The sequence below is a fragment of the Acomys minous genome (assembly GCF_964271855.1).
Source record: "Acomys minous genome assembly, chromosome: 15".
NCBI lineage: Eukaryota > Metazoa > Chordata > Mammalia > Rodentia > Muridae > Acomys > Acomys minous.
This window is the reverse complement of record NC_140497.1, coordinates 39830730-40984162: the sequence shown is the minus strand read 5'-3', so window position 1 is coordinate 40984162 and position 1153433 is coordinate 39830730. Positions and strand designations below refer to the sequence as shown.

Sequence of the window (1153433 nt, the reverse complement as noted above, 5' to 3'; positions counted from 1 at the left end):
TTCTAACCTGTGAGCAATCAATCAGGACAAAGACATCTGCTATATTTTAAAATAGCCACAGTTAACCTGGGCAGGGCAGATATTAATCCCCTAAACTACTTCCCACAGGGGGACAGGTATGGAATCCCTGCTCCAATCCCATGCCATCTGCTTCTAATAATTTCTATCAAGGTGCCCCCATCCATAATCCCAAATACCTGCTAATTATCATAATCTAGCCCAAGTCTCCATCCATGCCGGCCACATGCTTCTCCTCCAACTAACCCATGATGCCTTGCTACAGGAGAATGTCTCTATAGATGAATGGTTTTGGATACCTAGTTTTCAGCTTTTTGGCAATGCTGATGAACCTTTAAGAGACAAAGGCTAGCTGGAGGAAATGCTCCATTAGGGGCAGGCCTTGAAGTTTTATAGATCTGCTTCTTCTCAGTTCTCTGCTTTCTCTTCTACAAAAAATGTGATGAACTTAGAAGTCCAAGCCATGAACAAATGCTTCATCCTGCAGTGTAAGTGAGGAGCAGTACGCCTGTTGTCCTTCCTGCTTCGGCAGACCTAGCTATCTTGTCAAAGTATGAGGCAAAGTAAAGGTTTCCTCTCTTAGTTACTTCTTGGCAAGTATTTGGTTGTAGGAATGGAACAAATAACTAATACAGTGATTAATAGTGACATTTCAGACATTATATCCATAGTGACAAGAAAGCATACATATGATGTTCATAGGGGAAGTGACTCATTCTTACACGGTGTTGACCAAGAACACATTGGAAGTCCAACTCATCAAGCCATCCCTTCTTTCCAGTGCTTAGTTTTATTCACTGACAGTGCATCTCATATCAAAGTTCATAAACTTTACTCACATCTGGTCTCTGCCTCTCTTACTTTGCACTCCCTTTTTAATGGTAATCTTTATTTGCACACACTGCTTACCTTTTTCTATTCATATTTGTTGTTCTTTTGAGTTGGTTATGCGAAAGAAAAACAAAAGAAACCAACTCACGTTCTTTTGAAATTTTGTATACAACCTTAAGGTCTAACAAGCTCCCAAAGGTCCCATCTATCAATGCTATTGTTTTAGAAACTAAACTTTATTGTGAATAAAGAAAAATTAGAAATGGACTTGAGGCCAGTTGTCCAATAATTTTATTTTTAAAATAAAGCCTCTGATCAAAATAAATGTTGAGTGAGGTATCACGATGATGAATAAGGTGTTTAGTAACTGTATTGATGGATGTGGTGGTAATGCAGCTACATATTAGGTATAAGTGTCTAATTTTCTGAGGACAAATTGCAGCCCCTGCCATGTTGGAAGAATTCCAATGTGATCAATCTTAATTTGCCACCAGTTGGCTGTCTTTCCCTCCAGGGAATGGTGCCATTTCAAAGAAGCAACAGTCATTCCTGTTGTTGACATATTGGGTATGCCGTAGTAATAATGGCCAAGTAAATCTTGGTAAGACAAGATTGTGTAATCATTTTATCCCAACAGCATTTGATACATTTTTCTTGTGTTAATTTAGTGAGAACCAGGTCAATTGGGAAAGGAGGCAGATTAACTAGCGTGGAAAAGATCAATTTTCTCTAGCGACCAGAGTAAGTTTGAAATGTAGAAGATGCACTCTAATTATCAATCTAAAGCCCATTAAAGATTCCTGCATTAGTTCTTATACTGAGCTTCATCTTGTATCCATTCTTGTATTGTTATTTTTCAAAGTTGTTGATAGTTAGAGGAGAGCTTACCTAACATCTATGAACCAACAGAGCATCAAAACTTTAGACACAAGCTCTTGCAGGTAATGCAGACTTGGAGATTCATCACTTAGCAGCCACTACTGATATCCTGGAAAATACAACCCCCCTTTTTTATCATTCAAGGGCATATCTTTGAGGGACTATGTGAGCAATCAGTGCTGCTTTAGCATGGCTATTCAGTAAATATGCAAAAGAAAGAAAACCAGCATGTTATGCAAAAAGTTCTCCAGGAGAGGATACCCTTCAGAATAAGAATCATGGCTAGATATGTACCTTATAGAGAAATAAATGCAGAATATATCCAGAAATTAAAAAAAAACACCCCAAAGAGACCACAACCAAAATACCCCATTCAAAAATGAAGTCTCAGACCAGAACAGAGATTTAGTTATCAAAAGAAGAAAAATAGTGCCTAAAATATATCTCATAAATTTTCATTGTCCCTAGTAATTAGGAAACTCTAAATCCAAACAGACTTGATATTTTATTTTATCACAATTAGAGTGGAAATGATTAACAAAATAGCTACCACCAAATGCTAGAGGGGATGTGGAGAAAGCAACCCTCATTCACTGTTCATGGGACTGCCAACAAGGCCTCTTGTTGTCAATGTGGAAGTCAATGTGGAAAATTCTCAAAAAGCTAAGAATGGATCTATCTTATAAACTAGCTATGACATTCTTTAGCATATGTCCAAAGAATTCAGCATCCTACTTCATGGATACAGGCTGAGTTATGTTCATTGCTGCTGTTTTTACAACAGCTAGAAAAAAGAAACAACCTAATTGTACTCCAACTGACAAATGGATAATAAAATGTGGTATACTACAGAATACTATCCAGCTGTAAAGAAAATGAAATCATGACATATGCAAGTAAAGGGTTGACAGCCTAACAAATAATTTTGAATGAAGCTGCCTAGACCTAGAAAGATAAATGTCACATTTGAGGCTCCTAGGTCCAAATCTTCTTATTGATTGTATAATCTGAGTAACTGCATGGGCTGAGAAAGTAAAACCAGACCATCTCTGGGTTTGGGGGCTTAACCTAAAAATATCTTTACTCCACATGCATATATAGTTTAAATAACATTTTCTCATCTGGGATTGCAATCTTCCTTCCAAGAGCTTAAGGCCATCTAACATAAATTACAATATCAGGAATTAGAAATCCTCTTTTGTGTTGTTGGTCAAGATGGTCCAGGTGAATTTCCAAATATTATAGGCTATTGCTCTTGAACTTGGCTCCCACGCTCCACCTCCACCACAGATGTGGAAGTTAAGTTCCTATTGCTGAAGACACCATGTACCTCAAAGACAGGGCCTAGAGCCTCATGATCTGGAACTGATTTGAAAGTATTATTCCTGAGGACTAGACTTCATGATAACATCACAGAAGCCTCTAAAAGAGAGACACAACTAGTAGTTCAATGTAACAATTATGCCTGTGAACTGCAAAAATGATGACCAGCACAGCTTAATGAGCCAAAGGGTGTGGTAGTGGCACACATGCCTTAGTAGTAACTAACAGCTCTCTAATTGGACTTAAGACTCACACAACAAGAGAGAAACCATGTCTGGTCCTAGAAATCTACCCATCTATCAGGGCTAGTGAAGTCATGGACCTTGGAGGATATAACCTGCAACCCTCACTTTACTAAGCCAGCACAGTACTTAACAACCGAAACATGTGTCCTCATGACCTCAGATAAGTTAAAGAGTAGTCATCACTCTATTCAGAACAGAGAAAATTACAGAGAACTATAACTAATCAAAAGGTAGAGTGGTAGAGCTCAGTTTTAACTGATGTATCTACAACACAAATCCTAAATCTAAAGTTCAGGAATTAGTGCTGAAGTAGAGGTCAATAGAGTGTAGGATCCGGGTGAATAGAGAATTTGCTGAGATTATATCTCTTAGAAATGTCAGACACTACACCCATATAGTATCTCCAATATGGCTTTCCAACCGTGAGATGAATGAGGACAACAACAACGTGCTGATGTGCGTGGGAGAAAGCATAGTAGGGAGGCCTTAAATCTACGTAATGAACTACAGCAAAGTAGGAGTTCTGAGAGTTGGCCAAACAATTTTCCTTTAGGAAGATCACACCAGTGGTTATCCAATACCAAATGGGCAGCTCTGGAAACATTCATGAAAGTAGCATACAACCTCAGTAGATTCAGGAACATCTATCTCTCTATCTTCTAGCTATCATTTATCTATCCATCTATCTATCATCCACTTATCTATCATCTACTTATCATCTATCTATCTATGTATCTATATGTCTATATTTATTATCTTCTATATATTTATATCTATTTTCTATCTGTACATTTATCATCTATACGTACATATACACATATATATTTAATAACAGTTAAGGAGAAAAGAGATCATGAACTTGAAAGAGAATGAGGAGAGGCATATGGGTTGGGGAGTTTTGAGGAAGGAAAGGGAAGTGGGAATTGTAATTATACTGTAATTAAAAATAAATAAGTAAAGAACCCTGGCCTCCAGTGTGTGGTGCTATTTTGGGACTTTCTGTTATCTGTGTATGGTAGAGCTTGCGTACGTGGAGGAAGCCAGTGACAGGAAGCTTCTGGAAGCTTGTTATATCTTCTCCTGGTTCCTGTCTTGCTCTCTCCTTCATGGGTCCATGAAGTAACTAATTTTGTCTCCCACATCTTGTTCATCACAGTCCCTTGTCCCCAAATCACCATAATGGTCTATCTTACTTAATACCGGTCACCCCAAACATCAGAGTTAGTCAACCATGCAGTAGCTTCCTTAACTGAGTCAAATGAAAGTTTCCTGTCTTTGATTTTGTTTGTTTGATTGTTGTTGTTGTTTTCTTTTATGAAAAATCTGACTGCCATAGGAAAAACTTGCCAGGCATCTGGCCGCTGCTGTGATTAAATCTGACCAGGTTTTTTCTAAGCTTTGAAATTGTCTTGTGGAAGGAAATGGAAAGGATATATATAGGCCAGAGAATCCTCAGGCTCCTGTCAAGCAGTGCTTGCTTGCTTACGTTGCTGTTCTCATGGAACCTTGGAAGACTAGGGTTAGTTGGAAAAGTGAACTATACAGACTGGTGCTTGTGAAGTTTCAGGGCAAAGTGAGAAATCTATCGGGATTGGTTTACACTAGAGGCACGAGGGACACATTGCAGCAAATGACTTCTGTCTGGAGCATTGATTGAGATGTCGAAAAGGCTAATCTTAAATGTGGACTAATGCATCTGAAATGGAAAATTTAAGAGAATTTGGTATGAAGGTGTGGCAAGGTTAGTAGTACCTTCTGCCTCACACAGTTTAGAAGAAGAACTGGGAGCCGCTTTCATGGAAGAAATATGTGGAAACGTGGAATCTTATAGAAAAAAAAACCGTGTTTAAAGCTTCAGACAAAGCAGACACAGATACTAAAGAAATTAGTGCCATTAAAAAGAAACCTAGTATTACATCAGTAGGAGAATCACAGATGCAAAAACAAGAAAAAGCCTCCAGGGTGTGTCAGGAAGTGAAAGGCTCCATCTGTGGCAGCTCAAGGCTGTGAAAGCTTAAACCCATTTGAAAGACTATTTGGAGAGGAGTGCTTTGACACTTACTGCTAGTTGTTTCTATTTTCTACAGCTCAGCGGTCAGAAGGTAAATGGGGTTGGGAAAAGAAAGGGGGAGTTACTTATATCTTGATGTGACATTAAGCATTGGCAATTTACATGGATTTTATAGGCATATAGATGCAAAAATGACAAGGTCATTGGAGGCTTCTACCCAGATTTCAAAGGAAAGCCCTTGAGTTCAGGAAGTGTGTGACAGGGCTATAATTATTGCTGCAGTTAGGCTTTGAAAGGAAGGGATGGTTTCTGAAGCTGTGATAGTAAAGCGGAGGTCTCAAGATCCTAGAGAGGCTCGGAACACAGAATGTTTTGCCAGAAAGGTCACAGGCAGTGAGCACAGTCAAGCAAGAATGAGGCCGCCTGGGCTGCAACTGACAAGACCTGGGAAGAAGCCACTGCATTCAAGCCTTTTGGAGCTCATTTGCTGACTCATATTTATCTAAGGGCTGCCATTTGAGGAAAATTGTTTTTATCTTTCCAAATTCCTTTGAAAAAATCTTGGAAGAATCTATGTATAACCTTCCTGGCAAGATGTTTACAAATGTTTGCCTCTGTGTATAGCAGACAGTTTGCAATAGCATGTATGATACTGAGTATCAAGCCAGTCATAGGCACAGCAAGCCCAGCACATTGCCATTTGCTATATAGGCAACTGATTAATTCTCTCGTTATGTACACAGAACACCAGTCTTTTGAGTAACTGTTGCGGGTTTTATAAGCCCTAAATCTAGAATGTGCTGTAATACTGCTGCCAAATGTCACAGGAAAAACCATTTTTACTTTACTTTAAAAGTAGAAAATTAAAACTCTAAAAGAACCTCACGCTAAGCAGTTGTAAAATTAATCTTTACTTTATAGGAGTCATTTTGGTATGTATAGGTTCTATAACTTACTAGCAATAGGGGCTTTAACAAATAATTACATGGGTTTTAAAATGTTTTATTTTAGACATAATGATTAATTTACTAGTTTCCATGAATAAAATATTAATAATACAGCATGTATATCTGAGTCAATGCTATGAATTCAAAATATTCCTCATTAATTTACTCTTAGTTCTTCAAAGTTATGCTTATAGATAAAATACTCCTGAGCCATAAAAATGAATTAACTATTAATGCATACAACTGAGTAGATATTAAAAGGCATTGTAACGAAGAAGGCTAGGCATAAAAGACTATATGCTGTAAGAGTCTATCCGAATTGAATTCAGAAGAGTCCACTGTAGTGACTGAATACAGACTAATAACTGCTTAGGACTGGAAATATAGAAGATATTAACTGGATTATGGATATAGAAATTTCTGATGTGGGAAAAGTATGTTCTAATTGTCCCAGTGATACATGTACGTATAAATAATTGAGATTTAGACAAACATATTCTTACCCAACTATACTTTTGTAGTATGACTTTTCCCAGGGAGGTACATATAAATGTTTAATCCCTCAGATAAAACACCAGTAATGGAACAACCGCAAGAGCAAGAAAATGTTTCTGCCAACTTTCAACTCAGTGAACAAATGAGCTCATGGGATTTACTTCCAGGAACGTGTGTGAGGGGTTGCATATAGGTATATGGGTGACAAAACAGTCACATCACCGAAAGAGCCCCAGCCCACATTGGCGAGGACCTCGTGATATCTCCATCAGGGAGTTCTGTCTTCCTGTAGCCTTCTGCATCCTTTAGACTATAGCACACATAAGATCTCCTGTAAGAAACTTGAATGACTGGAATCCAAAGTGAGGGTCCTAGGACACTCTTTCGTGCTCAGGACTATTAACAGGCCTAAAACCATGAGCACAGGTTTACTAATAACTGTTATGTGAGTATTTTGTTAGCATAAGTGAGACCAGGCCCAAGCATTTTGTCTTAGGATCACACTTGTTTTAGTCTAAGTCAATGTAAGTTTAGTCTAAGTGGGAAAAATATTTTATTTAGAAACAGGACGTTAAAAAAAGAACACTATCCTTATTGTTTCCAGGATGGACCCCTTAGGGCACTATGTACCTTGCAGAAAAAGGGGTGCTGAGTGGGTTTTTCATACTTATTTTTGGAGATTTCCAGAATCTCTTAGAAGACTAAATGTCTGTTTTAGATTGCTGATTATGAGTGTACTACAGGTTGAATCCTTTTAGCAATAATGAAGCATGCAATTAAAATAAAAACCCCATTGTAATGTCTATAATTAGGAGAAATGGTTTATGGAGTAAAATGCTGTCTTTGAAAAAAATCTATTTTTAGTTTAGTTTTTTTTTTTTTAATTTTAAGTGTAAGAGCAAAGACAGAAAAACAGTCATTTTCAGCATCCGTTTGCTTTCAATTGACCGTAGATGACAATTCTTTATTAAAGTACTTGTTTTGAAGCACTCTGAACTTAATTGCTTCCTTCGAAGGAAGACTCAGCAGCATTGGGATGTGAGGGAAGCATTTTGTGGAACAACCTTGACAAAAATGATTTAAATGATGAATAACCTCAGATGAAGAAGGGCATAAGTGCTGACTCAGCAACACTTCTCATGCAGCATCGCAATCCAGGGTGCAGGCTGAGAGGAATCCTGTGATGCGTGCACACCAGAAGCTCATTTAATTGTCTGAGGTGTTGTGCATGCTCCAAAGTTTTCCTCTCCTAGGTATATACAGTGTTTGTCCTGCATGGTCATCCTTCTCATGTTTATCAACAGGATCTGTAAAAGTTTTAAGTCCCTCCCTCTCTGTACCAGCAAAAGGGAATCTGTTTTTGGCTTGCAGAACTATACAAGGTTCAACTGACATGGCATTACTTTTGCCTGGTAACCCAGCTTAAGCATCGCACAGGGAGAATATCTATTGCACATTGTACCAGGCAGTGGGAAATTGGGGCTTGGAAGCAGTAGAAAGGAGAACAAGATATGTTACCAGCAAGGCACTCAAACTTCTTAATTGGAAAGAGGCATGAGTTAACACTTGACTTTAAAAGAAGGAGAAGGAGAAAAAGAAGGAGAAGAAGGAGGAGGAGGAGGAGGAGGAGGAGGAGGAGGAGGAGGAGGAGAGAGAAGAAGAAGAAGAAGAAGAAGAAGAAGAAGAAGAAGAAGAAGAAGAAGAAGAAGAAGAAGAAGAAAAAAAGCTGGAGGTGGCATGGAGGGAGAGCTGGTTCCATGACTCATGAGGCACCTGTCCCCATCACTTGCCAGCTCACACATCAGGAGAGCTGGCTCTATTGCAGGGCTCTTCTCAGTTGATGCCCCTGGCACAGATGCAGGCAGAAGACAGACAAATCCTCCCTAGGAAGTTTGGGAGGCTACTAGGAATTTGACCATGTTCCAGTGATGGCCAATGCAAAGTGGACCTTCTTATTCTTTTTGTTTTTCTTTGGTGGTGCTAGGTGCACAGTAGAAGGGGGTGGACGTAAGACTACTGAGAGGAGAGTGCCCAAATGTGAGATTCCCAAATAATTATTTAAAAAATAAAATTAAAAAATCTGGACAAGATGGCTCACTCACAAAAAGAAGCAGCAGACTTTTTTATCTCGGTTTCTGAAGGGTTGGGGTGAGGAAGGCTTGGGAATGATAAAAACAAGGTTAGGAGTCATGGGAATAGTTTGAGTATTAAAGTTTGTCAACTGCCTCCTGTTGGTGGACGTGGCTCCAAAAGGTGGTTGTCTTTTGTATGCAGCATCTGGACTTGTGCCTTCTGGACTTTTGGGCTGTTATTTCACCAAGAGATGTGTTTCTTTTGTTGTCTGAAGTTCTTTATCTAGATGTAGTGCCCTATGAGATCTCTCTCATCTCCATTCCTATTAGCACGTTTACTGGTAAAGTCCTTGTTCAGGACTTGTTTAGGCAGCATTGTTATTGAGGGACCATGGGTAAAGTTTCTCTGTCATTTTTTAGAATACAGGATCTCACAGGAGGTTTCCTAGTTATCTGGATCTTAACAGTGTGTCTGCCTCTATTCTGTAATGGTCCCTGAGCCTAAGTTGCAGTAGCTGTGTTGTAGATTTATCATTTGGGGTCAGGAAAACCATGCTCAGTTGTCTGTAGAGAGAATATCTTGTGAATTGTATGGATGCAACACCTGTCTGTCATTAAAAAAAAAAACCTATGCCCTATAGTGAAGAGTAGAATAGAAGTTAGGGCATCTGGTAGGCAGAAAGGATTCTGGGATAGAGCCAGGTGAGAGAAATTTGTCCAGGAAGATGTAAGGAAGACAGATGCATGGTACCTGATCAGAGGTAAGCAGCCAATGGTAGAATGTAGATTAGTATAAATGGGGCAAAATAAATTTTGAACTAGTCAGAGAAATGCCTAGCTATATGACCTACGTGCTTGTAAAAATATTTTGAGTCTCATGAGTGACTATTCCAGGAGCTTGGGGCTGGGAGGAAAAACACAGACCCTGCTCTCTGTTGTTCTCTGCGTTCTTGCCAGTGTGGTTCTGCACATCAGCTAAAGAATCTGAAAAATCAAAATAGGGAACAGAAACAGGAAGTAAAGCAGAAATGATAGCGTTTTATTCTATTGAAATTATCTATCAGATGCCCATGTGTTCTCATAGAAAGCCTTGCTTTAAGCCAACGTGGTTTCTGAAAGGGTTATATGCTCAGTTTTTATCATATTCCTCATCTCAGAGGTGTTGACAGAGGTAGTGGGAAGTTAATAATGCACTGTCCAGATGTGTGGCCTCATAAACTGTGATGAAGTTATAACTATGAACAACTGAACCCAGAATTCTCTCTTGTCATTTGGGTAGTCTCACTGGTTTTAGCTTGGCTTGGCTATGTGAGGTTCTAGTCTGTCAACATGTGGATTTATGGGCTAAGCTATTTGACACCAGGTAAAAATAGAACAAACAGAAAGCTACTGGTTATATATATATAAGGATAGAAACAAAATAATTTACCTTGTGGCTATTTTATTATGCTTGTTTTTTTTATTTTCTTTGTTGTTGTTTTTTGTTGAGTTAGCCCTTCAGAAAGCCCAAGCTTCTGATACTCCTGTTTTCATTTCCTAAATTCTGGCAAAACTGTTGCCTCATGATTGTCAAATTTTGCTTTCAACGGATGCCAGATTAAGGGAACAGATTTTGCAATTTGTCTTCTTGAAGTGGTCTTTCTCTGTGTAACAAAGTTTTTATAAATTAAGAGGTAGGAATATAGCTCAGTAATGCAGCAACTTTAATAACATGAAATGTTATCAAAACTCAAGACTCTTTCTACCAATTTCATTTCCATAAAATACATCCCATGCTCACTCTCCACATGTTAGGCAGACAGGTGGCAGCACTTGCCTGGGAAGCATCTTGGTGTTACAAACTCAACCCTTGATCCAGGAAATCTTATCTCTCTTTTTAGTTGTCCCTTACAAGTCACTCTCTTCCTGGCCCTTAACTTGCACCTAAGTCAAGGGGCCTGCTGTTAACAAGTATCCTAACCCAATTAGCTGGGAAGCAGAGGAATACATTATGCAGATGTGTGGTCATTAAAAGTTACAAGGCTTTAATTGAAAGTGTGTTTTCCCTTAGATTTTATAGCCTTGTTTATTGTAATACTAATTCAGTAATTTAACATAAGTATCTTTTTTTTTTAAATGTAAGACATTCTTGATACCAACTTTCATCTGTTCTTCGGCAGGGTTTGTTCTTCATTAATCTACAAGTAGAGTGTGATGTAGGGAAAACAGAGTTCTAGGATTTTACGGGATTAAACTGTGGAGAGGACTCAATTTTCAGAGGACAAATAAAGGTCATATGGAATGCATTAAGTAGTTTGGAACATGGAAGATCTGTTGTGATGATAAAGCTAGTTATTTATTTCCACACATTTCAGGATTATGAGAATGGTCAGAGCTATAGCAGGCAGATTGGAGTTTTTGTGTTGTTTTCTCCTGTAAATAGGTAGATGTGGCCATTTCAATGAAAACTTTCCCCAATGAACCCACATGGTTGGATATTTGGTGTCCAGTTGGTAGAACTGTCTGGGAAGAATTAGGAGGTGTGGCGTTGTTGAGGGATGTGTATCACTGGCATGTGCTTTGTAGTTTCAGAAGTCCTGGTTAACTTTTTCTGCCTCTGATTATTGACCAAGATGTGACTTCTCAGCCACTGCTGTAGCACCATGTCTGCCTGCCTGCTTCCGTGCTTATTGCCAGGATGGCCATGGACTTTAATCCTCTGAAGTCATGAGCCACAGATTAAACATTTTCTTTCATGTCATTTTTGTCTTGTCACAGTAATAAAAACAGCTATGGGGGTAAGTAAATGTGTATAATATATAGTAAATAACTACCCAAACATACCTGGAGTTAAAGGGAAGAATCTGTGAGGGATTTTTAAAGTGTGGAAGCAATAGAGATAATTCAAGAGTGAAATAGGAGCACCCTAAGAATTCTGAGAGACTGCAGGAAAGGAAACCCACAAAATCGTGGTGGTGCTGATGTGAAAGGAAATTTAATCACCAATGGGTAGATGCTAACAGTGGACGATGAAGAGCACAAGGAGGGAGATTAATGTAGACTTTGTATACAGCCAGGCTCTTGAACTTTGTACAACTTTCTCTTTTGTGTGAGCCATGACTGTTACACTGGACTACTAATACAAACAGGAACAGACACCTTTTCCCTTTCAGAAGAGATGAGACACAGTATTGTCATATAGTTGGTAGAATTTATCAACCCCAGTAGACTTGGGGTAGAAGATCCATGCAGTGGAACACTCCATTATAACTTGATGAAGAGATCAAAGATATTTATCTCTTCATAGGTAGACTGTGAAAGGAGAGATGGCCAACAGTCTAAGTAACTCAGTATTAGTAAATTTTAGGAGGCTTTGTCATGGTATTTTCTCAAAGCAATAAAAAAATAAAACAAAACTTGTACTAGAAACGAGCAATTGATATGACAGGTCTGACCAGGCTGTTTTTTTTGAGGAAGGTGGAAGACTTGGAGACTTTGGACTAGCAAAGTGTAAATTAGGCTTATGAGCCATCATTATAGGATATTGGAAGGCAGCAGTGCTAAGAATATCATGGAATATGAAGGACCAACCTAAATAGTCTCAATAGGTAACAATATTGGTAAATGAGTTCGAGACAACTGTGATATTTTGGCAAAATATATGGCTGTCTTCTGCTGTTGTCCCAAGTTTTTGCCTGAGGTTAATTTTAGAAGTAATGTTTTTCTCAGAAGATTTCAGGGCAGTCAATCTGGACCCTATCACATGATTATTAGCAGTCATTGCTACCATGATGTACAATACAAATGAGTAAATGTGGGAAAATGAATACAAAATATACAGTTTTAAGAGAAAGAGCATCGTAGCCAATGCTTGTACTGGAAGAGATAAAGAGATAAGGAGATCAAAGCAAGGCCTGATCTGCATAGGGATAATGAGAAGGGTGTCCACAGTACAAGACCTTATCCAGCTAAGCTTCCAGTTTAAGAAAGAAAAAGGTCTGAGGGATTATCTACCCCTAAAAAGTAACAAATGGCAGCTGGTGCAAATGGAACTCAGTGGGGCAGATGTTATTTCCAGAGAGCAGCTGAAACTTGTCAGTATCGTGCACATGGTTCTAACTTTAAAAAGATGAGGAATGCATGAGTAAAGAAGGTGTAAAATATTTATCTGTGGTTAAAGAGAGATGCTGAGGCATGTGAATGTGTGGCAAGACAGTGCCTGCATGAAGGCTTTGTGAGGCTATTGTATAAATCCAGGGCAAGTTAAGCTGGGATTGTCTGGGAAACCCCAAATGCTACAGTGCCAACCAAAGCCATGGGATATCTAGCAATGAGAGCTGTACATAGGGAGTGTAACAAGTACAAGAGAAAGAAATGTGTTGCACTCAGCAAAGCTGGAAGGCCAGAGCTATCTAAGTCTTTTGATATTAGAAACAGAGCTAAAGGATTTGGAGTTTTGCCTGCTGGGTTTCCATTCAGCTTTGGTCCAGTATTTTCTCAGTATGCCCTGTTTCTTCTCTTTTGAAAGGGAATGTATGTTCTGGGTCATTGTACATTGGAACTATATAATTTGCTTTTTTATTTTATAGATGATTACGGTTAAGAGATTGTTTTGAGTCTCAGAAAGATTTTAAACTTCGGACTTTAAAATGGTGTTGAGACTGTGAAAGACTATGGGGATGTTGAAGTTAGACTAAATAAATTTTTCATTATGATATGGGTACACGTTTATGGGGTTTAAGGAGACTAATATGCTGTTTGAATGAGAATAGCTTTTTATAAACTCACATGTTTAGCCACTTGGTCCCCAGATGATAGACCAAGGAAAGGATTAAGAAGTGTGGCCTTGTTTGAGGATCTGTGTCACTAGAGGTGGGATGTGAGGTTTCCTAAAGCCTGTGCCATTCCCAGTTAGGTCCTTCTTCCTTTTGTTTCAGGATGAAGATGTGAACTCTCAGCTGCTGGTCCAGATGCCCATCACCCTGCCTTTTCTCTATTATCATAGACTCTAAGGCTGAAACCTTAAGCCAATTGAACTCTTTCTTTTTTTAAAGTTGCCTTAGTCATGATCTTTTATCACAGTAATAAAAAAGAAGCTAAGATACCCATATTCCTGTAAGCAACTCCACTAAAATTTGATTGGTTCACCAAATTGGACTCTGGTGCTATAAATACTTTGGTAGGTCAAGTGCTTCCTTCTGGGTGAGAGGATGTGTGTTGCTTCATCCCAAGAAAAGGTTGTCACCCAGCAGGTTACTCCCTAGAATTATGCAAGTAGTAACAGTTGCTGAGAAGAGATGCTCTCCACCTGCAGGGCTGACTCCGATTTTTTCAGGGAGTGACTGGGATATATAGCCCTTTATCATTGGGTTTACAGTGTCCTATAGAATTTATTTATATTAGCAGCAAACTTTAGTACCTGATTTGTATATAATGTAGTGAATGATTTCAACCAGAGAGCGAGTCTTGCTAAGACAAATATTTTAGGAAATAAAAAATTACTTCTTCATGAAAACAGGTAAATACAGATCAGGTTTTAGTGCTCAGTGTTCATTATGAAAGTTTCAGTTTAACACTGAAGGCTAAAAGTGTTTCTAATATTCATGGAGACTACAAATGGAATGGGTATATTTTTTGGGTGTTGTCTTTCAATGGCCTTTTAAAATATCCATAATATTTCTGAAGTATACAAAATATTTCTAAAATTCCAATAACTGTTGAAGTAATTAAGGTTTTAAAAATGATCAGGTCTGACCTGACCATGCACTTTTTAGAGGATTATGGGAGGGCTTTTGAACATTAGACCAGAGAAGCCATTTGTCCTCAGAGATTAATGAGCTGTTGTGAGACCTTAGAAGACAATGCAGATAGTAGTGTAGACTCTTGTGCCCTGGCTTGTGAAATTTCAGAGGGAAGTTGGAGAGTCCCTTAAAGACTATTAGAGCCACTTACATGATGATTTCAATTAAGAATTACTACAGGAGAAGTTCTGCTTCGCTCGGTCGGTGGATCCTGGGCAGCTGAGGTAGAACAATCATCTATGATTAAGAATAGACCAACATCATTGAGGGGGACTCTTCTGGGAGCATTTCTTTAGGGTCATCATACAGAAGCTGTGGTTGTGGGGAAAAGGTGGCCCTGCCTCTCATGCTGGCAAGAGTCACCCCAGTGTTACTAGTTTTGAAGGTATGAAGGACTCTCAGACAGCAACTGAGGCTTGGCACTGTATGTCAGGACTGGAGTGCCTGAGGAAAGACTAGGAGAAGCTAGCAGTGAAGACGATGCCTCATCTGTAGGCCCAGGTGGGGACCCAGGATGGAAGGTGCCATGGAGCAAAGCTGAAGTTTGGCACCATATGGCATTGTCAAAGTTTCTGAAGGGTCTGTATGAGGGGAAATTGATGGTTGCCATGAAGATCTGCGCATTTTGAAGCTGCCAGTATCAGGGAATGACCACCTTGGACACAGCAACTGTTTTGTGGAACCAACCTGTGGAGTGGAGCCAGGTGAAAGGAACATTTTCTTCTCTAAATTGCTTTGGTCATGGTGTTTTATCACTATAATAGAAATAGAAAGCCTAACCAAGACAGTTGCCTTTATACCAAGGCACTTTGCTGATTGAGTTTATTTCCTTCTTACATGGTCACCTGTCTTCCAAGGTTTTCATTGGTTTTTTTTTTTTTTTTTTTACCAAGTCTCACACTGTTCAGGCTATAGGTGTCTGAGCTTCCCAATCATGTCCTCATTTAGGTAGTCACTAATTCATTACAAGAGTTTTCCATATAGACTGTCAACTTAATCTTCACTCTATAGCTGCATAATGAGGGTCTTATCAATACAACTTTTCTTGAAAAAAAAAACCCACAAACAACTAAGGACCTGGTTGGTTTCTTCATAATTTTCATTGTCTAGAAATTCAGTTTGGAAGATCTCACACTAGCTACTCACAGGCGTCACATTGTTGATTATGGTATAGATAATACATTGAAAACTGATTATTAATCCTTATTAAAGTGTGTCCATTTCATACTTAAATAGTGATGAATATATTTCAGAGAGATCATAATACCTTCTGGGGAGAATGATTTCAGCATCAACAACAAAGGGAAGATTAGTTAATTATCAACTATTTAGGACTTTCCTTGTCAATTGGAAAGGGAAACCAAATATATCCAGATATCATTTTGTATTTTACTTTTATATAATTGATTAATCATGCTGCTTGTAGTCAACTTATTGGATAAACTACTATAAACATCTTTCTACTATCATAATGCCAATAACAGCAAAAATAGTTTGGTTTTCTATTACTCACTGTAACTTTTATTAAATAACATTGTATCGTTTAATAAATATATTCATAGTAAACAATATTTAAGAGGGCAAGATAATTAAGAATTACTACAAAAGACAGTGTATAGAACAACACTTAACAGAGCTTTGTTTCTAAAAATGTAGTAGATACACTATCTGGAAGGTTAGCACCCTCACTTTAAGATAAATATTCAACGAAGCTGTTATTTGCTCAGTGCAGAAAATATTACTCTAGATATCAGAACTGTAGATAGTTTGATATATTTTTGTCCATCTTGATAAGAAAAAGCTCATATCATAAGGACAAACTGAGTAAAAATATGCCTTAGGTACAAATGAAATAACATAGAAATAATGAGTTGTCTTAGGCCACAGTGGTGGCTCAAAAGCTAAGAGCATGTGTTGCTCTTGCAGAAGAACTGAGTTAAGTTGCCATCTTCCCATATGATGCATCTCACAAACACCTGTAACTTCAGAGACTCCAGGGCCATTTTCTGTAAGTACCTGCACATTTGTAACATAACATTCATACAGATAGACATACACACACACATAAAAAGAAAAAAATCAAAATCTTGCAAAAAGAATGAGTTTTATATGTATAGTAAGAATCATCCAATGATTTCCAGCATTTCCCCAATATAGATTAAAATATAAATGAGTTTTCTATGAATCACACTTGTGCAGACAAATATAGTTATCAAGACCAATACAAAACCCATTAACTATGGCAATATACTTTTTGGAAATGCCTACCTAAAGCATTCTGTGCTGAAGGTGACTAGGAGAGTATCATCCTTAAGGAAAATGGCACTTTGAAGAAAATAATCTTGATTTTTATCTGAGATCTGAGTTTATGGGGCTAATGCACACACTTTGGGAAATATAAATATGTACAATGAAAATATAGCCAAAGTTGAGCCAAGAAAGAAACACAATAAGTAAATGCCTCAATTCGAATGTAAAACATAGTTGGGGGAAAAAAGCTACCCAAGGATATCATCCTAAATATAAACATTGACAAGCAAAAAAATCCTCCATGTTAACTTAAAGAGAGAAATTTATTCTTAAAACATTAGGTAGCTCATGGACTCATTGGAAAGCTGTAGAATAGGCATGGTAGCAGCTGAAACCATGCCCAGAGCTTGGCCTAAGAGCTTTCTCATTACTCCTACTGATGTCTTGATATAATAACCTTTCCCAAGCCAGTGCTCTTCAACTGTGAAGTCTGTGACCTCACCATGAACATAACATTTCTGATTAAAGTGGGTCATAATAAAATGGGCTTAACTGATAATTATGTTTTAAATTAGAACTTGGTCTTTGCTTCAAACTGAAGTGGATGATAGATTAGTAGAATGTTTAATAAATATAATTCTCAGACTTATTCTAGGAACTTGAGGAACAAAAAGTCATACCTAAAAATCAGTACATTTAGAAATACTATAAGTGCTTTGTTTTAAGCAAGACACATTGATAACAGAAACTCTGATTAAATTGGCTTGGCTTTAAGCATAGCTAAATTTAGGCTACACAATTGTTCTCAGAAACTTTCTTTTCTATCTTGAGAATATGTCCCTTGTAGTTTAATCTGTACTTTCATCATGGGAAAGATGTTTTGAGCACCCAAGGAATATGTTGAGCTGCAATTTAGAGTTATTTTCTTACTAATCCGAACCAGTGCGGAGGGGAAGCCATCCGTTTACTGACAACTTTAAGAGTTGGTCTTAATCCACACTGTTTGAACCACATATTCTTCAAAAGCAAATAAAGTGATTTTGCTGTCATACTTAGACTACACCATCATGCTTGAGGCCAGAGAGCTGGGTCAATTCCAAAGAAACTACACATGTAATTAGACAAAAAGGGATGAATATGCCACGCAAAGTAAACCAGCATGTGTGACTCAGAACAACATATGCTGAGTGTGCAAGCATAGCCTGATTTTACTGTTTGATAAACAAAGTGAATAGAAAACTGTAACTGAGAATTTGAGAATCAGTAGATTTAAAATTTTCCACATTTGGCAAGACGTGGTGGCACACACCTTTAATTCCAGCACTTGGGAGGCAGAGACAGGCAGATCTCTGTGAGTTCGAGGCCAGCCTGGTCTACAAAGTGAGTCCAGGACAACCAAGGCTACACAGAGAAACACTGTTTCAAAAAACAAAAAAAAATTTTCCACATTTGACCGCCATTTTTAAAATTTTTTTATTAATTTATTCTTGTTACATCCCAATGGTTATCCCATCCCTTGTATCCTCCCATTCTTCCCTCCCTCCCATTTTCCCCTTATTCCCCTCCCCTATGACTGTTCCTGAGGGGGATTTCCTCCCCCTGTATATGATCATAGGGTATCAAGTCTCTTCTTGGTAACCTGCTATCCTTCCTCTGAGTGCCACCAGGTCTCCCCATCCAGGGGACATGGTCAAATGTGAGGCACCAGAGTTCATGTGAAAGTCATATCCCACTCTCCACTCAACTGTGGAGAATGTTCTGCCCATTGGCTAGATCTGGGTAGGGGTTTAAAGTTTACCGCCTGTATTGTCCTTGGCTGGTGCCTTAGTTTGAGCAGGACGGCATGAAGCCAGGTCTTTGACCATTAAAGTCTACCTTTTAGACTCACCAAAGTCAATTCCTAGCAAATGCGATGTTTCTGAATTAGAATAATGACAACACAATTTTGAGGAAAGCTTTTGGGTCACAGTATGCTTCTGTCAGAATTTCCAAGAGGTTGTAGTTGATAGATTCACTCTCTGAAAGTCACGTTTCTTATATGAAAAATTCCATATAAGATTCAATTTACTGTTTAATTTTATGAGAGCAAAGTAAATTGTATTTTGTTTCTTAGTAGCATAAACTTGGCTAGATGTAACTAAATAGAGAGCTTATGACCTGGAAATGCAATTTTTAAAAACTATTTTCCAAAAACTATGTTGAGATTATTATAAAACTATTCATCCTAAATATATTATCAAATGATATTTAAGTTTGTGTATTCCTCACTAATTTTGAAACAAAATTAACTATATGTATTTATGAAATATGATTGGAAATTCACATAAAGAATCACATAAGAAAGACAACAAATACATCCACAGTCTTTACAGTGTCTCATGTCCATATACCCAGCCTTCTCTATGCCCTCCCTTTTCCAGATCACAGTTTTGCTACCTTCGTTCTCCATAGGCTCATTTTATTTTCCCAGAATTTATAAAAATTTGACTCCTTCCACTTAATGTTATTTCAATGTTGTCCTTAGTCAATGTATGTGCAAACAGTTAATCACATCAAAGTAGCCCACCATTAATAGTATATACTTAAATATGTTTCTATCATCATGGACATTTTAGTTGTTTCTTATTTTTAATAATTATGTGCATATATTTTATGACTATGTATATATATACACACTTTGCAAGAATACATCCTCTTTGTGCTTGTGTAAATATGTCAGATGATAGGTATGGTTCAACATATTACCGCTCTTATATTGTTTTATAAGATGTTTGCAGTATTTTAGAATTTCAACATTAGTGTTTGAGGGTTACAATCCTTTCACCTCCCTGCTAGCCCTTTGACATCATTTTAATATATAAAATACACACACACACACACACACACACACACACACATACTCCAGCCTTGATAAAAAATTTCATCATTACTCTGTTAGATGTGTTTCCTGTTCATTTTTTCACCAATCTAAAGTAAGGCTTATTTGAAGAGAGGGATATTTTATAAGACTCATGGTGACCAAATCACTTTTCAACCACAAATAGTCTACACACCTTTAAAACCTTGAAGCAGCAATTTATTACACTTTTAGGTAATTATACATTGAATAATATCCTAGATTCTTCGAGAATTCATTACGTGGAAACATGACATTCCCTGATAAAGTCACAGAGGCAAAGCACTTTAAGCCAGCATCCTGAACCAAACAGGAATATTTGGGGTAAAGACAAGAGGCAGATAACCAAAACAAAAGAGCAGATAGGCCAGCACTCATTAGGACATTATTGCATTACGCGTTTAGATGGTGCTCTTACATTTTGTTTCTGAGCAGCGTGGAAAGCCATAGACACACACGTTTCATGGAAGCAGTGTCATAAATGGCAGCTGATTTCAAACCACGTCAGAGAAATATAAAAGCAGCATATTCATTTTCCTGTTTCAGATGATAGGTTGGGAGCCGAAGATAATGGTGTTGCAAATACTTCATGTAACTGCTGATATAATTGGCAAACTGATTAGGAAAATAATTCAGGTTCAAATCAGAATGTCATTGGCATAATATCCTGCTTCTGCTAGTATTTCCCATGGAGCATTGTACTTCCCAAGGATGGCATCACACCCACAGAATCCTTACTTATTATGTGATATTGATGGCTCCTCAGTGAGATGTACGATCTACCTTCTCTGTCCTTGTACCTGAGTGTACCATGATAACTTCTTGGTGCAGTAGGATACAGGAGAGGGTTGGTGAGTGACTTTTGAAGTAAAATTAAAAGAACTGACATGGCAATATGAACATCTCTGCTAGTCCCGTTCCTTTACCGAGCTAACCATTAACATCCATCATGAGATATGGGAATGAACTTACAAGTATGTTAAGGTCTTGAGTCCTCAGCCTTTTGCCCTAGTCCTAGTATATGAAGCAAAGACAAACTATCCCATGTGTCTTAAAAAACATAATCTACTGAAAATAGGAATCAATATTGGTTGCTTCTATAAAGTTTATTTGTCTCAGGGATACTATACTGAGAGAGCATCTTGCTCTTTAGTCATTGCTTGCCTGTTGGGTTTTGAACTTAGAGCAATCTTCCTATCGCAGAAGCCTGGTTTCTGTGATAAGAGGCATGTAACACTGCTTACCTATCAAGCTTTGCCCTCTGAGGTAATTTGTTTCTCAGGAGCAGATAAATGATAAATCTCAGTGGCTGGCTCTATTTTACAATGGTGACAATGCTGTTCATGACACCACCACATTTATATGCCCATAAACATTCAACCTTAACTTAAAAAAAAAGAGATTTATTTATTTATTATTATGTATACAGTGCTCATCCTGAATATACACCTGCAGGCCAGAAGAGGGCATAAGATCACATTATAGATGCTTGTGAGCTATTATGTGGTTGCTGGGAATTGAACTCAGGACTTCTGGAAGAGCAGTTAGTGCTCTTATCCTCTGCACCGTCTCTCCAGGCTAAACCCCACCTTATAAAAACAATATATATTTTAATTCTTTTCGAATTTCACATCATATATTTTGAACATATCTGTCCCCCCTGTAAAATCTTCTATAATTACTCTCAGCTTTGTGATTTCTTCTTTTTCCTTTACATATCACACCTAGTTTGTGTTACCTGGGAGTGAGACCTGCCGTGGCATATGCTCAGCTCACCAAGTATAAAATAAGTGAAGAAAACTGACTCCCTCTCCTAAAAGCTATCAAATGTGAATAGCTCCTGATCTAGTGCTGGAAATTCATGCTCACCTTTCCCACCTTTGTGATGGGATTTTTGTCTGTGAAGGTCTTGCAAATGGTGCCATTAAAACGGAGTGTATATGTGCAACAGTTCTGCTGTGTCTGGAATATATTGCTTCCTTAATGATATTGCCAGTATTTGGCTCTTTCAGTATTTTTGGCTTCTTTTCCTAGAGGATCCTTGAGCTAGGTATGTGTGTGTGTGCGTGTGCGTGTGCGTGTGCGTGTGCGTGGGTGTGTGTGTGTGTGTGTGATATTTACGTACCATTTAAGGCTGAGCATTTTACAATCTCTGACTCTATTCATATGGACCAATAAGGAGCCTCAGTGTTAATTGCTGTCTCTACCAAGGAGAAACTTCTTTCATGAGGGATAAGAGATGTTATAACCTATGAGCATGTCAGCAAGCCATGAGGAAACCATTTCAATACTATGCACCTAAAACAAAATAGCAGTTTCATATTATGCCCTTACGGCTTGTAATTTATTTAGTCACCGGTTATTTGCCCCTTTAGCACTGTCAAGTGTGGGTTCCCTGGAGAAGGCCCTAGAACAAATCAGAAAGTAGTGGTTGGCTGCTTTCATAACAGTTGTGCCATTATTTGCATCAGTGGGTTTATCTTGTCATCCTAGTCATGGTTTTTCCTTCAGGGTTCACACCTAGGTGGGCTTGAAGATTGGTCTTTTTCCTCTGGCGATATACACAGCACCTCCCACCACCATGAGAGCTACAAGGTGGGATAAAGCTTCGTGTGAGTAGCTCCTCGCTTTGCTTATCATTTGTTCGTGTCTTCTTTGCTACATGGTAGGGACTAAGAACTTTGATGATATTGCCAGATTCAGCCATCATGAGCGAGACTTTTTTTTTTTTTTTTTTTTTGGTCTGGCCAGAAAGAACACAGGATAAGTTATCACTCCTGGAAGAATAAGTGGCTGATTAGTAGTCCAGGAGCAACATTATCTAGCTGTCCCGTGGATGTCATGAAGTTGGTATGTTACTACAAAATTGTTACTTTGTTGGCTTGGATTGCCATAGTTAATACAAATATTATTAATGATGATAAAAAACAACACCATTTCTTTAGTGGATGCATTGGCAATGCTTGAACATTGTGTTTTTATTTTTTATTTTTAATTTTTTTCTTTTTTTACCTATACATTTATATTCTTACACAATGTACCATAAACTACCTACAGAAAGAAGAAACATGAAACAATCAGGAATTACATAAATATTACATTTATAGTGTTCTGGCTATCTTATCATATTAAGATTTAGAAAAACCTGTTTTTAATAAGCTGGTACTCATAGTACAGTTTTGAAACTGCAGACATTATTATTTATCTTGCTTGTGAAATTGTAAAAAGTATATACAACTTATTTAGGAAGATTCTCAAGGGATGTTTAAATTCCACTCCTGTTATTTCACCACATTTAACATTTTGCAGTAAGAAACAAATATTTGGCAGTTACATCTTGAATTTGTGGGTAATTTCTATTAAAAAGGTCAACTATTCAATTCTTTGCCCATTCAACTAATAAAATTAGTGTTGCTGTATTGTGCATTGTTCTTCCTTTCCAGAAAAATGCCAAGTCCTTTATACTCTGGCTCTCAAATTACTTAAAAAAACCTCACATTAATGACTTGAAACTCAAGGGCAAATCATATTAGTAGCTGTGATTTATATTCTCTTACTTTTTAGTTCAGTATAGTTATAGATATATAGTAAGTGCTGGGCTTCAAGAATGTTTTTTAACACTGGTATATAGAAGAACATATTTAAACGAAATGTTTTGTTTTTAATAACACCATAGTAATAGTATGGATTTTGGTGTACTGTGCATATTCCTACTATACTTGCAATTATTTGGTCCTGCTTCTTTCTAAACTTAGCAAAGGCAAAGGCCCTAACTTTCGGATGCTGGCATTCTTCAGCACAGGGCTTAGAAAATATGTCAAGCTAAAGAAACTTAGTTTAAATAAGGAGAACCTCAAGTGATGAGAACGGTATTAGAATTTCATGTCAAACAAGAACACAGAGTCAAAGGTTGTGCACGGCATCCTTTTATAGAAGGAATTCACCAAAGAGAGGAGATGCAAAGGAAAGCGAAAGGGTAGGTAGGTGGGCAGAATGGAGACTCAACTCCATTCCATTTATTAAGCTAAGAAAGGGCCCCTGAACATATAGTACAGAAATACCCCTTTTCCAACATCTTCGTGCAGTTTCAGATGGTCCTCTACTGAAAAAAATTCATGTAATGTGTAGTACAACATAATTGATGATACAGTTCATCATTTGACTTCAAGTTGGGTACATCTACCCACTGTCACACATGAAGGCTTGTTGCCTAGCTCGTAGGGTTAGTGGATGGTTGACTTTTTAAGGCCAATATGAGAAGGGCTTTAGGACCCAGTGGCTAACCTTTAAAGGGAATACAGAGGCCTGGGCACTTCTTGCCGTGCTTCAGTCTCAGTATATGAGAATTGACGGGCTCATTCTGCTATGTAATTGTAATCTTCCAGCCCATACACCTAAAAATGGGGGTAATGATAATGCAAATGAGTATTTGAAGCCATGAGCCAAAATGAGCCCCCTTTCTTAGCCGGGCGGTGGCGGTGGTGGCGCACGCCTTTAATCCCGGCACTCTGGAGGCAGAGGCAGGCGGCTCACTGTGAGTTCGAGGCCAGCCTGGTCTACAAAGGGAATCCAGGACAGCCAAGGCTACACAGAGAGACCCTGTCTCGAAAAACCAAACCAAACCAAACCAAACCAAACCAAAAAAAGAAATAGAAAAGAAAAGAAAAGAAGAGCCCCCTTTCTTTAGAAGTTGATTGTTTCCGGCATTTGCTAGAGCAATAGAAAGCACATCTCCATTGAGAACTTGACTGTTAGGACCATCTTATATATTTCCCAGGGTTCTGCTCAGAGCAACGTACGATGGCATGGCTTATGCATAGCGAATATTCAATTATCTCCACTTAAATGAAAGAATACACATTCTAATGAAAAGGCAAAGCATATTGTCATGCATTTCTTTAAAACTGGCTTCAAAAATGACAGAAATGAAAATGAAATTCTGACATAAAATGAAATTACATGCTACCCAGTGTTTGTAAACTTTTTTCTTTCTGAAAAAAATAATGAGAAGTAGGATTGTGGTTAGCCATATGAAATAAAATAACACTAGCAGGGAAATGATGCCTGCTTTCTTCAGGCTGTGATGAATAAGAAAATATGCTTTGGATGTCGGCGTTTACATGCTTTGTTTTTCTTTTTCGATGCCCCCATTGGCTTTATAAAAATGCCTTTCAAATCCTTGGGTACTCTGAATTTGAAGAAAAAGAATCAGAGACATTTTAAAATGTAAGCTGCTGTTAGAGCATGATTTATAATAATAATTATTGTTTTTTCAAAGTATATAGCACAAAAGTACTAGACATTAGGACAGGGACAAGATTCTTTTCATCTGTTTTTGTTCCCAAATTTTAAAATGTTTATTTTGCTGCATAGGTGCTCTATATAAGCTATTGAACTGAACTGAACTAAAACACACAGAGTATTAAATATGGAGATACTCAGGAATATATGCCAATATATTTACATACAATCAGATTAATTTAAGATATTCAAATTATAAAAGATAATCACAAATACTTTTATTGAAATACGTAGAAAATCTGGGCGTGGTGGCGCACGCCTTTAATCCCAGCATTTGGAAAGCAGAGGCAGGCGGATCACTGTGACTTTGAGGCCAGCCTGGTGTACGAAGTGAGTCCAGGACAGCCAAGAGAGAAACCCTGTCTCGAAAAACCAACCAACCAACCAAACAAAAAACATAGAAAAGAAGAGCATCCCTTTATGAAGACGTGAAGGAAATAATAAACATAAAAATTTTAAGCGTTTACTTTAATGAGAAAAAAAAAAGAACATTTAAAAGAACTAACGTTTTCTTTGACTGACGTATCCATAACTTCCCCACCCAGCAGGAAATCCAAGCAGAAGCTGAGACACACAGTCGAATTCTGGGGGTGGAGTACAGTGATTCTTATGGAAAAGTTGGGGAATAGAGGGACTTGGAGGGGTCAGGAGCCCTACAAGGAGACCAATGGAGCCACCAAATCCTGGGGCAGGAGGAGGAGGATGTTGCAGAGGCTGATGCACCAACCAAGGACCTGCATGGTGTGGGCCTAGACTTGCCTGCTCAGATGGAGAAGATAGGCAGCACAGTTTCCTTGTGGGTCCCACAATATGAGAAGTAGGAACTGCTTCTGACATGGACTCTAGGCCCCACACATCGATCACTTCCCTCTCGTGGGTAAACCTTGCTAGGCAACAAGGGAAGAGGATACAGGCAGTGCAGATGAGACTTTATAGGCTGATGTCAGATGTTAGAGGAGGAGGGCTCCCCTTTCTGAGGACCAGGGGAAGGAGAGAGAGGATACGAGGGAGGGACAAAGGGAGGGAGGGAATGGGAGGTGATGAGGGAGGGGGCTACAGTCGGGATGTAAAGTGAACAAATTAAAAATTTTAAATTAAAAAAAAAAAGAACTAACAATATAATATGTATATAGTACCTGCTGAAGCAGTTATTTTTCTTCCTGTGGCTCTAAAATTAGTTTTTTAAAATCATTTATTATGCATACAAATCAACAGATATATAATATAAATTTAAATGTGTTTTTGAGGCAATACAACACAGAAATTCTACAGAATTTACAACAATCGAGTAGAAGGAAGGATTCCCAAAATAAGGCTAATATTTATGCTATGTAGCACAACCACATCTCAATAATTGTCTTGGGACAAAGTTTATAAAGAAGCAAAAAAAAAAAAAACCAAAAATAATAGTCAAATTTAATTCATTAAGTAGTAGTTTCACATTTTCTTTCTTTTTTGAGTCTGAATTTGAGCAGTTTATTTGTTGTTGCTTAATTCTATTATTGTTAGTTAAATTATTTTCCACTTTTTATTATAATTTATTCAGATTACATCCCAATTGCTATGCCCTCACTTGTATCTTCCCATTCTCACCCTCCCACCCTCTTCCACCCTATTCCCTTCCTCTAGACCTCTGACAGAAGGGGACCTCCTCCCCTACTATATGACCACAGCCTACTAGGTCTCATCCACGAATCCTGTTTCTCCAAGTGAGGTAATGCAGACCCAGAAAGACACACATGGTACATATTCACTTATAAGTGGATATTAGCCCAACATAGATGTCCTCTGAGAGTCTCCACTTAGTGGGGTATTGGGACAGATGCTGGGACTCACTTCTGGAACCTAGGTGAGAGTGGTATGGAAGAATGGAGGGATGGAAGGATGCAGAAAATTCGGGTGCCTCACAAGGAGACCATCAAGGCTGGTGGATCCGGACTGAGGGGGTCTGCACCAACTGATGCACCAACCAAGGACAATGGATGCACTGAACCTAGCCCCTTGTTCTGATCTAGCTAATGGATAGTTCATTCTCTCCACGGTTGTGGGGAGAGCAGAGACTGCCTCTGACATGAACTCTTGTGGTCCCAATTTGATCCCTTCCCCTTGGTAGAAAGGCCTGAATTTTAAAAAAATTTATTATTTTTCTTTTTAATATATATTTATATTATTATACATGAATAAAATAAACTACATACAGCAGGAAGAACCATGAGACAATCATGAGTTATATAAATGTTATATTCATAGTGATTTGGTTATTTGTATTTGTCAAACTTGAAGTAAACATCTTTCCTATTTTGTTGGGTCTAAATTTCTGAATGAAAGTCAATATCTATCATATCTCATCTCTATTAACTTAAATCATCTATCTTGATGAAAAAAAGATCTTATCCCCTAACCAACTAAACTTGATTGTAAGACTAAACTATCTGGTCTTCAACATCCATCAGAGACTTGAGAAGGAATAAAATCGATTACGTGAGTACCAATGGGCATTGACTGCTTTGTCAATGGACACACTTTCAGTCTCCAGAACACACATGGTGGCTCACAAACATCTGTAACTCCAGCTCCAGGCAATACAGTTCTGTTTGCTGGCCTCCTTGTGCGTCAAGCACACACATGGTACTCGGACATGAAGGCAAAACAGCCATACACCTAAAATAAATCTAAATAAAAAATAATAACAAAGGAAAACCACTTTAAATGAATAATTTATTTTAAGTTATAGTTAAGTTTAATAGCCTTTTTAAGTAAAAATAAAAAGAATCAATAGTAGTGGAAGTTAATCTATATTGGGATATTCTAAATAAAGAAATACCTGCAGAAGTATTTGTTGTATAATCTGAAAAGAGTATTCTAACTGATATGCTAAATGGATAGGGAAGAATATCTAGAGACGGGCAATGCTTGAAATTAAATATATGATGTTGAAAAATATGAAATATATATCAGAGTTAGTGGAAATAATCTCAAATTAAATTTCACAGAGTACAAAAGTATTTAAAGAAGGCGTTTCCCCCAAGATTTATTCTTGGGCTTGAAAATGTGGTCTCTCCTCTAGGTGAGAAAAATATAGGGGATAGGGAAGTAGGTGGATCCAGAGGGTCCTAGAAACCTACAAGAGGAACATTATGATGGGTGGATCTGAGACCAGGGGTTCTGCTTGATCTAAGGCACCAACCAAGGACAAAACGTGCAGTCATCATCAAACCCCTACCCAGATCTAGCCAAGGGACAGAACATTCTCCACAGTTAAGTGGAGATTGGGGACTGACTCTCACAGGATCTCTGGTGCTCCATATTTGGCCATGTCCTTTTGTTGGGGAGGCCCAATGGCACTCGGAGGAAGGATAGCAGACTACCAAGAAGAGACTTGATACCCTAGCACCATATTCAGGGGGAGGAGGTCCCCCTCAGCCACAGTCATAGGGAAGGGGGAATTGGGGTGAAAGTGGGAGGGAGGGAGGAATGGGAGGATGCATGGGATGGGATAGAAAATGAGATGTAATATGAATTATTTTATTTTTCAATAAAAATGTGTTATAAAAAAAAGAAAATGTGGTCTCTCATTTGTGTTATATATAAAGGGCACATCAAGAATATAAATATTTGTAGTCCTTTTCCTAGAAATGACTGCATAAACAACATTGTAATGATGGCATGTAAACAGGGAAAGGGGAATACTTGGGGAGGACCCCAACTCTAGACAAAGAACTACAGATAAGTAACAACTAATGATTACTGGGAGAAGGAGAGTGAGCCTCACGTTGTGGCGAGTCCATCCTCTGTTGTTTAATACGGAGTGGTCAGCCTTGGAGTCACAGACACACTACCAGCAAAAATAAACTCAGGAAATTATAATTATATAATTATATATGTGTGTATATATATTATTGTTACATAAACACATATTATCTGTATACTACATATGTGTATATGTAACAATAACAATAAAAGAAATATTATATCAACTTGAGAGTAGGATTGCAGTAGGGGTTTGAGAAAGGATAGTTGGAAGGGGTTAGAAGGAGGAAAGGGGTGGGGTTACATTCAGAATTTTAGATGCACCAAGATAGGAAAGATGTTTTCTTCAAGGCTGTCAAATACAAATAGCCAAAACACTAAGAATGTAACATATATATAATTCCTGATTGTGTCATGGTTCTTCTTGCTATAGGTAGTTTATTGTATATATGTGAAATAATATAAATATATATGGAAAAAATGAAAAAAATAGCAGTTATTTGAAAGACCAAAAACCTTATTGTAAAACAGAATCTAAAGTTAATAATTAGGCTGCCATAAAGACTTTGGGGTTTTGCTTCACAAAAGAAAGAAACCTACAGTAACTGCAAATTGATTAAAAAAAAATAAGAAATTACTCATTTTCTTCGGCTTTAGGTTGTCTTTAGTTCCCATAGTTTTAGTGAATAAAATTCAAATGAGACTTTATATTGACATTGTAAACACATTAGTACATTAATAAGAAGGTAATATTTCATTTTTTCAAAGTACAGTCTATGTTCCTCTGTGTATGTGTGTGTGTGTGTGTGTGTGTGAGAGAGAGAGAGAGAGAGAGAGAGAGAGAGAGAGAGAGAGAGAGAGAGAGAGAGAGAAGAAAAGAGAAGAGAAGTGTAAAGAAGAGAAGAAGGAAAATATTATTTTATTGTGGACAGAAATGAAGCCATCAAGAAGGGGAAGAGTAGTACGTGTGTGTGGAATTAGAACAAATATTTATATGTGTTTATGAAAAGTAACAATGAAACCTATTTCTATATATGCTAATCCAAGACCTAGCCTATGGAAACAATATAAAACACAGGCTATAATATAGATCTTTTAAGTTGCTTGTTTCTAATTTTTATTTTGGTATTTGTGAGAAAGTTGAAGCAAGGAGTAAAACATGAAAAGTATTGGCAAACTATTTGTATAACTGAAGTAGAGAAATTACCACACTACTTCTAATCATAACGGGGAAGAAAATCAGAAGAAAACTGCATCCTCACATGTAATTATATCCGTATTGACATATCCCCACATAATTCAGTATCTGAAGTGTAAATCAGCCTGAAATAGCCACTGTGATTTCTGTGCTAAATTAACAAGATAAATTACACAACGTCATTTCATTACTATTGTTGATCAAAAGTAAAAACAGTAATCAGTTCTTAACTACACTTGGCATCATGGCGCGGGCAAAGCATCTGGCCTTTGATAGCCATACTTTTGTTCATTATCTGAAAATTTTAACCCAGGAGATGTTTAAACTTTTCCTGTTGAAATATTTTAGCCTGTAGATTTTTTCTCAAGCTCTCACCTACTGCTTAACCCACTGTAGGTGAAATGCACTGGGGACGCAAATGGAATTTAGTCATTAGATGTGGTCAGCATCTGTACTTTGCAGAACAGTAGCGTTGACAACAGCCTGCTGTGTAACTCTTGAACTGGCTGTATGCCTTTTTAATGGAGCCACCTATAATTTTAAAGTAAATATTAACTTTAAAATTATGTTATAACTATACAGCTCTTTGTACATATAATTAGGACAAAGTTTCAAATGGTTTGAATCAAAGGATTTCATTTGGTTTACTTATTATTGTGGTTACCAGAGACACAATTGTCCTGAAGTGTATTCTAACATCTCTGGTCAGGAGCTCGAAGCTCATTTGAGAACACAGGGAGAAAGCTGCCTGTTCTGGTAGGTTCTTTGATCAACACCCTGCGGCCTAATAGTGGAAACAAATTGGTTAATTGTAGCCAATGATCATCATAGCTTCAGGCAAATGAGTCTCCAAGGTCTCCAGTTGCTCCTTGTACAGCTAGGGATTAGCAGTGGAAATTAAGTAACTCCAAATACGGGTCAGTATTGATTTCCAAGGACTGACACTTCAAACATCTTCTCTCCAGACTCTAGAGGGAGAAAACGATATACTCATTCCAGTAGCTACTAGTCTGGACAGCAAGATGCTCTGAAAGTGTGGGGTCTTCACTGGGGAGCAATGGGAAGTGACTTTCTGCCCTCTGTAAGATCAGTTAGGCATGGACTGGATAGATAGCTGAGTGCCCTGGATTGCTGTTGGTTAAAATATCCCCTCTTCAGTAGAACTTAGATTTTAATTCAAACAGTTAAACAATATTTTTACTGTAAAACATCGAAATTGCCTCTTTAAAAAATCTGTTTATCATCTTTATTTTCTCCTAGGAGGTGGCCTAAGACTCCCGATGTCTCCATATGGGCAGAAAACATTATTTTTGGATAAACGTGGGTTTGCAAGTGCCATTAATCAAATTTACAAGATTGTTTTCTAATATGCTTTGCCTGTCAACTTTCGTGGTAGTTCTTTTACACCCCACAGTGAAAATGACCCATCATACAATCTGTTGATGACATTCATTGAATTAGAATCAGGCTCGTAATAAATCTCACATATTTTAAAGTACAGTAATCAGGAGGATATGTTATTCAGCATGTACCACTTCCATCTGGTGTGCATTGTCACTGCCTGGGTATTCTACTCTGCGCTGAAACAGTGCTGTGCCCTGATACTTACACATCTAAAAAACAGGAAATGTTTTGTCAGTTTCTCTGCATAATTTTTTCATTGTAATTCAACACAGTTTTCTAGTAGACCTCTACATTTTATGCCTAATATGCCAAGAACAGTTTCAAGTTTTATTAATTTCAATCAACATGCTTAATAATGTAACTCTAATTTGAAATATTTTATTAATATGTAGGGTGTTTTGCCTGCACGTATGTATGGGCACAGGGGTGCTTGCTTGAGGTCCATGGATGCCAGGCAAATGGGGATCAGATCTTCCAGAACTAGAGTTGCACGTGGTTTTGAGTGAAAGGAATCAAACCTGGATCTGCTGGAAGAGCAGACAGTGCTTTTAACTGCTGAGCCATCATCTCTTTAGTCCCCACTATAAAAGCCTTAGGATGGACTCTAGTTTTGTTTGTTTGTTTGAAATTGTGTTGTTTATACTGGAAATGATTTGGCTTCATTCCTTTCTATATGTATCTGTTTATGTCCTTAAGTTTTCAAAATTGCTTTTCCTAAATTTTCTGGTGCTACTTTGAATAAGATCAGTCAGAGTAGACAGTGTATTCTTATTCAGGATCTTAGCGGAAAAGGTTTCATTTTTCTTCTCACTTAAAGCATGATGTTAGGCAATAGATTGTTTTTTATAGGTAGTCCTCAATGTGTGGAAATATTGTCCTTCTACATACCAATTTTCAGACTTTTATCATTAAGAGATTTTAATTTTTCAGCCATTTTCTATATTTGTTATAGTTATATAAATTTATAGGTTACTATGTGTTATTTTTCTTGATTGTGTATATTGAACAATCTTTGCATACTTGTCATAAGACCAGCTTGATTACAGACCATCATATGTTGGTTTGGTAATACTTTGTTGAATATTTTTATTATGTGTGTTCATTAATGATATTGATTTATTGTTTTCTTTTTTCTGTATTTTCAGATTTTTTAATAAATTCAAATCAGTCTTATAAAGAGTTTGAACAGTTTCTTGATATTTTTTCTGTGGCACAGTTTGAGAAGCCTTCATGTTAATTCTTTAAAAAAAAAAAAGGTAATAGTTGCAACTGATGGTTCTTGAATTTTGTCATTCTGAGGTTTTATTGTTGATTGAATCATTAACTGCTTTTGTTCTATTCATGATTTTAAAATTCTTTTTTCTTAAATGACAATACCATTGTAAACTTGTCATTATCATAATCTATTTTTTCAGAAGAGAAAAATGACTAGATAAACTTAATTTGTTCACATTGCATAAACAGAATATGGATGAGGGTGACTTTAATAACCAAAGCAAGTTAATCTATTTTTAATATTCATCTTTTTGTTAGATGGTGACATTGCTGCTTCCTTTCTTCCGTTGAATGAGTTCTCTAGTGAGAGGTGCACAAATTCATAAGCACAGATAAGGCAACAAGGACACATTAAAAATGGCTCTATCCAAGGCTGTCTTGGTGAATCAGAGTTTACTTGAGGTATTACTGCAGTAGCTGGGGTACCTGAAAGCCTTATCATCAAAACCCATGCCAGTATCACTGACCTTTCATCCGGCTGCATCTTAGGAATTTCTTGTATAACTTGCAGGCAGCTACATCATTGGAATCTCCCCGCAACTAGCAATTATCTACAGCTCAGATAACATCTGCAAAGGGTTTTGGGAGTCTCCTGGGTTTCCAGAGCTAAGTCAAGGCTTTTAAATTACTTGGGAGTTTCATGAATGTCTGAGTCTCCCTGCTTCCTGCAGGAAGGATCATTTATGTCAGGGTAACAGCTACACAATATTTTTCCCATCGGTTAATCTTTAATTTTTCTTGAAGTTCCTTCTAATTCAATACTGAAGGAACTTCTGACTCAATTTCTCTTTTATTGTTACTTTATTGTCCATCCTTTCCAAAATCTCTTTTAGATTTATTTGTACTATATTTTTGCTTGAAATTTGTTGAAGTTAAATCTTCTTAGGTTTTTACCTTCTCACGATTGGGTTAGTCTTATTCTTATTCTGATGTCAGATAAAATTAACCCTGACATTTTAAGTGTCATCTCTTTCTCTTAGCTGACATCTGTGAATACTAAACTCTTTTCTGTTTTAGTAGTCCTCTCACTGACCAGTGCTTCTCACCACTTTTTGAATTTCGTTCTTTGTGTTATTCTTTTGACTGTTCCTTTGAGTAGATTTAGCTCTTGTTTATAAGGTAACTAGGTTTTAGCTTTTGTTCTAATCTCTTGTGTCTCGGAGCTTAATATTTTAATTGAAAGGCTTATTTACCATAGTGGTTTATATATTGATTGATTGATCAGTTGACAGAAACAGGATCTCATATAGCATGGTTATACCTTGAATTTGATACATATGGGAGGCTGGCCTCAAACCCAGGTTTCCAATATATACTTTCTGAGTTAAAGTATAGTAGACTTTTGCCACTGTGCCCAACACTGAGTCCCATACTACCACTAAAACATTTATTTCCTCTATTCATCTCATGTAAAGATTCATTTTAGTATTCTCTAAGGGCAAAACTGAAAACTATCATCTCTTCATCCTTTTTCATTTTCATCATTATGTGCTTTGAATAATTCAACTGTGCTGGATTTATATATTTATTTTGTTGTTTAATTGAGAATGCCTTCATAATCCAATTTCAGTTTCTTCAGTTCTGGGGTCATATCTGGCTTCTGGCATAATCTTTAATCCTGAGAAAAATGATGTATTTTAGCATTTACTAAGTTTGTATTTGCATTTATATTAGATATTTGATAGACTTTTTGAAGTTAATTCCTGTATATTCAATAGTGCTAAACTTATATAATAGGCATATTAAAAAGTGATTTTGATTGCTTATTTATTTATTTATTTTATTGAAAATAGATTCTTCTCACATAGAATGCACCCTAACCACAGTTTCCCAGTTTCCTCTTTCTTCACTTTTCCCATATCTGCTCCATAACTCCCTTTTTACTCAGATGACTCCCTCTCCATTTCCTCTTCAAAAAAGAGAAGGCCTCCAAGAGATGACAGCCAAACAGGACAGAGCAAGGTACAAACAGACAAGGCTAAAACCCTCTTATCGAGACTGGACAAGGCAGTCTAATAGGAAAAATCAATTCCTAAGCGCAAAAGAGTCAGTGATACACCTGCTCCCTCTGTTAGGAGTCCCACAAAGCACCAAGCTAGCAGCTAAAATGCTTTCTACCTCAGTCTCTGTCAGCCTGGTTAGTTGACTCAATGGGCCATGCTCTCCTAGTATTTTCAATCTCCTCTGACTCCTACAATCTCCTCAATCTCTGAGAGGATAAACCTCATTGAGACCTCCAATTTAGACTCTTTCTCTACATAATGTCTGGTTGTGGACCCTGTACTCCTTCCCATCTGCTCCCAGAGGGAAGCCTCTCTGATGACAAATGGACAAAGCATTGATCTATGAGTAGAACAGAATATCATTAGGAAACCTTTCATTGATTTTTATTTTATTTTATTTTATTTGCTAGCCATGTTCGGTTCTACTCTATGTCTTTGGGCTATGCAGAGTCCAGTTTCTGGCCACCTAGGCTGTATAGGGCATGGGCTCCCTCTTGTGACATTAACCTCAAGTTAAAGCAGACATTGGCCACTACTCACATGTTCTGCCCCACTGTTGCCCCAATATATATTGCAAACAGGACAGATTGCAGGTGGACAGTTTTATGTCAGAGTTGGTGTCCAGGTTTCTCTTTCCATAACCTGAAGAGTAGCCAATCTTGTCAAAGAGCCTAGAGTGTACGGATGAAGGCTCCATGAAGACAACAGCTCAACCTCTTCATGGTCAATGAGCTATGTGGGTATTATCCTTGGGAATGGGTTATGGTGTCAATTTCAGAGAGTGACCTTTTGTATCCCAGAATTAGCCTGGGTTGTTCAAGGATCCATCCTACCACAAGGACACTTGCTCAACTATGTTCATTGCTGCTTTACTCATAATAGCCAAAAAACTGGAAACAGCTCAGATGTTGCTCAACCAAAGAACTGATAAAGAAAATGTGGTACATTTACACAGTGAAGTATTGTGCAGCTGTTAAAAATACCATGGAATTTTCAGGAAAATAGAATCAGGTAAAAATCATCCTGACAAATATGATATGTATTCATTTAGAAGTGGATATTAGCCATTAAGCAAATGATAACCAAGCTGTAGTCCACAGACTCAGAGAGGTCAGGCAGAGAGCAAGGCTTTAGCACAATGCAATGACCTACCTGCAGAGGGGAAATAGATTAAATTTTGCTGGTGGACTGTGGACAGGACAGGACAGGAGCAGGTAGGTAGAGGTGGAAGAAGTACGGAGGGGGGCAGCTGCAGTTGGTGAGCATGGGGGAATGGTGTGGAAGCCTAATCCAGTGGAAACTTCCTGGAGTCTGTAATGGCGACCCTAGAGAAGATTCCTAGTAATAGAGGAGACAAAGTCCAAGCTGGTCATCTTGTATAGCCAGGTGGTAGAATTAGGCTGCATTCAGTTGAGTTGTTGGCCATGGGTGTCCCATGGATGGATTAGTTTTTAGTCATGTAATACAGGTACTTTTTGGTTCTCAGAAAATTGACATATTTTCTTTTAAAATGACATTATTATACTGGTTGCTTAACTCTTTCTAATCACACTTCAACTGATTTTAATTACATAAAAGAAGTAACTGTTCCAAAAAATGAAAACATATTACTGAAATGATTTATGGATGAAAGAATTAAATATATTGGTTTAAATTAGTCTCTCATTTTAAAATAAAAAACGTAATAATACATACATATGTGTGTGTATACTTGAATTACACATATGTAATTAGACTTTTATGAGGACGTTCACTTGTGTTTGCTAGTTTTATGCTAAATTGACATAATCTGGAGTCAGGTGAGTGGAGGAGTGGAGAGAACTTCAGTAGAGAAAATGCCTCAATATGATGGAGCTATATGGAAGCCTGTGAGGCATTTTCCCACTGATTGATGGGGGAAGGCCCAGCCCACTGTGGGCGGAACCATTCCTGGACTGAGGGTGCGGGAATAAAACATGCTGAGCAAGGAGGCATGTGGCGCAAGCCAGTAAGCAGCTTCTCCGCTGTGGTTTCTGCATTGGTTTCTGACTCCAGATTTTGCATTGAGTTCCTGCCATGACTTCCTTTGCGGAAGGATGACTATAAAAGTAAACAAAATAAACTCTTTCCTCCCAAACTCACTTACAGTCATGGCGTTTTATGACAATAATAGAAACCCTGAGAAAGACATCACTACTTTGCACATTTAATTGTTTATAACTACTATTGCTGCTAGGTGCCACAGAACTACACACTGATTACATCATCCCTGCCTTTTATTCTTTTTCCACCCTTGATTACACGGTGCTCTTTGTGGCCTCAGTGACATATTCATCCACTTTGCTGCTTATGAAGTATCATGGCAATTTGTATTAGTATCATTAGGAGTATAATTTTAGACACAAATGAGGTGATATGTTTTATTTGAAAGGTCCTATGTGTATGTTGTCAACTTCCTAAAGATCTTTTATATTGTATAAGTGCATTTACTGAGTAAAACCTTCACCTGACAATGAAAGAGTGTTTTCACCATGTGCAAGAGGCCATTTGTCAAATGTGACCTTTTCTGTGGAACAGCTACAATTATTAGTTGATTCAAGTGTCAAAGCCCCATCATAAGATAAGGAAGTCAGCTAGGAATTTTTTTTCATTTGATAATAGGTTTAGAAAGAGTTATAGATGAATTTGATGTTTCTGTCTAAGGTTGAAATCTTAGTCTGAAATGTACCCAGAACAATTTATATGGCCACCTTTGTTGAACTGACTGATATATCACAATCTCAGTTTCCTTATAGATTGTTCATGAAGTGGTAATAAACTCTCAGAAAAACATCTCATTTTAATTTATGGTGTTTTGGCTCCACCACCTAAGCAGTGCACTCCAATTTATAAAACAATTTCTCTGGATGCCATTATTTTATGGAATATGGAAATATAAATAAGCAATGCAAGAAAATGGGAAGTTTATTTAAAAGTTCAGATACAGATTATATAGTTCAGGTGCTTAGTGGTGATGTGTAATAGACAGTAGAATAAAACACCACCGCCTTGTGAGCTCTACAGCACTCTCGAAAACAAAAGCATCGTGAAAAGAACAAAACCTTTATGGGAAACAGCATTATAGATCAAGTGGGAGGAAGAGAAATCTGTGCTCAAGGCCACAGCCTAGACGGCCTTCTACATATTCAACATTACTTATTTTATAGTTACAGCCTGTGCCAATACTGTGAAGGCTGACAGAGAACTTTATAGAGATGATTATATAAAGCAAGGATATTAAAGGAACATAGGAGAGTTTTTTTTTGAAAAAATATAAAATACTATACATATGCAAAGGTGGCAATAGGAAAATAAGCTGAGTGAAAGAAAAATTTAAAAGCAATAAAAAATGACTTGACATTAAAATCATAGCATGCAGTATGCCTAAAGCACACTTATATGATTTAAAATGTCTGGCATGAGAAAAATATGCCTTGCAATTTTGAGGTTCATTGGGTCAATTGAATGGAATGTTAAAAACAACCTTAATTTTTTTTCGTTAGAATATATCACATTGCACATAAGAATTGAGAACAAATTTTACACAATCATATATTAATTATGAATTCATCTACATGTGGGCACCACATAAAAAATACTTTGGAACAGAATTAGAAAGAGCTTTTCATTCTAAATGTAGAGAATCTCATGACTCACCTCCACCTAGAAGAACCTTTTTATTCTTTTAAAATTTTTTATTAAATATTTTTTATTTTTATATATACATTTATATTATTGCATATATACAATAAACTACCTATAGCAAGAAGAACCATGACACAATCAGGAATTATATAAATGTTCCATTCTTAGTGTTTCGGCTGTTTGTATTTGACAGCCTTGAAGAAAACATCTTTTCTATCTTGGTGCATCTAAAATTCTGAATGTAAATCAATATCTATCATATCTTGTCATTATCAAGTTAAAACATCTATCTAGGCCTAAAAGCATCATAATCCCTAAAAAACTAATCTTAAATAAAAGAACCGAGCTATTCTTAAGGGCATTGTGGACCTCATTCCATTCTTGCTAGTAGTGTCATTTAAGTAATGAACAGTACCATACAAATGATAGCTGTGAACAATGTCGCTTAATAATCAGTTAGTGGATAATTAGTGTGGCTGTTTTATGAGCTTTGTAAATTCTTGTGAAAGTATTAAATACTCTCTTACTGTCATTTAGAAGTATATGAAAAAATAAGAACAACTAAAACTAAATTATTAACAGTGTAATTTGAGACATGAAACTTAAGTTTCATTTTTTTTTAAAAAATGAAATCTACCAAGATCCCTTTCAAACATTATTGGCCTTTCCCACATCACATTGCCTATAGTATGCAGTGAGGAGCCTCTGGCCCTATACTGATTGTATCAGCTTTCAGGAATTGGTCCCCTTGACTTAACACTGTAAACATCTGATTTCCCCCTCATACATAACATCTCTCACTTCTTTTCAAAATATGGTACATTAGAAAGACAAACGTTATATACTCACGTCTAAGTGGATATTAGCCACATAATACAGGATAACCACACTACAATATAGAGACTGATACACAACAAAGGACCATGTATGATGTATGACCTAGACCCTCTGCTCAGATGTAGTATATAGGCAGCACAGACTCCTTGTGGGTCCCTTAATATGGGGAGTAGGGACTACTTCTGATATGGACTCTTCCCCCCCTCCCCCGATATTGATCACTTCCCTCTGGCCAGGGTGGCCTTGTCAAACCACAGAGGAAAAGGATTGAAATAGTACACGTGAAACTTGATAGGCTGAGGTCAGATGTTAGGGGAGGAGGGCCCCCTTTTCTAGAGGTGGGAGGGAGAGGGTATGAGGGAGGGAGGGGAGGGAGGGTGGGATCGGGAGGAGACGATGAAGGTGGCTGCATTTGGGATGTGAAGTGAACAAATTTTCAAAAAAGTCACCTAGATTTAGCATTAGGTGACAATGAGGTCACACTACTCTATATTTTACTGTGTGCACAAATGGGGAAATAATGCTAATAGGAGTCTAGGATTTTTAAGTGGCAAGTTATGAAAATATTGTTATTATTCTAAAGAATACCTTTGGGCAGGAAAAATGAAGAGAAAACCAGGGGAAATGGAAAGAATAAAGCTCTTTACCTTCACAGTTGTGTCAGACCAGTTAAGTTTTAATTTTAAGTGATTTTATATAGACAGTTTGTATATATATATATATATATATATATATATATATATATATACACACACACACACAATATATATATATACACTGAAAGAATTTAGTGATTATTTAATTATTAAATATATATGCATTTCTGCAGTTATTTGTAAATCTTCCTGAAACAACTTGTTAAAATAATTTTGATTTTCCTTCATAGTATAATCTACTATACAACATGCAGCATTATAATGTATTTATCCTATATGTGCATACTGAATAAATGGAGGTATATACGTATATACTACACATAGTTTGCAGTATATGTCTTAATGTCTTTTGTTTCTTAAATAAAAAATTCAAGTATATAATAAACTCGTTTGCTTCACTAGCCAGAAAAGAAAGGCTCTCTCAATTTCTTTTATACAAAAAAAAAAATTACCTTGTGTTAGATGGTATTGTAAATGAGTTTGAGAGTTGGAGCTGATAGATCATGAATTCACTGTTCAGATAAGACAAAGGGGAGTTGATGAAGCTAAGGGAAACAAAAGAGAGGTAGGGACATGTTGGTGCAACTAAAACAACACCGTGAAATTATGTTTAGTATCTTAAGAAGCATACTTTTGGACTTCTCCTCTCCCTTGTTGCATGTAATCATCCTCTAAAGTTACCAGGATCTACTAAAGTGACTGAGCTAGTAAAAAGATTTAAAGATGCAGAATGTCTTTCCTGAGGAGACACAGCTGGCACACACAGGGCTCCTTAGATTACTATCCACTCCTGGGCAAGCCAAGGCTACGTCTCTTCTTCACCTTATCCCCTTGTATAATTGGAAATGGAAGCTACTCACACTCATATGCAGAATTTCATTTACAGAAACAACAGAATGAAATAAGATGTTTTCAGCATAAATACTTAGCAACCTTGATTTTTTTTCCAAAGGTTGGCAGGTGTTATCACTATAATCTACAAAGTATAATTTGCTAGAAATGTGTTTAATGCAAGGTCAAGCCAAATGTTACTTATATATTCATACAGAATGAAAATGATTAAATTGTTTACTTATGGAATGTAGACTGTACTACTTTCAATTCCTGTACGCATTCAATGTTTTGCTTTGGAGCCACGCAGGTGAACTAGGAGCTCAGTTTTCCCAAGTGTCCTTTCTCTTTCAATGCTATCTAACCTGGAAGACAATAACCCCATGTACTGATTGTGTTTAAAAGGTATTTGAGCTTTTCTAATGTATTTTTTTTATTGTGTTCTCTATATATTAGTGCAGTGCTCTTTCTGTTGTGATAAAAATTAACGTGGAAGGGCCTGGGCTTACTTGTCTTACCCTTCTAAGTCAGGGTCCATTATGGAAAAACGTCAGGGCAGGAACTGAAGCAGGAACAAAAAACCAAACTGCATGGGAATGGTGTTTCTAACTTGCCCCTACCCCAGATTGTGTTTTTTGTACAACCCAGGACCATCTGCCCAGGAGCGTAAACGGCCACAGTTGCCTCAGCTTTCTGGATCAATCAGTAATCAAGATCAATTCCCTACGAACAGAGCCAAGGGAAAAACCTATCTGAGAAATCCTTATTTACTATGACAGGAATGCTGAGCCCACGAAACGTCAACAATATGTGTACCTGAACAAGACAAACATAATGATCACACCTGTCAACATGCCCGTGTGCAAAGGAGAAATTTCGTAAATTCCTATCCATAGATGATGAGGCACAGACAGTCGATGGCTATTGAGGGAGCAAGAACGAATTTTTCTCAGAGGCCACCCTCTTAATGGATTATCCAATTCTACTTATCAACTTTGGGCACACTTGCAAATGCTGAATACTAAGTAGTGGACTCAATGGGTTTATATTCTTGTATATATCTACATGTATTAATGTGTGTATAATAATTAACTATGGGTGAGAAATCATGAATTTCATAGGAAATTTGGGAGGGTGTGAGAGAAGCTGGAGGGGTTATAAGAAGGGCTGGAAATAATGTAAATACAGCACAGACACGTGCAATGTTAAAAATTAAAAATGTTGACATAATCTGTTGAATAAACTTGGTTTTGGTAGCAACTTGCAAGCGACAAGTTATGTCTAATGATTATCACAAATGTCAGATAATTAGACTTCTTCCTATCTAAATAATATTGAATACACTTGTAAACATTTATTGTTTAGAAACAAATTACTACAAAAGATTCACTCTTTAGTGGTATTTCATCCAAATTGACCCGGAAATTATGTTTGAAGAATTGTGATTTATAAAACAGTTCAGTGGGATAATAATATACATTTAACAGCCCGAGACAGCACTTGGACTTTCCTCTATGTAGCAAGCAATTTGCTCAAGGTGAAGAATCTGACTTAAACACATGCGAGGTTTGCATACTTCCTAGAGGCTCCCATTAAATCCATCCAGCAGTCTAACGACCTTGCCACCAGCTTCCTCCCAGAAAACCGACATTCACATTTGTAAGGTTAAATAAAATATCTAACGGGAAAACCCAAATGAAGAACTACTGTAAATCAAAGAAACGTGTCATAGGTTTTTCTCATCTTCCCTGCAAAGTTAAACCTTTGGATAAGGATCATGTCAAGAACAATAGCTTTTCATGTGAACTGTCTGTACATTGAGGCTGACAATTCAAGTTTAGGATGACACACTAAAATTATTCTTTTATGTCTCAGATGGGCTTTTTAAAATGAAATTATTCTTGGTTATGATCTCGAGAAGCATGCGTTGACTGCCCGCCCTCCTCCTGGCACTGTAGTTTCCTTGGTCTATGAAAATGCTATAAGAGACAGCAGTGTGACAACAGGGTGTTTTTAGATAAAATGTGGACACATTAAAATGCTTACCTACTATGATTTTTAAAATTCTCTCATTTTTTTCAGAACAATTTAATCTTCATAAAGTATCATGTCTTGTATCATAGGTCTGTCCCTGGGTCTATATTTCTAGAAACTAATTTTAATAATAAGATTACACAAATTTATTTAGCACACTAGATACTTTATTGCTTCAAATTGTAATCTTATGTGTGCATGCATGTGCATAAGTGCAGGTACCTGCAGAGATGTCAGAGGCATCAGATATCTGGGGCTGGAGTTACGGATAATTGTGAATGGACTCATTATGGGTGCTGAGAACTAAAAATCTCAGGCACTCCAGAAGTGCAACCAACACCCTTAACCACTGAGCTATCTTTGCAGGCCTGCAATGTTGGGGATTTTAAATAGTTCTCATCTTTTCAATTTTTCATTAACTTGAAATAGTGCTTTCATTTTGCCCTTTGAATAAACAAACTCCTCTTCTGCTGTTACATCTTACTCATTCTACTTTCCACAAGGAATAAAAGTGTACTGTAGATTTTACAGTAATTTTCTGTTTCTCATTTGCTTGATAGAAATTTGAAACATCAGTCATGTTAAGTGATATCAGCTTCCCTGTTTTTTTTCATCTTTCTCCAAAAAAAAAAATGTCACTCTCTTAGCTATTTTTCCACCAAACTATCATGACTTGGTGCTAGGCAATCCCCCAGGGAGTTAGGCACCCTCTGTCCCATGTTAGCCTGATGAATGGTGTAAATTGTTGTTTCCCCTGTATTCTAAGGACAATACAGGCGGTAAACCTTAAACCCTTACCCAGATCTAGCCAATGGACAGAACAGTCTCCACAGTAGAGTGGAGAGTGGGATATGACTTTCTCACATACTCTGGTGCCTCACCTTTGACCATGTACCCTGGAGGGGGAGACCTGGTGGCATTCAAAGGAAGGACAGCAGGTTACCAAGAAGAGACTTGATACCCTATGAACATATACAGGGGGAGGTAATCCCCCTCAGGAACAGTCATAGGGGAGGGGAATAAGGGGAAAATGGGAGGGAGGGAAGAATGGGAGGATACAAGGGATGGGATAACCATTGAGATATAACAAGAATAAATTAATAAAGGAGAAAAAATTCTAATTAAAGTACTTATATTTAAATTATATACACAAGTATAGAGTAAGTATGGGGTCCCAGAAACCTTAATACAATCAAATGAGGCAAATGTGATTGTACACACCTTTAGTCCAGAGGTAGGTGGATCTCTGTGAGTTCCAGGCCAGCCTGATGTACATACCGAGTTCTAGGAAAGCCAGAACAACATAGAAAGACTATGTTTCAAAACACCAAAAATTAACTAACTAACTAACTAACTAACTAACTAACTAACTTAAATTAAATGAGGTCATTGACTACTAATGCCTCTTATATTAACAATAAGCAGAGACAGATAGTTCAACAATTTTAGAAGTGGACGGAAAGCTTGTTTGGAATTGTATGGCCACCGATGCCTCTATGATGAAGGAGAAAATCCAAAGTGATGCATACTTATCTTTTCAACAGTCCTGACAACCTTCAATTACATTGCTCTTTTATATTAGCTTTCCAGATTCTTGGATCCTTTCCTCATAAAATGATGCCAGCAAACTCTCAGTGATGTTTCTTTTAATTACAAAGATTGTTTTTCTTCATTATCTCCTTTACTTTCAGAAAAAAACAAACAAATCCCAATTTTCTAGTGCCCCATCTCTACAAACACAGAGATAAAATCTGTATTCAACAATCTTGGTTATAACTAAGAGACTATTTTTTGGAAGAATTTGCAAAGATCCAAAAGATGATATCTGAGGTCTTAAATATAGTCCTAATGGGATATGATTTGGCAATTAAACTGCCATATCATTATGAGACATTTAATTGGATTGTGTGTGAAATTTTGAGATTTTTGACCTACGCAATAATTTTTTTATGATACATGTTAAAAGCAAGGCATAGGCTTATAGAGCAGTTGGATTATAATGGCATATAACTGTGTGTTACCTTGATACATGGAAACCACTACTGTAAGGATAACTTTGAAAACCATATAATCTTCAGTAATGATACTTATGTGTTACTTGAGTTAGGGAGATGATACTAGCAAACGTATTAGATGTTGGACAAATATATCTAAAAAAAGAATTTGATATACAATCAGTCAGAACTCAGGTGCAGCTGTTAGGAGACCATTATTTAAGATCATATTGATGACCTTTTACACTTGTGTTACCTACACAAGTGACATAGAATGAGAGGTTTGATAGCTTATAATAACTATTTTCTGAAAAAGGCTACAAAATATTGTGTAAATATGTTAATCAGATATGGGAACATGCTATAAACTTATAAGGCATGGGTTCTCAGAATGGTAGCCAATATTCTTCTAATTAGTGCTATATGCAGCTTAAAGAATCTAAAACCAAAGATAACATCAATGACACAAAACATCTGTATCCCACAAAGGAAAATTGGCCTGTTCAGAAATTACAGAAGGGAATAATTAGAAAGAATATTGTTTATAATGAATGAATCTGAAATCTGTGCCTGCATGTTATTACAAACATGAAGATGATTGAAAACTCTCATTTTAGGACTTTAGAGTTTTATTTATAATCTACATATTTGATGTGATTGGTTGTTTAGTGATTCATAATTTTCATTAAATCAAAATTTAATTAAAAAGTTTCCACCTGGAGACACCTTCCTTTGATATCCTAGGCAAGGCTCTGTAGGCCTGTTTGTCTGTTGATGACTGTATTAAATGTCAGGCTGACAAATGTCAGCTCAGCAGATGGATAATTGTATACTTTAACACTTCTAATGGACAGATGTATTTTAGCATAAATTTTAATATTATCTGCGATTTGAAAACATAGCTCTTTTACAATCCTGTCATTTACGGAGATAATATACATCTATACAGTACTGGCTCAATAATACCAATGTTATGAATGATACATATGCATGAAATCATTAATAACTAGGAGTGTTCCATTAAGCATAGCATCTTACAGCATATTTGAGAAAATGGGTTGTGTTGTTTTTTTCTGTCTTCCTATATAAATAAGTAAGAGAATGAAGCAGGGATTGTGTTGTGTGTTATCAAGGCTTTTGTTAACAGGGATTGAATTTTATGGGTATATCAAAAACCTGATAAAATAATTCTCAGAAGTGTCTACCAGCTGCTACATCTCTGTACTAGCCACCACCCTGGCTTGGCAGAGAGTTTCCCCAGAGCTGGGCTTATCACGCATTCTGACCTGCTGGCTCATATGACAGAAATATAAAAGAAGTTGTAATGACAATTGTGAGGAACTGATCTCAAGGTGTAAGTTTTCAGGAAATTGTGCAGTTTCTAGTGTTGTTGAAGCTAGAGCTGGGACAAGAGGATAAAAGAGAGAGAAAGAGAGAGAGAGAGAGAGAGAGAGAGAGAGAGAGAGAGAGATTTATATGATGCTCACACTCCACCTACCACTGTCACTTCTTATACCCTCTGCAGTCTACTTAGTACACAAGTCTGCAAGATGGTGTCTGGTCAAGGCTTTTCACAGGGAGTGAATGAAATAAAGGAGTCTCCGTTGTTTCACATAGTTTTTGGACTATCGTTGACATTATATCCCCTTTGGTCTTCATCTTGGCAATATTTTTCCTTGCTAGAGAGAGAGGAAAGAGAGAGAGGATGGATTTTATGTTTGCAGAGTTGGATCTATAAAGTTACAAATGCTGTGATGCTCTCATGCCCTATGGCAACAGGCAAAGAAACACCAGGGGGAATGGACAATGTATGAAGTCCCCTCCTTCCCCATGACCCCTAGCTGCTTAACCCATTGGTTAGTCGTCACAGCCATAGAGACTCACGATTTCCCTTTCTGCCACTAATACCAGGGTACAGTCCCTGGACTGTATTTTCCAGAGCAACAGTAGCTATTGTCTTCTTGCTGCCAAGGTATGCTGCTGTGCACATTATGTATGTAGTCTTTGTCTCTGCTTCATTTCTTCATTCATATCATGCCTTCATTCGAAAACCCACTCCACAAAACCTGGGCTTGCTAAGGACAAGCATGGCAGAAAGCCTCAGAAAATTCATTCCGTCCATTACATTGACCCCTCCATCTTAATATTCTGAAAACCACAACCAACGTGCTAAGACATTTATTTTTGCCCTTACATATGTTACACATAATTATACATATGCTAAGTATATCTTTACCACACATTAACACTGCCTCTAGGCCAAGTAGTCAGTTCACACGCAATCCATAATATGAAACACAAGTTGGAAGCATGTCTTCTCATTGTCTTTAATGCTACTGTTAAGCACATCTCAATGTATCTCTAAGTGTGTAATGCCGAAATGGGAACACTATATAAAACCTTAAGCACCCTGTCTCACACGTATGAGTCATATAGGAACCCATTTTCCCCACAAACTGATTAGGGGGAACTTTGTTAATCTTACATGTTGATCTGAGAGATAGTTGGTCCAGAATTAGCAAGTCTCCACATTCTGCTATTAAATGTGCTTGCATATTTGGATTGGCTTAGGCTCTGAAACCAAGGATTTGCATATTCACTATATGTGGATTTTTGCTGTGTTCAACTTCTTCTGTTATTTAGAAATATGTTGCAACTATGGAGTAGACAATATGCCAGGATTTGTTCGCTGAAGATACTAATTCTGCTTTGTTCTCCTCCAGGCCAGTAGTTTCAGTGGCATATACTTGGGCCTTTCTGCTTGAGTGACTCTTAATTCAATGCCAACATATTAAACACCAAAATATTGATTGGAGTTATGGAAGTTTCCAAGTAGTATTATCCCAACTGTAGAATGTAAAGTATTTTGTTCATTAAGACCCATTTAATTTCTTCCAAAGGAGAAGATATAGACTGTACTTTACAGTGCCACCTGGACTTTATCACATCTGCCTGTGAAGGGGGATTTGATGGATTTTCTGAGACAGAGAGGAAGGTGATCCATAACACATTGTTTTTGTATCTCTGTGAAACAAACTTCCACAAAGTTAATAGTTTAAAACAAAACATTTAGTGTCTTACTGTTCCCCAAGTCAGAAGTCTTCACAGGTATTATTTTTCTCTGTTCAGGCTTTCACAGATATTGAATAGGCCACTCTTTCCTATAAGGCTAGAATCTTGAATGTCCTGGAAGCTTGCTGTTTTCTTTTCAGACTTGTTAGCAGAGGCCATTTCCTAGCAGCTGTGTGGCTGAGAGCTCTTCTTGCTAGCTGTTAGTTGGAAAGCATTCTTGGCTCCAGAAGTCACAAATCCTTGGTATCTGACTTTCCCATGGGCCTTTACAACATTACCATTCCCTTCACCAACTCAGCAGCAGAATTTCTGTCAAGCCTCATGAATCTCTTCTTCCAGGAAGAGCCTAATCCCTTTTAAGTGCTCACTTTATTGGGTTTGCCTCATCTGGAGAATCATAATTTCCAGCATATGATTAATTTAGCAATCTTGAATATTTCTGCAAAACTTCTTCAGTTTATCAAAGCTACATTGAGAGAGTGAAATTAGTATGTTCTGCTTGTCACACACGTATAGGGAAGGATTTCACAGAATAGAACCAAACCTTCTTATTATTGTCTGCTTGTTTCTGTGCTGTTGTTATCAACTGAGTACTTGCATTGTGCAACTTATCGAAATGTTTGGAGATTTTTCTTGCAGCATAATCCAGGGACTCGCATGCACAGCTCCAGCATCCATGGAGGGAGGATGCCCATTATATTTATTGGCATAGAAAGGAAAGCCAGATTCGGTTTGGCAAGGACATTACCTTTCTTTTCTTTTTTTTTCTTTTCTTTCTTTTTTTTTATTCTTCTCTTATATACTACATCCAACCTCGGGTTCTTCTCCTTTTCCTGCCACCTGCTCCCAGTCGCTCCCTGACTTCCCCTTTCCCTCAGATGCACTCCATCTCTTATTAGCAAAGAGCAGGCCTCCAAGACACCCTAACCAAACACGGGCATAACAAACTACAAACACACACACACAATCACAAGGCAGAGTGAGCCACCCAACAGGAGGAAAAGGGTGGATGGAGCCAGTAAGGTGAGGCCCACAACCATGGAATCACCTATCACTGTACTTACTATTTTGTCTTTGTGGAAGTAACAGAAAGGAAATGATAGGGAGAGCAGTGTCATCAAAGAATAGTGTTTTCCATTTGAGGCCATAGTTCAATGAGCAGAGAACGGAAAGAAGAAAGACAAGGCATGTTCATGTAAACAAACACATGTTTGTTTAAGTACCTGTATGAAATCAAGTTACTTATTTTCCCTCCTAAGTGAGTCTTTCCATCTCTCAGATGAAGTGAGTCCTTGAAATTCAAATTGACAATAATTCTGACATGCATATTTCCTATCTTCTAAGGATCTAATGTGTTGAACCAACATTTCTCCACTTATTTGAAGACATATATTTTGTATTTGAGCCACAGGGACACATGTACAATTATGGAATTTCCAGGAATTAAGCCAGTTGGACTCATTTCTATTACAACATGACATTTTTCTAATGTTTTCTAAACATAGAAAGTAGCTATTTATCCACACTGTATATAACCACACAATAGATAGATTATAGATAGAAGTGACACTAATAAACTATGGCGAACAGGTCATTTAGTCATTGAGGTGATCATTACATTTATTTGGATTAGCCTCAGCTATTTTGGATAAAGGAGGCTAGCCTATATATAGATATAATTTTTTAAAAGAAAATTACATCCACAGATCACAGGAAATGCTGTTATCACATGCTCCCATTTAATTTTTTAAATGAACAAAATAAGGCTTAAGAAATACCCATAACTTCACACATTAAGCCAAAGTAGAGATTATTAAGCTACTCTGTAAATCATAAAATTCAGATCCTTACTTGTGTACCTGAGGCTGTTTACTCTGATGATTCTCAGAACAGAGAGTTCTGATGCTTTCATTTACCTTGCTCCCATGATTCAAGTCTTCCCTTCCTGGAGGTAGTAGGAATCATCCAGGAGGTTGCTGACTGTTCTTAGGGAAATCAATCACAGTTATAAGCAGGCATCCCCAAACAAAAGACAAGGAAAGCTTTATCTCTTGGTTTATGTGGCCATGCAGTTTGCAAGCTGCCAAGGAAGGGAGGTCAGTGCATGTCTCAGCACGAGTCCGCCATTCTCCTAGACAACATTTGTAAGTCTTACTTCTGTCTGAGCTCAGAGGACTGAGAATCAGATGACTCCTGATACTCAAAGGCTCTAGAAACTGAAGCATCAGCTCCCGTGAACAGGGCACATGCTTTTGCTTTGCCTTCTTTGACCTGTCCCTCTGCCAACTGCTGCCTACATAGCCCAGGGATCTTTTTTTTTAATCTGTCCATTGATTCTGTGGTCAGTCGGTCCTAGAAACATCTCTGGGGACATACCCAGAAATAGTCCTTTGTCTTAAAAAACTTTATTTATTTATTTCATGTAGATTGGTGTTTGCCTACGTGTTGTCTGTGTGAGGGTACTGGATCCCCTGAACAGGAGTTACAGTTATGAGCTGCCACATGAGTGCTGGAAATTGAACCCAGGTCCTCTGGAAGATCTGCCAGTGCCAGACTCAGAAAAGGACTTAGCCATTTCCCAGTCCTTTGTCTCTGAATCCAGTCAAGTTGGACTTATCATTAACCATTAAAGTGTACAGGATTTTTGTTTTTAGTGAACGAATTTTGAAATATTCTTTTGCTGTGCTGTAATAAGTCCTTTAATTAGATCAAATATTTCTACCAACGTTGTTTTTATATCTTGATACTTTATGCATCTGTATATAACACACATGCACACATGCATGCATGCAGGGACACACACATACCGTTGCAAATAATTTTGTATGCTTTTGTAATTTACGCAGCCTGATTGTTAGTGAACTTAGCCTCTGATGTGCTAAGAGAAATGTTAGACACACCTTACCTTGTTTCCTTTTCTTTTTCTCTGTTTATTTCCTACTATAAGGAAGATACACTGTAAGTGACTTGTTTCTTTCCCTGTCCAGCAACATTGGTTAACACAGCTGGTCACTATTAGCTTGTAAGCTATTACGGATAGTGACCAAAAGAATTAACTTCCAAGTTCATGTTATTAACATTCCTTAACTACCACCAGTTTTTGGCTCTATGATCTAAGTTTAATCCTCAGTCTTATGCATACATATGGCTTTTTATCTCAGTTGATTTCCAGCTTAAATGGATAGACAGTCAAATTTCCTCTAACATTTGACTGACTTGAGAAACTAGCATGTGTGGATGGCTATGTGGCAGAGGGTAAAAATTGTGAATTGCAGTAGAGTGCCTATATGTTTTCTGTTTCCACCTCTACTTGGGGTAATAGTATTTTACTGGCAGAATTCATGGACACTTCTACCTTTAGGTTCTGTGCATTTGCCTCCATTAGAGATAGAACTGATGTTTATATTGATAAGTGTCCTGGGATTCACCAATGTAACTTTATGTATAATGCTTCAAGGCTTTCCACATTATTTGGCAGGTATGTTTATTAAAATTATGCTGTAGTTTAAGACGACCCCAGTTTTTCGTACAATAGTGGCTTGAAAACATTATGGTTGGATGCAAGAGCTGGAGGCTTCACTTTGAAGCCGTGTGTGAATACTCATCTCACTGCTGTGTGGGGACGGCATATTTGGAGGATGTGATAGCTGTAGGTTACACTTGTTAAACTCCCGGCCCCCCTCCCCGAATCCTAGCTCCTTTTCTTGTGACCACTCCTGTTAATGCTGTTTCATATAGTGAAAGCTTATTTGTTTTAATATAAAGATACTTGAAGTTTTCTTCACGTGTTTATCTAGATCTTATTTATCAGATCAAAACAGGCTGAGAGATGATTTGTGTAGTGCTAGACAGAAACAGAACCTTGAAAGCTGGTCATGTTGCTTACTCTTTGCGGTTTGATGTTAATTAAAATGACTGTCATTGCTTATCACATTGTCTTTGAAATCAGTTTCTTTGATCTAAAAATTATTTTTAACATTAATGCTTTTTGAAAACCTCTCCGGTCAGACACACATTTAACAAGGCACATACTGTCCATAATTAAAGAGTATGGGAGCTTTCATTATGCATAGAAAAAGCTCTCCTCTCTCATTTATGGCTAATGCACTTTTTCATGTAATTTTTATTGTGCATACAAATCCGTATCTGTGGTGATGCACTTTAGAACATCTGTGGGAAAATTTTATAGCTGAAAAATCCTAATTTTAATCTGTGATTGCTATGAATTCATCTACCTTTTATATCTATGGACATTTATTTTATTTTTTTTCTCTTAAGTTTGGATTCATGTACTTTTGTGGAATACTTTACAATATTTGCTTAAAAAATTATACCTCCAGTATCATTTCAGATTCTTAATGAACTCAGTCAATGTCTTGGTACTAATAGCCTTTCATTACTTTCTTCTACTCTAGCCTTTATATATATATATATTTTTAAAAAATTTTTTAATTCTGTTTTATGGTCTAGTTGCTCTTTTTTGTTAAGTGGCTTAGAACATATTCTTTTAATATTGTAAGAGTTCATCATCTAAAACATCTATAACTTGAGTTCATAATGACTTTCCTGTACCTTATGTTTTTAATAAATTCCATTTGGAAAGGTTATTAGAAATATATGCTAGTCATAATTCCTATTTTTTTTTTTTTGCTACCACAAGGACTGAAATATGGCCCCTACCAACCCCATGCCTCATAACCTATCATAAAGAGGGTATTTTGTAACAATGACTTTGATGGAAATTGAAGTAATAAAACATTTCAAAACCACACTTTGCAACTGTTACACGACCTTTTGCTCTTTCCCCGCTTAGCAGAAAGTTTTATCATTTGCTAATATGTGTTCTAACACAGTAGTGTGCTTTTCACCGGGCTAGGGTACAGATTGCTGTGTTCCACAAGTGCCTGCTTTAGTGTTGTAGCTTGAAGGGTCACGATTTTGGTGGATCAGCGTCAATTTTCATGACTCATTCTCTGAGAAACAATATGCGACAGTCAGGTCAGAACAATGTACACTGACTCAGAATCATCCTTATTTTGAAGTCTTCATGAAGGCATCCAAGAGGGAGGTTAAAATTGTTCAGTGTCTGCTATAGTTCAGAGGGACTCCTGCTTTCTAATGATATTTTGACCACATGTATTCTATAATTTCTGGCTCTGGTTTTGTAACGGTTAAGCTCATCAGAACTTTCAGTCAACACATAGACACTCATATATTCAGTTCTCTGTGGTCGCTCAGTCTGTTGCCAAGTTTATTTCGGAAAATATGATCATCTCCACTCTTACTATACACTCTTCAAACCAGATAAATTCTGCATAGCTACCAAGTATTTCACAGCGCATATAAAATATATGTAAGGATGGATTTTTAATGTATTAGTAGTTGTAGAAGCCTAGTCCCTCAAGATGTATATTGACTTATGTGTCACTAAAATGGCTGGCGTCAAAAGGCATCATGTCAGGAGGGTTTGTTGCTGATTCCCATTGGCTTTGAGGAAGTTTGATGAACACATATTCACACCTACTGCTGCCACTGCATTTCATATTACTCTAAACCACTTGGCTGTTCTGTCCTCACCTCTGCTACATAGTTGTTTCCTAGGAGAGTTAAGTAGTACACAGCATGGCTCCAAAGGGCCTGGCTACACTGCAGAAACTCCTGAGGATGAATTATTTTTGTCTACTACTTGGTGAAATGTTCAGAAATGCTCAAGTATGTAATGTAGACGTTATAGTTCAGGGTAGACTGATTTTTTCAAAAACCTACTTTATTTTGGTTTCTTATATCCTTTTTCTCCCTTATCCACCCCAACACACAGCACTAGGTAGGAAAGGAAGAAGGTTAATGGAGGAGAAGGGGTGTAGTTCTCTTTGTCTACTTCCAGCTGTTTAAGGTCCTTAGGTTCTTTGGGAAAATACTAATGTCTCCGATCAAGATATTCAGCCAGCAGCTGCAAACAGCAAACACAGCAGCAACCTTCACTTCCTCCTTTGGCCGTCTCCTCCAGGCATCTTTTCATAGCCATCCTTCCTCTCTCTGTGTCTGTGTCTCTCTGTCTCTGTCTCTCTCTCTGATTTCGTATCTATTCCAATTAGCAAAGACCATGCCCCTCCATGAGGCGTGTTCCCAGTTGCCAGCTGACAAAGACCAGGTACCCTCTCATTAATTGTTATCAGCTGTGGACAAACGGGAGCAGCATCCGTAAGTATCCCACATCTGGGATTAAAACAAAAACATATTTACAAAACAACTGCGTTTTAAAAGAACCCAAACCTTCCACAAAAAGTTCAGTGTATATACATTTTTAATTAATTAATTAATTTATTCACTTTGCATCCCAATCTTAGGCCCCTCCCTCTGTTCCTCCTGGTCCCACCTTCCCTCCCTCTTCCCTGTGTGCCCCATTGCCTACCCCACAGAAAAGGGGAGATTTCCCCTCCCCCCCGCCCCCCAACTTACCCATCCCAGCACATCAACTCATGTCAGGACTGAGCACAATTCTATAACCAAAGTAGTCAGACAAGGCAGCCCTGCAAGGGGGAAGTGATCGAAAAGCATGCAACAAAGTCCTTGTCAGAGACATCCTCGTCCTCTTACTAGGGGACCCACATGAAGACCAAGCTGTCCATTGGTTACATATGTGTACGAGGCCTAGGTCCAGTCCATACATGGTCGATGGTTGTTGCTTCAGTCTCAGCAAGCCATCAGGGCCCCGGTTGGTCGGTTCTCTTGGTCTTCTTGTGGAGCTCCTGTTCCCGCCAGGTCTTCCTATCCTTTCTCCGACTCTTCCACAAGTTTCTCTGCACTCCAGAGAATGTTTGGCTTTTAGTCTCCGCATCTGCTTCTGAGTGGGGTCTCTCAGAGGAAAGCTATGCTAGGCTCCCATTATGTGTGATTTTTTTTTTTATGTCTTCCTGCATTCAGTGTGTGTAGTTTATTTTTGCACCAATGTTCACAAGGGAAATTAGCCTGAGTGTATATACATTTAAATTTTATTCTTTAAAAAGTGACAATTTGGTAAAGATTAAACATCAATGGATGTTTTGGTAGTTTTAAACATTCACAGAAGTGTGAATACAAATATTATCTTGAGAATGACTAGTAAGAAGTTTCTGATCATCTTTCAGTAAACAGATGCCTAACCTTTCCCTGACTGTGAGTAGGTATACACATAGAGTATATAACAAAGCAGATTGTGTTATTTCACCCCTTTCTAGCTTCTTTTGTATTGTTTCCAATCTTAAGAAGATAGAGGCAAGAGTGATAACCAGCTATCCTTTGTGGTCAAGGTTGTCTTCCTAGGATTTGGCTCTTTAGTAGGATGCGAAAGAAGTTTAAACCCTATGGTTTTCCAAATATAAGATTATTTTCCTGCCTGAGTAACAGACTACTGTGGGAAAAGATTAAGGAAAGGGGAGAGAACACAGAGATCTCATGACATAGAGACGAATCTCACGAACAATTGAAATAATGCTACAAGGATTCTCTTCTATGATAGATTTTTCCCTGCAGTGCTATGGATCAAAGCCCTTTATCTTTTTTCATTAACACGTATGCATTTCAGTGAATTATTATGCTGTGTTTAATGTTCTGCATTTGTTCTGGAGAGAATAACTCTTTGATTTTAGTTATTTGACAAATACATTAATTGTATTATCTTTCAGGGTTATCAGATTTTCTGCCATAAAATTTCATATTTTGTGTGATTTATATTTGCACATGTATGAAGTTTGGATTTACGTTTATTAGTTTTTTTTTTCATTTTAACCTTGTTATAATAAAGCAATATAAATCTACCTGTTGGGTTTTCAGCATGCTCTGCATAAAACATTTTAAAAATTGAGTTTTAAAATCATTTTTGTTAGTCATTGTTAATAATTTGGATAGTCAGGCAAAAAATTCATAACCTAAATTTTTCTAGACTGATGAATAAATGAGTGTAGTTTGACATTCAAATGAAGATTTCAAAATAAAGATTTCACATTCAGGTGACTCCAGCTTTATTCTTAACAAAGAATCATGAACTGAATAATTCCCCAACAATTTCAGTTGTTGAGTATTTAGAATCCTACGTGTTTCCTGACAATGATACAAAGTTTGAAACATCTGTACTGTTTATTCTCAATTTTTACTCAATGTATGACCTTTTCCAAGTTTAATTTGAGAACGAGCTGAAATTATTCATTTGAGACATGGCTGTCCTATTTTTTTAGTGTTACATGTTTTAGAAAGACTGATACAACACATGTTTTAGGCGCAACATCGCCACCATAAACTTTTTACAAACACTGACACATTTCCACAATTCTTTAAGCAAGAGAAAACTTTGCAGGGATGGACACAGAAATCAAATCATTACAAAGGCTATCCATTTGACTGAAATTAGAAACAAAGACCAGGATCTTAGAGTGTAGAAACATTTTTTTTTCTTCAAGTATGGCAGATATTCGTTATTCTTTAAAATACAGCCAATCATGTCTATAGGTGTTTCCTGGCCATTTGTTATTGCTCTGTTGAGAATATTCTGTTTGGTTCTGTGCCTCATTTTAATTGAATTGTTTGGTTTGGTGGTGTTTAATTTCTTGAGTTCTTTATATGTTTTGGATATTAGCCTTCTGTCAGATGTAAGGGTTGGTGAAGAACTTCTCCCAGTCTGTAGGCTGTCCTTTAGTTCTGTGGACAGTGTCCCTTGCCTTACAGATGTTGTTCAGCTTCATGAGGTCCCGTTTAATAATTGTTGATCTTAGAGATTGACCTACTGATGTTCTATTCAGGAAGTTGTTCCCATTCCAATGTGCTTAAGGCTCTTCCCACTTTTTTAAAAAACAGATTTAGTGTGCCTGGTTTTATGCTGAGATCCTTAATATGCTTAGATTTTAGTTTTGTGCAGGGTGAAAAATATAGATCTATTTTTATTTCCTACTTGTGGATATCCAGTTAGACCAGCACCATTTGTTGAAGATGCTATCCTTTTTCTAACATTCCTAGTCATCAGGGAAATGCAAATCAAGAAAACTCTGAGATTTTATACCTATTGGAATGGCTAAAATCAAAAACTCAAGTGACAGCATATGCTGGTGAGGATGTGGAGAAAGGGGATACTCTTCCTTTGTTAGTGGGAGTGTAAACTCTTACAACCACTTTGAAAATCAATCTGGTGCTTTTTCAGGAAGTTAGGAATAACTCTACCTCAAGATCCACTGATTCCACTCCGGGGCATATACTGGAAAGATGTTACACTATACAACAAGGACATTTGCTCAATTATGTTCAGAGCAGCTTTATTCATAGGATCCAGAATCTGGAAATAACCTAGACATCCCTCAGTCAAAGAATGGATAAATAAACTGAGGTATACCTACACAATGGAATACTATTCAGCTATTAGAAACAAGGAAATTTTAACATTTTCAGGCAAATGGATGAAACTAGAAATGTTCATCCTGACCAAGGTAACCCAGACCCAGGAATACACATACTCACTGATAAGTGGATATTAGCCACATAATACAGGATAACCACACTACAATACACAGACCTAAAGAAGATAAATAACAAGGAGGATCCTAGGGAGGATGCTGAGTTCTCATTCGGAAGGACAGCTAGAATAGACACAGGAAGCAGTTGAAGAGAAGGAGCAGGAAGGGAGCCTACCATAGAGGTCCTCTGAAAGACTCCATCCAGTAAGATCCAAGCAGATGCTGAGACTCACAGCCAAACTGTGGGGTGAAGCATAGGGAGCGTGTGGAAGAGTTGAGGAATAGAGGGACCTGGAGATGTCAGGAGCTCCACATATGAAGATTGATGGAGCCAAGAAATGAGGCAGAGGAGCGGGCTGATGCAGTGACTAACGTCATCCACGGGCCATGCATAGTGTGGACCTAGACTCTTTGCTCAGATATAGTAGATAGGTAGCACAGTCCACTTGTGGGTCCCATAACATGGGGAGTAGCGATACAATTTAGACAATAAAACAACAGAAATACCGGGCATGGAAATGTGCAATTCTAATTCAGGCACTCAAAAGTCTGAGGTGGGAGGATTATAAATTTGAACATTACACTAGGGTGTAGTGTATGTAAACATGTTTTTGTTTTGATGGCAAGTGTGGGATGTGAAACAGACTTACGTGAGGGCGTGTGGTGTTTTGAACTAAAAACAGACATGTGAGACAAGTGATGTTTGTCCACTGGAAGAGGAACCGCCTCTTAGATGCGCATGGTCTTTGCCAGCTGATAAACATCCTAGTACTGACGCTGAGAGGATATATATGTTCTCACAGGCGGGGTTTTTTTTGGTCTTGACTGTTCATCACTATACTTTGACACTCTTAGAAAGAATTGCTCCAAGCTGGAAATGGTGGTACAGGACTTTAATCTCAGCACTCAGGAGGCAGAGGCAGGTGGATCACTGTGAGTTTGGGGCCAACTTGGTCTACAAAGTGAATCCGGGACAGCCAAGGCTAACACAGAGAAACCCTGTCTCAAACAGCAACGACGATGACAACAAGGACAAAGATGACAATGATGACAACAACAGCAACAGCAGCGATGACGACAGCGACGATGACGATGACTACGATGACAACAACAACAACAACAACAATAACAAACAACAAGAACCGCTCCAGCAAACCCTTTGAGGTTCCGGTTTCCTGTTCCTGCTTCGGGTTCCAGCATCTGTGGTTGCAGCCACCTTTGTTGAATTGCTGGTTTGCAGTTTAATGGGTCTCTTGGAATCTTGTCGACTACACCTGTGGAATCACTCCAAGGAACTAAGTCTAAAAATATCTATTTTTCTTGTTTCTATTAACCTCTTTTCTCTCCTATCTAGGGTAGGTGGGTTGAATGGAGCTATAAACATTAAAGAACACCAAATAAAGGAGCTTTGAAAAAGTTCAAAGCCTACAACTACTAATAATGGTAAGTGAAAACTCATTGGAAAAAGGCAGAATGTTTATATATAGTTTACACAAATTTTTCTTAATATTAAACATGCCAGTTTACTCTTACATTTTGCTTTTTTTTTTTTTTTTTGTTTTCAGCTCCTCCTCCCTTTAAGTAGTATTACATTCTTTCTAAACTATCAACTTCATTTTTGATTCTACTATATAGGCAATGCATACACAGATGTAAATTCTTCTTATATCATATGTAATGTAATAATCATGTTTGTATATGATTATTTTCTCACATATTATTCATGGTAAATTTTCAGGAGCACTAACATGTCAAATGATACATTCATTTCATTTCAATTATTTTTTATGTACACAAACATGACTTTCCAATAAAAATACATGTAATTAATATTTCTGGTATTTTTGTTTAAGTAAACTTCATAAGTAAGACCGGGTATTTTACAGAACCGTGAGTGCTTTATTTTTATTCAAATTATTTACTAGAATTCTAAATGTCTTGGACTCCTAGCATATTACAATATTGATCTCCAAAGAAGCTGTATCAAGGTCTAAGCTACCGTCAATTATTGTTTTTTTTTCTCACATACCTTTACTAATACTGAATATATCATTCTGTCTAACCTCTTTGGTTATTTTATATAATTAATTTAATGACTGTTTCCTTTGACATTTTTTAGTGGGATCAAGCATATGATATTGACAATGAAAGTAGTCAGACAATGTTTTATGAGAATATAAAAAATGTATTATGTATGTAATTTAGCCCATGTGTTTTTCCAATTCTTTGTCAAAACCAGTAGATATCTCTATTCATTTTATATAATTTTGAAATTGAATATCACATTTCAATTCCTTTTTGTTGAGTTTGTTTACTTTTAGTAACTGTTATCTAGATATTATTCAAAATCAAATATAATGAAGTATTAATTTATGTACTTTAAGCACATAATGAAAATTCAAACTAAGTTATCTTAGCATCTGATAATTTCAACAAGAGAAGTCACCTCACTACAATTTCACTATGTAATATTTTAGTTTTGAAATATTGGGGTGGGGTCTGTGAGCCTGAGTGTTTGCTGGAGGCCTAAAAACTGCAACTTCGGGTATACAATCTGTAATTTCAAGGTGATTACCATTTTTAAAGGAAACCAAGATCTCTACTTTAATAACACCATACAGACTTTGACTTAGTCCATTATGTTCCTTGCCAGGAAGCAACAATATTTTAAGTTAAAAATCTTCAGTTTTGGAACACCTGAAAAAGCTAGAGGGAACATTAAGTTCTCTTACCAATTGCAAGAAAATGCAAAAATCAAGATGGAATGCACATTTCATTATGTTAATTTCTTTAATGAGAAAAACTTGAAAAGCTATGCATCTGTTGGATCAAAACATATTTGCCAAGCTCTTTATGCATTTTAAATTTTGTGTTTGAAGAAAAATGAAATCTGTGTTTGCTATCCTTACTTTTAGTTTCTATCAGAATTGAACGAGTTTGCACAAGTTCAGTGTGCCACTTTACCAAGCCTCATCTTTATGAGCTTCGGATTTTAAAACTAAGATCCCAAAGAGTGATAAACAACTTGATCTTAATCACATAGATTCTATCTTTTTATTTTCATTTACTTTCAATAAGTCATGTTTGATGAAAAATTGAAATTGACATCTTAAGGACTGCGTCTAATCTGCAAAAATTTGAAGATATCATGATTTCTTCCTTCAAGCTGTTCACAGTCCAGTTTCAGTAAGAAGCAAATAACAAAAGCCTTGCAAAATACACTGAGGAAACTAACGTGTGAGGGGTGTCTACTTCCTTGGTGGAGTAGAAAAGGAGAGCCTGAATTACCAGAGTAATTCCAGAAGTATTTATGGCTTAGGGTGTTATCTGGTTAGCTTACCATGGTGGTTTCTCCTAATTGTAAGAGGGACAAAGGAATGGAAATAAAACTCTGGTCATACTTAGTGGGTAAGTGGATTAATATGGGATGACAAACAAATTAGTATGACGGCGAATGATGCTAAGTTTTACTACAGAACAAGTGCTCTTCTGTGTGGCTTATGTTTATCAAAGTTTCACTTCTTACAATAACTCGGTGAAAGGGTAACTTTTCCCTCTTTTGATAAGTGAATTATTTGAGCTGTTCGAACCAGATCCTGATTCTAGGGTCCATGGATTCACTCTATTGCCATTCAAAAGGATAAATGTAATGAGATAAAATCTTACAAATATATAGAATGTGTTCTGGATAATATTCCTGTTCTTCTATAGGTTGTTCTCAAACAGGAACAGGTAAAATTTAGCCTCCCCCGCCGGTACTAGTAATGGAATAATTTTGATAATTTCACACTCTAAAATGTATTTTTTTCACCTAGTAATTACAAGCATATGCTCCATGAAAATTTTTCTTGTCTCCACATTTTAATGCATTTTTTTAGCATCAGCCTTATACACAGAAATACATCAAAATACCATCCAGGTCATTTTTTTTCTGTGTATTTTAGTGGAAATTGCCCTCTCTGTTTGACCAACACAGGACAGAATTAATATTGCAATAGATGTATAGGGTAGTCTAACTTCTTAACACAAATGCAGCATAATGAATTAAGACACAACGACACAAATTTGCTATACTAAATAATGATAACACTTTTAATTGCAACATAAACCAAGAAGTTCCACATTAATGAGACGGCACACAATGTTTCAGAACATTGTGTACACTTACACTCTGTAAATCTCAAATGACAGAAGCAGGAATTCAGAGCAGCCGCTGGAACTGGAACCTTGAAACAGTTTCTGGAGTGGTTCTCCCTAGGAGCATTCCTAAGTGGAGTCCTGAACAACCAAACAATAAGAAGCAATGCCAAAATCAAATATCCAAAAAAGCCAAGCCTCTTGTTTTGGGGTTCTATCTCTATCTCTCTATGTCTGTCTGTCTGTCTGTCTGTCTATCTATCTATCTATCTATCTATCTATCTATCTATCTATCTATACATGTATCTATCTATATGTATCTATCTATCTATCTATATCTCCTTTCAAGAGTCCTCACTAAGATGTTTATCTATTTGCTAAGACCATTCCTCCTCAAGAGGCGGTTCCTCTTCTAGTGGATAAACATCTTCTGTTCTCTCACAAGTCTATTTCACATCCCACACTTGAGATCAAAACAAAAACATGTTTACATCCACTACATAACTTTCAAAGTCCCTTCTTTTAGCTTCTATATTAAACCTACTTTGCAACTGCACACTAGGGCTTCCTTTTCTTGATATATCTTAGTATTTGTGTTCCTAACCCTTCTACACTCTACTCTTTATAGCCACAAGTAGCCACTTTTTCACTTTAATCTTGCAGAGAAATTTTTCACAATTTACTTTTAGATTCTTCTGGATTCTATTCTATTCTATTCTTTTCTATTCTATTCTGTGCCAGGTTTATATAGCACAGCGATGTCCAGGTCTATTTGTGTTGTTGAAAATGACAGCATTTTAAGAAATAATATAATGTGACATATCTGAACATATCTGGCCAGTTTCCCATTGGTATAGAGAGCTACAGGAAACTGTACATACTATTGTAGGGTTTAAAAGTGACCATGTAGTTAAAGCTGAAAATGTATTTTAGGATTCACACATTTGTTTGAACAATACTAAGCCTTAACTCCAAGTAATTTTTGAATATACAAAAGAACATTTATCACAATCAATATTCAGTGTAAAAACAAAATCATCTAACCCAAATGTTAGGAAGTCTTTTGTGTAGCATCAGGTTTGAAAGGAATGAAATATGCCTAGAAAAAAATATGGAATAAAATAATTCAGCTATATTTGTAATAATCGAGCATCTATTTAGAATGTGGGCAGAAAATGTTTATTTTTATAATTTTTGAAATTAAAATATAATCACACAATTTATACTTCCCTTTGCTTCCTCTAATCTCTTCCACGTACCTATCATTGTTGTTTTCTTTCAAATCGTGGCCTCTTTTTCCCAAATAATTGCATAAGGAAAAGAACACATAACTTATCCTTGTTAAACCACACACACACAGTGAAAAGAAGCTATCACAGACAAAGTATACTTATTTTTTCCACTTAAAAAGTACTGAATAATATATGAATCTAATGATGAATGCTGAATATATTTTGTGTAACCTCTTGGTAAAATAAAAACTATGTTGTTCACCTTAGTATCAATGAAAAGCTAACATGAACCAAGCATACTATGTTGAGATAGCACATGAGCAAAAATACTTATAAAGTTTCAAGAAGTAGACATTAGATAATACTTTATTAAGTTATAAAATAAAGCTAGGTTAATAACAGAAGTTTTAGGCAAAATTGAGTTCCTGGGAAAGAAACTGAATGAACATATAAAAGTATCTCATATGACTGTATTTGAAGTAAATTCTTAGTGAAGAGAAATACGTGATAATGAAATTTAAATTCATAATACAGGAAATTGCAATAAAGAGAAGAGGCATACTGTCTTCTTAACTTGAAATGAGTTCATTAAAATATAGAAAAGGATAACATAACATTCACTCAATGTGCAGCAGACCCCTGGAGTTAGCCATTTTTGATGGGTTAACCAATATTAATGAACACTAAGATTGCTATTACCTTGATACTGTGCTTTCTCTCTACCAGGCTTTCCTTAGTAACAGAATCCTGACCAATGCATGTATTTATTTTTCTGTCAAGAACTTGGCCTACATCATTACGTGTCTCAGCTAGTATTGCAGCTATGGAGAAGATCCAAGTAGGTTTTTACTAGTGAGGGGGACAAGGGCGATTTACGGTCTGTCTCCTAGGTGGAATTCTGGGAAGATTATCCAAATATCTGACCCAGGCAAAAGCATATCTTTGGTTTTTCGCTTCCTCCATCCAGATATCTAAATCAGCTATGTGTAGCTAGAAACTTAGTAGTCACTGGAAGACTGGAAGACATTGAGGATGCATTCATATAATAGCCACATATAAGTACGGTAGGAAGAGTGGTAAAGAAATCTAGGTTGCTGACAATATAGGAATGCCACTTGAAACCGAGTTTATTGATTTGCAGAGTTGTTTTATACTAGAAAGAAGAACGAACCCTTATGCTGCTCAGTCTTCATCTTTTGGAAGTTCGCTCATCATAATCACCCATCATTTCTAACCAAAACAGATATAAAGCACTCAATCATAAAATTGTTACTATTTTATCTTCTGAAATTAAGCTATAATTACATCATATGCCTTTTCTTGCTGCCAATCTCACCACATACCACTCACATCCCTCATTCTATCCCAAAGAAACTAAAATTTTCAGATAACCACATGAAATTTCTTTTAAAATGATCTGTATTGATGTTCAAAGAAATCCTTGTTCTTAATAAATTTCTATAGAGGGAAAAATGAAATGAGTGAAACCCTGAGACTAGAGACTAATATCCATACATAAAAAAGTATATTTAAGGAAAATAATAGAAAAAAATGAAAAAAATACATAAATAACTGAGGACAAAAGAGGAAATCATACTTGTATTAAATACTGCAAAATTAAAGACTCAAGAGATACATATGCATAAACACATGTATATATGTATAATGTATACATATTAACCCATTAAGGATTTGAGGCACAGGATACTCTGTGCTCATAATATCTGTTAGGATTACCATTATTAATATCCATTAGATCACACTGTTAGAGGTGATTCATAACTATGAGATAAGGGTTCAACTCATAAATACAACGTATGTCACTAATATAAAAGGCAGGACATATATTTAATTTATATTTTATTTAATTTTTTTATTTAATTCATTTATTTAGATTACATCTCAATTGTTATCCCATCCCTTGTATCCCCCAGTTCCTCCCTCCCTCCTGCTTTCATGCTATTCCCCTCCCCTATGTCTGTGACTGAGGGGGCCCTCCCCCCCCCCCCGACTATATGGTCATAGGCTATCAAGTCTCATCTTGGTAGCCTGCTTATTCTTTCTCTGAGAGCCACCAGGCCTCTCCACCAAGGTGAGGTGGTCAAATATGGGGCACCAGAGTTCAAGTCTGAATCAGTCCTCACTCTTCACTCAACTGTGGAGAATATCCTGTTCCTTGGCTAGATCTGAGAAGGGGTTCAATGTTTACTGTATGTATTGTCCTTGCTTGGTGCAGTAGTTGGAGCAGAACCCCTGGGCTCAGATCCAACCATCATGATGGATGTTCTTGTAGGTTTCTAGGACCCTCTGGATCCTTTTATTTTCCCATTCTCCTATACTTTTCTCAGAGGAAAATAGTTAATAAATTATAATGACTAATACATATTATATATATCCTGTCATATATAGTCTTATATATGATTTGGGCTGCTATGATATGATGCTGTAGATCAGCTGTTCTCTAGATAGTAGAAACATTATGTTTCAGGATGTTTAACAGTCTAAGATGAATAGTCTAAGATTAAGGGCCTCTGAGGCTTATAAAGGCCTACCTTTGAGGGATGCACAATTCTTTTGTGAGTTAAATTATTTATTCTTGTCTCATATTTACCAGTATCTTTCATTGTGATATTTTTGTACATGTATTAATGATTTTAGATCATATTCACTCCCATTGCCCTCTCTTCCTCTTTCAGCTCCTTGTGATTCCATTTATCAACCCAACTAGTCTTCCTTACGATTTCATATCTTTAGTCATTTCTACATGACCCAAGATATGTCTTTGTGTCTCCAAGAAATCATTAACTGCCTATAGATTTCCAGGGACTGGTGGGGCCTCATGAATCTCTCCTATTTCCATAATGAAGTTAAGCACACTCAGTTTTAAATAGAATTTGTTCGGGTGTTGTGTTTGGTGAGAGTTGAAGAGTGCAAGAGGCATATCACACCATAAGGGCATCATTATACATAATTCTCCTTTTCCTATTATATTATTCAACCTCTTTCCCCTCAGTTTTCCATGAATTTTGAGAATAAAGATACATATGCCCCATTTATACTTGAACTTTCAGCAGTCATTTACTATCATCACACTAATCAGTTATAAGCAAAGATTTTAGTTTAGCTATAACTTATCCCTCCAAAGTGATGGCATCAAGACTCTAGAATTTTAGGAGGTAGTTAGGTTATAAGTGCAGACCTTAATTTTAAAAATTACTGTTCATATAAAGGGCTTGAAAGATATCGCCTACCCTTTAATGATACAGTACACAGCGACAGGATTCTGTGTCCCCCAAATCCTAAATTAGTTCCTTCAATTGCCACTGATGTTGCTTAACCACCATAAGTAGATGGTAAGACCATCTTCTTGAAGATACCAACTGTGGTCACTGGCCCTAAAAGATTCTCTGTTTGAATTTAAAAGCAGCACTATTTTTTAGGCATGGCCACGGTTATTTAGAAGGCAATTTGTTCAACACATCATGTCTATTAAGGAAAATAATATTCTCAAGATGGCTCATGATATCCCTGAGCATAGGGTTTTGGCCAGATTTACAGCATGAGAGGTTAATTATCACCAGTGGAGCTGGCCTCAAATCCATTAACAAAATTCTTGGTTACCTCCATAGCAGAGTTGTCACTGTTGCACTAGCGGACACTGTTTCCGTCCTTTCAGCATCTTTCTATGCTGAGTCTTTAGCTGCGTAAGACTATTGATGACAATTCTTCTCACATACCTTCATAGGATCTTCTGGCACTATACAGGTTATCTAGAAAGAAAGAAATTTTAGCCCAATTTCAGTTTGCTTCTCTATGTCTTATGACAAGAATATTTGGAAACTGAGATGAATAGTTATTAAAAAGCTTAAGACATAACAACTATATGAAGTAGATATACCCCTCCTGGGAATATATTCAAAATACTTTATCAAACTCTAGAGCTCCTTGTTCATTATTTCTCTGTTTATAATAGTTATGGCGTGTAATCATCCTATGGGGTACATTCATAATGGAATTTCATGAACCTGCAAAAATGAAATTATCAATTTTGCAGGAAAGTGGATAGACATTGAAAAAATATCTTGTAAGAGCTGACTCAGATCCAGAAAATAAGTAGATTCTAACCTAGATTTTCGAAAGGCATGTTTAACTTAGTCTTCTTCTAAATCAAGGAAGTTAGGAAGAAGGCATGGGATGATTATCTTAAGCAAGACTTAAAGGAATGATAATAGAACATAGGCAGTATAAAAGTAAAAAAGAGAAACATGAGGTATATGGGTGCAAATAGGAATTAGGCTGGAGGTGATGGGAAGAAAATTGATGAGGGCTAATTATTATAAACGGTGTATAAAAAAGCAATATGGAAACTTACTATATTGGCTAGACAGCTGAAAATTAAAAATTACAAGTGAGATATCTTATTTGGCTGGATAATGATGTTCTGGAACCCATGGATTATTAAACAAAAATACAAGACCTAGGTATAAGATAAAGACTCTATATCACTCTGATCTCTCGGCATGCCTAAAAGACAAGATCTTATTGCTGAAGACACCACACAACTTGCTGTCAAGCTGGAAAGAAACCAAGCTGGAACTAAAGCCTTACACTCCATACCTGCTTTCTATCTTCATTGTGCTGGATGCAGTCATGCAGTCTGCTGAGGAACAAAGGCATGAGCAGTCTAATTTAGCTCCAAACTACAAAACAACAACAACAACAACAACAACAACAACAACAACAAACAATACTAACCTTCCAGGCAATATTTTTTTTTCTGGTGACATGACTATTTTGGTGGTAACCATTCAGGCTCTGCTTTGATGCAAGACCCAATGTTCAGTGTGGCTTTCAAGCCTGGTACTGTAAACCCGGTGAAAAACCTATGAATTGAGGAGGTCATGGGCCCTGAGGGGAGCCTCCTACTTCTGTTTATCATGTTTACTATTAAATTGCTATGGCATTAAGCCACTTTCTAAACATTTATTTTTTAAACCCATTGACAAATTATGTGTCCAATCTCAAAGAGAGTAAATATCTCTTTATAATGAGCCGTACATAATAGCAGAGACTCTTGGCAGCTCAAAGAACAGCAGATAGTTGATAGGAGAAAAAGAGAGAGTTGATAGTTAAATGTTCATCCCTGAACAGGGCACACTGAGGAAGGGGCTGAAAAAAATGTAAGAGCCACTGAAGAGGGAGAATATGATAGAAATGTATGAATTGGGCATTATAATCACAAATAGCAGCTGTGGTTACCTGTACTGGGCTAGCACAAACTAAAACTACTGGTACCCTGTCATCAATTTGTGTGTCCCTAGGACTCCCTGTTGAAGTATTGGCCACAGAAAGATTCTGGAGGATGGGGAAAGGGCGGCCACTACCCACAGATGTTTGCACCACTAAGGAGTCATGCAGTTTCATGGGCTAGTCCAATTTTCACAGTAATACAAATGGCCTTAGACAAATTCAGTATGCAACAAAACAAAAGATAAAAATATGGTACAGGATACTGTAGGGAGAAAAGGAGTGTTATTAGTAATGTGAGAGAGAAAGTGTGTGTGTGAAGGTAATGTATTATATGTACATATAAAAATGTCATAGAGAGAATAATAAAAATCAACCAAACAAAATATAGATACATATGGACAGATAACATGTCGATAATTTTTAAAATGAAATACTACAAAGAAGTATTTAAAATGCATTTCACAATTTCTAACAAAACTATATAATTGAAGAAGACAAACAAAAATACAGAAGCAAAAGAACTATTTTCACTCCCAACCCCAAAAATTTGCAAATTAAGAAACGATCAATAGCTGGGGGTTCACACCTATAATGCTGGCACTCAGGGAGGCAGAGCAGGCAGATCTCTCTGAGTTTGTGGCCAGCCTGGTCTACAAAGTGAGTCCGGGACAGCAAAAACTACAGAGAGAAACTGTACCTCAAAAAAAAAAACTGTTCTTGTAATATGTTCCTTAATTATACTCTTATTACTTGACATGTAATACCATACTTAAATAGACTGAAGTTAAATTATTTCCTATTATTTATAGACAGATATCTCTGAGTAGACATGCTACACACAATAATTTTCAACTATGGAAAAGTTAGTTTTAATAAATTTGTGATTGAGTAATTAACTTTTGCAATTATTGAAATAGAATAAAGAACAACAAAGAAATAATAAGGTCTTTCTCAGTGTACAGTTGTGCCCCTTAGCAATACCAAGCAGAATCTGATAGACATTCCACACTTGCATCATGTTTCTCTAAGTCTTAGAGGAAAACAAACCTGACATAAAATTCAAACTTTCTCCTACTCCTTCTTCTCTTTTTTACTTATTTAAGGAGCAGTTGAATGATTTTTTTTGAGTGGAAGTATTCTAATACAGGGATCACAGATGAAAAGTATACAATAACACTCAACAGCAATTCTGATAATTATTAGGTTAATAATTATACTTATGGGTGGATATACTTTTTTTACTTAGAGCATAAGTCAAATCCATTAATCTGAACTTGAGGTATGTATACAATACATAATAACCTTAAGTGAAAATACTTTTTATAATATCATCATTGTGGGAACCAGGCCTGACTGGGTTGCCTGCCTGTCTTGCTGTTGCATGTCCTGTTTTTAGCAGCTTCCATGTCTGTGCTTATGTTGGTTAGCTAGTCATGTTTACCACTCTGACACCGCACCCTTCCCTTCCTTGGGACTTTCCCTCGAGTGTGCAATCACCTCTTGAGGAATTTCACCTGTGAGTGGCATTCCTGCTTTGCTGCCTATAAAAAGGCTCCGGATGCTGAAAAAATACCGGTGCTGTGTAGTATTCCATAGTGTATATGTACCACAGTTTCTTTATCCATTCTTCTACTGAGGGACACTTAGGCTGTTTCTATGCTCTGGCTATTATGAATAAGGCTGCTACGAGCATGGTTTGAGCCAATGTTCTTGTTGTGTGCTGGGGCGTCTTCTGGGTATATTCCAAGGAGTGGAATAGCTGAGTCTCCAGGAAGCCTTATTCTCAGTTTTCTGAGATAGTGCCAGATAGATTTCCAAAGTGGCTGTATTAGTTTGCATTCCCACCAGCAATGAAGATGGGCAGATCTGGGCCCAGGGGTCCGGCTCAAACTATAGCACCAGCCAAGGACAATACAGGCTATAAACTTCAAACCCCTACCCAGATCTAGCCAATGGACAGGACATTCTCCACAGTTGAGTGGATAGAGGGATATGACTTTCACATGAACTCTGGTGCCCCATATTTGACCATGTCCCCTGGATGGGGAGGCCTGGTGGCACTCAGAAGAAGGATAGCAGGCTACCAAGAAGAGACTTGATACCCTATGAGCATATACAGGAGGAGAAGGTCCACCTCAAGAACAGTCATAGGGGAGGGGAGTAAGGGGAAAATGGGAGGGAGGAAGGAATGGGAGGATACATAGGATGGGAAAACAATTGAAATATAACATGAATAAATTAACAAAATATATTTTTACAAAAGCTACTGATGCACTCTTAGCATGAAGGACCTGCTGTTTTATTGTGTGTTAAATCTGCAGTCCCTCGCCCTTGACTCAGTACCATGGTGGCACAGGTGCCACAAGTGGAGGTTTCACCGAGATTAGGAAAGAAGGGAGGAAGCTTGTGGATCACCTGGGGAAGCTGGCCAGCACCTCACAGAGGTAGGAAATGGGTGTATTGGAAATGGGTGCCGCAAGTTCTTCCACACTTCTGGTGGATCAACTAGTGAGATTGTTAGAGAATTAAGGCGCCTCTATCAAGCATAAGACTTTTAAAGAATTTATAAACAATAGAATTGAGTAGCCCTTGGTTTATGGTATTAGGAGAGCTAAATATCCAAGATTGGGATCAGGTGAAGTCTGACCTCCAGAGGATTTCACAAAAGGAAGGGCCCAACAGTGTTCCTATCGCTACCTTTTCTTTATGGCATTTTGTTAGAGATGCTCTTAGAAACGAAGATGAGAAAATAAGAGAGCAGCTAGGAAGTATGGAACTTGCCCTGAACGAAGTGCAGGAGGAGCAATCTGTAAAGTCTTTGGTCCCATCTGAGATTGCCTCTGATATATCTTCTTCTAATTCTGAGGAGGAAGAGGCAACTTTAGCGTCTGAAATACAGACCCTCAAGAAGAAGAGGAAGTTGAGGGAGTGTAAGATCAAGGGAAAAGAAACTAGAGGAGAGCGACCCCCAGTGTATAACCCAGATAATCGAAGTCAATTATCTTTGGCAGAGCCTTCTGCTCCCTCTCGGGGAGTAGTCTTTCCAGTAGTTGAAGTGCCTCACCCAACTAACCCAGGGCAAACGCAGAGACAGTATGAAGCCCTCCAGTTTAAAGACATAAAACAGCTTAGGGAGGCAGTTATGGCTTATGGTCCACATGCCCCTTTTACTACTGCCATTTTTTAATCCTTCACAGGACAATTTTTAACACCTAGTGATTGGCAACAAATGTGTAGAGCAGTCCTCAGTGGAGGTGATTATTTGCTCTGGCAAATCAAGAACAGTGTATTCAGACCGCTGCAGGTAATGCAGCGACCGGGGTTCCGCAGAGGAACGTGGATGTGCTTGCAGGCATGGGTTTGTATACAGAGCTTAGTGCCCAGATACAATATGACCCAGCTGTTTATCTGCAGATTGCAACTTGCACCACGAGGGCTTGGAAGTCCTTGCCTAATAAGGGGGCAGGAGAGCAGCTGTCTAAAGTGGTCCAGGGACCCTCGGAGCCCTTCCAGGAATTTGTTGATTGCCCTATGCAATTGGCAGGAAGGATTTTTGGAGATGTAGAAGGAGCCATGCCTCTTATTAAACAACTGGGCTTTGAAAATGCTAATAAGTATTGCCAGACAGCCCTTAGGCCTAATAAATATAAAATGAATATCTGAAAATTTGCCGAAGTATAGATACTACTCACATAATGGGGCAAGTAATAGCTTCTGCTGTTCAGGGACGGTCACCTTCTGGGGGAGTCTGACCAAAAACCATGTTTCAGATGTGGCCAGACAGGTCACTTCAAGAGAGAATGTACTCAAAAGGAGACTGGACAAGCTTGAGACAGAGTTGATCATACCAAGCCAGGCTTATGTCCTTGTTGCCAACGAGGGTATCATTGGGGAAACAAGTGCTGCTCTAAGACAGATAGGCAAGGAAGGCCATTGCAGGGGAACGGGCTTTGGGGTCCGCTCCAGGCTCCGTTGAGACAGGTGTGCGGAGCCTTGCAGACACCTGCCCTTCAAGTGATTCAACCTGTGCATTTTACTAATGACTCCCTTGAGGGGGAAGACTTTAAATTGTTCGCTGCAGGTTTGCCATTTAGGAAGTTGCTGGAATGATGAAAAGACTGCCATGGTGGCACGGACACCTGGAGTGCTTCCCTTTCCTGTGGCACATTATGGCGGGAAAGGAGAGATTTCGGAATTACTGCTGCTGTCATTGTCACCATTGCTGTGGCAGCTACTGCCGCCACCGCTGCAGGCATTGCCATTTCCCAGTCTGTTACTACTGCGCGCACGAGGGGTAAACTCTCAGGTGAGGTGGCCAGTGCATTGGTTACTCAGAATTCCCTAAATTCTATGATTCAATTGGCTATCCAAAATCTTAATCAGCGAACAGCCTTATTACAGGAGACTAGAGTTCCACCCATTACGGGGGATGCCTTCATGAAGGGCCTACAGATGTTGGGAAGCTTGCTAAAAAGCTGAAGCAATGCTATCACGCTAGGCATCCTGCTATGTGGCTTAGGAGGTTTTCTGTTCCGGAGCCTCTGCCGCATGAGAAAGCAACAGGCATTTCAACAGTTCCATAGCAAACAGGTCCTCATGCCTTTGGCAGAGGATAACCTCACTGCTCAGACTTGGCTGAGTCTTGATAAATGAGTATCCAATGACGGGTAAGACCGTGGAGGTACCTATCCACCTAAGACAGGAGGGTTTTTACACACAAAGCCTTTCCAATGATGGATAAGATAGGAAACTAATATCCTGGCAAACTAAGACAGGAGCTCATTTGTATTTTAGATAAAGGGGGAACCTGTGGGAACCAGGCCCAACTGGGCTACCTGCCTGTCTTGCTGTTGCATGTCCTGTTTTTAGCAGCTTCCGTGTCTGTGCTTATGTTGGTTAGCTAGTCATGTTTACCACTCTGAGAACGCACCCTCCCTTCCTTGGGGCTTTCCCTCATGTGTGAAATCACCTCTTGAGGAATTTCACCTGTGAGAGGCATTCCTGCTTTGCTGCCTATAAAAAGGCTCCTTGGAAGCTGAAGAAAAGCTGCTACTGCTCTCTTAGCATGAAGGACCCGCTGTTTTATTGTGTGTTAAATCTGCAGTCCGTCACCCTGGACTTGCTACTGCGGTGTTGCAGGTGCCAAAATCATTCTAAAAAAAGAATTCTATCTGTTGATGTTTATTTTGATTAAATAGGAGAACATTCAGTTTTGGAGGAAATTTTTTTTCAGGTTTTAAAAAATTTATTTATTTATTAATTCATTCGTATTACATCTGAATTGTTATTACATCCTTTCTATCCTCACATTTCTCCCTCCCTCCCATTTTCACCCTATTCCCCTCACCCATGACTGTGACGGAGGGGGACCTCCCCCTGTATATGATCATAGGGTATACACTCTCTTCTTGGTAGTATGCTGTCCTTCCCCTGAGTGCTACCGGACCTCCCCATCCAGGGGACGTGGTCAAATATGGGGCACCAGAGTTCATATGAAAGTCAGTCCCACCCTTCACTCATATGTGGAGAATGTCTGGTCCGTTGGATAGATCTGTGTAGGGGTTCGATGTTTACTGCATGTATTGTCCTTGGTTGGTGCCATAGTTTGAGCAGGACCCCTGAGCCCAAATCAGGCTGTCATAATGTTCTACTTGTAGGTTTCGAGGGCCCTCTGGATCCTTCTTTTCCCCATTGTCCCATACTTCTCTCACCTAGAGTCCTGATAGGATGTCCTCATATCTATCTTATTTTCCTGATAGGTGAAGGCTTCATGGACCATGTCTCTTGGGCTAGTATCCAATTATAAGTGAGTATATACAATTTGAGTCTTTCTGCTTCTGGGTTAACTCACTCAGTATGATTATTTCTAGTTCAACTTATTTGTCACCAAATTTCAGGAGTTCCTTGTTTTTAATAGCTGAGTAGTATTCCATAGTGTAAGTGTACCACTGTTTATCCATTATTCAACTGAAGGAAATTTAGACTGTTTCCATGCTCTGGCTATTATGAATAAGGCTGCTATGAACATGGTTGAGCAAAAGTTCTTGTGTGCTGGAGCATCTTCTGGGTATATTCCATGGAGTGGAATAGTTGGGTCTTGAGGAAGCCTTATTCCCAGTTTTCTGATATAGAACCAGATAGATTTCCAAAGTGGTTGTAATAGTTTGCATTCTCACCAGCATTGAAGGAGTGTTCGTCTTTTTCTACATCCTTACCAGCATGTGGTGTCACTTGAATTTTTGATCTTAGCCATTCTGATAGGTGTAAGATGGATTCTCAGAGTTGTTTTGATTTGCATTTCTCTGATGACTAAAGATGTTGAGCATTTCTTTAAGTGCTTCTCAGCCATTCGATATTCCTCTGTTGAGAATTTCTGTTTAGTTCTGAGCCCCATTTCTCAACTAGGTTATTTGTTTTGGTGGTGTTTAATTTCTTGAGTTCTTTATATATTTTAAATATTAGACCTTTGTCAGATGTAGGGTTGGTGAAGATATTTTCCCAGTCGGTAGCCTGTCGCTTTGTTCTGTTGACAGTATCTCCTGCCTTACAGAAGCTTCGGAGCCTCATGAGGTCCCATTTATTAATTGTTGACCTTAAGGCCTGGGCTGTTGGTGTTCTGTTCAGGAAGTTGTCTCCTGTGCCAATGTGTTCCAGACTCTTCCCCACTTTTTCTTCTAATCCATTTACTGTCTCTGGTTTTATGTTTAGGTCTTTAATCCACTTGGACTTGAGTTTTGTTCATGGTGATAAATTTGGATCCAATTACATTTTTCTACATGTAGACCTCCAGTTAGACCAGCACCATTTGTTGAATAAGCTATCCTATTTCCATTGAATAAAATTTGCTTCTTTGTCAAAACTCAAGTAACTGTATGTATGTGGATTCCTTTCTGGGTCTTTGATTCAATTCCATTGGTCAACCTGCCTATTGGTGTGCCAGTACCATGCTGTTTTAATTACTGTTGCTCTATATTACAGCTTGAGATCGGGTATGGAGATTCCTCCAGAGAATCTTTTATTTTATAGGATTGTTTTTGCTATTCTGGCTTTTTTGTTTCTCCATATGAAGTTGAGAATTGAGCTTTCAATGTTTTTAAAATGTTTTGTAGGTATTTTGATAGAGATTGGATTGAATCTGTAAATTGCTTATGGTAAGATAGCCATTTTTACTATGTTAATTCTCCTGATTCATGAACAAGGGAGATCCCTCCATCTTCTGATGTCATCTTCAATCTCATTCTTCAAAGATTTAGGTTTTTTTTCAAACAAGTCCTTCACTTGCTTGTTTAGAGTTACTCCTAAATATTTTATATTGCTTCTGGCTATTGTGAAGGGTGTGGTTTTCCTAATTTCTTTCTCTCCATGTTTGTCATTTGTATATAGGAAAGCTACTGATTTTTTTGAGTTAATTTTGTATCCATCCAATTTGCTGAAGGTGTTTATAAGCTGTAGGAGTTCTCTGGTGGAATCTTGGGGGTCACTTATATACACTGTTATATCATCTGCAAATAGGGATAGCTTAACTTCCTCCTTTCCCATTTGAATCCCCTTGATCTCCTTCTGTTGTCTTATTGATCTGGCTAGAACTTTAAGAACTCTATTGAAGAGATATGGAGAAAGTGGGCAGCCTTTTCTGGTCCTTGATTTTAGAAGAATTTCCTTGAGTATCTCTCCATTTAATTTGATGTTGGCTATTGGCTTGCTGTATGTTTATTTATTTATTATGTTTAGGTATGTGCCTTGAATTCTCAATCTCTCCAGAACTTTAGATATGAATGGGTGATGGATTTTGTCAAGTGCTTTTTCTACATCTAAGGAGATGATCATGTGTTTTTTTTCTTTCAGTTTGCTTATATGGTGGATTACATTTATGGATTTCCATATATTCAACATCCCTGCATGCCTGTAATGAAGCTTACCTGGTCATGGTGAGTGATATACCTTGACATGTTCTGTCAAGTTTTGCAAGTATTTTATTGAGTATTTTTGCGTCAATGTTCATAAGAGAAATTGGTCTGAAATTCTCTTTCTTTGTTGCGTCTTTGTGGGGTTTAGATATCAATGTGACTGTGGCCTTATAGAATGAACTTGGTAATGTTCCATCTGTTTCTATCTTTTGGAGTAGCATGAAGACTATTGGTATTAGCTCTTCTTTGAAGGTTTGGTAGAATTCTGCACTGTAACCATCTGGTCCTGGGCTTTTTTTTTTTTTTTTTTGGTTGGGAGACTATCAATAATTGCTTCTATTTCTATAGGAGAAATAAGACTATTTAATTTATTTATCTGATCTTGAATCAATTTTGGCAAGTGAGATCGATCAAGGAAATTGTCCATTTCGCTTAGATTTTCCAATTTTGTAGTATATATGCCTTTCAAGTAGGATCTTATGATTCTCTGTATTTCTTCAGTGTCTGTTGTTATGTCTCACTTTTCATTTCTGATTATGTTGATTTGGATAGTGTCTCTCTGCCTTTTGGTTAGTTTGGCTAACAATTGGTCTATCTTGTTGATTTTCTCAAAGAACCAGCTCTTGATTTTGTTGATTCTTTAAATTGTTCTCTTTGTTTCTAATTTATTGATTTCACCTCTAAGTTTGATTATTTCCAGACGTCCACTCCTCTTGGGTATTTCTGCTTCTTTTTTTCCCAGTGTTTTCAGATGTGTCATTAAGTTGCTTATGTGGGATGGTTCCATTTTCTTTATAAAGGCATGGAGTGCTATGAATTTTCCTCTTAGCACTGCTTTTAATGTGTCCCACAAATTTGGGTATGTTGTTTCTTCACTTTCATTTCAGGAAGTCCTTAATTTTTCATCTTTGATGTTACACACTTTAATTATGTCAGTGGATAAGCTAAGGCATGACAGAGTGCAGAAAATGTATAATATGCGACTACAAAGTATAAGGACCAAAAGACCAAGAACACAAATTCAAGATAAGCCTTGGCTATGTCTTAAATTACAGACCAGCTTAAAGTAGAAAGATTCTGTCTCAAAAACATACATAAATATGTAATATATGATGATAATGATAATAAAAGTAACATCAGAAAACACATATAAATGTCATTCTTAAGTTTTTAGACAATATTCTGACAATTTGGTATATATAAATTGAGTTAACTTTTGTAGTAACTCTATGGCCTGGGTTTTATAATCCTTATTTTATACCTGAGGAAACTGAGGCAAGAGAGCTTAAAAAACTTAGTCAAGGCCACACAATTAGAAGATTGATGAATTATTCTAAGCATTCACTTAAAGGTTAAAGGAAAGCAGTGTATCATTAATAAAGCCATGCCCTGTATTATTTTTGTCAAGTGTCTTTGACCCTAAATCTTTCAACTTCACCAAAGTTATGTTAAGGGGAAGCAATTGAGATCAATAAAATTTTCCTTTCCTTTCAGGATTCTCACTTAGAAGTCTCTGGAATAATATTTTCTTATGCTCAGACAGGAAAAAGACTCATGAGAAAGGGCAGAAAACATACAATATGTGACTGCAAACTATAAGGACCAAAAGACAACCAAATACTTTGTAGCAATCTCTGGGTTTGGAGGAAAATATTGATAATAGCCTTCTAAGATTAAAAATGTGTTTCACTTTGTACTGACCCCAAGGTATAAAATATTATGTAATGATTCCCTGCTTTAAAAAATGTCATTGACAATTTCAATGTTACTTTTTTCGATTATGTTTCCCTTCATTGCACATGTACCTCATCACTAAATCACCTCTGAAAGATGTGACATCACAGAAGAATGATGGTGGGGGGTTAAGCCATCAGAGTTTTGGGGAACACAGGACTTACACTAGTATATTTAATTACATAGATAATCTTGATTAAATTTTAAGTAAACATGAAAATTTGTATATATTTAATCAATAATATTATTTTAAAAGGAAAGGGCAAAAATATTGTTTTATAAGAGAAAATAGTTATATTTATAAATTTTTATATTTTTTCAGTATTTATTATGTTCTCTCAAGCAATAAACTTGTAGAGATATGTCTACTTACAAAAACATGAAACTATATGATGCCTAAACATGTTTGATACAAATGTTACACAAATTTGAATTCATAATATTTTTTTTTAATTTTTTTAAAATACATTTTTATTAATTTATACATATTACATCTCAGTTGTTAGCCCATTCATAATATTTTTCAATAATTAATTCTTTGTACTTACTTTCTTTTAATCTTATGCTATTACATGAACGTTCTCAGTCTCAGTAAAATATTGTTTTCTATTTTTTTGATGTAGATTTGTTCAGAGGAAGCAAAATGTGTTTTTTATACATTTGCCCTTGAGCTGAGAATGGTGTTTCATGTGAGGCTTCAAAGTTCACTTTTCGGTACACAGAAGATTTGTGTGATCAAAAGCAATTTATCAGTGTCTTGTTATAGACAAAAGGAGCCAGATGCAAGAAATATAACCTATGTCAAAAGGCTTTGGCCTCTTTCTTACTAAATCCAACTCTACGAGAGTGTAGTGTAAATGATATATCTTATTTCTTAAAGTGTTTTTCTATAAAGTGTCTTGGAAACTATTTTAACATGGAAGAGTTCCATAGAAACAACCCAATTGAGTAGTTTTGGTATATCTCAAAATTTATTGAGTGCAGGGTAACAATATATAACTATATATTCCTTAAAGGTCTACTGAGCAGTTTGGCTTCCCAACAGCAATGGAGGAATGTCTTCCATTCTCTACATCCTCACCACCCTGTACTGTCAACTTGAGTTTTTGATCTTAGCTATTCTAGTGGGTATAAGATGGAATCTCAGAATTATTTTTATTTGCATTTCCCTAATTACTAAGGATGTTGAAGATGCCTTTAAGTATTTCTTGGCCATTAGAGACTCATCTGTTGAGATTTCTCTGCTTAGCTCTGTTGTTCATTTTCAATTGTGTTATTTGGTTTGTTGATGTTTAACTTCTTGAGTTCTTTCTATATTTTGAATATTAGCTCTTTGTTGGATATAAGGTTGGTAAAGATATTTTCCTATTCTGTAGGCTGCCATTTTGTCCTATTGATGATGTCCTTTGCAACCATTTTGAAAATCAATTTGGTGGTTTCTCAGAAAACTGGAAGTAGTATTACATCTCAGCCATACCACCAATGGGCATATACCCCAAAAGACAATTCACCATACCACAAGGACATCTGTTCAAATATGTTTGTAGCAGCTTTATTTGTAATATCCAGAATTTGAAAACAATCTAGATGTCCCTCCACTGAGTAATGGATAGAGGAGATGTGGTACATTTACACAATGCAATACAAAAAGACATCATGCAGTTTGCAGGCAAAATAATGAAACTAATGAATGAGGTAACCCAGACCAGAAAAACATGCGTGTAATGTATTCACATTAGTCATTATGTACAAGATAACCATGCTACAATCCACAGACCCAGTGAAGCTGAAAAGAGCCCAAGTGAAGGTGTTTGAATCTCAAGCAAAATGGGAAATACAGTTGTCATCCAAAGTAGATACAGGTAGGGAGCTGAGTGAGAGAGGGGAGGAGAAGGGTAACAGTGATGGGGCTCAGGTGTGGGGAGAGCAGGGGTGGTGGGAGGAAGAGTGGGAGGGGAGGACCTGGAAACAAGTGGGGGAGCATCTCTGTGGACAGAGGAGCCTCCTGGGAGTCTATTAGAGTGACCCTAGGTGAGATCACTAACAGCAGTGGACATAGAGCCTGAGCTCACCACTTCCTGTAGCCAGATGGGACTTCCAGTGCAGAGAGAGCAGACACCAACCCACCCATAAAACCTCCACCCCCCAAACTGAATTGTCTACAAAAAGTGTAGGGATAAAGAGGGAGCAAAGATTGAGGAAATGACAAATCAATGACTGGCACAACTTGAGGCCAACCCCATGGGTCAGAGCCAACTCCTGACACTATTGATGGTACCCTGCTATGCTTGCAGACAGGAGCGTTGCATAACTGCCTTCTGAGAGGCTTCATCCAGCACCTAATGGAAACAGATGTAGAGACCCACAACCAAACAATAGGCCAAACTCTTGAAGTTTTGTAGTAGGCTGGGAGAAAAGACTGAGGGAGCTGGAGGAGTGAAGGACACTGCTAGATGAGCTACAGCGTAAACTAACCAGGGTCCATGGGGCCTCACAGAGACGAAACCACCAATCAAAGAACTTACTTGTGCTGAACGTAGACTGCCTACCCATATGTACCAGATGTGCAGCTGGTAGTCATTGGGTTCTGCTAACATTGGGAGAAGGTAGTATTTTCTTAACTATCCTTACTTTTCTTCTAAAATATATTTCTCTAAAATGTAATATTTTCTAAATATTATAATCATCTAAAATATAATACTTTTTTCCTAAAACATAATATAGAAAAACCAATAAAATTAATCAAAAACTCTAAGTGGAAATAGAAAGAGAACTACATTAAATTTTTCCTACCAACATACATTGAATCTGTACTAGTTAATATATTCCCCCTCTATATTTTCAAATATAGCAGCATATCTCTTATCTGGGCTTAGGTAAATAACATGTCTTTGGTCAAAGGAATCTTGTGATAGCAGAATCTTGAAAGCAATGAGATCAAAATTTGATGTTGTAAATTTCAAAAAGGAAAAAGGGATTTAGAGAAGTGTAAAATGAAATGTTTCTCTGGATGCCAAGTAGGGAAAGTTGCAACTATTGGAGATTATGGGTCAGAAAGAGAATCAGGTAGGATTCAAAAGTATTTCTCATTTGTAGATTAAGTGTGTCTATCATAAGGCACATGACCCTTGAGACCCAATTTGATCTGTTATTCCTTTTTGCTACTAGTTGTAGAGAGCTGTTGTATCCTACTCTGTGCTACAAAATGCAGAGGAACATGGGATGGGAGGGAATGCTTGACTCTTTGATAGAGTAGGGAACCAAAAGAAGTTCAGAACATTTCTTTGATTTCTTGAAAATAAATCTTAGAAACACATATTGTGCTAAAGGAAGCCCAGAATTGCCTGGTACATACAGGACTTGGAAAGAGCATAAGATTGGAAAATTGGTGTGTGACATAGTGATACGTCATTTTGTGACAGTAGAGATGACATTGAAGCTTTTATAGGACAATATAGGTGCCAACAAAAATGTAGGTGTGAACTTTAGTGCAAAAAATTCTAGCCCTCATCTATGCAGTGAAATTGTAGATATAGGAAGAAGTGTACAGACTTCTAAATTTGGAGATCATCTTCAATTAAAGAAGAATGATATAACTCATAGATATCCCTTTATGGTGTCTCAAAATTCATCACTTAAAACAAACTGCGGGACATAAGTCACCAATGTTTAGGTAATCCATGCTTTGAAGAACCCATAGTTCTGACATTTATGACAATTCCCCAACATTTCCTATATTTAGGTATTGTGATATTTTGTAATTACAAAAACAAACTCACGAAACATTGAAAAGTATTCTAGAGAAACAACATGTCAAAAATACAATATATTGTATAAAATATTAAAGAAAATATAATTTTATTTGAAAGCAAACAAAATAGCTTTATGGCACAAAATATTTTAAAACAATGGGAGGACCAAATATGTATTTCAAAGTAACATTGCAGTATCCTTTTGAATATATATGTGAGTACAATCAGCCATATCAATTTCATTTCTAAAAGTAAATCCAATAGAAATTCATGATCTTTTTGTTGTTTAAGTTGATAGCCTATAGTAGACAATGTATCTTGCATCACGTGTAGTCTTGTTTGTTATGCCTCCTTAGTGTTTCTTCACAGCTGTATACCTTGTCATTCCTTCTGCAACTACAAATACCACTGAAGCTTCTATTGTGGGCAGACATTGTGCAAAGTGGAGAAATACCCACTAATCATTTAGACACTGATGCACAGCGTGAGGAACGATTTAGAGCATTTAGAGTCCTGTAGCAAAGGGGTCTCTCTTAAATTTTACTTTTAGGTTAAAAAAAAGTATAGAAAGTTAAGGTTAAGAGGTAGTTTACTGTGTAAAAGCCTTATGGGTTGAAAATAAAAATGTCCTAAGAATACTAACTTAGGGAAATATATATGTTTAAAATCTAAGAAGGTGTAAGACTGTTTTAGATTGGTGGCACCAATGGAGTGTGACAGCTACATGACCTAAAACTGAACTTGGAGAAAGTGTACAACCATTAAATATGGTAAGTGCCTCACAACACAAAGGAAATCAGCAACATTTTCAGTCATGGCATTGAAACAGTCTGCACTTAACAAATAAAGTCTAGTTGTGAAAAGCATACAGCAGAAAAGCCTGAGGAGAAGTCATAGCAACACTTGCTTCCTGAAAAGTAGTCAATGAAGTGACAAGTGAGTAATTCTAGTGACCTCAGCTCAGGGAGCTTATCATGTGAATATAGTAACACAGATTAATGAATATAGGTGCATAGTTGTTTGTTCATTAGCTTTAAATGATCGTATATTACATACCATTCTTTAGACAACGTAGGAAAGAAATCCCTACAGAAGTACTGTCTTTTGAAAGTTTGTCTTTCATGGTGGCAACTTAGGTTTGTAGATTAGAGGCAAGATGGAATTTTTTATATTTCTACCTGTCCTATGTGTTTGCTGAAATGTCAGCAAAGTGTCACTTGTTTTACTAATTGAAATAGCAGGACATTTTCTTCAAGCAATAGAAACCACTGTCAGTTTGTGGCATGCAGAATCCTTAGTGATGTGGAAGACTGTGTCAGAGTGTCAAGCCCTTCAGTGTCACTGTAGAAGCATGCCCATCATGAATTTACAGGCGGAAGAATTGGGATATTATCTGCCTCAATACACAGTGGTTATGGGAGACTGACCTGCAGAATGAATTTGTAGGATGAATGCTGGGTCATTTTGTAGGTGAGATGAATTTAAGTAATTATCTTTTGAAAATGAACATAGATTAAATGAAGAGATATAAAGTTGAACATATTGCTGAAAACCTGACGTGTGTCTAGTTAGGTCAGCAACTAGTTAGTAGCGGGGAAATGTTCATGAAAAACTTAAGTGTCATCTTTGTTGTTATAGAAATGCATTATATCCAGTATACCTTGGTATGAATTGTGAATCTGCACCAGTGTTTTTGATGATAACAGTATTAAATTGAGTAGATTTATTTCTATATTTGAATTATAGCAATGTGCATTTTCTATATAAGACAGTTGGAGGAAAATTATGGCTATCCCTATTTTGGCACTCAATGCTTAGCATATTAAGACAAGCAAAAGAAGACAGCTGTCATCAAATTATATGTAAAAAGCATTCACAGACATATGAAGTCTACAGGAACATATTTATATAGACATCCTCCATCAAGAAAGACCATGGTAGCCATATATTTTATGATATTATTCCCCTAAAAATATGGATTTATGCTTGGTGAATCAACTCAGTGGGTAAAATACTTACCTAGTGGCCATAAGAATCTTTGCTCAAACTCCAGAACACATTTTTTTTTAAAAAGCCAAGAGTGATGATGCATACTTGACATCCCAGCACTGGGAAGGAGATAGGAAAATACATGAAGCCTACAAGCTAGATGACCTGGTGAGTTTTGGACCAGGGAAAGGCATTGTCTCAGAAAAGAAAGCGGACACTTTCTGTGGTTTGACATCTGAAGTCAAAGTCTGGCCTGACTAACCATGTGCATACACTGTGCTTGTGTGATTTGACATTTTACTCATGTGACTCCTCTCACTCTCAGAGTATATGAAAACTGTCTGATGCTATGAATAAAATTGGATATTTTATGAGATTTTAGTCTACCTGTCTTATTAAGTTCATTCTCCACTACCTCTAGAATGGCAAACGCCTCTCCTACTTTCACATATCTTGTGTGTGTGTGTGTGTGTGTGTGTGTGTGTGTGTGTGTGTGTGTGTGTCCCACTATATTTGATTAAGGTTTCTTGCTTGAGCATGAGTTGTAGGAATATTTTCTGTAGTAAGGGCAATGTGGCTACACCACTGAAAAAATGTGACTCCCTCCTTGTTACCTTTAATTACTTCTGGTGAGGAAGAAGTGGTGGACTGAAGCACTCATTCCCCTTCTATGGTAGTGTGTTGTTGGACCAAATCTTGCAGAGGTCTTTCTCAGGGAGCCACTGCTACACTGAGTTGGTAGATGCACCTGCTACATAATCAGAAGGAAGGTTCAGCAGCACTCCCTCCCATTCTCCAGACCTTACATTCTTTCTTTACAGTCGTTCACAATGCTACCTAAGTCTTGAGGAAGTGACATACTGTCTGATTTAGAGATGCACAGTTAGCAGTCACTTTATTTCAATACACTGAGCAATTATGGGTCTTTGTTTTTCATGTTGTCTAATTTAGTATCCTTTAAAAATGAGTATGCAATACTCATTGTTCTAAACTAGCTGTGTTTTAAACAATGTGAACTTTCATGAAATAGTGTATCCATTTTATTTTCTGTGAATGTTCCCTTTTTAAATTTTCAAATATCCAATTCACACATATAATACCAGAAAACATGTCTGTTCCATCCTGAGAAAGGCACATAAGGACTTCCATGTGGCTGTGTAAACAAAGTGATTTCAAGTTATATTTTTCCAGACACATTTGAACTTGTGAGTAATTATAAACATGTGTTAAAAATATCTTTGGATAAAGTCCTTATAAGTACTTACAACATCAACAGCTCTCTGTGCCACACAGTAATACACACATTAGTAAGACATTGCAAGTTAGAACTCATTAGAATTTGTTTAAAGCAAAAGAGTTCACACAACTTTGTGCATAAATACACACTTAAATATATAGCACAGGATGTCACCGTTAAACAGTGCTTAGAACATTAACAGAGCTGGCTCTGAAAATGCAGGGGGAAAATATCTAATCCAAAAAGACATTCACCAACAATGACATAGATTTAACCACACACAAAAAACCACCTTTTAGTTCAGAGTAATTGACACAATTTAAAAGTCCAACTGTAAAAAATAAAGTCCAACTGTGTCATGAATGATTGCATTCTTCTTTATAGCGCCTTTAAGTATTGTTTGACTTCAAACAAAAATTTAGAAACTATGTTTACAAATTTTCATAACCTTCGAATGCATTTTCTAATTGCCTCTGTAATCTATATTTGTCAAATCAATTAAATGACTTTGAAGTACTTCTATTTATTGTTCAGGGAAAAGGTCTCTCTTCCCTCTAATGCACTACTACACAATGGCGTTGCATATACACAAAGTACTTGTTTAGCATACAGTGCCAAAGACTTCACAATGAGCCTGTTTATCTAACACTTTTTCAAGTTGGTGAAGGAATGGAAACTTACCAGATCTTCAATCTTTATAAATAGAATTTTAACTCTCAGGATTTATAAAGAGGATTGGCAGGAGATAGTCCTTGGGGGCTCGATAGCTGGCTGTGAAATTTCAAGGGCATCTTCAGGGTGAGCAGAATTGCTCTTGGTGAGTAGGTGGCCACCAGTTTGTGATGAGCGCTCAGCTGTTCAGTGGTGGCTTTTAGCCAAATGTCATTTACACTTCAATCCCAGTGCCATTTACTTGATATTTCTTAATTAGGGTGATTTTATTCTTTTATTTTTTCTTAGATAACTCTGATATCTAAAATGTTAGAATGATATTGTAAATTGAGGGTGAACTATAATAGTATCAGGTCTCTTTAGGGAAGGCGGGGCTAACTAGGATAGGAAAATACATAGAGAGTATTGGAATTCGAGTTTGGAGAGCACTGGTAATATTTTAAGTCAATAGTGGATCAGTTGGAAACCAGGGGACCCGTCACAAGGAAAACCATGACAGGAGCACATTGAGTTGGCTTGGTGTGTATTTCTGTCTTTTATTGAGCTCCCTGACAGCATCCAGAAAGCACCTACAGCTCAGAAACCATGGTAGAATCATAGTCTTACCAATATGTGTATAAAACAGTAGATAGATTAGATTGTTTTCTATCTACCTGAAAACGCATGTTTGAAAATAGCTTGCCCAGGATCAGGCATTTCTGCTAGCTTTCTCTTTGTCTATTTCCCTCCACAGAGCTCAAAAAGTGTTTCTGGACAGACATATCATGTTTAAAATCTTCCTCTCATTCAGTGGGTACTTTGTCCTGCAAAAATGCTTTCTGCTTCACCAGATGAGATTATGCTTACCATTCAGAACACAATTCATTTTCTTTCATTTTATAGAGCAGAGAATTTATTTGGCTGTGTGATTTCAGGAGGAGCATCTATAGTATTCTTGAGCCACAGCAACAGGCTTCCTGAGCAGGAAGTTAGATTATACCTTCCATTTGAAGCAGAGAAGCAAACTGGAAGTGTGGAAAGGCTGAGCAATTTGAAAGTCCCAGTGATGCCCTTTAGCCAGGCTTCACCTCCTAAAGGTTATGTAACCTCTCCAAACAGTGCCACCTCAAGGGGACCAAGTGGTCAAATGCGTGTCTGTGGAGTGCATTCCCCTTTCTATCCAGCAGCTATGTCTGACTGTATATACCAAAGTTAATTCAATAGCCAGACCAAGTATGATTCAACTATATTTACCCCAAACTAAAAATTTAATTAGATATTTTAAGAAATTATTATTAGAGTACAAATAGGAGGAGAACAGAGAGATACAAGAGCAGTACAAATACTCCCTAATGCCCAGCAGAGCATGAACACAAGTATATGTGAACATTGTGCAAGTTCATCATCTACGTAGTGCTATATGAGGCACAAGTAAAGGAACCAAGACATATGGACGATTTTAATATCTTTCTTTCTTTTTGTGTGTGAATTAAGTACTGCCATGAAATTAGTGTGAATGACTAATGGAGGGAAAAAGATAAACCTCATTTATTGCTCAGGACTTTGGCAATACCAGCCTGAACTTGGCTATCGTAAGTATCCAGTTCTTATGTGTTGAATGAACCGTACTGGGTATTTGTTTCTATATTATCTCATTTTATCTATCCTAAATAGTTCACAGGTAACTATAGTGAACCTGGTGTTTCCCACCTAAATCAAATTAAAAGGTAGTAGGTAAAACTGTAGGCCATGCTGCATGTCCAAGTCATACAACATCTTCCAGAGTTGTCCCTGTCTGTGGAAGGTAGTAAAGGAATAGAGAAATTTCAGAAGTATGTTGTGGCACGAGATAAAATCCGTGTTCTAAACCGGCAGGAATGCTGTGTAATACAGTACATCCCAGACTTTCTGTACTCACTGATGCTCAGCTGGGGGCAACTGCAAAATAAGGCTATTTGCAAATAATCAGTGAGATAGTTTTCCTTTTGTGTGTGATATCTATTTGCTCCCATGCCAACCACACACTTCAGAAAGATTCCATCTCCTATAGAGGTATAATACGTGACTATTGGGTAAATTAATGAAAGGAACAATGTGTAAATATTCAAACTACTCTTGAGCAATAATCATATCACAAATTGAAGAAAACTTTGCCCTTTTTACAGAAATGACAGATGCAGTGAAAATAACCCTTCAAAAAATTTTCCGTTTAATGTATTTAGAAGAACATACTTCATGTGTATAACCTTAATTGAATAGATATGGACAGAGTGGGCAACCCTGTCTTATCCCTGATTTTGGTGGAATTTCTTTGAATTTCTCTTCATTTGTTTTGATGTTGGCTCTAGACTTGTTGCAAGTTGCTTTTGTTATGTTTAAGTATGTTCCTTGTGTCCCTACTAGTGAGAAATGTGTATAAATCCAGAAAACATGAAGAAAAGTAAAATGTTTGTAATAAAACGACTCCTTCTCATTTGGACTTTCTGATAAAGAGCACATGTTGTTTCATGATATTTTCAGTTCTATTTCCATTTTTAAAATCTTCATGCAAATTTACTCTGAGTTTTAAATAAGGACACATAAAATTCTAACAATGACTAGATATCAGAATGTATTGAAGATGGTGTTTTTAAAAAATACTTGATGACCTTGAGCTTTTGTAGAATATATTATTTAGAGTTTTGTGAGTCTTTGACATTTTATAACTGTGTGCCATTTGGAGAGACATTGTTATCAATACTTCTTTTGGTATGTGAAGAGAAACTACACACTCTGTGATTCTTGGGTCAGGAGCTTTTCTTTCTATGAGAGGGATAATTAGATTCATTATTTGAGTTAGGTGTATTTAAACTTCATTAGAAAGCCTAGACTACTTTTCTTTTAAAATAAGATTTATCTATTTATTATGTATAAAGTGTTCTGCTTGCATGTGTGCCTGCCTGTCAGAAGAGGAGGCCAGATCTCATTATAGATGGTTATGAGCCATCATATGGTTGCTGGGGATTGAACTGAAGAACTTTGGAAGAATAGCCAGTGCTCTTAACCTGCTGAGCCATCACTCCAGCCCCTAGACTATTTTTCATAATAGCAACTATACATTTTTTGACAAATATCTGTGTGTGTTGAATTGTTCTCATAACAAGACTCTTCTTGTGCAAACAGTAAACATAGAACAAGTAGAAACATACATAATACCATCAGTCAAGAGAAGAATGGTAAAGCCAAGGAACTGAATGGGGGAGAGTCGGCTTGAAGATTAGATTCTGTTAGTAAATTCCATTGATGAACTCAGCAAATGGATATTGAGATCCTAGCTCTAAAGCATGAGTCCATGAGTTGTGTGGAAATGGAGTAAAAAAAAAATAATGGTGGAATAATTGGTCTTACCTTTAAGAATTTTTGTTTACAAGCTGAGTAGTACTCCATAATGTATATGTACCACAGTTTCTTTATCCATTCCTCTACTGAGGGACACTTAGGCTGTTTCCATGTTCTGGCTATTATGAATAAGGCTGCTATGAACATGGTTGAGCAAATTTTCTTGTTGTGTTCTGGAGCATCTTCTGGATATATTCCAAGGAGTGGAATAGCTGGGTCTTGAGGAAGCCCTATTCCCATTTTTCTGAGATAGCACCAGATAGATTTCCAAAGTGGCTGTGCTAGTTTGCATTCCCTCCCTCCCTCCTCCTCCTCCTCCTCCTCTTCCTCCTCCTCTCTCGCTCTCTCTCTCTAATTGAAGCTCTGACTTTTCTTCTTTTGTATACCCTTTAATAAGTCTTTTTACTACTCTGGGATGGGAAACAATTTTAATTCTGCTCCTTTGGCTTGTCACTGTCACTCCAGAATGACATATCTAACAAATAAAATTGTTTTCATTGCTATGCTAACCTACTTTTCTAAGTTTTTATTTTCACTTCCCTAAAAAAGAATTAAATAATTTAACCATTTAAAAACATAACCTCTCATATCTACAAGAGTCAACTGTAGTTATTTCTGATATTTATATCCTATAAAATTGCTGTGGCCAAAGCATTTATGAATACTTAGCATTTGCTCCTAGGGGAAATAAGGTTGGGTTACTATGAGCTTCTAGAGGGTAACATCATTTTTGTTGACTGATCAATATGTACCTTGTTTTATGAGTATTTTGGTTGAAAATACTGTATTTAATGTGGAGTTGATTCTGACATTAAATTCATAAATAAAAACACTGCAATATAAACTTTAATGATGTTTAACAATATATTTTCTCTATAAGTAACATCACAACTGTCTCATTCTTAGAAACACTAGACAACAAATAAGGTTGTGCTTTGGGGACATGGAAACCACAGAATTCCTAGTAAAAATCATGTGGATGAAAACAAGTGGTATTAAAAGCATGCCACTTGGCAATATATGTGCATTTAAAGTATGAGCTAAAATAGGTGGTGGCTTATCTCCTTTTTTACCTCAGCTGGAAATCTGTAAAGAAAGTCAAGTATTTTTCAAATCTTTGCCTGTTTGTGAAAAAATGTGAAAGTTCAGCTGATTTTGCTTCACAAATAAATATTAACAAGTGATTGAATTTATAAATACAGAATTCACAAGTAACAAGGAGTCTTTACTTATTTCAAGGTCAAATATAAGCAAACCCTTGCAAATGGATTTAAAAAGCTCTCTTTCCCCATCTCTCAAATAACACAGTGTTCCTATTGGAGTCTTCACATACATATTCTGATTTATGGAATAGTGATAACGGCAAGTTTTGTATTGAATTCTCATTCTGTACCAGCTCATGTGGCAGGAACTTCTGTGTGAACTCCTATAAGTCTAATGAGATTGTATGGTCTGTGGGAGCAAGGCCATAAGAAAGAACTAATCTCTAAGCTAGGCAGCACCATAAACCACAGTGCAGGACAATGCCTTCTTGCAACATGAAAGAGCAAGTCCATGTCGGGCATGATCCTAATCTGGTCACAGGCATAGTGGGAAATGACAGCTACAAGTAACTGAATAAAACCACCTGTACTTACTCACTCTTACACCCAGGAGCTATGACTACACAACTCAATCAAACGTGGATATGTAGATTCTTCTGGAAAAGAGTAACATGTTATGAACTTTGAGGGACAGAATATGTCAGTGTAATATACTAGTTCAGCTTCCAAGAACACTAAAGTCTATCTTTTAGAGGTCAGGCTTTTATAATTATGTATTTATATATTCTTTTTCCATGTTCTCAGTATATCCATGCTATATGATGTATTTTTCCACTGGTGTGGGGGGGGGAGACTGAAAGTAAAGCATTCATTTGTATGGGAGAAGATGAGAGAAAACTTTTAAACTGTGCATGGCTATAATTTGGCTAGGAAATTTTAAGTGCCGTCTTTATATTTCCCTTCCCTAGTAATCCTGGGAAATTAAATAGTTAAATGCATCACCAATGCTTTTAAAGCTTGACTTTTGAAAGATCACTCAGAGCAGAACATTTTAGCTGTGTCAACTAGATTTAGTAAAATATTCGAGAACATTTCACCTAGAAAAATTACTTTAAAAAAACAAAACAAAACAATATATTGTAGGCTAACATTCTCTGACCTCAATAGAATAATTGTTCCTGTTCTTAGTGCTCCCATTGAGCTCTTGTCTCCTCTGTACACCATTACTTTCTTTAAAAGAGAGTCATTATACAGACACTATGCTATCAGGTGGACTATTGTAAGCCATCTATGCCCATTAACAAATCTATGAAAAAAGAGTGAGAAGGGCAGTTAATTTAATTAACAAGTTGCTTTTCCACCACAAAATAAAAGTACTAATACCTACATGATTTTACTATCTTAAAAGCCAATTTAAGCCAACAACCCTAAGTAGGCTAGGCAAAGAGAAAGATGAGACATTGAAAGGATAAGGAGTGAATATTCTCCTGAAAGGAAAGCTCTCAATGCTCCTGGTAGCTTGTAACGAATTTCTTCCAGATTGGTAAAATGTTGGATCCAGCAGAATAAATAGAGATAAGGTCTTAAAGGGAAAAAGAAAGAAAGAAAAATTGAAACTCATACTGGGGAAAAATCTCATACAAGATTTTTTTATTGTTCCTCATGTTAGTATACTTTGTAATTTGTCCTTAGGTTTGCTATTAGTTTCATTATTTGTCATTCTTGTTATTATTATGTATGTTATGTTTGTTTCATTTGCCATTCTAATGAGAGAAGTTTCAAACTGAGATCTTAGACATTGTAGTTAATAGTATTCATGCTTCCCAATGCCTTACACCTTGATAGTCTTTATTCCATTTTTAAAATTAAAACTATGTTCTTATAGCAAGATTTTTGTTCATTCTAAATATCTTTCAATTAGGAAATATCCATTTATTACGTTACTTAATTGGTAGGTTTCAGGGAATGAATATATAGTAATTGCTGATTACTTTGGCATATTTCCCAGCAGATATAATAGTAACACCCATGAAAAAACCTATAAATTTGTAGTTCATAACCAGAAAGGCACAGACATGGCAAGTACAGGATTCTCTTGACAGGTAGTATCACTTCCAGGACTCAAAATTATCATGATATTCACACAAGTAAATATAATTAAAGACATAGAGTCATATGCACTGGAGGAAGGCATATAAATGTGCACACAAAGGCTTCACTAGAATACTCTGGAGTGAGCAGTGGCTTCTCTGAGAAAGTCATAGCCGACCTGGACCGGAAGCACAGGAAGGGTAGGAGCACATGGTATGTCCAAATTAGAAAAAAAAATGCTACAGAAAGGCATGGTGGACGAGAGGAAAGACGAAGTTTGAGGAGACAAGGTCTGAGAAAAGTGGCTCAAGAAAATATGAGGCAGGAGAAACTGACAAGGTCAAATCTGTTAGGGCATTAAGGTACCTGAGAGTCATATTTCATATTCCATATCCTGAAGCAATTCCAAGTAAAAGGAGAGCTGTAATCTAGGAATAGATGAAAGGAGTTGGTAAAAGGACCACATTCATCCTTGGAATAGTCTATGTTCTCCAAACCATTTAATTTTAAATCAGAAAATTAAAAGTTACAGATTCAATGCAACCCCTATCAAATTAACTACAGAATTCTCAACTTCATATGGAAAAACAAAAAACCTAGAATAACTAAACCAATCCTGTACAATAAAGATCTTCCGGAGGAATCTTCATACCTGATCTCAAGCTGTACTATAGAGCAACAGTAATTAAAACAGCATAGTACTGGCACAATAGGCAAGCTGATCAATGGAATCAAATCGAAGACCCAGAGATGAATCCACACACATATAGTTACTTGATTTCTGACAAAGAAGCCAAATCTATTCAATGGAAAAAGGATAGCATCTTCAACAAATGGTTCTGGTCTAACTGGATGTCTACACGTAGAAAAATGCAATTAGACCCATATTTATCACCATGCACAAAACTCAAGTCCAAATGGATTACAAACCTCAACATAAAATCAGAGACAGTAAATTGGTTAGAAGAAAAAGTGGGGAAGAGCCTGGAACACATTGGTATAGGAGACAACTTTCTGAACAGAGCACCAACAGCCCAGCATTAATGTCAACAATCAATAAATGGGAACTCATGAGGCTGAGCAACTTCTGTAAGGCAGGAGACACTGTTAACAGAGCAAAGTGAAAGCCTGCAGACTGTGTAAAGATCTTCACCAACTCTACATCTGACAAAGCTCTAATATCCAAAATATATAAAGAACTCAAGAAATTAAACACCACCAAATTCAATAACCCAACTAAGAAATAGGGCTCAGAACTAAACAGAGGCTGGTGAGGATGTGGAGAAAGGGGAACACTCCTTCATTGCTGGTGGGAATGCAAACTTGCACAACCATTTGGAAATCTATCTGATGCTATCTCAGAAAACTCAGAATAGGGCTTCTTCAAGACCTAGCTATTGCTCTCCTTGGAATATACCCAGAAGATGCACCAGCACACAACAAGGACATTTGCTCAACCATGTTCATAGTGGCCTTATTCATAATAGCCAGAACATGGAAACAGCCTAAATATCCCTCAATTGAAGAATGGATAAAGAAACTGTGGTACATTTACACTATTGAATACTACATAGCTATTTAAAACAAGGATTTCCTGAAATTTGTGGACAAATAGATGGAACTAGAAATTATCATACTGAGTGAGTTAACCGGAATCAGAAAGACTCACATGGTATATACTTCCTTATAATTGGACACTAGCCCAAGAAGCATTTCACATTAAAATCTTCACTTACGAAGAGATTGGGATAGATGTGAGGACATACTTTTGGGACTCAAGGTGAGAGAAGTATGGGAGAATGGGGAAATAGAAGGATCCAGAGGGTCCTAGAGACCTACAAGAAGAATATCATGATGGGCGGATCTGGGCCCATGGGTTTTGCTCAAACTACTCTACCAACCAATGACAATACATGCAGTAAACATTGAACCCCTACCCAGATCTAGCCAATGGACAGGACATTCTCCACATTGAGTGGAGAGCAGGGACTGACTTTCACACGGACTCTGGTGCCCCATATTTGACCACTGCTCCTTGGTGAGGAGGCTTGGTAGCATTCAGAGAAAGAATAAGCAGGCTACTAAGATGAGACTTGATAGCTTATGACCATATAGTGGGGGAGGAGGTCCCCCTTGGTCACAGACCTATGGGAGGGAAAAAGCATGGAGAGAGGGAGGAACGGGAGGATACAAGTGATGGGATAATCATTAAGAAGTAATCTGAATGAATTAATTAAATAATAAAAAAGTTTAAAAAAAGAAAGAAAATAAAATAATTCCAAATGGCTGACTACAAGGACAGTTTTTGCCTCTTGTTTCTGACATCATAATGGGGACACTGAATGAACCATTTCATATTTATCTTGTCCCAAACTAAAAAGTTTTTCTGTCAGTTTTAGAATGCATTCAACATACTATGTTTAATGTAAATAGTTAAATGAAATAATTCACCAGATGCTTCCTCTCTATACAGACTAACAGTGCTTTCTTTATATATTTTAGATATTATATGACCTTAACAAAGCAGAATTTTATGGTAATTTGACATCTGAAAACAATTTTTTGCTAGAAATTACATATTAGATGCCATCCAAATATACAATTTCCAAGTGTTTGTAAGCTGCAAAGTTGTAGGCCTCTGTTTCTATTTATATAGTAGTTGTTGTCAATTACATGAGCGGAAGGAACCACACGATTTGTGTGGGTTTCTGTTTCCTTTGACCAGCTCACCTGCTCTACTGGCTTGGCGTTTCCTTCTGTGATATGTATGTGGTTGGTCTTCAGTGTGTCTCATTGGTTCTGAGTTTTAAAATAAACACTCTTCTGGAAACTCTCTTCTAACCGCCATGACTTATTTTCAACCAACTGGTTCTGTGAGGATGCATCAACATGAGGTTCCCAACTCTTGGCTGTATACACATTGTGAACTTATTAGTAGACATGCATATCTTCATAGCAAAATAAGAATCATAGCATCCTTCTCCATAATTTTGTATTTCTTTTCAGTAGCATTTTTTTCAAGATCCCATTGCTGAAGACAGCGCGCACTACGGTCACATGACGGAAAACTCTCAGGCTGCTGCTGACACGGAAGCTTCCTTTCTGCTAGCTTTTGTAGTTCTGTAAAGTGCTTTCCAGGATGGTGGGGAAGAAAAGTCATTGACGGTATCACCCAACTGTGAACTATGTTTGTTACAATGATGTCCTACCTGAAAAAAAATAATCCCACTGGTGAGAAGTGGCTCTCTGATTGGATTCAAGGCCAATCTATAGGTGAGAATTCATGTCTGCTACTGTAAACCTGACCAAGACCCTTTGGTTGTGGATGTCATAGGTGTTAAGGGAGAATATACTATTATCAGTTTCCTAAATGGGGATGGTATCAAACTGCCTTCTATACACTTATCTTAATTGATTAGTTAATCTCCCAGACTTCTTTACAAAATCTCCCTATTGCATCGGACAGCAGTTAACAAAGACAACCATTCTAAGTGTGATAAGAACCTGTGGAGTACCCTGACTTAAATTAAAACTGTACCCCAAAGGATAGGGGAACATTGCAGAAGGTCTGGAAGATTCTATGTCCCAGAGATGGTGAGGAGTGGTCTGAAATAGTCATTCCAATGGGCTGAGGTTCTCGTGAACTCACTGACGCTGTGATTACTGCACAAGATCGGGAACTTCAAATATTGTTCCTGGAAAGGAAAGGGCTCACAAAGGTCCACTCCTCTCTTAGGAACAATTGACAGTTAATAGTGGCTGAGGGAAAGATTTGCCACTTGTTTTAGTTTATCAGTAACCATTGATAAACTGGCCATGTGACAGTGAAAATCCTCCCACCCACTCTTGTACAGGCCATCTCTTGAAACTTAGTGGGTCACACAAAAAGGTGTACAAATAGGAAGGAGAAATAAGGGTTTCCGGGAAAGGAGAGAGCAGAATGAGACAGAAAGTGGAGCTTGAGAAAGTCTAAAATGCATTGTATACATGTTTGAAACTGTCAAAAAGTAAATAAAAATATGGTATCTAAGTATTTTCTCAAATGCCATGAGTTGCCCTTTCATTTTCTTGTTATTTTCTCTTTATGTATAAATGTTTGTAATATTTTGAAGTTTGGTTTATTTTATCTATCTATCTATCTATCTATCTATCTATCATCTATCTATCTATCTATCTATCTATCTATCTACCTATTTATCTATCTATCTATCTACCATTTATCCTCTCTCTGTCTCTCTGTCTCTGTCTGTCTGTCTGTCTCTGCCTCTCTGTCTCTCTGTCTCTGTCTCTCTCCTTCCTTACCTCTTTTCATAATTTTGATGTCAAAATCATAAAAGCATTTTCATATAAAATAGTTGTGTCTATCAAATTTATTTACTTTTTAAAATCATCTTTAAAAATATTTTTTCTCTTCCTTCATTTTGCGAGGTTGATATTACATTCAGAATTACAGACCCACCAAGATAGAAAAGATGTTTTTCTCAGGGCTGCCAAATACAAAATAGCCAAAACTCTAAGAATATATATATATATATATATATATATATATATATATATATATATATATATATATAATTCTGATTGTCTCATGGTTCTTCTTGCTATAGGTAGTTTATAATATATGTGTAATAATATAATTGTATATGTAAAACATAAAAACATATTTAATAAAAAACTAAACGAAACAAAAGAAAAAGTCATGACCTGAGCTTTATATGTATCCCTATTGTTCCCATGGTTATCTTTATTTGTATATTTTAATCATAAACCTAGTATAATATCCCATTTGTTATTTATTCCATTAATTATTTATTCATTAGTTAATGACTAACTCACAATTAGCATTGGGCCAGATGCTATAGTTACAAAAGAAAAAAGATACAGTTTCTAGTTTCATGGGCCTCTGTATCAAGCAGCGAAAATGAGTATTTCAAATGTAATCACAAGAGCATAACCCCACATTAGAGTTAGGTTCAAAATATCACTGGAGTACAGAATGGAAACTACCTGGCAGACTGTGATAAAACAGATTTAGTTTTGTAGGTCAGACAGAGCATTAACTATCTTTACAAATTTCCAGAAACAATCTAACAGTGATATAATCAAAAGTTTTATAAAACAGTATTTTTGTTTTATCTTAGATAACAGCAGTTAATTTTAATTTCAATTACACTACTGTGCTTTACACTTCTTTTTATGTCAGAATGAATCCCAATTTTCTGAAAATATCCCAAGGCCTGGCCTCATTGTTCTATCATGAATCACTTCTGTAGACACAGTCTTTGGTACCTGATCATTCAGGCATATTATAGTTAATAATTACATAAAATTACCTATGAGAATTAATAAAAAAAACTTTTTGTCATATCACTTATAGCCTATTTAAGTATCCTTATAAAAAACGTGTACTGTTGAAACAGCTGTGATCTACTTTTGTTTTTACCAATTCTAGCAAGTATTTTATTTGCAATAAAGAATTTGAAGGGCCATGAAAGTTGTGTGGAGCCATCTGCTTCTGAAATTACTCTCATACAGAGGTTTTATCCTTAGTGGTTTTCAACTACTTATGATTGTAGAAACGCATTGTACTTTTATGCCTCAAGTTAACTAGGAATACCTAATTCTACTCTATCATCCCATAACAAGTGTGTTGCTACCACACTTTAAATGGAGAAGGCATGACAAGTACCCAGAACTTGTACTTGGTAATGAAGCAAATCACAGTTCTGTGTCTTGTCTGTCTAAACAACGATCAGCAACTCTGTATACCTGCTAAGAAGCATATGGAAAACTGTGACATATGATGCTGTTTGCGAAAACATAACTTTAAAATGTAATGTAGTTAAGAGCAGGTGGGATTTCTATAAATAATGAGACAGACTGGCTTTCATCAACATTTCGATTAGGATTGAGCCATGTGTTGCTATTCCTTAGTTTTCTCCGGCCTCTTAGAATTTAAAACCATCCAACAACAGCATTTTCTTTACCTATGTATTCGTATAGGCATTTCTGACTCATTTTTATTAACATTAGAAGTTCATATGCAAATTTGACTATTTGTATTGAGATATTTAATCAAACTTAAATTCATTTTAACAGGAAAAATGGCTGTTAAAGTTTAGCTACCTCTATTTGGTACCGGATAACCAATTAGTGTGCTCTTTCCTAGGGAAAACTGTTTGTCATTATAATCTCAATAATACATTTTTTGAAAAAACACAACTATTTCTGAATAGATGCCTATTTCTATTTGCTTATTTGTTAATTTCCTAAAACATTTATAATCAGTCTTTTAGCTAATTGTTATATCATAATCCCAAGTATGATTTGTTTCTATAATTTTATGTGCTGTGTTCCTGGGCTACTTTTAAAGCTTTGATAGGGTTTAGTGTGGTGTGTCCCAAATGAGGACCAAAGCTGCTGGCTCACTAAAGGAACTGTATTGTATAAGTCAAAATCTGAACAGAATACCAGGAGATATCAGCCTTCATTCCTTAGTAATGAAAATTTGGTCTTGTTGTAAACGTCACTTCTATTATTTTCTAAAATAGAAAACATGGCATTATTAAAGAAAAACCAAAGTGAATGACATTTGTTTTAAAAGTGTTTATAATATCTGTTATGCTCTTAATGTTTAGAATTATTTGGCACCTGTGGCTTATTTGTCAAATGAATGTTTCCAGAATTGAGAGTTAAAATTGAGGAGATTTATTCATTTTTATTCAAATACTGTGCATTCCATTGGTATTAATATGTTCCGCAAAGAAGTCAGTAATAGATAAATCAATGTCTCTTGAAAACCAATGAAATATCATTGAAGTGTTGATAAACATAGTTAAATATGGCTTGATATTATAAATTACAATGCATTTGACTGTATTAAACATTTTCTCCGGACCATATTTTAAAATTTAAAAGATGTGACTAACCGTTGTTTCAGTCTTTCAACTAATTCAGGCAGTATTGATGCATAAGGAAGCATTAGGCAGCTGGGATATTATGACCAATTCCAATGTTCCCTTTACATCAGGTAGATTCTATTATACTTTGCAGCAAAACAAAAAACAAAACAAAAAACAAGCAATAAAGAAAAATTTAGAAACCAATTATATAAGCAAGTATAGCTTGTGAAAAGAGCTATGAAAGTAAAAATTAAGCATTGTACAAATTAAAGCAATCGAGTCCACAGGATGGAGTAAAAAACTTTTAGGTTTGATAATTTTACTATAGTTATACATTTAAAAGCTCTAGGGTTTTTAGAAGTTTGACAGAAAAAAACACAGTATTCCTTCATGTGGAACATGGCAGTGACTTAGGGCATAAACAAATGTACTTACATAGGATCACTATACTATGACCTTTGGAATTAATGAACATTACTGGTTAGTGAGAAATGTATTATATATAATGGGGTAGTCAATGTTATCTTGTAATTTAAAATTCTTTATAAAGTGATTTTGTGTATAAAATAGTTTTTGTATCTGTTGTGCTTATTCTTTGTATTCCTTCCAGTAATTTTACACATTAAAAAAACCAATTTTCAACACATTTAGAAACTAAATTAAAAGTTGGAAACCACTAATATGAAAAATGTAGTTTAACTATTATATAAAACATATACTTAGGTTTATAAATTACATATTATATTGAGAAAAACTTTCTATTATTTTTCCTATATTTTTTTATTTAGGAAAAGTGTAGCACACACAAAAGTATTAAATAAAATCATTACTATTTGAATATATAGTTTCAAAATAACATATGGACAGACATTATATAGTTATGACTGATATACATCATACTGTTCCATAGAATTATATAATGATGCGCTTTGATGGTTGGAGTTGGTTGTAATCTTCAGTGGATCTGAATTAGACTGAGCGATGCTTCTAGGTTTGTCTGTAAGGGAATTTTTCTGGAAAGGTTGACTGAAAGACCAGAACCTCATGCAAGCTGGGTGCTACCTTCCACTGGTGGCCTAGATGCAAGGTGGTCAACTCGGAAAGCTCCTGTTTTTTTAGTTCCCTGATGGTGAGGATGTCTATCCTGTAGCTGCTACGGCTAGTCTTACATTGCTGATATCTGAGAAAAGGTTTTTTTGTTTTTTTCTTTTGAATGTGGATGAAGACTCCTGGTCTTCGTTGAAAGATAGAGGTTGCAGAGGTACTCAGACTTATGGAGAGAGTGACTGAAACTGAAACATGTTAACAGCTCTCCAGCATATACACAGCCTATGTTGAAATCCTTAGCTCACAATGTCTAAGACCAAACTAATTAATGGTTTTTAAATTGTGAATTTATTCCAGTAGATCTAATCCTTTGGAGAACCCTGGCTAATGTTGGGGGCTTTTATACCTTTTGTAAGTTCTGTTATAACTTCTCGGGTTGGGAGAAGCGCTAAGTAAGAGTATTTGCCTAATGTATCTGATGCCCTGGGATTGATTCTAACTAGTTCACTAAATTTTTTTTCTGAACTTAATTGAAATAATAGGTAGACAATGATAATATATAAGCATTCAACTTATTCAACCTGATTTATAGTTTTTATATAATCTTGGTCAAAATCCTAATAGAGTTTTAAAAAGCAACAAGCAAATTATTCAAAAACTCACCGGGAATTAGAAAACCTTAAATACACCAGATCACCCAAAAGAACAAAAACAGAGCTATTGCAGGTCCCCACTCTAGAGTATGTTTTAATATATAATTAATTAATCTAGGATGATGCAAGAAACCTGTGAAAAACCAATATATGTCAAAACCATGGAAGAAGACTAGCCCCAATTTTATGTCTGCCTGGCTAAAAGAGCTGGGATGAACTACAGCCAGAATGAAGAAGAGTTTTATTGCCCTATTGACCTTGTGTTACTTGGGCCAAATGTTAGACACCCAAGGTAGTCGACGAATACTAAAATTTGAAAAAAATCTTAGCTGTGAGGTGCCCCACACTGGTAACCCAGTCACCATCACCTTAAAAAGATGATACCTGCTTCCTTCCTCCTTGTACTGACTGGGACAAGGGAATGACACGGGGACTCAGAACTTACTTTATGATCTCAGACCCAGGGACCAAGTTCCCTAGTCAGAGGCTAGCTAAGCCATATCATTTTAGGCCCACTGGACCTCTAGCAGGAGTCTCTCAGGCTCTCATCCCTAACCAGGTTCCCACTGACCCCTCTGGCCTAGAGAATGTTCTCCAAACTTGCCTCCAGAGCCCCTTCCTCAGGATCCCCTGTTCGTTACATGGGTCACCCTTGACAGATACTGTTGTGGCTACTTTCAAGTTTCTAAATAATACCAAGACCAATATGACAGAGGACTGCAGGCTCTGTTTAAACCCCAAGCTCCCCCACTATATAGGTATAGTGGTGGTAGACCGCAAACCTTTCTAGAACCTTATGTTGTTTTCCCCCAATGATACAACCTCTTGCCTATGGGACATCACTCGTATCTTGGAGGACATAAAGGGAAATGGGTCTTGTATTATTAGTTCATATGGGTCTCCCTAAAAATTTACCTTACTCTCAAATATGTCATAATCCTGATATACATTTAATACAAGCCTCTAACTTTTATTGGGTTAAAAGAAAACCATCTTCTGGCTGTACCCAGAGCATTTTGGTTTGCCTGTCCTTTGGGATTCCTTGTCTCTCTGTCAGCCATTTTATCAATGAGCAAGAACTTGAACTATGCGTATTAATACGAGTTCTACCCCAGGTTCCCTGTTATGAAGGTACCACAGGAAGTATTCACATGGGTCTCCTGCTACAAAAATTAGTAACCTCTATTCTGATAATCATCTAGTAGGGGTAGGGGGTAGCTTTGCTGCACTTGGCACCCCCATCCCTAATTATAGGACACCAGCAATATAAATAACTTAGTGAACAAGCTGACAAAGACTTAGCCCGGTTGCAGTCAGTCACCTCCTTCCTAGAAAATCAAGTGGACTCCTTAGCTGAAGTCGTCCTACAAAATGGAGAGGCCCTAGATTTGCCGTTCTTACAGGAAGGAAGATTATTTGTGGCCCTTAGAGTACAATGTTGTTTTTACAAAAAGGGCACTGGGGTGATCAGAAACACTCTAGCAGAAATAAAAACAAACAAACACATAAAAAACAAAACTGAAACAAAACAAAAAACTTGATAAAGAAAGCAGTCAATGAGCTGGTATGCAATCTTTTTCTGTAGGTCTCCTTGGTTAACTTCGCTTATCACAGGCCTGGTTGATCCCATATGGTTGGTTACTCCTGTTGTTGCTGTTGACTTTTGGGCCTTGTATTATTAATGTCTTAGGCTTTATGAAGTCCTTTGTAAAGAATAGGGTGTCTTAAGATCCAATGTAATTTATTTCTTACAGAAGACACCCTCAGTCAGTGAGTTGACTGCCCATACAACTCCAAACTTGCCTCCAGTGGTGGAATATTGTGCTAGATCTATGTTCCTTGCCCTAATTATGAAGTCTTGTTCTTCTAGTCTGGAAGCTTCCCATTGTGAACACCTCTGGTCTTGGAACCTTCCTAGTCTCCTAGGATATTAGACATAGCCAATCAGTTTAAAGGTCAGAGAGCAGTGCTTTGTCTAGATAGCCAAAACATCCCCTTCCCCCATTTAGCTTAAAATTCAGAGAGCAATGCTTTGTCTAGGCAGCAAGAAAGCACCTGCTTGTGGTTTTCCTACTTAAAAACAGAATCTGAGAACATCTCAGGATTGCAGTCTTGGCTCCCAAGTCCAGCTGCATCCCCTGATCAATATGCTTGGAAATAAATATTCAATAAATCATCTGCTTGTAATCAATTCACAAGTCTGAGTGGTCTGTGGGCTACTGGCAGACCCCAACACCAACCTCTGTTCTATGGCCTTTAATTTAGCATCTAATTTCTCATTCTATTCTTTCTCCAAGTCTGTCTAATCGCCATCTCTTACAATGAGTATATACAAAACTGCAATTCACTGTGAGAGAAATTATTTGCATACTAAGAAAACCAAACTCAAACGCAACGCTGAATCACTGCATCACTGTGTGTCCTTTCACATTTAACATAGAAAATAATCTTTAATCTCAAAACCTCTTCCTAAGGACTTCACTTTCTTAAACCCAGCTTCCCTTCTAGACCTTACCAGGTCAGATGCTTGAGGCTTTGCTGTCTGTCTCTGCATCCTGTTTCCAGCGAGAGGCGTTTTTTTCTGTCTCGCTCATGGGATCTGGACCCCTTCCTCAGTCTGGGAAAGTTCAGTCCACAAGTGTTTGCTCCTCTGGTCTGCATGAGTCAGGCCAGCAAGAGTCCCTTCTGGAAGGAATGTAGCTTCCTGCCTTGCCTAGGGAAACCTGACTTGAGAATCTTAGTTGTGTTGAAGAGCCCCTCTATTCCTTTTTTTTTTTTTCTTAAGGGCTTCTTAAAATAACTACCTCTTTGGGGTTTATTTCCTTTTTTTTTTTTCCTATAGTCATCAAGAGGTCTTGTACTGTAGGGATTTTTGTGAGGAAGCTGTAAGCTTCTGCCATAGAAACTGTGGTTTTTCTCTTAAGGAACAGAACTAAAAAACTGGTTTCTGTTTAAATTTACATTCTATGTAAGTTCTGACCCTACTTGATACAGCAAAATGTTAAAGTTATTTTTACAAAACTGCATTTGTTTCTCATCTGTTTCTTCCTCAGTTTCTTGTAGAGGAATGTCTTGTGGGGATAGAGCAGCTGTCAATAAAGAGCTGATTGGCCAGTCAGCTGGGAAGGACAGGAAGTGGAAGGAAGAACTTCATGGTAGGGAAAAAGAAGTCTTAGAAGGGAAGAGGGAAAGGCCTTTTGGTCAGGAGACACAGGAGCGGGCACGGGGAGGGGTGGAGCACAGAGGTGTTTGTGGACACTCAGAGGAGAGCTGACTGTGGTTGAGAACATGGCTGAAGGAACAGACTGACAGAGCAGAAGCCACACTGAGAGTTATCAGATTGGCAAGTGATTGGTTTTTATGTGGGTTTAAAAGGTACTAGGATTAGAATAGCTCAGAACATGCTCAGCATAGTGATTACAGCTTTAAAATAAATCATAGTCTCTCTGTGTCAGTCATTGGGGTACTAGCTGGTTAAAGGAAACTACTGCCTTAATAATTTGCTGTATTGATTAATAAAGAAAGAATAATTTGTTCTTTCTACAATAGTTTCTCTCTTACACCGGCTATCATTAAAATAACTGAGATTCTTTTATATTTGTTTAATAATAAGCTCTGAACACAATAACTGGGCAATTTTTACTATTCTTAACCCTTTACACTAATCTGGTCCTCCTAGCATACATAGCTTTCCTTGCTTCAGCTCCTTCCCTGATATCACCAGGAGCTCTGCCAGTGGCTCAATTCCCTAATTCTTCTTCCAAGTCTTCCTCCCCTGGCTGGCATGAGGTCTAGCCCTATTTTCTCTCTTGCTCAGTGAGTGGCTGTAAACTGTTTTATTATCATATGAGGGGACAATTTGGGAGCACTGTTTATACAACATTGAGAGAAGAGAGTCTCCAAACAAGGATTGCAAACAGATATGGGGAGGCGAACAGAAATGAGCATTTGAATTGCACAATAACATTATGCCTACGTACTACTGCTTTTGCAGAGGACAGAAGTTCAATTTCCAATATCCACATTGTGTTGGGTCACAACCCAGCTCCAATGTCTTCTTGTGGTTTCTGGTTTAAGCAATATACTCATGCACAAACAACCCATAACATTCCCATACCCACATACACATAATTAAAAAAAATAATCTGTGGAAATAAAAGGCCTGTGCTTTAGTCATACAATAGGTGCTAGAAAGCTGACGCTGAAGAATCAGCTATAATATATAAGACACCAGTATCACTGAGCTGAAATATTTGAGGAACTATTTCCTCAGAGTCAGAACCCAGAAGTTGTGGTCCAGTTTATGTAAACATACATTCAAAGATGGGAACAGGACTTGGCAATGGGTAAGAGTCATCCTCCAGGCATTAGTTTTTGTGTCCCCATGAGACCATTCCCTGTTCAAAACAGGGTCTTGACAGGCTCAATCTTGTGTGGATGTTGAGTAGGTTATCACTACTGTTCTAAGTTAAAGAATGCAGCAGCCATGTTATGCCTTGATATAATGCTTCCACATTGATATCCTCTCTCCTCTGGCTTTTAGATTCTTCTTGATTCCTGATCCATGATATTACCAGAGGTTTAGCATGTGTGATACAGATTTCAATTTAGGGCTGAGTGTTCAACAGTCACTTATTCTTAGCACTTGAGCATTTAATAGTCTTTACAGTTACTATGGCCTGTTGCAAATAGAAGCTGCTCTGGAGAGTCGGTATTCCCCAGGGAAAAAGACTTCTTGTAAGTTATTCAATCCTCTCTCCCAGTATGATTAACACATATATAAAAGAGCAAAACCAAATGGACTCAGTGAGGACTCAGCCACGCACGCGTGCGTGCACACACACACACACACACACACACACACACTGATAATGAAGAAAAGGTAATGAATTTGTAGGAGAGTTAAGGATATGAATCTCCTTCTAAACACTGAACCTCAAATACAATCAGAAATGGTTGACTATCCCTTTTACAGACTTATCTATGTTACATCACTGAATCCTTCTTGTCTGACCAGTTGGTAATTGTTGCAGCCAGGGTTCACAGCTAAGACTTTTGACTTAGAAAAGAAGGACATGCTGAAAGATTGGACAATATGGTTGAACTTCAAGGATATCATAATAAGTGATATAAAATAACCACAGAAACACAAATAACACATACTTCTCTTTTATATGGCATATGAAATTGTCAGAAACGTAAAACCAAAGATGGGTGATGGTTGCTGAGCCTCTCAATAGGTTGAGACAAAAGGATAAATACACTATGCAGCTTGATTAAAAGCAATACTAATTGATTAAAAATTGTCAAGTTCTCAGAGAAGTGAAAGAGGGTGATAAACTTTCTAAGAGCACATTCAGCTCAAAAATTGTGTTATTCTTAGGTTATTTTCACGAAGGATTGCTAGCTAGGTTCATTATGAAAATTTACTCATGCATCAGTGTGACAATGTAACAAAGCATGTTCATAATAGAAATAAATGATTTAATGAAGAAAGATAAAATCTGAATCCACAATTACCTCAATTATGACCTTCATATCACATGAGATTTTCCTTAAATACTCCCTACGTTTTCATTTTGACTCTTTTCTAGGGAAAGTTAAATGTCATAAATTTCATCATGAAGAGAAAGTCCCAAACAAGAGCTGATGCCAACGAAGACTGTTTCTTGTGCCTTTTACTTATTCTTGAAGCATCCTGTTGCCTCATTTTTCACTCATTCTGATTGTAAAAGGAAACATGGAGAACAGGATGAGTAATGAGTAGTTTGGCAGCTTCAGCTCTGATCCAGAGTGCAAGAAGAAACCAACCAAGAGACCCCAGTTGGGGATGAGTTTCCCCATGGTGTTCTTGCATTATAAGCATCAAGTGTGAATAAACATCCACAAAAGTAACTGTTGATTCATGTAATTGATTTTTTTCTCTACAGAAAATGTCATTTTCTTTATATACAGTTGTATCACAGGGAGAATTAAGTTTAGACAATTTGAACAAGATGTAATTATCAATTATGGGTTTCTTTGGGTCTGTGGACATTATCTTGTAATGAGTGCTTCTTTTGATTATTTGCAAATGATATAGTTATTGTCCCTCTCAGTGAATTGCAAATTGTGTTCCAACCAGATATCATTGTAATTAAGAAAAAAAAACCTAGATGCTTCTATTATCTTTTGTATGTTTTAATAAAAATATCTTAAAAGTACATCTATGGGGAACAATGAAACAACATGACTAAAATGTACTGCAAAACATTTCTTTTGTAGCCCTTATTAATATTTTTATAGACCTTTTAAGTTTATGTGACTTTCTAATGCAACAGGCTGTTATGAGTTCTGTCTCTCTGTGCGCATACACACCCTGCCAAACATATACAACACGCACGCAGGCACGCACGCACGCGCGGGCGCACACACACACACACACACGCACACACACACGAACTTCAGTATTTATCACAGTGGAATCAATAAAGTAACAGACTGCAATGCATTAGCATCATAAAGGAAATGTAATAAATGACTTTATAACTGCAGTAAAAGTTGCATGAGCTCCAGCAGCTGTACTAGGGATGTTGCTACAGCTCCGCTTTACGACCTAATAGTCCTCAGTGGGCTGATAATATTATGTGTGTGTGTATGCCAGCAATTTCCAAGGCCTGGATTTCAATTCAATAAATAATTGAAAGCACTCTTAGACTTTTCCATAAAATGTTTAATAAGAGATCAAACCCTCCCTCCCCATAGTAGAAAAATTAAATAGTTTTTACGGGAGTATTTTATGATGAATTTCTAACCACTAGCTGTGGGGAAAGCGGTGTTTTTAAACACAGCAGTTGAAAGTAAAGAATTCTTTCAAGAACTTGTATTGCCTTGAATTTGATTAACAGTTCCTTAGGCTAAGATTTTTCTTTTTGGCCTAAGTTTCTGACTGAAATTTTGAAGGCTGCATAAAAGAGCAAGGGTGATAGAAATCAGAATGTAGAGGGTGCCACAGTCACACAGCAGTGTGTCGGGGAACTTGAGATATAAAAGAATAGGAGGGTTAAATGAGTTAGAATTCTAAAAATGCCAGAGAAGTTGTCCCCTTCTGTATATAAACAGCTTAATGTGGGTTCTATATGTGTTCAAAAATATGAAAATGATCTCCCATGTCATTCATAGAATAGATGGTATATGAAATAATTATTCTCTATGTGTATGCAAATTTCATAAAATATATACTTTTCTATATTTGGAACTTTATTTAAATTAAAGAAAGCAAAACACCTCGTATTATAATGGAAATTCCTGTTAATGTGTATATTTTAAGAAAAAATTAAAACACAGAAGAATGACTTCTTAACTATCCCTAGCTTGTTAATTGTCTTCTTTCTCCTTTGGCTGTTGGAAGCCTGTGGGGAATTAGTAAACACACACTATTGACTGGGTTGAGGTTCCCCAACAATATGGCAAACATTGTCAATTGTTCCATGGAATGTTCATACCAAGTGAAACTTGCATCATTATTAAGCTGTCACCTGAACATGATATGAAAAGACAAAAAAAAAAAAAAAAAAAAAAAAAAAAAAAAAAAAGAAAGAAAGAAAGAAAGAAAAAAACAAAAAAGATCTTTTTAAGGCATGTCAAAGCATCTCATTCAAGATATGCTTATGGAGTGGTATGTGAAATATATTGTAACACTGAACAGAAGTGATGGTTTGTTGAATAGCTTATACACAGCTCAGAAAAAAATGAAGGAAAAAAAAGTGGTTTTTAATCGTCTTAGTATCTCTTAGTGCTCAGCTTATATTCTTTTTCTGTTTTATTTTCTTTCATTTGTCTAATGGATCACTAAGATTTAAAAGCCAAGAAAATTTAATTATGTTTCCCAGTGCATTCATTTTTTGCACATTTCTTGACTAATACAGTTTTGTGTAAATTTCAATGTCATCACATATATCATATTCAATGTCCTTTGTACAGAAACAGCTATAACATTTTTGGAAAAATTATATGCTACTACCAACACTGTATGATTGAGGGAGAGCTGAATAACTGGACATAAGCCTCATGTTTCATCTTGATTACTTTGATACTTCCTGCACAGAAAGTGCAGGGGCCTGAAAGGAGCAAAAGCAGGGGAAATATTAAAGATGGGATTTAGAAGAGAAAATTGGCACTCCTCACCCCCCCCCTCGCCCCAGAAATGAAATGAAAAAGAGGAAGCAGTTGGAAAGAACCTTCACCCTCATTGTGTGGTTGCATTAATTTTGATTTAATATTTTTTCTTTCACTCCATTCTTCAGCTATAGCCAGCCCCTGCAAGTTTTCCCTGAGTGAAAATGTCAACCTGAAGGTCACACTTCTGTCAGTCTGTGGCTGCTGCTTCCACAACAGGCATCATTTCTGTGACTGGATCTCCTGCCCTGTGTGTCCTGATGTTGGCTACATGTTCTGTAATGTGTTAAAGATGGTTTGTAATAATCTTTACAACCACTCTGAACCTCAGACTGAACTCTAGGTCCATATCTCTTTTCCATCTGTGTGCCCGGTGGATTCCTGATTCCTGCAACTAGAAAAAATGGAATATCAAAACCCTTTAAGTTACAGTTTAAAGACCAGTGTACTGCAGGTCAAATTCAATGTTCCTACCTGGTGACTAGATTGCTCATTGCTACAAACATGTGATTTATAAGAAAATTCTTCCTAATCCTAGCATTGTGTTCTATCTATTCCGGGACTGTGTACAGTTCTTTATGAATTCAGAAGATTTGGGCTATCCCAAGTTTCTCCAAAGTCCGTTTTAAAAATGATAGAAAGTTAATAGAATAAGAGGAGAAGTGGACTAATGCTCAATATAAGCACTTAGCAAACAAAGTTCATTTCCTATTTATATAAGTCCCACTGTTTAGGATTACAGAAGAATACAACAGTGACTCAGCTAAGGGAGGAAGGAAAGAAGGAAGACAATCAATCGGTTTAATGTGTCCACTATTAGGGAGATGAGAATTCAGTTCTTAAAAAGTCTTCCTTAAATGCTTTCCTAATTTCATAGATCCGTTGTGTATGGAAAAATCCACTAGTAGCTATGACTCATCCCAGGGAAAGCCATGCAATGTACTGTTAACCTCTTACCGGTATATAACTTTGAATTGCTTACCATCCAAACATAACCTTTATTTTAGGCTTCATTTTCTGTTATGGAATATATTTAAATATCTTAATTAATGTCTACTTCATCTTCGAGAACATTATATCTGAACTCTATAGAGATAATAGCTGAACCATTACATGCTATGGAATTACTGAGTCCTGTGACACCTGACTTCTAGAAAAAGATCTCTCCACAACGTTGCATTTGAACCAACCACCAAATCACAATCAGTAAATTCTGACCTGCACATTTGTTTTCTGAAAATGAAGTGTCTCTTACCACCACTGTTACAGATCCCTAGCACTTCTTTATGCTGCTCATTACACATGCTTCTGACCTCAGCACCCTCACTGGCATGGAGTGGTGTTGGACGCTGATAGGATGTCTGAAATAAAACCCTTTCTCTTCTCCTCCATTTTCTTATTATCTGGAATTGTATCATACATCACAACAATACAGTCTATGAGATGTGTGTGGGGGCATACGTTTTCACTTCGAGAAAAAGACCAAGATGGTTCATTGATGGATGAAATGAAGACAAATATGCTTAGCTTCGAATGAGCTGCAATCTGTCCGAGCATTTTTCAAATGAACATCAGTTTATGTTCACAATCTGCGTGGGTTTTCCTAAGTGTAGACTGCTGGGTGTCTGTGGAGATGACACGTAAGAGGACTTTCACTGTCCTCAAAACACTATTCCTGGTCACCGTTGCCTCACATTCTCCCCTTGCATTTCTTAGTCTTTTACCGCTTCCAGTCATTCATGCATTCATGGGAAAGCTGCATTTCAGACTGACTTCTTTCACTTACTAAGCAGGTATTTTATTAATGATTTTAAAATGGATGCATTTTTTTCCTCGTTGAATTTAAGAGTTCTTCGTATATTACAGTTTGATACCACTTTACTTCTGCTGGGTGCTGAATAGTATTCCATTGCCTTCGTACTCCATTTACCCATCCACCCAGTAAAGCGCATCCTGATTCCTTGTAACTTCTGAAATTTTTGAAGAAAATTACTATACCCTTCATGTGAAGCTGTGTGTGTGTGTGTGTGTGTGTGTGTGTGTGTGTGTGTGTGTGCGTGCATGTGTTTAATACCTGTATTCAATTTCAAGAAGTTCAATTATTAGATAATAGGATTAAAACTATATTCTTTAAGAAGAAATTGCAAAACTGTCTCTGCATTCCTACCATTGCATCTATAACATTAATGAAAACATGTGGTTCCTCCACATCATCTCCATCACTTGCAGTGCTAGTGTTCTGTAGTTAGTGAAGGGCAGTAGTTATTTAGTGGTGCTGCCCTGATAGTTTCATTGTATTCCTACAATAACAAATGGTGTAGAGTTTCTGCTTTACTGAGGATTCTCTCAATGCTTTTTTAAATTGATGCTTTTTTTTTCTCATTGAATTTAAGAGTTCTTTGTATATTACAGATTACAACGTGTTTCAGAATTGAGTGGTTTCTGAAAATACTCCCCCTCATTCCTCAAGGAAACCTTCCTTTTTTGGGTTTTGTTTTTTTTGTTTTTGTTTTTGATAAAGGTCTTGTACGGAATAGTCATACTGATTTCCATAAAGCTCAATTCACAAATTCTTTATAAGGAGCTTTGCTGGTCTTTGAGTTTACAGAGAACTTAATGAATTAAACAAGCTTAAACTTTTGGTGTACTTAAAAATGTACATTCAAGTAAATTACATCTGAAACATTATGCTCACTACTTATAAAACCATTTATGGCAATAGGAACTAGTCCTTAATACTTATATCTTCATGTATTAGCTTTGCCTCTTCTTAAATTTCAGAAGAAGGTAATCCTTTTCTTGATTCCACCAACATTTTTTTTTTAGTTTTATCTTCTTTACTTTATAGTGGCTGTGCTTTGTGTTTCCTTATAGAAGTGTAAACAACAAAAATGATCACCTTTGCTCTAAGGCCAGAATTGGGTGCCTCCCACACATATTGGCTTTGTTTGCGTTGCACTTCTAATCATTCTGGATGGTTGTGACCAAGGTGGTTCTGGGAATTGAACTCAGGACCTTTGAAAGTGCAGCCAGTGCTCTTAACCTCTGAACTGTCTTTCAAGCCCCACTGTTAGCTTTTAATTCAACTTTGTCATGTGAAGAGAACAGAGGCAGGAGGTGTTTGTTGTTGTTGTTTGTTATTTTATTGTTTTATTCAAGGCATGGTTTTTCAATTTGTAGCCTTGGCAGTCCTGGACTTGCTTTGTAGAACAAGTTGGCCTGGAAGTCACAGAAATCTGCCTGCCTCCGCCTTCCTAGTGCGGAGACTACAGGCATGTGCCACCTTGCCAGGCAGCAGTAAGAGATTTTGCTCTTTTAATTATTATTGAAATTTATTTTTCACCGTGATATTTCCATTCCTATTTGACTGTAACACATGTGCTGTGGAATTGCATTTCACAGTGTGATCATAAAGTTCAGTAACAAGAATCAGAATACCATTCATATCTCTAATTCCTTGAAGAAAGCTGGTGATAAGTTGACTTTTAACATATGTAAGTCAAAATATGCCTTTATCACTTTAATATTCTTAAACCTTGTTTTATACAACTCTATTATACTATGTATGTATAATATTATTTATATTTTATCCTTTTGAAATATCCATCATTCTAATAAAATTTCACTCAGATGTCCTGGACTAATTGGCTAATATTAATACATACTTCGCCACTTTCTTCTATTTATAAGTGCATTGCAGAGCAAATACATGTCACATATCTGTATATATAAATGTAGTTTATATGTATTATACACAGAGAAACACTAAAAGATATGTGAAACAGGTAATATATATGTTATGTTATATAATAAGGCTACATCCTAAAGTCCATATGCAAGGCAGATATAGATAATAATAGTGATATATTGAAGTTTTGTGCATATATGGTAAATTATTATATGTATATGTAGTTAAATGTATGTACACATATATATTAATGTTTGCTAAGCAGTCAGTCCATGGGCTTTTCTTTTTATTCCATGCTAGAGATCCCTTTTAATTAAACCATCTAGCCCATTTATATGTTTTTAAGACACAGTCTTATTATACAGCCCTTATAGGCTTGAGACTCTATGGGTAGAACTATCTGGCCTCAAAAGTTAGGATCCACTTCCCAAATGCTGGGACTAAGGGCATATGGCGCCTTGTTTGGCTTGATTATCTATCTTTATATGTTAATATATTTCTTCTATTTCTCTCTCGATATATTTGATATTTCTCATATTCCTTTTTTCATCTCTGTGTACTATTTTCTTTTGTCTCATATTGTTTTGTATCTAAGATTTCAGTTGAAGATACATATCACATTCTCTTTTAGTTGATTACTTTATCATTTCACATGAAATAATATACTTTCATATATATATATATATATATATATATATATATATATATATATATATATATCTTGCACAAACTGTTGCATCAATCAAATACAATGAATGCAGTAAACCTAGGCTACTTGTTCAGATATAGACAATGGACCGCATATTCTCCATAGTTGTAGAGGGAGTGGGGACTGCCTCTGACATGAACTCTGGTAACCCCGATTTGATCACTGTCCCTTAGTAGGGAGAACCAGCAGGCACACAGAGGAAGGGGAAGCATGCTATCTGGATGAGACCTGATAGGCTGTGGTCATATAGTGGTGGCAGGAAGAGGAGGTCCCCTTCTATCTAGGAGAGGGTAATGAGAAGATACAAGAGAGGCAGTATCAATCAGGATGAAATCTGAATAAATTATAATAATTTTAAAAGTAGGTTGTTCATCTACCTTTCCTATACAGCTCAGGCCAGCCTGCCATAGGATAGTACTGCCCATAGTGAGCTAGGTCCTCTGGACTCAATTAACAGTCAAGGAAATGTCCATTAGGCAAATCTGATAAGGCAGTTCCTCAACTGACATTCTCTCTTCATGTATCAAGTTGACAACCATGATTAGCCTCCAGAGGGTATAACTTTATCTTTGTTTGTGTCTGTGAGTTTGAAGGTCAATGTTTTTTATGTGTTTTTTCCCCCAGACTTCAATGTATGTTGTTATTTCATACAATCATCTACTGCTTTGCAGAATTAAGAGGTCTTTGTGAATGTTTAAGAAAAGTCATTGGAAAATAAGAGTTTGCACAGGAAAACTCAATATAAATCTTGAAAGAGAGAACTGAAAGTTTCTTATGGTAAGAGGTAAGTTGTCATTTAGAAGCTATGGAAATTGAAAGACAAGTTTTCATTTGCCTTGCTCTTGCAGTTTGAGTTAACAGAACTACTTGTTTTACAATGTGAAAGAAGACTGGATTCAAGGTACTTGGCCTATTTAATGGTGGTGCCATTGACGCAAATGTTGGAAGAATGTGAGACACATTCATTAATTTTGTTGTTAAATATTATGTGTTGAGGCAAAGATATGGAGTGAAGAGGTCAATTATAGACTTAGAAAGTTAGAAATGTTGGTTGTACTTCAATATAGAATTGTGAAGCAGTTTCATATTTGCATAGATATGAAAATTTTGGACATGTAGACTCATATATGATAATTGACATCCAAGTTTCTATTTCTGAGTCACTCACCAAGAAATTATTGAACTAGTCTTTTTTCTAGGGATCTTAAACATATGGCAAAGACTGTACAAGAGGCTCTTTGATTAATTCTCACAGAGTCCCATACCAATTTTTCTACTCATTCATTCATTAAAAATGTATTGAAATGACATTTTAAAAATGTTCATCTTGTAGTGGTATACTGGAAGTAATAGCAGGCACAGAAAATATAATGCAGAGCAGCAGAGTATTCTGATATTTATAGCTCCTAAATTGGGGAGCAGATTGGAAAGGAGAAGCCACTGTTTCAGGTAGAGAGCTACAGGAGGGTAGAAACTGCTTCAGGAAAAGGTGGTCACCTGTGTCCAATGGTCACCTAACAGAGTTGATGGAGGTGCTTGAGGAGAACAGCTTTTGTGTGATTGTCCCTATCCAGGTCTGTTTGACACAGAAGCTTCAGGGGGAGAGGGTGTGGATACTTCCTGTTTCTGTTTTGTACAGCTGTGTTGAAGGGTGTAGGAATTATCAAGATTGAAAGCTGGATTCAGCAGCAACTCTGATAATCAATGAAGCCAAATTCATATCTCTTAAATGGGATAAGTGAGGTATAATTGTACCCTGGCTAGAATATCTCAAGAAGTAGGAAGAGGTAGCCATATGGGAGAAAAAAATTGGAATAAATACTTTATATGGGAATAAATAAAAAATAAACGTTATACATTGTGTTCATATGGGAGCAAAGAATGTTTGTCCAAAGTTTTTCTAATGAAAACAAGGTGTGTGATTGAACAGATGGTGAAAATACACAATAAAATATATCAGTGGTGGGATGATAAAACACAGGCTCATTATGACAAATTTGTGATCAAAGGAAGAACCATGAAATAGTCTGGATAAGATCAGGGACCAGAATGAAATAAGCCAACAGTGTTACAATCTTAAAGGACAGTTTTGGACTCAATTCTGTATGCATGATTCCTAAGTTACTCTAATTACATCTGGCCATATGAAAATGGGACAAAAAAGAACAAAGTAATCTGTGCCTAACCATGTAGCTAGCCAGGGGTGTTGAAGGTGAACATTACACTTGGAGAGAGAGGTAAAGCTAAAAAGTAAAATGAGTTATGAAGAAAAGTAAGGTAAGGAGAGAGACACTGACAATGGAAAGAGGGTGTGGCTCAGAACTTTATCAGAAAAAATCTAGAAAAAAATTTAGATAATTCTCTGCCTAACTTAATAGGGAATATAAGAGGCATTTCCTGGAAAATTATAGCTCGAAATTGTGATTGTTTTGTTTAGATGAGGCATTGGTATCTCTTAAAATCTGGTTCTTAATAAAGATATGAATAGAGTATTTTCTGGATGAGTCAAAATGGAAGAAAATGCTTTCTGGGATATGGTCAACTAAATTAGGATCCAAGGATATATTCCAGAAATGACTAAGTATATAATTCTGTGAATGATGGTGTGTCTTGGGTACTTATCTAATTCTTAGTTGAGGAAATAGAGCCAGAGGGTTTGTTCATTACTAAAGTAAGGAGATTGGGGATATGATGGTACATAATAGAACTTTTGTTTCTTTTTTGTTTTAGGAATTTTTTTCTACAATTAGCACTTTTAATAAATGTAGCTTAGAAGAAAAGTCAAGCCAATCACCACTAATAAGAGCAGCCATCTCTAAAACAGCTTTATGTAGAAGAAACTCTGTAGAGAACTCTAGGTAGATTTCGTTAGACCCAGGAAGAAGTGTAGAGAGATATTTAAAACATGCTTTTAATGACAGAGTCCATGAGTTGCCCAGGGCTCTATGAAGAATGTGAAGGGATGTGCAAAAATTGAGACTGAATTAGAAGAGCAAGCACACAGAGACAAGTAGATGATCAAGAACAAAAGCTTTGAGACATTGCTTTGGACAGACTATTTCTAATGGTGAATGAAAAGACTATAAATCATAGATTATGTCCTTAGAGCTTTTAAGGGAAAGCTGGGAAATTCAACTTCATTTGGCTTTTTTCCCATTGTGATCCATGATGCTTTATTTTTATTTTTATTTTTATTTTAAATGTAAAGGTCAGAAGAATCCAGGCTAAAAAATCATCTTACTGAGAACAGGAGTAGTTTACTAGAAGAATATTGGTGACAGAAGGGAAAGAGAATATTCGCTTGAGCCTTCCCATTTTACTGTCAATGGCAACACTAAAAATAGGCATACATTTCCCTCCAAAGAAGAGTAACAAATATAATTTTGTACATTAAAAGTATTCTTCAAACAGTATTCTTTCTTCTGGAAGACTCAATAAAACTTTTTAGGCCAACTTATCTGGTTACTGAACTTTGTAATTGCATTTGAAACGTTGTTTTTCTTGCTCAATTATTGCTTTCAGTTGCAAGTCACTTAAAGCCTGTTAGTCAACATTAAGTTTATGGGTAATGAATCAGTTTTTCATTTTTTATAGAGTAAAATATATACAGTAACTTCTATGTATACTATTCTTTAAGATATTTTTTGTCATTTAATTTTCATAATATATGATATTATATATATATGAATGATATATGATATCTCTTAAATTTATTACTTTTCTTGTGTTTCATGTAAATGTAAATATTTTTAATCAAATTCTTAGAATACTCCAAATCTTTCTGGAAGGATCATATGTGTAGTTAAAATTTGAAATTGCAAAGTATTTTCTGTTGCATATGATCTGATTTTTTTCTTTAACACCTCTGCCTCCTTCTCTTCCTGCATTTCCTTTAAACAAACTAAACACAAAGACAATTACAAAACACATTAATCCCAGTCTTTAGTCCAGGATCATGTGGGTAAAGACATGGATCTGGATTTGGGGAATAGTAGTTTGCCAGCCTCTGGCTTGGAGTGACAACTGGTTCCAAGTTGATAATGAACGTCATCATAAAGACCAACTACCCTCTCATCTAATTTTATAAATCCATTGTTCTTTGCCTTTGCAAGATACAGAAGTGGCGAATACTGAAAACAGTGCTCACAATGGTTTTACAGATTGTACTGATGAGATCATGTTTCATAAATTATGGTTTAAAATTTATAAATATTTTATTTTATTTATTGATTAACAAATAAATAACTTTATGTCTTAATATAAATCAGAGCATTACTTTCTGGTATACATATATTTGTATATATTATATTATGTCAATTTTTGATTACTTGTTTTTAAAAATGGATTTCAAAGTTTGTAAGAATGAAAAAAAATTATAGGACTGCAAAGTTACATGGATTCTCCTAGTATCCAAGTGCTTCTGATTATAATAGATTGGATTTTTTCACTAAATACTGATTTATGTATCATGTATATTTATGTTAGAATTGATTTTTTTTCCTCACATGGTTTAATTTACAAACCCAAAACACCAACTTTAAATTAAATATTGACCAAGTAAGTTCATTTCCTTTTATTTTCATTAATTTTCTCATGTAAATGAAGTTAATCAGATTTAATAATCTGTAACTTTCACTGGTCTCTTAAATAAATCTCTACTTTTTTCCATTTTAAAAATTTAGTCATTAAAGTGGCTCTGAAAATTAGACATTTCTTTTAAAACTTAAGGCAGCCAAAAAAAAAATAATAATAAAAGAATTTTAAGTAACCGAGTCCTCTGTTAATGTAGGGAAATCTCTAACATTCACAATGAGACAAGGACTACATATTAAAATGTTAAGAAAAACATTATGATGAGTTGCAGTTACACATATCTTATATTACACATTCTTCTTAGGGTTTAAATATCACTTCAATGTCACCCTTCCTTAAAATTATGCCACTAAAACTATGCTCGTGGCATTCTAAAATTTAGTTTTACTGAATTTCTTAATTTGGCATATATTATTTACATATAATTTACATTTTAACTATTAGTGAGTAAAACTTTGATTCAATTTTGAAGACATACTCAGATATTTCATAAAATACTTCACCAATATATTACTATATTTTTATGGATACTATACGATCCAAATTTTGTTACTAACCCAATCTGGATAGAATTGATTATATTAACATTATTTTCATTCATAGTTTACCCATGGTGATCAGAAAAGTACTTACAATGTAATTCTGCCCTATGATCAAGTTAGGCTAACATCAAAAACATTTGAATCTTCTATGCAGATTAATGAATCTTCATTTTCATTGCTCATCATTAACACGCTAATTGTTTGCTTTTTTTGACCTGTTTGTGATCTTCAAACTTAGGAAAAGTATTATTTATTGGGGAGGAAGGCCAAACAAGTTACATACCGACTCACTCTGATCATGGACACAGTCTGGTGCACAGTATGGCAAGAACAGGGACATCATCAGTGAGGCAAACAACTCAGAAGACGAAAGATGGAACACTGTGTCTAGTTAGTAGATTACTCTTTGCTAGGAATTTGCAACATGTCAAGTTTTTGCCACATATTTACATGTGAATAGAACAAAACCAATTCCCTCTGGGGAGTTTATGTCTAAATAATATATGGAAAAAGACAGGCGAGCTGAAGCTTTGTTATATGTGAAAACGAAACTGAGTTCTTGTGATAACACCACAGAAAGAGACTGGGCAAAGGCATAGACTCCAAGCAGTGAGTGACAAGCGCAGAGGACTTTCATAGCCTGGGCAGTGAGGGCATTCTCTGTGACTTAACTAAAACGGACAAGAAGAATCTAAGATAAGATGGTTCGTAAGCAAAAGCACAGGGATGTGGGACTTTGTGAAAAAGGCAGGGGCTGGATTTTAGAGTAAGCCATGGCAATCTTCGGGAACTTTCCGACAGGCACATGCTCTGTTTTGCAATTCAATAAAGATCCCTCTGCTGGTTTGAGTAGAATAGAAACAATTGCTGTCTGCAGGAATGCACATGCCAGTTTCCTCACGAGTTCTACGAGCATGTACTTTAGCATCCTTTAGAGGGCGCCGTATGCATGGAAGCGTCCTAGGGAGTGCACGGCAGAGATCAGGTTGCTACATAGGTTACCTGTTAGTCATGTATTACTGCATCACACTAGAGGTCATGGTACTTAGTATTAGTGTGGAAGTACAAGACATAGAAATACAACAGGGACTTGGAAAGCGGACTTAGCTGAGTAAAGGATGACAAAATCTCCTGGTGGATTGCATTGATGGATTGCAGCAGGTAAAGAGTCTAGACATCCATCCAGTTTTTCTTTTTTAAAACTCTTACATATGGCCTGATATCATCTATACAATGCATAGTACTTAAAAATTAAAAAGTTTGGAAGATAGAACATTGGAGAAATAAACATCCTTTCAAGTCTACCAGTTTTACGAACCACAATAAATGGTGTGGCAGAGACACTGACTATGAAGGTAGATGAAGTTATGTCAACAACAATCAAGAGGTTGGACAAACACTTAGGGTCCTTTCACATTTGAGGCAAAGCAAAAAAGGAGAACAAAAAAAAAAACAACAACAACAACAACAACAAAACAGTGATGACGATTATGAATCAGACCTCTTAAGAAAATAAAAGTGAAATCATTTAATAAAAACAAAGTACCTCAGAGAGGCAAAAGCAGTCAACTGCATTGAATGCAACTGGGAAATACAGAGAAGAAAGTGTTAGAGTTAGTGAAACTATTCCTAAGAGTTACAAAATTGTCTCAGTGCAAGTGTGCTCCTCTTTGCTAACAGGCATCCCCTGCTGACTTCCCTACACACTCGATGTAACAAGAGTATGTGACACTGTTGAAGACCTGAGTTGCTATATTTTCTCCGAAATTTGCATGTCTATTAGTGATTTCTGCCATCATGATGTTGTTTTGGAACTTATATGTGAATACTATATTTATATCATTTCCACCCCCCTTGTCCAACCCTGAGTGAATCCTTCCTTCCTATTTTCTCTCAAATTATTGACTGCTTTTCTCTTCCTCCCTCCCTCCCTCCCTCCCTCCTCCTCCTCCTCCTCCTCCTCCTCCTCCTCCTCCTCCTCCTTCTTCTTCTTCTTCTTCTTCTTCTTCTTCTTCTTCTTCTTCCTCTTCTCTCTCTCTCTCTCTCTCTCTGTTGGTTCCATTTGGCATTCATATGTATGTATTTTTAAGGTTTATTGGCTGGGCATGCATAATACCTCCAAGGTCTCTGCATCATCCCTGGCCCTTATTTCTTTAAGTGATGGGTCGTGATGTGTAAAAATATGCCAAATAAAGCCTTTCTTTCACTCCCAACTTGCTTTTAGTCATGATGTTTATCACAGCAAAAGAAACTCTCACTAAGATATTCTTATGGAAAAAAATTAATATCTTAGGGTCCCTTGTTCTAGCAAAGGATCAGATAAATGCAAATGCAAATATATTTTTAAGTACCAAAACTTAACCCACTATATTTTATGTTCACTTTGCCATAATTTTAAGGAGACATTATGTAGTTTGATATTATGTAGTGAGAGGCCCTGTGACCAGGCATTAATATGAGAATTCTAGAAGTTGAATATGGCATTTGGATGTTGAGCAAATTATTTTAGAAGAATAACCTCAACAACTACCTCTTTGTACCATTAATCATCAAATGAGCTTCTTTCTTCTTTCCCGAGGTTTTTAAGAGATATATATCACCTCCTTTTGTCAGAATAAATTAGGCACATGTTGGTAGCTACCAAAATAGTCTTCCAATTGTTAAACACTTAATTTTCTGAAATATCTTCTCTTTGATCACTCAGTATACCCTTTGTGAAAGAGTGAGTTCTTGGTATTTATTCTCTTTATCTATCTATATAACATCATGCTTGATTCCCTGACACTCAAGGCCCCAACGACCCTTGGCTCTTAAAAAATATCCAACTGATTTAGTGTCTCTGGTTTTATGTTGAGGTCTTTGATCCACTTGGACTTCAGTTTTGTGCATGATGACAAATATGGGTGCAATTGCATTTTTTACACATAGACATCCAGTTAGACCAGCACCGTTTGTTGAAGAGGCTATTCTTTTTCCATTGAATAGATTTGGCTTCTTTGTCAAAAATCAAGTGACCATATGTGTGTGGATATACAGGGGGAGGTAATGCCCCTCAGTCACAGTCATAGGGGAGGGGAGTAAGAGGAAAATGGGAGGGAGGGAAGAATGGGAAGATACAAGGGATAGGATAACAATTGAGATGTAATATGAATAAATTAATAAGATATATATTTTTTAATTCCAGGTAAATGTTACAAAAATAATTCCTTTTTGTGTCTTTCTCTTCAGAGACAATCACCTTCATCAACAACCCATTTTCTGTGGGCTTTTCATATTTTGTATATCACCTATGTATGGGGCAGATCATATGTGTTTTGTAACTTAAAAATTACATCAGAGCTGATAAAAAACAAAACAAACAACAAAACAGACCACAATAGCTCTAAAGGAGACAAAGGGACAAAAACTGTAAGGTGTTACCATATATTCTTAGAGATCAACATTGTGACATGAAATAGTTCTTTTAAAAGTGATAGTGGTGGCCAGACATGATGGCGTATGCCCTTAATCTCAGTACTTGGCAGGCAGATCTCTGTGAGTTCGAGGCCAGGCTCTTCTACAAGGCGAGTCCAGGACAGTCAAGGCTACACAGAGAAACGCTGTCTTGAAAAACCAAAAACAAAAAACAAAACCAAAAATATGATAGTGACAAGTAAGTAAACTAAGTTTTCAGTTAATTATAAGAAGGGCTTTTGGGTTTCAGAGGAAGCCATTGTTGGCAACAGGCTAAATCCACTGGGACAGCAGTAACCTAATGGGCTTATTCTCCTCCAGGCCATCAAATTGTCAGACTGCTGCATGATCAGCAATGGTTTATAGTTAAATGCAAAACAATTAATGTAATTAATTCCAGAAACTAAATGTAAAAAAAACATTTAAACTGACACACACAAAAAAAACTATTTGACATGAAAAATCACTTATACTGAGGGACTATTGATTCTATATGTGGAGTGCTTTTTAATCTCTCTCCCTCCCTCCCTCCCTCTCTCTCTCTCTCTCTCTCTCTCCCTCTGTCTTTCTGTGTGTGTGTGTGTGAGTGTGAATGAGTGTGTAAATTACAGTAATTAAATCTAAAAACATTAAATTAATACAAAAAAACAACTGGACATATAAAAGTATTTACATTGAGGACTATTGATTCCACATATGGGCTGTTTTTTAAACTGTGTGTGTGTGTGTGTGTGTGTGTGTGTGTGTGTGTGTGTGTGTGTGTGTGTGTATGTGGTGTGTGTGGTGTGTGTGTGTGTGTGTGTGTGTGTGTGTGTGTGTGTGTGGTGTGTACTTGCCATCACACTTATGTGGGATTTCGAGGACAACTTGTGTGACTCTGATCTCTCTTTCCACAATATGTGATGAGGAATCCAACCTAGGTTGACAGGGTTGGTACATTTACCCCAAGAACCATCTCAGGAGTCCTGATTATGTAATTTCATTGTATAGGAAAACTAAATATGATGTAAAGAACATCCATGTAAAGGACCCACACTGTGTGTTATCTTCATCTTTCCACTTCATACAAAAATGAAATTTATGCTTTGATCTTTTTTTACCCTTAACTGTGTAGAACAATCCATTAGTTGCTGCTTACTTATTTTGTAACTTATAATGTTACTAATCTTTTCTACTTTAAATGTGACAATTTAGGAAATATCCTAGCATGCATCAATATGCATTTAAACTATAGTCATCCCACATGGCTATAGAGAAGCTACACTCTGTCTGGAAACTTGCAAACCTTTAATTTCCTATCAAACATCAGGCATTCTCACATTTTGCATTTTCACACATGACTCACTGGAGGGACTCTGATTCTATAATTAAGAGTTCTGTTAGTTCTTAAGAGATCCAGATGTTAAATAAATACAATGAAGAAGAGTGATTACTGGACCTTTATAAAACTTCCACAACTAATCAAAATGCAAAGAAGTGACTATGGAGTGCTCAGTCACAACACAGACCTCCACTTCACACTTTGACGGCCTCCTATGGTGCAGAGACTATCATGGAAGAGGGGATGGAAAGATTGCAAGAGCAGAGGTCAGGGAGCACTGGAGACAAATAAAATACAGTTTGTAAGGGATAGGGACTCAGAGGTAAGTTTGTGAGAGTTAGAGGGAGAAATTGGGAAGGTACATGATAAAATACAATGAATGTGTGTGTGTGTGTGTATGTATATATACATACATATATATATATATGATTTCAAAAGGTAAGTAGAAAACATTTTAAAATATAAATAATAATAATAAATTACTTATTTGTGTTTTACAATGAAAAGAGAGTTCTTGAAGGAAACTAGTAGTTCTTGACAATCAGGGGAGAATTCCGAGGCACATTCAAACAATGTTGAGTTGGCCTGGCCATCTTGTTGGTTTTATAGTCCAACCATATTCTCCTGCATAGCCTGAGTCTGCTTGTACTCTAGGTTTCCTATTCTTAAAGTGAATTAAAATTTAGAAATGAATTTATAACAGAATTTGAGGGCATCAACAAAGATTTGTTTGTAAGGCATACTGGATGACTAGGATATCATTAGTGAGAAACATTTATTTGCCATTTGGCCTTGAGAGTCAGTATAAAAATTATGTTACAATCGTAGCAATTTCATATGACTACAAAGAATTTTGAAGCCTCTCTTCCAAGTGTCCATCTAGCCTTTTGATGTAATCATTTCAAGAATTAAATAAATATATGCTATTTACAAAACAAAACAAAACAAATACCTGGGCGGTTGTGGTGCATGCCTTTAATCCCAGCACTTGAGAGGCAGAGGCAGGTGGATCGCTGTGAGTTCAAGGTCACCCTGGTCTACAAAGTGAGTCCAGGACAGCCAAGGCTACACAGAAAAACCCTGTCTTGAAAAGCCAAAAAACAAACAAACAAACAAACAAACAAAAAGAAAACAAAACAAAACAAAAACAAAAACAAAAAACAAAAAACAAAAAAAACAAAAAACTAGGTACAACATTTTCATATTATATTGTTACTTCTAGATAATACAAACAGATTATCTAAGTTGTCATTCAAAATTTTCAACAAATTTCCCCTGTAGTATTCCTAATCAGACAATCAGCTTCAAAATGAGAGAGCAAATATAGCAAGCTTCTTTTAAGTGAAATAGTAAAGCCAAGATGGTTTGCCCTTTTAATATCTAGATCTTCAAATTATCTTTCTTTCATGCCACAGAAAATGTAAATTTAATCAATTAGAAAGAGATGCTTGTAGCTGTGCTGAGATGGATCTTACTTACAGGCCTGGTACATAAGGCTTTCTAACATACCACCAGGGAGTAAATTCAACTTTGGGATAATTTGGATTATTAGGTATTTAAAAGTAAGAACTCAGCTAGAATTGCACTTTTAATACAAACAATATTTTATTAAGTTGTCAGCTCCCTCAGGGGAGTCACTCTTTCTTTCTTTCCGAGAAGTATTTCCCCCATTCTTATAACTGATAATCACCATAAGAATTTTAGATAATAACAATAGCAATTGTAAAAAGAGATATTTACACACACGCATATGCACACACAAACACACATATTGAAATGACTTGAGAGTAAAAATTTCTGTTTTTTCATGGTTCTTCTTGCTGTAGGTGGCTTATTGTATATATGTATTATAATATAAATGTATATGTAAAAAAAGAAAAATAATAAAAAAAAGTCTGTAGCTCTGTGTAGCTTTTACTTAAAGTACATTATTGTTTCCTTACTTGCTCAGCCTTATTATGGTTTAGAAAGCATGTGGGAAAAGAATGGTCCATAAAGATATTCACCAGCAAGATAAGAACTTATTCAAGTTAGAGGTTTTCTTCATTTTTAAAAATATATTTTATTAATTTATTCATATTACATCTCAATTGTTACACCATCCCTTGTATCCTCCCATTCCTCCCTCTCTCCCATTTTGCCCTCACTCTCCCCCCCTCTGATTTATTTTTATACTTACTCTTGAAGAGATTCTTTAAGTGCAAGGTCTTTAAGTGATATAGGCAGTAAGCAACAACAGGAAATTTGTCTTTTCTTTCACTATTCTTATTATTTTTTGATGTAAGCATATAGACAGAACATAGTTTCCACCAGAAAGGGCCACTGGCTTCTCCTTCTGATCCTGTCTCAAGAATGTTTTTATCATAAAGTGAACTCTGGCCTGTGCAACTTGATACCCTCATCCAGGCTCTTATCATCGAAATACGTTGTTAATCTCTGGATCTTTGGATTCACGACTAGCAAATGCATACTCTCTCACGTAAGCCTGATCATGTGCAAGCCTTAGCTGCATGTTTTCTTTCATGATATATGTGAATTAATAGAAGAACATAACATGGGTTATTTTTTGCTTATCTGAGTATTTCCTTATTTTTTTTTAGCAGAATTAAGTAAGAAAAGAAGTTATATAATAGCAAGGAAAAATAAAATGTGCACATACCCTCTCAATATTTACCAGAGATTGGAAACAATTATGGAGGATAAAACAAATAGATTTGGGAATTTGTTAAAATTATATTCAACTGCTCATGTCAGCTGATCTTTGTGTTTACATATGAATTTCCTTATTAAACTTCAATGAAACCTCACACAACACCCTATGAGATAGAGACAGATCAATACTATTCTCATTTCTGTAGATAGCAAGCTAAGTCCAGGGCTTGGGCATGGCTTGCAAAGGGCTAACTGATAGTAGGCTAGAAATACCTCAGGCCTTCTGCTTCAGAACAAAACTTTATTTTCATCAAACATACCTGCTACTTCACCTTCTATGCTTGGGAGAATAACTGAAAATAATTGGTCTTATTATTAATATCTATATAGATATGGGGTCTGAATTGTAATTTTCTTCACCATTAAAAATAACCATTACAATACATTTAGTCTTCTTGGGAGATATTTTTGGGTTCAATAATTTTAAGCAAACAAGTAACCTAAAAAAATATAATAGGCATTTCTGGTTGACTTTTGCTCTTGCCACGGGCAACAGTTTGGCAGGTGTGCATGAGTCTTGATGAGACTGTCTTATTAAATTATAAGGCCAATTAGTGCTCCCAGATATATCTTGACTAGTTCTGTACTGATGGCAACTATATACCGTAATTGGCTAGTGGTGGCTTTTACTGTTGTATCCATAGTTGATAACTGTAAGTTTAACATCATATAAATGAAATACTGATTATAATCTCAAAACTATGGTTATTTACTCAAGATAAACATCTTAGAAAGGTCACAGAGACCCTACCCAAACGATCCATAAAGACCTCAATGTCATTCAAAAAGATATTTCTTTAAGTAGTTCAAGACAATAAACACACAGTTCTCCCTGATGTTCTCTACACTGGACAAGCAGAACACTGTTCACTTATGAGCGTTCAAAGACAAATTCAGAACCGGATTTGTTGACTGTGCTTTAAATGCTTACAGAGGAAATCTGCGAATACCCAATATCCAAATTTCCTAAACATTACCACCAGTGATAGTTGAGATGGTCTTGGTTCAGTATTTCATTTTGGATAAAACAGATCGGATAGTTTTTGAGTGATAATGAATAATAGCAACAAAAGAGAAAAATCTTTACATTGACATTATTTTTTTAATATGTCATATCATTACAGATGAATCCATTGTAAAGATGTTTCCACACAAATGGTTTATTAACACTCTGAAGCTCACAGGAATACCACCAGCCATGCCTCAGAAGTCTTGCTTCCTGTCATTTAGACACAACAGTAAATATCTCTCTATATTTTTTGGAGTTACATGGATACAGTGTAAAGATGCATTTCTCAAAGTATCACATATACAAGGCTAACTTGTCAGGCTTGTTAGCATATTGGGCTCCATTTAGTTCTAAATCTAAGCTCAGTATTGGAAGCATAAGTATCTTTTGTTTTATTGATAGAGATATGTGCTCATGATGACAACTTTCACATTGCAAGTGAGACACAGGATATCTAACCTATCAGACTTTTGTTATTGTTGTTGTTTTCAGAAAGGTTTCTCTGTGCAGTTCTGGCTGACCAAGAACTCACTCTGTAGACCAAGCTGGCCCTAGCTCAGGGATTAAGCTGCCTCTGCCTCTTGATTGCTGAGTTTAAAGGTAAGTACCACAACTGTGTGACTATCATACACAGTTTCGATAAATAGCAATAAATTAAGAAAAGTATATGGATTTTAATTACGTTATATGAGAGATAATCTGGGCTGCTGACATCCTACTTGGATTAGATTATTCCAACAAATATATAGAATACAGAAGCATTATTACAAGTATTTAGAATAATATATTTATATTGTATTTCAAAAAATGATAACATATTTATATTATATACATTATTGTGTTAATGTGTTTGTAAATTCCTTATTAGGGACCTTGTTGAAAAATAAAATCTTTGACTCTTGAATATAATGTGTGTGAAACACTGTGCTAGCTGATCTACATGGCTAGTTTAGGCAATGCTTTATACATTTTCTGTATTTAAAATACAACATTATTGGTACTTGGAACTTGCCTTCACGTTTGACCATATAGGCCATGTTTCTAAATGACAGACTGTATTTGAAGCCTAGGCAATTGTGATGAAATTAGATAGAACAAAAGATTGTTGATTTTGTTTAGTAAATTCTGCCTACTTGGCCCCACAAGAAGTAGCATCTTGATTATGTCAGTCCTGCTGCTCAAGTGCCGGTCTGGGACTATTGTACAGAGCTGTGACAAATTGGGCTATCCATAATTTTCCATCATGCCTGATTCTACTATTGTTGTGTGAACATGGATGGTATCATCTGCGTACAACCACCTGGCTTACCACAATTCAGAGCTGCTGTTACAGCAAATACAGCAACAAGGCTGGCTGGTGAACAGGCTTTTGAAGCAGATGGCAAAGAGAAGCAAGCGGTGATGATTATGAAGGTGACCATCCACGGGGCACATTATCTCCCACTAAACATTGCTATTAGAAGTAGGTTCTGCCTTTGGGAAGCATCTCTCTATGGATATTTGGTCACTTAATTCCATCAGGCTATTTCATACTTTGCCAAGTTGTGCTCTCATGCTTCCCCATGCCCCTCCAGATGAAAGACTGTTTTGTCAAATGACAGAACATCGTGTTACATGTTTCCTGGGGAGATACTAAACAAAGCAATATAGAGAAGGGAATGGCTTTGAAAGAAAACTTTTGTAAATATGACAGTATATAAGATATAGCATGAAGTCAGATAAATCCTTTTTAATACTAAATAATTTTACTAATTGATATTTGAAACTTGGAACATTTTGATTAACTTTCAGTTTTAGTTATTATGGTGTAGATAATTATACACTTAGCTTGCTTATCAACTATAGGGAAGGGGTATAAAATCTTTTGTTGAGTAGGTAGACTTTTCACATGAAAAGAGTTTTCACAGAAAAAAAATTCCTTAAAAACTTTCAAGTCTTATAAGTACCACGCGCTAACCGATTGCGCCACTGGCTTGATACCCTATGAACATATACAGGGGGAGGTAATCCCCCTCAGGAACAGTCATAGGGGAGGGGAATAAGGGGAAAATGGGAGGGAGGGAAGAATGGGAGGATACAAGGGATGGGATAACCATTGAGATGTAACAAGAATAAGTTAATAAAGTAAAAAAAAACTTTCAAGTCTTTTTTTAAGTAAGCTTTAGATAAGCATCGAGAAGAATGTGTTATGTAAAGAAAGCCAAGTAAGAAAACTCTGAGATTCAATCTTACACCCATCAGAATGGCTAAGATAAAAAACTAAGTGACACCACATGCTGGAGAGGATGTGGAGAGAGAGGAACACTTTTTCATCGCTGGTGGGAATGCAAACTAGTACAGCCACTTTGGAAATCTATCTGGTGCTATCTCAGAAAAATAGGAATAGGGCTTCCTCAAGACCCAGCTATTCCACTCCTTGGAATATACCCAGAAGATGCTCCAGCACACAACAAGAGAATTTGCTCAACCATGTTCATAGCAGCCTTATTCATAATAGCCAGAACATAGAAATAGCCTAAGTGTCCCTCAGTAAAAGAATGGATAAAGAAACTGTGGTACATTTACACTATGGAATACTACTCAGCCATTAAAAACAAGGAATTCCCGAAATTTGTGGACAAATGCATTGAACTAAAAATGATCATAATGACTGAGTTAACCCAGAGGCAGAAAGACTCAAACAGTGTATATTCACTTACATCAGCACACTAGCCCAGGGGACATGTCTCAAGAAAGTCTTTGCTTACTAGGAAAGTGGGACAGAGGGGAAGACTTCCTATTGGGACTCTAGGTGAGAGAAGCATGGGAGAATGGGCAAATAGAAGGACCCAGAGAGTCCTAGAAACCTACAAGTAGATCATTATGATGGGCAGATTTGGGCCCCAGGGTCCTGCTCAAACTATAGCACCAACCAAGGACAATACATGCAGTAAACTTTGAACCCCTACCCAGATCTAGCCAGTGGACAGAACATTCTCCACAGTTGAGTGGAGAGTGGGGTCTGACTTTCACACTAACTCTGGTGCCCCACATTTGACCACGTCCTATTGATGGGGAGGTTCAGTAGCACTCAGGGGAAGGATAACATGCTGCCAAGAAGAGACTTTATACCCCATGATCATATACAGGGGGAGGTCCCCCTCTGTCATAGTCATAGGGGAGGGGAGTAAGGAGAAAATGGGAGGGATGGAGGAATGAGAGGATACAAGGGATGGGCTAACAATTGTGATGTAATATGAATAAATTAATAAAATATATTTTAAAAAGAGTTATAGGGCTATTGGTAAAGGCATCAAGAAGTAAAATATACTGTTCATCAAAGCTATATCCTTTATAGAGACTGTTTAAACAGTGAAAGTATTTTGTTTTTCACATTTTGTGTGAGGTCCACACTTGTCTGATGAAAGTCTTTATCCTGCATAGGCCTACTTATCTAAGAATTCAAGCCCCTGCTATGATTCTATATATCTCTGAATATTGCAACTTGTAGATTCGATTGCTGAACGATGACTCAAGAGACTAATTTCCTTGCCTTGTACTATTCAAAGTTTTGTGATCCTACAAAGAGAAGTGGTAAGGCCTGAATGTGTTGACCAACATGACAGACACTACCCCAAAAAGCCTTTAGGGAAAGATCATGCTGGATTCCTTCTAAGAAAAAGCTTCTGGGTAGTAACATTAGCATATGATGAAATTTAGAAACATTTTCAACTAGCTTTGTTGTGTGGCTTTTAGTTAGAGGCAATGCAAGTGAATGAAGTGTGATTTAATAGATGCCTTTATAATTTTATCTATAATTAATTACAGACTCCTGAATTTAAAATAGGTATCCTCTGGCACTCTATGAAAGAAAACAAAAGGTAGGAGGATGGGAGCTCCTGAAAATCTCTATGAACAAGGATGGCTGAGTCCTGCCCATACTAGAGTAAAGAAATGTGTGCAGCACAGTAGTGGACTGATTAGTACTTTGCTCATGTAAGCATGTGATCCTCAGAGCAACATTCAGAAGTTATGTTAATCTCCTCTTTAGGCACCTGGATCCCGGGAAGATAAAAATTACTCACACAACTTCCATAGGTTAGAATGAGTTTTACATACTTTTATAGATGAATGCTGCAAGTGTTTTCTCCAGAGTGGCAACCACCCTAGTGCTGTAAATGGTAGATTACTGTGATGTTTTAGGGGATATTATAGAGGGTACAAGTTGTCCTATTAACATCCATAATATGGCTCTTCTTTGTCAAATGGGTATGTGTGCTATTGATAGTATCAAGATTTAAGGAATGTATATTTTTAAAAGTCTTTATAATCTCTCTTTTTCTTTAGGTATATATTTTTTTTTTATAGGAGCGAGGAAAACATAACATTTGTACCTAAATTGTCAGGTTGAATTCTGAGGATGATTCCTTAAAATAAGCATAGTAAAACAATTAAAAAAATACTACTTTATAGCTCTAGTCCTTCAACGCTTCTTTCGACAGTGAAAATATAAAGTGTGAAGCTTCAACATTGGAAGCTTGAAATGACCTCAGAGAAGGAAGTCACACGCTTATTTGCTATCTTAGGAACAGAGGTTGTATTTGATTACATATAAGCATCACTATCAAGCATCACTATCAGGCTGTATCTAGGCCAGAATTTATTTAGAGAATTCACCTTCCTATATAATCCAGGTTTTGTTTTGGAGGGAGAGAAGAGTGGTTCTGACGTAACTCATAAGATACAATTTTACTAGATAATAAGAGATAAGTAAGGGTATTTAATTCATTACTATTATCAATTATTATTATTATTATTACAGAAATAGAAACAAGAATAGCAATGGATGATCTTTTCGATATTACTTCAATAAAATCATCTTTATTTTTAACTTGAATATTCCCTTCTGGCTGGAACTTAGAGTTTAGTAACAATCTTAACAGTATCATACCCATTATCAGATGTTTTAAAAATATATTTTATTAATTTATCCATATTACATCTCAATGGTTATCCCATCCCTTGTATCCTCCCATTCCTCCCTCCCTCCCATTTTCCCCTTACTGCCCTCCCCTATGACTGTGACAGAGGGGGACCTCCTCCCCCTGTATATGCTCATAGGGTAAACATAAAAGATACACAAACAGGTAGGAGGAAAATAAACTAAGATTGCCTTAGGCAAATCTGAATCAAGTATAACCTACATTTAATTGTAGAAATACAGAAGAGAATGAGGAAAGAAAGTTACCATGGATGAAATGATACATGGCATAGGGAGACATAACTACTGGGTTGTTTTGGTGCACACAGTTTCTGTTGCACAGTGCCTCTCCCTTTCAGGAATCATGCACCCAGTAAAGGTTAAGTGATGATAATGGTGCTGGCTACAGTTGCTGTTTTTATTACAGCAAAAATGGCAATTACAGTGTGTAAGGCCTCCCTGTGTGAGCCTTGTTGGAAAGGGAGATGATGCGAAAACAAACCCTAAAAGGAATTTCAGGATTCTTCCAGACCTTGCTGAAACTGTACATCAGGGTCAGATTGGAATAATCAAGGCCCTTAGGTAGAGTTTCTTTTCCCAGAAAACCATATGCAGTGCAGGTAAGCTGTAATAGACACATGACTGTAGTTATTGTTCAGACATTCTATTACCGCTAGAATTCTGAATTTCATGCTTTCATGCCCAAAATATGTTTTTTCCCCCTCAGTGGTTAACAGTATTACATACTCAAGCAGCAGACTGCACCAATGTGTCTATTCTCCTCTGGCATCGCTTAAATTCAGGCGGAACAAAGAACATTATGGCAGGGAATCCGAGCAAATACATATGAAAGAGGCACCCTAGGATATTTGAGGAGCCCCATGACACAGGACTTTCTTGCAAATGGGTTTACTTTTTTAAAAAGGTGACAAGCCCAGTGGGAATAGAATGGACTGTTTGACAGCAAAGCAAACTAAACAAACCAGAAACAAATGTAGCCACTATGTCAAAGTCAAGAAAACATAGAAACGATAAGCAAATGAAGGAAAAATTCAAATAAAATGTTTTCTCTCTAAGGTGAAACTCTAGATAAAGAAAGCCAATGATTTTGTTTGAATATAGCTTAATTGATGGTTCAGAGCAAGTGGGACTTTCTTTCAATTTTCTAAACGATTCGCTCTATTGTGATCTGAAAACAAAAGAAGAAAGGAGTAAGTTGTGTGTGCTCAATGGTACCTGGCATTGAGGAAGAGCAATGCCTCTGAGAACAATAGTATTTTCATGATGAATGGCTTTGAACGACTCAATTTTTGAGGTTAAAAAAAAAGGAGTCAGAAAAATTGTATGTAGGATGCCCTAGCACACAAAATTTCAATGGTCTATCTTCCTGGGGAATTAAATGTGAATAAAATAAGGAGTACTTTAAACTTTTGACTTTGCTGTTGGTCACAGTGTGCTTCCTGTTATACTCTGTTTGGCTTTAGTCTGCTTATAAATATTGTGCTGGTAGGAGATGATTAAGTTTCAAACCAGGCAATATATTACTTAGAGAAAGTAAATGACGAGATTTGGAAATTTGGAGTAGAACTTGGTGGAAATCAAGTACATCGTCTTGCATATTGGTTTTCCAATTTTTAATTTACTGGCTTGTAAGTTATATGACTTTAATGCCCAGTTTGTTCATATAAAATAATTTTAAAATAACCTGTCACGATTGGGAAACTAGAGAGATTTAATTTTAACTAGCCTACTTACAAGTGTTGTGGAATAACCTATAAATCCATAATCTGTCAAGGCTTCCCAGTACTTATGTTTCTTATTTTTGATTTTTCATCATTATTTATATTATATTACTCACAAAAGAGAATGGGTAGGCTTTACACACACACACACATGCACACACATACACACACACACTCATGCAAACACACAGAGTTTATATATATGTTTGTGAAAAAATGGTAAAGAATACACATACTCAAGGAACAAAAATTATTGTGGTTGCTTATGAGTTTTCAGTTCCTTTGCTCCCAGAAAGGATAATTACTGTCTTGAATTTTGTGTTGTAATCTTGTACTGTTTCTGAAAAACACACTTTATTTCATATGTTTATATCTATTACTATACAAAAGCCTATGAGCTTCAGTGGTTTTACTTAATACAGAAATTGAACCACATTTTACTTGGTCTTCTAGATTAGCTTTTCCTCCCCCCCTTCTATATTCTTTATGAGTCATCCATACTGTTTAATGTATGGAGGAGACATTCATCTTACTACTACTAAATTCCATCATAGGCATGTAGTATAACATTAATTCTTTGGTGAATGGTAATTTCGTCCTTGATTCTTTGCTTATTTTGGTTTCTGTTATGAGAAATGTCATAGAGAACATTCTTGTGCAAGTATTACATTTTAGATGTAAAAATAGCATTCTATTTCATAGGAAATAAATGTAGCACTAGAAATTTATTGCACTAAAGTATGTGATCATGAATAACTTTATTTTGTTTTATTGTTATTGTGTTAATTTTCCTTCATTAAAAGGTTTAGGAATTCCAATGGATTTTTTTTAACCACTTCAAATATTTAACATTTGTGGGCTTTTTCAACCCTAATAGCTTATTAGATATGGAAATGTATCTTAATGTCATATTAATTTATTATTAATGAAGCTAAGCAAAATTTGCCTAACGACTTTGTCATTTCTTCATCCGTCTTTCATGCCCTTTACAGATTGTACATAATGTTGTCATGCTTTGATCTGTAATTCTTCCTATAGATAGGTTTATGTGTGTATGATGGTTCTCAGGTATGTTGCAAAGTTTGAGAAATCTAGTAATCAGAACTGATTTGAGGCTTTTATGGACTGAGATGAGTAGAAGGCACTTATGCAAATCAGAAGCTGTGACCAAGATACCTTGGCAGGAGCCTTTTTAGTACCTTGGCTACTTAGGAGAAAAGTGAACAAAGAGGTATTTCCAAAAGATCCTGAGAAGACAGAGTGGTTCCATGGAATGTTGTCCCTAGGAAAAGGTCCACAACAGAGCCTGAATCTCATGTTATAGCATGGGATATATATTCATCTTCATTATGCTCATGTGGTCAGCAATTACCTCGGTGTGTTTCATGGGAATTCCCTAGAGCACCTCTGTCTTGTGCCAAATTCCAACAGACATTCAGCTAAAAACTCTTATCAGTAATCTTAAATAATTCCTTAGTTCAGGATAATCAAGCTATAGCCTACAGGCTAAATACAGTTTTATTCATTAATAATATTCATTGTTGGTTTTTTGAGACAGGGCTCCTCCATGTAGCCTTGACTGTCCAGGACTTACTTTGTAGACCAGGCTGCCTCTAACTCACAGAAATCTGCCTGTCTCTGTTTTCTGGAGTTCTGGGAGTACAGGCATGTTCTATTAAACCCACGTTATTAATAAAATTTATAACATAGTTATTGCATTTTCTTTGGGTCTTTATGCATTATAATCACCTATTGCATAGTTGGAATAGAAACCGTATGGATCATTAAGCATAAAATATTTACTATTTCAAAAAATTTTACTAAGATCTTATTTATAGCTTTATAGACTTCAAATCAAATTACATTGGTTATGCTCTGCGTATCTAATGATACTTCATCTTTTCATCCATTAACAACTTTCAGTCTCAAGTAACTGAATCAGTGAACTTCCAGACTTATCCTTATTTCAAATATAAGTGTAGCTTCTACATCTCATCAAAGAAGCCTCTTGTCATAAAAGGTAGAGGTTATTACCGAGTTACACAACTGGTCCAAATGCAGAGGATATATAATTGACCGTGAATTCTGAATTCTAATGAATATACCCGATATGCAACCTTTATGTCTAAGGATCCGAGACAAGGTGGGTGGAAAGATGCTAATATCTATCTAAAGGACCAGGATGCTTGCCCCATAGATAGGGCAGGGGGAATACATTCACAGAATATTAACAATTAACAGAGATTAAACAAGGTTTGCATAATGAAAATACCAGTTGAGATTTAACTGGTGGAAACTGGACAGGGTCCTATCCATAGATGAGGAGCTATGGGTGGTCAGTGGCTGATGGAAGGTTGTATTGGTTCGTTTTTAATGAATGATAAAACACCAATACCACCTCGTGGATTAAATGGGTTCTTTGGCTTATAGTTATAGTCCATCACTGATGGAAGCAAAGGCAGAAATTAAAGATGAGCCTGGAAGCAAGATCAGAAACAAAGACTGTAAAGGAATGCTGTCTACTTTTCCCCATAGCTTGTTCAGCCTGACTGTTTTTCATTGTTTAATTAGTTTAACCATATTACATCTCAATTGTTAGCCCTTCCCTTGTATCCTCCTATTCCTCCCTCCCTCCCACTTCCCCCCTTCTCCCCTCCCCTATGTCTGTGATTGAGGGAGACTTCTTCCCCCATATATGCTCTTAAAGTATTGAGTCTCTTCTTGGTAACTTGCTATCCTTCCTCTGAGTGCTGCCAGGCCTCCCCATCCAGGGGACGTGGTCAGAAAAGGGGCACCAGAGTTGGTGTGAGAGTCAGATCTCACTCTCCACTCAACGGTGGAGAATATCCTGTTCGTCAGCTAGGTCTGGGTAGGGGTTCGAAGTTTACCAGCCAATATTGTCCTTGGCTGGTGCCTTAGTTTGAGGAGGACACAACAGGGACATATGCTCAACCATGTTCATAGCTGCTTTATTCATAATAGCCAGAACATGGAAACAGCCTAAATGTCCCTCAGTAGAAGACTGGACTAAGAAACTGTGGTACATTTACACTATGGATTACTACTCAGCTATTAAAAACAAGGAATTCCCAAAATTTGTGGACAAATGGATTGAACTAGAAATTATCATAATGAGTGAGTTCACCCAGAAGCAAAAAGACAAACGGAATATACTCACTGATATCAAGACACTAGTCCAAGGGATACGTCCCATGAAAAACTTTACTTACCAGGAAAGTGGATCAGAGGAGAGGACATCCTATTGAGACTTTAGGCGAGAGTAGCATGGAAGAATGGGGAAATAGAAGGATCCACAGGGTCCTGGAAACCTACAAGAACTTTATGACAGGCGGATCTGGGTACTGGGGTCCTCCTCAAACTAAGGCAGGCTGACTTTTTATACCATACAAGCCCACCTGCCTAGGGGTGACACCTACAAGGGCCTAGGCAGTCTAATGGAGAAATTTGTTTAGATAAGTTAGTTCCTCTTTCCAGATAACTCTAGTTTGTGTTAACTTGACAAAACAAACAACTAAGCATAACCAAAATAGAAAAGAGTGAAAAAGATGTTTTTCCTAGTGGTTTCTCATATAGACTGTCTAATATCAATTGGAAGCCCTGGGCACAGTACATAAGGGAAGAAATGCTAAATGAACTAAGTAGATTGTATATTCATGTATATGCAACAATAATAATTAAAGACGATGAAGTCATGAAACTGGGGAGGAGGTATGGAAAAAATTGGAGGTGAAAGAGAGCAGTTTGCATGGTGGAGACGCAATGTTCATATATGCTGTTCTCAAAGTAAAAATAAATCAGTCAGTTCAACAATGTGAAAGTATCTCTAATTATGCAAGTGCTTTATACTTTATGTTTCTGAACCTAGCGAATGAAATATTTTGTGCTTGGTGGTAAACTAGATATTTATTCAGGCCTAATGGAAGGAAATGAGTTACTAATGTTGACCTTCTTGTTTGTCACCAAGGGAAAGGTTTCTGTAAACTCATTCTAATTGCATCCATCTCTTCAAGTCCACATTAGTTTTATATGTTTATTTCCAAACTAGCCATCGCCTAAGAGGGCAGAAGTGCAGAAGTGTCATGATTAATGTAAAAATCAGATACCTGCTTCCATAATGGTGTGAAACAAACATTTCTAATATGTCAGAGACTTACACTGTGAAATATCTCTCCTTCACAGGTCCACAGGTCAGATGATGTAGCTTTGAATTCAGAATGCAGGTCAGGCCAAGGTCCTTCCTACATTGACTTGCTTTGGAACTAATGGCTAACTGAGCTATGGTTTTCTATTGAGGGCATATGAAATCTCTCAGAGGGCAGACGAAAGTACACAGGCACACTGAAGGCTGCTGGCATTTATTATATCTGCTCTCCATCATTGGCCAGAGAAAGTCACTAAGAGAAACTCAGAATAATGATAGAAAAAAAAGAAACATCTATTTCAATGGGAAAATATTGTAAGGTCAGGTAACAACATAGTGTGGCTGTATAATTCTATCACAGTGAAGAAGGAATTGTTGAAATATAAATAATAAGTCACAGTTATCTCAGATTTTTCAATATCTTTGATTGAACAGAAGAATATACTTCTGAAGTGTTATCACTGCTTGTAAAAGCACATGATAGTTTCTAACATCAAGAAAGAAACAAAATACTGTATGCCTCTTTATTTTGTTTAACCATAATGTTCTACCTGCTGTTGTATTATTCCAGAAAACAAAACAAGGGTTTGCCTTTAGCACTATCACAGAGATAAATGACTAGAACAAGAGAAAACAGTTAAAATACTTTGCACCATATATCATACATAGATTAAAAAATTATCTTAAGTACAACCTGGGTACTATTTTATCTGCAACCAAAAGAAAGCTGACGCAAGATTCTCATATCTCAGTCTTTACCACTTAGAATTAATATCTTAAATATTTGCCATTCAGTACTATGTAGGTACGCCTCTTTTTTCTTTTTCTTTTTTAAATGTAAAATGGTTTTCTCATCTTTTTCTTATTGGAACACATAGAATACCAATTCTTTCTAATTGTTGTAAACTGTATGCCTTACAAGAGATAAGATAACTGAGTTTCTTTATTTTTATTTTTTCAGCCACTATTATTTCTTACTTTCTTTGTGTTTTTTGTTTGTTTTTAGGTAGCATTTGTTCAAGCTTGAACAAAGGTCATTATGAATTTCAGTCTTACAAAATAATACTTGAAAAATACAAACAAAATTTAAAAGGAAAAGATGTCAATTAATTAAATACAAGTTTCTTTATTTATGAGTTATTGTTATTACAAATTGTTTTCTTGATTGATAAGTCAGAAGAAATGGTATTTTTCTGTTCAAAACACTGCCAACACATCTATCAAGCACTCTTTTTTAGAAGTAAATTGATTTTGTTCATAAATTGTTTTATGTGTTTTGAAAGAGCATTAAAAATAAATATTTTTGTAAATTGATGTATCCAATCCTATTATTTTTTGAACCATATCTTATTAATGAGAACAATATTTGTGCATGCCTGTCCTAATTACAAGTGGGCTGCTGTCCATGAGCACAGGCTGGGAGAGCGCAGCAATACACCACTGAGCTTTAGGTCCGTGGAGCATGTACTGATGCAGGAACCACTAGGGTGGGCCATAAGGAAGATGATTTTATTGAGCAGATTACAAGGCCTTTGGGAGCTTTCATAAGCTGCAAAATGGCATTAAAGGACAGCACACAGAAAACCACCAGAGGAAGACAGATGGATGGGATGTCCAAAAACTAGCTTGAGAGGATTGGGAAATAGAATCCTTGAGGAAAGATTAAATAAATAATAAACAGAGCTGCATCCACAACCCACAGCTAGATCACAGGCTAGGATGGTGGTGGCAATCATGTAAAAGTATGATTAGTAGAGTGCAGCTGCTGCAGAAGGGTCATTCTAAAAGTTTTGAGGGGAAAATGTGTAAAGTAATTCCTACTTAGGGAAAAGAAATTGTTTTTATGATAATCACCAGTGTGCTTTTAACTCAACTTTTCGCATGTGGGCACATTGATGAAATAATAAAATAATATATAGACAACTGTGCATATATAAAGTTGAGAAAGGGAAATTCCAGGTATTTTACAATTTTAAAAGTATTTAAGATCAGACATTACTCATAAAACAACTTGGTTCTGTGCATCAATTTGTCTGTTGAAATTTGAGAGTATGATATTTTGCTCTGAGATTGTTTTGAATCGTAAAGCAAGAATGCATAAAGACATCACCAGTTAGAGTATGCATGATTACATAACACATTTGCCAACTCCATATTACTACTACTACTACTACTACTACTACTAATGGAAACCCACATGCATTAAAAATTTTGTCAAAATAAAAGATATTATGTTGGAAAATTTGAACACTGCTAAGTTGCCAGAATTAGAGACAACTACGTTAGAAATATTGTGGATGTGCTTATGATTTAGGATATGTATTTTATAAGTTATCCATGAGGTGTGACCACCAACTGGCTGAAGTTCAAAATCAGCATGCCAATTGATTTGGTTCCTTGTGGTTATTCTGAGACGGAGTCATTTCTGTTTTCTGATGTCCTTCTGGAAAGATTTACCATCCCTCAGCACGTAGACGTATGACTCCTTTACCTCTGTCTGAATAACCAAATAATGTTAGAAATTTAATTTCTTTCTAGGAAGAACATATTTTATAATATGTATGTTAAGTGACTTGTCTGTAGAACACATGAAAAGTATCCACTTGCTAATGACAGATAAATTATTCACCCATACTACCCCTTGAACTAATTGATTTATTGCAGTTATTACTATTATTATTATTATTATTATTATTATTATTATTATTATTATTATTATTATTATTAGTAGAAGCAAGGGTGAGGAGTGTGAATTGTTTTTTACAGGAATAGAACCTAAATCAATTTGCATTACAGAAACTCTCACGTTTTATGGGTAATGGTTCCTAATTATCATGAAGTTCTCTGATGTTTACAGGCAAACCCATATACAAGTATCTCCTTGCCTCCAAGCAACTGTTTCCTATTAGATAAACTTAGTAAGCAGCCTTGTTAATCTTTGTCTTTACTACTGTTCCATGTCTTTGAAGACTTCTAAGCTTCTGTGGTGGTCAAGTTTTCCTAGGGAGATATGACACAAATATCTATCTTTTTAACCCCTAGATTAGGAACCAAAACATATCAAACAAACGATTTTATTTAAGTCCAATTTGGTGAACCACTCCCTGGTTATATGTGTCTCATTGAGAGACAGCTTATAGGAGCATGGGTGACTCAATGCCAGCTGCATTATCAAAAAGCTCACAACTGTTTGACGATGGGTCAAAAAATTGCATCACTAGAGTTCTCTGCCTGATTTGAAAGCAGTATGACAAGTTAAAGTTTCCGATCTGCAATGCTTATGGCTTATACAATCCAGCAGAAGGAAGGACCTTGTATGTCTGGTAAGTCTTAGGAATTCTTGAGACTCGTGAGTTGGCTATTTTATGAATCTTAAGGAGCTTTCTTCTAGGTTGGAGTGTTCTACAATAACTTTCTAAGCCTGGTAACTTTTGTTAGCCAGCTGAGGCTTACATGCCCCCTTCTTCCTAATTTGAAGAATATATTTGTGTGTGTGTGTGTGTGTGTGTGTGTGTGTGTGTGTGTGTGCGTGTGTGTGCGCGCATACCTGTGTGCTCATACTAGTCTGTGTCTGTTAGAGGCTGATCAAAACGTTCTTATATATCTATTTACCTTCCTTTTGCCACATGATCTCTAAGTGAACCTGGATACGCTGTTTCAGTTACTCTGCCTGACCAGGGATGTCCTGGGATGTGCCTGGCAATGCTGGGGTTCCTGACATTTGCTTCCATGCACATTCTGCTTTTATTCTGAATATCCAAATTCAGGTGTTCATTATTGTGTAACAAACAATTTATAAACTAAGCTATGACTGACCCTAACCCCTAAAAACACCACTTAATGATACACCTGATAATCTTTCCTACAAATGTTGTCTTTAATCAAATAATCTTAACTACAATTTGATTCCTTATTAATATAAATTTAATGTATGTAATTATTTAAATATTTGTGACAAGTTGCTTTTGGGTCAAGGGAGTAGAAAATCATGCCCAAATAAAATTTAACTTATCTTCACTAACAAGTATAGAGAGAAAAGTATTAATGCATCCACATAGTTCTAGCTTTTTTCCCTATAACCTTCAACTTTCATCTCAGGTTTGTGTGTGGTTTCTCATTGATATTCTGAAAGTACATTAGTGTTTACTTACACTATAAGATGGGTTTATAATGAAAAAATTCACAAATGTCATTCTAAAATTTGCATTGAACGTAGTTGATTATTTTTATCTAACGTCCATTGCTCTTTAAATAAGATTTAATTTTCCAAATGGTTTAACAGTGTGAAAACTAATATTTTACTGAAACTATAAAAAAAAACCCACCATTATAGCCATTCAGATACATGAATTATACATCTGGAATTTTATTAAAATTCAGCGTTTGGCTGCTTTCCTCTGGCTTTCAGCACTGGCACCATCCTGACGTGATAGCTCTCATCTGAGTACTTCCTCAGCAGGAACTTCACTGCCGTGGAAGCCTGGGGTAAAGATAAATAAATAAATAAATTATGTAGTGTCTCTTAAAAGCTGCTTTCTGAGCGGGGATTCCTTCCAAATCTTAACAAGTCAATTTGCTTCTGCAAAGATAGCTGTCTCACATGATATATATATATATATATATATATATATATATATATATATATATATATATATATATACAATTTTTTCCACTGTAAACACAGTGATGTGAAAGCCAGTGTTCAGAGCAAGATTTGTTCTCCTCAACATTTCTCTCTCTCTAAATGACCTCTTCAAATTAATAAAAAACCTGTGCCTCCCCCGACCTTTTTTTTGTTTTTTGTTTTTTAAGAATATATTCTATTCACATCATCAAGGGCCCATTTTAGTTCCTGGGCTCTTTCTGCATAACAATCAGTTAAAAACAAATTAAAATCTTTTTTTCTTCTTTTGAGATCTGAGGTTAGTAGTAAGCATCACATATAAAATTCCCTGATTGGACTTAGTTTCAATTTCATATCTTTTTAGTAACCATTGACACCTTTACATTTGGAATATTGACACAGTTTTACTAGAACAATTGTTGCCTTTGACCACTGCATTATCTCCATAGACACTGAGTTCTACTGTCTGTAGGTAATATCTTCAAGCTCACGTGACCTTAGAATTAAGTACAGTTAGTGGCAAGATGGCAAATTAAAAACTTTTTTATGGATACATTTATATTATTACACATACATAAAATAAACTACATATGGCACAAAGGACCACAAAAAAATCAGGAATTATATTAATATTACATTCAAAGTGTTTTGGCTCTTTCTATTTGGCAACCTTGGAAAGAACGTCTTTCCTATCTTGTTGAGTCTAAAATTCTGAATGGAAATCAATATCTATCATATATCATCTCTATCAGCTTAACACATCTATCTAGACCTAAAATCTTCTGGACCCCCTAAACAACAAAGCTCAATTGTAAAACTAAACTATCTAGTCTTTGACTCTATCAGAGACTTGAGAAGGAGTAAAATTAATTACTTGAGTATACACAGGGGGTGCAGATTAGCAGTTTCCCAAATGAGGAGATGACAGAGACAGTTTGCTGCCTGAACAGTCACCCAAAACTCTCTATAACGTTGGAGCATCATATTCAGCCTTCTGGCCCACTATATTTGACAGACATATTTGTGAGACAGAAACTATTGAGGACTTGCTTACTCTGTCTTGGAAGAATTTGACTGTCGACTCTGCCTGTATCCAAGCTTGCCCATTTTTAGGCAGAGTTCTGTCTGTGGCCAAAATGTGAATTGAAAAAAGTATATTAAAAACGATGTAAGTTTAAAAAGTTGCTCAATAAATAAATCTTTCATAGTCCTGGAGTTACTGCTCCTGTTCTTTATAATTTTAATATTTGAAAATTGTCCTTTCCATCCCTTATGATAGCCCAAGCTTCCAAGGTTAGGAACATTCTGTACTGCATGTGGACACACTACACTGTTTGAAAGCCTCAAAGTACAAGTGGGCAACACCAGACTGCAGCACAGAAACAGTACTGACCTGGGACACTTAAATTAGTTTTGTGGAGAAGACAAAACTGTCTTCTATAGTAACTGGCACAGAGCATTATACAGTTCAATGACTGAGCTGTTCTTTATATTTGTCTATGAAACTGAGAACAATTCAGTAACATTAATATGTTCCCTAACCAGTGAGAGGAACTTGTACATGTACAGTCTGACATTTTTATTCTTTTTTATTTTCTTGTAGTACTACACTGCTATAGAAAACTTCCATGTTTTTATTTGATCTCTTCCATCTTATAGCTTTGATTGCATTGTACTACGATTAATCTCTATGTTGCAAAAGTAACTTTTATTCCTCTGGCTCAGTTGTTGTCTGAGAGGCTTACTACCTCCTCCTGCTGGCCTAGGCGTAGCCCTGGAAACTTATAGACTCTGAACAATCTAACCTAGGTCTAGAATGTTTTCAGCCTCTGAGACTTACTGCTAATGAGCTCGTCCTTATTTGTTCTTTCTGAGTTCTGGTTGGTTCAACTCAGCTGTTCTGGCTCAAACTCCTCTCAGGTCTGACTTAAGTAACCTAGCTTCTCTTGGTCCAGAATTGCTCTGCTAGGCTTCAGCCTAACTCAGCAATCTGTTCTAAACTTCTGGCTTCTTCTCATTTTCTGGCTCATTCTGTCTTTCCCTGAGTTCTCTCTCTCCAACCCATCTCTCTATTACTTTCCTAGTAGAACTGTCTGCTCTCTCTCTGTAAAACTGCCTCTTACATAGCTTCCCTCTCCACTTTCTTCTCATGAGAGTTGCGTGTATCCTATTATGTCAAATCTTCCCTGATTTGACACCTTTTCTGGGACTCAATTAGAAATCACTTTCAAACGTGGGTGCTTCCTTCTACAAACTAACCGGTGTTTGGGATTAAAGGCATATATCACCAGCCTGGATATAAGGTTTTCTTGACCTGATATTTGCTCCATACCAGGCTGCCCTTGAACTCAGATCTGTTTGCAGTTATCTCCTGGATTAAGGCACCTTTGTATTCCAGTATTTCACACAGATCTAGAAGATCTCTGGATGTGATCTCTTACCAGAACAGCCATGTTCTGAATTAACATTCCTCTACAATATGTCTTAGGTATGTGAATTAATTCTGAGAACTCTTTTTTTTTTTTAAATTCAGAGAACTCTTAAAGTGCACCATATTCCCTCTGTTGTCTCTTCTCTGTGCATCTTATGTGCAGCAACTAGTACTTCTAATAGCACGTCTCTTTGAAATCTTAGAGGAATCCACTCATTTGCTTCCGCTTCCTTACTAGACAGAGCCATTGATTCCTTGTCATTTTATCTCAAGGGCATGACATGGTCCAATATCCACATTTGCTCTTGTCTTACAGTCCCAGTACAGTATTCTGCCATTGTTCACTGAATGCCTTTTTAATAAAACATTTTGGAATCTTTGACCAGTTTCTGAAGCCTCCCTGTTAGTTTGATCCCTATTTTCAGATCTTATTAAAGCAAATATTCTAAATCAATGGAACTGGTGTATGTTCACATCCTGAGTTTTTAGTAAGTCTTGGGTCCCAGTGGTACTGGGGTCACAGAACATGCTCTGATTAGTAAGAATCCAGGTAGACAGCCACAGCTTGTCATCATGCTCTCACCGCACACATGCAGTGCTTCTGTTGTGTAGACGTGGCTGATTTGTTGACTCTTAGATGTACTCTTTTAAAAAACATTTCATAATATGTTTACTTTAAAATATGTTTAAATTTAAGAACTGTTCTATACGTGTATATATGCCATGTTTGACAGTGCAGGTGGCGATCAGATGAGATGGGCAAAGCCCCTGAAGAGAGAGCCACAGGTAGTTGTGAACTGCTCGACCTGTGCGCTCTGAGCCAAACACAAGTCCTCTGAAAAGCAGCAAACGCTCTTACCTCATAAGCCATTTCCAGCCTCGTTGTTTAATTTTAAATCTTAACATGTCACGAAATATTACTTTGTAAAATACTTGATCATGGGAAGCATCAAACTTGATGAACTCAAAGTTGGTATTAGAACATTGTAAGGTGTACCTATACATTTACTGCTGAAAATGACATTTCTTCCTTTATCCAACCTATTTGATATTATGTAAAGGACAATATTCTTTTTTTTGCACTTTTCTTTTCTTTCTTTCTTTTTGGTTATCCCGTCCCTTGTATCCTCCCATTCTTCCCTCCCTCCCTTTTTCCCCTTATTCCCCTCCCCTATGACTGTTCCTGAGGGGGATTACCTCCCCCTGTATATGCTCATAGGGTATCAAGTCTCTTCTTGGTAACCTGCTGTCCTTCCTCTGAGTGCCACCAGGTCTCTCCCTCCGGCGAGGATGTGGGGAGAGAGGAACACTCCTTTATTGCTGGTGGGAATGCAAACTAGTACAGCCACTTTGGAAATCTGTCTGGTGCTATCTCAGAAAAATGGGAACAGGGCTTCCTCAAGACCCAGCTATTCCACTCCTTGGAATATACCCAGAAGATGCTCCAGCACACAACAAGAAAATTTACTCAACCATGTTCATAGCAGCTTTATTCATAATAGCCAGAACATGGAAACAGCCTAAGTGTCCCTCAGTAGAAGAATGGATAAAGAAACTGTGGTACATATACACTATGGAACACTACTCTGCCATTAGAAACAAGGAATTCCCAAAATTTGTGGATAAATGGATTGAGCTAGAAATGATCATAATGAGTGAGTTAACCCGGAAGGACAATATTCTATACAAGACAAAATCTCAGAAGTAGCAAACAGTTGCGTTGCTAAGTCTGAGAAATTGTGAGATCAAATTCTATGCAGCCTATGAGAACAATAAAGGACCTGCACTTCATATTAACAAGAGGAATTAATATGTTTACTGTTGTGCACAGAAATAGCGCTTAAAAGTTCTGTGGTGCGCTTTTATATTTAGTAAAACTATTAGCTTTAGAAAAATTGACTATACAATTTATAGTTGGGTGTATTAAATCTTCTTGCATATATAAGAATGTATCAAGTGTAATGTTTTCTTTGTATGTCAACAATTTATCTGTTAGAGGATATAGCAACAGCTCATCCCTTAGGAGTGCTTACTCTTCTATTCCAGGACCAAAGATTAGAACCCAGCACCTACACTGAGTGTCTCACAAATGCCTATAATTGTAGCTCCAAAGATTTGGATGACCTTTGTTGACTCCATGGTCACCTTCAGACATGTGTGCATACATACATACATACATACATACATACATACATACATATTCATAAACACAAACAGATAAAACAATGTAATTTTTCATCAGGTCATTTCAAACACTATATTTAAAACTCATCTGGCAACTGTTACATTAATATCAGAGTTTTAATCATTATGTTTATGAAATTTTTACATGGCTTTAAACTATGAGTACTTACAGATATAGAATTTGTGATGCTATTTTGTGTAATATAGATAAGTTTTGTTAATGAAAATAAACCTTGGATATGCATGTGACAACCACAACCCCTTAACATAAATGAAAGATAGAAACCAAATTTATTGTTTTCAATATTAACTTGAAGAAGCTTAATAACATGAAAATTGTGATAAATGGATGGGTAACATATGCTAAACCTTAGGAGTTAAAAAGGAAAGAGCTAATGTTACCTGTATATAATATGTCTGAGAATAAAAACCATTCACAAGAAGTTTTCATGTAACAAAAACTATGTATTTTGATAATTTTCCCCATCAGAGCACACATTTTACTTTTGTAGGTCTTCTAAGATCCAGTGGGGAGGCAAGGGCATGCTCAATATACTTAATAGAGAGAAAATAGGGGGGATGATATCTACTTTTGTAGCTCACCTTTAGTCAGGCAAATGAACTTTGAGCAACGGTCACAGTTTGCGTGTGTTGCAATAAAAGTATATAAAACTAGGTAATTTATGAACTTTAATTTTTTGTCTAATGCTTCTAGAGACCAGATTGTATTAAGTGCCTGAATAAACAAGTTTGATAACCACAAACTTACTTGTCTTTACAACGTAGGTGGCAAATTGAACCATGATTTCTCCAGAGAAAAATGCTCTTCTTTCTACAGCCAAAGGGTGGAAGAGCAAAACGAAAAACCATCTTCCTACTTTATTTTACTTTAATGCTCTAGGTTTGCCTGGAGGAAAAGGACAAAGTGAAACAGGGTGGACAAAGAGTTATAAATTTGAGAACCCTTCTGGGAATTCAAATTCTATTACTAAATGTCATGGGTATTGTATGCCTTGTATTGAACCATGAATATGCACGAGCTACACTTGCAGAAAATAGATGGTCAATGTATCAAAGTATGTGTAGTCATGTGTGTGTGCCTGTGTGTACACATATGCAAATGTATACATGTATATATACATACATATATACAAATATATGTACATATTCACACACTATCTATCTATCATGTATGTATGTATGTATCATCTACCTGTTTGTCTATCTATCATCTATTAATCTAATATATGTTTATATTTTTTTACCAGTGTCCATTAACAAACATCACAATGCTATCCTCTGTTTCACTCTTCCAAGTTCTCACCATGGTTTTCGCCATTTGAGTGCAGTATTGACTATCAATGGATCTTGCTCAAAAACATGCCTGTTGTCTGTTACTACACACCAGTATTTTGCAGTACGCAAGCAAAACCCTTTGACTTCTAATCATGACCAGTGTATGGCCAATGTAGATCTTCTCTCTGTTATCACTTCCACTCTTACCAACTAAAATAGTATCCTTGTAGAAGCATTACATCATTTTTCAGACGGTGTTTTTTATTCATGTTTACCCATTTTCAAAACATCCAGTTGAAAACTGATATTCTTTAAAAATACTGTAGTAAATTTTATTAATCTTCATAATACTTCAGCATGCTTGCCAAGAATATTTGAACACAGAAGAGATTTTCAAGTTTTGTTATTTCTGCCAAAATTCTGTTAACATTCAGTTCATTCATCAATTCATGTCAAAACTATTTATGAGAACACTGTATGTCAGAAGGACAGTAGTTTTACTGAGAATATAAATTAATAATACAGTCCTCAGACATAAAATTAATTTATTTTGTTTGTGAAATTATTTGATAATTAGAATTGATTTACCTCCTATATTTTCAAAGGTAATTCTATAATTAAGGGCAGTGCACTCCATACAATATCCTCTTGTTTATTAACCATTAATCACACTTATGGCAGACATAGCCAGGAGGAAGCCCCTCGCTAGACCACTTACTGTGTAATTAAATGTTGTTCCTTCACAATGTTCTCTATCGCAAGAGGTTCTTTTCACCGTAATGAAAATAATTATTTCTTCATAATAAGTAGTTCATGGATAAACATTCTGTAATGTTTCTAGAAAATGCATAATATGAAAAATTTAACTTTGAAGTATAAAGAGCTGATTTTCAGGACTTAGAATATTCAGACTTTATAAACACAAAAGTGGAAGTTATAAGTCATTGTCTTATCACTGAAGGGATTTTTAAAAATATTCCAAATAAAGTTGAAATAGCTGTATGGTAGAATAATCCTCAGTAACATTTTCTGGAAAATATTTATGAATTTATATCATTTTTATGTGCCTTTGGAACACTGACCCCACTCCATGTTCTTTTGCAGTTGCTTCTAAAATTTTTGGGATATCAATGGATGAAATATACTTTGTGAATCTTGCTTCTATCACATGCTATGAAAATAAGAAAATGTGGACTGCTAATCCCTAAATGGGGAAACCATCTACCAGTCTCAGCCAAGGCTCAGAGGATTCCAAGGAAGAGTGAGGCTTAAAGATCATAAGAGCCAGAGGTAAAGAATTACTTCGAAGAAGTTTGTTGTCCTGACAGAACAAGGCAGTTGCTTGTGAAAACTCACAGTGATTGCGACAGCATGCACAAAACCCATGAAAGCTCAACTAGGCAAAACCCACCTCCCACGGAATGTTGAAATGGAGTTTCACTACACAGACACTGTTTGCACTTGTTAACTGGCGGGAGGAGAGCCAGTTGTGTTTAATGGCATGGTTCTTGGTAGGTCAACTACATGCTAGGGAAACACAAAAATGGACTCAAAAACATAAAAAGGGCTCAGTAGGAAGAAAGAAGAAGAAGAAACTCATACCTTTGGGTCATTGTAAGGATCTGTTCTCTTATTTTGTCTAAAACTGAGACTTAACACCGTGTCAGTAGATAAATCCATGTTCTGAGTTTTACTAAAAATACTTCATTAGCTACAGTTGATACTATAGGGATGAAAGGAAGGGAGGGTGTTAGAAAATGCTACCATAATGCTTACAATTGGTAATAATGGTGATAGGCAGTGTTCAGAGAGGACTTAATGATATTAAGTGGATACTATAGGTATATAAAGCACTTGATTTTCTGTTAGTCTAGATGTAACCTAGAGAAATGGACTCTAAGCTTTGTCTTATATATTTAGGGGATCTGAGTTGCTGTCTACTGAAATGGAAAGCTATAGATAAATGAGCTTTCCATTCTTTTTGTTTTGTTTTTAGTGAAGAGGATCTCAGAAATTCAGTGTATTCTGTCTCATGCTAAAGTTGTCATTTGGATTTCATCCAGACAGAGAAGCCAAATCAGAAGATGGAGATGCAGTTTTATAACTTGAAAGAAAAATGGTGCACATAAGGAAGACATTTAGAAATCTCCAGTCATACACTACATTAAGAAGGAAAAACCCAAGTGAGGTGAGCAGATGAATGAGAATAAATGTGGAGGAGAACTAGGAATGAACCCCCAAAATCTGGTATATAAAGAGTTTGTGCCAAGAAAAGAGAAAGTAGCATGAAGAGATAGTGTAGGAGGGAAACCAAGAGGGTGTAGTGTGTTAAACACTCCTTTGATGTGTTCAGTGGTATCAATTTGTTTGCATTTACTAATGTGCAGGATAGGGCTGTTGGCCATAGGTAGAGGAAACGTTTTAAGTATAGACCCATAGAGAAATCCCCGGAACAACACCAGGTCTTGTTCCAAGGTGAAAGCATGGATTTTACTAAAAGGAAGCCATGTTGACTTCTAAATATTCCTAATATTTGCTCTATTATAAAAGACAAGAGTTTAAGCTTCCCACCTCTGCAGATGCAAGGACTGATATCTTGATTCAGTCCAGACAAATCCAGAAGGCCACTCAGCGAGTCCGTGTATCAACAGAGGTGTCTATTTCAAGGCTATTATTATTCACCCTCTTACCTAACCTTGCTTCCATCATTTCCTTAAAAACTGCATTTCTGAAATCAAGGTAATCACCTATAATCCTCCTTTCTGCCTCAAATTTCATACTCTTGGAAAATTTCTAACACACTCTACAAATTGAAAGGAAGGATAATTGCATATACTTCCAAGTAGTTGACCCCAATCAATCTTATCCTAAATAGCATTCAACAGCTGATTTAAAAGAAAAGTGATTTGAAGTACATGTTAAATGTGGAGATTAACAAAACATGGGACAACATACACTTAGATAATCAGGTTTAACCTGGAAAATACACTGAAAGAATAATAAACGGTTATAAAATTGACCTTCTGGAAGTATTTAGGGACTGGATGGCACAGTTGAATATACCTAGTGTCTTGGTTACTTTTCTTGTCTTTAGGACAAAATGCCTCACAGAACCAGCTTAAGGAAGGAAAAATTCACTTTTCCTGCCAGTTCTAACTTAAGGTCCTTCATGGGGCCAGGAGCTTGAAGCAACAGATCACATTAAACAAAAGGTCAAGAAGCAAAAGATGGTTTAATGAAGGATAACAGGCTAAGAAGAAGAGACTTGATACCCTATGAGCATATACAGGGGGAAGAAGTCCCCCTCAGTCACAGTCATAGGGGAAGGGAGTAAGGGGAAAATGGGAAGGAGGGAGGTATGGGAGGATACAAGGGATGGGATAACCATTGAGATGTAATATGAATAAATTAATAAAACATATTTAAAAAATAAGATGGTGTAAGGATAACCATGCTTAGCTAGTTTACCTAAACCCAGGGAATAACAGAGCCCTGATTTAAGGTAGTTCCTCCAATCTCAATTGATCTACTAAAACAATTCTTCACATGTGTATACAGAAGCTTGTCTCTTAGGTAACTCTAGATCTTATTAAGTTGAAAATCATGTGATTAAACATCACATTTAGTAAATCCTCCAGTATGGTTCCATCTCAGCTCTGGCTACAGAGTAAGAAAAGGTCAACAGTTTAGAAATCTGAAACAGATTCTCCACCAGTGAAAAGGGGTAACAGATAAAAACTCATACTTTAAAGTCTATCTTAGGATATTACCTTTCAAGATTATGAGCAAAGTCATGCCTTAGTATCGAAAAATGTTCTCTCAATGTTAGTCCTCTCAAGTCGACAATTTATAGGCTAAGTCATGCCCTTTGGATGCAACTTATCTACAATGCCTGTGTTTCTTACATATTATCTTATTTGTATTCAAGAGAACTCTATTTCTCTTATGAACATATACAGAAGGAGGTAATCCCCCTCAGGAACAGTCATAGGGGAGGGGAATAAGGGGAAAATGGGAGGGAGGGAAGAATGGGAGGATACAAGGGATGGGATAACCATTGAGATGTAACAAGAATAAATTAATAAAGGAGAAAAAATGGAAAAAAAGGCCTTCATATTCGCTGCCAAAAAAAAAATCAATGTCTTTTCATGTAAAAGTTCATTGTTCTTTACACAGTCCAAACATTGGATACATAAAAATGCCAATGAGAAAGTAAAAAATGATGAAGGAATAATTGGGCACCAGGGATTAGTCTCTACTATTATTAACACACAATTAATCAAATGCTAACTAAGAGGCTTAAAGGCGAGTATTAATAGAAGTACATGAAGAATTAAAAATATTAATTGAATATGACCATAAAGTCTTATTAACAGAGAGATGTATTGGAGAACTTTGTTCTGCTTTTAACTAATATAAGAAACAAAATAATTCAGCATCCTGAGAAACTTTATAAAAAAGATATGTGAGTTGTGCATAATCCTAAAATTGAAATAAACAAAAATGTGCAATTAAAACACTTAAGCTCTGGAGCCAAGGGAATTTTAACTTATACTATTCATGATAAATTAGATTGAGTCGCTGTGTCAATTTACATTCATAATGCTTGGTTCAGCAAGAGAATAGGCTTGGGAGATTTAACCAACATAAAGGATGGATTTTAAACTTTTCTATTCAACAATGGTGTTTATGAGACTGATACAGCTCTCTTTCCAAGAGTATCTGTTATAACAAGGAAACGGAATGTGAATAGACTATCTGATCCTATAAACCAAAAAATTCTACAGTATGATGTAGTTGGGGGCATCATGGATCTAACATTCTCCTAGGGTAGTAAAAAAGCTACTGGATTTTATTTTTTGACCATTAAATCAATTATCTAAAAGTACCCAAGTCTATAGACACGGCTCATTCTGTTATGGATCATATGAAAAGGGAATTCACTGTCTAGAAATCCCATGACTTTCCTATGCATCATCAAAGGGCGGTTGGTTTAATTACTTTATACGTGACAGTTGTGAGTATGTAGAAAACCTAGTTTTAAAAGCCATAGTCCAAAACGGAATGATGGGAACCAGAGAAGTAATGTTCCTCAGGGAAAAGCATACTCACTGGTTATCAGTTATCAAATTGTCAGCCAGCCATGAAAAACATGTGTGTATATATATATAAATACACACACACATACATATATATTATTATATGGACAGCATGTATGTGTCCTGTGCAGAAAAGAGGCATATTTAATGATCGTTGAGCAAAAAAATTTAATGTCTGTTAACTTCTTGGGCAACTCTGGTATTTTATATTGACTTTGTTTCTTGTTGCTGCACAAAAATCTTGTTTTGCAGCCCAGTGTAGGCTTTGATGTTTTTCAAACCAGCTTCATTTGTGGTTATTTAAAGCTTACCCCTCCCTTCCAAACCGCCTACCCTAAATAGGAAAGAAAAGGGGTTAATAAGAACAGTAGAGATAGACCTTTTTAAATGTTCAGTTCCTTGGAGTGATTCCACTGGCAGAGTCGGCAGGATTCCAATAGACTAGTTAAAGAGTAAACCAGCAGTTCAGCAAGGGTGACTGTAATTGTAGACTCTGGAATCCAGAGCAGCAGTCTTCAATGGAGTGGTTCTCTCTAGGGACATCTTGAAATGGAGTGACGAACAGACAAAACCAAAAAGAAGAAGCCCAGTCTCTTGTTTTGTGGTTTTGTGGATATATATATATATATCTTGTCAGAGTCCATACTAGGATGTTTATCAGTTGGCAAAGACCATGCCCCGAAAGAATCAGTTCCTCTTCCAGTGGACAAACATCATCTGCTCTCTCACAAGTCTGTCTTCAGCAGAAAAACAATGCACACTCTCACATTAGTCTGTTTCACATCCCACACTTGGGATCAAGACAAAAGCATGTTTACATCCACTACACCCCAGTGTAATGCCCAAAGTTATATTTCCCCCCACCTCAGACTTTTGAGTGCCTAGATTAGGATTGTATGTTTCTGTGTCTGCTATTTCTGTTGTTTTATTGTCTATATTGTGTGGGTTGCTTACAGTTATATTCAAGTTATCCCTTATTATCACTATAGGTTCTGCCTCTCCCATTATGTCCAATAGCATTTCTTTTAGAAAATTGGGTTCTTTGACATTTGGTGCCTTTATATTATTATGTTTCTGAGTAATCATTCCTATTATCAATATGAAGTGACATTGTCACTAATTTTTTCTCATCCAAACTCAGGTCTCCCTACTTGCATGGCAAAAACCTTATGGGTGGAACCATTTTTTTTCCAAGCCCCGAAATCGTGTTTTACAAATAAAATCCTTCAATTCATGTACTAGCTCCATTTTGACACAGATCCTTTGAGATAATTAATATTAGATGAGATCACAAGGGACACACCTACGATGAAATAGTAACAGTGTAAGAAAGTTAGATGAAAAGTGGCATCCTTTTGGTGTCCTGCCAGGTGATACTCAGGATCCTGTCATGACATAGCAGAGAGGTAGGTACTCGACAGATGCCAGCATGATACTCAAGGGTTTCACAGCTCCCAGAACTCCCTGATAAATACATTTCTATTCTCTATCGATTATTCAGTTTTAACAGCAGAAAATGCTATGCATAAAAATTATTTCTGTTAGTTGGGGACTGTTAATTTATGTATTATTTACCTTTTGTTGATGTGAAAAAACTCCATAAACCAAAGTAATTATGTAAAGAGTTTACTTTACTACTCCAGTCCACAAGGATGACAGAGGTATGGAAATAGATGTCTGGAGCAGGAAGCCGAGAGATCACATTTCCATCTTCAAACACAAACTTCAGGGTAGCCAAGCAGAAGTACAACATCAGACTCCTGCAGCTACGACAAGACTGAAATCTATTAAGATATGCTTCCTGCTCAGTACTCCCATTGGCAAAGCTGGTCCTCCCCCGTGTTGTATCACCGTCCCAAACAGCACAGGGTTCTGGACCATGTTTTCAAGTTTGTGAGACTATGGGTAACATTCCTCATGTAAGCAACCACAGTATAAAAATACTTTGTTTAAGGGGAGCAGTTTTTGAACTGTTAATACACAGAGGCCAGATGACTTTGCCAGTGAATAATGAACAAGCCTGTTTCAACATGAATACAGGACACTGATGAATCTTCTGAGGGCTCAAGGAAGAAAACAGTTGAAACTCTAGCAGCTGTCAGGAAGGAAAAATTGTAAGCTGTGACTGCCATGCTGACAGAGATGTAAGCAGTAAATGGTATTCTGATGAGGTCAGAAATAAGAAATGTCAATTACTGCTTAGACTGATATAACTTTTAAAAACATCAAAGTTGTCAAGAGTGTAGCTGTATGTGTCAAAATAGCCTAGTACCTTCCAGGATGTGTAACTTAGTCTAATGAACTTGGGTACCAGGTAGAAGGAACTTTTATGCAACCATCATTCTGGCTGTGATGAGGCTAACTCAAGCCACTTGTCCCTCAGAGGAAGGATAGCAGGCTACCAAGCAGAGACTTGATACCCTATGAGCATATACAGGGGAAGAGGTTCCCCTCAGTCACAGTCCTAGGGGGAGGGAGTAAGGGGAGAATGGGAGGGAGGGAGGAATGGGAGGATACAAGGGATGGGATAACCATTGAGATGTAATACGAATAAATTAATAAACTATATTTTAAAAAAAGAAAGTAAATGAAGCATCTGAGAGATACCTCAAAGACAAAGGGAAGATAAGGGAATTCTCAGTCTGTCTGTGCTATAGAGAATGGGAGGTTTTCGGAAGAGGAAACGAAGTATTTCAAAGCATCTGTTTTCAAAAGAATTTTACGGATGAAGGTTAAGTTGGGTAAGGGAGAAACTAGAAGGTATTTCAGAGATGTTCCACGATGCCCTTCCCATCACATACCCAGAACTACACTGAGCGGTTTTGAAGGGTTATCCAGCCTTTTGCAGGTTACATCTTCACAGCCTTCTGAGTATCTGCCACCTAATCTCTCTACCATGCTAATAATGAATCTTTATTACTCTCATGTTTTGAGGAATTTATGAGAAGGCTCTTAGAATTGAAATACATCCACAGGAAAGAATAACAAAATATTCCGGGACCATGTTTCAATATCTAAATAAGGGAGAACTGTCAAGTAACATGTAATGTACAGATGACTCAAGTAAAAGTTTAAAGATATTGCTAGATGGGCTGAGAGTTGGCTCAACTGTTTGCAATGCATCCTATTCCTGTGCAGTACTTGAACTGGATTCGTAACACTCATATGAAGCAGCTCAAAACTATTCACTGAAGCCCTAGGGGATAGGACATCACCTTCCGACATCCATGGACACAGGCATTCACATATAACTACCCGCCTACAGTGGAATGGGTGGCTGTACAAGCCTATGACCCCGGTTCTTTGGGGATGATGTCAGTGGGGGAAGAGACAAGAGGATCTTTGGGTCATATTGTGATCATGTAGCTCACAGTCCAGAGAGATAAACTGTTTAAAGAGAACAAAGCGGTATGATAAAACAGGATATTCCTATCACCCTCTCCACAGGTAAGTGGCAAATAAAAGAGTTTTGGTTGTGCTCCTCTACAAAGATGAGCACATCAACAACACTATTATGTCGGCAGAGTGCTGTGTGCTCGAATACAAACATGGGTTTGAAAAAGCTTGAAAACATAAGGTTGGCATTGTGGTTTGTTTTTAATAAAGAATGGTAGAACAGATTTTTTTAAAAACTAAGGATTGTAGACTCACATTAAATCACAAAAATCTCTATGTTTATAATGTTAAGAAATCAATTACTTTGTGTGTATAGCTTTTGCCTGCTAACATGAAGTGTTCATTAATAAAACATAGTTTTTTTTTATTATAGAGAAAGCAAATGTTCCATACATCACCCCAGAGAAAGACCATTTAGAAATAAACAAGCAATGCCTAAGGAGATGTGTAATTTAGCAAAAATAGCTGCCCGAGTTGAGTTATCTTTGGGGGAAAGGAAATAGGAGATAAACAGCTATCCTGAAGGGAGTAAATTTGAAAATAAATTAAACATTTCACAACTTTAGAGAGAGATCAAGTGTTGGCTCATACCACCTATCAGCCATTCACAACAAAGAACACCCGAAAGACATTTAAACAAATGTTTGTTCTTTTGTAGCCATCTATTTGTAAGTTTTGTAAATTATTCACAATCCCTTAATGATCTCATTGGTGTTTTGGAATTAATGTAAACATGGTCATGTATTTTAAATATTCACATTTTTAGTTATTTTTAAAATATTTCAAAATTTTCTCTTCAATTGATATTTCGTACTTTGCTCTTATTTTGTTGCTTAATGGTTAAAACAAATTCTCTTTTCTTAAAAATTGGCATTTATATTCTTGTTAATGTCTTAAGTATGCTACAATTTCTCTCTCGTTATTACAATAAGCTTTATTCTGTACTAAAAAGTAGAAGTTTCAGATTATATTGCATTTTTGTCTTTCTTAAAAATATTTCAAGAGATTACCATTGGAAATTTAAGTAGACAGTGAGTTTACAATTCACTGAATTATTGTGGTTAAGGTTATGTGTTCATCTTAACATCAGACTCCCTGCAGCTAAAACAGAGCATAGCATATTAATGAACCCCACACACTTCTCCAGACATCTGCTTTTTCTTTGGCTTTACTAAATCTCCCTGCCCCAAAACAGCTACACAAATATATAGAAGACTTTCCATCTTAAAATTTTGTATTTATCCCACTAGCAGACAGAAACCTTATTTCCACAAGTACCATTGGCACCTTTGTTAATTTCATAAATCATAGAGTCTAATTTACAAACATCCAGTTATATTCACTTTCAAGTCACCCCATTGTAGTAGGCTTCTTCTAAGGGATAATTGAGAATAGGTGTTATTTGTATATAGTTTACCTGGAATATTGCAAACAAAAGCATATTAGCACATTGTGTTAGGTGAATGACTAGGATGAGGTTATTGACAAGGGGCAGATAGCATTTTCTGTATGTGTGTGCACTGCCTATAACATCATCAGATACGATGTTATCTAGTCTTTAGAAATGGTATCTAGGTTCTTGTGTGTGTGTGTGTGTGTGTGTGTGTGTGTGTGTGTGTGTGTGTGTGTGTGTCTGTGTCTGTGTGATGAAATTTGTACCCCAACTTGACTGGACTAAAGCAGTGCTTCTCAAACTGTGGGTCGTAACCCATATGGGAGTCAAATGACCCTGTCACTGGGATCATATATCAGATATTCTGCAAATCAGACATTTACATTGCAATTTATAATCATAGTCAAATTACAGCTGTGAAGTAGTAAGAAAACAATTCTATTGTTGAGGGCCACCACAACACGAAGAACTGTATTAAAGGGTGGCAGTATTGGGAGGACTGAAGGCCATTAAACTGAGGAATGGCTTTATTATAAAGGGAGGTTATTTTTGAGCGTGCTTTAGAGGATGCTTCTAGAATACATTGAACTATGAGTTAGTTGACTGGGGAGACATACTGCCGTCATCAGGGTAGGAAAGCTTCACTCAGTCTGGTGGGGCATAAAAGCTTGTGGGGCATCGGATGGTGCCTGCTACCACCACTTCCTGCTTCATGGCCAGCTTGTGCATCCATGTTATTCCAAAGCAGGCCAAGGCCATTTCTGGGGATGCTTGAGGACTGCCTGTTCTCTTCCATTCACAAAAATTCTTACACATGGCCTGGCCACATGACCGCAAGCTTCCTGCCACTACCGTGGCCCTTCCCTCTTCCCATTGCAGGTAGGCAGGACATTCAATGGATATGCGCATGTGCAGCCCTTACTTCCTAAGGCCCACCTGCCCAAGGGTGAGCTAGAAAAGGCCATGGGCGGAGTCAATTACCTGCATGCAGTGACTGATTCTGGGCCTCGGGACCTCAGAGGGGCAGCTTTGCTTTCTCTAAGACTATACTTTCCGATACCTAAAATTAAAATTGTCTCTAATTTAATTTCTGCTCTCAAAATAAAAATCTTATGATTGTTTATTGGGTGTGATGTTTGGATCATTTAAAACTAACCTCTTTATCTCCTTTTAGATAAAACAAAAACATTTTTTTTCTACTTTTGTTCTAAATGTTTCTTATTTCAGAGTTATATAAAGGTCTATTCATATTAACTAGATAAACGCTCTTTCTCCTGTCCTCAGCTAATCTGGATTGAACTACAGGCTTCCTGGCTAATGGGTTTGATATGATTTCCTAAGTTATTATATAATGTTCTACTGTATTAACATTCATTTGTTTACAATGCTAAAATTTTAAGTCACTGCCTTAAAACATGTTTAGTCTAAAATTCTAAATGTGATATTTCTGATCATACAAAAACTGCTCTCCCTTTTTAAGGACTATGTTTATGTTTCTAAGGCTCCAACTTAACAGGGATAAAACCTAAACTTCTAGCTTTAATAATTAAGGTCTTATAAACGATCAAGGCCTTTAACATGTTCATAAATATATTTTAGTCATGCTAAAAAAAAACCAGTGCAATTAATTATATTTTCAAAGTCAAACATAGAATGAGATCACAACATTCTATTTTCTGTGTACAAAGTATATTTTAGAGCACACAACCACATATAAAGATTGCTTAACTCAAATATGCTAGCTGGCTCTCAAACTTGTCAGAGATCTGCTGAGTATGTCATTTAACATGTGTAAATTTATTATAAAAACAGAGATTCCAAGATCATAATAGTAGTTCCCAAGGTCTCAGAAGACTTGGACATAGTGGCAGGTAACTCCAAACTGGATTGTGGTTTCTGGCCATGGAGGTAAACTGCTCCCAACGTCTGCTATGGATCAGGCTGTGGACAAACTGGACATCTGGAGAGTCATTGTCTCATGTTGTTGAATACAAGGTGGGGTCAATCTCTTCCATGTTCACTTTCCACAGAAACAGGCTCTCGTCCTCTGTGCCTGGTGCAAGACTGTCTCTGCCCATCGTGCCATGCTACCATAGAAGAGAACTGGGACACTGTCTAGTTACTCGATTATGACTTAACTAGTCATCTCTGTCATTTTCATTCATACATAGATTCCTTTAGGTTATAATTTGTCCTTCTCAGGTCTCTGATCACATTGATGGCTAAGTTGACGTTAGCTTGAAATCTAGTCAACTCAATAGCTAGTTAAAACTATATAGACACTAGATCTCTTATTTAAAAAGGTAAGCAGGTTTGTCTTACTCACAGACCTTCCTAGTCCTCTTCGTATTCAGGAGACCAAACTTTTAACTGTTAGGTGTAGATACAGTTTACCTTCTTCCCATGCTTTTAGCTAAAGGACAGTGACTACTTAGAACAATTTCACCTATGTCATAAAGCTACCTAAAGGATGTTTTATGAATGTTACAAGGGTTTTTAGGATTGATACAGGAAAGTTATGAAGGGTATAAGGTCTAAGAGTGTGTTTTAATTTTGTAAATGCACATTATGTAGGTTACAAGTTCTAAGAGCGTGTTTTAAGTTGGTAAATGCAAGTTATGAAGGTTAAATGCTTAAAAAGATGTTTTATTCATCCTATTGCTATGCTATTATTGTATTGACTGTTTAGAGTGTTAACACTGATCAATGGAGCTCTTCTTAATTAATCTAACTATACCTGGTGGCACTCAGAGGAAGGACAGCAGGTTACCAAGAAGAGACTTGATACCCTATGAATATATACAGGGGGAGGTAATCCCCCTCAGGAACAGTCATAGGGGAGGAAAATAAGGGGAAAATGGGAGGGAGGGAAGAATGGGAGGATACAAGGGATGGGATAACCATTGAGATGTAACAAGAATAAATTAATAAAGTAAACAAAACAAAACAAAACATTGCACTAAATGTGCTTTTCATAGTTCCAAGGTTTTAAATTTCCTTTATTTGTCTTTTTCTTAAAATGTCTCATTGTACTAAGATTATATACATCCACTCTTCTAGACATCTTATCTTTCATGGTGTGTACTAATGCTAAATTAATCTTTTGTCTTCTGCTCTACAGGAGATTTTTTTCCTCCCCATGTTACTGTTCCATAGAGGCCAAAGGACTTCTGCCTTCCCTAAACTTACCTTAGAGTATTTGTGCTTTTAACACAAAGTTCTTTTCCCAAGCCTATGCTATACTGTATGTCTACTGCCTTTTCTTACAATGTGTTCATGTCTAATAATGTGTATTTCACTACAGATTACAAACAAGGATTACGCTAACGTATCTAAAATTTATCTCCTTTTATGAACTAACAAGGATTCTTGTAAGCTATAGAAAATACATTTCTCAGATCAAATGGAGTCCAGGTAAGTACTGTAATCCAAAGCCTAAGTTTCTCACCTATCACCTATCTTTAAGGATGGGATCCCTCCCCCTTTCTGTGGTTTTGGGACTCCCCTAACTATTGCTACATTCTTACAAACAACATTTCCTAATTCCTGAGTCTTCTCTTCTGGTTGAAGTAATTACTCCTTTTCATTCTTTTTTAAAAAATATATTTTATTAATTTATTCATATTATATCTCAATTGTTATCCCATCCCTTGTATCCTCCTATTCCTCTCTCCCTCCCATTTCCTCCTTACTTCCCTTCTCTATGACTGTGACTGAAGGGGACCTCCTCCCCCTGTATATGCTCATAGGGTATCAAGTCTCTTCTTGGTAGCCTGCTATCATTCCTCTGAGTCCCACCAGGCCTCCTCATTCAGGGTGTGTGATCAAATATGGGACACCAGAGTTTGTGTGAAAGACAGAACCCATTCCACTCAACTGTGGAGAATGTCTTGTCCATTGGCTAGATCTGAGTAGGGGTTCGAAGTTTACTGCATATTGTCTTTGGCTGGTGCCATAGTTTGAGCAGGACCCCTGAGCCCAAAATTGCCCATCATAATGTTCTCATAGGTTTCTAGGACCCTCTGGATCCTTCTATTTGCCCTTTCTCCCATGCTTCTCTCACCTAGAGTCCCAATAGGATGTCCTCCCCTCTGTCCCATTTTCCTAGTAAGTGAAGACTTTCAGGGGACATGCCCCTTGAGCTAGTGTCTAGATATAAGTGAGTATGTACCATTTGACTCTTTCTGCCTCTGCGTTAATTCACTCATATCTGATCATTTCTAGTTCAATCCATTTGTCCATAAATTTCGGGAATTCCTTATTTTTAATAGCTGAGTAGTATTCCATAGTGTAAATGTACCACAGTTTCTTTATCCATTCTTCTACTGAGGGACACTTAGGTTGTTTCCATGTTCTGGCTATTATGAATAAGACTGCTATGAACGTGGTTGAGCAAATGTTCTTACCAACCCACATCCAAATGCTTCATCTAGGATTTTCTCCCTTGGGTGATTTTCTCCCTCTACCAGCATGGTCATTCCCCGTGCCTTTGTTTGGAATCCTAGCTCTAGGTAACAGTGTCTACTCTTGGGCCATGCCCTTGATCTCCCTCCAGCATGGATGAGCTGCTGGAACAGATGTACCAATCTCATCAAGTTAAACCTTGCTCAGGGGACTCACTGACAGGTCACTGTCTTCTACTCTCCCCATGAGGAACAATCCATTTGCCACTTCTCCAGGCTCCTCTGGGATGCCTTCTGAGAATTTCAAATCCCCATGTCCACATTAATGGCTTCTAAGGTTACTTGCCTTTGCAACCAAACTTGAACAGATCCAAAACTAAACTATTTTAATTATTGTCAGCAATTAGGTAAAATAAAGGAATTCCCCATGTCCAAACCTTTTCTTTGCTCTCCCATGGGGAAGCCTTTTCTACGGTAAAATGAAAGGAAGTTCCCATGTTCAAAACTTTACTTTGCTCTCCCAAAACTTTCATGCCATTGTCAGCATTGTCTCGTGCCTTTTCTCTTTGCTCCCCCAAGTATTTCAAATGTACACCAAAAGTGAATTTTCTCCCTAACCTACTTAATTTCTCTTCTTACCAGATATATGTTCCAGTATCCTGCTAGACTTCCTACATCTGGAACATAATCAAAGCAACTACCCACAGTGCTCCAGTCCTATCTCAGAAATCATGCCAGCTGGACCTGCATCGTTCCTCCTAGCTGGACCTGCATTGCCCTTCCCAGCTGCAGATGTTCTCAGACCCTGGGCAGCAAATGCAGCAGCCTGTTCTTCCAGGACCTGGCCAACATTTCAGCCCTTTAAACCCCCTATTGCTTCCCTACTGTCAGCAGAAGGTAGTTAAGATGATTACTTCACCCATTATCCATTTGCAAAGGCTGAAACTGTGCACTCCAGGCCTGGGACAAAAGCTCCAGGTTCTCCCAGCACTTCTAGGTCCCTATCTGCAGCAGGACATGCTGACAAAGTCGGCCTTCTACCTTGAACTTTCAGGACAGAACTTTTCCTTCCCCTTCACTATATGTCTGGACATTTTGTTGCTATTGCTTTTTTCTCTATTTTATCTCCCTTTCTCCCTTACCTACACACACACACACACACACACACACACACACTTTAACTCACTTTATATAAAACAATAACATTCCTCAGTTTTTATTATAGGATATGGTAGAAATGTTAACATTCTGCTTCAGTCTGCCTATTTGTGATGTCATTGGTTGCCTACCACAGGAGCGTAGCCCTACCCAAGGTCATTTAAAAGGACAGACCCTCTATGTTGTCTCGCTTTTAACTCTCTACCCACCCTTACCCCCGCTCTCTTCTTCTCTTTCTTTCTGGGGTAGCCATGCCCACTTTCCTTCTCCCCCATGCTCACTTAATAATCCTCATATAATATAATATCTGTTGCCTGGCATCTTATTATCTTATCATCTTCTTTTCTTTTTTTATTAATTTATTCTTGTTACATCTCAATGGTTATCCCATCCCTTGTATCCTCCCATTCTTCCCTCCCTCCCATTTCCCCTTATTCCCCTCCACTATGACTGTTCCTGAGGGGGATTACCTCCCCCTGTATATGCTCATAGGGTATCAAGTCTCTTCTTGGTAACCTGCTGTCCTTCCTCTGAGTGCCACCAGGTCTCCCCCTCCAGGGGACATGGTCAAATGTGAGGCACCAGCATTCGTGTGAAAGTCATATCCCACTCTCCACTCAACTGTGGGGAATGTTCTAACCATTGGCTAGATCTGGGTGGGGATTTGAAGTTTACCGTCTGTATTGTCCTTGGCTGGTGCCTTAGTTTGAGCGGGACCCCTGTGCCCAAATCTGCCTATCATAATGTTCTACTTGTAGGCTTCTAGGACCCTCTGGATCCTTCTACTTTGCTATTCTCCCATGCTTCTCTCATCTAGAGTCCCAGTAAGATGTCGTCCTCTCTGTCCCAGTTTCCTGGTAAGTGAAGGCTTTCGTAAGACATGTCCCTTGGGCTAGTATGCAGATATAAGTGAGTATATACCATTTGAGTCTTTCTGCTTCTGGGTTAACTCACTCATTATGATCATTTCTAGCTCAATCCATTTGTCCACAAATTTCGGGAATTTCTTGTTTTTAATAGCTGAGTAGTATTCCATAGTGTAAATGTACCACAGTTTCTTTATCCATTCTTCTACTGAAGGACACTTAGAATGTGTCCATGTTTTGGCTATTATGAATAAGGCTGCAATGAACATGGTTGAGCAAATTTTCTTGCTGTGTGCTGTAGCATCTTCTGGGTATATTCCAAGGAGTGGAATAGCTGGGTCTTGAGGAAGCCCTATTCCCATTTTTTTTGAGATAGCACCAGATAGATTTCCAAAGTGGCTGTACTAGTTTGCATTCCCACCAGCAATGAAGGAGTGCTCCTCTTTCTCCACATCCTTGCCAGCATGTGGTGTCGCTTGAATTTTTGATCTTAGCCATCCTGATGGGTGTAAGATGGAATCTCAGAGTTGTTTTGATTTGCATTTCCCTGATGATTAAGGAGGTTGAGCATTTCTTTAAGTGTTTCTCAGCCATTTGATATTCCTCTGTTGAGAATTTTCTGTTTAGTTCCAAGCCCCATTTCTCAATTGGGTTATTTGGTTTGGTGGTGTTTAATTTCTTAAGTTCTTTATATATTTTGGATATTAGACCTTTGTCAGATGTAGGGTTGGTGAAGATCTTTTCCCAGTCTGTAGGCTGTCGCTTTGTTCTTTTGACAGTTTCTCCTGCCTTACAGAAGATTCTCAGCCTCATGAGGTCCCATTTATTAATTGTTGACATTAAGGCCTGGGCTGTTGGTGTTGTGTTCAGGAAGTTGTCTCCTATGCCCATATGTTCCAGGCTCTTCCCCACTTTTTCTTCTAAGTGACTTAGTGTCTCTGGTTTTATGTTGAGGTCTTTAATCCACTTGGATTTGAGTTTTGTGCAAGGTGACAAATATGGGTCCAGTTGCATTTTTTTACACATCGACCTCCAGTTAGACCAGCACCATTTGTTGAACATGCTATCCTTTTTCCATTGAACGGATTTGGCTTCTTTGTCAAAAATCAAATGACCACATGTGTGTGGATTCATATCTGGGTCTTTGATTCGATTCCACTGATCAACCAGCCTGTTGCTGTGCCAGTATCATGCTGTTTTAATTACTATTACTTTATAGTATAGTTTGAGATCAGGTATGGAGATTCCTCCGGAGCACCTTTTATTGTACCAGATTGTTTTAGCTATTCTGGGTTTTTTGTTTTTCCATATGAAGTTCAGAATTGAACTTTCAATGTCTTTAAAAAATTGTGTAGGTATTTTGATAGGAATTGCATTGAATCTGTAGATTGCTTTTGGTAGGATGGCCATTTTTACTATGTTAATTCTCCCGATCCATGAGCAAGGAAGATCATTCCATCTTTTCATGTCATCTTCAATCTTTTTCTTCAGAGTTTTGAATTTTTTTCAAAGAAGTCCTTCACTTGCTTAGAGTAACTCCTAAATATTTTATATTGCTTGTGGCTAATGTGAAGGGTGTGGCTTTCCTAATTTCTTCCTCTGCAAGGTTGTCATTTGTGTATAGGAAGGCTACAGACTTTTTTGAGTTAATTTTGTATCCAGCCAATTTGCTGAAGGTGTTTATCAGCTGTAGGATTTCTATGGTAGAATTTTGAGGGTCACTTATATACACTATCATATCATGTGCAAATAGGGATAATTTGACTTCCTCCTTTCCTATCTGGATACCCTTGATCTCCTTTTGTTGTCTTGTTGCTCTGGCTAGAACCTTGAATACTATATTGAAGAGATATGGAGAGAGTGGGCAGCCTTGCCTTGTTCTATGTTGAGGAAAGTGCCTTGTATCCCCAATCTCTTTAATACTTTAAACATGAATGGGTGTTGGATTTTATCAAACGCTTTCTCTGCATCTAAAGAGATGATCATGTGGTTTTTTTAATTTTCAGTTTGTTTATATGGTGGATTACATTGATGGATTTCCGTATATTAAACCATCCCTGAATGCCAGAAATGAATCCTACTTGGTCATGATGGATGATATCTTTGATGTGTTCTTGTATTCATTTTGCAAATATTTTATTTAGTATTTTTGCATTGATGTTCATGAGAGAAATTGGTCTGAAGTTCTCTTTCTTTGTTGAGTCTTTGTGAGGTTTAGACTATGGCCTCATAGAATGAATTTGGTAATGTTCCATCCCTTTCTGTCTTTTGGAGTAGCTTGAAGAGTATCGGTATTAGCTCGCCATTGAAGGTCTGGTAGATTTCTCCACTGAAGCCATCTGGCCCTGGGCTTTTTTTGGTTGGGAGACTATCTATGATTGCTTCTATTTCTGTAGGGGAAATGGGACTATTTAGCTTGTTTATCTGTTCTTCACTCAACTTTGGCAAGTGAAATTGATCAAGAAAATCGTCCATTTCCCTTAGATTTTCAAATTTTGTGGCATATATGTCTTCAAAGTAGGATCTTATGATTCTTTGTATTTCTTCAGTGTCTGTTGTTATGTCTCCCTTTTCATTTCTGATTTTGTTGATTTCAATACTGTCTCTCTGCCTTTTAGTTAGTTTGGCTAATGGTCTGTCTATCTTGTTGACTTTCTCAAAGAACCAGCTCTTGGTTTTGTTGATTCTTTGGACTGTTTTCTTAGTTTCTAATTTATTAATTTCAGCCTGAGTTTGATTATTTCCAGACATCTACTCCTTTTGGGTGTTTCTGCTTCTTTCTTTTTGGGCTTCCAGTTGTGTCATTAAGATGCTTATGTGCGATGTTTCCAATTTCTTTTTAAAGCCACTTAGTGCTATGAATTTTCCTCTTAGCACTGCTTTCAATGTATCCCACAAATTTGGGTATGTTGTTCCTTCATTTTCATTGAATTTTAGAAACTCCTTGATTTCTTTCTTTATTTCTTCCCTGACCCAGGTGTCATTTAGCAGAGAATTGTTTAGTTTCCTCGTATGTGTAGGCTTTTTGTTATTTCTGCTGTTGTTGAATTGCACCTAAGATCATGGTGATCTGATACGGTACAAGGTATTATATCAATCCTCTTGTATCTGTTGAGGCTTGCTTTTTGACCTACGATGTGATCAATTTTGGAGAAGGTTCCATGGGGTGCAGAGAAGAAGGTATATTCTTTCTTGTTTGGGTGTTAGATCCATTTGACTCATGGCATTGGTTAATGATGTTATTTCTTAGCTTAGTTTCTGTTTCAATGACTTATCCTTCAATGAGAGTGGAGTGTTGAAGTCTCCCACTATTGTTGTGTGGAGATCGATGTGTGGTTTAAGCCTTTTTAGCAGATCTTTTACAAATGTGGTTGCCCTTGTATTGGGAGCATAGATGTTCAGAATTGTGATGTCATCTTGATTGACTCTACCTTTGATGAGTATGAAGTGTCCTTCCTCATCCCTTTTGATTAATCTTGATTGAAAGTCTATTTTGTTCGATATTAAAATGGCTACACCTGCTTGCTTCTTGTGACCATTTGCTTGGAATATTTTTTTCCAACCTTTTACCCTGAGGTCATGCCTATCATTATGGGTGAGATGTGTTTCTTGAATGCAGAAGAATGTTGGATCTTGTTTATACATTCATTCAGTTAGTCTGTGTCTTTTTATTGGAGAATTGAGACCATTGATGTTGAGAGATATTAATGGCCAGTGACTGTTAAAAGTCCTAACTTTGACGTTGTTTCCAGCCGAGCATTTGTGTAGTTGTGTTTTTGCCATGGTATAGTTATCTATTTCCTGAGTAGTTTTGGTTATAGCTTGACCCTTTTGGATGGAATTTTCCTTCTAGTTCCTTCTGTAAAGCTGGATTTGTGGATAGGTATTGTTTGAATTTGTTTTTGTCATGGAATATTTTGTTTTCTCCATCAATGGTTATTGATAGTTTTGCTGGGTAAAGTAGTCTGGCCTGGCATCTGTGGTCTCTTAGGGTTTGCAGGATCTCTGTCCAGGCCCTTCTGGCTTTGATGGTCTCTGCTGAGAAGTTCGGTGTAATTCTGATAGGTTTGCCATTAAATGTTATTTGGCCCTTTTCCCTTGCAGCTTTTAATATTTTTTCTTTGTTCTGTATGTTTTGTGTTTTGATTATTATGTGGTGGGCAGTTTTTCTTTTCTGGTCAATTCTCTTTGGTGTTCTGTAGGCCTCTTGTATGTTTATAGGCATCTCTTTCTTTAGATTGGGGAAATTTTCTTCTATGATTTTGTTGAGAATAATTTCTGGGCCTTGGAGTCTGATATCTTCTCTTTCTTCAATGTCTATTATCCTCAGATTTCTTCTTTTCATGGGGCCCTTAATTTCTTGGATGTTTTGTGTCAGGAGTTTTCCAGATATGGCATTTTCTTTAATGGTTGCTTCAAGATCTGTGATTGTATCTTCTAGACCTGAGATTCTGTATCTTCTAGACCTGAGATTCGTCCTTCCATCTCTTGGATTCCATTAGAAAAGTTCACGTCTGTGTTGCTCACCTTCTTCTCTGAGGTCTCACATTCTCATTTTTCTTCTGTCTGTGTGTTTATCATTGAATCCATTTTCATCTTCAGATCTTGAACTGATTTTTTTGTATATTCCTGAGTTTCTTCCAATTCCACTTTATAGGTCTTCAGAGCATGAACTGTTTTATTTATTTCTTTTATCTGGTTGCTTGCATTTTCCTGAAAAATTTCCAGTTCTACCCTATGTGCTTCTTTTATGTCTCTCACCTGTTTGGCTGTGTCTTCCTGCATTTGATTTTGAATTTTATTTGTTTCCTCCATTATCATCCTCATTACCAAGGATTTAAGGTCATTTTCTTGTATTTCCGTTGTATTTGAGTTCTCTGTGTTGTTTTCTTTGGGGTAGCTGGAAACTGGAGACGCCATGTTGTTTTGGGATTTTTTGTGTATGCTTTTACGCTGTCCGTTAGACATCTCGCTGTCTTTGTTTTTGTTGGGTAGCTTCCAGAGTTTGGTGTAGGGAGTCTGATGATAGATCACTTGTTTTCTCACAATTTCCATAGGCTGGAATCTCTGATGCTTCACTGGTGTGGATGGCAGGAGGTTAGCCCTGTCATTTTGGGCTCTCACAGCCAGTGATCCTCAGCTCCCCTGTGCTGTGGGTCCTGTAATCGTTCTGAATGAGCATTGGGTCAGGCTAAGGTATTCACAGCCTTCTGGGTCCCCTGCCAAGTCCAGCCAGGGATACTGGACCCGAACCACACGTCGAGCTCAGCTAGATTCTCAGGGCCTGAACCATCTGCCAAGCTCAGCTAGGGATTCTGGGCCCAAAATGCACACAGGGTCTAGCTAGACTTTTGGGGGACTGCGCACCAAGCTCAGCTAGGGTTTTTTGGCCCAAAGTGAGTGTTGTGGTTATTTATTGATTCAGGGCTCGACCTGTCCACCAAACTCAGCCAGGAATTCTGGATTCAAACGTTACACTCTCTCCAACCAGAGTCTTAGAGCTGAGACTGTGCCAAAAGCTCAGCTAGAGTCTCTGGGCCCAATCTGTCTGCCAAGCACAGTTAGGTACGCTGGCCCCAAACTGCACGCCGAGCTCTACCCGAGTCTCTGGGGCGGAATTGTGCATTGAGCTCAGCCAGGGACTCTGGACTCACACTGCACGCTGACCGTGCCTAAACTGCATGGATAGTCCAGCCAGAGTCTTAGGGCCACTGAGCCTGTGCACATAGCTCAGCTAGAGTCTCTGGTCCCAACTGCCTGGCAAGTCCAGCTAGGTCCTCTGGGCCGAATCTGCATGCTGACCTCAGCCTGCATCAATGCCCCAGAACTGCCCACTGAGCTGAGCTAGTGTCTAGGGCAGAACTGCACGCTGAGCCGAGCTAGCACCTTTGGTGGAACTGAGCACTCCTCCCAGCCTGCATCACAGCAGGAAAACTGCGGCTGGGCTGAGGTAGTGCCTCGGGCAGAATTGCTTGCTGAGCTGAGCCAGTGCCTCCATGGCACTGCACACTGAGATGAACCTGGGACTCTGGGGCTGAACTGTCTGCCGAGTCCAGTTTGGGTCTCAAGGCACCATGCGACCCAAATCCTGTCCAGAGTCCCCTCTCCTGCAGCAACTCCCACCGGCCACCACACCAATCGCCTCCACCAGAAGGCTCTGAGCTGCAAACCTCAGCCACCACCACTGCTGATGCTGGTGCCGCCGCCGCTGCTGCTGCCTCTGCTGCTGCTGCTCTGATCAGAGAAAATCTGTGCTCCTCCCGTGTGCAGGGGCACACAGGTCCTCTGCACTCTGGTCCCTATGAACCGTGGAGCACTCCTGCTGCCATGGTGTGGGGACCTTGGTGTTCCTGGCTCAGAAATCTGTTCAATCCCCTGAATTGTTCACTGGAGCTTCCAAACACGGCCCACACTGCTCGCCGCCATCTTGGATCTTCTTATTTTCTTCTTATCATCATAACAGTAAGTTGATGGCACCTATATAAATTTGTTTGCACTTTTTTTTCTGCACTAGGACCTCAGAGATCCTAGGTCTTAGGTCTTAGATGCCAAGAACTATATGAGCAGGGACTTAATCCACACTTGTCAGCGTTTGGCCTCAGAATGAAGCTCACCAATATTTTTCTTTTTGTTCTTCAGCTTCCTGGCCAAGAGAACTTCTTGGCCTTCATAATTGTGGACATCAAGCTCAAAATAAATCTCCTCTTGTATATTTGGTATATTTTGGTTTTACTTATTTGGACAATGCTCAATCATACAAGTTTATACATGTCTGGCTAACAGGTTGAAGTTAAAAAGGCCTGGCTATATCACTGAGCTTGTATGAGGCAGCCTCCTTGCTTCTGCAGCAAGGCAAAGACTGAGGTGAGAGACTGAAAGGTGAGCCTGGATGAAAAAAGATCAGATGATTCCACCTATATTTTTTTCAAGCTCAAGCCAGCAGGCAGACATACATGTTCACAGAAATCTGTGGATATTTGTCCAGTTTGCAGGAAGGCAAAGTAAAGCAGCTCAGACGATGTAGAATCCATTATTAACCAACAGAAATACTAAATCTTTATTTCATAAATAGATCATGTGTGTATTTTCACTTCAATATTCTGGTTTACTGTTTTATTTCAATAACTTTCACATTTATAAATAGACAGAAATCAGTTCATCAGCGATAAATTACAATAATTAAGTAAAATAGGATATAGCACAGCCTTCTAATTCATTAAATGAATTTTACATATAAAACAAGTAAGAAATAGGTAGGCATAGAACAACATGTCTGTAACTCCACAATTCAGGGGTGATAGGAAGGAATATCTATATCTCATAATCAGCCCTGATCACAATAGTGAATTTAATGAGCCTGAGCTCTGAGACCTACTTTAGGAAAACAAACATAAATATAAATAAATAAAGTAAGGGAAAGCTTATGGATAGTATAGGAATGGAGAGGTCTTCAATTTTGCAAACACTGTAAGAAATACTAATTTTAATAGATTCATAATAATAAAAGTGGATTAAAACATTTAAGTGTCTGAGTTGTAAAATAAGAATAGAAGACAGAAAGTACCTTTATCATGGAAGTGTGGTTTAGCCAATGAGCATAAATAAAGCATATGTCTACAAGCATTAGCAGTGTAGGAATGATTAAAAAGGGTAACAATAGTCTAAATATTATGCAGTTTCCACTTCTCAGCTTTGATAAATCGAACTAAAGTCTTTTTTTCCCTCTCAGTTAATTGATGACTCAATGTATAAAAGAGCATCATCAATATGATGACTCATGATATTTTAGCAATGTCACCTAATCACAACATTTAGAAGAGATATGGTGGTGACTGTTGGCACAAATACAATATCAATAGAAACACAAAAGAGGATTACCAGTAAGTGATTAGACAGCTGACAATACAAGGAAGAGAAACTAGAGTGTAAATGGGATGTCAGTAGTGATCTACTGGAAATAGATATACCTCTGTGTGACTGCTGACTATAAGTCACAAATGAACTGTGGTGATTTTTCATTTTTGAGAGAGGCTTTCTCTGTGTATCCCTTGCTGTTCTGGACTCACTTTGTAGTCCAGGCTGGCCTCAAATTCACAGAAATTCACCTGTCTGCCTCCACAAGTGGTGTGATTACAGGCATGCATCACTGCCTGAAGTATAATACAAAATATAATTAGATCACATATTCCTGAAGTCTCTATTAAATTCTTATAATCCAAAGCCTAGGAAAATAGTGCAAATAATAAATTTAGTCTTATTTGTCTTACACTTTCAGTATTGTTTTGGTTTGGTTTGGTTTTGTATTATTAAAGACTTCTTTTCTTTATACTGTTATTAGAGGTCAGTTATAAATCTGTTCTGATGACTCTGCAAGATGACTATATATTCCATTGAGGTTATTAATTTCAGTTTTGAAAACAACATTGCTCACTTATTATATGTATACAATATTTACTAAAAGTTCTTGTAGGGGAATTTTATTTCAGCAAGGGATGTTTTGTCAAGGGATCTCATCTAAAGATTTTCCAGGTCTATGTGATATGTCTGGAATACAGACATGCCCTTAGTCCACACATTTAATAACAAACAATTAAAGTAACAAGTAAAGTCATGTTTGAAAGTGATATCTAACTGAGACAAAGTGATGAACCAGAGAAAGGTTTTACAGAGTTGTGAGAGAAAGGATACACTCAAATCCCACAAGAGCAGCACAGAAAAGAGAGGCTACTTAAGAGCAGTGCAAGGAGAGAAAGAGTTGTAATAGTATAGTAAGAAGAGAGTAGTGAGAGGAGTAGGTGTGTAGCAGTTTTAACATGATAGTGTTACAGAGACATATTGCAGAGAGAAGGACCCAAAGAATGAGAAAGAGTCAGAAAGATTGGAATATATAGCCAGAGATAGTTTGAGGCGAAACAGAGTAAGAGTCTGAGAGAAGTCAGACTGAATCAGTCTGCTTGGAGAGGAGTTCAGGCCAGACCAGCTGAGTTGAACCAGGCAGTAGGTGTGATGGATTCAACAGTGAGTCTCAGAGGATGAAATATTCTATGTCTAGGTTAGGGAACTGATACTGGAAGCTGAAGCCTTTAAGGTTTGAGTTAGATAAGATGAGATAGTATGGAGGCTAGAAGCTTCCAGGCCTAGGCCTAGAGAGAGCTAGAACAGAGACAGAAATGCTCTGGGCTGAGCCCATGGCATGTATTTACACAGCTTGTGGAAGACTCCCAGCTCATCCCCCTATGTGAGGAAATAAAAACATTTACATTTTCTTGTCTATATACAGTTACTAAAATTGTAAGATTACCTGGAGCTGGAGTGATAACTCAGTGGTTAAACTGATTGCCACAAAAGGGTGAAGATCTAAGCTCAAATTCCAGCACCTATGTAAAAAGCCTATGTATATGCTTATAGTCCCTGCACTGGGAAGACAGAGATAGGATGACTCATGAGATTTCTGTCCAGCTGGTCTAATATGTATGTCTCAGATTCCAATAAGCAAGACTGATGACTCTTGAGAAATGACACCTGACGTTGATCTTGAATTATATGTACATGCATATACATGTGCAAGTGTGTGCACATGCACACACACACACACACACACACACACACACACACACATGCACACACACACAAGAACAAAAGCAACTAATATCATAGCCACACCCCCATCTGAAGAGGAATAATAAAACAAGAACATTATAGTGAGCAGGGCTGATTTTTCTCTGTATTGTATTTCCTATAATCCTAAATACACATTGGAGATTTGAAACCCAGTGGTACACTTGGAAGTAAATTGAAGGTATGCCATTAATTTACATAAAATGTGGTGTGTTAGTAGGCATTTTATAAGGACACTATTTTCAAATAATGAGTTTACATGATACAAAATTAAGTTGTTCAATATCAAGGAGAAATTTAGCGTATCTTTGACAATTAGATCAACAAGTTTATTATTATTATTATTGGTTTTTGTAGGATTTTTGATTGTTTGTTTTTAGTCTTTTGAAACACTGTTTCTCTTTATAGCTTCAGCTGTCGTAGACTTGCTTTGTAGACCAGGCTGGCCTCAAACTCATAGTGATCTGTCTGCCTGTACCTCCCTGAGTGCTGGGATTACAGACGTGTGCCAGCACACTCTGGTAAATTTATTTCAAAGAAGTTAAATTTAAGTTGATGCTTATCTTCTTCATACTAAGCATAAAAGACATAGACAGTGTATCACAGCCTTTAAATTACTGAGTGGAACAATATTATTCAATAATATTATCACAGATATGGTATTAGGTAAAATGAGTCTGCAAGACATAGAATTGTGAATGATAAAGTTAAAAGTAAATAAAAAAAATTCCTTGATTACTATATCTATATGAAATGAGTTAAATCAAAGTCATGAACACAGGGCTTTTTCAGGGTTATCATAAAACTGGTGAAACTTAAGCCATTTCTTTATGGAAATCAGACTCATCAAAATTCCTTGATTATGCCTGTTGTTGCTAGATATTGGGCAGTTTTAAAAGAACTTTCTTTGATCTTATCAAAATTGTCTAATAGATATATAAGTACTCTCTCCGTTTTAAGCAAGAGAAAAATAAAAATATGAAATCAACAAAGCAACTGGTATAAATTGCAGGGAAAGGTAGAGAAGTTGACATGAATCCATTCATCAGAGCTGCTCTATGCATTTTCCTGATTTTAATAAATAAATTGTGTTGATGTTCTTTTCCCTCTACCATGTCTAAGTTGCTCATTTAGCATGTAGTGAACATACAGTGCCCATTTCAAAATCAGACATGGGTGTTGGAGAAGCTATTTGAATTCTGATATGATTTGTCTAATTCAACTCAATTTTAGTGTATGTTTTCATACATTTTAATTTGAATTTCTATTGCCATATATAAATGTACCACAGTATTCTAGGTTTCTGTAGCTTAAATCAACAACTGTAAATGCATATAATTTATATGTGTAATACTGTTACTTTTGCATATGATACTTATTAAGTGCATGCCATCAAACAAAACCATCGCTATAAGCATAGCATCTCTTTTCCTTCATGAACTATTATGGAAAATCACCCTTAGATTTCAGTCTATTTTATAAAGATGAACTAAAAGGTGCTTCTCAAAGACCTATTTAAGACTTCAATCTCTCTGAAATATTTTATGATTAGCTCCCTTAAAAATTTTTATGGTCTAATATTGGTGTGTTGTAATCCCCAAACTTGCTCTGTGGTAATTGGATTATATGTTGCCTTGAGGATAGACTGGAAAAGAAGAACACTTTTATTTTACAGCCCAATATGTTGAGGACATTTTAAAGTTTAAATACTTCTCTATTTCATTGCTCTTCTTTTACATTTTACTTTGGGTGATGAGAAGATGCCAGATGGCACTTTGAATATTCTACCTTCTCCGGAATGTCATCAAGTTCAGTGACCACCTTTTTCATTTTCCAGTTTTGCAGATGACAGTGTTAGCAAGGATAATGTTCATACATACCAGGAGGCCTTTTAGCCTTCCCTTCTAACAACCTTTGACCTCCTTTAAACCTTCACTAATTGAATTTTCTGGTTCCTTTGTATCTTACTAACAATATTATTCACAGGAGAGATGCCTGTAGCCTTAACACCAGTGTCACAGATTCCAGACACATTTTATGATGATCAAATGTGATTTAATCACGGTTGCTGCAAAAAAAAAAACATATTTGAAATAGTGCCTGAAATAGTCACCAGTCTTTTATTTTGGCCAGATCCTGTAGTTTGGGAAGACTGAGCCTAGTCAGTTCATATCTGCTCACACTTGATGTCAACAAGACTCAGGATAAACTTTTAATTTTAAATATAGCTTAATTATGCAACTTTGTGGAAGTATTTATCCTTCTTTTCCATGTGCAGGGTCCCTTCAGTTATCATCTATTGCTGACTTATTTGTCATCAATTTCTTTAGATTGTGTTGATCATGACTAATTTGTTAAATTATAAAAAGAAAAAAAATTTGCTGGATACTGATTATAGATGGCACTTACTGTCCTCTATGTTCCATCTTTTGGGGGATTTGGCCTTTTTTTCTTTTCATCTTTCTTTTTTTTCTTTTAATCTTTTTTATTCTGTTTTGCATTGTTTTTTTTTTTTCAAGACAAAGTTTCTCTGTGCAGCCTTGCCTGTACTAGACTCCCTTTAAAAAAACAGGCTGGCCTTGAACTCACAGGGATCCTCCAGCCTCTGCCTCCCTGAGTGCTGGGATTACAGGCATGCACCACTGTTCATGGCTGATTTAAAAAATATATATATCTGCTATTATATTTGAAGTATTGCCAGCATTCATGTGGGATTAAATTATAACATGGCCTGCTGTTAAATCTGCACTTGGACATGAGGCCTAGCTTACATGTTAGAGGGGCCAGATTCGATCTCCAGCACCGCTCCAAGAGCACATTGGTATCAGTAGAAGCAACGACACCCAATACACATGAACATTATGCAAACACTGTAAAAACCGACTAAAAGCAACCACTTATTCAAAAATTTTCTTAAAAACTTGGGAGGATAAAGACTGCAATTATAATATGGCATGTAGGTAGACAGTAATTACTAAGCCTGGAAATGGAAAGCAAATGTGCATAACAAGACTAACAATTTATATGAGTGCAACAACAAAAAAAATAATAAAATAAAATAGAAGAGCAATCCAAAAGTAGACAGGAACAATAAAAATAAAGGGAGGAGATAAAAGTAAAGCAATGTATGAAAATAAAGTACAGCCAGGTAGTCTCAGTTGTCGAAGGGAGAAGGGGCTACAGTAAAGAAAGCCAAAAAGAAATGAAAACAGAAAGGGAAGGAGAAAACACGGCAGGAAAAGCAGGATCATGAAATTGAAATTGGGCATGATACAATATAAAAGTGAAGAATAGAGACCTGGGTATGAATTTATTCTTTGTCCTTCATCGAGCTGCATGCCTTATGCCAATATATATATGTCGTCTTTGGGGAGTATACAGTGTAGATGACTATCCTGCCTCTGTAATTTCTCCTAAGGGTTAGTTTAAGGCACTTAACAACTTTTGAGGGGTCCCTAATGTTTATGAAGCACAGGTGTCTGTGATTTTGTTTTGTAGTCTTCATGTGTAGGGGCACTGGGAGTGATGGGCATATGTGTTGGTGATGTTTTCATGGGTTCTTCCCAGGAGATGGGCATCTCTTCTAATCATGCCTTTACTTGGTCCTTTCCATGATAGTGCAGGTCAGATCTCCAACTCTTGGAACACTGAGAAGCCTGCTGTGTTGTTTAATTCTTTTTAATGCGTTTTAGTATTCTACCTTATTTTCTATTAAATTACTGTTCAGTAGTTTTAGACTTCTCTGCTACATTTTAAATCTAGAAATTACAGAATAGATATTGATATGTTGTGAGTCTAAAACATAGGATTGTCTTTAAGATCACCAAAATACAATTGGTATATTAGAAATAATGTGATGCTCATTCTCCCATTAATGCTAAGAAAGGGGTATATAATGAAATGATACAAATACCTAACAGTAAAAATATAATAACAAGCTCAGGAATTAAGGCAGTACATAACAAGGTACCAATCAGAAGAAAATACAGAGCAGAATTTAATTCCCAGAGGTTATCTCTTGGAACAGGATCTTAAAGATAGAGATTAAGAAAATCATATCTACCTTACCAGTTTAAAACCTGGTTTACATAAATTATTACGTATTCACAAGGTGCATTTTATACTCTAGTCATAAATCTCAACCAAGTAGGGTTCATAAAACAAGTGTGAGTAGGTCCCACTTGTCACTGCACTGTATTTGCAGGAACCTTAATGCAGAGCAGATTGTTATAAAAATTTATATTTCCTCACAGGAACAATGATATAATTTGATGTTATATGGTAGACCAGCCTTCAAGTAAATCATAGGCATGACTGAAAATATGTCATAAAGTAAGACATACAGCCATAAATTTGCACAATAATTCTAAATGACAAAATTATGTTTCATGCTTTATGCAATGGGCATAAATATACCATTCACTTTGATCATTCATGGGCCCCAGTGAATCATAAAATGAAGGCAGAATGTAAAAAATATAATTCTATTGAATCGTTAGTTCGGCTTATCTTTAACATTTACTTAAATGTTTCCTCTATTGATTCATACATTTTCTTCTTTTATCACACCTCTTATTCTGTCACTTTCTGTCCTACACATATTGAACATATTGAAGTACTTGCGGATTTTAGCTGTCATATCTATGCTAATTAAGAGGACATTAAATGAGGAAACAGAGATGTGCATCATATCAACATTTGAGAAACTGAGATGGGCATTTGCAATCCCATTTCCTCAAAAGAAGAAGATATGTATCAGATGAACTGATAGGCAGTTGTATGCTTAGCCCTTTTTCCCTTTTATCTTTTGGAAGTTAATGGCATGGAGAAGATGAACTACTTCTCAACGGATTAAAAAATGGATAGACCAATTTTCTTTATCTATTTTCTTCCTCTGATTTATTGACACGGGTGTTATTACCAAAATACCAGGCCAGCAAGTAGCAAACTGAAAACCCATTGTATGAAATATATGAGAAATGGTGGAACTCTAGTCATGAATTGGTAGGTCTCCAAAATGAGGACTTTAATTTTGTTAAAAGAAAAAAGAATTGGGAGACAGAAGTATCAAAGAATATGTGATATTCCAGGACAGAGCTGAGTTATCACAACTCTGGCCCCACGTACTTCATATATTGAGAAATAGAACTGATTGGTCCAAGTCACACTCGCTTTGACCAATGGGGATATTTCTTCAGGCACATTCCGAACTGGCCTCAGCCATCACTGATCTCTCTTTGCTATGATGATCCTCTTTAAACAAGAGCAACAGGAATAGTTTTAATGTCTATTAGCTCATAAATGGCTAATAAAACTATGCTATATAATACAAAGGAATATATTTCAGCTTATGAAATTCACAGGTAGGTTGAAGTAATTGGAAACAATTTTTCTGAGCTAGGTAATCTAGACATAAAAGGATAAAAATTGCATGTTTCCCCTCACATGGGGGTGATAGCTTTGAATATTTGGATATGTGTGTGTGTTTCCTCTAGAATACCATAAAGATTATGACATTAATCAGAGGCCATGGGGAGCTGTAGTAAAAAAAATGGATAATGTTAAAAAAGATTAAACAGGAATAAAGGAACATGAAAGGCTAAATTGAGAGAGGCATAGGAAGGTTGGGTAGAGCAGAAGTGTAGGAAGAGGTAACCAATACAAAGGCATTTTGTGAAAATCATGTGGAAATTTATGACTGTATAAACTAAGTGTGTGTGTGTGTGTGTGTGTGTATGTGCGTGTATGTGTGTGTGTGTGTATGTGTGTGTATGTGTGTGTGTGTGTGTGTGTGTGTGTGTGTGTGTGTGTGTGTGTGTGCGCGCGCACGGTAGAGAGAAAAAGAGGGAGATAGAAGGGGGCGAGAATGTAGCTATCCCATAATGTTTTTATTATGTACCAGAGGCTAACAGATATAATGGCTGGTGTCTAGAATAGGTTACCTCTATTGGAATGCATGCCAGTCAGCTCCCACAGATGGAAAACATCATGGTGCCATTGCTCTCAGTTGCACAAAGCATGACTGTGAGTGCCCGTTCCATAAGATACCAGACCTCTGAGTCAAAGACTTTACAGATGTTAGGATGATACTCACCTGGAAACGTCTTCTCTATATACTAGCTTTCAGAGAGCTGGCAGGACATGCCAACTGATATAAATGTTTGGCAGAAGTCATGGGTAATGCCGGTGATGTGGTCTTCAATTTTGTTTGCTCTTTTAAAAAAATTGATCCTATTCATCAGAGATGGTGGGGTGTGATTTTCTTTTTTCTATGATGGATGTTTATCTAATTTTCATGACAGAGTAATACTAGCTTCATAAAAATAATTTGAATATGTTCCTTCATTGTCTATTTTGTGGAGTAATTTAAGGGGCATTGGTGCTAGTTTTTCTAACATGATCTGGTAGAATTTCTCACCGAATCTACCAAGCCTTGAGTGGTTTTCATTGAGAAATAATTAATTACTCTCTATATCATTGGCTGTTATAAATCTACCGAAGTTATTTATGTCATCTTCATTTGACTTTGGCAATACACACACACACACTCACACACACACACACACACACACACACACACACAGAGAGAGAGAGAGAGAGAGAGAGAGAGAGAGAGAGAGAGAGAGAGAGAGAGAGAGAGAGAGAGAGAGAGAATCCACTTTGGAGGAAGAAGAGACTTGATACCCTATGAACATATACAGGGGGAGGTAATCCCCCTCAGGAACAGTCATAGGGGAGGGGAATAAGGGGAAAATGGGAGGGAGGGAAGAATGGGAGGATACAAGGGATGGGATAACCATTGAGATGTAACAAGAATAAATTAATAAAGGAGAAAAAAAAGAAAAAAAATAAAATAAAAATAAAAAAATAAAGTATGTTCTTACAATTTTCTCAATTTCCTCAGTGTCGGTTTTAATTCCTCCTTTTAATATCTAATTATATTATTATTATTCTGCCTATTCTTTTGGTTAATTGGACAAGATTTGTCAGAGTTCTTGGTGTTATCAAAGAGCCAACTCTTCATTTCATTCATTCCATGCGTTGTTTATTTTTAAAGTTTTAATTTCATTAATTTTAGTCCTGATATTGATGACCTCTTTCAGTCTAGTAGTTTGTTTGTTTATGAGTATTATTTGTTCTTATATTTTTCTTAGACTTGAGAAGTTTCAAAGAAAGTGGGGAAGGTGGGATGAGGTAAAAGTTTCTAGGAAGCTGCTTCGGGGCAATCTTAATGGAGGCGTCTGTACAGGGAATTGTATGTCCAGCCTTTCCTTCTGAACTCGCTCTCTCTCTCTCTCTCTCTCTCTCTCTCTCTCTCTCTCTCTCTCTCTCTCTCTCTCTCTCTCTCTCACACACACACACACACCTTCCTCCTTTCTTTTCTCACAAACATTTGGGCCTATCTGCACTTCTTTAAAATTCTGCCATCTTCTCTAACCAATGTGTCATCACACCTCTTCATGTTTTCAATGCTGCCTCCTCAATTTTGTGTGACTTTGCCACACAGGCATTCTCCTAGCCTTCTATATTTATTACAGTGCAGTTGCTCTAGATGTTCTTTCCTCATCTGTGTAGATTTGTAAGGCTTCTTCACAGAGAAAGGTCCTCACGTATATATCCTTGGACTGGTTCTTTTGGACCCTGATCTCTAATGCTGGCTAAAATGTCTCTGTGGTTTGCTTTCCAGATACTTTCTGCCTCAACCATTACCTGTTTCTTGCATCTGTATCATTTGAAATCTACCTATTTTCTGAATATTGGAGGCAATAGCAACCTTCCTGATAAGTTTTTCACTATAAATAAACAACCCTTCATTAATGGAATTTTACAACTATTGTTCGATACCACCTTTCTTCTGTTTAATAAACAAGTTCACGCCACTGCAGGATATTTTTCAATTTTATTGAAGAAAAGAAAGAGGCATCTGTAATGTTAAAGCTGCTAAATATAGAATAAAAGCTTTAAATTCTGGGCATATACAGTTATATAACATTTTTAGTTGAGACTATTATATACCAACATGCATGTAACATAAAAATGGTAAATATCAGGGTTCTTCAATCCTAGACAAAGAACTACAGGTAATTAAGGAATAAAGACAGTGGGAGAAATAGTCTTCCCTAGGGAAGTGGCCTGAAATGAGTTATTTAAGAGGGCATGGTCAGCCCTGAAATCATAAACAATAAAGGAAACTTTAAATAGACTCTGTGGGTCATATTTAGATATTTATGAATGTATGTATGTATTTAACAAAATTTCATAGAAAAGAAGCATAGATTTGAATGAGAGCAATAGGGTCCATGTGAGGGTTTGTGAGGAAGAAAGGCAATGGGATAGTGGCATGCCTTTATTTGATTTAAAAATAAAACATTGAGGCCAATAGAAAAGGCTCACAATAAAGAGATGCTTCATGTGTTTGTTTCCTTCATGTGTTTTCGTCTGTAGGTGTGTGAGCATGCATGCACTATGTAGTGCACACGTGGATGCAAGTAACAACTTCAGAGGCTTTGTTTTCTTATACCATGTAACTCCTGGTTATCAACCTCATTTCATCATGATTCGTAGCAAGGGCTTTTATCTGCTCAGCCGTCTTTCATGTCTTAAAATGTATTTAGGTTTACGTGACAAATGCTCATTGCATACAATGCTGGGTTTCAGAAAAACCACTTATGTCCAGTATGTATTTGACTATATTGCTCTGCATACTTTCCCCCTTTCTTCTTTACTTGCCCCAGGGCTCTACTCTCCCTAATTTAGCCAGTCTCTCCTCTGTTTGGATATTTTATCTATACCCTACTCTGTTCATCCATTAAGAAGAGCCTGAAATTCTTTTCATGTGTGCTTGAAACGTGTGCAATCAGAATATTCCGCTTCCTGGGTGTTGGAATGTTGATGTCACACCTGAATACGTTTCGTTGTTATCATGTGATTATTGTGAAAAATATAAAGACATGTTACATCTATCTACCTGGTGGAAAGCTCCCCTCCCCTAACGGGATGTGGCCTCCAGGACAGTAAACAGCAGCTTTGGACTGCAACATTTTAGATTAATCTTGTATGAGTATCAGATTCTTATTTAATAATGTCCACATGGTGACTAACTCATAGATATTTTGTTAAGTACATATTTAATACTGCACCATATTTTTAGTATCAATCTCAATTATTAATTTTGTATTTTAAAGACCAACTTTCTCCATGATACTTTCGTTTTATCTACATCTCACCACTTAGGTGAGTAAGCATTTGTACCACGTGTGAAAATAAATATTTTAGGTTTTGGGGGTCCATGTTGTTTCTTTGGTGGATATTCAATCATCTTGTGCAATTCATGGCTTCACACTAGACAACACCAAATGGTGCTTTTCCTGAAAAAAAAAAAAAGTACGCAGAACAGAAGTATAGGTTGGTATATGATTCTTATGTCATGAGGACTAACTTGTTCCTTAGCCCATATGATCTAAGAATTTATAAGTTTATTTTCCTTGTTTTAGGCCTTCACTGGAAAGAATTACATATAATTTTAGTCTAAGGCTCCTTTTTTTGTTCATCTCAGATGAATTTAGGAAACATGTTTATGTGAAGGTGTTTATTTCTCCTCAATGTTGACATGAAGGTCTTTGTGCCTCGTCTATGTTTCACTATGTTTCACCTCCCCATTACCTTATTTACAAAATTTTATTTTTTTCTGAGGGGAGAAAATACAATTACTCTTTATTTTCTAGTGCCTCTCATTACCTTGAGGTTATTTCTTTATTTATTCCTACTATTTTTCATGGACAAAGTTTGAAAATCTGATTTTACATGAGAGACTTCAAATATATTTGCCAAAGTCATTTTATCATGGTAGTTAAATCAATGGTGCCTATTAGAGTTATTGTGATTTTTTTTTTTCAAGGCAGTGCTCCTCATTACATGGTGTCCAGATTTCAGGTCATGCATTGTAAAGTTTTTCACAATTCCTATATTCTGATGTCTGTCTCCTCATGGACAATTGCTCACCTGAACTTATCAAGCCTAAATTATCAAAATTATCAGAGTCAATGGTATCAGAGCCATAGGAACCATTAACTCAGATCTGGGGCCTAAAGCTGTCTTCAAAGGAAATCTGTGGAACAACATCACTCTTCTAACGCACACCACAGAACCAAGTTTAGCTTCATAATGGAAACAAGTCTCACTGTTCACCGGCCTTGGGCAAAAATGTGTACCAAACCCTATCACAGAGAAAACAAAAGTGATTTTGCAATCATTAATGGTGTCCTTTTCTCAAGGGGAGCCCCTGCTGTTTACTTATTTTCTCTTTCAGAACTGTTTTATTTCTTCTTTCTGTGTTATTATTAGGCTGGCAGATATAAGACATGGGAAAAAAGAACCCAAGCCAGTGATTTCTAAGATGTACAAAACAACTGTATGCCAAGCACTGTAGCATTAAATAAAACACACTTAACATTAGAAATATGCGCAGTGAAAGATTTTAACACAACTCTTATATTGTGTGGTTTTTATAAACTGACTTATGGAGAGGCCATAAAGGGGAACAAATTAAATATTAGAACTTTGTTTAGTGTTAGCCAAAAAAATAGAACAAAAGACATATATTTAAGGAAAAGTCAAAGCAAGATTCTTTGAAGGATTATTTTCTATTGCATTTGAACAAATTCAAAGACGCAGGAAGTATAATAAAGTTTGCAAAAATTATCAAAATGCTATACCAGCATTACAGACACACACTTGAGGCATCACATACACAAGAAAAACATATTGATGTAGACTTTTTAAAAAATTCTACACTATGCTGCTTCTTACATTGGTGATCTATGTGTGGTTACTAATTCTAACTGTGTGTTAACTAGTTTAGGTCAGCATCTTCTGCTTCTTCAATGAGGTGTACTAAAATTCTAGACATTTATTTCCAAGCTTGTCACAAAGTCACAAAAAATAAAAACACCAAATCTTTTCAAAGTGTATAAGCTTGGAAAACGTGCAAAATACACCAGGCAAAAAGATTTACATTAGAACATGGACAAATGTTGAGTAATCATAAATATATAAATGCTAATAAAATGACTATGGTATATGCATTCAGCTTTTTTATTGTGTCAGGATTCAGAAGGGAACATTTATGATATCAGTTAGAATAACTTTTATGGTATAGACCTTTTGAGCTCTGAGGTTCCAGAAGTTGAAAGTAAGCATGAAAAATTTTAGAAATAGCAGTCTGCATCTCACTAAGGTTCACTTCATGGGATGTTTTGGATTTGCCAATGTTTAAAGAAGAAATCTCTCTCTCTCTCTCTCTCTCTCTCTCTCTCTCTCTCTCTCTCTCTCTCTCTCTCTCTCTCTCCTCTCTCGCATAGACATTTTATATCAAGAAACTGTTGGTATCTCTTTTCACAAAAACAATCTTGAAGGACTTCTAATTCCTATTTTTTTTGAGGCTATGCATGGCAGAATAAAAACAATTTCCGGTGGGACTGACAAAAACGGTGTAACTAACAAATGAAAGCTTTTCACTTTCCCTAATGACCCTATGCTATCCAGAAATGTATTCACTGAACAAGTACTTATTAGGTAACATGTGTGTATAGGAAATTATCTAGGAAGCTGATATGTCCTCCACAGCATAAAAGATAAAAATGAGTTAAGAATATTTTATTCTCTACATAATTGAAATAAACCGAGAGTTAAATGTGGGTCTGTGCAGCCTCTCCACTTGACCTCTGTCAAAAGGCTGAACAGCTTTTGTGTTTACGTAAAATAAAATACTGTGCAATCTACACAGAGGGGAAAAAAAAAGTTGAACAGCTTTTGCTTCTGAGTAACAATGCAGTCCATTTTCACAAAGACCATCATGGATTCCCCCTTCAGCTTATTTTCTGCTTTATGCTTTCCAAATAGCTCAGCTTTTAGTAATGCAGAGAATGTCAGCATAAACGTAAATATTTCTACTACACAACTTATTCTGTTATTAAAAGAAACACCTACACATTCATCATCTTTGTCTCACACATTTCAAGATTCGATTCTGGGTTTCCATATAGTTGTTTTATAGTTAATATTTTCTCAGTTGCCCATACTTGGAATACGGACGTGCATTTTTACATACATTTTTAAGACACTCTTTTTACTTTTCTAAGAATTTCATGGGCTTGGTTTAGCGGTGATATTCTGTAATTTTACATTATCTAGCCGGGTTACTGAACACATATGTACTTTTGCTGCTTGGAATTGCATTAGGTCAGAAGTCTTCCCTCTGAAGATACATGGAGGGATAGTTCCTTTACAGCCATAAAGGGTTGTTTTCTATTTCTGGCTTTTTTTTTTTCTTCAAGAAAGTGACTGAAGCAGGGAGCCGAAATAACTATGACTCCATGAAGATTAAACAAGACTGGAACAGATGAGCTTATATGATCAGACCCTCAGTTTTACAGGTGATTCTGGCTGTCCATTCCACTCCCCACACAACGCACATTACACATGTTTTGAAATTATTATTCACAGATAAAATTGTGTGGTTCTGCACTCCCAATGGAATTTAAAATCTTTTTAATAGAGCATCTTTTCTCCTTCACCCCAACAAAAATAAATAAAGGATTTTAAATTAAATATAAATTAATATGATAGTTTTCTTAATTTTTTAAAAGCAGGTTACTTCAAATTGCTTTGGAAGTTTTACAAGGTTTATGAATTAGGTAAAGAAAAAGGAAAATATTAGAGAAAGCTTTCACTCAAAGTAAATTTTTTTGGCATCAAAATATACGAAATCAGGAAGTCCTGCCAAAATTCAAATGGGACAAAGCCAATAGAATAAAATATCTTTTCGTTATATGTAGCCCCTAGCACACTGTAGTGGCTTAGGAGATGTTCATTTAGCTATAATTATAGCTATATGATATTATAATTATAGATAATTATATAATGATTATATAATTTATTATGATAATGAAAATGCCTCAGAGCTAGTGAACAAGTAATCACTGGGTTTAAGTTCTTGCTAGTGGTATCTCCATTTTTAGCATGTCCTTTTTATTTCTATGTAATATTAATTATTCAAGAATGTTTCTAATAAAAGCAAAGGCAAGTAAAATAAAAGTTAAATTGCATGTTCTGTTCTCTGGCATGTAAATTTGTTTTACTGTGGTAAAATATTATGGAAATTCATAACACTTTACAGTTTTTTTGAGTTTCTACCTCAGTGCATAAATATATTCCCTTTGGTTTGGAACCATCACTAATTTTCAGAGAAGCTTTAGTCTTTCTTCAGATAATAGCTTTCTATTTTCCTGTTTCCCAGACTCTGAAAACTACCATGCATGGATTTGATAGTCCTTGGTCCATGACTTGGGGGAGTTTTCTTTCTATCCTTTCTGTCATTTAATGTAATGTCACGGTTCATCCATGATGTATAATTATCATAGTTATCTTTCCTATTAATGTTAAATAATCTTCTCCTCTACCTATATGTTACACTCCGCAAATGTCTCTCTTGGTGAACCCTTGGCATCCTTCCATCTTTTGATTGTGGCAAATAATGCTATCAGGAACAGATACATGTCTGTATAGAAAAACATTTGAATAAACAAAAGTAGTATTGTAGATGTTATAAAAAATAATTATGCTTTTTTAATGCTTTTTAAAATTAATTTATTCTTGTTACATCTCAATGGTTGTCCCATCGCTTGTATCTTCCAATTCCTCCCTCGCTCCCATTTTCCCCTTATTCTCCTCTCCTATGACTGTGCCTGAGGGGGATTACCTCCCCCTGTATATGCTCATAGGGTATCAAGTATCTTCTTGATAGCCTGCTGTCCTTCCTCTGAGTGCCACCAGGTCTCCCCATCCAGGGGACGTAGTCAAATATGAGGCACCAGAGTATATGTGAAAGTCAGGCCCCACTCTCCACTCTACTGTGGAGAATGTCCTGTCCATTGGCTAGATCTGGGTAGAGGTTTGAAATTTGCGGCCTGTATTGTCCTTGGCTGGTTTGAATGGGACCCCTGGGCCTAAATCTGCCTATCATAATGTTCTATTTGTAGGTTTCTAGGACCCTCTGGATCCTTCTACTTTGCGAATACAGTAGGAAAGCATCAAAATATTTTCCATAGTGGGCACACACATGCAGTTGTGTACAGAAGTTGGATTTTTCCAGTCTCCCCAACACTGAGCTTTCTTTGTTTTAAAGAGTTCATCATAATGTGTGTTAAGAAAAGAAGCCCCTCAGTATGATTTTAATTTGCATTTTTCAGGTAATTAGTCATGTCACTCAACACTTAATGTGTACATTTTTGGCTATTTATAACCCTTTCATGAATCTGAAAAAAAAATCAGGTATTGAAGTTATGTTTATAAAAGTGTTTATTTCTCTTAGCCTATTTCTTAGCCCAACTATCACCAATTAATCGAGACTCTGTTATATTTGATTATAAGGCTTTACAAGATAATCTTGAGCAGTTTTAGTCTGTTCTTAACTGTTTATGCTATTTTGCCTTACTCCAAGCAAACATCCCAGCAATACTTGGACTTTGTAACTTTCCTCTGCTGCAGCTCTTTTCTTCTGATCTTCCTTGTACCTTTATCTCTGGCTGAATCCCTTACTTCCTCTTCTACCTCCACCTCCCCTGGCTGGCAGGAAGTCCAACCCTGGTCTCTCTCCTGTTCATCGATTGGCTGTAAGCTGCTTTATTGACATATCAGGGGAACCACATTTAAACAGCAAACAGAGCCGAATGTACACAACATTTAAACAGTAAAATTTCAGAACAAAGCTTGTAACCAGACATGAGGGGTAAAGAAATCAGCATTTAAAATACATAATAAACTTATTATGCCTACAATCAGGAATTTGTACATTTCTGATTTCAGTTGTTTGATTCTTCATGTTTCATTAGTCAATGTTACCTATCCATTTGCCAATTATATTTATTTCTTTCAAAAAGCAAATCCTTACTTTCATTGACTTCTTTCTTTAATATTTTATGCTGTTTGGTTTATATGTGCTCTGAAATCCTTCTTCCTCTTGCCACCTCTGCACTCTGCTCATCTTTTACTAATTCCCTAAGGTATAATGCTGTTCTTGAGTTGAGGTCTTTCTTTAAAAAAATAGGGATTTAATGTATATATTTATTTCTTATTACTTCTTACTTTGTTAAAGTCTCATAATTTTCAGACTATCATATTTTATTTTCTTTTGTCACACTATCATATTTTAATTATCAAGAGAATTTAAGGTCCCTTCTAGTTGTTGTGCTATTTCTTACTTAGCCTAATTTTTTTTCTCAAGGCGGTCGTCTTTAATTTGTACTTATTTTTTTGCTGTTTGCTATTTTTCCTTTGATAGTATAGTGTCATTCCACTATGCTTAAAAAATAGAATTTGCATGATTTCAGTATTTAAATCTATTGAGATCCATTACATAGCTAAGCAAAATAGCTATTGGAGAAAATTTTTCTGTGTCTTTGAGGATGATATATCTTCTGTTATTGCTCCAAACTTATCTTCTAGGTCCCAAATCTCTAGTGCTCTTGCTCAATGATTATTAATGATCACTTACTTAGTAGTCACAATTGTTACTGAAAGTAGAATATAAAATTTTACTACTTTGTTTTAACTCTCTGGTTCTGCCCTTAATCCAGTCATTTTTAGGAGGTGTGGTGTCTGGTTCACATATGTTTCTAAAGATAGTGTTTTTCATGAAGATGTCATTCTTTTTTTTTTTTAATTTTTTATTAATTTATTCTTGTTACATCTCAATGGTTATCCCATCCCTTGTGTCCTCCCATTCTTCCCTCCCTCCAATTTTTCCCTTATTCCCCTCCCCTATGACTGTTCCTGAGGGGGATTTCTTCCCCCTGTATATGTTCATAGGGTATCAAGTCTCTTCTTGGTAACCTGCTATCCTTCCTCTGAGTGCCACCAGGTCTCCTCCTCCAGGGGACATGGTCAAATATGAGGCACCAGAGTTCGTGTGAAAGTCATATCCCACTCTCCACTCAACTGTGGAGAAAGTTCTGTCCATTTGGTAGATCTAGGTAGGGGTTTAAAGTTTACCACCTGTATTGTCCTTGGCTGGTGCCATAGTTTGAGCGGGACCCCTGGGCCCAAATCTGCCTATCATAATGTTCTACTTGTAGGTTTCTAGGACCCTCTGGATCCTTCTACTTTGATATTCTCCCATGCTTCTCTTTGTCATTCTTTCATAATTATAAAATACCCTTTTCTGTTGCATCTATTTTTATGTCATGTCAAATCTGTTTTCTCTGATGAAAGTATAGAAGATTTTGCTGTCTTGGGAAAATTTGCATAGAATATTTTTCCATCATTTCATGGGTGGGTCTGACTCCTGGACACCCAGCTAACACACAGAAAAATTCAGGGGACAGCCCACATTAGCCTTCATATTGGGAAGAACTATTATTAGTTATTATTTGTATTATTTAGATAGAAAACAAGGTTGGACTCAGGGATGTCTCTCTTTTCCTTTATATCCCATTCTTAGATATGATAGAGGTTGAAAAGAAAGAAGGGGAAATATAGAAATATAAGGAAGATAGAACAAAAAGTAGCTTAGTGAATCTACTCATCAACTTAATGTCTCAATTATCACTAACAAAGATATTTTTAATTCACTGGTATAGAATTTTGTATATAGATGCAAAATAAGTTTAATTTTAGATAAAGTGGTATAGAATTCAGATATAAGATTATTCTTCACACATTATATGTCTTTCTAATCTAATATGAGGTATTTCACTCATATAACTCAATTATAATACAAGTTTTCCTTGAAATACTTTGAAAGGGCTATTATAGTCTGTTTAGAATAAATAAGTTACACAAGTTTCTTGGTAGTTTATCAAATCATGGTCACATAAATTAATAGTTTATTTTTATCACAAGAATATACATCTTAAGCACAATAGATAGATATGATTCTATAGATAAATAAGGTAAAATAGAGAAGATCTTTAAAACCTCAGACACATATGGAATTTGGCATTTAAAATGTTTTTTTATTTTAAAGACTCACTGACAATAAGACTGGTTATCTCCTGGTAGCATGTAGCCTACCTCAAATAGGATAATGAGCATCAAAGAACCTCCTTATGGAGATGGCATCAAATGTGGCAAACAAGCCACTTGCAAAGGGTCCTCATTTCTACCATTGACAGAATTCTGCCTAAAAAAAAGGACAAGCTTGGATGCAGGCAGAATTGACAGCCAAACTCTGGCAAGACAGGGTAAGCAAATCCTCAGTAGTTCCTACCTCACAAATATGTCTGTCAGATATATTGGGGCCTGAAGGCTGAAGATGATGCTCCATGATTATAGAGTGTTTTAGGTGACTATTCAGGTAGCAAATTGCCTCTGTCATCTTCTTATTTGGAAAGCTACTAACCTGCACTCCCGGTATACTCAGGTAATCAACTTTATTCCTTCTCAAGTCTCTGATGTGGTTGAAGACCAGATAGTTTAGTTTTACAAAGACGTTTAATTGTGGAGGAGTTAAGATGTTGTTAAGTCTAGATAGATGTTTTAAGTTGATAATGACAAGATTTACATTCAGAGTTTTAGATGCACCAAGATAGAAAAGATATTTCTTTCCGAGTCTGTCAAATACAAAATAACAAAACACTAAAAATGTAAGATTTATGTAATTCTGGATTGTGTAATGGTTCTTCTTGCTATAGGTAGTTTATTGTATATATATGTGTGTGTAATAATATAAATGATATATTTAAAAATAAAAAGTTTAATAAAAACAAACAAAAAACCTAAAACAAATCTTATATAGACTACATGCTATTGTGTTGTCATTTTATTCTAACAGCATGTCTTATTGACTGGGGAACTGAAAACCTATACTCTTAACAATTACTGATATCATAACAATGAGTATTGCCATCGCTTGTCTTTTTGTGTGCCTTATAGTTCACTTGTTCTTCATTTCCAGTATTACTGACTTTATTTTATATATTTTATTATTAATGATATTAATATTATTACTAGATTTCCCATATAACCATTTTTACATAGTTTACATTTTGTACAACTTTGTACTCTTGTGACTACTGATGTTTTCTTATTATATATTTAAATTTCATTTATAAATATTTATTTTTAATTTCCCTTGTATGCATGCTTGAGTGTATTTCATATGTCTGTGCCCATCCCCTGGAGCTAGAGTTACAGGCAGTCAAGCACTGCAGAGTATGAGACCTGAGAATTGAATTCAGATCTTCTGAACAAACACAAGCAACCTTACCTGTGTGCATGTCTCCAGGTCCAACTTTATTTAGACTGTGCCTAAGAGAGATCACAATGTACTTACATCTACCGCTTAGATCAAACTGCAAAGGCCTTCCAGAGAACAGACAAAGAAGATTGTCACATTTGGAACTGTAGTAACAATGGCAGCATCGCCAGATTCTTCAGGACATGGGTTTATTTTTAGCCATCTTACCAGTACAGTGATCAATTTTGCTTTTAGCTTAGCAAACATGAAGTATCGTGAGTTGTGTGACAATCTGGCACACTGCTGTATCCAGCAGTAATTTGGCATGGATGGTTAGGTTAGTCATCTGAACAGTGAAGCCAGATGCTTCTATTGATGGGTCATTTTTGTTCCTATGAGCAACACTGTATAACCTCTTAATATCAAAGCTCATGCAGGCACTAAAAGAAAACTTCTCTGAAAGATTCATATGGCTGGAGCTAAAATGACCAACATTCTGAGTTTGAGAACGAAATTACATTTCTACAAGTATAGTAACAATCTCAAAGATTTCATAGGTCTGTGGTTGAAGGAAAGGCACAGTTATTAAGTAGAAAATCATATAAATGATGAGGCATTTAGAAAGTTCTATTTTTCTCCTTTAATTAAAAACAGACATTTATCTCACATAATATGTCCTGGTTACAGTTTCCCTGTCCTCTACTCCTTCCTGCTTCTCACCAAATTTTCTATCATCCAGAGCTACCTCATTTTTCTCTTTCTCATTAGAAAACAAACAAGTTTCTATGGAATGATAATTTAATATAATAAATGTAATATAAAAATAGTTATAATATAATATACAAGCAAACAAGAAGAGGAAAAATCTTAACGCATCAGAATTGGGGAAAATAAACAATCAAAGGCAAAAGAGTTCAAGAGAAGGCACTAGAAACAGAGAACTTCTGGTTTTTTTCCTCAAATTACCTTTAACTTTTAAAAAAAGGTTGGATTTTATTTATCTATTCTTTGTGAGTTCCATATATGTATAAAACAAATTTTGATCATATCCATCCCTGTTCTAGCTTCTCACAGATCCTTCCAAGTCCATCCCATTCCATTGTTTTTGCCTTTATAACTCACTCAGTGCAATTAGTGCTGCCTATATATGCATTGGCATAGGACCATCTACCAGAGCATGCACAATCTGTCATGGGCACTGCCTGTTACGAAACTGGCTCTCCTTTCCCATGAAAACATCAATTGCTCATAGGCTGAAAGGGTAGGGTTTTCTCACATCTATACTAGGATACTAGTAAATTTCCTCTTGTAGAGTCTTTGTGCATGTAGCCATGGTTGTTGTTAGGTCATGAATGCAAACACTCTTTCATATGCATTAGATACTATGTAGCAGAAATCTTCAGCCTGTCTATCATAAGCTTTCTGTGCCTTTATTCATAATGTTCCCTGAGGTATTTTTTAAGGAGCTGTTAATGTAGATAATGGCTTCCTTAGATATTTACACATTTAACTTCTAGCTGTAGGGTGGTGTTTTGGAATCCATTTTGTCAAACAGCTATTAGTTGCTTCACATCTTGTATACAAACTTGAAGGAACATGTTCATCAGTTTGCTCATTCTTGGAAAACACAACTTTAAATTCAATAACCCCAAAAGCAACCATAAGGATAGAAATTTCAGTCTGAGATAAGCCTACAATCACATTGCTGATATTTTTTGTAACCTTGAGGCATTGAGACAACAGAAACACAATATTAGCTAGCCCTAAATTTCTACAAGATAATGTTAGTGTTCATGTTCAGCTTTCATTTAAACATAGGTATGACTGGGGAGGAGGGCATTTCCTCATTTCAGCATGCTTTTATTCAATATTCTCAATGGTTACTTTTCTTCCTCTCCATGCTTGTACATCAAATGGCCATTGATCATGAACTTGTGTACTCTACATATTTAGTGATGACAATCTCCAAGTGAGTATTTTCCTTTTATTGATTTGCCCCAATCATCTCACTTTGTAGCCTTGTATGGCCTCAAACTCAGTAAGTAGACTCATAAAACATTTCTTAAAATAAAGGATCAGATCGGACCCAAGAAGTCTTAGTATTCTTGTGTCTACTCTTCGGATTCTTCTCCTACTGAATTGCCATGCCTAACTTTGATATGGAAGTTTTCGCTTTGTCTTATTATTTGTTACTTTTGTCATGTTTCATTGTTGTAGCATAGAAGCCTTCTCTTTTCTTATAAAAGACACAAAGGGAATGGATCTTCAAGACAGGAGAGTTAGGGAGGAACTAGAAAGCGTAGAGGGATGGGGAACTACAATCAGGAAACATTGTATATGAAAAGAAGTCTATTTTTAACTAAAAATGAATTTTTTTCTTACCAAAAAAGGGGGTGGTGGTGAAGAAAAATTTCAAACTGAGAAATTTATAAAAACTACCAGACATTTTTCTAAGCAATAATTTTACTAATTTGTGCAAAAGTGTATAGTTGTTTAGATAGCCTTAACAACTTCTGTCACAGAAAGACTTTGTCTAAAAATAATGAAAGAAAATATATATTAAGAATATATATTAAGAATATCATGTCAGCGATGAGCTTATAAAAACAAGAGCAGTAGACAAATATACTAATTAAAAATGTTCTATGTGCCAAATAAAACATGCAGTATGGGACAAACAGACAGATTGCCTCTTAAAGAGAAATGGATCTTTCTCATGGATTGATTTTGAGCAGCCAGAGAGAGAAAAAAGTTCACAGGGAGACAGAAAAGGTGGCTCTGAAGGTGGTATTGATTCCGGAAAAGATAATGCATCTTGTTCACACAGATTGACTTGTAAGTAAGGGAAGATGCCCAAGTAGAAAATAAGACGTAGCACTCACATCCTAAAGAAAACAAGAACAGGCTGGTACCTGAAGTCAAGGACCACATGTTCTCAGTAATAAATGCGTGACACAATGGATTGTTTACATTTATTTTATCATACGACTGCTGCATGGGTATTAAGTAGAGAAGATAAACTGGCTTTCAGATACATGTGATCGCTTGACTCAAAGGAAGTAATATACTAAAAAAATCAAATATTCTTCAGTGCTTGGCTGTGGCATCACATGTATTTTCTAAATAAGAAGAGAGAGGGAGGTAAAAAAAAAATCATGAGCAGCAGGCTAGCTTGGTAAATAAAATGCATCCCTTTCTAAAAAAATATAAATACAATAAGACATTACTTATTGTGAACAATATATATCATTTAGTTATTATGTTATTTTTCTTCATGCAACTATATATTAATATGTATAGACAAATATTTTCTTCTATTTCAACTATAAGCCATTACTTAATAGAGATTAATTATTTAAAATTTATTCACTTTACATCCCGATTGAAGCCACATCCCTCCTCTCTTCTTAGTCGCACCCTCACTCCCTCATCCCTCCTCCTCCTCCTCTCCACTAGTCCTCAGAAAGAAGGAGCACTCCTCCTCTTCTGTGTTCTGTCCCCAGCCATTCAAGTCTCATATGGATTGCCTGTATCCTCCTCCTCAGTTGCCTAGCAAGGCCGTCCTGACAGGTTGACCTTGATATGACTGCAGATTCTCACATAAGATATTTTTTCATCTGTTTTCTTATTCTGTGTTTGATTTTAAGTTTATTTATTTATTTATTCACTTTACATGCTGATTGCAGCGCCCCCTTCTCTCCTTCTAGTCCCCCAGTCACACACCCCTCTCCCATTTTCCCTTCTCATTTCTTTCAGCGAGAGGTGGAGGTCTCCCATGGGTACCAACTCACCCTGGCACATTAAGTCGTAGCAGGACTAGATGCATCCTCTTCCTCTTAGGCCAGGCAAGGCAGCCCATTTAGGGCAATGGGATCCAAAAGCAACCAACAGATTCAGAGAGGGCCATAGCTCCAGTTGCTAAGGGATCCATTTGAAGATCTGCTACATTTATGTAGAAAGCCTAGCACTAGTCCATGCATGTTCTGTGCATTGTGGTTCTGTCTCTGTGAGCCACCAGGCAGACTGTTTGACCTTTCAGCCTTGCAATGTTTAATCTGTGTAGATGGGAACTGTGAAAACAAAAGATCCCTATTACTTTATTACCTGTGTCAGAAAACAGCTCTTCACGAAGAAAAGTCCAACACCTTTGCTAGCCATCTGCTATATTATCTTTTCCTCATGCCCCTGACACCTCAGCTGATGTTATTATAACAATCAAATCAGAATGAGTCTTTGTTACACTAAAGCCTCATGTTACACAGATACAATGTGAAGGTTTGGAGACCCTATATGCTTACAATAAAACAAATCTTTATTGTTATTTGACAGGGAGAGACTGTTTTTCTCAGAGTGTCAGTTTAGAGAAAAAGACATACAAATGGTTTAAAAGAATAATTCCTGTTATTATTGCCTTTCTTAATTTACGTTTCATGGCTAAAATTAATATGTAATTGCAAATGTCTCCACACATTTTGATAATTTGCTTAATGCTTAAGCACATATGTGTTTTAAATCATATTGTAAAAATTATTTTCACAGATTAAAATAATAATAGAAAATAAGCATAATACATACTTTGTGTTTTAAAATGTAAGTCTATTTTAGACCATAAAATCACATTTTGTCTGTAAATCTAGATGAACAAACTCAAGACTAAAGTTATTTTTAAAGTTCTGAAGAATTTAAAGACAAAGAATTTGTGTTTTACACAAGTAATGAGTAGTCAGAAAGAAAGGCATTAGATTAAAGACACTCTCTTTCTTTTTCTCTCCTCCTTCCCTCCCCTCTTCTCCTCGTCTCTTCTTCTCTCCCTTCATTTTATTTGAGAAAAAGTTTAATACAGCCCAATCTGGCCTCAAAATGGCTATGCAGACTCCTGGCCCTCCTGTCTCTACTAGCTGGCTATTGGATGACAGATATTGGCCACCACATCTGACTTAACATTGTCAATGATGATATTATTAGCATTTTGTAGATGTAGAAATGAATAATCTAGACATCTTTCATCTTAAATATCATAGGTATATAATTTGAACGTGATTTCTACATTATTTGAGGAATTATTCAGTCTTATTTTACATTAGTTTCAAAAGGTCAGAGTGAATGTGACTCAATTTGATAAATAAATAAAATGAGAATTAAATCAGTACTGCTCATGGCCATAGATTTTCATACATAGATAAGAGAAGAAAACAAAAACTATGATCAGATAAACACAGAGGTCTAATTAAAACTGTGAGACAAGGAAATTACAAGTTACAGTAGTGGAGCAGAAAAGACACCAAATACCCACAGAAGCAAATCTATGTTCAACAAATGAAATGTGGTCTAGGTAACCAGTGCTCTGATTCTATTGCTAATCAGCAAGCTATCACACACATAACACACACACACACACACACACACACACACACACACACACACAAGAAAAAAGAAAGAAAAAATAAAGAAAAGAAATAAACAAAAGTCTCAAACCCCCAAAACAACAAAAACCAAACCAAAAGCAAAAGCAAATCCCAAAACAACAACAAAAGACCCAAACAAAGAAAACAACAACAACAAACCCACAGTAAACATTATGTAATTCTTATAGATAACATGATTTTGAAATTCTAATAGAAGTAAGCTGTCTTTCTGTTCCAGGACAGTCAGACCCCTGAATGACGGACTTCAGAATACTTTAATCTGTTTCAATTAAGTAATCTTCATTGCAAGAAAACTGGGAAGACTGTAGTTTTCTTTCACCATTTTTCTCTAATATAAAATCTATCACAACTGGCAAGGATGGAAAGAAATTATATTTCCTTATCAAGTAGAATACTATGTTCTGTCTCATGATTATATAAATTGTCATACTGTAATAAGCATGATTGTCCCATGCGTAAAAGCATCACATTTTACTTTCTGTAGCTTTGATCAATGGAGAATCACTAAGTACTCAATTATAAGTTAATGATCTCAAAATGATGATATTAAATCATCTTAATCTATTGCCTTAGAGTGATATGCCCATGAGTGCATCATGGTATTATTGGTAAGTGCTTATCAACCACTTCCTATTGAATTTAAGGCACACCATTGGAAGAGGAAATGAACACGTAGTACTGTAAACACTAGCCAAAAACTCATGGTTGGGGAGCCAGGAGCCTCATGAGAGAAGCTAATATTGTTATTCTACGAAACGGATGTGGTAGCACACTGCCCTTTAACTTCCTATTTATGAGTACATTGGTTTGTCTCTCAGACCTCATCAAAGAAATTTCTCCACAAAATTTATGGTGGTAAATGAAAAAAAAAAATTAACAACTGATCACAGTGCAGACTTAATAAGTGTCAATAGAGTTACAACTGGGATACTTGTAACCTTCTCCATCTAAGGTTCAGAGAGCATCACAAAACAGTTGTCACACAAGTATTATAAGAACCAGATGTCTGGGAGGAGAGAGAGGAAACGCTGCATTCTAGGCCTGACAAGACGATTGTATTCACAAATGTATGGCCAGCCTTGTGTGTTCACAGCAGATAAAGCTACTCACCATTCTAACATAAAATGGCAAGAAATTCATGACCCCACTCTAACTGAGGGATTATAACAGGTGAGAGCTTCCAGAGGCAAGAGAATTAGATATCTTTAGGGAAGTCCCTGGCAAATGGTCCCTAAACTCAGAGTATAGGCAGGACAAATTAGACACAATGGGATATTAAAGAGAGAGAGAGAGAGAGAGAGAGAGAGAGAGAGAGAGAGAGAGAGAGAGAGAGAGAGAGAGAGAGAAAAGAGAACATGGCATTTGTGTTTAGAGTGGATCTGAGAGTAGTCAAATGGTTTACTGGGAAATGAATATGAGAGAAAGGTATAAAATTCTCAAAAAGAATGAAAAATTTTAACTAAATTTAATGTTCAATATTAGTTTTATGTATATTTAATTTATATATAATAAAATTTACATTTGTCCTACATACAAAGCAAAATCTTTGACATGTTCATAAATTTATGCAAGTTATTACTGTCTAATACAAAAATGTGCCCATCCAAGCTAAGAGGTTGCTTCATATACACTAGCATCATTATTATATATTTCATTTGAAATCTAGACCCAGAAAGTTTTTCTCTCTTGCTTTATTTTGAGTTTTTAAATATAATAATATAACATATGTTTTCCAAATCTGTTTTTTTTTATTTTTCACCTAACATGTTTACAAAGGTCATTATTCTGTTCTCTCATAGATGAAGAGAGAACTGCATTTTGATATATTTTTTTTTAATTTTGGATATGACTGAATACTTACTATTCACCCCATGGCAGGTCTATTAAAAATAAAAGAGTAAATGCTGAAGCAAGGAAATAAATTTTTTTTGAAAACTTAGGTAGACCGAAAGATGGGGTCTCTTAGTGAAAAGTCTATCTCCCTTGAAGTTTAATTTGATAGTGACACATGTTGGTAGTGGATAGGTGCTCACAGAAAATTGATTCCAGTTTGTAGTCGGTGAATGGTACCCTTAACAGATAGCATGATACATAGTGCTCATGTGATTACAACTTATAAGATACAAAACTCAGTCTGTAAACCCTCTTTGATTACTTCCATCCCAGTATGAAATAATGCCTCTCTGTGGTTTTGATTTGAATGCCTCCATTTACTAATGATTTTGAATAGTATGACAATGTTTATCATCCATTTGAACATTTTTAGAAAAGATCTATGCAAATTGTTTTGTCCAACTTTAATTGGATCTTGTTAATTACTCCCTAATTGAGTTCTGTTTAATTGGGTGCTATTCAGTGTATTATTATTTCACTTTATTGAGTGGGCCTATTTAAAACACAATATTTTTACTTTTTATAGTGTGGAATTTAGAACTTGAGTCAAAAATTTCAGGACATTTTGAAAGCATTCTAAGAAGAGGTCTGATTTCTTTTGGGGGGCGGTGTATACTCTGTTGTCCTACCGTCATAATATGAAAAGGCATGTCCCCACTCACTTTGAAATCTTCTCAAAATTCATTTTAGTATTGTAATGAGAGGATTTACTTGACTCTTAATTCTATTTAATTCATGCATTTTCTGTTATTATGGCAGTACCACACTGGCGTGATGATTCCAGCTGTGTTTTTAATTGGGAACTCTGAAACATCCCAGTTTGGTCTCTCACTTTGAGATATTTTTAGTTATTTGTATCCCTTCATTTACATATGAATTTTAGGATCCACTTGTTGATTTCTCTGGGTTATCTTCCTAGCTGAGTTCACAGCTGAATCAAATTTATACTTTAATTTGGTGCCTATTACCACTTTTACTATATCGAGGCTTCTAATCCTTCAATGTGGCATTCATTCTCATTTGCTTACGATATCTTTGATGCTTTTCCAAAATACTTTATTTGGTCATCTGAAGATTTAAACTTCCTTTTTAAATAATTTTATTAAATATTGTAACATATACATTTATATTATTACACATATGTACAATAAAATGCCTTCAGTGAGAAGAACCACACAACTATCAGGAATTATATTAATGTTACATTCATAGTGTTTTGGCTATTTGCATTTTGCAGTAATGAAGAAAACATCTTTCCTATCTTGGTGAGTCTAAAATTCTGAATGTAAATCCAGATCTATCATATCTCCTCATTATCAACTTAAAACATCTATCTAGATCTAAAAACATCATAACCCATAAACAACTAAACTTAATTATAAAATTAAACTATCTGATTTTCCTTTGACCATTGTCTTTAAGTTCTTTATTTATTGTGATTCTATGAGTTTATTTGTTTTTATTTTTCAAATAAATTCACTATGGGGGCTTGGTCATTTCTTATGTGCAGAGATATAGTGTATTTTTGTTTATTGAGCTTATGTCCCATAACCTTTGTAAACTGATTAATTATCTATATTCTTAGTGTTGCTAACTTCGCAAAATCTAGAATCATCTGGAAGAGGGTTATGGGGTTGCTATGAAAGTTTGTATAGATAGTATTAATTGATATAAGAAGAACCATCTTGGAGAAGGAGGCATCTCTTCCTGGGCAGCATACCCTGTACTGTATAAAATGGATATATGAAGTTTATCACTAGGGCATATTTATTTTTCTTTGTTTCTTGACTGGGTGTAGTTTGTCCGCTTGTTTCAAGTTCCTTTTAACATGCCTGAGTAGATGTGCTGCACCTATAACCCTTATACAGAAGAAAACCTTCATTTTTAAAAGTTGCTTTTGTCAGTCTATCACAGAAACAGGCAAATAAACTAAAATATTGGGTCTAGACATTTTGTCTCAATTTTATGAATTCCTTTGGGTATTATGTTCTCAGGCAAAAGGAAAATACTTGCAAGTGTGCATGTGTATGTATGTTTGCATATATTTTCATGGTATGCGTGCACATGTATGTACATATATGTATGTGTACATGTATTAATATAATTAACATTCTTAGAGCTCAGATTTTCAGGTGAAAAGATAAATCATTTTATCCTAATTTGTAATTTCTGGCATTTTTTATTTCTTTCTTTTTAAAACTATGTTTCTTTTTTAACACCTACATTTATATTATATATTATAATATATACTGTATATAACATATATATAATATAACATAATATTATTATATATTATATTATTATTATATATAGGTAGAATAAACTACATACAGCAGGAAGCACCACGAGCCAATCAGGAATTATATAATGTTACATTCATAGTGTTCTGGCTATTTGTATTTGGCAAACTTGAAGTAAACATATTTCTTTTACTTCTATTTCAAAGTCTTCCATTATCTGGATGTTTATGTCCCTGATGTTTCCCGCAGATCTTTGATAATCGGCATTCCATACCATGTTCTTTACATTTAGTATTGCTTTTTTTTTTTTTTTTTTTTTTTTTGCTTGCTTATAGCTAAGGTAAGCCCCTACTATCTTTCTAGTTACTTTGGGGGAGTTTTAATGAGTATAGTACACTAAAATTGATGCTTTTGTAGACTCTCTCCTCACTGGCTACCCCGCTAGTGTTCATCCTGACTATAGATCTGAAAGAGCTGTTTCCAAGACTTCCTTGGAGATCAACATGAGAGGATGTGCCAAGAACGATTGCTTTTTATCTATCTTCTTATAGATCCTTTTCTTTTATTCTCCCCATACATTACATGCTCATCATAGTTTCCTCTCCTCCCAATTCCTCCCACCACCTCCACTCTCTCTCCCGGATTCACTCCTCCATTTCCCAGGGATAACCAATGAACATGGTCTTATAAGTTACAAAGAGACTAGGCACAAACCGTGCTATTACAGCTGGGTGAGGCAACCCAGTAGTAGGAAAGGGTCCCAAGCCCAGCAAACACAGTAACAGATACTCCCTGTCTCCAACTGTTAGGAGTTCTACACAATCATAAGGTATATGCAGAGACCAATATAGGCTCTCCGATTCTTGCTTCAGTATTTGTGAGCCCCTGTGAGCCCTGCTTAGTTGATTCTCTGGGCCATGTTCTTCTGGTGTCCTTGAGCGCTCTGGCTCCTACAATACTTCCTCCCACTCTTTTTCCGGGTTCCCATGGTTCTGCCTGTAATTTGGCCATGGGTCTCTGCATCTGCTCCTATCAGTTGCTGGATGACACCCCTTTAATGACAATGATGCCACTCATCGATCTATGAGTGTAGCAGAATATCATTAAGAATCATTTCATAGGTTTTGTTTTTTTTTTTTTTTTTGGCCAGTTGCATTCTTTTTCTTGAATAATTTTTTTTATTTAAAAGATGTTCTTAACTTTCAAATTGTAAGAAAAATAATTTTGACAAGCTTCATGGTATTCTTATTGCCTCACGCAGTAGATCTTTTTAGAGTTTTTCAATGGTGAAGGTGAAAACATCATTGCACAAATCAACCTTCATATTTTAAAAAGAACAGATGTAATTCATTCATTTTTTTAAATGTTTTAGGACCCTAATTACTCATTTCTGTTTCATTTTAAAATTTGTATGTAAGGTAGTTGCAACTGTTGTAAGATTATAAAAAACAATGTTTCCTGTGGAGTCTCTTTTTTTTTTTAAGAGGAAAAAAATTGCAGCATTGTTAGTAATATTATGTTAAAATGAATTATTTCATGGATATTTTCAGGGTTTGAAATCCCTTCAAGAAGTTATTATAATTGTTTTCTTATTGGAATTGGTTATAACAATAGGCAGTTTGTATTTACGTAAACATAAAATATTCAATTTGTGTTATTATTTCTTAGCAAACAGAAGCACTGTGAGCTTTCATTACTTGTAAGGATTTTTAGCACTGGTAATAACAAGCATATTATGAGCATTGTTATACTCAAAGTGCTTTTCTCAAAGATAGTCTGGGGACTAAGAATGGAAAGATTAAGGCAGTTTAGGTAATTTAATTTAAAAGTATTTATGCTGGTATTATATCAAACGATTGTTTACTCAGCACACTGCTAAACTTTTTTTTCCTTGTTTCAGATACAAAGAATTTATTCACAGTTAAGACCAACAGTCCCTGGTAGAGGAGAAAATAAGAATTCAGAAAATATTCTCATAGTCTCTGTAATGCCGGGACCAGAGTTTAATTTGGTTATGCTCAACGCCTAATTTTCTGATAAGTTCCTGCTTTCTGATACAAATTATTTCATCTCAGAAGTGAAAATGAGACATAGAATCAGTTTTTTGAAAGCTTAAAGTTTATAAAACAAATTATGTGTGAGGGGGGGAAAATAGGACTGAGCTTGTGCCATAGAAGTGCTTGAAGGCCATGAAGAAAACAAATTCACGGGTCTGAAATTGACAGATCAGAATTTACTATCCCGCTTCATCACAATTAGCTACGGGATTATGTGACTGATGTGAAGGCTTTTCTATTTCTCACTATTTATGAAAACCAGAGGTCTGAATTTAGATAACAGTAATGTGATAGTTACTATGTAAATGGGATGAGAAAGTTGAAAGATTTTATTCTTTTGTAAATGTAGAAATGAAATGATCTTGTCAACTCAAATAATATACTCTCAAGGAAGCCTTTACGGAATAACAGTGTGTTTAAAATTCTCATATTCCAGTCAACAATCCGATGGTGATTATGTGTTTCAATTCATGCCCAAATATAGTTCCCAGGATAATAACAATATTACACATTAAAATGCATGTCTCGTGTGTCTGAGAATACTTGCTGTATCACGTGAAATCCATCCCAGCATCTCCTATGTGGGATATGGTATACGTAGGATATTTTGAACGTTGCAGATCTAAGCGGACACTTCTGGAGAGAACTCAGGTGATGGCTTCTAACATACGGAAAGCATTCTCTTTCAGAGTTAGCAGCTGTCTTTGTGTGGCTTGGTAGGAGGAAAAAGGATGTTAGGAAAGATTGCAATAACTTAACTCGCAACCTGCTGCTGTAGACCTGACAGCTGAATGGATGCTTTTGCTCTGTGGGAGACTGTTAACCTGTTACCAGCAAGTCTTGCTGAGTGTAGTGCAATATTAATGAAAAACCACAGGAAGAAGAGAAGAGGTGCAACTCAGGCCATGAGAGGTGGCTACCACTACCATTAATCACCTCTTGTTCCCCCTCGAAGTCTCCATTTTTAGTCTCTTAAATTAAACAAAATTAAGTTTGTTCAGAACTGACTACAGAAGAACATTTTAGAGTTCTTGTGGGATGATGCTCCAAAACTGAATGGTTGTTACTGTTTAAAAATACTTAAAAATTTGCATATTAAGTCTTCGCAATTGATTGGGAGAAAACTAGCTAGTTTGATATTTACAAATTATTAATTTCAGTAGGAGAAAACATTAAAGGAAAAAGTGTTACTAATGATAATTTTTTTAAAAATTTATTATTCTACTGCAGAACAAAATAATATCACAAATTCATTATTCATCTCTGACAACTAAAATCACATAAGGATGGGAGATCATTTAGACATTAAAAATCTCAAGCATCTGTCAATTTTGCTTGTATTTGAATTACTGTTATTCTATCCAGAAGCGTTTGCCATTCCATGCATTTAGTCACAGAAAGCAGTGTCACAGGTGTAAATAAAACAGTGAATAACATAAAATGATGTACTGTCTAGTAGTCTTCTAACTGATATAGGCACAGATGTCCATTAATGGTTAAAAAGGACACCAATTCTTATTAGCTATGAACATTTATACCAAAGATAGGTATAAATTTCTGAAACTACTGTTGATCTCAAGTACTGCCAGTCTGCTGACTACTCTAACATTACCCTGTCAGTAAGAGGCAAAGTGATCCCATACATAGCCAGGTTTTCTTCATATGAAGCATACATTCTGTTGGGGTTAGATTATAAAAAGAAAAGTGATGGGTCTTTGATATCTTAAAATTTCTTCACAGTTCACAAGCTTTATGCTGGGTAGGACTATCATGTACTCTGTCTTTTGGTGGCTTGTATAGACACTTCTGTCATTACAAGAAACAGCCCCTCATGGCTTCCAGATCAGTGTCAGGTGGCTTCCTTAGGTCTTGTGTACTAAGGGGGTGTCATCATCATCATCATCATCAATACGGTCTTGCCTTGAAGTTCTGGGGAGCAGCCAAGGCCGGTGACAATAGCTTGTTATTTTGTAATGTCTCATGTTTTTTTTTTTTTTTACCAAAATTCCAAACTTTGCTGGCACTGGAGTATTAAGGGTTATAAACATATTTAAAACTCTACATTGGGTCCAGTTTGTATTTATGAAGGAAATATCCTTTTGAAAAGGCTAAAACGATTCTCTTCCTTATATACACTTCAACATGAAATTTTAAAGCAGAATTCAAATTCCTGAATTATGTATAGGATTATTTAACATGTTTTAGAAGTTAACAATTAAAACTTTTCTTACTTAGAGAAACAGTTGATGTTTATGATGGCAGTTAAATTATTTACTAAAAATGAAACAAATAGTGTGATTTTTTGCTAGGTCACATAAAGTTCATTTTCTTAACATCCAGTGAGTGTGTTTTTCCCTCCCGCTAAAGTTTGTGTTTTATAGTGAAGAAGTCTCTTAGTCAATGGTAGGATATGGCCCAGAGTAATCCAGATGCTAATTTTATACCCTAAACCACTAAAAGTCAGCGTTATTTGGATGCTTAATGTTTTATACTAAGAACTGTTCTTCAAGATTTAAAAACTCATTCCAATCTGCATTTCATGACTTTCGAGGAGTGTGCCAGCAGGACAGGGACGCATTTAGTTATTCCACATCCTTTTAGAGTCTTTCGTTTGGGACTCTATAATTAGATTTCATTACATTCATTTAAAAGCTCGCTTGACCAATTTGGCTGCTGAGAACTGTTATCAAAAGAACAAAAAGATGTGGTTGTCTAGCCATTGATCTTAACAACTACAAAACAAAATAGGGCGAGGGCAGATACATGGTAATCTATCATATGCTCTAGATGCAGGTAAGTGTTTTAGTATACAATTTTTAAATGACATGTGTTTATCATGACACACACATACCGGTTACTGATCTTTAATAGTTTGGGCTATTTTCTTTTTTGTTGAATAATAGGCAATGTTTTGGGTATTGTGATAGCCTAAACCATCTTACCACACACAGGCAGCTGAAGAGAATAATATATGTTCTTTACTTTACATATATGTTCATTAACTTTACACATGTTATGAAGCCAAGGTTTGGACTTAGATGCTCTTAGCACCCAGGGACTTTGAGTACATCCTCATTCTAAGGCCCCCCTGTTGCCAACATTGACTTACCATCTTCTTTCAGACTAATCATTATCTTATCTATTTCATATATTTTAGACTAGTCTTATATGTATTTTTGCTTAATATTCACACTATGTGTATAGTCATCAATCTTTAAAACTCCACAGTGTGAATAGGTCATGGCTTAATTATCACGTGCATTAATAGACAACTTGAGTAAGTTTTGGGAAGTGGCTATGTAGTGGACAATGTGAAAATCTTTATTTATTCTCTTAAAAAATCGGTGCACTAAAATTTCCAAATTCTATTAGTAGAATTGTAGTCAAAGGATATGTAATGCTCATTTGGGAGACGGTGCCCTGCCAACATATTTACGTTACTTTGCTATGTTCATCAAGTTACTTGAAAATATGTACTTATTGTTTATTAGAGGCTATGGAAATTTGAAACAAAATTTTCGTAGTGTAGTTGTATACATGGTCTTTTTTCTTTTCCCCCAACTTTATATATTCCTCCTTCATTTCCTTGCTTCTGGTTTTTGGGAACACTGAAAGAAGGAATCTGGGGAACTTGCCTGCTTATAAATGTCCCCTGTGATCACGGGGATTACAGGTTAGTGCCGTCTTGTTCATATTAAGGTTATTGTTAATATTTACCAAGTATTGTATTTAATTTTAAAATGTATTCCTCTATTTATTGACTCATAGGTTTAATAAATAACTGTAAGCTTTCATCTTCTTATATTAAAAATACTATTTATATGTATTCTTACAATATTTTTTATAAATTATGAAGTATTTACTCTATGATACAACAAAATATCTTACTGAGTAATAGCTGAAAATATATAATCTATTGGCAAATTGTAAATATTATATTTTATTTATATCTAAATAGATAATATTATTTTGTTTCTGTGTCTTTGGTTAGTGATTCTTAGACTTTATTGTTTTCAAGCATGGGGAACCATTTACAAACAAAAGATAATATGATAATATGAGTCCAACATTAAGTTATAATATACTATCTGAGAGCTATTTTAGTGAAGTGAAAGAAAGTAAAGTTGGTCATTTTATATGGAATATCTTTTAAATAAGACTTATTTTAAGTTCCAAAGCTATAGTTTTACTTGAAGCAAAGCCTTTCACGTGCTGATAGTTGGAGATCTGACAGATTATGTCTTAGAATGCTCAAATTTTAATTTTTTTCTAAATCATTGTAATTGTTTCTTAACTAAGCCATACTTTAGAAAAATAACTAACTTTTAAAAGTAATAGTTTAGAAGTTGCTGCATATTTATACTTAAGGGATGATGTATTTAACAACCAAATAGGGAAAAACACATCCTTTTAATGACATCAGCATTGAATTGTTAAATAGGAAACAGTTGGTTAATTATATCATGCAAAATGGCTTTTATTTTCCCCTCCATATTTACTGTGGCGCCTTCTCAATACAGGTAAGAATGAATCTTGTATTTTAAACTGTACATCTTAGTGGTTGCAATAAACTTGCTGTAAAATTGTTGTATTTTACATATGCATAGACCCACCCAGATTTCAATATTTAGATGACCAATACATGAAAAAACTTGCCTGTGGCTTCTCATAAACACACTTCCTAATTGTGTTACTGCTCAGAATGGGGTGGGAATGTATATGATTCTCTAATGAATATAGTAAAGCCCCTATGTTCTGCAGTTATTAACTGGTGAGTACTACAATATGAATTTAAAGCCACATATTGCATAAACACACTGTCCACTGGAAACTCTCCCCCCCACCCCCACCCCCCCGTTACCTTGAGAGCTGTTCTCCCCATGTTCTTTCATTCACAGGGCTTTATGATTTTTACAGAATTTCACCTTCATAGCTGAGATTATTTAAGCAATTATTTATGATGGCATTACCTCATACTCATTTTTTTTTTCTCAGCAAAATTGCAACTGTGTTCAGACTAAGCAGTGTCAGGTAAATGAGCCTGTCCTCCATCCTCGCTATAATCAATAAAATGCATTCCCTTGAGTCAATTTTGTATCCAGCCAATTTGCTGAAGGTGTTTATCAGCTGTAGGAGTTCTCTGGTGGAATTTTGGGGGTCACTTATGTACACTATCATATCATCTGCAAATAGGGATAATTTGACTTCCTCCTTTCCCATTTGAATACCCTTGATCTCCTTTTGTTGTCTTATTGCTCTGGCTAGAACTTCGAGTACTATATTGAAGAGATATGGAGAGAGTGGGCAGCCTTGTCTTGTTCCTGATTTTAGAGGAATTTCCTTGAGTATCTCACCATTTACTTTGATTTTGGCTATTGGCTTCCTATATATAGCCTTTATTATGTTGAGGAAAGTGCCTTGTATTCCCGATCTCTCTAAAACTTTAAACATGAATGGGTGTTGGATTTTGAAAAATGGGAATAGGGCTTCCTCACGACCCAGCTATTCCACTCCTTGGAATATACCCAGAAGATGCTCCAGTACACAGCAAGAAAATTTGCTCAACCATGCTCGTAGCAGCCTTATTCATAATAGCCAGAACTTGGAAACAGCCTAAGTGTCCCTCAATAGAAGAATGGATAAAGAAACTGTGGTACATATACACTATGGAATACTATTCAGCTATTAAAAACAAGGAATTCCCGAAATTTGTGGATAAATGGATTGAGCTAGAAATGATCATAATGAGTGAGTTAACCCAGAAGCAGAAAGACTCAAATGGTATATACTCACTTATATCTGCATATTAGCCCAAGGGGCATGTCCCACGAAAGCCTTCACTTACCAGGAAACTGAGACACAGGGGAGGACATTCTAGTGGGACTCTAGATGAGAGAATCATGGGAGAATGGCAAAGTAGAAGGATCCAGAGGGTCCTAGAAGCCTACAAGTAGAACATTATGATAGGCAGATTTGGGCGCATGGGTCCCGTTCAAACTAAGGCACCAGCCAAGGACAATACAGGCGGTAAACCTTAAACCCCTACCCACATCTAGACAATGGACAGAACACTCTCCACAGTAGAGTGGAGAGTGGGATATTACTTTTTCACATACTCTGGTGCCTCACCTTTGACCATGTCCCCTGGAGGGGGAGACCTGGTGGCACTCAGAGGAAGGACAGCAGGTTACCAAGAAGAGACTTGATACCCTATGAACATATACAGGGGGAGGAAATCCCCCTCAGGAACAGTCATAGGGGAGGGGAATAAGGGGAAAATGGGAGGGAGGGAAGAATAGGAGGATACAAGGGATGGGATAACCATTGAGATGTAACAAGAATAAATTAATAAAGGAGAAAAAAATATCAAGATAGCTCTTCCATTTTGAATCTAAAATTTGATTTTCAGTATGAGGACTCTTTGCAAAATGGTGCCCAGTCACTACTTCTGCAATCTAAATAGATGTCTCCACATTGACTTTTCTTTTCTAACATTAGTAGTATTTTGAAGAAAAACTAAAACTCGAATCAATTACACTATAGTTTTGAATTTTATTCCTGATGGATAATATATCAAGTCACACAACTGAAATGCATTTCCTTTTCTGAAGTTCATAGAAAATTGAAACCATGAGAGCAATTTAAAAGCATACTTGAGAACTTTTTTAAATGCTTCATTTTAAATATTTTAACGGAATCTTGCAGTTGAGAATTCTTGATTCATGATGGTAGACACGCTAATCTTCATATTATGGCATTTGATAAAATTACATCTAAGAAGTCCTCATCTTTTTTTTTTTAAGAAAGAAAATAAAACAAAAGGTCTAGCTTTTTATCTGTTCAGATTCTGTTACAGGTTCATTAGTTCTAATTTTTAAACTATAATAATGTATTCAAGCTTATCTTGAATTTTCTATACACTTATAATTTCTAGAAGAAAAATAAGGACTGATCTATAATAAATTTTTACCGAATGCTTTTGATAATGAATCCCTATTTCATTTTAAATAGACACAAAGCAAATAATCGTGAGGTAAGGTCCAACCAACGTTTGGGCTCACTGAATTGATCAGTTGTATTTCACAGTGTGGTACGTGCTTGACCAAGCAGATTGACCAGTGCTTTGCTAATCCCTTTTAGAGTATTAATGAGTATGTGAGTCAATAAATGAGAAATTTCACCTTTTTTGCCTCCAAGTGAATGAGAACTCAATGAGTCCACTCAGAATGCAGAGGCCACAGGATGCACAATTGCTCCTTGCGGGAGTCTCATTTAGAGTGGCTTAAATGTTAGGCTTATCCAGTTTGCTGATTTTTTAAAAATGTACTGAGAAGATTGCTCCAGAAACCCATTTTGTTTAATTAATACATCAGTTCTCCCTGTGTCAGCATGAAATTAATCCTTTGGTTTGTTATGGACCGTGAGATTACCTGAAAGGCTTACCTTTTGCAATTCTATTCTGTGATATAATTACTGGAGTACCCAGTCCCTTGGAAAGATCATTTATTGCAAAGACATCAAGAGAAATGTCAGGTGATTATTTTTCCTCCTATCAGAACTCTTACCTCTCTAGTAATTAACTACTGAATAAATACATTTTTTCCTTAACACTGCAACTTTCATCACTCCTGCTTATAACCAACTGAATTTTATCTTGTTTCCCTGAGTAGTCTCAGTTTTTATTTGTATAGGATTTTCCTGAGTTTCTACTAATGAACCTACAATTACCTTGAATGAAAACAAAATAAAAATAAGAATCATCAAATTTCCCTCAGTTTGTATCCATGTGGAGACAAGGGCAAAAGAGATGAGTCACTAACGTGGAGATTGCAAGCTTTTAAAACAACTTTAAAAATTAATGTGTTTATTGTAGATTGCTATAAAAATATTGTATTCCTTGATTTACTTCCTTTTCTGCTGTTGTTTATCAGCTTTCAAAGTGAATATCCGTGACTTTTTAATTAAGATAATATGGATAATTATAGATACCGTCACTCTATTTTTATTTGATAATTTAAAACAACATTAATTGGTGTGGTTATTTTTTCTCTTGTTTTCTATGTTTCTACATCATAATATTTATTTCATCCATAATAAATGTTTTATTATTACTGCATTGTTTCACAAGTGGTATGTATCAAGCATTTATACCTGAATGTATTAGAAAAACACTTCACACACACACCACTCAATAGAACACACCTTATATACACACATGCCACTATCAGCCATCTTGCAGATACCTTACACACACACTTTATATGCACACCTACCCACATGCCTCACACTCATGTCTTTAGCACATCTCACACCTATCCTTCACATGTACACACCTGACTCATAAACCTCAAACTCATAAATAATATAGATTTCATGTATGCAACATAGCTTCAGCATGCACATACTTCTGCACTTTATGGTTTATTTTGGAGGTAGGTGACCTGAGTTCAGTTCTCGGACAGTTTAGGTTTTAAAACTTCTAGGCCTAAATTGTCTCAATATAGAAACTAGAAAGATTTCATGTAAGGGTGCATGCCCATACATTTTTCTCACTATTACATAAAGGAGAATTATGCAATTTGTAGTAGAAAAAAAAAACCCTATCTTGTCAACCTTTATCTTTTAGTTAACATGTAATTTTAAAGAATTTTTCTGATGAAGACATGAATTAGTAGCTTTTCCCCCTTGAATGGTATCCCACATGCATTTAAAGGTATTATGGAACCATCAACATGGGGTGACCTAAAAACCTAACCAGCCATTGGAAGCATGTTTATCTTGTACAGATAAGTCTATTGTAATGTAAATTCAGGCTTTGTTCTGAAGTTCTAGTTAGTCACACTACACTCTCTATATTATTAAAGTAGCTGATTTTATTGATGGTGCACTCAATTAGCCGTCTACACACTGTCTCTCACTAGGAATATTGTTCAGTACTCCATTGACTGTGTCTTGTGTGCTATTACTCTCCAATGGTCCCAGCTGCACCATGCAATGGGAAAAAAATCACTTTTGTCTATTCTGTTTAGTAGTGGGGGATGAGGATAATTTCCCTCCAGAGGATGCTTTTTACTTGACTAATAGACAGAGCCTCAAGCCCAGCTTCAAGCAAGCATCTTTACCAACAGAGTGACTGATAGAGTAATTTACTATTTAGTGGCATAAGAATAAAAGTGCAAACACCTTCCCATCATAATGTGTACACTGCATGAAAATGAATGTTTTATTAGGATGGAAACCCACAAAGAAAGATTATATTCAGGCAGCACTAGACTTCTCCATCATGAAAACTCAATAAAAGAGAACATTTGAGGCAAGGACTCTAAAACCAGACCTGCTTGGAAAGTTTTTCTTTAAATTTTTTTCTTTTAATTGTATATAACCATAACCTATAATTTGAGACAGGTTGCTGAGATTGATGGATTGTAAGAATACAACATATATATATATATATATATATATATATATATATTTCCTATTCATTATTGATTCATGTTGTAATGTTAGAAAAATGTTTTCTGTGGTATTTACAAAGATATGTCAGAGTACATAAATATTTTACCTAGTATGGTACTTTACAAAATTGTTGAATGTCTTCTGCAGACTTTAGCAGTCCATTTGATTATTTTCTCTTTCCCATCAGAACTTTAGCCCACAAGGACATGATGATACTCTGCTTCATATAGTGCTATATGTACAGTAATTTTTTGAACCAGGTTCTTACTCTGTGGACTGACACTCACTATATGTGCCAGGATGGCCTGAGACTCAGACACCCATTGCCTCTTCCTCTAGAACCCTGGAGTTAAAGGCACGCAGTACTATGCCAAGTAGAAGGATAGATCTTTAGCGCAGTTCATCTCCGAACTTTAAATGCAAGAATTTTAGATTGCCTGGGTTTTCAAGCAAAACATTACATTTAAACAACGCCTGAGATACAAAGACTTTATGCAATGCATCTTGTCCTCCTTGAGCCGATTTTGCTTATTATGCTCATCAAAACAATAGTAATTAAAGTACAACAGAAATTAGCACAAACATGTAATTTTTGTGGCCGACCTGGCCACGTTGTTTTAAAGGAAGATTGTGGAAATCTTTAGAAACTAGAGTTGAAAAAGCCATGGGTTGGTCTCTGCAAATGTAATTTTTATTTGCTACTTGTAATTGCCATTTGAAAGGCTTCCTGTTAAATGACTGCCTCTCCCCCCTTGTTTTGTTACATTTTTTTTTTTCTCCTGAATTTTGTCTGGCTAGTTCAACTCATCTGTTCTGGCTCAAAACTCCCCTCCAAGCTGACTGACTCAAACTGGTTTCTCTCACCTTCTGCTGAGTTGCTCTGTTCTGAACTCCACGACATGACCTGCACCAAATATCATAAACTCAACTGAACCCGACTGCACTGCACCAAACTGCCTGGATTGTACTGTACTGAACTCAACTCTACTGTACTGTCTTCTCTACTGAACTTTCTACTCAAGTCTACACCTTTCTCTACTGTACCATCTTCTCTCCTGGACCATTTAATGTATTGTCTAGTATCTCTCTACTGAAACCTACTCTCAAGTAGTGTCCCTCCTGTCTGTTCGAGGGAGAGTTGGATGTGTCCCATCTCTGACTCATTCTGTCAACTCTTTCTCTGATTCACTATTTTGTCTGACCCTCAGTGAGAGTTCGCTTTCAAATGTGTCTGCTTCCTTCTTCTATCAACTAACATTTCCTAAATAATTTAGAATTAAAGGCACGTACTAAGGACATGCCTGTGTTCCAGCCAGATCATACGGTAACCGAGGACATGTCTGCCTTCCATCCAGATCACATAGACCTAGAGGATCTTTGGCTGTGATCCCTTGTCTGAGCAGCTATGTTGCTGGGTTAAAATTTCTCTACAGTTCTGAGAATAATAGAATTATCTATGGGAGATTAAAATATGAGAATTATTGAGAGAGAAGTGGTTACCATAGAGAGTTGGCTTATGAAGTTTCATGTGGGGTTTAAGAATTTGTCAAACACTACCATAGCCATGTCAGTGTGGAAGGGGGAAAAACAACAAGGTCTAGGTGAGGGCCCCTGGTTGTCAATATGTGCTGAAAAAGGAGAAATCAGTTTCTTCGAGGGCTCCCACAGGGGTTGTATAATCACATGTAGAAGACGTAGAAATAGGAAGATTTACTTGTTATAATTATTTAAGGATAGGGACATTATAACGTTTTAACATGTAGAACTTATCTGATATTCATTTTTAACTTTTTAGTAGATATAGAACAACTTATCATGAAATTAATTTAATTGAAAAATTTAGAGTTTCCTTGAAAAACTTCCTGAATGTTTCTTAAACATAATTGTTTACATCCTTCTCAAACCTGCCTTGAAAGTGTAATTAGTTAGGAAGCTTAAAAAACACAAAAAAAACAAAAAAAACCCAGCACTTCAAAGATATTTTATAAAAGGGAAAATGTAATTATTTCAAATCTTAATTTATATCAGAGTATATATTTCCCACTCTTTGCAGAAAGAACTAGCTCAATTTAAAAAAATCATAGAGGTGCAATCATGTGATGAACACATCATCAACTTTTATATATGACTTACTGTTCCATTTATGGTCTTGATCTCTTCTCTTACTCCAGAACAAAATGCCTATTGGTCATATATCTAGAAGGAACCACTTAGAGTCAAATGGTGCTCACATGCTTTCTGTAACACAGAAAAGCAAAACATCATGATATTTGGAAGCAAAATGATGATATAATGCACTTAGCATACAGAGACATCATTTCCCTGTCCACCACAATTTTTTTCAAGACAGGGTTTCTCTGTGTAGCTTTGGCTGTCCTGGACTCACTTTGTAGACCAGGCTGCCTTAGAACTCACACAGAGATCTGCCTGCCTCTGCCTCTCAAGTGCTGGAATTAAAGGCGTGTGCCACCACACCCAACTCAATGTTTTATCCTTTATATCTGTTACTGACATTGTGTGCCAACTGTATTTAGCTTTATATTATCAGAGTGAAAAGAAAAGACATGCTCCCCATGAACCACGTACAAATCTAGTCACAGAATTATTTAACAATATTCACTTAATACCATACTGGCATAAAATTCATTGTTGATGTCAAATCATATATGAAATAAAATTGTAACCAAGTCACCACATTGTCTTTTTAAAAAATAAACCTAGAACTTTGTTTTCTTCTCTATACATGTTGCCAGTGATGTGCCCATAAGTAATTCAAATAGAATGATTCGACAGCATTGAATAGAGAAAATACAAGGATAAAACTTACTGCTGTTCATGTTTATTTTTCATATTGTCTATTTGTTATTATTTGCTCTACAGCTTATCTGGCAGAACTCATCAACAAGAAAATAAAATCAATCTATTTCTAATTTTCAGAAAATCTTTTGTTGGTGCGGACTTAAGCTTCATTTACATTAAAATAAATCTACTGAGGGAATTGATTCTCCACTTTTCTGCAGTTTGTTTTGCCTTGTAATTATGTTCTTTATTCTCTCCTCTTTTACATTTTACCAGAGGAAGAATATCAGTGGTAAAAGTGCAAGAAATTTTGGAAACCAAAAGAAATACAATATAATGAAATATAATGCTTTAAATTCCTGTGAGGAAACAAAGAAAGATTTGTGCTAAAGGTTAAATAGTCCCTAAGCAATAATATTACAAGTCTTGTAGGACTGATGTTTCTGTATTTTTGTGTAACGGATCATCAATTGTACTTAAAAAATCTTTACAGAATAATATTTGGATTCCTCTTAGCTCTGAAACAATTATTTTGGAAATTATGAATGTATTTATTTCTGGGTTTGAAGGGAGTGCACATCACAGTGTAAGATGAAATGTGGACTTTGAATCCACAGCTGATGTGTGCGCTTGGGAGGCAGAGCAGGGCTTCCCGTTCTATTTCACTTCCCCTAGCTTTGTACACAGAAGCCAAAAATGATACACATGAATTTTTGGTTCATATTCTTCTCTTGTGTAACTGGGTAAATGATTGCAATCAACCAGATTTTCTTTGTTCGGGAAGAACCAAGAAATTACATTTGGAAAGATGTTCACATGTAATTGCAGTTATGTGGTGGGCAATGACCGACAGCTGAGTGGCCTGCCTCTGTGGCAGACATGGGATGCTAATTTTCAATCTTTTTTTTTTCACTTAAGAAAAGTTACTTTTTGACTATGCTATTTTTTACACATCCTAAAAAGATACCTTGAGAGACATAAATATGTATTTTGAGTTCTTAGTCACATTTTTGTTTAATATACCTGTTTAAGTTATGAAAGGGATGCATCAGAAAATATCTCAGTGTAAAAAAAAAAAAAACCTCAGAAATCTTCAGAAAAACTGAAGTTCTCATTTTGTGGTACTTTACAATATATAAAAATTTTCAAGGAAATATATTGCCTGTTTCAAAAGTGACATATTAGTTTTAAAATACTTTAAATCTAGGTAAATATTTTTGTTATTAAAAATAAATTTCACTGGCAGCAAAGAACTTATAACAAAATGGATGCATTTTTCCCATCATATCATACGAATAACTTTTAACTAGAGACGGGCACAACATTTCTCTAAACCTTATCCTGAGTGCTAACATTTTACCTAAAGACTTAAAAAGAGGTTTGGTTATAAGCTTTAAGTGTATAATATTTAATGTTTTTCTAATAAGGCAAACATTGCATTGGAAAAATTTATTCTTAAAGACGTTTGGTATGAATTTTATCTAAATCCAGTATGGTACAAGGTGCAGAAATTACTGTGGATCCATCTCCCATGCTCTTTAATTTGAATAGTTTTGAATCTGGATCCTGAGGTAAAAATATATATTTCAAAAGCAATGCAAAATGTATATTGAGAGTTAGAGAACATTAGAGGACATTGACATAAATCAATTTCTTTAAACTTATTTCTGCTATTGATTGTTCAAAGGGCATTTGAACATATATATGTCTGCATTATATACTTACATATGCACTTATTTAAATTATTTTAATTTGCTTACCATTTGGCAGTTCTGAGCTCTATGATGGTTATGAGAGGCAGAGAGTATCTTAGGTGTGGTTCCCTTTCCCTTTCTGGTCACAATGTTTATGAATGGAATGACAACAGATGAGAATATAATATTATATATAATTTCCCCACTAATGAATCTCCTGTCATTATTGTGATACTTCAGTGGTTATATGTGCATACCAAAATTCTACCTACATGACTGTTGGCCTTCTGCACTCTGGTGGACTGTCTACCTTTCCATTAAGAACATATTATTAGAATGTGTATTGACACTACTACTCATTATCAATATTGACCACCACCAGGTACCACAGAGTAATCCATGCTGTTGAGCTTATCTATATAATCTACAGCATGAGTTAAGCTCATTTCAATAAATAAATTGGAAGCTTATAGTCACAAAGTTATTATTTGTTCAATGTTTCATTTAGGTTGGAAGTGGTGGTACATAGCCTTTATTCTCAGCACCCTGGAGGCAGAGGCAGGTAGATCTCTGTGAGTTTGAGGCCAGCCTATCCTGCCAAGCTAGTTCAGGACAGCCAGGGCTCTGTTATACGAAGAAATTGTGGTTATTCAAAAATATGTTCATTATATATTATTTATTTTAAACCTAAAAATTAATATATTAAATAATTTTTATTTAAATTAATCTATCCTTCACTTCCAAACTTAACCAATCCACAGACTTGCATCAAGTCTCAGTACTGGCTCTTGTTGCTCACCAAAGCTTACAGAGTAAAGCAGACGCATAGTCCAGCAGGACTTATATGCATGTTGCACACTGTAACTTATCCTCAGATATTTTACCTGTGCAAGAGATTCTTTCCTGTTTACTTCAAAGTCTTCTTTTTCTGGTAATAAAGAAAACAACAACAACAACAACAACAGCAACAAACCTTTTAGTTGACTTTAAATCCCCTGCTTAAATACCCATCAAAATATGTTTTCTTAACATGAAACGTCATGCATTTTCAATGTTGCGGATGAGTGGAGCCAGCCGATTTAAGCTTGAAATATCTGCTCCTACCAGCAAATCTGTTTTTACTTACATCTTTTCTTTCCCTTGATGACAGACTGAGAGAGTAGAGCATTTGAGAATCCTAAGTTGTTCTTTTTACATTATTTGTGTGAGATCTACTACTGTGGTCTCATAAGTCTATTTTTTTTTTATTGAGGAGTCACCATTTATACTTCAAGGCCATTTACATTTTCCTCTTGTGAAGCATTCCCTACACACAGATTCTCTGCATGGATCCCAGACACAATGAATCATTTTTCTTTGGCCTTACAGCTGTACCTAGATTCACATTCATCGTACATGTTGCTTCACGCTTTTGGAAACTGCTTGCAAACGCAGCTGAGTTTCTGCAACTATAATTTTCTGACTACCTTTCCAAGAATTATGATTCTACAGACTTGGAAAAGTTAGAAATCTGCCTTGTGGATAACTGCTGTGGGAAGACCATCTTGAATTGAAAGTCATGGCACAGTGGAAAGAACACAGACTTGCAGCTAAAGGAAAATAGATAGCTATTTTTTTTTCTGAAACTTGTTTAGCTTCCATTTTTTTTTCAAATTACTAAGTGTACTTGGATCAAATCAATGTGATCCTCAATCATACGTCTTGTCTTTATCTTGAGAATATACGGATTCCTACAAAAGGTTATTAGCTTCATCAGGAGCTATCAACTTCTTCCCATCTCACACTGAAAACCTCTCACTGACCTTCATTAGGCTTGGTTTCTTCATTGCATTTGCTCTGCCTGAAATGCAGATATTTATTTTTCAGAAAAATAGCATGTCACTGGTTCTTCATGGATGTATAAATGCTGTTCAGTTTTTCTTCCATTTAGGAACATACTTTCCTATTATTAATAATAATAACATCAAGACTAATAATGATGGCTACAACGATATTTACTGTCACCAACAAGTACCAACCCATTTTGTGCATCTAATATAATTATCATGGCATAATGAATTGCCATCTTTCTCACAGCTATAAATAAGGATGTTGGGGGTGACAATGTTACATAAATGTCATTAGTTCACACAGTTGCTTCCTCTGACAAGCAGAACAGTATATAGAATATTCACGGTGGTTTCTATCACTATCAGATTTGCAACTTCCTGGTTTCCCTTTCACTTCCTCTAAGACTTTGATGTCTTCTTGGTCCTCCTCACTCTTCACTCTGCTGAAGTCTTCCTGTCTTCCTGGTATTCTATAAACTATGAACAAAATCCCAGGTTGTAGAGGTTTCAGGTATTCCTCTGTTTTTTCCTGAGAGATGGTTCTTCGGTTCTTGTGCTGCTATCTGGTTTTGTGGCTTTTTAAGATTGCTTTTGTTTTTGCTTTAATTTTGTTTTTGTCCAATTGACACAAATTAGAGTCACTTGGAAAAAAGAACCATAATTGCAAAACGGCTTGCTGCCGATTGACTGAAAGTCAAGTGTGGCATCTCCTTTATTAAAGGTTGATGAGGAATGGTACCAGGAGTGCTTCCATCCTTCAGCAGGTGGTCCTGAGAGCTATGAGAACATAAACCTGAGGCGCCAGCCAGTATGCTGCACCCTTCATGGCCTCCATTTGAAGTCCTGCCTCCAGATTCCTGCCTTGAGTTCCTGCACAGGCTTTCTTCCCTTTCTGATGGATGACAGGTAATAATATGAAATAACATCCCCCTATGGCAAGCTGGTTTGGGTCATGGTGTTGATGACAGCAGCACAACTCTCTTCTCCTCTTAATAGATTACTCATCAACAGCACCTCCTATTGAAGTACATTCTAGTCAACCCTAATTGCAACAATATGTGTCACTCTTTGTAAGAAGAGCCTCACAGAATAAAAAATATTCTTTAAATGAAGACATTTTTGTCAGCCTCACTGACAGAACAGACAAAAAACATGTTGTAAGTTGAAGAGGCCGTAGGATTCAGGGCAAAGGCTGCATAACTGATCTTACGTAGTCCGTGAGGGCAGTGCTGGGAAAGAAGCACATGAACATATTGCTTGGCCCAGTGGGTTCACTTACAGCAATGCTGAGACATCAGCAGCCAAAACACAGAAACATGGCCTTGATTCCCTGTGGCAGGGGAAGTCAAAATACCAGGAAGAGTAAGGCAGACTTCGCAGTAAAGGGAGCAGTGTCTGATCTTCTCAGATTCTGTGTGTAAAACATTTCATATGAACAAATCTGTAAGACAAACTATCTTACTTCCATAGTTACAATGGTCTCTGAACTGAATTTCGTTTATTCCATATTGATAACCACTGCAGTTTTTACATTATGATAAAAATGGTTATTATTTCATACTAGCACAGTATTTGTTATACTGTTATGTTTATTATCTTTCTATTACTTTATTATAATTATATTTATTATATTATTATATAAATAATATTCAGTGTGAATAGATCAGAGTTAATCAGTGGTTTTTTTTTTTTTTTGATGAGACATTATGCTTTTCACTCCTTGTTATTTTATTTCTAATACAGGGCATCTTAAAGGCTGGCATTAAGTGTTTTTAAAACTGACATGAGGATGCCTCAAGTAATATCACAAATTATTCCAGTAAAAGGAGAAGGCCATAGCTCATTTTCCTCATTAGATTATGTCAGTTATAGTATTACCAAACATCTATTATATTTTCCCAAATAGGAACGTGCTCCATATGATTGCTTTTTAGACAGGGAAAGGGAAATGTGTGGGTGAGAAGACTCGTTATTAGTTTCCCTTTGTAAAATGTCTCTTGGTTAATTAGAATTTGTATCCATTTATAAATATTTCATTGAAAATTTATTAAATAAGCTTTAAGCCTTGTCACAGGAGTGAATGGTGATTGTCTAATTTAAGCCTTAGTTTTTTACTGTAACAATGCCTTTGTCTGGTGACACAATTTCATATCAGCTTAATGAGAGTGAGTTCCGCTTACTGTAATATCCCTTTGTTGCAGTGTCATGACATTGTTCTCTGTAACTATTTCCTCTTTCACTCCACTATTTACCACCGTGTTATCTGTATTATGTAGAAAATGACTTCTCCATTCAGATACACAGTGATCTATGGTACACTAAACTATGCTGACACAATACTTACAATGTATCTAAAGTTTCAGTTCATTTTAAACTATTATGTATTTCAGGGTTGTTTATTGGCTTTCACTGTAGGGGTTTTAGGTGAGGTTGTCAAGAAATGATAATTGAGTGGAGAGATTTTATTACATGGCGATAAATTAAACCCTGGAAGATTTGGATTCTGAGCCAGTTGTCAATTTGTCGGGAAGCTAGACTTATCTGCAAAAAAAATGAATCTCAGTTGATGAATTGCTTCCATCAGATGGACCTCTGGGCCTGTCAATGGGGCATTTTCTTAAATATTTATCTGGGAGGGCACAGACTATTGTGAGTGGTCCTATGCCCAGATATGTGGTTTTAGGTCACAAAGAAAGCAAGGCGGGTAGAGAGCAAGGCAGTAAGCACCATTACTTCACGGCCTCTGCTTCAGTTATTACCCAGAGGTTCTTGTCTTGAGCAAGGCTGTAAGCAGCACTCCTCCATGGACTGTGCTTCAGTTACTGCCTGCTGAGGTCTTTGCCTGACTTCCTTCAATAAGACGCCGTGAGGCTAAGTCAGCCCTTTGTTCTTTACTCCTAACAAAAAGAACATTTCAGTTAGAGGAAGTTTCTTGATGATATTTAATTGTCAATTAAGTGTTCAAAATATTTACATAGTAAATCATAAATGTTTGCTATTTTAATAGTATGACAAATGTGTATGCTCTTAACATGATTAGCTGATTGTATTAATGTAATGCTTTTCTATGCACCTCAAATGTTTACATTTAATGACATTATCCTAACATATATTATTTCTGCGTTAAACATCTTTTTAGAAAGTGAAAAAATAATAATATTTTATATTTTATATAGGGAATAGAATGAATCCTAGCTGGAAAGATTGTGTCCTTCACAGTGGCAGGTACTAAACCCAGAAGTTAACCACTTAGCTACTAATGGTAGTACGTTCCTTAACCATGTGAATTTGGCACTGTGGTTAGAAGTATTTTCCTACACTTTATCGCAAATTATAGCTCTAGAGTTAAGAAATACTTTTATTACCTTTTAACTAACATATGCCTTTATAGAAGTGGCTTGTGTCTTATGAACTTCATGGCACTTTAGGGTCATGTTTTAAATTTTGAATAGCTTTAGAGGGGTACAACTAGTATGCGAAGAATTAGAAACATTTATGTATAAATTCATTGAGTTTGTACATGTATAGACATATGGCAGGCTTTTATCATAAATCAGGAAATTTCACATCTCTTCATAGCTCCATAAGAATTTTTATCTTTGAAAAGTTCTTGAAGCAATATCTACTTTCAAATATTCTTCTAATGATAGATCAAAGCTTTCAGACAACATTTACTAATAGTTGTGATTTTGTGCCAAATTACTATGTTTTTTAAAAAAATGTTAAAGGAAAATAAAATATTCTACACTTTGGTGGAGAACCAAGAATTTTATGTGATCTGAATGCTTTAGATTGTTGATTCTTGTAGGAAACAAGAAAAGGGATATTATCATTGTTTGGAGGGAGACTTTTCAGTGTCTTCTGGCATTCTATTTATGTATTGACTTATTTTAGTATTACATATGCATTTATATTATTAGACATATATACAATAAACTACATACAGCAAGAAGGACCATGGAAAAATTAGGAATTATATAAATGTTACATTCATAGTATTTTGCTTATTTGTATTTGGCAACCTTGGAGAAAATATCTTTCCCATCTTGGTGAGTATAAAATTCTGAATGTAAATCAATATCTATCATATCTCCTCTCTATAAACCTAAAAACATCTCTCTAGACCTAAAAACATCTTAATCCCTAAACAGCTAAGCTTAATTGTAAAACTAAACTATCTGGTCTTCAACCCCATCAGAGAGCTATAGATGCTCTATAACACTGGAGCATCATCTTCAGCCTTCTCGCCCAATACATCTGACAGACATTATTTGTGAAGCAAAAACAATTGGGGGATTGCTTACCCTGTCATGGCAGAGTTTGGTTGTTGTCTCTGCCTGCAATTAAGCTTGCCCATTTTTAGGCAGAATTCTGCCTGTGGTAGAAATGAGAACATATTGCCCAATGGCTTGTTTGCTACATTTGAAGCCATCTCCATAAGCAGGTTCTTTGATGCTCATCTTCTTCTTTGAGATAGGCTGTGTATTGCAAGGTGTCAACCTGTCTTATTATCAAAGGATCTTTAAGGTTATAACAAAATCTCTAAATGATTCTATAGGTCTCTGAGGTTTTGGAAAATATTACATAGCGATTTTACCTCATCTATCTATAATGTCATATCTGTTTGTTAAACCTACGATTTATTTTCTTGTGATTAAAATAAATGAGTAATTGACATTACAATGAGTTGACCATCTAACAATTAATTTATATTACTTAATTACCCAAAATATCCTGCAATAGCACCTTCGAAATATAGGAAGTAAACCTTGTATAATAATTGAGTTGTATGGCTACACTAACTCAGATTAGAGTAGAAATATATTTAATGTGTGTGAGGAATAATCTTGAGCTTGAATTCTATATAAATGTATCAAATTGAAATTATTCTGCATCAATAAAATAGCTTCTTTGTCATTGACATTTATGGCCTTAAGCTAAGGAGTTCGATCTGCTGTTTATCCTATCACCCCAAATATTTCTATATTTCTCCTTCTTTCTTTTCAACCCCTATATTCATACATACCTAATGAAAAAAAGATAAGAAAAGAGATAAATCCCTTAGTCTAACCTCATAATCTCTCTGAATAAGACCAATAACTAATACTTATTCCCAATGAAAACAAATAGCCATATCTCAAGAAAACTACCAAAACCCTACCTAACTCCCCTTATGGGCTATGGGGCACCATTTTCTTTTTAAGTCTTCTTCTGGTTGATTTAGGATGAATATTACCTTTGTATAGGCTCAAATGCAATTAGAGAAACTGGTTAAGCAAGCTAGGAATAGCATTTGTGGTCCAGTTTCTAAATGTTGAGAAATTCCAGGCTTAATAGAAGTCCTGTGTAGGACAGTATGAAATTCTGAACCAATTTTTATCACAAGCTTTCTTTTAAGCTGTCCTGAGAGCTGTCCTGCTCTGATGAGGAACAGCAACGGAAACCCTTGGGGGTATGTAGGCAGGATGTCATTGACCAGCATGCTGGGAGGAATTAGTTGTTTCATTTAGAGGATGATGCCAGAAACAAGTTGTAGAGGCCAGGGTAATGCTCCCTTAAAATCCTCAGGATGTGGTAAAATGTTATTCAGCCTCAAGCAGGAGTATTCTGAAGGTTGAGAAACTATCTTCAGAATAATCACTGTACTCTAAAGTTGCATGATTCAAATCTGTTGTTTGCCTTGTGAAATTTAGATGAATAAAGAAGTAACGCTCTGTCCATTCATTTTACATTTCTGACATCTGTGTTGCCTGTGATTGGAGATTCTCTTTCTTCTAAATATCTATTGTGTGTGTCAATGACTGTTGGGATAAGAGCCACTCGTTTCCACAGCAATTGTCACAGGATAGCTGCCAGATGGTGATACTGAGGACAGAAAGAATAAAACACAACAGAAAACAAAAACTTCTATAACTGTTTGCCTCATAGAATAAATCCATTGATCCAAGGTTTGAACCACATCTTACCCATCTCTAAATGAATGTGGCAATGATTCCATCATGCAAATGGCATCTAGGTATTGCAAGACATTAGCTGAAATTCTTAAATATGTCCTCCTATCATCTCTTCCTTTTCTCCAATATTTAACAGTGAGGGAAAAAGTCTTCATCCTCTAAAAGAAAATTGGCCTCAGCCACATAACTATATGGCGAGTCTTGAGAAGCTCTGTTATTATTTCATATCCCATGTCTCAAACAAAATACACAATCAACAACTGGGAAGGATGCTTAGAATTTGTACAGCTCATAACTATGAATTGTGTTTAGATGTTCATGTGAATGTAAGCCTTGCTTCCTGAAGGCAGTCTGTTGCTGGGGAATAGACATGACAAAGTATGTCTGCATAGTTTCTCTGAATGTTCCCAAGCTTCCCCTTTTGGAATTACAACAGGAAGTGATGAAGTAGTACATTCTACAAAAACTTTGTGCCTAACTGATGCTAATCTCAAATGTCTTTGTATCCTCCACAGTTTGCAAATTTTTACCCTTGACTTTTCTAACTACTCATCCCGCTTATTAGCTGCCGTGGACTCCCCTGCTTGAGTTTTCTACATGACACAGATGAATGATATAATGTGCTACTTTTCATCAAACAGTGTATGAAGATCGGTTCTAAATATCAACTGGTCTGGATAAGATTGTTCTACTGATATGTCTATGCATGTATTATCTTGATTATGATAATTGTGGTTGAAATGGTTTTGATAGCTCTGTTCCCTAGGTGGCGGTTTCTGAACTATATAAGATAAATTAAAGTGAGTAAAAGCATGCATTCTCTCTGCTCTTTACCTCGCATGTGATGTGGATTCAGGTCACATGGCTTTAATTTCCTCACAATGATTGCCTTGTTGCCTGGAATTATGGACCAAATTAATCCTTCTTCTCTTAAGGTCCTTTGCTTAATGTATTTTATAACAGAACCAATAGTTAAAAGTGAGACACCCTATTTTTCAGACATCCCATTTTGGGAGCACTCTGAATCTCCCTGGTAGAGTTATATTAATTTCCGACTTATTCCCCACCACTTGAGAACATGTTTGAGCTAGGGAAAGCATAAACCATTTATCTTGACTTATTCTGGCAATGAAAAATTCATTCACTACTGAAAGTGCTCTTCTTGTCTTCTTGTCTTCATGCCTTTTTGTGTGAGAATTAAGATTGGAGATTGTCTTACCTTCCAAACTGCAAGCACAGGGAATTCCTGGAAGTGCCCCACCCTAGGCTGAACAGATCCTAGGACCCAGCAAATGGCCTTTAATTGTACCTAGAATTAAATCACACATAGAATAATTAAATACTGTTTTCTCCGTCTTGTGATATCCACTATCCCTCATGTTCCTGCATGTAAATGAGCTACCATACTGTATGTAGATTAAGTATCCTAGTACCCTTAGCCACAGTGAATCAGACCCATTTACCCTCAAAACCACCTCTTCCCCACTGTCTAAGGTTTATAAATAAAGGATGGCTGGCAGGCTGAACGGGACATTGTCCTGTCATCTTCCCCATTCCTCCACTATGACCATCTGAGACTCCATTTATTTCAGTGGGAACCTCCCCTGGACACCTGGTGGTCAGGCAGCAATGGCAGAACTGAATTTACAGCCTTTGAGGCCTGCTCCATCACTGCTGCTGGCTTAGTGCTGACCTCTGAGGAAACACCTCAGGGCTTGAGTCTCACTGCACTTGACTTACCGAAATGTAACAAACATTTACCTGCCTCCTCTGTTGTGAGCCAGGCACCTTGTCTAGTGCCCAGGTGAAGGGCCTTACCCTAAAGTGCTCTAGCTGCCCCTGAGCAGCATGTGGACTGACTCAACAGACATGGAACCAAGGCCCACCCAGTGGATGCAGAAAGACAGTAAATAAGAGATAGGAAATTATTCACAACTAAGATTCTATTTTGCTCAGACAATGGCAGTGTGTTCACAGGGGAAGAAATTGTGGGAAAAAAAATCTATCTTCTTAAGACAATGCTACTGCTGAAACGAAAAACAAAACAAGACAATAACCTCTTTTGCTTGTGTAATTATCAGTGATGGCCAAACTCTGCCAAGACAAGATAAGCAAGTCCTCAATAGTTCCCACCTCATAAATATGTCTGTCAGATATATTGGGCCAAAAGGCTGAAAATTGGGCTACAACATTACAGAGAGTTTTGAGTGTGTATTCAGGTAGCAAACTGTCTCTGTCATCTTCTCATTTGGAAAGCTACTAACTTGCACTCACAGTATATTCAGGATATCAATTTTATTCCTTCTCAAGTCTCTGATGGGGTCGAAGACCAGATAGTTTAGTTTTACAATTAAGCCTAGTTGTTTAGAGGTTAATATGTTTTTGGGTCTAGAAAGATGTTTTAAGTTGATAATGATGAGATATGATAGATATTGGTTTACATTCAGAATTTTAGACTCACCCAGATAGGAAAGATGTTTTCTTCAAGGATGTCAAATACAAATAGCCAAAACACTAGGAATGTAACATTTATATAATTCCTGATTGTTCCATGGTTCTTCTTGATATAGGTAGTTTTTGTATAGATGTGTAATAAAAGATTAAAAATATTAAAAAAAAAAAAAAAAGAATTTTTACCGGCTGCATTTTCAATTTAGGCAGGAACATTAAGTAACTAATGGTAAGACAAAGAAATTCAAGATGGGTCCTTCAAAGGTAGCATTTTGGCAAAGCAGATCTATCTGGCACTACTGTTCATACGATGTGTTTTGTTCTGTTCATATTTACCCTGCTGATCTGGAAGATAAAACAGGTTCTTCACTGCAGGGGATGTAGCAGCTGGAATGAGACATTGTGTTTGTAGGACCTGTGATCTTCTCTACCAGGAAAACAATTCATAAAGTTAGCAAAGGGCACCAGGAAAAAAAAAAACCTCACCTCAGACCTTGTAGAAATAAATGTGAAGACTGCTGAACAAAACTAAGCGTCAGCAACAGTCAAGCCGAAAACAGCTGAAACAAGGGTCTAATTCGTTCATGCGAAAGTGAGGGTGAGAAAAATTAGTGCACAAAAAGGTTCAAACTTTCTGAGTCTGTAGGGACAGGACACTCCTGTAACCCCTGCAGATGCACATTCGTGTTTTCCTGCACGGTTTTTACACGTTGATATCTATGTTATTCTCAAGCCTGCCTTAACTCTGCTACCAGTTTCACTTTGGAATCACTAATAACAACTTACACACATGCTATACATGTTTCTGTGCTTTTTTTCGTTTTCTTAATTTCCAGTGACTCACATGCATAATTATCCACATGTGAAAAAAAAGTCAATTTCCTGTGTGTTCAGTACTTTTTCATTCATCTACTTCTGTGTATTCAGCTTATTTCTCTGATCATGGTTTGTATTTCCTTGTAATTTTGTATTGGTTATTTTAGTAAAATTGCATTTACTGTGGTGAGAAATCAGTTTTTATATATAGAAGTACATTTACTCTCCCTTCACTCTTGAATTTTTCTTTAGCCAAATAAAAACAAACCTACTTGATCTTAATTTTTAGGATTCTGGGGATTAAATTGGAAATGCTTTCTTATGTATAAACTTGATCTTTGGCTTCATGTGATGGACAGAGTGTCCTATTGACCTGGAAATACTTTGGTTTTTTTTCTGAGATCAGTTATTGCTATATCCCATTTATATACTCTACATAATATAGTATCATGAGGCTACCACTGCCAGTTCTCACCAAGAATGTGAAGTTGTTCTTAGTATAGGCCTTTTTTTCAGAGAGAGAGAATTGCAATGACCCTCACAAAGATTAATTCACAGAGTGAGATTTTTCAAAAAATTATTGTTTCTGAACTTTGAATTTGATTATACATGCAATAGTCTTAAATCTTATTCCAAAATTGTTTCAAAGTGTGCATCATTAAAAACGTAACTCATTAAAGTAAGTATCATGTGGTATACATACCATAAACCTATTTTAGGACTACAAAACCCTTTTTCTTTCTTGTTTATAGCAGTACAGACAGTGCACAGTAAAAGTGGTAGGATGCCATGTACTCCTGTACTGTGTAAAAGACAATGAGTTAGTGAATAAATGTATATAACTGATAGTACTCTCTGGAGTGTTTTTCAATAATATAGGGAATTAATCAGTTGTTACAATAAGTAACTCTCTCATTGGCAATGTGTGGGAGTGGAACTGAACAAGTATCTGACCAAGATTCTATAAGTTTAATAGTAGAAAATTCTCTCACTAACGCTCAAAATTTAATTTTTACACCATAATTTTCCTCTTTTATTCAAATTTTGATTATAGCCTCCAGTCTCTTTCCATAAATCTGTCTTATAGATGCTTATATAAGATACTATCTGTTCTTTTTCTTAATGCTCATGTAATATCAGTTTACATCACAAACACCATTGCTAAACTGAGTATTAAATGATGTAATTGCTATGACAGTTTTCTAGAGCCCATAGGGAAGCTGGATGTGATGCCTTGCATGTATATTCTTAGTGCTTGGGAGATTAAAGCAAAAGGATCCCCACAGGCTCAACTCCAGACTGGGCTATGTAGTGGGGGCCCCTGTTCCCAAACCACAGCACATACATACCTAGCATCTTTTTCCATTCTGATCTGGACCTTTCAGAGGACAGCACTGTAAAGTCACTGTGACAACCCTCTCAGAAGTTCTTGCATACTTAACTGTTAATGATGCATCAAGGTGAAAGACATGCAGGGTTCTCTCTGCAACAGTTTTTTCAGTGAAGCCAGAAATTCTGTAAAGAAAATTCACATTTCGCTAGAGAACGAATAAATATTTAAACCCAATACTAATATTTATAGTTGTAATTTTAAGTAGATGTTATTTTACAAATGTACTTCTAAAAATCAAACTTTAGAAATGCACAACCATCACTCACCACGTACACTTTTTCTTTATACAATGTGTGTCACTACTCATCGTAATTATCAAAATATAAATGCTTCAGTAACCTAGCATCATTGTACATTTCATAATGAAAAAAAAATCACCTTTATTTTTTATAGTAGTATCTATCAAAATAGTAATTTTTACAGTGTTTTCAAAAAAGCTAAAGTGTATTTTATGAAAACGAAATAACTATTTCTAAAAGTTAAACTATTAGTGACTATGTTGATATAAAGAAAAGATACAGACATGTCTGAAAGCTCAATTATGTGAAAAAAGCTGAGTTGATTTTACTTTGAAATTTATAAATTTGCAAGTTTGCCAGTACAGAGAAATTATTTTTCTCTGGCATTTATAATATAATATTAGAATGAAGCACCGCAATTCAGAAACAGACCATAATAATAAAGACATCTTTTAAAGTCATTTACGAAGCACTCACCATCTATAATCTGCCATGTGTTATTAACTCTCTCATTTTTATAACTAGCTTTTTGACATTCATCTGCTGCCTTTAAATATTTAGACTATTTTGAAGTCACATAAAGTTGTACATACAGAGAGAACAAAATGTGATATCTCAGGACACATGTTTAACATATCATTATCACATCAGCATAAATAGTACATCTGTCACCTCAGACACTATTTCTTTGTGTTTGAAACATTCAAAATACCCTTTGCTAGTGTATATCTAGGAATTTTTGGCAACCATTGGTACTGTATGGTGCTGTGGAACACTGGGAACTACTCTTTGCCCTTTGTCCATGCAAGCCAACATCTCTCCTGTATGGCCCACTACGTTTCCTAGAAGCAGGTAGCCACTACTTCACTAAGTCTTTTATTGCTTTACCTTTGAGAGAAAAGAAGGACTCTGTAATCTTTGCTTCTCTGCTCCTGAATTATTCCACTTAACATAATCTTCTCTAGACGCATTCATGCTGCCACAAACAAATTTCCTGTTCTTTTCCATGTCTGGACAGTTTCCCATAATGTATGTTTACTGTGTTTGACTTATCTATTCAACCACTGATAAACAGGCTGATTCCATAACTTGGACATGAGGAACCAGGCTGCAATAAATATGTGAGATTTCAACTTGCTGACATCATTTTATGTAAACACTCCACGTAATAGGATTTTATTGAATTAATTAATAAATGAATTAATGAACAATAGGATTTTTCCCTTTTAGGAGCTAGCTTGGCATTTTCCACAATGGCTAAGCTAGTGCATCACTTTGCCATGGCTTCTGAGAATTTATTCCTATCTACTGGCTCTTGATCAACATTTGTAAGCTTTGATCTTTCTTATGCTGGCATTCCAAAGGGTAGGTAATAGCTCGTTTTCTGTCTCTCTTGAGTTCCCACCATGATAAATGAATCCATCAAATACATTTTGATGTATTTCATTAAAATAGTTTAAATTCTGAAAATTGAATGGAAATCAAAATCCTGTTTAAGGCTTTTTAATATTGCATTATACTGTGAATTATTTTAATGTATTCTTTGGAAAAAAGGAGCTGGAGCTATAGGTGGTTCCCATTCAGATGCTGGGAACAGATTCATGTCCTCTATAAGAAGGGTGCACATCATTAACTGCTGAGCCATATCCCAAACACCCACACAGTAGAATTCTTAATGTCAAGAACTTTCTGTTTTCTACTCAGCAGTATCTAGAGCCTTTATAAGTGTGGCTCACACAGTGAACACACAGAGCCTTGTGATCAGATTGGTAAGTGTACAATTCCAAGTTAGGCATTACTAGGCAGAGCAAAGACACGACCTTGTCTTTGTTTGAATCACATTTAACTATCCTCAATCATTTCTAGCAGCTAATTGTGGAAATTGCACAGGGTTATGTTTATGTTAGCCTGAGGAATATTTCATTTTAATATTAGAAAAGTTGTTTCATAATTGTCTTTAAAGAAGAAAGCATTTTAGATATATCTTTACATTTATTGACTGTTTCAGGTGCATTCTGCTTTTGAGATCACCAAGGAAAAATCCTGTTATATGGCCTTATATCTCACAGGCTAAGTACAGAATTTAGTGCCTTGTACTTTTATATTCTTACTATTGCCTGCCCCTCTAAATAAAAAGTAAAACATTAGTATGTTGGTCATACACTATATTTCTCATTTTGTCTTAGAGCTGTTTTTAACCATTACAAAAAAAAAAAAAAAAAGCTAGGTGTCACAAAATTAAGGCTTAAGGTGTCACTCAATTCTTTTCATATTTTTATTTTTCATTTTTAAAATGTTGATTTATTATAATCTATTCAGATTACATCCCAAGTGTTATTCCTTCGCTTGTTTCTTCCTGTTCCCACCCTCCTTCCCTCTTCTGCCCTATTTCTCCTCCCTAGACCTCTGACAGAAAGGGATCTCCTCCCCAAGCATATGATCACAGCCTATCAGGTGTCATCCAGATCCAGATAGCCTGCTTCCTCTTCCTCTGTATGCTGGCTGGGCCTCCCCACCAAGGGGAAGTTCTTATGTGGAAGTTTAAACACCTCTAGGTTTTGTTTTTTTTTTTTTAATAAGATTGGAGCCAGCTTGGGACTGTGACAATGAAGTTCTTTCCAAATGATAGATACAATTTTCTACTGTCTCTTCTATTTTTTGTTTTTGATGTTAAAGTTAGTTGTTTAATAAATTAGGGTCAATGTATTTTCATGATTATTATAAGTTACTGTCTAACCTTTATCACTTAATCATTTTAAGTAGTTCTTGTCCTGGTTACTTGATATCAAATATTAAATGTTATTAACATATATAATTAGGTTATCCAACCTGGTAGAAATGTGACCTTTGCTAGTTTGGGAATATAAACACTTGTATTAAACAGTTTTGTATGCAAATATCAAGAAGACTCCTGAGTTAGGCAAAAAACATAGCTAGAAGCAGACAGATAGCAGTTACATGGTAGGTCAGACACTTGGAAGCCTTTCCTGTGAGGCTAGAAGCCTGCATCTGACATGCTTGCTGTTGTTCATCAAGGCAGGTGGGCAACCCTTTTGAAATATTGTGTTTTTCTTATAGAAAAAGTAAAACATACTGACAAGTTTTGTCATCTTAGCAGAGAAAAATAAAGGTCAGGTAAAATGACAGATTGTCATCTCATTGGCACAAAAAAACTATTGAGCAAGGTGAGGTATATTTTCCAGAGCCCACAAAAATATGTCAAACTCAAAAGCATTGTTTGCTCAATATCATGTGAGTATGTGTGGGAAAGTGCAGTCCAGATTACTACTGCCTTTATCAATATTATCTTTAAAATTCAATGATCCTACATGGTGGAAAATTATGATATATAATCTTTTTTATCATATATAATCTTTAAAATAGTAATATTCATGAAAAAACTCTGGCTGTGATATAAGTAGTGATATGTTTTAGTCACATAAGGTAAAATAATGCTGGAATTGATGAAACTACTTATAACTCCATGAACCTGTGTAAAGGGAGATATATGAAAGTATGTGGCCAAATAAAAGAAAATTATAGATGCAAAAGAGAAGAAAGGAAAAATGCTATTAGGGCTCAAGATAAATTTGAAAACCACATACTCAACTATGAAGAATGTTCTGTCCATTGGCTATATCTGGGTAGGATTTCGAAGTTTACTGCGCTTACTGTCCTTGGCTGTTGCCATATTTTGAGCAGGACCCCTGGGCCCAGATCCGCCTGTCATAATGTTCTTCTTCTAAGTTTCTAGGACCCTCTGGATCCTTCTATTTCCCCATTCTCCCATGCTTCTCTCACCTAGAGTCCCAATAGAATGTCCTCCCCTCTGTCCCACTTTCTTGGTAAGTGAAGACTTTCATAGCACATGCGCTTTGGGCTAGTGTGCAGATATAAGTGAGTATATACCATTTGACTCTTTCTGCTTCTGGGGTAACCACTCATGATCACTTCTAGTTCAATCCTTTTGTCCACAAATTTTGGGAATTCTTTGTTTTTAATAGCTGAGTAGTATTACGTAGTGTAAATGTACCTCAGTTACTTTCTCCATTCTTCTACTGAGGAACACTTAGGTTGTTTCCATGTTCTGGCTATTATGAATAAAGTTGCTATAAATATGGTTGAGCAAATGTCCTTGTTGTGTGCTGGAGCATCTTCTGGGTATATTCCCAGATGTAGGCAATAGACAGGACATTCTTCACAGTTGAGTTGAGAGGGGGATTTGACTTTCACATGAACTCTGGTGCCCCATATTTTACCACGTCCCTTGGATGGGGAGGCCTGGCAGCAGTCAGAGGAAGGATAGCAGGCTACCAAGAAGTGACTTGATATCCTATGAGCATATACAGGGGGAGGAAGTCCCCCTCAGTCACAGTCGTAGGAGAGGGAAGTAAGGGGAAATGGGAGGGAGTGAGGAATGGGAGGATACAAGGGATTGGATAACAACTGATATGTAATATGAATAAATTAATAAAATATATTTAAAAACCACATACTCATGTAAAAGATCACATTATATTAACTAATGGTCAATGAGATTGCTTAATGACTGAGGCACTTTCCACCATGTCTGACAAACTAGGATAGAGCCTTAGACCCCCACATTATGAAATGAAAGATTTGACAAGGCAAAGTTGCCCTCTGCCTTCAATGTGTGATCCCCCAATATGCATATATATGTACATGTATATGTGCATGTGTGTATAGCTTTGTGTGTGTGTGTTTGTGTTTGTGTGTGTGGTGTACAAATGCTATAAAGTGAATGTAAAAATGTCAAATACATTAATTAAATATTTTAATAAGTTCCTGCATCTACTAAAGTGTACCAGGGCATGAACACCTAAAATGAAAATAATTACTCTTCTAAATATAGCATCCTTCACACTTTCACCTCCTGCACAGATGCTTATAAATGGTTTAGGTAAAAATACTTTGCCATGGTTTATTACCAGGTGGCAGAGATGTGCATTGCTTCTCCAAAGCTATCATGCTAGTTCATTATCAACAGAGCCACTGGGACCATTTAAACTACACTGTATGTGCATTTACAGTAGAGGGCACAGAGAACATTAAACCTTCATATTTTAATCTATTTAATTTGGCACAGTTGGTACTGTTCTTTATGAACTGTTAATCTTTTTACCCAATGAAGTAAAATGTCAGTATCTTCCTTTACCGAACATAATAGGCTTATATCCTGAAACAATAACATTGTAATAGCTTGTCTGTTGCTTGGTGGAGCTATACAGTTTCAGAATGTTCAAATTGTTTCTTGACCTATGTTTAGCTCAAGGTGCTTCACACTGCTCTTCCTTTCCAACCCAGTAGCCACAGTTGTAGTGCTTTCTATCTAAATCCAAATCCTTAGTTTAGATTAATTTTCTGCTGTTACATAATTCGCTTTCAATTTACATTATTAATATAATTGGAAACAGAGCATTCACACTTTATCACAAATTAATCATCAGTCATTTTGTTAATACAAGATTTACTGATTTTCTTTTGTGGTAGAAAAGAATAATATTTTTGAAAACCACAAATATGTAGTATAATTATAGAGATCTGTAGACAGTATTTTTCTCTTGATTAGAAAGTAGGTTACTTTTTAAAAATTTGAGATTGCAATAATAACACATTTCTATTTTCATCTCTCCAAAGCCTCCCCTATACCATTTCTTGCCCTTCATTTGAAACGTGGCTTCTTTTAAAAAAAAATTAATTGCTATTACATACATATATTGATGTGTCTAAACATATATATTCATAAATACAATCCATTCAATCTGTATGATGATACCTGTATGTATGTTTTCAGGCATGACCATTTGACAACCAAGTGGTGTGCTTCTCATGGCCATCTGTCCCATTCTCAGCTTTCCTCAATCATCTATAGTTTTTTGAGTAGAGTTGAGCCTCATGGGCTTTTCTCTGTCCAGTTTGGCATGTCTGTTGATGTCATACTTGTCCAGCTTGTATCTGGGCGCCACAGTAGTAAGACAACAACACGACATCTCTTATTGCAAAGGAGACTATTTTTCATTGAACATATGTAAATACCTTCTATTGAGCTAATTCCCTTTTGTGACACTACTCTAGGATCAACTTATTTATCTGTCATTTCAACAAAACTGAGTGTAATTACCTAATAGATACCAGTTACTCCAAAGCAACTTTGAGAACACTGATTGGCAATTCGGTGTCCAGCAGTCTTGTTGAATAACATCAGAGATTTCATTGTTTCCCATGGGATTTACTTACAGCATTTCTGTTCTTTTATGTGTAATTTTGAATATAAATAAATGTGATCTGTGATTATTACCACTTGTTATAACCAATTAAAAATTTCACATTAAGCAATGATTGATTATATACATCATGGTAAAATCCATTTTAGGGTTTATAAAACTACCTAATTTTGAAATATAATCTATATGACATGAAACAAAATGTACATCCCCATGAACTTCTAAGTGAATGGTGAATTTAAAATATGCCCCTCTATATAGAATGTCAACTCAGTCCTTCAAAGTTTTGTAAATTCACAGTGCTGGAACCATGGAATTTGCTCAACCACTAAAGGTTAGGGCTCACAGCCAAACATTTCATGAAGATAAAAAAGTATTATATAAAATATTGCACAGCCTCACCTGCTAATCTTCCTTTATAGTTTTTATACTTTTAGTTATACATGAAAATATACATGTATATTTAGTGTCATATGGTGATAGAAAACATTGTAAAACCTATATTGTTCAGTCAGAACAAGCACATCTCTCTTCTCAAACTGAAATCACTTTACGATGATAGCACTCAAATTTTTTCCCTAGCACTAAACAATGCAGACAAGGTGTCACCTTGTCATGCAGCTTTTGACATGCCCAAGTATATACACATATACCTGAATCATTTTCATAGTAGCATCTTAGTGCCATGGGTAGTGATCAAAAGAGAGACTCATAACTGGTCAAAGGGCCAAGAGTAAGTGATGCTCATCTCTAAATGTGACAGCTGTGCACCCTCCTTCCAATACTCAATGGAGATGAAGGAAGAAGGGAAAAAAAACATTAAGTCTGGGACACAGGAAAGAACGTGCTAAAATGTGGTCTTCTGTACATGCCGTGAGTACTGTGCCTGACATCACTGCAGTGAAGTTGCTTTTGCAAGGCTTGTATAAGACTGATGCCATAAACATCCCTCATAGATGGAGGTGGATCATATGATACCTGTTTCTGTCTTAGGAGCTATTTGATATTTGTTTGATTAGGAGGAGGGAGAAGAAGAAGCCTTCTTCAGTGGATTGGCTACGAGCAACTCACCATTTCTTCTATAACGAATCACCCTAACCATTCGTGTTCAAGCGAATCTAGTTAAATTTAGTGCATCTCACACACACAAAAGATGAAAATAGGAGGGGGTACTGGTTAAGAAGAGGGGCTCAGTGGGAGTGGGGTTAAACAGAGTAATGTAGGAGATTATGAATAAAATATTATGTATGGGTGGAATAGTTAAATAACAACGTACAAAGCTGAGCCAACAGACTCATCTCTTAGTCATCCAACTGCAGGTAGGTACCAGAACTTCTCTTCTATTTGGTTTTCTTTGCTTCTTTGTTGTTTTTGTTTGTTTGTTTGTTTGTTTTGTTATCAGATTTTAGTTCATATTTGTGACTTGTTAGGTGAAAGTATTATCTTTTATAAATTAAAATAAAAAATGATGTATCATACATGTTTAAATATACATACAGATAATACTGGTACACCATCCTCTGTTTGTACTAAATGATAAACCGACTGGCCTCTGTAAATTCTTCTTTTGGCCTTGGGAGTCCAGAATATAACCCCTCAATCTGCATGATCGTTCTTTTATTCACAGATAATTAAGGGTTGTTTTAATGCTTGTTATAATAAAGTAATTTTATACTCACCAATTTAGATCATTCAGACTTTATTAAAACCGTAGTAAAAGCAGTTTTTACAGCTTTTAGAGAAAAAGTGATGAAGTTGTTATAATCCATAAAAATTAATACTTCAAATTATAAAGTATACAAATGACTAGATATATCAAATTTGATGTATAAATTTATAAAGAATATGCCTGTTTTGATTTGTTTATATCATACTAAATAGAAGAAAACATTTTTCAATTTACACTAAAGATACAATCTCAGATATTTGACAGTTTGGTCATTTTTTTATGACCCTGTTCTATGTTGAAATACTTTGAGGAATAGTTGTATTGTTTGTCCACTAAATTATTTGTTTGTTTGTTTGTTTTCCTTTTATTGAAAATATTATTCTTTTTCATATAACATATCCTGATTACAAATTCTCCTCCCTCTTCTCCTTCAAGTTCCTTTTCACATACCCTCCCATTTCAGTCTGTCACTGAAAAACAAGTAAGCATCTATGGAATAAAACTACTAATGTAAAACAGAAACAAAACAGAAGAATTGGACAAATAAGCACACAGAAGGAAAAGAGTCCAAGAGAGGGCACAGGACCACAGAACCAATCTTTTGCACACTCAGGAATAACAAAAACATTAATCTGGAAAACACAATATATACCCAAAGAACCTGTAGAGAAAATAGAGAAAGGAAAATTTATGTGTTAATAAAGTAAAATAAAACAAAAAATAATTTTAAAAATTACAAATAACATGAACTCTGGTGTCCCATACTGACCACGTCCCCTGAATGGGGAGGCCTGGTGGCACTCAGAGGAAGGATAGCAGTCTACTAAAAAGAGACTTTATACCCTATGAGCATATACAGGGGAAGGAACTCCCCCTCAGTCATAGGGGAGGGGAGTAAGGGGAAAATGGGAGGGAGGATACAAGAGATCGGATAACAATTGAGATGCAATATGAATAAATTAATAAAATATATTTTTAAAAATTACAAATAACAAGGAGGTGTATGACATCAAATTATGAGACAAGGAACCTTCTAAGATGCTTTTCAGTTCATTTTCCATTAGCCATCTACAGCTGGGCATGGGACCTAGCCTTAAGAATAGTTTGTTCCTGGCACTTGAAGGATGCAGGATGTCAGCGTCCAGCGTGCTGGAAGGAATGGATCCCGTCAGATCTGAACCAGAGTCACTGTCCGGTTCTTTTGTTCTGAAAACATATAATTTCTCATAAGCATTATACCGTCTTAAATTACAAATGTATGAGGTGAGCATTGTGCAGAGAACAACTGAGGATAGTTCTCTACTCTTTGTAGGAGCTGAAGAAAGACATCTGGAAATCTTCATTCATGCCATGTGAAGAATGGTATCTAATAATAAGTCTCAGGGATTCTGTAACCAACAAGAAGCACTGTTTATGCATAAATTTTCATGTCTCAGCCAGTCTCAGCGCTATTCTGATTAGCAATATAAGTTACCTCCTTGTTCTGCACTTTGAATTCTTTATATCCCAATTGTAGGCCCCTCCCTCCTTGCCTCTCAATCCCACCATCCCTCCCTTATCCCTTCTCCCTCCCTCTCCTAGTCCTCAGAAAGGGGATCCCTCACCCCTAATATCTGACTTCAGCCTATCAAGTCTCATCTGTACTACCTGTGTCCTCTTCTTCTGTCCCATGGCATGGCTGCCTGCCAGGGAGATGTGATCAACTTTGGAGGGTCAGAGTCCATGTCAGAAGTAGTTACTACTCCCCATATTGTGAGACTCTCAAGGATACTGTGCTGTCTATCTACTACATATGAGCAGAGGGTCTAGGTACTCACCGTGCCTGGTCCTTGATTACTGCATCAGTCTCTGTAGCACCCTCTCATCCACTGCATTTTTAAATGTATATTTTATTTATTATAATGTATTCATATTACATCCTGATTGTTATCCCCTCTCTCTTATCTTCCTATTTCCTCCTACCTCCCTTGTCTGCCTATTCTTCTCCCCTAGACCTCTGGTTAAAAGCTATTAGGTTTCTGGATAGTCTGCATTCTCTTCCTCTGTGTGCCCACTAGGCTGTCTTGCCAAGAGGCAATGATAAATTTGTGGGCACCCAAGTGCATGTCTGAGGATCAGCAGCAACATCCCCCCTCTCTCCAACTTCAGCTGCTGTACCTATCAGAACACAACAGCTCCCAGAACAGCTTCGAAGAAAGCCTCTGATCACCAATTGGTCCAGCATTACACACTGTCCCTCCCATACAGGACTTCTATTAAGCCTGGGATTTCTCAACATTTAGAAACTGGACCACAAATTCTATTCTTGGCTTATTTAACTGTTATACCCAATTTTATTTGGGCCCATAGAAATGTATTATTTGACCCAAATCAGCCTGAAGAAACCTTAAAAGAATGATGTCCCAGTTCCTTTAATGGGGATTGAGTAGAATTTTGGTTGCTTTCTTGGATTATAGTTGGTTATTTTCATCAGGAGTTAAGTTACTATTGGTCATATTCAGAGAGAAAAGGAGGTTGGACTCAGGAATGTCTCTCTCTCCTTTATCTTTTTTTCATAGGTATGGTTATAGGGGTTGAAAAGAAAGAAGGGGATATAGAAATGAACAGGGCTGATAGGGTAAAAATTAATTGTTGAATCTATTCCTCCATTTAAGCCCTTAATTGTTACTCACAGGACTATTTTTAATTTATTTGTATAGAATTTTCTATATTGATGCAAAATAAGTTATAATTTTGGTACATTGGTATAGAATTCAAATTTAAGATTATTCGTCACACATTATATATATTTCTACTCTAATATGAGGTAGTGTACCCAGATACCTCAAGTAGAATACATGGTTTACATCCAATATTTTGAAAGTGCTATTGCCAGCTGCTTAGGATGAGTAAGTTACATGTTAATTGTTAGTTGATCAAATTATGGTCATGCCAATTCCTAGTCTATTTATATTACCAGAATATACATCCTAGGTTTAACAGATAGATATGTTCTATAAATATTTAAGGTAAAATAGTTAGATTAGGTCTTCAAAAACCTCACAGACCTACAGAATATGGCATTTAAAGATATTGTAAGTATTTTAAAGATTCATTGACAATAAGGCAGGTTAACTCCTGGCAACACCCAGCCTACCTCAAAGAAGACGATGAGCATTGAAGAACCTTCTTATGGAGTAGCAAACCAGGCACTGGGCAAAGTGTCCTCATTTCAGCCACTGCAGAATTCTGTCTAAAAATGGGCAAGTTTGGATTCAGGCAGAGTCGGTGGCCAAATTCTGAAAAGAAAGGGTAAGCAAGTCTTCAATAGTTCCTGCCTTACAAATATGTATGTCAGATACACTGGGCCACAAGGCTGAAGAAGATGTTCCAATGTTATAGAGAGTTTTAGGTGACTGTTCAGGCAGAAAACTGTCTGTCATTTTTTTTTTCAAGTTGGAAGCTGCTAAACTGCACTTCCTGTTTAATCTGGAAATTAGTTTTATTCCTACTCAAGACTCTGATGGAGTTGAAGACCAGATAGTTTAGTTTACAATTAAGCTTAGTTGTTCAGGGGTTAAGATGTTTTTAAGTCTAGATAGATGTTTTAAGTTGATAGAGATGAGATATGATAGATACTGATTTACATTCAGAATTTTAAACTCACCAAGATACTAGAGATGTTTTCTTCAAGCTTGCCAAATACTAATAGCCAGAACACTATCTATAAATGTAACGTTAATATAATTTCTGATTTTTTGTGGTTCTTCTTATTGTATGTAGTTTATTATATATAGATAAAACAACAACAACAACAACAACAAAATAGTGTATTTTACTAGAGAGACTCCCATGGATCGGGAGTAATTGGTAAGTAGCAGGTATTTTGTAAATAGGTAGAATTTTCAGCCGAATCATTCGGTTACTCTTTAGGTATTGAGGGCTTTCAAAGTCCAGAACATTGTGGTATAAAGAAAATGCCCTACATGCTTGCATACAGCCTGCTCTCACAGAGGCATTTTTTAAAAGTGAAGTTCCTTGTTCTCAGAAGACCTTAGCTTGGGTCAAGTCAACACAACACTGTTCATCATAGCTTTGTAAATCAGCATAGTTGATGCACATATGAACTCAGGAAGACTGACACATTATTCCCAGGGCCTGCAGAGGTCTTCACCGTTTGGGTTCATAGAGCAGAAAGACATGGACACATGTCTCCATCCCTAACTCCAGACCCTAACCACTTGCAAATAACATTTTAGTTGTATCCATTGAAGACAGACTCAGTAAGTGATGTGAGGCTACGGTAGTGGTCTGCTACAGAGCTGGGAGTGGGGAAAGGGGACTGAATTTTTGAGAAGAAGTGAAAGAGGAAAGATATACAGTTGTCTTAGCTGATTCCCTGACCTATGAGATTAACATATTTAACTCAGTGATCTTACATATGTATGCGTTTATACATGGATGCACACTTATTAAACATAGGGACTTGTGCCATGTATGTGCATACGTTTCCTACTTATTTATTTCCCCCCCCCCTTTGTACAATATCTCACTTTATAGCTTTGGCTGGTCTTCAGCTTTCTGTGTAGACCTTGAATTTATAGAGATCTGCCTGCGTTGGCCCTCTGTGTGCTGAGATTAAAGGCATGTTCTGCCACACCCAACTTCCTGTCTGTTTTTTTCAACACTGGCATTTCAAAGAATGTTTCATGTTGCTCATAATAGTTCCAAAAACAGAGATTCAGGTCAAAGATTTTGTACAATGGAATTTTATGTTAATGAGTTTTGTTTCTCTGAATTCGAACTTTTATACTGTAGTTCAGGAGGAAATTTACCTACAGTTCGGAAATGCCATTTAAACATTAAGTTTATGGATTATATGTCACAAAGTAGAAGATCAATAAATTATAGCTTCCATGAAAAGTACCAATCAGTATAGGTGCTAAACAGGAAAAATGTTTAGCCAAAACATTCTGTTACTTCTTCTGTATCGATAGCTTTCAAAGTAATTAGCTTCTCTATACTACAGGTTATTCTTAGGTTAAATGGAGATAACACATTCCTCACAGTTATTGATGCTTTATATGTAAATTTGGTTGTATATAAATTCATTGAAAATGCTTCCTAATTAATTGAAATATGTTGGTCCTAAATTTGGTAACATCTATTCTACTAAGTTATTAGAGACTAATCAAGAAAGAGAGGGAGAGGGAGAGGAAGAGGAGAGAGAGAGAGAGAGAGAGAGAGAGAGAGAGAGAGAGAGAGAGAGAGAGAGAGAGAGAGAGACTAAGACAGGATATCATGTTGTGATGTTGTGTAGGTTGGACTCGAGATGACAAAATAATAGAGAGTGATGTTTTGTTGTGAATAGCATCTTCTTGCTCCCACATCTTCAGTCCTGCCATTACTGTCATGCATTGCCACGCCTAGTTTATATTTAGCTGCAGATTGGGCCATTTGTACATGAGCAGCAAGCTCTCTAAAACTAAAACCACTTCTCCTCCCCCCACTCTTGTGTGTGTGTGTGTGTGTGTGTGTGTGTGTGTGTGTGTTGTTTGCAGAATCAAATTTACAGGGACTCTGAAACAGAAGTTAAAAATTGATTATTGTAGAAGCTTCAAGATATTTGAGCAGATGTTATCCACTTAAAAAAAGAAGAAGTGTGGAACTTATCTAATACATAACAAAGAGAGCTGGGGTCCTATTCTGAGTGTGCTATATCAAAAAGACAAGCGTTAGCTTGATTATAAAAATGTCTCTGAGGAGTCTAGAGATGGCTCATTGGGTAAGAACATCCACTGCTCAAGCATAAGGGTATGAGTTGGATGCTAACATCGACAATCAAAGTAACACAAAAGGAAACAAGATGCAGAAGTGGCCACCTGGGACTGGAACCCCAGTGCTATAGGGACTGACACAGGAGAATCCTGGGCCCTGTTGGCCTGCAGCCGAGCTCCAGGTTCAGGAAGACACTTTGTCTAAAAGACTACAGTAGAAGTGGGAGGAACAGGAAGGTTGGTGTTCACCCTGGATCGCTGTGAATGAGTAGAACATGTGGTGTCTCTAACTGTGAGAGAGCTTCTGTCTGCACATCTGTAAACACAGATGTGGAAGCATCACAAAGCACGCACACCTCAACACCACTGCTCTCAAAAGGCTCCTGAAATGGACTTCTAAGGGTTATGTGGTTCCATGAACCTAGAAAGGCTCTTCTTTTAAAAACAAACAAGCAAACAAACAAACAAACAAAAACCGTATTGAATTACACATTATTGTGTTTCATTGTGTCATTTTTGAGCAAAATTAAGCAATTATGTTGATTCTTTTTAACCCTTTTCTTACCTCTCCTTCAGCTTTCCTTTGTATGCTTATAGGCTCACACATAAATTTCTGTATGGTTTTATATCTACTGTTGTGCTTAGCTTTTTCCTACTTCCTCAACTCTCCCCACTTATTTTCTGCATTCTACATTAATAGCTTATGTCCACTCACTTTTACTCTTATATATAAATATAGGTATATGATGGATTCACGTATGAGAAAGAACATGTGATGTTTTTGTCACATCATTAATATATATTCTAAGTATGCTCAGAAAATTATTCTTACATTTAAGTTTTTCCTTATACAGTCCAGTGGCTTTTGTTACAGTCGTATAGTTAAGTGTCATCACAGTCCACCTCCAGAATGTGTTCATTATTTAAAACTTAAACTCTGTACTTAATAATTAGCAGCTACACATTCCCACACCCATTATCCCTGGGCAGCCAACTTTCATCTGTTTCTGTGACTTTGAAGTTTCAAGAACCTAATTTACTAGGAATAATATACTATTTGTTTTTGTGGGAGGATGGAACGACATGACTTATAATATCCTCCAAGCTCAATTGTGTTATGAAATTTTGAAAGTTACTACTCTTTTGTCTAAGCTAATTTTCCTCTTATTATGACAAAAATGTTCATAAATGCACTTTTGGGTGTGCATGCCTTTGCACATTCAGCAGCAGCCAGACCAGAGTGACACATATCTTATTATAAAGCTATTGAACTTAGTGTCTTAAGTCTATGTATTTTATTGGTCCACCAGTTCACTATTTCTCTTAGACTCAATAGGGGTCTGTCAATCTACCTACCTTTGCTCTCTCTCTCACTCTTCCCCAGTACAGACTTGAAAGGCACAGAAAGCTGCGTAGGGCTTTTTATATGTATGCTAGTTACTGCAACTCAGTTCTTCATCCTTTCAGAGCAAGGACTTTTACCAATGATCTATCTCTACACCCTTAGGTCTTCAATTTCTATTTTGTTGGTAGTTTCAGGGATTATCTGTTGTTCCCGTTTCTTATTTTGCATCAATGACTGACCTGTAACTGTTACTTTACTAAACAGAAAGTAATTTGCTCTTAACAAGAGTCTTCATTAGAGTGACATGGCTCTAAGCTTGGCCGTCTCTGATGCCCCACTGTGACGCCCAGAGAACACAGAGCCACCATGAAGTACAACTACTTCCTTAAGATCATCCAACTTTAGGATGATGACCAAAAATGTTTCACCGTAAGAGCAGACAATGTGAGCCCTGAGCAGATGCAGCAAATCTGCATGTCCTTGCATGGGGCGGCAGTGGTGCTGATGGACAAGAACACCATGATGCACAAAGTACATTCAGGGGCATTCAGAACATAACTAACTCTGGAGAAATTGCTGCCTCATATCAGGAGTAACGTGAGCTTTGTGTTTACCAAAGAGGGCTTCACCAAAATTATGGACACCTGGCTGATCAATAAGGTGCAGACTACTGACCAAGCTCTTGCCACTGCATGTATGAGGTCTATGTGACAGCCCTGAACACCAGACTGGGCCTGAGAAGACCTCTTTCTTCCAGCCTTTAGACATCACCACTAAAATATCCAGAGAGGTAACATTGAAATTTTGAGTGGTGTGCAGCTGATTAAAAACTGGAGGCAAACTAGGAGCCAGAGAAGCCAGGCTTCTGAACATACCGAATGTATGTAGCCCTCTTCTCCTTTAAGCTGATCATCCATTAGGTGTTTGACAATGGCAGCATTTACAAACTGGAAGTGACATCACAGAGCAGACTAGGCACTCTAAGTTCCTATCAGGTGTCCTAAATGTTGCCAATGTTTTCATGGGATTGGGTACCAGACTTTTGCCTCTGTGTCACACTCTATCTTCAATGGATACAAGGAGGTCCTGACTTTGTCTCCTAAGGTGGAACACAGCTTTCCCACTTGCTGAAAAGGTCAAGGCTTTCTTTTCTGATCCATCTGCATTTGTGGCTGCTGCTCCCATGTTTTCTTCCCACACCAAGCAACTGGGAAGGTGTGCACAGCGTTGTATCTTCTATTTAGAATCCATGTTGTACTTTACATATTACATCTACTAATCTCTGTTCGGACTCTGAACTTTAGTACAAAGATTGCCCTGACTCCTTTCTTTATATATATTATGACACAGGAATTCTTTGAAAAACAAGTGGATCTTATTGAATATTAAGTAAGCCCCTGTGTGGTATTGTTCGACATAGTTTTATACTTAAAAAAAAAATAGGAGATATGCAGAGAAACTATGACCTTGCCTAAGTTGTTAGAGTGGTGACAGGAATTGTTTGGATGCTATTGTCCTTGGTGGGACATTCAAAAATATAAGAAGTTTAATGCAGTCAGGGAAAGGTGCAGAAAAATCAGATGCTGTAATAGTTAATAAAGCTCCACGGTACTGTGCCTTTTGGTTTCACAGCTAATAAGTAGGAATTAGGAGTCTTTTCTGGGTTCAGAGACCTATTTAAAATTTTACATTTTAATGTGGTGAGTTTTATACTTTCTGAGGTCTTCTGCAGTGTAATTTTACAAATATTAATTATTCTGAACTTATAATTTGTATTTTTAAATCTGCTATATCCTTTTGATTCATTGCTTTGATTTTATTTTAGGTTCAGCAATCAATTTCAGTTGAGGTCCTGATCACTCCAGTTAATTCAGTGAACTACAAGATATAAAATTATTGTTAGTAAAATCTCCTCACATTCTCACAGTGGTAGGGGTCAGGGAGAGTTCTTACATGAAATATTTAAGAAACATCTGACTGTAACCCAACCAGCATGTGGGGAAATTACATTATTTCTTGGACTATTTTAACATCAAAGGTAGCTCTGAAGCGAAGGATAGTCATTAAAAGCCGAATTACTGAAAGCATATCTGGTTAGTGCACTTAAACACATTTCAGCAGGCTAAAATAATTTCAAATCTGAAGTGTGATCCAGAATTGCATGTGTCAATTACACTGTTGTCTGTGGTATTAAAAATGCATGCAGCTGGAGGTTTTAATTACATGAGATTTCTGTGACTCGTAACTCCTTTGGCTTACTTTTTTTTTTAAAGTCACCTTATCAGAAATCCAAGAGAAAACATTTGTAAAAAGCATTCTGCCTTTTCTAATTACCTGCTATTGAAAACTAGAATAACACTAGACACTGTAAAATGCGAACTGAAAATGTGGCTTTGCATAAAATTTGATTATGGTTTGCTGAAACTGATCATCTTAGAAAAAGGCAAATTTGTCTGTAGGACTTCTCATGCCTAAATCTCCATGTCATTTAAACAAATGAGTGCAATATGTTTTAACTTTGTGCCACTGTAGGAATCCAAGACTTCTACAATTATAGTTTCAAGTTATGCACCTTTTACGTATTTCACAAACATGCAGTATTATTTTTCTGTTAATAAAAATAACCAAATATGTCATATATTCATAAAATTATATAACTACTAGCATTTCCATAGCAAATTTTTATTATCTTACAAAGTTATATGACTTTGCTCTGAGTAAATCACTAGTAGTCTTATGTAACATTTAAAAAAAATAAAGTTTTATGACTTCAGTGTGTCTATTTCAGGGAGAGGGGCAGCAATCAATAAGAAATATGATAGCATTAGGAACTAAGGTCTAGTTTCCTTTCCTTAATGTGATAAAGCACTCTGTCTAAAAAACAATTTGGGTATTAGTTAATTGGTTTGATTTCCACATCACAATCCATCCCTCGGGAAAGGCATGGCAGAAGCTATTAAGATCCCTGAATGTTGGCTCAGCTTCTGCCTAGCACATAGACTCATGCCTGTCTAGCTTTTTTATATACCTCAGGGTAACTTTCCCAGAAAGTGTCCCCATCCAATCTGGACTGCCCTTCCTTGCATCAAATAACATCCCTATAGATATGTACACAGGAGAACCTGCTTTAGTCAACCCCTTAATCAAGACTCACCTTTCACAGTCTAGAGTGTATTAAACAGACAGTAAAAGATCTAGGAGACATCTTCCACTAGGTAAATGAGATATGTTCAAGAGGTGACCCTGTCATGATGGTGAGTGGGGGAATTCTTATACATCTCACACATGATTACAATTATTTTTATTTTATCTTATTAAGAGCTCTAATAAAAATAATTGACAGCAGTCCACTCTTTTATGCCTTCTATTTGGGGACACATAGTTTCTCTTTTTGTGAGGATTCTGTTTTCAAGGCTTCATCCTAACAAGAAAGATGAAGTACACCCAGACAAGAAAACTGCCCACACTTTGATCTTTCATTGCTCAGGCTCTAAGACTCTGAGAAATACATTTTCACTCTCTGTAAATTATTCAGTCAGTAAGATTTCGTTATAGAAGCATAGATTCACAAAGTCATAGATCTTAAGAAATTATTAAATCTATTTTCCCTTAAGACAAAAAACACATTACGATGTATGGGGTTCATTTCTTAGGGGCACACTATATTATGAACATTAATTTTACCTTTACATTTTAAATCTGTTTGTGTCTCAGACACAGGTAAGGCACAAACAATTTCTACGAAGTGTTTTTGTTATATTTGAGAGAGTGTCCTTCCTTTACTCCCACTTCACAAAATTTGTGTGCACAATACAACTCGATTCCCCAAGGAAGCAAGCCATGGTGACCTCTGATTTGATAGTTTGCTTTCTTATAAAGGGAATTTTTTATCTCTAAAATGAGTGTAGATGAATTTTGCTCAGAATCAAAGAGAGTGTTAGGATAAATCTTCTCTTCACATAACAGTAGAAAAGCAAATGTATCTCATTAAATAAAAGTCAGTGTGTCTTGGAACTCTTATTATCCACAGTGCAAGTATTATGGGATGGTGAAAGAGCATATGAGAGAAAAAAAAGACCTACTTTTCTAAAAGGTTCTTTTCAGATAATGGCTGTATACAGTGCCATTGAAAAAGGTCTACTAAGTGGGCAGGATATATACAGTCTTTAAAGGATAAAGAAAATAAACTTTTTATCTCCCCCCCTCTCTCTGATCTATCATTTATATCACCTATCTATTAATTATCTATTTTTATATCTAAGTGCCTGTATGTATGTATACCTACCTATCTGTCTTGATATATAGAAAAAATAGTCTTTGGTCATAAGTCTTTAAATTAGTCTGGTCTTATATATTCTTATAAATGTAAAAGAAGGAGACAGTGTTTAATTGGATATTTGCTTACATAACATTATTGCTCTCCACATTCAATAGATTATGCATTCCTATCAGGGGTTATATGTGCATTTGTAGACTGTCAAGGCCTGTTATTCAAAGCACCAAGTTAGGATGACATATTCTTGGTCCATATTGGGACACAGTCCCTGTTCTTTATACTGCCACTGCCCTCATCCCTAAAAACACTTTACTTTTCACCAGTGATTTCTTAGTTTTAAGATGTTTTCCATAAAATTTGAAGCTACAGTTCCAATATAAAGGAAATTCATTGTTCCTCCCACCTGTGCTACATATGTCAAGTTATTTGAAATTATAACATCATGAACAGCAGTTTCCATGCATCTTTCTATATCCTATTATTATGTTAAAGCTTACAATGAAAAACATGGTGGATGGTAGCTTCTGGGGAAGAACACAAGGACTCAGAAAGGACAGGAACTATACAAGTAGACCAACAGAGCTAACTAGCCTGGTCCAAGGTGTGCTTACAGAGACTGAAGCACCAACAAAGGACCATTCTTGGACTTGTCCTAGGCCTCTTACACATACTTAGATGATGGTTAGCTAGGCCAACAAGTGTGTCCCCTAGGAAGGGGAGAGAGACCTCTCTCTCTCTCTCTGACAAGGACTCTGTTGTCTGCTTTTTGACCACTTCTCCCTGGTTAGGTTGCCTTACCAGGCTACAGGGGAAGAAGGTCCACTAATTTGTGATGCAGTTGATGTGCTTAAGTGTTTAAGGTGCTTAAGTGCTTAAGTGGTTAAGGTAGGAGGGAGGCTACCCTTATCTGAGTAGTAGGGGATAGGGGATAAAGAGGAAGGGAAGAAGTGAGCATGAGAAGAGGAGGGAGGGCCTACGTTCAAGATGTAAAGTGAATAAACAAGCAAAAAACAAAAACCCCAAAAGCCTTCTCTTTCCCTGTGCTGCTGGTAGCAGCCTCTCTTACCTGTGCTGTTCTTGTGAGTGTTGTGAATATCCTATCTTTGACTCATTTTGTCAAATCCTTTTCTGAATTGTCACTTTGTCCACCCCTCAATTACTGGTCAGTTTCAAACTATTATAACTTTTACTGTTTAGGGTTAAAGTTGTGTACTAAGGATAAATCTGCATTTCAGTCAGATCACATAGGCCTAGATGTGATCCCTTGCCAGAGCAGCCATGTTGCTAGACTAAAATTCCTCACATTTCAAGTCCGTGTCTTGGCTTTTCCACAGTGGTGGAAAAAATCTCAGAATTATGAGTAATAAAACTTTCTCCCCTAATACTGCATCTGTTAAGATATTTTATCTGGGCATGATGGTGTATGCCTTTAATCCCAGCACTTGGGAGGCAGATGCAGGTGGATTTCTATGAGATTGAGGCCAGTTTGGTCTACAGAGTGAGTCTAGGACAGCCAGGGCTACATAGAGAAACCCTGTCTCTAAAAACCAAGCAACCAACCAACCAAACAACAACAACAACAACAACAAACCCATATTTTTCACAGCAAGATAAATGAAGTAAAGCTGCATACCTATTTTCATCATTTAATACAATGATCTAATTATACATAAATTGATGCAATGTATTTGCATTATTTTCTTAGAAAATTTTTTATTAATTTATTCCTGTTACATTTCAATGGTTATCCCATCCCTTGTATCTTCCCATTCTTTCCTCCCTCCCATTTTCCCCTTATTCCCTTCCCCTATGACTGTTCCTGAGGGGGATTACCTCTCCCTATATATGCTCATAGGGTATCAAGTCTCTTCTTGGTAACCTGTCCTTCCTCTGAGTGCCACCAGGTCTCCTCATCCTTAGTCATCAGGGAAATGCAAATCAAAACAACTCTGAGAGTCCATCTTACACCCATCAGAATGGCTAAGATCAAAAATTCAAGCGACACCACATGCTGGCAAGGATGTAGAGAAAGAGGAACACTCCTTCATTGCTGGTGGGAATGCAAACTAGTACAGCCACTTTGGAAATCTATCTGGTGCTATCTCAGAAAAATGGGAATAGGGCTTCCTCAAGACCCAGCTATTCCACTCCTTGGAATATATCCAGAAGATGCTCCAGCACACAACAAGAAAATTTGTTCAACCATGTTCATAGCAGCCTTATTCATAATAGCCAGATCATGGAAACAGCCTAAGTGTCCCTCAGTAGAAGAATGGATAAAGAAACTGTGGTACATTTACAATATGGAATACTACTTCAGCTGTATTTGCATTTTAATAATTTCAAGAACTAGACTATAAGGAGGGCTCAGAAAGTTATATACTACATTATTTAAATCTGTTTTCTATGGTGGTGAAAAGCAGTGATGACATGGGCAACACAAATACTTAAATGAAACGACTATATGTAGCAATTGTATAACTTCAAGTGAAATAAGCACAAGAAATATTAGCTTTCCAGCTAGCTATTATTTCTGCATAAATATATTTGTAGAAATAATAAAAATAATATGATAACAATTCACATTTTATAGAAGCAATAAAGAGTTCATAACACTGGTAGCAAAGGCTATGAGTTATGATATTTTTTTCAGGAAGCTGAACAGGTATCACCTACATTGAATAATATTTTAAATGTGTAATGATTTTCTTTCATTGCAACTCTGGTTATGTATTTAAATGCTTTCACCTGTACATATGTACATATATATATATGTATACATATATATATATATATGTGAAACATTTTACCCACTTAGCTGAGAAAGCTTGGTATAAAGGGTATGCCAGTGGCAATTGCTTACGTTGTAGTTTATACCATCCTTTCTCTAAGAAATATTGCCCAAAGCACCCATGAAAAACAGGAGATTATAGGGATAAAGTAGCTAATGCACAAATTATAAATAAATTATCGAATAGATAATTAGAGGAATATGAAAATATCTTCCTGTAGAAAAAATTCTAAATATTTTTTGTAGACATTGTAGCTTCAGAGAGAAGTATGCTAGTCTGCTATGTTTCTGCTGCACAGAGTAACATACTCTCACAGAACCCAGAACAGATATGAGATTAAGGAAAGTAACTTGGCAGTGGAGAAGCAAGACAAATGCTTCCCTGTGCGATGATAAAGGACAGAGTTAACAGTCATAGATCATGTTGGCAGTAGACCCTTGATATGATGCAATGAGGAAAGTACTTTAATTCAGTGACCTTCCATCACGAACTATTGGCTTCCTGTGAGCATGAGGAAAATTCCAACAGCGAGAGGAATGCTGAATGTATGTGGTCATTACCTCTCAAAGTTGTCAGGATCATCAAAACTAGTCCAGAATCTATCATAGCAATTTGAACTTAATGAAAGACTGTAATTCAATTGACTATGAAGCTTTCTCATAAAAACATATTCAGAAAAAACTATGAATATTAAAAAGTTATGGAGTAGAATCAATAACAATTAGCTAATATTAGTTCACTAATTCTAATGAAAGATATCTTTATTAGCAGAAATTAGGTGAAGGGTGTGAGTGAACTTGAATATTGTTCCCAATGATTTGTGAGTAGAAAATGGCTATAAAGTAATGTTTATTCATAAGTTGAATGCTGAAGATTAAGGTCACTCTAAGCCACTGGAAAGCTATATTTCAAGATGAATGATGTATTTTATAAAATACATAATGATTATTAGTTTTGAGAAGTTACAAAGCACAATTGTCCTACAGTCGTTTTGTATTCCACAGCTGATCATTAGCTCAATAGTTTTCTTTTATTCAAACAAACATGTAGATTCCATGTTTTTAAAATATATTTTATTAATTTATTCATAATACATCTTAATTGTTACCCCATACCTTGTATCCTCCCATTCCTCCCTCCCTCCCTTTCTCCCCTTATTCCCTTCCCTTATGACTGTGACTGAGGGGGACTTCCTCCCCCTGTATATGCTCATAGGGTATCAAGTCTCTTTTTGGTAGCCTATTATCCTTCCTCTGAGTTTGAACATGTTCCCTGGATAGGAAGGGCTGTTGGGACTCGGAGGAAGGGTTCCATGGTTTTTATATATACTCTCACAGGAGAGATGCTGTCTCAAAGATGACGAGTAATAGTCAGTGAAGCATTGAGACACAGTGGGGACTGGCACAGTGCTGTTAGGCTCTGTAGTGAAGCAGGATGAGTAAAATCTTAGCATCGTGTTTGTCATAATCTTATCCCTCAAAATGTGATTTTAAGTTTTCATAGTTAATTTATGATTCTATGCCATGTCTATTTTTGGCCATGTCATTCCATTGACTAAAAATTTATTAGGCTTCTTTTTATTTTGCCTAATCTAATAACTATAGAGCCTCCATGGAGTAATTAGATATAGCAATTGTCCTTGCTGGGAAAAATGGTGAATAAAGTAAGTATTCCACTCTTACTATCATTATAGTGACAGGAAGAAATGACAGAAAATGGAAATTCAAGAGTAGAAAAATAAAATGTTGCTATTAAAATGAAACAATTCACATAGATTTTATATGAGAGTAGTGGGAAGATTAGACAGCATGAAGTGTAATTCCTCTGGCTGGAACACAGAAATGACCCTATTACACTCCCTTAATCCTTCGGCTGGAACACAGCCGCACCTTTAATCTCAAACAAGGAAGGTAAAGTGAGTTTTTAGAAGGAAACAGCCATGTTTATGAGTGGTGTTTAATTGAAGAGCAGACAAAGTGACTAATAAGGGAAATTTTGGACAGAATGAATCACAGATAAGAGAAGCTCAACTCTAGGTAGAAGGAAGAGGAAAGAGAGGCAACTGGAGAGACAGAGAGAGAGAGAGAGAGAGAGAGAGAGAGAGAGAGAGAGAGAGAGAGAGAGAGAGAAGAGGAGAGGAGAGGAGGAGAGGCAGTTTTATTGAGACAGTTATATCGAGTCAGGTTATACAGAGAGAACAAACTAGACACAGGTTGAAGACAAGTGAGCCAGAGAATGAGAAGCCAGAAGATTAGAAGAGATTGATAGAGTTAGTTTGAAACTAGGCAGATCAGTTCAGTCACAGCTGAGAGAAATCAGTCAGTTTGCAGAGTAGTTGTAGTCAGAACTGAGTTGAACCAGCCAGTCAGAGTACAGAGAAAAATAGAAAGGCTCAGTTTATTCAACAGTAAGTTTCAGAGGCTGAAAACAATTAAATTGTACTGAGGCTAGAAGATTCCAGGACCAGGTCTGGGTTAGGAGACTGAGGCAGTAAGCTTTGGAAATGACAATTCCTTCTAAAGAATAAAAGTTACTTTTACACTGTTTTCTAGGTAGGTAGTTTAAACTACAGAAATACATATCGACTTGCCAATGTTCAGTTTCTAAGCTAACATTTTTTGCCTGACATTTCATATAACTTGAAATAAACATAATATTTGATACTATTAATATTGAAGTCATGAAAACCGAGACACCACTATTCAGTGGTCAGAAATTTTCAGTGTTCTAAAAGTTAATTATTATTTGTGTAAATTATACTTTATAATTAACAGGGCAAGGACAAGTAGTAATGTGAGTTGAAAACAGTAAAAAGTAAGATTAAAGGCATATAAATTAATTCTTATGTGACATTTTGACAATCTGCAAACATTAGTAGAAATAAGGTTCTACATACTGAGAATTAAAATATGAGTTGCTTGATTATTTAAAAACTTGGAGAATTTAAATTAGTATTATTCCCTCATAGAAACAATGTTCCTGGCAAATGGTTACATTGTGAGTTAAACCAACTAAATTTAAAAAGTCACTTCATTGTCTTTTTATGTAGAAAAAAATTATTCTCAGTTTGCTTTTAATCTTGTGCAACCTAAGCTTTGCAGAAAAGAATGAGCAAACGCTGATTTAACATGCTTCCCAGGAATAATTTTGCTCTGCTATGTATTTCTTCATTTTTCTCAGTTCTGTGTCACTCTCTGCCTGTCTCTGGCTTCTCCCTCTCTCCCCCTTTCTTTCCTCTTTCTTTCTCTTTCTTTCTTTCTTTCTTTCTTTCCTTCTTTCTTTCTCTCTTGTACCCTCTCTCTTGTCCTCTCTTCCTACACACACACACACACACACACACACACACACACACACACACACATCTAAATTGAATATATATTTAATTGTGCAGACATTTCGCATACTTCAAATTAGACTTAATATTAAATCCTATATTTGATTTTAAAAGCAACTTAAAATGTATAAACAATATACAACACACATATATGATATATGTATATATGCATTCATTTGTTTATGCATTTTTTGCATGTCCTGTGAGCTAAAGTCATGTATACACATATTCTAGACTCATGTATAGGGGATAAATGTGTATGCTTCTTATAAAAACATAGTTTTAGGGAAGGCCTCTATGAATTCAAGCATGGTCGTGAAACAGCTATATAACCAAGGATGACCTAGTTCTGAACCTCCTGTATCCATTTCTAGGATGCTGAGACTACAACTATGTGCTATTCTGCGTGGTTGATGAAGTCCTGAAGATTGAGCTCAGGATTTCAGTATGAACTCAACCCACTAAGCTTTATTCCTAGTCTTTTTATTTGTGTTCTTTGAATAACTTTTGTCAAGCATTTATTTTCCAAATTGCAGCAAGGAAAAAGCAAAATCACTTCGCTTTTAAGTAGCCTTCATCACACAAATTAAGAATAACCTTGATTTTCAAACCATGTTTTACTTTAAAAGAAATAAAGTAAACCATGCTTTCTAAGAAAATAAAGATCAGCTTCCGCTCCTTAGGCTTGGCAACATGCAGTCAATAAATACAAACAAGTAGAAATATATAAATCTATTTATTTTATGTAACATGTTGCTATTTTGAAGGTGATTTAAGTTAATTAAAAAGAAAAATGTTAATTTGGGTAGCGTTTCTTTGTCTTTTAGTTAGATTGGCTAACAGTTTGTCTATCTTGTTAATTTTCTCAAAGAACCAGCTCTTGGTTTTGTTGATTCTTTGGATTGTCCTCTTTGTTTCTAATTTATTGATTTCAGCCCTGAGTTTGATTATTTCCAGGCGTCTACTCCTCTTGGGTATTTCTGCTTCTTTTTTTTCTAGGTCTTCCAGATGTGTTGTTAAGTTGTTTATGTGGGATGATTCCATTTTCTTTTTAAAGGCACTTAGTGCTATGAATTTTCCTCTTAGCACTGCTTTCAATGTGTCCCACAAATTTGGGTATGTTGTTCCATCATTTTTATTGAATTTCAGGAAGTCTTTTATTTCTTCCCTTATTTCTTCCGTGAAAGACACTCCTGCATTGCTGGTGGGAATGCAAACTAGTACAACCACTTTGGAAAGCTATCTGGTGCTTTCTCAGAAAAATGGAAATAGGGCTTCCTCAAGACCCAGCTATTCCACTCCTTGGAATATACCCAGAGGATGCACTACCACACAACAGGGACATATGCTCAACCATGTTCATAGCTGCCTTATTCATAATAGCCAGAACTTGAAAACAACCTACGTGTCCCTCTATAGAAGAATGGATAAAGAAACTGTGGTACATTTACACTATGGAATACTACTCAGCTATTAAAAACAAGGAATTTCCAAATTTTCTGGACAAATGGATTGAACTAGAAATTGTCATAATGAGTGAGTTCACACAGAAGCAAAAAGAGCTAAATGGTATATACTCACTTATATCGAGACACTAGTCCAAGGTGTACGTCCCCATGAAAAACTGTACCTACCAGGATAGTGGGTAAGAGGGGAGGACATCCTATTTAAACTTTAGGTGTGAGAAGCCTGGGAGAAAGAGGAAATAGAAGGATCCAGCAGGTCCTGGAAAACTACAGGCAAGTCTGGGCCCTGGGGTCCTCCGCAAACTGTGGCAACAGTCAAGGAAAAAATAGGCAGTAAACCTCGAACCCCTACCCGGACTAGCCGATGGACATTCTCCACTGTTGAGTGGAGAAGGAGATCTAACTTTCACACAAACTCTGGTGCCCCATATTTGAACATGTCCCTTGGATGGAGATGCCTGGTGGCACTCAGAAGAAAGATAAGAGGTCACCAAGGAGAGACTTGATACCGTATGAGCATATTCAGGGGGAGGAGATCCCCCTCAGACACAGACTTAGGGGAGGGGAGGGGAGTAGGGGGGAAGTGGGAGGAAGGGAGGAATGGGAGGATACATGGGATGGGCTAACAACTGAGATGTAATATGAATAAATTAATTAATAAAAAAATAGAATAAAAAAATAAAAAGAAAAATGACCACAAAATTCTAAAGACTGAAAGCCTAACTTTATCCTTAAAGTAATAAAATGTGTGAACAAATGACAATTAACCTTTCTATATTTTGGGGCTCTATTTGCCTTCTTCTTGTTTTATTAATGTACATGGAACAAATAGAAATTTATCAATGCACATGAGCTGTTAATCAATAAAAGACCATTTGAACAGATATCAAGAAAATAAACACAAGTCCAAGTGAGAAAAGAAATTGAAGCAGGTTTTTTGAAATGTTATTATGAAATTTGATTTTATTCATTCTTACTTATGTGAAGATTTTGTAATTTTGAATAATAATTTTTCAAATTTTATGCTAACTTATTTCTTCTAAGTTCTATTTCTGACACTTATAGTAATGATAAAATCATCTGTGTTTATATTCATTTATGTATATGCTTACATATGCATGTGTATAGTTACTCATATCTTTATATCTAATTTTCCTTATTATCTAATCATAATAAATATTAAAGTATATGTTTAATAAAGAGTTCACATATATGCCATATTAATATACACTATATTGAATATAAGATAAAGTATACATTATGTGATGCATTTGAATTATTATATGATACATAGTATTGATCAAAACAGACTACATTATATACTATGTAGCCTCTATTACATGTAAAATTAACTTTAAAAAATCAATGGACCTTCTGTATAAAAGAGACAAATAAGCTGAGAAAGAAATTAGGAAAACAACACCCTTCACAATAGCCACAAGAAAATACCATAAAGTATCTTGATGTAACTCTGACTACACAAGTGAAAGACTTGTATGAAAAATTCAAGTCTCTGATACCCTATGAGCATACACAGGGGGAGGAAGTCCTCCTCAGTCACAGTCATAGGGGAGGAGAGTAAGGGGAAAATGAGAGGGAGGGAGGAATGGGAGGATACAAGGGAGGGGATAACCATTGAGATGTATTATGAATAAATTAATAAAATTAAAAAAAAGAAAAAGTTCAAGTCTCTGAAAAAAGAAAACAAAGATGTCATAAGATGGAAAGATCCTCCATGCTCATGGATAGATATGATTAACAGAGTAAAAATGACCATTAAAAAATTCCAACCTACAGATTCAATGTGATTTCAACTACATATCAACACAATTTTTTACATACATTGAAAGAACAATTCTCAATTTCATATGGAAAAAAAACCTGAATAGCTAAGACAATCCTGTATAATAAAAAAATCATCCAGAGGAATCTCTATCCTTGATTTCAAGCTGTACTTCAGAGCAACAGTAATAAAAACTGCATGGTACTGGCATAGAAACAAACTAATGGAACAATGGAATTGAATCAAAGACCCAAAAATCAACCAAAACACCACTGGCCATTTGATTTTTGACAAAGAATTCACACCATACAATTAAAAATGATAGCATCTTCAACAAGTGGTACTAGTCTAATTGGTTGTGTACATGTAGAAAATGAATAGATACATACCTATCACCCTGTGAAAAACTAAAGTCCAAGTAGACCAAGGACCTTAACAGAAATCCAGAAACACTAAATCTACTAGAAGAAAAAGTGTGGGAGAGCTTTGAACTAATTGGCACAGGAGACAATGTCCAGAACAGAACACCAATAGCTCAGCCTCTAAGATAAAAAATTAGAAAGTGGGACCTCATGAAACTGAAAAGGTTCTGTAAAACAAAAGACACTGTCAATAAACTGAGATGACAGCCTACAGACTGGGAAAAGTTCTTCACCAACCCTACATCCAACAGAGGGCTAATATCCAAAATATATAAAGAACTCAAGAAGTTAAACACCAAACAACCAAATAATCCAATTGAAATCTTGGGTGTAGGCTAAACAGAATTGTCAATAGAAGAATATTGAATGGCAGAGAAGCACTTAAAGAAATGTTCAACTTCCTTAGTCATCATGAAATGAAAATCAAAACAACTCTGAGATTCCATCTTATCTCAGCCAGAATGGCTAAGATAAAAAACTCAAGTGACAGCACATGCTCAAGAGGATGTGGGAAAGGGGAACATTCCTCCATTGATATTGGGAGTGCAAACTTGTAGTACCACTTTGGAAATTAATCTGGCACTTTCATGGGTAGAAAACCCATGACAACATAATCTTGATCTTCTCATTTATTGAGGACTGGATTGATAAAGTCCCAATAATTTATATAATGATTACATAGCTCAATGACTGACAGTGTTTTCAGAACAATAGCCATTGTTAGAGGTAAGATAAAATGATGTCATAAAAGTCTAACAGGACCAATGACTTTATAAAATTAAGGACCATGAAGTTTCTCTTTTGCATTCTTTTGATTGCTTTCTCTACCTCTCTTGTGAGTTTCCTGTCTCATGTTTCTTTGTTTTTTCTATCTTGAAGGAAATTTTACTTTCTTTTTTCTTTCATTCTGGTAGTTATGAGGAGTTCACCTCTTAAACTGATCTACACAATGGCCTACAAATTTGTCTTCAAGGCAGTTCTAGATACTATTACATTGAAAATCAATATACCTGGTTATAGAAGGATACTTCCAAGTAATCCTCCCTGCAACATGGAAGGTAGCTTTACTGGAAACCAATTCTTGCTGGCATATTATTCTTGGTTTTCCAAATACAAGAATGTAAGAAAATAAGTTTCTATTTATTAAATCAGCCAGTTTGAAATACTTTGTAATGGAATGTTAAACAAACTCATATAATACTCTAAAACTGTAGAAGGAATCTCTTGTGTGTATTTTGGATGCAGCACCAGTCAATTTTAAAACCTATGCCATTTAGCTCTGCTATCAATATTTCTCTGTTAATTATCTACTTTTCTTTCAGAATAAAAAGTCAAACAGAATTTCAGAAACATTTTTAATGTATAAAATTATATAGTTTCTCACAGAAAACCATAGCAAATTTCTACCATTTTATATGTTTTTATACTTACTTTTTCCTTTGGCATATTTGATTTGTTTTCTTATTTTTAATATCCACTTTTATTTTTCTGTGTGCATGTATTTACTATAATCTCATCTACTGTTCAACATCATTATTTATTCATTCTATTGTAATTGAGAAAAGCTTGAGTAATTTATGAAAAAACATTCATAATCAACAATTTTTTATATGCTCAGGTGTTTTTACAGGTAAACAGACATAACTATTTTCTTCTGAGATTTAAGTTGTTACTAATTTTTTTAATTCCAAAAGAAAGCATGTCACATTAAAGTTGTGATAAGCTGTTGTCTAGCTGCAGGACTTTGAAGAATCTCAAATATATTTATGTTTGAAATCAAATAATCTCATTTTGCTATAAAGTTAAATAATATATTTTCCCCTCATGAGTATTTTTTCTTCTTTTTAAAATTATTTTTTATTAATTTATTTATATTACATCTCAATTGTTATCCCATCCCTTGTATGCTCCCATTCCTCCCTCCTTCCCATTTTCCCATACTCCCGTCCCCTATGACTGTGACTGAGGGGGACCTCTTCCCCCTGTATATGCTCATAGGTTATCAAGTCTCTTCTTGGTAGCCTGCTATCTTTCCTCTGAGTGCTACCTGGCCTCCCCATCCAGGGGATGTGGTCAAATATTGGGCACTAGAGTTCGTGTAAAACTCAGACCCATTCTCCACTCAACTGTGGAGAATGTCCTATCCATTGCGTAGATCTAGATGGGGGTTTGAATTTTACTGCATGTGTTGTCCTTGGCCCGTGCCATAGTTTGAGCAGGACCCCTGGGCCCAAAACTGCCCATCATAATGTCCCCCTTCATGAGTATTGTATGAGATATTCTGACAGAAATAGTTTAAATTGTGTTTATTATATTTAATATCATTTATTATATATAGTAGTCTTCTAACTACAAAGCAGTTGAGCTTTAAAGATATTTTTCGAAAAGAGTTTTTTTGAAAAGAGTTCTTTTTCAAATCACCAATAATAACGTAGTGCAGAAAACAATGTTTATAAGGATTTACATGAAAAATAGTTTTACAGGAGACAGGAATGAATAGGAGTGACCAAGGCAAACCAAAGAGAACTATTGCAGCAACAGGTTTTACCTATATATAAGTTCTTGTTCTGCACACAAAATGTGTTGTGTTTGAATATTTATAAAATGCTAGGTTAGTAATTACCATGAAATTACCCTTTGATAATTTACTGCCTCGTTTGACATGACTCGTAATACCTTAAAATAGAAACAACTATATGTTAAAGGGAATTATGTGGTGTATATTTACTGTGGAAGTACTAATTATAAAATTGAAGTCATGTAAAGGATTACTATTAGTGATAATAACATTATTTAATCCAAGGGAAATTTATAATACAGATTTTTAAAATAATTTAGAAGATTAATACTGTCTATTCCATAACTCAGTTTCTTCAGAATAGTTGAAATAATTGTGAAAAATTTTGTAAATGTTTAGTTCAGAAATATAAAAGTAGATATTTATTGAATATATTCTCTAGGTAAGTTGTAAGAAAAATATGTTTGATTATAAGTAATTTTTACTTCAGTTCAATATAGCTTGTTTAGTTATTTTTAAATGGCTCCTATGGACTCTAGAGTATTAAAACTGGTGTATGAACGACATGTGTAGTGAAGTTTCTAATTTTGAAACTATCCAACAAACAGAAGGAAAAAGACAAAAATCAAAATTTGCCTCTTTTAAGGTCCTTAGAAGTCATATGTTAAATAAAAAGTATTGATTGATTCCTCAATTTCAAATAATCACTATCCATTTCTTACTAAAACATTATTTTCTCTAATTGTGTTTTGTGAAAAGAATAAACTAACAGTTTATTCAGTTTAAAGGATATGTAACACAAAGTCCTTCATTGTTTTTATTTTTATGGAAGGTAGAGTTTATCTGGGCTCATGGTTTCAAAGGGCTAGAGTCCTTTACAGCAGAGCCAGCAAGATCTCAAAGTTCAGATGCAAATATAAGAGTTTCTTATTGTCCACACTACAGATAACTTGACCATAAGAAGATGTTAATATAACCTGTGTTAGAGAAAGAATTCAGAGCCTGTAAGAGCAGTGCTGGAATAAAAGGAAGGATTTCTAAGTTGTAAGACTTTTATTTTTTAAAACACAGCTTCAGATAAATAAAATGAGTATAATTAGAAAATCAATCTTTCAGTCTTGTGATGTTTGATTGAAGAAGGTTCCCTGAGAGACAACATAAAGATGCTAATAGGTTTTAGACAACCTCAGAAGGTTGTTGACAAGAAAAACACATTTATCTTAACTTGAACATAATGAATAAGGAGAATTAACAATCATTAATTATCTCTGCTTTGATTCACCTGGAAGGACACCGCACACCTGTATGGTTTTTCACAGAATGTTTAACCTAAATATAATTTGGAGAAAGATAAATGTTCATTTTACCTTAATTGTGTGGTGAAATAAATTAAAATTAAAAATTATTAACTAACCTAGATTCAATAATAATGATAATGATAACTATCATTTAAAAAATCCATATCTTCAGAGACTTTTATAACAATTAGGTACATTTTAAAATTTAAAAAAGCCTTAAGAATTCCTAGAAAGGAGTCTCAGTTTTTAAGAGCATGTAGGGCTCTTATAGAGGACCCAATAATTCAGTTTTCAGCGCTCATCTTAGGTAGATTGTATGTAATCCTAGAGACCTAGCACTTTGTTCTAGATTCTACAAATAGCTGTACTCACATGGACTCATTCAACATAGAGACCTAGCACTTTGTTCTAGATTCTACAAATAGCTGTACTCACATGGACTCACTCAACATAGAGACCTAGCACTTTGTTCTAGATTCTACAAATAGCTGTACTAACATGGACTCACTCAACTTAGAGACCTATCACTTTGTTCTAGATTCTACAAGTAGCTGTACTCACATGGACTCACTCAACATACACATCTATGTGTAATTTTAATTAATGATGATGATGATGATGATGATAAATAATAATAATGAGAAGGAGGAGGAACAGGAGGAGGAAGAGAAAAGAGAGAGGAAGAGAGAGGCTGAAGAGATGTCTCAGCACCTAAAAGCACTTCTCACTCCCACAATGTACTCAGATTCTGTTTTAACACCCACATAGTGGCACACAACTGCATGAAGGGTACAGTTCCAAGCCATTTGCCACTCTCTTCTGTCATCTTTTAGATTTTGTATACAGATGCTGCATTTACAGATGTGCAGGCACTCACACATGCTCCTTGGAAAGATATTTTATGTAATAATTCTTAAAAATTAAATGGTATTTGAGAGGCACATTAATGTAAATTTACAAAAAGTATTTTTTAAATTGGGAACAATTTTGGAACTCATAAGAACATTATGATAGGCAGATTTGGGCCCAGGGGTCCCACTCAAACTAAGGCACCAGCCAAGGACAATACAGGCGGTAAACCTTAAACCCCTACCCAGATCTAGACAATGGTCAGGACATTCTCCACAGTAGAGTGGAGAGTGGGATATGACTTTCTCACATACTCTGGTGCCTCACCTTTGACCATGTCCCCTGGAGGGGGAGACCTGGTGGCACTCAGAGGAAGGACAGCAGGTTACCAAGAAGAGACTTGATACCCTATGATCATATAGAGGGGGAGGTAATCCCCCTCAGGAACAGTCATAGGGGAGGGGAATAAGGGGAAAATGGGAGGGAGGGAAGAATGGGAGGATACAAGGGATGGGATAACCATTGAGATGTAACAAGAATAAATTAATAAAGGAGAAAAAAAAAAGAAATTTGGATCCTGGAACATATTTGGTACTTTAAATAAAATCATGTTTCCTTTTTAACAGAACAGTAGAAAAACATCTGTCATGGTATATATGTAAAAAAGTAAAGGTTTGAATGTTAGCATTTGTATAATTTTAAGTCATTCCTCAAAAAATTCATGAAAGTAAAAGAACAAAATCTATAATATGTTAATGAAAATCTAGTGGACCCAAGAGATAATTTTGAGTTGTTAATTGTAATTTATTACAAATTGTAATATTGTTTATTAGATTTTATGATAACTAGTTGAAAATCACTTCATTCGCTATGCATAATTCAAGACATCTATTATAATAAAAGGTCTTTTTCTCAATGAAAAAGAAATCAGTACATCTTTTAGTTCAAGAAAAATTTCATTAAGATCCAATTAAAAGTTGGATTTTAGAATATGCCCTAATCTTCTAAAAATACAATGTAATTAAATTTTAATCCAAGTTTTAGTATTTTAATTATCTAATTTATAATTATAGAGTGAAGAAGCCTGGCTTATGAAGAAATTAATGTAGGTTTTGGAAAAGAAAATGTGAAGGTAAAATGTAGTCCATCAATCTTTATAATCATGTCCTTCTGAAGAGCAATAAGAGGTCGATAATATTACAAAGGTTTTTACATAAATAAAGAGAAATCTTCATGGGTATAAAGGTGCCAATATGAATGTGTTTTTTGGTTAAATCTTTATCGGTTTTTTTTTTTTAACACAATTTGGCTTTGTTACAGAAAGTTAGTTCACTGGCTTATGCTCTTAAAACAGTGTGAAGTGTGTGGATTTTGTAAATGTCCTTTTTTGCCTTCCATAGTTGTTTTGAAATGGTAAGAACAGTAACCTTTAACTATTCATAGAAGGCCTGTGCAACTATATAATCTATTTCTGTTTATCTGGTTACTTCTCAGTGATTGGAGATAAGTTCCTATTGCTGAAGAGACCTCAGACGTTGGACAGATACCTTGGAAGATTTCAGATATTTGAGCTGGATCTAATCAGAAAACTTCTTTCCTGCTGATCAAGTTTTCATAGTTCTAGAATGTTCTATGCAAAATGCCAAAGGGGAGAACCAATCTGTAGTGTACCCAGCTATGATGCTAAGAAAGAACAGGAAAGGCACAGGGAAACTCATCCATTAACAAGTAATATAAGCAACTAATGAGTGGTGAGAGAGGGAGAATTAGTTCCTCCCACAGAAGAGCTCCTAATTCGTTATTCAATACAGACTAGGCAACTCTGGTATCTTACACACATAAGTAATATTATTATTACTAATAAAAAACACTCAGCAGGTTGTTTCTATATTTATACCAATAATTAAAGAAAAAAGGGCATCAATATGAGAGGGAGTAAGGGGGCCCAGGAAGGGTGTTTTCCAAGGTATTTCATTACATGTAGTGTACTAGTACTTATCAGTATAAACATTTTACTTAACTACATACTGTTTTTAGGAAATATTAGCGTACTATTTAAAATATTTTCCAATGTTTCCTTTGTCTGATCTCTAAAATTTGCTGAGTGCTTCATGGTATTTGGAAAAAGATCTCTTTTTGTTGTTGTTTCATGGAGCTACATAGAAATGAAAATTTCACCCTTAAATATATTTTAAAAATATTTCATACCATCTTTATTTTCTACACGAACACATGTGTATCAAATATTATATAATATCTATATTTCTTTAAGTCTCATAATGTTTTCTATTTTAAAATAAAAATTTTCAGCACTTAGAATTTTTATAATATTATGATCAAGTTATCAAAACTATTCTGTGTATTTTTAATTGGATCCATATTTTTTGAGAATACTATTGTAGGCTTGTAATTAAAATGAACTATGCAAAACTAATGACTTTTTTGGATAACACATACTCAATATCAGAGGTAATATTATTGGTTTGACGTATATTTTATTATGCATTTTCTATCAAATCATTTATTTTACTTTGCTGTCTTCTGTTATAATATTTTAATTGACTTGTACTTTGCATAGTAATGAAACATACTCACACAATTCGGTAAGTAGAGCACAAACAGCATAGAATTACTTTAAAATGTCTTTTCTTTGTCTACTTTGGCGTCTAATTTTTCTCTGATTACTTAAACATTTTATTAGATATTAACATTGTTTTGCATAGCCAATATTTAAATTTATTTAAAGGTTACTTTTCTTTTAGGTATTCATCATTTTCTTTTAGATTTTATGTTTGTACATTGAATTTTTTCTGTTGTATCTATTTTTGTAGATTAAGTTTTTTGTATCAGGTAAGCACTTTCAGTGGAGACTTCTCTTTGACTATAAGCACTATTTTCACTGTTATTGATTAATTCTGATCTGTTTTGGGGTGTTTTAAAAATACCAACAAATGTGTAATTTTGTCTTTTTAAACCCTTCTACTATCATTAAGGGTATGAAATTCAAGTGCTCAGTTTTATGGCAAGCGAAAAGTGTCAAATGTGCTAGAGGAATAAGGGTTCACAATGTTCCAACTAGCTTCCTGTGATGAAGTGTATATGTCCTAAGGGTTGAGAAGAATCAACACGAGCCATAAAGAGGAAAAGAAAAAGAGTGATACCTGTCAAATGAAACAAAAACCCTAAGGCTAAAAAAATTTTAAATGGTAGGCTGAAAATTGTTAGAGCTCTAGACTCCAAATACTGAGAGTTAAATATTTCTATTTTAGGAACCTATCTTGTATTACATAGTTAGAGGTAAATTTTATCTATTTATTTGTTTACTTATTTATTATGCACTTATATTAATTAATGTAAAATACTAAATTTCATTATGACATTTCTTTGCAAACATTTTTTTGTTGTTTTTCCATTGTGTCCTCTCCTCCGACAGTCCTTGAACCCTTAAGCCCCAATGGCTTTCTCTCTGTACATGTGACCTACTTTCCTTGTTCTTTTCTTTAATATCTTTTTGTTAGGAAGGAAGAATTGACATAGACGAGACAAGCTGAAATTCAGAGAATAATGGTTTCGAGTAGAAGTTTAGAAAGTCCTTCTTAGTGTCCTCAGAAGAAAACCTCCAGTACATTTATCTTCAAGGGTTTGACACTGTTCACAGAAATCAGGAGACAGAAACCAGAGGAATGCTATTTCAAGGCTCATACTAGTTATATAATGACACTTCTTCTCTCTCCAAAAAAGAAAAACAAAATCAAAAACAAGAAAACAAAACAAAAAAACGAAGAAGAAGAAGAAGAAGAAGAAGAAGAAGAAGAAGAAGAAGAAAAAGAAGAAGAAGAAAAAGAAGAAGAAGAAGAAGAAGAAAAAAAAGAAGAAGAAGAAGAAGAAGAAGAAGAAGAAGAAGAAGAAGAAGAAGAAGAGAGAAAACAGGAAGAGAGGAGGAAAGAGGAATAGAACAAGGAAGAGAATGAGAAGGAAGAAAGGAATCACACTAATTTTAGTCATGTATGTCCTTTTCAACTCATTTGTGACATTTGATACAGAAGCTTAGGAAACTAATTTGAGGACAAAGAGAGAATGTGGTAGAAGGAATAGATGGGAAATTAATGGCTTATTATTTTCAAATAATTAAAAAATAGCTATGAATTAAGAAAACGATGAAGGAGTCTGGCTCGGCAGCACACACCTGTATCACAGCACTCAGGTAGGCAGACTGGCAGAATGTTGTGAGTTTGAGGCCAGCCTGGTCTACAAATTGAGTCCAGGACAGCCAAGGCTACACTGAGGAAAAACTGAAACCCAAAACCCAAACCAAACCAAACAATAACAAAAAGCCAACCAAACAAAAATATGATGAATATTGCCATAGATGTAAAGCTGTTGTAAACAGCTTGTTACTTTTATATATAGAAAGACTACAAATATTTGGTTCTTTTTATTTTATACGTGTGAACAGTTTTACTTGTATCTGTGTTTGTGCACCAAATACATGCAATACCCACAGAGGCATGAAGAGTCGGCCTGAGGAGTTATGGCTTGTCATTCACCACATGATTTCAGGGAAATAAACATTTAGGTCATCTGCAAGAGCAATAGGCACTATTAACCACTGAAGCATCTCTCCAGTCCAGTGAGTACTAATTTTGGTGTGTACTTTTTTTCCTCTTCAACTTTACTAAATGGATTCATCAGTGGAAAGAGTTTTCTGGCATAGTCTTCAACATCTTTTATGTACAGAATCTTATAATTTACAAAAAGGATACATTTACATCTTCCTTTCTGTATTTATATCATTTATGAGATATCTTTGGATAAGGCTTCAAAAATTATAAACAAACAGGTTTAACGTCATTTTTATTTCTGATTTTAGTAGGAATGTTTTTGTTTTTCTAAATTTATCACAATGTTGGCTTTAGCATAATGTATATTATCTTTATTATGTTAAGTTATGTCCCCTGTATCCATAGATTCTCTAAGTCTTTTATGAAATGGGAATGTTTGGTTTTGTCACATGTCTTTTCTTTTTCTAATGATTTTGAATATTGTGTTGTTTCTATCATTCTTTGTACTTGTGTGTTCGATTAATTATTGGTGAAACTGAATGATTTGTGCTCTTTGATATTAAACACTTTTAGCCATAAGTAGAAACAAAAATTAAAACTACATTGCACTTTTGTTGTCAAAATAATTAATATATAAAGAAAAATAACAACAAATGCTGCCTGGGATGTAGGGAGAAGATGGTAGACACATATTCACAGCTAGTGAGATAAGATCAATTGCTGCAACCAGTATGTAAATTAGTGTGGAATTTCCTCAAAATGTAAGAATAGATCTACCATGTGATACAACTGTGACACTCCTGGCTATATTACCGAATGACTCTGCACCATATTACTGAGCTACTTAGTCACTCATGTTCTTGTTCTCTAGTATTGTGTGCACAACAGCCACGATGTGAAATCGACCTAGATGAATGGATGTCGAAACTAATCTGTTGTTAGAAAGAATAAATTTGTGAAATTAACAGTGAAATAGATGTATCTGAGAATAATCATGCTGAGCGAGTTGGACCGTATACAAAAAGACAAGCAGAGCATCTTTTCTCTCATTTCTAAGAGGTATCTTTGAAGTTTTTGAACCGTGAATTTCCATTGGAAATACCAGTAGATGCTAGGGGATTAGTGAGTGGCTATGGAAGGTGTGGGGATCTTAATGTAAGAGAGATCTTATGTAGTGACACAAAGAGTAAAATAAAATAGGTAGGCTTAAGTGGGCTAAGGGATGGGATGTCTGGGAGGATCCAACATGACTGCACCAAAGACAGACCTTGTTTGCTCAGCGGGAGAGCAGTGACTACACAGCGACCTAAGGACCAAACTCAGAACTACAGAACACCAGTGCTAGTGATTCCCAGGTAAGAGGGGTCCACACTGTGTGGAGGATGGGTGGTTGGGCTGGCCGCAGGTCATCCAGCTAATCCACAGAAAAGTCCTCCAGTCACTGAAGGCCCAGGCCCAGGCTCCAAGGGCTGGACAGGCACACACACAGCTTTTGAGTTCTGGGTCTCAGAGGGAGCTGTGGGCTAAAAAAAGCACCAGCATCTGGGTCTTCTATTTTAGGGGAGACTCCACAACCTGGAACACAAGTGGGTCTGATATAAGGTCACCTGGCCAATCCATAGAAAGTTCCTAGATTAGCTGCCTGGTAGAGCACACAACTTCTCACTTCCAGTTCTTAGAGAGAGCTGTGGGCAACAAAATCAGCAGCATCTGAGTCTCCCTGCTGAGAGGAGACACCACAGTGTATAACACAGGTACATCTTATCTCAGGTCACCCACCGGATCCACCAGAAGAGCTGCTGGATTTAAGCCCCAATCGAGGAATGACCTATTATTGGAGCTAGGAAATAGTGCCTAAATTGGTCATAGGCTGTAGGTGAAAAACTACCACTATTATTCTGCCAAATGGTTACAGTAGTAAATTTGTGCATGGTGACTTATTTTTATACCCAAATGTAACACATCTATCAATATTCCTCAGAGTAGCTTCTTCAGGAGATGACAGTTATCACAGAGATTCACAACTGGTTACCATACATCTATATCATACTATCTCCCATAAAGCTTAGAGTTCATCACATAGGTTGGGGAAGAATAATTACAGAGGTGGTTACTAACTACAAAGACAGGAAGCTGCACCAATGAACACACAGCAAGAGTAACAGTATGCACAAGATCTGTACAAGTGCAAGTCTGGCAAAATCCCAGCATAAGGATTGTGAACCAGCACAGTCTCACCCTTACCTGAGGAACTATTAGGAACTGATAGCTTCTGTAAGAGAATCTGTTGTCTTTAATGGTATAGAACCTGTTAGGTCAAAGAGTTCTTGTAATAGTTCTCACACCCAAAAGTATTTGGCCATACAAATTGAACTCGATTTGTTGAAAAAGAAAAGAAAAGAAAAGAAAAGAAAAGGAAAAAAGGGACACAGAGTTGGTTAAATAGGAAGTGAATGAAAAGAACTGGCAGAGTGGGAGAAAATTATTCAAATAAATTGTATGAAATTCCCAAAGAAGTGATAAAATATTATTTAAAAATAGATAGAAGTATAAAGTATTGAAAAATTATTGTTATGATTTAGCCATTTTCATGTAAAGCAATTAGATTTGCATATGCTGTAGTTTAAGTACATAATAAAGTTAGTATGAGCCTATGGCAATAAACAGCCCTTGCTTAACAAATGCACTAAGCACAGTGCGACAAACATCAATGACACAAAAACTTCCTTAAGTAACTATTATAGTGTTTTCTAGTAAGTTAGCCCAATAATGTCAATAACAATTACTTATTTTCCAGAATTTTACTTTACTCAAAACATACAGTTTCATCATAAAGCTATGAATCATTGCATTATAACATTGGCTGTGTAATTGTTTTAATGTTATTAAAACTATTCAAAACTAGCAGCACAGCTCAGAGAAAAAAATTAAAGATGCTTAGGGATAGGCATAATCACATAGATCTTTCTCCACCTGTGGGCTGCCTCTTTACTCCACTGACAGTTTTCTCTGCTGTACAGAAATTTCCTTTGTAGTTGGTATTGTTTTACTATGTATCCTTTATCAATTCTGTTTTTAATTATTGTGTTTCTGGGCTTTTATTCAGAATGTCATTTTATGTACCTATGATTTGAAGTACTTTGCTTGCTTTCTCCTTTTGACATATAATCTTCATCATCAGTTAAAGAGAAGTTAGACTTAACTAAAACAAAAGTTGGTGAGGTATTTAAATATATATATATTTTGTCTGTTGAAAGGGTTGACTCTCACTAAACATAGATGGCCTTTCTGGTACCAGACTTTATAAAATGGTGTGGAAGAAAGAAGCTTTTCTTTCTGACTTCTAGTCTTCACTTTTGCTTTCAAGTCTGTCCATCCTATTGCTGTAGCATGCCTTCCCCTACATTAAGCACAGTTTCTTTAGTTGTCCAATGAAACTGAAGACAGCAGAGTCCCAGATCAAAACTGCTAAAACACATCATAACGCAACATTTACAGTCAGAGAATCTGCGTCTTTCTGAAGCTATTGATTGCAAACAGTTTTTTAGTTAGGGGTGAGACTGCCACCACCATATGCATCCTTTTCATGCTGGGATATTGCTTACCTTGAGTTTGTGCATGCTTTGCGCATACCATCAGAGTTGCTATTGTGTTATTATTGGACTACCTAGATCATGCTATGTAAGCTAATATAATAAAAACTCTTTTAACATATATTTCTGTTTGTCCTGTTCCATTAGAGAAGCCTCTAACAGATTATAAATTTCAAGTCTTAAATTGAGATTTTTGTCCAATTTGGAGTAGATTTTGTGCAGTGTGAAATATAGGAATATAGTTTTTTAATTTTTCTGTCTTAATATTTTATTTCTGTTTTTATTTTTAGTTCTTTCACTTTACATCCCGATTGTAGCCCCCTTGCTCATCTTCTCCAGGTCCAACCCTCCCCCCCCATCCCCCCTTCCCCTCTCATTGTCTTCAGAAAGGGTAGCCCTCCTCCCTTATCATCTGACCCCAGTCCATCAAGTCTCATCTGGACTGCCTGCATCCTCTTCCTCCGTGGACTGGCAAGGCCACCCCACCATATGGGAGTGATCAGCAAGTGGGCACCAGAGTCCATGTCAGAGGTAGCCCTTACTCCCCATATTATTCAGTTAGACTATCAACATTCATTGATGGTGCTGTATTTTGGGTCTTGTCAATAATCAGGACTGTAGGATAGTATAATTGGTAGGAATCCTTAACTGTATTCCATAGATCAATGTGTCTGTTTGTATGTTAGAATCATGCTATTTTTATCACTATATCTCTGTAATATAAATTGAAATAAGGAATGGTACTATATCATCAGTGTTTTTGTTGTTCAGGATTGTTTAGACCACCCATCCATAGTCCTATGTGTTTTCAAATGTCTATGATGAATTGCTTTGGAATTTTGATGATATTTGCATTGAGGCTGTAGATTGCTTTTTGGAAGTATGGCTATTTTCCCAATATAAATCCTACCATTTTCTGAACATGAGATGCATTCTCACCGTCTCATATCTTCATCAATTTCTCTCATCAAATTTTCATTGTTTGTAAAGTGTCTGATTTCCTTGGGTTAGATTCATTCTACAATATTTTTAAGGTGTCTCCTTGATTTCCTTTTTTGGAGGTATATTTACTATATAATGTTTACTATATACGCTATATAGTCTTACTATATAAGAAGACTCCTGATTATTACACATTAATTTTGTACCCTACTATTTTATGAACCTGTATATTAGATACAGGAGTTTTATAGCATATTATTTAGGGTGTTTTAGGCATAGAATATTATCTGGAAATAAATATATGTTGGCTTCTTCCTTTCTTCCTTTTTTATTTCATTTATGTTATTGTTCCTGCTAAGTATTCATGCATTGTATAGAACAGAAATGAAGAAAGTATATATATTTGTCTTATTTATGATTTTAAGAAAAAATATTTCAATGTTTTTCTCTATTTCTGATTAAATTGACTTTAGGCTTGCTGTAATTTATCTTTATTATATTGAAATTTATCCACTGTATGCCTAGATTTTGTAGGACTTTTATATTGAAAAGATTTTGGTACAGGTCTTTTCTTTGTCTAATGAGAAGATCATGTTCTTTCTCTTCTTGAGTATATTTATGCACCTAAATTCACTTAATATTGAGCATTTCCACCATGTTTGAGTTAAAGCTGACTTGTTCATGTTGAATGATGCTAATTATACTTAACTGTGAAAAAATCAAAGTAAAACTACTTTGAGGTTTTATTTTGCCTTTTATTGCTTAAAATAAGACAGATGCCACTTTTGATTTGGGGAAAGGAAAGAGAAGACATATTCACTACTGATGGGAGTGCATACTTGTTTAGCCATTACTAAAATTAGTGGAGAGGTTCCTTGAAAAACTAGAAATAGACTTACCCGAAGATCCAGGTGTACCTCTCTTTTGTGCATATACCCAAAGGACGTACTTACATCACACTACAGAGATATTTGCTAATATATGTTCATTGCTGCCTTATTCAACATAGACAGAGAAAGGAAACAACCTAGACATCTATTCACTGATGAATATGAAATCTAGATAGAAATCTAGTGAAGAAAATTTGGCACTTTTACACAACAGAATATAATTAAGCTATAAAGAGTAAGCACTATAGAGAAACTGAAGAAGGAAAGTAAACAAGCTATAACTTATTAAAGTACACATCACAAGTCCCAATAGAATGTCCTCCCCTCTGTCTCAGTTTCCCGGTAAGTGAAGGCTTTCATGGGACATGCCCCTAGATGAGAGAAGCATGAAAGAATGGCAAGTAGAAGGATCCAGAGGGTCCTAGAAACCTACAAGTAGAACATTATGATAGGCAGATTTGGGCACAGGGGTCCTGCTCAAACTAAGACACCAGCCAAGGACAATACAGGCAGTAAACCTTAAACTCTTACCAAGATCTAGCCAATAGACAGAACATTCTCCACAGTAGAGTGGAGAGTGGGATATTACTTTCTCATGTACTCTGGTGCCTCACCTTTGACCATGTCCCCTGGAGGGGGAGACCTGGTGGCACTCAGAGGAAGGACAGCAGGATACCAAGAAGAGACTTGATACCCTATAAGCATATACAGGGCGAGGTAATCCCCCTCAGGAACAGTCATAGGGGAGGGGAATAAGGGGAAAATGGGAGGGAGGGAAGAATAGGAGGATACAAGGGATGGGATAACCATTGAGATGTAACAAGAATAAATTAATAAAGGAAAAAAAACAAAAAACAAACAAAAAAGGTACACATCACAACTAAGCGCATAACCCAGATGAAGGACAACACAAGACAATGAATGCAATCTACACACACTTTTCAAACATGACTGTAAACACGATATATCTTCAACTAACCACACCAAAGACAGGAAACAGCTCTATAATTAAAATGCATACAAAGTCCATCAATTGTCAACAAGAAAGCCAGCTTTAAATATAGACATCGGTTCAAGAAAAAGATTCAAAGAAGGATTCTTAGTAATCAGTCTCATGAAACAAGCAGATATTCCAATTTTAATATCTGAAAAAATATACTTCAATTTAAAAATAGTCAGAAGAGACAAGGTAGGTCATAGCATAATAAACAAAGAATGGATTAATGGAGGAAATAATACAATACTAAAGATATATGCACCAAATGCTGGTGCATGTACTTTCTTAAAAGGTTTATTAATTGAATTAGAGGTTTAGAGGTACAGATTAACACAAACTAAATAATTATATGTGATTTAAACACCTCATTTTCTCCGATAGATAGCTGATTCAGAAAAAATAAATAAATGAACTTCTGAAATAAATGGCATCTCACATCAAATGGAATTACTAATTAATTAACTTAAGAATATCCCATCAAAACCCCAAAGAATGTACAATATACACATCAATACATGGAAGAGTCTCTAAAGACAGGTCATATGGTGAGACATAAACCAAACTTTGTCAAACAACAACAACAAGAAGAATCAAAACAACCCTAAGTATTCTAACAGACCGCTATTCAACAAAACTTAAAATCAACAGCAAACAAATCTCTAGTTTGTATATGAACTCATGGAGACTAATCAACTCATCAGTGAATAATGAGTGAGTCAAAGGAGAAGTCAAGAAAGAAATACAAAGCCGGGCGTGGTGGTGCACGCCTTTGATCCTAGCACTCGGGAGGCAGAGGCAGGTGGATCGCTGTGAGTTCGAGGCCAGCCTAGTCTACAAAGTGAGTCCAGGACGGCCAAGGCTACACAGAGAAACCCTGTCTCGAAAAAAACAAAACAAAACAAAACAAAACAAAAAGAAAAAAAGAAGAAGAAGAAAGAAATACAAATATTCTTAGAACTAAATGAAACTGACATCAAAACACACCAAAGACCACTGAACTACATTAGACCCGTTTTCTCTGTCTAACTCTAACAGGATAGTAGACATGATCATGTTGTTTTGAGGATTGTGGGAGGACTTTGGCACTTTCAGCAAGAAAAGTCATCAAGTATGCAAAACTTGGTGAGCTGTTTTGTGAAGGCTTGGAAGGTAGGAATGTTGAAGCAGTGCCAAAAATGGAAGCCTGCTTTGTGATGTTTCAGAGGGAAGCTGATAGCCCCTTAATGACTCTACCACTGCGACTTTGAGTTAAGTATCTAGAGTTCTGGTTAGCTGGGACTGAAGAAGCAGCCATGATTAATAAAATACCAGAACACCTGAAACTTTTTCTGTACTGGGACAATTGATGCTGGTCATCTACAGGTAACTAATCAGCTAATCTGCAGGGATTAATAAGAGACCAGCATCTACTCTACTTTACAGTTGTAAGGAGGTCTATTCATACCATCTAAGAATAGGAGGAAGAAATGGGGAGTAGGTGGGATAAGAGGATTGCAAGAGGAAAAACGGAAAGAGAGAGCTAAAAGTAGAGGTCATTTGAGGGTAGTATAGAAACTTAATACAATAGAAACTTTCTAAAATATATACGTATCTGAAGGTGCTCCAAAGGAAATTCCCAAATAATGGAGGCAACAGAATCTCAGCTAACCATCTCTTGTCATCAAATTAAACCAGTACTAGAAGTGGGTTTACATATAATTAAGTTGTTGGCCAAAGGGATCCCATGGGAATTCCCAAACAACACTGGCTATTTCCAGTACAATTATGTGCTTTTCACAAACTGACAGCAAGGCTCAACTGGTGAAGACAATACCTAAACAACTAGTTGAATGTGCATAAGTCCAGCTGGTGTCTACATAGATACTTTACCCCTAAAGTATAGCATCTTTGGTACAGGAAGATACTCTGCACACATTACCAAAAGAGAAACATAAACACCAAACCAGCTACAAACTCCTGCTTGCTGGATTTTCTAGGGTAGCTGTGGTACAATGATTGTGGGGATAGCTAAACAAAACCTGATTTGACTTAAGGCCTACTCCACAATATGGAACATAATCTGGACACTGCTTAAATGACCAAGGATGATATAGCCTAGGGATCTAAGGTAAAACAACAACTTATATTTTAAAAAGTCATAAAATGTCTTCTGGTGATGTTTTATTATATGCATAAATCAGTGCTTGTTTCATTCACCACCTGAGAAACTATCTTTTGTAGCAGATGGAAAAAAATACAGACCTGCAGGTAGACATTATGCAAAGAAATAAAGAGACGTTGGGTCAAGGAGCCCTAAATAGATGTCTCTGTCAAATTCTTCCCTTTAAAGCTTTGGGAAACCAATGGAAAAAGAAGCAGATACAGGGTAAGAGGCATATAGGATGGAGGACAACAAGAAAATTAAGCCTCTAAATCAACATGAGCAAAGTTCATATGAACTCACAAGAATGAAGCTGTACCAGCTTCTCTTCATAAACACTGTCTCTTCCAATTTAGCGTTTTCATGAGATTTTTGAGTACGGGAAAGAGTGAGTCACTGATTCTTGTGATTTCTCTTTTCCTTCTGTTGGTTTGTCTTGTGCAACTTCAATGTGATACTTTTTGTTTTATCTTATTATATTTTATTTTGTTACGTATTATTATTATCTCTTTGGTGACTGCTCTTTTTTAATGAGAGACAGAAAGGGAATAGGTCAAGTGGGAGAGGAGGTGGGAAGGAATTGAGAGGAGGAGAGGGAGGAAATACACTAATCAAGATATACACAAGAAACACATTTGTTTCAGTAAAAAGCAAAACAAAGAAAAGAAAGACCAGATCCTTTACATGAAATTGTCTGGGAAGTGTTTCCTCACATTCGGCATATGCAAGCTGTGTTAAGAGGTATCTAAAGTTATTTCTTTTTCTGGTACGCAAATTTGGTCATATGGAAGAGTCTTCCAGGTGGTGTTGATTCTAAAGGAACAGAGGCCACTGGAGAACATGCTGTGAAAGCACCAGGTCTGAAGTGACTGTGCATAAAGTTGAGGCTTCATACCATAAAGAGAGTCCAGAAGAGGCTAATGGAGAAAGTGCACTCCAGTTACTGCCGTAGTAGACTCCAGCATTTTGGAGATGCCAGTAGCATGGGAAGACCATCAAGAACAGAACAGCAATGGAGTGGAGCTGTTCTGAGCCTAGAATGTAAGCTGTGTGTTTTGTAGAAGAAGGAAATAGAGAAGTGATCCAGGCTCTTTGGAGAAGGGCAGACATTCATGAGTGAATCCTAGATATGGGATAGTTGGTGATTTACACTCTTGGAATTTGATTTTGCTTTGAATGATATGACTCTGTCATGGTTCCTTTTTGTAGCTTGTCTTTGATACTTTGTGGGTTCTTCTTTTATCTCATCCTTTGTATTCCTGGTTTCACTATGTAACCCAAGATAGGAGAGAAACAAGGATAAAGGAGAGAAAGGAATTAGGAAACTTCCTGAACCTAATTACTTTCTTTTTGTTTATTCTTTGACTCTGGCTACTAACAAACAGTGACCAAGAACTACTGATTCCACCTCTCCAGGCCTTCTAACTTATGTGCCCACTGAAATATTGCCTGTGTCAGGACATTTTATTGCACAATGAATCCCAAGATTGTGTACTGGAAAAATAAATCTGTTTGTAGTTTTGGTGTGGCTCAGCCCTACCTAGAACACACTTTTAATTCAAGAGTTTTCTGTAAACAAGATTAAATATAATCAACCATAGATCAAGAGACAGCAAATAATCAGTTGACAGGGAGTGAACATAGGGAAAAAAATAAGAGATTGAGAGGAAATCTAGAGAACAGATGGAGAGATGCTCAGGATGGAGAAAGGAGGGACATTCATTTTGAGGGGTTTTTAAGACAGCATGGAGAAGGAGAATGTAATAGTAACTTTCATTTTCTTGGCTCTATTGTTGTCTACAAGGCTTAGTACCTCCTGCTGGTCTAGGCATAGTCCTCTCCCAGCTGACTTACTTATTTATTTACTTTTTATAATTAATTTATTCAGATTACATCTCAATTGTTATCGCCTTATTTATCTCCTCTGGTTCCTCCCTCCCTCCCTTTTTCTCCCTATTCCCCTCTCCTAGGTCTGTGACAGAGGGACCTCCTTCCCCACCCTATGATTATAGCCTATCAAGTCTCATCTTGATAGTCTGCCTATTCTTTCTCTGAGTGCTAACATGGGGAAATAGAAGGATCCAGAGGGTCCCAACTGACTTATTTAATCTAGCTTTTCTCAGCCCATAATTGCTCTGCTTGGCTTTAGATAACTCAATAATCTGCTCTAATCTTTTGGCTTATCATTTTCTGGCTCATTCTGACATTACCTGAGAGTTCTCTCTCCCTCCCTCCCTCTCTCTCTCTCTCTCTCTCTCTCTCTCTCTCTCTCTCTTTGTGCAACCCATCTCTCTATTACTTTCCTGGTAAAACTGCCTGCTCTCTCTCGCTCTCTCTGAAAAACTGCCTCTTAAGTGGCTTCCCTTTCCTCTCTCTTCTCATGAGGAGTTGGGTGTATCCTATTCTGCTAAATCTCTGATGCATCATCTTTCCTGCCACTCAATTAGAAGTCACATGGGTGCGTCCTTCTAAAAACTAGTTTCACTTTCATTGTTTGGAATTAAAGGCATGTATCACCATGCCTGGATTTAAGCTTTTCTTTACTTGGATGGCTCTGTCTTGGATCTGTTTGCCTCTGTCTTCTAGATTAAAGGCATGGTTGTATTCCAGTCAGATCAGACCTAGACTGTCCACCGATGTGATCTCTTGCCAGAACAGCATGTTCTGAATTAACATTTCTCTACAGGAGAAGGGATTATTTCCTTCTGGGATGCCCACTGAGTAAGAAGATCAGCTAGATTCTTTCTCTGCCTCTCTTAGCTCATAGGCTTTCACCCCAGCCTCTGGCTCCTGAGTCTATTTGTAAAATCAAATAGTTGGGATTTTGTTTAAAAACAACAGTTCCCAGGATTCCAAATGTCACCCAATCACAGAAATTATCTTCAGCTGTCAAAACCACACTTCTGCAGCAGTTCAGAGCAAATTAGGATAAGTCACTGAGGTCAGTCCAAAGTGGCTGTACAACCTTATACATGAGATTAAAATGAACCCAACATTCCAGGATTCTCAATATTCTCTTTTTGATTGTTTTGTTTTGTTTTGTTTTGTTTTGTTTTTTGTTTTGTTCTGTGCTGTTTTGTTTTTGTTGTTTTTTTCAAGATGGGGTTTCTCTATGTAGCCTTGAATACTCTCCTTTGTAATTAAGAAACTATTTAACTTAACTTTGATGTTTTAGGATCTCACAGTGGAGAGACTTTCAATTTAAAGAGACTGAATGTTTCCATGCTTAAAAGTCTTAAGACTGTGGGACTTTTAAAGTGTGTAAAATGTTTCACAGTGTGATGCTTATATTAATGTGTGATCTTGTGGATGAACACAAAAGAAAGGTTGTTGCTTTACAGTGATGTTCTAAGTGTGAACCTGATGAAAGGGCCGTTATGCTTTATTGTTTCATGTCAATTTAACACACAAAAGAAGTCATCTTAGAGGAGGGAACATCAATTAAGAAAATGCCTTCATAAGATTAGGCTGTAAGCAGGCTTAGGGCATTTTCTTAATGGTGATTGATGAGGTACAGCCCACCTCATTGTGGGTAGAGCTATCCCTTAACTGGTGGTTGTCTGTTTTTATAATAGATCTGCTATTCCTACCCTTACTAGGATCAGGACTATAATTGGTGCCCATTTAACCCTCACTAACATTGAGTCAGCTTCTTTTTGAAGTGTATGATAATGAAATTAGAGACATACAACTGTTTAGTTTGGTGAGTAAGAGACTGGAGAGAGCTCTGTTCTAATTGGGACAACTGCATCAGATCCCTTGTTCAAGGACCATTATGGAAGAAAGGTAAAAAACATTGTGAGAGTAAATGGTGATGGGCTTTTCAAGGATACATTATTCACCTAATGTAACATGGCTGTTGCACACATGAACTCAGTTACTGCTACTCTATACATAAAACCAGCTGTGAGTTGTGAAGGGTCATAAGACATGCCATCCTTAGCTGAGTACCTATGGACAATTGATTGCTGAGGGGGAAATAGAATTTTGTTTTCTTTTGAGATTCAGCTAACCATTTCCCCCCTATATTAGTGTTTTCCAACCTATGGATCACAACCCTTTTGGGACCCCATTATTAAGATCATAGTCTGACATTACCAGATAGCCCTTGAGCTCAGTGCTAAATTGAAGGATTCCCTTCCTAACTGGGTTTCCTCCTCTCTGCCTGATCTGGGGAAACCTCAGTTCCTCTAAGGAGTGTCACATAGGCCTCAGGAAAATTACAGGCTCAACTCTTTTCCTGAAAAGAAACCATGTCAGTGTGCACCTGGGAATTCCTGAGAATACCCTTCAAGCTAATGAGATTTCTTGGCTTAGCTTTAAACCAATGACTTTTTTCAGTACTTGGAAATTTTTCCCCTGCCCCCACCCCTCCACCCTTTGCTGCCCATAAGATAATTAAGTACTCTATTCCCTTTCTTATGATAGTCTGTGGTGCTGCATGTAAATGAAGTATCCCTGGCACTCATAGCCCCAGTAAATCAACCACATTCACCCCCCAAAAACCCCTCCTACTGCCCAAGATGTATAATGTACCTTTTTCACAAAATAAACTCTCTCTCACTCCATGACTACCTGAGACTCCTTGAAGCTAACAGGCACAGGCCTTTGCCCACACCCTTTGCCATTAGCGTTGTTTCTTAATGGAAGGGCTGTAACACTGCAGGATTACTGCCAGCTTTGGAGGCTTCTACGATTAACCTGTGAGATTAATTACTCAGTGTTAGCTTCTCAGTTTAGGAGTGCTGAGTTTCTTTTCCTGGCTGTTCTGGAAGCAGCCACCCATGGACTTGTTCTTGTTGCATAGGTCAGGTGTCAGAGACCTGAGCTCCTTGCTACCAACTGGCCTGGTATTGGCAACTGAGCAAAAAAAAAAAAAGCTGTAACACTTATGGGAGGGGGGATAGAGGGGAGGAGGGATCTTTTTTCCCACAGCTCTGGCTTTGGCTCCACTGGAGATCTCCTGGCAGGAATCTACTTTCTGTGTTCCATCCTTCTCAGTCCAGACAATGCCATTCCTGAGAGAGGTGGAACCTTTGTCTCTGCACTTCACCTTTTTCCACCCAGAAACCAATGGCTCCGGGGTCTTCCTTAAAGAGGAGCCTGCAATTCCAGCCTTGCAGTGCCCAGGCCTACCAGGAAAGATGGAATGACAGTATGAGTTTAGGAGAAAAAGTAGTGGTGGTAGCAGGGCATAAGGGAAGAACTGGAGGAGAGGGAATAAAGTATGGGTTTAATCATTTAATCATTATATGTATGTATGAAAACTCTTTAACAATAAAAAATAAAAGATATTGAATAAATAATTGAGGCTGTTTCCCTAATGTTTGAAACTAATCTTGATATTCCTATGATTGACTTGCCTTTAGGCAAATAAAGCTGCCGACTATATCTGGCTGTAATATGTGCTTGAAATGCCTATTAATGTAACACAATAAAGTCCCCTTTGAGAACTTTTAATGATATTAAAGATAAAAGTTGTGACTGAAGGCAGACTTCTGAAAATTAGTTTAAAACATATAATAGATTTTCTAAATTCATAGCCACAAAGAAAAGAAAGGCAATAATGATTCTAAATGGAGACAACCTAAATTTCACATCAGGGATGGCTTTTATATGATATTCTATGATTGCATGAAGACCACAGATTCCACAAAGGCTGTTACTTTATGGTAACAATTACACCTATTTAAATCAAAGGGAATTTTATACTGTAGCAGAGGGATTGAATTGAGCCCTGAGTAATTAATTAAAATGACAAATGCTCGTAAATGATTAGCATAGACCATTGTAATTAGGCGCTCACCAGGTGTGGTAAATACACTGTTTTCCACTTTCAAAAATTGCTTATAGCCAAATGGCAATATGATTTTCCAGTGCTCATTTGAAATCCTGATTCTCCAGTGATCTGGTTGCAGTTCTTCTTACAAGAGTGAATATTCATGGGAAGATACAGAGATGATAAAATAATTGACTGCAGGGTTATAGAGAATCATTGCTCTCTGTTGGTGGTAGGGGAGTGGATGGCATCATTCACCTGCAGTTGAGAAGAAACATAATTCATACTTTGTCTTCGGAACAAGGTTAGCTAAAAAATATTCTGTACCTTTAATCTTGAAAGGATTTTATATTTTAGTTTCAATTTTAAGACAAGTTTTTACAAATTTTCCCAGAATAGACTTTGTATCCTACTCTAGGCCAGGCATGCTGTGAACCTGTGAGTCTCCTGACTATACCTTTTGCACCGAAAGATTTACAGAAATTGTCTTTAAATAAGCTGAGATAGTTTTTAGAAGTTTGATTGGTAATTTTCACAAAATAGGAGTTCAAAATTATTATTAATGATGATTTCCCCTACTGCGAACTCATCCATAAGAAGGTGAAGCATCCTAGGAGGTTTAATTTAGTGCACTACCTTGAGTTACCAAATGCAACTTCTAATTTTTAGGTTTTTCCCATGAAAGGGCAATTGCTTTTAATGTGCTTACTTATATTAGAGAGAGATATTGGTTTTGATGTAGGCAGGGTGGTGTAATCCTGTAATCCAGCACTGTAGGAGGCAAAGACAGGCAAAAAAAAAATCTCTATGAGTGTGAGTCCAGTCTCATTTACAAAGTGAGTCGAGAAAAGCCAAGGATACACAAAGAAACTCTCAAAAAATGGTTTTGAATACTGATAGATGTAGAGGTTAAAGAAATGAGTGGCAGAAATGACTTGTCATAAATATAAGAAAAAAAAGGAAGATAGAATGTCTGCAATTATTACATGCTGAAGTTTCTTCCTAGGAAGCAGTGAAGTGTCATGGTTATTGCCTACAGCCCCTGCAGATTGACAAATGGGCTCTTGTTACGCTAGCCACTGGTAATTTAAAATAATGCGTAAAGCTATTGTGTAGGAGGTTTCATGGCTTACTTCCCTCAAGTAGCTTTAGATATGCTTGCAAAGCTAGCTGTGTACGCTGTGTAAAAGGTCTAGTCAGGAGGATCACAAGTTCACAGCATGCCTGGCCTGGATAGTATAAAATGAAGTCTATTCTGGGAAAATTTATAAAAACTTGTCTCAAATAAAAAAAATTAAAAGGAGTTCTTCAGCTTTTCATAGAGATGCCCTAAGATAAGGGGTCGGTACCTGAGACTCATAGTAGCAGAGGCCATGGAGACTGAAAAGAACACCCTTTAACTAGGCAAGACTCCTAGTTGAAGGAGGAGAACACCAACCCATCCACAAAACTTTGATCCAAGACTTACCCTGTCTACACGACATGCAGGGATAAAGACAGAAGACATAGACCAGGAACTGCGGGACTGTCCAACCAATGCCTGGCCCAACACATCCCCACCGCATGGAACACAGCCAACCCCTCATACTATTAAGGATACTCTGCTATGCTTGCAGATAGAGCCTATCAAAGTTGTTGTCTGAGAGGCTCCGCCCGCCAATAGTTTGAAACAGATGCTGAGACCCACAGCCAAACATAGTGTGAAGCATAGGGAGTCTAGTGGAAAAGTAGAGGGAGGGATAAAGGAGACCAGGAGGTGACAAGAGCTCCACAAGAATGCTGACAGAGACAACGAACCAAGGCTCAGAAGGTCCTGTGGAGTCTTAAGCACCAGCCAAGGACCATACAGGGACTGGACATAGGTAGCAGATGGGCAGCTCAGGCTTCATGTAGATCCACTAGTAAAGGAAGGAGGGGCTGTCTCTGACCTGGACTCTATTGCCTGCTTTTTGATCACTTCCCCGTGACTTCACTGCCTTGCCAGACCACAGAGGTAGTGGATATACTTAGTTCTGCTATGACCTGGTGAGGTGGGGTGAGTGGGTCAGGGGCCTCCTGTTTTCTGAGGAAAAAAAAGGAAGAGAAATAAGGTAGGAGGATTGGACTGGGGACTATGGAATAGAGGGGACTATGACTGGGATGTAAGGTGAATAAATAAATAAATTAAAAAATGAAGTCTACTAATTCAACTCAGATGTACAGATGTTCAATTCCCACTACACCTCCAAAAACCAGAACTTTCACACCTTCAGGAAACTTGTTTGGGACCCATAGCCAATAATCAAAACTATAGTCAAGATTTAAAGAATGGAATTTCTAGTCCTAGATCCTATGCTACCCCAAAAGTATTCATTTATTTATTTATTTGCCTACTTCTCCAAGTCCCTGGGCTTGACCACACCCAATGCAGATGTATAAAATCTGCTCACGACTATCACAGACACAACTAGATACAAGATTCTTGTTGGACATAGCTAGGGTGACTAATTACTCTCCATCTGTGATCTTCCCAGAAACTGATAATTTTTGACAATACTTATTTTGGAATTGTGACTTTCATATATAAAAGACAGACATATTAGGATAAGGAAGAAATAAAAATTTTTGATTTTACATAAATATCCTGCTTTTTATACTTTCAGTAAAGCAATATTTGTACTAATTTGGGCCACACTGGGTAAAGGATTACCTGGGCCACATATTACAACTACGCAAAACCCAAAAAAGTGGATGAGCCAAAAAAAGATTCATATTTAATTTTCTTTTTGGTAAAACAACGTCTAGAGGCAAAGCTAGAAGAAAGTTTTTATTTGTTTCATATTAACAGATCATAATAATTTGGTTTATGATAAATCAGCTGTTAATGAGGAAAACCTATTTAATACTGATCTAAAAATATAAAAAATTACATTAATAGAATGAATAAAAGGGAGTTTTTTTTAGAAATATACTTGGGTGACTTTTATTTGGTTTTTGTAATTAGGCAATATTATACTCTCTTTGTTAAGCTTGAGGTTAATATAAAACCAATTAGTGTAAATTAGACAGTATAGATTTACATATCACTGTGGTAAATCATAAAAGGGAATATCATATTAGTATGTGATTTCTCAAGACAACAGTTAGGTCCTGTTCATAAAAGGTATTTCTTTTAAATTTTACTTGATTTTGCTATGCATTATTTTGGGAATAGATTACCTGATTGATATTTAATGAAATCAAATATGAAGGAAATAACTTTTTGTTGAATTAACTAATATTTCTGTTTGTTACTTAGACCCTACACTTGGCTAGTTTATTGACTACAATTGATATTTTGTAGTTAACTGTCTATATTTGCTATTACTCACTTTTTTCTCTACTTTTACTCATATTAGCCTCAATTACTGACTAATATTTGTTTTAAGATCTTTGTGACAATATTTAACATTTAAATAATTAAGCTAATTTACAAGTCTACAGGAAAATACTGACGTTAATTACAGATAGTTTTTCATATTTTTAGGTGCCAGAGACCTATTGGCTACTCTTCTGCAGTGGCTGATACAAACACCTCACAAGTCCACAAGGAGCCCAGTTTAGAAAGCATACTCCCTTGAAACTGCTGCTAGTTCTAAGTAAGGTGCTTGGAGAACTGAGTTCAAGGATATTACTAGAGAAGTAGAGCTCACCTGTGTAGGAACACTTTTCAGAAACTGAAGCCCCCTTCCAAGTAGCTACAAGCACATTTTCCTGAACTCATGGCCAGAAATATCACTTTAATTTTGACAAAGCAACAAAAACAACAAAATGAGAGAGATAAACATGTATTTAGAGCTTATCTTCTTGTCAAAAATGTTTTACCTTTTCTGTTCTTGATATTTGGTCCTACGTATGACTCATTGCCTTCTTAGTATAAACATTTTAGAATAATCTCTTGGTTTCCACTTTCAGGAGGTCATGCTTTCAAGGATACTGAGCATGACTTATTTATTTTAACAACTCCCAGGCCTGCTATAATTACTGTCACATTTACGAATTCAAACTCTTAACTGAGCAGTGACACACTAAGTCAAAACCCCTTGCTGTGATTTTTTTTAAAAGATAGCCTAGTTTGATAATTGAATGTAGTTGAATTAAAGGTGAGTAAAAGATCACAGAAAGAAGAAAAGATCCCAAAGCAACAGAATGTTAATTCTGTAGGAGTCAAACCTCACGGTCTTTATATACATTTTCACATCCCTGCTACACAGAAGGGTGAACGGTTATGACTGAAGTCACAGAAATTATTCACATGCTTCATTGAGTACTTTCTAAACTTGTCTCTATTTACTACAGGTTGTGAATTCCTTATGAGAAGTGTAATTTTTAGTTGGTATATCTACATCATGACATATGCTTATGTATTTAACAAGATTCTCATGGTTTTTTTTTTTTCAAAATATCTTACACAGGTGCTCTGGAGGTTACTACACATAAAGATTTTTTAAACAATCATGTACACGAAACAATGTTTGTAGGGTAGGATTTTCACATCGTGAAAATATTTGGTCTAAAAAAAGATTTTAGATTTTGTAGTTTGATGAATGTTCTAAGACTTTAATTCATAGCTACTACTTTCTGGCCTTGACTTTCTCTAATCAAGACCCATATCTCATTATTTCAAATGCTTTGGGGGCCACAGATTGACTACTTACATGATCATTTACTGATTACAGGGGATAAATTTGGACCTTTTCTTGAGTTTTAATCATGCAGTTCCTTAACCTCACCTCTGTTTACTTTTTCTATGGTTTTCATATTAATAGCACCACTCAGGAATCATTTTGGTCTTACCTTGTGCTAATATTTAGTCCCTTAAAGCAGAAATGTTTTCATTTAGAACACATAGTAGCTAATTATTTTTTAAGTGTTACCTTCTCATCTATTATGAACAATAAATAAATAATAATTTTATGTCAATTTGTCTATATGTTATCACACAACCTATGTTTTATTAGCAAAATATTTTATTATCTTATTTTTTAAAACTCACATTTTTTTTCTGTGGGGGGGGAGAGAAATTTATGATTTGGAATCAGATATAAAGAGACACCTCTAAATTTGAATCCCAACTCTTTGAGTCTATTTATTTCTTTTCTCCCCATTTATTTATTATTTATTTAATCTCTTTATAGTCTGATGCCAACATCCTCCCTCTTCTCTTCCAGGTCCCAGCCTCACAACCCCTCTCTCCATTTTCCTTCTTCTTCTTCTTCTTTTTTTTTTTTCTTTCAGAGAAGGGAAGGCCCGAAGTGGTATCAATCCACCTAGGAACCTCAAGTCACAACAGGACTAAGCACATCCTCTCCCACTGGGGCCTGCAAGGCAGCCAAGATAGAGAGAAGGGATCCAGTGGCAGACAAGAGTCAGAGACAGCTCTTGCTCCCATTGCTAGAGGAGGAACATGTTGCCATGCTGCACTTCTGCTACATGTGTGTAGGGGACCTAGGTCCAGTTCATTCGTGCTCTTTGGTTGGTGCTTCCCTCTTCCTGAGTTGCAATGGATCAATGTTAGTTGACTCTGTAAGCCTTCTTGGGGTGTTCTTGTCCCCTCCATAGCCTTCTATCCTTCCTCCCACTCTTCCACAGAACTCTCTTAGATCAGCCCATTATTTGGCTGTGAGTCTCTGCATCTGTTTCCATCCCCTGCTGGATAAAGCCTGACAGAAGGCAGCTCTGTTAGTTTCATGTCTGCAAAGATAACAGAGTGTTTCAAGTTGGGCCAGTCCTTGGTTTGCCATTCCCTCAATCTCTACTCTATCTTTACCCCTATACTTCTTGTAGGCAAGGAAAAATTTGGGTCTAAGTTATTTTTTATTATTTTTACATATACATTTATATTATTACATATATATATATATATACAATAAACTACCTACAGCAAGAAAAACCATGAAACAACCAGAAATTGTATAACTGTTACGTTCATAGTGTTTTGCCTATTTGTATCTGGCAGCCTTAAAGAAAACATCTTTCCTATCTTGGTGTGTCTCAAATTCTGAATGTAAATCAATATCTATCATATCTTGTCATTATGTGGCAAACAATACCCTTGGCAAACTGTCTTTGTTTCTACCACATGCAGAATTATGTCTAAAAATAGGCAAGCTTAGATGCAGGCAGAGTCAACCACCAAACTCTGCCGAGTCAGGGTAAGCAAGTCCCCAATCGTTCTTGACTCACAAGTATGTCTGTGAGATATATTGGTCCAGAAGGCTGAAGATGATGCCCCAACATTATAGAGAGTTTTGGGTGACTGTTTAGGCAGCAAACTGTCTCTGTCATCTTCTCATGTGGAAAGCTACTAACCTGCACTCCCAGTATACTCAGGCAATCAATTTTATTCCTTCTCAAGTCTCTGATGGCATTTAAGACAAGATAGTTTAGTTTTACAATTAAGCTTAGTTGTTTAAAGTTTAAGATGTTACTAGATCTATATAGATGTTTTATGTTGGGTCTAAGGTTTTATGGGTAGTGTCCCTCTCCCTCCAATGGAAGTCCCACCTTGCTACATGAGGTGGCCACCTTAGACTTCTTAAACCATGCCACTAGAAGTCTCAGCTAGGGTTGCTCCTGCTCCCATGGACTCCTTGGGAGCCTCCCCTGCCCCAGAGTGATTTCCGCTGTACTGATTTCCATTTCCTCTCCCAGTCCTCCCCCTACTATGTACTATAAATAAGTATTAAATAATTTTACACGAATTTGTCTTTATGCTCTCACATGTCCTACATTTTATCAGCAAAATCTGTTATTTCCAACTTTTAAAATCTCATCATTTTAAAATATATTGTATATGGGTATTTTCCCTTGTCGTTCCATACTTTTAGGACTAGCAGTCATACTGAACTAGTAATTCTTTGATTATATTTACTCTGTGTATTTGTTTATCTTATATAATTTATCAAAGCAAATTCTCATGTTGAAATCGGAAAAATCATAAAATTTAATCAAATAAATTAAATAAATACATCTACTTGGCTTCCATTCAGATAAACAATAGAATATATGACTCACACTTAATCCTCTCACTATTCTAATGAAAACACCATGCTCCCATTTCCTGGTACAAGGTTATCCCAGTCATGATGACTAATATCACACATGTTCCCTTTTGAAAATGTAACATGTGCCTGGAGAGATAGCTTAGTGGTTAAGGCACTTGCCGCTCTTCTAGAGAACCTGATTTCAGTTCCTAACATCCTGTCCAGTGGTACAGAAAGGAAGCTAACATATATCAATTATATAATGTCTTGGCTATTCTTTATGGTTTTAAAGAAGCAGCATGAGTAAGGCATCTCATAAAGGAAATAATTTAATTCAGGGATTGCTTACATTTTCAGACGGTTAGTCCATGATCATCATAACAGCCAGTGTGGTGGCAGGCAAGCAGGTAGGCATGGCACAGGAGTATTAGCTGAGAGCTTACATATTGATCCACAGGCAGGAGGCACACACACACACACACACACACACACACACACACACACACACACGGTGGAGGGATGAAATGCAGGCTCAGACTACTGTGGTTTTGAAACTCCAAAGATCCACCCGAAGTAAAACACCTCTTCCATCGTCTACTAATCCTTCCTGAACAGTTCAACAACTGGGAAGCAAACATTCTAATACATGAACTTATGGAGGATGTTCTCACTTAAACCAGCATTCATCGTTCACTACGTAAATAATTTGCTTTGTTTTCTTAATTTATTTACGTATTCGTTTTACATCCCAAACACACACACTACTTTTTCTCCTCCTTCTCCCACCCCCCCCACCCTCTTCCTCTTTCCCCTCTTGTTTTCTCCTCAATAAAAGGGACCTTCCCCCCTTACCAATCCATGCAGGCACATCCAGTCACAGCAGGACTAAGTGTATCCGCTTCCAGTAAGGTCAGGTAAGGCAGCTCAGCTAAGGGAAAGGAATATGAAGTCAAGCACCAGAGTCCATGTCAGAGACAGTTCTGCTCCACTTTCTAGGGAACTAACAGGAAGACCAAGTTGCCCGTTGGTTGCGTATGTGACAGGGCCTAGGTACAGTCCATGCCTGCTCTCCGCTGGGTGTTTCAGTCTCTGTAAGCTCCAATAAGCCTAGGTTAGTGGACTCTGTTGGTCTTCTTTTGGAATTCTTGTCCCCTCCTGGTAATTCTATCTTTCCTCCCACTCTTGATACCTGGAGCTCTACCTAATGTTTGGTTGTAATAGCTGGCTTTTTTTTTTTTTTTAAATCTGGCTTCTTGAGCCAACATTATCTTTGTTAAAGTTCCTCTCACTAGTGTGTTCAGTGCTACTGCTGTGCTTGGTATTGTTTCCATGTACTTCTGTTTCCTTGTTTACATTTTAATACACAGTGCTTTGCTATGAAAAGCATTGTTTTGTTTGCTTACTTTAATATTCATAGGCATTTGCATTCTTGCATTTTGCATAACTGAGGACATAAATTATATGTGGTATGTAAAGCTGCTCAGGAACCTACTCCACTTGCTGTATTAAACAAAAACTTTTCATTTTGTTTTTGGGATTATAATATAGTTACAATATTTCTTCCTTCCTTTCCCTCCCTCCAAAACCTCCCGAACACCTCCTGCTGGCTCTCCTTTGGATTCATTTTCACATTTTACCCAATTTTTATTTCATGCATGTATGTATATGTAAATTTACATATGTTCCTAACTATAACCTGTTCCGTCAGTATGATGTTTTATCTCTGTGTTTGTTTCTAGGTTCTTCTTTCTACTTATCTTCTAAGTACTTGTTCCATGCCCATAGATTTCAATCCCCATCATACAAGCTTACTTTTTCACAAGATGCCATTAATATAAAGAGGCACCAGACCCACCCCAGGTCGGGGTACATAAAGCAATCAACTAAGGAGTATTTAACCCTAAATGAGTTATCAACTTTCTTCCCATGTGAATGAAAAACCATTAGAGAAGAGGGAGAAGGAAGATTATAGTTGTCAGAAGTTGGGAATAACTGCCAGGGAACTCTCTTTTGAACGTGAGAGTGCCACAAAGTCATGAACTCAAGGCAGCTGTGGTTCCCCGGTGTGTTGGATAGTCCTATGTCAACTTGACACAAGCCAGTAATGGTCTGAAAAGAGGAGACCTTAGTGGAGAGAAAGGTCTTCATAAGGTCCAGCTGTAGAGTGTTTTCTTAATTGTTCATTGATGAGGGAGGGCCCAGTCCATGTTGGGTAGTGTAGTCCCTGGGCTGGCAGTCCTGGGTTATGTAAGAAAAAGGGCAAGCCATGCTGAGCAAGGATGTAAGCAGCACCCCTACACGGGCTGTGCATCAGCTCCTGGTTACAGGTCCCTGCCTTGTTTGATTTACTGTCCTGGCTTCCTTCAATGCTGGATTATGCCATGAAAGTGTAAATTAAATAATCTCTTTCATCCCCAGCTTGTTTTTGGTCATCGTGTTGCATCATATTGAAAGAAATTCTAACCAGGACACCTGCAAAAGATATAAGTATACAAGATCAAGCCAACCAAAGATCAGCATTGGTGTGGAGAATCTCAAGAATTTCTACTTGTAGCTGAAGTACTCTGGAAGTTCTCAAAGATGCTAAGGTAGGGAGAGTCAATATTCTTTTCTTTATTTTTCTTTTTTAAAATTTTTTCTTTACCCTGTATAATATTTTTACACATATACTTATATTATTATACATAAATACAATAAACTACCTACCACAAAAAGAACCGTGAGACAATCAGCAATTATATAAATATTAGGGATCTGATCACTGTTTGCCTAAGGTCCCATGAATCTCCTTACACCTTTATATAACTTCTTTTTGGTGTATATGTGTTTATTACTTCTGTATGTGCCTAATAGTGAAACTTAAAAAAAAGTTAAAACAAAAGCAAAACAAAACAAAAACAAAAGAGTAGGGTGTACACAGAGTTAAACTTAGTGGATAATAGCATACATGATGGTGCAATATAAAAAGTAATATTGGTGTACTTCCTGAGCAGAGCTTAACATTTAAAGTCAATTTAATTTTAATTATACATATGTGGGCATGTGCACACATGCATGTGTTGGTGTAATTTTAAACATTTATGTTTCATTTCTTTTGAATGTGATTATACAGCTTATCCATGGAGGCTCACATGCCAAAGTTTCTGAAATAACTTTGTTTCTTTTCTACCTTACTGTTTCTAGCTCTTTCCCTACTGCTCTCAATTTACATGTACTGCCCCTTATTAATGCACTTTGCTATTAGTATATCCAAACAATTACTACTGTCATAAATACCTGGTATGAACAACTTCAGGAAGGGAGAACTTAATTTGGCAAAAAGCTTTTTGACATTTCAATGATTGGATGGCCGTGTATTTGCAGAGTATCATGAAGGTACTTATTTGTGCTGGAAGAGTGTATTCCCCTTATGGTGGTGCAAAGCAAAGAGAAGGAGAGACAGAGAGACAGAAAGAGACAGAGTGACAGAGATACAGAGAAACAGAGACACACACACACACACACACACAGAGAGAGAGAGAGAGAGAGAGAGAGAGAGAGAGAGAGAGAGAGAGAGAAAGTGTCAAAGAGGGAAATAAGAATGAGGAATATGTTCTGTGACCCAGGGGGAAAATATACAGCTCCCAAGGCTAATGCCCCATGGACTTGGCTTCTTCAGCCAGACCCCCAGGTCTTAAAGTTATACAACTCATCATAACTCACTGTTATCTGGGGACAAAACTTTTTTGAGCATCCTAGGCGATATATTTAAAGTCAAAGAATAACACTACCTCCATTGTTTTTCATGTGATAATTTATGAGGCCTGTGTATCAATGCACACACACACACACACACACACACACACACACACACATCTGTGTGTATCTATACACATTGCTCTACTAGCTTTTTGCTCTTTGACCCTGTAATCTCTTCTAAACTTTTCTTGCAAAATAATTATAATACTGTTGAAGGAAAAGTGACTATTCTTCTTAAAAATATGTTTAACTTCCACAAATAATTATTTCAATGTCACTGGATAAGGAAGCTAATCTGAAAGCTTGTAAATTGACTTTTATACATACAACATAAACACATGCTGAAATAAATATTAAATCCAGATATATTTATAACATTTGCTTTTATCTTTAAGTAATAATTACTTCTAAAACTTTTATATTAAAATATTGCACCACATGTAGCAAATGACATTTTTTGTAATACTCTATTGTCATAAGATTATAAATTATGAATGGAATACTTAACAAAATATGGAAAACAATTATAAAACAGTTAATACTAACTAATAAAACATTGTAGTTCTCAAATAATTTAGGATGTCAAATAAAACTTTATTTTATCATGGTATGGAGGAGAAAAAGCAGCTTACTAGTAATTACATTCACAGTAGTGTGAAATAAATGTTGGGTTTAGAGAAAGCCTCAGTGATAAAAGCTTAAGAATACAACTCCTCTTAATATCACACATTCTTAATAGATAATATAAAAGAGAAACAGAAGTTTGAAGAAAGTGAAACTGTGTGTTCTGATAAATAAACAAATTCTCCAGTTTGATAAGGAACTATTTATCAAAAGCAAGGCTCAAGTGGCTTTAATACAACTTTGCTCGAGGATTGAAGAAGAGAAAAGTGTACTCCAGGATGGCAAAGATGGAGAGGAACTCTGTAGAGAAAAGAAAAATTAATACTGATGAAAAGACACTTTAAAAAGAACAGCCAACTCTGCCCGCATCCAAGCTTGCCGCTTTTTAGGCAGAATTCTGTCTGTGGTGGAAAGGATGATATTTTGCCCTGATATGTTAAGCAGATTCTCAGTAGTTCCTGTCTCACAGTTATGTCTGTCATATATGTTGGGCCAGAAGGCTAAAGATGATGCTCCAACATTATAGAGATTTTTGGGTGACTGCTCAGGTGGCAAACTGGCTCTGTTATCTTATTTGAGAATCTACTAACCTGCACTCCATGTATACTCAGGAAATCAATTTTATTCCTTTTCAAGTCTCTGATGAGGTTGAAGACCAGGTAGTTTACTTTTCACAATTAAGCTTAGTTTTTTAGGGGTTAAGATGTTTTTAGGTCTAGATAGATGTTTTAAGATGATAACGATGAGATATGATAGATTTTGAATTACATTCAGAATTTTAGATGCACCAACATAGGAAAGATGTTTTCTTCAAGGCTGTCAAATACAAATAGGTAAAACATTAACAATGTAACACTTACATAACTCCTGATTGTTTCATAGTTATTCTTGCTGTTGGTAGTTTAATGGATATATGTGTAATAATATAAATATATGTAAACAATAAAAACATTTAATATAAAAAAGTGTAAAATAACAGTCAACGACTACATAAAACAGTGGGAGAGAGAGAGAGAGAGAGAGAGAGAGAGAGAGAGAGAGAGAGAGAGAGAGAGAGAGAGAGAGGCTAGCTAATGATGTCATGGAATCCAATTTCATAGCTGTGGATGGAACATGATTATGATGCAAACATACTTACCCAGATCTAGCCAATGGACAGAACATTCTCCACAGTTGAAGGAGAGTGAGATATGACTTTCTCACATACTCTGGTGCCTATATTTGACCATGTCCTCTGGAGGGGGAGACCTGGTGGCACTCAGAGGAAGGACAGCAGGTTACCAAGAAGAGACTTGATACCCTATGAGCATATACAGGGGGAGGAGGTCCCCCTCAGGAACAGTCATAGGGGAAGGGAATAAGAGGAAAATGGGAGGGAGGGAGGAATGGGAGGATACAAGGGATGGCATTACCATTGAGATGTAACAAGAATAAATTAATAAAAAATTAAAAAAAGAAACTTATTTAGAAATTTAAATTTTATTTCTTATGTAAATTTGTAATGCATAGTTATTATTTGGAAAGCATGTGTTTACTACCATAATATTATAAGTTATGAGTGTCTCTCCATGGCGAAGCTTTAAAAACTGGTTACTTATTTAAATTACAAATGTATTTATTATTTGTTGGCTTGTCTATTTATATGTGTGTACGCATGCACATGAGCAAAAGGGTGAGTGTGAAGGTTGGACGATAACTTTGGGGGGTCAGTTATTCTTTCCTTCATATGGATCCCAGCGATTTAACTCAGGTCATCGGGCTTGGTGCAGAGTGATTTTTATCTACTAATCCATCCCACACTAAGCTGATTTAAGTGTGTGAAAAAAAACAAAGAAAGAACAGGAAAATTTAAAAGTTACCAATCATTTAGAAATATTTTTTTTAATCAAAACTTTTCGGAGTGTGGTGGTTTGAATAGGCACATGCGCCTCCCACCCGCATAGATTCATGTTTGAATGCTTTGCTCATAGGGAGTGGGGTTATTAGGCAGTATGGCCTTGTTGGAGGGAGTGTTTCACTATTGAGGGGGGGCTTTGTAGTCTCCTATGCTCAAGCTACATCCTGTGTGATACACAGTCCCCTACTGCTGCCTGTTGTTCAAGATGTAGAACTCTCAGCTCCTTATAGGATCCCCATGTTTGTTTGGATGCTGCCATGTTTCCTGCCATGATAATAATGGACTCAGCCTCTGAAACTGTGAGCTAGCTCCAATGAAATGTTTTCCTTTATAAGATTTACCTTCATCATGATGTCTTTTCACAGCAACTAACTAAAACCCTAACGAATACATGGAGTGTTTATATTTTAGTTAAAAACTTCACTTCCTCTTGTTTATACATTTATTTTAAGCAAAATTTATATTAATATATTTTGCAAGTTTTATATCATGGATAAATTGCTTTTTATATCAACTTTCATTTTTTGGAACATTAATTAAACACAAAGGTTGTCAAGATTAGGATTGTCATAACATGGTAAATAAAAATTGGATATGCTTTCCATTTCAATGTTTTAAGTAATTTTAAATAAGTTGTAATTATATCATCCTCCTTCCCTTTCATGCCTCCAAACCTTCTATCTATCCCCTTTTCTTCTTCAGCATATATGTATATATATGTATACACACCTTTATTAATAAATATGTGCATATATTTTATATATTGTATAACACATGTGTGTGTGAAGATTGTGTTGTAGGTGTATCAATTGTCATTGGGAAAACCATCACTAATTTAGAATTTCTGCAATGTTTTCTGTTTTTAAGAAAAAAAGCCGATCCTTTCATGAGGAGTAAGAGCTATAGCTTTCTCTGGGTAAAAGGATATGTATTAAGAATAAAGTGGTTTAAAGACATCCTAATGGGACTCTAGATGAGAGAAGCATGGGGGAATAGCAAAGTAGAAGGATCCAGAGGGTCCTAGAAACCTACAAATAGAACATTATGATAGGCAGAATTGGGCCCAGGGGTCCCGCACAAACTAAGGCACCAGCCAAGGACAATACAGGCGGTAAACCTTAAACCCCTACCCAGATCTAGCCAATGGACAGAACACTCTCCACAGTAGAGTGGAGAGTGGGATATTACTGTCTCACATACTCTGGTGCCTCACCTTTGACCATGTCCCCTGGAGGGGGAGACCTGGTGGCACTCAGAGGAAGGACAGCAGGTTACCAAGAAGAGACTTGATACCCTATGAGCATATACAGGGGGAGGTAATCCCCCTCAAGAACAGTCATAGGGGAGGGGAATAAGGGGAAAATGAGAGGGAGGGAAGAATGGGAGGATACAAGGGATGGGATAACCATTGAGATGTAACAAGAATAAATTAATAAAAAAAAAAGAAAAAAGAGAAAAAAAGATGTGTATTGGTATTTTTAAAAGATATTTTATTGAGTTCTTATGCTTCTACCTCCCTTCCAACCTTTATTCCAACCTAATCCCTTCTAACTCCTTAACACTAGGTTGAAGATTAAGGTTAGGGGAAAAGATGTGTAGACTTCTATAAGCTACTTCCTGCTGATTATGGATGTGGGGTTCCTTGGGGGAAAGTACAATCTTCATCATCAGACTATCCTGCATTCCAGTAATCCAGCAAAACAAGAATCTAGCAATAGCAGCAGGGTGAACTAACAACAGCTGGATATACTGGCAGCACCATCTGCCATAGTCCGCCTTGGGGCTCCCCATTTATACCCTCTTCAGAGGACCCAGAATTAAACTATCTACAGCTGAAAAAGATCATGCCTCTGCTAGTGCATGACGCAAGTCACAATCCTGTGTTGTGAAGCAGCTTCTTATCCCACACCTAGGATTAAAACAACAAAACATATTCACCTAACAAAACTGGGTTTTTAAAGAAACTAAACTCAGTACGGAAGTGGTATTTCTAGTGGTTATTGGGGTCATCTACTTCTTCTGTAGGGTATATGAACTCGATAGCCACAGTAACTTTGCTAGATTTTCAATTATAGCATGGATACCCTACTATTGAGCTTCCCTTAAGTACATCTGGGTACCTGAAGCATACACTTAAGATGCAAAGGCTACTGTAGCATCCTTGGGAATATGTTTTTATGCTGATCATTGCTGTGGGTCACAGGCTTTGCCTTGAGTGGGACTGTTGATTGCTTTCTCTGTTGGCAGTCCCATCAGCACCTTCAAGACTGTGATAGTTATAGCTCCAGAAGGATGCTCTGTAGTTAGTTCTCACTCAATTTGTCATATATCTGATGTGTGAGATCTCTTCAGGAAGAGTGCCTTACATTTGAGTGCTCTGTGAGGCTACCAAGAGGAACAACAACAGCCTACATTGTTTTCAAAGTCGTTCAGACTCTACTGACCAATGACTTGAAAGGAGATTTTCCATGCTTGAAGCCGAGCATTCTGTTAGGTAGTGTATGGATATTTGGAGGAGCATTATTACCCCAAATGGTCTAGAACTTTATATCAGGCATCTTTGGTGTTATTAATTTCTATTCCTTCACTGTTTCTGGCTCTCTTCTACCTCCAGATGAAATCCTCACCCAAAATTTCCAATTCTACACCTTCTGTCATCTGCGTTCCACTAATACCCTCTCTCCTAATACCCTTTATTGAACCCTCAATTCTTTTTAATTTCCTGCTTTCTATGGTTACTCCAAGTTATATAATCATGTCTAGCTAGTGCTTCAGAGCTATGATCCACAAATAAGAAAGAAGATATGGCATTCCTCTCTCTGGGTCTCTGTTACTTCACACAATACAATTTTTTCAACTTCTACCCAATTATTTGCAAAGTTTATTATTTTTTCTGTACATCAGAAAATAATTACATGGTGCCTATACACCACATTTTCTTTATCTGCTCACTAGATGAATGTCACATTGTTTCCATTTCCTACCCATTATCAATAGCACAGCACTGAACATTATTTAGAAAGTAGCTGTGGGGTAGGATGTCAAGTTCTGTGTTCATCTACTACAGATGGATTTATCTGGGTCATATGGTAGATTCCAATGAGCATCTTGAGAATTTTCGACACTGATTTTCAGAGTGGCCACCACAGTTTGCAATCAAAGAAAGAGTGAACAAAGCTTTACTTTTCCCATACCCTCACCAGAATTTGTTGTCAGGTGTTTTCTTAGTTACTGCTATCCTGACTGGTGTAAGAATAAATCTCAAAAGTTTTAAGTTGCATTTCTCTTCCTGCTGGTGATTTTAGGCATGTTCTTGGATCTTTCTTGGCTATTTTTGTTGCTGTCTCTGCAAGCTCTTCAGACTCATACCCAATTTTCAAAGTTGGATCATTAGTATCTCAACTCTATTTGTTGTTGATATATTTAGCAAAGTAATTCTTTAAAGTTGGCAAGGATTCACTCACATTTTGTGGACATCATCTTCACTTGATTTATTAACAACCTCTTATGCACAGAACCTTTGAGCTTTGTGAAGTCTCATTTATAGGTTTTTGGTCTTAATTTCTGAGAAATAGAGTCCTGTTCAAGGAGTTCTTTTCTTGTACTTATATTTTAGAGACTACTGCTTCTGGGTTCTTCTACAAGGGTCAATATTTTAAGGTTTACATTGAGGTCTTTTGATAAATTTGGAAAATATTCTTATGTAAGGTGGTTGATATAGGGCTAATTCTTTTCTTATTTTGTGGAGTTGCATTTAAGGCCTTAGCCAATTTATGTTATTTCTTAGCTGTGTTCATGCTTCTCCATTTACCTTTTATACTGACAGGCTCTTGTTAAATCACTAGGTTATTCTCAAATGTACTTTGTAGTTTATTCAGCCCCAAACTAGAACTGTTTCTTCCATAGCCTTCTTTATAGTTGAGATTAGTGGTCTATGCCACCAGGATAAGCTTCACATTTTCAGTATTTATTCGTCTTTTAATACTATAGTTATATTTTTATGTAGGTCTTCATTACAGAATTGTCTTTCAATTGTAATGCCTTTCCCTTTTAAAGTAGATTACAGCAATTTCATTATTATCTTCATATCCATGTTTGTTGAATCGCTCAACCAAAAATCATTTATATGTATACTAAAACTGAATCAAAATAATTTAATTAGGAGTAAATTTATGTTTATATAGTACTGAATATAACCACCAAAATTTCATTGACTTTCAAAGATACTTGTAAACTCTGAAAAATTCTTTGTCATAATATTTCAAAAAGTTTTTTATATTATATTGATTATTACTGATGTTAATGGAATCTTTGAAAATATGATTAAGAACCTAAATTATTAACTTCTGTTTATTGATTTGTACCTACAAATCTTACAGTGTGTGTGATATTAATAGATTAGTAGATGATTTGTTTGTGTGTTTCAGATAAAAAGTTATTTTAATATAATTAGTATATAATTTGATCCTCTCAGTTATATATCATTTTAGTATTTTAAGTAAAAATTACAAAATAATACAATGTGAAATAATTAGTTGTGACCATATAATTTATCCTTCATTTTAATAAGAATGTACTCACTGTTAAATTCTTAATTATGTTTTTGTTCATGAAATTATTCTTGTCTTATTAGGCTCAATGATCTGTAAATTTCTGTAAAATATCAGGCTTTGTCAATATGATTTTAGTGGTTTGAAGAATTAAATGAATGTTACCTATTCATTTCACAGTTTTTAATATATTCACATTAATATTTATCTGTAATTGGCTTTTAGAATGATGTCTTTCAGGATTTCTGGATTGTTTAATGTAAGTAGATTATTTAGAGTATTTTCTTTCATTAATTATATTGAAATCATTTCAATGGCTAGACAATCATAAGTGTTCTGAATATTTGTTATATTTGGGGTACCATAGAATAATTAAGTATAAGTATTGAGCTTTTCCCTATGTATTTTAAGCTCTCTTAGATTCTATTTTATATTTTTTATGTTCATTTTCAGTAATTATTCTAATAAGACAGATCAAAGTTTTCTTAAATACTTCCACTTTTCTTTCTTTTTAAAATTATGATTTATTCAGATTACATCCCAATTCTTATTCCCTCACTTGTATCTTCAAGTTCTCATCTTCCCTCTCTTGCTTGATTCCCCTCCCCAAGACCTCTGACAGGTCCTCAACTGTATGACAACAGCCTATCAGATCTCATCCAGATAGCCTGCATTCCCTTCCTCTGTGTGCCACCAGGCCTCCTTACTAAGTGGAATTGATCAAATTGAGGGCAACAGAGTTCATGGCAGAGTTAGTTCTTGCTTCCTCCACAACCTTGGAGAACGAGCTGCTCATTTGCTAGATCTGAAGAGGGAGTCTGAGTTTATTGCACACATTGTCCTTGCTTGGCAACAACAGTTTGTGAGGCCACCCTGTGTCCAGATTCCCAGCCTTGATGGTCTCCTTGTGGACATCCTGAACTGACAGGGTATTTCCATTACCCCATATAGGCTTTGAAAGTTTTCAAACTTACTTTATTTGGTGTTCTTTAATATACCCCCCCTTCCAACCCATCTGCGCTAGATAGGAGAGAAAAGAGGTTAATAGGAACAGGAGAAATGGACTATTTTTAAACTCAGTTCCTTGGAGTGATTCCACTGACATAATTGGCAGAATTCCAATAGACCAATTAAATGGCAAACCAGCAATTCAGTGAAGGTAAATGCAGCTACAGCCACTTGGACCCCGAGCAGCAGCCAGAGCCCTGAGCAATAGCTAGAATCCAGCATTCGCTGGAGAGGATCTCTCTAGGAGCATCTTGAAGTGGAGTAATGAACAGCCAAGAACAAAAAGCCCCATCTCTGGATTTGACTATATATATATTCTCAGAGTCCATACTAGGATGCTTATCAGATGACAAAGACCTTGCCCCGACAAGAGGCAGTTCCTCTTCCAGTGGACAAATATCCCCTGTTCTCTCACAAGTCTGTTTTTAGTGGAAAAACACTGCATATCCTTACACAAGTCTGTTTCACATCCCACATTTGGGTCAAAAGAAAACCATCGTTATATTTACTACACCCCCATTCTTCCATACCACTCTCCCCAGGAGTACAAGAGAGATTCCCAGCATCTGTCCCAATACCCCACTTAGTGGAGACTCTCAGAGGACATCTATGTTGAGCCAATATCCACTTATAAGCGAGTGTATATCATGTGTGTTTTCTGGGTCTGAGCTACTTCACTCAAGATGATCATTCCTAGTTCTATCCATGTGCTTGAAATTTTCAAGATTTCATTGTTTTTAATAGCTGAGTAGTATCCTATTATGTAAATGTACCACAGTTTCTCTATCCATTCTACAGTTGAGGAATATCTAGGTGGTTCCAGATTCTGGAAATAATGAATGAGGCTGCTATGGACATAGTTGAGCAAATGTCCTTGTTGTATGGTGGAAAATCTTTCAAGTATATGCCCAGGAGTGGTATTGGTGGGTCTTGAGGTAACACTATTTCCAATTTTCTGAGAGAGCACGAGATTGATTTCCAAAGTGGGTGTACAAGTTTACATTCCCACCAGTAATGGAGAACTGCTCCCCTTTCTCCACATCCTCACCAACATATGCCATCACTTGAGGTTTTGATCCATCAATTCTAATGAGTGTAAAATGGGGGGAAAAATAAGAGGATCCATGTCAGAAAGAGGAAGTCAAACTATTGTTATTTTCAGATTATATGATAGTATATGTAAGTGACCCCCCAGTTCTACCAGAGAACTCTCAAAGCTGAAAAACATTTTCAGCAAAGTGGCTTGATAGAAAATCAACTCAAAAAAGTCAGTATCTCTCCTGTATACAAATGACATTGGACTGAGAAAGAAGTTAGGGGAACTATACTCTTCATAATGGCCACAAATAATAAAAAATACCTTGGTATAAATCTAAGCAAGCTAGTGGAAGATTTACATGAAATCATATCAATTCTCTGAAGAAGGGAATTGAAAAGAGTATCAGAAGATGGAAAGATGTTCCAGGCTCATGGATTGGGGAAGTCAGCATACTAAAAATGTCCATCTTACCAAAAGCAATTTATAGATTCAATGTAATCTCTATCAAAATACCTACAACATTTTCTACAGACCTCAAAAGATCAATTCTCAACTTCATGTGGAAAAATTGAAAAACCCAGAATAGCTAAAGCACTCCTGTATAATAAAAGATCTTCTGGAGGAATCTCCATCCCTGATATCAAGCGGTACTACAGAGCAACAGTAATTAAAATGGCATGGTACTAGCATAGAAATAGGCTAGTTGATCAATGGAATGGAATCAAAGATGCAGAAATAAATCTACATACCAATGGACACTTGATTTTTGACAAAGAAGCCAAATCTGTACCATGGAAAAAAGATAGCATCTTCAACATGTGTTGCTGGTCTAACTGGATGTCTATATGTAGAAAAATGCATGTAGATCCATATTTATCACCCTGCACAAAACTCAAATCCAAGTGGATTAAAGAACTCAACATAAAACCTCACACACTAAATCTACTAGAAGAAAAAGTGGGTAAGCCTTGAACTCATTGGCACAGGAGACAACTTCCTAAACTGAACACCAATAGCTTAGGCTTTAAGATAAAAAATTATTAAATAGGACCTCAAGAAATTGAAAAGCTTTTGTAAAGCAAAGAACACTGTCAACAGAACAAAATGACAACCTACAGACTGGGAAAAGATCTTCTTCAACTCTAAATCTGACAAAGGGCTAATATCCAAAAATGTATAAAGAACTTAAGAAATTAAACACCTCTAAACCAAATAACCCAATTAAGAAATGAGATTCAGAGCAAAAGAGAGAAAACTCAACAAAGGAATATGGAAAGGCTGAGAAGCACACAAAAAATTCCCAATCAATGCTTCCACTTCTCATTGGAATACCTGTTTTTAAAATTCTATTGAAAAAATATGAGTGGAAGATATTTACAAAATAAGTTTTAAACAAGTAACTAGCTTGATTATGGCCAGGGAAACAAATTGATAAGTTGGACCTATGGAAAGAGTATATCCTCAGTATTATTTTTCTTCATATGAATAGAGAAGAACGAAATAGTTTTTTACAATTTGATAGCCACAGTTCATATCTAGACTATTTCTTTGCTGAATTAGCTTTACATCTGCTCCATATATGTGTAGGAGGGATTGTAGTGCATCTACTGAGAAGGCATTGATTCCTCTTAGTAGCAAGGTCGTGGATAATGACTTTCTGAGCCCTTTCTACATCTTACCTTTATCTCAGATTCATTTTTCTCGAATGGTTTTTGTGATCTGTAAATTCACTACTTTCCTGAAGCTAAGCTATCTTCTTCAGTATGTAAAATTTACAAGTAGGTAGCTAAATGTGCTATCATATATTCTAAATTTGCTGTAATATGATTTATCCTTTGGAGGCATACATAACATCTCACTTCAGTCCTCATTGCTAGCAGTTGTTTAGTATTTAAGTGTATCATTGGTCATTTCAGCTGCAACTTTGCAACAATATATGTATTGGTGAAATAGTTTGCAATGAATACTGGAAAACCCAGTATTATGCAGGTGTTGACCTAGTCTGGTATATTAAAATGGGGAGGGTGTTCCAGAGAGACTGTTGCATCTATTAAAAATTACAGAAGCATAACTTCACTTATAAATGCTTAAAATAAAATGCAAAATATAGTAATATACCTGAAACATTTCCTGTTTAAATTTAATCATAGCATGACCCAAGAAAGAAATGATAAAAATTGAGAGTCAGCTTAGCAGAAAAAAATAGAATTCTGATAATTATAACTGTCAGATAATAGAACTGGTTTCTTTTTGACATAGTGATTTCTCTATTACTAAAATATTTCATCAAAAATTGGATGACCACCTGCCAGAAGTAAGATTCATGCATGAGGAACTATTCCCAATGTCCCTTTACTAATTTATTGTTAAGACTTCAAATTTTAAGTTATAGAATGCTAAAGAAAAATGTACTTCATTGTTGTAGGTATCAAGACTCAAGATTTAACATTATTCGCTGAATTATTTTGTAAAGGAACAGGATAAGGTTGCATTTTATTGTAGTCTATCTGTATGCTCATATCACATGTGTGATTTTTATCACTATAAAGTTTATTCATCTTTACATTTTGTACTTAGTGACCTAAAGTTTGTTTCTGGTAGATGGGAAATGGTAATATTCAGTGAATGAGATGTAAATTATTTCTCCAGGTTAGTAAGAATTTTAATGTAAAAATCAAGGCCAAATAGGCAGCTTTATTTGTGCCTCAAAAATTTCAACTATGAAGTCTTCAAATAGGTTGGACTGCGGTCCCTTTATTATCTACCCTATGTTAATTGAGTATCTATCATGAGGTAGCAATCTTTTATTATGAAGGCAACAGTGAATGGATCCTTGTAGAAAAATCTCTTCTAAGCAGCTTCTATACTGGCTGAGGAGATAAGACTGATATTAAATGAATACACTGATGTAACAAATCTGCTCTCATAAATGCTTATGGATAATACAATGCAAAGGGAACATTGAGGCACACTACTGTGGTAAGCATTCTATCTACAAAAGCATACAACCTATTCCTGTAATGTATTCATTTCTCCAATGATGAGGAAAATATTGAAAGTTCCTTATGTTATTAAAAAATGCAGTGATAGAGAACATGTTAAATACCCCTGAATCCTTTTATGGTTAGCTGCCCAGCAAGTAAGAGCACATTGGAAAGATCTGAGAACAGAGCAGCTCGGAGAGGCAAGTCTCTGAGGCATAACATGCTCTGATAAAGCACAGTCCTTCATTTGGATGACATGTAAAGTCTTATGAAGTCAGCAGAGAGGATGTAACATCTCAGTCGAATCAGTTGATTCTATTTCAAATGTTTTCCTTTTCCTTTTAGTATTTATTTACTTACTTATCTGTGTGTACGTGTGTGCATGTGTGTGTGCGTGTGTGTGGGTGCGTGCATGAGTGTGAGTGTGTGTGTGTGTGTGTGTGTGTGTGTGAAAGCCTGTGTGGATAAGAAGGCAACTTGCAGGAGTTGGACCTTCTATCCATTGTGACCCCTAGGGGTTAAATTTAGGTCTGTTGCAAGGGCCTTTAACTGCTAAACTACCTTGCTGCTGAAGACATTAGTTTTATAAAGTGTTTCTTGGATGTATTGCAGAAGGGTAAAAGCATTACTTCAGATTCTTTAGACTAACAACACAGCACATCAGACTAACAATGAATGACATCTGGACCACAACACGACTACAAGAGAAAGGAAAAGGAGGAAAGAAGAGACAACTCTAACACATAGGTGAAATAACAGTTTCCATAAGTATTCATGTCAATATGGAAATATATTCTTCTCAGTTGAGAGGTATGTTGTTAATTAAAGTTGTGCTTCTTCTAATATAACATCACAGAATAAAGAAATATCTGGGCATTAAAATACTATGGGTACCATACGTGAAGAGCTGTGTTAGAGGGGGAGAGAAAATAGAATATGATGGATTATTCAAAGAGCCATGGACCTTAGAATATATGCTATGCTTAATGGTTAGTTATTTACTTTGTCAAAAAGGCATTGCAACATTTTAAATAACTATATTTGTTATTGATTGTTCTGCTTGAAGCCAAGTACTGAAAGTTGATGAGATAATGTATTTTGGTACAGAGATAAATTGGATTTTTTTTCATTATAAAATGTGATGAATGTTGGCTGTACAACAAACATATTCTCTAGATAATACACATCAAAAACAACCAATACTTTGACACTGTTTTAAAATATTTTCCTGTAAAAAAAACTTTTGAAGAGACAAACATTAGCTAATGAAAACATTACAATTCATTTTGGTTTTGAAATACTACTACTACTCGTCACCCAAACATACTCATGACCTTATCTGTTTCTTTGACATAGACTGTCTAACACAGCCGGCAAAGATCTTGTAACCACATGATCATTCGAGGCTTTAGCGTTGAGTTTCTGGCCCATGTAAGTGTTTGGAAAGCTGATCTTGGAAATGATAGAAAATATCTTAGAGAACCTTGGAGGAAACTTAAGTCCTAAGCCAACAGAAACAGCTGCACAGTCCCTGGCGAGAGAGGAGTGAAAAAATCAATAATTTACTTGACAGGTAATCAAGATATTCTCTTTTCTGAACACCTCCATAGTGGCCTAGGAAGATGGCTCAGTTAACACACTGGCCACACAAGTATGAAGACTTGAGCTCAAATCTCACCTTCAACATTTTATAAGAAGACAGGCCTTACTACACAGGCTTGTAATCACAGCATCGTGTGTGAATGAGGAAGGGGAAACTGAAATTCATCTAGAGCTATGTAGCCACCAGTCTAGCTAAAGCATTGAGCTCAAAAAGAGAAACTACTTCAAAAACCAATGTGGGAATTCACTGAGAAAATCACCTGATGGCAACTTCTGGACTCCACATTCAACACACACACACACACACACACACACACACACACACACACACACACACACGTTATTCAAGTCTTAAAATAACTATTTCTTATTCACTCTTTTGAGAGAGGTCTAAGTGTAACGTTATAATGACATATAGCTCCAGTGTATTTTTTCCATTTGTTATTTACATTTATTTTTAAAATTTATTTACTTTACATCCCAATCTTACCTCCCTTTTGGTCCCAGTCTCCCTTCTTCACCACATCCCCCTTCCCTAGTCCTTAGTAAGGGGGATCTCCCTCCCCTAACAACTGAGCCAGCCTATCAAGTCTCATCAGGACATCCTTAGCCCTCTTCCCTTGTGGCCCTGCAAGGCTACCCCACAAGAGCAAAGTAATAGAAGAGCAGGCTACTGAGTCCATGTCCCAGACAGCCCCCCATTCCCCTTACTAAGAGATCCATCTGAGCAGGGGGCTTAGATCTTTTCCATGAATAGTCCTTGGTTGGTGTATCAGTTTCTGCTGGCACCCCTGGGCCAAGATTTTTTGGCTCTCATCCCTTTTTGGTCCTTCTATCTCCCCCCGCCCCATTCTTTCACAAGATTCCATGTGCTCTGCTCAAAGTTTGGCTGTGAGTCAGAAACTAGAAACAACTCAAATATCCCTCAACTGAAGACAGGATAAAGAAACAGTGGTATATCTATGCAAGGGAATACTATTCAGCTCTTAAAAGAAAGGGCATCATAAATTTTACAAGCAAATGGATGGAGCTGGAAAGATCACCCTGAGTGAGGTAAACCAGACCTAGAAAGACAGACAGGGTATATACTCACTTTTAAGTGAGCATTAGCAATATAATGCAGGAAAACCATACTACTATCCACAGACCTAAAGAAGCTAAGTAACAAGGAGGACCCTAGGGAGGATGCTTAATTCTTGTTCAGAAAAGCAAATAGAGTAGACACTGGAAGTGGTTGATGAGAGTGAACAGAGCAGGAGCCTACCTTAGATGTCCTCTGAAAGACTCCACACAGCAGGGGATGGGAGCAGTGTGATTCTTTTGTGTTCCCTTTGAAGCATATGCTTCAGTTAGTTGAAAAAAGTTGAAGTATAAGATAAGTAGTAATGTTCAGTAAGGACAAGTTGTTTCTTAGCCAATTTCCAATTTTAATTGATTGATAACTTATATGATGATCTATATTATTCTGTCCCATATATTCATTGCATATTAATAATGAAGCATGCTATATAATTGCACACACATAGTGTACTTGATGTCATGTAATATATGTCACAGTTTGAGTAAATGCTAAGACACAGAACAATGTCTAATTATTACTGAATAGTTATGTAGGACATAGGTATATTGTTATTGAGAAGAACAATTTAAAAATTTTAAATGAGTCATAGAAATTATTTGGTGTCTTTAGGTAATAAATAATAAATGATTGATGGATATCAATCTTCTGAGAGACAGAAACAGTTTACCATTATCTCCCCTGAGACTAGGTATTGAAATACATCCCAAGAATGGACTCATGTAAGAATTTTAAGTGCTTGCAACAAAACTCCAAGACAACAAGATCCAAGTCTTGTGGCCTCAGTTTCGTCAAAAATAGAATTGCTCTTGGAATGTATTTTCGTGTTCCTCTCAGTAGTGGATAGGAGTGAATTTATTTCTCTTTTTGTTCATATGCCCTTACAAAAAAACCCAATGTTTTGCCGCACGTGGATTGTCCTTGTGATTGTTCACCTTTAGAGTATAAGTTGCCTGAAACTTTGAATAAAGTTGACTATTTCATGAGATTTTAGTCTGCCTCATTTTAGGCCCTGTATTCCCAGATGTAGGTCATTAGCTAGAATGTAGAGTTCTTCAGTCTGCCTACCTGTGATGTCATTGCTTACCTGCTAGGGAGTGTGGCCCTGCCCAGGGCTATATAAAAGGACAAACAGTCCATGTGGCTCTCTCTCTCTCACTCTCTCTACTTGCTTATTCTTCCTGTGTCTCCTCTTCTCATTTTTCTTCTGTCTCTGTCTCTCTCTTTCTCTTCCTATTGCTCTCTCTCCCCTCTCTTCCTTTGTCTCTGTCTCTGTATCTCTTTCTGAGGTACCTCTCCCTCTTTCCATCTCCCCCTGCCCCATGCTAATTTATTAAACTCCTCTACAGCATAATATCTGCTGCCTGGTATCTTCTTATCTTATATCTTATATTAATCATAAAATTAATGATGCGGAAAGCTACTTGACAGCTAATAGGCTCTCGTTAAAAATAATCTTTATCATTGTGCTGTTTTTTTTTCCAATGCAAAATTGTAAGATCTGAATGTTTCTTATGTCTCCTGAGAGTACTTTTTGTGTTATTTATCAACTCAGTATATATCTTTCAAAGCAAGTAATATTACTTGTGCCACTTGCAACTTTGAAAACTTTAGACCAAGGAAAGCAAACTGTCAGGTATTTCAGTAATTGAATTTCTTGGAAAGCTGCTTTGGTTTGTCAGTTTTGACTTTACTGTCAAAAGCAAACAAAATAACTTGGAAAGTCATCTGAGATAAAACTAGGGATATATTGATAAAGCCAGTGCTGGAACACTAGGTGTATTTTCAGAGGCTCTTTTTACTGGATTACTCCCAGTCTTGTGTGTAAGTTCATTTTAGCCTTGAGTTTCTATTATCTGATGCTGGGCTCTGATGTTAACAAATGGTCTGTCAAATAGCAGAACACACTTCTTTCTTCCAGTACAAGGATACACACCAACACTGCTTAAGATGCCCACCGTACCCTGTGTCAATTAGTTCATAAATGCAATTCATCTTTTACTGCTTCCGTGCATGTACTGCCTGTAAAATGGTTAGTAGCTAATTAGCCTGGAAGGAAGTCCAACTTATGAAAACCAAGTAGAAGAAAAAAAGTCATAAAATTAATGGCTTATTTTCCAATCTTATCTGATAAAGCAATGTTAATTAGATCCCCTTGGAAATGTACTCTTGATGGCCACTCAGACTTCTTTATAATCAGCTTCCTCTCAGGGTTTTCCCCTTGGTCTGTGCTGTCTCCAAAGGACTTGAATATATTAAGAGATTGACAGCTTTCTGAACAGCTACAGAATGGACTACCAGTTCTATCTATCTATCTATCTATCTATCTATCTATCTATCTATCTATATATCTACATATCTATCTATATATATATATCATTAGTTTAGATTGTGCACTAATAAACACATATTTATAACCAGTAGTTTAGATTGTGTATGTTTTAGTGCTAGTACAATCTATAGTTGTTTAGAAATCTGTCAATCTCTTGTTATTTTGGGTCCTGAGATATAAAATATCAAACATGAGCATGAACACTTACCTATAAATGAAGAGACTCGTTGTATACATGAACAGAATATTAGATAAATGCATAAAACTGCATGCATAGGAATTTTATTTTTAAAGTTTTAAATATATCACATTGAAAAAGATTGACACAAAAAGGACATTGACATAGGAATCATAGACTAGTTAAATTTCAAGTTCATTTATAATAAATCATAAATTTAAGAACATTGATGTTTATTTCAGGAAAGTAGAATTTGGAGGGAATGTACACTTCATTGTATTTACTAGATTAAATGTAGAGATTTTTTAAAAAATAAATTGTTTTACATTCAGTATTTATCTGTACAAGAGGGTCATGCATGGGCCACCACACACATGTGAATGTGAAAAGAGAGCTTGCTGGAGTCAGCTCACACATTTCCTGTGTGCATCTTAGGGGTCAAAATGGGAGGTCAAGCTTCTCAGCAAATGCCTCTCCATGACAAGCCTTCTAACTGGTCTCTAACGACTTTACAAAGGATGTTCTGTAGCAGATATGTAGGTGGTCATTAATACTTTCTAATCCATGTAACTCAATTTAATCTATGCAAATGTCTTTCCAATTGTACTTTTCTTACCTTAGTCCAGTTGATTGAATGCGTCTTGGGACTTTAGAGTTCAGGAGTGGGATCTTTCCTTGTGGAGCAGGAATTGCTCTGCTGGCCTCAGCATCATTTAAGTCACGGTACTTCATGGAGGATTTGTTTATTCTGCTTACGTACAGAATGCAAAGGTCTTTTTCTCAAGGGTTCAAACAGTTCGTCGGCACTTTTCTTAGGAGAAGGCATACTTCAGATTCTTTGTAGTCTGATAAATATAAACATACAGGCTGATAGAATTTTATATTTAATCAATTCTGCTTTACTCTCCTAGTCACACTAAGGAAAAGTGCCTTTGAAAAAGCACAAGGCATGTGTGAATTCATCTGGTTTTTTCTTTCTCCAGGAGGTAAGTTTTACACTGTTAAGTGCAGGGTTATTGTTAAGTGCTTACAGCTCTCCTCCTGTCATCTGGCTAAAAGGTACCTTCAAATTCCATGTAGTGATACCATGTTGGCAAATGCTTTGGTATTAATTGACTATCTATGTGAGGTAAGCTTGAAGTTTTACCATGTCCCCAATATGGCAAGAAAAAAGTGTTCTTCAAGCTTTGCATTTTGGTACTTTATATGATAGGGCGATAGATATATTTTGGATATATTTGATAGCAGGTTATATTTTGCAAGATTTGTTTTCTTAATTGGAAGTGAGGGAATTTCTGATTTAAAGTTCTTTGTCATATCATAAATGACAATAGGTGACAATTGAAGACAAGTATGCTTTATATGTTTCCAGTAAAAATGTAAAGTTAATCATAAAATGTATCACACTGTTAATTTTGTTTTAAGTTGGGCATTAAAGTGTCCTCCATTGCCTGTTTTACATAGTGATGCATTAATAAAGTGCAAGTTTATTGTTTCTGTAAATGTCAACCCTGTGCATATATGTATTATAGCAAAAGTAGAATGATGCTAATATTTTCTGGTTATAATGGCTACAAAACATTTATGTTAAATGTTTTCAAAAATATATTAGAAAATATACATCATTGAGAGATGAGTACAAGTATGTGTTTACTTTACTTTCTACAGAACACAAACTAATGCTTTTGTCCATCTAGTTTGGGGCCATTGTGCTCAACTATTAAGAAAAAATATGTATTAAAATATTACTTCAGTCTTATTTGCAAAGAATAAAATAGAAGGCCACCACTGTTTAGGCATGCTTTCACTAACTGGAAATGTTCTGTGTTTAAATACTGATCTGCTATTTCCTAGTTTAGAACTCAAGTGATCCTGCTTAGGTTGTTGAGATCTGCTTTCCATTAGGAAGGGCTACATCTCTTAACTAAAGTGGTAAGCCTGCAGACTGTGTAAGTATGGGCTCTCTGCCTAGCTTAAGCTTCTGACTCCACGAAGTTAGACCTTGTGTCATCAGTCTTTGTAAGAATGAAGACATCGCTATGGAGAACACCTTAGTTTCCCATAAAGTCCTCAAATCAGGAACCATTTCTGGCTTCTTTGCTCAGCTCCTGAAGTATTACTTTTATCCGTTTCAATATGTTTATTCATCAAACCACTGAGCTGTGGGAATTAAGGTCTCCATTGGTCTTCCATAGAATTTCTATTTTTTTTTCATTTTTATCCCCAGTAAAGGTATGTTCAGTACAGCCTTAGTGAAATTTTAGGCATCTTAGGAATAATATGGTATGAGGTGGTTAAAAATGTAACCTTGATTGATAATCAGGGTGAAGGGGCGGAGAAAGAGTGAACAGTAAAATGAGACAATGAAGACAAGTCTTACACTTTGTATTTTTATATTTTTTTTTGGTTTTTCGAGACAGGGTTTCTCTGTGTAGCCTTGGCTATCCTAGACTCGCTTTTGTAGACTAGGCTGGCCTCGAACTCGCAGCGATCCACCTGCCTCTGCCTCCCAAGTGCTGGGATTAAAGGCGTGCGCCAACACACCTGGCTAAGTCTTACACTTTGTATATGTTATGACACTTTCTCTAGCAGTATTATCAAAGCACCCTAATTCTCATTTGACAGGTGAAGACAAAGTATCACAAGTTATCCACTCTCACTGTATTAGCATATGATAAAGCAGCCAGAATTCAACTCCAAAGTCTTATTTCCCATGGATATCCCTGCATTTGTGCATTGGAAAGCTTTTATTTCCTTACAGCTGAACATTACAATTTCATTACAAAAACACATGACATTTTGTTTTGTTGTGAATAGTCATAACAATTCATAAAAATCAAGACACTGTTTCATCATTGTAACTTTCAGGAATAACCAACTAGTTGAATATTAGTTAATTTCTTTGGAAAATAGTGACATCAGAGCATCTAAAATAAGTACCCTGATTCCAGTGATGCCATAATGTTACAAAGACTTGTTTTCAAACTGTGTGATTTGGTAGATAAGTGCAAAGAGAGTGCGGTTTAGAATTAGTGCTAAATGGGTTTTAACCTAGTTGTGGCTGAGTTTGTATTTGTTTGTTTGTTTGCATTTTTCTACATACTGATAAGAAGTTTATTTTTTTAATAGATGTTTGTAAGACAAAAATATTGCTTTGACGTTTTCAAAGAATAAAAACAGAGCATATAAAGGATATAGATTAATTGGTGTTAGTTTTATCATAGCCTATTTGTGTATGATAGGCTATCATATTTTGGAGTAGATATTTTTGCTCTATTACTGGAACTTTAAGAAAAATTGAAAACTTTGAGTTATCTCTAACAGATAATTTAAGAATAAATGCTTTTGTGTATATGTCAAGATATACTCCTGAGTTATGCAGTGTATTTATATCATTATAAATGTGTATATATGTTATGTATTTATTTAATGGTCACTGCTTTCTATCCTCTTGGATTTGCCAATCTTGACTATCAACCAGATTAGACTGAGAAAAAGCTAGGAAAATAGTGAAGTCCACGTTTGTGGACATATCCATGAGTCTATTCCCTTAGACAATTAGATCACAAGTGCTTTCACCAAAACCCTTGCTTGATCCACTATAAGAATGCAGATGAGAATGCATAGTCTACAGAAGGTGGTAGAGCTGTAGATAGTGATTATTATTTTTATATTTTTATTTCTACTGTTTTTCATATTTGGAGGGGTAAGCATGCCTTCCATTTCACTTCTTCTAGGCCACCAGTAGTTAACTACTTATGATATTATTCTTTACACAAACCAAAAGTTATTTATATAGTGGACACCAGGCTGATAACTTAGAAATTCTGAACCAAGGGATCAAAATTCCCTTGTGAATTGTTACCTCATGTATCTGTCACAACAATAATAATGTAGATAACACTTTTCAGATAATGAATCTACAGATTTGGCCCACCACCAACTAATGATATTCCTTCAAAAATTGTCTCTTTGCTGAAAATATATAGACTTATTTTTCCTCATCCTTTTTGCTTAAACCTACAATACAATGGTTTCAGTAACAGCTATAATGAATTACTCATAAACAATCTAGAAATATTTTAAAACATAGGAAGATATATGCCATATGAAAATAATTATTTCCTATAATAGACTTGTGAGTTAGCATATTTTGGAATTTGTACGGGATCATTAAAAGCTCTCTTATGTTTGTGAGGCCATGAAGAAGAATCTCCTAGTGTCACTTTTCAAGACCAGTATAATTTCTAACTGCATTCTAATTTATTATCCATACACTCACAAATAAACCTAACTTATCCAGAAATTTCTTTGTGCTAAAGACAGATCTTTAAAGAATACCTAAGTGAGAGAGAGAGAAAAAAAGAACACTTGATTTTAGTGTGCATTCACCAATTCCTACATCTAAGTCTCAGGGAGCATTGTGAAGGTTTAGTGTCATTTTACAAGCCAGATGACCAGGACTTCTTTTGTAAGATAAATTTTCTCTATATGGCAGGAATTCTCCAGCCACTAAGCCATGAAAATACAGTTAATTAAGCAAGACCTGCATAATGATATTACCAGCTGACATAACAAAGTAGATGGGGGAATCTATCAAGGTCCCACCCCTAGATGAAGAACTAAAAGCAATTAGTGCATACTGATAGGAGAATTAGCTTTCTCCAGGCAGGAGACCCCTTATATTTTAACCAATCCCTTATTGGATATGAATATTAACAAAAATTAAAAAAAACTCTCATGATTACGAGTGGGAGTTGGAAATATGGGAGGAGTTGTAGAAAGGAGAAGGAAGTGTGAAATGAGGTAAATAACATATTAAGGTTGAAATTCTAAAAACTTAGTTAAAACAAATCCTTCATTCTCTATATATACAATAAAAGGTTTTGGTTATGTATGTTTTAGTTACCTTCTCACTAATGTGTTAAAATAACTGAGAAAAATCTCAGGAAGACACTTGCACTAACATAGGTACCTACACATGACATTTACCTCAGCTTACAGACAGACTCTGCCACTAAAATATTCTTAACTAAATGTAGAAGTTGTCCATATCCCAGTTCAGCATGTGGTAATATTGCATTTATTTCATCCAACCCCAGCTTCTCTTTTACTAAAAGACTATCTATAGAGAGTCTCTAAATTTTCTAACAAAATTATCACCAAGGTAGCTCTCTTGATATATCTATATCTATATATCTATATCTGTACACATTTACTTGCAATCTAGCCTTTCATCAGTTGACTTTGAAATTTTCAGAAGTTATCTCATACAGAAAAACATTTTTGCATTTTCTTCAGCAATATGTAATTTTCTACAATGATATGTACAGCATGTATAGAAATAAAAAGGAGTACGAGGAAGTGCAACTTTAAAACGTTGCATAATATGCTCATTTAGGCATAAGGTTATTATGTTATTCAAGTGCTCATTTCTGTACACTCCCTGACTGGTGCAATCCCTGTCCTGAGAATATTCTGTCTCAGTGTTGTATAAACACTGCTCCCCAGTCATCCCCTGGTGTGCCAATAAACAGCTTACAGCCAATCACTGAGCAGTGGAAAGAATTGGGTCAGACTTCCTACCAGCCAGAGGAGGAAGAGTTAGAGGAAGAAGTAGGGGATTGCATCAAGGGAGAGGTACAAGCAATGTCAGGAGGAGCTGAAGCAGGAAAGCTACAAAGGCCTAATATCTCTGGGATGTACGCTACGAATAAGACAAATTAGCGGGTTAAACTAGAGTAATAACTGCTCAATTATTAAGATGTGAAGCTTGTTAAAATAATGTAATATGGTCCCCAATTATTTGTGTGATAGCCAGGATACGGGAGATTTTTGAGAAACAAACACAGTTTTATAAAAATAACTTTAACTTCCTCCCTAATTGGCATTGACATTATTATTGCGTAGAATTTAGAGTTTTAGTCTAGGTTTGATGTGACATGTTAGTTACCTTGCCAGAGGTGTAAACTTCTGACATTTTCCCTAATGGCCGGAAGAAACTTATCAGAGTTTACCTTAGTAAATCACAATCAATTATTGGTATTAAAATAGCTTACCCAGCAGGATGATGAATAAATAGTCCGAAAGCAAATAGTGAAGAGATTTGATGAGAATAGCATCTATTGGACAAGGAAGTTTGGAGAAACGTAACAGTCACATTCTTCAGAGATATATTTGATGGAGTTAGATTTTAATTAGAGGGAAGGAATAAAAGGATGGGGAAAATAGAAACCAAACTATATTGATCACGATGCCATAGGGAGGTGGTGACAGCGAATGGTATATAGGACTTGAAGGATGTCTTACAGGACTCACAGCAAGGTTCATAAATGACTGAAATACTTGCTTGCAATATCTGTAAAATGCAATCTCAGTTGGGTACTTTTCAAAGCGATCAAAAGTGGATTTTTTAAAAAATCTGCCTTTTTCCGCCCCCCCCCCATATAGAGCTCTGTTTGTGGAGAAGATGAATTCTTGTTCTCAGTCACTTTTGTAAAATTCCCGTGCCTGTGTTTCAGAAATCACTATGCTCCTGGCTCATACCATTTAACAAAAATGTTAAACATCAGGCCACTGTTCTTCATTTAAAGAAAGAGAGAGAGAGTACACTGATATTTATAAATGACCATGCAAGCACTTTGTCTCCACCCTCCATCTTCCCTCAAAACGGTCCAAATCCTACCATTTTGCCAGGCTGGATTATCAAAATATCTACACAACTAGTTCAAATTTCCACACAAATGTCTTCAGGCATATCTTCATTTCATTGTTTTTAATGTTATGCACATACGAAGGCTGCTCTCATGGCTGCTCATAAGGACCGTTGAAGACAGTGTTCATTATCTGCCCTGTGTCAACTGTATGAGTACACAAGGTACATTAACTTACATAATTTATTACTAGGATGCCCTGATTCTTTTAAAGAGCAAGTGTGATATTATGGCCAGATACAGAATGTGTTTTTGATATGTTTATTTTGTCCAGAATCTCAGTTAGAATTTTTCATCAATGCAGTAACCACATTGAGAACTCAGGCAAGTTTAGCATTACCTGAGACATATGCTGCCTGTTTCATAATAATCCACAGTATATGTCTGCCAGATATGCTGGCACAGAAGGCTGAAGACGATGGTCCAATATTACAGAGAGTTTTGGGTGACTGTACAGGCAGCAGACTGTCTCTGTCATGTTCTCATTTTGGAAGCTGCAAACCTGTGCTTCCGGTTTACTCAGGTTATTAATTTTTATTCCTTCTCAAGTCCATGATGGAGTGAAGACCAGATAGTTTAGTTTTACAATTAAGCTTAGTTGATTAGAGCTTGGGATGTTTTGGGGGCTAGATAGATGTTTTAATTTGATAGAGATAAGACATTATAGATATTGATTTACATTCAGAATTTTAGACTCACCAAGATAGGAAAGATGTTTTCTTCAAGGTCACCAAATTGAAATAGCAAAAACTTTATGAGTATAACATTTTTATTTATTTAATTTAATTTAACTTTTTTTTAGATACAAGGGATGAGATAGCAATTGAGAAGTAATCTAAAAAATTAAGTAATAAAAAAGTGTAACATTTTTATAATTGCTGATTTCTTTTTTTTCAGTCTTTTTTTTCTCCTTTATTAATTTATTCTTGTTACATCTCAATGGTTATCCCATCCCTTGTATCCTCCCATTCTTCCCTCCCTCCCATTTTCCCCTTATTCCCCTTCCCTATGACTGTTCCTGAGGGGGATTACCTCCCCCTGTATATGCTCATAGGGTATCATTGGCGTCTCCATTTCCGGTGGGATAAATAGCACCCTTACCAGCATCAGCTTTCCCCTTCTTCCCCTTGGGTACTTTCTCTCCCTTCTTTGCAGGGTCCTTCTTAGTCTTGGGCTCTGGTTTTGGGGGGGAGCAGGTTTAGCAGACAACTTTGTAGATCTTCTCTGTGGCTCTCTCCAGCTTGGCCTCATCTCCTTTAGCATCCCACTTGGCCTTCCTTTTGGTCTTGGTCGCTGTGGGGGGGAGTAGTCGCGCTGAATGCAGCAAGGCTGAGGGTGCGTGGGGGTGGCATGTGGGGGTGGCAGTTCAGCAGCACGCAGGTTTGGGATACACCAGTATTCTGCACTCTCTCTCGTTTTGTGACTGCTAGGCCATGTGAGAAGTTTACTCAGCTACTTGCCACCATGACTTCACTCAAGCCATGAGCAAAAGTAAACCATTTCTTCTTTAAGTCGCATTTGCAAAATATTTTCTTGTGGTAATGATTTTAAAAATGAAATTTCCTCAAGATAGGAAAAACAAACAAAGGCAAGATGGAAACTCAGAAGAGAGGTAGAGAAAGAGATCAAAGGAATGCAGAAGAAGAACTTAATGTTCCTTAATTTTATAAAGTTAATGGTCCTGTTAGACTTTTATGACATCATTTGAACTTACCTCCAAAAATGGCTATTTTCTGAAAATAGTGTCAGTCATTGAGCCTATGTAATCATTATATAAACTATGGGGACCTTATCAGTCTATTTGTCGACAAGGGAAAAGATCAAAACCATGTTGTCATGGGTTTTCTACTCATGTTTGTTGACAGACACTGAAAGCTCCACTCTTTATTTCAGAGCAAAAGAGATTTCACAGAAGCAGCTCATGAACTTCCGCTTCTCCTGGGTTTTAAGATCTCTTTTTAATACTTCAATTTCACCTACGTTTTTATTTTGATACCAAGTATTTTTGTGTTATTAGTAAAGCATTAAGAAAAACTTATACCAAAATAAAAGCTATGCTATTTTAAGAGGATCAAATTTTATTAAACCACTTTGAATGTGAATTGTACTTTTGGTAGGGCTATTTCAATGTTTAGAAATTCTCGTCTGATAACTTCATCAAAATAAGTTTACTTAGATGAATATTAATGGTGGAAATTATTAATACACAAGTTGTTAATTATCTCATTAGATAACATATATTAATACTGTCTTTATAATTGTTTTTACTTTTTCTACTTTTTCTTTCTTTTCTTTTTTTTTTTTTTTTTTTTTGGTTTTTCAAGACAGGGTATTTTCAGGCTGTCCTCGAATTCACAGTGATCTGCCTGCCTCTGCCTCCTGAGTGCAGGGATTAAAGATAAGTATGTGTTTTATTAAATAAAGTGTCTAATTCAAATTCCCTTGGTTCACTCTATTCTCTTAAATTTAGATTCATGAAAAAATAGCATCCGTTATTATTATGTTATTAATTTTATTATTTAGGTTAAGCATAAGTATTAAAGTTTTCGATTGCTATGGTAGAAAAAATACTTTTTAAGTAAATGTTTTCTTTTAGAAATATATTAATATCTCTTTGCTTACAACAGGACAAGTAAGTGATTTTAGCCTTAACATATTTAAAAGTTTGGGTGATTTGAAACAGTCAAAATGAATGACCACGTCATAAACATTTTATAAATAAAACAGGTATGGCATGTGTTATTTAATTGTTAATGGAAATACTGAATTTGTAGAATTTCAAGGCTGTGTGGCTGGGTCTATTTATAGGAATGAATAAAAACTGTGCCTGTGGATATTATCCATATGCAAGTGAAAAATACACAATGTTACCTTAAATAGCACGTATCCAGAAAAAAAAAAACTGAGCAATCAAGAAAGAAAAAAGCAGCAAAACAAAATAAAAAACAAATAAATGGGTCAGTTTCTCCTTTCTAACATATCTAGATAACAGGTAAAACACGGAGCTAAACACGTTTCCAAGGAGATGGTAAGTGACTGTAGAGTGGCAGGTCCTAATGGAACATGTACATCACTTCCCACTCACTACAAAGATGAACAGATATTATAAAAGAGGGACAGTAAAATTATAAAAACCAGAAAATAGATGGGAACACTATGAAATATCTTCTGAACATGGCATGCCCAGTTTACTAATGAACTCACTATGTCTGTGTTAGTCTGCATAAGATTTACTGAAAATGTGACCATCAATAGTTCCTTATGGATGAACAGTTCATCAAGGCTCATGAGGACCCATCTCTCCTTCGCAGATTATTGAAGTCACAATTTTCTGAAGAAATGGTATCATTGTCACCCGTGGTGTAACCACTAAAACACTGCTCATTTTCAGTAAATCACTTCCTATTTTGGCTCATAAACATACCCTATTGAAATACAGTAAAACACACACACACACACACACACACACACACACACACACACACTTCATACACACACACACACACACACACACACACACACATACACACACACACACACACGCACAGATCATGAAAATAAGGAGAACCAGGCAGTGATGATACATATCTCTAATCCCAGCACTCAGGGGGCAGAGGCAGGCAGATCTCTGAGTTTGAGGCCAGCCTGGTCTACCAAACAAACTCCAGGACAGATGGAATTACAGAGAGAAACTCTGCTTAAAAAACAAACAAACAAAACCAAACAAAAAAGAAAAAGAAAGTCAGAAGGGGGTGTGTTTTATCAGGGCAGGGATAGTGATGCAGTGAGGTAATTGGGGACGAGAACTCAAATTCATTATATACATATGTTAAAATATCAAAGATTTTTATATAAAAATTAGTTATCTGAAATTGTGATATCCATCAACAGCAATTATATATATATATATTATAAATTATGATATTTGAAACTCATGTGTCCATTGTATATTGGTAAAAACATGTATCACATAGGGAAATGAGGCAGGCAGACACGTAAAATGTGGGCATGGAAATTTCTTCTGGGTTGGAATACATATTTTTATTACTGCTTTCTCTGAATTTGGAATTCAAGTGTGTCCAAATGACCAAACAGTGACTCTCATGGTTAAATGCTGCTTATATAACTCATCTGTTTCAGATAATTTGTAATGATATCATCCCCACTGTGACAGTGACACTCTCATAACACTTATTTGGATCCAGACAGTAATAATGAGAGCCTTCACACTTAGTGTTCCTTTTTATTTCACATAAGGTTATACTTCACTTTCTTAAATAACAAGTCTGAAAAATATTATTAACTGGGAGCAAAATGTTTCTTCAGATGCACCGTAATACAGATAACTTGTAAATTTTTTAAAAAAAAATTAATGTTGTACAATTTTATTTCACTATGAGTGTGAGAAAAATGAACTAATAGAGATTCGAGTTCTACTTCCCGTGTATAATAGCATGTGATGCTTGTATTTTAAAGAGTAATCTATCCTGGTACATATTTTAACCTTATCTATTGATATACCTGTAGTATCCATAGCATTTAAAGCTATTGTGTTATGAATAGAGGGGCGCCCTTTGCTCTATGCAGCTCTAATTTATGACAGGAGAAACAGCAATTCCAAATGATTCAGATATTATTAGACTTATACATTGTGATCTGAGCCGAGCCTGGGAGTCAGTAATCAAGATGCCCCATGAGAAAAAGACTGACTCTGAATGGAAGATAACAATTAGAGCCAGAAAGAATGAATGCAGAAAACTCTACAGCAATGAGGGCAGATAGTCAACTTTGAATTTCTTTCCTACTGTTTTTGCTCTTCTTATATTTTAGTTCATCCATGCTGAGATCATTGCTCGCTCTCTAACAGGCAGTAACAGAAGGTACCCTGCAGACATGAAGGGTTGAGAGCCAGAAGCAAAGAATGGAAGACTGTTTTCAAACATTCACTTACAAGATGAATAGTCCAAATGATCACTGCTGCCACATGTTGAGTGTGGCTAATAGCAGCATAGAATATTCTTGACATTTCGTTAAAAGGGTAACTCTTAAGTGTTTTTACTGCACACACAAGCAGAATGACAAGTGGGCAATGTGACTGAAGTGTTAATTAACTTGATTTGTGTTTATTATTTCACATACAAACACACACACACACACACACACACACACACACACACACACACACACACATCAAATCTTCCAAATTCATGCCTTAAGTGCACAGTTTTTATTTTTCAATTGTGTCTTTAGTCACTGTTTTCCTATACCACCTTAGCTTTCTCCCTACTTTATAGCAAAGATGCCTGTATTATATCTAATTTGGTATTTCCATTGTTTCTTCTCCATCATTTACTCTGTTTGAAATATGTGAAGGGGTGTGTGTTTGCTGAGTAATCCACTTACACCTCCAGAATTACCCTGCACTTAATGGGGTTAAAATGGGTATATCATGGAGCTATGGCTGAACTGCCTTAGTTTGGATGCTCTGTATTTAGCCATGGGCTGTTTGCATGGCCTTGAAGTATGAGAACAGTAGGACAGCCACATAGTCTCCCTCTAGAGAACTGGTAGGTAAAGGCACACTTGCTGTATTCCTTTAAAACTGATTTTTTCCTTTGTTCGTTTTTAAAGTTAGATTTATTTTTTAAAATGTATTCATTTTCCATCCCAATCATAGGTCCACTCTCAGTCCCACTTTCCTTTCCTCTTCCCTCCTATTCCCCTCCCCTAGTCCTCAGAAAGGGGGAGCCCTTTACCTTTACCAACTGACCCCGCCTTTGAAGTCTCATCAGGACTGCCTGAATCTTCTTCCTTTGTGGCATGATAAGGTGTCAGCCAGCAGGAAGTTGTCACAGACATGAGAATAAGCCATAGAGGCTTTGCTTGACAAATTTCCAGAGACGACCGACTGTCCAGCATGATCTAGACATCCAGAACAGCAGAGGAGGCTTTGCTTGACAAAGTTCCAAAGACCTCCAGTTCATCACCACTGTCCTTAAATATTATGTAGGGTCCAGGTGTAATTTTGTCTAGAAATCTGCCTTTTTTCTTAAAACTGTCTTTTTCTCTTTATTTCTCAGCACCAAGGAAATTCATACAGGGAAAACTTTTTCCCACAGAGAATGTAGAAAGAAGGCATCTGGCCAAGGCATGAACCAATAATAGAGGTTTTTGTTCTTACTGTGAGTACGCAAGCAGTAAATGCTTGAAAGAAAGTTAAACCATGACATAACAGTACCTAGTTAGATACTGTTGTATGCAGAAAAGTTTCTGTAGAATCTGCTTTGAGAGAAATAGAATGGGGCTTGGAATGTCATGCTTTATAAATATTTTATAGTAAAGGACCCCTTGATAGTTAGCCTAGGTTTGGATACCTCACCTGTAGGTTTGGGACTGGGAGTAAGTCAAGCTTTTTCTTTATTAGCTAACATTTAGCTCAAGCTATGTTTCTATGGCAATCTTGTAAACACAATGGTTCTAGGCCCGGGAAATTTATGATTAAACTTTCCCGATTATTGTTTGAAATGATAACCTGGTTACACTGACCATTGCTTGGAAATTGATTGATTTCTGCTGATGCTTTATTGTAGGTTATACAGAACTGTTTGTATTTCCTTGTTAGAGTATTCATTCCTTTGTTGAATTTTGAATGCCCTATTGGTTGTAAAAAACGGGAAAAATCATGATGTAATGTAAAAGTTGGCCCAAGGAGAACAGCAAGCAAGTAACAGACATAAAAGAGTAAGCTAGAGTGAGGCATACAGCAAGAGACATAGATAGGTGGGTAACAGCAAGAGAGACAGATAGATGGGGACCAGAAAGAAGAGAGTTAGAAAGATGGGTAACAGCAAACAAGAAGAAAAATAGAAAGATAGGTGGAAAAGCAAGGAGTCAAAGAGACAGCAAACAATAAAGACAGAGACAGATAGAGAGACAGAAAGTAAGTTCTCCTGGGCCTTAAGATCTTCAGCTTGTACCTCATAATCCTGACTCTACAAGTATCTTTTTCCTCTGTTCCTCAACCTCTCTTCAATAACTAGTTCCTCTAGCTAGTTGTTCAACCAATGATTGGTTTCCTTTAAACAGCTGTTTACCACCTGCTCAATTCTTCCTAGCACAAATCCATCTCTCTTCTCTCCTCTTACCTGTTCCCAGAGCTGGAGCTGCTCTGTGGGACAGGTAAGGAGTGATCAGAGTGCAGACAACAGAGTCCATGGCAGGGACAATCCATCATTCCTTAATAGGGGACTCATATATGCAGACTGAGCTGCCTATCAGCTACATCTGAGATGTGAGGCCTAGGTCCTCTCCATGCTTGGTCCTGGTTTGGTGCATCAGGCTCTGCTGTCCCCCTCTCCACAGATTTGTTGGCTCTGTTGGTCTTCTTGTGGAGCTTCTGTCCCCAAAGGGCCCTTCAATCACCCTACTCTTCCCTAGGACTCCATACGCTCTGCCAAAAGTTTGTCTGTGAGACTCAGCTTCTGCGTCAATCCCCGGCTGGGTGGAGTCTTTCAGATGATAACTATGGTAGTCTCTCATCCTGTTTCATCTCTTCAACTGCTTCCAACATCTATTCTATTTGCCCTTCCTCATGTTAAGTATCTTCCCTAGGAGTCTTCTTACTTAGCTTCTGTGGATTGTATTATAGTTATTTTGTATTATATGGCTAATATGAAATTATAAGTAAGAAATATCATGCCTGTCCTCCTGGGTCTGGGTTACTTCACTCAGGATGACCTCTTCCAGCATCTACCATTTACTTGGAAATTTCATAATTTCTTTATTTTTGATAACAGAATAGAGTTCCATTGTGTAGATGTGCCAGTTTCTTTATCCATTCTTCTACTGAGAAACATCTGGGTTGTTTCCAGTTTCTGTCTATTACAAATAATGTCCCTATTAACATAGTTGAGAAAATGTCCTTGTATGGTGGAGCATCTTTCAGGTATATGCCCAGGAGTGGTATAGCTGGGTCTTGAGGTAGGGCTGTTTCAAATATTCTGAGAAGGTGCCAGATTGATTTCCAAAGTGGATGTACAAGTTTGAACTCCCATAAGCAATGGAGGAGTGTGCCTCTTTCTCCGCATCCTCTTGATCATGTGCTGTCACTTGAGTTTTTGAAATTAGCGATTATGACAGGTATAAGATGGAATCTACGAGTCCCTTTGCTTTGGATTTTCTTGATGACTAAGGAAGCTCAACATTTCTTTAAGTGCTTCTCTGCCATTCAATATTCTTCTACTGAGAATTCTCTGTATAGTCTGTACCCTATTTTTTAATTGGATTATTTGGTTTGTGTATAATTTCTTGAGCTCTTTATATACATATATTGGATATTAGCCCTCTGTTGGATATAGGGTTGATAAAGAACTTTTCCTAGTCTGTAGGCTGTCATGTTGTTTTATTAAAAGTGTCCTTTGCTTTACAGAAGCTTCTCAGTTTCATGGGGTCCCACTTACAAATTTTTACCCACTTGTTTGTATTGTCATGCATTTCTTTGAGTGATTTATTCATTTCCTCTTTTAAAGTTCAATCTGTATTGCTCTATCTTCCTGAATTTCTTTAAGGGCTTCCTCTTTAAAGGCAGTCATCATCCTCATCAGCACAGCTTTAATGTCATTTTCCTGTGTTTCCGTTGTGTTTTTGTATCCAAGCCGGCTTGCTGGTGGATGACTGGGTTCTGGAGATCCCGTGTTACTCTGGCTTTTGTTAACTGTGTTTTCGTGCTAGCATTTAACCAACTGGTTCTCTCTGGCATTGGCTTGTATTTCCTCGTAACCGCTAGGGTTCTTAGAGGTGTGGGAAGAACGCTGGGCAGAGAGCTGGATGTTCCTGCAGGAGCCCTCCTCATATTGGTGGGTATGGATTCTGAATGGTGGGCTGGTTCTCAGGGAACAGCCCGTGGCTCTCCTCTGGTGTACGATACTCAGGATCTACTGGGCTTCTCAGGGGGCTCAGGGCTCTCCTCTTGTCATCGGAAGTCCTGGAGTCAGCCAGCCACTACTGGGTTTCTTTCTCTGAGGTTAATGGGATCCAACTGCCCAACACTGTGCTATGACACTGTGTTCACTGGAATTGCCTGTGCCTCTTCTCTGATATATGGTTCCTCAGTAGCCTGGGCCCCTTTTCTCAACAGTCAAAGTCCCGGAGTCAGTTGCCCTGACACTGGCTCTCTTGCTCTGCGAAGTTAATGAGTTCCTGCTTCCCAGATACTGATCTCAAGGCACTGTGCTCCCTGGGTGAAGCCATCTTGGAGAACCTATGAGATCAGGGGTCTGTTTGTTCATTTGGTAGTGATAAGTGGGCCTATCTCCATGGATCCTGGGTGTCAAGGGTTCTGAGGCTGGAGCCTAGCACCCTGGAAAGTATCCACCCACAGGACAGTGGGAGTATGTGGTTGCCTGGAGGCTGAGACTGTGCTCCAGTGGAGCCCAGAGGCTTTCCCCAGGTTTAGCTGGGTGGCCAAGTTTGGACCTGCTTTTTCTCCCACTGTGACCTGGGAAACACAGAGGCTGGAGTTTTCAGGTCCAATCCCATGAACTGTTGGTTGTTCTTCAATCACTACTATTCTGCTGGTCCAATACCGTACCCAATCGATGTTGCCTTTGGATATATGGGATTGATTTTTTAAGTCATACTATACCTAATTATTAATGATTAATCACCTGAGGCAGATATGGTCAGTCCTTAGTCCAATAGGAGGGTTGCTCTTTCCCCAATAATCCTTAATTGTAGAGGCCAGTCACACGTCATACTTAAATCTGAGCTTAAATTTGAGCTTTAACATCAGAAAACTCAATTGTTTAAAGATTATGATTATATGACTTTTATAGAATCTTCTTGTGATTTACCTAATGGTAATAGTAACTTATAAATATCTACATTCAAACTGGAAACATAAGTATTTTTTAGAAAAATTTTATTTCAAATTAGATAAATTCTTCCAGCTTTATATATTTTATTATATTCAATCATAATATTGTTACTATTTTGTCAATATTTCTAATTTCTATTTATGAGTATAAATAACCTTGCAATTCTGTTTCTCTGAATAAATAAACATGTAGCAATGGAGAACATGTTTTCCCTTTGTATTTTACCAGGCATGGTTAATTTAAAGTCAGCTTTTTCAATGCTTAGCCCATTTTCTTTATGGCATTTATGTATTTATTAAAAAAGCTATCAAGTGCTAAATAGTAGGTGTGAATTTTACAAGCTTAATTAATATTGAATCTTTAAAATACCTCATAGACACCAAAAATATTTTCATAAGTTTCTACTAAGTGGCAGTGCTCACTTGAAATTATCCATAACAGCTAATTAGTGTCTAAATGTCATGAAATAGAAAATCATTATGACATCTTGACAATATTTAATTTGGTAAAATAAACCAAAAATTAGTAAATTGCCTTTATTGGGAAAGTATAAACTTGTAAATACAAAAAGAGCAAAAGTTCAAAACTGTTTACTTGTAAATCATCTTCTCACAAAATATTATATAAGGTGATATCAAAATATAGGCAGTGAATTAAGATGATATAAAAAGAAAAAAAACCTGATAGGAAGTCAGAGAAAAGTAAATAAAATTTATAAAATAATAACTTGTTAAGTGAAACTAAATTTTCACTTGGGGCAATAAATATGATATTTAAGACAGCGGCTGTTAATATGTACATTTGTCTGATATAAAACAAAGTAAACTGTGTTTCAGCTTTTTATCCATGTGTCTTATTTCTTATTATTGCCGTTGCTATTATAAGACACAATAACCAAGGCAACTTACGAAGGATGAATTTTGGGGGGCTTACAGTTTTGGAGAGTTGCCCATGCGCATCATTGCTAGGGCATGGTAGTAGGCAGGTTAAGCATCATACTGGAGCAGTGGCCGAGAGCTCACATCTTTAGACACAATGAGGAAGAAGTGGGAGAGCTAACTGGAAATGGTAGGATTTTTTGAAACCTCAGAGCCTAACCTTAGTAATACACTTCCTTGAACAAGGACTCACCTCCTAATCCTTCCCACATAGTTTCTCCTACTGGGGACCATATATTCAATATATGAGCCTACGTAGGTCATTCTCACTTAAACCACTGCACTGTATAAACATGTTTTATTGTAGTTGAGTGCACTAACTGGCAAAATGAAAATGTATTAGGTAGTAATATGAAAATTACTTTCACACTAGTAGTTCTACAGTGTTTCTCATAATTAATTGATTATCTCTTCAGATTAATGAATCTTCTGCTTGATTTTACATTAAGTTACAAGCCATTGGTGTCTGATCATTTCCTCTTATTGAACAGAGAAATAGTTATTCTTCAGACAACTGTCATCTCTTCTGAGAGAGCAACCATTACATTGTGAACTCTGTGACCCTGTATTTTCTCATGCATGCTTTCTTCTGACAGGATATGAGCTCCACTGAGTCACCGAAACATAGCCGCTGTCTTTCTTCCTTTCGTCCTTTCTTTCTTTCCTTCTTTCTTTCTTTCTTTCTTATTTCCTTTCTTTTCTTCAGTCTGGTCATAGTCATGGATATTTATTTTGCATCTCTTCGCTGGGATTTCTCATTGATGTGCCAATTAATATGAAGACTAATTATGTCACATTGCTATTATCACCATGTCTAGCAAAGTGTTATTTGTATGTATATTTTGTCATCTCATAGATGTAAGAAGTATATTCCAGCTCTCTAGTGTTCCCTACTGAAGTCTGAAGTCTCTCTCATTTAGATTGCTCAAAACTTGCCCCCAGATTCTCTTTTGTTTTTAATCAGACTGTATAGAATAGTTGGTTTTTTACTTAGGATTACTATTGTAGAGATGAAAATAGCACAACCTTAAAGGAGTGCAGCTTACTGGCGTGCTCCAAATGGTGGCTTAGCCGGCTTTCTTATAAAAGAGAGGACCATTGGCCCAGGCACGACAACTCATAATGGGCTAGACAGTCCTCCATCAATCACTAATTATGAAAAGGCCCTAAAGGCTCATCTGCAGCCTGATTGCATGGAGGCATATTCTTAATTTATGCTCCCTCCTCTCCAGTGACTCTAGGTTTTATTGCCTTAGTATGAAACTAACATGCACAGCTGGCTTTGGCAATGCCACATATTGTTTTTCTTTTTATTTATTTATTTATTTATTTATTTATTGGTTTTTCGAGACAGGGTTTCTCTGTGTAGCCTTGACTGTCCTGGACTTACTTTGTAGTCCAGGCTGGCCTTGAACTCACAGCGATCCGCCTGCCTCTGCCTCCCGAGTGCTGGGATTAAAGGCGTGCGTCACCACGCCCGGCCACATATTGTTTTTCATGCCATATTTTCTACTGTTCTTCTGCATATGTCAAACATTTTCATCACAAAATACTCTTTTTTCCCATCTACCAAGAAAAATGTTTCCTGTAAACCAACGGCAATTGATTTGTTGGGCCTTCCTTCTTTCCAGTTAATAAGAGATGCTATAAGTAGGAATTTCTTTTTCTAGAATAACATATATGTCCGATTATTAAAATCCTAACTATCACCTTTTTTGTAAATTATTAATTGCTACCAATATTATTTTTCACAATATCACAGCAGAAGGACCTCTGTGGAGGAATGTCTTGAGTGGATGTAACAAGTGTCAATAAAATGCTATGTAGCCAATCAGCTGGGCAGAAGGACAGGAAGTGGAAGGCGGGACTTCCTATAGAGGGCAAGGAGTGAAGGAAGGACAGTTGACCACGGAGGGAGGACAGTTGAGAGCTGATGGCAGAAGAAGAGAAGTCTCTGAGGATCATATTGGCAAGTGCTTGGGATTGATGTATGTTATGAGGTTTAGAGTAGTTTATTTTAATTTACAAGTAGATTAGTATAAGTTTATATTCTGCCCAGCATAGTGCTTGCTGTTTTAAAGTACATTTCAGTCTCTCTGTGTAGTTATCGTCTTCCTAGGCTGAACTGATACAATTTATTTTAACAAACTCTCTTTATCATCCATTTGTTCTCACTTCCATTTAGAGGAATTTGATAATTTTAATATTAATATCACTCATTTTTCCATTCTCTCATCAAAAAGTCCATTTTAAAATATAGCCTCGCAAGATATTTTGTAATAAAAGTATCTTTTAATGCTCCTACAAAACGTTCAGGTTTATAGACAGTATTCTTATAATATGAGCATCTTTTTTCCATCAATATTCCTTCAGGATCCATCTCAAATGAAAATTGGTAGCTTGGGTATCAAGTCTCTTCTTGGTAACCTGCTGTCCTTCCTCTGAGTGCCACCAGGTCTCCCCCTCCAGGGGACATGGTCAAAGGTGAGGCACCAGAGTATGTGAGAAAGTCATATCCCACTCTCCACTCTACTGTGGAGAATGTTCTGTCCATTGGCTAGATTTGGGTAGGGGTTTAAAGTTTACCGCCTGTATTGTCCTTGGCTGGTGCCTTAGTTTGAGCAGGACCCCTGGGCCCAAATCTGCCTATCATAATGTTCTACTTGTAGGCTTCTAGGACCCTCTGGATCCTTCTACTTTGCCATTCTCCCATGCTTCTCTCATCTAGAGGTAATCCCCCTCAGGAACAGTCATAGGGGAGGGGAATAATGGGAAAATGGGAGGGAGGGAAGAATGGGAGGATACAAGGGATGGCATAACCATTGAGATGTAACAAGAATAAATTAATAAAGGAGAAAAAAATTAAAAAAAAAAAAGAAAATTGGTAGCTTGTTCTGGAAAACAACACACACACAGAGACACACAAAACGCTGTAAAATGAAGTATCTCTTGAAGTATTTATGTTTAAAATAGTTGCCACTCTATTCTTTAGAAACTTACATGAAGACCAGCATCTACAACTGGAAAAGTTGCCATGCCAGTTCTTGTCTTAAAACCTCATCATAAGCAACACCCCTACACATCATGTACCTAAAGGAAGGTAAAAGACTAAGAAGATTCTCTTATCCTTTATTTTTATATAGAAGAGAAAGATAGAAATAAAAGTAAACAATGAGCAAATACTATAACTCCTTTCTAATGGTGACAACTTTGCATACAAAATCACTATTCTTTAATTCTCATTTTACCGTCCGTATTTCCTTAACAGAAACCAGACTCTCTCAATCTGTGTGATGGTAAAATAAGCTTTCTTGCTTTTGTTTTCTCCTCCAAAATTTTAAAACAATAAACTGAGTAGAATGCTATTTAAGCAATGAAGAAAAAAAACACATAATGTTGAGCTGTACCCTAAAGACATTTCTTTTGTATTATAATGCTTTTTATCCACAGATGTTAGCTGAAAATTGATATAATGGTGTTTCTTGTAAGTCTACCAGAACCAAAACACAACAACAAAAAAACATTTTAAAAGCAGAATAGATGTAATTGTATGTGATAAATGAGGCTGGTGGGATTGTACTAGAAACCCAAGGGGAATAATTATCTAGCAGTGGCACCTGCAGAGGATTTATAAACAGCTGCAGAATTTGATTTTTGAACAAGAAAAATAGAGAGAGTAACTTAAAGATTGGAATTAAGAATTGAAAAGTTAGGCAACAGAATGCAAACTGAGAAAAGGTTTAAAGAGAATTTCAATCTAGAAATAATAAAGTAAAACCAAGTTGAGGTTTTCTTTTTAAACTATTATTGAAAAAATTCATTTGAGAAATTGGAGAAAAAACATTTAACTTAAAGTTATCTCAAATTTGACTTTAATCATAATATATGAGTCTAAGTTTATAAATTGATATTTCATTTTTTGGTAGTATACTGTAATAAAATCCAACAAGTTCAAAAATTGCTGAGCTAGATATCTTCAGGATCCATCTGAAGATGGATTCCTAGATATTTGCTCTTGGAAAGTGAACTGAGGTTTTTGATAATTTTCTTCTGTGTTCCTATTTTATAAAAAGTTCATAAATTGCTTTATGCTTTTCAAATTTTAGCACATATTAGGTACTTGGAAGATAGGATTTTTATGTTTTCCATTTTTCATGAATGTTATTAAGAAACAAAGCTTAAAAGTGTTTGCTATAAAATGCAAAATACATATGGTTGTGTGTGTGTACATGCATGCTTGCCTACTATTTACAAGTAATAATCTGTTTTTATTAAACTAAAATTAACTAATTTTTTTCTTGAATGATTGGCATTTTCAAATTCCTTTAAACTTCTGATCACATTTTCATCAACAACTTATGTAAAAAGTTTTCTATTTGTTCCTGTTTGAGTAACTTATTTAATATATATTATAATAACAATCAAGGTCAACAGCCTATAATTCATACCAAACAAAGATAGATTATGTGTTTTTACAACAGGTATATCAGTGTGCTCTTGAAATGAAGAATGATTGATAGCAATTAATAGCACACTGGGGTCCATTTGAAACAGTAATATCACCAGCAAGAAGAAATTAATGGAGTTGTATACCTAAATGTAATACAAAAAGTATACTTTTTAATGCCACAGTACGAAGACAAGAAAAAGGAAAATTCCTCTGGGAATCTTTTCATTTTGTGATTCAGATTTTTACTAATATCTAAGGTCTTTAGTCCCAATGATTTTCACCACAAATCTACAAGTTGAAATCATAACCCTCAAACAGGTTGTATTTGGAAGTAGAAGCTTTAATGGGTCTCAAATTAGCAACATTGTGAATGTATCCAAAGAAAGACTCCTTGAGTCTATCAATTTGATATAAGTATATACTGTATGTATATGAACCAGGAAGAAGCCCCATTTGGCAGCCAATATACTGAAACCTTTATATTGGGTTTTCTGGCATATGGATTGAGAAGAAATTTGCAGTTTAATAAGCTATTTAGTTTATAATACATTTTTTATATCAGCAACAATTGTTCAAGTCAACATGGATTTAAATAACTATGAAAGTACTGTAAGTATTAATCTGAGAATTATGTATAAATTCTAATGATTAGTCAATTTGTTAGCATACAACCATCAGATAATGATGTTAGTATGTACATAATCTTCTAAAGTCTTTGCAATACTGTATTCTTACAGCAGTCATTCATTGTATTGTTGTTTGATACCTCAAAGTATAAGTGTGTTCTGAGTCAAGAAGACATCTCTCTAATAACACATAAGTTCATATAATTGGTGATAATTGTTTTACATTGAGAATACTGGCATAATCTTAAAAATATTCTTAAGTTAGTCTTAATAGGAAGCTTAAATTGCATGTAATAATCAATAATTGTGGTTATTATGTTTTTATAAATAAGCAGTAAAAGTAGTTAAATGTTTTAAAATTATATTATAGCAGAAAATCATGAAATTACCAAATATCTAGTAAATCACCAAAGCTGAGGTTATTTGCATAAAATAGAGTCAAAAGAAGAAGAAATTCGCTCTTCCTTGCATGGTTGAAGCTCTGACATTGGATTTTAGACAATCCATGTAAACTGGACATTTTCCTTTGTATAAATGTACACTCTGAGATTATTATATGCTACATTGTTCACTTGGGCAATGTGTTCTGCTCTTCTTAAACATTATATTTTTGTTTTACTCCATAATGATTTTCAGCAACTGGATCATCTAGGGGAAATCAGTTATACATTTTCAATGATTATTTTTTTAACCAGCTTCTATTGAACCATATATCTTGATTATGGAGGACAAAGATTGAGGACCCCAATAGCCTGCTTAGAGATAAGCCATAAACAAACAGCTTTAGCCTCATTCCATTGCCTTCCGGTTTATATCTTCCTTCCCACACTGTCCTGTGGACAAAATTTGTTGACAGCTTTTGCTCACAGATGTCATTCTGTGTACGTGGTATTCAGTTTGTAAAAGTTAGGCTTTTATTCTAATTTCTTGAATGAAGGCGAGATCTCAATGAAGGCAACAATAATGATAATCACCCACTATTCACTCAAATGTCTAAATATAAACTTCTTCTACTCTATGACCTGGGCACATAAACTTCTATAAGAGAGAGAGCTAATTTTAGATTTTTAACCTTTTTCTCTAAAGGATAGTTCTAAATACTGTAATGGCCTCATATATTGGATTAAATAAAAGCTTTACTTATTTTTATGAAATATACTACAGAAATCAGTTTTGTTTTGTTGAGCTGGGCAATTTAGTGAAAGGTTAGAAATGTTAAAATCAGGCTAAGCATTCAATATCTCTATGTAAGAAAGACAGGCTAGATCTCTTCTAAAATGGATGAAGGATAGTGCATAGTCTGATTTTCTGCATGAGCCTTGACAGACATAAAACTTGATGATTGGAATAATTCCATATGCTTTCAAATTTTGGATTGTGATATCCATTTTGTTACTTGCTCGTATAGAAATATATACTAATATTTCTGTAAGTGGAAAACTGTTGAGATATTTTGATAAAGGTCTGTCAAACATTTCATAAGTAACACATGATGATGTTAAAATAAAGAAGCTGCATCAGGGAAATGCCAATGGAATACAAAATCATTGATGATGTGTCATTAATTAATTAATAATTTTTATCATAATTACTTTTTTCTTATTAAAAATTATTTACTTAGTTGTTAATTTATTATTTAATATTATCTGATATTAACACTTTATTTAGACATGACAAAGTTTGCATTAACTTAATATGGTTAGATATAAAGATTATATAACAAAGAACAGGAAGGGTAGATAAATATACCAAGACATAAGTGGATTTAAAAAAAAGCAATTATGGACCAATTCTCTTTTCAAAATGAATAGATACTACTAAGTCTAACATTCTCATTCACTGTTGTGGCTTCATAATAAAAATAGCAGGATATTATTTAGGAAGAAAGAGTGTTAAGGAATTTTAAAATTCATTTTAATTTTTGATATTTTCAACTGAAATAAAACTATATCACCTCTTCAGTTTTATTCTCCAGTCTTTCGAAGATTTAAGGGTTTTCCCAAGATAATTGTTATTAGACTAAATAATTGTTCAAATGATCTACACTTCAAAAGATATGATGGGAAATTTTGCTTTGAATTTAATCAATGCAGTCTTTATGGTTATGCACTATACAACTAACAGCAATAATGGCTGTATGCACAAGACAGATAGGACTGGATGAGTTGAACTCATATCTTTAGGGCCATTGTTATTGATCTTGGTCATTCTGAGAGGTGTAATACAGTCTCCCAAACTAGAAATTATCTGTATTTCCCGAAGGCTAAATATGCTGAGCATTTCTCAGCCATTTGAGATTCTCTATTGAGATTATATATATCACATTTTAATTAGTTTATTTGGTTTTTTGATATCTAGTTTCTTGAGGTTTTCATGTATTTGAATATCAGTCTGCCTTCAGATGTGGAGTTGATAAAAATATTTTCCCATTTTGTAAGCTGCTGTTTTGTTCAATTGATGAAGACATTTGACTTACTGAAGCTCTTTTGTTTCATGTGTTTCAATTCATTATTTATCTTAATGCCTGAATTATCAGTATTTTTTCAGTAATTTTTCTCTTGTTCCAATGCATTCATGACTATATCCCACTTTCTCCTTTATTAAGGTAAGTGTATCTGGTCTTATGTTGAGGATTTTGATGCGTTGGATTTAAGTTTTGTGCAGGGTAATAAATTTGGATCTATTAGTCTTCTACATACAGGCATCGAGTTTGACTAGCACCATTTATTGTAGATACTCTCTTTTCCTACTGTGTATTTCTGGCTTTTTTTTCAAAGATCAGGTGTTGATGTGTGTGTGGGCTTAAGTCTCTTAAGTCTAGGTTTAATTGTCAGTTATATTCTATTGATCAACATGTCTCTTTCTATGTCAATACCATGTAGTTTTTATAATTATATTTTTGTAGTACAACTTGAAATCAGCGATGATGCTGTTTATGAATATCTTCAAAAGTTTATTTTGTTTTTGTTCAGGATTGTTTTAAATATCTAGATTTCTAAAATAAAGTTGAGAATTGTCTTTTTGTGATTTCTGAAGACCTGTTCCATAATTTGTTTTTTATTTATTTTATTTTTTAAAAAATCTTATTAATTTATTTATATTATAACTCAATTGTTATGCCATCACTTGTATCATCCCATTCCTCCTTCCCTCCCACTTTCACTCTATTCCCCTCTGCTATGTCTATGACTGAGCCTTATCTTGTTAGCCTGCTTATTCTTTCTTTGAGTGCCACCAGGCCTCCTCACCAAAGGGAGGTGGTCAAATATGGAGCACCAGAGTTCATGTAAAAGTCAGTTCCTCCTCTCCACATAACTGTGGAGAATGTCCTGATCATTGGGTAGATCAGAGTAGGGGTTCGATGTTTACTATAGTATTGTCCTTAGTTAGTGCAATAGTTTGAGCAGACCCCCCCCCAGGCCTCGATCCACCCATCATGATGTTCTTCTTGTAAGTTTCTAGGACCCTCTGGGTCCTTCTATTTCCCAATCTCCTATATTTCTCTTACCTAGAGTCTCAGTAGGATGTCCTCACATCTTTCCCAATCTCCTGGTAAGTGACGACTTTGAAGAATGGATAAAGAAACTGTGGTGCATTTACACTATGGAATATTACTCAGCTATTAAAAACAAGGAAATCCCAAAATTTGTGAAGAAATGGATGGCACTAGAGATGATCTAATGAGTGAGTTAAACCAGAGGCAGAAAGACTACCATGGTATATACTCACTTATAATTGGGCACTATCCTAAAAGGCATGTCCCACAAAAGTCTTCACTTACTGGGAGACTGTGCCATAATTTGATATCGTTTGCATTGAATCTATAGGTTGCCTTTGGTACAATGGCCATTTTCACAATGTTAATTCTACTTATCCATAAGCATGGGGCATCTCTCCATCTTCTTATATCTTCTTCAATTTTTTCTTAAAAGATTTAAAGTTTATATCATAAACTTTCTGTTTATGTCTTTCTGTTGCTTGGTTATAGTTAACCCTAAATATTTTAATACTATGTGTGTCTGTTGTTAAATGTGTTGTTTCCCTGGTTTCTTTCTCAATCCTTTTGTCATTTGTATATAAGAGAACTATTGAGTGTGTGTGTGTGTGTGTGTGTGTGTGTGTGTGTGTGTGTGTCCTTCAATTTATTGAGACTGTTTATCAGATGTAGTATCCCTAGTGAAATTTTTGGGGCCTTTTATGTATGCTATCCTAAATTTGGATTTAAATCCAAAGTATAGCATTCATAGTAGGTAAACACATTGGTCCACTTATTTCACTAATTAAGGACTAGAATAAATCACACAGTAATACCTGAAGAGCCCATTAACAACTTAAAATTTTAGTTTTATATGTGGTGTAAATATAATAGAAGCTTAGAAATCATGAAAGATATGTGGTCCTAAAAATCCTCCGGGAAAGGAGATTATATTAATCAATCATTGCATTCTTTAATTCACAGCTGATCTTTACATTTTCAAACAATAGGATTTTATTATTTTATCAGCTTCTTACAATGACTTCTCATTATGATTATAATGGCCACATCACTTACTTTAGAACTAGTTGTGTGTTGTGCTGTTCCATTTTTTCTTCCTTAATTGGAAAATGATTTAATTATACTAGATTATCATTTGGGATTTATACCATTTTCTACATCAAGTTAATAGACTTCCCATAATTTCCATTTTTTTCTAAAAGTCTTGATGTCATACACCCTCTCTCAATTTTACTACATTATTTTATTATCACACATTGTTAACTAGGTCTCGGGGTATAATTTTTTAAAGCACCAGGAGCAATAGTAAACCATTTCAAGTTAAAAACAACATTAGTTTTTGTGTCTGAGCAAGTTGTAAATCATAGTCTGTATTTTCCAAGTCTCATTCCATACCCATGTAAACCAAATATTATAGTACATAATTAAGATTTAATTCAGAACCCAAAATAAGATCTTTTCTGGAGTTTAATAGAATCTTTAACCATTATTAAATTATTTCCACATTGTGAAGTAGCAGAAAATAAAATTTAGTTACATCCAAACTCTAATTATCATTTTCCAAAAAAAGTGTTAAAAATGTAATAATAAGAAGTTATAACTTTAATAAAGCACTCAAAGAGTAATGTTTTATTTTGTGTCAGTATGGCTGTATGTGAGTGTGCTTATGTGTATGTGGGAACATTTATAATGTGTAGTACCTGTGTAGGTCAACTTGAGAGAGTTGATTTTCTTTACAGAATTCTAGGGTTCAAACTTAGGTCATTAAGCTATGTGGCAAATTCTATTACATCCTGAATTCTCTTGCCCACCTATGTTTGATATTTTTTAATCTCACTCTAAAAACATTGTGAATATTCTCTATATTCACAAAGACACTATAAAGTGAACACTCTATATAATGCTCAGCCATCTGCCAAGTTATTTATTCTCTTACATTCTTTTTGTCTCATACTGTCATCTCTCCTTCAAAGTTCCCTTGCTTTTCCCTTGGAACTGAAACTCACTTCTATTATAGTGAGTAATTACCACCTTTTCAAGGTCCTATTTTATTTACTATTTGAAAAATTAGGTTTATAGTTTTACTTAAATGTACACAGAGATTATCCATTATTTCTTAAACAGTTGTATTAAAAATAAAGCCATTTTGTAATAAAAATTCAAACATATTTCACTTAGAAGTTAGTTTGTAGAATTCTAGTGTTGATATGCTTTTTTGCAATAGTTCTCTCACAACTGACTTAAGAGACGTTTCTCCATCACTGAACTTCCAAGCATTGCTAAGCTGCTTCACAGCCTACACTGAGTCTATAGAGAGGAGATTCTCTTCTGTGTGGGAAACATTCTTCAAAATAATTTGAAATACTCTCTTTTAAAAATATAACTTTCAGTGCTTCTATTGAAGTTTCTGACAGTCTATCCTCATTTATAAACACTCTCCTCAGAGTGTTGAAGTGGTTGTGGTTCATATTTTACTGTGTGATCAAAATTGTAATGGATTCCAGTAGTTTAAAGACACTATAAAGTGAACACATCAAGAACGAAATTGCTTCCGAGCTGAGAAGACACATTTCATAAAAAAATCTGTAGAGTGTTCTGTAGGAATGTTTCTGTGTTCATCCGGTTAGTAGAGATGGCTACAAATTCTTTTTGAAAAAATAAGTATACATTATAAGAAATAGGTATTTATTGATTCTTTACTGTCATAAAACTAATAATAAATGTTTTTCATCTTAGCAAAAACTGAATCTATTTGATTTTTGGTTTATGAAACAATGCGAAATGTGCAATGTCATTAAGACAATAGGTATCAACAGTTTTTATTGTGGCTGAATTTATTCAATTCAGGTAAATAGTATGAATAATAACTTTGATTTGATTTATTATTGTTTATTGTTTAAGCTTCAAGATATTATATATGTTATGGAGAAAATAGTTAATAAATTATAATGTACTTAATGTAGTGTGCAAATGTACAAATGTTTACCTATAATTTTAATGAACATTTTCATCTGGGCACTCCCTACAAGACCCAAACACTACCTAATGAATCCCCACCATCACACATGAGAAGCTTTCTTTTGAGCTGTTGTCTATAGCTGTCTAACAGACTCCTAAAGCATAGGAGCATAACCCTGAAAATGTTGAAGGTGAGTGATTAATGCTGAGACTCCGTGTATTTCAGAATAAGGTCCTGACAGCACTGCCCTGTAACTGACCTGAATGCTCACTCCCAAGGACTAGATCTTATGGTACCAGAAGACAACATGCGAGCTTCCGAAGGAAGGGAAGAATCCATTGATTTTATCGAGATCTGATTCTTATCAAACACATTAACAACCAGCTTGACATCATAACCGAACTGGTGATGCAGCGGTATACACATTTGGAAGTAACCTCTATTTTGACTTATAACCTGATCAACAAGAGCGATGCAGTGTCTGCTACTAGAATTCTAGCTAAATACACAGTGATAGTGAAATCATGTCATTGACGGTGAATCTACAACCATTAATTTACTAAACCAGCACATCCCACATAAACACCTGTCTCTATGTCAACAGATAAGTGTAGCTTTCAGCCTTTAAGACAACTTCTTCTTGCAACAGACAAAAACTTATCCCCAAAATTACAGCCAACCAAAATACAGAATCGTGAATGTCACTACCAATAGATCCATCTACAGAAACTTCCACAACCAAGGTTCAGGGAACATTGTGGAAAGGGGGTGGGGAGAAGGGTAACAGAAAGAATATAAACGCCAAAGAACTGGGAAGTTTTCTGGGAGATTATGTCCCTTACTAGCATCAGAAGATCTAATTGTAACATCTCACCAATGGGACTGTCCGTATTTGAGCAGACAAAGGGAGGACAAAAGTGAACATGTGAAACTTGATATGGAAAAACCCACGGGGCCTCACTCCACACAAAGAACTATAGGCAGCTGAGTAAACGTGGAAACAGGAGAAGTGGCTTTCCCCCAGGGAAGAGCACACCGCTTAACTCTCTAAAACCAAATGCTTAGCCCTGAAAACATGTATGAACTCACCACATTATATTTAGTAATATATGTGTATATAAAAATACATATATCCATGAAATAACAATTAGTGAATAAAATGGGTCATGAACTTGAAGAAGAGTGGGGAAGAGGATATAGAAGTTATGGATGGAAGAAAGATAAGGGAGACATTTTGTGATGATAGTATAATCTTAATAAAAATTTTAAATGTTCATAGGGTATCAAGTCTCTTCTTGGTAACCTGCTGTCCTTCCTCTGAGTGCCACCAGGTCTCCCCCTCCAGGGGACATGGTCAAAGGTGAGGCACCAGAGTATGTGAGAAAATAATATCCAACTCTCCAATCTACTGTAGAGAGTGTTCTGTCCATTGGCTAGATCTGGGTAGGGGTTACACAGGGTTAGGTAATCCCCCTCAGGAACAGTCATAGGGGAGAGGAATAGGGGGAAAATGGGAGGGAGGGAAAAATGAGAGGATACGGGGGATGGGATAACCATTGAGATGTAACAAGAATAAATTAATAAAGGAGAAAAAAAAGAAAAAAATAATTTTAAATGTTAAAAAATACATACCAAACCAAGTAAAGTCTAATAATTAAACAGAATGCTAAATAGTTGCATTCAGGGACATATATGATGAATAAATACCCATAATAATCTCATTGTTCCTTCGAAGTAACTTAGATAAGGTAAATTTTGTTTTATTCTTGCTTCCCAACTTGTGTTGAATAGATACCTGCTAGAGTTTCTTCAGGAAATGTCACTCAGAGAGTGTGATATTCAAACTACAACATTACTTGAAGGCAAAGGTTTTGAGTTAGCCCCCAAAGACCAATATTTATGATAGAAAGCATTGTTATAATTTTAAAGGTTTACTCAAAAGTGTAAGTTAACTTTCACTATTATGAAAACTTTGGAATAAAAAATCAATATACATGAAGGAGTCAAATAAAACTGGTAAAATAAATGCTTACAAATGGGGACTTAAAACTGATTTTGGGAGTTAATTCGAAATATCAAACATGATATATTCAAAAGGATATTTGCTTTGAATAATTTTAGGATAATGTACAATAATCACATCTTTTGATAGTTTACATAAAACTACTATATGTTGAATTTTTAAACTGAATTTTAACCCTTTGATGAACCATTTTTTATTAATTTAAAATACCTTTGTGTATATATTTTAACACATCAATGATATATTTCACTATTTGGTCAATTAGATTTTAAGTATATTTTTATATTCACTAATAACCAAGCTCAACTTTTTAAAGCATAGATCACAACAGTGAAATTCCTGTGAATGTCATCATACCTGAAAAAATGTAAATTACATGTTTATGTTTACTGACAATATAAGAAAAGACTAGAAAATATTACTAAACTGATTTTATTTGTTTGAAAATAAATTATTTCAACAATAATGCCATTTTTTGTTTGTATTTCATTTTAGAAGATATATGATGTTCTATATATTTCACTGAGTCTTTTCACTTTCTGATTCACCCTTGTAGTATTGCTGAAAAGTGTGTTTTCCCCATTTCCATTTCATGTTTTTCTAAAAGACATGATTTTTCAGAACTAATTTGTTTTCTTTGGGGTTAACATCAGTATAAACACAAATTCTACCACTATAAGACACAAGATAATCTGTATTACTATGTAAAGTTGACTATAGTCAAAGATATGTGAGGAAAATTATACATTCATTGCTAGACTATAAAAGAAAATGCTAATATATGCTCAGCTTGTTATGAAAACAGATTATATTTTTATTTTTTAATTATTTTACTTTGTATATATATATTTATATTATTACACTTATATACAATAGATTACCTATGGCAAGAATAACTATAACACAATCTGGAATTATATAAATGTTACATTTTTAGTGTTTTGGCTATTTGCATTTGACAGCCTTGAAGAAGACATCTTTCCTATCTTGGTGCATCTAAATTTCTGAATGTAAATCAGTCTCCATCACATCTTGTCATTATCGACTTAGAGCACCGATGTAGACCTAAAAACATCTTAACCCCTAAACAACTAAGCTTCATTGTAAAACTAAGCTACCTGGTCTTCAGTTACCTCAGAGACTTGAGAAGGAGTAAACTTGATTATCTTAGTATGCCAAGAGTGCATGTTAGTAGCTTTCCAAATGAAAAAATGACAGAGACAGTTTTCTACCGGAATAGTCACCAAAACCTCTTTATAACATTGGAGCATCTTCTTCAGCCTTCTAGCCCAATATATCTGATAGACATGTTTGTGAGGCAGGAACCATTTAGGACTTGCTTACCCTGTCTTGGCAGACTTTGGCTGTCAACTCTGGCTACATCTAAGATTGCCCTTTTTTTTAGACAGAATTCATTCTATGGTATAAATGAGGACCTTTTGCCCAGTGGTTAGTTTGCTACATTTGAAGCCATCTCCATAAGGAGGGTCTTTGATGCTCATCATCTTCTTTGAGGTACACTGAATGTTGCCAGGAGTTAACCTGTCTCATTGTCAATGAATATTTAAAGTAATAAAAACCTTTTAAAATGCCGTATTCTGCAAGTCTCTGAGGTTTTTGAAGACCTTATCTTTCTATGTAGTCATATCTATCTGCTGTACCTTGGATTTATATTCTTGTGATAAAAGTAGACTAGCAACTGACATGACCATGATTTTTATCTACTAATATGTAATTTGTATAACTTATTTCTCTTAAACAGCTTGCTATAGCACATTCAAAGCATTGGAAGTAAACCTTGTATTAAAATTGAGTTATATGGGTACAATAACTCATGTTAGAGTATATATATATACATACATATATATATGTTTTATATACATATGTATGTGTATATATAATGTGTGTGAAGAATAATTGTACATTTGAATTCTATACCACTGTATCTAGAACTTATTTTGCATCTACATACAAAATTCTATTCAGTGAATTAAAAATATCTGTGATTGAAAATTGACACATTAAGTTGAGGAGTAGATTCACTAATCTACTTTTTGTTCTATCTTCCCTGTACATTTCTATATTCCTCTTTCTTTCTTTTCAATCACTTTCTCCAAACAGTATGTCAATGTCCAGGATGCTGCAAGGAATGCATCCTGTCAGGTCTGATCCATGTCAGTGTCTGGTTCCTTTATTCTGAAAGCATATAATTTCTCACAAGTATTATACAGTCCTAAAATAATAAGTGTATAAAAGGTGTGCGTGATGCATGGAACAGTTAAGGCTGGATTTCTGCTCTTTGTATGAGCAGGGAAAGAGGACATCTATAAATCTTCACTCGTGCCATATGAATGGCATATAATAATAATTCATAGAGGTTCCGTAGTTAACAAGAACCATTGTCTATGCCTAGACATTCATTCACGTTCCAGCCAGTCTCAGAGCTAGTTCCATATGGTGAGATTAGCAATATAAGTTACCTTCTTCTGCTGCTGTTTAAATTATTCACATCCTGATTATAGCCCCCTCTATTATTCCCTCCCAAGACCCCCTCTCTCCCTCATCCGTAATCCGTGCCTCCCTTTGTACTCAGACAGGGGAGCCCTCTTCCCCTAATATCTGACCTCATCCTATCAAGTCTCATCTGTATTAGCTGTAACCTCTTCCTCTGGAGCCTGGCATGGCCATCTTGCCACGAGGAAATGATCTAAGTTCAGTGGCCAGAGTGCGTGCCTGAAGTAGTTCCTACTCTCCAGACATAGGATCCACAGGAGACTGTGCTGCTACATCCAAGCAGTGGCTCTAGGTCCACATCATACATGATCCTTGGTTGAGGTTTCTGACTCTGTTTTGTAATGTATCCTTTATTATGTGGCTAATGCCTGATTATGAGTGAGTATATACCATGTGTGTCTTTCTGGGTCTGGGTTACCTTACTCAGGATGATCTTTTCCAGTTCCATCCATTTGCCTGCACATTTCAAGATTTCTTTGATTTTAATAGCTGAATAATATTCCATTGTATAGATGTACCACAGTTTATTTGTCCATTCTTTGGTTGAGGGACATCTAGGTTGTTTCCAGATTCTGGCTATTACAAATAAAGCTGCTATGAACGTTGGGCAATATGTCCACAGAAATAGTCAGTGCACCACATGCCAATTAGCCCAGGTTAAAGCAGAAAGCACAAAGCACAAAGTCACAGAACAATCAAGTTGCCAATAATTTGAGATTTTAATATTTTGACATGGCATATTTTATTAAGGTTTCTACCAGTACAACATTCAAAAACAAAAATCAAAACATTTTGATTAATATAACATGAGAAAAACAAATGCAACACAAATAGTGCATGAAATTTAAAATAAAAATTAACAAAAACAAGCTACTGAACAAAGAAATTAATATTAACATAATTGACAGATTCATACAATTAGTCCAGGGACAAGAATTAGGACAATTTCTAAGTTTTAACTTTGGGAATTGAAAAGCCACACCAGTGCTCATCCCTCAGGCACTAGAATGCTAGTAATATTCTGCAAATAAATTTAACTTCTAAAAGAAGTTAATTTCAGATAACCATGTCAAGGAGTAAAATTCAAGAATTCAATAGTGCAAATCTATCTGCAACTCTATCTAAAAGAAATTGTCCCTATGGTTTCTACTGCTGCGATCAATAGCAACGTGTGGCAGAAAGAGTTTCTTTCAGCTTAAAATTCTACATCCTAGTTAATCACTGAGGAAAATTAATACAGGAGCTTAACCAGAGCAGGAACCTGGGAGCAGGAGAACATGCAGAGGCCATGGAAAAGTTCTGCCTTTGACTTGTTCCTTGTATGGTTACTCATCACACTTTCTTATGGCATGCAGGACCATCATTCCAAAGGCATCACAACCTAATTAACATCCCAAATATTATTTTATGGATACTTGAAGTTGATTGTAAAGTCATAAGGAATGGCAAAGACTATTATAACTCTTGGTATTTTCCCAAAGGAGTGAAAAGTTACGCAAGCATAAGAAAATCAGCATGGGGGAAATCACTTAATTTTATTCATAATAATCAAAGTTCTGAAGCAAACATCTCAGACTTTAGTATATGCAAGTATTATAACCAAAATTTCTTCTTGATGAAATATTTAATGTTTTTTAAATTAAATGTTCGTTGCTGGTCTATTCACAAGTTATGTTGCTAGGTAGCCTTCAACTAAGGAATGCATAAAAAATTATGTCAAATACCTAGGTGATAATATCCTGTAAAGAAAATATTGTACAAAGTGCCATCCCTAGGGAAAAACAAAAAAAGCGGGGCATACATTCATTCATATGAGTGTCCTAATTTCAAGTTGGTGACATGTTTGATTTGTTGCAACTGTATATGATATAGAGTTTATATATGATCATAATATTCTCCAAAATATTACCAACGTTGGCATTTATTTAAATGCAAAAGGTTTTCTGTGATCCAAACAGTATATTTAAAAATTCCTCTGCTCACTCAAGACATGAATACATACAGTTACCATGAGTTATGAAATCAAGCCTAACTTTAAAAAGGCTTAGTGGAAATGAAGGGAACAAAACTAAATTTAGAAATAAGGTGCCATAAAATATAGTTTTGTTGATCATATTGTAAATGATGACAAATGGTTGGTTTCAATAATTGAAAAATGGGTCCAAATTCAAGTCAAGACTATGTGGACTATGCAACATTATATTTAAACTTATCAGAACCTCAAAAAAAAGTTTTCCTGAGATTTGACCAACACCGAAAGTGACTGAGTAAAAGGGCAGTGGCAACTTGCAAGAGCATCCATCTGTTTCTCTGACATCTGTTTGATTTATTCTTTACATCTGGCTCATCGGAGGAATGCATAAGAAGAGGAATTGTCACTCTGTGTGTTCTGCACTACAGATCAATTTAGTATATAAGACAGCCCTCCCATAACTGTCAGACAACATAGCAAACATATATATGTATATACATATATATTCATATATATGAAACCAAGATTCAATATTTAAATATATGTAAGTTTAATACTTAGCTTTTTTTTCTTGTTAGATTTAACTCTGAAGAAATATTGCATGCAAAGTGAGATACAGTGATGAAAGGAGGCCAAGTTGTAAAAAGATATTTACCCATGACACTCTTACTCACATACACACATACACACAGACACAGAAACACACACACACACACACACACACACACACACACACACACACACACACACAAATCTAAAAGGCAGGGGAACATTGGAATATTATGCAAAGATAGGCAACATCATTATCCTAAGGATTCACTACGAGATCTGAAAAATTTGCTCAAAATAAATAATTGCAAAAAATTATTTGTATGAAATAAGTAATGCATTTTATGAAATTTTACATGAGCTAAATATATAAAAAGTGGCCAATTATCAAATAATTTTCTATATAGATTTAGATTTAGCAAAAGCAATATTTCTTTTGAAAAATTGTTAACACAATACATAGTCTTTTCATTTATTTAAAAACCTATTTGTCTCAATTTAATGATAATAAATTTTATATTAATAGTCATAATAATATTCTTTTTTAATGTTTTAAATTGAAAAGTAAATTAATTCATATTACATTTCCATTGCTATCCCATCCCGTGCATCCTCCCATTCCTCCCTCCCTCCCACTTTTACCCCATTCCCCTTCCCTGTGACTGTGACTGATGAGGACCTCCTCCCTTGAATATGATGCTAGTGGAGGCCCAATGGCACTCGGAGGAAGGATAGCAGACTACCAAGAAGAAACTTGATAACCTAGCATAATAATATTCTTACTTGTGGTATTTGCATTATTTTGATGATTTCTTGGAAAATATAACTTGTCTTGAGAACTATATTCACAAAGAATATAGAATGAAATAAAAATTAAAACTGATTTTATTATCTTTTTGTCTATTGGTTTTGTTTAGGACTTGAACAAGCTTTGGGAAATAAGATTTTTAATATTCCCTTAACATAATTATAACTTTCATTATGATACGTTTCTTCTAATGGTCATTTTAGGGTAGTCATCATACAAGTTAATAATTTATACAATTTACTACTTTCAACTAACCTCTCATTTGGAGAAAAGGTTACATCACCATATGCCACGGGCCATCTCAGTTCAGGGACAGGTCCTTGGGAAGAGGAGTTCTCGAAGTGTCGGTGGACAAAGACAGGCGAAGTGACCAACAGAGTCAAACACAGGGGAGTTTGATCTGAGTGTATTTTGTAGGCAAGCAAGCTAGATTTTTATACACATTTTTTGAAATAGGGGGTAGTTTTGTGGTTACAATTTTTTTCATTCAAGGAAGTCATAGATCAAAATACAGGATGCAAAGTAATAATGTTGTCATTGATCTTGAGTCACCATACTTAAGTCATTAGCTTGGTATCAGTACACATGTGCCCTCTTTATCAAAGGTCAGTGTTCTCTCATTATGCCAAATATCTGTGTGTCAAGACAGTTTTTTTCTTAGTTCTTCTATTTGTCTTAGCATCACTGTGTGGAACTTTCTTAAACACTTTATTTGTAAGTCAGAATATGAACTATTAACTGATGATTACTCATTAGCCATGTTTCCTTTAACAAACAAAGTGGAACTTGGTGGTAAACTCCAGGCCTGAATGACCCTTGGCTGGAGTCCCAAGTTAGGGCATTTCATAGCAACGGAGTCATGTTTGGAAGGGTCTGATATGAGAGTGGGCTAGGGAAAAAAAAACAGAATGTGCCCAAAAAATGAGAAAAAAGAAAGGCTGCAATCAGTTACTCCTGGCAGGAACATCACACCCATTCCAGAAGGCTCACCCTGGGCAGAGGTCATTGCCTGGGACTGTGCAGTAACATTTGTCCCACAGACTCCACTGGAGGGGTCATGACAACCATAGCATCTACTCAGAATTTGCATGTTTGTATCTGTTTTCCAAGTGCGCAACATGTGCAACATATATGTTGTGGTTAATTTAGAAATATGGCCTAATAAAGGCTTATGTTAGACTAATTATTATTATGACAGTAATTTCTAACCCATCCTGAATCAATAAAACCCAGATACCTGTTTTATTTAATTAGAACAAGCCTTTACTTGGAGCACGGCCGATATTAACCTTCTAAACTAAGCTTTCCTCCAGCCCCATCTCAGGCTACCTCCCATCCATGATCCCAAAATATTTGTTAATGTTCTCCATCTTCTCCACACAGGCTGACCCAGCCATGCGCTTCTTTCTGATGTTATGCCATGGCACAGGGTTAATTTCCTTCTCCTCTGATTCTGTCTTCCTCCTCCTCCTCCTCTTCTACCCTTGTGGTTCGCTCCTAACGTCCTCTCTGTCCTCAAAAGTGCATGGACCTTACCCACGTCTATCCCATTTGCCTGCCTAGATGTGTGGGCTTTTTATTGGATAAACAAGAATAAGTTTTTAGGTAAGGTTACAAGTATTTTGGAGAACAGGACAATGTTAATTTGGGCAGCAATCAGATCAACCTCCAACACATGTGTAATCTCATAAAATGGAATACGAGCTTTCTCAAAATTTAACAGGCAGGAACATTAATTAATTGTTATAACTGTCTACGTTTCTGCCCTACCTGGGTACTGGGAGTACAGGTATGCAATGCCCTGTAATCGTACATATTATAGGTAAATACTGTAAACACATAATGCACAATGAAAGAAAAATGAAACTATATATAAAACTATATACAAAACTATAAAATAAAAAGAAAGGGAACAAAAATAGACAAAAATAAATAAGCAGGAGTAAGCTATCAATGAAATGAAAATCATTTCTCATATGATTATGGAATAAAATGACTTATAGGGTGAAAATTAGGGTATATAGATCTGGAATGAACAAAGGTAGAAAAACAACATTAACAACATTATTTCTTTATACTTTTTTTTTAATGTGTGGAATATTGTTGCTGTTTTACTTTCTAGATTGCTTTCCATTTTAGTGTTTGAATCAGTGTCTTTCACTGAACCTGGGTCTTAGTTATTGGACTAAGCTAATTGAACACTAAACCCCAGCACACCTCCTGTCTTTGACTACCTTGGACTGGGATTGCAGATGTCTGCCATCAATCCTGACTTTTGATGTGCACGCTAGGTATCATAGCTAAGGCGTTCATGCTAGTGTCACTGGCTCATTACAAGCTCTGCTATCTCTTCAACTCCAGTAATAATGTAGTAATACACAAACTTAACTATTTCCACTTAATTTGTAACAAATATGAATATGCAGGTCCTATGGGAGACAGGCAATGAATGAAAACTGTACTTTCCACTATGTAAACTTCTATTTAGTAAAAATTTTAATTTACCTGCACATGAATAATCAGTTTAAATACATTTAAACATGTAAATATTGTTGCATTTATTTGAAACTGAATGCTATTAAGTTTTAAAATAAGAATATCACACTGTATTTTTAAACAATAATCCCATTCACCAAATAAAAATATTCTTTAGCAATATATAATATCAATGGAAGGAGTTAAAGCTTTCTGAATTAAAAACACTATGGTGTAAGAAAAATACTCTGCACTCAATAAGTAAAGAGCAACCATTCTTTGAACTGCTAATGTGTACTGTGGTGTGCTTGGTTTATTTAGAACTGAAGACAGGAAATTTCTGTCCTCTTAGATCCCTGGCTATTCTATTATGGCATAAGTGGCATCTGATTTTCACAAATACCATTTACTTAAACGTCAGGAGAGATTACAGAGATACCCAAAGTTTCTTTTTCATGTGGGATGACTTTCAAATATATATATATTCATTTATTTTTGTTCATATTCTAACAATTTAGTAATGAGGTTTGAAGTTGAAACCACAATTCAAGGAGATTGTTGGTATCCTTGAATGGTGTCCTTAGTTCAAGGAAGGTTTATAATAAATGTATTTTTATTTTAGCTTATTGAACAGTAACTGTTTCAGTAGCATACTGAAAGACATATAAATAAATGCTTTAGAACAAGTTAATGTATTGTTAATTATAATGCATTTCAAGTGTATGTTTACAGTCAGCTTGGAAATTGAATTCATTTGAAAGCAGAAATAGGTTATCACTTTTCGATGAAGTGCTCATGAATATGTAAATGTTAAGTATGAATTATAGGTTAGAGCTTTTCCTGGGATCTTTCTCTATGAAGAAAAACAAGACATTTTGGTATTTTTAGGGGAAAAATGAGAGCCAGATACACTGAAGTCTATGTGCTTATTGAGAAAACTATATATATATATATATATATATATATATATATATATATATATATATATATATATATCACAAAATAGGTAAGATATGGTAGGAAAGAGTGATGGATCAGCAAAGTTAACGTGTATGTAGTTTCATTTCTCTCTAATTACCGGTTTAATATTTTTTTCTTGGCTTACTGTTATCTGGTTGTAATAACATGTGCCTCACCTCCTTCTAGTATCTGTTATAATGAAAATCAGGTAAATATACTTGACAGTTGTTTTTAAGTGCTTTGTAAAACACTAACTGAACATGGTATACTATAATTCTAGAAGAATTTGTGTATTTGATAGCCATATTGAACACCAATAATCAATGCAATTTAAACACTTCAAATAAATATTTAAATAGCAATCTGTCTGAAATATTAATCTCTGGTTATTTATACTCCTGGTAAAGTAAAGTGAAGCTTGATCTCAGTGTCCCCTCCTCCCCTTGTGCTTGGGAAGGAGAAAAAAAAGTTAGAACTATTGAAAGTATTTAAAAAGAGTGTGGGAGAGGTTTGTTGGATTTCCCAGCAGTTTCTTATTCCTTGTACAATAAGTGTTCCTTGGGCTTCTACGCTAGAATTAATTTAATTTAATGAAGATTTTTTTTCCTGGAAGGGACATCTACTCTCTCTCCTTCCCAGTTCATGGGAGCTGGGGTTTCAAAAGACTTAGCTGTAATTCTGTGTAGCAGAACCAGCGACAGCTGGGTCCCCTCCCTCTGATGGAGGTGGTGCCCGCTCCCTCTCCCTTCCCAGCTGATCAGGGTGTTTATTATTTATGATCATTAGATTACACTCATCCCTCAGCTTTTGGGCAGGTATACAGAAACAAACAGGCGCATCAATCTTCCCTTCCCTGAGTTTCCAGTCTACAGATTCACACCTGCTTCTTCCCCGCGTCGATTCGGCAGAATGCGAGTCCACAGATGGGCCTCAGTTGATGGAGAGAAAGAAAAAGCAGAATTCGGAAGAACGGAAGTCTACAGATAATTCCGTAATCTTGCTAATATTTTCAGTTAAAGAAAAAAAAAAGCGATCATTAGCACCTGACGGTCTGCCACTGCCACCATCATTAGGAATGTTTAACTGTCAGCCAGTGTTTTAGGATGTGAATAAAATTGAAGCTGGAAGTACCGGAGATATAATTTACTTATACAATCTGTTAAAAACTTATGCGAAAGGAAATCGGTTTAAAATAATAAGAAAAAAATTTATTAAAAGACTGATTATCTCTAAAAGATAGTTTAGAAACTTGGGGTTGGCAAATACTCAGGTATTTCTCTGAGCTAACACAGTAAAGAATTCCAGGCTAATACACCAGGGACATTTTACTGGAAGAAGTCCCTTTGACTTGAAAAAAAGACATTTCCTCAACTTTCTAGGATTTAAAGCCTAGATGATACCATCTGTCTTATCTTTACTTCTCTTCTTAAGAAATGCATGCGTGTTTATGTGTTTGTGCATATGTGTTTGTATGCATGTGAGTTAGTATGTGTGTGTGTGTGCATGTGAGTATGTGCGTGTGCACATGTGTATGTGCATGTGAGTGTGTGTGTCTGTGTGTGTGTGCACATGAAGGATCTGTCTTCGCTACTCTCAACACCATAACAGGCACAAGTTCACAAAGCTGCTATCCATGGCTTTTTTTCATGCATTCTGCAGATTTGAACCCAGGTCCTTCTCCTTGAGCAAGGGGTTGTGTAATAGCTAGGTGATCTCTGACGTCCCCTGAATTATGTTAATATCTCTTCATACAAATACTAAATCACCCTAATGATAGTTAGTGATTAAATCCTGACTGTATCATGGATTGCAGTTAGCAAAATTCTATACCTTGCCAATGAAACATGAATTATGATATGATATGCTTATCTTTCAATGAGGAAATATAAAATTAAATCTAGTATCATTTGCAGTATAAAGACCTAAATGAACACTAAGGCCATGCCTTATTTTTAAGCTCCTATTTCCAAGGCCATGTATGAACATGTATGAACATGTTACATTAAAGGTACTCTGAAGAAAATATATCTTATTAAACTCATAATTTAATGGAGGTCCTTAGACACAGACTTTCACCAGAATGTTCTGTAACTGCTGTGGCTGAAAGTTAAATCATCAGGCAAATAAATAAGTAAATAAATAAATAAGCCAGGCATAATAAAAACAAAAGGAAAGCAAGTATCTGAGATGAGTAGGTCAATACTATAATTATGTACAAATAAATATTATTAATTTTGATAATGGCTTCAATCTGTCACCTATTTTGTTCCTCTTTCTACTTGCTTTTATTGAACTAAGCCAATTTTTTAAATGAAATTAACCAAGGCACAAGCTCATTATTAATCTTACAAAAGGTTGTTTTGGACAATTTCTGAGCGTGTTGAAATTCTATTCTAGCCTCAAGGCAAAATTCATTTAACAACTATTCATGTAACTCAAGTCAGCAAATCAAACGACAATTTTTAAAAATAAAATATTGGAACACAGTGCAACCCAACAATAGACTAATTTGATGCCTACATGCTTACGGCTGAGATTGGGAAACTATTAAGTGTTTGCTTTCTGATATCAAATCATTTTGTTTCTGTAAGAGTAGAAAGCTTTGTTTGTCAAAACACCAGTTCTTCACACAATAACCCTGACTCTGAGGTGAGTGGGTTCAGACAGCATAGGCTGGTGATGCACAGAATGAAGAATGCTTAGCAAAAAGTACACATTTGGGAATTCATCACGAAGGCAATAGTGGAGTCTCACAATAGAGAACAGGCTGGAGCTCCCAGACACACCTCAGAATCATTTCATGTCTGATTTTCAAGTAATTGTTGGTCATTGCATATTAAGCTATGCTTTTCTTTTTCCTATTTGCCCCCCAAATGTCATACTAAATTTATGGGAGATGGGATATGGGATCAACAGCCCACAGTGAAAGAAGCTAGTAGCTTAATAAGGATTTGTCAGAAGCAATGCGGACGTGGGAAAAAGGCAGACAGCAAGCTATAAAGACTTTTAAAATGTAAGACCTATGTCTGACTTCAAATTAGATTGTATTATATCACTACACAAGTGATAAAGTGTGACTCACTTTTGAAAAAGTTTTAACGATATATCTCCTTTTTATTTTGTAGACAACCTTACTTCACTGAAATAAATGATTCCTTAAAGGTTACATTCTAGAGATATTCCATACTTGTAAAATAAATTTAAAGTAAGAGCTGAGAAGAACTGGATCAACACGCTCATCAGTAGGTGGTGAAACACTGAACAAGCCAGCAGTTCAGTAGGACAATTGTGAGAAACACAAATAAGAATTTATGGCTTCACTAAATAAAGTGCAGTTATTGTGTGATTATGAACACCATGTATAATACACTTAGTTTTTATCTCAGAAAAAGACACTCAGGTAGTGGGGCCAAATAAAGTTCTGTCACCAGGATTGTTACTGAGGTGACAATGGCTGTCTAAGCTGTCTGTGCATTTTAAAGACTGGTAACTCTTTAGTTCGCTTGTTTTTTGAGGGAAAAAAAGGTGTTTTCAAACAATATATTCTGATCAGAGTTTTCCATTCGCCTCATTCGCCCACCCTAATCCATGCCCATTTTTTTTTAAAAAGCAAATACTCAACCAACCAACCAACCAACCAACCAACCAACCAACAAAACAAACTAACAAAACACAATACGTGAGAAAAAAAACAACACACAAAATCCCTAAGACACAAAATCAGAAACCATAATATACAAGCAAAAGGCCAACAAGACTAAAAGTGCCCAAACAAAGCAACATGAGAAAAAAAATAAACATGTCTACAAAACTACCATTGCGTTCATTTGTATTGGCAGTCTACTTCTCGGCATGTGGCCTCTCTTACGTGTGGTTAAATTACCCAGCGAGACTCCATCAGAGAGAGCTAAACCTTCCTTTGCAAGCTGATGGCAATTAGATATAGTTCTGTGTTAGGTAAGGGGACTTGTGTCCATTTCTGCCTCTCAATTCTGGGGCTCACTTTGGCGTGAGACCGCGAAAGCCCTTCGCGTGCTGCCAAAGTCTGTGAGTGTTTATTATTGTTGTGTCTTAAAGACATTGTTTCTTCAGAGTCATTCATCCCTCCGTAGTCACTTACAATCTTTCCACCTCCTGTTCTGCATAGTTCCCTGATCGCTTAAGGCTAGTGGGTTGGTGAAACATCACATTTAGGACAGAGTGTGACAGGGTAAGACAGGACAGAGGTTAATCCGTTTTGTATTCTTGTAAAAGCCATTTCAGATTTAACTAGAGCTTGATCTCCTTGATGTAGAAATCCTGTGGAAAACTGTGCGATTCTATTCTAAAAACTGAAGATTAAGGTGCCATAGCTAATTTATCTCAGCCTCTGCTAAACTGTCTGTTCATACAAACCTCCGACTCGAGCTAACAGCTTACCTTAGATTCTGTTGAACTGTTGGCTTACACAGTGCACCCCTTACGGCTGCCAAGCTAGACACCTGGGCTTGGGTTCTGCCTTCAAAAAGTTTGTGCTACATTTGGGACACGCATACCTGAGTGTAGTCCCAACCTGCTCTGAATAAAGACTTTCAATGGGCTATTAACTGTCTGAGTGGTCATCTCTGAAGGGATCCCCATAAGACCAGGTATTACAAAATCTCCCGCTCGCTAAGCCTTGTGGATTTCTCTGTTGTATCTACCGCAAGACGAAGCTCCTCTGACAGTGGCTGAGTGAGGTGCTAATCTATGGAGATAACAGATCGTTAGTATCTCTGAATTTTAATTATTTTATATTGCGAAAATTAAGATGGAATCAGCACAGTTTGACTAATATTAGAGGAGCCTGGATGAAGCTGCAAAGTGTGACTTATTTTGGAGAACACTCTTATAAGGGTTAAATTAATGTTCTTTCTATATGGCTTTTCCATACATTCTTATTTTGGTTAACTCTTCCCCACGCAGTTAGCTTCTTCCTCTGTTCTTACTTTGTCCCCATTAAAGTATTTCTCTCTATTATTCCCTGCAACCCACTTTCATATTACATGTGTGTTCCTATCTTCTTCCCCTTTAGACTTTTTATATCTTTAGCACAGTGTTTGTAAGTTTCACTCATACCATTACAAGAGTTTACGCTCAAGAATTTAAAATTATACTAAAGTATAATTTTAATGATAACTAACTTTTTTCTTTTAAATTATTTTTATTTTTATATATACATTTATATTATTACACATATATACAATAAACTATCTACAGCAAGAGGAACTATGAAAAAACAGGATTTATATAAATGTTACATTCATAGTGTTTGGCTATTTGTATTTGGTAGCCTTGAAGAAAACATCTTCCCTATCTTAGTGCATCTAAAATATGTCTGTCAGATATACTGGGCCAGAAGGCTGAAGACGACACTACACTGCTATAGAGAGTTCTGGGTAACTGTTCAGACAGCAAACTATCTGTCTGGTTCTCATTTTGGAAGCTGCTAACCTGCACTCTCAGTATACTCAGGAAATTCATTTTTCTTCCTTCTCAAGTCTCTGATGGGGTTGAAGACCAGATAGTTTAGCTTTACAATTAAGCTTAGTTGTTTAGAGGTTAATATGTTTTAGGTCTAGATCGATGTTTTAAGTTGATAGAGATGAGATAGGGTAGATATTGATCTACATTCAGAATTTTAGACACGCCACGATAGGAAAGATGTTTTCTTAAAAATCTTCTTATGTTATCCTCTCTTTTCCTTCTCTTTCTCTGTCTGTTACATTTGTTTTTTTTGATGCAGATATTCACTCTATAACCAGGGCTCAGCTGTAAGTGACTATGACTCACTAGACAGCACAGCATGGCCTTAGTGTGTCACTCCACTTAGCCTGCCAGATTTTTAGACTATATATGATCACCACAGCACCTGCCTCAAGTGTTCTCTTCTCTTTAAGGACTAAATAATCCTATGTTTTTTTTTTTTGGAGTTATACGTTTTGTGGGCATGAATGTCTTGTCTGTATGTAAGTATTTGTACTGCTAGTACCTCTGAAAGTCAGAAGAATGAACAGGTTTCTCTGGAGGTAAAGTGACACATCGTTATGACCTGTCACAAAAGTTCTAAGAACAAAATCCTTATACTCAGCAAGAGCATCAAGTGCTTCTAACTGCTAAAAGCCACATTTCTAGCCCAATCGTACAAGTTTATGTGTAAATATGACAGGTGATTCATCCATTCATCTTCCCATACTATCTGTTAGGATCAATATGTTTGAAATTCTTTCTCCTTCCTTTCACTTCTGTGTATACACATACAATAGTTATATATTATATAACCCGTGTTTTAAATTTGTAGGTTTTTAATTTTTATATGTTCAATATTAAACATTGAGGTGTTGATATGAAGAAATTGTACAATTCTTACTCCAATAAATATTGTATAGAATTTTGATTGGTGCCTCCTTTGTCTGCGACATGAGGACACTGAGTTGATTTTTTTTTTTGTTCACTTCCTCGGAGCTGCAACTCATGAGAGCTATCCATTACTACCCATCATATATGATATGCTGATCTTGAACTTTCTAATTTTCAGAACCATGTGAAATAACACTATATGACTAATTAAACTGTTAATTTTCATTTAAAATTTTTAAAAATTTTTCTTTGAGAATAGTATAAATATATTCACCAATCCTACCCCAACTCCTCCCAGGTGCATACCCACCTTCTTACCTACCCACGTTTATGAAATCTATTATATTTATTTATTTAATCCAAATGAGGTGAATTTATCTGGATTAAATAATAATATTTATTGTTAATCCAAACCCAGGAAGTATTTTTTATCTAACAGGAGTCAGACCCTTACAGAAGGCTGATTCTTCCTCTCTCAGATACTATCAATGGTCAATAGCTTTTCAGCTAATAGGGGACTGTGCTCAACTGCCCCCTCCATGATTGGATTTTGTTTGGTTCGAACATGTGCATATCATGTGCATGCTGTTACAAGCTCTGTGAGTTCATACGACCAACTTCCCTTTTTGTCCTCAGAAAGCATTATTTTTATTGTAGTCACTCACAACTTCCGGCTTTTCCAATATTTGCACCTTCCGTCACAAAAAGATACAGTGCCCTGGAGGGATAAAAATGTGATATAGGTTGCCCATTTCTGACTAAGCCCAATTTTATTATTTTTGGCAAGTTGACAAGTTTTTTTGTGGTTGTTGTTGCTCTTGTTGGTTTTATTGTTGTTCTCCTTTAAATCCAAAGAGTCAGGGTAAACCAAGGGAAGAAATATATGCTAATATGGAATGAAAATGCCTTTGGAGACCATATAATAATCTCAGATTGATGCCGCATCTCATTAATACAACTCATGTAAACTACTTTAGTTAAAAAATATAGATGACATACAGCGGGTATATTAACGTGTTATTTGCTTAGAACAACTATTGTTTCCGAGATTGCAGATTCACAGGAAACATCTCTCAGAATTATCATGAGTAAAATGAAGAGGTTTGTTTTCTCTACAAAAATAGATTGTAGATAGATTGTGGATTAATGTAATCAGTTCTTTAAGCACAAATAGCATTCTTATATATTTTTCAAGAATTGATGAACTGGAGAAATAATGCATAACAGATTATATGTGGATTATATTAACATTGGTATATTATCAAAAATCAAAGCAGGAATGTATCAAAGAAGTTATTTTGTAATGTGTATGAAGAAACTTTGTTATTTTTGGCAAGAGATGTGCTATTTTGTAAAAAACTATTTTATGTAAGATAACATATAGACCAATATAGAAAGAAGGTACTAAAAAAGACAGTGATAATACTGCATACAGTTCAACTTATGAGTTGAGCACATAATTATTTCTAGAAACATGATCATAAGTTGAAGTTTGTATCCTGCATACCAATTTTCTAAAGAATGTGAGGTGCAACATTTTAAGTTAAAGTAAATATCTACAAATACTAGGAGGAAGAATGTTTTTGTACAATGAAAAAATGTATGCTTATCTACTGTAATTGGTACTTTATTAAGTCAGCTAATTTAATAATTTATTTTACTATAGTATGAGCTGCTTGACTTAAGAAAGTTTAGTGCCATAGTCATATTCCTATGCTTATATAATTTTAATGCTGCTCATACTTTAAGGATCCCTTTTGTGAAGAATTGACACTTGTCGTCTAGATTTCTTTAATTATTCACTTACAGGTTTAAAAAAATCTTCAAAAGGTAAACTAGTTATCCGTGAAGAGCTATTCTCTCTTTAATCAAAGATATACCAAGTCTCTTTGATCTGATGAACAATAGTTTGAAAAAGAAAGAGTAAACTAGTGTTGGGTTGATTGATTAAAGACTGTTTCTCCATGTTTTATCATTTCAGAGATACAAATTCAGTTTAATGAGGATTAAACTTCAATTTAAGTTGCACCTCTTAACCTTCAGTTGATTTATCGAGATTCTAGAGATTTTTCACATTCTATTTTTATACTTGCATTATCTGAATATTTTCTGTTACCATGATAAAATAATGCAAATTAAATTAATCAAAGTAATTTTATATCACAATTCATTGTAAAAAGATTATGGTATTTGGACAAGTTGCATATGAATGACTATGGAAGGCATAAAGAACAGAAGAGAAAATATAAACTCAACACCTTTTAGATATTTATAAAATGATGCTTCAATTAATGTAATTCTACTTTCTGAGATATTAAAAGTGTTAGTGTGAATTTCTAACACTTTGCATGAAATAATATCTACATCAATTGATGGCATGATATATATTATACAAACATGTATTTTACCATTCCATCAGAAAAGCAGCCACATAATAGGACAATTTTTGAAAAATTCCAAAAACTAACTAAGTAAAAAGTGATACAGATCAACAGTTTTACTAATTCTCTTGTAAATGTATTTTCAAACCATCAAGGTTGTGTTCATATACACTTTTAAGCTTAATAAATTACTTCAATTATAAGAGTCTCCAATGACCAGCATGGAAAGTGTAAATTATTTTAGAAAACCAAATTTACTGATGTTTTAAAAATTCTAAGTTAATGAAGTGTTCACTCTGAATGAAAAGCCGTGAGAAACACAAGACTGAAAGGAAAAGCCTGTACCGTTAGTGACAACTTTCACTGCAACACTGCTCCATAGTAAATTTCATAATTAACTTTTCTAATTACCACATGTATAAATGGAGTACAATAAAATATTTTTATTGTTAGCTCTCAGAAACCCAGGACAAATGGCTACCTGAGGTTCCTATTAACACGTCAAAGAAAACACAAGGCAGCTCTCTCTGCATCACTTAGTAACTTGGCTCCTCTTAGCACATCTCACTGTGTCTCCCACCTCTCAGTGCCTGGGGTAAAACTGCCACTTCCCTTCCCCAGCCTGATCCCTAATGTAACTCAGCCATTTTGGCTACACTGCTTTCTTGGCTAGTCTCTTGACCCCGGCCACCCTTCTTAGTCTGCAGCTCCTTTTTTCTTCTCCCGCCCCATTTCTCCTCTCATGATCCAGTTTAATCTCCAGCCATGTTTAGCCTGGACTCTTGCCTTTGCCTACTTTCTCCCTTGTATCTATGACAACCTTCATCGCTACACTTTTGGAGTGGTCAAGTCTTCCTTTTATTTCATTTCTCATTTGTCTGGTGCACAAATCATATGGATGGCATAAATAAGTTCATTTCTGTAGGACTTGGCTTCTGCAAACCAACCTGCTGCTTTGGACCTTTTATTTCTACTGGCTTCTGTCACCAGCCACACTTGATTCCCAATTTTAGAGTGAGCCTTTTCATCTGCTTCTTGCATCCATAAGCTCTAACCATCCATCTCTCCTTGCCTGCTCTGTAAGTGTCCTGTCCCAGGCTTCTAGAGGCTGCTACACCCTTCAAAGAACCCAACACACAGGTTTCTCTTTACTATGCCCTTTGGGTACCCACCATGTGAGCATCTCCTTTTATGCCTTTTTCCTTCCTTTCCAAAAGCCTCTCCCTGTCTTTTCACCTTTCACACAAAAGCCACACTGGTGTGCCCATACACTCCTCCCAAACTACTGTGAAAAGGGATGCCTCTATTTGTCGTTTGAAAAAGTCTCTTTGACAAGTCTCTTAGTCTGGTAGGTATGTGTGCCCCATACTGTAATTGTTGTCACCCAGAAACTTATCCCCTCAGCTCCTTCGTTCCATCTCTCAGCTCCTTCCGGAAATGTCCTCACATCTCCAGGTGATTTGCTTGATTTCTTCTCCATAGAACTACCTGCTTTATCTCTTTTTTGTACTCTCCCAGGCCTGTCCATTGTGAGTTTCTTCGCCTCCCTGTAGAAACTGCACTCCCTAACTTTTCTGCGCCTTCCTCGGTCTGCCACTCTTTCCTTACCCACTTCCTGCTAAATCCCAGAGCTTCATTAGTCCCTTACTGGACTATCTCACCCTGTCCCACCAATAGTCAGTCTCAACTCCCTCTTGGAAAGCCTGCAGCTTCTCAATGCCCTTATACTCTCCATAATATTTCAACTCTCCTTCCATGAGTTCCTGCTTGCTCCTCCAAGTCCTTTACAGCTTCCTGTTCTCAGTTTTCCTCTCTTGTAGCTCATTTCTACCCTCCCTACAGTGGATTTCTTTTCACAACCTTTCCTCTTTTCTCCCCTCACATTCAAGTTCTTTCTCTCAGATTCAGAGACTTAATTAAAGCCTCACTGTCTTACTGCAGAAAGCTTGGCCTCAGTACAGCTCAGTGGCCAAAGATGGCACATACGCGCTCTAAATTCTTGCAGATTGTAACAACTTCTGCCAACATGTAAGCAAATGATCTCAAAATCTCTTATGTCTAAGGGTTTTCAACTTTCCACTCCTGAAGATCTTTTATCTCTGTAATTTCCCTGTGCACTGCTCTCAAGAAATCTTTTAAGACTATTATGTAAATAGTGTTTATTTGGGGATTTGTAGATTAAATAGGTATGGCTAAACAATAAATAAAATCTGTAACCAAAAATTAGCTTAAAACTTACAACAAAAGGCTTATAATTAAAATATATATTCATGGGTAGCCTTAAATTGCTACAACCTATTACATATGTGACTCAATTTTGCTTTAAAAATAGATCTATTTACTGTATATTTAACTTGAATTTAATTCCTGTTTGGGAAAATAGATGTTTTAAAATACCAACCATGTTATTCTCCTCCATCTTGACCGATGACCTTATTAGGATGAAAGCAACTACATGACTGGCAGTCATACTTACTAAGGTTAGACCGCATGCCATGCAACTTTTTCACTGTAGGTTACTGTACCACATGGTACAAAGCAACCAAGGATCAACTATAAAATTTCCTAGTTGTTAATTAGGAGGCGCTTCCACAGGCCTCCTTACTTGCAGCCCACCAGGTGTGTGTGCTGCACATAAAAGGGCCTCCAGCCACCCCAGATCTCTCTCCCTTTGCCTCCTCTCTCATTCTCTCTCTCTCCCCTTTCCATCTTTCTGCAGGCCTGTCTGCATGTCTGTCTGCCTCTATCTCACTTTTCAAGAACTACTAGGTCTCCTGCTAAGAAACTGCTACTATAACGGTTTACTGCATTGACAGACTTCACTCTGAAGGAAACTCACAAAACAGTTTTTTTTTTCTCCTCAGATTTCTTGCCCTCTCTATGGTATTCTTTTCTAAGACTTCAAATAACTTCAGAGATTTGGCATTAATCAATGGAGTTCTGGTTAGCTAATAAGCTAGCCTTGGTTAAGCATTTCTCCTGTTATCTTCATTAGAAACTCAACATTTTGATTTATTTTTGGTTGTCTTCTAAGCATGAACTCAAAGGTGCACTTCAATCTTACTAAAATTATCTTTATCCAATCTATGTATCTATCCAGCCCTCTGAAAAAATGTTACTTTTAACCCAGGATCATTTTTGGACTTTTAAGCTTTTACTATGACTCAAAGTTATGAGTCTACTGCCTTTTCTACAATGTGGATTTTAGAATATTATTGTATCTTAAACTTTTATCTCTTTCCAGAGATAAAAAGCCTGTTTAAGCTTCTGGGAGTTGACTTGTATCCCACTCCCACATATCAAGATAAGGAGGCCTGAGGGAAGATATCTCTCTCTCTCTCTCTCTCTCTCTCTCTCTCTCTCTCTCTGTTCTTTTTTCTACCAGGACCTGAGCCTCAGTTTTCTTAACTACCAGGACCACAGGCCCGGAAATGTCAAATATAAACCCAATATAACATTTTCTCTTAAACTCTTTAACCTTACGTTTGGTCCCTAGTTTTCATCTGTCCTAGCAGAGTCAGTGACTGGCACCTGACACACTTTACAGATGGTCCTCAACATCACTCATTTTTTTTTACGTGAATCAACTCTATTTACATTTGTATCTATGGAATATATAAATCATCTTTAACTAGATTTACACAAGATTTACAATGCCACATCAAATGTCCTATAATTAACAAAATTAATCTCCTTTATCAAAATACCAATTTTAATGTAATAAAACTCATGTAATCCTGGTTTCTAAAAATATATTTGAACTGTCTGAAAGTATCTGGAAAAGTTGAATAAGCTATAAATATTTTGTTCATTTAAAAGTAGATAAACTGTAATTTTCTGGACTTTATCTTTATTAGGTACTTAGTTTCTGACAATTTGAACAATTATTTTATAATAATTGGTCTTTAGAGATTTCATGAATAACTTGGAGAGTTAAGTTCTGACATCCTCTAATTTTTAACAAATCTCTAACCCCACAAAGGATTTCAAATTTATTAAAAATATTCTTTAAACACTCCCTTTATTCTTTATTTGTCCTAGTTCCATACATGATGCCTAATTTGCATGTTTTCATCCTTGATTTTTTCTATACACAGTTTCAATTTGTTTGTAAAATCTATTTTCAATAAGACACCATTTATGTCTTGCAGTAAGATCTTCATTTTATTTTTTTAATTAGTAAAATAAAAACATAATAAGGAGTGATTGGTACTTCAGCAAACCATATTTATAATATAACTGTTCTAATTTGGTTTTGTCCTTGTGATAAAGTTGTCATGAACAAACCACTGAAATATACAAATGTGCAGTTCTTTCTGTCACTAAATTAAAAAACAGATTTTTCATTATGAACAGAGAATATAGCATTACAGTACCTATGTTTTCAATTTGTTAAATTTTTCTCTGGGGTCATAATATCTCATCATCTTTTGTTAATGCTTCACAGGTATCATAAATATATAACTTGTTTAATATTAAGTAATTATGTCAACTCCTAATAAAATATTGTTAAAATATGGTACATGTTAAAAATATCAAGTTAAAACAATTTGCCAAATTGTTAAAAAACAAGTGAAGTATTTTATATGACTATGATTTTATATATATACATATATATATGTGTGTGTGTGTGTTTATATGAGTAAAACTGTGAAATGTGGATGAAACAAATCAAGAAACTAATAATTGGAGAAAGAATTTTATTATAGGAAAGAAAAACTTAATACTGTCAAGACAGATTACCATTTTGATATAGTGATTCAACACACTACCAATAAAAATTCCTATCTATTACTTGTCAGATTGAGAAAATTGAATATAAAGTTTATAGAGAGAAGATAGACCCAGAATAGTCAATCAAATATTGAAGAAAAAAAAGTGCAGTCACACTTTCAATAGTTAATATAAATACAATATACAGTACGTCATTAGCCCAAAAATAAATAAATAAATAAACTAGGTCAATGGACAATGCTAGAAAGGCCAGAAAAATAAGATAAAAAAAAAACCACCATGAATTTCTATTTGAAAAAGAAGCCAGAGCTATACAATGACACAAGCACAAACTTTTCATATTATATAATAAGGCAAACCACACATTCACAATAAAAAAAAAAAAAACAGAGAGAGAAATGAATATAGGAGACACAAAATATTATCAAAATTAGATCATGAATCTAATGTTCAACGCCAAAACCCAAAGTTTAAGAGGGTAACATAGTTGATTTATTTTTACCGTTATTAACAAATGAATAATCCATTTTAAATTGAAATCTCCAGGAGAACGATAAGGTATGACATTGGAAGAGAGAAAAGGTGTGTATAATTACATTAGATGTGGTGCCAAATAAACAACCTAACTGTAAAATGCCATACAGAGGTTGTCGTGCGAAGTTTACAGGTTTCAATAAGCATGGAAAAATACGCTCTACGTCATGTATCCTTAAAGAAATGTAAATTAAAATGGCATTGAGGTACCAATTACTAATGAGCACACAAGTATCCTATATTGTGAAAGCTGATAACTTCAAATTAAGATGACACCGCAGAAGTATTGGTTCTCAAAATTGTTGCTCCTGTTAAGTTCAAAACCTACAAGTGTTTTGGAATATTATTTGACAGTTTTATTTTTAGAGCAAAATACTTTTGTGTGATTCAATATATATTCTCTCCGTGAATTACCCAAATGAAATAAATGCCCGTGTCTTAGAGCAAGGTTAAGAAAAGGTTTCTTTTAGTTGGTACATAGATAAATGTAGTCATTCCTGACAACAAAATTGTCTTCAGAAATCTGAATGCACAAGCTCTCTGACAATGAAGAGACAGAGACAGCGTAAATGGATCTTATTAATTGAAAGAGTATGAAAAAACATTATAGTTTTTATGTAAAATTACCCCCAGTAATTCAGGTGTCTGGGTACTTGATCTTTATCCGGTGCTGCTGTTTGGAAAGAGAGTAGAACACTTGGGGCAAGAGGAATTGCTGGTTAAGGTATGACAGCAAGGGTGTGCCTTTGCAGGTTAGGACTTTTCTGTAGTGGATGTAAACGTGTTTGTGGTTTTGTTTCAATCACAAGTGTGGGATATGAATCAGACTTGTGTGAGGGTGTGCAGTGTTTTTCGGCTGAAAACAGACTTGTGAGAGAACAGGTGATGCTTGTCTACTGGAAGAAAAATCACCTCTTGTGGAGGTATGGTCTTTGTCAACTGATAAACATCCTAGTATGTTTGGGCATATATATATGCCCAAAACAAAAGGCTGGGCTTTGGTGGTATTGACTGTTCATAATTTTCACTTTAAGAGAGTCCTAGAGAAAACTGCTCCAGTGAAATCTTTGAGGCTCAGGGCTCCAGCTGGTGCTCGTAGCTCCAGCAGCTGCAATTACAACCACCTTCGCTGAGTTGTTGGTTTACTGTTTAATCCCGCCTACTATGCCAGTGGGATTTTGCCAAGGAACTATCTCCACCGCGCCTTGTCACTATCAACTTAATACATCTACTTAGACCTAAAAAACATCTTAACTCCTGAACAACTAAGCCTCGTTGCAAAACTGAGCTACCTGGTCTTCAACTCCATCAGATACTTGAGAAGAAATAATTCAGAATTCTATAGGCACCAAAATAGGAAAGAATTTTTCTTCAAGGCTGTCAAATACTAATAGCCAAAACACTAAGCATGTGCCACTTATATAATTCCTGATTGTGTCAGGGTTCCTCTAGCTATAGGTAGTTTGTTGTATGTATATGTAATAATATAAATGTTTCTCTAAAAAATTAAAAATGTGAAGAAAAGAAAACGTTTAACAGTTGTGTAGCTCAGACTTCATGTGGAACTCCTAACAGTGGAAGAGGGGACTGTCTCCGGCTCTAAAGCCTGCCTTTAGAGCTCTTTATCCATTCCAGGACTGCCTCTTCTAGCCTCAATAGGAGAAGATTGTCCTACGCTTACTGCAACTTGATATGCCAGGGCTGGTTGACATCTAGGAGAGAAAGGGAGACAAAGTGCATGGATCGGTTCAGGGTGGGAACTGGGAGAAGAGGAGGGAGGGAAACAGCAGTTAGAATGTAAAAATCAACCAGTTAATTAAAATAAATAAATTTCATGACTTTAAAGAGAAAAAAATTAGAAGAAAAGAAAGGACTATCTCTTCTGTCCCTATTAACTTCTCTTCTCTCCTATCTAGAGAAGGTGGGTTGCAAGGGAGGTGTAAGCATTAAAGAACCCCAAATAAAGTAAGTTTGAAAGAGTTCAAATCCTACAGGTGGTGCCCAATGTGGCTGGGGCATAATGGGTAACTTAAGTTCAAAGTCTACACTTTTCTACTTTTCCCCTTTGATGACTATTGTTGGCTGTCAACATGATTGTACCAAGAAATGACTGAGATCATGTTCCAGAAGGAAAAAACCAAAAAGCCCCCCTCTTTCCTTCTCTAAGATATCTTAAATACCCTTCTCTCAAATTCCTTCCATTCTATTTAATCCATGTCAACTGGTTGGTAAGATTCCTCTTCAGGTAGGGTCAATTTTATTTAATCCTGCTCACAGAAACCTATTGGGTTAAAGGTGTGCTTTACGGCTGAGCCATATCAAATAAGCAACAGTTCACAATCTCAGGGTTCACAATGGGATCAAATATCCTGCAGCAATTAAAAAGAACTTTTTCCTTCTCGGACATGACTTGAATACGAAGCCTTTTTCCTTCTCTGTTATCAGTAGAGTAGGAAGGTCAGCTGGGTGCTTTCTCTGCCTTTCTCTTTCACCCTGGCATTTGGCTCCTGATAATGATTGGACAAATCAAATTTTGGGATTTTCTTTAAAAACAAAACAAAATAAGAACAGCAAAAATACTTCTTCAAATTTCAGTAGATACAGAAGATCTGCTGAGACACCCAGCCCCATGGGACTGAGCAACTACTATATTCTTGGACTTTCTCTCACTACTAGTCATTGGTGGATTAATTGACCTGTAAATTATTCCAATCTATCCATCCATCCACCTGTCTGTCTGTCTATCTATCTATCTATCTAATATAGATGTATATACATATATAAGTAGATTGATTAGATTAGATAGATAGATGAGATAGAGACAGAGAGAGAGAGAGAGAGAGAGAGAGAGAGAGAGAGAGAGAGAGAGAGAGAGAGAGAGAGATATTTTTTTTTACTCCATAATTCTGTGATACTAAAGAATCCTGACTAATAATCCCCCCAAGCTTTGGGATCCTATTCTGTTTCAAGACTATGACCCACCACTAGTTTCCATCTCCATGGACTAAGATGATCAACTGTCATCCTGTCCCAGTCTGAACTATGATTTAAATTAAATTTCTTTTTAAAAAAGGTGTTTCACATGTATTTGGCCATGAAAATACATTGACATAAACAGAACACTGATATCTTCATATAAGTAGGCATAGACCTTAGGTAATACTGATCTGTCAGTTTAGATTCATCACATAACAAACATAATTTTGGTGGGGATATTGGTAATACAGAAGCTTTAAATGTTTGACGCAGTAGAGGGAGAAGTAATTTCTGTTCTTAATACTGAGTTTTGGTGTAGACCTAAATCTATCCTTGAATACAGTCTGTCAGTCATATGGACACATATGCACATAAAGAAAAAACTCAGAATTAAATGACATTTGCATTATGCCCATGATTTCTAAAGACATGTATCCTAAGACTAATCTGTAGCACATTTCTGCTTTACTACCTTGTCACTTTTTAAAGTCAAATATTAACTGAAACTAATAAAATAAAAGCACATTTGACATATAATTCACAAGTATAAAATAAATACACTAATTGTTTATATCATTGCAATCCATTTTTAAACAACAGATGCCCTATTATAACCAACTTAAGTTAAAAATAAGTTCTAGCTCAGGTTTTTTTCCAGCCATTTAATTTAAGACTCAAAGAGATGGTTCTCCTCGAATAAGTTAGAACACAAATTATTACCTTGCATATCTCAAACTATATTTAGTTTGTCCTTAATTGTTTTTAATTGCTATTACTCTGAGTTTCAAAACTCTTTTTCTTACAAGCTGTTGGTTTTTATATTTAAATAACTGTAATATGTCAAGAAGGATCAAATGTATGTGATGTAAGGCAAGATGTCTTACCTTGTGTTCTATTTGATTTTTTTAAATTCATTCTCTTACAAAGCAGTCATGTTGTTTTAAAACTCATTCAAAAACTATACTAACATTACAAATAATTTATATGTTTTTTTAACTTCAATAATGAATGTAGTGAGTCACAGCTTTATGCATCTTTATCTTTTGACCTTTTGTCACTTGGCAAAATTGCCCCCAGTACAGTGTATAACATGGCAGATGGAACCTGAACTCTAATCAAGTTGCATATTCCCCTGCCAAGAAAAAAAAATTTTTTACACTCATTAAATTCATGATGTAAATAATGGTACTGGTAACAAAACATTACTCATTCAATAATCACTTAAAATTTCAATTGAGTTGTTTATAGGAGAGAGATTTTTCTGTAAATCAATACAGCACCAAAGAAAATTCTCTGTGAAACAGACACCTACACAAAATCATAACCAATGAAAATGCAGAGTTGTGGCTCCCAGCCCCTATGGGTACAATAAAAAAGACTTCCACATTTATTGCTGGAGGAATGCTGTGGAAGACAAGGCAGGAAGATTGTAAGAGACAGAGTCTGCTGTGAGAATTTTCCATCCTAGTAATATCAAAAGCTATACCCATAATTCTCACCAACATGTCTGCCAAAACATGAGATCCCCAAGAACAGCACCAGTGAGCATTCCAAATAGGATTCAGGAAGGGCCAGAAGTGCTCAGCCCTCCACAAAGACTGAAAGGCAACCAAGAAATACTCAGAACTGGAAAGGTGTCCCCCTACCCTATCCGACCAATTGTTCAGTGGCAAAGAATCAGTCTTGAATGCATACATACAGGTAACATTGTATGAACTGAATAGGTTATATTTAGGAAAAATATACGCATGCATGATAATTAATAATAAACAATCCAGTAATATGAAGGAGACAGGGGGACAGTTTATAAGCAGGTTTGGAGGGAGGAAAAGGAAGTAGAAAATGTTGTAATTATGCTGTCATCTCAAAACCATACTAAGTAAAATAATTCAAATTACAGGGGAAATTAAGTCTTTGACTTCAATTCATAAATACCTTATATGCAGGAAAGAATAGGTGAAAATAAAATGTATTGGAAAATGATTCCTGCCATGAAAACTTGAATTCATAGGGAAAACAGATTGGTGGCTGTATATCAATATTAAATGGAGTGGTCAGACACTTCGTCACTGAGAAGGGCATAAAAGGAAATGTATCATGGGAAATAACTCTCCTGGGGCAGGTGCACATACTTGAAAAAAAAAAAAGATGTCCTTGGGCAAAGAGAAGTGGTGTGTCTTATTTCTTTTTGGTCACAAAATAGACAACAATTTCTGGTGCCAGATATGAGAACCAAAGTACTGCACTGAAAAATGTGAAAGAAATTTTATTTTGAGACTTTCAGGTCTCTGGTACAAGCATAATGCAGACAAATATTGGTTCTACTTAGGGTAATTAGGCAAGCTAATTAAAAGCAATTAACCCAGCTTCCATCTATAAAATGAAGGAGTCTACAGCTACAGCTAGTGCACTTTACATTTAGTGAAAGCTTCTGCTGGAAAAAGACCCTTCAGCTAATTTTTCCTGCTGCTGTGCTAATTGGAACTCAGTTGACTGAAATAACAATATTGCAGAGGGAAGTTCTTCTACTAAAAAGAAAGTCATTTATCCCGACAGCATGGCTGTAGTAGGCATTTATATACCTTTATCACTGCATTTTATATTATTATGCATATTTGGATGTACTATGACAACAGTACAAAATAATACTTAATTCCTTTTAAAGCAGTAGAATAATAGTCTTAATAGAAGGTAAAGAGGAAAGAAAGCAATTTTGAAGGGAGTTAAAATATTTCACCTTATTGTTCCACCCTTTCAAAACACTAGGACATTTTATTCATAGTATTATACATAGAAGTATTGACTTATAAAACTCTATATGCAAAGAACGTTTTAAATTGCTGAGCTCTGTGTGTTTGTTTTTTCATAACTATAATGCAGGAAGAAATATTTTACTATCATTCTGATTAAAACAAAACTTAGTAAGTATAAACACACCAACCTATGCATGTACATAAATCAAGAGAAGTGTCAATGTCTACAAATCTTGTGTTTGATGTTTCTTTTACAATTTTTTCTATTGTATAGTAGAAGTTTTCTTTTTAAATTCAGTTTGTCCTTTTGTTGTATTCTCCCCCTGTTAAATAGGCTGGGCTAAAGTAAGAATGACAGGCACAACATTTTCTGAAAGGCAGCTGCAAGCATGCGGACAAGTTTAGAGAGGAAAATGTATCTAGGATATACATATTAATAAGTAGAATTTATTTGCTCTAATAAAAATATACTAGCATGGCTTTATAGGTAACATTTATAACTTCAAGATTAATTACTGTATTTCATTTCAGAGAAAAGTAAACAATATATGTGAAACGAAAAAGCAAAGTCTCAACATCCTGAATGCCTAAACAAACATGACTCCTGAAGGTGAGGTGAACACGACAGTTGTGGGCACAATAAAGACGATTTTAGAGGATGAAAGCCCATTAGGTCTCAACCATAGACAAAGAATTACAGGCAACTAAGAAATGCAAGAGGAATAGTATTCCCTATGGGTAGAACACAATAAGTAGTTATCCAATATCAAATGATCAGCCCTGAAAACATGCATACAATAACATTATACACACTGAATAGGTTGTATTCATATATTTAGGAATACATTTGTGGACACATATATGTATGAAGTAACATTAATGAAAAAAAAGTAGACATGAACCTATGAGGGATATACAAGAGGGTTTGGAGGGAGCAAAATGGATAGAGAAATTTTGTAATTATATTATAATCTTAAAAAATAAAGGAAGTGTGGACACTCAGGAAGGCAGGGGCAGGAGTATGTATCTCTCTCATTTTGAGGACAGGCTAATCTACAATGTGAGTCCAGTTTAGCCAAAGCTACACAGAGAGACCCTGTCTCAAAAAAAAAAATAGAAAAGAAGCAACAGAATATAGCAAACATATTTTTCCATTTTATTTAATTTTCCTTTCTTACATATACATTTATATTATTACACATATATACAATAAACTACCTACAGCAAGATGAACCACTGCACAATCAGGAATTATATAAATGTTACATTCATAGTGTTTTGACTGTTTGTATTTGGCAGCCTTGAAGAGAACTTTCCTATCTTGGTGAGTCTAAACTTCTGAATGTAAATCAATAGCTATCATATCTCATCTTTACCAACTTAAAACATCTATCTAAACCTAAAAACGTCTTAATCCCAAAACAACTAAGTTTAATTGTAAAGCTAAACTATCTGGTCTTCAAGCCCATCAGAGACTTGAGAAGGAATAAAATTAATTACCTGAGTAAACAAGAAGCTTCCAAAATTAGAACATGACACAAACAGTTTGCTGCCTGAACAGTCGCCTGAAACTTTCTATAGTGTATTTTTATGTGAGAGCAATTAATAAAATAATTGTCTTCACTTTTTTCTCTTTTATAAAGGACAATAATAGCATGATAATATGTGTGGATCTCTTGCCATTAGCAGGTGAACAGTTCCTCCAGGGGTCACCCATGTAGTCAGATATGTCAAAATATTTCAGGCTTTCATTGTGTAAATGTACCACAGTTTCTTTGTCCATTCTTTGGTAAAGGGACATTTAGTTGTTTCCAGATTCTGTCTAATACAGACAAGGCTGCTCTGAACATAGTTGAGCAAATATCCTTGTTGCATGTTTCCCTTGGTTAGGAGGCCTGGCGGCAAATAGAGGAACAGGAAGCAGGCTATTTGGTGAAGCATGTTTTGGGTATATGCCCAGAACTCACCGATTAAAAACAAGGAAATCTTGAAATTTCCAGTCTAATGGATGGAACTAGAAATGATCATCCTGAAAGAGACAAGCCAGACCCTGAAAGTCACGAGTGGTATATTTTCACTTATAAGTGGATATTAGCCCAACATAGATGTCTTTGAGAGAGTCCACCAAGGGGTGATTGGAACAGATGCTGAACTCACTGCAGGACTCAGAGTAAGACTGGTATGGAAGAGTGGGGCTATTAAAGGACCCAGAGGGTTCAGGAGCCCCACAACGAGACCACTAAAGCTGGCAGATCTGCACCCAGAGGCACTGTATAAACTATTGCACCAATCAAGGACAATGCATGCAATAAACCTAGACCCACTGTTCAGATCCATCCAATGGGCAGCTCATTCTCATGGTGGGAGGGGGAGGGTAGGACTGCCTCTGACATGAACTCTGATGCCCCCACGTGGATCACTTTCCCTTGGTTAGGAGGCCTGGCGGCAAATAGAGGAACAGGAAGCAGGCTATTTGGATGAGACCTGATAGACTGTGGTCATATGGTGGGGATTAGGAAAGTGGTTCTCTTCTGTCAGAGGTCTAGGGGAGGGGAATAGAGCAGAAAATGGAAGAAGTGTGGGATTGGGAAGATACAAGTGAGGGGATAACAAGCTGGATGTAATCTGAATATATCATAAGTTAAAATAAAAATATTTTTCAAGCTTGTCTTACTTGATTTAGTAAGAGTATTTTTTGTTTTATTTTTATTTGTTGAAGACAAGCTGAGATCAAGTGTAGCTCAGGCTAGCCTCAGACTCACTATGTATCCAAGGATGGTCTCAAACTCATGATTATGTATTTACAAATAGGGAAATGATGTCCATCTGTCCATGTAGAACATATCATTTCAATTTTGACTCACACAAACACATGTATGGAAACCTAAGAACACTGACAATGATGATAATAGTAAATACTAAAATCACTTCTCATTTCAAATAACGTTTATGAATGAATTTTATTGTCATAATTCAGCACCATGTTTTAATTTCTCATGTCACATTCAGGAAACAATAATATAGTGTTTGTGGTACATACCAATGTAACAGAAATTGGTCATTTTTTAAAAGAGTAAATAAATATATTTTTAGTTTTGTTAAAAATATTTTCCCAAGGGGCATGTCCCACGAAAGCCTTCACTTACCAGGAAACTGAGACACAGGGGAGGACATTCTAGTGGGACTCTAGATGAGAGAATCATGGGAGAATGGCAAAGTAGAAGGATCCAGAGGGTCCTAGAAGCCTACAAGTAGAACATTATGATAGGCAGATTTGGGCTCAGGGGTCCCGCTCCAACTAAGGCACCAGCCAAGGACAATACAGGCGGTAAACCTTAAACCCCTACCCAGATCTAGACAATGGACAGAACACTCTCCACAGTAGAGTGGAGAGTGGGATATGACTTTCTCACATACTCTGGTGCCTCACCTTTGACCATGTCCCCTGGAGGGGGAGACCTGGTGGCACTCAGAGGAAGGACAGCAGGTTACCAAGAAGAGACTTGATACCATATGAACATATACAGGGGGAGATAATCCCCCTCAGGAAGTCATAGGGGAGGGGAATAAGGGGAAAATGGGAGGGAGGGAAGAATGGGAGGATACAAGGGATGGGATAACCATTGAGATGTAACAAGAATAAATTAATAAAGGAGAAAAAAATGTTTTCCCTATTACAATGTCTCAATATTTGTCAAATATGCCTGTGAATAGCAAATAAATAGAACAATAAAAATGGGTTTGTCTTTCAGTAGATCATTGTAAAACATAAGACAGGGGAAGTGCAGTCTATTGGAATCAATGATTGCAAAGTCTTCCATGAAAAATTGTTGGACTTTCAGTTACAAGCTAATTTCTCCAATCCTCTCTCTCCGCTATGCCTTCTCACTGTCTAATGGAACAGATAGCAACAAAACAAAACAAACAAACAAAAAAACAAGAATTATTTGGATAAAAGTATTAAACCTTCTCCAAAGTGAATAAGTTTGTTATTTTTTTTTTGCAAATAAAAAATGACAGCAGGTATTTCAAAGTATAAGATATGAAAAAATATATGAAAAATACATGAAAATCAATTGTATTCAGGACTGTAGTTGTTGTTTTTATTTCCTCAGATGAGGGGATGAGATGTGAGCAATATATGGCTTGTGCTGAGCACACAGTGCTATTTTTACTGGTCTAAATATCTCAGCCTAGACCCTGAAGCTTAGCCTCCTTACAATCTAATCTGAAAACCTGAGCCTTGAAGGCTTAATTCAGCTTCTAGCCTTATCTCCTACAATCAAAACAACATACATTTGATATCTACGATTATTGACCTTTGGTTGTCTAATTACATAGTCATTATGGTCTATATCACCAGTATTTCTAATCCTGTTATCCATAGGAGATGATTGAAGTTTTAAAGGTCTAAAAACATTTCTACCCTCTGCGTTCGGATTTTCAACAGCTGAAGTTTCAATTAGCACTTGTTCCACTATTAATAGCAGACATTTGTATATGTAAGAAGTCAGTAAAAGCCCCTTTGGGGCTTTGATACATTTTGTTAGTGACATATAGATCTTTTCCCTTCTTCTTCCACCTTATCCCAGCATGTGAAAGCTATTTATGTACATTGTATAACAATAGAGTAAACAAAATACATCTTTTGTCTTAAATCAGCCAGTTGACCTTGACCTAACAATTTATCTTCGATATTAAAACCTTTAGACCCATTATGATTTTCCAAAATGGCAGCTTTTTTTTCTTTTTTCTTTTTTCTTTTTCTTTTTCTTTTTCTTTTTCTTTTTCTTTTTTTTGCCACCATTAAATGTGAGAACCAGCTTCCACTACAGGTGCTGCTAAATCTTTACATCCCTGGGGGATAATCTTATTTTGGGTAGCCCAGGTATTTAGCATCTCTCTCCGTTTGGCAATATGTTCTAATCTTCTGGCCCCATCTCTCCCCTAGCTCATTCTCTCTGCAACTTGTCTCCATAAAACTGTCCCAGTAAAACTGTCAAACACACTACTCATACTGTACTACCCTTGTATTTCCATGTGACTCTTGAGTAGCCTCTCTTTCCTGTGTCGTCCTTGTATGAGTTGGACTTATCCTGTCTCTGACTTAATCAGTCCATCTTTCTCTGATTTGTCATTTTGTCAGTCCTTCATGCTTCTTGAACATGACTGCTTCTTTCTATAAAATAATCTTACGTTCATTAGTTAGGATTAAAGCTGCGTACTAAGGGCTTGACTGTATTCCAGTCAGACCATACTGTAATGCAGGCTATGTCTGCGTCACAGCTACATAACATAGACTTAGAAGATCTTTAGTAATACCTCTCCAGACTATCCGTGTTGCTGGATTGAAATTTCGCTACACAGGGCTATGAATTATACAGCTTTAGAAGTCTTTTTTTCTTAATAGAACTGTTTTTATATTAATGGCTATGAAATTATATATTATGTAGTACCATATCAATTATGAAGACTAAATTTATGGGAAAGGATATATTTTAAGATTACAAAAATTATTTTTAAATGCTTATGAATTAATCAAAATTTATATAAAACCATGCCAATTAATGGATTTTCATACTCTTGAGTACAAAAGATCCACTGAGTAAATTCCAAATTCTCCATTATAGCTAATTTTCTGTAGTAGGCATACACTCAGTTTTGTTCTATTAGAACTAAATATTTTTATTCATTATAAAACACATTAAAATAATTTAAAAATCTAATCTGAAGCAGATTTGCTTTTTACACTTCAATGCAAATTAATTTGCAAGAGATTTAATGCAGAAACAGTAGAATAGACATTTTAAATTAAGTAAAAAATAAGACACTTTGCAAATGCGAATAGATGGTAAGCTCTAAGAATTAAATGCAGTAAAGAGAATTAGGTGTATTATCATGACTCATAATGTATTTATCACTGTTACTTCTAAATAGCTTGAGAAACATGTATTTTAAATTTTTCTTGTGTTTACTATCCCATATGTAAATGATAGACTCTGTGGGTCTTTATAAATTATTAGAAAATAATCTTTTTAGTATGAAATGTTAGAGAGATTTTAGTAGAATGCTTTTGAATACTTTAACACAGGACTTTCTATTTTTCAATCATGCATCATATGTGAAAATCTGTTATAGTCTCCCTGTATCTCTTTGAGAAATACAGATGGAGTTAAGCTTCTCTTCAGTTCATCAGGGCTAAAACAATCATGGAATTATCACTGTCATACTTTGGTCATGCTGTAATGAAGTCCCCTGGCAAAAGAGAAGAGAGGTTGGTATTAAATATAAAAAAGATTGTGTATTCTGAATATTAATTACAATAAAATTATTTAGAATATGGACAGCTAAAAATTCTACAGATTTTAGTTGGATGGTTTATGTTTAGTGACAGTAAAAAATATATAAACATTCTACTTTCTATTTGGAAGAGATCCACTACTAAGTGAATAGAAACCTCAGTTTGCTGTGGTTTCAGACCATTCTTTTTAAAATTTCAATTTTGATAGCATATTTGGAATTTTTTATCATAGCCATATTATGACTACTTAAATTAACTAGCTATTTCATTATGAATGAGAAAGGTATGACAAATTATACTAATGTAAGATATAGTTAGTGTCATAAAAGTGAATTGAAATTAAAATGTTTTATTGATTGTCAAATTCATTCTCAATAATCATTTATTCTCAAAGATTGAAAATATTAAAAACTAGACAGTCTTGGGATTTCTTACCAACAGAAATTTATTATTATAATGAAGAAATGATTTCTGAATAAAAATACCACTATGTAGTGATGTTTTAGATAATACTGTTAATTATAGGCATTAGTTGGACAAGGGACAGTTTGAAACTCACTCAATTAGAATTATGATTTATTAAGTGTAGAATGAAAGCACTGTGTATGTGTTTACTTCAAAAACATAATTTATAGTATCTTAGAAGTTATTTAGAGATGGGTGTAACTGCACACACTTATAATCCCAGACCTGGGAAAGCAGAGAGAGGCAGATGACTTGAGTTCAAGGGTGGCCTGGTTTACAAAATGAGTTCAGGAAAGCCAATGCTACACAAAGAAACTGACCCCGCCCCCAAAAAAACCTAGAATATAAAACTTATTTAAAAATAAGTAGCTTAAAAATAACTTGAGTAAATGTAATAAAATTGATTAGTCCCTTTAATGTACTGAGATTAGATAGAAAACTAATTATAAGTGCTTTGGACACATTCTTTCTTTAATTATATTTTTGTAACACTTAAAATATCATAGTCTATTAGCTGTTATTTAAAACTTTTAAAATAAAAATTTTCATAGTTTTCTTTTTTGAAGTCTCAATATTTCAGTGTTTCCCAGAGTAGTGGGGATAATCATTCTCTTAGATCTACATTCACTGATTTTAGCAATATCATATATACATTGTGGCTTTGTTTTAATGCCTTATTTTTTTGTGTATTTGCCTATATAACACTGTTTTACCAGAGAGGTCCACATATTAGAGAACTCCATTAACAGCGAGCTGACCTTCTTGATTTCCCTCATTTTTCATATTTCTAAGATCACAATTTATTCCCAAATGAGAAATGAAAATGTATGTAGTGGGTTGACATTTCCAGACAGACATACTGGTTTGAGATTTATGTTTTATTTCCCCTCTTTTTTTTTTTTTTTTTTTTTATTCTCCGTGCTCCAGCAAGAGGCAGTAGAAAATCACCTTGGCTGTCCAAGGAAGATAAATCACCCATGAATTTCTGTTGATAGGTCAGGTCTTGCCCATCAAGGAACAGAGGAGGAGAATATTAGCACATAGTACAAAAAAATAACCAACATTTCTACTGTTGATAAGAGAGATTATGATACATGAGAATGGAAAAAGCTATGGGAGTGCATACAGTAAATTTACATAGATTATGTCCGACATATCAGCTAGCAAAATAAAATGGTGTTAGGAGACTTGAGGGTAGCATTTTTATTGTTTATAAAGGAGTATAAGAAGTCAAAGTAGTATAGTCATATATATATATATATACATACACACATATGTGTGTAATAGTATTATAAAATATATATGGACACAGTAATAGACTGTGCTAGTTATGATCACTATTGGTATGATAACACACCATGACCAAAAGCAAATTAGAAGTGCAAGGTTTATTTCACTCACAGGTTCATGTAACACTTCAGAATCTATGGTAGTAAGGTGCATAACCAAGCAGAGTAGAAGCTTGGAGTCAGAGCTGATGCAGAGGCCATTGGGTGATGCTGTTTACTGACTTGCTTCCCATGGTGCTATTCACTGTGCTTTTTTATAGAACTCAAAACTGACAGCCCAGGGGTGGCCCTACCCTCAACAGGCTAGACGAAATCACATCAACCACTAATTAAGAAAAAAAAAATTGTCCTACATCCAGCCCTTATGAAGGCATTTTTTTCAATTGAGGTTCTCACCTCTCTGATGACCCTACTAGCTATTGTCAAATTGATATAAAACCAGCCAGAAAATTGAACTCTTGTCAACTTGACTCACAAACACATCACTTTTCAATCAGAGCCTTCTCTTTCTCATTATCCTAAGAAGGCATATTCATATCAATACTATAATATACATCATAAATAACTTCAGATTTCCACACTCCTTACAAATTCATGTACGTGAAAAGTACAGTCTCTTTTTTAAAAAAATCATAATCTCTTTAAAAGTTTCAAGTCTCTCAACTTTGGGTTCCTTTAAAAATCAAAATTCACTTTAAAAAGTTGCTTATGTCAAGATGGAAGAACCAAGACAGTCATATTTGAACAAAGAAAAACTAAACTCCAGCAGTTTTAACAACTCAATCAACTATTTGGAGTTCACTCATAATCTTCTGGGCTGCTCCTAAGGGTTCCAGTCACTTGGCTGGCTCTGTCTTCTGTAGAACATACAGATTTGTCTTTTATGCTCTGGTAGGCTCCACTCCACTGGTGCTGCTGGTCTTGGTGGTCATCACACTGTACTGACATCTCTCAAATGATCTTCTGTTCTACTGCTACTGGGCTGGCCTTTCACCAGTAGCCTCTTCTGGGGTCTCCTCATGGACTCCAACCCTACCATACAGAGCCAAGCCTCAGTTGCTCTCTATGACCCCATCAGGCCTTCCAAACCAGTCCCACTTGGGTGACGCATACACTACAACGTTCAGCTGGCAGCGTGAGGTACAGCCAAAGCTGCCTCAGGAGCACAGCTTCTGTGTGCTGAAACCTGGTAGGAACCATATAGATACTTTTTTCTCACAGATAAGCACAAGGAAACTAGAAATGATAAAGAGGCAAGATTGTATCCTCAAAGAGAGAAATGCACAGCCTGTCTTATGCCCAGAAGCCTAGGAAAAGATATGGTTAGTTAACTGTGTTTACTGTGTTATCTGTATGGTGTGGCCACACTGGCTCTCTCAGTCTTTCATGTTTATCTCAGTCATTCTGCATAACTATCCCCCAAGAGAACTGTTGACTTTCAGCCATCTTCCTCAGTCAATTATAGAACTTAACTTTATGACAGATGTTACCTGCACTTCACAAGAGTTCTTACAGAGCCGCGCCTTAAGTTTTTTTTCTACACGTGGGATTGAGTTAATGATAACTAGGAAACTCTTTTTTTCCCCCCTCAAAATTCCCTGTGTTCGTAAGAACTCTGGCTATTAAGTCAAGTTGAACTGAATTTCCTTCTTGCCCCCTGTAAGTTGACACGCTGCTTTGCCATCATGGTGTTTTCAGAGACTTCTCACACACCCTGAGTGAACACTTGACAGTAGATTTTACCTCAGTAATCCTGGACTCTTTCTAACCACAGCTGATTCCTCAGCTCCACCTGGCCAGCATCTACTGCCCTAGTAAAGCAAAGGGTTTACTTTTGTAGTTCTAGTCTCTTGTTAATCACAGCTGGTTTTTCAGATCCTGCTAACCAGACACTACAGATAATCACCCTAAAGCCTGGTACAGGCTTTGTTTCACTCAGAAGATTCAGTAGCCAGTCCTCCGTCACTTGCACTGCTCTCCACAGCCTTCTCTTTCAAGCATCTACAGAACAGCTCTGTGAACTCTCAATGACTTCTCTAGCACATTTCAAAGTCCTCCCACATTCCCCAAACAACATGGTCAGGTCCTTCACATCAACATCACATGATCTTGGTCCCAGTTCCTGTCTTAATTAGGTATGCTATTGCTGTGATGAAACACCATGACCAACAGCAGCTTGGAAAGAAAAAGGTTTGTTTCTCTGTTAGTTCCATACAGTAGCTCACTATCAAAAGCAGCCAGGGCAGGAATTCAAGCAGAGCTGATGGAGAGACTATTGAAGACTGCTGTTCACTGGCTGCCTTCCCATGGCATGCTCAGTCAGCTTTCTTGTAGAACCCAGAACTACCATCTCACTCACAATGGTTGGAATTTCCCCTATCAGCCGCTAATTAAGAAAATGCCCTACTGTCAGATTTTACAGAGGCATTTTCTGTTTGAGGCTCCCTCCATTCTGATGACCCAGGCTTGTGTCAAGTTAATATAAAACTAGCCAGCACACACATTGATGCATATTCACACACGAATACGCTAGAAAACTTCAATCAAGTTCACTGATGACACTAAATAAGTTTTGTTGTAAAGACAGGCAAAGCTGATCTATTTTATACTATATAAGGTTATGTAAAGCAATAAACCTTGAAATAGACAATAAAATATCATTAAATAAAGCAAGCCATGTGAAATTAAGCACTTAAAAGTGTTCTGTTAAACAGCTTTCTTTTCTAACATCTAAGAAAGCTATAGTAATATCTGTTTAAATACCTAATGATATAATCATTGTGTGTTCAGGCTGTACTTGTTATAACCAGTGCTTCAAATCAGGGATCATTTAAAATTCAAAATATTTTCAGGGCAATACCAGAAATTCAGAGATACAGAAATGTCTTAATAAATTTAGAAAGTAATAAAAATCATGCCAAAGTATAGGAAGTAAATTATAACATTTACATTTTTTCCTTCTATATGTTTTATTTTCCAGAATACTGAATTTTGCAGCTTTATTGATTTACTTGAACGTTTTTTATGTTTTCCAACATATCATTTTAGTTTTTCTATGATTAATCAGTTAAACCAGTCATATAAATATATGATAACATCTGTAAAATCATTTATATTTTTATTATATAAGAATTGATACATTTGAAATACATTATTCCCCTGAGAATGCTGTATATTATACTTTGATTATATCTATCTACCTTCCACAAATTCCTCAAGATCAAACTCCCTTTCCAAGCCACCCAACTCTCTGTTCTCTCTCATTTTGTGTTTTTGGAGCCCATGAAATCCATAGTTTCTTGGATATGTGGCCTACTACTGGAGCACGGTCACTCTCACAGGTGCCACACTCTAAAAGAGGATACATTTTCTCGCTCCCAGCAACTATCAATTGCCAATAGCTCCTCGGCTTGGGGTAGAGTTTTGTGCCCACCTACACTCTCCATGCTGGGTTTCTGTCTGAACTGAGAAGGTCTAGTTGTGTGCAAGCTGTCATAACAGCTGTGAGTTCATATGTGGATCTGCCTCATTCAGCATGGAAACTACTGTTTGTGCTTGTTATTACATGCCACTCCTTCTGTCTTACAACTGTTGCTGCCTTTCTTCTTCAATGATCCCTATGTCTTGTGGGATGTGTGTGTGTGTGTGTGTGTGTGTGTGTGTGTGTGTATCAGAGAGAGAATGTGTGTGTGTGTGTGTGTGTGTGTGTATGAGAGAGAGAATGTGTATGTGTGTGTGTGTGTGTGTGTGTGTGTGTGTGTGTGTGTGTGTGATATAAATGTCTCCTTTAGACATGAGAGTCCTGACCAGTTGTGTGTCTTTGTGATAATGGTCATTGACAGCAAAAATAATTTAGATGCCTTTCTGTACACAAAAGTATATCATGAAAATATCCAGGAGCAGTAAATTTAAAATTTGTCTAAAAATTGGTAAATATAAGCTAGAAGTTTAGAAAGTTGTACAATGAAAAACATTAAGGTAGTGAAAGATACCATACCAAAACAACAGCAACAAAAACAAAACAAAACAAAACAAAACAAAACAGGAAAGACCTCTCTCATGCTTAGAGACTGATAGGAAAATTAGTGTAAAAACAACAATCTACCAATGTAATCCACAGATCCACCATAATTCTAATCAAAATTCCAATTCAATTCTTCACAAAAATTGAAAAATTATATTAAAAGTTAAAGAGGAAACAAAGTGACACAGGATAGACGAAATAAATCCAGGGAAAAAATGTACTTAGTGAAGGGTTAATGACCTAAGACCCTCAGGTGGACTGAGACCCCAAAGGGAAATAATTGATAATGTCCCTGGAAGCTTTTGCTGAGACCCACATCCCAACACCTACTGAGACCTGTCACTTCCAGAATGCAGAGGAACAAGTAATGGAATCTTCCATCCCAATCTATTTTCAACCTGTAAACTCCCCAAATCTCTGGCACCACACAGCCACAGTCTCCACACCCAAATATAGACTGATGTCCTCCATTGTTCTAATCAAAAGACAACTTGGTCCCAGAAAAAGTAGTCTATTATATGACTTTTATTTTCACACTGCCTCAATAATCCTGGTCTAATCCTGATTTTAAGTTGAACTACAGATTTATAGTAAAAAAAAACAGTACAAAACTGGAGTAAAGAAGACACTTTGAGCTACAAAACATAAATGAGGTCTCATTTTATATGAATACCCTCCTACAGCAACCTCCTTTTTGTCAAAGACACCAGCAAAGACTTTGCAGAAACAAAATACATCTGCAATAAATGTTGCTGGATAGCTGCATGTGGAAGAATGAAGCTCGATTTATCCATCACTCTGCACAAAGACTCCACCCAAGTGAATGAAAGACCTCAGTACAGGCATTGATATGCTTAATGAGATAGACAAGAAAGTAGGTAATAGCCTTGAAATCACTGGCATCAGAGATAACTTTCTGAACAGGCCTCCAACAATTAACAAATGATGTCTCATGGAATAAAAAAGCTTCAGTGTAGCAAAAATGTCATGTAAGTAAAGAGGAAGACTACATAACTTGACAAATCTTTACAAGCTATGCATAGGACAAAGAGACTCTAGAATATACTAAGAACTAAAAACCTAAACATTAAGAAATTAAACAACACAAGGATGGGTCACAAAACTAAATAGCAAACCCATAGAAATAAAATACAAATGTATTACAAACATTATTGAAATGTTCAACATCCTTAGACATCAAGGAAATAAAGATTAAAGCACTCTCAGATTTCAGCTTACTCCAGTTAGTGTGGCTAAGTTGCCCATGAGCCCCACCGTTCCAGCAGTATGGTTGCAGGACACAGCTGGAGGAAGCCATGATATTACTGCTATCTGGAGGTGGGGCTTCCTTGGTGTAGGTCCTTAGGTGGCTTCCCTGTTCTGCCCTCGTCACTTATGCTGCTATAGCAAAATGATGCAACTACTGTTCTCCACCAACATGGAGGTTCCTCAAAAGCCGCAATTCAGATTTACCACATAATTTCACTATACTACTCTTGGGCACATGGCTAAAGGACTGACTATTCTACTGCAAAGGTAAGTCTCATTCTTCCTCATTTCTATTCTATTCATATAGTCAAAAATAGTATATATGTTATCCATCTGCCTGATGAATGGATAATAAAAAGGTGAGATATATATATATATACACACACATACACACACACACACACACACACACACACACACACACACACACACATATATATATGGAACATGACTCAGTTGCAAACAAATAATAAATTATGAAATTTATAAGTATATTGGTGAAACTGGACACAATCATTCTGACTGTGCTAATCCAGACCCAGGAAGACAAATAATCCACATCTTTTTTTTTTTTTAACGTGTGTAACAGTGACTTTCATCCTTAAGAGAGAGGATGCTTATAGGGCAGTGAAACATTCCACCTGTAAGGGTGTTCATTAAGCTCACTCACAATACTTCCAGGACGTTTCTGAAACTGATCAGATTCCCTAGGTCTCCCCACTCCCTAAGCATGTGTATAAGCAGTAAGGACTGCAGAGAAATATTCTCAGATGAGCTGAGCTGCTTGTAAGGAGCTGCTTGTAAGTCAGCTAAGTTGACTAAAAGGAACATAGGACAAAAATGGTCAAGACTCTTGTCAGCACAGTTTGATTATGCCATGTCAAATAGCTAAAGTATGGGATGTCTTCACCAAGAGGAATGATTAAATTTGAAGTTTGAAATTAATTGGCATTTTCTCTGAATCAGAACTTTATGGTTGAGTTCTTTTTCTTCTCATATTAGTGAGACCATAAGAACTCAAAATTAGTAAGTAAATAAATAATAAATGAGAGAAAAGAAACTCTCTAGTTGAAGTAGTTGTTATTTATTATTGCTATAGATTATTTAAATGATTCAAAATTTTATTTTCTTATATTTTACACACCCTATATGTAAACACAAAGACTTTTATCTGAAAAATTTTATGGTTCATGTGTAAGCATTAATTAGCTTTAAATTTAAATAAAAATATTTTATTTTGAAGCATTAAATATATTTCATTGTAGCATGAGTATCTCCTATATTAAAAGTGCATATACAGGTGGCATATTTGTAGCCCACTGAGTTTCATTTATTAATGAACTAAGCAACACTTGCATGCTTATTTTTCATCAAGTATGCCCATGTTAAACACAGTTGGAAACAAAGAAAAATAAATGATATTTTCTTAGCATTCTAAGATACACAATATTCTCATATACAAAGAGTGTTGAAACCTCTTGACTTTATATACTCCTTATTTCAACATGTCAACACTAAAAAAACGGATGTTTTTCTCTGTCTTACTTGAGAGATTTCATTTTATATTTTGGCATATACATTTATATTATTACATATAAATAAAGAAAATTACCTACAGCAAGAAGAACCACAAAACAATCAGAGATTATATGAATGTTATATTCATGGTGTTTTGGTTAATTGTATTTGGCAACATTGTAGAAGAACATTTCCTATATGGTGATTCTAAGATTCTGGATGAAAATCAGTATCTATCACTTCTTATCTCTGTCAACTTAAAATATCTATCTAGACCTAAAATCATCTTAACCCCTAAGCAATTAAGGTCCATTTGTTAAGACTAAAAAAACTATCTGGTCTTCAACCCCATCAGAGACTTGAGAAGGAATGAAATTTAAGTACTTGTGTGAACCCGAAGTTCAGGTTAGCAGCTTCCAAAATGGGGGAAAAATTACAGAGATAGTTTGATGCCAGAACTGTTAAACAAAACTCTTTGTATGTTGGAGGATCATTTTCAACCTTCTGGCCCAATATTTCTGACAGAAATATTTGTGATGTAGGACCTATTGAGAGCATGCTTATCCTGTCTTGGCAATTTACTGTTGGCTTTGCCTGCTGTGAAGCTTGCCCTTTTTAAGGGAGAATTCTGTCTGTGGTAGAAATGAGGATATTTTGCACAGTGGCTTGTTTGCCACATAGGAAGCCATCTCCATAGGGAAGTTCTGTGATGCTCATCATCTTGAGGTAGGCTGGGTGTTGCCAGGAGTTAAGCTGCCTTGCTGAGCATCTTTAAATGCCATATTCTGTAGGTCTCTGATTCTTTGAGGACTTTATCTATTTTACCTTATCTTTCTATAGGAGCATATCTATCTGTTAAACCCAAGATGAATATTCTTATGATAAAAATAGACTAGTTTTTGACATGACCATGATTTGACCAACTAACAATTAGTTTATCCTAAACAGCCTGCAATAATACTTTCAAGGTATTGGAAGTAAGCTTTGTATTACAATTGAGTTATATGGGTCCAATACCTAATATTAGAGTAGAAATATATATAATGAGTGTGGAGAATCTTTAACAATACTTTGTAGGAATTCGACTTTTAGGAGACAAAGCTTTCATAATGTTACCATAACTATAACTAATTATCTTTAACTTTACTAAGAATATCAAAATTATAGAAAATATAAGTCCTTCATTCTATGAATTAATAGAAAATGGGCACGCACACTTTATAACCTTAATCAATAGTTTTAGGCAAAGCTGTATTTTTATTTTAGGATTAAGTTTTATATATTCATTCAAAATTATGTTTTATTGTATATATGTCACGTTATGAACTGAATTTTAAAGTAACTTTTTAAAATGTATAAATTCTGTCATTGTTTTTCTTAAACATATGCATTAATCATAAAATTTTCAACACTTAAAATACATTTAATATGAACACATGTCACTTTATTTTATTAAGATTTATGTATGTATTTTATGTATATGAGTCAGACCCCATGAAAGATGGTTATGAGCCACATATGGTTGCTGGGAATTGAACTCAGGAATGCTGAAAGAGCGGCTACTGCTTTTAGCCACTGAGCCATCTCTCCAGGCATCCACATGCCACTTTAGAAAACCTACTTCCTAGTATTTCATATTGAAATATCTTGGTTTCATGTCACCCAAATGTTTTATTTTCCAATATGTATTAAATTTTAGCTTACTACCATGTACCATGTATGAAATATAATATGTCTAGCATCTATAATGACAACTTGCCTTTATTTTACTGATATGGTCATTGTGGTTTGAATGAAGAAATATTCCTCACAAGGTGTATTTAATCACTTGGTCCCTGGTTGGTGATACGGTTTCAGAAAGTTATGGGATCTTCCTGAGGTTAAAGCCTTACTGGAGAAATGATGTTGGCCTCATTGGATGATGGTTTCAAGTCTTTACAGCCATGACCCTGCCTGTGTCCTGGGTGTGCATGAAATTTGATCAGTCTCCTTCCTGATGTCTAGGCAAGCTTTATGCTCCTGCCCCCATTATCTGTCTCTGTCTTTATCTCTCTGTGTCTCTGCCCCCTTGCCCCACCTCTCCTTTTTTGTTTTATTGGGGTTTTTTTTTCTTTTCAAAACAGGGTTTCCCTGTGTATCCCTGGCTGTCCTGAAATGTGCTCTATAGAGTAGACTGGTCTTGAACACAGATAGCACCACATGTCTCTGCCTACCACACTCTGGGATTAAAGTCAGGTGTTACTATGCCCAGCCAATTTCCTTTGCCTTTTAAGTTGCATTTTTACAAGAATAGTCTATCACATAAACGGAAAAATAACTAAAATATCCACATAAGTGTTAGATGAATATAACCTCTAATTGTTTTATTTAATGGACTTTTAAATTATTTTCATACATTTAAATCCTTCATGGACACGTTTGGTTTGTAATATTCTGATGGTATAGAATCTCTCCCTACTGTTAACAATAACATTGTATGCAGTTATACTGGGGCACACATTTGCATTGAAATATAATAAGATATATTTTATGTGGTGGCTCTCTGTTCATGCTAAACTTTTATCTTGAAAATGTAACTAATGTTGTATATGTGATCTTTGCTTGAAATCTCAGTACCTGTTAGAGCTGATGCATAATGTTGTTAATTTTTACTTGGAAAAAAAAAAGAAAAGAAAAGAAGATGGATGTTGTGGGAACATGCCTTAATCTCAGGATTTAGGAGACCGGAGACAGGCAGATATACTAATTCAAGACCAGCTGTTTCTAGAGAATGAGTTCCAGCAAGCCAGGACTGCACAGAGAAACCCTTTCTGGGAAAATGAAGAAAGAGAGGCAAAGAGAGACAGGGAGAGAGAGAGAGAGAGAGAGAGAGAGAGAGAGAGAGAGAGAAAGAGAGGAGGAGAGAGAGAGAGAGAGAGAGAGAGAGAGAGAGAGAGAGAGAGAGAGAGAGGTGGGGTGGGGGAGGGAGGGAGGGAAGGAGAAAGGGAGAGAGAGGGAACCATTATAGGTGATCTGAGTTTCATTGGTTCATTGGAACACAGAGCTGCATGCACAAATGCTTCTAATTCTACTAGAATCCCCCTATAACCAAAAGTAAAGGCTTAGTAATATAGTAGTGTAGGATAAAGACTATCCTATAATCTGTAATATAACAGCACAGTGTAACAAAGGACAATTAATAAGCATTGTGACCAACTTGTTAATATGGAAATAATGATGATAGTAGTAATAAAACATTCTCAGGAAGAAATTCTTATTAATTTATATAAAAGGCATTACCTTTTCTCACCTGCTTAAATTATTTGCAGAGTTTAATTAGCACTCAATGTCTGACAATAATATATGAGCTGATAACTATCAGTGGAAATATAAATATGAATGAAAATAATTGGACCTCTTTTCTCAATAATTTACTTCTTACTTTTCCTTAAATATTGTAAAATGTGTGTGATTACGTTTACTAAAAAAAAAAAAGTTTGTGAAAGAGTGGCTGATGCGGGAGAAAAGGTTAAATTTAACATTGGATTTCCTGGTTTTCCTGATGTTTAATTACAATTTTTAACAGAACAATGACAGCATATACCAGAGTTCTACATACTACTTATTTTTTCAATAATTTGCCAAGACAAGACAGTGTGTTAAACTTAAATTACATCTGTAGTTTGATTGTCACATTTTTTTTAGTAACAGTCTGTATGAACTTCACCTTTGAGTATAGAGTTCTTTAGGTGAGGAAACCAAAGCTTTAATTATTTTAGCTATCAAGGTTTATCTCCAATAGAAATGTGTTGACCTAATTTTATTTCAAGATAGCTTTCTCATCTCACAAAATTCAACAAATAAAGCAGACACACACACACGCACACACACACACACACACACACACAGAGAGAGAGAGAGAGAGAGAGAGAGAGAGAGAGAGAGAGAGAGACAGACAGACACACACACACACACACACAGAGAGAGAGAGAGAGAGAGAGAGAGAGAGAGAGAGAGAGGCAGACACACACACACACAGAGAGAGAGAGAGAGAGAGAGAGAGAGAGAGAGAGAGAGGCAGACACACACACACACACACACACACACACACAGAGAGAGAGAGAGAGAGAGAGAGAGAGAGAGAGAGAGAGAGAGAGAGAGAGAGAGAGAGAGAGAGAGATTGACACTGACTTTAAAATGAATAGAGAGCTCAGGATGGAATTAAACACTAAGGTGTAGATGATGCTAGAGGTGCTTTTTAAAATTTGATATAGAGAACATTGAACTGACTGTGCCTTTATTTATTAGGATTTTGGCTAATATAAAACAAAGAAACACTGGAAATTCAAGTCCTGAATTAAAGTGTGTTAATGTAATAGAATGTCTCTGTCAAAAGTATTTCAAAAGCTTGCATCTTAATTATTAATACTTATTGAGGAAATCTAATGTGAATAATATATGGTTAGAAAATGATAAAAAATAGGTACATGTACATGATTTTTCTTTATTTAGTATTTTCAAAATGTAGTGAAACAGGTATTTCTATTCCCCCCTCTCTTTCTGTCCACATTTCTTCTCTTCACCTCTGTCTTCTCCTTAGTCTCCTTCTGTGTTATTGCTTTTTTGTTGTTATTCATTTATTGCTTTCTTTGTAGTTTTCCTGCTTGTAGATCTGTAATTCGTGTGCATGCCTGGTGCCTACCAAGTGCAGGAAACGGCTCAGATACGCTGTGATTGTATTCATCAACAGTTGTGAGCTGCTTGAACATTCTGGAAATTGAATCTTGGACCTCTTCAAGAGAGGCTAATCTTCCTAACCACAGAGCCATGTCTTCAGTCTGTCTGGCTTTGTTTCCAGGATAATGGTGGGTGCTCATCTAAGATGGATTGAACTAGAAATTATCATAATGACTGAGTTAACCCAGAAGCAGAAAGAGTCAAATGGTATATACTCACTTATATCTGGACACTAGCCCAAGGTGCATGTCCCATGAAAGTCTTCACTTCCCAGGAAAGCAGGACAGAGGGGAGGACATCCTATTAGGACTCTAGGTGAGAGAAGCATTGGAGAATGGGGAAATAGAAGGATCCAGAAGGCCCTGGTAGCCAACAAGAAGAACATTATGATGGGCAGATCTGGGCCCAGGGGTCCTGCTCAAACTATGGCACCAGCCAAGGACAGTATGTGCAGTAAACTTTCAACCCTTACCTAGATCTAGCCAAGGGACAGTACATTCTCCACAGTTGAATGGAGGGTGGGGACTGACTTTCACATGAACTCTGGTGGCCCATATTTGACCACATCCCCTTGATGGGGAGGCCTGGTGGCACTCAGAGGAAGGATAGCAGGCTACCAAAAAGAAACTTGATACCCTATGAGCATATACAGGGGGAGGAGGTCCCCCTCAATCACAGTCATAACGGAGGGGAATAAGGGGAAATGGGAGAGAGGGAGGAATGGAAGGATACAAGGGATGGGATAACAATTGAAATGTAATATGAATAAATTAATAAAATATAAGAAAAGAAAGTGAACGAACCATCTAGTCACACGACTTGGAATAATATTTCACATAATCCAAACGGAAGTTCTTGTTAATGGCTTGTCCAGGTTTTCCACTCATACATGGATGTTAATAGGGTCATTTTTCTTGTGAAGACCCACAGTTCCTGAAACTTTGTGATTACAAAGCCTGGATTTTTTTCAAGAAGATTTGACATCTTCTTTTTCTGTCTCTCTTTCCAATGTTTCCCTCCTCTTTTGTCACATGCCTTGAGATTTGTAGGGGGTGATATAAATGTCCTCTTTGTGGATATCTGCTCAGTCTCACTTATTTGTAGCATCTTGAGCAGTCATATGTCTCTACATTTACTGCCTTTCTCTGCAAAGAAAAGCTTTTCTGATCAAAGCTAAGAATGGTTTATGTCTATGACTATTTAGAAGATGGTATGACAGTGTGCCTATTTAGCTACCCAACAGGCTTATAAGTTCCCATAATTTTCCTACATCCAAGACTTTTGAGTGATTTACAGTAACAGATATAGATCATCTCCTGTGAAATGGACCTCAAATATAATCAGAAACTATTAACTAGTCTCACCATAGCCCTTCTGGCAGGTTGATAACGTGTTTGCTAGGAATTATAACCATGTAATAACAGATGTCATGGTTTTGTAGGTACCCGTCCTAGAAAGATAAAACCTGACTCACACATGGAAACATCTTTCAACACAAGGAGAAGTTTGACTGTAGTAAAATTGAAACTTAAACATAGGGAAGACATTTTCCTTTCAGCGCTAGACACAAATTCCACACAAAAACCAAGGCTTACAGAGCAAAAACAAACAAACAAACAAATAAACAAAAAACAAAACATACACTGCAAAACAAATGAACAGCATATGCCCAATAGCATCAAGAATATAGAAAGTGCATGCTGCATGAAGATGCAAACTTAAACAAAACAAATGATGGGACAGAAAGACCAGAATATGTTCTACAGAATCCAAGGGCTCCAGGAAGACAGACACTAATGACTCGGAGTAGAGTGAGCTGAGGACAAGTGAAAGCAAAACACAGCTCATACAACAGAAGCTTATTTCAGTTACATGCACTTACCTTCATAACAACAGGCCCATTAAGAAAAGTAAACTTTTGCATATAACTGTATGCACCTCACCTTGGCCTATTCTGTGTTTGATGTTTGAAATTTTTCTTTATTATGTCAGGGATTAGCATTTAAAATACACTATATATGGGCAGGACAATCCACCGGTGAACTACTGAGAAAAAAAAAAAGTACAGACTACAAATAAATTGCAAAGAAAGACATTTAATTAAGCAAACAGATCTGAACAAGAATTGTGAAAAAAATTACAAACTAATGTGCTTAAAGGTTCATAGGAAGCTGCAGTGTTTAAGAGCATTTGCTCCTAATGCAATGTGCCTGGGCTTAGTTCTTAGAACTTACCTGGCAGCTCACAACAGACTATAGCATCTCATGAAGGGGAGACATACATACAGACATACATACATACATACATCTATACATACATACACACACACACACAAATAGGGTGCTCTTATGCATACAATAAAGGATATGTAATGTATTTAATGATGTATTTAAGTATTTTTTATATATTTGGTTCATTATTTTATTTTTTTATATTTTAATGTTTTTTATTGAAAAATAAAATCATTCATATTACATTTCAATTGCTATCCCATCCCGTGCATCCTCCTATTCCTCCCTCCCTCCTGCTTTCACCCCATTCTTCTTCCCTATGACTGTGACTGATGGGGACCTCCTCCCCTTGAATATGATGCTAGGGTATCTAGTTTCTTCTTGGTAGTCTGCTATCCTTCCTCAGAGTGCCATCGGGCCTCCCCATCAAGGGGACATGGCCAAACATGGGGCACCAGAGTTCATGTGAAAGTCAGTCCCCAGTCTCCACTTAACTGTGGAGAATATTCTGTCCCTTGGCTAGGTCTGGGTAGGGGTTTGATGATGATTGCACATATTGTCCTTGGTTGGTGCCATAGATCAAGCAGAACTCCTGGACTCAGATCTGTCCTTCATAATGTTCTTCTTGTAGGTTTCTAGGACCCTTGGGATCCATCTATTTCCCTATTTCCTATATATTTGGCTAATATTCTGACGTTTTCCTTAATACTTCTTTATCCTGTCCACCTTACCCACACAACTGCATGTTCCATATACTAAGTATCTTTCTCAAAAAAATTTTTTTTAAATTTCATGGGGAAGAAAATCTAAACAGACAAAGAAATGAAAAAGATTTGAAAAGCAATAAGACTATAAAAATTTTGAAAAAATAAAACAAAAACTTCACAATAAAAAGATGTAAATATAAAACATCATACAAAAAAGTAGTTGCGACAGAGGAAAAGTAGAAATAAATCACAGAATGTCTCAAGTAGAATGATATCTGGAAAACATATAAAACAATGCTTTTTGAAAAATCAGACACTATGGAGGAAATGCAGGTTTTGTTACTTTGAAAACTGTAAGAATATTGATGGAAATATTAGCCAGACTAAATAACTCATATATGTTACTAATAAAATATTAGACAGTGCTGAATATATTGAAACAAGAGAACAGCATGAATAAAATTATCCTAAAAATAATTTTATCCTAGTAAATTTGACAATTTGTACAGAATAATAGAAAATAAATTTTATCTAAATGGACTAAGAAAACTGCAAGTCTAATCACCATATAGCTGCTAGAAGAATGAGCAATCACAAATTTCCTTGAAACTCATTGTACACCCAAATCGGATATCACAGGAAACATAAACCCAATATTGAAATCTTTACAAAACATTAAGAAAATAGAAGAGGGAGAAACACTCATGGGAGTATTTTAAGGGATAATCTTGACTCATATTAAAACAAATTATTGCAAAAACTGCAAATTAATATCTAACATGTGCATAGTCTCACAGGTTCTTGAGAAATATCAGGTGCAGTCAGGTGTATACATGATAATAGTCAACGACTAAATGAATTTTATTTAACCTCACTAATATCAAATGCTACCTCTTATATATAAGGTAAAAAATTTTTTATTCCAAAATATTAACTATAATTAGAATTCTATGTAGTTTATGTAGGATGGTGTTCAGCTTCTAACACATCCCAGAGAAATAATAACACATGGTTATCTGATGTCATTACTTAATTATTTTTCCAGAAATATAACAAACGTATTTTGCAAGTTTAAATAATATCTGAAAGAAATCTTGGTAAGGAAGAAAAAATTATTCACACAGATTTTCTACACATTTCTCTAAGCATTACTTCAGATCATATTAGTTATATATGATTTAGGTATTCAGGTAACAATGAAATCATTGCTAATGATTAAGTAATTAAGCTGTCTTTGAAAAAATAATACTTAGGAGACTGAAACAAAACTATATTGAATTTTATAATTTTTTTCCCAAAAAACAGTCAAAAAGAAGAAGAAAAAAGTGGAACATGGTAGCAATTATGTAGCCAGGAAGGCAATAATATTGCCTGAGCTTGCCTATGGTTTCTATGCCATCACAGTTAGCTGTATGACCAGAATTTAATAAAGGATGAAAACTGCATTTTATATGGAAATGGTAAGAACCTAGAACAGCAGTAACAAGTAAAACAGAAGAGATGGGCTTCGTGGCCTTATATTACCTGTTTACAAACAATTGTGGGAGAAACAGAGGGTGTTGCACCCACACATGGCACACTATGTACAGCTGAGGAGTCCAAGAGTACAGAAAACAGTAATGTAGTAAAGCTACAGAGTGCATGAGCATCCCCCCTCTCTCCCTGATGCCGAGCATGGATGAACAAAGCTGCTCTCCCTGTACAAGGCCCTTAGTTTAGCATAATCAGTCTTCTTTTACATGCTAAACATGCACATTCTAATCTGAATGTGGTTACAATGCATTTAGTAATTCTCGCTTTGTATCTGTGGGGGGTTTCTACAAGAACACTTGAGAATATCAAAATATTTTCCAATTTTCTTGCCTAAAACTGTATTTGTATAAAACTTATTAATTTCCCAAATACTTCAAGTTATTTCTACATTATTTATAATACCTAAGTCAGTGATAGTAAGGATGACATAAAAGATAGATGATAGATTTATAGGTAGACTAATACATGGGTGGTAGATAATTGATAGGTAGTATTTAATTCTTGTCTGACTAAAATCACTGAAAAAAATCTTTCTCTTCAGAGGGCCAATTCTATAGTTGAGTATAGGAAAATATAAGAAAACCTTCTGACTATGGGTCAGAATTAAGGACAATGCATAGCAATGGCAAAGTCTTTATATTGAAACATGTAGTTATAATTTTGTTTGCCAGATATGCTGATAAGAGTCCAGTACTTTGCCTTCTCCCCATGAACTGCCCCTCCAGCAGAGGTAAAGAAAAGACAAGACCTACCATGACATATATATCTTTCTCAAATCAGGGTAATAAGTACAGTCCAATTCATAATGGCGGGTGCACTGGCATGCATAATAAAAAAAGATTAACCTAAAATATGTGGCTCCATACTTAAACAATTAGTTTTACTTTGGAAAGGTGCCAATCTACCTCAGGAAGTAAAATTTAAGGCCACAGTAAGGTGCACTTTTAAACTCACTAGAATGGATTCGATTTATTAAAAAAAAAATTACACATGTTAATTAGGATGTGTGTCAACTTGAACCCTCGTCACGTTTGGTAAGAGTGGAATATGTTACAATCACGTTGGAAACTAATTAACCAATTTCTCTAGATGTTAAACATTCACTCACGCTATAACTTAGTAATTATACTCCTGAGTATTTCCCTAACATAACAAAAACATATGTCTATAAGCAGATTTTTTTCTGAACACAAGTACACAAGGGATTTTGTGGACATATGGTACAGTAGATGAAACAAAATCTACCTGATACTTTGACACAGGCTATATCCAACTGTGCATTTAAGATAGAGACTATCCTAGTATCTAACTCTAGATAGAATATTTTTAGAAACTGCATCACTCAAATGTATACTAAAATCTAGTAACATGTCTTCCAATATTGATATTATAAGTCTTTAACAGACAAATGGTCAGAAATAACAGGCTTAATTACATATTATTGAGAAACCTTACCTCATTGGCTCCCTCCTGCTCAGGCACTTTTTTTTTTGTCTCCCTCTCAAGCTTCAACCTAGAAATCTATAATAAACATCTGTCTAGGACGAAGATTGATAATGATAATTTATTGTAGAGTTTCTACTGCATACAAAAGTACTGTGAGTTTCCAGAATATGCCAGCATATTTCTGGATAGGAAATACATGAGTAAAACATTTAAATTTTAGAGGCACATGTATGGAGAAATGAACAAATAAATGTATGACGGACACAGGAGAAAACTGTTTTAGCATTTGATGATAATCATTGAAGGGGCCTTTATAATAATATTTTCTCTAGGAGATAAAGTAATAAAGATCTGTGGCTATGTGAGGGAAGACATCGGGAGAAACATGAGTTGAAGGTCACAGAGTAGCTGGGATTTGTGATTAACCTAAAACCCACGGTGGCTGAAGTAATTAGATGTGTGATTCTTTTTTAATAAGTGGGATAAATCAAGAGCACTTACAAGAAAGTTATAGAAAAATTTGAAATTCTGAATATAGAAAATTGTCTAACATAAACATTTTATTTCTGAGCTTATATATGTGAAATGTATGCATGAATGTGTAATGGTAGAAGGACTAGGTTCATGAGGAGTCTATAGATATCATTAATAAATGTCTCTGAAAACTATATCCCTTACCAGAAGAAAGACCTTTACTATAATTGATCTATTGTAAACATATAAATCATGTAGTAAAACCCTTCATACCTAATAAAGACACTACTCACTTTTTTACTAGGTAACCAAATATAACATTTATTACTAAGGTTATAGTTTAGCTGTTACTAGAAGTTTTGATTAAATTTATAAGATCGAGAAGGAAAAAAAGGTGGTATCATAAGATTTAAAATTTTGATAAATAAGAATGAATAAAAAATAGACCCAATAAGTGAGCTAGAAATGAAGTAGGAGACATTATCATGTAATGGGCAGCTTTTGCTCTAGACTTGAACACCTGAGAATTTCACAGCGATGAAGCATTTCTTGCCATGCTACCGTGATAAATCCCTACTTCGTGCAACTACGTGAGACTCTGTCAAGCTTGCTCTGCTACAAGCAGAACAACTTTAACTCATGGTTGGTTTAGATATTTTTAATTAACTAATCCTTAATTGATACAGAATACAAAATTAATGAGATGAATCTAAGAAGCTTTCTTAAATATGCAGGGTTTTTTTTTTTAAATCAAGAGTGTCCGAACCAATCCTGTGATAGTAACCAATCAATATCTAATTTGACTTAAAGCACTCTCCAAGAGGTGCAGCCCATATGCTCCACTTCTTGGGCGATTAAGAACCTGAGAGTAGATAGCATTCCAACTAATACCTTCCCTGCTACAGGAATGTAGCAAAAAGATCACTCCTAATGACATTCACCTGAGTACAGCAGCTATGTTTGTACATTGGTTTCTTGCTAAGTCATCACCATCAGAGAAGCTTCCTTTTGAAACAGATGGGAACGAATACAGAGACCCACAGTCAGACAATATGGAGAGAGTGAGGGACCTTGGAACAATTAAACCTAAATGGGACTGTCCATCAGATCCCTTCCCTTAGGGCTCAGAGATCCCCTCAAAAGAGGAGGTGAAACGGGGTAAGGGCCAGAGGGCATGAAGGACACCAAAGAAGCAAGAACTTCTAAGCACATCAGGACCCGTGCACATATGAAATCATGGGGACTGAGGCAGCATACACAGAGCCTGCATGGGTCTGCGTTAGATTTGTTCGTAGAGGTGAATGGAGAAGGGTACACATGACCCCTCCCACACCCAGAAGCTACCTTCAATTGGTAACTACTTGTAAATGAAAATTTAGTTTATCCAAGGGAGTCTCACTGGAGAAACAAATCATTCTTGATGGTAGGTTGCATGCCTGGCAGTCGATGGCAACAGAATGAACTCAATGGCATAACTGAGAGTTCCTTGTCTCAAAACGTTGTCAAGATTTTTTTCCTTCTTTCTCTTTGAGCTATATTTATTTGTTTATCATCTATCTATCTATCTATCTATCTATCTATCTATCTATCTATCTATCACCTGTCTTTGATGCATGAATATTATGGCTTCCGGGTTTGCGTTTTCATGGGATTTTTTTTTGTGCCTGCGAGTGAGTGGGGGCTCTTTCTTTGTTTTATTCAGATACTTGTTCTTATTTTATATTTTATTTACTATTATCCTTTAGAAGCCTGTGTGTTTCCTAATGACAGAGATAAAGGGGGTGGATCCAGATGCTGCGAGGGGATGTGGAGAGGGACATGGGGGGAGGTAGGGGAAGGGGAGCCCATAGTCAGGAAATGTTTTATGGGGGAAATCTGCTTGCAATAAAATAAAAAATGCATAAAAAAAAGAAAAGAACAGAAAAGAAAAGAAAAGAAAAAGGAGTATATTAACCAGTGCAACTTCACTTAGTGAATGTTAGTAAATGTAGGCTAAGGACAGGTGATACTATTTTAAATCCACAGTGCCTCCAGAATGCTGACTCTGTATGTTCTGTTTCTTAACTCATCCACCCTAATTTTTCCTTAAAGTAAAAATTGCATTACCAATTACAGCTTATAAATTTGATATGTCATTGAATTTACAAACCATTTTTCTTGTCAAATATTTTGTACAGGGCTGTTTGATTTTAAGAGGAACTTTCTAGTTTCTACAGTGTCTACTGTTAATGGGGTACGGCAGAACCACCATTTAGAAAATACTATAAAATTAATCAAATATGGTTTATACCTATAGCAAGCACTCTTCAAGATCTCTGGACCAATTATAGAAAAATTCAATAGGTTGATACAGAGAAAATTGTATTTCATTAAGAGACCAAGTCGGTTTTAAAAATGACTTGCTGTGTTCATGGGTGAGCATTTATTCAAATTACAATAACATAGAAATTCCTATTTTGAGAAAATTGAAAAATGTTCAATATTTTTATAGTAGAATGATGTTGTTACTAATTAACCCAACTTTTAAAAAAAGAAAGAAAAATAAGCTTGACTTTTACCTAATTACACTATAATTGCTTTAAAATAATGTTAGACCCAGAAAAAATACAAAGAATATAAAAGAAACAAGGCACTCAGAATAATCTATTAGGACTTGATAATGCTGCAAGATAATTAGTGATGAGAAAAGAAGATAATTGTTTAATAGTGTTGTGCAAATAGGTTTGATCCATAGAGATAAACAATTCAGGAGGTCTTCCTCACATAAATTAATATTGTTTTCTTTCTTGTCATTATTTACATAAATTAGAAAAATAACACAACACTGTTCAAACACTACAATTTTAGTAGGGGTGGACTCTAATTCACTTAGAGATTATTTGTGTTGTGTAAATGAAGTTTTGAGTTTCATTTGTCAATACTGACCTTAAATGAATAAAATAAAACCTTAAAAAAAACAATAAAAAGAAAAAATGGATTTTAAACAACTTGCTTTTGAAATTCCCCCATGAGGCATTTTGCTGTGTCTTGTGGTTTCCAAGATCACTGTCTTCCCTCATTTCATCATGCTTATGTGTATTAGAAACCATTTTATTTCACTTTCAAATGACACTACTATATATTTTGTAAGTGGACTTATAAGAATACAAGTTTCAGTATTTGTAAAAACAATACAAAGAAAGGGTTCCTTCAAGGCAGTACCTTTGTAGAACATAAGATGAATATTTGAACAACACTTAAGTTATGTTATGTGTTATTACAACATTTGAAATGACACATCAATTATCAATTTAGCTTTTATCACTGCTTTCTGAAGAAAACAAGTTGCAAACTATTTTATAAAATGGTTTTTGAATGCTATTCATTAACTTTCTTAACTTCTAGGACTTAAAATAGGTAGAATGTTTTTCTAATATTATATATATATATATATACATATATATATATATATATATATATATATGTAACCTGAAAAATATTTTACAGATAGATGGTAGAAAGAAGACATATGTATACAACTATAGATTCACGTAGTGGTTCATTGATGTATAAGTACAAAGATTGTTACATAGACAGGTTTTTATGATTTAGGATTTTTATGGTCTATAAATTCACTGTGAATAGTGAATAATTACTCAATGTGGATCCATAGGTCCTAGAGAAAAATCACTTATTTTTATCAATGAACCAAAATAAAAGTGTTAGGCAGGCCTAGCTCCTGTTTTTTGTTTTTGTTTGGTGTGTGTGTGTGTGTGTGTGTGTGTGTGTGTGTGTGTGTGTGTGTGTGTAGCTTGTCTTCCTTCTCTCAGGGATAGCTCAGCAGTTTTGTACTTCAATGCAGCTAATTTCTTTGGCCACAGTGAGGCTCTGGGGGTTTTCGATTCCCATAAACCGTTGTATCTGGTGCCACACCTAGGAGATGTGTGTAAAATTATCTACTGGGACAGAGTCCCACCTTCCCTTGGACCCAACTATCGTACTGCTGTATAGGCCCCTGAGTGCCAAGGAGGCACTGCCCTTTGCCAACCTCTGCAATCAACACTGATTCACATGTCTCCTTCCAGCTTCACTGCTCCTCTGATCTCCTTCTTAGTAAATCTCCCTTCCAGAATACCCCGTTTTCCAGAGCCTTGCACCCCGCCCAAACTGGCAGTTTGCTAAGAAAAGCTCCTCATTCCGAAGGCATATCAGGTGGTGGTCCGGACATGTGTCTGATGCTCAGAGATTTCCCTTTCTTGGACCTTGATTCTTTTTTTTTTTTAATGTGAGTCGGTATATTTTATTTGATACATTTAAAAATTTAAATTTTATTAATTTATTCATATTGCAACTCAATTGTTATCCCATCACTTGTATCCTCCCATTCCTCCCTCCCGCTTTCACCCTATTCTCCTCTCCTAGGTCTAAGACCAAAGGGGACCTCCTCCCCCACTATATGGTCATAGTCTATCAAGTCTCATCTTGGTAGCCTGCTTATTCTTTTTTTGAGTGCCATCAGGCCTCCCCACCAAGGGAGGTGGTCAAATATGGGGCACCAGAGTTCATGTCAGAGTCATGGACCTTGATTCTTGAAGGATGCTTCTAGAGTCAGTGACTGTGTGTCTGTGTCCCTGCCTTTGTCTGTCTCACCTCTTGCCATGTCTTCCCCTATTGGTTTTTACTTTCAGCATTTCCCTTGCTCTCCTCTTTTTTGGGCCTCATTACTATCATTCCTTAGTGAAGGGGGGAGGAGAAGTGTGAACTTTTGTTCTGAGAAGACACTGGAAAGGATGAAGGGGGTATTTGGCCTTAAGCAGAGGGACAGAGTTTTGCACAAAGACTCATCCTAATAATAGGATACAGGAGGAAGGCATCACCAAATTGGAATCAGAGAAAGGAATGGCATTAATACAAATGACAAAGGGCCCATGGCCTTGAAGTACTGGTTTGAACACCAAACTCCATTAAGTTTTGCTAGAGTAGGAAGGCAGGACTATGTGGCCCTCATATTTAAGAAAAGTGAGATTGGCTTACTTTCCACCCAGACTGTTGCCCTGGCTTCTCTATTTTTATTGAAAATTTGTGGTTGGAAGTTGAGTTATCAGGGCAGTCTTCAGTCATCAGGCCCAGAAGATTTCCCACAGCACCCTGTGATGGATTTGGGGAAGGGGCAGCCCTACTTTATCCCAGCAGGAAGGGACAGTCAACGTTCTCGTGTTCATTTCTCATTGGGTCTATGGCACTGGTGGGCAGGCAAGGCAATAGGCAGACTTTGGTTCAGTGTTTGGAGTTTCTGTATTGGAAGCAGTGTCCTCATGGCACACATGGTGGCCCCATCTCTACCTGCTGCACTCACTTCCCATTACTGATCCATTCATCTACACCCAAGAAATCTCCAGTCTCTCCTGCCTTTGCAGTTCCCATCATTATCTGCCTAGGCAAAGCAAAACTCTTATCAGCTCACTCTCCCTATACCATTTCTATTCTTCTTATATTTAAAGTAGAAGATGGGTCGTGCGGACTGAGCCACAAACCTGGTTTTATTAATATCACAGTTCTAATTACCCTGTTGTTCCCAACTTGTACATGATTCTCACATATCTTTTTCTACCATTCATTTTTCCATCCTTGAGTTTTTTTTTCTCCTTTATTAATTTATTCTTGTTACATCTCAATGGTTATCCCATCCCTTGTATCCTCCCATTCTTCCCTCCCTCCCATTTCCCCCTTATTCCCCTCCCCTATGACTATGACTGAGGGGAATTACCTCCCCCTGTTTTTGTTCATAGAGCATCAAGTCTCTTCTTGGTAACCTGCTGTCCTTCCTCTGAGTGCCACCAGGTCTCCCCCTCCAGGGGGCATGGTCAAGGATGCTTTCTTTTCTATTCTGCTTCACCCTGACACATACAACTTTTATTTTTACTTTACATAGAAACATTCTTCCTGCCTCTCAGATCAACTGTACTGTCCTCACACAGTGGTTTACAGATAGCCCCATTTTTATGGCCAAACTCTTTCCACCAAACTCCTAACCTTAGACCTTTTACCCAGTACCCTTTCATAATATGTGGACAGTTTCCTTTTTTCCTCTACTTCTCTCTCTTTCTCAACAACATACTGCTTTGCTCACATGCACATTGGCAAGTTTGTTCTTTCTGAATATAATATGTAAATGATTTATTATCCTCATTTCTGTCCATGATCACTTTAATTCATATCTGATTTAAAATTATTAGGCTCTTGTACTTTGCTTGCTAGACACACTATTGTCACCTTCTGCTGAATTCTTTACTGTTATACTTGGCTTCCAGTGGGATCAATGATTCAAATATTCTCCTGTTCATATCACTTACAAAACTAATCATGGGCACACTGCATAAAAATTACAACTTTTTGCAACTAGGGGAAATCCCCATTATATAATCCACAAATAAGTAGTTTGCACAGTGCGTGCTTCTGACTTTTTGTCTTAGTTAGGGTTACTTTGGCTGTGATGAAAGATCATAATGACCAAAGAAACTTGGGAAGAAAAGGATTTATTCAGCTTGTACTTCTGCATTGCATTTCATTGGCATCAAAGGAGGTCAGGAGAGGAACTCAAGCAGGCCAGGAACCTGGAGGAAGGAGCTGATGCAGAGGCTATGGAGGAGTGCTGCCTATTTGCTTGCTCTTATGGCAGCTCAGCCTGCTCTCTTATATAACCCATGAGGGTCAGTCCATGGAGAGGACCTCTAGGCTCTCCCACATCAATCCCTAATTAAGAAAATGTCCTACAGACTTGCTTATAGCCTGATCTTAAAGAGATATTTTTTTTTCAACTGAGGCTTCCTGCTCTCTTACAAATCTAGTTTGTGTCAAGTTGACCTAAAACTAACTGATATACTTTTGTATTGGTATAAATGTCTGGACTTTTACTTAATTAGATATGAAATATGTGTTTTAACTTAACTTAATTAATAAGTTATACATACTAGGGTTATTCAACTTTTGAACCTCATTTTAATAGCTCTGGGGACCCAGGTAAGTTTATGTTAAATGTCTCATACGCCTGACTTTAACTTGTGACCTATACAAGTATGTAATATATAAACTACCATTCTCTGTTAGCTCTGTGTATTAGCACTGTGATACAGAATGGACACTCTTGGGCTTTAAGAGACAAGGAGGTGGCACTCTACTATCTGCAATGACTAGGAATTAGTACTGTTATATTGGACTCATTAAGGGCTTTAACTCTCTTCTATTACATGAGAATGCTCTAGAAAAGTGCTAGCTGAGATTATGGACAGTTTGGCAAACTTTCAGTTTGAACTCCGAGAAATAAACATACTTTATGATTTTTTTACAGGAACATGACTGTAAATAGCAACAAAACAAAACCCAACAAAATCACAGGGGAAGGCGGGATTTGGGGTTCAGGCAAAAAACAAGAGCTAACCTTGCATTGAATTAAAGGAGAAAGAAAACTATTATTTTCTTTCAGGTAACATGAGGCTTAAGAGTGATCTCATTTCTGCCTCATCTGTTTAAAGCCTAAAAAATGTTAACTGAACTTTACAGGAAAGAATGTGAATACATGTTCATGTCTCTCGAAATATGCAGCTTAACTAATTTGTATGAATTTTCAAATCACATGATACCTTGTTTATTTGAACAGTTTTATAAAATCTTATTATCTAGATAGAACAGACTTTCATATGAGCTCACAAAAACTGGCAGTTTGGACGACTGCACATGTTCAAGGCAGACAAAATCCCAACACTTAAAAGAAGTGACCTCAAAGCCCCACAACTAACCATGAAGCTATTAGCAAGAGAAACCTGTGAGAAAATGGATAATTAGTTTTCTCCAGTAGAGTGGCAACCACCCTCCAGCATAGGCCCCATGATCATAAATACTTGGTCGAGTATTGGAAAGGTTTTAAGTAGTAATATTGATGTAATTATGTTCTTTTTATTTTAGTTTACCATTAGAGGGTAAGTGCTTTCCTAATATTGATTAGACCTCTATGAAAATGCAGTGGACAAAGGTATTGTCATAAGAAAAACGCCCAGCACTGATGGAATCAGATGTAGAAACCCACATGTCTCTGCATATGGCTTAAACTATAGGCCGTGGGGGTTCACAGAGACTGAAGAAACAACTAAGGGCATGCATGGACAAGACCCCTCCTACATATATGTAGCAGGTGTGCAGCTTGGTCAACATGTGGGTCCCATAACAATGGTAGTAGGGGCTGCCTCTGACTCTTTTTCCTGCCCCTTGATCCCGTTTCCCTATCTGGGCTGCCTTGTCTATACTCAGTAGGAGAGGATGCACTTAGTCATGGTGAGACACGAGATGCCAGGGTGGGTGGGTATCCCTTGGGGGCCTCCCTTTGCCCCAGAAGAAGAAGAAAGGGGGAATGTGAGGATGCCGTAATGGTAAGACTGAGAGGAGAGGAGAGAGGTGGCTGGGATAGGCTGCAAAGTGATTAAATAATTTTTAAAAGGAAGGAATGTTATTATAGACAGTAGAGATATCATGATCAGATATTTAATTCAGAAAAATAAAAATATAATTCAGCTAAGTTATATATAATAACATTTCTTTAAAAAATGACAGAACTGATTATAGGCCTTCTCAAGTTTTAGTTCTGTCAAATTGCTTTTATATTTGTACATTCACATATATATATGCATTACAAAATATTTGTCACTGAAAAGTTTTGATTATAAGTTTATATTAACTAAATAATCAGATTTCATGGAAAATTAATACTGTTTTAAAGACATTAAACCAAACAAAAATATTGAGTAAAAATTATTATGACATAAAACTGTCATCAACTGTGATACTCACTTAAGATCTGGTGGCACTCAGAGGAAGGATAGAAAGCTACCAAGAAGAGACTTGATACCCTATGAACACATACAGGGGGAGGTAATCCCCCTCAGGAACAGTCATAGGGGAGGGGAATGAGGGGAAAATGGGAGGGAGGGAGGAATGGGAGGATACAAGGGATGGGATAACAACTGAGATGTAATATGAATAAATTAATAAAAGAAAAGAAAAGAAAAAAGAAAGTGAAAACTAGTTTCACACAAGCACATGTGTAGGAATGTTCATTTGTAATAGCAGTTGTAGAATAATATAAATGGAATATGAAATAAAAAAAGAAATATGAACACATATTAGATGACACCTCATGTATCTTGCATTTTCCTAACAAAAGAAAACAAATACAGATCACTTCAGTTGCCAGTTTTACTTGCATTTAAGACTCCCTTGTTAATTTATCATTATATTTTATAGATATAAAAATAACAATGTTAATGAAGTACAAAACATTTATACTATTTGACTATTGACTATGTGTACATTTGACTATAGGCAGATAAGGCAGATTGTCTCAGGTGACATCAAATGACTTTCTTTCTTTCTTTCTTTCTTTCTTCCTTTCTTTTGTAATAAGGAGTTATTTTTGTAGTTACATTAAGATGAACACTGAAAAAGACTACTGTCAGCTCTTCAGAATGACTTGCTTTGCTTGAGGATTATGCAAATCCCTTTTAAAAGTCTCATTAAAAGATAATGTGTAAGCTGAAATGTAAAAATTCTCAGTTAAATTCAGGTCACTCAAGCGTGGGGCTAAGTAGCAGCTCACTCCACATGGTGACAATGATACACAACATAAATATCCCATTTTTATTTCGTCTCTCTTATGTATCTGATATCTACATTTACTCTTTTATTCTGAAACATGTTCCTATATTTCGGTAATGAAGGAAGGACATTTTTGGGTAAATATGACATCTATTTTGAGTGAAGTTATAAATCAATATAGGATCTCTGCATCTTTATGGAACTATATGAGTGTTGTTAGTATAAATGTGATGTGGTGACTTGAACTAGAATTGTCCCCACAGGCTGGTGTATTCGAATGCTTAGTTGCCAGGGAGCATAACTCTTTTTAAGGCTTAGAAAATAAATAGAAGTCAGGGCCTTGTTGGGGGACATGTACCACTGAGGGTGTGCTGGGTGCCAGGCCCAGGTTGTCTTTCTGCCTGAGGATCAGGATGTAGCCTTCGGTGACTGCTCCAGTGTCATGAGCTCCACCATGTTCCTGCCATAAGGATAATGATCTGACTCTGGAACTGTAGGCAAGACCCAATTAAATGATTTCTTTGTACCTTAGCCATGATATCTTTTCCTAGCAATAGAACACTGACTAAGGCAATGAGCACATCTCAATAGTAAGGATTTGGAAATCATTTGAGAATTAATTAAAAGTATTCTTGTGAACCTACATATTTCAGGTTACCGTTGCATGAAAAAAAAAAAAAAAGAACACATTACTCAATGTATTTAAAGGATAATGATTTAACTTATAATTTTAGTTTAGCACATTTTTTAATGACCGAATTTGTCAGATTAAGTGATCAACTGAAGGACAATAAAGCAGTTGTATTGATTAGCAATTTTGAATAGGGTTTAGGTAATTTAGAAGGCATTCTGGGAATTGTTGATAGATGACAGTAATATCAAGAAATACCAGCATTAAACTTATGAATGTTAGAGCTTTCCTGTCTATATATTTCTACAAAAAAATCCAGATAACAGTCTCTGACATAGGGAAGAAATTATATTTTTCAAATAGTGCATGGATTATGCTTAGAAATACATCTGTAGTCTTCCAAAGGTAAATAAAATTGAGACAGAATGTAGGTTGATCAAAACAAAGATCCACTCACAGCTGATGATTGCATGTTTGTTTTCCATTCTTATTTATTTACAGAGAATTGTCTTGCTTCATAAATATAAAATTATGTTCAGGAAAAAATCTCTACATATACATAAACAAATACCCTTGGACACATTGAAGATTGTTTACAGCAATAAATTTAAACTCAAGGAGAGAAGCCAAGTTGCTGTGTATCTGAGACAGTAAATGTACCATCCACATCTTGTTTTTAAATAGACTATATTAATAGTGTAATGAAAATAATTGGAAATAAATTTTGTGGCATTGAGACAAGCTAGCTATGTTCACTTTTTATTCCTTTGTGGAGTTCTAATATCCTTGGTTTATCAGAAATTATTTTCCTTCTTTAGAACCTTTCAGTGAGTAACCATGAGAATAAAAGCACACTGTTGCTGTGATTTCATTTTGAAGGAGTTCTCATTAAATCATACACCGCTGGATTGAAATACATGATTGCACAAAAAGTGCTGACACAAATATTCTCTCATGTGACCCTTTAACTTAGTTGATTTTCTCTGAATGTTAAATCAAGGACAGAAGCACTCTTTTCCTCATCTGCATAGAGATGAAGGTGTTGCATAAGTTTATTGTTCTTATAATCTAGATACACACGTTTATGTGTCTAGTTGTGAGGGAAGAAAATTCTGAAGAAATAGCTAATAAAACCACCTTGTGATGTTACAGGATCAATTATTTTTAAATTATATTGGGTAACAAATGTTTAACTTTTGCCAAATCAATAAAGTACACAATTTGTAAGATGAGCTAACTTAAGATGACTTAAGAATATTATAAAAGCAAAAATTAATGTTTTTGTAATAAAAATTGAGCTATATAGCAATACTCACTGATAAGTATGTTTGAAAGACCCATTTGAATATTTCATATTTATGTTTTCTTAGCTACATATTTGTTTTATATCACGATTGGTTCATCAGAAATTACTTTCACCCTAAAGAGATTTACCCTAGTCTAAGAATTCAGTATAATTTAAAATTCTAATAGCATTAATTAGTAGTTCCTATATATTAATGACAGCATATTTAGGAAATCTAGATTTAAATATTTTGTTTTAGTTAAACCTATGGTTCAAATAAAATTTTACCGGTATATAGATAAGTAGATATAAATAATAATAGATAAATGATAGAGGTTGTAATAAAATTTATATTGTGTTAGTGTATAATTATAATGTACATATTCTAATTTCCTTAAACTGTAAAGGAATTTGAATACCTCATTCCTTAATAATTAATATGGCTAAAATAGTGTTCTCTGAAAATATACTACATATATCACTAATCTATGAATTAACCTACAAATTCTAAATTCATATCATTGTGTTGTTCTATACCTCTGTGAATGCTCTATCCATTTGGTGGCCATGAAAAGTTCCTACAGCACTAATATTGGCCCTGTGACCAATAAGCTTGCTATTTCTATGAAAAAGAAGGGGAAAATACAAACATAGTTGTTCAGTCTTGCAAAGAAGCTGTTGACTGTGATATAATAGTACTGCTAAGTCCCATTTCCTCTAGGCCTACCAGAGTTAATGTAAGCCTAAGAAAATAAAAATGTTTTGTGTTGATCTGTATTAAAATGTATCCTAGCAATTACAAATGAAAACAAAATCTCTACTTACAATCTTCTACAAATTGATATTTAAAGAATTATGCTAGAAATGTTTGTCATTTCTCAAAATCACCAAATTCAAAATACTTACTTTCTTTATTTTGATATTGTGAGGAGTACAAAATTTATGAGAATTATCTCATATTGTTAAATGATAGAAATACATGTGCTTTATATACAGTTTTTAAAGTAATTAGAATTCTTTATGTACTGCTTCTCATTTTAAGTAATTACAATTAATAAATACGTTATTCACTATAAATATAAGTTAAAATTCATATAACCAAAGGCAAGCATTTTAGGGAAATAAATCAGTATATATTAATATATGTGTAAATATATGTAGCATATATACAGGTACTACATATGATTTTTGCTTTTTTGCAACGAAATTATGTGAAAGAGACTTAAGAATCTTAGATTATACAGTTAGTTTCTGATTTATTGCTGTGAAGAAACTCCAAGAACAAAGTAACTCTTATAAAAGGAATATTAAATTAGGGACTTGCGTACAGTTTTGGTCTATGTTCATCATGGTGGGAAGCAGACAGACATGACACTGGAAAAGAAGCTGAGAGTTCTACATCCTGATCCCCAGGCAGGAAAAAAGAAGAAGAAGAAGAAGAAGAAGAAGAAGAAGAAGAAGAGAGGAGAGGAGAGAGGGAGCAGAGGATAGCCTGCACCTGGCACATGCTTTGAATTCTCAAAGCTCACCCAGAGGAACACACTCTCTCAAAAAAGCCACATGTTTTGCAACAGGGACACAACATCTTCTCATTCTCACTGAAGACTAAGCATTGAAATATATGAGACTATTGGGGTCATTCTCATCCAAACTACCATATTTCACTCCTGTGTTTCCATAAGTTTGCAGTCGTATCACTCTGTATTATGCATTTATATCATCTTCAAAATTCCATTTAGTAATTTAAAGCTACAGTACTTTTTTTTTCTCTAGCAAGCCCTCCTGTTGATGGAATGGCTCAAGAAGTTCAAGACTAGATCTAGACATATGTATACCACAGTTGTGGGCCCCTCAATTATCTAATCTTTCTTCCAACTAATCAACCCTAAATGAGGAGAAGAAAGCTCCTCAGAGACTTAAGAATCCTCCATTCTGAGAAGAGGTTTTATTTTCAGCTACTTGGGTTGCCTGCCTGCATTGTGGAGGGTCATTCTCTTTCTGAGTCATTCTCTCTGTGTTTCTGTTGCATGTGTGCTCCCTAACCCTAATAAACACAACTTTCTTTAACTGTTTATTCTGTACACTGATTTCTATGATGTTAGGGTATGTAATTTATCTGCTGCTACCCATTCTGCAAAGGCAATGAAAGTTAGTCTTTTAATAAATTGTTGGAATATCTGAATAACAAATTACATATTTTTTCTTATACCTCACACCATGTGTTTGATCAAATTTGATCAAAAAGTTGATCAAATTCATATATGTGGCAGCTAAATCTGTACATTTCTTAGGAGAAATTATTAGATTAAATATGACAATGTGAGATATCAAAGATTGTAGAAGATTGGGGCTTAGAAACACCAAAACAATCTACTGAGGGATCATGTCTCTTAGAAAAGACTACAAGGCTATACACATATGTTCCAAAAATTTTACTGACTTAAAAAGTACTGAAATAATGACAATAGGTGTGCTAAAATGGAAAAGGGAAAAAAATATCATGTGGGCCTACAATTAAACAAAGTACCAGGTAACTAATAATTGCTGAGAAAAAAAAATCAGTCTTCCCCAGTGATGTGGTAGGAAGAAAATCATTCTTCCCTAGTGATAGGACTGAAGGCAAAGGGAGAGAAAATGATATAATAATACTTGAATTAAAATAAAAGATTTTAATTGATTAAATTTATTCTTTGACAATTAATAAACTTATTTTCCATAACAACTGAAATACATAAAAAGTAAAGAAAAACTGTACAGGTTTACGTCAAAGTTAAATTTTCTTTTATCCAAAAAATATTATAAAGAGTGTGTAAAGCAAAGTAACACAATTAGGCGATACTTGAATATCATAAAAGGACATATTTCAAAAAATTATATATGGTTTAAATGAATCCTATAACTACATTATTAGATATAGAATATATCACTTTGCACACATTAGCATGACTGAATAAAATAACACAATAAAATAAGTCTGAAAAAATGAGAAAAGTAGTAAGTCAATATATTGCTGATGGGTGTGTTAAATCTTGAACCTCATGTAGATATTACCTTGCAATTTCTCAGATGTTACTGTATTCTAACAAAAGCATCCCTTAGTACACATACTCTAGAAAAGCTGTGGTGGTTTGAGTGAAAATTGGTCAATATAGGCTGATCTATTTGAATTTGGTCTCCAGTCAGTGGAATTGTTTGGGAACGATTACAAAGTGTGGCCTTGTTGGAAGAACTGTGCAGCTGAGGGTGGGCTTTTGGGTTTCAAAAGCCAAGCTACGTCTAGTCTTACTATTTTTCTTCTATGTGCTTGTGGATAATACGAAAGATCTCAGCTACTGCTCCCATTGTCATGCCTGCTTTCCTGATGACATATTCTCTCAATGGGCATAGACAAATCTTCTGAAACTGTAAGCAAGACACCAATTAAATGCTTTCTTTGAAAGCTTGCCTTGGCTATCATGTGATTTCAAAGGAAAAAATAAAAATAAGAACATATTCTAGGCACAATACACAGAAAATTTGTTGTCAAAATTCACTATGACTTTATTTACTCCCTTCTGAGTGGCCAATTATTTGATTGTTTTAATTTCTCCTTTTTTAAATAAAAGTTTAAATATTCTTATATAAATTTCATACTTATATTAGGTCATGTTCTCTGTAAAATGAAACAAACATTACATTACAATAAATATATAATATTTGATAATGCATAAAATCATATAGAATGGGATACCTAAAATAATTTTCACTGCACTTAAATCATTTATCATTTTTTCTTTTTCTTTTTGGTTTTCTTTTTTGAGGCAGGGTTGCTCTGTGTAGCCTTGGCTGTCCTGGACTCAGTTTGCAGACCAGGCTGACCTCAAACTCCGTGAGATCCACCTGCTTTCACAGTTAAGGAAAAACATCACAATGTTGCAATAAATGACACAGCAGACTTTCTCAATCTGATTTCATGGGATATAAATGGATAAGAGATGCATAAATGCATAAATGCAGATACAGTCAACTAGGACAAATATAGATTTTTTCATCATTTTATTAGCTATTTGAGTCTTGTACAATGTATTTTGACCATATTTAACCCTTTTCCCAAATCCTTTGAGGACCAGTAGTCTCCCCCACCAATGAAATTTTAGGTACACCCTTTTCTTCTTTTCTTTTCATATTTTTTCTTTTTGGTTTTATTTTGTTGTTGTTGTTTAGTTTTGTTCTGTTTTTCAAGACAGGGTTTCTCTGTGTAGCCTTGGCTGCCCTGGACTTACTTTGTTGACCCTGTTGGTCTCAAACTCACATCAATCCTCCTGCCTTTGCCTCCCTAATGCTGGGATTAAAGTCGTGCACCTTATTATGACCTTGCATTCCAGTCTCTTCTTATCTCCACCTTGACCTGTTATATGTGGGTGTGTGTGCTAATTGCCATCTGTCTTAGTTAGGGTATCTATTGTGATGAAACAAAAGACCAGAAGCAAGCTGGGGAGGAAAGTGTTTATTTGGTTTAGACTTATACAACATAGTCCATCACTGAAGGAAGACAAGATAGGAACTCAAGGAAGGTAGGAATCTGGAGCCAGAAGCTGTTGCAGAGACCATGGAGTTGTGGTGCTTAGTGGCTTACTCTTCATGCCTTACTCAGCCTTCTTTCTTAGAGAACCTGGCTCTACCAGATAGGGATCACATCTCCAGCAATGGGTTGGGAACTTCCCAATCAATCAGCAATTAAGAAGATGCCTTACAGGTGCTGGACAGATAGTTCAGAGGTACTTCCAGAGGTCCTAAGTTCAATTCCCAGTAACCACATGGTGGCTCACTATACTGAGATCTGGTGCCCTCTTCTGGCATGCAGGCACATGTGTAGACAGATTACTGTATAAATAATACACCAAAAATCTTTAGAAAAAAAAAGATGTCTTACAGCCTTATCTTAAGGGACTATTCTTTCTTTCTTTCTTTCTTTCTTTCTTTTGTCTTTTCTTTTGTTGTTGTTGTTAGCATAGGTGATTTTGGTTTTTGTAATTAAATATTTTTTATTTTTTACATATACATTTATATTATTACACATATATACAATAAACTACCTATAGCCAGAAGAACCATAAAACAATCAGGAAATATATAAATATTACATTCTTAGTGTTTTGGATATTTGTATTTGATAGTCTTGAAGAAAACATCTTTCCTATTTTCGTGAGTCTAAAATTCTGAATGTAAAATAATATGTATCACATCTTGTCATTATCAACTTAAAACATCTATCTAAATCTAAAAAACATTTTAACCACTAATCAACTAAGCTCCATTGTAAAACTGAGCTACCTGGTCTTCAGTTCCATCAGAGACATGAGAAGGAATAAAATTGATTACCTGAGTAAACAGGGAGTGCAGGTTAGTAGCTTTCTAAAGGAGAAGATAGACAGTTTGTTGCCTGAACAGTCACCTAAAACTCTATAATGTTGGAGCATCATCTTCAGCATTTGTGGCCCAATATATCTGACAGACATAATGTGAGGCAGAAACTTTTTAGGACTTGCTTACCCTGTCTTAACAGAATTTGGCCATCAACTCTGCCTGCATCCAAGCTTGCTCTTTTTTGGCAGAATTCTGTCTGTGTTAGAATCGAGGACATTTTGCCCAGTAGTTTGTTTGCCACATGTAAAACCATCTCCATAAGGAGGTTATTCGATGCTCATCATCCTCTTTGAGGTAGGCTGGGTGTAGTTAGGATTTAATCTGTCCCATTGTCAGTGAATCTTTAAAATAATAAAAAGATTTTTAAATGCCATATTTTGTATGTCTCTAAGGTTTTTGAAGAAATTGTCTAACTATTTTACCTTATCTTTCTATAAAATCATATTTATGTATTGCACCTAAGATGTATGATAAAAATAGACTGATAATTGATTTGACTATGATTTGATCAACTAACAATTAACTTGTGTAACTTATTTATCCTAAATAGCCTGTAATAGCAATTTCAAAATATTGCAAGTAAATCCCATATATAGGAAAGGTAGAACAAAAGTTAGTGAGCCTAATAATATCTGAATGGAGACCATTGGTGAGCTAATTTTAAAGGAGTACAACACCATGGCCAAATATGAATTCATTATTTAGAAAATTTCTAAATCCCTCTATGTACCTTGAAACAAACATAATGTTTTAATAAACCAATGAAAGCAAATATAAATAAACTGTCTACCTTGCATCGTATTGAAGTTTCTGATGGGAAGAAAAGAGAGCGAACAGATCAGAAAAGACTTCAGGAGATCAAGTCTGAGGTGTTTGTAAAAATAAAAACATAAATGAAACCAGAGACAACAACCTATGTTCATTCTCCCGCGAATATATGGAAACACCACAATGAACCTCTTAAAAACATGTCGAGAGCTCAATAAGATGTCTTAGGGAACAATTCCCATAGGGCCATAGTTATGAGTCTGGTGTGGTAGAGAATATCACTAATCCAAGGAATCCCATGCATAGGCAGGAGACTAGCTACATTGGACAATCTACTTTACATAATGGTTTCCAGGGCAGCCAGACCTACAAAGACTATTGGCATGAGGAATAATTCATACCCTTTTGTCTAATAGGTATCTCTTTGGTCTGATACATCTTGCCTCAGAAGATTATAGTCATAATGTCATAAAAAAAACTTATACTGTCAAGTTATTAGTTAAATTGAGTCAAAAAGGAGAAGGAAGAGCATATTGGTTGTAGATATAATTTAGACATTAAAATAAAGAAGATTCAAATGACTGGTATATTTCAAGTGACTTACTAAGCTGTTTTGTTCTAAGTGCTTTCAGTTTACATTATGGCCATTGAGATTCTTCCAGAGAGTTAAAATTTGCATCTCAAAAAAAAAGATTATAGAACATCTTATTTTTCCAGAAGGACAGATTTCTCACTACATTTTTTCAGATGTGATCAAAGACATCAAAAAAGAAAAAAAGAAAGAAAGAAAGAAAGAAAGAAAGAAAGAAAGGCAACTCAGGAGCTACAGCCCAAGCCAAATAAATTAAACATATGGAAAATGTACTTGGGGAAAGATTGTGAATATCTTAAGGGCTTGTAGGAATTTGAACATCATGTAAAATGGTCTCATAAAAATGGTGGCACTCAGAAGAAGGACAGCAGGTTACCAAGAAGAGACTTGATACCCTATGAACATATACAGGGGGAGGTAATCCCCCTCAGGAACAGTCATAGGGGAGGGGAATAAGGGGAAAATGGGAGGGAGGGAAGAATGGGAGGATACAAGGGATGGGATAACCATTGAGATGTAACAAAAATAAATTAATAAAGTAAAAAAAATGGTCCAACAGAAATTCGGAATTACATGGCAATTGGTGACTTCCAAATAACCACTTTCTCCTTTTTTGGATAGACATGTTTAAAAAGTAGGAATCACACAATAGAGTAATTTTAAGACATACCAGAATAGTATGAGCAGACAGTGAATATACTTTTAGGAAGAGATTATAGGCACAAGAGAAATCAAGAGCATACCTACATTTGTAAGAGATTCACTAGACGTTATTGTGGTCAGACTGTATAAAGCAAGGGGATTGTTAGCAGAAGATGGAGGCAGGGACCAATGCAATTCCAAGATCTCTAGAGTTCTTTGAAAGATTTTTAGTTTTTACTTAAATATATAGATAGCAAAATTTTGAGCACTTTGAGACAGTGACAGCATGGTATAACCTATTGTTTAAAAATGCTTCATGTCTTTAAATACTTTGAGCGTCAGAGAAAAGAGAAAAAACGTGGCAGAGTAGATTATGATAATAAAGCCTTTGTGGTGTATTGATGGAAAGAAATTAGATTTAGGGTATATTGAAGGTTGGGGTTCATGTTTGAAAATTTACTTATATACAGAGTGAGTTTGAGTTGTCAGATTTCCATATAAATGTTGAGGAAGGAATATTACACACTAAATTGGAATCCAGAAAGTTAAACTTTGGTAAAAATGAAAGTTTAGGATTCATATTTAGATTCCTTCTGTAGCTGTAGGACCAAAACATGTTCAAAGATAAGGAATTTTTATAGTGGAAATACCCTGCAGTCAAACCTGAAGTAATCACCTGAAACAAATGTTCTTCGTATATTAAATAAATTAAAAAATCTTACAATGATATTTTTACATACTTGATATAATAAACAGTAAATTTAAAATCTTATATTGATATTTGCTATATTTTAATAGTTTTATCTTGAGGGATTAGGGTAAAGAATTAAACATAGTAAGGTGAATATAATCTGGTTACAGTAGTTCATTCTATGGCAAGTATCAGAGGTAGTTGGTATAGAGGTGATGAATGGAGTTCAATTCTGATTAGAGTGAATGTTGTTCCTGGAACTATGAGATCATTACATGTGTTTGATAACAGATGACAAATAATATATGAGTATTAATTAAGATGACTGCATGCAATGTGATCTCAGATCAAACAATGAAAAGAAAACGAAAAAGCATTAGGCAAAAATCTAAAGTAATATAAATAAATTATGTGTTTTTATAATCTTATGTCAACATTGACTCATTAATTACAACAAATAGACTGAACTAATATTAAATGTCCAATGATATTTTAAATTGGCTTCCAATTGGCAGAAACTGGATATTATCACTGAATCTTTGCAAAATTACAGTTATTTTTTAAAAATGTGATATAATTGAAACCAAAGTTTTGAGAATAAGTGAAAAAAGTGATATTGATCACTTTCTATACAAAGCCTTGGGATGTGTGTATCCTTTGACAACGGCAACTCTATAGAACTTGCCCTCTCTTCTGCAAAGTTCTATAGAGTCGCATTTGCTAAAGATGGTAGGGTGTAGTGAGAGACCATTGCTGTGAGTCTCATCTAATTCATCTTGTAATGAATAGTGAGGAACACGAATCTAATTTTTTCAAAGAATAAATATAAAAAAACACCACTATTGTCTAATGACATCATTAAGTAAGGTAGAGTATACAGTGATACAACTAGAGAAATTGAACTGTGACGTGAGTGGTAGCAAATTGGTGGAGATGAAACTTATGGAAGTAGTAGGGCAGAATAAGAAGAAAATTTTACTATAATTTCAACCATCTGAGGATTCTAAAATAGTCTTGCTCCTTCGAGATGGTTAAAGGAGATAAGTGGATTTCTTGCCATTTTTGAAGAAATGTTGGAAGAAAATGTGAGCAGAGATTCGAAATACAGATTTCAAAAAAAAATATTGAACAACTAAAAAAATTGCTGAAAGCATTTTAGGCACTGGAACACAAGGACAGGATTTGGGAAAGGAGATGTCAAAGGCACGTTGAGGCTCTCAAACTGATTGACACTGAAATGTCCTGAAATTGAACGTCACAATATCCGGACGCAGTGTATGACAACTGACACACATTGTGATAAATTGATTTATAACAACAACCTTGACATACCTAAAGCCACAAGCATAACGAAACTATCAATTGTTGACATTCATGGGTGTGAGAGGCACTACTGGGAAGCACAAGTTTACTAGAACTCCTTCCTCATGATGGTTGTTTGTAGGACAACCATTGAGTTACTTGACTCTGAACAGATGACTATGCCCCTTGACCTCTAACAGTAAATGAATATAGATGATAGTGGGTCAGTGTGTACTGGTTATATGTCTTTTCATCCATGGATACACAGTAGAGTGATCTTGGGAAATGGGAACGTTAACTGAGGAATTATTTCCATCATACTGTGTGTGTAGCCAGGTCTGTGGGACATTTTATTGATTAATTATTGCAATGGGAGACTCAAGGCCATTATGTGCGGTGCCACCTGTAGGCAAGTGGTATGCGGTTGTACAAAACACATAATGAGTGACCCACGGAGAGCAAAACAGTAAGTAGCCATCCTCTGTGATCTCAGCTTCAGCTCTTGTTTCCAAGTTTCTGCCCTGAGTTCCTGCCTGGGTTCCTTCGGTTGTGGACTGTAATGTATAAACCACAATAAATTCTTTCCTCCAGTTTTTCTTTAGTCCTGATCTCTATCACAACAATAGAAATCAAACTGGGATGTTAGGATATATGAATTTGAAGTGGAGACATACGCATATAAGACATAAATACTCAGAAGAAACGCCAGGCTATCTATTGTGTGAAGGGCATCGAAAGTGCGAAAAGCATCTAACAGGGATTTGTCTCCAACACAAAATTAGAGATAAGTAAGGGCCAGTCTTCATATACATTAATAATTAAGCTCTACAAAGAGAAATGGAAAAACCTTAAGAAAAATAGATGTTGAAGTAATGAAAATGTTTCTCTAGCCTTTGTTTGATCTACCTACCTATATGAAATAAAGCAAAACAAACATAAAAATATTGATTAAATTCAATTTTATGTTAATATATGCCCACAGAAATAAATGTTCCTGGATAAAGGCTATCTTCTGTTTTTTTGTTATGTTTGTGACAGGACCATTTTGCCTCTAGCTTGTATTAATTACTCAATCCCACTTTCCATTTATTACATATAATTAATTTAGTAGGTGTCTCTTCTGTTAAACTTGTGTTTTACCATACCATATCATCATTTCCAGATTAAGAATGTGCTTTTTGGCTTCATGGAAAAAAATTAATGTATTTGGAGAGATACAGGTCATGTTTATAACTCCAGAATTAAGGAGATTAAGAGGACTGCTCCTTGCTTCAGGCTATGTATCTTGGTCTACATAGGTCTAGGACACCCATTTTAGTTTTCCACATATTATTTCTTAAATAATTACTATACTTCCATGTTATTTCCCATGTTCAATTTAAGAACATTATCCAAATAACTGTATCCATCTGTTTAAATACCAAATATACTTTCTCCACTTGATCACTACAAACAGCATCAACCATGCCATTATGTTTATTTTACAAGTAGGAAACTGCTCTTTGATTTTCGTGATGGTTAAGTATGGTTGTCACCTTGACAGAATTTGGGCCTATCAAGGAGAGAAACATCTGGCCCTGGTTCTGAGGAAGTCTCTATAACAGGTTAATTGATGACTCACCCTAAATGTGTGCCATACCGCTGCATAGGTGGATTTCTAGGTTCAATGGAAAGATCAAGTGAGTTGAGCATCAGAAATCATTGATCTTCATGTCTGCACTGCAAATGCAGTGTTACCGACTGTCTCAAGCTTCTAACACTATTAGTTTCCAACCTAGAATTGTGGGTCTAAATTAACACTCTAGTCAGCAACAGCAAAATCAACTAAAAAAAACTTTCCCTAAGAAAGTTTTCACTGCCATAATCCCACTTACAGCAAGCACATCCCTCGCAGAGTTCCTCTGTTATCTACAGCTACTCTCCTGTTACTCTCTACCTACATCAGTAAGAATTTTGCTTCCGCTGATCCCTTGAATGTACTTGTGTTACAAGTCATCACTGATGTTTATATTTCTAAATATAATGGAGTTTTGCCCCATAAACTATATCTGATAACTTGTAAAAATACATTTTCACTTACTTTCCATGAAACTATATTCCCTCACTTCTATCATTATTTAATGAACATCTCATACTCTCAGTCCATAGTTTTCTTTTTTATTATCCTTTTGTGTAATGTTCTATTTTTAAAACTCTAGAATAATCTGACTTTTTATTTAATATCCATCCCTTGGAGATCTCATACCTTCTGAGGCTTTAATTATCACCTCTGTGCTGAGGATTCTCCAAATATAACACCAATCGGAATTTTTCATCTGAACTCCATATACATAATATCAAAAGCCCTACAACAGATCCCCGCGTGGCTGTCAAATATCTTCAAATTCAACAGAACTATAAGCTATTGAATTACTGGTCTGTTTCTCATGTGGGAATTGGACCATATCTACTTGTCTCTATCTCTTTAAGTATAACCTCTATTCCCCAGTTCCTTTAGAGAAATAAAAAGTAGTACTTTCCTTGATTGTTCTTTTTTTAGACAGCACAGATGTAATTAGTAATAAACTCTGTTATATATACCTCAAATATGAATGCTGTCTGAATATCTCTTCTCCTGCATTCGTTCTGATTGACAACACATGCTATCCTTTCAAATGGTTTCTGAATTGGATTTTCTACTTTTGTCTTGGCAATACACTCCTTTGTGAATTGGAACCTGTCGAAGCACTGCACTGAGGGCATTTTCTTTTGTTTTTTTCTACTTCCAAGATTTCCTGTCTTACAAAACAAAGCCAAAATATTCTTCAGTATCGTACAAGAGTCTACAAAATCCACATTGTCTTCCTTAATTGAATCACCTGGTCTTTGTCTTGATGAGACTTTGACACACTGGCTTGGATCCCATTCCTAAACCAGGAAACACCTTCTTAATCTTGTGGGATACTTTTTACACCTGTCTAATCCATTTCTCACAGTTACGAGGATCTCAAGCTCTGATGGTCGTGATTGCCTTCTACTTTTCAAGTCTTAGCTCAAATATCTGTGTTTAAACTGTTTATTTGTTATTGTTACCAGTTACAAATAGCTTATTCCTATGACAGACAACTTCTGACTTTTATTTCATAATAGCTAACCTAGTACGGTCTCTTATTTTTATTTATTAATGTGTTTACATGTGTTGTTCTCTTACATGTCCTCGGCCAATAGAGAAGTTGCCCAACACTAAATGTTACTGTTAATTACAGAGATAAATAAAACTTGCAGTAGCTGGTGGTACATAATATAAATTATGTTAGCAAATATGGAATCATCAGGTAAGTCAAGTGAATTGAGAAAGGACATTGGCCTTAAGCAGAACAGTGTATTCACTTGTGATTGAGCAAAATACAGTCAAGGCCTCAGATGTTACAGCAAATCACTTTTATAGCCTCGTTTGGAAAGGGAAGTGTGCATTGGGATGAAACAATAGACAGAATCCCTGTAAAACAAAGTGTATTTTAGTAATGTTTCAATGAGAAATGAATTCGAGTTTTTAATATAGAATAATAATTTTGATAAAGGTTTTCTATCCTTAGGTGGGATTATATTTTATGTCCATGCAGTCACTGAATATTAGGATATTCCCTGTTTTCCATTTCAAGATTAGATGTCATTAAAAAATAAACACTGTCTCTGGAAAAGTAATCCCATATATTCTATACATAATATGTTGTCTAGAGAATTTTCTCTAAATCTACAGGGAAAGAAATAATAAGTTGTACAGTGTTTTTTACATATTGACTAGATCTTGTGACAGAACATGTGGGAAATGGCTTGAAACTTGAATATAGATATATGCATGTTAATATTTTTAGCCTCAAACTTGTCTGAATAAGAGAAAATAGCAATATAATGAATTGCCTAGTTTTGCAAATTTTAAAATAAATTATCTATTACAGAGAAAGGTGGACTGACAAATAACATTTGCCAATGAGTGCCTGATTGGCTTACTCAAGGTAGCAAAACCAGAACTATCGTGTTGCTGCATTTACTTGGAAGTACAAAAAAATCTCTGTTGTTAAAAGAATTGGTTTAGTAAATAAGAACAAAGTAGTGATACCTGGTACAAAGGTATGGCTTCAGGGGGGCTATGCAGATAGGCTGAATGGTGATATAAAACAAAGCTTGAATGCAACCAGTAGATCACCATTACCAGAGTTGTAGGCAGGTTACTAGATTTGGTCTTAGTAAGAAAAAAGAACTCAGTGACTTTTAAAACAGATTTCTTATTAAAACAAGAAGAAAAACATTAACGTTAATAATCAGTTTGTGAAATGGGTGAATGGAAAAGATCATGAAAAACAGTGACAAGCAAAAGTGACCAGAAAAAGACAGAAGGAAATCTGCATAGAGTTAAGAGAGTCCTTAAAATATGTACTTGTTAATTTTTTCCCAAGGCAGATGAAGATTTCTTTTTTTTAAATTTATTTTATTTATTTATTTTATTTAATTTTATTTTTTATTAATTTATTCTTGTTACATCTCAATGGTTATCCCATCCCTTGTATCCTCCCATTCCTCCCTCCCTCCCATTTTCCCCTTATTCCCCTCTCCTATGACTGTTGCTGAGGGGGATTACCTCCCCCTGTATATGCTCATAGGGTATCAAGTCTCCTCTTGGTAACCTGCTGTCCTTCCTCTGAGTGCCACCAGGTCTCCCCCTCCAGGGGACATGGTCAAATGTGAGGCACCAGAGCACGTGAGAAAGTCATATCCCACTCTCCACTCAACTGTGGAGAATGTTCTGACCATTGGCTGGTATTTCCTTTTTCTTTCTTTCTTTCTTTTTATTAAATGTTTTTACATTTACATTTATATTTTTACACATATACACAAGAAATTTCCTACAGCAAGAAGAAAAACAAAACAATCAGGAATTATATCTATCTATATCCATATCTATTTACACCTCTCTCTCTCTCTCTATCGTATATAAATACACACACACACCACACAAACACACACACACACACATTCATAGAGTTTTGGCTATTTGTATTTGGCAGCTTTGAAGAAAGTATCTTTCCTAGCTTGGCGAGTCTAAAATTCTGGAATGAAATCAATATCTAACATTATTTCATCAACATTAGTACCTGTTAATTTTAAATAAAGCTAAATGGTAATTTATGTGACCTTAAAAAAGAACTCTGAGAATATATCGCTTCTTGTATTAATATGCAGAATAGGCCTATATTGTAAGCAAATTGATATTGCATTTTGGTAGAATGGTAGGACACACAGTTTAGTTGTATTTAAATGAATTATTAAAGTATTGATCCATGTACATTAGGCTGCACAAAGGATGGAGTGAACATGTCATAAAGGTAAATGAAGTAGGGGGAAACTAAAATAATATCAAAGGAATGTTCTAACATGTTTAAAGAATTGTTTGACTATTCTAGGAGAGAAATTGCTAGTCACTGTAGCATGGCTGTGACAAAGCTGGAGAAGCTTTTCAGATAGTGGAGATAGATAACAAGGTTGTGATTTTCCAACTAAAGAAATTTAGGAGACTATTGAAGAAAAACTCGTAATCACAGTGCCTGTTCTATAAATTTAGTAGGTTAGTGTACAAAGTTATATCAGTAATTAACTAATCACCGGGAGAAAAACAAACCATAACATAAAGCTATCTGGAATCATGAAGAATAAAGTCTACTTCCCTATATATACAACATTGCGTCTAATGGCTGTGAAGGGTGGGCAGTTAGCTCCCCGGAACTTGATTAGTGTCGCAATCACAGCATTCATTCCAAGGAAAAAGTATCCCATGGCCTTGGCTGACAGTGTCTTGCCTAGAAGCCATACTAGAGCTGGGCCATAGTAGACCAAGCCATCACTGCCCCTACTGGGTTACTCTAATGTTTGTCTGAACATCTCCATTCACCTGGCTAACCTGAGATTCCTCCTATCCGTTCCCCATAGCCTGTCTTGCTCCTCTCACAGTAGGCAACACACCGCTGCAGTCAGAAGTTTTGACATCCTGTTCTCCTCTATTTTTGTATCTTCATAGGTTGGAATGACTCTACAGTAACTAGCAAAGATAACCAACCTGATCTAATGGAGGTTAAGCCTTAGAAAGACAAGGAGAAATGCCTATGAATCTCATGGTATTCCTCCGGGTCCTCTGAGAAGTTACCCAGTTAATTGTAAAGCCTTTGGTTGGCTGGATTTGCGTTAGTATAAACGGTGGAACCTACGCTTTGATACACAGTTATCTAAGAATCACACTGGGAAGCTGTCAGCTCTGTAGTGTCTAAAAGCAATAGTAATGCAAGGTAAAAGTAAAACAAAGAGAAAAGAAGAGTAACGTCTTTCATGTTTGTCTCCTGTTTATTACTTTTTTTCTAGTTAATATTCACAGCCTTACCTTCCATTCAGTGTCGTCTGGACCATGTAATTATCTTCTGACAAATAGACTAGAACAACATTCATGTAATAGTATCGTGATTCAGTTTTGAAACCAGCATATAGTATGATCCAGTTGAGGAACTGGATCAATTAGTAATCTTCCTTCTACTGTGCCTTTTGTTTGCTTCCCTCTTTTTTTCTCTCTTGTTCTTATCTTCCTCTTCGGCAAACCAGAAGTGAACCTCAGCTTACCGAATCTTGAGATGATTTAGTCCTGGCTGCTACTCTGTAAGAAACTGTTGTCCAGAATACACTATATAATGGCATGCCCTGTACTATGAATTCCATAAAGCATGTATGAATTTAAACAAACTTATTTGGATAGAATTTATTAACAAAATGACATAGGTAACATGTAAATTATTGAAAACACATATCTGTATGTTTGTTAGTATAATTGATATAGAAAAATTATTCTGCAAAACATAGCTCAAGGAAAAAATATGAAAAATTCAAGTTGATACTGTAAGCATTAGAGAAATTTATTCAGTTGTTAGGTATACTTATATTAATAATATGTCATATTCAAAACAAAAATTAATAAGGAAATAACATATATTTTATTATATTAATCTATTTTTATTAATATAAGGTTTAGTTAGTACTTCCAATAACTTTCATTTATCAATTTGCTTTATATATCATATAATATACTAGTGTTTCTTTGAGATTAGTTTTATCATGGATTACTGAGCATGTATCTAGATAGTTAGCATTATCATTGAGGACTTTATATTACACAAATCAATAGGGAATTGCTCATTTAAAATGAACACATTCACTAAATCTCTCTAAAACCATAAAACCTTAGAGATACATCAGGCATTTAATTATGGTGTGGGTTGAGAATATCTAAAGAGATTTCCATGTCTGATCAGACCAAAGCATTTACACCAAAGCAAAATAAAAAGCTACACTTGAGTGACTGGTAAATCTTATGTGATGTGAAACAATTTTACGAATTTACCAATTCTTCTGAGGAATATCAGGGAAGCATACCATACCTTCATTTGCATTGTGAACAGGATTAAGGTACAGACAAGGAATACAATGCTTTATTCCTTGTTTGTTATTTGTCATAAATTGAATGTGGCAGATTAAGATACTTAAAATTCTACTAAACTGTGTTCATTTATTTAAAAATTAAAATTTATACGTTAACATTAAGGAGTAGGCTCCTGAAAAAGTAATTTATTAATACAAATAATTTAATATTGAAGGAAGATTTATAGAAACAAGTCTACTTTAACAATCTCACTAAAATTTAAAGGAGATAATAATCATAGCTTTAAGGAAATCTCAAGGGAAATATACTCTCTTTCTTCTATCCCCACAGTCCTTACCAAGCAGATCATTTCCTCCAGAAGACATTTAGCAATGCTTGGATATAGCTTTGCTCTTCATAGACAGAGTTGTTACTCTAATATTCTAGGAACAAGATAAGAAAGCAACTAAACATTCTGCAAATTTATAGACACATATGCCATCACAAAACAATCTGTTCCCAGTAGAATACACAGTTGAGAAACTTTCTCTGCTCTCCCTCTTGGTAGAGCTGTCATTTGCTATTCCACATCTCAATTCTTATGGTTTGGAGTCCATCTTAAATTTCTTCTTTGAGCTCAAAGTCAACTATCCAATAATGAATGTATTATCCATTATTTTCTAGTGGTTATTTTAGCTACCTGAATTAGTATTAATATTTTCAGTATCACTAAATTGTACCAATAATTTTCCTAATAGAATCATAGAAATATTTAGATATTCTTCATATATTGCTTTTACCTACCCCAGTCTCATACTTATCATATGACTGTGAAATTATGAGAGCTAACAGCTTTCAAATGAAATAATTTCTCCTAATAATAGGATTTATTATGATTACTCTGTGCTCCCACAAAATATTTTTGTGAACTATTTACACATTCTGTATATATACAGATTTACACAGGTTGTTAAAAGGTTTTACCTTTTTAAAAGAGTTAATATTTATTGATGAGATTTTGATTTACAAAGTCCCGAAGTGGTAGGCCATTGATTTTAAAGATAAATACTTTGCAATACTGGATTTTAAGTAGTCACCACTTAAGGTGTTCATGTACCCTTTATCATAGCCTTGTCTTATTTTTGTTTAGTCATATTTAGAAGCACATATTCATTACTTAAATTTCAATTTAATTACACTTGGACCATGTCAACAATATATTGAGTCTTTTTTTGGTCACTAGTAGTAATAGTAAAGAAAACTACACTTAAACCATGCTGTATCTTCATGGTAGTGGTTGTGTGTGTGTGTGTGTGTGTGTGTGTGTGTGTGTGTGTGTGTGTGTGTACATGGGTAGAACTAAAAAGATTTAGGAAATAACATGAATTTATATTTGAATTTTGCTACTGAGGCCAGTACTTTGAAAGACATTATCTTAATTTTTAGAACTGGACAACCAAACTTGATATAAATCAGCTTAATTAAATGCACGAAAACATTAGCCTAAGCATTTTTTTCATTTCATGAAACACTGTGGATCTGAATATTAATGTCCAAATAGATGCTAATATTTCCTCCATATTTTCTTCCTGCAATTTTCATATATTTATTATGAACCTTAAGGTATAGTTAAAGGTTAAGTTGTAAATACACAGATTTTGTGAGCTTTTTACTTTCAAAATCAATTTGGAAGTTGAAAGAACATTCAGCATTTATTTACTGTTAAAATTTTCAGTTGGAAAAAGTATCAGGAAAGGTTCTTATGCAGTCCACACTGAGTTAGAGCTCTCTGTATCTCTGAGGTTGACCTTGCACTATGATGCTTCTGTTTCTGTCCCATAAGTACTTAGATTATATAATCATACTGCTAGGATGAAGAATCACATCTGTAAATTTTAATGAATTAGTCCAAATGGAGACTTAAAGCATAATCATGTAAGTAATGCATAGTCTAAAATTATTATATCAAACAACGATCTCTAGTAATGTGGTATATGTGTGTCAATAATACACATGCACATATGTATGTACACATATATGTATATATATCCACATAAAGACATAATATGTGATCATATCAGTATTATCATGTATCTATATCACAAGACATGTATATGAGCAACTTGTAAAAAAAAGTTGTTCTTGTCTACCCCTCTCAGGATGGTCATTTCTAGTTCCATCCATTTGTTTGCAAATTTCGATATTTCCTTGTTTTTAGTAGCTGAGTAGTATTCAATTTCTTAAATGTACCAGAGTTTCTTTATCTATTCTTCAATTAAGGGACATGAAGGGTTTTCCCCCAGATTTTGCTTATTACAATTAAAGCTGCTATAAACACAGTTGAGCAACTGTCCTTGTTGTATGGTAAAACATCTTTTGGGTATATGCCCAGGAATGGTATGGCTGTGTCCCAATTTTCTGAGAAAGCACCAGACTGATTTCCAAAGTGGTCATACACATTTGCGCTCCCACCAGTAATAGAGGAGTGTTCCCCTTTTCCCACATCCCTGCCAACGTATATTGTCATTTGAATTTTTCATCTTGGACATTCTGGCAGGTATAAGATGGAATCTCAGGGTCATTTTGATTTACATTTCCCAGATAACTAAGACCCAGAAAGACATGCATAGTATATACTGACTTATAAGTGAATATTAGCCCAACATAGATGTCCTCAGAGAGATTCCACCCAGTGGGGTAGTGGGACAGATGCTGGAACTCGCCGCTGGACTCCAGGTGGAATATTGAGAGTGTAATGGAAGACTGAGGAAATGAAAGGACACAGAAGGTTCAGGAGCCCCACGAGGAGACCCTCAAAGCCAGCTGATCTGGAAAAAGGGAGGCCAGCACAAACTGTTGCACCAATCAAGGATGATGCATGCAGAAAACCTAGGTCCTCTGTTCAGATATAGCCAGCAGACAGCTCATTCTCCATGGTTGTGGGGAGATCAGGGACTGCCTCTGACATGAACCCTGGTATCCCCAATTTGATCACTTATGCTTGGTGCAAAGGCCCTGCAGGCACACAGAAGAAGGGAGAGCAGGCTATCCTGAGGAGACTTGGTAGGCTGAGGTCATAAGTTGTCGGGGTAGGAGGTCCCCCTTCTGTCAGAGCTCTAGGAGAGGGGAAGAGCGTGGAAGAGGGAGGGAGAGCGGGAATGAGAAAATACAAGTGAGGAGATAACAAACAGGATGTAATCTGAATAAATTATAATACATTTGGAAAAAATTAAAAGTTATTCTTATAATTTTGTTGAATAGTTACTTAGAAAAGTATTGAGTAAGTGTTCACAACTTTAAGAAACTCGTTCTATTGTGTTATGTTTCCATTCAAAATATTATAATACTCAGTTTTTTAATTTTTAGTTTTCGAGACAGGTTTTTTTTCTGTGTACCTCTGGATGACTTGGATTTGCTTTGTAGACTGGGCTGGTTTGGAACTCACAAAGGTCTTTGTGCCTGCTTTCCTGAGTTCTGGATCAATATTATTTTTTGGTGATGTGTGTACATTGTTTCTCTAGTTGATTATGGCAAGATAATATAAGAGTGAGAACAGGATTCATCTATGAGTCATTCAAACCATATAAATATTTCAGTGCTCATTGAATGAATTTTTTCCCTCAAAATGTTGCAGAATGTGAACATGAAATTTTCTACAACTTTGGAACTTGATTATGTGCCATATGTAGGACTATTTTCTTGCATAATTTTAATATATATTCTAATTTTAATAACATCAAGTATGAAAAGGAGAAGGTCTATCATGTCTAAAGTCAGTTGTAGTTTTATTCATATTAAGAAAAATTTAATACTAATTTCATGTTTTATATAACCGGACTTTATTAGCATAATTTCTATGGTAAATTTGGTTGTGTTCTTTATGCCTTCGCGTTAACCTCACTCCCACACATAGACACAAACTTAGAAATGTATGTAAGTTTCTAATTGGTAGTAGAGTAACACAGTCATGCCTGTTTGCATGTAAATTAGTGCTTTTACAAGCTGCGGAACTGCCTGAAGTATGACATTATGTCGAGTTTTTGTTTCAGTAGACAGTAACTGTTACTGTTTTCCAGTATTCATTATAGGTGTCAACTATCTGCTTGATGAATTGGCCTTTTTACTCAACAATGTAGCATCTTGACAAGTATATCTGACAGTATATAACTATTTATTAGAACTGTAAGCACCTAATACAATGCTATTCTCTGTGAGAACAAATGTGTAGCATTTCAATGAACTGAAGATTAATTTTAAAAATGAAAAAATCAAATGTTATCATGCATAACAGCATAACATGGTGAGGACTTGATAAGTGATCCTGAACACACACAGATACTCACAGACACACAGACACACATACACACAGACACACACACACACACACACACACACACACACACACACACACACACACACACTATTTTCTTTGTACAGCAGTGTCTTACGGTAGTGAATGGTATCTTTAAAAATATTTATACTCCATTGGCCCTTCCCCTTAAAACTTTTGTATACTGTCTTTTAATTCATGATCAAGATGTTGTACCAATATCAATAGAGTACGTTTGTTCCAAGTTGGATTATGAATATGATGTTGTTGATTATCACACACTCTGCCAATCATGTTCATGATTCACTTGCTTGATCATCTCATGCCTTGATGAAATCCAGAACATTTAAGCTATATTACTAATATTTATTTAAAGCAATAACAAATGGCTTCAATTCTTCTGCCCTTTTTCATCATATTCATAATAACAACTAATATAATATTTTTAAATTATAGGAGAAGCTGTGATCATTATTAGTCCTTCTTTGCAGTTTGGACATCGTGTTAATCTGTAAGGAAATTAGTATAAATGAATGATAATAGTATATATATTTTGCATCTTTTCAAATATTTCCAGATTTGTAACTGCAATAAAAGATCTGTAGTAATAATCCTCTCAGAAGTGAGCTAAACATTTTATGATCTCTCTCTCTCTCTCTCTCTCTCTCTCTCTCTCTCTCTCTCTCTCTCTCTCTCTCTGTCTCTCTCTGTCTCTCTGTCTCTCTGTCTCTCTGTCTCTCTCTCTCTCTCTCTCTCTCTCTCTCTCTCTCTGTCTCTCTCTCTCTCTCTCATGGGCACACACACACACACACACACACACACACACACACACAACTTTTGAACATTCAAAGCAAATATCAAATGTTATAAAAAATACAAATTGATGAAAATTTTTTCCAGGAAATAAGATAGCCTTGACGTTATTGTTTAATCAGAGGTGTGCTAATAAGATGCAATCAAGTCAAAAATAATGTTTTTAAGCATAAGTAAAAATTGTTATTCCTAGGACTTGCTGTCTTTTATGAGACCTGTAGGTTTCCAATAGTGTGTATTAGGCATAATGTACACATTTTTTAAAGATACTCTAATAAAAATGATGCTAATGTGTATCTGTTTGATTATAACATTTAATTTAGACACAAGACAACTGATTATGTCAAATATGAGTTTATGCAATGGACTGGCTTGAGGCACGGGAAAGGCTTTGGTTTAATCAGGATAATGTACTAAAAAATGAATAGGAAGTGTTAAGGATGAGAAAAATCTCTCCACCTCTAATAATTGATGAAGTAGTGAGTGAAATGCTCCAGAATATATTACTGAATTTTCACAATTGTACTGTACATGTTCAACTTAAATATACAACTTCAACAGTAACTAATGAACACAACTCTCTCCACCCACAATTAACCTTGCATCAGTGGATCTGTTTCTTTAAAATCAAGGATCATTGATTAATATATTTTCTTTATTATCCTTACTCATGTTCAGCAAAATTTTGTTTTTACATATATCTTACAACATAATTGTCATTTCAAATGACATAGGAAATCAATCTCTGTGATGATATTGATAATAGATTTAATTTAATTGGTGCCATATTCTAATGAAATCCAAGGAGTACTGAAGTAGGTTGAAAAGAACAGTAGGTTGATAGCTGAGGTTAGACCAGAAGTGGTACTTGGTATCACTTGGGTTTGACTGTGAGTTTTGTCAGAAATTCTGGAAATAACACAATATTAGGTCAGAAATGTAAAATCATAAAAATCTATGTCATGTGTGCCATAACTACATAATTCATAAACAAATTCTCCTGATTATTTAATCTCACTTAACATTCATGTCATCTAGCAAATGACTAATAACAGATCGAATTTTTCAAGTATATGCATACTCTAATGTACATCTTATTCTCATAAAACATTTGCATCACAACACTTTCAAATAACAATATTGCATAGAATTTTTATGGTAGTATATATTGAACTCAGTACATTATATGTATTAGTCAATTACTCTACTAATGGGCAACTCACTTGTATAGTCATTGTTTTTTGCTTTTCGTCCTACACAGCCAATTATCAGAATGTCCTGATTTTGCAGAGCATTGTATTTATATAATTAACTATTTAAAAAATGATGTGAACATACCTCAAACATAAATGTTGTTTCATGTTTCCATTTAATTAGTGAAAAAAAGAAAAAATAATAAAGGTATATTTTTAAATCTGAATTTGGCAGTGACATTTCTCATTTTGAAATTCTAAAATAAAAATTTTCAAATGTTAATTTACCCCTCAATATAACACATCATATTTTACTTTCCCCTTTCTGAACACCAGGCAGTAAACAAATAATACTGATGAGCCATTAAAAACTGATTCCAGCAGGTTTCTGGGTCAGATGTATGTTGAACAATAGTTAAAAAGCAATATATAATAACTTAATACTAACCTAATAAGAAAGTAACACCTGATGTGAAGTGTGTAGGCTCCGTATTAACCAGGTAGTACATTTTTGAGTAATTGTACCTGTATATGAATTGTGGAGAAATTCCACCAGTCAAACTTGATCTCTGCATGTAGGTGTTTAAAGAAAGCAAAAAGAGATTATTTTATGAAACAAAGAGGAGCTAGAAGTTGGGAACAAAGTGACCATAAATAAAAACTTATGGCAAGGATAAGGAATAATATTTATTTGGTAACTGCATAGAGTATGACTATCACAGAAATGTGATAACTTAAGGGCAGGAGAAGCTGGCATGGTGTTATGTAGCCAATGAAGAATTTAAATAAGTTAGAGAATTTAAATTCTTTGGAGGAGAGGAAACAAATATGTATCAACAATTTCTACTCTTGTATACTTTTTAGCTTGTCCACTTCAACAGGAATAGTACAGTATATCCTGAATAAAGGCGAAAAAGAGTAGAAAAAGAGAGGTTGAATAATTACATTATTATTATTGGAAACCTGGAACATTTAAATTTTGAGCAAATACTCAAAGTGGGTGGTAGCTCTGATAAAAAAAAAGATTTAATATTAATAAACTCCAAGTGATGAAGAGAAGGTGCATGGGGATAGTATGACACTCTTCAATAGAGTAAGAAAATGGATGGACTTGAGGTTAGTAGCATGGTGTGTTAGATATCTATCACCCATCTTTCTGTCTGCCTATCTATCCACCTATCTATCATCAGTCCATTCATCCATGCATCCATCCATCCATCCATCTATCTATCTATTTATATTCCTATCTATATGTCAAATGTCATGGAAAAAATAAAGCCATGATGTGATTTATGTGAGAAGGACGTTTCTGAATGTTATAACTTAAGCCACTTTGCTTTTTAGAATGGCCTATGCCTTTAAATCCCAGCCCTTGGAAGGCAGAGGCAGGCAGATCACTGTGAGTTCAAGGGCAGCCTAGACTAAAAAGGGAGTCCAGGACAGTCAAGTCTACACAAAGAAACTCTGTCTTGAAAAAAAAAAAGTAGTAAATCTGGTAACTCTGACTGGGAAGATACTAATGTACTAATGTCACGGCGCCTATTGCAAGGTTCAAAAGAGAAATGATGTGAATCAGGATGCATGCAGCAATAGGAGCAAAGGCACGCCACTGAACTGACATTCTCAGTATAAATAAACCTGAACTAATAATATGCTCTTTGAGAAGAGAGAGAAATTGTGAAATTAACCTCCAAGCAATCCAATTTCAAAGACTAAACAGAATTTTATGGCATTTATGCAGAGAGAGAGTACAAAAAGGGTGAGTGTGGAAAAGTGTGGTAATTTTTTCCCACATGTGTTTGTTTAGTGTATTCAGTTTTCCTTAGAAGCAGTCACTGTGCTTTCAGAAACATGTGGTAAAGTGTGTTTCTTCCTGAAACAAGTACATGTGTAAAAAAGACTGTTTCCACAGGGTTTCTAACTGAAGAAACAACTTACTAATGTGAGAGATGCATTTGTTCACTTTTGTTTTTATTTGTGGAGATGTAGGTCCCAGACTGGGGTGTTTAGAGGTCAATCTTGGATCGGGAATTAGCAAACAGCTTCTTCACTGATGGCTTAAGACGACAATTTTAGCTGAAACAGGGCATAAGTTGTCAGATACAATGAGCTGTTCTCTTCAATTTATCAACCAGATCTTAGATGATAGGTGATGAGCTTCTCCAGAGCTGGATGTGAAGATGGGTATTAATAATTTAAAACGCAAGTGGGAGCTGAGGAAGTGGAAACATTGGACCTCTTTCAAGTAGCGTGGTGGTAGAGTCAAGGAAGAAGACAAAGAGGGAGCTTAATTGGAAGGGAGCAGTGCACTCCGTGGTGGTGTATATTTTGATGTCTTTAGGATGTAGTGGATCCACCGGTGACAATATCTTTGTACAGAAACTGTCACCTCAAGTTGTACTTTACATAGTGATCCTGTCAGACCTTTCTAAGATTAACATGAAAATAGCAAATTAAAACAAATATATTCAGACCCGATAAATTATTCAACTGTGACTATTTCTTCCTTGGCAGAGAATGAAGATTTTAGCATCCATCTTTTCATAGTGCTAAGTAGATGCCAGTCTTATAGAATATGTGCATCACCTACACAAGGCAGGTAAAACTTACTTACAGAGGATATTGGGTGAAAGGGAAAAGAGGCATGACTTGGTAATGTCAAAGCTAAATCTCACTAGTCTCCACACAGTCCTTTGCCACTGTGTGAGCTTTGGAGTCTCACTTAGACATGTCCACATGACAGTCTCATGTGCTTCACTAAAATACACTGTGCTTTTCTAGTTTATACAAACCATTCACGTTGTACATTTTATAGTCAACATAAAATTTATTAAGGGACTCATCTAGTTAGAGGTTGTGTTCTTCAGTCTCTATGACCCCTGCTATTAGGAGTCTCTGCTAGAGTCCCTCTCATACCACCACAGGATCCTTCCTTAACTTAGGTCTCCAGCTTGTCACAGAGATCCCTCTGCCCACAGTTTCTCTTTTTTCTAGAGAGATTTTTGTCCTCTTGCCTCAGGTCTGATCCCCACCCTCATGTTTCTCTGTGTTTCCTTTACTACATTGTTCCCTCTCTTCAGTCACTACCTTGGTCTATTCTAATTCCCCTTCTGAGTGAGACTTAAGCATTCTTGTTTGGCTTGTCCTTGTTATTTATCTTCTTTCTGTCTGTTCATTGTATGTTTATCCTATACTATATGGCGGAAAACTGCTTAAAAGTAAATACATACCATATGTGTCTTTGTGGATCTGGTTGCCTCATTAAGGATACTCATTAAGGACAATCTTACCCAATTACATCCTTTTTCTTGCAAATGCCAAGATTTCCTTGTTTTTAATGGCTGAGTAGTATTCCATTGTGTATATGTACCACTGTTTCTTTATCCATTCTTTCGGTTGAAGGACAAGTTGTTTGTTTCAAGATCTTGGTTATTACTAAGACAGATGATATGAACATAATTGAGCAAATGTCCTTGTTGTATGGTGGAGCATGTTTTGGGTGCTATTACAGGAGTTGAATAGCTGGGTCTTGAGGTAGCACTATTTCCAGTTTTCTGAGAAATCATCAGATTGATTTCCAAAGTGGTTGAACAAGTTTACTACACTCCAACCAGCAATGAAGGAGTGTTCTTCTCCACGTCCTTGCCAGCATGTTCTGTCATGTGAGTTTATGATCTTAGCCTTCTGATGGGTGTGAGATGGAATTTCAGAATCTTTTTGATTTGCATTTCCCTAATGACTAAGGACATAGAGTATTTCTTTAAGTGTTTCTCAGCCATTCAAGATTCCTCTGTTGGGAATTCTCTGTTTAGGTCTGTGCCCCATTTTTTTATTAGGTTAAGATTTTTTGTTGGTGTTTAATGTTTTGAATCATTATATATTTTGAATATTAGTGCTTTGTCAGATGTAGGATTGGTTAAGATCTTTCCCCAGTCTGTAGACTTCCTTTTCATTCTACTCACAATGTCCTAAGCCTTACAGAAGCTTTTCAGTTTTAAGAAATCTCATGTATTAATTATTGACCTTAGAGCCTAGGCTGTTGGTGTTCTGTTCAGGAAGTTGTCTCCTGTGCCAATGAGTTCAAGGCTCTCTTACACATTCTCTTCTCACAGATTTGGTGTGTCTGGTTTTATGTTGAGATTTTAATCCACTTGGACTTTAATTTTGTGGAGGGTGATAAATATGGTTCTATTTGCATTTTTCCTACATGTAAACATCTAATTAGACCAGCCCTATTTGTTCAAGATTCTGTCTTTGGGAAAGGAATACCAACCCACCAACAAAACCTTATGTGGAGAGCCACAGATAGCAGTGCCCCCTGCTGCTTCCCCGGTGCAATGCGCCCCTCATGAGCATGCGCAGTGAGCCCCTTATGCGCATGCCTGAAGGCATAGCGTGAGGTGGCGTGATCTGAACGCACCAACCAAGAGCGACAACGTGGCAGTCTCTGATAGGACCAGGCACACTATAAAGGTTCTGTGGGAGCTTTTCCCGGGGTCACTCCGGTAGTCAAGGTTCCTGAATAAACTGCTGCAAGAAGAGTTCCCGGTGTTGGTGTCTTTCCTGCTGGACGGGGGCGGCATCGACATTTTGGTGGCTCGTACAGGGAATCTCAGAACTTGCGGCAGCCAGGGCAGCTAGCTGGTAAGTTCCCGGTCAGTGGGACATAACTGTTAAGTTCTCAGGCTTTGAGACAATAAAGTTCTGGGACTCGGACAAAATGGGAAATTATGTTTGGGGGAAAGTGAAAGAGGAACGGTTTGAATGGGACGATTCTGGCCCTGAGGATGAAGAATTAGAAGAGTTGGCTGAACGGCTAGATAGCATTATTATACCAAAAAAGAAAGGGATCAAGATTATGCAGCCTTCAGCTCCTGAACTAGAGCCACCTAAATCTCCAGGCGGAATAAGACCCCCGCCCCATATACCAGGGGGAGGTAGGTCTGCCTGTCCTGAGGTATGGAGGCAATTTCATTTGCAAAATGCCCCTCATTGTTACCCAGTTTTTCAGAATGCCAAGGGAATCGTTATAACGAACCCTTGTGTTTTAAAATTGTCCAAAGACTGGCTGAGTCTGTTCATGCTTATGGCACGACCGCAGCCTTTGTTATGGCACAGTTAGAGTCCCTAGGGAGATATTCCATGACACCCTCAGATTGGCAAAATTTAGCACGAGCCTGCCTTTCACCTGGTGCCTATTTAGATTGGAAAGCTTATTACATTGAGTTCTCAGCTGAGCAGGCAGCTGCCAATGCAGCTAACGGACAACCAGCATGGGACCAGGATATGCTTATGGGGCAGGGACGTTTCGCCAACCAACAGACAGGATATCCGGTGCAAGGTTTTGAGCAAATTAATTTTATTGGCACAAGGGCATGGAAAGCCCTTCCTAAACGAGGGGAAGTATCTGGAAATCTCACAAAAATTATTCAAGGAGGCAATGAAATATTTGCAGACTTTGTGGCCAGAGTAGTTGATGCCACTGGAGAGATCTTCGACGACCCAGATACTGCAATGCCTTTGATAAAAAACTTATTTTTGAGCAATGTACCAAGGAGTGTAGACAAGCCATAAATCCATACAAACATAAATCTTTAGATGTGTGGTTAAAGATCTGCAGAGAGATAGGAGGACCAGAGACCATGGAGACGTCAGTTCATGTAGAATTGATGTGCACCATGGAGAGACGCAATTCCTGCAGTGGACTATCCAGGCTTCTGCTCCAGTTACCTACAAGATACTGGGAGAGACTGCTAGACAAGTTAATAATCTGGTGTTGGTGTCTTTCCTGCTGGACGGGGGGTGGCATCGACAACCTTAGACTCAAAATTCACCCTCCTTACAATATAAAGGCAGAATGGATAAAGCAGAGAGTAAGGTAATGTCCAACCATCCCGACATACCCCATAGGAGAGAACCAACCCCTGACACTATTAACAACACTCTGCTATGCTTGCAGAGAGGACCTAGCAGATCCGTTCTCTTAAAGGATCCACCCAGAAGTACCTCGAAAACTGATGCTGAGATTCACAGACAAACATTGGGCAAAGCATATATATATAGAGAGAGTGTATAGTGCAAACAAGTTGGGGAAAGGAGAAAAGGACCTGGAGGTGACAGAAGCTTCCCAAGAAGACTGGGAGAGCCCACTGACTAGGGTGCAGAGGGATCTGCTGAGACTGAGGCACCTACCAAAGACTTTGCATGAACTGGAGATAAGTCCCTACAAAAATGGAGCTAATGGGCAGCACAGGCTTCGTGTGGGTCCTCTATTTAGGGCAGGAGGGGTAGCTCTCTCTGGCATGGACTCTCTTGCAAGCTTTTCAATTACTTCTACCTGGAGGAACTGCCTTGCCAGGCCACAGAGGAAGAGGCAATGCTCAGTTCTGATGTGATTTGATTAGCACAGAGGTGGTGGCTGGGAGTCCCCTCTTTTCTGAGGAATAGAGGAGGAAGGATGGGGGAGAGGATGCATAGAGTGAGACTTAGAGGTGAGGTGATGGGACTACCACTAGGATGTAAGATGAATAAATAAATAATAAATAAATATAAAAATTAAGAAGAAAATAATCTAGAGAATTAAATTAAACACATAAATAAACAGCCTAATTATACCATTAGATAGTTTTTTAACATTCAGGCTCTGTGGTATTGTGAAATAATACATTAAAATCGCGTCATGTTTTGAAAATATGAAGCTGATATAAGTACCATTAAATTTGACATTTTCCATACACTGTAAAACCATAGACAAATATTGTCATTTCAGCTTCCCAGAGAGCCTAAGGCTCACAGATATTTGCCCAAGTACAAGTCATCAATTATGTTTAAGTAAAACCAATTGACTAGAACTCAATATGTATTAATATTTTCAAGACAGGGTTTCTCTGTGTAACCATTGCAATCCTGTAATCAGGATTTTTATCTTTCTTAAAAATGTTCTTTGCTCATTAGGAGTAATTTTAATACTATGTCCGCTTAAAGTTAACATTAGAATATTAGGTTCCATTTTACAACCTATGACACTTACACCCACAGGTTTTTGTTCTGACGGTGCCAGGCATGGATTCTGATTTGCTAAATGGCCCTTAAATACAATCAGGAAATTGTTTGCCCACTGTACAGAGCTAGACAACTGAAGGCACCAAATTCTTTAGTTGCAGGACATAGAAAAATCAACCAACCTTGAACTTGACATGAAATTCTCTCCTTCCTGCTGGATTTCACAGTGCTGTAAGATGCTGTGCAGGCTTCTGGTGTACAAAAGACATCAAATAAGGATAGGAAGTATATCTTTCCCCAGCAGTTGCTGAGTTAAAATTCCAATCCTCCTGCTTCAACCTCTTCATGCTAGAATTATCAGGGTGCATAACTAGTTATGGATCAGGGCTTTTTGTTAAAGTGTTGTGAATATGACAAAATGCACAATTTCCATAAGTGTGGACCAGCATTCTGGTTAATGAATAGATGCTTTCTAACTGAGTCCCTGTTCTGTGGAAGGGGTAAGCAAGCTCTCTGGCTTCATATTTCACACCACTAATCCTATGCACTATGACTTTGCTCCTATGCCAAAAAAAAAAAGTCACCTTCTAAAGGCCCCAGTGCAAAGTACATTATTACTATGATTAAATAATGACAAGTGACCTGTGGAGGGACACCAAAAACTTACAATTACATGAGAAAAGAAACTTCAGTTACTCTATAAGAAGTTCCAAAATTATTTGGTATTCACCTGGGTCTTAGCAGCTGCCTACAACTCTCTATGCCTGCCAGCTTTTTTGCGTTGTCAGACTTGGTTGCAGATATAAATAGTAGTACAATATATCTTCTTATAAAACTTGATATTTTTCTATAATATTTACTTTTCAATCCAATGCGAACTGACTAAAAATTTACTTGAAATCCAGCCACATGTAGCAGGGGAGTGAAGTATATGCTAGCTGGCATGACTTTACAATAAATCACACAATATAACAAAATAAATGGCACTCAGCAAACTATCGTAAAGACAAGAAGCAGAATCGCCCTGAAATACATAATTTCATTTCACTGACAAGATATATGTCACAAATAAAACCTAATGGTGACCTTTACATGTATAAAATGTGTCTCACTTCAATATTTGGAGTGTTTTAAAGTACCTAGAAAACATAAAATATGTTTGATATTTTTATTTATCCATTTTTTTATGTATTTTGCAACCTTACAATTCTTCTCACAGCTTAAGAATCCCACATATTATACCACTCATGTACTTGGTCATTGACATAAACAGAAATATCCCCAAGGCAGATTGTGTGTGTGTGTATGTGTGTGTGTGTATTTGTGTGCGTGCACGTGCACATGTGTGTGTGCACACAGTGGGTGAAATGAGAATGAGATTTAAAAGATCTATCCACCTGAAGAATTGATTCTTAATGGAAAAAGCAAAAAAGAAATCCTCTCCACCCTCTGTGCTGTCAGTTGACTAATAAATCATAGATCAAAATCCTTCCTATAAAATATTGAAGGAAACCCTCTTCAGGTCTTGACTTGTGCTTTAATGACTTGTGCATACTAAAGACTATCTGAATCTAAAATAAGTTCAGCAAGTTATCTTAGGATCCAATTTTCTACAAGCCAAAGGCCAGCAGCTCAGTCTGTCTATTATCTTGATCCTTGTGTGTGTGTGTGTGTGTGTGTGTGTGTGTGTGTGTGTGTGTGTGTGTGTGCTAAAAAGAAAAAGGAAATTATGCTCATCCCAGAAAAACTTGTGAGAATTTTATGCTGGATGTATTTATTCCATTTTAAAAACAAGGTATTCAAATGAATTGATTTTATATGGAAATCTAAGACTAACATTATTAATTGTAATTTTTGTTTAATAATATGTTATTTACCCTAATATATGTCAATATTATCTACTCCAGGTAAAAAGTATTATGTTAATGTGACACATTTTCTTTAGGGGCAATTAATCTTTAAAATTCAGCACATAGAATATAAATATTCTTATATAATACTGATTGCTAAGCACAGAAAACTAATTTAAAAAATTATTTTTATACAATTTTGGCAGAAAAACACAAGGATGAAATAATGACAACTGGACTGTTTTATAGATGTTATTTTTTCAAGAGCCAAACTTTTTGGTTACATATTTCTATTTAATTCTTCAATGCAATATTTAATTATGTGTTAACCTTATGTGTTAAGACACCTACAGCCAGCATGAATATACTGAAAAACCAAATCTATCTCAATATGGAAAACATCGAGTATTAGAAAGTAGGTTTTGTTGTTGTTGTTTGTTTGTTTTTGCTTTCTTCTGACTCCTCCATTGCAAAGTCATTTTCAAACTTGATTTGGTTAAACATATTACTCTTTTCAGGACACCTGTTGTTTCTGAAGTGTTTGTTAAAATTCTTGGTTGTTCAATGTGACAGAAATCATACATACCCAAAAAACAAAAACAGACTCCACAGCTTGTAGGCCTGTGTGCATACACATTCATATATTGAAATGGCAATCAAAAAAACAGAAGCTATCAATCTGACAATGAAGATGTACTGGTGGAGTTGGAGGCATGAAAATGGAAGAAAGTAAGTAATGCATTTCTATTTCATGTGAAAATAAATTATAAAAAACAATTTGGTGTTAAAAAGAATAAATTAGTGAAAGCTTATGAAGAAAAACTTTGCAGAGGAGATAATAGTTGAAGAAAATGATCAATAAAAACAAGATTCCTTCCCTGTGTTAACTTGTCTTCAATCTCCAATCAAAAGTCTTCATTTCTGGATTATTTTGGTTACCTTTTAATCATGTATTTCACAATAGTCTGCAAACTAGTTGAATTAACTCAACAAGAACACCGCAGGAAATGACAGTGTCCAATGTGGCAGGGTAAAATGTTCATCCCAACATATATGGAAATAGGAAGATTTCCATACCCTGCGATTAGTAGATAAGCCTCAGTTTCTCCTTCAGCACTTCTTGCTTGGTGTCTCTGCTGGTGTTTGGACAACTCCGCCCCTTATTCTACCAAATAAGCACTCACTACACATCAAACTTTGTGTCCCCAGCTGACACTTATTTTTTTAATCTTTTCTGATTCTCTGACTAAAAATTTTGACTACTTTTTGAACTGTATCTGGGGGTATGGGGATTTGGCAGAAAACAATATTTTAAAACTTACACAGTTTTTGAAATTAATATAATTACATCACTTTCCATCTTCCGTTGGCTAATTCTGACATCTCTCAATCTCTCATGTGCTTTCTTGTTCTTTTTCTCAAATTTATGGCTTTTCTCTTTAACTGTTTTTATCTGTTTATAGTTTATATCTATATTCTTAAGCATATAAATGCATCCTGCTCTGTCCATATGAAGTTACTTTGTAAACACACACACACACACACACACACACACACACACACACACACACACACACACACACACATTTTGGAAGCTGATAACCTACACTTCCTGTCTACTCAGATAACTAATTTTTTCCTCTTCTCAAGTCTCTGATGGGATGAAGACTAGGTAGTTTAGTTTTACAATTAAGCTTAATTGTGTAGGGGTTAATATATTTTTAGGTCTAGATAGATATTGCACATTGATAAAGACAAGATGTGGAGATTGATTTACATTCAGAATTTTAGACTCACCAAGATAGGACAGATGTTTTCTTCAAGGTTGCCATATATAAATCATCAAAACACTATGAATGTAACTTTTATATAATTCCTGAGTGTTTCATGCTTCTTCAGGCTATAGGTAGTTTATTTTATATATGGGTAAGAATATAAATGTATATGTAAAAAAGAAAAATAACAAAAGGAAAAAAAGAAATGAGGTATTTTGTAAATGATCAAGTGACAAAGATAAGTTTTTGATGTTGTTTGAATGAAGGTTGTTAAACTTTGCTTTTAAATTTATTCATTGATTAAAAAAAAAAGGCCTTTCCATTCCAGCTCTCTGTAGCACACATAGGTTGACCATCATATAAATCAGAGGAACAATCTAGATATAGGTATATAAAATATTTTTCATTGTAGTTGTACATGCTACATAAACAACTAGAGTTGGGAAGATAGTCCTCTAATTCCCCAGACACAACCCATTTGTTTTATTCTGAGATGTCTACACAGTGATACACAGTGATAATCCATGATTTGTGCATATATAGTTGATGGCTGTTTTGTGTCTTTGCTTCAATGCCATCTTAATTAAAGTTTGTTTTCTCTTCTTGGTCAGTAACGAGATACCGTAACTCTAAGGATGATTTCTTGTCCTAGTAAGCAAGAATATAATGACATTTAAGACTTTCTCTTTACATGTAAGGATAATATAACTCTTTCCCAGTGACCCCTGTGAGCTGGCCATGCAGTAATTTGCGATATAACACAAATGTAACTGAAATAATATCTCATTCTTTGAAATTTCTAGCTTGAAACCTTGCTTATATGATGAGAATTTGCATTCTCTTACTGAGAAAATAAATAATAATCTTTATTCTCTGTATCTAGCATCTGCTTTACAGAGAACTCTCATAATTTGTGTTTGGTCATTTTCCTTTTCTACATACAGATCGTTATTGCTTGGGTGAGGTTGGTGTTCTCAATCCAGAATTGGCTCTGATGTATTGTAAGCTATCCAGCATAATCTTTGAAAGGATTTGTCATAAAACCCCATCCCAGTCATAGCATTCCTATTATCTCACAGATTCACTACATGCTTAAATGGATGTCTGCAGTTTGGAAAGGCAGTATGATGAGAGTATGCAAAAACACATTTCTCTAGGTCTCCTGAAAATACTTAAAATGCCTTTGTTAGCAGTAGATGATCTACCTGATGCTCTGAAATCAAAGATTGCAGTAGCTCTTCAAGTCTGAGATAGGATGGCTTCAGGGAGAGTGTAACAGCACAAAGGGAGAGTGAAAAGAGAGTATTTGCTAGGTAATTCCATCAAGAATATGACCATATCAACAGGGAAACCTGACCAATGTCTGGCTTTCCTGATGTTCTGTTGAGTTACTCTTTGAGCTTTCCAATATTTTCTATCCAAACATATTTAAGCAACATTACTCTGCCATTCTTTAAAGTATTTTTGTATATATTTTATGATATTCTCATTTAACAATGAGAATATGATATATTTTATTATCAGATGTTAATTGAATCATTATTGATGTATAATCATTGTATATATGTTTTGTTTTATTGTAAAATGATCTTATAAACCAAGAAAGGCATTTATATGTATAGAGATGACCTTACAGTAACATTTTCTAAAACACTTTCAGGTAAATATTGTTCACATTAGGTCATTTAACAGGAAGTCCAATTTTTATGGTGATATTGTCACTTTCTCCCAACTAATCATCTGAGGTCTATGTCCCCATTCTTTACAATAGCTTAGAACATTATTTCTTTTCTACCTTATGAGCAGATATTTTTGTCCGACTTCAATTAATATAGCTCTTAAAAGTAGCTTTATTGCCATACAGTGGCATTAGGGAGGCCAGCAAACTTAAAGCCAGCTCTTCTAAGGGAAGGCAGGAACAAAGGCGTTTAGGAACCTAGCTGTCTTCCTTCCTTTTATTTCCCCTCTCATGTTACTTTTGTGATTCTATTCCATTCTCCTGTTCCTTCATGGAGTTCTGATGAATGCCCAAAAGTTTTTATTACTCTTATCTCTATAGTTTTTTTTCTTCTGATTTTACCCCACACAGGTATATTTGAGGCATTCATAGCTTTGATGAAAACAAATTTACAAGTTTTGTTGAGGGCAAAAGCCATGCCCTGCTAGCCTTTCCAACTATGGCCCTTCACCCGGTGCCTCCCACTCAGTAGGAAGGTAGGATTTGTGGCAGAAATGATGAAAACTGAAACACAGGGGGTTAAAATACTTTGGCCAATGTTGCACAGTTGGATGGAAATCTGAAGGCACCAGACTTCAAGGTATGCGTGCTTTTGGACACTTTATATCAATCTACTACTTTTCGAATAACGGACACCTTTATCTTTTCAATGTTGTAAAAGAATGTGGTGCACAACCCAAAAAACTCCTGAAAGAACTTTTAAAAACTAAGAGTTTTAAAATACACTGCACTCAAGCTGTCCATGTCATTAAATACAGCTCATAACTGACATTTTAAAAGAGTAAAAATAAAAAGTAGAACTTCTGTATTTAGATTTCTACATTCATTGAAAAACAATGGTCATTTTGTGAGTTTAAATGTGTTGTTGTCATACTAAGATCTGAAGGAAAACATTAATATTTGGCCTTCTTTGAATAAAACATTCATTTGCACATAAATGTTTTGATAGTATCAAATGGAACGCCAGCAAACATTTAGGCAATTTCAGGCATTCGTAGTATGGAAACTTGGATTTAAATTCCATATATAAATCATTGTGAATTTGGATAATATAAGTAAACCAAAGTCTGGTGCAAATAAGACTGATAATACTTAAAGATTTGGATGTATGAGTGTATACATACATATGTGTATGCATGCATGCATGCATCTATGCATGTGATTTTGTATGTTTGCCCATGTTTTTGCATATGTGTGTGGTTCTGTGTATTTATGAGTCAAGAATGTATAGCTTTTGTGAGATTTACACAGTATATTTGTGGATGTTAATGCTGAGTCCAAAGATAGAAAGTTTTTAGTATCTGAGCTCTTAGGCCAAACAAATTGTTTAAAGTTACCATTATGTTCTGGGCTCTCTTCTCCTGGTGATTCCCTTTGGGGATGTGCAAATGTTATGACCTCCTTCAGTTCTCACACCATTACTAACACACTGGGAGGAGGTCAAGTATTCCTGCTAATACCTGTGGGCACTCAATGGGGTTCTATACTTTCAGGAACAGAGAAAATAGGACCAGTCATTTTCTGTCATCATTCGGTGCATACTGCGATATTCAGGGGTTTATAGGGTCAGCAAAGTAAACCTATAAGGACAACTCACATAAAACAACTCAGAATAGTACCACACTACAGAAAATCCCTTATTTGTGATGAAAACATTTCTTTATTATTGTAAGAATTTTTGATTTAACTGCTAGCCATCCTGATAGACTAATACATATATCTTCATATGGTTTTCTGGGCAGATAAACTTAAGTGGGTACTTATGAATATATGTACAAATAAATTCAAGCCAATATAAGTATGTCACTAGATAAAGAGTGGCTATTATTTTATTCAATCAAGACAAAAATTAATAAAGATTTTATCTCAATGTTTGTATACTAACACATATATGTTGTGTGACTTTGTGAAGACATAGAAAGACATGTAGTATGATTATAATAAAAACATTCACATTCCATGGAACAGTTATTAAGTTTCAAAATGCTTTGGTCCATTCAATTCTTTGACTTGTCGCCCAGATTCAATTTTATTATCAGTTGCTAAATCTGTAAAATAATAAAAGTCTCCCAAATCAGAATTGGGGGAGGGATATCTTCTTATTTGTGTCGATTAAATACCTGAGACTACAGAAGTATGAAAAAGTCTCAAGGATAACATAGTAATTAACGAAATTGTTGTGGGAGCCCTGAACAAGAGGCTCATGGCCAGCAACACTCAGGGGAGAGTAAGGCAGAATGACGATAAAAAGTGCCATTTTGAGTCAGAGTGATAAGCCTGACCTTGTTTTTCCCTCTGCACAGATGCCTGAGGGAGATCTCTGCTTAAACACAGATAAGGAGAGTTAAGACTAAAGGGGACTAGTTTGAGGCCTATATACCAGTGACTTTTCTAACCGTTCTGACAAAATGAATGATAAAAGTAACTTAGAAAGTGAAGGCTTGATTTTTGCTAATGACTTAAGGGTAATATTTCATCATAACACTGAATGGATGATGCCAAAAGCCTGAGGCAGCTGTCACAATGCACCCAACCTCAGGAACACAGAGAGATGAATGTTAGAGCTTAGCTGCTTTTATCTCCTTTATTTAGCCCAATACCGCAACCAAAGAGATGTTGCCACCCAACTTTCTATTTCAGTTAAAACTATCCTGAAATGCCCTCAGACATGGAAAGGGTCTTTTTCCCCCCTATACCTAACAAGCCAGAGAGCCTAAATCCAGAGTTAACCACCACAGGCATAAATGTGGGAGAGAACATGTCATAAAGTCTGCATCCTTTAGAGCAACTTCCACCAGAGGCACAGTGCTTAGATGTCCACCTGCATAAGTCTGGGAAGGACAGTAGCCTCCATGACAGCCACGTAGCAGATCTCACAGTCTCAGACTTGAAAAATCACATGCAAGGTTTTATTCAGACACTGGACTTCTCAGATTATCATAATATATGTGATGATATTCATATACAATCCTAAAGGAAGACATCAATCAAATATATTCTATAAGGGGGTATATATTAATGCATATTAATTATTATAATATTGAAATAGGCTAGATTTATTCATTTAAAGTAATTATATATTTTTTGTATTAGGAAGAAATATTTTTATAGTAGATAAATCTGACACTTAAATTAATATGCTTTTGAAAATATTGATGGCAGATGTGGGGCTTTATTCAAGCACATTAGCAGAATAACAAGTTTTAGCAAAGCAAGAATTAATATTTAACCACCATTATCTTTCTTTTGAGAAAACTGTTCAGAATTGATTAAATACATAGGCTTTCAAATCCATAGATTTTTTTGAACAAGTCTAAATGGCGATCTTAAAGCTGATAAATCTCATTTTTACATGCAAATATAAATTATAAAATTATTGTAAATTACTGAAGTCAAATGTGAAACTATAATCATATATTTTACATATAGCATTTTCTTAAATAAATGTTAAAAATAAGACCAAATGTATCAAACTTGTATTTATCTACAGTCCTGCAACTGCCTACTAGCTATTAATACAGAAAAGAGTGAACTGTTTAGTGGTAGAGTGAGTATAAGTGGGCTCATTCTCATTCATACTTTTTGATGTTAAAAAATTGAAAAACCAGTTTTAATGCTTTTAGGGGATTATTTTGGTACCATTCCATTCTCAAAGTGTTTATGATTATTGACATGAGAACTGTTCACCTATTTCTGTGGCCCAGGAAGAGGTTTATCTAATCACTCCCCCTTCAAGGAGATACAAATTATAACATTATGTCATTATTGAATCCACGTGAATGTTTACACTGTTGTTTAATTGAGTCTTATCAAAAAGGGCCATCAGACTTGAGACCAGTATGAATGATTCTACTTGCTAAATAGTAATAGTCTCCTTCTTTAGGTCTGCCTAGATTTATTGCTGTGGTGTACATGGTGCTTTCACTAGACGCAAAATTCCCATCACTCTTTAGGTATTAGCTATTAGCTGTGGTAAAAGAGAAAATATTTCCTACTTCTGAAAAATCCATCAATTACTTGAAAATATAGATGCTTATATGTCTTTTATGTGACTAGGATAAGGAATATGACTGTAGCAACAGCAATTTTTTAAAAGTAAGGAAAACTTTTTTTTTTCCTCTGGGAGGTTTAGGAAATTATTTATCTATGATGTAACCAATTACTCCAGCATTCGAAATACTTTATGAAATTTGGAAATTGGAGATAGGCATATAGAATATGGGCCAAATAAAGGTGAAAACCAAGTGTGTAAGCCACAGATTTCTGCACAAGTACTATACTAATGGGCATGATAACATTGAATGGGGGAATTCCATGAGGCCTCAACCCTAGTCAATAAAGTGCAGGTAAGCAATGAATGTTGAGAGAGGACCAGGGGCAACCCTCTTCAGGAAAACCATACCAACTGGGCATCCACTATCAAGTGACCATTCCTGAAATTAAAGTACAGATATACAAATTATATAATATAGACTGTATTTATATATTTAAGAGAGGGAAGGAGAGAGAGAGAGAGACAGAGACAGAGACAGAGAGAGACAGAGAGACAGAGACAGAGACAGAGTTTTTGTGTGAAACAAAAATTGAAGAAATAGTGGGAATGGATGTGAAAGAAAGCAAATGATATATGGGAGTAGTTGGAGGAAGGAAGGGGAAATTATAACTATATTTAAATGTTTTAAAAGTGGAAAAGAAGCTAAATCTTAGCCAATATTCATTTCATCAAGAGACTAGCCTCCAAAGTAGGAAAAATGTATTTGTAGACTAAATTTGAAAGACCTATTTGACAGAATTTTAAATTATACTGAGACCCCACTGATATAAGATCATGAAACTATAGCTCATACAGATATCATAACATGTAACATTTGTGATCCAGAGTCCTTTTCCCAGTTGCCAAGTCTGTGAATGTTTCATTATTATCAGTACTTCTGTTAGGATCTCCAAGCCTAAGAGAATGATGTTCAAGTGCTGGTTAGAGATTTGCCACCGCTATGTACAAAGTGACTTGCTGAAAATGACAATATAGTCATATTCCTTCAAAGCTCTCATAATAATCTCTACACATTGTGTGTTACATTAATATGGATTGAGTTTCTATTAAGTTATCACAGCAAAAAAACCCACATATTTTTCTATATAGTATAAATCATTGTTGTTCTCTAAAGAACTGAAATTCTATATCTCTAAATATAAAAATGCATAACTTCCAAATGGCCAATTCAGTTGAATACTGAACAATACATAGTCTTTTTGTTTTACACATTTGCCTCCAAGTATTTATGGATTTGCATTTCAACTTGAGTTGATCCTGTACCTCCTACATTGCTACCATTTTGTAACCATGGGTATGTAAATTCCAACTATGGCTGTCTTGCTGGGCCTTGATGAGACGCTAGTTAAATCACATATCAAGCTGGAGTCATGCTGAGTTGACAAGTGATTTAACACAATGTGCAATTTCAACTCAGAGACAGTTTGTGTTACCTAATGTCAAGAGATGGTTCGTTTGAAAGATATAGTTCTTTGTTTGGGTTAAAAAAAGAGAGAGAATATTTTGTCTTAATTATACTTGACATTTCAAAGTTTTTACAAAGAGCTTTGTTTAGGGAGTGAAGCAAGTCTCTCGTCTCTTCTACAACAGGAAAGAAAAATGAATAAATGGAAACCTTGTTGCTTTCATTCAAAAGTGCGATTTCTCTGGTAGCATTCATTTATTTATCTGGTGTTTGTGTTAGTGTGAGAAAAGCCCTGGATGAGTTGTAGTTATAGCTTAATACCGTTTGCCCAATCCAGGTATTGGTGGAGCTGTATTTCAGACAATCAAGAATAAAGTTACTATTTTACAAAGCAATAAATTCTTTGACATAGCTTTTAATTATGTACATCTGGAGAGCAAATTTTCTTAAGAGGATAAAATAAAGTATTAAGTGATACATCAAAATGATTTAAGATTGATTACCATGAAATCTCTGGAGGTTGACACTAATTTTATGAACTTTTGATTTAAGTCTGTCCCATATTATCATATATTTTGGTGGCAGTTAATAGATACAATTTCTGCTCACCAATGAAACTTTCAGTGAACACTATGTTATAACTATGTCATCTATATTTACATATCTATATGTATATACATACTACATACATGTGTTGTCATATGACTGTTTATGAACTCTATAAACATTTATAGTAAAAAACATTTAAATCATTTTTCATTAAGAGTTCTATATAAATAATTTAACATATAATATTTGAAGTAATAAAATAAGTTTAATGATGTATAAAATACATTTGTAAAAGAATGAAATCAATTTATTTTTGCCTCCAGAAAGTGGGAAATTGAAGTAATCAAATTATAATAAATAGTAGTAGGATGTATATTAAAAGTTTTTTGTTAATATTTTAAATTATATTGATAAATAAAACATAGTTTCAATACAACAGTAAAATTGAGTATAAATGTGAATTTACTTAAAATATTATGAAATATGTTATTACAAAGAGCTTTTGCTTTGTTATAAACATAAATACCAGAAATAATCAAAGAATATACTTTTTATATAAAATAGTCATATTCTGTTCTTTTATGAAAGTAAAAGATATTCCAGAATGAAATGTGATGTAGATATATGTAATACATGTGGCATTTACTCCTAACAATATTGATAAAAGGTAGAAGAAAATATACTGCATTATTTTGCTTATATATGTTGCTTTACCAGAATTCTATACACTTCAGTTTATTGAAACATTATTATATTCTCTTTTTCATAAATTGTAATCTAAAATTCTTCTGTTAGCTTTCAGGTTAAATTTCATTAACATATTAATAAGTAGAAAATTAATTTTAAGTTTAAACTAAAATGTCATGATAAACAAAATTATAAGTAATTCATTTAATTACTGGCAATTATTAATTTAAAATAATAAAGCAATGTATTTATTTTCTTCATACCAGGGTTTTTTTTCTGGAGAGTTATTGTTGTTATTTAACTGTAAACTTTTTCATGACACTTTCTATGTTTTTACAATGGATATCTTATAGATTCATAATAACATATTTTGAATCAGTCATATTTCAAATTTTGAAGAACCATGTGTCATATGATATTTTTCATATGTCAAATTTTGTCATTTGTCAAACTGAAATCATCTCATTGGGATATTATAAAAATAATTTTATAAATCATTCTATTTAAAAACTAAAAGGTGGTAAATGATCCCCTTTAAAAGTTGAACTATCTGCAAAATTAAACGTTGTGCCTACTTACCTCCACTGCTGTTTTCCTCATGTTTCTCACAAGTCCTTCTTCTACTTTCTCTTGAATAGAACACTTGAAAAATACACCTGTGTCAGTTTTTATTTTTGAAACTGCTAACCTGCACTACCTGTTTATTCAGACTTCTCAAGTCTCTGATGAGGTTGAAGACCAGATAGTTTAGTTTCACAATTAAGCTTAGTTTTTTTAGAGGTTAAGATATTTTTAGGTCTAGATAGATGTTTTAAGTTGATGTTTTCTTCAAGGCTGCCAAATACAAATAGCCAAAACACTATAAACATAACATATATATTATTACTGATTGTTTCGTGGTTCTTCTTCATGTTGGTAGCTTGTGGTATATATGTGCAATAATATAAATATATTTGTAAAATAGTTAATAAAAATAAAAAAAACACATTTTGTGTAGACTGAATTAGGACTTTCATTAGCTTGGGGCTGGGAGGTGACATGGGAGTTAAAAGCTATTCCTGCTCTGTCATGAGGATCAACATTCAGATCAGATCTACCTCCTTGTTTGCCTCACAAAAAAGCCTGTAATTCCAGGTCCCCAAGAGCTGATAGCCTCTTTTGGAATTGCAAAATATCCCCTGCCACACACACAGATAATAACATGTACACACATAATCACAGACACACACACAAAGAAACCAATACAAACGAAACTAACAGAAAGGTAAAACAAATAGTTAAAACTACTATTATTATAATAAGAATTTATCAAAGCTATGAAATGTAAGAGTTATATTAGGAAATATCTCATGCTATCTCCATGTGTATTATTATTTATGAGTTACTTAATTTTCATCTATGGATATCAGCAATTGTATTCCTACACTCTCTTTATATGAATGTGATAAGTGAAGCCATGATGCACAAAGAGGAAGTTATTTATATTTTAGATAGAAATAATAGTTATTTAGAAGATTAGAATTAGTTCTTTTGATATTGTATTTAAATGGGTAACTAATTCTTTTTAAGTTTGGTAAAAATTTTAAAAATCATTAAACATTTTTGCAAAGCAATTATTTCCCAAGTTATTTTCTCATACTCAAATTCATATTTTTTCTCTGACCTTCTGGACAAAAATTAATTAGGATGGCGATTCTTTCCTTATGAGCCATTTGATGATGGTGATGTAATTAAATGATATAGGATTAAATACTTAAAAGGTAAGGAAATAAACTGACTTAAACTAGAAAATATAAGGTACTATCAGAATCAAATGTTAAAAATATGTACAATTTAGATAGGAAATACAGAGAAAGGGGTTGAAAGACACTTGGAACATAACTGGGATATGAGAGAGGCATGAAAACCTTAAAACAATTATTTTCTAGTGTATAATATTTACTTTGCTGTATATACTTTAGTCTCCTAGAAAGACTAAAATAATGAATAAGGACAATTTAATGTATCAGAAAGGGTAAGGTGTCACTGCACGCTCAATATCTCTACCTGTATTTGTACCTGTATCTTTATCGTCTGACTCTATGTTCATCTGTATCTACCTCTATTTCTATATCTATCTGTGTTTATTTCTATATCAAGATAGAATGAGCATATATTTAACCCATAATTTGATATATAGAATTCTGGAGAGTTTTTAACTAGAATTGAAAAACATATGTAGGGTAAGCTGTATCAAAATGTATAATGATTTTAACTCTAAATACAAAAATTGAGAATAAGTCATGATTCCTGTTGATGGTGGAAATAGATAGTCTGTGATTTTTTTGCATGATCTCAAAAGTTCCATAATTAAGACTCTACTAATATAACTCTATTACTAATATGAAATCATGGTGCTTTAAAAATCTAGATTAGTGTATGGAGAGATGGCTAAGCCATTAAGAGCACTTGTTGCCCTTGGCAGGTGATGAGGGCTCAGTGCCCATCACAAACATGGTGGATCACATCCATCACTCCAATTCCAAGGACTCTTTCTTTTTTTAATCTCTGCTTCACCAGCCATGCATATTCTGCACACACATGTATATCGAGGCTAAAGAGCCATACATATGAAAGTTAGCATGTAAATAACTTTATTTTTTAAAAAATGAAGTTAGTGTGCGGTGAGGCTTAGATTTAGGAACTGAGATGTTGTAAACAGGCAGTAGGTGAAAGTTACTTTGGTAAAAAGAAAATGATAAAACTAAACTACCCTGTTTTCAGCCCCATCAGAGACTTGGGAAGGAATAAAATTGATTACCTGAGTATGCTGGGAGTACAGATTAGTAGCTTTCCAAATGAGAAAATGACATAGACAGTTTGCTACCAAAATTCTGTAATTCTTCAGCCTTCTGGTCCAGTATATCTGACAGATATGTTTGTGAGGCAGGAACTGTTGAGCCTTTGCTTACCTTGTGTTGCCAGAGTTTGGCCATCACTCTGCCTGCATCCAAGCTTGCCCCTTTTTAGGCAGAATTCTGTCTGTGGTAGAAACAATTACATTTCACTCAGTGGCCTGTTTGCCATATGTGAAGCTGTCTCCATAAGAAAGGTGTTTTGATGCTCATCATCCTTTTTGAGGTAGTCTTGGGTGTTGCTGGGAGTTAACCTGACTCATTGTCTGTGAATATTTAAAATAATAGTAACATTTTAATTAGTATTAAATTATTGAATTTAATTAGTATTAAATTATAGAATTAAATTATTAGATTAAATATTTGAGATTTCTAAAGATCTTGTTTGTTTTACCTTATCATTCTGTAGAATCATATCTATCGGTTCCACCTAAGATGTATATTTTTGTGATAAAAATAGACTAGTAATCGATATGACCATGATTTGATCAGCTAACAATTAACTTGTATAGCTTAGAGGTTAAAATGTTTTTAGGTCTAGATAGATGTTTTAAGTTGAAAATGACAAGATGCAATGGAGATTGATTTACATTCAGAATTTTAGATGCACCAATATAGGATAGATATTTTCTTCAAGGCTGTCAAATACAAATAGCCAAAATACTAAGAATGTAACATTTATATAACTCCCAATTGTGTCATGGTTTTTGCTATAGGTAGTTTATTGTATATATATGTAATAATATAAATGCATATGTAAAAAATAAATAACATATTCAATTAAAAAATAAAATAAATTAAAAATGATAAAGAGTACTGTTGTAGAGGTGTGAGCCATAAAATCTAGCAAAATAGCAATACATAAATGTGTAATATAATTACTGAGACTTTCTAGCTGACTATGTTTTAAGATACTGCCTCTTGAGTGTCAGATTTGTGAAGAATCTAGAAATGGAGCCATTATCAGGAATAAGCTCTAGGATTTATCTTCAAAGATTTATTTCACAAGATGCTGGGGAAACCAAAGCTTCCATATTTAGTGTGCTGTGAGGGTGACATATCTATGCAGCATTCTATGAACCATCTGAAAACTATTCAATTAAAAACTGTGGTATATTTACACTATGGAATACTACTCAGCTATTAAAAACAAGGAATTCCCGAAATTTGTGCACAAATGGATTGATCTAGAAATTATCATAATGAGTGAGTTCACCCAGAAGCAAAGAGAGACAAATGTTATATACTCACTTGTATCAAAACACTAGTCCAAGGGATAGTACCATGAAAAATTTTACTTACCAGGAAAGTGGGTCAGAGGAGAGGACATCCTATTGAGCCTTTAGGCGAGAGTAGGATGGAAGAATGGTTAAATAGTAGGACCCACAGGGTCCTGGAAACCTACAAGAAGAACTTTATGGCAGGCAGATTTGGGTCCGGGGGTCCTCCTCAAACTAAGGCACCAGCAAGGAGAATATAGGCAGTAAACTTCGAACCCCTACCAAGACCTAGCTGATGAACAGGATATTCTCCACGGTTGAGTGGAGAGTGAGATCTGACTCTCACACGAACTCTGGTGCCCATTTTCTGACCACGTCCCCTGGATGGGGAGGCCTGGCGGCACTCAGGAGGGATAGCAAGTTACCAAGAAGAGACTCGATATCCTAAGAGCATATATAGGGGGAGGAGGTCTCCCTCAATCACAGACATAGGGAAGGGGAGAAGGGGGAAAGTGGGAGGGAGGGAAGAATGGGAGGAAACAGGGGAAGGGCTAACAATCGAGATGTAATATGAATAAATTAATAGAAAAAAACAAAACAAAAAACATAAAACAAACAAACAAACAAAAAACCCACAATTACATTACCTCAGCTAGTATGAGAAAACCAGTTTTTCCTCACTGTCTCTTCAGAATTAATTCCAGAAATTCTATTTTTATGTCCAATATATGTGCATAAGCTTATACACAGCTATATGTACATATCTTCAGATATCACATTCTCCACTGGCAAATTTTAAAACCTGTTCCAAAGCCCTCTGAGCTGTAGGCTTGTTTTATGTCACCAAATCTGTTTGAATAATAAATACTATTACCAACCTCAAAAAAAAATAGTTTTCTGTTTAATTTTCTGTTTGAGATTATAATATAATTGCAACATTTCTCTCTTTCTTTCCTTTTACCAAATCTCCCCTATATGCCCCTACCTCTTCAAATTTATATTTTTTTGTTTTGATAACTATTAGACTTTTCTTGATGAGTGATAATGAAAGTTTAAATAGAAAAATAAAAATAATTGTTTCTCCTTGGCTTTCTATGGGCAAAGTGAAAAAGTGAGAGGCCAGAGGGTATTAAAAAGAATAATGCAGGGGCTGAATATGATCTAATTACCTTATGCAGATTATAAAATGTCAAAAAACTGTTTGGTACAACTACAATGTAATAGGAAAAGTATTTTTTCAGATTTCAAATAATTTACTTGTAGTTTTTTTTAGAACACAAGTAGAAGGAATGAGTGAACAAGATGGGAGAGGGAATGGAACAGGAGAGGGTACCGGGAGTTGGGAGGAGGAAGGCTGGGAGAGAGAGGAGAAATGAATGGAGGGGCATCTCTCAGTGAGGAAATGTTGGGCCCAGGAGTACCACTCAAACTAAGGCACCAGCCAAGGACAATACAGGCAGTAAACCTTAAACCCCTACCCAGATCTAGCCAATGGTCAGAACATTCTCCACAGTAGAGTGGAGAGTGGGATCTGACTTTCTCACATAGGTGCCTCACCTTTGACCATGTCCCCTGGAGGGGGAGACCTGGTGGCACTCAGAGGAAGGACAGCAGGTTACCGAGAAGAGACTTGATACCCTATGAGCATATACAGGGGGAGGTAATCCCCCTCAGGAACAGTCATAGGGGAGGGGAATAAGGGGAAAATGGGAGGGAGGGAAGAATGGGAGGATACAAGGGATGGGATAACCATTGAGATGTAACAAGAATAAATTAATAAAAAAAAAAGGAAAAAAAAAAAAAGAAAATGTTCTGAAAGTCTGTGGGAGTGACCTCAGTTTAAACTTGTAGAACTTGTGGGTAGGGTCCCTGAAGACACCACTTCCTTAGCCAAGTGGGACTTCCCGTGGATGAGGAGGACAACAAACCACCCACAAATCTTTCGAGCCAATATTTTTCTCTGCCTACAAGTAATGCAGGTTAAAATTGAAACAGAGATCTTGGAATGGCTACCAATGACTGTCTCAACTTGAGACACACCCCATGGGAGAAAGCCAATCCCTGACACTACTAATGACACTGCTATTATTGCAGAGGGGAGCATAGTATAAATGTCTTCTGAGAGCCTTCATACAGCTACAGAGGGAAACAGATGCAGAAAACCACAGCCAAACAATAAGCAGAGCTTGGCAGTCTTGTGGAAGAATAGGAGGAAAAAGAGAGGTTGCTGGAGGGATCGAGAACACCACAAGATCTACACATTAATCTAACCTGTGCCTATGGCTTCTCACAGAGACTATACCACCAACCAAAGGGCATGTGTGGGCTGAACCTAGGCTTCCTGCACATATGTGGCCGATATACAGCTTGTTCTGCATGTGGTGCCCCTAACAACTAGAGAGGGGTCTATCTTTGACTCAGTTTCCTGCATTTGAATTCCTTTCACATACCTGTACTGCTTTCACTGGCTTCAATAAGAAAGAACGTGTCTAGCCCTGATAAGACTTGGTTCAGTAGGGTGAGTTGCTACCCATGGGGATGTTCACCTTCTCTGAGTATGAGGGGATTGGTAATGATGGAGAGAGTATGAGGATGGGACTGGGAGGAGACAAGGAAATGAGCTACAATGAGCCTGTAAAGTGATTTAAATTTTTTGAAATGTATACCTCTGCCCCCCCCAAATTCTAAAAATACCAATTCATAAAGTCAGTAACTCAAAAGGTAAAGTGTACAGAGACTTAATTTTTTTCTATTTTATCTCTTTTAAAGAAAATGTTTTAGTTGAAATACACTTACATTACTTTGACACCCCGACTCCTTTTTCCTCCAACTCATTCCAAGTCATCACCCTCAAACACCTACCAAATCTTCTCCCAATTCCTAAGCCGTTAGCTTATTTTTTTTTCTCTACTATGATTACATACTTAGATATATGTGCATATATATCTGTTTGTTTGGGGGCCATACCGAAGGAACGTCAAAATAGCTCTAGAACTCATGGAATGTGGCCCACTGTTTAGCATACCTCAATCTGTGTGTGTAGGCACTGAATAACCCCAGGAATTCATGCTGCTATGGAGCACAGCTCTGCTGGTCACCCTTGTGGTCCTCATGATCCTCCTAATATATGAATTGTGTGAGTACTATAAGGAAGGCTTCCAAACCCTCACTGGGCAATATCACTGGCACTCACAATAATAATCTTGATTTCTTTCAGGCAGATTATGAAACACTCACCACCCTTGAAAAGAATCTACAGATATAGATTGCTAATGGCCACTACCCATACAAAGATTTTGGAAAAATAGATTGTTTAGTAAGGTTATGTAAAGATGTTTTTACTAGTGGCTCTGACATAGAAAACCTTACGGAAAACAGATTGTTTAGCTGAGTTAGGTAAAGATGCTTTTGCTATTGGTTCTGATGCAGAAAATTCAAGGAAAAAAATCTCAAGTTAAGAAAAAGTAAATTTTATTTTTTCCACTGTTTTATTTTTTATATATACATTTAGATTATTACACACACATATATAAAAATTATATATAGTATATATCAGGAATTATTTAAATGTTAAATTCATAGTGTTTTAGTTGTTTGAATTGGGCATCCTTGATTAAAAAAAAAAGTCTTTCCTGTCTTGGTGATTCTAAAATTCTGAATGTAAATCATATATCATATCTCATCTCTATCAACTTCAAACATCTATTTAGACCTAATAACACCTTAACCCCTAAACAACAAAGCTTAATTTTAAAAGTAAACTATCTGTTCTTCAACAGCATCAGATATTTGAGGAGGAATAAAATTACTTACTTGAATAAACAGGAAGTGTATGATAGCAGATTCCAAAATGAAAAAATTATAATGATCGTTTTCTGCCTGAACAGTCACCAAACACTCCCTATAATATTGGAGCATCATATTCAGCCTTCTGGCCCAGTATATCTGACAGACATCTTTGTGAGACAAAAACAATAGAGGACTTGCTTACTCTGTCCTGGCAGAGTTTAGCACTCAACTTTGCTTCCATCCAAGTTTACCCGTTTTTAGGCAGACTTCTGTCTGTGGTAGACACAAGGACATTTTGCACAGTGGCTTGTTTGCCACATTTGAAGCCATCTCCACAGGCAAATCCTTTGACACTCATCATTTTCTGTGAGGTAGACTGGTACAACCACTGGTCCTCATGATCACTAAAAAAGCACACTCTTAGTAGTAAAGCTAAGGACTTTTTAGGTGGGTGAGAAAAGACAATACCCCAATTAGCACCAGCTGATGAGACTCTCTCATTGAAGCTGGACTTCAAGCCAACTAATTTCTTATGCTGATTTTTGCCCTAAGCTTCCTGATATGATTTTTAAAAAATCATTAACGTGTATATGAGCCCTTTTGGATTTAAAGTAGAAATGGCCGATTGTTTGTTAGATAGACTTTTAGATTTGTGATTCTTTTAAGATTTTTATAAGATTACTTTTGAAGATAATTGAATCTTTCTTTGTAACTTAAAATTGCACCCTGTAGGTAAAAAAAAAAAAAAAAGCTGGCTGAGAAATTACCTTGCTTGCTCATTCTGTTAATATATAACAAGTTGCTTAATTACAAATGTATATTGGTTCTTGAAGATAACTTGGTTTTCATGTTGGTTTCTCACTCACAATATGTAAAACATTTGATCATGTGAAGGTGTTGAGGAACATGCCTTTCTTACATATCATCGTTGTAATCACTCACTTAGAGAAAAGTAGAATATAGCCACGCTAAGAATTCGTACTGCTTGAAAGAGTGTGCTGGGGCATATAAACTGTGTGACTAAGAATAATGTAGTTGGAATATTTTTACATCCACAAAGATGTGTGTATGTATATGTGTGTGTGTGTGTGTAAGGTTGTTGGAATCTGTTTCCATCCACCCAATATGTAAATATATATGTATATGTGGTATGTATGTATGTATGCATGCATGCACACATGTATGTGAATGTGTAAAGAAAGAGATGCTAAAGAAGGAGCTTGTTGGAACCTACCTGCTGGCGTCTGTCTTACTTCATCAACAAGTGCAAGTGTGTGTGTGTGTGTGTGTGTGTGTGTGTGTGTGTGTGTGTGTGTGTGTTGTGTAAGTGGCTCCTTTCTCTCCTTCCTTCCTTCCTTCCTTCCTTTCTTTTTAGAAGCTTTGCCACTCTCAGCGAGGAGCCCCTGCTAGGAGCCAACAGCCTTGGCACCTACTTACATGGTAATTGCCTTAGCTTTTTTTGGTTTTTGTTTTTCCAAATGAAATTGAGAATTGCTCTTTCAAGGTCTGTAAAGAATTATGTTGGCATTTTGATGGGAATTGCATTGAATATGCAGATCGCTCTTGGTAAGATGACCATTTTTACTATGTTGATTCTCCTGCTCCATGAGCATGGTACATTTTTCCATCTTCTGATATCTTCTTCAAATTATTTTTTTTCATACAAATATTTCTCTTTCTTGGTTAGAGTTACACCAAGGTACTTGATATTGTTTGTGGCAATTGTGAAGGGTGTTGTTTCCCTGAATTCATTCTCAGCCTGTTTGTCACTCATATACAGGAGAGCTACTGATTTTTTTTTTTGAGTTGATTTTGTGTCCAGCCACTTTGCTAAAGGTATTTATCAGCTGTAGGAGTTCCTTCCTAGAATTCTTGGGTCGCTTATGTAGAACTATCATATCGTCTGAAAATAGTGATAATTTGACCTCTTCTTTTCTACTTTGTATCTCCTTGATCTCCTTTTGTCGTCTTGTTGCTCTGGTTCTAGGCCTTCAAATACTATACTGAAGAGATATGAAGAGAGTGGACAGCCTTGTCTTGTACCTGCTTTCAGTGGGATTGATTTAAGTTTCTTTCCATTCATTTTGATGTTGACTGTAGGCTTGCTGTATATTGTTCTTTCTATGTTTAAGTAATCGCTTTATATCCCTGATCTATCCAAGACTTTTAATATGAATGGGAGTTTGATTTTGTCAAATGTTTTGGAGCATCTAAGGAGATGATGATGTGGTTTTTTTTTTCAGTTTGGTTATATGATGGTTTACACTGATAGATTTCCATGATGGGACCTGATAGGCTGAAATCAGATGTTAGGAGAGGAGGCCTCCCCTCTCTGAGGACTAGAGGAGGGAGGGAGAAGGTGTGAGGGAGGGAGTGAAGGATCATGAGGCAACAAGGGCGGACGCTATAATCTGGAAGCAAATAAATAAATTAAAAATTTAAAAATCTGTTACTGAAAAATTGTGAAAGCGGGGGCATAACTTTATTTTAGTGCTAAGTCAATTCTAGATGTCTATGAGGAAACTGGGCATTGACTTCAAAGTTTTAAATATTATTTTTAGTAACATCTATATCTAGAATACAATTTTAATTAGACACAAGGCCAAAAACTTGGAAATATCCTTACACACACACTCACATACACACACACTCATAGTTTTACAGCCTAGTAACTTACATAGTCAATAAGTATTTAATATACAATTATTTTTCTTTGTATTATTTTTATCATTTGATATCAGCTTTATTTTAATCTAAAATCACTAAAGTAATGAATAAAGCCAAGTGTGGTAGCATATGTCCATAATTCTAGTGATTGGGTTAGTCTGGAAAGACACCCATGTATTTCAAGCCAGCCTGCACTATATAAAATGCCTTTGTCTCAAAAACAAGAGTCCTAAATAAAACACCTTAAAATGTATTTAGTTGTTTATCAGTTATTGCATTTGCTTATTTTATATATTATAAAAAATTTGTACAGCCTCGTTGGAAATCAATCTGGAAGTTTCTCAGAAAACTGAGAGTAGTGCTACCTCAAGACACAGCTACACAACTCCTGGGCATATATGCGAAAGATGTTTCACCATACAACAAGGACATTTGCTCCACTATGTTCAAAGCTGCTTTATTTGTAATAGCTAGAAACTTGAAACAACTTAGATGTTCCTCAGCTGAAGAATGGATAAAAATAAAAGTGGGACATTTAAAAAATGAAATAAAGAAAGAATTGGTTTGTTCTTTCTACCTAACAGTTTCCGTAGATATAATCTATCTAGTTGTTTCACTAACCTTACTTTGTATCTCATAGGAATGCCAAATTCTGCAGCTATAAAGTCGCTCACACATATATTTAAATCAAAGTAAACATATCTTTAAAATTAATAGGTTTTGATTTCTACTTAAAAGTGCGTTTTTTTTTAAGTATGAAATTTGCCATCTATATATATTCTTGAAACCCAAGTCAAAATTTCCCAAGGATTTCACAGATAATGCTTGAAAGGTTAGGTCTTTGCATTCTGAAGTATGAAAGTGCTGATATGCCAAACATCATTATCACTTAATAAACTAGATTTAGTTTTTGGTAGCTGTATTCCATCTTTTGAATTGCGGCAACCTCTCAGTATTATAAATTATGTCTCCTCAGTGACTTAAATATCATATTCTTACTGTCTTGTTCATTATTTCATTCCAGGCGAAAAATCACCAAACATTACAGTGAAAACTGTATCAGTAGCATACATAATCCATTCTCGGAGACAGCTGAGTTCCCTAAGAGTGGAGAAGCTGATGCAGCATGTCTACAGTAGATAATATTAACGCTGGCTTATCTGTCCCTTCTCATTGACATGAGTCAGGTTGAAGTAGAGCCTGGAGATAAATACATTACTAAACTGACATAGTTTGCTTTTCAAAGTAGTCTTATTGTCCCTGTCTATGCTGAACATTGTAAGACAATACAGTGTCTGAGGGAATAAGCTGTGAAGGCAGTTTCTCTGTAAGTACAGATTGTATTGCTTAGCAAAGAAATAAGCGTTTTCACAGGTAGAGGTAAATAGAAAACTTGTGCGTAACAATAATTGTTTGACCCTCATTCCTAAGTTCTGTAAAGTGCTTGTGTAAAGGTGTGTGTTAGCCTGTATTGTATGAACAGATCATTTGATGCTTGGTCATTAGGATTCATTTGGAGGTTTCTAAATTGTCTCTCTCTCTCTCTCTCTCTCTCTCTCTCTCTCTCTCTCTCTCTCTCTCTCTCCTTCAGAACATGAAGTTTTATAGGTACAGTGGTAGGGAAGAATCTGTGAGGAGACCAGGAAGAAAATAAATATAAGTAATGTGTATTGTATGAAATCCTCAAATAATTAATACTATTATTATAAAAATCTGAAAGGACAAAGTGATGTAAAGAATTTCAGCTTTAGTACATTTGAAAAGTGAAGTTCTTATAACTGCTCAGAGTGTAATAGTGTTAAATTGATCAATACCAGGCTTTAGCTATCTTGGAACATTTTTTAAAATAAGTAAATTTTATTTAACATTCTATCACATCAATGTGCAAGATCACTTTCTCTGTAGACCTAGAAAAACTAAGTACTTTCTCATTTCTCCACTGTAGGCATTAAAATAACTGGTTACCCACATCTTATAATGACAAACTGGCCAGAAGAGGCTAGTAGTATGTTGGTGTATATTCTAGAACATCCTGATATTTTGCTGAGCTTTAGCATGGCATGGTGCATTCCTGTTATAGAGTACATCCAAGCGTGGCATACTTTCTAGGATTCTCTAGCTAGGATGTAACTCCATCTATAATGAGAATATTTCCTAAGATTTGGGTGTCTGGCTTGTCATGAACCTGAAATATTTACCATGCATTCCTTCTTATCTGTGAGTGAAACTACTGTCTCACTTTATTGTTATGAGTAGCAGGAACTGCATCCTGGATGCCAAGGCCTGAATCGACAGCCAACTCCTTATGATCTGGGTGCACAGATAGAATCCTGGTCAAAACTGAAAAACATTTTCCTATTATTGTCTAAATTGACAAAACAAAAAATAGTAACTGTTATGCGAGTACTCCATATTACTAAGGCTTTTCTTCTTCAGCTTTTAATACTATTTAACAAACTGCACTAAATTACTTAATGTCAAGAAAATAAGTCAAACTGTTTCTTACGGGTTACAATATAATGTAGGACTTTCTGAATACTTTGATAATGAGTAGTGTGTTTATTTTTGGATGATTTCAAAATAAGAGCAAAATACAGTTTCTACTATATTGTGCTATTTTTTCATCTATTTTAAATAGGATCTTCTTGCAATTGTTGACAGAAAATGGTATCTTTTCTTAGTAAAGGATCAGTTTTTCTGTTAAACTGGAAAAATATATCTGATTGAATGATTTTTTTAAGCGTTTAGGGAAAGTAGCACTAACATATGTGCCTACATGGAGACCAGAAGGGAGCACTGAATCTCTCGGAGATGGATATTCAGGTATTTTCCTGGAAGTCGCTGTTAGTATGTGAGCCATCATTTCTTCTCCAGAAAAATGTATTTCACAAAGTGGGTTTTGCAGGTGCTATTGATGGAACTTACCAATAGTCTTCTTGATTAACTCATGCAATGCCCTCTGTTTGCTCTACAGTACGCCTACACAGACAATAGTATTGATAATTATGATGATTAATCATACTTACAGCAATTTAATTATGATATTTGATATATGATACAATAATATATCATATAATATAATGATATAACTGATGAATGGTAGTTATGATGGTAAACAATTTCTATTGAAGGTATAATTAAAATGGAGACTTCACAAGGAAAAACACAAATTTGTAAATTCAGGATTATTACTTTGACTATGTATAATGCAAACTTAGTCTGAAAGAAAGAATGGAAACAAATTAAACTATACCCTATTTGGGTTTGACCAAAATATAAACTTAGTTTTATATTATTTCCTTGATTGAGGCCAATTGCAATGCTATTTCCTATGCCTTAAGTGACTTGTTGCTTTCCTTTGTTTCCCAGCTTCTTCTCTGTTCTCCATCTTTTCCTCCCCATTTCTGCACCTTCTCTCTCTCCTCCTACTTATCCCCCCTTTGTTTTTCTCTCTTAATTCTCTACATGCCATCTGGCCTCTCCTTGGTGGTTATCAGAAGAACTTACCTTAATCACTCTTTAACAAACAAACTGTAATATATCTTCATCCACAATCACATGTAAGCATTCTGTTTATTTGTCAGTTGCTGGTTTAACAGCTTCCTAGAAAATCATTTTCTGGAAGGTAAAGCTTGCTTACTCTTTCTCTCCATGACATGAGGGATGCAATGCAAGCACATATCATGTCTTCAAAAACCAATCACATTCAAAGCAAAGGATACAGCTACCACCGCTTCTTTGATGCTTTGGGATCTTTCTGCTGTTTCTTCTGATGGAAACACCATTGCCATAAAGAAGTTTTTGAGTCATAGGCCTTTTACACTATTAATTTGGTTTAAAAATCCACAACATTCATAATGTATTTGTCTGCTGCTTTTTGTATAAACATCTAAGCATGTGCATTTATGTATGTATAGCAGATGGTTTACATGCACTGAAAATGACTGTTGTTTTGTATATTAGTTCATTAATATCAGAAAGAGCAGAACGTGGTAATTTCTATTTTGAGAGATATAAAATAATGCTCCAGTGGTGGTTTTTCTCATCAAAAACAGACACCTCAATTTCATCAATCAAGCAATCTTGACTAATCATGTAGTGAAATTGTTCATAAAATTCTATACTGAATTTAAAGAAAAAAGAATAATCCATTGTTTTCAGTACTTTGTTAGAGAGTATTTCATCTTCCCTTGTCTCAATTATTTCTGTGGCCATTATTTTAACAAATACTTATTCTTGCTTGTTAAACTAAATATTGATAAAGTAAAACAAATAATCTAAACTTACTTCTTTATGTTTCTTCTAAAGTGCTTCTTCTTGAAAACTGGTAGCAATGTGAGGCCTTGAAGCTTATTACTATCTTTAATTTACAAAAATCCAACCAATATCATATCCTGAGCTACCCAGAGACTTGTAAAGAGCTAAACATTTGAAATTCCACAGTGTTATTTGGAAAGGAAGCTAGGCTCAATATTTTATGTCTAGCCAGTTCATACCAAGGTGTATGGAAGACAATTTTAGAGGCTTAATTTGTTATTTTATATATCACTAAAGGTTAACGCAGTTGTTGAGCATAGTTGTATAACATGCATTATTACCTCTGTGAATTCCCCAATTGTCCATATTAATATTTTTGAGTAAGAATTTAGAACATAATTCATCAGATATGGCCATTGTGTGTGATGTTCAGCTGTACATATCTAGATACAAAGTACTTTGGTATATAATCTTGTCTTTCATCGTGGGAAGTAGCCCATATTGCTACTAAGCAACTTTATTAATCTGTTTCCTTCCTGCATAGTGTTACACAGCCCTGGTGACTTTTGCTCTTCTTTTCCCCTGTAAATATTTCTTCTATTTTTTAATTTTTATTTCCAGCTCATACTGTAAGACAAGTTTCATGTTTTCTCTAAAACTAACAAGAATTTTGTGGATCACAGGCAAGCAAGGATGATTTACTGACTTTACAACTATAATTTTCTCTGGTTGGGGTGTAAGTGAATGATTCCCAGTGATGATTCTTAGCTTCCTCAATGAGATATGATTATAGCCACACCTCTAAATGTGCAATTCTTTAAAAATTCCCAATCTTGAAATATATTAGAGCCACCTATTTTGAGATGATCAATTCATGGAGGGTATTTCTAACCCTTAGAGCTTTGTGCCATTTGGAAAAACTAGAAATGATATAATATATTTGCACACAGTACACACGTGTTACCTGTAGCACACAATGGATTTTATTTTATATTTTCTCTTGTTTTACTGAGAAAAGAAAAATGTATATTTAAATATCTTATATCTTTTTACTCACATCCCAGGAACCATATTGGACAGCTCATAACATCCTATAATTAAAACCCTAGAGTATGCAGCAATCATTTCTGGCTCCACTGGCACCTGCCCATATGTGCACATACATATGCACATAAAAGCAATCCAGTGACTGTCAAGGAAAAGTTTTGGAAATTGGGGCTCCAAAGCCATCACATGCTTTGGGTAGCTGGATCATGATATTTCAGAAGAGATCAATGACTTTGAGGAAATCCACATAAACTTTTTTTGGTGATGAATCATCTAAAACCTAGGTACTCCTGTGAGGAATTATCTTAATAAGATTATTTAAAGCAGGAACATCAACTCTAAATATGGGATCCACCCTGTGTTTAAACCCTCAAAAAAGGATGTAGAGGAAAGAAGTTTTTCTCTGTCCTACTTGACTCATTCTACTGACAAGTTTGTCTGTCCAGTTGTTGAAGGCTGTATTAAATCCAGCTTCTTCAGGGTGACAATATAAACGTAAAAACAACAGCTCACCTAATATTCCCATGATTTTACACCATACTGGAACTGCTAAGACATCCATTCTCATGTACTGAACAACTATTGAATTCTTGGCCTTGCTTTGGAAAGACAGCCGTTGACAACCTGGAGCAGTTTAAGCTAGTCAAATTAATACACTTTTAATGCAAATATAAAAATGGAACTAAATCATAAAAATTCCCAGCACTTTAATAATTTGAAAAGGTCTGGTCAGAAAAAGAAATGAAGCCCTTTCCTAAATAATGATCTTATTAATAATTTGTGGATGTTTTTATTTCATTATAACACTCAGATATTTGTGTTCATTTATTTTTTTGAATACAGAAAATTGAACAGTTAAATGTAGCTTTCATTTAAGAATCAAATGTAGCTGCATTTGAAACTCAATTTAAGAGCTCAAATTTTGATCTGTATTAAAATATTCCACACAGTTTTCAAATACATTTATATATTTAGATAGTATACTGTAAATATATACTCATATCAAGCTAATAATATTGTACCACTTTTGCCATATACTTACTCGGAATGTTATATATTGTTTCATGAGAGAACATACTGGATTTATGGCTGATATCATTGTTACAGTATGTGAGGCAGAACCAAAAATGTTGAAAAAGAAGTAAGTGGAAAATCCATATATCTTTTGTGCAGTTGTATCTTGGAGGATTTTAGGTCTGTTCTAGCAGAAGAACTTTTCTTCCATGTTGTAAATCCACTGTAGCCATGGCAGGGTCCTTTGACTACAAGACCATCAATCATTGACAGGTTGTTGCTGTTCTCTCTATCATGATGTCCTCAGGTTTTAGTTCAATTAGTAGGCTAGGCTGGAAAAAAAATCATACTGGGGGAATAAGATGTTGCTATTACTTCTTCATTTGTTTGTTTTCTCCATGCAAACTAAATTATTATCAAGATGAAAACAAAAGCATTATTAGCCATCTATTGCCAAAGGATCAGGACAAATTTGTGGTAAGTATAAGACTAAACGTGTCCTCTAGAGGTGACCAACTGTCTCCTTTTCAGTCAGTTCCGATGATGTAGCTCCCTGTTCTGACATCCTTCTGGGAGCGTTTCCTGACAGTGTCAACTGCGGAAGAGATCGTGATTAACTTTCGTTCCAGGTGTGAGTGCCTGACCCAAGAGTAGCTCTTTATCGGGTAAGTTGATGTCTGAGTTTCTGATGCAACAAGATAAATTAGGGCAATCAGATTCTCCTTTGTCTTCTTGAATTGAAATTTGGGGAGAAGTTAAATAGACTTTATGGATCATAGATAATAGTGTGTCAGAAGGAGAGAAAGCAGTAAAAGAGTTCATAATATATAGGGTGATTATCTCATTAATTACACATCTCATGAAAGGATTATGTATTTATGACACTAGTGGCAACACAACGACAATGCTTATATTACAATCATAAAAATTATTACACATGGTGCCTGTACAAGCTAAGAAAGAATTCATTGTCTTATGACATTTCCTAAAGTATATGGTAAAATAATGCTATGTCTACATTACCAAAATACATAAAGAATTTATTTCAGTATAATTTGATACAAAACACAATATGATTTTAACAAAATAAAATACATTTGAAAAAATATATGAATGCTTCCTCTTTAAAAGTCTAAGTTAAAAACATTTTTGAGACCCAGAATTCTTTCAAATTTTGGATTTTTCCTTTGGCACTTAGAAACATTTAAAGCCAAATTTCAGAGTAAATTTATTTATATTTTATACATTCTTTATGCACACAGCCTTAGTACAATTTCACACATTTTTGATGCATCGGTAATTAGACTATGACTCATCACATGAGATTACAGGTAGAAGCTTTACTCAAAAAAATGGATTATGGGCTATTTAGTATTTTAGATTTTCTATGAAGGTTAAAAGTGTTCAGTCTATGAAACAAATCTCACTTTTAGAAATTTGTAAATTTAAAACAATTAGGCAACATTATTATATCTCCAATGAATAAAATTTAGAAGACAAAATGTCTTTGTTGAAAAGGAAGTCTTGCTATAATAAATAAGCAAGATAATATATCAAATATTTCAGACAAAACAATTTTATATAAAGGCGTTTTGAAGTTTTAAAATATACAACATACCTATATAATCCCATATAACCATGAGAACCAGGAAGATGGCCCAGCATATAAAGATGTTTTCTGCTAAACTGTAGTGACCTGAGTTCAACCCCAGAATTCAAGTGGAAATAAAAGAGAATGACTCTTGAAAGTTGTCCTCTGATTTTCCTATGTGCCCATTGATATGTTCAGTGCACACTGACATAAATAGATATAACAAAGAATATAAATGATAATGTAGGTAAACCTATAATTTTAGTAAATGTATGTGTACAGCTTAACCACATCACACAGGACAGTTTTACAAACATAATCACCACCTACATCCAGACATTTTACACTACCCCAAATGAAAACTCCTGAGTCTTTAAACATCAATTTTTCATCAGTTGTTGCCAACTTTTTATAATTCGACTCTATTTGCTTTTCCTATCAGTTGAAAATCTTCTATGGACATTGTACAACTGAAACCAAACAATGCTATCTAATTAGCAATAGTCTTATCAAGGATCCCTTGCACATATGTAGTCAATTTGTCATCACTGCTTCCCACTCTTTCTTTTCGCAATTGTGTCATTACACTGTGTCTACAGTGAGCTTTTCTTTGGTTATATTCTTCTAAGAAAATATTAGAATGTATTGAAATTCTGTCAATTGTAGATTTATGTATCTCTATGTGTAAATGTAGATTTATTGATCTTCAAATTTGGAATTTTTTCTTTTTTTTCTTTTTTTAAATTTTTTATTAATTTATTCTTGTTACATCTCAATGGTTATCCCATCCCTTGTATCCTCCTATTCTTCCCTCCCCCCATTTTCCCCTTGTTCCCCTCCCCTATGACTGTGACTGAGGGGGATTTCCTCCCCCTGTATATGCTCATAGGGTATCAAGTCTCTTCTTGGTAACCTGCTATCCTTCCTCTGAGTGCCACCAGGTTTCATTTTTTAAATTTCACTCATTTTTTTTTTATAATAATGTGTGGGTGATAGCTGACATTCCTAAGAGGCATATGCATGCTTATGAACTATTTAGTAGTCAATTTATTTCTGCTCAGTATCCTTATGGTGAGAAACCCACAATGTGCATAATTCAATTCACACCACCCCACAAGTCCTTTAGGACTGGTCACTTTTGTAGACTCCTTTTCTTTCTGAGTTAAGGTCCTGCTGAATTTCAAATGATCTTTGTTCAGTCTGCTATTTATTCTATTTTTTCCAATATTGATGTGAAACCTTCATTAAATTTTATAAACCATTTTATCTTCTGCTTGAGACATTTTTAGTTATATGTTATATAGTTTTGCTGATATTCTCAACTTTCTATGTTTCATAATTCCCAAAGTTCTATGCCAACGTGTCCTATTAACACTTTGACAACAGATGAGACCATTGTTTTAAAACATTTTATGTATACCTGGTTTTTTCAAATCGTTTCTGTTACTTTATACATTCCTTGTTGTTGTGTTTCATGATTTTCTGTTTGGCTTTATGCCTAATGGTTATTTTTTTTTTTTAAGCAATTGTGTTTCCTATCTAGTAGACTGGCTCTGTCCTCAAATGATCGTTTAGTTTTTACCTGGATATTTTCTAATATTGGGGGTCAGCCATCATGGAAAGTTGAAGATTTCCAGTTTTGTTTCTTGTGTGTGTTTTGGTTAGCTGTAAAGGTGGCCTATTTTCAAACTTTTCTCTTACACATAGCAAATTTTACATATCTAGATTCCTAAGAGTTTCATCTAACTTCTCGTTGGGGCTCAGCCAGCGTTTCAAATGCTTCTCTTAAATATCTTGATCTGGATATCTGAGAACGTGATATGCCCGCAGCTTGCCTATCCACATTAGACAAAACAGAGCCGAGGCCTCAGGCAGCCCTAGACAGACTCAAACATTTCAAGCAGTCTACTCCCCTTCTTCTTGCTCAAGACAGGAAGCTTGCCAATATAATCCACCGTGTTCAGAACAAGATCGCATCAGGAGAAAGCTGAGGTAAGAACGCTAAAACGCTAAGACACTGTGGGGTTCACGGCAATTTGATTGTGGCCATTTTCTTGCACGGGTTTATTTAGTTTTTGCTGATGTCTCTTCCCATATTTCCCACAGGTTACAACAGAAATACAGCTGGTTTTCAGTGTGTTGATTTAAGAAGGAACATTGTACTTCCTAATATTGTCTTTATAAATAAAAATAAGCATATTTAAAAATATTTATATAAAGATTTAAGTTATTTAACTAAACCTAATATATCTCAATGTGGGGATACTATTATATACACAATGTAAAATCATAAAGTATATTTGTTTATGTTATTGTTATCTATGTAATAGAATCCATAACATTTGACAAGATTGTTTTATGTATTATTTTAGACATATAAATTATATTGACTAATGAGTGTTTGGTAATTTTCAACCAGAATTTAGTTATATTTACTTATTGTTGTTTAATGACATAGCATCATTACAGATTAAATCTTAAAATGGCATAACCGGTCAATAAAATGTTTTTAATACAATTTCATTTCAAATTAATATCTTTGGTATGAAAGTATCATTATTAATAATTATACTTGAGAAAACAGTAATGAACCAGGACCCCTCAGGGTAAACTGTGCATAATTATTGTGAATAATTTAAGTTTTCTCTGACAGAAAAATTAATATAACAATAAAATCAAGGATGCAATTTATAAACATTATATATTTGAATATTTCATCTCATAAATATATTTAGTGAATGATGATCTTTTATGCAAAATAATACCAATTAGTAAAAATAATGAAAAAACAAAAACTAACCTTAGTCAAAAGTTTTTAATTATACATATTAAATAAAACAAAGCAAGGTAAAGGAACTATATCAAAATGACAACAGAAATAAAAATAATAAATGTATCATAAATAATAAATTAGAATAAATAATTCTAAGTACGAATAAAATTTTAATTAACACAATCCATAGGCTATAAAGTCAAATGCAGGTAGTTATACATGTAAAAAGGTTTATTTCAACTCTAAGAAGGAAAGCAATACTATCAATCTCTATATATCAAACATTAAAGCATGTTAATTACATGTTTAAATTTAGATTATAGTTTTACTTGAAACATTTTCCAGTGCTACATGTTAATTGGTCTGAAATATAAGAAAGACAAACTTGATTAGACAACTTAGGCAGCTACTGTCTCAATGTCCAAAGACCGTAACATACATAGATACTTGGATGCACCAACAACATGGTGATTATGATCTGAAATGCATTTTTGTCACCTTGCACGCTAAGCTCATTCAAATAATTTGACCTTATGACTTTATGTTGATAGCTAATGGAAATCTTTCCAGATATAAATTACAATTCTTGAAGTGTGACCTGGTGTCCCATAGCTGTCTGTCACTAGGAAGTAAAATTTAAAAGAGGATGCCAACTAACAAATATTAGGTTAGGTGTTTCTACTATGTTTATAACAGTTAACATCAGATCTGATCTCATGAGCTGTGTGTGAATAAAAGATTCGACAATTCTGTTTCCTTTGAAATTCCATAATTAAAATAAATAAAAGCTGATACGTCTGCACATTTCTCATTAACCTTCTTATGACCTGTGGTGGCTATGAGTTCTCATACAGGTCATGGACTTAACTGAATAAGTAATGTGTTGGTATAAAAAAGTGATGATCAAAAAGCTGAGTTGATGTTGCCAAATACTTCACCATCTTCCAGGCAAATCATTACACTCAGGTATGCATAAGGATACATGGGAAGATGCTCATTTTAGAGTCTGTGTAGTCCTCTGAATAGATCAGTCTCTTCAGGGGTTTTTCATTTTTCAGCTTCTGGTTTTTCCTAAAAACTGGAAAGACAGAATCAGAATGATTTCTATTGTACATATGTTAATCCTGATATCCAATTGCAGAAAAGGGCTATCCTGGAAGGCCTGGAGGTCAAATAAAATGCAAGGAACTAGAGCCAAATACCAAATGTTTTATTCACTACCAGCACACAGTTTGCAAGTGGGTAGTCACACAAGCACAAACAGCTACATCCAAGCAAAGCCATATACCAGGAAATGATTAGATACTTGTTTTTTACTTATAGAAACCATTTATACATAATTCTTTTTAAATATAGTTTATTAATTTATTCATATTACCTCTCAATTGTTATCCCATCCCTTGTATCCTCCCATTCCTCTTTCCCTCCCGTTTTCCCCTTACTCCCTTCCCCTATGACTGTGACTGAGGGGGACCTCTTCCCCCATCCAGGGGACGTGGTTAAATATGGGGCACCAGAGTTCATGTTAAAGTCAGACCTCACTCTCCATTCAACTGTGAAGAATGTCCTGTCCATTGGGTAGATCTGGGTAGGGGTTTGAAGTTTACCGCATGTATTGTCCTTGGCTGGTTCCATAGTTTGAGCAGGACCCCTGGACCCAGATCCGCCTGTCATAATGATCAACTTGTGGGATTCTAGGACTCTCCGGGTCATTCTATTTCCCCATTCTCCAAGAGTAGCTTGTTGCTGGAACTTCTTTTTGTGAGGCTGGAGGTTTTGAGAAAAGGTTTCTCTGTGTGTACCTTTCCTTTCCTGAGCTTGCTTTGTAGACGGGGCTAGCTTCAAACTCACAGCGATCCACCTGCCTCTGCCTCCCGAGCGCTGGGATTAAAGGTGTGCGCCACCATCACCTGGCTCAGAAGTTCTTACACAATAAATCACAATACTGTGCATCCTGGGTTTCCCAGCTCTTTGAAGGCAGCCAATTTCGTCAGACTCAGAGTTCCCCAGTGGTCCAGTGCTAGCATCTTTAGTTAACTCAGTCGGGTACCAATATTCAACCAAGTGGTCCAAGCATGATAGTCTCTAAAGACCTTGTGTGGCGTTCAACAGAGTAAACTTAAAGGTGTAGAAGTGCATGGCTGCCATTCCAGCACATGCAAGATGGAGGCAGGAGGAATCATGGTTTCGAGGACATTTTTGACTATGTAGCATCTGCCTCAGCTATTCCAAAGTCAGCCTGAAAAAGCCAAAAGAAACAGCGTAGCTAACACACATGATCTTAAAACCACAACCACTCTATATTGCTCTGGTAAAGTATTTCTTAGAAATAAATAAAATATCCCTTTGTGCTCTAAAATTAGAAGATAAAAGACGTTGTTTAAAGTTCTAGAAAGAAAAGCCGAAAAAGAGCATGATGACTGGAAAGACATAAATAGAATTTTTAAAAATTGATGAAATATGGGGCATATTTGACAATGTCCCCTGGATGGGGAGGCCTGGTGGCACTCAGAGGAAGGATAGCAGGCTACCAAGGAGAGACTTGATACCCTATGAGCATATACAGGGGGAGGAGGTCCCCCTCAGTCACAGTCATAGGGGAGGGGAGTAAGGGGAAAATGGGAGGGAGGGAGGAATGGGAGGATACAAGGGATGGGATAACAATTTAGATGTAATATGAATAAATTAATAAAATATATATTTTAAAAAGTGATGAAATTTATCATAAGAAAAATGGTTGTTGTTTATTGGGGGCCAGCTCTTTACTCATGGAGAACACATGGGGAGTGGATCCGGGGAAGAGGGCAAGGATGGAAGAGGGCAAGGATGGAAGAGGGCTGGGATGCATGGAGGGTCGAGAAACTGTGGTCAAGAGGTATTGTTTGAGAGAAGAAATTAGTTTCCATTAAAAAGAGATATGAGAAAATGTACAATGTTACTAGCCATGACTGTGGAAATGTAGCCAAATTATACCATAGACATAATACTAAATTGCATTTATAATGATGTTCCTGTTAGTAGTCACATATAAGTTGAAAACTGTTCATTCTGATTTACATGTTTATACGTGAACTTCAATAAAAGTTAATAGTATTTAAAATCAATAAGATATTACAGATGATTTTAAGTTTATTTTAAATGTTTTTCAGAAATTTAAAACATTTGTAATTGTAATCTATACTTTTTGTTAAAGTTTGTTCATACATCTTTCTAAGGATTTATTATCATCATTGGAGCATGGAGATTAGTCTGCTTACTATATGGAGTTTTATAATGAACAGTTCAAAGAAATCTACTGATGAAACTCCACTGTAATCAGATAGCTTTTTTGTTTAAAGACTATAAAATTGGTATGGATGTTAAGAAGTAATAAAAGGTAAACACTTGATGACATTTTTACACTACATTTCTAAAGTATTCTTTATGTACCCATCTGCATTGTAATTTATGAGTCTTCTTGTCAGTGAACATCTGTAGAGGAATTTTAATCCAGCAATATGGCTACGCTAATCACATCCAAAGATCTTCTAGGTCTGTGTGATACAGCTGGAATACAGATGAGCTGTTAGTATACACCTTTATTCCCTCTGGCTTTAATACATGCCTCTAATTGCTCTGGTTGGAATTTTAAAAAAATGACATCTATTTGAGGGACAGACAAAGTGACCAAAGAGAGAAAGATTTGAAAGAAGGAGTCAGAGATAGGGTATGGCCAACTATTAGATCAGTCAGTTGGCACTCAGTGGAGAGTCACTTAAGAGCAAGCCAGTGGCAGCTCAGATCGTTTAAGTCAGTTCAGTTGAATGGAGTTGAGTCGGGTCCAGTCAGCTGGGAGTTGGCTCAGTTGGGAGTCAGTCCAGTGAGTACAGTGCAGTGGGTGCAGGGCAGTGAGTGCAGGGAACTGAGCGCAGTACAGTGTATGCAGTGCAGTGAGTGCAGAGCAGTGAATGCAGGGCAGTGAGTGCAGGGAACTGAGTGCAGTACAGTGTATGCAATGCAGTGTGTGCAGCGCAGTCTATGTAGTACAGTGAGTGCAGGACAGTGAATGCAGGGTAGTGAATGCAGGGCAGTGAGTACATGGCAGTGAGTACAGGGCAATGAATGCAGAGCAATGAATGCAAGGCAGTAAGTGCACTGCAGTGAGTGCAGGGCAGTGAATGCAGGGCAGTGTACGCAGTGCAGTGAGTGCAGGTTAGTGTATGCAGTGCCGTGAGTGGGTACAAGTTAGTGTATGCAGTGCAGTGAGTGCAGGGCAGTGAATGTAGGGCAGTGAGTGCAGGACAGTGAGTGCAGGCCAGTGAGTGCAGGACAGTGAGTGCAGGGCAGTGAGTGCAAAGCAGTGAGTGAGTGCATGGCATGGAGTTGAGTTCATTCACGCATTTGTCTAGAGGCAGGTGAAGACAGAGAATGAGAAGGAACCAGAAGGCTACAACAAATTGCTAGAATTAGTTTGAGGCCAAGCAGAGAATTTCAGTGAGAAGCTGAGAAAAGCCAGATTGAATCAGTGAGTTTGGAGAGGAATCTGAGCCTAGACAGCTGAGTTGAATCAGGAAGAGTTCAGAAAGAACTAGAAGGGATGACTTTTTCAACAACAAGCCTCCCAGACAACTATACAAGTAGAATACAAGTTACTTTTACAAACACTGTATTTAAGTAACTGTAGTAATTGCACCAGCCCTTAGCACCAGCTCACGTTTTATAGTCTAATAAAACGTGTACTAAAACTATTTTGTCATGATAATCTCAGAGAAACTATGAGGTTTTTGTTTCCTTCCTAGTCATTAAGTGTTAACAGTATCATAAATCAACCCAGTGACAGCTGCTGACTTTGTAAATTAGCAGATCCGAATGCAACTGACAGTGCAGCAGTTCTTTAACAGGTATCAGCTATTGAAAAGGGCACTCTGAAGAATATAATCGAATTGATTGCTCTTTTTCTGTTTTTAATTCCTTTAAGTGAAGCTGAGAAAAGCTTCACCATCATTATGATGGTGAAATCTCACAGTGGCTTGTGAGACCTACGAGAACATGTGCAGAGCTTTACAACCTCAAAAGGTCAGAAAGGAGCCTTAAATTTATGAATGAATTTGGAAAAGTGAGACTGTATTCCATCCAGAAAATGAAAAAAGAAAAAAATCCAGATAAGCCGATGTACATGGAGTCTGAATATAGGACCATCACAGCATGCCCCTGTTTTACCCAAGTTATAAGGCGCTCAGGAGAAGCAAGGGCAGCTTCTACTAAATCCAGCAGAAGCAAGACAGGAATACAATGGAAGATCAAATAGTACGGCAGAAGGAGAAGTATGCCGAGGAAGAAATAGAAATGAGAAGAAAATAGCCTTAGAATCATGCATAGAATATAAAACAAAAACAAAAGTACATCTTTTCTACGTAAAGTCTGTTATTTAGAGTCATTTAATTTAATGATAATTTAGAGATCATTAACATAAACGTAAAATGTAAGATTACTCCTAAATTATATATAACCTCTCTATTTTATATGTATATATAATACAGAGATAGGGAAAGGTTCTGTAAAAATAACTGATTATTCCATTTTTGTAATCCGTCAGTTGATATTAAGATACATTATTTTCGTTAAATCTCTCTCCCGCCGCCCCCACTCTCTGTGTGTGTTTTGGATTGGGTGAAGATAGCTCAGTGACAGTGTTTCTCTAAGATATGTGAGTCCTTGTGTTCAATCCTCATACTGTCAAAAGTGTATTTTTGCTAATTTGTAACAGATATTTCTCATAATATCTGTTAGCATTTAATTTTGTTGTAGATTTTTGTTGTTTTTTAAAAAGACTTCAGAAAATTACTTTAATTTTCAGAAATTAGTTTAACACTATATATAGTTTAACACTATATATTTTGTAATAAAACAGAACATATTTATACAAATGCTTATGGATTTTTGTACAAATTTAGAGTTTACTATACAGAGATATATAATTATACTTATATATGAATATATAGTATATAAGTGTTGATTGAAAAATATGGAGAATAGTTGACCAGTTACTTTGTGTGGCCTATGTCATCATTTCTGGTATTAATGGCCTTATTGTTCAAATGTATATTTCATAGACACTCCTGACAAAAGTTATCTCAGTTCTTAAAAATCTATATTTCAAGTGGTAATAATTACTGCAATATATCTGTGATATGTATTTTATGTTATGTTAATTGACTTTTGTTTATTTTAATAAGAGACTGAGAGAGAGAATGAACAAATTGTCTCAACTCGCTGCGGGGGAGAAAAAAATAGGAATGAAAGACAGTATTTCCTCAAATAATATGTCATCAACAACCTATTGTTTTCTTATCATGTTTCATCTAATTACAGTTCTGCCACCTTCTACTTGTGCCACTGGTCCATAGGGACCAAAACACAGTATATATTAATTAAACAGAGACTAGAGAAAATGATGGAAGAGTGTCAGAGAAAGCAACAAAGGAGCTTGCATTTCCTAAAGTTTACTTGAGATCAAAATATGTTACAACAGTTAATATCAAAATAATATTATGCGGGGCTGGAGAGATGACTCAATGGTTAAGAGCACTGACTGCTCTTCCATAGGTCCTGAGTACAATTCCCAGCACCCACATGGTGTCTCACAACCATCTGTAATGTGATCTGATACCATCTTCTGATGTGCAGGCAGAGCGCTATATACATAATAAATAAATAAATCCTATAAGAAAAGTACTATGAAAATCACAAAAAAATACATATCTATAGCTATATATTCAATGTAGTTATAGAAAATTCCACATAGGAAATGTTATACTCTACCACATATTTTATAAGACCAGCAATGATCCTACAATCTGTAATAGGATCTTCACAGTGCATTATTGTCAATATGAACAATATCAATGCAGTGAAATATCAGCCATATTAATGTTTTAATATAAATCAAATGCTTTTTCTGAGTTATACTTATTTCAAATATTTATTGCTTGCGCTAGCCGCTATCTTAATGTACAGAAGTTTCGTGTCTTCTTCAATCACCTATATGAAGTTCAAGTTTCAATTCATTCATCATAAACAGTTAAAAAAATCTCTTCAGAAAGCAGGAAAACCAATAGAACATTTTATGACCAGTTGGCACTTTCATTTAAAGTTCCATGTCCACACTAAAAAAAAATTAATTTATGATTTCTCTTTCACCAGCTTGCACTTAAGCCATAAAACTCTTGCATTTCAGGAGCAATATAAAGTTAAGTACTCCATTGAGCTTTACACTTTAGGTTTTAAACATGCAATCATTCCTTTTCCCTTTGAACTGAGGGGTGGCATACTGTCAGGAAGGCTGAAATTTATGAACTTCACAGTTTCAAATCTCTAAGGAAGCTTTAGTAAACCCACCAACAGACCCTGATATAAGATCATTTTCTCAGATTTACAACTCCAACTGATACTGATGCATCATTTATCCAAGAATTAACGACTGTGGCAGGTACTTATGAAGAAATGTGTTAGTTTTCTTAGCGATTTCATCTAACTTTTATTCTTCTTCTAATTCAGCTGTATATAACATAATGTTAATCTTCATGGAGAATGGATGTGTTGGTGTCCTCATATAATATCTACTCTTGGATAGAGAGGTCAAAGGCTCAAGAGTCCAAAGTTATTCTCAGTTCATATAATGAGTTTGAGACCAATGTTGGATACAGGAAATCCTGTGTTGTGTGACTGCTCTTGAATAAGGTTCTGTTTGTCCTAGACAGGACACCAAACACATAGGGTGAAGAAATGACTCTACCTCAGTTTCGCTTAGATTATATAAATGAGTTCATTCAGCTTACTTAAGGAAAATGAACAGGGTATTAGTTACAGGAACATGCACAGCTCAAAGGCATTCCCCCGAATCCCACCCACCATGAGTACAAATCCAAACATCTGTATTCCTGGAGATTCCGGCACAGCACGCAGACTGTTTTTTATCATCTATTGATGAACCCCTTCTCCTAAGCTACTCTTCTGGTCCAAGAGGAGAGGATAAGCATCCTAACACTCCAAACTCCTGAACACTCTAAGACTCCATTTTGAGTCAATAAGTGTAGGAACCAGGCCCGACTGGGCTGCCTGCCTGTCTTGCTGTTTCATGTCCTGTTTCTAGCAGCTTCCATGTCTGTGTTTATCTTGGTTAGCTAGTCATGTTTACTCCTCTGAGAACGCGCCCCTCCTTTCCTTGAATCTTTTCCTCCTGTGTGCAATCACCTCTTGAGGGATTTCACCTGGGAGGAGGATTCCTGTTTTGCTGCCTATAAGAAGGCTCTTTGGAACTCTGGGGAAGAATGAGAATAATAAACCGCTGACTTGGCGGCTGCTGCATGCTGCTTTCTTAGCACGAAGGATCCGCTGAGTTAGTGTGTGTGTGTGTGTGTGTGTGTGTGTGTGTGTGTGTGTGTGTGTGTGTTTGTGTGTGCGTGTGTGTTTGTGTGTGCGCGCGCACGCGCGCGTTTGTGTGCATGAGTTAAATCTGCAGTCCCTCGCCCTTGACTCGGTACCGCGGTGGCGTGGGTGCCACAATTAAGAACCAAGTTCCATCCTGCAGGAAAGAATATTTAAAATTTTAGGAGCTACCCTAAACAACAAATTCATAGAAAGAAAAATGACCAGCACCATAACACATGTGTTCTTAAAATATTAAATATCAGTCACTCTAGGTAACCAATAAAATACAAGGGACACCAATCTGAGTTCTTGCCTACCACAATGGTATAAGTGTGCTTTAAAGTTGAAGAACAGAGGCAATTGCCACAACGTGGAATTAACAAAAATTATTGTTTCAAAACTTTGATAATTTAAACTTCAGATTACACAAAACTAGAAAAGCATAAAGATTGGTAAATTATCACAAATATATGGAATTTAAAATGTCTATTTAGATATTATATGTTTTGCATGAGTAGCTTTTATTATCGATAATTTTGCTGCAGAAAAGTATTATAGATATGTATTACACTGATCTTAATATTGTTAAGGGTAAATAAGTAATGTTTTAGGGATTTTTTATTTCATTGCATTGATAAATACTTAAATTAATGGTACATAACGATTGCCATCTTCTTTTATGCATAAAGAGATAGGCCATACATGAATGCTCTGCTCTGTTATTAAAAATGCATTACATTGAAAGCCCATCTTATATTGGATGGAGAATTAAGAAGTTTTCTAAAATAAACAGGCTGTAGTGATATTGCTATGAATAATTTCAGTATATTCTGTACAGCAAAAATACACATTTAAAATCACTTTATTAATAAATAACAACAATCTTTAAAACACAAATAAAAATATTGAAAAGTGACAATGTAAGTATTTAGACTTTTAGTTTAGTTTTACTTGAAATTACATAAATATGTATGTATGTATGTATGTATGTGTATACATTGTCTATTGTCTTCATCTTAATACAGGATGTTATCTACAGATTTCTCTTGACAACTTTCTAACATGTCAAATATAATTTTTATTTTATAATATTAAAGATAATCTCACTCCTTGTAGCCCATCTTTTTGACTTCTCACTGACCTGAAAAGCTGCTCTATCCAAGTTATGTCACAACTGCAGCACATAGGTGCCTGGATTTATAATCTCCTCTGTGTATTAAAAGTCTTTCCAGTGACCTTTAAAACTTGCTATATAGCAAGCTCCTTTTTTTGTTTTGGTGTTGTGATAGTTAATATAACATTTAACATTGTAATTAGTATATATATATATATATACACAAAAATACCTCTAACATGTAAATCTGTAGGTTATACAGATTGTACCCTAGTAGCATACTTTTGTTTTTCTTCAAAATCGGAAACTATTGCTAAATGATTGATCTTGTAAAATCTGCTGTTCTTGCAAGATGTTAGGTCATAAGACTAACAGCTATTGTCAGAGTCAGTCCCTGTTCTCCACATAACTGGTGGGGAGGCCTTATAGTACTCAAAGAATAAGCAGGCTACCAAGATGAGACTTGATAGCCTATGAACCATATAGTGGGGGAGGAGGTCCCTGTTAGTCTTAGACCTAGGGGAGGGTAATAGGGTGGAAGTGGGACAGAGGGCGGAATGGGAGGGTACAAGTGATGGGATAACAATTAAGTTATAATCTGAATAAATAAATTTTAAAAAGATTAACAGCTATTAATGATTTTACTCAAATTGCTTACACTGCACAGAAAAGATAAATGCAAGACCCAGAACTGTATGTTTGTGGGGTTTGCCTTTATAAGGACTGGGCTGATATGGCTAAGGGCTGCATCTTGGGAGCCCTCTCGGGTGTAGTCCTGATGTCAGATGCCTAGTTCCAGTATCTACATAAAGACATCTTCATGTTTATATTTATTCATGGTCCTGGTGAATATCTGAGCAAGAACAGACCCATAACAGTGTCATATTATGAAACACAACACTTTTTTTCATAAATGTTAGTATTCTGCCTTAGAACATCCACACTTAATTTTATAGATTCAAATACATCTACTGTGAATTAAAATTAGCTTTACATCTAACTTGGACACTGCACACTCCCCCTTTTCAGGTACTTGCAATAAGAGTGGGTTTTATTACACTATATTTTTGAGTTGTCACAACCTTGAGCTTCTCCTCAGTGTTCAGTCCTTCAAGTAGGGCACACAAAGGAGACAGGCATTATAAACCCACAGAAATACCCCAGCTTATCCAATGATAGATGTGTCTGCTGTCGTAGCACATCTTGATGATGATGTCACAGGACATTTCCTCTGCTGTGGCAGTGCTGTACTCTTTGATTGATGCTCTACTTTCCCTGACACTCTCACAATTCTTTCTGTGTTGATAGAACTGAAACAAGAGGACAGCTCTTGACTCATATATCATGTGAGAAGGCTATGACTTAAGCTAGTGGCAATTTTCTGCATCCCTCATTTGAACCTCAAGAAAGATCTGTCCTTGCCATGATTAAATCATGGTGCCTATGGCTAATATTACTTCTTCTGTCCTTAAAACAAAGAAATTATTTTGGTAAAATCTAAGATCTTAGATCTTACAAAATCTCATCATGATTTCTTTAATTTCTATTAATGTTATTTTCATTAGTATTTTATGTATATTCTCCTTTGTTTACACAAACAGATCACAATTAGAGTTTATGCAGTGCCATTGGCATTATGTCTATCACAAAATGTTTTATGTTCTTCACTCAAAATTACCCAATGAATTCTTTCCCACACTGTGTTCATTCTTCCTGATTCTGAAGAGTATTTTTACATAGTTTTCTAATGAGAGTTTCTTAGTGGAAAATACTGTTCGCCACCTTCTGCTACGAATGATTCAGTTGAATTTTAGATTAGACGCTAAAGGAGAATTATATGTCAAGATGAATTAGCCTATACTTTCTTTGGCTTATTTTCAAAAGTCAGTCACAGCTCTTTATAATTTTTCTGTTATTTGTACTTTGAAGAACTACCATGTGTCCTCTAGTTTCTTATACATTTTTTATTTGATGTGCTATTCACACCATTTAAATGGGCATTACTACTTTTTTATTAAGAAATGATTTTAATTTTTTCACATGTAGCATAAAGCAATACAGTGTTGAACACTTTGTGTTTTCTATGGGGTTGTATAAGCTGAACCACTATATTTCTCTGGTAAAACTAGGCTACACTCATCTACAAGATCGCATCACAGTGGCTTGGCAGAAGAACTACTTATTTCTCAGTTACATTAAATCCGACAGGGGTATATATTCTATCTGTTGTTACCACAGGAAATGCAACTCTGTTTATTTTATAATACATTCATGGCATTGCAAGGTCTATGTTAACAATGTTTTCATTGTCCACTCAGCAAGGGAAAATAAGGAGGGCCAAGGCACAATGGGATACAATTTGTCCCCAATGGAAGCTAAGACACAGGCAGTGCTTTCTACAGTCTGGTAACCAAACCAGTCACAGGGCCCCATCCAAAGGCTGGATGGCATGGGAAGATTCACGAAATTTTGATAAAACATATCTATCATTACTGCAAAAAGAATAGTTTGTAATAGAGTCTTGCCTAAGAATTCAGAAGATGACAGATATTGCCATTGTAATTGTTTTTCCTGTTATACTTAACACTATAATGAATGAATGCATTGGGGAAGCGTTTCCACAGTGAGCTTATCTCATTAAAGTTCTCATAGTTTGACAGTATAAAGGATAGTAAAAATATAGAAAAGAAAAAAAAATCAGTAACTATAGACATTGGGACAAGATTGACATGAGGACACCTTGGGACTTTGTTTTCATAATATGTCCCAAAAGTAATTATTCAAAGCCAGGCCTTGGTAGCTTGGTTCTAGATAACACGTATTATCTAGCTAGCAAAGAAACAAAAGAGAAAACAATGACCTGATTTAACACCTTGTGATCTCAATTCAGTTAATGAGTAGTTTCTTTTTCTTTTTCTTTCATTTTATTTTTTTTTTTTAGATAAAAATCGAGGCAGGGATGCAGTTTTTGTTTTAAGTACGTTAATAAAGAGATAATGTTATCAATCATTCTCATGGAACATAATAGCCATTTATAACAGGAACCAAGAAATACAAGGTTAGGAAAACTGGAAGAAATAGTTTTCTGAGCTTAGAACCATGCTAATCCTTAAATTCATTAAATGTCTGAACTTACCCTTTGGTCTTGTTCAGTGTTAAAACTCTCACAGGTCAAAGTTAGCTTATGTATATTTTACTTAAACTCCACTAATTCTGGCTGTATTCCTTATGAATCTCTTTTTTGTAATTTGAAAAATATAGAATTTAATGAATTTATCACTTCAGGTGTCAGCATTTGATGACTGCATTTTGGGAAACAGTCAATTGATGTAATAGGAATTGTTCAAGAAAGGCAGAGTCCATTTACATACATCTTAGTAGGTCTTCATGGAAGAAGAGTAATTTGAAAGGCACTCAAATTTTACTTTCATGATATATGTCAGTATCTGGGGGAAAGGGGCATGAGTCTCAAACTTGGACGTACATTCCACTATTAAGAGTATATAACTAGAACAGGGCTAGATGACTCAGAAGTTAAGAGTTGCTGGTACAAAGGAGCAGAGTTTGCTTCTCAATACCTACATGTGGTAGTTCACACCTGCTTATAATATAACTCCATGGGATCTGAAACCCCTCTCACCTCTGAGGGACCCACACAAAAACTTGCATTCAGACACGGGCAAGCATAAACATAAAGTTGGAATTGAAACTCTTCTAAAGATTCAATACTTGGTCTAGATTTCTTCCTTAAATTTACCTGATTTTTACTAAATATTTAATATAAAATCTATCAAGTATAAACATAAATATATTTCTCTTTATTGTGTTTTATAATATCAATGAAGTATCAATGTTTCCTTAAAGGAGTCAGCGGGAAACTGATTCAATGCATATCACACATTATATCTAGTGGAAAATTCCTGAACTCAAAATTACCTTCTGGAAAGGACTACACTAGACATCTCCACATCAAACTGTTCATTCTCTGCTTCCCAAATTTATAAGGCATGTGGTCTTTGAGAGATTGTCCTTTCTCTGACCTCCATCTCTTGGTAGGTGTAAAGTGGGACTATAAATGCTTGTTCCTTTCACATGATTTTTATGTAGGTTTGAGAAATCTGAAATCAGGTCCTGGAGATTCCAAGGCCGGTGCCAGTGCTTCATCCACTCTGTCATCTGATTAGTCCAGGTATTTTTTCAAACAATTTATTTTTTATAATTTTCTTAATCTAGAACTCCTAAGAGTACCCTGGTCTACATTTTATATGCCATTAAAATTTAATTCTGTATGTGGTTAGCAATTTGAAATTACCCAAATATTTAACACAGTTTTGATGATAAGCCATATAATATCACTAGCATCCAAAGATGGCCATGTCATAATTCCTAGAATTTGTGAGCATCTATATTCCTTTATCAAGTGCTTTTTCTTATCTTTACATACATACGTTCCTGTGTCCTTTGCACACTCACATGTTATAAACAGAGTCTTTAAAAGTTTAAAGGGCAGAGCTAGCTGATACTCATCTCACTAACACCCTTTTCAAATGCCTCAGGGCATAAACCAATTTAACATTTTCACTTACTACCTACCTTCTCCCTAAAATTAAGTTCACTTTGTTGTCATCAACATCAAAATATTTTCGGTTTCATAATCTATCATATTCTTCCATAATCATGCCAATTAGATATCAATTTTTTAAACATATTTTTAACATCCAATCTGTCATTCTCTTTAAAATTCTAACTACCTTGGGTCAGCATCTGTTCATATTGCCACTGATTTAAAACTTTTTACCATTTTTTCCAGCACCATATATCCTGACAATTCTGGTTATAAATATAAAAATCACTCAAATACTGCAAAGCCTTCTCTCACCCTTCTATTTAGTCCTTTGAACGGGGATTTTCCTCACTCGTTGAATGCCTTCTCTGTATTCTCAATTCTTGAAACAGTGAATTATCTGACTAAGAGGATGCAGTGCAGCCTGTACTGTACAGTTTACTTGTGGCTTTTACTCTTACATTGCTAAGCCTTGAATTCAGACTCATGCATTCCACACACAGCTTCACTACTTCAGCCTTTATGCTTTTGGATCAGGATGCACCTACGTGAAGAATGCTATGCTAAGCTCAATGTCAGCCTCCTTTGGACTGAGCATCTTAGAACAAATCCATTGATGATTCCCTGTAGACCATGAAAACTACTACCTAAGAAAACTCTGGGCAAATTAACCACTCAGAATTGTGAGAAAACAAGAGTTGATGATTTAAACCACTATGACTGATATCATGTGTAAACACTGAGAACTTGATCTTCCAAAGTAGACATTGAAATAGAATAAATATCAAAGATTTGGGGCATGGCCTTGGAATTAGTTGCAGATAGGTATTATTAACCAAACCTAGACTAGCGTGAAAATTATTTGTGAAAACTTGCAGAGAGACTCACTTGAGCCTAGTAGAAGGAGCATATGTGTTCTTTATTGATGTGTCGGCATATACTTCATTTGTAAAATATTAGCAGACGGAACTGAGAGTAAATGTGTTTGTTCACAAACAGTGAAATGGATTAAATGGGGGTTGGATTCAACTTTTTATAGTTACTATGTGTGGATCATGATCTGAAACAGTGGTTCTTAAACTTCCTATTGGTACAGCCATTAAACACATTTCCTCAATGATGGTGGCCCCCAACCATCAAATTAATTCATTATTACTTCATAAATGTGATTTTACTACATTTTTTATCATAATATAAATATCTGATGAGCAGGACATCTGGTATTCGGCTCTAAAACTGGTTTTGACTCACCAGTTGGTCAAAGCTAATCAATAAGGAGAAAACTTGCAGGTTCTCTTCCACTAAATTCAAAGAAAATATGAAGAGTTCCAATATCCGCTCCTGTGCCAAATACACTTAATCTTTCTTATAGATACGAAAGCTGCTGAAAAATTCAATTTAAATGTTTTTTCTCTACAAAGAGTAAAACAGGTGCATGTCTCAGAAAAGTTTTTATCAAAGTATAGCTTACTGCATGTCCTCTTCTCTTTAGAAAGAGTTTGAGAGGGTTCCATGTGTCAATTCAAACTCCCATACTGACATCAAAAGAAAAGGGAAGCCTTCCCACAAGAGAGCTGCTGGTTTAACTGTAACGGAGACAGAAATAGCTTTCCGTTACAGTTTCTTTTTTGTTGTTTTTTGTTTTGTTTAATTTCTGTCTTTGTAGTTTGGATACCAGATGTCTTATTCTGTATCCCAGCCAGGCCTAGAATTTACTGTGTTAAACCACATTGACTTCAAGTACAAAACAATCCTCCTGCCTCAGGCTTCAAAATACATCAACATTTTTTAAGGGTTTTTACAAATTGAGCTTAAAGGGACATTTGGGTTTCTAAGGGAGAAGTCTTCCAGCTTTCACTAGCTGGAAGCAGTCTGGTAAAAATTTTAGCTTTCAACGAGAATGCTCTTCAGTAAATAGGAAGCATACCCAGAAGGTTCTTACCAAGACTTGGGGGAAGAAAAAGATCTAATTCCCAACTGGCAACAGGCTCCCAATTCTCAAACTACTCTTTAGCATCAGCCTTCCTTTTGGAATGTTGTGCTACCTCACTGGATGCTGCACAAGAGAGCACAGTGAGAAGAGACAGGCATAGATGCAGCCCATGAATTTGTCTCATCTTGTCTCATTAGAGGAAAGTCACATCCAAGATTCCAGGAAAACTACAAAGAAAAAGAGCAAGAAAAAAATCTAATGGTAAGCTCATTTTAGGTTACTTAACAGTTGAATTACATATAGCTAAGGTGACTATTGTAGTGTCAGAGACGTGACTGCACTCTAAAGGGCACTTGCTGCTCATCCAACGGATCCAAGCTTGGCTCTCAGAACCCCTATCTAGTGCTCACAACCGCATGTAAGCACAGTTACAGGTCATCTGACTCCCTACTCTGGCATGTGGTGTACATACAGACAAACAAGTACACACATACACATAAAAAAAACAAATCTAAAAATGCAAAGTGTGACTCATTTTAAAACATTGTTGGAACACACACAAACATGCAATTTTCTCGGTTGAATATACATTTACTGTGTTGTCTTATGATGGTTCAGTGTGTCTTATTCTATAATTATAGCTTTATCATGCAAATCATCTCTACTTCAAGTAATATTTGCAGAAATTTTCTCTTACTGTATATAATAGAAGGCTTATAAAACATTTCATAAGATGTGATACTTGCATGGCATATATTCCATCTTCTCAACATATTTTAGGCAATATATTACTTAAAGTTTTATTTTACTTGTCTTAAAGGAGCCAGCCCCCTTAAGGACCCCCATTAAGACCAAAGTCTGGGAAAATGTAAAAGTCGGCCTACTCAGACCCCCCTTAAAGACCCCCATTAAGGCCAAAGCATGTAAATTTCTAGAGGGTTCAGCTTGAACCAAGGACAGACAGATACCAGATCACTGTGTTTGTATGTGTGGCAGGGACAGGAAAAACCTTGAAGAGTCCAACTTGACTCAAGGTCTCAGTCTGTGCTCAGGGTCCAGCTGGACTCAAGGACAACCAGCTGTGGTTAAAATTTCCACTACCCCTCCCCAACTAAAAAAATTCTTAAACGCCCCCTGTGACTGCTTCAACCAACCTTTTCCATAGGTTAACTTGCCCCTCCACCCATTATCCAATGACCAAACGTCAAGACTTGTCGCTTGCTTGCAACTTTTCTGCCCAAATGCCAACCAATCACATACTGTAAAACCCATTCTTTGTCTAAAACCTATAAAAAGGCCTGTGCCTCTGTTTCTCCGGGTCTGCAGCTTGAAAGAACTGGACAGACCCCATCGCGATGGCTCAATAAATCTCTATTCCTATGCATTTGCATCGACAACGGACTCCGTCTCTTAGTGGGGACTACGGGAATAGACTAGAGATCTTTCTAGAGATCTCAGTCTTACATTATGATTCAGCCTGACAATCTTCTAGAAATAAAAAAAAAAAAGTTAACCCAGGTTTTAATTTAAAACAAAATCAACGGTATATAATAATCAAACTAAATAAAATACTACACTTAAAACAGTAGGACGAGGGGCTGAAATGTTTCTCAAAAGAAGATATATAAATAAAACTCAAATACCTGAAAAAGACCTAAATTTTAGTGTAGTGGTTTCTTCATGGCTCTTCCACTGCATATACTCAGTTTTTGTTGATTTACCACAAGAGCAACATCTCCATGATGTACGAGGCTCTCATCTCCATTCTCCCCACTTCACATTACATTGCATATCTCTTCCTATTTTCCCTCCCTACCCTGCTACCCTGGAGCCTCATGAGTAGTGGATGTAAACATGTTTTTGTTTTGATCCTAAGTATAGGATGTGAAACAGACGCGTGTGAGGATGTGCTGTGTTTTTCTGCTGGAAACAGACTTTGAGGTTCCGGGTTCTGGCTGCTGCAGTTTCAGTCACCTTTGCTGAATTCTGGTTTGCTGTTTAACGGGTCTGCTGAAATCCTGACTATGATCACTCCCAGGAACTGCGTCTAGAAAAGTTTAATTCTTCTGTCCCCATTAACCTCTTTTCTCTCCTATATAGAGTAGGTGGTTTGGATTGGAGGTATAAGCATTAAAGAATCCTAAATAAAGTAGCTTCAAAATGTTCAAAGCCTATGATCAGGTTCCTCTTTCTTTGTTCGCTGGGAATATTTACAATAAGCCTTTAATTTGAACAATTATTCAATACTTTGTCCAAACTAATTTACTATTGTATTTTTCCCTACTTGATTATGTATTTTAGTCCTTAATTGAGGTTCCTGGTAATTTACATTTAAATTACTGCTTTCTTCAACTTTTCTTGTTCTTGTCACTATCCTTCCAAAAAGCAATGAATATATCATATATAATCATATATATGTATATATTTGCATTTCATGAACATTATCATAATTATTATTTCCTATATATTCTTGTCCAATTAGATAAATAAACTACTAGACTGTGGTATAAAATATCAATGTCACATCTCTGACAAGCCCTCTCTAATGTTGCTCCTCATTTCAGCATTAAAATATATTCTAACTTTTTGTAATATATTTTTCTTTCTGGTAAAGTGTGTAAGTTTATTATGTGACTGTGCAGTTGGTAGAGCTAATATCCTTTAAATTAGCATCAATAAAAACATTTTTAATTGAAGAACAGTCTAGTAAAGTTTTTTATTTACGGTATAAACTCACTTCATTCTTCTTGTAAAGTAAAGACACATTCTTCAATTATTTTTGTGCTGACGGATTAAGTTGCTGTTTTCTTTATGTGACATAGTTAGATATACATTCCTGTTAATTTTCGCAGTGAAAAATTCCATCCTTCTAAATTCCAAATTCTCTGTGTTTTCTCACTCAAGATTTCTTGGGAGGATTTTCATGAGGCCTCATTCCTTTAACTGGCTTTATGCTGATGGTGGCTGAACACTCAGTAATAGTGAGGGACACTGTGTCTGTGCAGTCTCCAGCACAGGGACCATGTTTGTAACTTGGTTCAGCGGCTTCTGCATAGAAAACCTTCTGTACTAAGAGCAGAAAGTGACTTACCGGCTCCTAAAAGCCATTTTTCAATTCACTAAATCATGGGGCTGGAAATAAATTCTTAAATGGCTGGTGAAGTATATTGTTTATTGTAAAACAGATGTTTTCTTAAGCTCATTAAAATAAGAGGCAGCTTGGGGTTTTGTTGTTTTTTATTGATGGGTTTATCCAAGCTTTAAAAAAATTTCAATTCCTTGAATTTGTCACTTCACTCTATGAATTATTACCAGCACATTGAACGGCAAATGTAAATTTTAATTTGAATAATTTTAGAAGAAGTTAAAAGTGAAATTTGGTAGCTTTTTGATCATCAATAGGGAACAAAACCGAAGGCTTAGGAAAATATTGTATTAATCAAAAAGTTTAAAATATATACATATATACATAGAAGCTAAATCTTTTCTATTTCACAAGTAATTAAAATAGCTTCAGATTTTCAGCCTCATGGTAAAAGCATAAAACAGTTATTTAAAGAAGAGGGCTATTAGCAAGTATTATAAAGAATTGCACCCACAAGAGGTAATTTTGTAACAATGCCTTAAAGTTACGATATTGTTCAGTGGGAAATGTAAGCATCAATATGAATTCATTTTTCTGCTAAGAGTGGTATAGCAACATAATGATTTTATGGCCTACAGTCTCTTAATTTTCAATTTTCATGAAAACATTGAATTCCAAATAGAAATCACCAGGTATTATTACTAAGGGGATTTATAAATACTTCCTTATAATTACCTATTACAATGCTTAAAATCATTTTTGTATTGGTGAACATGAGTTTCGGAGAGATTTCACATTTAATATGATTGAGAAAAGCAGCCAGCCCTAATCAAAATAATGTGCATAATGGCTTCATACAAATTGTGTAATCATATTTTCATGGCGGGTACCTTGGCATTTACAGATTAGGAATGTTTAACAGTTGACACGAAAATACAGTGATAAGTAGGAACTATATATGCGATTAATTTATAGTGAGGCATATATGATAAAACATCACTGTACCTTTCTGTGGTAAGCCAAGCTAGTGTTTGGAAAGTTTGGTGAACTTGCTATTTCCAAGCATGCTGATATTCTAACTACACAATGGAAATTAACAGCCACCAGTCTCATGCATGGGTCTATAATGGGGATTTGACTATACCAAGCAGGCAGATATATTGCTTCTTTGAATAAGTACTTTTAAGTTTTATGGAGATAAAATATATTTATTCAGAACAAGCTAAGTTAAGAAATAGTGAAGAACAGAAATCATTCCTACAGGCTTGTTAGTAATTATACCATAGGACTGCAGGGGTGTCAGAGTTGCATTCTGAAACTTTTGAGATCTTGGGTGAGTCTATGAATTAACACAAAACAGGTCAACAGAAGAAAAGCACACACACATTTTATGTGCCACAAAGTAAGTAATAAAAAGGCCTTTAGAGAAGCCATTAGAATGAGTTACTTATGTACTAAATGGTATAACAAATATTTCACTATGGAAAGTAGTGAGGTAGAGGGTTTTGGCTAGAGTGATTAATTGAGCAGAAGTGTGATCAGGACAGCAAAGATTGATAGCGTCTTGTTGATTGTACAGAATTGTTTTGATTTCAAATTGTCAGACTTAAGAAAGAAAGAAACAGAGGGGGAAAGAGAGAGAGAGAGAGAGAGAGAGAGAGAGAGAGAGAGAGAGAGAGAGAGAGAGAGAGTTGCTTTGTAGTATCTGGAAGATTTATTTTTCACATTGGCAGTTCTTTTACGTTTAGAAGACTGAATGAAAGTCAGAGTTATTTTCTGCTACCTGCTGTTTTTGAATAACTCTTACTTACATAAACAACATGCCTGTGTCTGGTGTATTTTAATTTCTTCATGAACACAGTGCTGTACTCTTGACAATGTAGACTTCTCTACTAATAATGTTCATATATTAATATACACATTGATCCTCTCATTTTTAGACACACTTTGAAATATCACATAATTTTTTGTTCCTCTTTTTCCCTAAAACTTAAAATTTATTTTTAAATTTTTATTATGATTTATTCACATTACAACGCAATTTTAATCCTCTTGCCCTTATTTTCCTGTCCTCACCCCCCCCCATCCCTCTTTCAGCCTATTGCCCTCCCCTAGATCTCTGACAGGTGGGGCTTCCTCCCCCACCCTCTGAGCACAGCCTATCAGGTATCACCTGGATTGCCTGCATCACCTTCCTCTTTGTTCCCACAGGGCCTCTCCACCAAGGGGCAGTGATCAAATATCAGGCCCCAGAGTTCTTTTCCGAAGCAGTGCCCCCTCCATTGTCCTTCTCCAGGTGGAGAACGGGCTGTCCATTGTCGACATCTGAACAGGGAGTATAGGTTCTCTGCCTGCTATGTCTTTGGTTAATGTATCAGTTAGTGCAGCCCCTTCCCTCATGTGTCCAGGTCCACCAGCACTGATAGTCTCCTGTGGAGCTCCTGATGCTCCCCTCCCTAAACCTTCAATCGCTGAACGCTTCCATTCAACTCACAGCATTTTTCCCAGAGTGCAGTGGCAAGTCTCAGTATCAGTCCCAATCCTTGCTGGTTATCCTCTCAAAGGACGTCTATGTTGGGCTAATATCCATTCATAGTGCCATGCATGTTTTTCTTGGTCTGCGTAACCTCTCTCAGGGTGATTGTTTCTAGTTTCATCCATTTGCTTGTAAATTTCAATTTTTTCCTTCTTTTTTGATAGATGAGTAGTATACCATTGTGTAAATGTACCACAGTTTCTTTATCCATTCTTTCATTGAGGGACATCTAGGTTGTTTCCAGATTCTGGCTGTTACAAATAAAGCTGCTATGAACATAGTTGTGTAAATGTCCTTGCTGTATGGTGGAGCATCTTTTGGGTATATGCCCAGGTGTAGTTTATCTTGCTTTTGAGGTAGCACTGCTCCCAGTTTTCTGAGAAAGGAGCAGAATGATTTCCAAAGTGGTTGTACAAGGTTGCACTCCTTTGTCCACATTCTCGACAACATGTGCTGTCACTTGAGTTTTTTATTTTAACCATTCTGATGGGTATAAGATGGAATCTAAGAGACATTTTGATTTGCATTTCCATGATTAGGAACCCTGAGCATTACTTTAAGTGTTTCTCAGCCATTAGATATTCCTCTGTTGAGAATTCTCTATTTAGCTCTATACCCTGTTTTTTTCTTTTTTTTAATTTATTCTTGTTACATCTCAATGGTTATCCCATCCCTGGTATCCGCCCATTCAACCCTCCCTCCCATTTCTCTTTATTCTCCTCCTCTATGACTGTTCCTGAGGTGGATTACCTCCCCCTGTATATGCTCATAGGGTATCAAGTCTCTTCTCAGTAACCTGCTGTCCTTCCTCTGAGTGCCCCCAGGTCTCACCCTCCAGGGGACATGGTCAAATGTGAGACACCAGAGAGAGGAAAACTCCTTCATTGCTGGTGGGAATGCAAACTAGTACAGCCACTTTGGAAATCTATCTGGTGCTATCTCAGAAAACTGGGAATAGGGCTTCCTCAAGACCCAGCTATTCCACTCCTTGGAATATACCCAGAAGATGCTCCAGCACACAACAAGAACATTTGCTCAACCATATTCATAGCAGCCTTATTCATAATAGCCAGAACATGGAAACAGCCTAAGTGTCCATCAGTAGAAGAATGGATAAAGAAACAGTGGTACATATACACTATTGAATACTACTCAGCTATTAAAAACAAGGAATTCTCGAACTTTGTGGATAAATGGATTGAGCTAGAAATGATCATAATGAGTGAGTTAACTGGGAACCTGGGTGAGTACCAGGAAACTGGGACAGAGGGGAGGACATCCTAATGGGACTCTAGATGAGAGAAGCATGGGAGAATAGCAAAGTAGAAGGATCCAGAGGGTCCTAGAAACCTACAAGTAGAACATGATGATAGACAGATTTGGGCACAGGGGTCCTGCTCAAACTAAGGCACCAGCCAAGGACAATACAGGCAGTAAACTTTAAACCCCTACCCAGATCTAGCTAATGGTCAGAACATGCTCCACAGTTGAGTGGAGAGTGGGATATGACTTTCTCATGTACCCCGTTTTAATTGGGCTATTTGGTATGTTGGTGTTTAATTTTGAGTTCTTTATATATTTTGGACATTAGGGCCTTGTGGGATGTAAGCTGGTGAAGAATTTTTTCCACTATGTAGGCTGTCATTTCATTCTGTTGACAGTGTCCTTTGTGTTACAGAAGCTTTTCAATTTCATGAGGTCCTATTTATTCATTGTTGATCTTAGAACCTGAACTATTGGTATTCAGTTCAGGAAGTTGTCTCCTGTGCCAATGAGTTCAAGGCTCTTCCCCACTTTTCCTTAGCATGCCAGGTTGTATACTGAGATTTCTAATCAACTTGTACTTCAGTTTTGTGCATGGTGATAAATATGGATCTGTTTGCATTTTCCTTCATGCAGTCATCCCGTTAGACCAGCACCATTTGTTGAAGATGTTATTATTTTTCCTTTTTATGCATGTGGCTTCATTTTTGAAAATCAGTTGTCCATTGGTATGTGGGGTTATTTCGGGGTTTTCATTGGATTCCACAGATCGACCAGCCCATTTCTATGCCAGTGCCATGCTGTTTTTATAACTGTTGTTTAAAGTACAGTTTGAGATCAGGGGTGGAGACTCCTCCAGAAGACCTTTTATTGAACTGAATTGTTTTTAACTATTCTGGGGTTTTGTTTTTCCATATGAAGCTGAGAATTGATCTTTCAAGGTCTGTAAAAAAATTTGTGTAGGTTTTAAAAAGGGAATTGCATTGAATCTGTAGATTGCTTTTTGTAACATGGCCAGTTCTACTATGTTGATTTTCCTTATCCGGGAGCATGGGAGGTCTTTCTATCTTTTGATTTTTCTTCAATTTCTTTCTTCAGAGACTTGAAGTTTTCTTCACACAAGTCTTTCACTTGCTTAGTTAGATTTACACCAATATACTTTGTTATTTGTGACTACTATGAAGGGTGTAGTTTCCCTAATTTCTTTCTGAGCTTGTTTGTCAATTATATTCAGGAGGGCTACTAATTTTTATAAGGGTTGATTTTGTAGCCAGCTGGTTTGTTGAAGGTGATGATCAGTTCTAGGAGTTCCTTGGTAGAAATTTTGGGGCCACTTATGTATACTATTATATCATCCACAAATAGGGGTAATTTGACTTCTTCCTTTCCAATTTGTATTCCCTTGATTGCCTTTAGTTTTCTTATTGTTCTATCTAGGATTTGAAATGCTATTTGGAAGAGATAAAAATGGACTGGACAGCCTGATTTCAATGGAATTGATTTAAGTTTAGTTTGATATTGGCTATGTGCTTGATGTATATTGTCTTCACTATGTTCAGCTATGTTCCTTGAATCCCTGCTCTCTCTAAGACTTTCAAACTGAATAAATGTTAGATTTTGTCAAATGCTTTTTCAGGATTTAAGGAAATGATCATGTGTTTTTCTTTATTTCAGTTTATTTATATTATGGATTACATTGGTGGATTTCCTTATATTGAACCAATACTCTATGCCTGGAATGAAGCCAACTTGGTCATGGTGAATGATATTTTTGATTTGTTCTTGGATTTTGTTTGAGAACATTTTACTGAGCAATTTTGGGTCAATGTTCATAGAAGATGGTATATAATTTCAGTATGAAACAATATAAATTAAAACTAATATAACATATTAAGAAATAATATCTGGGTTCAAATTGATATTGAAAAATATGCTACTAATAAACACAAAACTACTTAATTTTACCAACCTTCAACATTGACTAATAGACGAATAGATAAAAAATAACAGGTCATTATACAAAATGAATATGTTTTATTTAGGACTATGTAAGTATAACACACATGTATGCAATAACAATTAGTCTTTTTATAAAAGGACATGTTTTTCAGTACAGAGAGAGGATTTTAATGGAGGAAATGGGAGGGAGAACTATAATAATTATAATAACAAAAATTAAAAAGAAAGTTAAAATGAAATACAGGAAATAGATACGCATTTTAAAGGTTTAAATTTTTGTTCTTATTTTCAGCTCAAACCAAAGTTCTCTTTGTTAGTGAAACCATTTAGATTATTAATATTTTAAATATGTTAATTAATAATGTTATAACAATAGAACTATAAGTGTGTTTTACCACTTTTGAAATACTAAATAGAGACAGATGGAGTGGCTAATGCCTATAATCCTAATACTCATGAGGAAAGAGAAGGTAATATACAGATCCAGTGCAGTCTGGGCTACAAAATGAAATTCTGTCCAAATCCGTAAGTATGTAAGTAAGTAAGTAAGTCAGTCAGTAAGTAAGTGAGTAAGTAAGTAAATAAGTAAGTAAGTGAGTGAGTATACAAAATTAGGTACCACAGAGGTCTTAAAATCCTAAGGAACTCAAACTAATTTGTTGAAAGACTAAGCATTGGTTAAGATATGATAAACCTACTATATCAATACATAATTTATTCTCAAAGAATAACAAAAGACAACGTTTTCAGCTTGTTGGAAAAAGCATCTCAAGACATCTGGTGCTTCCAAGTGGTTCTTAGTTAGATATAAATCTCTCTCTCTCTCTCTCTCTCTCTCTCTCTCTCTCTCTCTCTCTCTCTCTCTCTCTCCCTCTCTCTCTCCCATATAATACAAGTTTCCCATCAACTAAGCAGTTCACTGGCAGTGTGTAAAGAGAAAAGAAACTTATTTCCAACTCTTTTTGCTCTCTGAACAGAAACTCCTGTTGAGTCTTTGGATATGATAGCCAGATGTAGCACTTGTTTTCTGAGTACTTTGAATTAGCAAAGCAAAACCAGACTAAATTATCTCCACATTCCATTCTGTTTCCTAGTCTTAACCTCACACTCCCCAAGTCTTAGGGAAGAGGTTCTCCTTCTCAAACGGAAATTCTTCATTCATTAGTGAAGTAGGCTAAAACTGTGTCCAATCTTTTGCTCAAGCATGAAATATTAAGTCAAAAGAAATAAAAGAATAAAGTTGATGATACACTTACACCTAGTCCCAGGCCAGTCTGATTTACGAACAGTATGTTTTCCTTTGAAATATTTGCTTGTTAATTACCTATGGCTTGCATATGTTCTCCTTTATGAAGCAATTTGTATGTTTCTACTCTGATTTGGTCTCAACTCTTATCTTCCCGCAGTGACCAGACATGTAACAAAACAACAGATCTTTCCTTGGGATGAGCTGTCTATTGTCTTTATCTATAGCTCCAATAATGGACCCTTCGGAGGACGGAGGGTAAGAGATTGCCTTAGGAAGATTTAGTGTCTTTTTTATTATTATTATGTTTTGCACAGTCCTCTCCCTGTAAATTCTTCTACCTTTGCTTCAGTATAGACATTAGCTAAAAGATATCAAAACTGTTGCTCAATTGCATGGTTCAGGGTTCCCAGATTTAAAAGGTGAATAAAATATGATTGCTTTGTTCTGTGTAGTTCCATAAAAGTGGATGCTACCCTGAAAACAAACTATTCTCTACAGGGCGCCCAAGCTGTTTGACGGTGTCAGCAATGTCATCACAGACTTGAAGAATAGCAGAGCTTCTCAGTAAGTTCATCCACATTCTTCTTCAACAGTGAGGCAGTCTCTGTAGCAGTTATGCTCTTGACAGTAGCGAGTAAATTCTTTTGAGCTGACTTTCTAATCAATTAAAGTTCTTGGCTCTGTTCGCTTGTCTATCACTATGACACAAGCCAAGCAGAAAACATAACACACAATTTGCCAGTTTGTTAATCAGCTACCCATTTTATAAAGGAAGCTTGAATTAGGGAACAACCTTAAGAATTCTGGTTAGCATAATAAAATTTAGAATCTTGGTGTGTGTTATCACATGAAAATTAGATATCACGACTGTGTTCAAAACTACATGAGGAACCATGCTTCTGGGAAAACAAAAAAGGGCACGTTGTTTCTTAATAGAAACCCTTTATTGTACTGCATTTTCCTATGTGAAGCTAAAGTGAGTCATTACAAGGTAATTTGCAGCCCGTGAGTAATTCAGACCTAGTTACAGAAGATATGTTTTCTCTTAGCACTTCACATAAGACATCCTTGATTCTGTTTTGTACTACTATTATCTTCTAAACTAATGCAATGTTTGTGTTGCACAAATACAGACGATATTCTTTGGACCCTTAATTCAATTTTTAGAGCAACCTCTTTGCATTTTTTAGAAAAAATATATCCTAAAATATTCAATGTTTTATCATGTAGCACCTTGCTATATATTTCAAAATTAGTGTATATTCACCTGTACAACACAAACAAGTGCATGCTTGGTGCTTAAGGAGGTCAGAAGATGATATTGGAAATCAAGACCAATAGGTACAGTTGTGAGATACTATTTGAGTGCTAAATACACTTCCCTGCTCCTCTGGGTTATCAACTGGAGCTTATTTAAACAATAAGCATCCTTCAGTAAATTTCAAACTTATGATTTATGCCTACCATTATTTCCTCAGTGCCATACACAGTTCAAACCTATAGAACTATCCAACATGTATAGCTTATTTACGCCTATTCCAATCCAGCTACGGCCTTAGGAAAGTTCACAAAGTCCTCCTACCTGAAGTTGTAATTCATTCACAGTCTAGGAGATCTATAACTTATTGTTTCTTTCCCTATGGACTCTTAGTTATCATCAATACCACTATAAGTTTTGATTCTAGGAACACTATATAACCTACAGTTTCCCTAGTCTATGATACACCATTGTATCCAGAATTAAAATGCTTCTAGTTTGATATAGAAGACTTGAAGGTATAATTAGTGAGTTCTTAACATAGATAATGAATATTACTTTTTAAAAAAATAAAGATAATTCTGTAGAAATAAGTGATGGGGGAAAATGGAGCTATATTCTTGGCTATCAGTGCATAGGCCAGTGCAACCTGTGCTATATCTGATGAATAAATGAAGAAATTTTATTGAAGAAAGAGAATATATTTGCTATTGTATTTACAAAGAAAATATATTAGCATTGAAGACACAGGATTGGAGTTCTTCATTTTTGATAGCACGTGAGGACAATTAGTAAGTAAAACCAAGGTCATCACAAATGCTGTCATAGGATTGAGCCTGTAAACTAAAGGATAGAAAAATATATCAGTGGTTGTTTGTTTTTGTAGCAGTTATTGAATGACATATAAACTACCACAGGAAGAACTTCCAAACCATAATTTAGGTTGTGATACTCTATTATTTGCCTTTCTACCTTAACATGTTGTATTGTACATAGGAAGGACAGCACCCAGATGTTAGAGGAAGAATGTATTGAAATGAACAGGCTAATTCTATGGAACAAACTCTAACAAAATACATAATAAGTATAGGACCTTAAAACTTTTGGCCAATGTTATATGAATCTGCTATATCCTTGCAAAATATCAAGCTAAGTGGAGGCAAAATCAGTATTCTTTTTTTTTTCATTTTTTAAATTAATTTATTCTTGTTACATCTCAATGGTTATCCCAACCCTTGTATCCTCCCATTCTTCCCTCCCTCCCATTTTCCCCTTATTCCCCTCCCCTATGACTGTTCCTGAGGGGGATTACCTCCCCCTGTACATGCTCATAGGGTATCAAGTCAATATTTTTTGGAAGAGAAATTGCCATCATCAATCACCAGGCCACTCAACACAAAATTCTCAGACTCAATAGCAAAGTCCAAGGAGCCCACAGACTCGCACTTCAAACTCACTTTCGAGTTGGATTTTCCCATTTGGTGATGATTTCATTTTCTTTTACTATTTTGTGCGGCCCTTCACCTTCCTCAAGATCACGCTGCAAAGCGTGCCTTGAATACTTTACTTTCTTTATTTTTCCTCAGAATTGGTGCTTTATCTCATATATCTAAAGTAATAAACACCTCTCTTGGCAGCCTATGCCATCCTTATTGGTTAATTTCTTCCACAAAACTGTTCATTTCTTACTTTCATATAATAATAAGTTGTTATTATTAGGGTGTTTTACCTAAACTGCAAATCTTCTAAGCCCGAAGTAATCACTTTTACTTCTCCTCAGTGAATATTGCTTGAACCTACAGAACTTCTTAATGTGAACACGAATTATATCTGATAAAAAGGAAAGATGTTTAAAAACACCTGATGAAGCATGTGCCACATTCTACCCTGCAGGTTCTATGAATCTTAAAGGTAATTGACTTTAAGATACTTCTGTGCACCATTGTGTCAAAGCCCTTTTCATAGTGGCTATTTACTGTTGACCAGTTAGTATATTACCAATATTAGAGTTTTGAGAAAAGAGATCTACTCAGATTTGTTAAGGCCATTTTTTTTAACAAGGCCATATGTTTTCAAATATAATCCAATGGAGTGGTTTCTAAAGTAAAGAAAAATTTATTTTGTTTCTATCACTATAATTTTTTATTGGTTCCCTGGATCAGAGTTGATTTCCTTGTCTTACAGTCTTAATATGAAAGAGTAGAAGATGAGCAGCACAGCAAAATTATATTAAGAGGTAGACTGACAACTCCATGTAACAGGGAAGGATTCCAAATAAATACTCCACCATTATTACTGATGCATAGAACTTTTTATATACTGAGATAGAAGGATTTTTCCAAGATCAATGTGAAGTTGGCATCAAACTTATGTATCTCTGGTAAGTTTGTTTGAAGGAATACAGCTGATGTATGTATTAACAAGTATATACTAGATTAATTTTGGTATGCAATATTTTATCTGCCTCTATATTTTATCTACATTTTCACCACAAATTGATGTCATTGAATTTAAATATTTGTTTCGGAATATAAAATCTGAACTTAATTTTTCCCCTCTTTTGTATTCCTATGCTGTATCAGAAGACAACATTTAGAGATTTTAGATTTAATTTATTTGGTTAAAAAAATATCCGTTTCCCATACACTTACAGTGGTAAAAAGAAACGAAGCAAGTGCCAGTGGGGAAGGCAAAATTGACATTTTTACTACTTGAAAATACAGTAACTTATAGGAATGTTTTGTTCAACTGCTGAACAAGCAAGAATTTTACAATCTTGTTGGATAATCTACTGATTAGAAGGTATTTCTCTGCCTGGTCAATCATTTGTACCTGTAGCCTTGGGCAAGGTCTTCCCATTCATTTATGTCCTACTGTAAACCTCCTGCAAAGGTGTGTAGTGTACACCAAGGCTTGCTCTACCTTCTTGCTTGTGAAATAAGCACTGCTCATTTTTCCCTTGAATAGTTACTGCAGTGTTGTGCGGTTTCAGGAGACAAGTAAGTGGATTGCTTAGTAGGAAAGGAGACACCAAATCAATAAAACATTCTCTGTCCCTGATTTAAATTCAAACTACCAAAACCAACAAGGTCCAATTATGATAACATTTTAAAAATTTATTAACACTGCCACACAATGTTCTGAGTTTACTATATTTGTTATTTACAGATAATAGTAAAGACATGAGTCATAAGAGAATGCTGCATAATTAAGGCACTTTTGAATCCTTAGACTTGTAAACACTGACAATTTTAGATGAAAACAAAGGAGTGTATTTTGCATTACTATAATAATGATGGCCTGAAAATATTCAAAGAATAAAAGTACATCTTAGAGTTGGAGGTGTTGTTGTGAATAAAATAAATGAAACTAACCATTATAAATTGCAAACTTTGTAATTGGTTAAACCCATGCTATTGTCATTTGTACCTGTGAGACACACTACATACACACACACATACACACACACACAGATATATACACATATATATTAATTAATTAATGCAACATATATAAAATAGACATAATATAGGAAATATACTTCTGCATAAGAACTTGCATTATTCTAGTAAATATGCATACAAAAATATGGGAGACAAATGGAAGATGAATTGATAGTTTAACTCAAAGGATGAGTGTTACAAGACTTTCATCTAAGCAGTGGAGTAAAGGAAATTTGATCAGTAGTTTATTTGGGGAGATAGCTTTATAGCATACAAGTTTCTAACCTTCCAGTTAGTATAAATGCAAGGTAATTCTGCATTAAATATTTTTGGAATAGAGAACAATTATAGATGGTAGTTCAGCTAAATGTAACATAAATAGAACTTAACTGAATGAGTAGATATGTTTATAAGTAGAAACCCTTTAAATTAATTCAGTTTTATGTGAATTTTAAAGTAGACTATGTGGCAAAAAATAAGAAAAGCATATTTAAAGAGATGACTACTGTTTTAGATACATCCATTGTTCTCTAGTTTCTTATTTTAATTTCACACATCTTTGAAATAGCCCTAAAAGCGACAAAGCAAGAAATGCCTGGTACTGGAAACACAGCCAACTACATGGATCTTGGAGGAAATCCTACAACTACCACTGTATTACCCAAGTATAATCCTTAACTCAATCTAAATATATGTCCTTATGCTCACAGAGAAGTGTAATCTTCACCCCTCACCAAAGAAACTTCTCTCTAGAGCAGACAGATCCCATTACTGTAAAGCATGTCCAGCAAAATACAGCTTGTAGAGGCCTGTCCCAAGTGATATATCCACAAGACATTTCGCACACCTAAGGCTCAGCTGTACTGGAACGAGAAGGTACAGGAGATCTCAAGAGCTAGGACATCATGTCTCCTAAGAATAGCAGAAGTCATAGTCTCAGAAACCTTCACCAACATCCGTGCCTGAAAAAAAGCGATATTCAGCTCAGATTTTTGTAGGGCTAAATAAAATATAAATTTAAAACCATATTTGGTTGTCAATAAGCAACCATAAGATAAATATAGTTTAAGTATATATCCATGTAAAGGTGTATATATTTTTTTAAATTTACTGGTGAAATAACAGTAGGATCCATGTATGAAATATTGTAAATATTTAATTTATTTCTCATGTTGAGATTCCATTAGAACAAAGCCCGCGTTGTATCCTACAGTTTATTTATACTGGTATGAAATGGGGGCACAAACAATGCCTAGTCTCTCCCTAGACTGAGAAATCTATTAGCTCATAATAAGCACTGTAAAATAGAGAGCTCCAAGGCTGCGTTCATGCGCAATCTATATTAAGAAACAAGGGAGGTTTGTGGAAAATAACAGTGGTTTTTGTAGTACCTTTCAGAATACAGTTTGTATCTCTGGAAATAAACCAATATTTTTTTTTCTTTGTATCAGCAATGGAAAATGACAATGCTGCTTTTCTCAGAATGGTGTCTTAAGTACATGTTTGAAAGAAAGATTTATAATGTATACTGTTTCTGTTTTATGATAGTGAAGCAAGGATGGATTTAGAAAAGGAAATTTTTCTGATATTTACCTATATAACTGAAATAAAAGGAATAACTTGGTGGGGCAATTAATTAACTGGAAATATAAATATTAGAAAGTAAATGGTTCTTCAAAAATGATCACCAATAATGCATGTTATTTAGAATGTGTTATTTGAAAAAAATCGTTAATCATGTTGATATTTATAAGTTATGTTTTATGTTAATATACTATTGGTACTATAGTCTATAATACTGTAATCATCACTTCTGTTCTTAAGTAATAGGTAATTCAGAGATTTTCAAAACTAAATTTAATAAGTTAGTATTAAAATATTTGTACTGTATTCTTTGTATTGATAAGTCTTACTAACAGATCAAATATTTACTTGATAGAAACCAAAGAGAGCTTGTATTGACTTAAACAAGTAAAACTAGTCATATTAAGCATAAAGACATTACATGTTCTTCATTTTTTAGGAATCCTAAGTCAGAAGTAGAAATGTCCGAGTTGATGAATCTGTACCATCCAAAAAAATTTTTTTAATTAGGTTTAAAAGTTTTTGTAATTAATTTTCGTAGTTTAAATATACAATCCTTAAAACTTACATGGATGTATACAATTTATCTTAACCGTATTCTCCCTCTACCTCCTCCCCTTTACCTCTTCCTGTCTCCCTTATATCTAGCTCCCTTCCAGCTTCAAGTCCTTTCATTTTTCCCGATGACATTCTGAGTTCAACTAGTACCGCCAATATGCACGCAGCTATGTGCTGTGTGATCTGGAGAATACGTCAGAGAACACCCTTCAAGGAAGACTGACTCTATCTTTTGTAGCAGCCATCAGCTGCTCTTCAGGAGAGGTAGAGAGATAGGGGCCTCCCTTAGCCATCCTGAGATGTTTAACGTTGCTTGATCTGCAGGTGATCAGGGCTCCTGTGATGCCATCTGTGCGGGTCTGAAGGACCACATTTTTAGCATTCCTTTCCCTTCCTCAGCTCTTGTGTTCTTTGTTTCTCCTCTTCTGTGCTATTGTGTCAGCATGCAGGTTGTTGCTGAGGAGGGTTATTATACTTATTAACATAATATAGCTGAGCACTTACCACTGCAAATTAGCAGCGCGTAAAATGGTTACTACTCTCTGAGTTAGTCACTACCCACTGCGCGAAAACTTCTCTGACCTAGATGAAAGCAGTACAAACCCATGCGTTTGTTTACAAGACAATTTACAAACACTAGAATTTAGGAAAACACTATAAAAAATTCTGCCACTTAAGCTATGTCTTCCTTAGTCATAGGTTTTGACTATGTTTACAATTTCAGGCATGCATTTCCCCTTGGTATAAGGCTGTAAATATAATCAAGAGAGTGCTTGGTTAGTCCAATTAAGCAGTATTGTTTCTGTTGCAGCATCTTGCCCTGGCAAACAGATTTGTAGAATGAAGTAGCTATTTCTGGGTAACACCACTGATGAGTTTTCTCCCTCAGCAGCCTGAAAAGTACCTTATAACATCATGAAAATGTTATCCAACAGAGATTATTTTCTGTCAAGCCCCGGCTGAGTTCTCTATGACTTTATCCAAAGTGTCTTCAACAACAAAGTCTTACCTGTGCAATTATGTTTGGTAACCAAGAGCAGTGGCAATAGGATATTTTTACTTGAAATATAGTTACCATTTGCCACAACTATACAATTCATGTGTAAATGACCAAAGGGCATTTCTCTCTATTCACAAAAGCTAAGAAATTAAATTAACCTTGATGTCCATGAACTGATGACTGAATATTCAGATATGTTGCTGCTTAAATTTTTCATAGTTTGCTTTAGTTAGATAAAATATTAATTTAACTACTCAAATATAATCTATATATTTCATAAACTGTGATTGTGCAATTATTTTCTTCCCATAGAGAAATGATATAAACAAAGCTAGTATTTTGCTATTTTAAATCTGTGGATATTCTAAGTGACTATTAAAGATAAAGAAATTGTAAACTTTAAAATAATGACAAATGCAAGAAGACAGAATAAATACGTTTTGCTGATATCTAGCAACAAGGACCAGAGCATTGTAGTCACACAGAAAAAGGAAACAAGAGGTGATTTCTGTCCTTGGTCAAGCTTCCTATCTCAAGGTAAATAATATTGCTTTCTGGAGAAGATAACTCAAGCACATCCCAGAATGTTTTGCTGAGTTGAGAGAAAGTAAATTGCAGTTTGGAAAATGGGGAATAAAGGCAGCAACATTCCACCTCCATTCTTTTTAGGGCCTTTTGTTGGATTTAAAAGTCGTACAGCCAAAAATATTAAGAGAAAAAGTACACATATTTTAATATAAATTTATATAATGAAGAGGATTTAAAATTTTTTTTATTAATTTATTCTTGTTACATCTCAATGGTTATCCCAACCCTTGTATCCTCCCATTCTTCCCTCCCTCCCATTTTCCCCTTATTCCCCTCCCCTATGACTGTTCCTGAGGGGGACTTCCTCCCCCTGTATATGCTCATAGGGTATCAAGTCTCTTCTTGGTAACCTGCTGTCCTTCCTCTGAGTGCCACCAGGTCTCCCCCTCCAGAGGACATGGTCAAATATGACGCACCAGAGTACGTGAGAAAGTCATACTCCACTCTCCACTCAACTGTGGAGAATGTTCTGCCCATTGGCTAGATCTGGGTAGGGGTTTAAAGTTTACCGACTGTATTGTCCTTGGCTGGTGCCTTAGTTTGAGCGGGACCCCTGAACCCAAATCTGCCTATCATAATGTTCTACTTGTAGGTTTCTAGGACCCTCTGGGCAAATAAAACCAACTACTGCTATTTTGTATTGGACAAACAAACAGGAGAGACTCGTAGTCGCATGGGTCATAGAGACTGAAAAGGACATCCTCTAACAAGGCTGGTCTCCTCATAATGTTCTACTTGTAGGTTTCTAGGACCCTCTGGGCAAATAAAACCAACTACTGCTATTTTGTATTGGACAAACAAACAGGAGAGACTCGTAGTCGCATGGGTCATAGAGACTGAAAAGGACATCCTCTAACAAGGCTGGTCTCCTCATAGAGGGAGGTGAACACCAGCCCACTCCCCCCAAAAAAACCCTTGACTCAAAAATTACCCTGCCTATAGGTTGTATAGGGATAAAGATAGAGCAGATATACCAGAGATTGAGGGAAGGTACAAGCAAAGCCTGGCCGAACCTACCACCCATCCTATGGGTGAGAACCAACTGGTGACACTATTAAAGAGATACTCGGCTATGATTGCAGACAGGAATTAGAGTTGCCTTCTGAGAGCCTCTACCCAGCAGCACCCCGGAACAGATGTTGTGACTCACACCCAAACATTCGGTGATGCCTTGCAGAAATGTGAGGGGAAGAAAAAAAAGGACACGGAGGTGATAGTAGCTTCACAAGAAGACCAACAGAGCCAAGTAATCAGAGCCCTAAGGAGCCTGCTGAGACTGAAGCACCAACTAAGGACCTTGCATGGACGGAATTTGCGAGTAAGCAAATATACGTGAAAAATCTTTGCCGGGATCTAAATGAACATCTTTGAATTTCAATTTCTTATCCTTGACTATAGTAACGATGTTGCTCACTCTTACACAATGAGTGTCTCTCAAGAACGGCAGTTTCCTATTTTCCTCTTAAGGAACAGCATGACGTTCAAATTGCTCATTTTGCACCTGCTGGCTTTAAAGTGTCTTTATGATAAAGAGTCAATACGCCAAGATAGCATATTTTGGATACAGGTAACACGTTCAAAGTAAATTTCAAAAAGGATAATGTAGCTTGGCTTTTGGCTACTTTAATGAGCTCTTTTTTTCTACCTCCCTACACCATCCATCCCTATCCCTTACAACCTCTCAACACTAGATAAGTGAGAAAGAAGGACGGAGGGAGAGGGGGCATGTACTTCACTATACCACTTCCTGCAGAAAACAGCCAGCATCAGCATCAGCATGGGAAGACATGGACAGCAGCAGCGGGCCTGGAGATGGTGGGGGGAACGGTGGCTGCCTCTCTTGGGACTACGACATCTTTTTCTTTCTATTTTTCTCTTTTAATTAATTAGTTTGTGCATTCCCTCTTCTCCTCCTGGTCCAACCCTCACTCCATCTTTTGATCCCTCTCCCCTGTTCCTTAGAAAAGGGGAAACCCTACCACCACCAAACCACCTCTTATATAGTTCTGAAGTGTTCTAGAATTCTAAATGTAAAGTATCGTCAGCTGGCTAAATCATGCCCTGCTAGAGGATAAAGCAAACCAGAGTTGCTGTGGACAATATAAAACAACTTTATATCCTACAACTGGGATTAAAACAAAAACATTCACATAACATAATTGAGTTTTTAAAGAAATTCTCACTACAGCATAGATAGAAGATACTTGTTTTGTTAACCATACATATGCAATCATAACAATTAAAGAAAAAGAGACTGCAATTCCATGAAGGAGCAAGGGGTTAGGATATAGGAGAGAGATGAGAGTTTTTAGAGAGAATGAAGGGATGAGAAATTTAATAATATCTTAATTATAAAAACCACCACAAATAATGGAAATTTTTGTTGTTAAAATAGTTCTATAAAATTCTTCAAGTATTGCCTGAAATGGCACATATATTTAAAATAATCTCCTTGTTATTTCTTTATTTTGTGAGTGTACCTGTGTAGGTGTGTAGGCACATGTATGCTAAGTGTTCAGTCGGGAGTTCAGAGTACAACTTGGATCCCAAGAACTGTACTCAGGTCATCAGGCTTGACTGTAAGGGTCATTACTCTTAGTCATCTTTCAGGCAGAGACTTTGACAGCTGAAATCTGATCAGCTAACAGGGATTTATAGCTAGTAAATAACAGTTCCTCACTTCTTCTACCCTCAGGTCCTACAACCATTATGGGCATAAAATTCCATGTTTTACATGATGTTACTCTTCACATAAGTGGGGTTATGCAGAGGTTATTGAATTTTATATGTGTTTTTTCATCAACACGTAACCCCTATTTTTGAATTCTGTGGCCCAGACTATGGTAAACTCTGTGTAGCCCAGGAGACACAGGGCTCCCAATTCCTCTACCACTGCAATTACTACCGTATCCTAAGTACTTGTTGTAAGAGAACTTCTTAAATCAAATAAAAATATCTGTGTATATTGTGAGGTAATGAAGGAAAGTTACATGCACTCTTTTTGAGTTCAGAATAATGACAAAAATACAGTTGTCCCCTTTTCTCATCAATAATATACTTGGTATAGCTTCTAGTGCATCAAGTAAAAAAATAAAAATAAAAAATAATAATACCATGGCTACAGAAAGAAAATCTAAGTATTGTTGTTTAAAATTACAGATAACCCTAAGAAAATCTTTTTCATATACATAGTATTAAGAAGTATCTTTTTCAGAAGGACCACAAGATATAAAGTAAATGTGTAAAAGCCAGTAGCTTTCCTGCACAAGACCAAAGAACACAGTAAAATTCTTAAACCTGTATCTTGTAAACCTTGGATGCAAATACAAGAAGGAATCATTAATCTCTACAATACAAGAATTAGCAGTAAATATTTACTTTCCCAAGAAAAAGATTATTTGTCAAGACAGATGCATAGGTGACTAAACATAAGGATATTTTTGTGATGCCAACAAACTTAAGAAAACGTCCTGAGCCACCAGAAGTAGCCATTTATTTCTTATAAGTGTAGCACTGGCAAGCTGACTGATTATGGCTGCCTCTGTGTTTTGAAACTGAAACAGCAATTCATTCTGTGGTGTGTGTGTGTGTGTGTGTGTGTGTGTGTGTGTGTGTGTGTGTATGTGTGTGTGTATATGTGAGTATATGTGTGTATATGTGTGTGTGTGTATGTGTGTGTGTGTCTCTGTGTGTGTGTGTATGTGTGTCTGTGTGTGTGTGTGTGTCTGTGTGTGTGTGTGTGTGTGTGTGGGTATGTGTGTATATGTGTGTGTGTGTGTGTGTGTGTGGGTGGGTGGGTGGGTGGGTATGTGTGTGTGTGTGTGTCTGTGTCTGTGTGTGTGGGGGGGGAGTATGTGTGTGTGTGTGTCTGTGTGTGTGTGTGTCTGTGTGCGCGTGTGTCTGTGTGTGTGTGTGTCTGTGTCTGTGTGTGTCTGTGTGTGTCTGTGTGTGTGTGTATGCTTCTAGCATTGTATAAAGCATTTGATTTCTGGTGTTCCGATGATGGATAAAGAAAGTAAAATCATTTAATTCAACATGCTTCGTAAAATTTCACAGCAAATTATACAGGTGATGCATGCTGATTCAACTTAAGTCTCTAGAGACTCAATCACCTGATCACATCTGCATGGAAAAGTGATTGTGGAGTTGAGAACTGGCAAGGACACATGCATTTGTGTAACTCGTCTATATCATTGCAGAAGAAAATACCCATCTCCTATACAGTAAGATGGAAGAAAAAAAATGCTCATAGTCAATTCTGAATAATATACAAGACTCGCAATAAGCTTGACTTATTCTGAGTGGATGTTGAGGTCTGATCTCAGGTGCCACTGCCAGTGCAGGAAGGGCATGTGGACAAATTGAAAGGTCATGATTTTAAGGGCCTGCTCTACCCTAAAGGTGTGTGACTTCTTTATAGATTAACATCTGAAACTAAAACAGGATCTTGCTACATCTTTTTTTGTAAAGTTGGTGGTTCAAGACAGTATAATAAACCACCAGTGATCACCACTTAAAAGTAATCAAGCAATGCCCATATGTATTCCTAAACTAATTTAGTGGAATAATTATTTCCTGTTTATATCCATCTATGGCTTATTGTGTAGAAATATTCAAATGCCTCAAAAATGATAAAGGACAGCATTTTTAAAAATGTATTTTCCTATTTTACTTGTTAATAATCTTATTGTAGTGGAATGAAAGTATGAAACAAAACCTTTTTATATTTTCCTAAATTAACTATAGAACCACAAAACTCTGAGATTTATTAACCTTTTCATTTTAAATAGTAGGAGAAGATTAATTGTATGTCAGGCATACGCAGATATTACTTAACCCATAAAAATATGCTGATGAGTGTGGTGACACTAATAAAAGTCATAACATTTATATAGTTTTTGTGTGAAATAGACAATAGGATACAAATAAAGAAATACAAAGGATAAACTGAATATGAACTATTGCAATATTAAATGTAGGATATTAACAATTACATGAAAATACAGTCATTTATTTTCAAGTATTATTTTTAATAAAGTGGAAACATACAGAATAGAGAAAGTAGTCAAACAAGAATTGTCTGTTTTATTATGTTATCTAAAACCAGGGTCATTAATTATACACCCATGAAAAATATCATCTGTATTATAGGACACACATACTATTAAGTAACTAAATATTAAACCACAGAAAGTCAACTTTTTTTCTGACTTCCTCTATAAGCATCAATGACAATCATTTCAAACTGCCATTGTATTTAAGTGAATTTTATAACATTGAAGTCTATGTAGTAACTGGATATACAAACCTACATTGCTGCAGGAAAAAGGTAGCTTCATTAATAAGTGTAAGCAGGTTATTCATTACATCCAATGTGAGTCTTAATAACCAAATAGATAATTTGCTGACAATATTACAATATAAAATATTCATGTAAAAGTATCATCTAACTCTTATTCTGGACTTGGAAGACTTCATATATAGCAGTTGACTCTCTGTTTCTGCTTGGGGTAAGTCTAATAAATAAATGGTGGGGTTATTTTTAATTATTTGAACTTGGTCTTTGTGCTATAATGTAATAAAGTAACCAACACATGAAGGTGGATCTCCTTTCAGATCACTAATTTCCCTTAATTGAAAGTTGTGGTTGGATACAAAGTCTTATAAACTATTTTGTGGTCAAGTAAAGTATGACATATAAAGGTGGGAGCAAGAGACAGCTGTTAGCCTCTTAATCTTTAGTCATCTTATCTAGACACATTTTAGTAAGGTTAATATCACTGATTCTCAGCAGCTAATTCATCCTTGCTATACTAATACATCTTTCAGGTTTGTGATGTGCATTAAGATTGATAATACGTTATTGTGTCCTAATTTATTCATGTGCATAATTGCAGGTTACGAACTCATCAATTTCTACTAGGATATCTTTCCCATTGACAAATTTGAAGCAAATCACTTTGTTAATTTTAATGAAAAACTTTGATAAATAAACATTTTTCTTAAATGCAAACCCCAGCGAATATGGGTCTGATTCTGTTAAATAACTGGTAAAAATAGAATAGACTTCTTAATAACATCAGTTTTAAAATAGAATGATCATATTTTTACATCATCAGAGAAACAGAGAGAACTGAGACATAAAGTGCAATTATAATTCTTGTGATAAAAATGACATGTGATACAGAAATATTTATCTTTGAGTTAGTAACACGGATTTAAATTCTAGTGAAAATTACATCACAATCTTAATTTTTGAAAAAGATAAAAAGGAAGCAATCAAACACATGAAAATGTTCAGATATGTGAGTTATACAAAAAAAGCAGTATTATAAACCACTTTAACTTAAAAAATTTAACTATCAATTCTTAAAAGGAAATCCTTTTACTTATAAACATTTGTACATTTATACAATACAAACCGAGTTATTTTAAAGAGGGCTATCTTTAAAATAACTCAGGCCATACAAAGACACTCGTAGGTATGTTTTCAGGAATTTTGGACACTAAACAAACATTGATGTGATCTTCCCAGGGGATGTCAACCTCTTCCAGGAATATTCAGTTGCTTATAGTTCCCTTCCTAGGGTTGAGATATGACTTCTGTGTTAAGATTCGGCTCTCTACTGGAGGATTGTGGAGAATAAGAAAATACATAAACAACACACACACAAAGACTTCTGGGTTTATGAACTCAACAGGCAATATTTAGTTAAATGTAGTTTATAATATCCATTACTATATGTAACCCAATATATACCTAAATACATAAAAACACAAATATGTATATCAAATATATGATACAGACACATACACATACATATATACATGGAATAAGAACTGATTAAAAAGAAACCATGAGTTTAAGAAGAACAAAAAGTGATATGTGGTAGTGTTTGAAGGAGGAAATGTAAGAGAGAATAAAGTATTTTTTAAAAACTTTAAAAATTAAATGAAATGCAAAATACTGCCTCAAAAAGCCTGGTGCCCCATACTTGACCATGTCTCCTGGATGGGGACACCTGGTGGCACTCAGAGGAAGGATAACAGGTTACCAAAATGAGACTTGATACCCTATGAGCATATACAGGAGGAGGAAGTCCCCCTCAGTCACAGTCATAGGGGAGGCGAGTAGGGGGAAAGTCGAGGGGAGGGAGGAATGGGAGGATACAAGGGATGGGATAACAATTTAGATGCAATATGAATAAACTAGTATATATTAATAGTTTTAAAAAACTTTAAAAAGGAAAAAAATAAAAAAATGTAAGGAAAAAGTATCTTCACAGAAAAATAGCATGAGAGAAGTTGAAATTTGCCACAGAAGTCTCACTACTGGGTAACTTCTATGTGGTTTTATGATTGTTTTCCCTTTTTTAAAAGTGACCTAAAATTAACATAAATTGTAATTGTAATTATAATAAAATTTTATACAACAAATAATGCATGAGAACTATTAGTAGGGATTAACTCTCTATGGTGTATTTGAGTGTTTGGGACTCAAAGGATTGCAAAAAAAGTAGTAAAAAAATTTAAATATTTCAAACAGTGTAGTTAACTCTTATCTAACCTCTCTATTCCTAAGTGGGTGAAACCTGTTGATTAATTTTAAAACACAATTTCAATGAACTCTGAACCTGCAAATACACTTTATTTTAATTAAAATTATATAAGAATCTCAGAAAATTCTTTATACCTGATCTAGAGCCTTAACTAGACCACATGTAATTGTTTCTTTTTATAGAATAAGATGTGATTGCTCAGAAGTAACAACTTTCGTTAAACAAGTAAAAGCTTGTCATCCTACCAAAAGCAATCCACAAGTTTAAGGTAACCCCTATCAAAATTCCAACACAAAAAATCTTCATAGATCTTGAAATGATAATTCAAGGCTTCATATGAAAACTAAATATATCCCAGAATAGCTTAAACAATCCTGAACAATAAAGAAGTTGCTGGAGTTCTCACTGTTTCCCATTCTAATTTGGACTACAAAGCTACAGTATGAAAACAGCATATATTGATATAAAAAACAGAAATGTTGATCAATGGAATTGAATTGAGTTGAATTGAAGGCCTAAATCCACACACATATGGATACCTGACTTTTGAGGAAGAGTCCAGAAATATAAACTGAAAAAAAAAAAAGAAAGAAAGAAAAGAAAAAACCATGTTCAGCAAATGGTGCTGATCAAATTGGATATCTGCATATAGAAGAGTGCAAAGATACTAACTGCCCTGTAATCAACTTAACTCTAACTGGATCAAAGACCTTGACATAAAGCTTCATACGTTGAACCTGGTGGAAGAGAAACTGGGGACTAACTTTGACTCTCAGGCATAGGAGAAGACTTCCTGAAGAGAATACAAATAGCACAGGCACTGACATCAACAATTAATAAATGAGCAACCTGAACCTGAAAAGCTTCTGTAAGGGAAAGGACACTGTCATTTGGACAAGGTGACAGCTTACAATATGGGAATTTTTTTTCCAACTCCACATCTGATAGAAGGCTAATTTCCAAGATAAATGAAAGACTAAAAAAACTAGATATCACAAAGTCTATTAATTCATTAAAATCAAGTGCAGATCTAAACAGAGACTTCTAAATAGAGGAAACTCATGGCTAAGGTAAAGGATGTAAAGATAAGAAAAATACTCACCTGTGGTTGGTGAGAGTGCAACCTGTCACAGCCATGATTGAAAGCAATATCTCAGAAATTAGTTGAAAATCTACCTCAAGATCATCTATACCACTCTGAGGTATATACCGAAGGGACACTTCATTCTATTACAGACAAACATGTTTTTTTTTCTCCACTATTTACAGCATCCAGGAGTTAGAAACAACCTAGATGTCCCTCAACAGAAGAAAGGATAGAGTAAATGTGGTACTTTTACAAAATGGAGTATTACTCATCTGTTAGAAAAATGATATCATGAAATTTTCAGGCAAATGAAAGGAACCTAGACGATATCATCCTGAGTAAAGCAACCCAGACCTAGGAAGAGAAATATGGTATATTTTTATGGTATATTTTCTGGTCGTAGAGGATATTAGCAGTTAACTAAATGATAACCAAGCTGCAATCTATATCATAGATGGGTTAGGTATAGATTAAGGAAATACTGAGGACACATGGATCTCTCTGGGTGGGGTAAATAGAATAGAGTAGATGAGTGAACTGTGAGTAGGGTTAGGAGAAAGCAAGGATAGTTGGGGACAGAGAGGGAGGTCAGGTTGAGGAAAATGTGGGAGAGCTATCTAGAATTGAGAGGTTTTGAGGGGTCACATGGAACACTAGTGGAGTGTAAATATCATAAAATATATGAAGGTTGCATAATGAGGTCACCAAATAATAAGGAAGACAGACATTCAACTTGCCATCAATTTCAACCAAAGGAAGCTTCCAGTACAGGGACTGTTACATCCAATAGAGTGGTTGATAAAAAAAAAATCCCATAGAAATCCAAAAAAAAACATTGCCTTGTCCTGTTGCCAAGACAATAGTTTGCTCTCCAAAACTGATGGCAAGGCTCCATTTCTGAGAACAATACCTCATTGAACATGAAAATTTTGAACTAGTGCCTATAGAACACCCTCACTCCTATGTTCTGATTTCTTGCATAAGGAAAGGCACTCTACAATCTACCAAAAGAGAAACAAACAACAACCCAGACACAAAACCTTTGATTTTCAGTCTATGCTGCTAGAAAAAATATCCTAGGGCAATCACAGCACAAAGCTTGTGTGAGTAACCACCCAGTGTCTGGTTTTACCTAAGACCCACTCCACAAGTTGAAACTCATACCTGACACTGCTTGAGTGAGCAAGAACAAGAGTATAGATAGGCCAGAGACCTAGGATAAAACCAAGTAACTGGTCTCTAAATACAGTAATAATATTGACTCCCAATGATATTCTGCTGTACTCACATCAGTGACTTGTTCAACCATCATCAGATAAGCTTCTACACACAGCACAATACTAAATTGGACGTTTCAGTCTCATCCTTTGACTCAAGCTCATAGAATACCATGAAAGTGGAAACAGAAAAAGTGTTAGAGCCAGAGACGATGGAAGACCCCAGAAGAGCTAAACCCTCTAACTCAGCTGAACAAAGCTCCTATGAACTCACAGAGACTGAGGCAGCATGCAGAAGGCATACACAGGTCTGCATCATGTCCTGTGCATATACATTTTAGCTTTCAATTTAGTATTTTATGGGATTCTTGAGTGTGTGAGTGAGTGGGTCTTTGATTCTTGTGCCTTTGGTTGGTGCTTTTTTCCTTCTTTTGCTTTGACTTGTCCGATTTCAGGAGGATTTTTAAAATCCCATTATATTTTTTTTATTTTGCTCTTTTTAGTTGTTATTTTTTAGAAACTCATTATTTTATAAGGCAAAACAGAAAAGGCATGAATCTGGATGAGCTTGAAGTGGAGTATAACTAAGACAAGAATGGGAGGGAAAAGATAATCAGATTATATTGAATAAGAAAAAAACTATTATGTTATAAAAGGGAAATGGTATATTGTGCTTATTAAAAGGCAAATTAAAGTGTCTATGAGATTCCAATACTTATCTAAGTATAGGAAGGCTACTTGAATAATGCTTTCTTCAAATAAACCTACATATAAAGACAAAATGTATATGTGTGTAGACAAACAACATGTAAAAGCTTCATGTTTACTCATAACACCTGATGCCATGTCATGTGATATAAGCATTTTGAAATTTCATCATTTAGCTAAATCACAAGAAAACAGCCCATGCACATTTGCTGCATATAAAATTTATTATTTTCTGAATATTTTAGGTCTATGGTAGGTTTAGTCAAAACTGACTGCATACATAAATACAACCAAACTAATTTCGGATAATAGATAAATATGAGGGGGTTATGGAAGTGAAAAATTTGGAGATAACCAAGAAACAAACCAAATGTGTGAGGCTTATTTTGATCAGCATATGTCTTTTGCTTTGTATATTTTACATAAATAGAATGTTATAACTAAAATTTTAATTCATATGTCATAAATAATATTTATTCTTGAAATGTCATGTATATAAAAGCATCCATCTCAATGATATCCATCTCCCAACACATTTCCCCATATCATTTCATAAGGCCAAAGGTAAGTTCCATATTGCTCCTGCTTGAGAACCAGTTCAACTATATAAAATTAGAAATAAGAGAAGCATTCAAATTGTATTCATTTGTTGAGTGAACTATCAAGAATGTGTGAATGTTTTCTGGAAAAATTATTTATGAAATAATATTTTCCATAAAGTAAGAAGGAATGCTTGGAGAGTTTAATTTAACCTCTGGGGAAGTTTAGGGAATGATTTTCAGTGTTTTCTGGGATCATAAGAGAGGCAATGATCAGATTTTTCATTGCTTCTTAGGATTGAATAATGGGGCTTCCAAGGTATTTTGGTTGGAGAACCTAGCTTTGACTACTACAATGCCTGTGTCTATGAATTGTCCTGGAAAAGCACTGTATCAAAGAACATGTTCAATAACATGAGGAAAGTCACTGAGAAAAAAGACTAGGTAGGAAAACTCCTTATAATAGACAGGTTTTCTTGACTTGTGGCTTGGTAGTAAGTGCATTGTAAGAATTAAAACCACATTGTGTAAAAAATATTTAAGTGGATGAAGCTCATTTTTTCCTCTGTTTTCAATTCTTTTTACCGCTCCTGCCACTTATTATTCCCAAGTTTCTATCTTTGTTTCCAAACTTTCTCCTCTCTAACCATTGGTGTTGCACGTGCGTTAAAACTGAATAAAAATATAAATACAACATTTTAAGTCTATTTAGAGCTGCCTATGTGTATGCAATTTCTGGGCTGAATTTGATGTCAGGTAACGAATGGGATTCTTTCCTGGGGAAGACTAATTACCCTCTCTCAGAGTTTAGTTCTTTATATTCATTGTTTTCATTTTCTTAATCTGCAAAGAAACACTATAGCAATGGTAGTACACTGTCCCATTTTGTTTGCGTCACACCCACCCTCCTAGCCGTGGGAATCCAGTTGTGCGCATGCACCCTCCAGTTTCTTTATGAAGGGCATCTGATCTTAGGCCCTTATGTTTGCATGACAAGCATTTTGCCAACTAATTTCTCCAACCTCTTTTCCATTATTCATTTGGAACACCACCTATCTTGACTGTTAATAATTTCTTCTTTTTTAAATTAATTTATTCAGAGTACAACTCAATTGTTATCCCATCTCTTGTATCCTCTCATTCTTCCTTTCCCTAGGCTTTCACCCTATTCCCCTCACCTAGGTCATAGACCTAGGGGGACTTTCTCCCCCATTATATGGGCATAGACTATCAAGTCTCATCTTGGTAGCCTCCTTATTCTTTCTCTGAGTGTCACCAGGCTTCTGCACCATGGGAAAGTGGTCAGATATGGGGCACCAGAGTTCATGTCTGAGTCAGTCCCCGATCTCCACACTACTATGGAGAATGTCCTGTCCATTGGCTAGATCTGAGTAGGATGTTTACTACTTGTATTGTCCTTGGTTACATCTATCAGTCCTTCCTGCCTCTTGTCCTCTATTTATTAGCTCATCCTTTTCATCACCACCACCATCACCATAATTAATTATAAGCTAATAACATAATTCCCAGTGTCTTTGCAAACTCAACCCAACTCTTTATTACAAGATAAGATTATGACAACAGTAGAAAGGGAAACATCTATTTGCCTTTCAAAAGGGAAATTCCTAAACAGCTTTACTTTTGCTTTGTGTTATTACAAATCTGTTGGGCTCCTTTGCCTTGATAATAACAATAAATCTTGGAGTAAAATGAAAACACATTGATACTACTTACTAGGTGGGTCAAATTTTCTCAGGCCTGCACAAAATAAATAATGATCAGGAGTGAAAATTGTCCACTCAAATATTTCCTTTAACATCATGATATCTGCAGTAATAGAATTTTCTGATACTCTGAAACTCCTAAACATTACTCAGAGTTGTATTTTAGAAGCATTCCTAATCATGTAGATCTTATATTTATATGGCTAGGAAAGAGCTGGGTAAATGATCATGGTGAAGGAATAACCTTTATTAAGAACATGAACTGTTTCTGCATGTAGTCATTGTTTTGTTGAGAAATACAGTATTGTTTGTCAATATTCTTCATTTTCTTTACCATTTAGATGATTGCATGCATTCATGAAATCTGGGAACCCTAGAAACGTTTAGACTTGAAACAGCTGAAGTGTAATGCTACCCTTCTTGGTTATAAGGACGGGGGTATTCTACTACTTCTACCAAGTAATAGGGAGGATCCCAATGTTGTGTTTAAAGAAAAGTTTTCAAAGAACTACTAACATACATTTTAATTTTTAAACATATATTCCTAGCAATCAGTAAGGTATTGGACCTTCATGAAGCTCTTCAGAAATAAACAAAGTGAAGTTTTTTTTTTACCATACAGTCAACTAATATATAAGGCATAAATATATTAATAGTTATTTGCTTTTCTGTTTAAGATTTTAAAGCCAACATGAGCCCACTTTTTTTTTTGTAATTTAGCCATTTCCATTATGAATATTTATCGGTTATTTATGAAAATCTAAGTTGTGCCCCTAGAAAAAAATTGATGAACTAAAATTTGAATATCACACAAACGCATCCTTGTTATTTTATCATGAAAACATTGTTAAAATGTATGCTTTGAATTTCCTATTAGCAGTTGTCAATAAAATTTCCACTTACACATATAAGTGCATTGTGTTCTGTCAATAATTATGTCTTAATGTATTGTTTTATTATTTTAGTGATTTAAGTTGCTTTAAAATATGTTCTCTTTTCTAACTAGCTTGAATAATAGTTTATATTACATATATTTTAGGTAACTATTATTATTTAATGACAAATCATAGCATTATTTTGAAATAAATTATCCTTTATGTTTGTTTTAGATCTTTGTAAACATAAAGAAACAAGGATTTATCATTTTATTTGTTGCTTTTGAACAAAAATATCTAAATATTACATCCTAGGGGTCTAGCTACAAAGACCTTAGAGATAGTCGAAGGATAGACACAAACACTTTGTTCATAAACACTATTAATGAGATCTATTGAGAACTGTAAATAGAGAACACATTAAATTACATTCCCATTTTGCATAATTATAACTAATTATAGTTATTAGACTAATGATCTTACTCATCAGAACAATGTAATTGTTACAGAGGTTAAAAAACATAACAAATTGACATCGTTCTGTTAGAATTCTTTCATAACTCCCTAGATATCCATTTTCAATTTTCACATGGCCCTTTATTTTTCATCTAACATTTTGATTGAGTGGAGGGTAATTCTCTACCCTGGTATAACACTTTTGACCTTTTTACTTTGGGTTCTTAATATTCAATTCATCTCATGAAAATCAAAAGCTTAATTACAAGATATACAGTGACTTTTTCCAAATCTGTAATTTTGAATATGACTTTTACTTTATGAACTTCTATTTCAAATTGTCTAAATTAGTAAAATGCATTATTTTTTTTAAGAAACCAGTTTTCACAAGAAGTTCCTTCTTAGGTAATGTACAGAAAAGCTTCCCAGCTCTGCATGGCCATTTTTAGAACTCCTGAATCTCCTTGCATTCCTGGGTCTAATCACCATGCAAGCGGTCAGTAGAATTTAAGATTTCCACAATGACCATATTTCACATTTATGCTTCTTTTATTTGCACTTTTCAGACATATAGATGTCTTGTTTCAAATAAGTGGTACTTCATGAGATGGATTTTATTAATTCAAAGTTGATTTTCCTTCAGTGTCCAAGAGAACATAAGTGACTGTGAATAAGCTCTTGATGTGATCAATGCAACACAGTAACACTGCACAACTTGTCTGCTTCTCTCCCTTCAAGAGCACAATGAATCTTGGCTGTTTCTCAAACACCCTACTTACTTAATTTCTTCCTTTCCCTTGTACTTGTTCATTTTGAAACTAAATCGTTGTTTCCTATTTCTTTTTATGTCAAGTTCAGGAACAGTATTAACTCGGCTCTGAACCTTACTTCAACTACTACAGGTTCAATTAGACAAGCCTTCTTCTAGGCTCTAAATTTCTTCTAACAGACCTTCTTATTTTTACTGCCAAATATGATAAAGTACATCTTTTCACATTACACAGTGCATGAGTATACTTCTATGGCTGTGATAAAACTCCAGGACAAAACAGCTAATGTATGATAGGGTTTATTTACGCTTATGGTTCCTGAAGAATAAGCATTCATTTCCTTCACACCAAGAAGGCATGGTAACAGGTGACCAGAGTGATGTTCTGAGATTTAACATAGTGAATGACAAACACAAAAATTGGTGGGCAGAGAGGAAGGAGGGGGGGAGAGAGAGAGAGAGAGAGAGAGAGAGAGAGAGAGAGAGAGAGAGAGAAGAGAGGGAGAGAGAATTCTGATGAGAAATGCAAATCTTTATTACCTACCACCAGTAACACATTTTCTCCAACAACTTTACATCCCTTAAGCCTTTCCAAACAACTTCAGCAACTGGGGATGAAGTGTCCATATTCATGAGTTTACAGAAGACATTCTCATTCAAACCAGTACAATCAGTATTAATAAAAAAATAACAAATAAACATGACATGTTTGTTATTTAGAATGTTCAGACAATGAGCAATTGGAAATTAGACAATTCAGCTTGCTGATATGAATAAGATGGAATATGTAAGAAATATTAAATCCTACATCCTCAGGAGTCCATAAAATCTAGACTTCATAAAAAGACAGGCATTCAAAATGTATGAAGATCATAGAGAATCAAGCTCAAATCAGAAATTGAAGCTGGTAGTTAGAAATTTTTAAATAAAAAATAGATAATATAAAGGTATTATTTTGTGTACAAAAGAAAAATATAAATTTGAAATTCAGACATTTATTTGGATATTTGACATAGTTTATGTTGTCAAATATTTAACATTTTCATGGTAAAATTAAGGTAATAAGAAGTAAATATTCACATTATGAACATTGATAATTAAAATTAAAAATAAAAAGCATAAAAATAAAAATAAAAATATGTTGTATGTTTTATTTCTATCATAATGAATTTTATATTAAAATATATGATGTTATTAAGAAGCAATGGCTTCAAATATTTTACCTAATTTTTTACTTTAAATTTTTTTTTGCTACACAAAATTCTCTAATCAAAATGACAATATTCATGTTGAACAGTATGACTTTTACATTTTATTATTGTTCATGAGCTAATTTATATATGTGTATTTTATAATTATCATTATATTTTTGAGAATATAGTGCACATATGTAGTTAACATATTTTGTTATGCAAGTTAGAGTTTTTTTCACAAATATTTTGGTGACACATATTTTTGACCATGTTCATTTTATAGAGGGAAAATTTTGAAGATTAAAAAAAGAATACAGAATTTCACCTTGACTAAATCATCATTATAAACAGGAGTTGTATTAGACTTAAATCTCTTCTGGTACTAATCTTTTATCAGTGATATTAAGTGATATTTGTTCACTATACATTTGGAATATGAATTCTTAACTATTGTCAAACAATAAGTAAAATAAAAATCGATAATCATTTAATAGACTACATTACTTATGACTGTGGTATTGTGTGTGTAAATTGCAGTTTTTTGAGGCAGAAACTAAATAGAGAAATATGAAGTGAGTAAAGGTCATGAATCAAATGAACCTAACTGACATCCATAGAACTTTTCACCAAAACACAAAAGATTATATCTTCTTCTTAGTACCTCATGGAACCTCCTCTAAAATTGACCATCTAATTGGTCACCAAGCAAGTTTAACAGATACAAGAGAATTGAAATAATTCCCCACATCTTATCAGACTACCATTGACTAAATTTAAAAACAAAACAAAACAAAAAAAACTTCAAAAATAATAAAAATAAAAAACCTACACACCTATGACAATAGAGCAATGCTCTACTAAAGACAACTGGGTCAGAGATGAAATAAAGAAAGACACTAAAGGCTTCCTAGTATTCAATGAAAATAAGGACCAGCATACAAAAACCCGTGAAATGCAATGAAAGCAGTGCTAAGAGGAAAGGTCATAGCGCTAAGTGCTATCATATATAAATTGGAGACATCTTATACAAGCATCTTAATGAAACACCTGAAAGCCTTGGGGGTGCAGGGGTTAAGAAGCAGCCACACTCAAAAGTGTACAGCTGGAAATCATCAAACTCAGGGCTGAAATCAATACATTGGAAACAAAGAAAACAATTAAAAAATCAATGAAACCAAGAGCTGGTTCTTTGAGAAAACCGACAAGATAGACAGACTCTTAGCCAAACTAACTAAAAGGCAAAGGGAGAGTACCCAAATCAACAAAATCAGAAATGAAAAGGGAGACATAATGATAAACACTGAGGAAATCCAAAGAATCATTAGGTCCTACTTATAATTAATACATACTAAAACTTTTTCTTCAAAAAATACTTTCAAACTGAATCCAAGAAAACATCAAAATATCATCCACCATAACCAAGTAGGTTTCATCCCAGGCATGCAGGGGTGGTTCAATATATGGAAATTCATCAATGAAATCCATCATATTAACATACTGAAAGAACCAAAAAACACAGCGTCATCTCCTTAGACGCTGAAAGGTATTTTCCAAAATTCAACACCCATTCATGTTAAAAGCTTTGAAGAGATTGAGGATACAAAGCATATACCTAAACATTGTAAAGCAATGTACAACAAGCCTACAGCCAACATCAAACTAAATGAAGAGAAACTCAAATCAATTCCACTGAAACCAGAGACAAGACTGCCCACTCTATGTACCTCTACAACACAGGACTTGAAGTCCTAGCTAGAGCAATACAACAACTAAAGGAAATAAAGGGATACAAATTGGAAATGAAGAATTCAAATTATCACTATTCACAGATTATATGATAGTATACATAAGTGACCCCCAAAATTCTACCAACGTACTCCTACAGCTGATAAACACCTCAACCAATGGTTGGATACAAAATCAACTCAAAAAAATTGGTAGCCATCCTATACACAAATGCCTCAAAATTGAAACAATTATCTATTCTAGGAGAAGCCCACTAAGACATAGGGTACTAAAGGGAGGCAGGCTCTTTAAAATTCAGGATGTGACTTCTAATGCTCAGGTAGTCCCTACTACAGACCAAATGTACAAACAAGCTAAGAAATATCAGACAAACAGAGCTATCTCTCAGACCTATCCAGATGCTGGGAGTGTGAAGATACCACTAGGTTTGGTGCTTTTAGAAGAAATCATTCTTGTTAGTATTTAATGTGACATACTTGCCTTTGAGTCATCTATTGTCGGTAAGAATTTCAATAACTCATTGGGTTCCCATGTAGGATTTTGTCATATGGTACTTCTGTCTGTCTTCAGTCATTTTCATATCTTCCCCACCCATAAGAAGTAGAGATTAATAAGGGTCTTGTGAAGAAAAGTGTGACACACATGGTTAAATACCTTAGTTTCTCTAGCAGGAGGATTATTATTGGTCCTAAAAAGTTAATCTTCTTTTGATCACTGGATATATGATGTACAAAGACAGAAATTATATTCATAGCATTGTATATTTAAAACAAAAGCATCTGGATATATACATTTAAAATCCAAATGATCCTCAGTAAGAAAAGAAGACATGGACACAACTAAGATTTATCAATTGGAAAACAAAGATCATGACAGAAATTTCCCAGGGACTTTGCAAAACAACTTGTCTACATTTTTAAACTGTTTAGATAACCGAAATAAAGTGACAGCATACAAAAGATTAAGAAATAATTAAATCCAAGTTTAAGGTTAATAAATTCACTAAGTATGTAAATGATAAAAATGTTAATAATGACAAATATTTTTAGTAATACCAGCTCAAAGAAAAGTTCAAGCAATACTTCCACATATATATGACTTTGATCCACTGTATCTAACATGGTTTGCAAAACATTTACTATGGTTTATCTTATGTAAGACCAAAATGGTCCTCATTCATAAATTTTTTAAATTTTTTTATTTATTATATATGAGTACTTTATCATCAGATCACATTATAGATTGTTGTGAGCCACCATGTGGTAGCTGGGAATTGAACTCAGGAGCTCTGGAAGAGCAGACAGGGCTCTTAACCACTGAGCCATCTCTCCAGCCCCTCATTCATAAAATTAATTCTGAAGTTGAAATGTGATGGAGCAATTTCTCAGCAGTCACTACAGACACTGAAAAATATATGAATATTAAACAGATATTAGGGATACAAAATATTTATGTACTGTACTGATAAGCTTGTAAGCTAATAAAACATATGTGCTTATTTTTATTACTAGCAGTCTTTCCTGCTTAAGTCATATAGAGTAATTGAGCATAGCTGCAGGTGTTGAGGTCAATGTCATTAACCTTTCCCCTCATAAGCCTCCCCTTGGTGAAGGAAATGGAAATGCAATTAATGATACATTAACAGTAAAAGTTTTCATTTTGTATAGTTCCCCTGTAATTCTTTACCTGAAAAAGACGCAAGCTCTCCTGCTGGTGATTGCTCTGTAATTATTATTTTTTATAGAAATACAAGAAGACTGCCTTTTCTTTTTAATGAATCTTTTAATGGACAGAATTTAAAAGCTTTGTTGTGAAAGCTCTAGGAAAGTAGTAGTAGTTTCCTCCTTCAATCTAATATTAAAGTAGCATATCCTATATATTTGCATAGCCAACAGCTTCTCATGGAGACAGAGGAAATCGGTAAACAGTCTTTTATTTGTCCTGAAAACCCATTCTTGTTGCACTTCACAACCTGGAGGAGGAGGATAACATAATTTTCTTGTGTTCATGTGTGCCACAGTCTCCATTTCCTCAGGTGTGATGTCACTTCCTTTCCTTCCGGTCTATGTGGCTATCTTTATTTGAGTAACCTGTTAACAGTGGATCTTTTCCCCTCCCTTTCAGTTCCATACCTCTCTTCCTAAGCAATTCTGACCACATTGTCAAAAAACAAAACAAAACAAAAAACCGAAAACAAAACAAAAAAAAACTCCCGTAGGCTGCATAGGTCTGGCCCATACACTATCCCTGTTTTGAAGGCAGGAAGTGTCCACATTTATACAATGATCTCCTTCCTTCTCTTATTGAGTAAAGATTTCTCCTTGGACATTTACTGTCCAACTTTTACCATTTGATCTACAAATCAACAGCAGAATTGCACTTACTAAGGAAGAGACACGGACATCTTTAGCATGTCTGGGACCTGGGATAAACGGCTTTCATGATGGAGTGAAAGGGCTTAGACATAGCCTCAAAGGTCTCTGCTTCCTCTGATAATTTGATGGTGAGCTTTCTTCACCGGCATCTTTGTCCTTTTATTGCCCTTTTGGAGTATTCTGATTCCTTACCTGTTGTAGTCTCACATCTTTTCCAAACCTCATTGCTCCAACCGTGTCTTTAATCACACCATGCCCCACCTGTAAAACACCATCTTGTCCCTTTCCTGTGTTCCTGCTGGCAGTGGGTGAAATGAGGCAAAACTTTATCAGCTGTATTGGATGCCTTTTCAGTATGTTTTCCTATCATGTGTTTCCAGTATTCTTCATGGTTTTTGTGCTCTAGTCATATTGGTGTTTTTGAAGGGAATAGTCCAAATCCTCCATATACCATCTGATTCAGAAATACTGACTACGGCATAGAATAGCCACTGACATCAATCAATGGCAATCATTGTTTAAACACTACTTGAACATCCAATTTATATAGCACCAAAGACTATTTTCTTCATATTCTTATTGTTATAAATGTCTATAGAGACCTAAAAATCTTTCTTGATAGCTGTACTTGGCCTTTTCTGTTCTGGTTGTCAGCTACAATAATATCCATTGCATTATATTTCTTCTTTCATCTTGGTTTTATATAGACGCATTATCTTTATTGTACAATCATGTCTTAGATTTCCACATATGCTACCATGAGTATTGTAGGTACTGTGTTTTATTATTGTATAAGCTACCTACTAACCGAAAATGACCATAGATAAAATATACATTTTATTATTCCTTATGTTTTAAAGTGATGATTAATAATTGTCTGTACATCATAAGATTGTTGAGAGTAATAAAATATGTTATCATAGTCAGTTGTTGTGCATTCAACTTAAAATAATGATAAATGTCAGCTTTCATTATAATCATCATTTACTTCATTATATCAATAATGAAGCATCTCCTCACCGTAACACAAATACAACTACTTATTACTCCTTTAATATGTTTAGCTCAGAGTGGGAAAAAACAAACTTCTTCATCTCCCAGCGATAATATTTAAAATAGAATAAAATTAAATGTATATTTGGAAGCATGGCTCAAAAATCTTTTATTATTTAACAAGTGTAAAATGGCAACCAGTAGCTATCACGTATCAGGATATCACCTTGTATCAAAGCATTGCTGCAAGTAAAACAAAGGATAAACAGTAGATTTAATTGCATTCTGCTAACAAGAATGTCAGAGCTAAGAAAAGTCTCAGTTGTTAAAAAAAATTGTACAGAAGAGTGTGCCTACAATTAAGACTTTAAAGCAAACAGAAAATTGACATTGTCAGAAAGCATCTCCTAGTTGATTCCACTTTAAATTATTTATCCAATTAAGAAAATAATCACTGGCACATCACAAGGAATGGTATTTGAATCTTTATTCTTATTTTACTATTTTCATGTTAATAAGACATAAACCTAGCTATAATTCCATTTCTGCAACCCATAAGTATGTCAAGCCTCTGTTAAGCTCAAATAAGCCTGAATTCAGTGAGGATTACAGGAGAATTTTGCTTTATATCCTGTTTTAAAATGTCAAATGCATTTTCTTCAACTTTAGGGTATTAGCATAAACATCCATGTTCCTTTTGATGTTTCTAATATTTAGCAGTTCTTTATTAGACTTTAGTAAGGAGTTGGTAATCTTTGATTTCTCAGGAAAAAAGAAATTGATATGTATTACATAGGAAGATTTTACCTCACTATTTTAAACACACTCTCTTATTTGAACTTTATATTGCATATTGGAAAGTATTGACCCTCATGAATAGTTAAAATTACTGCACAATCTTAATGTTTCTCATTCTGTGTTATTTCATTCTCACTCACTCACTCTATCTGTCTGTCTATCTATCTATCTATCTATCTATCTATCTTTCTATCCCTCCTCTGTCTCTTTTTGTTTGAAGAAAAAAAAATATCATGATGTAATCCTATCTGGCCTGCAACTTCCTCAATAGAATAGGCTGGTCTACAACTCACAGAGACCCAACTACTTCTGCCTCCTGAGTGAAACAGCAAGCAAATAAAACAAACAAAAAAGAACAATTACTATCATGATTGGCCAATTTCATTTTTTGTTTTCAAAGATACACTTTGTCAATATACAAGAATTGGTTTATAATTAAATGTTTTTGAGAGAATATTTATTCATATATTCTTAAAAATATCTTAAGGAATGATTTATGCTATTTAAAGTATTTTCTTTAATATGTTGTGAACGTACACCAAAATATTTTATAGTGACAAGGTGAGAGTAGTTAAAAATAAAAATAGCTACCAAAACCTAGTTATTCAATGAAACATAAATTTATATTTTAAAAATATATTAACTTAACTTGTCCTAAGATAATTTTTCACATGTACACAATGCACATCAATAACCATCTCCCCTACCACTCCGCCTGCCCTACCTATAACTTCTCAGCACAAAGTGCTTTCATGCTCTTGTCTATTCATTTTACTTTTAGACCTATTGAGTTTAACCTGGGACATCTATGTAACTTTCAGTTTTGAGGTATGTTTTGGAGCAAGTTGGGAACAGCGATATATACCAACTAAAGACGATGACCCACTGTCTCCCTGATTCCATCAATAACTAATAGTTCAAAAGTAAAGAAAGGAACTCATGAGCTGCTCCCACCTCAATACTAATTATTGACAGGACCATTTGTGTGAGCCCAGCGCAAGTAGCTAGAGGAACCAAGAATAAGAGGTCAGTGGGTTACTCTCACAAAGTTAAGCCACTATTGCACTGATGTTGGTACTATATTCACTAGGTTAGGGTATAGTTTATAATATTATGTTGTAGTAGTATATGCTTCGTATAGTGTATATTATATAATATATTATGTACAATATATATTATAATAGTATTGTTTGTAGGGTTGATACCTGTATAAGACTGAGGGTGTCCTCCTTCCCCACATCTGTTCAGCACCCTCTGACAGTATGAAAGATCGCTCAGCACGGTTCTAGGCTGCTTTCACTATTCTTAGAACCAAGTGTGTGATATCTTCTCTAAAGAGATTTTATTTGATGGTTGACAACAACAACAACAAAAAAGGTTTAATAAGAGTTTGTATATTTGACGGGCTACTGGGATCTCCATGACTCATACCTATGCAGGTATCTTTGTTGGCATGATGTCCTTTTGGACTGGCCACAGTTTACCCTAGTTCATTCAAATGCTGATTTCTCTACCCCATTATCTGGTTTCAATCAGCACATTGCATTGTGATGTTTACTCTAAGTATCACCTGTTTCAAGTTTGTGTAAACGTGTCACCATTTGTTCTCTGAATTGCCAATAAAAACCAATTAACCAGTGCTGAGCAATACAGAGAATAGGATGGTACATCCTGGTCCAGTGTGGAGAGGTGAAAGAGCAGGAAGGACAGGAGGGACGCAAGCAGAGAGGACTGAGAAGAACAGGGAGCAATGAGCCAGACCTAGGATATTAGTAAAAAGCATGCATAATGTTGGAATCTGAATAGAAGGAAATTATACTAGCTTGGAGGTTAAGGATGGAGTAATTATTGTGCAGCATTTTGCTCTGGGCTAATTAAATAGATCCTAGTCATTCTGTGTGGTCCTCTGGGTATAAAGTTGGTTAAGTAGTAACTGCTGGTTTATTAAAATAATAAATCAAAATTAAATATTAATAATCATTCAACACATGTTGTACCTGGACCTGGGATGTTTGTAAATCCAATGTTTCTGAGAGTACCCGTGTCAATCATATTAAGAAAGTTCCTTAAATTTTCTTCTGTAATTTTTATTTGGATTAGAAGTGGACGGCAATCCACCTTAATGCCCTCTAACCCCCTTTAAAGACCACTCTCATCTCCCTAATTACCTGATATCCTTCCTTGCCTAAATCTTTCCACCCATTGCCATTTTTCTTTATGTTGCTTTATTTATGTTTTATAACTCCACTATTGTAATACAACTCTTTCATCCCTCCTACCTAGTTTCATTTTCTAGTTTCCTAGGTTTCACATGTACCCCAAGATAAACAGAGATCAAGACTTGAAATCAGGATCCAAATATGAGGAAGAACATGTGTCATTAATTCTCCTGGGCCTGGCTTAAACAATCCATTATAATTCTTTTTCAATACCATTCAATTTCCTAAAATGTCAGCTTTCCTTAGAGATGAATATAATGTTGTACTGGTTAGCTATATGTCAACTTGACAAGAGCTAAAATCATCTGGAAAAAAGGAAGCTGAGTTTAAAAAAATACCTCCATAATATACTGCTGTAGCACATTTTCTTAATTAGAGATTGATGGGAGAGGGCTCAGTTTATGACAGGTGATGCCATCCCTGGGCTAGTGATCCAAGATTTTATAAGAAAGTGAGATGAACAAGCCATGAGAAGCAAGCTCCTAAGAAGGGCCCATCCACAGTTTCTGCATCAGCTCCTCCTGCCTTCAAGTTTCTTCCCTGATTGAGTTCCTGTCTTGACTTCCTTTGATGATAAACCACCATTATGGGGAAGTGTAAACAAATAAACCCTTTCCTCCCCAAGTTGTTTTTGGTCTTGGTGATTCATCACAGTAATAGTAACTCTGACTAAGACAAATGTCATAGCATAATTTTACACACACACACACACACACACACACACACACAGAGAGAGAGAGAGAGAGAGAGAGAGAGAGAGAGAGAGAGAGAGCGAGAGAGAGAGGCATATGTATATACATTAATAAGTAACTTCTTGATGAACATCAGGAACACACACACACACACACACACACACACACACACACACACACACACACACACATATATATATTTAAACAATGTGTATGAAAATACAACTTGCACTTTAATGAAAACAAATTTACGTCTGGTGTTTTTTCTGTTACAATTTTATTTCTGTACAATACTAAAAACAATAAAATAGTACTATGTGATAGCTCTTTAGTTGATACTATATGTTTAAAAGATGATATTGCTGATGTACAGAGCACATTAATTTCAGAATTTCACAATAAACAACACTGAGTTTTTCTCTTTATAATATATTTCAATGATTCTCAAGATCACTGTCATACAGAGATATTTAATTGGAAAAGCATGATTTTAAGTTAAGCCTCTACTTTGCCTTTATTCTATTTGCCTTTGAATTCTCCATCAAGAAGGGCATCATTCTTTGCTTCAGTGATTTGTATAACATGAACTAAATTCTGGTTTGAGGAAGTATGGCATGAATGAAAGTTACAATTACAAGACATTCAGGAATAAAAAAAAATTCTGTAAACATTTTGATAACAATTAAACCAACAAATCAGTACGTAATGTTTCTGAATTACAGCTAGGAGCACTCACCAGCATTTTATTTTGTACCATATTGTAACCTTACTTCTGAGCACATTGCGTGGCACATCACTATATACGCCATCAAGTACGCAAGAGAAAATTCTGTGCATTAACTGGCTTTACAAAAAAAAAAAAAGCCAACAAAAACAAACACAAAACAAACAACAACAACAAAAACTCTTACATTTCAAATCAACTAAATATACTGATGCTATCCCACTTTGTTAAATTTAATTTTTGAACGATAGTATTTCTGGAGACTTTATAATGAACTATACTCCTGTATCTTTATTTTTCTATTTCTTATTTAAAACAAGTACAGCTATAACAACTAAATTATTTGTATTAAGCCAAATATTTCAAAATAGCACTTATTTCATTATGAGCCAATAGTTTACCTTCCAGTACTGTAGGAAATTATATCCAACAAAATATTATGAGGTTTTATTAAAGTTTAATGCTCTGCTATTTTTACAACTTATTATTCAAGTATGAATAATTTTGTTGGTGCATAGCTCTGAAGGAAGTCAGTATTAATTATATTTGCTATTAAATCATTGCCAGTTTATAATTATTTAAGTCATTTTTTTGTAAAATTGTTTGTAGATTCAGTGATTACCGATTGTAATGCATTCAAGATATAAAAAAAATTATTACTTATTAAACAAAATGAATCATGGAATCCCCACACATGTACTGTGGTGTGACTGGTCTAACCTAGTCTCTGGATTTCAGAAAACTAAAACAAATTAAAATAGTTATTGAAACACACTCCAATAGCTATGTATAAGAGGGAAATATATGTAGTATGTTTGTATAAAAGGGATTGAAGTACCATGAACAAGAAAAATACATTTTGTAGAAAAAGGATAAACCTCTAAGCATAGCTTCCTTCAAAATGGCTCTTTTAGAAGTATAGAAGTTTTTGAGGATGTATTGAGTTTGGGACTGAGCAAGTGACTGAGTGCCTTCTTCAACAAACTGAGTAACTTTGGTATTTGTGCGTTAATTGGAGGAAAATAATTTCATTCAATAATTACACAAATATATCTTCATAATGCAAGTATATTATTAATTTTTAAGTGAGAACTTTATGTTTGTGTGAGTCTTTCTCCAATGGTCATTAGTTTGCATTATCCACATATATGACAATAATCAATGATATTACGTGAGAACTTCTTAAAACTAAGGGGAATGCAAAAGACTTCTGAGATCGCATGAACTCTCTTATCATGGCATTCTTCAAATGCACTGAGGTCATATCCCTAGCTACTCAGTCATCCTGCCAATCCCTTCAACAGGGAGGATTATGGGCTGATGCCTCATTACTGAAGCACTGAAACATGAATAATTTCTCTACACTGATGACCAGAAGATACTGAAACCCATACGATTATGAGGCCGTGGTCCCAAAGAACGTACAATGAATAGTAACCAGAAAGAAACATTAGCAAAATAATTCCTATTTTTCACTCATATCACATAATTTGAATTATAGTCTATCAAGTAGATAGCATCAAATAGTAATATTGCTATGATCAAAGTATGCTTTCAAATTATTTAATTCTTTTGTATTTTCTAAGAAATCAAGTGGAAAAAAGTAGTGCTAACCCTTCTCTAGTGGGTAGATGGTATTAAACCCCAGCACATACTGACAGCACTAAGTGCACTTAATGGGTTTTAAAAAGCAGAGTACAGAAAGTTGTGAGGCAATACTGGTGGAGCACTGTGTGAGAAATTATAGGGGGAGAATAGAATTGGATTTGAACAAAATGTAACATTTAGACAGATGAAGTTCTAAAAAGTGAAAGTTATTTGTTGAATTTTTGTTATTTCAATATTTTTAAATACTAAATAACAAAGAATATCAGTTTTTTAGGCACATATAAAGAAGTAATGATAAATAGTATGAAATAGACATAGATATATATGCAAAGAAAATGAATTGGTTTTTTAGTAATCTATTATTACTATTTTATAATAATATTTTGTGACTACATTCAAAATTAAGAATGTTAGCTGTTTGCCATAAGGAATTCATGACAGAACTTAAAATGCATGAGTAACAACTGACAATAACAAGCTAAGAAATAAACAGAACAATGTAATATTCTCTCTATTTTAAGCAAAATTATAATAGGTTATGATGAGGTGGGTTTTTTTCAACACAGCCAAAACCATTCTCAGATTAAAAAAAAAAAAAACTATGTAATCTATCTGAGCTGAGGAATTCCAATTTGTTCATGTCAAACCACACTAATATGATAAACAATGTTTATTAGGTAGATATCCATTTGAACTACCCGGAAGTCCCAGATAAATCCTTAGGCAGAGAATGCTTGAACAGATTGACAGTTTGTTTCTGTTTCTGAGGTCTTCCCTAGTCCAACTAAATTGGTGACCTTAAATAAAGACAACCAAGAGGCTGACTAAAAATGATTTTGATCCTGTTTTTCCACAGCCTCTGAATGAACTGTAGTAATTTTTAAGAAGTTACACCTCTTTTAAAAAGATACAAGTCTACATTTAAATATATTATAAAGATATGGACTTAAATTGTATATTAGGTAGAGACAACATATATACCATGTTAATTATATGCAGCTTTCTGGGAAGAAAATCACTTTTTTAAAAAAAAAGTTATTTTATGATATTGACCAGATTAGAGAATATCAATTTCTGTGATGGTGCTAACTAATTTTGAGACCCACAACAAAGAGATCCCAATAGCTTTTAATGATTTGTGGCACTATTGGGTCAAATTCATTGGAAATACAGAAGTCATAGAGGCATCTAATACTGGAGAGACTGAAATAAATGAACGATGAGTCCCTTCCTATGGCACAATTTTGAATTGCAACTACAATCTGCCCACTTGTTGACAATGAGACCTCTGTGTTTTTTAAGCTCTCACAAGCAGTGTTTTGCATAAAATAATTTCCTAGCTATAAAACTTTTATGCTATTATAATTTATTCATATTACATTCCAATTGTTAACCCCTCACCAACTGAGGAGCACCAAATATGAACCGTATATTTACTGGACCTAGGCTATTTACACTGATGCAGTGTGATTGGCTTGGTATTCACTTGGGGCCCCTAGTAAGAGGAGCCAGGGACTCTCCAACATGAACTCTGTTGCTTGGGTTTTGATCACTTACCCACTGCTGGGCTGCCTCACCAAGTCAAAGAGGAAGAGGATGCTCTCAGTCCTGGTGCTAATTGGTGTATTTTTATGCCTTGATAGAAGGGGGTCTCACCTTTTCTGAGGGTGAGATCAGGAAGGAAGGTGCTATGACAGCCATGTAAAATGAATATGTGTGTTTATATATATGTATACATATATATATATATATATATATATATATATATATATATATATATATATGAAAAGTTCTGAATAATTATTGTCTGATAGATCCTTGCAAATCATACAGATGGCCCTTCCGTGGCTATTTATTGTATATGGTATTGTTTACCTAATTACAGTTGACTGGATAAGGTATATACTTCACCATTTGTTGTTTTGAGAGTTGTAATAAACAATCACTTATGTTTTGTCTGGAATGTGTCATATATGTGCATAATATTAGGGATGCATACCTTCACTTTTGTGCACATATGTATTTAAGCGAGCCCATGAAAAATTATAGTTCCTGTAGGTAAGAGATTAGGCAATTAAGTAGCTTGAACAAAATTTCCTTAACACAGTAACAGAAACCATAAATCCTGGAAGTTCTCCTGTAAGGACTCATCTTTATACAGAATGTCAGCAGGCATGAAGGCTACCCATCTAAGTGAAAAAGAAACCGATTGAAATTATTTTCTGGTGGATTGTGTTCACTTTACCCTTGTTCATTAAAATATTGATTTTTCCACCCTACTCTCTGGATCAATCCATTGCATTGTTCTGTTTATTCTAAGTATTTCCAGTTTCAAGTTTGTGTAAACATGTCACCATTGTTCTCTGTGTTGTCAATAAAAATCCAGCTAGCCAACCCTGTGCAGTAACAGAATAGGACAGAATTCCTGATCCAGTGAAGGGAAGAGGTAGAGAAGGAAAGAGAGGATCAATCCAGGAGGAGAAGGCGAGGAAATGTCAGGAGAGAACAACTGGGCCTAGGGTATGAGTAAAAAACAAGTATAAAGTTGGAAAGTAGAATGGGAGGAAACTAAGATGGAATAATTATTCTTTGGCATTGTGCTATAGGCTAGTTAGATAGATCCTGGTCTCTCTGTGTGGTTATTTGGGTGTAAAACTGGCTAAGGAGTAACTGTCGATTACACTAAAACAATAATTAAATATTAAATATTTATTCAACATGAACTACTAAGGTTTGAAATACGAGAGTATCTAACAATAAAAGAACCAATAATTTATTTGATTAGGATAAGGAGACTGATTTTTTCATCTTAAAAAATGGCTTAAAGTACATTGAATTTTGTTTTAAAAATTAGAAGGAAACTTCCGAGATGATAGACACCATGTCAGAAGAAAACTGAATTTAAAAATATTAGTACAAATTTTTTATCAGGATCATTTTAGAATTGTTGAAAATTCTGCACTAACATGAAGTAAATTTTTATTTAATGATATTTTTATAAATGATATTTTATATAAAACTGGAGCTAATATCAATTGTTAAAATTAAATAGTCTAGCACAATATAGTTCAAATGTGTATTAATTTGATGCATCCATGTTAAATAATGCCACTTGGGTAATATTAACTATTTGTTGTCCCAAATTAAAACATTATTATTATTATTATTATTATTATTATTATTATTATTATTTAAAAGCATCAAATACTTATAATAAAACCATAGTATATACAGTGTTGAATCTGGGCTGAATTTTTTCCAGAAAGGTTCATGGTCATTTATTGGATGAAGGAAGTGTAGTGCACAGTGTGTGTATTGTGCATTTAGAATGAAAGGTACAGTGAAGACTTGCCAGGAACTTGATAAAATATTTACATTTGGAGTTTGAATTAATTCTTCCCAGGACATCACACAGAGAAACCCCACTCACTGTCACATGGAAACTTCAGCAGTTGGACCTCATCTCCTTTGCCTACTTAAAGCCCCATGACCTGAGTGGGCCAGGTGCCCCACCTCCGGCCCCGCCCCTCCACAGCTGCATGGCCCCACTTCATTCTCCTTACATGCCAGACTGGCTGGACAAACTACTCCTCCCAGCGTGCATCCCGCAGCAAGCAGCCCTTGAATTTTCCCTCCCCATCCATTCCAAGCACAGGACAAATTCCAGTGTAACTGTGTTTTCTTGCCTCTTCTGCGAGCAAGGACTGTTTTTAGCTCCTGTTATTTCGCAAAATTAGTGTTCAGAGGGCTAGCAGACTCCTGTAACCCTCTTGTAAGCTTGACGTTGTTCACAGTCACTGAACTACTCCTGGGTCACAATCTCTGCCTAAGCAAGTACTACAGACCATCTGGACTCTAACACCTTCTACTTCTGTGTTGTTTTTTTTTTTTTCTCAGCCCCAAAATTCTGTCATATATTATAGGATAAATATTTTTAATATACTGAGATTTTCTTTCTGTGTTAACATATAGTTCATTTTCAGACCAGCTATTCGTATGTACTAGTGATCACCGTTTATAGACTTGTGCATAGAACTACCAAGAAGAGACTTGATACCCTATGAGCATATACGGGGGAGAAAGTCCCCCTCAGTCACTCAGTCACAGTCATAGGAGAGGGGAGTAAGGGGAAAATGGGAGGGAGGGAGGAATGGGAGGATGAAAGAGATGGGATAACCATTGAGATGTAATAGGAATAAATTAATAAAATAAAATTAAAAAAAGAAAATATGCCCTTTCAATATTGTTCTCAATAACCAACTTGTGAAATCAAAATAATAAAAACATCACAGTCATGAAAATGTTGGGAGTTTCCAGGCTCTATACAATCTAATGTTCTGCAAGCCCAGACCATAAAGACTTCCGCTTCTAGACTCTGTCCACTAACCTAGACCTAGAATGTTCTCAGCCTCTGAGACTTACTGCTGAATAAGCTGATGATTTCTACTTCTTTCTGAACTCTGGATGGCTGGTTCAACTCAGCTGCTCTGGCTCAAAACTCGTCTCCTAGATGACTGATTCGAACTGTCCTTTCTTGACTTCTCACTAAGTTGCTCACTTTTGAAAAACTGCCTCTGAACTCCATGCACTGATTGCACCCAGCTGTACTGTACTGACCGCATGGACTCTACAGTATTCCTGTACTGTAGTCTCCTCTTTCTATACTGTCTGTCTAACTCTCCATCCGAGCTGCTCTTAAACAGCCTCTCTATTCTGTCCTGGTTTTGTGGGAGTTGGGTGTGTCCTCATTTTGTCATACCTTTTTCTGATTTGTCACCGATCTGCCCCTCAATTCAAAGTCCTTGCTTTGGGTTAAAGGTGTGTACTAAATGTATGTCTGTACTCCAGCCTGAGGGATTAAAGGTGTGTATTCCAACCAGAGGGAGTAAAGGTGTATACAAAGGGTGTGTCTATATTCCAGTTGGATGTGATTCCCTTGCCAGAGCAGACAAGTTGCCAGATTAAAATTCCACTACATAGTCTACCATTGTATCTACCTGCACCAGAAAGTTCTTGATGAGATTGTACCTGCTTTGTCTAGGGTAAGTAGAATAGGAAAGAATAAAAAGGCAGAGCATAAAGGGCTTCCCTGTGACTTTGAACTTAATAGCACTGAACTATAATAGAAACATGCCATTGCACATTTATCCAATCCTGTAGAATGTATAAAGGAATAAAGGTTCACCTTCAACTTGGGACACTTACAATGTGCTGATGCAAGCTCATCAACTACAACATAATTACTAATTTGACAGGGGATGCTGGTAGTAGTGCAGGCTATTTGTATTGAAACAGAGGGTATAGGAGGAAACTGTTTTTTAATTCTGTGGCAAATACTAAACCGCTTCATTCAGAAATTTGAAAGGGTGTGTTGTTCTAATAATTGTTTCCTACACACATTGCAGAACACCAATGCCATTCACACATAAAGTGTGTGTGTGTGTGTGTGTGTGTGTGTGTGTGTGTGTGTGTAAATTACCTTTTATCATTAACTTCTAGGTTAATACTAGATCTGAGATTATGTATGTTAGAATAAACCTTTGAAATCTACTTGGATTTTCTTCCTATTCAAACACATAGTAAATATCCAGAAGAATCCTGTGTATATTTGAATATGTACTTTCAGTTTACTAGAGCTGTCTTGCATTGTTAAACTGATTATGAAATAGTAATTAGAAGTGACAAAATCCATATTAATTAGAATGAAAAATCCATGTTTTATGTTAATTTCAAATTTTTATTTTTAAATATATATATATATATATATATATATATATATATATAGTAACTCATAGAGACAATAGACAACATACAGCAAGGAGAACAATGAAACAATCAGGAAGTATATAAATGTTACATTCATGGTGTTTTGGCTATTTGTATTTGGCAACCTTGAAGAAAACATCTTTTCTATCTTGGAACATCCAAATTCTGAATGTAAATCCATAACTACCTTATCTAATCTCTACCAATTTACGACATCTGCCAGACCTAAAAATTCTTAAACTTTACATAACTAAGCTTAATTATAAAACTAAATCTATCTGATCTTCAACCCATAGGAGACTTGAGAAGGGATAAAATTACCGGGGTAAACAGGAAGTGCAGATTGGCAGCTTCCAAAATGGAAAAAAAAAATGTGACAGAGACAGTTTGCTGCCAGGACAGTCACCCAAAACTCTTTATAGCATTGGAGTATCATCTTCAAACATTTCTTGTATGAATGTGGATGCTCCTGCATTTGGAGCATAGATGTTCAGAACTGAGAAATCATTGATGTATTTTTCTTTGATGAGGATGAAGTGTCCTTCCTCATCTCTTTTGATTAGTTTTGTTGAAAGTCTATTTTATTAGCTACTAGAATGGCTACTCCAGCTTGCCTCTTGGGTCTGTTTGCTTGTAACACAGTTTTCTAGCGCTTTACTCTAAAGAAATGTCTAACTTTATTGCTGAGGTGTGTATATCTTCTTCTTTTGCGTATGTGGGGTTATTTCCTTTGCTTTCCTGGATAAAGTTAGCCTCCTTGAGTTGGAGTTTTCCTTTTAGTATCATTTGTAGGTCTGGATTTGTGGTTACATATTGTTTAAACTTGGTTTTGTCATGGGATATCTTGTTTTCTCCATTTATGGTGATTGAAAGTTTTGCTGGGTATAGTATTCTGGCTTGGCATCAATGTATTTTAGTGTTTACATGACATCTGACCAGGCCATTTTTGCCTTTATTGTCTCTGTTGAGAAGTCTGGTGTGATTCTGATAGGTTTGCCTTTGTATGTGACTTGGCCTTTTTCTCTGGTAGCTTTTAATATTCTTTCCTTGTTCTGTATGTTTAGTGTTTTGATTAATATGTAACAGGGTGATTTTCTTTTCTGATCCAACCTGTTTGAAGTTCTGTAGTCTTCTTGTATGCTTATGGGCATTTCTTTCTTTAGGTTGGGGAAGTTTTACTCTATAATTTTGTTGAAAATATTTTCTGTGCCTTGCAAATGGGAGTCTTCTTTTTCTTCTATCTCTATTATTCTGAGGTTTGGCCCTTTCATAGTGTCTCAGATTTCTTGCATGTTCTGAGTAAGGAGCTTTTTAGATTTAACATTTTATTTGGCTGTTGTGTTGATTTCTTCAGTCATATCTTCCATCCCTGAGTTTCTTTCTTCTACTTCTTGAATTCTTTTGGTGAGGCTTGTGTCTGTAGATCCTGTCCTCTTCCCAAATTCTTTCCTTTTCCAATGTCTCATATTGTTTCTTCTTTATTCCTTATATCTCCATTTTCAGTCCTGAAACCTTTTATTCATTTCCTTTTTCTGTTTGATTATAGTTTCCTTAAGCGATTTGCTCAACTCTTTCATTTCTGTCTTTCTGTGTTCCTGCTCCAGTCTGAGGGAATTATTTTCCTCCTTTAAGGCTCCTATCATTTTCATAACCTCAGATTTGACATCTTTCCAGTGTGTTGGATATGATAGTATCGCCAGGGTTTGTTGTGGTGGTAGGACTGCTAGTTTCTGGTGTTATCAAGAGGTCTTGGGATTTGTTGCCTGTGTTCTTACGCTGACCTCTTCCCATTGTGATGTTTGTGGTGTTTGCTGGTTCGGCCTTCTCTGATGGTCAGAGAGTTTGGTTATAGATACAGACAATGGGGCGTAGGTCCTGTACCCTACTCACTTCTGCTGAGGTCCTTGACTCTGACGGCTCCCTGTTTATGACCTGGGGACGTCAGGCACCTCTGTTGCAATCGCTGTCTCTGTTGACTCCTTGATTGTGCACCATGTGCACATCTGGGGAGCAGGCAGAAGGCTTTATGAGCTGAGAGCTGCTCCAAAGAGTCTGCTTGCCAGCAGGGTTGGAGGGCAATGTTTGACTCTCGTGCTTTAAGAGACCACAACTCTCTCTGTGGGGCCCAGGGGTCAATGATTGTGCTCGTGGTCAGACCCTGGAGCGCAAGGATGCTTGCAGGGAGCAGGGAACTTTCCGTGAATGGGCCTGAGGTCAGAATCACCTCTTTTCTATGCTGTGGGGTCTTCTGTGGATAAGCAACACCAGACGCTGGAGTTCCAGCTGACTATGGCTCTCTTTATGATCTTCTGTGGTTGTCCCGCAATACCTGATGCTGCCGGCAGGGACCAAAAAGATTTTGTGCATTGGCCTTGGGACCTGAGGTTAGAACCATTTGTTTTCTAGGCTGTGGGACCTTCTATGCTCCAGCAACACCAGATGATGGAGTTCCAACAGTCTACAGTTGTCTCTGAGTCCTGCTGGCCAGAAGCTCCACGTAAGCCACGTAAGCCAAGCTAAGCCAAGGCCAGTCCCTGGAGCAGGGTGAGTGGGGGCGTGGGATCTTTCTGTGGGTTGACCCGGTGGCCTGAGGCCAGACCTGCCCTTGATCTGCACAGGTTACACCTCTCTCACTAGGGGTACAACAGAACTGGTGTTTTATTTTTCTAAGCTCAGTCCTTAGGTTCCTGTACAGTCACTGCTATCCTGATGATCAAATAAGGTGTGTGTTCAGCTCTGCCATCTTGGATCTGCCTCTATTAACTTTTATGTTATGTATATTTACACTGTTTCCTTCAGCCTTTTCTTCCAAGTGTTCTCATTCTGCCCCTCTCGCTCCCTCTTAAACTCCTCGACTCCTGTCTAGTTATTATTTTTACACACACACACACACACACACACACACACACACACACACACACTGTATAAACTACCTGGTAACTCCATTCAGTGATGCATGCACATTTCTGGGCTGACCTCTAAGTCTTGACCAATTCATAGTCAATAAACTCTGTGGGGGTCCTCCGTGAAGGAAGAGCAATTTCATCCGCCTGAAGTTTTTTCTAGGCATGAGTCCTGTGCGTTCCACCTTTCATGTTAGGGTGTCCATTGCTATTTTTCTTGACCAGATCTCACTTAGGAAGCCATAACGTTGAAGTATCATAGGAAAAGCTTCCCTATTATTTTAGAAGAGAAAATTTTATAGATATATTGGTTCCTTGACTCTTCGAATGATTTCACTCTGTCTTCAGCGAGGTTCCCTGGGCGTAGGTTAGAAAATTATGTTGTAGTTGTATCCATTGCTGCCTGCTGTCCCATGATTGCTTATTTGTATTTTGACCAGTTTGTGGTTTATTTGTCTGACTGTTTCTAAGGGAAATTACTTTGGTGATGTTTATATATTTCTTTTTTCTTTTCATAATGTTTAGAAATTGATTATATAAGATTCATATGTGTTTGTCAGTTTTGCTTACTCTAACAATCCCACAACTGAGGATGGTTTAAATATAACAGAAAATATTTCCACTATTTTCGGTTGCCTGAGTTGTCAAAGATGGACACATCTGAGACCAAATATCTCACAAAACTGTGCTCCTTTGTTCATTGATGTATTTATGTATGAGAGCCTGCACATTCCACTGTCCCTACCATGGAGGAACAAGGACAAGTTGAAGAATTCAAACAATCTCACTCTCCCAGAAGACAGATTAGAACAAAAAAAAATATGTGGTAAATAAATATTTGGCCCATCCTAATATGAATCTTTGTGAGTCAACAATAAAATGTATATGACAATGACTGTAAAATTGTTAACATTGACACATTATATAGAAAAAGAAAATGATAAATGATATCTGGGTGGGAAAATAATAGTAAAAATATTTTTTTAATGCAGGAAAGGAGAGGTAAAAGAAAAATTCTGAAGTTTCTACTCTTGACGTGTTTACATGTGCCATTTAAAATTGCACATGATATAGACTGGAGGGGAGCTGTTCATGAGATGACCAGTTGATAAGTAAGAGGTCTCATGACTTGGTGATATTCCCAGTAGAAGAAGATTAAGGGAGCACATTTCCTGCTCTGTCCTGTGAAGTAACGGCTAAGAACTAGGAAGCAAGTCTTCATCAGATCATGATTTACACAAGCCCGTGACATTGGGTTTAGGCTTCTAACACTGTCAGAAATATATGTTTTTCATTTAAGTATTATGAGTATAAATTTACCTGTACAGCAATTCACTCTACTTAACATAAAGATGAATATAAAATATCTATATTTTTGTTGTTATATTTTACATTCTGTAAATTGCTTAAGATAATGCATAACCATGCAATGCCACAGAATTGAGTAATGATTATTTATAATGGATATATAATGTATTGCCTAATTTATAAGTTAATCATATTTAGGCTTAATGTGTATCACTATAGAAAAAGGAAAAAAACAGGCAAATAATATGTTCTTGAGATTAATTTCTGATATATTTAGTGATGATTTTTGTGGTTTTGATATATCTAGTTATGTAGAAGGAAAGCTGAAATAATATAATATATGCCATTTTAAAATTTGTATACAATTAAAATGTTGAGGAAGTGCGGAAGTAAACACATTTAGTAAACTTAATTTTTTATTTTTTTATTTTTTGGTTTTCCAAGGCAATGTTTCTCTTGTAGTCTTAGCTGTCCTGGACTTGCTTTGTACACCAGGCTGGCCCCAAATTAGATCCACCTGCCTCTGCCTTCTGAGTGCTGGCATTAAACACATGTACCATCACATGCAGCCACAATTTTCTTTGAGAATTATATATGTGGTATATTTACATCACTTTAAACACCCCCTCTCCAGTCCTGTAAGTCCTTGTGTGTCTCCCCCTCTAAGTCTCAAATTCAAGAGCTCCTATTCTTTGATGATTTTCTCACAAGTGTATATGCGCAAATACGTATGAATATATAACAGGATCTATTTAGTGTTGTCCAAAATCAAGCTCCTTCTGTCTCCGTTTTCATCTGCCTCCCCCTCCCTCTAGGTAAAGAAACTCAATCAGAATCCATGGGAAGCCAATTTGAATCAGTTAGCCTTGAAGAGAAGTTTAGGCCAGAACAGCTGGGTGGAACCAGCTAGGAAGGGCTGGCTCAGAAAGAGCTAGAAAGGTGTAGGACTGGCTCTCATCTGAGGCAATGAAGACATGTACAACAGGGAAGCTAAAATACATCCTCTGTGGTTTCTCTCTTTGACAACTGAAAATAACAAATATTACATTGATGTTCACTGAGTCAGAACTTTGTGTAAAACTTTCTCAAACCAGTGAGTTAGTGAAAGTTTAGACAGTTGATAGCAAAAAAAAAAAAAAAAAAAAAAAAAAAAAAAAAAAAAGACCTGACTTTCCAATCAAAATTGTCCTTTTAGTGATAATTTCCTTCAGAACTGAGTTATACTTTATGTTACATAATTATGATTATCTTAAGTAGACATTCATTTTAAACATAATTTTATAAGCCTAGAATTAAAATATTAATATGCATTCTGGAAATACTTCTGCTTGTCACACAGTTTAAAATGTTATCTTTTTAAATATCCTTATAGGGAAAATACTGAAAGCAGCATTAAGAACAGTATACTTTAACATTCAGTAACTCTAGTAAAATGTGTTTACATTTTTGAACTTTTCAGTCTATAGGTAATACTTACACAATGCCTGAATTGCCTTTATTATGTATTATTTTTCTGCTCTCCTTGAATTGTTCAGCTAATATATCTTTTAAAACCAGTTTGTCAATTGTAGAGACATCTCAATTAGTAAAACTGTGGTACATGTGAAAACAATGTGTACTATAGAGTTCCTAAGATCAGATATTTTAAAGTGAGCAAAATAATAATTATAATTACTGTCATTTATGTTTCAGCAATATCATCATAATTATTTAGACACTATCTTTAAGGCTTTTAAATGTAATATGCAATTAATGAAAATGCCTATTATTGGATGATCAAAGTATAAAATAAAGCTATAAATCTTAGCTCTAACTTAAAGTTTAATTTAAGCAGTAGAGAAAAGCTTTAATTGCATAACAGTAAAATGAATAATTTCCAGGTTTTTAATTGTCAAAAGTTAAATTCACATATCTTTTACCTACATTTTAGAAATTAAATTGATTTTTATTTTTATATATGTGCACTGCATTTACATCGTTTTCCGTTTGCCACACCTGATTCTTGCCCCATCTCTATCTCATCTGACTTCATTTAAAATTCAAAATTTCACAGTTTAAAAAAAAATCTCTCTTTCACACACACAGACACACACACACACACACACACACACACACACACACACACACATACACACACTACATACAAATGCAACTAGTGGTCTTAGCCATGGTAAAGAATTTTTTTAACAATTGCTAATTGCTTTTTGCTATTCATCTAGAAATGAGTCACTGTAAGCAACACACACACACACACACACACACAAACACACAGACACACATCTGTCTTGACATGTCCACTGATGTCACCATTGTTCAGGTCTTATATAGGCAGCCACGTTGAGATTTTATGGGTGAAGCTCTCATAGCTACATGCATAACCTTACCACAGACTTCCTGGTATTCTGACTGTACAGTTTTTCTGGCCTCTCTGCCATAATGTTTCCTGAGCCTGGGGTACAGGATTTGTATTGTAGATAAATTAGTTGATGCTGGGCATTCTCTGATCAATTGTTAATAGCATTCTGAGCACTTTTGGCTTTCTGTTATAGTTTCTGTCTGTTGCAGTTAGAAGCTCCTTTGGTGGGAGGTGAAAGCTCCACTTTCTGTAGGTACAAGGGTAAGTATCTGCAATGTAGTTAGGAACTATACTGATTTAAAAAAAAATGGCAGCTGTGAGTTCTCCTCTGCTCTCCATGAGCTCATTAGCTGGATAGGTTTACAGTTCCAGTCAATATTTTTCCTGATGAAGTGGACTTACTTTTGATCTCACTTCAAATTGCTAGGAAATATAAATTAGAAAGTTAAGAAAAAAATAACTAGAGTCAGGATAAACATATAGTTGCAAACCTGATGCTGGTTAGGGTTAGGGTTAGGGTTAGGGTTAGGGTTAGGGTTAGGGTTAGGGTTAGGGTTAGGGTTAGGGGTTAGGGTTAGGGTTAGGGTTAGGGTTAGGGTTAGGGTTAGGGTTAGGGTTAGGGTTAGGGTTAGGGTTAGGGTTAGGGTTAGGGAAGGTCTTTGAGTTTAAGAAGATAAAGTGCTAAAAGTGCAGGTAGAGCTTCACCATATAGAGAAGGCTCAAGAATCAATGAGTGGTGGCATACTGTAATCAATGATTTAAATTTTTTTCAGAATTAGAAAAATGGTGATTTTCATATTCATGATTCATACATATAGGATATAAATCAAAACACACATTTTAATCGCCTAAATAGGCTCATGAGACTTTTCTGTTGGAATGCACCAAGAGAATTTATGGCAAAGACTGGTGGTTTATTTTAACATTATTTGCTGCACTTCTCTAAAAGAGATAAATATGAGTATTTCAAATGCTTATATTTACTTTAATAATTAATTGGACATTTATCAATCAAAATTTATGCTGCTATTGAAATAGGCTTTGAATAAGAAGAGAAATGAACAGAAATAACAACAACTATATGTAGCTTATGCAAATATTTCTAAAGTTCTTGATATTTCTATTGGGAAATGGAGACATCTGAGAATTTTGGGATATTTAATAACACTTTCATGCTTTCCTTATTAGTTAATCATTAACATCTTTAAACAGAAAAATGAGAAAGTGGCATTGCTTAACAAACTTACCTTTTGTATACTCAGAGTTTAAAAGGTCAATGTAAAGAGAAATAAAAACAAACATGCTTATAAAAGACAAAATTATATAAATGGAGTATCTGAACAGAACAGGACAGTGTTTTAGATAAAGATATACATATGAAGTACAGAGAAATAAAATAAAATTGAAAGCCAACGTAATAGAAAATATCCTGAATTCATTGTTCAGCACATGCATTCTGACATGATTTTATGTTATAGAAACATACCCTCTAGAGAAAACAGGCAGGAGAAATATAGTCATAAAACTATAATAATGATATTTGTAGTCACAACACATTTTAGAAGTTTCTCTTATAATGTTAAAAAACAGTAAATATAATGAAAGATTAAATATAGGACATGGAATGTTTTGCTTTCAAATTAAAACATAACTCTTACATTAAACTGGGGAAAGTCTTACATTTTAAAAACATAGAATAACATTTTTATATAAAAAGTTTATATTCATTTTTACTACTTTCCCACCAGAGGGATGTAAAAATAATGTGCATATTATAAGAACTGGGAACAGAACATGAACTTGTTATGAGCAAAATACAAAAATAATATTTAGAACCAAAGAGCATGATTTGATACTATGTAATTAGACTTTTTTAATGAAGTAAAACACTGACAACCTCACAATTTATTTTAAGAAGGGATAACTTTAAAATTATTTTCCTTTTTCAGTTTAACCACTAAGTCTACAAAAATATTTGCAATTAATAGATTCGTAAAAAGGGCTGGAGAGATGGGTAGGTCATTAAAGGCTACGCTCACAACTAAAAATATAAATAATATGTATTAAGGTAAAAGGAGTACAAATATATATGAGAAACAGAACATGTAAGAATGAGATTTAAATTATTTAAATTATATAATTTTGAAGAATATTGCATCATATGATTTATTCTCAGAGGTGTTATTTTGAAGCTTAAGTATTTCTTGCTGTCTTGCCAACTACTTAAGTAAAATTGATTCCACTTATGTAGAGATAACAAGGCTTAATATAGTAAATTATTATAATGTTAAGATCCAGGAATTGATATTTGCAGCTGTATATACTTTATATCATTGTAACTTTTATTAGGAGTAAGTAAATGCCCATTCACAACTCTTTTTTTATACAAAGTGTTTTCAATTATCACCATATCTACATTGAATGCAGGAAAAGAATGGATAATTTCAGGGAAAATGTAACTCAATCAAGATGGCTCATGATTCTTGCAAAAAAAGAAGAATTTGTCATGTTAGACTAATTTTACAAATATCAAAAGTGGAGTAGGTAATTCTCAGAAGTAGCAGCAGCATTGATGTCATAGGATTGATGTGAAAACAGCATCAGGACACCCTCTCATCCTTTTCTGCATTGTGCTGTTCACAGCTGTGGGATCTCTGGAAAGTGTACTGGAGAATGCGCTTACACTTCTATGACAAGGGAAGGTGAGACAGGACAGCAGGAGCAGGCTGGACTAGGGTAAGCCATAGAGAGATGGCTACTACAATTTTTTTAGATATTGCTAGTACACAACAATGATTGACAGGAAAACTGAGGCCCTTCTAGACCTAGCCACAATATTGCATAGGTATTTCATAAGCCTTGGGTTTATCACTGACATAATACATTTAACTAGTCAAATAATGAGAAAGTGGAAACTGAAGGGAAAGACCCTATAATATCAACGACTTCCATCACTACCTAAATCACATTCACAGTCTTTTTCCTAACAAACGGGAGGAATTGAAAATATGTGTGAATCTAATAAACAATGTTACGTTTTATGAAAATTAATAAAAACCTATGGAGAAAAAATACACTTGTGTGACTTGCCACATTATATAATTTATACGCATTGCAAAACACTGCTCTTTAAGGGGATGGTGGTAATAAAAATTTTGTTAAATAAGAAATTTTATTTCAGTATATTATCATTAAATTATCTAAAAATCAAGCAAAAACTTTATAAATTTATTTCTAATGAATATCAACAAATAACTCATACTTATGATATATTAAATGTTAACAAATCAGCATGTGTTGATGAGAAATGATGCAAAATATTGTTGCCTAAGCAGAATTTTATCAATGATATCAGTTGACATGTCAGTTTGGATGGAGAGAATCTCACTTCTAGATAAGAACTACATGTAATTAACAACTGCTGAGGGAGCAAGAATCTCTCATCCTTAGGAATGGGGCCCTATCTGGCTGTCAAATACCAAGACATCATCCCTACAATATGCATGAGCAACACCAAATGGATTAAGCAGGTTGTGTATATATGTTAATTCGGACATATATTATCCATATATATGGATATATATGGATATATATATATATGATAAAGAAAAGAAGGGCATGAATTTTAGAGGTAGTTGAGAACACAGAAGAGGTCAGAAGGAGAAAAAGAAGGGATGGAATTATGTAAGTGCAGTAAACATATGTATATTTAAAAATAATATTACAAATGCTTATTAATCACAGAAAGAAGTAGTACAAATAATGTTAAAAGTTTTAGTAGATATTTAAGGAAAAAATTGTTGTGTGTATATAAGCAGTATTCATTATGATGTGTCCGAATCAGTTAAGTGTGTGCAACACACATCACACACACAAGACATACATGCAAAGAAGTGTCAGAATTGTCATAGCAGTTCATACATCCAACATGTAAACAAGTCAAATGTATCACAGTAAAATGTCTAAACATGCTAAGAAATTAAAATATTCAGAGAGTTGGCATATAATGAGAGAGAAAAGTAGTACTATAGTCACATTGCACAAGTTTTCTAGTAAAATAAATGGGACGCATAATGATAGCCACTCCGTTAATCACATATTAAGGTTCAAAATAACCAAAACAGGAAGTGTGTTAAAGATATAGTCTGCACATATGCATATATACAGATTACCCGTGAAGGTAAAATAATCTGTTTTGTCTGTTCCACTGCAGCAACTCTAATTTTAAGATCCTCTTCAGTGTGTCCAACACAGTAACCAACATTCAGTCCACATAAACAAACAAAGCAAATGAGAAGTAACTACCCTCTTGCCTTAGAAGCACCCCCTAGAATTTTGCCATCAGCACTTAAAATTTACTCTCAGCTAACTTTTGCTAAAGAAGAGACTTAGAAAAACAAATGTATTTTTATGTGACAGTTGGCATTTCCTGACCATTACACCAGAATAACGATCAAATATCTGTGTATTTTTCCTAAAATTTTAGGAAATTTCCTGTGTTATTTTCCTAAAATTAATAATAATAATAATAATAATAATTTAATAAACAATAACATTTTCAAGTAAAATTTTCTCAAGCTGTAAGCCAATTCCTTCACACAGCTATAAGAATGCTGACGTTGGTACTGAGGACAAGGCTTAGTAGTTGAAAGGGATTGCTACTACTGTTTTCCTTCACCCATGTCAGGCAGCTCACAGCCAGCTGAAATTCCAGATTCAGGGTACTCAGAAAACTCTTCTGGCAACCAGAGGTACCTGACTCATGGGTACATACCATATGCATAACTTATAAAAATAAAACAAATACTAAAATCAAGAAATTGGACATTGATTGATCCTCCCCACTATGTGTGACTGTAGTCCTAATTAAGAAAAAAAAAAGGATATATCTTATTTTTAAAAGACGATGAAAGAGTATACTATATAAAAGCAACCATAAAACAGATATTAGACCGATATCCATAACATGGAAAAAAATATATATTAAAGTAATATGAAACTCTTTTGGAATTAAAATTTCAAGGGCTTTCTGAACCATTGAGGGAAATGTAGTTTTCCATGACTGACCTCATTATGATACAAAGCTTTGGCTCATCATTTTTCCCTGAGATGTCTAGAAATTTATTAAGGGACAATCCTTGAATGAGCCTAAAGGGTAAGATGGATATCACAGGGAAATGTACTTCAAAGGCTACATATTCTCTGTGGCCTCTAAGTTGTTCCTAAACATAGAGACTACATATCTTCAACATATTCTTAACAAGAATCCTCTGCTATCAGTCTTATGTCCTACAAATCAGTTCAAATGTAAGTAGACTTCACAGCATAAGGGCTCAATCCCGCAGGGCTACTGTAACTCACATACATTGACAACAATCTCAGATAAGATAAAATACTGCTACTTCTGGCTTGTTGGCTCCATAAGTAGCCCACACCAGGTTTTTCAAAACACTTTCAAACCAAGTCAATTCACTATGTAAGTTTCATTTGAGTTTGGAGGATCCAGAAGATAAGAGAATACAGAGGATGACATGGTGGTATATCTTCTGGATCAGCCCTGGTCTTTGATACAAAGCTCTGAATTCGTGTCTTCTGATGGAACCTGGGATAGGGCTGACATCTGTGCAGAACTTCAATATTTTCACCAGTCTCACTGTTCACTGTGCTTTGGTGCTTCATGGTTTCTTATAAAATCTTCATATTTCAGTACATTGAACACTCTATCCGAAATGCTCTGAAGTTATTTCCCAGCCCATATGAAGTGCTGATTTTTATAAAACTAGATCCATTGGAATATTAAAGATGTTCAGATTACTTATAGGCGTAAGGAGAGCTGTGACTTTTTTTTTTAAAGCAGAGTGATCTACCAATGTCATGGAAAGTCACTGAGTGTCATGATTCTTTGTGCCCCTTGCAGTATCATTCGCATTGTCTATAGCTTAGCTATTAAGGAACAGACAAATATGCTCTGAGCTTGGAGAGATGGCTCAGTGAGGCAAACCATTTGACTCACAATTAGAAAACCTGCACTATAATTACCTGAGTATAAGCAACAATCCAAAATGTCCTGTGAGTGTCTGGATTCCTTATTGTTCCTTGGTCATGCCAGTTAGTCTGTCTCAAGTATTAAGAATGTTTATTTTGTACTGCAAAAGACACACCTTTCATATGGGAAATTTTATGCTCTGCTTTTATACAGAGTTGGTAAAATCAGAGATACTTTCTAGTGTTTGACACTCCCAGTTTTTCTCATATCAAACTAACCTATCTGGGATTGTATATTCTGACTGCTAACAAGAAATATTCAACTCACCATTTAGAATTACCGTGTTTATGGGTATAAGGTCATGTCTGCTCCATCATATCTCTTCTTCCTTCCCCAGCCCGCCTCCCAGGTGTTGTAGAAAGAAAAATTATTCTTTCTACATTACATAATGCAGTAAATTATTACAGAAACAGAGTTCTTCAACCAGCTAGTTCCCCAATGACTGACACAGTAATATTATGATTTTTTGTTTTTTTGCTTTTTCCAAGATATATATTATTTTATTAATTTGTTCTTGTTACATCTCAATGGTTATCTCATCCCTTGTCTCCTCCCATTCTTCCCTCCCCCCCCCATTTTCCCCTTGTTCCCTTTCTCTATGACAGAAGAGGAATATTATGATTTATTTTTAAGTTGTAAACACTATGCTGGTCAGCATCTGAATTATTCTAACCCTAGTACCTTTAGATCCCACATGAAAGCCAATAACTTGACCTTTTGCTGACTACCAGGGCAACATCTACTTTCTTAGTGTCTTCCTACAGCCAGGTGCGCAGCTATCCTCCCAAGGTTCACAAACACACCTGTCTTTTTCTGTGTCTCTTGGCAAAAAGAAGCTGTTTCTCTCCCCTTGCCAGAGTTGCTGTCTCCCTAACATGAAGTCTCGCCTTCTATTTCCTATTCTTCTGCCTGGCTGATTGGCAAAACAGCAATATATTGACAACAGCTACATTCGCACAAGACATTTCTCCATGCCCATACCCTTCCCAACTTCACTTCCTGTCTTTAGTCTTGCTAACCCACTAAGTCCAGCAAGTGCTCACTGAAAACCTTGTATAGATATTGTCTTTTGCAAGCAGTCACAGCTTCTATTCAGGGTTGTAGTAGCATGTCATGCCCAGAAGACAACACTTCATGATACTCTTTCCCACGCTGAGGCCCTTAAAGTTTTCTGCCTCCTCCTTCTGATGTTCCTTGTGTCTGGCTGTTGGTGGAATTACTGTAGATGTTCCGTTTTGAATTGAGCACTGAGTCTCTTATCCCCAGGACACAGGTCAATTATGCTTCTCTCCATTGAGTGCTGTCTGCTGCAAAAGATGCTTCTCTGATCAAGGTTGAGAGTCATTTTTAGTCAACAGGTGTAAACATAAACACCTAGAAGCCAGTTTGACAGAGTGACAACATTAGGTTCTATGAGAGAGCCTATGGCACTCCTCCACTTTTGAGATTCCAACTAGGATTGTGGTACCAGGCATAGAATTACTTTCTGTGGAGCAGGCTTCAAATCCAATCAGCAAGCTTTTAATTATCCAATAACTCTCTTGCTATTATTGCACCAGTATACACATCTTGCCTGGCAGGTAAGTATTTCAACATAGAGGAACCAAGGCTAGGTAATACCATCGATATCTTTCTCCTGGAGCAGCCTGCATATTTTGTAGTGCCACAAAAGTTAGCCAGTAGTGAAAAAATTCCTTAGTTAGAGATTGATTTCTCTATGCCTTCAAGCAACAATGCGCTATGTCTTCAGCACTATTGATGGAAGTATGAACCAGTACAGCTACTTTGGAAATCAGTCTGGAGATTAAAACAAACAAACAAACAAACAAATGAACAGATCTGCCATATAAGCCACAGCGATCAATGTGTTTACATTATGTTATGGATATTACTAATATTCAACAGCAAAAATGCAGCTGACAAAGACATTAAACAATCTTAGTCTGGTAAAATATGGGTAATTCCACATTAGAAATATGTCAAAACTCACTCATAGATCAATGTCTAAAGCTCGAATATTTGAGGAAAATACAAATGACTATGACATCACATATAGTTACACAGTTGCCAAAGCTCTCTGCCTGACTGTCATTTTGGAAAACATCTCATTTTAATTGATATTTTTGAGTTATGGGTTTTTTTTTTAACTTTCAAGAATCAAGTTGAATATTTCATATTTTACAAAGGAATTTTTTAGCAGTTGAGTCTCTGTGAGACCATATGGGCCCAGGTTAGTTGGTTCTCTATTTGTTTTTTTGTGGTGTCCTTGACCCCTCTGGTTCCCTCAACCCTTCCTCCCCTCTTTCCACGGGATTCGCTAAGTTCCACTTAATGTTTGGTTGTGGATCTCCGCATCTGTATCCATCAGCTGCTGGGTGAGGCCTTTCATATGACAGTTGTGCTAGGCTCTCGCCTGCACTTATAGCAGAATAGCCTTAGCAGTGTCAGTAGTGATCTCCCTCTCATGGCGTGGTCCCAAGCTTGGCCAGTCCTTGGTTTTCCCTTTGTAACTGTTGTGCAGCTGAATTTTTTTGGATCCCTTTATCCACCCTGAGCTGACTTGTCTAGCCTCAATAGAAGAAGATGCACCTAAGTGTACTGCACATCATATATGAAAGTCTGGACAGGGACTTGAAAGGGAGTTTGGGGACTAGAACTGATGCAAAGTTAGGATGTGGAAGAGTGCAACTTACTGACTTGATTCCCATGGATTGCTCATTTTCTGTTATTATAACACCCAGAACTACCTGCCCATGAATAGCACTTCCCACATTGACGGGGCCTTCCACATGAATCATTACCAATAAAACACTCCCATAGACTTCCCTCTAAGCCAGTCTAAGGAATAAATTTTCTCAGTTGTGGTTTTTTTCCTTCTAGATGATGCTAGCTTGTCTCACATTGATATTAAAAAAAAAAAAGACAAACCTCTAACCACACACTTCTTTACAATTGTTACATTTCCTACATGATGAGGTAAGTATCTTAAAATTATACTTTGAAACAGTAATATATTTTAGATCTAATAGCTAGATATGATTCTATAGATATATGAGGTAAAATAGTTAAATGAGATCTTCAAAAACCTCAGAGACCTACAGAATATGGCATTTAATGATGTTTTTATTATTCTAAAGATTCTTTGACAACAAAACAATTTAACTCCTGGCAACACTCAGCCTATCTCAAAGAAGAAGATGAGCATCAAAGAACGTTCTTATGGAGTTGTTTCTGCCACATACAGCATTCTGCCTTTAAAAAAGGACAAGTGTATATGCAGGGAGAATAAATGGCCAAACTCTTGTCAATACAGGGTAAGCAACTCCTCAATAGTTCTTGTCACACAAGTATGTCTGTCAGATATATTGGACAGAAGGCCAAAGATGATGCTTCAATGTTATAGAGAGTGTTGGGTGACTGTTCAGGCAGTAAACTGTCCTAGTCATTTTTTTTTTTCATTTTGGAAACTGCTAACTTGGGCTCCAGATTCACTCAGGTATTTAAGTTTTATCCCTTCTCAAGTCTCTGATGGGTTTGAAGATCAGATAGTTTAGTCTTTCAATTAAGCTTAGTAGGTTAGGGGTTAAGATGTTTTTATTATTTTTATTTTTTAAAATACTATCATATTTATTAACAATCTTTCCATATTGCACAATAAGAATTTACATATCAGCTCCTGATGTATTGATTCAACTATAATGAACTTTTATTATTGATCATATGTCTAGTAATTTTTATTTTATTTTTTTAAATTTTTTATTAATTTATTCATATTACATCTCGATTGTTAGCCCTTCCCCTGTTTCCTCCCATTCCTCCCTTTGTCCCACTTCCCTCCTTCTCCCCTCCCCTATGGCTGTGATTGAGGGAGACCTCCTGTCCCTATATATGCTCTTAGAATATCAAGTCTCTTCTTGGTAACTTGGTATCCTTCCTCTGAGTGCCGCCAGGCCTCCCCATCCAGAGGACGTGGTCAGAAAAGGGGCACCAGAGTTTGTGTGAGAGTCAGATCTTATTCTCCACTCAACGGTGGAGAATATCATGTTGGTCGGCTAGGTCTTGGTAGGGGTTCGAAGTTTACTGCCTATATTCTTCTTGGCTGGTGCCTTAGTTTGAGGAGGATCCCAGGACCCAAATCTGCCTGTCATAAAGTTCTTCTTGTAGGTTTCCAGGACCCTGTGGGTCCTACTATTTCCCCATTCTTCCATGCTACTCTCGCCTAAAGTCTCAATAGGATGTCCTCTCCTCTGACCCACTTTCTTGGTAAGTAAAGTTTTTCATGGGACGTATCCCTTGGACTAGTGTTTTGATACAAGTGAGTATATACCGTTTGTCTCTTTTTGCTTCTGGGTGAACTCATTCATTATGATAATTTCTAGATCAATCCATTTGTACACAAATTTCAGGAATTCTTTGTTTTTAATAGCTGAGTAGTATTCCATAGTGTAAATGTTCCACAGTTTCTTAGTCCATTCTTCTACTGAGGGACACTTAGGCTATTTCCATGTTCTGGCTATTATGTATAAAGCAACTATGAACATAGTTGATCATATGTCCCTGTTTATGGCTAAGATAAAAAACTCAAATGACACCACATGTTGGCAAGGATGTGGAGAGAGAGGAACACTCCTTTATTGCTAGTGGGAATGCAAACTAGTACACCCACTTTGGAAAGCTCTCTGGCGCTTTCTCAGAAAAATGGGAATAGGACTTCCTCAAGACCCAGCTATCCCACTCCTTGGAATATACCCAGAAGATGTTTTCAGATCAAGATACAAGTTTTGAGTCAATAGAGATGATATATAATATATATTAGTCTCCATTCAAAAATTTAAACCCAACAAGATAGGAAAGATGTTTACTTCAAGTTGGCCAAAAACAAATAGCCAAATCGCTATGAATGTAAAATTTATATAATTCTTGATTGTCTCGTTGTTCTTCCTGCTGTATGTAGTTTATTTTACTCTTGTGTAATAATATAAGTGTATATGTTAAAAAAGAAAGGTAATAAAGATGAAAAAATAGAAATAGGAAAAATCAAAATGTAATCTTCAGTGACAAGATAAAATTATCTGCTCATACTGAATTTATACTACATTACTATTCCTAACACTAATGTATGTAGTGTATGAAAATGGATATGTATAGTTCAAGCATAATAAGAACATAATTGCATATTATTTTCTAAGAGTCAGGATAGATTAGTATGGATGAACCAGTGCATATGGATTCAGGAAAAAAATACCATGTTTTTAATTGGGAATACATCTATTACCAACAACTCAGTGGAATAATTTCAGACAAAGGAAGAAGTCCTCTTCCTGATTATGAAAACAATGTCCTCTCTGTACTAAGTTTAGTCAGTGTCCTTCCAAATATATCTAAGGGACTACATAGAAAGATTGAGGGGTGCTACAATCATCTTCCTGCGAGGAGAGTATTACTCTTGAGTACTCTGAGACTCTGCCTTATGACTCTGGTAAGAAAGGGAGGGAATGAGCGATGAGAAAGCCTTTCATTTTTATGATGAATTGTATTTTAGGTGGTGTTCTTTTTGGGTGTAGAGGGGAAGAAATCCCTTTACACTCTTCATTGTGATTGAGTGAATTGGTTTGGGTAGAGGATCTTATGTGTCTCATATCTCAGGAATCTGTGTTCAGTGATTATCACATGATTCTTAGTGACCTCTCACTGCTAGAGAACTAGGCTATAAAATTTGTAAAGCAAGGTACCCTGTTTTATTAAGATATAAATAATACTGAATGTACATAATTAGAGTCTAGTTATTTACTTATTGTTAGGCATTTGCAATAAGGTACAGTCAAATAATTAGAATGGTAGAAGTGACCAAAATTATTATGCTCCGTTTTGTTTGGTTTTGTTTTTGCTCTTGTTTTTCCTTCTGCGAAAGAAGACTTTGAAATTTGCTCATGTTAGAAGGCTTCTAAACTTTTTGATTGTAGTTAACTTTTTTGACATAATGATGATTTTGTCTCAGTTTCTCAGAGTATAAACATAACACCTTCCATATTATGTTCAGCCAGTTATGGAATGGGAAAGGGAAGTTCAAAATGACACACTGGCCTTTCATTCATGTGATTGCTTTTCTTATAGTCATTTTTTCCTCTTTGAGCAAAAACAGTTTATCTCATGAGGCAGATTTTTATGTGAACATGAATATTCATATTTTTCTTCATTATCATTTTGTTAGAAAATCGTTATTGAGCATTTTTCACATGAGCAGCCAGGGATGCAGTAGTGAATGTAACCTACAAGGGTCTCCCATCAAGGAAATAGCATATGAAACACTTTCCAAACACTTTGTTATGCTTTTATATTTATAACTGGTAGCATTTGAACAGTTTTGTCTTTGACTATAATGCTTCTATTCCCACATAGGCTATATATTATACTCCTAAATTTGGATCAGATGAATACAGTTTGATCCTTTAAACATTTCTGATTTAAATTAACTTGTTTCTTGTAAGCAGTATCAAAGAGATGGAGAAGTTGTAAGATTTTTAGAATGATGTGTAAAAATTTGGTCTCCTGTTAAGCTGAGAGATACATTAAACCTACATGAATCAACATGTGTCTGTGCTTATGCAGATACACTAATCTTAGTGATACACCTGAGGTTAATTGCATATTAAACTCAGTAAATTATCTTAATTGTTCATTTTCACATAAAACCCATGATAGGCTTGATTCCCTGTATTATGCTGTCTTAATTTTTCATTAAAAAACATGTGAGCGCAACAATGCCTTTTTGCCCCTTTGTAATTCATTCTGATTTACAGATGTGTAAAATGATGTGTAACTAAATCCAATAAGGCCTATTTGTTCTGCATTTCCTTGTATAGGTTGAACTCTCCTGTTTAAGCCCTCCAGCTTGCATCACGTGATTTACAGCGTCACATTCCACTAGCTGGTGAACAATGGATCTCTTAGTATTGTCCTTGCATTTTAGTAGCATTTCTTAATTATAGATTTGGCATGGCAAAACAAATGATTTGGGTTTTGAAACTAAATTAATTATAGCTTGTTAGATCTATGACTCAGGCAGCTGCTCCATCCTGTGAATATTATCAGTTTGAAGGCTCTTGGATAGCAACAATGAAGTCAATAAAACTTTTCAATATTGTCATCAATATCTTGTTACCCTAACCTCAGAGGATGGTCTATGAATAAGAGGTGGGTAGTTTCAGACATAACATTTCTCTGGTTACTATGTATTCTGAAATATCTTTCTAACACTCACACACTCAGCTTTAAGAGATATGCATGGGTATTTCACACCATTGGGCTTATCTCCTCTGGCCACTTCCTCCTTGTCTTTGCACAGAGAAGCTCAGGTTTTCCTTCTTTCACTTTGATGTGACCTGTGTTGCTACATTCTGAAATTGTGCTGTGTTGTTTTGTCATTTTAAATAGTTTAAATGTCTATTAAAAATTGATTTGTGTGTGTGTGTGTGTGTGTGTGTGTGTGTGTGTGTGTGTGTGTTCATGGATGACTCCTTGAAGGCCAGAATAGACATTATTTTCTATGTGGATGGAGTTAGAGGTGGTTGGGGAAAACTCAATTGAAGTCATCTGTAGGAGGAGCGGCAGGTGTCAACAGCTTGGTTCCTCTTCAAATCCTGGAAAATCTTCTTAGGTTTCTCAATGAATTTTCAGATTGCAGGGAGATACAGGAGACTTGGGGCTGGCTGCGGTCAGTATTCCAGTATGGCACCATCAGCATTTTGATGCAGAAAAGAGCAGTGACAATAGTGATGAGATGAGAAAGTCTCTGTTTCTGTTAGAGGATTCCTTTCTTTCTTTCTTTCTTTCTTTCTTTCTTTCTTTCTTTCTTAAGTCTTTCTTTCTTTATTTTTAAAAATCTCCTCGTTTTTCTATGACCACTTCACTTAAAATCACTCATATATGTGAGTAAGAACACCAAGGTTTATAATCATTTAAGCTACTTGTAGCAAATGACTTTCTATTTGACTACATGGAATGCGTTCTGTGCTTCATAATGACCTGGTATGAAAGAAAATTACACAGACATGTCTCCTTAGTAGAAAGGAATTGTTTTTTAGAAGAAAGAGTTGAACAGGTTTTGAATATGAGACCTGAAGTTCAAAAGGATTTAAACACTATTTCTGCTACACAGGTTTTTTCAATATGAAGCACAGAGAATTTGCTGATAAAATACGTGTGATCTTGTCTAATTTTAGGCATTGTAATTTTTAAATGTTTATTTCATAATGAGTAAATAATTCACTAGTTAAAACTGATACAAACAGAAAACAAAATGTCTTATTTAATTTCATTCCATCTACTAAGAAAGAAACTCACATGTAAAAATCTTGATTAAATTTCTCAATGGGAAAAAAAAGGGGCTCAAATCTGTTTACTTTACTGCTCACAGCCATCCCTTTTATTTGGCCCACTCAGTAGCATTAGTTAATAAGCAGGCGATAATCTCAGTTAAGCTAAATTATCTTGCAGCTAAGCACATTTATGTTTTCACTGTTCCTTTGCTAAATAAATGAGAGCTAATTATTAATTTTTCATAGCTATATTTTCTGGCCTTTCACATGCTCACAGTTTTTATTCCCCTCTCCCCATTCTTCTCCTAAATAGACTGTCAAGATGCTACGACCACAAGTTATTCCAAGGCTAGTCTTTTCGAAAATAAACAACCTATTTCCTAGCTGGCCTGCAAGAGGCAGGCACACTTAGCAGTGGTTCAGTGAGACAATAAGTCACCTAGGGGGAAATAAGGGGATCTGATAATGGAGTATTGTCATAGTGATTATCACCGGCAGACATGGTCAGGTCTGTCTCTACAGTTAAAACAAAATATAAGCTGGACTTCACCATTCAACTAAAGACTAGAAACTGCCATGTCTGTGTGTCTCATTAGTCTTCATTTCCTTGATGGTAATTACTGAGTGGCATATTTATGCAAATTTGAGAATCCAAAGTTCATAAAACAATTCACTAGCTATTGAAGCCCTGGTGAAAACAATAACATAAATCATGCTGTATTCAGTTTATGTCTGTTCTCAGCAGACAGTCACTCACATATGTTGTTTTACAGTGTGAATTCTTGGTAAAAAAAAATCATATTTATTGATTTATGATTAACAAACAATTTAGTCCAGCAGTTTTATAAGTTTTCCACAAGTGTGCTGATAAAAACCTTCTCATAATCAGATATTATAAATATCTCTTAATTTCAGAAGTACATACTCTTTAGGTATGTGACACTTTGCCTAATGACAAAGTTATAATTAACTCTCATTTATTCAGCAAAAAAAATAACCAAACAATTGACATTGATCCAGTATCTACAGCTATAGCTAAGTTCACAGCTATAAAGATCCAGTATGTGGAATGAGACAGCATATACTCTTTTTTTTTTCTTCAAGCAGCAAGATATTTGATATATGACAGTAATACACATTCCAGGAAATAGTGAATTGATGTATTGCCTTCATCATCATTAAAACTTCCAATACACACACAATAAGACACTGACATTTATAAATGACTTATAGAATAAATTGTATCATGTATATATAAAAGTTGATTTTATTGAATATATAATATGTACATATATTCCTGAACTTTCCATAATAATGAAATATATTTAAAATATTTGTTCTAATTTTTTAATATTATAATGTAACATCATTTTTTTACCCATTCCTCCCTGAAAACTCCCCAATATATCCCACTTTGCCCTATTTCAAGACATAGTATGATTTTAAATTAAATATTTTAATGTACAAAATGTTTAAGTAAAGAAAGAGTTCATCAAAAAGGAAAAGGCTTGCTGTTAAGTATCAAAAATACACACACACACACACACACACACACACACACACACACACACAAACACACAAACACAAATGCAATTCAAACCTGTCAGTACCTCTTTCAGTACTAAGTATATGACAGTGGGTCACATTTGTAATTGGAACATTCCAGTGCTCTGTTGGGAAGGCTGCAGAAGCATAAACTGACATACACCTTTAGTGCAAACTAAAATGTTCATAGCATTCTGTAAACCAATCTTGCATTTTTTTAAAAAAATAAAGACAATATTTATGTATCATGGATTCTACCAGTTTTCTTTTTTGGTATTATCTAATATAAAAGTGTGTGTGTGGGAGCAGGGGGAGATTTGTCAATATAATATGTTTATGATGATGATTGTGATCCGATCGCCTCTGCCACTTAAGCCCCTGGTCCCCAGACGGTTGTGCTGTTTGAGGTAGTTAGGGAAGTGAATCTTTGCTGGAAGAAATATGAAACCGGAGATGATCGTTAATAGAGTTAAGACTTCGCTCTACTTTCAGTTTACATTCTCTGTGTGATGCTTAAATATAATACATGGGCCCTCAACATCTGGTCTCAGTCCTCTGCCTCCAGTCTACTATCATGGACTTTAACCCTCTAGAACTGTGTGGGCAAATATACTCTTTCTTCTGTAAACTGCATAGGTCATGGAGCTTATCAGATCAATAGAAAAGTAATTACCACAGTGATCATATCAGGTTTGGTTATAATGCACGGAACTGAAGGTTACTCAAATTACAAATGTCATTTAACAGGTCAATTTATTTTTGAGAAGGTACAAGCGTATGTTAGGGTACGAATTAACGATAAACATAATGAACTACTGATAGTCAACAATTGGGTGACCTCATTATCAGCTTAAAATAAAATTATTTTGGGGAAAACATGAAAATCAACATGTGAGTTAAGCAAAAATATTTTCTTAAAATTTTAGTGTTTGAAATAATAAAAACAGCAAACTTTTACATAAAATTAATTATTTATTAAAATACGATTCCATATTTAAAATCATAATATTTATTACAATTGTATATTCTAGTTAGTGCATATGATCAGAACACTTACCATTTTCCAATCTTAATTTCAATTGTATAAGTTTGTATTTCATAATTGTCTTTTTTATGTTACTGGATGTTAAATAAAACCAATAAAATGTTGCTTATTTCATTGCTATTCTGTAAAGAGATGTGGGAAGTGTCCTGTTATCCTTTTGACTTCTCTATGAATGGCCTTGGATCCAGAAACTTGGACATAAAAACTTGTATGTGAATAATTTGTACCCATAAATTTACAAGTTCTAACAGAGGCTAATCTTTAGTTTTGTGACATTTGCTAGGTATGCCTTTTATTGTATAAGTTTCATGGCAGTGATGTTTTATCACAGCGACAGAAAAGTAACTAATATAAAGAGAGAATAGGCTGTTGTTGTGTGTGAAGAAGCTAACCATGTTGTTTTTTAGCGGCATGTAGAAGACTTTGGAATTTTGAACTAGAAAAATGGTTGAATACCATAAGCAGAATGGGACATTCCAATAGACACCTGGAGGACAGTAATGCTAATAGAGCAATGTGCACTGTGGATGTCATGTTCAAGAAGTGTCTAAGGGGAACAATATTAGCAACTTTGCTATTGGCACTCCTGTGATATTTTGGCAAAGAAGATTACTTATTTATGCTCTTAGCCCAAGAAAATTCCTGAGGAAAGGAATGACTAATTTATTTGACAGAGATCCATTCCAAGGCAGCAAAATGTTGAATCTGTAGGCATGGCTATTGATGATTATCATGAACATCTATAATAAAAAAGAAAACCCAGTAAAACTGAAAAAAATAATGCATGCTTTAAAGAGAAAATGAACATAACAAAACCGTATGTTGCAGCCAACGTTAATGATAGAAGAGTTAAGGAGATTAGTGCCATCAAGGAGAAGGCTTCTTCTCTACACTAAATAAAAGGAAGGGATGCTCTGAGGCAAAACACCACCCAACTGTTCTTACAATTTAGAAAAGGCCAATGGATATTCTGATGGTAGGAAACAACTGTAAACAAAGATCTAGTTAATATAGTCAAGGGGTCATTGTTTATCCCAAGCTAGTATCTGAATTTGGTAGACTAATCCATGTGGGACAGGCTTTAAAGGAATGTAAGGTACAAGACTGATGTCGTCATAGAGTCTCTCTCTGTGGTTTCAGTAAGCTGTTGTGGCCAGGCAGTAAGTGCCAGGGGAGTCACTGTGTGAAAGTCGTGAAAGAAAAACAGCAACAGCAGCAGCAGCAACAACAAACTGTACTAAGAGGTCACTGCTTGAAGCTGTGAAAGTAAAGCCTGTGTCACATGGAAACTTCAAGATGTTGGAGAAGCCAAAGCTATGAGACATCTGCCAAGGAGAACATTCCATATGGAGTAGAACCAGCCTAGGAGAGACATGTGTGTTGTAGGCAAAAAGCTGAGATGATGTAGCTATATTTGCCCTAGTACATTTGTCACAGTTGAGTGGAGAGTGGGGTCTGACTTTCACATTAACTCTGGTGCCCCATATTTGACCACGTCCCCTGGAGGGGGAGACCTGGTGGCACTCAGAGGAAAGATAGCAGGCTACCAAGAAGAGACTTGGTACCCTATGGGCATATACAGGGGGAGGAGGTCCCCCTCAGTCACAGCCATAGGGGAGGGGAGTAAGGGGAAAATGGGAGGGAGGTAGGAATGGAAGGATACGTACAAGCGATGGGATAACAATTGAGATGTAATGTGAATAAAATAATAAAAATATATTTTACAATAAGAAATTAGAGCCCCAGATACTGTACAAGGAATTATAGGATTTGGTGACTGCCATGCTGAATTTGATGGAGTCTTGCTTTCATGTGGCATTTACTTACACTTCCATTTGCTACTTTTGGGGTAGTAATGTTTATTCTAGTAATTGTATGCTACAAGGATAGAATTTATTTTTTGATTTTACAAGTTAAGAGATTGTCTTGAATCTCAAAACCGTTGGACTTTGGATGTGTAAGGTGTTGTGACTATGGGAATACTATAAGGGAATTTTTATGTTTGAATAAGTGTTTCATACATCATCATACGGCCACACAACTATGGTATGGTGGGGGAGGAGGGAAATGTCACCATATTCTCACACATTCGAACACATGATCATCCAGTTGGTGGTACTGTTTTTGGAGGCTCACGTGGTGAAGTTTTGTTGAAGAGAGTTGATTACGGGGAGGGGGGGGGGCTTTAAGATTAACTTATTTTATTTTGTTCTCTATGTTTTATGTCTTGGAATTTTATCCACGTGGAAGGGTAAGAAAAAATAAACTCTATTGTGTTCTTTACCTTGGTCATGTTAACACAACAACATGAAAATGAATCAGTAAATTAAGTTGCAGTAATCATGTTATAGAGATAGCCTATATTCAAGTGAAATAAACCAATAACAGAACATACTTGTGGATCTGTGGATATAAAGAAATTACATTGTCTAATATACACAAGGTCCTGGGTTGAATTCTTAGGATTGCATCAACCCATTGTGGTTGCACATACCAGCAATTGCAGCGTTCAAGAAGTGAACGGAGGAGGCTCAATGGTTAACGATCATTTTCTACTAGGTAGTGAATTTGAGTCCAGCATAGAATAAAATAGAACATCTCTTAATAATCTTTAGATGTTTTTTTTAAGATGCATGAAAATATTGTTTGTTTTCATTTCATCATATATTATGCAAACTTAAAAGCCCTGAGTATGAAGGCAGATGGTAGAAATGAAAAAAATGTCCATGTGAAGTTTTTGAGATTATATTTACATCATTTTCCCCTTTCTTTTCCTCACTCGAAAATATCCCAACTACTCTCCTTGTTATCTATAAATTCATAGCCTCTCTTTACATTGATTATCATATATATGCACATACATACATACAATTTCCAAAATATATTCTGGATGTTAAATATATGGGTTTTTTTTCAAGGTAAAACTAGTTAGTACTGCATAACCAATGTTGTCTTCAGCATTACTCCATTGCTTGTAATTATTTGTGAAGGGTGGAGGTTTCCAGATCTTTCCCAAATGCTCTTTACATTGTCTATTGCTGTTATCTATCTTAAGAAAAAAAATTTTTAGTTAATACTGCTGATTTCACTTACATGTTTTACATGCATTAGTTACATTTTTCTGTCTACCCTCTACATGTAGATATTAATCAAACCATAACCAAATTCATATAAAATGTCAAATAAATTGCACTGGTTATTGAATCCTGCAGGAAAACGTTCTCATTCACTTAAATTATTATCCAGAACATACATGCAATAATTAGTTTTCCACTCTGCTAAGAATTTAAGGAGAAATAAATGATGATCCAAATCCTCATTTCTGATAGCACTGATGAGAAGCAAGAAGTGGAAATAAGAATTTTGCTTGAGTTGGGGAGAATTAGATTTGATGCAATTATGGTAAATAAACCAGTTTTTATTTTGAGGACAGTTCCTACCATGTCTACTGCTTATTCAGTTCTTTTAAGAATGGCTATTCACTGATTAATCTAGAAAACAATGAGTCACATTTGTTTGAATGGTAATAAGTATAATATTAATTTAAAACATGGAGAACTATTCTCCCCCTAACACCTTAAATTTACAGTGTGCTACAAATCTTGCAGTGTACCATCAGGTGACAATCACCTTCTATGAGAAGTGGCCGCATAACTTCTGTGAACAGGAGTTCACTGTTCAAATCAATCGGTTGATTTGACCATTTCAAAGTACTAAAGGCAGGATCATCTTGATCACGGGTAGAAAACCAGGCCATCATCTTAGAAGCATCATTGGGCGCAGGCACTTTCTATCTGCTTGTATCTCTGAGCTAAGGAAAAGAATGATCAGGATGCCAAAATTAGCAGGAACTTCACTCCAACATATGATTATGATATTCTTTGAATTTTCTTGAAATAGACAAAGAGAAATTTCCACCACCAACAAAAACCAAAAAAACCTAAAACAAACAAATAAACAAACCCCCCCAAAAACAAAAACAGCAACAACAAAAAACTAAGAATAAAGGATTTCTGAGGAATAGTAGCAGTGCCTATATTGCTTGAGATCTGCAGATGAGTAGTGTAGGAGTAATTTGCGGAAAGAGGAGCTTAAACTTAACATGTAGCCTTTTATAACTTTAGATTTTGTGATTATTTTTATTAGCTTTGAGGGTTTGAAACGCCCTAGGAAGTAGGTGTGTATCACATTACCAGAACTCCTATGCATGTTCCACTTTTTGGTCTAGAGAGAGAATTATGAACTTATCATTGTTACTACAAAGTAGCTAGGGCTCAAATAGGTTTGCAACCATCCACTAAAGTCCACAGATAATATGTACCCAGGATTCATGATGCGTTCTGAACAAGTATCAGACAACATGGGACCCAATATTGCTGAGGCAGAAATTGTTGTCTGAGATTTGTATTTCTCATATGTGCATATATATTTGTTTATGTTATATGTATACATATGTACATATGTATGTATTTTGTTATCTATGCCCTTGTTTTATCTAGCTTTCTGTATTACCTACATTAGGATGTGTATTTTTTTCTTTCTTCCTTCTTACACCTTTCTTTTTCTTCTTCCTTTCTATGCCTCATTCACTTCCTACCTCGCCCTCCCTCTCTTTGTGATGGTTTTCATTGCAATTTCAGGATAAGTACATATTTTATATACTACAGGCTGACCTTGAACATCTGAATATATATTGGGTGTGTGTGAGAGAGAGAAAGAGAGTGGTAAGTGTATGTGAATGAGTGTATGTTTGCTTTTATGTGAAAAAACTTTATTAGAAAATGGATTATTATATGAATATCTTTAGATAATTAAATTTAATAAATTGGTCTTTTATCAGTATTTGTAAAATATTTTTCTCTTAAAGTTAAGCTCTTTCAAAACAGTTTACATCTTTTGCCATGTGGAAAGCCTGAGTTTAGAAATGATCAAATGTAATTCAACATAATACTCAAATTCACATTTCTAAGGAACTTTTTGCATTTGCACTGTGTATGACTAGTTCCATGAATTTTCATCTTCACACATTGTAAAACATTAGGTGAAATTCTGCTCCTTTGCTTTTATTCTTTTGAATATGTTTTTCTTTATTTTTGAGAATTTTGTGTGTGCAGGAAATGAAATAGAAACGACTACTTCTTCATGCCCGTTTCTCTTTCCAATACTGCTAAAGCCCCATAACATAGCTTTTCCCCACTCCAGGCATTTTACTGACAAGCTACTCATTCCAAAAGAGGTATAAATTCTAGACGATGAGGAAACCAGTATTCACATATGGATAAATGAATGACTTTCCCTCCACCACTTATAAGTGGATATTAGCCCAATATAGAAGTCCTCTGAGAGATGCCACCCAGCAGGGGATAGGGATGTTACTGAGACTCGAAGCTGTATACTGGGCAGAGTACACGGAGGAAGAGGTTATATGTAGTACAGGGGACACTAGATAAGCTGAAGGCACACATTTCGCAAAGAGGCCTGCACTTCCTAAGGACTAGGGGAGGAAGGGAAAGGGATGAGGGAGGGGATCGGGAGACTATGAGGGATGGGTGGGATTGGGAGGTGCTGGTTTGATTATTTAAAGAGTGTGATATGACCTTCCTTTTTTCATTTGATTAAACTTAGTTTCAAGTCTATTTTTGTTAAAAATTAGAAGACCCATGCCCAGTGTTTGTGGGGAATTCCTTTTGGCATTCTTCTTTCCCAAAGGTGCTATTTATCATTGATGGTAAGGTTCCATCAAAAATATGATTTTTAAAATCAAAACTGATTGTCCATTCCCTTTTATTGGGGGTATTGAGACCACTAATTTGTATTAAAATTTGTTATTAAAAATTTAGGTGTCTGATCCAATAATTTTGTTAATTTTCTGATTGTTTTCTTAGACCTCTTCTGATGGACTATCCTGGTATTATTTATTTACTTATTTGTAAATGTTGTTTTTATTTCTTCTTGAAGGGATAAATGAAAGCTGTAGTCAAGCTCGGACTAAACCAGAGCATTTGTATCAATGTTCTAGAGACCCCTAGTATTAAGCCTGAGTGCTTTTAACCTCTATACAATCTAATCTTCTTTAAGTCTGGACCTTGAAGGGTTCAGCTTTCAACATCCATCTGCGAACCTAGTCCTGTAATATTTTCTGACTCTGAGATTTACTGCTGAATAAACTCACCTTTTCTAGTTCTTTCTGAACTCTGGCTTGCTGGTTTAACTCAGCTGCTCTAGCTCAAAACTCCTCTATAAGCTGATTGATTCAAACTGGCTTCTCTCATCTTCACATTGAATTGCTCTGCTTGGGTAAACTGCCTCTGAACTCCACTGAATTCCATCCACTGAAATCCACAAACTCTCTTGTACTCCTGTACTGTACTCTCCTTCACTGAACTGTACTGACCCCCACCCCTGTTGCTTTTAAGTAGACTCTCTTTCCTGTTTGTTCTGATGAAAGTTGGGCATGTCCTATCTCTGACTCAATCTCTCAAATATTTCTCTGATTAGACACTTTGCAGGCCCCTCAATTAGATATCATTTTCAATCATGTGTGCTTCCTTCTATAAACTAACCTTACTTTTATTGTTTGGGAAATAAAGATGTGTACTAAGGGTGTGTCTGCATTCTTGCTGGATCACATAGACCTAGAAGATGTTTAGATGTGACCTTTTGCCAGAGTAGCCATGTTGCTAGATTAAAATTCCTCCACATTTGCTTATTTATTCATTCATACTATGTTGGTACTTTTGTTGTTGTTGATGATGATAGATAAATTTGTTAAATATAGTAGTCTGCATTGTTTGTTGTAATCTGTCAGAACTGAAATATGTATGTTTTAGACCCATCTGGCTTTAAAATTGCTGCCAACAGTAATACATTATTTGGTCTGGACTTAACTGTGTTGTGCTTCAGTTCTTAATAACATATTTTATCATGTGTTTTTAAATATTTGAACTACAATATATTATTCTCTTCTGGTCCTGCCTATTTTGAATTCTGTATGGATGGAATACCTGGATGGGCATCCTTTTAACTTCCTCATTTCATTTTTTTTGTTTGTTTTCAATGTGGTTTTTAAAGATACTTATAATTATTCTTTCTAATATTTTGGCAGTTCTTTGAAGTTGTTCTCATTGGAGTCTAAAATTATGGGCCTAATGGTTTTCATGGAGACATTTTATCTTGGATTTCTATGTTGTTTCTGATTTTGTTCTGTGACTTATGCCTTTGGAGTTGGCTGATTAGGTAAAGGGGTAGGCATTGGGCTGGAGGTCTGGGGAATACTTACCTGTTGGTGCCAGGAGCTAGGGGAATGATGGAAGTGTGGGTACAAGGTTTTGCATCAAGGCATCCCTTGCTCATGAAATATTTGTCTTGGCTGAATTGATGAATTTGAAATAAGTGGTAACAGCTGGAGAGACTGTTTTAGGCATGGAGTAGAGGATTAGAAGCTAGAACAACCAGGGAAGCCTGGGACAAATTGTATTTTTTGTGTCCTACAGATATTTGACTTTCTTGCAAAAAAAATATGAAAACTTAATTCTTGGTATTTTAAGTTCCTAATTGTATTCTCATCTACCCAGTTTCTTCTTAATATCAATTAAATATATTAACAGTAATTGAAGGTTAGGTATTTATAATGGCTTTATCGTCTTGCGAAAATTAGAAATGATTGTGTTATAAGAAAAATCGAACTCTTCAGATATTTCCCATTCTAAAATTTTCCATTTCTTACTCTTTTTCTTCAGAGGATAGTGCCGAGAGCCACCCTGTTAAGGAAGGTCACTTAGACATGTGGGCTGTCTGGGAGGTGATGTGGCGTTTGCAAGGTCTTGTACCACGATGCACCCCCAAACTGCTTGCAGCCACTGACATGCTGTCAGGAGCCATTGATTTGGGGAAGTACAGTAGGCATGAGAGATCTCTGGAGGTGATCCAGTATTTGTAAGGTCTGTATCGTGATGTACCCCCAGAATTGCTTCCAACCTCTGACTATCTTGTCAATTGCGCTTTGTGGCATCTCTCTAAAATCTGACATTAGAGATGGGCAAAGTGGTGCATGCCTTTTAATTCCAGCACCCAAGGAGGCACAGGCAAGTGGATCAGTGTAACTCTTAGGCCAGCTTGATCTACAAAGCAAGTCCAGGTCAGCCAAGATTACACAGAGAAACTCTGTCTGGAATAGCCAAAAAGATAAAACATCTGCCATTGGTGTGAACTGTTACTTTCTGGATATTTACCAGCTCTGATTGAGCAAAAGTTACTATAGGATTTTGTTGAAGATGCACAGTTTGTTATTCAGATGAATTAATCCCTGATTATGGAATTACTGATCTATTTCAAATGGTTTTAAAAGTTAAAGTTAGTTTATGGCTGTAATAAATACCTTTGTGGATCTCCAGATGCTGCACTAAGGGTATCCTTGTAGCTGATTTGTGGCTTCAGATAAGCCTCCACTGCAGATGGCATTATGAATCCTGGTATTTCACCATAAATATAAGCACCTTTGTTTAAAGTTCCCATGAACTTAAGTGGAATGCATCTACCTAGAGATGTCTGAATTTACTCTGCATCTTAGAATGAAGACAAATAAAATTATTGTCCTGAACTCATTATGAACTAAGAGATAGCTGGATAATGTATAGTTAGGTCAGTCATAATTGATAAGTAGTATATTCTTGTAACTTTTAGGCCTTGTCACTCTGAACTCACTGTGAACTTATATAATGGATATTTAGATAAGAGATGTTTAGATTTAAAACATGTTTTAATTGATATGCCTTTTCTCTTGAATGTGTGTGCTGAAATTGGGAATCTTAACTTCTGTTGAAATTAAGGCACCTGACTTCAACCACCTTTTTTGTTGAATGCATGTGTGTGAGTGGTTTATTTTTTATCTTTCTCTTACTTCTTATATAACTGTATATTCACAAATAAGTTAGCAGACTCAGGGCCATCAGCCTTCTATGGATAATAAGCCTAAGTTTACATTGGTTTATTGGAGATCTCCGCAAGTAGGCCTAGCAAACAGCCTCCTTTTATGACCCCCATGAAGTTTCTAGCCAGAAGCCGCTTTTACAGCCTCAGCCATAGGAAACTTGTGGTCAGTTTACGTTCTCCTCTTTAGCTACAGTATAGCCAGTGCCTAGAGAAGAAACCTGGGGCTCCTTTTTCTTCTTCCTCCTATCAATCCTGATCAGTTGCCTGAGACATCAGCTCTGGCCACACAAGAGATAAAGACAACTTGAAGGGCATCCACATCCAGCACCGGAGACCCTACCCTGGACCTCTTTAGAGCAGCAGCCAGGCATTAGCAGAATATAATTATATAGAAACATATAATGATTTTTCAAGGAAGTTATTTTAATTTTCCAATTAAAGGGATACTCATATAAGGGCTGGGGATAATTCTAGATTACAAATGATTGACTTGTACCCTATGAAACTTTTCTTTTATGAATATAACACCCATCAAAATCAGCTTGCTTAAACATATATTCTAATATAGTTCTTCCCACAAGAAGACCATAAGTCATTTCTTTTTTATGTAAGCAATTGCTTGATTCATTCCCTTAATGATTTCAAACACAGAAGTTTTGAATTTCCATATGTACTTTTTAATGCGAAAACATTTTAAGTTTTAAAATTTCATCTTATAAGAGAATTTTTAAATGAATAGGTTACACACACCAAAAAGTAAAAATAGATTTGCAGGTACATGTACATTTTAAAACTTTAATTTAAAAAATTTAATAACTTAAATGTGATTGTTTAGGTTGAAGAAAATATTAAAGAACACATTGTTAAGGGATATTCCACGTTTTTAGCAAAGAATCAAAATGTGTCATGTAAAAATGACATTGTAACTTCAAATTATTTTAAACAGCACATATCAAGCAGTTTAGGTAGCTCATAAAATGACTGTCAATAGAAATATAAGAGGCTTGTTCACAGATTTTCTGATGAATTATTGTCTGAATATGTGACTCTTCACATTGACACCAAATTGCTATCCTGTCAAAATGTAAAAGGATGGCTCATTTTATCTCCTGAGTGACAAAGTTTCACATCACCAAAGCACGGGCCGTCAGTCCTTTGAGGTGATTGCGATGCCTCACACCTGAAGGCCTGCCCTGACAGCTTTTATGTTCGCTTGAAATCAAATTGTCCCTGCTTGCAACAGAACAAGGCAGCTGTGTGCAAACTAGAAGAAGGGGGAAATTAAAAGAAAATGATCTTCCCGTTCAGGGCAATTACAAAAATGTTATTTCAAAGGGAAAGTGCAGATATTGGTTTTGCTTCTTCTCATGATGTATGCAGATGATACAAAAAGAACCCATATGGATCCAAGGCTTGCCAGGAAAAAAAAATTGGGATAAGCAGATGGCAGTGCCATCGCCATATGGCTACTCAGGAATGGACTCATGTTGTGGCCCTGGGCCAGAGGATAAAGCTAGAAACATTTTCCTGCTACTATTTTAAACAGAAGCAACAAAGAGTGACAACATGGTTTGTTGACATGAAAAGGCATTAGAAAATGATGACAGGAACATTTGCTCTATGCTGTCTGCAAGTGAGGACTTTGACTTCTAAAACAATTGAAGTGGCATCAAATCAATAAACTTTTTATATTATATTGTTTAATACAGAATTACAGAGCTAATGAAATTGATTTTATGTCATGCTGAAACCACTATCTAGTGACTCAGATATATATATATATATATATATATATATATATATATATATATATATATATATATATATTGAGAGAGAGTTATTTTTTAATTTTCCCATGTAATTGATGATATTAAATAATATATTTCACTTAATTCCATCACATATAGAAGTAAGTTGCAAAAGGATATGAGACTTGTCAATGTTCAAAAATGATGCTTTACAGCAAAAAAAAAATGAATGAATAAAGAATGAATGCATAACTTTTTGACATACACAAATCTCAGAAGTGGCTGATCAACACTTTTTCTTACCATGAAGTTCAGGCAATAAAAGAAAATATGGTAGCTTCTGAGCTACGCAGAGCAAGAGATTGTACTTCTAAAATGAATAAATCATTAAATTAAGTTACAAAAATTAAATGACATCAGTGACTTCTTGCACTATACTGATGAGATTAAAACTTCCCAGAAGAGAAATCTGAAGTTTGAAGAATATATGGAGTGTACCCTATGAGTGACATCTGTAGATGCAGTCAGACACAGAGAGTCACAGTCTGAAACATTCCCCTTGGGGAATATCTCCCAGGTAGAGCCATGTCTTTGCAGTCCAGTATGAGGGCAGTGGAATAAAGTTGTCAGTTTTATTAAGTAGAGATAAGGATAGTCTATTCCTTAGGTTTAACTGATGGTACTCAGCAAATACAGAAAGGGAATCCATTATAAAGAGGGTGAATTTATACAGGCAAGACATGGGTTAGGGAAGATTCTCTCTCTCTCTCTCTCTCTCTCTCTCTCTCTCTCTCTCTCTCTCTCTCTTTCTTTCTCTCTCTCTCTCTCTCTCTCTCTCATACACACACACACACACACACACACACACACACACACAGAGAGAGAGAGAGAGAGAGAGAGAGAGAGAGAGAGAGGGACAGAGACAGAGACAGAGACAGAGACAGAGAGACAGAGAGACAGAGACAGAGGCATGGAGAGACAGAAACCCAGTACCAGACAGTGAGCATTATGCACTAAAATATATGATTTTTATGATGTTTGCAGTAGAATTGTTAAACATAAACATTATCACACACGTTCAAAATTTAACAAAACTTTAAATTACATAAAGTTTTCCAGTTAAGTTAAAAAAGAAAAGTAGGTGGGTTAGCTTACTTACTTCTCTTACCTTAAAGTTATTGTTTGTTTTGTATTGTTTTTGATGCTGTTTATTTTGAAATATTTGGGGAAAAGTAACCTTTTCTCTATGTATGCAATCTTTGCTCAGTTATTATGCAATGCTGTGGTGCTCATGGACTGTGCCTCCAGGGATACTGACATGAGACTAGAGAGATTGGAACATGTATAGACCCTGGAAGTCTCAAGCTTGAGATTTAATTTTTGTTTGTTTTATTTTATTGTATTGTTTTTTATTATATTTCTTTTTACATATACATTTATATTATTTCACATAAACAAAATAAATTACATAGAGCAAGAAGAACCATGAAAAAAATCAGGAATTATATGTTACATTCATAGTGGTTTGACTCTTTGTATTTGGCGAACTCGAGGAAAAAAAAATCTCGTCCTCAGAATGGACGACCTAGAACAAAGCCCTGTCCTTGTTTTCCCTGCATGCCTCGGAGCATGAGACACAGCTCTCATGGGCACAGGTGGTCACTCAAGGTTACAGACCATCCTTTACATGAGCTCATCTCCTGTTATCCTTTCCCCCATGCAAATACGGCATTGCCATATTCTAGTCCCAATCTGTTCACGCATTCATCCTCAAAACCCCTCCCACTGCTCAAGGTATAAAAGTTCATGTTTAGCAGGAAATTAATGAGCCAGCACCATATATTTCACCAACGATTGCCTGAGACTTCTTATTTATACTGGGGAAAAGGGGCTCCTCTCCTCCACCAAGAACTTATTATTAGACCTGGGGCTTGACAAGCACTCGAGCAATGATGCGCTGCTGCCCACTACAAGCTTCTGCGTTCACCTGGATCACCACAGATTGCTGCTGTCCTCTTTCTCCTGACACTCTGCCCACTCCAGTGCCCATCTATTGAGGCTATTGGCTGGCTGTTCCAGAAGCAGCCACCAACTGACTAGCCTGAATCAGGCTAGGCTCTTGTTGCCACCTGGCTTGGGTTTGAGGATCCTGAGTTCCTTGCTATCACTTTGCCTGGTGGGGGCAGCTCAGCTAAAAGAGCAGTAATACTTATTGAGGAGAAATTTTTTCTCTTATACCTCCAGCTGAAGAGGAGATCTTCTGGCACCAATCTCAGTTCTGTGTTCCACCCTTCTAGGCCTAGAGATCAGCATTCCTGGGAGGGTAGAATCTTTGACTCTGAAATTACCTCTTTTCCACTTGAAAGCCGATGGTGCTCAGAGAAACGTGCAGGGCATCCTGCGAGAAAGGAAACCACAAAAGCTGAGATTTTTTGCCCATGGAATATGTATCTAAATTGCATAAGGAGAGCTTCTTACCCCCATATTTCCTCAGATTTCCCCTCTTCCCATCCTGCTTCAATTCTAGCTGCATGATTTTGCAATCAACACCGTCAGTGTGGCACTTACTATTAAGATGTGCTAATAAGAACAGTCTTGTCTCTAATTCTTGATTTCATGTGCATAGCAAATACAGGATTCTACATCAGAAATATTTCAAAATTTCAGTGGAGCTCAGTTAAGTATGCTTCTGGGTGTGTCCTTGGTGATGCACAGGGTATGTGTGGAACTGAGTTAATAAGGGGCATGCATGACTTTGAAAGCAGCAAAAACAAAACTTCTCTTTAAGACCCCCAAAACAGCTATAGATGCATAGCTCTAGGGTAAAAATCATTGATGTAGGCATTTGTGAGGATGGGCCAGTTGGAGTCTGATCCCAGGTCAAATCAGCAGGAAGACAGGCATTTTGTAGTTTGCGGTGTGTGTGTGTGTGTGTGTGTGTGTGTGTGTGTGTGAGAGAGAGAGAGAGAGAGAGAGAGAGAGAGAGAGAGAGAGAGAGAGAGAGAGAGAGAGAGAGAGTGTGTTTTAAGTATATAAAAGACTCACACACATTAAAATTAAACCATATTTAGAGAGATACTCTGTAGCTTTTCAAGGCTACATCTTATTAAGAGGTTCTAAAACAATACTGCATCCTATGTGGGATTTACTTGAATTTTATTTGTTTAAAGTGATACTACTAGCTATTATAGATAATTGACCAAACCTTAGTGAAGTAATATAAGCAAAAAATTGTTATTGCTCAGAAATCATCTAAGAGTCTGTTAAAGAAACAGATACCTGTGTGATATGTTCAGATAGAGCTTTGTTTTTCTAAAAATCTGAATTAACAGGAAATTTCAGCATATGGCTTCCAAGTTTACAATGGGTATCAGTAAAAGTCACTCAAAGCAGACCAAAATGGATAGATGATTATAGAGAAATTTAATTTTAAATAATCTTTAAATCAAATATAATATAACTAAATGTATTGTGTTTATGTGTGAACCAATTTGGTTTTGTTCTTTATACTTAAAATATCTTGCATTTTCATGTATGTGTAGAGTATGTTATGATCACATTTTTTCCTCACAGCTCTTTCTAATATTTTTCCCACAGCCACAGACCACGTGTTTGAAGACTATGTGTGAAAGTATCACATGTCACAGCACATTCTGTGTATTGGCCAGAGTTTAGTTACATAGATGTATTAAATGTAAATTAGCAGTCTCCACCACACTCTGAACGTAGCTGCACACACTCACTATCATTTTCTGTCAGAACACAGAACACTGTCAAGGAAGGTATCACCGAACCTCACCTGGCACATGTGCCTCAAATCTTACACCAGGTTCTTTGAACTCATGGTGTCTATAAAGGAGAAAACGAAACCCTACTCTGTTCAACAATTTTCAGAAGAGAAACACACAGATACCAACCATACGCAGGACTCCTTGTGGGCAGAACAGTAGATGTTCTCAGACACTAGTCTGAGAAGAGTGGAAATGCCCACATTTTCACATATACAAACTACAGACTTATATAGTTTATGACAAACATCTTTGAACACTGAGCTCCTAAGTCCACCCAACCTCAGTGGTGTCTTACCAATTAGAAGTGGGTAATTATGGGGATGCCTTCACTGAAGAGTCTTATGTGACCACCATTCAGGACAAGTATAGTCAACTCCCTTAACAACTCTGCTTCAGCGACCAGTTTTAACACTCTCTTCACATTCTCACAATTCATTGTACTTACTGTGATCTCTTGGTTATCTTGTCTATTGCTATCTCTAGAACAACTTTCTACACTGTATCTGAAGCCAAGGTGTCTTCTATGCACCCATCACATGTGAAGGCATGCATGTTTTTATGCTACGTTTTCTTTTTTAACCTATGGAAAATCCTCTTCTGCTTTCTCTTCCTTCTCCTGCTCTTTCTTTACTTTTTCTCTTTCCCTAGGTAGGGTTCTGGTGTCTGTGAGTGATTCTTGGTCAGTTCTCACGTAGTGTTGGAAGACATTATATGTCTCAAGTTAGGGAAGGCTATCCAGTAGTCATAGACTTTCTCTTCTAGTTTGACGTTTCATTTTCTTTCAAAACAACATTCCCTCAAAGAATTGAATATTGAAATGTATTGATCCACAGGCATTTCCAGCTATAGACCTTAGTTTCAATCATTCTTATTTAATTACATGGTTTTCCTGCACTGTTTTACAGAAATGACGTAGGTAGTGTTGGACTTTGTCTTATTTTAATAGTAAAATCTAGTCAAAGGGCAAAGCATTTGAGAATTGTACTTATTTCTTTTCCAGAATTATCTATAGTGGCAGCAAGTTCTTGTATTTTCTCTAAGTCCTTTTTTTCCAAATTAAAAACAAAGTTTTGAGAATGTTTATTTATGTAAGTTTGATACATGCAGCTCAAAGCCCCCAACACATATTATTATCTTCTGTTTTACAATCTCTTTCACTAAAGCTAGAGGCTGAACGGGCATTTGGTCTGTGGTGTGAGTTATTGCAGATGACATCGTGAACATTTGTTTCCCTGATCCTTAATAGATATCTCCATTTTCTCTATCTCTTTTATTAGTATTCTCATAGCTCACTGACTCGACACACTGAGACAACTTAAGGGTTGTTTTTATCAACATCACATTTCTAATAATTCATATTTATTAAGTCAATACTATTTCCTTAATAAGAAAAGTTTATTACTACTGTAGGTAAAATTTAACAGAATTGCTTCACTCATTATAGAAAACATTGTCAAATTTTTGAAAGTGCAGATATTCCTTTGGTTTTAGGATTTGTGAACCAAGTATGTAATGATGAAAGAAGGGACTGGGTCACTTAGAAAGTGTTCACTCACTTGTGCACTGAACAGTTAATGTTTATGACTTCTCTCGCGGAAATCTGATTAAAATAGTTCTCATGGTTAAGAAATATAGTTGTGTTAATTAGGGTTTCCCTTTGTTTTGAGTAAACACCACGGCCAAAGATATTTGGGAAGGAAAGCATGTACATCATCTTAAACTTCTTGACAACAGTCCATCCCTGAGGGGATTCAAGGCATGATCTTAAGCAGGACAGGGACATTGAGGAGTACTGTATAACAACTTGTTTATTATAGCTTGCTCAATCTGTTTTCCTATAGGACCCAGGACCCTGATCCAGCATGATAGTACCACACAGTGAGCTGGGAACTCCCACATCAAACATTAATCAAGAAAATGCTGCTCAGGTTAGTCACTAGGCCAATACAGTGAGGGCATTTTTCTTAGTTAACGTCTCTCCTCTATTATTGCTCTTAGTTTCTTCAAGTTGATCTAAATCCATCCAGCACAGAGTCTAGGATTATATTCCAGGGAAAAGAAAACAGTTGTTTGAAACCTTTTAAGCAACAACCATTTAAATTTGTAGTTTAAAACCTGCCTACTAAAAGTGAAGTAAGATTATAAAAATATTTGATGCTTGCCAGGAACTTTTCCTTTTCTTTTGTTGTTTTTGTCATTGCGGTACAATGGAGGCATAGGATAACAAAGCTGAAGGAAAGCTTTGGATGAATCTTGAACTCAAGTTAGAAAAAAACACACACACACACAGAATACAGACTATTTCAAGCAAAGGGTTATAATGTACTCTTATATGATACAAATGTGATATGTAATACAGTGTATCATGGTACTTTAAAAGTTGTTGTCCATTAACAGAGAACACAGAGTGAATTAGGACATATGTGTATGGAGTGATGATGGCAGACAGGGACTGGAAGCAATTAATAAAATGTCCTGTATGAGATAAACCACTGGAGTGTTCATTTGGAACCCTTTGCTACACACAAATAATATTTAATTTAAAAAATATACAAATATACAAATTTTAAGTGTATTAAAATATATAACTACATTTATACACATTTATGATATTATTAAAAATTTGAGACATAGTCTTCCAATATAACCATGATTGATCTGGAACTCACTTCCAGATCAGGTCGGCCTTGAGGTCACATCAAAGCTTCCTGTGCATCCTAGGTACAGGGAATACAGGTGTACCTGAACAGGATCAGCTTATTTTGTAAGTTTTTAATTACGTCTTTCAAAGTGCTCTTCATAACAGTTGTCTCCTAGAATTAATAGAACAATTCAATAAAACAAAATTTATCTAGGCTTAAGAAATACCAGTGAATTTAAAACATAGATTCTGCATGTATATCTGACTCCGAAAGTGGTTAGTTTGATGAGGTACTTAGTTTCATTTTCAGGCCATGCCAGACAGTTACAATTTCATTGACTTATGTACTTAATTAAGCCTTTGTGTATTTAATAGTTAGGTAGTTTCTGTCAACATAGGGTATTGATGCAATTGTTTGTATCAATATCCAGGACCCAAATTTTTAACAAAACAAATTTTTTTGGTTTATTCTTAAGACATCATTTTATTATGTAGCCCTACCTTGCCTGAACCTCTGCCTCAGCCTCCAAAGCTCTTGGACTAAAGACATGTGCTGCCACATGACTGACAGGTTTTGATTATACAGTGAGAATATGTTTTTGTCCTTCTTTGTGCTATTCATATTCTCTGCCCTGGAGAATATTATTTTGCAGAATATCATATTCAAAAAAATGTGATGACAAATTAAAACCTCCACTTTTAAGGTTTCTTCTAAAAATGAAATATAAAATAATCACAAATTACTGATTTTATAACTAATTTAGGAAAGTTAGTGGGTTGTTATTATTAAAACATATTCATGTTTTAGCAAGAAAAGTAGAAATTTGTCAGACTAAAGGAATTATAGATTCCAGTGTTTTCTTTTTAATCTGAAAATTATCTTCACATGTTCCACTTGGTTTATTTATTTTTTTCAGTGTCTAGGATTATATTCAGCTTCCCACCTAATTTACTAAAGTAATACATTTACATTATTCTGCAGCAGTGATCAAAACACAGTAATGTTCAAACGTTGCTGGTGTGTGAAACACTAGAATTTAATTAATCTTCTGTTCAAGTCTGTGGTGTTATCTTACTCTTTTGTTCCTGGAATCAAACCCTGGATTGTCTTTTATTGTCTTCGCAGAAGACTAAGGCAAGACAGACAAATATAGTTTGAAAGATAGGCAGTGTTCACTTCAGAATAAAATGAAACCCTCCCAATGTGCATCCCAAATACACATTGGCAGAATAAGAAATTGAAGAAAAGACAATTCTTACATAGACAACAATTAGAGAGACACTTGTGTCCATTTGCATTGGGTCAGGCTTTAACTGTCTCTAAATTCTATGGAAGAGATGTTTTTCTTTAGATGTATTTTGTTTTGTAAGTAATGAGCAGACATATTTGTAACAACACTTACAAGAGTGAGTAAGGTAACTAGGTTTAAAAAGCTTTTAATTAAAAATCCTCTGGGTAATCCATGACATCAATACTTCTCCCAGTGCCAGAGGTCTGACTTAGATCCCATTGCTCTGACCAATATTTACAGTTCTACGATACAAGTACTTGACTCTGCATAATAATGATTATGAGAGAGTGGTCCAGACCTAACTAGATCCATTAGGCCTACTAATAGCTAGGTAGTCACTTACCTAATAGTTTACTAAGAAGTGTGAATTTTTATTGATTCTGTATAACACTTTACTTCTTTTTAACTCTTATTGTCAAATGTACATACACAAAGTTGTCAATTCTCAGGGAACATAAAGGAACCTATAGCAAAAATTAGCAACAGTGATAGCAAGTCAACCAATTGATAAAAACAAGCAAACATGACCTATGGTGTAAAGCAGTTTCTTATAGTCATTACACCATCTTTGTCATGAGAGAGTAGAACAGGCTTTTGTGGCCTACAGAAAACTTCCTGCCGTCAGGACAACAAACAAGCAAAAGTGCAATGGCAATTAGGTCTCTGGTAATGGCAATAGAGCTGACCATGATTCCATGTAGAAGTTGGCAGAAGCCCAGGGGTTCAGGCGTTGTAGGTGGGTAAGAAGTGGGAGCCTGTCACTTGATTCTCATCTGAGCGTCAATCCACTACTCATTTTTCCCTTCATCAAATGCAAATGGACATTTTTTGGGGGGGAAAGGTAATGTCTATAGGAGGTGAAAGGTTAAATGACAAGTTGCTGAGGTAATTTTGATGAGACTGAGATACATAATGCAGTTATTTTCTATTTATCTCCACTGATCTATGATGCTGATGGAGTTAAGACAATAAGCTTTCTCTACATATAGGAACCAGATGACCATCAAGTCTTTCATTGTGCTTATTTATGTTTATCACAGTTCAAAGTCCAGCATACTAGGACTGCCATTCCCAGGGCAAAGTAGGACAATATCAACAGAATCTTTATCAGAATTACAAATTTTCTGGCTTGACGTCAGATCTACCCAGTAGGTTCTAAAGTACAATGGCTTTGTATATCAAATAACTTACACTACAACAAACAGGCCAGTTATTACCTAAAAAAAAAAACAACAAAAATAAAGCTGGAAGTCAGTATCTATGGCAGCATGAGAAACTGTAGTGCTCAAAAGGAATGTAATGAAATTATTGGCAGATGTACATTCTTATCTAAAATAAATATATATGGTATTTCCTTAAAAAAACAATTGGAGCCTATTTTTTTAATCTTTATTTATGTGTCAAAGTTCATGGTTACAAAAGCTCAGACATCACAAATTGTCCCTGATAGTAACCCCAAGCAAGTCTTCAGTTTTTTTTACCTATAGTTTAAAGTCCATTCCAAGAGTCTGACCAGGGCATGAAGATGGAGAAATTGGAAGTTCACAATCAGCAAAGATGCTCAGAGTAGAGAAGAGCTATCCTAGGTCTATAATCCTTTCATTTAAAAAAGTGTTGAGATTCCAGTATGAAGTCTATTGAAATGGAATGAGGGGAATTGCTTTAGTGAAGTGAGGACTAGAGTCAGGATATTTCTATTAAAGAGGCATGAAGACTGGAAAATCAGTTTAATCAGACTCGGCAAATATGAAAGGAGGCATGTGGATTGATTTGGGGATGACTTTAAAGCCAACAAATATTCTTAGAGAAAAAGATTTCCATAAGTCTATTTAATTTCTGGAAAATCTTTATATTTGTTTATGATCTAATCATATATAATATATATATATATATATATATATATATATATATATGATATTATTTTCAATATGTCCTTTGAAGTCAACACACTTTACAGAAGGAGACATAAGTGAGATTTTGGTGCCACTAAAGGTGATGATCATATTCTATGAAAGTAGACTCAAATTGAAATACAAGAAGACATCATCTCTAAAAGTCAACATTTTCATATTCTATGCATTTAGTTGTAGTTTATTGGTTAAAAAAGTTTGAAGATGTATATATTCACTGCACAATTATGTGCATCTTAAATCAACAAAATTATCTGTTCATCAAGTCACATCTTCAAAAATTATGAATTTTTCCTGCTGTTTGACTATTTTTTCCTTGCATCAGGTATCGGGCAGATAAGACTTTGAAAATATTTTTGAGCTGAACTGTGTATCTATGTATATATAACCAAATGTTTGCAAAAGTTTCTCCATAGATGATAACCAGAGTGCTAGGAATCATTGTTTGCTCTTTATTCACTCTGGAAAAGTAACATGGTGGGAACTTCCAAAGGTTCACACTTACCTGTATTCATATGATGGAGCTCTCTTTCTCACCTGAACATTTCATTTCACTCTCAAGAAAAGAGACAAAGTGAATCTTAAAGATCATCTAGAAACAAGAAAGAATGGAGCCTGGAAATTTGTATAGATGGAAGGAAGAGGCAAAATAAAACTCTCTGAAGAATGTTTATAGATAACTGTTTATAGAGAACAGATAATCTCTATCTTCTATCGATAACTGCAACTTCTCTATCACATCCATGATATATATATGACATATCGTTTGTGTGTGTGTGTGTGTGTGTGTGTGTGCTTAATTGTGGGATATATACAGAGATACAAGTAATCAGTAGCATTCTTCATCAGATCTATAAGTCTATTAATTTCAAAGAAATCATAAGAAAAATTGGGAGGGGGAGTTACTATATGATTCACTCCTTCTTTCCAAGTAATTAAAAGGCATCTAGGTGAACAACTGGCTATTTTCTATAATCAAGCAATGCTCACAACAGTGAAAATGGGACATTGACCCAGGCACAAAACCTTTAATCTACAATATGTCCTGCTTGTGCTATGGCAATAAAGGAACAGAACTTGTGGGAGTGGCCAACCAATGACTGGTCCCATTTAAGTCCCATTCCATCATAGTGATCCCATGCCTAGGCAAACAGAGGCTATCCTAATGAGACCTAATAGGCTGAGGTCAAATGGACCTCACCCCCATCAGAGGTCTAGGGGAGGGGAATAGGCCAGGAGGGAGTGTGGGAATGGAAAGATAAGAGGGAAGGGATAACAATTGTGATGTAATCGGAATAAATCATAATAAATTTTAAAAATTAAAAAATAGATTGTGTAACTGACCAGGCTTGAATTATTTAAATTTCAAAATTATTAAAATATGTATTTCAATGGTTTTGGATGGTACCATATATGTATTTTGTCATATATCTTTGTTCCTAAAGAATCCAATCTATTTTAAATTAATTTTGAGGGAAGGTTCTTATATATATATGTATTTCCTGCTTGACTTTGAATAGAGAAATTCTACTTTTACCAAAAACACTAATAAACAAGTAAATAATTGGTTCACCCTTAAAAGAAATATTAATGAATTTTATTAATGTTTAGGTTTCTTTCAGGTGAGAAGGAAGTAAAGAAATCATTTTGGGGATGCTTTTAGATGCAGGCAATACATTCCTCATGACTGATTAATGGGCTGATTTGTGGGTGTGGAATGTCCTTTATGCCTTCTTAGGTCCATTACTATGCTTAGGGCACATAGTTACCGCTGACAATTAGAGAGAAAAGTGCAAAGGTTCAAAGCAAACATTTTGTATTTCCTCCATTTCTCTTTTTTAATAGATGGAAATTACTCGTGCTGAAATATTGACTTTAAGCGTTCCCTAATCATCCCAGAACTACAACGTCTGTGGAGGGTGAAGAGATGAAGAAGTGAAGGGAACAATGAGAAACAGCATGACATGCTCCAGCAAACTATATTCTGATAATAAAGCCAGAAAAGTAAACACAGTAACTAAATATTATTATGAGTTGGTTTGTAGCGTAGATAACCTTGCCCATTGTGGTGGTGGTATGATTAAAATGAAAATTTCAAAACAGATAAGAATTTGGAAAGACGGTATAAAATTCAAAAATATGCCTTTCTCTTCTTAGAATCACTCTCACATACATGCTTGTTGTTGATATTTCTGATGTGCAGCTATTATCCTAAAATGCCTTTTGTTTCTTTTCTTTCTTTGATCAGCCTTTGGTTTGCGTATCCTGTACTTTTCTAAAAAGCTGTAATTTTCAGATTATTTTACTAAAATGCTAGAAAGTTCAATGTTGATTTCATGATGGTTGATGTTTCAGCTATGATATTTTATGTAGAAATACATGTAAATATAAGAATAGAGGGACAGGTTTCTTTAGAACACAATTATTCAGGATTCTTCATAAAAAAGAAAATGCATATGAAGTGTATGTGTGTGCATATATAGGTACATATTTGAAATAATTTTAGAATGATGCTGTAGAAGTATTATTAATGTAAAGCCTGACTGAGAGGGCCAAACGCCTCTGGAAACCCTTCCTCAAGTATACTATTAATCCCCATAGCCACAGGAAGAGCTGAGGGATGCTTGCCTGAGAATTCTCCTGGTGTAACTAGGCGCGGAAATGAGAAGATAAAAGGTGCATTACCTTTAACGTTTAGTAACCTCTTCAGTTTAATGCATGAGCCCCACACAAATTGTGGACGACACCTGCACTATTCCAAATGTTCTTATTTTTTTTAAAAAAATATAAACTTGGGAACCTCAGAAAAATAGCAAAAACCGTGTTGATCACAAACTGACACATTAAAATACAAAAATCTCAAAAGTAAGGATCTATTCTGGTACTCCAATTAAGAACAAGAAGATGTGAGAAGATACCATTTCTGAATGTTGAGTATGATCAATGCAGTTTTGAGAAATTTCAGTGAAGAAATTTATCACAACACTTCTCTTCCATTATTTGGTGAAAACTGGCAACAAAGATACAGGTTGCCCAGGTATGTGACATGTGACAGACGATCTCTTTCTTCATGGCTCTGTGCTCCATTGTAAGAGAAATAATTGTACCATTTCCTACTGCACTAAGAAGCTAGTAAGATTTGCGGTGTATTTCATTGTTCCATAATTCACAGTTAAACATCAGGGAAAAGGAGGTTAATGCCATTGGCTCAGAGCAGATGAAATGGATAGTCAAATACATATGTGGGATCGGTTTGAGGGTAGCAAATTTTGATGACTCACTGATGCAATTTCTTTTCCTTACAAAGTGAGGAAAAAATAAAAATCATTAATTGATGTTGTCTTCTGAAGAGCTGTAATAGATCTTTCTTCCATCTTAATCCTACTGCCTGCTCTTCCAAAGGACCCGGGTTCAATTCCCAGCACCCACATGGCAGCTCACAACTGTCTGTAACTCCAAAATCTGACACCCTCACACCAATGCACATAAATTAAAATTAAATAAAACATTTTTTTAAAAAAGATCTTTCTCTAGACATTTTCTTAATAGTGATAGGGCACATCCCACTTGAGAGTAGTTCCACCCATGAGTTGGTGGTCATGGGTTTTATAATAAAGCAGACTGAGCAAGAGATGGGAAGTAAGGCAGTAAGCAGCAACCTCTCTGTGGTCTCTGCGTCAGCTCTTGCTTCCAGGTTCCTGCCCTGTTTGGTTTTCTGTCCTGGCTTCCTTCAGTGATGGAATATAATGTATACATGGAAGGCAAATAAAGCCTTTCTTCCCCAATTTGATTTTTGGTCACAGTGCTTCATTACGGTGAAAAAAAAACCCCTAACTATTACATTATAAAAGTTAAGATTCTTTAACAGATTTTATTGTGTCTGATTTATATTCTGTGCCATGAGGCCATTTCAAAAGGAAAAATCGAAGTTAGTACATTATCATTGCCTACCATAAGTACATAAATAATAATATAGCAGCCAATTTGGATTAGATAATAAGGAAAATAAAAAAAACTAACAGATTCCACTTCTTTTATATTTTTTATTTTTTATTTATTTTTTGTTTTTTTCCCACATCTTTTAAAGAAACAGAAATGAATTGCAAGTGAATACATCATATTAACAGAACCTCTGCCTACAGTATCCCTTTAATTTCTAAGTTATATATCTGTCTCATCTATTTACCTTCTGATGCCAACTGACTAATGTTTCAATGTGAGTTGTCCAAAGACATGTTGTCCTCAAGTGACCTATATTTATGATCCATTAAATGAACTTATCAGACACTAATGTAATCTTTAGAATCGTGTTTTCGAGGGTCTGCTCACAAAGGTAGATAATCCTACTGTTTGTTAACCCCCACTTACCATATCAGAAAACACCAATTTTTGCCAAACCATTACACATAATTTTAAGTTGATAAGTTTATTATATAAATGTTTATAATATGTTAATAAGTTTATTATAATATTGGTTATCTTAACGTCCACTGACACAAATGAATTTATGAACTTTTCACAGATAAAATTCAGGCTTTACAAATGAACAGGAACATTTATTTGTAAATAATTTTAAAAATCTGATATTGGATTCCGGAGTTTGAAGTAGACTCTTTCATAAGTCATTCGAAACCATTTGCAACCTTTACTTCCACACACATTGGAAGCCTTCTGCTCGGTAATTGCATAACAGAATTTGGAAATTAGTATTCGTATCACATAGAAACAGTGTTGAATCTTAAATCACATTCTTTCTTCAGGTGACATCTTATAACATTGAATGATAGCATAATTTTCCTATCAGGGTTTCTTCAGTCTTAGGACTCTGGCTTTTTCCTCTTGGTTTAAATGACACAATTACAGCAAGGACAAATTTAGTGATTTGCTCTTTTGGTAACATCTTCTCTAATAAGAACATCTGTTTTACAGTCACTTCCTGTTTATAGGGTAAGCTATTGTAGTGAAATTTCAAAATGTCAAACTCAATCAAAAATACTGATCTGTGTCAGTGTGAAAGTGAAATTGCAAATGCGTATGAGGACTCAATGTAATCTCTGGCAAGAAAGCTCTGCTGGGAGCAGGAGAGGCTTGTTTTCTATTTCCAGTTTCATGTGAATTATTGGCGTTGTCTATGAAAGAACAAAAAGTTGTTTCAAGGACAAATAAGCTAATGAGCGTAGAGAAAACCTGGCAACGGAATGAGAGATGCCTAGTGCTCCGACAAAGCATCAATATTTATTGTCTTTCTCAAGAAAACACTGCTCTCTTACTTTAAACATACATAGATTGCCATCCTCTCTAATAGCTTAATATATATACACCATATGCATGTACATATCATTATCTCACATATAACAAAGCATAGGCTCAATAGAAGAGAACAGAGTTCTTGCTGAAAGTATATCATCACTTACAGGCGAAAGAGTCAGACTGGTGAGTGAAAAAAAAATCTGTTAGCATCAATGGAAATGGAGCCAAGCACTGGTGGTGCATGTCTTTGATCCTAGCACTTGAGAGAAAAGGCAGGCAAATTACCATGTTCAAGTCCAGCCTCATCTACAAAACAAGCTTCCGGACAGCCAGGGCTATACAGAGAAACCCTCTCTGGTTAAAAAAAAAAAAAAAAATTAAATTCAAGACAGTACATTCTGGCATCCAGAAGTTTGCTTAAATGTTGTAATATTTCCTTTAATCTTGCAAGAACTGGTTACCTAAAATTCCAGGAATCTGTGCACTTTCCTTTCTATTTGGCCATATTGAATAATTATAGACTATCATTAATCATCCTAGTTGTACAATTTAATAATCTCTGATTTAGTTATTTGATAGCTTAATTCAAGATGACCATAAGTGTCAGTTGGCCCGACATGAACACAGTTTACTGCCAGATGTGTAGTCATAACTACAATGTGTGCATTATATTAAGCAGGCAATGTGTGTGAGCCTTGTTTGAGTAACAGCTGGGAACTGTCAAAGCATATAAATTTGGGATGAAATTTGCCTCAAAGAGTTACTTAGAAGTATGAGGAAAAAACTTCCATGTTTATAAGGGTTTTAAGCAGATGAGACAAAGTGAAACAATAACAATCAGAGACAATGGAGAGCTTTTTCCATATGAATTTAAAGAATGGAATGTTAAGAAATCACATTTTTTTCTGGCCCTTTCTGTTATTTTTTCTTTATTTCAATGTAATTGCAATAGAGTCTAATAAAGAGATTTAAAGTCAAAATACACACTGACATAAAGGACATTAAACTTAAAATTAGGAGAACATTTGATAGTCACACATCATTTGTTTTTGCCAACTCCCCAATAACATGAAACATTGCAGAAAGCATCCATCTGTTTGACTCAACATTTTTCTATATTTAACTCTTTAGCAGACTTAACTAGCTAAAAATAATATTCATTATCTTCTTCACAAGGCCTAAGGAAGAATACCACTTGAACGTACATGATGACCTCTCTCTTGTACCTTTCACTTATATTAAGGGTATATGGAACATTAGAATGACTGAAGTTAGTGCTTTTATTACTTACTTGTATGTACCACTGTGAATAAATTAGGTGTTGTATTATTTCCCAATTAGAGGTATTCAGAAATACACGTTATCTATAAAAAGTATGTACAAGATGGAAGAAGTATTGCTGACTTAATTAAAGAAAATGATGATTCAGGCTTAGCAGTCATTCTAAAGGAGCCGGGGAGTAGAAACAGAAGGAAAAAGAAAGGCTAAATTCTGGATAGCAAACTGAAAATTGTAAAACAAACAAACAAGCAGGAGGTTGTTCCATTATGGAGGAAAATCTGCAAGAGAGAAAAGTAAAAGCCTGTGTCCTGCTTATGCCTAGAGAAAAAGTTATGCTAATGAACAGGCAAAGCTCCTTTAAGACACAAACTGTCACTGCGCTTTGATGTGGCATTTTCCCTTTTCTTCCTCTTATCCTCATGATTGTTCTTTCCCAGAGAGGAGACATTACTGATATCCCAAACGTCCCCTCTTCAGGAATTAATACATTATAGTATGCCTCATTGAAGAATGTACCTAGAAGTAAAATCCATGAGTTTTGGTAGTTAGGTACTACAGCATGGACAGAGGACATTAAGTTTGCTGCTGTCAACAGTAAGTAGGTGACTGGTAGGTCTGTTGCTTGAGTAATTCTGTAGTGTACACAAAGTATTTAGACAGTGTGCTTAATACCTAGATATGACATAGCAGATGTGGAGGGTGGCTACAACTCCGCTAAGGCAGATGTTCTGGCCCCTAAATAATAGATGAGACAAGGGTACAATGTCCACTTTAATCCCTGTGATGCTTGGAAGAGCATCTGCTTACATCATCCGTATACACAACCAGGTTCCCTTTCTAATATAGGCTCACTTCATCTCTTCTTCTAAAGTCTTCTTTTCTCATTCAATACATCCTGACTTGTTTCCTCCCCCACTGCTCCTCCCATTATCTTGGTAGCATAACATCTTACAATAAAAGTAGACACAAACCCTCACATCAGGATTTGGTGAGGCAACTAATTAGTAAAAAAAAAAAAAAAGAAGAAGCTACAGGCAGGAGAAGGAGTCAGCTACATGCCCATTCACCCTGTTAAGAGTACCACAAAAACATCAAGCTAAAAGAACCACATCTCTGCAGAGGACCCACGTAAGCTCTATGATTATTCCCTTAGTCCTTGTGAGCCCTATTAGCCTTGCTTAGTTGATTCTGTGGGCTGTGTTCTGGTGTTCTCTTTCCTTCTGGGTCCTACAATTCTTCCTTACCATCTTCCATGGATTTTTCCAAGCTCCAAGGGGAGGGACCAAACGGAGATATCAAATTTGGATTCCTTCTCAGTCTAATGTTCGGCTGTGGGTCTCTGCATCTGCTTCCTTCAGCAGCTGGAGGAAGCCTTTGTGGTGAAAATTTGGCTAGGCAGTGATCTATGTTTATAGGAATCACTATATTGATCTTTTTTTTTTTTCCTACCTTCACTCTCTAGGCTATCCATCCTGTCATTCCTTGTCATCCAGGCAATGTTGGTTATGAATTCTGTGTCACGGAATGAGCCTCAAATTAGACCAGTATTTGGTTGGCTATTCCCAAAATTTCTGTGTCTATATTAGCTCTTCAATTTACAAGCATGATAGACTATAGGTTGAAGGTTTTGGGGCTCGCTTGTTGTCCCAGTCCAACCACCAGAAGCTTCCTGGTTACTGAAGACAACTAGTACAGGCTCCATCCACTCCATTCATAGAAGTCTTTGCTAGGGTCACCCTCAGAGAAACCTGGAAGTTCCTACTGCCCCAGGTTTCCACATAGCTCCAACCCCACCCCCAAATGCATTCCAATGCTAGCTATCTTCACGCTCATTGAAGCCCTCATCCCTACCTGCTCACTCTTGATCCCATGAAACATGTTCTCATTTCCCTTTCCATGGAGATCCTTGTGTCCTCCCTTGATCACTCCGTGAAGCTATTTAATTTTATGAGGTCCCATTTATTAATTGTTGATCTCAATGCCTGCTCTATTGGTGTTTGACAAAACAACAACAACAACAAGCAAAAGCAAACAGCAAAAAGCAGAGATTTTGTTTTATTCGTTCAGATGTCTCCAGGGCCAGTGCAATCAAGACTCTCCCCCAGATTTCTCTTCTATTAGATTTTGTGTATCAGGGTTTTTGTTGAACTTTGACTCAGTTGGTTTGACTTTCTACAGAGGGATAAATATGGATCTTCCTGTATTCTTCTACATGCAGAATCCAGTTAGACCAGTTCCACTTGTTGAAGATGCTTTCATTTTTTTCCCTTTGTTTTTCTAGCTTCTTTGTCAAAAATCATCTGTTCGTAAGTGTATGAATTTGTGTCTGGGTTTTTGATTCAGTTTCCCTGATCAATGTGTCTGGTTTTAGGCCAGCATCATATGGATTTTATTACTATAGCTCTGTAGTATATCTTGAAATCAAGGATGGTATTGCCTCCAGCAGTTATTTTATTGTTCAGTATTGTTTTTTGTCTACCCTGCATTAATTTCCATATGGAGATTAGCGTTACTTCATCTCTTAAAGGCATCAAAAATATACAAAAAAAACCTTAGAATTAGCAAGTATCAGCCATTCAATTCCAAAGATTTTATTAAAGTATTTTCTTATTCTCTATTTCAAATAATGAAATACATTTCAGATTATACAGTGTATAAGCACAAAATTTTAAACTATTGTTAACCCAATATACTGCCTATATAAAAATAAAGAGAATTGATTGAAAAATAGTGAAAAATTTATCACGCACATTTGTTAGAACAATTAATTACACAGTAATACATTGTGAAGAGGTCAAGTATTAACAATTGTAAGACCTGGAAGCTAGGTCCTACATCCCGGAGCCCAATGAGACATGAGAGTCTTGTTGGATGCACACAGCAGGGGATGGTTTATTGATCCATCGTGAAGATGCTTTCCAAGCTCTATTGAGCTGGAGACCCAGAATAAGCAAAGCTTGGGTCTTTTATACACTTAGAGAAGCAGAACTGGTGGTTAAGCAGAGTTGTTGGACCATGATTAGTTCCTAAGAATGCCCTTTAAAATGATTGGCTACTAGCTATTTTATCCCTGAAGGGGCAAGAGCTCAGCTCAGGACATCATGTGCTGTCAGGTGTTCAAGACAGGTGTGAGGATATGGTATTCCTTGGAAAGTACTGGACAGCCCTGAGGCCATCTCAGAAAGGTACCAGTGGCCAGGGTTGAAAAACAGATTTTCTAGCTCTTCACAATCACATGAAGAATTATACTGTGGCAATTTATACCCAAATCACTACTATTGTATCAAAACAGGTACAGTGACATTATTGTTAGTGATATTTCTCCCCCAATTGGAAATATTTTAAGGATGTTTAGTAACTGAATTCTTGGAAAAGATAGAATATGTAAGACCCTTGCAAAAATATACTTTGGGTTCTAATTTAAAAATAGTTTCTTACTTTGGATTTTTATAGTCTTAAACATATGTTAATGATTTTCTGTACTTTCAAGTCACACTCTGTTCTGAGAATTAATTACATTACCCTTACCTGAGATCTGGTCTTAAACTGTAGTGTTAACAAGTTCTTCAGGTGACATAGAGACCTGATCATGCTTTAAAAACACTGTCTTGAGATATTTAGGGGATTTTTTTAAAAAAAAACAAATGAGAAGAGGATGATTGTTACTAGCACATCTTCATGGATTGGCAGGAAATATGACCTCCTAGGCTGCTTTCTAGAAACCAATAACACTTGCATTTCTCATCTTAAGAACAGAATGCCCACTCCAGGTTGCTGTATGTCCTTTGACAGAATTATATTAGGTCTGCATGTGAGGAGAAATCCTAGTATTCTAACTTCTGTTAATTGCAAAATCAATTATTTTCACTTCATTATTTTCTGGACAACTCTGATATTTCCATTACTTCTTTTCATAATACTTGCATAGACAAATATCAATTTAAATAAAGGAAATATCAATCATGTTGTTGCTTTTTCATTATAGGTATTCCTAATTTCTAAAAGATGGTGATGTTTGTTGATTACCAGCATCTATTATCTATTCTACGTTAAATAATTCAATGACTTCCATTATAAATTCAATGTTTATGGAGGTTCCATATGTGTGTTACGGTTCTTGGTGTTAAGTTCATGTGCAATCCTTCTAAGAAATGGGCAAGGGTATAAAAATAATGGTGGTAAATAATCATTTAAGCAGAAAGAAATTGCTCTCATGTCCCAGGTTTTGAAAAATTGAAATTCTGTCATAAATACCAGTTCTCTGTGCCTTTTAGGTATTCCTGCTACAACATGGGCATAAGCATGTCTGGTGATCAAAGGTTTCATAATCAATTTAAAACTTTAGCTTTTTATTGAAATACTTTTAATGTCATGATTTCAGCAGAGTGGCTTATCATTGGGACAATCTTAACCCAAACATATCAAGCTGGACAATTTTCATATTGTTTTTTTATTGAACAACCAAGACATAATAATATTGTAACTTGTCAGAGATCATAGCTCTTTGCCTATTTGTGAAATAAATGGTAGACAACATGTGTTTCTTTAGAGCTCACAATTCTGTTCTAATAAGATGATGCAGATTTTCATATACAATAATATTTTTCTTGTAAAATAAAAAAATATATTTAAATTATCACATCTGAGTCATAATTTCAGCATTTCTTTTAAGTATGCCATGTGCTCATAATAAATATCTTAATCAGTGGATGCTGATAATGTCATTTTTGAAAACATTTTGGGAGGGTAAAAGAAATCATAGAAACTTTCTCTTTCTAGCCATTGTGAAAATACTTGCTGTCTTCATTATAGAAGGATAATTAGAAGTAAAATGCCTCTTGTAATATTCAGATCACAGCAGTGGAACAATGTACTGAGACATTCGGGGAAGACAGCTGATTTCAGGAAGAAAGGCTGTGTGACTTTTTTGCATGAAAATAGTCACTTGTTTTGAGACATGTGTGCTCTCTGGACCCTTATCTCCCATGATTTTACACAGGGTGCTAACACTTTCAAAACTAGATGTTCTCCTTAGGGTTCCCAAATCAACTGACTTTTAAATGTCAACATTTTAAAGACTAGAAAAGCATTCTGATTAAGCACATTTAAGATACATATATATGGAGCCGTGCTAAATTCAGCCATGTTAGAAATACTGTGCTCAGGCCTCATGCTGTCACCATTGAGCTGTTGACCTTTGCTGAAGGAGGTTTTGAGTTTAAGATATTTTTGGATTGTTTACCTTTGAAAAGTAACAAGAAAATTCTTACAAGGAACTACACAAAGGAATAAGGAAGTTCTTACAGGGAGCTACTCAGAGGATTGTATTCTTGCCTGGGAGCTAAGGGAAGTGAGATTGTAGTAGATTGTAATAGAGCTTTTGGTGTCCTTGCTATATAGACCTTACTCACTTTTTAATAAAGTGGGCCTTGATCAGAATCTGTCTTGGCCTCATACCCCATGTGTCTCTGTCTCTTCCAATTTATACTCCTTCTTTCAGGTGACCCCTGTGTGTGTGCGCCTGTGTGTGTGTATTGTATGTAAAATTCTCATTTATAATACATATACTTTACAAACAATAATATGTTTTACAAATGAGAATTTTATTTTTTCATAAATTTATTATACTCAGACTATTCAACACAAATTTATGTCATCATATTTAATTTTCCTTAGAGCTTATGGTATTTTATGTTACGCTTCTAAATAATGGAATTTAAAGAAAGATGGATTTTGTGTTGACTAATATAATCCAAAATATGATTAATAAAAGGATTTAAAAATATTAGTAATTAGTATTTTGAAGTTTATACCAGGGAAATTATTTATATCTTGGATTGTGATTATTAATTGGACCAATTTTCAGTGTATTTCCAAAACTAAGGGCAAGAAAATGACTATAAACAATACATAAAATATTATAATATACTTAAATAATTATTTCTATAGTTGTTATAAAGGCAAAAACTTTTAAGGTAATATAAATTCATTTAATTTAAAAGTATACTCAAGAAATTCAATGAAGCACATATTACTGTATGTTTTCAATTTTTAAATTTTTTTTATTGAAAATAGATTCTTTCCTTATACAATATATTCTTATTATAGTTTCCCCTCCTTCTACTTATCTCGTTTCCTCCCCACCTCCCCTGTCCTCCATATCCACTCTCTTTATATCTCTCATTAAAAAAGAACAGACTTCTCACAGGCAACAACCAAACAAGACAAAACCATCATATCACAGTTGCATATTGTAAAAAGAACAGGCACAAGATTCAGAGACTCACTCATTCTCATAGTCGGGAATCTCATAAAATACTAAGCTAAAAGCTATAATGTATTTGCAGAAGGCCCGGTGCAGACCCATGTAGGCCCTGTGTTTGTTACTTCAGTCTAGGTGAGTGCGTATGCCCTTGCTTAGTTGACTCAGAGGGCTATGCTCACCTAGTGTACTCCATGACCTCTGGCTCTTATAATATTTCTACTTGACATTCTGTGGGATTTTCTGTATGCATAAGAGAAAGATTTGATGGAGACTTCCAGGTTAAGCTCTGTCTCTCTGTCGCTGTCTGTCTCTGTTGCTCTGTCTGTCTCTCTGTCTTTCTCTTCCTCTTTCTCTCCATAATGTCTGGCTATGGGTTAACCACATCTGTGCCAATTACGTGCTGTGGGAACCTTCATAATGACTCAATAAGACACTGAGTATAGTAGAATAGTATTAAGAATCATGTAATTGAATTTATTTTAGAACCACAGTGTTTGGCTTGACCTAGGTCTCTGGGCTACCTACTCTCTGGTTCTTGATTACCTAAGCAGTATTGGGTACTGATTCCTTCTTGGGGAATGAACCTTAATTCAAATAAGACATTGTTTGGCTAATTCCACAAGTTCTGGGTCCCCATTGCCCTAGCATAGTTTGTAGGCTAGACAGATTGTAGATGAAAAGTTCTGTGGCTGTGTTGGTGTCCATGTTTCTCTTTTGGAAGCCTGCCATGTACTTTCCTATGACAAAAAGAATAAAAGAAGGGGTGAAGGCTTCCTGTGGACACCAGCTTAACTTTCCCATGGTCAATGACTTGTGTGCATGTTGGTCTCGTCAATGAGGCCTTGCTGTCAGTTTGCGGAGAGCAACCCTTTGACTTACCATCAGCCTGCGTTGTTTTTTGATATTTCCATGGAACCCCTTTATCTAACAATTCAACTGAGTGTGATGCAGTCCCTCCACTGGAAGCCTCAGTGACTACACGAGATGTCCCATTGAGACCCTGCACCTTCTATTACTAGAAATCCTCTGTAGGATCACCTCTATACATTCCAAGATGGATCCACTGCTGTAGCTTTCCATACAAGTCCCAAATACCTCCCCACAATTCCAGTATTTCACTTTGAACTCTCTCCCTGCTTCCTAACTCCCCCTCACCAGGTGACTCGTACTCCTATCTCTACCTATCACAAACCACCCATAAAATCCATTCTATTTCCCTTTCCTCCAGAGATCCATGCATCTCCTTAGACTCATCCTTTTTTTAATCTAACCTCTCTTGGTCTACAGCTTGTAGCACTTTTATCATTTACTTAATGAGAGTAATAGCCAAATATCAATATATACCATATTTGTCTTTCTGTGTCTGGGGTAACTCAATCAGGATGATTCTTTCAAGTTTCCTCAATTTGCCCTGCAAATTTCATGATGTCTTTGTTTTCTAGAGCACTGAACTACTCCGTTGTGTAGATATACTATATTTTCTTCATCCATTCATCTACTGAGGGGCATCTAGGTTGTTTCCAGTTCCTGGCTATTATGAATAAAGCTACAATGAACTTAATTGAGAAAGTATCATTAGGAGTGGATAGAGAATACTTCAGGTATATAATCTGGGTCATGTGGTAGATTAAATGCCAATTTTCTGAGTAACTTCCTTCTAAATTTCCTGAGTGACTGTATGAGTTGGCACTCTATCCAATGGTAAAAAGTGTTCCCCTTGTTCTATGAGCTCTTACTTATATAATTGATATGAGCCATTTTGACAGGTGTGATGGTATCTCAAAGTAGTTTTGATATACATTTCCATCATGGTTAAGGATGTTGAACATTTCCTGAATTGTTTCTCAGCCATTTGAAATTCCTATTTTGAGAATTCTCTTTAGATTTGTATCCTAGTTTTTAATTAGATGATGTGAACTTTTCATATCTAGTTTCTTGACTTGGATGGGGAGTTGGTTTTTTAAAAAAGTCTTTTCCCATTCTATAGGCTGTCATTTTGTACAATTGGCAGTGTCCTTTGACTTATAGAATCTATTCAGTTTTGTAGGTCTATTTATTAATTTTTTATCTTAGTGCCTATGCTATCTGTATTATATTCAGAAAATCATCTCCTCTGCCAATATGTTCAAGGATGATTCCTTCTATTTCACTGGGGATTATAGTCTGTCCAGTTGTTTGGTTTTGTCTAACATTAATAAGTGGTTTCAATAAAGAAAAATGTCATTTTCTTTTAGGTTTTTGTGTAGTACAGGTTTTTAAAGTATGTCCTAATGATTCTTTAGATTTCCTTGGTGCTATTGTTATGTCCGCCTTTTCATTTCTGATTTTGCTAATTTGATATTCTCTTTCAGTTTTTTTTTTAGCAAGTTTAGATAAGTGCTGGTCTATGTTGTTGATTTTAATAAAAAACCAACTCTGTTTCATTGATTCTTTATATTGGTCTTGATTTCAGGTCTCAGTTTGATTATTTGCTGCATTCTACTCCTCTTTGGTGTGCTTGTTTCTTTTTATCATATGGCATTCAGGTATACTGTTAATCTGCTTGTAATCATTTTCTTGTAGTCTCTCCAATCTTTTTATGTGGCATTCAGTTTTATAAACATTTTTATTCTTAGGACTGCTTTCATTGTGTCCCATAAGTTAGGTACACTATGTATTCATTTTCATTGAATAATAGGAAGTGTTTAATTTCTTCTGTCGTGAGTCATTTTTCATTGAGTAGTTATTCAGTTTCCATGAGATTGTAAGCTTTCTCTTGTTGTTGTTGATATCCAGCCATAATCTGTAGAAGCCTGATAGTGTGCAGATAGTTATTTAAATTTTATTCTATCCGTTGAGACTTGCTCGTGTCTGTGCATGTGGTCAATTTTAGGTAAACTTCTGTGAGTTGGTAAGAAGGCATATTCTTTTATGTTTGGGTAAAATGTTTTATAAATATCAGTTATGTCCAGGTGGCTTGTAGAGGTATCTGGTATATTCAGTATTTCTGTTTAGTTTTCATCTGGATGACCTGTCCATAGTGAGAGTGGTGTATAGAAGTCTCCCATATCGATTTATGAGTGTCACTTTGTGATTCAAGCTGTAATATTATTTTCTTTTGCAAACTTGGATGTCCTTTTGTTTGGGGCAAAGATGTTAGGAATTGAAATGTCTTCTTCATATGTTTTCTCTTTGGTGAGTATGTAGTGTCCTTCCATATCTCTTTTGATTAGTTTGATTTCAATTTTATTTTGGAAGAGATTAAAATGGCTACACCAGTTTTTTAAGGTCCATTTCCTTGGAATATCATTTTCTAATCCTTTACCTTGATAATATCTATCTTTAATGTTGATACATGTATTTTTCTTAATGTAACAGAAGCATGGTTTCTGTTTTCAACTATTCTCTTAGTCTGTACATTTTTAGGGGAGGGGGAGAACCAGTATTATGGATATTGAGAGCTATCAATAACAAATGACTGCTGACTATTGTTATTTTGTTGTTGTTGTTGCTTCTGCTTCTGTTGCTGCTGCTGCTGCTGCTGCTGCTGCTGTGTGTGTGTGTGTGTGTGTGTGTGTGTGTGTGTGTGTGTGTGTGCATGTGTATATTTCCCTTGATGTTTTTTCTGGCATGAGATTATTTATTTTCTATGTTTATGGGTGTAGTTAACCTCTTTAGATTTGAGTTTTCCTTCTGTATTACTGAATTTGTAGATAGGTATTATTTAAATTCTCTCCATCTATGGTGATTAAAAGCTTTGCTGGCTATAGTATTCTGAGATCTCTGGTCCTCTAGAGTCTGTAGCACTCTAGAGCATACTGCAGCATCTCCTTCTTTAGTTTAGCAAAACTTTCACCTATGATTTTGTTGCAAACATTTTCTAAGTCTTTGAACTGGTATTCTTCTCTTTCCTGTATTATTCTAATTTTTGCTATTCTGGTAGTGTCCGAGACTTTTTAGATTTTTTTCAGTAACTATTTCATTTAACAGTGTCTTTGTCTGATGAGGTAAAGATGAGACAAGAAAAACAGGATCAGTCTGAGATTTGTGGATCTGCCTTTAGCCTACTTGTTTCTCTGGAAGGAGTTGCTCTCAGCTTAGAAGAGGGTGCTTAGGAGTTGGTATCTGAAACAAAGCAACAAATTGAGGAATAACTCTCAGAAGGGTAAGTTCTGTGGGATTCACAGGAGATGGGAGCAGGCAGGCAAGAAAGGCTTCCACAGGTCTGCCACTGCAGAACATGGCCTGATACTAGGGGACTGGGTCTGGAGGAGCAGAAAAAGAGGAGAAAGTCTGTAGGCAGCCTACAGGGTTGTCTGGAAGATGTGGCCTGTGATTGTGCAAGGGGCACTGCTAAAATTGGAGGCTGGAATAGTAGGAGGGATCAGGGGAGGGAGGTTGGGAAGAAATTCTCTCTGGAATCCACAGGAGCTATGGGCAAAGGGGATAGGAAGCAGCTGGTGAGCTTTTTCAGCACTTGGGGTTGAGACTCAGAGCTTGCATCTGGGAGGAGAGAGAGAGAGAGAGAGAGAGAGAGAGAGAGAGAGAGAGAGAGAGAGAGAGAGAGAGAGAGAGAGAGACAGAGAGAGAGAGAGAGAGAGAGAGAGAGAGAGAGAGAGAGAGAGAGAGAGAGAGAAGGTCTACAGGAGACTACCTGGTTTTGTGGCAGGGTAGCTTATGTATTTTCCAGTTTTAAAATTTTCGTTACCTCAAAGATTAATTGTTAAGCTTGCTTACAGACCAGACTCATCCAGGACAATTTGATATGAAAGTTACGGGACAAAAAGTATGGGAAGGAAGGCTGTAAATTTTATATTCCTGGGACACATCAGAATAAGTTGTTTTTGTTGTTGTGATGGTGGTGATGGTGGTGGTGGTGGTGCTGCTGCTGCTGTGTGTGTTTGTGTGTGTTTTGTGTGTGTTTTGTGTGTGTGTGTGTGTGAATATACACAGGTGCATGCAGATTTGCAACTCGATGTGTATTTGTGTGTCAGTACACACAGGTATGACTCTTGTATGAGCATTTGCTCATATGTGTTTCAATGATCATGTATTCAGAGGCCAGAGGTGGATATTTGACATCTTCTGTAGATCTCCACCTTACTTTTGCAAGACAGTGTCTTAACCTACATTTGGAACTCACATCTATACCAAGCTAAGAGTGAGGGCAACTTCTCCCCTGAGAATAAAGGCTTGCTGAGACAATCTGATGTATTTTGATGCTAATTACAGCTTGCTGTCTGACCCAGCTTTTGCTTAATTAAAAAGCCATCCCACTTGGGCAAGGGAGGAGATAGGTGGGGCTTAGAGAGAGAGAGGAATTCTGGGAAGAAGAAGGACCACCACCAGGAGGAAGTGAAAAGGACCTGCTGAAGTAAAGAGAGGAAGGCCGCCATGGGTTATCTGGATGGAGAATCCAGCCCAGATAAAGAACATGAGTAAGAATTTGGGATTATGGATGGGAGGTAGCTTGATAGAAGTTATTAGAAGCAGATGGTATGGTATTGAGACAGGGATCCCATGCCTGCCGACTAACGGAGGCAATTTAGAGGATTGATATCTGCCCTGCCCCAGGTTAACTAAGGCTATCTTCAAATGTAACACGTGTCTGCTGTGTCTTGATTGAATCGCTAACTGGACCTACAGATAATACTTGTAATTTTAAAAACAGGAAAGGCTTTATGAACTAACCAGGGTTCTTCCATGTTCTGTTTATCCGCTTATGGGTCCTTCAACGTCAGCCATCTCCCAAGCCGTGAAATATATTTTTATACATTGAGATAGATGTTCCTACATCTATAATGGGCCCAAATCAGCGTAGCATCCTGGCTTCAAGCATTAAAGCTCTCTTTGTAACACTGAATATTAAATGGTAATATTGTCGCTGTTATGACCTTTCTGTTTTACCATCCACACAATTCGGAGATTTTTCTCCTCTGAGCAACTCTTATCACTGTCAAATCATCTTTGATCTCTTCTACAAGTATTCGATTCCCACTCTGTTAAATTTGGATAACCAGGAGCTATCCATCCCATTCTCACCCTTAGTGGTTTTTTGTCTTATTCTGAATGTCTTGCTGGTTTTTAAATAAACTCTTTGGACCCTAGGTTCTTTGTGTTATACTAACTCACGCATTGAAAAGTGAAGTATTTTTAGCTTCATCAGTTTTTCTCAAATTTTCTGCTGAGAATCAATGCAAAAAATGTTTTTAATAGATGTGAAAACCCTTGGTGATTTTGAGATTGTTAGTTTTCACTGGACTTTCAAATTTCCTTTTCTCTCACTCTCATACACCTATGCACCTGCTCAAACACCATCTAGCTACAAAACTCCCACTGTGGTGGTTTTCACTATCTATTAAAATTCTGCTCTGTGTAAATTGAGGTCTGGATCTTAAATTCCTCTCAAACATTGTGTTGAAGTGCTGTTCTCTAGCACTGATGGTGCTATTGGACGCTGGCAGAAACTTTAGGCTGTGATGTAATTCGAGGACTGGCCTCCAGGTGTAGGGCCTCTAAAGGTACACTGAGATTCCTTTCTTGATGTCTTGATCTCTCTCCCCCTTCTTCAGGCCAAAGTGTGTGAAGAAAGTGGCTGTTATTTCCTCACATGTTTCTACAGGGACAGGCTTCTTGGTCCATAACCTCCAAACAAGGAATGCTGTTGATTTTGTGTTGAAGATCTTGATTTCATGAACTAAAATAAATATGCTTTCCCTTTAAGTTGCTCTATAAACACAAAGGTGATAAACACAGAAGCAGGCCTTGTTAGACAGGAAGAAGACATCTGGGAACATCTTTTACTATCCATCTTTCTGTTCTTTCCTTAAATGTAAGAAGAGGAAATTGTCTTTAATTATATTTAATCACATGTATATTTAAAAGCATTTTCTTTCATTGTACATAGCTAAATACACACTATGTGTTTTGCAACTGTTGAAAATGCATATTTGATAAAGTTTAAATGTTTTGTTTTGCATTTCCTCTTGAATTTTGTAGAACATTATATTTGTATTATTTTAGGATATTATTAATTCCATTATTAAAACCAACCAATGAAAGAATAAATAACACTTGCCACTTCTAAAGCATATTACCTATACTTAAGTAGGCTGGCTCTTCGGTGCCCTGGTATAAATATTGTATCTTTATATTTCTAGGATAGCAAGTTGTTCATTCATATTAATCACATTTCTGTACAGGAGACTACCTCAGTAGAACTTTGAAGTCATCTTGAGAACTTTCTATAGATTCATAATCAGTAAAATACATGCACCTTCAATTTTTATCAGTCATTTTTTTTGTACTTCAAGAATATTAAAGGCAACTGTGACTCAATCAAAAGTTGACACTTTTATTTGTCCGTGAAATATTTTTGTAAGTAAAGAATACATGGAAGTTTCACCAGTTCTGTCTTCAATATTCATATGTAGGTGATATTACTTGGAAAATCACTTACAACTTATGTTTGATTAGATACACATTTTCACTAAAATCCACTTCTAACAATAAAACAAAACAATTTAATCATGAGATTCTTTTTTTTTATTTTGATGTTTCAGTGTGTGTATGTGTGTATATCTGTGTGTGAGCATGTGAATAGGATGGCAGGAATCACAGAGGTTAGAAGTGTCTGGTCCTAAGAAGAAAAAGTTACAATCTTGAGTTGTTCTTGTGGGTGCCGGGAACTGAACTCTGGCCTTCTGTGAGAGAAGTGTGTGCTCTTAACTTCTGAGTCATGCCTCAATTTCCAAATATGATTAACTCTTAGGTGTATAAGAATTTGCAATACATCTAAGTTACTGCTGAGAACAATGATAGAAAGTACTGATCTGATATTTTATAATGTTCTTTATGTTTTTAAGTGAGCATGGTTCAGATACAGTTTACCAACAATTGCACTGTTTAACTGTAAACAGAGATAATAATTTTATTTAAGCTAGATGACAGTCAAGCTACAGAAGAGAATTTTGAAAGTCAAAGTTCTATAAAATTTATTTCATTATATTTCTGATCACACTATTATATGACACTAATTGACATGTCTAATCTAAGTAACTGTGCAATTATGAATGACATCTAATAACATTGAATATGTTTTATTAAAATTATAATTGAAAACAATGTCAAAATCTGCTTATTACAATGTCAAATTGCTTTGGTTATAATTATACAGGTAAATGTTTTATTGTAATGTGCTATCAACAAGACATAGAGAAGAATTAAGACAAAATATTATCCCTATATTGTTTTATGTACATTCGTAGAATCTCAAAGATAATCAGAAACTCAGTCTGGAATTGAATTATGCTATCCCAGGGTTATTTTTTTTTTTTAAAAAAAGCACTGCTTTAAAATTTTCTCACTTCACTGAATGTAGGTAGTTTGCCATCTGTAAAGTGTCTTAAAAGGAGCAAGGATATGGAGTGTGTGCAAGATGTGAGAGTGCTTTATTTACAAAACAAATTGGAAGATTGCATTTGGCTTCTACAGAGAAACTCAAATAAATATGTTCTTTTAAATTTTATTTATTCTCTACAAATGAACTAAACTAGAACAGAATTAAACACACCAAAGCTGAACTTAAACACAAATATCAAATCTGGAAACTCAGTAGTGAGCTTTTAAAGTAAACCTAGTTGTTTATTTTATATGTATTCTTACCCTTAATGTTATGACACTTAAAAAATTTTAAATTAAGACTTGATGTGTGTATATATATATATACATATATATATATATATATATATATATATATATTCCAGAAAACTCCTTCATTTAGGCATGAAATGTTGACTTTTTTTGTCAAGATTTGCTTGTTTTCTTTTTTTTTGACCAAATTTTTTCTCCTTTATTAATTTATTCTTGTTACATCTCAATGGTTATCCCATCCCTTGTATCCTCCCATTCTTCCCTCCCTCCCATTTCCCCTTATTCCCCTTCCCTATGACCATTCCTGAGGGGGATTACCTCCCCCTGTATATGTTCATAGGGTATCAAGTCTCTTCTTGGTAACCTGCTGTCCTTTCTCTGAGTGCCACCAGGTCTCCCCCTCCAGGGGACATGGTCAAAGGTGAGGCACCAGAGTATGTGAGAAAGTAATATCCCACTCTCCACTCTACTGTGGAGAGTGTTCTGTCCATTGTCTAGATCTGGGTAGGGACTTAAGGTTTACCGCCTGTATTGTCCTTGGCTGGTGCCTTAGTTTGAGCGGGACCCCTGGGCCCAAATCTGCCTATCATAATGTTCTACTTGTAGGCTTCTAGGACCCTCTGGATCCTTCTACTTTGCCATTCTCCCATGCTTCTCTCATCTAGAGTCCCACTAGAATGACCTCCCCTCTGTCTCAGTTTCCCGGTAAGTGAAGGCTTTCGTGGGACATGCCCCTTGGGCTAATATGCAGATATAAGTGAGTATATACCATTTGAGTCTTTCTGCTTCTGGGTTAACTCACTCATTATGATCATTTCTAGCTCAATCCGTTTATCCACAAATTTCAGGAATTCCTTGTTTTTAATAGCTGAGTAGTATTCCATAGTGTATATGTACCACAGTTTCTTTATCCATTCTTCTACTGATGGACACTTAGGCTGTTTCCATGTTCTGGCTATTATGAATAAGGCTGCTATGAACATGGTTGAGCAAATGTCCTTGTTGTGTGCTGGAGCATCTTCTGGGTATATTCCAAGGAGTGGAATAGCTGTGTCTTGAGGAAGCCCTATTCCCATTTTTCTGAGATAGCACCAGATAGATTTCCAAAGTGGTTGTACTAGTTTGCATTCCCACCAGCAATGAAGGAATGTTCCTCTCTCCCCACATCCTCGCCAGCATGTGGTGTCGCTTGAATTTTTGATCTTAGCCATTCTGATGGGTGTAAAAGCGTAATTGAGCCAGAAAATTAAATGCTTGCAAACCCAACAGAAGTTTGAATACATTCTGAAAATGTTGAGTCTTTTGTTAAAAGTAAAAATCATAAAAATATCAGTTAAATGTTCTTTATTTCTTCATTTTTCTGTGTAGCCAGTTACTTTTACTGTAAATTATTTACATTCTAATTTATTCTATAATTAATTGAAAACTATATTTATATAAGGAATAAATTAAAAGGTAAAATTTTTGTTTTATTTTTATTATTAATATTTTAAAAATTATATATATTTATATTATTATACAGATATAAGATATATTACTACATAGAGGAAAACATGAAACAATCAGGAATTATATTAGTATGAAATTCATAATATTTGAGGTCATCATTCTCAGTTTGGTAATATCCCCCATTGGTTTGTTTAACTCAGGTTTGGTTAGCTCAGCCCAGTCAATATATACTTGCCAACAAGGTGAATTTCTACGTCACTCTGACTGTGAGAACTCCAGATATGATCTTACAATAGTCTATAGCATAAGCACACCAACACATAGTCTCTAATATTCATGTGGAGTAAAATAAGAGAGAGGTATATCAAGAAGTGCTGAAAGACATCACAATCTGTAAAGCAGAAAAGTACACTCAAGATAAATTCAGAATCTGGATACGCAAAAAAAAAAGTTTAATTGTCATAACCAATAGAAGTTTTATTCTACATGTTTTATTTGATTATGACTCCAAATAATCACTTAAAATGTTGTGTGGATTGAGTCACAGGCAGGGTGACTATAGCACTGGCAGCCGACCTGGTGTTACAAAGCAGGGAAGGCAAAGGTGCTTTTCTTACTTTGCAAAGTTGCTGAGCTAATTTTCTCCTTTACCAAAGTTAGATGTTTAGGCTTCTAAACATTCTTTCTAAGGAAAAGGAGACAGAAGACTTTCAAATCATAAAATATGTCCAGGGAGACCTATTTTCACACATGATTTGGGATTCTTTTTACCAAAGAAAGGAATCTTCATAGCGGAATTCTAAGCTTGAAAGTTATTTTGCTTTCAGATTCATCTCTGAATGTTTCTATGCTAAAAGAAACTTTTACAAAACAAGAATAAAGCTTTTAAACTTCACACATAGCCACAGGGATACCTTCCTCATGCATAGCCATGGGGATATCCAGTGCTTTAATGCTAAGAAAAAAAAAAAAGCAGCAAGTCTCTCTCCCCTACACCATCTGGAGGACATTTCATAGACACACATTCATGTACACAGACAAGCACACACACATACACACACACACACCTGATAAAAGCCTCTAAAACAGTGGAATAACAATTTGGAGACTTTTTTTTTCATTGTCAGTTTAGTTCAAATCATAGGTATGTAAGGCCTTCTGAAAACATTAGTCTATATATATATACGTTTGTCTTTGGGTCTTGTTTGGTTTCATTAGATACAAGGTCTAACTAAGAAATACAAGCTGAGCTCAAAGTTGCATTAGCTTCCTGAGTGCTGTAATTACAGTTGGGATCAGTATTTCCCTGATTCCTTGATGCATTCTTTTTTGTTTGTTACTTTTTATTAAATATTTTTCTATTTTTTACATATATATTTATAATATTACACATATATACAATAAACTACCTATAGCAAGAAGACCCATGACACAATCTGGAATTATATAAGCATTATATTCTTAGTGTTTTGGTTATTTGTGTTTGACAGCCTTGAAGAAAACATCTTTCCTATCTTGGTGCTTCTAAAATTCTGAATATAAATCAATATTTACCATATCTCATCATAAACAACTTAAAACATTATCTAGACATAAAACATCTTAACCCCTAAACAACTAAGCTTAATTTTAAAACTAAACTAACTGATCTTCAACCCCACCAGAGACTTGAGAAGGAATAAAATTGATTTCCTGAGTATACTGGGAGTGCAGCTTAGCACTTTCCCAAATGAGAATTGACAGAGACAGTTTGTTACTTGATTAGTCACACAAAACTCTCTATAACATTGGAGCATCTTCTTGAGCCTTCTGGCCCAATACATCTGACAGACATATTTGTGAGGCAGGAACTAATGAAGACTTGCTTACCGTGTGTTGGCAGAGTTCGGGAGTCGACTCTGCCTACATCCAAGCTTGCTCTTTTTTAAGCATAATTCTGTCTGTGGTAGAAAGGAAGACATTTCCCCCCCAGTGGCTTGATTGCCACATTGGAGCCATCTCCATAAGAAGATTTGATGCTCAACAGATCCATTGAATATTTACCTTATCAAGGTAGACAGTCCTTTAAGTTTGTTAATTCCATGAAGAGAATATTTTGAACAAGTATATAAAAAAAAAGAGACCAAAACAAAAGCAGATATAAATTTTGGAGACTTTTTAAATCATGTTACCATGTTGAAATGTCTTCTGAAGTTCCTGAGAGAAAAATTAAATATTCTAATAAACCAATACAATTGATACTGGGTAAGTTTCACTTGTGGAAAAAATATTGTTGAATTATAAACATTGGCTGAGGTCAAGATTCTCAATGGAGTACCATGATATTAAATTGAAATACAGTGAACATATATAGAATCCTTGAAATAAAAATATCTGAGAAGGCAATAGAAGTAAGGAAATGCCTTTGGAAATGAATATGGAAATATTCAAAATTATCATTGTCATCTTGAACATGCTACATTGATTTTAAAACTAATAGCCACTATCACCATTATTAGCTTACATATACGTTCAAGCATTCTTTTTTTTTGTCATGTGCTGTAGCCTTTCAGCTATCAAAGTTCTTTGACAATTAGTAAGTACAGCTATTATTTTGGAAGTTTAATTTATGTGCAGGGCAAAATAATTCTGTTAGCAGATTCTTACTGGGAACTCTACTGTTCAAAATCAAATGAGACACTTTTTTTTTCTAAAATGCCTACTTTACTGTGAGCCCCCAGGCTATACACAAATTTGACTATACATTCAGGCCAAATGCTACATTTTCACCTTTCACAATTCTGTATATCAACTGACAAAATTATGGCCTTAATTTAAGTATAATTATAGGGAAAATTATCTGACTATCAGTTGTCAGAGGAAGCATAAGCTTGGTATTGTAAATTGATTTTAAGCATGTGCGTTTAAATGATTCTTTTAGAAAAAGCTTATGATCTTTAGCATAGTTTAAATGTATGTTTAAGTAGGTGTGTTCATGTGTGTATGTGTGCATATTCTTTCATCTGCTTTATAGATAGATGATCTCCCTGTATAGACTACTCTGCTCTTAGATTTCCATCTTCTTCTGACCCAGGTTACCCATGTACTAAGATTACAGATATATGCTAGATTTTCTTCAACATATTTTAAAAGAGGCATAAAATGGGGCAGCATTGTGTATACGAGTATTCGTTATTTGTGCTATTACATTTTAGTACCTACTGAAATCTATGACTCTATTCCATCCATGCACAGTTCACTCTAGTTTTCATGTCTTGTTTCCTTTCAACTTCCTTGTGAGACCCTAAGAAACTGGACTCTACTGCTATGTATCCTGGTTAGTACCCAGGGACTCCACTTTTAGACATGTAGTCAACAGTATTAATTGATACTGAGCCTATGAACATGCATACTACAATACATTAGCGCCACGGTGCTTTCAAGTTGTTAAGAAGAAATCACGGAATAATTCTAACTTTTTCCATGTTGTTTGTAGTTGATATTAGGTCACATTGGCAGCATCCTGCCACCCCTCACAACTATATCAATGCTATGAAAAGAGATAGTATAGACTTCAATAAACTTCAAATTAATCTTCTACTTTGCTTCAAGGATAGAGGTAACATCATATTCAGTTGCACAGTTTTCGAGGCTTGTTCTATTCATAACTTTTAATCCTCTTGTTTGAAATAGAAAGAAACTGACTTTTGCGGAATTTGTAGCTTTTGCAACAAATACTTATTTTGATCTTGTATATATTCATGAATTATTCAAGAAATTAAATTATGTTCATTAGATTATAATTTTTCAAAGTAGGGCAGATGTTATTCATTTTTATCCTGGTAATTTTTGATTATTGACATACTTTATTTGTGTGTTTGTCTTCAATAAAACTGCAACAAATGCTCAGTAAAAATGCTTATAATTTTTGTCAGTTACAGAGGAGTGGGAAATGTTATTTTATACTCAGAGCACAAGAAAAAATGCTGAATTGCCATGACCATTATTCTTTAAATAAATTTGCAGATAGGAGAGTCTGCTATAATCTCCATAGTGAGTATGCATGCCACAGGTTTTCACTTTATGATTCAGACTTACATTATACATATATTTTAAGCTACCTAGGATCATTATACATCAAAGTACTGTTGAAGCTATAAAACACAAATTCAAATTCTGAATTAAAAAATGTAAGTTAGGGAAGGTGAGGTCATAGTATAATAAAATTATTAAATACACATTCTGTGATACTGGTAAAATAAATCACATAATAAATAAATATAAATAAGCTGGGTGTGTTTGCAAACAGCTATAATCAGAGCATTGAGGAAGACGATGCAGTAAGATCGAGAATTCCTTGCAAGCATGAAATGTGAAACACAGTTTCAGTTAGACAGACAGACAGACAGACAGACAGGTTAATAAGGAGAATGCACCTTGGTCAGCATATCAAGAGAAATTATAACAATGGAAGTCAATGAAACCCCTCTCCCAGTGAAAATTTATTATGGTTCAAAAGTCAGGGCCTCAGCTTCACTTTCATGGAGGTCTCTAAGCTGTGGGATCCTTCGGTAAAGCTACAGCCTTGTTCTACCTTTTCTACTATAGCTGACACCAAACTAATGTCTTTGGAAATCGCTACTTACCACAGCCTCCAGGAAGCAGAACTCATTACCTCACTCCTGAGCACATTTTTCAGACTCACACTCTATCTTCTTAACACTTTCTCCAAGAAGTCCATTTGTTCTATAGAAGCATGACATTTACATCTCAAAGACTGGGTACTGAATTTGTTGCTTGATGTCTGAGGATCAACAAAGTCTTTCAGACTCTCACACCAAGGAGAGATAAGAAACAATAGAGGTATAGTGGTCTATATGTAACATAGACTTAAACTTGATTCTAGCAGATGAACAACAAAAGGTGAACGCAATGGTATTCTTGTACAGTTTTGCTCTGTCTCTTCTCACTTTGTTTGGACACTTGCTAATCTACTGCCATTTTGTCTATATAATATGATTTCCAATCGTGTGTTTTGAAAAAGTATGTGTGTGCTTCTTGTGTTCATTCTCCTTTTTTAAATTTTTTTATTTTTGATTCTGCTGTATTTGTGTTTCTTTGCTTGATAGCCTTTTTATTTTATAAAGGGAAATAGAAAGAAGGCCTGGGGTTGAATGGTGGGGGGGAAGGTAAGGAAGGTTTGAGAAGGAGAAACTGTAACTATTCTATAGTGTACAAAAATACTTTCAAGTAAGATATTAAATTATCTCTGCTAAGTTAAAGTTTTAACTGGAATTCCTGATTCTAGTCTGGCCCTATACAGTTCATTCTCGTTTTCCTTTTATTTTCTTCACTTAAAGATTTCTTACTTAGAAAATAAGATAAGATGCGATAGAGTCAATATTTCTTCCTTGTATCCCTGTGGGAAACAAATTTACTAATTTGCTAAAACTTAAAAACTGCATATTTACTAACCATGTTTCCCATCAGTCATTCTGGGTTTGGGTTTTATAATATTTATGCAAAATAGACTCTCAAACATTACTCACACCACGTTAGGGAGAGTTTGTCATATATAATCCAATATTTGTTTGTCACAGTCCAATTTAGGCCAAACTAACCTTTTATATAAACATTTACACAACAAAATATACTTTATATGGATCTAACGTTGGGGAAAAATAAAATCATAAAATTAAAGGAAAACCATAAAGCCCAAAATTTAAAACTGACAAGAAAAAAAGTATGTAATTAGCCTAACTATAAATAGAACTGCAATGCCATCAGACATTGGGGTCACATTTAAAACAGAATTGAAGTAACGTGTTCGGCATAATTTCCAAATTCTTGCTTACTTTAATTGTTCAGCAGTATAAGCCTTATGAAATTATTATACTGCAAGACTAACTAAATGACTTAAGAGGGATATTGTTTGGAACCAGTATTTTGTAGTACTAGAAAAGTAAGCACATGAAAAGACAGAAGATGAGGAAGGACTACTCTTTGATGACAAATTGGAAGTGAAGAAATCATGATCATTAACTTGAAGAAATCTCTTAAGCTCTGAGAGAAAAGCAGTGCAAGGAACACATATTAAGCAGACCTTGGTATTTAAATGTCATCTACAATAAGAGACCTAAAAACTTCTGAATATGTTAAATATACATCTAGGATTGTATAAATATATAAACAGAATATATTTATATTTACACAAAATGTATATAAATTGAACATCTTCCTGGACCTGTTAGGAATTAGCCAAAACACATGAACAAAACCAAATGAGTTTGAATGGCTTCCAATAACCAAATTTGCAAAAAGTAGAACACTCAAAAAAACTCCACAATTATAAATATTACTAGAGAAATAATGTAATGTCATATTATATTTATAAAAATAAAGAATAATTACAGCTTGTAAAAGAATGTGGAGGTATTATATATATATATGTGAGTGCTATACCATATATATATATGTGTGTGTATGTGTGTGTGTGCTAATAAAATAGTTCAATTTGAGTCAGGCAATTGATACCATCTCTTGAAGAGCTTCACAAGCAATAAATAATAATCCCAAAGGGAAATACAGTATACTGTTGGTCTGAAGACAACTGGTAAGTGCAACTTAGCTGAAATGAGCAGCATTGATTTTAATAGGAGGAGAAACTAGGAATCGGTTTTAAAAATATTTTCATCTTTGATTCAATTAATGTAAAAATAACCAGAGAAATCAATAATATTCTTTCTTTATACAATTCCTATGGTTTCCTTAAATATTAAAAGAAGGAAGCCATAGATTTTTCAATATATGAAAGTTATTATAATGAATCAATGCTCCTTAGTATTAATACTAAAAAATATATGTAACTTCTGTATACTTTGGAAATACATATTTTTCATTATAAATCTGAAATATACATTATGTAGATATTGGATAGTATCAGTGTTTCATTTATTGAGAGGAATTGACACTGTGTGTGGCTTTATAAAAGAAAAGATATGGATATCGGTTTGGAAATGTTTTCTGTGGCTTTCCCATGCTAGCTGAATAGCTGATGGTGAGGATTACTTAGCCCACAGTTGTAGGAGTAGCCCAAGAATGGCTGGTCAGTCTGTTTGGCTTCTGGGAGGACATACTGATTTTCCATGCAGGGAAAAGAAACAGGGAGTATGTATGGGTGTGGGCAGAGATGAGTCCACAGTGAGTAGCCTTGCTATGCCACCACCTGTCATGCTCTCTGCCTTGTGAATTCATCTTGTCTCAAAAGAGAAGCATTAGCAGTTTATGAGGGCATCCCCCATCATCCAGACACACCTCGCTCAGCTCTACTCTTTCAAAACAACTGTTTTGGGAAATTAAGAGTCAGTGAAAGCTTTAGTGGTATTTAGTAATTTATGAACCTGATATTTAAATATTATTGACAAACATATTAAGTGACAAATGCATGTGGAAGTTACGCAAGGACTGCTTGTATTTATTAATGCTCTAAATTTTTTTTTACTATAAGTAGGAAAAGGCTTCATATGTCAAAAATGAAAATGAAAAAATGAGGTGGGGAGTAGAAAGCTCAATCAAGATAACTGGAAGGTTATAGTTCTAAGTTCAGTATGGTGTACAAATAATTTGCCTTATTTTCAGTAACATAGTATAGATATATAATGCTTTATGTTCCAAATATATTATAAAACTAGATAGCTATAGTTATTTCAAGGATATACAATTTGAAAGAACTAAATATGAATGTAATTAGTTTAATACAAAACATTATAGAGCAATTTAGTCAAAATCAAAAGAAGCAAACACTTCTCTAATTTAACTCATACCTTAAGTAGGCATTATATATTTTTTAAAAATTAAATATAAATTGTCATTGAGCAAACAGAATTATGCCATAGTATATGGAATGTCTGTTAATGGAAGATCCCCAAATAGAGAATAACAAACTAAACTGGCAGAGAAACAGTGGCTACTAAAATATCTTACTGTCCCATATATGAGATACTATTGAATTTCTCTATTAAATATTGCAGCATGCAAGTTCAAATTTTGATCATTTAACTAAGGATAAAAAGTATACTTGTTGATACTATGCAAATTATATCATTTTCACAGTTGTAAATACAATACTAAGAAGGCAACAGTCTTAAAACAATGTGCTGGTAGTTATTGAAAGTATGTATTTTCATAAGTTTTACCTTTCAATGAACAGTCACCTTGCACATAAACATATAAAGTAATGCTGTGTTGAATATAAACCGTCAGAAATAAGGTTATTTTATTTCTGTCTCACGAGAAAACAAACTTATATTACTATTAAGTGATGGAGCAGGACAACAGCAACAACAAAGGCGCTACTTCAGGAGGGATAGTACCCCAGCATTCAGTCAATACGTGGTTAAAAATTTACTCACAGGATAGCCAGCACAAGCTACAGACTTCAGTATGTTTATGGGTTGTTTACCCCATTTGCTTTCTGAAGACATTATTTCACTATTTACCTAAATGTTGCTCTGAGAGACAGATTTGTGCTGGCCATTCGAGTCCTTTCCTTTATCCGGGCCTTTTTCTACACAATTCCCTGATCTTCCTCTGTGTCCCACCTCAATGAAAACCCTGCTGATCGATCCAAACAACTTTGACATTGGATGGGTCACTTTCTGTGTCAGAACTGATTGATACTAATTGCAGAGAAGCATCTGTCTCCCTTTGTTCTTTTTCTTCCCCTTCTTTTTAAAAAGTCTTTAAAGAAGCCAGAACATCAGTTGAATCACTTGGCTTTCAGTTGTTTCTGAATTTAATTATCAGTACATGCATTCTGTGCGTTATAAAGCCTGGTGATGCCAAGCTTTCTCTAATAGGCAAAGCAGCGGCTTCCAAGGTCCCTTCATTCCCTCTGAATTGTCGCACAGGGAGGAGTTTCATCATTTTTTTTTTTTTTGACATTTAGTGAAAATAAAAACTCCTGATCAGAGTTCCACAGACAGTATATCTTCATACCTTCCATGCCCTTTACTTCATTGTGATTCTTTCCAGTGTCTCCTAAAAGCAACAGACCTAGTTGAAATTGTCAACATTTGGTTCATTGGGATTCTTTGCTTTTCTTTCATTTTTTTAAATCTTTAAATGGAAATGCAAAAATCAGAAAATACAAGAATGTGCATTGATTGCAGTTACTTAGAAATAAAAATTGGAATTTGGGACCTTCGTGTTGTGTGACTGGTAATATTTACTACGTCATAAAGTAAAATTATTAATTATGGAAAACATGCCAACTAATAATATCATTCAAAGGTTTTTAAAGTCGATACATAAAATCCTCAAAACATCCAACAAGCCAGATTTTAAAATGCTTATAAATAATCAAGTAGGGCTGACCTTAAGATTATAAAACTAGTATACATGGACATATTTTTATAATGAAAATATTCGCTCACTAGCACATAACAAAATTCCAATAATTACAGGGAATGCTTAAAACAATTTGAACAATTAAAAATGATTTCATTATCATAGTATCAATAAAATAAAATGAAGGCTGCTTTTTCAACCTGAGAATCATTCGTATATAGAAACATAATAGTCTCTTATTTACCCTTAAAATACTAAGTATCAAGTATCCTAAGATTAAGAACAAGTGTAGAAGTATAACTTCAGTAATTATTTTAAACATTGTACTATTACAGTTGTTTTTTCCTCCCATGCAATAACAACCCATGAGACTCATTAAATATTATGCAAATACTTAGGCCATATAGTTAGGCTTTTCTCTGACTAGCTCGTTATTTAAAGTAACACATTATACTAATCTACTTCCTGTCACATGGCTGGTTACATGAGCTCAGGCATCATGTGTCCATCTTTCTCAGATCTTGCTGGCTGAATCTTGTGCACCTGGCTCTATCCCAGAATCCTTTCTAATGGCAAGATGTCCCACTAATTTCTTGCCTCAGCTATCACCCATAGGTTTTTTTTTTAATTGACAGGTGTTGTATCTTTGCAATACATAAGAGATTCTTCTACATTGTACTGAAGTTTTTATCAACTGTACAAAAAAAATTCAAGTGAAATTGTGTGAGACAAAAATAAAAAATCTTATATAAAATGAATCATATAAAATGCATGGTGATTTTACTGCCTGCCCTGGAAAATATAGACACAGTTACCTTTGTGTACTTGAGACTTACAGGCTAGCCATGCAAAGTATGACTTAGAAGAGATTTATCAGTGAATCACCTGTTAGAACCTTCTGAAAGACAACAAAACAATGTCTAAATGCCCTAAATGCTCTGGATATTCTACCCCAAATGAGTTTCCTTGGTAGTCTGTGGTCCATCCCTTATCATAGGCCGATGTGCTGCTAAGTGGGTAAACTGTCCTGTGTGTACTGCTAGTTCATTTGGAAGCCTTTGCCATGGGGGGGGGGGTCTCACTTATTCTGGAGTTTGCACTAAGAAATCTCTCCTTGGATAACGTTATTGTTCATAACTGAGCCAGAACGTCTCATGGTGATTACTTCAGGCAGGTCTGTGAGGGCATATGGAAAATTCTGAAACGTGATGAACATCTTTGAGCCTATACTTGTTTAGAACTGTCTTTAGAATTAGGCCATTTTGAAGTGTGTTAAATTCTGCTAGTCTTACTTTCATGACTAAAATTCCCAGAAGACAGCTACACTGATACCCTTATAAGTGGCGATGGATGTTTACAAAGGACACAAAAACATGGGCAACCAAAGAAAATAATATAGAAATTTGATCTAACATAGCTAATATAAAATTATGTTTATTTTAAAATAAATTCCTAAAAGCAATCTATCTACTGTAAGAAAACATTTGTAACCTGGATTACTTAAAGGGAAATAATACAAAAAGTAAAAGTAGTAAAATTCAAAATGAAAAAAAACACTTATAACCAATAAGTGGACAAATTCCCTGAGCAAACATTATTCAAGGATGATATATAGCTATCTAATAATCACAAAACAATCGTGCACAACTTTGGAAAAAATTACAATTTCTTTGTAGTAAAGCAATAGAAACAATGTTATTCTGGAATCTGCTGCTTATTTTGCACAAGAGATAAATGAAAAATATCCAAATGATCACAAAAAATATACAAATGAAGGCCTAATCACAGTCTAAACATAAGTTAAAGAAATCAAAAGCTAGAAATACACCAAATATTTATAAACTGATGAATGTGAGAGTGCCATGTAGGATATTTCTTTTAGGTAGCACTGGGTAGGTACTTGGCTAGGTTATCAGTAACAAACTTGCTTGCTATCTTGCTGAGAGCATCATGTGTGCAACTAGAGAGCTGTAAGTTACTGTCAAGTTATGCATGATATTACCGCACCCTTAGAGTTAACTCTGGTTAGAAATGTTGATTGCTTCTTTCCTTTGGAAGCTTGCATGGTGCCTTCTTATACCAGACTTTAATTTTTTTTTTCATTTTTTTAATTAATTTATTCATATTACATCTCAGTTGTTAGCCCATCCCATGTATCCTCCCATTCCTCCCTTCCTCCCACTGCCCCCCTACTCCCCTCCCCTCCCCTAAGTCTGTGACTGAGGGGGACCTCCTCCCCCTGAATATGCTCATACGGTATCAAGTCTCTCCTTGGTGACCTATTATCTTTCCTCTGAGTGCCACCAGGCATCTCCATCCAAGGGACATGTTCAAATATGGGGCACCAGAGTTTGTGTGAAAGTTAGATCTCCTTCTCCACTCAACAGTGGAGAATGTCCATCGGCTAGTCCGGGTAGGGGTTCAAGGTTTACTGCCTATTTTTTCCTTGGCTGTTGCCACAGTTTGCGGAGGACCCCAGGGCCCAGACTCGCCTGTAGTTTTCCAGGACCCGCTGGATCCTTCTATTTCCTCTTTCTCCCAGGCTTCTCACACCTAAAGTTTCAATAGGATGTCCTCCCCTCTTACCCACTATCCTGGTAGGTACAGTTTTTCATGGGGATGTACATCTTGGACTAGTGTCTCGATATAAGTGAGAATATACCATTTAGCTCTTTTTGCTTCTGTGTGAACTCACTCATTATGACAATTTCTAGTTCAACCCATTTGTCCACAAATTTTGGAAATTCCTTGTTTTTAATAGCTGAGTAGTATTCCATAGTGTAAATGTACCACAGTTTCTTTATCCATTCTTCTATTGAGGGACACGTAGGTTGTTTCCAAGTTCTGACTATTATGAATAAGGCAGCTATGAACATGGTTGAGCATATGTCCCTGTTGTGTGGTAGTGCATCCTCTGGGTATATTCCAAGGAGTGGAATAGCTGGGTCTTGAGGAAGCCCTATTCCCATTTTTCTGAGAAAGCACCAGATAGCTTTCCAAAGTGGTTGTACTAGTTTGCATTCCCACCAGCAATGCAGGAGTGTTCCTCTTTCTCCACACCCTCGCCAGCATGAGGTGTCAGTTGAGTTATTGATCTTAGCCATCTGATGGGTGTAAGATGGAATCTCAGTGTCATTTTGATTTGCATTTCTCTGATGACTAAGGAGGTCGAGCATTTTTTTAAGTGTTTCTCAGCCATTTGATATGCCTCTGAAGAAGGAGATTGAAAATGACATCATAAGATGGCGGGATCTACCTTGTTCGTGGATTGGAAGAATCAACATAGTAAAAATGGCCATCTTACCAAAAGCAATTTACAGATTCAATGCAATCCCTATCAGAATACCTACTAAATATGTTGAAGATATTGAAAGAACAATTCTCAACTTCATATGGAGAAACAAAAAGCCCAGAATAGCAAAAACAATCCTATACAATAAAAGATCCTCTGGAGGAATCTCCATACCTGATCTCAAGTTGTACTATAGAGCAATAGTAATTAAAACAGTATGGTACTGGTACAGCAATAGGCTAGTGGATCAATGGAATCGAACTGAAGATCCAAAGATGAATCCACACACATTTGCTCACTTGATTTTCGACAAAGAAGCCAAATCCATTCAATGGAAAAACGACAGCATCTTCAACAAATGGTGCTGGTCTAACTGGATGTCTACATGTAGAAAAATGAAATTAGACCCCTATTTGTCACCATGCACAAAACTCAAGTCTAAGTGGATTAAAGACCTCAACCTAAAACCACAGACATTAACCCAGTTAGAGGAAAAAGTGGGGAAGAGTCTGGAACTCATAGGCACAGGAGACAACTTCCTGAACAGAACACCAACAGCCCAGGCTTTAACATCAACAATTAATAAATGGGACCTCATGAGGCTGAGAAGCTTCTGTAAGGCAGGTGACACTGTCAAGAGAACAAAGCGACAGCCTACAGACTGGGAAAAGATCTTCACCAACTCTTCATCTGACAAAGGTCTAATATCCAAAATATATAAAGAACTCAAGAAATTAAACACCACCAAACCAAATAACCCAATAGAGAAATGGGGCGCAGAGCTAAACAGAGAATTTTCACCAGACTTTAATCTTAACATTTCACTTTTTAAAGAAGTAATAAAAAACTTTTGACTGATGGAAAAGTATATCTTGAAGTGCAAGGATCATGATATAAGAAGAAAATAGTTATCATTAAACACCAGGAAAAATTAACTAAAATACTCCATTTACTCTAATTTTATTTTGATATTCAAAAGTAAGAGGTCAAAAGTTATACATGTCAACACACACACACACACACACACACACACACACACACACACACACACATGCACTACTTTAATCTTAGCTTTGAACTTGCTGGTGAAGTGACTTCTGGCTCATTGTTTTCTCACTTACTTTCCTTATCTTCATATCTACTACAATAACAAATAACAACCATCTGATTTTCACAAAATATCAAGCTTTAACAGATTTTAATCGTCTCCACTCAAAAATTCTATTTTATAAACAGCCATAGAAGAAGGAAAAGATGGCTCAGTGTTAAGGACACTTGCTGCTCTTGCAGCAGACGTTAAGTTCAGTTCCCAGAAGCCACATTATATGACTCACAAACACCTGTTTTGAGGAATCTGATATTCTCTTTCTGTGATCTGTAGGGACCACAAACATATATAGTGCACATATATCACTTTTAAAATAAAATAAAAATACCTCTTAAAAAACAGCCAAGGGCATGGCTTGAAAATATAATTGAGTTTTTCTACCTAATATTCAGCAAGTTTTGTCCTTACAAATGTGTTCACAAAATATGTTCATAATGTTTCTCTTCTCTTCCCTATTGGGCCCAGGTGGCCATATTGGCCTTTTTTTCTGGGTTTTAAAATTACTAAGCTATATCTCCTGTCACTGTTTTTTAGCTTGACTTCTCTTTTTCGGTTTTGTTTTTTCTTCTTTAAACATTGGAATGTATCTTAACTGTGATTTCTTTGGACATTCTCCTCAACGTCCCCATTTCCCTATTATTTTCTTGTCACTGAATACATAATTATTGAAGTCCTACTCTGTGCCAAACAGTTGCAGGCATTTTAGTTTCATGCATACTATAATTTGGGTTCATTTTTATCACGACTTTTAATTATAGTGTTTATTTCTTAGCTTGACTATCCATCGTCTCCTTGCCAAGACGTTTGGTTTTGTTCTGTGCAGTTCTTTCACATAGTCCAATGCTAGGCCACTTACTAGCTACTCCATAATGACTCTTTTAATGATACACCATGCTCTAACCTTATAAATATAGCTTTTATGTGAGACAAGTAGTATATTCTAGCCAGTCAGAAAAATAGTGCTAACTAAAAGTGTCCTTCCATTCTAACTTATAGCTTCAGCATAGAATCCCACAGTTTTTAGTCCCTTGTTCAAAAACCTCTTGATTTTTAATAAAATATTGCTCTTGGTATATTAATTTACTCACATCCTCAACAAATGCAGACTGTCTGTTATTTGGTAGTGACTATGTTAAAGCCCAAAGACATGTTTGTAAATAAGAAAGATGGTTAAACGAGCAAGTCTCTATACAATGCTATGTAATGATAGTCTTATTACAGAAATAATGCAGCATTTTATTACAGCATACAGGCAGGGCAAACCACTTCTGAGGTTACAATCAGATATTCCTCAGATATTGGTAGAGAGCTACATGTTTAAGCTGGATCTTATAAAAAGCACTGACTTTCTCAAAATTTTCCTGGGAGAGAACACACCACCACATTTTGTAGCCTATAAACTCAGCCACCTTCCTGAATTCTTGGTTCCCTACAATCCTTTAGTTTTTAAGACTACTTTCTTGCTTTATCTCTGCATGATTCCCCTAACTGTACCACCTGAATGCTGTAAGGCAGCCAGCAGGCAGAACTGTGATAAACACAGTCACCAGCAGTAAATTTAAGAAAGGGAAAGCTTGAGAAATGGATTTCAAAGTCCAAGGACTTTTGAGGAGAAAAAGGTGGATTTAATAGAAGCTAGGAAGGTTATGGCGATGTGGAATCCCTTCACAAACTTATCTCTGGATTCAGAATAGAACAGTAGGGGATCAGGGTAGATTTATGTGTAAGGAGAGCATCATGTAAATTTCCAGGCTCAACTTAATACAGTAGCTAATAATAATCTTAATATAGTAACAGTAGCTAATAAAATGTTTGACTATGATATATAACATCAGGTTGAACTATTTAGTATAGGACCAAATAATATATTTGAGTTTTTTGCAATGAAAAAGAAAGGATGAAAAGTATATTCTCTTAAATTTTCAGTCCTAAATACATCAATACAATAAATGGAATTGTATGACTAATTCTATAATAAATGCACTTACATTTTAAAATTTGTTTTAAATTCTAAGTACTTTGGGCTTCCACCAAAGAAAACAATATTCTGAACCTTACCAGTAAGTTCAGTGTATCACTTACCTGGTTTATATTTTGCAATTATCAGAAATTATTAGTATATATATAAAACAGTCATATGTATGAAAAGAAACTATATATAAACTATATGTACATGCATATATTATACATAAATTGTGATAAGACCAAAAGATATATAACAATAACTAAAATACTTAAATAGAAATCATGTGAGAAGTCATAATTTAACAGAGAATTTATGAATATTTTAATAAATATAATAAAGTATCTTATAATAATGTAATTTAGGAAAAATGATTTAATATTCAAATATGGAACTGAAAGTTGTTGATTAAATTTACTCAATCTGACTGACATGTTTTCTCTTTCAAAGAATATTTCAGCAACATTTTAGAAACAAACTTCTAATATCTCTTTCTGAAACTGTAGTATAAACTGGAATGACATTAAAGTTTATTTTTGTGTTCAGAAAGTAATTGTGTAAGAAACTACTGCGTGACTAACCTTCACATGTGGTAGAACATATGCAGATTGAATATTTTTCTTCCATATTTTATTAATTCTCTGAGGATTTTATAAAATGTTTTTTATCACATTGAGGATAACAAAATTTATTAACCTGATCAGAGATGATTTTACTTGTCAAAAAGGTTAGTGTTACAAATGATTGTGAATTTATACGTAAATGATGATTTTATAACATCTATCAGGAAGAGAAGTTACTAAATACATTAATAAAGAAGTTTTGACATCTGGTAGCTTCTGGGAGAGGTGCAGTGGCACACAGCTATAATCCAGCACTCAGGCAGGCAGATCTTTGTTCAATGCAATTCTGGTCTACAAAGTAAGTCCAGGACAGACAAGGCAACAGAGAGAGGCCCTGTCTTGAAAGAACAAAAAGAAAAAGGAAAAATAAATTTAAAAGAGTCTAATCCCTGGTAGGTTGCTCATGATGCAGGTATTCCCCACCTCGGAGAGTATTTGGACAACAACAGTTAAATTCCATGAGTGGAAAATGTGAAACTGGGGAATGGGAGACAGATCTAAGAAGAGTAAATAGCCAGTTCGAATGTATTTTTAATCTAATATCATGTTGATAAATAAATGGATACAAACTCCAACATTTAGAGCATCAAGTTAACTTTCTGTACAGCTGTGTCTTGGTTTCAGGTCATTTGTTAGCCTGGGTAGAATAATTTATGTGATAATGTTGAACACTGAAACTATCGTGATCCATCTGGAGCTAATAATAGAATCGGATTTGGTGATATCAGTATTTTCAACAACAGACTTCAAAAAAAAACCATGGTGTCCCAAATATCTCTGTGGACCCCTCCTTCCTCTCCTCTAGTCCCACTTTCCCTTCTCTGCTCTGCATCTCTCCTCCCCTACTCCTCAGAAAATGGGAGCATGCTCCCTCGCCATCCCAGCATATCAAGTAGAAGATCTTTGTGAAGAACAGATGAAAGTGATCCTAGATGGGCTTCTATACATGCGAAAAAACAAGAAATAATACCCATTTAGTTTTAAATCTTCTTTCCAATGTATTGCCAGCAGCATCTGTTTTTCAGACAAGGACCTTATGAAGCCTTAACTTCCTTTGCACAACACATAAACTACACAGCCTTCCATTTTTAACCGTTACCTTGACTGCTATCACTTTTGAGAATGCCTGTAAACTCTGACTTGACCATAATGATGCAATGTTTAAGGAACTGATAACCAACTAAACCCTTCAAACAAAAACTACCTTCCAAATTTATTCTTAATTTAGATTTCCTAATACATATTTAACCAATTGGGAATTTAAAAAGAAATCCAAGTTTTTGTTACTTTTTAATTTAAAAAGTTTTTAGAAATATGTAGAGGTATAAATTGTAAGAAGCTGCTAATATGACAGATTAAATTTGGAGCCATAGTTATTCTGATTTTAGCTCTTTGTTGGAAAGACGAAAGCACCCAAATCCTTATGTTCTGATAGGTAATATAATGCTGAAAACAGGTTTGGGAGTATATGGAGCAAAGTCTGAACCTGCTGAGATTAAGTGGCAAGAGAGATCCACAGGCGAAGAGGTGAGACAAAGAGTTGAAGCAAAGATCACAAAGAAAATGGAAAATATCAGACAGAGCTCAAAAGTTAAAGGGAAAATTTAAGTTTTGAGAGAAATATCTCCCCGTGTCCACAATAAGTTGGAGTAACCTTCCCCAAATTTGAGGACCCACCTTTATAGATTTATTTCTTGTTAAAAAATTAAACTCACCTATTCCAGGTCTTTTGCAAATCCCAGAGATGTCCCTTCCTCCGATTTGTGTTCTCTCACCTGGCCCTCTCTCCTCTGTTCTCTCTACTCCTAAATCTCATCATTGATTCCCTCTCCATTCCCTCTCCTACCCAATTCCTTTTCTCCATCCACCTCCAGCATCGAGTTTATTTCTCCTTCTGAGGGAGATTTAAACATCTTCCTTTGGATCCTTCTTGTAATTTAGCTTCCTTGAGTCTGTGGATTGTAGCATGGTTATCCTGTACTTTACAGCAAATATCTACCTAAGTGGGCACATACCATGCATGCCTTTTTGGGTTTGCTTCACCTCACTTAGCATGATATTTTCTTTGTTTTTTTTTTTCAGTTTATGAATCATGTTTTTATTTACTTTTTATTTTTTTCCTTTTCTTAAATTAATTTATTCTTGTTACATCTCAATGGTTATCCCATCCCTTGTATCCTCCCATTCTTCATTTTCTAATTCCATCCATTTGTCTAAAAATTTCTACATGTCCTTGATTTTAATAGCTGAGTAGAATTTCATTCTGTAAATGTTCAGTTTTTTTTTTATAGCTATTCATCAGTTGAGGGACATCTAGGTTGTTTCCAGCTTCTGGCTATTATGAGTAAAGCTACTATGAACATAATTGAGCAAATGTTCTGGTTGTATGGTACAACATTTTTCAGGTATATGCCCAGGATTGGTATAGCTGGATCTTGAAGTACAACTATGCCCAATTTTCTAAGAAATTGCACATCAGTTGAGGCATTTATTGAGGGAGATGGAGGTCTCTAGGACTCTACAAGAAAGACCTACAGAGTCAGCTAACTTGGACTCATGTGGGCTCACGTGGGCTCACAAAGACTCGACTACCAACCAAAGAGCTGTATGGACTGGTCCTAGACTCCTTATGTGTATGCATCAGATATTCAGCTGGGGCTTCATGTGGATCTCCTAACTATTAGAGCAGAGGCCCTCTGACTCTGATCCCTCCCTTATGTCCCAGTTCCCTAACTGAACTCCATTGTCTCAGTAGAAGTGCCTACTCCTTCAATGACTTAACGTGCCAGGGTGGTTTAGTATCCAATGGCGACCTCCCTATTCTCTGAGGATGAGGTGGGAGATTAGGGAGAGGGACTTATGGAGGGACATGGGGGGGGGGTAAAATCAGGCGGTAAACTGAATAAATAATTTTTTCCTTTTTTTCCTTTTTTTTTTTAAATTAATTTATTCTTGTTACATCTCAATGGTTATCCCATCCCTTGTATCCTCCCATTCTTCCCTTCCTCCCATTTTCCCCTTATTCCCCTCCACTATGACTGTTCCTGAGGGGGATTACTGCCCCCTGTATATGCTCATAGGGTATCAAGTCTGTTCTCGATAACCTGCTGTAAACTACTTTCACTTTCCAGCATGGCTTAAAAGCATTGAATGAACATGTACAAATACTTATAAAAATGGCATTTAAAGAAAGAAGTAGAAGTTCTTCATCCAGAAAGGTATATAAAAAGAAGTAGAGGAGAGTATAAGATATGAATTAATGAATACATATATTTTAAATTGCATTAAAGGTTACAGTACAGGGAAATTTAAGAATGTTGCAGGTATTCATGAGAAACTCACATATCTTACAAAACCCTGCACTAGAATACATTTCCCTGCTCCTTCTTGGTGTATTAGTTGATTTCATTGTAATCTGAACAATGGGAAGTTTTATGGAAATGAATCAACATGTACTTTCATACGCCGTCATAATTTGCTTGCTTTGTCTTTCTAGTTTCTGTAAAAGTTCCAAAGAAAAGAAAAGAGCTGATTCTTGCCTACGCCTTTGAGGAATATTCCTCAGTGGCTATCAAGTAGGTACATCCACAAATTGAGAACCATTTTTTTTTGTTGTTTATTTTGACATATACATCCATCTGTGTGTGATGATGCATCTAACCACATTATATTTTACTTTTACTAGCCGCATGTTTTCTAGATTTTAATATACATTTTCCCCATCCTTTTAATACCTGATGATATTAGGTTAAATAGTCTATATTAAGAACATTATTCAATAGACATGTTTCTTGAAGGTAATCTGTCTTCTTCTGAATATCTGTGAATAACGCAAAAGTGTGTATGTAACCTTTGGAAATTGAACAAAGGAGGGATAAAGGAAATTAAGTAAGGATAACATGAGATCTGCAATGTAAATATATTTTTTTTAGCTTAAAATTGTCTTGGCTCAGAAATAAGTCTTAAGGAAATAAGTAGGATTTAGTGGGAAGAAAGAATAAGTAAGCAGATTCTAGGGAGAAGTTAAAAAGGTGTACGCAACAAGAGTCTGGAAGTTTAGACATGTTTTAGTTGTATGTCTTCAAGGTCAAAGCTTTGATTGTTCCTAATCATCAGCATTTGAGTGCTGTTAAAATAGACTGAAACATGCCCACACAGTATACATATAAGCAATAATTGTTTATATGTAATTGTTATAAAAGTATTCATATAAGTTATAGTTGCATCACATATTACTTATAATATTTGACTAAGCGTGACATATAACAATAGTGATGTCAAATTAATATTAAGTATGTCTGTTATAATCTGTTCAGTGAATGCACGTTTACTTCCATTAATCTGCTGAAATTTAACTTTCTTAGCATTTAAGTATATCAAGTACACTACTTTTCATACATTTTATTTTTAATATTAGAGCAGTCATGAAGATATACATTCCTCCATATTCTGTCATGGGACATTTTTAATATGTGTGTCAAACATCGGTCTCTTTAGTTGCCATTGCTAAGTTAATATGACATTTAAGTCCAGACAGAAAACTAAGACACAGAAACATTACAAGTCAAGTGACATATAGAATTTTGAAATTTGTAAAATATGATAATGACAGTGTGTTATCAGTGGAAAACACTTGAGTTCAGTAATTGTAAGGAAGAGTAAATACAATAGGAAAGATGAGATAACTAAATAGCATTTCTCACCTTTTAAAATAGGTGCTACAGTGCTCTGTTTGCTGTTATGAAGATTGCTATCATTCAAATTTTTTCCAGTATTGTATAAACCTCAGAGAACAGATACTGATACATACGCATTCATTATCATACATTCTGCTAAAGAGAGATGTTTATGGAGAAATCTCATGTTCCATAAACTGAGCTGTAACCCACGGTTTTGCCATCTACCTTACCTCTACACTGGATTTATGCATTTACCTATTCACCTACTTTCTTATACAGGAAAAAATAAATAAAATAAAAATATTTCCCTTTCTTTTTAGCAAGTAGTTTCTCACTTTTGAATCAATCTTTTTTCTTTGGAAAGGCAAGGTGTATTTTTTTTCCTGTAGTACATGAATAATTATAAAGCACTTTTAACACATTTCTGCAAGCCCACAGATGATGGAAAGTTATGTCTTTCCTGATGTAATCCAGGAGATTGTTTCCCAGATGTTCTAGAAACTTGACCAATAGGAGAAGAGCCTAAACAGCATTTTATATCAATTATGTGCAAAACCCTGCCAATTATCTTCTCATATAATCCACATCAATAACTGAGAAGCACAAAAGATATAAAATCCCACCATCTGCTCTCCCTACAGTAGGCTACTGAGAGCTTAGACAATAATTCACGTAGTAAAATACTCTGATACATTTATCTGGGATCATGCTGTGTAAGTGGGATTTCTGATTAAAAATATTACCACTATTAGAAAATATGTTTTCCCCTTTTAGGAAAAGCATTATCATTTCTCTTTTTATTGCCACAGTAAATTAAAAGAACTACTTCCAGCTACATAAAAAAACAAAAACTGCACTTCTTTCTGTTTCTCTGTAAATTTTTTTTCCTTGTTGATGTTAACAATACTCAAGCTTCTACAAAGAGAAAAGGGAAAACATTCTATAGCCTCCAGAAATTCATTGTTTTGACACCTGCTCAATTTTGAACCATGTTAAATGCTGAAAGAAAGATAAATCAAAGTATAAAACACTAACCCAAAGTGCCTACATGACCCTTGAAAGGAAGTATTTAAACACTACGATCGCATATGATAGCGGATAGTTCAGAGTGAGTCAATGTGACTTTTCCAGGCTTTAGAGGCACAGAGCTGGCCGTTAGGAAAAATAGCTATGACTTCCAGCAGTATTCCACTGAACGTTCAGAATGCAGACAATTCATTTCTGCCTTCCACCTTGTCTCCTTCCTGCACTATACCATAGTAGATTTGTTATGATATCTCCATATCCCTGGCAGTAAAAACGAATATATGTTTTGCTGAACTTTCATCCCCAGGGGAGATATAAGAACATCTACTGTTTTTTGTTTTTTTGGTTTTTTTTTTCTAAAATTTACAATGACAAACAAAGGCATGATCCCACCAAAGAGCATTCTGGGAGCGGAAATGGGTTTATTGGGCTTCCATACAGAATGTAAGAGAAGGTCTGCTAAAAGGAAGTGGATGCTTCTTCCTTAACAGGGAGGACCTTAAACGCATTTACTCAGCAGAAATGAGACCTCTCCTATACTCTTCCCTAGCCTGTGTACCCTAGCATGTCTGGAAGCCAAGTAGAGACAAGGTAGTTCACTTATGAGCTGATGATCTTTTACAAGCAGGGACTCCCCAAGATGGCAATTGCTTGACTAGAAGCACAGTCACTTGCAAAGATTATGCAAAAGGCCAGATTTTGCTGCCATTTCCCCCCAACATACCCCTGTTGCCTTTTACAAGTCCCAAATTAGTTTGGTGACAAATTAGCATTTACAACGATAATTCTCACACATCTTAAATAAACTATATTGTAATCGCTTCTTCAACTTCAATAACGTAATTTTGCAATTATGGCTTCAAAATTATACTGCATGACAAAGTTTGCCAATTGGTGATACGTTACTTCAGAGTGAATTTTCTTCACTCTGTTGCCAATGAAATTTGCATTTTAATTGGAGCAAAATGTATGCTTCAGATGATTAGGGAGGTTGGAAGAAGTGCGGCAGCTTACATACTCAGCAACGATACTTTGTGTAATTCTACAGTGAGATTGTAACAAAGGTTTGGAGAGTAATGTCAGGTTTCTTACAGGTAAAAAAAAAAAAACCTTTATAACTATGTATCCTGTGCATACATAGTTATAATCTCATGTATTTTAACATTCTCATGGATGCATGTAAAAGTTGTACAACAAAAGTGAGAGAAAAAGCTCTGAGTATATATAAAATTTTAACAGACACAAAATCCATAAGAAAATCTTTTAAGTGAGAGAGAATTATGAACACATATAAGAAATCAGCTAAGTAATGTTTTAATACAATGGAGATAAGAATTTAAACTTCGTATTGGAAGTAGATTGAAAACATATACTCTGATCATCATTTTCAAAGCACATTTTTCCTTTGCAGTAAGTAATACAATTTCGCAGCAGTAAATTTCTCTCTGTATTTGGAAAAGTTCACCTTGGAAAAAATCTTTAAAATGGCTGCTAACAGTTTCTTAAAATTTAAATAACTACTTAGAGCATCATAAATTGATTAAAGTATTGGGTGTAGGCTGATTTTACATACAGTCTCCAAAACTCACAGTGATCTGAGTGTGTGTTCTGCTTAATCGGCTCCCCATGCCTGAAGAGAAGTGTTGTAAGTATGAAGGGACAGCCACGTCCATAACATACTAAGTGGCTTAAAGCTACTTCACAGTTCTGAAAATTGTAGATAGAAGACAGCAATGCAAAGTTCATATGTTTTTGTGTGTATACATTATATATGCATTATCTAATGATAATTCAATAATGTCTATGATGCTGCCCCATGCTTCACCTATAAATTATATAAATCTCCATTTACTCCATATACAAGTAAAAATTTAAAAAATATTTCACAGTTGTGTCGAATAAAATAGATGTGTGGTTTCTTTTTCATAATGAAATAATTCAAATATTTAAAACATGTTAACTTTATTTTAAAAAGTAGTCCTTATTTTTTCAAGCACATGTTTCAAATCTCTACATTAGAAGACTGTTTACAATGGATTCAAAGTTTGAGATCATGGGTAGGACAAAACAAGACCATGTATGAAAAATTTAAGGTTTAGCACACATGTCAGTGAAAAAGCGTTTTTCTAATATATTCAAAGTCTACAGTTCAATAGGAAAAACCATAATAAGTGCATAAATTAATTTTAGGGTTCAGGAGGTTATTCACATATGCCATGGAATTCTCAGATAACCCTATGTTTACACAATTTCATGAGGTTTAGCAAGGCAAATGAATTTCAAAATATTGATTCCTAATCAGTTGAAAAATTAGCAGTTTAAAATTTAAAATATTTTTTAATTTTTTTCTAGTTCAAACATAAGCACTCCAGACAATTACATCACTCAACATTAATTCCTGTTCTATGGCCTACATATCCTCTGTGTGTGTGTGTATGTGTGTGTGTGCGTGTGCGTGTGCGTGTGTGTGTGTGTGTGTGTGTAGATGCACAAATGCCTGCATACATGGTGGATTTCAGTCCTCAAGATTCATTTGCCATGTGAAGCTCCTGTCTTTTCCAGGTTCTCCTCTCCCTCCCCCAACTTTTCCACAAGGCTTCCTATGCATCTGTCTCCCAGTGTTTGGGTGAGTCTCAGCATCTGTTTCGAAGTACTACTTGCTAGAGCCTCTCAGAGGACAACTCTCCTTGATTCCTGTCTGCAAGCATTGCACAGTATCATTAATAGCATCAGGGGTTGGCTCTCTCTCATGGGGTGAGTTTGGGTTGGGCTAGGCATTGGTTGGACCTTCCTTCGCTCAGTCTCTGCTGTATCTGCTCTATCTTTATCCCTGCACATCTTGTAGGCAGGGATAATTTTGAGTCAAAGATTTTGTGGGTGGGATGGTGTTCCCTTCATTCTACTAGGTGACTTACCGAGTTAGAGGGTGTCCTCCTCAGTCTTTATAACTCTGCTACTAGGAATCTCTGCTAGTGTCCTTCTAATATCACCCTGAGAGCCTACCCTGATTTAGGTCTCCAACTTGTCTCAGAGATGTGCCCCACCACAGTGTCTTCTTTTCTACAGGCGTTTTGCCCTCCAGCTCCTGCTGTCGCCAGGTCTTATCTCTTCCCCCATATCTTTCTGTGTTTTCTCTCCTACTTTGTTCCTTCTTTTCACCCACTAACTCTGTCTATTCTATTTCCCCTCCCGAGTGAAATTTAATCATCCTCCCTTGGATCCTCGTTACTTAACTTCTTTGGGTCTGGGCATTGTAACATGTTTATCCTGTGCTACCCAAGGACCTTGCATTTTGGATGTAGGCTACCTACAAAGATATAGCTGGTGGACACTTCTGGATTCATGTGGGTCCCCTAGTAAGGGGACTGAGGGCTTTGTGTGATATGGACTCACCTGCCAGCTTTTCAGTTACTTCCCTTCAAGCCACAGGGAGAGATGACTCACTCAGTCTTGATATGATTTGATGAACTGGGGTGGATGGGGAGGGGAGGGGAATAGTAGTAATGAAGGTAGGGTGAAGAGGGATGGGGATATGACAAGGATATGAAATGAATAAATAAATGCAATTTAAAAAGGGTCATTCAGCTTGTTTTTAAAGACAGAGTCTTTTATGATGCCTGAAGCTTAACAAGCTGGCTCATGCATCACCCCACCCCCACCCCGTGCACTTTGTCCACTCCCTTGCCCTGTGATTCCACTGTATGCTTCTTTGTTCTGCTTTTTACATGGATTCTTTGTATTGCACTCAGGTCTCTATTTTTGCATATCAAGGTCCTTACTACAGTTCACAGAAATTTTACCAACTTAGGTATTTTGTCTGTGCCAGTATTTTCTTTCTAGTTTAAACTGCATTGTGTCTTCTCAGTGGTAAGTATATCCTAATCAGTAGAATAGGTGCAAAGCTTGCAAGATATAGTCCTCAGATTTGTGATTTCTTTATCATGCATCAGCAGTATAATTTACGTGAAGAGTCTTTATGCCTGTCCATTTCCTTAGACCAGCGGTTCTCAACCATCCTAATGTTCAAATTCTTTAATACGGTTGCTCATGTAGTGGTGACCCTCCAACCATAAATTATATTTGGTGCTGGCATCATAACTATAATTTTACTACTGTTATGAATCATAAAGTAAATATCTGTTATACTGGATGTCTGACCCTTATGAAAGTGTAATGATCTCTAGGCTAAGAACCACTACCTTAGATAATCTAGTTGATTCCCAGGTCATCGCCAACATTTTTGTTAGATGGAGACAAAAGTTTGGGAGAAAAAAAAAACAGAGCCTATATGAGGACATACATAGACTAGAAAATATGACCAAGCCATAGAGAAAGAGAGAGGTGAGCTGGCTGTGTTTCTTAATCTGTTTCCTTGCAGTTGAGTAAACTAGGTGGAGTCTGTGGCACGGAATCTTGTTCTCAGCTGGAAGCACGGATCCCTTACAATTAGGAGTCCCTCCAGTACTGCCTGTGTGCCATGATTCTTAAACAGTGGCACTGTGTGGAATCAACTCATCATTATTTAAATAAGTACATAAATTTTTTACTTATAATTCAAGAATAGAAGCATTGCATCTGGATACTCAACTGGCAAGGGTTTCTTTCTCATTTGTTTTTCTATCAAATGCAGTCATCATATTATCATAAAATATGCTAATAGTAGAACATTATCCCAGAAAAATGGTGGAGCTAATAATATAATGTATAAAACATCATCTCCACATATTTCTAACTCCTTTGTATTCAGTTTTGTACTCAGTCCTTGAAAGATGTTAATAAAAATAAAATAAACAGATAAACAGGCATAGAATGTCTGCAGCTGTAGACTGGAACTTTCTAAAGAGAATGTTATTAATTCAAGACTTACTAATACAAAGCCAGATGAATTAAGGTCCTCCTGGGGATGGTAACATCCTCATTCAATATATATAACATGTGGTATCTTAAATTACCAGTTAGCATCCTAAATGCATATTTTATTGTGTAGGCTATATAATGGTGCTAACTTAATGTTACCAGGAGAACTATAACTTTTTGTTCTGACTTATAATCTTACATTTATTACTTAGTTGTTACATTAGCACTGGATTGCTAATGATGTATATTTCTTGAGGTCATAAAGGAGAAGAAAATATGTTTTCAAAATACTCTTAGTTATGGGAATATGCAAACCCAAAAGTAGTACTGCTGAAATGTGAAAATTTGTATTCTGTAGCATTTTAAAGGACCTGTGTCCTTTGTAAAGAATGGAGACTTCCCACATCCAAGATAAGTACCTCGTTTTCTTTTCCTTGCAATATATTTTTGAAAGAATTATTATTTAGAATGTTTGCATCATTACTTCTCCATTTGCCTTTTAGTTTCTGAACAAACTAATATTTATCATCAGTGAAATTTTCACAGTCTATGACATTTTAGTGCTACTTTACATTAATATACTATCATTGATAATTTTTATGGTGAAAATAAATAAAGTATGATGTTGTGGCCCCAGGTAAAATACTTCAGAGAGAACTGGTAAGAAAGCTTAGCAGGGAATTGTGATTAGAGCAGACTAAGAACCTGAAATTGAACCCAGTAACCCACGTAGTAAAAGGAGAGAAGTGAGACACAAAGATGGTGCTCTGCCTTCTACACGTGCACCAAGGTAGGAATGCAAATCCACACACACAAACACACACACAGAGAGATCACACACACAGACAAACACAGCACACAAGAAAAGAAAACACACATAAAAATAATCCATAGATAATTGTTTCATTTTATTAGCATTTAAAATATAGTAGGATTCTGGAGGTTAACTAAGCTCATTATTGCAGTTGTTTCTCTGGGGTTTTTGTAATAAAAACAAATTGGAAAATTTGAAGATGAGAAATATTTCTTAGGTACTGTTATGTAAACAATTTTTAAACAATGATACTTAATTTTAAAAAGATATATCTGTCAGATATATTGGGCCAGAAGGCTGAAAATGATCCTCCAATTTTATAAAGTGTTTTGGGTGACTATTCAGGTGGCAAACTGTCTCTGTCATCTTCTCATTTTGGGAAGGTACTACCCTGCACACCCAGTGGTAATCAATTTTATTCCTTCTCAAGTCTCTGATTGGATTGAAGACCAGATAGTTTAGTGTTACAATTAAGCTTAGTTGTTTAATGGTTAAGATTTTTTTTTAGGTCTAGATAGATGTTTTAAGTTGATAATAATGAGATATGATTGACATTGGTTTACATTCAGAATTTTAGATACACCAGGATAGGAAAGATGTTTTCTTCAAAGCTGTCAAATACAAATAGCCAAAACACTAAAAATATAACATTTAAATAATTCCTGATTGTGTCATGGTTCTTTTGTATAGGTTGTTATTGTATATATGTGTAATAATATAAATGTATGTAAAAAGTAAAAAAGGTTTGATTAAAAACTAGTGGCGCACGTCTTTAATTCCAGCTGAGGAGGCAGAGGCAGGTGGATCGCTGTGAGTTTGAGGCCAGTCTGGTCTACAAAGCAAGTCCAGGACAGCCAAGGCTACACAGAGAAACCCTGTCTTGAAAAACCGAAAAAGTATAGCAAAAAATAATAGATAGATATTGTGAGATGAATCCATTAGCATTTTATTTATTAATTGTGAACTGATCAATTTCATATATTTTACAACATATAGGTAAACATATTATATACATATTGTATACTATATTAAATATAATATGTATATTGTTATAATCTATACACATTTGTTCTTATAGACCCAGACAATATAGTTTCACATAGCATAAGGGAAACTGCTTTTCAGTAGAGACCACTACAGGAAATCACATTTAAAATGCAGAGTTGCAGAGCCTGGTCCCAATGCATACACCTACAAAACATTCCAGCACCCAAGGCTCATTAACTGCACTTGGTGTATATTTGAGTTTATTATCCCATAATGTGCTATGTGTGAAATATCCTTCAGAAAGAGCAAAATCATGAAAATAAATGAAAAATATTCTACTTATTTTTCTTCACTCTGCTGCCAAACATCAATTGAACTCTATCTTGCATCATCTATTTTTAAAAGTTTACTTCCCATACCTCCAAAAAATTCTGTTCTTGCTATGCTTTTCTGGATGGCTCCTTGATTCTCTAAATACCCATGCTGCTTTTGTGGTTTGTGAGGTACGGGGAACACATATATGCTTCCTGCCTGTCTCTTTCCCTACATTTAACATTACAAATTTTACAAAAAGCTCTTTGTTGAATAAAGCAAATTTATTATTATAGATTGCTCAACTTAAGAACAAGTGATGGATCACACCTTTGATCCTATCATGTAGGAGACTGGGGAAAGGAGACTGGCACAAGCTGAGGCTAATCTGGTCCATACAGTGAGTTCCTGGCTTGCCTGGCTGCAGAGTGAAATCTTTTGTAATAGAAAAAAAAAAAAAAGAAGATAGAATCTACTAAATTGACATCTGGCCTTCATGCACATTGAGTGTCATGAACATACATGTTCCCATAAACAAATAGGTATACATATACCATAATAAATATATAAAAGCTAAGAAACAAAATGAACATATATATTACATTTATTTTTTTATTCTTCCAAATATATACTATATTGGATCTATCTCATCATCTAAACAGTAATACACTGCAAATAGAATAGATAAATATAATACTAATAGCATTTTAATAAAGACATTGAGTGGAAATCACAAGCAATTGATTCATTTAATAGTTAAAATATAATAATGACATGTATTATAGAGTTAAGAAAGATTAGAAAATGCGAGATAACTTTTTATTTGCAAAATTATAATAAAAATAGCTCAATGTAGATAAAGCAATTGATTTTGTAAAATAACATGTTGGCTGGATATGGGTTGTTGTTTTTTAGATAGCACTGAGAGATATTTTAATAAAAAAGTGCCACAAATATTATGTTTGTCTTGAAAATAGATATTCTCAACTTGACTTAGAATCATATTAAGTAAATATAGATAAGATGAATAAAATGGGATGAGGTTTCGATTCTATCAACAGCATGGAAATTTCCAGATATTTTATGAATGTCAGCCTTTGCCTATGAGCTAATTTTCACAGAGAAATAACAAAAAATACAGTTATGAGTATTACATTCTTCACTATCTCTAAATCCCTGACATTTTCAGACAAAATGTATTAGATTAGAAACACAAAGTCACCACAGATGTTTCTAAGGGTGATGTTCCACCGTTGGCCTCTGAATTCACAATATGCATCTCCTGAGCATTATCCTTGAATGCTCTATTTGTTCTCTTCTAGTTTTAAGTTTATTCATGCTTAGATTAGGCAGTCGTTTCCCCTTATGCCCGGATGGTTCAAGTCACATGGTATGGAAGACAGATATGAACAGTCCTTATGTTTTTTTTACCTTCTTTTTATCCCTCTGGATATTCATAACCTGCCATTGTCACAATTGAATGGAGGATTGGAGGAAATAAGAAATTCTGAAATAACAGTCTTAAAAGCATGCTAAAAAGCTCCCAACCTTAATTCCCCCTAGTGACTAGTGGTAGCAATCACTGGACAGACTAATAAGCTGCCAGGTTCCCCAACAATTGATTCAACTTAAAGGATGACTTTCTATAGGCAGAGAGTTCATGTTTGAATAGGGGAGGCAACACTGGTGCCTAAGTTTCATCTATTAACAAAAGCCAGTTCATATTTAAATTCTTGAATGACAGGATAGAAAAAAACTGGGTGTTAGAGACAATCATGGGTTAGGTTAGTACCAGAGAAAGTTGTGGTGACATGGTCAGGTGCCTGGAGAGAGGAGGTCCCTGTACAGCATGGTGGATGGGCATGAACAGAACACATGGTAAATGTGTATGAAAACATTACAGTGAACTCTATAAACCTACACAATTCACAATTCAAGATTTAAGAAAACAAAGCAGAAAGTCAAGGATATGAAAAATGTGCTTTCCTGGTGGATCTAGACTCCAGTGTTTCCTTTATAGGAATTAACTGTGTAAGTCATGAGGAAATACATATCTTTGTGGTGCTGATCCACATGTTATATAGAATTGGACAAGGACATTTGAATGAGTGTTAACTATAGAGAGCTTTAATTGGTTTCTTTTCTTAAGTAAACATAAATAAAATAAAGAGTAACCCATTCAGAATTAAATAAACGTCACTCAGAATTATCAATTAAAGTTTGAAAGTCACATAATTTTGTAATGTTTAGATATTTTATGATAAGAACTTATTGGTTCTTCATTTGAACATATGGTCCTTGTATGTATATAGTTTCAAGGCTGAACCCTTGGCAAAGATGCTCATCCTAGGGAGCACCTTGTTTCTCGTCTTCTTCACATTCACATAGTTCTTTGTCTAGGGTTGGGGCCACATGAGATTTCCCTTCCACATTAACATGTGTACTGATGGTGTCCTAAAGTCAAAAACATAAGTAGTGGAGAATGCATTTCAAAATGTATTTGATTCTCAAGATGGAGGTGATCCTACAAGGCTTTCTTTGGCTACACAAGTTTGCTGTGTAGCATTCTGTTTAGACATGAGGCATCCCCTTTCAAAGTATTTCAGGAAGAGGTGGGAATAAAGTAAATCATACGTTATGGGTAAAGTTACTATAACAAGCTAATCAGGAACTAAACACCCTGCAAACTAAAAGCCTTATTTATGTACAAATTTCTATAGAATTTAAAAGAAAAATGCCAAAAATACTTATAATTGCTTGTTGCTTTAATAGAAGAAGAGGAAAAATATACTATATCCTCCTAATTTATATATATATTACAACAAAAGATGTAACTTATTTTTTAGGACATTAAGGCAACTATTCACCTGTAGAGATGTGTTTCACATATACATAATATGCCCAATATTAGATATTATGTAATGTCCAATATGTATGTTAAATGCACTCAAAATATTAAAAATAAAAGATCAGATTCTTCTATGTAGTTTATAATATTTCTCCTATTTATATTTTCTAACAGGTAGTTACGAGTTCCCAATACATTTTCTTTATCATACACCAATTTTGCTCAGTACTTTGCAAAAATATCATGGTATACACAAGTCTAACTTCTTTTGTCTTTATTTGACTCAATTTGAAAATTTATCAATGGCATTATAACATGTGCCTAAGGCTTTTTTGCAACATCAATGAGTTTTAAAGTTGTTTGAAGTGTGTTTTAGATAAGAACAAGCTGACTGTACTTAAATTGATGGTCTTTTATGTGAAATGAGTATTCTTTTAGAAAATAATTTCACATAAAGACTTATGACCATCCTCTAATACTTTGATAAAGACTAACATTAAAATATCAGCTAGGTATATATAAAAGTCAGAAATATCTTCTTTCCAGAGGACTCCCAATTCTTGATATTGGGTGCCTTTGACCTTTTATGACTTATTGGTGGCCATCACTGTAACAGTTCCCATTTGTAAGACTCACTAGAGGTAATGAGTTAATTATGGGAAGTCATTTCCATTTCCATGAAATGCGATCTCTAATCTATAACATTCCAGACATGTAGCTGAGCCCACAGAGGCAAAAATCAAATTAATTTATTCAACTTTCTACTTATTATTTGGGCAAAGAAAAGCTAGGAATAGAAATCATCTGACTAGAAGATGATGCTTGTTCACAAAAAATGGCAAAAGTGAGTAATAGTGAGGGAATTTGGGGTGTTTTCTACTAAAAATGAAATGGAATTATTGCTATTTCCAATATCTTATATTTATCAACTTATCAGGAAATCCAAAGTTGTAGACTAGAATCATAACTGTATGATGCTTTATGCTAACTTAGCTCATAACCGATCTGTGTTTCTGTTCAACTAGGATCTATAACATTGACGACTATCACTTAGTGTCATGAGTTTCCATGAGACCTGAACAGAGGAGCCTACTTCATGATGACAGCCTCAGAAATGGACACACACTGTAATAAATAGTTTTGTGGGAGCTTTGAAGGAAATAGAAAGCAGATAATAGATAACTGGGGTTGCTGCTGTGGTCAGCAGTTCCAGGTCAGAGTAGACAGTTGAACCAAAAGATCCCTCCAGTGGACTGCAAACTTGTGAGCATAGCACTTCCCAGGGTCCAGTCATTTTCATTTTAATTTTATATTCACTTTATCCAAATTTCCCTCTCCCCTTCCTCTCTTTCCCTATTACCTCTTAGCTTTCAGAGAACAGAAAAACATTCAAATATTGGATTTTATCCCTTGATCCAAAGACCTCAAATAAAGCAAGATATACTAAATCTAATAGAAAAAATGGAGAATAGCCTTGAATATATTGATATAGGTCACAACTTCAAGAACAGAACACCAAATTTTCAGGTACTATGATCAACAACTAATAAATTTGACCACACGAAATTGAAGAGCTTCTGCAAAGCAAACAACACTGTCAATAGGACAAAACAGCAGCCTAAAAAAGGGGGAAAGATCTCAACCAACCATACATCCAACAGAGGGCTAATATAAAAATATATATAAAGAACTGAAGAAATCAAGCACCAGCAAACCAAATAGCCCAATTAAAAATTGAGTACAGAGCTAAACAGAGAATTCTCAACAAAGGAATCTTTAACAGTTGAGAAGCACTTAAGGAAATATTCAATGCCTTTAGTCATCAAGGAAATGCAAATCAAACAACTCTGAGATTCTATTTTATACCCATCATAAAGGCTAAAATCAACAATTCAAGTGATAACATCTGCTGGCAAGGATGTGGAGCAAGGGAGAAACATTCCGCCATTGCCAAGGGGAGGGCAAACAAGAAGTGCAAGGATAAACGAAGTAAGAGAGCTTGAGAATGTGGCAATTCAATGATTGGCCCAACTTGAGACCAGCCCCATGGGACAGAGCCAACCCTTGTCACTATCAATGATACTCTGCTATGCTGCCGGACTGCCTAGCATGACCGGCTTCTAAAAGACTTCATCCAGAAGTTTTTGGAAGCAGATGCAGAGACCCACAGCCAAACAACAGGCTGAGTTGGAGAGTTTTGTGGAAGAGTGAGAGGAAGTATAAAGAGAGCTGGAGGGCGTGGAGGATGCCACAAGAAGACCTACAGACTAAACTAACCTGGGTCCCTAGGAGCACAAAGAGACTGAACCACCAACCAAAGACGAAGCGTGAGTTTGGCCTAGACACCCTACACGTATATAGCAGATGTGCAGCTTGGTCATTATATGGGTCTTCTGCCACATTGTATGGGTGAAGGCATGCACTTCCCTTCCTCAAAAGGAAAGACACACAACTTAATTAAAATATTTTTGTAGTTTATGGTAAGCAAAACAATAGTCTTTGTATAATATGCTAACTAAAAGGTCCACTGATTATAACATTTAATTTAAGGGCTTATCTATACATTTACATTTAGTTTTTGTTGACAAAGTGAATAAGGCAATGTAATGGAGATATAGTTGCTTTAAAAAGCAGTCTAGAATATTTGGTAAACCACACAACATATTGGAGAACTAAATCCAAGACAGAAATCTGTAGACAACATCTCAAAAGACAATTTACACTTTTTTTACACTTTTACACTTTTTAAAAAAATGTCTAGGTGTTCATCAGCTGAGGGATAGGCAATGAATGTGATGAATAAGTAAATAAATAAATGGGATATTTACAAAATGAAATATTCAGCTGTTAAGAAAAATGAAATATGCAGGTAAATGAGTGGAGCTCTAATCATCCTGAGTGATGTAATCCAGATTCAGATAAAACAAACAAACAAACATTGCATTCAATTTCCCACCTATGTAACTTGGAGATGTTACAAGAGATGTTATAAGCCAGGCAGTGGTGTTGCACACCTTTAATCCAAGCAATTGGGAGGCAGAGGAAGGCATATCACTGGGAGTTCAAGGCCAGCCTATTCTAGAAAGTGAGTCCAGGACAGCCAAGACTACACAAAGAAACCCTGTCTTGAAAACCAAAAAAAGTAAGAGCTTTTATAAGATTCAGAAGAAGCAAATAACATATATTGCTAATCCTACTTCATGGGAAGAGCTCTGAGACTGGCTGAGACATGAATGTCTAAGCATAGACAATGCTTCTTGTTGGTTACAGAAACCCTGGGAATTATGATTAAATGCCATTCTTCATATGGCATGTATGAAGATTTACATATGTTTTATTCCTGTGAATACAAAGAGCAGAGAACCAGCCTTAAGTGTTCTGTGCATCGTGCCCACCTTATACATTTATAATTTTAGGACTATATAAAGCTTGTGTGAAATTATATGTTTTCAGAATAAAAGAACCAGACACTGATGCTGGACCATACTTGACCAGATTCATTCCTATCAGCCTGCTGGATGCTGTCATTATGCATCCTTCATCTTCCAGCACCAAATGTTTCAGTTACTGTGCCTCCTAATAGTAGGACAGCCCCCCAGGGCAGCTTTAAAGAAAGCTTCCAATCCCAATTAGTACAGCAATTCAGACTCTCTCACACAGGATTCCTATTAAGCCTGGAATTTCTCAACACTCAGAAACTGGACCACAAATACTATTTTAGCCTGTTTAAACATTTCCCCAATTTTATTTGGGCCCCTACAAAGGTACTATTCATCCCAAATCAGCTGGAAGAAACCTTAAGAGAACGATGCCCCATTTCCTTTAAGCGGGGGTCAGGTAGGTTTTTAGTTACTTTCTTGGATAATAGTGTTTATTTTCAAGGGCAGTCAGTCATAAGTTATTACTGGTCTTATTTAGACAGAAAACGAAGTTGGACACGGGTGTCCCTCTTTTCCTTTATCTTTCCTTCTTTGGTTTGGAGATAGGGGTTGAAAAGAAAGAAGGAGGAATATAGAAATATATAGGGGATATAGGGCAAAAGTAGATTAGTGAATCTACTCAGCTTAATACCTTAATTGTTACTCACATGATTATTTTTAATTCACTGGTATAGAATTTTGTATATAAATGAAAAAATGAGTTCATTTTAGGTATATTGGTTTAGAATTCAAATTTAAGAGTATTCTTCACACATAATGCATATTTCTACTCTAATATGCAGTATTGTACCCATACAACTCAAATATAATACAAGGTTTACTCCCAATTTGAAGCACACGGTAACAGGCTAGAACTCTTGAAGTTCAATTTATAGTGTCTGAGATTAAGGTAGCTCCACAAGGAAAAACGAGTAAAGTTTTATCCAGAGAATCGAGAATGTCTATGCGCTTACATGTGTACGACAAAACATGCCAGAACAACAGGAAAAATGAAACACTGTCACATAAGTCCTGTTTAAAAGTTAGCATGATACATTAAAATATAAGCACAGAAGGAGAGCTGTATAACGTGTAATGCAATGTAGATGGAAAACTGTCAGGACAGGAATATAATCAGCACTTGCCACGGGCTGGGTTAGTAGTATGAAAAAACAGAAGGAGACAAAAGAAATGCTGAAAGAAACATAAAAAATAGCCGTGCTTTGATTTCGATAGATACTGCATTCATGCCTACATTTCAATAACTCTGTCAAAGTCTGACTTAACTATCAGTTTCTCATATGAATTTAAATTCAGTAATCAAATAACTTTTAAAATATTTTAAGGAGACTTAAGGAAACACTATATATATATATGAAAAAACAGCATCTAAGTTTTATTACATATTCAGTTGTTGTATGGAGTGATAGAAAAGGATGGATGCTAGACCCTAGGAAACACTGGACTGAGGAAGTGGAGCAGTGAGTAAGAACATTTGGTGTAAAGACATGACACTGTATTTACAGAACTGATGTCCTTGACACTTCCTGCTCCCCCAATCCTTCCTCTAACTCCCTGTGTTACTCCTCCTAATGTTTGGCCATGGATATCCATTATCTTCTGGATGAAGCCTCTCAGATGACAGGTATGTTAGGCTCCTGTCTGAAAGGAAAGCAGAATATCGTTAATAGTGTCAGGGGTTGAGTATCTACCATGGGGTGGGTCTCAAGTTGGGTCAGTCATTGGTTGGCCATTCCCTCAATCTCTTTTTCATTTTATAAAAAATATATATATATAGAAAGCTTCACAAATTTGTGTGTCATCCTTTGGAAGGGGCTATGCTAGTCTTTTTTGTTTTGTTCTCATTTTAATATGTGTGCTGCTAAAGTGAGCACAGAAGTACAAGTCTTGAGGAAACTATTTGCAAAGGAGAAGAATGAGGACATATGTTTAACGTTTATTAAAAGATAGGATTGGATGGAGGGGCTGAGATGCAGGGAAGAAAGAATGACAGAGCTCCCTATCGTAGCTTCCTAATAAATATTTAGGAATATTATATATTTTACTTGTAGATGTTGGCATTATTATCAACTGTATAGAAATTTGTCATTAAAAACATTCGAATCATCAGTTTGGCCTAAAAAACAGAAGTCTTAAAGAAAAACAATTGGACCACTCTCTCTAATTGTTTTTCATATTCGTGCTAGTTTTTAACTCAATCTACTTATTTAGAAAAAAAAACCATACTTTTGCATTCTTCTTGTGGGAGCTTTGGATCATCACCGAAGCATAATATGTCAGTGAGGATATTTGGATAATTAATGCTGTGCACGTTCAATGTGTTTAAATCTGAGGGTGTGAAAGGAAAAGGGCAATTCCCATGAAGAAAAGAAATCAGGCAGAGACCCCTCTTAGTGCCCCTGTTGTTATTGGAAAGAAAATGGGAAATACTGTAATATTGGAACCTATAAATTTTTTATGAAATTCTTCTTCTTGGTGCCAGGATATAAACCTAGTGTGGCATGGAGAATTCTGAATGATTTCTGATCCATAAAATATCATAAGCTTCTACCAGTCATAGGGTCTCTTTCTTGACCCCAAGAAACGAAGACTATGATGAAAGGCATGGCTGTGGATAACCTTGTCAATATGGTCCCACGATGCAGACCTAGTGCAGTGTTCTGTCAACTGCAGTGGTGTTTTCCTTCAGAGAAAAGGCACCAATAACAATTTAAAAACTGCTGTAGGATTTTCAGGATGCTGGGAATTATTTGAAAAGTAAAGTAGTAGAACATTTGATAAAAAGACTAATTTGTCAGTTATTAGCACATTCAAAGCATAGTCATAGGTACCAATCGTTTTACAGAAAATTAACTGTGGGGGAGAATGTTTAGTTTCTTGCACGTGGGTATTTAGATATGATCACTTAGAAATTATTATTCATTAAAATTATCCATAGTTGATTGATTTTATTATGTTGATGAAAATTCACATTTCTAGTCAACTTGACTTTCCTTAGTAATTTGGAGTGACGTGACTTTTGACAATGAAGCTCTGTTTTGAGCAATAATAGAGTATTTTATTATTCTGTCCTTAAGTGAAAATTGTGGAAGAAGGCTGCGGAAATTTGTTGGAAGAAAGAAAACCTCTAAATTCTGTAAAGATATTTTAGAACTTTTATAATGTTTTTATATGGTATAGAATACGTACCAAATGTGCCTTAATAAAGAAAAATATCCAAATTATTTTTATGATTATCTTCCATGGGCCTTGGGTTAATAACTAAAATATGTTTATAGTCTTCATTAGAATTCTTTACTGCAAATGTGTTTGCCCTTTGGAAGCAAAATAATATAATTTCTACCTCTAAATAATGTTTAGAAAGTAAATAATGAGCACAGTTTAGGTTAACTTATATTACTGGGTAGCGTAAGGTGATTTATTAAAACTGTGTCCATAAGTAACATAGATTATTAATTCAATAACATTTCATTCTCAGTTAAGAAATCATTTATACTTTTTAGGCTCCTCCTCTTTCCCAAATGTTAAATTTGTCCTGGAAAAATAATCTGAATATTGAATTTGCTCCAAATTGTAGGAGTGAGTTCATATGTGAACCTGTACTTCAGAGAACACTGTTAGTATGTAGCTCTTGTTACAGAATGGAGCCATGTAATTGTTCTTTCTCTATTATTTTGACGATGCTATGGCAGCCATTTTTTCTTTCTTCTAGAACTTTGTGAAATTGGGAAAGTAGCAAGGGACATGAATCAGATCGGAATCAGGTCAAAGTAGGGCCAGTAATATTATGCCTGCTTAAAGGACTTCTTCCTCAATTGAGATGCGTGTAGAAATCCTAGGATCTTTTTCAGAATGTAGGATGATTGGTTGATTTCGTATTTAAATTTTCAGATGTGTTCCTGTATTGAACAATAATATTTTCTATGCTCAGCCCTGCTGTGAAAACTCAAAACTAATTTGAGCTATGAAAATGCACTTGAGAGAATTACAATTCCTGCATTATTAAGAGGAGCTCAGTGAAGATATATTATAATACAATGGCAAATTGTATGAGTTACACTTGTATATATGTTCACTGAATCCCCTTGTCCATTGCCTTTCTCAACTTTCTGCATTTATTTCATTCCAAAGTATAGAAAATTAATTACTAATTTTCAAATAAAATGAACACAAATTATTCTTTAGTAATTCTAATGCTTCTTGGTACAAAGTTTAGTACATTTTAGAGTTCATGACAGCAATTAAATAATTCTTATATCCACCACCAAGGTAGGAAAGTATGTAGAATAATATTGATAATTATAAAAATTATGCTTTTTAAAAAGTTTGAACCAGTCCCTAACATAATTGTTAGATTCACATGTGGACATATGATTAGCACTTTTTATTTTACATATAATGTAGCTCAGTCCTTCATAGGGTATAATACTTGACAATGGGAGAGATTCAAAAGCTTGTTATGTTTCTAGATTTTGTTTCCTTCACAAAATTTGTGTTTTATTTATTTTATTTTTCTTGGTTTTAATTTTTATTATTTTTTTATTTTTCATGATTTATTTACATCACAATCTGATTGTTGCTGCCTCAATCATGTCCACCTGTTTCCAGCCTCCCTCTTCTGCCTTATACCTCTCTTCCTGGGTCTAAGATGGGGTCAGGACCCTCTTTTGCCACCATCAGACAAAAGTGTATCAGGCCTCATCAAGACAGACTACATCCCTTTCCTCTGTGGGGCCCACAAGGCCACCCAGCCAAGATAAAGGCATCATATCACAGGCAAAAGCATTCCTAACCACATGGAGAATGAGCTGTCTATCAGCTACATCTGCACAGGGAGTCTAGATTCTCTGCATGCATTGTCATTGGCTGGTGCATATGTTTGTGCAGGCCTCCTTGGGTCTATATCCACCAGCCTTTATGGTCTCTTTGTGGGCTTCTGAACCCTCCTGGTCCTTCCATCTCCCTACCCATTCTTCCATACCACACCCAGGGCTCCTACCAGAGTCTGGCTGTGATTGCCAACATCTGTTCATATCCCATACTGTGTAGAGTCTCTCAGAAGACATCTACGTTGGGCTAATATCCACTTATAAGAGAGTTCATAGCATGTGTGTCTTGCTGGGTCTGGGGTACCTCACTAAGGATGACCTTTTTTAGTACCACCCACTTGACTGAAATTTTAATGATTTCCTTGTTTTTGATAGCTGAGTAGTATTCCATTGTATAAATATACCAAAGTTTCTTTATCCATTCTTCAGTGGAGGGACATCTAGATTGTTTCTAAATTCTGGTTATTAAACTGCTATAAACATAGTCTATCAAGTTATTGTATTGTGGAGGGTCTTTTGGCTATATACCCAGTAGTGGTATAGGTGGGTCTTGTGGTAGAGGTAATACCTATTTTCTCAGAAAGTGCCAGATTGATTTCCAAGGTGGTTGTACAAGCCTGCAGTACCACAAGCAATGGAGATGTGTTCTCTTTTCTCCAGATTCTCCCCAGCAGGTGTTGTGACTTGAGTTTTTGATCTTAGCCTTTCCGACAGGTATAACATGGAATCTCAGAGTCATTTTGATTTGCATTTCCCTGATGACTAAGGATGTTGACCATTTCTTTAAGTACTTCTGGATCATTGGAGATTATTTTCCCATTTGAATTCTGTCTCAATGATCTGTCCTTTGGTGAGGGTAGAGTATTGAAGTCTCCCTATCCGAACGTGTGGGCCTCATTGTGTGATTTTATGAATGTACAGCTCACCTCTTCTGGCCTTGTCACAGGTGAGTGAGGCAGATCTGGAGTCAGCAGGGAGAAGGCTCTAAACTGAATGTGGCACAGGCTCCCCATTGGCCTCCTTGGGATGGTGGACAATGGGGGTTGGGTCCCACCTACAGCTCATCTCTCTGTTGGCTCTGTCCTAAGTAGGTCAGACACATCAGGCAGATCATCAGCAGGATTTGGCATTATGGAGTCAGCTGAGCAGCCAAAGTGTGCTCGATTTAAGGATTCAGATTCAGCCATGTAGTTGCTTGGTAGCTAAGTATACATTCTGCTCCTGACACTCAGATGCCACTGAGCTCCATCATCTTGGACCCGGGGCCGTGTGCGCTCTTATTGTCTAGTGGGTTTCCTCGGTGGGACTAGTAGAAGCGTAGATTGAGGTTGGCATGCTGTTCCTGGTTATTTAGGTCCTGCTCTCAGGGAGGCAGGAGTCATCCCATCCGAGGTCTGGTTGCTGAAGTGGAGCACCACTAGAAGTGGTTGGTACTGGGGCCACTGGTCTAACATATTTTTGTGTATGAAAGAAAGCCTTTGCTTGAGTTAAGTTTTCTAGATAATATTTGACTTTTCTTTCTATACTTTAAAATCTCTCTCTCTCTCTCTCTCTCTCTCTCTCTCTCTCTCTCTCTCTTTCTCTCTCTCTCTGTCTCTTTAATCTGTGAGAAGTGTGGGAGAACAAGTAGGTCTCTGACTTTTGTGCCTGCTCTTGGGACATTTTCCTTTTGTTGTATTGCCATGTCCAACCAAAAAATGGTAAGTTTTCATACCATCTTCATCATATAGATAGATATGCATATGTTAATATGTTTTAACTCATTTTATATGATTTTAATTTCTCCTTCTTTCTTTTTTCTTTCTTTTTTGTATTTATTTATTTATTTATTTATTGGTTTTTTGAGACAGCATCTCTCTGTGTTAGCTTTGGCTGTCCTAGCTTTGCTTTGTAGACCAGGCTGGCCTCAAACTCACAGTGATCCACCTGCCAATGTCTCCTGAGTACTGGGACTAAAGGCTTGAACTACCACACCCAGCCTTAATTTCCCTTTCTTACAAAATCACCTGTAGTATATTGCTATTTCTTCCCTGTAGAGCCTTCTTTCCAAGTGAATGGTAGCATCTCAGCATCTTAACAGTGAGGCTAGAGACTAAAATCTACAAGGCATGCCAGACCCTAAAATCAAACTTCATACTGATCAAGTAGCAAGCAGGAAACCACATTCCAAAGACCAGAGCAAATCTGGCAAGATGACCATGCATACACCAGAACATACATGTCCCCTGTAGAGAACATACATGTCCCCTTCATTATCCTACCTCATCTGAGCAAATATCTTGGAAATAGTTCTTCTAGCTAGGAACATAACATGGGCTCTAGATATAGAACCCAGTTCTGGACCCACCATATTGAAAACTTGTTTCTAGTTAGAGTTTTATAATTCTGATTTGCAGATCCACACTTATGAATGGAACCTGGAATCCATGAGAGAATTCATGAGGACACCTTCATTTATCTGTTACTGAACCTTCAACTACACTGAATGCAGTGCAAAGAGATTGCATTTTCTGATGAGTAGCTCTGGGAAGTAAGGACCGTAAGTAAGGACAGTATTTCCCTTAGGACACACTTTCTACCCATCTACCTTACATCGGGGGAATGCCTCCTCTATATTTTCCTCAAATTCAGGTACACAACATTCTTTAAAAGTTAAGGCAATCATTTGCTTCTGGATACCTGCTTTTGAATGGATTTGGATAAATACACGAATTTGATATTGTTTTAAACCTGTTGTTATTGCTACTGTTGCAGTTGCTGTTGTTGTTGTTAAATCATGTTTAATCATTTTGAAGCCTTTTGGAACCTGCAAAGGCAGAAGTTTTTAACCTTTTTTTTTTGAAATTATTGTAACATTTTAATGGAAAAAAATTTCTTCAACAGTCAAAAACAACCTAAGCAGAAAAAAATAATGTTCAAAGATACTATAGGGTACAGTTATAAAGGAATCATGGTACTGACCTAAAAATCAGACATGTAGACAAATGAAATATGATAGAGAATGTAATAACAGAGGGAAACCCATCCACCTTTAGTAAACTGATTTATAACAAACACGTTGTCAAAGAATACATGAACCAAACAGACTCTTAAACAATCATGTTAAAATTTCATATCTGCATGCAGAAAAGTGACAATAGATACATATCTTACATCTTTAATAAAAATTAAGACATGAAAGAAATCTTAATATAAGTCCTGAAATTTTGAAACTCTTAAAGTAAAAAAAGAAAAAAATCACTTCAAAATATTAGCATAAGAGAGGACTTTGTTTTTTTAATATTTTATTAATTTATTCCTATTACATCTCAATTGTTATCCCATCCCTTGTATCCTTCCATTCCTCCTTCCCTCCTGCTTTCCCCCTACTCCCCTCTCCTATGACTATATGTACCATTTGATTAATATTTATTTTGGCAACTCCAGCTCCATTTTCTTTGCACACTAATGTTTTTGTACCTATTAATTTAATTTGAATATCTTACAGTATTTTTCTAAGCTTTAATGTCAAAGAGAAATGTATATTCTCCTTAGTAATTTGCATTTATCATTTTCTTCATGTAGACATAGGTGTAAACAAACAAATAAACAAAAACAAGGACAAACAAAAGGATTATGTTATGTTGACAAAGCTAAGTTAGAAGTAATTGACATGATTGTCATCTCTTAGCATGTAGTGGTAACTAAGATTTAACCTACACAATGCATCCTTTATCTTTCCTCATATTCCTAAGCATGTTGTCTTGAATAACAATAAAATTGCAATCTTTTCCTTGCCAATAATAGAAATCACTATAAGTTTGCACATTTTGTTTATACTTACATATATTGTGTTTAAGAGTCCTTTGTGTTTTGTATCCCTAATTACTTCATAATATATTTCTTGATCTCATATGTTAATCCCTTTTATTGTAGCCTAGAGGTATTTGAGTTCTGTCTTTCCTAACAGCCATTTTCTTGGAGCCAGCATGATTTTTATAAATCAGAAACTATCATGTACATCCCTGGGTCAAATTCAACTCTGTTATGTTTGTAAACTGTATGTCTTGATCAGTACAGCCATCTGCCTTATTCTTTCATTTTGGCTGTAGCTCATATGATATGCATACTGCATACTAATTTTATATTATTATGATGAAAACATTTTACCAACATACTTTTCAAAATAATATACCTTTGAAGAATAACTATAATGGCGCTGTTCTCTTTTGTGAATAATTATGAATAATTTAAAAATATTCTTACTGCCAAATAGCAAACTTTACATATTTTATTTCCTAGCCATAATTAAATGTTCCATTTAAACAACATTCAATGACATAGTCAAATTTGAGGACCCTATATGGTATCTTTATTTATATTTACACACATATGAAAAGTCTGAGAATGGTGGATTGTGAAATTATTTTAAAAGAATATCTTCTGCACACATACAGTTAAAAATGCATGGCTCTTAACTTTATTATTGTGTTTGAATTTATTTCTAAAGAATAAGTGTGAATTTATTTTGGGAGGAAAAATTTGTTCATAATACCACATTTAAAGTATTTCACTTAAAATAAAACCAGATACATGAAAAAGAGAAAGAAAAATGGGAGAGATGGAGAGGTTGCCTCAGAAAAGAGGGGAGAAATGATGGAGAGAGAGAACAAAAACAGAAAGAAAAAAGCAGAGAATTTTGTTAGCACTATTTAGAAACGTTCAAAGTGAACCGAAGAATAAAAAGTGTTTCTCTCAAAAATAAATTATATGAAGGAGCAAAGACATGGATATGATATTTAAAATAGAAAAAAATATTAGCAACCCCAATTTTTATATAATTTGATTAAGTATAATAACATAAAGAAACATCAGGCTGGACTGTGTGCCTGTTGAGAGGATCACACGGAATTTGAACAGTCATGTGTGGTAACCAAGACAATAGTAAAGAACAAATGTGCCCGGGCCGGCCGGAGTGTCAACTGGGACCCTTGTCCCCTTGGGAGAGAATGGGGGACAAGAGACCTGAAGAACGGACGGAAAGTCAAGGAGTCTGATCAAGCTGACACCGTTTATTATTTCACAGGCTGTTTATACAGCCAGTAAGCAGGAATTTGGGAGCGGGAGCAGGATGAACTTGGCAGCAGGTGTCCAGGATGTTTAGCAGGGTGCAGGGGTTAGCAAGGATGTAGGAGGAAGGGTTTTAAGTAACCCTGACCTCAAGGAATTATCTATATTATCTAAACTCTCTGTCCTGTTTTCTAAGAAGCTAGTTTGTGCAGGCTGTGGAAACTTACTGAGGACAGCTGGGTTTCTGGAAAGTATCTTGGGGGAAGGAAAAAGGTCACAAGGCAGTTTGGTCCAGGTCCACTCATTGTTTTGAGCCATGGTCCAAGGTCTATGTCCAGCCCGGTTAGGGCCTTGGCTCCCTACAACAAATGAAAAGTGCAGAAGTGTAAACATGTGTTTCATAAATATCGTATTCATCCTGAGCACGAGCCAATTGATGTTGATGAAGAAACAAGATTAATAGCTCAATTACAACATAGTGTTGGTATATCAAATTCCCTCAAAAGGTTAATGAATTAAATGTTTCATAGAATTTATAAAAGGATGAGACACCAGCTAGATGACAGCTTGTTTAATCAAAGTAATTAAGTAACAGAGATTCCAAGAACACTCTCAAGAAATGAATGCATCCTGAAACTCAGCAAAGTCCTTAGTTTTTAGCTCAACAAAATTCAGATTCATTTACTGAAGAACATCCACGCAAATGGTAATCCGCTGTGCAAAACCTAGTCATTAACAGACCTGCATCTCAATCCCATCTATTATTCATGTCAATTTTCTTTACTTTCCTTTGAAGTTTCTTATTAATGTTGTCATTATATATTTGTTTCTTTCAAGCTGAACTTGATGGCCATCTTAGAAAATTGGCAAGTGAGGTGGCCATGGTGGTGTTTGCCAACCTTCAGGACGGCTGAGGCAGGAAGATCTCTGTGAGTTTGAGGCTATTCCAACCTGTAGGGATAAGTAAGCCCAGGACAGCCACAGCTACACAGACAAACCTTGTCTTTAAAAAATCATGAAAATAAATAAATAAATAAAAAAGAAAATTTGCAAGTGTCTTCAGAATATTTTATTTGTTTTCTGCTCACCCCGCTTTAACAAATACATAGTTTATATCAAGTAGCCTTGTTCTATGGTTTCTACAAGTTTAAAAATTATTTAAAGTAACCTCACATGGCTTCCTATTTGAGTTCAAGGGAATGTTACTGAATTTCTCTTCAGCCAGGGCCTAGATACCCAGCAGTATAGATGAATCCATTCATTTAATAAATAATGTTCTTCTCACATATATTTAGATTTATAGAAATTTGAGATTATATTCTTATGGGCTTAAGTTGCTTATTGATGCAGATAAACAATTTATTGTATTTTACATAGTTAGCAACCTTAGAGAAAAGACAATCTCTACTTTGGGCCTGAATGATGACTTCCTGTTGACCAAACAACCCTCCTGGAAAATAAATAAATAAATAAATCAGGATAATTTTGCATATCTAACTACTAACTACTAAACATGTGTGTGTGTGTGTGTGTGTGTGTGTGTGTAACATCAACTAGATGACAAGTTGCTTAAACAAAGTAATTAAATAAAAGATATTCTAGCTTCTATATATGTGAACTTATATATATATATATATATATATATATATATATATATGTATATACATAATTGTATTTTATAATTTTAGATTCAGCAACACAGATGTCTTCAACCTGGAAATTTGGCAGGACATTCACAGATTACTGGCATTTGAAGGAACCTATAGCTGCCAGATTGAAGCAATATTTACTAACACTTCAAGGACTGGTTTCAAGTAAAATAAGCCATCGAGTATGATATATAAGGAGAGATATTGCAGGATTCCAGATACATGTACCAGATGAACAAGACCAACTAGTAGAAAGAGAAAAACAATTAATGTTGGGGATATGAATTATATAACAAATTAATTAGTTAATATTTTAGTAATTAAAACTAAATTAATTAATATGCCAGATGCCATAACATATATTATCGCTGAAAAAGACATGTTTAAAAATACTATACACTAATATAGACAGGGTAATATGCATATGTGGTGTATGCACACACATACATACACATATATTATACACTGTACAATATATCATATATACATTATATACATACACATATATGTATGATATACATTTTCAACCTTGGTTGTGGTGATGGAATAACAGGTATGTGCATGCATTCTAAGTCTCTCTATTTTAATATAGCTCTACTATTGCACTGAAGTTATTTTGTAAGGAAATCATTTTTCAATATATATTCTCGTGGGCTGGAGATCTAGCTTAGTGTTTAAGAGTGCTGACTCTTCTTGCCAAGAGCCCTAGATTGTGTTCTCAGCTCCCACATTTGATCAACCTGCAATTCCAGTTCCACCAGGTCTGACACCCTCGGCTCTTAAATAATATCTTCACACGCATGATGCATATAAACGTTCACCTACATGTGAACAGAAGTAAAAACAGTAAATAGATACTTTAAAATGGTGGCCTAAAATGCTTTTTGTGTATTCCATATTCCAGATTAAATTCCAATATATTGTGAAAAATGGTTTATGAAGCATTTCTACCATAACCTGTCTGAGATAACAACTGTTGCAGTATCACAATTATGTTAGAATTATACCCATCTGAAAGTCACATAAATTATTGACATCTTTTACAAGGTTTGAGTTATTTATATGTTTACGGCTAGAATCAAATGACATTTATTAAGCACCTTTTTTTTTTCTTCTAAGAATCTGAGCCAAGTGTTAATAAAATATTCTTCCCAGATTCTAGTGAAAATAAATGACGAAACTAAATCTGTTAATTAATTTAAATTGGCAACTGTATCAGATTAATGAGACTCGGGTTGGGTGTATGTGAAAGCTTCTCCTGAGAGCATTTACTCAATAGTTTGGAATTGTTATGGCTTTTGCAGCATCACCTACTGAAATGAAAAACAACAACAACAACAACAACAACAACAACAACAACAACAACAAACGAATTGGGGGGAGGGGAAGCAAAGCCTTACCCATTTGTGCAAGTAGCTCACATCTGCCACCATTCCTTCCTCAACACTCCATGCTCCTGGGGCATGACTCAAAATGTCCCATCTCTTAACTTGTTTTTGTTGTTGTTGTGGTTGTTTTGTTTTGTTTTGCTTTGTTGTTGTTGTTGTTGTTGTTAATTTGATCAAGGAAAGAAAAAAAATCTTACTAATATCACATAAATATAAACTTAATTTGCCTAATGCCACAAAAAATTAACAATTTTAAGTGCTTAACATTTATAAGTATTTACAGTCATCCTTCTAAAAGTTTCTGACATCATATGATCATTTACATAGTGTCTGTAGGTACTTAAATACACACATACATGTGTACAACACACATATATAATAATTGTATAATATTAGTATTTCAATGAGTTTTCTGGCTACAACAGTCAGTCCAGCATAATACTCTTAAATTTCTATTTGAAAACATTAAATTTCCTCCGGGATATACATTTGGACTAAACCTGCATATATTTTCTAACCGGAATCTGCAACCTTAAGAAAATATCCCTGGTAATTATAATAAATATGATTATGATTCCCTACTTTAATATTATACCCTTTCCCAAATATATATTCTCAAGACTGTACCCCATATTTACATACATTCTACCTTCTCTGCAGGAAAAAAAATACAGGCTTAAGCAATTCTTTTCATTCAGAAACTTAACTAAAGATTTTCATGTTGCTCTCTAAGAAACATTTATCCAAGACTGTGTGCTCTTTCCTCACTTGTGGTGAGAATTCAAGACATGGATTGGTGATCACTAGCGTAGTGGGTGAATTAAAATTAACGTTCACAATATAGAATTGTATTATCCATTCATAAAACTCAGTGTCATACATAAATGCTATGCCGTCTTACCTCTTGCATTAGTAATTGATTTGCTTGTGATACAAACATGATACAAACTAATTCTCGGCATCCTGTCCCTTTCCTGACAACAAGTGGAAGCACGAACAGGGAAGTCTGTTATTTACCAGCCACAGCTCAATGCCCCATGTAATCAAATCCTTTGTCAGAGCATCCTGCCACATAATCAGATTTTGTGAATTGTCAAAGGCAATTTTATAAATATATATTCATTTAAAGCCTCAGTAAGTTTGTTGTATCACATTTTCTTCTCTTGTTTTTTTCCCCCTTTCCTCTGTAGTTGTATTCCTATTTCTTGTATATTCGGTAATTACATTTATGAAAAACATAGTTCAACTGTGGACAAAATAATAAATTTTCTATTCACCTGTGGTAGCTATTGCCCTTCAATACCCAACACATTAAATTATTATGATTTGATTTGTTTATAATTTTCTCCCAGGATAACTTTTTTACTGGGTAACTTCTTTATGAGCTATTTTAAATGTATTTTTTCAAAAATTTCAATAAATAATCTTGCCGAGCCATGTTGGAATTTAATAATAATGCAGTTCTCAGTTCAAGCTTATCAAACTTTTCAGAGAGCAGGTTTAGCAAGTCCAATATTCTTGGAAATATGTGACTTCATCTTAGTTTTATTTCTCCCTTCATGCAGGTGAACACCCTTCATGTTTTGTTGACTCTGGGTAGCAGTGAGCATCACTCCTCATATGGCTCATGATATTGACTCCAATGACTAAGTTGAAAATCAATTCACACCTCTTTGCAGAGGCCAGCTCACTGCTAGTGCTAATAACAATAGAGGTGTTACATGGTTATTCTTGGAAGGCAGCAATTACATAGTCCCCAGGGAATAAAGAGGGAGAGTGCTGCTTACTCTCTTAAATATTACTTATATGCCTGAGAAACACAATAGGAGATACTTTTGATCTATCATTCGTTTGAAAAAAAATGCTGAAGATCCAATCACTGGTGATAATAGTTAGGAAATCTCTAGGGTAAATAGCAAGAGAGCAGTGACTAGAATACAGCCAATCTGAATAGAAGGTTTATTGATTAGATGCTGGTGCCAGTGAAGCGATAACAGGTATTTTGGCTTACTCAAAAGCATTTGCGGAGGACCCCAGGGCCCAGACTCACCTGTAGTTTTCCAGGACCCGCTGGATCCTTCTATTTCCTCATTCTCCCAGGCTTCTCACACCTAAAGTCTCAAGAGGGTGTCCCCCCCTCTTACCCACTTTCCTGGTAGGTACAGTTTTTCATGGGGACGTACCCCTTGGACTAGTGTCTCGATATAAGTGAGTATATACCATTTAGCTCTTTTTGCTTCTGTGTGAACTCACTCATTATGAGAATTTCTAGTTCAATCCATTTGTCCACAAATTTTGGAAATTCCTTGTTTTTAATAGCTGAGTAGTATTCTATAGTGTAGATGTACAACAGCCAAGGAAAATATAGGCAGTAAACCTTGAACCCCTACCCAGACTAGCCGATGGACAGGACATTCTCCACTGTTGAGTGGAGAAGGAGATCTGACTTTCACACAAACTTTGGTGCCCCATATTTGAACATGTCCCTTGGAGGGAGATGCCTGGTGGCACTCAGAGGAAGGATAATAGGTCACCAAGGAGAGACTTGATACCCTATGAGCATATACAGGGGGAGGAGGTCCCCCTCAGACACAGACATAGGGGAGGGGAGTAGGAGGAAAGTGGGAGGAAGGGAGGAATGGGAGGATACAAGGGATGGGATAGCAACTGAGATGTAATATGAATAAATTAATAAAAAATACATAATAAAAAAAAGCGTTTGCAATAGAAAGTGATTTCCTCATAGGCAAAAGGTATTTTACTTGAAACCAAATAGTGAAGTATGAACAAAAGGGGTGATCCTTTCACTTGTGTGTTAATTTAGAACTAAATGGTAGCATAAAATATATAATAATTACATAAAAATAGACATAGGTGCCGTAATAACTATATATTCGTAATATCAAAGGGTTCCTTAGTGTAATAATCTTAATTTCTTATATCTTAATATCTTAACCAGTCTCCAAGATGAAAGCAATGATATACTGGAAGAGTGAATTTTGTAGAAGTACTTCAAGTATTTGTTTTAGCCTGGCCTTTCCTCCTATAAACATCCTGTGGAAGCAATACCACGATCCACTCTGCTGCACATATGGCGGCTGGCTCAGCTGCGGTGGGCAGGTCTGTACTTCAGCCCTCAATAAGTGCATGCATAATGTTCTTTGGCTGACTGCTGTGTCTGTACTCCTATGCTTGTCTTTAGGAAGGATACATTATTATTATTCATTGCGCACCTCTAATGCCTATTTAATTGTGATTTAATGGGAGACAAGAGCACAACACATCTAAGATGTTTTTCTAAGCTGTTTCATATAATGCCACGTTTGTGATTTAATGCCATTCAAACACAAATGTCAAGTTCAATCTGACATGTTAAGTAAAAATAGCGCCAAATGAGCAGGTGCATCTATTTTTACTAACACAACAAATCTGTAAAGGAACATTTACTATCACATAAAAAGGCTTTTAAAAAAAGTTTTCTCAAACCTGGCAACAGAGGTTTCATTAGTTCTGTAGTTCTTTTGAGGAGCACTGACTGACCAAGTGCCTTAACTTCCTTGAAAATACATATGTATCTTATATAAACATAAATATGTAGCAAATAATTTTATAAACAATAATTTCATACAATGGCATTCCTTCAGTTTCTATTAAACCCCTTTGCTGCTATCTGTCAGGTGTTCCTCCTTCTTTATCTGTATTGACCTTCCTTCTTCTATTGGAGGGCCCTTACTATTTTTTTTCACTTCCTATTTCATATCACATGTACTCTGCTATTTTCTTCTACAGTCCAAGCTTCTCATGCCTCAACTCTATCTATGATCCTTCCATATTTTCCTGGTTTCTGTGGTTACATCGTGTTGTCAAAGTTACTTCAAAAATAATATAGAATATTGATGTAGCCCTTGGTTGCATCACGGAACTTGAAGATGGGCCTCCACTGCTGAAAACACTACACAGAGAATATTAGATTCAGGTGATTCATGTGTCTGCTCACCTGAAGGCCTCTTTCCTGTGGTCTAGCCTTCGTGATACCAGAAAAACAAACGATGCAAGCTGACGAAGAGAGACAAGCGATCAAACACCCCTGCTCAGCTGCAATACCAATGAACCACAACGATGATCATCATGCAAAACTGCGCAATAAGTCACTCACATACTAGTGACAACCAGCAGTTGTTTAATCAACAGGAGGAAAATCATGCCTGGTGCTAAAATTTTACACCGACTTGTGAGGCTTTTGAGACCACTTAATGGAAAAATAATCTATTAAAACCACTGTGAGGGTCCGGCATTATTCCTTACTATATTCTAAATCTCATCAAAGACACATTTTTACAGCAGATATAGACCTTCATAGAAAAGCAAAAATAGTCACACTGTAGATACTAATAGGTAGTGGAAGACAGCCCCAATGGTGACATCTATATGACACCTACTGCATCTTTGGATCACAGAACATCACAGCAAAGGTGACAGAGATTGTAAAATCCAGAATATTCGAAATTCTATCTAACAGGTTTCCTAGAAGTGGTTTACCATGAAAGATTGGGACAATAGGAATGTTGATGGATATACGAATGTGGAAGGGGGAAATTTTCATGGGCTTCTTTTTTAATTTATTTTTATTATAATTTATTCATATTACATCTGGATTGTAATCCCCTCACTCTTATCTTCCTGTTCCCACCCACCTCACCCCTCTGACCTATTCCCCTTCCCTATACCTCTGACCAGTGGGGACTTCCTACTTCACCATCAAACAATAGCCCATAATGTCTCATCCAGACTGCATCCCCCTTCTCTGTTCCCATAGGGCTTCCCCATCAATGGGGAATGGTCAAATCCATGTGGAAAATGAACTGTCCATTGGCTACACTGAAGGGAGTTCCAAGTCCTCTGTTTTCACTTTCCTTGGTTGGTGTATCAGTCAGTGCAGGCTCCCCTGGGTCCATATCTGTCAACCATAATGGTCTCCTTATGGAGCTCCTGACAACCCCCACTGCACCCCAGTCCTTCTAACCACTACATCTTCCCCCATAATCAGGCTGCAAGTCCCTGTATCTTTCCCCATCCCTTTCTGGGTGGAATCTTTCAGAGGATATCTAGGTTGGTCTAATACCTGCTTATAAGTGAGTATATTCCATGCTTGTCTTTCTGGGTCTGGGCTACCTCGCTCAGGATGATCCTTTCTAGTTCCATCCATTTGCCCAGAAATTTCACTATTTCCTTGTTTTTGATAGCTGACTATTATTCCATGATGTAAATTTATCCATTCTTCGGTTGAGTGACATCTAGGTTGTTTCCAGATTGAGATGGCTCAGCCATTAAAGGCTAGGCTCACAACCAAAAGCATTTCGTGGTTTTCTAACTCAAAGCAGGTAACTATGCTTGTAGTGATGTTGACAAAAGGAGAATTAGCCTCTTAGAAGATAAGAACCTTATTAGTTGTTGAATGCAGAGTAGTCAGCCCTGAATACATACACCCATAAAACAAAACGGACTCTGTGGGTTATATTTATATTGTGTATACGTACTCACACACACATGCACACACTTGCATATGCATGAACACATAAATACAAACACGTCTTTGTAACAATACTTAGCAAAGAAAATGAAACTATCAACTTGACAGTGGGCTTGGATCTGGGACGTGGACTAAGTTTTAGAGAGGATATTTAGGAAGCCCTGGAGGAGCAAAAAGAGAGGGAGAAAAGATGTAATTGTATTTTAAATACAACAAACCCAAAGAATAAATTCATGGAAATCCAATTAAAAATGAAACTTTTTTAACAAATATGTCTGTCAGATCTATTGAGCCAGAGGGCTGAAGGTTGTGGCCCAATGTTATAGAGAGTTTTGGGTGACTATTCAGGTAGAAAGCTGTCTCTGTCATCTCCTCATTTGAAAAGTTACTAACCTGCACTCCTGGCATACTCAGGTAACCAAGTTTATTCCTCACAAGTCTCTGATGGAGCTGAAGACCAGGTAGCTTAGTTTTATAATGAAGCTTAGTTGTTTAAGGGTTAAGATGTTTTTAGGCCTAAATAGGTGTTTTAATTTGGTAATGACAATATGTGATGGAGATTGATTTACATTCAGGAACTTAGACGCGCCAAGATAGAAAAGACGTTTTCATCAAGGCTGTCAAATACAAATTGCCAAAACACTAAAAATGTAACATTTATATGATTCCTGATTGTGTCATGGTTCTTCTTGTTATATGCAACCTATTGTATACATGTGTAACAATATAAATATGTATGTAAAAAATAAAATTTAAAAAAATGAAACTTTTCCTTAATGTTTATTCACTTGATAGCAATGGTGCATGCCCTTAATTCCAGCACTTTGGCAACAGATGCAGAAAGATCCCTATATGTCTGATACCAGCCTGGTCTACAAATCGATTTCCAAGAATACACAAGGAAACCATGTGTTCAAAAATCTAAAAGGGGGGTTGGTTCTAGTTTTAAGTCTGGAAGTGGTGGCACACACCATCAGTAGGCAAGCAGAAGCATGCCTCCGAGATGGAGGCCAGTCTTGTTTATAGAGAGAGTTTCAGAGGCTACACAGAGAAACCCTCTCTCAAAAAACAGAACAAACAAAAATTATTTACTCACCTATTCAGTGTGTAGTAACAGTGCAGACAAATATGGTTCCACAGTTGAGTTAGATAAAACTCTGTTACATCAAACCAAGTGAGGACATTTCAATTTTGCTCATTGATTAGACCAGCACTAAAATTATTCCTGTTTTAAAACATTATGCCTTTTGAATAATATTGTGCATTTTTAACAGAAAATTATATTATATTATTTAAGACAATGTTGTGCATTTTCTAGTAATTAAACTTGAAAGTATTGTAATTTAAAAGGTATGGTTTGGGGCATTATCTAGTCATGTAATACAATATTATCAATGTGATGACATACATGTGTATTATTAAGTTAGGTCCTATTATGCCAGGATTCCTCCCTTTATGTGCTTCCCAATAACCTAATCAGCTCCTTTGAAATGCAAGTTCTTTTTAAAAAATAAATAGACAGAAACCAGCTTTGGCCAATATTGCCATTGTTTTTTATGAAAGTATGCATGCAAAGAACCCCTTTATTTTATTATTGCTAATGCTTGTCTATAATTCTGAGACAAGAAGTGATGATCTGTGTTTGTTTTTAAAGGAGTCAAGTGCAAAAAATTTCATCAATGCATTAAAAATTCGCCTACATATCAAACAAACATAAAAAAAAAATGAAAGGAAGAGCATTAAAATCAGTGATCAGTGAACAGCTATTAGTTGAACTCTGAAACCCTGAATTTTAAAAAAGGTATATTTTGGCTTTGATTCATATGTTTTAATCTTATTTTGTCACACAGATATTTGTCATTTTAATCCTGAAATAATTTAATCGATTGCTGAGTAAACACTATATTAATTGAAATATTACATAGACAAGAATCAGTAAGATTAAAATTAGCAGCAGCTATTTTCCAACTTCTACTTCTTCCTCTGAGAAGTAAAATACTATCTGTTTGTGCTATTCTTACTGTTTCTTGTAACATGTGTAACTTGTGTACTGTCACAAAGTGAGAAAGAATGTGTAGAACATAGGATTGTTATTGCATTAATCCTTAAGTTTATTCCCATTTTTTTTGCTGATATATGTTTAAATGATAGTTCATAGAAAAAACTAAATATTCTTATATATGGGGTATGGTCCTAGAGAAAATGATAAAATATTCTCATATTTTCTGTATGTCTTTGTTATTTTATAAATAAGGCAAAGATGGTGGTTAAAATTTTCATACATTATAGGAGCCTAAACTATGTACTTGTTATATATTTTTGATATGGAGAAAGGAAGAAGAGAAGGGAAAATATATTCATATATAAATAAGAACAGATATATTACTATGAAGGATTAAAGCCATGATAATAATAAAACAGCACGTAGAGAGCAATTTAACTTAATTTGCATGGCTATACCTGCCGTGTCTGCAAGTATAACTTAATTAAAAGTGGGAAGCATGATATTTGGGTAATATATTTTGAACCTCCTGTCTAATTACCCACTATAAGTGCACTGACCTCATGCTGATCCTAAACAACTGAAAATAACACAAAATATATTTCCCTAATGTTCCTTTCAAACTAAGTACAGTTAGCCAATTACTAGTAAGTATTTACTTTCATACTTCCACTTAAACAAATATGTGCCAAAATTTAGAACATTAGAAAAATAGAAGTTATTACTAAAACTTATTCAAAGCTCAGGAGGACCTTAAAATAAGTCAGTCTCATAAAAACAAAGTATAGTTCCATTCATTTGCCTGAAAGTATCATGATTTCCTCGTTTTAAATAGCTGAGTAGTATTCCATTGTGTAAATGTACCGTAGTTCATTTATCCATTCTTCTGATGAGGAACATCTAAGTTGTTCCCAGATTCTGGCTATTACAAATAAAGCAGCTATGAACATAGTTTAGCAAATGTCCTTGTTGTGTGGTGGAGCATCTTTTGAATATATGCCCAGGAGTGGTATAGCTTGGTGTTTAGGTAGCACTATTCCCAAGTTTCTGAGAAATCACCAGATTGATTGGCAAAGTGGTTGTACAAATTTGCACTGCACCAGCAATGGAAAAGTGTTCCCTTTTCTCTACGTCCTCTTAAGCATTCTAACAGAAGTAAGGTGGAATCTCAGAATCATTTTGATTTGCATTTTGCAGATGACTAACAGCACTGAGCATTTCTTTAAGTACTTCTAGGCCATTCACTATTTCTCTTTTGAAAATTCTCTGATCTAGGTAATCCAGACCCAGAAGCCCACACATGACGGGAGCCTGGCAGAGTTGTCCTCCACCCAGCAGCAATTTGAAACAGATACTGAGAGTCACAGCCAAACATGGGGCAGTGCATAGGGAGTCTTGTGGGAAAGTGGGGGTAAAACAGAAAAGGATCTGGAGGTGACAGGAGTTCCACAGGAAGACCAACAGAGCCAACTAACCACGGCCCACAAGTACTTGTGGAAACTGAACCACCAACCAGGATCACACATGGACTGGACTAAGGCCCCGTACATAGATGTAGCCTTTGGGCAGCTCAGAGTTTATGTGGGCACACTAGTAATGGAAGTGGGGTCTGTTACTGACAAGGACTCTGTTGACTGCTTTTTTATCACTTACCACTGGCTGGACTACCTTGCCAGGCCACAGGGGAAGAGGACATGCTCAGTCCTGATGTGGCTAAGCTGTCCTTGATGGGAAGGAGGGCTCCCCTACCATGAGGTGTAGAGGAGGGGGGTTAAGAGAAGAGGTAGGGAGGTTTGTAATGTTTAGTGTATCAGTTTACAACACCTGAATGGTTGAAATGTGGATCTCAAATACAACTTCTAAGAGAGATGGAGAAGTGAAATCATGAAACGAAGAAGAGTCCTTCCCTGACTCTCTGTCCATCTCTTTTCTGGAAGTTGTAACTTTTTGATCTGTGTCATTTTTGACATGCTCTCAAAGTAAAGTGTTAGGTTTTTAAATTGTAACCTCATTCAGTGTTGTTTTTGTTTTTGTTTTTTGTTTTTGTTGTTGTTTTGTTTTGTTTTTGTTTTCAGATTAGCCACACTCAGGTAAGGAGTATCAGGTAATTTGTGAAAAATAAACTTGATACGTTAATGCGAGTTAATGTGAACCAGCAGCTGAGTACATTTCAGTGAAATGTGTGAAAGAAAAAGGGAATAGAGTGGAATTGAAGAGCAGTGAACCAAGAAATGATTATCAAAGTATGGCACATCTACTGGTTTATTATGTGTCCCAATGGGAGTCAGCTTCCTTATAATCGTATCTTTGTCCATAAGGAATTCATTTCACTATTGAGGGACATCAAGCTAATAAAGAGTGAAAAAGATTCATGTATATTGTGGATTTATTTCAGTAACTTATAAAAGAAATTATTACTATTTGTATAAGAATTACATATTTGTGATATATTAGAATGATTTACATATTACTTCTATAATTCTTTAGGAGACAGTTTTTGTTGTAAATATTAGGCCATTTAATGGCATTATGCATAAGTATCTATATATGACATATTTATTTCCTGCCGTACCTAGTAAAAAGTCTAATTCAATAAAAATAATCAGTTTGGACTTCAGAGACTGCTCAACAGTTAAGAGCATTTATTGTTCTTGAAGAAGACTCATACTCAGTTTCCAGGACCTATAGGAGATATTATTTACCCTGTAACTCCAGCTCCAGAGTTATTCCAAACCTCTGAGTGTCACTGGTATTTGTATGTGCCTGCATGTAGCCACACACAGGTGCTCACACACACACACACACACACACACACACACACACACACACACACACTTCTAAATACAAAGTAAATCTTAAAATAAAAGTACAGCAGGTGGCAAATCATTGTAGAAAATAAAGGCTATAGAGAAGGTATTACTATTAAAATAGAATTGCTTTGCATTCATTATTTTCTGATGTCAATGCTACTCTCTGCTTTTCTTGTAACTGTATTTAAATTTTTCACTATCTGTTTCTTCCATTTATCAGGTCAGTCACATATTTTCAGGGTTTTTTTTTTTTATCTATTTTCCTATGGGCTGTTCTATTACCAACCTAAGCACAGATTAGGTGGGGACTTTTATTCCCTAATTTATCTGAAGAGATAGCTTCAGATGAGATTGCCTCTATATGTGCCAACACACATTGAGATTCCAGAGTTTATCTATTTATTATATATATATCATGAGCTAAACTCTTACATTCCCCAAATTAAGCTTTAGATAGAAGAAAGAAATTCAGTATGGGTAGAGACAGATCAGTTTGTCATGAGAATAAAACCAAAAGTCCGAGAGGAGAATACAATGCCAGGTATTATAATTAGGAACTACACTCAATAGTCTGTAAATAGGGGAGATGCTGTGCCAGATATTCCTAGAGGAGTAGGTTTGCAAATCGGAAATAAAAAAGATAGGCATGAAATACTATGTTGTACTCAGAAACAAGACCAGATTGCCTACTCTCTCCTCTCCTATTTGATATAGTGCTTGAAGCCTTAACTCTAGCAATTAGACAAGGGAAAAGCATAAAAGAAAAAAAAAAGCCCTATTTGCAGATGGCATGTTTCTAATTAATCTACTACAGTTTTTGGAACTAATAAACACAGTAATGTTGATGGATACAAAATTAACATAAAAAAGAAACAGAATCTTTCATTAATATCAACAGTGTAGGGGCCTGGAGAGATGGCTCAGAGGATAATACAAAGCTCAAAAACTTCCCTTCTGGATGTGTAGTCTTACCGTATGACTAATAATGTTGACTCATGTTGCCTCTCATTCCTGTTAATTTTGGTTTCTGATTTTCAAAATATTTAATAGTAGAATTTAAATAAACATTTCAAAAGGAGGAAATCATTTGATTAAAATCTAGGTGGCATTTTTTTCCAGAAGAATGCTATTGCTATGAGCAAGGTGGGTGGATGGAATGTGAACACCACCTAATCCTATGGGACCACAGTGGGACCAAAGGACCTAATATGCATCATATTTTGACTGTAATTTGCAAAAGGAGACACACACTAAAAACCAGGCTAACAGTTCAAAAAGACTGCTAGTAGTAACATTTATGAATTTAGCTTTCAAAATAAACGAATCTCTGAAAAAAATTGAAATGATATATGATACATTAATAAATATTTCTTTAGCACAGCACTTAGTTCTATGGTATTCTAGGAGCTATAAGGGCATCTATATATAAATTAGAAATGAAAGTGAACACATATTTGAACTTTTATGCTTCTTATATACTATTGTATGCCTAAATGTTGTGATATCAAGCACATCTGAAATATGAAGGAAGCACACATGCTGGCTTCCCTTTTTGTATTCTCAGACAGTCATTTGATCTGGTTCTTTAGCCTGTTTTTCTATAAGTGCTAAATATAAATAGCTGGCACATGGTTTGGATTTACCCTGTACTGAAAAGTACATTTTCCATTGCGTAGATGTTCAATGGAGTGTGAATACATAGTAGAATGCATTTAATAATTAAGGGTTGATGAAAAACAGATCAAAGTTTCATGGTGATATTAATGTAATAATGATAGTGAAGAATGAGGAAATGGTTAGAAGGAATAATATTAGCTAAGACAGTACAGCCATTCTTGTGAAAGATGAAATATCCTAATCAGAGATGAATGGTAGAGGGAAGTTGTCAGATGCCATGTAGGATAGAAGTACAGAAGGAGGAGCACTTTCCTACTGTGAGCAGAACAATCCTATGGTGAATACATTCTTTTGATATAAAATTGGCGTGCAGATAAATGCATTGCCTACGAGGACTAAAATGTTAAAAAGGTCATAATTGCAGCTTTCACATTTGATTTTACAGACTGGTGTTCCATTGCATCTTTTGCCCACTCGGCCTTCAAGCTCAGCCTGCACTCTGCTGGCTCACCTTCCTAGGCTTACTCACTGCTTGCTAAAGTTAACATTGGACCCTAGTACCAAGAATTTCCCAAGGACAGTTCAGGAACAGGGGTAATGGCATGACTTTCCTTGAAGGCCCACTGATACATTTCACTCTCCTTAGGGAATTCATATATCTAACATCTCCATTCGTAATATAAATATCCTAAAATAAAAGTTAAATTTAGAATGACAATAGGACTGTAAAAGTTAGCATTTTAAACAGAAAATAATAAACTTAAGTAATGTAAAATTGCTAGACTCACATATGCAAGGATTTAACTTAGGTCATTTTGAATGAAGTATGTGACTGGTTCCTTCCCTGTCGTACAAGATTTATCATGAGAAGGAATTAGTATCACTCTTTATCAGTTGTTCTCTTGCCTTAGCACCACCTTTCTTTTACTACAAAAGAATAAGGCATTGATAATTTCGGAAACATGGTTATCAGTGTTGAGATTAAATGTAATTCTTCCAGTTCATTTTTGAAATTTGTGGCATTTTCAGCAATAAGGTCTTCCTGAAAGTTCTTCAGGGAAGCTGACAACAACAATAGCCTATATACCTGGGGAAGATGAGGTTTGGAAGACTCAAGGGGAATTTCCTCATGCCAAGAACATGGCTTTTTATTACATAGTGCATGGCCTTGGTAGAGAGCATTATCACACACACTGTTTGAGTGTGTGTGTGTGTGTGTGTGTGTGTGTGTGTGTGTGTGTGTGTGTGTGTATGTGTGTGTGTGTTTAGGAAATAATGTTTCTATATTTTTAGGTATCTTTAGTGTTACTTACTTCTCCTACCTCCTTGCTAATATCCATTATTTTCCTCTCTTCTCAGTTAAATCACCTCATCAATATGTGAACATTAAATAGATTGCAAATGACTCTTTTAGTGTTGTGATAAAAGTTTATTAGACTCAAATCCTTTCTATGTATCTATGAAATAGGTATTCATAAGGATTCCTCTTGGGTACATTTTTCAAACATAAATTTGAGATGTCTTTTTTGGAGTTTATTAATTTATTTGGATTATAATTCAATTTTATACCATCACTTGTATCCTCCCATTCCTCCTTCCCTCCTGCTTTCACCCTATTCCCCTTCCTTAGTCTATGACCTAGCGGGACCTCCTCCCACACTATATGTTCATAGGGCATCAAGTCTCATCTTGGTAGCCTGCTTATTCTTTTTTTGAGTCCCATCAGGCCTCCATACCCAGAGGAGGTGGTCAAATATGGGGCACCAGAGTTAATGCTTGAGATGTCTTTTTTTTTTAAATGTGATTAGAACACACTAACAGGGTGACTAAGCAAAAACAGAAAGGACAAAAGGAAAATATGTCAGGTTTGACAAGAACTATAAAATATTCAGGAATGGTGGCTCAGTCCTTGAATCCCAGCACTGGGGTGGCTGAAACAGGAGGATTCTCAGGGATTTGAGGCAGTGTTGTGCCATGTAATCATTTCTAGTCCAGCCAGGCCTACAATTTAAGACACTGTTTGAGGATATCTGAGACATTTAAGTTCTTTTTTTTGTACAGGAACTCATAAATTTAAATTTAAAAGGGAACTACTAAATATGTAAAATAAAATGAACATAGCAACTGAGAGTCAACAAAAGCAAATAACAAGTAGAGTTAAAATATCCCTATAGTTTCTTTTACCTAAATACGTACACATTATATAACAGGAAGCGCTTGGCCAGAACTGTGCTAGTAATAAATCAGAATATTATATAATAATCAATATTGATATTTGAGAAGAAGGATTTTTTGATAAAAAACTTCTTATCTGAAATCAATACATGTTCAACTACATGAAAAGGGGGAATTAGAATACTGCTAAAGATTTTAGCAATAACAATCTAGGTAGTTGAGTTTACTTCTAATGATGAGTATATAAAATTCAGAAGAGTTCTATTCTGAGCCAAGTACTCAAGTATACTATCTAATCAATGTTAATTATATTCAGCATTAAAGAGCCTCTAATTTCATAGATCCTACCCAGGTGATCTTATAAGTCCTTAAAGAAAAGATGAGAAATGTATGCATGATTGGATGGCTTTTTATCAGAAAATATAGGGAATAGAGAGAATTTAGAAGAGAAATTCATAGTTTCATCTCAACAGCTTATGAAACTATCCAGTATTTCAAAATTGTCCGCATGTGTAAAAATAGCTGTAGTATTTTAAGAGTTTTTTTTTTATCTTGCCTTTTCTTCATCTCTGATCCTATTACTTCTTTACTTCTTATTTATTGACCTAAAGTAGTACGGACAAATGAAAAGCTTTACCTTAGTGCAACTCTTTAATGTATAGGTCAGTGGATAGAAGAAATGAGGTTAATTATGAATAAAGTTTCTTAAATTTTAATATGTTATTGAATAAATTGCATAAAATCTAGATTTATTTTTTTCCCTCAGGGAATTTTGAGTAAGACAGTATGAGAAACAGCCACTGAAAGCAAAGCACATGTAATTGGATTTTGAATTGCCCATTTCACCTACCTGGGGTTAATAAAATCCCGTTGCCTTTCTAAAGTGTGAAATAAAGTTATAGCATGCCATAACATAACCCATTATTAAAGTGTTCACCTTCTCAAATTGTTATGTGATATAAGGCATTATAAGATCAAGTGGATGTTGCCCTGTGGATTTAAGGGCTATGGAGCTCAAAAGGATTGCAGGATGAGTGACTCTTTTTTTTTATGACATTGCAGATCTTGCAAAACACACAGGAACTGATATGCTTAAGAACACTTAATCTCTAATTTCAGATGTGTTTTAAAAGTCAGAGGCTTTAGAATCAGCTTCAGGGAAGATTATCATATCCCACAACTGCAGGCAAAGAAGGGCTAAAATCAAGCCTGGGCTCGAGCCGAGCAGTTTGGGCAGTCTGTAATATTGGATGCTCCCCCTTCAAACATAGTAGAAAAAGAATGGGATCCTGGGAGCTGACATTTAAAGAAAGGGCTGAGGAATCTGACTTCCTTAGACCTCTGTAACTTCATTGCTGACAGAAGCTTTCCTGTCCCAGTGGCTACAGGAAAATATTTCCTTTGTCTGAAGTTGGTATGACGATGAAGAAGTGGGCGTTTCCCTCAATATACATATCTTTTACCCCCTTTGACTAAGGAGAAAAATCCATGGACGTATTTCAGCCCTGCCAGATCCTTTAGTAGTTCAAGGATGAAAATAGTTGTAGAAGAGAGAGACCTTTGCAGGGACAGAACAGTTTTAGATAATGGCATCAAAACTCATCTGATTGAAGGAGAGCCCATTGACGATTAGGTATGAAGTTTTAACATGAAATGAAACAGTCTTCAAGGAAAAGTTCTTAATGGTTTGGACACCTTTTCTGCATTAAAATGTTCAATAATAATTAAACATATTAAGAAGGCTAGAGCTTCTGTGTAACCAATTCACTAGATCCAGAGTGAGATCCCAAGGCTGAAAAAATGACAGTTGTAGAGCAACTCTGGGTATTTTACCCCCTTGAGTGTGCCCTGTGAGAGAACAAACTGGACACTAAAAAAATAATGTGACTAAAGCATCTCCATGATTACTGGAAGCAAGGACATTATAAAGCATATAATAATAGGTGGTCCCCTTTCTTTGCAGGTTATAGCAGAAGTTAGATGTGCAGTGCACAACTTGGGCTACTTCTCTTCAGAAATGGCAGAAGTCATATGGCAGCATTAGATCGATGCAAAGTAGAAGCAATTATCTTAATGAGGAAGAAAGTTGAAGTTAAGCTTGGAGGTTATTAGCCCCAGAAATATGAGGTAATGGATAATAAATAGATCATGTTTAAGGTGTTCTGTAGGCAAGGCGATTAACAGGCTATAGTTTGCTCTATTTGGATAATGTATACAGAAAAGACAGCCGTAAGCAAGACTGAACTTAATCTCTACAAGAGTGAGTGATCATGATTTCTTAAATGTGTTCCAGATAAAGGCTACTAACAGGCACATCAATTGCTTAAAATATCACATGCATCTTGATTGATGTGCTTTGTAAATCAGTATAAATCTTAAAGATAAATAAAAATATATAAAATTCAATATGACAAGTATTGTTAAGAAGGCTTTTTTTAAAAAAAGATTTATTTATTATTATGTATACAATGTTTTGTCTGCATGTACACCTGCAGGCCAGAAGAGGACATCAGATCTCATTATAGATGGTTGTGAGCCACCATGTGGTTGCTGGGAATTGAACTCAGGACCTTTGGAAGAGCAAATGGTGCTCTTAACCAAGGCTTTTTAATTACTATCTCAATATACATGGCTAATGTTCTTTTAGTCTGTATTCAAACAGCCTGAGGCCACTTGCTCAACTAACAGGTGCTAAAAGGAAGTAGAAAAATCATATCAATTGAGAAATTTAGAAACTGACCTTGATAGTAGAAATGATAGCAGAAAACACTGATCATAATGAGGAAATGATGTTTCAGTGTGTGATTACGATAACTTCCCTAGGTGCAGTACATGAAGGAGATACGTTTAGATTTTCACAATGAAGGAATCTGAAATTGAAAACAGGAATAGCCAGCAATGAAGTGCTTAGACATTTCTAGATTTCTTAGATATTCCTTAAAGAAGGACAAACACTGGTCCTATTGAGTAACTCTGGGTACATGATCATTGTAAAAAATTCCATTTTTTTTTTGTTTTAGACTGCAAGAGATCCTAATATCTTAGTGTTTAATAATATACTTTACTTATATGTATAAAATTGTTAATGTTAAAGTTATGCGTGTGTCTTTCCTCTGGAGAAATGAGAAGATCCAGATGAAGTTGCAGTTGATATAACAGGGTTAGAAAGCATAACATGAGCCACAAAGGTATTCATTATTTTAGAAACTACTCTTGATCCCAGTGGTCCATATACTTGAATTATATGCTACCTGGAAAACTTTGATTATGACAAGCTTTGGCCTCATCTCCTAACTAACTACATAAAGAGTAACTAAAATTTTATGTGACATGCCACGAATCTCACAACACTGGAGAAATGTACCCCATAGTGTTTGCCTACAGGATCCAGCTATATACTTAGGAAGAATGGAGAAATTACATCCTTTGGTCCAAATTAATGGACACAATTTAGGTAGGTGCTAACAGATTAACACTTTACATATTTCTTCTGGAAAGATTATTGTGAGGTGCTCTTATTCCATAAGGATTTTCTGGAAGAGATTTTGTGTGACTAAAGAAATTGCTTTATTTTCTTGTGAAACTGTGGCCCTAGGTTACACAACTTTTATTTACTTTTCTTACTTTTCAGAGTCATTTTCCCATCTCCTATTAGTTTCCTGAGAATTTTGTCTTCTACTAGAGCATTGACATATAAATTTTGCTTCAGGAACCAAAAAATATATGTCTTTATTTTTAAAATGCCTAATAAATATACACCCTTAGGAAAAGTACATAGCCCATATTAAATAATCTATAGGGAAGATAACTTCCTTTATCATTGTTAATATTACAATGAAGAAATAAAATATGAGTCTTATCACTAATTATAAATGAACGAATAAGTAGAAGTAGTTCCTGGATACTAATAATTTAATATATAAAAGTTTTAAACGTACATCTATTTTCTCCTAAAAATCATAGTTAAAAAAAACATTAAAAACAAAGTTGTTTTGAACTTCAGGAAATAAATTCATTTTTATTTTTAAGTAGTGGCTCATTTACCTTGATAGCGCATATACAAATCAGAATTAGAACATATAGGAATATGTTACATTACTTTCCCTAAAGAATCTATTTCATATCACTCCAAATTAACTAGGTAATGGCCAAAAAATTCTCTCCAGTCTTGCTTGATGAACCACTGACCATTTATCAGAGCTGCTCATAGGAAGTTGGGTGAGTTGGGCACCTATGGCACTAAAGAGCCAACCCCTGCATGTATGATGACTTACTAAATTATTATCAAAGGGATTTTTTATGATAACAGCGGGCAGCTACGTAATTGATATCTCCAGTTTTTTCCTTAGGAATTGATTACTGCTTATGCAATATTAAGGAAGAGCTTTATAAATCTTTAAGGTTTTGTGACTTTCCTGGCTCCTTTGAAGCTTTCTGTTGCCTCAAAGAGGGAACATTTCATCTCAGAGTAAATAGTCCCACACGAGACTCTGACACTTATGCTCTGTTGTCCCCTTTTCCACCACATTTCTTGAGCCTTGGAGACACTAATGTCAAGATAGGGTACTTTCTCTTTTTTTGTTGTTTTATTTTTATTTTTATTTATTTATTTATTTATTTTATAACCAAACAAGTGACTGCTGGGCTGTATCAGCTGTCAACCACTTTCAGTATTTTGACTGGGTCTCTATGATAACCACTTCCCATTTAACAAACTATGTTTCTTTCCCTGTTGAATCAAGGTATAAAGGACCAGGATGTCCTCTGAGAGTCTTCACTCAGCGGGTGATTGGGACAGATCCTGGGATTTGCTAATGTGACTCAAGGTAAAAGAAGTATGGGAAAATGGGGAGATAGAAGGACCCAAGAGTCCTGGAACCCTAAAAGTAGACCATCAGTACTGGCAGATCTGGATGCAGGGGGCCCTACACAAAATATTATACCAACTAAGGACAATGCATTCAGTAAATCTAGACCCCCTATTCAGAAATAGTCAATGGACAGTGCATTAGCCCCAGTTGTGGGGAGAGCAGGGAATGGTTCTGATGTGAACTCTGGTATCCCCAATTTGACCACTTCCTCTTGGTGGGGAGGCCTGGCAGAACCCAGAGGAAAGGAAGCAGGCTATCCTGATGAGATCTGATAGGCTGTGGTCATGTGGTCATGTGGTGACCTCTTCTGTCACAGGTCTATGGGAGGGGAGTAGGGTTAAAGAAGGAGAGAGGGGGACACAGGAAGATACAAGTGAAGGGATAACAATTAGAATGTAATCAGAATAAAGTGTTTAAACAAAAAAACTTTAAAAAGAAAAATATATAGAAGATGATTTAGCAAGCAAATCCTATCCATTTTACTACAATGTAAGCACAGTGTGTTTACCAGAGCCTATCCTCACTACTACCAGTCTCAGATCGTTTGTGACTGTAGCACATGTCACGGGTTTCCTAAGCAGCTACATGCTTCCATGTCACTTGTGCCACTGTTGACTAGCACATATATCTTATCTGTCACATTAATAATGTGACAACTAGAATCCATATCCCTGTAAGACTCTTGGCCATAATTCTTCTCTAGTGGTGTGTATAGCCCTTCCCAGAATTGTAAATGCCAACAAATAGAAAGGAAACTACTAACTCATCTCAGCTGAGGAATACATCATTGTGTAAATGTACCACATTTTCTTTATTCATCCTTTGGTTAAAGTACATCTAGGTTGTTTCCCTTTCTGGTTGTTATGAATAAAGATGTTATTAAGACAGTTGAACAAGTGTCCTTGTAGTATGGGGGAATGCCCTTTGAGTATATGCCTGGGTGTGATATAGCTAGGTTTTGAATTAGATCATTTTCCAATTATCCAGAAGCTGTCATTGATTTTCAAAGTCCCTTTACAAGTTTGCATTCCCACCATCAATGAAGGAGTTTTCTTAGTCTATGTCCTAGATAACATGACCTGTCACTTGTGATTTTGATGTTTGTCATTGACAAGTACAAAATGGAATATTAGAGTCATTTGCATTTGCATTTTCCTAATGGCTAAGGACACTGAACATTTCTTTAAGTGTTACCTGGCCATTTGAGATTTCTCTGTTGAGAAATCACTGTTTAGATCTGTACCCTATTTTAATTGAATGATTTGGTTTGTTGATGTCTATTTTTTAAGTTTTTATATGTTTTGGATATTAGCACTCTGTTAATATGTGGAGTTGGTAAATAGACAAAAAGTTGTTTTGTCTACTTGCCAGTGTCATATACCTTACGGAAGCTTTTCAGTTTTATGAGGCCCCATTTATTAATTATCAGTCTTAGTGCCTGTACTATTGTTGTTCTGTTCAGAAAGTTGTCTTCTGTGACAAATTGTTCAGGACTATTATTCCCCACTTTCTCTTCTATCAAGTTCAGTACACCTGTTTTTATGCTGAGGTCTTTGATGTCACTTGGAGTTGAGTTTTGTGCAGGGCCATACATATAAAGCTATTCACATTATTTTACATGAACTCACCCATTTAGATCAGCACCATTTGTTGATTATATTTTTATTTTTCCATTGTATATTTCTGGCTACTTTATCAGAAATTAGGTGTCCATAGGTATGTGGATTTACATCTGGATCTTCTATTTGATTCCATTGACTTAAAAACTGTCCGTTTTTGTGTCAATACCATGCAGTTTTTATTATTATAGTGCCATAAAACAGATTTAAATCAGCAACTTGATATATAATAACAGAGTATAAGCAAGGAATGTATTTTGTCAGCCAGCTTTTCTTCTCTGGCAGCCTACAATTTGTGGTTACAAAGCAGGAATCAATTATCCTAAGAAGGAATCTTATAAAGATTTTAAAAGAATCACAAATCTAAACTCCTATATAAAAATAATCTGCCATTTCTACTTTAAGTTTTAAAGTAGTCATTAATATGCTTCATTAAATCATATAAGAAGCTGAGGGCAGAAAAATAGAATAAGGAAATCAATCGTCATCTCAGTCACCAGCCCAGCTTGAAAGAGTCATGACAGCCAATGCTCCTATGGGCCATTGTTCTTGTTTTGCCAACCTCAAGAAGGCTCTAGCTTTACTAATAAGTGTGCACTTTCTCCTAACATCATTTGTCCCCTAAGATTTCTTGTATCGGGGCCAAGGGCAAAAACATCTTTACCTCATTTTCGTAAACAATCTGTTTTTCCCTAAGACTTTCTACATCAGAGCCACTAGCAAAAACATCTTTAGCAAACCTTGTTGAACAATCAATTTTCCAAATTCTTTCTAAGGGTAGTGGCCATTGTTAGCAATCTACATCTGCGGTGGTGAGTGAATAATTAATCTGCTCTAGCAGCAAAGTCTGAAAGAGCTAAAGTATTGTTATTGTGAGTGCCAGTGATATCGCCCAGTGAGGGGCTGGAAGCCCCCTTTATAGTATTCACACAATTCACCAATTAAGAGGATTATAAGATTGCAAAAGTAACAAACAGAGCTAAGCTCCATAACAGCATGAAATCCTCAGGGCACTTGAGGTTATACCTTCCTGAGACACACCCATCATGTGTTTGCTAATCAGTGGCTAGCATTCCATGAGTTCCAGAGCTGTTTGCTGTTCTCCTGCAGGGCACCCAATAGTCACGTGCTTGGCTTATAGATGTGTGGGCACCACAAGAGTTTGGAAACGTTAAAACTATAACAACTTACACAAAACATAATTGTTAAATGATCAATACAAGGACTATATCACTAGTCATGTTTTTTCATATTTAAGAAAGAATGAACTAAATAATACAAATCAACTATGAAAAGTAGATAATTTCAAAAATCACTTGTAAAAAATATATTGAAACTAGATTTTGATAGATAAAGAAGTCAAAGAAAATATAAAGGAACACATTTATGTATTATTTTGCTTTCAATTAAGAAATATTACTTAAATTTTTTCTCAACGTAAACCTTGTTATTAGTGGTGTTATTTCCATAGCATTGTAAAATCATTGACTTTCTTAATACGTATGCATATGTTACATATAGATTCTTTGACAATATATATAATGTTGTTTGATATACCTCCAACTCCTCCCAGATTCATTTCCCCTTTTCTACATATCCAACTTTATAGCTTTTCAAAAATTTATTAAATCAAATTTATGTTCCTCATATATTCTGGATTGTGTGGCTTTCCACTGGAGTGTGGTTAACTTGCTAATGGCTAAACTTTTAGTGAAAACTGATTCTCCTTATCCCAAGAGTTATCAATTGCCCAACGCTCTTCAGGCAGAAGAAGGGATTCCTGCACACTTATGTTCTCTGTAGTGGTATTTGGTCTGCCTTGAGCTTTACAGGCATTGATGTATTTGTGGCACAAGTGTTGTGGAGTGTGCTAGTTTGATTAAAAATGGCTCCTATAGGTACATATATTTAAATGCTTTGTCACCAGGGAGTGAACCTTTGACAGGATTAAAAAGATTAAGAGGTGTGGCCTTGTTGGGGGAAGTGTTTCATGGAGGGTAAACTTTGAGGTTTCAAAAGCCCAGCCAAGGCCCAGTATCACTTCTCTCTAGCAACCTTTAGGCAAGGATGGAGCTCTCAGATACTCCTCCAGCACCATGTGTGCTGACATCCTCTATGCCAGGTGAGAGTGAACTACGCCAGTGAAACTGTATGCAGGCTCTAATTAAATTATTCCCTCATAAGTGTTGCCTTGGTCTTAGTGTCTCTTGACATCAATAGAACAGTGACTAACACATATTTCATTTTTAATCTGGGTTGCTTGTTTTATGAACGTTTAAAGGTTTGTCATTTTTTTGTTTTTACTTTGTCGTATATTCTAAATTCAAACCCTTAGTCAGAAGTGTAAGTACTGAAAATTTTTTCCTATCATTTAGGCTTTCCCTTCACATGATTTATTGTGTCCTTAGTTCTATAGGCAAGTTTTACTTTCATTAAATCTGATTTATTAATCATTGTTCTCAAAGCCCTCACTATCCTTCACTATCCTGTTAAAAAATATTTTTTCCCTCTGTCAGTGAGCTCAAGGGCATTTTTCACTCTCTTCTCTACTATACATTTTATGTTGCGATCAATTTGGAGGTGAGATTTTGTGCAGGGTGAAAGATAAGGATCAGCTTTCATTCATTTACATCACATGGGCTTTGAAGGCATGAAGAGGTTTAGGGGATAAACTGAGACTTGGCACTTTGAGTAGGGTGGAGAGGCATTGGTGAAGGAGCAGCCTCAATGGCAATAAAGACCAAGGGATTGTTGCAGATGACAAGATCTTATGATAAGTGTTCGTGACTGATGGAGCTGACCAAGAAAAGCTGTTTATGGTTGGTAGAAGTAAAACATGAAGTCAACGAAGCCTTTCATCTCAGATCATGGGGGATCCCAAGAAGATGTCAGACCCTAAGCTCTAAGATTTTTGAACTGCGCTACTTGGCTTTGGTTTTACTTAAGTGTAATTCTTTTTATGCCTTGGTTTCATCTTTTTTTTTTTTTTTTTCATTTCTCTATTTATTTTGTAAAGACAAGCAAGAACTTTTTTTTTTTTTTTTGGTTTCTTGAGATAGGGTTTCTCTGTATAGCTTTGGCAGTCCTGGACACACTTTGTAGATGAAGCTGGCCTGGAACTCAGAGATCCACCTGCCTCTGCCTTCCAATTGCTGGGATTAAAGGCTTGCGTCAACAGGTCGGGCTTAAGTCCCTTTTTCTTTTTCTATTTTTAATATATTTTTTAAATTTATTCATATTACATCTCAGTTGTTATGCCATCCCTTGTATCCTCCCATTCCTCCTTCCCTCCTATTTTCCCCTTACTCCTTTCCCCTAGAACTGTGACTAAGGGGGACCTTCTCCCCCTGTATATGCTCATAGAGTATCAAGTCTCTTCTTGAGTCCATCTTCAAGGGAAAAAAAAGTCATTTAACTGGTTTTAGATTTTACAGGAGACGACAGATGAGACATGTTGGACTTTGAATGAGACATTGCATATTTTTTTAAAGGTGAATTGTTTTTTAATTTTTTATTAATTTATTCTTGTTACATCTCAATGGTTATCCCATCCCTTGTATCCTCCCATTTTTCCCTCCCTCCCATTTTCCCCTTACTCCCCTCCCCTATGACTGTGACTGAGGGGGACTTCCTCCCCCTTTATATGCTCATAGGGTATCAGGTCTCTTCTTGGTAACCTGCTATCCTTCCTCTGAGTGCCACCAGGCCTCCCCATCCAGGGGACGTGGTCAAACGTGAGGCACCAGAGTTCATGTAAAAGTCATACCCCACTCTCCACTCAAGTGTGGAGAACGTTCTGTCCATTGGCTAGATCTGGGTAGGGGTTTAAAGTTTACCGCCTGTATTGTCCTTGGCTGGAGACTTAGTTTGAGCGGGACCCCTGGGCCCAAATCTGCCTATCATAATGTTCTACTTGTAGGTTTCTAGGACCCTCTGGATCCCTCTACTTTGCTATTCTCCCATGCTTCTCTCATCTAGATAGACATTGCATATTCATGTGATGTATTTTTTAAAAAATGAGATGTATGGCTGCATTGTGTTTATACCACAATATTAATGTGAGATGAGAACAAGTCACAACCTATGAAAGGTCATAGCCTGGTAATGCTAGGTGTGGAAAGTTGACTAGGAGTAGACTCGTGACAGCCAATCTTTATTGTTAAAAAAAAGGAAACTTCCATTGAGTAATTGCTTCAATCAGCTTGGTCTATGGATATGTCTGTGAAGTACTATCTTCACTGTTAATTACCACAGGAGGGCCTGACTTACTGTGGTCCAGGGTTTTGCTGGGTAGCAAGGTTTGTACTTTATAATAAAGGTAAGTGAAGTTGAGGTTAGGTGAAAGTCAGTAAGAACTATTTGTATCCCTTCTGCTTCAAATTCCCAGCATCAAGGTCTTAGTGTGGCTTCTTTAGATACTGATCTGTAACCTGCAAGTTACATTTACCTTTATACACACACACACACACACACACACACACACACACACACACACACACACACATGCACACACACACACACACACAGCAAATTCTGTATGTGTGTCTCACAGTATAATTTGAATTAAAAGCAGCAATAAAGATCAATCTTTCATACTATTTGTTTGAAACTTCTTCATATCAATGGCCTGGACTTATTAAATTTAATACATTTTGAGAGCAGGTTATGTCTGTATGTTCAAATATAGTTGTTTTTGAAGCACTCATTCCTTTCTGTTGCTCTGTATATCCACAGATACATATTTTAGAATTTATGACATCCATGCACTGTTCATTTCAAACATCAGATTTTTCCAAATATTAAACGGAATGAAATAACTAAAACTACAAGCTCAGGAATGATAATTCAGTTCTTCAAGGAAGTGTTTAAATATCTATGTAACCATATATATATCAATTCACTCATCAATTTATCTTCTTTTTTCCTTTTCTAAAGAGAAAATTCAGGATTTTTATTCTGGGAAGAAAATAAATTAATCATATAAATATAAGGGATTATTATATAAAAATTGAAATAAATTAAAATGATAGAACCCATGTGTTCTATGGGTACTACATTGAGGCAAGAAGATCTCCATTGAATTTTGTATTTAAATAATTTAATTTTAGTTGTGTAAACTATTAGCTTATTAATTTATTTTCCTTCACTAGATTGTAAAATGAAACTATACCTATAAAACTATACCTATACCTATAATTCTCCTAATACATCTTATGAATACAGACTTGTATCAGTTTTTAAAGAAAATGGTGATGTTAATTGATATATATCTCCTGAAATAGAATTTTCTTCCTGATATGAATGTCACTTTTAAAATTAATGTTTGGCAAGCACAGTCTGGTGTCAGCTCATTAGAAACAGTTACTTCTCTGAAAGAAAGAAGTGATAAAAATAAGAAAATCACCAGTTGTTTATCCATAGACAAAGGCGACAGATATATGATATTCAAAGTATTTTTAAAGTACAAAGGATCATATTGTATAAATTCATGCAAGATTGCTGTCATTCAAAGATGTACATATTTTGCATTTTAATAGACAATGGGAAATTTTATCTATCCTTATCCTTCAGATAATATGGTCACAAGCAAGGGAACTGGTCCATTAAAAATGACGGTATCAGCCGGGCGTGGTGGCGCACGCCTTTAATCCCAGCACTTGGGAGGCAGAGGCAGGTGGATCGATGTGAGTTCGAGGCCAGCCTGGTCTACAAAGCAAGTCCAGGACAGCCAAGGTTAAAACAGAGAGACCCTGTCTCGGGGGAAAAAAAATGACGGTATCTTTTAGTGACCTGAACTCACTTGAATCACAATGAGGATTGCATCCAATAAATAAGAAAATATATACGTTTTATTGTGAAATGACCAAAACACTGTCTCCAATCCTGGAAACACTTTATAAATGATATGATACTCTTAACAAAATTGCTGCTACCTGTTCCTTTTTATTTTTCTGGGCCAGAGTTTCACTGTGTAGCATTGGCTGTCTTGGACACTGGTTGTATATAAGGCTGGGCAGAAGCCAAAGAGATCTAGCTGCCTCTGCCTCCCTGAGTGCCACCACACCTAGTGTTGGAAGTTCTCTTATTTGAATCAGATTTTTTTTTATATAAATTTTGATGCAACCCATAGTCTTCCATCACCTATGGGAATATAGGCAAAACTTCTTCCCCAAAGTAATACATCCTGTGAGATCCATTATGATGTATGTTTTCACAGGAGAAGAAAGTCTGTGCCTACCATCAACATCAACAAAGTGAGAGTCAAACAGAGAAATCTTCTGAATAAAGAGAGGTGATATTTCATCAGATTTCTTAATCATTCAGTTCCAACTCATATATAAAGATAAAATTTTCTTCTTAAATAAAAAAGATATTTCTGTTGTGTGGTTTTAAAAACACATGTAAGAGATTTAAAATATTTTAAGTACATTTAAAAGATTACTACAGCTAAAACTTTTTTTTCTAAATCACTAAAAGCAGGAGTAATTTGGAGTTAAGATAAAAAAAAACCATTGAGCAACACAGTGGTAGCCCATGCCTTGAATACTAGTCTACCTCTACAAATTAGAAGTTTTCTAAATTCCAGAGTTACAATGAACAAAGTGGTCATAGTTCAGACTTTTAATCCTAGCAGTTTGGTGACATATGCCTTTAATCCCAACACTCAGGAGACAGAAACTTGCAGATTTCTGAGTTCAAAGCCAACCTGATGAAGAACAACTTCCAAGTAGAAAAAAAAAGCCTTATGTCCAGTTGTGGTGGGTCTCAGCTTTAATTCCAGCACTTGGTAGGTGCAACTATTGATCCTAACATTTGAGACATAGAGGCAGGCACCTCAGAATAACAATAGTAAAAATGATAGCTTAAAGGATGCATGCAAAAGGCAGGATGAGATTCTTAATGAATGTCTTTTGTGACCTAAAAATAAATACACTTAAAGTTATACTTAGTTTGAAAATTAAAAAAAAAATGTTTTTGAGAGTTAATACGTTTTTAATGGACAAAAACCATTTTTTCCTAGGAAAATTATAACCCACAAAAAAAAAAAAAAAAAAAAGAAACCCCCAGAGGTAGGAGTGAGGTAGGATTTTGTTTATCTTTCCAGGAGAATAAAATCATTGAACTAAGAAATCTGTAGATCACTGGAGAAATACAACATCTGAAAAAGAAGGACAGATTTTTCAAGAGAAAAATGTCACAAGAAAAAGAGTAATGGGCCAGTTGGTATTGCCCATCCTACATCTAGTCTCCTCTGCCCTCTACAGACATAAATGGCAAATGGCATTTATGTGCCTCCAATTCAAATAAAATTTAAAGCTGGCTTTGGGGCTGGAGCTTGGCTCTGCTTTTCTAAACCCATGCATGCTTTTCAAAGGAAAACCCCAAATCTCAGTCTCATAGCAGAGAAGTCACCTGTTATGTGACAGAGGAAAACAAAAAATAAGGGACTATTCTATTGCCACTGATCTCATAATCTTTTGGTTTTCACTTGACACTCTAAGTTTTAAGGCATAAATATTCATTCACTCAAAATCTGTAAGATAATTATGTATATATAAACTTTCTGTTATGATACTAGTAGTCATACAGAGTACAACTAATTCTAAAAATAAGTTTCATCTAGAATTTTGTGTTTACATGTTTGAGTCTGTAGCAAGTAACTAGAAACAAACAGTTTGTGTACCTCAGATATACTTAAACCTTGCCGAGACCTGCTGTTATGGACAAGAATAGTCAAGCAAACCACACAAACACTGATCTCAGTTAGATACGGATGGTTTATTTTGAGTGCACACCTCAGGACTGGACATAGCCAGGGACACAGAAAGAATTCTGAAGCTTAACTGAGACATTGACCTGTTCTTAGGGTAGTCTTTTATTGGCTAAGTAGACAGAGTATTATCAGCTAACCTTTAAACTTATTGATCCCAAATGAGATAAGTGAGGTGGTAGTTAAAATGTTTCAGAGTATATCTAAAGTGTAGCCAGGTGTGTAGACAACAAAATTGCAACCAGAGTGTATCCACAGTGTAGTGAAGTGTGTAGATAACAAAGTATATCATTGAATCATCTAGTTGACCCTCTGGCAAGGAATGTTATTGTCAGCAATGAATAACTGCTTCTAGGAAGCAGGGTTTAAAAGTCTAAAAGTGATGGGGAGGCCCGATGCCTCTCTGAGGAAGGATAGCAGACTACCAAGAAGAAACTTGATACCCTAGCATCATATTCAAGGGGAGGAGATACCCATCAATCACAGTCATAGGGAAGGGGAACGGGGTGAAAACAGGAGGGAGGGAGGAATGGGAGGATGCACGGGATGGGATAGCAATTGAAATGTAATATGAATGATTTTATTTTTCAATAGAAACACATAAAAAAGTCTAAAAGTTTTGCTCTTAATTTCACCTTATATGCTGTATACAGAAATGGCGGCAGCTAATGAAATAATAGACCTCAACACTGCTAAATATGGCATGTAAAATGATTAGGTTTTCTACTATTTCTAACAGTAACCTATTACCTTTCCAAGAAGATAATGGGTGTCACCAATGACAAAACCAGCTGAATTGTGTAGTACCAACAACTGGGAAAAACTCTATGGTTCTTCTGCTGCCTGGTTCTGCACAAGCACAACCTTTGAGTTGACTATGGTGTTCTACCTAGCCAAAACTGCCACCAAGCTGGCAAACACCATCCAAAGATCAGGTTCAGACTAAAGACTGCTTAGGACATTCAAATTGCTGAGTTTATAGGAGAACAATTTGAATGAATATTTTACAGAACTTTGACCACAAAAAAATAATCCTAAAACTTAAAAATACACCCAAACTGTTCATTATGGAAAGCTTAGCAAAATTTTCTTGATTTTTGTAAGTAGTTTTATTGTATTTTAATTATAATATTTTCTTTTATTATATAAGAAGGGGGATACAGACATAACATAGTAGTGACAGGAAAGAGGGGTATATCATTGAATGTACTCTTATAGCACTTCGTATATTGATACAAAGCTAAAGCTATATTTTGTTACATTGGTACAGATCTTTGTATATTGATACAAAATTAAGGGTGTATTTTGGTTGCAACATACTATGTATCAACTCCTTTAAGGTAAGGTACCTATACAATTCTTAAAAATGCAATGTGCAGTTCTAGTCCTTTTAAAAGCTACTATCACAAACTGTTTAGAATAATTAAGAAAGGGAAAAATAATAGCCAATCAAATATGTGTTTTGTTAGGTACTAGTTTAGTTAATCATGAGGGTTTTCTAAGTTAATCAGTAAGTATATAGTTAGAAAAAAGCAATTTAGATATATGCATTAGTATGTGTGTATGTAAAAACAATTAAAGAAAAGGTAGGGCATGAATTTGAAAGAGAGTTGGTAGGGGTATTTGGAAGATTTTTGAATGATGAAAAGAAAAGGGTAAATGATGAAATTATATTTTGATCTCAAAATATAAAAGAAATACTTTAATTAGCGTCTAAAATAATACAACTACATTAACTATGCCAAACTTTCATAAACATTTAGACATATTATGTTGTTTAAAAGACAAAGTTCGATTCCAAGACGGTGGCGAGCAGAGTGAACAATGTTTAGAAGCTGGAGTAATCAAATCAGGCAATTGGACTGTTTTCTTAACCAGGAACACAAGCTTCCTGCCCCACCACAGCGGGAGAGCTCCACTGTTCTACAGAAATAAACTACAGAAAACCTGTACCTCCCTGTACACGCGAAGTCCACAGACCCCCTGGCTGAAGCAGGTACGTGGGAAAGCAGGCAGGGTTCTGCCGGCAGAACCAGTGATGATTGGACAATATTAGGTCAAAGGGGAAGGGAGAGCATGGATCTGGGCCCAGTAGTCCACAGAGAAACCCAGGGCCCACACAGGGGACCAGGCGGCTTTGGACGCACCCTCCAGACACAGTGCTAAAGCTGCCCACTCAGGTTGTCTAATCTAAGAACTTGGAGGAAGGGTGGACACTTTCCAGCAGCTGGACAGATTCCTGCCAGTGATAACAGGAAGCTTAGTGTATGAGACTGAACTGTGGGTGGTGTAACTTCAGGCTGGAGCTGCTAGGCCAGGACAACAGGTGGTTCTGACTTCGGACCGACCTGCAAATTCTGAGACAGCCTCAGGGGCCAGAGACCATGGGAAGGTGAACACAAACCAAAACCCAGAGCCAATGGTGTTTGCATCAACTTCGCCCCTGTCTTTCTCTCTGACCATCTGCGGGCCCAGGGGGAATGGAGAGCAGAGATCAGGCCAACCAGTCCTCAGAGAGACCCAGGGCCACACGAGGGCCCAGGCAGCTGAGGAAACACCTCCAGCCACAGCTTTAAAGCTTCCCAGCATTGAGCGTGCATGCCTGTTTGCATGCCTGTGTGCATGCCACACCTGCCCACCCTCGGTCTCCCTCTCTGGGAGATCTGTGGGCCCGTTGGCACTGGTCCCAACGTCAGAGACAGGAAGATGACTAGAGATCAGCACAAAACCATAAACAACAAAAACCAAAAAATATGGCATCTCTAGGTATCAACTACACCAATGAAATCAACCCTGAGAACTCAAACACAGTCGAAACACAAGAAAATGACCTCCAATCCATAGTGATGAAGATGATAATGAAGGAAAGGGATAAAATCCAAAAACAAATACAGGAAGATGAAGCCAAAGAGATTGAAAACATTAATGGGGCCTATAGAGAGGCACCGGAAAGAAATCCAGAAACAAACAATCAGATGGAGGAAATAAATAAAAAAGTTCAAGATCTGAAGATGATATTGGAAACAAGGATAAAATCACAGGCAGAAGAAAGCCAGGAACAAGAGAACTCAGAGAAGCAGGCAAGTAATGCAGAACTAAACTTCGCTAACAGAATTCAAGACATGGAGGAACGAATCTCAGCAGTAGAAGATGCTATGGTAGAACTTGAAACAACCATTTTAAAATGCTAAATCTGAAAAATTCCTGACACAAAAACACTCAAGAAATCTAGGACACCATGAAAAGATGAAATCTGAGAATAATAGGAATAGCTGCCTTATTCATAATATCCAGAACCTGGAAGCAGCCTCAGCTTAAGAATGGATAAAGAAACTGTGGTACATTTACACTATGGAATGCTACCCAGCTATTAAAAACAAGGAAATCCTGAAATTTGTGGACAAATGGATGGACTTAAATATTATCATACTGAGTGAGTTAACCCAGAGACAGAAAGACTTACATGATATATATTAACTTTTAATTGGGCACTTGCCCAAAATGCATGTTCCACAAGGTCTTCACTTACCAGGACATTGGAATAGATGTGAGCACATCCCAGTGGGACTCTAGGTAAGACAAATATAGGAGATGGAGAAATAGAGGGACCCAGAGGGTCCTAGAAGCCTACAAGAAGAACATTGAGATGGGTGGATCGGAGCTCAGGGGGGGGGGTCTGCTCAAATTATTACACTAGCCAAGGATAATACAAGTAGTAAACACTGAACCCCTGCTCTGATCTAGCCATTGGTCAGGACATTCTCCACAGTTATGTGGAGAGCGGGAACTGACTCTGACATGAGTTCTGGTGCCCCATATTTGACCACCTCATCTTGGTGGGGAGGCCTGATGGCACTCAATGAAAGAATAAGCAGTCTATTAAGATGACACCTGATAGCCTCTGAGTATATAGTGGGGAGGAGGTCCCACTTGGTCATAGACCTAGGGGAGGGGAATAAGGTGAATGTGGGATGGAGGGGGAACGGGAAGATACAAGTGATGGGATAACGATTGAGTTGTAATCTGAATAAATTTGTTAAAAAATGATGAAGTTCATTAGGACAGAAATGTGACAACTTATGATGACATAGTTACAGTAGCTGATTTTAAGGGATATGAGTAAGTTTTAAAACTGGCCATTCAGAAAGATAATTGCTATGATATGATATAATTGTCTAGGATACATGGACTAGTCTATTGGATGGACACAGACATTTTATTGAGGCTCTAGAGTGCCTTTAAGTCTTAAGGACAGAGTTTGCTGAAGACTCTACTTCTGTGTCTCCTGAATGGACTGCTCTCAGTTTTGCCCAATATGCTTCCTGGAGGTAAATTGTTTTACTCACAGAAATAATTATAATATAAGGAACCTGTCACTTTAAACAAAGATAAATTCAAATAAATGTAAAAAATGTTTTAGATGAATATTTTTAAAAATAGACTAACATAAATGAAAGTGTAAGAATCACCCAATAGGACCAAGTTAAAAGTAATCTTAAAAGGTATGTGTCTATATAAATATATATATATATGTATGTGTAAATATATGTATATATATATATGTTACTTTCATATCTTATGCAAGTTTCACTGGATTTTACAACTTCTATGAGAAGACATATAAAAGAAATGTTGATATGTCAATCTAAAGTGTTAGTCAACCATTTTCTAACTGCTACAGTTTGATAGTACATTTTCATATTAACTTCTTTTCCCTCATTCCGATATGAGAATCTGTGATTTTTATGTCAATAATATTTGTAGAACAATATATTTTATAGTTCCATCAATGTTTTTATAAAAGAAAAATGGAAAAAATAAGTATTAGAGAATAACATAATTGAAATTTAGAAATTTATAGAATTTTCAAAGCCTCCAAAGATAAAGTGTTTAGAAGTAAATGTTCATTTTTCAGGTTAAATTCTTTGTATCCATGTTCTGAAATAACCTGTTTGACAGTATCAGTAGGCAAAATGAACGTTTATTTCCTAAAAATTAATTAATCTTCATTTAAACTCACTGTGTATATTTCATTCTTACATTTTGACATAACACTTACATGACAAAAATTATTAAAATAAAAGTGAAATTTTAGCTGTAACATTTTATTGTATAAAATAGCAGCTAAGTTTTATTAATCAATTAAAATTAAATAAAGAGTTTCAATATATTATTAATATTATAACAGGAAATACATATTATTATATGAGATAAGTAAGAGTAACTATTTTTATGAGTAGTTACAGAATGCAATAACTATCTATAAACCAATTTGACAACACACTGTTAAGCATATTGTTATGGAAGCAGTGCCCTTCTAAGAAACAGTACTTTTCTTGAACTTACTCTGGATCTAACACAAACTTAATGTTACTATACATTATAAGATTTATCTATACGTCTATTTATTTGTTTATTTATTCTTGTGAGTACTCTACTTGCATGTTCACATGCACACCTGGAGAGGGCATCAGATCACACTACAGATGTTTGTGAGCCACCATGTGGTTTCTGGGAATTGAACTCAGGACCTCTGGAACAGCAGACAGTGCTCTTAACCTCTGAGCCATCTCTGTAGCCCAGACTGATTGTTTTCGATGTGCATTGCTGTTTTCCTTGTATGTGTGTCTGTGTGAAGATCCCACACCCTCTAGAACTGGAGATACTCACATGGGTCCTAGGAGTGGAACCCCGGCTATGGAAGAGCAGCCAGTGCTCTTGACCACTGAGCGATCTCAGCGGCCCCATCGTTTTGATATTCTTTTCAGTGTGTTCTGAATATCATTTAGTTTTACATTGTATAGTGCAAACATTGCTATTTATTTTGCCAGTATAGCCCATGCATTATAGCACAAGTATTCAGTTGCAAAATTGTGATGCAGTGTTTCGTTTTCTTTGTCTTCTATCTGGCTTTCCTTTGGAACTTGCTGCCTCTATTTTGGGAACGTATAGTCAATGGGAAGAAAACTTGATGTTAGTGCACCAGAAATGTCACAGAAGTGAGAATGTTCTGTTAGTATTCAGTTTTGTCTCAGCTAATCATCAAACACATTCAATCCGAATAATACCCCTTCCTGTTACGGCCTAGATTGTTTATGGGGAAATTGTTCTGTTTATTTTAGAAACAACTCCAAGATACCACCCAAGTTATTGTAAATCTAATAATGAGTTCCTCATTCAACTGAAACATGTTACAATCATAGTAGCCTTTTATGCCTGTATTTCTTTCTTTTTTAATTTTTTTTTGTTAATTTATTCTTGTTACATCTCAATGGTTATCCCATCCCTTATGTTAGAAAAGTTTACTTTTCCAAATTTCTATAGAAACAAATATGATTTCATAGAAAAGATCTCAAACCGTCTTTTTAATGTGTTGAAAACAATCAATGACAAGAAAAGACATTATGCATCATCAAGAATGTGAGTAAAATAGATAAGAGAAAAATTATCCAAGAGTTATTGCTCAAACACATACATCCATAAACACACACAGACATCATAATTACTAGAAATTTGAATAAATCTTAACTTTTATTTTTGTTTTGTTTTATTTAGTTTTCAGGGGGAAGTTGTTTTGTTTTGTTTTCATTGCTGTAGTTTGTTTGTTTATTTGTTTAAGACAGGGTATCACTTATCCATTGCTGGTTCTGCACTTTCTTTGTAACCAAAGTGATCTTGAAATCCCAATCATCCTCCATGTTCCAAGTCCTGAACTTAGAGTTGTGAGCTGCCACACCAATCATGTCCTTAAAACTCAAACTAACATCCTTCTTTAGCCATGTAATCATATAATGTGGGTTAATGTTAGTCTGGGGAACAGGGTCTCTGTAAAATGTCCTGTGACCAGCGTGAAGTGAGAGCATGAGAGATTTATGGGGAACTGCTATTGTTCACCTCCGTATTTATTATCAAGGCTGTCATAATGCAGGTTTTTGCTTCTGATGGGGCCTGAGGCTTTCTTCCATTCCCACTAGAAGGAGCATGCACAGATTCTTAAGCTGCACACCTGCTGCATGACATCCACATTTCAAAAACCAGCGTGCCTACTGTTCTTGTCTCAGTCATCTGAGGCATTTCTTTCAGTGTCACCCTATGGAACAGGAGCCATCTAGGCTTGACAACTTTGTGACAGTCACTTTTATTCACCATGTAATTCATAAAGTACCTTCATTGAAAGGTGTTTCTTTCTTTTCCAGCCAACTGTGTCTGCCAGGCTGACACTGCTTTTCCAAGAAATATCAGCTGGGAGCTGTTTTGAGAATACTATTTCATAACGTAGATTTTCCTCCCTGAAGCAATAGAAGGTTCTATAGCTAAGGAAGTTCAAATCAGTGCCATAAGGGAAAATATAGATGATAAAAAAATAATAATAAATAAGTGGTAAATGTGGAGCCATGTTACTTTAAAAAATATTGTTTTGATTTATGTAAGATTTTCAAGAAAATCTCCATCAGCATTGATTGCTTAAATAAAGATAATTTACTCTCTTGATGGAAATTTTAAAATGCTCGTGAAAGAAAAGATAATATTTTAGAAGATTTTTATAACAAACATAAAGAAAATGTGTCTTGTGACACTTCAAAAATGCTGAGCAAATTGAACTCAAAATGAGGTTTCTCAGGATATTTCAAGGCTATTTTAATTAAAATTAGAAGATACAGCAAGAAAATCATTACAATTCATCTTTCTTTCTGTGCCTAGATGATATAACTATTAAAACAAATAAGGGGAAATGAAGCAAAGCAAAACTAGCTTTCAAACTGTTTAATATGGAAAAGTCTCTTTGGGATTTCATTGTGTCATCTTCAGGGAAGAGCTCATTGTCGGAATGAGAACTAAATTAACAAGAGATTGCCATTTTACTTTGTGACGAACTGCTTAAAATTTTTCAAAAAGCATGATTTTTTTTCAGTTTGGGCTAAGTAATAACAGTTTAAACACAAGTGGTCAGCAGTTTTGAAAAGTTGATGGGTATAGATATACATTCTATGAATGCAAAATGCTATCTGCCTATGCTTACTTGTTTTTGAGAAGTTGATAATTTCTTCAAAAATGTCATTTCAAAGAGCAAGAAAATTAACACAGACATTTTGTATGAAGTGTTGAATTATGTGACCAGATTTTTTTGACCAGTTGATAGGATAATTGTCAAAAGTTGATTAAAATTTTCACTTATGTATTCTTGTCCTGAGATCTTGTCAAAACATTTTAATGTTGACATTAAACTTTTTTACATATTTTCTGTTAATATTTTAAACTTGAAGTAATAATATTTGGATTTATGTTTCACAAATGTTACAAGGCATTGAATTAATAACTTTCTATATCTGTGGGAGCCTACTGAATATTCCATGTGACCATTAATGAAAACTTCTTGAGTTCAAGGATACTTATTGAAGGAAGTAAATAGTTCATAAACCATAGCAGTAGAATGCAGATCATGTAAAAATTAATTTGCAATGTGGTCTAAAAACTTTCTTAATCTATGACTACCTTTCTTTTTTAATATATTTTATTAATTTATTCATATTACCTCTCAATTGTTATTCCATCCCTTATATCTTTAACTAATATGTTTACATTAAAATCAAGCAACCAGTTAAAAGAATGAAATATAAATAATTACTTCTAATAATTACTATTCCAATTACAATGTCTGCTTGAGAATTTTATGTGTTATCTTTCTGCCTTTACATCTGTTTTCAAAGATTGTTATGCATGAAAACACAATATATATTGACTTTTGTATGTTGTTATAACTTATTTTCATAATAGCAGTAAGAATAATTTCATAATTTAATCAGAGAATGCCAAGCATCTTAGTAATTATTAGTGACCAGTGAATATGTTTTTTTCTCCTTTTCCAAAATGTTCCTCTAATGTGCCAGTGAGTGTTGACTAGTTAATCTAAAACTTGCTCCATTCTTGCATATAATAATGGAAAAGTCCACTGTTTCCATATGTCATATAGAGATATCCATATGATACTTATAGCTCAAAGACTAGCAATAAACCTGGCTTTTTAGACTTTGAAAAGACCATGGAATCAAAAATAAAAGTAAAAAACAAAAACAAAACAAAACAGAAAACAAAAAAGGTAGAATATATATCTTAAACATGTAATGATGAGAACAAGACCCAACTGTGGATCAGCATATCACAAAGCAGCCTATGTATTGATTTTTAATCAATTTATAAATATTTTTGTTAATGAAGTCTATTAAATTGTTTTAAATTCAATAAAACTTTTCATGTGATATTTTCTAAGTTCATATATAACCTATTTCACTTTTATTTAAAAATATGCAAGATGAGAGAAGCATGGGAGAATGGCAAAGTAGAAGGATCCAGAGGGTCCTAGAAGTCTACAAGTAGAACATTATGGTAGGCAGATTTGGGCACAGGGGTCCCGCTCAAACTAAGGCACCAGCCAAGGACAATACAGGCAGTAAACCTTAAACCTCTACCCAAATCTAGCCAATGGACAGAACACTCTCCACAGTAGAGTGGAGAGTGGGATATTACTTTCTCACATACTCTGGTGCTTCACCTTTGACCATGTCCCCTGGAGGGGGAGACCTGGTGGCACTCAGAGGAAGGACAGCAGGTTACCAAGAAGAGACTTGATACCCTATGAGCATATACAGGGGGAGGTAATGCCCCTCAGGAACAGTCATAGGGGAGGAGAATAAGGGGAAAATGGAGGGAGGGAAGAATGGGAGGATACAAGGGAAGGGATAACCATTGAGATGTAACAAGAATAAATTAATAAAGGAGAAACAAATCAAAAAAAGGAAGAAAAAAAATTAAAAATATGCAAGAAAAACTAAAACAATGTATATTTTTCTGCAATTTAGTTGAAATCCAGTGGCTCTATAAGAGTGAAGTACAGAAGATGAATGAAATAGTCACTGAATCATAATTTTAACTCATTATAATTAAGATATAAATTGCTTACTAATTATATTATAATGAGCACCTTGCAGAGAGACTTGATTCCAGTTAGTTTCTGACTAAATCAGGTTCTTCAAACTTTTATAAAGTCAATTTTTTCCTTATCTTTTAAATATATTTGCATACTGATTTAATCATTATTTTCTAATTAAATAAACTAACTCTTCCAAAAAGAAACAGCACAACTGCTGTGATATTCCAGTTTCTTGCAGAGGATTCAGCAGGCTTCTCCAGGCTTGCTTATTGTGAAATTCTCAGTTTAATCAAAACTAGTCACTGTTTTCTTGGGGAAGGAACTATCAGTTAGCCAGGAATTTGTCCTTGTCTCTGTACTATTTCTAGAAAGGGACACCATGCCCAAGGCACCTCTCATCAAAGAAAGGATTTAATATGAGGCTTGATAACAGCTTCAGAGGTTTAGTCCTTTATTACCACAGTGGGGATCCTGTTACTACACATGACACTGGAGAAGTAACTGACTGTTATGTCCTGGTCTTCAGGCCAAGAGAGAGAGAGACATTGGGTTTGTCTTGGGCTTTGCAAAAATCAAAGCCCATCCTCAGTGACACACTTCCTCTAATAAGGCCAGACCTCATAATCTTGTAATGCTTTGAAATAGTGTCACTCCCTGGTAACTAAGCATTTGAATGTACCTTACCTATCGGGCTATTTTTATTTAAGCCACTACTGCTTTGCTATCACTATCTGTCTATTTCCATTAAAGTTATATCTGTTCTTGAAAGATGTCTGCATTTATTACCTCACATTGTACAATCACTTACTAAACATTGGAGGGATGAATGAATGTCACTCTCACTACAGAAAACAGTGCCACTAGCACTGTGTGTGTGTACGTGTGTATATATATATATATATATATATATATATACACACACATATATATGTATGTATATACGTATCTCCTCTCAGAGTCTATACTGAGATGTGTTTAAGCTGGCAAAAACCAAGCCCCTGATGAGGTGGTTCATCTTGCAGTGGATAAACATAATCTGTTCTCTCACAAGTCTGTTCCCCATCCCACACTTGGGATCAAAACAAAAGCATGTTTACATCCACTATATATTCCATACTTGGGACAAAAACCTGTGTAAATCCATCACAGAAGACTATTCTGTCTCCTAAATTCTTTGACTTACTCTTCTGAGAGGTTCCCTGAGTTATAGATCTGTGATGTGGATCTGTAGATTTGGATTGGGCTAAGACCATTGATCTGTGCAGTGTGACTACTTGTAATTTCCTGATATGGTCTCCATTTGCTGCAAAGAAAGACTTCTTTTTAGAGGGTGATAGTTACAATTAACAGTGTGTACAAGAAATTGACTTAGAGTGTAGTAAGGAATGATGCTAATCAAGTAAAGTGGGCAGTAGCAAATTCTTTTCTAAGGTACATGATTTTACAAGCCCCAAGAAGCTGTGGAGATTTCCAGGATGGGGCGTGGTTACCTCCTCTTGGCTGTGGCCAACACCTGAAAGGCAATTAAAGGTTAAATGGATAGTCATATCAAGTGGGGAGTACTAGTCATTTCTGAAAATCTATTAAAAAAGATAAATTTAAAGATTCTTTATTGTTATATTGCAGAGAAGCTTAAGAAGTTTCATAATATATCAAAGTAAGTAGTTTTAAAAAATCAGTAGGTTTTGATTAATGAAAACATAGCATGTGCACTTTGTTATTCTTGACATGTCAACACAAATACAAATTTAAAGTCATTAAAATATGAATATTAATATGATATAGATTCACAAACTATGACCCTAAGAGAAGCTAGTATCTAACGGAATACTGATTGTGAATAGAAAGAAAAAAGTAACAAACTTTTTACGGTATTAAACAGGCTACCAATATGAGACTTGACAGTCTATGACCATATAGTGGGGGAGGAGATTCCCCTCAGTCATAGACCTAGAGGAGGGGAATGGGTGATAGTAGGAGGCAAAGAGGAATGGGAGGATGCAGGTGATGGGATAACAATTGAATTGTAATCTGAATAAATTAATTAAATAAAAATAATGAAAAGAATAACAAAGGGAAAATATAGTTTTACACATTAAATATATATATATATATATATATATATATATATATATATATATATATATATATATATATATATATCAACAGTAATTTAGCTTCACTGTAGTATCCTCCCATGAGAAAGCATTTTACTTTCTGTGTAGATATTTAAACAATTAAAATTGCTTTATTTACATTAAAGTATACATTTGCCAGAGTTCATTTCTTCACTCTTGGGGATTGACTAGTCAGTTAATGGAGTAGTTTGAGGTCCATGCCAGCTTCCTGGAAGGTTTAAAGTAAATTACACAGCTACACTCAAGATGTGCTCACTGTGTTATTATGTTGTGAAGATGAAGATTGTCATGGAGTTTTCACTTATCTTTAACTAGTGTCAACAACTTTTACTATATGTCTCTTATACTGATAAAAATTTGCATTTTTGTGGTCAGAACCATTCTAAGGTAAAGTCACAGGATGTAATGTGGGTGATGATAGCTGGAAAACCTCTGGTTGCATTGTGAGTTTGAATTTAAATTAATTTTGCTCCCTCTATATTTACTAAACATATGCTTGCCCAATTTTCCATGAGTGCTATAGTTGACAAGCCTTTTGTGGCATGGAAGCAGGAGAAATGAATAACACAATAAACATAACAATGAAAGAAAGAGATATATCTATGAGAGAGGCACCGTATTTTGTTTCATATTTGACAGAAAGACTTTAAATTTCAGCTTTTTTTTTTATTCTTTTTTTTTTTTTATTAATTTATTCTTGTTACATCTCAATGGTTATCCCTTCCCTTGTATCCTCCCGTTCTTCCCTCCCTCCCATTTTCCCCTTACTCCCCTCCCCTATGACTGTTCCTGAGGGGGATTACCTCCCCCTGTATATGTTCATAGGGTATCAAGTCTCTTCTTGGTAACCTGCTGTCCTTCCTCTGAGTGCCATCAGGTCTCCCCCTCCAGGGGACATGGTCAAAGGTGAGGCACCAGAGTATGTGAGAAAGTAATATCCCACTCTCCACTCTACTGTGGAGAGTGTTCCGTCCATTGGCTAGATCTGGGTAGGGGTTTAAGGTTTACCGCCTGTATTGTCCTTGGCTGGTGCCTTAGTTTGAGCAGGACCCCTATGCCCAAATCTGCCTATCATAATGTTCTACTTGTAGGCTTCTAGGACCCTCTGGGTCCTTCTACTTTGCCTTTCTCCCATGATTCTCTCATCTAGAATCCCACTAGAATGTCCTCTCCTCTGTCTCAGTTTCCTGGTAAGTGAAGGCTTTCGTGGGACATGCCCCTTGGGCTAATATGCAGATATAAGTGAGTATATACCATTTGAGTCTTTCTGCTTCTGGGTTAACTCACTCATTATGATCATTTCTAGCTCAATCCATTTATCCACAAATTTCGGGAAGTCCTTGTTTTTAATAGCTGAATAGTATTCCATAGTGTATATGTACCACAGTTTCTTTATCCATTCTTCTATTGAGGGACATTTCGGCTGTTTCCATGTTCTGGCTATTATGAATAAGGCTGCTATGAACATGGTTGAGCAAATTTTCTTGTTGTGTGCTGGAGCATCTTCTGGATATATTCCAAGGAGTGGAATAGCTGGGTCTTGAGGAAGCCCTATTCCCATTTTTCTGAGATAGCACCAGATAGATTTCCAAAGTGGTTGTACTAGTTTGCATTCCCACCAGCAATGAAGGAGTGTTCCTCTCTCCCCACATCCTCGCCAGCATGTGGTGTCGCTTGAATTTTTGATCTTAGCCATTCTGATGGGTGTAAGATGGAATCTCAGAGTTGTTTTGATTTGCATTTCCCTGATGACTAAGGAGGTTGAGCATTTCTTTAAGTGTTTCTCAGCCATTTGATATTCCTCTGTTGAGAATTCTCTGTTTAGTTCCATGCCCCATTTCTCGATTGGGTTATTTGGTTTGGTGGTATTTAATTTCTTGAGTTCCTTATATATTTTGGATATTAGACCTTTGTCAGACTTAGGGTTGGTGAAGATCTTTTCCCAGTCTGTAGACTGTCGCTTTGTTCTCTTTACAGTGTCTCCTGCCTTACAGAAGCTTCTCAGCCTCATGAGGTCCCATTTATTAATTGTTGACATTAATGTCTGAGCTGTTGGTGTTCTGTTCAGGAAGTTGTCTCCTGTGCCAATATGTTCCAAGCTCTTTCCCATTTTTTCTTCTAAGTGACTTAGTGTCTCTGGTTTTATGTTGAGGTCTTTAATCCACTTGGATTTGAGTTTTGTACAAGGTGACAAATATGGGTCCAGTTGCATTTTTTTACACATAGACATCCAGTTAGACCAGCACCATTTGTTGAAGATGCTATCCCTTTTCCATCGAATGGATTTAGCTTCTTTGTCAAAAATCAAATGACCATATGTGTGTGGATTCATATCTGGGTCTTCGATTCGATTCCACTGATCAACCAGCCTGTTGCTGTGCCAGTACCATGCTGTTTTAATTACTATTGCTTTATAGTACAGTTTGAGATCAGGTATGGAGACTCCTCCAGAGCACCTTTTATTGTACAAGATTGTTTTAGCTATTCTGGGTTTTTTGTTTTTCCATATGAAGTTCAGAATTGAACTTTCAATGTCTTTAAAAAATTGTGTAGGTATTTTGATAGGGATTGCATTGAATCTGTAGATTGCTTTTGGTAGGATGGCCATTTTTATTATGTTAATTCTCCCTATCCATGAGCAAGGTAGATCCTTCCATCTTCTCATGTCATCTTCAATCTCTTTCTTTAGAGTTTTGAAATTTTTTTCAAACAGGTCCTTCACTTGCTTAGTTAGAGTAACTCCTAAGTACTTTATATTGCTTGTAGCTAATGTGAAGGGTGTAGTTTTCCTAATTTCTTCCTCTGCAAGCTTGTCATTTGTGTATAGGAAGGCTACAGACTTTTTTGAGTTAATTTTGTATCCAGCCAATTTGCTGAAGGTGTTTATCAGCTATAGGAGTTCTCTGGTGGAATTTTGAGGGTCACTTATGTAGACTATCATATCATCTGCAAATAGGGATAATTTGACTTCTTCCTTTCCCATTTGAATACCCTTGATCTCCTTATGTTGTCTTATTGCTCTGGCTAGAACTTCGAGTACTATATTGAAAAGATATGGAGAGAGTGGGCAGCCTTGCCTTGTTCCTGATTTTAGGGGAATTTCCTTGAGTATCTCACCATTTACTTTGATTTTGGCTATTGGTTTCCTATATATAGCCTTTATTATGTTGAGGAAAGTGCCTTGTATTCCCGATCTCTCTAAAACTTTAAACATGAATGGGTGTTGGATTTTATCAAATGCTTTTTCTGCATCCAAAGAGATGATCATGTGGTTTTTTATTTTCAGTTTGTTTATGTGGTGGATTACGTTGATGGATTTCCGTATATTAAACCATCCCTGCATGCCCGGCATGAAGCCTACTTGGTCATGATGAATGATATCTTTAATGTGCTCTTGTATTCGTTTCGCAAGTATTTTATTTAGAATTTTTGCATCGATGTTCATCAGAGAAATTGGTCTGAAATTCTCTTTCTTTGTTGAGTCTTTGTGAGGTTTAGGTATCAATGAGACTATGGCCTCATAGAATGAGTTTGGTAATGTTCCATCCCTTTCTATTTTTTGGAGTAGCTTGAAGAGTATCGGTATTAGCTCGCCCTTGAAGGTCTGGTAGAATTCTGCACTGAAGCCATCTGGCCCTGGGCTTTTTTTGGTTGGGAGACTATCAATGATTACTTCAATTTCTGTAGGGGAAATAGGGCCATTTAGCTTGTTTATCTGTTCTTCACTCAACTTTGGCAAGTGAAATTGATCAAGAAAATCGTCCATTTCCCTTAGATTTTCAAATTTTGTGGCATATATGCCTTCAAAGTAGGATCTTATGATTCTTTGTATTTCTTCAGTGTCTGTTGTTATGTCTCCCTTTTCATTCCTGATTTTGTTGATTTCAATACTGTCTCTCTGCCTTTTAGTTAGTTTGGCTAATGGTCTGTCTATCTTGTTGACTTTCTCAAAGAACCAGCTCTTGGTTTTGTTGATTCTTTGGACTGTTTTTTTAGTTTCTATTTTGTTAATTTCACCCCTGAGTTTGATTATTTCCAGACGTCTACTCCTTTTGGGTGTTTCTGTTTCTTTTTTTTCTAGGGCTTCCAGTTGTGTCGTTAAGGTGTTTATGTGTGATGCTTCCAATTTCTTTTTAAAGGCACTTAGTGCTATGAATTTTCCTCTTAGCACTGCTTTCAATGTATCCCACAAATTTGGGTATGTTGTTCCTTCATTTTCATTGAATTTCAGGAACTCCTTGATTTCTTTCTTTATTTCTTCCCTGACCCAGGTGTCATTTAGCAGAGAGTTGTTTAATTTCCACATACGTGTAGGCTTTTTGTTATTTCTGTTGTTGTTGAATTGCAGTCTAAGCCCATGATGATCTGATAGGATACAAGGTATTATTTCAGTCCTCTTGTATCTGTTGAGGCTTTCTTTGTGAACTATGATGTGATCAATTTTGGAGAAGGTTCCATGGGGTGCAGAGAAGAAGGTATATTCTTTCTTGTTTGGGTGAAAGGTTCTATAGATATCTGTTAGATCCATTTGACCCATGGCATTGGTTAATGATGTTATTTCTCGGCTTAGTTTCTGTTTCGATGACTTGTCCTTCAGTGAGAGTGGGGTGTTGAAGTCTCCCACTATTATTGTGTGGGGATCGATGTGTGGTTTAAGCCTTTTTAGCAGATCTTTTACAAATGTGGGTGCCCTTGTATTGGGAGCATAGATGTTCAGAATTGTGATGTCATCTTGGTTGACTTTACCTTTGATGAGTATGAAGTGTCCATCCTCATCCCTTTTGATTAATCTTGGTTGAAAGTCTATTTTGTTTGATATTAAAATGGCTACGCCTGCTTGCTTCTTGTGACCATTTGCTTGGAATATTTTTTTCCAACCTTTTATCCTGAGGTAATGCCTATCATTATGGGTGAGATGTGTTTCTTGAATGCAGAAGAATGTTGGATCCTGTTTATGCACCCATTCAGTTAGTCTGTGTCTTTTTATTGGAGAATTAAGACCATTGATGTTGAGAGATATTAACGACCAGTTACTATTAAGAGTCTTAAATTTGATGTTGGTTCCAGTTGAGCGTTTGTGTAGTTGTGTTTTTGCCATGGTATAGTTATCTATTTCCTGAGTAGTTTTTGTTGTAGCTTGCCCCTTTGGGATGGAGTTTTCCTTCTAGTATCTTCTGTAAAGCTGGATTTGTGGATAGGTACTGTTTGAATTTGGTTTTGTCATGAAATATTTTGTTTTCTCCATCAATGTTTATTGATAGTTTTGCTGGGTAAAGTAGTCTGGCCTGGCATCTGTGGTCTCTTAGGGTTTGCAGGATCTCTGTCCAGGCCCTTCTGGCTTTGATGGTCTCTGCTGAGAAGTCGGGTGTAATTCTGATAGGTTTGCCATTAAATGTTATTTGGCCCTTTTCCCTTGCAGCTTTTAATATTTTTTCTTTGTTCTGTATGTTTTGTGTTTTGATTATTATGTGACGGGCAGTTTTTCTTTTCTGGTCAATTCTATTTGGTGTTCTGTATGCCTCTTGTATGTTTATAGGCATCCCTTTCTTTAGATTGGGGAAATTCTCTTCTATGATTTTGTTCAGATTAGTTTCTGGGCCTTGGAGTCTGATATCTTCTCTTTCTTCAATGCCTATTATCCTCAGATTTCTTCTTTTCATGGTGTCCTTAATTTCTTGGATGTTTTGTGTCAGGAGTTTTCCAGATTTGGCATTTTCTTTAATGGTTGCTTCAAGATCTGAGATTGTATCTTCTAGATTTGAGATTCGTTCTTCCATCTCTTGGATTCTGTTAGAAAAGCTCAGCACTGTGTCATTCGCCTTCTTCTCTGAGACCTCACGTTCTCGTTTTTCTTCTGTCTGTGTGTTTATCATTGAATCCATTTTCATCTTCATATCTTGAACAGATTTTTTTATTTCTTTCATTTGGTTGTTTATATTTTCCTGAAAATTTTTCCAGTTCCACTCTATGTGTTTCTTTTATGTCTCGCACCTGCTTCATTGCTTCTTCCTGCATCTGATTTCTAATTTTAATTGCTTCCTCCATTACCATCCTCATTACCAGGGATTTGAGGTCATTTTCTTGTGTTTCCATTGTATGTGAGTTCTCCGGATTGTTTTCTTTGGGATAGCTGGGAACTGGAGACTCCATGTTGTTTTGGGGTTTTTTGCGTATGCTTTTACGCTGTCCCTTAGACATTTTGCCGTCTCTGTTTTTTTTTGGTAACTTCCAGAGTTGAGTGGAGGGAGTCTGGTGATAGATTCACTTGTTTTCTCACGATTTCCGTAGGCTGGAAGCCCTGATACTTCACTTGTGTGAATGGCGGGAGGTTAGCCCTGTCGTTTTGGGCTCTCACCGCCAGTGATCCTCAGCTCCCCTTTGCTGTGGGTCCTGCAATCGTTCTGTGTCTCTGAATGATCGTTGGGTCAGGCCAAGGTATCCACAACCTTTTGGGTCCCCTGCCAAGTCCAGCCAGGGATACTGGGCCTGAACCACGCGTGGAGCTCAGCTAGTTTCTCAGGGCCTGAACCGTCTGCCACAGCAGGAGAATTGCGACTGTACTGAGCAAGCACCCAGGGTGGAAGTGAGTGCCCTGCCCAGTTTGCGTCACAGCAGGAAAACCAAGTCTGCGCTGAGCACACACCCAGGGTATATCTGAGCGCTCCGCCCAGTCCGTGTCACAGCAGGAAAACTGCTGCAGCCCTGAGCAAGCACTCAGAGTATAACTGAGAGCTCCGCCCAGCCCGCGTCACAGCAGGAAAACTGCCGCAGCACTGAGCAAGCTCCCAGAATATAACTGAGAGCTCCGCCCAGCCTGTGTCACAGCAGGAAAACTGCCACAGCCCTGAGCAAGCACCCAGAGTATAACTGAGAACTCCGCCCAGCTCGTGTCACAGCAGGGAAACTGTGTCTGTGCTGAGCCAGAGCCCAGGGTAGAAGCGGGCACCCCGCCCAGCCTGCGTTACAGTAGAGGAGCTGCGCCTCGGGCAGAATTGCCCGCCGAGCCGAGCCCGCCTCTCCACAGCACAGCTCACTGAGCAAACCCAGGACTCCGGGGCCGAACCGTCCGCTGAGTCCAGCCTGGGTCGCAAAGCCACGCGACCCAAATCCTGCCCAGAGTCCCCTCGCCCGTCCACCGCACTAATCGCCTCCACTGGAAGGCTCTGAGCTGCAAACCTCAGCCACAGCCTCTGTCGCCGCTGGTGCCCGAGCCACTGGGGGAGCCGCTGGTAGCACTGCTGTCCCAAAAGCCGCCGCCGCTCTGATCCGAGAAAGTCCTCGTTCCTCCCGTGTGCAGGGGGAGGCAGGTCCTCCGCACCCTGGTCCCTCCGAACCGTGGAGCACTTCTGCTGCCGTGGTGTGGGGACCTTGGTGTTCCTGGCTCAGAAATCTGTGCAATTCCCTGAATTGTTCGCTGGAGCTTTCAAACACGGTCCACACTGCTCGCCGCCATCTTGGATCTCCTACATTTCAGCTTAATAGCAAGGGAATCCTTTGAGGGACAATAACATTTAAAACATTTTTGAGGTGATCTCACTGAAAAACAGACATGAGACACAGTATTGTGGGGAAAATCAAAAGTATCATGGCAGAATGTATTAGAAAGAATGATGAAAATGTTTTCATATTGTCTAATCACAATAATGACAGCTGTAATATTATGAAGAGGATTTAGCTATTGATATTTATTCTTAAATTTTTGTCATTAAACAGTGATTGGAAATTAATACTTCAATTTCAAAATGTCAAATTTCAGGTACTAAACAAAAATATGTAGATTATATTTATTTCAAAGCATCTACATCTAGGGCTTTTAAAAATAAATGATGAATTAAGTATGAGCTATAAAAATATATTAATAAGATGAAGTAAATATTTTTCTAATGTAAGGCAAGATATTAAACTAAACAAAACTCACCAAAATGATTTTCCATGAATTGAAAAAATTGTAAAAGTAGTACTGAATGTTTATCCTAATTTTTTCTAGATAAGAATATCAAGCTGTGAAATATAACAGAATTAGAATTTTGTTCTCATTGTTCAGTGAATGATTAATCATTCATAGTAATTTCTAATTTTTCATCAGTGTCTAGGCATATTTTCAACACTCAATATCTTTAATATTTATGATTTTTTGCATAAAAACACATAGGAATACTTAAAGAACTGGCCAGTTTCCTACGGAAATATTGTTAGCTCTCTAATATTTTAAGTCCTGAGTTTCAAAAGATCAAACAGATTATTTGGCATGTTTACAGTTTCAACAGGGAGTAAACTTCAGCATAAAACACATTATGAAGCTCAGGTAATTTTACACTGATTATTGTAACTTTGTAAAAGAATGTGTGATTTATTATACCTGTCTCTCTAAGTGAGATAAAATGTTTGAATAAAAAGTAATTTTCATCTTTAACTCCAGAAATGTATTTCATAGGAAACAGCCAATTAGCTATAAAACCCTTGTGATGTAGAGCTGAAGGAAAATACTGAGTGAGAAGAAGAGCAATTCCTTGTTCCCGCCGTCCATGGAATTGTAAACACGGGGCAGAGAAAGAAGCTCTGAGGATTCAGAACTGTGTTATGGGTTTTATTAAAAAAAATATTTTCTTTCTTCCAGTTAGGTTCAAACTGTATTTTCTTCACAGTTATTGAAATATAAACAAATACCACTTTGTGTTTTTATTTAGTTACTTTATCATAACTACTGTACTATTTATGGAATTAAAGCCTATCTTATAGGATTAAAATAAATTCCAGTAGAATCAATAGTTAGAGAAGGAATATAGCGCAATGTGGATGTCAGTGACTTCTCACTGTATATATTATTAGATCCTATTTCCATATGTTGAAATCCGAGTTGAAGAGACTTATTTCAACTGACATATGATATAAACCTGAGAATACTTTTATGATTAAAAACAATATATAAATCTAGTCATGGATAGATACATTTCTGTTGAAGTAATCCAATTCATCTTTATTAACAATCATAGCAAAATAGATGGCTACTTACTTTCCATCAAACAGTATACTAGTTACTCTGATGTGTTGGGAAATGGTGTGAATATGCGAGGAGCAAGGAATACATAGCTTCATAATGATATTTTTTTTATCAACAATGTCTTAAAAGTTTCTTCTATTAGCTGACAAACTGAAAGATCCCAAGCATGTTTGTACTTGAGTTTCAATTACAAAAGAGGTCAAAACATTTATAAAGTGGTTAAGTGCTGTTTAATGCAAAACTATACATGGTAGATATTGAATAATATTCACAGTAACATGCAGTATGGAATTATTTACATGGTTGTAGGGACTCTATATATACAATGGTGGTTTCTCTTCATTATGCACCCTGAGACAACATATAATAACTCATCCATTTTTATAAAATTGTTAGGTTTGCCAATGTAAGATGGTGCCATATTAACTTAAAAATTTGGAATTGAGCTAGAACAATATTAATGTAACAATTATTTTATTGTTCTCACTGTGATGGCTATTATTGGTTGTCAACTTGGCTACATATAGAATGAACTAAACCCAAGGGACTGGATACACCTGTGAGGGATTTTTTTCTTAATTAAATCATTTGAAGTCTGAAATCTGAAAACCAGCTTTAAATCTGGCTCTTTTGAGCTGGGAAGATCCATCTTTTATCTTAGCCACACCTTCTGCTGGCAGACTATATAAAGGACATGAAAGAAGTGTTACGGAGTTTGTGACCCCTGGGAAAAGGCCATAGACTGAATCCAATTATAATTAAAAGATTTATTGATTATCTGCTAGCTGGACAATCTCTGAGCCAAATTTGAGAATGCTTTGAAGGAAGGATATGGGAAAATACTTTTAAAGGGGAAAAACTACAGGAAGACTTCCAAAATCCATGCAATCAAATTAAAACTTTTCTGCCAAATGAAGTGGTTAAAGCAACTCAAAACATTATTTGGGTGTCTGAGTAAGCAAGTAACAGAAGGAACAAAACAGCAGTTTTTCATACCATAAAAAGTAGATACTGACAGGCATAGATTTTTGGGGTGTAGTAGCTGAGTCATTACTGGGAACATATTTTCTAGGGATTAAGTCAGACATAAATGGCTAATGGGTACCAACATAGATGTTTAGTTTGTCATGGAGCTTATTTAGCCATAAGAGAAGGAAGCTTGTTCTTTGACTGTTTTCTCCTGCACTTGCTGGCAAGTCCATTCTTTCACTGGCACTAGATACTACTTTTTCAGGATTCCAGCATATACTGAAGACAAGCAGATATATCTGCTGTCATGGAATTAGCAACAACTGAATAATAGTACCTTCCATTGGTGGAAAGCCATTGTTCAACTAATTGGACCACAGTGTATAAGCCATTGTAATAAACTCTATCTGTCTCCATCTCTGTCTCTCTTTTTCTCTAGATCTCCGTATCTGTCTCTCTCTCTCCCTTCATATTCTTCGTTATCAATTTGACTACATCTTGAATTAAATAAAATTCAAGAAGGTGAGTGTGTATGAGTGTGTGTGTGTGTGTGTGTGTGTGTGTGTGTGTGTGTGTGTGTGTGTGTGTTCAATCCAGGCTGAATCAACAACATAGATCAGAAATTACAGAGTATGAAACTGTGAAAGAGACTGCAAGAGGGTTACATATTTGGTTTGTGTGTCCACATCCTAGTGTTTAATGAAGCTAGTGGAAGATAATGAGAAACAAGAAGTTGAACTCTGGTAGTCTGATTTCAAATTATGTCACTAGCACAAAATAAAGGTATAGTTGTTTGTACAATTTTTTGGAATGTTAAAGTCACCTGCTTAAAATGCTAGAATGCAGTCTTTAAAATGTCAAGTGAGCCAGGAGCCAATTAACAAATTCATTTGTGTCTTTGTTCTATAGAGGAATCTTATATTCATGACATATAATGAAAACATAAATGGTTAATACTATACAGCTAAAATATTTTACATTTGACAAATTCCATAGATTTCTGATTCACTGAAATGTTTAACTCAAAAACTACATTTTCCATTACACAACCAACAAATACAATAGAGAATGAAAAAACAGAAGATTTAACACTGTACAAAGAAATAAACACATTTCATTTAACACTGTTAAAAAGATAAGATGTGTTGATCATAATTGTCATTTCACCGCTGAGTGACCATTTGGCTAAAGCTGATCCCCTAGAATGACCAGGTCAACACTGTATTCCACCGACATTTCAGAGCCTGTCCACTTCATGTGTGTAGTGTTTCATCTTGAAATATCTCATACTCACTGTCATATCCAAACAATTGTTTCTCTTATGAGCATCATCTGAAATAACATAATTATTTTTAAAAGTGAGAGGAGATTAAGAATTATTAAATCAGGAATAAATTTAAGTTTGTTGCCTAAATAAAACAAAAATCTGCACCAATGGGGGTATAGGAAGAGAGGGGGGGAAGAGGTGGGAGGAAACAAGGGAAGAGAGAGAGAGAGAGAGAGAGAGAGAGAGAGAGAGAGAGAGAGAGAGGAGATAGTTAAACATAGATAGGTGATAGATTAGATAGATGATAGATACATACATAGATACATACATAGATACATAGATACATAGTGGTATTAATATTAAGTAGGGAGGTTTCCTTAACTTAACATGCAAGAAAAGGACTTAATAATGAACTGTTCTTGCAGATTCAGGCTTATACAGAAGTAAGTTATCTAGGCAGTCCTTTATTAGCTTGCATAGATTGGATGCTGTCTAAAAGCATCTGTAGATTTTGTGCTTCATTGATGTTATAGGACTCGTCATTATGGTCTGGGTAGGAAAACTGTTGCTTTGTATTTTAATGGTGGTAGAAAATTACACACTAAATGCTTAACAGAAGAGCTCTCTTTGAGTTTAACATAAAAACTACAAGTGGTTAGTGAAGTGTGAGGTTAGAGCACTCATTCACTGTATTTGTCTTCATGCTAGGAAAGGGAAAAGAGCCAACATAACAAGCCTACATGGATTTACCAGGGATATGAATTAATTAAAATTCAGGCGAAGAGAAAACAAAAGTCCAGAGCAATTTATTAATTTGTTTACAGCTGTTTGAATATGTAATATGAAGGAATAGTTTGGGGAATCGCTGTAGATTGAAAGATATATTGATTTTGATGATATTGCTCACAGAAATAGACAAGTGCTTTTGATGTACAAACTGCTACAGTGTAAGTTGTTTAGCCTATTGATTTATGTACATTGATAGAATTGTATTTGCCTGCTGTTCTGGGACTCATTGAAAAATGAGATGCCATTTCAATGTTTAGACTAAAGAACATTTTTAAATGTGAAAATGCTCTTCTTAGTTCTGTTATTTTAGTGTAGCTTTTGTTTATTCAGGGACAGGTTTTGTAGCAGCAACCAGAATATATGATTATGATTGGTAAACAAAGTAATAATTTAAATCTTCTCTGTATATATTTAATATAATTAATATATATATTATTTTTATATATTAAAGGGGACTACAGATATTATTCAGTAATTAAAAGCATTATAATTTCTTATTCAGGGGACAAGAGTTGGGTTCATAGCATGCATGTGGAGTGGATTACAAATGACTATCACTTCGTCTACCTGGGATCAGGTAGCTGTGGTTGAATTGGACACCTGTATGACATAGAGACACATACAAAAGCTAAATTATAAAATAAGAGCCCCCCCCAAAAAACCTATAAAATGATTGTTCTAAAGACACAGCAATTGAGATATTTGGAATAAATTTATAGTTACATCACATTTAATTGTTTATGGTATGACATACTTACTCATTTTAAAACATATTTCTTTTCTTTCTTTTTTTTGCAGTTTATAAGTACATTATTTATCCTTCCCTTTCCTCCCTCCAATCCCTCCCATATACTCTTCCTCGATCATTTGCAAATTATTGGCATCTTTTTTCCATAATTGTTGACTGATTCATACACATACGAACACCACACTTACGTATGTATTTTCCCCTAAATTTGTAAGTACAAGTTGCTCAGTCTGTATAATATTTTATCTATGTTTTCCAGGTGATCCTTTGTTATTAGACAACATTTTATTTTTTTGCCAATACAAAAAATACACTAAATTAGGGTAAGGTTAAGACTTTTATTATTTTTATATATTTGGGACTTTATTATTTTTTTTTCATTTTTCGGATTATAATATAGTTATATCACTTCCATTCTCCCTTTTCCTTCCAAACACTCCATGATTTTCTCCTTTCTCTTTCAAATTTATGACCTTTAAAAAATCTAATTGTTCTAAAAACATCTTAACTCCTACCCAATTAAGCTTAATTGTAAGCCTAAACTGTTTGGTCTTCAACCCCATCAGAGACTTGAAAAGGGTTAAAATTAAATACCTGAATGGTGAACCGGAAGTGTAGGTTAGCAGCTTCCAAAATGAAAAGAAGACTGAGACCGTTTGCTGCCTGTACAGTCACCTGGCACTCTCTTTTTAACACTGGAGCATCATCTTCGGCCTCTAGCATAATACTTCTGAAAGGCAAATTTGCAAGGCGAGAACTATTGAGGATATGCTTACCCTGTCTTGGCAGATTTCAGCCTTTGACTCTGCCTACATCTAAGCTTGCCCATTTTTAGGCAGAACTCTGTCTGTGGCAGAAATGAGGACATTTTGCCCAATGGCTTGTTTACCACATTTGAAGCCAATTCTTTAAGAGGTTCTTTGATGTAGATCATCTTAGGGTCAAGCTGCGTGTTTCCAGAAGCTAACTTGTCTTGTCAAAGAATCTTTAGAATAATAAAAATATCTTTAAGTGCCATATTCTGTAGGTCTCTGAGGCTTTTGAAGACCTTATTTAACTATTTTACTCTATGTGTCTATAGAATCATATCTATATGGTAGACCTATGATATATACTCTTGTGATAAAATTTGACTAGTTTTTGACATGACCATGATTTGCATCAATATACAAAACTCTATACCAATGAATTAAAAATAACTTTATTTGGGAGCAACAATTAAGACCTTGAGTTGAGGAGTAGATTCACTAATCTATATTTTGTTCTATCCTCCCTCAATATTTCTATATCCTACTTTCTTTCTTTTCAGCTCCTATCTCCTTCCTATGAAAGAAAGATAAAGGAAAAGAGAGATGTCCCTGAGTCCAACTTAGTTTTCTCTCTGTCTAAGATTATTAATGACTTATAACCACCTCCAGATAAAATTAAGCATCTTAGATCAAGATAGATATTTTAAGTTTAATGAGATAAGATAGGATAGATATTGATTTTCATTCAGAAATTTAGACCTGAAATGAGAGGAAAAAATGCTTTCTTCAAGTTTGACAAATACAAATAGCCAAATCACTATGAATGTAACATTTCTATAACCCCTGATTATCTCATGGTTATTCCAGCTGTATGTAGTTTATTTTATTCAAGAGTAATATATAAATGTATATGTTAAAATTAATAAAAAAGTAATTGTTGCTACATGTATATACATGTATTTATATACATATATCCCTGCTCAGGACCTATAATGTTATTTGTATATAGTGGTAATAATTAGCATGTACCTTTAATTGTTGAACTTTCAAGTTATTCCAACCTCAATTAAAGTAGATGTGTGAGTATTTTAAGATATATAGAAGTCAAAATGGAACTCTGCTGATAGATGCTCCCTGCTGGCTAGCTCTTATGTGCTGGAAAGTGTTAAGCATTCTAATCTGGAAGAAAGGTAATCATCATGGTTGTTCAGCTGTTACTCCTGTGAACAGCAGTGAAAACCTTCCAGGCAAGATATGCCCACTTGTGCAGCAGTGTTGAAAATGATGTGAAGGAGGCAACCTGCTTCTGATTGCATTTGAAGCCCACTAAATAAGTGACAACTTCTGCCCAATTTCATGAACCTTGTCCAGTTCTAATGAGTGGGGATGGCATGTACCAAAGACCAAACTTCCTACTATTGTTTTGATAAGGAAACATCATATCAAATTGCTTTCTAATTATAAATTATCAAAGTGTGTTATAATAAAGCCTCTATATTATTTTTACTCTCAGCCTCATCAGGGAAGCTTCTTGTTGCCATGAGGCCAGATAATGCAGAAACTCCTAACTTTTAAGAATTGTAAAATTAGATGACAGTGGATTGTTTCCCCTAAGTGGGATATTTGTATTACCCACACTAAAGCTCAAGGAACACGGTGGAAAATTGCAAAAATGGGAAAAAAAAGAGTCAGGGCCAAGAGGTGATACAGTATAGTTGTTAGACTCAGGTATTTATTCCAACCTATTCATATTTACCTATGAAAACCTTTTTTTTTTTTTTTTTTTTGGTTTTTCGAGATAAGGTTTCTCTGTGTAGCCTTGGCCATCCTGGACTCACTTTGTAGACCAGGCTGGCCTCGAACTCACAGCGATCCGCCTGCCTCTGCCTCCTGAGTGCTGGGATTAAAGGCGCGGGCCACCACGCCCGGCTTACCTATGAAAACCTTAAACAAGATTGCTACTAACATTATTTTACATGGCATGTGAAGGGGCTCATAAGGCTCCACCGTCTCATGAGAGATTATTATAAGTTAATGACTTTATGACACCAATATGTCACTTTCTTGAGGGCATCACCTTGATGAGTTTCTCATGTTTATTTAAATCCCCTTCCACATTTTCTTCTGGATTAAACAGAATCGAACTGAGTGAGTCATGCACAGAAAAGATATGACAGCAGGATGCAAATTGTTGAGGAAAAGAAGGGTTTCAATAGAAGATGGCAGGGGATGAATAGAGCAATAGGAATTAAAAATGTCTAATCATTATACATCAAATATTATTCATTATTCTATTATACGTAATATAGTCATTATATTATGTTATATATCATTTATTATTCATTATTATATAAAGTTATGTATAATGACTTGTATTTTATATATGAAACTAGAAAAATTAAAAATTAACAGCTATTATGCAGATATAAGTGAGTTTATACCATTTGAGTCTTTCTGCTTCTGGGTTAACTCACTCATTATGATCATTTCTAGCTCAATCCATTTATCCACAAATTTCGGGAATTCCTTGTTTTTAATAGCTGAATAGTATTCCATAGTGTATATGTACCACAGTTTCTTTATCCATTCTTCTACTGATGGACGCTTAGGCTGTTTCCATGTTCTGGCTATTATGAATAAAGCTGCTATGAACATGGTTGAGCAAATGTTCTTGTTGTGTGCTGGAGCATCTTCTGGGTATATTCCAAGGAGTGGAATAGCTGGGTCTTGATATTAGCCCAAGGGACATGTCCCACGAAAGCCTTCACTTACCAGGAAGCTGAGACAGAGGGGAGGACATTCTATTGGGATTCTAGATGAGAGAAGCATGGGAGAATGGCAAAGTAGAAGGATCCAGAGGGTCTTAGAAACATACAAATAGAACATTATGATAGGCAGATTTGGGCTCAGGGGTCCAGCCAAGGACAATACAGGCGGTAAAACTTTAAACCCCTACCCAGATCTAGCCAATGGTCAGAACATTCTCCACAGTAGAGTGGAGAGTGGGATATGACTTTCTCACATACTCTGGTGCCTCACCTTTGACCATGTCCCCTGGAGGGGGAGACCTGGTGGCACTCAGAGGAAGGACAGCAGGTTACCAAGAAGAGACTTGATACCCTATGAGCATATACAAGGGGAAGGGAATAAGGGGAAAATGGGAGGGAGGGAAGAATGGGAGGATACAAGGGATGGGATAACCATTGAGATGTAACAAGAATAAATTAATAAAAAAAGAAAAAAATTAACAGCTATTAAAATATTTTTGAAATGAATGCATTTTACTTAAGGCAAGTTGTATTGGCTATTCCTGTTACATGGGAACATCTCTGAGACTGGCTGAGAATTAAATGTCTATGCATACTCAGTACAAATCTTGTTGGTCTCAAATACCCATGATTTATAAATTATAATATGCTATCCTTTCGCATGGCATGAATGGAGATTTACTGATGTGTTTCTTTTGTGCAAGGAGCAGAAAAGCATCCTTTATTGATCTTTGCATCCTGCACGTCCTATACATTTATAATTATAAAACTGTGTTACTTGTAAGAAAGTACATGTTTTTAGAGCAAAAGGACAGCACTGAGATAGAGAAGGCCTGATGGGGCTCACCCACAGGGATGCGGAGAAGCATGCTGAGACACATTTATTCCTGGTACCTAGAGGACCCAGGCATAGACTGCTTCAATTGGTGTTCCTCCAATGATTCCTTCTAGGACAGCTTCAAAGAAAGCTAGTAATCATAATTGTTCTGACCTTTCAAATTGGGCTTCATCAAGCCTGCAATTTCTTATCATTTAGAGACTGATCAACAAATGATATTACTAGCTTACTTAACTATTTTTCCTCAATTTCTTTTGTGCCTCCCTAAATAAATTCTACACCCAAATCACCAGAAAGTAATTTTAAGAGACCATCATCCTGTTCCCTTAGGTTAGGGTGGCTAGATTTTTGTGGTTCTCTTGGGTAATGGATACTTGTCATTATAAATGGGTTGAGAAGAAAACTGGAGAACATAGGAATATCATATATTATATAGGAATAATAAGGTAAATAGTATATTATTGGATCTACTCTACAATATAGAGTTATTATTTTTGAAGGGTTGATTTTGATCTATTGGTATAATTCTTTACATATGATACAAAATAAATCTAATTTTATTACATCATCATGTATGTTTCCACTCTTACATCAGGTATTGTACCCATAATAGTCTTTTTAAAATGTAATGTTTAATTTCAGTCCTTTTAAAAACTGTTATTACCTATGGGACACAATGAAAGTAGTGCTGAGAAGAAAGTTCATATTACTATGTGCCTTCATAAAGAAATTGAAGACATCTCACACAAGCAACTTAAGGCACTTCTGAAAGCCCTAGGGGAAGAAAAAAGAAGCACGTGGCAGAGAGATGCTTGCTCTGAGAATTGGCATGGTGATGGAAAACATATACAAGTATTTAGGGGGATTTGGTTGGGAAACAAACAAGATAGCTTAGAGTGTTAATATCTGCCCAACCACAGATCATCAAGGTTTAACAAAGTCTAACAGGTTTCTGTGTATTTATTTACAAAATAGTGGTTAAGAAATAACTACAACCTTAATAATTATTTGACTCAATATTAAATATTAACAATCATTGTACAGTTCTTAACTAAATCATAGTGCAAGTTTATTTATTACTATGCAGTTGAAGATCAGAAAGTTTAATAATTTTGTCCAGGTCAAAAGTTCTTATGAATTTAAATATGAGTTGTGATTGAAGTTACTAACTTATATTGCCTTTATTCTGACTGTCATATAGTCTATCTATCATAGATAATTCACAATTTTTTATAAATGTTGTAGACTTAGTTCAATTCATTGTTCTTTATATGTGATGTATTAATTAGGGTGCTCAGAAAATCTAAAAAATTGTCTACAGTTACACATTTCTTTCACTCTCTCTGTGTAGTCAAAGATATTTCCTCCACTTGATATTATAACTAAATATGTGAGTAAAATGATTTAATAAAAGATAGATTTCTTAAAATAAGAATATTAGTAATGATAAACAAATCTCTTCAGAAAAATAGTGTTTTCACCTGTTCCAGTAATTCATGTCTTGTTTGAGTTAAAACACTAAAGCACTCAGAGGAAGATGACACATACACCATTGAGAGACATTGAAAGATACTCCCCAAGACACCCTGTGGTGTAAAGGAATTTGTCTTTTAGGAGATTTACCTATAATCATAGTAAATAGTAACTTCTGCATTCTACCCTGCAGCCAAATTTTTCGTGGAAAGTGGCATTAAGACATCTGTCTGTCTGGAAGGAACAAAATGGAGACTTAACATTAGCTGCCTACAGATCTCTTAACTTTAACATTTACTATGATAAACCCCACTACACACATGATTGTTCAAACATATTATGTTATTATTTATATTGCTCAACTTACTTATGATCCTATACATAGTCAAAGGCTTGTTTCTTTGCCCTAGGAATATTTTTATTATGTAATTGTATACTTCTAAATAAATTTAGAGAAGTAAAATTTATGTGTGAGTTTACAGAATAAATATATATATATGTTCCTAAATATATTTTAAATATCATTTGTTAGGTTGCTAATACAACAAATCCCTCATAACTTCTGACACAACAGTAAACTTCAAAATTAAAAATAGCTAAAATATGGTATTGATAAATGAAGCATAAAAACATTACTTTGTAGCATTGTTTAATAGGTGATATTTTTACCCCCTAAATTACCTCTGATCAAATTTTTTAAACTTGCAAGTATACTATGTTACATTCCATACTTAGATAATGAGCACTTGAACACATGAATGAGAGAGAGAGAGAGAGAGAGAGAGAGAGAGAGAGAGAGAGAGAGAGAGAGAGAGAGAGAGAGACAGAGACAGAGACAGAGACAGAGACAGAGACAGAGACAGAGACAGAGACAGAGAAACAGAGACAGAGATTTCAAAAGAGAATTATGACTCTATGTTTTGGGTTTGTCCTGAATATGACAATGGAGAAGGGGACAACAAGCCTAGAGTTTGGTGTCTGATCACAAAAAGACCTAACTTTAACTGCGATCTAACAGGGAATATTAACTTCTCACTCAAGCAAGGAACTGAGTCTTTCAGTGATCAAATGAGGGTGGGCCAATAAGCCACCACATCCTAGGTAGTCACAAAATAACAACAGCTCTGACAATACTTTATATTTAACTTCACTTTATTTTGGGGCAATTTACCACTGCTTTCGGCCACAGAAATGACTTTTGATTATTTCGAGTGAATCAGTGTATCCATTCTTTCAGCTGGGTCGGTAGGCATTATAATCAGTGGGGTAGTAGTTACCCACTATTTATAATGAATATGAAAGAATGATCTTCCTAGCATCCGTTTCATCTGGTTTTTAAGGTACATCCTCACTACAGCTTTTAACTATGAAAGTGTAACTCTCAGTTATCCATATGTTGGAAGTGGGAACAAAACACTCATAAAACAAAGAAGAACACAGAGCCAGAGAATATATAAGCGAGATATGTAAGTGACCTCTATGATGTTATTTGATCACTGCATTTAGTCTTAATTCAAACCAGTGGTATCCTTAGATAGTTTCATCATACAAGTCAATAAAACCAGCTTTACAGACAAGTTATATTTTGATTTTATACTGCTGACTAAAACTTATTTCCCAATATTTCAGGAATGCTATGTGCTCTGCTATAAACTTTTGTCAGCACTTTTTCATGATTATAAAATATTTTTTTTCCGATAAAATGCAGTTCATTTGTTGAAATAAAATTCATGAAAGACAAAGCTTCTTAATAAATATACCTAGGTCTTTCATTAGAGGGACAGTTTAAGCAAGTAGTACATAAAACCCAGTTTTGCAGGCCAGCATCCTCTTAACAACTGGGCCATTATTTAAAAAGAGATTGCTTTCACAAGACAAAATTACTATCATCTAACTCATCAGTACTTTTTATTTGATACTTCACAGTATAAAATAAATTTAATACCTTGTTTCATCTGATATCGATGAGCTTTTTGGAGAAATACAGACTTATAGTTTATGGTAGCATAATTCAAAGAAGCAGAAATAGACATTGATTTTTCAAGATGGGTTATTGATAGAAAGTAGAGAGGACTACCTTGATACCCATACTATGTAGCAAGGTGAACTGTGTGACTTATGTTTTGCTTGCATATAATTTTTCTATTTCTTTAACGTGGTGGTGATCACTTTGATCAAATGTAATAAGTTAAATGTGTATCTGAGGCCTTACTGTAACCCACTCTCTGTTTGGGCATATGAAAACAAATGATCAGTTGTTTGTAATCAAACAGTAAATAAGGGCCCGGAGAAATAGTTCAGAGATGGAAGTGCCTGCCAACCAAATCTGACCAATGTGGTTTGATGCCTGAAAGAAGGAAAGAACTGAGTCCACAAGTTGTCCTCTGACTGCTGCGCGCGCGCGCACACACACACACACACACACACACACACACACACACACACACACACCACACACACACACACTAAATAAAATGATAGTTAATAATTTTGTTGTAATAAACTAGTTTAAAAAACACACTACGCAAACTTTGACACTGAGACTCTTTTCTCTCTGTTTATGTAAATAGTACAATAAATCATGGAGGAAGATAAGGATGACTTGCATTAAGTTAAATAAACACTAGGGGCACTGGAAGTGCAGTCTACTTAGAAATCGCAACAACTCGTCCCAGACCCTCAGTAATAAACAACTAGGCCAAATCTGTGCTTCACTTTGATCCCCAGAACTCTCTGAGGACCAAGTTAAGAAAAACTGTGAGTCTCTACAGTTTTAACCAATGATGGAACTTAACTATTGTAGGACAAGGCTACAATGAGGGTTTATTTATGTTGTCTCTATAATGAAATACTATTCTTAAACAATAAAACAGTTATTTTCAAATCCAGATAATCTACCCCAGTTTTCATTTCCTCTTTGCCATTTAACTTCCCTTTATATAAACTTCTTCCACCAATTGGTGTTAATTAAATGAGTGAACACCAAGCCTAAATTATGAAAGGACCAGGTAGAAAACTTAAGTGCAAATTTTAAGTACTTTTACAACCAAGGGATAGACTTCCTTCATCCTTACCCATGCACAAGAAATATTGATTTAATTGACTTGTCACTGTTACATGCTTCTTAATGTACTAAAAAGGTTTACTATTTAACAATTGTTGCAAGTCACTTCTGTAAATTATCATTTCCAATTAAAGCATCAGATAAAGGCTCATCTAGTTAATTCTTAAACTTACTTTATAGATGCTTTAAACAAGCAGTTCACGTAAATCAATTTGGAGATGTTTACTTTTCAGAAATGCACATAAAAAACAGACCTCTGTATTGCTTTAACATTTTCAAAGCCTCTGAGCAGGCTTTCTTCTATTTTAAAACAAGTTCCACATATACATACATGTTAATTCAAATTTACTTATATCATTATGTGTAGTAACTGCATAGAACAAATTCTTTTCAACATTATGTGGTTTTTCAAATTATGTTTATTGATGATTTCATCTGTAGAGTACATGATTTGAGAAACTGGTTTTTGTCAAACTATTTTAGGATGTAGGATAAAATTTAGTGACCTGAACACTGCCCATGGATTTTGATTTGGCTCCTTTTTATTCCTCCTAATAGCATTCTATGGCACTTTGATTGTTAATATTTGTATGTTTTATTTCAGCCATAGGAACCTCTTTAAAAGTTGATTTTAAATCAATAAATATAGAGAACAATACTCACATCATGAAATTGTGAGTTGTAACTTAGCCTCCTAAGTGTTTGTCACTCTCATGTGTTATATTGTTTGCTCATTCAAAGTTGATATTAAAACAAGGATATTTTTACAAAAATTTATAAAAATAAAAGTAAGTCTTCATACCTATATAGATGTATATATAAATATTATTTTATGTATATAACCTATATATTATACATACCATATATGTAGTAGCCAATAATGACTCAAAAGTGTCAATTCTTTCTAAGTGTTATTATTTTGTAATGTTAGTTAATAAATTTAATGTTGTGATTTTTAGGCTAAAATAGTTCAAACAACTTAGATGACTATCATGTTATGAATGGACAAGGAAAATGTGATATTTTAGCACAACAAAACATTATTTAACTGCCCATAAAAATAAAGTTATGATATTTACAGATAATAGATGGTGTTGAAATGGATCATCTTGAGTGAGGTAATCTAGACCCAGAAGGACAAATGTTATTTGACTCACTCATATCAGATGCTAATTTTTGAACTTAGATATGTGTGAAATGAAAATTTGAAAGAAGTACAGGTCAGGAAACTAATAAGAGCAAATTGGTGTGTGTGTGTGTGTGTGTGTGTGTGTGTTTCATGGGATAAAGGTAGATTTCAATGATATAATGGAGGAAATGGTAATAGGACATGTCAAATATGGATGAGGATGTGATCAATGGGTAAAGGAGAGAATATACGGCTATTTAACTAACAATAAAGGCCTTTGGGGAAACACTTGGTGAAATGTACTGCTATAGAGGAATCTGAAAAAAAGGTTAATGGATTTATTTTTTTATAAAGCAACAACACTTCTACAAGTCACAAAAGGGTAATAAATAAGAAGCCCCACATGAGGAATGGGCTAATTTTTGAGTAGTTGTTCAGTGTGGTCTTTAAAATATCTACATATTAAAGGTTATTCCCAACATTCTTGGTTACCTTAAAAATTTTTATGGTAAATATTGTTGTTGAAAAGACCACATATAACATCCTTCCCTTATGGACCTTGAGGCTTTATCTCTCTTGCCTAGCTTTCATAGTAAAGGAAGGTGCCACATATGTTACTAGAGGAGTAAAGTAATATTTGGGTTGACTCATCAATAAATTCTGTGAGTTACAAACTATCTTATCTGGGAAGACATGCCCACTGATGCAATAATGGCATGAATGTGACGAGGGCAGCAATCACTCTATAATTAGATGTAAGGCCTAATCTGCAATATGAAATACAAACCTGGCATCATTTTTAGACCAAGCATTGAGATCATAAGGCCCAATGGGTGTACCTACTATTACTGTTATGCCTAATGGACTTAGTATCAAATAGACTTCTAAAAAGTTACCACTATACCCATAGGTAAGTACATGACTGGATCTCTCAGTTATTATCAAAGAAGCCTCTCTTGAAGCAGATTATGATTAATACATACACATTCAACTTGTCTACATACACAGAATCAACGAATTATTTAATTATCCATATGCTATATTTATTTAGCTTTTGTGAATGCTCCTATAAAAAGGTAAATGTTGTTTTTTTGTTTTGTTTTGTTTTGTTTTACTGGTTTTTGTTTTTCCTCACATGGGAGAAATTAATAAAAGCTAATCCAAATCCTTTCTAGTTCTTTCTGAACTCTTCCTGGCTGGTATAACTCAGCTGTTCTGGCCTAAATTCCTCTCTAAGTTGACTGATTCAAACTAGCTTCTCTTGGCTTCTGAGTGAATTGCTGCTCTGCCTGTCCTTAAACTAATTCTGGCAATATGTTTTAATCTTCTGTCTCCTTATCACTCTCGTGATTCTTCTGTCTATACTGGTGTCCCTAATGTCAACTTTTTATTAAAAACTCTTTTCTCTCTCCTTTCATTGCTCCTCAGTAGCCTCTCCTTTTTGTCTTTGTGAGAGTTTGGCATATCCTGTCTCTGAGTCATTCTGTCAAATTCTGTGGTTCCTCACTTCCTCTGCTCCTCAATTATACCTCATTGTTGGTATGAAATATATATAGTAAAGACATGATTTTATTCCAGAAAGAGGGATTAAAGTTGTGTACTAATATCACACAGACCTAGGTCTTTGGATGTGATCACTTGCCAAGGCAGCCATGCTTCTGGATTAAAATTCCTCTACAAAAAGATATTCTTTAGATTAAGTAAGACAAGTCAATAATAAGCTTATACTTTATTTTCAGTCTTTCTTCCCCTGATATCTTTCCTTTATTTTTGTGTATCTAATTAGCAGACAGGACATGTATTTTTAAATTCATTACATATACACATTTATATTATTCCACATATATACAATGAAGTACCTATAGCAAGAATAACCATGACACAATCAGGAATTATACAAATGTTACATTCTTAGTCTTTTGGCTATTTGTATTTGACATCATTGAAGAAAGCATCTTTCCTATCTTGGTGCGTCTAACATTCTGAATGTAAGTAAATCTCTATCACATCTTGTCATTATCAACTTATTTTATAACTGAAGAATGTCTTATATTTCTTTAAAGAGATAACACTAGCGAAACAATTTCTAAATTTTATTTAAAAGATATAAACCCATTACTTGTAATTTAAAATTGATGTACATTTTTAGTAAATATTGAATCTTGGCCAATATTTTTCTTTCTTATTTCCAGATCCCTTAATATATTTCACTCAGCTCATATGTTTGCATCTTACCAGATTAGAAATTGTCACAAAATTATTTATATTTTATTATACACATTCTCCATAATGTTTAAAAATGTTATCTTTGAATGTACCTTTCTAGTTTTAAACATGATAGGCCTCTTTGTGTGTGTGTGTGGGTTTTTTTTTTTTTTGGGGGGGGTGTTGTTGTTGTTGTTGTGGAGATTGTTTCTTTGTTTGTCTGACTATTTTAACATTTCAAAATTTAATTTTATTTATTCTACATCCTGATTGCAGTTTCCCCTCCCTCTTCTTCTCTTAGTCCCCTGTCCCTCTACTATCTCCTCTTCCTTCTTTTCTCTTCAGAAAAGCGACAGCGTAATGAATATCAGTGATGGCATATCAAGTTGCAGTAAGACTAGGTACCACCTCTTCTGTTAAGGCAAGGCAACCCAGTAGGGACAATGGGTCCAAAGGCAGGCAATAGAGCTAGAAGAACCTCCTGGCCCCAAGTCAGGAGTCCCACAAGAAGACAACAGTACACATCTGTAACATTTGTGCAGAGGACCTAGGTTAGTCCTTTGCAGGCTCACTGGTTGAAGGTTCACTATTTGTGAGGCCCTATGAGCTTGGGTTAGTGGATGTTGTGGGTTTTCTTGTTGTGTTATTGACCCCTCTGGCTCCTAGAATCCTTCCTCCCCTGTCTTCTACAATGTTCCTCAAGGCCAGCCTAATGTTGGTGTGTGGCCCTCTGCATCTGTTTCCATTAGTTGCTGGGTTAGGATAGACACCAATCTGTGACTATAGCTGAATATCATTAGAAATCATTTCTTGCTATTTAGCCTCTGGCTCCTGCTCCTCCGGACAGTGTCAGAGTGGGCTCCTCTCATCAGCTGGACCACATCTTTTATCTGTGTTCCTTACAAAGGTTTCTTCAAGTGGTGTAGCCTTCTGTTTTTCTATCTGTGCCTACTGTTTTTCTTGGCTGCATCATTTCTAGTTTGTTGACCTTGAGTCTTTCATCTCTTGATTCTTTTCTGATTATTCAATAGAAGCACAAAGACCAGAGAGTACTTGGGTGGTAAGAATTTCCTCTGTCCAGTTTGATGCTTAAATTTATTTCCTGAACGTATGCCATTTATATGTGGAAAATTCTGAGTATGTTTCACAGTAACTGATTTTTTTCTTTTGATCTACAAATGATCTTTACTATCTTTACTGGGTAAAACTGACTGGGGCTACTAGAGGTAATGGGAATGAAAATAGGTCCTGCACTTAAGACTGTGGTATTAGTTGTTATTGACTTGTTAGTGAACACCAAACATGCCCCATTTCTTTGTGAATTCTATCTTATTGAAGCAAGTATTGTTCTACAATATGGTCAAATTTTGTTTTTAATTTTGAATATAAATTAATATAATTCTTATGTTTATTTTTTAAAATTAGAATTTGAATTAATAATTTAAAGTACTAATTTATTTTATAACAAATATTTTAAAAGAATGCATACAAAACTATTTTATATGTAATTTCTGCTGAGTTTCTTGTCTAATACCTCAAACGTTACTACTAAAATGCAAATTATAGTTCCTATATTTAAAAAAAAATCTCAGAATAGCCAACATCTTTTTATAAACTCCATCAATGTGGTTTCTGCCTCTGTATTCTAAATCTCAATTTTAAAAGTTAATAAAAAACCTACCTAGTTAAAAATCAATTTGAGGTTCAAGCACTTTCATTTTTTATGATTTTTACATGTTATCATTAGGAAATTATGACAACATGGGATCATTTTCATAAAGTAGGATGCACAAAGCAATACATCACTATTCTTGTCTCCCCTCAAACAAAAACCAAAACAGTACTACTCATGTGATTAATTCCATTTTCACAATTTAAGTAATATTTTCCCAAAATAGCCAAGGTCCATTTGTAAAATGTAAAGTATAATAGGACATACATCCCAAACTCCATAAATCATATTTTGGTAGCGGTATACTTGCTTAAGATACTCAACATGTAGCCATTTTATGATGTACTTTTAAATTTTTACTTTAATTTAGATATTCACTCTACATCCCAGTCATAGCCCCCTTACTCTTCTCTTCCTAGTCTCACGCTCTTTCCCACATCCTCCCTCTCCTTCTCCTCAGAAAAGGGGTACTCATCCAAGCCACCCCAACACATCAAGTCACATCAGGACTGAGCTCATCTTCATCTACTGATGAAGGTACTTTATGGGGAAGTGATTGAAAATCAGGTAACAGAGTATGCACCATAGGCAGCACCTGCTCACCTTACTGGGAGACCCACATGATGATCAAACTGCCCTTTTGTTACATATGTGTAGGAGGCCTAGGTGCAGCCCATGCATGCTCTTTGGTTGATGCTTCAGTTTCTGCCCAACCAATGTCTGTCCCAACCTGAGAACCACCCCATGGGAGAGAGCTAATCCCAGACACAAATTAATTATACTCTGCTTTGTTTACCCACAGGAGCATGGTGTAACCATTCTCTGAGAGGCCCCAAACAACAGCTGATGGCATCAGATACTGAGACTCACAGCGAAGCTTTAGGTGAGCTTGAGAGTCCTGAGAAGAGTAGAAGGAAACATAGAAGGACTGGGATGGGACAAGAACACCACAAGAAGACTAACAGAGTCAATTAATCTAGGTCCACGGTGGGGGGGGGCGGCTTACAAAGGTGGAAGCACCAGCCAAGAACATGAGATGTACTTAACAAGTTTGCAAATAACAGTCTCAAAAAATATTTTAAAACATTCTGCCGCCCCTGTGCCACTATAGCAGAGGATTCACAAATACTTTTTTCCTTGTAGTCTCTGTGCATCCGATGGAATGGGAGTCTACTAAGGTGATCACAATGGACTCTCCTGTGGATTGATTGCTGAGCCAAAGACAAGGATATATTGGCTGTGTGTTAAAGAGAGCCAGTGTGAAATGGTGTTGTTTGAGAACTCTCTCAGAGAATATGCTTTATTAAGCATTGATGAGAGAATCTCATCAACTGTTTCTGGTGAAACATTGTATTGAATTATAGACTTTAAATATAGGAGAAGTTAATTCTTTAAACTTCTGTTTTGACATTCAATATTATGGGACATTGGTACAGTTACTCCCATCTCTACTACATATTAAGCTTTAAAAAAATATCTTGGTGGCAGCTTTACTTTTTTTTTCAAAAATTTCCTCTACAATTTGCATAATTTTTTATAAAATTATTCTTATAATCGCATATCATTATGATACATTTAAGTAATTTATTTCTATTTAGTCAAAGTTTGTTAACAATTATAAGTATAGGCTATAGGTCTTATTTGGATTCCTGTTGGAAATCTTATGTTATGATTTTGAATGTTAGAAATATGAAAAATTATATTTAACTTAAACTCATTTCAGAATATGCTTAAAGTAATAGATATCTTTCTATAGTCATAACAGTCAAATAAGCTGGTTTTGTCAAAATATTTTATATAGAATGCTAATAACCACTGATTTTTCTTATTAAATAGCATAAACTGCAAGGTTTTGACTACTGTGTGATTGCACATGTAATTACATGGAATCCATTAAAAAACAGTGACAAATTGGATTGAATATATAATATTCCCTTAATTTTTGCCCATGGTATCACATTGATTGAATAATTTATTTCCAGTTTCATTGTTTTAGCTTCACAATTTAATTATTCTGATCAAATATTTAACATGCTACTCAAATTGTTCATTTACACATCTATTTTTCAAATCTCCCTTATGGCAGTGTAGAAGGTACGCCTATCTAAAGTCAAAGGTACAAGAGCTAGCTTAAGTGTGAGAACAGATGTAAGTACCCTGGTCACTCATATCTGAGACAACAATCAACACTCCTCTAATTATCTCATGAATGATGAAAGTATATTTCCATAATTGCCTTCTTCCCAAGTGAGCTGGCTGACTCTCTGGCTCATTAAATATGACCATTTGTTGTATTTTGTCTTTCAAAAAGTCAGTCTGGCAACAAACTGCTGACATCAAAGGCTAAGAAGCCAGACCTAACTAACCATTGCCTGTGAAAGATAGAGGAGACACTAATACCATTAATGTTTAAATAAAGAGAACTTGAGAAAGTTGGTTAAGATTTACTTTTTCTTTTTTTTTTTTAATGTGTTTAATCACTTTACAGCCTGATCCTAGCCCCCTTCTTCCCATTCCCACCCTCATAAACCCTTCTCCCCATCCCCCACTCTCCATCTCAGAAAAGAAGAGGCCTCCTAGTGGTACTGACCCATACATAGTAGAACCTCAAATCACAGCAGGACTAATTACATCCTTTCCCAATGAGGCCTGACAAGGCAGACCAGGTAGTGGAAAAGAAGCCAGAAGCAGGGAACAGAGTCAGAATTACAGCCCCTACGACATTGTTAGGGGACTCATATATTGACAAAGCTGCATACCTGCTACAGATGGTCAGGGGTCCAGGTTCAACACATTCTTTTCTAAATTTTATTTAATTAAATTATTCAGATTACATCTCAATTGTTACCCCCATTACTTGTATCCTCCCATTCTTCCCTCCTTCCTGATTTTACCCTATTTCCCTTCCCTATGTCTGTGACCTAGGGGGACTTCCTCCTTCACTCTATTGTCATAGAATGTCAGGTCTCATCTTGGTAGCTTGCTTATTCTTTCTCTGAGTGCCATCAGGCCTCCCTACCATGGACAGGTGGTCAAATATAGGGCACTAGTACTCATGTCCGAGTCTCTACTCAACTGTGGAGATTGTCCTGTCTATTGGCTAGATCTGGGAATTCTTACTCTGTTGTTGTTGGTTCAGTTTCTGTGTTCCCTGATGGGCCCAGGATAGTTTAATCTGTAGGTCTTCTTGTAGTGCCCATGGCTCCTCTGGATCCTTCTACTCTTCATTCACCCATAAAAACTTCAACCCCGAACTTGTCTTGCCTACAAAAAGCATAGGGATTAAGATACAGCAGAGCTTAGTTGCTTAGGGGTTAAGATGTTTTTAGGTCTAGATAGATGTTTTAAGTTGATAAATGACAAGATATTGATTCAAATTCAGAATTTTAGACTCACCAAGATAGGAAAGATGTTTTCGTCAAGGCTGCCAAATACAAATAGCCAAATACTATGAACGCTATATATATATTTCCTGATTGTTTTTTGTGATTCTTGCTATAGGTAGTTTATTGTATATATGTATAACAATATAAGTGTATATATAAAAATAGTTAATAAAAATTGTGACATATCAATGACTGGCTGAACTGGAGAATCACCTCATGGGTAAGAGTCATCCTCTGTCACTATTAATCATACTCAGCTTTGTTTGCAGACAAGAACCTAGCATAACTGCCTTCTGAGAGGCTTCATCCAGCAGATGATGGAAACAGATGTAAGGACCCAGGCCAAGCCTAGGGAGTACCGTTCAAGAGTGGGAGGAAGAATTGAGATCATTTTAAAACTGGGCATATGTATAAAAATGTGAGTGTTGGGGTCCAAAAAACCAAAACAACCCAAGCAAACATAAGGGTCCAGTGAAGTAATAATTTTATTTGAAATAGGCATTAAAAAGTGATCAGTCAGTGAGAACAGCACAGACTCAGAAGCTGTGTCTTTGACCATTCATCCTAATAAGTATTTAAGTAGCTGACGACGTCTTGTACTCAAGCAGCTGCTGATAATACTAGGCCACAGAATAGACTCAGGGGCTGAATTGTGACTCTGACAAAAAAAAGGTACAGAATTTTTAAAGAGTAAAACTCCAAAGGGGGGGTGGGTGGGAGAGTGGGGCAGGCTATTGCATTGTCCAATCGCGTTTTGCCACAAGAAAAAGCAGGGAAGTAGCCATTAATGACTAGGCTGTATCTGGGTCACCTGGCATCCGGGTCCTTGATTCAGCTGATGCAGTAAGATCTTTCAATTGAGAATGACAAGGGAATGGAGAGTGAACATCCTGCATGTAGTCAATTAAAATCAAGACAGGCAACACATTTACAATTTGTGTGCCTTAGTTTAGATGATGGAAATTTCCTTCTTTCCCTTATTTACTGGATAACAGACAAACAAGAAAAACCTGAGGAAGCCGACCAGGAATTGGTTCTAGGACCTAGGAACATGAACTGAGTTTTAACCCTGTCAGGAAGTTGGAGGTTGTTCGTGAAATGGTTGGATTCAGAAAACTGTCTCCTAGCAATCAGAGTATTAATATTTCATATTTATAAATTATAATTAGGTTACCACTCAGAAATTTGATGTTGATAACTAAGAATAATAAGGAAAACACCCAGCAGTTAATTGTTTTTATCCATAAAGTAAGCAATTTGTTTTGATGTTATAGAAATATCAATATAAATGTTGCAATGATAGTTAACATCACTATATATTTATTTTTCTGAAGCTAGCGTAAACTCTTGGATATATTATTGTACTAATCACAATAGCAAAGATAAAGGTTAATAATAACGCTCTCAGTTTTACTCACAATTGAGCTAAGCTGAGGAGAGGTTAAGAGGCATTCAAAGCATAATACAACTAATTGGCAGTCAAACCTGAGTCATTTGGCAATAAAGCCATTGTTCTTAATTGCTTCTCTTTACATTATGCTCATAATATTATAGTTTTAATTATAATATTTTATACCTAGTTCTGAACTCTCTTATATGATAATTTGAAAGCAAATCAATGCAAATTCAAATACTATATAATTATATATATGTATATATATATATTTTATATGATGTATACTAACTGTAACTGTTGATATAAGAGATAGCAGTATATAGAGGTTCAATCAACATTCTTACAGAAAGTAGTGACATCCCAAGTAATTTGGTTCATTAAAGATAGATGTGAGCTCAGGTGCATGGATTACAGAATATTAGGTGAAAGAACATTTCAAAATAAAAATAAAATAAATAACAAAGAATATAGAACACATTAGATACTGTTCAATCCTAATTTTGGTTTTGTTTTTGTTTTTAATTAATTTATTTAGATTACAACTCAATTGTTATCCCATCACTTGCATCCTCCCATTCCTCCCTCCCTCCAGCTTTTACCCTATTCTCTTCCCCTAGGTCTACGACCAAAGGGGATCTCCTCCCCTATTATATGGTCATAGGTTATCAAGTCTCATCCTGGTTGCCTGCTTATTCTTTCTTTGAGTGCCACCAGGCCTCCCCACCAAGGGAAGGTGGTCAAATATGGGACACCAGAGTTCATATCTTGGTCAGTCCTCGCTCTCCACATAACTGTGGAGAATATCCTGTCAATTGCCTAGATCAGAGTAAGAGTTCGAGGTTTACCAAATGCAATCTTATTTAACTTAAATGCTAATCATAATTTTATATCAGTTAACAAACTCTTGTTTAAGATTTCATTCATGTAATATTAGATTTGTATATATATATATATATATATATATATATATATATATATGCAATTACAATTATATAAGTCTCTTTCCCTTTCCTCTCTCCAATTCTTAACATGTACATGTTTTAGTTTTCTCTCTTATATTCCTGAATTTTTTTCTTCAATTGTTGACTATTATATGACTATTATATATATATTCCAACAGATGTAAGTACCACATTCTCCATCCTATAGTACTTGTACATGAGTGATTTCAGGGCCAACAGGCTGTTATTGAACAAGCAGATGGTTACTCTTCGCTAGGAAAGACCATTTCTCCCATTCTTAGCATTCCATAGGAATGGCTAGGACTGAGTCTCCAAGATCTTTTTCCCTTCCATGTTAGCATATCTACTGAAGATGTTGTCATTCGGGGATTGTTTAGTCAATCATGCTCATGACACATCCTGTGTCACCTCTCAGACATTTCTGGGAGGTGCAATTTCAAGGAAACTTCCAGTTCTTCTGGCTTTTACCATCTTTCTGTCTCCTCTTTCTTCCCCACAGATCGCGGAGCCTTAGGTGGCAGGAAGAAAGTTGCAAATTTTTCAGTTGGGACCGGATATCACGTGATCATTTGCTGTCAATCTTTAGATTGCTTATGTTTTCTTTAAGGGTCTCTCTCTGTTTCAGAAAGAAGTTTCAAAGGCTTGAGGAAGTATATGGAAGAGCAGATGAGGTAGACTTACACGGCTAGACTGTGATGAGGTATCTATATAAACTCTTGAAATGTGTCTTTGAACATTAAGCCTAGACTAATAATATATGCTAGGTTAGTGCTATTACTCTGTGTCTACATATAAATATAGGGTATTTGTCATTTATTGCTCTCAGTTTTGGAAATCAAATTATTTCATATGATACAGAACTAAATGGAATCAAAATACCTACGTTTACTGATGAAATAAATACATAAATTAATTGTACTGACATTGTCGTATAGATTTCAATAACCTTGAAAGGATTTCATAAGGGAAGCATAACAAATTTCTGAAATAGATGTTGTTTTCAATGAGAAATTATGACTTCCCGTATTTAGTATTTTAAAATGCCAAAATATTTGAATGGGTAGCAAGGTACTACCGTGTAATGCGTGCTAACAAAATGAGTGGTTATTCTTAACCATTTATAATATCCTCCAACAAATTTAAGTACCTTAGGTTGAAGATCTGGGTGAACTTAAGCAATTATGTTTGCACTTAACTCCACAGTTTCGACCCTTGTGTCAACCAAAGGAAATAAAGGTCATGGATTTTGAAGCTCTCTATGAAATTAATGAACAGCTTCCTAAAGTGAAATATTTAACTATCTGCATTAAAAAGTTACATTACTTTGTAGCCTTGTTTCATAAATTGAATAACTAGAATTACTTTGTGTTAATGACCAGCAATAAAGGTAGCTTTTTTTTTTTTTTTTTTTGCTGACTTGATACTGAAACCATAACAAGCTGGACTTAGTAGGTAGCAACCATATGATGTCTACACACCATGTTTGGTTTACAGTTGTGATAGCTATCTCAGCTCCTTTGGGATTTAAATTCTCACACTCATAGACACTTCTACATATCTTGAAATATTTTTGTATTCGATATCAATGTATTAGTTACATTTTAACAAAATATAGAGATATTTAACATGAAAAATGATTTTCTTTTTGGAGATAGACTTACAGACGCTCGTTCAATATGTGCTATTAGTATCCCTAAGTAGCTGAATCATTTTTGAAGTGTAATTAAGGTTACAGTTCTAACAAAATTGTTCAGTTTCATGTCACTTTTTTAGTTCATGTGGAGGAGCTATAGTTTTGCAATACAATGAAGTACAATGGGGGAAATTATAGATATGACTAAGATAATGAAGAATGACATAAAAACTAATGGTAAAAAATATATGAAAGCTTAAATGGCGGAAGAACATTGAAGTTCAGCAATACATATTTATACAAGACAATCTGAATTTTCATTAAATTGGGGATATTTGAAAATATATTTATAAGCCTTAAATTTCAAACAAAATATATTGAAGGACATTTTATTTTAATAGGATATATTCAACTATGAAAATCCATGCTGCTCAAATTTGAAACTTCTATTTATTTAAAGTTGTTAGAAAAAGTCTCCACGCTTAGCATATACACAATGAGTCCCAATTTGACTTAATATTCAGTATAGCAATTTGAGAAATCATGTTTTACTAATCAAACCCCTTGATGTATCTGGCCAGTACTCAGATTTATATTCTCAGTGGTGTAGATTACTTTCACCAAAAATTGTTTTGCAAACTAATAAAGAGGAGAACGAAATAATGCAAATGTCTATTAGGTAAAGGAAAGAATAAAAAGTAAATCTTCAAAAAGATTGGAGACAAAAATAGATGGGTTTCAATGTTGGAGAAACATATCTATTCCTTAAGAATGGAAAAGGCTTGAGCAGGCAAGATGGCTTAGTGGGTTAAAGTTTCTGTTTTCAAACATAGTGATTCCCTTTTGATTCTAGGACTAACAAGGTAGAGGAATAGACTTGACTGCTGCCAGTTATCCTCTGGCTTATGTATGTTGCGCCATCTCTGTATCTCTGGGCTGAAGCATACTTTTTCAAGGTGGATGATTTTTTTTAAATGTGTTCTTGAATTTGGTTTGTCTTGAATTTTCATCCAATGTTCATAAAGAAATTATTCTGTAATGATCTTTCTCTATTGATCTTTATGTGGTTTGGACATTAGGATAACTATGTCCTTATAAAAAGAATAGGGCAATATTCCTTTTGTCTCTATTTTCTGAGGAGAAATGAGTAATAGTGACATTAATTCTCCTATGATGGTGTTCTAGAATTCTGTGTTAAAACCAATTGGCTCTGGGTAGATGGTTGTTTCTGTTATTAAAACTCACCCTGGGTCTATGATGATAAGGTAGCATGTAGGGTATTACTTGAATTTTCTTGTATCATTTGAGACTTGCTTTGTATCCACATATGTGGTCAACTTTGGGGAAAGGTTCATGACCAGCTTTAAAAAAAACTAAACAAAATCTTTGAGTTTAGGTTAGTTGTTCTGTAAATGTATTAAGTCATTTAGCTCTGGTTTAGTTTTTGTCTGAATGAATTGTCTAAAGAAGAAAATTCGTGTATTGCAGTTACCCACTATCCTTTTTAGAGGGTCAACATGTAATTTAAATTGTATTCTTTCTTTTATGAATTTGAGTGGTCTTGTACTTAGTGCACACGTGTTTAAAATTGTAATATCAGTATCTCCTTGGTATATTCTTCCTTTGATGAGTACATAGTAACACTCCATCTCTCTTCTGATTATTTTTGGATTGAAATCTATTGTGTCACATATTAAAGGGCTGTCGCTGGCTTCTTTCTTGGGTCCTTTGCTTGGAATACCTTTTTTTATTCTTTAACCTGAGTTGATATCTATCCCAGATGATAAGGTGTGTCCCTTGGATGCAGCAGAAGGATGGATCCTGCTCTCATGCAATCTCTTGCTTTGTGTCTTTAAACACCTGTCCAAAATATGCATGCAAGAAAAATTACTGTTTAACCTAACAAAACTACCTTTTTCTATTCGTGAGGAAAGGGACGCCTTAATTCTTATTGCTAATTTAATGATTGTCTATCATTTTTATATCAATAATAGAAAACAGATCGACTCTTGATTTTTCAAGGAACTAGGAATTCTTGCAAATTTAGTTGTTAACTAGGCTTTACCAACAAATTCATTAGGTAGTTAATTAAAGTACTCTAAAAGTGACAAGAAAATATGTAATTTTAAGATTTTTACTCCAATTTGTCCCCAATGGTCCTATTATTTCTTTATCTATTTGTTCTTGGTTTTACTTATATAAATCTCATACTGTGTATCAACATTTTATAATAAAATAATTATTTTATCTTATATTAAACTATTGAAAATAACTTTTTAGTAGTTTATAAAGAAGGTTTTTTCCATGAAATAACTTGAAAATAGTGAGATTTTTATTTCCCTGACATATAAAAATCATCTATTCAATAGTAGCATTTCCTTACCTGTGGAAAAATGCTAAATAAACTGTATTTGATGATGAGAGCCTGAAGCTATGACTTAGCAGCCTAGTCAAAAAACAACACTAGTAAAAAGAGAAAAGGTACAGGTACCCTTGAGCTATGAGGGGAAGGAAGAACATTCACATACTAAAGAGAGCAACAGACTATGGGGAAGGAAGATGTCATGAACACTGTGGATTGATAGTAAACCATATTATCATAACATTAGCATGAGCTTTAAACATTAAGACCCTAATTTCAATCTCCCTTTCTCTTATCCTGTCTCTACTTGAAGGCCTCACTTTGAGGTATAGCTCACTTCATTAGGGATCAGCAAAATTGCTCCAGCAGTTTGTTAGTTCACCTACATTTTGGTGGTTTATGAATTTGCATGTGTTGACTGATATTTAGCATCTTTCCGCATTTTGTCATTATAATGTCACATGGTATAACATGTGTCTGGTCTTGTGTACATTACTATAATATGAGAAGATTAACAATGAGAAAGTGGGCGATGTCTGCATTTCTTCTCTTCAAAGAGTTTAAAAAGAGAATAAATGTGAGTTTAAAGCTAGTGGGGGTTATATGGTGATTTATAGAACAGCCTAGATTAAAGAGAAGAAATCATGTAAATATTACAATGAAAATAGTAATTAGAGGTTCGGTGCAGTAGCACATGTAGATCCCTATGAGATCAAACCAAGCAGGGTCTACACAGCTTGTTCTAGGCCATCCAGGGCTACACAGAGAGACTCAGCAATAACAATTACTTTTTATTGACACATTATTTACAGAAAAAGAAATCCCAAGATGAAAGAAGGAAGGCAAGCATTATTAGACAAATCAAAAGGTAGTTGGTTTGCTTGTGCACATATAACGGGATAAGTAGAATTTTGATCTTACTGATACAAACAACAATGACGTCCCCAGTTAATTATTGGTTGGCAAACTTTTGATTAAAAGACATATGGCAACCACTTACTTATAAAATCTTTGCAAGTAATCATGATGTTTTTATGAAAAAGAACAATGTCCATGTTCCTTTTGTAGTAAACGATAGTATTGTAATTCAGAAAGTTTAAGAAATAATTTAGACTAGAAATTTTCAAAGTTTCTTAAGCAGCAATATTTTCCCAACATAGTGTATATTTAAAAATATGTGCTTTTCTGAAAATGAAGGGCCAGTCATAAAACATGCAGCTAAAATGTCTTATTTTTATTTACCTGTTTATATTCTGAACAGAAATCAGTATCTATCCTATCTCATCTTTATCAACTTAAAACATCTATCTAGACCTAAAAACACCTTAACCCCAAAACAGATGGTTTGTATTATTTTATTCATTTCTGTATTGACTCTTATTTTATTCCATTTTCTGCAGAAGTTTTAAATATATTCTGTTAATATAATGATTGTAATATTATATGCAAAAATCCAAGAGGAAAGTTGATGTGTCTTCAAATGATTAGTTATTAATTCATGGTAGTACTGAAACCTCTCTCTCTCCCTCTCTCTCTCTTTCTCCCTCTCTCCCTCTCCCTCTCTCTCTCTTTCTCCCTCTCTCCCTCTCTCTCTCTCTCTCTCTCTCTCTCTCTCCCTCTCTCTCTTTCTCCCTCTCTCCCTCTCTCTCTCTTCCCTTTTTACTCCCACCTTTCTTTTTCTTTTTCTTTCTTTCTTTTCTTGTGTGTTTTTTTTCTTTTTTCTTTTTTGTCAATAGTAAGGATCAAATCCTTCAAATGGACACTGTTATAACAGCACTTAGCGAATAAGCTATGCTTTCAAAATTAGCATTTTGACATACCTGTTTTTATAACAAGAACTATTACCTCTTTTGTCCAATAAGTTGAAAAAAAGTGTCATTCTGATAATATAAGCATTATTTGGTAAATGAAGATTTATATTATATCAGATTAAAAATTTAAATACACATTTAAAAAGCACAACTTGAATTATTGTCAAGGTGTTTGTTAATCAATAAAGAATGACACTGTATCCATCATAAGAGAAAACTGGGAATATGGGATAAAAAGCACAGAACTTCTTTTCAACTTTTTAATTCCTGGATGTATAAGGCTGAAATAAAATCAATGATATGAATCAATACAGAGAAAAAATGTTGTTGCTTTTGTCTATGTTTTTAACATTTCTGTTATACAGTATGACAAAAGAAAACAGAAAGAACAAAGCACATAAGGTAAGGATGACCCTTGAAATAGACATTAAATAAAAGAAAATAAATTGCCGGTGACCACCTTAAAATGTATTAATAAAAATATTTTAGAGCATTTTCTTAAATTGGTTGCTAAAGCATCCTTGAGGCTCTATCATGTTTCTGTTACATAGAAGCTTTGGGTTTTTATAAAGTTTCCTTTACAAGTTCAGATCAAAATTCACTCACTCTATTGAGAAGTTAGGAGTTCTTAAAAGAGTGGTCTTAGGAATCTTCAGTTAAATTGTAAAATTTTAAAGCATTTTCTGTTTGTTCATGTATTGAATGTATGAATAATTGGGAGTTCTTAATCATCACACTATGGTAACATGCATGTCTTCATGCATTCCTTTAGTGTCCCCTTGACTCCAAGCTCAATACCAAACTCTTGAAACACCTGGTATATAGCAGTTACATACAGTGTATCACAGGATCGCGTAACTAGCAGTTTATGTCTCAGGATTATAACAATATGTTGCAAGAAATTACTTTGATTTTAGTTGGTCTTGCCAAGATAGAATGATCTAACAACAAAAAAATTGAATGAACCTATTCTCAGTTGAAAAAAAAATGAAAAAAAGAAAAAAATTATATGACAACAAAAGCTCCTCAGGAAATAAGAAAAAGAAAAAGACCACTTTATTAGTGGTCTCTGTGAATACTTAAAAATGTCATTTGTTATAAACTCTTCCAAAAAATTTAAATGTTAGAAACTATTTTCAATTTATTTCATAAGACAAGCATTCCCTGACCCTAAACAGACAAGAATACTTTAATAAAACCATTGAGCAATAATCTTCAGAATCACAGATTCAATAGTCCTCAAGGAAATAATAGTAAATTACATTCAACAACATAATAAAAAGATTACACTCTGTGACTGAATGGGTTATCCCTGAGAAGCAAAGATAATTCAAAACACAAAAATCAATGTGATAAGTATCTCATTATCAGAATGAAGGACAGAAACCATGTATGTATACCAAAAAATGAAGCCAAGGCACTTAAACAAATCCAGCACTTTTTTCATGAAGAAAAAATGATTTTTAATTAAACTAGAAATAGAAAGAAAACATTTTAAATAAACTCTGTATTTGACGAGCAACAGCCAATTTTATAGTAGATGGAGAGAAATGTTGTCTCACTTGATGGAGCTGAAGGAAGGTGAGCATACTCCTCTTGTCACTTCTATTCGCAAGGTGGTAGAAACCAGATTATATCTACTGCCAATTACACTCCTTTAACCCTAAAGGACACTTCTAACATATCTCTCTCCCAAATTTAGTCCTATTATTTTTTTCTCTCTGACTTACTGAGTCCAATGCTCATGGAAGCATTGATGTGGGGTAATTTACTGAGTTGAAATATAGTCTATTTTTAACTGTGCGCCCCCCCCCCACATGAAAATTTTCCTGGAACAATCATTATCTTCCAATGATCTCTACGTAGTGATGGGATTTTGAAAGTTCCTCTCAATTTCAATGCTGAACTTATTGATTCATGGCTTTGATGTGTTTAGGTCTTGTGTAGGTCTCCCCAGTGGCTTTAAAGCATGCCATGGCCAGAAGACAGCATACCATATAGGTCATTACCATCCTCTGGTTCTAACCTTCTCATTGTCTGGACTTATATTATTTTTCCCCTCTCTGCTGAGATGAAGCCTGAGCCTTTGGGCTTTATGGATTGGTATAGATAAACCGTTTATCGTGATGCTCCCATTGTCATTGATTTTCAGTAGGTTGAACAATAAATTAGGATTCTTTGCTTTACCCATTATGCACTATAAAATAAACTTCTCTCACTACAGTTCACACATATACAAATCTATATGTTAAAACATAAATACTAAGAAGGCAGTTCTATGATATAACCATTTAGCAAACTAACAGTGGATATCCCTCTAATTAGGGCATTTGACAAGATTTAAAGTACCAGTCATGAGTTCCAACTTGTCCCACAGTGGTTTTCTTATTCAGTTTTTTATTGAGTTTTTTTGTGTGTTCTGAAAATTTATTTTTCTCATGAAATTTTCGTGACAATTTTAATTAATTTTATTATTACTTTTATCATATTATTTAATTTTAAGTATTGAATTGTTATATAGTCTCCATTTAGGTTATGAATCTTTATATAGGTAAAAAAGAAATAAACTATAAGTGAAATTAATGTCAAATTACACATTAATGAGAAGATCCACTGTGATAATTTTTCTACAAATTGTCTTCACACTTCAAGGAACACATCTTTCCTCAGGAGATAAATATATGTATTTAGCACATGTTATATTTTAAACTTTTAAGATAGACTGAAAATATCTCAGCAGACGTATTTTATAAATAATTTTATTTATTGAGGCTCCGCTTTTATAATGGCAATAGTTTGATATCATAATCAATTTTCAAGTATATGTATGGTGGTTTTTGAAACAATGCATCTTTGAAGTGATGATATAGACATCAGACTAAATCTACGCTATTGACTTGGGTAGCATCTTTATGCTGTAGCTATGTGGTGGGTTATCTAATAACATTAGACTTCTACTAATCAACCTAGACACTTTATAATACATTAAATTTTCTGATTGACTGTGAATCTTTATTTTTAGATGTTTATTGTTTCTATTTGTGTGTGTGTGTGTGTGTGTGTGTGTGTGTGTGTGTGTGTGTGTGTTGAGACAGGGATAAATGACTGCATGTATTTCTGAACACTCATGTTCAGGCATTTGTGGGTGTCAGAGGACAACTTTTAGGTACCTGTTTTCTCCTACAACGTGGGTCCCAGAGGTATCTCTCATGTCCTGAAGCTTGGTATGAAATGCCTTTTGCTGCTGAGCAATCTCACTGTTTCATAACACTTACCATTTGCATCTTTTTTTTAGTGGTAGAGAACTGAAGTATGGGACTTGCCCTTTTAGGCAGATTTTCTAATATTGACTCATATCTCTAACACTGTTTTTGTCTGATGTTCATAACGATGAAAATATTTTATTCAGCAAATGTGGGGGCAGAGGTTGCACATGAAGTATACTAGTCACATTTGAGAGGAAGGTACCAGAGAAATGAGGTACAAAGCCATGAAAATACAGGAAGAAATAATTAGTGATCCTGGAAAACTTCAATGGATGTGTCCCATTAAGGGATCTACTGTTATCACTTGAAAAGATATATGCACAATACATTTAATATTATATATGTACATATGTATATATGTATATGTACATATATACACATATATGTACATATGTATATATGTATATGTACATATATATATGTGTGTATATATATATATATATATATATATATATATATATATATATATATATATATATATGCCCCACATCCATGTGTGTGTATGCATGTGTGTGGTATGTGTGTGTGTCCTACTCAGTCTATACTCATGTATACCTGTGGTTTCAGTGACCACTTTCATTTGGATAACTTACCATGTGGCTCATCCCTGGAGAAAACTGATTCTGATTCAGCATATATGTCCTTCATACAAGGTTAGGAGCTTGTAACCACACCACACGCCCATTTACATTAGTGTGCCAACTGCAGTTGTTATTATTCAGGTCTTGTTTAAGTGGATCATATTTGAGAAATATATTTGGTACAGGTTCTTTGTCATATATAGAAGTGTACATCTTATAGCTTGTGTTCTGGTCCCTTGTTCTTACAATATTTCCACACATTATTTTGCAATTTGTTCTCTGAGTCATGATATGTTAACTAGTGTTGCCATTATTCAGGTCATGTTTACATAAATATATTGCTGAGATTTTTAACTTTGGAATTGGTTCAATAAGGGTGGAAATAGAATTTAATGGCTTAGAATTATGCAGAGACTTGATACCCTATGTGCATACACAGGAAGAGGAGGTCCCCCTCAGTCACAGTCATAGGGAAGGGAGGTAAAGGGAAAATGGGAGGGAGGGAAGAATGGGAGGATACAAGGGATGGGATAACCATTGAGATGTAATATGAATAAATTAATAAAATATATTTAAAAAGAATACTCAAAAATATGTATTATACTCTACTGTATACATAGAAGAAAAGGGCCATTATTTCCCTGAAATATATAACAGGGACAGTCTCTTTTAGAAGAATTATTATTTCCTCTCCCTTCTAAAAGTTGTTAAATAACTTTTCCTAAAATAGTAACACAAAAATATCACTTAATACCACTCTTACATACTATGTTTCTACAAAACAATCTGTGTTAATTTTCTGTGCGTTTGTATGTGTAATAATTGGAACATCAATCCCGAACTACAAGACTTACATAAAAAAGGCTGTAGAGTTGTCCAAAAGTTTGATAATTTAGAAATGAATCTCGAGTCAGACATCTCTGAACAATTTGTGAAAACTATATAAATTTAACCCTGAAAGTAATTGTAGCTTGGCTTGAGTTTATAAGTGCGTCTGCCCATTTTTCTGCACTCTGTGCACTGGGTCACACAGATGGCCACACTTCTAATCTCCCTTCCTCATTAGTTGACACATTTGGATTCAGTGGTGAGCCAAAAAATCCTCAGTGTTGGATGTCACAAATTCATGACTACATTATAAAAAGAATTAAAAGATATGTGAAATAAAATATTTGAGTAGATGTCTCACATGTAGGACACTCATTCTGAACTATGTCCGCTGAAGTACCCAGAGGTCAACTCATTCATACACATAAGACACCCACTGAAGGGCTTTCATTGGCTTTAAAAAGAAGCTGAAGATTAACTGTTCTCTGTGGGGAGATACTTCAGTTAAACAGCTCGTTTGATTTCAGTTGGAATTCACGATTCCCAGGATATCAAATCTGTTTAAGAATTTCATCAAACATCATGAGAATGTACTGCAAATTCTGCTCCTAGATCTCCTCAAGTGGAATTTCTGTCGTAGTTTTTCAATTTAATTGTACACTAAATAAACAAAATATTCAGACATTAACATTATAGGGAATGTTAGAAAAATAGCCTTGAGCTCATTTGGAAATTCACCTGCCAAACCTTCTGTGAGTCATTGTGCAAAGTGTCACATAGTCTCATAGGTAATATATATTTTTTCCCAGTCAGTTTATTCAATATTACTTCAAATTACTTGCCTGGCCTTTAAATCAAATTTTATAACATTACCTACAAGTATTATCATATGACTTACATTTTTATTTCTGTGTGTAGTGTGGACATATGTACACACCTGTGCATCTATATGTGCTGGAGGGTTTGAATGGCAAAGGTTTATATTTGGATATCATTCCAAACACCTTTTCCCATTATTTTCAATAGACACACGCTGACCCCAAAGCTCACTGTTCTTTTTTTTTCAGAATCATCAGATGGCCATGTGTGCTAGGAGGCCCCTGTCTCCTCCCTATAACTGACATAACAGCTATGTACCACTGTGTTTGGCCCTTACCTGAGTTCTCATTCGAACTCACTAGCTATTCCTGTATGTGCGCACACAATTTCACCACTTAGACACTTCTTTAAGCCATTAGAAAGTGAGGGACCAAATAGGAAAAAATTTGTCCAGTTAAATACCAATAGTTATGCCACTAGAGGTATTTGTTGCTATCAAGGATTAAACATTCACAGTTAGTTCTCTGAAGAATTAAGTTGTCTTTATGAGTACAACAGTGGCATAACATAGGTTTTAAGGATTAGCACTTTCAAATGCAACGATTTGTCCTAATATGTCCTCCTTTGTTGAAGAAACCAATTCTTTACCAGCAATTGATGTAGAATCAACAAACTGACACATGTTATTCTTTTTTTCTATTTGCTCTAAGTGGATGATAATCACATAAATTCAGGTTTATTAACTCTTTGCTCTATAACACAATACTGACCAAATTATCCTTGACAGTCAAATATCCCCAAAAGAATTACTTGACATATTTGGTAAAAATCATTTTCCTTCTTAGAGGGCTAAGAAGCTATGATTATGGTATATACATTTGTTGTAAGCAGCTCTTCTCTGTGGGGCTTTTGAATAACATAATGGAGATTATAGTACCCATGCTGTAATTGGTAAATGGAAATTTTGTATCATGTAATTGGGGCTTAATCATAGGTAGTAGTAGATTTGATATTGGTTCTTGGAAAATACTAGAAGCATTCATAGATCATAAACAGTTTGTTAAACCTCTCCAACTCGTTTTATGACCTTCCTGCCTCAGTCTATACCAGTGGAATGTCAGAAAATTTCCTATGCAGTTCAAATTACTGATAAATGACTGGTAGGCCAAATAAGTAAATGTATCTAATTGACATTCTGATAGAGAGATGATAGATATAAAAATGAAAGACAGAGAGGCGATACATGGAAGGATGATAGATAGATAGATACATGATACATAGATATGTACATACATACAGAATACATACATACATACATACATACATACATACATAGGTAGGTATTAAATAGATAGACAAATATTTAGGTAAGATATGCCCTTAACCTAAACTAGAAGTGGCAATCTCATAACTTTCAAATTCACATAGATCATAAAGCAGGGAAACTTCATACACACACACACACACACACACACACACACACACACACACACACACACACGATATCATATAGACATATATATTAGTGAGTGGTTACGAGGACATTTCTTCAGTATGTGTAGTGTGTGTAGTTTGGTGTGAGTATTTCCACGTACCTGTACTGGTAAGTATGTACATCTTAGTGCAAAGTCTGGGAGCCAGAGGGTTATATTAGTTGTCTTCCTCAGAAGTTATTAATCTTTTTTGTTGATACAGAGTCTGTTAGTGAGCCTAAAGATCATCTGTTGTCTACACTGACTGGCCAGTATGTCTCTTGAATCTTGGTTTCTCTGATCAACCATCAAGAACAGTAGTTACATACACACATACCACCATGTCCACCCCTTTGCAGAGGGGTCAGGGATCTGAACATAGATGTGTGGACCAAGTACTTTACTAGCAAAATCTTCCTGAAAATTACATTTAAAATAGTTATTGACATTTCTTTTTGTAGAAATACTCATTGTGATAGAGAAAATATTTCCGCCACTAATCACAAGACTAAAGATGTGAATCAAAGAACAGAATCCAGAGGACTGTTGCACAGAGGTGTGGAAACAATGCTTGGGATTTGCTAATGATCTGAAAATGTTAGCATATCATCTGATACTTGGAAATTACTCGGTGGACACAGAGACTCACAATAATATGATGTAGAACATGTTTTCTGCTGGGGTATAAATTGTCCAGTTCCTCCAACTAATTTATTTACTTTTCTACTGAATTGATTAGAAAGCAATAGGTTTCTCATGCTAGAACACAAGAATTCTTTGTCATGAGCATATTCTCACTAAAGTTATGAAGATATGCAGGAATTGAGTGAAAAACTTGCCAGACTACTGTATAACTTCATTTTCCCCTCATAATTCTCTAGTCTTCTCTTATAGCAAGCCAGGCATACCATGGGTCATAGCAGTTTGTGTATGTTAGAGCAGTCAAAATGTTTTTCACAGAGAAAGGCAGTTATTTGATTTTTAGATTTCTTTCTACCTTTTAGTGTCCCATTTCAAAATTATTATACTTTCTTTTTTTTCATTTTTTAAACTTTATTTTTATTAATTTATTCAGATTACAACTCAATTGTTATCCCATCACTTTTACCTTCCCATTCCTCCCTCCCTCCTGCTTTCATTCTATTCCCTTCCCCTAGGTCTATGACTGAGGGGGCCTTCCTCCCCCACTATATGGTCATAGGCTATCAAGTCTCATCATGGTAGCATGCTTATTCTTTATTTGAGTGCCACCAGGCTTCCCCACCAAGGTGAGCTGGTCAAATTCCCCACCAAGGGGAGCTGGCATGTTCCAAGAAAGTCTTCTCTTACCAGGAGGTTGGAATAGATGTGAGGACATCCAACTGGGACTCTAGGTAAGAGAAATATAGGAGATGGAAATAGAAGAATTCAGAGTGTCATAGAAACCTACAAGAAGAACATCATGATGGGTGCATCTGGGCCCAAGGGGCTCTGCTCAAACTACTGCACTAACCAAGGACAATACAAGTAGTAAACATCGAACCCCTACTCTGATCTACCCAATGCACAGGACATTCTCCACAGTTATGTGTAGAGTGGGGACCAACCCTAAAATTATTAAACTTTCTAAGATATAAAATATTAGAAATTCTAGATGTTGTTGTTTCCATGCAAATAGCACAACATAAGTATATGAAATGTCATGAGATCTAACCTGTTAATTAGAGGAATGTCTTTAACTTTATGTTGAGTTGAGCAGCCAAGATCAGATCAATTCATGTGGTGAACATATCAATGCTACCTTCATTTTTCTTCCTGGGTTGTATAAATTTTTCTTCTGGAAGTCAATATTCTCATAGTACCTCTTTCATTGGGCTTATTATGTTCTTTCTTATGGGGAAAAATCAATTGCATAACTTGTAACAGCATTACTAAACTTGAGCAATTACTTGAACAATGCAGTATTTAGACATTAGTATGAAGACTGTTGGAAAATCCAGCAATGTGTGATTGTATTTTCTTTCATTTAAACATAGCACAATCTTTAACAATTAACAAAATGCAAACTACAGATGGAAAAAAAGAACCAGATACTTTAATTTTATATCTGAAAGCTCATTTGGGAAAAGTGTCTTTTTCTGACCTTTAGGAATAGTTGAGTTTGAATCTTGAAGTCCAAGACAAAAATGCATTATGGTACATACATATTGATTCATACAAAGAACTTTCACCACAACAGTACTCTGGGTAAGTCTATAGTACATATGATATGAATTTCTCCATAGGAAAGTGAAACCGTCAAGGCCTTAGAATGCTATGCAATAGAATTTTGAATCAGACTACAATTTAATGTCCTATTGATTTTAAATGCATTTCTCCCCCCCCCTCTCACACACACACACACTCCCAGCCATGTACTTATATTAATTCAATTTTGTGAACCAAAGTACTGTAGATAATGTTATGACTGTAATGCTGAGAAGTTGGGATCCTTTTTTGTATCACATGTATGATATCAGCTACTGGTTCATGTGCATTTTATTAATAGTTATTTTAATGCTGCCTGTAAGTTGTATTATTGACAAGATGCATATTTTAATGGATATACAAATGTATATTGTTGTTGCTGTTGTTGTTGTTGTTTAGAGTCTCAAAGCCCAGGCTGACCTACATTTTAGGATGTAGCCTAATACCTCCTTTCCATGTATTCCAACAAAGGGAATACAGATTTGTGCCACCATATTAGGCATGTGGTCAGGAAAATACTAGTAGGAAAAAGAGATCTTTATTCTCTGTTGGTGGGATTGTAAGATGATGCAGCAGCCACGATGGAAATCAGTATAAAGAATCTTCAAAATGCAAAAAAAAATCTATTTCCTAAGCCAGTTATACTACTGCTTGCTATATGTCTAAAGACTTGATGTTTACTACTTAGATAATTGCTCAGCCATGCTAATTGCTGCTGTACTCACAATAGCACAATACAGAATGTTCTTCAACCGACAAATAGATAATGAAAGCCAGGTACATAAACACAATGGGATGATATTAAGCTATAAAGAAAAAAAGAAATAATGAAGTTTTTAGGTAAAAACTTGTACTGAGTGAGGTAACACGGTAATGGAAAGAGAAACTCCACACGTTCTTCCTTATTTATTGAGCCCAGCTTTGAAGTTTTGGACATGGTCTTATAGCCTGAGGTAACTGCAGATAGTAGGGAACTAGATAAGAGCTATTGAAATGAAGCTCTAAAGAAGATAAGTTCAGAACATGCATTATATAAAGGGTGTTGAAAAACTAGGATGGGAGGAAATTCTCCAGTGAAGAACAAAGGATAGCAATACATAGCGAAAGTACGGGCAGTCGAGTAATTATCCCTAAGATGGTTTTTAAAGACACAAGGAGTTTATTTTTGGTGAATTATAGTTGGTAATTGAACTGGAATCAACATGGATATATACTCCCTAAAGACTAGCTCCCATAGACTAGAAAGAACTGTTCATATTGCCAAGTCATTAACACAATCAGTAGCCCTCTACAGCTGTAGTACCTACAAACTACAACAATGACCTGAACTGCAATATATCCTAAAAGGTGGTAACAAACAGCTGTCTAATTGCACACAAATCCTTTTCAATGGCAGGGAAGATGCTATTGAGTACAGAGAATATAAACTTGCCTGGCAGTGTGTAACTGGCCAAATACCCATGGCTGGTTAGGTCATGAAATGCGGAGGAAATCCTGCTACTGCCACTTTTCAAATCCAGCACAATTTCTCACTGCATTCTGAACACTTATCCATACACCTGGAGATAAATGTAGCTCTCATCCCTCATCAAACAAGTTTTTTTTTAAAGTAGCAGACAGAGATAGAGACAGAAAGACACAGCTGGTCATAATGTATATAAGTGCTGATCATGGTGTGACCAATTTAAATTGGTACATTTGCAGCATGACCCTTATGCAAAAGACTCAAGTATATTGTGGGAAAGAGGGGAGAATGATTGTAAGAGCCAGGAGACAAGGCTTTCTACTGTAAAATAATGCCATCTTTACATGACAGGGAGGTCGTATTCAAGAAATGTGAACAATATCATTTCCGGAACTAAACTTGAAAAATTCCAGTCTAATTGGCATGAAAATGTGGATAGAAGAAATCTCAAAAGACAAGACCCCACAAGAAAAAGAAGAGTTGCAGGCAAATGATGGCTGATGAAAGAGGGAGAACCGTTCTATTTCAGGGGCATGAGCCACCTGGTAGGCGGGCCAATCTCAAGCAGTCAGCCCTAAATACATACATGTATGATCAACAAGTAACTCAGCAGATTGTTATTATAAATCTCTTATCTCTTTTTCTCTGTTTCTGTTACTCTCTTCCCTATTTATCATATATCTATTTATTCATCTATATTATATCATCTATCTAGGTATCTATCATCTATCTATGTATCTATCATCTACCTATTGTCTAGCTATCTAAACTATACTATCTCTTTCTGTAATCTATATCTATTTATCATCTGTCTATCAATCATCTATCAATGTATCTATCATCTATCTTTTGTATATCTATCTAAAACATACATATGTCCTCAGAGATTAAGAAATCATGGATTTGAGAGAGAGACAAATGCACATAGGAGGAGCAGGAGGGAGGAGAACGAGGAATGAAATCATTCTTTCCACTTTGGTATAAAAGCACCTACACTGAATTATTTAGCCAAAAAAAAAAAAATGATGTTTGTGTTCTCAGTATTTTGTATTCATTTTTATCTAGTTTCCTTCAATTCTACAGCCAAATGATTGAGCAACAGACATATTGATTGCAATGCAGCTATTTGTATCAAGACGTTTAAAAATACTTGTTTTATGATTTTATGATTACCATCTTAATGTCTTCACCAAGTATTCAATTTCTCAATTCTCAAATAACAATCAATTATTTCTTAAGCTTCAACAAAAGCACTGAAGATATCAGTCAGTGCATTGAAATTATGAATGTCGCATCTGATGGTTTATGTCATCAAAACTGATTAGAGAGATCTAACTTAGTTGGTGATGGTTGGAAATAGAAGGCAGCTTCAAGTCAGCAATCCACAGCTCTACTGGTCCCTCTGCAGTGACCAGCTCAACCACAGAGGCACACAGTGCATCAGCCAAGATGGCAGAGCCAAGGTAAATATAAATTCCTGGAGCATAGTGCCTACCTGGCCTCTAAACTACTTACTTATTGGCTAAATCGCATTTCTTAAAGCCAAGGCCTGTTTGTTGCTAGGCTGACTTTGGAACACAAAAGCCCACTTGTGATCTCTCTGAGCTACCTCTCCACCTGTGACTCAGGCAGCAGAGAGGTGAGCTGTGGTCAGGACCAAACCCCCATTGTCTGCCATACCAAGAAGGCCAGTGGGGTGCCCTACCAACATTCAGCTTAGAGCCCCTTTCCTGCTGACTCTGGACCTGTCTGTACACGTGCGACAAGCAGAGGTGAGTAATACTCAGGCTCTGATTCACATCTGCCAACCCAAGGAGGCCTATGTAGGCCCCATCATTAAGCTTAGAGCCCTCTCTGTCCCGCCCCCCCCCCAAACTAGCTGGACATCAGGTACCACCAGAGATGCTGTCACCAGAGACAACCAGATGGCTAATGGTCTGCATAAGCACACAAGCAACAAATAACAGGGCCATATTTTACCACTGCAAGCCTTGGAGATACTAACACACCTGAAGCACAAGAAAATGATCTTACATCTGAAGTTTTGAAAATAATAAAGGCCTAAAAGGAAGAAAATAAATCCCTCAAAGCAATACTGGAAAATGCACTCAAAGACAAGTAATAAGGGAGAGGGAAGGGAAAAGGGCATGGGGAAGAGGGAGGGAGAGTGAGACTGGAAGGTGAGGAGCAACCTGGGGCCACAACCAGGATGTAAAGTGAATAAACCAACAAACAAATAAATAAGAACACACAGTGACTTTCCTTCTTTGTTGAAACTATCATGACTCTCTCACTTGGAGCAAACCCAATGAAATTATTCCTTGTCATATTACTTCTTTAAGTGATCAATGAGGAATGAGGTTGCATTCTTATATAGAATGTCCTGTCTCAAACTCAATGCAACATCACTCCTCATCTACCACCTAAAGAAGTAATCGGAAAGAAAAACATTCCTACACATAGGAAACATCCCCCCAAGTTTGAATAGCTAAATATGCAAATGTAGATTATGCTAATTAAGAATTTGTTTAAAAAATAACCTTCCATGGGTATTTTCTTGAAAATAACACTTGTATCTATATCCTGAATCTCAACACAGAAATGTATTAAGTGTAAATTGTGATATTGTACTGCATTTTCTTTTTTCATTTTTTAAGCAGTAATGTTTAATAAGATAATCATGGTACCTTTCAACTAGCAATTTAAATGTAGTGGTTGCTAAGAGTTTCTCCCAAAATACATATATATTTAATGTCATTATCTATCTATGGAGACCAAAGTTTATCATATATACAACTTTAGCCATGTACCATATACATTTTCCAACATGTGCTAAAATAAAATTAACGTTCAATTATTAAGTATTGTAGCTTTCTTGGAAGTATGCTCACAATGTGTGTAAATTCATAAGTTAAGCACTAGTATCCCTAAAAATAATAATTTAAAAAATTGTGGTTAAAATGCTTTTGACTAAAAAATATTTTAATATTGTTAAATATTTAATTTAAATATATTTTAAATTTTCATATGTAATCAGTGTTTGCTTGCCTGGTGCTGACAGAAGCAATTGAAGGTATCAGGTTATCAGATCACATGGAACTGGAGTTAACCGATAGTTACTGGATACTACTTGGTGTTGGGGATGCAACTCTGTCCTGCACAAAGACAGAAACAGGTATCAACTGCTGAGTCATCTCTCCATCCCTAATAGTATGTATGTCAAATACGATTTTCAATATTGTATCACACATTATGCTCACCTTTACAAAACAAAAATGAGAAATAAAATACTTGCATTCTGAATAAGAAAAAAACTCTCATATTATAAGATGCTTGACAAAAAAAATCTGGATTTATTCAAGTTTAGATGAATCTTTATGAATTTTCATTCCTAACATACTTCTTAAATCTTGATAGTTGTTTCATGGCTTACTTCAACACAACACTAAAATACAAACATTTTAAGATAAAATGAGATAAGTGATAGATGTATAAATTCCATGTGTTCATAGGCAAGCGAACATGCTATTATTTCCCTCTTCATGCTAAATCAAACCACATATTTGATAATAAACATTTCAGAAACTGAAATGCACAGAATAAACCAGGAAAATATTCAAATGTAAACAATAATACAAAGAGTGTAAACCATGAAATCTCTGTGCTCAGAGTCTAAAAAAGTATTTTTATGATAAATCAAAGCACAAGTGAAAATGCCTTCATCGTATTAGAGTCCACTACATTTTTACTTGCTCTGTACAAGAAATAATTTATAAATATAATGCCAAATTAATAATTCCATAATAAGGAATTAAATTCAGTGTTTGGATGTCCTTTTAAGTGCAATGTATTACAGTTTTGGATATCAAATTACGTACTGCAAGAATAATTTATCAGTAAAGTTTTAAAATGTAGTGCTTTACTTGAGCGACTTGATGTTTACATTAGATGCATTTTTGTTATGTGCGCTATATCCTATAATAATAGGATAGTATTATGCAAATACAATAATGGGATATACATTATGGGAAGTGTGTTTAACGTACATACTTCAATAAGATCTGTATAAATTAAGTGCCAGGGAAGAATCCAGTTCTGAATGATCTGATGCCCTCTTATGGGCACTAAAAACACACAGTACACGGACATGCAGGTAGGGAAACACTCATATCATATACATAAAATAAGATCTTAAGAAATAATTATACTTCAATTAAAGTTTTATTTAATGATTCTTTCAAACCCTTGTATGGATAACCCATTGTTGAGGGCAGAGTATATGGTGTAGGACCAATCATAAAGTAGGCCAGCCGAGGTTTACCTACTTGGAGGTCCAGAACGTGAAGAATGAAAGAAAGAGAACACCTCACTCAGACATGAAGGAAGCACTGTCATTCTTCTACATGTCATTTCATAAGGAACATTCATAGGGATGCTCCAGAAACAGGATGAAAAATGTAAATTGTCATTGTCATTTGAAAGAAAGAAGCAAAATTTCCATGAACTCTGTAAGTCACTGCAGTTGTGAAATTGGCAGTAACAGAAATTAGGATGCTTTTTCTGCTCAAGGCAAAATAAAACTCTATTAGAAAAACATAAAACTATGTCTGTGTATAGCAACACACACACACACACACACACACACACACACACACACACACACACACACACACTTCATAGTACAGAAAAGCAGCTCTTGATCATCTTGACGTGACCAAGGTCTTTCTATGTAAACCTGAAGGAAGGGGAACTTTCGAACATGTATTTTCTTTGAGTAAAGGAATAGCCTAATTGGAGAGTTTCTACCAGGATTCTGAACTTAAAGTCCTTTATTAATGTACCTCTTAGTCCCTCTGAGAAAAATAATCCACCCATCCATTGTGTTTCTTGAATCTTTTATCTAGACGCAGGATGGGCAGCTATTTAAAGATTGAACACGGCTTCTGCAGGCAAAGCGTTAGAGGAATGGTTTCAGGATCAGTCAGCCTGGCCATCTTAGTAGGAAAAGTCATCAAATGAAGAAAATAAAGCCTTTTAAAATTGCAACATAAAGCTGAGGAAAGTAGTCAATAATAATTGATGGCGAGGAAGCTAACCCTCATCCTGACTTGCCGGAAGGACTGGGGATTGTTTCCTCTAGTCGTTGGCTAAAAGTGCCTAGGAAATAAAGTGACCATCTAGAATTTTGATGTGGGAAATGCCTTTGTTAAGGAAGTCGATTTTGTTTTAACGTCGTCTAGTCAGCCATCATCTATCTACCAGAATCTGAGAGCTCCAGGCTAGGAGTGGAATCTAAGGTAAAACTGCTCCATAGAAAGAAAAAAAAAACATGTTAGCCTCTAAATTAATCCTGAAACTATTGTCATAATGTACTTCTTCCTAGTTTCATGCATTGGCTGTATATATTCATTAATTATGTACTTGTCAATTATGAGTTTAAAATCATTGGATTAAAAACCTAGTTTTTGTAAGTTTTAAAATTGATAAAAATTATTGCTCTAGATTCTTATAATCTGCAAGACAGTACAGACCAACTTAAAGCATGAAATTAAACTGTTGTTTCCTATTTATCAAAAATTTTGTGTATGTGTGTATATATATATACATATATATATGTATATATACATACATGTATCCCTGCAGACACAATTTTGTCCTTTTAATATCCCAAAGAAGTGTCTATCATAATTCCTGTGCATTCTTTTTTATTCAGCAAATTAGTTCAGAGCTTGTAAGTTGATATTTGTAAACAAAGGTTATCAAATGTTATAGCTATAGTGGAATAGTGAAATTTGCTATAGAACCTATATGATTTGATACTCATAGATTGTACTGAGATGGGTTCTAACTAAAATAATTCATTAAAATGCAGTATTGTACATTCTAGTTTATTTAAGGAAATAGCTTTTATCTCTTCTTATGGGTTTTTTTTTTAATGTAATCAGAAATCCTCTTAATCATACTGTATGAACTCCTTCTTTATTTTAATCACACTCTTGCTTGTAAAATTGTTATCACAAATTTTTAAAACCAAGCTCCTTCTCATCACAACACAAATGATAATGCATATGATCTTTCCTAGCGCAAAGTTAGTTCTTTATAGTAAGCTGTTCTAAGATTAAGTCCTAGTTCTAGAGATATGGCTTACCTCATTTAATGCTTACCTTACAAATGATGCTGTTATGCTGAGATTACCCAGATCACGAGACCGCCAAAAAGACCACCAGGACTCGATACCGATGCAAAATACACAGGGTCTTGTATTACGGGGGGCTCAGAGTCTTTCCTGAGGCAGCAGGATAGGAGAATGAAACCGGAGCTTCAAGGGTAATGGGTTTATAAGGAAAACCTGTAATTAGGGGTGGGATTTACAAGGAAGTGAGCAAAAAACCATAAGCTGGAAGTCGTTGAGTCTCAGGAATGTAGTCCTTCAGGCAGGTTGGGTTCAGAAGACTGACTCTCCAGGGAAGTTGTTTTATCTCAAAGGATCCCTGTGCCTTAATTGTTCCTTCGGGAGAGTGCTTGTTGGTTTAGTTTATGGCAGTGCGTAGTCTTTCCCAGAATGCAGGAAGTAGTGGAATCACCTGGAGGACAATTTTCTCACAGACCATGGCGTTAATTGCAAAATATAGATTAAATATAGAATATGGCATTAATTTTGCCTTTATAGTGTCATCTTCCAGAGCCAACATACAATAGGTCAGAAACAGTGTATCACACTGTAGTAATCAAAGCATTGGGATGGCAGAGATATTTAGCAATCTTGACTAACCTATTCAGCAATATGGACAGCCCCAGAGTTTTCACACTTCCTGAGGTTGACATTTCTGGCTTTCACAAACTTACATGCACGCACGCATGCATGCACACACGCGCGCACACACACACACACACAGAGAGAGAGAGAGAGAGAGAGAGAGAGAGAGAGAGAGAGAGAGAGAGAGAAGGAAAGATTCACTTTCTTCTGCAGAATAAGGGAAAATGCTAAAATATTAAGATATAATAAAAAATTAAGTTCATCAAGTGATGGGGAAGTATATAGTTCCTAGCAATACCATTAAATATGTTTATTTGTGCCAAGCTGCAAGCAGTAAGTGCTATCATTACTTTCAGAGGATTAGTGGAAATCTCAACACACTGAACCATCATTATTCTGATCTCACAGATATCCTAAAACAATTCAAGGGTCTTTCAAAAGTCCATCAATCATACTTTTAGAATCTGTCATAGAGATGATGCGCTGCTCTCTTTCAATGTTCCTTTAAAATATGAACATTTCACATGTACTTTAAAGTTTAAGCTTTCAACTCATGCTAAGTCACAGCACTTGTAACATCACCTGTAACAGGAACTGAGCACCAGTGACTTCCTTTGAGATGCTCATAACAGTCAATATTTTTCATTATCTTCTTTCTCTAAATTTTCATCTTATAAATAAACACACAGATCTCAAAATCAAAAACTGTACCTTCAGTCCTGGGAGATTTTTATTTAAAACCACTGAAATTAGACAAGTTGTGAATAGGAATTGACACAATAATATCTAAGTGATAACTTGTGATGCTTTTGAAATGACACTTAAACCTTTCCCTTTGGGTGTTGTGAATCTGTTGAAAGTAAACCGAAGATGCCTTCAAGATAAATTCTCATCCAAAGAAACCGTGTTGCCACCTGTGATTCAGACTGAAATATTTATAAGGTCACAGACACTGAAATTTTTTCTTACTACTATGCCAGCACCAAACTCTATACAGAAAACACGTTGAAGTCTCAGATGGCAGTAGCATGTGAAAGAACAAACATTTATTTAAATATTTTAATATGAATAGATAAATATTTTGTGTTTTAATAGGCAGTAATAATGAATATATTCTCTTATGTGGATGCAAATTAGTGACTTCATGATTATGTGAATGATAAGTTACAATTAATTTAAAAAATATAATTATAATGGTTCCCAAAAAGATCAAATAATGATTAAAAATATAAGCTATGACAATGAAAATTTACAGCTCTTTATTTTGCATATTTCCATTCCATCTCTAACATATTTAATTCCAAGCTACACACTCAATGTAATGATTATATTAATTATAGAAAAGACTAAAATGAGCCTGACATGCCCTTAGTATACAGTGCTCTGCCTGCATGTACACCTGCACACCAGAAGAGGGCATCAGATCACATTATAGATGGTTGTGAGCCACCATGTGGTTGATGGGAGTTGAACTCATGACCTCTGGAAGAGCAGCTAATGCTCTTAAGCATTGAACTATATCTATCCAGCCCCCTTTCTTAGTTTTCTACCTTTGCTACACACTGGTGTAATTTGGAACCTGGGACTGAATAGGACCCTAACACCTACCACAGAAAATAATGAAGATTTATTTGCCCCCCATATCTAAGTTATTTCTCCCTCACTCAAAATAATCCAGTTACTGTAATGATTATATATTACTCTTTTAATTAGTTTGTTAGTATGCAATCACATGTCTATTTTGCCTAAACCTATTTATGCTTAGAGTATACCATCTGGAGTATCAAAATATACAACACCTGGATTCAAATTTTGGAATATAAATCCATCCAGCTCCAGATTCTAGCAATATATTCATGAGTATGTTTTTTTAAATGAGTATTTCTCTTATTGATAGTCCTAAACTTTTAAAATGTGATTGTATAAAATAGTATTTTCTACAAGAAAATAAAATGTACATGATCAAAACAAAAAAAAAAGCTGTACAAAGGAGGAATAAAAACAAGAGAGGCAAGAGAAAGATATTAAGGGCACATGACATCTCCAGGAATTTGGAACGCAGAATGATATCCAGATTCTTGTGCTCTGTACATATACATAGTGACAAACAAAGCAGGAGGCTATATTAGGAATATTTGTACTGCCAACAATTTATAGGGTTTAGCAAATGCTCTGTTAGTGAAGTCATGTGATAGGGGAAAAGTCATTGCAAAGACCAAAGTCTCCAAGCTAGTAAACCCTTTCTGCATATGGGATAGACTCCAAGCTGGCCAAAGCCTTCTTTCTCTGGTCAAAATACAAGTGTTGATGGAGAATTGATCAGTATGTTAAAAAAAAAACTAACAAATAAATTAAAATTCAATAACTGTAGCTCCTTCGTTCTCTGGGATGTTTACAGCCTGAGATTGATCTACAGAGACTAAGGATAACATTTATGATAGACTGAGAGGAGTGATTTGGGCCCTGGGATTAAGGACAAGGACCAGGGACTCCAGCCAAGCTATTGTATTGCAAAACAACCATCCATTGGAGCAAGGAACCAGAGGAGAGACCAGTGGTCCCAGTAGCATAGGGGTTGGAGAGGAGACTAGCAGCAGAGCAAGAGGGAGAAGGCTATAAGTTCGGGCCATGAGAGGTGCTGCTTTCTTCTGCTGGGTAGAGGATCTAAGAGATGCCTGGAGAATTACACCAAGGCACCCTGCAGAACTGATACCCACAAGGTTTCATTCTTATTCTCCTTTATCTCTTTTCCTTCCTGTTTAGGATAGTCAGGTTGTAAGGAAGACACCTTGGTTTAATAAATTCATAATAAAATTTACTTGTTAAGGAACCAGAGCCAGCAGGTCACAGCATTAGGAAAGTTGAGAATCACTGATCTAAAAATTCTATTTTATTTTATCCTTTGTGTGAACCATGAGAAATTCAAACAATGGTTGGATCCATGGTGATATTTGGTGATATTTACACACAAACATCTAGTAAAGGTGGTTCTTAACAGAATTCAACTAGCTAGAACACACAATTTTTAAAGTTAATTCATAAGAAAGTTCAACTTGGTGGAACATGGGCTGATGTTTATAGAGACAGATTTTTTTAAACTTTTTAAAATTAATTTATTCTTGTTACATCTCAATGGTTATCCCATCCCTTGTATCCTCCCATTCTTCCCTCCCACCCATTTTTCCCCTTACTCCCCTCTCCTATGACTGTGCCTGAGGGGCACTTCCTCCCCCTTTATATGTAGAGACAGATTTTTGCTAACACTGTACATGGTTTACCGTTGAATTTTATTTTCATTTATATTATTGAGAGATATTCAGTGGAAATCTTAAAGAACTGTAGGCCACTGAGCCTGAGGAAAAGGGTTAAGTACTTTATCTGACTTTGTCAGCAGAACCCTTAAGGAATTAATTGCATGTAAGTAGAAACAATCATCCTGAGTGAGGTAACCCAGACACAGAAAGACAGGGGTATTAATCACATAATATAGGATAACCACACTACAATGCACAAACCTTAAGATGCTAAATAATGAGGAGAACACAAGGGAGAATGCTTAATTCTCATTCAGAAAAACAAACAGAATATACAGCAGAAGCTGTGGAAGAGAAGGAACAGGAAGGGAGCCTTCCAGACAAGTCCTCGGAAAGAATGTACCCAGCAAGGGATGGAAGCAGATGCTGAGACTCACAGCTAAATTTAGGGTGGACCTCAGTGAGTCTTATGGGACAGCTGAGAGATGACCTGGAGATGACAGAAGTTCAACAAGGAGACTAATGGAGCCAACAAATCTGGTGGAGGTGGGTGTTGCTACAGAAACTGATGTACCAACCAAGGATCATGAGTGATAAGGACCTAGACGCCATGCTCAGATGTTGTAGATAGACAGCACATTCTCCTTGTGGGTCTCATAATACGGGAGTAGGGACTACTTCGACATGGACTCTAGTACCTACTCATGGATCACTTCTCCTTGGTGGAGTGGCCTTGCCAGGCCACAGAGGAAGAGGATATAGACAGTTCAGATGAGACTTGATAGGCTGATGTCAGATGTTAGGGGAGGAGGGCTCCCATTTCCTGAAGACTAGGGAAAAGAGAAGGAGGGCAGTTGTGACTGTGAGGCAAGGAGAAGGGATCAACAATTGGGATGTAATTAAAAAAAATAAAAATAAATCACTTAAAAAGGAATTAATTGATAGAAGAATATAGAGCCTACTCCCACATGACTTCGAAAACAAGTAGAGATACACATCTATATATGTGAAAAAAAACTATAATTTCACTATTTCACTGTATAACTATTTTTCAGTATTAGTGGTGGATGTTTCACTTCAAAGGTGGAAGCAATGGTTTCAAGTCAAACAAACTAGAATACATTAAAAGGAAGGACTTTATGATACATACACAAATAATGAGGGATGTGGTTTCCCCTTATGGAATAGAGAAAAGATGGACAATTTCTGAGATATTTATTTGGGATGTAGGCCAGTGGATTCAGAAAATAATGAGGAGCTAGAAAATAGAAGTAGAATGCTGAATTATATGCCTTTGTTCTTTAAACTTTAGGAGGGATCTAAGAAAAGAAATTGTGTTTTATACATGTGCTAGTGCAGAAGCAATGACCTAAATTACAGTGCTCATTTATGGGAGGGAGCCCTACATACAAAACATTAATGCTATCATTAATATATTAATAACTGCTCTTTTGATATGCTTAACAATACTTAAGAACCAATTTAATGTTTCAATGATCATTTGTATTTTCTCTATGTGCGTGTCTATCATTAATATTTATAATGGTCTTAATTACTTTTTGGTATGTAGATTTGGTATTTGACATATTATTGCTTTTTTAAAAGGCCCTGAGGTTGTCATTTGGTTGTCTCCAACGATTAATATTTTATTTATTCATGTAGTTTCCTGTAGTTATTAGATTTGTTAATTGGATGGCTTTCATTCATTCTATATATTTTAGTAAAAATGCCATTTAATGCTATAAACTTTTATATTTTAATTCTTTTATTTAAAAACCCAATCAAAAATCTACAATATGTATGGTTCACAAGTTTGGTTTGTGTGTGTGTGTGTGTGTGTGTGTGTGTGTGTGTGTGTGTGTGTGTGTGTGTGTTCTATAGCTTCTCTTCTCTTCCCATTCATATTTGATTTTCTTCGCTGTGTTCTATCCATATAGACTTTATGTCTTATTGGTTTTAAACGTGCACAGATGTAGAGTCATCCACCACAATGACAACCTACCAGAAGCCACATCCCTGAAAAAAAAAAAAAAAGACTCTTCTTTTCCCAGTAACCATCTACAACGAATAGCTCATCTATGGTTTATTTTCGTGAGTCCCCCTTCCACCCATGCTACAAAGCCTGATTGGCTTGGTCTTATGCTTCCATTACATCACAGTTCTAAATGCAAGTAACCACGACTGCAGTGTGTTAAGGTCAGTGGTTCTCAACCTCTGGGCTGTGAACACCTTTGGGTTCCAATGACATTTTATAAGGGTCTCCTAATATCATCAAAAAACAAAGATATTTACATTGTGATCATAACAGCATCAAAATTATAGTTATGAAATAGCAGCAGAAATAACTTTATGGGTTTTTCTCTAACATGAGAAATCAAAGAAATTGAACATCATTTCGCAGGAATAAACGTTACCTTTGACTCTAAAGTATATCCAATGCCTCTTCCTTAATGATCGCTGAGTTTTGAGGGGACATTGTGATGTGTGTGGATATCCTGTTTAGGAGTAAGTACTTCACAGACACTCATTTAGAGAAAATAGAGTGGGCATCTGAAATAAATATGCATTCTGAGTTATTCGAATGTAATATTCTGTAGATGTATGTTTGCCCTTTCAATGTATGATATAAATTAACTCAACGTTTCTCTGTTTATTTTTTCCAACACAAACTTTCCATTGATGGGAGTTAAGGTATGGAAGAAATTCACTATTGTTCTTTTGGATTTAATCAATATTGTTATATCTTAATGTGGTTTATGAAGTTGAATATATGCCCTTTCTATTTATATATTTAACATTCTAATGGTAACTGATTAAATGTTTCCTTAAGCAGTATGAAGTGACCTTTTTACCTCTCTTAATTGTGGTTTGGCATCTACTTTGTCAAATATTAGGAAACTGGATTCTACTTGTTTCCTAGGTCCATTTGTTTAGAATAAGTTTTAATATCCTTTCACTTTAATCTTGCCTGGTATTTAAAGGAGAAGCATGTTTCTTTTATTTTCTTTCCTTCCTTTTTTCTTTCATTGATTTTTTGACTTAATGTATAGATGAATCATATTCTTAAAATATGTTACTATTTCAGCATGATTCATTTTTTATAGGAAGCACATGGATATGTTTATATATCTCATCAATCTGAAGCATTCCTTTCATTATGTTTTTTTAGAACTGTCTTAGTTGTCATGAATTTCCCTAGCTTGTTTTTATTATGGTAAATGTTATTTTCTCTTTCAATTATGAAAGATGTTTTTGCTTGGTAACTATCTGTGTTGAAAGCTGTTGGTTCTCTGAGCTTGAAATGTGTCATTTTCAGATCTCTTTGCCCTTATAATGTTATTTGAAGAATTTAATGCTAGTATGGTTGGTCTTCCATTATATATATGACTTGTTACTCCTTTTTTGGCAGGGATGATTTCAAGTTACTACTTTTTCTGTGGTAATTTTGCCTTAACTATATAGTATGGCAGTAAAAGACTGTTTTCTGAAATTGCCTACTTGGCATTATAAATGGCTATTATGTCTGGATGGGAATCACATTTCCTAATTTCAAAAAAAAAGTTTTCTTTTTTAGTGTTATTCAGTGTTTCCATATCTTCATCATAAAATCCTATACCAACAACTGTTTGTTGAATATTCTCATAATTTCCAAATGTTTCAAATGTTTTCTTCTTACTCTCTTGTAAATTTATCTTTGTCACTGTGTTAGCAATCTAATTATTCTATAGTTCTCATGAGATTTATGTAGATGTAATAAAACCCCATGGGCAAAAGCAACTTGAGGAAGAAAAAAAATTTTAGCTTACAATACTCCAGTTATAGCTCATCACAGAGGGAAGTCAGGACCAGAGCTCAACCAGGAGGTAGGACCTGAAACACTGACAACCTCTGTTGTCTTTCTTACCTTGATTTTTTTATACGCCCAAGGGGCTTCCGGTCGCAGTGGAAATGGTCTTCTATATCAATCAAGAGAATTCCCCATAGAATTTGCCATAAACCAATATGTTCTGTCTTCAAAAGTTTTATTTCTTTTTGTTTGTTGTTGTTTGTTTAATGTCTGCTATTGAACATGATACATTTGGCACAACTCACATCTTATAATTGTAATGGAATGTTTTGTCTTTGTTTCAAGGACTTCTTATAGAATATTCCTGTATATAAACCACTATTTTCTTAACTCCCATTTCATTTACTGGCACTGTATATTTTTTAAGACAATACATTTTAAAGCACTTTTAAAAGCAGAAATAGTAAACGTAAATGTAAATTTTATTAAATACATGAAATACTAAGTATATTAAAAATAAAATAAATATAAAAAGAAAATTGACAACACCTTTTAAAATTATAAGATAGGAAAATTTCGTAACAAATTGATTTCCTACACATAGTTAAATATAAAGCTTGAAAAACTTTAAAATATCAAATCATCCAAGAAAAAAATTATAAAATAATTAAAGAGTCAAAAAGAATAAGAAAGAAAAAGCAGATGTAAGATTGCTAGCTGTTCTAGTAATCTTGTAGTATATCTTAATCAGAGGTTATTTTCCTAAGAGGAACAATCTATTTCCTAATTTCTCTGCTACTGTGTATATAGTAAGTAAATAGTAAACACAATAATAACAATAGAGGGATCTTTTTGACTTATGGGATACATGCTTTATCTATTTATAAAAATGAGCATGACTTGTCTATGAAGGTACCTGTTAAGATATACTTGTCACGCTAATTGGTGTGAAATAGTTTCACATGCCTCTTTTTTATTAATTGCAACAAAGAGCATATATATATATATATATATATATATATATATATATATATATATATATATATATATTTAGAGAGAGAGAGAGAGAGTATATACATACATATATATATTCTTTTTATGGACACTATCTGGTAAAGAATTGTTACTTGGGTAAAGAAACAATATTATGAAGGGGGTATAAGTTTTGGTTGTTTTATTAATAATCACTGATTGAGGTTTTGGTCTATTGGTATGATAGGAAGTGGATAGACCTGTAGGCTTAGACGTTTCTCAAACCTATATTATTTGGAGTTACTTAGTGCTTGTACTTCCCTTCCAACCCACATACCCTAGATAGGAGAGAAAGAAGGTTATTGGGAGCAGAAAATGTAGACTTTCTTAGACTCAGTTCCTGGAAGTAATTCCACTGGCATAGTAGACAGGACTCCAGCGGACCCATCAAACAGCAAACCAACAATTCTGCATAGGTGATTGCAACCACAGGAGTTGAACCTGGAGCAGCAGCCAGAACCCATAACCTCAAAGCACCTGTACCAGGATGTTTTTCAGCTGGCCAAGACCAAGCCCCTGAAAGAGGCGGTTCCTCTTCTAGTGGATAAATGTCATCTGTTCTCTTAGGAGTCTATTTCTCATCTCTCACTTGGGATCAAAATAAAAACATGTTTATATCTACTACATAGACCAAATTTTCTGTTTCTTCACAAGAGATTTTTAGTGTTGTGGGAATGGATAGATGCCCATATGTGTAACCTACATAGTCACTCTCCATGCTTTAATATTAACTGTTTGCTTCCTTCCTCATATATCTGTATTTTGTTGCAACACAATCATAGAGAAAGAAAAAAGAAAAATCAGAAGGGTTAAAATCCTTTCTTGTTTTTTTTTTATATATATTTTTATTATTTTCCAAATACAACAAACACACAAACAAAAAACAACTCAGCAAAAAAAAAATCATAGAAAACAAAACAAAAGTACCAAACATCAAATCAATGCACACACACACACACACACACACACACACACACACACACACACACACACTACAAAAACTCAAAAACTTGATGAAAGTGATTGATTTAGTCAGAATTACTCCACTGAGAAAAATGATTTTTTTCTCTGTCTGTTGGTATAAATTACAAGTACCTATTTGTGTTTACTTCTCTGCCTTTGTGCCAGAATGTTGTTTGTTTGGAATCTGTGCAAATGTTGTGCATGCTGTCACACTGAGTTCTATCAGTATATTATTTTCCTCCCCTATCTCTGTTTATTTGCTGGATTTAAAAGGAGATATTATTTCATGGATACTTAGATAAACATGATAAGTACTTTTAACTTTTTATTTTGCTGGCAAGTATCTATGTTTTAGGTTGAAGTACAATCACACAAATAATAATTAAAGGTGTTAATTTCTATTTTTGATATGTCATTTATCAGTTTTCACACGGACTTCTGAGGGAAGCAAAATAATTTAGCCTGTTCTCTCTGAAAAGATATTTGGACAAAGACTTGCTCCTTTAGGCTCTTATTTAAACCTTATCTTTGAAGCAGCCAAAGCACTGTGTCATTCTGCCTATGATTTTTGACATATAATTATGTCAAATTATGCTGTATGCTTTTTGGTTAACAAGAACTCTAAGATCCCCCTTTCTTTATATTTCATTTTAATTTTTTAATTTTTAGGATCCTGTCATGTTACCAGTGATGTTTGTAACATAACTAAGTGCATTCTAGAAATATTTCGAATCAGCGTAATTTAAGGGCATATTTCAAAATAATAAAAGTAGCTGTAAATGATAATTTAAAATTCAGTATCTATCTATCATTTCCTCAACAAGAAAGAAGAGTGAAGTGTCTTGCCACTTAGTTTATTCTCTTTTACCATTAAATAAATAGTCAAAAAACCAGATGACATTCAGTGCTTAACCTGGAAAAATGCAGATTTGCAATAGCTTCTGAAGCAGATTCTATGTGTTTTCCATTGCAGAAGATGCTACTAAGTATTGAAAATTAAAGGAAGGTCATTAAGGTTTTTGAAGACTTTATTTAACTATTTTACCTCATATATCTATAGAATTTCATATCTATCTATTAGACCTAGAATATATATTCTCTGATAAAATTAGACTAGTATTGACATGAGCATGATTTGCATAGATATACAAAATTCAATACCATTGAGTTAAAAAAAACCCACCTTATTTGTGAGTAACAGGGCTTTGAGATGAGGAGTAGACTCAATAGTCTACCTTATGTTTCATCTTCCCTCTGTATTTCTATATCCCCCTTTCTTTCTTTTCAGCTCCTATCTTTTTACCTGCAAAAAAAAAAAGAAAGAAGAGACATCTCCTAGTAAACCTAGTTTCTTCTCTGTAAAAGACCAATAATACTTATAACCAACTCCCAATGAAAATAAGCATCTGTAGACCAAGAAAGTAAACAGAAACCTATCTAACACTCCTTAGAGGAAATGGGACATCATTCTCTTAACATTTCTTCAGGATGATTTAAGGCAAATAATTCCTTACAAGGCTCCTCCCAAAAAAACTGGGGAAATGGTTAAGTAAGCCACATTTGTGGTCCATTTTTTTTTTAAATTGAGAATTCTGGGCTTAATAGGAGTCCTGTGTGGGACAGTCTGAATTGATGACCAATTGGGTTCAGAAGCTTTCTACAATACTGTCCTAGAAGCTGTCCTGTTCTTATAGGTAACAGAAACTGAGGCTTCTGGGGCTGGAACAAGGAGGGTGCAGGATGTCAGCATCCATCTTGCTGAGAGGAATGAATCCTGTCAGGTCTGATACAGCGTCAGTGTCCAGTTCTTTTGTTCAGAAAACATAAGTTCTCCCAAGCATTATACAGTTCTCACAGGATGTACAGAAGAATTAATGCTTGTTTTCCTCTCATTGTATGAGCAGAAGTAAGACATCTGCAAATCTTCCTTCAGGCCATACTAACAATGGCCTCTGATTATAAGTCACAGAAATTCTATGACCAAAATGAAGCCTTGTCTATGCATAAACCTTCATATCTCAGCCAGTCTCGCAGCTACTCCCACGTAGTTGTATTGATTAGCAATATTAGTTACCTGCTTGTACTGCAGTTTTAATTCTTTACATCCCTATTGACGCCTCCTTCCTCATGCCCTCCTGGTCCCACTCCCTCCCTCATATGCGGTAAAATAGTTAAATAAGGTCTTCCACAACCTCAGAGACCTACAGAATATGGCATTTAGAGATATATTTATTATTCTAAAGATTCTTTGACAATAAGACAAGTTAGCTCCTGGCAATACCCAGCCTGCCTCAAAGAAGAAGATCTGTATCAAAGAACCTCCTTATGGAGATGGCTTCAAATGTGACAAACAAGTCACTGAGAAAAACGTCCTCGTTTCCCCCACAGATAGAATTCCGCCTAAAATGGGCAAGTTTAGATGCAGGCAGTGTTGACAGCCAAAGTCTTCCAAGACAGGATAAGCAAGTCCTCAATAGTTCCTGCCTCTCAAATATGTTTGTTAGATATATTGGGACAGAAGACTGAAGATTAAGTTTATCCCTTCTCAAGTCTCTGATGGGTTTAAAGACCAGATAGTTTAGTCATTCCATTAAGCTTAATAGTTTACTGGTTAAGATGTTTTTAGACCAAGATTGATGTTTTAAGTTAATAGAGATAAGATATGATAGATATCAATCTCCATTCAGAAATTTAGAATGTACTTCCAGTTTGCCAAGTCAAATAGCCAAATCACTATTGATAGCAATCTGCTTCAGTCTGTCTACTTACGATGTCATCACTTATCTGCCATGGGGCATGACTCTGCCTGGGTCCATATAAAAGGACAGACCCTCCACTTGGTCTCTAACTCTACAGTCTCTACACGTCTCTATATCTTCTCTCTCTCTCTCTCTCTCTCTCTCTCTCTCTCTCTCTCTCTCTCTCTCTCTCTCTCTCTCGTACTCCTCCTCCTTTTTCCATCCCCTCCATGCTCATTTAATAAACTCTATATAACATAATATCTGCTCTCTGGTACATTCTATCTATCATTGCTTTAATTGTTAAATATAAAACTATGAATGTAACATTTATTTAATTCCTGATTGTCTCATGGTTTTTCATGCTGTATATAGTTTATTTTACTCACAGGTAATAATATAAATGCATATGTAAAAAAGAAACATAATAAATATATTTAATAAAAAGAATAATTAAAAGAGAAAATTAAAGGAAGCAAATAGTTTATCTTATAGACCTCAATTCTATAAAACTCAGATTTTTGACATTTTCTACCAACAATTTTAGAAATGTAGGATTCCATGTAGTTCATTAAACAGCATTGGGGTATTCTGTTGCATGGAAAAATCTTCCAGTTACAACTACCTTTAAATGCTTTTAAAGTAAAAATTTTAGGCTTTTTATGTAGAATAACAATTAGTAGAATAATATTTGAGGAAATGAAAAAATGTTGTTAATTCCACTTACTGTGATGAAGTAAGGGAAAATTTTATTTTTGTTATTAAAGAGTTTTATACAATATATAAAATATATAGTTTAGTTAGTATATGATTTTGCATTTAGTCTCTATTGTTGCAAAATGAAGCCACTTAGTCTTTGAACACAATAGTTATTTACCAAAGAAATAATAAGCATTAGTTTCTCAACAGTAGTAAAGTTATAATTAGCTGCTATGCTTGCAGACGGGAGCCTATCAGAGTTGTTCTCTGAGATGGTCCATCCAGCAGAGGTTTGAAACAGATGCTGAGACTCACAGCCAAACAGAGGGCATAGCATAGAGAGTCTAAGAGCTCCACAAGAAGACCAAGAGAGCCATATAGCCAACCAAGCATCAACCAAGAACTGTTTATCCACTGGACCTAGGTCCTCTACATAGATGTAGCCAATGGGCAGTTCAGGTTTCATGTGGATCCACTAGTAAAGGGAGAGGAAGCTGTCTCTGACATGGACTCAGTTGCCTGCTTTTTGATCACTTCTTCTTAATGGGACTCTCTTACTAAGACACAGGAGAAAAGGACAAAGTCAGTCCTAATGTGACTTGAGGAATTGGGGTGAGTGGGTAAAGGGGCTCCCCTTTTCTGAGAAATAGAGGAGATGGAGAGGGAAGGATGGTGGGACTGGAAGGAGTGTAAGGAGGGGGTGAGAAAATAAATTAAAATTATATTATTAGCAATTATCTTACATAAAACAGTTGGACATTAAATTTTTATTTATTTTTAATCTCAAATTAATTACTTATAGTTACTGATTGCTAAATTAATGCTTTCTATTCAGTGAGTTAATATTTGCAAAATTGCTTAATATATTACTCAGAAACAATAAAACATTATGAATGATGTGTGTCAGGATTCACAGAAAATATTGCTCTATTCTAGTAAAACACATTTTTAGAGTATGCAAATTACATGTAAGATGGGTGAATGCTGATTATATTTAAAATAGTTTACAGGAAAAATCAGTAACTAAAACTCAGAAAGCAGAATCTGGCTTTTTTGTTTTATAGAGAGTTTCAACACTAGTCATTAATAAAACAAGGCTATAAAAGACTATAGCAATTTGGTAAAATAAATATCATTTTAATTAAGAAGAGTTAAAATATTCTTGTGTGACTTACACACAAATATGAATATGTTGACATTAATTTTAATATTTGTATGCATTAAAAACCACTCAAGTACTCTATAATATTATTGGGCCAAAAGTTATGCCATATCTTATATGTAATATATATGCTACAACTAATGCTGTGGTCTGTGAGAAGTTGTCCTCCAGGTGTTTTCACTACTTCCTGCGTTCCAGGAAAGACTGCACACTGCCATAAACTAGACCTGCCACTGGAACAATTAGATACAATTAACCCTTAATGATTCGCTGAGATAAAACAACTTCCCTTGAGATTAAGCCTCCTGGACCCAACCTGCCTGAAGTTCTACACTTCTGATACTCACACCTTTCCCTTGAGGTCCAGCCTCCACTCAACCTGCCTGAAGGTCTACATTCCTGAGACTCAGGACGACTGCATATGGTTTTTTCCTTATTTCCCTCTGACTTCAACCCCTAATTACAGCTTTTTCTTATAAACCCATTACCCTTGAAACCCCAGTATCATTCTCCTATCCTGCTGTGTCAGGAAAGATTGTGATCTGAAGCTCTGAGCCTGTAATACTGGTCTCTGTGAACATTGCATCGATATTGAGTCCTTGTGGTCTTTTTTGGGGGTCTCATAATCTGGGTAATATTGGTATAACAATATCTCTTTGTAATTATAGATAATAAAGGTTTTTTTTCTGTTTTGAGCATTTAATGCCTTAGCAATAGGTATAAATAAAACTTTACATCATTGGCTGGAAGGAAGATTAAAATAGTGTGAAGAGAATGTAATCTTGCCTTAGTCTGGGCCCAAGATGAAAACAATCTTGGGATGCTTGATCCCACAGAGACTTTGTCTCTACAAATTGATAAACATCTTAGTATAGACTCAGAGAAGGAAGTATTAGCCCAATACAAAAGACAGGGGCCATTGATTCTGGATTTTTATTGTATTGCAAAAATGACCATTGATTTAGATGAGGAAGAGAGAGAGTAGAGGAAGAATGGGAAACCAGAGAGGACATAGGAGATTGCTGCCCATGGCACCTAGAGTTTCAGTATTTGCAGTGGCAGTGGTCTTGGGGAATGCCTTCAAGTTTGGTTCACAGATGGTGCACCTTCTTCTGTTGGATAGATGATCTGCTATACTCCTGAGAACTACTCCAGTGGAATTGCCCCACAGAAATGATACCTAGAAGGTTTCATTCTAGTTCTCCTCAATCTCCTTTCCCTCCTCTTTAAGGTAGTCAGGTTGTAAGGGAGGTACATGCCTTTAATAAATCCCTAATAAAGAAAACTGTTAAGGAATTGGAGGCAACAGAGTAGCCTCAAGCTTCAATGGATAAATCATGGATATTCATGAATTAAAATAAAATAATGAAACAGTGTGTCACATTGTGAGCTCCTAGTGTGTCAACAACAGCAGATGTCATAGAGTATTACACCCTTTCATATACTCATATACTCTCTTCCTCCAATGCATTGTACTGTAAATTGATTTATATATATATATATGTATATATATATATAAAACAATATGTGTATATATTGTATTAGTATAGACAGTTACTATATATACCATTTATAACTATATTACTAAATAAAACCTTCTTAGTCTATGTAATGTTACTTATATGTATGGTTTCAGGACTAATCGTTTTCAATTGTTCTTCCCTGCTGGACCACTTCTCCCAAATACTGAGATTACAGCATAAGGCAAAATGCTTAAATTTCATCCTAATTTACTTATTTGGTAAATCGTAAATGTACTGGAAGGACAACTACTTTCTCTGTGTCTGTATGATTTACAAATACCAAAACTAAAAACATGCATCTGTCAAGGCAATTGTACTGGTTACTCCATGCTACTAGAAGACTTATGTTGCACCTATAAGTACATTTAGATATAACCAGGATAGATGTCTAACCTTAGATTTCCAAGGAAGCTGTGATTCCCTTCATCACAAGGGTGAAAAAAATTAAATCACAATGTTTTCAGAGAAGTCTTCTAAATACATCTGAGTTCTAGGTTAGTATCGAAACAATAGCCATTCTATTGACCCATATGATCACCTTAGTTTTCAGTGGCATATATTGTTTATTACTGTGCACTCACAGATAAGTTCCTAACTCATCAAAAATGTGATCACAATATGTCATGTAGGACACAGTCTTTCACCATGGGACTAGGTATGATAGGTTTCCATGAATCATACATTTTACAGTTTATTTACCTCATAGAATGATACTGGATATTTTTTCTTGGGAAACTTTCTTTTCTGGATTAAGTAAGGTAGAAATGGTAAAGTATTTTAAATAATTATAGTAATTTCTTTGAAAATAAAACATATATATATACATATATATTTCATATATACATATGAAACCATGAAATATGTATTCATGAGATAAACACCTAATTGTCATATTTTACCCTTTTGACATAATAAAGATCATTTGTAAAAATGAATCATTTCTTCTGAATTCGTAACACTGAAAAGTGACCAAAATAAGTGGAACTATTGTAAGATATGAGGAATAGACGGTTTATATATAAATATGGTTGTTTACCTTTACAAAGAAAAGCAATATCATAAATATTTGAGAATTTACATAACAAACATGATCCATTAATGTTTTCTATCAATTCTCAAAAACGTGAATTATATGAAAAAGAGTAATGTTAAATATATTTATGAGAATAAATTTTAAGAGATGAAAGATTATTATGGTATTACAAGTTATGCTTTCTTAGAAATAAAAGAACAACAGAATCATATTTACATTAAAGAAGCCATCATGAAAAGATTAAGAAACAGGAAGGTCATTTTCAAAATAATCTGAATTACAAGTTAAAGAAATAAAAACAAATTAGGTTGCTAGAGTCAGGTCATCAGAGTCCATTCCTGGAAGCCCGATTGAGAGACAGAGACCAGAGCTGTTGCAAAAGCAAAGGAATTTTATTGAGCCGATGCCACAGGTCTACCAAGCTCTTTCAAACTGGAGACCTTGAAGAACAGAAACACGGACATTTGTACCCTCAGAGAGGCAAAGCTTGCAGTGGATGATTAGCACAAACATGATTGGTTAGTTGACTTTTAAAAGGATTGGCTAAGTAACGGTGCAGGTGGGAAAAAAAAGGTGTGGTCGGGAGAAAAGAAGGAAGCTAGTATCCGGGGACTTTCCCACATGGGAGTGGTTCCTGAGGTAGTGGGAATTTTTAAACACAAGCTGTCCATCCTTAGATCAGGTTGGACTCCTCAGGAGGGAGAGCACTCAGTTTTCCCTAGCCTCTCCTGCCACAGTGATCTGATATTGCTGTCTGTCCCCTGTTCAAGCTGCCCTCTTCAGGATATGATGAATATCCTTAATCCGTTCAATCAAAAAGTGAAGATGGGCTATCTTTGGATATATAAATATGAAAAATGTTAAGCTACTTTAGTTTATATCCAGTAAACACTAATTTCTCATATTGAATGAGTACTTTTTTTTTTTGAGTCAAGGTCTCATAAATAGAGTAGACTCATCTAGAATGCACAAAGATTTGCCTGTCTGTTCTACAAGATTTGGGATTACATCATATGTTATCATTCCCAGCTAGAACTAGTTTTAATACGCAAATATCCTTCTACTTTTCCCTTAATTAGGATCTATCATGTACTCAGTCAAAATTCTGCTTCTTCTTTTTATAATTTTAGTACTATAATATGATACTTTAAAAATTAATTTAGTTAATGATTTGTTAATATCTTCAACTAAAAAAGTGACTATATTTTTTAATACACCAATGCCATACACATGACTGTACTAGCTATTTGTTGTGTGGACAATTGTAAATAAGCAGTAAATTTGCAGAATCTCATGAAGACTAGTTAAATCTCATGTGCTCAGTAGTAGATTGCAAACTGAAACAAGAACATATGAAAATGTTAAATGTTTATTTGTGTAACATTGTTTAGTTGTGATTTAAATATTAAAACAAAGGTCAGAGAAACTGTGATAATTTTAATAGTAATCTGTACATACAAAAATGTTTCTGGGATAACTGTATAAATCTCTAAGGAATTAACTCTCAACAGATATTTCCTTAGTAAAATTAATTATGATGGGGACACCCACTGTTTATATACCTCAATACAACTAAATTATAAGCCAGACAAGGTGGCACATGCCTTTAATCCCAGCACTCAGGAGGCAGAGGCAGGCAGATCTATGAGTTTGAGGCCAGTCTGGTCTGCAAAGCAAGTCCAGGACAGCCAGGCCTGTTACACAGAAAAATCTTGCCTTGAAAACAAAACAAAACAAAAACCAAAAAACAAAAACAAAAACCCACAATATAGTTTAGAGCATGGGGTACCTTTTAGACTCAGACTGAGAGGTCTCCATCATCTCTAGGAGAAAACAAAGCAAATATAGGAAAAGGTGCAAGATAAAATTTTAAAACTTAATTTTGTCAGTTTCTCAAATTTTTGTTTTGAGTTCCAAATCATAACTTGTTTACACTAGAGAAAGGGAAAATTTCAAAAAGGTTAAGATCTGTTATATTTATAGTAAACAGGAAAAACCACTTGCCATCTTTTTTGTTGTTGTTGTTGTTTAATTTTTAGCACTTTGCTGATACACAGTGTGTGACTCTTATTTGACAGTCATCTCTTTGAAATAATTTAACCTTCCACCAACACTGTTTTACAACTCTTTAAATTTATTCTAGGTGTCAATGGTGGTGGCAGCCAACTGAATCAGAACTACGCTCCCAAGACTCTGTTAGCAATTTGGGTAGTCTCAAGTAAAATTGCAGTTTATTTCTGTCTAAAATGAGTTTTTAAAATTGATCTTGTTGTTGTTGTTGTTGTTGTTGTTTAAAGCAAATGCTTTGGGTATAATAACAGTGACTATACCTTTAGCAAGGAAGCCTTTTCCATGGATCATGATTTTTCTGATGTACCTACCTCATCCACAAATATGGACTTTTAAACATGCAGTGCAGAGGGTACTCAACTGTGGGATCATTTTTGCTATAGTAAAACCACCAGAAGATGAGAGTAAAAAGAACACAGGAAAATATTCTTTTGAAGAATATTTCTCTTTTTATTATATTCTCACATCTGATTGTTAAATACATTCTTTCCTACATTAACGTAGTAGATAATTTCTTCATACATATACATATTAAATAGAGACATAATAAATCCACAAATGGGCATTAGCTCCCTACTATTTTTCCAGTAATGATAGAGTAGGTTTTTTTTTTTTTGCTTTGTTTTGTCTTGTTGTTACAATTTTTAAAGAGATGTTTTCACCAGGCAGTACTACAGATTTCTTCTCTAGGCTCTAGTGCAATGAGCCTTCCTGATCTCCCCATCCAAACTTTCTCTCCAACGAGCTAGCTGGAGTACCAGATCTAGTCCCAGGGCATCTTCTGACAATCAATGTAGTAATCCACCTTTTTGCATCCATCAGGTCTCAACACGTAGACCACAGCCCATAGGCACCTTTGCACAACATCCAGCTGTCTACCTTGTGACTCTTCCAGTCTCACTTATTTCTCTTGAGATTAGCCCTTTGAGGGTCATTGACCTTCTCATCCATACTTTTCCCGCAACCAGCCAGATCTAGACAAATCCCATATCTAATGCCCAGTGCTAGCCTCCTCTACCTGCACTGTGAATGATTCTCCCAATGCACAAGACCCCAAAATGCCATTTCATACTTACCCACCCAGCCAGATCTACTTCCACACAGGAGGCTTAGACCAGGAAATTTATCTTGAATACCAGTCTAGTCCATTTTTTCATCTCTTTTCATTCTACCTAACCCATTCCCAACCTCTAGGCTCAGCCTGCCCACACACGTTGTCTTTTTCTACAATTTGCTCTGTTGATATGAAACTTAACACAGAAAAAGATGTTGACTCGCCAAGATCCCATCTCAAAATGACCAAAGATATAAATGATGAAGTGAGTATCTGCTCTACAAAAGCCAGTCCTATAGAGTTGTTTGTCAATGGACCCTGGGACACAGAACTCAAAAGAAAACCCCTAAACTTCATCAAGGGATTCAAGGAGTTTAAAAAAGACACAGAGAAACAGCTGAATAAAATTAACAAGAAAAAACTTAATGAGAATAAATGCCTGCATGGTGCCCAAGGAAATACAACCATGAGACTGATGGCAATGACAAGAGCAATCCAGGGTGTGAGGATAGAATTTAATCAGGAGAAAGGAGTATTGGAGTGCCCTCAATCTAAAAAATGAAAGTAAGATCGAAAAGCCTACTAACTCAACGAGAGAACTCAGTTTAAAACTTTATGAGCAGAATGAATGAAACAGGAGATAGAATATCAGGACTTGAAGATAAAATAGACTATCTAGATACAATAAGAAAGGATTCAAAATATTTTGAAAAGGGAAGGAGCAAACAATTATAGGCATTAATGTGGAAGACAAATCCAAAGTCAGTGGCCTAGACAAGATTGCCAACAGATGATAGAAAAGAACTTTCCCGTGGTAAGAGAAGACACATTCATGAAGATAAAAGAACCCAGAACACCAAACAGCAAATAGACGATACCCAAAAAAAAAAAAAATTACTCATGTCATGTCACTCTTTAATCCCTGAGCTTCACAACAAAGAATATTACCACCCTCAAGAGAAAACCTATAAGCCACATACAAAGCAAAATCTATCAGAATTGGAAACAACATGTGGGGTTGAGGAGAGTAATACCTCCTAAGGACTGCTGCTAATGTGGAGTGGAAGCAGACCAAGAGAATAAAGTGTGCTGCAGTCAACAAAGTTGAAAGAAACTGGAGTGCTGACAAGCACTTTGACATTGGACACGGAAACACAGAGTTTGGAGTTTGCCCAGCTGCTTTTCAGTCACCCTTTTGTCCAGTAATTCCACGCTGTGTTTCCTTCTCTTTTTTTCTTTTTGAAACAGTAATGTATATCTTGTACCATGATATGTTGGCAGTATGTTATCATTTTGTTTGTTTTTTGGATTTTTTTCTTTTTATTATAATTTTTTACGTTTACATATACATTTATACTATTACACATATATATGATAGACTACATACAGAAAGAAGGACCAGGAAACAGTTAGGAATTATATAAATGTTGCATTCATATTGTTTTACCTATTTGTATTTGTCAACCTTGTAGAAAGCATCTTTCATATCTTGGTGAGTTTACAATTCTAAGTGTAAATCAGTATCTATCACATCTTGTCATTATCAATGTAAAACATTTATCTACACCTAAAAACATCTTAACTCCTAAACAGCTACACTTAATTGTAAGACTAAATTATCTGGTCTTCGACCTCATCAGAGAATTGAGAAAGAATACAATTAATTATCTGAGTAAACCGGAAGTACAAATTAGCAGATTCCAAAGTGAGACTATGAAAGAGACTGTTTGCTGCCTGAACAGTCACCCAAAACTCTGATAATATTGGAGCATCATCTTCAGCCTTCTGGCCCACTATAGCTAGCAGATATATTTGTGAGGCAGGAACTATTGACTTTCTTTCCCTCTCTAGGCAGAGTTTGGCTGACAACTCTGCTCTGTCTGCATCCAAGCTTGCCTAGATGTAGAATTTTAGGCAGAATTCTGTCTGTGGCAGAAACAAGGACATTTTCCCCAGTGGCTGGTTTGCTACATTTGAAGCTATCTCCATAAGGAGGTTCTTTGATGCTCTATTCTTTCTTTCTTTTTTTTTTTTTTAATAAAGGATTACAGTTATGTGATTGCATGAATCTCAGACAAGTCTTTGAACTTTGGACTTTTAAACATTTTGAGACTGTGATAGAACATGCTGACTTTTGAAGCTGGACTTAGTGCATTTTGCATTGTTATAGCTACAAGCCATTTGGAGGCCAGGGAGTGGAATGTGGTGATTTGAATAGATTTAATCTCCAAAGATTAGGGTGTTTGAATATGTGGCCCAAGGGAAATGGTGCTATTAAGAGGGGTGCCCTTGTTAGACGAGGTGTTTTCCTGTGGGGATGGGATATGCTCAAGCTGTGCCCAGTGTGGAATTCTAGTCTTCTGGGTGCATCAGGATGCAGATACAGAACTCTCAGCTCCTCAAGCACCCTGTCTGTCTACATGCTGCCGTGCTTCCTGTAAAGATGCTAATGGATTAAACTTCTGAAACTGTAAGCCAGCACTTGAAACCCTAACTAAAGCACAAACCAAACCCTGGTGCTTCCATTTGGAATATACCCAGAAGATGCTCCAGCACATAACAAGAAGATTTCCTCAACCATGTTCCTAGCAGCCTTATTCATAATGGCCAGAACCTGGAAACAGCCTAAGTGTCCCTCAGTAGAAGAATGGATAAAGAAACTATGGTACATTTACACTATGGAATACTACTTAGTTATTAAAAACAAGGAATTCCAGAAATTTGTGGGCAAATGGATTGAACTAGAAATGATCATAATGAGTGCATTAACCCAGAATCAGAAAGAGTCAAATAGTATATCCTCACTTATATCTGAACACTAGCCCAAGGGGCATGTCCCATGAATGTCTTCACTTATCAGGAAAGTGGGACAGAAGGGAGGACATCCTATTGGGACTCTAGGTGAGAGAATCAAGGGAGAATGGGGAAATAGAAGGATCCAGAGAGTCCTGGAAACCTACAAGAAGAACATTGTGACGGATCTGGGCCCAGGGGTCCTGCTCAAACTATGGCACCAGTCAAGGACAATACATTCAGTAAACTTTGAACCCCTACCCAGATCTCGCCAATGGACAGGACATCCTCCGCAGTTAAGTGGAGAGTGGGGTCTGACTCTGGTGCCCCATATTTGACCACATCCCCTGGATAGGGAGGCCTGGTGGCACTCAGAGGAAGGATAGCAGGCTACCAAGAAGAGATTTGATACCCTATGAGCATATACAGGGGGAAGAGGTCCCCCTCAGTCACAGTCATAGGAGAAAGGAGTAAGGGGAAAGTGGGATGGAGGGGAGAATGGGAGGATACAAGGGATGGGCTAACAATTGAGATGTAATATGAATAAATTAATAAAATATATTAAAAAATAAAAATACAAAAGAAACAAAAAATTGTGCAACTAAAATTTATGATACAATAAATATCAATCCAATAATAGCATATGACTTCAATACAACACTGTCTATCATAGAGAGGTCATCTGGATATCATGAAATATTTTTATCATGAACTTATATATTATCATATACTTACACATTATGTTAAATGTTTTATAATAAAATATTTTGATATTACTATAATGATCACAAATGAATTGAGAAATATGAAAAGCATTTTTTGGGAAAGTGTCTTGAACTTGCAAGTCTACTGGTTTCACTCATGTGCTGCCATGATAAGCACCTACCATGGAATGTGCTCAAAAACAGAACACTTTTTATATTTTATTGAGCACAAAAATAATATTATCAGATCGTTACCTACTAGGAATTGTGGAATAGAGGTCTTAATGAGCATTATTTCTCAAAAGCATTTAGATTACAGATGTATCACTTTGGAATTTACAAACGAACAAAAATTTCTGCAAGTTTCTAAGTGTCAATTATGTATTATTTTCAATGAAAAAGTTAATACTTTTTCTTGTTTTCGTACAGTCAGCATTTTATATATCAGTACCATACTATGTGCGAAACATCGCTAGGTGACATAAGAGAAAACAAGTTGTGTACATGAACAGATAAATCTTGTGAACATTAGTCTGCAGAAGTAACTCTTTCTGCTGTGGGTCTCTAACCCATTGGGCATTTGTCTTCTCTAAATTGCCCATGAGGCCCCTCAGCACAGTGATAAACAGGAATCACCAGAAAATTTATTCCATTCTCCCTCATGATATTTCTAAATAGACACACATTTTTAAAGAAAACACATACAAAAAAAAAAAGCATTTTCTATTGAAATGTAGTTCATATTTGGTCTTTATATGAAGTCACTTTGTCAAATGTGAAAAATTAATAAATGACTTTGAATAATATCTTATATTAAACACATACACAAAATGACTGTTTTATCATTCAAAGGAGAGGTTTTTTTTTTTTGTTCAACAGTATTCAGCAAATGTGAACATTTTATCACTTCTTCCTAGTTTTCTAGTTAGCAATAATGAAATCATGTTATTGTTTAAATTGTTAAACATGCTCATTATTCAATCAATTTTGGGAAAGAAATAATTTGAGGTGACAAATTTAACTATTTTGAGAATAATTTAGTTCAAAGTCTCTTTCATCAATTGCAAAAATCATCACCATTAGGTAGACCCTTTAGTGACTTTCATTATTAGACATTCACATGTGCATATATAGTTTTGCATAAGACACTGGTTCAACAGAAGAATTGGTTGGTACTGGGAATTCAGTGTAGAGAAAATGGAAGAGAAAAAGAAGAGGAACTGGTAATTTAAGAGAGAGAATGAATGTTTATATAGGCTTCATAGAAGACAGTAACCATGGTGATGTTAACACTCACTATACCTTTGTGGAAAATGGAAATCACACTTGGTGGTTCTCAGCTTTCCCTTTGCACTAATTTTTTGGATGCTTATGGCTTGTCAGTGCTCAGAATCTGGAGAATTGCAGAAGTGTAGATTTGGGGCTCTGCATCCAAGGAAACCTTTAACTCCTGACAGAGGGAACTAGCCAGCCACAGAAATGTAAACTGTGGTTTCTTACCTGTTCTTTCTGGGAGCTGGGTTAAGGAAGAAAGTTTGAGCAAGAGGGTTTGAGGACCAGAAAGCCCTTACCAGTTGGCATTTGGACAAAGAGAGGAAATCAGGCCTTATTTTCAGGATCTGGGGACAGTTTCCTTGTCATCACCAGGTGCTAGGTGGAGCTTATTATAACTTTAAAGAATTTATTGATTTATTCAAAATTTTATTACATTAGTTATCTAGTGTGTGTGTGTGTGTGTGTGTGTGTGTGTGTGTGTGTGTGTGTGTGAGAGAGAGAGAGAGAGAGAGAGAGAGAGAGAGAGAGAGAGAGAGAGAGAGAGAGAGAGAGAGAGAGAGCCTGTGTGTCTTTGTATGTATTCGTATGCTGCTGCTGCTGCCTTCTTGTAGCATGGTACATTGTGGAAGTCAGAGGGAAACTTACTAGTCAGTTCTCTCTTTCCTCCATGTGAATCTGGGGAATAATTGCAGGTTATAAAGGTTATAAAGCTGATTACAATCGTTCTTCATTTATCCAGCTATATCCCTGCCTGCCAGTTGTTATTTAAATTAATAAATTTTATATCTTTTATGCTGGCAAAAATGCTAGACAAATCCAAACATATAACATTATTTACAAATGATATTATATTTTAAAAATAGTACTTAGTTATGTAAAACGTGAAACTAATTTCAAACCTAAAACAAGTCTCTGTTTTGTTATCTCTGAAGTGGGCCTCTGTTTTTCATACTGTAGAGTGCTCAGTTATTGCATGTTTTTTGTAAAAATTTTAATTATAAATATTAATTACTTCTATTACTTTTTAAGCAGCCTAAGAATTGGATTAATATAAAGTGTCTTGTGATTACTTTTTCTAATGACTATCAATATGCAAACCAGTCAATATAGTTTAGCTTTCTTCAATATTCTTATAAACTGGTAATAATCATCTCTATCAAGTGTTTTTGATGAGACCAAATGGCTTGAGCCACATATCAGACCACATGGTATGCCAATTGTTTACTGAGTTTGTGGTACTATTTTAGAACAACAAAAACGAGTCTTTCATTTTAAATAGCTCTACAATCCACTAATCCCTGAGGTGGGAGTTTGCTTTGTTGTAAATTCTGGTCCATATTATGTGCTAACTTAATGCTTATGTATTGAACCAATGTACTTTTGCCCATTAAAGGAATTTCTTAAAATGGAACTTATGTTTTTGTTGTCTAAAATTTTCACGATTTGCTAATGTGTTGCCACATTTTAGAATTCTGGGCTGGCAACTCACCTCTCTTTCTTATTGTTAAACAGTCTAATTAACAATAAACCAGAACTGTCCACTTCCATACTAATTAACTTTACATAGAAAAATAGTATTTTATACATCAATTAAATTGATGTTAACAAAAAACCTCTGAAAATGAATAAGTTCAGAATTTAATTATGTTTCAAAATGCTAACATTAAAGGGAGTATTTTCACTTCTTCCCTTTCAAGGCACAACACTGAATAATTATTAAATTTGAGATAGGAATCAATTTAAGAGTTCACATACTATGAAAAAATTGTTTATAATCACCAGCATAGCAAATAATTTTGCAGTAAAAATGGAATATCCATTTGGAACAAACGTGCTCTTAATCCAGTAGCTTACACTACACTGTCTACTCACTTCAAAATGATTTATAAAGCAAATGGGAAAATCGTAAGTTCTAAACATTTAGATTAAAATTTAAAAATGAACTAGATCTGAAGCACAGATGGAAATCACGGAAATATGGTAACTCTGGGTGCTTCTGAAGTATGACAAGAGTTTTAAAAAATCCTGAGCAGACAGAGAATAAACACAATTGTTGGCTAAAGACTGAAATAAACAAGACAAGGCAATGTTTTTCCCTCCTTGCCAAAGCATCATCTCTCTAATTCTTCATAATTCTCTCTAATGAAATGTCTGACAATATTTGGCAAAGTAGCATGAAATAGTATACTGTGCCCAAGTTCTAATCATCACATTTTAAAATTTCCTCTTCTATATTTATAAACCCCACAATTCCATTTGAAGTCTCTCCTACAAAGAATATTTGGAATTTGTGTTTGGAATTTAATCAGTTTCAATTTTTATAGACTCTGCAGATAGAAAAGGTTATATTTAACTCATAATATATCTTGAGGAATATAAAAGTACACTAGAGTTATTATGGAAAATTGCCTAAAAATTATATTTAGAAAGTAGCAGTTCATTTTTAGCAATATATGTATAATTAGAGGACATCTGCCAACCTCTTTAAGTTGCAGGCAAAGATTTTTTGAACACCTACATTACCACATTCATTTATTTAAAAACATTGCAGGAAGCTGTAAAAAGATATAATTAATGGCAGTTAAAGAAAAAACAAAGGATTCTGGTAAAAGGAGGCTTGCTAATTTTAGTTGAAAAATCTTTTTTTGAAGATGAAATTTAGTTATATGTTTATTTTTAATATTTTATTAAATAATTTACATAGACATTAATATTAGTACACATATATGCAATAAAATAAACTACCCACAGCGAGAAGAACAATGAAACAATCAGGAATAATATATATGTTATATTACTAGTGTTTTGGCTATTTGTATTTAGCACCCTTAAAGAGAACATCTTTTTTATCTTGGTGAATCTAAATCCTGAGTATAAAACAATATTTATCATATCTCATCAATACCAACTTAAAACATCTATCTAGACTTAAAAGCATCTTAACCCCTGAACAACTAAGCTTAATAGTAAATTTAAACTATCTGGTTTTCCGTCCCATCGGAGACTTGAGAAGGAGAAAAATTGATTACCTGAGTATATAAGGAGTGCAGGTTAGCAGCTTCTCAAATGAGAAAGCGACAGAGACAGTTTGTTGCCTGAACACTCACTCTAAACTCTCTATAATGTTAGAGCACCATCTTTGCCAAGACAGGAAAAGCAAGTCCTCAATAGTTCTTGCCTTACAAATATGTCTCTAAGATATACTGGGCCAGAAGGCTGAAGATGATGCTCCAACATTATAGAGTTTTGTTGACTGCTCAGGTAGCAAACTATCTCTGTCATCTTCACTTTTCTTTTGAGTGACAAGGTAACGGGGACCAGCTGACATGGCCAGGCTTTTCGTACAAAGAACAAAAAGCAAAGCAAGGTCCATCTGTAAAACTCCAACCACAAAACCCAATAACGATGAAAGCCTTTATGTATTTATGAGTATTATTATGCAATAATATTAGGTAACATCAAAATATTCTGAGGAAACCTACACATCTATATAGAAGATGAAACTGATTTTAAAAAAGCAGGTACATATACACTTTAGAATTTTATGATAGTACATTAAAATTTTCAAATAATTATCTGTGAAAGTCACATGGCCCTTTTTACAGTTTAGATTAGTGTCTATTGCAACACAATTTTCCCCATAAATTAGAAAATATAAAAAACTAGAAAATTTTTATAAAATGGCTGTATTTATTTGTCTATTTTAATTCTTAAATACAAATTTAATAAAATATTTCTTCTCTTGTGTAGTTTCTGTGTGTATAGACTTAGAATCTTTTGGTTTAGCTTTTTACTGTTAGGGTATTTTTCTTTCTACTGGGTAACAAACTTGGGGTGTAAAACATACTACGCAAGCACTATGACAATGACCCCCAGCCCCAACCCAAATTCCTTTATAGTAACAGTTTTTAAACGAAAACAGAACTTGACATTAATCTATGGAAGATTTTCTTTAAGTGGTCTTTTAAGGGGAGATATAACACTTTCAAGTAAGTATTGATTTTGTAGATGCAGCCTTGAGGTGTCTTAGGTTATAATCAAGAACAGTCACACGAATATTGTAGGAATTCACTTAGAGGAACCTTGAGTGTCAGACTTATATATCACAGCTTGGCAGAGAAAGAAGCCAGGAAGAATTGATTTGCTGAAGTAACCAATAAACATAGTCACTAAGTGATTAAAAGGGCTTAATACTTTTGGAAAACAAGTTGCGAAGAAGACTAATAATGCCATCCAAACTGGATAATCAAGGCTGTCTGAAAGCGAAAGAAATGGAGCTATCCCAGTGAACATTATGTTAAAATAAATAATGCCACTTAGTCCTCCAGAAAAGCATAAGAACAAAGGAAATAAAAAAATATTAAAGCTGATTGTTCTTGTGTATATTCAACACAAAGTTATTGACCATATGATTAAGCATAAATTACTCTGAAATTTGAAATAACATCCAAATACAATCTACACAATTGAATTTGATTTTTTAGACTTAATATTAATCTTAACTAAGCATGCTATGTGTCAACAAAATGTCAGAAGAAAGCTATAATTGGTACATTTTTTTGTGTGTGTGCCACCCACTGAACTTATGGTAGTCCTTTCTGCTGTGATACCCTTATTGAGACTGATGTCTTTCTGGACCTCTCATTCCCGTATTATGTCTTTAACCTACTTTTGAAATTGAGAGCAAAACCTGTTTATGTATAATAGATTACAGCCTCTTATAGTCCTACATTGTGTGTAAAGCAGAATCATATAAAAACAGAGCCCAAATCTAATCTCATTCGTTTGCATCATTATTAGGTCATAGTAATGTCAATCTTATGTTCACATATGAACCAACCTATATGTAGTGCAGACTTTGGACATTTTGTTTAATTTTGGGCTAGTTGGTGGTTTGTGAATCTCTTTAACATTTTAAACAAAAGAACAACAACAGAAAACAAAACAACCCTGTTGGGCCTCCTCCCATAACAGTTAGGGTTTATTATGAATTTATTAAACAAAATTGTCTTACTTACAGTCTGACTACTCTAAGCAAGAGGGAAAGGAGGTTAAAAAGAATAAGAATAAACCTTTTGGGTATCAGCTGGGGTTGTATAAGGATCTTCTCCCCAACCAAAGCTATCCACCCCTTGTGGCCCGAGAAGCCTTTCAGGTCTTCTCATTCCACTGGGCCTGACACTCCAGGTCTCCTCTCTGGTTCTCTCTTCCCAGCAATAGTCGAGTAGCCAGGCTGGAGTCCCCCGGATCCCCTCAGTCCATCACAGTGTTTATCTCAATGGGGTATCCATGGTGTCTCAAAAAAGCCCACCAAGATTGCTTTCACCAAGGACCAAATCACATTTCTTCTAGGGGCAAAGCCTGCCACCACTGCTTTCACCTTGGGCCTGGTCATATTACCTTCCACACAACCCATGCCCCGCCCCCCCAAAAAACCTGTAAAGATAACACAGAAATCTGAACCTTCTTAGATAATACCTGTGAACTTCAATATTGGAGGTTTCTCTGGCAGTTCATTTCTGTCTTTTCAATAACTTAGAAGGTTAAGTCAGTATGTTCTCTTTATATTTCTAAGTTCACTCTTTAATATTGTTTATTTTTTGAAAGTCTCTACACAGTTCCATCCTTTCTTGCATAGCTTTCCTCATCATCAATACCTTCATCAGAGAGGGACATTTCACAGTTGAGTAGCTTGCATTGATACATCATCAGCACCAAGAGCCCAGAGTTGGCATCAGATTTCATTCCTCACATTCATTGATGATATTTATTCAAATGGACAATGACATGTACCTGCCATTACCACATTATACAAAGTGTTCTTGGTACTGTACAGATATTCTGTGAGCCATTTATTCATTTATTGCTTCTGCTGGATAACCCTTGGAAACTACACACTTTGTGGTTTCTTGATAGCTTAGCCTATGTTGAATGTTATGAAGGTCAATACATCAATGAATGTAACAATGGGATTTATTGTAGGTTACACATCATACGTAAATGCCATTCTGCATGTTCAGCAACAATATCTGTGAGATTCCCTATTATCCTACATCCATCCTTTTTCTTCCTACTACCTGCTCTTTAAAGGGACTCACTCTGTGGTAGAATGGTATCTCATCTATCATCAATTACATTTCCTAAACATGTAAAAAACAAAGTCTATCATTTCCATTTTACTTGATATTAATCTTTAAGAATAGTCTTTTTTTGAGAGATACTTTAGTGTTCTGTTTTTGTGTATTGATATTATCATAATAATTTTTATGTGAAAACATTAATATGGATTGGAATATTAGGGGGATGAAGGCATGGCTCAGATGATGCGTTCTGGTTGCTCTTCCAGATGATCTGAGTTTGTTAACATCCACATGGTGTCTATTACTGTCTCTAGCTCTAGCCCTAAGGGGTTTCAGCTGTCTTCTGGGATCTCTGAGGATCCAGGAAGCAAGTGATGCATAGAAATACATGCAGCAAAGCATCCATATACGTAAAATAGTTATCTTTTATTAATAGATTAACATGTTTGAACTTAATTTAACCCAAGTCCATCATATGTGCAATAATTTTAGATAATTATCTAATAGGATTCCTCATCAGCATGATATTTTCCCTCTGTTTTTGCAAGTAAGAAAAAGGTGGGGAAGGTCTTTAATTAGAGAGCCTCATGGCCAATACTGCAGGACAGTTTTTTGATAAATGAATGCCAGGAAATGGACATAAGAAAGTTTTACCCAGCAAAATTAATGGTATTTGTATCCCAGCTCAAATATACATATCACAATATTCTTGACCATTATTTGAATTACATTGAGTAAAGACAGATAAATCCATAATAAGTAAAAGATCATTTGTTTTTCTTTGATATTTTAATTCTACAGGAGATCTGCTTATCTTATGATGCAGATTTGATAAAGCATATGGCATTTGTGTTTGTGTGTGTGTGTGTGAGAGAGAGATCTAAAAATATTTTTGAGGGAAAAGGTGAAGGACATAATCTAATTAAGCAGAAAAATAAGCAAATCTACATTTAAGATGCAAAAATCTCTCTGTGAGCTTATAAAACTATTTTATGAGTGCTAAATGTTTCAGAAATTAATAATTTCTATTTCTTTTATTCTTCTACTATTATGTAAGTGCTTTAATAAGTGACTTTTTAAACTTTTTAAACTGAGCAAAAAATTTTATTCTAAAAGAAACAATGATATAAAAATAATGATATTAAAAAGCACTAATAAGAGTCACTTATAGCCCATAAAAATAACATAATAGAGTAATAAAATACCTCTCGTAGTTAGATTTATAAAAATATATTGTGAAGGAGTATAACCAGCAATTCAGAATGGCATCAATTTTTATTAATTATAGTTAAAACAAATAATTTTAAGCATAAAAATGTAGATTTTACAAGCCATATGTTATTCAGATTGTAAACATTTAATTTTATTAAATTTGATAGTATTTCTCAACATACTGTAATATTTTCAACAATAGAGATTTTTTTAATATTAAAAGGTTAATGCTTTAAAATTAGATGTTTTTATTCATAGATGAGAAATGCTGCATGTGCTGAAACTATTGGTGATGAGAATTGTATTCATTACACATATTATAGTTCGCTTATTGATTGCCTTCATGTATTTTTATTAATTTATTTTGAATTTTTATTTGATCTTGGTAAATTTCACATCATATACCCTAATACTACTCATCTCCTTATCCCTTCCCAAATACTCTCTGTCCTTGCATAGTGCTCCCTAACTCCTCCCACCCCTCACTCCAGAAAAATCTTGGAGCCTGTAGTGTGTCATAGTGTATCAAACAGTAAACTATTTTGTCCATATATATTTCATTGCAAATGTTCACTGCAATGTGTCATTGGTTTGGTTCCAGGCCTCTGGCCTCTGCTACACCATCAATATTTTGTTCTCACTAGGTCTCCTGTTGGACATCCTGGTGTTACCCTGTGTCCTGGAGATCCTGTGTCTTTGGTTCTCCAAGACCAGCCTTTCAAGAGCTCCATCAGCTCTGAGGCCTGGAAATGGGTCTGGGTGGTAGCTGAGTTGGTCAGCCTGCTATAGCTGTCCTGCATTCATACCACTCAGATAAGCTCTCCAGTACTGATAGCTCACTCAGTGCTGCAGTAAGCAAGGGTGGGGGAAGAATATCTATCCCCTGCCTATGTCACCTCAAGGCAGAGGTGTGGCATGTCCAGCTCTCCTACAATCAGGCTGGTGTAAGCCTAACCAAGCAAGTCAAAGACGTGTATGACAAGAACTCCAAGTCTCTGAAGAAAGAGATTGAAGAAGATATCAAAAGATGGAACAATCTCCCATGTTCATGTTTCAGTAGGATTAACATAGTAAAAACGGCTATTTACCAAGAGCACCATAGACTCAGTACAGTTCCCCTCAAAATAGCAACACAATTCTTCAGAGATCTTGAAAGAACAATTTTGAACTTCATTTGGAAAAACATACAAACAAACAAACAAACAAAATATGAGAATAGCTAAGCAATCTTATGCAATAACATAGCTTCAGAAGGTATCTCCATCCTTGATTTTAAGCTGTACTACAGAAAAATAGTTACAAAAACTGCATGGTTTTGGCATAGGAACAGACTAGATGATCAATGGAATTGAATCAAAGAACAAAAAATAATTCCACAACCTAAGGACACTTAATTTTTGACAAAGAAGCTAAACTCATTCAATAGAAAAAAAGATAGCATCTTCAGCAAATGCTGCTGGTCCAACAGGATGTGTACTTGTAGAAAAATGCAAATTGATCCATATCTATTACCTGCACAAAACTCATGTCCAAGTGGATCAAAGACCTCACCATCATATGGGTACACTAAATCTATTATGAGAAAAAGTGGGGAAGACCCCTGAAATCATTGGCACAGGAAACAACTTGCTGAACAGAATAGCAACAGCTCAAACTCTAAGACTACAATTAATAAATGGGACCTCATCAAGCTGAAAAGCTTCTGTAAGGCAAAGGACACAGTCAATAGAACAAAATGATACCCTACAGATTGGGAAAAGATGTTCACCAACCCCAGATCTGACAGAGGGCTAATATCTGAAATATCTAAAGAACTCAGGAAATTAAAGAAAAAGAAACTAAAAAAAAAAAATTAAAATGACCTATGTGTTTCAATGTGTTAGGCTTAATAATAATTCATGTAAAAATCTTTTAATATGATATTGTAATATCAGTTCAACATTCAATTGAAAATATAAAACCCAAATAATTTTTATATAATAAATTGAACTATAAATGTAAAAATGTGTGGTACAGAGAAGAACAGTCAATTCTCAACACAGGAATTTCTAAAGATGAGTACTTAAAAAAATACTCAATGCATTTATCCACAAATTTCATGAATTCCTTGTTTTTAATAGCTGAGTAGTATTCCATAGTGTATATGTACCACAGTTTCTTTATCCATTCTTCTACTGAGGAACACTTAGAAATGATCATAATGCGTGAGTTAACCCAGAAGCAGAAAGACTCAAATGATATATACTCACTTATATCTGCATACTAGCCCAAGGGGCATGTCCCATGAAAGCCTTCACTTACCAGGAAACTGAGATGGAGGGGAGGACATCCTATTGGGACTCTAGATGAGAGAAGCATGGGAGAATGGCAAAGTAGAAGGATCCAGAGGGTCCTAGAAGCCTACAAGTAGAATATTATGATAGGCAGATTTGGGTCCAGGGGTCCCGCTCAAACTAAGGCACCAGCCAAGGACAATACAGGCTGTAAAACTTTAAACCCCTACCCAGATCTAACCAATGGTCAGAACATTCTCCACAGTTGAGTGGAGAGTGGGATATGACTTTCTCACATACTCTGGTGCCTCAACTTTCACCATGTCCCCTGGAGGGGGAGACCTGGTGGCACTCAGAGGAAGGACAGTAGGTTACCAAGAAGAGACTTGATACCCTATGAGCATATACAGGGGGAGGTAATCCCCCTCAGGAACAGTCATAGGGGAGGGGAATAAGGGGAAAATGGGAGGGAGGGAAGAATGGGAGGATACAAGGGATGGGATAACCACTGAGATGTAACAAGAATAAATTAATAAACAAAGGAAAAAAAAAGAAATGCTCAATGTAAATACAAATAGCCAAAACTCTAATAACATAACACTTATATAATTCCTGATTGTTTCATTCTTCTTCTTGTTGTAGGTAGTTTATTTTATATATGTGTGATAATATAAATATATATGTAAAGAATAAAAAATTAATAAAAACTAAAACAAAATGAAATAAAACTGCTAAATATCTTTAGTCATCAGAGAAATATGCAAATCGAAATGGCTCTGAGATTCCATCCTACACCAGTCAAAATGGATGAAATAAAAATTATGAGAGAACAGGACATGTAGGCAAGGATTTGGAGCAACGGGAACACTCTTCCATTGTTGGTGGAGGTGCATACTTGTGCCAACACTGTGAAGGTTTCTCAGAATATTGAAAGCAGATCTATCTAAAGACCCAGGTATATCACTCCTGGGCATATACCCAAAAGATCCTCTACCTTACCACAAGGACACTTGGTCAGTTATGTTCATTGTAGCCTTACAATGGCTTCCAAAAACTGGAAACAACCTACATGCTCCTCAACTAAAGAACAGATTAATTAAATGAGCTATATTTACACCATGGAACACTACTCAGCTTTTAAAAACAAGGAAATCATGAAATTTGCAAGCAAATGGGTGGAAGTAGAAAAGATCATCCTGAGTGAGGTAATCCAAACTCAGAAAGACAAACTTGCTATGCACTCACTTGCAAGCAGATATAAGCCATATAGTACAGGATATCTGTACTACAATCCATATACACAAAGAAACCGTGGAGAGCCAAAGGGAAGATGTTTGAATTTCACTCATAACAAGGTATTCAATAGACATCCAAAGTAGATGGAGGGAAGGAACTGATGGGAGATGGGGTGGGAAAGATAACGGGAGTAGGGATCAGCTGTGTGGAGAGAGAAGGAGAGCGGGTGAGGAGAAGTGGGAGAGAGAACAGAAATTGAGCAAGGGGTCATCTCTTGGACAGAGGAGGGTCCCAGGAGCTTATGGAGGTGATCCTAGTGAGATTCCAAACAAGGATTTAAGGATCATAAAGGTGGCACCTCCTCTAGCCAGATAGGACTCACAGTAGAGAGAGGGGGGGCCAACCTACACAAAAAAACTTTGACACAAAATGTGTCTTGTCTACATCAAGTATAGAGGCCAAGATGGAACAGAGGTCGAGAGAATGGCAAACCAGTGACTCTACCAGTTTGAGATCCACCCCACAGGGCAGGGCAGATCACTGTCACTATTATCGATACTCTGCTATGCTTGCAGACATGAGTCAAGCATAACTGTGTTCTCAGAGGCTTTGAGTGGCATCTGATGGAGACAGATGCAGAGACTCAAAAACCAAACAAAGGGCCCAGCTTGGGGAGTGCTGCGGAAGAATGGAAGGAAGGATAGAGGGAGCCTGAGGGGTGAAGGACACCAAAAGAAGACTTACAGAATAAACTAAGCTTAGCCCAGGGGTGCTCACAGAGACTGAACCACCAACCAAAGAGTTTGCATGGACTGAACCTAGACCTCTTATATAGGTGTAGCAAATATGCAGAGTGGTCTTCTATGTCTCCCCTAACAATAGGAGTAGGGGCTCTGAAGCTGCTACCTACTGCTGGGTCACTGCCTGCTTTGTCACTCCCGGGTGGGAGAGGACGTACTTAGTCCTGTAATGACTTGAGATACCAGGGTGGATTTGTGTCACTTGGGGTGTCCCCATCTCTGAAAGGAAGAGCAGGGGAGAATGGGAGAAGGGAATTGCTGAGGAGGACTGGGAGGAGGGGAGGGAGGGTCTGATATCTGCATGTCAAGTTACTAAATAAATACATAAATAAATAAATGGAGGGAAAAAAGAATGGGAACTGACTGAGCCACAAGAATCTCTTAAAAGCCTTTTTCACAGGAAGATTTATTGTACAATTCAAATAAATATAGTATACATTATTTCTCAGTATTAGCAAGATTAATGAAATGACTGTTGTTCTTTCATAGGCTTATGGCTTTAAATACAGAAAATGATGTGCGTGATATAACATTTAATTGAGTAAAAACATCTGTCCACTGGAGACTGAAATGTTGGCTTAATACTCTTAGGCAAGAAGAGATAATAAAAGTAAAATAAAAATAAGAGAAAGAGAGTTCCTATTAAATTAATGTAATTAATTAATATAGATTAAATGTTTAATATATAACCGACTGCAACTAGAAATGGTACTGAATTATTGACTGCTTTGTAATTAGTTCAATTAATGATTTAATTATCTAGAATTGATTTGCTGCAATTAACATCACCAAATGTTTGCTAATATGCACATGTGTATGCATATTTACTTTATTGTTAATGTTATTTATTTATTGCTTCATATAACAGATTTTGATCATGTTTTCTTTCCTCCTACCTTTTTTCAGTTCTATGATACCTTCCTATCTACCTAATGCCCCATCCAACCAATGCCCCCTCAAAACTAATTTTTCTTTCCCAGCAGGTATTTCTTAAATGTTTTCTTGGTTAGGGATTGGACTTTTTGTTTCCCTTCCCTTTTGTGTGATTGGGATTTCGTCTTCTTTTAACCTGTTCAGATCCTGTGCATGATGACAAAGTCTCCATGAGTTCATATGTATATCCATACTGTACTACCTGGAAAACTCGGTTTCCTTGATCTCATCTACAACCCTGGATTTTCCAATCTTTCTGCCTCAACTTCTGCATAGATTTGAAAATCTTAGGGAAGGTTTTTGATGAAGACATCCCTTTTAAGACTGAATGCTAAATGTCTCTAACAGTCTGCACTTTGTCCAGCTGCAAGTCTCAGTCTGAATTACCATCTACAGCAAGAAGAATCTTCATTGATGAGGGCTGAGTAGTGAATGCCACTGATCTATGGTTTATATCAATGTCATGGGAAGTAAAGTTTACTGCTATATTCCTTTAACAGGGTAATCATACCTGTCCTTTACTCCAGCTTTCTTCCAGTACTCTGGACCACCAAGCCAGGTGAATAAAATTATACTCATTCTGTAATCCTGAGCAAAAATTAGATCCAACTGAAACAAACGTTGATTTGAAACTGGAAACCTCAATACATAAGAAAACATAAGCAGTACTGAACAATGTATAGGTGTAGAGGAAAACTTTCAGAATGGGATTCTGTCAAGGATTTAAAGTCAACACTTGACAGCTAGGGTATCATGATTTAAAAAAAAACAAATAACCAAACAAATACTCCAAAAACTTTTGTACAGCTAAGGAAAAACTTGTGTGAAGAAGAAACTCACAGAAGAGGAAATAATCTTTATAGTCTATTCATCTGATAGAGGATTAATAGCCATAACATACAAATAACTCAAAAAGCACAGAGACTGGGCACAAGTGACCCCATTAAAATGTGATTAACCAAAGAGTTGTCAGTAAAATAAATTAAAATTGGATAAAAATACCACAGATTGGTCTGGAGAGATGGCTCAGTGGTTATGAGTATTACAGATGATGGCTCAGAACCATCTACACTGGGATCTGATGCCTAGAATTCAGGATACATGCAGACAGAACATTCATACTTAAAATAAATTAAATTATTAAATAAAAGACATACCACTGATTGTATGCTATCTAAAAAAATTTTAGAAGCACAAACAAATAAAACATTGAAACATCAGCTCACCCCTGTTCATGATGGCAAGGATTAATCAAACAACTGAGAAGAAATGTTGCCAGGGTTGTTGAGAAAAAAAAATCCTTCATTCATTGTTGATGGTTATCCAAATTGGTGTAGCCACTCTGGAAATCAGTATGAAAAATCCCCCAAACAAACAAACAAACCACACTAAACTAAAAATGTGAGTGGTAAGAACAAAACAAAACAAAAAACACCCATGTTCTCCGAAAATGAATAGATAATGATAAAGTGGGAAATATGCACAATAAAATACCACTCGGTATAAAAGAAAAAAATCATGAAATTTGCAGATAAAGGTAATTCATCTGCAGATGACAAAACCCACAAGTTCTCTCTCTTCTTTATCCCCAGATCCAAATCCTCAGGTTTGCATGTACAGCATGGACATGCCATAAAATCCAGCAAATTGTAAAGGAACCACTTGGGGTTGAGAAGGAAATAGCATAAAGCTGGTAACATAAAGTGGGAAGTTGACAAACAGTAGGAACTCCAAGTGGGGAAATGGAGGGAGTTAATTCACGATGATGATGAAAAAGGATAAATAACAAGGTTGTTTATAAAATCTCAAGGACATATTATTTTATATTTACATACAACTATACACAATCCACATATAATATATCAAAGGAGTTTAAGCCACTTGAACAGACAATGTTAACCCCAAACTATAGAATAACAGATCCCTAATACTAAGAATGGAAAACCATTGTAAATTTGGTCACGGTTGTCAAAGTGACTCCCCAAATAATGTAGAATATTTGCTGGCCCTCCAAGGCTTGAAGAGAGCGTCTAATTCTGTAGAAACTGAACAATTTGGACACCAAATCTAGATGATGAGAACAGAATTGTACCTCAAGAATTCTTCCTATATTCTAGCATCTATGGTACCAGAAAAATATATACATATTAAAACACATTTGTAACTCTGAATTTAGAAAAATAGCCCAGAAAAGGGCCATAATCACTTCTGACAACATACATTTTTGTAACCCCTCTCAGATTTGAGAAATTTCTGGAATTCACATTTTATATAAAATCTCATGTACTGTACTCAGATTGGACCAAGTACAAATCTTAGGAAATTTCTAAAGGTGAATCATATATTCTCTGCATTCCAAGTCATGGACACCACTCTTTTCTTGACACTGATATACAACATCATATACATGTTGCTCACTTGCTCACTTAAGCTTTAGTGCTAAACATTTTCATGACTTAGCCATTTTTCAGCCCTCATCTGTGAATCCAACTAATACTGCCAAACAAAAAATCATACCCAAATATAATTTTGGGATTAATGCCATCAACCTACATTATACTGCTGTGAGAAAAACAGCTGTGACTAAACTGATGTCCTTGGGTCACACAGGAACGCTTCTTACTCATTGTTTTCGAATTAGCTAACACCTCTAAGAATTCAAGACAAAAATCAGTGATTACTTTGAAGAAGAGACACGTTCTAGTAGGGTTTGCTAATAAACATTTTAAAATATTTAATTATCATACCTATATTAGATGGTATGCATATGGTGACGGATTGTCATGTAGTGAACTACAAATCAAGTTAAAAAGAAAACACTACCACTAAATCAGATAGACCATTTTCATACTCCCAAGGTTATTTTAGATTATCATCATAAATATGATTGTTAACTTATATGACTTTTAAAAGATTTCAAGCTATTCATATATAGACATATATAAATTCAATTTTATGAAAAAATAATATTCCATTGAGCTTATGTACCACATTCTCTTTATTCATTTAGTAACATATATATGAAATACTATATATATTACTATATAATGTTTCATTTTGAAATCTATTAGCATTCTAGTATTAATATCTTTAAGGACATTGGGATGTATTAGAAATAATGGAAACAAAATAAATGAAAATATGTGAAAATTTATCAGAAATTGTAAAAATGTACCAAAGATTGGTGGGAATTTTTTTCCATGATATGTGGGATGCACTATCTAAAAAATATTTTCAACTACTTTTACTCTCTTTACAGTTATAAACTTTAAATCTGTAGCTACTTTGACAAAGGAACTAAATATGTCAAATGATAACAAAGACACTCGGAAGAATGCAGCATTTGTAGCATTTGATCAATGGTACACTAAAATCAAAATTCTGGTAAAAATTTAATTACTAAATTAAACTTTTAGCGGCACATTTTTCAAACACATCATTTTTTCTTAAAAGTTTCTGTGTTCAGTTAAAATATTTTTCAACCTTAATACAATTAAAATAGTAAAAAAAAAAAAAGGTCATTTCCATTATATGTCCATACATTGGTTGGGTATTTAGAATTGAGTATATAAAATAAAGAGTTTTAATTAAAACCTGCATGAGTCATTAGTGTAATGAGGCAGATATCCACATACAAGTAATATTGATACACTAGCAAAATTAATGGCCCAGCAAACCATTGAAGCAGGTTACATTTTTACAGGAAAATTATTTTATTTTGCATCATATTGAAAAATGTATGCAAATGATTTCGCCTTTCTGTACTTGGTTTACATCACATAAGAAAATGATCTCCAATTCTACCTACACTTTTTCAAATAGCAGAACTTTATGGATACATAATATTTCTTTGGGTTTAGATCCATGTTCTCTTTATTCCTTTAGTACTGTAGTGATACAATACACCTGTACATACTTCTGTCTTTAACATACTGGTCTTATCTGCTTTTACTAATGCTGCTTAGCACATTTTCTCAACTTTCTGGTACTTCAACTTGCTACTTTTTGAGGACTCTTCATATTATTTCCATGTTAACCATCCTACTATACATTCCTACCCACCCTATGCGAGATTTCTTTCATCACATCTGTGCTCAAAATTGTCTTCATAAGATGAAAAGCATTCAGGAGTTTGTTTCATAAAAATAGAGAATAGAATGGAGATTATTAGAAGGTGAGGAGAGTAGTAAGGACAGCTTAGAGAGTAATTAATCAGCAGTGCTAGAGTGCAGTGACACAAGAACTTTCTAGTTTATTGCACCACAGTAATGGTCTGTAATAACATGGGTGATGATTATAAGTTATGTCCTTCAAAAGAGAAAATTAGTGTTTGAATATAAGAAAAAAACCAGTGTTTGTTTGAGATGGTTGCATATTATACCTTATTTGTATTAAACAATGTATACTGGTGTCTAAAATTATATTGAACCAAGTATATATGTGTAGCTAAAACTATATATTTCTTTTTAAAAACTATGGATTATTTGAAGATCTGACTTACTTAAACAAGTTAGCCCTTCACAGTTTCATAGATGTTACCAGGAAAAAGGAGGGTCCTAGGTCAGAGATGGGGGACTTTATTACTCTCAGCACTGCAGGAAATATGAGATTCATGACCACTTGGGTTTCTCAAAAACACTAAAATCCCTTGAGACAATGCTGAGACAGCCCCAGGTCGATGCTGTACACAGTAATTTCATGTCACAGTTGAGGAAATTTGAATTGGCAAAACTGATTTTATAAAGAAAAGTGCTAGTAGACCTGTCCTACCATTAGCCCGGAAGGAGGCATTATTTTTGATAAACAGCATTGGAGAGGAAACATATCTGCCTTCTGTCACAAAAGGACACACTCCTTCTATCTTCAAGGTTATTGCCTATACTTTGTTCTTTGAAAAGACATTCAACATATGTGATATGAGTTACAAAGGATTCTTGGAAGAATTATCAAATACATGGGTGAGTGAAGCCTGGTGGTTTTCATTTAAGACACTACAAAATCATCATGATTTAGTAGCTTTTTAACATTTCTTATCATTCAGGAAATAAATAATTGGAAAGACATACATTGATAAAGATTATCATTATAAAACATTTTTGTGTGTAAATATTTATGATTTATATATGTATATATACACAAATATGTATTTTATAATGGATTACTAAAATAAACAACAAAAACAGGTTTGTTGGAATACTACTTGATTTTGTTTGGTTGTTTTATGTTTTTAGAGAACTTCTCAATATATAGCACTAGCAATATTTCAATTATCAGTGCTCCAGCCTCCATGGGAGATTACTGGGATTTCAGGCATATGTAACCACTTGTAAAACTAGCCAGGTGTACTGGGACATCCCTGTGATCCTATTAATGATAAGGCACAGATAGGAGGAGGCTAGAGGCTTTCTGGATATCCACTGAGCCTCATCAATAAGAGCCTAGGTCAGTAACAGATTATATCTAAAAAAATAAAATAAAATAAAGGTGAAAATGCATGAAGGAAGCAATCAACTGGCCCAATCACAGGTATATGCACATACACATGTCTGTGTGCACAAACATAACACATATACACACAGTCACATACAGGAGGCTATTAATATCTCATTAACCTGATAATCTAATAAGACTGAAGTAGATGATGAATGTTTACTAGTAAACATCCTTTCTCTTAACAGAATTGAATTTTTATAAATTATTCTATTGCCCTCTTTTGCTGCTATTTTTCCATATTTTTATATAAATTATCTCTAGGTAAAACCATACATAGATTTCTTGATACAGAACACATTAGTATTTTACTTCTATATGTGATTACTATTAGGACCAGTTATGATGAAATGGACTCTGTTTGATAATATGCTTTAAAACATGTAAAAAGATCTATTTTTCAACTCTATTTACCTTTTCCTTTGTGTTGTGTGATTCAATGGAAGAAACTGAATGGAAATATATACCTTTTATTCAGTGATTTAGACTTGTTTCAATAAATCAGAGACTTGTAACTCTATTATTAAACCGACTTTTACTATTATTATAATAATTAATAAACTGGAATATTTGCAATATCTCAGTGATTTCAAAACATTGTGCATATAATGTTTTTGTAATGAAATACATGTAAAAATTCTTCAAATAATGAAGTTACATAAAATTATACATGCTTTGAAATGTTGAAGAATAACCTGGTCTCAAAAAAAATGAAAGAAATATTGGGTATTTTTAGAGTGTATGAAGCAATCTTATTCTATAATTGCCAACAGTTTGTTTGTTTAGTAGTTGTCAAAAGTTTTTCACTATGAGGCATATATATATATATATATATATATATATATATATATATATATATATTCATCAAGTGGTTGAGGATATGTATTTAATCAACAATAGTGCAAGCTACCCAATATTCATTCTCTGGTTCAGTTAAATTTAAGCTAATATCACACATAATATAGCAGGAAGAGCAATGATAAGTAACAATTATAAATTAAATATTTAATTCACTACATAGTAAGTCACATATTTTCTATAAAATGTGTTTTATTTTCCTTAAGAAAACACAAAGGAAATATTATGCATCTTTCAAATAACCACATAGAAACACATATCTTAAATGATTTGAAAACATTGAAAAAGATAAGATCAGAATTTCAATGTAGAAAAAATACACAAAGAAAATAAATGCATGGAAATGATTTACCAAATTTTAAAATAATTGATGAAATTTCAAGTAAAAATAAATCAAAGCAGAAGAAAAAGTCATATTGAGTGAGATAACCTAGATACAGAAGTACAATATGGTGTACACTTGTTTATATGTGGATATTAGCTCTAAATTCCGTGCTAGTCAGGTCAAAATCCATAGAACCATATAGTTTCAGTATGGAGTAAAGTACTTGGAAGAGGAAAGATAGATTTCTCCAGGAAAGTGTAATAGAATAGAAAATTATCAGTGGATTTGGGTTGTTCAGAAATTGGAATAGGAGGAATAAATGAAGAGAGGTGGGAAAAGAGGATAAAGGAGGAGAAAGAGAAAGAGAGAGAGAGAGAGAGAGAGAGAGAGAGAGAGAGAGAGAGAGAGAGAGAGAGAGAGTGCAGTTGGAGTCCTAGTGCTGAGAAGAGAGGCAAAAATCATGCCCCCATTATTACCCAGAAGCATCACCTTTTGGTAACCACATGCCAATGAAACTTTAGTTTCCTACAAGTGAATTTCTTTGGGGAAAACAAAGAACTCTTATGTGGTACTTACTCCTCAGTAGATGGCCAATAGAAAGTGAACTCAACCCCATCTTTTGGAGTTCCTTACATCATAATGGGGTGTCAGAGCTCCTCCTCCTTCCAAAATTTTATCTGATTAGTTTAAATTTAATTTTAAAATCTTTTTTTTTCTTCCTTTTATTCCACAGGATCTTTGTGTATATATTATGGTTTTCAGTTTAGTTTATTTTGGGGGGATGTGGATTATTAGGTTTGGGAACAAGTGAGTCTCTGGTTCTTGTGGCTTCTTTCAAGATCTTTATACTTCTTGGGATGTCCAGTTCACATTTGTTAGGTTTTGTTTTTATCATATTTTATTTTATTATTATCACATAGAAGTTGGTTTGTTTTCTAATGAGTGACAGAAATGGCATGGGTCCAGAAGGGTGAGGGGGTGGAGAGAATCTGGGAAGTATAGAAGGAGGGGAAATCATTACTAGGATATATTATGTGAAAATAAAATCTATTTTCAATAAAAAGAAAAAATACCTAATTGATTAGTCGGTACTCTTGTCTCTCCCAAGCCTTCAGTCTATATATTCCCAGTAAGCCATAATTATTCAAAGATAGAGATTTGAGGAAAGTAGGTAATTAGTCCTGTGCAGCTGGCATAGAACCATCCTGGCATAATCATTGATATCATTAAAAAATTGGCAAGGTATCTCATAAGCAATACCCCTGGGCAAATAAGACAAATGAAGCTCAGAAGTACTTTTTTTTTCAGGAAAATATACACTCAAGGAACTGTGTGTTGAGGACTTGTGATTTTGTTCCTGAACAGTATGATACAAAAATGTAAAACAGAATCCAGCATTGATTCCTTTTCATAGAAAAATGCCCAGTTCTGTATGTGTACTCTGTTTTATTGATTCAAAATAGCTATTCTTAAACTAAGGTATTATGGTTAGTTTTATTTTCATTCTTTACTCATGCTTATTTTATCAATACCATACTTCTTTACATGTTTCTTATTATGTTATACATCTTAAATTCTTGGGCTGGAACTAAAGTATATGCACATTTACAGAACAGAAGTCAAATAAATACATTTTCCTGGATTGTGATCTTGCTTGATTAGTCCATAGATTTTCCTTTTTTTTTTTTTTACCTTATAGAATAATAATGTTGAGCCTGTGTCATTGTATTCAGGAAGTATACAGAATGAGGAATGGAATACTACCAAATACGTAATGATCAAAGCACATTGTACTCCTGAGCTTGGGCTAGAGAAAATTGTGAAAGGTGTAACTGTGTTGTGATCTATAAGGTAACATTTTTTAAAGTTTGTTATTTTTAATTGTTCACTTTACATCCTGATTTAGTACTCACCCTTGTGTCCTCCTGGTCCTAGCCCCCGCTTCCTTATTTTCACTCCACTTCTCCCCCAGTCCTCAGAAAAAGGAAGCCCTTCGGCTGTATCATTTGATCACGGCCTATTAAGTCTTATCGGGACTGCCTGCATCCTCTTCCTCTGTGGCCTGCCATGGGGAAGTGATCAATGAATGGGCAACAGGAACCAGGACAGAAGCAGTCCCTACTCCTCACATTATGGGACCCAAAAGGAGACTGTGCTCTCTACTACATTGAGCAGAGGGTCTAGGTTCTCACGATGTGGTTCTTGGTTGGTGTAACGGTCTCTTCAGCACCTGTTCCCCCAACCAAGACTTCTTGGCTCTACTGGCCTTGTGGACCTCCTTTCCCCTCCAAGTTGTTCTATCTTGCAATTCTTTCATAAGACTCCCTGTGCAGTAAAATTCGAACCTCTACACAGATCTTGCCAATGGACAGGACATTCTTGACAATTGAGTGGAGAGTGGGGACTGACTTTCACATGAATTCTGGTGCCCCATATTTGACCATGTCCCCTGGGTGGGGAGGCCTGGTGGCACTCAGAGGAAGGATAGCAGGCTACCAAGAAGAGACTTGATACCCTATGAGCATATACAGGGGGAGGAGGTCTCCCTCAGTCATAGGCGAGGGGAGTAAGGGAAAAATGGGATGGAGGGGGGAATGGGAGGATACAAGGGATGGGATAACAATTTAGATATAATATGAATAAATTAATAAAGGATATTACTTTCTCACATACTCTGGTACCTCACCTTTGACCATGTCCCCTGAAGGGGGAGACCTGGTGGCACTCAGAGGAAGGACAGCAGGTTAAAATATATTTTTAAAAAAAGACTCCCTGTGCTTCACACCAAAGTTTGACTGTGAGCCTCAGCATTTGCCTCAATCCTCCACTGGGAGAAGTGTTTCAGAGGACCTCTATGGTAGGCTCTAGCCCTGTTCCTTGTCCTCAACAGCATTGGGTGTTTATTCTGTTGCCCTTCTGTATGAGAATGAAGCATTCTCCCTTGGGTCTCCCAAGGGTCTTCCTTGTTATTTAGCTTATAACTCTTCTCAGATGTTGTACTAAACAAACCTGTATAATTATCTCCTCTTCGTCAGAAATGAAGAGGAAGTTCAATTTTTGTGCTCAGGGAAGACAGTTCTGGACTGGTTCCACATGTGAAGACTCAATGCTCAACCACTAAGAGAAAGTGAAGCAATGTACCAAATACCATGATGCCAGGTAGCCCAAGATGTATGACAAAATGCTAATAGAGAAATCATCTTAGGCACTATTGTTTATTTATTAATATGTCTGGAAATTTGGGGTTAGCATCATAAATATATAGAGGGTAACATTACTCACCTGATAGCATATAATATTGATCATTCCATCGCATTGTATTATTGATGAACTTCATTTCAATTTGGTGGCTGCTATGCAGAAAAAAGAGTGAAGTAAGTGCAACTGGGCAAACTTTATCTTAGAATAACTGAGAAGATACAATTAGGAGAGAACTCAACTCTTGGATATTAAACAAAGAGTAGTCTTTTCATAATAATCCAAAGATAGTGAAGCATTGTTGTTGCTCCAAAAGAAATTTCAGACTGAATAGGGGAAGAAGGCAGAAAAAAATGAGACAGGTGTGTGAGTCGAACAGTCAAATTTACAGAGGCAAAGAAGTGGACAACCAGATCTACACATCTTTGAATCAGTACTATCATGACAAATCATATCATTTAAATTTTATTTTTTACTTTTATTGAAGGTCTATGAGTTACACATCATGCACCAAAATCCCTCTCCTTCCCGATTGCTGTCAGATATCCCACTGTGGCTGTGTGTCAGGGAGATTCTTAGTCTTTGAATATGCAGGTCTGTCCCCTTCATGTGTTCCAGCAGGTCATACATGGGGTAGATGTTGGGATGAGGTACACTCAGAGCCCTGGATCAGGGCCCAATCCCTTGTCTGAGGGCAGGGCAGGCTCAACCACTCCCATGTCAACAGGGCAAGGCCTGCTCACCCACTCCCATGTCCTCAGGGCAGGGATGGCTCTCCAGCTTGCTCTCCTGTCATCTTGGCAGGTCCAGCTGTATCATGGTAAGGCTGGCTCTCCTGCTTTAAAAATTTCTTCTAATAATTCAGAGAGTTGTGATATAAAAATTATTCATTGAATCATGAATTAACTAAACTTCAGCAAGAAGCATTTGACAAAACATTTATAACTTTTCAGGAAAGAATGGAAGAAAAGCAAGAGAAGGGAAGATGTCTACTCATTAACAAAGCAAAACAAAACAAACATTTTTTTCTTGTTGCCTCTTTCATCCTTAAGGTGATGATCCCTGAACAGACTAAAACATCAGACACTTTGGGAAGAGTTGAAATTGGAAGATCAGTGTAAGACATGCTCTCAAGTAGACAGTGATCAAATATTCCACTGAACATAACCTTTAGATTGTGATGAAAGGCTAAAAAGCATCAAGGTTTATTAGCAATGTTTCTAACAGTTGTCATGAATCAGGATACATGCACTGCTTCTTACTAAGTTATTCAGGAGCACAGCACAGAGAGCAAATCAAACGAGGCGAGCAATTATTCTGGCGTCTTCACATGAATATATTGTCAGCGGCTGAACTCAGTAAGGCTTTGTTTGAGGGGATAAGAAGATTTCAGTTTCCCATCCAAAATTTGAATTTGGAGTAAGTAAGTAAGTATCACAGATTACATTGTATTTTCTTCCATAGGACATGTAATTTTTTTTATTTTAAAAATATGTGCTTTTAAAATTTTTTTGAGGATTGTATATGTAAATGCTGAGCATAAGTTTTCTACTGCTCATGTTTCCCTCTCCAACACTTACCATGTAACTCCCATTCCCTCTCAGTTTCATCATCTCTTCCTTTTAAAATTATTATCATTACACAAGCACAAAGCAAACATTCACATACTCATGTGCATATGTAAATACAAACTGAATTGTACCTATATGAGTATAGTTGAATGTAGCTGAGCCTATAGAGTGTTGGTCATATGTGTATGTGTTTAGGGAAGACCATAACTTACCAGGGCATTTATCCCTGAAAAAGAATGATTTTCCCTGTTGAGCCTTGGTGGTTCATAGTTCTTCCCTGTAGGTATGGGCTTTGTGAGAGTTTCCTGATCAAGTAGAATGTCAAGTAGCATTGTCATTAGTAAGGTCTTGTTCTGGCAACCATCTTGTTAAGATTCCATGACCTTATTTTTGACTTGCATTTGCTCTCATCACTACAGCATATTTTAAAAATTATATGTACGGTAACACTCCTTTGTTTTTTTTTCTTACTAGTTTTGAACTTAATAATATTGACATTTCTTCTTAAGTTATATTTTATATATTGACATTTCTAGATTTCATCTTGTTTGCTTTAGATATTATAAAGTCAGTCTTCCTAGACTCACTCACTTCTGAAATAAGTCATTCACTCTTCACTACATCTTTGCATACCTTATCATTTTGCAAGCCATAATTTTAATTAGCAGTAAATAGGTTTTAAAAACATAGGTGATGATTACTCTGTTGATGAGGCTAAAGTTCTCTTTAGGCTACTTAACTATTAGCTGTATTTTCATAATTTGGTACATAGGATAAATGATCTTGTGATTATACACATAGTATATTTTAATTACATTTAAAGACATTTTTCATAGAAAAATTAAGAGATGTACAAGTATCATAAGCCATTTCTTGAAATAAGAGGAAAAGAAATGCTGAGAAGCAATACTAAAACTGTTTCTCACAAATGAAGATTTGCAGCAAAATTTAATTTCAGTAATAATAATAATAATAATAATAATAATAATAATAATAATAATTTCACTTTTCAATTTAATCATCTTGATTCCCATCTATATGTATAAGTATTCAGGAAGAAGTGTTGGCGAAGATTATAATTTGGAACTCTTCATGTAGAATATTTCCATATTTCATGACATTTATCAATATTTAGATCATGGTAATATGCATGCACACATTCATACATAAAAACGGATTTCAAAGAATAAGAAGAAATTCACTGGAAAATTGTGAGTGTGTAATACTGATAATAAGATTTAAAAAATAGTACTCTATTGCATGCACTTTCATCAAGGTCTCCACTTAATGAAATATTCTTTTGAAAATTACCTGCCAGTATGAATAGTTCTTTTAATCCCATAGTCATTCTATCATTATTATTTTTAAAGTACTCTTAATTTTAAGATTATATTTGGTTAAAAAGTACCAATGTAAACGTTTCAGAATTAGCATATAAAAGACAAAAAATGCTGAGAGCTTGTATGTAATTATTAAAATATGAATAATCTTGTTCTTCACTATAGAACTAAATATATCTATTCTATGAACATTGAAAATATTTAACTATGTAGAATAAATTAGACAAGGTTTTTTCCATTGTCATACATAAAGGAGAATACATATTTATATATATCATACATATATAACAAATCATACATTTTATTTGAATATGTAAATTATGGATTAAATTACAATTTAAGGAAGGTTCTTCCTATATATGCATATTTATGTATTTTACCTATTTAATAATATTCTACATACTCATGTATTATGCTTAAAAATCTTGTGATTTTTCATATTATAATAACTCTAAAATATAACTATATTAAAGGGAAAAGTGTAACATCTGTTTATGTGTTGCTTTATATGTTAATCTTTCAGAACTTAGAGAAATGAAAGATCCAAAAACTAACAGATTAAAGCAAGAAGAAAAGAAAAAAAGAGTCATTCCTAAGTAAACTAAATTCCTAATTTCCCGATAACTAATTTGATGAATGAGTATAACTTTATTTCTATGTATGATGAGTAACAAGTACCTGGATTATGCATTTTCATTTATTTACTATATTTTTACAATATAGTAAATTTTATAATATTGTCAATTTATAATATAGTAAGTAAACTTTGATATTTTTATCGCAGTTATGTGCTATCTGATATAACCCACCAAGAAACATTTGTAAAAAAGAAAAAAGCATCGAAAGCATACCTGCACAACTGTTAGTGTTGATTTCTGACTGCGATGAATCCCATTTCTTTGTTCACCGGTTTTTAAAAAATGCAGTTAAAGTGGGCTTCGCCTCACTATGTGACTCTTAAACAATTAAAATTCTATTTTTTGAACATTTACTCTCTTAAAAGATAAGTTCTAATTTAAAAATGTAGTGATAGGAATCTAAAATGTTAATATGTACTCCACCAGAGTATAGACAAATTCTAAGACGATGCTACTTTTCTGTTAGCAGTTCCATGTTTGCTAAGAGAAAACACTTCATGATTTAATTAAACAAAGCTAATTCTTATGCACACTGACTTCCAAATGAACTCCATTTTAAACATCTTATATTATTTGTCATTAAAAGTCAGTAAGTTTAATTTCAATTCTTTTATAAGAGTTTATGACAAACTTACATGCAAACTTATTGATATAAGTAGCAAATATTAAATATAAAATAACTGAGTACAAATTGAAAACAATTATGTTGATGTCGTTAATATTAAGGTAGCTTAAACACAAGAGAATTTTTAGTTATATATTTTCATGTTTGTGCTTAATACTAAGATCTCAACGCTAACTCAGAAGCAATTGATAAACTAATCTAGTGAAACTGGAATATGTCTGAAGTACTCCCTACTCTCCACATTGTGTAACCAACAAGGAAATAGTGATGCTAGATCTGAGAAGAAGGTCTAGTCCCACATCATACATGTTCCTTGGTTGATGTATCAGTCTCTGTATTGTAGTGTAGTTATCCTGTATTGTGTGGCTAATATCGGCTTATGAGTGAGTATATACTATACATGTCTTCCAGGGTCTGGGTTACCTAACTCAGGATGATCTTTTCTAGTGCCATCCATTTAGCTGCAAATTTCAAGGTTTCCCTGTTTTTAATAGCTAAATAGTGTTCCATTGTGTAAATGTATTACAGTCTCTTTATCCATTCTTCAGATTAGGGACATCTAGGTTGTTTCCAGACTATGGCTAATACAAATAAAGCTGCTATGAACATAGTTGAGCAAATGTCTTTGTTGTATGGTGGAGCATCTTTCAGGAGTATTCCCAGGAGTGGTATGGCCGGGTCTTAGGGTAGAATTGTTTCCATTTGCTTAGAAAGCACCAGATTGATTTTCAACGTGGTTATACAAATTTGCACTCCCACCAGCAATGGAGGAGTGTTTCCCTTTCTTGACATCCTTGCCAGCATGTGATGTCACCTGAGTTTTTTATCTTAGCCATTTGGATAGGTGTAAGATGGAATCTCAGAGTCCTTTTGATTTGCATTTCCCTGATAAGTAGGAATTTTGAGCATTTCTTTCAGCGTTTCTTAGCCATTCAATATTCCTCTCTTGAGAATTCTGTTTAATTCTGCAGCTCAATTTTTAATTGGAATATTTGGTTTGGTGTTATTGAATTTCTTAAGTTCTTTATATATTTTAGATTTTAGCCCTTTGTTAGATGTAGGGTTGATGAAGATCTTTTCACAGTCTGTTGGTTGTTGTTTTGTTCTGTTGACACTGTCCTTCACCTTACAGAAGCTTTTCAGCTTCATAAGGTCTCATTTATTAATTGTTGACCTTAGAGCCTGGGCTGTTGGTGTTCTGTTCAGGAAGCTGTCTTGAGTGCCAATGAGCTCAAGCTTCTGTTATAACAGGATTAACGAGTCAAGTTTTTTATTGAGGTCTTTAATCTATTTGGACTTCAGTTTTGTGCAGGGTAATAGATATGGATCCATTTTCATTTTTCTACATGTAGCCATCCTGTTAGACTAGCACCATTTGTTGAAGATGTTATCTTTTTTTCCCCATTATATGGATTTGGTATTTTTGTCAAAAATCAAATGTCCAGAGGTGTATGGGTTTATTTCTGGGTCTTCAATTTGATTCTGTTGATCAACCAGCCTATTTCTGTGCTAGTGCCATGCTTTTTTTTTTTTTATTAATTTTCCTCTATAGTGCAGCTTGAGATTCAGGATGGAGATTCCTTCAGAAGATCTTTTTGTACAGGATTGTTTTAGCTAGTCTGAGTTTTTGTTTCTGTGTGTGAGGTTGAAATTTGATCTTTCAATGTTTGTAAAGAATTGTGTGGGTATTTTGATATTTTACTAGGTTGATTTTTACTATGTTGATTCTCCCAATCCGTGAACATGGGAGGTCTTTCTGTCTTTTGAAATGTTTTTGAAATTCTTTCTTCAGAGATTTAAAGTTTGTTTTCATAAAAGTCGTTTACTTTCTTGATTAGAGTTACATCCAAGATACTTTATATTGTTTGGGGCTATAGTGAAGGGTGTATTTCACTACCTTCTTTCTCAGCCTGTATGTCATTTGTATACAGAAGGGCTACTGATTTTTTCTTTAGTTGATTTTTGTATCCAGCCACTTGCTGAAGGTGTTTCTCAACTGTAGGCATGCCTTAATAGAATATTTGGGGTCACTTGTATATACTAACATATCATCCACAAATAGTGATAGTTTGACTTCTTCCTTCGCAATTTGTGTCCCTTTGATCTCCATTAGTTGTCTTATTGCTCTAGATAGGACTTCAAGTATTATATTGAAGAGATATGGAGAGAGTGCACAGCCTTGTCTTATCACTGATTTCAGTGGAATTGATTTGTTTCTCTCCATTTAGTTTGATGTTGGCTATAGGCTTGCTGTATATTGCTTTTTCTTTTCATTTAGGTATGTGCATTGTATACAGTGGTATAGAATTAAAATGTAAGCTCATTCACACACACATTATATATATTTCTACTCTAATATGAGGCATTGTATCCATATAATTAATAATAATAAAAGATTTTTTCACCAGAACTTTGAAAGTGCTATTGCAGGCTGTTTGGATACATTGTTATACAAGTTAACTTGTTGGTTGGTCAAATCATGGTCCTGTCAATAATTATTCTACTTTCATCACAGGAATATACATATTAGGTGCAACAGATAGATAGAATTCTATAGAAAGATAAAGTAAAATAGTCAAATAAAGTCTTCAAAAACATCAGAGGCATATACCATTTAAAACTGATTTTATTATTTTAAAGATTCACTGACAATGAGGTAGGTTAACTCCTGGCAACACTCAGCCTAAATCAAAGAAGATGATGAGCATCAAAAATCCTCCTTATGGAAATGGCTTCAAATGTGACAAACAAGCCTCTGGCAAAATGTCCTCATTTCTACCACAGACAGAGTTTTGCCTGAAAAATGGCAATCTTGGATGCAGGCAGAGTCGATAGTAAAACTGCTAAGACAGGGTAAGAAAGTCCTTAATAGTTCCTGCCTTACAAAATATGTCTGTCAGATATATTGGTCAAGAAAGCTAAAGATGATGTTCTAATGTTATTGAGACTTTGGGGTGACTGCTCATGTAACAAACTGTCTATGTCATCTTCTCATTTGGAAAGCTGCTAACCTGCAATCAGGTAATTAATTTTATTCTTATCAAGTCTCTGATTGGGTTGAAGACCAGATAGTTTAGTTTTACAATTAAACTTAGCTATTTAGCGGTTAAGAAACACTAAGAATGTAACATTTAAATAATTCCTAATTGTGTTACTTTCTTCTTGCTATATGTAATTTATTTTATATGTGTGTAATAATATAAATATATTTGTATACAATAATAAAATATTTAATAAAAAAGTACACAGACAAAAAAACTAGAACATTTTCTAAAAAGAATAGGTCAAATCTTATATGCCAAGTTGTGATCTTAATAAATACATAGAACTACTGAATAAAAAATAGTGTAAGTATTGTAAATATATGATTAAAACAGAATGGTTTACTTTAATTCTTTAATGCAACTTGTGCTATGTAAGAATCCTGAAATACATAGTTTAGGAAAAGTTGTAATTTGGTTCCTATTATTTTTGTTTTCCTCATATTATTTTTGCTTCTTTGCTTCTATATCAAGAAACAAACTGAGTAAATGGAAACCAACATGTCATGTGACCAGTGTTATTAACATATTAATGAATTTTGGAACAATTATTACAAAGATTTTTTGGGAACCTTGACTTCTCCACCTATCAGCTACACATGTGGTTCACAGGAGTGGAATGCTATATACATTTTGTATGTGGCAGCAGGACTCCCAAAATATCAAACGAATTACCCTTCTCAATATAAATGTTTGTGCTTATCTATTGCTTTTATATTAGTACTTAACAATATTATTCTAAGATCTTAGGGAATGTTAAGTTTCTCTACATGATTCCTGCCAATCTCTCACTTTCTTGTCAAGTTATTTGGAATTCCTTTTGATAGCATCATTATTCTCTTGAATATCAAATATTTAGTTTATTTCATTACAGTTTATGTTCCCCCACTTCTCACTTAATCATAAGCTTTACAGGGCCAAGAATGTATTTCAATTTTTCTCTTCCTCTCTACCCAGCAGCCATGTTACTATGTGAACACATAGACTGCCCTTCACAAAATTTGCAAAATATATAACTGAATGCAAGAATACAAGAAGGTAAGTAATTCTATTTGATTTTATTGCTCCTGACAAACATGGATTTTATCTCCATGTGCTAATATTTCATGGTTATGTTGAGGATTGTAAACACTCTCTGAGAAAAATACTAAAATAAATTGCACAGAAATGGAATAAAAAGTTAGGAAAGCATCATGATTTTAAGGTGAAAATATGATAGGTTTACAGGCTAAAATTATGATGTCTAATTCTTATTGTTATATAAATTTATCTCTTCTCACATTTAGTAAATAGATATAGTAACAAGATATCTTATCTACAATATTAGATTTAGTACAATATTATGTATGTTTAAAACTTACATATTGTGGTACAATAGGAAAAACATGTATGTGGAAAATAAATTTGATTATTATAATAAAATACTCAAAGATTTTAAATATTATCAAGGTTCTAATTTAGAAATAAAGTGAACGAATGTATTGGGAATAACATATTTTGTCATTTAATGTCATCCTTTTTCCAGACTAGCAGAAATAATTCTTCAAAATTGACTTTTAAAAAAAGCTTTGTTGAAAAGAAAGAGAATAATACTCTAATTGTAGCCATATTTAATACAAACTGCCCTCATGCAACCTCATCCATACATTCTCAAACGGGCCTACCAAAAACACACATGAACTCTTGTGACTCATATTTGGCCACATCCCCTGAATGAGGAGACCTGGTAGCACTCAGAGGAAGGATAGCAGGTTACCAAGAAGAGACTTGATACCCTATGAACATATACAGGGTGAGGAAATCCCCCTCAGGAACAGTCATAAGGGAGGAGAGTAAGGGGAAAATGAGAGGGAGGGAGGAATGAGAGGATACAAGGGATGGGATAACAATTGAGATGTAACAAGAATAAATTAATAAAAAATTAAAAAAAAAAACACTTAGAGGGAGTACGTTAATTACTGCTCCTTTGACACATATAATACATTTTCAGTTCTGGGCCAATGGAACTTTTTTAATGTTGAATGTTTTATGGCAAAGCAGTCTTCAGAGATTATTCTTGCTCTATTTTCCTCACATGGTCTACACAGCTAGTTTTTTTTTTAATAGTAATGTCATCAGGAAGATATTTTAAAATAAATATTAAATCAAGTTCTCATTTTTAGATTATGATCTCGGACCACTATAGCTTTTATTTCCCCACATGGGCAAACTTAAATAGTGAAGTACATCAACATTCTGCACTGCCATCTACGGTGCATATGGCACTGAAAGTGCTGTTTGTTTTCAAGTCATTGTGTCACTCATCAGTACCCGGATATACATCTGTAGCAATCTATATATCCATATCTTCATGATGTAGCATGAAGAATTCAATGACCGACTTCCAGTAATGGAAGCATGGACTCTATTTGTGTTCATGGTACCTAGTACCCAACATGATTCATAGCAGGTTTTTAAAAATCACTATTTAAATAAATATACTGCAGTAGTTTCCTTTGTTTTAATCAGTGTGAAAAGAGTGTGCTCCTATGTCACATACTTTTGTTTACTCTTTTAAAATCAGATAATCTTATCACCAAGCTAGGCATAGAGACTGTATTCATTAGCTTATTTTAATATGGCAAACTGAGTCACATGTTCTTTTTTTTTTTTTTTACAAAATAAGAATTTAAGACTATTAAATATTTTTTTATTTCCATTGGTAGAATTAATAGAAACTTTAAGCATTGTTCAAGCTAGTCAGATGGAGATACATGATTTTTGCATGTTCTATGAACTTAAGTATGTGGTATTTTTAGAACAGCATCCATTATCAAGTTCTGGAGTATATCCATGAAGAATGGCAATAACTGGTAATATTGAGTGTATTTTATGGAACTCCTTTGACCAACCACTCACAAAACTATTAGATACGTAGAATTTGTGTTATTCATTTGATAGCCTATAATTTCTGCAAGAGGAATCACACTCCTATTAGAGGATAATTCCACTAAACACCTTTTATGTATATATGGTATTTTTCAGGAAGCATTTACAGTAATGGTTTTCCATATGAGATTTTCAACTATCAGTAGTGTTTATAACTCAAAACTCCCTTCTATCCATCACTCTCATTTTTTTTTTATCCAATTAACAGCCGTGAAACTACAAGGTACAATTTCTGCCCTGGCAAGATAGATCCACTGGTGTAAATTATAATGACTTGAAGGTTATGGCGCTAGCCAATCACTTTCTGATTGGACTACACACAATCTTCATAAGATAGAATTATACCTAATGTCTTGGCCTAAAATCTTTTGACCATAACCTGGGTATGGGGCATGAGGTTGGAGAAATAAAAAATATATAGGAAAAGATAGAAAAGATATAACAAAAGAGATAAGAAAAACAAGTATTGGGAAGGACTAACCGTGAATACTGTAGCCCCGAGTTTACTTTCTCAGATCTTTTACACAGTGCTTATGCGTGTGAACCAAAAGATCTCAGAACAGAGACAAATGCTACCAATTACTTTAGTTATCTATATGCTTAGACTTCTTTCATCTTAAGGCCAAACATGTACATCAAGCTCCACATCTTGATCTGAAATTAATAACAAACATTCTTAAAGAACACAAATATCTTGCCAAGTCCTCAAGGCTGTGTGAAAGTCTGCAAGCCAAGGTTTAAGTCTTCTGGCATACTCTGGTAAACACTCCAAAGATGGCTCCTGACATCATATTATAGTTCTCACAAATAGAGAAAGAAATAAACTATGTTCATTGCCTAAATTCTGTTTGGGACAGGCTACATGGCCACTGTTCAGCCATCTTGTCAGAACCTAGGTTCTTATTTCTCCAGAAGTCTGCCATTCACCAGAAACTAGCTGACCTTGTCGTAGGTCAGCAGTTAGACACCTGTTGTGGTTTATTATGGGGGCTGGTCACTCTAGACCCCCGAGCTACTCCTTTTCCGGTGGGACTACTGATAAAATCAGATTAAGGGCCAGCTGCCTACGAGCAGCAGTTCCGGGAGCTTTTTCCTGACTCACCAGACCCTTCATGACTTTCCTGGAATTTCTCTCCTACAATTAGCAACTGTAAAGATAGATACCTACCTGCTGGAACATTCCAGAGTTAGGTATCCATAGCAACCCTTGCTTACACAAATACCCATGCCTCTGTGCCTATATAAACTCAGTGAAATTTTTCAGTAAATGGGTTTGATCAGAATGCAGACTTGCCCCCTTCTTCATGTCTAGTGTTCTGTCTCCATATAGGAAAATTTCGCTCCCGAGCATTAGTCGAACCCCAGTGGGCTGGGGCAAAATTCATATCCTTATACTTAGGAAAAGAGACCTTTTTCACTCCTCATGAGATAAAAATCTTTTATCAATAAATACCAATCAATAAAGATTCAGAGTTTGTCAATGTGTATAGAAAGAAAGAGTGTTATACACAGCTCTAACTAGGACACCTGTATCGTACTCTATTCACATGAAGCCCAGAGATAAATGCAGAATAGGAGGAGAAGAACTAAGAATCAGAGGTAGTCGAAATCTGCAGGAAAAAAAAAAAACAATTTCCAGTCAAGGCAAGGCCATTGCACACATGATTTGCAGTTGCTGTGACTATATGTTCATGACTCACAAAGTGCCATATTTGTCAAAGCCCCAGGATCAAGGGGGTAGAGTTCATAAATTTCTTGTCATCGCTGGAATCTATTGACAGTTGTCTGAGTTGAGAGAATAAGAGTTAGCTTTCTTCTTCATTCTAGCCTTCTAGTAGTGCTTACACATGATCTACTAGAGATTTTTAAGCTTGTGTTTGTATCAAGTAGTAAGCAGTCTCATGTATTTTATAAATAAGTCACAGAAAATTAGATTTAAGAAGGATGAGGAGAAAGAGGGAAAAATTGGAGGGCATTATTTGATAAAAGGGCATTGTAAGCACATATGAAATATCCAATAAAAAGAATTTTTAAAAATTAAGAATCATCAGTGTTACTAATATGTTAACATTTATGTATTAATCAAATATGAACTCACATGTGTATATTTTGATGTATATAAATAAATTGAAACATACACATAAACTGAACAAAAATATCTGTACCAGCAAACCAAATGTTTCACTAATTTTACCATCTTACATAGAAATGGTCTGGAGGATCTGGCCTATGCAAAAACTTCTGCAGATTCAGGCTTGACTGATTGTTTTATTTCATCATGTACAAGCATTCACAAAGTATTTTAAATATTCTCCTGAAAAATTTCTCTCTATTAAATATTATATTTTGGTCATCTCCAGTCCTGGTACAGAGGCTTATGAATAGCACAATGTCAGAAAGTGACTCAAAATGAAGGCATAGATAATCAAATTTGATTCAGAGAATGCTACATTAAAAATAGAAAACCCACCCCTCTCCTTGTATTAATCTACATAATCCCTGTCTGGTTTAATAGGATTTTAACTAGTCCTAAATATATGAGCCTATTGGCATTCTGAGAGGCTTAAACTCCCTTTTAAGCAATAAGAATGGATTAAAACCAACCTTTGAGTTTCACAATTTGCATTTAGCTGACCTATTCGGTGAGCCTTACTAAAGTCCCTAAGTGTTTTCCTCTCCAGACTCTAGTATCTTGCTTGGATAAGATCATGAGATTCTTTTCCTCCTTTGATATATCTCAGCTTAGTAAATGCAAGGACATGAGCAAATTCTTTGTCAGATATTTCTTCTGTCTCAACACACATGTGCTGCTTAAGCAGTTCCCTGTTTTCAGATATTTTGCACATATCTCTTCATGCTTGTGTAAAATATTTTCAGTTTTAGGAAGAAAATAGATTTATTGAGAAAATCCTGAAGAGGGAAATAGATCATTGTAATGAGGTGCCAATGAGATGTTAAAATAGGTCAAGGCCAAATTAAATTTTTTCTCTCCTATCAACAGCATTCTCTAAATTTCTAGTAGTCAATGCTGACAAATCATATTTTTTTTAATCTTTTGGCCTTAATGAATCTCTGTTATTCACAACCCTGCAGACTTTTAGCTGGAAAAACAAGACACGTCCCTATATTATTTACTAAAATAGAGCCTAATATTATATACAAGTCATTGTCACTTATAAAATCAAAAATTTTATTATTTATATGTAAATATAAAATACAGTACTATATATGTAGCACATTTATTGCTTATTCTAACCTTATATAGAAAGCTGTACACATATGTGTGTTTGGTTGAACAGTTATTTATAGGTAACAAATAGGCAGCCAGATGTTGATGTTTACTGAGTAAACAATAAAGAAGTGTAAGGAGAGAAAAAAAATGTTTAAAATAGGAAAGAAAAAATGGAAAGAGAAGTGGAAAATATCACTTGATAATGAAAAGAAAACTCTAACGCACCTTTTTCCACTGAAGCAGACAGCTATTCATTGGTTGTATGAAATTTAAGTATAAACATTTAAGCGTGTGTTAAGTGGAAGTGTAAGATTCTACATGGCCTGAACTCAGCACTTACATGAGCCATGATGGTGCATCCAAAAAAGCAAGCAGCCCTGGTGAACAAAGCAAGTGATCAAGAGAAAAGCAAGGCCAAATAAAACCTAAGGATGTGTTGTTGGCTTGCTAAAGAAGACAAATAACAGAGATCCTCATGCCCAGTTTAATAATTAATAATAATATTATTAATATTTATTTATTAAATATTATTAAAATAATATTAATAATAATAATTATTATTATTATTAATATTATTATTTTCTTTAAAGTGAGGGTTAGACAGGCTATTCTGTTATTAGTGCAGTCATAGATTCCCCATGTTAGCTCTAACAGTAACTGAAATACTGTTAGGATTTAGATTTCCTTGAATCAAAAAAAAAAAAAAAAAAAAAAAAGATCACTGTTTGAGACATCTGGGAAGCCATATGTAGAATGCCCTGATCCTAACCTAACATATGTTTAATCATTTTTTTCACTGCAATAAAAAAAAAAAATACTTGAGCAAAAGGCTTAAGGAAGAATAGATTTATTTTAACCCATGTTTTGGTTTTATTGCCTTTGAGACTATACATAATGAATTGAATCATGGGGAGAAATGGGTGTTGTGGCATTACCTCACAGTGAGTAAGCAACAGAGTGACTATGAAGGAACAAGAGAACAGAGCAACATAAGTCTTCCAGAAAGTTTCCCTGGTGAAATCCCCCAAGTTGGAGAGCAGAAACAAGAAACTCTTTGTGAACTTCTCGGCCAACTAAAATGTAGCATATTTAGCATAGAAGGTAGAAGGTATGTACTGACATTCAAGATATTCCTCTGACCTCAACACATGTGCCTTGGCATGTGCTTTCTTTCACTCACACAATCATGTACACACATATATTGCATACTTAATACACACAACGGTTTATACAGATTCAAGATAAACCATGTGGGAAGATGGATGCATTCACTGACAAATACTGTATTTCCAAAACAAAAGCCTTATTTCCTCCTAGAAAGCAGAGAAACTCAAATATTGTGAGACAGATCCGTGCAGCATCATAACAACAAGATGGCTCTGTTCTTAGCTCCAAGTGTCACGTGATCCCTATCTATAAGAATCTTACAATGAACAGCTAGTTCTGGTTACTATGCCTGTTTCTCTAACACATGCAAAGAAAATAATTAAAAACATTTAGATATTTCTAAAATAATTTCTTTATAAGTATTGTTTGTTGAAGAAAATATTGTAGCTCAAAATTAGGTGCAAAAAACAAAACAGTTTTTTATTGTTCTTCAATAGACCTCATAAAGGCACAACACTGTTGAGCCAAGACCAGCAAGCTAAAACTGAGCCTGGAGTAGTAACAGGTTCACCTGCGTTCCTCAGCAGTTTCTTCATGAACTACTTAATGACAGTATGGATTTCCTTTCATGTTCTCATTGTATTTCTTATCCTTATGCTTTATTAAAAATGTATCAAAATTGCAACTGAATCTGCTTGCATTATTTCTGCACATATACACACCAGGTCAATGTTCATGCTGTCCTTGTTCTACTAAAACTATTACCAAAGTTTTAACCTACATTTGACAAAGGTTAAAATCTTCTTGGTCAAAACCTTTCCTTTTCCAAGTGTCTCAAGGTTATCACTTCTGCAGGTGCTGCTGTTGTTGTTGCTTGTGCATTCTTCACTGTTTGTTTCTCTACAGAATATGTTCCATCAACATACATAAGAGGTCTGATATGCCCCACACACAATTATGCACACAAATCAAAATACACTGATTCTGTTAAACCTCAGTGTCTAACTTCACTTCAGAGAAAATAAATGCAAGACTCCAAATTTTTCTACACGCCTAAATCTATAAAGGTTTTACCACTACGTTGTTTCAATAAACAAATATCCAGGTTACATTTCTCTTGCTAAGACGAAGTACCTTACGAGAACAACTTTAAGTGAGAAATGGCTTATCCAGATAATCAGTTCAACTTATAATTCATCACTGTGAGAAAGTCATAGCATGAACTTAAAGCAGCCAGTCACATCTGTAGCCAAGAAGAAAAGAATAATTCAATCACCCTTACCAGTGCTCTTCACTCCTACACACTTATACAGTGCGCATTCCAAACAAGGCTAACACTGTGACCCACAATGGGTGGGAGTTCCCACCTCAATTAATGTAATCAAGTCAGTACTCCACAGAAAGACATGCTTACAAGCTAAGCTGAGCTTGACAATTCCTCACTCAGACTCTTTTTCCCCCTTTGATTTCAATTCGTGTTAAGGTGACAAAACTCTCCATCATAACAAATGTTCTTTACAACCCTGAACTTCTGAACTTACAGATACTATTGCTGTCTGTACAAGTCTTTCATAAATTCATCATTCTGGTATGGGTCGGGGAAGGGCTCACTAGCTCCTACCCTGAATGATCTGAGAGGAGGAGTAGGTTGCTTTAAGGGTGTTGGCCTAGGATCTTTCCCCACATTTGAGGAGACAACTACATACCCTTGTGTACAAGAGTTTGTGCAACTTATATTCAGTAGGTAATGGAAAACCCCAATAAATAAAAAGAGGAGTAGATATTGAAAAAGGGCCAGGTCTGGGGATTTAATCCGAAGGATGTATCCAGAAGCATGGACCTGAATATGATCAAAAATTAAATTGTTTGCATGTATAAAATTCTCTAAGAATAATAAAAACTTCTTTTAAAATATGATGTGCACATTACACCGCAGAGTAGATGTTTGGGGCCTAATTTTATTTCTTCATACCCAAAATGAGTATTTTACTTTCATATTCTGTATCCCAACTCTAATTGAAAACTTATGATGTACTTTATGCTTTTCTAGCTGACATATTCCCAGTGATTTGAGCTCAAAGTAGCTTGAAGTTAATTTTTAATAAATAATTATTGTTTGAGTAAGTGAGGTCAATAAAAGTCAAGAATATTTATTCCAAGCCATTGATTATATTATTGCTAGAGAAAATATTGTAGCTTTCTTACTTGAGCAGTTAATTTCTAAAATAAAATTGACAAATGCTGTTTTCATCATGTTAAAAGGTAATATAACCAGAGATGAAATAAACAGAATATATAAATGAGCAAGCTATAAATTTACCATATGACCCAGCTATTCCACACTTATGCCCAATGGACATGATATCCTACTTCACAGATACATGCTCAGAAATGTTCATGATTGCTCTATTCACAGAAGTAAGGAAATTGAAACAAATTAAATACCCTCCAAAAGATCGGTAGATAAGGAAAATGTAGTGTACATGAACACACACACAATGGAATATCATCCATTTATGAAGAGAAATGAAGCTATGAAGTTTTTAAGTATGTGACTCAACATAGAATTGAGTATATTTGGTAAGTATCTAAACCAAAAAATAAAAAATAACCCACAAAATCTTGATCATCAGTCTTTCTTAACTCTAAATCTTCAGGTTTGTGTATATAACATGAAGCAACCACAGAAAGTAGGAAAGCATAAATGGACCACAGGGTGGAGTATGGCTGAGATTCAAAGGGGAATAGCAAATATAGATAATAAGAAGTGGGAAATGGAAATATTGAATGATGGATCTAACTAAATAGGAGGAAGAGAGATCAATATGGATGGAGAAGAGGAGTAGGGACAAATCATTAATGGTGTTGATAAAGCCTCATATTATTTTGTTTATAAAATTATACACAGTACATGTGAGTGTATATACCAAACACACAAACACACAAACACAAACATAAAAACCACACATACACACCACACACACACATACACACACACATACACACACCTATGTAAACTATAAATGTAGCCTTGATTTTTCTCTCAGGGTTTGAGGGTAAGTCCTATTGCTAAATAAACTGCTTAAGATTTAAGACACTTAAGACACAGTACTCATGTGTTTCAAGCTAGATTTGACCTGATAATCACTTTGTGTGATCTCACTTCCATGGTACCAAAAATACTACTCAAGCCATCAAGGGTGCAAACACTAAGTAGTCCTACCTTGGTCCTATGTCTACAAACCATGATAATGATCAGCCTGGCAAGATGCCCTTATAGGTGCATTAAGTAGCTTTCACATGTTTGCAAGAAGTGAGCAACCAATGGCTTTTTCATATGATTAAGACACACTCAGAAGGTGGGACGTCATGCCTGGTACCTTCCTAAGGCTTCCTGAAGCTAGCAATTTCATGAATATTATAAAAGAACCTACTATCACTACTTTCATAGACTGGCATAATTCCTTAATATTCTAAATTTTGTCCTTATACCCACAGATAAGTGTATGGCAACACTCATCAAAGAACCATTTCTTTGCATCAAATGGAGACCAAGCCAGAAGGCCAGGACTGCACTCGATGTAGAGATCAGCAATTTGTGGTGAGTCTATTCCCTGTGATTCACCTACACTATAGCTCTTGAATAGATTGCTCAGGGTATATCATTGGTCTACTTAGAGATAGTCCTAGAGAGAAATGCTCCAGAGAATGCACTGAGATTCTGGGTTCCAGATGTGTGCTTGAAATCACCTTTGCTGAATTTAGCTTTGCTCTTCAGCAGGTCCTGCTGGAATCCTGACAAGGATGAGGGGAACCGCTCCAAGGAACTGAGTCTGAAAAGGTGTCCTGTTCCCACTAACCTCTGTTCTCGCCTATCTAGAGTAGATGCATTGGAAGCAAGGTGTAAGCTTTAAAGAACCACAAATAAAATAGGTTTCAAAAACTTCAAAGCCCACAAACATGTTGTAAATAATTATTTTTAATATGTATATTTACATATGTATATGTGTGTGTGTAAGAAAACATAAAACTTGCAGCACAGATTGCAAGAATCCTATAATATATGAGAGGCCTTTCTTAAATAGCTAGAGTTCATTAATATGTATAAAATTGTAACTGTAGGCAAGACAATTTAGTGGGTAAAGGCATTGTTCACCAAGCCTGAAAATCAAAGTTTGACCTGATCTCTGGGAGCCTACATGCTAAGAGGAGACATCTTGTTAACCTCTATATGTACATTGTACACCAACATGTATATGGCACATCTTTTCCTGCTGGCAGGAAAAACGCAGGACACATAGGATCCTTCTTAAACACGCTTTATTGGGAGCGTCCTTTGTAAACTTGGCGCGAAAAGACAAAAGACCGCCTGGGGGCCCGTGTTTAAGTACCGTCTCTGTGTGGCATATCGACCTCTCATGGGTTGCGGCTAGATGCTTCATTAGCAAATAGGAATGTATTGGATAGGGATCGCCAATTCACGATAGCTCATTAGCATATCCCCGTTCGGGAGGGGCATGCGGGTTGGCTCTGGTTCTAGCGCATGCACAGGAGCAACTATTTATGCACAGCGAATTCCTGGTCGTCACCATTAATGGGTGCGGCCACGCCTTACATGTATACATACACAAAACGACGGTAAAGGCATGAAAGTAAAAATCCAATTTAAAATACAATAAAACCATTAAGAATTAATATGAATAAATTTTTACTATTGCAACTGATAAAAGGAAATTCTTCATTTCTTTGGTAAAAAGGTAATGTTTCTTTTGCACAAAGTCAAATGCCATCAAAAATTAAATAGATAGTTAGACTTATGTTCATAATTTGACCATTGTCTCCTTTTAAAAACATCTTCAATAAATAAATACAAATTAAAAACAATGGAAACAAATTCATTTGTCCTGAAATTAGGAACATATTCTAAGAGCATTGAATACTATAATATTAGGCAGAGAAGTATGAATGGAAAATATTATAAATACAATTATCTAAAAATCTCAAAAGTACATTTTTAAAAAAACACCATGATCAAAGATGTACAATTAAATGTACTTACTTTGTAATGGGAGAGATTTAGATGATCTCGAATATTCTTCATAATCCAGTAATTTAGTGGAATAAATATGCTCCTTAGACTTAGGTTTGAGTGAAAAAAAGTTGAAGGCAGTGATTTAAGAGCAGAAATAATTTACACTATATAAAATTGAAAAACAAAAGCTGTCAATCTAAGTCCATTAGATTTTAGCAACAACTTAGCAAGGAAGCTATTCACATGTACTAGCTTTTGTTTGAAAAAATATGTGCAAAATTTGGACCCGAGCGCCTGCACAAACTGATGCACCAACCAAGGACAATGCATTCTGAAAACCTAGGCCCCTTGTTCAGATCTTGCTAATGGACAGTTCATGCTCCAATGCTGTGTGGGGATCAGGGGATTGCCTCTGATGTGAACTATGGTGCCTGTGAGATTTGATCATTTCCTCTTGGCTGGGCGGGCCTGCAGGCACACAGAGGAAGGGGATGCAGGCTATCCACATGAGACCTGATAGGCTCTGGTCAGATAGTGGGAGAAGAGCCTCCTACCCCTCTTCGGAAGTTTAGGGGAGGGGAATAGGTTGGAACGGAATGGAGGACGAGAGCAGGAGGATAGAAGCAAGGGGATAAGAAATAGGGATATAAGGTTAATTAGTAGTAGTAGTAATAATAATAATAATAATAATAATGATTATGATAATAATGATTATGATTATGATGATGATAATAAAACATGTGCATAGGTTTCCATCAGAATAACAGATCTTCACATATATGAATTAGTGCTGGTTACCTGTTTAAAAAATCTCACTGGCCTCATATAAATGTATAGTGAGAATAAATTACTCTTCTTGATTCATCTTGCAAACTGAGCAACCTGAGAAGATGAAAATCCCATCTTTGATGAGAAGATAACAGGCCAAACCACATATTAAAGCCATTTTCTGAAACACTGAGGTGATAGAGATCACCGAGCAAGTAACTATAAAACTGTTTGGGGAAAGTGGAAAAAGCAACAATAGTGAACATTTGCTTATTGTATAGACACCTATAGACACCAACTATTACAGTCTAAGAAGGTAGAAAGGTTTACCATGTTTTTTAGCTTGAGGCTGGGCTGTCAGGAAAGCATGAAGCTCTTGAAACCCACAGGAGCCCAACTTCTAACAGACTATTCCCCAGAGAACACTCTGAGAAACACTTCTCCCTTATGCTGTTGGAGAAAATTTGTCTCCATTAACAAAACTCTACACTTATGCATACTTTGTTAGGGAAAGAAAAAACTATTCTATAGTGAGACGGTCTCACAACCTATTGCCTGAGAAAAATAGTGGGAAAATAATAAAGATGGGGAAAGAAATGTTCAGAAATCATTGATTTAGTTGTGATAATTTTTCTACTCTATTTGGTCAAAGGGAGAGAAGCCTTAATGTACTTGAAGAAAGACAAAAATGCAAAATACAAAATAAATAAATACATACATACATAAATAGAGGTAGAGGCAGAGACAACAGATAGAGACCAAAATACACAGAGTGGGAGTTAAGGGATAGAGAGAGGGAGGAGGAGTGAGTGAGTGAGGGGAGGAAAGAAGAAGAAGAAGAAGAAGAAGAAGAAGAAGAAGAAGAAGAAGAAGAAGAAGAAGAAGAAGAAGGAGAAATGGCAGCATAATGAACAAACACTTTTTCATATTTAGAAGTGACACGAGTCCAAAGAGTACATAGGAGTAATAGATAAACACAATCACGGAATCATCAAAGATGGAGAAGATTGAGATTCACAGACTCTGAAACTGTTTTGGGAACTCAGAAATTGCCACCTGGCCTAAGAACATTACAACATAGGAAAAACAAGAGATTCCACTCACTGGGAAAGCAAAAGGGAACTTGTGGTAAGCAGAACAATTGGAAACAGGCTTTTCAGTCACTAATAATTTTGTTATCACTTTGCTTGAATGTCCTCTTGACTCTGCTTCCATTAATAATAATACTATAGGATTTGGGGCTTATACTAATTTTCATTTAACACTTTGAAAAGTATGTCCCATATTATGGCTTTTGTAATTTCAGTCATAATCTATCATTTCAATTGTATTTCCTTTATAAGATATCTTAAGAGTTTTCCCCATAAACTTATTTTAAGATATTTAATTACAATGGGTTTTCATATAGATTTTCTTTTATAATTTTGTTTTGATAATTACATGTAAGACTACTATCTTTTCATCATTTCTATATCACAAATCTTTTCCTCCAAAATACTTCTATGTTCATTCTTTTTCTTTTCTTTCTTTCTTTCTTTCTTTTTTTTTTTGGGGGGGTTTTGTTTGTTTGTTTGTTTTTTGTTTTTTGTTTTGTTTGTTGATTTTTGGGTTTTAGAGACAGGGTTTTTTCTGTTAATAGCCCTGGCTATACTAAACTCACTTTGTACACCAAGGCTGGCCTTGAACTCATAGATTCTCACCTGCCTCTGACTCCCTAAGAGCTGGGATTAAAGGCATGCGCCATGGCCCCCAGCTCTGCGTTGATTTGTATTCCTCTCAAATTCATTGCTTCTACATATTTAAGTGTGTGTGTGTGTGTGTGTGTGTGTGTGTGTGTGTGTGTGTGTGTGTATGTGTTTGCAAATACAACTTGATGAGTTCAGTGGTGTAGTTCTTATGTATATGCCTTTAGGCTTGACCACTTACATCTGGTACTTTTCCATGGTAAAGACCATAGCTCCCTCTCTTACAAGCCTTTCAGTGCCTCTAGCACATCCTCATGGACAAGGGAGAGGAAGGACTGTAAAAGTCAAATGAATGGTAAGTCTTCTGTGAGAATCATCTAATATGTTACGGGAAGCTATATCCAATAAGTCTTCAAAATTTGGTCTGGATTTCTTCATGAGACTTTGGTTATGATTACTGACACACATGAATTACTGGGAAATTTCAAACATTGTCTCTAAATACATGCTTCTTACTCCATTTTCTCTTTTCACCTTCAAATACTATAGTGTTACAAAGCATAGAAATGTAACCATTGTTCCACAATTATTTGAGGAACTGTGCATTAGTAATTACATTTGCAAAAGGAAAACTGTGATGTTTCTACTTCAGAGTTGGTAAATTTCCACTACTTTTATCTGTAGTTCAATGACTATATCTATCTTTACTCTAATTGAGCACACTTTTCACTTATTACTTTAGGAAATATCACTTTGTAGTTCATTCCTAAAAATTTGTTCTCATTCTCTGAACTTTCTCCCCCTGCACCATGTTTATACTTTTCAAGGACTTTGTTGATATTGCTCACAATTTTATTTATTTTACAGGCACTTAATTGCTACAAAACTGCTATAATAAAAAATAGCCACTTTGAAAATTGTAAAACCAACTATAGTTCAATAGTTTTGTTTTTGTTCTTATATATAATAGATATTGCATATTCATGCGAGCTCCAACCACCAAATCTACCAAGCCTGGTTCTAAATAATGTTTGTAAAGCACCAATGAGGACTTTTTACGCAGAGTAAGTACAGATTTTTTATGTGCTTATTCTCTAGAGGGTATAATACAACAGCTCAGCGAAGCATTCACATTGTACTGTATTCTCTAACGTAGAGCTGCTGTGACACATGGAGTATTGTATTGTTTGAATGAAAAGCAACGGTGTTTTATATATGGGATTTCAACATCCACAGCATTTAACATGAGTAGGGGCATATCTTAGAACCAACATCTGCCATCTTAGAGGACACTTCATGTTGGAATTTACTTAGCTTTTAGCATTTCAGCTCATTTCACTTCCATCTTGTGGACTCGCTTATTGCCATGAAATCTTTGTTTCATGACAAATGCTTTTTTTTCTTTTGTAAATACCTATTTGGCTTAGTTTAACATGAAGTTGATAGTGTATATTAAGGAGATTTTGTTTCATTAACATTTTCAGTATCTGAGTCATTTTAGTGGTGCCTGTGTTGGCTTGATTGGTTTTTCAACAGTGGGCTTCCTCTGGACCTTGTTTACATTTACATAAGAGTCTGTCGCCATGGCTTATTCAGACATAGAAACTGGTTGCTTTCTATAAGGAAAACAAATCTCAGGTTGTCAAGATCAAGAATATGTCTAGTCTGGGGTACTAGTTGTGTCAAACATTTTCTTGCTACTGTTTCTAGCTCACACAATGTCATTAAAAGAATTGGATCTTAAGCATGAAAGTATAATGTGGCATTTCTCAGGTTTCCTGGGATAATAACTAAAAGCACACTGCATATTTGTATGAAGCCTCATTTGCCTTTTCCATTTCTCTTCTTAGCTATGTATGCATGGGATGGAATTGGCATCTTAGACATCAGTTATGGATAGTCATATGGGGCTAGAGTCATTGATGAGACAGAATATATACGTGTGGGAAACTGTTAATTTAGATGGAAGGAGTCTTAATATTAAGAAGAAGAAAAAGAGGCATTTTAGAGGCTGCATTTACTGTGTCAAGATTCCATCGGCAGATGTCCTCTGTCATTCAATGTGGCTAGAAGAGTACCTCACACCACTAGGAGAAGGAAATAATTATAATATAGACAATTAGCTACTTATTAAAAGTGAGTCCTGAATTAGACCCCATTGAGTGTACTGCCAGGCTTCTGTAGTGAGGCTGCCAATTTGATAATGAAAGAGAAATGCTTCATTCTTGTTTCTGTTGCTATTTTGGAGCAATGGACATTCTCTGTGAGTGGACTTCAGCTGTGGATAGATGAAGCACAGACTTTCCCACCATATTCTTTTCCTCTTCTGCTTGTTTACCTACCCTGACCAACTCATTTTCAGCTTACTCTCAGATTTCACTCAAGGACAACTGCAGAGAAGGGATGTAAACAGTGTAAGAGCCAGAGACAGTGGATGGCTACAAAAAATGGTGACTTCTAGAGGGCTACAGAACAGGGAAATTGCACATACGAACTCACAGCATGCACAAATTTTGAACATGGAAAAGGAATGAGATATGAGATCCCTCCCAGAGCAGAAGACTGACTATAATTTGATAGAGACTGGGAGAAGAGAAGTCAGTTTTCTATAACAGTGTATATATAACTTTGTAAATGGATCATAATCTAGTGGATACATTCCACAATCAAGAATATTTGGGCAGCACAAATTATTCTTAATAGTTTATGAAAATTACAGAAAGTTGTCCAAATAAGAAATCTGGATGGCGATTATGAATAAGGCTGCTATGAACATGGTTGGGCAAATCTTCTTCTTGTGTGCTGGAGCAGCTTCTGGGTATATTCCAAGGAGTGGAATAGCTGGGTCTTGAGAAAGTCTTATTCCCGGTTTTCTGAGCTAGCACCAGATAGATTTCCAAAGTGGCTGTACTAGTTTGCATTCCCACCAACAATGAAGGAGTGTTCCTCTCTCCCCACATCCTCGCCAGCATGTGGTGTCGCTTGAGTTTTTGATCTTAGCCATTCTGATGTGTGAAAGATGGAATCTCAGAGTTGTTTTGATTTGCATTTCCCTGATGATTAAGGAGGCTGATCATTTCTTTAAGTGTTTCTCAGCCATTTGATATTGCGTTCAGAGGAAGGATAGCAGGCTACCAAGAAGTGATTTGATAACCTATGAGCATATACAGGGGGAGGAAGTCCCCCTCAGTCACAGTCATAGGGGAGGGGAGTAAGGGGAAAATGGGAGGGAGGGAGGAATGGGAGGATACAAGGGATGGGATAACAATTGAGATGTAATAAGAATACATTAATAAAATATATTAAAAAAAGATATCTGGATGGATCAGGGAAAGCTGAGGGAGGGGAAGGACATTGTGCTTACCATGTATTTCACAGAATTCTCAATGAACTAACAATTTATTGAAAAGGTCTTCCTTTTTTACATTATTTTCAGAGTTTATCATTGTGGTTATAAGGAAGAAAGAGTTTTGTGTTAGCGTCCACCATTGCATTGGCTAGTTTTAGGTCAATTTGACATAACCTATGAAAGGTGGAATCCTCAATTGAAAATATGACTCCAGAAGATATGGATTTAATTGTAGAGACCTGGAAGAAATTTTCTTAATTTGTGACCGATGTGGGAGTTCCCAGCCCATTGTAAGTGGGGCAATCCATGGGATGATGGGCTTGGGTTCTATATGAAAACAAGTTGAGTAAGCTATGATCAACATTCCAGGGAACATCATTCCTCTACCACGTCTGCATCAGAGCCTGATTACAGGAAACTGCCCTGTTGAGGTCCTTCCCTCATTGGTTTAATGATGGAATGTTATATGGAAGTATACCCAAATAAAACCTTTCCTTACCAACTTGATTTGCTTAATTGATTTATCAAAGCAATAGTAACTCTAAGTCAACCTTCAGACATAATTCAGGCAAAATATCATAGTAATTTTCCTTATCTTTATGTGAAGTACTATTATTCTTAATGGTTTTGAAATTTCGCTTTTTACCTATAACTTAAAACTCATCACACTCATGGTTTTCAGATATATTACTATACTTTTTAAAGTTAGTTCACTTACTCCATTTTTTCTTTCTCACACTCATGGTTATTCTACAGAGAAGAAAATACATTCCAGGACCAGAAGAAACTATTTCTTTCTTTCTTTTTCCCACCTAAGAAGTGAATTAGCACATTATTTCAGTTCAGAAGAAATCTGAACTCAGAGTATCTCTAATCCTGTGCCATCTACTGACTGTAAGAATAAGATATGAGCTGCATGTAGTGGCACATGCCTTTAATCCCAGCACTCATGAGGCAGATCTCAAAAAAATTATCTTTTCTTTTTACCTTTGAAGATGAGTGGTTTCATTGATTGGTATCTAGGAATGCCCCTTGAAATGGTTCTTTCCTTGTTCTCTTCTGCTTGTCCTCATAAGATTTATGCTAAGCCCATAAAAAACATGTTCTGTGCTTTTTCTGAATTCTTGAACTTTTTAATATTTTGATAAAATATTTTAATTATCATTGGTTTCTATAAGGGTACCATACAATAAAATAAAAAATATAAATATGTGTCATTTAGATATTATTCGATATGCCAACTTTTTCTCTTCATTTGCAGTTTTTCCTCATTCTTTCAATTCCTTAATCAACCATTAAAATGTATTTTATCTCCTTTCTCTGAATTCCTTTTATACATGCTCATTTTTACAACTTATATCAATGTTTCCTTCTTTAAAATCAGCAACTACACACTTACATTGTGTTTTATTAAATTTTCAAAAGAAAAACTTTATATGAATGCAAGTTAAGAAAATTGATATAAACTATGTGAGGCTGTCCATGATGTAGATAAAATAGGAAGATGAGGGCCATACATTCCTAGGCTAAGCATATGACATATAGGTTTCTTATATTTAATCTATATAAACCAATGCAGCAATCTAATAAGAAAAGTGAATAATATGGTAATATAGCTAAGTAGTAGAACCCCAACATATGGAACTTACAAAGGCCTAGATAGGGTGATTCTCAACAATTTAATAAATATTATAAGAGAGAAATTTACCATAATTAAATATTCCTTGCCTTTCTATTATATTGCACTGTACTTTTTCATGTGTTTGATTGGTTTAGTCATACCTAAATGAGTCCAAACCTTCTGTAGAACTTTTATATTGAAAAAAATTTATACCATATATTTTGATCACAATTTCTGCTATTTCTTGCTAATATTCCTAACTTCCTCTGCTACCAACTCTAAACATTCTTACTTTTTCTCTTTCTCTTTCTAATCAATAGGCATCCAACCTACCAACTACACAAACAAGCAACAACAAAATAGAAAAAATAAAACAATAAAAACACAAGACACACACACACACACACACACACACACACATGATATACCAACCCAGGACAATACATGCAGTAAACCTACAGCTCCTATTTACATTAGCCAATGGAAAGCTCATTCTCCACAGTTGTGGGAGAACAGGTACTGCTTCTGACATGAATGCTGGTGGCCAGAATCACTTCCCCTTGGTGGAGAGGTTGATTGGCACACAGAAGGGGAAGCAGGCTATCCAGATAAGACCTGATAGGTTGTGGTCATATAGTGGGGAGGCAATGTCTCCTTCTGCCAGAGGCCTAGAGGAGGGGAATAGGGAAAAGAGGAAGGGGGTGGAAACGGGAAGATACAAGTGAGGGGATAACAATCAGGATGTAATCTGAATAAATTATAACAATTTAAAAATATCAGGTGAAAAAATAAAATTTGTTCTCATTGGAAAATATTCAAAGTGAGAAATACATGTTACTTGGAGTTTGTCTGATGCAAGTTATTTAACTAAGATTACAACATATTTGATTACATGAGGGTTCACACAAAGCAGAATACTCTTCAGCTGTTATGGACAAATACATCACGCAATTTGTAGGCACATGGATGGAACTAGAAAAGATCGTCCTGAATGAGATAACCCAGACACAGAAAGGCACACACTCACTTATAAGCGGACAGTACAGTTACAGTACAGGATAACCACCCTACAATTCACAGACCCAAAGTTGCTAAATATCAAGGAGGGCCCACGGGAGGATGTTTGAATCTCACTGAGAAGGAGAAATAGTATAGACAGAGGACATTGACAAAGAGAAGAACTGAGTAGAAGACGGTGTGGGGAGGGAGATGAAGGGGGAAATTAGATATGAGGACCCGGTTGGGGAAGGGGAGGGGGGAGGGCTGGAACAGAGAAGGGAGTCTGAAGGTAAGCATCTCTGAGATAAGCTGGAGACATCCTACAAGATGAGATTCAGGGAGGAATTGAGGATGACTCTAGCTGAGGTTTCTAGTAGCAGGGGACATGGAGACTGCAGTGGCTACCTTCTAGTCAGGCAGGACTCCTAGTGGAGGGAAGGGGACAGTAACTCACTCATATAACCTTTGACCCCCAAATTTCCCAGTCTACAAGAAGTGCAGGGAGAAAGAGGAAGCCAAGACTAAGGGAATGTCCAACAGATGACTGGCGCAATCATGAGAGAGAGCCAACCCCTGACACTATTAATGATAAGCTGACATGCTTGCAGAAAGGAGCCTAGCATAACTGTCCTCGGGGAGGGTCCAGCCAGCAGCGGATTGAAACAGAGGTGACAGATCTCTGAGAGCCTTGTGGAAGTGCAGGGGGAGGGATATAAGGACAAATAGGGGAAAAAAACAACACAATAACCAATAGAGTCTACTAAGCTAGGTCCACAGGGGCTTACAGAGACTGAAGCACCAAAAAAATACCATGCATTGTCTGGACCTAGGGACCCTGCACATACATAAGTAATGGGCAGCTTTGTATTCATGGAGGGTCCCTAGCAAGTGGAGCAAGGGCAGTTCTGACAAGCACTCTGCTGTCTGTTATTGGATCACTTTCCTCTAGTGGGCATGCCCTGCCTGGCCTCCATAGAACAGGATAAGCTCAGTCTTGATGCTACCTGAAATGCTGGAGTGGCTTGATACAGGAATGAGGGCTCCCCTTTCTGAGAAGAAGAGGAAGCGGGGATATAGGAAGAGAGGGAGAGGGCTTAGGAAGGGATGTAAAGTGCATAAATAAATAAACTTAATACACATATATTAAATTACTGTATGTTTGAAATAATTATTAAAAGAAAAATATGAAATTATTGCCAACAATGATCAAATCCAATAACATCTGATGAACACCTATGTCTAGCTGAAAGTATTTTCTCTTTATTAACAGAATTCACAGTGTATTGTCCTCCAGTGAGAAGTGTTGGAAACATAAAGAATATAGACTAGTGAAGGAAAATATGAAATGAACCCTAAAAATATTGTTACAATTTATTATGTAAATGGCATGAAACAAATAATAACTCTGGAAAAAAGTCAAGAATTATCAGTTTTTGCTTTCTTTGCCTATAGAGAGTTATTTTCAATGCGAGAGTTGGTTGTAAGTTATTATTGGTGTTATTTAGAGAGAAAACAAAGTTGAACTCAGGGATGTCTCTCTTTTCCTTTATCTCCCATTTTTAGGTTTGGAGATGGGGATGAAAAGAAAGAAGGGGGAATATAGAAATATGTAGGGAAGATAGAAAAAGTAGATTAGTGAATCTACAATCAAGTTAATGCCTCATTTGTCACTCACAAGGTTTTTTTTCTTAAATCACTGGCATAGAATTTTGTATATAAATGGAAAATAAGTTTAATTTTAGATAAAGGTGTATATAATTCATATGTAAGATTGTTCTTCACACATATTATATATATTTCTACTCTAATATCAGGTATTGTACCCATATAACTCAATTATAATACAAAGTGTACTTCCAGTACTTTGAAAGTGCTATTGCAGGCTGCTTAGGATAAATAAATTATACAAGGTAATTCTTAGTTGATGAAATCATAGTCATACCAATTAATAGTCTATTTTTATCACAAGAATATATATCTTAGGTGCAAGAGATAGATACAATTCTATTGAAAGATAAAGTAAAATAGACAAGGTCTTCAAAAGCCTTACGACATATATAATATGGCATTTAAAATGTGTTTTTGTTATTTTGAAGATTCACTGACAATAAGACAGGCTAACTCCTTGCAACACTCAGCCTACCTCAAAGAGGATGATAAGCAACAAAGAACCTGCTTATGGAGATGGTTTTAAATGTGGCAAACAAGCCACTGGGAAAAATATCCTCATTTCTACCTCAGACAGAATTCTGCCTAAAAAGGGCAGACTTGGATATAGGCAGAGACAACAGCCAAACTCTGCAAAGACAGGATAAGCCAGTCCTCAATAGTTCCTGCCTCACAAATATGTCTCTTAGATATATTAGTCCAGAAGGCTGAAGATGATGCTGTATTATGGAGAGTTTTGTGTGAATGCTCAGGTAGCAAATTGTCTCTGTCATCTTCTCATTTGGAAAGCTACTATACTGCACTGCCAGTATACTTGGGTAATCAATTTTAATCCTTCTCATGTCTCTAATGGGGTTGAGGACCAGGTAGCTTAGTTTCACAATTAAGCATTGTTGTTTAGGGGTTAAGATGTTTTTAGGTCTAGATAGATGTTTTAAGTTGGTAATGATGAGATGTGATAGATATTGTTTTACATTCAGAATTTTAGACTCAGCATGATAGGAAAGATGTCTTCTTCAATGCTGTCAAATACAAATAGCCAAAACATTAAGAATGTAACATTTATTTAATTCCTGATTGTGTCATGGTTGTTCTTTCTATAGGTAGTTTATTGTATAGGTGTGTAATAATATAAATGTATATGGACAAATGTTTAAAAAATAACATTTTACTATGGAGGAAAAGAGGATGTAAAAATGATGCATCTCATAGGTTTGAAACTTCAAGATTCAGCTACATCTGAAATCTCACCATGAGTAAAGAGGCAACGTTCTGAGGAAGCCAGGCTACCATTTGGCTTCTTCTATTGTTCTGTGATTTCCAAAGCCCTTGCTTCTGTAGCCATTGGTGAATGGCTTATAAATCACCTTTTAGGTAAGATTATATCCTTCATATCCAGTTTCATATAGCCTTTTCTACTGTGTCAACCTAATTTCCTGATGTCAAAACCCTTAATGACATTTCAAACACCCTTAATTTGCCACAATATATAATTATAGATCCCCAAGTGTTAAGACTTGAAATCTTATATATTTGTCTTCTTCTCATTCTCCTTCCTCTCATTCTTCCTCCTCCTCGCATTCCCCCCACATACAGTTCATTATTAAGTATTTGGAAGACATTTTAATTAGAAACTCTTGGTAGAAGTTGTTGGGATTTATGAAAACATAAAAAATAAAATGATCACTACGGTCTATGTTAGGTAAAGCAATAAATATATATATATAATAATGTGGACAAAGTCATTATAGTTTAAAAGATGTAAGATAAAGTTTAGAAATGTATGAGCCTATTTTTACTTATCTTATTTATTGATTGATTGGTTTTTACTTTATGCCAAATCCAGTTTGAATCCTTCAGTCTCTCTCCTAAATATAGTTTCTGCACACATTAGTAGTTATTCTTCATGACTTCTGTTCTTTATTCAAATATTTCTTCTATGTCTTATATTATGAAGCAATTTCCACTTGTAATTTCATATATATTAACCTTAGTATTAAAAATGAACTGTAGAACTAAATTTACTGAAGGATATAATGACCAAATTTTGGCTGAATGAATTAAAATAGGTAGTTTGAAAACTCACAAGTAATAATTTTCTTATAGTCAGAATGAATGATAAGACCTCCTATTATAAAAGAGATAATTAATTGACAAGAAATTGCACAGATTTACAAAAATAATACACAAAACATATGGTAAGAATTGTATGGAGTTTCTATAAAGTCCCAGGCTTTGAAGGGGCATGCTAATGTTAATTATTCATCAGTAGCCAATCTGGGAGACTCCCAGACAGTTGTACCTTGCTTGGTGTGAGCTCAGCAGCTATGAAGGACTTTCAAATCCCAAAGGCCACCAGGATGTGAGGGACATTCAAATTAAATTTCTGCAGAGAATTACAGCGTCACTGATGATCATGTAGCCATGAGGGACCTGAATTAAAATTCTTTCTTGTGGCCAATCAGTCAAATCTTAGCATTGTAAGATTCCTTAGTAAGTCTACACACAGATATGTTACACTCGTCAACACTTTTTCAAAGATAAAGATGCTACAGCTAAAAAAAACCTCAGTAAATAGTGTCTTATAAACAAATGAATTTCAAGGCTTTTCTTAGTTTTATAATATGTATTATGAAAACTATAATTCAATCTCCTTCCATTTCCTCCATGGAACACTGAGCATTTGCTTCTTGTTGTTGTTGTTACATTCCTATATACAACATTCTCAGTCCATCTATTCCCATACACACACACACAAACACACACACACACACACACACACACACAGAAAGAGAGAGAGAGAGAGAGAGAGACAGAGAGAGAGAGAGAGAGAGAGAGAGAGAGAGACAGAGAGAGACAGAGAGAGACAGAGAGAGACAGAGAGAGAGACAGAGAGAGAGACAGAGAGAGAGAGAGAGAGAGAGAGAGAGAGAGAGAGAGAGAGAGAGAGACAGAGACAGAGACAGAGACAGAGACAGAGACAGAGACACAGAGACAGAAACAGAGAGACAGAGAGACAGAGAGAGACAGAGAGAGAGGCTGACCATTTGATAATTACTAATTAATGGTGGGGATTATTTGCTGGAGAAAACCATTTATCTTACTCTCAACACATTGAGCTGCCAATAGTTCCTTGTCTAGTGTTGAGCTCCTGCATGTTTTTAACCTTCCATGACGCCATTTCCATTGGTGGCACCACTGGTCTTTAGGCTCCATTTGGGGGAAACCTCATGGGTGTAACCTCTCTGATTGTTCTAGGACACTGCACCTTACAACTAACTTTCTGTCTCACACCTTCTTACACTCCTTCTGCTCCATCTTTCATAATGATTCCTGAACCTTAGGTGCAAACACTGTGTTTTAGGTAATCCAGTTGAGATGTGGAAACACAGCCTTATAATCTTTGAAGTTTGAATAGTTTGGGTTTTCTGTAATGGTCTTTGCAGCAAACTGTAGTTTCTTTTATGATGGTTCAACTACACTTATTTGTAGATATAAAGATAAATATTTGGAGTATAATTACTAATTACAGCTATTTATTAAAATGATAGTTATGGATTTTTTTTCAGGGTTCTATCCCTTCTCTTGCCCTGGATAGTTGGTTAAGTTTCGAATACTAGGCATGGTTTCTTTGTTGTTGAGTGAGTATTAAGTCTAATTAGAGAGCTATTTCTTAGCATTAAGGTATGTGTACTATTAGGGTTATCTTACCATGCTGGCCATTGCTGTGGTCCATAGATGTTGTAGTCTGAGAAGACTACAGTATGCTTCCCTCCACTTGCTTCTTGCATGGCACCATCTGATACCATGAATGCTAGTCCTCATTTAGGAGGCTTGCAAAGCATATTCAGTATTGGTCCTCTAGGTCCTGAGTCCAAACTGCATGGTTTCTCAGCAGTAATGATTTACCTTCTACCTCTGAGAAGCAACCATGGGGGACAGAAATAACATATAATGTTTTGGGAGTCTCATGGACTTGGGTGGTCCTGACTAACAACACACAGAAAAAAGTACTTCTCGTGCCTGACATAGAGTATTTGTTAGGTAGTGGTTGGCTGTTGGAACAACATTGTCATTCAAGATGGATATTTTTCACTTAAGCTAGGCATATATTAACATACTTATATGCATTATATGTAATTTTCAGTAGCAAAAAGATAATAATGTGGTTACTTAGGATTTTTAAAAATCATTTTAATGTTATTTTACCCTCTGACATCCATATATATGCATACATATGTACACACGTATCTGTACCCTCACAAATTAACACCATAGATCTGTTTTCTCCATTCCCCTGTAGAGCATTTGAAAATTGTTATTCCTCTCTATATTGCCACCCCCTCAAAAAAAAAATTAGAGCAACCTCGGGTTATTTTCCCTTGTCCCTTTTTGTCCTTCCTCATTGACTTCCTTTCTCTCTCTCCTTATTACAGGGCCCCTCCCCGTTTTTATGTTTTCTTCTTTATATCATCCGTATCCTGCTATTCTGCTCTCAGTCTTTCCTACTTCTATGCCAGTGGTCCCTTTATACTTTCCTGGCTTCTATATTAACCACATTTACAATGCATACAAGTGTGTGCTCTCAAGTGTGTGTTAAAGGAATTTAAAAGAACTATGCCACTTGAGCTGATGAGTCCATGTAAATAAAACTACACACTAACAAACATACTAAGAATGACAAGCGATAATTCCTTTTGGGAGTAAGTGATTCCCAAATGCCATAGGCTATTAATGTAGCCCTTGGATGCCTCTTAAGGTTAAGGTAAGTTACTCCTTGACATATGCTGATGGGAGTCAGCATACTAAGCCACAAATATTTACTCAGCCATGACCATTGAATGTCTATTCACAAGAAGCAGAACATGGAAATAATGTACATGTTCTTCAGCCAACAAATATGTTATGATAATGTAGTAACATACACTACTTATTTGTACAAAAAGATTAAATAAAAAATTTTGGATGTTAATGGGTGGAACTATAAAAAAATCATGTTGAGCGCGGTAATCCGGACATAAAAAGATCGATGTACAGTGTATTCTCTTGTCTGAAGTTTCTAGTTCCAAAGTTTTCAAATTCCAATATATATCCTGGAGAAACTTCAGAAATCATACAATTTTTGAGGCCATATATTTCTCACTCCGCATGACTACAGTAACTTTTTCTATTAACTGATTTATAAGGTTTCTTCTCATTTCTTCAATAGTGATCTTATCAGTGATTTATCAGTTCAGCAAACTTTTTAATTTTGTGTACATGCTACATGCTTTATATGTCTCCTCTTGAGGATTCTCTTTATCATAGGCATCTTTTTATTTTATTTTTTAAATTTTATTTTATTAAATTTTTCTTATTATATCTCAATGGTTATCCCATCCCTTGTATCCTCCCATTCCTCCCTCCCTCCCATTTTCCCCTGGGGAGTATCATAGGCATCTTATTAAAACTTTACCTGCATTATGTGCTATGCACTAATTTATATGACATGTGCAAAAAACTTTTCTACTACTTCACTTAATCATCTCTAGAATGGTATTTTACATTAAAGCCAAATTTTCATCTTTTGGTCTTTCATTTACATATTACACCTGGATATTAAGTTTGGGAAAAGAGGCTACATTTTCTATGATGTTAATATTTTAGAATGGATGTATACAATAAACATAGATATTAAATTAAATTTAGGTGGTAACAATACATGAAGAAATAAAGAAATATACAAATATACCTAAATTATGGTGTGTTCAGGTAATATTTAGGAATCATATAAGAGACTGAAAAACTAACAAGCACTTTGGCACTGTAAGTATTGGAACAACCCAATGAAGTCGATCAAGGTTGTTTCAAGCAATGAATTTGTACAATGCAAAGATTCCAGGTATCGTAATACATTACCTAATTAAATGGATTAATGTTAACTCACTTGGAATGCAGAGTTTACAGTTGTGACAACATTAAAATTAATACAAGTAAGTGATTATTTTGCGAAAATAATTCTTTACAAACCTTTCTAGCTTTTTGTAAACTCTCCCTGACTGATTAAACTGAATTGTTCTGGCTCCAACTCCTCTTCAAGCTGACTAACTCAAACAGGCTTCTCCTGGCTTCTGACTGACTGAATTGCTCTGCCTGGTCTCAGACTAATTCTGGAACTATCTTTCAGTCCTCTGACTGTTTCTCATTTTTTGGCTCATTCTGTCCTCACCTGGGTCTAGTTTGTGCTCTTTGCAACTCTCAATGAAAAACACACTCTTTCACCCTTGCTGCTCCTAAGTAGCTGCTGTTTCCTGTCCTGTTCTCGTGAGAGTTGGCCATATCCTACTTCTGACTCATTCCTATTTCTCTGATTCATTACTTTGTCTGCCTCAAAATCAGACCTCAATTTCAAATTTAGCTGTTTCCTTCTACATAGTAATCTTACATTCACTGTTTATTTAGAGGCCTATATGAAGGGTTTGCATGTGTTCCCGCCAGATGAAACTGTAATCTAGGGTGTGCCTGCATTCCCCTGGGTCACATAGAACTAGAAGGCCTTGGGATGTGACCCCATCCATGTTGCTGGATTTAAAAAAATTCAATCACAATGCGTCTACATATTAGAAGAGCAGGCAATTGGACTTCTGTTTAACAGATAATGTTTAAAAAGAGAATGCAGCTATAAGCTAAAAGGATTAATATGCTATGAGTGATACATGACAGGCCTTGAACAACTAACTCAATAACAGATTAGAATGCTGGGATAAGTGATGCTAATTAACATAAACAAAACTACTGTAAATTTTTGCAGGATATTCATAGGCTTGTTGAGAGGAAGATCCCAAGGAGAGAGTTGTGGATAACTCACATATTGGAATCAAGGAGCAGTAGAAAGTGGATTGTGAGTAGAGTGCTTGGACATACTCATCAAGAGGTAAAGCTTACTATGGGCTCTGTCTTATATTGAGACTTCCGGGAGCACAGGTTGTTAATTCAACTGTTCTGAATAATAGACAAATCTTTTGAAAACAAAAGATAGAGTGTTAGAATTAAAGGAATCACCTTCGGTGAAACATAGAAATCATTTTTGTATGGTGTAAAGGTGAGATACGCAGAAGAGAGAAAAGAGACAGAGAGAGGAAAGAAAATGCCATGAGTAAACCTTCAGTCCTATTTTCACATAATCAAGAAATGTATCTTCTGAATTGTCTATATATATATATATATTTTTACTTTGTGTATGTATGCCTTCATGTGACTCTATGTTTTAAAGATCTGGATCATAAAATTCAGTAATAAGATATTTTGCTAAAATAACATATCTTAAATTTTAGTGACTAATACTAAATGACAATAAATAGGCATTATTAAAATTAGGATTATTGAAGTTTTCAAGAAACATTTAAAGTCTATAGTTTGAAGAATATGATCATAATTGATGGTGGTGCTGAGCTGCAGAGACAGACAAAGGTATATGGTGATTGATTTAGTAACTTTTCTGCTACTATGATAAAATACTCTGACAAAATCAATTTAAGGAAGATGGATTTATCTTAACTCACTCTTCAATATACAGCTTCCATCATTTGGAATTTAAAGCTTCATACTTGAAGCAACTGGTCACGTTATATCTATAGTCCAAATAAGAGAATTGTAAATCCATGCATGCTAGTGATTAGCTTAACCACGCAGCCCATCTGAATTAAGAATGATCATTTCACATGTATTTTTACATAACCAAGAAAGTCCCCCAACATGCAGGTTGAGAATCCTGTCTCCTGTGACATTCTATGTTTTGTCATGTATACCACCAATGGTACCCATCAGTAATCATTTGATCAGATACTTTTACTTCCAGAAATAACTTGTAAGAAAAAAATATTTTTGCTCAAGACTTCTAAGGGATCTCAGAACCATCTGATGTGGCACTCAGAGGAAGGACAGCAGGTTACCAAGAAGAGACTTGATACCCTATGAGCATATACAGGGGGAGGTAATCCCCCTCAGGAACAGTCATAGGGGAGGGGAATAAGGGGAAAAGAGGAGGGAGGGAAAAATGGGAGGATACAAAGGATGGGATAACCATTGAGATGTAACAAGAATAAATTAATAAAGGAAAAAATATTGAAAAAAAAAAAGAATACATCTGTGGCTGAGTGAGGTGGAACGGGGGAAATAAATAGCTATTTAATGGTACCACAAGCTGGAAAACAGTGCCTTGTCCATGTTTCATCTTTGAATAAATAATAATGAAGAATCTCAATTAGATACTATATGCTGATATTTTAATTTAAATTTTTTCTCATAACATATCCTGATTATATTTATCCTTCCCCAAACTCCTCCAAGATTGCCCTACCTCCTCCTCAACTAACTCCATACTTGTACTCCTCTCTCATTTAAGATAACAAACAAATAAACAAAGTTGCAAAGAAATCTGATTTACTTATTCTTCTATCCCTTTCATAGCTATCGTACTTGGTAGATAATTAATGTTTGTTAAATATATTTAGACAGTGAGTTTTAAAATAAATTAATTCATGTCTACTGTCACAATTCTACATTATTAATATGACTTATATTCTATTTTTTATTTTTATGCCTTCTATGAGCTTATTTGTGATACTATAGTTCCACTTGCAATTGTTTTAACTTTATTGTTAATTTTATGAGTGAAAATCTTTAACTTCCTTTGTAAGACCACACAGGGATAAAGTACTGGTGTGCAATGACTTACTCAATATGTGAAATTGGTGAATTTATTAAGTACTTGTAACTATGAAGTATGACCAAAGTAATTTAGTCGCAGAAGAGCCCAGTGCATACTTAATAAGAATAATTTGTAAATGTATAGATTTCTGTAAATGTTCCTATACTACTTTGATTCCTGAGCATAAATAGATCAAAAGAACCCAATATATGAACTCTATCTATTTCTGGAGAAAAAAAAGTTTCAAATTCAAGTATTCCATGATTAAAATAATGATAGTAATGGTACTAGAAATGCCCTAGTTTTGAACATACATGGATTATATTTATGCATATGGTCTTTATAGATATCTAGTTAAAGTTTATCCCCAATAATACTAAAATATTTAAAATATTCTGGAGAACACAGTCAATACAGTATGAACAGAGCTCTGCACTTGGGAAGGAAGAGAAGTATGAGTTTAAGACCCGCTCTGTTGCAATACTGAAATTATATTTAGAAATAACAACTAGAACCAAAAAAGATGTAAGTAAATCTAGAGTTTACCTATATTTCAAAATCCTATGATTTCTTCATATTCAAATTATAGATGTGATGTATGCAGCATATATACACAGATATTGGTAAGGTAATCTAAGTAACCAGAGGAGGATATTACTTACCCTTCTCTACCCACTCTCTGACTTATTCTATTTCTTTTACTTGCTTATATATTTTTATAATTGTACAGTGATTTCATTTTTTGCTTGTATTTTAACTACTACTTTTCTCCCTCTTTTCCCTCCCTCCAAGCTCTCCTACTTACCCCTCCCAATTCTTCCTCTAATTTATGGTCTTATTTTCATTGATTGTAATTGCGTGCATGTATTTAGTTGTATATACACATGTACATATGTTGTATATATATATATATATGTGTGTGTACATATATACATATGTGTATAAATACACGTATATTGGTATAAATACTATATTCTAATTGGAAATATATATTTATGTACACACATATATTTATCTGCACATACACACAAATATACATACCCACATATGTATATATAAACATACACATATGCCTATATGTCCCCCCAAATATAGCTTGTTAAGTTCATATAATGTTGCTTATATGTATGTTTGAAGGCTAATCTTTTGTTACTGGACAACTAACTCGTTTGCTCCCCCATTGGAAGTACCATGTCTCCTGTTGCCGGTTTTACTCAGTTGCTGGTAGTTCTTTGTGTAGGGTTGAGGCCTCATAAAGTTTTCCCTGTTCAGTTTCACATTTTCACTATTGTTGCCCTTCTGTAGTTCACATCCGGGCAGTCTTGTTGGTGAGAACTTATGAGTGTCACTTTGGATGCTGCTAGGAGACACATATCACAGCAGAGTCCCTGAGCTCTTTGTTCTGATATTCATTACCCTAACTCTTCTGCTGTGTTCCCTGAGCGTTAGATGGGAGAATGTTTTATAGATGTATCCTGTGGGACTGTGCTTCATAGCTCTGCAAATTGATTGGTTGTGTTTTTCTGTAGTAGTCTCCTTTTGTTGCAAAGAGACATTTCCTTAATGATGACTGAAGAATATAGTTATCTGTGGGTATAATGGCAAATGTTTATAGATTGCTTTCTGCCTAATTCTTTTCAGTCAGTGTCTTACACAAACTCAGAGTGAGCCTAGCAGGCAGCAAGCCTCAGTAATCTGGTTATTTCTACACTTTGCTTTGTTTTGTTTTGGTTCCTATGAGACAGGGTTTCTCTGAATAGCCTTGGCTGTCCTGGACTCACTTTGTAGAGCAAGCTGGCCTCAAACTCAGCGATCTGCCTGCCTCTGCCTTCTGAGTGCTGAGATTAAATGTGTGAGCCACCACGCCCAGGTGTTTCTACCTTTTAAAGTACAGAATTTGTAGACCAAACTGGATATACATATACATTTATATTATTACATATATATACAATAAATTATATTATTGTATATTAAATTATACAATAAACATATTATATATATATATATATATATATATACACACAATAAATTACCTACAGCAAGAAGAACCATGAAACAATTGGGAATTATATAAATGTTACATTCTTAGTGTTTCGGCTATTTGTATTTGACATTCTTGAAGAAAAAAATCCTTCCTATTTTGGTGCTTCTAAAATTCTGAATGTAAACTAATATCTACCATATCTCATAATTATCAACTTAAAACATCTATCTAGGCCTAAATATCTTAACCCATATACAACTAAGCTTAATTGTAAAACTAAACTATCTGGTTTTCAACCCCACTAAAGACTTGAGAAGGAGTAAAACTGATTATCTGAGCATACCGAGAGTGCAGCTTAGCACCTTCCCAAATGAGACAGTTTGCTACCTGAACAGTCGCCCAAAACTTTCTATAATGTTGGAGTGCCATCTTCGGCCTCTGGACAACATATCTGGCAAACATATTTGTGGCACAGGAACTATTAAAGACCTGCTTATCTTGTCTTGGTAGAGTTTGGCTGTCGACTCTGCCTGCATCCAAGCTTGCCCTTTTTTTAGGCAGAATTCTGTCTGTGGTAGAAACAAGAACGTTTTCCCCAGTGGCTTGTTTGGCACATTTGAAGCCATCTCCATGAGGAGGTAAAAAAAAAAAAATTGTAACTTAAACCTGTCCAGTAAAATGGACAAAAGCCTAGAATTTAAATCATCTCCATATTATTTCATATAATCTGTCCCGGAGTTCTTGATATACTGACATTGTGGGAATATAAATTCTTGGTGTGTAATCACTTCTTTAGTCAGATTTGGTTGATTTGAAACATAGTTTTTGGCTGGGCATGGTGGCGCATGCTGTCAATCCCAGCACTCAGGAGGCAGGGGCAGGCAGATCGCTGTGAGTTCAAGGCCAGCCTGGTCTACAAAGTGACTCCAGGAGAGCCAAGGCTACACCAAGAAACCCTGTCTCAAAAAACAAAGCAAAAACAAAAACAAAAACATACAGTTGTCTAATTATAAAATAAGGCTTATCGAAAATATTTTTAGATGATTCAGCTTGGTCCTCCATAGTTATACCTAAAACAATGACAATTATCATTATGAAATTTTCTTGAAGAGCATATGTTGTAATTGAAAATAACTATTCTTAATATATTTATGTTGTTTATATGCATATATGATAGTAGACTAGATAAAAATTATAGTCAAATTACTAAATTTAACCAAAATGACATCATGATAATATCACTTATTCTCCTAGATATATGTTAATTTAATTCCCTAATTTACAAATTAATATTTTCCTAGATTGTGCTGAATGCGACTTCATCAAAATTATATTTTATGATTTTAATGAATATTTACTAGGTTCTTCACCTACTGAGAATTATATTTTCAAAATTACTTTTCACTAAGGGTTGGCTTAAAAACCTTTACTGATATCAGCTTGATAATTAACATGAAATTGGAAATATAATTTACTCGAGTGGCTGTTATTCATGATTAATTTGTACTGTAAGTTTCAGGAAAAAATGTCAAATATAGTATTTGAACATGTACATGTAATCATCTTAAATAACATGTAACATTTTAACCTGAATCTAGAATGAATGCTGTTAACGGAAAACCTGCAAGACCACAGACAGGAAACATTGGAAGAGGTTAGTCTAAGATGAAAAGAGTGGGATGATTCATGAGTGATTTTAGTATACAGTAGTGACTCAGTTACATTGTTCACATATGAAATGTTCTGATAGTTACAACTCCCAAATTCCAACTTAATCAGTCAGACTTCACTTACCTGATTCTCAGATTTATACTGCCCACTACTCAGTGAACATGGGTGACCCGAGATATAACAGTTACAAACCCACGCAACATTTTGAATGTTTATTATTAAAGATACAAATGCATGATATGTATTTGAAATTGATTAGCTCTAAAATGGAAAAATAGCAAGTAAAATTGAATAGCATATAGCATTAAAGTTAGTCTTATCGGGCTGAAGAGATGGCTCAGCGGTTAAGAGCACTGCCTGCTTTTCCAAAGGTCCTGAGTTCAATTCCCAGCAACCACATGGTGCCTCATAACCATCTATAATAAGATCTGATGCCCTCTTCTGGCCTACAGTTAGTTGTACACACAGGCAAAAGATTGTATGCGTAATAAATAAATAAATCTTAAAAAAAAAGTTAGTCTTATCTGTTCAAAATTCTTTAATAAAGGTAAGAGTAATTACTAGAGAAATACATGAGAGGTATGATGGTAAAATTTTGCCTGTGGGATAGTGCTATTCTAGAGCAGTGTAAGTTTAAAGGAAGTGACATTATAAATGGAAACAATGCTAAGTGGAAATTCACAGAAGAGAATATAAAACCTGCCTGCTTTTGATAAAAAAAAAAAATAACTGTCGGCCTATTTAGTTTCTTAGAAATGAGAAGATCTCTTGAGGGTCCTATTTCATTTTCTCTGGAACCTGGGGGACCCAAGCCCATTATATCTGTCATGTGCAGTGACAGGTGTAGCTACAGCCGCAAAAGAACCCCTTTTATATCTCAATTTCCATGTTCTAAGAAGGAAGACTATTTCACATTTCTTCTAGAAGTTTGTCATTATTTACCCTCAGGCCAAAAAGCTTTAGCTTTTTTTTTTTTTTTCTTTCTTCCTCCCTTCTTAAAGTTGTTACGGGCAGCAAAGATGCACTTTTTCCTCTGCCAAACACTCTGATCAAAATTCACTTTATGAAGCAAGTTAAAAATCATAAAGATATAAAATATTCAGTATGGACAGTGGTTTTCACAATAGTAAGCATAATGTTTATATGCCAAATTGATTTATAGAAAAACCCACTTAGTAGTTTCTGAGTTATTCTGAATGTGAGGATAAAAACATGCCGAGGAAGTGCCGCATTGTGTTGCCCTTACACACTTCCAAATGCTCATCAGACACTCATGGTTTCTCTTAATGTGGTGAAAACTGTGACCCTCTTACACTGCTGTTTTTCCACTTCTTTCTATAACATGATCATTGTTATAAGGCAGGTCTAGGAAATGTGCTTTCGGGTGACTTTCTGGAATTAGCTGTAACTACTTGTAAGCTTTTATGGAGGATCCTGCCCCTTCTTATGTTCCTGAAGTATGCATAAGCGACGTTTAGAAATACTACCTTGATGGTAGAGAGTTCCTAATAACAAGTGCTGACTTCAGAAACTCAGTGTGTGTGTGTGTGTGGGGGGGAGGACATTCTTCACTCGAGATAGCGTTGAGTGTGTTGGAAGCCTTTTAGTTTTTCAGTTGTGAGTGTGACTAGGGGAGTTGTGACAGAGACTGGATAAGGAGCAGATAGTTCAAAAGTCGCAGATGGTTTCCTCATCAAATCCGAGATTTCACATCTGAAGCAGAGTTTAAAGTTTCATCGCAGAGTTTCAGAACTGCATGATATCTCTGCTGAGCCTTTGCCACCTGTATTTGTGCTGAGTACTGGGAAGTGCACAGATGCACAGCACATAGTCACAGCCCGCGCTTTCCCTTGAATAAGAGCCGGCAGAGGGCAAAAGATTTTCCCTGTCGAATTACTGATTGAATAAAAAAGGCTTTTAAAAAGTTTTTGAATTTTTTTAACTAAAATATCCGTCTAGGCACCAAATTTCAGGACACTGTAATACCAGGGCATAAAACAAAGAAGGAAGCATGATCCTTTGAAGAGGGAACACACCAGGCATGGTATCTTAAAGAAGACCTTTTTTTCCAGAGTCTTGAATTTTAATGTATGATTTTTTAAATTTAATAATCATAATATTCAAGATAATTTTTCCTGATATTCCAGAATGCTTGTGATGACATTTCAAATATAATTCTGAAATTTGAAACATCTTGATATCAAGTGAAGTACATAAAAATTCAGCCAGGTATGGGGTTATGCTATAACATCTTAAATTTTACCTGTTGAAAGTTAACTAAAAACACAACAGGCAGTAAACTTTAAACCCCTACCCAGATCTAGTCAATGGACAAAACATTCTTCACAGTTCAGTGGAGAGTGGGGTATGACTTTCCCACGAACTCTGGTGCCTCATATTTGACCATGTCCCCTGGAGGGGGAGACCTTGTGGCACCCAGAGGAAGGATAGCAGGATACCAAGAGGAGACTTGATACCCTATGAGCATATACAGGGGGAGGAAGTTCCCTCAGGGGCAGTCATAGGGGAGGGGAATAAGGGAAAAATGGGAGGGAAGGACGAATGGGAGGATACAAGGGATGGGATAACCATTGAGATGTAACAAGAATAAATTAATAAAAAATTTTAAAAAACAGTAGTGTAGCTACTATTATCTGATATTTCTTCAGATAAAACACAACATTTGAAATCAGCAGAGTCTTGGATGATAGTATTATCATTTTTAATCATATTAAATACATGATGATATTAAAACATGCATAATGTATGAAAATTCTCAACTTTATAAGTGTGACCAGCATTAAGAAAATAGGAAGATATGATATAGAGAAACTAATAACAATATTCTATTACCATTCTGAGGACAGTAAAGGCTGTGGGATGGTGTGACTCATGTAGCATAAAGAAATCACTCTTAAAGTGACTGTGGCTATGAACTGAGACTATATTATCAAAGACGAGGTCTTAAGCAAGTAAATAAATTATATACTTGAGTTCTTCCATCTGAGTGTATCAATAAAAATTTCCTTGCCAGCACCCACCCTTAAGCTACTCAATAAACCTCCCAAAATTGTTTGTTTCTATTTTTTATACAGAGAGGTGTAGATAGATGTTTTAAGTTGATAATGAGGAGATATGATAGATATTGATTTACATTAAAACGTTAGACTCACCAAGATAGGAAAAATATTTTCTTTAAGACTGCAAAATAAAAATAGCCAAAACAATATGAATGTAACATATATACATGTGTGTATATAATTTCATATTGGTTTGTGGTTACTTTTGTTTTAGGTAGTATACTGTATATATGTGTAATAATATAAATACACCTCTAAAAGATAACTAATAAAAGTCAAATTCTGAAATATATAATGTATCTTGATTTTTTTCCTTTTGTAAGTGAAGGTTTTTCTACTGCTGGATTAAAAAACAATGAGAAAATTTGATTGGAAACTATATATTGCTTATGCAGTGTATTATAGCCTTTATATTTTAACATGATCAATGAAGAAGAAAAAAAAGGTAAAAAAGAGGTTCTTAGGTTTAAGAGATGAAACAATCATATACCCTTTGTAAAAACTGCTACAATTAGCAGTGTAACATTTTCTTTTATGTAGAATAAAAACAAGAAATTAAGAAAACCAAAGAAATCAATGCCCTATACCAAAAGGTAAAATTTTATTTCTTATAGTCCATGATTATATATTAGAAAAGAAATCTGTGTTGTTCTAGCTGCTAAAATTCATACAGAATTGTAATGAAAATCTTCAAGACAAATGTAGAGGTATGTACTTTTAATCAGATCATGGCTATTTTGTCTCACAACAAGACATGATGCCCGGTATTAAAATTGGAATCATATTTGCATACAATAAAACACCACATTTGGCAAATATCATAAATAAAGAACTCTACAATATGGATCTAGTAATAAAAGAAAAGAAAACTGATTAAAGCACAAGTAACCAAAATACTTTTAAAAATATTTTAATCTCTTAAAAAGTAGGTAACGTAAAATGTTGCATATGGATACTCTGAGCTTGTATTATGTGCTGTAAAGCAGTGTCTGTGCTAAAAGTACACTCGACTAAGCTCTAAGCTATAGAGGACTTTTATTAGAAAATGGTATGGTGTTCTTTGAAACCTTAGGCTACGGAAAGAGGGTGGAAATATCCTGCATATGCCTTGCCAGGTGTCATTTATTAAACCCAGTGCCATAGTTTGTGAACTTGAAGACAAAGTAATTACAAATAGCAGTTGTATAATTGAAGTATTGTTGCTTAGGAAATGAAAAAATATGTATATTTTAAAATATAGGAAAGATGTTTTCTTCAAGGCTGCCAAATACAAATAGCCAAAACACTAAGAATGTAACATGTATATAATTTCTGACTGTTTCATCGTTCTTCTTGCTGTAAGTTGTTTGTTGTATATATGTGTAATAATATAAATAAAAATAATAAAAAATAATGTTTTCTAATGAAAATAAAACATTCATAAAATGAGCTCTAACATATGCAATACCAAGGTTAAGAAAAAAACTGATTTGCTTTTTAAGGTTATCACATTTAGATTTCAGTGGCATAAGGGCAAATTTAAAATACAGATTCTGATTTAGTGGTCTGAGACAGAGCGTGAGACTCTCCCAGATGATTCTATAGGCAATATGCTGATGCAAGTCAAAGGATTGCACTTGGATAACAAGTCTTTCGACAGACCTTTTCACTTTTTCTTATTTTATCATCCTCCCTCGGGTTTAGAATTTACCATGAAGCTGAGTTAGCATTAAACATGACCTTGACTTTCTTTATATCTTATTACTTACCTATGTCTCCCAATATTTTGTGCATGGTGAATATGTACTAAATACAATATTTTAGAATTACATTATGTACTAGTGTGTATATATATATATTCATTGTTTATTTTATAAGTTTTATTTAATTTGTTTTAGTTAAACTACTTATTTTCTATTGTGCATTATTCCTTGTATAAATAAATTATAGTTTATTGAATACTTAGCTGAATATTTACAAGTTTAAATTTATTATGAGACATTTGTGAATCATTAGGACAAATATATTATTTTGATAATAATTGTATATGTATATGAATATACGTATATACAGAAACAGTTGCATACATGTTGGGTACTGGCCAACTCAGAGCAATTAATAGATTCAATAATCTCTTTGTTACATTTCTACTCCTATGAAACATATGACCAAAGGAAAGTTAGAGATGAAAAGTTTTATTCTAGCTAAGAACTTTCAGTTCATAGTCTATCATAGAAGTGAGTCAAACAGGAAACTGGAGGCAAAACCTGAAGCAATGGCCATGGAGAAACACTGCTGGCTGACTTAATCCTCATGACTTGCTCAGTGTGCATCTTTTTTTCTTTTTCTTTTTCTTTCACCATAACTTCTTTCTCCTTATTTATTTATTTATTTTATTATAATTTATTCACATTTCTCCAGATTGTAATGCCCTTGCTCTTATCTTCCTGTTCCCTCCCTCCACCCCCCCCCGACCCCTAGACCTTTGTCTGATAGGTGGGGTCCTTCTCCTTCACCTTCTGATGACAGCGTATCAGGGCTCAGTCTGCATACATCCTCCTCTGTGTTCTCACAAGGCATCTTAACTAAGGGGCAGTGATGAAATGCAGGGCACCAGAGATCTTGTCAGAGGCAGTCCCTGGCTCCTCCCTCCCCTTTCCCCATGTGGAGAGCTGTCCATTGGCTACATGTGGTGCCTGCGCCACCATGGTACCGAGTCGAGGGCGAGGGACTGCGGATTTAACTCATACACACACACACACACACACACACACACACACACACACACACACACACAGACACACACACAGACACACACACACACACACAGACACACACACACCGACACACACACACACACACACACACACACACACACACACACACACACACACACAATAACACAGCGGGTCCTTCGTGCTAAGAGAGCAGCCGCTGCAGCAGCAGCCACGGCAGCGGTTTATTATTCTCGTTCCCAGAGTTCAAAGAGCCTTCTTATGGGCAGCAAAACAGGAATCCTCCTCCCAGGTGAAATCCCTCAAGAGGTGATTGCACACAGGAGGAAAAGTCTTGAGGAAGGGAGGGGTGCGTTCTCAGAGCAGTAATCATGACTAGCTAACCAAGATAAACACAGACGTGGAAGATGCTAGAAACAGGACATGAAACAGAAAGACAGCCAGGCAGCCCAGTCGGGCCTGGTTCCTACAGCTACACACAGATGGGGGAGTCCAGGACCTCTGCTTGCACTGACCTTGGTTGGTGCAGGTGCCCCTGATTACAGATCCACAAGGAGACTATCAATGTGCATTGTTAGAGCATCCATGACCCCTTACCTGTGGTACTATCTATTGGTGAAATACACCATCCAAAATCAATCATAAATCAAGAAAGCACATCAGAAGTTTGTCAACTGGCCAATGTGTTGGGAACATTTCTCAATTAATGTTTCTCTTTCCAAATGACTTTCACTGTGTCAAGTGGGCATAGAATACCTAGCAAACATAAACACTTTCACCTGCTCCTCTCCTATGAAGTTTATTACTTAAACTTTTATTCTTTGCCTTCTGTGAGTATATAATAGACTCTATCTAATTATTTTGAGAGAAATGCCTTATGTTCAATATAATCACCTTGCTGTGCCTTAGAACACTATATTTCTCAAATTTTCCACCATGTTGCTCTTTCTGCATCCTTTCCTGTCCTATGATCTGCCAATACCCAACAATTGTTGTAACCACCATTATCTGTAATATTGGTGTTTTTTAGATTTTACAGCTAGTGCTTTTCTTTCTTTGCCTCAGTTATTTCTTCTCAACATAGTGTCTACCATGTCCATTCGCGTTGTCAGAAATGGCAGATTTAGGGTCTGGGAAGATGGGCCAAATGGTTAAACCTACTTTCTGCTCTTCTACAAGATGCAAGTTTTGTCCAAATCAGGCAACTCACAGCCAACCATCTGTAACTCCACTTCCAAAAAATCCTAAGCCCCTGATGTCCACAGGAGTGTGTGTGTGTGTGTGTGTGTGTGTGTGTGTGTGTGTGTGTGTGTGTGTGTGTTCCATGGTCAGACACACCCATTCATACATAATTAAATTTGTTTTAAAATCATTAAAGAAATAACACTTTTACACAATTTTAATTACTGAGGACATTCCATTGTGTATGTGAAATAACTTCTTGATATATTCATCTGGTTATGAAAAATTGTTTAGTTTACTTCCTGGCTTTGTGACTAGTAGTAAAATAAATGTGTGAGTTCAGGTTTTTTATATGTCATTTCCTTTTCCAGGGAGAACAGCCACAGGTAGACTTGCTGAGCCGTACAGCAGTTCTAATTCCATTTTCTTGTGGAAATTCCATGTTCTTTGCCATGACTATACTACCATTCATTCTTTCTGGTGAATATGTGAAGGTTCATTTTTCATATATTCTAAATAGCATTTGTCATCTCTTGGTTATTTTTTTTAAATTGAATGTTGAGAAAATAGATGAATATAAACAGTACAAAGATGGTGAAGGACAAAATGTTAATAGAAAAACAAGATATATTGGGTAAACCATCTTCAAACACACATGCAAATAAGCGGTAGAAAACATATGTTCTTTAAAAGATCAAAAATGTTCTCACTTCCCTAATAACACATTTTGAAAGAAACCTTGAACATCAGTTTTGGTCCAAGATAATTAAGTATCTATGTTGTTATAAAGAAAGGAAATCCCCTGCATTTAGTTTTGCAAATAAAGACTCAGGAGCCAAATGCTGGGATTAAAACCTTCTAGTTCAGAGATGGGGAGAAGGAACCCAGCTGACCTTCTCACTCAGCTGATGTTCCGCAAAGAAGAAAAAGGTCTTCCTACTCAGCTCACATCCCAGAAGCAAAATGAAAGCCCTTTCTCCTTCTCCACACTGTCTCAAAAAAAAAAAAAAAATCAAATACGCTTCCCTCAATGTCCATCTTTCCTGTCTAATTTCTGGTGTTTGTTTAATCTTTCTTTGGACCTATAGTTAACTTTATTAATCATGTTTACCTAAAGATTTTCAATTAGAGGTGTGTGCTAAGTCTGAGCCACAGCATATTTAGAAACTGTTTTTTTCCAGTACATAGTCTCGGGTTCACATTGTGATCAAATATCCTGCAACATATCTACTTTTAAGTACCGGTAGCTTCTAGTAGGTTTCCTTCAGACACAGCTCTTTAATTAAAGGTCAATTATAAAAACAGCTTTTCTATTATGTAGGCATGGTGCTTGAGGACCTAGGGGAAACTTTCATCTTGAGTGCACTGTAAATGGTAAATAACTTTTAAGATTCCTTCTCAGCAAAAGGGTGGCATCTGACTCCATCTAAATAATCTTAATCTCTTGGGCATAAACACACTTGTCAATTTAGGCTATACTTTTGCCAATTCATTGCTAACCTGTCTATGGATACTATTGATGCATTTATGTAGCTAGTTTCAGCATCATAGTAATCTTTCAAGCACCCAAATATTAATTTATTTATTATTTCTTTATTTGGTATATTATGGAGGTATGTGAAGTCTCTCTCTGTGTGTGTGTGTGTGTGTGTGTGTGTGTGTGTGTGTGTGTGTGTGTAAAACATGGTGGTGGTGGGGTTGTTTTTCTTTTATTTGTCTCACAATTGCTTATGCTTCTGAACATTTAATCCAGTTTCCAGAAATGATTTCTCCCTACATTCTTTTTTATGCCTACATTTTTATGTTCTACTTGCCCTGAGGATTGAAGATGAGATGATACAAAGCATGAAATTTTAATGAACTTCTCAGAGGTTTTGAAAATAAATGGTTTATTTCTGTTGTAAAATAAGTTCCTTGGCCTGAATTAAGACACAAAAAAGTCAAAATAAGACAAAATTTTAGCTTCTGTTTAAAAAGAAAAAACTGTTGTATTGGTGTGCCTACTTGGGTAGAATCCAGTCCATCTACAGAACATGCTAATGATATTTAAAAAGAGATATTCTCTTGAAGTCAAGGTAAATTTTAAAATTCATTTAGAACACACAACGGGGGAGCAGGGTTGCAAATGACAGAGATTTTCTGAGGTATATTTGTTTTTTCAAGAAATTTGGTAAGATGAATGGACCTCACTCTTGGAAATGGTTTGTTCAGATTTTTATGGAAGCTGAGGCAGAACCCATTGTTTTTTTTTTTTTCACTTTCTTGGCTATCTGTTGTCTACACAGGTGTCTCAGCTGATGGAAAAAAATTTGCAGTCTGCAGTCAAAAAGACATGAGGCTAACTGAAGCCCATTTACTTCAGTGTCCATCCATCCCATAATTGTCTGGTCCATTGTTGCACCAATCTGTCCATTTTTCTCATTTTTGTGGTGTTTTCCTGATGGTAATCTGAGGCCTGGATAAAAGCATGCTTATACATTATATAAAGAGGATTGTGTTCCTCTTTGTTATATACTGGGATGTTTTGTTTGACCTGGAGTATCCTGGAGATACACCATCAATTTCTTTGGTACAGGTTGGACAGTGAGTAATAGTCGTGCTACCGGAGAGATGGATAAGCTCTAATAGTGTAGCAGTTCTCTCTTCTTTCTGGCACTTGACATCACTCAGAAGTTAAGAGTCTGTGAGTTTCCAGAATGAAACAACTGCATGGCATGGTGTAAAAACTTTTCAAATAAGAGTAAATGAAAATATTCTTTTCATGCATATGAAGACTTACAGGAAACTAATGAATTCAGTCACTTGATCTGTATTTATACTGTGAAAGTACTTTTATGCTGAAAGTATTATATCTAAAGAAAGTATGACATAATCAGTTATAATTGACAGTCTGAGTTGGTTAAGCAGATACCTGGCTTTGAGAGTATTTCTATAATTTCAATCAATTATGCAGACTTGAAACAGACATCTCCATCAGTACAGAGGGACGTAGAGTAAACACACTTGTAGTACTATTTTTGTAATGGTCAGGGTTGGTTGTCATCTTTTCAAGATCTAAGGTCATCCAGGAGACCAGTCTTCAAGCAAGTTAGTGAGAGAATTCTGGGAAGAGACTGTCTTAAATTGGTTAATCTTCATTGGCTGTCACAACTTAATTATCAGCAGGTGCATCCCTTAGGCGTGAATACTGGACTGCACACAAAAGGAGAAAGGAAGCTGACTAATGTTCATTGCTCCCTATTCTTGATTGTGGATGTCATGTCAGCATCTATCCGAAGCACTTGGCATTGTTGTTTCCATGCTGTTCTGATCTGAGCTAAACTAAACCTTCCTCCCAGAAAATTTGTTAGGGTACTTTAGCAAAACAGTGGGAAGAAAAACTAAGAGAATTTTCATGTAAAATGATGGGAGAGTGTATTATCATTCTTTATATGCGGTTGGTCCCATTGATGAAAGGTAAAATATTTGATGAAATCATTACATAAATTTACAAAGGGAGTGGAGAAAGAATGTGGAGCCTGGAGGATAGATGAAGGCAATGGAGTTGACAGTTGTGGCCCTAACATGCAGCTCTGGGGACAGCCCTTGTGGATTCAAGGACATTTAAATTGTCTCCTCTAATCTTAGATACAAAGAAAACGCATGAAACTATATAAAATACAATAAAAATGTGAGCAGGTATCAGGTTCTGTGACTCTACCTCAGAGGAATCAGGAACGTGATTATGGTGTTTGGAGAGTGTATAGAACTTAAGTCATACCACAAATTTGGTTCTTTTGGGAGTAAAATTGTCCTCTTGGTTTACTGGCAAAGTCTGGGTCACGCAGAATGGAGGATGTAAAAGGGCAAGCCCATTGCTCTGTATCCTACTAAAAGTCCAAAAACATCACCAAGCAACATCAGAGGGAGATTATTGGGCTGCACAGATTCTACAATTACTAGTTATTCGACTCACAGGCATTTGAATGAGGAGCTCTAACACAGCCTTTTAGTGCCAATTGCAGCAGTTGGTTCAGCCACTGGTTTCCCTCTGGGTAGGCCGTGCTAAGCAGGAAGCAGTTTTGCATTTTATATCAGAATAGTAAAATCAGAGACGGAAAGCGTTATATTTTGAGTTGAGATCTCTGTGAGTGGAGTTGTTAACACCTACTAATCTTTCTAGGTTCTCAATTGGATCTTCTGTATTGGAGATAAATTGGCTTTGTCAAAAAAAAAAAAAATCAAAAGAGATGAAAGGCTTATACACACGTTGTCATAGAACTTGTTTACCTAAATTGTGAGTATCGTTACTGGTTGAAGGGGGGAATTCTCCAGAAATTGTAGTTATTTAGAGTGAGTGTTCCCCAAATGGTGATGGGAAATTCTACTTTCCTTGATGAAAAGGAGGAGCAAGAGGGAGGAGGAGAAGCCAGGGATGGTGGAACAGGAACCAGAGGAGAGGTAGGGTGAATGAAACATAGGGTAGATGTTTGTGATACTAGCAGGAGAGCAAGCAGTGGAGAAAGAGATAAAATGAAAAAAAAATACTAGGAGGAGGAACAGGAGGGTAAGAGGAGGGGAGAACGGATGGAGAAGAGGTGAAGTAGGCATAAATGACATCAGAAGTATTATAACAGCATTGCTTTAAAAAAAAGCCCCCGTTGACCATTACTGTTTTATTTACTATGTTTAGTATACTAATTTGCTGCCACACAATATTGGTCATGAAGATGGGGAAATCATAGGATGCAATTATAATGCACTGAGAAGGTATGGTTAGAAGACAATAGAATGATCAAGGTCTGTCTCTAGGGTTTTCTGTCAAAGCTGTTTCCTCACTGTCTGCTTTGGCACGTGATTTTGTGGTCCACGTTTTGTGGTCAGCACAGTGGGTTTGTTGTTGTTGTTGTTTGTCGTTTTTGTTTCATTTCACTTTGTGTGTGTGTGTGTGTGTGTGTGTGTGTGTGTGTGTGTGTGTGTGTTTGGCTCTTTCACAAAAATGGAAGCTAAGTTGGCAACTGGATGCTTAAGGCATTTTCTAGTAAAGTTAAGAGTGGATATGTGAACTGAACAAATTTACAGGGGAAATGGGGGCAAAATACAGAGATTGTGTTTGTGGAGGGGTTCTAGAGACATAATTGGGCATTGTCGAGATCAGAGTTAAAACAAACATTTAAAATAGACATGTTTAGAAATAATATGTGGGCATCCTTTATGCTATGCATAACTTTGCTTGAATTGTTTTACAATCTGTACTACATACAAACACTCCTCCTTTCCAGTACAGAAGTATTTCCAAATTAGATGATAAAGCAAATAACTTATCAATCAGTGGTAGAATCTTATTGTTGGTTTTCCTGCTCTCATGGGAAGGTATCCTGGGACTTGGGATCCCGGGAATCACAAGGCTCTATAGTGGGAAAGTCTCTCAATGGAAGGGTATCCTGCAGGACAAGAGCTCAGGAGCTACACAGCTCGAAGAAGCCTCCTCAGCAGAGATCCCAGGCTGAGCCAGAGTGCTCCACCCCATTGCTCCTTTTCTTCTGTGTTGCGGCTACCAGGGAAAGGTTTCCTCACCTGAGTGGAGGAGCTCAGGATCCTCATTCCGGGTCCACCTCTTTCATTCTTCACTTATTTGCTTCTTGGTTTCACACTAAGCAGGATTATTCTCGCAGGGCAGAGTCTGGGCACTCTCCAGCTTCCGGGTATGATAGTTACATGCATTAGAAAACGACTGATAGGGACTTTAGTGCAGTCTCGGGGCCAGAGCCTGGCTGCTGGAACTCCTCAGGTCACTTTCTTGCCCTGTGGGTTTACAAAATATCCAAAGTTTACAAAGGGAGTCCATGGCAGGAAAAGCTTTCCCTGCCTCTTGAGTCAATGTGAATCGCCAACACTTACCCCTTTCCAAAGTCAACACAAAGGTGGAAATAACGGAAAGAACTGGGGGCTAGCATTGAGACTAAGAGAACATTTTCAGTACGGATGCACAAGTCATCCTTTGAATAGGTGTCCCTTACACAGAAGAGGATATAAAATGCTCATCTGAGATAGATGGAGGGAAGGAGCAGCCATGTGGAAAAGACGCTGCGGAGAGTAATGGAGACAGAGAGCAGATGGGCAGGGGGTACTTGGAGAGAGAACAGAACTCAGTCGGGGAGCATCTTCAGGATAAGAGAGGAACCTGAGAGTCTATAGAGGTGACTCTAGCTGAGATTCATTACAGAGGAGGGCACGGAGCCCAAACTTGTCACCTCCTGTAGCCAGGTAGGACTTCCAGTGGAGGGAGGAGGGACACCAACCCATCCATGAAAACTTCGACCCAAAATTTGTCTTGCCTACAAGAGGTGAAGGGATATATATGGAATAGATTGAGGAAATGGCAAAATAATTACAGAACCAAGTTGAGACCCGCCCCATAGGAGAGGTCCAAGCATTGGCCATGTTATGGATGTTACACAAGACAACAACACAACGAAGAACTTAAATAACAGACATTTCTTTCTCACAGTGACAGAATGTAGAAAACAGAGGCCATTATGTCTGTATTATCACGTTGTAGTTTTGGGCTATATTTTTTGGTGTATACATATCTAGTTTGTTGTTATGGTCATAACTGATGAGGAAGAAGGATGCAAACACTAGTTAGTGTTCACTGGTTACTCTCCTTGTAAGGACAGTTATGTTCATAGTTTTCACCTTTATAACATAATTGCACTACCTAGCTCTGGCAGTTTAGTATCATCACACTGGTGATGTATAAAATTAGTTGATATTACTTAATATTATTTTCATGTGTTAACTCAATCTGTACTTCCTATTTAGAATGTTAAAACTGTCCATAATTTGCAAATACTTGAAAGTAGAGTTTAATAATATGGCAATACACCTGTCTTTGATTCGTATGCTTCAAAAAAAAACTCACATGCTAACAATTATTTCCACAATGTATTTCGATTTATGACAGTAAAGACTAAAGAGTTTTAGAGAATTTAAGCTTTATGTTTCTATAGATCTTTTTGCATCTGCTTGATATCTTAATACAGGCTTTGTCAATATAATGTTTTCACCATTCAATATTTTGTATCAATTTCCCTGCAAACACAGCTCTCAGGTGGCAAAAAACATAGCGTGGGCATACAACTAGTCGGTTTTGTTATTCTCAAAGGAAGTCTCCGAAATCCTTTTATTTATATTTATAATTACCTAAGCTTATTTTTGTCAATGCATATAATTTACATTATTCACTTCTTTGTTATAGTCATTGATATTTTGTTCGATATCTTATCTAGGAAACCATCTGTCCAATTACATGTTTATACATTATATTTAGGCTCTAAATATTGAAGATATAAAAAGTTGTTGAATGCTATAAGGCATTATGCAGCAGTGTAGGCAGTGTTATTTCACTAACAAATAGAGAAACCTACCAGAATCTTTGTTTGTTCCCTAATAAAGACACAGAGCTCTAATAATTACACACAAAATCAAATAAGACTATAAAATTTACTCTTAGGAAAAAAAAGTAATGAAAACAAAGATAGAATACCTCGGGTAAGAAAAACACATTTTCTGTGGAATGAGTCCTTGAATGTGTAGGAAAAGAAGAAATCAGTAAGATAAATAGATCCACCATATGATTCTTTTTTTTTTAACAGATAAAACAAGTAATTATATTTTATTTATTATATCACCCTCTTGTTTGATATATACATAGTTAACAGCGGTTAGCTTTACATCTGTATATTTAGTTTTCAAATACCATATAAATTTCACCAAGCAGAGGAATAAGCAGGAACGGCATGATATAATGACCAATCTATATACATACATCATGTTTTGGAGATATGCCTGATATATATTGTTTTTTTAAAAGTGGCTGCAGGAGTGGCTGCTTTATTGATTTCTTTTCTTTTTCTTTTTTTTTTTTTTACCATTTTTTTATTAATTTGTTCATATTACATCTTGATTGTTAGCCCTTCCCCTGTTTCCTCACATTCTTCCCTCCCTCCCACTTCCCCCCTTCTCCCCTCCCCTATGTCTGTGATTGAGGGAAGACCTTCTCCCCCTATATATGCTCTAAGATTATCAAGTCTCTTCTTGGTAACTTACTATCCTTCCTCTGAGTGCCGCCAGGCCTCCCCATCCAGGGGACGTGATCAGAAAAGGGGCACCAGAGTTCATGTGAGAGTCAGATCTCACTCTCCACTCAACAGTGGAGAATATCATGTTCGTCGGCTAGGTCTTGGTAGGAGTTCGAAGTTTACTGCCTATTTCTCCTTGGCTGGTGCCTTAGTTTGAGGAGGACCCCAGGACCCAGATCTGCCTGTCATAAAGTTCTTCTTGTAGGTTTCCAGGACCCTGTGGGTCCTACTATTTCCCCATTCTTCCATGTTACTCTCTCCCAAAGTCTCAACAGGAAGTCCTCTCCTCTGACCCACTTTCTTGGCAAGTAAAGTTCCCCATGGGACATATCCCCTGGACTAATGTTTTGATATAAGTGAGTATATACCGTTTGTCTCTTTTTGCCTCTGGGTGAACACTCATCACGACAATTTCTAGGTCAATCCATTTGTCCACAAATTTCAGGAATTCCTTGTTTTTAATAGCTGAGTAGTACTCCATAGTGTAAGTGTACCACAGTTTCTTAGTCCATTCTTCTACTGAGGGACACTTAGGCTGTTTCCATGTTCTGGCTTTTATGTATAAAGTAGCTATGAGCATAGTTGAGCATATGTCCCCATTTATGGCTAAGATAAAAAACTCAAATGATACCACATGTTGGCTGTTAGACTCTTCAGTGTTGAGTCTGTCAACTTTTGAATTTTTAATTCAGGAACATAATCTTAATCACCTTTCATCTCTCCATTTCCCTCTTCCTCTAGTCCAGATTTCCTTCCTGATTGTTAACAAAACCCTGTCTCTCCCCGACTCCTAAAAATTGTAGTCACAATACTCATAAAGCCTATTGTTTTAAAGAACGAAAACAATAATGCAAAAGCACTTTTATGACACACCCCAACTGACATGTGCAATCTTGGTGATTAAAATTTTTAATTTTAAAATTTTAATGGTTTTTAAGAATCAAAATATTACATTTCACTATGTTCTCATTAATTTGTTTGTTTTAAAAAATCTATCACTAAAACTATGATATCCATATCCAAATATTAAAGAATACATAAGGAGAAAAAGTAAAACATTCCTATTTCACCTTACTGTATTAATTGTATATGTGGTCATAATTTTAAACAAATCAATAGCTGACAATCATTTAAAAAGCATAATTAGGATGCAAAGTTTTACTTAAAATTATTTGATGATTTTTCTATTCATATTGTGTATAAAATACCTCACATTTTAAACAATATTTAATTAATGCTTTGAGGAATTCTTACAATAATGCTGAAGGTGTTTTACTCCTATAATCAGACTCCACACTACAATTCATTGCCGTCAATGCTGGGGACTATTTTTGTTTTCCTTGTTTAGCCAGGACATTTTGTTTTTATTGCCCAACAAGACTTGTGAGTGTGGCCTGCTCTGGTGTATGTGCAACATACCAACATTCGCACCATTAAAGCAAATGGATTCAAATTTCGCAGAAGCTACCAAATTCTAATAATCTCTCTGGTAGTGGTGGTTTCTCACATTCACCTACCTCAGTGTATACTAGAATTTTGTCTTACAGGTCTTTTGAATGTTGTCCCAATTATTCTGTGTTCATATGTGCAATTCTCTTTTTTTTTTCCCCTCAGAACACCCTTTCACCATTCCCTTGGTGTATGAATCGCCTCTGGCTCTTAGAATCTTTCTAAGATTAAAATATACAAAATCATCCCGTTAAGGACTGCATACTCCAGAGTCTCTTATTCACGCTTTCAGGTTGCCCTTTTGAGGGTCTTTTATTAATTCCTATCTACTGAAATAAGAAGACACCCTGACTGGTAGTTTAGGTGGGATTCAAGCAGCTCTGGCAAGCCATAACACCTCTAACTATATGCTTATTAATATATTCTATGATGGCTTATACATTTATAAAATTCTATCAGCACAACAATCTTATTATTTCAAAAAATATACTATAAACAGGGTTTTAGTGAAAAATTTTAAAATGCTAGTTTATTTCCCTAGGAGATATTTATTAGGGTTTACAATATTTTACTGTTTTGGATGTTACCAAGTAATCTCTATGAAAGTGTTGAAGGATTGAATGTTACCAAATAATCTCTATAAAAGTGTTAAAGTATATTTTTCCTAACAAATAACAAAGACTATTTTATACAGATTTAAATAATGCATATTATTGTTTTCCAAACTACTAAGAAAAACCAACAACTAATTATACTTAAGTTTCACTTAAATTCCTTACCAATCTTAGATAATACACTTAGTTATTTGTGAACACATTAATTTTTATTTTATGAAAACAAATAAATTAAGAGCAAAGTTTCTAGAGACTATACTTGGTAGAACATGCAAAATTATCATGGAGGCTGAGGAAAATCCCTCAAATACACTCACATTGAATCATATGGTTTTAGAGAATTGGATATTGAATTTGGAAAGCCGAGGATATTGTACTTTCATTGACCTTAAATAAAAGTTGTGATAAGTAGGCGTATTTTGCATTGAGTCTTGACTATGTTCATTTTCAAATCAGTTTCTCACATCTGGAGAATTAGTACAGTCAAGATTAAAACTGCCTTTCATGTGGAGTCATGAAGTATAGATTAAAGACAAATTGTCTCTATTTTCATATTAATAATTTGGGAAAGGGAAAAACTTTTAAACTGTGACTTTAAAGAAAAAAATTGAGATCTTACCACAAAAGCATTGAGCTATACACTTCTGACTGGAAGATGTGTCTCTGCCCAAGGGCAGACGAATGTCATTCCCTTGGAAACCCATCAGTGCCAGGACTAAAATGGCCAGAGGAGATGCTGCAGGCAGGCTAAACAAAGCGGTCCATCTTTTTTGTGTTGTGTGTCTAGCTCTGCAGGCTGAAACATCTGCATCCTGTGACACTACCCCAGTAAGGAAGCTTGTGACTGCTGGGGAAAGTGAAAAATTACTAAATCATTGTATTCCATGCCACAGTTATAAATATTTTAAACTTACATTTATAAAATTAATAACAGAGAAATATTAGCTCAAAACCAAAAGCATATTTTTAAGAGGCTTAAATCTATATTTTTATTAATACGCCAAATTAAACTCTGTTTCTGACCCATACCTTCCTTAATACTGCATTCTTTCTAAATGACAAAATATATATGTTCTTTAGAATGAGTTACTCATATTCATATTCATATTTATGAGAGAAATTAATCTTTCAATATCATGCTGTAAAGTACTCAAAAATATCATCAATGAGAATTACATTTGTAGTAACAACTTCAAATCAACTAGTGAGTGAAGGTAAAAGTGAAAAACAGAGTAAGTCAGAAAATTTTTTTTTGTCTTGAGATATATTGTTCCTTTCTATGTTTTGAATACAACTTTAGAAAAATATTTTAAGGTATATATTAAGGTCTGTCACACATTCTCAGGCTAATGATGTAGCTTCCTATCTATTCAAAGGTGTTTGCTTGGAGGGCTGAGTCCAATCACCTTATTCCATTTGATAGAAAGAAATAATCAACTCCAGCAAGTTTGTCTTTTATTCTTCTTTTTTTCTTTTTAAAATAAATTTTCAGATTACATCCTGATTGTTATCCCCTCATTTGTATCTTCCCATCCCCCTGCCCTCTTTCACCCTATTACTGTCCCCTAGATCCATGACAATTGTTATGATTATAGAGAGATAGCTGTGACAATGCTGGTTCTTCCCAGATAGCTTTCCTAAATACGCACTACCCTGTGATCTGCACACAGTTAACCCAGTAATCTTCTAAAACCTAAATAAAAGATGATAATATTTTGTCTTAAAAATCGAGGATTTTTGGAGCACATTATCCAGTCTTACCCAGATTGTAAATTCAAGACTGAGTGAGAGACTCTTTTTCCTGATACAGGCAGAGAGTAATAGAGACAGATTTGAAAAGTCTACTACTGGTTTTCACATGCATGTGCACAATAAACATACACACAGTCTCTCTCTCTCTCTCTCTCTCTCTCTCTCTCTCTCTCTCTCTCTCTCTCTCTCTCTTATTAACAGAAAACATTGGTTCTAGAAAGTTCAAAATGTAGCAGAAGAACCTAGTGACATGTATTTTTACATTGTCACATTGGCTTGTGCATTACATACACAATGGCTTCTTCAAAGGAACATTTTAAAAACAAAGTTAATTATTATACTGATTTTTGTTGTTATTTGGTTTGTTTCGTTATTGTTTATTTTTCCCTAGATTTTATCCTTTGGCTGTTTTGCCTCTTATATCTATGTTCATTACATTTTTAATTAATTTGATAGCATCTTTTTTTCTTTACCTGCTTAGGAACCTATTAAGTATCACATCCAAATAAACTATAAGAATAAATAGCTATGAAGTTTCCTTGTAAAGGTCACCAAATTTGTTTATACTTTCTTGTATATGTATATGTGTATAGAAAAGTGTTTATATATTTTCCTTGTATTCAAAAAGTGATGATTCTTAAGGTTCTTTTGCATTATATCATTACACTAGCTTCTTACAAGTTCTTATTTATTTGATATTTATTTAAAAATAATAAAAATAATAAAACAAATTTCAGGAAATACCTAATACTCTGTCTTTTTCAAATATCTCAACTTTTAAATCTTTGTGCAAAACATGAAAGTGTTGGGCTCCCAAACTAAATCCCATGACTGACTGATGAAATATCTTGCATGAATTAACTTCCATATGTTTGAATTTCTGAGAATTACGTCGCAAATTTTAAAACCACGCATAGACCTTGGTGGACAGGAAAGTACACCCTTAACATTTCCCTGAGCCACATGCTCATGGTTCCAGGAACACAAGAATCCATCCAGGTTAAATGAGTTCCAGAGAAGATTTTTAATACAACCTAAAATGCTTTCATTCTTGCTTTTAGTAGGCCCCCTTACTGCTCAGTTTATTGCTGCCATCAGAGCCTACGTCTGTTGCTCCCTCTCTGTGGAGCTGAAGAACAGCTGGCCAATATCTTCTGTGGAAAGACGTTTGAAATCCTGGAATACAGTAATTAAAACACTTCTTTGTCTTTGACTAACATTTTCTAGGATTTATTGGAACCTTTAATAAGTTTTTAAGAGTTCCTACATGTTCCCAAGTTCTTCAACACTTCTTTTTATGAATCTAGCATTTCCCTTGATGAAGCATCACCAGAGTAGCTAGAAGTAATAAAAGGAGAGTTGTACGTTGCTGCAATACATCACTATCTTATTGTTCAAACATCCTTACCAACAGTATGAGCTATCCAGGTAAATATACATACGCAATAGATATTTTACAGATAAAGCAAAGTGGAATGGAAAAAATTATTAAAATGTCTTACTGTAAACTGTATTATCTCCGTTAGTAAATGTTCTTTCCCAAACCTATGTAAATCATCTGTGATCTTGAAGTGCCTTAGGCTATTCCTTGCAATAACAAATCACAAATAATGTGTACACTCTTAATATCTATATGGTACCTCACAATAATTATCTTTAAACTTGCTATTAGCCTTGGTTTATAACATAATTTGTGATTTGAATTTTTATTTTGTCATAAACTGTGATTATATTTTGCACTACTTTTCTAAATGCTTAGAAGGTAATAAGTTAAAGAATAAAGGGAAAATCAAGAAAGAGGCTTTTTCCCAAGTCATACTCCTAACATAGTAAAGGACCAAGGTCTACAATATTTCCTATGAAGTTCCATGTAGCAAACTTTTGAGGATTTGCTGTCATGATATTACATTCACTTTATAACTACAGTGTTATAACACTAATCAATATAGAAGCATATACACAAACGTATGTAATTGTTTTTTTTTTAAATCAAGATGTTCATTACAGCAGTACACAACTCTCAATATAGAACTTTGCCTGTAACTCCTAACTTTCCTGTTTATCCACCAGAACACAAAGGATCCACTATCCACAAAGGAGGAACATGCTCATCCTCCTTCAAAGTTTCACAAAGCAGTTTTCACATTGCTAGGACCTTTCAAAGTGTGAATGTAGTTCTCAAAAGTTATGCTCCAAATCTAAGAGATTATAGATTTTGTTCATATACTGTGCTTTTCCTTGACATGCTTACTCCAGATACATTTCTTCCACAAACTGGCTCATGAGTATCAAGGTTGATTCTTCAATTGTCACAATTTAGAGCAAACTCTGAGCCGTCTGACAATACTACAAACAGTACATTGGTCCTAAATTGTACCTGCTGTTATTTGATATCAATTCATTTCTATTAATCCTTTCTTACCATAATTGCCATCAAACTAGAGTCATTTTTTTCAATTGCTCCCACTCTTTATTGAGCTCATCATGAAATTTGTGAACAGTTATTTAGAATCCTCCCAGCCTTACCATCCTTATGGCACCTCTTGGTTGACTCTTCATTATAAATTTAGTCAATTCCTAGGTCTACAATAACATTCTAGTCTATTTTAATGTAATATTTATACTATTAAAAATAAGATAGGTATATCTAAAGCCACAGAGAGCTGGATAGACTGTTAATCTCGCATATATAAAGCCGCAGGCTCTGTCTTTAGCACTCTAAAAGTAGGTCATAAATCTCATATTAATAGACTAAAAGCTATGGTCCTTATGGTGATAAACTTGGTAGTTTATCTGTGCCTGTATTCCAATGTTATGTGTAACATTTCATTCTCAATATTCTTTAGAGTAATCACATAAAATTCTTAGTAGTGTTTATTATTTATTTATTTATTCACTTTACATCTATGATGTGCCCCCTCCATTTTCTCTTCCTGATCCCACGATCCCTCTCTCTTCCTCCTTCCCTCTCTTCCCTTCTCCATAATAAAAAGAAAAAAGAAAAGAAAAAGAAAAAGTGGACCCACACTTAACAACACACATTAGAAAGAATTCTGAAGAAATTCTGTATTTTGGGTTTTAAATTTTCTCTTTTGTGGCTGGATTCTTAGGAAAAAATGACACCTGATGTATACCAGAGCAAGTGACATTGTTCACACAAATATATGTTCTACAGGCATTTTAGTGCATGTGGTATGGTAGGGGAAAACTTTCTTGACATCTACTTGGTGCTGGTCTAACTGGATGTCTACATGTAAAAATGCAGCTAGATAAACATTTATCACCCTGCACAAAACTAAAGTCCAAGTGGATTAAAGACCTCAACATAAAACAAAACACACTAAATCTTTTAAAAGAGAAAATGGGGAAGAGCCTAGAACTCACTGGCACAGGAGACAACTTCTATATAAAGAACTCAAGAAATTAAATACCACCAAACCAAATAACCCAATTAAAAATGGAGTACAGTACAAAATATAGAATTTTCAGCAGAATAATGTCAAACGGCTGAGAAACACTTAAAGAAACACTCAATGTCCTTAGTCACCAGGGAAATGTAAATCAAAAGTACTCTGAGGTTCCATCTTACACTTGTCAAAATTACTCAGATCATAAACTCAAATGACAGCACATGCTGGTGAGGACGTGGAGAAAGGGGAACAATCGTTTATTGTATGTGGGAGTGCAAACTTGTACAACCACTTTGGAAATCAGTCTGCTGCTTTCATACATTAATTTAAAATTATTAACTTTCTAGGGGAAGAGAGGAAATTGAGGGATGAACTGATGCAAGGAGGGAGGAAAATCTGGTCAACTTTGGTCAGGCTGTAAAGTATGAGACATGTGAGAGCTAAAACTAAAAGCTGGATTTCCTTATTTTTGTGGGTTTTTTTTTTCAGGAAAACTAATGAGATTATTGGATTTAAATATCATAAAATAATTGTATATTCTTCTGTGACAATTGTATGAATTTTTCTGGGGAATATGAATAAGTATCTATTTATTGCATTGATGATAAACACAAGATAACATTCTACCTAATACTAGATTGGTGAACATATGAATGTATTAGAGTTGTTTAAAGAAACATGAATGTAATGTAAGAGACAGGGATATAGGTGAATCTTGGACATGGACCACTTCAGTGGTGGTGGCTCATGAAAGTACTACCAATGTTGATTCCTATCAAACTTTCAGACACTGAAGTATATCCTACTCCATAAATAATTGTTAATTGCATATATAACCTTTGAGAGAGACCTCATGATTTCTTAGCTTCTTGATTCATATGTTGCTTTTTTATATGTAAACTTTAAATGTCCGTTTCCTCCATTTAGAAAGAAATGTTTCAACTTGAAGGAAATAACTACAGAAAAGCTACATAATCAAAGTGCCAGTAACATGTTAACAGTTATGTCAAAGTATAACTTCTGAAGCAAACATAGGTAATTTTCTAATACCAAACTCTCATCAGTGTTGTTGCCTTGATTTTTTTGTCATGGTCTATTACCAACAGCCTCAAATTGAAGATGAGTTATCAATGCCAATATTCTATGCACACTGGAGTAAGGGTATTTATTCATGAGGAGTCAACTATGGGTTAGTTCTTGAAGCTACAAGGCAGCCTGTAAGCTTTCAAAACACCATGCAATATTTAGTCTTTTCCCTCATATTTTTTATATATTGTTTATTGATATATCTAAGTCAAATGGGTAATAGTCTCACAGATCAAACAAACTATTCAAATTTTATTCTTCTTGCTTTGATTATTGAATGAAATCCAAGCTTAATAACCTTTGGAGTATATCTAATGGTTCTAGTCTATGCTAACTCTTGTGATACTACATATTATCTGAGGTTCTATATAACTCAGAATAGTCACTTGCCGGTGTTCCTTGATATGCTTAGTAGATTATATTCTTATAATAGGTAGATAAAGATATCGATATAAATCATATGTTTTCATTTGAATTAAATCTAAATCATTCCTTATAAGTTGTAGATGTCGGCAAGAAAACTAAAATATCTCTGAAGACACAAAGAAAATAAGTGCTAGTCTATCACACATAAATTTTAACTGCCTATAATTTTCTTGAAAGATAAAAATTAAAAAGAAAGTGGAAGTTAAATCGATTACAGATTTGCAACTCTGCCTTATCTTGTTACCCAGCATGAACTGTTGATACTGTTTTGAACACAGCTAGTAGCTTTGGAAGTACAATATATACTCAGTCTTTTGAAGTCTGTAGTAAAACTTCACATTAAAAACTCTTTCTTAGAAAACTTCTTAGAAACCATGTTTTCTTACAGTCGAGGATAAAAGAAATCTATGACCTAATATTATTAATTATTACACCTTCCTTCCTTTTCTGCCCTATTACCATCCCCTAGATCTCTGACAGGTGAGATCTTCCTCCCCCACCATCTGACCACAGCCTATCAGGTCTCCTCTGGATAGCCTGCATCCCCATCTCTGTGTTTCCACAGGGCCTCTCTGCAAAGGAGCTGTGATCTAATCATTGGTACCAGTTCAGTCTTAAATGGAACATCTATATTACACTTCTTTCTCCTGAGGCTCAGGAAAAATCATAGGAGAGTGAGCAGAAAGATAACGAAAGTCAGAGGAGATGTGTGGCTTTAAGAAATATTGTTTTACGGCCAAAACAGGTCAATTGCACATATGACCTCACAAGGGTTATGACAATATATACATGGCTTGTGCAAGTTCAATCCAGAGAACAAAATAAAACTTAGTATCTAGATAGGAGGTGGTCATGAAGTCCTACTCCTAGCTGAAGATCTATTGATAATGCATGACTGCTAGAATAAGGAGAGTAAATTTTCTTCAAAGTTGCAACCATTGAGATGCTGCCTAAATGCCAATACGTTGTCCTAACCCTGTCCACACACTGTCCTCATAGAATGGTTTCACTTGCAAACAAAACAAAGAAATAATTACAAATGCAATTTGGAAAATAACAGTGATGGGAAAGTAGGATGGAAGCAATGACATGTGAACCAGATCATAATAAATTTTCTGTGTTTATATAGTCACAGAAACAATAATTTCAAAGAATATATGTAAGTCTAAGAATTCTATGTCAAACTGAATTAAATCAAGGGAAAGTCTGTGTATATATATATATCCATGTATAGTTGAGTGAAAATTTTCCATCTGTGATGACAATGCCCCCGGCCGCCCAAGCCATTGACTATCTAGCAAAAGTCCACAAATCAGGCATGAGAATCTGCCATTTGTTGTTTCCCTTGTTTGCTCCACATATTTGAAAATAAGACCATATTGATGAAGAAACTACTCTGATATGAGAACCAAGGGATCTGCAGTAAAAGCCTCCTCCATGAGAATTAGCTATCATGGTATTAGATGATGCCATCCAAGCTTCCAAGGGCAGGAAGCAACCAACAGCCCTACCCTGTTATGATATCTATGAACTAAAATAATAACTACCATGGCATGGTATCCCCAAGAGTACAGAAGTGGCATGTGTAGCCTAGTGGCAAACAAAAGCTTTCCAGTTGAGCCTAAATCCCACTCAACAAGAGAAATGCATAGCCAACTAATTATGACTAGGGGAAACTGAAATTACTACTCTCCTAAACCAACATAATTGCTAATTGAATGTAAATATTTCTTCTTTTTGCCAGCTTCTAACCTCATTGGTAGTTCTTTTTTCATACTTTATTTATTTCTTTACTCATCCTACAGAGTGATCCCAGGCTCCTCCATCTTCTCCTACCAGCCTCACCCTTATACCTCACTCCTTTTTTTCAGATATGGGGAGGACCTCAAGGGTTACCAATCCACCCTGGCACCTCAGACTGTAGCAGGACTAGGCACAGCTTCTCCCACTGGGACCAAACAAGTAAACCCAAATAGGGGAAAAAGGATTCAAAGGCAGGCATGAGAGTTAGAGACAGCCCTTAATTCCATTGTTAGAGGACCCACATGAAGACCAAGCTGCACATCTGCTACCTATATGTAGGGGGGTCTTTGGTTGATAATTCTGTGAGCCCCCTTGGGCTCAGGTTAGTTTACGCTGAACGTCTTCTTGTGGTGTCCTTTGATCCCTTCATCTCCCTCAGTCCTTCTGTGCACTTGTCCACCACATTCCAGGAGTTCAGCCTATTGTTCGGCTGTGGGATTCTGCATCTGTTTCCATGAGCTGCTGGAGGAAACGTCTCAGAAGACAGTTATGTTAGACTACTACCTGCAAGCATAGCAGAGTATCATAATAGTGCCATGGGTTAGCTCTATCCCATGGGGTGGGTCTCAAGTTGGACCAGTCACTGATTTGACTTTCCCTTTATCTTTGCTCCTTCTTCATCCGTACGTTTCTCTAGGCAGGACAAATTTGTGCTTGAAGGTTGTATTGGTGGGTTCATGTCCCCTTTCTCCACTGGAAGTCCCACCTGGCTACAGGATGTAGAAATTTTAGGCTCCGTAGTCCCCATGGCTAGAATCACTCCCATAGACTTCTGGAAATCCCCTCTTCCAGAGATACCCCTCACTGATTTTTTTCTCTCTCCTGGTCCTCTTCCCTTTCAACTCTAAAAATTTATTGTTATACTCACAGATAAGAATAGGTCTTCCTTATGAAAGAAACATCTCTGTGAAATATATGGGAATGTTACTGAAAACAATCAAAATGCAGAAATGTTCAGCCCAAGAAAACAAATATTGCACCTAAGCGTCAAGGATCATTAAGAACTAGGGGATTAAATGATTTTAAGAGCCAGAGGAATAGATTCTTTGCTCTGAGATATAATGATACTTATAACAATATAAAAATGAGGTGTCTGAGTGAAATAAGCGTGTAATAACTGGATAAATGTATAGAGTTTAATAATAGAAACATATCTATATTACAGTAGCCACTAGGTAAATAGGTAACAAATCCTCATGAGAAGTACAGGTAATATACTGTGTTATGTAGACTGGTAAATTGTGTAGATGTACAATGACAAACAACATGTCTTTTACGTACTACAAAGAGTCCAATGTTCATTATGAAAATTATTCACAAAGCATTTAGATCATTTAGAAAATTTTAATATTTAAAATTCACCCATAATAAAAACATCTTCCCTCAAGTCTGCATTCAAAATAGAATTTTGTATATATTCAGTAATGTATTTGTCAAAACTTATGTTCCCAAGTGGAAGAATTGCATAATACATTTCATTTGAACAGACAAATAGTAACATATATTAACATTGTTCTAGAGGTGGTTGAATAAGAATGTCCCCTGTTGTTTTCTATGTTCAAACGCTTAGTCATCAGGGAGTGACACTGCCTGAGAGAAAATACCAGGTGTGGCCTTGTTAGTGGAAATAGGGTGAGCTTTGAGGTTTCAAAAACACACGCAAGTCCCAGAGTTTCTGTCTTCCTGTTGACTGTAGATATGTATGTAGCCCTTTTGTCTCCTACTCTAGCACTATGTCTGCCTTCATGCAGTAATGCCTCCAGCCATCATGAAACTGAACAATGCCTCTGAAAATGTAAGTAAGCTCCAATTAATGGCTTTTCCTCATAAGAGTTGCTATGATTATGGTGTTTCTAGACAGCAAGAGAACACTGACAAAGATAGTTTTATACTGTCCAGATGATAACAAATTACACACACATACACACACACACATATACATATATATGTATATATATATTATGTGTTTCTACTATAGTATTAGAAAAATCCTAAAATATTCCACATATTTTAAAATTCTTAAAGTAAGTCATAACAATAATCCACAATTCTTAGTAACTACTCTCACAGGGATGTGTAGAAACAGGTTGGACTTTGTTTATATGATAGCATACACCTATGGAATATATAATTAATAAAAACAAGCAAATAATGTCCAATATGATATCAAATACCTCACAAGTGCATTCCTGACATTTACCTTTACATTCTACATAAAATTTAAGTAAAAAAATGTTAGATGTTAGGCTCAATATTCATTCATGTTTCAGAAAAAAATTAAATATACATTGATTACTCATAAATAAATTTTGTTATAAGAATCAAATCCCAATTCTATTATTTTTTTAAAGGCTGGGTGGTAGCTACATTGTTGCAGAAGGCTCTTTTAGCTTGGTCAACATCTTGGCTTTGATTTCTTTAAGGTGACATTCACTAGGCCAAAAGAATTAGTATTCTAGTTTATACTAACTATGAAGAGAGAGAGAGAGAGAGAGAGAGAGAGAGAGAGAGAGAGAGAGAGAGAGAGAGAGAGATTGATTCATGATTCCTCTGTACTCTGACTAATGAGGCAATTGCCAGTCCAAATTCTAATCTCATTTTCAAATATTATTTGATAGATACAATACAATATATTATACCCAGATATTCCTTAATAATGCCTTAGATGACATAATCATTTCAGAAATCATAGAAGTGAATATTATAGAACATGAGTAATAAGTTGTTTCCATATGTTTTACTGTTTCCTAGCAACATATTGTGTTTTCAAAGGGATTTATTGATTGTTTCATGCAGCATATATAGAAATAATATGACAATATACATTATATACTATATATTTTTACATAAATAAAGATATATATTAAATTCTTAGCAGAAATTGTCCACAATAACACCATTAATTTAAAATATACAATTTGAGTTATCAAATATCTATTCATCATGTAAGTCACAAGAAACATTTATGTATCTAATTTTTATTAACTATGGTTACTTTAATAATAGACATGGAATTTTGTTGTTTGGGTTCCTTATCCAAGTCCTACATTAATTCTGATATTTGTTTAGTAGATTAATCATTTTAAAGTGTGATTTGATAATATTACTACTATGTTTCTATCATTTTAATATGACCTGGTTTTTTCAATAATTTTTTTATTCTGATACTCTGGTCAACTTTTTTCCAACCTGAATCCATGTGTTTCATGATTTCTTTAGTGTGCAATCAACTTCACTGAGTCATTCTTTGAAAAGTCACTTCTGATAAAAACCCATAGCAACCAGAAGGTGGAACAAAGGCAGAAAGACAGGTCCTTTGCTATTTTAGGCATAAAACTGTCATTGTATTTTTAGTGATTCATTTGAGTTCTACCTCAAGTCATGTTCTATTATGAACAAACAGGATAAGAGGAATATTCTCCCACATGCAGTAAAATAATTATTTATTCCAGAGACTCTAATCACTTAGTTTTCAGGAACATGATGTATTAGCCCCACTGAGAAAATTCAGCTAGAAATTCAGGAAATTGCAACTGCAATTTCCAAGTATAACAGTATTTTATGTTATTGGGAATTACACTGTGACAGTATCTATCTATATATATAACCTAGCATCGATGGCAAACTGATTGTGAATATGAATGCATGTTTCAAGCCTGCCAACCTGAAATAAGGTAGCAAAATTCTACAAGTAAGCTTTATTAAAATCAATGTGATTATAACACCAATAGTATGGTGACCTAAATACAATACTATACAATCATTTTTAAATTTTGATCTGTCAAAAGAAATATATGTCTTGATTACCTGAGTATGCTGGTAGTGCAGGTGAGTAGCTTTCCAAATAAGGGGAGAAAAAAGAAATATACTTCTTGATAAAAATGCAACCTTAGCTTGATAAAGAATATTCTGGAACATATATCTATATATGTACATGTATCATATATAGATATTATCTATATATATACATATATAGATATAGATGTAGATTCTGGGCTACTACTGATCATGGAAAATGTACTTTTTCTAATCTAGCAGTAAGTGTTGGGATATAGAAAAATAATATTTGCCATTTCAGAGTTTGCAGGACAGCTTGTTTCTTTTTTGGGGGGTGGGGGAAATATTATGAATCCACAGAATGAAAAAGGCATAGATTCTCTTTAATTCCAATATAATTCAGTGCATAAAAAAGTGTAAAGCCCTTTACTTAGTGATTTTTCACACAGATATATTTTGTTGAGTTGTCTTACACTAACATACAACATTTCAGAATACCAATTGTACATAATTTTTTTAATTCTCTTTACCAATTCTACTTCCGTATCTATCTATATATTACTCTCCTCCTGATCCACGTTATTTCCTCTCAATAGCTTGCCATAAACTTTAATTTCACAAAATATATAGCTTTTTTTGTGAGGATTCAAAATGGAATCCCTAAAAATATACAAATATTAAAACTATGAAGCAACCTATAAGCACGAAGTTCAACTATTCTTTTATTTTAACTGAGTGATCAAGAAACCTGAAAAACAACCTAGCATTTGGCGTGGCATAAAACTATATTTATTTTTTAAAAAATTCCTTAAAATTACAAAATGTGTTAAGAAATGTATCAGTATGTACAAGGCTTGCTCCACAAAATGAAAGCTCGAGTTAAAATCCTTGTAACCAAGGTAAAGCTAAGATGTCAGTGAACAAATGTGATCCCAACGCACTTCCTACAAACAAATGAGTTGAACAGAAAGAAGTATCCCCAGAATTTTGGTGTCCATCTACTGTCACATGCAGCAGTCAACGACAGAAGAGAGATTCTATCTTCAACAAGAACAAATCAAACATAATGCAAGGGAGGGGGAAGGAGATACAAAAGTGATTGCCAGTTGATGGTAGCTAGGAGAGAAGAAGGCAGAGAGGCTATACATGACCCCTTAGATGCTCCTACACCCATGTACACACTGGCAGAACTAACTGGACTCACTGAGATGAAAAACAAAAAGAACAAGTGAATTTGTGATGGAATCAAGGTGATGGGAAGAGATAGAATTTAGAGAGGAAAGACTAGCTGTAGACTTGATTAAACAAATTACATGCATGTATAAAATTCCCATGTGATGTTACTCACTTTCACAGGTGTAAGATGGAGTCACAGAAATGTCTGAATTGCATTCTCCTAATGGCTAAAGATGTTGTAAATTTATTTAAGTGCTTCTTGGCCATGTGATATTCTTTGCTTGAGAATTATTTGTTTAGCTCTATACATCATATTTTAGTTGGATTATGGTTTGGTAGTGTTTAAGTTCTTGAGTATATATGGATATTAGTCTGTGATCAATGGTGGGGGGGTAGGTCCCTTTCTGTCTGAGGTCTTGGGGTGGGGAATAGGGTTAAAGAGGGAGAGGGGAGAATGGGAAGATACAAATGAGGGGATAACAATTGCGATGTAATCTGAATAAATTATTTTTTAAAAGATGTGGTTTCCTGTGCCAATGAGTTAAAAACTCTTCCCCACTTTCTTTTCTAATAAATTTAGTGTTTCTGGTGTTATGTTAAGGTCCAAGTTCCACATGGAGTTTAGTTTTGTTCAGAATGATACGTATGGGTCTATTTGAATTTTTCTACACAAAGAAATCCAATTAAACTAGTACCATTTGCTGTAGATGCTATCTTCTTTCCATTGTATGGTTTTGTCAAAAATCAAGTGTCTATAGGTGTGTGGGTTTATTTCTGAGTCTTCAATTAGATGACTTTGATCCATCTATCTTTTGGTATGCTAGTGCCATGCATTTGTTATTGCTGTTGCTCTATAGTACAACTTGATATCAAGTATGGTGATGCCAACAAAAGGTATTTTATTATACAGGATTGTCTTAACTCTTCATGGTTTTTTGTTTTTCCATATGAAATTGAGATTTGTACTTTCCAGATCTGTAGGGAGTTGACTTGGTATTTTGATGGGAATTGCATTGAATCTGTAGATTGCTTTTGGTAAGATGACCATTTTTACTATGTTAATCCTACATATCCATGAGCATGGGAGAGCATTCCATCTTCTGATATCTTCTTCAGTTTCTTTCTTCAGAGACTTGACATTTTTTCATATAAGTCTTTCACTTGCTTGGTTAGAGTTTTTATTTTTACCTTTTTTGAGTGTTGTGAAGGGTGTTGATTCCCTAATTTCTTTCTTAGTCCATTTATCTTTTTTATACAAGAGGGCTACTTTTTTTTTTCCTAGATAAATTGTATCTAGTCACTTTTCTGAAGGGCATTTATCACCTGTAGGAGTTTTTTGTAGAATTTTGGGGGTCAGTTATGTATATTATCATATCTTCTGCAAAAAAATGATTCTTTGATTTCTTCCTTTCTGATTTATATCTTCTTGATTATGTTGCTATATCTAGGACTTCAAGTACTATATTGGAGAGATATGGAAGGGGTAGACAGTCTTGTCTCTGATTTCAGTGGAATTGGTTTAAGTTTCTCTTTAGGTTTATGTTGGCTAAAGGCTTGATATTTATTGCCTTCACTTTAGGTATGTGCCTTGTGTCTCTGTTCTTTCCAGGACTGTTAACAAGACAGGGTGATGGATTTTGTCGAATGCTTTTTTTGTGTCTAAGGAGATGATCATGTGCGTATTTTCTTTCAGATTGTTTATATGGTGGATTACATTGATGCAATTCTGTATATTGAACCACCCTGCATACTAGGCTTGACGCCCACTTTGTCATTGTGAATGATATTTTCGATGTGTTCTTGTGTTCAGTTTGAGAGTATTTTATTGAATATTTTGGCATCAATTGTAATAAGAGAAATTGGCCTGAAATTTGCCCTCTCTCTCTCTCTCTCTCTCTCTCTCTCTCTCTCTCTCTCTCTCTCTCTGTGTGTGTGTGTGTGTGTGTGTGTGTGTGTGTAGTGTAGATATCAAGATGACTGTGGCCTCATAGAATGAGTTTGGTAAAGTTTCTTCTGTTTCTATATTATAGAATAGTTTGAAGTGTATTGGTACTTATATAATATTTAATTAGTCTCATGAGTTATTCAGGGAGCTTGGGAAAGGCAGGAAAAATCCCTACAATAACTTTCTCTACTATAGAACAGCCATCTCAAGTTATTTTTCAACACTTTATTCACTGCTTGGCTATCATTTAGAGTTTAAGTATTTTTCCACAGATGACATACAAGTATCTTTGAAATTTTAGTATTTTTCCTGTCTCCTTCACATATATTTGCTAGACAAAGTTTGTAAGTTTAGAAACTTATCACAAATCTCAGTTTGACTTAATATAGCTTTGTTTCTGAATTTAAAACTATTTTTTCATTGTTGCTTGTGATATTTGTTGTATGGAAATTAAAGCAACTTTATAAGGTCATATTCTTGTATGTACTGATTTACTAATATTTTAGGTAATATTATGGTTTATTTAAAATTCAATTTGGGTTAGTTATTTCAATTTTATTCAGTATTTCTACCTACACATGTTGGCTGTGCGTAACCATCCAAATATCATTTAATTACTCCTTTAAGATATTTAATACTAAGCTGCTGGTATAAGTACCTAGAATTTTAAAATATTACTATTGTTACTATCATATTGAGTGAACTCCTAAGAAAAGTGAATATTTTTTAATAAGTTAAATTTAATGTGGCTAAATTAAAATTTAATAAAATTCCAAGCACACTATAAACAGTAAATATGTTATCCAAACCTATATATTAAACACTTTTTAGTCGGACCTCTTCTATTCACATACACATCATTAAGTTTTGTTTTTCTGTTTTGTTTGTTTGTTTCTGTTTTAGATTATTTTCCACACTTTTACACACTTATTCCAAAATTGAAAATTGCAATTCTAAGAATCTATTAGTCAAAACTGATTAATATTTATTCAGAAAATTTTTTTCTACTGATAAGAATTTAAAATACAAATTGATATAGAAGTGGACTTGGGTTGCAGGTCACAACAACAAGCAGTTTGTTTACTTTTTAATTTCATTCTGATGTTGTTTAATGCATGGATGCTTTAGGCCTTTGTCCTTTGTTATTTCTACTTGGTCCAAAAATCAGGACTTAGGGAGATGAGATGTCTAGGATGTGGATCTGTAGGTTCCTAAGATCCCCAGAGAAGAGGAAGAGGGGGAGCAGGAGCAGGAGGAGGAGGAAGAGGCTACTCTATCTATGCAGTCAGAGTAATGGTAGTAATTAAAAGGCACAGTCTGAGTGGAGAGTGGGGTATGACTTTCACATGTACTCTGGTACCTCACATTTGACCACGTCTCCTGGAGGGGGAGACCTGTTGGCACTCAGAGGAAGGACAGCAGGTTACCAAGAAGAGACTTGATACCCTATGAACATATACAGGGGGAGGTAATCCCCCTCAGTCACAGTCATAGGGAAGGGGAATAAGAGGAAAATGGGAGGGAGGGAAGAATGGGAGGATGCAAGGGATGGGATAACCATTGAGATGTAACAAGAATAAGTGAATTAAAAAAAAAGGCACAGTCATCAAACACAGAGAAAAGGGGAGATGAAAGGGAAAGAAAGGGACAACAGGAAGAAGGGAAGGAGGTTAGATGGGAGCAATATAGGGAAAGAGGGAAAGAAGAGAAGAAAGAGAAAGCAACAGAGGGTTGCTTTTTGATACAGCATCCCACCCACCTTAGCCAAGCTGCGATACTGTCTCAGCATTCAGCCTACCACATTACAGCATTCACAGTAGTGAATGTGTCTTGTCTGTTGTTATGGTGGGTTTTTTTTTTTGTTGAAAAGATTTATTTTATTTATTTTCATTTTTTAACATCAAGAGAATTGAAAAAACATCCAAGAGTGTAAAGAATATTGATTTTTTTTCTTTCCTTACAAGTTCGTCTTGATTTGTTAAAACAGGATTTGTCAATCTCTTACATCTAGAAGTCTAAAATTATTGCCTCAACTTTTAGTTCAGTATCCCTGAAGCTATTCTTTGCGTGTCTGAGTGCCATTCAAGTTGCGGTATTGAAGTAAGGATACTTACCAGAATCACTCCAGATAACAATGATCTTCAAATAGGCACATTCAATTTGTTTACTATGTACAAAATAGGTTCCTGTAATGCCCAGAGGCCAATGTACACTGGGTTTAGGCTCATAGCTATTCTTGCTGTGTCTTCTATCTTCCAACTGAAATCCTAGAAACATTCAATTCTCTTTTTTATAGCTAATGTAATTTTAAAAATTCCTGTCAAGGAACTTGAGTCCAAATTGTCGAGCCAGTGTATGATTTACAATAAAATGTGACTTGAATGATAACTTTAAATTTTATAATAAGAAACATAATAACATGTACCTGATCAAATTTGACCAATATAAGCATATTCTATATGTAGTCTTTTAAAATTGTACTTTTCTAACTCAAAATTTTTCATTCATCTAGATCTGCTACAAAAAAGACCTTGGGAAATATGAAGAGTATCCTATTAGGTGATTATTTTTAATATTAGTTTTAATTTATCATATTATATTTGGTGACAGAATTTGATCTTTCTAAGTCTCTATAATCACATGCTCTTATGCTTTATAATAATAACCCTAATTCCAGCTAATCCTGTAAGTTCATACGAATGATTCTATAGAGGAAGAAAATATAATTTAAAGATGCTGTCTTTTTTATTGTAAAGCAATGAGGCTAAACCACAATTAAAATGAAGGCAAATTTGAAGTCAAAACCTATGATCTTTGCTCATTTGAAGTCTGAACTGTGAGCGTAGACAAACAGTCCAACAATAGCGAACAGGGAATATTCCATATGAAAGCAGCCACTGAACTTAACCGTTAACTTAGCATTTTTTCTGAGATTATATGTTATTCTATTAAGTGGTAAGGTTGCCAAAATGACTTTATTTTTAAATAGAAATTAATGTTATTGGAATGGTACATATTTTATCCCTAGCATTTATGTAATAATTCATTCTTTCTCTAAGTGCTAGTAGCTGAGAGGTGGAAGAGAACAAAAGGAACAAGACTGCTGACTCACTGAGCTTTTGAACCAGTCCAACATTTATCTGACTTTTCTAACCTGCAAATGCACTTTTCTCTAAAAAATAAATAAATAAATAAATTATATCCTTGGTATATAGGTACACACTAGATATAAAGTGAAACATATATGAATTTGAAATCAGAAATTTATTTTTGAGTGTTTCTTGCCATGTACACTGTGATGCAATTTACTATAAATTAGCATATTCGGAGCAAAATGTGTTTTATTTTTGCATCGAATTAAGTCTGAGAATGGGAAGATGGATTGCTGAGTAAAGTGTTGGTGAAAAGTCATGATAAAAATATGAGTTTTATCATTAGACATGTCATAAAAAGGTAGGTGTACTCAAGCATACCTGAACTATACAGAAGGGGAGTCTGAAGAAGGCTGGAGATTTGCTAACCATCAGGATAGCCAGTAAACATGGAGAAATAAGTCATTGAGACATCAAGTTGCATCAAAATAAGGTAGAGTGTCATAGAAGAAGACACATGGCCTTCCTCTAGCCTGCATATGTGTGCACAAAGAAAGAAAACAGACACATCTAGCAAATTTGCATGTTCTATATATTAAAATATAGTAACATTTGAATTTTTATGCTGTAGGATACAGAGAATATTCATTACTTTTAAGATTGTGAGTGTGAAAATAATTATTTCTATAAATATATAGTATAGGTGGGCAGAAGTATATTTAGGTCCATTTCAAAAAGTGTTCATTTTACAATTTTTAAAATCAAATATAATATCATGGTTTAATAGAAAGGCATAATATGCTACTCATACTAAGAAACAATATTAGGGAAATATTTTAAAACTTTATTTTCTATAATATAATAATTATTTTTATAAGAATAGAAAGATTTTTTTTTTACAATAAAACACTGTAATATATGTCATTGAAAGGTTTAAAATCTTAGGTACTAAATAATTTCATTTGCCAGTAATCTTGTCAATAAAACATGTCTATTGACAATAGACTTGTCAATAAAAATGTTTTAATTTTACACGGTACATGGACAAACTATGTTTCCTCACCTACAGTAGCAGGCTGTTTAATTGAGGATATGGGATTAATTCCGCTAACAGAACCATACTGATGCTGTCAGCTCTTCCCTACATCTCCAGGCTTACTTTACTGAAAATTTAACCTTCCCTAAACTCCAGTTTCATAATTGCATTCATTTACCTCCCATAAAATGCAAATATTCTGGGAAATTTCATTTCTCTAACTTTTGTTTGAATTTATGTCTTTTCTATCATCATCTTATTTCTTGAGCATTTTATTTAATTGTTTCTCTTACCAGGTTTTTTTTTTTCATGAATATAATTTATTTTCCTGTTGCCAAATTATATCTGTAAAAAAGAAGTACCAATTCCACTAACTGATTTTTTCATATTATAATTTTGTAGGTGATATTATTTTGTAATTTGAGTAGTTTTTTGTTTGTTTGTTTTCCTTTGTTCTCTCATACAATACATGCTAACTTAACTGTTCGATGTCAAATAAATAAAGCCTAATGAATTGTATTTCAGAGTAATTCATTTCAGAAGATTTTATATAAAGTAGCAGGAATGATTAAAGGACAAATGCTCAGGAACTGATAGATATGTGGCCAATTTTCAAATTTTAGATTTTAGCTCATCAAAAACAAACCTCAGATTAATAAATATCTCACAAGTGTATGACAACGGCTTTTCCAGAGTGACTAACTGAAATATATGTTGCTGTATATTCAAAAACAAACATTGAGCTGAAAGATAATTTTGTGAATTCAATAAAGATAGACATGATTTTCTTAAATTTCTCCAATACAATATGCTACTGAAAACAGATTGACATATTAAAAGCATTCAATTTACTATAATTCAACGTAAAATATAGAAATGTAGGGCTTGAGATGGCTCTACATTAAGAGCACTTGCTGCTCTTCCAGAGCACATAGATCAATACCAAGCATCCAAATGATGGATCTCAGCCACCTGTAACTTCAGTTCCATGAGATTTAAAGATGTCTTCTCTCTTCAGCATGCACCATGCATATAGGCAAAATTTGGACATATTAAAAATTGAAAAATAAATATAATGCTCTGCACTTAGCAAGTAAACAACGTAATTCTAAAAAATATGCATAATTTATACTAAAACCAAAGGTGCAGAATTTGTGAATATGTGTTTTAAAAGCATATTTAGTTATGCTAGCAGCACCTTGTTATCTTTTTGCTTATACTAAGGATTTTCATTATTACAAGGAAGGATCACCAGAAACCAAAACTCATCACCGTGGTATCTCAAATTACAAAGTAACAGTTGACTTATATTTGTAACAGAATTACTTATGAAGATGGCATTAAATAGCCAAGATTAGGAATGCAAATACCACCGAATAAAGTAAATACAGATATTTTTTTCATTCTACTTTTGTTTTAATACTATTAAAATTCTACCAGGTTTCTTACAGAACCGTGAAGTGTAAGCTAGTAATTGCCACTAGGCTTAAATGTAAATAGCTTTTACCATTGAGCATACACATGGAGAGTGAGCAAAGGTTCATCGCCACCGTCCTCACAATAGTACACAGACAGGAACGAAAGCTAATGAGAAGTGTGTAAATGGCAATCCAATTTCTATCAATATGTACTAAACAAGTGCTTTTGGAATTTGTATTAAGGTCACTATTTATTTAACTAAATTGTTATACTAGTCTTTGAATTTTTTATTGTTAAACCATTTCATATACAAAACACTTCTTGGTATATATTGCCTAGAAGTCCATTCAAGTTTCTTTATTAGAGATTAAAATAAAATCAAACATTGAATGATTGTAATGGTACTATTTGCATTCAATTAGGTATAAGAATTGAGATTATAGAGAGCAATCTATTCAGATGATTCCTGAAATCTGATTTATGCCTAATTTGTTTGTAACTTTCTACATTTTTATAAAAATATGATTGAATAAAAGTTTTATTCGAAATATAATATTGTTAATTTTGAATCATACCTAATTTTATAATATACATTAAACATAGATTAAAGAGATTAAGTGAATTCACTGGAGTTAATCAGTAAGCACATCCAATGTAATTTTATAATTGACTACTTCTTTAGAACTTGTTTATTTTTAAATATATCTTCACTCCTCAAATAAATCCATAGGACTATACAGTAGATAACAATGTTCTCATTTTACAGAATTGTAAAGCATTAGCATCTATAATAAAAGCAAAAATATGAAAAACAATGGTGTGTTCTCAGTTTATATTTCAACTTTTTTTCTTTACCGTATCTTAGATGATTTGATGACCTCCACAGTGATGTTAGTTTGATTAATCATTTCTATAACTGAATTAAGGATTCTACCATTTGGGAAAAAAACTCACAGCAAATATTTTCAGGTTCTTAAGATAAAGTTTATTTTAAGCAACATTAAGAAAGTGAAAGAGACTGAAAATGTGAGAATCCTTTAATCTCAGATAAATATATGACAGGGAGATATTCATTAATGATCCACTTAGTTTACTCCCTTTGGCTAATTTATAACATACATATAATGGTGATATCATCCCAAGGTACTAAAGAAAGCACAAACAAGAAGTATTGGACAACATTTTCATTAATAAAAACAAAGATCTCCATTGTTCTGTTTTTATACTTTCATTTAAACATAAAATAAAAAAAAACAAGAGATAAAGAAAGTAGGCTAAATCACAAAGAAAATTAAATATCAACATTATTGTCTCTAGAATTAGATAAATGGTATAAAAGAAGGTAGCAAAAAATTTAATGAGATGACATTTGCGATGTGAAATGACAAGAGAATACAAATATTTATGGACAAAATAGCACAGTCTTTATACACGCAATGCATGCATGTCAATGTATGAAAAGGGAATGGATAAAACACAGTAGGAGTGGGAATAGCTATCCCATTGACACCGTGTGTTGAATTAAGTAGAACCAAAGGAAAGATGACAAAATTACTGAAAAATAAATTTATATAATGGAGTAAATTCATCTGTTTTATTGTAAAGAAAGATTATTCATGAGTTAGTGGGAAAAAAGGGAAAAAAAGCAAAAGCAAAGATAACACAAGCGCTCTTCTTAATAGGAATAGAAGACAGTTTATTCTGGAATTATTATGAGTGACTATGACCTGGTATCGCAGATTTGGCTTACCCCAAATTCTATGTTCCAATATGGAAGCAGTTTCATGAAATGTTTATACTTTTATAGAACAAAGGATGTCATAAATCAATGCAAGACTAGAAGACATTGGTGGGTACATTAGTGGGACAGAAATACACTGAAGAAGTATGTTACTAGGGCTTAGTGCTGAGGCTTTATACCTTGGCCCCATTCCTTGTTTGTTTTCTGCTTGCATGTTGCCATTGAAATGTATGGGGGTGGCTTCATGCTCCTGTTAACATGTATTCCTCATTACAGTGGACTGTATGACCTGAGGAACAGTAAGTCAAAATAAAGACTGTCCTGTTATGATGATCTTGTTATAATATTTATCACTGCAAAGACAGTGCTACTAATACAGAAGAAGCTGTGGATACCAGATTTTTTTCATACACCTGCTCTTGTCTTAAAGTTTAAAAGATGGTGGGCACATCAGATGGACAGGTATAGTGACATGGAGAAACTTTTGATAGATTACCTGATGCACTGATGCCACTACTAGCTTTTGTATAAGTAAATGCTCATAGTCTGATAAATTAATAGATTCTAAGGGTCCCAGTGTTGACAAAGTTGGTCAAGGCATGGCTAATCTGGAGAGCTAGAATGAGCCTACGATAAGGTAACTATAATTTTGGTACTAGAAATTTGAATCTCTCCAAAGTACAGAAATTCTAATTGGACTTTATACACATAGCCTCTTTCAGAATTTTAATTCACACATAGAAAATTAGAACCTACTTAAGACTATTAGTGAATCAAATAAATAGTGTAAGCTGTCACATTTTATGGTTACATTTGTATAAAACCTTAATAAGTCAAGTAAATATGTATTTTAGGAGATGTTTTCACTTTTGGGGCAAAACATAGTAAGGGAATACTATGTAAGGTGTTTTTGGAATTTTGGGAAATATCTAATTTGAATTGAAAAGTAATCTCTGTATGTTGGTGTATAGCTTGCTGTGAGTGTGATTTTAGTTGGGATTCTTGACACTGTGTATGAGTACTTCCATGAATGGCTCTGAGACATAAAGATGACCAATATTATTGATAAAAACAAAAGCAAGTTTTAAAATTAAAATACAAGTAAAAGTTCTAATGAACTACCAAAGAATGATAGTGGAGCAATAGTTATGTACAATTCAAACATGTTTTCTTCAAGGCTGTCAAATAAAAATAGCCAAAACACTAAGAATGTAACACATATGTAATTCTTGATTGTCATGGTTCTTCTTGCTATAGGTAGTTTACTGTATATATATATATATATATATATATATATATATGTAATAATATAAATGTATATGTAAAAAATAAAATAAATAAATATGAAAGGAGAAAAAGAAAAAATTCAATTGTCAACAAAAAGCATTTTGTATGTTAAACACACAAACATATCCAAATATAACAGAAACTCATTTACTTAATCTGATGTTCTGCTCCGCTTGATAAATAGAATAGCTATATGAAAATATAGCCACTAATAATTTTCCACATGATATAAATATGTTTATGACAGCATATGTCAATGTGTGAATAAGAAAAATTCATACAAACATCTTAAACACTTGGCAAGAATCAGGCATTACTCTTTTTGCACATAATTATATCATACTGAACACATAAATTTTATGAACGAGCCATTATCATTGACTTCTTATTAACAAAAGTTGGCATGAAGGGAGAGTCCTTTTTCCCTACCACCAAGCAAGTATTCAGTGGGAAAGTGTAAGTGCTTCGGTACATTTCTCTGACAGCTTTCATCTGCCTCAGAGTTCAGCAGCCATGAAACAGGCAGCAGGCAGGATGGGAGTTCAAGGAAATAGCATCCTCAGGTGGTGCCTACTGTTAGAAGGTTGTGGACCTTTCATGTGGATACCCTGTGCTTGGAAGGTTTCCTTTTTGTTTGTTTCTAGATCTACGAAGCTGGAACCTCAGCCATTGACTAGACCTTATAGGAAAGACTTAAGTATCAGTATTAAATAGCTCTTATGTAAACCAAAGAACTTGAAATTCCCTATTTCATTAAAAATATTTATGTGATTTTTTTAAAATTAGCGCACATACGTGTCTCACCGCTATACATGTATGTGTCTCTTCTGTATGCCTTGTGCTATCAGAGGCTATCATGCAATCTGAACTGCAGTTACAAGCAATAGCGAGGTGTCATATGGGTACTGGAAACGTAACCACATCATCGACAACAGCAACAAGTGTTTTTACATGTTGAATAATCTGTTTAGTCCCAGGGTTTTTTAACAGATATTAGAATTACATTTCTTATTCAGTAGTCTTGAGAAGTTTCACCAAAGACTCCCAGATGTTTGGTATAAAACCTGTAATGAAGACCCTGAATTTTTCTTCTTTGTCTCCTCAGCATCCACTGTCTTCCTACAGTCTCAGCTCTTCATCCCTCTCTTCCTTTCCCTTGGTCCAGTGCCTTTCTGCTGTGCTGCACTCTCACACACTGCTGCTTCATCAGCTGCCAAGCAATTGACCGGCTGCTTGACTTACTCAACTGTGTTTCCTTTGCTTCTGCCCTTTTACTGTAACAGCAGGATATCCTGTACTACTAAAGGCAGACAAGAAAAGACCACCAGAATGATGAGCTTTTAATTCGGCCTAACGCTGGACCACCTAAGTAAGAAGCACAGGGTTCTATCTTACACTCAGACTTATCAGTGTAAGAAAGAATATTTGGACCAATCATGGCTATTTCTTTGGATTAATCCAAGCCATTGAGATTTCTAATTTGAACTACTAATACCTGTATCTTTGGCAACAATCGTATTAAAGGAGGCTTTTGTTTGGAGCAAGCACAGCCTTGCCTCTTCACCAGCCATAGCACGTTGGCTGATAACCCATCAGGTTCTTCATGTGATCAAGGTAGAAACAGCTTCAGCTTCACCTCTAGTTCTCTCATACAGAACACTGGATAGAATTTAAAGATGTCTTCTCTCTTCAGCATGCACCATGCATATAGGCAAAATTTGGATGTACCTAGAATTAAAAATTGAAAAATAAATATAATACTCTGCACTTAGCAAGTAAGCAGTGTGATTCTAAAAATTATGCATAATTTATACTAAAATTAAAGGTGCAGAATTTGTGAATAATTGTTTTAAAGCATATTTAGTTAAATATATATATTAATCTGGGTAAGGTGCATCTTCATGGACTAGTCCACCAGTTTTGATCATGTTATAGTTTTCTCAGAGTATCTGTGGGATTTTCATAGTAGCTGATTTTGGTGAATTGATTAGATATCTCTTAGAGCGTCCTTTGGCTCAAGGCACCCAGGCCAGCAAGGGAGATTACAAAAGCTAATAATTATGGAGTCAAGTATTCCTAATTCCATCCACATCTTCAAATCTTTCTAGGTAAATGAAGTAAAAAAATTCCTTATAATAACATAAAGAATTAACAATAACTTACTTTAATTAATGTGTGTTTTAATAGTGCTTAAAATATCTGCCCAAGGCACAAGTAGAGAAGACATATTCTTTAGGTCTGTGCTGATTTTGAAGACCATCTATCTATCAGTACACATTTTCAGAGTTAGTAATCATCTATCTATATGTCTGTCTGTCTCTGTCTGTCTGTCTGTCTGTCTCTGTCTCTACATATATTTCACTATCTATCTATCTATCTGTCTGTCTGTCTGTCTGTCTGTCTATCTATCTATCTATGTATGTATCTATCGATCATCATCTATCTGAATAAGCAAACAATCCTTGTTTCTAGCTACTTCCTATCTGTTTAAAATAAGGTGTATATTTCTGAGATAATCTAGACTAGTATATGATATGGCCTTGAGTTTGACACCTATTAACTAGCATTGTTTAATTATCCTGAACAGTTTTAATAGCAGCTTTAAAGAACTGCAACTAGGCAGGCTAAATCATATACTAGGACTTTTCTGCTAGATAATCTGGCATAACTGGCAAGCTTCAGGTTCCAGTGGAAGAAATTGTCTCAAAAGGCAATGTGGGAGGATCTTGAGAAATAATACATAAGGGTGAACTGTTTTCCATATTATAAGCACACAAGTGTACACATACTCATACACCCTATACATAAATCCAACACACTTAGCCACACATACACACAAAGTAATTGTTTCATTATACACAGAGAAGGAATGTGGAAGCTACCCAGGATTTCTACATAGATTACATTATAATTTATTATACATGTTTTCCTACGGGGTGATTGCTTATCTACTGAAAAAATATCTTTTATCAAGCCTGTCATGTTTTTATGCTATACTTACTGTAAAATTATTCCATATGTTTTGTTGAAAAATGAAGGCATATGGTTCATATAGCATTGGCATATGCTGGTGATTAAATGCTTATGTTGGAGCAAATACACATACTTTCAATTCATGACAATCACTTATTTTAAACTGTTTTCTTTTATGTTAGACTACTTTCAGATATTATAATTATCCCTACTTATAAATTCTCTACAGTTACTATTACTACACTGTGAAATTTACAATGAAAAAAAAGAAAATAGTTACATGCTACAAACATATATAAAGTTGATGAATATCATTGCTGCGGGTTTAAATATTGGTTACATAATTCCTACAATTTTGTTTGTTTTTTTATTAATTTATTCTTGTTACATCTCAATGGTTATCCCATCCCTTGTATCCTCCCATTCTTCCCTCCCTCCCATTTTCCCCTTATTCCCCTCCTGTATGACTGTTCCTGAGGGGGATTACCTCCCCCTGTATATGCTCATAGGGTATCAAGTCTCTCCTCGGTAACCTGCTGTCCTTCCTCTGAGTGCCACCAGGTCTCCCCCTCCAGGGGACATGGTCAAATGTGAGGCACCAGAGTACGTGAGAAAGTCATATCCCACTCTCTACAACAAAATCAGAAATGAAAAGGGAGACATAACAACAGACACTGAAGAAATACAAAGAATCATAAGATCCTACTTTGAAGGCATATATGCCACAAAATTGAAAATCTAAGGGAAATGGACGATTTTCTTGATCAACTTCACTTGCCAAAGTTGAGTGAAGAACAGATAAACAAGCTAATTAGTCCCATTTCCCCTACAGAAATAGAAGCAATCATTGATAGCCTCCCAACCAAAAAAAAGCCCAGGGCCAGATGGTTTCAGTGCAGAATTCTACCAGACCTGTTCATAGGCTATCAAGTCTCTTCTTGGTAACCTGCTGTCCTTCCTCTGAGTGCCACCAGGTCTCCCCCTCCAGGGGATATGGTCAAAGGTGAGGCACCAGAGTATGTGAGAAAGTAATATCCCACTCTCCACTCTACTATGGAGAGTGTTCTGTCCATTGTCTAGATCTGGGTAGGGGTTTAAGGTTTACTGCCTGAATTGTCCTTGGCTGGTGCCTTAGTTTGAGCAGGACCCCTGTGCCCAAATTGCCTATCATAATGTTCTACTTGTAGACTTCTAGGACCCTCTTGATACCCTATGAACATATACAGGGGGAGGTAATCCCCCTTAGGAACTGTCATGAGGAGGGGAATAAAGGGAAAATGGGAGGGAGGGAAGAATGGGAGGATACAAGGGATGGGATAACCATTGAGATGTAACAAGAATAAATTAATAAAGGAGAAAAAATGTTCTTTTATTAAAAAAAAAAAGAATTCTACCAGACCTTCAAGGACGAGCTAATATCGATACTCTTCAAGCTACTCCAAAAGATAGAAATGGATGGAATATTACCAAATTCATTCTATGAGGCCATAGTCACATTGATACCTAAACCTCACAAAGACTCAACAAAGAAAGAGAATTTCAGACCAATTTCCCTTATGAACATCGATGCAAAAATACTAAATTAAATACTTGCAAAATGAATACAAGAACACATCAAAGATATCATTCATCATGACCAAGTAGGCTTCATTCCAGGCATGCAGGGATGGTTTAATTCCTACAATTTTGAATGATATCAATAGATATATGAAAACAGGTAATATTCTTTGCAACAGCAAAAATAAATAATAAGTAGCATGTATTGTTCTTTAATGTGTAACATGAAAAATCCCAAACTATACTTTAAGAGTAGGAACATACTTCGTGTTCAAATGTGCTGAAATATTTGCAAATAGGTAAAGAAACAAACTGTGTCATCCCTTTCTTCATATGTGTCTTAATTGGTTATAGAGCAATGAGATCATGCAATGCATAGAAAGACCTACTTTATTTTCACCTTGATATTTCTATTGTATGTGAAGTATATCATATTTATGAGCCTAAATTCAAGATGTGTCTATGGAACTTGTGTGTTAAAAACTCTTTTACTGGTACTAAATAGTAGAGTAATTTTTCAGGTTTGCTCTTTTCCTTCTGAAAACTGCTTAGTTATTTTGAGTGACGTGTGATGTGAGTTTCTGAAGCAGAATGTCTCTAAATAATATGCACAAATAAACTACAGAAAAGTTGAAAAAACAAAGTCGAATATTTATTTAATTAATTGATAATGATTTATCTAATTTATTATAAAAATAATTTATAATTTCTATTTATTATAATTTTTCGCAAAAATGCACCATTTTTACCTCCTGTTATTACTGGGAGAGTGATGCTTAATATTACATATTATGCTAGTTTAGTTCTACAACTAATTTTAAATATTGTCCTGTACACCACATATGGCAATACACACTCACTTAAGTCTACATTTATATTGTTATAAATGTATCTTTGCTTTATTTTGCTAGTCGACTGTCACCATTGGCTAAAAATCCCTGTGAAGTATGACAAATTCTCAAGCTATATTCTCAAGTCATATTCTCAAGCTATAACATCATCTTTGCTTTTGTTTTTAAAAAGGTAGTGTTTTTGACACATAAGAGTGTTCAGAAACAGTCATAGGGGAGGGGAGTAAGGGGAAAATGGGAGGGAGGGAAGAATGGGAGGATACAAGGGATGGGATAACCATTGAGATGTAACAAGAATAAATTAATAAAGGAGAAAAAAAAGAGTGTTCAGAAACTTGGCTGACTACAGATCCACTTTACTTCTAAAGTTTATTTTTTATTTAAGGAATAGTAAATATGTTTTTAGATCAGAATAAATAAAGGATGCCATCAAATCTTTAATGTGACATGCTTGTGATTAATATGTAGTCTCTGTCCATGAGAGAATGCTAGTTGGGTGTGTATGTGTGTGTGTGTGTGTGTGTGTGTGTGTGTGTGTGTGTGTGTGTGTGTTTTATACTATAAGATGAAAAATATTAATTTGACCTCCAAATATTTGAAATGTGATTTAAAAGTAATTTCTGTTCAGTTACTAGGTATAAATGTGTCATTGGGAGAGAAGTGTAAGGGATGGAAATATTGTGATGCAAATTGTGATTTTTTGGATGATGTTTTACAGTCAAATAATTGAGTGATTAATTATTTCTCTTGTCAAAATCAGTCTTTTAATAACTCTGTCAGCTATATCAATATAGTATTTTAATTTGGATAATTTAATGCAGAGAATAGTATTAGTTTAAATGTTTCAAACAGGTTGGAAAGTTACAAAAGTTAATTATTACTATGCATCACACGCCATCTGGATCCGCATTTGATTCATTTTTACATCAGGCTTATATCATTTCAAACATATCAATAAGACATATTTACCTGAAAGTATTAGAAAATTTAACAAATTTATGTTGATTTTCTTGTTATCTTGACTGTTCAGGCTAGTGGATTTTCTTTTAAAAAGAATTCAACCTGACAGAAACATACTGTGCCTCTGGAAGAAATGATTAATCCTTATATTCATGGATTAGTGAAATGGCAATGTGAAAACCTGTCAGAAACGCGAAGGTTGGCCAGATAAATTTTCTTCCTTTCCAAGGATGAAGGAAAAACTTGCATTACAAAAGGTTAAACCTTTTTTTCCATGTTTGGCAAAATATTTCACTCAAATAAGTATTTTAATATTACTCTTCTTTCTTTAGATTTTTAACCTATTTTGTGTTTTAAGTTAGTCATTTTTCTATATATCATATGTCATTACCCACATTTATGGAAAAATGTGTCAAGTATAATTATTTTGATGTCCATAATCTCAAATACAGATATGAATATACTAAAATGTACATAAAATAGAAAGCCCTTACATGTTATTTGGTTTTATTGCATTATAAGGGATATTATTTTATTTCATATTACACTAAATTATTGTTCTGTTAAGATTTGTTTTATATTTTAAGTGACAAACTTAATTAATATGATGGTACTCTAAACTACAAATACACATTTTAGTCTGGGAATACAACTTCTTTGTAAAGCACATAAACAGCAATTACAATACCCTTAGCTTAGCCACCAGTATTAAAACTAACCCAAATAAAAAAGTGAAAATAAACATTTAAATGTATTATTGTAAAAAAAATGGAAAGATAAAGTCAATATATGAAAGTTAATGTATGCTAAGTTATGAACATATAGTATATGATGTATATAAGTGAACATGGAATTTTACAAGAGCATTAAGAAACATGGGACGAGATGTCTTAATATTTGCATATGGTTTGTATATGTTTGTTTGCATCATTTGTGACTGTCAAAAATGTTATCCACCATGTTCAAGTTATGTTAAAAAATCAAGTGATCTGGTAGTGTTATGACCAGAAATTTTGAAATACTTTACAAATTTTTTACAATTGAACAATAATATTAAAGTGTACTTGTCTTGTTTTCTAACTTGACCCCATACTGCCAACACAGGCTGTAATATGTATAAATCATTGTTACACTCAACAGCCTTCCAAGTTTACGTGTTACCATGTGGCATGCATCCAAGTCAAATACAGTAATAATACACTCATGAGTACTGAATCTAAGATTCCATATTGTTACAAAAATAGTTTCTCATTTACAAAGTATTTTAGATCACAGGATGATGTCATAGTTATTCATATAATGTATCATTCAAATAAGGGTAACATTGTATTTACTGAGTCTTGCCATTCCAAGATTAATTGTTCAGTGTATTTAGATCAGTTGTGATTTTCTTTGATTGTCTCCATCAGCTACTAAGGAAAGACTCTTTGATACAATCATCTGTTAGTAAAAAGATAGCATTTAAACTGCAGTCAGAAATTGTGCTGTTCTAGTAAGGTGGAGGTGGTAGGGTCTTCTACAAGGACTATGATCTCATTAGACTCAGGTACTTGTCTAGGTGTCTAATAGAGGGCATGATTTCCTTCCTGTTGAATGAGCTCATGTCCTGTTAGACAGCTGTAGGTTAACCCAAATATATAAGAGTGACTGTCCCAGCTTTAGAGTTCTCTGCACATTCTGGTCACTGTTGTGGATCATTGACTTCGGAGGGATCGGAAAGACTGTAAGAGCCAGAGAACCAGGAAATCTAGTGTGAAATCATGTTTCCTAGAAATGATAGGGAAGCTGCATTCAAAACAACTTAATACTACTTCCATTTAGAAAACTTCCAGACAATAATATTAATAGGCATGTTAATCTCAAGGGACCCCATAGTTAGATAAAGAACTACAGGAAATGAATAGCTGCTGAGAGTGGGAGGATTAGCCTTCTCCAGGAGGAAACCTGCTAGTGGATTATATAAAACCCAGAGGTTAGCACTAAAACTATATACAGAAGCAACACTAATCTGACACAAAAGAGTAAATTTATGTACTTATACATGTATAATATTTATGGCAATAATAAAGGAAAAAGACGCTGTTCATTTCATAGTGAGTATATGGCGGCATGAAAAGAGATTGAGAAAGGGAACAGGATAGGGAATGGAGGAGGGTTGACTGGGTAGGAGCTAGAAAGGGAAAAAGAATGGAGCAAATATTTTATTTACATGAAATACTAAGAAATATGCAAGCCATTAAGAGAGGTAGATTGTCTCACTTAAGAGTTGAAAGTAGTATGTTGCACACAGGTGTTTTAGAAAGAAATCTCATCTGACGCCTTTGGAAGAACGACCTTAAGGTTCCAGATGCATAGTCACAGAAAAATGGAAAGTAGAGAAAATGGTTGATCAAAATGTCTGGTTTTGGATTAGATAACAAAAGCAGCTTTGTGGATGGACAGATATTTTAAGCTTTGATTTTTCATATATAATTAAGAAGTTTGATTTGAGCTGGTGTGGTAGCTCATGCCTCTACGTGTAGCACTTTGGTAGCTAAGCCAGGAGGGTTGTTGCAGTTTTGAAACCAGTCAGGAATTTAGTGTTAATTACAGTACAGTCTGGAAGACAATGTGAGAATAGTGTAAATGATAAAAGAACAAATAAAACTATAAATACATACATTTAAAAATACATTTTATTAAATATTTTTACATATATCTTTATATTATTGCACATATGTACAATTAACTACTTATATCAGGAAGAACCACAATCAGGAATTATATATTCTTCAAGGTTGCCAAATACATAAATCATTTTTTATTTACAAAAAGTACAATATTAACGGTAGAGTTCACTAGAGTTCACTGGGCTACAGTGTGGTAATGGTGAATATTTTCCTGTATGGCAGGAAAATCAGAGCTTGTACTTTGATGTAATATTTCTTGTCAGTCTCTAGGATTGCAGTGCATTTGGGGGAAGACTTATCTATCATAAAGTCATTGTTCTGCCAAGATATTTTGAAGGAGTAAAAAAAAAATAGTAATCACTTCTCAGGCTACACCCTGCAATATGGGAAACTGTATGGGGATTAAATCCTTACTTTTCTGCTCCCCACAATTTGTTTTATTCTTTTTTTTCTTCTGGATTGCACATATTCCTTTCTCCTTTGCATCAAATAAAGAAGTTTCATTTTTTTCTTCTAGGTAGAAAAATTTATTATGATGCTTATTATCTCTTGTATCAGCTAACATGGTGTCTTATACTCAATAAAATATATTTTAGCTTACTTACTAAGCTGATGTCTTCATCATTTCTGTCCTAATCTCTATGTTCTTGTTGAACTAATATTTGTAAAGTTGTTTTTAATATAGTTAATATTTTCAATGAAAATATATTTTATGAAGTCTATATTTTCTGAATTTATAAAATATTTAAAATTCAGTGCTTTTTTACGTGTCATTTTTATTATTATAATTCATTTTAAAACATATATTTATATTATTACATATAGCTAAATTAAATTACATACAACAGGAAGAACCACAAAATTAGGAATTATATAACTGAGTGATTTGGCTATTTGCATTTGGCACCTTGAAGAAAACATCTTTCCTATGTTGTTGAGTCTAAATTCTGAATAAAAGTCCATATCTATCATATCTCATATCTATTAACTTATAACATCTATCTAGATCTAAAAACATCCTAACCCTTACCCAAATAAGCTTAATTATAAGACTAAGCTACTGAATAATTCACTTGATGTCTTAAAAAACCCATTGAAAGTAGTGCTATTAGTGTTTTCAGTAATAAATAGAAGAGAATGAAACACTCAAAAATCAAATGTCTAGTTGTATAATATGTACACACTTATATACAAGAAAAAATACACTGAAATACAGTAATCTGCAATTATATAATTTAAATATTCAAATTTGATGGTACCTTAATCAATGTTTACTATTCAAGTGACTTTCCACTCTATAATGCTTAAAATGTCAAAAATAATCAACAATTTTTTGAATTGATAAAACAAGTGTTTCCAATTATTTTTTTTTAATACAAAATGTGCTGCTGTTGTAACCCAAGGTGGTTTCAAACTCATGGCAGTCTTTAGTCTCAACATCCCTAATTCTGGCATTACGTTCCTGGATTCCAGCTGATTCTTTTATGAGGTATAGTATACTAAGTAATAAAAAGATACTGAGCTAAAAATTGGAAAATGTGAGAACTCTGAGGGTGGGAATAAGAAATGTGGAAATAGACATGTCCCAAACACTAGAAGAATGGTGATTTGAACAAACATACAGACACGACTGGAAAACTATGTGAGATGTGCAAGTCCCAGCATGGAGCAAAAGTTAAGATTTTAAAAACAACCAAACAACAAACAGATAAAACCATTGTGACACAAACCCCAAATTACTAATCTTCCCAATGAAAATTATCTGGATGACCTTCAAAAGAACTCAGAAGAATATTTATGACAATATTCAAAGAGTGATTATAACTGTACTGAAACAGGACAAAGATAAGAAGTAAAAGCTGTCTGGAATAAGTAAATTAAGAAAAGATGTATAAATCAAATTAATAAAGAGAATTGTTGAAGGAGAGATAAATTGAAAAGAAGCTGAATGTGAGACCTGAATAAGCCAGATAAAAATCTCAGTGAGAAGCACCACAAACTAAAAGGATCATGTAGAAAACAGAGCATCTGGTACTGCAGAGGAAATTGTTTACTAAATAAAGTCAATGAGATGTTATTTTAAAGATGGATAGACAGATGATAGCTATTGAAAGATAATGATAACAAATAGCCAAAACATTATGATTGTAACATTTATGTATATTCTGGTAGTTTCATGGTTCTTTTTGCTGTAGGTAGTTTATTGTATATATGTGTAATAATATAAATGTATATGAAAAATATTAGTAAAAATAAATGAATAACTCAAGGGCTGTAAAAATAAATAAGATAGGTAGATGAAACATAGATAGATAGATAGATAGATAGATAGATAGATAGATGATAGATATTAAACAGATAGATAGGTAAGATAGATTATAGACAGACAGACAGAAATATAAATGAACAGACAGGTAGGTTTGAATTAACAGAAAACAGGAACTTTTGGCTGCCACAAAAAAAAAATACCTAACCACAAATATGTCTGTCAGATGTATTGGGCCAGAAGGCTCAAGCTGATGCGCCAACATTATAGAGAATTTTGGGTAACTGTTCAGGCAGCAAACTATCTTTATCATCTTCTCATTTGGGAAGCTGCTAACCTGCACTTCCCGTAATTAATTTTATTCCTTCTCAAGTCTCTGATGGGGTTGAAGACCAGAAAGTTTAATTTTACAATTAGGCTTAGTTGTTTAGATGTTAAGATGTGTTTAGGTCTAGATAGATGTTTTAAGTTGGTAATGAGGAGATATGATAGATATTGATTTACATTCAGAATTTTAGACTCACCAAGATAAGAAAGATGTTTTCTCTAAGGCTGCCAATGCAAATATCCAAAACACTATGCATGTAACACTTACATAATTCTTGATTGTTTCATGGTTCTTCTTGCTGTAGGTAGTTTATTGTATATATGTGAAATAACATAAATGTATATGTAAAAATATTTAATAAAAAATAAAAAAACTAACCTTAGAGTTATGGGAATAGAAGTTTTCCTATACTTTCTTGGCAGAATGAGTGTTTTTATTGATTTTATTTATTTATTTTTAATTTTATTGATTTTAGCCATTTTCACAGGTTTAAGGTGAAATCTCAAAGTAGTGTTTGGTTTGCATTTGCCTCATGACTAAGTATGTTGAACATTTTTAAAGTATTTCTCAGAGATTTGATTTTCCAGTATTGAAAATTCTGTTTACATGTGCATCCCATTTTTAAATTGTGTATTTTACCTTGACATCTAGTTTTTGAGATTTGATATTTAGATTTTTCTCCTGAATTGATATATATAATTTTTTAAAATGTTCTCCTATTCTGTAGGTTGATGCTTCATCCTAATGACTGTGTCCTTTGCTATGCAAAAGCTTTTCAATTTCATGAGGTCACATTTATTAATTGTTAACCTTAGTGTCTGTGCTCTGCTGTTTGTTTTAGATCTTTCACTTTGCCAATGAGTTCAAGGATATTCCCCACATTTTTATTTGGTTTAGAGTATCTGGATTTGTTTGCTTGTTTGATTCTTGTTTGTGTTTCTGGTTTTGCTTATTTTTCTTTTGAGATATGGTTTCTCTGTATAGCTCTGGTCGTCCTGGATCTTACTGTGTAGACCAAGCTGGTCCTTTGCATTCTGATCCCTTGGATTAAGGGCATGGGACACCACCACTCAACTTCAGTGTTAATGACTTTGTGTCGAAAACAGTAACCCATGTGATACTTATTTTTTTTCCGGAATGGTTAATATGGATATATTTGGATTTTTCTACATGTAGCTGCTAGTTTGACCAGTACCATTTGTTAAAGATGTTGTGTTCTCGTCAAGTGTGTATTTCTGTCTTTTTTAAATAAAAATTTATCTGTGGAGATTTCTGTCTAGGATTATAATTTGACTCAATTGATCACTGTGGTTGTTTTTGTGTGTGTGTGCCAATATATGCTTCTTTTATTTCTGTAGCTCTGAAGTACAATTTGAGATAAGAGATGGTGCTATCTCCTGCAGTTCTCTTGATATTCATGATTATTTCATCGATCCTTGTTTTTATTTGTTTCCATATGAAGCTGAAATTTGTCCTTTCAAAATCTGTGGATAACTGGTTGGAATTTTGATGTGGATTACACTGAATCTTTAGATTGCTTTTAGCAGCATGGCCATTTTTTTGCTGTATTAATTGAATCAGTCCATAAGCATGAAAGGTCTTTTTATCTTCTGATATATTCTTCAATTTCTTTCATGTCCTAAAGTTTTTCACTTGCTTGGTTAGAGTTAACTGAGATATATTTATTTTGAGGACACTGCAAAAGGTCTAGTATCACTGATAACTTTCTCAGTCTCATTCTCTTAGTGATTTATACATAAGAGGAAAACTGACTTTCATCATTTAATCTTGTATCAGCTTAAAAGGTTCATCAACTTTAGGAATTTTCTAGTGGAACTTTAGGATCACTTATGTATACAGTCATATTATCAGCAAATAGAGCATCTTTAACTTCTTCACTTCCAATTTATATCCTTTTTCAGTTGTCTTGTTCTAGCTAAGACTTCAAATACTATAATAAATAGGTAAGAAACAATTGGACAACTTTGTCTTATTTCTGATGTGCTGTTGTATTTTTCAATGGCTTTTTTCCATATAGTGATATGTCCAAGTGTTTTGTTTTGTCAGTTTGTTAGATTAAAAACTTAAATTTATGAATGTAAGCCATGCACGAATTTCTGGCATGAAGTCTTCTCGATGTGGTTGTATGATCTTTTTTGATGTAATCTTGGAGTTTTTAGGTATTTTATTTGGAAGTTTTGAATTTTTTATTATAAGAGAAATTGATCTTTATGGGATAGATTAGGTATCAGGGTAACGGAGGCCTTATAAAGGAATTGGGCAATGTTTTTTCTGTTTCTGGTTTCTGAAATAAGTTGGGGAGTGTCAGCATTAACTCTTCTTTGAAACTATAGCAGAATTTTGCACTAAAACCATCTGGCTCAGGTTTTTGTTAGTTGGGAGACTTTTAAATCATTTCTTCTATTTCTCTTGGGGTCACAGTTCTGTTCCCTGTTCTTATGTGTTTCTTGTTATGTCCCCCTTTCACATCTATCTTGTTAATTTTGATATTCTCTATCTGCAGGGAGTGTTGTGATGCTTCCAAGATAGAAATCAATCTACCTCCAGAACTAGCTATACATTCTTGGACATATACCCAAAGGATGCTTCATTATACCTCAGAGACGGTTGCTCAACATTTTCATTGCTGTTCTACTCATAACAACCAGAAATTGATAAAAAGCCCTAAATATCCTCAACAGAAAAATTGATGAAGAAAATGTGGTTTATTTACTCAGTGGAGTCTTACTCAGCCAATTAAAAAGTGAAGTGAAATTTGGAGATAAATTGAAATAAAAAGAAAAATAATCAGGAGTGAGAATCCAGACAGAGGAAGAAAAATATGTTATGTGTTGGCATATATGTGGATATTAGCTGTTAACTCAATGATGGCCGACATATAATCCCTCAAATCTTAGAGGTTAGGTATAGAGTAAGGCAATAGGAATGGGAAGAAGATAGATCTTTATAAGAAATAGAAGTAGAAAACGTATGGGCTGATGAAAGTTGGAGGACCGGAATGAGATGATCAAGAGGAGAAAAGAAGGACAAGTGGGATGAGTGGGCAACTATAAAAAGAGATGAGTAAAACTAAGAGCCATTTGAGAGGTAATATGTACTTAATGCAGTAGAAGTTACCTAAAATATAAACGTATATGAATGTGATAAATGAATTCACCAAATATTGGGAGAGATAGAGCCCCAACTGGCCACTCCTTGTTACCAAATAAAGCTTTTTGTCCTAGGTTTTGGTTATATCTAATTACCTTGTTAGCCAAAGCGGTCTTATGGTAATTACCAAACGATCTCAAGCTGTTGCCAAACAACATGTTGCTGCTGAAAAACTGACTGCAAGGTCCCGTTGCTGATGACAAAGCCCACACAACTCATTAATACGTAGAACCTTCATCCATGTGTTCTAGTGTCTTTGGTAGGGGAAGGTGGTCTGTAGGCTCCCAAAAGAAAAGTGTAAATTCCAATCTAGCCTCAAGGCCTTTAATCTTCAATCTGTTTTGCCTGCAAAATTTGATAGCTCAATGGGGGCATAAAGTTTGTGGAAGTAACTAACCAATGTCTGACATGGCTTAAAGTCCACTCCATGAGATGGAATCCATATTTGACATTGTTTGTGTGACCAAGAACTAAAGACTTCATAGTCAGGGACTTAAGGTAAAATGAAATGCTAAGTGTAGATGTTACAATAAAATTACTCCTAATGAAATTCTCTTATACTCATCAATGATTGTTTTATTCAGTCATTATCAGAGAGGCTTCCTCTTGAAGCACATGGGAATAAATACAGAGACATACAACTAGATATAATTCAGAAACTGAGAGCCCTTGGAACAATTGGCCTTAAATGGAATGTCTCCATCAAATTCCTCCCCTCAGGACTCAGGGAATCCAGAGGAAGTCAAGGAAAAAAGAGTTTAGGAGGCAGAGGGATGGAGGACATGATGAAATAAGACTCTCTACATCAATATGATCAACAGACATGTTATTAACAGATATTGAGGTAGCTTGCACAGCCATGCAGAATATATATATATAAGACGGGATTCAAGAGTTGAAAGAAGTAGACACATGCCTCCATCCCTTACCCAGGTACTATCTCCAATCGTTAACCACTTGCACATGATATATTAATTTCCTTCAAGAGAATTTCACTGGGGAAACAACTAGTCTTAAGCTTAGGGTCCATGACCAGCAATAGATGGCCAACTAAAACAAACTAAGTTGCATTTGGGAGTTTCCTTGTCTCATAACGTCATGTCATGACTTTTCCTTTCTCTTTTTAAAGTTTATCTTATGACTATTTAATTTTATATTTATTTTCTCTCTCATACACACATGCGCTCTCTCTCTCTCTCTCTCTCTCTCTCTCTCTCTCTCTCTCTCTCTCTCTCTCTCTCACTCTTTCATTACCTGACAGGTTTTCTGAATATACACTATAAATTTAAGTTTTATGTTTTTATGAGATTCTCAAGTTATGTGAATAAGTGGGGCTCTATTTCTTGTGCCCTCTCTTGGATAGCACTTTTTCTGTTTGTGTGTTTTGTCTTATTCTTATGTGTTAATTTTTATTTCATTTTATTTTATTTTTTAATAAAATGAGAATACTATAGTGAAGGTATAATATTTATTTTCAATGAAATCATGAAATAAAAATTTCTAAACTAAGCAGAACTTTTGCCCATCTAGGTTAAAGGGACATAATGACCATGAATGAAAGGATTATAAAGGATACCCCCCACTACTAATCCAGAAAAAATATTAAAAATATAGAATAAAGGGGCCTACTGGAAACTGCAAATTGATAGTTAGAGTGTAAAAGTAAATTGACATACATGGTAATTGTTTTAAGTTAAGGCAATGAAACAGGCCATCGTTTTGTTGGATATAAAAATCACCTGAGTAATTTAGAATAAGGGAACTTATGAGAGTAATTTAAGCACTAGATTAACATAATAATAACTTGTAAAACTTAATGCTAGTCAATAATTTTACAAAAATACTTTCACAAAATTGGAAAACATCAGTCATTGTTATTTTTTGTAATTATGTGGATAAGTAAATAGATATATAAGTGAGAATCTCTTCCCCATCTACATTTGTGTTTGGAACACACAATAGATTTAAGTCAGCTATACTATTTCTTAATTTATGTGTTACTTTGTAAATATTTGCATCCATTGAATTATCCCTAGAATTTTATCTTCTATTGTTCTAATGTTTTCTTTATACTGTTTATTGGACAATGTATAATTATAATGGAACTACATTTTTAACTTTATTTTCCTGTTCCCCGCTTCTATTCAGTATTACTTTATATTAATTTTCCTGTTTAAATAATCTTATTACATATAATACATTTTCATAGTGTCTTAGTATCTTTGCCTTTGAAATCATATATAATTCTAATTGCTAGGTTAGTTTTATTGTTGTATTTTCTCATCATGATACTTATTTCTTCCTTTGTGACATTCATGAGAGGTTTTTGTTTTGTTTTATTTTGCTCATATTTGAGATATGAGTTAATATGTATCATTATTCTGGACATGAGTAGTTTTATTTTATTACTCATCTTAGTTGATTGTACATAATGTAAGTCTGATAGAACATTGGAGGTTGCTTAGAATTTCTGCAGAATATCATTTACATGAGACATTTTATCCTAGAGTTTAAGAACAAATGAATTATCACTAGACCACTTGGTCATTGGTCATTGTGAACTCTACTCCAATTTATTAGTATTCTTTCAATATTCATTATTTCTTCATGTACACAGCCCTTAATCCTTGGAGATCCTCCTGAGGCATACGTACAGAGTTATTTATGTTCACCTTGTCTTATGATTTGTCTAACTCAGTCATGCTTTAATGATTCCTTTATTACTCAAGTTCAAGTAGGATATCCTTGGAGTCCATTGGCTATCAGTATGATTTTTTATCTTTCCAATGGAGCTCTGGAATAACCTGTAAATAATAAGCTGAGGCAAACACTCCATGTTTCTTGATAACCTGTCTTAAGGTATTATTGTTTTTTTGTTTGGGTAATCTTTGGTTTTCTTTTATACCTTAGAGATTTCACATTCTCATAATTTCGTATTGCCCTAAAACAAATATACCTATACATGTTAGTTGATAAATTATCTAACTTAAATAAAATAAAAAGAAATATTTTCTGATAAAATTTATTTGACAGTGTCCAAAACAATGTTACAAGCAAAATCAAAACATATCTTTGTTTGTTTAAATTAAATCAAACAGCTGCATAAGAAGAAATTTCAGCATGTCATGTATTGGCTTAAATAATGTTAAAATGAACAATTTTCCATTTGATAGTGTTGCATCTAAGAATAATTGTCATATGATTTATATTCTAAAAATATTTTCATAGTGAGTTACTTTGAATGCCCAGCTCTCCTGGCCAGTGCTGTCACATGTTACCTTGTATTTGAGGCTTTGTGATATTGGAGCCAAGAATTACAATGTAAGCACATTAAAACTTATTTGAGTTATAATTTACATATCAATACATACATACATGTATAAGTATCCAGTGATTAAAATGCTCCACTTACAATATTCAAATTTTGAGCAAAAGTTTGGAAATTACATAGTGTTTAATTATTAAAATTACTTTTGTTAGGCACTTTCTTCTTTAAAAAATATTCTAGAAATATATATTATATTTGTTTATGTAAAAGAGATGCTCAGGCACCATGAGGTCAATAGTCCAAAAGCAGTGTACCTTTTAATTTTACCTCATGCCATTTATTCTAGTCTCCAAATCTTGCATTGATACTGAGCTTTTTTTTTTTTATCCCCAGGTGCCTTTTATGGGTCTGAAGAAGAATTATAGTGTCTGATCTTTTCCTTGTAATTTTGCAATTAAATGAATTTTACTTTCCTATAAACATTACATGATGTTGAGGGCTTCCAAAACCCCAAGACACAATGCTTCTTCCACCTCACATTTGGTATATTACAATTTCCATTTTCTCTTGTTTCCCTTTAGAGACACATCTAGAAATGAGCTCTCTGCATTGAGTGAAACAGATTATTTCTGCTTAAATTTGTATCAAGTTAATGAAGATGTCCTTCAGCACCTCCTCCAGAGACTAAATGTGGCAACCAGCAGTGAGAGTATTGTGATAGTAACTGTGGCTGTGCACAACTTATGTTTGCATTACAGCGAATATTATTTCCTTCATTTAAAGATGACAGCACCTAATGATTTTAAATCTCTTATTTTGAAAGCATTTTTAAAAATTCTCTTAAATCAATCAAATAAGCTTTCCATTCACACACACACTGCTCTCTAAAATGAGCAAGGACACTCTCACATCAACTGGATAGAAAATATTTAAGCAGTTTGGCGAGGAGGGGTAATATCTTAAGTCTTGAGCATGACAAAAGCACCAGTGATAAAATGGAGTAGATCAGCAACTAATACTCTCTGAAGTCAGACCAATATTTATTGGACAGGTGATATGTTAGATATTTTGAAGAAAATAATATGGGTCTTGATTTAACTAAGCCACCTTTCATGTTAAGCTTCCTAGAAATATCCATCTATCAAGATTCCTAAAGCACAGTGAGCAAAGTTCAATATGTTTCAATATGAAAAAGAATGTGAAGTACTGAGGGGAGAAGTGAAAGTTCCTAGAGTTACAGTGAATATTGCTTTGAGTCACTAAGTGATAAGCCAAATGTACAAGGTGAGATTTATAGTGTAAGCTAAAAGTAGGAAAACACTTGCAGACCTGAACATAAATATTTTCTTCAACTATGGGAAGCAATGAAATAGAAACTCTAAAGAAAGATTTATAGAGAATTCACTTTCAACCTTAAAGGGACCATGGCTATAGTAATCTTTTAAATAATTCTATTTTAGATATAGTTCAGATGAGATAGGCCAAGAAACTATACTCCTTAGGCTTTACGTGTCATTAGTGATTTATTTTTCCCAAACTCATAAAAGGTTGCAAAATATATACCAACTTATTTAAAAAAAAAAAAAGGAGTGGTTGCTTTGGGAATAAACTCAAGCTAGGTCATTCAGGAAGTCTCTCTGCAATAAAAGTACTGACAGTAGGCTTAAAAATACAAAACTGATGTCTGCTGTCATTCTGCTAACTTTTCATTGCTACTGATGTTTAGATAGACGTGTAACTGTCTTGAGCTATGAACATAAATTTTACAACAAGCTAAGCAACGCCTGTCAAAAGCAACCTGGCCATATTTTGATAACTGTTTCTATCACATAGACAATGAAACGCATTTGGTCAAGATCACATAGCATGCCAGGACATTTATAACACAAAAAACAACCCATATGTTATGAAGTTTCCCTATCCCTTTGAGAGGAAGTCTCTACAGAGACAGACAGATAAGAGAAACTGGAACAAACTGAAACTGTGACTTCCAAATTACTTAAAAGAGAGAAGCATGGGAGAATAGCAAAGTAGAAGGATCCAGAGGGTCCTAGAAACTTACAAGTAGAACATTATGATAGGCAGATTTGGGCACAGGGGTCCCGTTCAAACTAAGGCACCAGCCAAGGACAATAGAGGCGGTAAACTTTAAACCCCTACCCAGATCTAGCCAATGGACAGAACACTCCACAGTTTAGTGGAGAGTGGGATATGACTTTCTCCTGTACTCTGGTGCCTCACCTTTGACCATGTCCCCTGGAGGGGGAGACCTGGTGGCACTCAGAGGAAGGACAGCAGGTTACCAAGAAGAGACTTGATACCCTATGAGCATATACAGGGGGAGGTAATCCCCCTCAGGAATGGTCATAGGGGAGGGGAATAAGGGGAAAATGGGAGGGAGGGAAGAATGGGAGGATACAAGGGATGGGATAACCATTGAGATGTAACAAGATTAAGTTAATTAAAAAAAGAAATAAATAAAGAGGATATGGCATAGACTTGTTACAGAAATACAAGAATCACCCATTATAGCTAATTTAAAAGTTGTTTGTGATAATATAATACACAACAAGCAGCCATGTAAAGTATGGACCAATGACCCATTACCTTCTCATAAAAGCATTGTAAAGATATTAGAGGCTGAGTTATTCCTAATGATAATATTACATTCAAATAATAAGATCTAATTATTTTTGTTGTTATAGTTTATGTTATCATAGATAATTAGATTTAATCAGTTTTAATAAACATGTGGAGTATTTTAATACATTAATATTTTGTATATTAAAAACAGGGTTAATATGTATATACATATTAAAACTCTTTGTCAAATCTAATTTGCTGTTGATATATCAGTAAGTATGCATATAAATATAACGTCTATTCATCAATTCTTAATATGTTTTTAGAGGAAGTAACTCTGAACCATATAATTTTCCTATGAGACTGAAAAGCATTAAAAGTCATAACATCCAATCCTCAAAGCAGTGAATTAACAAATGTAAATAAGTCGGCAAATAAATGTCAAAAATTAAACTCACATCACAGTGCACAACTTATTAAAGTCCTGGAGGTTTTTTTTTTTTTCCCTGACTGTTTATCTGGCCAGATGTAAATTGTCATCTCACTGACAAGCCAACTTTGCTGTGCAGTTTTAAATGACAATTAGCCACACCCAAGGAGCCCTGAAAAGATAGCCTCAACTGAAGAATGATCTCATTCAAGCTGGTCTATCCTGATATCTGTGTGTTGTGTGTCCCATGCTCTTGATTGTTGATTGATGTGTAGAGTCCTAACACACAGCATCTGCAGTGTAAGTGGTCCTGGGCTACATCAAAAAACAAAGCTAGCTAAGAACAACAATAAGAACAGGAGTATTGTGCATTCCTTTCCTTCTTCTCTAGACAGAGGCTGAGACAGGACTAGCCCTTTCAGTTCTTCCATTGACTCCCTGTAATTATAAGTTGAAAGGACCTTTTTTATTGATGTTGCTTTTTTTAAAAAAAGTTTTTAAATGACTTATTTCATTTTTTATTTAATATTTTTTTATTTTTGCATATACATTCATATTATTACACATATAAAACTATGAAACAATCAGAAATTATATAAATATTACATTCTTAATGCTATGGCTATCTGTTGTTGGAGGTTGGGTCTGATGTATTTTGATGCTAATTACTGCTAGCTGTGTCTGCCCCACCTGTACTTTACCTAAAAGCCTAACCTCTTTGACCAATAAAAGGACATCAAACCTGGGCAGGGCAATGGGATAGGAGTGGCTAAGGTTCCAGGGCTTGGGGAGAAAAAAAAGGGAGTCTTGGGAGAGAGAAAGAGAGAAGAGGAGAGAAGGAAGAAGGCTGCACCATGGGTTAGGAGAGGGAGAAGCTAACATGGCTGGCGTGGATGGAGACTTTGCAGAGATGATAAAAATTAGCAAGTATTTGGCATTCTAAATGGAAGGTATCTTGATAGAAATTATTAGAAGCTGATGGTATGGGATTGGGATAGGTATCCCATACCTTCTCCACTAGTGAACTAATATCTGTCCTGTTCCAGGTTAACTAAGGCTATTTCAAAATGTCTGTATCTTGATTGACTGCTATTGTGTTTAAAATACTGTTGTAATAATAATTATAGGCCTAATAATAACCGTTATTAGGCCATACTGTTCACTTAACTATAACAGTTTGTAATTGGTACTCATGAAGAAAGCATCTTTCCTATATTAGTACAACTAAAATTCTGAATGTACATCAGTATCTATCATATCTTGTCATTATCAACATAAAACATCTATCTAGACCTAAAAACATCTTAACCCCTAAACAACCAAGCTTAATTGTAAAACTAAACTACCTGGTCTTCATCAGAGACTTGAGAAGGAATAAAATTGATTACCTGAGTGTTCCTGGAGTGTAGCTTAGTGGCTTTCCAAATGAGAAGGTGACAGATACAGTTTGGTACCTGAATATTCACACAAAACTCTTTATAATGTTGAAGTATTATCTGCAGCCTTCTGGACCAATGTATCTAAAAGACATATTTGTGAGGCCTTGCTTACCCTGTGACAGAGTTTGGCTATTGACTCTGTCTATATTCAAGCTTGCCCTTTTTAGGCAAAATTCTGTCTGTGGTAAAAATGAGCACATTTTGTCCAGTGGCTTGTTTGCCAAATTTGTATCCATCTCCATAAGGAGGTTCTTTGATACTCATCATCCTCTTTGAGGTAGGCTGGGTGCTATTATGAGTTAACTTGTCTCATTGTTAATGAATATTTAAAATAATAAAAACACTTTAAGGCAATATCCTGTATGTCTCTGAGGTTTCTGAAGAACTTATCTAACTTTTTACTTTATCTTTCTGCAAAATCATATTTATCAGTTGTACCTAAGATGTATATTCTTATAATAAAAATAGACTAGTCATTGATATGAGGATGAATTAATCTACTAAAAATTAACTTGTATAACTTATTTACCCTAAACAGCTTGCTGTAACATTTTCAAATTATTGGAAGTAAAACTTGTATTATAATTGAGTTATATGGGTACTATATATATATATATATATATATATATATATATATATATATAGTGTGTGTGTGTGTGTGTGTGAGGGATAGTCTTAAATTTGAATTGTATACAACTGTATCTAAAATTAAACTTATTTTGCATCTATATACAAAATTCTATGCCAATGAATTAAAAATAACCTTATGAGTGATAATTAAGGCATTAAGTTAAGGAGTAGATTAACTAATCTACTTTTTGTTCTATCTTCCCAATATTTTTCTATATTACCCCTTCTTTCTTTTCAACCCCTATCTCAAAACTTAAGAATGGAAAATGAAGGAAAAGAGAGACATCCCTGAGTCTAACCTTGTTTTCTTTCTAAATAAGCCCAATAATAACTTATAATCACATCTCATTGAAAATAACTATAGCCTAAGAAAGCAGCAAAGAAACTACCCAATCTCCCTTACTATATTTTATTCTTTAAAACTATACTAATTTAGGTCATCATGGTGGCACATGCATGTAATCCCAGCACTCAGGGAGGCAGAGTGAGGAGGATCTTTGTGAGTTAGAGGCCAGTGTGCTCTACAAAGGAAGTCCAGGACAGCCAAAGCTATACAGAGAAATCGTGTCTTGAAAAAAACCACAATGAGCCAGAGAGAGAGAGAGAGAGAGAGAGAGAGAGAGAGAGAGAGAGAGAGAGAGACAGAGAGACAGAGAGAGACAGAGAGAGAGACAGAGAATAGAATAATTAGCCATTAAATGCAGCAAGCATATAGTGTGGATATATGGCGTAGTAGGAAGATAAGCTTAAGACATCAATTGTGCATCCTTTGTCCCTCATCTCTCTCTTTCTCCAACTAGCCCAACAGCTGTCAACCGTAAATATATTCCAGTCTTTCAGTTTTTTGAGATTCAATATGTTAGTGGAATTTGCAGTATTTTACTTCCTACATTTATTTGACATACTTCACTCTTTTCCAAGTTCATCCATGGTGTGTTAAAGTAACCTGTTTGTCAGATTTAATTTTTTTCTTGGTTGTTTACTGCCTTTGCTAACCTAGCCCTGCTTCTAAATAGAATAAAATCTTATCTAGTCTGGGAATATTTCCACATTCTGGGACTTCTTGCTGAATAATCTCACCCTTTCTAGCTCTTTCTGTACTCAGACTAGCAGGATCAACTCACTATTTTGGCTCAAACTCTTCTCTAAGCTTACTGATTTGATCTGTCTCTCAATTTCTCACTGAATTGTTCTGCTTGATGCTACTTCTTCTGTCAGATAGATGATCTGCCAGACTCCTGAGAATTATGCCAGGAGAATTGCCCCCTACAGAACTGATACCCAGACGTTTTCATTCTTGTTCCTCTTAATCTCCTTTCCCTCCTATTTAGGGTAGTTGGGTTGTAAGGGAGGTACATGCCTTTAATGAATCTCCAGTAAAATAGAATCATTAAGGAATCAGAGCCAACAGCTTGGCCTTATACTAACTTTGGCAATCTGCTCTAATCTTCTGGCTCCTTCACATTCTCTGGATCTTTCTGTCTTCACCTGTATCTAGACTGCTCTCTCTTCCACCTGTCTCTGTAAAACTCTCTCTATAAAAATTGCCTCTAAATTCCACAAACTGAACTGAGATGAGCTAATCTCTACTGCTCTGCCTCGCAACTCAGTGACTCAATTGCACTGCCAGAACAGGTGAGAACTCAGCATCTATATATCCCTGTCTCCTGAGTGCTGGGAGTAAAGGGTTGTATCATGACATCTAGACCTAATCTTTACCCAAAATTTACTCTTTAGCAGGCTGGCCTCGAACTCTGAGATCTGCTTGCTTCTGTCTCGTGGGATTAAAGGCACATCTATACACCAACCAGGTGACTCAGACTCAGAAGTTCTTCAGATGTCAGCTCTTGTCAGGGTACTCATATTATGAGTTAAATTTCCTCTACAATGGTGTTTCAATTGATATGAGATATCTCTTATTTTCTAAGGATGAAAATGAGCTGTGTTTTTCTATCTGTTTATCCATTATCCATTAGTAATTAATTAACCATGGTTACTGTGAGGAGTGATGTGACACTATGCTCTTTCCAAGATATAGGTCTGTTTAACCACATACCCAGAGTGATGGACTAAGTTATTATGGAGTGGAACTTTAAAATCCATGAGCCAAAATATTGTCTCTTTTTAATTATGTCAAGACTCTTGTCTAAATGATATAGAGATCCAAAACAGTATTTTGATAGCATGTGTGTCAGTTAAGAAACATTAGAATAAGGCAGCTTAAGTATAGCATCCTTGTTCTAAAATATTTTTTGATGAAGTAAGTATATTAAGATTATTTAACCTATTCATGAATGTTGTAGCCATGCATACAAAATTCTTAGGAACAATCAAGTCTGAGTGTGCATTCCCGTGGAAATTTGTTTCCTGATGCATTGAGAATATTTGCATTTTCTTACAGTAAAATATGTGAAGCTCTTCTGTTATAATCTGTGCATACCCCTTAAGCTCATAGGTAAATAATTATTGTTTCAAACAAAAGAACCTTTTTAATTAAAAAAAAATCACTGAGTTTAATAAAATGAGATTGCAAATGTGGATTCAAGGCTGGCAATTAACACAGAATCAGCCTTCCAGGTTAAGGATAAGATGCACCCAAGTGTAGCTGTGGTTTGTCAAAGAAGAACTGCCAGGTCTTCAGTTTCCATTAGGCTCATTGGATTGAACTCCAGCACCATGTCATCTCTCTGTGAGGAAGTTCAATTTTGAAATATAAAAGCAAAATATATTGTTTGATTGTAATGTAAACAAATAATTTTCAAATCCACTCTGGTGGGAAGAGGACTAATGTGATTGGCTGGACTAATAACATTTTCTTAGGAGGATGTGGCAAATCAGTTCCAGGAAATTACCTAATAAAGCAATGATGCTTGCAAGAATCAGTATAAACCATTCAGGAGATAAATATATTTCCACACATTCTTCTTTATACAGTGCTAAAATGATGCTCTCTCTACTCAGCTATGCCTTTATAAAGGGGACCAAGAAGTAAGTAGTAAAACGTCATCACATTAGCATCAGAAGTAGATGACAGATTAATATTATGTGAATAGTAAGTGGCAAAAGACACATTAATGTCTACAACTTGTATATATTTGTCTCAACCTTCTTTGCACAGTGGCCATCAGAGGACATCATACAATGTGCTCCAGAGAAAGAGTCCAATAAACTCACCAGATATATGTGGCATACAGGAAACAGTTGATAGGAAGCAATGAAACATCATTTAGAAAGTGCACTGCATGAAAAGGGTAAGCCACTTGATGGATACATGACCTTGTTAACTAAGAGATCCCTTATCAGTTGAAGAAAATTATAAAATATCAGTCTCTAAGGACCTTCAAATTTGTCACTCCCCAAATATCTTCTGTCCTCTGAGGAATTGAGGGTACAAATAGAACATTCAGCTGATGTCAGGCTGCAGCAATTTCTTACAACATTGTCTGCAATTTGAAAAATCAATACATTTTCTCACATCTTGTTTCAGATTACAAAGTCACTACTTGTAGAGCAGTATTATCTCAAGTTCTTTGGGGGAAGCAATGTTTTTTAAAAGGGGATACCCTTAGCCTTTCCTTTTAAATTTTTCCACAAGTGGAATAGTTGGGTCTTGAAGTAGCCTTATTCCCAACTTTCTGAGAAAGCACCAGAATGATTTCCAAAGTGGTTACACAAGTTTGGACTCCCATCAGAAATGAAGGAGTGTTTCCCTTTCTCCATACCCTTGCCAGCATGTGCTGTGTCTATTGAAGTTTTTTGTTTTGTTTTGTTTTGTTTTGTTTTGTTTATCTTAGCAACTGTAAATGGTGTAAAATGGAATCTCAGAATCCTTTTGATTTGCATTTCTCTGATGACTAAGGACTTTGAGAATTTCTTTAAGTGTTTCTCAGCCATTTGATAGTCCTCTGTTGAGAATTCTCTTTTTAGCTTTGAACCCCATTTCTTATTTGGGTTATTTCATTTGGTGGTGTTTACTTTCTTGAGTTCTTTGTATATTTTGGATATTAGACCTTTGTCAGATGTAGGGTTGGTGAAGATCTGTTCCCAGTCTGTAGGCTGTCGCTTTGTTCTGTTGACAGTGTCTTCTGCCTTACAGGCACTTCTCAGACTCATGACCTCCCACTTATTAATTGTTGACCGCAGAACCTGGGCTGTGGTGTTCTGTTCAGGAAGTTGTCTCCTATGCTAATGAATTCAAGGCTCTTTCCCACTTTTTGTTCTAAAAGATTCAGTGTCTCTGGTTTTATCTTGAGGTCTTCAATCCACTTGGACTTGAGTTTTGTGCATGGTGATAAATATGGATCTACTTGAATTTTTCTACATGTAGACATCCAGACAGACCAGTACCATTTCTTGAGGATCCTTTTTCCATTGTATAGATTTGGCTTTTTGTTAAAAATCAAGCGTCTGTAGGTGTGTGGATTTATTTCTGGGTTGTCAATTCGATTCCATTGATTAATCAGCCTATTGCTATGCCAGTACCATGCTGTTTTAATTATTATTGCTCTATAGTACTGCTTGAGGTCAGGGATGGTGATTCCTCCAAGGATATTTTATTGTACAGGATTGTTTAACTATTCTTGTTTTTTTCTATATGAATTTGCAATATACCCAAAAGTTGGTTCAGCACACAGCAAGGACATTTGCTCAGTTGTTTTCAAAGCAGCCTTTATATTCACAATAGCTGGACTCGGGAAGCAGCCTAGATGTCCATTAGTTGGAGAATGGATAAAGAAACTATGGTGCATTTACAGTCTGAAATACTACATAGCTATTAAAAAGAAGGAAATCTTGAAATTTTCAGGAAAGTGAATGGAACTAGAAACGATCATGCTGAGTGACTTAACCCAGACCCAGAAAGATACACATGGTATGTACTCACTTTTAATTGGATACTAGCCCATCATGGACACCCCCTGAGAGTCTTCACTCAGTGGGGGATTGGGAAAGATGCTGAGACTTGCTATTGGGACTCTGGTAAGAGAGACACGGTAAGAGAGGAAAAACCCACAGGGTCCAGGAACCCTACAAGAATATGAACAAGGCAAGCAGATCTGGACCCAAGAGGGCCTGCACAAACTACTGTAACAACCAAGGACAATGCATTCAGTAAACCTAGACCCCCTATTCAGATCTAGCCAATAGATAGCTCACTCTTCCCAATTGTGTGGAGAGCATGGACTGATTATGAAATGAACTCTGGTGCCCCCCATTGGACCACTTTCCCTTGGTGGGGAGGCCTGGTAACACTCAGAGGAAGGGGAAGCAGGCTATCATGAGGAGAACTGATAGGCTGTGATCATTTGGTGGGGCAGAGGGTCTCCTTCTGTCATAGGCCTAGGGGAGGAAATAGAGTGAAAGAGGGAGGGGAAGGGGAACAAGAAGACTCAAGTGAGGGAAGAACAATCAGGATACAATCTGAATAAATTATTTAAATAAACACTTAAAAATTTTTTTCTACCCCTTTGGTTGCACATTTTATGTGTTGTTATGTATATATACACATAAGCTTTTATCCTTTTCCATTTGACTTAAAGTCAAAATTATCACATTTCAATTAATATACATAATATGTAATATATGTAATATTATATATATAGTATGTGTGTGTGTGCATGTGTGTTTAGGTGCTCATATATATGAATCCATGGAAGCTAAAAGACATGTGTGGTTCACCAGCAGCAATTCATTTCCTTGTTGAAGCAAGGCTTTTCACTCAGTACCCTAGGATGTCTGTCAGTGAGTATTGGGATCTGCTTCATTCACCTTCCCATCACCTGAGTTAGAGCCATGCTCACCAAAAATAACTTTATTTTCATAGAGCCTTTGTGATTCACACCCAGTTGATTGTGCTTGTGATGTAAGTACATGTCTGACTGAGCTATCATACAAACCATAAATATCATTTTTTAAATTTTTTCATGCAATATTTTGATGACTTCTCCTTTTTCTTGTCCCAGATACTTCTCACCTCACTAACCTCACTGCTGACCCAAATTCAGATCTGTTGTCTCTATGCAAAAAAAAAAAAAAACCCCACCTTTATTTATGTCATATAAACTGTGTCTCATATGAAGAACTAAGAATAATTATGTCTTAACTCAAGTACTTTGGAATTTGCTCAAAAACTACTTTGTTTTTTTTTTACATTTAGAAATTTTCAAAATACGTTTTCATAACCACAACTTATTTCTTTGTGATAACACTGAAAACAAACAAAATTAAGTACTTTATTATCCTAAGTATTGAGTCCTTTGAAACTCACGCAATCCCATAAGAAATGAATAAGTATAACATTGACTTTATTCATTTTCAATATTACCTGTATCATAATTTTGAAGTATCTTTGAGATCTTCCGTAAATATATAGTATAATAGCCAACTTTAACAATTATTATAACAATAAATAAGACTTTTATTGATATTTACTCTGTTGGGTCTTATTCTATATATTTGTTTCAGTGCCTGATTATTTATATGATTATATCTTAAAGACTCTACCTGAAAATACTATTATCACTACTAGAGGCATGAACAGAAAGCAAAGCACTATAATAGTAAATAATTTGCCTTAATTCACATAATCAGGACATGCTACAACTACAAATTTGAATTATCACTCAGTCACCATATTTCTTAACTAAATAAGTATGCCACATATGTACTATAATGAGTAGTGATTCTTCTGTGGAGAAATGAAAAAGACTAGATTACCTGTAATGGAGAAGAACAACAATTAATTTCACAGGAATAGACAGCATGTCTTGGCAGTGATTATTCCATAGTACAGGCTGAAGTTCATCAGTGGCAGTAAGAATTTGAGGTAGGAACTTAACACAGAACCCATAAAGGATGTTCTTTGTTAGTGTTCAAACTAGAATAAGCTCAGCCCTTATATAGCCCTGGACCACCTACCTTGAATTGATGGTGCCCACAGTGGGCTGGAGCTTCTCACATCAATTATGAGTCAAGAAAATTCCTCAGACATGTCCACTAGCCAATATAAACAAGGGGAATTCTTCACTTGACTTTTCTTCTTGGGTGACTCTAAATTATGTTAAAATGACCTTAAGATCTACGGACTCTCTACATCATATATAACTTAACACACAATAGCACAATAGCCATAGCATTTCCCTTTAAATATCTTCTATATGGTTTCCAATTTTCATGCCAGATACATAAAGATTAACATTAGAGATAAAATAAAACAATTTACAAAGGAGCACCATTATTTTATTAGAAAAATGAATGAATAGTACACACAAACACACACACACACACACACACAGAGAGAGAGAGAGAGAGAGAGAGAGAGAGAGAGAGAGAGAGAGAGAGAGAGACAGAGAGACAGAGAGAGAGAGACAGAGAGAGAGACAGAGACAGAGACAGAGAGAGACAGAGAGACAGAGACAGAGACAGAGACAGAGACAGAGACAGAGACAGAGACAGAGACAGAGACAGAGACAAGAGGGGAGGTGGAGATTCATACTCTGAGAGAACTGAGGTGCTTTAATTCCAGAAGGGAAATGTTTCCTCAGAGAAAAATAAGATAATATAAACATAGAGAGGGAGTGAGTACTTGTGGATACGGCACAGACCTGAGTAACTTTGTAGACCAGAGGCTGGGAAGGAAGGGCAGTTAGCACTTTGTGTGCAGGGAAGAGAAAAGCAAAGCAGGAAGAGTGATGTAATAGACATTCTAGTGGATGTCAGGATGATGGTGTCATTGAAGATCTAAACACAGGCATATTTCAAAAGACAAAGTGAATTCATAAGTGATCTGCTTTTAAAAATGAAATAATTTTATCAGTTAACTTTCTTTAAACTGACCTGTATATAGTTATAAAATCTGATATGGTTATAAAAAGCTGATAACCAATGGCAATTGAATTACAGGCAGATGAATTCAACATGACTTATAAGTTTCAACCATTACCTTCATGTATATGATTGTAAAAATATATAAATCCCAGTGTTTCCCATTTTAACTATTTTAAGTGATAGTGTTTGCAATCAGACTATAGTAATGCTATTAACAACTATCTATTTTAATAATTTTTTCCAAATTCTAAATGATGAACTCTAGGGCATACTAAATTTAAGTTTATATTTTTTAATGCATTCAGCAATTGCCTTTGTGTTTTTAATGACTGTAAATTGGACATCAAACATACATTAATTATTTAAAATAGAGGAAAATCTATAAAAGTATATTTTATAAACTTAGAGTGAGATTTCTAATTTTAGGTTGATATTAAAGTGTGGTATTTTCTTTTATTTATTTTAATTTTTAATGAATATTTGCATATAAATCTTTTTTTCAAGACCAAGCTGGCTTTGTTCCAGGGATAAAAAGAACTTCAACACAAGTAAACAAATTATATCACATAAACAGCCAAGTATAAAAGTGCATGCCCAAGGCCTGAAGAGATGGCTCAGTGGTTAAGAGCACAGCCTGCTCTTCCAAAGGACCTGGGTTCAATTCCCAGCGCTCACATGGCAGCTCACAACTGTCTGTAACTCTAAAATCTGACACCCTCACACCAATGTACATAAATTAAAAATTAATTAAAATACTTTAAAGAGTTCGTGTCCGTCCCAAATAATATGAGGCATTTATGTAGCTATGAAAATGAACAAAAGCATGTCTTCTGAAAGAAAATGCGAGGAAAAGTAAGTGAAATAAGCTAGACTCAGAAAGGTCATTATCTCACACATCTATTGTAAGGCAAAACTAGATAAAAAAGATTGGGATAGATGTGAGGACACTCTATCTGGACCCTAGGTGAGAGAAATATGGGAGAAGGTGGAAATAGAAGGACCCAGGGCATTCTAGAAACCTACAAGTAGAACATCATGACAGGCAGATCTGGATGCAGGGCTGTCTGCTCAAACTACTGCACCAACCAGGGGCAATACATGCAGTAAACATTGAATCCCTACTAAAATGTGGTATTTTCAATATTGAAGAGAATTTTCTGGTTTTGGAAAAATTCTTAATAATGCAGATAACTTGAAAGAAAAATAATTTTAAGATTTTCCTTCAAGTTATGAAACTCAGTGTAAAATATAAGAAATAATATATCCCACTTAATTTTCATGCTTTTGGAATATTGACACAAATTATATTCTAATGCAAAGAACGTAAACCAATAATTACAATTCAGAACACAAACAGGGAGCTGAGAGTGGTGGTGCACGCCTTTAATCCCAGCACTCAGGAGGCAGAGGAAGGTGGATTGCTGTGAGTTTGAGGCTAACCTGCTCTAAAAAGTGAGTCCAGGACCGCCAAGGACACACAAAAAACCAAAAACAAACAAACAAACAAACAAAAAGTACACAAACAGATACCAATCAATTTGAAATGTTTCTCATATACACAGCCTGGAAAATCTACGTGTTTAGGTGGGTGTTCACGTGTGTTCCTGTGTTTGATTTACAATGTATTTGATTATGCATTATCAACATCTTACAATAAAACTTGTCTCAAACATTCTGTAATACGTAAATAAGTACTAAAGAAAGTATTAATAACATTTCTGTTATGAGACTCAAATGAATAATTTGCATGCCAAGATGATTAAGGTAAAACTCAAACTCTGAACTAGTCAAAATTCACAAAGGTAAGATGCTTAACATCTTGTTAATAAAAATAATTTGAATATGAGAAATTATCTTTGAGTTTTGTATCAGAGGATGAAGGCAATTTTTAAAAGCACTTATATTAGAAATATATTGTTTGAAGATGATTTTATGGACATTAATGTTACTTTGTACAGCAATGTATGTTTCTCTTGCTATCGATGTCTGCGGCATTTCACCAGTCTACGAATTATAGATATTTAAGGTATTGATTCTTATCAATTTCTGTTTCTTGTATTTACCTTAATAAAAATTTTTAGAAAAAAAGAAATAGATATCCTAAATATCATCCCATATCATGGTTTTAATTAGGTTTACCCTTTTATTTCTGATTATTCTCTTCACAGTATCTACTGATTGAACTATTTTAATATATGCTATGTAGGACTTTTATATGTTTTTAGGCTTTTACAGTTTTTCTTGAATACACTCATGAAAAATATTGATTTCAATATACTCTGGAGAACTTATTGCACTTTTGAGCTAACTACTTATTTAAAGATTCAATATTTTCTCTTTTGTCTGTTGAACATAGTGTATTTCTGTAAACATCAGAAATCTGATTACTATGGGTACACATCAATAACTTGGGCTCAGATATAGAACTGGTTATTATACTGTGTTTAACTGTTAAGTTTAAAAGAATTAAAATTGAATTATTTCTTGAAAGGTAGAAGAAAATAACTTTATATTGAATTACAAATGATCTTCTGAATTTCAAGCCCTTTTTTCACTATTAGCCCTTCAATGGTTAAATAAAAATAGTTGGTAATAGTTTTCTAAATATGTAGTAATATGTTGATACATTTTATATTTCACTCTAATTTTTATTACATTTAAAGAAAGCACGGCTTATAAACCCTTCAATTAAGCAAATATTTATTGCTGCTGTATAATATTCTAGGCATGTTCTTACCTTTAGTTATAGTACTAATAAGCATGATAAAACCTTCAAATCTTATTTGAAGTAATTAATTTTTAATTTTTCTGTTTGATTCTTGCCAAAATAGTGAGAAACTGAGTTTTTAAATAAAGTGGAAATTATGTGAGGAAGCTCCTCAAAACACTGACCTCTGTTCCTTACTACCTTACACACCACTAGCCAGCATCTCAGTGCATATGTCCACACATCATGAAACTGACATAAGTTTTCCAAGACAAAAACAAATGCTAATTCTTGATAAGTAACTGTTCTTTAGCATTATACTACAATTATTAATTATATGATATAAATACATATTCATAATATTTCACTGTAATTTTAATTTATGTTCCTATATCTAATATATATATATATACACATCATCTTTTATAACACTTTTTAAATGTCTACCAACTAAACATAACTTAAAAATAGAAAATGAGTATCTAATTTCATGTACCTAAAATTTAATAGTAGTACAAAAATTATGCTTACTCAGGAAAACTAGAAAAATTAATGTGCTGATCCTTACCAGATTTGCAAAAATGCAAATATAGCAGTTTTCATTGCACATATTTTAAGAAGATACATTTTCAACAGAGAAGCCATAGTGAATTTTTTGAAAGTGTGGGCTTAAATAATTTTTAACTGCAAAACATTTGAAATAACAAAATATAAAGAAACTCTTAGTCTGAGTTTTTTTTAAACAAAGAACATATTGTATAAATATGGTTAAATATACATATATATGACTTTACTGCTCAAATTACTTATAAATAATCCTAAATTAAATATATATAGTTTTTAATAATTTATTTAAAATTAATTTATTGTGTTACTTTGATATTTCTTCTTGTTATTGTGATAATTTTGTGTGTTATATATCAAATGTAAGAGAAATAAATCTATTTTCAGATGAGAACTTAAGTCTTGATGCTTTAAACATTCTAAACAAACATTTTATTGGAGTATTTTGTATAAAACAATTTGTAGGCTACTACTCATGATTATAAAAGGGATATGGATACTGTGAAATGAAAGGGTTTTTTTTTTGAAGTGAGGAAAAAAGGAAGATATTTCCTCCTTTGAAATACACAGTCTTAAGAAAAGAACTGTGTGCTATCATTTGGGCTTGCAGAGAACAGCACTTTCTTGCAGGTGATTATGTTACATCCACATAAAACTTTATAGCAATGAACATTTGAAAGTAAACATAGGTGGACAGATGGCTATACTGTGTGATACACGACAGCTTCTGTGACAAGAGTTTTTGTTTGTCTTTTTGTTTTATTTTACTGGGGGGAGGAGAGGGATGTTGGTGCATGACATGTAAATCATAGACATTCAATAAAAGTTTTAAAAAATTAAAAATAAAATTAAAAAAGAGATAATAAAAGCAGTCCTGAAACAGCAATATTTTAATAATTTGAAACTGAAGTTAAGTTTATGAATAACAGAATACAGTATAGATGCTATTTAAATAAACACTATATATGCTATTTAAATAAAAACCAAGAGATACATACATCATATTCGGGAAAGAATCCTACCAACTACTGTTCATAAGACTCACATTTGTGAAGGATCTGTCTGTGATGCCACACAAGTATAGAGAAATAAAGGAAGACTACAACTCATCACATTTTAGTCAACATGAGCAACACCTCATCCTGGTTATCTTTTAATTTTATTTTTGAAAAAATTTGCGTCAATTTCATACGTGATTTCCATGATTGCACCTTCTTCAATTTCTCCCTGTCCTGTCCACAAAAGTTACTCAAACAAGCAAAGCATCATATGAAAATTTATAGTTACATGAATAAAGTAGTCCTTTATTTCAGAATTGAAATCTAAAATATTTCCTTTCATAACATGTTATTATGAAAAATCTAATGTGTTATAAATATTAGAATTTGTAACATATAGCTAATATAAAATATACAATGTGTTGAAGAACCTATAACTACATTGAGGTTTATAAAAGTGATATTTGAGAACTTCTTTCTAAGAGAAACAAAATGTCATAGCTATGTTATCCTAAAATAACAGGAGTGCTTGAGATAAAATGGTGATGAGTTGGAAGCCAGTCTGTGTTAGTCAGTTCATAAACAATCTGATACAAGTACTGAGATTTTCATTTTTTAAAAAACCCATGTGGTGTAGCTCAATTCTAGATTACAAGGCTCTATTTTTAATCCCTAGTGCTAAAAGAAAAACAAATGAGTATAGGATTATTCATTTCTATTCTAAACAAATGAAGCAAACAATCTTTTTGCAGTGCATTTGCTCATAAGACCTCAATTAAATATGTGAGAGATACACTTTGCAACTTTCTAGCATGTGTATAATTAGATAGCAACTGAATTAAATGGCTAAAAACATAGAGCAAAGTCTACTTTCTTTTCATTAAATGTTTAATGGCTGAATCAAGCAGGTAGTGCTAAGGTTTTGAGAGATGAAAAGAAGAAATTGTATGAATCGGATTTGAATACTTAATGTCAGAATTTGAGAATTCCAAATTTAGAAGGAACAGATAAAATTTTTCATTTTTAAAAACAAAATTTCCATTCTATAAATTCTCAAAATTGTGACAAAAAAAAAACCCACAGAAGACCCAACTTTAACTTCTGAAGACAGAAACTCTGTAGCAATCACTTTCCTATTAGTTGAGAATTTGTTCCTAAGGATATTTGAGCAATCACAGTGCTCCTTAATTTTCTTGTCCTGTTTTCCTTATTTTCCTTCTAATCTCAGAAGAGAATTTTAGGTGTAGAACCTTACAGATCCTCTTTCCATCAAGTATATGTGTCAGAAAAAGAACAGCTAAAGGGAGTTTGGCAAAGCTATTTGCCTGATATGGAGGGTCCAGTTGGGTCTATAGCAGTTGGTTAGTCTCTGTGGTCTGGGCTCGGGAAGTTGATTTGTCTAATCAAGTAAATAGTTTCATTGTTGTAGTTTGAAAAGGCTAAGAATTCTTAAGTTACTGTTTAAAATGTTAATTGATTCTATGAAAAGTGTCCTCCTCTACAAAGGATGGTAAAATAGTCAAATTGAATGGGGAAAATACCACCTACGAAAAGGGACACAGATGTTGGTATTAACTAATAAAGATTTTAAGACAGCAAAATACCCCATCAAATAATCAGAAAGAAATGTACAAATACAAGGCTTACAAATAGAAATAATAACAGAAACAAATAAAAATTTTACAGCTGCAAAAATGTTTAATAGTTTTTTGATGGAGACTGTTGAAAAGCCAATTATATTGAAGATGAATAATAGAATTTACTGAATATAATAATACAAAAGAAACACATTGCATAAAATTCAGCCATCAAACACTGTAAATACAAACTTCCTGTGTTCAGAGTAACTACAGGACTCAAAACCATAGAACTAGCGAAAATTTAAGAAGAAGCAAACCTTAAAAATACTCAAAATGCCCCAATAGCTGTAGAAGATTAGGGCTTAGAACACTGGTTTGGTCAATATAATGTATGTTGGCCAAAAAGTCTTACACTTCTGTTAGAGAGTCAGTATTATTAAGGAGTTGGCCTCTGAGAGGCTACTCACAATCTAGTGCATTGATGGCCCTTTACCCATATACATGCAGGCATCCTTAAGTGACAGCAGTAAATTTGTGTTTGTTTGGAAAAAAAAAATATCAAGCACAGAATTGGAAAGAAAAAGTTTAGTGTGGGAGATGGACAAGTGTCAAAAGCAAGATAGTCAGAGTGGGCTTGTGAAAAAACACACTGCATGAATGAATGAAATTCTCAAAAAATGTAATACATTCAGACTGTGTATGTGTATATGTGTGTGCGTTCATGTACATGTGTAAAAGTATGTATCCAGAGGTTAATTTAGGTAACTTCCCCAAAATCTTTGCATTTCTTTTTTCTTATTTTTTAATAAATTTTGTTAATTTATTCATATTACATCTCAATTGTTATCCCATCTCTCCTATCTTCCCATTCCTCCCTCCCTCCCTCCCTCCCATTTTCCCCCCACTCCTCTCCCCTATGACTGTAAGTGAGGGGGACCTCCTCCCCCTGTATATGCTCATAGACTATCAAGTCTTTTCTTGGTAGCCTGCTGTCCTTCCTCTGAGCGCCACCAGGCCTCCCCATCGAGGGGACATAGTCAAATACAGGGCACCAGAGTTTGTGTGAAAGTCAGTCCTCGAATTTCCTGTCCATTGACTAGATCTGGGTAGGGGGTCAAAGCTTACTGCATGTATTGTCCTTGGCCGGTGCCATAGTTTGAGCAGGACCCAGAGGCCGAGATCTGCCCATCATCATGTTCTTCTTGTGGGTTTCTAGGACTCTCTGGATCCTTCTATTTCCCTATTCTTCCATGCTTCTCTCACCTAGAGTCCCTATAAGAAGTTTTCCCCTCTGTCCCACTTTCCTGGTACGTGAAGACTTTCATGGGACATGCCTCTTGGGGTAATGTCCAGATATAAGAGAATATATACCTTTTGACTTTTTCTGCTCATTATGATCATTTCTAGTTCAATCCATTTGTCCACAAATTTCTGGAATTCCTTGTTTTTAATAGCTGAGTAGTATTCCATAGTGTAAGTGTTGTTTTTTTTTTTTTTTTTCCTTCTCACAATGGAGACTATTTCCCTATCATTTTTGAGATTAGTATAATTACATCTTTTTCTTTTACCCTTTCCAAGTCTCAACAGTTCTTATATAATCCTCCTCATGATCTTCTAAATTCATGCCTTTGTTTTTATTAATTGTTATTGTATCTGGGGAAGCTGCTTTCTCATATTCTAAGCATTCCTTTGTTGTCTGTAGTTCTGGCTTGCCACAACAAAAGAAAAAGACTTCACAGGATATCAACCACATGATGCATAGCAAACTACAATATGACTAAGTATATACCTTTACATCAAAGCCAAATGAGAAAACCTAGTAGGAGGAAGAGGGTCCCGCAAAGAGGCAAAAGAGTCTGGGAGACGCCCTGCTAGGATTCCCACAAAACACCAAACTACTAAGCCATAACTTACATGCAGAGGCCTTAGGTCAGACGCCCTGAGTCCGGGTCAGTTGATTCTCTCTCTCTCTCTCTTTTTTTTTTTTTTTTTTTTTTTTTTTGGTTTTTCGAGACAGGGTTTCTCTGTGTAGCCTTGGCCATCCTGGACTCACTTTGTAGACCAGGCTGGCCTCGAACTCACAGCGATCCGCCTGCCTCTGCCTCCCGAGTGCTGGGATTAAAGGCGTGCACCACCATGCCCGGCTCAGTTGATTCTCTTATGTTCCAGTGGTGTCCCTGACTCCCGTGTTTCCTCAGAATGTTCCTTTCCCTCTGCAGTATTCTCTGAGATCTGCCTAAGATTTAGCTGTGAGACTCTATCGGCTTCGATCACTTGCTGGATGACATCTCTCTTTAATTACCATTCTGCTAAGCTAAAGTCCCAGAACACTCTGCAGGAGGAAGTAACTGTAGGTCAATTGTTTGGGGTCTGCTTTAGTGTCTTCCTTACTCCCCTGGAAGCCTTGCCTGGTTACAGGAGGGGGCCTGTTCAGGCTCCCTGCCCCCCATTACTTGCAGTGTTTCCTAGGGTTATTCTCTTGATTCCATAGAGTTTCCATAGCACTAGGTTCCCTTCTTTCCACCCAACAATTCCATTTATTTCTTGTAGTATTATCTCTCTCTCTCCCTCCTAATCTCTCTTATTCCCATCCTCACCCACCCAGTTCCCCCAAAACAATCTATTTCTGTTTCCCAGGGAGACACTTGGGTTCCTCCTTAAGCCTTACTAGTTACTTTCCCTCTCTTGTAATGCTGATTGGTGCATGATTGTATTTCACTTCTCGACTAATATTCACATATAAGTGAGTGAGTACCATGCTTGACCGTCTGTCACCACAGTCAGGGTGATTTTTTTTTCAGTTCCATCCAGATGTTTGCAAATTTCATGATATCATTGATTTTAAAAGCTGAGTAATAATCCATTGTGTAAATACGCCATGTGTTCTTTGCCCATTCTTCAGCTGAGGAAAATCTAGGTTGTTTCCATTTTCTCACTATTATGAATAAAGCTGTTATGAAAATGGTTGAGCAAGTATCTTTGTGATAGGATGAAGGGGACTTTGACTATATGCCAAGAAGTGCTATAGTTGGGTTTTGAGGTAGAACTAGTCCCAATTTTCTGAGGAATTGCCAAGTTGACTTCGAAAGAGGTGTACAAGTTTACTTTCTCACATACACTGGTGCCTCACCTTTGACCATGTCCCCTGGAGGGGGAGGCCTGGTGGCACTCTGAGGAAGGACAGCAGGTTACCAAGAAGAGACTTGATACCCTATGAACATATACAAGGGGAAGTAACCCCCCTCAGGAACAGTCATAGGGGAGGGGAATAAGGGAAAAATGGGAGGGAGGGAAGAATGGGAGGATACAAGGGATGGGATAACCATTGAGATGTAACAAGAATAAATTAATAAAGGAAGGGGAAAAAAAGTTTGCACTCCAGCCAGCAGTGGAGGAATGTTCTTGTTCCATATCCTCAGCAGCATGTGCTATGATCTGTATTTCTTTCACAGTCCCAATCTCCCTTCCTCTCCCCTCTTCCCTTCCACCCCAGCTCAACAAGTCGCATCAGGACTGAGAACCTCCTTGTCCTCTGTGGCCTGGCAAGGCCGTCCCACCAGGAGGAAGTAAATTAAAATCTGACAAAGGAGTCCACACCAGAGAGAGCCTCAATAGCCTAAATAAAGGACCCAAATGGATCGTGAGTTATAGGATATTGTATCCTAGATATTAAATTTGTAAATATTAAGTATGAGTGGGTGAAACACATCAATAAGCTGAGTACTTTGGATGAACAAAATAAAACTTCTATCACTTCAAATATAATCACATAAAAATTACAAAATAAAACTTCTATCACTTCAAATATAATCACATAAAAATTATACATTACAAATTAGATTAAAAGTCGAAAAGGAAAAGAGAACTTTAAAGAGGAAAAACAGCTTTCATGCCAACACACATAAAGAAAATATTAAGAAGATATACCAAGCCCAATACAAAAATTCACAAGGTTTCATGATTCTTGACACAAACTCTTAGATCTGTTAGAAGTATTACAGTAATTGGGGATTAATGATGGGGATTTCAGTAAGTTTTCAAAACACGTAAGTCTGGATGGCAAAAATTAAACATATTTATCAAAGCATCGATCACCATTAGCCCCAGATTTCAATGGGATTTTGTAGATATTTATATTAAAATACTGTTAGCATTCTGTTAAGTACATATATATATATATATATATATATATATATATATATATATTCATAATGACTCACATTAGAGAACTTATATCAAAGCATACATAATTAAAAATGTTATTCACTAAAAATCATTGTCTGTAGCCATATAAAATGAAATTAAAATCAAAATGTAAGATGATAAAGAGCAAATGCATTTAAACTCATTAAAATACTTTAAAATATTCTTGAGAAAAAAACTGGAATAATCACTCAAACATAAAAATAGAAAATGAGATGAGGGAGGGGGATGGGATTAGGAGGTAATAAGAGGGGGGCCTACAGTCGAGATGTAAAGGATTCAAAATGCAAAACAAGCAGCTAACTTATATCGCTAATCCCACTACATGGGAATAGCTCTGAGACGGGCTGAGACATGAATATCTATGCAAAAACAAGGCTTCATATTGGTCACAGAATCCCTGTGACTTATTGTTACATGCTATTCTTTGTATGGCATGAACAATGATTTGCAGATGTCCTACTTCTACTCATACAAAGCAGAGAACCAGCATTAATTGTTTTGTGCATCCTGATCACCTCATATATTTATAATTTTAGAACTGTATAATGTTTGTGAGAAATTATATGTTTTCAGAGAAAAAGAACTGGACACTGATGCTGGAGCAGACTTGACAGGATTCATTCCTCTCAGCGTGCTGGACACTGACATCCTGCATCCTTCATGTTCCAGCCCCAGGCGCTTCAGTTGCTGTTACCCATCAGAACAGGAGAGCTTCCAAGACAGCTTTGAGGAAAGCTTCTGATCCCGATTGGTCCAGCATTTCAGACTGTCCCACACAGGACTTCTCTTAATCCTGGAATTTCTCAACACTTAGAAACTGAACAATTGCTACCCATCTTGTTTAACCATTTTCCCCAATTTTATTTGGGCCCCGAAATGATATTTTTGTCCCAAATCAGCCTGAAAAAAAAAATAGAAAATGAAACAAAAATATTTGTGAAATGCACTTCAATTAAGTTACTTGGTAATTCAAGCATTTATATTTATTAGAAAATCAAAAGTTTATTCTGTAAAATAATTCTAAACGACATAGTAAGCAAAGAACAAAATAAACTCTATTGTATCTAAAGTATATTGTAAGTGGAAGAGAAAATTTGATTAAATTGACAAGGAAAATAAATGCAATGAACAAAATCAGTAAACCCAAATTGTGGACTTTTGAGAAAAGATCAATAAATTTGTAAAACTTCCAGGAAATATAATGCAACTTATTAATTTGGGAATGACACAAGGTTACAACTGAAGATAGTGCAGGGCTAAACAGATAATTGCAAAATATTAATATTAAACCACTCTATGCACTAGCAGAAATTATCCCAGGTTAAAAAAAAAAAGTATCATTGGTCTTACAAATATCACATAGATCAAATTCCTTGTATAAACTATTTTAATATAGAAAAAGGTAGGAATGTTAGGATTCCGCTTCAGTCAGAATCTCTCTGACTGCTCTCTCTCTATTCTTCTTACTACTCTTACCTCTCTCTTCCTCTTCCTCTGTCTCTCTCTTTCTGGGGTACACCTGCCCCCTTTTCTTCTCTCCCCATGCTCACTTAATAAACTCCTCTCTGACATAATAAAATATTTTTATTAATTATTTATTTACTTTACATCCTGATTGTAGATCCGTCCCTTCTCTCCTCCCAATCCCACCCTCCACCCTCCATCCCTTCTCCCCTGTTCCTCTGAAAAGGGTAGTCCCTCTAACCACCCACCCCAGCTCATCGGGACTGAGCTTATCCTTTTCCCTTGTGGTCTGGCAAGGCAGTATATTAAGGGGGGTGATGGAAAAGCAGGCACCACAGTCCACAACATAGACAGCCCTAGTAGTGGACCCCTTAGCGGTGAAGCCTAAGATGCCCATCAGCTACATCTATGTAGAGGACAAAGATCCAGTCTATCCATGGTCCTTTGTTTGTGCTTCAAACACCACAGGCCACTCTGGGCCTTGGATAGTTGGCTCTGTCGGTCTTCTTGTGGAGCTCCTCTCACCTCAAATTCCTTTTATATTTCTGCCTACCTTTCCACTGACCCCCCCCCAACTAGGCTTTACCCAATGTTTGACCTTGAGGCTCAGAATCTGTTTTGAACAGCTGCTGTGTGAAGCCTCTCAGAGGATAGGCTTTTGTCTGCCAGCACAGCAGAGCATCTTTAAGTGTAATAGGTTGACTCTTCCATCATGTCTGTCTTGGCTTTGGCCAGGTATTGGTTATACATTCCCTCAAGCTCTACTCTACCTATTCTATCTTACCTGTGCATGTCTTGTAGGCAGAGTAAGTTTTGTTGAAAATATTTTCTTGTCCTTGGAGCATGGAGTCTTCTTTTTCTTCTCTTCCTGTTATTTTTTTAGGTTTTGTTTTGTTTTGCTTTCATCTTGTCCTTGATTTCCTGAATGCTTTATGTCAGGAGTTTTTTAAATTGAAATTCTTTTGCAGGTGTATCAATTTCTTCCATTGTATCTTCTATGTGTAAGAGTCTTTGCTTGATCTCTTACATTCTGTTGGTGACGCGTACCTCTTTGGTTCCTGTTCTCTTCTCCAAGTGTCCCATCTCTAGGTTTTCTTGGCTTGTGTTTTCTTTATTGATTCTATTTCCACTTTCAGGTCTTGAACCATTTTGTTCGCTTCCTTCACCTGTTTGATTGCATTTTCCTGTATTTCTTTGATAGATTTATTCTTTTGCTCCTTAAATGCATCTAGCAACTCCATGAGCATAGATTTAAGACCGTTTTCCTGTGTTTCAGCTGAATATACTGTCCAGTGTTTTCGGGAGTTCTGGTGGAACCATATTGCCCTGGTTTTTTGTTGGTTGTATTATAATGTTTGCCTTTTGCCATCTGGCTGTCCATAGTTTGACTGTTTGTTCCTGAAACCTGTTTGCTTTCTCATGCCTTTGTGATACAATGAGATTCTGCCAGTCCTCCTCACGATAGCTAATAGAACTGGGCCAGGCTGGAACTGCAAGCAGCTGGAGTCTGGAGTTTTCCTCAGAATGTCAAAAAAAAGGTCCAAAGAAATCCAAATGGTTACTGACATTTTGGAGTCAGCTGCCCAGTTGCACCAGAGTACCCTGGGATTTGTCATCTTGGAACTGGGATGCTTCTGTCATCCAGCAAATATCCACAAGGGGAAGAGAAGAACAGTAGATTGGAGGTTACGATACTATCCATGGTACCCAGGTACTGTCTTCAAGAAAGTAGGAGAAATCCTAGGGTTGTTGCTGGCCCAAGTGACAACTACAGGAGGCCTAGAACAGTGTCCTCAGCTCCCTAGATGTCTCATCGCTTATGGGAAATGCCGACTTGGTGTTTTGGAGTCAGCTGTAAGGTTACTAACCAGGTCCACAGTCTCTGAAATCTGCCATTCAGATATGGTATGCCCTGGCCACTGCCATCTTGGAAGTTAAAATATTTTAAAACTATGCAAATATGCAAATGCCACTATATGACAAATTTTAAGAACCCAGAGCACCAGGTCTTCTCACTGCTTTCTTTGAAATAGCAGAAAAGATCCCTGGCATTAAATACCAAATCTAAGAGCATAATAAGCAAAAGAGCAAAAACTATATTAATAACTCTCTTAATTTAACAATAATATTCAATGGAGTCTCCTACTACCACAAACTGTGCAATTGATTTTCCCTATTTGGGGAAATTGCAGGGATCATAATATCCAGAGTGCTGTGGATATAACCCTGAAAAGCATATCATTGTTTTCATGGCGTCTCCCATGCCAGGGAAGTATTACAAGCAAATTTTTAAAGCATGACATGCCTAATTTTTATAGCATTCTTTCTCTGTATTACCCTGGAGCCTAATTCTAGATCCCAGACAAGATTTATGCTGATTTAGGTATTTAAAACACATCTAATATGTCTGTTACAAATAAGTTTTAATTTTTTCCTTCATCTCCTGACTTATCTCTGCTCTATGATATTTGACTTTTGTAAAACTCTATGATATATTAGTTTATTTTATAAGCTAACATTCATATTCCTTTATCATTTTCAAGTTGAAACTTCAAAAATAGTTGACAAAAATAGTTCAATTGCACAAGTGCTGGAACTTATACAAATCAAACACCACCTGTACCACCTTACCACTGGTAGTGTCTTGCCCACTCCCTCAGCATTTTAAGTGCAGAAAATTTTTAACTTCCTGTATTTTAAAAACTTTGGTTGCTACACTGTATGGTAGATATTTCCTAAATGTGCAAAGCCCCCTGAATTTATCAATATGTCTCAAAGACTTTAATATTTTCTTTAGCCATCATTTGCCAGAAAGAATAATATCTCTCTTAAAAATCATTGTTTAGTTTTTCATAAGTACTACTTATGAAAAGACTTTTATCCAGTGGGAATTTGAAAAATGTTGAGTCTTTTTAAATGTTTGCAAAAACACTCTATCATTTTGTGGCATATGCCCATTTTGTGTGTACTTTCTCGGTTATTTAAAGTAAACAGCTTGTCTGTACTTTCTAGCTACATCCTAACATTGATTGGATGTCTTGTACACAAAGTGTAATCAGTGGTAGATGAGGAAGTACCAAGACTAATGGCATTGCTATAATGTTACTTTGTTTCAGTGACTAATGTTTTAGTTAAAACACTCTAAGACAGATTGCTAATGCCTCCTGGGTGTTTCATTTGCAGCCTTGACAGTGAAAAACATGGATGGCATTGCTGTTATTTTATCACTATCAATGCTTCTTAGATCCTTCATAAGAATGTTTTGGAATATTCATTTAATTTATCAGTAAGGCTGAAAAATTAGGGATGTGATATGAGGCTTGTTAATAGATTATTTCCATAATCTTGCTATAGATTCCTTTTTTTTTAAATAGATAGCATACTAAAATATATAAATATGATTGCAAAATAATTCTCAATAAAAAAATTAAAACTCAATTATTAAGGTATAAAATCAGTTTCATTTGAAGTATATAATTCTAAATATACTGTCAAAGTTACATTTGTACAATAGAGTCTTTACTTTCAAGATGGGGTATCTACTTCTTTTTATTTTAATGTAAGACCTAAGGGGAAAAATGACAAAGTGTTAAAGTACATTTTGAAACATGATGCAGTTTGTTTTTATATTTTAAAACCTTCTAACTAATTTCTAAAAGATTCAAGCCCAGCTCATCAAATGTTACAGTCAAATTTATTTCAAATATGTCATTTGTTTCTATTACAACCTGTGTTTTATTTTTAGTATAGTTTATGTGTGTATGTATGTATGTATATATATATATGTATATGTATATATATATATATTAAGTGTATATATATATATTAAGTGTATATATATGTTTTTTTACTTTATTAATTTATTCTTGTTACATCTCAATGGTTATCCCATCCCTTGTATCCTCCCATTCTTCCCTCCCTCCCATTTTCCCCTTATTCCCCTCCCCTATGACTGTGCCTGAGGGGGATTACCTCCCCCTGTATATGTTCATAGGGTATCAAGTCTCTTCTTGGTAACCTGCTGTCCTTCCTCTGAGTGCCACCAGGTCTCCCCCTCCAGGAGACAAGTAGAACATTATGATAGGCAGATTTGGGCCCAGGGGTCCCGCTCAAACTAAGGCACCAGCCAAGGACAATACAGGCGTTAAACCTTAAACCCCTACCCAGATCTAGCCAATGGACAGAACACTCTCCACAGTAAAGTGGAGAGTGGGATATTACTTTCTCACATACTCTGGTGCCTCAAGTGTATACATTTTTAAATTGTTTTAAGTCTCATTAGTTTGCTAATGACTACATCATAGATAGGTAGATAGGTAGAGAGATAGATATATGTAGATAGATAAACTAAGATACTAATATTAATGTATAATTCAAACATTTAATTTAAAAAATAATCTCGGTGTGACAGGTGGGGTTCAGCACTATAGACTTGGGTCCACAAGTTTCAAAAGTTGACGTCCTCAGTGCATTCTAAAGATGACTGTGTTCCAGAGCCACACAGAAATGTTCATCCCAGAGAGCAGCCTGATTGGGAGGAAACACTGAGCACAATGTATTAGAAATACCCAAGGCAAGATTATCCAAGATAGCATTGATCATACATTGTGTCTGATCCATGGAACAGCAGTAACTGCACAGCCACCAAAGGACCATACTGAGATCTCCAAAACACACTGCTGGTGTTTCCCAGAAAGAAGGAAATCCTGTCACGTGGATGTGGGACCATGCTCAGGTGAGCTCTCAGGGACCTCGGGATACTGCCGCCATCGCTACCACAGCTGCTTTTCGGGTTGTGGCCAGGCACAGTACTGGCCAAGGAGATGGTGTTCGAGGAGGGAGTACTGTTCAAGTCCAGCCCGAGCGAGGACTGCACCTACCCACACCACAGGCTCAATCCTCCTCTCAAGGCACGGGGCCATGCTCATTGCAGAGAGCTGGATCATGCAGAGGAGGATGCTAGGGGCAGCATTGAGGCAGGGACCCAGGGTGGATGGAGCACGTGATGGAACCAGAGACTCGGGAGGTGCATATCAACAGAGCCACAAGTTCTCCAGGACAAGAAGCTGCCCTTGGCCAACATCAATAGTTTCTGTTAGAAACTGAATGAAGACTATGATGGGCCTCCACTTGCCACCTGTTTAATGCCCCACAAGATCTAGTATCCACAGGAGGAGGCCATCCAGGCCTTGATGGCCAGCAACAATATTGCAAATTAAACCACAACAGGAGAGCTGGCCCTGCGGACACTGAAGCAAGAGAACTGGCCTTGAGGACAGGAGAGCGTGTGAGCCGGCCCTGTCCTGAGGACACAGGAACAGGTGAGCTGGCCCTGCCCTGACGACAGGGTAGCAGGTATGCTGGCCTTGTTGTGATGACATGGGAGCAGGAGAGCAGGCCCTGCCCTGAGGACAAGGAAGCAGGCCCAGATCCTCACCCCAACATCTACCCCATGTGTGACCAGCTGGAACACGTGAAGGGGCCGGACCTGCAGTTTCAAAGATTGAGAATCTCCTTGATAGGCAGCAAGAACGGGACATCCAGCAGCCGACCCAGTGAGGATACAGTAATGATAGTGTAGGCCTCAAACTAGATCCATGACTTGTAGCCATGAACATTTGAAAGTCAACATATGTTTGATTTATTTTACTGGGGTGAGAAGAAGGACAGAGATACAGAGAGTGACATAGAAACACAGATTAAAGACAGTGAGAGACAGAAAAAGAAAGAGAGACAGAGAGACAGTTAGAGACAGATGGGGGTGGCAGCGGTTACACTCTAACAGGATATCAATGTCAACCCCAGGGCCAATAACTCAACAACTCCTTCATTCCTGGCACTGATTTTTTTTACTTGGTCACAAAGGTGTACAATAGTAGCCATGTTTCTCCCACTATTTGGTGACTCCATTTAAATTTAGTTCAAATAATTTAAGGTTTTACTATAGGAGGCTTCCATATGACTCCCCCTATGACACTTAATGTTGGCTGTCCCTTCCCTTACTTCCTTCTTTAGACTACTCTTTCCCCCATGCCATGTTTAAGACTCTCATGCCAATCTTCCTTGTCTATCTCCATAACCATATATTCTGTTTCTTTTCTCCCTACTAGTCCCTTGCTGTCTACATAAACGCTGTGATCATATGGGTTGTACATACCATGCTGTTCACTGTCAGGTCGGCAGCCTGGGTTCCACGTACAGCTAGCTGGTCCAGGTACTGCTTGCTTCAGGATGATAACAGATGGGCCCTGAGATCAAAGGTCCCGTTTCTCTCTGATGTGGCTTGGAGAGCTCAGAGCAAGGTTGTCCTCTAGGCAAAGCTCCTGGTCTTATTGGGGGTAGTAGAATGATTTTCCACCCTGTATTACACTTAGCTCTTTTAGAATGAGATTAGTTTTTTGTTTTTGTTTTGTTTCATTTTGCTTTTATGATTTTATTTTATTTTATTTTATTGGCATATGACTTCAAATGTAGCAAACATGCCACTGGGCAAAACATCCTCATTTCTGTGACAGACAGAATTTTGCCTAAAAATGGGAAAACTAGGATACAGGCAGAATTGATGGCCACACTCTGCCAAGACAAGGTAAGCAAGTCCTCAATAGTTCCTGCCTCGCAGATATGTCTGTCAGATGTGCCAAGCTAGAAGGCTGAAGATGATGCTCCAATGTTATGGAGAGTTTTGTATGGTGGGTCAGGCAGCAAACTCTCTGCCAACTTTTTTTCTTTTCCTTCTCATTTTAGAATGAAATTCTTAGTATCAGATGGCAGTGGAAACTTGAGGCTTCCATAAGGTCGTAATGAAACAAAAAGTGTTAAGAGACTTTTGTCTGGCTGCTATGCTAATCAAGGCAGAGGCATACAGTAGAAGCCAGAAACCAGCCTAGAGTCAGGTCCCGTGATACATAGGCCAGGTGGGTGTTTCACAGGTAGTTAGTGCCAAGTTAATGGCTTCACTATCACTGCCTCAAGCCCAGTGCCTCCAGAGGTGATTCTTCCCCAGAATAAATGGAGTCTCAGATGGTCAGGGCAGAGGAATGGCACAAGAGAGCATGCCAGCCTTTATCTTCATGAATCAGGGATTTATAAAATTTGGGCACGGTGAGGTGTTTGAAGGTGGATGTGTCTGATTCCCTAGGGCTTGAGGTGAAAGAGACTTGATTTACATGTAGTGGTACAGTACCTCCTTTGAATGCGTAGTACTGAGTCCTATCAGAAAAAGGAGAACACAGGACTTAATTATCCTATGGGTGGGGGAAGAATTTCTAGGTATGATTAAAGACCATTTGCTGAAAGCAAAGATCTCCTTAGCATAGCATGCAGTATTTCCAGGAATCCCCAGGTAATTGCCAAACAGGATCTCTCAGGAACAAGTTGAGTCTTTAATCTTCCCTCAGGGCTATGTGATATTCCTTAGTTCCTTAAGGGCTCTGAGTATCCCCAGATCAGAAGAAAAGAGAACCTCACTGAAAAAGAGTCCACTGTAATAGCCAGAACTCAGTTGGCCATCTGAAAATGCCAGAATTCAACCTTAAAAGGCAAAGTTCCCCAGTACCTCACTTATCAAAGACTTAAAAGATAACATCCGTATGTAAGAGATTTTATAAAACATATATGTCTTTTGATATTTGTGTTACCTTACTCACAGTGATTTTTTTCTAGCTATAACCATTTATCTGACAACTTCATAATTTTTTGACAGCTGAATAATATCCCATTGTGTAAGTGTAACATAATTTCCATATCTGTTCAGCTGTTGATGAATATTGAAAAATTGGGACTCTTTCTAGTTTCTGGCTATTAGGAAAAGAGCAGCAATGACCATAGATGAGCAAATGGTGTTTTCTCTCTTTCCCCTCTGTCTGTTTTCTAAAGAGAAAAAGAAAGAAGGCATGGAGTTTCATAGGTAAGAGAGTGGGAAGTATCTGGGAGGAAAAATGGATGATGATATATTGTATTAATCATATTTTCAGTAAAAAAATAAAAATTAAATTAAAAACCCTTAGTATATAAAATAAAAATCACTATGGTAGTAAGGTTGCTTCTTTTTCTTTAGTGAAATCTCGTAAACTCTCAAACTTTATAACCTCCAGAATTGTCAGTATGCCACCATGGCTTAAGGCACTACAGATTTAAGTTATAGCTCATTGAAAAATCAAACTAGTTCTGACATTGAAGCTTCCTACCCACTAGCTAGATTTTGTAGCACTGGAAGAGGCTATCCACACTTCAGAGAGAAGAAATCAACAGTCTGACCCAGATGCTTAACTCTTCAGCATACACTAATGTCTAGTACAGCAAGACCTGCTTATAATGAAGTAACAGCATAAAACATCATGAGCCCAATACTTCATTTTCCAACTGGGTGAGAAGGCCCATTTTACAAGATGAAATCTATACCTTGGCACCATTATTGAACAGTGAGCCAATGGATAGACAGGTAATAAGTCCTAAGTGAGAACCCATTGCTATTACTATCCTAAATGGCTTTCTATAGCCATTGATTAGCTTATATCTTGATTCTGATCAGAGAATCTTCTATGTGCAATAGATAGTGATTAACACAGAGACACATAACAGGATAAGTTGCAGAGAATAGGAGACTTCAGAATGCTAAATTCTAAATAAAGCATACATACTAGCCCCCCTCCCGCCATACACACTAGAGCAGATGGGGCTGAAAGACTTTAATCACCATAGTTAATTTAAGAATAGGATTAATAGAAAGAAACAATAACGTCTGGATATAGCAGAGCAGTTACATATAATTAACTCAGTGCAGCTGTGACATCATGCCTAAGCCCTGTGCAAGCCTGAACAATACAAAATCCTATCACGGAGCTGTGAGTAGAACATGAAATCACACCCTCAGCTTTCGAGCTAATGGAGATGGTTAGATGCAATGAAAAAGACAATAGTATAGGCTGGCATGTTGATCAGTTTCTTGTGCAAGACCACATGTACAAGATTTTTTAAAAATTGGCCTTTATGTGATTTATTAAACACAAAAAGAAAACAAAGTTGGTTGTATTGGAATGTGTGTTAGATCTTCAAAGAATAGAGAAAGATTTGCAAATGTGATTTTTTAAAAGTCGGACAAAATTCTCAAAGACATTATAATTTTTAAAAGAAAATAATGAAAATGAAGACATAAATCATTAGTTATGAGTAGTCCACTGTAGAAAGAAGCAAATGTGTTGATTTAATTTTGGGAGGAACTCACAAGAAACAATACATGACATTGTTCCAGGACACGAAAAAGAAGATAAAGATTTCCACACTAAATATTTACATTTATAGAAGAAAGAACACATTTTGGAAGCCATGTTTTAGTGAACTGTTAAATAATACATTTATGAGACACAAATCTAATAAATATCAGTATCATTCTTTTTCATACTTTATAATATTGTTTTTCATTAAAATTTTTCCTAAAGATTCCATACTTCTTCCTAAATGACACTTCATCACTCAAAAAAAAAAAGAAAGAAAGAAAAGAAAAAGAAAGAAACCAAACCAAACCAACAACAGCAAAAAAAGAAAAAAGAAAAAAGAAAAAGAAAAAGAAAAAACAATAACCAGTTTTGCAAGACTGAGTCAGAAAAAATATCTGAAGTCCAGAATACTACTTTAAGCAAAAATTACAAAAAAGCAACACTATCATGGTTCAAATTATATTAAACTGCTTAAAATGTCTCTATTTGATAATTCTTAAATTAAGTCTAAAGTGAACGTATTTCTTCATTCAAGTATTACTGTTTTACAAGGACAAAGAAAAAGCTTTAGATTGTTACATTCATATAATCCATGTTCTTTAAAAATCAAAGTTATTTCATCAAGATAGTGTCTAAATTGAAGCAGCATTTGTCAAATGGGATTACATGAAGCGCTGAGGATGTAAGTAAAGGATGTTCATCTGCTGGCCATCAGAGCTGAGTTAGTAGCTGCCTTTGTCATCTTTAACATGTAATCACAGACATGTCATTGATAAAGTCAGGGTCCATACTCAGAGAGTCAATTCCAGGCACCTCAGGCTGAGTGGAATTTAATTCCCTTGAAACATTGATTTTCACATTTTTACTTGTACCATTTGAAGATATTATTGCAAATTCCATATTAGTAAATATCAATATTTATAAATAATTATGTAAGCACAGAGTATTTTATATTCTAGATATCTTAAGAAAGCATGTATATATTTAAAACAATTCATGTAATTTATATATAGACCATTGAGTTCTGTTTAGAAAGGATGCTTACTTATCTACTAAATGTATAGAAACAAACATATATTCATGCACATATATGTATCCATAAGCAACGATACATGACCAGGGAGGTAATAACATATTTGAATTATACATCTTGTAATAAACTCATACTGCTTTGGCAGATCTTTGTTTATTTTATAAGAATACCCAGAATCTAATTAAAATTATATTCATGTAAGCCTGCATTTAAATATTTTTTAAATATTTAATATGTATTTCATTGATTTTTATTAATTTTTAATTTTTTACATATTCATATATATTATTACACATATATAAAATAAACTTCATTTAGCAAGAAGAACCATGAAAGCATCAGGAATTATATAAATGTCACATTCTTAGTGTTTTGGCTATTTGTATTTGGCAGCCTTGACGAAAACATGTTTCCTATCTTGGTGCATCGAAAATTCTGAATGTAAATCAATATCTATCATATTTCATCATTATCAATTTAAAACATCTATATAGACCTAAAAACAGCTTAACCCCTAAACAACTAAGCTTAATTGTAAAACTGAACAATTGGTCTTTAACCCCATCAGAGACTTGAGAAGGAATAAAATTAATTACCCACGCATACCTGGGTTTCATGTTATCAGCTTCCCAAATGAGAAGATGACAGAGACAGTTTACTACCTGAGCAGTCACTCAAAATTCTCTATAACATTTATAGCCTTTTAAATTGATTAGTCATCATAGTCCATTTGTGATTTTACATTAACAAATAAAAGAGTGTTGGCAATAGCGATTATAGTGTGTGGGCTCACTCATTAATATTGGATGGATATTCATTGGATGGCAATTGAGGAAAGCAGGAAGATTGGCTGATTCCACTGGTAACTTAAACATGCTGTCATCGCTTAGTAGATCAAGTAGAAGATAACTGAGGCTTCAATTCACGGTCCAACACTATACCGAATATGTCATGAAAATGTGAGCATTCAGTATAGAAGCAAATAATATGTATGTATTTCAGGAAGAGAAATCACTGATCAAATATACAGTAACATTTGAAGGCATTCTAAACAAAAACAAGTACCAGCAGGCCTTTTTGAGGAGTAAAGACAATTATTATTGATTGCATTTTTGGAGAGGATGTTTCAAAAAAAAAAAAGTCTTGAGGAGCTGAAACTCGATCCATTTTGGAGGGGGCAATTATAATACATACTTATTATTAATATGAACTGTAGTGGATGTAAGTAAGTGTGGGATGTGGAACGGACTTCTGTGAGGGTGTACAGTGTTTGTCCACTGGAAACAGACTTGAGAGAGGACGCACAGTGTTTGCCCACTAGAAAAGGGACTGACACTTGCTGGGGCATGGTCTTTGCCAACTGCCAACTAAGAAACATCCTAGTATGAGCTCTTAGAATATATATATATATATATATATATATATATATATATATATATATATATATATATCCATATATATATGGCTTTTGGGGTTTAGTATTGCTTCCCATCATTTGACTGTTAATTGCTTGGCTTCCAAACTTTCCTAGAGAGAAATGCACCGGAGAAGCCTTCAAGGTTCTGGGGTCCAGTTGCTGATCCAGATTCCAGCTGCTGTGGTTGCAGACACCTTTGCTGAAATGCTGCTTCGCTGTTTATCGGGTCTGCTGAAATCGTGACTGTGAAGGGTGGAATCCTTCCAAGGAACTGAGTCTCAAAAATGTCTACTTTTCCTGTTCCCATTAACCTCTGTCCTCTCCCACCTAAGGTAGCCGGTCTAGAAGGGAAGTTTAAGAATTTAAAAAAAAAAACCCAGATAGAGTAGGATTGAAAAAGTTCAAAGCCTACAATGAAATCTTCAAAAAAGTAGTAATTTGTAGTAAAAAAGAAACACATTGGTAGTTTAAGCTAATTTAATATATGGGGATTAAATGTATTGGACAAAAATATGATGTTTATAAACTGGCTACTTTCATTCATAATTTTTGTTTGTCCATTGTTAATTTCATTTTTAACATCAATTTTACCATTTACACAACAGAATTGTGATGTAATCAGTTTTGTCCAGTAGATGAAGCAACAAAACACAATTGTTAAGAGGTTGATAACAATTTCTTTCAGCTTACCATTTCTTAAGTCCCAATTCAGACACTAGGTCGATTTCCATAAAAATTCACCTAGAGATTAAAAACTTAAATTTTCTATGCATAATGTCTTTTCATGTAGAGAGTTGAGAGTACAAAGCAATTATATTTGCATTTCCAATGTAATTCAGATTAATAATACCTTAAATTATACTCTTTTATGGAAGAAGTTATTGTACTCTGAACTATAAAATAAGAGTATGTAGTAATAAAAATTATAGTCCTTTTGAAGTACTTTATAATGTCTATCTTCTGTTTATCTTTTGGCTCAGAGAGGCATTCTCTAGCACATCTTTAATAAATTTACATACATATTTTTATTCTACTTCCATTAATATTCTAGCCAGTATTTTAAGTCATATCATTTTCCTTGTGTAAGAAATTAGTTTTATTCGTATGTTTTTCTCTTAATAATTTTTTTATTTCAAGGTCATATGTCCTCACAATTTGTCAGATTTTTTTTCCTCACTGTTGCTTTCTTATGGTTTTTTCCCTTTAGTTTCTCAGCTACTGTACCTAAATATTTCACATCGTTGCATGATTTGTCAATCAATCAAACACTATTTTTATATTTCGAGAAATGTTAAGGAAACCAACATTACCACCACGATGGCCCCATTATAAATTCAAATCACTGATTTTTATACTGTGGCACATGTCCTTTGACAATAAACTACATCCATAAGTTCAAATGACTAACCAATTCATTGAGCAACCTTTTCATCTTAGAATGGTACTTTAAGACTCCACGTACTGTTATCCTAACCTTTCTCTCAAGAATCACAGTTTCTTTATTTCTATCCACCTGAAACCAATTCCTCTTCACTCAGTCCTCTAATAAGGGGAGCAGGGGCTCTCTCTCTCTCACAGGGCCTGTCTTGCCAGCTTTTCGATCAGTTCCCCCTGGTGGGACTGCCTTGCCAGGCCACAAAGGAAGAGGAAACTCCTTATATGACTTGATGAGCTGGGGTAGATGGGAAGGGGGCTCTTCTTTTCTGTGGAATAGGGGAGGAGCCATTGTAATGCTACTACTTGGTTCCTTATATCTTATAACTTATCAGCCTCGTTTGCATTGATTCCACACATTTCCTCACTTTTTTTATTCATTTTTCTATAGTTGAATATTTTTCTTTACTAGATGCATGTATTAATATAGATGCTTGGCATGATGTGTTCGGGGGTATATATACAAATAAATGAACACGTTTTTTTTTCTTTCAGTGCATCAATAAATATAAAAATACAGGAGTCTTACAGGAGAATTTGCTTGAAAACCAAGTCTTTTCCATTATAGTCATTTATGGAATTAAGAGAAGAAAGTATATTTTAAAGGCTGTGCATTTGGCATGACTGTAGAGCATAAAATTCAATACCGGGTCAATAAAAATACTAAAGATAAAAAAATTAATTGGATTATGAATTCAAAAAATATTCATGAACCCAAGATGGCAGCACCAATCACACACTGCCTCTGATTAGCAAGAAAACCAGGACTGCACTGTGGCCAAAGACCAAACCGAGAGCTACAAAATATCAGTCCTGCTGATTCCCTGGTGAGAGGGATCCACATTGTGTGGAGCACAGGTGAGTCTGACACCTGGCCACCCAGCTAATCCACAAAAAAATTCCTGGGCCGTCATCTTGGGAAAGACTGAGGGATATCTGTGCAGCTCTGGGCTTTCATATCAGCCACAATCAAGATTAGCTGCCTGTCTAGAAAGATTGTGGGGCACCCAAGCACGTTTGAGCTCTGATCTCTCCAGCACCCCACCCCCACCCCCACACTACTTGCTGGCCTAGCCTAGCTGGGTCACAGAGCAGATAAGCAGAGCTCTGCCATCTCAAGAGGGCCTGGAGAGCTTCTGAGTAGCTTGGAGTTCCAATTTCTCACAGTGCCCCACTCCCCCTCTGCCTCCCGCCCCCTCCCCACCAGCTGCTTACCAGTGAGGTCCATCTGTTACAAGGAGCATACCAGCAGAGCTGAATCTAGGCACAGGCTACAATACACATTAGCCTCCACACTATGAGCAACTTCAGGCCTTGGTCTGTCTCCACCTACCTGCCTGAAGCACACTGTACTGACATAACATAAAACAAACAGGCTGAGCAGAGATCTGCTCAGGCCATGATCCTCATTACCTGTTATTTTGTTAGAAGCTTCTGGCTCTGATCTCACCCCGCCAATCAACAGCCTATTGGCCTGATCCATCTAGGTCGCAGAGCAGATAAGCAGGGAAGAGAGAGAGCTGTGCTGCTATTTCATGAGCAGCTTTGAGCTCTAATCTCCCTCTGCCATAGGCTTACTAGCCTAGACCAACCTGGGCACAGAGCAGATAAGCAGAGCCTTGTCATATCAAGAAGGCTTGCAGAGCACACTAGCAGCTTTGGGCTCTGGTCTCACTCAGCCCAGAAGCTGCTTACCAACCTGACCAATGGGGGATCCAGAGCAGATAGACAGGGTTGAGTCTGGCACAGACCAAGAAAACATTATCAAGAAAATCATAGAAGAAAACTTCCACAAACTGAAGAAAGGACTGCCCATAAACATACAAGAAGCCTACAGAACTCCATAAAGATTTGACCAAAAAAGAAAATTCTCCCATCACATAATAATCAAAACATTAAATGTACAGAACAAATAAAGAATATAAAAAGCTACAAGAGAAAAAGGTCAAGTTACATATAAAGATAAACCCATCAGAATCACACTGACTTCTCAAAAGAGACTGTGAAAGCTGATAAATACCTTTAGCAAAGTGGCTGAATACAACCCCAACTCAAAAAAAAAAAAATCAGTAGCCCTCCTGTATACAAGTAACAAACAGTCTGAGAAAGAAGTTAGTGAAATTACACCCTTCACAATAGCCACAAATTATATAAAGTACTTTGGTGTAAATCTAATGAAAGATTTGTAATGAAAAATCTTCAAATATCTGAAAAAAGAATTTGAAGAAGATTTCAGAAGATGGAAAGATTTCACATGCCCATGGGATTCAATTCAATTCCCAGAAAAATATTAACACAATTATTTACTAACCTAGAACTATCAATTCTCAACTTCATACGGAAAAACAACAACAACAAAAAAAAAACCAAGAATACTTAAAACAATCCTGTACAATAAAAGATTTTCTGAGGTAATCTCCATTCCAGATATAAAGCTGTACTATAGAGCAACAGCAATAACAAAGGCATCGTACTGCCATAGAAATAGGCTAGTTGATCAATGGCATGGAGTTGAAGAACCAGAAATAAAGTCACATACATATGGATATCGGATTTTTGACAAAGAAGCCAAATCCATACAATGAAAAAAAGAGAGCATGTTAAACAAATGGTGCTGGTCTAACTGGATGGCCAAATGTAGAAAAATGAAAATCAGTTCATATCTATCACCCTGTACAAAACTGAAGTCAAAATGGATTAAAGCAACAGCCTACAGACTGGGAAAAGATCTTCACCAACCCTACATCTGACAAAGGTCTAATATCCAAAATATATAAAGAACTCAAGAAATTAAACACCACCAAACCAAATAACCCAATTGAGAAATGGGGCTTGGAACTAAACAGAGAATTCTCAACAGAGGAATATCAAATGGCTGAGAAACACTTAAAGAAATGCTCAACCTCCTTAGTCATCAGGGAAATGCAAATCAAAACAACTCTGAGATTCCATCTTACACCCATCAGAATGGCTAAGATCAAAAATTCAAGCGACACCACATGCTGGCGAGGATGTGGGGAGAGAGGAACACTCCTTCATTGCTGGTGGGAATGCAAACTAGTACAACCACTTGGAAATCTATCTGGTGCTATCTCAGAAAAATGGGAATAGGGCTTCCTCAGGACCCAGCTATTCCACTCCTTGGAATATACCCAGAAGATGCTCCAGCACACAGCAAGAAAATTTGCTCAACCATGTTCATAGCAGCCTTATTCATAATAGCCAGAACATGGAAACAGCCTAAGTGTCCCTCAATAGAAGAATGGATAAAGAAACTGTGGTATATATACACTATGGAATACTATTCAGCTATTAAAAACAAGGAATTCCCGAAATTTGTGGATAAATGGATTGAACTAGAAATGATCATAATGAGTGAGTTAACCCAGAAGCAGAAAGACTCAAATGGTATATACTCACTTATATCTGCATATTAGCCCAAGGAGCATGTCCCACGAAAGCCTTCACTTACCAGGAAACTGAGACAGAGGGGAGGACATTCTAGTGGGACTCTAGATGAGAGAAGCATGGGAGAATGGCAAAGTAGAAGGATCCAGAGGGTCCTAGAAGTCTACAAGTAGAACATTATGATAGGCAGATTTGGGCTCAGGGGTCCCGCTCAAACTAAGGCACCAGCCAAGGACAATACAGGCGGTAAACCTTAAACCCCTACCTAGATCTAGCCAATGGACAAAACACTCTCCACAGTAGAGTGGAGAGTGGGATATTACTTTCTCACATACTCTGGTTCCTCACCTTTGACCATGTCCCCTGGAGGGGGAGACCTGGTGGCACTCAGAGGAAGGACAGCAGGTTACCAAGAAGAGACTTGATACCCTATGAACATATACAGGGGGAGGTAATCCCCCTCAGGAACAGTCATAGGGGAGGGGAATAAGGGGAGAAGGGGAGGGAGGGAAGAATGGGAGGATACAAGGGATGGGATAACCATTGAGATGTAACAAGAATAAATTAATAAAGGAGAAAAAATGGATTAAAGATCTCAACATAAAACAAGACATACTAAACGTGTTAAAAAAAAAGTGGGAAAGAGCATTGAGCTCATCAGCATAGGAAACAACTTCCTGAACAGAACACCAACAGCTCAGGTCCTAAGATCAACAACTAATAAATGGGACCTTATGAAACTGAAAAGCTTCTGTAAGATGAAGAACACTGTTAACAGAACAAAATGACAGCCTACAGACTAGGAAAAGACCTTCCACAACCTTACATCTGACAAAGGGCTAATATCTAAGATATGTAAAGAACTCAAGAAATTAAACATCACCAAACTAAATAATCCAATTTAAAACGGGGTACAGAACTAAACACAGAGTTTTCAATAGAGGAATATTGAATAGCTGAGAAGCACTTAAAGAAATGTTCAACATCCCTATTTATCAGGGAAATGCAACTCAAAATGACTCTGAGATTCCATTTTACACCTATCTGAATGTCTAAGATCAAAAACTTAGTTGACAGCACATGCTGAAAAGGATGTGGAGAGGGGAAACTACTCCATTGCTGGTGAGAGTGCCAACATGTACAACCACTTTAAAAATCAATCTGCTGCTTTCTCTGGAAATTGGGAATAACTCTACCTCAGGACCCAGCCATACCACTCCTGGGAATAGACCCAAAAGATTCTCCACCTTACTACAAGTACATTTGCTCAACTATGTTCATAGTAGCTTTGTTCATAATAGCCAGAATCTGGAAACAACCTAGATGTCCCTCAACCAAAAAATGGATAAGAAACCTGTGGTACATTTACACAGTGGAATACAATGCAGATATTAAAAACAAGGAAATCTTAAAATTTGCAGGCAAATGGATGAAACTAGAAAATAATTTCTTGATTGTGATAACCCAGATGCAGAAAAACACACATGTTATATAGTCATCCATAGGCACATATTGGCCACATAATAAGGGAAAACTACACTTCGATACAGAGATTGAAACTTGTGGAAACCAGGCCCGACTGGGCTGCCTGCCTGTCTTGCTGTTTCATGTCCTGTTTTTAGCAACTTCCGTATCTGTGTTTATGTTGGTTAGCTAGTGATGTTTACTGCTCTGAGAACGCAACCTCCGCTCCTCAGGACTTCCCCTCCTCAGGACTCTCCCTCCTGTGCGCAATCACCTCTTGAGGGATTTCACCTGTGAGTGGCATTCCTGTTTTGCTGCCTATAAAAAGGCTCTTTGGACACTGAATAAAAGCTGCCGCTGCTGCTGATCTCTTAGCACGAAGGACCACCTGTTTGTGTGTGTGTGTGTGTGTGTGTGTGTGTGTGTGTGTGTGTGTGTGTTAAATCCGCAGTTCCTCGCCCTTGACTTGGTACCGCGGTGGTATGGGTGCCACAGAAACTTCAAGCAAGGACCATGTATGATGTATGATCTGGACATAGACTTTCTGCTCTGATGTAGTAGCACAGTCTTCTTGTCGGTCCCACTTGTGGAGTGGTAAGAACTACGTCAGATATGCACTCTGGTTACCAAATTTAGATCACTTCCCTCTGGCAAGATGGCCTTGCCTGCCTACAGAGGAAAAGGTTACAGCTAACACAGATGAGACTTGATAGGCTGAGGTCAGATTGTTAGGGGAGGAGAGCTCCCCTTTCTGAGTACTAAGCGAGAGAGGAGGAGGGGATGAAAGAGCTAGGGGTATCGGCAGGGATTGAGGAAGAGGCATACAATCAGGATGTGAAGAATTTAAACTGCAGAACAAGCAGGTAATTTATATTGCTAATCTCACTACATGGGAATAGCTCTGAGACGGACTGAGACAGGAATGTCTGGGCATAGCGAAGGCTTCTTGTTGGCTACAGAACCCTTGTGAATTATTATTAGATGCCATTCTTAGTATGGCATGAATGAAGATTTACAGATATCTTTTTTTCCTGCTCAGACAAAGAGCAGAAAACCAGCCTTAATTATTCTGTGCATCACACACACCTTATACACTTATAATTTTAGGACTGTATCATGCTTGTGATATGTTCTTAAATGCTTTCAGAACAAAAGAACTGGATACTGATACTGGATAAACCTGACAGGAAGAATTCCTCATAGCATGCTGTACGCGGACATCCTGTATAGTTCATATTTCAGCACCAAGTGCTTCCATTGCTGTTCCTCATCAGAACAAGACAGCTCCCAAAACACCTCTAAAGAAAGCTTCCAATCCTAATTGGTCTAGCATTTTAGACTGTCCCACACAGGACTCCAGTTAATCCTGGAATTTCTCAACATTTACAAACTGGAACACAAATGGTGTTCCTACCTTGTTTAACCATTTCCCCAATTTTATTTGGGCCCCTATAAAGGTATTATTTGTTCCAAATCAGTCAGAAGATACCATAAGAGAGTGATGCCCAATTTCCTTTATGGGGGATCGGGTATGTTTTTGGTGGCTATCTTGAAGTGTACAGGGTTATTATCAGTAAGAGTTGGTTACAATTTACTATTGGTCTTATTTAGAGAGAAAACAAGGTTAGACTCAGGGATGTCTCTCCTTTCATTTATCTTCCATTCTTAGGTTTGGAGATAGGAGTTGAAAGGAAAATGGTGGAATATAGAAATATATAGGGAAGATAGAACAAAAAGTAGATTTGTAAATCTACTCCTCAATTTAATGCCTTAATTGTCACTCACAGGGTTATTTGTAATTCACTGGTATAGAATTTTGTATATAGATGCAAAATATGTTTAATTTTAGGTATAGTGGTATAGAATTCAAATTTAAGATTATTCTTCATACACATCATATATGTGTGTGTGTGTGTGTGTGTGTGTCTGAGAGAGAGAGAGAGAGAGAGAGAGAGAGAGAGAGAGAGAGAGAGAGAGAGAGAGAGAACTCTAATATGAGGTATTGCACACATATGACTCAATTATAACACAATGTTTACTTCTAATACTTTGAAAGTGCTATTGTAGGCTGTTTAGGATAAATAAGTTATACAAGTTAATTGTTAGTTGATTAAGTCATGGTCATATCAATTACTAGTCTACACTAAAATATTTTTATTATTTTAAAGATTCATTGACAATGAAACAGTTTAACTCTTGGCACCACCCAGCCTACCTCAATGAGGATGATGAGCACTAAAGTACCGCCTTATTCAGATGGTTTCAAATGTGGCAAACAAACCACTTGGCAAAATATCCTCATTTCTTTCACAGACAAAATTTTGCCTAAAGAAGGGCAAGCTTGGATGCAGGCAGAGTTGATGGCCAAAGTCTTCCATGACAGGGTAAGCAAGTTCTCAATAGTTCCTGCCTCACAAATATGTCTGTTAGATATGTTGGGCCAGAAGGCTAAAGAAGATGCTCCAATGTTACATAGAGTTTTAGGTGACTATTCAAGTAGCAAACTGTCCCTGTCATCTTCTCATTTGGAAAACTACTAACCTGCACCCCTGGAATACTCAAGTAATTAATTTTATTCTTTCTCAAGTCTGATGGGGTTGAAGACGATATAGCTTAGTTTTACAATGAAGCTTAGTTGTTTAGGGGTTAAGATGATTTTAGTCTAGATAGTTTTTTAAATTGATAATGAGAAGATGTGGTGGAGATTGATTTGTATTCAGCATGTTAGATACACCAAGACAGGAAAGATGTTTTCTTCAAGGCTGTCAAATACAAACAACCAAAACACTAAGAATGTAACACTTATATCATTCCTGATTATGTCATGGTTCCTCTTGCTATAGGTAGTTTACTGTATATATGTGTATTAATATAAATGTATGTGTAAAAATAGAAGTGTTTAATTTAAAAAAGTAAATGTAATTGCACCCCTTTCTGTAGTGTACTTATGCTTCATTGGGAGATATAAAATATATCCACTAATTACAAAAAAAACCACCATATTCATATAGGTAGTATTTGGAAAATAAATGGATAAATGGGTAACAAAGAAAAGTAGAAAATAAAGATCAGCAAGAGTCCTAAGCATCAAATAAGTCACTGAACAATATTTGTATTAATTATTGTAGAAAGGGCCTTAAGGAGATAGACCATTGAGTAAAATAAGTGGTGTGCCATTTTTAATAAGTTAAATACAAACCATCTTTGTGCTATTTTTCTGGAGATCAGTTATAGCATACTCATATATTTACTAAGCATGTTCTGGTCAGTTACACTATGGTTAACAGAGGAAAAAATAAGAATGAGTGATACTTGTTTGTCTTTCTAGGTTCTGACTACCTTGAACAGAAACAAGAAAAAGCACATGGATATAACATACTGGTTTATATACATTATATATATTGTCACTATTGGTTTTGTTGTTGTTGCTTTTGTTGTTGAAAAGTGTTCCTTTACTGAGTAAGCCTTAAAGTAGAGTAGTTCATAAGTACACAAAGAGACTATAAGGAACGTTGACATCTAAATAAAACCTTTACAGAGAAATACTAAGATATATCAGAACCTGAAATGGTTCAAATCAATGCCAACAGAAGTATTCCTCAATACTGTTATTTGAATATGTATATTTTGGAACAAATAATATTTTCATATAACAGTATAAAAGCTTCTCAAAATTACTGAATCATTGTATCTTAAAATAATTATGTATAAGTGATTCAAAATGTACTCTGAAATGTATTTAGCAATTCCAGATAGGAATGATTCCAGTATAAGATACATATATGAAGTTAAAATATAAGGATAAATACATCTTACAGAATATATATGATACTGACTGGACAGGCCCTAGTGAGAGACTATGTGCTGTGACATGAGGGGTGTGTGTAGGTTGATACCCTTTGATGGCCCCCTCTTCTCTGAGAAAAGGGAGATGGGTTCCCTGGAGGGGTTGTGAGATAAGAAAGGGAAGGAGAGGGAGGAAGAAGCTGGTATCCAGCTGTGAAGAGATTAAATTAATAAAATGAATTTTTTTAACTTTTACTACTTTTTTTCCTTTATTAATTTATTCTTGTTACATCTCAATGGTTATCCCATCCCTTGTATTCTCCCATTCTTCCCTCCCTCCCATTTTCCCCTTATTCCCCTCCCCTATGACTGTTCCTGAGGGGGATTACCTCCCCCTGTACATGTTCATAGGGTATCAAGTCTCTTCTTGGTAACCTGCTGTCCTTCCTCTGAGTGCCACCAGGTCTCCCCCTTCAAGGGACATGGTCAAAGGTAAGGAAATTAATTTTTAAAAAATCAGGTGATTTAGGAGGAGATGGTCTTTTGAGTTCACTGTAAATGTGGGTAGAAGGGACAGGAAAGGATGTCACATGGGTTCTGCTGTAGAGCTGGTGATGAGACTGAGGGTTTGGACCCATGAAACAACAACAGCAAAACATTATTTTCTCTTCAATATAACTAGTATTCTTAAATTTAGAGGTTTTTTTTCCTTAATGATTTTTCCATCTAAAACCACATCATTTAAAACATAGCTTTGTTAGGTCTGTTAGAATGATTTCTTATCAGATAAATGTTTGTATTTGGCTTATTGTTTTCAAATATATCTTGATATCTGGAGGCGAAAATCATAGAGGTTTCAATAGTGTTTGAGATTTTTTTCTCATATAATATAATTTCAGGCAATGAGCCTCTATTTATTACCTTTTTTGATTAAAAATAGCTGCCTTGCATTTCTGTACTTCAAATTTAAGAAAAATAGTATGTGGGTGACCGGTTCTAATCATGGTCACTCTTTTTAGAAAATTAAAGAGGACAAATATTTTCACAGTAGAATGATACTAGCAGGGCATCAACATATATCTTGTTCTACATGAAATGATCAATTGAAATGCCTAAGCATATTAATTTCATTGCATCTGATAGACACACTACCAGTTCCTTCTTACAATGAATTGTTAAGCATTTGAGACACAGTGTGTAAAGTTTTTTTCATCGAAATTTTATGTTTGTGTGTATTTGCCCTTTCTCTGGGTAGCATGAAATTCACTTTAAAATTTCTGGAAGAAAGTCACTTTTTATGGATTGGAACAAATGACACTTATAAGCAAAACTTTTATAAAAGAAAATAAAGAAATACAAATTCATGTATGCATGATGTTTTGGAACACACTCTGGGAAGATCTATGGATATTTTACTCTGTACAAATAAGTGAACAAATAATACTACCCATGTACAAATTCTAGAAATCTGGTTTATTTTATTTTATTTTTAGGAAAAAAGCAAATAGTCTGTAAATTGTAATGAGCAGGAAAGAAAATTCAAATGATTGATACTCCCATTATGGAGAAAAAAATAAAACATAACTCAGAACATAAAAATTCCTTGACAGATGCTGGGCTCTTTGGCTGCAAGAAATGGAAAGATAGGGAAACAAGTTGCATTTTTGTAGAGAGATGAAACATGGGTTTAGGTAGCAGTGTGCAAATATGGGCCTAGAAAGAGCTTGATGAGTTGTAATTTGAGAGAAAGACTGAGTACTTAAGCCTTTTGTGGTGGCAGATCTAACATGGGGGAATATATTGTGGTAAGATTCTCTCGCTTTTTACCTACATAAAAAAGGTACATTCTAGTCCTGGAGAACCAGGCTTTTCTAAAATATTTGCTTAGTTTGCTTAGTTGCTTAAGTGAAAAGTTGAAAAAAAAAAACTTTACTTATTCTGAATATTTCCATCACTCTTTCAGTTTCGTTAGCTGCTTGATCTCTCTCTCCCTCTCTCTCTCTGTCTGTCTGTCTCTGTCTCTCCATCACTCTGCATCTCTGTCCCTCTGTCCCCCCATCTCTCTCTCTATATATATATATAATAATTCTATTGACTACAAATTTCTATGACTCATAGAAAAAGCAATCCTTCACACAAGTTTCCCCATGCACATGAATGAACAGTTGCATAATGAATACAACGGTGACCATTCATCATTATCCAATACAATATTCCAGGTCCACTGTGGTGCAATAGGACAACCTTTCCTAATGCGAAATTTCAATACTTGATATATGACTACAATTAGTCTCCCTAACTTCCTAGAAAAAAAAATGCTTTTATTTCCCCCATTCTTTGTAGAGTTTCCATAAAGTTGAAGCAAGTTCTTTGATATAATACTATGGTAGGGAGCAGTGGATTTTTAATAAGAATTCATTTTATGTTATACCAATGGTGGCAGAGATAGCTGTAGGCGAAAATTGACCATACATAATATGTGAATTCTTAGGGTTGAATTTGACTGACGGCTCCACTCAGAGGTCAAAGAAAATTAGCTATAAACCTTTATTTAAATACAAGATAAAACTGGAAATTCATCATTCTGTAACTCTTACTGTGACACATAAGAAGTGTGAAGGCCTTAATTATATATTTACATTCAAGAATATCATATAGCTCCATGGATGTTATGAGGCTGGCAGCATAAACAATTCCTGTTCTGAAGTATTTTAGAGAACCATCCGCTTAAACATTACCTGGGCTTTTGTCTTAAATGCTGTTCCAAAGACTCAAACTAGAACAACTCTCTCATGCTTGAACTTTAATAATACCACCTCGCTATAGTTTCCACAATCTAATTAGAGAATAACTGTTCTTGAAGATACAGAAAACTTAAGTTATACTGGGAAGCAGGTAGTTAACACAATATTTGAATGATAATTTTCTGAGACATTTTGTCCTCCATATTTTTAATGACAATTGTGTTATTTTCATTATTTGGAGAAGATTGGCCTTGGAAAGTAATTTATCTTTGACCTCATAGCATAAAACTATTAAACAAAAAAAGACTAAGAAAGTGTGACTCACACTTCTTAATCAAACTGCCTTCATTCTCACAGACACGAGATGATATTGGGCTGCCTTTGTCCAACCCTGATTGAGGGCCTTTCCTTGTGTGATTGTGCCCTGTTTTGTCCTCTTTGTGCTGTCGTCTTTTGGAAGCCTGGTATTTTCTGAAGAAGAGATGGAGGGAGAGTAGATATGGGTGAGAGAGGAGGTGTAAGGGAGAAAAGGTAGAGGAAAGAGAAACTGGTTGCAATGTATTGTATGAGACAAGACTCCATTTATTATTAAAAATAAAACCACATAAACTCTCATTTTTTTCACAGAAGGATTCCAAAGCTCTTTCTTGAAAGTCTGATAATAGAGGAAGATGCTATGAGACATAGTGGTGTATTCCATTAATCTAAACACTGTGGAGGAAGAGGGGGGTGGGTCTCCATGTGTTGACTTTCAGCCTCTTCTACATAGTACCAGAACATCCAGGACCACATGCAGAGAAACTGTTTACAAATACTTCTCTAGGTTCCAAATACAAATTTCTAAGAACCCACTTCATCCATGGGCAAGAGACAAGATCGTTCCTCAAATCCTTGACGTATCATTTAAGAACAGTGACCCCCACCCCCAAATAAAGTATGTAGAACTCCTTTGAAATTGTAAAGATGAAGCCTGGAATTTCCCTCAGTACATGTTATGAGGAAAATCCCTAAAGAAAGCTCTGATTTCTGGGATCTCTAGGAAACAGACTGGGACCCATTAGTACCTAAACTCACAGTTATACAATGACAGAGAAATTTCATAGGAAAGAAGAGAATAAATCTCAACACATGCATGCGCTCGCACATGCGCATGCACACACACACACACACACACACACACACACACACAAACATACACACACACACACACACACACACACACACACACACACACACACACGCACACACACACATGTCCACTATGTTCAGAAAGAATCAACTCTAGATGAGGTATGCTTTCCACCCATGTGATTAGGAACAATTGCACAAGTTTACAAACCAAGACTTAAGGCCTTGTATGAGCAATTTGCACTGTGGGAGGGACCCTGTCTCAAGCTCCTCAATGTTGATAATATTTCTGATCATCTGGTTGTATCCTTTTACCTATTCTCTTTATTCTACCTTTGGGTGGAGATGCCTTTCTCCCTTGTTTTTCCTATATCCCTTGTATTTATTTTCTGTCCTCTTTTTTTTTCCTTGCTGCATTAACTAGTCACTAGCACCACAGGAAAAAAAAAACCTGCCACTTAATAGGCAAGTGCTAAAATTTTGGAAAGAAATTTCCAAAGATAGAAGATTAGTATGGACCAATGAATACATTTTTATTAGCTTTTGCTAACCAATTTATTTACAGGAGTCTTTAAAATATATTTATTTAGTACTGTATTTCAAGTGAAGGCAAAGTTGTCTTCAAAAACTTTTCTGAACAAAGGAACAGAACCATCCCAGGCATTTAAATAATAGCAGTGTGTCTTTTCTTCCCATGAAGCATGCACCTACATGGGCTATAAGCAATGGTTATGCCAGAGCAAATGGAATAGTGTCTTCCTGAGAACTAGGAAAATCAATGAATCTGTATTCAGTAGGAGCACCCTGCTGGCCTCAGCTGTCCAGACCTTGGTTATAAGTTTCCCTTAGCAAGGCACAGTGGATGTTCTGCCTACCTTTATCAAAATGCTCCCTCTAGATAACAACTGAAGAAAGATAGCAATTGCTAGTGTTACAGGAAAAGCCACTCGTGAGAATAAGCTGCCGGGAAAGTAGACTCAAGGTTCATGAGGGTTCAGTGTACATTCCCAAGTAGAGAATTCTACTCTGGCATGTTGGAATCCACTTGCTCTCTGGAACTTTTCAGAGCAGCTGTGTTGCTTCTCGTCCCTTGTTATTTTTGCTCCTTGCTTTTGACATAGACTTTAAATGCTTCCTCAATTTCCATCTTAATTCCTGCAAAGATAGTACCAGTATATCTATCTTATAACCAAATCTGTAAAGAGACAAGAACGTGCACCTCTCTTAGTACAGGAAGTTTATCAAACAGCAATTCTTTAGGGGGTATTTCTAGAACCTTGAGACCATATAGGTAGTAATTTCGATACAAATTTGCTACAATAGCCTTACTCACATAATAGACCTCTATGGCCATTACAAAATAACACAAAAAGGAGATGTGGCTTTCTCCTGCTCTCTATCATTTGGAATCCCTAGCCATTTTCTCTTGACATTATTCTGTTGGGACCATGCATGTTAAACTTACCCATCTCAGCTGTGTTTGAAATGCTTCTTATCCCCAGCCAAGCATGCCTTTGATATCTTTACAGCTTACTATTTGGACAAGGCATTAAAAGTTCATATCATTACCACTTCAAAGACATCTTAGGGAAGTGAGATACCTGAGTTCAACTTTATAGTATTATGCATTTTGACAAAATTATTTCAATACTGCCCTTGAAATAACATCTATAGCTTGATATAAAATCTCCCCTAACTTTGCTGTGAATTTTCCACCCAGTGATAATATAAAATATCTAGAATGATCTTTGCCCTTCATCTGCTAGATTAATTGAAGAATGATCTTAATGTGCCCATGTTTATACACAGATGTTAAACAGGTCAAACCAGTGCTGTTTGTGAAAAAAAAAGTGACGAAGAATGGCATGTTGACAATATAGTGCCACAGTTACTTTATGTGATTTGTTGTTATCACAGTAAAATATGATTCAAACCTTTATATTATCTTGATCTTTAATACTGAATCCAAAAATGATATGGAAAATATGTGTTTGGGTAGATTCTAATTATATTAAAATATTTTCAATACCAAGTTGCATTATATATTGTGAAGTATCACAGTTTTATTAGGGAGAAATAAAACTTTTGGTAGTAGATAATAAGCATGAAAAATAAAATTATTAACTTTCAAACTTGCATTATGACTCCCAAAAATGCATTTTCTCATTATTAAGAAATTAAGTCTAGCCTTTACCTTCAACTTAGCACTGGGTAAGACAATAGCCTGAGTAGTTTGGAATCTATTCCTCATTAATAATATAATTTTCATTAAATATTTATTAAGACATGTGTATGTCAATTATCATTTACGTTTAAGAGGAACTAGGTTTTAAAATTAAATCTGTATTTCCTTTTCTGAGTGAAATTTGACCCTCCTCCTTTGGGTCCTCCCTGAAACTTAGCTTCTTTGGGTCTGTGGATTGTAGCATTTTTATCCTATAGTTTATAGATAATATCCACTTATCAGTGAGTATATACCATGTGTGGGCTTTTTTTTTTTTTTGCGGGGGAGGGGGATTGGATACTTCATCCAGGATTTTTTTCCTAGTTCCATCCATTTTCTGAAACTTTCAAAATGTTCTTGGTTTTCATAGCTGAGTAGTATTCCATTGTGTAAATGAACTTCGTTTTCTTTATCAATTCTTTGGTTGACTCCAGGTTCTGGCTATTATGAATAAAGCTGCTATGAACACAGTTGAGCAAGGGACCTTATGGTATAGTGGGCCATCTTTTGTGTATATATCCAGTAGTGATATAGCTGAGTCTTCAGGTAAAACTGTTCTCAGTTTCTGAGAATCCTCCAGATTGATTTCCACAGTGATTTTACAAGTTTGCACTCCCACTAGCAATTAGGTAGTGTTCCCCTTTCCACAACCTTGCGAGCATGTGCTGTTGCTTGTGTTTTTGATCATAGCCATTGGAGGTAGATGGAAAATGGAAACTGGGTATGGAAAGGGATGGGGAGGAGATCAGCAGTGGATATTAGGAATATGGAGACCAAGGGACAGAGGGCTAGATGAGAAAATGTAAATCAGGGGGAGGGGCATCTCTGGGATTTGCCCAACATCTAAGATAGGGCAGGCTCCAGGAAGTGTATGGGAGGGTAAAGCCTAGAAAAGACTCCTAAGATATGGAGCCTACAGTGGTCACCTCCTGTAGCCAGGCAGGACTTCCAGTGGAGGGATAAGGACACCAACCCACCCACAAAACCTTCAATACAAAATTTGACCCAACCAAAAGATGGGCAGGGATGAATATAGAGAAAAGACTTATTGAATAGCCAACCAAAGACAGGCACTACTCGAGACCCATCACACGGGAGAGAACCAATTCTTGACACTATTAATGATACTATGCTGTGCTTATAGACAGAAGCCCAGCATAACTCCTCCGAGAGGCTTCACTTAGCATCTGATGCCAAGAGTTCGAGCCAACCATTAGACAGAGCTCAGGGAGTCACATGGAAGATCTGGTCTTCATGTAGAAGACCAAAACTAGAGCGGGGATTTCAGACTCTGAGGCCTCCCTTTGTATCCTTTTCTCCTAACTGAGCTGTCTTAGTTGACCTCAGTGGGGCAGGATGTGCCTAGTTCTACAGAGATTTAATGTGACGGGGAGGTTGGTACCCATGGGGGACTTCCTCATTCTCTGAGGACATGGAAATGGGAGAATGGGGATAAGAGTATGACAGGAGGGACTGGCAGGAGAGGAGAGTGGCAGCAATCAGGATGAAAACTGAATAAATAGATAACAACTTTTAAAACCTGCATTATTTGTATTGGAGATATAAGTAGCAGCAGAAGTTGTTCTACACTAACCAGGTTACCATAGATTTCCTCCTTGGTTCAACCACAAAGGTCAATAAACTATTGTTATTTTTTACTAACATCTGATAAAATTATTGTTTGAAGATTATCCAATCATCTTTCCAAGGCAAAGGTAGGAGAGAAATATGCAAAAAATACCACAAATCTGAAAAAATCCAAAATTTATTTTTTATTTTTATTTTGTTTTTACATTCATATTTATATTATTACACATATATAAAATAAACTACCTTCAGCAAGAAGAGGCACAAAAACAATCAAGAATAATATAAATGTTACATTCATAGTGTTTTGCCTGTTTGTATTTGGCATCCTTGGAGAACACATCTTTCCTGTCTTGGTGAGTCTAAAATTCTGAATGTAATTCAATATCTATTATATCTCATCTATCTAGACTTCAAAATATCTTAATCCCTAAACAATTAAGCTTAATTGTAAGAGCCAACTCTTGAAGGTACTGTAAACCAAGATATCCTTAACAATATCAGCACATTTATGAAGGAGCTGAGCATCTGGAGTGAGGAGAGGATGGGGGTGGTGGCAGATAAAGCTCCTGTTGTGATTCGTCTTTTGAGTGATTGATGTAAATTTACATGTGGATGATGTACCACATAATTCACAAAATAAACTGAGTTTCCATAATAATTCAGAAGCAGTTCGTGTGTTTGAATTTCTAAACGTTAAAATGCCTATTTGGTTACTGAAAATATACAATAAATGGTACCTTCTAATAAATGTGGAAAATTCTTTCTCTAGTGTTAATGTCATAGCAATAAAAGTAGTGTGGCATTTTCACAAGAACAGGTAAATAGAGCAGTATAGCAAAATGGAAAGATAAGGCAGACTCAATATTCATTAAATTAGGTACCACAAATCAAGGGGAGAAAAGACAAGGCTGTGTACTTTAAGAAAAAAATTGCCATTAGATTTTATAAAAATTATGCATTACGTCCCCATGTAATACAATTTACAGAGAAATTGAAAACTTACATATGAGCAGGGACTCAATATCATCAACAGTCAAAAACGTCACAAGTAAGAGAGAATAATTATCTAACATTTTCTTCCTCTTCGTTTAGAAATATTAGGAAGTATATTAGTGTTTCAAGTACTGGCCCTGATAGAGTGATGAAGAACTTTCTTTATTGCTGTTTAGTATGTAGATTACTCATTCTACAGTGTAGTTTTTCATAGCTAATTAATCAGACACACTCTGTAAAAATAATTTTTCATTAGGATTTGCTATGGCAAGGAGCCACCCGAAATCCCAGTGATTCTTAATATTACAACTTTATTCTTGTTCGTGCTATATTACAACAAAATGACTGTCTGTGGCTGTGCTCTCTGCAGCTAATTGTTTCTTCATACATCTTTATTTTGGAGCCTGAGTGGAAAAGGTATATCAGATGTAGATGTTGTTTCTTCATAAATGGAGGAAGTAACTAGGAAGAAACACAAGGGCATTTGAGGCCCCCATATTGAATGAATCCACTTCAAGGGCAAACATAAACTTTTATGGATTCTACCATGGGGTATTATTAGACTACCAACCAGGAGCTGTTACTTATTATGTAAGTAATTACTTAGATGGAGTTTCTTAGCCTTTGCACAAACAAAACACGTTATAGAATGAAGTGACTTAGCAGACATGCACAGATCAATAATGAAAATGACCTTCCAGTTCTGCTCAATGCTTATATAGGTACCAAGATCCTAGACTAAAAACAATTGATGTGCTTTCCTTAATTCAAGAAATGGTGAACTTACAATAAGACATGGATTATGTAAACTGTTTAAAAATTGTGTCATTTACTAATAGTTTTTGGCACAGGAAAATTAAAAGCGAATTCCAGTAATGAGAAGCAAATGCTTGCTCTACTTAGACATTTAAAATATCTTATTCTAATCAGAGCTCCTGGGAAGCATAGCAAGTACAGTTCAATTCCCACACAAAGAAATGCTGGAACAAGTTGAGGTTTCTGATCTGAGATTATTGAGGATATTTAAATACTAGGGTAAGAAATAAAAATGTCAGTGGGCATGTAGTGGTGTACACTTTTAATTCTAGCATTCAGGGAGGCAGAGGCAGGGAGATCACTGTGAGTTTGAGGCCAGCCTGTTCTACAAAGTGAGCCCAGGATAGCTAAGGCTACACAGAGAAACCCTGTCTTGAAATTTTAAAAAAGAAATAAACAAAGAAGGAAGGGAGAGAAGGAGAGATGGAATGAGAGAGAGAGAGAGAGAGAGAGAGAGAGAGAGAGAGAGAGAGAGAGAGAGAGAGAGAGAGAGACGGGGGTGGGGAGAAATAAGGGGAAGGAAAATCTCATGAAACATAATGGTTGTATATGTATTTCTTAATTACCTAAGCAAACCAAAGCATCTCTTGCTTCTTTGTCCAGTGAGACTTGTATTCCTGCTTCTCATTGACTGAGATGAATCTTCCGATGGCCACAAGCATTATCACTGTCAACATTGCACTTGCAGCTGAGACTTATTTGGCTCTCCTACTGACCACCAGTATGCTCCTTGTCTCCCTTCTTCTTCATGAAAATGTTTGATTGGCATCATAAGTTGCATGTGATATGTGTTAATATACATATTTAATGTGAGGGAAATTTTATTTTTTATTTAATTAATTTACTCAACTCAATTGTTATCCTATCACTTGTATCCTCCCATTCCTCCCTCTCTCCCACTTTCACCCTATTCCCCTCCCCTAGGTCTATGACAGAGGGGGGCCTCCTCCACCACTATATGGTCATAGGCTATCAAGTCTCATCTTGGTGGCCTGCTTATTCTTTCTTTGAGTGCCATTAGGCCTCCCCACCAAGGGGAGGTGGTCAAATATCAGGCACCAGAGTTCATGTCAGAGTCAGTCCCCTCTCTCCTCATAACTGTGGAGAATGTCCTGTCCATTGGTTAGATCAGAGTAGCGGTTCGATGTTTACTACTTGTATTATCCTTGGTTAATGAAATAGTTTGAGCAGAACCCCCTGGGCCCCAATCCACCCATCACAATGTTCTTCAGAAAAAATTTTAGAAGGGAGAATTATTATTCATTGACTATACAAAAAAAATCAAAAACTAGATTTTTCATGAAAATCAGCATCAAAAACAAATGTTTTATGGCAAAATGTGGAGGCTAAGAAAAAGGCCATAACTGGCTAAGATCAGGTGCTTTTGAGGCAAATTATTCTCTCCAGGCATTGGAGGACCTAGTGATTTTTTCCTCCACAGCAGCAGGTTGCAATCTAATCTCTCCAAGGCAACAGAACTCATCAGGATATGGCTCATTGCACATGCAGGTAGCTCTCTATACTCTTCCTGTATTCATAGGAGGATACTTATTTAAGTGCAAGAGGCTAAAAGAAATGGACCCAGGGAATGAGGGTTGGGTGGAGGGGTGGGGTTCGGAATGAGGTGGCTGAGGGTGGGGGGGATGGGAGGAGGGCTGCTCTGACTGATTCACTAACCAAGGACCATGCCTGGGGAGGACGTAGACATGCTGCTCAGATGTAATCTATAGGCAGCACGGCCTCCATGTGGATCTTCTAATATGGGGAGAAGCGGCTGTCCCTGCCATGGCTCTGTTGCCTGCTCGTGGATCACTTCCCCATGGCGTGGCGGTCTTGCCAGGCTGCAGAGGAAGAGGATACAGGAAGTCCTTATAAGACTTAATAGGTTTGGGTCAGATGGTAGGGGAGGAGGGCTCCCACTTTTAGAGGGCTAGAGGAGGAGGAAGAGCTACAACTGGGATGCATGGTGAATAAACGTAAAAAAGAGAGAGACAGAGAGTGAGAGAGAGAAATTCCTTCCAAGTTTGCACTTCCGCCAGCAATGGAAGAGTGTTCCCTTTTCTCCATATAATCGCAAGCATGTGTAGTCACTTGAGCTTTTAATCTTAGCCTTTGAGATAGGTCTGCTCCATAGTGGGGAGGCCTTGAGGGGACACAGTAGAAGGGGATGCAGGCTACCCTGATAGACTGTGATCAGATGGTAGGGAAGAAGGCCTCCCTATCTGAGGGCAGAAAAGGGAGGGAGGGAGGGAGTGAAGGAGGGAATTGGAAGAAAGGAGAGAAGGGATAACAATAAGGATGTAATATCAATAAATTATAATATTTAATTAAAAAGAAATCCTAAATTCTGTTTGTTAAATGAAAAAAATCATAGTTTTATTTACTATAGACTTCTATGATTACTGTACACTATTATAACATTAATTATGTAGTTAATTATATTTTATATTTTTAAAAAAATAATGAATAATTTATACATATTGACATATTATCTGGATGAGTGTATGTCCATCATTTGCTAACTGCTACCTGCAGATTCCAGAGGAGAGACTGGGTTTCTTGAGTCTAGACCTACAGATAATTGTGAGCTGCCACATCAGTGCTGGCAATTGAACTCTGGTTCTCTGTAACTGTGATCTTTTCCATCTCCAATGAAATTGCTTGAGTCTCAAATGTATTATTTGATTAGCATATGACTAATTTTAATGAAAGAATATAATGTTTCAATCTGTCAAAATATCTATTGAATCTTTGGAATATGACAACAACATACTGTCCAGATGAAATAATCCAGCTGTGGCTTCGCAAGAGATACAGGAAATAGTTAGCTGAAATATTTCACTTCTGAGTCTCCAAAAGAATGCTAATACACAAAAATATCTCCCTTGATTCTCTCACCTAGAGTCGCAATAGGAAGTCTTCCCCTTTGTCTCACTTTCCTGGTAAGCAACGACTTTCAAGGGACATGCCCCGTGGGCTAGTGTCCAGATATAAGTGAGTATATACCATTTGACACTTTCTGCTTCTGGGTTAACTCACTGATTATGATCATTTCTAGTTCAATCCATTTGTCAACAAATTTTGGGAATTCCTTGTTTTTAATAGCTGAGTAGCATTCCATAGTGTAAATGTACCACAGTTTCTTTATCTATTCTTCTACTGAGGGACATTTAGGCTGTTTCCAGGTTCTGACTTTCACATAAACTCTGGTGCCCCATATTTGACCACGCCCCCTGGATGGGGAGGCCTGGTGGCACTCAGAGGAAGGATAGTAGGCTACCAAGAAGATACTTGATACCCTATGAGCATATACAGGGAGAAGAGGTCCCCCTCAGTCACAGTCATAGGGGAGGGTAGTAAGGGAAAAATGAGAGGGAGGGAGAAATGGGAGGATACAAGGGATGGGATAACAATTGAGATATAATCTGAATAAATTAAAAAACTATATTTAAATATTTTTAAAAAGTCAATGCTAAGTAGGTCTGACATAAAAGTAAGCATAAATAGATATTGAACAGACCTTATGAAGAGATATGTGGGTTTGGATTATTAATGCCACAGAGAACATGACCCTATCTCAACGCCCACAACATCCTCTGTCACATCATGTAAACAATGGCACACATGTATGCCATGTGTTCTCACTATTCCTCACCTCCAGTATAAATTGTTCATCACCTTTATGCCACAAGAAAATATATTTCAGGAAGGGAAGCCATTAAACAATGCTCACTGACTAATTTCATGCAAAAATCTAAACATTTATGATGCGTTTTATAATTCACTGCAACAATGGGCTTAAAACATGTCTGGTTTATTGCTTTATATGTAACATGTATAGAAGTACATTCGTAATTGTCTCATGTGAGTTGATACGTTCACATATTCAAAGCACACAAAGCTGTTTTCCACGTACAAATTGAACCATGAAAAGAAGAGGAGAAGAGCACTAAAGAGTAAAATATAAAACTGTATATATTTAGGGAAGAACACTGAGAAGATGGCATGTCAAGAGAGCTGGGGCAATCAATCATATACGGAAAATAGAATAAAATAGATTCTTATTATTAGGCCTATAATAATTATTACAGCAGTATTTTCTAACCTGTTCTCAATCAATCAAGACACAGACACCTGTTATATTTTAAAAATACCCTTAGTTAACCTGGGGCAGGGCAGATATTAATCCCCAAACTATTTTCTATAACAGGCCAGGTACACCAAGTCATCTGCTTGTAATAATTTCTATCAAGCTACCTCCCATCCATAGTCTGAAATACTTGCTAATTATCATCACCTGGATCAAGTCTCCATCCATGCCTGCTATATGCTTCCCCTCCACCTAACCCATGGTACAACTTTCTTCCTCCTCTCCTCTCCTCCTGTCTCTACTCCTCCTTAGATTCTCCCTGTCTCCCCAAGCCCTGGAACCTTAACCATGTCTATCCCATCTGCCCTGTCTAGATGTGATGGCCTCTTATTGGTTAAACAGGTCAAGCTCTTAGGCAAGGTACAAGGTAGGGCAAAGAGACATCAAGCAGTCATTAGCATCAAAGTATATCAGACTAACCTCCAACAGATTATTTTTTTCATTTGTGAACAACTGATATGGACAACCATTATTTTACAGTAACTCATGATCACAATACATATAAATTAGAGACATCTTATGTTACAAAATTTTTATTATTCAGAATGATTTCTTATTATACTTTAGGCAAAAAGTTACTAATAAAATTCTCTCCTTTCAATTTGAACTAAATTTATAATATTAAAATAGTATTTATTATTGTTTGTTATTTCTATCTTGCTTTTCAAAGAATAAAATTGTGTAATTAGAAGTCAGCATGTTACACTAAGCAATAGGAACATGAGGTGCTATATATTTATATAAGTCAAGAGCAAATTCTTTAAAATTAAAAACTTATTGTGTGGTGGAACATTTTCTGAGTATATTCCAAGGAGTGGAATAGCTGGGTCTTGAGGAAGCCCTACTGACAGTTTTCTGAGAAAGCACCAGATAGATTTCCAAAGTGGTTGTACAAGTTTGCATTCCCACCAGCAATGAAGGAGTGTTCCTCTTTCTCCATGTTTTCGCCAGCATGTGGTGTCACATGAATTTTTGATCTTAGCCATTCTAATGTGTATAGAATGGAATCTCAGAGTCATTTTGCTTTGCATTTCTCTGATGACTGAAGATGTTGAGCATTTCTTTGAGTGTTTCTCAGCCATTCGATATTACTTTGTTGAGAATTCTCTCTTTAGTTCTGAGCCCCATTTCTCAATTGGGTTATTTGGTTTGGTGGTATTTAATTTCTTGAGTTCTTTATATTTTATGGATATTAGACTTTTGTCAGATGTAGGGTTGGTGAAGATTTTTTTCCCAGTCTGTAGGCTGTCACTTTGTTCTGTTGACAGTGTCTCCTGCCTTATAGTGGGGACTGACTCTGACATGAACACTGGTGCTGAATATTTGAACACCTCCCCTTGATGGCGAAGCCTAATGGCAATCAAAGAAAGAATAAGCAGGCTACCAAGATGAGACTTGATAGCCTATGACCATATAGTGGGGGAGAAGGTCCCCCTTGGTCATAGATCTAGGGGAGGGGAATAGGGTGAAGGTGGGAGGGAGGGAGGAATGGGAGGATCAAGTGATATGATAACAATTTAGTTGTAATCTGAATAAACTAATAAAATTAAAATTAAATTTTAAAAAACTTAATGTTTTTAAATTGTAACTGTTTTTTGTACATTCTAAAAGTTATTCTTTTTTAATGCCAGCAAACTTACATTTCTGATTAGTTCACTGAAAATTGTATGTCAGTGTTGTAACTGACTATGACAGGAAATGTATTTTATCTCTTCTTGTGAAAAAACAATATTCCTAATGAAAAAAGTTTTTGCATTAGTTTACTATTATTGCTTTGATGCATGTCAGAAAATATTAACAAGATACATATTTATTGGCTGGTAGAATTTTCTGGGGCATTAGAAATGTGATTACTTAAAACTTTGAGCAATATGGAGGAAAAACTAGTCTATTGTTGTGTGACCTGTAGAAGTCTATGAATGTTCATAATTCACAACTATGATTAGTGATCTTTTTGGAGAATATTTTGAATTAAATATATTTTTATTTATAGTGTACTAAATTATACCAAGCAAAAATCATGTATTTTAGCAAAGTTAATTATGTTTCTTGTGTTTGTTATCTTCAGGAACATCATCACAGGTTATTATTTGATTCTCAAATGTTCCTCAATGGGGATGTGATGAATATTTGGTTTTCAATATACAGATACTCAGGTGGATCTGCTACCAAGAGAGAAGGATGAATCAGAAGTGCATTATTAGTAGATTCACAGCTGAATGGGCTAGATGTCCCTGGTTTTCTCCATCACTCTCATTCCTTTCTGGACACCATCAATGAAAAAACCCTACTTCTTCTTCATGCTTAAAGCCAGCTTGATATTCCGCTTCAACACAATTTCTGAACCAGTGCTGCTAACTGATTGTGAGCTAAAATTAAAATTGTCTTCTCTAAAAAAAAAAATTATATGAGGTATTTGGAAACAGAGACAGAAAGCCAACACATTATTGGAGTTGTTGATGATGGTTGATAGAAAAATAGTGTGTTCCCTAAAGGCAACACTGCTAATGTGCACACACATCCTACATTTTTTTTTTTTGAGAAATGTTTGAAGCTATAAAGGTAGCTGATGCTGAGTCTTTTCGAAGGATGGAATGTTTCTATCACTTTGGAAAATGTTTAATACACCTTTTGTAGTTACAGCAACTGGAGCACGACAGAGAAATATATGTTGTAAATTAACTTCAAAACTCTATTCAGCTTTAAAGTAGAGAAGTAGTATGGAATTAATCACAGCCTGCGTGACTACAGAAAGTGCTTAGCCCAGGTGAAAAGTAGAATGATAAAAGAAGAGAGGGAGTGGGCTTGGGAGAGATGTACAGTAGATAATGATTAAGGGAGAAAATGTGCCTGAGAGGAAATATGTTACAGTGATAGCATCTAACCTTGAGAGTATGATGGTTGAGAAAAGTCAAATAAAATATTACATAGTAGATGAAAGACTTGCTCTGTCTCGAAGAAATCGAACTCATAATGAAAATGGAAGTAACAAAATCGACAAAATAAGGGAACTAGAATTTAAAAAAATGCTTTCTTTTTAGAAGAAAAGTGAGCCATGTATGGTGGCCCACACCTTTAATCCCAGCACTCAGGAGGCAGAGGCAAGGGCATCTCTGAGCTCTAGGGTAGCCTGGTCTACAAAGCTAGTCCAGGACAGCCAGAGCTACTAAGAGAAATCATGTCTCAAAAAAAAAAACAAAAACAAAACAACAACGAAAACAAAAACAAAAATAGAAAGGAAATAGAAAGAGGGAGAAGAAGAAAAATGATTGGCATTTATGGATTCAAAGTATTAGTTTATATTACAGTTGTGAAAAACTATATTATATTTGTAATTAAAACAGAAAGAGAAAATACGAGAAGATAGAAATATTTTTATTTAGGAAGCGTAAATACTGATTTTGGAAATAATAAATATATAAGTAGTCATACTGTAATTATTAAACAAAGGAAAAGACCCATCATGATTCTCACAGGTGCAAGGCAGCAGATCTGACTAAGTGGCAATCACAATGAGAAGGTCGAAATGGGTCATTTTTCTATCTGAAGAAATGATTCCACTGCATAAACCATGACAAGGGTTAAGCTGAAGCCTAATATTAGGATAAATTATCAAATTACAGAAAATTAAATATTTCTATCACAAAAAAATACATAAACCTAATAATTCCAAGAAGCAGACAGCAGCCACTGTTATCTATGCCTATTTTACTGTAAGGGGTCCCAGAGATGCTAAGACAGAACAACATTTCACTTCTATATCCAAGACCCAGAATGAATTGCAGAACTTTTGATACTATAGAGCCATACTTGTCTATCAGAAAATAGTTTCGTGTGAAGCACTTTGAAATGTTATATTATGGTTGTGGCTCAGCCAATGTATCAATGACCTCACAGCAGTTACAGCTCTCACCATAAGGTCTGTTAAAGACAGAATCTGTCAACAAGTCATTAATGGTTTGCCGAACTGATAGGACCCAATTCCCCCCTTGCCCGGTCTTAGGATGGATGCCTTAGAGGGGTGGCCAATATCTTTCTCTGTGTACCTACTGAGGAGCTTAGCAGCCTGTGAGTAGTTATAAACCAAGGTAATCCTGATGAAACTAGTAGATCCTGAAATAGTCACAAGTGAGCGAAGGAGACTAATAGGTAGAATAAGGTCAAGTAAGGGTGTATAGAAAGAGTTGGGGGGTTATAATTAAAAGAATACTTATGACTAATGCATGAAATAGTTGAAGATCAAAACTGATAACTTTTTTTTTATTTTAACAAAGGACAAGTAAATGAACAATTGGCTTTTCTAAATGTCTTAAAATTCTTTTCTAGACATTTGTAGACCTCCTAAAATTTTACCATAATAGCAGATGACAACACAGAGATAATATTTCACCAGGGACCTACCATGGGTCCTATAATGGTTTGTACATTTCATGAGAATCTTTTTTCTTCAGAGAATCTACTTGAGATTGTAAATGTTAAATTACAGAAATCTTTCTATATAGGAGGGTTAAATATCAGTCAACGAAATAAAAATAAGATGGTGTGGATTTCTTTATATAAATGTCTGAGAACTACTTCCATATGACCATAAAAGTGTCTTTCTAATACATACTATTGGAAACTACATATTCTAATTTATAGTGATACATAAAAGTAAGCTTAAAGTGTTTCTTTTTGTTTTTGTTTTTGTTTTTTGGTTTTTTTTACTTTTGTTCTTTCTTGTTTTTGTCATTGTTACATTTTGAACATAACATCAGGCCACCTTGTCCATATACCAACGAGTTCACTATACAGTACAATCTGCCTCAGCAAAGGTCTACCGTGAAGAGTATTTTGAATTTTCCCTTTGAATTCACTTTTTAATTGGTTTAACACAAAATAAGACAACCTCTCTGTTACCAGGAAGATATACAAGTTTCATATTAGCTTTCTTATCTCTGGTGGAAATCAGCAGCAACATAGAATACTGACGAACAAAATCCAAGGACCTATCTGGCTGGGGGAAAAGAACAAAAGAAAGAAAGAGAGAAAGAGAGAAAGAAAGAAAGAAAGAAAGAAAGAAAGAAAGAAAGAAAGAAAGAAACTCCTCATTTTCAAAGAGGTGCTAACACTAATCCACATGGATCCAAGTAATTTTCTCATGTATGGTCTCAAACATATTGTAAGAAGTTTTCCAATGAGCTGAATATTTCTTTTGTGAAGGTATTTGTATTGCCAAGCTGTTAGAGTAATGCAGCTGGGTCTCAAATTCTGGCTTTTTAGTTAAAGCTGAACAGTGTCCATAGATTTTTCTGAGCCACTTCCAGCATACAGTAGCAGCTGCTGTGTTTATGTACAATACCACTGTGCAAGTGGCAATTAAACTACAAAATCCATGATACGTAGTTGGGAAGCAGCAGGCATTCAGCACAGAACTGGCATTGAGCTAAAACAGAAAAGATTCCTACTTCTGAAATAGAAGGGAAGCTAACAATCCCATGGTACTGTGTGAATAGAATGGGTTAATACACAGATATGGCCCTAAGAATAAAAAATATAATTTTCTTTTTAGTTCCCATATATGGCTTAGCAACGTTGTTACATAGTTACATAAGCCATGAACTCAGTGGTGCTATATAAAAATATTTATTAATAACCTCCTATGAACAATGACATTTCAGTTCTGTGTAAAATACAGTAATCTTCTATGGACAAATTACTTAGAAATAATTATGCAGTATTTTTTATTTGGCCTTTGGACATATGAATAAGGATACCAAAACATTCAAATGAAAACAAAAGGCAATTATAGTCACAGGCATTTTGCCTACTGAGCAATCCATGTCTTTGAACTTCTGGATAAAATACAGCATATCCTTAAGAGTAGGCGCTGTAAATTCAGTGGACCTCAAACTACAGGATCTGTCATTAAACACAAAGGAGACATTTTAGATGTGAGTGATTAAATATTGAGATATTTGATGCAATAAATGACCCTGAGATATCCTCAACTATGCAGAGTCCAATGCTATAATGTCCTCTATGAAGATGAATTGACCTTTTGATGCTATACCAATCAACTTTAGGAGATATACTTTAGTTTTTATTTAATGAATTATGAAATATCTAAAAAATGCATTTTATTTAATTTGCTCCTATCACCTAGTGTATGAAATAAAAAGATTAAAAAGTGTAGGGTTCACATGATGCAAATACACAAAATAAAGATGTAATTTTAATATTTTACAGTTTTCCAGAGTTTCAGATATCATTTTGTCAGTATTTTTTCTCTCTGTACACTCCATAGTGTTATAAAATTCTCTGTGTCTTACAGCAACAGACAATCATGTGTAGTGTATGATTAATAATATAAAAATAGATTCTAGAAGAGAAAAAAATCTTTGCTGAACGACTCTCAAGTTGTAAAATCTAGAAGGATCATTTAACCAGATTAAATTTGGTATTTTAAACACTACATTAAGAATACACCATTCCTTATTGTAAATGAGACACTCTTTTATATCTGTATAATCCCGTCTTCCAGCACATCTTCAACCTCTGGAAAGAACCCTTGCTTTTGCTCTGTCCTTTTAGATACCATGAGTCTGCAGTGAAAAATCAGATCTGAAGAAAGGTAGAAACCCTATTGGCAGAGTCTATGTCACAACTGAACTGCTAGGAGTGAATAATACAGAAGGTAGACAAACACGTGGGTTTCACTGAATTAGAACTGTGATTTTATTTTACTAAATTAATGTTCAGACTATATGAAATAAAACATCAGTATTTTATCTAGTATGTGTTGGCCAAATAATAATAAACACATGTGTATGTAAGAGAGAGACAGAGACAGAGAGAGATTGTCTGAAGATAAAGACCTCTTGTCTTGAAAACTCACAGACATATATAATATACCATCCAAATTTGGAATAAAATAGTCAATTTTGATAGCATGAAAGTCTAACTACATACTTTCTGATAGACATTAAAAAAGAAAAATCATGGAAAATAAGATTATTGTTGTATATTTTGATTAGCAGTTAATACTTTAAGGTTATTTGGCAAGAAAGTCAATAGCACAAAATGAATTCCATGATTTTTATTTAGGAGAGTATTTATAATGTTTTCATAAACACATGACCTTTCAATGTTAGTTAACTTTTGTTTGTTTGTTTGTTTGTTTGTTTGTTTTTTGTTTCTCTGTGTAGCCTTGGCTGTCCTAGACTTGCTTTGTAGATAAGGTTGGCCTTGAACTCACATTGATCTCCCTGCCTCTGCCTCCCAAGTGCTGGGATTAAAGGCGTGTGCCACCATGCCCAGCTTAATGTTAGTTAACTTTTATCCCTTGCAGAGACCCACCAACCAAACAATAATCTGAGCTCAGGAAGTCTTTTGGAAGACTGGGAGAAAGGCCAGAAAGGCCCAGGACACCACAAGAAGACCAACAGAGTCAACTAACCTCGCCCATGGTGACTCAAAGAGACTTGGACCACCAACTAAAGAGCATGTATCGGGTGAACATAGGCCCCTGCACATATGAGCAGATGTAGAGCTTGCTTACCATGTGGGTTCCCTAACAATGGGAGCGGGAACTGTCTCTGATTTTGTTGCCTGCCCATGGAGCCCTTTTCCCTAGTTGGGCTGCCTTGCTTGGCCTCAGTGAAAAGGACATTCTAGTCCTGCTGTGCCTGGAGGTGCCAGGGTGACTTGGTAGCCGTGGGGTGGAACCTCCCCTCTCAGAGAAAGAGAATGAGGAAGGGGAGAAGGGTGTATAAGGGTGCAACTGGGAAGAGAGGATGAAGAGGACTGCGATCAGACTGTAAAAGGACTAAATAAATACATTAATGAAAACAGAAGAAGAGTATCTTTGAACAGCATAAAAATGAAAGCACTTCTCACTAGCTAAGGTTTGGTAAAGAGAAACTGAAGCAAGAATTTAAAGAAATACAAATAAATTGAATGTTATACGTAAGAAATAACATTCAAATTTAATTAAATTTGAATAAAATCTGAAGTCATTTGATAAGCGCTCCTAAAGGAGAACATTGCCAGAACATTTAAGGCAAACGTAGGTTTAGTAGAACTTTCTAGTCACCAGGATCCATCTGGGCTGCGAAAAGAACACTGACACTCGCCACCGCCGAGAGAAGAGACACCTTACTCCTGACAAGGACGAGTCGAGATTCTTGTTTTCCTCTAGTCCTTTGCTGGTATCACTTTCTAGACTGTCCTTCACAGAGCGAATTTGGTCAGATATGGTAAAAGTCTGTGACAGGTGGTAAGAGGCATGGTTCTCTCTCTCTCTCTCTCTCTTCTCTCTCTCTCTCTCTCTCTCTCTCTCTCTCTCTCTCTCTCTCTCTCTCTCTCTCTCTCTCTCTCTTTCAGATTTGCTTTTTCTCGGGGGTTTCTGACACATCACTGTAGCATGGGAGGGGAGGAAAGATTTCCACCAGACAGAAGGGTTGAAGCTCACACGGCCTTCTAGGAGTGTCCGGTAACCTTTCTGGAACATGTTCTTGACCTGAGTGGGTGGACTGAAAATGGCTCTTATAGTCTCATATGTTTGGATGCCTCAGTTAGTGAAACTGTTCGGAGGAAACAGGTGTGGCCGTGTTAGAGGAGGATGCATGTATCCAAACAGGAAGCTAGACGCTCACTATCACTTTGTACCTCGGTTCTTGGTGTCCGTAGGAGCTACCTTTTACTCATTTTTACTGATAATGATATGAAAATATACGTTGTATCTCAGGTCCAGAGATATTATTTGTATTTTCTACTGTGATATCCTTATGTCAACTAGATACGCTACAAATTGTATTCTGTTTTTAAGATTAATTACAGCACCATTCTAGGAATTTTATTCTTTTATAGTAATCATCATCAGTCCTTTTTGTTATTTTATCAAAGTGTCTTTCATTTTTTTTTACAATACTATAGCAGTCTTAGTAGTATCTCACAGTTATTTATTTTTTTCTTCTCTACGATGTCAATTTCTGGCAGATTTGCCAATAATTGTGGGCCTGTGGCTATTCAACTTTATTTCTGGTTTCCTATTTTTCTATGACTGTGACAAATCTTTTTTGTGTTTTTCTTTATTAATGCGTATTAGTGTTTTGAAATGTCATATAAAGTATTTTTTTTATCATAGTCACTAATTTTCCCAACCCCTCCCTTATCCACTCTCCCTTCTCTACCCACCCAGCTCTGTGTTCTTGAGTTTAAGTATTTCTGTGTCACTGTAAGTGGAATAGGAATGAATTTGGAGTAAATGCACATTTTCTATCAATATATTCTTGAATCTTATTCTTCATGTTTATGTCTTATCCAGATTTTTGTTTTATGTTTCTTTTGTCTCACCTTTGCTGAGCCCAGCAAGTGTTTATTTCTGCCTTTCTCAAATATTTCCTGTTTTCAGTCTAGTGTCTTGATATTACATGCTTTATTTACTGTCTAAACGTCAATGTCTAGATTTAACTATATAAAGTTTATATTTCTGAGTTCCCATTGAAAACCCATTTCTGACTTGGTTAGTTCCAATTAGTGAGCTCTGCTGTTCCATACTGCTCTCATGGCATTGTAATTCTTCTGTGCCTATTTATTTAGTTAAGTTTTTATCTCACCGTATCAGCTTATTTGTAATCAACGTATTTTCTAAGGTTATGTTGTTAATATTAAAAAATTCTTTCCAAGCCGGGCGGTGGTGGCGCACTCCTTTAATCCCAGCACTCGGGAGGCAGAGGCAGGCGGATCGCTGTGAGTTCGAGGCCAGCCTGGTCTACAAAATGAGTCCTGGACAGTCAAGGCTGCACAGAGAATCCCTGTCTCGAAAAACCAAAAAAAAAAAAAAAAAAAAAAAAATTCTTTCCAAACTTTTATTATATTGTAAAATTTCACTTTTTAGAGGTGAATTTTCTTTATCTTTTGTTATAGTGTCTGCATTTCATCTACTGTGGTAGTCATAGTTATTCATATATAAACATACTACTTTACTACTATGAATAATTAGAAGATCTTGAAGTAGGTCATACCATTTATAAAGGTTAAATAATATTATTAAATAGTAAGTGTCATATGCAATAATGTAATTTTACTTATGTGCCTTCCTAAGGCTTCCAAATTAAAAAATATATATATGTGATAAAATCCTGATCTTCAAGGAAAACAATTTTTCATAAAAAGTGAAGCAGCTATTAATTTGATAAAACTCAGAACATTGTTATGACATTAATACATTAATTCTTAAAATTGTTATTGTCTTTGCACATTGCCACTAGATGTTTGTGTACGTGTGTGCGTGCATGCATGTGATGGGTCTGTCAGAGAAAGTTTGTGACCCAGCACAGATGCATAAGTCCAACACGACGTTGTAGAGATAGTTCTCTCCCTTTATCCTGTCTTATTAACTTTTCTTTTCTTAGATTATAATGAATAAGACATTTCTCCACCCACATAAATTCTCAATTATATATGCGTACACATATATCCCTAATTATAACCTGACCGGTCTGTTTAATCCTACCTGGATACATGTTTCCAGGGATGACAGTTTGTCAGTGCACATGCAGTTGACATCCTCTCCTCTGGTGAAGGTCACCTCTCCCATTCCAAGCACTCATTGGTTGCATATAGTTCTTTGTGAAAGGATGGGGCTTCGTGACCTTTGCTCCAAACTCTGGGCAATGTTCATTGGTGCTGTATTTGTGCATCTCGTCTTTGAACACTCATGGCAGTGAGACCTTATACACACATTTACTGATATTACTAGAAGACACAATCTGTCAACACACTCCATGGTCCTCTCTAACTCTTACAATCTTCCTTACCCCTTTTCTTCAATGTTCCCTGAGCATTAGGGAAGTTACCATGTTCAAGGAAACTTAGAGAAGCACAGTTTATTTGGGCTTAAGTTTAAGATAGTGAGAGTCTAGAGTGCAGTTGTGGCAGGGAGCATAACTGCAGGCAGGCAGGCAGGCATGGCACTAGAATTTAGCTTAGACCTTACACCTTTTTTAGATGTTAATATATTCATTTGTTATCCCATCCCTTGTTAGGGTTATCTTCCCATCCCTTGTATCTTCCCAATCCTCCCTCCTTCCCGCTTTCACCCTATTCCCCTCCCCTAGGTCTATGACCCAAGGGGACCTCCTCCCCTACTATATGGTCATAGGCTATCAAGTCTCATCTTGGTAGCCTGCTTATTTTTTCTCTGAGTGCCACCAGGCCTCCCCACCAAGGGGAAGTGGTCAAATATGGGGCACCAGAGTTCATGTCATAGTCAGTTCCTGCTTTCCACATAACTGTGGAGAATGTTCTGTCCATTGGCTAGATTGGAGTAGGCGTTCGATGTTTACTGCTCTATTATCCTTGGTTGGTGCAGTAGTTTGAGCAGAATCCCCTGGGCCTAGATCCACCCATCATGATGTTCTTCTTGTAGGTTTCTACGACCCTCTGCGTCCTTCTATTTCCCCCTTCTATATTTCTCTTATAGGAATTCCAGTATGATGTCCTCACATCTATCCCAATCTCCTGGTAAGTGAAGACTTTCATGGGACATATCTTTTGGGCTAGTGTCTTAATCCACATTCACAAGGCAGAGAGATATTTAAGACTGACGCTGGCTTTTTGAAACCTCAAGGCTGACCCTCAGCTGCACACCTCCATCCACAAAATTACACTACCTAATCCATCCCAGAGTTCCACCAACTTGGGACCAAACATTCACCTCTTTGAGTCATAGTGTACATTCTCATACAATTAACCCAGACCCTGTGATATTCCCTCCCTGTGTTATCATGTTTATTCATATTATTACTGTTCTATGGAAGGCAGTTATACAGCTTGATTTTAGTTGCACACAAACTCTTATCCTCACATGTGCACAAATGTGCAGCAAGCTGTCCTCATCAGAGAAGCTTCTCTCTACAGAAAGTGGAAACTTTAACAGAAACCACAACTGGACAGAGCACATATATCCATAGATTGTGGCCCACCCAGATCCAGTGTTTTTGCAGCTGTAGCACAGCTCCCAATTTATCGCTCTAGGAAGACTATAGAAGTGAGTGAGAAAGAGCGTAAGAACTTTCATTATTTCATTCTTCCTCTCTTTACTAGCATTAAGAAAAACTTAAAACATACTGCAATCCTCTTTCACAGGCTTACTTTCATTCATCTTGTCAGTTTCAATGGCATTGAAATAGCTTTTCAGATTATAATTTTAATTTATTTTCTACCTGTCTTTATGCACAATAACCTATAGATATTTTTGTCTACTTATGTAACTTAAAAGTATACCAAATTTTTACTTTATGGTTGAGAATATGATTTCTCGGTGTGAAAAGAAATGCAGTTGATTTTACTGTTACCCTAGATAGAACTTCCAAAGGGTTTTCTTTTATTAGTCACTGTTTATTGTTCAACTGTCTTGATATTACAAAAGATGGAAGGAAAAAGATATAAATCCTCTCTTGAGTTATTATTTGATAATTTAAACTAAATAAAAGAAGACTACTATATAAGGAAAAAAAGGTTCAGGGAAGGATATTTGCTTACCAGGTGCCATTAACAAATGTATAGGAGAAGGACAAGTATAATTAGACTTCTGTTTCCTATGTTATGCACAGAGTGAGTTTATCGACATTTTTGAGAAGTTATACAAATCCTTAAATTTAATAACTGACAAACTGACAGAAGAACAATAGAATAGAGGTAAAAAAAATTAAGTGTTAATAAGATATTTCCCATATATATACATTAATTTGTTCTGTATATTGTCCCTCATTCCCCTCAGTAAATATCAGCTGATGGCTTTAAATCTGTTGCCATGTTTCTCACATTTCCTCTCTAGTCTTACCCTGTTTGAGATAGTATCCACAGTTATTTTGAGTATTTTTTAGACATACATTGTTGAATTTTTTTTTAATGCACAAGTACTTAAATACAAGATGATGTTTCTTAAGAGAAAATGCCTTCTTGCTTTCTATTTCATGGTCAAATCAAAGTAAGGATGCAGAGTTCTATTAAATCTCTTTTTAATTGTGTAAGTGCCCTGATGAAATTGTCTCCCTATACAAAACCATTACGTTAGACACAAATTAAGGCGTACACAAGACTTTACAATGGTATTTAAAGTGAAATATTTATGAAGTGATTTAAATACTAATGACAGAGCATTCCTAGAGGAGCCACAAAATTAACGGATAAGAACATTCCACATCAGTGTCTCGGTCCCCGAGTCTGCAGCATGCTGCACTTATTGTTTTTCATTACTTGATTCACAGAATAATGCCAGGAGATAAAAAACAAGAACGTATGGGCAATGAAGGACTGTGTTGGAAGGACATATCATCTCTTCATAACCCCTAATTTTAGTACCTTCCTAACTTTACATGACATGTCTGTGGTAGTAGTACTTTTTGTTGTCTCAATATTTACTTCTATATTCAAGAAAATATCATTTCCTGTGGATAACTGCAAGTATACATAGAGTCAATATTTTCCTATCTTCTGTAATTCTATGCCCAGGTTGACGCTCACATTAGACATCTATATTCCTGTGGATGTAAGCTGGAGAATGCAATTCTGGTGCTTGTGTGTGCAAACTACAGATTCTAATTAATTTGACTGTATTTCTCAAGATTTAGTTATTAAACCTATTTGATAAGCAAATGGATACTGCCAATGCTTTTTTTGGTAGACAATCTTTGAGCCAAAGTACAAACTTGAATTGCACATCCTTGTGACCTTGACAAAACATAATTACTCTTTGGTAGGAAGTTTCCCGAGACACATGATACTATATCTCACAATTAATTCAAAAGAACCAGTTCAGAAGGGTTTTCAGAAAGACTTTTAATTAGAAATCAAAGCTTACCTTAAAAAGCAAAGAAAGCTCCTCTAAAAGAGGAAAAAGTAATTAAAAAAAAAAAAAGAATGAATAAGGTAATAATAATTGTAATAAGGTAAAATGAATATAGCTAAATCTTACACATAGTTGAGAAATCTCAAGTTGTTTCTGTCAATTTTTGTTTGTTTGTTTCTAGTTTACACTCACAACACTAGTAATCATTCCCCAATAGCAATCTGGTTGATAAATTATTCTTTTTCTCTGATGTGTTCAAAATTGTGATAAGGAAGAGGAGATGGGGGGGTTAGATGTTTCCGTAATTAAGAGCACCGTTTGCTCTTGGCAGAGGGGTGGGTTTCTGTTACCAGCACCCGCCTAGGCAAGCTCACTCTTACCTATAACTCCAATTCCAGGAAACCCAACTCCATTTTCTGTCCTACAAAGGCAAACGGGAATGCACAGGATGAACATACATATCATGGAGGGCCTGCTCTAAACACATAAACTAGACACGGCATAACAAGTTACAGACAGATTAGATGCAAATGCTCTTTTTTTTTTTTTAAAGGTTTTTTTTAATTAATTTATTCATATTACATCTTGATTGTTAGCCCTTCCCCTGTTTCCTCCCATTCCTCCCTCCCTCCCACTTCCCCCCTTCTCCCCTCCCCTATGTCTGTGATTGAGGGAGACTTCTTCCCCCTATGTATGCTCTAAGATTATTGAGTCTCTTCTTGGTAACTTGCTATCCTTCTTCTGAGTGCCACCAGGCCTCCCCATCCAGGGGACATGGTCAGAAAAGGGGCACCAGAGTTCACGTGAGAATCAGATCTCACTCTCCACTCAACAGTGGAGAATATCGCGTTCGTCGGCTAGGTCTTGGTAGGGGTTCGAAGTTTACTGCCTATTTCTCCTTGGCTGGTGCCTTAGTTTGAGGAGGACCCCAGGACCCAGATCTGCCTGTCATAAAGTTCTTCTTGTAGGTTTCCAGGACCCTGTGGGTCCTGTTATTTCCCCATTCTTCCATGCTACTCTCGCCTAAAGTCTCAATAGGATGTCCTCTCCTCTGACCCACTTTCTTGGTAAGTAAGGTTTTTCATGGGACGTATCCCTTGGACTAGTGTTTTGATATAAGTGAGTATATACCGTTTGTCTCTTTTTGCTTCTGGGTGAACTCACTCATTATGATAATTTCTAGGTCAATCCATTTGTCCACAAATTTCGGGAATTCCTCGTTTTTAATAGCTGAGTAATACTCCATAGTGTAAATGTTGCTCTTATCTCGGCTGGAGGAGGCAACCCAGTAGGAGGAAAATGGTCCCAAGAGGAGACAAAAGAGTCAGAGACACCCCCTACTCCCACTGTTAGCAGCCTCACAGAAACACCAAGCTACTTAACTGTAACATATATGCAAAAAGGGCCTAGCTTGGATCCGTAGAGCTTCTGTGCCTGCTGCATCAGTCTCTGTGAGTACCTATGAACCATGCTCAGTTGATTCTGTGGGCTCTGGTGTCTAGAGTTCTGGACAACTTAAGTCTTCTACAATCCTTCCTTCTCCTCTTCTGCTGGGCTCGCTGAGACCCAGCTAATATTTTGCCTGTGAGTTTTTCCATCTGTTTCCATCAGTTGCTGGATGATACCTCTTTGATGAACATTGGGCTAGGCTCTGATCTACGTTTAACCTTGTCCAGGTGAATACGAGGGCTTGCCCCTAGTCTTATTGTAACTTTATATGCTATGTTTGGCCGATACCCCTGAGAACTCTGCTCTTTTCTGAAGGGAAAAGGAGGAGGAACAGATCTGAGGGAGAAGGGAGGTGAAAGGAGTAGGGAGGAGAAACTCAGGCAATGTAATATATGAAAGAAGAATCTTTTTTAAATTTTAATTTGTTTACTTTACATACTTATTGAAGGCCCCTCCCAATTCCACCCCTCCCTCCTTGATGCCGTCTCTCTGTCTCTCTCTGTCTCTCTGTCTGTCTGTCTGTCTGTCTGTCTGTCTGTCTGTCTGTCTCTCTCTCTCTCTCTCTCTCTCTCTCTCTCTCTCTCTCTCTCTCTCCCTTCACCCTAGTCCTCAGAAAAAGGGAGCCCCCCTCCCCTAACATCTGATGCTGTCTATCAAGTCTCACCTGGACTGCCTATAACCTCTTCCTTTGTGGCCTGGTAAGGCCATCCAGGAAAGAGGAAGTGATCAATGTGTGGGGGCCTGAGTTCATGTCAGAAGTAGTCCCTACTCTTCATATTATGGGACCCAAAATGAGACTATGCTGCCTATCAACTACATCTAAGCAGAGGGTCTAGTTCTGTACCATGAACGGTCCTCGGTTGGTGCATCAGTTTCTACAGCACCTCCCACTTGTGCACAGGTTTGTTGCCTCCATTGGTCTCCTTGTGGAGCTCCTGACCCCATGCAGGTTCTTCTATTACTCAATTCTTCCAAAAGACACCCTGTGTTCCACCCCAGCATTTGGCTGTGTGTCTCAGCATCTGCTTGGATCTCCTGCAGGAGTCTTTTCAGAGAACCTCTGTTGTAGGCTCCCTTTTTGTTCCTTCTCTTCCACTGTTTTCAGTGTCTATTCTATTTGCCCTTTTGAATGAGAATTAAGCATTCTCCCTAGGGTGTTCCTTGATATTTAGTTTTTTTGTTTTTATTTTTAATATATTTTATTAATTTATTCAAATTACATCTCAATTGTTATCCCATCCCTTGTCTCCTCCCATTCCTCCCTCCTTCCTATTTTCCCCTTACTCCCTTCCCCTATGACTGTGACTGAGGGGGACCTCCTTCCCCTGTATATGTTCATAGGTTATCAAGTCTCTACATGGTAGCCTGCTATCCTTCCTCTGAGTGCCACCAGGCCTCCTCATTCAGGGGATGTGATCAAATATGGGCACCAGAGTTTGTGTGAAAGTCAGACCTCACTCTCCACTCAATGGTTTAGAATGTCCTGTCTATTGGCTAAGCTGGGTAGGGGTTCGAAGTTTACTGCACATATTGTACTTGGCTGGTGCCTTAGTTTTTGCAGGAACCCTGAGCCCAAATCTGCCTGTCATAAACCCAATTGAGAAATGGGGCTTAGAAATAAACAGAGCATTCTCAACAAAGGAGTAGCAAATGGCTGAGAAACACTTAAAGAAATGATCAACCTCCTTAGTCATCAGGGAAATGCAAATCAAAACAACTCTGAGATTCCATATTACACCCATCAGAATGACTAAGATCAAAAGTTCAAGTGACACCACATGCTGGCAAGGATGTGGAAAAAGAGGAACACTCCTTCTTTGCTGGTGGGAATGCAAACTAGTACAGCCATTTTGGAAATCCATCTGGCTCTATTTCAGAAAATTGGGAATAAGGTTTCCTCAAGACCCAGCTATTCCACTCCTTGGAATATTCCCAGAAGATGCACCACCACACAACAAGAACATTTGCTCAACCATGTTCATAGCAGCCTTATGCATAATAGCCAGAACATGGAAGCAGCCTAAGTGTCCCTAAATAGAAGAAAGGATAAAGAAACTGTGGTACATTTACACTATGGAATACTACTCAGCTATTGAAAACAAGGAATTCCCAAAATTTGTGGACAAATGGATTGAACTAGAAATGATCATAATGAGTGAGTTACCCCTGAAGCAGAAAGAGTCAAATGGTATATACTCACTTTTATCTAGTCACTAGCCTGCGGGGCATGTCCCATGAAAATCTTCACTTACCAGGAAAGTGGGACAGAGGGGAGGATATCCTATTGGGATTCTAGGCAAGAGAAGCATGGGAGAATAGGAAAATAGAAGAATCCAGAGGGTCCTAGAAACCTACTAGATATTTAGTTTCTTAAGTCTGTGTATTGTAGTGCAGTTATCCTGTATTATTTGGCTAATATCCTTTATAAGTGAGTATATACCATGTATGTCCTTCTGTGTTTGGGTTACTTCACCCAGGATGATCTTTTCTAGTCCCATCCTTTTGCCTGCACATTTCAAGATTTCCTTGTTTTTAATAGCTGAGTAGTATTCCACTGTGTAAATGTACCTCATTTTCTTTATCCATTCTTGGGTTGAGGGACATCTAGGTTGTTTCCCGTTTCTAGCTAAGGTGAATAAACTTTATATGAATATAGTTGAGGAAAGGCCTTGTTGTATGGTGTAGCATCTTTCTGGTACAGGCTCAGAAGTGGTATAGCTGGGTCTTCTGTTAGCACTGTTCCAAATTTTCTGAGAAAGTGCCAGATTGACTTCCCAAGTTTACACTCCCATCAGTAATGGAGTAGAGTTTCCTGTCCCCACATACTCACCAGCATGTGTTGCCATGTGAGTTTTTAAAAATTTTTCAAAAACTGAAATAAAATGAGAAACTGCAAGTTCATTTTTAGTAGAAGATTGATAGGTCAATAGTTTTGGATAAATAACCCCTAGCAATGTGATTCCTAATTTTCCCCTTTAACTCATAAAGATGCAATGTGTGTGAATAGATGAATTGATCTCAAATGCACAATCTCCTTGAAGTTAAGTTAACAATATGAAGTATATAGTCAACATAATTATTTTATGAAAGGTTTTAGCTTTATTATATATTTATATGTTCTCATATATTCATATATATATGTTCAAACTTACAATTGTCTTCTCCATGTTTCCTCCATTTCCTTTAACATTATATATTTGGTAAAGTGACTTATTAAGTGGTTAGATACTAGTAGAGAACATTTTAAATTCTAAGCCATATACTCAGAGAAACAATATGAATATAAGGTACTTAATAGCCCTGCCAGAGTTTGTATTAAGGAATAATCTGTAAATTGAAGAATATTTTAAAGAAAATTATTTCAGCTTCTGTGTAGTATAGATGGCCTCTAGCTGCAGGATTAATAAAAAACTATATTTATTTTACTTTCTTCTGGAATTAATATGTGTGTTTTCAAGTATAATATAAATCACTTGTGACACCAAAAGTAAGTGTTACCATAGTCAGCTATTATGTTCCCATAGTTAAAAAGAAACACAGTATCAGATTCAAATCATATAAATGCCTTCCTATAGTTACATTGTGGATTGATTCTTATAACAGGCCATGTATCATAACTGCCTTCCTGTACTAGGCATTTGTGATCTTGGTTTCACTCATGTCCATATGTTTCCCCAAGGTTAAATCTACTAAGTCAGAAATATTTCAAAAAAATTACAGATCCATGAATGTAAATTATTTAATATAACTACATGTCATATTGTGAAAAACTGGACTTTGATCAGCCACAAAAGGCAATTTCCTAATGCTGAAAGTGCAGAGTAAAGACTGACATGTAGAGATAATAATTGATGCTACCTCCAGGTATTTCTTAAAGAAATGGGTGATTCATATAAATCTAATAATTGGTAACAATATGGTACAAGTGATTGGAAAATAGGTAAAGGGCTGTAACTTATAGAGATGGACAGAGAAAAGTATAAAGAAAATGGAGAGTAAAATAACAGTAACAATGTCTGAAAAAACATAGTTAATCAGGTTACTGATTATCTACAAAAAAAAAATCCAAGAACAAAGAATTCAAAAGTATAATATAAATAAATTCGTGTACCAATATGCATAGATATTTTAAATGACATTTGTCATCAGACATGACAACTCTCCCTCCAACAGCCTATTTAGCAAAACCCCAACACCAGGCATAGTTAAGTTGTTGGTGTTGGTTGTCCAAGATACTCTCAGAGCATTATAGGCTATTGTTTTTGTCCTTGGTTTCCCCTAGGCAGGGAGAATGTAAGCCCCTGTCACTGAACACACTGAGAATTTCATGTGCAGGACCCTGAGTTTCCTGAACTAGAACTGGCCTGAGAGCTTCGTCCCTGAGAACTAGCTTTTACAGTAACAGATGGCACCATCCAAGCATCGGAAGGAAGGAAGCATGTCACCTTTTAATTCCCTTGTTGCTTTTCTGTTTTAAACACATGCAAAGCATCCCTGTAAATGAGAGGATAAACTCCAATTATCTTTGCTTGCACTTGAAAACCTTCAAAATCTGGCCCCAAACTATTTCCTCCTAATCTTACACTTCATTATTTCTCATGACTCTGAGTAATTAAATTGGCCAATTTTACATGTTTTTAATAGCGTCGTAAGCTTTCAGTCTCTCAATAAGTATTCCTATTAGTTGAAAACTTTTTACTCTCTATATTTTATTTTGGAAAAATAAATTTACAAGTTCATTCTTTTTACTAAAAATCAATATATTTAGAAGTAGATTTGCAATGTTAGGATGTTATCTCTTAAGTTCCATGTGTTTTATTTCATGTGAACTGAAAGGTACCATTAATTAATATTAAAGGAAAATAAGAATATACCTTGTTGTGTAATTTTAGAAAAGAAACAGGACAGCACAAAGGGCAATGCTACACTCAACAGATAATTGCTACTTTTAGGATGCTGCTTCAAATTGTTTCCTCAGTGGTTGATTGGGAGCCTTGTTCTTGGCTGTAGGAATCCAAAGGGAGAAGGTAGATGCAGGATTTAAATGGTATGCACTAGTAATGAGTTTTTAAGTTACATGGGCGTATATTCTTGAAAGGGATTTAGATATTTTATTGAGGTCCCTTGTCAGTTCTTTATTCCTTCTTTAAATATTTAGCTTATTAAACTTATTTTCATTTATATATTGGTGTCTATGTGTACACATGATCACAGAGGTTAAACATGCTCAGGTACTCTAGGACCTCAGATACCCTGGAGTAGGAGTTTCAAGAAGTGTCAGTGACTGGTGTAGTGTTGGGAACCAAACTGTGGTTCTCTGGAAGAGCAGAGAATGTTCAGAACTGCGGAGACAAATTGTTAGCCTCTCGTGGCAGAATGCTTAAGAAAGGCTCATAAAGGTCTGCACTTGTCTCTAATTAGGTCTCTCTGAGTTTTCTTACCATGATGTAATTGCTGTAACCTCTTGTTTGCATGTGTACACAGTTGCTGCCTACTGTCCTGTGACATAGTCAGTGGTATCCTCTTTAGATCTGAGCAGAGGCAGACACCACACCCTTGCACCTCTATAACTTTGTGCTGAATAAACGTTTCTGCTTTTTAAAGTTAAGCTGTTTATTACAGTATTAGAACCTAGGTTGTAGAGACAGTTTGGAGCTGAAGAACCTTCCCCCTCCCTAGGGCAGGAGTCCCAGCATCCATGTTCTGTGGATCACATCATGTATAACTCTAATTTCCTCAATTCCAACTTCCCTAGCCTGCAGGACAGCACACATACACAGACACACATACATTCTAAAAACAGTAAATGATAAGAATTTAAGTTCTGTTTTTTAAGTTTTTCTCCTGATATTTAAATACTGCTGGGAGATAAAGTCCTCAAATCCATTTCCTGACTGTTAAATTTGTATTCCCATAATCTGTTGGCCTGAATTATTGAAGAAATTAAAAATGGAAATGAAAAAACAACAACAAAAAGCACAGCCCTTTTCACCACCCAAAAATAAATAATTAAATGAATAAGTAAGTTATTCGAACAGCAATGGAACAGGAATAATTATCTTAGCTGGTTCAAGTGCTGCAAAGTTAAATGCAAAGCTTGCATTTAACTCCTAGGTTAAAAAATAGCCTGCCTAATGAAATGTAAAGCAGGAATGCTTCCTCCCAGACCTAAGACCAGCTTCTTCTCTTTCCCTGGATAGAAAAGAATGAAAAAGTGAAAACAGCTTAGAGTCTGCAACAGCTGTACAACTACACTGGTAGTAACCTCATGCCACAAATTTCCATTTAAATTTAGATTTATGTGCAGCCCAGGGACAAAAGATTTCTAGAAATCTATACGGAAACCCAGAGAAAGGTATTACCAGGCATTAATGACAGTACTTCCGTGAAACCTTTAGACAAATAATGTCTAATCTGATTAATGGAATTTAATATCTAAATGTGTTATTTTCTGTATCTGTCTGGGTCAAGTAAAATGACTTTAAAATGGTGCTCTTTAGAATATCTCTGGTTCATGTTAAAAGCAAGCTGGTGATGTACAGTATGAATTATATTTCCCAAGAATTATCCATGGTGTGTGTGTGTGTGCGTGCGTGTGTGTGTGCATTCCTGTGTATGAGATAAAAAAAAACGAGGAGGGGAAAACACAAAAAAGAAAGAGAAGGGTGTTTATATTTAATATCAGCGAGAGACAAGGGATGAGTCAAGGGGAATAAAATTATAATATCTGTATGGTCATGGTTAATGGCAAAATTTACCTTAAATAAATAATTGCTTTTTTATGTACTTTATTTTTTAATATTTTATTTATTTTTTCATATTACATTTCAATTGTTAGCCCATCCCTTCTATCCTCCCATTCTTCCCTCCCTCCCACTTTCCCCCTACTCCCCTTCCCCTATGATTGAGGGGGACCTCTTCTACCTGTATATACTCATAGGGTATCAAGTTTCTTCTTGGTAACCTGCTATCCTTCCCCTGAGTGCCACCAGGCCTCTCCATCAAGGGGACATGGTCAAAAATGGGGCATCAGAGTTTGTGTGAAAGTCAGATCACACTCTCCACTCAACAGTTTAGAATGTTCTGTCCATCAGCTAGATCTGGGTAGGGGTTTGAAGTTTACTGGACATATTGTCCTTGGCTGGTGCCATAATTTGACTGGGACCCCGGGGCCCAGATCTGCCGACTATAATGTTCTTCTTGTAGGTTTCTAGGACCCTCTGAAACCTTCTATTTTCCCACTCTCCCATGCTTCTCTCACCTAAAATCCCAATCTCCAACGCCTTCCCCCCACTACCCACTTTCCTGGTAAGTGAAGACTCTCATGGGACATATCCTTTGGGCTAGTGTCCAGATATAAGTGAGGATATGCCATTTTACTCTTTCTGTTTCTGGATTAACTCACTCATTATGATCATTTCTAGTTCAATCCATTTCTCCACAAATTTTGGGGATTCCTTGTTTGTAATAGCTAAATAATATTTCATAGTGCAAATGTTCCAGAGTTTCTTTATCCATTCTTCTACTGAGGGACACTTAGGCTGTTTCCATGGTCTGGCTATTATGAATAAGGCCTCTGTTTTTCATGTACTTTAAAATATATTCTTCTTCTCTTGATGATGAAAGAAATGAAAAATAATAGACATTATCAACAGATATTTATCTTCATTAAAGAGGCCAAGTTTTCCAATTAATGATATAATCACATTTAATAATAAAATTAAAAATACTTGATGGTCAGGTAGCAAGTAAAAAGATCAAATGTAATATTTAAATAAACAGTAAAACAAGGAATCACCACAGTTAAACAGATATATATATATATGTAGCTTAGCCATGGCCATTCTTGCAGTCAGAACAGTATGAGAAGAATGAGCCAAAGACCCATTCATCTCTCTTTCCTACTTATCTACTCCTCGATCTACGCTCACCAGATTCCAGCCAGCTTCGCTGTGGGTAACACGAAGCTAGTGGGAAGGACTATGAAGGAATTCAATCCAGAAGAAGATAGCCATTTGAGAATCCATCCAATCCACTGTAGGAATGTAGAAGAAATGGGAAGCTGGCATTCACCTATTTCTGCTCAAAATGATCAAGTGATCAAACCTCTCAGAGAAGTGAACCTTGCCTAATGTTTTTCGGCTCGATCCCAATGTCAGAAATCTGCCTTTCAAGGCTGAACGTGTCCCGAGACACATCACATTGGTTTGGGTATTGTACAGAGATTAGACAGTCGCAGATGATTTCCTTGTGAAAGAAGGTGGAGTGAGTGCCATGTCTTTCATTACTAAAATTTAACATCTACCGTAGTACGGTAACCATTGGCCATTCTCTCCAAAATTGCAAGAGTATTAAGGTACTAGAATGATAAATATTTTTATTTAAGATTACTAAACCACAAAGGTGTTAGCAGTCCAATTACTAAAACCACTCTGTACACTAAGAGTGCTTTCAATTCATTCATTGAGATGTTCAGGTGATTTTTAAAAAAAAAACTGGCTTACATTCTTCAAACTGACACAAAATAATTACACATATGCATGGTGTTCAATATAGTTAGTATTCCATTATATGGCCATATATCACAACCAAATCACAGTATTTCGCATTTCCATCTCCTCAGACATGTTGTTAGTGTAAGTGAAGCTCAGAAATCAGAAACAAAATTGTACTTTATGCAATTACGGCCAGAAATATATCTCAGGTGTAAGAATGGGAGTAATTGTCATTAATAATAAAAAATGTCATGCTACTTTTACTCCAATAGTTAATTAGTAAGGATTACTGGTAATATCATCAAGAATGGAGAAATGCTGTAATTATATGCTCAAAATTTAAAAGTGTAACTTTACAAATATATTTTAAAGACAATATTGTTGAATAGAATGAAAATAATTAGCCATACTTTTTTACCTGCCACCACACTTCATATTTAAAAAAAAAAAAACTTCATCTTTTGAAGCTACCTTTTCTCATTCTGGCATATTTTTTTGGTTTAGTACCGTCAGCTTCCACTTGTGCTCTAATCTTATTGTTTCTTCCTTCATATTTTCAACATGCTTCTCCAGAACATTCTAATTTGATTCCTGTTGTTATCGTATTCTTCTTAAAGTGTACTCTTTTTTTTTTTTCTGGTTCTCTCTTCACTGTTTTTATTATGTTTTTTTTTAACATATGCACTTCTATTATTACACATTGATAAAATTAACTATATAAAGCAAGAAGAACCACAAGACAAATGATTTATAAAAATGTTACATTCTTATGAATAACCAAATCATTAAAGTGTACTCTTTAACACCAGTAAAGATTAGGCTTATGAAGTTGTGTTACATATACAGCAATCTGAGTCACCATTTTTCCTGCAGTCACCATACTACAGCTTTTAAACAAATGAGATACATTTAGCTCTCAAAATAAAGACTGACATATTCCAGAACATCAGTCATCAGTCAAGGGTCCAGCATCTGTATTATCTTGATTAGATTATGAGACAGAGAACACGGCAGTGTCCCTTTAAGAAACAGGTGGGTTTTTGAATTTAAAAGAAATATTTTCTTATATTAAAATCTCAGTCCTAGCAGAGCATGATTGTGCATGCCTGCAATCCCTGTACTCAGGGAGGTAGAGGCACGTGGATCTCTGTGAGTTTAAGGCCAGTCTGGTTTTCAAAGCAAATACAGGACAGTCAAGGTTACACTGAAAATCCCTGTCTCGAGAAAACCAAAAAAAAAAAATCAATTCGAACTAAAACAAAAATCTTACTCTTACAAAACATCCATTCATGATGACAAGGTCTACTTTCATTTAAGAGTATAATTATCTGTATTTTGTTGTAACCATACAATTGTCTATCTTATGTTGAACTATCTTCTCAAGTTCCTATTTCTGAATTCGGCTGCTTTGGCACTTAAATTTGCAGCTGAGATTTGGAAAGTACATTCTAACCTCAGCTTTATTCCTTCCTTCATGTGTTCTGACTTTCCTTCCTAGAAGTAAATCTATATGTTCACAGTCATCTCAAGTGCTGAAGAATAATCTTACAGACATGGTTTGTTTCAGTATCTTTTAAATAATATATTTCCGAGAATGTTACCTTCTTCATAGAACTTTGTACATATTCAGGTACATAAGTATTATTTACAATTCCGGATTTAATATTATTGCCTTAGTATTCTATAAATTATTTAGTATACAGCTATATGGGAATGTGTACTGAATCTGGATTTTATTTGGGGAAAATTATATTTATATAATGTTGATTTTTTTTTTATTCTTATAAGTATTGTCAACAATAGCTTTGGTGGGTTCATTTTTTTTTTTTTAATGAGAGGCTCAAGGACCATTTCCCATATCCTGAGTATTATGTTGCTACTTTACTAGATTATAAAGCTAGGTTTTGTGTTTTTTTCTATGACATCTTTAATCTTAAATTCTCACTTTTAATTTCCTCATGTATAACATAAGCAGTCAGTCTACACCTTATACTCTGTCCATCTCAGTTCCTCATTTTCTGCTGGCTCTTCCTTCACATTTCAATTTAATAATCATATCCTCTACCAATCCCAATCTGGCACTTTCAATGAACTCTGTATTTTCTGGGTCACTACCTTTCTAGTACTGTTTTGAAATGGGTAGTGACAGACTGGATCTTAGCATCCAGAGTTATGGCTGACTTATAGAAAGCAACAAGGAATACTTACTGAATAGTTAATCGGTGTACTTAATTGCCCTGACAGGATACATTGAGAAGCTGGCATTTTCAGTGGCGTAGGGAGATGAAACTTCTGCCATTTTCCTGCAAGTAAGCAGGGGAATGGCCTAAGGGATAAAATTTGTTGCTGTTCAAGGAAATCCAGCTTTGATTTCCAGGTCATCCTTGGTGGCTCATAACTGTCTATAACCATCACAGGGAAACCAACACCATCTTCTGGCCCACATGTGCACCAGGCAAAATGTAGGCAAAACAGATACACAAAAATAAAAAAAAAAATGGGGCTGGAGAGGTGGCTCAGTGGTTAAGAGCACCGTCTACTCTTCCAGAGGTCCTGAGTTCGATTCCCAGCAACCACATGGTGGCTCATAACCATCTATTATGAGATCTGGTTCCTTCTTCCGGTGTGCAGCTGTACATGCAGGCAGAACACTGTATATGTAATAAATAAAAAATAAAAATAAAAATAAATAAAAAATAAAAATAAATGAAGGCTTTCATGGGACGTGTCCTTGGGCTAGTGTACAGATATAAGTGAGTATACACTATTTGCTTCTTTCTGCTTCTGGGTTAACTCACTCATTATGATCATTTCTAGTTCAATTCATTTGTCCACAAATTTCGGGAGTTTCTTGTTTGTTATAGCTGAGTAGTATCAGTGATGGGATGGCAATTGAGTTGTAATATGAATAAATTAATAAAATTTAAAAAATAAAAATAAAAACAATGCTCATTTAATAAAAGAAGGAGATATTTGCTTATATATATATGCCCACTACAGCTCTGATAATGGTAATATATATTTTGTAGAGGGTAATATTTTTAAATATTAAATGGAGAAATGTCAACAGAAGCCTCTCATATTAGGCATACTTTTAAAACTTGAGTAGATTGCCAGTTGGGGAGGATCTGGGAGGAGTTGAAGATAGGCAAGCTATTAATAGAATATATTATATTTTAAAAATATTTTTTCTACTGAAACTGTATGTGGAGAGATGGCTCTGGTTTTAGACATGCTCACATAGAAAAATATTCAGGCAAAACACCAATGCACGTAACATAAAAATAAATCTTTATTAGTTATATCACTTTAAAAATAAATTGAATATAAAAATTAAATCATACTCTTAAAATTTTTACATCATAACTCTACTTCAAGTAGACCCAATTTTGTACTTGTTTCGGTTGAATTAAGCATTGAGGTTTGGGCTAATTTTAATAATTATCAGATAATTCTAACTAATCAATTTGTATTAAAAGATTAAAAACAACATAGAATAATTAAATTAGCATATTTTCACGGTTTCCTGTATATAGTTCTACAATTACTTGCTTTAAACATGAGGATGTTCAGAGGCTGAGTTCTCACCATTTGCCTATGTTGCATTGGTCCTTGAGTTATTTTTCCTCCCTCTTCCCCTTCCTACCTCCTCTAGTCCTCAGAAAGGGGGAGCGATCCTCCTCTACCATCTGACCCCAGCCTATCAACTCTCATCAGGACTTCCTACATCCTCTTCCTCTGTGGCCTGGCAAGGCCACAGACACAGGGAAGTGATCAATGAGCAGGTAACAGAGTCCATGGCAGGGAAAGCCCCTGCTCCCAGTACTAGGTGACCCACATGGAGACTGAGCTGCCTATCAGCTACATCTGAGTGCCGGGGGGGGGGGGGTTGTCTATGCCCTCTCCATGCATGGTCCTTGGTTGGTGTAATAGTCTTTGCAGGCACCACCTGGACCAAGATTTGTTGGCTCTGTTGGTCTCTTTGTGAAGCTCTTGTCCCCTCCGGGTCCTTCTGTTCCCTATCTTTTCCTGTGTTCTGCCCAATATTTGACTGAGAGTCTCTGCATCTGCATTGATCCCCTGCAGGGTGTACTAAGAATAGGAAACAGTGCTTTGGTAAACCCTATTAAAGGAGATATATTCTTCATAGTAAGCTTTGGCTATCATATGTTATCTCCTCTCTCTCTCTCTCTCTCTCTCTCTCTCTCTCTCTCTCTCTCTCTTATGAAATTTTTCTTCTGTTGCCTACTGTTACAAATTTTTGGTCAAAAGAATAAGATCTGAGTTCTACCTCTAGCTCAGGGTGATAACATGACTTTCTACAACACACGGAAGATTATATCATCCAAACATAATACTGTCTCCTTTCCTCTAAGAGTTAATACACTGGTTATTAATATGATCAGGAGACCTCAGGAAATCTGATGCGGATGAAATCAGTTAAGAAGATCGGAAATACATGTACATATTCCAAAGGTAAAATGCACTTATAGATCCCAGGAGCTTCTCCTACAGCGCAGTTGCTTGTAGACCCAATGCAGTGCCTCAATGTAGTCTGTCACAAGGTATTCATGGCTTGAAAGTTTAATTGTTAATAAACAGAGCCAACAGTAGTCCGCAATTATAAAAATAAAACTTTGACTTTTTCTTTCCCCCTTTCTGTAGATTCCTAGGACCACAGCCAAAATCTCAACTATGACTTTCTCTGACCCTTTTACTCTTTCTTTAAAGAGCAACAAACCCTCCATGTTGTTGCAGCTCTCTTAAAAACTATGCCTTGTCCCCTCCGGGTCAAAATTCTACAAGAACAACATAATCAAATAACCATGAGGTCTCACAGAGACGGAACCAGCAACCAAGGAGCACTTCATGTACTGGACCAAGGTGCCAGTGTAGGTGCAAAATTAACGCCTATATGTACATATCCTATATGTAATTTATATCCTGCAGTTAATACCATGTTCTGTATGGGAACTTGTCTCCCGGTGACTTCACTTCTTCCTGCACTCCAGGAATGACCATGCACTGCCATAAACCAGACCTGCCAGCAGTTTCCAGAAACTCCACTGGAGTGATTAGCTGAGATAAAACATCTTCCCTGGAAACTAAGTTACCCAACCTGCGCAAGGAACTGTGAAGTTTCCACAACCCCACCCCTCCAGGAACTGTGAAGATTCAACAGCCTCACCTACTCCTCCCCTCCAGGAACTGGGACCAAAATCTGCCCAGCCTAAGAATATAAAAACTCTAAAATTCTTCTGTTCGGGGTCTCTTGACTTCTGCGTGCAGCTGTGGACCCCAGCACGTTGGAACATTAAAGCCTCTTGTTTTTGCATCGACACAGTCTCCGTCTCTCTCATTTGTTGCCTCCAGGTATAGACTCTTCCAATTATAGTTTTCCACCCTCCACGTATGGAGCCGATGGACAGCTTGGTCTTCAAGAGGGGCCCCTAGCAATCAGAGTTGGCAGGGGGTTCTCTCTAACATGGATTCTGTTGCCTGCTTTTGGATCACTCTCCCCTAGCTGGGCTGCCTTGTTGGGGCTCAGGGAAAGAGAATGCTCTTAATTTAGCTTAGTCCTAATGCAACATGAAATGCTGAGACTGGATGGCTGGGAAGTGGGAGGGGGCACCCTTCTCTCAGACTAAGGAGATGGGAAAGGGGGAAGAGGGTGGGAGGCCAGGACTGGGAGGAAAGGAGGGAGAGGGTTGAGATAGGAACATAAAGTTCCTTTTTTAAGACATATGCCTCCACCCACCCCCTTTATCCTTCCCTTTCCTCATGGAGTTGCAAAGATTTACATTTTCCTGTCCTGTTGTGTTTCATTCAAACTGTAATAAAATTGTCCTCAGGCTTTCCCCTGAGCCTTATTCTTAAATCCATTTATCTATGGGCCAAAGAACACACAAAGCAGACACTGATTTCCTGACATTATTCAAACCTAAAACTGGGGCTGACCTTAAAATACTGAAGACATAATTAACACATTTGTAAGAAAATTAGTAAAGCCCACAATTTACCATGAGAAGGGATGGCACTTTTTTGCACTTTGCCCCCATTTCTTCCTGCCACCTGTCCCCATTCTAATCCCTTGAATTGGCTCGCAAGAACCTGGACCACGCGGTGAGTGCCATCTAGGCTCCAGTATTGATCTATACTTTACTACACTGCTTATTTATATATTGTCTATCATTTCTCATAACAGAAAGTGGATGTTCTAATATCTCTCTTCTATTTGCCTTCCAAATCTCTTTTTAATATTCAGAGCTCAAAAGCTTTTTCAATGCACTTTGTTTCACCTTTCACTGGCAGTTTGCAGTAGATTTGAAATATCAAAGAACTAGTTTCCTTTCAAACATATTTCAGTTGATCATTGTGACATGTAAGTTCTTAATTGACTTTCTTTATTATATATGTCAGGGGGGTCTCTAAGCTTTACCTACATCTCTCACAAGCAACTCACAAGTAACCTCAGTTACATTTGCTTCCCTATTTTAGTTATTCCTCCTGTCCTGAGAAATTAGCTGTTTTTGAAATTTCTGCACCTCTTTTGAGGCTGCCAAGGTGTTACTGCACTGGCAGTGCCTTTAAATCTAGCTGCATAATCCAGTAAAAAATGCAAACAAAAAACAAAAACAAAAAACGCACATATATTAATAACATCTGTTTCTTTTTTATTTTCACAGATCTTGCTGTTCCCCTGTTTTAATATTCTTTACACTCTTCAAATATCACATCTTTTGTCCCCAACCAATGGCGATCTAATTATGTTTCATTTATATTTTCTTATCTGTTCTTTGTGAATCTTTTCCTCCTGACCATTATCTTCTATACACTTCCTTCTCTTTCAAATTCTGCTTTTCTCTCTGGCTTCTTTTTGAGATGCTAATCTAACTGTGATTGTCTTCCTTCTCTTTCTGACCTGAACCCTGACTTCACCATTTGCCAATCAGCCACATCCAGAGAACTTGACCTGAACCTGGTTTAACTTTTATTGCTTAACTCATAGATAGGAGAAAGAGCGTGCTGATTTTCCTTGGAAGTTTTTATTTGCATACATTTTCTCCTACACTTTGCTTTTCTCATTACATATATATTCATATGTATTATATATAAATATATATTCATATATAATATATATATATTTAAAGCAATTCAAAATATCTTCTTCTGTCCCCATTCTTTTCTGCAGGTCCTTACGTACGTCAAATTACTTTTCTCTCTTGTGTTCAGATGCCTACATTTCTCCTTCCCTGAGAATGACTGAAACCAAATTGTCCTTATTCATCTTAGGTCACCCTTCATTTGTCATCCCCTGTTATACTCAGAGGTAGTTACCAGGAAAGAACTATATACTTCTGCAGACCTGATACTGTCTGGCTCTTCTAACAACTGGATTGGATTCATACTTTGATTACAGGTATAATGTGAAGGAAAAGAGGGAAGTAAAATATGTATTAAAATAAGAGAGCTGGGTATTGAAGAAGACATGGGTAACAAAATACCAGTCAAATAACACTGATTGCAACAGACATTATTGAAGCAGTAAACTGAGCAAAATTATTCAGACTGAAATAATTGCCACTCAGGAGACTGAGAGATGTTTTGACATAGAAGGTAGCTATGAATGACTATAAGAGACGTATGTCTATATGAAATATTTGCTGTTTTTATTGGGGTTTTTTGGAAGTGCTAACAGTGACTTTTATAAAACCTAAACTGATAAAGTAGTTAATAAAGTATATGAAAGCTTTTAAGTGGATGGCTCACTAAAGCTCTTTACAAGTATCTGCAAGCCACAACTTCCTTCGTTTTTGTATTTGGTGCCCTCAATTATTTTCATTGTTGAATTCTCTTATATATGAAAACAATAAACTCAATAGATTTTATCATATATATTCTGTTATATATGAAAACAAAAATACACTACATGTGTATAATAAAATGTCCTCCGTACTGTTTTACAAATGCCATATTTATTAGTGTTTATAATACATTTATTGGACTTTATGGGAGAGCAATTCACTTTTACATAATGATATAACAATTTCTATTTATTTTTTAAAAATGTTATGCCTACTCCTGACAGGATTTTATATGATATGCATTATTGTCCTTTATTTTTTAAGATATTAGTAAAAAAATTAATTTAATGCTACTATTCCATTTAAGACTAATAAAACAAAAAGCCTTATGTTTTAGGAAAAATTTTAGGGAAAGTACAAAAGGTAGCAATACATATATAGTTGAGTTTTAAATATTTATCTGATATAAATATATTTAATTTTAAGATAACAAATATTTTCAGCAACTCACTTTTTTAATAGTTATTTTTAACATTTATATTAATTCTTAAGAATTCCATACAATGTGTTCTGATAATATTTACCTCAACTTCTCCTATCTCAACTCCCCAACATGAAAATTCCTGTCTTCTTTTCAATTTATAAATCCCCCATACATTAGGAATTTGTTCTGCCTATACTCTTGTGGGTAGAGCTATCTACTGCAGTGTGGTGGACCTACCAGGAGTCACATCCTTAAATAAAACAGACTATTCCTCCTCCTGAAATCATCATTCCTCATTTGTGTCTAAACAATCTACTCACTCCCATAGATCATCAGTAAGTGGTAAGAGTTCATAAATTCCTTTCACTCATGCTAGGATCTTGACTGGCTAGATTTTGAACACGTCTTGTGCATCCAACCGCAGCTATTATGATTTTGTGAAAATAGAAGTTCTGATATTGTTTCATTGTTGTCCGCGTTGGCTTGTACTTTGATAATTGTTTAAATTTTTTTTTATAATTTATTCACCTTACATCCTGACTGTTACCCACTCATTTGGTCATCCTGCTGTTCCCACCCTCCCTCCCTCTTCTGCCCTATTCCACTCCCCTTGTCCTGTGATAATTTAAACAATGGAATACTACACAGCTATCAAGAACAAGGAAATCTTGAAGTCTGAGAATGCTTTACCTCTCTCTTCCATGATGGTTTCTGGCTTTCATGAGGGTGTGTAACATAGTTTCCTCATTTGTGTCTAAGCAATCTACTCACTCCCATTTTCTGATCTTTTTTACCAGTTGTGCTTTTGAAATCATAACTGACCACTGAACAAAGAAATTTCTCTGTTGAAGTCTGAAAGCTGCAGTGATAAATACAGACAGATGGACATAAATTAATATAGAATATAGGTACTATGTCCGTTCAGTAGAATACTTGTAGTAGTGGCCTGTGACCTCCCTACACATGAGATGTTGCTTATTTTTAATTCTGAGGCATGCGTGTTTTTTTATTTCCCTGTGGAACAGGCTTTGAATTTCTTCAGAAAGCTACTGATCTCCCCAACATATTCATGACACAAATATACAGATGAGAATATCTTGCCATATTGGTCATTAGTTCAATTCATGGGTGTAGAGCTAGGTAATATTTTCATGAATTCCACCAACACACAGCAGCCTGCAAGTTACCTTCCGGTACTTCAAAATCCAGCCAACAGAAGGGAAGCTTCCTTGTTAGTACCAACCTGTCAAACTTCTCAAAACTGTCATTCTTTGATATGCATTCCAACCAAACTCACATTTTATCACCATTCTACTTTCATTCTTGATATCCTTTTGGGGTCAGATGAAACTACACACTTTGCTTTTTACTAAGTGCTAAAGTTATAATCCTCAGCTATGTCCTAGGCTTCTCTGATTCCCAAGGGGAGGAATGCTATCAAAAAAAGAAACTTTGGCTTTCATGGTCCCAAATCTAACAAAACTTTTAGATTTTCATATTGAGCATTAAAAATCACTGACTTGTTCCCAGCAGTGATTGCAACTGGTAGCGCAGAGGCAGGTACTTAGTTTGAATTATATTGAGGTGCCATCTTAATATTTGGCTATCTCATGTGTTTGTCAACAAATTATTTTCTTGTTAAACATTTATTTTGTTTTGCTACAAGAATTTTGGCCATCTACAGTAGTTTAAGAAGCTGTTAAGATTGCTAGCTTCTATTTTAAAACATACTTACTACCGCAAAGTAAAAATCACCTGTTCATTTAAAGTTAACTTAATCATTAGTATATTTCTAATATAGTTAGAATAATATAATAAAACCAAAAGATACAATGTACTTTTTAATTTTTTATATATTTCATATTTTATGTAAGTATATGATAGTTTTATTTATGCAAATATATAACACAAAAGTGTATTGTATACCAAAACGGAATTAGGAAGAATCTGTGGTATATTTTAGTGAAACACTAAGTTCTTAACATATTTTAGACCCTAGGTTCAACCCTACATTCAAAACTAGAAAAAACAGAGAACTGGATTTTATCGCCATGATAAAGTATGTGTGTAGAGAGGGAGAGAGGGAGAAACAGAGACAGACAGAGAAACAGACAAAGACACACTTGGAGACAGAGACAGATATAAAGAAACATGCAGAGAGAAGGATATGAATAATATTAATAATGCATAAGGAAAATGAACACAATTGCTAATTATAGATAATATCTATTACAGTCAATCTAACTCAGTGACAGAATTATTCATTTAGCCTTAAACAAAATATAAATACAAACTTCTTACTAGTTACTTGGTGTGCAGTTACCACGCGGATAAGTCTGGGAAATGCGGCTGACCTGTTTCTGGGACATCTTATTATTACTATCTGTAAATGGGAAAAAGGCCTAACTGTCTTGGATGATCTCCTGGAGACAGTGCATGTGTCTATATTAACTGCAAGAAATATGAGTGAATCCATGTTCCTGAAGACCTCCATATGTACATACAAGCATATTTAGGATAATGGGTTCTTATTTCAGTAATGTTGGCTGATACTTTTTCTTTTAAAAAAGAGGAAAATGACCTACTGGGAACGTACATTTATACCCATCTTTAAAGTAGATTCATAGGCTCTAATGGAAAATGAGTTAACTTCATTAAGTTCAAGTCAAATGGTATATAATCACTTATATCTGGACACTAGCCCAAGGGGCATGTCCCATGAAAGTCTTCAATTACCAGGAAACTTGGACAGAGGGGAGGACATCCTATTGGGACTCTAGATGAGAGAAGCATGGGAGAATAGCAAAGTAGAAGAATCCAGAGGGTCCTAGAAACCTACAAGAAGTCCATTATGATGGGCAGATTTGGGCACAGGGGTCCTGCTCAAACTATGGCACCAGGCAAGGACAATACTTTCAGTAAACTTCAAACCCCTACCAAGATCTAGCCAATGGACAGAACATTCTCCACAGTTGAGTGGAGAGTGGGGTCTGACTTTCACACAAATTCTGGTGCCTCACATTTGACCATGTCCCGTGGAGGGGGAGACCTGGTGGCACTCAGAGGAAGGACAGCAGGCTACTAAAAAGAGACTTGATACCCTATGAGCATATACAGGGGGAGGAAGTCCCCCTGAGTCACAGTCATAGGGGAGGGGAGTAAATTTTTTGTAGAAATTTGGTGTTTTTAATATGTATGGTAGCAGTTATTGTATATGTCAATGAAAACAATAATAGTAATTTTATCTAACTCGATTACTCTCAATTACTGAATTTGTGTAGTGCGTAGCAATAACTGATTTCAAGTCTGGAAAGAGTTATCAAATTAATTACTGTTTGGAGTATACAATCAATGATGGGAAGAACTCACTCAAATACAAGAAATTTACTTTTTCTGATAGTAAATGATAAGTGTGGCCACATTACATTATGAATCAAGTCCTAGAAAATTAAACCCCTAAGAGGCACTCCTCTGAGATCTTTAAAGGTCAATATCAACAAAAGAAAGAAATCATTTCCCCCTCAGCAATTACTTATATACTATCCAGGACAACCCTTTTCCTGATAAGCACCAACATAGTCTTCCAGAAAGCTCCACTGGAAAGCACACATAGATCCAGGGTGGTCACTGCTGAGACAGTAGCAGTCTGTTCTAAATAAGTCCATTCTCTAGGTAAAGAGTGGCTATCACTGCCTGTAAGTAAACATAACCATCAGCTTAAAAGAATTGAAGCTTTGCTAGACAAAGATAAACAACATGTGACTTTTTTCTTTTTATTTATTCATTTATATTTATTTAATTAATTTATTCAGATTACATCTCAGGTGTTATCCACTCACTTGTAACCTCCCTTTCCTCCCTCCCTCCGTCCTTTACCCTTTCCCCCTCTCTAGGTTAAGCAATCAGTAGCAGGTGAGGGATGCAACAGAAGTTAAGGAAGCACCTTTGATGACTTTTGCCAAAGAATATTTTAAGTGATATAGCTGGAAGCTTTGTTCAGTGGTTAGAGCACTGGCTGCTCTTCTACTCTGATTCCTCTAATCCATATGTTTCCCCAAAATCAACTCTAACTGTAGTTTCCGGAGACAATGCAGGTATGTGAGTGAAATGCAAGCAAAAAACCCATACACATAAAATAAAAATGATTAAATGTTAACAATAAAAATTCTCAATGGTGAGATTATACAGGCAAGGATGGAATATTTATTCTTACAAAATAATTCCCTTTTTAATAAAACAAAAATATTATTTTGTAAAATTTTTTGATATTTTATTAATTTATTCATATTATATCTAAACTGTTATCCCATCCCTTGTATCCTCCCATTCCTCCCTCCCTCCCACTTTCCCCTTACTCCCCTCCCCTATGGCTGTGACTGAGGGCGACCTCTTCTCCCTGTACATGATCATAGGGTATCAAGTCTCTTCTTGGTAACCTGCTACCCTTCCTCTGAGTGACACCAGGCCTCCCTATCAAGGGGACATAGTCAAAAGTGGGGCACCAGAGAAATGGTTCAGCTGTTAAATGCTAAGCTCACAGCCATAAATATAACAGTAAAATATTTTTAGTAAATAATATTGTATACTACTGACAATGTTAAATTATGGCAGCATCTCCATTAATACTTGGAAGAAGAAACTAACATGCCTCTAATCATTAAAATAACATCATTTCTAATATTGATTTAAATAGATTAAGTGGGAAGGCTGGCTCATGAACTATTCAGTTTGGGGTATAGGAAAAATCTTATAAAGGTAGTTCTTTAAAGATAAACCTTAGACGTTAGGGTGGTTTTTATATTTTGTTATTTTACTTTCAGGTGAAGTAAAATTTATATGATATGTGTAGAATTTATTAATGTTTCACATTTATCCTAAGAGATAGATTCTTTCTCTATAAGAAAATAGATGAATTCCCTTGAGGTTATGCAGCACTCTCCATGTAATGATATATAAAAAATACTTTAAACTGATGCTAGGGAGGCATATTTTCTAAGGGAAAAAATCTACTGATGAACAAGATCTTAGAAAAAGAAAAGTAAGAAGTGTTGTGAATATTCATACTATCACATTAGAACATATGATAATTTTCAGCTCCATAAATAACCGTGATGTTCACTTTCTTTCAAACATAGTTAATATTTCATAAAATGTTCAGATACACTGTGGGGTTACCAACACTCTCTTTAATGTAACATTTTTCTTTGAAGGACTGAAAACAAGTGGTCTCTCCAGGGCATCATAAATCTTAGTTTTCATTTAGAATATCGAAACCATAAAGAACATAAAACAATATTTAAGCCTCAGAGAAGACCAATTTTCAATACAAAAATGGGATTGTTATGACAGTAAAGGAATGAGCAGATGAGAACAGGAACACTCCAATTTACACAAGGCTGCCAGAAACAAAATAAAGGAGGCACAGGAGCCCCAGGGATTAGATATGATAGAACAGTGACCAGAAAGCTGAAATGGTCCATGTGGATGCTTCATTTTTCAGCCATCTGTAGCAAAGACTATAGAAACAGCCTCCATATAAAATTAAAGGCAGATGTTTAAATGATTTTAAATTAGACAATGGAAAAATCATATAAATTAAGTTAAAAAGTCATCATTTTATATAAATATGCAATAAAATTGTTTAATGTTACAAAGCTTTAAGATAAAATAATTGAATGGAATTTATCCAAAATGCATTAAAATTCCCTAATTATAGTCAGTATCTTTAAACTTGGAAGCTCCTAAAGTGTGGCAGGAATTTAATGAGGTCCAAATTTGTATCCAGCTATTGCTTGATTTACTTCATTGATATTCTGCTGAATAAAAATTTAAGAAGAAAAATTTTTGACAACTTACAACCCAACACTGCAATATTATTGTTATTTCTATATTTACTTTGGTATTGACAGAGCATAGATGGATCTCCCTACATGTGAAAGAAAATCTCCTGTAAAATGTGTTAAGACCAAGAACAGATTTTTAAAATCATTATATTGACAGACTAAATACAGACATATGCTTCATTGTCAAATAAACTAAGGAAACCTTATTAGGCAATAATTTTTTAGTCACCCAAAATGAACAGCAACCAGAGACAGAATAGTTAAACAGAAGTTTAAAAGCATATAAGCCATACTAAGAGTTCGTATAGATCAACATTTCAACCATATCATCTTTATATTGTCATACCAACATGTAAAAATTTTTTTTCAGTGTGCAACCAAAACACATGTAAATTATACCACTGGGAATGCTAAATATCTAATACTTTGTTCTATGGTGAGTTGACTCAAAATCTTTGCCTTTAGATAGATATTTTTCAAACTGCTACAGGTTTCCTCTAATTCGTATGTCAGTGAATCATATTACTAGTTTTATCTAAACAAATTTTGGATTGACCTAGAATAGTATATAGGCATATTATAGAGGTTCTAATGTGAAAATTCACACACAGTCAAAAATTAACTTTTATACCCTCTCTTTTTTAATTTTAAATTTGTTTACATTGAAGAACCCCATTCATTATAAATGATAAAGTGAACCTAAAATGTGGCTTGGAAAATACTTTACGGCGGAACCTATTACTTATGTTTTTGTATAAATTTCTAGTATGTAATCAAATGACCCAAACTGTTAAAATTATTACATGTTTTATCTACTGATAGAGACAAAAAGTAGATATTAAAACAAGATCAGTGATAATATACATACACAGTAAATTATCAAACATTTTCTGATGTGTTAACTGCTTACATGCCTTTTAAACATTTCTTTATTTATTCACACATGTGCATGAGTGATGGTGTGTGTGTGTGTGTGTGTGTGTGTGTGTGTGTGTGTGTGTGTATACCAACTTGTAGAACCTGAGGATTGAATTTTCATCATTGTGTTTAATTAAAACCAGTGTCCTTACCCACTGTCTTGCTGGCACCAATTTCTTTTACAAAATAACAACTGTATGATGATGAATATGATAGAGCTCTAAACTAATGTAGAAATAATGTTTCAGAAGATTCAAGAGATTTTTATGCAGATAAAATGGAACTAGACATTCACTCCATAAACTTAAATTGAGACACATAATTGACTAAGGAATGATAAGTTCAAGAAACATTTTCTTAAATATTTGTAAAGCACTGTAATTACCAAAAATTAATATATATGAAATATTGATAATACCTGCAAATTATCATTTATCACAAAAGCTTTTCATTACAACAGATGGAGGCCATTACAGGCAATCATAGCAGGCCAAAATTCAGGGGATAACTTGCTAAAGACTGTTCAGTCGCAGCCAACACATCTACAACACAAATTCTGCATGTAAAGACTCAGAGAATATCCAAACCAAGGGGGTGTAAGATTGTAAGAGCTATTAAGTACAGAAATTACTTGTTGCGTCTTGATGTATATGAGTGTGAAACTACACTCGTGAAGCATCAACAATATGGCTACTTCGGCAGCAGCTGAAAGATGACAACACAAGGTGATATTCCAGCCTGCACAGAATGCATGAAGAGATTAGGTAATTGCTGAATTTTGAGAGAATGAGAATTAGTGTTCCCAAGGGATCATCCCCTAATTAGTTATACAGTACAAAGTGGTCAGCCACAAAAATGTACACGTTAGCAATGTTAAACACACCTAGACATTTGTGGTGTGTGTGTGTGTGTGTGTGTGTGTGTGTGTGTGTGTATGAGTGTGTGTGTGTAGGAAAAAATAATAGTTAAGAAAGACATAAAATTGAGAAGGGGCAGAGTTACTGTATCCATAATATTAAGGGAAAGGAAAGATGCAAATAATGGGCATACCTATAACATTTTACAAAATAAATTATCTGGGTATTTTGGTGCATGTCTTTAATCTCAGCACTCAGGGAGGCAGAGACAGGCAGATTGATGTGAGTTACCGGCCAGCCTGGTCTACAGAATGAGTCCAAGATAGTCAAGGCTAAACAGGGAAACTCTGTCTCACAAATAAACAAACAAACAAGTTTAATAAAAAAATGAAGCATAACTTTTTTTCTGTCAGATAATATTCGTTTATGTTTAGATTATTAATTTATTTTAATCCAATATCATTGAAATAAAGAATTTAATTTTATTATAACTTATATGCGAGAGAGAGAGAGAGAGAGAGAGAGAGAGAGAGAGAGAGAGAGAGAGAGAGAGAAATCAGGAAGATAAAGGTAAATTTAAGAGCCTTTCTTTCTGTCTTTACAAGGGTTAGGCCTTAGGCTTCTGCAACAAGTGTTTTTACTTAACAATCCACCTGTTATAAAATAAAATTGAAAGGTAATTTTTGATAGTTTGAAGAAAAACTGTATATTATGGTTTAAATATCTTCAGAACTGACTAGAATTTTTAAATGTTTGAGACATACAATTTCCTATCTGATTATCTTGTTGCATGGAGACTTGTTTTTTCATGTTGAAGTTTTTTTAAAAACAGAAGAAAAGGCTGATTTGAATTGCCAATTATTTTTAAAAACTAAAAATATAACTGTACAAAAGGGTAATTATGAACAGGAAAGAGATAAAGAGTGGGAAACGACAACAGATTTTAAATTTCGGTTCTTTCTCCTCAAATGATGCAATCTGAGTTGGAATAAAACCCATGCAGCCTTCAGGGCATCAGGAAGAATCAGAGCAGCAGATGAGGAGGCATTGACATCTGTGGCTTGGGGAAAAAAATTGGCAAGAAGAGAACAAAACAAGTAGTTAAAGAGCTTGAAGCGGCCATAAAAATGGAGTCTTCTGAAAAGTGTAGGGCAATTTAAATTCTTATCTTTACGGTTGCCTCCGATTAAGTAACACATATTTAGGGAGATAGCTACTAGTGAGAAACAAAAACATCTGAAAAACAAACCATGAAACAAACAAACAAAAACAAAAAACAAAATAACTCCAGGCTTCTTGTAGGGGATTGAAGAGAAGGCTTCGTCCTTTTATATGGAGAATATATCTGAAAATATTTAATGTTAATGAGCAACAACTTTGGGAACGTACTGCTGATTGTATCAATGACATAGTCACAATACTCATGAGTTTGTCTTGTTGGATATATATGGTTTGGAGATACTTCCCTTCGAAAGGCCAATCTCTGTTCATATAAACAGCAATATCATATGACTATGTATTTTCCTCTGATCATTTAGAATAAGTAAAAAGAGTCTTTTTTTTTTTTTGTCCTTGTAGAAATGAGTAGACAGTTTTCTTATTAAAAACCTTTGAAGCCATGTTTTTGTTTTGGCAGAATATTAATAATCACTTGTAACACAGAAAACTAAAACCTCACAGACTCAATCTTAATGATTTAAAACTTCACAATGAAAATGAGTCAATAATATAAAGTGTAATACCTACAACACCAGAGTAGAAATAGCTTTACTTCAAAAAATAGTGTGCCCAGAAAATATTTTTTATATTTGATGGGTATTAAATTTTGAAAACATGGCAAAAATTGGATATCAATTCAACTTTAACATTAATGTTTTTCATAATGCAATATATCCCATGGCTACCACATGAAATAAAACATTGATGGATGAGTTAATTAATAGACCATTCTAAATAGTCAACTAAATGCCTTCTGATGATTGACCTGTAAGTTATAAAATGTTGCAGAAAGTTCTTGAGTCCAGAGAATTTATCACATGCTATATTTTTGGATCCTATGTGGTCCAATCTTTTCTGTCTTAAATTGAGTTGAGCTACTGAATTATTAATTAAAGCTATAAGAGAACATTTCTATCAGAATTCTGTCTGTACTATATGACTAATTTAGTTCTTCTCAGAGTTTTCCCAAAAGCTGACATTCTGCAGAGATACTCTGATACAGTCTAATTTACATCCACGTGAAACACCCTTGAAAAAGTAGGTTGCCTTATACATTGCTATATAGTTGTTTTAAAAATCTTGACCTGCAGAAGGCTATTCCTTGGTGTGAATGATTTTATGTATTTCTAAATATCTTGATTAAATATATTTTAAAATTTGCATACAAATTTTAAACTTTGGCATATAGTGAGCTATCAATTAATCTTTGTTGATTTTATGAACTGTTGAATAGACTGTCTTCCTCTATCTAATGGCATATATGCCTACAAATTCCTAAGTATTCCAATAAAACATTTTTCTCCTAGTTTGATTTTATGTATTTAAGGCACCATATTAATTTAATTTCACTAGTGAAGCTATGTCTTCTGTTTGAGGGATAGCCAAATGCAATTAGCAAATGTGGTTTTAGTTCATAAGATGAATCAATGTATAAGATAGTTATTTTAGGACTGAGCAGGAAAAACAACCTGCAGAAATACTCGTGACAGGATAGAACTAAGTCTTGACCAGCGAAGACTGAGTAGCCCATCCATACTTTTATCTGTTGTTTTGAAAGTGATCAGTGTATGCAAGATGGAATTGTTTATATATGGATGGCAATTATCTGGTGCAGCCTGATATGGCTACATAACATAAAGAATATGAAAGCTTTTAGTAAAAGCTCTAGATTCATGATTTCTTGAACATGTCATGGTGGTTCCCCACTCAAAAGAAGCAGAATTTTTTATTTTTATGCCTCTTTTAGACCATGATAATGATGATCTATGAATAAGCAGGCTAAAAGAACAAGAAAGAAGTTCACAGGTATGTTCATGTCAAAAAACGTGACTCATATTTAAAAGGTAACAATAAGTAAGAAGTGAGTCACAGAAATCTGTTGCTATTTTAATAAGGAACTATTTTTTGATTATGTTACATGTCAGGAGCCTAAAATCTTATAATAGAATTATTTTTAAGTTAATGTGACCAAATTTATTAATAGAGTAGTGAAATCTATTTAAAATAATTTTTTATAAGTGGAAGATTAAAAGAATAATTCTGCATAATTTTATTGAAAAATGTAACAAATCAGTAGTCATTGAAGCATGTTGTTACATCCGATTACATAAAACTGAACAATGTTCTGGTTATTGTATCTATTATGTGGCATGAACATCTGATTGAGCAATTTCAGTTGTAATGGCAGATACTGTGCTACTGGAGAGAAAAGGTAGCTACTATCTCTAGTCAAAATTTACCCTGCCTACAAGACATCCAGAGATAAAGTTATGAGACAAGACTGAGGGAATGGCCAGCCAATTGCCTGGCCCAAGGTAAAACCCACCCCTGTAAGAGAGCCAACCCCTGACACCACTAAGGATTCTTGCTATGCTTACAGACAAGAACCTATCATTACAATACTCTGAGAGGCCATACCCAGCAGCTCATCAAATCAGATGGTGAGACTCACAGCAAAGAATTAGGCAGAGCTCCGAGAGTCCTGTGAAAGAGTTTGAGATGGGGGAGATAGAAGGATCCAGAAGGTACAAGAATGCTACAGAAAAGACCAACAGAGTCAACTGACCTAGACCCATGGGAGCATACAGAGACAGATCACAGCCAAAGAGCATGCCAGGGGCAGTTTGATCTTCATGTGGTTCTGCTAGTAAGTTGAACAGGTGCAGTGTATGACGTGAACTACCTTCCCTGGTTTTGATCCCTTCAACCTAACCAGGCTGTCTTCTTAGCTGACCTCAGTTCATGAGAATGAGTTCAGTCTTGATGCTACTTGATGTGCTGGACCCTGTTGGTGGGGGTGGTGGCTTCCTGTTCCTGAGGAGAATGGGAGGGGGCAATAGTAGGAAGACTGTGGGAGGGAAGTAACAGGAGGAAAGCATGGAAGGGGGCTATGGTCGAGATGTGAAATGAATATATTATTTTACTTTAGGTACTATCTTTACTGAAGGGCATCTATTGTTTTATAGTTTTATAATGGGAACAGAAAGAGAGCAGTACAAAGGTTTATGTATACCTTGGCAGTCACATATTAGTCCAAGCCCTAAGTGACTGGAGGATCAAGTAGATGTGACACCAAGAGAAAAGGACTTTTGACTGACTAAAAAAAAAAAATGTAATCTGATATACTTATAAATTGGGAAAACCAGAAATTTACATAAAAGTGTGAACACAAACTCTTAGGTACTGAAATCCTTGTGAAGATGTTATTGTATTTGCTGTTAAACAGTAGGAAAAATACAGTTTCACAAGTCATTTGGTTTGAAATATAGTGAACCAAATGGCTTGCTAGAAATTTGGATGGAATTCAGTTCTTCCACAGCCACTATTAAAATTGATAGTGACAGCTCATTCCAAGGAAAAAAATGTTATTTTCAAATGATTGATATGAGCTCAAAGGGGTGTGAAGAACTACAGTGTACTTTGTGCATAAAAATTGTGATGGGTTGGCACACCACTAATTCTGATTTAAAACAAGCCAGGGGACTGCCATTTCCAATGTCATTAAGCTTATATACCTCTTTAAGTTATTCGATTTGGTGGGATATTTCACAAAGCACACGGTGCCAAAATTTCAAACTGAAAACTCTGATTTTTTTATTAGATTAGTACATCATCTCCTAAGTCCAATTCCGATATTTTCTTCTCTTAATAAGACGTAGAGTCATACATATTTATTCAGTATATTTCTAACTTAGTATAGGCCATTCTCAAATTTCTACACCTTCAAGTATAACAGGTAGAGAAAAAGAATGATCCTTTGGCTTAAAGAATAAGGTTAAAACTTGACACTGGATTAGTGGGGTCATAAGTCCATCAGATAACAAGTGAGCTGAGGGAAGATTAATGGCAAGTGTTTTTTTTTTTTTTAAGTTTGCCTATTTAGATTTTACTGATTTGGCACGTACATATTTTAATTTCTTACTTGAACTTGACAAAGAGCAGCTAATGATTTCCAAAACAAAACCATTTGCGGGGATTTTTATGTTTTAAAGGTTGCTTTAATTTTTAAAAATTTTTCCTGTTGTATTTAGTTTTTTTTTTAAATTTACACTTCAGTTGTCACTGAGAAGTCTCTCTGATATGCACCATACACTGAAAGTGATACTTTCAGCAGTTGAAACACTGGAAAATGTTCAGAGTGCTTTTGTATTTATGTTGGTATGCTATAAATTTTACTCAGAAACATTACATAGTCTTTAAAAAAGAGTTATGCAAAGCTAATTGTCGTAAGTCAGTATTCTAGTGTATGAAGGTAAAACAGAATTCTGCAAACTAGCTTCTTTATAAAACAAATTCATATCTTACAGTTCTGGAGAACCAGAAGCTCAAACTCAAGGGTCAGGAATATTCAGGAACAAGTGAAGGCCCACATCCTCCCAGATAACCAAAATGACTGTTTGCATGTCCTCAGACTTCTTCACAGACATCGTTACTACCCAAATCTAATCATTGGCTCCCCTTTGGCACTATAAATATGAAATCATTAAACCTTTTTTCAAAAGGCCTTAATCTTAATGGATTTATAACCTTCTAAAAGCATATTCTGTACTATCATATGTCTTGATTTAGGATTTCCACATATAAATTGTATATGAAAAAGGCTGGAGACATACATTCTTTATGAACACAAACCTACTGGGTGCAGTGTAAGCCCAAAATAAGAGGAGGCAAGGTCACTGGGCAGAATGGCTCATTTTTGTAATCCCGTCCCTTGAGAAGTTAAGACAGGAAGGATTAGGAATCTAAAGACAGCCGCAGATCAATAGTAAATTTGATGTCAGCATCAACTCTATGAAACTGTCACAATAAAACAGAAAAAAAAACACAGAAATAAAGTAAGTGTGACATTGAATGTAAAACAAAGAAATCAAGAAAATTGTGGCCTGTATAGTTTTCGTTGTGATTCTACTGCCATTCTACAAACTTTATCTGCACTGAAACACAAAGAAAATGAAGTTGAAATGAGAATGCCAATCAAAAAACAGCTCTATGCCAGTCTTCTAAGAGGTAACCAACTACATCACCAAAACCCCATTTACCTGGCCATTTAATTCACATTGGTATATGTAAATTCCATGTTCTTGATCAACTTCTTTACTTAACCAGTGTTGGGCATTGTGAGATCAAACTGGGAGGTGAATGGATGTGGGAAGGCCAGTTAAAATTAAGGGCCACTTGAGGCCTTGTATGCAACCTAAATGCAGTAAAAATTCATATATATGCAGGTAGGTAAGTAGATAGGTAATCCCATTGAAACTGTCAAGTAAAGGTGGAAATATAGCCTGTACTGGCCATTTTTCTTCACTAAATGAAGCTTCCGGCACAAGGAATAGATTACATCTAATCTAGTTATTGGCTAAATGGGCCCCAGTGGGGATCCCAAATAACACAGCTATTATCATGGCTACTGGCTGTACTCCAAAATTCATGGTAAAGTCCTGTTGCTGAAGACAACACCTACACAACTCATGAACATAGAGTAAAGTTAGTGCGTACCTAGAGCTTTCATCTCTATATACTAGTATTTAAGTTACTGGAAGGCTTTCTGTGTGCTACCAAAGGATAAAGGTAAACACATGTGTAGTACAACCTCTTGTACAGCGATGAACTGCCTATGAGATGCACTAGTCTAATAGTGGCATAAATAGTGGCTTGTGAGAAAGTAACCAAATAATATTTTATTTTATTTAAAGTCTTCTCCCTGAGATGGAACCCATACCTGACAAGGCTAAGGTGGCTAAGACTCTGGGGCTAGTAGGCCATTGGGCATAGGGGAAAAGCTATTACCACTGTTCTGCAAAAGGAACACAGCCATAAAATGTCTTCTGGTGAGATTCTTTTCTACTCATAGATCAGTACCTTTCTTAGCCATCATCAGGAAAGCTTCTTCCTAGATGAAAGAAATACTGAGACCCACAACTAGACAAGGGGCAGAGCGTGAGAGAGATTAGCCTTAAATGGAATGTCAGCAACCAAAAAAATCCCCTTTGGGTTCAGAGAAACTTACTAAAGAGGGTGATAAAGATTATAAGAGCCAGAAGGGAAGGAGCTCACCATGAAACAAGACTCTATAAACATAGAGGGGCCAACACACATGCACACACACACGTGAATTACAGACTACCTCAGCATGCACAGGACATAGACAGACTGTGTAATATGAGGTCCCAATGCTGACAGAAGTTGACACAAGACCTCATTTCTAAACTGGAAGCTATCTCTAATTGATAACCCCTGTATGTGAAAAATTAGTTCTTTCTAACTGAGTCCTCCTGGGTATACAAACCATTCTCAGAGAAAGGACCCATGCCCAGCAGTGTAAGGCCAAGACAACCAAGCACAATGAGATATTTGGATGTTCATTTTTTTGGATAATATTTGTCAGGGAAATTATGTTTATGGGTCTTGGGCTCTATGACATGGCTTCACACTTTCTGTTTCTTGTGAGGCTCCTTTGTGTACAGATCTGGGTAAATCAGCATCCGTTTTCATTTCTTGTGGGTTTTCTTTGACTGTTTTTCTTCTTTGTTTTATACTATTCTGATTGGTTTGTTTTTGTTTTATCATATTATTATTCTTTAGATGCCTATTTTTTTCTAATGAGAAGCAGAAAGGGTGTGGTTTCAGGTACAATGAAAAAGGTGGGGAAGAACTTTGAGGAGCTGAAAGAAGGGAAAACGTAATCAGAATATATTTTATGGAAAAAACTATTTTCAATAAAAAAATGTGGAGTATCAAAGTAATAAGATGCTGTTCCTGGAATAGCTGAAACTGCTACTTAGCAGATATTCATACAGAAATCATTAAGATAAATGCTTCCTTAAATGCTTCCACTGTATTTTTGCCTTGTAAGTTTTACTCTCTAGTTTAATCTGTCTCATCCATTTGAATACAGATTGTTATTTTCATTGAACATAGTAAGTGACTAACGTTAAATATCCAGAACATGAAAGAACTATATTTATTGAAGGAGGTATTTTCAGTAAAAAAAATAAAATATTATAAATTTAATTGTATCAGATTGCAGGCATAATTGATGTGGTAATTTCCTCTTAGAAATATAACCTTCCCTGGAAGCTCAGGTAATTTCTGTGGAAGAGAGAGAAGAAAGACTGTAAGAGTCAGAGGGGTTGGGGAACATCAATAAAACAACTGGTAAGGCCGCAACAAAGCAGTTGCACATAGAAACTCACAGGTATCCAGGCAGCAAGTTCAAACTTTCTGCAAATCCAAGCTAGACAAAAATGCAGCATGGAGGGGAGAAGGTAGACACAAAATCCCAACACTAGCTGACGAGCTACTGACATGCAGTAACTGTTAGGAGCAGGAGAGCCAGTTTTCTTTAGTGAACTAAGCTCTGGGAGGAGGACACAGTCCAGGCATAAAACACTCACAAAAGTACTTGGGTAACACAAACTGTACTTGATGGAGAGGGAAGAAAAGAAAAACATGAGGAGCCTGGTTTGGAAGATAAGGTTAGAGAGGGTGGGTATTAGAGGAGTTAGAAATGAATAGGATCACGGCACACTGTATGAAATTCTAATAGAATTAATAAAATATTATTTTAAAAGATATACACGATATTTGGTCCATAGCAACATATAGAATGCTTTTGTTTGACCAGCAGTATAAAAACTAGAGATTCTGAAAGAGCAAAATAGTGGACCTACCCTGTTTAGTTTACAGTCTAATCATTTACTTCTCCTAGATAAATATTTGTATTTTTCAATGTTCACATTACTATTATTCAGTTGTTTAAAGCCATTTATCTTAAATCTCCACAGAGCAACCATGTGTATCACATTATTCAAGGGTTATGAGCATGCCATTCTTCCACATATATTAGTTCTATGTAAAATATTGCAAAGGTATGCTTATAACCATTGGCTCATATGTAGTTACTACTTTATGTCCACCAGGTTTACTTTTGGATTCTGTTTCTAACAGAATCTGTGGTTCAGAGAGTTGTAGGTTTTAGAGTAAAGCAAGCAGATGAGAAATGCAGCCACAAGCGCAGAGTATGTAAACGCTAAGCTAGAAATAGAAATAGTCAGTTTCAAGGTTAGAAAGCAAACTGATAGATGGTGAGTTCTTATTGCTCCAGGAAGGCTTAAGCTCCAGCACACCACAAATGTTCGCAACAATTCAAAGGTCCTTTGACCTTGGAGGTGTCTGAAGAGCAACATATTCATGGATACCAGCGCCTCTAAAATTAATCTGTTGTGTTGATAAAATAAAAGTGATGTTTCTTTTCTCAAAAAGAAGAGTGATTTTGGCTCCTGCTACCTACCATATGCTTGGGGCATCAAAACTAGTCAGTGTGTGATTGTGGTCCTTTAAAAAAAAATCTCATTTGCTGTTTGTCACAGTAAGTCAATCATGGGGTATCAGTGCAGTGAGGCAGGTTAACAATTCATGTTCCTTTTAATCTCCCCCCAGTCTCTACAAAGGACATCTGGAGGTACTCAGTGACCTTTTACAATGAATTATGGGAATATATATATATTTCAACCTTTTAAGCACACATAAACATATGAATGTTTCTGGTTTCGAACTATGTGCTGAGAAATTACAGCTCCCATCTTAACTTCGAAAGTTATTCATTAAAATACCAGAGCAGAGGCTTCTTATGAAAGCCAACACTTGTGTTCTTGGTGTATTTTTTTTTTCAACAAAATGAAACAGAATTTTTATTTCATAATAATTTCAGAGTGAGAAAATCATGAAGTTAGTACACTTAATTCACATACATGCTATACTCGGGTTACCATATTGTCAGTGCCCTAAATTAATATAGTCAGTGGGTTGCAGTGCATGTTAATATTTTGAAAAATTTTGTACTTCATCCAGAGTTATTTGTTTCCCTATTCTAACACAGATTTAAAATTCTGTCTGGTGGTCCAGCTGCTTACATATTTGTTCACTTCAGCAAGTGACCACTTAGGTGATCTCCTAACTACCACTTCTCATGTACCGTTTGCCGTTTGAAGAGTGGAGTTGAAATAAATTTTTAAATAATTAATTCCCTAATATTTTCTCTGATTACACTGCAGTTTTGAGTTCTTGGTGATGAAAGTCACAGTGAATTGCTATTAATAAATGTATGTGTTTGCAAAAAGATGTTTTATTTTTCTATTACCCAGAAAAACTTGACAAAAATTATCATGCCGCATATCTATCAAAATGGTAAAATGGTGCAAATGAGTGAGAGAGGCTATAATTAAAAGGAAAGTGTAATAATCAGATTATGTATAAACTGATACTAAGAGGGCCATCATGATGGTTTCAAAGTCACATCCCTTCTGCACGCATCTCAAGAATAGTTGGAACCACAGGAGTGAGAAACTGTGTCTAACAGTAGAACCAATCTGAAAAATTACTAACCAAATATTTTTCAGTTGACTTAATGACATGACATCCTCAGTGAAGATGGATATGGATTACCCTTCAGGACATGGTAAGTTCATATATAATCACACCGTTTTGGTGACTCAGTATTCTTTTTGCTTCCCCATTAGGAAAGCATTAGGATCAAGATAACAACTCTTTAATAAGATTAAAACCACTAATCTAAACAGCATACGTTCTAATTTCATAGATGTATTCATATTTATAGCATTTTATTACATATGCTTTTGGGTGAAAATTCTTAGCCTTGCCTAAATATTCATCTTTTCACTATGCCCAAAAATTATCCCATTTTTTTCTTTGTTCCCTTATGTGTTCTTAATATCAAAATGTAGAGACAGTGTTATGCCTATACATATTAAAGAGTTAATCTATAACTCTTGCAGACAACAAATTATCTGATTAGCCATTTAGTATGTATGAAAGCTAAAGAAAATATATATGGAAGAAGATTAAACCTTATATGAAGAAAGTCAACAAAGTAGAAGGACCCAGAGGGTCCTAGAAGCCTACAAGTAGAACATTATGATAGGCAGATTTGGGCCCAGGGGTTCCGCTCAAACTAAGGCGCCAGCCAAGGACAATACAGGCGGTAAACCTTAAGCCCCTACCCAGATCTAGCCAATGGACAGAACACTCCCCACAGTAGAGTGGAGAGTGGGATATGACTTTCTCACATACTCTGGTGCCTCACCTTTGACCATGTCCCCTGGACGGGGAGACCTGGTGGCAATCAGAGGAAGGACAGCAAGTTACCAAGAAGAGACTTGATACCCTATGAACATATACAGGGGGAGGTAATCCCCCTCAGGAACAGTCATAGGGGAGGGGAATAAGGGGAAATTGGGAGGGAGGGAAGAATGGGAGGATACAAGGGATGGGATAACCATTGAGATGTAACAAGAATAAATTAATAAAGGAGGAAAAAAAATAAAAAATAAAATAAAATTTAAAAAATAAAAAAAAGAAAGTCAAATTTAAAACAATTGCTGTAATTTTTTTCTTTAAAATTTCCACTTTGGAATGAGAAAGAAACATGATCTAGTTTATGATTTTAAAATTTTTTACATAAATTAAATTGAATAAATGAGAAAAACATAAACAAGCATATTAAAAACTGCTAATTGTAAATAAAATATACACTAAATCTGTACACAGTGATAGCTTAAATATGTACCTACACAAGAAGATAATAAACATACTGAGAGTTCTGAGAAATAATAAAGAAGATGAAAGACTCACTCATTAACTATAATAATAGTGAAAAGTCTGAGTAAAAATATTGTTTAAACAGCAATATCTATAATGTAAAAATAATGTTCACCGTTTAGGGTTACATGAGATTTTATAGCATGCAATGCTTTATTATATACAATTTAATCAACCCGAATCCAAATTTTATTTTGGCAACCACTTTAGGTAAAATATTTGAATATTTCAGAGCAGATACATTCTAATAATGGTTCAATATTGGTTTCTTTTTCTTTCTTTTTTTTTATTAATTTATTCTTGTTACATCTCAATGGTTATCCCATCCCTTGTATCCTCCCATTCTTCCCTCCCTCCCATTTTCCCCTTATCAATATTGGTTTCTTTATGTGACAGAGCTTGTGATATTTACCTATCATTCTATCTTTTTCTTTGAAAATATCTTTCTAACTAATGGCTGAAAGAGTGAATACTGAAGGTGTTTGCAGAGACTTGACACCAACTTGCCTTCAAAATTTACTAGCCAGAAATTTTGTACATGTTCCTTGAGGCTTTGCTATTACTGTCTATAGTGACACAGTAGACATGGAAATAGTCACCTCTTTGAAAGCTTGTATTTTAAAAGTGAATGCATCCAATGCTGTAAGGATGAACTTGTAAGTGGTACACAGATTTCACGTTGTCACACAAGACATTCTGGTTGTAACCCTATAGCTATAGTGAAAAATACTGTTCCAAACACAGATAATTAGGCTTTGGGGCCTGACCATAATATAAATAAGTTAGTCACTTTCTTATAACTCAATCAGCAATAGTCTTCACATACATATGCGTTCCTTCCAGATCTCAAGAATATTTCTGTAAAAATATGATTATTAGTGTTAAGATCTATGCTGAATGCATTCTCCCAGCTGCTTTATGAATATACCCATAATATCACCCTGGTTATTATCACTTGTTTCTCATAAAGTTATGAAGCATGAGATAAATTTCAGTTGCTTTGTTTCTCAATAAAAGTCATTTCTCAGTAGATGCTATTAAAAAGCAGGAGAATCAACACCATGGCTTAAATTATATTTTAGATTAAGCCTTGTATGTAAAATAATTTCCTATTGCTTGCCAGATATAATTTGGAATACATGTAGTGGGTTGATGAGTCAGTTAAACAGTTATAGCATACAGCCTATAAAACATCCTATTTGGTTTTGGTTGTTTGTGTTCTTTCACTGGCCTTTAGTCATCTAGCCAATGGCCAGGACACTCTCCACAGTTGTGTGGAGAACAGGGACTGACTCTGACATGGACTCTGGTGCCCCATATTGGACCACTTCCCCTTGTTGGGGAGGCCTGGTGGCACTCAGAGAAGGGATAAGCAGGCTACCAAGATGAGAACTGATGGCCTGTGACTGTATGGTGGAGGAGGAGGTTCCCTTTGGTCACAGACCCAGGGAAAGGGAATAGGGTGGAAGCTGGAGTGAGGGAGGAATGAGAGGATACAAGAGAGGGGAAAATTGAGATTTAATCTGAATTAATTAATTTAATTAAAATTAAAAAATAAAACAGCCAAATCGAGTGGTGGCCAAATAGTCCACCTCATGTTCCGGACAGTGCATGGACAGTCCATGCAGTTTCCCTTGATCAGCAGCGCGGCTTGTCATTCGCTGAGCTTGGTCTACATCTGAAGATGTTTTACTGCAGTAGTGAGGACATACTGCTCGCATCCTGTAGTTCCTTGGCAAAAAATAAATAAATAAAACTCGTGTTTTAAGAAAACAAAAACAAAAACAAACAAAACAAAAACCCTCACAAATCTATCAGCTAATTGCATACAGATATTTCAATTTCCTAAGTACTTAAATAAATATTCCCCTAATATCTAATGTAGCCATGATTTTCTTCTTGATTTTTAAAATTTTATTCACTTTATATCCCAATTGTAGCCCCTGCCTCATCTCCACCAGGTCCCACCCTCACTCTCTCTTCTTGTCGATTCCCCTCCCTGGTCCCCAGAAAGGGGTTGCCCTCCTCCCCTACCATCTGAACCCAGTTTATAAAGCCCTGTAGGTTTGCCTGCATCTTCTTCCTTTGTGGCCCAGCAAGGCCTGCCCACAAACAGAAAGTGATCAATGAATGATCAACAAAGTCGATGTCAGAAACAGCCCCTGTTCCCTATATAAGGGTACTCACATGGAGACTGAGCTGCCTAGCTACTATATCTGAAAAGGGAGTCTAGGACCTTGGTTGGTACATTAATCTCTATAAGCACCGAGGGACCAGATTCGTTGGCTCCGTTTGTTTCCTTGAGGAGCCCCTGTTCCTTCCTGGTCCTTTTATACCCACCTCAACACTTCCATAAGACTCCCTGAGCTCTGCCCAAAGTTTGGCTGAGTCTGAGTAACTATACAGGCCCCTGCTGAGTTGAGTCTTTCAGATGGCATGTATGGTAGGCTCCCAACCTTCATTTCTCTTTAACCATTTCCAGAGTCTGCTGTATTTGCACTTCTGAATGAGAACTGAGCATCTTCCCTAGGGTTCTCCTTTTATTTAGCTTCTTCAGGTGTGTTCATTGTAGCATGGTTATCCTGTATTATACGGCTAATATACACATATATGACATGAATATATACCATAGGTGTATTTCAGGATCCGGAATACCTCACTCAGAATGATCTTCTCTACTTCAATCCATTTGCCTGCAATTTTCATGATTTCCTTGTTTTTAATAGTTGAGTAGTATTCCATTTGTAAATGTACCACATTTTTTTTTTATCCATTCCATTTTGTCAAATGCTTTTTCAGCATCTAAGAAGATGATCATGTGGGTTTTTTTTTCTTTCAGTTTGTTTATATGGTAGATTACATTGATGGATTTCCATAAATTGAACCACTCTGGTGTGCCTGGGATGAAGGCTACTTGGTCATGGTGGATGATATTTTTTATTTTTACATCAATGTTCATAAGAGAAATTTGTCTGAAATTCTCCCTTTTTCTGTTGGGTGTTTGTGTGGTTTAGGTATCAAGGTGACAGTGGCCTCATAGAATGAGTTTGATAATTTTCCATCTGTTTCTATTTTGTGGAATAGTTTGAAGAGTATTGGTATTAGCTCTTTAGCTCTTCTTTGAAGGTCTTGTAGAATTCTGTGCTGAAACTATCTGTATTTGAATTTTTGTTTTTTGTTTTTTCGTTTTGTTTTGTTTTTTGTTTTCATGGGGGAACTTTTGATAACAGCTTCTATTCCTTTGGAGATATATAACCATATGAAAGTAGGCTTTGTACTTTTTAAAACCTACTTTATTTTAGTTTTTTAATGCTTACATCTCCCTTTCAACCCACCTACTCAAATAGGAGAGAAAGAGGTTAATATGAGTAGGAGAGATTAACCATTTTATATTCAGTTCCTTGGAGTGATTCACTGGCATATTTATCAGGATTACAATAGACCAGTTAAACAGTAAACCAGCAATTCAGAGAATGTGACTGCAACCACAGCTGCTGGAATGAGGAGCAGCAGCCAGAGCCCTGAGCCTGGAAGCATTCACTGGAGTGGTTCTCTCTATGTGCATCTTGAAGTTGAGTGATGAACAGCCAGGACCAAAAAAGCCCTGCATCTTGTTTTGGGTATATATGCATATCCTTTCAGAGTCCATACTAGGATGTTTATCAGTTGTCAAAAACCATGTCACTGCAAGAGGCAGTCCCTCATCCAGTAGACAAACATCAGATATTCTCCACAAGTCTGTTTTCAGTGGAAAAACACTGCACATCCTCACATCCCACATTTGGGATCAAAACAAAAGCACATTTACATCCACTACAAACGACTATTTAATTTGTTTATCTGAGTTTGATCCATCTTTGGTAAGTAAAATCTATGAAGAAAATTGTCAGTTTTGTTTATATTTTCAAACTTTAGCATACATGTTTCTGAGGTAAGACCTAATAATTCTTTGGAATTCTTTCATGTCTGATGTTATATTCCCCTTTTCATTGTTGATGATTTTTTTTTATTTTGTTGTTGTTGCAGTAGTTTTTATAGTTTGTTTAGATTGCATCCCTGATTGTTATACCCTTACTCATATCTTCCTTTTCCCACCATCCCTCTCTCTTTTGCTCTGTTCCCCTCCTCTAGACCTCTGACAGAAGGGGACCTCCTCTCCCAGTTCTCATCCAGATAGCCTGTTTCCCCTTCTCCTGTGTGCCACTAGGCCTCCCTACCAAGGGGAAGTGATCAAACTGGGGCCACCAAAGTTCCTTTCAGAGGCAGTGCCAGCTTAACTCTGGTTTCTCTTCAGACTGGATAAATCTTTTGCTGATGGATTTTGTTGAGTTCAACGGTGTCACTCTGCCTTTTGTTTAGTTTGGCTAAGGGTTTGTCTATCTTCTTGATTTTTCTCAAAGACTCAGTTCTTGGTATCGTTAATTCTTTTAATAGCTTTCTTTGTTTATAATTCACTGATTTCAGCCCTAAGTTTATTACCAGTCATCCTCTTGTGTATGTGTGTGTGTGTGTGTGTGTGTGCTTCTTTTTTCAGTTATGCTATTAAATTGCTTTTATGAAATGTCTCTATTTTTTTCATTAAGGTACTTGGTGCTATGAACTCTCCTCTTAGCACTGCTTTCATTGCATCCCATAGGTTTAAGTATACTGTTTTCTTAAAATTCCACAGAATATAAAATTTAGGAACACAACAAAAATGTTAGTAATTTGAATTTAATCATAACTTAAATATTACATTGAGAAAGAAAATTTCAGAACCAACTATTAGTATTTCAGTCACCAGGTCTTCAAAGATCAATATACTTTTCTCTCCAATGCTACTAGCAAATGAAAGTGAGAGATGTGTAATTAAGAATCTTCCTCAGATACCTGGCTTTGACATTTAAAGACATCCTCATCATCAATCTATAGAATCACCAAAGATAAAAACAAAAAACATAACCAAAATTCACACAGACAAGCAAGCGAACAAACAAAAAAAAAAACCTCTTAAAAATAATACCTCTGATGTATAGCAGGATGTTCTCCTGGCATGTAAAAGGCTTTAGATTAAATGTTCACAAACTCAAACACAAAACAAAACAAAGATATTTTGAATTAAAATCTGTTTTTCTAATCATTTTCTTAATGTTTAAAATGTTTTAGTGTTGATGGTAGTAACTATAGTATATTATTTTATAATAAAAACTGTATATTAAACACCTACAATATTATCAGACCAAAAATAAACAAAATGTTAAATATAGTAGATAGACAGGACATTCTCCACAGTTGAGTGGAGAGTGAGGACTGACTATCACATGAAATCTGGTGCCCCATATTTGACCATGTCCCCTGGATGGGGAGGCCTGGCGTCACTCAGAGGAAGGATAGCAGGCTACCAAGAAGATACTTGATACCCTCTGAACATATACAGGGGGAGGAGGTCCCCTTCAGTCACAGTCATAGGGGAGGAGTGTAAGGAGAAAATGAGAGGGAGGGAGGAATGGGAGGATACAAGGGATGGGATAACAACTGAGATGTAATATGAATAAATTAATAAAATATATTTAAAAAAATAAAAAATAAAAAAATAAAACCTGCTTTTCAGGTATTTCTATTATTTATATCTTAAAGCAATATGTATGTATGTATGTATGTATATATATATATATATATATATGTACATGTTTTCAAATGCTTAAAGATATCTGTCTCATAGGAACTTTCATGCATTGTGATCATTTTCTATAAACTCTCAGAAAAGCCTAGAAATTGAACATTTGTTCACTTCTATCTACTTGCTGATTTTCTGGTCATTTACACCATAGCAGTTGATTTGTGAATCTATCTTTCATTTTTATGCCCTTGCTTCACATCCTTGCAGCTAGGTCTTTTATTATTATACACACTAAGGACTTGCTATGATTTGGGGATAGATGGCAACATTTATTGGTCTGTTCACACTACTTTTCCGAATATGTCAGAATGGGTGGCTTTGATGACAGATGTTTATTTGATCTAAGTTCCAGAAGTCCAGAAAGTTCCATTGGGCTGATTTATGATGTAGTAACTCTTGACATTGTTCCACACATCCTTTCATGGAATTATATAAACTATTCCTATCACCTATGAGTGCCTTGTCCTATTGGATTCGGGCTACATCCTAATGACCTCTCTGAACTCCCGAGATGCATATTTTTTCTTATAGTCACATTGATATCTTGGACTTCAACATACACATTTAAAGAGACACATTTTAGTGCATAATAAAGGTATATATCACAGTTAAATACTAACCAATGACTCTGGTAATTATGTTACTTTGCAATTATTTAATTGACACTAAATTAGATACTAAGCTTGCATAAATTTAGTATTTTATGATTTACCTTAATATTGGACTTTTAGGTATCATACAGTTCTGTTTTTCAATTTGCAATGTTATTTCTATTTAATTTTTCTACTTAGAAAACTAATTCCATACTGTTATTGATATTTGATAAGCAGAGTCCAGATTCCTACATTGATTTCCTGCTCTTTTTTTTTTTTCATATTTTCTTGGCATATTTGATGCCTATCTCCTAAAAATACTTCCAAATCCATTTAATTTGGGATACAGATTGAATACTGTGCCTCCTTCCTACTGCTTATGTCTTGAATTCTTTAAACTAGCTAGCACTGTGTATGGTTATATATGTGTTCACAATGCTTCTAAGGACATAATTAGACGTGAATAGTATCACACTTGTACCTCCAGATCTGAGAAGACTTAGCATCCAGTGAAAAGTCACATCAAAGGATTTGGTTTTTCTGCACACCTGTAATGTTAGAGAGAAGATAACAACGTGGTGGTACCATGAAACTGTGGTCGCACAAAGGAGCGCAAATTATAGCCATTTCCAAAAGATATTGCAAACTTCTGGCCTCATCTTAGGAGACCAGTCTTGATTTTAAAGTAATAGCATTTTGAGACCTTGAGGCAGCAGGATATCCAGATAGAAATGAAGTCTTGGCATTAATCAGATCTTGAGTAATATGAAATAGGAATAAACCATTTAGATTTCAAGCTGATTCTAAGTGAACATGCTGTAGATTTTTGTTGTTGCTGCATTGAGATTTGTTTGTTTGTTTGTGGGGACTTATGTCTGAAACCACCCACCTAGAAGTAGAGCTGGATGACATGGGAAAGAAGAAAGGCATAGAAACCATCAGAGCTCCAGATTCTGCAAACTCATTCTCCCTTGGGCTGCCTGCTTGTGCCTTTGTGGGTGTATGTTGATTTAATAATCTTGCATTATGCATCATTTTTCTTGTGTCTTATTGAATATATTTTGAAACTCAAGAACCAAGAGACACCCATGGCAGCACCAAAACTTGATATGGGGAGAGGTGTCCATGTGCAACCTATAGGACAACTTTTCCAAGAGACCAAGTTACCAGAAACTCAAACTTAACTTGTAGTTCTAAAACTATGTGAAAGAATATTTCTATTGTTTAAGACACCTGTGTATGGTGTATTGTCACAGCATCCTGAGCTGCCAGATAAAAATGGACTTCTCTTCTGGCTCCTTTTTATTATCATTTCTTAAATAATTTGGAGTCTATTTTATGTTTATATTTTTATTATCTTTATTTTTATCTATTTTTATCTTCTTTCACATTTTATATTGCTGAATATAATTTTAATTCTTACCTATGCTTACATTTAGAAACATATAACAAGAACAAAATAAAAACATTCATCTTCAAGACCATGAAAATCTTATATTTACCTACATTTATAAGTAGTGTTCTTTCCTTCTAACGTTATGAAATTTTAATTTATCTCTGCTCTCTCTTCCCCTCTCTCTCTTTTGCTGTCTCTCTATCTCTGTCTCTTTCTCCCTCTTGCTCTCTGTCTGTCTCTGTCTCTCCCTCCCCCCTCTCTCTGTTGGAGTTTATGTACATAGGTGAATATGGCATACAAGAAGGAGATGGAGATGAGAGGTGAACTCAAGTGTTGGTCTTTTTCTTCCACCATTCTTGGGTGGAATCCAATCTGTCTGCTTGGCATCTAGAGATTGCCCTTGGTCTCACCATAGTAGTATCGGGACTGCTCACCCACTTTAAATCATAACTCCATCTCCAGGGGTATCTACATACCTACATAAGTTCTGATAATTCAGATTCAGGGTACATCACTTGTACATCACTGCTTCTTTCTCTGTGTGAGACAAGGTCTTTATGTGTTTATGTTTCATTTTGCTTCATTTGAGTATTTTAGTTCCTATTAGATTTTTGCTTGTTTGGTTGTTTTTCTGTTTCTTTTTGTAGTTTTGTGGAGTTTTCCCACATCTTATTTGTTTGTTTGTTTGTTTGTTTGTTTGTCCTTGAACTCACAGCACTTCCTTCACCACAGATTATCTAGTGCAGGAAGTATGGGTGGGCATAGCCCCATGTAAGGATTCCTGCCACCTTCTTTCTATTTGTTTGCTTTTGCTTTTGGTTTAGATAACATTTTTCAGCAGATCTATTTTCTTATTCTTCTTCTGAGACTATATTCTCCTTTTATTACTGAAGAAAATATTTTGGAATATAGAATTCTGAGCTCACTAGAACTTTCTGGTGTGTGTGTTTGTGTGTGAGTGTGTGTGTGTGTGTGTGTGGGTGGGTGGGTGTGTGTGGGTGTGTGTGGGTGTGTGTGGCTTGACTGGGGGGAGGAGGGAGGGAGAAGGAGCAGAGTGTTCCTGCTTTTTTGTAATGATGATTTCCTCTAATTTTTATGATTTTCGTTTAGATATCAATGTAGATCAAAATGTAATATATGATTGATCTCACTGTTTGTCATATTTTCTTTGGATTTAGGTTTTGGAACTCTTACGACCAGGTGTCTTTGAATTTGTCCTTTTCAAAGCCCATTAATCTTCAAAGGTTGTTTCATAGGCTTTCAGTCTTTTGTTTTTCCTCAAGCTACTGTGTCTACTTAGTGCTTACTGTATATGTATGAGTGTAGCATAATCTACTGGGTTTTGAGTAGCTTTTCAAGAGCTCCATGTTAAACAAAACTATCTCACTTCGTCCAAGTACCCAGTGATTGCTAATAGCTCCTCAGTTTGTGGTGGGGCACTAGCTCTACAATACCCATACATTTGGGGGAACACAATCCTGTGAATGTATTCTGCATGCCACTTAACCCACTGAAACTCATGCATAAGACAGCCTTGTCAGGTCGAGAAGACAATGCTTTCCTTCAGGCATGCACTGCATCTGCTTTTACACTCTGCTGCTTCTTCTGAGATGATTCCCTAAGGCTTGGGGAAACATGAACTTGGGACAAAAAGTGTTGATAGATAAAGAATTTGATCATAGTGAATAGAAGGTGGAATGACGAAAACAAAAATATAAGATTATATGGAATTTTTACTTGGAACAAGGTTCTCCCAGGATCCCTCAGTCCCTACCAGATCTTTCCAGCCAAAGAGTTAGCTCTATTCCAGTTGCTCTTCATTATATATTTGAGAAATTTTGGTGTCCCCCCTCTTCCCACTACACTGGAACTTCACTGATCCCCTCCTGTGAGTCCAGTGAACCTACCCAACAGCTGGCCCCAATAAAATTGCCTTTATATACTCCGATTTAGCACTAATTGATCCATTTCATCAGTAAAGAGTACTTTTCTGTCCTTCTGCGTCTGGTGGGAGCCTGCACATTGTCAGGTACTCTCCCAGGAAGTGTGGGCCCCATTGAGCATGAAACAGGAAGTGTACACTGAGGGTGTAAAAGAGTAAAGTGCAGCATCAAAGGAGCTCAGGGCTCTGAAACCCAAGACAGGTGTCTAAAAAGGCACAACCTGGCCAAGTTGGTGGCTCCTTCCTAAGAAGTCAGTATGTGAGGCTCCCAAGGAGCTCCTTAAACTGAGAGAGACAGACAGAGGCAGTAGTCTGGTTCTGTCTTGGAGGGAAAAACAATGGCTGCTTTGGGAACATGAGACACTCACTTCAGGGGGGTGGAGCAAAGCTAGAAACATGGCAGCAGCAATCTTCCTGACAGGCTGGTGAATGGTGGAAGCTCAAAGCAATCAGCAGTGTGTGGCTGCCTAGCTAAGCCCTGGTGGGTCTATGATGAATTTTTCAGGGAGAAGGGGAGTTTGACCTTCCCCAGAATAAATGATGAGGATTGGCCTGTCCTGGTGAAATAGATAGTGCTGGCCTCCATACTATGTGAAATGGAAGCTTCTAAACTTTGAGGAGTGGGAGGATTTTGAGTGTGAATGAGTTTTCACAGCCCTATCATAAGAATGGGAACACAGTACTTAATTATCCTATAGGCAGGAAAAAGAACTCCAGGTATGGTTAAAGGTCATTGGATTAAAGCCAAGACACCAAGACATCTCATTAGCATAGAGTAGGAGTTTCCAGGAATCCTCAGGTGCTTTCTGAATGAGTGCCTTATCAAGAAGGGTTGGGCTTTTAATCTTCCAGAGAGGTACCTGATTTGCCTTAGAAGACCTGGTGTTTCCAAAATCAGGCAAAGAGGAAGCTTAAGTGAGAAAGGGAGTCTGTCATCTTCCACCAATGTCAGAGGTTATTTAGAAATTCCAGACTTCCACTTTAATAGAAGAGTCCCATGCTCATCAGCAATGATCTATCGTTTTAAAATAACATTTCAGTTCTCTTCTCACTCTGCTCATTTCCATGAGATTTCTTGTATCACTTACCCCCATAGCTATTGAGGCACTGTTATACTTTTTGTGTGGTTCTTTTTTTTTTTAAATAGCCTTTTATTTTTTTTATTAAATTTGTTTATCTTTAATTTATTCACTTAACATCCTGATGGATTGTAGCTTCTTCCCTCTTCCCTACTCCCCAACCATGTGACTCCAGCTTATCAAATCTGATCAGGACCATCTGACTCCTCTTCCTCTATAGGCTGGCATGACCTCTCTGCCAGAGGCAAGCGATCAATGAGTAAGCAACAGGATCCATGTCAGAGGCAGCCCCTGCGTTCCATATTTTGGGACTCACATGGAAATTATGCTGCGTACCTACTTTATCAGAACATGGGTCTAGGTCTTCTCCATGTATGTTTCTTGTTCGGTTCATCAATCTCTATAGGTCACCCAGGCCCAGATTTGTTGGCTCTGCTGTACTCTTTGTGGAGCTCCTTTCTCCTTTAGGTCCTCCTGTTCCCTAATTCTTCCCTAAGTCACCCTGCACTCTGCCACAAACTTTGGCCATGAATATCAGCATGTGCTTTGATCTGATGGGTGGAGTCTTTCAGAGGACCTGTATGTTGATGTACTTTTTGTTATTCCTAAATTAGTCAACACAGTGAATTATTAAATCAGTAGTTTTCTTTAACCAGCTACTTCCCAAAGGACAGACACAGAGACTATGGTCTATTTTTAAGCTGCAAGCCCTATGCTGGGCAGAATCTGAGCTACTCTAACCCTTAACATCCACATATAAACCAATACCTTTCCAGGCTGATGATTCCCAGGGTGGATTCTCTTCCCTCAGTCTCTTTTTTTCAGCCACTTACTTCACCATCTCCTTGTGCTCTTTCCCTGAAACTCCTCCTCCCTTCCACTTCCTGTCCTTCCGTACAGCGGATTGGTCAAACAGCTCTTTATTGGCAACTGCTATGGCCAATCAAGGCATTCCTTCACACCAATATGGTAGGGGACCTTCCTGTTCCCTCTTTTCATGCACTTCCAATGTCTATTCTAATTGCCCTTCTGAATGAGCATTAAACATCCTTCCCAGGGTCCTCCATGTTATTCAGCTTCTTTAGGTCTGTGGATCGTAGTGTGGTTATACTGTAGCATATGTCTAATATCCACTTACAAGTAGGTATATATCATCCATGTCCTTCTGGGTCTGGGTTACAACTATGGATGATCCTTTCTAGTCCATTTGTCTGTAGATTTCAAGATTTCCTTGATTTAATAGCTGAATAGGATTCCATTGTGTAAATATATCACAATTTCTTTACCCACTCTCCAGTTGAGTGACATCTAGGTTGTTCCCAATTCTAGCTATTACTAATACAACTGCTATGAACATAGTAGAGAACATGTCCTTTTTGTATGGTGGAGCATTTTGCCAGTATATTCCTAGGAGTAGTACAGTTGGGTCTTGACAGAGACTATTCCCAATATCCTGAGAAAGCTAAAATTAATTTCCAAAGTGTTGGTACAACTTTGCACTCTCACCAGCAAGGGAGGACTGTTGCCCTTTCTCCACATTCTTGCCAGTGTAGATTGTCACTTGAGCTTTTGATCTTGACATTCAGATAGGTGTAAGATATCTAAGAATACTTCTGATTTGCACTCTTTGATGACTAAAAACACTTCGCACCCTAATTTTATTTGGGTTTTGTGGTTTGTTGTTGTTTAATTTCTTGAGTTCTTTATATATTTTAGATATTAGTCCTCCATCAAATGTAGATTTGGAGAAGATATTTTCCCAGTGAATGGGCTGTCATTTTGTTTTGTTGACAGTGTACCTTGCCTTACAGAAGCTTTTCAATTTCATGAAGTCCTATTTATTAGTTGTCCACTTAAGATCCTGAGCTGTTGATATTCTATCCAGGAAGTTGTCTCCTGTGCCAATTAGTTCAAGGTTCTTCCCCACCTTTTCTTCTAACAGATTTACTGTGTCTGGTTTTACATTAAGAGCTGGGACTTGCATTTTGTGCAGAGTGATGAATATGGATCTACTTGAATTTTTGTACATGTAGCCATCCAGTTAGACCAGGAGCATTTGTTGAAGATGTGAAGATGGAGTCCTCTTTCCATTGTATGGTTTTGCTTCTTTGGGAAAGTCAAGTATCTGTAGATGTGTGGGTTTATTTCTGGGTCAATAATCCAATTTCCACTGATGAAGCAGTCTTTTTCCATGCCAGTACCATGCAGTTCTAATTACTGTTGCTCTATATAACAGCTGAGATAAGGAATAGATATACCTCCAGAAGTTCTTTTATTGAACAGAATTGTTGCCGATATTCTGCGTTTTTTCCTTATGAAGTTGAGATTTGTTCTTTCAAGGTCTGTAAGGAATTTTGTTCGCATTTTGATGGGGATTGCATTGAATCTGTAGATTGCTTTTGGTAAGATGGCCATGTTACTATGTTAATCCTGCTTATCCATGAGCATGGGAGATATTTCCATCATATGATATCTTTTTCATTTTATTTTTTCAGAGACTTGAATTTGCATATGTCTTCACATGCTTAGTTAGAGTTATACCAAGAAATTTTATGTTTTGGGGGTTGAGTTGTCTCTATTGTAAAGGTTATTTTTTCCCTAATTTCTTTGTCAGCCACTTTGTCTTTTATATACAGGAGGGCTCCTTATTTTTTTTTTTTTTTAGTTCAGATTTGTATCAAGACAGTTTTCTGAAGGTTTTCTTTAATCAGCTGTAGGAGTTCCTTGATAGAATCTTGAGTTCCATTTATGTATATTATCATGTCATCTATGCATAATGATACTCTGACTTCTTCTGTTCCAATTTGTATCCCCTTGCTCTCCTTTAATTGTCTTATTGCTCTAGATAAGACATGAGGTACTATGTCAAAGATATACTGAGAAAGTGGACAGCTTTGTCTTGTTCCTGATTTCAGTGTAATTGATTTAAGTTTCTCTTCATTTAGTTTGATGTTGGCTATAGGCTTGCTGTATTTAGCCTTTTTTATTTTTAAGTATGGGTATTATATCCCTGATCATGTTTAACATGAATAATGCTTTCTCATAATCTAAGGAGATGACCATGTGTTTTTTTTCTTCCAGTTTTTTTTATATTGTGGGTTACATTAGTTAATTTCCATATATTGAACCACCTCTGCATGCCTGGGATGAAGCCTACTTGGAAATGGTAGATGATATTTTTGAGGTGTTCTTGGATTCAGTTTTGAGTATTTTTTAAGTATTTTTGTGTCGATGTTCATAAGGAAAATTGGTCTGAAATTCTTCTTCTTTGATGGGTCTTTATGTGGTTTAAGTATCAAAGTGACTGTGGCTGGTTAGAAGGAGTTTGATAATGTTCCTTCTGTTTATATTTTGTGTAATATTTTTGGAGTATTGGTATTAGTTGTTCATTGAAGGTCTGATAAAATTCTGCACTGAATCCATCCAACCCTTGGCTTTTTTTGGTTGGGAGACTTTTGATGACTGCTTTTATTTCCCTTGGGGATATAGGAATTTTTATTTTGTTTATCTTATCTTGATTCAAATTTGGTAAGTGGAATTTATCAAGAAATTTGTCTATTTCATTTAAATTTTCATATTTTGTGGCATATATACTTTTGCCATAAGATATAATGAATCTTTGGATCCATTGGTGTCTGATATGTCTCCCTTTTCATTTCTGATTTTGTTGATCTGTGTACTCTCCTTTTGCCTTTTAGTTAGTTTAGTTAAGGATTTGCCTATCTTGATTATTTTCTCAAAGAACCAGCTCCTGTTTTCTTCCTTTGATTCTTTGGATTGTTTATTTGTTTCTAATTTACTGATTCCAGCACTGAGTTTGATTATTTCCAGCTGTATACTCCTCTTAGATGTGTCTGTTTGTTTTTTCTAGGGCGTTCAGGTGTTCCATTAAGTTGCTTGCATGCGATGTCTCCAAATTCTTCATCAAAGCCCCTAGTGCTATCAACTTTCCTCAGCCCTGCTTTCATTGTGTCTCATAGGTTTGAGTATGTTATGCCTTCATTTTCACTGAATGATTGCAAGTCTAATTTCTTTCTTTATTTGTTCCCTGGCTCAGTTTTCATTGAGTAGAGAACTGTTCAGTTCCCATGTGTTTGTAGACTTTTTGTTATTTCTATTGTTGTTGAAGCTCCAGCTTTAGGCCTTTGTGCTGCTCAATTTGCTCTTCATTGTGATTATCATAAAATGTATTGTGTAGTTTATCTCTGCATTTTTATTAAAGCATTTCCTCCATGTATATCTATATATGTTTTTCTTTTCTACCTTTCAAGTTTAAAACATGATTGTAACTGCTTTTTTTTTTTATGATGGAAAGCTTAAAATCTCTTACATTCAAACTATAAATTCAAAATTTTCTATCTCAATTAGCTTGAAGCTTTAATGATTACTGGAATGATAACCACATATTTAATAAAAATTTCACCCTTTTAAATATTTACTATGAGGCTTCAGACTCTCTGTAAATCTTCTCTTTGTCTTTTTGACAGGATATCATTCTAGGGAGCTAAATACCTTGCATGTGACCTGTGGCTTCGTCTCATGTCTTCTCATGAATGCTCGATAAAAGATAACCCCTAGGTTTTTGAATGTTTGTTTGTGTTTCAAAAGCCTCTGCTGACTGTCATGATGGCTAACATTTTTATATACTTCCTCACTTGTCTTCCAGTGACAAAAATGGGAAGTGGTTGGTCATTGGCTTTGTCAAGGTACCAAAACACAGTAACACCTGGCCTTAATACATGCACCATGATGGGAAAGGAACCTTTCTTTTATATTGGATGTGTAGCAGTTGTGTTCCACACTGTTACTTCCTGCAGCATGTCTCACTATTGTTTGTTGGGAACATGATCCTTGAGCTTTTCCAGTTATTTTACTCCATAGCTTTTTGACAAGGCATTGGAGATGCCTTTTCCTAGGTCAGAAAATATGACAGTATAGGCTTTCTCCTAAGAATCCGTTGGCATGGATGGGTGGCAGGCCTTAAGTGTCTGTGCCCTTGACTACAGTAATAATTGTTCAGAGAAATCTATGTCTGAGCCTCTTGATGTTTCCAATGGACACTTTCATCAGCTCAAATATTTGATATACAACAATAACAAAGAAGAACAGGAATCAGGAGATTATGCTTTGTTTTACATCCTGAATTTCCTGTACTGTTTGGTTTTTATTCATTTTTAGAGCCTTCTTATGAAAGTTTAATATGTAATGTCTATGATGCTCATTTCTTCTTTTCAAAGAAGCAACAAAATAAACTTGTTGTTTTCCAGAATGAGGATGTAACATTCTTTTAAACAAAAATCCTGCAATCTCGGTTCTTAAGTTGCTATTAACCACTCCTGTGCCATTTTGAACATGAAAGAGAGAGACTTTCAATATTCTTTGTAATTTTTTCAGTATCTATTTGCTATTTCAACCAGTTAATACTTAAATATGAATGTTAAAAATCATATCCATTTGTATTTTCTCTAAATGTCAAATATAAGTTTACTGTTTCTGTTAACTGACTCAAATTATTTACAACACTTTGATAAAATAAATAACCAACTAAAAATTGAATTTAGAATGCAACATTTTACTCCATTTTTCTCAGAGCAGTCTTCATCAAATGCTTCTAAAATTATTTTCTAATAAGCAGGTTTTATCTAAGTTTAACATTGAAACCAAACAAAAATACAAATATAAAAAAGTAAATATATAAAAGTCATATTTATGCTCCACAAGTTTGTATATCTGGATTCATTGAAGAACAAAGATCAATACATTGTCAAACAGGCATTTTAACTCTATAATGTATATTTTTAGTACTGTCATAGAAATAATATTTATTAAGTATTCCTAAGATAAAATAAGATAAGTAGCTTTAACATAATTTTCACTGTACCTTTCCTTAAAAGTCTTGTATTTTTGGTCTCTGGGTGGCTCAGTGGTTAAGAGCAGTGACTGCTCTTCCAAAAGACCCAGGTTCAAATCCCAGTATCCACATGGCATTTCACTACTGTCTGTAACTCCAGTTCCAGGGGATTAGACACTCTCACACCAATAGAAATACATGGAGGTAAAACATAAATGTAAATAAAATAAAATAATTTTAAAGTCTTGTATTCTCTTATTAAATTCATAAATGTGAAAGAATTAAGATAATGAAACATTTGATATCTGATAGCTTAAATATTAGTACAGCAATTATAGAGTACAACTGATCTCCACTCAAAGAGACACTGAAATGTAACTTACTAAATGGCTCGCCCCTAAAACAAAAGGGTCCTCTAAAAATTAAAGATGAACATTTCTAACATCATTTTTCACTGCAGGAAAATGAATAGTATTCACATAGTTGCATGATTTAGAATCTGTTCAATTAGGTTTCAGTCTAATGCTGTCTCACCTCAGATTGCAAATCCTTGACTATCAGGTTACATTGTCTTATCAGTGTATATGAGCTTTTGGTGGGATCAACACAATTCTATAATGATGCACATATTTTTTTATTGGAATTGTCAGCATGTTTCATATCATGTACAGAAGAGATAAGATAGTTTACACAACTGTAGTCACTATTCTTTTATTATACTTTGTTCAAATAGGCCTTGATATATCCTCAGAGAAATTAATAGAAATTATATACTCTCTGACAAAGACATCATTGAGAAAAATTTTAAGACCCCCCACTTGTGCATACCGCACTTAGGAAGGTTAATGTACTTCTATGAGGGCTTAACAGTAAAACAAAGAAAACATTTGCACTGAAGCCCATAAAACTGTAGTTAGAGATCAGCCTTGGGAGGGTCTCTAGGCAGTTCAGCCAAAATCGTCCTGAAAAGTGGCTTTAAATTTACTGCTCTGTTGATTTGAGAATTGAGCTCCTTATGGGCTATTTCATCTAGAATGGCTGAGCAGGTTTTACCTTAAGCATTTTGGAAGTAAGGTATAAACTGATTCTAGTCTAAATCAGCGCAGAAATCTTAATAAACACTCCAGATATTTCCAAGATATAAAACCCATACATGACACTGCTAAAGTGGAAAAAAAAAAAACTAATGAAAACCTACTAGTATTTCTTCTGTTAAACAAAAATAACAATAAAATGACCTGTAAGTGGATTGTTCAACCTTCCTCAGAGAAGCTTCTATGCACATAACTCTCCATCTCTTTTACAGTATCTCCAATTTCAGTACCATGACGTGCTAATTTATGGGAGTCAGTGCTGTCAAAGAATCTCTATAAGTTCATACTATTTGTCTTGAGTGGCTTTTATTTGAAGAAAATTAGCCTTTAATTGTTTCAGTTATTTACAAATATGTAACTCCAAAACAAATGAAATATACCAAACAGGTACTCAAGTAAAATGGTGAAATACCTTGCAAATTTTTTAAATTTATGCTTTGAAAATTCCATACAGTACTTTTTGTCCACATTATTTCATCTCCCATCTCCTGTGAAGTGTTCCCAGACCTTGGTGAGAGGTTGGTCTTTGTTCCCACTTCTCCTTGTCCGTGCTGGGATTTCACGGTATGACCATGGCCAGGCCTGTGCATGCTATTTTGGTCTCTGCCTATGAATTTAGTGGGAAGGAATGATTGTAAACTTGAGAGGTGATTGATAAATTCTGCCAAGCAGTATTTTCCAGATACGGGGACCGATGCAACTCTGAGATATTTCTCTTAATAAGTGAGCGTCCTCGGAAGCTTTTCATCTATGGAGAAGCAGGCACAATATTAGTGGAAATAAATATGTATTTTGCAGAACATCCTTTTATTAACCTAGTATATTTCTGTGTAATTTTCTGTCCATAATACTAACTATAACAGCTTACTCTGTTAGACAGTTTGAATGAACATTACTTAATTGTTGTGGATAACTTGTAGATTACATAGTTAATAATATTTTCCTGCTACTGATTCTAATACATTATTATTTATATGAAATAATATTTGTTACGCTTTAAGTTAATTTAAAATGTAAATGTATTTATGAGAATTTTTATGTAGATAATTCTCTTTAGAATCAATTATATTTCTGGTAAATATGTAATATATTTGCAATATTCATAAAAGAATGTTAAATATAATAATATTTAATGTTACTAGAAATATATATGATAAAGCCCAAATATTAATAACTACCTAGTTCATATTATGTAGAATACATATTATGGAATAACAGATTTATAAGTATTTAACAAAAAACATGTAATATCAGTATCTCACAATAATTATAGCTTAAAATAATATTGGCTACAGGTTCCTTTCCTCGTATAGAAAGAAAACTAATTACTTTCTCAGAGTTCTTCACACAGAATGAGGACCTAACATGAATTAAATGAATGAAACAAAGTTTTAGGGTAAACCGGAGGCTGAATGCCTGCTTCTTTAAAATCAAAAATTGAAATAAGATCTGTAGTATCTTATGTAGAGCTTTATTTTACACTTTTGCTTAGCATCAGCAAAATACATACACAGTACTAACTAAGATATTAACTGAAATTATTACTTAGAAGAAACTCCAACTAGACTGCTCATCACAAAACTTAGTTATTTTATGTAATTTATGAGTTGACAATGACAAGACACAATAGATATTTACATTCAGAATTTTAGACACACCAAGACAGGAAAGATGTTTTTTTCAAGGCTGCCAAATACAAATAGCCAAAACAGTAAGAGTGTAACATTTATATAATTCCTGATTGTGTCATGGCTCTAGGTAGTTTATTATATAGATGTATAACAATATAAATGTCTTTGTAAAAAATAAAAAATAATAATACGTCTTTATAAGATATGACAGCCTCAATAACATAAATCCACCTATATATTTAAGTTTTCAAATAATCCAGAAGTATTTGAATTTGCTTTTCTTTTCTTTAAATGACAAACTCTTAAAATATATTTTAATACCGTATTCACTTTCAAGAATTGAAAAATAGGTATTGATGGGGTATAATACATTATTTCCTTTGGGTATTCTAAATCTACCATATTTTATAGCAGGCCTCCTCATAGAACAGTTTGGAAGTATTTGTTGAAATAGGATATAAATGGTATAAATTGTCATCCAAAATTAATAATAATCCTGTCAGAACTAAGTAATATATACCATTAATCTGAGTGTTAAAATAATCTTGGTCAAAATATTATGATTATCAATGATATATGAATCCCCTCTTTAAGATTTATTACATTTCTTTTAATAAATCAATCAAGGAAAGGTTCTGTAATTATTTATTTTCATAACTGCTGACATTGCAAAAACAAACAGCCCCAATCATTTACCCTCTGATGGAAGAACTAATTTTACCTATGATTAAAGCTGCTCTAAAAGAATTTGAAAAAAAAAATAAGATACCAGACTCCTGATTTATATAGGCAAAAGCATTTTCTTCCTAAACAGATTTCAAGAAAAATACAGATGAAAAACTCAGTAGATAAACACTACATGTATGTATGCATATGTGTAGTGTTTTCAAATCACTATGTATAATTATTAAGAACCTTTATTCAAAAGGATGGACACTATGAAAATAATAGAGGAATTAGTGATATTGTAGAGATATGAACTATAATTTTATATGACATTAAAATGCACAAGTAATTTGATTGTTGTATTATGTCTTTATATCCTAAACTGTAATTGGGTGTCTGTCTTTGGAGCCAAAGAAATTACACAAGAAGTATATAATCCAACAGCAACAGTAAACTAACAGAATTGAAAAGCCAGTTTATATTTATATCAAATATTTAAAAATGTTTGACACAAGATCCAACATTAGAAACCAAATCTTAAAGTAATATTTTAATTACATACACATGTTTAAAATTCTACACATGAAAATATACTGTGTCTGGAAATAGGTAGACTATAGATAATACATTCTTAGATATGCTAGTGTTATTGTAGTTTTAGGCATGTTATAGAAGGCAAGGTATTATAAAGTTTATATTCATTTGACCTCTATAAAAATTAGTTATTTTTATACATTTCCTTTAGAGACAATTTTCCATAGAGCTATTGCTAGTAATCCCTATCTAGTTTTAATGAGTACTCTGATTGACTTTTATTATTCAAAACATATTAACATATATTGTAACTTTTCATAGGCTCTTTTTATTTTCTTAAAAATAAAAATATAGTCTAAAGCTGTATTAGACAGGAGTGCACCCATTACTTCCGATCCACTGGCATATCATTATTTCTCCTCTGATTACAGTGTTGAGATACTAGTCTGGGAAGCTAAATTGAGAATAAAAGAATAATTTACGCTATTGGGATTTTAATTTTAATTGTCAATATTAATTATTTTTACTGATATATACATTTAAATTTATGAAATTGTTTATTTCCAGAACATGGAAATATGAATGTACTTAAAGTGTATGAAGTTATCAAGCCTAAGGATCTTGAAGAAATTGGGGTTTGAGGTGTGGTTTAGCAGTTAAGAGCACATTTGTTTTCATAGAGGATCTGGATTCAATGTCAAGTTCATACATTGCCACAAAGAAACATCCATAACTCCAACTCAAGGAGACCAAACACCTTCAGACCACCACAGGCACCGAGTATACATATAAAATCTCATATGCATGTAATAAAATAAACAAATATTTAAAAATAGATCACAAATTCATCATTTTGTTATGAAAGTATTAGTAGTAATTTACCTAAAACCAGCACATATTTACATATTTAATTAACTTATTTTATGATATAGACAGCTCTTCATCTTGCTAAATGTGTAAACCTTTTTTTGGAACAGGTTATGTAGAAAATGCTGTGTGTTGAGTCAGACCCTCTTTTTTTCTCCATCTTTGGCTGTGATGATCTTTTTAGACAATATTTCTTAGTTTGCCATTCAAGAAAGTATCTCAGTTACAGAGCAAATGGAGAATATTAGAAGATCAATGACTGAGGAAATTTGGCTTACAGCATCACCTTTATAACTAGGAATTAATTTGCCTGGATATAGAAAAGAGCAGTATAACACATACTCTCTAATACAAGTTTTTTGGTTCTTTGTTTTTTTTTTTTTTAAAAAACAACATGCTGTTCCAGTTCAGAATTCTATTCTTAAGATGTTATCAAATTCACCATCCATAGTAATGAAAGCTTTGTCACAAATGGAAACTTTACAAGCGTAATATCAATAATTTTAGTAGTTAAGTTGATAATGTTTACTTGTAATTGCAAATTTATAATAAAAGATCAGTCAGAAAAGCAGTTGGCAAAGTGGGGGTCAATATGATGATATCATTTTCATGGGGTCTTCAATGCTCTATGGTCACCAACTAGTCAAAGGTACTACCTTTATGTCTCCATGATACTGTTTAGTACTTTTAAGAGCAACTTAATTACAGTGCTAACTACACACCAGGGGTACAGATGTCATTAATATCAAAGAACCATCTGACACCTACACTATTTCAAACTCCTTAATTCTCACATATATAAGAACTAACTCTTTGCTGAGTTAATAACACATCAAGCTGACATCCAAATCCACTTTTTAAAAACAAAACAGAAAACTATTGAATCCTATATAGAAATATGAAGATCTAAGGCTGCTATGATTTTTCTCAAGAATTTTCTAATGTAGCAATATATTTAGAAGAAAATTTATATTTATATTTGGCAGGTAATTTAAAATATGATTTCTTTATTATATTTTTTGAAAGTGCATTTTTTTCTTACTATATATTCTGATCCTGGCTTTCCCTCCTCCAACTTTTTCCAGATGTCCTAAGGTTGGAGGGAGATTCATGATGATAAAACAACCAGTAGAAATGACATAAAATAGACTGTAATTAATATGCCTGCAAGTGATCAGCCAAGTGGGAAGATACTCAGAGCCAATGGTAGAAAAATCAGTCAATGATTATTACTACTTTAAACCCAGGAGGAAGCACATCATTTACTTTAATAAAAAATTGTTATAGGAAAAAGCGAACACATGAGCAAACTGCAGAAAAATAGAAAGCACTCTGCTGGATGTGAGATTACTGAAGCAGAAGAAAAACTAACTTGAGTCTTCCTCTTTGCATGATAGATGGTTCATAGCCCACACAAAGCAGCTTGCACAACAATGGGAAGAAACACCTGCTCCCAGCTTGCTGGTAACTACAGAAATGAGATCAGGAATGGGAAATTAATTAATGTAAAGAGCCAGTCTTCAATACTTTGAGAAGGTGTCTGGCACATGTAAAGTCATTAAAGAAACCAAGGTAGGCTGAATCCCTAGGGACAGAAGACATCTTCCAGAGAGTCTGGCAGGCAGTGCCTCTTGGCCACCGGCCAAGAAGCTGAACAAAAACAGCAGCAGGTTTAATACTGATTTGCTTTTGGAAAAGGTTAGACAAAATAATCCAGGAAAACATAGAAGTTCACAGGAAAATAGGTAGCTGTGAGACTCAGGCAACATGTCACCAGAAAAATAAAAATCATGTAGAGATCACTATTCATGTAGCCCAATAAATAATTGTATGTTTTGCAGTCATCATAACACTTTCATAATCCATATTAAATTTCTAGCACATAGAGGAAAGTAGGGCTATAGCATTTGCTTCTACAAGGAATATATTTCCACTCCAGTGGCCTTAACATCTAGTTTCTTTGTCTATTCTGCTGCATGCTGTTCTTGGCTCATCAAGGTCATAGGCCAGATCTTCCTGTCTTTTGTGTATCGTTATCACACAAAATCAGTCAAAGATTCTGTCAACCACTTGTCCCTATCAGTGTCATTGCTACACACAGAGGCATTTTCTTCTAACTTCTCCAAACTGCTTAATGTTTGTCTTTGTAATCTTAAAATGGAGACCATCTTTCCAACCATATTGTGGATTATGTATACAATTCCATTTTCCCCTGGAATAAATTATTACCACATCTGATTTCGTTTTTTTAATTCATTCATATTACATCTCAATTGTTATCCCATCCCTTGTATCCTCCCATTCCTCCATCTGTCCTGGTTTCACCCTATTCTCCTCCCCAATGACTGTGACTGAGAGGAACCTCATCCACCTGTATATGATCATAAGGTATCAAGTCTCTTCTTGGTAGCCTGCTATCCTTCCTCTGAGTGCCATCAGGCCTCCCCATAAAGGGGATGTGGTCAAACCAGAGTTCATGTGATAGTCAGTCCCCACTTTCCTATCAACTGTAGAGAATATCCTGTCCCTTGGCTAGATCTGCATAAGAGTTCGATGTTTACTGCACGTATTGTATTAGTTGGTGCCATAGTTTGAGTAGAACCTTCTGGGCCCAGAACCACCCATCATAATGTTCTTCTTGTAGGTCTAGGACCCTTTGGATTCTTCTATTTCCCCATTCTCCCATACTTCTCCCACCTAGAGTCCCAATAGGATGTCCTCATATTTATCCCACTTTCCTGGTAAGTGAAGACTTTCATGGGACATGCCCCTTGGGCTAGTGACCAGTGAGTATATACCATTTGACTCTTTCTGCTTCTGGGTTAACTCACTCATTATGATCATTTCTAGTTCAATCCATTTGTCCACAAATTTCGGGAATTCCTTGTTTTTAATTGCTGAGTAGTATTCCATGGTGTAAATGTACCACAGTTTCTTTATCCATTCTTCTACTGAGGGCCACTTTGGCTGTTTCCATGATCTGACTATTATGAATAAAGCTGCTATGAACATGGTTGAGCATATGTCCTTGTTGTGTGCTGGAGCCTCTTCTGGGTATATTCCACGGAGTGGAATAACTGGGTCTTGTGGAAGCCCTATTCCCAGTTTTCAGAGATAGTGCCAAATAGATGTCCAAAGTGGTTGTACTAGTTTGCATTCCCACCATCAATGAAGGAGTGTTCCTCTTTCTCCACATTCTCGCCAGCATGTGGTATCATTGAACTTTTGATCTTAGCCATTCTGACGGATATTTCTTCCCCAACATACACGAAGGCCGTCTTTACCCAGGAGAGTAAACCCAATTCTGGCAAACCACAACCAGCTATGTTTGTGCTACAGGGACTTCACTCCCAATAATCTTTCTGAAATCTTATTTCCTAGTCATGTTAGTGAAATGTTTGATGACTCTGATTTCCTCTCTTCCTCACAGATCTCAAAGCCACCAGAGATCTCACACTACCTATAACCTCAGTCTTTACCTGTGTCACTTATTATTTCTCTGCTACCTTTAGAACGTATGTTCTGATGTTTGTTTCTTCCTTTTTTGTTTTGCTTCTGTTTCTGGTTTTGCTTTTAAGTCAAGAATTAGTCTCAGTTTTAATGGTTCATATCCCTCTGGAGTATGTTTCATTTTAAAGGAGAGATGTACTGAGTAGTCTTAACCTCAACTGTATGTTGCATATGAAGATTTGTAATCATGGAAAAAGAGAGACATGATGCTGCATAATTCATCTCAATAAAATTTGTAATACGTGTCTAGACATAATAAAGCATCATGCTGCTTTATCTAATGAATACATAAGTAGATGTATAACTTAAAAGAAATATATCACAAGAAGGGAAATGAAGAGTCAGCATGTCACATACTTCTTTTGTAAGTGTAAACACTTTTCATAGATTGAATAGAAGATTGGGTATTTGTCAGGAATTAGTGTACAATCTCTATTTTTCAAAAAAAAATGCACTCACATAGTCAAATATATGTCACTGAGTCCCATGTTTCAATGACCTTGCCCTGTCATTCGGAAATGAACATCATAAACTCGAATATAATTTTCTATAAATCATTAAGTCATCTAGGCTGGATGGTATATTTTAAATATGTCATCTAAAATATACTTAGTCTTATCAAATTAAAACAGCTCTGCTGGACCTGAAGTGATATCAAGGAAACTTAATTGTTTTATTAAAAATTTACTGATAAAATCAAATCTCTAGAAGTTTTTTTTTAACTATTCCATACATTAATTGTAATTAATCCATGGATTTGCATGTGGTTGAAAATTGAGCAAAACTTCAGTAAGTCACCAAGAAGCAATTTTGAGATACTTGATATTATATTAAATGCTTTTCTGCTTGGCACAATTATATTTTTCTTAATAATAGTTAATATATTCAATAGATATCTCATTACAGGCCTGACATGTGCTTAATAACTGCAGAATACATATTAAATACATATTAATACATATTAAATAAACAAATATTTTTAAGGAAAATCATCACTTAATCAAATATAGAGTTCATATTTGCCTTATTTCAATAATATTTACTATCAAACATTCAATATGAATTAAGTTTGTTTTGAATTCTACTCCAAAGATGAAAAAGTCACATGGAAAAATCTGATGACTATGAAGTAGTGTAATAATGCATAAGAAAGTAAGTAACAGAAAATCTATCAAAATAAGGAAATATACAACAGACATTTCATAATACAGTAAAATGTGTTATATAGAAGGCAATAATCATTCATTTTTTAGATATGATGCTGTAAATAGCATGTACAATATAAAAATAAGAATTTACTTCAATATTTAAGCAATCTCTAGCCTTGTAAAATAATGTAGATGTTCAAAATATAATATATATATATATTATTCAGTACTTGAATTATGATTTATTGCTTTCTCAGAAACTGCACCTCCTAGCATAACTGATTCTTTGGAGATCTCAAGTAGACTTCTAATCAAATTTACTCAGGTAACCTTTAGTAGTTTAAGAAGGTTAATTTTTAATGTCATTTATAAATGAAAAGTGGTCAAAATATTATACAATTAAATATTTAGTAGCATCATTACACACAAAATTTTTAAGTAATTCAAGGCCAAACCCTGAAGGCATAGAGATCAGTACTTCTGGGTCTTGAAACACTAAACAAGTCCACCGAGATTTATATATTTTTTTCATAATTTAATAATGTGGTTTACATTGTTGCTAGCATTGCAAAAATACAGTGAAAAGGCACAGATGTGACTGCTAATTAAGAAGTCTCTTGTGAGAGCAAATGGGTTCCTGGGTGATGTTTTGAACCAGCTTATGTCATTTAGAAAAAAATTCTGAGTACACAAAACCATGAACTTATTCCCATCATGTGCCCAAGAGAATGCATTTTCTTTGGTCCCTAAATACCTTACCCAGTGAAGAAGACAGAAGGAAAAGTTTACATAAGCCCAGGTGTTTTTCTCTATATTCATTAAATAAACCAAATTTCTGCCAACATAAAAAAATGCATATTTAATTTTGACAATATAAATTTGTGACTTAGAAAATAATCTATTGATGATCATAAAGATGACAGGTTCACACAGGTCTTTTTATAAGCTTGTAATTAACTAATAGTAATACTAGCAAGAAATTATCAAAGTTTGAATTTATTTATAATTGATTTAATTGCATAGGAATTTAGTTGAATGAATGTAGATGGTCTTCTACATTATTACAAAACTATGCAGACTTAAACATTATCATACCAAATGAGGTTGGCATGGCAATATTTTGTTTCAGATGCATCATATTTGTTAAGAGCATCAAGTTTTACCATATAAATATTTAAACATATAAACATTATTTAAATAACTATATAAACAAAAACATATTGCTATGTGTTCAATAGAACTGACTGTTGGTATAAATTTTAGAGATAAAAATTTAATGTCTGCTAATGAAACAAAAATTTGTAATTTCCCAGCAAAATCAAAATTTCCAACACCTGAAATTTTCAAGGAGTTAATCAAATAATGAACAAATTGACATTTTTAAGCGTGTGAATTAAGGTCCTCCGTTTTCTAAGATGCATGCCTTCTTTCTCATTTAATTATATTTACAGAAAGCCAACCAGAGACTAACTCACACTACATTTCATATTTATGAACAGTTTATATAATTTTGTCAGAATCAGAATAAGGTAACTTGAAATTTATTTGTTTTCATCCTTGATTTTTGACAAAATATTAACAGACCCTGAAAATAATTCTTTCTGATTTTTGATATCTCATTTATTTCATTATTTAAATTTTCATATTTTTCTTTAGTTCCTGTCCAGAAGAGGTTCAAATACCCATAAAAGCCTGTTGCCATTTTATTAGATTTATTTATTTATTGTTGAAGTTGTTTTTATAAAACAATGTTTGTTACTCTTACCTTATTTCTTAACCGAGCTATCACACAAACAATTGAGACTCTTTTATATTTGTTTAAAAATGCACTTCACAACAACACTTTTCAGCAATTTAAGTCTGTTCTTAACCCTCTGTGCTATCCTGTCTTACTCCCAGCAAACACCTGAGGGATACTTGCCCTTTTTGGCTTCTCTTGGCTCCAGCTCCTTTCTCCTGATCTTCCTTGGACCTCTCCCCTTGGCTCACTCCTAACTGCTCCTCCATCCGTAGCAGGATATCCAACCCTACTCTACCTCTCGCCTGCTCAACGATTGGATGTAAGCTGCTTTATTGACATAACAGGGAACAATTAGGGAGCAGAGTTTACACAACATTTAGACAGGAAATCAGAATTTAAACACAAATAACCTTATACCATTAGTTTTTACTGTGTATCCTTCTTTATTCATTTTATTGGAAATAGATTCTCTCATAGAACACATTCTCACCAAACTTTTATCCCCCTCTCCGCTCCTACTGGATCCCCACTGTCTTCTCTCTTCTCCAGATCCATTCCTCCTCTGTTTCTTTCTCAGAAAAGTGCAGGCCTCCTAAAGAAAACAGCCAAATAAGACAAAACAATATACAATAATGTAAGACAAAGTCCCTCATACTGAGGCTGGGCAAGGTAATTCAATAGGAGGAAAACAGTCCCAAGGACAGGCAAAAGTGTCAGAGACACACCCACTCCCACTGTTAGGAGTCTCAGAAAACCGCCAAACTAACAACCACATTCACACAGAGGACCTGGTGCAGCTCCATGCAGGCCTCGTCCTTTCTGCCTCAGGTTTTGTGAGGCCACGTGAGCCTGCTTAGTTGTGTGTCCTGGTATCCTCCACCCTTTCTAACTCCTTCAATCTTTTCCTCCTCCCTTCCTTGGGAGGCTCTCCAATGTTTAAGAAGAGGAACCTGATGGTGAACTTCAATGTATACTCTTTCTCCTCCTAATGTCTGGCTGTGGGTCTCTTCCCCTGCTCCCATTTGCTCCAGGAGGAAGCCTCTCTAATGACAATTACGCTAAGCACCAATCTCGGAGTGGAGCACAGTATTGTTAGGGATCGTTTCTTTTACTTCTTTTCTTTTCTCTCCTTTCTTTTTCCTTGACATTCATGTTTGGTTTTGTCCTGTCTGTCCACCTCTGGTTCCTGGCCATACTGACAGAGTCCATCATGAGCTTCCTCTCACGGCATGGGCCTCAAGCAGGACTAGCTATTGTTTGTCTACTCACACCTGTTCTGCCCCTATTGTCCCAGCGTCTCAAGCACATCTTGCAGGCAGAACAGATTGTAGGTGGACAGTTGGTGTGTAGGTTTCTTTTTCTCTAGCCTGCAGAGTACCTATTCATGCCAAAAGGATTAGAATGTTAGTGTGAAGGCTCAGTGCAGGCCACAGCCTCAATCTCTGTACCATCAATGAGCTGTGTGGATGTTATCCTAAGCAATATGGCTCCACTGTCTGTTTTCAGAGAGTGACCTTCATGTCCTAGTCATTTAGGAAACTCTGTGAGATCCTCTTGGTCAACAAACCAACTGAATACAAGCCATTAATCATGAACTTTTGCATGAGACAAAGGGAACCAGGCAACAACAATCATTCCTTGGTTTCTCTTTCACATTCATATGTTCACTTCTTGACCTAATTTCTCTGAATGACTGGAAACCAAATTATTATTTTCAACATTTTGTGAGAGTTTGTTATCTCAGCCACTAAAACAAAGTGAAACAGAAATTAGTGTCACTTTTGTAGGGTGTTACTATGATGGACCTAACCAAATGTCTTTTTGTGGCTTTCAACTATTTTGTTGAAGGAGTGTGAAGAATTTTGGAATTCTACAATGTTCAATATGCTGAGTGCTTTGAGATTAATGATATGTTGTGGTGAATGGAAAGATAACACAAAAAGAAATGCAGAGAAAAGCACTGGCTGGTAAGTTTCTAGATCAATCAAGGACTTAATTAGAAGCTGGACTTGGGGCAACTTGTGTGATGTTCAACTAAGATTTGTGGGCACTGGTAACGCTTAGGCTTAAAAAAAAATCAGTTGTGATTTTCAAGGGAACAGCACCACAAAGATTAAACCAGTACTTCACTAGGACAATGAGTTAGTGGTCAGCTGTAATTAATAGGAGATCAATATCATTGAAGAAGAATCTTCTGGAAAGTAGCAAGCACATATAAAATGTGATTCAATGGGTTTACATCTAAATAGCAAACATGCAGTTGACCTTTTCAACATGTAAAAGTCTCCTGTATTGTGTTGGTTCTGTAGACCCAAGAGATATATGATTTAGAGAATCATAGAGAGCAGCTGAGATTTAGCACTTTTGACAGGGTTAGAGTTGAGAACAGACATTACCAGAAGCTACTGGTTGAGGTCAGGTCGCCTTGCAATGGAATCAGGAGATGCAAGTGTTACCAGACAATGAAATGTGTGTCAGGGGTACAGTGATAGCTTCTTTTTGCAATGGAGTCCACATGAATCAATAAGACAAGTTTTGTATGCTGTGGATGACGTTACTGAAGACTGACAATTGTTCAAGTCTTTTAGAGCCAGGAGACCTCAAATGAATGAATCCCAAAGGCTGGACCTGGAGCCAAGGGACCGAGGTTAGTACTGTCAGATTTTGATTTTGCTTAAGTCTGATGGTTAGTATGTTCTGGTTTTCCATTTGTAATAAGAAAGCATATAACTTGTTTTTTAATTTAACATAAACATAATTAAAATCTAGATTTAAATTTTTGATTTTATTCAGAAATAATGTATACTTACATCATTCCCTCATCCTTCCCTGCTCTCCAAATTCTTCATACTATTCTCCTAGTCCCATTTAAAATCAATGCCTCGTTTTCTTTATGCTTGTTACTGTTTTCTTTTTCCATTAGAGTAGATATTCATGGACATTACTTATGTTATTTAGTGTTTCTCATAAGAATGTGTTTTAGGGCATACCATTTGAATAACATAACCAATTAGGGTGCTCGTCATTCCCCCTCTTTCAATGGTGTTTAACTGCCTGTAGCATTTCATCTATGTGTAAGGATTTGAGCACTTTTTCCCCATCTACATTTTCATTCCAACTGGCCTGTCATTGTTTCAATTTTCTTTAGGTAGCCATATTGTTGAGATTTCATGGGTTTGGTTTCATTTTCAGATCTAGAAGACATTATTTCACAACAGACTTTCTTGTCCTCTGGCTATTATAGCCTTGGCACCATCATCTTCTATTCACTCCAGCCCTTAGGTAAAGGAGTTACATTGTACATGCATCATATGTGGCTGGAAATCCCATGGTCATTTGTTCTTTACATCTTGGCAAGCTGTAAATTTCTTTAATGGACTCTGAATCCTATGATGATGAGTACAAAACATATTCATCTGTGGGTATAAAAATAATATTCTGTATAGAGTGAATGCATTAGTTAGGGTTTCTATTGCTATGAAGAGTCACCATGACCATAGCAACTCTTATAAAGAAAAACATTCAACTGTGGCTGAAATAAAGTTTCAGAAGTTTAGTTTATTATTCTCATGGTAGGAAGTATTCAACATGCAGGTATATATTGTGATGGAGAGATGTTAAGAGTTCTACATCTGGAATCACAGAAAGCATTAAATAAACGAATCACATTTTCTCCAACAATGCCATAACTAATGCGACAAGACCAAACCTCTTAATATTGTCAACTCTTATGTATCTCTTGGGCCATTTTCACTAAAAACACCATACTTAATAATTATGCTGATTTAGGAATGTGGTAGGAGAAAGTTCTGCTCTAAGATTCAATACTTCACTAGCTACAGGTAATTGGCTTGGTTTACACAGCCTAGAATGATCTAAGAAGAAAGCATCCATTAATAAATTGACTCAGTAAGGTTGGCCTGGGCTACTCATGTGGGACATTGTCTTCACTGTTAACTGGTATATGATGGACCACTCTATTATGGGCAGTACCACTCCTACAAATAATCGATATAAAGGCTACCTTAGCATGAACCCATGATCAAGGCAGACAGTGGGCCAGCATACAACATTTATATTGTTTTTTTTTTTTTCTGGTACTGCCTTGAATTTCTTTATTTTCCTAGGACTCTGACTTGGAATACAAGAAAGGCTTGTGGAAATGATACCTCCTTTGACCTTTTACAAAACTTCAGACTATTTATCAAAATAATAGTGTGCATCATTCAAATGTAAGACTTTTATGCCATTTAAACAATTTTCACCTTGGGAAAGCATAATATAAAAAGAAGTCTCTGAAATTTCACTTTTTAGAAGTATGCTAATATAAATATAAATATAATAAAATAGAGGATCCTGAAACAGAGAAGTTAAAAATGATATTGTTACTAATATGTAATAACATATTAATATTAATTAACCAATCATAGTTAATGTACCCTTTAATAGTGCATCCATCCGGAGATATGTCAGGACTAAATTATTTATATATATTCCACATTTTATAATGAAATAACCTTCAATGCAAAGTTTGAAGTCTACTTTTATTGAAGGTATGAGAATATCCACAACAATTATATAACCTAACATTTATTTCCACCCTGACTCCTGTACAGGAGAAGAGCTGGAACCATTAAGAACCTATAATAGCCTATCTTTTAGACCTTGTTTAGAAGCCAGGAAGTTAATGAGGTGGCTTCCTGGGTTGATTGGTAATAGTAGTGTGATAACTGGAAGACTCAGCATTTTTTGACCTGCAAAACCTCAAATTGACAAATTCAGCCTGAGACTTCCTGGAGTAGGGATGGGGGAAGGCACTGGGAACCCCATATGTTTTTATCATACCCCAAACTACCTGAACCTTATGTTTCAAAGTGAAACATTTTTGCTGCACTTCTAATTATCTGAATGCTTTATGTCACCTGAACAAGGAGTTGAGATATTAAACCCATTTCCATTCTCATTCCGTTACTCACATATTCATGAAGAGTGAAATAAGAAACTGTCACTAATAAGAAATCAGTAAGTCATGAAGTCAATATGTTAAACTTGGCATTCTAGGAGCTCGGAATATTGGTATTTTTCTTTACTTTCTCTAAATAAAAATTAGTAAAAGTTTTTAGTATATTTTACCTCTGCAATAATAAATTTAGAAAAAGTAACAAAACTGTATGAAAACTTATTTGCTTGCCCATGATAGACAATATTGCCAAATAGTATTAAAATGTTATATTATTGAAATTAAAATTTTAAACTAAGTTATTTAAAATTTTAAAATATTTGGCATCTTCCCTTGATTAATTTAAGCTAATATTATGATTTCTCAAATATTTTAATGTGGTAATTATATTTCATTTTCCAATTTTCTAATTTTAAGTCTGCTGCAAACCTCTAAATATTTAAATGAAGAATTGGTTTTTGTATTTTTGTAGTTTCTACATTATTTTCTTTCTCTCATTTGTTAATATCCCTATAGTTATTTACAGTCCTTGTGAACTAACATTTTATTAGAAAAAGAAGTTTTACCAGTGAATCATAGACTAGAACCACTGTGCAACTCTTTCACTTCTACACTCTTTTAAGGTAGAAGCATAAAAGCAACTAGATGAATTTTCAGAAGCATTTTATGTAACTTGAATTAGCTTGGTTTCATTCTGTACTTTAAAGCATCATTCTACTTATTTAGTCTACACAACAACAAAAGACATTGACAATAGAATTATTCGTATAGTTTTGTTTAAAAGAGTTAAATTAAATAAACACACCAAAACAGACATATAATTGATTTCAAGATATTTTTAACTTTATAAGAGTAGCTGATTGAAGATTGTACATTTTATATAAATTATAAATTATCTCTGTAAGTCTCCACGTAGGCATGCAAAAGACAATATAGATTTAGATGTCTAAAGTTAGTGATATTCGTGAACTTTCTCTTATATCATTAAAAAGTAATCATAATATTTTTGTGAACTGAAAGTATAAAACTGAGATATTCCAAAGGTCCATCTGGTCTTTTAATGTCTGTTCTGACTTTCTATTGCTGTGTAATAAATAATCACAAAAGAAGTGGTCTATGAAATGGTTACAGAATGAGTCGCATGAAACAATACTTGTTTAGAACCATTTTATGCAGGTCATAATACAGCACGGGAAGGCTCTATTCTTGTGTATATATTTTAAAAATTAGTTTGTAGAACTCGTTTCATTTTGTTAGCGCCTATAGACTAGATGTCCCAGGTACCTTCCAATTCCTATCACTTCCACCCAGACACAAATCCTCAAACGTTTTACCTGCCTCAAACTTTCTCTCAACAAAAGTCATGAAGTAAATCTCTAGTTTGCATAGAATTGATGGGAGTACGTTAGACCAACTCACTGGATCAAATAACTCCAATTCAGTATATAAAGTCGTTACAGCAGAGCTAACTCATCATATTTACAATTTTAGAGTGGTAATGCCATGGAAGAATCAACTAGGAATTCTGTTTATTATGGAGATAATCTGAGATAATGAAATTAAAAGTATGAAAAAGGAAAATATGGAAACAGTAAATATCCTTTTTTTTTTCCTAGACACTTTTTTGGACTCAAAAATCTACTTTTGTCCAGAGTACTAAGACTACAAGCTTATACTTGTGTTCAGCTACACAGAACCAAACATAAAATTCCTACTTGCTTTCCTTATAGTCTATCTGATAAAGACACTTAATAAGAAACACAGAAATAAATTTCTTAACACAGCTAACTGGAATATGAAGGAAGGTGACCATTTCTATATCATTTGCTTTGTTTAAAAATGACACTGGACTTGGAGATATTGTCTCAGGGGTTAAGGGCTCCTGTTCTTATGGAGGATTAGGGTTCTAGTCCCAGAATCTCCATAGCGGTTCACAATCATCAGTGTCTGCAGTTCCTAAGAACCAAGTGTTCTGTGCAGCAAGCATGCATTGAATGCACATATATGCATCCAGGCAAAACACCTATGTGCATAAAATAAAATAAACAGCTCTAAAAACTCTAAAAACAGAGATAAAGAGAAAATGTCCTAAAGTATGGAGGCCGTGTCTTACAAAGATGCATGCATTTTTTTTGTGTGTGTGTTAAGGAGATATAGGAGGGCAGAAATATTGAGGAGTTCAAGGGGCGAGGAAATTAAAAGCATTTTGCAAATGTTTGGAAAGTTAACAGATCATATGTAAGGAAGATTTACAGAAGAGCAATGAAGGTTCTCTTTTTCATGTAAAATGTGATTCTTTGCTTATTAATAATACAAAATTAAATTCTGGCATTTTTCTCTCTCTGTTAACATTTCCTCTGGGATATATCGAGTATGCTTCAGTTTACTTCAGTTTTATTTTGAGTATGTTTTCTCACACGAAATGGTTTAAAAAGTTAATCAAATATAGATAATTACAACTTTCCCAGAATAGCTAGATAGATGATTGCCATACTCGACTAATTTAAAAGTAATCATTGCGCTTAGGATACACAACTTCGAATGTAAAAAAAAAAAAAAAAAAAAAAAGAAAAAAGAAAAGAAAATCCTCATACTCATTTGCAGCATGTTACACATTTTTTGTCATCTTTTCAGTCCAGGTGGCATAAAATTCTAAATTTCCAAAGGTTATCATGTAAATCTATGATCTTTTATTTATAATTGACTAGGCAAATGACCTAAGATTCAGTGAAATACTATTAAATATACTTTTATGTACTAAATATAAATTTGGTGTTATAATTAATTACTAGTCCAGAAAATATTTTAAGATATGAAAATAGCTTATTTAAAAACATATTTCAGAGAGGAATAAAATTTCATCAGGGGTTAACTCTTTTTAAAAAAAAGGTGTTATTTTATTTTTTGTGTGCAATTTTTCTATGTGTAGGTACCCTATGTGTGGTGATGACCTAGAAGGTCAGAAGAGGACGTCAGATGCTCCAAAATGAGAGATGGACTTGGTTATGAAAATAATATGGGTAATGGTAAGTGAGCAGGGTCCTTTGCAGAACTAAAAGTACTCTTGCCTGGTGAGCCATCTCTCCATTCCAAGAATTAACTTTCCTATTCCATTTGGGTATAAATGTGCCTGCAGCCCCCCAGAAATAGACAAGTTAACAATTAAATAGGATAGATAATATTACCATTCAATTGGAAGCAAGAAGACAAATAAGCACACACTCACAAACACATACACAAAAGGCTTTGTGAATGGCAAAGTGTCAGAGGCAAACTAAAATCTAATGCCCTTTGGAGTAAACAGCCACATCAGGGGGACTATGTCTTTTTACTGGTTCTTTACTCTGATGGTTTCATTAAAAAATACTGTCATATAGTTCTAAATAAAAACAAATTTAAAATTATTAAAGAATAGTTTTTTATTTTTTATTTTGTCATACTTCTTTTTTGTGTTTTTATTATTTTTTACACGAACATTTATATTATTGCACATATATACAATAAAATACCTATAGCTATAAGAACCATGAAACAACTAGAAATTACACAAATCTTACATTCTTAGATTTTGGCTATTTTTATTTGACAGCCTTAAAGAAAGCATCTTTCCTATCTTGGTGTGGCTAAAATTCAGAGTGTAATCCCCACTGCCTCTTATAATTATCAACCAAAAACATTTATCTAGACCTAAAAACACCTTAACCCCTAAACAACTAAGCTTCATTGTAAAACTAAGCTACCTTGTCTTCAACTCCATCAGAGACTTGAGTAGGAATAAACTTGTTTAGGATAAATAAGTTATGCAATTTAATTGTTAGCTGATCAAATCATGACCATGTAAATCACTAGTTTGCTTTTATCACAAGAATATACATCTTAAGTGTGACTGATAGAAATTATTATATAGAAAGATAAGATAGAGTATTTAGGTAATGTCTTCAAAACCTCAGATACATGCAGAATATGGCATTTTAAAATGTTTTTATTATTTTAAAGATTCGCTGACAACGAGACAAGTTAACTCCTGGCAACTCCTTGCCTACCTCAAAGAGGATGACAAGCATCAAAGAACCTTCTTATGGAGATGGCTTCAAATGCAGCAAGCAAGCCACTGGGCAAAATGTCCTCATTTTTACCATAGACAGAATTCTTCCTAAAAAAGGGCAAGCTTGGATGCAGGCATAATTGACAGTCAAACTTTGCCAAGACAGGGTAAGCAAGTCCACAAAAGTTCCTGCCTCACAGATATGTCTGTCAGATATAATCAGCCAGAGGCTGAAGAAGATGCTCCAACATCATAGAGAGTTTTGGGTGACTATTCAGGTAGAAAAGAATACTTTTAAGTAAGAAAAAGTGAAAACTTCTTGACATCTTATTAAATAATAATTTCAGATTAATTCTGTTTCAAGTTAAACACAAAATAAACCATATTAGGAAGACTTTTATAATTAAAACAACAACAAACAGTAACATGGTAAAACACGGGGTGGGCCTTAAGTCAAATCAGACGTTGTTTAGATACTTGCACACATTTTGTGCCACCTTTGCCGTAGAATATTTTTAATGAAACACTGTGTCACACTTAGGCAATCTTGTTCCCTTAGTTGAAGTTAGGAAAGGCAGTTAAAAATGTTGAGACCACCAGAGATGGCTCAGAGGTTAAGAGCACTGACTGCTCATTCAAAGGTCCTGAGTCCAATTCCCAGCAACCACGTGATGGTTCACAGCCATCTACAATGCGATCTGATGCCCTTTTCTGGCCCACAGGTGTACATGCAGGCAGAGCACTCTATACATAATAATAAATAAATAATTCTTTTAAACTGTTAAGACCACAGAGCATTGACTTTTATTCATTGTTTCTCATTCTACTACTGAAGAATGTATTGCATAAAATTGATGATTTTTAATTATGGAAATCAAAAACATGTGGAACAGAAGAGTAGGGTTTTTTTTTCCAGGAAGAAATTGTGGGACTTCCTATCCACAACCAAAAAGACCCCTGTGATTAAAGCTGTCATTCTGGTCTGCATCATAGCTCACTGGAGTCAGGGATGATTCTGAGGATGCAAAATACACTTTATAGAAGACTGGCTGGAAAAAGCATTTGAACAAATTTGGATGTGTTTTACCCATCATTGAGAATGGTAGGTTAATAGATCAATGAGGAAAGAAAATACACAGACAGACGTGGAGTTTTTAACTCTAAAATGGAAAAGTAGTCAAAAAACGTAAATCCTGATAATTATGGCAGTCATTTTAAAATGCTATTTATGAATATAAATATATCACCAAAACATAGTTATAAAAAAATTATGATGCCTAAGCATGTGGTGAGTGTACGGTTAGGGGAAAAGGGGATGAGGCACTCTCATAACTGACTGTGTGCAACCAATTTTTTTCTACATTGGAAAACCCAGAACGGTTGTATGTTACCCGCTGCTTAGAGTGAAGAAGACCTAGTTCACTCTACAGACATCACACTCAGACATAGACTTTCGAGTGAGACAATGTAAAATAAAACTTTCTGTTCTCAGTTACATAGCTAGTACTACCGTACTTTTCATGAGTGAAGTTACAAACAAAATAAAAAATTATTTACTTTATTTCTAAAGCCTCTTAATTTGAATCCTTTTCTTTTAGTTTTTAGTCCAATAAATATATTTTAGATGATGCAAAGTCTATGTGTCTGTACATATATTTGGCTCCATGTAGTATTTGGCCTGTGTATACAGTACAAGTTTTTAAATCAGGCTAAACATTTTTATCTCCTTTTTTAAGATAGGATACTAACTATATTGTTACATCTGCTCCCATCTCAGTCCACGCTCTTTCTTTTGCTTATCGGAAAAGACCAGGCTTCTAAGAGATAACAACTAAAGATAACAAAATAAAATATGAGAAGATAAAACAAAAACAAATCATATGGAAGATGGACCAAAACAAACAACAGAAATAAAAAGCCTCAAGAGAGGGGACTAGGATCAGACCCACTTGTTTATACACTCAATAATCCCATATAAACACTAAACTGAAAGCTATAATATATATGCAGAGTACTTAGTGCAGACCCATATACACACTGTGCTCGCTGATTCAGTCTTTGTGAATTCATATGGCCCTATCTTAGTTGGTTTATAGGAGCCTGTTGTTTCTGCTACCCTCCATCATCTTACAACATTTTTTTTTTCACTTTTTCACAGGCTTCTGACTTCTGAGGATAGAGATTGTTGTGTCCCAGCCCACAAGAAAAATCGAATCAGGGTTCACCTGAAAGAGGGAGTGGGCATTGAAAGTAGGATACAGAGACGTGAGAAATAATGAATCAAGTCAGGAAATTTCTGATCAAGATTCTCTTTAATGCAGAGTAGTAAAACTTTATATAGCAAGGTCAATAGGATCTATTCTGATCCCTCTCTCCCTAGCTCCTAAGGCAAGAAGAACACAGTAGCCTGAATAGCTCTCTGTAAGAACTTCCTATTATTGAGTAGCTCTCTGAAAAGATTTCCTTAACCCTCCAGGTGTTTCTCAGTAGGGACTTCCCTACTTCTCTCAAAGGTAAATACCCCAATGATGGCCTGGAACACAAAGACCTCCTCCAGCAGAGATCAGCAACTGGAAGGTCACGGCGTGCAGCCTAAGCACGGGATTTCTGACTTGGCAGAATTTAGCATGGCCTCCACAGAGGTTTGTTGAAGAGATCCCATTTAGAGTTCTGTATTCCAAGGTCACTCTCTCTCTCTCTCTCTCTCTCTCTCTCTCTCTCTCTCTCTCTCTCCCTCTCTCTCTCTCTCTCTCTCTCTCTCTCTCTCTCTCTCTCTCCCTCTCTCTCTCTCTCTGTCTCTCCCTCTCTCTCTCTTTTTTTCTCTCTCTCTCACCCTCCCTTCTTCCCTCTGATGTGTGTGTGTGTGTGTGTGTGTGTGTGTGTGTGTGTGTGTGTGTAAAGTTTTGTTGTTATCTCTTAGAAGCCTGTTCTTTTCAAATGATATACAGAAATGGAGTGGTTCTAGTTAGGGGGAGACGTGGGGATGAACTGGGACAGGTAAATGGAGGAAAAATTATACTCAGGATGTATTAGAGAAGAAAAGTAATATATTTATAGTAAAATGGGTAAGAAGGAAAACAGTTTACTAAGGAAAATTGGTACAATACAGTAAGGTAATTTTTTAAAAATCCAATATGACAAAATAAGCAAACAAGAAAAAGCACAAAAGTCACATACAGGTACAGAAATATACATTCACAAGACAAGAATCCCATATACCCCAAAATGGAAGCCATAATATGTACTCAAAGGACCATGACGGTAAAGAAAAAACTCCTAACTTAACATTATGAGACAAAGAATCTCCTAGGCTTCCATGATTTGTTTCTGTGCTGGCCATCTACTACTGGGCATGGGCATAACTGTAAGAGTAGTTTCTTCCTCACGAGAGACTCCCTTGGAGAATATTATGTTTTCCTTCACAAATGGCTATCAATCAGAAACAGATTCCGGTTAGGAAAGGGTGTGAATTGGACACCTTTTCACAAATGAAGATTTCAGCACCAAGACTGGGTAACACGTAATTGAGTTCTTGGCCAAAGGAAATCCACCATAACCTCTAAACAAATCAGGCTGTTGCCTAGTACTAGTGGCTCCCCACAAACTGAAAATAAAAGTTTTGCATGACTCTTCAGGCAGCAAACTGTATCCGTCATTTTTTTGTTTGTTTGTTTGGAAGCTACTAACCTGCACTTCTGGTTCACTCTGGTAATTAAGTTTTCTTCCTTCTCAAGTCTCTGATAGGGTTGAAGACCAGATAGTTTAGTCTTTCAATTAAGCTTAGTTGTTTAGGGATTAAGAGGTTTCCAGGTATAGATAGATGTTTTATATTGACAGAGATGAGATATGATAGATATTAATTTTCGTTCAGAATTTTAGAGTTATCAAGATAGGAAAGATGTTTCATACAAGGTTGCCCAATCCAATTAGTCATGACACCATGAATGTGTAACATTTATATAATTCCTGGTTATTTCATGATTCTTCTTCCTTTATGTAGTTTTTTATTTGTATGTAATAATATCAGTGTATATTTCAAAAACTTCTTTAGAGATAAAAGAAGGAAAGGCTATTGTCCTGAAGACAACACTGACACAATGCATTGAAAGCAAAGATGTTGATCTGGTACCTGCCTATACCATGTCACCTGCCATGGGCCCCTAGTTCATGGCAGTATAATGTACTATGAATGCTACCAAAGGAGAAAAGCAAACTTCAACCCAACTCTAGCCACTTTACTCTACAAGAATGATGTGACTAGCAGCTACGTTTGTGCAGTAATGGAAGAAAGCTTTTGGGAGTAACCAACCAATATCTGTTTGGAGTTAAAACCTACTTAGTGAGATGGAACTTATACCCAGCACTGTTTGGGAGGCCAAGAACCTGACACTATATAGGGCAGTGACGTAGGGGAAAATAACTATTTTATTTTTGAAATTAAAATTCTTCAAATTTCTTCCTTTAAATCCTCCCACATACTCTTTCTTTCTCTTACTCAAATGCATATGCATGACCTTTATCACACACAAACACACACACACACACACACACACACACACACACACACACACACTGCTAACTACAACCTGATCAATGTAAATGATGGTACTCACATATATGTTTTCATTTGGTATTGGATAATCAACTGGTGTATTCTTTTCCTGAGAAAAGAGTATTTCTCCCACTTTTAAAATTTCTTAAAAAGAAAATTTAAAATGTTTTATCTATTGCAGTTGTTGATTTCATTCCTTTAGATTTCCTGAAGTAGAGAAAAGTAGGTCTTTTTTTTTTCTTTTTGGCAACAGTTTTCTGTTCTCAGTTATAACTTGATACCACATCTTGGTTTGGAGCAACAACTGATTGATATAAGGCAAAAAGGGAACTATAGCTTTGTCTTCCTAAGCACTGACTACTCTTCCTACTTACCACTTGTTATTCCTACTTATTTTAAATATGGAAAATGTATTAGAGAAAATATGAGTCTTAAATTCTCACACTCAATATACTCACTGAAACCTATTGTTAATTCTTTATTTGTAATCTTAATACAATTCCCATATTTCATAGTAATAATCTTGAAGATATAATGCTAGTGTTTTGGAAATATCACACATATAAGTTATATGTTTTTGTTTTAATGTTTTATTTATTTATAATCACTATATATGGCCTTATTATAGGGCAAGTAAAATATTTACAAATTTTCTTATGACTTTAATAAATGCTTTTTGCTTTAAAGTGTGATCAGTGAACAAATTTATACCTTTTAATATTTCCAATCATGCTTTCAAAAGTTTTTTTTTACCTATTTCCTTTCTTTCTTTTAACTTAGTTTTGTACTAGGGAATATTTTCTTTTCAGAAGTGAACCTAACAGGCATTCTGCCTCTAAACAATGCCTGAGTAAGCCTATTCATTTAAGCATAGAGAGTACATCACATAATTAATTTATGTCTGTATCTTTGTTACCAAATGGCTCTAAAGTGACATATCAGGGCTGTTAATGAGATTGTCTCATGTAAGAGAATCTGGTAATAGAGTCAAATCAAATTTGATTATTCAGAGAGAATGTCAATAGAAATTTAATTAATTAATTTCCAATTTACCCTTCACCATCAAAAATTTAAAAGTTAGCCAGAAAGGCAGATTAGTACTTGTGATAAAATATCATATCTTAAGATCAAAGATTAAAATGAAAGGGGCAGAGTTGACAGAAAAAAAGTACCTGTGTTTGAAAAAAAGACATTTGAAAGGAAATGATTTTCAAGCCCATCAACGATTGAGTCTCTTTGATCTTCTGAGGATACATTAGGCAGATCATTCTTACCGGTAGACTTTACACGTTCGTCCCCTTGTCTGAAGGGCTCTTGCTCTATTTGTAATTGTTTCTCCTTCAAACCTACTAGAATGTCACAACACATATGGAGCTTTATCAGAATAACTTTCTATTGTTCTTGCTTTAGTTATCAGTCTCCATATATACCTACGCTCTTACAGAAAAAAAATATTTGTTTATCACAATAGTTGTGCTGCAGATAATGGAAATTCTGTCTCACCAGGGTTCAATAGCTTTTCTCAGATAAAAAGTTTTGGTAAAACCACCTTAAATATTTTTTCCACTGTAGAGCAATGAATTGAATTACAGAATTAAAACAATTCCTTGATATAAACCCAAGGCTTTTATATATAGAAGAATTGATGAATGATTCAGTGTGTATGTGTGTGTGTGTGTGTGTATGTCAGAGAGAGAGAGAGAGAGAGAGAGAGTTAACTACCTGGATGCTTATCTTTGTTCATGTAAATGTGAAAAAACAAGGTATAAAGAAAGAAAACATTATTTTGTTCAAATCATGTAACAGATTATGTCACTAATATAAAGTTATAGTTATTTATCCTGGAATTTTGATTCAGAAACTAGACTTTATCAGACACCTATTTTCATATAGGAAGAATACACACAGAGAAAATCAATGATAAAACTCCTTTATTTCTAAGGCTTTTTGTTATTTTACCATTGTGCAGAAATGTGACATTGGACATTTATATATACATAGGAAAAGTCAATCTAAATTAGGCAAAATATTTTGTAGTAAATATTAATTATTTAAGACAAGAAATGTAATAGAGAGCTAAAAGCAAGAATGCCAGCTAAGAAATATGTGTTTCAAAGTGTTGAACTGAACTAGTTTCAGGCAAAGACCATGGAACATGAGAGATCCATTCACTGTTCATCTATCTTTTTTTCATAAATTTTTTTCTAAATTGTAACAGATTGCATAAAGGCGCTTAATATCGTCCAGATTTTCAGATGTGGTGTTGTGAAGTGAGAACTTGTATCTATGAATGGAAGTTACAATATCAATCATATGACTTAAAGAAGGCTTTCTGTATGTACCTCCCTGAGTTGTGAAAATCTGGGAATTTCTCACCTTTATGATGGTGTGAAAGCTGTGCCAATTTAATAGAGATCGTCCTACCAGGTGTATATTTTTATTCTTTGTTGGAGTTTCAATACACAATAGGATAATTTCAATTGATGTGGGCCAATGTGGGCCAGCTGGTTAGTCAGGAGCAGCTCCCAATTAGACACAGAAGAGTGAGGTAAGAAACCCAGGCTTCCATGAAAGTCTTCACTTGCCAGGAAAGTGGGTCAGAGGGGAGCAGAGCCTATTGGGACTTTAGGTGAGAGAAGCATGGGAGAATGGGAAAAATAGAAGGATCCAGAGGGTCCTAGAAACACATAAGAACATTGTCACGGGCAGTTCTGGGCCCAGGGATTCAAACTATGGCACCAACTAGGACAATCCATGCGGTAAACATAGAACCCCTACCCAGATCTAGCCGATGGACAGGACATTCCCCACCGTTGAGTGGAGAGTGGGGTCTGACTTTCACATGAACTCTGGTGCCCCATTTTTGGCCACATCCCCTTGATGGGGAGGCCTGGTGGCACTCAGAGGAAGGATAGCAGCCTACTAGAAAGAAACTTGATACCCTATAAGCATATATATGAGGTGGAGGTCCCTGTCAGTCACAGACATAGGTGAGGGGAGTAAGGGGAAAGCGGGAGGGAGGGAGTAATGGGAGGATACAAGGGATGGACTAACAATTGAGATGTAATATGAATAAATTAATAAAATATTAAAAAAAGAAACCCAGGCTTTTCAATGTCTTATCTTTCTAAAGAATGCAGATTGTTAATTAAACTACATTAAAAGCATTAGAACTCTCAAATTATGAAAAAGATGCAAGTCGAGGAACATCTGTGTTCTGTTCACTTTTTCAGACAAATTTGAATATATTCATGATGCTAACAGCTACCTTAAAATGTAAAGCGTGCACCCCCTCACATACACACCAGAGGTAGTTAATGTAACAGTGATTAGCATGGACTTTTGCACCACCCTAATCTATGTCAGAAAAGAAAGAACAACTTTATATAGTGAAAATGACTGGATAATGTTGTATCATTGATTCTAGAAGTTGACTTGACAATATATATGATACTATACAGTTTGGAAGAATAACATTGTGTGTGTGTGTGTGTGTGTGTGTGTGTGTGTGTGTGTGTGTGTGTGTGCGTGTGTGTGTCTGTATGGAAAAAGCTATTAGAAAATCAATATGCTTGAAAAACAGTGACACTGAAGAGGAGCGATACAAGATTTCTGAGAAGGCAATGATTTACTTATTGATGATCTTAGAGACCTTTTACGTCACTTCCTTTTAATTACTTTCAGTGAAAAGTTTTCATGCAGAGATCTAATCTAATTTCTTTAGAATGGGAAAATTTGAAGTTTTACATATAAAATTTATTCTCGTGAGAGTAATGCATGCAGAAAGCAATGATGTATTTTTGTGTAGTTTTGGAAATGATAGAGCATAAATCAATAGAGAACCCACAAAAATTAGAGATATAAACCTACATCATTTTGATATTTAAGTATTCATTCAAAATAGATAAATGTCTTCTATATCTCTACCACTTGACTGCATAGCTGGAATATAATGACTATAAGTGATGATCTATTAAGTTATAAAACCATATGATTAGGATGCCAAAGACAAGTATATTAAACTTCAATATGTGTTACATGTATACTGGATAGACATCTTTAAAGATAGATCTCATTTGCTTTTTTTTTTTTACAATTTTTATTAAATATGTTTTACCTGCACATTTATATTATTACACATATATACAATAAACTACCTACAACAGGAAGAAGTACAAAACAATCAGGAGTTATATATAATGTCATTTACTTTTAATCATGCTTCTCTAAGTTAAATGCAACTTAATATAAATGATGAAATTGCTTGTTACTCTGGGAGATTTTGTTTGATTGTAGACACAGACATAGCACTGGAGAGATGGTTCAGTGGTTAAGAGCACTGTCTGCTTTTCCAGAGGTGCTGAGTTCAATTCCCAGGAACCACGTGGTGGCTCAGAACCATCTATACATACACATAAAACCATATAACCAAAAGGTGTCTAATAAAAGTGAGTTTCAGTCAATATATGACATGCAGTGAACTCTGCATTATTGGCCCTAAGTAAAATGTATAATGCTTTTTTTAAAAGGCAACACAATTTTATTGAACTTACTAGTTAGTTAGTTAGGTGAGAGAGATGCTTATGAATTGGCCACTCTGTGGAGGAAAGAGAAAATATGTGAAAATCTGTTGTATTCTTCCCATTTTGTGGTTTCTAGAACTGAACTCAGGTCATCAGATTTGACAGCAAAGTGTACTTTCACTCTGAGCCTTCTCAAAAACCTGGGCTTAAGAAAATTTTACAAGATCCTGGTCTTATCATTTACAGACTTATGCAATATATAATAAGTTATACTGGCACAATTTAGCTATTCACCACTGATAAACAACAACAAAAGCAACAAAAACAAAAAATCAGGACTTGAGATTTAGCTCAGTGGTAGAATGTTTGCCTAAAAAGAAGACCTATATTATGCCCCTAGTGTGAATATAAAACGGCAAACAGTGGGAGTTAACATTGCTTCAAGTATTTGTGTGTGTGTGTGTGTGTGTGTGTGTGTGTGTGTGTGTGTGTGTGTGTGTGTCTGGTTAAAATATCAAAAACTCGAAAATTATCACTTTTATGGTTACATAAATAGGCGAATAACTCTGTGTGTACGTGTGTGCGTGTGTGCATGCACACACACTCATGGAAGTGTGTATATCATGGGTGAGTATGCAGGTCAGAGAGATACCTCAGGTTCATCTGACCGTGCCTTTGTTTGCAACAAGATTCTTACTTTTCTCTGCTTCAGTGGGAATCTCCTGTCCCCACCTTCCTGGTCATCATAAGAATGATAAGACAATTGATCCATGTTACTGCACCCAGCTTTACTCAGATTTGCATGCTGTGACTTCAGCTTTTCCTTCAGCAAGTGTTTTATCCACTGAATCATCTCCCTATCCCTGGGCAATTTTAAAGACTGAAACACACTGAACACTAGTCACTGTGCTATCTAAGAGAGCACTTAAAGCCTTTCCCCACCCCAAATTACTCAGTTATTTCTTTTTTCTTTTTTTTTCTCCTTTATTAATTTATTCTTGTTACATCTCAATGGTTATCCCATCCCTTGTATCCTCTCATTCTTCCCTCCCTCCCATTTTCCCCTTATTCCCCTCCCCTATGACTGGTCCTGAGGGGGATTACCTCCTCCTGTATATGCTCATAGGGTATCAAGTCTCTTCTTGGTAACCTGCTATCCTTCCTCTGAGTGCCACCAGGTCTCCCCCTCCAGGGGACATGGTCAAAGGTGAGGCACCAGAGTATGTGAGAAAGTAATATCCCACTCTCCACTCTACTGTGGGGAGTGTTCTGTCCATTGGCTAGATCTGGGTAGGGGTTTAAGGTTTACCACCTGTATTGTCCTTGGCTGGTGCCTTAGTTTGAGCGGGACCCCTGGGCCCAAATCTGCCTACCATAATGTTCTACTTGTAGGCTTCTAGGACCCTCTGGATCCTTCTACTTTGCCATTCTCCCATGATTCTTTCATCTAGAGTCCCAATAGGATGTCCTACCCTCTGTCTCAGTTTCCTGGTAAGTGAAGGCTTTCGTGGGACATGCCCCTTGGGCTAGTATGCAGATATAAGTGAGTATATACCATTTGAGTCTTTCTGCTTCTGGGTTAACTCACTCATTATGATATTCAGTTATTTCTACACCAAGCACCACCATTGCTGCTCTCTGCTTCGATGAGCTCAATATTTAACATAAATGGCATGTCTCTTATTAAAAATTATTATTAAATATGATCAGTTTTTTGTTCTGAAAAAAAAGTTATGCTAAGTTCCATAAAATATTCTATATGTAGTATGTTTAATATATTTCTAAATAAATATATTGTCTCACAGGTCCTGAACAATATTTTGAATATTTATCTCAGCAAATAAACTTTACCTTCTCCCATGAACATAAGAATTATTTCCAAACCCACATAACAGGTCTATACTCTCTCATATGTTTCTAGTTCAGATAAAAATAATACATGTTTTTATCACTACATACTGTTTCATTTGTAAAAATATTATTTTTATAATTGAAGATTTTTTATGATATTTGCAGATTAATTTTGAAAGTTAGAAATGCATTTAACCCCACCTTAAATCTTAAGAGAAACTCTAGTAGTGTATTTTTATAGAAAAAACATTTCCAAAGTGTCTCAGTAATAATAACACAGGAAAACAGTTTTGGAAAGAAGTTTGAAAAAGTTGTCATGAAAGTTCTAACTTAATATTAGTGTCTGTTCTAATCTTTATGTATGTAACATGAAGCATTTTGCTAAAATATACTGTCTACTGAAGCAATACAGTCATAAAAATAATCAATATTCATATCCAAATATTAAAGGAAATAGTGGACATAAAAATGTTTTTTAGAGATCTAAATACTAAGAGTTGACAGAAGCAGCTGTATAGTTTTCAGAAACCCGCCTGCTTTACAACTTCTAAAAAGATAGCTCCTTTTTTAAATAATCAAGATAATTTGCAACTTTCATATTCTCTTGACATTGCAAAAAATTATGTGAATAAAGGAATGTAGGTCCAGAGAAACTACTTAGTGGTTAAAGAACTTGTTGTCAAGCCTGTGGAAGACATGCATCACACACATACACACACATAAACACACAGGAACACACACACACACACACACACACACACACACACACACACACACACACACATCTCCCCATTCACAATATGAAAGAGAGAATAATAAAGAATTAAATAAATACAAACCTATCAAGAAATACTAAGAATTTAATTGAAAAGTTAAGTGGATGAACACAGAGGCATTATGATGCTATTGGTGCTTTGGGAATGTCAGTAATTTACTTCTGTGATACAGCCGCTAATAATTAATTAAAAATCTCACACATACTTATGCTCATATTAGTAACCCTTACGTGAATGCATGCTCATGCACACACACACAAACACACATATGTACTAATATATACCATTGGAGGAAACATCGTATTTGGGAGCACTTAGGCTAAAAGGAGGGAAGATGAGAAAAGTTAATTCATTACATAGAAGTAAGAAATTGTAAAAGAATTTAAAAGTTGAAAAACATGAATTGGAGAGAGGTGCATTGTGGGGGAGAATACAAGAGGGATATTGGGAGGTTGGATAGAAGGGAAGGTGGGCAGGTGGTAAATCTGCACTAGTGATGGATGAAGCTAGGCTTCTTCTTAAGGACACTCTACTCTTTAGACTTGATGATGAAGTACCAGAAAATACAAATGACCAGATCACTGAACACAGCAAATCATTTTGGTTTTATTTGTGTTTTGATAAACACATTGATATGAACATCACCAAATTCATTTTAGTGCCTGAAATAGAATCCATTGCCAACAAATACAAACCAATATGACCAACAGAAAAGTATAAAAGATATGATGTGAGTTAGGTTATATTTTCTATATGAAATAATTTTAAATTTACTTAAACTTTAAAATCATTAAATCAAAGTATAAATTATCATACTACATTCTTATTTTAAAATAATTGAATATTTGAAATATCATACAATCTAAACAAGTGGTTCAGTGTTTTTAATGATATTGTAATATATGTGTTTAAATATTAAAATAAACGTGTACTTTATGTTGAGTATTTTCATATAAACTCATTATGTGTTTTTGGGAGGATGTGGGAGAAGGATTTTAAATTTTAGACAAGGCTAGATCACATGTGCTGCATAGTGAAATACTGACTTTAAATAAAATGATAAAAAAATATTAAAGACCATTCATGTAAAACCAGCTCATACTGGCTGAAAGAGAATTTTCAAGTTTGATGCCTGTGTTAATAACATAGTGAGTTCCTTGCCAGCCAGAATAATAGCAAATAAATAAAGTAAATTTCAATCTACTCCATACATATATAAAATATAATTTGAGTTTTGAAGTTCTCAGAAACAAGGCCACTGTAATGAAGATTCTACAATATTTATGACTTATTAGAATTTTGTAAATGCAGAGTGTTGGAATGGCACATGTCCAAGGGAAATTTTATCTTGAATTATCTCTATTTTCCATGTTAGCCACTCACTGGTCACCTCTGTGCCTGATCTAACATTGTTTGGGTTATTAGGTAAAACCTCTAGCATATATTATAAGCAGATGTATTGGTACTAACAACATCATGCTGCTCTCAGTGACAAAAATGAGTAATTTTTGCAATCTTTGAAAATTGTTCGGAGGAGGAAAGATAGACTAATAACTATAAAATGACTTTTTTAATGGATATGGGTGTTTTGTCTGCATGTATAAGTGTACACCACTTCTGTTCATTGGCCACTGAAGCCAGAAAGGATATTGAATCCCATGTAACTGGATTTCATGATGGTTTTATGCCACAGTAACAATGGTGGGAATTTAATCTGAGTCCTCTGGAAAAGCAGTGCACTTAATCACTCAAACATCAATCCAGTCCTACAAATAGGAACTTTTTAGAAATGTCAGAAATACACATGCATTCTGAGTAATTTAAAATTTTTTTCTCTGTGCTTGTCTTTTTGTAATCCCTTTTCACACTCTACTTCTATCCTGTTCTCTCACCAGCTAGACATAACAAACCCTGCATCAAAGGAAAACAGTGTAATTGAATCCTTTAATCTAAAGGTTAAAAGGAGAATTGATTTTGATACTCGCTGGACAAAAATATGGGTTAAAATCTGTTATGTAGTGTTCCCACGGTCATTATAGGAAACTCAGATACTTGTCATAGATAGTCAGATCATCCCACTGATCCACGAAAGCAACGCTTTATGTAAATTACATAAATTGTACTTAAGTATCCTATAGAAAAGATAATATAACAATGGGTATTCATGAGAAACTTGGTGATTGTTGATATTAAACACAGGTACAGTGGTTTAGTAGTTTCTAAAACACAGCACTTACGTTAAAAGAGGTTAAAAGAGGTTACGTAAAAAGAGGTTAATAGGAACAGGAGAACTAGACCCTCTTAAACTCAGTTCCCTGGAGCGCCTCCTTTGGCATAGTCGGCAAGACACCAATAAACCAGTTAAACAGGAAACCAGCAATTCAGCAAAGGTGACTGTGACCACAGTTGCTGGAACCCAGAGTAGCCCTTGGACCTGCAGCCTGAGCAACAGCCTGAGCCACAGCCTTGAACCATTTGTTGGGGAGGTTCTTGAAGTGGAGCGATGAACTACCAAGACCAAAAGCCCCACCTCTTGTTTGGGGCATATATATATATATATATATATATATATATATATATATATATATATATATATATATATATATAATCTCAGAGTCCATACTAGAATGTTTATCAGTTAGCAAAGACCATGCCCCTGCAAGTGGTGGTTCTTCTTCCCATGGACAAACACCAGCTGTTCTTTCACAAGTCTATTTGGGAAAACACTGCACACCCTCACACAAGTCTGTTGCACATCCCACACCTGGGATAAAAATAAAACATGTTTACACTCACTACATGAAACTCTCTTGACAACCTTTGAAATTTCCAGATGTGGGCTTTCTGTAGTACACAGGATTTTTTTCAGCAACTGTTTTATGAAGTAACTTATCCATATCTTCTTACATTAAAAACCCCAACAATATGACTATCTTCCACTTAATGGCATTCTGTAAGTCCTAAAGCCTTGTTCAATATTTCACCATGTTTAAATTCTCTATTATATATTTTGAAAATTATTTTCTAGGCTTGAAGTTACACTCGGCATATGGCTTTACACCTGATGGCAACTAATTACTAAACCATGTATTTGGTTGATTACTCTCCATCTACTTAATTGAACATGGTCTTTCAGGTTAAAACAATAGCAAATTTTCATTACCTTTATGTAATCTCTCTGATTATTTAATATAATTTAGGAAATGATAAACATATTAGGTTACACAGACTTATTTTGAATCTTTCCAAAGGAATTCCATGTAGGGGTATTTCTATATTAAACCTGAACTCCTTGAATCCTAAACAACAGACATTGCTCTGAATACAGAGAGGAATGAATAACTGGAACCAGCTCTTTGGACTACTCTATGTCCTGGTTTGTTTTAATAATCAGCTTCACACAGCGTGAAATCACCTGAGGATAGATTTTTGACCATGTAGGTCAGGTTGGCCTGTGGTCACAATCAACAAATTATCTTGATCGTTAATTGATGTAAAGAGATCTGTCTCATTGTGGATAGTATCTTTAGCTGGGTGCCTGACCTAGACTATGTGAGAGTAGAGATGGCCAAAGGTAAATAAACAAGGCATGTACATTTATTCTCCTTTTTATCCTGAATATGGATGCAATGCGACTGAGTGTCTGCCTTTATTTCCTCAAAACGATGGACTGTCACTTGAAATTGTAGGCCAAATAAAGCCTCTCTTTACTAGGGATATTTTGTTTGTACATTACTATTTTTTTGTTTACTTGGGTATTTGTTTGTTTTAAATATCGCTGTTTCATCACTGAAACAGAGCTAAAACATGATGCTTTGGTTCTATTTGTATTCATATTAGTTATATTATGATGTAACATATTCTTTTGCTCACTTTGGCAGCATGTATACTAAAATTGGAAAGATGTAACACATTCTTGAATACAATGGACAGTCGGTTACAGCTTGCCTGTATTCCCTGCCACAGCACTACCCATGGTAATAACTATGTGATGTACTAATTCTTGTTAGTGGTAAATAATTTTGTGCTGACTCTTTTTATACAAATTACACAAAAATTGATCTCCAAGGAAAACAGTATTAATGGTGTTTTTCTTTCTTTCTTTCTTTCTTTTTTCTTTTCAAAATATAGTAAAGATAACAGTCCAAAAAAACTTTTATAATGAATAGATATTAGATGAATTTTAGAACACTGTAAATTTTCTGAACAAAATAAAGAGGTATGTTAGACATATTCATGTTTAAAAAATAAAGCATAGAGGAAAATGTTATTTTAGATAAAAGGAAACTTGTAACCTAAGTGACTAAATCTGAGCACATGTTTCCAAGAGTCTTCAAGGGATGCCATAGAAAATTTAGGTGGAATTATATTTTTTTAATGTTCTCATAATAAATTACTCAGGTTTTGCTCACAAGTTCTACACTGAGAATATGACTAAATGATTTCTATTGTAGTCCTACTTTCCTTTCTTACTGTCAAAAGAAAAGTTAGACTTTATTAGATTTAAACTATTTATGAAACCATGATTCTCATAAGCCAGGCCAATCACGTCTATCTGTATTAGTAAAAATAGTCAGTACCTGAGAAATGGACGTTTTTAAGATGATAGTGCATGATTATCTGATTCCTTTTTTTGTGACTATTCACTTAACTTCCCCAAATCAGGATCTTGTTCAGTGTGAAAAATAGGACAGATGAAAATATTAATTTCAAATAGCATGTACAGTAATTTGGATATTAAAAGACATTCTCAAATTCGCCATTCCACATGCGATTTTATAACATAGTACTGTCCAAAACCAAAAACTCAAAATAATAATAAATATTTGAATTGTTCCAAACAGCTAAGAAACTACATTGTAAGATATAAATGACTCTGTACATATCACATGCTCATTTACTTACAGTGGATAATGTCATGCACTAAGGGCTTTAGTTTGCTTATATTGTTTTTCTTTTTTAATTTAGGCTATCGCATTTTCTTTAATTTTCAAATTTAATAGCATTGATTACATTCATAGCTTTTAATAGTCACTTATTGTCCATCTTAAATCTGCTATGAGTCTCTTAAACAATCAGGGAAACATGCACTCTTAGTGGGCCAATGTCTTCCACTAAGCCATAAGCTAAGAAAGCCATGAGGTGACATCTAGAATCTAGAGCAGGGTGTCCGCCACTGGTGAATGTAATTCTGCACTTGTTAAATGCCTTGATTCAGAACTTACTTTTGTTCTGTAAACATAAAAGTTCAGAACATGCTATTTGAGACAATCTGAACTCATGCCCCAGGGGTATGGCTACTTAAATATGATTAGGAATAAAGTCAATTTTATTTGAACTAATCTGAGGGAGATACAAGCCTTTCCCCATGGGCCTTCCTTGTTACTTACTTTCTTTGGGTCTATGGATTATAGAATGGTTATCCTATAATATATAGCTATTATCCTATAACATATAGCCAGTATCCACTTGTAAGTGAGTACATACCATGTGTATATTTCTGTGTCTAGGTTACCTCACTCAGTATGTTTTCTAGTTCCATCCATTTCCCTAAAATTTTCATGATTTCCTTGTTTTTAATAGCTGATTAATAGCTGAGTAGTATCCATTGTGTAATTGCACTACATTTTCTTTATCCATTCTTCATTTGAGGAACATCTAAGTTGTTTCCAGTTTCTGACTATTACAAAAAAAAAAAAAGCTGCTATGAACAGAGTTGGATGTGGATTAGCCTCATTTGGGTATATATGAGAGTGATATAGCTGAGTTCCCACTTTTCTCAGAAAGTGCCAGATTGATTTACAAAATGGTTGTACATGTCCCTTTTCCCACTAGCAATGGAGGGGTGTTCCCCTTTCTCCACATCCTCTCCAGCATGTGCTGTCACTTGAGGTTTTTATCTTATCCATTCTGAGTGGTGTAGGATGGAATCTCAGAGTCATTTTGATTTGCATTTCCCTGGTGACTAAGGACCTTAAGCATTTCTTGAAGTGCTTCTCAGCCATTTGAGATCCTCTGTTGAGAATTCTCTGTTTACCTCTGTACCCCATTTTTAATTGGATTATTTGGTTTGCTGGTTTTAACTTCTTGAGTTCTTTATGTATTTTGGATATTTAGCCCCTGTCAGATATAGAATTGTTGAAGATCTCTTTCCCATCTGTGGTCTGCCGTTTTATTCTATTGACAGTGTCTTTTGCCTTACAGAAGCTTTTCAGTTTCATGAACTCCCATTTATTAATTCTTGATCTTAGTGTCTAATTTGTTGGTGTACTGTTCAGGAAACTGTCTCCTGTAGCAGTGAGTTCAATAGGTTAACTCCACTTTTTCTTCTTTTTGATTTAGTGTGTCTAGTTTATGTTGAAGTCTTTAACCCACTTGAACTTAAGTTTTGCGCAGGATCTATGTTTGGAGTTGCTGTCTTTTATGAGCAGACACTCACGTACTCAAAATGATGCTGTGTAACCTTGCCTCCAAAAATACCCCTGGTTGGCTCAACAAAGTTTCCTATGTACCTGGACAGGGCAGAAGTGAGGTCACCGAGCGAAGGTTTGTAAGTTTGGAGAACAGAAGTGTCATGGGAAGGAGAGAGACAAGTAAGAGAGAGAGGACTAGAAGAGACAGATCGACATGAGTTATGGGGAACAAGTAACTGAGTGGTGGAGATAAGTTTACTCTGAGGATCCGTGATAGAGAGAAACGGCCTAGATGAGAAACAGGTGCAAGTATTTATGTTTTTTTGCATAGGAAGTAGCACATTGAGGAATTATTAGAGCAATTATCATGGGATGGGGGCTTGGAGTTAAAAGTATGGCTTAGAGGAAGATTAAAATTCTCACAGCTAGTCTGTGTATGTTTTTTTATTTTATTTTTTATTTTTATTTTCTTTTTTTGAGACAGGCATTCTCTGTGTAGCCTTAGTTGGTCTAGACCTTTTGAAGACCAGGCCGGCCTCGAACGTACAGAGATCAACCTACCTCTGCCTCCCTCGTGCTAGGAATAAAGGCATGGACCATCGTACCTGGCCTAGACTGTGTCTTTTATTGATATGATAGTGGCTTAAATTATTAACTGTCATAATAATTATACTTATCAATAGTAGATATTAATAACCAATTTTCTACAACAAATCTACTTGTGTACTTCTACATGCAGATATCCAGTTAAACTGTCACTATTTGTTGCAGATCCTTTCTCTTTTCATGGTTTGCATGTCTCTGTTAAAAATTAAGTGCCCCAGGGTGTGTTGGTTTATTTTTGGGTCATTGAGTCAATTTCATTGATCAATCTCATTTTATGCCAATATTGTACAGTTTTTATTACTATTTCTTTATAATACAATTTGAAATCAGGGACAGGGATAGCTATGGAATTTCTTTTATACTACAGGATTGTCTTAGATATTCTGGGCATTTTGTTTCTCCATACGATGTTGAGAATTATTCTTTCAAGATACACAAATAATTATGATGGAATTTTGATGGGAATTGTGTTGAATCGTTAGATTGTTTTTTGTAAGATGGCCATTTTTACTGTGTTAATCCTACTGATCCATGAACATTGGTTATCTTTCCACTTTTTGAGGTCTTCAATTTCTTTCTTCAGAGAATTGAAATGCTTTGTCATACAGATCTTTCACTTGCTTGGTTAGAGTTACACCAAGATATTTTACATTTTTTTTTAGCTATTTTTAAGGGTGTTTATTCCCTAATTTGTTTTTCAGTCCATTTATCATTTGTATAAAGGATGGCTACTTATTTATTTCGGAGTTAATTTTGAATATATAATTTAGATGAACTAGCACTTTTTATGTTTTATATATTTCAGGGTTTTACTCCATTACCTTGGGATGGGATTGTGTCTCAGTGTTTGTATAAGAATGTTTATTTTTCTAGAATTGGGTCTTTTTTGGAACTTCTTTCTATGTACTAATCCATTACAACCAATCTTCCATGAGCAACATTTTACAGGCAGTGATAAAGCTCTGTTCTCTGTACAGTATTTTTCTTATAGCTTATTATGTCCAACATATATTTATAAAGTTTACTCATTTATTAATCCATTTTTCATTGAATTTTTTTAAACCGACATGGGGTGTTCTGACAGAGGAAATGGATCAATGTGTACCTATCACATTCTCGAGGACTTGATTTCAATCCTTCACTATGACTACACATGAATGTGGGGGGGGAAGGGATGATGATTCTTTATCTTTTTTTTTTTTTTTTACTGTCTTACATGAATAAAATGGAAAGTAAAAAACACATACCCATATCCTATCTGGCTTCATTACTTTCATGTATGCATGAATGTACTTTCATACATATACCATATAGACACCTTAAAAATACACACACACACACACACACACACAGACACACACACACACACACACACACAATTAATTTTTCAGGAGACATTATTTTCTTCTGTTTTTGTTTTAAAATATACATATCTGAATGTTAACTAATGTGTGAATAAATATAGTGTTATCACCCTTCAAAGTATAATAGGACTTATCCTGCATTTGGAAAGTATAAAAAAAGTCTGATGCTTCACAGCATTAGACAGAATTTACAGAAAAAAATTACTGAATTACACAATTTCAAATTCATTGGCATTTTAAAAGAATTACACTGTAATTTGCAATGACATATTTTCTCAGATCTTTACTGTACTTTCCACCATTCTCCAAAATGCTGTTGTCCTTTTAGCAAACGGTTACTCTTGGTTTAAGTTTAGATCAGCAGTCTATTGTTATTCCTATTACCAGATAGTCGCGTTTCCTAAATGGCTAAACGTCATATAACCTTAATGATTTTTTTTTGCTCATTGCTTTGTGTTTCATCCTTTTTGTTGTTGATGTAGTTTTGACAGAGTATACAAACAACTTACATAAGCAAAGCTAGTTGCTAATCCATCTACCGTACCTCCTGAAAGTGAAAACATAAGCCACCAAGCCTCATTTACTGGCTGCTGGAGATTAAATGCAAAGGCTCTTGGTCATTAGTCGAGCCCTCTACCAACTGAGCTAGAGCCCAACCGGCTTTCCTTGTATCCTGAGAGAAATTAAGAAGTAGAAGTTGGTAAAGGATAGGTTCAATTACAATGTGTCCACAACGGAAAGAGTTTAATTTTCCCCCATACTGTGCCTGTAACCATCTTATAATTTGTAGAATGCCACAAGGCAAAGGCTAATACATCTGTAAATTCAACTGTGATAAACTAATTGTTCCTTTCCTAAGGGGATGGCCTGTGTCACATGTTATCTCTGTCACAGAATATGGTTTTGAGGGAAGGAAATTTGCCTCTCTTGCATTCCTATTAAATGCATGAATTTTACAAGTAAATAAAGGGAAATGTCTGATACCAAACAAATACCATGAGTGTCATTCTTGGAATATCTCCTGTCCCATGAGAGCTGGAAGCATAATTATTCTGTATCCACTGAAGTTTTACACATAACAACTAGCCACTAGGCTTAAAGAGGCACTTTATTAAAATCAGGACTGTTTAAAGTAGTAGGAAATACATGTGTGCTCATCAAATAGCCTGTATATGTTAAAGGAATACATGTATCAATTGCTCATTAAATGAATACTTAAAGAGAATCTATTATTTATCAGAGATGTCGCAGGTGTAGTGTTCATAGAAAAATAAACATAAATATTTCTTATAAGAATACATGAATAGACATCTAGTACTTATAAATAAGAGATTTGAAGCAATTTTTCTCAGAACTATTAATGAGTAAGAAATGTTGGCAAGTAGAAATCACACTTTCAGATATTTATTTTGCTGAGTAATAGGTTTATAACACATTCTTTAGTTACTTTTTCATTTCCTTCCACTTAACAAATGTATTAAACTATCCTGCAACAGCGATTTCCCATTATAATGACCCCTCTGAGCTGCAGTTGGCATTCTCTACAGTAGATATCTCAAAGTAGAAAACACACATACACATACATATGTTTGTGTGTATGTATGTATGTATATATATATATATATATATATATATATATATATATATATAGAGAGAGAGAGAGAGAGAGAGAGAGAGAGAGAGAGAGAGAGGCTAAAACAGCCCTAGTTTGTCTGTTACCTTACAGAGATACGAAAAATGTTAAGTATTTACAACTGAACTTTTCTGCTACACATATAATGTATACACGTATGTATGTATGCATGTATGTATATATGATGGCCACAGGTACCAGAAGCTTTCCTTTCAGATATATGAGAAATAGGACTATCATAAACTTAATAAAATATTCTGCACTGTTATGTCCTAAGCACATTAAATTATTCATTTCATATCCTAGTACTTTCACATACATATGCTGTTTTATTGTTTTAAACTAGTTGATTTATCAAAGTGTCATCAGCCTAGTGCAAATTAATGATTCTAGCAAAGCACATTTGCAATACCTTAGGTATGTGACAGGCAATTTTAAAAAAGCTGTATCGATTTGTCTAAAATGTTAAATGACATAATAGCCATATAGCAAAGTATTGAATAATTTAAGTAAATCAATGTTTTCTGAATTTTGTAGGAGTACAAACTGTCTTGGGTGCTAAGGTGAATCAATGTGATAAAATAAAAATGAAGCGGTTTATAATGATGAATGTAGAGGTTGATAATAACAAGAGGTAGAATCTCATTTAGCTATTGTAACAAGCAACTTCCGGGCATTCTTTGTGCATTATTCCCATCAGAAAACACGGTATTATACAGTCAATTGATTTTAGCACTTAAATAGCTTTTCATTTCCAAGACACCTAGCCTCAGTCTAAACTAAACTTCTCCCACACTGTCATCAGTTATGACTTGATTTAGAATGATAGTACGTATTTGCCACCATTAGAATTATTTTTTTGTGTGTTTTATACTGTTTGAAGTTATGCAATATTTTATTCAGATATAAGTGTCCATCCACCGGGCCTCTATATCGTGAGATTTTGAAGCTAACATTATTGTCCTCTCCGAGAGATTGTATTCTCATTTCCTCCGTCAGGTTTCTATTTATTCATCATTCCACCCTGGTGAATCTTATGTACATCCTTGTTTTGTTTAGAAAGCAGATGTGTGGCAAAATAAAAACACTCGTGGCCTTGTTTTATAAATAATGCATTTTGTGGTTTATAGTAATTGTAAGCTGATGCCATCTCCTGACCCTTTCTATTGAGAACACGTGTAAACCGGGACTTAGACAGTGTTGTAGAAAACTTAAAAGAATCAACTCATATTTTTAGATTCTGTTAAGTAGGAAAATGGACAGGATGCCAGTTCTGAAAACAGCGATGATTCAGTGGGCTGGTTTAATTTACAATGGCAAAAGTATCTACGCTGCCTGCTGCAGTATTTCACCTGTCATGCACATGTATACCAGTGTGCGTCATAAGACACAGGGTTTGCATATGACATGTCCTGATTATCAGATATGTACATTACAAATCATAACAGTAGCAAAATTATAGTAGCCACAAAATAATTTTATGCACTGCATTAAAGGGTTATAGCAATAGGAAGATAGAGAATCACTGGAAATAGTCTAATCTTGCCATTAGAACATCACGTGTAAAGAGAGGTGAGTACACAACAGTGATTCCTGAACGGAGACCAACATGAACAAAGGTTTGACATAAGAATTACAGAGAACTGCTTTCGGTGTTTATTTTATTTGCCCTCCGAATGAGAATTAAGCATCCTTCCTAGGGTCCGCCTGGTTTTTGTTAGCCTCTTTACGCCTGTGTATTGTAGTGTGGTTATCCTGTATTACATGGCTAATATCTGCTTATGAGTGAATATAGACCATGCTTGTCTTTCTGGGTCTGGGATGATAGTTTCTAGTCCCATTCATTTGCTTGCAAATCCCAAGATTTCCTTCATTTTAGTAGCTGAGGAGTGTTCTGGCAGCCTACCATAGAGGTCCTCTGAAAGACTCCACCCATCATGTGATCACAGCAGATGCTCAGGCTCACACACAGCCAAACTTCAGAGTGGAGCACACGGAGTTCTATGCAAGAGTTGGGGGATAGAAGGACCTGGAGGGGACAGGAGCTCCACAAGGAGACCAATGGAGCCAAAATATCTGGGCACAGGATGAGGTGCTATAGAGAGTGATGCACCAACCAAGGACCATGCATGGTGAAGACCTAGACCCTCTGCTCAGATGTAGTAGATAGGCAACACAGTCTCCTTGTGGGACCCATAATATGGGGAGTAGGGACTACTGACATGGGCTCTGTTTCCCATGCATCAGACATGTCCCTCTGGCAGGGTGGCGTTGCCAGGTCATGGAAGAAGAGGAGACAGACAGTCCAGATGAGACTTCTAGGCTAAGATCAGATGATAGGGGAGAAAGGCTTCCCCTTTCTGATTAGTAGAGGAGGCAGGGTAGGGGGAATGAGGGAAGGAGGGTGAGACTGTGAGGCAAAAAGGGAGAGGGTTACAATCAGGATGTAAAGTGAACGAATTAAAGTTAAATAAATAAGAATTACAGAGAATACGGGTCTGAAACAGTTCCTGAGTCTTGGTAATGAGTCATGGCAGAACAGGTTAAGCTCAATCTCTACCCCACCTGAGATAGGACCCCAGCCAAACTACTTTATATTTACTGTTGAAATCAGATGGTTGACCTCGAAAATGTCCTCATTTTCAAAATAAGGATAGCAGAAATTGTTTCATATAACTGATATTAGAATAAAGTATTCAAATCTATGTGAGTGTTTATTTAGTACATCTTCCACCAATTACCTGAGAATATCAGTACTGAACTTCAGGAATATTATTTTTGTTTCCACTTATACTTTGGGGTGGCTTATTTTTAGATAACAAAATAATTATTAAATGTTTATTTGTAGCTCTCTTCTTTTTTCACTATAAAAAAAAAAATAAAGCAGGCAACTAAAAAAATCTTCCCAATGGGAGCAGAAAAATCCAACCCCTATTTGGATAAGAAAGAAAGGAGGCTCTGTGTCAAAGTTATTAGGAGGAATGAAAAGTTTCTATGACAAAGACACTCATAGCCATAGCTTTTTTTCCCCAAATCCTTGTGTATGCAGGACATCATAAGCTTGGTTGATCCATATAAATCAGGATAATAAAGTGTCTGTAAATAGAATATGAGCATAAAGCCAATAGTAGGAAAAACTTTCTTGTAAGAAAATTCTATAAATCTAAGAGATCAACTCAGAGACCTAATATTTAAAAATAATAAATCCCATCATATTAAATGGATTATACACATTATTTATACATAAATAATAAATATATTTGAATGACTTGAGGTGATAGGATATTATAAAACAGTACACCAGGGTCATTTAAAATTAAAATGCTAGTGTGATGAATAGAGAAAGTTTAATAATAGTCTGAACTGCAGAATGAGAACAATAGAAAATTCATAAGTACAGAACTGAGAAAATTCTATGTTCAGAAGTCACTAAGGAAATAGAAAATAAATAATAGGTATAAAAGAAGAGTTATGAATATCTCTTTTGATACAGTGAAGTCAGGAAAAGCAAAGGTTAAGATCAGAAAAGGTTAATTCAATATTTAACATAAACAGAGGATAAATATTGAATAAATTAAAAGTTTGATTACATGAGACTATAAGTATAAACACAACATACTAACAAAAATTATAGAAATGAGTGAAATACTGATATAATTTAACCTTCATTGCTGAATTTACCAGTAGCATTACAAAGTCTATGTTTTATTGATCAGCTCCATTTGTACACCTTATGTACCTCTCAGATATATCACATTAAGCGCAGACGTGTATGAGCACATATTTATAAAGAGTCCTCTGTACCTTTATGATCTTATATTTTTTATTATTTTTACCAGAAGCATTGCAACCTATCACTCTTTTTCATATAATAAGAAACCAAATGAAATAAGCAGCAGCAAAATCTTCCTTGGCAATATTTCCTCTGTGCAACGAGGAGCCAAGTTATTTTCCCATATTTTCAAAACCTCTTCTTGTTCTTTTAAATTCAGTCAACATTGTCTTTTCTACCATTAACTTGCTAGAATACAATTTTCAGATGTAGAGTTAGATCATGGTAAGATTTTTTTAAGAACATCCCATGGCAACTTTCCAAAGCTTCTTAACTGATAATTATACAGTAAGTATTAGGAACAGTATAAGGAAGATTATGAATTGCAGTAATGTACCTCATTCATCATACATGTCTAGGGCTATGGGGAAGTAAAATATTTGATTTTTGTCAAATGTCAAAAGAAACAAGAAATCTGAATATTTATTTATCTATAGTACACTGTTCCTGAGTCTTTAGAGGAAAACCTGTGCATATCAACAAAATACGGTAAGCAATGCGATTTATTTCTCCAAATAAAAGTATGAATCCATACATATATCTGCACAAACACATATGTTTAGCTCTGTGTTTCAGGGAATAATGACTTATTAATTTCAGTTTATTAAAATGTGTGAAAAGTAGAAATTCAAATGTAAACCTTGAAACCCATTCATGAGGTGGTGTATAGTCTTCAGCTTCCTGGTGCTCAGTTGCTTTGTGCACAAAGTTCAGAAGGTAATTTACATAAAGCTATCAATCACCAGGTCCTAACATCGTTCCTGATTTCAAAACATAGATCCAGACATCATTTATTTATATTATTACAACTCTGCTTTACCCACAGCCACACCCATAGAAGGGTCTGTTATATCTAGTTAGTCCGTTGATATTTGTACAATCTCAGCAAACTCAAAAACAACTTATCTTAATGGCAAGGTAGTATTTTCTCAGTTTTAGATGTTTGAAAGAAAGAAAAAATGAAATTGTGGAATTCATTTATAACTAGCTTCCTTAATATCCATAATATATAAAAAGCTATATTATTAAGGTATCTGAATCCTCCTAGGTACCTTGAGAGATACATATAATGCTAGTAAATATTCCCACTTAAAATATTTAGCTGTTTCTTATGCTTGTACCTAAATCTGATTTTTTAAAATTAAAATACATGGAGGATATGCACTTAAATTCATTCTTTATTAAAATCCAATAAAAATTTTTAGCAAATAATAAAAAAATTGTGCATATTTGAAATGTCATTGGTAGTTCAGTAATTGTCAAACACTTGATGTAGCTCCAACTTTTATATATTGTTGTTTAGAGCACTTACTATCAGTCCACAAATAATCTTTCTTTTTTAAAAACACATGGAATTTACTGACCTATATATATAAATGTAAATTTTCAAAGTTCCAGTGAGGAAAAAATAGGTAACTCCAAAATTACATGTGATGAACAATAAAAAATGATTTTGTAGGAAAGAATAAAAATAAAAGGACCATCAAGTAGACACTGATGATCAGGTCTGCTAGAATCTGTGTTGACTGGCAAATATCTTTTAAATTACACAACTATTGTAGCTTCCTGTCATCGAAGAGATCCTGAAGGGCAAATCACACGCCAGAAAAAAACAAACCTGAATACAGAAGGTGAGGGTGCTCACGTTTAATTTCTGTGACCAGATGGGCTCTCTGTCTGGGGTTATTTGCACAAGAAATTGACAAAAAGCAAATACATTGGAAAGTCGCTTTCTTTTAGCCTGAAAAAATGTAATTTTAAAGAGACTGCGTGTTAGACTCTAGAAGCCTCTGAGTATTCTCTCTCAGTCTGCACCAGGAAACACTTAGCAACAAATGATCTGCACATCTCAAAAGGGGGACAGAGGATAATAAAAAAGGAAGGACAACTTAGAGAGCAAAATCAAGGTCAATAGACAATGGATGGAGAAGTCCCTCCCAGGGAGCAGAACAAGGCTGACAAAGGAGCTTACCAGTGAAACAAGACTGCCTTGGCTGGAACCTTCAAAATTCAAGTCTAGAAAAAAATATGTGAAGGCCATTTTTATAAGTGATGTCTTTTTTTTAAATTTCATCAAATAATACACTTTCTTTTAAATATCTACCCCAACTAAACAATTACATATTTGTTATGAGGATGGGATGGTGTTCAAATAGATTATCTTTATTCTCTTTTTTTATTTGCATTGCTTTTTTATTTTTATTTTAATATATCCATTCATTTTATTACACATGAACAAAACAAACTAAATATAACAGGGAGAACCATGAGACAATCATGAGTTATATAAATGTTACATTTAGTGATTTGGCTATTGGTATTTGTGAAACTTGATGTAAATGTATTTCCTGTCTTGTTGGGTCTAGGTTTCTGAATGAAATTCAACATCTATCATATCTCATTTCTGTTAACTTATCTCCTTTATCTTGATCTGAAAAGATCTTATCCCTTAACCAACTGAACTTGATTGTAAAACTAAGCTATCTGGTCTTCAACCCCACTCAGAGACTTGAGAAGGAATAAAACTTAAATGCCTGAGTGAACCAGCAGTGCAGGTTAGCAGCTGAAAAGAGAGAAAGGGGGACATAGAAATATAGAGGGAGGATAGAACAAAAGGTAGATGATTATTCCTTTTGTTTGTGTTTTAATATGTTGTCCAAATGTCTTATCTTTCTCTTTTATTTGTGTTTAAGACGTTAGTTAGAATGTAGTCAGACCACATGGGAGGACGCACAGCAGCGAGGAAAGGTACAATGAACGAGTGGCTGCTGTGGGAATATAACAATATTTAGTATTTCTTAAAGATTCTAAAGACCGGAGATCGAAGTACAGACAGAAAATATATGTACTATAGGATTGCTTGCCATAGAGGAGCTCACTTGAATAAAAAAGAGAATTTCCCAACCCTCTTGCAGGAGTGTTTAGATCGGGATCTATCTTTTGACAATCACCACATGCCACATATTCCTCCATAACCCTATGAGAACCTTCCTTAAGCTACTATCTTAAGGATCTCTTCCTTCTTTTATACAGTAAGCAATAGGGTATAAGAAATTAAAGTAGATTAACAAAATACATGAACAGAGCAGTGTGCTCAGGATATCAGAGCTAGAAGAGAAGCTCTCAAAATTCTGACGCTGCTGTATCAAGCACCTCTGAAGAATTATATGAAGGGCTTGTGTAGTTTAAAATCCACTACTGCTGAATGTAGTATCACAGGTCTATAATTCTATATATGGGGAGACGGAAGCATGATTGCAGATCTACTTGAGGCTAGTCTGGAATACATACCAAAAGTAGGTCTCAAAAAACTAAGTAAATTAAAGATAAAAATCTAGTTGGTAAACATGAAAGGTTCATAATACATTTCATGGTACATGGGACATATTCATGTGATTTCTTTGTACAATAGTATTAACTAGACCCTGAGAACCTTTTCATTTTATAGTATTTTATAATATTTTTCAAGAAGTTATGCTGTGGCTAGAACATTAAATTGATGATTTCTATTCTTCCTCAGCTGTGTCACGGTAACTTCTGGCAAAATGTAACCTAGAGAGATAGTTTCCTGGTCAGTTTATTGGTTTTTCTCTCTTGTATTAAAATTAACTGGTGTCTTCAGCAACAGGGGCTTAACATTTAGTTACAGTGAGCAACCAAGAGCCCTAGCAGTAGCTTGTGTTGTTTTGGGGCTTCTAGCTTCTCTCTGACTAATAACTCCTAGCAAGGTAACCTGTGCCTGGCATTGAAATTTTTCCAATACTTATTCAGGTGTACCTGAAGAAGCAATATTCACCCATGCAAAATACTTATGTTCAAATTCTCCCTTCTTATATATTAAATATTTTAATTAGACTATTTACCAGTTGATTTTCCATAATGATCTTTCATGGATTCTTGGATTGGGTTTATGTAACTACTACTGTGTCTTCTCTGTCATCCTGTTATCACTAATTAAACTATCAACCCTGGTTATTTCTCCCATTTTTTTGTGTCACATTTGTTCTATTCCTCCTTTCAATTATATTTTGGGCAGGCTGGATGAACTCATCTTGCCACACAGTCATTTTAATTTTGGTTAAACCTTCTGCCATTACTTAATGTCCCCATCTAGCTAAGTCTCATCTTGGAACCTTTTGTTTTCCAGTATTTCTCCTTTCTCTTTTCATTTTGCCTGTATTTTTCTATGTCCCCTATTTTGAAATGTCTATTGCCAATGGCCCACTTTTTTTGTTTCCTGACTTTCAGGTGCATTCCAGTTGAAATGAACAAAACAAAAGAATTTAGCTTATGATCCAGATATGAGCGAACCCAGGCAGCACCTTATTTGGTACTGATCTTTGTTTGTCACAGACTGAACTGCTAATAGATATGTGCACACTGATGCAATAGTGGTTTGACGGCTCTGGGATAACCAACTGCTTCTATTTTGATATGAGTTCTCTTTCAAAGGACGGACTTTGTGCAATAGATTATAAATCTGCTCAAATTCCAAGAGTGGGGAGAGCATAGGATCCAGGGGCAGTCTAACTATTTCTGTGTTACAAATGATCATGCTGTTAAGCGGCACTGTAAATAATTATGTTTACTTGCATGGATTTGTCCTGCTCTCAACCTTGACCAAAGAAACTTCTTTTTACAGTAGGTAGTGAGTGAAAAACTCACAGATTCATAACTGTCCAAACTGACCATTATTCTTAAAAAAAAATCAGCACTCAAGTGTAAACATTCAGGCATCCACAGCTCAAGAAATTTCCTGGAAGATTACATGGATCATGTGTAAACTCCGGCTAATGGAAAGGAAACCTCTGAAAGTCTGACTTCTGGACATGGCCTGGGTATTCCCAGGCATCACACTGTAGAGTCTATGGTTACTAGCACAAGACTGTCACAAGATCTTCTAGAAAAAATTCAAACATGAATGGGGAGGAGCCCATGATGCTTACTGGAGGAACTATTGATAGTTGATTGTTGCTGAGAGAGGGAGAGTCATTGTCCTTTGGAAAGGCCTCCGGTAAGTTGTTCATTTCCCAGCATTTGGTCACACAGGGATGTGCTAGGGGTAGTACTAATTGTATCAGGACAGTATTCACAACAATTGTGAAAGGAGGCCAATAATTTTTAGCGAGAAGCGATGGAAGTACTTGGAAAGACTAGAAAGAGGAAATGGTAGATAAGTATGATAAAGACATACTCTATAAATGCGTAATTTTTTTTTTTTTGGTTTTTAACGAATGCCTTTATTAAGCATATAGCAAGAGAAAATAAAAGTAAAGAGAGAGCACAATTACAGATGATGATGGATAGCAAGAGAGATGACAGATGATACATAGACAGATAGATTATTGAAACATAGGTAAGAAGATAGATAATATATCAAAAGATAAATGATAAATAAGAAAACACGAATTATTTGGTTATTCAAAACACCCAGTACATATGGATTTGTGTGGATTTGTTGTAGCAATTACCTGGAGTTTCTGGTTAAGGGGTTTCTTTTTATTAATTAAAGGTTAAATCATTAGTTCACTTTGAATTCTGGTCTAACCCCATCTGCTCTCACCTCCCAGTTCTATCCTTCCTTTCTCTCTCACCTCTCTCCTCCGCAACTCCTCATCCACCCAAGTTCATCAAGTCGCATTAGAACTGAAAATGTTCTCTTCCCAGGCCAGGCAAGGCTGCATATTTATTTAAAAAAAAAAAAAACCTCTATAAAATGTTGTTTAAGATAAACTCTATTGAGAATACTGCCTAAATCAAGATGTTGGAAATGTATATTTAAAGCAAGGTACATTTTTTTTCACCCATCATAAGGGTCACAGCTGAAATTCTTATAATAAAATAAAGCCAACGAATCCAATAAATATATAACAAAATTTACCTGAAGTTTTATGAAGCACGGGGTCTTTCTTACATAGCAGCCCAAAGACACGAGGAAAATCATCTGCTTTAAAGTCACTTATGCTTGATGAGGAACAGCCATGAAAACGTGACTTGGTTTGAAGCTCAGGAAATAATGATGAGAAGGAAAGACAGAAGCAGTGCAGGGCAATTCCCTGTGGATACTTCATGGTCTTTTGGTCCAGCCTTCCTTCTTCCCGGGGATTGGGAAACTCCCTCCACCAGAATGAGAATTCTCTACAGAGAATGGCCTTTCAGGATCCATGGGGATCTCAGAAAGAAAGAAACGTTAGATTCTGTGACCATCACTGGTGATGAATATTGGTTTCTGAGATGCTTGGAAAGCAGAGAAAGGGATGGTAGAAAGTAAGAAAAGAGATCAAAGAAACTTTGCTTTGGGGCTTTATGATTTTTCTATGGTTCAAAGAATTCAGGTTCCCAGTGACACACATAGGAGGCCATTTTTAGGAGCACAGAAGGTATAAACCTTAACCATGGCAAACAAAAATAAATTAGAAAGTTGAAGAAAGCACATTATGTTTATTTCCTCATGTTGGTGAGTGAAAAAAATGAGTATTATCAGTAAGTGGATATATCAAAATCTTATGGCTATAAAAAATCTAGAAATCATTTTAAGTGAATAAGTTATCATAGAAAGATACTATGAATAATATAATTCATGACTTTTGAAGAGAAAGATAAAAGAGATGTGTTAACTTGACTTATGATTTATGTCTTCCAATGTGTGCTTATTATTAACAATAACAGTGGGCTGATTTTTACCATGCAATACAAATAGACTAATCACTTTGTACATGTTAATCTGAAATTCCATGCAACAACTTATATAATGTGTATTCTGAGTATTCAAGACAAAAACTAGGCAAGGGAGAAACAAATCACTTGACTATTTCCTCAAGGCCCACACTTCCTCTTTAGGATATATCTATATTCTTGCTTCCTCTGAGAATAGAAGGGCAGTTTGCATAGTCCAAAATTGCTTTATTGCTTTTTAATGGCATTACTAAAATTATAGTAGTAATGATCAAATTAACTACAACAAGATATCTTAAGGAGCAATTTCTAGCAATGGAGCTATTATTGGGGATTATGAAAATAAAATTGTTCAAGCAATGCAGTTCACTTTTTATGATTAAATAACACTCTTTTACCATATGAATACAGTCTTTTTAATAAAAAAGGTGTATATAGCTTTTAGTTGTTGGAGTAATGGTAATCAATATTGCTTAAACTTTGTTTGGAGAGCAATACTATATTTCCTTTCACAAATACAACAACTTCTGAATATTCTACTTTTCATGTAAAAGGTAAAAGTTAAAAAATGATTTGAGCTTCCAAAATGAAAATCGTCCATAAGGCTTTCTACAGGAATAACAATGTGAGGTTTAAGAAGTTTTCAATCCCAGTCAGAGAATAGTCTCAGTTCACCAGGCCTATTTTTACTAGGCGGAATATTGAGAGAACAAACCATGTGACCACCTAACACATTGTATTATGTAAGGATGCAATATTGAATACCAGGTTCTGATCACCACAGAAGACACAAGTGTTGAATTGCTCAGCATAGTGCAAAGACTCTTATTGAGATTACTTCACAATCCTCTCTCATAGGGAAGGGGCTGAGGATTTTTAAAAGGATGTTAATTTGTTAACACCCTCCACCTAATCTTTGGCAATTCAAAAAATAAAAATAAAAATGGACACTGCACTTACGACTCTTTAAATATTGTCCTGCCATATATTGTCCAGTCACATGGTTTTATTTATAATGACATACTCACAACATAGTCTTTGCTACAAACTAGATAGTAGATATTACAAATAAATGACAAGTATACTCAAATCAACTAAAAATTTGAACCTAGAAAAGTAAAGGTAGCTAGTTTTCCTGCCTCTATAAAGGCCCATGTACATAAAACTAGAGAATTTGGCAGGGACCAAAACTGATACCAATGTTAATTTTTAAAACTAAATTATATATCACTCCGGATGTATAACATAGATTACCACCAAGGCAAACAAATATAAACTCGGTGCATTGACTACAGACATCATAAAGACTTCATTTTAAAATAAACGCTTGATAAGCCGACTTCTCCCTTGGAAGGTTGGTAGTTTTTAATTTTCCCAGATTTCTCCATATTTATCTTCCCACTTTGGTTTAAAGTAAATATCTTTCCTTATTAAAAAGTATACCATATGAATATTTCAGCTAAGTGCTATTTGGATAACATTAGCCATCAGTAATGTTAATTTTAAGATGAAATCATTTATCATTCTTCCATTCACATTGTTTCCATTCTGTATATATGACAATGTATCGATCAATATCATTACCCTTTCATGGAAATTTTAATAAAGTTCAGACAAATGAGCAGCTTCAAAAACATTTTAATTCCTCATTTATTCGCTTTAAGGCTGTGTCTAATTTTGTAACTGGTACTTGACAGGGCAATGAGTCTTCTCTCTAGCCTGCTGCTGAAATATTACTTTTGTGTGAAATTCCCATTGGAATGATATGTCAAGAAATAGGTTTCAAATTTTCGCTTTTTCTATGATGGAAAAAATTACAGTTTCAAAATATTTAGCTACAGGAAATATGGAACATTAATATTTTTTGAGACAAAGTCTCCTGCAGTCTAGGCTGCTCTCAAACTTGTGCTGCAGCTGAGGCTGCCTAGAAGTCTTGATGCTCTTTCCTTCTGCTCCTCAAATGCTGGAAAGTGCAGCATGCACCACCACACCTGGATAGAAAATTAGCTATTCTTCAGCATCACATGTAGGGAGTTTACATATGATCTGTTGATTTCTGAAATAATTTCACACCTAAAAAAGAGCCTGTAAGTGTGAATGGGGAGAAAATGGTAAGTAGCGCCCTTTTACATGAGTGCATGAACTGCTGAAGGCTTTAATCTGATGGGACCCTCATTATTTCTGCAGGTTTTTTTGGTCCAAGTCTGCCTGTACTGAATGACTCAAGTTGGAATCCATCAACTGTGCATTCTTGGTTATTTTTCTGCACTTTATATTTGCATGTTACCTTGTGATTTTGTGACCTCTCCCATTCTGAGGGCTACTTTTGGGTTTTACACAGTCATTAGTGTGTTCCAATCATCACATTGTGCTGTGTTCATACAAGCTCTCAGCAAAATTCTGTGACAATTTTTTTTATATGGCATCGACTTGCAAATGTTAAAATGTATTAATGTTTCTTTGTGGAAAAAGTTTTTATTCATAAGAACATATTCTGGGAGCTAGGCTCTGTGTTAAAGTTTACCCATACTAATTTCAATTAGTTCTCAAATAATTAAGCATCCTCAGTTTTTAAGTAAGGAAATTAAGGTGTAATAGAGAAAATAAATATGGTCATGTCATAAAACAAGAGGCTATTGAGGTATACTTTCTAAGGGCTTTAAATACTCTGCATTCTTTACCACAACAGCATGGCTATAAGAGTAAGAGAGAACTGTTCCTTGCCCTCTTCCACCATAGGCTGGGTATTGTCACATGTCAAGACTTGTGGAAGTGGGGATCTTCATTCTCTAGGACAGGAAAATTTTCCATGTAATCTTAAAAGGTCTCGGTTTCTTAGATCCCACTTACATATCAGATTTATAGATCACAAGTCATGAGTGAAGTCTTTCACCATGTGCTAGACTCAAAGTCCATGTGTTTATACAGGATTAATAACACGTAAGTGTTTTTATTCCCTATGCTAGTTTTAGTTATACACAATGAATGCACAGGTATAGTTTTGAACAACTAGAAATTTCCTTTAAGTATTAAACCTAAAGACTAGAATCAATTAGAAGTAAACAGTTCATGAAATATTTTTCAACTGGTCAGAAAAAAATGTTCATTCCTCCTATTCACTTTCAGCTATATCTCTCACTTCCTTATCTTCCAATTCTGTGCATTTCCACTGCCAGAAATTTTGTTTTGTTTTGTTATTTCAAGACAGATTTTCTCTGTGTAGCCTTGGCTGTCCAGGACTCCTTTTGTAGACCAAGCTGGCCTTGAACTCACAGAGTGCTACATGTCTCTGCCTTCTCTATTTTTGGCATTACAGGTATGTGCCACCTGGCCAGGGTCCACCACCAATATTTTAATCAGCTCCTAATTTCTTCCTGTCTGGATAGATTGCCATTTGTCATCTCTCTTGCTATATAAAAACAAATCATGGTTACTCATTCTGTACCAAATGCTTACTGAACTACCAAAAAATCAAAGCACACACCATGATTCTGAACTTTTGAAGGGATTGTGCTGCAGTGCAGAGCATGGGACATTATGAGAGGCGTTGCCATCCAAACTGCTGAATCTACAATTGATTTTCTTATTTACTATTTGATCATGGTCATAATCTAGTCTTAAAATATGTATATCACAATATTTCCACCTGACAGTGGTAATAAAAATGTAAAATTTAGATGGTTTAAAAAGTGTATTGAGTCCAGTGGTGGTGGTGCACATCTTTAGACCCAGCTCTTGGGAGGTAGAGACAGACATATCTCTGTGAGTTTGAGGCCACTCTGGTGTACAAAGCAAGGTCAGAAGAGTGAAAGTTACACTGAAAAACACTGTCAGCCCCTAAAAATGGAGGAGGAGGAGGAGGAGGAAGAGGAGGTGGAGGAGATGGAGGAAGAGGAGGAGGAAGAAAGGTGAAGGAGGAAGAGGAGGAGGGAGGAGAAGAAGGAGGAAGAGAAGAAGAAGAAGAAGAAGAAGAAGAAGAAGAAGAAGAAGAAGAAGAAGAAGAAGAAGAAGAAGGAGTGAAAGGGAAAATTTTTAATTAGCATTAAAGCAACCAGAACAGCAGAGCTCTCTATCTCATAAGTGCAGGTCGACAGGTATGCTAGCCCAAGGTCCCAGATGATAAGTCACAAAGAATGTGGAGATAGGAGACAAAGGCCTATTGAGTGTTCCAGGGATCGGCTGGCCATAAAAGATAGGGAGGATACACAAGGACAAATTCCTGAGAGAAACAGGTACCAGACATGATCGAGTGAGTAATGAGCCAAGACCCCTCATCCAATCTTATGGTGTCTGCCCCCTTGAGGCCCACACACAATGTTCCAGGTTTGAGTTTAACCAGATGTGTCGTTAGCTCAGATAAACATCTACCCTCGGGTTCCAAGAAAAACAGGAACCAAGGACTGTTCCCATGTGATTAAGTCTGAGTTTACCCCAGATCTGCCTACACAATTTGCTGATGTTCAAATGTTTGAAACAACCAATCATGTGTGGCCGCGCCAAAACTTCCCACTCCCCCCGACCCTTGCCCATATAAACCCCTAACCCCTGGGCTTCTGGGTCGACCCCTCTGTCTCCTGCGTGAGATACGTGTCGACCTGGAGCTCTGCCAATAAACTGCCTCATGTGTTTACAGCAAGACGGTCGCTTGTGTGTCTTTGGGTGTGCGCCATTCTGAGGCTTGAGTGAGGGTCTCCCTTCGGGGGTCTTTCAGGAGAAGAAGGAGGAGGAGGAGGAGGAGGAGGAGAAGGAGGAGAAAAAGGAGAAGAAGAAGAAGAAAAGGTGGCCTTGAGCATGTCAAGCAGAGAAGTGCTTATATAATCACATGGTGCCAGAAAGAAAACATTGAAAGTTTCACTGGTCTCTGATATAGGGTACCAAAAACTTGGAAGGAACAAAATATAGCTAAACAGAATACTAAATGAACCAAGACAAATTCAGAAAAGCTTTAATTTTAGTACTTAAGACACTTTGCTTCAGTAATTTCGGTGTCAGATTTCACTTAATAATTATTAATACAGCATCAATTTAATTCAAAGTTGCCATTTGTCTTCCTCCAAAGGCACCTATGCTAGGAAACAATTTTTAATCATGAAGAGTAAAGAATATACTTCACATTTAAAGTGATACAAAAGTAGATCGGAAAAAGGAAAGGGAGGTTTGACCTGACTAAACTCCATTTACTTTGTTACCTCTAGGTTGATAATCCTCTGCGTTTTTCCACTACAATAATTGTAAAAGATTTTTAAGACTGTGAAATTGATATTCAGAAACATGACTTAGATATTTGCATCTTACCATGAACTTTTGGCATTTCTTATTTAGTATATCTCATTTTTTTCATGAAAGCAAGAAAAATTTTACTAAGTTGATGCAAAAAAAAACTTAAAAATCTTAATAAAACTATTTTACGATTCATTTAAGTTTATTTTTGGTGAGGCCTCCATGTAGCGCTACGTTGATATTATCCCTCATTTCAGAGTTATACATGTGAGTCCTGTATTCACATCCTTACTAGCTCATCTTCCCTTCTCTCCAACTTGCCCATGTCCACTCAACTCCCTCTCTAATTAATGAACTTTAATATTAATTACTACATGTGTGTGTGTTTGTCTGTATGGGTGTGTGTCTGTATGTGTCTACACATACACTAAATCCAACCTGCTAAGTCCTTTTACTATTGCATATGTGAATACATATTTAGGGTTGATCACTTGGTATTGGATAACAATTTAGTTGGATGATCGTTGGAGAAGAGTGATTCTCATTTAACAATCAATACTTGTTCATACCTCTTTCACCTAGGGATGGGCCTTATGAGGTTCTCCTCACCTACTTTGGCATGTAAAAAAGTTTCACTATTCAAGCCTTCTGTAGGCAGGCAATGTATTATTATTTTCATGACTGAAGCTTCCTGGCAATAAATAACAGACACAATCTTGCAGTCGACTTCCTAGTCTTCTGAGTTTACATTTAGGCTTCCTCTTATAAATTATTCCTCACACACTACTTGTGACGTGTTGTGCTATAGATATGTCAATTGTTTCTTGGGATCCCATAGTCAGTTCATCTCTGCATTTTGGGCAATTCTGAGATTCTGCATTGGTCTTTCTCTGCTTAAAAAGTAAAGTTCCTTGATAAGGGAAGAGTGCTACACTTATCTGTAGGTATTTTTAACAAAAAAAATTACTAAGAAATGTCTCAAAAAGTGTTCAATGGTCTTAGCAATTAGGACAATGCAAATTAAAATGATCTTAAGATTTCATGTTATCCTAGTAAAAATGACAAAATTATAAACATCCACAAACTCTTGAAGACGTGTGGAGAGGCAGGATTCAGTATGAAAGTAAGTCCTAGCTATACCAATCCTAGCTATATGGCAGTATACTTCATAGATATTTGGTCAACAATGTCTATTACTTCTTTGTTCACAACAGTTAGAAAACAGAAATGTCTTTCTATAAATACATGGATAATCAAACCTGGTGTATAAAAGCAATGTAATTATATTGAAAATGAAATCATAAATATTTCTGGTAAATGGATGGAACTAAAAATAATATTTTGAGTAATATAGACCTAGAAAGGCAAATACCAAATACCATGTGTTCTCTCCTATTATATCTGAACTTTTAGAAGTTAATATACAACCTGGAGAGACCTCAGAAGTTACAAAGGTAAAAAGGTTCCTTTGAGTGTTGGTAGATATCTAAGAAGGTAGAAAATAGGTGTTAAGAAGGGGATGGGAGCTTTATGAGGATAGTTGGGAGGAAGACTAATACTGAGGCTGTAGGAGAGATGATACTAAATAACACTAAGAATGTGTGAAAATCATAGAGAATTGTTTTTTTTTGTTTGTTTGTTTAACTAAAATTACACAGGTGCTGAGAGTTACAATTTTTTTTCCTGAGGACTGCATTTTAATGTGTGCCAGAGGTTTTGTGTGTTGGATTTTCATTTTTATTTCCTACAGGAATGATTTCATTTCTCTTTGATAAATTCATCATTCCGTAATGTGTTGTTTAATCTTCAAGATTTTGTGTGATAACTAGAAATTCTTTAGCTACTTCTATTGTTTGAGTTTGAAGCCTATTTTCTCAACAATTAAGGTAGTTCAACCTAATTGCTTCCTGGTCTCATTTACTCGGGATTTTAGACAGCAGAAACACAGATTTCTTTCCTTAATCCACTCAGCTGACTTGTGTATTTGATTGGCAAGTAGAAGCCATGAGTATTTAAATATATTCTCTAGAGAGTATATTGATTGTTATGACCTCCTTGTTTTGTTGGGTGTGCTCATAGTTGTATGCTCTGTTTCTGTCACCTGCCAGAGCTCATGTCTTTTCTTCCTACAGTCACTTACTCATGCCATTTTCTCTGCTCTGTCTAGCTACTAATATTCCCTTCAGGGCTGCTTTGGGACATTAATTCATTTTAGACATCTTATATCATGGTAAAATTGTATTCCTCCTTCAACTACTGTAGATGATTTTGTTTGTCAGAGTATTTTCAATAAGCATCTATAATATTTTAGAGCATGGATATACTGCTCGAAGTTCTTCTGGCTTTTAATATTTCTATTAAGAAGTCATCTGTTTGTTCCAGAAGGCGGAAGATGATGCTCCAGTGTTACAGAAAGTTTTGGGTAACTGTTCAGGCAGCAAACTGTCTCTGTCTTCTTTTCATTTTGGAAGCTGCTAACCTGCGTTTCCAGTTGACTCATGTAATTAAGGTTTATTCCTTTTCAAGTCTCTGATGGGGTTGAAGACCACATAGATTAGCCTTACAATTAAGTTTAGTTGTTTAGGGGTTAAGATGTATTAGGTCTAGGTAGATGTTTTAAGTTGATAGAGATGAGATATAATAGACATTCATCTACAATCAGAATTTTAGGCTTACCAAGATAAGAAAGATGTTTTCTTCAAGGTTGCCAATTACAAATAGCCAAATCACTATGAATGTAACATTTATATAATTCCTTATTGTTTTGTGGTTCTTTTTGCTGGGTGTAGTTTATTTATGGTAATAATATTCATTTATACATGAAAATATAATTATAAAACTCTATATGAAATGAAATATATTAGGGAGAAATAAAATAAAAAATATAATAGTAAATTTAAAAAGTATTCTGTTATTCTGGTGGGTTGTCACTTCAACATGATTATTTTTCTCTTAGAACTTTTAATACTTGTTCTTTTTTATGTTTAATATATTAAACTATAATATGTTTTAAGGAATTTCATATCTAATCATGCCAATTTGATGTTATGTGTGTTTCTTTTTATTATTGAAAATAGATCTGTATGAAAATTTCATTCCTTAGTTCATAACATTTTCTTGTATAATCTTTTTGAAGATCTAGTCTGTACATTTGACCTGGTATTGAAAGGAAAACTATCAGCTTTGAGCCCTAAAGACAAAGTTCTCATACTAAGTTCTCAGTACAAAGAAGATGGATTTGTCCCATAACGACAGAGGACGTGGATGAGGGACAAAAGGTAGAGGAAGGAGGAAAAAGGCAAAGTAGCAAATGAGAGGGGAGAAAAGGAGCAAGGGAGAGGACAGAGGGATGTTTGTCACAGAGTTGGACGAAGCACTGCCTCTGTAAAGAGAGTAGACGGACACAGCACATAGAAAAAAATCAAAGCTTATAAAAGTAAGATGGGAAAACCTGTATTGGATAGAGGTAATTTCAATTGGCTATGTTAACTAGTTGAGCCAAAGGGGGCTTTGATTGCTAGACTTCAATAGTTTGAGAGCTGGATCTTGGAAGTCAACTTCTGGAGGACAGAATGGATGAATAAGGAATTAGATCTTGAGGGATAGCTTCAGGAATGTTATCCAAAGGGTGTTGTTTGTTTGTTTGTTTGTATTTTAGATTATGAAGCAAAACCTAATACGTTTATTGGAAAGTAAATATATGTAGACCTCGAAGCATTATCAACAGTGTTAAAAGTTACATGTAAAGCTGATCAGATACTTATGGTATACACAAAATATGGTTTTTAGCAAAGCAGAGGGAACTGGGGAGAAAGGCGAGGCCTGCCAGAACTATGCCCACCATGCCTGTGCTATCCAAATTCCCTTCTCCTTCATCTATGCCTACAATTCAAAGAATTAGTCTTTTCATGGTATCCTGCTTTTCATTTTTATTTAGTTTCATGTTGACATAGCATCACTATTTCTATCTCTTTATGGAATTCAAATTTCAAATCAGTGATTGACTTTGTAGTATCACTCAGCTGTATTTGTGTATTCATGGACATCACTGGGCCATTTACTGTTATCCATTTAAGATTGTTGAGCTGTTTTGGTGGGGGTTGGTTATTATATATATATATATATATATATATAAAATCTGGGGTTTTTTTCCTATCTTCGTTAAGCTCACTGAACTTTTTCATGAAATTTTTAAGTGTCCCTTTAAGTTTGTGTCCTGGTTTCCTCTGGGTAATTCTCATTGGAGAACCACTTTTAAGGCTGGGTGTATTTTGGAGGAGATATATTGTCCCTACCCTACCCACCGCCTTTTTTTCTTGGGAAAGTATGTACACATATTTATGGTTTGTACTTCTGATTGTAGGTTGTTTCTCTTTAGTCCAACGTTTGTTTGTTTTCTGATACTGTTTCCAAAACTGGGGTGGTTTCAGATCAGGTAGTAGTTCATAGGGAAGCCCTTCAGATATTTGATGATGACTCTGTATTATAGGAACCAAAAATGATTCCAATGGTCCAAGTGGCTCGAGGCTTTCAGTTAATCTCTCCAAAAGGCACCCTCTGAGCCATGCCTGGTATGTTCTCTGGGGGCCAGGGTCTTGTTTCTTTATGAGGCTGGGATAGTGTAAATTGTTTATACTAGGAACAGGCCTCAGGAACAGCATAGGCAGGACTGATCAATGAATCCCGATGTTGAGAAGGTGAATTCTAAACTAACCAGTTATATTTGAGACAAAATGTATGAGGCAAGGTGTGGGCCTGACACTGAGTGGGATTCAGGCTGCTAGAGACCTTACAGGAATGACCCTGAGCACAAGATGAGTGGCTCCCAGGTTGGATGTGATATGAGTGGAGTCTGTTTTCTCCAATTTAATCATTATTTCCCCTCACCTCATGGCTTTGGAACTACTTGGTATTTTTACATTTAGTGATCATTTATTTGATTCTAAACTTAATTTATTAATTTGAAATAGTTCATGATTTTTACTGTAAATGTATCAGTAAGTCCTCAGCACCTTTTTTAATTAAAACCTTTATTTTTATATTGTTCCAGATTTCTTGAATGTTTTGTGCCAGTAACTTTTTTTTTTTTTTTTTACCATTTTCTTTGATGGATGTATTGATACTTCAACAATAACTTCTATATTTGAGATTCTCTCTTCCGTCTGTTGAATTCTGTTGATGTTGCTGTGTCTGCAGTTCCTATTCTCTTCCTTAGGTTTTCCAACCCCAGAATCACCTCACATATTGTTTTTCTTTGTTGCTTCTAACACCTCTTTTAGGTCTTGAATGGTTTTACTCATTTCTTTCTCCTGTTTGGCTGAATTTTCCTATAATTCTTTATACAGTTTATTCAATTCCTTTATCTGTTTGAGTGTATTTTCTTGCATTGCTTTGAGTGATTTATTTGTCTCCGTGGCTTCTATCATTTTTGAGGGGGGTTCCAGACAGGGTTTCTCCTGACTGTCCTGGCCTCACTTTGAAAACAGGTAGGTCTCGAACTCACAGTGATCTGCCTGCCTCTGACTCCCTGAGTTGCTGGGATTAAAGGCGTGCGCCACTACAGCCCAGCCAGGGCTTCTATCATTTTCATTACCTCAGATTTAAAACCTTCTTCTAGTGCTTCATGGGCATTCATATCTCCTAGGCTTGCTGTGGTAGAATCACTGGTTGCTGGTGGTGTCATTTGGCTCTGAGTTTCGTTGCTTGTCTTCTTATGCTAGCCACTAGCTATTTGGTTGTCTCTGGTGTTAGAGGGCCTGGAGGTTCCTCCAATAGGGTCAGTATCTGTGTGAGTCTCCCATGGCCCAGGCAGGTAGGGAGCCAGCCGAGAGCGCACCAAGCAGAAGGGTATTTGCTAGAGCTTCCTGAGACCTTCTGAGCATGGTGGACAGTGGCTGTTGGAGCCTGAATCCAGCTCAATTCTACTGGGTTCCCTGTCTGTGACCCAGTTGGGTCAAGCAGGAGAGGAGTGAGCTGAGAGATCTTCAAGCATAGAGCTACTCAGGGGCTCCTCAGATCTCTTTGGTATATTAAAATATTTATTCATTTGATTCCATTGGTCAATCAGCCTATCCTATGCCAGTACCAGGTTGTTTGTTTTTGTTGTCGTTTTTGTTTTTGTTGTTATTATTTTGTTTGTTTGTTTTTTATACTTGCTTTAAAGCACAGCTGAGATCAGGGATGGAGATTCCTCCAGAAGATCTTTTATGGTACAGGACTGTTATACTTATTCTAGGTTTATTGGTTTTTCCATATGAACTTGAGAAATTTGTGTAGGAATTTTGATAGGGATTGCATTGAAGATACTTTGTATTACTTGTGGCTACTGTGAAGAGTATAGTTTCCCTAATTTCTTTCTTGTACCATTTGTCATTTGTAGAAAGGAGGGCTACTCTTTTATTTTGAGATGATTATATATCCAGCCACTTTGCTGAAGACGTTTATCAGCTATTGGAGTTCATTGGTATGATTTTTGGGGTCACTTGTATATATTATCAAATCATCTGTAAATAGTGATACTTCTACTTCTTTTATTCCTATTTGTATTCCCTTAATGTCCCTTATTTGTCTTATTGCTCTAGTTTGGAGTTCAAGTACTGTATTGAAAAGATACAGGGTAAAGCCTTGTCTTATTCATGATTTCAGTGGAATTGATTTAAGTTTCTCACCATTTAGTTTGATGTTGGCTATAGACTTGTTGTATACTGCTCTTACTATATTTACAGATGTGCCTTATATCTCTGATTTCTCCAAGGATGGGTGGTAGATTTTGTCAAATCCTTTTTTCAGCATATAAGGAGATGATCATGTGATTATTTTTCTTTCAATTTGCTTATCTGATGGATTGCATTGATGTATTTCCATAGATTGAACTATCCCAGCATGCCTGGGATGAAGCCTACTTAGTCATGGTGAATGATATTTTTGATGAGCTCTTGGATTCAAATTCTGAGTATTTATTGAGTATTTATGCAACAATGTTCATAAGAGATATTGGTCTGCTATTCTAATTCTTTTTTGAGTCTTTGTTTGGCTTAGGTATCAAGGTGACTATGGCCTCAAAAAATGAGTTTGGTAATATTCCTTTTGTTTCTATTTGGTGGAATAGTTTGAAGGGAATTGGTATTAGCTCTTCTTTGATGTTCTGGTATAACTCTGCACTTAACCCATCTGGCCCTGGGCCTTTTTTAGTTAGATTTTTCATGACTACTTCAATTTCCTTAGAGGTTATAACTGTTTACCTGATCTTGAATCAATTTTTGTAATTTGTAGCTATCAAGAAAACTGTCCATTGTATTTAGATTTTCAAAGTTTGTAGCATATAGTCTTTTCAAGTAAGACCTATTGATTATTTGGATTTCCTTGGTTTCTGTCCTTATACCTCACTTTTTGTTTCTGATTTTGTTTATATGAATACTCTCCCTTTCACTTTTACTTAGTTTGGCTATGGGTTTGCATATCTTGTTGATTTTCTCAAAGAACAAGCTCTTAGTTTTATTTATTCATTGAGTTATTTTTTTCTCTAATATATTGATTTCATCCCTTAGTTTGATGATTTCCAGCCATCTACTCCTCTTGGATATTTCTGCTACGTTTTGTTCTAGAGGTTTCAGGTTTGCTGTTAAGTTGCTAGTATGGCATCTCTCCTATTTCTTTATGAGGATACTTAGTGCTATGAACTTTCCTCTTAGCACTGCTTTCATTGTGTCCCATAATTTGGAAATACTCTGCCTTCATTTTCATTGAATTCTAGCAAGTCTTTTGAAATTAGCTTGTTGGGCAATGAAACAGAATAAAAAACATAGAAATAAACCCACACACCCATGAACAAAATTTTGATGAAGAAGCCAAGACTATACAATGGCAAAAAAAAAAATAGCATGCACAATAAATGATGCTACTCTAATTGGATTTCTACATGTATAAAATGCAAATAGATACATATTTGTCACCCTGCACACAACTCAAGTCCAAGTGGATTAAAGAATTAAAGACCTCAACATAAAATCAGACACACTAAATCTGTTAGAAGAGAAAGTGGGGAAGAGCTTTGAACTCAATGGCACAGGAGACAACTTCCTGAATAGAACACAGATAGCTTAGGCTCTAAGATCAACAATGGGCCCTCATGAAAATGAAAAGCTTCTGGAAGTCATAGGTCATTGCCAACAGAACAAGACAACAGTACAGACTGGGAAAAGATATTCACCAACCCTAAATCAGAGAAAATGCTAATATCCAAAATATACTTAGAACTCATGAAATTGAACACCACCAAACTCAATAACACAATTTAAAAATGGGTTATACATCTAAACAGAATTCTCAACAGAGGAATGTTGAATGGCTGAGAATCACTTCAGGAAATACTCAAGGTCCTTAGTTATCATGGAAATGTGTGGCTTGCATTACCGTCTCGCCAGCAAGAACGACGCTGCACACACACACAGGATCCTTCTGCAGTAAAGCTTTAATGCATCTTGAGAGGGAGAGCATAAGCTTACAGCAAGTAAAATGGAGACCCCAAACAGCAGAAACCCATCCCTTATATAGGAAACTGTCCTCCGCTTAGGATGTGTCAGTCCCTGATTGGCTGTTGCTCATCGGGCGAGATGATGCCACGGGAGAGGCAGAGCACAACAAGTGGAAAATTCCTTCGCACATGCGCAGATTAGTTGTTTATCAGCATGGGACACAGGATGTCAGCGCCATCTTGTAATGGCAAATGTGAGCGCAGCCTCTCACATCTCCCCCTTTTCTTATTATTAAGAAGCAATAAGGCACCCAACAAGGAGAGTGGAGACAGAGGTCAAATCCCCAAACAAAATATCAGGCCTGCATACACAACTCTCCCCTAAGCTCTTCACCCAGAGAGGTCATAGCCTGGCCCTGTGCCGTTTTTTCTGGGGGAAGGACACTGGGGCACGCAACCTTCATGCAAGATGACATGCCTCCCTAGAATTAGCTCATATATGCCGCAGAGCCATTCTACTGCAATGTTTCGCTATGCAACTCTCCAGGGCTGCTGAAGCTTACTCACTCTGCCTCGTGCAATGAGATGAGACTCTGAGGGTGCGAGAGCTGAGCAGCCAGTGACTTATTGCTTAAGCATGGTTAACCATATATCAGGGGAGGTCTCAGACTCTAAAGCAGCAAGTGCTTGGGTGATAACCACCTTGTCTCTTTTTGTTTGAGCCCTGAGTTTACAGACCAACCATAGGGTCAACACTAATCCACAGCAGATTTCAGCTCCAAACAATCCAACCCAAACCTATTCTTTAAAGAAGGAGAAGGCTGAGGATATCCACGACGAGAATCCCTCAGTAAGTGACAGATCCAGCCGTGTGGAATTGACTTGAATGATAGCAGTCCGCAATTCTCTTAAGGTCTGTTCAAACTCCGCTGTCCAATTCTGTAAAATAAACTGAAAGAGATTCTTTGACAGATTAGCTGCTATAGTGAAATTTTCATATTGAACCGAGGTAACACATAATCCAGAAAATAAAGGTATAGAGAAAAAGCAATCTTTTATGTCCACAATAATTAGGTTCCAGCCCTTGGGCAGGGCCAAAAGCAAAGGAAGGCCTCTCTGTATGGGGCCAAACATATTCATTTGTTCATTAATGGCCCTCAGATCATGTAACAGTCTCCATTTACCCGATTTTTTCTTAATCACAAAAATTGGGGTATTCCATGGAGATGTAGATGGTTCAATGTGACCCAAATCCAATTGTTCTTTTACCAGTTGAGTCACTGCTTCTAACTTCTCAGAGGATAGTGGCCATTGAGAAACCCACACAGGGTCCTCTGTTTTCCAAGGTATGGGTCGTGCTACCTCAATGGCCCCTAGGAAAAACTCAACCCTTGTCTGGTCTGGTTTCCTGTGGGTGAAATGGGTTCAACACTTCCTTGGTCTTGTTTGCCCAATCCTTTTCCTATTTTGTATCCCATTTTTGACATAATGCCTTTTGCTTGTAATGAATATCTTTCAGAAGAGGCATACTCATTAGATAGGGTCAAGCCCATATGTTGCATGATGTCTCTTCCCCAAAGATTAACTGGGAGAGGGAGCACATATGGTATAAATTTTCCTTGTTGACCTTCTGAAGTTTCCCATTTTAGAGTAGTGGAACTAATCGAGGGGCAAGATTGATACCCTAAACCTTGCAGAGAATGGGATGATTGGGTGATGGGCCAGGCCTTAGGCCACCAATAAGAGGAAATTATGCTCTTATCTGCCCCTGTATCTAATATGCCTTCAAATGTTTTACCATTAATTTTTAAATGAAGCTTGGGTCTCTCATATAGAGGGACCATCAAATAAGCCGAATCATTGCCTGAAGAGCCCCTTCCAGCAATATTTGGTCCAGGGGATCCTCCTCCTATATCGGGGAGGAGTAACAATTGAGCAATTCTGTCCCCTTTTGAAATAGAAAAAACTCCTTTTGGACTAGAACATAAAATTTGAATTTCTGTAGAATGTTGATTGTCTACAATTCCAGGGTATACTATCAAACCTTGTAAGGTAAGTGCGCCTCGACCCAGTATGAGGCCAACAGTCCCCAGAGGCAAAGGTGTTATGGCCTCCACAGGAATGGGTTGAACACTCATTTGTGGCATCAGTAAGAAGTCGGAGGCGGCACGCAGGTCCACTCTTGTAGGGTGTCCTGAGTTGTGTCTCTGTTGTCCTCTTGGGCTCTGATAAATGGGTTCCCATATTTTTGAGGGCCCTGGGACCGAGGGCCCGACGGCCCGTTTTTTGGCGCGTCAGCAGCCCGGTCATTATTGGCGGTTTGATTGTTAATAGGTGGGAGGAGTCTCCCTTGCACATCCCTTACCGAGCGGCATAGACTAGCCTTATGATATCCTTTGCCACAACGGCTGCAGAGAGTTGGCGTTTTCTCTTGTTTATTGGAATTTTTGCAATCTTTTTTAAAATGTCCGGGCTTGCCACAGTTATAGCAAGTTCTCGGGTTGGCCTTACCAACAGGGCGTTTCTGAGACTGGAGGATAGCAGCTGCTAGGCCCGCATTAGTAAGTGGTCCTCCAAGATCTCTGCAGACTCTGAGCCAATCTTGTAACCCTTTATTTTTTCTGGAGGCTATGGTGGCTCTTCACTCTTGGGTTGCTTGCTCAAATATTAGTTGTTCAATAAAGGGCTCGACCTGTTCAATGTCTCCAAAAATGCGCCCTGCCGCTTCTGTCATTCTGGCCACAAAGTTGGAAAACGACTCCTCAGGGCCCTGAATAATCTTTGTGAGGCGCCTATTAGCTTCCCCTTTTTTAGAGAGTGCTTTCCAGGCCTTAATTGCAGTCTGTGAAATCTGAGCATAAGCTCCCCAATGGTAATTTACCTGATTTGCAGTAAATTGACCTTGATCTGTTAGGAAATCAAAGGTCCAATCCCTCTGTTCAGGGGTAAGTGCAAGGGCATTGGCCCGAGCCTGTGTTTGAGCAGCCTCAAACCACAGGGCTCTCCATTCCATATATTGGCCCATATCTGGAAGTGCGGCTTTGGCCACCATCTGCCAATCAGAAGGAGTTAGGGCACCAGTGCCAATTCTTTCTAACATTACCAGGGTGAAATTTGCATTAACCCCATATTTGTGAACAGATTCAGCCAAGTCCTTTATTAGACTGAACTCCACAGGCGCATGGACTCGACCCCCGTTCTCTGTTTCAAACACAGGAAAAAAATTATGTAATTTTTAATGAATCTTTTCTGGCCAGAAGGAAAATCCAGACTGCAGTTCGTAGGGTGGAGGAGCAGTGGGTGCCACCCTGCGAGATGAATTGAGGGAGAGTTTTTTATTACCCTCTCGTTCGTCTAGGTGGTATCTCTCTTCCTCATACCTGGCTGCCTCTTCCTCTAATTCAGCTTCTTCCTCCGAATCAGGAGTCTCATTGTCAGAGGTATTAGAGCTTGTAGAGCTATCAATATTCAATGCCTCAAGATCCTTTAAAGGATTAAACCTTTGCAATATTTCTCCCAGCGGTGAACTAGGTCCTGAGGGGGGTTGCACTCCTTTTACAGGAGGGTCCTGAGCCTTTTTCTTTTTATGGGCATCCTTTTTCCTGCGCGCACCCAACCTCTCACTACGTTCAGTTTCTGACATGCTATCCTGAACTTCTTCTAGGGCGACCTGCCCTTCATCTACTGCCCTCTTGAAACAAATGAACAAGAGAAGGGCAATTACGGTAGTAAATATTACAGCTAGAATCAGCCCAAGAATTTCAGAAATATGCATACCTCTCCAAACTTACTAACCCTGCAGTTCTGAATCCTCCCTGTAGTCAGGGGGTCTCCGAAGGTGCTGACGATGGTGTGGTCTTCCCGGGTTTCGGCACCAGATGTGGCTTGCATTACCATCTCGCCAGCAAGAACAACGCTGCACACACACACAGGATCCTTCTGCAGTAAAGCTTTAATGCATCTTGAGAGGGAGAGCATAAGCTTACAGCAAATAAAATGGAGACCCCAAACAGCAGAAACCCATCCCTTATATAGGAAACTGTCCTCCGCTTAGGATGTGTCAGTCCCTGATTGGCTGTTGCTCATCGGGCGAGATGATGCCACGGGAGAGGCAGAGCACAACAAGTGGAAAATTCCTTCGCACATGCGCAGATTAGTTGTTTATCAGCATGGGACACAGGATGTCAGCGCCATCTTGTAATGGCGAATGTGAGCGCGGCCTCTCACAGAAATGCAATTCAAAATGACTTTGAGATCCCATCTTATACCTATCAGAATGACAGCACATGCTGTCAAGGATGCAGGGAAAGGTGAACACTTCTGCATTGGTAGTGGGAGTGCATCATTATACAACAAGGACATTTGCGCAATTGTGTTCCTAGCAGTTTTATTGATAATAGCAAGAATATAGAAACAACATAGATATCACTCAACATATGAATGGGTAGAGAAACGATGGTGCATTTATACAGTGGAATACTATTCAGCCCTCAAAAACAAGGAAATCTTGAAATTTTCAGGCAAATGGATGGAACTAGAAAAGATCACCCCAAGTGAGGCAACCCAGACCCAGAAAGACACACGTGGTATGTACACACTTATAAGTTGATAGTACCCCAACATAGACGTCCTCTGAGAGACTCTATCAAGCAGGGGATCAGGACAGATACTGGGACTCACAGCCAGACTCTGGGAGGTGCGCTGAGATTTGTATGAAAGAGTTGAGGGATGGAAGAACGTAGAAGGGTCAGGAGCTTTGTGGTGAGTAAGGCCTGTGGGTCTTTCAGAGATCACAGATTCAATTCACAGAACCCATGTGGAAGCTCACAGCTAATTTCAACACCTATTCCACGATGCCTTCCTTTTTTTAATTTTTATTATTTTATTTTATTTTTAAATTTTTTATTAATTTATTCTTGTTACATCTCAATGATTATCCCATCCCTTGTATCCTCCCATTCCTCCCTCCCTCCCATTTTCTCCTCACTCCCCTCCCCTAATAACTGTGACTGAAGGGGACCTCCTCCCCCTGTACATGCTCATAGGGTATCAAGTCTCTTCTTGGTAGCCTGCTATCCTTTCTCTGAGTGCCACCTTTAGCTACAATGAGCACCAGACATGTACCTAGTTCACAAATACACATGCAGATATAGAATTTACATATGTAAGTCTATTTAAAAATAATATGTAGCTTAAAATATGTTCTACCCTAAAAATGTTCATCATCATTTGAATCTCAAACAAAAGTCTGGGTTTTTTTCTATAATGTTTGATGAATGTGCTTTAGTTCGTGTACTTTTAAATACACTATTTTTTATTTTGGGTTCCTTAAACCTCTTTCTCCCTACTGGATCCCAAACCCTTCCAACACCACAACACCATGTAGGGGAGAGAAAAGGTTAGTGGGGAGAGGGGGAGTAGTTTTCTTACCTGCTTCCTGCTGTTTAGGGTCATTGGTTTCATTTGGGTAAGTCCAGTCTTTGTCTCAGGACATCTATGTCCTTTTCCTGTCACACTGCAGCAAGAGCAACCAGGAGCAGCAGGGGGCGAGCAGGAGCAGCCTTCTTCTTTCTCAGAGTCCCCAGGCTCTCTCTTGGTCTGGCTTTTATGCCCAGTGACAAAGACCACAGCTGACAAACATCACATGCTCTCTCAGGAGGCAGTTAGTTGCTGTGGCCAAACTGGAACAGCCCCCATATTCCACACCTGAGATTAAAACAAACAAACAAAAAAACATGTTCATATATAAACTAAAATTCCAAAACATCCTTTAGGCTTTGTCATTTTACCATATAATGGAAGTTCCCTTTTCACCTATTTATTCTTTTTTTTTTTTTTTTTTTTTTTTTTTGGTTTTTCGAGACAGGGTTTCTCTGTGTAGCCTTGGCCATCCTGGACTCACTTTGTAGACCAGGCTGGCCTTGAACTCACAGCGATCTGCCTGCCTCTGCCTCCCGAGTGCTGGGATTAAAGGCGTGCGCCACCACGCCCGGCTTCACCTATTTATTCAATGTATGGTTGCTCTCTCACTTCTTGTAGATGGAGCATCAAGCAGCGAACTGTTACTGTAGACCTGCCTTCTTTCTTTGGTGTTGTTACATTTTGCTTCAAGTGTTTTGATGGCATGTCATTAAACTCAAATATACTTATATTAATAGTTATTTCTCTATTAAACCAAAATTACTAATATGTAATGTCCTTTTGATCTCTTGGCTGATATTTTTTTCATTTTAAGGATCATTTTATTTTTAGCTTTTTTATGTTCTTCTGTATGTGGCTATGTACACATGAATATGGTGGCCATGACTAAAGTAATAGTTTTTAAATTACTGTGTATGTATTTGAATTACACATAGAAAAATAAATCTGTAATTAACAGTGACCTTTATTTGACATATTTTCAGAAATAAATAATGAATTTATTTTTTTCAGTTTTTACTTTCAATAAAATAGAACATGAATTCAATAATAGCCACTTTGAATTACCGGTTATTTAGCAATACAATATAAAAATTAGCAAGTGTGTATGGCCATGTGACAGCATAGAATGTACTATTTGAATTACAATGTAATTTCAAGTAAAAAATACTGGCTAATAAACAGAAACCTGCGATTTTAAATAGTATGTTGTTTTGGAAAATGTGATTTCTCAAACTTTGACTTTGTAGACTCTGACCCTGAGATTCTTAGAATTGTGTAGTTATTTTTGGTTGTGTTATACACATATTTGGTACTCCATCTGTCAGTAGACATGAAAGTGTTGTGGCACTCTTCTCAATAACACCCTGACTGTTAGCTCCCTGCCAACAACCCTAGCATAAGCTTCACTGGGCAATTCTTTTGTGCAGAAAACAATCACAGGAATAATTACTATTTCAAATAACTAACCGGAAGCAGGTGATATTTTATTGTCTATGTGTGGGAACAACTTCCATTTTTACAACACATCAAGGAAAATATTTGGAAAGTAGATGCTCTATTTAGTAACTTGAGGTGAGGAAAATAAAAATAAACAGCATATAGCAAAATTCATTGATAGAAAATGATGAGATGTTTTCCAAACCTTATTCCTCTCTTTTTATTTATATTTTTATTAATTAATTTGTTCTGATTACAACTCAAGTGTTCTCCTATCCCTTGTATCCATCTGTTCCTCCATCCCTCCCACCCCCACCCTATTCCCCTCCCCTAGGTCCATGATCGATGGGGACCTCCTCCCCCACTTTATGGTCACAGGCTATCAAGTCTCATCTTGGTAGCATGCCTATTCTTTCTTTGAGTGCCACCAGGGCTCCCCACCAAGGGAAGATCGTCAAATATGGGACACTAGAGTTCATGTCAGAGTTAGTCCCTGCTCTCCACATAACTGTGGAGAATGTCCTGTCTGTTGGCTAGATCAGAGTAGAGGTTTGGTGTTGACTACTTGTATTGTCCTAGGTTAGTGCAATAGTTTGAGCAGATACCCCTTGGCCCTGATCCACCCATAACTATGTTCTTCTTATAGGTTTCTAAGATCTTCTGGAGCCTTCTATTTCCCTATCTCCTATATTTGTTTTACATAGAGTCCCAGTGGAATGTCCTCACATCTGTACCAATCTCCTGGTAAGTGAAGATGTTCATGGGACATGCCTTTTTGGCTAGTGTCCAATTATAAGAGAGTATATACCATGTGAGTCTTTCTGCTTCTGGGTTAATTCACTCAGTATGATAATTTCTAATTTCATCCATTTGTCAGTAAATTTCTGGATTTCCTTGATTTTTATAGCTGTGTATTATTCCATAGTGTAAGTGTACCACAGTTTCTTTATCCATTCTTCAACTGAGGGACCTTATTCCTCTTATTTGATGAAGGGTAAGTTAACATAAATACACAAAGCTATTATTTCCTTAATAGTTTTTTAAAGGTTACATATAAAAGTTTCTTATGACTGCTTTATTTAAATTTGCATCCATATGTTTATCATTTAATGAATAACTGCAGCACATTATCATAAACCTATATTGCCTATCTATTATTTTTATTTAAGTTTATATAATTTAGTTTTTATTTTGTATGAAACAATTCATTTTGAAAATTAAACGTAAATTTATTATATTGTAAATCTTTTGAAAAATTTTGGTGGTGTTAAACTTGCTGTGTTTTTATTAAAAACATATACTCTTTATACTTATAAAATCTCTTATGCAACAAATGCTTAAGTTCACTTTATTGTACCATAACAAAAAGTTAAAAAGTTTAAGGAATTTATTAAATGGAAAGTATATTCTAGAAAATAAGGAAATGTTTCTTATTTATGTACACAAAATAATTTTATTTTGTCAAACAGATATGCCAAATTAAACAAATATTGGGTATATTGTTTTCAATTGTCTGTTATATCTTCCTGCAGTAACCATATATAAGCATGTAATACAATTTCATTCTTTAATGTCTTTAAAATGTAAATTCATAATGCACAAACTATTGGCTATTGGCTAGTGTTTTTAGTAGTACTCTCTATGTCAAAACCAAGTGTTTTCAACTTACAGAAATAGTATATATGTTTCAATATATTAAGAAGATAAATAGCAAGTAAAATCATTAGTCTTTAAAAATATAATGTGTATGTTTGTGAACATGTATGGGAATGTGAAAAGAATCTGTGTCTTAGAGTCTACCTCTAGGGATGTGATAAACTACCTTGACTAAAGAATCTTAAAGAAGAGTCTGTCATGGTAGGAAAGTGAAAGAGGCAGGAACTTGAAGCAGCTGGTCTCAACACACCCACAGCAGGAGCAGAAAGCAGTTAATGCATGCTAGTGCTCAGCTCTCTTTTCTGACAAGGTCAAGTCATGCAACCTAGGCAATGGTGCCACAGACAGAGGATCATCCTTTTAGCCAGAATTCACCATGGTAATTTCCCACAGACATTTCAGAGACACACATGGTCCTAGATTCTTGTAATTAATACCAGCCATGGTACAACACAGTAGTCACAGGTGCATTACACATACCTTCAGAAACACTTGTACATATGTCTGTGTCCCACTCCACGCTCCCCCACTTCTTGAAGTTATACGCAGTGGATCATCAACCTACTGTCTGCATACATTATGTCATATAAGTGCAGTCTTATATGCAGTCATGAGACATATGAGGGCCTAGATCTTCAAGGTAAGCCTTGCTTAGGATAAATATGTTTTTGTGGTTGTCCATATATTTTCCATGGGAAAAAAGAAAAAGAAAAAGAAAAGAAAGTATGTGGAACTGAGGATAAGCAGCCTTTAGCAAGAGAGCACGGAGGGAGTTATCATCTCTCTACAAGAGACACAGTGGCCACAGCTGCTGCAAAACTGGGCCCTGCTTTAAAAGGACTTGAATAATTTTCTCTACTTGTGTTATCAAAATTGGTCAGCAGGTGATCTTGGAACCCACAGAGAAGATCGTGGTAGGAAACAAGGGATGGTAACAGAGGCAGCAGAGCTCAGTGCCTGCCATTTTGCAATAAAATTTCACAAGAAAAATAAGAGACAGGTAGTCATTACTAAGTGCAAAGTAGAAATTCAACTTCTGAGTTGATAGAAAAATTTAACAAGATATTAATATTCATTACTGTTTAAATTTCTTGGTCAATTTCCAGCACTTTAAAGCTTTCCAAACTCTTTTTCACTGTAAAGAATGATAGAAAATAGAAAAATAATAACCAAAGAGGGGAACTGTCTTGAAGAGAATACATAATATTTAACATGTTTTAAAATTAATATATTGTTATACATTTATATTAACTGTACATCATAAAATATGATGTCTAATAATGAATAAGAAATATTGAAACAAATTTCCAAATGATCTCAAAATAAATTTTAGAAAGCAAATAATAAACTTAAATACACAGGAAAGAAAAAAAACAAGTATAAGTCAAGGAATTTCACAAAAGCTAAAGAATATCACTGAAAAGATTTTCTAAAACAAATAGCTGGATTCACACAGAATGGCACAAAACAGCTGGTTCCAGAAATAAGAAAAATAAACTAACACTTTAGGTTCAAATTTCATCTGAAAGACGGAAGTATATTAAATCAATGAGAATAAAGTACATAAGGGCCTAAGAACCCAATTGTTAAAGATAAATTAATAAAATGTATGAAGAATCTCTTATCTGATTAAAAGTATGATTTTATATAAGTTTTTGTCACAGATGACTTAAATTTTACAGTCAAGTGTTTCATATTTAAAGGAACAGCATAATCCTATTTGTAAACTCTACCAGAAACAGAAAGAAATAGCAGAAAAACTCTCATTCTGAGTCCAAAAACTTTGATATTAAAATCTTATAGGATGTCACTTGATATAAAATATCAACTCTGTTATCTTGTTGAAAAAATATACAGAATTTCTAAGCAAAGTATCAACAAAAGAATCTTATGACATATGTAACATAGTATGTTACAAATAGAACTCAGAACATCTCATTTTAGTACAGCAAAATAGAAAACCAAAGATTTAACATGACAAAATCAATTGGATTTAACATGACAAAATCAATTGATTTGATCATCATATTGCAAAATTATATATATATATATATATCTCCTTACAATATATTTGAGGATAGAAATGAAATGAAGTACTTATCTTAACAAAAATCTTACCAAACAAAAGTAGAAGTAGAAAAGGGTGGAGAAAAAAACCCACAAATCTGATAGCTATTACTGTAGCTGAGACATCTCCTAAATAGGCCAGCCTCTGTGTGCTCCCTGCACATAGCTAGCCTCCTGTGGTTAGGCTGGGAGTACCATTTGATGACTTCTGGATCAAAGCCTGTGATGGAAGCATTTACCAGCTGGAACATGATCCTCCAGTTGTCCTGCATCCACACAAGCAAACAGAAGTTTTGCTATAAGATGCAAAAATCACAACATGGAAAAAAGACCCTGCTGAGTTACAGTGAACTTTTGTATTATTATTTTTTTTTAGCTACTCAGAAAACATCTCATTTTAGTATAGCACAATGGAAAACCAAATTATCTCAGTCACTAGGTTTAATAGGGTTACACTTTTTTTTAATGAAATGTTACTTGCATAAAATTTGAAATCTTAACTAGCTAGCATATATAACAAAATGAAAGCAATATCAAATAAACCTTTAATGAGGAATGTAGCACAAATAATCAGCATAAAAAGAAAAAATATACAAAATGCATGTTACCAATCAACACATGGTAACTCTAAGTCCCCAGAGAGTGATCAGTGTTTCCTGCACAACCATGTACATTTCCTATGTACTCCCTTCCCACAAGGTATCCAGAAATTTGCTGTCCATTTTCAACAATATTTGAGTTTTTCCCTCTAGTAGTTAGTCCTAACTATCATTGGAAATAACATTTGAAAAGTATAAAATGAGTTTTCTTTATAGCATCTTAAAAAAAAACAACAAAGCAAAATAAAACAATACAAAGCAAAAATCCACCCCAAAAAACAAAAACAACAAAACAAAAACAACAAAACAGAAGAAAGGTGTCAGGAGTGGTGGGAAAATGATGACTCTAAGCTTTAATATATAAAACAAGGAATAATTTAAGGAATAAAGAACTTAGAAGTATTCCTAAGCAGGTTCTAATATGTTTGTGATACTATGTTCTAATTTTTCATTATCAGAAACATTGCATGTGAATTTAAAACAGCATAAGTATCTGTTAGTAGTGTCAATGGCAATGATTAAATAAACAATTGTGGTGTCCTTGACATATGTTCCACTATTCTATCTCATGATTAAATAAACCCATTCCAGAGCTTATTCACAAATAAATACAATGAGAGCCACTTATGGACCATGTTTTATTGGCAAGGAAATAATTTGAAAGGCTGGCTCAGAGATACTATGTTTCCAAATAAAGATGGAAAACTCTAGAGTTATGTGACTCCACTTCTTTCATTTCTATTTTTTTCTTTTTTTCTCCTTTATTAATTTATTCTTGTTACATCTCAATGGTTATCCCATCCCTTGTATCCTCCCATTCTTCCCTCACTCCCATTTTCCCCTTATTTCCCTCCCCTATGACTGTTCCTGAGGGGGATTACCTCCCCCTGTATATGTTCATAGGGTATCAAGTCTCTTCTTGGTAACCTGCTGTCCTTCCTCTGAGTGTCACCAAGTCTCCCCCTCCAGGGGACATGGTCAAAGGTGAGGCACCAGAGTATTTGAGAAAGTAATATCCCACTCTCCACTCTACAGTGGAGAGTGTTCTGTCCATTGTCTAGATCTGGGTAGGGGTTTAATAGTAAACCATGATGCAAAAAAATAAAAAATAAATTCATCAATCTGCCTTTATCAAGGGACATTTCCAAATTTCAGAAAAACCTTCAGATACATGGGATCAGGTGTCTTCTTTTGTAGTTGTTATGACAGTTGTTTTTTCTTGGACACTGTCTTGCATTTTTCTCAAACCTGAGATCTTCCTAAGGCATCTTTTTGGGTTCTAGGATTGTAAGTGTGTATTATCACACTTATCTTACTGTAGTAAATTTTATTCTTTATTTATTGATGTTTAAGAGAAAATGATTTACCAAAAGTGCTACATGTAGGGAGAAATTTTTGCTTCAGTATTTAAAGCTCTGGAAAAATACAGGAAAGGTTAAAAAAAATATTAAAATACAATAAAGTAAAGATAATATAATGTGAATTTCTTTCAAATGCTGTAAAGAAGATGGTGAGGAATTATATACGTGTAGCTAGAAATAGCTTTTCAAATTTGAGTTTTAAAATCTGCTTGTTTAGTAATAAATGTGTTAACAAGTGAAAGGTCATTGACTTACATATATAAGGTTGTGGTACCAACTCCAACACAGTAAAAAGTTCTATTCAGTTAAATTTGAAAAATCTGTCTTGCATATCAAGTTGCCTTAAGATTAGGTACACCCTCTATTGAGGCTAGACAAGGCTGGTTGATATCCACTGGAGGCCTCTCCTTTTCTGAGAAGGGAAGGAGGAGTGGATTGGGTGAAGGTGAGGTGAGAGAAAGGGACCGCAAGGAGAGGAGGGAGAGGACTCTGCAGTGGGGATGTACAGTAATTAAGTAACAATAAAAGTAAGAAGTAGGGAAAAAACCTTCTTAGTATGTAAGCTATACTGGCCATGAAAATGATGAATCAGAATTTACATTTCATCTTCAGTACAACTAACACATACAGGGTAGATTTAAAAAAAATGTAGGAAACAATTGAAGACAATCTGGAGAATACGGAAACAATGTTGATAATCTGGAACTTCTTCATTAAGTGTCAATCACTTTCTCTTTGAAGTAGGCTGCGATTTATCCTGCCTCAGGTCATTGTAACCCTCTAATTTAAGGTGAGGCTTCTCACCTGAATTAAGTTAATCTAGATAATTTCTCACCTAAAAGACCAGAGATTAGGGATTTAAGTCCAACTAAGGTGATAATTTAGAGTCATTGTTATGAACTTCATAATGTATCGAGAATGAAAGACTTTGGAACATTCAGTTCTTAATGGGATGATTTCATTTATTTATAGTTTATGTATGTCATAGTACTTCTAATCTATACATGGCAACTATAGTCATCTTCTATAGTCCACAGATAGAACCAAAACTGATAGGCTGTGATCATATGGTGGTGGAGGAGGTCCCCTTCAGTCACAGACTTAGGGGAGGGAATAGGGTGAAAGAGGGAGAGAGGGAGGGGGAACAGAAAGATACTAGTGAGGGGAAACAATTGAGATGTAGTCTGAATAAATTACTTAGGAACCAAAGCCTTCCTAAGGCTATTAAAATGGATTGTACACAAAAATTCTTTTGCTTTTGCTATCAGCTAAGAGTCCAGTCAGAACTCCTGAGTCTAACATTATTTTCACTCCATTCAATGTCAAGCTTCCAAAATAAGTCATTTCTGTCTCATAATAGTTCTCTTGAATTTCCTGTCCTGATTAGCTCTCACATCTACTTCACTTTAATCCTAAACCTTCATGCAATTGGGCACACAGCACAAGTTGTCAAACACACCAGTGAAACTATCTAATAATACACAGTACCTTGCTCTTTGTTGGTAACATCCTACTTGTTCTAAGAGTCTCAGATACTTAAGAGCTATACTTGCTATTTATAATCTCCTTGTAACTTTCAGAACATTCATTCTTCTCTGCCTTTCAACCACAGTGTATCTTTGTTTCCTTTATCATTTGCTACAATGATATGGGCATTGTTCCTGTGACTCTTTTAAATGGATATACTTAAAATGAGAGACTATAGGTTTAATGATTTTGCTAGGTAGCTTTGCTGTGGCAGAATGTCCAACAAAACCTTCATGAGGGTGAGAAAATGTACTTAGCTTCAAGTTTCAGAGTTTCTAGTCTAATCATGCTTGGGAGAAAAAGTGGGTGTAGCTCACATCATGGCAGAGAGGGAGACAGTAGGATGACTATCTGACTATCTCAGCTTCTGCTGGTGCTCATGCTTAAATACTGAGCATATATCATACATGTTCAAGTTATATATAGATATAGATATGTACACACTAATACATAATATATATACATATATATATATACATATACATACACACACACACACACACATATATATATATATATGAGAGAGAGAGAGAGAGAGAGCAAAGTGATCACAAACAACCCAAAAACTCACCAGGTTTTCCATAATTATTTCCTACATGTTTATATAAAGATATAGGTTTATATAGTATAAAATATAAAGATATACTTGTTTACATAAAGATATTCCCTAATGGGAATGATTATTTTAGTAGTTATACAAGTTATTTTCTAGGAGAGGACTTTTAATCCATTGACTTATATTAATTGAAAAGGGGCTCCAAAAATGCTTATGTAACATACAAGAGGCTTGAAGGTAAATATCCCATCAATCACTGAATCAATCAAACAATAAATAAATACATAAATAAAATAATTATTATACATATAAACCTCAAAGATACTTGCAAACACATAAATATAGACATACAGAGAAAGACAAAAACACATACATAATAGGAAAAACAGAGTTTTAATCACACTTGATATTTGAAGAGAACAATTTTTCACTATAATTTCATATCACCTATTTTGATGAAAATAAGTAGTTAGATGTGAAGACATCTATATAGATTATAGTCATACATAGGAAATACTACATTCAAGTTTATTTTATTTGAATTTGCTTTCAAACCAGTGAATAGTTTCTGATTTTTCAAATATAAGTTATATAAATAAGCCTTGTTTTCTCTTATTCTCATTGTAGAATAATGACATTTCCCCATAACATTTTTAAAAGCATGATTATAAGTTTTTAGAGGTTCACATCATTTATGAAGGATCTATGTTTATGTTTTCTTGTATGTAGTAATTAGATGAATAAAGATAACTAATAAAAGCAAAGGAAGGGGACTTATTCAGATAATCATATCATACATAAATTATACTTGAGCACAGCATCTATTTTTAATTATTCAGCATTATTTAAAATGATATTTTAAATTATGTTAAATAAATATCTGCCTGCCTACACAGGAGGAAATTGCCATGAAGTCAGTAAAAGCAAACATTTTTTAAGGAAGCCTTTCTTCTAAAAAGCTAAATACAAAATAAATATAGGTAATATTTTTCTGTTTGCTACCCTAGTTTGCATGCATTCTCATGCATACATATATCATTAATCATTACATATGATTATTAGAAAGATAAAAACTTCCATTTATAAATGGAGATTCATGTAAAAATACATTCTGCATTGACAGATAATACATTGGGGACTGAATAAATAACAGAAAATAGTATTTGTACTATTGTTAGGTAATATGAAGGAAAACGGCCACCCCCTCACTAAATTTTCCCAAGACTTAAGATTTCCATTATACATACATATATTCAGTAGGCATAAAGCATTCACTTACTAGCTATGAAATAAGAGTTTTCTGACCTTAATATACACAACAAAATTCTGAAATATTAGAAGATACTCTGTGTATAATGTATCTTATTTTCTTAAATGAATGGAAATAAAAACAGAAGGGTTATTATTTAGATCAGATAAATCATTATATCAATTTTAAATTAGCCAGCCCATTACTTGTCTGATAATAAAGTTAAATGCCTCACTCACATCAAATGCCTTTATGTGCCCTCACACTTCTTTCATCTTTTTTAAGTGAAGGTATTAGTTTAATTTTTAATTTATTGAATCATTTTCCTAGCAGAGTGTCTGGTATCTTAGCCAGTATGATTCTCAATGGGGGGCTAAATCAAAGAGTTATTACTGAGAAGATTATCATGACCAGTCAAGGCAGTTTTAGCCTCAAGTACATTTTTGCAGGTCATTGGTTCCTACCTAAAGTAATCTCTCGGAAGTTCAATTCTGGGCAGCAAAAATACAGGCACGAGTAAGTCTTTTCCGTTTATAAACCGCCTTTAATTGATCTCAGTAGATTTTCTAATTGCAGAGGTTACTTCGAGTAGGTCATTCATTCCCTCATCTGTGGAGTCTCTCTGCCCTCACCAGCACTGTAGGTATGCTCCGAGGCATCAGAAAGACCTTCCTAATGTAGGGGAAAAGAAACAGCTGTTATCTCTAATACTTACAATAATATTTTTGCCTTAGAATAAGAGCCTTAGAGAAAAAGGTGTCAGAATTTTAAACATTTTTGTCAAACTGTGTGAGTAGAAAGAAGGTGGTTTAGGAATCAACTGCTATTTACTTCTTTTTGCATTTGAAATTTATTACTTTCTTTGGATGGAGTGCTTTGTGGCACTCAGTAGAGGGCAATTTTGGCTGTGAGGATAGCCTGTAACTGCTGAGCCATCTCTCCAGCCCTCAGTAGAGTACATCTTATTATGAATCAGGAATATTGTTTTTACTAATCCTAGATTACTAGTTAAAATAATTTCTATTGCTATTTATTTAAAGCTTAATTTTCAGTAGTTGTAAAATACATGGAAATAATCTCATACTTCCACATTTCATCAAATACAATTTTCTTTTATCTCTGAGCTAAATTTTCATATCCTGATATTTTAATTATTCAAGGCTTCTGTTTATATAATTCCATTCTAATATAATTGAAGTATACTTTACTACTCCGTATTTTGGGCTCTAACTGGCAAGTGAAGTAATTCAGGTGATGAAGTATCATACACTCCATTGAAGTCTCCATGACAAGGTCAACAATCTGTTAGGTAAAATTTACACTCAACTTTAGTCCACTACTAGTCATAAAATGAATTACCTTAGAAGAGGACACTATGATATAATACTGTAACAATTTTCAAATTTAACTATTTCTACTTAATATACTACATAATTATGAGAGTAAACTGCAAGAATAATGAAATATACTCCTCAATCAAAAATTCTTTATCTTGTATGTGTAATATAAAACTAGCAATTTTAGAAGTTCAGGAGACACTGACTAGGGTCTAAAAAAATTACATCCTGGAGAGAGCATTGGAAAGCTCTATTTTTAACAAATGTTGGTGATGTGATTATTCTCCAAGGTGTTAAGGGAAACTCTCGATCTTCAAATCTGACTCAGAATGAATTCAAAGCTGAACCTTGAAAGGCAAAGTTAGATGTAATGTGTTACTCAGCCTAAGGTACATGCAAATGTTATCATTTAATAAATATTGAGAATTGATTGCATGATTTCACTCTTGTCATGTTTTATCATTATTGCTCTTGCCTTTCAACTGTTAAGGATCATTACAATTTTATTTTATTTTAATATTGATCTTGGGCACTTATCACTCCTTTACAAAATCAATCCTACAATATTCAGATATGCCTCTTTCCAAAGTTTTCTTTCTGTTAGGATATTACTGTAAGCAGAAATAAACACCTACATATGTTGGGATGTTTCTACTCAATTTTCTAATGATGTAGTAATTTAAGTATTTGCCTTAATTACTGAATAAGAAATGCATAAACCTGCTCTTTCTTCCTTCATGGGAAGGATGAAATACTTCCCACACAAGTATGGAAATATTTTTCTCAGATCTTAGTAAAAAAATTATTCAGTCAGTGCTTTATTAAGACCTCTATGTAACAAGAAAAATAATCCATGTATTTTAGGAAATGTTAACATTGTAGTTGTTGATTAGTGAAACCGAGACATAGAATTAGTAATTAGCTAGTTTCTTTTTAGGTAGGGCTTGATCAAATTGAACCAAAACTCATCTATATCTTATATCTTCTAATCTTGTAGTAAGGTTTCTCATTATTGACCTCATATTTCTATAGTTACCCCAATGTACCATGTGTGAAGCTTATAAAATATTTTCATTGTTTCTTTCAATGAATAGGATCATTTTTCTTTTATGTTTATTTTAATTTTCATTCAAATAAAATTATATTGCACATATTTTCCTTTTCTCCATCCACATTGTCCCATGGGGGTCTTCTCATTGTCTTCCAAATTGATGGAGTCCTTTTAGTTGATTATTATTGCTACAGATCTATGATTTTCCACTTATAAACACAGCCTTCTGAGTCCTATAACTATTGCTTATGTGTGTATGATTTTCGGACTGACCCCTTTGTGTTGGATAACTGCCTAGAGGGGTCAACCTTGGAAGAGATTAATTATGTCTCTATCTTTCAGCATTCATTAGTTGTCAGTAGTTTTTTGTGTAGGACCTGGTGAATTTTCACCATTCCATGTTATCATGCCTATTGGTACTGTCTCTGTTCAGAATACTTAAATAGTTATAAGGCTGAGAAATCATGGGGGTAGAGGTGTAGAGTCCTTGTCATTTCTGAGAGTCACAGTCTTGGTCACAATTCTGGTAACTCTGTATCTTGCAATCTTTCCATCATTGCTGAACAATAGGTCCACAAGTTTTTCAGACATGAGTGGAATCATACAGTGACCACGGACACCAGGAGTATAAAATGAGACCACAGAAGCAGCTATAGAAGGGAATAGAATATATTTTTATCAAAAGAAAATTGCTTTTTTAAATATTGGACACACACACACACACACACACACACACACACACACACGAGAGACTCAGTATGTAGTACTGTCTGTCTGTGGCTCCCTATGTAGACCATACTGGCTGCAAACTCATAATCTGCCTGCTTTTCTCTCCAAATTGCTGAAATTTAAGTAACTGCTGCCATTTACAGCAGGATTTACTTTTATTATTTTAAATTTTGTGTATATTAGTATGTGGGGGCGGATGATTGTACATGTAAGTGCAGGTTGTTCCTACAGATGACAAAATGTAGAACTAGGGAGCTGGTATTACAGGCTACTGGGAGCTGCCTAACCTGGGTGTTAGGGCCTGAAGGTGGGTCCTATGAAAGGGCAGCATGCACTCTTAACTGCCGAGCTGTTTCTGCAATCTGGAAACGGAATGTTTTAATTAGATTAATGTTGTGCCTTTATCTTAGAAAAGATGACAAGCCTTATAAAACATGATCAACAATAAATGAAGGGTGTACATTGGAAAATTGAGCCAATGAGTTGTCTTACTAGGTTTCCTTGTTCTAATTGTGTTTCCCTTCTGCAGAGGTTGTCCTCTGTAGAGGAAATCCATGATCTTCCTTACAAAGACCATGTTTTGATAGTGAGGTACATTCCCAAACATATGCTTGTGAGGAAAGCTTGACTAGAGGAAGTACTTGTAGGAACCAGGCCCGGCTGGGCTGCCTATCTGTCTTGCTGTTTCATGTCCTGTTTCTAGCAGCTTCCATGTCTGTGTTTATCTTGGTTAGCTAGTCATGTTTACTGCTCTGAGAACGCGCCCTCCCCTCCTCGAGACTTTTCCTCCTGTGTGCAATCACCTCTTGAGGGATTTCACCTAGGAGGAGGATTCTGTTTTGCTGCCTATAAGAAGGCTCTTTGAGTGCCACCAGGTCTCCCCATCCAGGGGATATGTTCAAACATGAGGCACCAGTGTACGTGAGAAAGTCATATCCAACTCTCCAATCAACTGTGGAGAATGTTCTGTCCATTGGCTAGATCTGGGTAGGGGTTTAAGGTTTACCACCTGTATTATCCTTGGCTGGTGCCTTAGTTTGAGTGAGACCCCTGGGCCCAAATCTGCCTATCATAATAGGTTACCAAGAAGAGACTTGATACCCTATGAGCATATACAGGGGGAGGAAGTCCCCCTCAGGAACAGTCATAGGGGAGGGGAATAAGGGGAAAATGGGAGGGAGGGAAGAATGGGAGGATACAAGGTATGGGATAACCATTGAGATGTAACAAGAATAAATTAATTTAAAAAAAAAGAAAAAAAATGAAGGCTCTTTGGAACTCTGAAGGGGAACCAGAATAATAAACCGCTGCTGTGGCTGCTGCTCTCTTAGCCCAAAGGCCCCGCTGTGTTAGTGTGTGTGTGTGTGTGTGTGTGTGTGTGTGTGTGTGTGTGTGTGTATGAGTTAAATCCGCAGTCCCTCGCCCTCGACCCTCGACTTGGTACCGCGGTGGCGCGGGTGCCACAGTACTAACAGCCAGATCACTGAATTTCAATATGGGAGATTCTTAAATTGCAAGAATAGTTTCGGTGCTGAGTGTGAAGAGTCAGTGTGGAACATTAACTAAGTGAGGCTGGGAGCATGCTGGGCACTGAGGGTTATAGATAGAGAAAATTTCACAACAACAAGTAAAATTCCTGTCACTCAAATTCACTATTTCCAAAAGAGCCACCAAAATATTATTTATCTTAAAGAAAATTGTATTTTCTAGGTGAAATGATGTGAGATTTATAATGAAAACAAATTATGAAAGAACCAGACAATCCCATGTACTACTCACCTATTTAGTTACCCATGCCATTGATGTTTCAAATGAGTGTGGGATAGGGGTTATAATGAGATTCATCAATACTTATTTATTTTATCAGCTAGGACTGTACTTTCAAATTCCTTTTCACTTTTTAGCACCTTTGGTTACAGGATTCCATCTGATATATATCATCACGTGCAGATTATGTACTGCTGGCTCTCTGGACCTGTGAACATTTCTCGGAATGCCCTTGTTTCTGATGAAATTTGACAGCATTTGAGAAGCTGCAGCATACTAGGCATGCATTTTGCAAAGTGTCCCTCAATTGGCTTTTGCCCCAAGGCTTCTTCATGGTGATCACTGTGACGCAGTGTCTTGGCGAGGAAGATTAGAGCTGTAAATTATCATTTTTTTTTTCCACATCGTATCTAGTACATCTAATCAGTCTGGCTTAGCTCCACCGGTTCCTGACTTTGACCTTCTTGCTGATGCAACATATTTAGATTTCTTGAAGTTATCAATTAGTTACTGTCTTTTCTGAATATCACATGTTATCTGGAGCCTTCTTGGGTACCCAGAGCTAAAGTGCGTGGAAATTGTGATCTATCTCATTGAAGTCACTGTGTATTGAAACAAATACTTTGGAATTCTTTGGCACAACTTTTTCCCTATGCTTCCCTCTTATTTTAAGTAGTCAGTTTTTTATTGGTAGGGACTGAGAGTCTCCTTTGTATTTTATATCAAAACCTAAAGCTACTTTATTTTTCTATCATTCAGATTGTTTATTTAGGGCCTTAAAAGCTCTCTCTTGAGGTTCATGGACCATTTAATGTATGTGTCTTGGCCCACTTTATGTTTAACTCAACGCTTTAGAGGGTCCAAGAAAATATTGGTTGTCCTTACTTCATTGTGTCTGTGGCAAGGCAACAGATGACTGCAGAACTATATGAAAAGTAAAAAGAAAAATTGACTTCATAACCCAGGAATCAGAGGACAAAAGAAAAGCATAAGATCCTCACAGTACCACCTATGGGATGACTGCAACAAACAACCTTGAAACTCAGCTCTTACAAGTTAAACATTCTCTAAAATCACTGACGGAAATACCAGATAACAACTGGCACTTTTAAGGTAAGGATTCTGAAAACTAGCAGTTCTAATTCTAATGCCTATATATATACATATATAATATAATAAATAATATGTACATATAAATGTGTATATCTAAAATGTATAATGCTTCATAAAATAAATTAGAAAAATATTATATATAATAAAACTGTGTAAATGGACTTTTAGTGTTGCAAGGACTCACTGACCTCTTTGTTTGATCTCAGAAGACATTTAAGACTTTAGACTTGAGCCTATCAAGTCTCGTCTCTACTACCTGTATCCTCTTCCTCCATGACCTGGCAAGGCCACCTCACCAGGGAGAAGTGATCAACATGGGGGTCCAGAATCCATGTCAGAAGTAGTCCACTCCCTATAGTGTGGGACCCAAAAGGAGCCTGTGATGCCTATCTACTACATCAGAACACAGCGTTTAGGTCCTTGCCATGCATGGTCCTTGGTTGGTGTATCAGTCTCTACAGCACCATCCTCCTCCACCTGGATTTTTTAAAATGTATATTTATATTTATTAAAATTTATTCACATTACATCCTGATTGTTTTATCCCTTCCCTTTTATCTTAACTTTCCCTCCCACCCTCTTTCTTCTGCCTATTCCCTTCCCTGAAAGCTGTGGTAACAGCCTAGTAGGTTTCATCAGGATAAACGGCATATGCTGCCTCTAGGCCATCTTGCCAAGAGGAAGTAACCAAATCACTGGCACCCGAGTGCATGTCAGAGGTTCAGTAGCAGTTATCCCCTCTCCACCACATGGAGAATCTGCAGTCCACTGAGGGCCTTGGTCCTCTTTATGCATTGTTTTTGACAGGCGCATCAGTTTGTACAGCCCCCTTCCACCACACCAAGATCCAAAGGCCTTGATGGTCTCCCTGTGGAGCTCCTGTACCCTCTCAGACCATCCATCCCTGACTCTTCCCTACAACTCTCAGTGGTCTGCCTAGAGTCCAGCTTTGAGTCCTAGTATTTGTCCCATAGCCTCTGAAAAGTGAGTATATACCATGTGTGCCTTTCTGGATCTCAGTGACCTCACTAAGGATGGTCATTTCCAGCTCCATTCATTTGCCTGCAAATTTCAATATTTTCTTGTTTTTAATAGTTGAAAAATATTCCATTGTGTAAATGTACCCGAGTTTCTTTATCTAGGTCGTTTCCGGATACTTTTGTTTCTATTTTGTGGAACAGTTTGAGGAGCATTGACATTAGTTTTTTTAAGGTCTGGTAGAATTCTGAGCTGAATCCACGTTTCCCCTTGCCTTTATTGCTTGGGCGACTTTTGATTACTGCTTTAATTTATTAGGGGATGCAGGACTTTAATTTGTTTGCCTGATCTTGATTCAAACTTAGTAAGCGGAATTTGTCAAGAAACGTGTCCATGTCATTTAGATTTTCAAATTTTGTGACATGTCATCTTTTGAAATAAGACGTAACAGTTCTTTGGAATTCCTCAGTACCCATTGTTGTATCTCTCTTTTCCTTTCTGATTATGTTGATTTGTAATCTCTCTCTCTGCCATTTTGTTGGTTTGGCTAAGAGTTTGTCTATCTTGTAGATTTCCTCAAAGAACCAGATAATTAAGTAATACAAGACGTTTGTTGATCAAATTATTGTCATGTATTACTACCCTATTTATAATCACTAGAATATACACCCTAATTTTAACAGATAGATATAATCCTGTAGATAGATAGGGTAAAATTAGTTAAATAAATTCTTCAGTGCCTCAGAGGCCTACAGAATATGGCATTTAAGAAGTTTTTAATATCTTCCTTGAAGTTCTAAGCATTTCAAAAATAATTGCTTCATTCAAGAGGTTAATAATGACTCAACTGAACTGAAAGTTAACATATAAATTTATTATTATTTTATCTTCTTATGTCTCTGAAATAACAGTTCAAGATTTACCTGCTATGCAGTCATATTTATGATCAACAGAAATAAAATTACTGTTCCTGAATGGAAATGCAGAGGCAGAAAGTAAAGGGTCAGGAAGTACATGGCATCCTCTACTTGTGGTGATGTATTAATCATAGCTTGAATATATTTTGATAGTTTCTTTATACTTCTGTTTATAGGTATTTTGACTGCATGTACATCCGTGTACCCTATATGCAGCTTTCCAGCTGTCAAAAGTGGATCCTTGGCGCTGGAGTTGCAAGCTATTGTATGGGTGCTGAGAATCAAATCTGGGTCCGGGGGAAGAGCTGCCAAATTTCTTAACACCACAGCCATCTCTTCAGTGCCTTGGCTTTATTTTTATGTAAAACCATTTATAAGTAGATTAAATAAGGAAATGAGAAACCTCCTGTGATAGAGCTAGTTTCTTTATGAGGAGGAAAAAGAAGACGTACATATCCTTTGTCAATGGCCATCTATAGTCGTTTTAAAACAAGTCAATCTACAGGAATAAAATAACTGCATATTTTGTCTCTAGCTATGTGATGCATGTGTTTACTTCCCCTTTATAAATTATAAATAGCAGTTAATGGTAGTTAAATCATTTGCTTAGATTATAGCAAGTTGAGATCTGATTTATAGAGAAATATAATTGTCACCCAATTATGAATAGAGTGATAGATGATCTTACAGTCCATCACTGGAGCAGAGGTTATATTAGGTCATAGCACATTCTCCTTCTAATGGAGTATTTATAGAAGGCAAGATAATATAATACCTTCTCATTTCATTTTTAACATTAAATGTGTAGATGGATGACTGTTTATGGATGCTTGTTTAGATATTAAATATCGTATATTTATAATGAAATTTTCACTCTCAAAACCAACTATACTGGTTGCTTTATGATACACTCATTATTCAGACACTTTGTTGGAGTCTAGAAGATTTATTGTTGATGTGACATTCTCATTCCTGCATATTAATGACCATATGAATGCCTAAACTAAATCCTAACTCCAACTCCTTCCAATCCACATTCAGGTCTTTCAGTGATGTTATAAGAGCTTATTTTCCTATATAAAGCATAATACTAAGAGGGGTCTGATGGTTTTAACACTGCAAGAATATTCTTTGCTACAGGAAAAATTGGCTTGATATAAGCAGAAAATATAAAGGAATAGGTAACAGATGAAAAAGAAATTCAAACCAAAAATAAACAGTATAATCATACTATTCAAACATGCTCTTTAATTAGTGAGAAAATGTTGCATTTAAAGCTTTCCATTTCCTTTCTGCCTATGTGACACAGGAAGGTAGCTTGGCACATTTAGTAAATATATTCTAAAAGACAGACAAACCAACAAAACATTTTAAGTAAATGGTACAACAGTGGTTCCTAGGAATATATTAGTTTTTTTTTTTTACCTTGGTTGGAAAGTAGTAGTTTTCAAGAGAGTGTGTGTTAGGTCTCACCTTCTTCTCAACCATATCTTGCAGCAGACATGTCCTCATTTATCATTCAATATCAATGTTATTAGAAATCCGGGGGGGGGGGTCCCAGCAGAGTTGCTGTGTGATATTGAGAAAATCGGTCCCCTCTTGGACTTCTTAGTCTTATTAATAAAAGAATTTAAGAACAGATTCAAATAGAAACCCACTGTTAATTTTTTTAAAGCTTAAAAGAAAACCCCAGGGCAAGCAAGTGCCGCCTGGAGAAGAAGGATTGACAAGAGAAAGAGAAAAGTTGCTCTTGGAAATCAGCCCAACCCTGGAAGTGCAGTCACATAATGGGGAAAGTGAGCTTTAAACAAAGACAGAAAAGCCCAAATTGCAGAAAATTCATACATATGCTCTTTGAAGCATCAGAAAGAGACAGAAGTGAGGGATAAAGGAAGGCAACATCATCTTCCTGAGTAGACTTAGGATGAAAGACTCAACAGAACCTCCTGGTCACTTACAAGAGACTGCAGTAGGCACAGGGATCTGAGAAGTTGAATTATTCCTTGTATCTCTTGAGTACAGGGTAAATCCACCTTTCTGGGTGATGGTTCCTTGGCTAGAGGACTGAGCTGCCCAACTTAATAACTCATAAGGAAAGAAACCATGGAATGCCTCTACTTAGAGGGAGAGCCCACATCTTTTCCTTAATGGGCCTAAAAAGTTATAGGTTTATCTAAATGAGGAGGCCCCCTATGAATATAAATATCCTAGATGAAGAAAAAAATTGTTATGATCTGTTGTAAAAATCATTTTAAACAAAGTGTTGGCAAGAAAGAACTGGTGGAGCAGCTAAAATCTGCACCCTGAGTCAGTATTGTAAGAGGGCTCATTTGTTGAAAACTGGGAAGTAGATCCATGAGCCACTTTAAATTTAAATAGTTTAAAAATGTGCCTTTCTTCGTTTGGAACTAGGCAGGCCTTAAGATACTAAATATCTGTTACCCATAGCTATGAAGTGATTGTAGTGCTGAGATACGCTGTAGTAACAATGGCATCAACAATATTGTCTGACTCGAGGGTCTCCTCAGTGCTAGGTGGAAGGTAAGATAGCCCTTTATCTGTGTGTTAGATGGAATGAAATTAAAGCCAGAGTTAATGACTAACTTGCCTGGGGCCATTGATAATTAGTTAGAGAATTAGACAGAACAACTTGCTTTCCTGATTAACAGCTCTGTGATCTCTCTACTGGCCAATTCAGTTAACAGCATGGAATCTTTTGTCTAGTAGCCCTGACATCTCTTATGGTACCTCTTCCTCACTGTGTGACCTTGGACACAATGTGCAATTATTCTATGCTGCACAGTTTCCCAAGGGTTAATGAATGAGTGACGTTTGTTTGCACTCTTTCCCTGTAATAACATTACGATGATTGTTTACAAGGGGCTTTCTTTACCATCTTCCCCCATATCACTGACAGACTATTAAAATGAAACATATTCTAATGATGTAAATTTTGCCTTACATGCCCTCCTTTTTTTTCTAGTAGCAGGATTTTTCCATTTATTAGTATATTCTGAAGTGTTTTTGAAGTGTGCAATGTGTGTCATATTCACCAATGTATATAGAAGATACATTAAGTGTAAGGAAAAGCCCATCTTGATATCACAAAATTAATAACTTAGTACCTAAAAAGTTTAAGGTGAATATTGGCATTACTAAAATTCCTAATGGTAACTCTTAAAAGATACTTAATTATTTTATGAATGCATGTCTTGCTTCCTTTGTTCACCTTCAAATTGTAGCTAAATTTCCCCCCACGTATAAATTACTAAACTACTCAAACCATCTGAATAAGTAACTGAGTCAGTTGGCTAGACATGAGCTAACCAAAAATCACTGAGTTTGACCACACCCTCATATTGAGCAGCTTCTATAATCAGAAACTGAAGTGGGAATATATTTTCTTACTGATCAGAAAAAAAAAAAAAAGAGGGTCAACACCAAGCCTTGGGAGAGCTGTAGCTGGTTGAACAACTCTAAAGTTCAGAAAATTATTCCTTAGCTCAGAGGCTTTCTGTTTAAGAGTGAAGACTTTTTTCTTTCTTTCAACAGTTAATACAAAAGTTCCTGTCAGTAATCTAGGGAAGAAATGCTCTTCCAAGCACTGTCTGCTCTTGGAACATTAAAAAGAAGTATAAACATGCTTAAAATTAGAGATTGTCACAATGGTCCTATTGACAATTACCCGGCCTGATTCCTGCAGGGTATACTCAACCCTACGAAATGGTTGAGTTGGTCATTATCCTTTTACCCCATTGTTTTCAGGAATTTGATCTCCCCCAAATGCTAAAGTGTGTCATACACTTTCATGGAGATTAAGGTCACTTCACTGGGTGTTTAGTCTTGTTGATAGAAAAAGCAGGATATATTTCAGAAGCAATCTCAAGGATACTATTCATTAGAGTTCTGTAAATTTTTATTTACTTATTTTTTATTGCCACAGGGTAATCAAGCGATAGAAGAGGATGAAAGTGGAAAGAAGTAAAACCATGTCACTTATAAGCAACTAAGTGGCAGAACGAAGGTAGTGACACATGGATCCAAAAGAAAGAGATAGTACAGAAGCAAAAAACAAAAACACACACAATGGAAAGCAAAATTTCCCACAGCAAACAGGAGGACACTATGTTGGGAGTGATGAAGAGGTACAGGATATTCCCCTGTGGTCTGTGCTGCCTCGTGGCTCTGAATAAAGTTATGCTTCTTTTGAATAAGAAAAAGAAATAGAAGACAAAGGAGGAAGATGAAGGAAAGAAGAGGGAAGTCAAGAAGTTGTGGTGGGTGGGGGAGGGAGAATAAGTTTTCTGAGCCTTAACTTCACTAACCGGGTAGACCTTAGTATAGCTTCCAGGCTGTGGCTACTTTAGTGACTAGAGCAAGGTGAGCTTCTTGATGAAAAAAAAAAAGTACATTTTCTTAAAAATGGGATTCCTCCCTTTTCTTTCTTGTAGTTTATGGTGAATCATTATTTTTTTTGAGGCTGGTTCGCCTATCCATGGGATCAACATGCCGAGCTAAATTTACTTTTATGTTCTGGGTGTCTTGGAATGTCAGATCTCCACCGGAATGAGAGAATGAGAGATAGAAATTAGGTTGTCTCCTTTCTCTGTCTCTCTGTCTCTCTGTCTCTGTCTCTGTCTCTCTCTCTGTATCTGTCTCTCTGTCTCTCTCTGTCTCTCTCTCTCTCTCTCTCTCTCTCTCTCTCTCTCTGTCTCTCTGTCTCTCTCTCTCTCTCTCTCTCTCTCTCTCTCTCTCTCTGTCTCTCTCTCTCTTCTCCTCTCTTTTCTCTCTCTTTTTTTACCTAGGAAAAGGTGACTTTTGTTCAATAGGCCTCCGCAGAGTCCTGACCGAGGCTGTTATAACTCAGGCCTGGCTGAAGAGATACATCCAAAATCATCTACAAGATGATCGGAAATGGCGCAACGTATACAACCCATCTTCACTATGAAGCTCTCTACCTTCAGTTCTGGAACCATTCACAAAAAGTGACTGACAGCTGCATTGGAGATTCAGCCTCAACAATCTTGTGCAAACTTCTAGGAAGAAGTTAGGGACAGGCATTGAGGACCTGAGAAGCAAGGCTGTTTCCTGGTTTGGCTAAAGACAATAATGAAAGTATTTACATTTGAGGGGAACCTACATCAAATTGCCTTGCCAAATGTGCCTGTCCTCATCATCATGAGTCAGGTTTCTACACAATGGGCACTACGGTCCTTGTCCACATCTATTTCCTAAGGTTGTTCCATTTAGCCCTATAATAAACTCTTTCTGTTTTTTTATGCTCTATTCAATGTGACATGTCTGCATTCTTTAAACAAATTTCACAATGACTAAGGGAAGCAAGTGGAGTTCAGAATAGATTCCAGCAATAATTAACTGTATAATTTTCAGTAAAGTAGTGATAGCTATGTTAGGTAGTTTTTTAAAAGAGGACCTATATAATTCGAATATTTTTTTACATATTCTTTTAGACCCCATTACAAAAATCAGTTTCCATTACATATCATATATGTTAGTAAAGGACAAGAAAAGACACAGCATAATATACAAGAGAATATACATCACAGCTGAGCTTCCAGGTACTATATGCTGGGAAAAGTTTTACAGCTTTCCTAAGATTAGGTAGTTTTATTGCACCATGTCTTTATATATATTCTTCTGTTAGAAGCAATAAAATTAAAGGTAACCAAGACTGTTCATCTAATAATTGATTACAAAACAAGAAAAAAAATAGAGCCAAAGCCAAACATCAGGTTATACATATATATCCTATATATTGAAAATAATTCTTTCCTCAGATAATAGGTCACCAAGGAGAGACTTGATACCGTATGAGCATATTCAGGGGGAGGAGATCCCCCTCAGACACAGACATAGGGGAGGGGAGTAGGGGGGGGAAGTGGGAGGAAGGGAGGGATGGGAGGATACATGGGATGGGCTAACAACTGAGATGTAATATGTATAAATTAATAAAAATGTATTAAAAAAAAAAAAAAAAAAAAAAAAAAAAAAAAAAAAAAAAAGGAACATAAAAAAAAAAAAAAAAAAAAAAAAAAAGAAAATAATTCTTTCCTCGTTGTATTCTTCCTTATATTTTATTAAATTTTATTTGTAATGAGATAGTGTTTCATGTTCCCTAGACTGACCATTTATTTACTACATAGGCAAAGATAGACTTGAACTTCTATCCCTCCTGCTCGCATCTCAGGGATGCAAGGATAACAGGTGTACATCACCACACTTGCTTTATGTGGTATTGAGGATTGCACCCAGAGCCTCCAGAATTCTAGGCAAGCCCTGTTCCTACTGACCTACATCTGTGTCCCTGTAGTTTTTCAAAATCATTTTTATAAGTACAACAATACCAGGTCTATCCCATGTTGCATGACTTAGTTTCATTTCATATTTACGTTTTATAGGACTGAATTAAGATACATTAATAAAATATTCGCAAACATTCTTCCATTTAATTTTATTTCCTTAATCCTAAAACATGTCTTAAAGTTAAAAAGTTTCTAGTATTTCAGGAACTATGACAGGCAACATCTGGAAGGCTGAAGGGAGAGAAGACATCCTAAAGAGATTTCTTTTATCTATCAAACTATTACATTTTGGTCAACGACAATATTAATATATTCCACAGGAATGCAGAATCCTCATGTTGACACTGATCTCCAAAGAAATGACACAACAGAGTTTTACTATTCTCCACCAGGGAATGGACTTACAGAAGAAAATCTGCCAGGATTGAAATGAGAAGGAGTCTTACAAGAACAAAAGATACTAAATTTGTCCTAGCCTTGGTCATAGGAATTTTTATAAGATGGCTACGGGCTTAGTTTCATCAAACTGTAATTCCATCCATTTCCCACAACCAATTTATTTGCTGTTAAGATGCAATTCTAATTCATAAGTAATAAATTAGTCACAAGACCTACTCACACAATCTGAATCTTTGGCAATTTACAATAACAATTTTTACTGTAAAAATTCGGTTTCATCTTGACATATATAAAATATAGTCTTTAATTTGCCTTTCATGCTAATAATATATATCCTAATATATGTATATATATATATATGTACTTGTATATATATGTGTGTGTATGCATATATGCATATATATCCTTCATATTTTTACATTTATTAAACATGGGCCTACCTTTATTGTAGTATTAAAAAGAAATTTTTATTTGCTCTGTACTCTAAAATCTATAGGCTACCACTCCACTGTATATATTAAATATAAGCAGAACTATATAACTGTTCCCATTGCATTAGATAAAAGAAACCTAATACATACTCTACCTATTGAAGACATTCAGTAAGTGGTCACTGAGTTCTCTCTTAATACTCAGATTGTTGCATCTAAGGACAAAAAAACCATTCACCTCACTGGCAGGCTGTGTGGCTGGCTGCAAACAGGATATCAGCCTTTCTTTTATTGCCTATGTGGTATTTATCTTACTTTAGATTTATGAACGCCAACTGGTTCCATAATAATGAAAATGATTCATCATGTATATGGTTTGAGATTTTGTTAAAAATCTAAGAGCAAAAGTTACAGTTTTAAATCCAAATAACACATAATTATTGTATATACATATGAATTCATTATTAAACAAATCCATCATTGCCTTAGATTTGGTCTCAGCCTCTGTTACAGTGCACTCTCCATCTTCTCCACATTCTCAGTGCTTATCCCCAGATGCACACACTGTAGGAAATAATCACACCATCTGATAATTGCTGCCACTGTGAATTTATGTCTAACAGCCTCATCGGAGCCCTTGATGCTGCCTCTAGTTTCCTATTCTCAATAGGGTTCATTCAAAAACCCCCTCCTGCCTTCTTGCAATCCTGAATTCTACCTTTGTTAATTGCACCTCGGCCTTATGTTCTTCGAGCTACAGTCAGAAGTTGGAAACTTCCTCCGTTTACAAATGTCTGGTTACAAAACACATGGGCCTTCTGTTACAAAGGGACACTGCTTCCCATACTGACTTCTGATACTCTAAAACTCTAAATAAATCCTTCTTTTTAAGTATTTTTGTTTTTCTTATTCTGAAAAACATCTCATTTCTGTTGGTCCTCTTTCTCTTCCATTTATGGCTATCTTCAATTGTGCTCTTATGTCTCCCATCTTAAATAGAGAATACATTATTTTACTTCTTGAAAGTCTCACAACCTTTTATAGCCATGGTAGGCATTTGATATCTCTGAAGCTTGCATAACAGTGTACTATCTTTATCTTTGAGAATTGTTTGTTTGTTTTAGATAGCTCTCAGCTCCAGATACATTATTATATATTTCTGTAATGTTTCGTATCGCTGGGTATATTCTCAGTTTTAAAATAAAACATGACCACTCTAAATGGTGGTCTTAGTCCACTCTTTTCCCTGTTTTTGTGGCATGTTCTATCAAGTCTTATATTTTTTGTCTTTTATCTTAGTGTTTTATATAACACTAATGCAAAGGTTTACTTTTTGTTTGTTGTTGCTTCCATTTGGTTTTTTTGTTGTTGTTGTTCTGTTTTGTTTTGCCAAGGGTCTATGAAGAACAAAGTGAAGGATAAGGGTGTTTGACAGCAAAGCAGGAGTCTAATTATAACCTAATGACAGTGAATTAAGAAGTGTGAAGACTTTTGTATCATTAAAAATTTCTGAAATTGATCTCCACATGGAAAATCACTAAACAACCAAATTGGGAAAAGCAGGTGACTCACTGACATTGATTATCAACCATCCTTGACCACTTCAAAGCTTTTCAGATACCACAGACACGTGAATGAAGCACACCAGAAAAAAGAGGTAGGATATAATCAAATCCACCCATTCAGTAGCAGAGACCAAAGATGTAGTTCTATTTTAACCTCATATCTCTATGATAGTGTGGGTCTCAAATTGTCTTCTACAGATACTTCTGTTGAGGGCTTGTTAATCACTTGAAAATGTTATTTTGAGGTAGTAGACTATTTGGAATTTGGCCTAGTTCTCTGAAGAAAGGCTCCTGCCTTTCTAGCTTGAAGAACATGATGGAACAACCCCAATCTAGCTTCCTTTCTTTCTCTTTATTTTAAAAGATTTTGTCTATCCTGGCCATGGTGAAGTAAGCAGGTCCTGCTGTACCATGAATTCCGAAACATATTTTTTTTCTTCCTCAATCATTTAAAATAATGTAGTCCATCAATCCTGGGTTAGAATCAACACAAATACTTCCTTCTGTTGAGTGACGTTTCCTAAGGAGATATAAGCAAATTCACCATAGATAGTATACCAAAAAAAGAATGACAGAAACAGAAAAGATTGCATCCAAATCTAGGTTAGGGATACAATGAATTTATATGGGATTATTATCAGCAGCTTGGATAATAAAATCCGATTCACTTAAAATCATTCGAGAACATGGGTAATAGAAACAACATTTGATTGTGTATTCTAAATCCTGACAGACTATATATGATTCATATACATCTATTTCCTATTCCTCTGGTTGTCAATAGTTTAAAAAAAAACCTGTTCTTTGCCAGTACAGATTTCTTGATAAGGGCTTCTGTGTGATGATTATATAGGGTCTTCTTTACTTTTGCCTGAGATTTCCTAATTATCCCCTTTCTCTGTCAGTTGACGAAGGGAAAGCAGGGGCCTTCTTTAACATCAACTCCTAGATCACTTCCACCTGGCAGGGAATCTTGCCAGGCCTTAAAGGAAGAGGATGCAGGCAATCCTAAGGAGACTTAATAGGCTGTGGCCCGATGGTAGGTGAAGATGGCTCCTCCCTTCTGAGAACCAGGGGAGAGGTGCAGGGGAGGGGGAGTGGTGGGAAGATGGGGAAGATAAGTGGGACAGGGGAACCAAGGGAAGGGGCTTACTATTGTGATGTAAAGTGAATACATTAAAAACATAAACTAATAAAAACGGTAATTTCAAACACAGGAGTAGCAGTTCTAAACTATTAAATTTGTATACTTTAACACAAATAAACATTAATTTATTCTCTCCATAACTTTACATGGGAGATTCAGACTCACTACTCAGTCAGCAGTCAGTCATAATTTTTTTTTTTGTTTTGAATCACTATTTTCTGGTAAATATGAATGCCTCAAATTTCAGGCATCATCTTAGCCTTAGGAAAATCTTAGGCTTTTTGTTTATAAAATAAGGCATTTTCATGTCTACTGTGAACATACAGAATTGCCCGTAAACAACCATGCCCCTGATAGAGAACCTCCTTCAGTAACAAACGCAAATGCACGCAGACTATGTTTTTGACTGTTTTAGCCAAAAATCACTTTGTGTTTTCCAGAGTTTTCATGGAGACCCACAGTTGTGCCTGCCTGAGGGCAAACCTAGCTTAGTGGTGGTTGCTGTGCCTTTAAGTGTCCCTCCCAGTTGACCTAGTTCATAACACCTTCTGAACAGACAGGCTATTCTTAGGAGAGCCAGGTGCACTGATTGAGTAGGCTGTGCACAGAGGTTTCAGTCGCAGGTTAACTTGTGATTAATATGAAATATTGAGTTATTTCATCAAATTTGTCTCAAAGATACTTCATAATAGGCATGGTTGGGGTTCTTTTTTTATCCACTTATATCTAGGCCATGTTTCCTTACGAATTCCAAGTTTCAAAAGGGGAGAGTGTTATTTGCTGTTCTATATTAAGAATTTCTAACATTTTTTTTTGTGAAAAAGGAAATATTTAATGGCTAGACTGGGGTAGTCAGACATAGCTGAGGTTCAACGTGATTCTAAAATGAAAGTGAGATGCATATGACAGCTGCAAGGAAAAAATGTCCAGGTGGTCAGGGAGAATCTAGAGAAGTGCTTTAGAAAACAGCATTACTGTGAATTACCAGATAGTGTCCATTTGATGAATCAGAAACAGATACCTTGTGTGCCTTCCTGTATGTGTCTATGTGTTTAGGCCTTTTATCACAAATGAGAGCCAATAGTAGGTAAAACATTGTATCATAGATGATTTATATCTATAAACCTACTAAATGTAGTAATTAGTTATATTTCTTCACATGAGGGGATAAGATGAGAAGCATACTCAATCTACGCAAATACTTGGCTTGGGCTAAGTCCCGAGCATTTCTATCCAACCATCTCTAGTCTTAGGCCTGAAAGAGTCCAGCTCCATACAATCTAATCTTCTGTAAGCCCTGACCTTGAAAGCCTCAGCTTCCAGCCTTCATCCGTTAACCTCAGCCTAGAATGTTTCCAGACTTCAAGACTTACACTGCTGAATAAGTTCTTGTCCTTTCTAGTTCTTTCTGAACTCTTGCTGGCTGGTTCACCTCAGTTGCTCTGGCTCAGAATTCCTCTCCAAGCTAACCAATTTAAACTGGCCTCTCTTGGCTTCTCATTTAGTCTGCTTGGAAAAAAACTGCCTCTGTACTCCACGAACTGAATTGCACTGAACTCAACTTTACTCTCTGGCCCTGCAATGCTCTTGAGTAGCTTCTCTTTCCAGACTGGTTTTGTTAGAGCTGGGACTCTCCTGTCTCTGACTCACTCTGTCAGATCTTTCTCTAATTTTTCACTTTGTCTGCCCCTCAATTAGATGATATCTTTCAAACATGATTTCTTCCTTGTACCAACTAACCTTACCTACATTGTTTGGGATTAAAGGTGTGTACAAAATGTAAGTCTGTATTCCAACCAGCTCATATTGTAATCCTGATCATATCTGCCTTAGAGATGGACCACAGAGACCTACAAGGTCTTTAGATATGACCCCTTGCCAGAGCAGACATATTGCTGAATTGAAATTCCTCTATAATTATATAAGTACACAAATTAATTGTTAAAATTGTCTGTATTATTTAACAACTTCCTTCCTGTACTTTATATTGATGATTTCTAGAACAAACCAACCAGGAATTAAGTTTTCCCTTGATCACCCCCACAGAAGTCCTGAGGTAACATGATAAATTTTTACTTCCACATTCCAAACCATTTTTAATGCTGAAGAAAAAAGTATCAAAAATAAACAAAGGACCAGAAAGAATTATAAAAAATAACATTTGTGAGAACAACAAACAAAATGCATTAATTTACTATATTTTCTTTCATTTAATTTATTTGAATTGTGATGGCAAAATCCATAGGAAAACAAATCAGTTTCATAAATTTAATAGGCTAAAATTTAAGGCATATTAAATGCCTACTCCTTGTAAGGTACTATACTGATTTTAACAGATTTCACTAAACTTTTCCAAACTATAAACAACCTAAAAATATGTTCATTTTTCATAATAGAGACAAAATTATTCAAGAGTAACTTAATATCTCTCATTTAGTAAATGGCAAATCCTACTGGGACAGTACAATTGTTTGACTAAAACATAAAAGCATTCTTTTTGGGATATTTCATAATTTGTAAGGATAGTAATAAAATATTGGTAAAAATAGTATATTTTATATTTGTGCAATTATGATATCTAAAATAATTTTTCATTTTAGCCTACAAAGATGATGACATATGACTTTTAATAATAATTTTTCAAAGACTTGTTGAGTTTTATTTTGTATATATAAGTGTTTTGTCTATAAGCATATTTGAGCACCATGTTGTGCCTTGGGTCTGAAGAGGCTAGAAAAGGGAGTGGGAACACTTAGAATTGGAACTATACACTTGTTTGGGGAAATGTGGGAAAAATCCAAACTCATATCCTCTGGGAAAGGAAAAAAATATTTTGAATGCTTAGCCATCTTTCTGGCTTAAATAGAAGCTTTTTACTAGAAGTTTTACTCAACAGAAAAACTATGCAGGCAAGCTAGCTTTTTCCTGTTTCTTTTGAGTAAGGGGTATTGGCAATTAAGTCTCATTACTATTTAAGAAGAAACAATATTTCATGGTGTCAATTATGTACTTATAGATAATTTTCCAAGATTGGTATGGTGGGGTAAGAAATGCTTTTTTAAAAAATGTATCACTATTTATATGAAAATATCTTTTTAAAATGTGTAGTCATTTATGGACAATATATATTTTAGTAGTATTTAGAATATAATCTTGTTGTACTTATAGTTTTAAGTTGTCCAAATCATAACTTGTCCAATGTTCAATGTTATCAGACAGCTTGAATTAGTTATGGAGATAATGACTTTTAAAAGAAAATTATAGTTTAAATTACATACTCTCAGAAAAAGATCTTTCAAAAATCGTTAAGTTTTATGGGCTTCTTTAATTATTTTAATCTTGCATTTCAGCACAGAAATCTTTCCTACTGCCAAGTTAAATCTTTAGAAGAAAATGAAGTATAATTATCTTTTTATATTATATGAAAATTAATGATACCATCAACACTTATATAAGTTCCTTGCAGAAGTTAAGCCAGAGTTAGAAATCCATTTAGTCCAGCATAGAACATGCCATCAGCAACAAACTTCATTTTCTTACAAATGTGCCCAACTATCTTGGAGCTGTGCTCTGCCTAAAAGAAACCTGTGCTTTTGAAGATGAAGATGAAGATGAAGATGAAGATGGGGATGAAGTCCAAATTACATGGCCCAGTATAGAAATCATTATCTTAGTCACTAGGGTAGAGAATGTTCTTGCTGATAAGGGTGGGCAGATCAGAGAACTGAGTGGATAATCTGGAAGAGGTTTGTCTTCCTTGAGGGCTGGATAGAGCTGTATGTGGAAAATGTGGTCATTAGTAGATGTGTGCTATGCCCAAGTGGAGTCTTCATTACAATCCCTGAAGAGGGAGTACATACGTGAAGGGCCGGAATGGTGTGCTAAGTTGGAAAATGGAGCCAAAGGACGCAAGGTTGTGGTTTCTGGGACATTCCAAAAATAGAGGGCCAAGTCCATGAACTTTATGATTAGCAAGATCATTCACAGGGAAGACCCGGTTAATCATTACAATGTCAGTGCAGTGCACCATGTGTTGTTTATAAAAGGTGTGCTCAGTAACAAATTGAAGAGCATTAATTCTTGGGACCGAAGTGGTTCACATCAACCTTGAAAATTCTCTTCCTTTCCAGATTGGCATAGTACAACCTAGAGAGGACACCCTTCCCACTAGCCATATCTCAAAACGTGACCGATGGGAAATGATCAAGGCCCACCATGCTCCAAACCCTGTCTCCTGCATAAGAGGGTTTCAGCAGCTGCTTCTGGAGCCTTGATGTTACATTGGAAGGTCGTTTTATAAAAGTCTTCCACAAGGACACAAAGAAAGAAAGAAAGAAAAAAAAAAAGAACGCCCACTGTTAATTTATAACAAAGGCTATTTTAAACCATTGCCAAAAACTCACATAAATAATATTGGATGGAATATTTCTCCTTACTTTATATTTTTTATGACACTTAAATCGTGAAATGAAGAAATAACATGAAGTTATCATACATCTACTTTCATGTTTTCAATTTCAACAAGAATGAACTCATTGTTATAACTCATGTGAATAAGTACCAGACACGATGTACACAATAGATAATCTTCACTCAAATAAAAACTAAGGTTATGTCCAAGTCTGCCATAACATGTTTGGATTTTACTGCTCAGTCTGTTTGAAAACCTCATGAGGAATGGCATTGTTCTGAGTCCTTGCATTAATATTCTCTAATGTATCATCACTGTTTCAAACTGATTCAGTTTCTTCCATCCTAATATTAGTGAAATGAGTATGGTACCTTGATGGAGATGGCGCTACACCAGAATGTGTGAGTAAAGATGTAGTCATTGGTCTTACTGTGATCACGGGTGAGTTTTTCCCTCTGGTCTGTGTTTCAGTACCATACTTTTCCCCAGAATTAAGCTATATTCTTCATCTCACATAATTTTCTTAACTATTAGTATAGTTCAATGTCTTTGTACACAGGATTGGTAAGACATAAATGTGGCTTATGATTAAGTCAAAGAATTTTATATGATTCTTCCCCAGTTGCTTTTACTACATCTAACAAATATACACTGACAACAATAAAAAAAAAAACTAAGGTAAAGATAATAAACACAAGATACTTCATGTGGGTCTCAAGCTGTAATGAAGAAGATGTCTTTGGGTATTTAGCTTAAGCACTGATGTCTACCAGCTTGTGCCCATATTTTGAAAGAGTATAAATTATTCTATTTACCTCACAGCTGCTCATTATGTTGATTAGTTTTGGGTTGTGATTTAGGAGTTATTGGTTTGTTTTAGAAGACTAAACATTAAAGATATGCATTTCATTTTTTTCCCCCTAAGAAGGTGGAGCAGCAAAGGAGCAAGGAATTCTGCACATATTTACCAGCAAAGCATCAGTCACTAAGACTGGTTGCATCATCAGCGAGCATTACATATTCCTGTAGTTTATTGTTTTTAATTTTTTTCTGATTTGTTCTTTTATTTGTCTTTAATCGTGGGGCATTTTGTTTTGTTTTAAGTTTTGTCCACACAGGTGGAGTCTATGTTGGTAGACATCTCTTTAAGCAGTTATTAGCTCTTTCCACTCATGCCTGCCAGTGATATTTGCTCTTTTCAGATAATATACTTATTTAACTTATTCTACTTCCTATTTTGAAAGGTTGCTGATCATATTATTAATGTAGCATCTCATAACAAAGAGAAGAGAAGAAACAGTCTACTGTTTAAGATCGCTGCAAGATGCTTTTACTATTTTCCACATTATCTATTAGAATTGCACTAAAGCTCCCAGTTCTTAGAAAGTGTGAAAGGCTGAATGACAACCATGTAAAGACAATTCATTACCTAGTTTTTGTGGTAAAGTATATTTCATGTTATTTAATTATGAAAGTTGAAATGAGATAACCCTTTACTACATGAATCGGTTCAAGCAGACCAAACTGGTTCTCTAAAGTGGAAAGCCCTCCTAAAGTGGAAGCAACTGGAGATGGGACCACAGATTTGCCTAGAGAGGTGAGGTCGAGAAAGGAGACACAACCTGTGGAGCATCAATCACCTACAGAAGCTGCAAAAATGAAGGAAACGTTTCCCCTGAGACTTGGAAGGAGTTGTGACCCTCCCATCTATATTTTGCCCTAAGGAGATTTGCTTTGGAATTCTAAAGTTATAGTGTTAGGAAGCAACAAATTTGTGTGTTTACAGTAACTAGGACCATGGAAACTTATTATAACAAATTGGAAAATCTATTCTATTCTGTCTAATCTGTCTATTCTATCTGTTTCTTTTGTAAAAATTCCAGGATAAAATAGTTTTTTAAATTCTTCTTGCTCAAAACTCTTTGGGGCACATGAAGAGCTTGTTAAACAAAGGTGAGCCTTCTCCTCCCGCCCCCTCCACAGGACCATAGGCATAAAAATAAAGAAACATAACTCCTGTTTGTATTTTCTATCATAGAATTGTCTCTGAGCATTTGTAGTAACTCAGTCTTTGTAACTACTTCCATGTGCTTATTCCTTTGTCAGTTAGCCTCTCTGCTAAAATAGGCCCTTGATAGCCTTTGAGCATTCACATCCATGAGGAAGTACTATGGTACTTTGCACTCAGTTTCCTCAAAGGCACATTTATTATTTCATGTAAGGTCCACATTTCTATTCCTAAATAACTCATTCTTAAGATTAAACAAAATTTGATGTTATTCAACTGTATTATTATTTACTTAATTTAATACATTAGAAAATTAACTGTTTCTAAACATGATTTCCTTCCAGAAAACAAAACAAAACAAAACTACAAGTTCCAAGATTATTTTTTTAATTCATTTTGGTTTTCATCATTGTCACTGCAGATTTTTTGACAATATATGAAACTAATAAAGTCATACATACATTACTTGTGTCCAATCCAACAATCTAACTGTACCATTTTTTTCTGGTTACTCTCTGTAGCTCTGGCTGTCTGGTAACTCACTCTGTAGATCTGTAGACCAGGGTGGCTTTGAACTCAGAGAGATCTGCCTGAATCTTCTTTGTGAGTGTTGGAATTAAAATCATTTCCCACACACTGTTCCTGACCAATGTATTAATTCATGATTTCTCTGATGAACCATAGAAAGTGACACACGGTGATATTTTACAGTCAATCATTCATTTTAATTGAATGTCCACTATATGCAAAATGCAATGCTTCTGCATTATATATGTAGAAAGTAAAATAGTATCTTGTAGATTTTTCTATTCTCTACAAAGAAAAGAATATTATGGACCAATCTTCAAGAAACTCACAAAGGACTGAGTTAATGTTGCCAGATAATCTGACTGATTATGATTGACAGATTTCACTGATAAAAACATGCTCATATTTGCAGGAACATCAGTAAATTTACTTGGCCCCAACCCTACAATATCATTCACAGAATTGTAAAAGTCTCATACAAATTTACCATTATGAAATAGAGAATCATGTCCTTAATTTTGTGCTCCATGCTATATTTAAGCACAGCTATGCAAAATGTCACATTGAGCAGTGAAAAATTAAAATGTTAATAATTTTTATGAATAATTGCCTAATTTGCACATTCTGGGGTTTAATTTGAATGCTGTGCTGATTATACAACCCTTTGAATAATTCATGTATAGACCTCTCTATTACTCCGACAATCAGAGTTCTTCAGTGTTTCCAAAAAGCTGTCTTATGACAATATTACCTACTATGATTAGGGATGTAATCTTACATTAACTGTTTTTCAGAAAGAAATGATGAGAAGTATGTGCAGAAAATTAATTGACAAATTTCTATTTCAGGTGACCTTTGTGGAAACATACATGAAGATATCTTTGTCACTTACCTCTTGCCTGAACTACTCTCTCATGACCTTACAAGCCTTATAAATGCAGATGTAAATTTCTTTCTCCAACAAAGAATCAAGATTAAAAACACCTCACTACACAGTTGAATATATGAAATATAATTTTCATTCACTACTACAAGACACATGGTACTTTGAAGGAATTCAGTATACTGCAGAGTGCTAATGCAAAAAAAAAGGTTTTTTGCAAGCAACTGTACATATTTTAAACCTTTGCTTGGGAAGATTCTCAAAAGTAGTCCAATAAATGCCTTCTCTAACTCTTATCTTCAGAGGCACTTGGCTTCACTACCCATTTCCTAGGTGTAATCTTAACGCAGCAGGGCACCTTGTACCAATAGAGATTTTCTTTGCAGAGAAATGTGGCCCTGCCAAGTATCCAATTCATTTGCACATCCTGAAGCCTTTTAAATACACCTAGCCCAATTTTGTAGCTAAGAATAAAAAGTCTGAATTTAGACTTTCTCGAGTTAATTCACACCTCCCCATTTCTCAGTCTGGTATCATAAGCAAGATTTTTTTCTCCACCAAAGAACATCAGTCCTCACTGTTTTACACCTGGAGGATTGTGGCAACCACGACAGTAAGCTTTGCAGAGGTTTTATTTGGTTGAAACATTTGCATAACCCACATTAAGTCTCATCAGAGAAGGCAGCATATATTAGGATTTAAGTAAAATTAAGCTATTTTATCTTTCGCTAATATTTTATACTTGTGGATTTAGTTATGCGGGTTTTATCATTCTGATTTGGGCTAACTTAGGTTTTATACAGAAAATAGTTTGACACGTGGCAAAAAATGTCTTCCTTAGAAGCTGCAGGTTTTGAAATATCATAAAATTAACATTCAGTGTTTGAAAACAGCAATGTCTGTCTGTGGTGGCTACTCACATCTAAATTCCAGTTTTTTTTCCTCTTGTTTTGGATAATAGGTAATAACCTGCATTGGGGCAGAGGCTTCAAAACATGGTATTCCTTTGTAGCTCTGGCTGTCCTCAAACTCACTATTATAGACCAGCCTGGCCTGGACCTGAGTGTCAGAGATCAGCCTGTCTCTCCCTCAAGAGTCCTTTGGGTTACAGGTATATGCCACCACCACCTGGCTGTGCAATCTGTATTTTTTAAAAACGGGCTCCATGCTCATGGGGGATTCTCAAGTCTCAACCCTGTAGTTTTATAGGCATCTTCCTTATAACAGTAAGTAGCCTTAAAGCGCTTGTAGACTCTCTTGTGGTTGGCATTTACTTATTTTCCTGATGGGAGGGCATGATGAACTGTCATTCCTCATAATGCAAAGACACTAATTTAATTACTTTTATATCTGAATCTTGTGAAAAATTAATTTACAATGTGGTATGTGTTAATTTTATATTCTAAATACTGATCTTAAGAGGTAGCTTTTTTCAAATGGTAATACAGTAATTAGCATCACAAACGATCTTGCTAACAAAGAGTTTTAAAACAAAAAAAGTCATAGTAAAAGAAATTTTTATACCAGTTCCAAGATTATTTTTTAATTCATTTTGTTTTTCATCATTGTCACTGCAAATTTTTTGACAATATATAAAACTAATAAAGTCATAAATACGTTACAAAGATATATATATATATATAATTGTACCTTCACTTTTCTTCCTTAATTTTACTACATATTCATTTATGATATATCTTAAAATGTTTCTCTGAATAAATGATGGAATGTACTTTCATAAATACAAAATAAGCCAATTTTAATTTCAATTTTTTGTTATATGCCATTTGCATAGGCAGACTCTTGTAAGTTTTTTTATTTATTTACAATTTTTGTGTGTATATGTATGTGTTTGTATGTTTGATGTGTGTGCTTGTATATGTGTATATGGATATATGTATGTACGTGTTTGTGTGTGTCTTTGTACATGTATGATATGTGTGTGTTTATGTGTGTACAATGTGTGTCTGTGTATGATGGTTGTTTGTGTATGTGTGTGTGTATGCGTTTGTGTGCATGTGTTTGCAAGTGTACAAATGTCTTTCATTATGTCTGTGTAGTAGATAGAGAAGAACTTACAGAGGATTCAATACTTTGTTTATTTTTTTTAAACAAAAACATTTTTTTCTCCTTTATTAATTTATTCTTGTTACATCTCAATGGTTATCCCATCCCCTGTATCCTCCCATTCTTCCCTCCCTCCCATTTTCCCCTTATTCCCCTCCCCTATGACTGTTCCTGAGTGGATTACTTCCCCCTGTATATGAACGACTGACTTAAGACAGAACATGTCTTTAGGGTGTGTATAATATTAATATAAATAAATATAAATAATATAATTTACACATAGCTATTAACAACATATCTAAAATGTTGTCTACACCTGTCTTACTCTCTTTTCTACTGGAGGATCAACAAGCAAGGCAAATCTTGTAAAAGAAAGCATTTAGTGGAATGCTTGCTTATATTCAGAGGCTAAGCACGTTATCTTTAGTGTAAGGAGCATAGGAATAGACAGACATGGTGCTGGAGAAGTAGTTGAAAACTATATCTGCCCTGTGAGCAGTGAGAGAGAGACAGACAAACAGAGAGAGAGAGAGAGAGAGAGAGAGAGAGAGAGAGAGACAGACAGACAGACAGACAGACAGACAGATAGTGACAGAGAGACAGAGAGAGAGAGGAGGTGGGGCTAGCATGGAGTTCTGAAACTTCGTCGCCCATTCCCAAGGACAGAGTGCCTCTCAACACCTCTTAATCTCCCTAATAATTTTAAAAGTTACCATTCCCTGTTGACAAAACATTCAATTATGTGAGTCTGTGGGGACCATTCTTAGTAACCACCACAAGCACTGGTTAAAAAAAAATATTGTGTAAATAATGGAATAAGAGTCATAGATGTAATCATACACATGTCTTTACCTCATAGCTTCTGCTAGAACAAGTCTCGTCTTCATTTTTTTCTGAATATTTGGCTAATAATAAGCAGTGATCTGTCATCTGTAAGAGAAATGTACAGAAATAAATTGAATAGTAGTCTGATAAATCTTATTAGAGCAACATATAAAAGAGAAAAATTAAGAGCTATTCCATTACAAATGTCAAATCTATAGTACCACTTTCATTATTACTATTGCACTTGTATTTCTGGCTCTTTAATTCTAAATCCTTATGCAACTGTTTTCATTGGTTGGTCAGCCATGGAAATATATGAACTTCTAATACTCTTACAATACCATTTCCTCTTACTTAAAAGTGTTATTCCAGAAACATCAGTGAAAACTTATTTCTGATAAAACCAGATAATAAGCATGTGCATAAATTAATTATGTTATTCTTTTATACTGTATTGACTAGAAATCTAACTTAATTGTCTTAGTTTTAGAACATATACAAGAAGTAGCAGAAACAGTAAAGAATTCATTATGTTAATATTTTCAGAAAGTTTATAAACCAGTAATTTACTCTATACATTTTGTGAAGGAATACTGATTTAAATCAGGAAATGCTCTAGTCTGCTATGGTGGCTGCTTTTATTACTTTAATTTTTTCTACATTAAAAATTATTGTACTGTTTCTATAGATTTGCTGGACAAGAGCATGCTTCTTGTTAATTATATAATATTAAACAGTAAAAAATATTTCTTATTTTCATCTAGGGCTGTTAGATGAAATAGAGGAAAAAGGCTTTTAAGCCATCTGCTATTCTCCTTAATGAGACATAGAGGAGAGTGTGGTTCACTTCATTCTTTACAAGCTTTATATTTCTTCTTGACCAACACAGCCTGGCAGATGCATTTCAATGTTAACATCAAGTCTAAACTTTAAGAGTATTAGTAGCTTCTCCATGCCTCTCCCAGATCCAAGAGTGTGAATATAAAGACAAGCTCATCCAGGCTCTCACTCTGTGAGAAAACTCAGCCACACAGGCTCACCCATGTAAAACCCACGGAAAACCCACAAAGCCTTGCAGACTAGCGCTTCGCTTAACATAAATGTATGTCTGATCAACCTCACTAGCTCTGACTAGACAGCCATGAGCATTACACGTCCTTTCCCTTTGTATCATTTATTTTCCAATGCTGTCTCCCCCATACTGCCTCTCTCATTTTGTCCAAATCATATTCATTCTGTTTCTCCCTCCCTCCTATGCCCCCTCTCTGTCCTCCCTCTCTCTCTCTCTCTCTCTCTCTCTCTCTCTCTCTCTCTCTCTCCTTCCTCTTTCTCTCCCCAAATGGATGCCTTGTATAAGTTGCACAAATAAGTTACCACTGAGTTAAGTCCTTACCCCCTGTTAACTCTAAACTTTGAACAGGCTACTGCTTAGTTGTATAGGCTGGCAGTGAACACTCTATGTTACACATACGTGACATAACTTGTGTTCCTCTTCCCTCAGATTTTAAAGTAGCCAAGATTAAAGGCATGTACCATCATTCCTTATTCAGATAACATATTAAGTTTTAAGGTATGATATATTTTATTTTATTTTATTTCATCCATTTGTGGTACTTGTACATTAGATCTAATATACAAATACTGGAAAGAGACATTGTCAATCTGCCCACTAGTTAATTGGAAATTACATTGCTATACAGAAATCTAGATGACTTTAAAACTCATACAGATCCAATGTAATATAAAATTGTTAACCCAACTGGGTTCTATTGTTTAAAGTTGGCATATAATTTCATTCAGTTGTTTATAACTCTAAAAAATATGATTTGAAGTACCCTAATAATCACTTAAACATCCAAATATTACAGCAATAATAAGACTTATCCACCCGAATAATTAATTTTCATAGCAAAATCAGATGAAAATATGTTAAAGAACATCATGGTACCAAAAATAATCTTAAAAAAGGATTGAACCTCCACAATTTTTATTTGGTTACAATGAGTTTATTTAAGTGTGGGCCCATGGCACTCTTAAAAATTGAGTCCTACTAAGATGTATCTTTCTTCTGTGTCTATCTAACTTAGTGCCATTTACTACTTCATTGTTCTTATTCTATATAACTTTTTAATCCCTCTATATATTAAATAGTATTGATTTTCCTCAATATATCTTAATTTCTCTCCTTTATAGACTATAAACTTTTGCTTATGTATTTATAATCTCAAAATAGCTGTTATATTTCTACTTACTCATCTGCAATGACTACTGTTAAGATTTCCTCTAAGTTAAAATACACACAGTACTTAAAATAAAAATTTTAAGACATGGTCTCACTGTGTTGCTCTGGCCTGGAATGTGCTATTTAGAATATACTGGCCATAAACTCATAGAAATTCACCTGCCATTTGCCCCAGCATGCTGCCATTGAAGATATGCATCTCCACACTCGGCTTAACCCAATTTTTAGTCAATTTATCCTCTAAGTTTTTCTTTCCTGTATAACTTTGTCTCATGAAGCCACATTTGAATCCTGCTTCTCCCTCACCTTTTATATCTAGCTGACATTTTTAAATTACTCCATGCTTTATAATCATCATCCTCATAATTGTCTCATTGGTATTTGCATTTAAACCATTTAGATCTATTAGTTAATTGAATATTCATAAGAACTCTATGAAGTAAATGTCAGTTTTATCATTGTTTATATGGAAGAGGCAACTAAGATATACAAAATCTTTATAACTTCTCAAAGGTTACATGCTAGGTAACCACGAAGATTAATACTACCAAATCAAATAACAAGAAGTAGATTCACTGTCTTATCTACATGGCCACTTTCTGTATTTTCAGTAGTTGTGACTCCAATTCAAATCATTTCTGCCTTATTTCAGAAACTATAAGCCTCTGACAAGGTGGAACATGCCCTTTATTCCAGCATTGTTTAGTCAGAGGCACAGGGATTTCAGTTCTGTTTTACTCCTAAGTCAGACCCTGCCTTTGCCCACCAAGAAATTTTAAGTCTGCTGTCCTTCCTCTGAGTGCCACCAGGTCTCCCCCTCCAGGGGACATGGTCAAATGTGAGGCACCAGAGTATGTGAGAAAGTCATGTCCAACTTTCCATTCAACTGTGGAGAGTGTTCTGTCCATTGGCTAGATCTGGGTAGGGGTTTAAGGATTACTGCCTGTATTGTCCTTGGCTGGTGCCTTAGTTTGAGCGGGACCCCTGTGCCCAAATCTGCCTCTCATAATGTTCTACTTGTAGGTTTCTAGGACCCTCTGGATCCTTCTACTTTGCCATTCTCCCATGCTTCTCTCATCTAGAGTCCCAATAGCATGTCCTCCCCTCTGTCCCAGTTTCAAGAAGAGACTTGATACCCTATGAACATATACAGGGGGAGGTAATCCCCCTCAGGAACAGTCATAGGGGAGGGGAATAAGGAGAAAAAGGGAGGGAGGGAAGAATGGGAAGATACAAGGGATGGGATAACCATTGAGATGTAACAAGAATAAATTAATAAAAAAAAAAAGGAAGGAAAAAAAAAGAAATTTTAAGTCCATTGGAGTGCCACCAGGTTACAGTCCATTTCTGTGGTATGGGTTCTATAATCATCTTCTTCCAATTTTCATTTAAAGCAGTAACCAATTTATTGTTGCCATAGATAAATGTAATATTGTTTTCTATTTACTATTGAAAATTATAAGTCTTAAGTTCCAGTACAATGCAGACTAATTATAACCTAAACTGGAATAACAAGACTTAAAATTAAATCTTTCTGTACCTCCTGAATGCCGTTACAACAAACACATACATTGGTCCAAACAAATTCATTGGTCCAGATGAATTATAAATACAAAACCTTACTATATTAAGAATATATCATAATTAATATAAATCACATAAACATGTGTAGTATTTTCCAAATATTAAGTATTATTAAATTTATAACATCATATGTGTTTATGAATAACGAGACAGGAACATTTTAGTTAGAAGGCATAATAATGAATATACCCACACATAAAGCATGCAGTAAGCAGCATATAGTTTCTGACATATGTCTAAACAGAAATATGAGTAAATAAGTAGAGTGAGGTCAATGAGTTTAATTTCATTGTAATAAAGCTGTTATCCAAAAGTTTAGATATTGGCTGAATGTCTAAAAATAAAATATCATAATACTGTATGTAATCTTCTCTCTCATATTTTTTTAAAGAGAAAAAGGTCTTAATGATTTCACTGCTAGAGTATAGGTCTTTAGCAGAGAACTTGCCTCGCATATGTACAATCCTGGATTCTAACCCAGCACTGGGAAGGACAGGTAGGCGGATCAGAAGCTCTGGTTCTTAAAGAGTTACTTAGTGTGTTTGACTATGAGAGTCTATCACAAAAAAATTAATATAAATAAATACCTCAGAGTTTGATTATTGGAATAATAACAAGAACCATCATAACATAAATGAAACTGTAAGAATCAGCAGTAAAGTATTCTTCGTAAACTGTAAAAGATAAATGTCATAACAATTCAAGTACGTATAACTATTTATATGGTGCTATTGCAAAATATCTTAGACTGAAAAATTTTAAACACTACACAAAGTCATTGCTTATTAGAGGTTTGAAAATTTAGGATTCAGGTATCAGCTGATTGAATGTCTCATAAGGTTTTATGTTTTTATATTGTCTGGTGATACGTACAGCCGGTACAAACAGGCTGACAAAGCCTCTCAGAACACTCACGATGACATTAGTTCTGTTTATTAGCCTTGGCCTTCCTTCCCACACCCATCGCAAATGCCTCACCTTCTAAGATTGACACCCTAGGAAATACGTCTGCATATAAAAGCTAGGGGATCATATTCAGACTCAGGTGAAACTGAGTTTGGAACAGCAAACATATATCATTAAATTCACATGTGGAAAGAAAGTATTCAGAATCACAATGTAAATGGTAGATATATGAAATTCTTAAAACCAAAATTGTAGTAACACCATTCACCCAAAGCCAAAAATTGACGACATAATGCAAATCAATCTTCCTGTAACCTTACATGACTTACAATCTAATATGCCTGTTAAACCTTAGATGACTCATCCCAGTCAGAAGAAGAACCTGGCTAGATTAGAGGAGATGCTAGATTTCAGAGAGGTTACTTCTAAGTGAAGAAGTGCATTGTGGGTCTTATGACAGAGACAATGGAAAACCTCATGTGATAATGCAAATCAGTATAAAATAATTTGTAAGTAATAATCCATGTTTAATTCAGAAGAGGTCTCTACCTGCCAAGCTAAAACTCATTTTTTTAAAGAAAAAGGAAATGAAAATTGATTATTTTTAACTTGGCAATCTACAGTGTTCTCTATAGATTATTTCCATGACACAGGATTAATATAAAATACTGCGAAGTTTGAGAATAAAGAGACAAAATATGATAAATTAACCAGGAAATAATATTAATTTGTTGAAATAGTCATATCTTATGGTTGGGGTCATAAATAACACAGTTTGGAGGAGCTAAGTTGAAAAAGAAAAATAAAAGTTTAAACAGAAGCTGTGATTGTTTTATGCAGTTATATTCCAAATTCAATATCAACTGTGGCCTAATGTTATTAACTTCTAATTTCATTCGTAAATAAGTGGAAACTCACAAATTTACACAATTTGACATGAAGCATACAAGTCAGAGGCAAAACAATGTCAATAAACATTGCACAGATTATTTTAGCAACAGAGTATTCAGCCACACCGGGAAGTAGAAGTGGGAGTTTTGCCAAAGTAGAAAAATGTGCTATCCTCATGGGTTACTGATAATTGTTAGTCCATACAGACACAATTGTGGAATAGAATCATGTAATTATTAAAATTTTCTCCTTTTTGGTCCAATTATCATATTATTATAATTTATTTCAAGAAATAAAGAGGGATGGAGGGTTGCATAAAATTCTATTTTAAGGGCATTTTTATAATCAAAATATGTTTACATGTATATCAGAGTAATATAAATATAAAAAATATAAAGTTGTGCATTCATGAAAGAAACTCACAAAAGAAAAGAAAAAAAAAAGAAAAAAAAGCATTGAGAATTATCATTTTTACCTCAGTCTCTTATTGTAATGAGAATTTGAAACATTGGATCAGAAAAACGTGTTCTACATCTGACAATGTACATGTCATGCTACAAGGTTGAATCTCACAGTTTGTAAAGAGCAGAACAAACATTGCCTAAGCCCGTTCTTTTCAATTAAATACAAATGAATTTAGATTAGCTAGGCTTTTGTCAGGTAATTGGGAGAAAACACTGCTCCTTTCCATTTGCATTAGCTTAAATATAATACAAAAAAAATATTAAGCAATATCAGGATATTCTTTTGTCAACTATTACATTTGTTTCAATTTCTATGGAAAGCTACATCTAATGTAATATATATTATAGTAAACAACATCAGGAAGGTTTTAGTGAATAAAGTAGACAATCAGAAAATTGACAAAACAGAATAGTGTAGGACAGACTGACCCTGTAGGACACTTTTCTGGTATTGTTCCTTCTTAAATGTTTACATTATATTGAATCATCTTCTGACCTCTCAAATGGGACACCACGTGCTTCCTGTTTAATTTATATTAGGGCAAAACTATTGTCTGGTTGACTTCAGTTTCATCTGTCCACAGCAAAATGGGATCTAGGATTCTAATTTAGAGACTATGTTCCCTAAACAGGAAGGTTTCTGGAAAATTGTACAGTACAGACTAGTTTCTGGGAAAAAAAAAAAACAACAACAACAACAGCAAAACAGGGCGATTTACAAAGTCACTCTTGCTTGTCAGCTACAAAGTTGAATCCTGTTTTATGAAGAAATGGTTCAAAAAGCAATAGGGAAAAAAGAGATGGCTGACTTGTCTGGAAATGATGTTTTCCTGGATCATTTCTTGAAAGAATGAGTAAGAGGAAGGAACATATAGAATTTCTTCTTGTGCTAAACATTGATCCATGGGTAATTTGACGTTTTATAAACAGACATGAAGCATCTATTTAGGGAGTCAACTCAACCAGCCAAGCAAACAAATAAGCAAGCAAACAAACAAACAAACAAAAACAAGTTAATTGGAATTGACATCGTGGGCCTAAGTGGGTCTGAATTCCTTTTAAATTATTTTATTGCATTTACATCGCCAATGTAGCTTCCGATACTCTCATTCTGGGGTGTCTTATTAACTCTACTACAGTTAGACTCCTGTTGTAATCTAACACGAGCAACTTCCTAGGATTTTACATATTTAAACCCTGATGGACCTAATTACCACATATTTGTAATTGTTGACAGTCACAAATCTTGCAGCAACTCTATAGAAAGAAATGCGTTGTAGAGAACAGTGTGTTTAGTGATGTGTGCACTAGATTTATACTAAGCTCATGTTGTACTACATTAACTGCTTTCGATGCTACAGATAGGAAAGAAACAAAATAGACTAAAACCCCTGCCTTCATGTAGCTCATGCTATGGATGGAAAGGACATACACCAGCCAAAGTAAAGGAATAAACTCTATAATGTCTTAGTGGGTGATAATATCACTGACACAAAATAAAGTAGAGAGGGAGAAAGGAATGGGATTACCACTTGTGTTGCAACCGAACTTTAGAGACGTTCTTGTTTGCATGTAAGTTTATTTTATCTTCAGCCCACACGTATATGTACTTTTTCTTCAAGTGCTCCGTGAAGTTAATGAAGGAAATGAATTATTAACGAATTCATTGCACACATAAATGTCACGCACTTGTCTGTGCCTGCACCGTTAGTCTCTTTTCATGCAGTGGTGCATGAGAACATGAGACCAGGACCTCAACTGTGGTACTGTGCTTTGAGTGAACAATTCATATATTATATGACCCATGCAAATTATTCCTTATTAGTTTTACTTGATTACATAGACAACAGCTTTAAACTGTAACTTCTCATAATGGCCAGCTCAAGAACATTCAATTATTTCTCTATCCACCATAATTTACGTATTTTTAAAACTAACTGTAGCATTTAACATGCAAATGTTAGCAACCCTTAGACAAGAATAATGAAGAGATAGGAAGATGTGGGAAATCAGGGCTGTTTTTATTTTTCCTCTTGCTTATAATTTAACTTACTTTTTTTCTTAGTTAGGGAAAACAACATGTATAGTATAACTGCCCAATATATTTTAATAGCTGCACACATATTATTCTTTACACCTTGAATTAGTATATTTCTATATACTCAGGACAACAATTTATTTTTATAAAATAATAAGCAAACCACATTTCCATTCAAATAGGTATAAAAAAAAAAGTATGAGATGTAACAATGTAGAGCCGAAATGGTCTTAGTGATATGCTGAGGGAATGGATTGAATTTTTACTTCGTTTAAAAATAATTCACAGTATTAATTCAAAGTTTTAGTGTAAAATTGGAAAAGTAGAGCACTTCATCCATAACTTGTACAATTACTTTTCTCAAACTAATGGATCCCTCTGCCTGTGGTGACAAGCATAGTGTTCTCCCTATATCTCAACATTCCAGCAATCCAACTCACCAGTACTATAGCCAATCAACTCTTTCTTTCTTTCTTTTTCTCTTCTCTAGAATGGCAATGACCGGCATTTTGGACTTTCCCTATGAAAGGTAGTGCTCCACTTACTGAGAAAGAAAGTCAGCAGATAATGGAACAGGAAACTAAGAAAATGCATTTCACAGATTAACAAGACAAGCATCCTAAAAGAAGGTACCACTTTCCAGTCTTTCACACACCGTTATTTTAGATCAATAAGAAAATGTGGGAGATTTCATCGTAAACCTCTAAAAGAGGAATGAATGTTTTACATAGTAAGCATTTGTTCCCCTTAAAATGGATTAGGTCTGTCATAATTACATTTTCATGACTTTAAATTCACAGAAAAACTTGACATTACAGACCATCACACCCTAACAATACTGCATAGTTTCTTGACAGGGAATTCTGTTAAGAAGGTCACTGCAATCAATCTGCAATCCCCAGGAGCTTATGTTTTGTTAACAATAACTTGGGGCTATTTCAGATTTTTCATTTACTGATGTTTTCAGGAGTGGACAATGAATATCACTCAGACCAATAGAAATTTTCAGATCAATCTGCAGAAATATTGTTGACATGTAATGTGTTTCTGCACTACAACCAACTCAAGATAAAGTACTAAAATGCCACCCTGTTCTGGGAGAATGTAATAGCCTAAGAATTTCATGATAGTCACCAAACTAAACTTTTCTCAGCAAAACAACCCAGTGTCAGCAATTTATGAAACATAATTGTCTGAGCTACCAGTTCAAAATTCATTGTGAATTACTTCGTCTCAAAGAGTTGAGCGTGTTCATTCCTTTGAAATGCAAAGAATGCTTCTTTAAAATGTCCCAAATATCTACTTCTGAAGTCTGCATAGACAGAAGGTCAGCTGTTTGTTGGATTGTAAATGTATACACACTTACAGACCCAGAGAGATGTAGACACGGGCACAGGGAAACAGGTGCAGATCTACATAAAATAGACATAGAAGTACAAATATACTGACGGATTCTGTGGGATGTTTAGTGTATTGTAGTCAGAGCAGGTCATAATTGTGTGTAATAGTTGAAGAAGACAGGCATGCAAACATTGGTAAATTTCCATACTTTACTCTCAAAGATGATTCCATTTAAAACGGCCATGAGAATCAGTATTACCTAAATTCATAAGCAAAAGTGAGGAAGTAATAAATACTGCTTCAAAATGCCATGTTTTAATTTTTAGAAGAAAAATTTTCACATAAACTAGTGCTATTTTCTACACCTAAACAGTTAATTATAGCCCCTTTAATAGCTTTTCCTTAATTAACTATTTATTTGAACTTATTCTATTTATTTATTTTTAAACCTGGTATCACCCGATAGACCTATTAGGCCTTCTGCCACCTCTGGAGTTTAAGAAAATGCTCCAACATTTTTCTGAGTAAGCCAGAGTATTGTCAACCTGATCTTACTTTGGAAACACATAACTAATTACATATTTATTAAAGTTATTTCAATTCTTGTCCATGTTTATATCTGGGAACTATATTATAGGCAAAATTTCTTTGCCAAATCTATACAGTTAAAAATTAAATGCTGATATTCAAATTTGGATTAGAAATATTTTTCCTTTTTATTATTATCCTTTTTTAACATATACATTAATTTTGTTATACATAATGGCATATACAATAAACTACCAACAGCAAGAAAAACCACTAAACTATCAGCATAGTTCATATATTCATAGTGTTTTGGTTATTTGTATTTGGCAAACTTGATGTAAACATCTTTCTTATCTTGATTCTAAAATTCTGAATGTAAATCATATCTATCATATTTACCAACTTAAAACATCTAGGCCTAAAAACATCTTAACCTCTAAACAACTAACCTTAAATGTAAAATTAAACTATCTTGTCTTCAACGACGTCAGAGACTTGAGAGGGAATAAAATTAATTACTTGAGTATGCCAGAGGGACAGGTTAATAGCTTCCCAAAGGAGACCATGATAGAGACAGTTTGCTGCCTGAACAGTCGCTCAAAACTCTCTATAACATTGGGGCATCATCTTCAGCTTTCTGGCCCAATATATCTGACAGACGTATTTGTGAAACAGGAACTATTGAGGACTTGCTTACCCTGTCTTGGAAGAGTTTGGCTGTTGACTCTGTCTACATCCAAGCTTGCCCACATTTAGAGAGAATTCTGTCAGTGGTAGAAACAAGGCTGTTTTGCCCAGTGACTTTTTTTTTTTTTTGCCACATTTGAAGCCATCTCCATAATGAGGTTTTTTTAATGTTCATCATCTTTAAAGTAGGCTTGGTGTTTTCAGTAGTTAACTTGTCTTATTGTCCAAGTATCTTTAAAATCATAAATAACCTTTAAATTTTGTAGTTCTCTCGAGGTTTTTAAAGACTTTATCTAATTAATTTTCCATATTTATCTATAGAATCATGTCTAGATGTTAAGCTTAGGATGTATATTCCTGTAATAAATACAGACTTGTAATTGACATGACTATAACTAACAATTAACTTGTATTACTTAATTATCCTAAACAGCCTGCAATATCACTTTCAAAATATTAGAAGTAAACCATGTATTATATTTGAGTTGTATAGGTACAATACTTCATATTTCAGTACAAATATATACTATGTGTGAAGAATGATCTTAAATTTGAATTCTATACCAATGTATTAAAATTACACTTATTTTGCATCAATATACAAAGTTCTATAGCAGTGAATTAAAAATATTTTAACAACCAACTTTAATTAAAATTTAGTAATGATCCTTGTAATTACTCACCCCTATTTATCATCCCATAGTTATATGTTAAAAATTAATATTTTCTGTATACATCTAAGTGAGGCATACCTTAGATCTGTATGTAATTTCAGCTGCAAATTGACAACATCTGGTACTTTAATGCAATATGATATGGCACTGATTGTAAGATCAAGGTTACAGAATTTGACACAGGTTCTTTATGCATTAAGAAGCAGCAATAATTAATTCATGACTGCAACTGACTACATTTTGATGCCCTTTGAACTTCAAAATGTGAATATGTATAGTGTTTTCTTAATTAGTTTACAGAACAACAGAGAAGTGAACAATAGACAAGGATGGACAGAAAACCGAATATAGATGCCTGTTTGTAGCACTGATTTTCATTAGATACATTTTTTTTTATTTCAAGTAGCCATTTGAGAAAAATTTATTATGTAAGTGCAAGTCAATGATTCTCATCTGGTAAAATTACTTTAAATGAAGCTATTTGTACATTGGATGAAATTGAAGAGTTATGTAATTATTATGGAAATGTTTCTTTATATGATTCAGGTAAGTTAAACACTGGCTTAATGTCCATTAAGGTAAAAGTTTACATGAAATTATTATATCTATAAAAATCTAAATATTAATTTAAAATTACCCAATTAAAACAAAATATTCAAGGCTAATTCAAATGATTTAGTAATATAATGATGAATTTTGATTTATCATTGAAGTTATCATTTGATGAAACACTGTTCACCATGCACTTTTTGGTTTGGTTCATTATAAACACTATTAGACATCATTACCACAAGATAAAACATGTATCTAAGTTTTATATATCTTCTTCAAGAAAGTGTATATAGGAAAAGCTAATTTGTAAAAAAACAGAATCATTAATAAAACTATAAAAGTAAAATAGTGTTTAGAGTTCAAATTCAATATTCAGATTTGAAAATCGAGATGAAGTGTGTTGTACGCTAGTATTTGTGAAATATCTTTAAAATTCTTCCTAGCAGCTCTATAAATGCAATAAACTTTATTGAAAATAGTCCATGATTTAGACAATATCAATATAATTTAAGTATGTTATTGAAGTATTTTAATGATAATAATTCATGAGTATTCTAAAAACACAAAACTGTCTAATAATTCTAATGGTAGAATAAAAATCATAGACTGTATACCAATTTGTATGATATATCAAAGATGCTCACATAAGTCTCTTTAATTTTGTTTTCATTCAGTTAGAAAAATAGTTAATAATATTTGCTTCTCATTTGATAAAATTATTCATAAGACTCGTAGTTCCTTTTTTTAAAGAAGTCCAGAGAATAAAAGATCAGTGGCATTTATGGTTATAGACTGTCATTGCAAAACCAAGCTGTGAATCCTCAGTTACTTGATTTGAATTTCAAAATTAATCTTAAAGGAAAAAAAGTTTTACGTTGAATTTTCTTCTGGGTTAAAATGTCACTATGCTGGCCAGTTATTTACTGGTTTTGGAAAGGAATAGAAACTTTTGTAATAATCCCTCAATGTTTAAAAGAATATGAAACTGTCCGTACCTAATGTTTGAATTTTGCCTACCACAAAGATGAGCAGTGTCATAGAAAGTGACATTAGCACTTAAGCTGGCTAGGTCATCTCCCATGTGACTGACCTTTTAACTCCTTCTTCAAATTTCACCCTTCCCCTTGTTTAGAAATAGTAGCCATATCTTTCCAACCATGTCGTCCTTAAATATAAACCATAAGCCAAAAATCAGTATTAAATATCTGTTGCTGTAGAGGTAAGATTCCAACAAGTGAAAACAAAACAGAGTCTATGTAAATAATTAGCATTTTATTTTCAAAATCATTTAGTCCTACTATAAACACATTAAATTTAACAATTAGTTGCTTCATTAGAGAAATAAGAACAAATGATGACTTCACGCTTACGGAGGTTAGGTGCACATGATAAAGTTTTAGTCACTGAGCACGTACTTTATGCAAAATAACACTTTTTGTCTTTAATTTTGTAAACAATTTTTCAATGTACATCCCATTAAAACCTTTAATGTATGATTATACCACCTCAGCCTCACAAACTGTTGCATTTTAGGTGAGTGCCACCACTCCTAGACAATAGCTAGAGATTTGCATTATCATCATGGCAGGGAGCATGGCTGCCTAGAGGCAGCTGCCAAAGGCAGTAAGCTTTAGAGCTACATCCTGATTCATAAGTGGAGAGAGAGCCTGAGTCTGCCTAGGGCTTTTGAAACTTTTTTTTAAATTAATTTATTCAGATTACAACTCAATTGTTATTCCATGATTTGTATCCTCTCATTCCTCCCTCTCTCCCCTTTCACCCTATTCCCTTCCCTTAGATCTAAGACCGAGGGAGACCTGCTCCCCTACTATATGGTCGTAGGCTATCAAGTCTCATTTTGGTAGCCTGCTTATTCTTTCTTTCAGTACCACCAGGCCTCCCTACCTAGGGGAGGTGGTCAAAAATGGAGCACTAGAGTTCATGTCAGAGTCAGTCCCCACTCTCCACATAACTGTGGAGAATGTCCTGTCCATTGGGTAGGTCAGAGTAGGGCTTCGATGTTTACTACTTGTATTGTCCTTGGTTAGTGCAATAGTTTGAGCAGACCCCCATGGTCCCCAATCCACACTGTGTAAACAGTTCCTAATAGTATGCATCTTGATCCAATCCAACACAGCAGAGAGAGAATCACTGGTAATGGCTATGGCTTTTGAAACTCCAAAGCCCAGACCCAGTGACATTCCTACCCCACAAGGCCACACCTCCTAAACCCTGTAATCCTTTTAAATAATGCCACTTCCTGATGACTAAGGTGCATTCTTATTCCAAGTAATAACCTAAAGCTAAAATAGACACAATAGGCTCCAGAAGTTCAGTAATAACAAAATGAATTTAAATGTGTATAAATATGCATATATGTATCTGTTTTTATATACATACATGTATATTTATCAAATATTGTGTCAAGTATATTCATTTGGTGATGAATGAAAATAACTCCAATAGACTCATATATTTGCAATCTCAATCTCAGACTTGGTTCATAAAACTGTTTAATCGATTTGGGAAGTATGGCCTTTTTGGAGAGGTTTGTCACCACAGCTGGCTTTGAGTTTTCCAAAGCCATAAGCCATTACCAGTGATTCTCTCTGCTTTGTAATTTTGGATTAAGATGCATACTATTAGGAACTGCTTACACCCCGCCTCCCTGTACTCCACCTTAATAGTTGTATTGTCCTATAAATTCTCTTATAAATTACCTTGGTCATGATGTCTTATCATAGCAATTGAAAAGTAACTAAGATAATTAGAAACATTTAAATTTGTACAGTTTAATATTATTTAAATAATTAAACAGAGGAAATATTTTTGGTGTCATTTTTACGCAAGGAAAACAGTTATTTATTTCTATCTTTAAAACTTTAGATATTTATCCAAGTGAAATCATATTATTATATCTTGCCTTCATTCTCTCTCTCCAAGTCCTCCCATGCATCTCCTCTCATGGTCTCCTTCAAGCTAATAGCATTTTATTGCTTTTATGTATTTGTTTACTTATTTATGATTTTTCATTTTATTTTATTCTTGTTATATCTATCATATAAATGATAAAACTTTAACCTGATGCATTTATTTACTGTTATAGGCATACTCATACATATTGTGTGTGTCTCTGCGTGAGTGTTTTTATGTACATTTTAGGATCACCACTTGGGATTGGAAAACTATGTAGATTGCTCATCTCTAGAGAAGAATAATTCTCCTTCTCTCAGCACTTTTTAGTTGAATGTACTTGTCAGCAATTGGTGAGAATCTACGTAATTTCCACTATGCATATAGACATGCTGATTGATGCTGTCTTTTTTCAGGTCTCATTTAGGCAGCCATATGGTTGAGATTTCATGTATTTAACTTTTCCCTCTTATCTAGAAAACAGTTTCTTTCTAAATCCTTCATTTAAAAGATGTTATTGTATTTTATTTAACTGTATGTAGGTATCATTATGTGGGGACTTGCACAGAAGTGTGCAGGCAGAAAAAACATGCCTTGTATTTGAAGGTGGGTTTCCAGAGAGTTCAACCTTGCCTGATGTTGGTACAAGGAACAAATCTTGGTTCTTCTGTAAGATAAATATGTGTTTTGTTTTTTTTTTTAACCAATAAAGCACCTCCCCAGGCTCTCAGTTTTTAATTAAATTTTTGCAAGAAATAATAATTTTATTGTCCTATGCTTTTTTGTCTGTATTGACAATTTGGATTATTCTCAATCCTTGTATTATAGTTGTTTGCAGTATACAGTCATTATGCAGTCTAGCACTGTGTCAACCTCATAATAACAAAAACCTCACATGTACTGTCTTGTTTTTGAAAGATGTAGTTAACTTTTGTAACTCAAACTTAATATGTTCTAAAACTTTATCCATGAGAAAAAGAGAGAATAAATGTTCCTATAGAAGCTAAAGAATATTCCATGGTTTACATTTATTGTAATAATTAGTGATTTACAAACACATTTACACATGTTTTAGTGATAGGTATATCATAGAATAAAATTCTCTTGGCAATGATAAACTGGTTGATATATCAAGAGGACACACTATGTTGAATTTTTATAACAAATATCAGAATTATAAAATGATGCAGGTAAATTCTGGTAAATAGATATGGCTCATCCCTATAGTCCCTAATTCCATGGATGCTGAGGCAGAAAGATTACAGGTTCACAAGACAACCTGAGCAACTCATCAAAATCTGGTTACATGATAAAAAGTAACAGACATGGCTAGATTATAGCTAAATGCTAAGATGCTTTTTTTTATGCTTGAGATCCTAGGTGCAGTAAAAACTGAAGCAAAAGGAACAAAAATTTACGAAAACAAAACAAAACAAAACAAAACAAAACGCACACACACACATACACACACAAACAGAAATGTAAGAAGAAAATCAATGAAACAATGTTATAGATCACAATTCTGAGATATGAAGAGTACTATTATCTTGAGTTCATTAAACATGCTATGATTATCAATATAAAACAGACTGTTACCATCAAAACACTGGTTCATTTCACGCAAAATACTTTATCATTCAAAGTCAGCTGAAAATGAATTATGGAAAGGTATCATGACAAGGGTAGTTTACATATTCCACGATAAACAGGTGTAATTTCCATCTAAAGATGGTTTCCAGTACCAACTTAACGATGCAGAAGTTGTGTCTCTTCATCTAATTTTTAGTATTTTTTCTGCCATGATAATTTTTGTGAATTTTGTGGATTTCTTTGATAAGGAACAAGAAGAAGAAAGTGAATTTAAGCCCTCTAGGTCCATGTCCATGCACTCGATTTGTAATATCACACTACACATGCAAGTCGGGCTGGGAATTATTGAATGAGGTATGTACACATTCAGTAATAATAGACATTGAATAAATAGTAATATCTGAAGAAAGAAAAATGAAAAATAAAAAAAACACTAGATTTTTGTCTTGTTTCCACT

General features: G+C 35.6%; 3 long non-coding RNA genes across 4 annotated transcripts; 1 reads left to right on the top strand and 2 right to left on the bottom strand.

Annotated features, from left to right (window-relative positions):
- Window positions 1-194998: 194998 nt before the first annotated feature.
- Window positions 194999-939259, bottom strand: LOC311584946. 2 transcript variants are annotated; one of them, XR_014775047.1, is made up of 3 exons: window positions 939175-939259; window positions 195790-196068; window positions 194999-195117 (listed from the first exon to the last, which is right to left on the bottom strand). It is a non-coding gene; the product is annotated as an uncharacterized lncRNA (long non-coding RNA). The 2 variants fall into 2 exon arrangements; XR_014775048.1 differs by lacking the exon at window positions 939175-939259 and adding an exon at window positions 209408-209508.
- LOC311584945 lies at window positions 283007-295263 on the bottom strand. Its single transcript, XR_014775046.1, has 3 exons — window positions 295128-295263; window positions 290758-290833; window positions 283007-283159 (listed from the first exon to the last, which is right to left on the bottom strand). It is a non-coding gene; the product is annotated as an uncharacterized lncRNA (long non-coding RNA).
- LOC311584452 lies at window positions 330354-468337 on the top strand. The gene is made up of 3 exons (XR_014774886.1): window positions 330354-330430; window positions 331454-331561; window positions 468214-468337. It is a non-coding gene; the product is annotated as an uncharacterized lncRNA (long non-coding RNA).
- Window positions 939260-1153433: the final 214174 nt, after the last annotated feature.